At 44.3% G+C, this 1,153,433-nt stretch overlaps 6 protein-coding genes, 3 long non-coding RNA genes, 2 other non-coding genes and 1 pseudogene across 53 annotated transcripts; 4 read left to right on the top strand and 8 right to left on the bottom strand.

The window, feature by feature from the left end:
• Positions 1-50,791: 50,791 nt before the first annotated feature.
• On the top strand, positions 50,792-58,574 carry LOC149123574 (uncharacterized). Its single transcript, XR_016216929.1, has 2 exons — positions 50,792-51,192; positions 57,007-58,574. It is a non-coding gene; the product is annotated as an uncharacterized LOC149123574 (long non-coding RNA).
• Positions 58,575-72,695: 14,121 nt separating this feature from the next.
• Positions 72,696-198,196, bottom strand: LOC149123572 (uncharacterized). Its single transcript, XR_016216928.1, has 4 exons — positions 198,020-198,196; positions 184,472-184,553; positions 152,754-152,925; positions 72,696-73,047 (listed from the first exon to the last, which is right to left on the bottom strand). It is a non-coding gene; the product is annotated as an uncharacterized LOC149123572 (long non-coding RNA).
• LOC127491228 (small nucleolar RNA SNORA20) lies at positions 98,415-98,541 on the bottom strand. The gene has a single exon (XR_007919818.3). It is a non-coding gene; the product is annotated as a small nucleolar RNA SNORA20 (small nucleolar RNA).
• On the top strand, positions 130,660-144,718 carry LOC149123573 (uncharacterized). The gene is made up of 4 exons (XM_089309058.1): positions 130,660-131,397; positions 135,690-135,723; positions 144,329-144,416; positions 144,530-144,718. The coding sequence occupies exons 1-4, from the start codon at positions 131,134-131,136 to the stop codon at positions 144,549-144,551; spliced, it is 408 nt and encodes a 135-aa protein (XP_089165184.1). The 5' UTR covers positions 130,660-131,133; the 3' UTR covers positions 144,552-144,718.
• Positions 198,197-263,601: 65,405 nt separating the features above from the next.
• CRADD (CARD and death domain containing adaptor protein) lies at positions 263,602-520,604 on the bottom strand. Of its 5 annotated transcripts, none has more exons than XM_089308753.1 (6): positions 520,449-520,604; positions 518,604-518,666; positions 484,525-484,740; positions 483,070-483,373; positions 375,608-375,668; positions 263,602-264,300 (listed from the first exon to the last, which is right to left on the bottom strand). In XM_089308753.1, exons 4-6 carry the CDS (start codon positions 483,365-483,367, stop codon positions 264,297-264,299), a joined length of 363 nt encoding a protein of 120 aa, XP_089164879.1. In that variant the 5' UTR covers positions 483,368-483,373; positions 484,525-484,740; positions 518,604-518,666; positions 520,449-520,604; the 3' UTR covers positions 263,602-264,296. The 5 variants fall into 5 exon arrangements, with proteins under 5 accessions (XP_089164879.1, XP_002711248.1, XP_089164878.1 ...); XM_070052697.2 differs by lacking the exon at positions 263,602-264,300 and adding an exon at positions 359,595-359,921; XM_002711202.5 differs by lacking the exon at positions 375,608-375,668.
• LOC100354270 (splicing factor 3B subunit 4 pseudogene) lies at positions 274,318-275,843 on the bottom strand (annotated as a pseudogene).
• A 66,420-nt stretch (positions 520,605-587,024) lies between the features above and the next one.
• SOCS2 (suppressor of cytokine signaling 2) lies at positions 587,025-610,143 on the bottom strand. Of its 11 annotated transcripts, XM_051845750.3 has the most exons (4): positions 609,992-610,143; positions 607,941-608,014; positions 590,160-590,520; positions 587,025-588,534 (listed from the first exon to the last, which is right to left on the bottom strand). In XM_051845750.3, exons 3-4 carry the CDS (start codon positions 590,296-590,298, stop codon positions 588,077-588,079), a joined length of 597 nt encoding a protein of 198 aa, XP_051701710.1. In that variant the 5' UTR covers positions 590,299-590,520; positions 607,941-608,014; positions 609,992-610,143; the 3' UTR covers positions 587,025-588,076. The 11 variants fall into 11 exon arrangements, with proteins under 11 accessions (XP_051701710.1, XP_089164877.1, XP_069908800.1 ...); XM_089308751.1 differs by lacking the exon at positions 607,941-608,014 and having other exon boundaries at positions 609,992-610,133; XM_070052699.1 differs by lacking the exons at positions 607,941-608,014; positions 609,992-610,143 and adding an exon at positions 593,167-593,255.
• A 55,628-nt stretch (positions 610,144-665,771) lies between these two features.
• On the bottom strand, positions 665,772-727,214 carry MRPL42 (mitochondrial ribosomal protein L42). 6 transcript variants are annotated; one of them, XR_016216906.1, is made up of 11 exons: positions 711,975-712,135; positions 705,983-706,084; positions 705,391-705,432; positions 704,524-704,756; positions 696,434-696,878; positions 691,705-691,870; positions 685,774-685,837; positions 684,659-684,743; positions 678,566-678,729; positions 677,473-677,736; positions 665,772-665,944 (listed from the first exon to the last, which is right to left on the bottom strand). XR_016216906.1 is itself a non-coding variant. In XM_089308744.1 (10 exons), exons 6-10 carry the CDS (start codon positions 691,772-691,774, stop codon positions 665,899-665,901), a joined length of 429 nt encoding a protein of 142 aa, XP_089164870.1. In that variant the 5' UTR covers positions 691,775-691,870; positions 696,434-696,878; positions 704,524-704,756; positions 705,391-705,432; positions 705,983-706,084; positions 711,975-712,135; the 3' UTR covers positions 665,772-665,898. The 6 variants fall into 6 exon arrangements, 4 of the variants coding, with proteins under 4 accessions (XP_089164870.1, XP_089164871.1, XP_069908802.1 ...); XM_089308744.1 differs by lacking the exon at positions 677,473-677,736; XM_089308745.1 differs by lacking the exons at positions 677,473-677,736; positions 678,566-678,729.
• Positions 711,446-751,610, top strand: UBE2N (ubiquitin conjugating enzyme E2 N). Of its 2 annotated transcripts, XM_002711200.6 has the most exons (4): positions 711,850-711,942; positions 748,679-748,925; positions 749,118-749,258; positions 749,923-751,610. In XM_002711200.6, the coding sequence occupies exons 1-4, from the start codon at positions 711,913-711,915 to the stop codon at positions 749,961-749,963; spliced, it is 459 nt and encodes a 152-aa protein (XP_002711246.1). In that variant the 5' UTR covers positions 711,850-711,912; the 3' UTR covers positions 749,964-751,610. The 2 variants fall into 2 exon arrangements, with proteins under 2 accessions (XP_089164872.1, XP_002711246.1); XM_089308746.1 differs by lacking the exons at positions 748,679-748,925; positions 749,118-749,258; positions 749,923-751,610 and adding an exon at positions 728,517-731,870 and having other exon boundaries at positions 711,446-711,942.
• A 5,556-nt stretch (positions 751,611-757,166) lies between these two features.
• On the bottom strand, positions 757,167-779,695 carry NUDT4 (nudix hydrolase 4). Of its 2 annotated transcripts, none has more exons than XM_008256878.5 (5): positions 779,184-779,695; positions 766,199-766,309; positions 763,388-763,432; positions 760,453-760,540; positions 757,167-759,945 (listed from the first exon to the last, which is right to left on the bottom strand). In XM_008256878.5, the coding sequence occupies exons 1-5, from the start codon at positions 779,280-779,282 to the stop codon at positions 759,743-759,745; spliced, it is 546 nt and encodes a 181-aa protein (XP_008255100.1). In that variant the 5' UTR covers positions 779,283-779,695; the 3' UTR covers positions 757,167-759,742. The 2 variants fall into 2 exon arrangements, with proteins under 2 accessions (XP_008255100.1, XP_017197504.1); XM_017342015.4 differs by having other exon boundaries at positions 760,453-760,537.
• A 56-nt stretch (positions 779,696-779,751) lies between these two features.
• On the top strand, positions 779,752-1,150,664 carry LOC103348347 (uncharacterized). 22 transcript variants are annotated; one of them, XR_016216919.1, is made up of 7 exons: positions 779,789-779,917; positions 782,634-782,785; positions 872,620-872,773; positions 945,249-945,375; positions 1,013,850-1,013,928; positions 1,125,717-1,125,798; positions 1,150,460-1,150,664. It is a non-coding gene; the product is annotated as an uncharacterized LOC103348347 (long non-coding RNA). The 22 variants fall into 22 exon arrangements; XR_016216918.1 differs by having other exon boundaries at positions 872,615-872,773; XR_016216921.1 differs by lacking the exon at positions 872,620-872,773 and having other exon boundaries at positions 779,770-779,917; positions 945,252-945,375.
• Positions 1,057,005-1,057,108, bottom strand: LOC127491194 (U6 spliceosomal RNA). Its single transcript, XR_007919788.1, has one exon. It is a non-coding gene; the product is annotated as a U6 spliceosomal RNA (small nuclear RNA).
• Positions 1,150,665-1,153,433: the final 2,769 nt, after the last annotated feature.

Below are 1,153,433 nucleotides of genomic sequence, written 5' to 3'. Positions count from 1 at the left end.
GTTTTTTAAAACCACATTTGCACACCATGCTTATCATGATTGATTTAATAATTTTTTTTTTCTTTTGGCTCTCTATAATTTACTTTTAAAGGGGCTGGCATTGCGGTGCAGTGGGTTAAGTCGCTGCCTGCAACATCAGCAGGCATATCAGAGTGCTGACTGGAATTCTGCTGCTCCACTTCCAATGCAGCTCCCTGCTAATGCACCTGGGAAGGCAGCAGAAGATGGCCCAAGTCCTTGGGCCCCTGATACTCAATTGGGAGACCTGGATGGAGTTCCTGATTCCTGGCTTCAGCCTGGCCCAGACAGGCTGTTGTGTGGCCATTTGGGGAGTAAAGATCTCTCTCTCTCTCTCTAAGCTCCCTCTGTCACTCTGCATTTCAAATAAATAAATAAATCTTTAAAAAAAAAATGAAAGCTGAGGCTGCCATAGCTCTAACACAGTCATGGGTATGATACGTTAGACAGTTTTCCCCAAGTGTATTAAGATAAATAGACAACTACTATACTACAATTACTATTGCTCATTCACCTACCACTTCAGCTTGATAGACTTTTTATCATCGGGAAGCAGGGTGTTTCTGAATGGGGCCTGTCGGTCAAGGCTAAGATGGAATATTGGAGAAGCAGAAAGAGACATCGATTGTGCTGTGTCGGGAGAGGAGGAGGAAGAAGAGCCTCAATAGAGAGAAATTCTAATCTGCTTGATAAGAAACACAGCAACTTTATGGCTGAACTGTTAAAGACACGCTGAGGTTTTATTAAAGAGCTCCCCCGCCCCCATCATTGGTTTAGAAAAATCTCTGCCAATCTCCCATATTTCATTTGCCTGTTATCTCCCTACTACGAAAAACAATTTGCATGAAAACAATCACTCTTAGCTTGCAGGAGTCCTGGGGCTCCTGCTGTTTTCCCATTGGCTCAGGCTGATGGTTTGCAGGAGAATCACAAGCCCAGGCTTTGGGTACCAGTTGGGAAGCAGGGAGGGAAGCTGCAGATGGGTGGGGAGGAGGCGCTTCTGCCTGGAATCCCTGAGGGCTTATTCCCAGGCCAGAAACTCTGCAAAGTACCCCTGGGAGGCCAGGGAATGAGATGCCAGTAAGCATGCAGGGAGGTGGGAATTGAATTTTAGATGCTGATGGGACAGAGCTTTCTGCTCCAAGGTGTTAGGGTGGTAGACGCCGGGGCTTCCATGTGGCTGACAGGAAAGAGTGCTTGTCCCAGCACCTTGCCGTGGGCAGGAATGACAAGTGGGCCTTCACTGAGGGGCAGTCCTCAGCACCCTTCATTCATGACCCCAAGCTGCTGGCCCATGGAGCTAACCCTACAGACACCCATGGGAGGGACCATGAAAAAAGGTTGTCATCCAACATGTGATGATGGTGTTCTTATTTCCATCTTGGTTTTTTCTTAAAGCTTTATTTGAGAAGGAGGGAGGGGCAGGAGGATGTATCTTCCACCTATTCCAAATGTCCACAATAGCCAGGGCTGGGCCAGCTCCATCTGGTCTCTCCTGTGGGTGGCAGGAATCCAAGGACTTGGGCCATCATCTGCTGCCTCCTAGTCACATGAGCAGGAAGCTGGATTGGAAACCGAGGCAGGACTTGGTCCAAAGCCCTCCAGTACAGGATGCAGGCATCTCAAAGAGGCAGCTTAACCCACTGAGCCACAATACTTACCCCATCCATCTTGTTTCTATTAAAAAGAAAACTTCCCTTACTTATGGGGGCAGGAAGACATGGGCAGGGAGAGAGGAAGGGAGGGAGGTGGGGGAGAGGGAGGGAGGGAGAGAGAGAGAGAGAAAGGAAAGTGAGCTCTCCTATCTGCTTGTTCCCTCCCCTAATGCTCACAGTGGCCTGGACTAGGTCAAGAGCCAAGAGCCAAGAAACCAATCCAGGTCTCCAACGTGGATGGCAAGAAACCAACTACTGGAGCCATCACCACTGCCTCCTGGGATCTGAACTAGTGTGAAGCTGAACCAGGGGTGAGAGTGAACCCAGGCAACCTGATAGGGCATGCAGGGGTCTTAATCAGTGCTTGAACCACCAGGCTAAAGGCCCAGCCCTCCGTCTTGGCTTTTTGGCAGTAACTTTTTTGTTAAATTGTAGAAGCACTTCTTCAGGGCAGAGATCATATGTGTGTTATGCCTTTCATCGGATGGCTGATAAATCCGAGCAGCTAGCAAGTGCTTGAACAGTAGTTCCATTCAATCCATTCATTCATTCATGAACAAGCTAGTGAATCTATCTGGGGTGAAAATGGAATAGCATGGAAAAGGAGATAAAACCACTAATAACACCATTGTGGAGATAGCCTGTTACTATTTTGATGACTTTACTTCCAGTCTTTTTTTGTTGTTGTTGTTGTTGCATAAATGTTTTTCTTTTTTTTTTTTTTTTTTTTTTTTTTTTTTTTTTGACAGGCAGAGTGGACAGCGAGAGAGAGAGACAGAGAGAAAGGTCTTCCTTTTGCCGTTGGTTCACCCTCCAATGGCTGCCGCGGTCGGCGCGCTGCGGCCGGTCACTGCGCTGATCCGATGGCAGGAGCCAGGAGCCAGGTGCTTTTCCTGGTCTCCCATGGGGTGCAGGGCCCAAGCACCTGGGCCATCCTCCACTGCACTCCCTGGCCACAGCAGAGGGCTGGCCTGGAAGAGGGGCAACCGGGACAGAATCCGGCGCCCCGACCGGGACTAGAACCCGGTGTGCCGGCGCCGCTAGGCGGAGGATTAGCCTAGTGAGCCGCGGCGCCGGCTGCATAAATGTTTTTCTACCTACTGTGGGGAGCAGCTCGGACTAGACTAAGTTACTGGAATTAAGACTTATTCTATGCATCTGCTCTCCTCTGTGGGGAGCAGCTCGGACTAGACTAAGTTACTGGAATTAAGACTTATTCTATGCATCTGCTCTCCTACAATATGGCGCTGGGAGAGGAGAAAACAGCTTCTACCCAGCTGCCTCCAGTTCAACCAATAAACTGTAGGACTTGCTCCTGATTGGAGAGCAGCGTACTCGGCGTGTGGGCAGCCGAATTGGGATTGGCGGAGGAGGACTATAAAGGAGGAGAGAGACGGCATGCACCAGGAACATCTATGGGGAACATCTAAGGGAACCCGTGCAGCCCCCGAGAGAACCGGCCGGCGGTGTGCCGCTCCCCTGCGGAAGTGGGGAATGTGGCCAGGGGGAACTGCCCTTCCACGGAGGTGGAAGGGATAGTAGCCAACCCGGGAAGAACCAGCAGCAAACCCGGGGAGGGCCGAGCAGACGAAAGAACAGCGCAGGGTCCTGTGTCGTTCCTCCACGAAGAGGGGGAGCGACATAATGGTGCCGTGACTCGGATAGGAAACTTAGGACGGATAGGAAACTTAGGAGAGAAGAAACGGGAAGAACTGGGAAAATACCGGAGAGAGAGACTAGCGAAGAGCCTAGGGGAAAGCCGGACGAGAAAGGTGCCGGAAGAAGCTATTGAAAGCCTAGGCATAGACTCGGATATGGACTGTGGGAAAGAAGTTAGGATTGAAAGCGAAAGTGAAAGCTTTCATAGACTCAGATGCGGACTATGGCGGGGAAGCTAGGAGATTGAAAGCGAAAGTGAAACCTGGAGGAGGCTTGGACTCGGATACGGACTGTGGGGAGTAGCCAGGAGAAATGAGAGGAATATTGTTGGAAGAAAACTTAAGGAAACATACCGGGTAGAGAGAAATGTTGGGGAGGATGAGGCCGCGAGTGCAGGCCGAGGCGGAGATATAAGCCACCTTGGAATTCTTCAAGTCACCCCGGGGAGCAAGAGGCGAAGATCTGGAACCAGAGGCAGAGACGTGGGCCGCCAGGTTGAAATTCGCCAGGTTAGTCCGGGGAACTTGGACTGAATGCCGGTGGTGGCGGAAACATTCGCGGAAGCCGCCGCGTGCAGAGAGAGCTCGGAGCGTGAATAGATAGGGAACGCTGGCGCGAGGCCGTGGTGCGGGCGCGAAGTGCGTGGAGACCGCGGAGCGGGCGCGCAGAGCCGGGAACCCGCCGGCGGGGCGAGGCGCCGGGAAGCCGTGCAGAGCCGTGAAGCTGCCGCGGGGCGAGGTGCCGAGAAGCAGCCTCGGGGCGAGCGCCGCCGGGAAGCCGCGGGGATAAGAGAAACAGAAGTTTAGAAATGGAATGAGAGCGGGAAGCTGCAGGGATAAGAGAAATAGAAGTTTAGAAATAAAATGAGAGAAATAAGAATGCTGGGAGATAGAAGTAAAATGGGAGAAATAGGAATGCCCGGAGATAGAGAAATAGAGAAATAGAAAGGCCTCCCCTCAACATGGCAACGAGAAAGTTTGGATTCGGTCTGCCTGATTAAGTGAGGCGATGAGCACGATGAGCACCTGCGGGCAGCTAGCAGCTTATGCGCCGCAGGTCACCGAAGACAGGCACGAATTAACATCAGTAAGGCTTCCCCACAATGCAACAATTAGGAGGCTTGGATTCGGTCTGCCTGATTTAAGGCGGTAAGCACCAGCAAGCAGCTCGACCAAAGCATGAGCTGCAGGTCACCGAAGATAGGCACAAACCAACACTAATAAGTCTCCCCCACAATGCGGCAGTGAGAAGGCTTGGATTCGGTTTGCCTGATAGGTTTTGTAAGCACCTGCAGGCAGTTCTAGCAGAGCAGAGCATGCGCTGCAGGGCACCGAACACAGGCACGCATCAGCGCCTAAAAACCTCCTCACAACATGGCGAAGAGAGGACCCGGATTCGGTTTGCCTGATTGTAAGAACCTGTGGCAACTCTAGCAAGTAGAGCAGAGTGTGTGCTGCGGGACACCGAAGACAGGCGCGTATCAACGCCAAAAAAATAAAAAGAAAGGGGGATCTGTGGGGAGCAGCTCGGACTAGACTAAGTTACTGGAATTAAGACTTATTCTATGCATCTGCTCTCCTCTGTGGGGAGCAGCTCGGACTAGACTAAGTTACTGGAATTAAGACTTATTCTATGCATCTGCTCTCCTACAATATGGCGCTGGGAGAGGAGAAAACAGCTTCTACCCAGCTGCCTCCAGTTCAACCAATAAACTGTAGGACTTGCTCCTGATTGGAGAGCAGCGTACTCGGCGTGTGGGCAGCCGAGTTGGGATTGGCGGAGGAGGACTATAAAGGAGGAGAGAGACGGCATGCACCAGGAACATCTATGGGGAACATCTAAGGGAACCCGTGCAGCCCCCGAGAGAACCGGCCGGCGGTGTGCCGCTCCCCTGCGGAAGTGGGGAATGTGGCCAGGGGGAACTGCCCTTCCACGGAGGTGGAAGGGATAGTAGCCAACCCGGGAAGAACCAGCAGCAAACCCGGGGAGGGCCGAGCAGACGAAAGAACAGCGCAGGGTCCTGTGTCGTTCCTCCACGAAGAGGGGGAGCGACACCTACAACAGAGATCATGCTTTATGATGCGTTTTTTTTGTTTGTTTGTTTGTTTTTTTTGACAGGCAGAGTTAGACAGTGAGAGAGAGAGAGACAGAGAGAAAGGTCTTCCTTCCGTTGGTTCACTCCCCAAATGGCTGCCACAGCCGGCGCGCTGTGCCGATCCGAAGCCAGGAGGCAGGTGCTTCCTCTTGGTCTCCCATGCGGGTGCAGGGCCCAAGCACTTGGGCCATCCTCCACTGCACTCCCTGGCCACAGCAGAGAGCTGGCCTGGAAGAGGGGCAACCGGGACAGAATCCGGCGCCCAGACCAGGACTAGAACCCGGTGTGCCGGCACTGCAGGCGGAGGATTAGCCTAGTGAGCCGCGGCGCCGGCCTATGATGCATTTTGTATTCTGCATTTTAATGTTACAACATGAGAGATTTCCAAGATGGTTAGTCTGGGAAGACCACTTTTGGTACCGTGTGCCCCTCAACATGTTACATGTACTGTGGTTTATCCAACCACCACCACCCTGGCATGCAGGTGCCTTCACTCCACAGGTGGGGAGAGCGTCGGGAAGGGGACAGTGGGTAAGCGTCCAAGAGGATGGAGAAGCCCTGGGTCCTGTTTGCAAACTCTGCCCGGGGCCATGGGCCTTCTTCCGGTCCCTCTAACGTGGGCCTTCCCCACCCTGGGCCTTCTTCCCTCCTCTAACATGGGCTCCACCCCTTTGCACATGCTGTTCCTACTGCCCAGACCCCATCCACTGATTAAGGCTTCTTGTCTTTCAGCTCCTTAAGCTGAATGCTCACTTCCCAGGCTTGGCCACTTCCCTTTCTCACAAACTCCCAAAATCACCACTCCTCTGTAAGCATTTCAGTTCCATTTCTATAATCCTTGATTACTGAATGCCACCAACACCCAAGTGTCGCAAACACTAAACATCCGTTGAATCAATGAGGGAGGGTGTGAAGCTGGTGGACTTTGCTCTTCTTTATAAGGATGGGACCCACATAAGCACACAGAGAAGAAAAAGAGCAGGTGGAGGAGTCTTCGCCCAGCTGTCCCGCCAGCCCTCACCTGTGCACAAGTAGCAGCATTTTCTGGGCAGGTCTCTGGCCAGAGAGCAAGGCTGACTGCCCATGAACTTGGCCTCATCGCGAGCCCCAGCACCATCCCTCTGCCAAGGAGCCACATGAGAAGGAAGGAAGGGGAAGTCCCCCAAGTTTCCTACCATCAAGGGCGGGGCGCAGGGGAAGGACTGTCTGTGGAAGATGCCCCACGCGTGGCCGGCAGCCAGAGGCAATCAGGAGGAGAAGGGGAGAGCTGGGAGAGCCCCGGATGAAATGCCTGCATGAGAATTCAGGGACGGGTCTGGTGGCGATACCTCCAGTCATGGAAGAATCCATTTCTAATAGCTCCTTCTTATACATTATTCATAAGAACAGGAAGACAGAGCCGATAACATCAGAACCGTGCCGCTGTCCAGCAAATCTAATGACTGTAGCTTGAGGGCATTTTAACTAGCGTGGAAAAAAATTATTTTTGCCAATTTGAGGTCTGGAAGGCTTAGAAAGCTAACTCAAACTCGAAGAGCTGGTGAGGGTGTCATGTGCAGACAGGCACCGCCCTCCACCAATAACATCGGCTGCTCTGAGTCCGGTCCCTCCCCGCCCTCTCATTTCTTAGGTTCTAATGGAGGAATTATTGGTGCTCTGGTTCAATAGCCCTAGGTTTTCAAATCAGTCTCTATTTTCATACCTGTCACTCAACAGGCAGGGACAAGCAATAGGGCTTTGTCGAAGGCTTTGCCCGATTTCAATATAAATTATTAGCTTCTAATCTCTGCAAGCCTATGGGACAAGCGCATTTTGCACAAAGTGTTCTGCTGCTGTTGAAATCTGATGTCCCACTGTAACCCCCTCCCCAATTTCTGATTCATTACAACTGCAATATTCATTCCATCCAAAAGCCCCCTCCTGCTGCTGTCAGAAGGCCAAGAGGTTATTTTCTTGAAAAGGGAGATAGGAAATTGGGAGGGGAGGGCCATTCCACTTATCCCAGGCGGAGAGGCGGGAAGAAGGAGATGGCAGCTCGTGCCAGTTAGTAATTTGCCATTGTGTTGGGCCATTTACTGTGCAATTCTCAATTTGTTATTTTCTGACCTTCGAAGGAGTGTTCCGGCTTCTTAAACATTGGTAGATGCGTTCAGCTTCGTAGCGTTCACCCCGTGAGCAGCTGTGGAAGGTGGGCGACTTATCGAGGGTGCTTGTAAAGCACTCACAGGTCAAAAAGCAACCCAGGTTTGGGGCCTGCCTTCGTGCTGCTTACGGTCTGTGCGGCAGGTGTGTGTCTGATGAAATCGAGGCAGGAAACAATTTCTCCAGCTAGCTGGGAGACAAAACGAGGGGGTAGGGGGCTGTTCTTTGGATGCTCAGATTTATAAATTATATATTTCATAATCACCTGTTCTATGTGAAGATTATCACCCCTTCCAACCTGCAATTCCAGACACTGAGCAGTAGACTGGGGAAGTTAAGTTTAAGAAAATATTAATAAGAGACCAAACAGAGGGGCTGTCACTCTGACATAGTGGGTTAAGGCACTGGCTGCTATGCCAGCATCCCCTATGGGCTCTGGTTTGAGTCCTGGTTGCTCCATTTCCAATCCAGCCTCCCAGCTTTCCCTGGGAAAGCAACAAAAGATGGCCCAAGTATTTAGGTCCCTGTACCCAAGTGGGTACCCTAGCTTCAGCCTGGCCCAGCCCCGACTGTTGCAGCCATTTGGGAAGTGAGTAGCAGATGCAAGATCTCTCTCTGTCTCTCCTCCTCTCTCTGTAACTCTGCCTTTCAAACAAACAAATAGATATTTTTAAAAAGAATGAAAAGAAAGAAAAGAGACCCAGTGGTACTGGGATACAGCAAAATCATGAAGTTGGTAAAGAATGTCAGGGCGCACCTCATCAGCTAAGTGAGAATGGAATCAAAAGGTAAGCTTATTTTGGTGCAAAAATTTTTAAAATCCATGCACACAAGGGAGTCTTTAAAAAATGTCATGGAAGGGGCCATTGCTGTGGCATAGTGGGTAAAGGTGCCACCTGCAGTGTTGGCATCCCATATGGGTACTGGTTTGAGTCCTGCTGGCTGCTCCACTTCTGATCCAGTTCCCTGCTAATGTGCCCGGGAAAGCAACAGAGGATGGCCCAAATGCTTCGGCCCCTGCTCCTACTTGGGAGACCCAGAAGCAACTCCTGGCTCCTGGCTTCAGATTAGACCAACTCATTTGGGGAGTGAATCAGTGGATGGAACAGCTCTTCCCCCCAACTCTGAAACTGCTTTTTAAGCACATAAATCTTCAAAAAAATCATGGAAAATGCATAATAGAAAAAAAACTATGAATGAATTTAAAAAGTTTTGCACCAAAATAAACAGCTTTTCATTTCATTTCCCACAACCTTTTTGATGTAGATTCATGATAATTATTATTGGGGCAGGCATTGTGGAACAGTGAGTGAAGCCAGCACCTGCGAGGCCAGTATCACATATGGGCACCAGTTCATGTCCCGGCTGCTCCACTTTTAATCCAGCTCCATGTTAATGTTCCTGGAAAAGCAGTGGTGGCCCAAGTGCTTGGGCCCCTGCCACCCGTGTGTGAGACCTGGATGGAGTCCCTGGCTCCTGGCTTTGACCTGGCCCAGCCCTGGCTGCTGTGTCCACTTGCGGCTTCAACCATCAGACAGAAACTCTTTCTTTCTCTCTGTAACTCTGCCTTTCATATAAACAAGTAATAATATTGTCCCTATTTTGTCAGTAAGAAAACTGAGCCCAGAGAGCTCATGTAACTTGCCTCAGGTCACACAGGTACTGGATTCAAGTCTGGGCAGCTGGCTTCAGAGGTACACTTGCCAGGACAGAGGTTGAGCGAGGGTTGCCGGGAGCCAAGGAGCAAACCAGTAGCAGAAGGTGAGAGACAGAGAAGGTTCCAGGCAGAGCTGGTGCTGAAAGTCCCTCACGGATGTTGAGGTGTTCACCCAATGGACCAGAGGTGAAGGGCATTTCAGATGGAGGGCTGGAGCACACAGGAGTGTGCTGTGTTTGGGGCTGAGCATGACTGAAGGACAGACAGCGGCAAAGGGACCCGACCTGGGAGATGAGAACAGGGCCCGGGTCCCCAAAGGCCTTGCATGTCTGGCTGGACGTTAGCCTATGGGACATTGATGATGTTTCTACTCTGCCAAGATGCCTTGGACAGGGTGGGCGGCTGGCCCTGCAGGGGACAGGATGCTGTGGGGGTGGGGAGCACTCTTCTTCCCTCAGTTGCTGGGGGAATGGACACTTGCTGAGTGGGAGGGAACATGTGCCCTGCCGGTGACCCTCCATTGAGCAGGTGTGCTTGTCTGGGGGATGAGGCTTGTCTGGTAGGGCCAGGGCCACACAGCCCACAGCTTCCTCCCACCTCCCCCACCACACAAAGCCTGGTCCCATGGGAGGCCCCACACCAGCTGCCTCCAGCTGAGGTCTCCCTCTGCTCCTAGGAGGCTCAGTTCCCTCTCCACTTCCTGCTCCCCGCGGGGGATGAGGCAGCTGCCACCCTCCCTAGGGCCCCCTGGGTATTGCTCTACAGATGCAGCTCTCCCCTTGGCCAGGCCCCAGGGCTGCCAGGGCTGGGGGCGGGGTGCTGGGCGGCATGAGCAGGTGCATGCCGGCAGCCCCACTGCAGCCCCGGTCCTTACTACCTTATTCACTAGCCTGGATCTCTGCAGAGCATGCAGTTACCATACCTCAGTCCCCATCTAGATCTTGGTCTGGTTTTGTGAAGAATCTAGAAGGGAGTTCTGTGACTGATCCAAGACCACAATCCTTTGTCTTCACCATTACCCTCTTGGGAGGACAGGCTCAGAAGGCCTTGGCCACTTGCTGGAGGCCACAGGTAGTAAACAGCTAAGGCAGGAGTCAAACAAATGATTTTTCTCAGCCTGTAAAAAATCCCATTTCATGTAGCTAAACTGGTCTTCAAAAGTCTCTGAGAGGCTGGTGCCGTGGCTCACTAGGCTAATCCTCCACCTGTGGCGCCGGCACACCGGGTTCTAGTCCCGGTCGGGGCGCCGGATTCTGTTCCAGTTGCCCCTCTTCCAGGCCAGCTCTCTGCTGTGGCCCGGGAGTGCAGTGGAGGATGGCCCAAGTGCTTGGGCCCTGCACCCCATGGGAGACCAGGAGGAGGCACCTGGCTCCACCAGCCTCAACACGCTGGCTGTAGCGGCCACTTGGGGGGTGAACCAACGGAAAAAGGAAGACCTTTCTCTGTCTCTCTCTCACACTGTCTAACTCTGCCTATCAAAAAAAAAAAGTCTCTGAGAGGGGCAGGTGCTGTGGCATAGCAGGTAAAGCTGCTGCCTACAGTGTTGGCATCCCGTATAAGCTCTGGTTCAAGTCCTGGCTGCTCCACTTCAGATCTAGCTCCCTGCTAATGTGCCTGGGAAAGCAGTGGAGGCTGACCCAAGTGCTTGAGCCCCTGCACCCACGTGGCAGACCCAGAGGAAGCTCCTGGCTCCTGGCTTTGGATCAGCCTAGCGCTGGCTGTTGTGGTCATTTGGCGAGTGAACCAGTGGATGGAAGATCTCTCTCTCTCTCTGTCTCTGCCTCCATTAACTATGCATTTCAAATAAACAAGTAAATCTTTTTTAAAAAACGTCTCTGAGATGCCAGTGTAAATCTTCAAAATCACAACCTGTAAAAAAAGATTTTCTCTGCATACTTTCTGATCTGCAATTAAAGCCTTACAAATGAAATAATCATATGAATGATTAAATTCTAATTATGGCAGGGGGTAGCTGCCTATTCGGATAGACTTAAACAGTTTATAGAGCTCAGTGTTAACACTGGCCAATTTCCCCCTGCCTTGGTTCTTCTCTGAATTTCAATGAAATTTTTATAGCTTATTAATTAGTACAAATCTTGGATTGAGCTGTGTAATTAAAGCCTTATGTGTTCCTCCAGATCTTACATTTGAGTTCAACGTTAATTTTTCAAAGAGGAAAAGGAGGAATTTGACAAGTGCCTTCCTTCCCTGGCAATAGAATATACACGCTGCCTGTCAAAAGAGATGGAGAGCCGGAGTTTCTTAGATAGAGAGTGATAGATTATTCATCATGAAATTGCAAACTCATTTGCTCAATATCATAATCAATTGCTGACAGCAGTTTTTCTGGAAACCCATTTGTGAAACGCATTTGGTAGTCTGGTCACTGAACATTAACTCAAATTCCTTGACTCGTCATTCGTCTTGGTAGCTTTGCTTTAGTCCACGTCTTGGTTTGTTCTGTCAGTTCAGAGTCAGCGAAAGAAACGGATCCGTTTTCCCCCAGAAGCGCTCCTCCTCCGAGTTCTTACCACAAGCTCTCGGGAGACAGTTCTTGCATCTCCACGCTTCTTGTGAGCAGGGGCCCTTGGTTCAGGGCTGTCTTTGCAAAGATGCCCGTTCCTGAACAGCTCTAGGAAATACATGTAGTGCCTCCTTCTGCAGCAAGTAGCAGGGCTGCTTCCTGCCTGTTAGAAAGGATTTGGGTTCCCTGAGCTCAGGGCTCCTCTCCTGTAGCACAGCTCACTGCATACACAGTCGATGTGTTTATATTACTTTGGGAATGCAATTCAGGAACCTGTACAAATACTAATACTCTGGCTACTGGTATGGCTGTGAGTAAGAAAGTCCTTTGCCTCTGACCAGGAGTCTTGCATCATCCTCCAGCATCTACAACAGGGTAGCAAGATAACTGGTGAGCTTCCATGTAGGTAAAACTCTCAGATCTGCCATGGTGCTTGGCTATTTCAGGTACTGCTGTGCGTGTGAGTGTGTGTGTGTGTGTGTGTGTGTGTCTTCTCATAACAACTTCACGAGGTAGATTATCTTCATTTCACAGATGAGGAAACTGAGGCACAGAGCTATTATCTAAGTAGGCGGCAGAGCCAGGATTTGCCCCAGGCAGTGTGGTCCTGAGCAGATGACCCCAGAGCTTGCCTTAGCTACGGAATTTCACCTCCCAAATCAGGTGCTGCTTCTGCACATCCAAGAATAGATTGATCAGATGTTGGGTTAATGCCGTGCCTCCTAAAGTTCCAGAAAGCTCCTTAGCACTCACCCTGCTCACAGCCTGTGGTAAGGTTGTTGCTTTTGCCACCTAAGGGTGCTGGATTGGTTCCTGCTGGGAGTGGGGAGTGGACTTCCCCCCTCCCTCCTGTGACATGCACTGGGCACTCCGTCTACGAGTCCTCTCCCACTCTCTCCTCTTTCCACAGGGAAACAGCTCCTTATCTCCTGCTTTCCAAGAAGAGTATTTTTCAAAAGGGCAAAACATGGGTATTGATTTTCCTGCTTTTGGACTTTGAAAAAAAAAACTTATTTGAAAGAGAAAGAGAAAGAAAGAGAGAGAAAGAGAAAGAGAGAGAGAAGAGGGAGAGAGAGAGAAAGAGAGAGAGAGTGAGAGTCTCCCATCTACTTCCTCGTCTGGTTCTCTCCCAGCTTGCATTCTGTCCTCCCCCTTCCCCACCCACAGAGAGAAGCCTCTGGGATCTTGATTTCCCAACCCTGCTGTTGATCTGCCGATGCCTTAGACTCAAGAGTACGTTGTAGCTCTGTCCATCTGCATTGCTTCAAGCCTGCAAACACTGGTAGCTTCTGCCCCCTAGCACCCAGTCAGTCTATCTGAGGCTCCTTCTCAGCCTCCTAGACCCCACCCCCAACGTTGCTACATCTTGACCATCTTCTGCCGTATTCAGCCATGACTCATGGACTCACAGATATTCAAAATGGTATTTCCAGCAATGATGTCAATGATGTAGCTCCCAAACTTATTATTTTCTTTTTTTTTTTGACAGGCAGAGTTAGACAGTGAGAGAGAGAGAGAGAGAGAGAGAGACAGAGAGAAAGGTCTTCCTTCCATTGGTTCACCCCCCAAATGGCTGCCACAGCTGGAGCCACGCCAATCTGAAGCCAGAAGCCAGGTGCCTCCTCCTGGTCTCCCATGCGGGTGCAGGGCCCAAGCACTTGGGCCATCCTCCACTGCACTCCCTGGCCACAGCAGAGAGCTGGACTGGAAGAGGAGCAACCGGGACTAGAACCCAGGGTGCCGGTGCCACAGGCGGAGGATTAGCCTAGTGAGCCGCAGCACCGGCCTCAAACTTATTTTTTTTTTAAAGTAATTTATTTGGGAGGGAAGGCAAAGAGAAGGAGACAAGACAGAGAGTGGAAGAAGATACACACACATACACACAAAATGGAAAAAACTTCTATATTGATGTATTGGAAGAATTCATATCATCAAAATGTCCATATTCTCCAGAGCAATTTACACATTCCATGCAATCCCAGTGAAAATCACAAGGACATTCTTCACAGAATTAGGAAAAAAATCTTAAAATTCTTGTGGAAACTCAAAGATCCTGAATAGTCAGTGCAATCTTAAACAATTAAAATAAAGCCAGAGGCACCACAATACCAGATTTCAAGACATACCATAGGACTGTTATAATCAAAACAGCCTGTTACTAGCACAAAAATAGAATGTAGACCAAGGGAGTAGAATAGAAACCCAGAAACCAAACCACACATCTACAGCCAAATAATTTTTGACAAATGAGCTAAAATCAGTCCCTGGAGAAAGGATGGTCTCCAACAAATGCTGCTGGGAAAATTGGATGTCCACATGCAGACGCTTGAAACAAGAGCCCTGTCTTACACGCTACACAAAAATTTATTCACAGTGGATCAACAATCTAAACTTAAGACCTGAAAGCGTCAAACTACTAGAGGAAAACATAGGAGAAATGCTGCAACACATTGGCCTAGGCAAAGACTTCTTGGAGAAGACTGCAGAAACAGACAATAAAAGCTAAAACAGACAAATGGAACTACATCAAGCTAAGAAGCATCTGCACAGCAAAGGAATCAATTAACAAAGTGATGAAGCAACTGACAGAATGGGAGAAAATATTTGCAAACTATGCATTTGACAAAGGATTAATGCCCAGAATATATAAAGAACTCAAGAAACCCAGCAACAAAACAAATAATCCAGTTAAGAAGAGGGCAAAGAACATGAACAGGCATTTTCCAAAGGATGAAACACAAATGGCCAACAGACATACAAAAAAAAAAATGCTCAAGATCATTAGCCATCAGGGAAATGCAAATCAAAACCATAATGAGGCTGGCACCACAGCTCACTAGGCTAATCCTTCACCTGCAGCGCCGGCACCCCAGGTTCTAGTCCCGGTTGGGGCATCGGATTCTGTCCCAGTTGCTCCTCTTCCAGTCCAGCTCTCTGCTGTGGCCCAGGAAGGCAGTGGAGGATGGCCCAAGTGCTTGGGCCCTGCACCCACATGGGAGACCAGGAGAAGCATCTGGCTCCTGGCTTCGGATTGGCGTGGTGCACCGGCCGTAGCCTGCTGCTGGAGCGGCCATTGGGGGGTGAACCAACAGAAAAGGAAGACCTTTCTCTCTCTCTCTCACTGTCCACTCTGCCTGTTAAAAAAAAACCATAATGAGTTATCACCTCACTCTACTTAGAGTTGTTATTATGCAAAAATTAAAAAAATAAAAAATGCTGGTGAGATTGTAGAGAAAAGGTACCCTAATACACTATTGGTGGGAATGTAAATTGGTACAATGATTGTGGAATACAGTACAGAGCTTCCTCAGAAAACTGAAAATAGATCTACCATATGACCAAAGTCTCACACTCCCAAGAATATATCCAAAGGAAATGAAATCAGCACCTGAAAGAGTTACCTGCATTCTCATTTTTATAGTAGCTCAATTCACAAAAATATGAAATCAATCTATATGTCCATCAACTGATGACTGGATAAAGAAAATGTGGTATATAAACACATGGATTATTTCTCAGCCACAAAAAAAGAATGAAATCTTGACATTTGCAACAAAATGGATGGAACTGGAGATCATTATGCTAAATGAAATAAGCCAAACTCAGAAAGACAAATATCACATGTTTTCTCTTATTTGTAGACACTGATATATAGAATATGAAAATTATATGGATATCATATCATTTGGTATATAGTTATAAATACAGCATCATTGAATTATACCATATGAATGACAATATACACTTCTTTCTCCATGTTATCATCATTGCCATGAATCCCTCACTCTGTAATATTAGTCTTTTTTCAAGAAAAGAAAAGACAAGGAAGGGCTGGCATTGTGGCATGGCAGGTAATGCTTCTGTCTGCAATACCAGCATCCCATATGGGTGCCGGTTCATGTCCCAGCTGCTCCACTTCTGATCCAGGTCCCTGCTAAAGCCTAAGACAAGCACTGGAAGATAGCCCAAGTAGTTTGGCCCTTGCCACCCACATGGAAGACACCGAAATGAGGTTCCTAGCTCCTGGATTCAGCCTGTCCCAGCCCTGGCCATTGTGGCCATCGGGGGTGTGACCCAGCAGATGGAAGATTCTCTTTCTCTTTCTCCCCCTCTTCCTCTCACTCTGTAACTTTGATTTTCAAGGAAATAAATTAATTTAAAAAGTAAAGAAGAAACAGGGGGAAGAGACAGGGAATTCTCACCCACTGGGTCACTCCAAAAATGATTTCAATACCTGACTGGGCTGGGACCAAAACAAGGAGCCAGGGACTCACTTCAGCTCTCCTCATGTGGGCCGCAGGAAGCCAGGTATTTCAGCCATTGCTGTTGCCTCCCAGGGTCTGCATGAGCAGGAAGTTGGACTCCGGAGCCAGAGTCAGATAATAAACCTAGGTCCTCCAATGTGGGACATGGGCGACTTTCCATGGCTGGGTTAAAGGACATCCCTCATACATTTTTAGTCTTCCTAACCAGCTATGTAGTTCCTACCTGGATGCCCACAGGTGGACCCTTATGACCCTCTGGGAGTCCACATACCCTTCCCTACACACCTCCCCAAGGTGGCCCAGCTCGTCCTCCACCCTCCCTCTTTGTCACCATCCCTGTCTGATCGGTTACTCAGTTCTACAGATTCCACCTGCTAGAGTCTGCCAAGCCTCCTCCCCCTTTCCAGTTCCCCCGTCCTAGATGGTGCCTTCAGCCACTCGTGGGGAGACTACTACAACGACCTCGAAATAAATCTTTTTCTCTTGCTTAGTGGTTCTCATAAGGATTACTGAGGAAGCTTATTGGAATACAGGTTCCCAGGCCCCACCCCCAGAAAGCCTGATTCTGCCAGCCCAAGGCAGGGTCCAGACATCTGCATTTTTAGTAAGCATCCTAGTTGACTGCAACGTAGGTGATCCCAGACTGTTACGTAAAAACAAACCCCGTATCCCTTAGCCTCCCCCTGTCCCAGCCCAGTCTCCATGACACTGAGAACTGTAGCTAACTCTACCCAACATCTTTTAGACACTTATCATGTCCCAAGACCGTGCCAAACCCTCCGTGTGCATACAACCCACCAACCAATCCGTTTTAACCATCACCACCGCATTTTGCCTGTGAGGAGATGGAGGTGTGCCGAGCTAGGTCAGCAGACCCAATGACCCAGCCCCTGTGAGCCCAAGCCAAGGTCTCTCTTTCGTGCACATCCCCATCTGGTTCCCACGGTCTGCCAGCTGTGCCTTGTGGCATTAGTTCTCCCGGGGCACCCGCTTCTTCCCGCAAGCCTCTGCGTCTTCCCTGCACGGTTCCCCAGGTTCACAGAACCATCTGCATTCGCTTTCTAAGCAAACAGCTTACAATAGCACCCGTTCATGATTAAACACTGTGCAGGTCAGGAGTAGGGGCACAGTGTGACCGGGTCCCCTATTCAGGGTCCCAGGAAGCCACTCTCACGGCGTCAGCTGGGACTGAGCTCTCACAGGTTTTTCCACAGGACTCACTGGTTGTTGGCAGAATTTGCTTTTCATGTGGTTTTGGGACTAAAGTTATTATTTGTTGAAGATTTATTGATTTGTTGAAAGGCAGATCTTCCCTCTGTTGGTTCACTCCCCAAAGGGCTGCAATGGCTAGGGCAGAGCCAGGCTGAAGCCAGGAGCCTGGAACTCCACCCAGGTCTCCCACGCGGGTGCAGATGGCACTTGGGCCATCATCTGCTGCTTCTTCAGGCACGTTAGCAGGGAGCTGGATGGGGAGTGGAGGCGTCGCAGGCGGTGCTGGATTTCTGTTGGTTTGCTGGCTGACTACCAGGGTCATTCCCGGCGCCTGGACACCGCCCACACTTCTTGCCATGCAAAGCAAAGGAAAATCTCGCCCACCCAGAGTCCTCTGCGCCTTCACTCTCTTTTCGCTTCACCAGGTTAGGCCAGCTGATGGGCTCAAGGACAGCCTCTACATGGTTAAGTCTGCAGATTCGGGAGCCTCCTGCACACCCGCAGATGCTGCCGCAGCACCCCAGTTGGTTATCTGGCTGGGTAACTGCGCCACAGGGTGTGTGCACGGGGGCCAGAGACTCTTGGAGGTCACCGCGGAATCCTGCAGACGGCACCCCCTAATCTTGCAGACTCAGCCCCAGGCTCGGGCTTTCTCCCATGTCTCCAGGTAGTCAGGCCCGCCCCGGGGACTCGACAGCGTCCAATACACGCTCTTGACATTTGCCCAGCACAGGCGCGGTTTTTCACGCGTCCATCTCCCCCAGCAGCGCCGCCTGACAGTGAGGGATGTGCCCAGGCGAGCGCTCCAGGCCATAGTGCGCGCGCGGTGTGCGGCGGGCTGCCACTCTGTGCCGGCAAGTGCTTCCCAGGAAGGCCAGGGCAGGCTCGTCCCGGGGGGGCTCCCACTCTCAGCAGGGTGCCAGGGGCAGGCAGGCCAGGAGGTTTCTGAAGCTCCCAGCCACAGCCAGCATCGCCGTGAGGCAGAGGCGGGCGGGCCACTAGGTGTCACCCAAGATTCAATAAAGACAGCCGCGGTCCTCAGCACCCCGGCCGCCTTTCCCATGCGGGGAGCCGGCTACACGGGCCCCACCCTTTGTTTCCTTCGGGTGCGGCCCCCAAGCTTTCAGCCCCCTCTGCTGATGCAGTCTGGGTCTGAAACATCGGAATCAGGAGCTCTGTGGGTGAGGGTGGAGGAACACATGGCCGCAGAATCCAGCGTCCAGGTTTTGTAAAGGAGCAGCTGTTTTTTGGGAATCGCAGCTCCGCTCCAGCCCCCTACGTGGATCTGCGCCGCAGGGGATGGAGCGCAGATGTCTGCCTGACGGGTGCCCCGGGGCGTCCTGAGGGGCTGCTCCTCGGGGTGCCCCCAGAACCAGTTCCAGCCCTTGTCCTACATAGAGACCCAAGTCCTGTCCCGCAGAACAGGGACAGGGAAGGACACGCGGCCACAAGAGAGTTTTGCAGATCTGCGGATTGTCTCCATTGATCTTTGAGCCTTAGGGAAGGGGAGTGGGGGCGTTCCCGGCATCCATTCACCACACAGTCTTTTGTGCCTAGGAGAGGCTCACTGAAAGGAGAGGCGTGGAACATGCTTGTGAGGTCACCTCCTCGGAGGGAGCCTGAGTCGGTTTTTCTGCCGAAGAAGTGCTAGTGTGGGTGCGAGGGTCTCTACCCACTGCACCACCCACCTACCCGGGCGGGGCGCCTGCAGCCGTACTTTCCTTCGCCCCCGGCAGAGGGCGCCCTTCTCCCACGCCGGCTCCCCGCAGGGCGCACACCCCACCCCCCCCAACCTCGCCCCGGGGGCCTGCCTACTCCAGGTGCCCTCAACTCGACACTGGGGGTACTGTCCAAGACACTCCTGTCTGACCTTGGGCACAGCCTTCGAATGTGCCGTTCCCTTTACCCCGAGCTGACTCACTCCTCCACGTTTATTTTTCTTTAGTGCATGTTGAAACGTACTTGCATTTCCTGGCCTTGGAGCTGAGCCAGCCCGGCTGCGGGGGCTCACGTCCTGATCGCCTCTACCAACGGGCTCACTTCTTTTGAAGCTTGCCAAGGGCTTCCCCCATGGAAAGCGTGACCCTCCTATTTGCTGATCTTCCTCTTTGCATGAAGAGGCTGATTCATTCATTTATTTTTCAACCAGTACTTTACAGAACACCTCCTGTGTGCCAGGCACCAGGGTGGAAGGCAGACTTGGTTCCCGATGCTGGTGGAGCTGTTAGTCTGCTAAGGAAGATATATTGGATGAATTATTGCAAGAAATAGGAGCGGCTGATGCATGAGATAAATGCCACCGAGAAGAGAGTCCTCCCTGGGGCGGTGGGTGGGACCTGCCTCCCAACCCCGGCACTCTCCTTCTCATGGTCAGACGTGGCCTCCCGGACCTGGTGTGTCTGCTTTCCCCGCTGCACAGCCACAGGGCAGGTAGAACAGGGGCAGAGCCCGGCTGGACTCTCCTTCCTTCACTCGGTGGGCTGAGCGCCGCCTGGCAAAGCCTCAGCTCTCCTCTGCACGATGAAAGCCAAGGTGCAGGTTTCCTCTGAGGCCCGGTGATGGACAAGGTCTGCAAACACCACCAGGCCCTTGGGGGCTGCCCCTCCTCCTCGTCAGTGTTTATTGAGCACCTACTAGGTACGGGACTGCACAGGCAGGGGCAAGGATGCAAACAAGATGCTGGAGGCCCAAGGAGGACCTCGGGATGTTCCAGACGCGTGTACCCTGGAAGTCCGCCTTCGCAAATAAAGGCAGGGCAGAGCTCTCCCCATGCAGGCTTTTCTCCACCCACAGAGGCAGCCCGAGTCCCCACCCCCCCACCCCCCTGAGACACGGAATTCAGGTCATTCTCCTGTTGCTTCCCTTAACCAGTTGGTCACGACTCTTGCCACAGCCTACACGGTCCGGCCCACCCCTCTGTCGCCTGCCAGCTCCGTGCCCGTGGGAGGCCGTGGCTACCACTGCCCCCATCCTCAGTTCCTGGAATGCACCAGGCTCTCCCGCAGTCCACACTGGCGCATGTGCAGTCTCTCGTGTCCAGAATTCCGCCCTTGCTCACCTGCACCTTCGGCCTCAGCACCGGGATCTCCCCCTGCCGGCCCCACCCCGCCCCTCGCCACTCCCCGCAGTGGCTCCCTTGCTCAGACGTCTCACAAGCCCACGTGCTCCTGCGTATCTGCCGGCCTCCTCTCTAAGCGTCTATATAACCTCTTAGCGGACAGGGACGGGGGTCACTGCATCACTGCTGTAGCCCCAGGACCAGAAAGTTCCCGGAGACGTGCACACGTAGCAGATGCGCCGCAAATATCAACGTGATACATCCCCGGAACAGGAAAGAAGCGGAAGTTCGCCCAAAGTCCGTCAAAGGTGCCGCTCCCCGTTCTGCGGCCTCTTGGTGACTTACAGAAATCTAGAATGGTAATAAGTGGGCTGTCCCACAGCAATAAGCCATAGACCAAGGTATTTACATCCACGTACACGGCCCATCCACTCCCGACATACCACACACTCCGGGGGAAATCCCCCTACCTGAGTGGGAGCCTCGGTGCAGGGTGCACACCTGACGTCATCACTGGAGCCTGGTTGGGTGGTGCGGAGTCATCGCTGGGAACCAGAGGCAGGTGAGGAAGAGTCCTTAGCATCCAGGCCTTTCTTTCTTTTTTTTTTTTTTTTAACTTTTATTTAATGAATATAAATTTCCAAAGTACGACTTATGGATTACAATGGCTTCCCCCCCATACCGTCCCTCCCACCCACAACACTCCCCTTTCCCACTCCCTCTCCCCTTCCATTCACATCAAGATTCATTTTCGATTCTCTTAATATACAGAAGATCAGCTTAGTATACATTAAGTAAGGATTTCAACAGTTTGCTCCCACACAGAAACATAAAGTGAAAAATAATAGATGATTTTTTTTAAATGATGATGAAATCAGATCAGACCTATTGTCATGTTTAACCCCAGTGAGAGTCTAGTTGGGAATTGATAATTTCTTTTCTTTTTTTTTTTTTTTTTACAGAAGATCAGTTTAGTATGCATTAAGTAAAGATTTCAACAGTTTGCACCCCCATAGAAACACAAAGTGAAATATATTTTTTGAGTACTCGTTATAGCATTAAATCTCAGTGTACAGCACGTTAAGGACAGAGATCCTACATGAGGAGTAAGTGCACAGTGACTCCTGTTGTTGACTTTATCAATTGACACTCCTATCTATGGCATCAGTAATCTCCCCATGCTCCAGTCATGAGTTTCCAAGGCTATGGAAGCCCTCTGAGTTCTCCGACTCTTATCTTGTTTAGACAAGGTCATAGTCAAAGTGGAGGTTCTCTCCTCCCTTCAGAGAAAGGTACCTCCTTCTTTGAAGACCTGTTCTTTCCACTGGGATCTCACTCACAGAGATCTTTTTGCCAGAGTGTCTTGGCTTTCCATGCCTGAAATACTCTCATAGCATCCAGGCCTTTCTCACAGGGCTGGCGCTCCCAGTGGCCGCGGCGCCCCACGTTGAATGGACACGTAGAGACGCCACTCAACCCGGGTCATCTGAAGACTGGCCTCCGGGAGGTCTTTCCTTCTTGCTTCCTGGCCGCATTCCTTTGTGGTCACAGGAGACCTTGGAAACTGTGTGAGAAAGAGAAGCTACTGGCTCACTGGAGCTGAGAAAAAATTGCCCTGTGGTGAGTGCCATTGTTGCTGTGGGACGGCACCACTGGGGCACCCACATCCCGGACCACAGCGCCTGGCTTGGGGCACCAGCTCTGCTCCTGGTTGCAGCTTCTTGGCAGTGAGCACCCTGGGAGGTAGCAGGCGGTGGCTCAAGTAGTTGGGTCCCTGCCACCCATGAACAGAGATGGGACATCTCTCTCTGCTTTTCAAATAAATAAAATCCACATAAAAGTAAAGGACTTTATGTTGTATATTATAAAATTTAAAAATGTCTCACAGAATGATATATTTGGAAAAAAATAAATTTGAAACAAGGTACCGTTCACCAATATGAATGGACAAACCAAATGTGGTATAGACATTCAATGGAATATTACTAGCCTTAAAAAGGAGTGAGACTTGAATACACGTTACCCCCTGCATAGATTTTGGTGACACTATGCTAAGTGAAACAAGTCAGACACAAAAGGACAGATGTCCCACTTGTGTGATACGTAGACGGGTCAAATTCAGAGAGCTGGAAACTGGAATGGGTACCCAGGGCTGGAGGGAGTTACTGCTCAAAGGGTCCAGGGCTAGATAGGGCTAAAGCAAAAGTTCTGGAGACGCACGGTGGTGATGGTCGCTCCTCGTGGCTCCCTTGAGTGGAATCACCCCGTCTCTGACGACCCTTTCGCTCAGCGCCCTGCGCTCAAGGCTCAGCAGTGCCGCGGATGTGTCCGAATCACCTTCTCTCTGCAGGCTGCATGTGTGGGCCACATCCAATCTGTCCACTCGGCCACTGAGGAGCACCTGCTGAGCGCGGGACGAATGCGGCCGTGGATCTGGCTGGACACGCAGCCCCTCGGCCCCTGCTCCCTGGTTGCTGGGGTATGCACATGGTAAGTGCGACGGGCTGCTCACACGCTGGGTCTGTCTTTCGGGTTCCGCACAACCTCCACACTGTTCTCCACAGCGGCTGCACCACTTTCCACCCCATCAGCAGGGTTCTAACTCGTCCACAGCCCCACTGACTCCAGGTGTTCTCTTTCTCTCTCTTTAAATTGAGAGTTAGAGAGAGAGAGAGATCTTCTATCTGCTGGTTCACTCCCCAAATGGCCTCAATGGCTGGGGCCCGGCCAGGCCGAAGCCAGGAGCCTGGAACTGCACCCAGGTCTCCCTCGTGGACGCAGGGGCCCAAGTACTTGGGTCATCTTTGGCTGCCCTCCTAAGCACCTTAGCAGGGAGCTGGATCAGAAGTGGAGCAGCTGGGTTTCTAACAGGCACCCATAAGGGATGCTGGCATCACAGGTGGAGGCCTAGCCCACCATACCACAATGCTGGCCCCTTTCTGCTGCTTTTTGACAGTGCTCATCCTGATACATGTGTCCTGATACATGTGGGGTGATCGCCCACTGTGGCTTTGGCTTGTGTTTCTCTAATGCTTGCTGATGTGCAGTATGTTTTCATGAACCTACTGGCCATTTGTATATCCTCTTTGAAGAAATTTTTTAACGATTTATTTTATGTATTTGAAAGACAAAGCTACAGAGAGAGGTAGAGACAGAGAGGTCTTCTATCTGCTGGTTCACTCCCCAGATGGCCGCAACAGCCGGAGCTGTGCCGATCCAAAGCCAGGAGCCAGAAGCTTCTTCCGGGTCTCCCATGTGGGTGCAGGAGCCCAGGGACTTGGGCCATCTTCTACTGCTTTCCCAGGACATAACAGAGAGCTGGATCAGAAGAGGAGCAGCTGGGACTAGAACCGGCGCCCATATGGGATGCTGGCATTTCAGGCCAGGGCTTTAACTTGCTGTGCCACAGTGCTGGCACCTGGAGAAATTTCTATTCCAGTAATAACATGGCAAGTCTTACATCATATACATTTTACTACAATAAAAAGTCTGAATCTCTTTTTAAATGTTTCTTTTAGCCGTCTACTGTTATTCCACCAGTGTTCCTACATTGCACTTGAATTTTTTTCTTCAAATGCATGCTATGCATTTACTTACTTGAGAGTACAAGCTGTTCTCAAAACAATCTTAGGACAGGCTGTATGTGTGTGTGTGTGTGTGTGTGTGTGTAAGAGAGAAAGAAGGAGGGAGGGAGGGAGGGAGAGGGAGAGGGAGAGAGGGAGAGAGGGAGGGAGGGAATGATGGAGAGAGTGTGACAGAGTGAGTACTGGGAGGATTTAGGCTCCACTCACATAAATAGAACAGGGAGGGGATGCTACTGTGTGGCACAACAGGTTAAGCCAACATCCTTGATGGGAGCACCCCAGGTGGGTGCCAGTATGAGTCCTGGCTGCTGTACTTCTGAGCCAGCTCCCTGCTAATGCGCCTGGGAAAGCAGTGGAAGATGGCCCAAGTCCTTGGGCCCCTGCATCCACGTGGGAGACCCAGATGGAGTTCCAGGCTCCTGGCTTCAGCCTGATCCAGCCCAATAGTTGTGGCCACTGGGGGAGTGAACCAGTGGGTGGAAGATGTGTCTCTTCCTCTCTGTCACTTTGTCTTTCAAATAAGCAAACAGATCTTTCAAAGGGGAAAAAAGAGCAGGGAGAAGCAAGCTGGCAGAACAAGCAGGGAAGTGGTCGCCCAGCCACCCTGTTCCTTCCGCAGGCAGGTTTTGGAGAAAACGCGGAATGTTCTCTTTCAAAGGCTAAGGTACGCGTGTGCCTGCTTCAAGTGTAAAACTCTAGGTAAAGGTGGGTGTGTGAGCATTTGTCACCTTGTGACTCGAGTGAAGTTCATTCCAGAAATATTTAGGAGCACGTGACATATCAGACACAGGGGACAAAAGACAAAAAAAGACTTAAGCATCACTCCTCAATTCCTGTGATCAGAACGGGCCAGGTAACTTGGGAGACCCAGTGGCAAATGGAAGTGTGGGGAGTGTTAAAGTATTATTCATAACCTTAAGGCAAAAGGAGAACATGAAACCACGCACGAGGCCTTCTAATATGGAAGTTGGGGCTGGGTGGGGGGTGGAGGGCTGCACAAGAGTCAGGCCCCCGAGGCCACATCTGTTCCAAGAGCCACTCAGTTTGCAGAAATGCTCCAAATAGTTTCTCAACACCTCAGGAGAGGCAGCCCAGGGACGGTGGGGCTGTGGGCACTGGCCAAGGGCTTCCTACTGCCATGTCATAGTCTCCCCTTATCCACAGGGGATGTCTTCCAATATCCCCAGGTGGTGCCTGAAGCTGCAGAGAGCAGCTAACTCTGTATCTGCTTTTCCTATGCCTCTGAGTACATAGCTATGATAAAGTGGAGAACTTTCATTCTTTCGCTTAAAAGAAATACCTTATGGCTTTTTTTTGGGAAGCGTATCCCAATTGCCAGCTTCACTACTCTTGCCCTTTAGGGCCACTGTTATTTAAAATGAGGGTCACTTGCCCACATAAGCACCACGACAGAGCAGCAGTCAGTCTGGTAAGTGCGTGACTAATGGGCAGGCAGTGCACACAGCGTGCATATGTGGAGCAAAGAGAGGACTGACAACCCCGGAGAGGGCAGAGTTGTAGGGCGAGGGATTTCAATGTAACCGCTCAGAACAGCGCACCATTTACAACTTATTTCTGAAATTTTCCATGTTGTGTTTTCAGACAATGGTTGACTGCAGGTAACAACCTGGGAAGCCAAACCAAGATTAAGGGGCAAGTTACTGCATCGCCTCTTGTTTTTATTTAAGTACATCTCTGTTAGCTTTCAACACACTGGAGCCCCATGTCTACAGCACTGGTCAATAAATACTGTTGAGTGCTAATATCCTCTATTCAATCAGATTCTGGTCTTCGCATATTCAAGTTCGGACCCTCCGTATCTACTTGTTAAGGAAAGGTCGAGCATCTAATTCTGGAGTAAAATATAAACAGGACAAGGATGGTTATGGAAGCTCCGACCTCTTGGGGGAGAAGGATGGTGATAAGAACTAGGACTTGCGCACCATGTCCTAGGTACAGAGTTGGGTGCTTCATGCAAATAGTCTGATTTAATTCTCACAAATCAACCTACAAAATAAGTAGTCTTGTCTCCATTGGAGAGATGAGAAACTGAGTAGGCACAAGTAGGCAGTGATGGAACAGAGACTTAAACCTGACTCCTAAACCCTTGGCATTTCTGCTAAGTCGCTGGGCTTTCTCCCTGCCACAGACTCTATGTTTTCTAAAACTGGATGCAAAGAATAGAAACTGTTCTAAAAACCGAATAGCACAATGTTTTCTACGCTGCTGCCATTTTGGAGGTGGATGCTGTAGTTCTGCACATAGGGAGGTCGTCTTTCAGTGTGCATAGTAAGAAAAGGACCTGCTCTAACTGTAAATCAAGGCAATTGCAACTCACTGAGCAACTACGAGGTGTAAGACACTGTGTTCGAAGCTGCAGGTGCACAGGACGCCTGGAAAGAGACTGCCCTCCGAGAGAACAGCTGGGAGAACACGGAGGGACAGAGCCATTCGGAAGCAACGTGCCCCATCCTCCCCCATGGAGGGTACATTTGCCTGGAGGGACCCGGGTGACCCCGTTCTGATAAGAGGAGGGCTGAGGGCTCTCCAGGAAGGGGCAGGAGAGGAGCCCAGTGCCCTTCAGAGAAGCACACATTCTAAACAGCAGGCAAAGGTTAGAAATGCAGATCAGGCCTCCTTCCTGGCAGGTCTTGGGCCAAGTTGAGCACACTTGTCCTCAACTCAGTAGGAAGAGCCTTTGACAGGTTTTAACCAGAGACAAAGACGGTTAAGACAGGGCACTAGGAGCTGAAGCTGGCAACCATGGGAGTCATGGTTGGGGTCAAAGGCTGAGAGTGAAGATGTGAGGTCAATCCAGGTGAGGAGCCGGTGCTCTGGTGAGTGGGTAAAGCTACTGCCTGCAGGGCTGGCATTCCATATTAGCGCTGGTTCGAGCCCTGGCTTCTCCACTTCCAATCCAGCTCCCTGCTAATGAGCCTGGGAAAGCAGCACAGGATGACACAAGTCCTCGGGTCCCTGTACCCACATGGGAGACCTGGAAGAAGCTCCTGGCTCTTGGCTTCAGGTTGATTCAACTCTGGCCATTGCAGTAATTTGGGGAGTGAACCAGCGGATGGAAGATCTGTTTCTCTCTTTGTCTCTAATTCTGCCTTTCAAATAAATAAATAAGTCTTCTTGAAAAAAATACAGGTGAGACAGGGATGGCTCAAGCTTGGGTGGGCAAGGTGATGTTTTATGGAGTCTTGAAAACATAGTTTCTTATTAGAATTTTAAAAACAATCTGTGGAAGTGGTTCCTGACACAAAGGTTAAGATGCCATACTCCAGGCTGGTGCCACAGCTCACTTTGCTAATCCTCCGCCTGCAGCGCTGGCACCCCGGGTTCTAGTCCCGGTCGGGGTGTCGGATTCTGTCCTGGTTGCCCCTCTTCCAATCCAGCTCTCTGCTGTGGCCCAGGAGTGCAGTGGAGGATGGCCCAAGTGCTTGGGCCCTGCGCCCGCATGGGAGACCAGGAGAAGTACCTGGCTCCTGGCTTTGGATCAGCACAGCACACTGGCCGTAGTGGCCATTTTGGGGGTGAACCAACAGAAGGAAGACCTTTCTCTCCGTCTCTCTCTCTCTTTCACTGTCTAACTCTGCCTGTCAAAAAAATAAAATAAAATAAAATAAAATAAAAAAAAAGCTGCCACACTGCATATCCGAGCGCTTGGTTTGAGTCCAGGCCCTGCTTGTGGTCCAGCTTCTTGTTAATGCACCTCCCAAGAGGCTGCACCAATGGCTCAAGTACTTGGGTCCCAGCCACACAACTGAGGTCTGGGCTCCTGGCTTCAGCGCGTTTGGACAGTGAACCAGTAGAAGGAAGATCTCTCTTTCTTCTTTATTTCTCTGCTTTTTTTAAACTTTTATTTAACAAATATAAATGTCTAAAGTACAAGTTTTGGATTATAGTGGCTTTTTCCCCCCATAGCCACCCTCCCACCCACAACCATCCCATCTCCCACTCCCTCTTCCATCCCATTCTTCATCAAGATTCATTTTCAATTACCTTTATATACAGAAGATCAATTTAGTATATACTAAGTAAAGATTTCAACAGTTTGCACCCACACAGAAACACAAAGTATAAAGTACTGTTTGAGTACTAGTTATACCGTTAATTCTCATAGTACAGCACATTAAGGACAGAGATCCTACATGGGGAGTAAGTGCACAGTGACTCCTGTTGTTGATTTAACAATTGACACTCTTATTTATGACGTCAGTGATCACCTGAGGCTCTTGTCATGCGCTGTCAAGACTACAGAAGCCTTTTGAGTTCGCCAACTCTGATCTTATTTAGACAAGGTCATAGTCAAAGTGGAAGTTCTCTCCTCCCTTCAGAGAAAGGTACCTCCTTCTATGATGGCCCCTTCTTTCCGCTGGGATCTCACTCTCAGTCTATTTCTTTGATTTTCAAAAAATAAAGGTGTGAAGCAGAGTTCACATGCATGGAAACCACCCCTTTGTTCTCGGGAGTTCTGTGAGTGAGACAGTTCCCAGACGCCATGGCTGTTATTCAGCTTGGGGATCTTTGCCTACAATTCCTGTTGTCTCCTGTAGGCTCCAACTCTCCCTGACTCCCAGGTCTGGCCTGACAACCAGAACTAGCGACTGCATACCAAGGTGGACCCTACCACTGTCACACCTGTGTACTTAGGTGTCTTCTTCCGGAACATTCCACACTGCTTGGGCAATCAGACAATTGAAAACACACAAGTATTTTAAACAAGAGATCATCCATGATGGAGAGACAATCATATCAACCAAAGCTGCAAGTCAACCTTGCTCTAGAAATCGGACTTTGCAGGCACCAAAACAAGGCTGGTGATTTCCAAGGACCAACATCCCAGGAACCCAAGGTCAGAGGGAGAAGAAGCGTTAGAGGGAAGGTCCCTTCCACGGCCTGTCCTGGTGCTCCTTGTAACTATAAGTATGTCATTCATGACAGGGGACACGGCAGTGATGCCACACAGGGGGTGTGGAGCCAACGGGGAGAAAAGGCAGGGAATCCTATGACCCCCTGTATAGCCAAAAGCAATCAGAATGGCACTTTGTTTGCAAAATGCTAGCAGATTGGGAAATCTCACTAGGAAAGCCTGTGGAGAGGAGGATGCTGTAATTTCCACCCCGCCTCGTCTGCCCCTGCTTCCTGGAGCTACAGCGATCACAGAGCTGGCATCTGCTGTGGACGAAAGGAGAGCGGGCCACCTATCCCCCCCAGAACAGAAAATGCCGTAAATTCAGGAAAAGCGATACTTCAAAATGTCAGCCTGTACTTCAGGCTGCTCCGCGCTCTCAGCAGAGTGAGAACAGCCCCGGGGTGCTTGCTTGTTGGGCCAGGACATTTGAACTCATAGGTGCTGACTGTCCCAGCTATTCCTCCAAGAATTACATAGCTGGTCAGGTTCTTGGTGCAAAAAAACAGAGACCTGGGGCAGTGGAAAGATGGAGCCAGCATGGCTGACCCCAGGGCCCAGACTGACTGCTGCTTCCTAGCTCATCTTCCAGGGCTTCTACGTTGCTTGTAGACTTGGAGGATCTTGCACCCAACTAGGATGCTCCAGTCATCTTCCTGTGACCCTGGATGCTCTGGCAAACAGCCAACCGCTCCTTGCAGCTGCCTGCTTCCCTCCCACCTTCCATCCCCCAGCTGACAGATTCCAGCTCCCAACACAGCTGTTCTGGTTAGTTTTTACTGACAACACAATGCCCAGAACACGGGGTCGAGAATCGAACTCGCCTAGGAGGAATGGGGTAACGAAAGAATGCTCTTCTAACTTCTCTAACCATAACACAGATGAACGGTGCTACCATCTCAAAGTACTTTCCCACCTGTATGACGTTTCATTTGTACACAGCGGTGAGAGCAAGTTCTTTCTGGTTTTCACAAGGAAACACAACTTCAGTGTTTCTTGAGTTCATGAAGCAATCTAAGGGCTTAAGTAGCAGAGCAAAGGCTAGATAGAGCGTTTGGCCTCTAGGCCTGGGCTCACTGTATCACCTTTGTCCTTACCTTGACTTACTGTCTCCTGTATCAGCAATGAACTGTCTGTGGTGATAGCGAGATCCCAGCTGGTGGCTGGGACATCCAAGGCTTCGGAGGCCTCAGAGGGAAGCTCCCTAGGACTGGCAGGCAGCTGCCAGAGGCACAGGTTCCTTAGATTTTCTGTCTTCCACCCCGCCCCGCCCCGCCTGAACGAGGAATCTGATTTTTCTTAGCCCAGAATAGTTGTTGGAGCTCTCACCATCACAATGTTCTCTCCCTATAAGAAGACTTTCTCTGACATCTCCCGTAACATGCTATTCACATCTTGTTGGCCAGATACACTGTCAGACCAAGAGGCTAATATAGTTAAACCCTTAGTTTGGAACATAGCTAGGACCCCTTCCAAATGTGTATGCCTAATTTTGTATACTTTTTTGATTTACTTTATTTATTTGAAAGGTAGAGTTACAGAGAGAGAGAGAGAGAGAGATCTTCCATGTGCTGGTTCACTCCCCAAATGGCTGCAGAGGCCAGGGCTGGGCCAGGCTGAAGCAAGGCGCTAGGAGCTTCATTTGGGTCTCCTACATGGGTGCAGGGTCCCAAACACTAGGGACATCTTCCACTGCTTTCCCAGGCACATTAGCAGGGAGCTGGATCAGAAGTGGAGCAGCTGGAACTCAAAACAGTACCCATATGGGATGCCAGTGTTGCAGGCAGTGGTTTATCCCATTACACCACAACACTGGCCCTTAACTTTGTATTTTTTAAAAAAATGTATGAGGTGGGCATTTAGTGCAGCAGTTAAAAAACTGCTTGGGATATGTGCAGCCTATATCAGAGTGCCTGATTTGAGTCCTGGCTCCTCTGCTTCTGATCCAGCTCCCTGCTAATGCACACCCTGGAATGCAACAAGTATTTAGGTCCCTTCCATCCATGGGGGAGACCTGGATGGAATTCCTGCCTCCTGGCTTCACCTCGCCTGTCCCCGGGCTGTTGCAGGCATTTTGGCAGTGACTCAGCAGGTGGAAGCTGGCTGTCTCTGCACCTCTCTCTCTCTGCCTTTCCAATAGAATGAAAACAACAATTTATAACAAGTTGGGGTGGAAGATGCTGCAACAAGAGGAAAGAACAGGTGGAGAACTCAAGGCCACCCTTCCCAGCTTCAGACCGGAAGGAACAGCTATCACCTTCATTCCTCCCACTGCCCAAGGTCATTCTTGCTGCCTCCTCTGAGTGTCTATGCAGGACAGGACAAGGAACATGGGGATGCTTCAAAAGGGTCGTGTGAAATGCAATTAAAAGGTAAGTTTATGGAGAGCCAGATGGCTGAATGGGGAAAAGACCTGCCGATTCTGACCACAGGAAGACAGGAAAAGGGGAGAACTACATTCCCCAAATCATAAAGCATGTGGAGATTGACAAGCATGCTCCTGAATGAACAGCGGGTCATAGAAGGAATCAGAAAAGAAAGAAAAAAATTCCTGGAAATGAATGAAGATGATAACACAGCATATCAAAACTTATGGGATGCAGCAAAAGCCCGGTTTTTTTTTTTGACAGGCAGAGTGGACAGTGAGAGAGAGAGAGACAGAGAGAAAGGTCTTCCTTTTGCCGTTGGTTCACCCTCCAATGGCCGCTGCGGCCGGTGCGCTACGGCCGGCGCACTGCGCTGATCCGAAGCCAGGAGCCAGGTGCTTCTCCTGGTCTCCCATGGGGTGCAGGGCCCAAGCACTTGGGCCTCCTCCACTGCACTCCCTGGCCACAGCAGAGAGCTGGCCTGGAAGAGGGGCAACCGGGACAGAATCCGGCGCCCCAACCGGGACTAGAACCTGGTGTGCTGGCGCCACAAGGCGGAGGATTAGCCTATTGAGCCACGGCGCCGGCTCAAAAGCACTGTTAAGAGGAAAGTTCATAGCAATTTGTGCCTATATCAAGAAATTGGAAAGGCACCAAATAAATGATCTAACATCTCAAGGATGTAGAAAAACAGGAACAAACCAAAGGCAAAATTAGTAGGAGGAAAGAAATAACTAAAATGAGAGAATATATAACTTTGAGATAAAAAATACAAAAATCAGTGAGGTTAAGAGCTGGATTTTTGAAAAGAAAAAAATCTGATACACCATTGGCCCAGCTAAACAAAAAAGGTAGAAAAACCAAATTAATATAATCAGAGATGAAAAAGATGATATTACAACAGATACCACAGAATAAAAGCAGTAATCAGGAATTAGTATGAACAGCTATATGCCAACAAACTGAAAAATCTAGAAGAAATGATAGATTTCTGGACACATACAATCTACCAAAATTAAGCCATGAAGATACAGAAAACCTAAACAGACCAATAACCAAGAAAGAGATGGAATCAGTAATAAAGACCTGCCCAACAAAGAAAAACCCAGGACCAGATGGCTTCACTGCTGAATTCTACCAAACTACTAGAGAACTAATTTAAATTCTTATCAAATTATTCAAAGCAATTAAAAGAGAGAATACTCTGAAACTCCTTCTATGAGGCCAGCGGCATCTTAATTCCAAAACCAGAAAAGGATACAGCAAGAGAACTATAGAACCAAATCCCTAATTAACATAAATGCAAAAATCTTTAACAAAATACTAGCTTCTAAAATCTAAGAACACATCAGAAAGATTATTCACCTGGACCAAGTGGGATTTATTCCTGGTATGCATGGATGGTTCAACATACACAAATCAATAAATGTGATGCATCACATTAACACATCAAAAAATAAAAACATATGATTATCTCAATAGATGCACAGAAAGCATTTGATAAAATACTATATTCTTTCATGATAAAAAAAAACTTAAGCAAATTGGGTATAGAAGGAACATTTCTCAACACAATCAAGTCAATATGTGGCAAGCCCACAGCCATCATCATTTTTGATGGGGAAAAATTGAAGTACTTCCATTAAAATCCAGAACCAGACAAGTATGCCTACTTTTATCATTGCTATTTAATATAGTTCTGGAACTTTTAGCCAAACAAACTAGGCAAGAAAAATAAATTAAAGGGATACAAATCAGAAATCAGGAAGTCAAATTATGTTTGCAGAGGACATGATCCTACACAGGGGAACCAAAAGACTCCACTAGGAGACTATTGGAAATCATAATAAAGTTTGGTGAGGCTGGCACTGTGGCACTGTGGTAAAGCGGCCACCTGCAGTGCCAGCATCCCACATAGGTGCCAGCTCAAGTCCTGGCTGTTCCACTTCCTATCTGGCTCTCTATTATGGCCTGGGAAAGCAGTTGAAGATGGCTCAAGATGGCCTTGCACCCACTTGCAAGACCCAGAGGAAGCTCCTGGCTCCTGGGCTTGGATCGGCCCAGCTCTGGCCAGTGCAGCCACCTGGGGTGTGAACTCTCTCTTTCCCTCTGTCTCTCTGCCTCTGTAACCTTATCTTCCCAATAAATAAATATATATATTTTTTTTACAAAAAGCAAGTTTGGTAAAGTTTCAGAACCAACACACAAAAATCAATAGTCTTTGTATACACAGTGTTATACACTGTTGTATACAGTGTTGTGGCTGGGATCGGTACCATTCATAACAGCTACAAAAATTTAAAAACCTCCAAATAAATTTAACCAAGGATGTGAAACATATCTATGATGAAAATTACAAAGTATTAAAGAAAGGAATAGAAGAAGACACAAAAAAGGAAGAGTCTTTATTGTTCACAGATGGGAAGAATTAATATTATCAAAATGTCCATACTATTTACACATTCAATGCCATCTCAATCAAATACCAAAGAAATTCTTCTCATATCTGGAAAAATCAATGCTAAAATGTATATGGAAACACAAAGAACCCAAGTAGCCTAAACAACTTAAGCAATAAAAACAAAGCTGGAGGCAACACCACACCAGATTACAAGACATAATACAGGGCAGTTATAATCAAAACAGCCTGGTGCTGGCACAAAAATAGACATGTAGATGAATGGAATAGAATAGAAACCCCAGAAATTAATCCACACAGCTGCAACCAACTAATCTTTGGCAAAGGAGCTAAAATCAATCCCTGGAGCAAGGATAGTCTCTTCAACAAATGGTGCTGGAGAAACTGGGTCTATGCATGCAGAAGTATGGAACAAGACTCCTGCCTTACACCTAATACAAAAATAAACTCAAAATGGGTCAAGGATAAATCTACAATCTGATCAAGAAAACATTGGGGAAATTTTCAAGACATTGGCATAGGCAAAGGCTTCTTGAAAAAGACCCCAGAAGAACATGCAATAAAAGCAAAAATAGACAAATGGAATGACATCAAGCTAAGAAGCGTTTGCACTGCAAAAGAAACACTCAACAAGGTGAAGAGGCAACCAACAGAATGGGAGAAAGTATTTGTAAATTATGCAACTGAAAAATGATTAATATCTAGGATCTATGATGAGCTCAAACTTAACAAAAAATAATCCAGTTAGGAGATAGGCAAAGAACATGAACAGGTGTTTTTCAAAGGATGAAATACAGATGGCAAATAGATACAGGAAATAATGCTCAGGCTCACTAGCCATCAGGGAAATTCAAATAAAAGCTACAGTGAAGTTTCACCCCATCCCAGTTAGAATGGTTATCATCCAAAAGTCAAAAAAAGAATAAATGCTGGCATGGATGTGGGGGAAAGGTACTCTATCACACTGTTGATGGGAATGTGAACTAGTACATCCATTGTGGAAAACAGTATGGACATTCTTCAGAAATCTGATAATACATCTACCATATGACCCAGCCATCTCTCTCCTGGGCAATTATCCAAACAAAATGACTTCAATGTATTAAAGAGCTATTTATATCCCCATATTTTTTCCAGTTCAATTTGTAGTAGCTAACATATGTAATCAACCCAGATATCCATCAACTGATACTGGATAAAGAAACTGTGGTGTATATGCACTATGGAATACTACTCAGCCATAAAAAAGAATGAAATCCTGCCTTTTGCAACAAAATGGATGCAGCTGGAAACATTATGCCAGTCTCCAAGAGACAAACATATATTTCCTCTGATAGGTGGCAGGTAATAGAGAATGCAAAAAACAGTATAGGAACAAATGGACACCTTGTGATTTGATTGTTGTTTTTAGTCCTTCTTTATACTCCTATGGGATTGTGGTCTTTATACATTTTATGTGTTGAATATTATGGTTAGTGGTGTATATAGAATGGACTAAAATTATGTTTTTGCCAAAATTAAAAAAAAAGAAAGGAAGGAATGAGGGAGGTTGAGGGAGGGAGACAGGAAGGGAGGTACAATTCTGAGAATTGTACCTATGAAATTCATGAAATATGCTCTCTTTGTATTAATAAAACTTTTTAAAAATTACAAAAATCTACTTATTTGACAGAATGAGAGAGACAGACAGACACAGGTAGACAGAGAGAGGGGCCCCCATCTGCTAGTTCAGTCTCCAAATGCCCATAGCACCTTGGGCTGGGCCAGGGCTGCAGCTGGGAGTTTAATCTAGGCCTCCCATATGGGTGGCAGGAATTCCACCACTTGATACATCACTATTACCTCCTCCAACTCCCCATAGCCCCTGGGGTCTGCAGTAACAGGAAGTTAGGAACCAGAGCTAGAAACTGAACCCAAATACTCCAGTGTGTGCTGTGGACACCCCAGCTGGCATCTCAAACACTAAGCTAAACACCTGTCCCCAATTTTTTATTCTTAATGTTGTATCATTTTCAGGAACAATTTACTGAGCCATTATTGTATGCATATTCTCCCAGGCATAGCCAGATGGCTAGAAGCAGAGATGGCTGCAGATCAGAGACCCAAAGGGCTCACAGCACAGCCACAGAGAGTCTGATGCTTCTCTAGAGAGGTGTGTCTTAGAAAGCACGCATACTTTTTGTTTGTTGTGTCTCATTTATTTCTGAAAAGGAAAAGAATAGCATGTCTTTGCCATAATTAAAACAAAGTAAGTTTGGCAACTGGAAGTTCAGAAGTCAAAACCTGGGTTGAGGGAGGACATTGCAACTTCATAAGCAACTTAGCTCTGAGCTTGTTGGCTGTCTGTTAAAAGAGGATGGCTGCAAGGATCTGTTACTATGGTTACTCAGTAAGAGAGGCCTGGTAAGTCTGTTGGGGAGACAAGTTCCTTCCTTAGCGTGGAGCTCATTGAGATTGGGGCAGTTTTGTTTAGCGGCATCAAACCATAAGATACACGATGCACAGTAACAGATGCGCTCAAACTGTGGAGTTCTTATATTTGTCCTTGAAAAGTTTACACTTGAATTTTTAAAAATTACTTGAGGAAGCTGGAGAGAGCATGCTCCCATTCACTAGTTCACGTCCCAAATGTCCATACCGGCTGGATATTTAGCACTACAGGAGGAGCCTAACTGTAGAATCCCAAATGTGGCTCTGTGGTCAAAGTCTCTGACCGCCTGACGGTCTGAGGTCACTTGTCACAATCCTGGGTTCTGAGGAGACAGGCAAGGCCTCTGTCTTGAGGCCATGGAACTAGGTATGCAGGGCTCTGAAGCTCTGGAAGGTGTTGTAATCTCTCCCCTAATTCGTGTGGGACCCAGCCCCGGCATGGCCTATAGAAATGACAGCAGAGCACACAGGGGTCGAGAGAGATCAGCCTTGGGCGGATTGGCCGACAATTTCAGAAAAACTTGGGAAGGGTTTGCAGTGGGACAAAGGGCCAGAGAGAAAGAATGACCTACTATCAGCAAGCTGGAGAACCAGGAGAATCAGGGGTATGAGTCAGTCCAACGCCAAGGCCAAGCACAAGATCTGAGAACAGGTGGATCAGGGTGGCAGCTGTGTGAGTCCCGATCTGAGTCTGAAGGTCCAAGAGCTGTGTCAACAGCGGGAGAAGAGGCTGCCTCGGCTCCAGCGGAGACAGTGAATCCACTTTCCCCACCGCTTGTTCCACGGGGGGCTCTCAGCGGACAGGACGCTGCTGTCCACGATGGTGAGGATGTCCGCTTTACGATCTCTCTATTCAATTGCTAATCTCTTCTGGAAACACCCTTCCAGGAGCACCCAGACTAAAGTTTCTCCAGCTATCTGGATGTGCTTCAGCCTGGGCAAGCTGACACACAAGATTCACAAGCACAGAGATCATACTGCGTTGGGGCAGGCCCTCCATCCAATGACTGGTGTCTCTAGAATAAAGTGGGCTACAGAGGCAGAGGCGTGGAGGCACAGAGTCGAAGGCTATGCGAAGACAGAGGCAGAGGTGGGAGTGACAGAACTAAAAGCCAAGAAATGCCAAGGGTTGTTGGGAGCTCCTAGAAGCTAGGAAGAGACGTAAAAGGGAGTTGGGCCCTGCTGGCATCTTGATCTCAGGATTCCATCTCCCAGATGGCAAAAGAGAAAATGTGGTGGTTTTAAGCCACCTGGCGTGAAGCGCATGATTACAGTAGCCCCAGGAAATGAATACAGAGTTCAAGAGAGAGTCTTCGCGGTAATTAAGACGAGGACAATGAGCTCTCTGAGAATCTGAAGCGTTGCTGTTAGGTCTAAGCCTAAAGGGCTTGAAGGGAAGGAAATGGAGCAGCAGGTTTTCTGTGCCCATCCTGGAAAGAATGAGAAGTGGCCACCTAGCAAGTGCTCCCCTGGGTGCCCGTTCTGGTTTCTGTGAGTCACTGGGCTTCCAGCAATTACCCGCACCATCTAGTCTCCTCAGCTGTTACATAAATTGGTTCAAGTGGATGAGCTATGTCATCTAGCTCTAAAGTTACATTATTCTTATTGATCTATTTATGGTGAGAGGACAACTTTGTGCATAGAAGGAAGAGGCTGTAATGGTGGGATGGACTGCCAAAGAGCGTTACGGATTTCCTTCTTTGGCACTATGTGTGAGTGAACAAGATGAATCTGACAGCTGCAGACTGGGGAGCTGACGACAGGCTGTGTGCCACCCTTTGAAAACTGTCCTTGTTAAATTCGAATGCCTTCGGGAACTTGACCACTAGATGGATAATACAGAGCGGTGGAGACTGGGGCTAAATTTGGGTGCACTAAAACAGGGAGTAGAAGATTTTGGCAAACTAGAGAGCTTTATATCCTTCAGCCGAGGCAACCATTGCTCATTTCCAGCCCCATGTTGCCAAACCACGTGGGCCTGTGGTGCCAAATCTTCAGATTTTCCAAAGGAAGCCAGAATTTTAATCTAAAGGCTTCTAAATTTTATACATGAGACTACCCCGAATTAAATTTTAAAAATAACTGTGGGATAAACAAAACACTTCTATGAACTCAACTGTGGTCCCAGAAGTGACCAATTTGCAACCACCGCACAAAGGCCTTGGAGTCAACATTTCCTAGCAGTGATAAAGAGCTGAGTGAGGTCCCCGAGCATTGTTAACACCCACTGCTTGCTTATTTGTATTCATTAAATTCATTGTAGGGTGTGTCCTAAAAACACATTATCACCCCCATCTTGCGGTTAAGAAACCCAAAGGGAAACAAGTTTCCATTACTTGAAAGAACAAGCAGAACTTAGAACTCCCGACTCTTCACCCGGGATTCCTTCCACAAGCTCCTTTTGAACTTCTTACTAATGAGGAGGTGCAAGCAAAGCTGTTTGCATTGACACGTTCATGTGCACAGGGGTACGGGGACTGGAAGCAGACCAGAAGTATAACCATGAGGAGAAATGCGGGGCTGTGTCTGAGTCTCGTGATGCGGCAGCAAAGGAACACGACTGGGAAATTGGGCGTTAGTCCAAGTCATCTTGTAATTAAAGGAATGTGGTTGGAATTGGAAAGCCCAAAATATCATCCAAGAGGCAATAAGAAATGGTAATTGGAAAGCTACAAGAAAAGCAAATAGAAACATGTCAGAGGCTCCGGAGGCAACTGTGTACTGATGAAGATATCCATCCTCTCACTCATTTGCTTAATGATGGCTGTTTGTGTGCAGTTATATCCTAGGTGGTGTGCATGTAACAAATAGACAACAGTGAGCAACATAAACTTGGTTCCACTTCTTCCAGAGCTTCCTGTCTAGAGGGAGAGACAGACGAGTAAGTTCGTCTTGAGTGCGGACTTAATGCCTAAGTGGGTGTGTACCCTCATTTGACTTATTCACCTTGTCACAGTTTGATTCACAGTAGAAACACTAGCACCATGCAAATTACTACTCTGCTTATAATGGTAAACCCATATTTGAGGACGACCTGGGAGCAAGAATGGTATCTTACAAATGAGCAATAGTGGGGCCAGCATTGTGGTGCAGCTGGCTGAGCTGCCGACTGTGACACTGAACTCCATATCCAAGCAGAGGTCAAGTCTTGGCTGCCCTGCTGCCTGATAATGTGCCTGAGAAAAAAGCAAAGGATGACCCAAGTACTTGGGGCCCTGCCACCCGGATGGGGGCCCTGGAAGAAGTTCCTGGCTTCTGGCTTCATCTTGGGCCAGGCCTAGCCTCTGTGGCCATTTGGGGAGTGAACCAGCTGATGGAAGATCTCTTTCTCTCTCCATCACTTTGCCTTTCAAACAAAATACATCTTAAAAAAAAAAAAAACCAACAACCCAGCAATATAATAACTGGAAAAGAAGTAAGATGACCTAGGGTCTTTCTTGTCCTTGCCATTTGATAGTTATTTGAACTTGGGCAGGCCATGGCCTCTCTGAATCCCAGCCTAATTTTCAGAAGTGTTTGATAAGTTAATATACGTGACAGCACATTGTGTCCTAAAGTTTTCCTTATAAATGGTAGCTTTATTTCTACTTCTGTGCCTCTACCACACATTAAAACATATTTTGGCCGGCGCCGTGGCTCAATAGGCTAATCCTCCACCTTGCGGCGCCAGCACACCGGGTTCTAGTCCCGGTCGGGGCACCGGATTCTGTCCCGGTTGCCCCTCTTCCAGGCCAGCTCTCTGCTGTGGCCAGGGAGTGCAGTGGAGGATGGCCCAGGTGCTTGGGCCCTGCACCCCATGGGAGACCAGGAAAAGCACCTGGCTCCTGGCTCCTGCCATCGGATCAGCGCGGTGCGCCGGCCGCAGTGCGCCGGCCGCAGCGGCCATTGGAGGGTGAACCAACGGCAAAGGAAGACCTTTCTCTCTCTGTCTCTCTCTCTCACTGTCCACTCTGCCTATCAAAAAAAAAAAAACAAAACATATTTTGTACCCAAAGTGTGAAGGTTAATGTAACCTATGGGTTATGAGTACTAATAAGGCATCTACATTGGTTCATCAAGGGTAACAAGTGTTCATTTGGACACACAAGATGTTACTAACAGGGGCACTTTTGTGTGGGATGGGAGAATATGGGAAGTCACTCTACTTTCTGCTCAGTTACTCTGTAAACTTAACACTGCTCTTGAAAACATGACATCTATGGGGCCAGTATTGTGGCACAGTGGTTTAAGATGATGTTTGCAATGCCAGCATCCTATAAGAGTGCTGGTTCAAATCCAGGCTGCTCCACTTCCAATCTAGTTCCCTGCTAATGTGCCTGGGAAAGCAGCAGAAGTTGGCCCAAGTGCTTGGGCTCCTACCATGCACACGGGAGATCTGGATGGAGTCCTGGGCTCCTGGCTACAGCCTAGCCCAGCTCTGGCCACTGAAGTCATTTGAAGAGTAAGCCAGTGGATGGAAAAACTCTCTCTCTCTCTCTGTCTGCATTTCAACTAAATATTTTTAAAAAGATTTTTAGAAAAAACATACTATTTACTACAAAAAAAGATAAGGAGAACATATGGTATTTGTCCCTTTGGGACTGGCTTATTTCACTCAGCATGATGTGTTCCAGATTCCTCCATTTTGTTGCAAATGACTGGATTTCGTTGTTTCTTACTGCGGTATAGTATTCTAAAGAGTACATATCCCATAATTTCTTTATCCAGTCTACCGTTGATGGGCATTTAGGTTGGTTCCAGGTCTTAGCTATTGTGAATTGAGCTGCAATAAACATTAGGGTGCAGACCGCTTTTTTGTTTGCCAATTTAAATTCCTTTGGGTAAATTCCAAGGAGTGGGATGGCTGGGTCGAACTGTAGGGTTATCTTCAGGTTTCTGAGGGATCTCCAGACTGACTTCCATAGTGGCTTGACCAGTTTGCATTCCCACCAACAGTGGGTTAGTGTCCCTTTTTCCCCACATCCTCGCCAGCATCTGTTGTTGGTAGATTTCTGAATGTGAGCCATTCTAACCAGGGTGAGGTGGAACCTCATTGTGGTTTTGATTTGCATTTCCCTTATTGCTAAGCCAGTCCCAAAGGGACAAATACCATATGTTCTCCCTGATCGGTGACAACTGACTGAACACCAAAAAGGAAACCTGTTGAAGTGGAATGGACACTATGGGAAACGGTGACTTGATCAGCATAGCCCTGACTGTTAATGAACAACTTAATACATTATCCCTCTTAGTAGTTTTTTTGTCTGTTCTACTTAATATGACTGGTTTAATTCTGTAATTAATACACAGTTATTCTTAAGTGTTGAAATTTAACTGAAATGTGATCCCTGTTAAACATAAGAGTAGGAATAAGAGAGGGAAGAGATATATAATTTGGGACATGCTCAAGCTGACTTGCCCCAAATGGTAGAGTTAGAAACATACCAGGGGACTCCAATTTAATCCCATCAAGGTGGCATGTACCAATGCCATCTCACTATTCCAAGTGATCAATTTCAGTTCACAATTGATCATAATGAAAGGACTAAGAGTCAAAGGGAGCACATAAACAAGTCTAGTACCTGCTAACACTAACCGATAGAATAAATAAAGGGGAGAGTGATCCAACATGGGAAGTGAGATACTCAGCAGACTCATAGAATGGCAGATGTCCTAAATAGCACTCTGGCCTCAGAATCAGCCCTAAAGGCATTTGGATCTGGCTGAAAAGCCCATGAGAGTATTTCAGGCATGGAAAGCTAAGACATTCTGGCAAAAGATCTCTGTGAGTGAGATCTCAGTGGAAAGAACAGGTCTTCAAAGAAGGAGGTACCTTTCTCTGAAGGGAGGAGAGAACCTCCACTTTGACTATGACCTTGTCTAAACAAGATAAGAATCGGAGAACTCAGAGGGCTTCCATAGCCTTGGGAACTCATGACTGGAGCATAGGGAGATTACTGATGCCATAGACAGGAGTGTCAATTGGTAAAGTCAACAACAGGAGTCACTGTGCACTTACTCCTCATGTAGGATCTCTGTCCTTAATGTGCTGTGCATTGAGATTTAATGCTATAACGAGTACTCAAAAAATATATTTCACTTTGTGTTTCTATGGGGGTGCAAACTGTTGAAATCTTTACTTAATGCATACTAAACTGATCCTCTGTAAAAAAAAAAAATTATCAACTCCCAACTTGACTCTCACTGGGATTAAACATGACAATAGGTCTGATCTGATTTCATCATCATTTAAAAAAAATCATCTATTATTTTTCACTTTATGTTTCTGTGTGGGAGCAAACTGTTGAAATCCATACTTAATGTATACTAAGCTGATCTTCTGTATATTAAGATAATCGAAAATGAATCTTGATGTGAATGGAAGGGGAGAGGGAGTGGGAAAGGGGAGGGCTGTGGGTGGGAGGGACGGTATGGGGGGGGAGCCATTGTAATCCATAAGTCGTACTTTGGAAATTTATATTCATTAAATAAAAGTTTAAAAAAAAGATAAGGAAGTTTTTTAGGGTTAGCAATCTTAAATCTATGATCTGCAGGAAAAAGTGCATTTTGTTAAGTAAATTGAACTTGCTTACCTGGTTAGTTTGCTAAGAGCAGATTTTTTTTTTTTTTTTTTTTTGACAGGCAGAGTGGACAGTGAGAGAGAGAGAGACAGAGAGAAAGGTCTTCCTTTGCCGTTGGTTCACCCTCCAATGGCCGCCGCGGCCGGCGCACCGCGCTGATCCGATGGCAGGAGCCAGGAGCCAGGTGCTTTTCCTGGTCTCCCATGGGGTGCAGGGCCCAAGCACCTGGGCCATCCTCCACTGCACTCCCTGGCCACAGCAGAGAGCTGGCCTGGAAGAGGGGCAACCGGGACAGAATCCGGTGCCCCAACCGGGACTAGAACCCGGTGTGCCGGCGCCGCTGGGCGGAGGATTAGCCTAGTGAGCCGCGGCGCCGGCCCTAAGAGCAGATTTTATTCGGACACAACAGAACAACAGAAGTGAGCTGTGGCCCAGCCCTCTGTGAATACCACCAACTGCCTATCAGCGGGGTCAGGGGCAGGGGCAGGACCAGTGTGCCTGCCTGTACTCAAAGCCAAGAGAAGGCACTACCTTTAGTGACCCAACAAGGAAACAGGTGAGCCATCAGCATCCTCTCTATATCAGAACAGCATGGTCGCTTCATGGAAACGCATAGGGATGGTGAATACTTGGGAACATGATTTTCTCCTGTCTAGAGTCCTGTGCCATGTTCAGTGCATGCAAAACCAAGGCTACCAATGCTGTTTCTTTGAAATCACTTTGGGAGTGAAGGGGTCTTGCTTTTCCAATTTTGGATAAGGATTGTGAGAATGAAAAGGTTGTTCTTTGTGTGTTCTGGATATAAACATGGTTGTTTTGGGGTTTTTGTTTTCTTGGCTGCAATATTTTCATAGTATTTTCCCAATGTTTTCAGCTGCTAAGTTAATAAAATCTAGGTTATTCTGTGATGTAAAATTTCAATTACCTACACTAAGTTCTCCCTGAATCCAGACATAGGCCAAGTAGAGATGAAACTCTTTGTATTTATTTATTAATTTTGAGAGGCAGAGAGATAGAGAGACAGAGAGAGACAGAGACAGAGAGAGAGAACATGCAAGCTCGCATCTGATGGTTCGTTTTCCAAATGCCTGCAATTGGCTGGACTGGGCCAGGGTCAGGGCCAACACTGGGAGCCAGGAATTCAACCCAGGTCTCCCCTCTGGGTAGCAGGAGCCCAACTACTTGAGCCAACTCTGCTACCAATGGGGGTCTATCTATACCAGTAGAAAGCCAGATCCAGGAATAAAGCCCACACATTTTGATACGAGATGCGGATGTCCTAACTGTTAGACTAAACATCCACACCAAATTGTTGGGTCTCTTTGGTGGGTATGTGACTTTGGGGAACATTGAAGTTATGTTTTTATACACCCATTTCTCAAACAAGACATGTTCATTCATCCTTTCAATCATCATAGCTCAACACAGGGCCTTGGCACATAGTAGGCACTCAATAAACATTTGATCTCAAAGCACAGCTACTTACACACACAAAATCCCCTGTTACAGTATGAAAAAGGCTGATATTCAGGTTCCCATGTGTATTGTGAGGACCACAGAATTTCCAATATGCCTTTTTTTTTAAGGTGAGAAATAGGTCTAGTCTTCAATTTCAAAGTCAAGGCAAGATTCAGCTGAGCAAGTCAGCGTTCCGTCATGAAAAGACAAATGCCAAATCGTATTTGCCTGCACACCCGTTTTTCCTCTTCCTTTCATTTTTCCCTGTCTTTATGAAAACAAAGGATTTATTCTAGTTCTCACTAGCTGTAAGAGCCTTGGTCCAGTGAACAATTTTTGATCCTCTAAAGGGCTTTTTCAGTTTTTGTCACTTACAAAAGCTGTCTGTTGAGCCTGAAGGTTACCCGCGATCTTCTCCTCTATTGCTGTGCCTTTTTGTACTTCTTCCTCTGATGGCAACAATTTGGCTTCTGAGTCCCTGGTCACAAGAACCACAAAGGAGCGCCGTGGCTCAAGGACAATAGTCACCACCACTTCAAGTTCGTAAACTTGCAAAGCAGTCCCCAACCTAAAGGAAACAGCAGGTGCTCTGGCAGCCCACTCTGTCATGAGAGGAGGAAGCGTTTTGGGCACCATCTTCGTTGCTGTCTGCAGGGCGTCCCCTGATGCCCGGATCTTGTGTTGTGGCATTTCAGAGACAGAGACACAGGAATGCGCCCTGGCCGCAGCCAGGTGAAACATGGCAGAAGAGCCTAGCGGTGGAGCGCCCGGGCTGCAGCCTGCAGCAGATGCACAGAACTGCCTAAGTGGGCAACGCTACTGCCAGAAAGGCGCCCGGTCTAGGGCAGGGAGCGGTGGGCAAAGGGCAAGAGGGAGCTGGCCTGGTACAGGAACAGGGCCACAGAGTGGGTCATAACCTCCGCCCATGGCACAGCACCGACAGGCCAAGGGAACCTGGCACGCACATCCCTTTCGGGCCATCCGTCTATTCTGTTTTTTTTTTTTTTCAGTTCAATATTATTTTATTTAAAAATTTGCAAAGCTGAAGGAGGGATATGATCTTTTGTTAAAAGAAAGCAATTTTTACAGAATATATTCAGCCTTTTTAGCTTTGTATTGAATAGTAACAGCAAAGGAAGTTTCCGTTTCTGATCCTCACTGCGGCACATGAGCCAGGCACTTGGCATCTTGCAGCTCGGGGCCACTGCCTGCTCTGTGGCTCACAGTGAGTCCTCTCTCCAGGTGGAACGCCGTTCTCCTCTAGGCACACACAAGGGCTCTGATTTTCACTGCTCTACACAAGGCCCCAAGAATCCTTCATTTAAATTTGGGAAAAATGTAAAAGGATTCCTTCACTCATTGTCTATAACAAACCCAACTAACTACTTGTGAATTCTCAACCATTTCAATTATAAAATACTTGGAATTTATAAGATGTTCCACATTTAATAGAACAACTCAAATGACGTCTATTCTGGTTTAGAGTAGAAGTCGAGAGAAAGCGTGGTGTCACCAGGAATGGAAACAGTGGGGCCCCCTGGGGACTCCTCAGCAAAGGCCCCCTTTAACTCCATAAACGGCACACTAGAGTGACAGTCCTCTCCCCGTCCCCATCACGCTCCACTGTCAACGTGCATTACTTGAAGGCATGCCCCCAGGTCCTCCTCTCCTCTGATGCTCCCTCTCTCGTAGGAGTCTCATTCACAATAGTCATGGCCCAGGAAGTTGCCACCAACACCGAATCGAATTAGTGAACACTGAGCCATCTCTCCTAGGGCGATGCAGTGTTGGGTTCCTGTGAGGCTCTGGTCACATCTTCGGTGACTGATCAATACATACCCTTGTTTTGTATGTGTTTCTGTTGCAGGACTTCTTGTCTAATACATATTATTAATTCACCAACATTGACCTGTCAACCACCTGCCAGCACTATAACTCACAATGGAACCCTATTTACCTACTTATTTTCTCTGTTAAGGCCCAACACAGGCTCTGGAGTTTGGGAACACTGGACAGCATTTTAGCACTATGCGTGAGGTCATTCTAAAGATGGACCCACCAAAACACAGAAACGTGACACAGGTGGTATTAAATATACTGTCCAAACAATACTTGTTTACCATTTCAGAGATGAAATGAGAAGGCAGAGAGCTCTCTTCCTGAGCTTGGGCAATGTGCATAGGAGACAGATTTCTCACCACTCTGGGGTGGGCTTAGCCGTTAAGGTACTAAGACACTTGTGTCCCATGTCGGAGAGCCCGAGTCTGATTCCCAGCACCAACTCCTAACTCCAGCTTCCTACTAATGCAAGCCCTGGAAAGCAGCAGTGATGGCTGCTGCCACCCACATGGGAGACTTGAATCGACTTCTGGCTTCAGCCTGGCCACTGAGGGCATTTGGGGAGTGAACCAGCAGATGGGAGCTGTTTGTCTATATGTCTCTCTGCCTGTCAAATGAAGATTTATTTTCACTATTCTGAGCATGTACATATCCAGAATGACCATAAATATTGATTTAGGATTATAATAAAATGTTAGTGAGCAGGGGGATTTACAAATGTGAAATCTGACTTTTCTTTATTATATATTCAATCCTTCCTTTCCCTCGTTCTGACTCATCAGCATCATCTTAACATCCTCAAGTCTTTCCTATGTCAAAATGGAAAACTTCCTTCCTCCAACTATTGTCTTCTCTCAGCCTCCTTCCTCACACGAGTCTCACCAGAGAACACCCTGTCTTCATCTTACAGTAGAGGTCCCAGTTGTTCTTTCCACTTAGTCCCCTTCCTCTCCTTGCCTACATCCACCTCCCACAACTGCTCTTGCTGAACATGCCAATGGCCCTCACTGGGCCAAGCCCATGCCTCGTTGCCTTTGACCTTGGTGAAGTACACTCAACACCACGGAGCCTCCTCTCCTTGAGATCTTCACTACCTTGACTTCTGGGACCCCACACGCCCCTGCTCCTCCTGTCGGGGCATTAGCTTTAGTCTTCTGGAAGGGCTGTCCCCTTTTCCTGCCCCACCTCAGGCCCTGGCCATCTTCTCTTCCCACTCTCTGGGTGGCTTCATTCACTCCTACGATTTCCAGGAGATGGGCCAGGGACTCTCAGATCCCAAGTCTCCATCTTGAGCTCCAGACTCAGATGTCTGGCTGTCACGTGCCTGTCCCACAGGCCTCCCGTGTGTCCCCATCACCATGTCTCAAGCCGAGCAACTGCTGTTTCCTGTACTTCCTGACTTAGGGAATGGGCCACCATTCGCCCAAGTCTGAAGCATAGAAATGAACTTCTGTACTCTTGTTTCTTCACCCCACCACAGGGTCCACCGCTCTGTCAACCCAACGTCTCTACACCTGTCCACACCCAGTGATTCCCCACCACCAGCAACTCAGCTCTCTCTCCCATTGTCTCTCCCAGCGTTATTCCCGGCTCCTCTCTGACCTCACCTTGTCCTCTTTGCCTGTCCCCTGAGAGTGATCTTTATCCAGTTCAAATCTGATTACGTTGCCCTGCTTACAGTCTTTCTACAACTTCTCATTGTCTTCAGCCTAGAAACCCTTATCACTGTTCTTAACTCACTTTGTGATCTGAATGGCAGTTAGATCTCCAGCCAAATCTTTCACCTCCTCATCATACTCAGCTGGGCTCTGCAGTGCCCTGAAAACTCTGCTTGCCCTTGACCTCAGCCCTGCAGAAGAGCTGGCCCCCTTTTAAGCTTCCATGTTCCTTTCATCTGGGAAACTAGAGGCCTCGACGTCATTTCCTCCAGGAAGTCCTCCCGGATGGCCCCTCTTCCAGATCAGGGTTAGGCCTCTGATACGTACATATTCATTATGCTCTACTTACCTACTGCAGCATGTATCTCACTGTCTTGACAGAGAAACCGGTCATGCCTCCTTCCATGATTTGGCTGCACACTCTCTGAAAAGAGGCCTTGATTCCTTGTAGGTTCGCACATCCTGGAAAAGTGCCTGGTGTACAACAAACATTCAAATATTGGCTGAGTGAATAAGTTACTGCATGTGATTCCCATTTTGGACTAATTTATCTTGCAGCTCCTTAAGAGAAACTCAAGGGAACAACAGGAAGACACTGACAGTACTGCCTTGCTGGTTAGGTCCTCTAATGGGATGGCTTTCTTTAATTAGTCCATGTCTTTCCCTAAAATAAAAACAATCCCAACAGGCATGTTGATCAGCTAACTTGTGGAGCACTTGACCGCGTGCCAGGGACTTTCCTATGTCCTTTACATTTATAAACCAGCCAATCCTCACAGCAAACCTACAGGTAGATGTTGTCCTTGTCCCACTTTACAGAGGGGAAAGCTGAAAAAGAATCATTTGCCCAAGCTCTCAAGTCTCATAAATGCCAGAATACACATTACTATTCATAACTTACCACACTATAGAGAAGGAAACGATCTTTTACCCTTGGGAGGGTCTAAGAACCTGAAATTCTCTGAATTCTTTGGAATGGACCTGATGGTGGCATTTGGACTATACATGAAATGCAGGGAATGTGTATTTTTGGGGGCCCTTCAGGTATTACGATGTTTCTCACTCTCTCTGAACATGTGTGAATTCTTACAATGAGGTGCTCAGTTCCTGGGAAGTATACCCCACGGTTCTTGGACTATGATGGGATGTTCAGAACTGGCAGGTGCAAACATGCCCCCAGGGGTTGGCTGGCTGATTCCTGCAGTGTTGCTGTCTTGCATCAGCCTTTGCTAATTTACCCTCTATCCACCTCAATCCCTTGTCCTGGAGAAATGTAATTGGGCACAGCTGGAATTCCCTCTTTTCTCACATCTTAGTACATTTTCCCATTTTCTGCTCTACCTGTTCTGAACCAGAGCTGCTACAGGAATCTGGGACTCCCAGGAGATCTCAACTGGTGAGCACCATAGTAGCCACTATTTATTGAGCACTCACTGTGTGCCAGCAATAATAATGGTTTACAGTTATTGCATTTTGTCCTCATAAGGATGTACTGAAAAAGGTAGGAAGAGTTCATTTTAGAGCCTCAAACAGGTCAATAAGTTGTACAACCTCCATAATAGCAACAAATTACCACAACCTTAGTGATTTCCAACAATCCAAATTCATTCTTACAGATCTGGAGAGAGCAGAAGTCCAAAGCCAGTCTCACTGGACTGAAGCCCAGGTGTTGGCAGGGCAGGTCTTCCTGCAGGACCTAGGGCAAGGTCAGTGTCCTCTGGTTTTTTAGTTTCTCAAGGCCACAGCATTCCTGGGATCCCTTCCTCACGCCATTTCAACCTCAGCCTCTGTGATCACATCTCTCATTCTGACCCTCTCGCCTCCCTTACATCAGGTCCACCTAGAGCATCCAGGACATGCTTCCCACCTCAGCGTTCTCAATCAAACCCACAAAGCCTGCTTTCCATTAAGTAACACATTCAGTTCTCTACCACTAAGCACCGTTGTAACATTCCCCTATGAAGTCAACATCCTTCACAAGTGATTCTTTAGTGAACCCCTCTCGTTCTCCATTCAATACAAGTCCCAGGTTTAGGAGGGACCATGTGTTTCTGCCTCTATCTCTTCTGCAGCCAGAGCACGAATTCTTAGTGCTGGCTATGTGTTAGATTCACCTGGGAAACTTTTGGACTTGACCTAAGCTGGGATCCACCTTAGATCAATTAAACTCAGAATCTCTAGGGTGAGGCTTGAATGTTCAGCAGCTTCAAACACGTCTCCAGGTGGATCTCCTACACAGATGGCTTTGAGCCCCAGGATGCTGGAGAGAATTGCTGGCAAACCCTCCCAGCATGAATCCGCCCGTGTCCAAGGAGGAAGGAGCTGGAAGATGAATGGCCAGGGAGTGAACCCCGAAAGCCGTCCACCCTCCATGCAGCACCCTTGCTCGTGTTGCTCTCCAGCTGTGTTATCTTGGGCGAGTTACTTGGCTTTTCCAGACTCCGTGTTATTCTTCCAGGTAAGAATTCCCAAAGGTCATGAATGAAAACCCCTTAGCCAAGTGCGAGAGGCCCCCAGTAGAGGGCAGTGTGACCTTCTTCACAACCCACCCCCACACTGCTTTCGGAACACAGGTGGCGGAGCCTCTCCTAATAATAGAATTCTCTTGTCTCTAATTTTCCAGCTCAGAGAAGCCTGAATTTGCCTACTGCCTGATTATGTTTGATTTCCACTTCCTTTGCAGTTTTGTAACATCTTCCGTCTTAGGGTCTTTCCACACCTTTTGATCATGCCATGTGTTAGGTACAGCTGGCAAGACCTCTGATCTTTCAGTCTTGTTTCCAGAAAGTCAGGCTATGACTAGGGAATCTTGGTTGATATTAAACAATCAAACCTATGGTTGGGGGTAGAGAGCTGAGAATTTCCCTTTGAGCTGAGGAAGCTACTAGAAGTCCAAATCATGGATGTGGTAGAGCGAAGTTTTTCCTGGGAAGAGTTGCCAGGCATGGAAGGAAGTCGAAGGAACTGGCTGAGCTTCTTCCAATGACCCATTTGCTACTGTTGAAGGTGCTTAGTGCTTCTCTCCCCTCCTTTGCTTCCTCTCACGCTTGAGGGTATTAGGAAGGGCAAGAGAGATGGAGATGATTCAGCAATTGGAATGGCACTTTGCCTCCGACTGCTGAGCTGGTTAATAGTGTTAATGGAAAGCATTGTGATGGAACGCAGGAGCAGGGCTCCGGCAAGGTCACTTTCCACTAGGGACTGCCAAGGCTGATGTCACCCAGGACTTTCATTTTGTTCTCTCATTTATTTAAAAGCACAGAATGATGGAATCATCCTCCCATGCTTGTTTTGCCAAAGCTTGTTTCTCATCACTCATTCAGGTGGTAGCTTACCGTCACCAAGTCTATTGTATTGGCCAGCTCGGATTTTAGAATGCAAGAGTCCCATCATGGAAGATAATCGTTAGGAGCTTACAGAGTAGCAGGAGATGGGTGAGCGCTTGGGTGGTCTAGGAAGACAGCATGGAAGAGGGGAGCCATGAGGAGAATGGAGAGATTTAGGTAGAGGAAGGGTGCTACAGATGGGGAGACAACCTATAATATAATGATGTAACACACAAGAATGGAAACCAGTGGTACATCCTGGACTCTGAATATCAAGCTGACCTCAAACATTCTCCAGAGCTTTGCCAAGACTCCTGCGTCTCCTGGGTGAAAGGTCTCGCCAGGCTCTCAGGTCAGGATCTTTTGCACGCAATGTCTCTGTTCTGACTCATTTCTAGGGGGCCAAGGAAATGCCTAATTATCAGGGTTGCACCTGTAGTGCTTAACAGTGTGTGGGGGCTGCCGGGCGGGGGCACCTCGGGGGCCCAAAGTCCAAAAGAGCTCAAGCTTCACCTTCACTTAAGAAAAAAAACCCACCCAGAAGTCTGACTGGAAGAGACTTCTACCTTTACCCATGGGAGGGACCAGTGGCGCCAACGCCGATCGATCCGTCAGTAGCAATCCGCATGGCCCTGCGCAGAACGCAGTGTTACATAGTCCGTGAGTCCACAAGCACAATTGGATCCACAAGGCTGTCGCTGGAGGACCCCAGCCGCGGCTGGATTCAGTTTGCATTGGCTGGCCCACCAGATTCTGCTTGGGCTGCTTACCCGGAGGCCACTCCCAGGGCCCAGCACGCGCTTTCCTGTTGGGGCGGGGGCAGCGTAACGTGCCTTCCCTACAGTGTGTGTTTGCGGAGAGAGAAGTCCCTGGTGATCACTTTGGTTCCCGGGGGCAGAGAAGAAAGGAGATGTGTCCACAGGATAAGGGGCGGGGCTTCCTGGGCAGTCTCGGAGTCCCCCTGCCGGCGTCCTGGACCACAGGCTCAGCTTGTTCCAATGGACTTGGGCGCGTCAGGGGTCCACCAGGCTTGTTTGCCGGGTGAATGGAGACCTGCCCGGCTGAAAACCCTGGGACTGGGCTACCAGCTGGCCAGCCTGCTGTCTGGGCTAAAGAGGTTGCAGGCTGAGAGTTTAGAACCCCCCAGTACCTAGCCGCCCCTGGGAACATCCGAGTTCGCCTGGTCAGGCTGCACCAGGGACTTCAGGGCCTCCTTTCAGAAAGGGGGGCAGGCTGTCCTCTGGGCACTTGCTAATGATGGCTAATTTGGCCCTGTGATGGAACAGCTGCGGGAGAGGAGCCCAGGAGTGAGAGCATCAAGTCCGTCATTTTGTGGCACTTAGCCAAGTACCAGGGACAGTCAAGGCTGCGTGTTCCGCAGGCATGAGAAACACGGGCCGTTCCTCTTTGAACCAAAGACTCTCCGTGACACAGCCCCTGCGGAAGGCGTGTGCATAGCAGCGCGTGTTGCCTGTTTAAAATTCACCAAGTGGCCTCACTCCGCTCTTAGGAATGGAATGCTACGTGCGTGTTGGATGAGGTCCATCATCTGTGTTAGAGGTTAGCACCTAGCTGGATGCCAAGAATCCACAGGCACTTCAATGATTCTCCTTCATTGATCTTTCCAGCCCATCAAATGTAACGTCTGGACCAGTGATTCCAAACTTTACTGTGCCTGAGGATTGCTTGGCTGGGAGGCAGGCACTGAGGAGACTTGGGCTGGGGTGAGGTCCAGAACTCAGCGTTAAGTGATGTACCAGAAATAAGATTCGAACCCAGGCTTTGCAGCTCCCAAACCCAAGTCCTACATCGTGGCCCCTGCAAGGTCGGGACTGCGAGCAGGAAACGAGAGAGCTGCCATGAGCTATTGTGTAAGCCGGGACGTTCCGGCTCTGCCACCAAACCTGGGAGCAGTCCTTGATGCCTATCTTCCTCTTACACCCCACATCAGTCCTTAGCAACCCCTGTGACTCCACCTGCAGGAGATATCCTTAATCCCAGCAAGCCTCCGCCTGCGCCGTCACCACAGTCCACCCCTTCACCCCGACCTGGATAACGGCCAGAGCCTCCTGTATGCTCTCCCAGCCCCAACCTTCAGTCTGTGGTCTGCTCTGCACACAGGGACCAGCGTGGCTCTGCTAAAATAGAGGGCCAGCCGGCGCCGCGGCTCACTAGGCTAATCCTCCGCCTTGTGGCGCCGGCACACTGGGTTCTAGTCCCGGTCGGGGCGCCAGATTCTGTCCCAGTTGCCCCTCTTCCAGGCCAGCTCTCTGCTGTGGCCCGGGAAGGCAGTGGAGGATGGCCCAAGTACTTGGGCCCTGCACCCCATGGGAGACCAGGAGAAGTACCTGGCTCCTGCCATCGGATCAGCACCGTGCGCCATTGGAGGGTGAACCAATGGCAAAAGGAAGACCTTTCTCTCTCTCTCCCTCTCTCTCTCTCTTTCTCTCTCTCCTCCCACTCTGCCTGTCAAAATAAAAAAAAAAAAAAATAGAGGGCCAGTCTTTTGTCACTCGTCTGCTCAAACCCACACGATAGCTCACCATTTCTCTGAGTGTGAAAGTCAAGGGCTCTAGTGGCCCTTAGAGCCCTGTGCAATTGACCCCAATTCCTCCACTCCTCTTTCTTCTTTGATCTCACCTTCCTTTCCTCTTTAATCAGACTGCCAACCCTCGGGCACACATGCACCTCAGGGCCTTTGCACTTACTGTATCTGTTCCCCAGGAAACTCTCCCACCCACCAAACTCGTGTGGCTTCCTCCCTCTTGTTCAAGCATCTCCTTCTCAGGGAGGGCCTCCTCAGTCACAGTGTTTGAAATGTACAACACTCTTTACTTCCCCCATCTTTCTACATTTCATATTTGTATATCTGGTATGTATTGATAGGATATAAGAAGGATCTTCAAAAAGCACATGGAAAAAATTATGTGAGTTAAAAAAATTTCCTGCACCAAAAAAAAAAAAAAACAAACAAACCTGTTTTCATTAACTCTTTTTAAAAAAAAAAATTGGGAAGAAGAGAGAAAGACAGAGTGCACTGTCATTTGCTAGTTCACTCCCAAGCTCCACAGCCGTTGGTGTGGACCTGGGACCAAAGCTGGGAGCCAGGAACCCAATCCACGTCTCCTGTAGCGATGGCAGAAACCCAATGACTGAGCCATCACCACTGCCTCCCAGAGTCTGCAGCGCAGGAGCTGGGGCTAGGAAACAGACCCAGGCACTCTGATGTGCACATGGCTGCCCCTGTGTTTAACTGCTAGGCCAGGTGCCAGCTCCCCCATGAACTGTTTGAAGTATTCTCATATCTATATCTAAATCTATATTTATGCATCCTTCCTGGCTTTTTTGAATTGTAGCAAAACGCATATAACATACAATTTTCTGTTTTAACCATTCTAAGTGTACAGTTCAGGATATTAAGTGCATTTACAGTGTCGTACAACCATTACCATCACCCACCTTCAGAACTCATTTTTTATAAAGATTTATTTTATTTGAAAGGTAGAGTGACAGAGAGTGGGAGATACAGAGAGAGATCTTCCATCCACCGGTTCACTTTCAATAACCAGGGCTGGACCAGACTGAAGGCAGAAGCCATGAATGCCATCTGGGTCCCTGATGTGGGTGGCAGGTTCGTGTCCGGCTGCTCCTCTTCCAATCCAGCTCTCTGCTATGACCTGGGAAAGCAGTGGAAGATGGCCCAAGTTGTTGGGCTCCTGCACCCACATGGAGACCCAGAAGCAGCTCCTGGCTTCAGATCGGCACAGCTCTGGCCATGGGGGAGTGAACCAGTGGAAGGAAGACCTCTCTCTCTGTCTCTGCCTCTCTCTAAGATGATTCAGAAGATAACAACGCCATTCATGAGCCAAATGGCCCTATATCTCAGGCACTGTGAGAAAGCCAATAATCGTGAAATATGGGTGGTAGGAGTCGTGCTTAACAGGCGATGAAACTGATTTTAGAGCGCTTAGTCTGCTCAATCCTGATCATATCATCGCTGATGGCAAAACCAGGGTTTATGTGTCTGTGATTTAGGAGTGGGACAGCTAGCTACAGGCCACAGAACAAGTTTGGACAGTTTTGATCAACTTTTCAGTCAATATTTCTATAATTTCAAAGGATTTTAAAACAATACCCCAAAATAAACAATGAAAAAGTATATGTTACAAAGACTATACATGAACTGCAAAGCCTAAAAATATTTACTATCTGACTCATTTCTAAATACAATCTGCTACCTGTTTATCTTCTCTTTTATCGGGGAGGGAAAACCACCCCATAAACAGTTACCTCCTATCCCACCCTCCTGACTCATTAAAACCCTCACATCTCCATGTCGACACATTCCCAACAGATCCGAGGCTCATTTCGATCCCTGGATGACATGCAAGGGTGTTGATCATGGACTTGGTCCAGGGAACCCTGAGGGACCTCCATGCCCTTCCTGAAGATGGAGATTACAGGGTCTCCAGCTTTTGTTTTCTTGTTTTAACTGCCATGGAGGACTCGGGGGTGGGGGGAGGTTCAGGTGTTGGACGTTTCTGGAACCCAGATTGCTAAAGGAGAGACTGGTTTGTAAAATCAGTTTCATGGCTTGAGTGTCATTTTATTTTATTTATTTATTTTTTTTTGCTACCAGATAAACAGACAGGCATTCAAATCACACTCTGTTTCTTTAGGATTGTATTTCTGGCAACACCAACCATCTGGGCTCTAGAACTTGCCTTTGAAGTCACAGGCAATGGTTTCTCTGGGGGCATGGTTGTCCTTTACCTAAAGGAGGGGTGGACAAGGACACATTCTTGGACCTTGATCTAAGCAACTGAGTATTCACTAGGGAGAAGATTAGCAGCAGAGGAAAGGCAAAGCACAGGGGACAGGCAGCACTCGCAAAGACACATAAGGCAAAGTTAAAATAAAAGTTACCACTAACATTCTGTATATCCCAAAACAGATAGAAGAAAGGTTTCGAATACTCTCACCACAAAGAAATCATAAGTGTGCACAGTGATGGATATGTTGATTATCCCATTTTTTTCATTATGAAATGTAACCATGCATTGAATTATCACATTGTATCCCACAAATATGTACAATTAGTACATGTCAATAAAAATTAATTAGGTATACATTTGTATTTCCCAACTGAGCTCCAACTTAGAATGAACCATTATGGATTACTTACATGTTATTTTGCATGAAAAAATTGAAAAGGGCATGAAAGAATAGACAAGGTTGATGAGGGTATTGCAACAAATAAGTAACTGACAGCAACAGAAGCACTAAGTAGTTAGTTCAAGGCCCCAAGTAAAAGTACAAAGACTAAAGTTTTCTTGATTTTCAGGTTAGCACTGTTCATTTACCAGTTCATTTATCAGCTTGTGGGTCAAATCCAGCCCACTGCCTGACCTGTAAATAAAGTTTTATTGGAACCCAGCTATAGCCATTAGTTTACTACTGTCTATGGCTGACTTTATACTCCATCACGTGGTTGAGTAGCTTGACACAGATCATGTGGACATGCAGCCTAAAGTACTTACTTTCTGCCCCTTTACAGCAAATATGTATCAACCCTTGGCTTAGCCCGTTAAAGATAGATTTTATTTTCAGTTCCTCTACTAACTTTATATTTCTGAATACTGTTTTCTTATTTATAAAGCAGAGCTAATAATATTTATGGTTAAGGATCTATTTGGGAAAGTATGTAAAATATCTAGTCCCTTGTGGCAGACAACTGAGGCTCAAATAATGCAAGTGATAGAAACTGGATTTGACTCTTAAGCAAAAAGGGAATACGCTGGCTTCCATGGCTGGGAAGAGAGTGGAGGGCTCAGAGGACCAAAAGAGGAGAAAGGAAACCTGGGTCTCAAGAAGCAGAACTGAGAGTTGGGGCCACAGGGCTTCACCCGCTCTCCTCCCCATCTCCCACTCCCTCTCCTTGACTTCATTTTGCAGACACCCTCATCTCTAATCACAATGTGGCCACCAAGGTCCAGATTCATACCCTCTCAGTGTTGCCACTGGGGTGGGAAGGAGAGCTCTCTTTGCTCCTAGCTTCTAAATATTCCTTTATACCTAACTTGAGTGGTCCAATTTGAGTCACCAATCTCTGATGGCTCACCGTCCACCAAAATTTGTGATTTTTTTTTTCTTTTGAACTATCGAGGTATTTCTGGGAAGCAGCAGCCCGGACACAGACTGCGTTTCCTGACAGCACTTCTAGCCAGATGAAGCCATGTAACTGGTCCTTACCAGAAGAACATGAATGAACTCACTGCGTGTAACTCCTGGCCCATGGGAGGTGATGAAACAGACACACTCTCTCCACCCTCTTGCTCCCCGTCTACCAGCTGGAATTAATGTCACAAGATACCTTGGGAGTGTGTGTGTGTTGAAAGAGCTGCTGACATCTGAAGACTGAATGAGTGTGTGGAGCCAAGCCCCCTTCCCCAAGACGACCTTAATATCTCTGCACTGTTTATGTGAGCAAGAAGCTAACTTCTACTGTGTCTGAGTCATGGTACATTTGGCAGCCTTTTTATGATAGCAACTGATCTGCATTAACCGAAGCAAGCACAGTGATTGGGCAGGCCTGCTCTCAGGGCCATTCTTGTGACGGGACTGCAAGATGAGAAGAGTCTGTCATCAGAAGAAAGAGGTGAGAAAACAGTGTTGGGAATGCAGTAAACAAACAAGGAAACAGCTATTGTGATCCATAATAATGGATAACTATGTTATAGTTTGGTATGGTAGCTAAGATGCTAAGAATCTTCCCTCATACACATTACCTTAATTTGACCCTAAAATCTCAATGAAAACCATCTTATTAGTCTTATAAACTCTCTCAATGTCTTTCCTTCATGGAAGGACAGCCTGAGGTTTGATGAATTTGCTGATCCGATGGCAGGAGCCAGGTACTTATCCTGGTCTCCCATGGGGTGCAGGGCCCAAGTACTCAGGCCATCCTCTACTGCACTCCCTGGCCACAGCAGAGAGCTGGCCTGGAAGAGGGGCAACCGGGACAGAATCCGGTGCCCCGACCGGGACTAGAACCCGGTGTGCCACCCTCTTAATCATTATTTTGGAGCCCATTCTTGCAGAGAGTCCAGTCGAATGGAAGTGAGATTTATGGGAGCAAACCTGAAGAATGTGGCATTGATGTACTCCACTCAGTATTCCACAGGCTATTCATAGGTGGAAAGTTTCGTACTTGCGTCACACACCTCTGAAGCTACCTGCAGCAAATCATGTTTAATGTTGTTCCTGGCTTCTGATGCTGGATGCAAGAAACAGCCTGAATGCTGGACCTCTTAGTGAGGATGCTGCGAAGGACACTGCATGACGGCAGAGACAACCACGCTCTGTCAATCATCCCATGTAGAAACTCCTCAGTATCATGCAAGGTGTGGTCTTCTATCTCCTGAAGAATTGCTAGACATCTGCCTCCGAGGTATTGTTTTATCTGCTTCTGTGGGGCCAAAAATGTTGAATACAGTTTTATGATGTAGAGAAATTATAGTGACTCTCATGGTCAGCACATTTGCAGCTTTATCTATTTTACCCTAATTTTACTGAAATCTTATTTTGGCGTGTAATTTAAATCCTCACTTTATTTTAGACTACAGGAACAACAAGCATTTCTAGATATCTGATGATAATATAAATTCCATCTATGAATGACCAAAAGTTAGATTAATAGAATACAATAAAATACACTTGACAGTGAAATCATTACTCAGCTTACTGTAATCTTTGTCTAATTAGTCAAATGGCTTCTTGGGATTGTTATATATTTCCAAGATGTAATTGTTACCAATGAATATTATCCTAAAATTCCAGATGTCCAGGTGATGATGGCAAGAATGAGTATTTTTACACTGATTCATTCAGTGAAGATGTGAGTACCTTTTCTGTGGCAGGTGATGGAGTTTGTGTCCTGGTGAGGATGTTACAGTTGAACTTTGGCCTCCCCAAATTCATACCCTGAAATCCTAAATCCCAGAACCCCCAAAGATGACCTTTATTGGTATGAGGATATTTACAGGAGTAGTTAAATAAAAATGAATTGATTAGGGGTAGTTTCTAGTCCAACATGACTGATATCCTTATACACGAATCACTGGATTGCAGAAACACACACTCAGAAAAGACAACCTGATGAGACCCAGGAGACGAGGGCCAGGTACAAGGCAAGAAGAAAGGCCTGGGCCAGATCCCCCTCCTACTCCTTAAGGGAACTCATCCCACCAACAACTTCATTTTGGACTTCTGGCTCCCCTGTGAGACAAGACACTCTTGTTTAAGCTGCCCGGTCCGTGGAACTTTGTCATGGCAGCCTGAGCCAACTAATACAAGGCAATATGGGCAATTAGCAAATAAGAAGAATTGCAGTGATTTTAAAAATAAAAATGCTGGAGGAGACATCTAAGATGGCTGAATGCGGAAAATCATGCTGACTTCAGCCACAGACAGATACCAGGAAAAGAGAGCCAGGCTCACGTTCTTCCAGGGGGCTGAGAACAATTTTCACTGGAAAATGGACAGAGTCCATGGAGCAGTGAGGAGGACAAAGCGCAGCTGCTGGCCCCTGTGCTTCCAGCAAATACCGCCTGTTCGCAGCAGGTGCCCAGGAAGCACCATCGTCCCAGCCAGAGCGAGTGGAGGCCTCCACAGCCTATGCCACGGGCAGCGTTGACTGAGGGGGAATTCCACCACGCTCACTGGCTTTGAGTCCAGCCGGGGGAGTTGGCTTGGCTGGGGGCTGAGAACTGCTCTACTCTGTGAAGGGAGACCATGTTGCTCCTTTTCCCTCCCCTCACCAGAGTGCCACCCTGAACTTGCTGAGGTGGAGCTGTAGCCAGTCTGTGCTGTCTCAGGCAATGGTGGGCAGCTTGTGCCCAAGACAGGACAGCCCTGCAGGGTACAAAGCAGACTCTCCGCACCCTAGAAACTGTGAGCACGGATAATGGAGAGGCACGTGGGTGGTGGCTGGGTTCCTGTGCACTAGCTCAGTCTCATTGGCGAAACTCAGAGTTCCCTGCCTGCTAGAGACAGATCTTGCAGAGGGCTCACGGGACACACCACAAAGTGGGTCAGTGTGCATGTGCCTGAGTGAGGTGTGTGTGTGTGTGTGTGTGTGTGTGTGCAGGCACTGTGATTCACTCCATCAGTTGGTTTACCTTGGCACAGACCAAGGCTGGGATTGTGAACACACAAGCCGTCACCAACATCCCTTCCCCTAATGACTGTAGCAAGAGAAGCCACACCACATCCAATTTGGGTGTCGTTGGCCAGAGCTCCCTGGCCCCACCTAGCACAGGCTCCTGGGACTCCAGTGCAAGTCTCAGACACTCCAATGACCCAGAGAGGCACAATTTCAAGAAGCCTTCAATCAAAATAACAATAATAATCCCCCAGAGGAGATAACAACAAGTGATCCACAGATGCATAAAAATCAATATAGAAACAAGAAAGACGAACAAGGCAGGCAATCTGACTCCCTGAAAGAACACAGCACATTAATATTTCACTGTGAAGAAGCGGAGATTGATGAAATGCCTGAAAAGAAATCCAAAAGAATGATTATAAGGTTTACTCGAGAAAACGGAGAGTTACATGAAATAAGGAAATCCATACGTGACATGGGTGAGAAATTCTGCAAAAAGATAAGAAAATCAGACAGAAGTATTGGAAATGAGGTATTCAGTAATTCAGATAAAAATACAGTGGAGGAGTCGGTGCTGTTGTATAGTAGGTGAGGATGCTGCCTGCAATGCTGGCATCCCATATGGGTGCCGCTTTGAGTCCTGGCTGCTCCACTTCTGATCCAGATCTCTGCTATGGCCTGGGAAAGCAGTAGAAGATGGCCCAAGCCCTTGGGCCTGGCCCCTGCACCTGCGTGGGAGATGCGGAAGAAGCTCCTGGCTCCTGCCTTCGGATCAGTGTAGCTCCAGCCGTTGTGGTCATCTGGGGAGTGAACTAACAGATGGGAGACCTCCCCCCCACCTCCCTCCCTCCCTCCCTCCCTCCTCCCCCTCCCCATAACTCTGCCTTTTAAAAAAAATTTTGACAGGTAGAGTTATAGACAATGGGAGAGACAGAGAGAAAGATCTTCCTTCCATTGGTTCACTCCCCAAATGACCACTACGACCAGTGCTGCACCGATCCAAAGCCAGGAGCCAGGAGCTTCTTCCTGTTCTCCCACATAGATGCAGGGGCCTAAGCACTTGGACCATCCTCCACTGCACTTCCAGGACACAGCAGAGAGCTGGACTAGAAGAGGAGCAACGGGGACTAAAACCCAGCGCCCATATGGGATGCTGGTGCCGCAGGCGGAGGATTAACCAAGTGAGCCACGGTGCCGGCCCCAACTCTGCCTTTCAAATAAATAAATAAATATTTTTTAAAGAAAAAATACAATGGAGAGCTTTAACAACAGACCTGGTGAGGCAAAAGAAATAATCTATTTGTTTTTAAAGATTTATTTATTTATTTGAAAGTCAGAGTTACACAGAGAGAGGAGAGGCAGAGAGAGAGAGAGAGAGAGAGAGGGAAGGGAGGGAAGGAGGGAGGGAAGGGTCTTCCATCTGCTGGATCACTCCTCAGATGGCCACAATGGCCAGAACTGTGCCAATCTGAAGCCAGGAGCTTCTTCCAGGTCTCCCAGGTGGGTGCAGGGGCCCAAGGACTTGGGCCACCTTCTACTGCTTTCCCAGGCCATAGCAGAGCTGGATTGGAAGAGGAGCAGCAGGGACTAAAACTGGCACCCATATGGGATGCTGGCGCTTCAGGCCAGGGCATTAACCCACTGTGCCACAGCTCCAGCCCTGAAAGAATCTATGATATAGAGGACAAGTTTTTTTTTTTTTTTTTTTTTTTTAATACTGCACCTAGATGAAGGAGAAAGAGGAGAAAAAGAAGAAGAGGAGATAATAATTGGAAAGACTGAAGGGGACCATGACGGCCAAACAGGGAAAAGATGAGTTGATTTTGAGCATGGGAAGATAACAGAAGAAAAGCAGTGCATTCCCAGGAGAAAAATGGAGGGAAGTTTGTAGGAGAAATTCCACAGAAAGAAGAGAGATGCGTGGAGCAGTGTGGACAATAGAAACATGGCAGATTAGCTTCAAAGGATCTACAATTGCACTCACAGCTGATTTCTCATCAGAAACCCTGCAGGCTAGGAGAGAATGGCCATAGTCCAAGTCCAAAAAGAGAAAAACTATCAATGTAGAATATTGTACTCAGCAAAGCTTTCATTCATAAATTAAGGTTAAATAAAGACCTTGCAAAAACACAAATTGAAAGAATTTGTCACCATTTGTCCAGCCTTACAAATGGTACTTAAGAATGTGGAATGTGTAAACTCAGAAACAGAAAGATAGTCATCATCATGACAGAATGTGAAGGTAGTATAAAGGAAATCCAAAACAAACAATAGGAATATTTATGAAAAAATGGCAGGACCAAGTTGTTACTTTCCAATAATAACCTTGAATATTTAAGGCCTAAATCCTCTAATTAAAAGATATAGACTGGCTGAATAGATTAAAAAACAAGACCCATCTATTTGCTGCCTATAAGAAACACTTTTCACCAATAAAGATAGATGCATACTGAAAGTGAAAAGATGACTTTCTCTCTGTCTCTCTCTCTCTCTCACTGTCCACTCTCCCTGTCAAAAAAAAAAAAAAAAAAAAGAAAGAAAGAAAGAAGAGAAAGAAAAGATGAAGGCTGGCGCCTTGGCTCAATAGGCTAATCCTCTGCCTGTGGTGCTGGCACACCGGGTTCTAGTTCCGGTCAGGGCGCTGGATTCTGTCCCGGTTGCTCCTCTTCCTGTCCAGCTCTCTGCTCTGGCCCGAGAGTGCAGTGGAGGATGGCCCAAATCCTTGGGCCCTACACCTGCATGGGAGACCAGGAGAAGCACCTGGCTCCTGGCTTCAGATCAGCGTGGTGCGCTGGCCGCAGCATGCCAGCCGCAGTGGCCATTGAGGGGTGAATCAATGGAAAAAGGAAGACCTTCCTCTCTGTCTCTCTCTCACTGTCTACTCTGCCTGTCAGAAAATTAAAAATAAAAAAAAGAAAGTGAAAAGATGAAAAAAGATATAACAGGCTAATGGGAAGCAAAAATGAGCAGGTGTAGCCATCCTAATATCAGATAAAATAGACTTTAACACAAGAACTATTCAAAGAGACAAAGAAGGGCATTATGCAATAATTAATAAATCTATTCAACAGGAAGATGTGACTAAAGTGAATGTATATGTACCAAATTCCAGCGTATCTGGCTATATAAAACAAATGTTAAAGGATCAATAGGGAGAAATAGACTCCAAAATACAATAATAAAGGGGGACTTCAATACCCCACTTCAATCAAACTAGACAAATAAAACAAGAAACAATAGAGCTAATCTACACTATGAGCCAAATGGACCTAATTGATATCTATAGAACATTTCACCCACAGTTGCAGAATACACATTCTTTTCATTAGTGCCTGGAAATTTCTCTAGGATGAACCAGTTCATAGGCCATAAAGCAAGTCTCAGAAAATGCAAAAAATTGAAATCATACAGGCATCTTTTCTGACCACAATGGAATTAAGCTAGAAATTAAAAACTCAAGAATCTCGAGAACATCTGCAAACACATGGAGGCTGAACAACAAGCTTCTGAATGAACAGTGGGTCATAGAAGAAATCAAAAGAGAAATAAAAAAATTTCTGGAAATGAATGAAGATAACATATCAAAACTTATGAGACACAGCAAAAGCAGTGTGAAGTGGGTTATAGCAGCTGGTGCCTACATCAAAATATTGGAAAGTCATCAAGTAAATGAGTTATCAATGCATCTCAAGGACCTAAAAAACAACAGCAAACCAAACCAAAAATTAGTAGGAGAAAATAAATCATTAAAATTAAAGAATAACCAAAATTGAAACAAAAAATACAAAAGTGAAAGAGCTGTTTTAAAAGAGAAGAGATGTTTTAAAGAAAAACAAACAAAACTGATATACTATTGGCCCAACTAACCAAAAAGAGAGGGAGATGATGCAAATCAATAAAATCAGAGATGAAAAAGGAAATATAACAAAAAATACTACAGAAATTTAAAAAAATCTGGAATTACTACAAAGACCTATGTGCCAGAAAAAAATCATGAAAGCTAGAATAAATGGATAGGTTCATGGACACACATAATCTAACAAAATTCAGTCATGCAGGAATAGAAAACCTAAACAGACCAATAATCAAGACTGAGATTGAATCAGTGATAAAGACCCTCCCAACAAAGAAAAGTCGAGGACCTGATGGCTTCACCACTAAATTCTACCAGACATTTACACAACTAACTCCAATTCTTCTCAAGCTATTCAAAAACAATTGAAAGGGAGGGAATCCTTCCAAACTCCTTCTATGAAGCCAGCATCACCTTAAGTCTTAAACCAGAAAAAAAATAACAAAGAAAGAGAACTATAGATCAATTTCCCTGATGAACACAGATGCAAAAATCCTCAGCAAAATACTAGCTAATCGAATCCAATAACACATCAAAAAGATTATTCACCAGGATCAACTGGAATTGATCCCTGGTATGCAGGGATGGCTCAACATTTGCAAATCAATCAGCGTGATACATCACATTAACAAACTGCTGGGCAAAAACCATATGATTATCCCAATAGATGCAGAGAAAGCATGTAATAAAATACAAAATCCTTTTATGATGAAAACCTTAAACAAATTGGGTATAGAAGGAACATCCCTCAACACAACGAAGGCAACTTATGACAAACCCACAACCAGCATCCTGCTGAATGGGGAAAAAAGTAGAAAGCATTCCCCCTAAGATCAGGAACCAGACAACAATGCCTGCTCTCACCATTACTATTCAATATAGTCCTGGAAGTTTTAGACAGAGCCATTAGGTAAGAAAAAAACCCAAGGGATACAAATTGGAAAGGAAGAAGTCAAACTATCCCCATTTGCAGGTGACATGATTCTATATAGAGGTGATCCAAAAGATTCCACTGAGAAACTATTGAAACTCATTAAAAAGTTTGGTAAAGTGGCAGGATATGAAATTAACACACAAAAATTAATACACAGACAATGCCATGGCTGAGAAAGAACTTCTAAGATCAATCTCATTCAAATAACTACAAAAATTTAAATACCTTAGGATGAATTTAACCAAATATATCAAAGGTCTCTGATGAAAATTATGAAACATTAAAGAAAGAAGTAGAAGACATAAAAATGGGAAAATCTTCGATGTTCACTGATTAGAAGAATCAATATTGTCAAAATGTCCATAATACCAAAAGCAATTGACAGATGCAATGCAATTCTAATCAAAATACCAACAACATGCTTTGCAGAGCTAGAAAAAATAATACCAGAATTCATATGGAAACCCAAGGGATCTGAATAGCTAAAGGAATCTTATATAACAAAGATAATTATGCATCTACAACCGTCTCATTATTGAAAAAGGAGCTAAAATCAATCCCTGGAGCAAGGACAGTCTCTTCAACAAATGATGCTGGGAAAACTGTATTTTCACATACAGAAGTATGAAGCAAGACCCCTACCTGACATCTTACACAAAAATTCACTCAACATGGATTAAAGACCTAAATTTATAACCAGTTACCATCAAATTATTTAAGAGCACTGGGGAAACCTGCAAGACATTGGCACAAAGAGTTTCTGGTAAAGACACCAGAAGCACAGGCAATAAAAGCCAAAATTAACAACTGAGATTACATCAAATTCAGAAGCTTCTATACTGCAAAAGAAAAACTCAGGAAAGTATAGAGGCAACTGACAGAATGGGATAAATTATTGGTAAACTATGCAACTGATAAAGGGTTAATAACCAGAATCTAAAAAGAAATCAAGAAACTGCACAACCACAAAACAAACAACCCAGGTAAGAGATGGGCCAAAGACTTAAACAAATATTTTTCAAAAGAAGAAATCCAAATGGCAAACAGACACATGAAAAAATGCTCAGGATTACTAGCCATCAGGGAAATGCAAATCAAAACCACAATGAGGTTTCACCTCACCCCCATTAGAATAGTTTTCATACAGAAATCAATAAACAATAAATGCTAGCAAGGATGTGGGGGAAAAGGTACCCTAATCCACTGTTGGTGGGAATGTAAACTGGTAAAGCCACTATGGAAGACAGTATGGAGATCTCAGAAATCTGAATATAGACCTACCATGTGATCTAGCCATACCACTCCTGGGAATTTATCTAAGGGAAATGAAATTTGCAAATAAAAAGTTATCTGCACCCCCCATGTTTATTGCAGCTCAATTCACAATAGCTAAGACATGGAATCAACCTAAATGCCCTTCAACTGAAGACTGGTTAAAGAAATTATGGAATATGTATTCTATGGAATGCTACATAGTGGTAAAAAAATGAAATCCAGAGTTTCTGTCCTGTGTGTCTCTGTCTCTCTCGTCTCCTGCTCAGCTCCAGACTAGATTCTGTGTGTGTGTGTGTGTGCGTGTGTGTGTGTGTGTGTTTCTCTCTCCCCTCTCCCCGCTCCCCCACAAATAAAAAAGATTGCAACATCGATTTAAAAAAATGAAATCCGGCCATTTACAACAAAATGGATGAATCCACAAAACACCATACTTGATGAAATAAACCATTCCAAAAAGAACAAATACCTTGTTCTCTTTGATCTGTGATAACTAACAGAGCACCTAAAAGTAAACATGTAGAAGTGAAATTGACACTTTGAGAAGCAATGACTTGAATAGCCTTTGTCTTGACTGTTGAGGAAAATTTTTTTGTTTTCTTTATTAATATCACTGGTTGAACTCTTTACCTAACATAGAATTAATCATATGCATATAAAGTAAATTGAAAATAGGTCTCAGTAAAAACTAAGAGTGGGAATAAGAGAAGGAGGAGGAAGTTTGTAACTGTAAAGCTGTATAGTTCTGCATACATTCCTATGGATTTACTTCTAAGGGTACAGCTAAAAACTTGCCATGGGACTCCAAATCACATTAAGCTAAGTAGTAATAATGCCATCTTAAGTGTTATAGTGATCCTATTAAGTGTTAAATGGATCATATAAATAGGATTAAGTGCTAAACGGAACATATAAGTAAGATCAAGTGTCTGGCAATAACAATAGATAGAATTAAAAAGGAGAGAATGTTCCAACATGGGAAAGCAGTTCACACAGCAGACTCATAGAATGACAATCACTCTAAATAGCACTCTGACCTCAGAATCAGCCCTTAAGGCCTTTTAGTCTAGCTGAAAAGCCCATGAGAGCACTTCAGGCATGGGAAGCCAAGACACTATGGCCAAAAATAAAATGTCCTACATGAAGGATCTCTGTGAGTGAGACTCTAGTGGAAAGAAGGGGCCATCGAAGAAGGATGTATTTTTCTCTGAAGGGAGGAGAGAACTTCCACTTTGCTTATGGGCTTCTCTGAATACTGATGGAGACTGTGGACTCAAAAGGCTTCCATAGCCTTGGCAGCTCATGTCAAGAGCCTTGAGTGATCACTGACATCATACATAATAGTGTTAATCAGTAAATTAACAACAGGAGTCACTGTGCACTTACTTCTCACGTAGGACCTCTGTCCTCAATGATTTGTACTATGAGATTTAACCATAAAACTTGTTCTCAGTTTTTAATATTTGTGTATGTGTGTGTGTTTGTGCAAATTGTTGAAATATTTACTTAGTATTGTGTTGGTCTCCTGTGTAAAAAGTTAATTGAAAATGGATCTTAAAGGAGAATGGGACTGGAAATGGGAGAGGGAGGAGGAAGTTTGGTAGGATTGGGGTGGGAGGGCAGATATGGTGGGAAGAATCACTATATTCTTAAAGTTGTACTTACGAAATTTGTATTCATTAAATAAATGTTTCTTTTTTGTTCTTTTTTTTTCTTTTTTTTTTATTTTTTGACAGGCAGAGTGGACAGTGAGAGAGAGAGACAGAGAGAAAGCTCTTCCTTTGCCGTTAGTTCACCCTCCAATGGCCGCCGAGGCTGGCACACCGCGCTGATCCGATGGCAGGAGCCAGGAGCCAGGTGCTTTTCCTGGTCTCCCATGGGGTGCAGGGCCCAAGCACCTGGGCCATCCTCCACTGCACTCCCTGGCTACAGCAGAGAGCTGGCCTGGAAGAGGGGCAACCGGGACAGAATCCGGCGCCCCAACCGGGACTAGAACCCGGTGTGCCGGCGCCACTAGGTGGAGGATTAGCCTAGTGAGCCGCGGCGCCGGCCTAAATAAATGTTTCTAAAAAGTAAAACAGATCTTGGGGGTAAAAATCAACAGAATTCCTATATACCAGCAATTGTTTGGCTGAGAAAAAATTTGTAAGATCAGTCTCATTCACAATAGCTACAAAATATTTTAAATATCTTGGGATAAATTTATCTAAGGATATGAATGATCTCTATAATGAAAATTGTAAAACATTAATGAAAGAAATAGAAGATACAAAATATGGAAAAATCATATTCATGTTTGAGAATTAATAACATCAAATGTGCATACTATTCAAAGCAACTTACAGATTCAGTGGGATCTCAATTAAATTCCAATGTCAATCTTCAATGATCTCAGAAAAAATAACCCTAAATTTCATATGGAAACACAAAAGATCCTGAATAGCCAAAGCAGTCTTAAACAGTATAAACAAAGCTAGAAGCATCACAATACCAGATTTCAAGGCATGCTACAAGGTGTTATAATCAAAACAACCTGGTACTGGCACAGAAACAGACATGTGGAACAATGGAACTGAATAGAAACCCCAGAAATTAATCCACATATCTATTACCAATTAAGCTTTGATTAACGAGCTGAAAATCCGTGTCCAGAAAAAAGGACAGTCTCTTCACCAAATGGTGCTAGGAAAATTGGATCTACACATGCAGAAATTATAGAACAAGACCCCTACCTTACAACTTACACAAAGGTCAACTATAAAAGGATCAAGGGTCTAACTCTATGACCCGATACCATCAAATTAATTCAAGAAAACAGGTAAATCCTTCAAGACAATGGCATAAGTGAAGACTTTTTGGATAAGAACACAAAAGCATGGGCAATAAAACAAAAATGACAAAAAGGATTGCATGAAGCTAAGAAGCTTCTGCACAGCAGAGGGGAAAGTCAACAATGTGACAAGGTAACTGACAGAATGGGAGAAAATATTTGCAAACTATGCATCTGATAATGGATTGATATCCAGAATATATAAAGAGTTCAAAAAACAACAATAAAACAATCCAGTTAAGAAATGAGCAAAGGACATGAACATGCATTTTTCAAAGGATAAAAAAAAAAAACAAATGGCCAACAGACACATGAAAAAATGGTCAGGATCATTAACCATTAGGGAAATGTAAATAAAAACCACCGTGAGGTATCACTTCACCCCAGTTAGAATGGCTATTATCCAAAAATCACAAAATAACAAATGCTGGAGAGGATATGGAGAAGAAGGTACCCTACTAGTATTACCATTAGAGAGACAGCACAGATATAATGCAGAAAACTAAAAACAGATCTGCCTATGACCCAGGTCTCCCACTTCTTGGAATATATCCAAATGAAATTAATGCAGCCTGTGGCAGAGTTACCCGGACTCCCATGTTTATAGCTGCTCAATTTGCATTAGCTAAGGTATTCAACCAAACTAGGTGTCCATCAACTGATGACTGGATAAAGAAAATGTGGTGTGTATGTATATATATATATATATATATATATATACACACACATACATACATACACATAAATAATGGAATACTACTCAGCCACAAAAAGAATAAAATGCTGACATTTGCAACAAAATGGATAGAACTGGAAGTTATTATGCTAAGTGAAATAAGCCAGACCAAGAAAGAAAAATATCACATAGACATCTTTTCATTTGATTGTTGCTTATAGCCCTTATCTATAGTCTTGCTAAACTACCGTCTTTTTACTTTTCATTCATGGATTATTTAGTGGAGCATTAAACATTTGATTGTAATGCAAATTAAAATATGATATCTTAAAAATCAAAGAATAAAGGAAGGGAGGAAAGAAGAAAGACATAGGGAGGCAGTTGATGAGAAAAATAAAAATAATTATCATGATGTTTAAAAATAATTTAAAAAAAAAAAAGGCTGGTGCCATGTGCTCTGGCAAACAAGAAGGCAGGTGTGGTGTCGGGGGTGCTGCCGGGCAGGGGTCCCTGGTGGTGGTGCTTTACAGACCTGGACAGAGAGGAAGGAGGTCAAGGCCACAGTGAGGGGAGGGTGTCCCAGAGGCAGGAGCACGTTTGGCATGCTCCAGGAACAACTGGAAAACCGGAGCAGAAGCAGCCGCTCTGCAGTGAGATAGGGCACCAGAGTAAGGAAACTAGCATATCAGAGAACTCTGCTTTCTTATTTTTTTAAATATTTATTTGAAAGTCAGAGAGAGGAGAGGCAGAGTGAGAAAGAGAGAGAGAGAGGTCTTCCATCCAATGGTTCATTCCCCAGATGGCCGCAACGGCCAGAGCTGCACCAATCTGAAGCCAGGAGCTTCCTCCAGGTCTCCCACATGGGTGCAGGAGCCCAAGGACTTGGGCCATCTTCTACTGCTTTCCAAGACCATAGCAGAGAGCTGGATCAGAAGAGGAGCAGCCGGGATTAGAACCGGCACCCATATGGGATGCCGGCGCTTCAGGCCAGGGCTTTAACCCACTGCACCACAGCGTCGGCCCCCTGATTTCTTCTTTAAATGAGAAGGGAGACTTCTTGAGGGTTTTGAACAGGGGCTAACAGGATGCTTTAAAGCCCCCTGCCCTCTTGCTACTGTGAACAGGATAGCTGTGAAGGGGGACAGGAGTGTGCAGTGGGGTGGTGGAGGTGACACGTGCTCATTACTTGCTGATGGACTGCATGTGAGGGAGAACGGAAAGTGACTCACAAGGAGACTGCGAGGATCAGGTTAGAGAGGGAGCGGGGAGCTAAAGACTGGGTGCTGGCACGAGCAGTTGGAAAGATGCAGTGGTCAGGGTGGTGTCGGGGGAGGGGAAGTGGACAGGGAATCCCAGAGGCTGATGTTGCATAGGTCAGGTTTGAGAAGCCCTTTCCATGTACAGATGGAGATGTCAAAAAAGACAGCTGGATATGGAAGGCTGCATGGGGAGGCCATGTGGTCAAGGAGAGGCTGAGGGCACTCCTGGAGCTCAGACCTGCAACTCTTACTCTTTCCTGATCAACCCTCTCCAGTCTTAACGTAGTGCTTTAGGAGCTCTAGAGCCTACTGTGGAATGAAACTTCTTGTAGATTCCTGGAGTCCTAGAATCTTAAAGAATCAGGCCCAGAGTCCACTGCAGCCCAGGCTCCTCCCCTAGCAGCTGGCTGGCCCTGGGCATTACCCGCCCTGCCTCCTCACGGGATTCATTCATTCACTCACTGACCAAATACTCATCAAGTGTATTCTATGTGCGAGGCTTGATACTGCACACTGCACATAAAGCCTCATGGCTTATAGTCTAGTGGGCAAGACAGACAGACAGACAGTAAATAAACAAATAAATGTGCAATTAAAACCTATGAGTGGGGCCGGCACTGTGACGTAGCGAGTAAAGCTGCCATCTGCAAAGCAGGCATCCCATGTGGGCGCTCGTTTAAGTCCTGGCTGCTCCACTTCTGATCCAGCTCTCTGCTGTGGCCTGGGAAAGCCGTCGAAGATGGCCCAAGTCCTTGGGCCCCTGCACTAGCTTGGGAGGCCTGGAAGAAGCTCCTGGCTCCTGGCTTTGGATTGGCATAGCTCTGGCCGTTGTGGCTAATTGGGGAATGAACCAGTGGATGGAAGACCTCTCTCTCTCTCTTTCTCTGTCTCTCTGTAATTCTGCTTTTCAAATAAATAAATCTTTTTAAAAAAAAAAAAAAAACTGATGAGTAAGGTGATGGCAGTAAATAAGAATTATGGGTAAAGAACGTCACGGGCAAGCCAGCCTAGGTGTGGGGCTGAATTCTAAAAAGACTGCCAGGAGTCTGGCCCCCTCGTGTTGTGATGTGAAACGCATGGGGTAGGGCCCCTGTGATGTCAGCCCAGTTGCTCGTGGTGAGGTTGTTACACAAGAACACAGCCAATCCAACTGCAGCAGAAAAGAGTCTGCTTTTGTCAGCCAGTCTAAACCCAGAATCTACAAAAGTGAAAGGACTTTATTTGGGCCGTTAGGAATTGCAATTCAGGAGACACCAGTTCAGATGGTTCCGAATCAGTGTTCTGAAGAAGGCACAAAAGGTGGGGACTTACAGATCTTGGGAAGGATCGGGGCTATGTGACTGATGGAAGACAAAAGAATGTATACACAGAATAGAAATGTCCAGAAATCGAGTCAGATACCCTCTTTTGAAAAAAGATTTGTTTCCTTGAAATGCAAAGTGATGGGGGGAGGGAAGAGGGGAAGAGGGGAAGAGTGAGAGAGAGAGAGAGAATCTTCCACCACTTCCTAAATGGTTGCATTGGGCAGTGGCAGGGGCCCAAGCACTTGGGCCATCTTCCACTGCCTTCCCGGGTGCATTCACAGGGAGCTGGATCAGAAGTGGATGTGTTGTCCAGTGTGAATTAATGCTATAACTAGTACTCAAACAGTATTTTACACTTCATGTTCTGTGTGGGTGCAAACTGATGAAATCTTTACTTAATATATACTAAATCGATCTTCTGTATATAAAAATAATTGAAAATGAATCTTGATGTGAATGGAATGGGAGAGGGAGCGGGAGATGGGAGGAGTGCGGGTGGGAGGGAAGTTATGGGTGGGGGGGAAGCCATTGTAATCCATAAACTGTACTTTGGAAAATTATATTTACTAAATAAAAATTTTTAAAAAAAGTGGAGCAGACAAGACTCAAACTGGTGCTGCACTGTGGGAGGCCGGCCAGCTTTGCAGGAGGCAGCTTAGCCTGCTGCCCCACAAATGCCAGCCCCCCAGGTCACCTCCTGCTGTGCATCGGGAGCCGTGGAGCACAGTGTAATCACCCGTTCTTTGCATCGCCGTTCCAGACGCCTGAGGTCAAAGAGTGGAGGCAACCAAAGTTCGTATTGGAGGCAGAGCTGAGCTGGTGCAGTTCTGCTGCCAGAATGGCCTCCTGACTCCATGTTGAGAAGCTCATGCAGTGTTGCTTCCATCGTGAATTTCCTTGAATGTTCTCCCTGCTGGAGAAGCAAATGACCATGTGGTGAGCTGTCTGTGGAGGGGCCACAAGTCATGGACCTCAGTATGGCCCCTAGGAGCTGACAGCTGTCATGGGCTGACAGCCAGTGAGGAAACGGGGCTCAGTAAGGCACCCGGAAGAAAATGAATTCTGCTAGAACCTGAGGCACTTTGGAAGAGGATCCTTCCTCTGTTGAGCCACCAGATGAGGACTTATTTTTATTTTTTGACAGGCAGAGTGGACAGTGAGAGAGAGAGACAGAGAGAAAGGTCTTCCTTTTGCCGTTGGTTCACCCTCCAATGGCCGCTGCGGCCGGCGCACCGCAGCCGGCACACCGCACTGATCCGATGCCAGGAGCCTGGTGCTTCTCCTGGTCTCCCATGGGGTGCAGGGCCCAAGTACCTGGGCCATCCTCCACTGCACTCCCTGGCCACAGCAGAGAGCTGGCCTGGAAGAGGGGCAACTGGGACAGAATCTGGCGCCCTGACCGGGACTAGAACCTGGTGTGCCGGCGCCGCAAGGTGGAGGATTAGCCTAGTGAGCCGCGGCGCCGGCCTCAGATGAGGACTTAACCCCTGAGCTGAAGACCTCTCTGACTCACAGAAACTGTGGGATTTGGGGCCGGTGTTATAGCATTGCAGGTTAAACCTCTGCCTGCCGTGTCAGCATCCCATATGGGCACCAGTTCCAGTCCTGGCTGCTCCACTTCCTATCCAGCTCCCTGCTAATGCACCTGGGAAAGCAACAGAAGATGGTCCAAGTCCTTGAGCCTCTGCACCCACGTGGGAGACCCAGAAACAGCTCTGGGCTCCTGACTTTGGCCTGACACAGCCCCTGACTGTTGCACCCATTTGGGGAGTGAACCAGTAGATCGAACCCCCCCCCCCCTTTTTCTCTGTAACTCTTTCAAATAAAGAAAAATCTTTTTTTTTTTTTAAAGGAAATCATGAAATTGTTTTTTTCTTTTTAGACCAAGTTCAAAGCAATTGGCTTTGTCTCACAGAAAATGAGTACATTTGTATTCAGAGTGGTTAAAGAGGGTCTCCTGGAGGGTGTGACTTGTGATCTCAGACCGGACAGCTGAGAGGGAGTCAGCCATGGGGAGTGCGCTGAGGGAAAGGACTCTAGGCAAAGAATTCTGGGCTAGGAAAGGCACGCAGGAATTAAGAATCAGCTAATTCAGGCGGAGCCCAGTGGGTGAGGGAAGGAGACAAGAGCAAGGTAAAGATGACACGGACAGGCTTTGAGCCTGTGACCCATGTGAGGACACCACTCTTTCACTTGAGTCCAAAGCCAGGTCTGTGGACGTGGTAAGGGCTAAACTATTAGAAGAAAGAGACCCCTCCCACCAAGGAGAAAGTGTTTAGCCTAGAGGTCAAGATGCCCGCATCCCATAGGGGAGTACCTGGGTTCAATTCCCGGCTCCCGCCAATGACTCCAGCTTCCTGCCAAGGGAAGCAGTGACGATGGCCCGAGTAACCGGGGTCCTGCCGTCCACGAGAGAGAGCTGGATTGAACTCCCAACTGCTGCAGGCTTCGGGGCAGTAAACCAGCAGATGGGAGCTCGCACTTTATTTATCTCTGTCTCTTAAATAAATAAATAGCAAAAAAAGCAATGTTCTCAGGATGGCATGAATTAATGAAGACACACGTTTGTTTTCCACCTGTCTAACGGAGCACAGGAAGTGGAAAGATTTAGAATCCGGAGGACGGGACACTTCGGGCAGAGTCATCGTTTTCTCTGGGCCCGAGACAGCTGCTCCACTGACTGCCTTCTCCCAGCCCACAGGAGGGAGAAACCTAGGGCCAGGAGCTTCTGTGTGCGGAAGTGATCAAGGAGTTGCTCCGGCACTTTTCTTCTCGCCCATGGGCGGCCTTCAGTCGTGTGGCCACGCCTCCTTTCCCAGGGTCTAGGGTCGGCCTCTCCAGCAAGTGCAGGAGGAGCCCCGCCCCCTGAGTTCACTGCTCCCTTAAGGAGTGGTGTTTCTAAGTAGCAAAGAGCAGCCCCTGGGGAGCCATTAGCAGTCTCGGCGGCAGCTCAGCCTTCGTTGGCCGTGAGGCTGGACGCATCGTTAGCTCTTCCCTGCAGGCTCCGGGAGGGTGGAGGTGACATGCAACAGGGGCTGTCATTTGTCTTCCATCACCTTTCCAATAATTTCCCAGGAATAGCTCCTCTGCTGGGGCGAGTAGCCAGAGAGAGCCCGCCCAGGCTTGCCTCCTTCATTTCCAGCATGGCGCTGAAAAGACCTCTCAACCTCAACTGACCTGCACCAAGCCTGCCCCCGGAAGGCCTTGCCTTGCCCACCTGGTACCCCTGAGGCACTGGGGCAGGCAGGACGTGAGTCTGGCCTGCTCTGGAACTTTCCAGCACCCTGAACCGTGGCCAACCGCCAGAGGCACTTAGTAATACTAAGAATCCTTGCTCGCAGGGGTGGGCCAGCTCCAACGCGGCAGGAGGCAGGGCTTCCCCTTCTGGGGCTTCCGTTGTTCGCTGGGACGTGACAGACAGAGATCACTTCAGGCATGTCTGTCCAGTTCTGTCCATCAAGTCACCCATCCTGTCATGCTTTGCTGGCCCCTGCAGAGACCTGCAGTGCGTCCAGGTGGTAGGGTGTTCTCCAGCTGCGGGCACGCAGGCCCCAGGGGAAAGACAAAGGCTCCAGCCCTGTAGCCTAAGGTTGTTTTGAGGTGCCCTGGCCACAAAGACAGCACAAGCTCGATCTTGCCTGCCTGGCGGGGGGTGGGGGGTGGGGTGGTGGTGGTGGTGGTGGTGGTGGTGGTAGTTTGCAAAATGGCAAAACAAACAACAAAGTCGAGAAACTTGCCCTGCCTTGGGGATCTAGACCCCATCTCTCATTCTTTTACTTTCAAACATGACACTGTGTAGAATGCAGTAAGTGCAGCTCACCTGCTAGCCTTGCTGAACCCAGGGATAGGCTGAGAACTGGGTTCACAAGGCTAAGAACGTCTCACAAGTCAATGCTGTGGGTGCCACTGCTATCCCCATTTCACAGATGAGGAAACAAAGGCACAGAGAAAATTAAGGTTCTGTGTTCAATGCGGCACAACTGGCAAGGGGCAGAGCCAGAATTTGAATCCAGATCTTCCTGTACTGGTAACCCAGTGCCCTGCTACCCGTTGAGATGGGCAGTGGGGAGTATGCCATCCCCAGTTGCTTCCCTCCACCCTGGCCTGGAGGCTAACAGCCATCCCCAGTCTGGAGAAACCACCCTCCTTCTCCTGGAGTGAGCAGAGCTCTGCCTTCCCTTCAGAGCGCCCTTCCTCAGCCCTGACCCTGGGTTGCTGGGTTGCTGCCTACTCAGTTATGGGGTACCTCAAGCTACTGCCCCCCAGGCCTCTCTACTAACCCTGCAGCCGTGGGATGGGCTCGATGCAGCCTGTTGGCTCGGGGGGGGGGGGTGCCTAGATCCAGTACATTGCTCTCTGTGCTCCAAAATCAGAAACTCACCAATGAACTGTTAAGACTTGATATGGTCTAAAGGTGTCCCCCAAATTCCTATGGAGGAATTAATTGCCAACGTGATGGTAGTGAGAGATGATTCACATGAATGAGATGAGCGTCCTCCAGCAGGGCTCAAGGGCACTGGCCAGACTCCCCTGCCCTTCCTCCTTCCGCCTCGAGAGGGCGCAGCAGCAAGGCACCATCTTGGAAGCAGAGGTCTCTTTGAGGTCTTCAGATTTGCTGAGGGCTGCCCGGCCTCCAGAACTAAGAGACGTGACTCTCCATTCTTTTTATGTTGCAGTCTCTGATGTTTGGTTATAAGCTGCACAGTGGACTAAGATAGGACCCTGCTCATTTATTATTTGAGTATCCTATAGTGCTGCTGGGAGAAACTGGGTCTGCAAAAGCATGCCTTTGTGGGCAGGCGGTGTGGTACAGCAAATTAAGCCGCTGCCTGCAGCGCGCACATTTTCATATGAGAGCACCAGTTGAGTCCTGGCTACTCAGCTTCTGATCCAGCTCCCTGCTGACGAACCTGGAAAGGCAGTGGAAGATGGTCCAAGTGCTAGCACCCCTTCCACCCATGTAGGAGACCCAGATGGAGTTCCTGGCCTCTGTATTCAGCACCTGGCCCAGACCTGGCTGTTAGGGGAGTGAGGCGGTAGATGGATGCTCTCTCACTGTCTCCCCCCCCACCCCGTCTCTCTCCATTATTCTACCTTTCAAATAAATAAATAAAATATTTTTTAAAATTTACAATCTTAGGTATGTTGGGGGTAGCTCTTGGCCTTATTTTTGTGTCTTTAAAATCAGATGGGGACCAGTGCTGTGGAGTAACGAGTTAAGCCGCTGCCTGCAGTGCTGGCATCCCATATGGGCACTGGTTCAAGTCCCAGATGCTCCACTTCCAATCCAGCTCTCTGCTATGGCCTGGGAAAGCAGTTGAAGATGGCCCAAGTGCTTGGGCCCCTGCACCCACATGGGAGACCTGGAGGAAGCTCCTGACTCCTGGCTTCAGATCAGTGCATCTCTGGCTGTTGCAGCTATCTGGGGAATGAACCAGCAGATGGAACATCTCTCTCTCTCTCTCTCTCTCTCTCTCTCTCTCTCTCTCTCCCTCTCTCTCCCTCTGTCTCCCTCTGTCTCTCTCTCCCTCTGTAACCCTGCCTTTCAAATAAATTTTTAAAATCCTGTTTTTAAAAACTGAGATGATTGATTAGATTTCTGTTTTATAGCTGTGTGTCAAGAAAATCCTAGCCAGGTGGCTATAACCACAGGATACTGAGCTGATCAAACTTGGATTTCAGTCTTGGCTTTTAAAAGCATTTGAACATTCAGCAAATTTACTGAGCACTTACTAGGTGCTGGGTAGTAGTCCAACCAAAAGGGATAAATCAAGAGCAAAGTCTCTGACCTCAGGAGTTTGCAGGAGAGAAACACACAAATGAGACAACATCAGTGAGAACCCAGTGAAGGAGGCAGTCTGGGTGCTCTATCAGAAGACAAAACAGGGCAGGAGGAGCACTTTAGGGTAACCAGGGAGGGCTTCTCAGAGTTAAACTCAAGGGAAGGAGCTGTGTAAAGAGCATCCCAGGGGCCTGTGCTGTGGTGCCTCCATTTGCAGCACTGGCATCCCATAAGGGCACCAGTTCAAGTCCCAGTTACTCCACTTCCAATCCAGCTCCCTGCTAATGCTCCTGGGAAAGCAGCAGAGGACAGCCCAAGTCCTTGGGCTCCTGCACCCACATGGGAGACCCAGAAGAAGTTCCTGGCTCCTAACTTTGGCCTGGCCCAGCCCTGGCTGTTGCAACCATTTGGGGAGTAAACCAGCGGATGAAAGCTCTCATTCTCACTTTCTCTTTCTCTGTAACTCTGTCTCTCAAACAAATACATCTCTAATGGGAAAAAAAGAGCATCCCAAGCAAGTGCGAAGGTCCTAAGGTGGAAGAAGAAAGGGAAGCCGGCACCTTGGCTCACTAGGCTAATCCTCTGCCTTGTGGCGCCGGCACACCGGGTTCTAGTCCCGGTCGGGGCGCCGGATTCTGTTCCGGTTGCCCCTCTTCCAGGCCAGCTCTCTGCTATGGCCAGGGAGTGCAGTGGAGAATGGCCCAAGTGCTTGGGCCCTGCACCCCATGGGAGACCAGGAGAAGCACCTGGCTCCTGCCATCGGATCAGCACGGTGCACCGGCTGCAGTGCGCCGGCCGTGGTGGCCATTGGAGGGTGAACCAACGGCAAAGGAAGACCTTTCTCTCTGTCTCTCTCTCTCACTGTCCACTCTGCCTGTCAAAAAAAAAAAGAAAAAAAAGAAAGGGAAAGACCACCTTTGTCACTGATTGTGCAGAGTAAGCGAGGGGGACACCAGACAAGGAAAGAAAAGGCCAGACAGGAGCTCTGAGGACTGGAGAGTAATCACATCACGGGGATTACTTCACCAGCAGTTTCTTGAATCTGCTGAGGTCTGCACTCACGCGAAGCGGTGAGCTGCGAGAACTAGGGACCTTGAGCACGTAAGCGAAGCGCACCAGCACTCGGCTGCTCACCTGTTACGTGGCGGTGAGAGCAGCGTCCATCTCGTGGAGCAGCTGGGATGGCTGGGTTCGCCCCAAGTCTGGCTCGGAGTCAGCTTCCCGGGAAGAGTGGCCGCTCCTCTCTCACGGGAGGGCAGCGACCGGGCTGTGCACGCCGCCTCCTGAGCCAGCCCACCACACTTCCCCAAGATGCTCTGTTTTGTGCATTGGGACTCACTCGAAGCAAGAGTTAGCCACGAACAGGTGCTCTCAATCTGGTCAGATTTAAATCCGCCCCCCCCCTTTCACGGTTGCACCCAACTTCTATCCTTTGGAGGCCTCAGTGCTTCTGTGAGACAGCGCCTCCCAGGCCCCGACCGACCCACTCTGTTGCGTGGCAGGCTCACATAAGCTCTTAGAGATCCCCGCCTTCGTGCCAGGCCCAGGAGGACAAGTCCAAGCCAACGTCTGCAGAGCCTAGCAGAATCCATCGGCCACGAAAAGACCATGGCCAATGAGGGTGTAGGGATGGACCCACAGCCAACTTCTTGGGATCTCGTAGAGCGTATTGATTTATGGAGGACAATCTGTTTTGGAACTCTGTGCCCCTCACTGGGAGCTTCGCTTAAGAGTACACTCTAGGCAGAGCTGCCGCGACACAGTGCAAGGGGCCAGTTGTTTGTGGTAGACACTGTAGACACTGCTGGTTGTCCACAAAGCTGCCACCCTCTCTCTGGACCCTCAGAGTTCACTGCCCACCACAGAGGCACAAAGTACAGGTTCTCACTTCACAGCCTCCCTCGCAGCTTTGACAACAGCCAGGTGGTCCAACAATGGCCAATCAGGCCAGAGCAGAGCTTTACCTGGAGGGTTTTGGGGCAAGACACAGTCTAAGTGATAACAGAAATATATAAAAGGGAAAGCTATACCTCCTTCCTAGCATTTTGGATGAGCTTTGGTCAAGACATGATGTAGGGAGCCTTGGCAGCCATGTTGGAATAACGAGGGAATATGCTCAGAGAAGCCCTGGCATGCTTGTGCCTCCCTCTGGGCCACTTTTATATGAGAAAAAGAAATTTCTTAAGCCCATCATTGCTGGCACTCAGTCCTGTGCAAGTGGCAGCATCCTAACCCATACGTCTCTGCCGCTTCTACCTTCTTCCATGACTCCCTTCCCATCTGTTCAGCGATGTGCACAGCTCTTTTTTTTTTTTTTTTTTTTTTTTTTTTTTTGACAGGCAGAGTTAGAAAGTGAGAGAGAGAGAGACAGAGAGAAAGGTCTTCCTTTACCGTTGGTTCACCCTCCAATGGCCGCTGTGGCTAGTGCACTGCGCTGATCCGAGGCCAGGAGCCAGGTGCTTCCTCCTGGTCTCTCATGCGGGTGCAGGGCCCAAGCACTTGGGCCATCCTCCACTGCACTCCCTGGCCACAGCAGAGAGCTGGCCTGGAAGAGGGGCAACCGGGACAGAATCTGGTGCCCTGACCAGGACTAGAACCCGGTGTGCCGGCGCCGCAAGGCGGAGGATTAGCCTAGTGAGCCGTGGCGCCGGCCAATGCACAGCTCTTTAAACAGGAGGCAAGGCCTTTCATTTCTGGGGTGACCCTGGGTCCATTTTGTCACAGATCTGGTGTATATTGTTCTGGCATAATTTTTGAAGAGTATTTGAATATGTTCTTGAGTGGATGACAATTTGTTCGGCCAGTCTGTTTTTCTTATTTCCTTTTTCAGAGAAAACACGGCTGTACGACTGTCACTGGAAGAGAGACAGTCAACACACAGCTTTCAAATTCAAGGTAAAAGAGTAAATGGCTAACACCAAGCTTTGGGGGACTGGGTGAGCAGAATTGGAGGCAGCACATAGAGAGAGGGGTGCCCAGAGTGAGAAGAAGGCCAGGAAGTATGAAACTGGGGAGCTGCACCCACTTGCTGGATTTCCCAGTGACCCCCCTCCCCCTACTCCCTGGAACGCACAGAGCCTTGGCTGCAGCCTCATGTTCTTTGCCTCTCTTTCACGCAGTCCCCGCCGGACTGGAATCCACCACCTATCCGAGGAGGCTGGAACTCCTTCCAGTCTCCTGTCTCCTAGACTCCCATGAGATTGACAAGGACGTTAGAGGGCGTGGTAACATCACTCTCGCCCATGCTGTCTCCGTTCCATTTTGTTCCCAGCCCTTCTCTGATCCCTCCTAACTCAAAAGATGTTGGTGGGCACTCCTCCTCTGCCCTCCGACTTACCTCCCTCCTGTGCTAATAAAAACAAGTCACACATAGGATGGTTCGTCCCTGCTTGGCAACACACGTTTTTTAAGTGCATAAATTAGCCTTGCTGTAAATTATCTGTGGGAAAAGCTGGCTGCCCAGTGAGCCCAGTGAGCCCAGTGAGTACCGTGGCTGGAGCCCCAGTGACTGTCCCTGGGGAGTTACATCTAGAAACGGGTTGAGCCCTTCAGTCCCCAGAAGCAACACAAAGGCTCCAGGCAGCCAGCTGCGATTCCTGTCTGAAGACACAGTAATTCTTTCTTCTTGCCACTGGTGCTTGACCATTCAAGGGACTGTTAGGGCTTGCGCAGCCGGAGGAAGCAAAAGGAAGGGCAGAGGGGTAGGGACTCCCAGGGCCACCCTGGGCTGGGCTTGGTGACAGCCCCCACTGTGACTACCATGCCCATTTATCATCATCTATCACCTGGGTCTGTGGCAAGTGATGAGCTTGGGGTGGGTAGTTAGCTCAGTGGTTAGCACACTGCTTGGGATACCCACATTCCATAGCAGAGAATCTGGTATTCCTGCCGATGTGCACCCTGGGAGACAGCAGGTGATGGCTCAAGTGCTTTGGTCCCTGCCACCCCTATAGGAGACCCTCACTTTGTTCCAGGCTCTTGGCTATGGCCTGGCCCATTCCAGACTGTGTGGGCATTTGTGGAGTGAACCAGTAGATGGAAGATTCTCTCTCTCTCTGCCTTTCAAATCAGTAAGACAAATGAACACACAATTTTTAAAGTTAAAAATAAATAATGAACTCCTTAGAGGAAGTACTTCAATGCTCAAAAAACCAGATTTTTAATTGAGAATTTTTTAATTAATTCACCATTAATTAGCTGAGTACCTACGACATACTACACACTGAACTAGAGTCAGAGGCTACAAGAGTAGGAAAAAAATGTAATCCTTGTCCCTGCAGTTCACTGGGAATTTAAGACGAGAGAGCAAGTAGTTCTAATAGAGTGTTAGTAGTACAGGTGAAACAAGTCTGCAGGAAGATGACTAATGCCCTTCACCATTCTCCTGAAGTGACCAGCCCGAGGGACATCTGACATCCTTGATTTGGCTGACGGTCACCGCTAGTGAGAGTCCAGACCCTGAGAAGTCAGACGCTAATTTGGAGGAAAGTGGTTAAGTTGCGAATGATTTTCATCTGGCAGAGACGGAATGGAGAAGACAGCTGCACAGGTCGTGGCTGCATTGCTAGCAGGATATCGCTCGGTTTCCCATCTGAGCAGCAACCCCACTTTAGCATTGGTCTTGGGGTTTTCCTACGATCCTTTGATCCAGCCTGCCATCCCGCTGGCCCCCTCGTTAAGCAGTTCAGTGAATCTCTGACAAAGGGTCATGATGGATTTATACGTGAGTCATGTCTTTGCAGAGGCCAGGCCATGGATGATCCTGGGGCTGTGCTCAAGAACTTGGTCTCAATGCAGTACACGGTAGGGCGTCACTAAGGCTACATTCAGCTCCTGAGTTCACTGTCTCCTAACCCAAGTTTGCTCCAAACTCACCTACAATTCTGGTTTAGTCTAGTTTGCTCTGTAATTACACCTAAAAGACATATTGCTGAACAAAATGCTTTATTATTTAAATTTTTTCTGAAAGGCAGAAAGACACAGAGAGACAGAGATCTTCCATCTGCTTGTCCACTCCACAAATGCCTGCAACAACTGGGGGTGGGCCCAGCCAAAGGCAGGAGTCCACAAGGCAATAGGGCCACTCCACAGAGCCTGTGTCAAGGTGACACGGTCAACTGTCCAAGAATCAGGGTGTGCTGCCTGACTTGGTGAGCTGATCGTCCACAGTCCTGAGATGCAAAGCTTCAGTTGTTCTTGGTCCTCAATTCTATCGTTCAGGCGTGCTGGCTTTCTTGATGAAGCACTGAAGTCAAGAAGAATGAGTCCGGCTTTGAATTGTAGCTTTGGATTGAACTGTGTATATTTGGGCTTAGTTGGTGTCTGTATCCCGCTATGCCACATACAGGCTCTATCTGTCATTTGTTGCTAGCTCCTAGAGTTGATTCTTCATCTGGATTATAAAGATCTATGGTGTTTTAGCACCCTGCTACTTGATTTATGGCAAGGGGCGCCCTGATCGCCAAGACTCCTATGTCTACTGAGGTTAGGATTGTCTAGTTGGTAACATGCAGAAAGTTACCTACTCTCTGGATTGTAGGGTGCATAGTAGCAGGGCTACAGGGATGCACCTCACGGCCAGTGCATCCCTGGAATGCTAGATAGCACGACATTTATCCAAGTCTGCACCAGAAAGAATCTCTATTTTCATTCTCCATCATAAGCACTTCTTGATGGCCTTGGGAACTCAGGATTAGGGTCTATCTGATTTTTAAAAACTCCAAGCCCAGGGGCTGGCGCCGTGGCTCACTTGGTTAATCCTCCACCTGTGGCACCAGCATCCCATATGGGCACCGGGTTCTGGTCCTGGTTGCTCCTCTTCCAGTCCAGCTCTCTGCTGTGGCCCGGGAGGGCATTGGAGGGTGGCCTAAGTGCTTGGGCCCCTGTACCCGCATGGGAGACCAGGAAGAGGTACCTGGCTCCTGGCTTCGGATTGGCCCAGTACCGGCTGTGGCGGCCATTTGGGGAGTGAACCAATGAAGGGAAGACCTTTCTCTCTGCCTCTCTCTCTCTCACTGTCTATAACGCAACCTGTCAAATAAATATATATATTAAAAAAAAAACTCCAAGCCTGGAGCTGATGCTGCACCATAGCAGGTAAAGCCGCCGCCTGTGGTGCACGGCATCCCTGTATGGGCGCCCTTTGAAGCCCCAGTTGCTCCACTTTCGATAGAGCTCCCTGCTAATGCTCCTGGGAAAGCAACAGAAGATGGCCCACATGCTTGAACCCCTGCACAAACCTGGGAGACCTGGAGGAAGCTGGCTCCTGGCTTTGGCCTGACCTAGCTCTAGCCATTGCAGCCATATTGGGAGTGAATCAGAGGATGGGAGATCTTTCTCTCTCTCTCTCTCTCTAACTATGCCTTTCAAATAAATAATTAGATCTTTACAAAAAAAAATCCCAAGCCCATGAAATGTTCTGTGTCCTATGTCAAGAACCTGGGTTGTGTCAGGTGCCAAGATGTCACTCTTCAGAATGGGCAGCTTGAAGTCCTAGTTCATTTCTTCTTGAAAGATGGCCGTCCAGACTCAGGGATGGCAGTGGTCCCGGCTTTGCAGCCCAGTGCCTTCCCCTTTTACAGAGTTTTGAATTCCTTCATCTAGTCATGAGACAGTCCCCCCCACCGTCTGAGTTAAAAAATGGGCTCTACCTACCACTTGCTATTTGAGTAACTGAGCAAGTCGTTTAACTTTTCTAGGCCTCTATTTCTTCATTTGTAAAATGGCAGAACTATTCCTCACCTCGTGGGGTTGTTGCACTGATAGATTTCTACCACCTGTGCCTGACACAGTGCAGACTCTCATTAGATGGTAGGTTTCTTTCAGAGAGCACCAGGCACAGGGCAATCACAGGGCTCTGGAGAGGTCCAGGAAGCCAAGCTGTGTCCTGCCTTCTGAGGACTGGCTGGTGCACCGCTGTATCATGGGGCAGCACAACGAAGGTTCTCAGACTTCAGGGAGGGTAGGAAGCACCTGCATCAGACACAAGGCTGGGGGCTGGGTGTTGCGTCGCAGTGGGTTAAGCTGCTGCTGTGACACTGGCATCCCCTATGGGAGCCCCAGTTCGAATCCCAGCTGCTCTGCTTTCCATCCAACTTTCTACTACTGTGCCTGGAAAGGCAGTAGAAGATGGCCCAAGTGCTTGGGCCCCTGCTACCCATGTGGGAGACCCAGATGGAGTTCTAGGCTCCTGGCTCTGCTCTGGCCCAGACATGGCTGTTGTGGCCATTTGGGGAGTGAACCAGATAATGGAAGATATTCTCTTTCTTTCTCTTTTTCTCTTCCTATTTCTTTCTTTCTCTCTCTCCCTCTTCCTTTCCTTCTACCTCTCCCTTCTTCTCCCTCTTCTCTCCCTCTCTCCCTTTCTCTCTCTCTCTCCCCCTCTTCCTCTCTCCCTGTCACTCTGCAAAATAAATCAATAAATAAATCTTAGAAAGTACCCACAATGATATACTACTTCATACCCACTGGGATGGCTATAATAGAAAGGCAGGTAATAACAAGTGTTGACAAGGAGGTGGAGAAATTAGAACCTGCACTGATGGTGGGAACACCAAGTGGTATAGTGCTTGGAAAACAGTCTAGCCATTAAGGTTAGGATAGGGGAGGGAAGAGGAATTGGAGGTCACAGCTAAGGAGATGAAATTCCTTTTTGAGGTGATAATAGTCTCATAAATTGATTGTGGTGATGGCTGCCCAAACATGTAGATACACTAAAAGTTATTGTGTTAATACTTCAAATAGATAAATTGTATGGTATATGACTTTTATCGCAATATTTTTTTTAAAGCAACAACTGGAGTGTTTACTACAAGGACACATTTTCAGAACCTTCTTTCTAACATTTTCCTTCAAGTCTGGGGTGCAATTATAAAAACTGCCTTATTTTTCTTCCTTCTGTCCGATTGGCAGTTGAGACCAATGATTTGGCCAAGATAAATAGCGACCAGCCTCCTGGATGGGGATGTACTTGCACTGAACCTCGTGGGTGAAGTACAGTGGAGTGCAAAGGATGTTCCAGGAGCAGAGAACACAGGAACCACCATCATGGATAGAACTTGCGCTGATGCCACTGCCAGTCTGAGTCTCACTCAGACTGCAGAAGAAATCGGGTGACAGAAGGGCACTTGCCCTATTCCTGAACAGCCCATTTCTTTCTTTCTTAACCCTCTGAGCTGCTGCTAGCAGGTACTTGTAGCCAGAGCAGGGTTCTGTCAGGGAGAGGATTGGGGAGAGGAGGCAGCAGCCTCAGGTAATGACAGCTGTTCAAAGCAGTCCCTCCTCCCATGGCAGAGCTCTGAGGTAGCTTTTGTGTTTGCGACTGGCACTGTGTCGCTTAGACATAGGCCAAAAGGTAGCCACTGACAATGCATTGAAGGGCTTTGCTTAACACCCAAAGGGGTTCTTTGCAATTGGCTCTTGCTGCTTACCCTGTGGAAGCCCTTTATGTGGCTCCCTCTTTCTCTGACCTCAGAATCAACAGTTTTCTCTTGAAAGAAGGATGAACTATCAGACACAACCAGCTTACCTAGTGAGGACGGAGAGGAACGGGCAAGTGAACATGTGCACTTAACCAACACTAGATGGAACCAACCGAAGTCCACGGAAGTCACAGATGAGGGAAAGATCATGTCAGAATAGTGGGACTGAGGGTAACTAGCAAGAAAAGAAGAAATATAATATCCAAGTCTAACTGTGGAGGTTGAAGTACAAACTGCATCAGAATAAGAGTAGCTCCACATGGGAATAGGATTAAGTGATAAAGTGATCCTATAAATAGGACTAAATGTTTGAAAATAATAATGAAGAGAATAAAAAAAGAGTGAATGTTCCTGGTAGCTTTGGGAGCCGCAAGGAGGGAAGGCCTATACTTCTGGGAATGGAGAATCCCTACCTGTGCTTCTGGGGAAGAAAAGTCCTTGTCAAGGTCCCCACGGGTGCCTAAAGGTCAACCAATGAGGATAAGACCCACCTCAACCTTTAACCCCCATGCCCTGAATCTATAAAAGGAGCTCTCCCAACCTCTGATGCACGACTTCCCCAGCCCCCACTCTGTTGTTCTGTTGGGGCCCGTGGAACCTCGCCCGGGAGTGGAATCCCAATAAAAGCCTATGAATTAATTGATTCGTCTGCCTGGGAAGATTTGTTACACGCTGGACACCCTGCAGTTCTAACATGGCAAGCAGTCCATACAGCAGACTCATAGAATGACAATCACTTAAAATAACACTCTGACCTCAGAATCAGTCATCAAGGCATTCTGTTGTGGCTGAAAAACCTATCAGAGCGTGTCAAGCATGGAAAGCCAAAACACTGTGGCAAAAATTGCCCCACATGAAGGACTTCTGTGGGTGAGACCTCAATAGAAAGAAGTGACCATCAAAGAAGGATGTACTTTACTCTGAAGGGAGGAGAGAACTTCTACTTTGCCCACAGCCTTATCTAAATATGGAGGGAATCAGTGGATTCAAAAGGCTTCCTCAGCCTAAGGAGCTCATGTCAAAAGCCTCAGGTGATCACCAACGTCATACATAAAAGTGTTAATTGTTAAATTAACAGGAGTCACTGTGCACTAATTTCCCATGCAGGACCTTTGTCCTCAAAGAATTGGATTATGGGACTTAACAGTAAAACTTGATCACAGAGATCTACCTCACTTTAATGTATTAAGTGGACATCATCTATGTATCATAAGCTATAGTAATGTGCAAGTGCTCGCAAAAGATGCACCAGTCTTAGGTTCTTCTCCAAAGTTAACTCTGTCAAATATATATATTCTTCTATTATATATATTATATCTATCTATCTATATATATATATAGAGAGAGAGATAAGTCAAATCTCAGAAAGGTTTACTCTTACTGAATTAAAAAGTATTTTCTTCTCTTATTGTTAAAAAAAAGCCTATGAGTTTTCTCTTGCACAGCAGGGTAATAATAGTTAACAATAACATACTGTACTTGTCTAAATAGCTAGAAGAAAGACTTCTGAATGTACACACTAAAAAGAAACCTTGAATATATGAAACAATGGATGCTAATTATCCTTATATAATCATTAAAATGCATGCATGTATCAAAATATTACATTGTACTCCATAAAAATATACAATTACTGTATGTCAATAAAAATTTTAAAAAGTAAAAAAATAGCTCCAGAAGTGAGATAAATATTAACATATAATAGTGCATTTCTCCCTTGGTCATTGGTAACCTGTGGTTCCCTGTAACTAGAGTGAACCATTTATTCATTTTCAAGCTGCTAAATCTCATCTTCCACAAATCCCTTTTGTCCAGGCACCTGTAACTACAGCTAACAAAGGCAGCTCTATGTAGAAGAACACAGAGAACAGAGAACAAAGGAGTCAGTTCCTGACTTTTAAGTTTTACCACTAAGACCCAGACATGAGGCGGGATGTGTGTAAGATCATGGGAGATCAAGGCTTCTCCCTTAGGGCAGATAAAGATGGCAAGAGGAAGAGGAGGAAAGGTAAGACAAGGAAGAGATTTGGACCCGTGATGAGCAAGAGAACTTTCTGGGGTGATAGAAGTGTTCCATAATAAAAACCATGACCTCTAGTGGAGCAGCCACTAGTCAACTATGGCTATTGGGTAGTCCAACTAATTTAACATAGTTTTACTTAATTTGAATTAGAATAACCACATGGGGCTGGTGACTGCTGTATTGGATAGCATAGTCTTAGACACTATGAGGACCTTTCCCATAAACAAAGTCCTGGGAGAAGAAGGTATTGGTGCTGAATGATGGAACCTCCAGATAGGATTGGGAAACCAAGAGCAAAGAGCAGAGAGCCTCATTGCCAGGGGGTGGGAAGACTCCAGCAGTCCCTAACCCAGTAAGACATGGGAACAGAAGGCATATATGTGCAATGGGTCAAGACAGAACCACATGGAAGATCCTGAAGTTCCACACAAGTTGGGCAACAGAGTATTTTCTGTGTGCTGTAGAGTAACCCAGCCAAGACGCCTGAAGTCGGCAGATGGGGGGATGTTTGATGGTTGGGAACAGAGGAAGACACAGATGTGACCCACGTAAACCAAAGGCTAAATGATAAATGAGGTTATCTCAGAGGACAGGAAACAGATGCCTCCTCTTCCCCCTCTACCTTGGGTCCACAGCAACTCCTTGGAACTTACACAGAATCCCAGGGGAGACTGCAATGAAATTTCTGCCATTAGAAGAAATGGAAATTTAACATTGATACAGGAAAATAAAGGCAAATTTCTTGCACAACTGAGTTCATGGGCTAGGTCTTATATTCTTTGTACTATAATATACGGACATATTTCCTCTGGCATGGTATTGTGCTGAGTCATTGGCAAAAAAGATCAAATAAAAGTTTCCAACAATCTACAAGGACATGCTGTAATGACCTCCATTTACAATCGAGATCGCTGAGTCCCAGGGAGCTGTGCATCTTTCTCTGAGACACACGAGGCTGAGTAAAGGTAAAGTCGAGATTTCCTCGTAGGTTTGCCTGCCCCTTGCTCAACATTTGACCTTTCTCCTGGTTAGAATCTATTGCATTTCTTTCTGCCTCAGGTCCAATCTTCTTCTGGAAACAATGCTCCCCTCTACTGTTAGAGATGCTTTACTTCATTGTGACCAAGAGTGAGGTATTGGTGGATGCTACCCATCCAGGCCACAGCTCCCAGGCCACAGAGGACAGCAGATGAGGAAGAAACAGCAGTCTGCATTCAAGCCTCACTTCTGCTTCCTTTTGGGCACATAGAGAGACATTTCCCAGCCTCCATTTGAATTACATGGGCCATGTGAATGAGTTCTGGCCAGTGGAATGTAGGAAGATGTACTGCGTGTGCCATTCATGAAGCAGAGGGAGAGACAAGCAGGAGGGATTGAAGGGGGGAGGAAGAGAGAGACAGGGAGAGAAAGAGACACAGATCAAGTCCAGTTGAGAGTTGGAATGGGTGTGGTCCCTGCCACATTTACTAAGTATAAAAAGAACAGAAAAGTGATGAAGTTGAAGCCAAAGAGACCGCAAGCTTGAATTTAAAGGGAAAAAGGAACCTTTTGATTGCTGAATTTCTAAACCAAACTTAGACCTCTAAACTTGCTCAGGAGAAACCAGGTTTCCAAAACTGTGGAGCTTCTAAAGAGAGCACTCTTGTCACGGCCAATCAGACATGCTTCCCAGAGCAAGGAACTCCCACCTCCCCCAGGTTTCAGAATTGCTGTGGGCAAGCACTGCTTCTTGGACTATTCCCTCATTGAATGGGAGTTCTATTTATGGATGTCCTGGTCCTACTCTGCCAATACGGAGAGGGCAGGGCGGGCAGATGACTTGTCTTGTAGTTCATGGGCCACTGGATCACTTGGTGAAGCGAGATCGCTGAGATCCGAGACCCTGAGCTGCTGTTGGTAACTAAGAGGTCTCTAGTTGCCTCTCTAGGGACAGAAAGGTCCCATGTGAAGGACAAAGTGTAAAATAGATGTGTGGTGAACGCATTGTAGACTGAGGCAGAGACAGCGCTATGCAGTCAACAAACTCGGTTTCCTTCGCTTCCTGCTTAGCCAGTGAGCCTACACTTCCCAGTTTTCTTTGTAACCTGGTGATGCCATGTAACTGAGGTCTACCCTATTGAATTTACATGAATAAGAAAGAGAGCTACAGCAGAGAGGCTCCAAGGCAGGGAGAGGAGACCGGGCAGGCATTTGGGTAAACAGATAGCACAATTCTGTAGGTAGAATAGGAAGACTTCTCTATTCCTAGAGACTTGGGTCAGGATTTGGTGAGAACTCATTGATGGTCTCGACAGGGCTGCCACGGTGTAGGTGATGTGCTGTACAAAGGTGTCTGGTCGGCAGGGTAACTGCAGGCTAAATTCCAGCCCATGTTCTGTTCACCCCGCTGTGTGTCCTGGCACTAGGCAGGCAAAGGTACCTGTGTCTGCACAAATACAAAACAGCTTCTCCTCTCCAAGCCAAGCCAAGAGCCTGTAGGGCTTTCTCTGCTAGAGAAAGACACAAGTTTTCTTTCTCTCCTAAGAAGCACCTTTTGCTAATTTGCACAGAGGAGCCATTTGGTACAGAATGGGCTCACTCTTTTGAGTTTTTCTTTTTTTTAACATCAACTGGAGATTGCCATGTCTGACATTGGACTGTGCCCTGCAGTGATCTTGCTTTTATAGGTGGGAGAAACCTGAGACTGGGGCTCTTTGAATCTCTTCTGTTTGAAACAAAAAAGTAGAGCCTTGCTTTCAAAGAAGGATTGAGTGCCATTGTCTGCTCCTCTCCCCACCTTCTTACCGTGTCTGCTAGGCTGACAGCTCTTTCAGCGCTCTGACAGCTCTCTGAACTACCACGAGCTGCTACACACTTGTGCTCACTTTGGTTCTGATCATTTTTCTCCCTGCCTCCCTGATTTGGTATTTCCAGTAAACCTCCTCATTAAAGCAATATTAAGCTAACTCATACATATGCATCTAGTCTTCTTAATTATCTGTTGATGGATATGGACTCTGATACATCTACATAATGAACTTTTCCAGCATGCAGATGCATTTTACAATTAGACCCAGGTGGGGGCTGGGCGAGGCGGAAAACCTCAGGGGGAGAAGCGAACGTGCTCTCGACAACACCAAAGGTGCCTCTTTGGAGAGAGCCTGAAGTTGGAGGGAACACGTTTTTCCTGCTGAGGAGCTCAGTTCCCACCTACAGATTTCAGATAATATTAGCGACGTTGCCAAGTGAGAAGAGAGGCCAAGTGAAATGCAATTACGGCATTCCAAGTGCTGACAGCAAAGCTAATAAATCAGAACAAAGGTGATAAAGCAGTCAACACTTGGGAGTCATAACTGGTGCAGTAAACATCACCACGTTCGCTAATATCTGATATCCAGTTTCCCTTCTCTTCAAGAACAGGGGAGGGGCAGTTTCCCCTGTACCTGAAGCTCAGTGCAGCCACAAGACGTGCTCTGGCCAAAGAAAGATGAGCAGCGGTGGTCCCTTTGGCCAAAACTTTTGCCATTTTCCATGTTCTCTTTCTTGTGCTGCCAGTTTGGAGACATTAGTCCAAGTCCTTGAGTATGGCAGCCAGGAATCAGAGACACTGTCCTACGTCCTGGACAGGTGGCAGGAGCTAGGCACACTCTTGTGTTGTTCTAAACAAATGAGATGAGATTTGGGCATGGGGTTATTTGTTACAGCAACGAAACCACACCTATCCTGAATAACACTGGGACAAGGGACTTGTAATACTATTCCAGGGACAGCCCACTTTGGAAGTTTGAATTTAACAGCTCTATTCTGTAGGGGTTTGGGGGTCAGAAACAGATCTGAGAAGCTAAAACAAACCTCCTTTTCCTTGTGCCCGGAGGAGATCACTCTAATCTGGATCAGCTAATTCTTCTAGCTAAAGGACGGTGTGGTCTTCACAGTTTGACTCGGCTTCCATTTGCTTCTTCCAGCTTGAGTCAAGGCTCCTGAGGGCCGTTACCACTTGATACTCAGAATAAGCAAATGCAGCAAGTGCCTCTGACCCACTTGAAGGACTATTGTGATGGTGAGAGGTGATTTCAGACATTCATCTTGTTGCAAAGAAATCAAGCTTCCTCCGATGAAAATTGCTATATAAATCCTTGCTTGATAGTAATAACCTGACAGAGGAGAAAACTAGGAAGTAGTGATATGCAAGGAGCTCTAAATTATGAAATGGTTTTCGTTCCCAGAAGCGACGTGGGAGTTGGCTGTGAACTCGGCACTTGTGAGAAGCAGCAAGTCCAGAGTGGTGAGAGACGTGGTCTCTGTCCTTGGCCACCGGGAAGAGATTCCTCAGTGTCGCCACCCTGGGGTGGTAGAACCTTTACAAACTGGCCCCAGTGGGAGGCATTGCCCCCAGAAGGGATCAGGACAGTTCTCATGGAACCCCGGTTAGTGCCCTTGAGAGTGAGCCGGTCTGGCCGCTGTCCACTCTCTGGCTCCCCTCTTTGCTGCGTGATTGGCATTGCACTCTTGCACAGCCCCCACCACGGTGCCACCTGCCGTCCCCAGACCCGAGCAGATGTCAGTACCATGCTCTTGAACCTCTCAAACTCTGTGCTCAATACACTTCTTTATAAGTTACCCAGTCTCTGGTATTTTGTTATGGTGAGGGGGAAGCGGACTAGTACAGAAATAAAACTCCCAGGCTTTACAAAATGTTTTCCATTAAGCTTTCTAAGTGCTTTATTTATGTAACTCATTTAATTATCCCCAGATCCAGTGAAGTATGCTCAATGTACACACTCACATGGGGAAACTAAGGCAGAGAACAGCCAAGGAACTTGCCTAAGAAGTTGGGCTTTCTGCTGTGGGCATGTGGGGAGGGAGCCAGTGGATGGAGGATCTCTGTCAATCTGTCCCTTTGCCTTTCAGATAAATAAGCAAATCATTTTTAAGGAAATGGAGTCACTTATTGCTAAAGTTGCACAACACCATCCTAAAGCTAAGGTGTTTATCAGACCTTCCAGGAAATCAGCATTCGAGAAGTAACACCCAAATTCCCCCGCCAGGCCGGTCCCAGCCCGCATGATAATGTTTCTCTGCCTTGCTCCTTACACAGCAAAGGGGAGCTGAGTAACCTGATGGTAACCAATTATTTGCCGGTTGCTCTGCCTTACAAAGCAAGTCATGAGCAATCTCAAGCGGCTGATCTGTTTTGTGCTTTTGTTTCTGCTGTTTTTCAGCCTTTCTCTGTCTTGTAAAAGTAATCTCTTCTGCTCAAATCCTTGGAGGACTTACTCTGATTTATGGAGTGAAATGTTCGGTTGTAGAATATAAGAATAAAGCCAATCAAGATGATGATGATGATGAAGAAGAAAAAGATGAAGAAGAAGCGGGGGGAGGGGGGAGGAAGAGGAAGCGGAAGCAGCAGCAGCAGCAGCAGCAGCAGGGCTTTGAGCCCCAGCAGCCTGGTTTCCTGAGTGCAAGCTGATAAAGGCTTGGGGATTTCAGGTTCTTTGGAAGCTGTAACATGTGGGTACCACAAAGGTGGTGCAGGTGGGGGTCAACAGATGGACAGACAGACAGGTGAGTGATAGGGAAAACTTACTGAAGGACAGTTTTCAAGAAGCAGATCCAACTGGGACTCTCATCCAGAGGAAAATGAACACATGTCAAAGACTTTATTTACTTATTAACAAGGGAAGTAGAAAGATGCTACAATCAGTCCAAAGGAGAACCTCAATCATCACACATGTGTGGAGCGATGCCAAATGAGAAATGGATTTGTGAGTGGCTGGAAGACTGGCAGGACTGAGCAATATTCAGAGATGATAATTAGTTGCATTTACTGGACACAACTTGCATGTCTAGGCACAAGAGTCATTTGCAGCTTCCTCAGTTTTCTACAAGCGAACTTCTATCTGTGCAGAGCTGTAAGCAAAGTCAAAGTCACAGGTATGCACTTCCCTTCAGCTCTCTGCCATGAGTGGAAGCAGCAGGCAGCCCTCACCAGAAGCAGAATAAATGCTGACACCCTGCTATTGGACTTCTCGGCTTCCAGAACAAGGAGCCAAAGGACTTTCAAAACATGGAGTTTCAAAACATAACATTAGACACCAGTGCTGTGGTGTAGAGGGTTAAACCTCTGCCTGCAGTGCCAACATCCCATACAGGTACCAAAGGACAATGGAACATTTTTTCCTTATCTATTGGGGGGGGGGAGAGAATGAATGAATGAATGAATATGAATGAATATCTATATGACTGGTTATGCACTGGGCTTGAAGATGGGAGCTGGAAACTCAACCCAGGTCTCCCCCCTGGGTGGCGAGAATCCCAGCACCTGGGCCATCACCTTCTGCCTTCCAGTGCACATTAGCAGGAGGGTGGAACCTCGAGCAGAGTGGGACCTAAATCCAGGCCCTCCAGCATGGTGCGCAGGCGTCCCACTGGTATCTTCACTCCTGGGCCTCACAACATTGTGATGATTCTTGTATTGCCCCATGAGAAGGATATTCAGTAGCCTTTTACTTATTTCACAATCTTTCACACTCTTCCTTCGACTAGCCTACATTTATAAAGAGGGAGTCTTAGATAGTTCTCCTCTGTGAGCCGGTATCAGGGAAAAAGAGATGAGATCCTGCCCCTACTGTCACCTAACTGAGATCATTTCTAACCCATGGTCCTTTTTGATAGACACTTAAAAAGGAAAATGCTCAAGTTCTCCTTTAACATTATTGAGGTTTCAGGTCCCATGTCTTCACCAACGACAAATGTAAACAATGCCCCTGTCTTAGTCTGTTTTCCGGGGCTATACCAGAATACCCACAACTGGGTAATTTACAAAGAAAACAGGTTTATTTTGGCTCCTTGTTCTGGAAGCCGAGAAGTCCAATAGCAGGGTGTCAGCATTTATTCTGCTTCTGGTGAGGGCTGCCTGCTGCTTCCACTCATGGCAGAGAGCCGAAGGGAAGTGCATACATGTGCAAGACAGAAAAGGGAGCCCTCCTCCCACGACAGCCAAGCCATTCCCATGAGAAAGGCATCAATCCATTTTCAAGGTCTATGCTCCCATGCCCAAACACCTCCTTATAGACCACACGTCCGAGCATTGCCATCCTGAGGAATTAAACTGCCAACACATGTATTTGGATAGGACACACTCAAACAGCCTCCTACTCAGTTCTAATGAATGAAACTTCTTACATCATTCCTCTCTCACCTACATCAAAAATACATATTCGAGATGATAGACTTGGGAGAAAGCAATTGAAGGACATGGAAGCTGTTTGGGGATATCTGAAAGCACTAACTCTTGGAAAAGAGATTTCTTTTGGAGTTTCAAAACATAACATTAGACACCAGTGCTGTGGTGTAGAGGGTTAAACCTCTGCCTGCAGTGCCAGCATCCCATACAGGTGCCAGTTGGAGTCCTGGCTGTTCCATTTCTGATCCCGCTCCTTGCTAATGTGCCTCAGAAAGCAGCAGAAGATGACTCAGGTCCTAGGTCCCCTGCACCCACATGGAAGACCTGGAAGAAGTTCTTGACTCCTGGCTTCTGATTGGCCCAGCTCCAGCTGTTGGGGCTATTTGGGGGAGTGAACCAGCTGATGGAAGATTCATATTCTCTTTCTCTCTCTCTCTTGCGCGCTCTCTCTCTCTCTCCCCCCTCATAAACACTGCCTTTCAAATAAATAAATAAATAAATCTTTAAAAAATATTATCCCAGAGGTGGAAGCTACAGAGAGACAAATTTTTGCTCAACAAAGTAAACACAGCTCCACCTCTACTGATCTTTCTTCTGATGAACTGGGTTGCCTCTTAGATAGTGGCATCTGTCCCCAGCACTTGAGCGGCTGTGCAGGCTGCACATCTTCTGTGAGGGATGGTATTGGGGTTATTAACTACCTTCAGGTCCTCAGAGAGCCAAGATGGACCCTCCTACTTTACAGCAGTGAATATCAAATTTTGGCACACATAGTGACCATGGAGAACCTGGAAAGCAGGTAGACCCTTGCCACTCCACTTCCCACTCACACTCAGCTGCAGGTGATCTGGGGTGGGGCCTGGGATTCTGAATTTGTGAGGAGCTCCCAGGAAATGCTGGGAGCCCTTGCAGAGCCCTACCTGGGCTGGCCTTGCGCACAGTCCCTCCTCGTGCCGTCGAGAGCCTAGACTCCTCCCCTTCTAAGCCACTCTGAGAATTCCTTGCTGAGGACCTGGCGCCTCCTCCCGGGCCTGCACAGACTCCTGCTTTTGAGCCAGCCTCCCTAGAAGGCCCTGCAAGTTCATTTTCTGTTGACTTCAGAGTCGAGGAATGGGGACTGTCGTGGGTTGAATTGTATTCTCCCAAAAATGCAGGATGAAGTTCTAACCTTCGGTGCCTGTGAATGGGAACTTCTTTGGACACAGGCTATTTGCAGACAAAATCAAGTGAAAATGGAGGCATTCCACTGGACCTTAACCAAACAGGGCAGCCGTCCTTGTAAGAAGTGGGGAGTTTGGACACAGACATACAGAGAGCAGAATGTCACAGACTCCCAGGAGAACCCTACTGGATGACAGAAGCAGAGGTCAAAGGGTGTGGCTGCAAGCCGAGGCGTGCCAAGGACCACTGGCCACCACCAGAGCTGGAACACCCAAGGGGAGATTCTCCCTGCCAGGTTTCAGAGGGACCATGACACTGTCGACGTCTTGACTTTGGAATTCTGGTGACTATACATTTCTGTTTTAAAGCCACTCACGTTGTGGTATTTTGTTACGACAGCCACAGGACACTTAATACAACCAGCCTGCTTCCCCCAGAGCACTTTTCTGGAAGGTAGAGCTGGCTGACTGCAATGCAGGCTTTCCGTAGGAAACCACAGGGGACAGAGTGAGGAAGGCTTGTTTCATTCCCCTTAAAAGTGATGACAACACAGTGAGGCTAGGAGTGAAAACCGCCCATGAGAATGTGGAAAGTTTGAATTTACCTTGCAGTGGGGGAAGATATGCAGATTAAAAGCAGACAAGAGGGTAGGGGGGCAAAGCAAATTTGTTCCATGCGGGGAAAGAAACAGAAACAAAAGTGGGTTACCCTGCACCCAGGCTGCCGGGCCAGTTAGGTTTCCTTAGTTTGTGGGGACAACATGCAGGCACACATCAACAACAAACCTGTATTTTGTTTTTGTTCTCCATGGTTTCTTTTGTGGGCCCAGATTTCTCATGGCAAAAGCATTTCTAAATACTTGTTAGGACCAGACCCAAAGATCAAGCCCCAAATGCCTCTCTGAGACTTTGCTTGTTGGTTGTGTTGTAAAGGATCAGGTTGCCATCACTCCTTCCTTCTCTAGGGACGCTTTGTCAGCATTGGATGGAGGGATTAGGGGCAATTAACTTCTGAATGAAGAGTTATTTGACTTGCTTTTATTTTGCCTCCTTTCTAACAGCCCATAAGCCATTCTGTTCTTTGCCTCTGCACAGGTAACACACCCAAACATCAACAGTCACAAATCTCCAAGGGTTGAGATTCCAATTTTCCCTTCAATCCAGAAAATGGCACTCCAGCTCTGTCACATTCTGGATTCTTATGGAAGTCCACTGTCCGCCCAGGAGCTGGGGGTGTTTACAAGGAAAGACCCTGCTTGCTTGTCACAGTGTGAGCCAGGGAGGGGTTTAGGATGAGAGGTGACAAGAAGTGGAAGGAAACCGGAGGGTCCCCTTCGCTGCCTTAGCTCTTGCATCAAACGGGAGTGACAAGGAGAGTGTGGCCTTGAATGTTTTTTGTGGCTGTGAGCCTTGCCAGGCCTCTCAGATTCCGTGGAGTAGAATCCTGGGGTTAAGTCCTGCAGGCCAGAGGAGGAGCAGGTGGGGACAGCTCTGCAGAAAGTAAGAGCCAGCCAGTCTGCTGGATGATTCTATTGCTTGGATCGTCTCAAACCATCTCACACTTCTCAGGAACCACATCCACGCCCAAAGCACCAAGCTTCTAGCTTAACAGTTTCCTCCAAATCATGTGTGTGCGGTGGGGAATGGGGAGCTGTTTTCTCCCACAATCACAATGTCTAGACCATGTAGGAGAAATGACACTGTTCCATCTCCATTTACAATGGCTCAATATTATTTTATCCCATGCCTATAACTGCTCATGGCATTGAGCGACCAGAGCAGCAAATAAATGGAAAGGGTAAATGAGTTTTCAAAGGAGACTTGTTGAGAGAGCGAAACCCATTTTCCAAACCTCTCATTTGTCTAGGAGTGGATGCTAAATCTCCACACTTTGAGGACCTCCCCTAACTAGGTTGTGTCTGACTGGCAGCTCAGGAGAGGAAAAGTGGCTGGGACTTCATCCCCATCTGTCGACACTGGCATCTGTTACTGTGCCCACCCATTAATCATCTAATCAGATGGTACCTTTCTGCTCGGGTACCCAGCTCAGCGGGGTCGGGCTCCACATTTCACCCCCAAGGCTGGATGCCAGGGAGCTTACCATGTGTTAGCCGGGGCAGCGTTCACGCTGTTCTCTGGTCTACTTGGGGTTTCTTTTGTTTTTCTCTCTAGGACTGGGCTGGGGGCATCTAAGTCAGGAAGGAAAAGTCCTTCCCAGTGACCCAGACAAGCAAGTGCCATGCCTTCTGCACGCCTTTGCTGTAGCCCAGCCCACAAAAACCTTGATTGCTGCAGGTGGGGCAGATTGATTGACGGGTCACACACGCTTCAAAAACGACAATGTGGCCTGGAACGATGTCCTGAATACTTCAGCTCTTTCACCCAAATTCTTAGGATGAAACAGCCATGGTTTTTGTCTTGTCTTTATTATTTTGGCCTTAACAGCTGTAAGAACACCTACCTGGGGTCTGAATGGGAGGGAAGTTCTGAAGGTAATAGGACGTTTGCAGAAAACATTTCATCAACTCCCAGGGCCATCCTAAGATGCAACAGAGCAGACTTCACTGGATGCAATGCTGGAGGCAGTGATGAGTTTGAGGATGGACTAGACTAGAGCAAGGCTGGCACAGGGAGACAGGAGCCCTGGCCATGGCACCGGGGAGAGACAACTGAGGCCTGACTTAAACGGTGGGCTTGGAGAACAGCCAAAGCAGCTGTTGTTTTATTCATTTATTTTAACACAGAGGTCTTTAAAAATATTTGTTTTATCTACTTGAAAGTCATGGAGGGAGGCAGGAGGGGAGGCAGACAGTGGGGTGGGGGGACTGGTTGACTCTCAAATTTAGTTGAGAGATTTGGTTGACTCCTCAAATGGCCACAGTAGCCAGATCTGGGCCAGGCTGAACCCAGAAACCAGGACCTCCGTCCAGGCCTCCCACATGGGTGACAGGGGCCAAAGCGCTTAGGCCATCATCGGCTGCATTTCCAAGCACATTGGCACGGAGCTGGATAGGAAGTAGAACGGCTGGGACTTGAACTGCCACTCTGATATGGGATGCCAGTGTCACAACACCTGCCCAGCCAATGGAGTTTTGGAATGTAAAAGATCTCATGGGCTAAAGATTCCATGACTGTGTGTATGTGATGAAAGAGGGAGTGGGTGGGACCTAGGGTGACTCAGGTTTATGGCTTAACAGATTGAATGTGAAGGTCACCAATACAAACAAGGAACGTAGGATGGAGAAAAGGTTTGAATGGGACACAGTGCAAAAAAGAAGCAAACTCATGGCACAGAAAGAGACAATGTATTATCTATTTCTGCACAACAAGTAACCACAAAGTTAGTGGTTTCAGGTATTACACACTCATTTCAGTTTTCATGTGCTGAAAATCTGGGCATCACCTAAATGGGTCAAGTACTTTAGAGTCACTCTTGAAGTCACAGTCAAGGTGTTAAACAGGACTGGGGCTCATAGGAAAGCTCAGCTGAGCCTCCAAATTCACTTAGGTGACTGTTTATGGAATTTAGTTTCTTTGGGGCTGTGGACAGAGGTTGCCCTCAGTTCCCTGCCATGTGGATTTACCCAACATGGCCGTTTGTTTTACGAAAATTAGAAAGGGAGAGTGCCCATGTAGTCTGTCAGCTTTTTAATTTTTGTAAAGAGGTTCCTTTATTTATTTGAAAACCAGAGTGATATTTGGGGAGGGGGGAAGAGATATCTTCCATGTGCTGGTTCACTCCCCAAATGGCCACAATGGCCAGGGCTGATCCAGACCAAAGCCAGGAGCTGGGAACTCCATCTGGGTCTCCCATGTGGGTGGCAGGGGTTCAAGCACTTGGGCCATCTTCTGCTGCCTTTCCAGGCCCATTAGCATGGAGCTGGGTTGGAAGCAGAGCTGTGGGACTCAAAAAGGTGCTCTGAAATGGGATGCCAGCATTGTAGGCCACAGCTTAGCTCATGGGGCTGCAGCACCAGCTCCCATAAAGGGTCTTCTAGAGGGACTGAAGTCACCCGCTCTTATAACCCAATCCCAGAAGAAGCAACATTCTGCCACCTTTTCTACTCGCTATTCATTATAGGCCAGTTACTAGGTCCAGTCTACACTCAAGAGGAGGGGATTCCACCAAGGTCAGGATACCTGCTATGGTCAGGCCAAGAATTGAAGTTTTCTTCTGCCACTCAACAGGTGGTAACTTCACATAAGTTCTTTAACTACACCGAAGGTTCAGGAAGACATATTGTGTGTGTGTGTGTGTGTGAGAGAGAGAGAGAGAGAGAGAGAGAGACAACACTAGCACATTCTCTTTCCCTCTGCCATTTGATCCACAACTTTCCAGATGCTTCCTTCTCTGACAGCTAGAGTCTCTGGGTGAAAACGTTGGCAGTGAGCGGGCCATCCTCCCACCTCAGCTGACAGCAGGAGTGAGAAATGGACCTTGTGGTCTTACACTACCAAGGTTTGGGGTAGATGTTATTGAAGCAAAACCTAGCCTAGGCTGATCTCGACAATCTCCCAAAGGGGTCTATGTCCTATCAGTTCATTGTCAATGTCTTTGCCTCGAATGGTGTTCTGCGTTTTAACATCCTCACCAACTATTTTTCCTAATGGCTCCCTTTCCTTATACTGTCCTTTGGTGCCACAGAAATCAAAGAGATCTCTTTCTGCATCATTATTTGTCTTAAGGCTCCATTTGGATTGTGGTCGGAAGGGGCATCTCAGACAAGGGCTGTCATTTCCCAGCCTTTGAGGGCTCCTGCTCCAGGGGGCTGAGTGATTTGTTAGAGATGGAAGGGATGAGGAGGGGATGAAATGTCACCAGCAGGCAGAAAGCATGCTCACATGGTTTCTTCTTGTGTGTCTGGCAAGAGTTGTAATTGTTTCTAAAGAAACCACGTGACTGATGTTAACCATATGGAAATGTTAGAACATGGGGTAATAGCATAATACAGTTGGATCATGTTTCTTAGGTTGTCTGCAAAATGCCATGTAATTTGTAAACCAAAAATGGTACTTAAAGCAACCATCAGAGCGTGGTTCCTCATTTGAAATTCCTCTAAATTATGCCCCCAAACTATTGCAAATGTATGGCATTCTTTAGAATATTTCATCTTTAAAAAAAGATTTATTTATGTGAAAGGCAGAGAGAGAGAGAGAGAGAAAATATCTTCCATTTGCTGGTCTAATCCCAAATGGCCACAACAGCCAGGGCTGGGCCAGGATGAAGCCTGGAGCCAGGAACTCCATCTGGATATCCACATGGGTATTCAGGAGCACCAAGCGCTTGAGCTGTAGTCTGCTGCCTTCTCAGGTGCAACAGCAGGAAGCTGGATTGGAAGCAGATCAGCCCAGATTCGAACTGGGATGTCAGGTGTTGCAAGCGGCAGCTTCACCTGCTGTACCCCAATGCTGACCTCCAGAGTATCTGGCCTTAATAGAATCCCTTAAAGAACTATTGTACGTTGATCATGGGCTTACTCCCTCCCCTGCCGTGCACGCTGTCCACATTGTGTGGTACATTTTTGCTGCTAGTTCTCAGGAAGGCCCTGCTTGGTCACCAGGTCAGGAGTTGTTCCATGTCTCTGCTCTGGGCAACAGGACTGTGATTCCAGTCTGTCTCTATCAACTTTCCAGAAGGTATTCTTTCTACTTAGGTTTGAGATACTGGTCAAGCCCACAAAATGGGAGGGAATATATAATGGGGCCTTCAAAAATGTTTGTGGAGGGCAAAGTGTTTGGGCCTGGTGGTGAAGCCCCTGAGTGGGACACGCACGTCCCATATGGGAATTGCTGCATCCCTCGATCTGCTGCCGATGTCAGCTCCCTACTAATGTGCACCCTAGGAGAGAGCAGGTGATGGCTCATGGTAGGTGGCTCCCTGCCACTCATGCGGAAGACCTGCATTGAGATCCCAGCTCCTGGCTGTGTCTCAGCCAACCCCCATGCAGCCATCGTGGGCATTTGGGGAGTGAACCAGTGGGGAGGAGCCTGCTTTCAGTGTTCTCTCTCTTTCTCTCAAGTGAGTACATTTTTGAAGTTCATGGGAAAAAGAATTGAGAGATAAGTTTACGTTGGTGCAAAGAAATTGAAATCCGGGCACAGTTTTTTCATAATGCATGTTTTCCACGAATTTTTGAAAACCCTCTGTGCAGTTAGGTAACAGTTAAATGAAAGATGCTGTCTACAATGGACAGCAAGTACAGAGGGACTTCCGGCACAGTGCATCCTGCACTGATTACCCGTCCGTCCTGAATGACACTGGGGGAGGATTCGCTCAGGAGGGCCTGGAGTGTCGTTTCGGCTTTGTTCTGCCTCCAGACAGGTCTTCTGCAGTCCAGGATCTGCCTTTGACCCTGGTAGGTACTGCTGCATTCGGCAGTGGTCCAGGTCTGATGTCATGGGATTCTAGCAAGGCCGGTGCTGGGGAGGGCTAGCTAACAGAGACCGCTCTGTCTTGGTCTTTCTCTTCCTTTGTCTCTCTGCAATAACTCAAAGTTTAGAGTTTAATGTGACAGATTGAGAGACTTTCCATTTCAAGGACTGAAACAGATTTCCTTTTGCTTGACTCTTTTTACTCCTGCTGTATAAATCCAGGGGGCCTTGAAATTATGGCCACAGATTCTTTTCTAATAAAAATACACTCTGCACCAGAGCTTCTCCCACTGCAGGGCACTGAACGGCCACCAGGGGTGCTTATTACAAACACAGCTGTCTGCATCACAGCTCCGTCTATTAAATCAGAACAGCTGAGAGAGGGACTCAGAATTCAGCTTTTCAGATGATCCTGAGCCTATTGGTCAAATGACCCCTCTGTGGAAACACTCCTCATCGGATGCTGTTCTCAGTGTTGCAGAGGATTCGTGGGGTCCCCACCTTTCACTGGGAAATTAATACATCATGGTCAAGTGAGGTTTGAAAGTCTCCCCGCAGTTACTCAAAGGCCCTGTTCTCATAGGTGGTTTTCTTGCTCCGACTTTCAGATGGATGTCAGCAAATTCCTGCTGTTCAATTGGGTTTTGCGTCTACTTAACCCAGGTAGCAGACCCAAGGCTCAGGCCTGGAATGCTGGGATCTGGAAGGGCTGTGAAATCCATCACGTGTGTCCCAATGGAACACGATCTGGAAGAGGCAACTTTTTGCAGATATTTCTTTCTAGCTTTCTAAAGATATTTCTAAATAAATGGCTTAAAGCACTGTACGCTCTTCAAAGGCAGCAATAACAAAAGTCCTATAGCTCCCTGATAGCATTATTAATCTCCCATCTGCAATAGGGAGATAATTTGAAAATCCTCCCATCACAACACACCTGGAAGAGTTGAATAAACATCACAAATGCATCCTCAAATGCAAAGGGGAGAGTGAAAAAAAAAAAATAGGAGAAATCCTTTGGGTTCCCAAAGCAGCAGAAAGCTCCGACTCCGGGGGTCTTTGCCAGTCTTATCATCCTGAAGCAGTTTCAGGGCTGGCAGAGTGGCTCAGCAGGGTGGGCTGCCGCCTGCAACACTGGCATACCATCTAGGAGTGCTGCAGGGGCTCCAGGCCCAGCGGCCTCGTTTCTGACCCAGCTCCCTGCTATGTGCCTGGGAAGGCAGTGGATGATGTCAAGTACTTGGGCCCCTCCTACCCAGGTGGGAGACCAGGATAGAGTTCTTGGCTCCTGGATTTGGCCTGGCCCAGCCCTGGCTGTTGTGACCAGCTGCAGGTGATCTCTCTGTATCTTTTCCTTTCTTTCTCTTTGGCCTTTCAAAGAAAGAAAGAATCCCCACAAAAGAAGCATAGTTACAATGGCTCTATGGACACAGAAACAAGATTTTAGTCCAGAAAAAAAAAGTATGTAGTGGAACTGATATACCATATAAATCACATTTTCCCTATCAGAGAAAAATGAGAAATAATGGTATCTGTCTTGGCCAAGGTCCTGATTTAATAAAAACATTTCCTAAAAACTAGTGACACAGGTTTGTTCGCACACGGGTTTACATTTACATTTATGCTACTTGGATTGTACTGGAAGTTCTAAAGCAAGTAACTCACACCAAGTGACCACAGGATTATGATACTTCAAAGTAGTAAGTGGGGGAGAAAAAAAAAAAACCTTTCAATCCAAGATTCAGAGGTTTTTCATAGACAAAGGAGACAAACCTGGCGCAAAATCCAGAATTGCAAACGTGTAAACAAGCTACTATTGGCAGAAAGCAGCGTTAAGAACACATTATTCCCTCCAAGGATGTCAGGAGATGGTATTATCACATTCAGAATGTACACATTCATTATATTTAAAATACCTAAAGAAAAGGAAAGATGGAATTGAAAACACAAGAAAACAATGTGACACTATCAACAGACAAGGAAGACTTTAAAAAGACCCAAATAGAATTTCTAGAATAGAAAAACAAAATTTCTGAAATTAAACCTTCACTGGATAAGTTAATAGCAGATTATACACAGCTGGAATGAGAAATAGAAATTTAGAAGAGAGGGTTGAAGAAATAACTCAGAACATGATCCAGAAAAAAAGACATAAAGGCCCAGTCTGGATGCAAGCCAGTCATTCCTTGGTGGTTCTATGCTTCCATCTTTCCCACTTCTTTTTTTTTTTTTTTTTTAGAATTATTTTATTTCTTTTTTTTTTTTTTATTTTTTTATTTTTTTTTGACAGGCAGAGTGGACAGTGAGAGAGAGAGACAGAGAGGAAGGTCTTCCTTTTGCCGTTGGTTCACCCTCCAATGGCCGCCGCGGCCGGCGCGCTGCGGCCGGCGCACCGCGCTGATCCGATGGCAGGAGCCAGGAGCCAGGTGCTTTTCCTGGTCTCCCATGGGGTGCAGGGCCCAAGCACCTGGGCCATCCTCCACTGCACTCCCGGGCCACAGCAGAGAGCTGGCCTGGAAGAGGGGCAACCGGGACAGAATCCGGCGCCCTGACCGGGACTAGAACCCGGTGTGCCGGCGCCGCTAGGCGGAGGATTAGCCTAGTGAGCCGCGGCGCCGGCCCATCTTTCCCACTTCTAATGGGAAGGGGTAGCCTATGCTTCAGAATGCCATGGCTTAACAGAGGGAGACAAATAATTACAACCTAATGTGACAAGGATGGTGTAAGCTATGTGTAAGTATGGAAGACCAAGTCATATTTGTTTGGTTCTAAGCTGAATTCCAGTTCCAATCATGTAATCTATAACCAAGTAACACTGAAAAAATAGTATCCAGGCCAGGGACTAGGAATCCTTGTCTTACTAACTCAACTTCTACCATGAAGTTCCTAAGGAAGCTATTCTGACAAGGAGCAATGTACTGATTGAACAATAAGAAGTAAAGTGCTACTTCATTGTCAGCCCAGACAGTTGCTGAACTCTAGCTGGAGAGCCCTGTTTGAAGCTAGGCTGGAGCTACTTGATGAGGGTGTAAGCTAAGTGTGTGCCTCTATTTCCCGAAACCTGCATTCTGACTTTTGTTATGATTGAGAAACTGAGGTGCACACCTAGGTATGCACGCAAGGAAATAGAACAAGAAAGTGAGTCTGCTTATGACACGTGATAGTAACAGCAACTGGCATTACCTGCCAAGTGCCAGCACCTTACACAAACAGGATCATGTATACACCACTGCCATTTTGTGAGGAAGAAAGTTTTCTCTCCCTTGTTTCATGACAAGAAGACTAAGGCTTTGAGAGACAAAATACATGTCCCCAAGGTCATGAGACAAGTAAGTGGTAGCAGCAAGTTCAGACCCACGTCATCTGACCTCATTATGCTCTCTACACCTGGGCCTGAGAAACACTGACATCCACTGGTAGAAATGACCCAATTGGCCGGCATAGCAGCTCACTAGGATAATCCTCCACCTGCGGCACCGGCACCCCAGATTCTAGTCCCGGTCGGGGTGCCTGATTCTGTCCTGGTTGCTCCTCTTCCAGTCCAGCTCTCTGCTGTGGCCTGGGAGTGCAGTGGAGGATGGCCCAAGTGCTTGGGCCCTGCACCCACATGGGAGACCAGAAGGAAGCACCTGGCTCCTGGCTTCAGATCGGCGCAGCGCGCCGGCCGTAGCAACCACTTGGGGGGTGAACCAACAGAAGGAAGACATTTCTCTCTGTCTTTCTCACTGTCTAACTCTGCCTGTCAAAAAAGAAAGAAAGAAAGAAAGAAAGAAAGAAAGAAAGAAAGAAAGAAAGAAAGGAAGGAAGGAAGGAAGGAAGGAAGGAAGGAAGGAAGGAAGGAAGGAAGGAAGGAAGGAAGGAAGGAAGGAAGAGAAATGACCCAATCATCATCATGAACATGACCAGTCAGATTCCTCTCCTCTCCTCCTCAGAAAAGAGGTGGGGAGAGATGCAGGCAAAGGCGGGAAAATGGTCCCTGATCCTGCTGAAGAGGAGCTGGAGTTGAGATGTGTCACCAGTGCAGGGTTGAGTGGTGTCAAACTTTTCCTCAGATGTCTGATTCTACCTCCAGGATCAACAATAAACACGTGGAGTGACCATGACCTCATATCCAAACCACAACAGTCATCTGCTAACTAGTCCCGCAATCCCACATCCAGTTGTTTCCTTTCTGCAACCAGGAGCTTTTGCTGATTTTCCTAGCTTTGTAGTCTTCTACACACCATTCCTACCTGGTTTATGTAAATACAATAATACTGGGCCTCAAGGTATTTTTATGGTATTAGAGATTTTAAATACTTGGATATTTTATATATAAAAATAGCATAATAGGAACACCTGTACTCTATAACTGGCCTAATAATTTATATTATATTTAATTGGGTGAAATGTGGTAGTGGAAATACAATAATATTTGTTGAACAACTGAGTGCATTTCCCACCAATGTTCGCTATAGGATGATGCCTGTCCACTGTTAGCTTTTGTGGCTCGATGACAGCCTAAAACCAGTCATTTCTTTGAGACTGGTAAGTGAGGCAGCATCCTTATCTATCCTTGCAGATTTCTGTGTTTCTAGACTGTCTAACAACAGGTAGATGCCATTTGGCAAAAAGTGGGCAATAGATGGAAGATTTGTCTGTCTTCTGTTACTCTTGGCTCTTTGTTATTTTTTTTTTTTAGCAGCCTCTGTAGCATCAACACACACACACACACACACACACACACATGGTCCTAGCCCCCTAGTGTTTCTGATTAGTGTGTTCTATATATTTTTATTGTGATAAAATACATACTTAAAATGTACCATTTTAGGTACTTAACTCAGGGGCATTTAACTGTATTTACACTGCTGGCCAAGCATCACCACCATCCATCTCCAGAACTTAGCTTATTTTCTAATTTAAAATTAGTTTGGACACAGTCAACAGCAGTGGCCTTTACTGAACAGAAGACCCCATTTCATCAACAGCCTTAGAGGAGGCTTCGAATTGAGTACATGTTTAGAATTATTGACGGCTGCAACAAATTCTAACCATGGGGTAAGAGAATTTTGCAGCACATCTTAGAATTCTTAAGAGAAAGCAAAGAACAGCAATGAATAACTGGTACTTGGCTTAAAAGGTTTGGAGAGTGACATCCTATATTTTTCAGCAAATATGTTAACCTTGAAAATGATAAAGAAATGGACAAGGTAACCAAGAAAAATGATTGAGACAGATGTGTGAACAACCATAACAAGGGCAGGCATTTGGTACAGCAGTTCAGATGCCACTAGGGATGCCTGCATCCTGTATCAATCAGAGTGCCTGGGCTCAAATATCAGCTCAGTCTTCAATTCCAGCTACCTGCTAACATGAACTCGGAGGATAGGAGTGATAGATCAAGTACTTGGGTCCCTGCCCCCGACACAGGAGACCCACAATGAGCTCTGGGCTTCTGGCTTTGGCTTGGCCCAAACGTGGCAGTTGTGGACATTTGAGAATGAATCAGTAAATGAAAGATCTCTGTCTGTATGGTTATCAGACTCTGCCTTTCAAATAAATAAAAATAAATTAAAAATTTAGAAAAACTTGTACAGGATGTAATTTATTTAAAAGAACTATAGCAGAGTTCTAAGGTGACAGGTGACAAGACAGCACTATCAAATTTTGTTCACTCCAGGTAAGACAAAGCATATCATACCTGAAAAGGATTTGAGGATGTGTGTAACGGGTGAGAACTGCAAGCAAATTTCAATGAGAAGACAATGGGGACTAAACGAAGCTTTTTCCTGCTCCAGGCCCTGTTCCAGCAGGTTAGCCGCTGGGCCTCTGATGCTCAGTGTGGCGTCTCATGCGATCACGCTGACTGTCCTCGGAGAGGATGGTGCCATCTGCCACTCCTTAAGGGCAACCATTTAGTTTTTAGAACTTATATGAAGGTCAAAAGTGTTTTTCTTTTTAAATATATGTGGGTTTTTGCAGTATTCACTTTCATCACAAAAGAAATGTAGTTGAAATTTATCAAAGTTGCTGAATGGTTACCTACATGGAATGGATGCTCACATTCTTGAAAAATCACAATTTTCTTTCACACTTTTTTGTTTCAGCTGAACATACAACCTCCAGGAACAGGAGGCCCAGCTGTCACCAATGTTAGAACAGCATTTGGAATCCTCCGCCTTGCGGCGCCGGCACACCAGGTTCTAGTCCCGGTTGGGGTGCCGGATTCTGTCCCAGTTGCCCCTCTTCCAGGCCAGCTCTCTGCTGTGGCCCGGGAGTGCAGTGGAGGATGGCCCAGGTGCTTGGGCCCTGCACCCCATGGGAGACCAGGATAAGTACCTGGCTCCTGCCATTGGATCAGCGTGGTGTGCGGGCTGCAGCGCGCCGGCCGTGGTGGCCACTGGAGGGTGAACCAACGGCAAAGGAAGACCTTTCTCTCTGTCTCTCTCTCTAACTGTCCACTCTGCCTGTCAAAAAAAAAAAAAAACAAAAAAACAAAAAAAAACAAAACAAAAAAACAAAACAAACAAAAAAAAAACCAGCCTTTGGCGTGGTCTCGGGAGGTCTTAACTTGCGAGTGGCAGAGGTATAGAAATGGTATAGAGGTATAGAAATGGTACTTGTGCAAGTGACCATTCCAACTGGGGCACTTTGGAGAAGACACTGTTAGTAACCATGACAGTAGGCTCTCCTTACCCAAGGTTTTGCTTTCTGTGGTTTTAGTTACCTGTTGTCAACTGTGGTCCAAAAATATTGAATGGAAAATTCCAGAAATAAACAATTCACGAGTTTTAAATTGCACGCCATTCTGAGTAAGGGGATGAGATCTTGCACCGTCCCATTCCATCCACCTGAGACATGAATTTTCCCCTTGTCCGGTACATGCTTGTTTTCACCTGCTAACTGCCTGTTAGTCACTTGGTTATCTTCTTGGTTGTCAGACGCACCCTCATGGTATTGCAGTATTTGTGTTTGCTCAAGTAATCCTTATTTTACGTAAAAATGGTCCCAAAGCTCAAAAGTAGTGCTGCAAAGGAGGCACCAGGGCATAAAACACAGAAGGACAGATGGACTCTGGTACCGCGTGGCAACGCTGCAGGGCATATAGGAAGTAACCGTATGTGCAGGGTTTGCTTTCACACTTCCATCAGGGGGGTCTTAGAACATGCTCCCTGTGGCTAAGGGGAGACTACTGTACATGAAGACAACAGTCATGGGCTGGCACTGTCCTTGAATGTCTAACCATTCAAGGAAAGCATTGAATGCTCAAGTAGATTTCAGATGGATCCGACGGCGTGTGCACTCAAAACTGTAGGGACTGTTCATTGGCCATCGAGGTAAGAAATCGCCATGCAACTGTCCTGTGCATTTTCTCCTGAGCTCTCCCACCCAGGAGGAAGTCCCGGTCGGCACGCTGAGCTGCTGGAGGCTAGACCTTGCCGCCCAGCTGCTGCACTACACGGCTGGGCTCTGAGGACTCAAAAGAAATGACAGCTCGTAAATGAAGTGCTGCTCCCAGCCTCACCGGGGGCTCCCTGTGGCTCGTATCTTGGCAGTATTATAAATTGCATAAGTTACATGACTCCTTATACTCAAGCCCAAGGACTACATATCCCCTGATGCTGAGTCAGGATCAAGTGAGTCTATCAGAGGCCACTTGGGATTTTCAGATGTTCCAAACCAGTGAGTGTGGCTAACACGTGACAGCAGAAAATCATTTCACACTGCTAGCATGTGTGTAGTGTGTATTTGTAGTGCTGTACACAGTGGAGAATTCTGAAGTCTCACTGCCTGGGTTCAGAGCCTGCCTCTATCGTTGATCAGCCGTGTGTCCTTGGGTGAGCCTCCTAACTTCTTTCTGCCTGTTTTCCTCGTACATAGAATCGGCTTGTTACCTACCTGAGATAATCTACCTGAAGCACCTTAGTACAGGATCAGGCCCATGTGGGGACCTGATGAACAGCAAGGCTCATGTTGAAGATGCTGAGCTGAGCATGAGTTACTGAGGAGACATGGTTCCTGTTCTCAGCTGAGTCCAGTCTACTTCAGCCAGGCCAGCTTCCCTGTGGAGCTTGGGGCATCAAATCTTTCCCAGAGCCCGAGCTTAGTCCTCACATTCAAAGCCAGCAGACATCATACACCTCATTAACCTCCCATGAATCTCAGCCTTTCCCATACAGAAGGGGACAGAAACCTTTTCTCCATCCCCTTAGGTTCTCCATGGGAGCCCTGTGAATTAGACTAACAAAAGACAGATTAACAAGAGAAAAACAAATAGAAGTCTATTAATGTGCACAATGTGGATACCCAAGGAAAAACCCAGGGTGGAGTAATTCAAAGGTGTGGTTGTCTTGAGCTTTTATAACATCCTAACACAGATGAATAAATTTGCAGAAAAGTGTGAAGACAACAGACAAGGAGTTTATGCCTTTAGGGGTGGTAAACTATTAATAGAAGGTCGATATATGGGGGAACTAATGCAAGACAATGTTGTTTTCCTCAGGCTTGTTAGGCAGATCTCTGTGGTGCCATCCCATGGCCTTTGAGAATCTAGAGTTGTCTCCAGTGATAAAGAACTGTCCCACCCTTCCTGGTAGAGGTGGGGAGCCCACAAAATTTGCTTCTTCTCTCTTGCCTTCAGCGCAAAAGACTCCTTCTGTCACAGTGGCATAGTTAGAGGTAGCAGCCTCTGAATCCCTTCTACTTCCCCCTTTTTATTTTTTAGAACTTTTTAGGATGTAGAGAAATTGAGCAGCTCAGTATAGGAGTTACCACAGATAGCTCCCCAACTCAGTTTCTCCTTTTATAGACATTTTCTCTTATACATTTGTTGGAATTAATGAACTATAGTGATAAGTTGTTATTGACTAAAGCCTATTTTCTGTTTCCACCTCATGCCCCTAGTCTATCCTAGGAAGCTGCCCAGGACACCACGTTACCCTTAGTCATCCTGCCTCTTTGGCACCTCTTGGCTGTGACAGCTTAATGACCTTGATGGTTGAGAAATACTGGCCAGGTATATCATAGCATGCTCCACCATTGGTAAGTGTCTGACACTTTTCTCATAATTACAATGGCATTATGGACATGGGAGAAGACAATCACAGAGGGAAAGACCCATTCTCCTGGCAGTGGAGGTGTAAACTGTTAGTGGGATTTCTGACTGCTAATGTTGACCATGAGCACCAGGCGGAGGGTTTAGCGGGTGTCTCTGTTGGAAAGTTGCTCTTCTATCACCTCCCCACCTTGCCATATTGCACCCTTTAGAAGGAAGTGCACCTTGCACAGCCCATGCTTGGAGATTTCCCACCCCTCTGTACGAAGAGACACCACCTTCTACTGTATTGCGATGCATTTATTACAAGGAGGAGATTTTGTGACTGAGGAGCAATGCTGGCACTGCAGGAAGTCACCCCAGTGGGAGGCTGAGCTCACAGCCCGAGGACAAATGCCCAACAGGAGAAAGGCTGGTTTTCTCCCAAAGTCATGGAAAGAGGCAAATGTAGTAAAATGACAGGAAGAGAGGAAGGCAGAGATGTGGGTGGTGGTAGTGGGGAGAACCTCTGAGAGATGGGTTTTTAATGAATTCAGCAGTTCTCTCTATGATATATAACGACTTCTTAAATTAAGGCCAGTGTTAATTCTCAGAGTTCCAATGTAACTGTTATGTACTTAAGGGGATTCTTTCAAAAAGCTGTCAGTTTGGTTGAGGAGGCTTAAGAAAAGAAGCAAGAACATTTTGAAACATTTTTAAAGAAATCGTTTAGCTGCTTCCTAATTAATCAGTCTGCTTTCCAAGAGCAAACTGCTGTATAATTACTGGGGGAAATTACTCTTAAAGAAAAGTCCCGAAGTGTCTATAGAAAAATGTGATTTTTGTTTTTACTGCTATCCAGAAAGAAATTGATCAATGTGGATGAACAGTTTGATTAACAAAGAGATTTCAGGTCACTAGATGTTAACTAGAACTAATCATTTTTATTAAATTAATTTATTTTAGAGAGAAGTAAAGGGAGGGGTATATATATATATATATATAGAGAGAGAGAGAGAGAGAGAGAGAGGGAGAGGGAGAGAGAGAGAGAGAGAGATCTTCCTTCTGCTGCTTCACTCCCCATATGCTCACAATAGCAAGGGTTGGACCAGACCAAAGCCAGGAGCCCAAACCTCAGTTTGGGTCTCCAAGGTGGGCGGCATGGATTACATTACTTGAGCCATCGTCTGCTGCTTCCCAGAGTACACATAGCAGGAAGCTCGAATCACTGGAAGATGAGCCAGAACTCAACCCCAGGAGCTCTGTCACAAGAGGGAGGCATCCCAAACAGTGCCTCAATCACTGTGCCACGTGCCCACCCCCTTAACCCTATTTGAGAGCCACCCTTTGAAGGGAGTGTTGGTGCAGGACGAGGCTGCCAGGCACTGCACTGACAACCTGTGGAGACAACTGCCAGGCTAGTCCTTACTTCAACATCCCAAATATGTTTTGAGATAGAATCTCTCATTTGATAAGTGCCAAATTTTATTTAACAAGCAAGCAAGTCGGCATCTGGAAGCAAGTCTTCAGGCAGATCTTTAACTTCCAGGAATTCTGTGGGGGAGTTCATGTTTCTATGGCAACACCTATTGTTGCATAAACTAAGTTTGAAGAATGCTACAGGGTTTGCTTGTGTAATGTGTTTCTGTGTCTCTGTACCATATGTTACAGAGGGTCTCAAGATCATAGATTGATAGATAGATGCTCTTTGGCTTAGAAGGGGATTATGACCCAATAACCCCACCATAGAAAGACGATATTGAAAGTTGAGTATGTGCTGAATAACCCACTAAACTCCTAGCTCAGCAACAGCACTCTGTTGGGTCGGCTGCTTCCCCTTGCGTTTGAGAGGCTGATGAGGAGCTGCAGTGGCTACCCTGGCCAGCTTCACAAGACAGGATTGTGCCACCTAGGGCTAGCCCGGTGACAAGATCAAAAATAAAAATTTGAAAGATGGTTTCTACTGGATGCATACTTATTTTGCACCATCATAAAGTAAAAAAAAAAAAAAATCTTAAGTTGAACTGATCTTATGTCAGACTGTTATAATACTATATATCACATCATATAATGCATAATCATATAATGTTGTAATTATCTTTTCTAACTTTTTTCTCATCTGAACACTCATATAGCAGCAGAAACTCTCATCTTTCTAATGTTTTGGGGGACACTGTGTGAAGACAAGACTGTTCCCTATTGAAAGCTGCAGATTTCTGTGCAAGTTGTTTTTTTTCCCCCAGTGGCAATGTGCTTCCATCATAGGAAAATTGACTAAATTTGAAAGGAAAATGAGGATATCGTTAAAACTACCAGTAAGGTTAGAAACAATACAGTGCTTTTTAACCTAATGGTGCTCAGAGAATGGCATGAATGCTCTTTTATCCACTCTGATGATGAATGCAAGTCTTTTTAGTCCATTTTAATGGCTAAATGGGTTTGCTTCAAAAGACAAAGATTTGAGATATGAAAAAATAATTTCCCTCCATCTACATGTTCCTGCAAATTTTTTTTCTTGTAGTCTTGACTGTTATGATGTCTGTGGCTTCATTTTTATAGAAAATTAGTTTTTAGTAGATGGAACTGAAAATTATTGCCAGGGAAGTATACTTTATGTTCTTACTATTTATCTATGCTTCTTCTATTTCTTTTAACCTACAGACATCATCTTCCCATTGTAATATCACAAATATCACACAGTAACTAATGAAAGGTTTAAATACTTCTGATGGCAGCAAGAAAAATGGACTGTTGCCTCGAGGATTCTCATTTATTAAAGCAAGGATGAAAGAGACATAAGATACAAAGTTTCATATTCAGATTTTCCTCCCTAGAAATTCTTTGTTGAAATGAACCTTCTCCTAAGGTGAACATTTAACATGCTTCTTTGATACATTAGAGAAAGTTTAACCACCATCATTCCTAAGTTACAAGGTATTCATTAGGCAAAGTGAAATATCCAAAGGTCAGGATGACTATATCTAAAACCTTACTCACAACTAAATGATTACATTTGGAAGGATTCTCAACTGGGGATCTGGTAGGTCAGGGAATGAGTGTGGTTTCTTTTTAAGTACAAAGCTTACACGTCAATCTAGGACAGCCTTAGTACAGTCCCAATGGCCCAGCTGAAAAAAGGAACATGGTTTACATGTGACATCATCAAAGAGCAGGAGGGTGGCTTCATCTTTAGACCATTCTAGGTAAATTATACCCAATGCCTGAGAACATACCATGGTGTGATTTGGGGGGAAACAGCAGGTGTCAATAAGCATCCCTCAATCATGTCAAAATATTCAAAATTCTACTCCTGGAGTTTATGGAGAGATTGACATATGGTGAAGATAGCATAAACTCTGGAAACAGAACCCAACTCCTATTCCAGGAGCCACGAATCAGCAGCAGTAGGACTTGGTGAGTAAATTGGACACAATAGCACCTGCAGAGTTCCCTCCTGGGCTGACCTCCTAACCACTCCCATCCCCTCTCTACCTCGTTGCCATTCCCCAGAGAGCCTGAGAACCTTAAGTTCTGCCTCTCTCATCTTCCTGGCAGATAGGGGTAGCCACGTGACCCAGTCTGGGCAATGAGATAGGAATGGGAACCTGTGGAGGCTTCGGGGAGAACATTTGCTTCCTTATAAAGGGGGCAGGTTCAGAAAGAGCCCGTTAGTACCCCTTTTCCTTTTTCTTTGTGAAACCTGGAGCTTCATTACTCATCTTACTTTCATGAGGAAACAAGCAAAACAATGAAAAACCAATATATTAATTATAGCAAAATGGAGAAAGAGTCTGGGAGCCTTTGATGGCATCATTGAACTAGAAACACCAACTTCAAGACTTACTGCAACATGAGAGGATTTACTGTGCTGTGGCTTATGCTACCACCAGTGAGATATTGTGATCCTTGCAGATGAAAGCATTCCCCACTGCCATCTCACACTTGGGTTATAATGATTAGAGATAAGATGCTAAAACTCTAGCTCATAGGTACAGAAAATAAATATTGGTTCTTTCCCTTACTCAATGTCTTCTATATTCTTTTGAAAACAAAAGCACATTAATAGAACTCATTAGATGGTTCATACCAAGTTATTCATGATTTTAGTTACTTTTCTATTCAGGAGGGAAAATAAAATGTCCTATAGTCTAGGTTCAGTTTGTTTTGGAAGTAGGGGACATTGAAGAGCTTTTAATATGGGAAGATTTGCATTTTAGAGATATCAACCTAGAGGTTTTGTGAGATATATTTGCACAGGGTGTGGCTAAGCACTGGGAGAATGAAGAAAAGTCTTGACCTTTGAAATAATCTGCTGTAGATAATTAAGTAGAGATGAAAAAGACCCTCTAAGAAGGAAGCATGGTGGTCAACTTTACTTAGAAGATAAACTCACCAGGTGTTTGGATGTGGTATGAGGGGTACGTGGGGGAAGGGTGAATCTTGAGTTTGTAACTTCAGTGGCTATGATAGAAAATGGTACACATAATTGAGGACAATCTACCACTCTTGTAGCTTTAGAGCAATGCTGACAAGTTGAAGGACTTTGAGCTGGTTGTATATGCAGAGTACATGAGGCATGATGAGATCTGAACTTGAAACTTCTTGAAAATTTGGAACCATCAGCCTAAAGGTGGTGTCTTAAATCATAGGCACAGGTGAGATGAACTCTAAAGAATATATAGAAGCATAACTTTAGTGTGTATGAAGATAGATAGTGTGGGACAGTGATAAAATTCATTTATATACTAGAAAGCAAGGAAAATGAGCCTTCTTTATGTGAATGAAAGACTGCTAAAGAAAAATTTATAGTAGTAATTTTCTCTGTTATTTAAGGAGATAAATTTTAAAAAGGTAGTACTTTTCTCAAGGAATTATAAAATGAGCAAGAAAATAAACTGAAAATAAAATTTATAAAGATAAAAGTGAAATCGATCCAACATTACATCAAAAAGAGCATAGACCTTGATTGGGATTTATGCCATGGATGAAAGGGTGGTTCAACATTCACAAATCAATAACCATCACAAATCATAGCAACAGAATATAGAAAAAGCCCATATGATCATCTCCATAGAATCATAAAATGCATTCTATAATATTCAGCATCCCTTCATGATAAACATGCTCTCAACAAATTAGGTACAGAAGAAACCTACCTCAAAATAATAAATGCTTTATATGACAATAAACACAGCCAATATCATACAGAAAGGAGAAAAGCTGAGAGCCTTTCCCCTTAGATCTGGAACAAGAAGAGGCTGTCCACTTTCACCACTCTTATTCAATGTAGTGTTGGAAGTATTAGCAAGATCAATCAGGGAAGAGAAAGAAGTAAATGGCAACAAAATTGCAAAGGAGGAAGTCAAAGTAGCCTTGTTTGCAGATAACATGTTGTTGTGTATGGAAAAATCTAAACACTCCATCAAAACTTATTAGAACTAATAAACCAATTTAGTGAAACTGCAGGATATAAAATCAACATGCAAAAAAGAGTAGCACTGTAATATACCAATAATGATCTTGTTGAAAGAGAAATCAAGTAAGAAATTTCATTCACAAGAGCTACAAAAATGTAAATAAGTTGAACCAAAGAAGTGAAAGAATTATACAATGCAAATTATAAAACACTGCTGAAAGATATCAAGAACACAAAATACTCATACTACTTAAACCAATCTACAGAATCCAATGTAATCCATATCACAATACTAATGACATTCTCTGCAGAGTTAGAAAACAATCTAAAAACTCATATGGACCACAAAGGACCCAGATTAGCCAAATGATCCTGAGTCGAGGGCAGAGGAGGTGTGAGGTGGGGATGGAATCAAGCCAGAAATATCACATCTGATTTCAAAGTATACTACAAAGCTATAGTAATTAAAACACCATGGTACTGGCATAAAAACCAACATATAGATCCAGAGGGCAGAATAGAGAGCCCAGAGATTAATCCACATACATACCACCAACTAATTTTTAACAAAGGTACCAAGAACACATGTTGGAGAAAGGATAGTTTTCAATAAATGGTGTTGGCAAAAACTGGGCATATATATGTAAAAGAAAGAAATTAGGGGCTGGTGCCATGGCACACGAGGTTAATCCTCTGCCTGTGGCACCGGCATCCCATATGGGCGCCGGTTCTGGTCCCATTTGCTCCTCTTCCAATCCAGCTCTCTTCTGTGGCCTGGGAAAGCAGTAGAGGATGGCCCAAGTCCTTGAACCCCTGCACCCACATAGCAAACCAGGAAGAAGCACCTGGTTCCTGGCTTCAGATCAGCACAGTTCTGGCCGTAGCGGCCATTTGGGTAGTGAACCATCGGAAGAAAGACCTTTGTCTCTCTCTCACTGTCTGTAACTTTACCTGTCAAATAAATAAAATCTTAAAAAAAATTAGATCCCTACCTCTCATCATATAAACAATATAACTCCAGGAGCCGACGCTGTGGTGCAGTGAGCTAAAGCCCTGGACTGAAGCACCAGCATCCCATATGGGCACTGGTTCTAGTCCTGGCTGCTCCACTTCCAATCCAGCTCTCTGTTATGGCCTGGGAAAGCAGTGGAAGATGACCCTTAGGCCCCTGCACCCACATGGGAGACCTGGAAGAAGCTCTTGGCTCCTTCCTTCAGATCGGTGCAGTTCCAGCCATTGCGGCCATTTGGGGAGTGAACCAGCGGATGGAAGACCTCTCTCCCTGTCTCTACCTCTCTCTGTAACTCTGTCTCTCAAATAAATAAAAATAAAATTTTTTTATTCTTTTTTAAAATTTTTAAAGATTTTGCTTATTTATTTGAGAGGTAGAGTTATGGTCAGAGAGAGGGAGAAACAGGAAGATCTTTCATCCACTCCTCAAATGTCCACAATGGCCAAGCTGCACTGATCCAAAGCCAGGAGCCAGAAGCTTCTTCTGGGTCTTCCATGCCGGTGCAGGGGCCCAAGCACTTGGGCCATCTTCTACTGCTTTCCCAGGCCATAGCAGAGAGCTGGATCAAAAGAGGAAGCTGGGACACAAACTGGCACCCAATTGGGATGCCAGTGGCACAAGTGGAGGCTTAGCCAACTGTGCCATAGCACCAGCCCCTCAATATTGATTTTTTCCCCTTAATATTTCTTTTTTTTAACTTTTATTTAGTAAATATAAATTTCCAAAGTACAGTTTATGGATTACAATGGCTTTCCCCACCCATAACTTCCCTACCACTTGCACCCCTCCCATCTCCCACTCCCTCTCCCATTCCATTCACATCAAGATTCATTTTCAATTATCTTTATGTACAGAAGATCTATTAAGTATATATTAAGTAATAAAAATAAATCTTTAAAAAAATAACTCCAGATGGATCAAAGACGTAAATGTAATACCTGAAACTATGAAATTGCTAGAAGAAAACATAGGGGGAACACTTCAAGACAGTGGTGTAGGCAGTGATTTCTTGGATAAGCCCCCAAAGGTGCAGTCAACAAAGCAAAACTAGACAAATGGGATTATATCAAATTCAGAAGCTTCTGCACAGCAAAGGAAATGACCAATAGAGTGAACAGACATCCAGCATAATGGGAGAAAATATTTACAAGGTACTTATCTGACAAAGGATTAATATCCAGAATATATCAGTATCTCAAAAAAGACCTTAACAGCAAAAATAAATAACTTTAAAATGGACAAAGGACCTGAATAGAAAATCACACACACACACACACACACACACACACACATGAAGAATGGTCAATGTCACTAGCCATCAGGGAAACACAAATCAAAACCACGATGAGGGACCACCTCAACCCTGTGAGAATGGCTTTTATCCAAAAGACACAAAGTAACAAGTGCTGATGGAGAAAGGGGAAGTCTTGTATACAGTTGGTATTTCCACAATGGAAAATAGTACTGAAATTCTCTAAAAAACTAAAAATAGAACCGCCATGATCCAGGTATCCCACTACGGAGCATAGTCCCAAAGGCATGAGGTCACTGTATCACACAGATACTTGCTTTGCTATGTTCATTGGTGCACTGTTCACATTAGCCAAGATATGGAATCAATCAAGGTGTCCATCATCAGATGAATGGATAAGGAAAATATGGTACATACACACAATGTAATACTAGTTGGCCATAAAAAAGAATGAATCCTGTTATCTGCAGCAAAATCAGGGGTGGGAGGGGCACTGGAGGACATCATATTAAGTGGAATAGGCCAAATACAGAAAAACAATACTTGCATGTTTTTTCTTGTACTTGGGAGCTAAAAAAAAAAAAAAAAAAAAAAAAACAGAATCTCAACCTGAATACTGAAGGGTGATTACCAGGAGCTGGGAGGGCTGGAAGGAATAGAGAGAGTTTGGATTAGAAATAGGGCTAGCTGGGAGTGGTTCATTACTTGTGATACATACACCATACAGATGTAAGATGCTAACTGGGGAAGCTGATGTATCCTTCACAATTTTTGTTTTGTAAATTTAAAACTATTTTGAAATAAAAAGTTTATTTTAGAAAAGCCTGAAATTAACCACAAAATAGAATAACTATAAAAGAACTAAATTCAAAAATTACTTCTTGGCCGGTGCCGCGGCTCACTAGGCTAATCCTCTGCCTTGCGGCGCCGGCACACCAGGTTCTAGTCCCAGTTGGGGCACCGGATTCTGTCCTGGTTGCCCCTCTTCCAGGCCAGCTCTCTGCTATGGCCTGGGAGTGCAGTGGAGGATGGCCCAAGTCCTTGGGCCCTGCACCCCATGGGAGACCAGGAGAAGCACCTGGCTCCTGCCAGCGGATCAGCGCGATGTGCCAGCTGCAGCACGCTGGCCGCGGCAGCCATTGGAGGGTGAACCAATGACAAAGGAAGACCTTTCTCTCTGTCTCTCTCTCTCACTGTCCACTCTGCCTGTAAAAAAAAAAATTACTTCTTGATCAATAAAATAGATACACAAATCACAGGTGTAATTATGCAAAAGAAGAGTAAAGCCTTGTAAGTGTGGAATGAATAAAGACATAACCACAGATTTAAAATAACCAAATAATAAAATAGACATACAACTTTTTGGCAACAAAGTTGGAAACTTGCAGTAAGCAAAAGATTTCCTTATAAATATTAAATTCTCAAAAGTGACTCTAGAAGGAATAGAAAAATAGATCATTACAATAGAAATTGTTGGGAGAGTTGATAAATTATTACATTAAAAGTAGTCAGAATCAGGTATTTCAGATGAGCATTCTAGCTAGCTTTCAAGAATATATAACCCAACCAAATTATTGTAATTCATAAAAAAATTAAGGTTAGAAACTCCAAATCACAGTATGAAATCAGTGTAATTTAATAGCCAAACCTGAAATGGAACTAGGAAAGAACATTATCGATTAATCATATTGAAGAATATAGATGGAAAAATTCTACATTTCATCATAGAATTTATTAGATTATTAAGAGCCATTAAGTACAGTCTGTTCTAGAAATTTAAGGACAGTTAAGAATAAGGAAAATTCTAAGTACTACATCAACAAATTAGAGGTGGAAATCTACACTGTCATATCAATATGTTGTAAAGGGCTTAGATAAACTTAACAAGTATTGCTTTCCTTCCTTCTGAAATGATCCAATATGGATTTCAGGTCTTAAGACAACCACAATCATGGACTGTGCAAAGTCCTCAAAGGCACTGACCTGGTCCTCCAGCCTCTCTCTTCCACCTTTATCATCTCCAACCATAGACCACAGTGGAAGTGGTACATTCCAGATCCCAGCAGAACCCCAGACCCAGCCCTGTGCCCGAGCGCTCATGACGCCCCTCTCCCGACTCTGTCTTTCCTGTCTCATCTCAACATTTCCCATCTGTAAGATGGAAGACTTGCAGCCAGCACGAGTGTTTCAGCTTTCTTTGACTCTTAACAGTGTAAGGCGTTCTTCCCTTAGCTTCTTTGCCTCTTGGTTTTCCTCCTCCTCCTCCTCAGATCCAGAGAGTTCAATGTCATTATCATGTTTGCCAACTGTAACTCCACTTCCCGTGGTGTCTTCCACATGGGCAGGGCCCTGCGTGCCCTGAGCTTTCCTTACTCTGGAAATCCGGTCTTTTCTTCTCATTAGACTTGATGTGACTTTACCAACATAAAGTCTGACACAAGGTGGCAGGCAGTGGCTCAGAGGCTGCTTCAAACATTGTGACGCATGCTTGCGACAATACACTGGCCAGGAAATTGTGGGGCATCGGGGGAGTCAGTGGGGTTTTTCAGCCTCCCAAACGCATGGTGTCAGCTATGTCTGGGGGCTGGGGGTGGTAGCTCCCTAAGCTGCCCATTACTAGGCTGTCACTCTCCCCAAAGAGCTAACAAGCAGGACTCCTATATCCAGCCTGCCTGTGCTCAGAGCCTGGCTCTGCTGCCCCCGGGAACTCCGCCTGGGGTCTGCCAGGCCACATGACACCGGGTCAGGGAGGCTTTGGCAGGCAAACGAGAGGAGGCACAGACTCACTCAGCACTGGGCCTGGAACCTGCTCAGCAGGTGTGTGCCTCTGCCAGCAAGCCAGCAAGGGGAAAGTGGAGCTTCTGGCTGCGTTCCCTCCCCCGGGGCAGACACTGAACCTGGGTGCCGTGTCCAAAGTTAGGCTCATGGCTCCATTTCTTACTGCATAGCCACTTGCTCAGTCAGAGCAGAATTGCCCCCGCTGGTGGCTCTGATCCCAGGAGAGTATTAAGGAGAAGCATTCACTGGACTGGAAGCTCTGTGAGAGGCCAGGGGACACCAGGATAGGCCAGGGGAAAGGATACATGTCACCGTATCGCTGAAGTTTCAAGAGTCATTGCTCTACTTGGCTGTTACTGTTTTCTCTCTTACAAAAATGACAAATACCACTGAAGAGCTAGACTTACCCTGGATCCTAGGATGAGAAGCCATAAAAGCCAAGCCATACCTGGCCTATAACCAATAGGTTTGGTAGTCTAGCCTGCCGTAGTAAAAGCTATTTTAAAAATTACCAACAGGAGTAGAGTGATGCCCTAAACAAAGAAAAAGCCAATCAAAAGACAAGCAAAACTTTAACTATGGGGCATTGACTCTCTGAGCTAGGTAGTTATGGCCAGGAAATTGCCATTTGGTGTGGCAAACATGGGGGCCCATGTTATCTAATGACAAAACATTCACAGAATTATTCCTGCTGGCATCTTGGGAGAGACAGACACTTACCACACGAGCTTAGAGAATTCCATGAAGAGTTTGGGGAAACAAAATGTGAGTAGCATGCCTTGGTTGTTACTGTCTGAGTTTAATAAGGTATTAGAAGCAAAAACAAAACAAAACAATTGGCTGGTTGGCAAACATGATTGGGAAATGGGACCATTTACCATCTCCCCTGGTAATAAGGTAAAATGGAGAAATGCCTTAAGCAATGAGGGCCAATTAAGACAGTTTTGTGGCAAGAACCAAATGAAGAGAGTGGCATTAACTCTTGTGCTAAAGCTTCTGAATCCGTTCAGGTGGTCCACTCAGCAAATATTTTCAGTTAGAAAATGCGGCCGGCGCCGCAGCTCAATAGACTAATCCTCCGCCTTGTGGCGCCAGCACACCAGGTTCTAGTCCCAGTTGGGGCACCGGATTCTGTCCTGGTTGCCCCTCTTCCAGGCTAGCTCTCTGCTGTGGCCAGGGACTGCAGTAGAGGATGGCCCAAGTGCTTGGGCCCTGCACCCCATGGGAGACCAGGAGAAGCACCTGGCTCCTGCCAGCGGATCAGCGCGGTGCGCCGGCTGCAGTGTGCCGGCCACGGTGGCCATTGGAGGGTGAACCAATGGCAAAGGAAGACCTTTCTCTCTGTCTCTCTCTCTCACTGTCCACTCTGCCTGTAAAAAAAAAAAATGTGGTGCAAGGAAATTGGCTCTTTCATGATTTTGCTATGAAACTGTAAACGCTCAAGTTATTCTCACTAAAGAGAAGAGGAAATTGGACAGCATATGTGAGAAAAGGATACCACCAAGAGCCTTCAGACTGGAGCGCTGGGTACTCGACATTGGAAATGATATTGGGACCTTCAACTCCTATGGTCAAAGAGCAAGAGGAGAAAGACAGGTGCTGTGCCCCAAAGGCAGGCGTGTTTTCAGATGCCCTTTAAAGAGACAAAGGAAACAGGAAGACGACTGCTTAGAGTCAGGGTCTCTCCAGTGGAAAGCAATGGACTGGCCCACCGGGAGCAGAGACGGAGCTTGGTCACCCAGGATCGGAGGTCCCTGTGGCATTTTTTTCTGAGGAATTTCAAAAGTGCTCTGGATCTGTGACCACGGAGTGCCGCCCATGCTCTCCCCCTTTCCGTGAGAGTGTGAGTACATGTTCCTCATGGCTGCTATCTGCCACTGTGTGTCTGCTGGAGTATCAACGAAAGATCCAAATCTGCTAATCGGGACTATTACAACTCTTGCATAGTCTCCTCGCTCACAATTGGAGGAGACATTTTAGGGGTCTTCCTTCAAGAAGAGTTTACTTTGTGAATGAAAGGGGGGGAAATGATTTTAAAATATTTATTTTTTTCATCGATTTGAGAAGCAGAGTGTGTGTGTGTGTGTGTCTCTCTCTCAGACAGACACACACAGACACACAGAGATTGATCTTCCATCTACTGGTTCACTCCCCAAATGGCTACAAAAGCCAGGGCTGGGCCAGGCCAACACCAGGAGCATGGAATACCATCTGGGCCCCTCCAGATGAGAGTCAGGGGCCCAAGTACTTGGGCCATCATCCGCTGCTTCCCAGGATGCATTAGCAGGAAGCTGGATTGGAAGCATAACAGCCAGGATCTAGACAGGCACGCCACTACAGAAGGTGGGCATCGCAAGTGGCACGTAACCTGCCATGCCACAGCAAGTATTGAGCCAGGGTCGACTAGGGCAGGTTGCATTATTGTCTCCAGTTATTAGCTTCCCTCCCTTCTGGCATTTTCTTCACACTCATTAGCATTTCTTTTAGTTTGAAGAACTCCCTTTAACATTTTTTCTTAAAGATTTATTTGAAAGGCAAAATTACAGAGATAGAGAGGAGAGGAGAGGAGAAAGATCCTTTATCCACTGGTTCATTCCCCAAATGGCTGTAACATCCAGGACTGGACCAGGCTGATACCAGGAGACAGGAGCTTCTTCCCAGTCTCCCCATGTGGGTGTCAGGGTTCCAAGCGCTCAGGCCATCTTTTGCTGTCTTCCCAGGCAAATTAGCAGGGAGGGCTGGATCAGAATTGGAGCAGCCGGGACATGAACCAGTGCCCATATGGAATGCCAGCATTGCAGGTGGTGGCTTACCCTGCTACACCACAATGACGTCTCCTTGATCTTTAAGCTTGAAGAGCTTGACTGTACTAGGTCTTGAGGTAGACTTTGTTGCATTGAACTTGACTAGTGATCTTTGACTTTCCTGTATCTGGTCAGTTGCATCTTTCTTTGGGTTTGGGGAATTCTGTTATTACCTCTTTGAATATGCTTTCTACCCCTCAGGCATTCTCAAATCCCCCTTTAACCCCAATACCTGTATGTTTGTTCTTTCCATGTTGTCCCAAAGCTGCCACAAACTTTATTTCTTCTTTTTTCTTTTTTTCAGTTGAAGGATTCCTGTTTGATTTTGCTGAACTACTTCCATTTCCCTATCAAGTCTCTATTAGAGTAGTAAATCATTTATCTCTGTTCTCTTGAAGTTTGCTGAGTTTCCTTAAATAACTATTTTGAAATCTTTACTCAAGAATTTGAAAATTACAATTCCTAGATGGTTGGTTTCTGGCTTCTTCTTTTGCCTGTTAAGTGGGGTCAGGGTTCCCTGAAAGTCCTTGATATTTGTTGGCATATAATGTCTGTGCATTGAAGGATCATTTAATGTGGCTTCCTTTCTGGCTGATCTAGAAATTCTAAGCAGTCTGTTTATTTCCTCTGAGTCTGGAGAGTTCTGCTAATTCAGCCCTAGATAGTGACCTAAGTCGAGGCTTACTATATGGGTCCACTGTTGGTGTGTTTCCACTGTTTCAGTTCTACCAATACTCCCCAAGCTCAGATTTATCCCAAACATGCAGTTTATGTGTTATTCAGAATGAAGTGGGAAAATGCATAAAAGGGAGATAGTGTGGCCTTGTAAACGTCTTCCTGGGGTTGAGGCAGGACCAGATTCCTAGTCCTGTGGTCACCAATGCCACAGTGATGGATCACACCCAGACCTCCCAGAGCACCAAGCCCAGGGAAGCCTGGAAGTAGGACAGACGCTCACTCTCCTACGATGTGTCTGCTCCTGAGGTGGATTCGCTGCCCAGTGCCACTTCTACCAGCCGTTGGTGATGCTGGCTGGGTATGAGTGACCAACTGGAGCCAGGGAATCCTACTTGCCCTGATGCAAATCCAGAGGCTCTGCCTATAGCCACTGACTTAGGGACAGGAGCCATTAAGATCCGCTCAGTATTGGGTTTTACCAGCCTATCACTGAGTCCCCCAAGCAGTACTATGATTCCCTGACGCTTGACCAAGGTTGTAGGAGGGATGGTAGAGGCAACCTCTTAGTTGCCCCAGCAGGTACTAAGTGGGTCACACCTGGGTTTCAGAGTCACTGGGTCCTGTGCAATCTTGGGAGTGCATTCTAGACTCATGCGAGGCTAATAGTTATGCACACTGAATGAGGCCACCCCACCAGTTTGCATGTCTCTGCCCAACACTGGGATAAGTCTAGAGATTCCCTCTACAGGCACTTGCCCAGGGATGGGGACTGTTGGGATCTGAGCAGTGTTGGGGTCTACCAGGTCAGCACTAAGTCCTAATACACAGTGTTGTGATTCCTCACTATCTACCCAAGGTTGAAGGAGGCAGCCAGTCTTAGCTTTCCAGATGGGCACTGAGCTGGGATACTTATAAATCTCAGTCCCCAGTCTTGGGATGCCTGAGGTTGAACCTGTCCCCCCCAAGCTCCAGTCTCTACCTGATGTCAGCCAAGTCTAAAGGTTTGTGGGTGAGCGCTGGCCTCAGGTAGATGCTTTTGGTTTTTATCATGTGCTGGGTCTCAGGGCAAGAGCAGGCTGGGCTCTACACTTCCAGCCAGGTCCTAAGCCCCCTTGCCTACCCTAGTCTGCAGCAACTGGAGTCTTTCTTTGCTTTTTTGCCAGAAGCTGGGACAGGGGTGGTGGATCGCTCAGCTGTGGAGGTGCCACATACTTAGTCCGCAGGTGCAGGCCTGAGGACAGGGGACAGGAAGGGCTCTGTCCAATGCTAAACTGTATCACCCCAGGCCTGGCATTTGGATTCAAGACTAAGGATTGGACTTAACTCTCCATCCCTTCCCCAAAGGGGGATGCATCTCTCTCTAGGCTGTGCTCCTTGGAGCTGGGGAGTGACAGAGGCAGCTCTTTCCTTTCTACTTCCATCATCACAACTTGTGTCATTATTGCACTATAACCAGGCCCTGTGGTCTCTCAGTTGTCTTCCCACAGCTTTTCTGAAGGTGACTTCCGGCACAAGCACGTGTTCAAATGAGCATTCAAATGAGTGTCTCTTGAGGGGAGGTGAACACCAGGGTGTTGTACTCTGCTACTATTTCGTTTTCACTGAGTGGCATTTTGATTTGGATAAAATGCTCTTAAGTTGACAAATAAAAGTAGAATTAAAATACTATATTAAAAAAGTTAGGGGTTGACATGTGGCATGGCAGGTGAAGCTCCCACCTGCAATGCTGACATCCCATTTGGAGTACCATTTAAAGTCCTGCTGCTCTGCTTCAGATCCAGCTTCCTGCTAATGCACCTGGGAAAGCAGAAGAAAATGACACAAGTGCCTGTACCCTTGCCACTCACATGGGAGACCTGGATGAAGTTCCTGGCTCCTGGCTTTGGCCTGGGCCAGATGTGTCTTATTGTGGCCATCTGGGGAGTGAACAAATGGGTGGAAGGTCTCTCACTCCTTCTCTATCTTTCACTCTCTCTGTTCTGCTGCCTTTCAAATAAAAAAAAACTTAAAAAAATTTAAAAGTCAGGATAATAAAGGAAAATATAGGCACAAGACTATCAAAAATACAGTAAAAAAATAAATAATAAAGAGCTCAGAATTAGTTTTCAGTATATATATGTTTAATACCTTGTAAAGGTGGTATTGTATTGTGGGGGGATCTAATTAATAGTCTCCTTACAATTGGCTATCTCTTGAAAGAAAATCAATTTGGGCCCTTTAGAATACATTAATTCCAAAAATAAATTGCTGCTGCACTAAAGACTTGAAGATAAAAATAAATAATAACCATTTTAGGGGCAGGCATTTGACATAGTGGTTAGGTCACTGCTTGGGATACCTGCATCCTATATCAGAGTGCCTGGTTCCAGTCCTGCCTCTGCTTCTTCTTCCAGCTTTCTCCTAATGTGCACCCTGGGAGGCAGCAGATGATGGCTCAAGTAGCTGTGTCCTTGCTACCTGCATGGGATACCCAGATAGTTCTTGACTTTTGCCTGGTCCAGGCCTTGCCATTGTGGGCATTTGGAGAGTGAACCAGGGCATAGGAAATCTGTCAGTCTCTGTCTCTCTACTTTTCAAATAAAATGAAAATAAATTTCAAAACTGTAATAATTTTAGAAAAAGGGTTAAGGGACTATCTGTAAATGTAGGAAAAGATAAAGTCTTTTAACTAAAACAGGAATATTATGGGGCTATATTTATGTGTAAATATGTTTATAAATTTTATTTATACACCAAATTTCATATTATTAATATCTCAATAGTTACCTAAACAAAAGTGACTAGGTAAGCAAATTGGATAAGATATTTCAAATTCAGGTGATAGATAAAAAAACTAGTATCATAATACTCAAAATGCTTTTACAATTTAATAAGCTCATCAACTCAGTAGCAACATGAGTTGGTGATATGAATAGGCAATTGACAGAAGAACAAGAGTGATAAAATATACAGCCTCCCCCAACAGGCAGAGAAATGGAAATGACATTACCACAATGATACCCATCAGAGTGGAAAAACTAAAAGCATAATAGCGTCTGTTATCAACAGAGATGGGAGTCGAGAAAAGGACATGCTCATATATCATGTGTGGAAATGTGTAAACGCAATTCATGATCTCTGCTAAAAAGTTAAATGCACGTACAATTCAACCCAGAACCCCACTCTGGAGAGTATGTATGTATCATCATCCTCACATTACTTGTAATAATAGAAAGCTGGTAGCAAATTAAAAGATCATTAATACAAGAATAGCTGAGTGAACTATGATAATCTTTACAACAGAATGTTATACAAGATTTAACAATTAGTGATCTATACTACCTGACATGGCAGAATTTGCATTACATCTTGTAAATGTACAAGAGAGTCACACATACATCATCTTTCCACAATGTGCCCTTAAGCCTTGCGTGTGTATGCATATATTTATATTCATAAATAGGTGATTATCTGGGTACATAATGCACCCTAAATTACAGGCCACGGCTGCTGGTGGTGTTCAGCGGGTTACACTGCCACCTGCAACATGGGCATCCCATATGAGCACTGGTTCGAGTCCCAGCTGCTCCACTTCTGATCCAGCTCCCTGCTAACGCATCTGGGAAAGCAGTGGAAGACGGCCTAAGTTCTTGGCTCCTACCACCTCAAGGGAGACCCAGGTGGAGTGCCATGCTCCTGGCTTCAACCCGGCCATTGTGGCCATTTGGGGAGTGAACCAGTGGATAGAAGACCTCTGTGTGTGTCCCTCCTTCTCTCTGTAACTCTGCCTTTCAGATACATCTTTAAAAAGAATCACATGAAAGGACAGTCATTGCCACATTATTCTCTCAGAAAGGTAGATTTGCAGTGACTTTTTTCCTTGATGTGCTCATCTGTTTTTCAGTGAACATGTTTACTGTACACGAGCAGGGTCTCAGTTCACTTGTGCCACTGTAACAGAATACTACACATGGGGTAGCTGGAAATGACAGAAGTTGATTTCTCACCAATATGCGCCTGGCAAGTCCAAGGTCAGGGTGTGAACAGAGTCAGGTGAGGGCAGTCATCTTTCCACTGTGGCCTCACACAGCGGGAGACAGCTAGCTCTCTGGGTCTCTTTTTAAGGGGAATTAATCCCATTCATGAAGCTCCATCTACCAAGGACCACCTCCAACTGCCAGCACTTTGGGAGTAAGGATTCCACATAGGAATTCTGGAGGGACATAAACATTCAGACCATAACAAGCAGGAAAAGCAAAAGATTGCTCTTCATTGAGAGGAAGAAAACAATTCGACAAATGCTTAAAGCCCTGTGCCTACACAGGATATGTCAGCATTATGCACAAATAAAAACATATAAAATATAAATATACCAAATTAGGCTTCAATACAGTAAGTTATGATGCAGCCACACAAATTCCATCAAGCAGCCGCTTTTTTAAAAAATATTTATTTGAAGAGGAGAGTTAGAGGGAGAGACAGAAAAATCTTCCATCTGCAGGTTCACCCTCCCCTCCCCACATGGCTATGATGACCAGGTGCCGACTTTGTCGGCTGTAACCCTAGCATCTTGCCACTGAGATGATCACTTTCCTTGGTATTCCCCCTCGACTCTTCCTCTGATTCTCCGTGTTCTTTAATGGAATGATGTATTCATCCCCACAGTCTGTTTCTGACCTAACTGAGAAAGCAGACCTGTGGCTTTGAAGTCATGGCTTGATTCAGTGCCCTTGACCCGATTCCCCAGGTGGATTTCCAGCTGACTTCTGGCCATTGCAAAAGGGCCCCCTCCAGGAAAGTCCCGGAGGAGGTGCCGCAGGTGCTCAAGGAGCCAGCAAGTGAGGAGTTTCAGAAACGCTTTGAGAAACACGCACCTCCTCCTAGCTCAGCGCCTGGGGACAGAGGCTCAGGATGGAACCAGCTTGCGCTCTCCTCGTCACACCCCAGGGATTTGGCCAAACGTCTCTTCAGCCTGCTGCCAACTTCCACCTGACTTCTCACCAGACTTAAGAAGTAAAAATACTTCTGTTTCTCAGGTGTCTTAACTGCTAGGTCAAATGCCGGCCCCTCCCACTTTCTTAATACATGCCAGAAGGGGCACTCCCATCTCAGTCTGTCAACAGGTTCTCTGGGAGGCAATCCAGAGGGGACTATCCCGGTAACAGCTCGTCGTCAGAGCCACACACCCCTGCTCTGGGTCTGGTGCCCCCAGCAGGCTGCCTGACACGGAGCGCTGTTCTCTGGGAGCCCGAGCATTGGGCTCAGCGAGCACTGATTGCCGCCACTCAACCAGAGCCTAGGAGGAGTGAGCACTACTCCCTGCCTGCGGTTCTCGTGGTAGGGCAAAGGGTAAGTCTTACACAACTAACTGCGACCTTTCTCAAGCACTGGTTTTCGTCCAGTAAAATTGCATGTTTCAAAACAAACATACAAAAAGTGTATTTGGAAAAAAACTATTTGAAAGGCAAAGTTACCAGATAGAGAGGGAGAGACACAGAGATCTTCCATTCATTGTGTCTCTCTTCAAAGAGCCGCAGTGACCAGGGCTGAGCTAGGCTGAAATCAGAAGCCAAGTCTCCCACACAGATTTAGGAGCTCAAGCACTTGACTCATCCTCCTCTGCTTTCCCAGGCACATTAGCAAGGAGCTGGACCAGAAGGGAAGCAGCCGGGACTCTAACTGGTCCCCGTATGGGATGTTGGCATCACAGGCGATGGCTTAACCCACTATACCACAATACTGGCCTCAGTACTAGCTTTTTAAGATACTAGTGGTGAACTCATCGAAAGAGAAATCAAAAAAGAAATCCCAGTCACCATTGCCATATAAAAATTCAAATATTTAGGAATACATTTAAGCAAAGAAGTGAAAGATCTCTACAATGAAAATCATAAAACATTGATGAAATAAATCATCAAGGGGAGCTGGTGCTGTGGCACAGTGGGTTAACATCCTGGCCTGAAGTGCTGGCATCCCATACAGGCGTCGGTTCGAGTCCTAACTGCTCCACTTCCTGTCCAGCTCTCTGCTATGGCCTGGGAAAGCAGTAGAAGATGGCTCAAGTCCTTGGGCCCCTGCACCCACGTGGGAGACTGGGAAGAAGCTCCTGGCTCCTGGCTTCGGATTGGCACAGCTCCGGCTGTTGCGGCCATCTGGGGAGTGAACCATTGGATGGAAGACCTCTCTCTCTCGCTTTCTCTCTCTGCCTCTCCTCTCTCTGTGTAACTATGACTTTCAAATAAATAAATAAATCTTAAAAAAAAGAAATCATCAAGGACACAATAAAAGGGAAAGGCACTTCTTGCTCATGGGTTGGAAGAATCGGTATCACTGAGATGTGTATACTGCCTAAAGCCATGTAAAGATTCAACAAGACTGCTCTCACCCTCAGAGAAAAGTTCCCAGTGGTGAGTTTTGCTTGTTGCTCATCTTTTGTCTTTGGGGAGAGCAAGAAGGTGAGACCCAGGACAGCACTTCTCCTGCCTTTGTACCATGACTACATCCGAGGGCACTCCGAGAAGGAGACTGTCCTGTGGAGCGAGTGGTGGAAGCTGCATCCCAAATGCTGTTGATGCCTCTTCCGGAGCTCTGAGCTGTAACCTTCTAAGGGCGGAAACCTGACTTTTGCTGGAGACCCTTTACTCTGGGGCCCTCCTTGGTGCCTTGGCTGAAGTCAGACATCCTTTTGTCAGCAATGCCTGCCACGCATATATTCTCAGAGAGCCTCAAGAAGGGATGTACTGTTTTCCTGTAAACTGCATCGCAGGCCTTTCAAGTTCCTATAACAAGTGGCTATTCGTAGGGTTGCAGGGTGGGGCTGGATCCTCCTGACACCCAACAGATTTCTCTGAGGCCACAGTGAGCTTATGCCCCAATGCCAGGAATCATTAGGTTTCTCCATTTCTCAGAAAAGGCTGTAGGGATCCAGTATCATATGAGTGCAGCCATCTTGTCATAACTGCCCTCTGACCCATAAATGGAGCCAGAAGTGATCTTATCCCCCATGGGATAAGCAAAGTCATTAAGATAACCTGCAACTCTGACTCCTGGGATGTTGCTTATCTGACGTCTGAAATGCTGATATTTCTTGAGAGGGTCTAGTTACATGTAGGTTGGCTATGGGCCACCCAGGTCTAACTTAGCATATAAAGCCCCTTTCTCCTGCCTGGTGCTACAGGGAGCTGCTCATCTTGTGGCTGCCTGAGATATACTTCTGTTTCTAAGTCCCTAAATAACCACACACTCTTGCATTTGTCACCTCTTTCTTTAGTCTCTTGGAGCCTCCTGTCTTTGGTGGCTGGTTCTTGTACTTCTTTCCAAAACAGAGACCCAATGACTTCTCCTAAGCTCAGAAACAGAGAATAATGCCCCCCTCCCTGACAAGGGAAAAAAAGAATATTTAGTTGCCTTAAAGCTGCAAATCTAAAAGGATCCCCAAAGAGACAGCTCGACCCACAGGGATGCTTTTAGTCTTCACCCACAAAGACACTTTTACTCTCCTTCCATTTACCTTTATCAGAGTCAAGTGCACATAAACATCACCTTGGTCTTGGCATCACAACACAGTGAGTTAAGCCACCACTTGCGGTGCAGGCATCCCATGAGGGAGTGCCAGTTCAAGTCCTGACTGAGCTGCTTCCGATCTAGCTTCCTGCTAATGGGCCTGGGAAGGCAATGGGAGATGGCCCAAGTACTTGTGCCCCTGATACCCATACGGGAGACCCTCATGGAATTCCTGGCTCCTGGCTTCAGTCTGATCCAGACTTGGGCACTGTGGCTATTTGGGTTGTGAGTCAGCAAATGGAAGATCTCTGTCACTCTGCTTTTCAAATAAATGAATAAGTAAATCTTTTTTAAAATTTGCTATCTTAATTTTTTTAAGGTGTACAGGTCAGTGGGATTAAATTGATTTATAATATCATTCAATCCTCCTCACCATCCATCTCCATGTCCCTTGTGAAACTCAGACTTTGTACACATTTAATACCACCCATGTCCCCCTGCTGGAGCCCATGAGAACCACTCCACTTTCTGTCTCTCTGGTTTTGTGCAGTATTTATTTTTTGTGACTGGCTTATTTGATTTAGCACAATGTCCTCATATGTTGTAGCACATGTCAGAGTTCCTTTTCTTTTCAAGACTGAATAGCATTCCATTTTGTGAATGTGCCACATTTTACTTATTCGCTCATCTGTGGATAGACACTTGCCACAGAACTTTTTCATGGAATTTTTTCCAACTTCAAAATTCTGAAGATTCGAGCTAGCCCATTTCACATGCATTTTGTTATGCTGTAATAATACTGTTAAAAATTGTTTGAGAGGGAGGGAAGGAAAGAGAAAGAGAGAGAGAAGAAAAAGAGAGAGAAAGAAAGAGAGAGAAAGAGAGAGGGAGAGAGAAAGAGAAAGACAGAGGGAGAGAAAGAGAAAGTGAGTCCCCATACTTTGGTTCACTACCCAAATGCCTACAATGATTGGAGCTGAGTCAGGCTGAGGCCAGGAGTTGGGAAGTCAGTCCAGGTCTCCCAAGAGGGTACAGGGATTCAGCTACTTAAGCCATCACTTGCTGCCTCCCTGGGTGTGCATTAGCAAGAAACTGGAGTCAGCCATAGGGGACAATATGGGACATGGATGTGGGATGTGGATGTCTTAACTGGTGCCTTAACTGTTAGCTTAAATGCTTGTCCAGAATTTTTTTTAACACTCGCATTTATTTTTTTACTTAGTATATCTTTATGTTTTATCATTTTATATTTTTCTACTGTATAGTTTTCAAGACAGTTTAGTGTTCCATTGTGGTCTACAGGTCATAATAGGCTGGATTAAATTGTCATAACAAACACTCTCAAAATCTCAGTGACATGAAAAACTTTAAAAAAATTTTTAATCTATGTATCTATTGCTGTCATTGTTCGCACTTCAGGACCCACACAGAAGAAAAAGTGATGACAGAAAATTATATACCAGTCCATATTGTTCTTTCCTGGAAGCCACAATGTATTTCTTTTCATATTTCTTTGACCAAAACTGGTCACATAGTCTCATTTGACATCAAGTGTGGGGAAATGTGTATCACGATGTACCCAGGGAAAAGACTGGAAATATTTGGTGGATAGCATTAATGATTGTCATATATGGATATAACATAAGCTAATACCTAGTTTTTAGACACTGAATTTTTTTCCAATTTTCCATAAGTTGAATAACTTTTTCGATATATATCTAAGATGTCCAAGACCTCTAAAAGATTTCTGGTGGAAATATTTGTGAAGTCAGTCATTGGTGATGAGTTGGTTTAAACTCTAAACAAATTATAAAACCCAGGCTGTGGTATGGATTTTAATCTTGGCTTGCAGTATTGCTTGAAATGTCAACAGTTCAAAGTAAATAACAAAAAGTAAAAAAAAAAAATTCAAATTTGTTTCCTTAAAATCCATTTATTGTCTATTTTTAAAAAGTTGTTAATAACTAAACTTCTATGTCTTTGTATTAGAAAGATTCTTGGTATTATCAGGCCCAGCTAAAATTTTATTAGTTTGCAAATTCTTTACCAGCTCTTATTCCTGCATGCGAATCTACGCAATGCTTTGGCTACGTCGTGAGCACGTACGGCTTCACCTGCTTTTTCCCATTCTTTTCCAGATGGTCGTACATGAAAACTGGCTCAGACAACCAGGTACGTATCACCTCCAGCTATGGCCAAGTTCATCCACAGTAATCATAACCTTCACACCCAGTGATATTAAACTAATAGCCAGCATTTGCTAGAGGGACTGGCTACTTTCCAGGGTAAATCAAGACACCAGGGAGGTACGAATGCAAAACATCTTGACAAAATTAAATTCCGAGACAACTGTTGTCGAGCCCCGTGGTACACTCGATGTCCGTCAGTACTGACCACGCAGAATCAGCTGGTGGCCACTCTGCATAATTATCTCACATCACAGGACAAAGAGCAGAATGGCACCACTTTCTGTATTCTGCCAAGAGTACAGACTACATTCCAACAGTTGCTGTCATTGAGACCAAGCTATGTGTGTGTTGCATAATTGCTCAAAGACTTTAGCTATACCTTTTATTGTTTAAGGAAGGCCATTTCATCCAAATGGTAATTCCACAGGTACTTATTTATGTGAAAAGGAAGGGAGAGATGAAAAGGATCCATTGTGAAATATGTTTGAGAAATATTGCATAAAACAACATGACTAACGGGCCGGCGCTGTGGCTCAATAGGTTAATCCTCCACCTAGCGGCGCCGGCACACTGGGTTCTAGTCCCTGTCAGGGCGCCGGATTCTGTCCCGGTTGCCCCTCTTCCAGGCCAGCTCTCTGCTGTGGCCAGGGAGTGCAGTGGAGGATGGCCCAAGTGTTTGGGCCCTGCACCCCATGGGAGACCAGGAGAAGCACCTGGCTCCTGCCTTTGGATCAGCGTGGCGCGCCGGCCGCTGCAGCCATTGGAGGGTGAACCAACGGCAAAAGGAAGACCTTTCTTTCTCTCTCTCTCTCTCTCTCTCACTGTCCACTCTGCCTGTAAAAAAAAAAAAAAACAAACAAAAAAAAAAACAAAAACAAAAACAAAAAAAAAAACATGACTAGGATTCTTCATTGTGAGCTGAATATGCTAACCTGATTGTAAATCAGGTTACCTAGTGTTGATCAATATAAATGACCATAGTTCATCTTTCGAAAATAAAATAAATTACCACTGACCACTAACCTATAAATAAACAAATTGCCTCTTTCCTGTCCTATCCCCTCTATGGAAACTTCCAGCATTTATTCAGCACCTCTCCCTGGATTTGATCATCACCTCCCGACCAATGCTAAACATTCTCAGCTACTCAGAGGGAGAAGACCTACACTATGCAGAATGAAGGACTGCCATCAGACATGGCTAGAGCTTTCCAGGAAGAAATTTAGAAGGATGAAGAGATGTGGGAGAGGAAGGAAAGAAAAGATCCTACAAAGATAGGGGATGTCCAAGATAGTTTGGTAGGGAGTTGAATATAAGAAATACAGGAAGAAAGGTCTTGGGGAGGGGCTGGCGCTGTGGCATAGTGGGTAAAGCTGCCACCTGCAGCAGTGCCGGTATCCCATATGGGCACTGGTTCAAGTCCCAGATGCTCCACTTCCAATCCAGCTCTCTGCTATGGCCTGGGAAAAGAGTGGAAGATGGCCCAAGTCCTTGGGCCCCTGCACCCACATGGGAGACCGGGAAGACGCTCCTGGCTCCTGGCTTCAAATCGGCGCAGCTCCAGCCATTGCAGCCATTTGGGGAGTGAACCAGCAGATGGAAGAGCTCTCTCCCTCCCTCTCTCTGCTGCTCCTTCTCTCACTGTGTAACTCTGACTTTCAAATAAATAAATAAATCTTTAAAATAAAAAAAAGGTCTTGGGGGAGCTTTAAGATGCAAGACACTTATAGAAGGAGAATAAACAAGAGAAACATCGGAGAAATTATATTTTTGAGTCACAAATTGGATTTCTTTCACCATGCACTGAGAAACACAAGAAAGTGAAAGGCAGTGACCACACTTGATGCTCGGACTGTTTATTCAAATCCTCCTCCTGTTGAGACTGGCCACATGAGCCCTGGGATTATGCAGGGTACAACAGAACATCTCCACACTGGTACTGCACAGAAGCACTTCAGAGAAATGTTGAATAACTCTGCTTTTTAATTGGCACAACCACAAATAGAAACTGGGCATTAAGCAAAACGTATTTATGGCTTTATAAAACAAAGGTTAGAAATAATGGGATATGTATATTTATGTTCCTTTAAAGGATTAAAACAAAAAAAAACAGTACAGATTAGGTTACCTTTAAATATGGATTTCATAAAAGAGGACATCAGAACAATACTTGCTCTCACAATTTTAATGGTTGCTTTGATTAAACATAAAGTTGCCTGTTCAAATAAACTGGCCTTTTATAACCTCAATTTGAATTTGCATTAAGCCTAAGCCATCTGTTTGGCTAATTATGGATATGACTTGCATTAACACAGCATACAACCTCATCAGATTGTTAGGACTAAATGCATTACCATGTCTTATAAACTGAAAAATCGAGTCTGGGTGAGAAATCAAAACTGAAGTATATTCAGCTGGTCAAACAGAGGCTCAAAATTCAGAAAAATGGTTGGTTGCCTGAGCTGGCTGACTGTTCCCCAAGTCTGAGTTTGAGTACAGATTTTTTTTTTTTTTTAAGATTTATTTATCTACTTGAAAGGCAGAGTTACATACAGAGAGAAGGAGAGATAGAAAGAGCGGTCTTCCATCTACTGGTTCACTCCCCAAATAGCCTCAATGACCAGAGCTGGGCCAATCCAAAACCAGGAGCCAGGAGCTTCCTCTGGGTCTCCCATGTGGGTTCAGGGCCCCAAGCACTTGGGCCACCCTTTACTGCCTTCCCAGGCCATCAGCAGAGAGCTGGATCAGAAGTGGAGCAGATAGGACTTGAACTGGCACCCATATGGAGGATACTGGTGCCACAGGTGGAGGCTTAACCTATGATGCCATAGCGCTGGCCCCATTCATTTCTTCTTACAGGGTAAATACATGCACTGAGTCGAGGTTCAACACTAGAGATTTATGTGTGGTTATCAATCCATGGAAAATCAAGGACTACCTCACTGAGAATCAAAGGACATCTGGGAATAGCTGACAGACTCGATTACTGGAGAAGGAGGTACACTGCACTCCCACACTCTCATTCCCACACTGGATGTCACCTATCTGCGCAGAGAGGCAAACAATGGGATCACTTACCTTCCCACAATGGCCCTCAGAGGTAAAGCTCGTGGCTTCCGGAGGTGCTATGGAAGTTTCCACGCCCTGGCTGATGTTTCCCTGGTCAAGTTTGAGACTGAAAGGTCCTGGTACCTGGGAACCAGCCATGGGGTATCTTCACAGCAGGGACATCATCCAGCCTGAAAGAGGCCTCTGCCAGATTTAAGGTCACAATCTACAGCCCTTCAAATAGCACCTGCCGGTGCCAATGCTGTGGCACAGTAGGTTAATCCTCCGCTTGTGGTGCCAGCATCCCATATGGGTGCTGGTTCTAGTCCTGGCTGCTCCTCTTCCAATCCAGCTCTCTGCTGCGGCCTGGGAAAGCAGAAGATGGCCCAAGTCCTTGGGCCCCTGCCCCATGTGGGAGATGGGGAAGAAGCCCCTGGCTTCTGGCTTCAGATCAGCTCAGCTATGGCCATTGCAGCCATTTGGGGAGTGAACCAGCGGATGGAAGACCTCTCTCCCTCTCTCCCTCCCTCTCCCTCCCTCTCCCTCTCTCTCCCTCTCTCTCCCTCCCTCTCTTCTTCTCTCTGTAACTCTACTTCTCAAATAAATAAAATCTTAAAAGAAAATCAAATAGCACCTGCCAGAGCTCCATACGTGTACTTCTCATTTTTATGACCACCTTTCATCACTTTAACCCACGCTTGAATGCACTATCTCTGAAGCTGGAATGGGATCTTAGTTTACTTGGGGCTACCAGAACAAAATGCCTCAGACGGAGTGGCTTCTGAACATCACAGATGCATTTCTCCCAGTTCTCGATGCTGGGGAATCCAAGATCAAGGCCCTGGCAGACTCAGGAAGGGGCCGCATCTTCAGAGACAGTGGTCCTCTCTCTGCATGGCAGAAGCGGCACGTGCAATCTTTTTTACTAATTGGGAAGAGCATTAATCCCATGAGGATTCTGCCCTTATGACCTATGTACCGTCCAAAGGCTCTCCTTCCTATTGCCATCGCATTGGGCATCAGGGGCTAACATCTAAACCTGGGGGCTACACAAACATTAGACAACAAGTGGCATGAAGTATTATTTTCATTATTAGTGCTGCCTAATAAGGTTTCCAAAAATTGATATTGCCTTTGATTCAATACTGTATTATTTTTATTATTGTTACTTAGTTTCTTTTATTCCATCATTTTGGGGTAGTTTACTATATGTTTGTATTCTACAAATGATCATTTTTCTTTTTATATACTGATAGTCAAATATACACACTTCATATATTTAAAAAAAGTATCCCCCATGAGACCTATATCAGGGTGAAAGCTATTTGTAGGTAATCAAGGTTTCAGGTAATAAATCACCCATTGACTATACCTGGGAGAATATTTGATAAATGAGTTGAAATAAGCAACAAATTAATCAGAAAAGAGACTTCAAGGTAGGAAAAGGTCATTCAGACAAGACATGATGTTGAGTAATGAGCCTTGAAAAATAGACATTTTCTTAACTTTCATGCAATCAGTATATTGGGCTTACTAATAATCTTTATTCCCTTGAAGATCTGGGGTACATCAGTTATAGTTCTTTGGTTGCAAGTAGCAGAAATCCCAATCATTGCCAACTTAAGCAAAAAATAAAAAGGTTGGGGGAGAAAGATTGATTGATTGATTTTTGCAAGCATATGGGGACAGCAAAAAGAACAGGTTCAGAAATCAAACTGAGAAATGGCTGGAGAACCCAGTTTGGAGCCAGAGCAACTCTACGGACCTTTACAATGTGGGAGTCACCTGGCTCTCTTTTCTGGGTGCTACTGTGGATGAAATGGGCCTGTCAATGTTTGTCTTTCTGATCAAGACAGAAAGTGCTGGGCGGGAGCCTGAATGGCCTGGGTAGCATACTTGCTCCTTAACTGAGCGAGATCACATGGCACCTTGATTAAAGTCTTGCCAGGCTCTCCAAGGGCAGAGGTCAATCCTGCCAAAACCTAACAAATGTCCCCTCCTACCTGAATAATGATCCCCAGTGCGTGGTTACACTAGCATGCTAAGTTCCACAGCCAGTGTGAAACTCCGCTGTAAGCTGGGGAGAGCCGTACTGCACTTGGCTCCAGAAGAGATCTTCTCTGTCATAGCCCTGCAAATAAAGGAGAACTTGACAGCAGCCCAGGTGGGGCGTTTCCCAGGCAGCCTGCTCTACGGCGTCCACACCGCGGAGGGGAGCACCACGCAGGTCAAACTGCAAGCCACAGACAGGCGCTTGCCAGGGGCTCCCCACTTTCCTACCATGACCTTCACATGCCTACCCAGCTCAGAGCTGCATGATCATATAGGTCAATCTCATTAGCCCATGCTCAAGAAACGCCAATCTGCTTTAATGCGTAAGATTAATCATAGCTAGTGGCTTGACTTACGCATTAGAGGGTTCACTGTGCACATGCAAACAACCTTAGCTGCTTCCAAGTCACTAACTTGGGTGAACACTAGCTGGCCTTGTTTCTATCACCTGGCTTTGTAGGTGTTTTGTTCCGCTCCCCGGTACCACTTTCTTCTTCTTGACTGCCAGCCATCCCAACCAATCCTACTGCTTCTACAAACAAATGCCTACTCAGGGGGCACGTGTTTCTGCCATAGAGAAAAACAAATCCAAGCAGAGCTGCTGAGCTTGTCACCTGCCTTCCTGGCAGGAGCAAGATGTTAATTTTTGCAAAAAGCACTGGTGGCAAGAAGCCTGTCCCTCGGACTTGGCAAAAGCAGAGAGGGGCCACCAAGCTTCACGTGGATCTAATCTGCAGTGAAGCCCCGGGCAGGGTCTGGCTTGTTTCCATCTGCCACTTCTTTAAAAAGATGTGCTTTGTGATTAGTCTACATTTCCAGAACTGTCTTTTCCACTCGGGCCTTAATACAATATTAAAAACATCTAGAGAGGTTTCAGTCGTTGAAATCAAAGTTGCCATGCCAACATTTTTGAGTAGAATGGGGATGGAGACTGGGGGAATTGACAGAAAATGTTTCTTCAGTATGGCACCCCGACAGGACCAGGTGGCCTTCCTTTTGCTGGTTTCCGATCATCACACCCTCCAGGTACAGTTGTGTTCTAATGGCTGCTCCCTCAGAGAGCCAAGGTCTCAGAGCTCCAGGAAGCATCTCTGCAGCCTTAGCACGGAGTACCTTGTCCCAGTGTGCACTCTGCCACCCAGTTTGCTTCCCACCCTCTGGCTCTTGAGCTCTGCCCCTTTCATTTGCGACCTCGCCTCACCCGTTAAAGCTCACAACGGGTGCGTGTCCTCCGACTGCAGCCTTAGACAGCCTTTCTTAGCAAGAGCTGAGTTTTTTCCTTCTGGAATCGTCTTCTTCTGCCATCAGCTCAGCCCTTGCTACCTTCAACATCTCTTTGACCTGAGGACACCTCAACTTAGATATTTGGGGGAATGTTGGGGGGAAACAGAATGAGGCGCTTAATGGTTTATTTGAAGGAATGGGGGCTGCACATATTGACCAACAAGACTTGAGACTTGGTGTACACACACACACACACACACACACACACAATGTTCAGAGAAAGGCGGCTGCTAAAGCCCAACTTTTGAAAATCATTTTGTAGGCTAGGGGTGATAAACAAGATTACCTCCCTGGCCAAGTCTGATCAGTAGAGCCAAGTGGGGGAGAGTGTTCTTAGGTTTCTTCTGGGTTGAACAGGAAAGACATCTTGATCAATTCGTGGGACAGGGCTTGAACATGCATTTGCTATTCCTGCTGTGACAAATGGCCTGGCCCTTAGAAATTTTAAGCAGAGGAGTTTTTTTTTTTTTAATGAGATCATTATTTTAAAGAGATTAATTTGGCTCTGCACAGAATGGATTAAAGAGGACAGGATGTTTTCAGAGAAACAAGGTAAAAGCCCTTGTTAAGAAATGACAGAATTGGCAAAACACAGCTTCCTGAAAGAAGGGGAGCCAGCCGACATATAAAAGAGGAATGCAGCCTTCTGGAGGCAGTGGGCGTTAATGAGCCCCGAGAAGGAGGTGGCAGTGGCAGAAGCAGCGATCCTTTCTCTCCTGAAGAGGGGCCGGAATGCCAGGTGCCCCAGCCCCAGCACAATTCCAAACAAGCATCAGTATTAAGGGCCACAGAAAACTATGGCCAATGACCCTGCCAGTGGAGAGGATTCGCCTGTATCCTTGCCTGACAAACACTCGGCTGCTAGAATATGCTGCATGTGGACTTCTGGGTCGGGTTTTGTGAAAGCAAGGACTGATGTGAACCTGTATTCTTATGGCAGTAAGTGTGAAAATAGAAAGAGGAGAACAGATACAAAACACTTCAAGGGGAATGACATTCAGTTTGATGATTAAGATGCTGTTGTCACATATCAGAGTACCTGGCTCTGTCTCCTAACTCCAGCTTCCCAAAAATGCAAACCCTGGGAGGTAGAGGTGATGGCCCAAGTAACTGTGTCACTGCCACCCCCATGGGAGACCTGGATTTTGTTCCTAGCTTCTAGCTTCAGGGCCATCCCAGCCCTGGCCAAGGTGGGCATTTGGAGAATGGATTGGCAGAAAGGAGCTTTCTTTCTCTCCCCCCTCCCTCCCTCTCTCTCTGTCTCTCTGTCTCTCTCTCTCTCTCTCTCCTCCCCAACCCTTCTCTGACTCTCATATTACAAATTTTTAAAATATTTTTACGAGTCAATAGAATAAAGGAATGAAATAAATAAGATTTTGTTTCAAAACCACAATGAGCTATCACCTCACCCCTGTCTGAATGGCTAAAATCCAAACACAGAGAGTAACAAGTGCTGGCGAGGATGTGGACAAAGAGGAACACTTACACACTGTCGATGGGAATGTAAATTAGCACAGCCACTGTGGAAACAGTGCGGAAGTTTCTTAAAATCTAGAAATAGATTTCCCATATCATCCAGCAATCCCACCACTCAGTGTAAAGACAAGAGACACAAATGCCTGGCATCAGAGATACCTGCACCACCATGTTTATAGCAGCACTGTCACAACAGCCCAAATATGGAAGTGACCAAGGTGTCCTTCACTAGATGAATGGATAAAGGAAATGTGGTACATATATGTAATGGAATATTAGCCATACAAGAATGACATGCTATCATTTGCATCAAAATGGTTACGACTGGAGGACACATGGTTTGGAGTCATGTATTGCTCTAGTTGTGATGATCTGTGATTAGCTTATTGTTTAGCGTGTCTGGGTAAAGCTGACATCTTTTCCTTTGATTGTTGTTTATGATCCTTGCCTGCATTGCTGTTGACCTGTGGTCTTCTTGATTTTTGCTTGTTGCACTCTACTGAGTAGGACATTAAACCTTCAAGTACAAAGTAAAACGAAAATATGTGATCTCAAAAATTAAAAAAAAAAATTAAGTAACTATAAATGAAATGGGAAAAGTAGAACTGACTCAATGGTTTCAGATCTTGGAGGATGGAAGTGTCCTTAAGAGACTTAGAGGGGAAGTTGCGTCAGAGTCTGGCAGAGACTGCTGCTTCCCTCAATGTCTGTCTTCTTTTTTCATATAGAATTACAACTGCAGACGTCTAGCTGGGCACACTCCAGCCGGTATGAAGAGTATATTTCCAAACCTCCTTGGAGGCTCCGTACTCACTTGTAAGTCCTTGCCTACTGGATATAAACTGAAGTGACACCTGCATAGATCAGGGTTGAACCCTGAAAAATGTGGTAAAGCCTTCTTCCTCCCTTTTCTGCTCCCCACCTCCTAGGCAGCATATGAGACAATGCTGATGGGCCCTTCTGGACCCCATGGGCAAGGGAAACTGTCTAGAAATGGACCAAGAAGACGGAAGGGTGGGGGTCCCTAATGCTGCCATCGGAGCCCAGGACCGCTTATCTCTAGGCTGTGACAGAGTGACAGATCTCTCTTTTCTGATTCATTATTGTTACAGATCTGTGTAAGGAATTATTTAAAATTATATGCCAGAATAAAATTAGGCATTTTGTGATGATTGTATTGTTCTGTATAATCTTCATGGTAATTCAGAACATGAAGAAGATGCAAGAAAACTAGAGATAACTGCAGGTAGGGAACTTCGGGGGGCGGGGCAGTGGTCAAGGGGAGCCCACAGGAGCTGCTGTTTGGATTGTGGCTGCAGATCCGTGAATCCAGACACCTGTTTCTGCTTTCTGCAAAGCATTCAACAAAGCCTTTCTGAATTCATTTTTGGGAAGACTAGAGGGATCCACAGTGGATGGTAACTCTGCTGGGTGGATCTGTATCCACAAGGAGGGAAAGCGCTGATAGGACAAAGCTGCCACACAGGCCCAATATTTATCCTCTGGTAACAGAAGCCAATGGTGCATGACAAGGGGAGGACTATGCTGACCCATCTGTACTCCTGGAATCTCATGCTCCAGTCACGGTGCCTTGGAAAGAGGCACTGACAGGTGTGTGGTCACTTACCCAGAGGAGGGAGACAGGGCCCAACTGGACATTAAGAGACTGATAAAGAATAGAAGGTGCTTCCCCTGGAGAACGGAAGCCTTGGGAGGAGGTTGTGTAGTGGCAGATGTTCTCAAGTATCTTCAGATTCATCTCTTTAGGATGTTCCACGTGGTTCAGCTATCAGAATTCTCTTCCCACAGAACCAATTTTTTTTTTTTAAATTTATTTGAAAGAGAGTTACAGAGAGAGAAAGATAGAGAGCATGAGAGCTGGTTCACTCCCCCAAATGGCCGCGACAGCCACTGTTGGGTCAATCTGAAGTCAGGAGCAAGGAGCGTCTTCTGGGTCTCCTACATGAGTGCAAGGGCCCAAGGCCTTGCACCATCTTCTGCTGCTTTCCCAGGCACGTTAGCAGGGAGCTGGATTGGAAGTGAAGCAGCTGAGACTCAAACCGGCACCCATATGGGATGCCGGTGCCACAGGCAATGGCTTTACCCGCTATATCACAGCACCAGCCCCAGTACCATATACTTTAGTGGCAGGCTGGAATTGGAACTTGGGTTTCCTAGGTGCTGATTCTTTGAATGTAGAGCTCACCCAAGGGCCCTGCTGATGGCAGACCAATTGAGCTTGGTGCTTTGGAGTCTGGCTTTAGGGTCATTTGCATATTACTGAGTACATTTATTAGACTCTGATTAGAAGGAAAAGGGTTTCAGCAGAAGAGGCTGAGGCTTACAGACACCTTGTCACGTCCTCTAAATCTTCTCTTCCCTTCCATACTCTGTTCCCACTGCCCCCACAATGAAACCCTGATACCTCTCACTCAGTTGTCTCATCAGCTTATTGAAAGGAAATGATGGGGCCAGCGCTGTGGCGTAGTGGGTAAAGCTGCTGCCTGCAGTGCTGGCATCCCATATGGGCGCCGGTTTGAGTCCCGGCTCTTTCACTTCCAATCCAGCTCTCTGCTGTGGCCTGGGAAAGCAGTAGAAGATGGCCCAAGACCTTGGGCCCCTGCACCTGTGTGGGAAGACCCAGAAGAAACTCCTGACTTCAGATCGGCACAGCTCCAGCTGTTGCAGCCAACTGGGGAGTGAACCAGTGGATGGAAGACCTCTCTCTCTCTCTCTCTCTCTCTCTCTCTCTGCCTTTCCTTCTCTGTGTAACTCTGACTTTCAAATAAATAAATCAATCTTTAAAAAAAAAAAAAAAAAAGGAAATGACACTGTCTAAGAGAATTAAGAGGTGGTGGGTTAAGAGCTCTACAGTCCAGACTTGGGATCAGGGGATCTGGGTATGCAGTCTCCCCTGCCAACTGGGTGATGTGTGTGAAAATACTTCTTTAAGCTCCACTTTAAAATTCCATTCTAGTTCCAAATTTTTATAAGATAGCAATTCAAGTGAATTCGTATTTCTCCAGGGAAAATCTCCAAGGATTTCCCTCAGGCCCCTCCAATAATACAAAGGCTCACATGGGACCCTCAGGCACGCACAGAGCCCTCCAGTCTTTTCTCCTCATTGCTCGGGTCTTCTCCTTCCCTGTCCACCTCTCTAAATGCCAGGCATCCTCCACAGGCAAGGTGGAAGTCTCTTTCAAAGTCCAATGGCACCTGCTGCCTGTATCGTGACTAATTGCACAGGACCTCATCTTTCGGAGCCAGGAGTATGTCAGTCTCTTACTGCATCACCAGAAAATTTGCTATTAGGTAAGGACTGATTGATTGCTGACAGGAAAAAGTCAATCTAATGTGCAAGGGCAGAATTTGAGCAAGCTAGCAAGAGGGTTATTTGAGAGACCAACACACTCTTATACATCTTCCTGCACCATGAGTATAGGACTGTCCTTGGCGGTGCCCTATCTGGGCAAGCGCACTGGAGCACTTTCTAGCACCCCTAGCGGAGTGGGAGAGACTCTGCTCTCTTTATTACCGCTTGTTCCACAAATATTCACTGAGTAACAACTCCGGGCCGGGGACTGGGCTGAGTGCTTTCCATGAGTCACCTCACTTAACCCCCAGGATAATCCTATGGTGTGGCTATTACTATGGTTTCTGTCTTAGAAACGAGGAAACAGAAGCTCAAGGGGTGTTGAATAACTTGCCCAAGGTCAGCAGCTATGAGTAGTGAGCCAAGAGCCAAATCCAGATCGTCTGATTATAGAACCCGAACTCTGAGCCAGGATACCAGAAAGCTCTTCATGGGACACAGGCTTCTACCTCTTGGAGCCTGGGAACTGGAAGGGAAGAGAAGCCAGCGAACAGGTCAGCTGAATGGAACCAGACACTACAGGGCAAGCACAGGGTACCAGGGAGCACACAGCAGCGCCAACGGCAGGCCCCTGAGAAGAAGCCATGTCTAAGTGAAGCTTCCCAGGATAAGCCGAGTCAGCCAAAAAAAGCAGGTGCTCTTCAGACAGAAGACCCAGCGGACACCGTGGTGCACTGAGAGGGAACGGAGCATGGCTCTCCTCTCTGCACAAATGCAGGCAGTGCAGGAGGACTGCAGGGCAGAGCACAGGCAGGGAAACAAGGCTGGGGAGGTAGCCTGGGGCCACAGCACGAAGGGCCTGGTCTGCTCAGGGAAGAAATCTGGGCTTCCATGGGTGTAGTGGGAGGGAGCCACTGAAGGATTTTTAAGCAGGAAAATGATAAGATCACATTTGTGCATTATAAAGACCCCTGGGGGCTAGCACTGTGGCATAATGGGAGTAAAGCCACTCCTGCAGTGCCGGCATCCCATATGGGCACTGGTTCGAGTCCCGGCTGCTCCACTTCCAATCTAGCTCTCTGCTATGGCCTGGGAAAGCAGAAGATGGCCCAAGTGCTTGGATGAAGCTTTTAGCTCCTGGCTTCAGCCTGGTCCAGCCCTGGCCATTACAGCCATCTGGGGAGTGAGCCAATGGATGGAAGAGCTCTCTGTGTGACTCTCCCTCTCCGATTCTTTCAGATAAATAACTTAACAAAAGAAAAGAAAATTGATGGGTCAGCCTTCTTTCTCCTTCCTAACAGAACACCCAACACACACTTATTCAGGAGTCCCCCTCTTCTGGGTGACCAGGTGCAGGAGAATATTCTAGAGGCTTCTAGAAAGATTTCCACCTACATGAAGCACACAAGAAGAGATGGCCTTTTGTACATCTGCACATTGTAGAGACTATGGTTATCGGTTGACTAGCCTGAGGCTGAAGCCACCACTTGGGGGAGTTTGAGGCTAACAGATGCAAATGGAACCAGAGCTGTGAAGTTCTGCCCAGGAGTCAGCCCTTGCAATGAATCTGTTGTAAACTGATCTCAGCCATTCTTTTCTCACAGCATCCTACCTGACTCTTGAAAAGTGCTGTAAGCTGGCAGAACTGGCCATTGTTGTAATTCAAACAAATATGATAGTGGATTGGCCCAAGGCAGTGGGAGTGGGGACAAGTTAAAAGACTCTGCAAAGCATGGCCTGATGTGCACATGGGATGATAAAAGATAGGGTGGCATTTAAGAGGTCACTCGGTCACCTTCTCCTGTTGACTTCCATGGAAATTCAGAGAGGTGTTCTGAAAGAGAGGGTCTCCAGCCAGATCAAACCCCAGAAAACCCTTCTGCTCAATCCAAGAAGGCTCTCCAACTCAGAATATAATGCCAGGGAGCAGAGAACACCCCGGAGAAGTGGGAAACAGCGGCAGCAGTGTGCCCTCCTGCGCTGACATGGAGGCTTGTCCTATGTCTGTGAGTAGGCAGGCCAGTTTAATTCTGAATTTGCCACCTGAGCCTATTCTGGGCTAAGAAGGTCTCCTCCCTCCTACTGATCCCTTTGAGAACTCCCTCCTGAAATCAGCCCTGAGGAACACACCATGTCCTCCTGCCTGAAACCTGATGGCCTCCTCCCACCAGCCCTGTTTTAACTAAAGACAGAGGTAGGCTCCATCCTATCTTGGTCCAGGCGGATCCCAAGGCCAGACTTCCTTTGACAGTTTTTTGTGTTTCTCTCCTTCACCCAGTGCTACTGTCAATAGTGTGTGTGTCTTTATCTGCAATGTGAGGGTTCTCTTTTGACATTGCTGCTACCAAGAAGCCTGGAGGGAAGCTCACCACGGTCCCCTGGCTGGAGCTGCCTGCCTTGTCTTTCCAGAATCACCCTCCACTTTCCTCCTCCCGGTGTGGGATGTACGAGGCTGACACATGAGGCACCGACAGGCTTACACTCCCTGCAGCTTCCAGTTGGCTTGGGCCAATGGGAGCACCAACAAGAGAAGGGAAGACGGGAAGTCAACGAAACCAGAGTGTTGATTTATGTAACTCCTCCATGTAGCTGGGTGAAGGCCAGGAAGGACGGCTGGAGCCCTTGTCTGGACATTCTAGCTCCTATAAGGTAGCCCTCTTGATCTCTGATTCAAGTAACTGCTCCAACCCCTCACTTATTCCTGCCTAGGGCAGAGCAGAGCCGCCTCACTCCCTGTGTCTTCTCTTTACCTTGCCCACACCTTGGAAAGCAATTCCCTTTTTAACTCCACTCAGAGCATCCTGGTTCGATTGTGCCTCCTCTTTCCTTTTGGAATGCTGACTTTGCATGTTTTTCACTGTGCCCATCCAAGCCTGCTGAGCAAGACTAAGTGTGTAACCAGCATGATGGAAATCTGAGCCCAGGGAGGAGAATGGGGAAGAAGGAAGCATTCCAGGCTGCCCTGCAATGGAGAAGAATTTAGGCAAGGCTGGTCGGGAGTTCTTGTGCTCCGGTCCACCATTTCTTCCAGGATGGGCCACCTTAACACCCTGGTGTGCTTCCTCACTGCTGGGAGCCTTGTATGGGAAGTGCGGCCTCTGCAAATACGGTAATGGATTTCAGAGCGCAGCTATATCCCTGTGTTTGGAGGTCTCTGGGGCACATTCTCATGGCCACTACACTCATCCTAGGGACATATACTGTTTTCCTCCCCAGAGAGAGTTGAACTTCAAAGTATGTTTCCTGAGCTCCGTGGCGATGCTGGGATACCCACCATGGGAAGGCAGGTCGCTGTCTCCCAGATGGCCTTGGAACTTATTGCTTATTACCTTACAAGTGTGTAATCAGCAGCACTCAGCTAACTAAGTCTGGCAAGATCAAAACATGAGCTGGCCAGCACACCATGGAGTTCTGTTACTCATGTTCATGAGGCTGATATAAAAAATAAAAATCAGAATGGCAACTTCTTCACTTCCCATGAGAAGCCTCCTCTAGGAGGACAAGAGGATCTGGAATCTCTAGGATTAACACATCCGTTGCCTAGAGAACTGTCAGTGGGACGCTTGAGTGAGACGACAAATCCCGGAGAACTAGATAAAGCAAAGGCTTAGAGCAGCAAAGTAATCTACGTAGTGCGTCAGTCATGTGACACAGGGATTGCCTTACAGACAGGACGTGGACACTCAGACACAACGCCCGCAACCCTCTAGATACATCTACCCCCTGGCCAAAATCCACTGGCTAAGATTCCTTCTCCACCGGACGGGAATTGAATGAGCCCTGCCAAAATTCATCTCTGTATCTATCTTTTTCTCTGCTTCCACCACCTACAGTATCCACTTTGCGTGATTTCTCTGCCACGCCCAGACAACCCAAGGGCCTTGGAAGTCACCTTGTCTTTGGTGATTGAGCTTCCATATCGAAACCAGTAGTATTGTTATTACAGTCGAGCACTCGAAAAATCAGGCCTTCTTTTCCTTTTCAGAGCCCTGAGCTGGAAAAAGGAGCCTCTGGGTGAATTCCTTGGTCCACTTGGTTTTCTGCCTTGTCAGAGGTACCCTCCGTATGCAGCACGAACAAGGTTCACCAGAGTGACTCCATTTTGGAATATGAAATGGGATATCTCTTCCCCAGCCAAGTGACATTGGTGAAGGACTTACCGATCGAACACATACAATAGGGCTCAGTGCCAAGAACGACCTGAGGGAGATATGACACTACACCAAGGCTCACGGACGTAAGGATAAGAGACAACTCCACCCAAACTAACCTCTGAAAGAGGGCACCATGCAACGCCAGCCCTCCAGCATGCAGGCATCCATTCTTAACAGCCAGCACCTGCCACAAAGCCCTCTGAGTGACCCTGAAGCAAGTCAGTCTGGAGGGACCACAACCTCACGAACTTACAGCCACTTGCCTGGTGAGCAGAGCTGCCCAGGTGATGGAGTGTGCTCTCCCGCTCCTCTCTGTCCTCCTCACTTGTGACGTGCTCGCCTGACCAACCTGGTACACTGGCTATTATTGGCGTGTGTGGGGTTGACAAACAAATCGGACACCATCAAAAGACACAACCAAGTGTGGTTACATTCTTGGGAAAGACTGTCTCCCAGGTATGTGTGCTTGTACTCCCAATACCCTCCCATGTCTCTGTTCCCCACTCATGGAATCTCTGGTTCCTTTGCCAACAATTGTGGCTGAGAAGGGCAGAACCATCTGGAAACCCTAGCCCTCTATTATTCCCCGCCCATTGGAAGGGGAAGCATATCTGAGCACATCCAGCTAGTAACCGTCAGACAACTGCACTGCCAAATTCTGCCTCCGAGGAGCCTGCACGGCCCCCTGGCAAGAAGAAAGCCCTTATCTCAATTTGGACAATGGCCATGGCCAGGATGCCAACCTCTTCCAAGGCAATGTGTGGATTTAGAGCACACACTTTTGGGTCTTCCTCTGGCCAGACAGTCCTCCTTGGCCTTAGCTTGCACTACCCCTGCAGTAGCCTTAATCCACTTTGCCAGGCAGCGTTCATAATGTGCGACTAATTCTTCATTCCACTTGGTGAGAAGGCAGCAAATGAGCCTTGCCACCACAGTCCACCACGGTCTCTGGATGCCTGTTACAAGCCCACGGACGGAACGGGAGGGACATTTCCCAGCCCCTCGTCTCCACTTCCTCCAACCAGGAACCAGAAAAGCCACAAGGCTCATTTGTTTTTGGTCAAATGTGGGTCAAGCAGGAACAAAGTCCTGAGAATTAGAAAATCCAATTTCCAGGGCTGACTTTGTCCTGGGCTAACTCAGCAGCTTTCAGAAAACACTCAGTTTCTCTAGGATGAAATTTGCTGCCTCTTTGTAGAACAGTGACATCTGGCCCCACTCACCCCGGAGAGCGCTTCTAAGGGAAAATGTGACCAAGGATGTCAGAGCGGTGGGAGTTACAGAGCACATACAGAGCTCTGCCAGGCCTGGGGCAGCATTGGAACCAGAGGCTTTTTATGATTAATAATAATAATAGTAATAATAATTCTGCACCCTGGAGGAAGGCTTTTGTTTACTCCAAGAAGGAGTGTCCAGCAGATCCCAGCAAACCCATCACGACAGGATTTCCCCAAGATGAACTCCCTGGGTTCCTCCAGCCTCATGTAGCACAGCAATATCCTAAGGGCTCTGTGGCTTCCTTTCTTTGGATCGCCCAAGTCCCTTGCATCTGCTAAGAAAGTTGGGACTTAATGGAGAATGCTCTTAACCACAAAGGGCAAGCAACGGTGTGCTTGAGAGGACTCTGTTGGGTCCCATTTCTCACTCAGTGAGGCGACCGGGACCTCCGGAAGTGGATGCTCCTACCTGTGGCAGATGTGAAGCGCAGCTGGACCGCGGGGCCGATGTGGGCACTCGGCTGTGGCCTTCTCTGTGGCTCCCATTGGCTGCTCCATACTCCTTCCTCTATAAAGGATCTTTGATGATGTGGCTCGCGTGACTACATTCAGCTACCAGGCCTCGTATCCCCCATGGTCACCTGGGAAGTGAAACCAATTCTCTCAGCCACAGCTGAGTATCCCGAGACCAATCAGCCGTGTGCACAGAGAAAATGACCGCATTTGGCAGTGAGTGAGTCAGGTCCCACCCCTGAAGGGTCAGGATCCGTAGTAGAGGAAGAGTCAGGATCCATAGTCTAGATAGAAAGGTCAGAGGGGACAAGCCTGTCATTTAGGGTCATTCCCAGGAAACAAGGTATCAAGGGCCAGCCACTGCAGTGCAGCAGGTAAAGCTGCCGTCTGCAGCACTGGCATCACACATGGTGCTGGTTCAAGTCCTGGCTGCTCCACTTCTGATCCAGCTTCCTGATAAAGTGCGTGAGAAAAGCAGGAGAAGATGGCACAAGTTCTGGGGCCCCTGCACCCACATGGGAGACCCAGGAGAAGCTCTTGGCTTCAGCCTGGCCCAGCCCTGGCCACTGGGGAGCGAACCAATGGATGGAAGATCTCTCTCTCTCTGTCCCTCCTCTCTTTCTCTACCTTTCAAATAAATAGATCTTGAAAAGAGCAGGGAAGGGGGAGGGGGAGGGGGAGGGGGAAGAAAATAGGATCTCATTGGAAGTCAGGCAGCCAAGCTAACTGCACCGAAGTGCAGGGGAGCTGCTGAGAATTCTCTGGTCTTTTATCTAAATTGGAGTCATATTTGTCCAAGAAATGCAGCCACTAATACAGAATCTGCCCAGCACTGCACTTGGCCACACCACGCTCACAGTGGGCTTTGCTCTTGGGTTCTTATCTGATTCTGTTCGTTAGAGCAGGCTCAACCTCTGAATACTCACGGGAAGGGGGCAGAGAGTAAAAAACAAACAAACAAAACAGCTGCCCAGATATTTGCCACTGCTGCTCTGAGGATTTGGGCTTCTGTGGCTAAAGATGTTATCATCCTTCCCCCTCCAGGCATCTCAAGTCATAGTTCAAACCAGCTGCATTGTATTAACTCATTTCCATGACAACAAGTGACCACTTTTCCCTTTTTCCTGTCTTCCATCACTTATACATGATAGGGAAGGGACAGCAAATATCAATATATTTCCACACCAAGGTAGGGATTTGTGCTAACAAACATGCCTCATTAACTCCTATCAAACAGTCAGAAAAAAAAACAAAACAAAACTTGTACATGAAGAGATTGATATTTCCCCCCAGAGATAAAATTATATTTAATTTTTCCAAAATCAGTAAAGCAAATACAACTTATTTTGAAATACTATTAACTACTGGCCAACTTCTTTGGATTGAAGATGGCTTTCCTTTATCCAGGAAGCATCTTTCATAATGACTATGTTTTAGGCACAGTTGCATTGGAGAATTTTCCAGAACACCTTGGTCCACCCAGGATTATGTAGAAAAATTCCTTTTTTGCCAAAGGTGAAAAATCCAACTTTCTTACATTTAGAACCCCTGGAAAACATCAACATATTATGTATGAGCAGCCTCAGCAAAAAGGGTTACATATGAGGAGCCATTGAGCAAAGGAAAAAAAAAAGGAGAGGAGGCTTTGTTGTATTCAGTGTAATTGCTTTTCTTGCTTCCCTGATAGGACAACACGGGCCTACACGGGGCAGCTTCTCAGTGACACACAGGGCTAGGGTGGCAATCTCTTCACTTATTTCTATAAAATACTTGACTTCGAAAAGAAAAAGGTTCATGTAAAGATCAGCCTCATTCTTAAATGCAATTAAGAACTGAGGGTGGTAAACTTGGAAGTGCTCCCAAGTACGCACTTGATCGCTACGGTGGGCTGAATGATGCTTCACCGCTCATCAAAGAAACACCTGTGTGCTGATACCTAGAAACCGGGACTGCGGCTCTGTGGAAGAAACCTTGTCAGAGATATAATTAAATTAAGACTCTGAAGATGAGGAAATTGTCCTGGATTGTCTGGTCAGCCCTAAATCCAATGCCAGGCATTCTTCCAAGAGACATGCAGAGGAAGCGCAGAGACCAGGAAGGAGCAGCTGATCACAGAGGCAGAGGTGACAAGAGTGATGGCCAATGACCAAGGGAAGCCAACAGCCAGTAGGAAACAGAGACCAGGTCTTCCCCTGGAGCCTCTGCAGGGCGTGGTCCTGCCAGCATTTTTTTATTTATTTTTTTTTTTTTTACAGGCAGAGTGGACAGTGAGAGAGACAGAGAGAAAGGTCTTCCTTTGCCATTGGTTCACCCTCCAATGGCCGGCACAGCCGGCGCGTTGCGGCCAGCGCACTGCACTGATCTGAAGGCAGGAGCCAGGTACTTATCCTGGTCTCCCATGGGGTGCAGGGCCCAAGGACTTGGGCCATCCTCCACTGCACTCCTGGGCCATAGCAGAGAGCTGGCCTGGAAGAGGGGCAACCAGGACAGAATCTTGCGCCCCGACCGGGACTAGAACCTGGTGTGCCGGCACCGCAAGGCGGAGGATTAGCCTAGTGAGCCGCGGCGCCAGCCCTGCCAGCATCTTGATTCAGACTCCTGCCCTCCGGAATCAGGAGCCTATCTGCTTCTGCTTCAGTAAGCCACCAGGTTAGTGGTTCTTCATATGGCTTCCACGAGAAATGGGTACCGTAATCCAGTCAGATCATGAAGCCAGGAGACATAATGGAGAATTTAATTATTTAAAAGAGCAAGTCCTGGGGTGGGCATTGTGGTGCAGCAGCTTAAACTCTTGCTCAGGGAGTCCATATCCTGTAACCGAGTGCCAGTTTGAGTCCAAGCTGCCCCTATTTCGGTCTAGCTTCTTGCTAATGCATTCTGGGAGGCAACAGATGGTGGCTGAAGTGCATGGCCCCCTCCACCCACATGGGAGACCCAGATGGAATCCTGGGCTCCTGGATTTGGCCTGATCCAGACCTGGTCATTATGTCTGGGGAGTGAACCTGCAGATGGAAGCGCTCTTCCTCCCTCTCCCTCCCTTCCATCCCTCCCTCCCTTTTTCTTTCTCCCTCGCAAGTAGATGAAAAAAATAATCAAAATTTTAAAAAAGACAAATCTAATGAAAGATAAGTTTTTAAAAAGATTTTTTTTTATTTGAAAGAATTACAGAGAGACAGAGGCAGACACATAAAAAGAGACATCTTCCATCTGCTGTTTGATTTTCCAACTGGCTGCTACAGCCAGAGCTGAGCCAATCTAAAGCCAGGAGCTTCTTCCAGGTCTCTCACATAGGTGCAGGGGCCCAAGTACTTGGGACATCTCCTGCTGCTTTCCCAGGCCATAGCAGAGAGCTGGATCAGAAGTAGAACAGCCGGAACTTGAACCAGTGCCCGTATGGGATGCTGGCACCACAGGAGGAGGCTTGGCCCACTGCACCCCAGCACCAGCTCCAAAAGAGAATTTTATTATGGTATCTGAAGTCCTGACATCCTGCTGGAAGCATTTACACAAAAAGGCTCAGACATTAGTGTAACAGATTTTCCACCTGAGGGTACACTCCAAGGAGAACACGTCTGCTCAGCATGTTCTCAGACACTGCACCCCATTTTCCCTCGGTGTCATCACCCACATTCACTGACCCACTCCAGAAAAAAGGCTGTTCTGTCAGCCTGAGTCTCAAAGCGAAGATAATGGATATGTGGTGAGTGCACAGGATACGAGAGAACAAAACCACGTTCCAGGGACAGTTCACCGTGGCAGCACAATCTAGGCCAACCTAACACAGACCTTTGTCTAATCCTCCTAACAGCTCCATGGTACAGATGTAATCACCTTCATTTTAGAAATCAGACGGACTCAGAGAGATGCATTACCTTGCTTGAAGACACACAACTGGTGAAAGGCAAACGTGGCACTCATGTCTCGAACACCGAGTGCTGTGGTTTGGATATTGGATGCCAGTCAAAAGTTCAGGATTAAAGGTGTGATCCCCAGGGTGGTGCTGTGGGGAAGTAGTGGGAACTAGGAAGTGGGACTGAGGAGGGGAGTGTGGGAAGGCTAGGTCACTGGGGGCATCCCTTTAGAAGCAGTTCTCTCAAGGTTTTTCTAAAAGCCTGAGTTTGGGCCCAGCCTCTCTTCTCCATCATATGACTCACTATGTGATCTTTCTTCTGTACATGCTCCACCATCCATCATGAGTCTCTCATGAGAGCCAAAGCCTAGTTTCAAAGATTGTTAGGAAAACTCTCCTTCCTCTAGAATCCACATTCTTTGAGAGAGATTCTTTATGGAATTAAAACCTTATCACAGTAAGCCTTCATGAGGAGAGAGGCAGGAATGAGTATCAGTCAAGAGAGTTCCATTATTTTTTTAGCAGAAGAAAGGAAGGAAGGAAGGAACAAAGAAAGGAGAGAATGGAGGAGAGAGAGAGAGAGGGGTGATACACATTATACCTAATGTTTTCACATATCTCATTTATTCCTCACAATAGTACATTTGTGGAAGGGTATTATATTTTCTACTTAATAACTTATTTTAATAAATTATATAAATGATAATTTAAACATTAATTTAAAAATTATTTATTTGAAAGGAAGAGACACAGAACAAGAGAAACACAGAGAGATTGAGACAGATAGACAGTGATCTCCCATCTATTAGTTCACTCTCCTCAAATGCCTACAAAAGGAACGCAGACCAAACCAAAGCTGGGAGCCAGGATTAAGGATTCAGTCTAGGTCTTCCACGTGTGTTGCAGGGGTCAAACTGCTTGAGTCTTCACCTGCTGCCTCCGGGGTGTGCATCAACAGGAAGCCAAAATTGGGAGCAGAGTGAGGACTTGAACCCAAGCACTCTGCTATAGGATGTGGGTACTCCAAGAACTGTCTTAACTGACATGCCAAATGGCCACCCCAAAATAAACATTCATCTACCTGCTATCTGTCAAGAGCTAGGTATTGTTGGTGAAGCATCATGGTAAGTCCTAAACACACAACATACAGAAAACTGTAGTCTCTACCTTCGAGAAGCCTTCAGTCTGGTGGCGAGAGATAGCTTATAAACAAGTAAACAGCAGGTAATTACAACTTGTGATGTGTTATCTGATGGAAACACATCATGCACTGGTTGAGGAATAAGAAGAGGGTGTAGACAGAGTGGTCGAGGTAGGCCTAGACGATGAGATGGATCTAGTCATACAAAGAACCAGGAAAGGGTGCACTTAGCGTGAAGATTGGAGCATGTGAGAGCCCTCCAACTGACAGCTGGCACACGCACAGGTCTCCAAGCCTGCAGGCTGCGCTGGTTGCAACACAATGCATGAGGGTGAACGGAAAGGGATGAAGTTGAAGCAAGCATAGTCCCCTCAGGACTGTGGGAGTCCTTGGTAACAGCTTGAATTGTATTCCCCATGAGCTAAATAGTGATTAAGCAGGGGAGAGTCTTTCATTTATATTGGGTATCTAAGTTTTTAAAAGTACACTGAATGCTGGGGCAAGAATACAACAGGAGGGAAACTGTAGTGTAAGAGAGAGAACTGTCAGAAGCTTCCTGTGGTCTGCTGGTGGGGACTTGGCCACGGAACATGACCAGGGAGAGGAGGAGAAGGGGGTGACTTCCAAATGTATGTAAGGAGGCACTGTGGCTGGGTGGGGGAGAGTCTGGAAGAAGGAGTTGAGAATCAAGAACGGGATTCTTCGGTCGGTAAGAAATAGATGCAGTATTCACGTCTGCATCCCATAAGCCAGTTTGCTGGCCCGGGGCCTATGAAAGGAACTAATAGAGGGTGAACTCAACTGGATGTGTTCTTATGAATCCCAGAGACATTTCTCAACCTCACCCAAGTTCTTGTTGTGACAATTTCCTTTTGTTTGAGTCATCCCACAAACCAGCACCACGGCATGGTTTCTGGATGTATTTAATAGCACCACTGTTCTCTGCACCAGACTACCAGTGCCTGCAGCATGAAATACCACACAGAGGGACTTTGATGAAAGAGCGTGGCTGGAGAAAGGCGACTAAAGCCAGAGAATGATGAAGTATTGAATACCCTCTAATGTGGTAACTAATCCCAAGTGAGAGCCTATTTTAGTGCGAGTCTATTCCTGCTTAGCTGCAGGCACTCCAGTTCTGTTCCCCTCAGACTTAGATCTGTGCATTCCCCATGCCAGCCCACGCCTGACCTGGCTCCCAATTCTAATCATGACTCCAGATCCACCAGCTCCCTGTAAGAGGGCAACATTTACCCACCCATCCCCCACCGGGGGGCCCGGACTGTTCTCTGAATTCCATCTGAATGGCTCCAGTTGTGACCCCAGAGCCATCTCCTAAGTGTGTCTTGGCCAACATCGCCCCTGCAAAGTCATGAACGTTCCTGAGCCACAACCAGCCAGCTAAACAGACTACCAGACTCCTAGAAACTGTGAGACCAAAGGTGTTTGGCATTTTAAACCACTGAATGAATGCTACAGTCACATTTCACACAGCAAAAAATAAGTAATACAGATTTCGGTATTACTGGAAGCGTGTAAACCACAGTCTGGAGTGGCTTTGCAGCCGGTTAGCAATTCCAGCTTTCTATTAACGTGCACCCTGGGCGGCAGCAGGTTATATAGCTCAGGTTCTTGGGTCCCTACCACCCACATGGGAGACTTGGATGGAATCCCAGGCTTGGAACGTCATCCTGGCTCATCCTTGGCTTTTGAGGGCATTTGGGGAATGAACCAGCAGATGAAGATCCGTCTCTTTCTCTCTGTGTCTTTGCAGAAGCGACAGAGACTTGGAGGTATCGCAGGAAGTCTGGAGAGCCTTGAAACAGCCTCGGAAGCCTTGGTAGCCTTTGAAGAGGCCGTAGAGAAGACCTGAACTACGGAAAGGGAAGACTTATTCTGCAGTGGTAGAAAGTTTGGTGACACTATCACCTGCAGGGATGTGGCAAGTAGAAAATGTACCCAACCAACAGAATCATGTCACCAAGGAGATTTCCAGTGGGAGGGCTGAAGATGCCACCTGTTTTCTTTTCTTCGTATGTAAAATGTGATAGTGGGGGCCGGAGAATGACAGAAAGGACTGCTAATGTGGAGGAGTCGAGACTTGATGGCTTTGAACATTCGCAGCTTTCTAAGATGGCAAATGATACAAAAACACTGGCAAAACCGTGCCCCCTTCAGGGAAAAGGGACGATGACCAGGACGGCAGCGCTAAGAACTCAGGGAACAGAGCTAGGAATCACTGAGAGTAATTCCCGCACCACGAGTCCTAGTCTACTTCTAACGTCCTGACTGGCAGGAACTTCTAACTTCTAACAATCGGAGTCCACAATTCCTGGGGGCCCATGACTGTGATAGGCTGTTTTCCTCCATTCTGGGTAGAGGTGTCTACATTGGTTACCCTGTAGCTGACTCATCATGTGTGTTGGGTGTGTGGTGTTGCTAGTTGAGATGCCCACATCCCATATTGGAGAAACTGGGTTGAATTCCTAGCTCCTGGCTCCTGTTTCCTGCTTATGCAGATCCTGGAAGGCAGCAGTAATGGCTGAACACATTGGGTTCCTGCCACCCATGTGGGAAACCTGGATTGAGCTCTTAGATCCCAGCTTTGACCCTTGTCCAGTCCTGGCTGTTTCAAGTATTTGAGGAATAAACCAACAGTCAGGAACTGACAAGATGTCTGGCTGCCTCTGTTTCTCAAATAAAAAATAAGTTCAAGGAAAAATGAAAATAGAGGTTAAAGAGTGGGGGCTGGCATTGTGGCATTGTGTGTTAAAGCCACCGCCTACAATGCAGCTAGCCCATGTGGGTACCAGATTGAGTCCCCGCTGCTCTGCTTCCAATCCAGCTCCCTGCTAAGGCACCTGGGAAAGCAGAAAATGGCCCAAGTGTTTGGGCTTCTGCATCCACATGAGAGACCTGGATAAAGCTCCAGGCTCCTAGCTTTGGTCTGGTCCAACCTTGGCTACTGTGAGTATTTGAGGAGTGAGCCAGCAGATGGAAGATCTCTCTGCCTCTCTCTTTTCCTCTTTCTCTAACCACCTTTCAAATAAATAAAATCTTTTAAAAAGAAGATAAAAATTAGGGAGGTTATTTGGCGCAGAAGTTAAGATGCCCTTCGGAGGCCGATACCGCAGCTCAATAGGCCAATCCTCTGCCTGCGGCGCTGGCACCCCGGATTCTAGTCCCGGTCGGGGTGCCGGATTCTGTCCTGGTCACTCCTCTTCATGTCCAGCTCTCTGCTGTGGCCCGCGAGTGCAGTGGAGGATGGCCCAGGTCCTTGGGCCCTGCACCCACGTGGGAGACCAGGAGAAGCACCTGGCTCCTGGCTTCAGATCAGTGAGGTGCGCCAGCCGCAGAGGCCACTGGGGGTGAACCAATGTCAAAGGAAGACCTTTCTCTCTGTCTCTCTCTCTCACTGGCCACTCTGCCTGTCAAAAAATAAAAAATAAAATAAAGTAAAATAAAATAAAATAAAAAGATGCCCTTTGGAATATCTTCATCCCATCTTGGAGTGCCTAGGTTCAGGTCCTGGGAACACTCTTTTTTAAGATTTATTTATTTATTTGAAAGGCAGAATTATAGAGAGGCAGAGGCACACAGAGAGAGAGGTCTTCCATCCACTGGTTCACTTCCCAGATGGCTGCAATGGCCAGAGCTGTGCCAATCCGAAGCCAGGAGCCAGGAGCCTCTTCCAGGTCTCCCACGAGGGTGCAGGAGCCCAAGGACTTGGGCCATCTTCCAGTGTTTTCCCAGGTCATAGCAGAGAGCTGGATCAGAAGTGGAGCAGCTGGGACTCCAATCGGAGCCCATGTGGGATGCCAGTGCTGCAGGCACTGGCTTTACTCGCAACACCACAAGCGCCAGCCCCCTGGGTACGCTTGCAATTCCAGCTTTCTATTAACGTGCACCCTGGGCGGCAGCAGGTTATGTAGCTCAGGTTCTTGGGTCCCTACCACCCACATGGGAGACTTGGATGGAATCCCAGGCTTGGAACGTCATCCTGGCTCATCCTTGGCTTTTGAGGGCATTTGGGGAATGAACCAGCAGATGAAGATCCGTCTCTTTCTCTCTGTGTCTCTGCCTCTCAAGTAATAAAAAAAAGATAAACTAAATATTTAAACTTTCTTTCTCAATATAAGCTCTATCAAGTTCAAGGCACTTTTAAAATAATGACAGCAGCTATTTTGTCCATAAAGAATGGAAAGTCCTGGGAACTTAACCATGTAATACAATCTTTTTTACATTATTAATGGAAGAAAACTGGGGGCACTTTAAGGACTTGTTAAGATTAGGAGACAAGAAGAAGTCAGCGTGACTCAGTCGGGACTCTCAGGCAGATCTGATGGTTTCCCACTGAAGCTCTCATAAAACTGTCCTTGCTTGCGGAGAGAAATGAGCAGGAGCGTCGCTGTGGGAGTGGAGGACTCTGGGGAAGCTCTCAACTTCCTGGGTGTTTTGCTGTCAATGCTTTGGCCAGCCTTCTCAGAATCCTCTCATAATAAGTAGATGTTATTGTTCTTCGAGCCTCCAGAAAATCAACAAGCAAAATGCCTTGAGCATCCCAAAACAACTGTTCCATGACCTTTGCTCTTGACCCTTCCACAGTTGCTTTGATGGGGCCACTTTCACCTTCCAGCCATTGCTTTGATTCTGCATTGTCTTCAGAATCTGTTATGGTTCAAACTGGATTGAGCTGTTTAAGCTCCAAAGTCTTACATTATGGTTACTGGATTGATTATGAAGTCTTGATCTAATTATGGTATCTGAAGGTGGAACCACTGGGAAGTGATCAAATTGGATTAAGTTGTTTTGGGGGGCATGACCAGATCACGATGGCTTTATAAAGAGAGACACGCTCCCTGCATTTGCCTGCTTCCTGTCCTGCCACGTGATCATCACTCCACCATCTTCCAGCCTCACCAGATGCCAGTTCCAATGGGGGCACACAATCTTATATGGTGAGGCATCAAACTGTAAGCCAAAATAAATTGTTTCTCTCTCTTTATAGCTTCTCTCCAGTATTTTAGTTCAAGTAATGAAAAGCTGACAAATACAGGATCATGATGTTAATGCCATGTTGCGTCTCCTGTTAATACTTCTTCAAAGAAATGCTTCAGGGTCTTGATCCTAGTTTCTTAAAATTTTCATTGAAAATTCTTCTCTGAATGTGCAGCTGACCGGGGTGCAATCGTGTTGCTATCCATTGAGCAGACCATTTGTTCCACTCCAATTCTTTCACCCAGAATTGTACAAGCTGAACTGATTGAGATGTTTGTTACTAATCATCAGTCTTTGTTAACGAAGGCACAAATATGATTGACTGTTACCTTGAAAACTGATGTGAATGGTCTGCTGCTGTGTTTCATCTTCAACATGACCTTGTTCCTTCTGATAAAGAACTTGGCGTTTGTCTCCTGCTGATTTATTTGGGGGCATTGTCCCCACACATTTTCCAGAAAGCATCAATGATTACACCATTCTTCAACCCAAGCTTCACCATTAATTGAACTTTTTTCCTTGCTTCAACTTGAACAGAATGCAAGCTGCTTAGTGAAGAGTTGCTTCCTTTCTGACACTAGACCCAATTCACATTATGACAAATTAGTATGAGATTACTTTGGTGCAAAACGTTTTTAAATCCATCCATAGCTTCTCCGTGGCATGCATTTCTATGCGCTTTAGGAGACCTCTTGTGCAAGGAACTTCAAGTTTGAGAAACATTCACATTATCTTTTACTTCTATTTTTCCATGAAGTTTTTGAGCTATCCTTCCATGGTTTTCAAAAGATTTATTCTTATTTGAAAGCAGAGTTACTTGGGGGTGGGGGTGAAGAGAAAGAGAGAGATTGTCTACCCACTGCTTCACTCTCCAAGTGGCCACACTGGCCACTGCTGGACCAGTCCATAGCCAAGAGCTTCAAGTGGATCTCCCACATGGAAAGCAGAGGCACAAGCATTTGAGCCACCTTCTGCTGCCTTCCCAGCCACATTAGCAGGGAGCTGGGACTCAAACGGGCACGTTCATGGGATGCTGGCATCGCCAGTGGCAGCTTAATCCACTGCACAACAATGTTGGCCCCATATCCTTCCACATATTTTGAGATGCATAATTTCAGAATCCCTTATTTATAATACAGACTCCCTTCCCCACCTGCACAGTCTATTTGACACTGGGTTATCCAGTGGAGAAATGGGCCATGCTGAGCCGCCATTAAGATATTGCATAATGAAAGACTTCCTAGAAAAGACCCTGGAGGCGCAGGCAGTCAAAGCCAAAATTAACTATTGGGATTGCATCAAATTGAGAAGTTTCTGTACTGCAAAAGAAACAATCAGGAGAGTGAAGAGGCAACCGACAGAATGGTAAAAATATTTGCAAACTACGCAACAGATAAAGGGTTGATAACCAGAATCTACAAAGAAATCAAGAAACTCCACAACATCAAAACAAACAACCCACTTAAGAGATGGGCCAAGGACCTCAATAGACATTTTTGAAAAGAGGAAACCCAAATGGCCAACAGACACATGAAAAAATGTTCAAGATCACTAGCAATCAGGGAAATGCAAATCAAAACCACAATGAGGTTTCACCTCACCCCAGTTAGAATGGCTCACATTCAGAAATCTACCAACAATAGATGCTGGAGAGGATGTGGGGAAAAAGGAACACTAACCCACTGTTGGTGGGAATGCAAATTGGTTAAGCCACTATGGAAGTCAGTCTGGAGATTCCTCAGAAACCTGAATATAACCCTACCATACAACCCAGCCATACCACTCCTTGGAATTTACCCAGAGGAAATTAAATTGGCAAACAAACAAGCTGTCTGCACATTAATGTTTATTGCGGCTCAATTCACAATAGCTAAGACCTGGAATCAACCCAAATGCCCATCAACAGTAGACTGGATAAAGAAATTATGGGACATGTACTCTATAGAATACTATACAGCAGTCAAAAACAACAAAATCCGGTCATTTGCAACAAGATGGAGGAATCTGGAAAACATCATGCTGAGTGAATTAAGTCAGTCCCAAAGGGACAAATACCATATTTTCTCCCTGATAGGTGACAAGTGAGCACCAAAGGGGAAACCTGTTGAAGTGAAATGGATACTATGAGAAACAGTGACTTGATCAGCTCTTGTCCTGACTGTTGATGTACAATGTAATACTTTATCCCTTTTAGTATTTTTTCTTTGTTTTGTTCTAGTACTATTGGTTGAACTCTGTAATTAACACACAATTATTCTTAGGTGTTTAAATTTTAACTGAAAAGTGATCCCTGTTAAATATAACAGTGGGAATAAAAGAGGGAGGAGATGTACAATTTGGGACATGCTCAATCAGACTTGCCCCAAATGGTGGAGTTAGAATCGTGCCAGGGGATCCCAATACAATCCCATCAAGGTGGCATGTACCAATGCCATCTCACTAGTCCAAGTGATCAATTTCAGTTCACAATTTATCACACTGATAGGTCTAAGAGTCAAAGGGATCACACAAACAAGACTAGAGTCTGCTAATACTAACTGATATAATCATAAAGGGAGAGAATGATCCATCATGGGAAGCAGGATACACAGCAGACTCATAGAATGGCAGATGTCCTAAACAGCACTCTGGCCTCAGAATCAGCCCTTAAGGCATTTTGATCTGGCTGAAGAGCCCATGAGAGTATTTTAGGCATGGAAAGCCAAGACAAACTGGGAAAAAAAAAAAAAAAAGACCTAAATGAAAGATCTCTGCGAGTGAGATCCCAGTGGAAAGAACAGGGCCATCAAAGAAGGAGGTACCTTTCTATGAAGGGAGGAGAGAACTTCCACTTTGCTATGACCCTTTTGGAATAAGATCGAAGTCGGCGAACTCAAAAGGCTTCCATAGCCTTGGCAACTCATGACTAGAGCCTAGGGAGATTACTGACGCCATAAACAAGAGTGTCAAATTGTTAAGTCAACAACAGGAGTCACTGTGTACTTACTTCTCATGTGGGATCTGTCCTTAGTGTGTTGTCCAATGTGAAGTAATGCTATAACTAGTACTGAAACAGTATTTTACACTTTGTTTCTGTGTGGGTGCAAACTGATGAAATCTACTTAATATATACTGAACTGATCTTCTGTATATAAAGATAATTGAAAATGAATCTTGATGTGAAAGGAATGGGAGAGGGAGCGGGAGATGGGAGGGGTGCGAGTGGGAGGGAAATTATGGGGGGGGAAGCCATTGTAATCCATTAACTGTACTTTGGAAATTTATATTTACTAAATAAAAAATTAAAAAAAGATATTGCATAACTAAATAATCATCTACTTCTGTCTCTGAAGCCCTATGTTTGAGGTCATATTTAAGTACATGAGACATAAGAATAATTTCAGGGACCACAGAGATTAGGTCACAAAAGGGACTGTGGCCTCCTTTTCTGATTCTGTCTTGTTACTCAGGCCAGGGGAATCCAGATGCCATCTTGGAGGTGCCCTATGGGGATTTGTGGCCAGAATGGATGCTTTGGCCGAGGGTTAGAGAGGAACTGAGGCCTACGACCTTCAGCCCTGTGAGGCACTAAGAGACCCCTCATTTTTAGTCAAGCTTTTGGGTGGCGGCAGTCCTAGCTGGCAACTGGACTACAACCTTATGAGAAACCCTGATCCCAAACCACCCATTAAGTCGCTTCTGAATTCCTGGCCTTCAGAAGCTGTGAGATAACAAGTGCTTGGGTTTCTTTTAAGTCAGTCACTTTTGGAGTAATTTATTATGTTCCCATAGTTAACTGAAACAGTTATCCAGAGGTGGTTTCTGTTTGCTACTGAAGAATCTTGACCAAGTCAATACATAAGATAGCTGGTACAGAACCTTGGAGCTACTCAACACATGGTAGCAAATGCTACTTTATTGTTAAATCAATTCACTTTATGTTACTCCACAGAGCAGACCTAGAATTAATGAGGGGAAGTTACACGGAGGTAAAATTCAGTTCAGTGAAAGTTAAAAAAAAAAAAGGTATCTCCAATAATCAGAAGTAAAAATAAGGGAGCAATTTGTTTAGCCAACTAATGAGCTCCTCCCACTTGAAAGCCTTCACAGACAGGAGGGAATCATGGGTGATGCAGAATAAATGCTTGCTTTGGGAGGGAAGTGGAACTAACCAAACTCTAGGTAGACTCTCAGCTTTAAGATTCTGTGTGCAATTCAACATGGCCTAGGGATTCTTGCTTAGTGCTATCATATCCAACCTCTCCCATTTCTCAGGGCAACCAGCCCAAACATGACATCAGAAGATCATTGAGGGGAGGGGAAATAGAACAGAGCATTTGTGAGAAATACACCGAAGTAGCAAGCCAGAATCTGATTTCTCCATCAAAAGTGATAGTCCTGAGACAGACAGCTTCCAGTAAGTAGCAACTCAAACATTAACAATCTTCAAGTCAAGAGAAGCAAGGAAACTGACCAAATAACAGGTTAACAAGAAATTTACAGAGAAACTGAAAAAAAAAATCCTTGAAATAGGCCACAGAGTTTTGGCAAGCTGATCCTCACCGACAAATGGGAAGGGCAGCCAGGAGTCTCATAATGGTACGGTCAGGGAATGACTAAAGCATGAGCCAGAGCCTTGGCGGGTGCTACAGTCAAGTACATCTGAATTCTGCAGAGGTTAAATAAATAATTATGGCAGGATTTCATGAGTGCAGCAATTAAAACTGCGACCAGATCAGCCCATATTTGGGGAGCACTGGGAGCAAACTTGACTCTATTTAAAAAATATGAAGGTGCCGACTGCCAGGCTATCTCTACCAAAAATCGGATGACTACGCCAAAGGAGCTGAGCCAGCAGCCTAGAAATCATCACCAGAGGCCATTGGCTAGAACTGGGAGGTAAGCACAACCCATTTCCACCATTCAGATTCCTAGGAGAGGAAGCCCCTGCCAGGTAACCCACAAGGAGAGGAAAAGAGAAGGAACTGCTGTGGGGAGCTCACCAATGGAACTCTTTTCGTGGAAACGGAGGCAGCTCAGAGGGCTGCGATGTGTCACCAACACCCTTGGTGTGTTTGCCTTTTCTTCCCTTAGCTCCTCCGTAGGGCACTTCTCTCACTCTTTAGGAACCCTGATTCCCTTTCAGCCAACATGGCTTGCAGTCTCCAGCTGAGACTGTAGTACGGTTGCATAGATAGGGCTGGAATGTTTAGGATGTATGTAATTTTTGTGTTGCTCAATGTTGAAGATGACCCAGGAGGCTCTAGATAATGTCTTCACAGCCAAGCCCTCTGGAGCCTTGGGAAGACTTGTGGCTTTCCCAGCATCGTGACCTAACGCATGGCACAGAGGCTGAGAGCCTCAGAAGATAGGGTCACCAGGAGAGACCTTCCCAATATAGACTAGCATCTCCAAACTGCAGAAGTCCATGTTCAGCCTTTCTCAGGCTACCTCTCCCAATGCCAAGGTCACTGCTAACGATGGAGTGTTACATTGTTTTTGCTTTATATTTTTATGCAGAATTTCTTGCTGATTCATTCCTTCCCACATTGGTCCTCATTTAATTTTTATTTATTTATTTAAGTTATTTTTGAGACAAAGAGGGAGATAGAACCCCATCTGCTGCTTTACTCCCCAAATGCCTGCAACATCCTGGGCTGGGCCAGACCAAAGCTGGGAGCCGGAAGTTCGATCTGGCTTTCCCACATGAGTGGTAGGGACCCACACTTGAGTGGTAGGGACCCACACCTGCTCGTCTCCCAAGGTACACAATAACAGGAAGGTGGAATCAAGAGTGGAGCTGGGACTTGAACCCAGGCACTCTGAAACCAGGCTCCTGAACAGTGCTTGGATTGCTAAATACCATTAGGCCCCAGTCTTCTAGCCTCCCTCTCTTAGCTTAATTGAATGAGTGGTCCAGCTGCCCTAAAGTTTCCCTAACAGATAACACCTTGATGTTTGGTATTGCCACAAGGGGTTTCATTTAGAGGATTTCTAGACCCAGGGCACAAAGTACTGTAGCCCACTTGGCTATCATAAAAATTCTCTAAAGAGAACAGCATTACTGACCAACCAGGAACTTGGACACCAAGTAGACATGGAACTAAATGATCACTGTGATTCCGACCAGCGTGCAGCTGTTCCTACCTTGATTCCCCTCTTTGCTGACTCCTCCTTCCTCGTAGCCTCATTAAAAACTGTGAAGCATCCTCACTCAGCAGGCTGGTAGCTCTTGAGACTAAAAAGTCTGCTTCTTGGAGCTGGCACTATGGCATAGTGGGTAAAGCCACTGCCTGCAGTGCCGGCATCCCATATGGGCGCCAGTTGGAATCCTGGCTGTTCCACTTCCGATCCAGCTCTCTGCTATGGCCTGGGAAAGCAGTAGAAGATGGCCCAAGTCTTTGGGCCCCTCCACCTGCATGGGAGACCCAGAAGAAGATCCTGACTGCGGCCATCTGGGGAGTGAACCAGCAAATGGAACACCCCTCCCTCCCTCTCTCTGCCTCTCCTTCTCTGTGTAACTCTGGCCTTCAAATAAATAAATCTTAAAAAAAAAAAAAAAAAAAAAAGTCTGCTTCTTCCTCATCGAGAGATAGATTAAACTTTCCTGGGGCAGTGCTGCGATGCAGCAGGTTTAGCCTGCCGCCTACAGCGCCAGTATCCCATATGGGCAACAGTTCAAGTCCCGACTGCTTCACTTCAGTCCAGCTCTCTGCTAACGTGCCTGGGAAAGCAACAGAGGATGGCCCAAGTACTTGGACCCCACACTCACGTGGAAGAACTGAGTAAAGCTCCTGGCTTTAGTTTGACCCAGCCCTGGCTGTTGCAGGATAGTAGATGGAATACTTCTGTCTGTCTGTCTCTCCCTCTCCCCCACCCCCAACTCTGCCTTTCAAATAAGTAAATTCTTAAAAATAAAAAAAAATTAAAAACCCACTTTCTTTTACCCTCAGATCTGTCCTCATTTGTCTGATTTGGCACCAGGGACAGAGACTGAGCTTTTGGCAACAACTCTTAACATGGCATTCACATGTCCCAGGCAGCACCCTAACCAGGGAATCACAATGGGCAGCTCCAGGAGGTACGTTATCAAGATGATGGGAAGGCGGCCAAGTTGAGGAAGAATCAATGAAAAGATAGCTCCGTGTGGAGAGGAGGCTTAACCTGTAGAAACTCTTGGGGTAATTTGCACATCTAACTTGAGCTGATGCTAGTACAGAGTCCTCCCTAGCACATTCTCCATGACCATGCCTTCAATCACACGCACTGACTGCAAGATGCACGCCACGTTTCCATGTTAATTCAATCCTCTAGTGAGGAAGACGTCAAAGGGGAAGGCCTTAGTGATGTTAATTAAAAGATCCAGAATAGAAGAGATCAAAGACCTGCCAGGCCTGAAGAAAGGCGACTTTAAAGTGAGAAGAAATTGCTCTACATTTCAGCAGGAAACCCTCCAGTTATGGAATCCCATAGGGGTAGCGTGGAATCCTATTTTCACATTCTTCACTATGTGAATCAAGTAAACGACATAACTTTCCAAGTCTCAGGCTCCTACTCAATAAAACAAGGAAATACCACATCGCTCCTATGGCTATAATGAGGCTTAAATGAATTCAAACTACAACATTTAAAACTGTACTTGGCAAACGTACTTAGCTCTTTAAGCAATTATCATTGTAACCATAGAGGTAGACGAGGTAGACGGCGAAGGCTTCTCTTTCGAGCTCAGTGTGGCCATGAAGGGGAAACCGCTTCCTGGTTCTCAGGTTTTAAATCCAGACTTGGATCGCGCTCAACACTCCTGGTCTCCAGCTTGCCCACTGCAGATGCTGGGACTTATTGGCCCCCACAATCATGTAAGCTAATTCCTTCTACGATTTCTCTCTCAGTCCCAATTGGAGGCTGGAAGCCAGCCTAGCTGAAAGGGAATGTGTGTTCCTAATGAATGATAAAAGTATCCTGCAGAGGAATGAAGGACAGACACATTGTTGCAAGCTGGGTTAGAATCTGTAACCCAATTCTGTGTGATCGGAGAATTGACTCTGTATAATCCGCATCCTTGGAGATTTAATGGTCTAAAATGTGCTCATCTTAGTGGACGTTCTGCGTGCATTTGTAAATAATGTGTGTCTGTTTTCTCCGCATGGAGCTCTTTGAATGTCAGTTAGGCACAACATTGTTCAGCTCTTCAGGTATTACTGTTAGATTTTCTATCAAGTACTTACAGCAGGGTTTTACAATTTCTCACCTGTTAGTGGATTTGTCTACATTCTACAGTTCTTTATTCTGTGGTTGCTTTATGTATTCTGAAGCTGGTGTTAGGTGCATGTCTATTTGGAATTATCATATATTCCTGATTATCTTGTTAGGTGATGTCCTTGTTTCTCACTGACAGTATTCTTTGCTCCAAAATCTACTGTCTGATAGTAATATAATCAGTCTGGCTTTTTTTTTTTTTTTTTTTTTTTGACAGGTAGAGTTATAGACAGTGAGAGAGAGAGAGAGACAAAGGTCTTCTTCCATTGGTTCATTTCCCAAATGGCCGCCACGGCCGGTGCTGTGCCAGCCCGAAGCCAGGAGCCAGGTGCTTCCTCCTGGTCTCCCATGAGGGTGCAGGGACCCAAGTACTTTTTGGCCATCCTCCACTGCCCTCCCGGGCCACAGCAGAGAGCTGGACTGGAAGAGGAGCAACCAGGACTAGAACCTGGCGCCCATATGGGATGCCAGTGCCATAGGCAGAGGATTAGCCAAGTAAGCCATGGTGCCGCCCTTTTTATTTCTTTTTATTTTGACAGAGTTATAGACAGTGAGAGAGAGAGAGAGAGAGAGAAAGTCTGGCTTCTTTACAGTATTTTCATGGTATATCTTTTTCCAAAATTTTACTTGTAATCCATCTGTCTTTATGTTTAAAGTATCTCTTATAAACATACATTTGCACACTACTTTTTTCTAGCTTGACAATTTCTACCTTTTGCTTGGAGTGTTTAGTCAATTTACATTTAACGTAATTATTGATATGGTATAATTAACAGTATCATCTTCCTATTTTTGTTTGAGACATCTGTCATTTATCCTGTTCCTTCTTTCCTTCACTTATGCTAAACAAGTCCTTCTTAGTATTCCAGTCTACCTCTTGTCTTGAAATTTAGCTATGCCTGTTTATTCTGTTTTTAAAGAGCTACTATAATATGTAGTATTAACTTATTAAAGTCTATTAGTTAACATTATGCTATTTCACATGTACATGGTACATTTATACAATTAACTTCCCTTTATTTCCTCCTGTTCCTTCTGATATCATGATCATATATTTTACTCATGTATGTCATAAATCTCAATACATTTTTATACACTAGTCAATTGTCTTCTAAATAAACTAATAAATGTCATATATACTTCGTATTTCCCATTTCTGATCTTTTCAATCTTCCATATAAATCCAGATTTTTTTTTTTTTTTAAGATTTGGAGAGGGGAGAGGAGAAGGGGGGAAGAGGGAGAGGGAGGGGAGGGAGGGAGAGATCTTCCATCTGCTGGTTTACTCCCCAAATGCCCACAATAGTCAGGGCTGGACCAGGCTGAAACCAGGAGCCAGGAGCTCCTTCTGGGTCTCCTACATGGATGGCGGGGGCCCAGCACTCGGGCCATCATCTGCAGCTTTCTAGTTGCATTAGCAGAGAGCTGGATTGGAAGCAGAGGGACCAGGACTTGAACTGGCATGCAGTTATGAGATGTGGGTATCGCAAGAGGCAGTTTAACCTGCTGTGCCATAATGCCTGCCCCGAAGTCAACTTTGTTATGTCATTTAAGCCTGAATGTTTTCTGCTTTTATTTCTTACAATGAAATCTATTGTGGTGAACCCTTTCAGTATTTGGTTTTATGAAAACATTTACTTCTCTTCCATTATTGAAAGATATTTTTGCTGAATATAGAATTCAGAATATACTGTCCTACCTCTACTTTGTTCAGTGTTCCTCTATTGTCTTCTGGCTTGCAATGATTTTGATGAGAAGTTGGTGAATATTCTTCTCATCACTCCTCTGGGATTAAGTCCTCCATTTATCATTTCTGGTTTTTGCTTTGTTGTATTGTTGTTCTCAGCAACTGCACTGTGACATGAAGTAGTTTTCTGTGTTTACCTTCACTGAAGTTTACTGATTTTTTTAGACATACAAGTTGCTTATGTTCATTAAGTTTGGAGAAAGTAATTATTTCTTCAAAATTTTTTCCTTTTTTTTCCTCTCCTTCTAGAACTATGATTACAAATGTGTCAGACTTTTCTTTTTATTCATTTATTTGAGAGGTAGAGTTAGAGAGAAAAGGAGAGACAGAAAGGTCTTCCATCCACTGGTTCACTCCACAAATGGCTGCAGTGGCCGGAGCTGGGCAGATCGGAAGCCAGGAGCCAGTAGCTTCTTCCAGGTCTCTCACAAGGGTGCAGGGGTCCAAGGACTTGGGTCAACTTCTACCAGTTTCCCAGGCCATAGCAGAGAGCTGAATCAGATGTGGAGAAGCCAGGACTTGAACCGGCACCCATATGGGATGCTGGCGCTTCAGGCCGGGGCTTGGCCCACTATGCCACAGCACTGGCCCCAGTCTTCTTAATATAGTCACTAAGGCCATGTTCACTATCAAAATTCCTTTTAAATTTTGGAGATTTTTTGTTTTCAAGTTTATTGAACTCATCTTCTGCATTGTTAAATCTGCCATTAAGCCCATCCAGAGAATTTTTGTTTCATATATGGCATTTTTGACTGAGAATTTATGGTTATGTGTTGTTTCCTGTTTCTTTACTTAGATATCTCTTCTGTCTAGCCATAATGTCCATATTTTTTAAATCCTTGAATGTATCTATCCTAGCAGTTTTGATGTTCTGGCTCATTCATTCTGACATATTTGTCAACTCTGGATCTGTTTCTACTAACTGCTGTCCCTCCTGGATGTGTAATACATTTTCCTGCTTCTACATACATGCAGTAATCTGTGATTTTGTGATAGGTTCTGGGGACACTATGTAGTTTGACAGTCTTCCTTCAACAGTGTTGGATTTTTTTTAAAAAAAAAAAAGATTTTATTTATTTAAAAGACAGAGTTACAGAGAGAGAGACAGAGAGAGTGGCCTTCCATCTGCTGGTTCACTCCCCAGATGGCCACAATGGCCAGAGCTGCGCTGATCCGAAGCCAGGAACCAGGAGCATCTTCCGGGTCTCCCACATGGGTGCAGGGGCCCAAGGACTTGGGCCATCCTCTACTGCTTTCCCAGGCCACAGCAGAGAGCGGGATCAGAAAAGGAGCAGCTGGGACTTGAACTGGCACCCATATGGGATGCCGGCATTTCAGGCCAGGGCTTTAACCCACTGCACCACAGTGCCAGCCCCAACAGTGTTGGATTTTGTACTCACTCGCAGTTAAATTACTTGTATCGTAGCCTGGTCTGTCAGGAAGGTGGTTGGACTATGTCCCCTCCAGACTTCGTGTGTTGACACTGATTGGTTAATGTGGCAGTAGCAATAGATGGGGCCTGTAAGATCCCAGTATGTCCCAAGAAATCCTCCTTTATGAATAAGACCCTTTAAGGTTTCTGCCCTCTTTTTCTTTTCTGTCTCTCCCATTGCTCGAGGACACGGTGTTCTGCCTGCCTGGAGGAACAGCGACAAGGCTCCATCTTGGGAGTAGACCATGAACCTTCACCACATACCTCTGATGTGGGTAGGCACATCAGTGTAGATAGTGAGCTGTGAGGAGCTGGGCATTTCCAGCACTCGAGCCACAGACACTGCCGAATCCCACCCCTTCCATGCCGATTCAACATGGCTGCGAGCTTGGTTCGTCCACTCCCCATGATGCAGCTGCACCCACTTTCCATCATGCACCAGCTGCCATGACACCTTCCTAGAGACTGTCATGTGTACTGCAGTCCCACCCCAAACCCTGCCTCCTCTGAATATTCGATCAGACCCCACCCTAAGTACCACCCCTTATCTTTTTTTTTTTTTTTTTTTTTTTGACAGAGGTAGTGAAAGAGACAGAGAAAGGTCTTCCTTCCGTTGGTTCACCCCCTTAATGGCCACCACGGCCGGAGCTACACCGATCCAAAGCCAGGAGCCAGGTGCTTCCTCCTGGTCTCCCATGAGGGTGCAGGGACCCACGTACTTTTTGGCCATCCTCCACTGCCCTTCCGGGCCACAGCAGAGAGCTGGACTGGAAGACGAGCAGCCGGGACTAGAACCCAGCGCCCATATGGGATGCCGGTGCCCACCTCAGGTGGAGGATTAACCAAGTGAGCCACAGCACTGACCCTCCCACCCCTTATCCTATGATAGGATAATCCCAGCCATATGGGGGCAGTGGTCCCTCATGAGGTTACCCGCACTCCCGTTCCAGTGTTTGCTATCCCTTTGCCTGTAAATAATCCTTTCCTGCTCCATATGGGAAGACAAGAACCTAGATTAAGTTTTGCCAGAGGTCTTGATCCCAATACCATGATCTTGCACTTTCCAGCCTCTAGAACTATGAGAACTGAATTTCTGTTGTATATACTTCTTCTTCAGAATGCGTCATGACAGCACTAATAAACCGAGACAGGCTGTGGCTCGAAGCTTTATGAGAGCACATTTAAAGTAGTTCCTACTCGAGGACTAGGGTAGTGATCCTAGCTCTTGGTTATTACGGACTTTCAATCGCCATGGATTTTCACTCAGGTCTACACTCTGGCTTATCAGAACCGGAATACCTCTGGAGTCCGCATGCAGCCCATATTCCACTAGTAGTAGTTATCAGATTTCTCAGACTCTCGCTCTGAACACATTCAGCCCAGACCCCACCCCAGGACCCCAGGAGAACCCTATTGAGACTGCCCTGAAACTAACCTCCAAGTGGCCTCAGCCCCAGAGAACCCCAATATAATTTTTCTCTTCCCAGAAAACCACTCAATTCTCTTTGGTCTCTATTTCCTGTGCTCTTACTTGTGGTGTACCCTAGGTAACTTTTTTTCTCATTTATTGAATTTTTCACAGACTGAATGGGAAGCTCACCTTATGTGTTTTCATTCCTTCAAGGTTACACCATCCTACTGCCTCTTATATGATCCTTGCAAACCATTTCTTTGCATGCTTTGTCCAACATTATACTAATTTAAAGTGGGAAGACAAGTCTAATACCTATTTTTTTTTCCTGTCATGGCTAGAATTGGAAGCTGTATCCAGTGTTTGCTCTGCTAAAAGACCATGAGAATTAGGGCCAGCAATGTAGTGTATGTAGTTGGCTAAACCTTCGCCTGTGGTGCCAGCATCCCATTTGAGCACCAGTTCGAGTCCCAGCTGCTCTTTTTTTTTTTAAGATTTATTTTATTTGAAAGTCATAGTTACACAGAGAGAGGAAAGGCAGAGACAGAGAGAGAGAGAGGTCTTCCATCCGCTGGTTCACCCCCAGATGGCCACAATGGCCGGAGCTGCGCTGATCTGAAGCCAGGAGCCAGGAGCCTCCTGCAGGTCTCCCACGTAGGTGCAAGGGCCCAAGGACTTGGGCCATCTTCTACTGCTTTCCCAGGCCCTAGCAGAGATCTGGATCAGAAGTGGAGCAGCCGGGACTCGAACTGGAGCCCATATGAGATGCCAGCACCATAGGCAGTGGCTTTACTCGCTATGCCACAGCGCAAGCCCTGCTGCTCTTCTTCTAATCCAGCTCTCTGCTATGGCCTTGGAAAGCAGTGGAGGATGGCCCACGTGCTTGGGCTCCTGGAACTGTATGAGGAGACCCAGAAACAGCTCCTGGCTTCAGATCAGCCCAGCTCTGGTCATTGGGGCCATCTGGGGAGTGAACCAGCGGATGGAAGACCTCTCTATCGCTCCTTCTCTCTGTAACTCTGCCTCTCAAATAAATAAATAAAATCTTAAAAAAAAAAAAACTAGGAATTTTCCATGTCCCTAGGGGAAGAAGGGAGAAGAAAGAAATGCAAATATTTGGACTCCAAAATCTTAACACTGCAAGACCCGAAAGAGCAACAATCAGAGTATAAAGAAGGAACTTGCACACTAAGTTTGCATAAAAAGTCAAGAAAATATCCATTGTGTATTTGAAAGAGTGGGAGGACAGCTGTTGACAGATACTATGGAGGACAAAAAGCCCTTGGAAGCCCCTGTAGCTCACTGAGACGTGCCTGCTAAATACTTGTGTTTCATCACTACAGTGGGCTGTAGGATGCAGTGAAATTTCAACCTGAGTAGAGAAAATAAAACAATGTAACCATGCTGGTGCAAAGAGTTCTAAAGAAACTCTCATAAAGGCCATTGGATACATTTCTGAGATGGCCTTTCATGCTCATACATCCTCAGCTCTAGTCTTCGTTAGAGAATTAATGGTCTTGCTAAGACGACAGAAACCTCACCAATGCGCCCCTGCCAACCCTTGTCAATGACACTAGCAGTGATTCAGAGGGGGCAGCTCTGCTCTTGCTGTAGAGCTGTGACACAGAAGTGCCAAAGGAATTACATTTTCGCCAGTGCGCACTTGGAGTAATGAAGAAGATAAGAGTACAGATAACCTCTCCGTGGAGCACACATTCATCCATCTGCAACAATTGCCCCACTGATAATTGTAATAGCAAGCGTTTTAGAAGCTATTGGCTAAGCTGCCCCTTGCTAATTTATAAAAGAGAATTTCTTCATCTTTAAAGGAGAAGTCTTGTTTCAAGGCACTCAGTCCTATCACAGGTGTTTGAGTTCCTTAAGACTAAGAAATATACTCTGGCTCATTTTGCTATGGGAATGTGTTGTCCAGTTTTCAACCTAAATTCTTGCCGCGTGTGAGATAGGAATTCAAAGCAGGAGCATAAATGACATGAAAAAATGAGGGCTGCATTTATTTGAAATGAGAGTGAACATCCCTTCACACGTGAGTGTGGGCAAGCCCTCAAGGAGAGCCACCTGCCATGAGGGGCCAGAAAGACCTTTGCTTTCAGTTCTTATCTCCATGTGGGGTAAGAACCCAGATGGGAAATCCAGGTACCCAGGCCTACATCCAAGACGGAGGTCTGGTTGGTGGACCCATTCCCCATCGCTGCATCCTTGCCAGAGAGGAGGCAGGAAAAGTGAGGTTCTGGCTTGTAGACTAAAGACAACAGCATTCGCAAGGTGGGAAATCGCACCAAGCATAAGGACAAACTAAAGACTGGATAAAATGAAACACAGATAGGAAAGAGCAATCTTAAAAATTATTTGGATAAACTCCCTCAGTCCTCCAAAGTCGAGACCTAAAGATGCCACCTTGGAAGTGACCTGCCCCAAATCTCCCTCTAAATGAGGCCCTTTTCAGCCTAGTGAGATGACAGAGATGAGGACATCTCCAAACTTTCATGGGAAATGCTTCTTAGGGAAACATCAGGCATGGGTTTTTTTTGTTTTTGTTTTTATTTATTTATTTATTTATTTTACAGGCAGAGTGAACAGTGAGAGAGAGAGACAGAGAGAAAGGTCTTCCTTTGTCGTTGGTTCACCCTCCAATGGCTGCCGCAGGCAGCACGCTGCGGCTGGCGCACCGTGCTGATCCGATGGCAGGAGCCAGGTGCTTCTCCTGGCCTCCCATGGGGTGCAGGGCCCAAGCACTTGGGCCATCCTCCACTGCACTCCTGGGCCACAGCAGAGAGCTGGCCTGGAAGAGGGGCAACCGGGACAGAACCGACGCCCCGACCGAGACTAGAACCCGGTGTGCCAGTGCCTCAAGGCAGAGGATTAGCCTAGTGAGCCGCAGCGCCGGCCGGGTTTCTATTTCTTTAAGGGGGAGCAACAAAGTGAACTTATGTTTTCATTCCACTTTTCACAAGCTTTTTCAAGTCTCCTCCACCTTCAGCATTCCAGATGACTCTACATGACCATGACATTCACGCTCCTGGAGCCCATTCTCTCTCTGCTGCAATGCAGCCCACGGAGAAGCCATAACCACAACTCGCCCAAGAAACAGAAACGACTTGTTAGCTCTGTACAAGGACAAGGTTGACACTCACTCTCCAAATTCACCAGTGAGTGCGTGAAGGACGAGGGTCTAGCATAATTAACATGCTTGGAGTCCTTAAAGGATCTCTTAGACAATTTGTTAGATGATCTCTTTGAGCACTGATGTTTATTAAGCTCATTTGTCTCTATTTTGGTTCCAGGCACCAATTCATAATTTGTTTACAACAGCTAATAAACACCAGACTTCAACTCCTTGTGGATCTGTCCACAATAGCACCCATCTCCCATCCATTCAGAGGAAGGTTTTCCTCGCTGCTTTTGTCAAGTGTCAGCATGGGTGGAGGACGGTGGTTAAGCTGCCACTTGGTACTAAGCCACTGTTTGGCATGCCACCTTGAAGTACTCGCATCCTACTCCAGAGTGCTTGGGTTTGAGTCCCAGCTATGCACCCAATTCCAGCTTCCTGTTAATGCACACACCCTGGAGGCAGCAGATGATGGATCAAGTAGCCAGGTCCCTGCCACCTCCATGGGAGACCTGGATTGAGTTCCAATAACACTGTGTTGATAAATCCCTGAGGGGAATCTCACCAATTCCATGTCCAGAAGACCCTCTGCCCAGCAACAACACAGAAGAGGGAGTGGGGAGGGAAAACGGTGGGGCCACACACCTTTAAAATCTCCAGTCTGAATGCAGACTGGGCTCCCAGTTCTCTGCCGAAAACCCCACCTGGCCAGGTTTATACTCCTCAGTGAACTTTGTTACCTTGCTTATGGCTACTCTCTGTCTCATGTCTGAAATTCTTTTATTGGGTAAAGACTAGGACCTCTAGGGGCTAGCACTGTGGTACAGTGGGTTAATGCCCTGGCCTGAAGCGCCGGCATCCCATATGGGGGCCGGTTCTAGTCCAGGCTGCCCCTCTTCTGATCTAGTTCTCTGCTATGGCCTGGGAAAGCAGTAGAAGATGGCCCAAGTCCTTGGGCCCCTGCAGCCACGTGGGAGACCTGGAAGAAGCTCCTGGCTCCTGGCTCCGGATCAGCACAGCTCTGGCCATTGAGGCCATCTGGAGAGTGAACCATCGGATGGAAGACGTCTCTCTCTCTCTAACTCTGTCTTTCAAATAAATAAAAATAAACCTTTTAAAAAAGATAAAAAAAAAGAAAAAACATAAAAAAAAGACTAGGACTTCTGATGCACCTGTCTCCAGTAACACAGAAACTAAATTTCCCCCACTTCTCTCTCTCCAAAACTCTCTGCCAAAAACTCTCACTGGCCACATCTAACTGGAAGGCAGAGGGCAAGGAGCCTGGGTGACTCAGGCTGCTGAGTCATCCTCTGGGGACAGAGCAAGGTAGAAAAGGATTATAGATTAGATTCAGAGAGGCAAACAGAAATACTAGCACACATTATTTCTCTGAAACAAAGATTGTGCAACTATGGCCCATGAACCAAATGTTCCCATCATCTGTTTCTATAAAGTTTTATTTCTGAAACACATCCAATAAGCAAACTTTAGCTTCCTTATTGTCCAGCGCTTCTTTTCCACTGCAGTGGCAGATTTGAGAGGGTGCAACAGAAGGCATATGGTGCACAAAGCAGAAATATTTACTCTCTGCCCTTTACAGAAAAGTTACGCTGGCCCCTGGCCTAGACCAGCATAGCTACTGCATTTCAACACAGGCAAAATGTAAGCAAGTTTTTTTTTTTTTTTTTTTTAATAAAAAATGTAAAGGGCAAGGGTGCAGTGGGCTAAGCTGCCACTTGGGGTGTCTGTACTGAATACCACCTCTGCTTCTGATTCAGCTTCCTGTTAATGTACCTAAGAGGTAGCAGATGATGGCCCAAGTACATGGATTGCTGCCACCCACATAGGAGATCCAAATGGAGTTCTTGGCTCTTGGCAAACCAGTGAATGGAAGATCAATCGATCTCTCTCTCTCTCTCTCTCTCTCTCTCTATATATATGTGTGTGTGTGTGTGTGTGTGTGTGTCCCTCTATTTCTGTCACTCTGCCTTTCAAATAAATATGTAAATAAAACTGTTAAAAAACTCATCCGCAGGAGATAGCATTGTGATGTAGAATTTTAAGCCACTGCTTGTGATGTTGGCATCCCATATTGGAAACAGTTTGAGTCTCTGTTGCTCCACATCCATCCAGCTCCCTGCTAATGCACCTGGGAAAGCAGTGGATGATTGTGGGGAGCAACTCGGACTAGACTAAGTTACTGGAATTAAGACTTATTCTATGCATCTGCTCTCCCACAATATGGCACTGGGAGAGGAGGAAACAGCTTCTACGCAGCTGCCTCTCGCCAACTTGACTGATGATCTGCAGGAGCTGATCCTGCTCCTGATTGGAGGAGAGCAGCGTACTCGGCGTGTGGGTAGCAGAGTTGGGATTGGTGGAAGAGGACTATAAAGGAGGAGAGAGACAACATGCACCAGGAACATCTGAAGGAACATCTATCTGAAGGAACACCTGAGCAGCCCCCGAGAGAGCCGGCTGGCGGTGTGCCGCTCCCCCGCAGAAGTGGGGAAAGTGGCAGGGGGAACCGCCCTTCCACGGAGGTTGAAGGGATGGTAGCCAACCCGGGAAGAACCAGCAGCAAACCCGGGAAGGGCCGAGCAGACAAAAGAACAATGCAGGGTCCTGTGTCGTTCCTCCACGAAGAGGGGGAGCGACAGATGATGGCCAGATTATCTGGGCCCCTGTCACACATGTGAGAGACCAGGATGGACTGGCCCCATCCAACCCTGGCTGTTGCAGTCATTTGAGGAGGGAACCAGCAAGTCAAAGATTTCTCTGTCTCTCCCCTTCTCTCTGCTGTTCTTTCATATAAACAAACTTTTTTTAAAAAATGACTTCCCAAAGTTTGTTAAAAAAAAAAAAAAAGTCATTGACTTAAAGCATTAGTGACAGTCACAATGTGAGTGAACTTGAGCCTCTATCCATGAGCTGATGAGCCTCCAAGCCCGCCCCCCCCCCCCCCCCCCCGTCATGCGCCTTTATCCAGAGTTCCATTTATGGCTTCCTCACTTCTGTGGCTAAGCTGTAGCCCCCCTGGCACGGTCCTTCCTGATCTCTGCTGCTGTCTTGCCCTCACAGTTCAGTTGAGACGCTCATTTTCTTTGGCTGCTGTGGGGATCAGTGTTGCCCCAGCCAAAGACCTGGAATTTCAGAAAGGACGGCCCCTCGCTGGTTATAACGGGAGCCCGCTCTTTCTATTTTCATCTCCCTTCTTTGGGGCAAGAGGCTCAGTGGCTAAGGGGTCTTCACTTAGCCTCAACAGATATCACATTAAAAATTCTCTTCCCTACCCCAACAACCAAGGTACCAGTATGGGGTGCAGGCCCTTTCTGCTCCAGAGTTTGCGAAACTCTACTTTTTTCCCAGTGTGAATACTGGCATCGCAGCTCCACAGTCCCATTTACTAGTACATGAATTCATTCACTCAACATGATAGATATGCTCCAGGAAGTCACGAACACTTACCTCTTTTAAAAATAAATTTTGCTTGGGGCTAGTACTGTGGTGCAGCAGGTTAAAGTGCTGGCCTGAAGCGCCGGCATCCCATATGGGTGCAGGTTCTAGTCCCAACTGCTCCTCTTCCAATCCAGCTCTCTGCTATGGCCTGGGACAGTAGAAGATGGCCCAAGTCTTTGGGCCCCTGCACTCACGTGGGAGACCCAGAAGAAGCTCCTGGATCCTGGCTTCGAATTGGTGCAGCTCTGGCTGTTGCAACCATCTGGAGAGTGAACCAGTGGAAGGAAGACCTCTCTGTAACCCTGTTTTTCAAATAAATACAATAAATCTTCAAAAAATAAAAATAAATTTTGCTTATCTATTTTCATTCTATTTGAAAAGCAGAGAGACAGGAGACAGAGAAAGAGAGAGACACACACAGAGAGAGAGAGAGAGAGAGAGAGAGAGATCTCTTCTATTTGTGGGTCCACTCCCCAGATACCCACAACAGGCAGAACTGGGCCATGCTGAAGCCAGTACCTGAGAATTCCATCTAGGTCTTCCATGTGGGTGCCCAAGTACTTGAGCTATCACCTGCTGCCTCCCAGGTGCACATTAGCAGGAACCTGGGATCAGAAGCAGAGCTGAGAAGTGAACCCAGGAAATCCGCTCTGGAATGCAGAAATCCCAAGGAGCTTCCAAATCATTGCATCAAACACCACTTCTGCTAACATTTGCCTTTAATAGATCCATCATCATCTCCTTACTATGCCACAGTTTTTGAGATGAGATGCATATTGGCCTGAGACTGTTGCTCTAGACTTTGGTAAAGTTGATAAAACAGTCAGGCTACTCGAGCAACAAGGTAAGTGTGGCGTGGGGACACATTTACTTAAGCCCAAATTAATCCAACACAGTTAATAATGTGCATGGCCATCATTACTGTGCTATATCGTAGCTAGGTGCAGAAATGCGGTAATTGCTAATTTTTACACAATCCTAACTAGGGTCAGCAGAGGAGAGGAGATGCAGAAGTAAAAGAGGCTGAAAAAAAATTCCCTAAGTTGCCTTTAAAGACCACTGATAGTGGGGCTGGTGTCATGGAGCAGGAGGTTGAGCTGCTGCCTGCCACACTAGCATCTCATATGGGCACCAGTTGGAGACCTGGCTGCTCCACTTCCAATCTAGCTCCCTGCTAATGCACCCGAGAAAGCAGAAGTTAGCCCATGTGCTTGGGCCCATGCACCCACATGAATAGAGCTTCAGGATCCTGACTTCAGCCTGGCCATTGGGTCATCAACCAGTGGATGGAAGATCTCCTTCCTCTCTACTCCTCCCTCTCTCTACCTTTGCTTTTCAAACAAATACATCTTAAAAAAAAAATGACTTCTACTAAGAGACGGAGGGCCTGTTGGAGTGACTGGAGAGAAAAGGGCACTACAAGAAGGGAAGCAGTTGGATGGGAGAGACGCAAAGTAAGAAAGGAGGCTGAGCGCTCCAGCACCTGTGTCATCCCTCGCAGAGGTCTGGTGGACTCTGCAGATCTGGAGGGGAAGAGAGGGAGACAGGGAGGAAGGAGCAAGGCTCCCCCTATGGGAGTTCTCAGGAGAGAGGCAGACAACTGACAGTGCCCTGAGGTCACTTTGGCAAAGCTCAGGCTGTACCCAGCTTAGGAGGAGGGGCACTGCTGCAGGCTGCCCACCTGCCTTGCCAAATGGAGAGCAGCAGGAAGCCTTGCCCTTCTCACCTTCAACGTACGAAGAATCCCACCTCAGTTTCTCAACCGAAGGCCATCACGTTGGTTAGTGGCTATGACAGGAGAAAGTGGCTTTGCACACTGACTTGCCAGTTACCAGTGCACACATGCACATACAGGCTCGTGCACACACACACACACACACACACTTTTACCTCTCCTGGGAACCTTCAAAATCACTACTCACGTGAGTCTCCTCCCATTGTTCCTAAGTAAACGGTCATGGGGCTCCCAAGGCCCTGTGGGACCCGGCTGCTGCCTCCCAGTCCTGCCAATCTTGACAATACCATCCTTCACTGTGCCCCACCCAGCCTGAACTGCCACTCACTTCCTGCTAGGAGAGCGCCCCCCTTATCTCCTTCCACAGTAAGTGCTTTTCTGCCACCTGTACCTTACTTGTTAGCTTCTGCCTGCTCCCCAGGTTTTCCCCGTGTGCAGGTCTTCCCGGCTGTCCTGACCAGGTTAAGTGGCCCTCCAGGCAATGGCACTCCATATCCACAGCCTTGGTCACCTTGGTCCTAACACTCAGAACACACTTACCTGTCTTCCCAGTCAGTCTCTATGAGGACAGGGACCTTGCCTATCTTCATTCGCCTCTGTATCCCCAGCATTTAGCACAAGCCTGGCACAGAGAAGACATTAAAAGAAAAAAAACCATCAATCTAATGTATGCGGCTCACTGGAGAGGAAAAGGAAGGTCATAGGCCTCATTACTCCTCTCTGCACCTTTTCTCCATACAAATTTGAGTTTGTGACACGGCAACTTATTTTCTTAGAAATAGGAAATCATCCTTATGCTAAAACACGACCCAAATGTCCAAGCAACACTCTACAGGATGTGAAATAAAGATCTCCATTTAATCCATTGGCCGCCTGGCTCTGAAAAGCTTTGATCTTCTCCATTCTCTGGCCATTGACTCTGAATTTGTAAGTAGCAGTCACTCAGTGACCAAAATCTCTATGCCCAGAACAGTAAAGCAACAGATGTCTGGAAAAGGCATTGGAGGAAATGGAAAATAATTTATTAGAATACAACAGAGCCAATAGTTTAGTGTCCCCCCAAAAATCATCTTTCAGAATTTAAAAAATAGCTGCTTCTTGTACAAAAACTCAAATGCTACCTGTTAGAGAAAAGCTCAATTGCAACCTCATTACTGCTCATGTTCAGAGTGACTCGTTCCACTCGCTTTTATGACAATGCCCCTGAAATTCTCCAGGTTCCCTGGAGCCACTTTAAGCCCCCTGAGCTCTCTCTCTCACCAGTGAGGATTTCCTCCTTTGGCTAATTTTGACTCAACGCCTTCATGAAGCACTCTACTTTAACTAGACCTGCTTTTAACATGCTATTTTAATTCAGAGAATTATGAAATTTTTCATTGGCGTGTCCCTTTAGATGGTCAGTCTCAATATTTAGCCCAGTTTTGGTTAATGTAGAAAAGCACTTAGGGTTAGAAATGAGCTCATGTGTCCAACTGATGACTGAGGTGTATGGGTCACGTGACTTGGGACAACCATGCCCTAAGACGGTTGGGTATGATGCCAAGCCAGGGCTAATGAGAGGTTACAGAGCTCTCAGGACACGGGAAACCTTTGACTGTGGGGTACGTGGGCATAAGAGGATAACATCAGAGAGTAAACAGCTCCACTGAAAGAACTCACAAAGTAAGAAAGTTGACCAAGTGTGGAATCGTAACGTGAATGTTTTTACAGTAACTCCGAGTATAATGTAATGCTGTTGTATTGTAGTCAGGCTTGTACTTATGACTGCTGATGTTTCTAGTGTGGCTTTGGGTCTTTGAAAATTGTCAACGGTGCTGCCCCATATGTTCCATTATTTACAAGTGTGCCACCAACACAAAGAATGAGATCCTCCACCATCGAGAAAGCATCAGATCCCTATGCCCCTATTTAAGGCTACAGAAGCAAAAACTCCAGGAGGGGAAGGGATTTGAGCTAGGGTAGCACAGTTTGCTCAGGGTAAATAGAGTCAAGACCAGAATTCGGGCCCTGTGACAGCAGTCGAGTGGTTTCACCACATCTTATTTCCTCTCTGAAGCTAGAAGCCTAGGTTACCAGATAAAAATGAGTAGGACTAGAACACCTGAAAAAACAGACAGGGGCATAATCAGATCCTTGCCTGCATGCAGAGTGTGTCTCCACTTGACTCGTAAACCATCTTGGGCATTGTGGAGCCTCTCCTTCAAAAGAAATCAAACTAATGAAGATTGAAGTTATCTAAATATTTGGTTTGAGAGTTGGACATTTCGTACAGAGCAGCATGACTTCACTTATGCTGTTTGTTTTTGTTGTTCTAACTTCAGGGAACTCTTGCACAATGCATGATAGTTTTCATTAACAAGGGTGAACAGGAAAGGGCAGGACACTTGGGAGGCTTGAAATCAGATGGGACAGGAAGAGAGGGCTGGAGAAATTCACCCTGGGCAGCACTGGTTTCGGAGGGAATGGTAGAGAGCGCATTTCCCATGTCCCATTTTGAAGTCAGGTGTGCTTCCTGCGGGTTTTTGTCTGCAAGGAGAGCCACTACAGCTGGCTGGGGCAGCGGGGACCTAGGCAAAGGGGGGCAGTCAAGGCAGGTAAGGATTTGTGGCGCGAGTCTGCACACTAACTCGCTCACAACAAATCCACCGCCCACGGCTGAGGAAGAGGAGCAGCACCCAGTGTCAGGGCGGAGCCTGGGGATTTGTACACAGCAGTCAGATTGCACTCGCACTGGTGAAACCCAGGCGGGAGGTGAAATGGAGCTGTAAGACAAGGCCTGTGATGACCTGAAAGTGGTCTCAGAACTCGCTAGTAAACCGTCATGGGCTGGTCCCCTGTGCCTCCAGCCTCAGCTGTCACAAGTGTTCTCTCTCCCCATCCTCCCAAGCCAGACGCACCTGCTTGCTGGCACAACAAGTAGTTCACAGGCCCTGTTGTTTGCGGCCTCCAGCCTCTTCCTGCTCTTGCTTCTCCCCCAAGTACCCTTCATTCCGAACCCCACCCCAACCTCCATTCTGATGGACTGATAAGCCATCTCCTTAGTGCTTCCACTCACCTCCCCAAGCGCACTGGATCCCTCCCACCTTTTTCCTGCTGTTCTGTATCTCAATGAATGCATTTGTACCTGGAGCTAACTCGCAGCTGTGGTACACCAGGTTAGCTGCACTGTTTGTAAGATTACTGAACTATTTGTGGATGGATAAAAATCTGCTATCCCAAGACTTCCACAGGTCTTTTTTTTTTTTTTAAGATTTTAGAGGCAGAGTTACAAAGAGAAAGTGAGAGAGACAGAATCAATCTTCCATCTGCTTTTTTACTCCCCCAAATGGAGAGTAAATGGGCTAGACTGAAGCCAGGAGCATCATCTGGGTCTCCCATGAGGGTGCAGGGGCCCAAGTAGTTGGGCCGTCTTCTGCTGTTTTCCCAGGCTCATTAGCAGGGAGCTGGATCAGAAGCAGAACAGCCAGGAAATGAATAGGCACCCACACTGGATGCTGGCATCACAGGTGGCAGCTTAACCTGCTATGCCACAAGTCCCACGCCACCCAACCCACACCTGCTGGATTAATGCTGGGAGCAGTCGGAGGCCCTGCAACACTTGGCCAAGATCTTGTGTGGATGTGAATCCCTGCATTACATTGTGGGGCTCATGAGCTCCCAGTGGGCTCAGAGAAATCTCCAGGTAGACTCAGTGCAGGTCCTAATCTTCCCACATGTAGGAATGCAACTGGGGACATAGAGGTGAGCAGGAAAACAGGACTATGGCAAGACAAAGCGGTAGGACACACTCAGACAAGAGTGTGGACAACCTCATTAAGAGTTGCCCCGCCAGGCTGGAGTTGCCCTTTTTATAGGGTAGGGATGGTGGTCAGGGCTGGGCCCGATTGACTTTTCAAAGGAGGCAAGGCGTGGTGTAGGGTGAGCTGTAGGACACGTGACAGTCTCCAGGAAGGTGTCATGGCCTCTGGGGCATGATGGAAAGCAAGGCTTAACTGTGTAAGTGGGTGTGCCAACCCTTCAGCAATGTTCAATACACACGGAAGGTGACAGGGGGTTGGGTGTCGGCAGTCTGGAGCTCCTCCTGCCTCACCACCTCCCTTCCTAGCCCACATGGCTCTGTTCCTCTTACCAAGTCTGAGGACTTCCATGTGTGGATAGGAGCACCTGGGTCAAGGCTTTCTCTCCTGTGCACTTCCCACTGAATGTTGGGTGAATCCCTTAGTTCCTCATCTTTAGGACGGAGATGCACACGGAACTCCCAGTAACACTGCTGCGCCAATGGGCGTATACGAAGGAACTTCAAAAAGTTCCTAGAAAATGGAACTAAAAGATGTTTTGTGGCAAAGAAAAATACTTTTCATTTATTGGAAGACAGACACCTTCAGGGCTGGGCCAAGCCAAAGCCAGTAACTCCACTGGAGTCCCCCACACGGATGGCCAGCCCCAAGTACTTGAGCCACCACCTGCTGCCTCCCAGGACACACATACGGAAACTGGATTGGAAGTAGAGCTGTGACTCAGACCCAGGCACTGTGACGTGGGTGCAGGTGTCCCACGAGGCCTGCCACTGCAAAACAAATTTGAAATGCACATGTCGCTTTATCCTAAGAAGTATTTCTCATGAACTTCTTGAAGACACTTTGTATGCATGGCTTCCAAAATTTCGGCACAGAATTTTTTTTTTTTTCTTATAATTCCATCTGTTATGAACTTTTTGAAGTCTGTTTGTATCCTTTAGATTTTAATAGGTAGGTGATCAAGAAGGTAAGAAGCTAAGCAGGGACACTGAGTTCCCAAAGAAGGAAGAAAAGCCTGGCCAGTACTAATGTGACAGTCACTGGGCTGACAAACGTTGCTGCTAGCCAACCCAGTCACACCCAGTGGCTAGAGGAGCGGACAGCTAGGCAGGGCGTTGTTTCAAAAGCCCTTGGTGGCCTAATTGGCTTAAGTCTTCTTATCTGACTTTTACTTGTCTCAATCTGCCAGGGCATGTGAGAAAGCAGTGTTTTCATTGCCTTTGTTTTTTCCATAAAGCTCTTGAATGGGCGAGTGCCCTTGGTGGCTGCAAAGCCTTCTGAGAATCCGAGTTTCTTGGAAGTTCTTATAAGCCAGGCACAATTCCCTGGAAAATGTGAGCTTCCTGAGGATTGTAGAAGCTTCAGCTTTCGGTCAACGCTAAACATCTAGAAAAATGTTCCTGGGACTTGTCGTCAACACCTCCCTAATTGGCTGCCTTGGCACCATCTCAAGGTTGTGGTTTTGACTCCAGATCCTGGAGCAATCCCAAGCCCTCCTCCACTGATCCGAGTCCCCCCTCCTCTACCCCCCACCCCGCGCCCCGGGATGGAAGATAAGTAAGAATTGACCGCCTGTGTTTCTGAGTCTGCAGGGAGCTGCACACATCATATTCACACTGCAGCTAGAAACTACAGTTCTCTCCGGGAGTCTCTCCACTGCAGTGCTTCTCCTTTCTCCTCCTCTTTTGCCTCCGCCCTCACGCTGAGACCTTTGTTTGCGCTCCAGAGGGCAAGATCTAGAAGAAAGCACCTGTGGGTTTTCATCCCAAGAGGCCAGAGCTTGACCCTGGTCAAGGACATTATAACAACTTAGAGATTTCAACTGGCTTAAAAAAAAAAAAGAAAAGAAAAGAAAAAGGCAGAGTTACAGAGAGGCAGAGGCAACATAGAGTCTTCCATCCACTGGTTCACTCCCCAGATGGCTGCAATAGCCAGAGCTGCGCCTATCAGGAGCCAGGAGCTTCCTTCAGGTCTCCCATCTTCCACTGCTTTCCCAGGCCATAGCAGAGAGCTGGATCAGAAGTGGAACAGCAGGGACTCGTATCACACCCATATGGGATGCTGGCACTGCAGGCGGGGGCTTTACCCACTACGCCACAGTGCCGGCCTCTGGCTTTATTTTTTGATTTTAAAATCAGGCGACACTTGATTCCATCAAGCAAAACACATGCACCTGTAGGCTGAGCAGCAGGGGCTGGTGTTACAGCAGAGAAGACCGAAGAAAGCAGACAGGAATGAACCAGCGGATTAGCCAAGACTACTCTGCTCTTTTTTTTTTTTTTTTTTTTTGTTTTTTTTTTTATTTTTTATTTTTTTTGACAGGCAGAGTGGACAGTGAGAGAGAGAGACAGAGAGAAAGGTCTTCCTTTGCCGTTGGTTCACCCTCCAATGGCCGCCGCGGCCGGCGCGCTGTGGCCGGCGCACCGCGCTGATCCGATGGCAGGAGCCAGGAGCCAGGTGCTTTTCCTGGTCTCCCATGGGGTGCAGGGCCCAAGCACCTGGGCCATCCTCCACTGCACTCCCTGGCCACAGCAGAGAGCTGGCCTGGAAGAGGGGCAACCGGGACAGAATCCGGCGCCCCGACCGGGACTAGAACCCGGTGTGCCGGCGCCGCTAGGCGGAGGATTAGCCTAGTGAGCCGCGGCGCCGGCCTACTCTGCTCTTAAGGTGAGAACAGAGGCGGGACAACTGGCCAATATTAGGTAACATCGAGTCACTTCAGGTTGTCTTCTGTTTGTGAAAGGACTGAGGTAGAAGGAAGTTCATTATCATGCCAACTGAAACTGGCGTGTTTGGGAAAGTTGGTCATCAGCTGTCTGACTCCAATTTCTTGGAAGGGCAGGTAAACAGCTTAATTGCAGCAGCTTAAGGAAGCACAACTTTAGCGAACAAGGGACTCCATGACTTTTAGCCTGGTGTGTTGGAGTCTGGTGCAAGTGCTTAGTCCAACTCAAGAGCGTCCTGTAATTTTTATTCAGCTGACCACAGGAGCTGAGAGACCAGCCGAGGGGCCTCCCATACTTCCTTTCAGAAGGTGCCTTTCCCGCTTTGTGCTAAGGCGAGAGCAAACGTGTTAATTCTCACGTCCTCCAGATGCATCCATGTTGTCACCTTCCTGTGTGCTGGCCAGCTCTCCTGGACTCGTGCAGGACCTTCAGTCCTGTAAGCATGGGAGGGGCCCTGTTCTGAAACGATAGCTGTGGGGGAGGTGTTTGGCTTAGCAGTTAAAATGCTCACATCCCACACCTGGCTCTGGCTTCCAGTTCCAGCTTCCTGCTCATGCGGACCCTGGGAGGCAGCAGGTGGTGGTTCAGGTAGCTGGGTCCCACGTGTCTCACCGACTTGCTTGCAGTTGAGCAGGACTCAAGGGGACACCGAGCCAGCTGACAGGAGGGCTGGAGGGACGAGCAGTCAGAACAAGGAAGGGCTCAGCAGTGCCCTGGATGTACTGATGACTGAACCCAGCCAGGTGGAGGATCCGAGGCCAGGATTGAACCACTCAGGAGACCTGGACCCAGCTCTGTGATCCCGGGTGCCTGGGCAGCACAAAGGGCACCAGGAATCAAGATATGGGTTGAGTGCTGAGACAGAACCGAGTTTATTTTTCAACCCCCTCACCCAGAGAACATGGAAACATGATACAAATAAGTCACCTGAGTAGATGAAAATAGGATTCTACTCTTGGGAAAAATAAGATATGAGTTCTATAAAAAACCCATGAAAAGATACACACCCAACATTCCTACATTCACGACGGCTACCTCCTAGGAGTGGGACTCTTATGGAAATATGTATCTCAATCTTTACTCTGAGTTCTTTCCTCATAGAGATAAGAATCCAAAGCAAAGGCATGAGTAAGGTGCACAAGTGAGAAGAGGATTTGTTTCAAGAGTGACCACACATTCACGCAGGAGAGGGTGCTGGCCCCAGGAGGGCCAAGAAAGTTGCCTGTGAGGAAAGAACATGGAAGAGGCCAGAGAAGGACCAACAGCAAGAGCAAACAGCCAAAAAAGCAAAAGGGCCACTCCCACATGTGACAGTCACTTACATGGGACAGGGGCTGGTGTCCAATTAAATATACAAGTGGGAAGTGGGATGGAGTGTGGGCGGGGTTTAGTGTTTGTGAGGCTTCCTTGGAGTTGATTGGCACCTCCAGGTAGGGTTTTATTTATTTTAACTTTTATTTAATGAATATAAATTTCCAAAGTACGACTTATGGATTACAATGGCTTCCCCCCATACCGTCCCTCCCAACCGCAACCCTCCCCTTTCCCGCTCCCTCTCCCCTTCCATTCACATCAAGATTCATTTTCGATTCTCTTAATGTATACTAAGCTGATCTTCTGTATATTAAGATTTCAACAGTTTGCTCCCACACAGAAACATAAAGTGAAAAATAATAGATGATTTTTTAAATGATGATGAAATCAGATCAGACCTATTGTCATGTTTAATCCCAGTGAGAGTCAAGTTGGGAATTGATAATTTCTTTTTTTTTTTTTAACAGAAGATCAGTTTAGTATACATTAAGTAAAGATTAACAGTTTGCACCCCCATAGAAACACCAAGTGAAATATACTGTTTGAGTACTCGTTATAGCATTAAATCTCAATGTACAGCACATTAAGGACAGAGATCCTACATGAAGAGTAAGTGCACAGTGACTCCTGTTGACTTTACCAATTGACACTCCTGTCTATGGCATCAGTAATCTCCCTATGCTCCAGTCATGAGTTTCCAAGGTTATGGAATCCCCTTGAGTTCTCCGACTCTTATCTTGTTTAGACAAGGTCATAGTCAAAGTGGAGGTTCTCTCCTCCCTTCAGAGAAAGGAACCTCCTTCTTTGATGACCTGTTCTTTCCACTGGGATCTCACTCACAGAGATCTTTCATTTAGTTTTGTTTTGTTTTGTTTTGTTTTTTTCCAGAGTGTCTTGGCTTTCCATGCCTGAAATACTCTCATAAGCTTTTCAGCCAGATTGGAATGCCTTTAGGGCTGATTCTGAGGCCAGAGTGCTGTTTAGGACATCCGCCATTCTATGAGTCTGCTGAGTATCTCGCTTCCCATGTTGGATCACTCTCCCCTTTATTTATTCTATCAGTTAGTATTAGCAGGTACTAGACTTGTTTATGTGCTCCCTTTGACTCTTAGTCCTTTCATTATGATCAATTGTGAACTGAAATCGATCACTTGGACTAGTGAGATGGCATTGGTACATGCCACCTTGATGGGATTGAATTGGAGTCCCCTGGTATGTTTCTAACTCCAGGTAGGGTTTTAACTTCCACATGGCCACAATGGTCCAGCTTCCTTGTCCCAGATGAGACACAGGTACATGATGGGAAATTGGGCATATTGGATTGACATATAAAAGGGTAGAATTACAGTGCAGGGCTGTGCAGACATTGTGAGAAATCTTCCAGCTCATCTATTTCTACCGAATGTTTATTTCTGCCATATCAGAACTACTGGGTCTATCTTTCCCTCCCTCTTCAGTTTTTTCCTTTCATGTATCTTCATTTTTCATAATGGATTATTCTAATTTCCTACAATAAACTTAGTTCGTTAGGAGAAAACAAGGTAACTGCAAAACAGTCCGTATGCAGAGTTTATTCCACATCACCCTGCGGGTGAAGGTGATTCTATGGCCTCGTGTTTGGTTTCCACTCTAGACCCAGGATTCATGGTGGATCTCCCACGTGCCCTGGTTCTGCTTTTTCCCCCAAAATACCTAGGATTCTGATCACTTTCTAGAAGGCCTCCAGGCATCTTCTTTGCAAAGAATCAGCTCTTAGTTTTTGCTACATCAGGCTGGGCCCTTGGCAGCACAGGGGTTTGCAATTCAAAAGGGATGGCACTTAAAGCACTTCCTTGGCCTCAGACCAGAGTGCAGGCCCTCTCTCCCTTGCGGGAGTTAGATAAGCTGGAATAACTTAGAGCTCTTGTATTTGAGGGCCAAATCTCAATACTATTAAGGAAACTCAAAGGGAGGTGATAGCTTTGTTTCCAGCTCCTTGTGATGTAGAGAAATGGCCGAGTCAGTTGTACTGTCTTCATCAGCGACGCTACCACTACTTAGTTTGATATGAACACCGGAGAAGAAACTGATGAACCATATACAATGTGAATTATCTGTCGGGCATGTTGCTAATCATGGTCTGCTATCCTCATGGCACCCAGCAAGGTGTTGGGGTAGCCAATGCCTGCATCGCTTTGCAAGGGCCCAGAAAAGACAAAAATTCACTTAAACCTTGGTTTATAGCTTGGCAAGTAAGCAAGTAAGAGTTGACAGTCCCCTCCCTCACCTCCATACTCCTCACCTGAAAAAAATCACATCTACTCTAGTTTCAAAGTCTCAGGCCTTGTGTTTTCCTCGCCATTAATTACTACCCAGCTTACTCCCAACACACACTCAGGGATAGCTAGGAGAGGGCTCAAGGGGAGTCTTTGGTTGTCTTCCCTACCTATAAGCTTAAGGAAGGGGATTTCTTCCCAGGGATGAGTCACATGGGGTCCCGTGGATTTTATCTCCTAAACATTAGGTGACCGAGAACCACCTCCTTCCATTCTCACCGCGGTTTCCTTGCCAGGAGGGGACGCAGCCATCACGGCTCCCTAGCTGGTCTGCAGTACACACCATGCCTTCCAGATGCAGGTGTGAGCCTGCCCTTCGCTCCTGCCTGAAATCTGAACCCTTGTGGCTTTCGAGGCTTTTCACTAGAAATTGCAAACCCGAAGACTATAAGCTGATGGGTTTAGCTTGGCGCACACAATGCTTTGATAAGTTTCAAGTAGAGCCAAAATTCATAATTTTTGAAAACTTAACTCAAAACTTAGAGCTTCTCTTGAAAAATCAGAATAGTGAGTGGTGTTGAGTGTACATTCCCACAGGGAAAGAGCTAGTGGCGCTGAGTGGGGCCTGCCATGTGGGTGGGACCTGCCTCCTGCACTTCTCCCTGGCTGTACCATACCTGTTCCACACCCCGCTCTGGTTCTTTTATGCTACTCGTCTCATGTAGAGAGGTGGACTCCACACGACTGACCCAATTATGCTTTCATCTCTCACTGCTCTACTGCTTTTCCCCACGTGTGCCTGGTCTAGGCTCTCACCCCTCCCCGCCCTTTACTCCAAGACAAGCTAGCTTTTCACCAGCAGCTGCGTGTTTGTGCGCATGTGCGTGCTTGTGCACGTGTGCGTCGTTCCCCTGCAAGGCATCCTCTTTGGGAATGTCTAACTCATTCTTCAAGTCTCAGCTTCAATGTTCCTTTATTAGGAGAGCTTGCCCTGGCCTCACCTGCTCAGGCCCCAACCCTAAAGTCAAGTTTCCATGTTTCCATTATACTTCCTAAGTGCCCCCTGTGGTAGGAGGCCTACAATTCAGACACAAGATCATGTACTCTCTGGACATCTGATCACATCAGGAGGGCCTCGAATGGCCTGACTGCAACTGCTCTGCTCACTGCTCCCCCTCGCCAAGTAGCCTCCTTGTTGAATGGCCCAGGCACAGTGCCCGCTGATTCCTTAGTAGCGAGTTTCAGCTCCCTGCTAGCTCATGGCCAGTCACGTCCTCCTATGGGAGCCAAGGGCGCCCCACTCTTGATACCGCAGAGCCCGCCTCCCACAGGCCCTGGTGCAGTCACTGGGTTGCAGGCGGCCTCACCTCCTCCGAAGCCCTGAGTACGTGACACCTAGATTAATTTTACTTGTGCCTGTTGACGGTCCAGTGCCCTGTGTTCGGTCACTGCCATAATCCCAGGGTGGAATTCCTTCTTACAACACCACATGCACCATCATCTCTTGCTTACTTGCCTTTCTCCCATAACCTTGACCATGAACTCCATGAGGGTAATGCCACCAGGAGAAGGATGGGAATGTATCGTTTGCCCAAGACCCACAGAGCTGAGCATAGAGCCTGACACCTGACAACAATTGCTTGTTGGAACTGTCAGAGCGGGGTCCTGAGAACCTTATCAGGGGCAATGCTGAGCCAGGGCACAGGAAATGAGCTTTTCATTCGAGCTTCCAGAGGAGGTTTAGCCTGGGAACTGCACTTGAAGTTGAGATGCCGCGATTCTAGCAGTTTCCTGGGTTGTCTCTGTAGAAGCGAGGGCATTCCACGCCCTGCGGAATAGGACAGGGCGGGAAACACCAGCTCTCAACAGCAAGCGTGCTCCGTTTTCTAGAGGCCCTCGTAGGTGTTAAGCAGCCTGTGTTTCCAAGGAGGGGCCCAGGCAGATGAGCTGGACATTACTATGCAAAACATCAAGAACAAAATGCTGTTTGTCCCACAGAACCCTAGCACACCCCTTGATGCTTACCAAAAAGCACTCTGCCATCTGCAGTCGATTTAGCAACACATTTATACCATTTCCATGTGGTGCTAATGCAGTTCTAGAAATTAATTTGATCAAAGTGCCGTTTTAGCAGGAAGAGTATCCTCACTTCAACCCAGAAAGCCATTTTGGTCATCTCTGGATTGTTAAACATGCAAATCCTGTTGAATTTCTGTAATATGCCATGTAAATATCCATGAACTATAGTTAGAAGCAACACCAATAGGTTCCCACTGGATATTCTAAAATTTTTCAACATGATGGTAACTGAAAGATACACACACGGTTTTTGGCACACACTATTTTCACTTTCACTTATGGAGCTAAAGTCCAGACTTTCAGAGCCATAAATGTTTGCACTTCACATGCAAGTCAGACCACTCTGAGAAGGAATATGATGTTTTAGGTTGCACCTGCACATGAAATTAATTTAACCATGTTTGAGCAAATCCTTGACTTAGGTAATCCTTAATTTTGTTTGAACTCTAGTCCCAAGGTTAGGAGGGGTATCAGAGAGAAATTATCAGAACAAAAATACTAGCTCTACAAGGAAGATAACAGCGTCGTCCGGTCCAAAGCTCAGGGTTTAGATTCCTACTGCCCTAGGCTCTAATCTTGGTTTTTCTACTTACAAGCCAAGTTTGAACAATCTACTTAACCACCCCCAAGCATATCATCCTGAACTAGCAACAGTAGAAATACCTTATGTCACAGAGACATGAAAAGCAGGTATATTCATTTTTACCTTTAGTTATCAAAGCCACTGGTACATAAAAACATTCCATAAGTGTTCACTATTATTGTTACCATATATTGGTCTCACAAAGTGTTGTAACAATGCAATCTTTGGCAATTTGATTCTACAACTGGGTGCTAAAGTGAGGAATTTATCTCTTGGATCACCATTTCTGCTGGTTCCCCATGAGTTCCCATGGTTGAATTGAATGCCTCACCGCAGAATTCTCAGAAGAGAGATAGTCAATGAAAATTCAGGATGGCGTTTAGGCAACAAGGCACCATGAACCAGACAGATACTACCTTTCAAGTCATTTATGAATCAAAATCCCAGCTAAGGCATCCAGCCTTCCTGGTAAAGGATTGTCACACCGAGCACACAGAAGGCTCAGAGAGCAAACATCAGCGTGGGTAGAGGAATATCAATCTCATTGAGTGCTGTCCCTTGGGACTTATGTCACAACTGGGCATGGCCATTTGGAGTCCAAAATGTACATAAGAGACAGCAGTCATAGTGGGCACTGGTGTAACTTTGAGGTTCTACAGTTCTACAATGGAGTTGCTATCATGATGCCCGACACAGAGTCTGGGCACTGACATGTTTTTGTCCCTGCCTTCAATGCCCATCCCAATGTCCTGTTTTCTACAGCACCAAACACATCACTTTGGACATGAATTGCATGGGAATCATATTACCTAACCCACTCATTCAGGGAAGACTCATCATTTTTAGCTGAATATAACCCAGTTTGCCCCCAGTGCTAATTATCTCAGCATTCCTCACTTTAGGAAGGCAAGTCACAAAGTCTTTTTCATCTCCCAGAAGTAAGGTACTTTGGGTGAACTTGTGTATTGTGACCTCGGTGTCTAGCCTGGTGCAAGTTAACATAGTTTACACACATACTTAGTAAATACGCAAACATCTGAAGGGCAGGAATCCCAGTTGTCTTACTAGGATCCGACTAGATTATCATAGAATTTAGAACTCAGGAAGGGAGTTCAACAAGCATATGGAAAGATGGAATTTTATTTGGTTGGTACAAAGATTTGAAATCCATGAGTACTTTCTCCATCATATACATTTTCTGTGAACTTATTGAAGACCATTCATAGTATCCGCTCATGAATACTGAATAAATGCATGAATATAAGCGCACTTTTATGACCCTTTCTTTTAATTTTAGAGGAAGAGAGAAAGAGGCAGATAGAGCTCCCACCTACCAATTCACGTCCCAAATGCCTGCCATGGCCCCAGGTGCACGAGGGGCCAAAGCCGGGAGCCAGGAACCCAGTGTGACCTCTCCCATGTGGATGTCAGGGATACAAGGCTCTGCATTATAGGAGCTTGCAGTCAGGAGCTGGAGCCACAGCCAGAGCCAAGTTCCAGCCCAGGTTCTATAACGCGGGACAAAGGCATCTCAAGTGCTAGGTCAAATGCCCACCCACTATGCCACTGTTTCGAAACCTGGTCCTGCTTTTGTTTGCTCAGTAAACTGATACTCATGGAGAAATTCTCTGCTCCCTTGCCATTCATTCTGTGAAATATTTTATTTCATTCCAGGAAGGGGAAGGCCTCTTTTCCTCTCTGCTCCCATACTCTCGGAGCCATCCTTCCACATCAAGATTCTCGTATGCACCTGGTCCACCCTGGCTAGGCCAGGCAGCAAGAGACTTGTTAAAGGATGTCGTGGTTGTTGGAATTAGGGGGAGGGGAGCAGAACAAAGCTAGTCATTAGCCAAGCTTCAACCACACTGTGAAGGCTTCTGTTAGCCTTAGACTGCCTCTTTCTTACACATGAAAAATAAAGGTGACCAGACATTTCAGAAAAGCCTCCAACATTAATGAAAAAAAAAATTAGCCATATATATCAAAGAGATACACTAAGTAAAAAAAAGTGTATTAAAAACCCAATTAGGGAGCCGGCGCCGCGGCTCACTAGGCTAATCCTCCGCCTTGCGGCGCTGGCACACCGGGTTCTAGTCCCGGTCAGAGCGCCGGATTCTGTCCCGGTTGCCCCTCTTCCAGGCCAGCTCTCTGCTGTGGCCAGGGAGTGCAGTGGAGGATGGCCCAAGTCCTTGGGCCCTGCACCCCATGGGAGACCATGAGAAGCACCTGGCTCCTGCCATCGGATCAGCGCGGTGCGCCAGCCGCAGTGCACCAGCCGTGGCGACCATTGGAGGGTGAACCAACGGCAAAGGAAGACCTTTCTCTCTGTCTCTCTCACTGTCCACTCTGTCAAAAAATAAATAAAAAACCCAATTAGGATCTTTAATGACAGCTCAGAAACTAATCATTAGAATAGGATGCTGAAAAAATTAATCATAGGCAAGGACAGAGTTGTTTTTTTTTTTTTTAACTTTTATTTAATGCATATAAATTTCCAAAGTACGACTTATGGATTACAATGGCTTCCCCCCCCCCATAACGTCCCTCCCACCCACAACCCTCCCCTTTCCCACTCCCTCTCCCCTTCCATTCACATCAAGATTCATTTTTGATTATCTTAATATACAGAAGATCAGCTTAGTATACATCAAGTATGGATTTCAACAGTTTGCTCCCACACAGAAACATAAAGTGAAAAATAGATGATTTTTTTAAATGATGATGAAATCAGAGCAGACCTACTGTCATGTTTAATCCCAGTGAGAGTCAAGTTGGGAATTGATTAAAAAAAAAAAAAGAAAAAAAGAAATTTTTACAGAGGATCAGTTTAGTATGCATTAAGTAAGGATTTCAACAGTTTGTACCCCCATAGAAACACAAAGTGAAATATATTGTTTGAGTACTCGTTATAGCATTAAATCTCAATGTACAGCACATTAAGGATAGAGATCCTACATGAGGAGTAAGTGCACAGTGACTCCTGTTGTTGACTTTACAAATTGACACTCCTGTCTATGGCATCAGTAATCTCCCTATGCTCCAGTCATGAGCTGCCAAGGCTATGGAAGCCCTCTGAGTTCTCCGACTCTTATCTTGTTTAGACAAGGTCATAGTCAAAGTGGAGGTTCTCTCCTCCCTTCAGAGAAAGGTACCTCCTTCTTTGATGACCTGTTCTTTCCACTGGGATCTCACTCGCAGAGATCTTTTGCCAGAGTGTCTTGGCTTTCCATGCCTGAAATACTCTCATGAGCTTTTCAGCCAGCTCCGAATGCCTTTAGGGCTGATTCTGAGGCCAGAGTGCTATTTAGGACATCTGCCATTCTATGAGTCTGCTGAGTATCTCACTTCCCATGTTGGATCACTCTCCCCTTTATTTACTCCATCGGTTAGCGTTCGCAGGTACTAGACTTGTCTATGTGCTCCCTTTGACTCCCAGTCCCTCCACCATGACCAACTGTGAACTGAAACTGATCACTTGGAACAGTGAGATGGCATTGGTACATGCCACCTCTATGGGATTGAATTGGAATCCCCTGGTACGCGAAATGATCGTGAAAATGAAACTCTGACAGCTGGGAAGACAAAGCTGAGGAACAACTCCAGCTGAACAGTCAAGAGACAGAAATCAGAGAGGAAAATAAACACTACAGAGAACTGATGCAGAAGATCCAACATCTGACTAACAGAAGTTCCAAGAGGGAAAACAAAGGAGAGAAAGAAAATACAAACGAATATCCCATGGCGGAAAATTTCTCAGACAACTTTTAGAACGAACAATAAACAGACTTCAATAGCAACACTCAGAGCTTAAAGAAAATTGAATCAAGTATTTAAAAAGGAAAAAAAAAAAAACTTTGATTACAATTTTATCCCAGGCAAAATGTCATCAAGTAATAGAAGCACAGCAGATTTAGTCAAAGGACTCAATGTTCATTTCCTCCGTCCTCTAACTGGAGGCGCTCACTTGGAAAGATGTGCAGATTCAGAAATCGTGAGACTCGGTGATGAGTGCTCAACTCAGAGGAGAGCTGAAAAGAAAGTATCACCAACTACCAGCCCCAGAAGGCGTGAGGTGGGGAGTTCCAAAAGGCAGGTTCTGGAGAGCAAATAGCTTCCATAAACTAGGCGGTTTGCTTCAGACACTTTAGAAGCATAAGCACATGATGAACAGACAACACAAACATCAAGGCAATTAGAAATCCCAGGAAGGGGCCGCGCTGTGGCGCAGCGGGTTAAAGCCCTGGCCTGAAGTACCAGCATCCCATATGGGCGCCGGTTCTAGTCCTGGCTGCTCCTCTTCTGATCCAGCTCTCTGCTATGGCCTGGGAAAGCAGAGGATGGCCCAAGTGCTTGGGCCCCTGTGCCCATGTGGGAAACCCAGAAGCAGCTCCTGGCTCCTGGCTCCGGGCTCCGGATCGGCACAGCTCCAGCCACTGCAGCCATCTGGGGAGTGAACCAGCGGATGGAAGATCTGTCTCTACCTCTAACTTTCAAATAAATAAAATCTTTAAAAAGAAATCCAAGCAAAATCAAAAGCCTCAGGAAGGCTAGTGTATCATAGCATACTACTCTTCTCTTCAGAAAAGCAGGGCTACTGTAAAGACTGATGATGTTCAATTGTGAAAATCAGCTGAAAGCTAAAACATGTGAAGAATAAACATGGATTCTATTAGTATAAAATTATAAATTCAATTGAGAGAAGTTAGAAATGAAGGAATGACAATGCAATACCTGTATCTTACAAAGTGAGGAATATAGTGCCCCCATCTCTTTATTTTTAGTAATAGCCTTTCAATATCTCTGTGGATCATTTCTCTTCCAACACATTCAGTCTCAGCAAGACTCAGTTAATGTGCCAGTGGGTGAGCTTAAGTCAATCAGACTCTCCTTCTGGTAATTAAAGACTCCACATTAATTCACATTGGGCAGTTCCGCAAAGATAACTGGTCAATCTATAGTGGAGATGGTTTAGAATTTAAAGGCCTTGTCAAATAGTCAGAAATCTCTCCCTGGTAGCTTTCCTGAACACTGCCTCTTTATACAACATCTTTCTCAGAAGCCAAGGGAGAGAGCTGGTCTAGGCCGCCGACTCCTCCCAGTGCCCTCAGAGCGACTCCCACCTGTGGACCATCTCAAGCAAGTCTTGACATTTCTGTAACAAGCCCTTGCCAAGCTCAGGGTAACTGGCCCAGCACTCAGAAGCTTCGACTTGTCCCGTGCCCATTACCTTACCCAAACTTCACCCTGCTTTCCTGGAAAACAGGAAATAATTAGTGTTATCTCTACTCTCAAGGGATTAAAAAAACCCATGCCTCCCTATCTTTAATACCATGAGATTTGTTTTGAACATGAGTCATAGTTTTTACTGTTGTTTTATGGCATTTTACTGATAAGACAAAGAGAGACCTTGATACTAAAGGTATAGAGATGGCACATTTCCCAGGGCTGAATGAAGGTAATTCAGAAATTTCAAGGTCAATCAGTTTTTCTCTGCCAGGCAAAGCTCTGGAGAGGACTTAAGCCATGAAGGTTTTAGGCAAGGAAGTCCTGTGGAAATAGACAAGAGAATTCCACCTTTCTCCAGCTAACCACCCCTAGCGTTGCGTCACAACATTAAGCCCAATGGTCAGTGGTGCCCAGGCTCACCGTTGGAGACCAAAGCTGGCCGCATGCATTCTTCTGCCATCTTCACATTCTTGTACCCTTGAAAACGGGTAACCATCTCCAGTTTCCGGTGTTCCCCTGCCATCCCCAGTGTTAGGGCCGAGAGACCGTGGGCATTCAGAGGATACAGGGGATGGAATATGAGGTTGGAGGATGTGAGGGAGGACAGAGACCAGTTAGAGCAAGCCGGAAACATGGTAAGGTCAGGTGACGAACTACGTGTTGCAGACGAGCCACCAGGCACACACACTCAACACGTCCGAGTCCTACCTAAGTCCCACCTAAGTCCTAAGGCGTTCTTAACTGGTCTCCTCTTCCCTGGCTTTCCCATCAGGGGTTTTTTGTTAAGTTTTATTTATTTGAAAGGCAGAGTTACACAGATCTGCCATCCACTGGTGCATTCGAAGTGGCCGTAACAGGCAGGGTTGAGCCAGGCCAAAGTCCGGAGCCAGGAGCTTCATCCAGGTTTCAAGATATTTGCTTTGGGACAGTGGGAAAATGGCGGCGGAGAAACTATTGTTACCTTGGTTCTTTGTCTCACATGGAAGGAGAATTTCCAAGCGGATGGCAAAGAGATTTAAAAGTGTTTATTAGAATCAAGGATCTCCAGCCAGAGTGGCGTGGGAGGGGGCTTCCAAGAGGAAAACCCAAAGGGAACTGGTGGCAGTCAGCTTCAAGCACAGTTTCGACAATCACATTGGCATTCAGTTACCAGGTGGGGACAGAAACCATCAGAAGACCTCATAACTCTCTGTCCTGTCTGGCCGATGTGAGGGAGGACGGAGACCAGTTAGAGCTCAAGCCGGAAACACGGTAAGGTCAGGTGACGAACTACGTGTTGCAGACAGATAACGTGTTTTCACAGTAAGCTATGAGGTCAGGAGGAGCTCCCTTGCCATTCTCACAGTAAATTTGGAGATTCAGAAGGAAGGAAGGAGGGTGGCCTGTTGTTCCTGCTAAAGATAATGTTTGAGGGCAAGAAGCAAATATTTTACACCCCAAATCCCATTGGGATCCCCTGAGTATTAACCCATCTGACTCCCCATGTTGTGTTGTAAGGGTTAAGCTGCTGCCTGCAATGCTGGCATCCCATACTGGTGCTAGTTCAAGTCCTGGCTGCTCCACTTCCAATCCAGCTCCCTGATAATTTGCCTGGGACAACAGCAGAGGGTGGCCCAGGTCCTTGGACCCCTGCACTCACTTGGGAGACCTGGAAGAAGCTCCTGGCTTTGGCCAGGCCCACCCCTGGCCATTGTGGTCATTTGGAGGGTGAACCAGCAGATCGAAGATTCTTCTTTTCTACTTTTCAAATAAATCTTAGAGAAAAGATATTTGCTTCCTCAGCTTGATTAGCAGTTATAAAATAAAGGTGAAAAGTCTGCCTTACCAGAAAAATTCATGCAATTGCTGAGCCTGCCACAGGGAATCTTCTCCATAAAACCACAGTATTATGAGCATTATCACAATACAATGCCTTGGACATTCTTAGGAGGTAGTGATATAAGTATATTGACCTTATAAAAACTTATCCAGAATATCACTAGGAGATTCCAGTCCCAAGTTATGGACCAATACTGGTCCATTAGCATAACTCTGCCAAATTACCATGAAAAAGTATTTGTTCCAAGTCAGGCTCCAGCACGTGGCACGTATGTGACCCACAGCAACAACTCCAGACTCCATAGGACTACATTAGTGTGGCAATGCCCCAACAATCAGGAACTGGGCAAGGACAACAAAAGCAGATTGAAGGAACAAGGCAGGTAGGGCAGAACGCTGTAGAATGTTGACAGATTTCACACTGTCATGTGACCATTTTTCAAAAATGTTTCTAACAGCCTGGACCCTCATAGTACATATTAGAGTATTGGTGATGACCACCCCTCAGAGGGCCTGGCTTGGCCAACTTCAATCATAACCCACTTTCCGGAACAGTGGAGAATCAAGCCCATGCCTCCTCCTCCATCATCGTTAGTACTGTTGTCACTGTCATCCTCAACAGCACTTGAGCATCTCCAAAATGTCACTTTATGTGCGCTTTCCAAGTCAACCCCCCAGGTAGCATCACTCTTGTTTGACAACCTGGGCTGAGGCTTAATGTCTTGCCAAGGACTCACAACTAGTAAGTGTCTTAGCACTTCTAGTAGTTCTGAGTATTTTGCTCACTGTGTTAACAGATTTGAAACACATGCTGGAATTCATAAATGTTTTGGACATATAAGGCAGTTATTTAAGAGCCCTGGCCTGCATCTGGAATGGAACCCATATCCTCTCTTAGGGGATATTTTCTTCTCAAAGACTAACATGGTAACACCAAGACGGCAGGTGGATCAGGTAAGCTCTGGGATTGTTTTATTCATCTTGATGCAGGTGCTTCTCAATTACAATGGGGTTATGTCCTGATAAGTCCATTATCTGTTGAAAATAGCATTCACGGCCGGCGCCGTGGCTCAATAGGCTAATCCTCCGCCTTGCGGCGCCAGCACACCGGGTTCTAGTCCCTGTCGGGGCACCGGATTCTGTCCCGGTTGCCCCTCTTCCAGGCCAGCTCTCTGCTATGGCCCGGGAGTGCAGCGGACAATGGCCCAAGTGCTTGGGCCCTGCACCCCATGGGAGACCAGGAGAAGCACCTGGCTCCTGCCTTTGGATCAGTGCAGTGCACCGGCCACATTGCGCCGGCCGTGGCAGCCATTGGAGGGTGAACCAATGGCAAAGGAAGACCTTTCTCTCTGTCTCTCTCTCTCACTGTCCACTCTGCCTGTCAAAAAGAAAAAAAAAAAGCATTCGCTTGAAAATGCATGTAGTACTTACAGGTTTACTTGAAAGGCAGAGTAACGGGGCGGGGGGGGGGGGCGGACTAGACACAGAGATTGATCTTCCATCCACTGGTTCACTCTCCAAATGGCCAAAGCAGCCAGGGCTGGGCCAGGCCAAGGTCAGGAGCCTAGGACTCCATCCAGATCTCCCACATGGGCAGCAGGGGCTCAAGTACTTGGAATGCAAGTGGAGCAGTGGGGATTCAACACAGGGCTCACATGGGAGGCCAGCATCAGACGGAGGCTTGACCCACTGCCCCACAATGCCAGTTCCACATTTAGTGCTTTTAACTACCAAACCTCATCACTTAGCTCAACACTGGCATCTGCAGCTCACCACCATCGAGCACTGCTAGAGAATTTTACTGCTAGTCCTGGAAAAGAATAAAATGCAAAGCAGGGTTTGCACTGAATGTCTCTCTTTCCCATCATTGTGAAGTTAAAAAACCCAAAATTGAACCATTGTAAAAGTGGGAGACTGCCTGTGTGGCTAGTATCTAGTACAGTTGAGGCAAAATGCTGTTGTAATAAGATAGCAAATGAGTGTGTGGGCCAGGAAGTAGAGGAGGACAATCAGAAAACAGGTCTCCTAACAGGTCTCTACTGAGTCGCACTTCTGCTGAAATCGCTACTCCCTCTCCCGCTCATTGCAAGTTTGGCTGCTGTAATAAAGAGCCGGAAATACAACAGCTTCAACAAGATAACAGTCTACTATGTAAAAGTCCAGTCAATTCAAGTGATAAAGGAGCAAGGGAAAGCAGGCTCTTTCCTTGTAAAGATGTAACCAGGAAGCTTCAAATGTCACTTTGGTGTGCATTCTACCAGCCAAACCAGTCACACAGCCAAAGCTAGCCCCAAGGAAGACTGGACAGGTAGTCTTAGCTGGGTGACCACACACCTAAGATTCCTGTGACTATAAGAAGACAGGAGATGTGGGGGGTGGGGGAGGGCAGAGATGCAACCATGAGGGTTGTGAGGACAGTGAATAATAAAGAGTGAATTCTGGGGCTGGCACTGTGGCGTAGCAGGTGAAGCTGCCGCCTGCAGTGCTGGCATCCTATATGTGCAATGGTTCAAGTCCTGGCTGCCCCACTTCCTATCCAGCTCTCCGCTATGGCCTGAGAAGGCAGTGGAGGATGGCCCAGGTCCTTGGGCCCCTGCACCCGCATGGGAGACCTGGATGGGGCTCCTGGCTTCAGATCAGTGCAGCTCTGGCTGTTTTAGCCATCTGGGGAGTGAACCAGTAGTTGGAAGACTTTCTCTCTTCTTCTCCTTCTCTGTGTAACTGACTTTCAAGTAAAATGGCTCAGTCTTTAATAAAATTATCATCCCTTTTCAAAATTACACACACAAAAATTAAAGTGAATTCTGTGCGTTTTTGCTATAGCACTGAGGTGAAGAGATATTAGTGTTGGCCGTTCATAAGACAGAGCGTCATGATTTTCAGTGAGAAAACTGATGGAAAAAGTGTACAATACTTGACATGTATTTGCATGCACAAAATAAAATTATTTGTCCACCTCATTAAAAAAAAAAGTTGATGACAGGAAGGAGAAGGCAGTCTTGCCCTCCGAGGGGCGAACCACAGTACACGTAGGACAAAGACTAAGCTTCAAATGTGCATGTCAAGGTTACCTCGCCTGCAAAATAGACCAGTAACGAGAACGACCCTGAGGCTCTAGTTTTTGCTACCCCAAATCATAAGAGTAATTGTAAATAGCATTTCCCAAGCAGGTATCGTGTCCAGGGGCTTGTACAACATGCTCTGCATGCATGATGGAACTCAACCTTCCAGCAGTCCTGGAAGGTCATCGCTGATGATGCCTTTCATTTCAGAGATGAGCAAACTGAGCCTCAGAGAAGTGAAGGTTCTAAAGTTCATGTGTGAGTGACAAAGCTAGCCCTGAGCCCACCAGTTCCAAAGCGCATGCATGGGACCCCTCTACCCTACCCTACCCCACCCCAGGGTTTGTTGCAGTATCTGCACTGCAGAATCGTGCATCATGCAAGCATGGGAATGGTGTGACTGCTGGAACACACAGTAGATCCCCTCCAAGGAAGGCAGGGTTTCCTGCTGGGGCCCAAAGAACTGGCTCAGGAATCGGGACTGTCCAAAAACAGTTGAGGGTTACTGGAGGCAGCCTGGAACCGAGAGGAGGCAGAATCCAGGTTTGAGAGAGAAGAGGAAAAAGCAATAAATGGAAAAAAAAAAAAAATCACAGCTCTGCAGGCAATGGAATCTATTACTCAGAGATTAAAATGTCACAAGGAATACACGTCAGCTCCAGACCTTGGAAAATGTTTTTTCCATCATAATTACTCCTTGCCACAACACAGAGGCCCAGCTCCCCTCCTGGGGGGGAAGGTTGCCCCACTTGGTGTCTTTGCTGACATTCCAGAGCTCAGAAGCTGCCACCTACATGTATTCCTCACATGAATGGCCACCACCAGCAGGCTCTTCGCGCGTACCAGCTATTTACAGTCTGTTCATCCTTCGCTGGCCTCGTGAGAGAGGCGCTGTTCATCACACGTCCATCTTGTGGATGGGAAGACTGAGGCACAGAGATGTGAAGGGACACACCCAGCCTCACACGGCAGCCAAGAGCAGAGTCAGGATTTGACCCCAGCTCACCTGTTTAGGGGGCTGACCTGAAGCACTTCAAGGCTTTCTCCCCACATAGCCCTACTATGTTTAGAGGAAAGTGGGGAACAATTCAAGATCTCCCAGCAAGAACCTGGCAGGTGTTCCCTTTCCCATTCCCAACTGAGGTGCAAGCTGGCGTGTGGAGGGTGGATTAAGGAGATCAAAGCAAAGCTCAGCTGTGATGAGCACACTGAATCATTACAATTCGCATCCATTGGGATTCGTATTAGCTAACACTTAAAAGTGATACTGTACATTAAGCAGATAGGATCATCCCGTAACATAGAGGTAAAGTGAATATAGGATGATGTCCAGTTTAAAAAGTTTATACACACGGGGCTGGCACCGTGGCGTAGTGGCTAAAGACGCCGCCTGCAGTGCCTGCATCCTATATGGGCACCGGTTCGAGTCCCGGCCGCTCCACTTCCGATCCAGCTCTCTGCTATGGTCTGAGAAAGCAGTGGAAGATGGCCCTTGGGCCTGCACCGGAGACCTGGAAGAAGCTGCTGGCTCCTGGCTTTGGATCAGCACAGCTCCAGCTATTGTGGCCATTTGGGGAGTGAACCAGCGGATGGAAGACCTCTCTCTCTGCCTCTCCTTCTATGTAACTCTAATAAATAAAAATTTAAAAATAAAAGATTTTTTGACAGGCAGAGTGGACAGTGAGAGAGAGAGACAGAGAGAGGTCTTCCTTTTGCCGTTGGTTCACCCTCCAATGGCCTCCGCGGCTGGCGCACTGCACTGATCCGATGGCAGGAGCCAGGTACTTATCCTGGTCTCCCATGGGGTGCAGGGCCCAAGCACTTGGGCCATCCTCCACTGCACTCCCTGGCCACAGCAGAGAGCTGGCCTGGAAGAGGGGCAACCGGGACAGAATCCGGCACCCCGACTGGGACTAAAACCCAGTGTGCTGGCACCGCAGGTGGAGGATTAGCCTATTGAGCCATGGCGCCGGCCTAATAAAGAAATCTTTAAAAAATGTATACACATACACACCTGAAAGATGACACATCAAGTCATTGCGAGCACCTCTACGTGAACAGCAAGGTTATGACGAACTCATCCAGTGGATTCCTGCACCACCTCCTCAGCACACTCCCACCCAAGTCCCTACAGGGGTTTTCAGAGAGGCGATTCAAGTTCAAGGAAGATCTCGGGTTGTACCTGAGACCATCGTGGCTTCTTTCCAGAGTTCTGCTTCTATCCATTCTTCCTTCTATTCCCCCCCTTCCTTTTCAAGTTTTAAATTTTGAAACAAAATGACACTTAAAGGAAAGTAGAGGAGCAATGGGTTATTTTCCCTAACCCACTAGTGAGTAAGTTGTTGAATGGAGGCTCCATCATATACTATTATGTGCGATTCTGCCAGGTAAGGAAAGTAAGTCCCTTTAAAACCACTTCCCGGCTTCAAAGCTAGTAAAAAAACAAACAAAAGCCATTATACCATTGCTGTCTACTCCTCAGATCCCACCTGAGTTATGCCGGTTACCCCAGTCATGCACAGCTAAGATCCAGGCCAGAACCAAGTCGCAGTCAGCTGGTTGCCTATCTTGGCATTTCCTTCAGTTTGGAACTACTTCTCATGTCTTTCATGTCCCTGGCACTTTTGAAGGTGTCATGGGGGCTTTGTCATCCAGGGCCCCAAGTCCACGTGTGTGTTTCCATGACTAGACTGAGGCTGTGTGTCTTTGGCAGGACCATCACCTAGGTGCTGATGGGTACTCCTGCTGTATCCTACCAGGTGCATCTGGGCTCAACTTGTCCCACCACCGAGAAGGTCCCCTTTGACCTCTTGCTAGAAGAACCATCTGCCAGATTCTCTACGAAAATTCTCGTGCAAGATATACCACCTAAGTTATTCTTTGTAATAAGGATTTTGTGGGGCAATAGTTTAAAATATTTCAATATCCTATTCATTAAACTCTCAAGTTATTCATTTAGTTCCATGGACTCGTGACTTTCTACTATAGTCAATGTTTTACAGTGTGTTTCTACATTGTTTGAGACAGACGGACAAGCGCCCAGCCCCTAGTTCACACCCCCAAATACCGGCAGTGGCCAGGAGCTAGAAAAATCTATTCAGGTGGGTAGCAGGGACCCAAATAGTTAAGCCATCAGCACTGCCTCCAAGGGCCTACAATAGTAATAAGCTGGAGTTGGGAGCTGGAGCCAGGCAAGTAGGACATGGGTGCTTGGGGATTTGGGTGTCTTAACTACTTGGCCAAATGCCTGCCTCCATCATTGTTTGACTCCCAAATTTCCTAGCTTGGCCTGTGGGACACTCTTCCATGGCTTTCTGCAAAGTTACTCTTTCTTATCAGCAATTCGTTTCTGGTTGGATCCTCTCCCAAGGAGAAATGCTCTCTGAGGGCTTGTCCAAGAAGTGGACTTGATCTCTCCTACCACCACTGGTCCCTGCCCCAGCCCCTGGGAATCCCACACGCGGGGATGTGGGCCTGTCTCCATGTCTCCAGGAGCCCTTCAGCAGGAAGGGCACAAACCTCAGGTCTTGGGTGAACTACAGCAAACTCGAGGCGGCCGTGGAGGCCTTCTGATGGGTTTTGCTGTGGAAGCATCTGGAACGTGCTTTGGCTACTGTGGAGGAAAAACTTCCGCACATGATAAGAAGGCCCAAGAGAAGCTAGGAAATGAACATGCCCTAAGACAAAAAGTCTTCAAGACGTGGGCGTCGCATGTGGGAATCATATTCTCAATCGTCGTCACCGACAGGGGCAGTGAGGGTCTGCAGCTGCTGTGCATTGAGCAGGTGGGACCAGGACTCGCCCAGGGAGATGCGGGCCAGTGCTCCCCCAGAACAGGGCAGGAAGTCCTGGCTCATCTGCCTTCTTCCCTCCTCCTCCTCCTCCTCCTCCGATCCTTTTCCTTTCTGCCGCAAAATCAATCAGCTAAGAGTTCAGGGAGGTGGAACTTGATGCAGAGTGGGAGCCCCCATAGACTACTTAAAAATGTATTGTGTACAATAGCCATCCCATAAAGCCTCCCATTGTAATCATTTTTAAGTACCTTTAAAAGTTTCAATGCGCTCTGAGCACATGGCATAGTGGTTAAGATGCCAACCGGGACACGTGTGTCCCTTATTCGAGTACCCAGGTTTGAATCCCAGTCCTGATTCCTGCTAATAACCATCTTGGGAGGCAAGTGATGACTTGAGTACTCGGGTCCCCCTCACCCATGTGGGAGACCCGGATGGAGTTCCTGGCTTCAGCCTGGCCCAGCAAATGGACGATTTCTATCTTTGGCTGTGTGTGTGTGTGTGTGTATGTGTGTGTAGGGGGGCAACTCTCTCCCTCCGTTTGTCTCTCTTGCTTTCAAATTAAAACATGTCCAGCAGATTAAACACATTGACATTCTTGTGCAAACATCACTAAAATCCTTCTCCACAACAGTTTCCCAGCTGTCCTCAAGAAACAATAACGCCGCACTGCCCCCCCACCCTCTATCAGCCTCTATTGTGTCTTCATGGCTCTGGCTGCTCTAGGTAATAATTCTTAAGCGTGGACTCAGAGGATGCTTGTACTTTTGAGTCCAGCTCATTCTACCTCCCACACCACCTTTAAGCTTCATGCACCCCGAAGCGTGGCTCAAGTTTCCTTTCTGTTCAAGCCTGAACATGCCTCCGAGCTGTTAAGAGTGATGCAACTGGTTAGCTTTCTAGGGCTGCCATCGCAGACCGAGTGCTCTAAACAACAGAAATGTGTCTGCTCACAGTTCTGGAGGCTAGCATCCAAGATCAAGATCAAGGTGTCTGTAGCTGTGGGTTACACCAGAGGCATCGCTTCTCGGCTTGCAGATGGCGGCCTCCTCACGCGGTCTCTCCTCCCAGCGTCTGCCTCTCGCGTGTCTGGGTCTCCTCCTCTTATAAGGAATCAGTCAGACCGGCCTGAGGCCCGCACAAATGATTTTGACTTCATCATCCCTCTGACGCACTCAGCGCCAAATGCAGTCATTCTGAGGCCCTGAAGTTAACCTTCAGGCTTTCACCTGAGAATTGGCGGTGAGGGGAGACATAGTTCCGCTCACGAGGCAACCGCCTTGAGAAACAGAATTCCCAGCTGTACGGAATTTGTTTGCCAGAGCACTGCAGCCTCCTCTCTAGAAACAGCTGCCATCGCTTTGTTTTCCCAAGTCCTAGGACGAGCCGGTCCTCCGAGCACGTGTTGGGTGCTCTTTCAACGTCTGTTGTGTGTGTGTTACTTCTTCCGCCTTGGACCCGGTGGAATTGGGCAGCTGCTTGAAAGAGAGACAGACGCATGCGCACACTACAACAGCGAAAGGAAACTGGGAGACACAAACACGGACTTGAACTATGATCATCTCAGGCAAACTGCCATTACAAAGCTTCCTGATTTTATTTTTATTTTACATATTTGAAATGCCCACAGCAACCAGGGTTGGGCCGAGCCATGAGCTGGGTCTCCCACATGGGTAGGTAGCAGGGACCTAAGTACTTGCAACATCACTGCTGCCTCCCAGGGTGTGCATTAGCAAGAAACTGGAATCAGGAGCAGAGCCAGGACTCAAACCTAGGCACTCTGATATCCGGGCATCCTAAGAGGTGTCTTCCTGGCTGCAGCACTCTCTGATTTTAAAGATGGGAAATCGTAACGGTTACAGTTGAATGAAGGTGTGGGAGGCATCAGACTAGGCACTCTGTGGATGCTGTCTCATTTGATCCTCCAGCAGGTACTAGTAGTATCTCCACTGCGCAGGTGAGAAAACTGAAACCCAGCGAGCTCAGTAACTTGCCAGTTCACACAGGGGCCAAGGGCTGGGGCAGCCTCAGCCCTTGCAACAGGCCTGTGTGCTGAGCCCAAGATCTACTGAAGACAGTCCCACAAAAAGTGCATGTGCTTGTGAATTAGCATTGCACAGGTCCTCCTGTAGTAGAGGGCGTGGCTAGAGGGCGGGATGATGACTATGCTTCCTGTTTAAAATGTTCCACTCCTTCCATGCTGTCTGTGGCATTTGTAACTCTTGAGTTTAAATGATTCTACGAGTGCTGGGGCATTCCTCCCTCAAGGATTAAAAATGCAGACAGTACCTCTTGCATGCAGCTGTGGTGAGTTTTCCCGTAGGTCCTCATCTAGGACTTTCAGAGCAAGTATGCACCTGCTGCTTACATTCCCTCCGTTTCTCTAAGTGATGGATTTCCCAAATGTTAGTGTTTTGCTTTTACTTGCCATCCCCCCTTTATTTTTAAAGAAACCCACATAAGTGAGCTTGTAGCAACCTATCCTTGGAATATGGGGTGCAGGGCCCAAGCACTTGGGCCATCCTCCACTGCACTCCCTGGACACAGCAGAGCTAGCCTGGAAGAGGGACAACCGGGACAGAATCCGGTGCCCTGACCGGGACTAGAACCCAGTGTGCCGGCGCCACAGGTGGAGGATTAGCCTAGTGAGCTGCGGCGCCGGCCTGGCTGCTCCTATTTCTCTAGCTGAGCTGTGGAATATTTCACTCTCTCCAGGCTGTAAGGAGACTCCAACCTCACCACAAGACCCACCCTTCCAAGTCAATTTCAAATTTGCACCCCTAAGAAATCAGTATAGCCTGTGGAAATCATCTAACGTCCGGGTATGTTCTAAGAACTTCCTGCTCATAATCTCTGGCTTCTTTGCCCTAAATCTTGGAAGGGTTTGGATCTTGCATCAGCAAATTTATACAAAATGTCAGAAATACTGCAGTATCCTCAATGTTCCCTTAACCACAACCTCTTCCTTTTGGGGGCCGAAGCCAGGTGCCAGGATTTTCTTCTGGGTCTCCCATGTGGGTACAGGGTCCCAAATCCTTGGGCCATCCTCCGCTGCTTTCCCAGGCCATTAGCACAGAGCTGGATTGGAAGTGGAACATTCAGGCCCCAAACCAGCACCCACATGGGATCCCAGCATCACAGGCGGCAGCTTAACCTGCTGAGCCACATTGCCAGCCCCTCCCAGCCCCTTCTTACCTATTTAGCCTCATGGAGCTCCCAATCGAAGCCCTATCTCACTTTTCACCTTCGTGGAGATCCCACTGTGTCTCTGTTACACCATAAATACAGCAGACCATGAAATCAACTGATGGCACAGCTCCTTCTGAGAACGGTGGCATTGTCACTCTGCATCCAGTGACTTCTGTGCTGAGCACAACCGCTGTGCCAAGACAGAGGCACCCAACTAGGCTGCACCTAAGGGAACTCTTAGGGAGTCCGACCTGACCTGGGAGCGTGATCCCATTGGAAAGCTTCCTACTGGGGGCTGATCACCCAGTTCGATCATCTTGGATGCAAGACACAGAGAAGAAGACTTCAGAAACAGAGGCAGGGAGGGAGAAACCAGGAAGAGGGGAGAAGAGGGAACAGAAAGTTTTTGAGTGAGGCAAAGTTGCTAAGAACAATCGTTTCTCCTCTTCAGAAGCAACCAGGCTCCAGTAACTGGAGTTGCTATGGTTTCTGGGGGTAGCTTTCCAGTTCCGCATGAGGCCTGGCTGTGTGGCTGCTGAGATGTTTGTCTTGGCTAACTCTCTGCACATTTGTGCATCTCTGTCAGAAACCCTCCTTGCTGAAGTGTCCTGAGTATATCATTGTGTTTTCTTGTTTGCAGCCCAAAGATCAACAGCATTGTCTAAAAATGACTTCATAACCATCTCTTCCAAGTCTATTCTTTCTCACGTGTTGACTATCTGTGCTTTTGGTATCATTGACCCTGTTTTTTGATTCCTCCTAACCTGTTGCTACAGTCTGTCAACCCATTTGCCAAGTCCTAGCAATTCAGTCTCCATAATACGGTTGCAGAATATCAGGGTTGGTAGATATTTCTCTCACATGGGACTACTCTCCAAAACTTCACTCTTAGTGGACATCACTAAGTGATCACTGCACTCTTCCCACTTACCTGAGCAAGGTCAATAGCAACAACAGCTCTATCCTTTGACTGCTTATCATACTCCTGTATCAGGTTCTGTATTAAACATATTGCATGTCTTATTTAGTTCTCATAAAAACCCTGTGAAATATACACTAGGTTTTTTCCCCCCATTGTACAGGTGAGAAAACTGAGGTTCACAGAGAAGGAGAAATACCCTGGTTCCTCCCGCCTTCCAGCCCTCCAATCTCTCCCCCATAACCTCCCACTGGTGAAGTGTAGAAGACAACTATAGGGCAGCCAGGGGACAGGTCTTCGCTACGCAGAGCAAAGCAGTAGGGTAGGAACTGAGATCCGAGAACGACTGGCAAGCAGCCTTTCCCGATTCCACAGCTGAAATGAATCTGTCCTGGCTCTGAAAGCCCACAGCACCTGCTCCAGTAACTTTTCTTCTGCAATTGAAACTTTACCACGTAGTTCGGTATTTTTACATATTATATACTTGCAAGGTTTTCTTCTCTTTGGCCTATGAACTCTGTAGAGGTCTCCTGGGTGAGGCACAGTGGAACCACTGCCATCACACACACAAAGCCCATGCTTTGCTCCGTAAACATCTACTGAAGGGCAAATGCCCAGATTTAGCGCCTGTGCTCCTCCAGTCTGAGACGCGTGGCAGTGTGCCAGCAGATGCACCAAGTCACAATACAAACCTCACGCTTCCTTGGAGAGTCAATTTCCTAGTAAGGTAAGGAATTTTAAACATGTTTTATGCTAAAACAGCACAAAAATAAGGTCAAACATAAGATTTCTATGATTTTCTTTCCATTAAATAAGTTCTTCAAAAATGCCAAATTCTCATGCATTCACCTTTTTTTTTCAACAAGTGTTGATGAGCATTTTCCATATGCCAGGCACTGCTCCAGATATCAAGAACACAAAAGAGCACTGGACAGGACAGTCCAGGACCTGAGAGTCCAGGGCCAAGTGTCCACAATCTTTCAGTAGAGGGCCTGATAGCAGGCGTTTTAGGCTTTGTGAGCCAAACATTCCTTGTCCCACTACTCAGCCCTGCCACTGCAGTGGGAAAGCAGCCATAGACAGCATGTAAACAAATGAGTGTCGATGTGTTCCAATAAAACTTTATTACAAGACAGGAAGCAAACAGAAGAGAATCAACTACATAGAAAACGAAGAGTAGAAGGTGGTTTCCAGAGGAAATGGGAAGATGTAGGTCAACAAGTCCAAAGCTACAGTCGTGTAGGATTAATGAATTTCAGGCATTAGCATGAAGACACAGTTAACTAAGACTGTATTGTAGGCTGGAAATTTGGTGGGAGTAGGTTTTAGGTATTCTGATTGCAAAAATAAAGGGCCACTGTACGAGATGATGGATATCACTATCACTCTTTTTTTAAGTAAGAAAATAAATCATAAAATATTTTAAAAGGAAAATCTTTATATTTTAGTCCCTTTAATTACTCTCTTACTCCTGTTTTTGGAATAAGGAGCTGCCTCTTCCTTTTGACTAAGCCCTGCAAATTAGGAATCTGGCTGCAACAGAGTATCAGCTACCGGGTATATTACAAAGAAAGGAGGCTTATTTAGTTTCCAGCTACTTTTTAAATTTTATTTTCACTTACTTGAAAGGCATAGAAAGATACAGAAACAGAAAGAGATTTTCCCTCTGTTGGTTCATTCCCCAAGTGCCCATAACAGCTGGAGCTGGGCCAAGCTAAAGCCAGGAGCCCAGCATTTGATCTGAGTCTCTCATGTAGGTGGCAGGGACCCAACTGCCTGAGCCATTAGCTGCTGCCTCCCAGGGTGCACATTAGCAGGAAGCTGGAGTCAGAAGCGACTCGAACCCAGGCACTCCAATGGGGGATGCAGGCATTCTAAGCGATGTCTTAGCCACTGTGACAAACGTCCACTCCTAGCTCACAGTTTGGGAGTCTAAAAGTCCAACATTAGGTGGTCCCGGCTGTCCAGCCTCTGGTTAGGCCCCATCTGGTCACATCACAGAATGACAGAGAAGCAGGAAATGAAACAGCCACGTGTACATGTGACGCTTGCAAGCACTAACTGCAAAAGGCCAGTATTAATCCTTTCTGAGGGTGGTACCCCCTGACCTACCCATCATTTACCAGGCTCCATCTTTTAAAGATCCCACCACTAGGGACCAAGCTTCCAGCCCATGCACCTTTGTAGGGGCACCAACTGCATCCCAATCATAGCAGTGGCCCAGTGGCCCTGTCCAGGAACCAGGGCAGGTTTTCCTGGGGAAGTGGGAAAGCACAAGTGTAGCTTGTCTCTACATCAGGGGCTCTCCAAGTGTGGTCTCCATGCCAGGAGCACCAGCGTCACTTGCTTCCTGGGCCGCTCAGGCTGCTGGAACAAAATCTAAGGACCTGCTGCTTAAAGTCACTTACGGTTCACAGTTCTGAAAGCTGGGAAGTCTATGATCAAGGAGCAGCAGGTTTGGTGTCCGGTGAGGGCCCTCGTCCTGGTTCTTGCTGCACATTCACATGGTGGGAGGCGGCAAGGCAGCCAGCCCTCACGGGACTTCTTTTGCAGGGTACTGATTCCATTCGTGAGAGCAGGGCCCACCTCCTGCTACCATCATATAGGGGATTAGGTTCCCACATCTCAATCCTGGGGGTGGGGATAGGGGGACATGAACACTCAGACTCTAGCACCGAGGATCCTGATAGAATCACAGATTCATGGGCCCCAGTGCGGAAACTCTGGAAGTGAACCACAGCAGTTGGATTTAACAGCCTGGTGACTCTGGCGCTGCTCACGTTTGAAATCCACTGCTGCAGAGGAGCTGAGAGAAGCATGGTAAGTGTGCTGGCAGGTGGGGGACACAATGAAGGTTTTTAAACTGGGGCAAAACTCACAGTCCTTGCCCAGGCTACCGGACGCTCCAGGGCCCGTGCATGCCATACTTATCTGCTTCCTGATTTCGCCTCCTGTCACCCTCCTTCTCAGCCACATTGACATTTTTTTTTTTTTTGACAGGCAGAGTTAGACAGTGAGAGAGAGAGAGAGAGACAGAGAGAAAGGTCTTCCTTTGCCGTTGGTTCACCCTCCAGCGGCTGGCGCACCGCGCTGATCCGATGGCAGGAGCCAGGTGCTTTTCCTGGTCTCCCATGGGGTGCAGGGCCCAAGCACTTGGGCCATCCTCCACTGCACTCCCTGGCCACAGCAGAGAGCTGGCCTGGAAGAGGGGCAACCGGGACAGCATCCGGCGCCCCGACCAGGACTAGAACCCGGTATGCCGGCGCCGCAGGCGGAGGATTAGCCTAGTGAGCCGCGGCGCAGGCCCACATTGACATTTTCACGGAACGGCAACATGCCAGACACTCGCCTGCCTCAGGGCCTTTGCACAAGGCTACTTCCTGTTCACAGAAGACTTTCCACCCCTCCAAAGATCTCGCATATTCTTTCAGCGTCTGCCGAAGGTCACATTCTCAAGAAGGCCCTCCCCAGCATCCTCTTTGAAATTGGCAGGGCAGCCTCCTCCACCACCCCCAGCTCCTTTGCGGGTGACCTCACAGTGCCTGTCATGATCTGTGGGTAGAGGCAGCCTGGATCCCATAGTCAAAATATGGTAAACAAACAAACAGAAAACTTTCCTAGACCTTCTGCAAGGGAAAAGGAATCCTCTGTGTTGTGAAAAATCACTGAGATTTCAAGGCTACCGCACCATCATCAAGTCTCACCCGTATAGCCTGACTCATAGTCACCACCAACAAGTAGAGGTAGAGAATAAATTCAGAAAAACGCAATCTCTTGGGTAATTCTTTCCTTAAGGATGAGTGGTAGGATTTAAGGAAGCTCCTGTACCTTGTTTACAGGTAACCATAAAATCTGCAGACACTCAAGTCCCTTATGTAAGATACTGTAGGATTTGCGTCTGACCCACACACACCCTCCCATATACTTACATCATCTCTAGATTCCCTATAATACCTAATACAACACAAACGCTATGTAAATAGTTGTTATGCTGTCTTGTTTGACAGTTATGGGAATGATGACAAGAAAAGTCTTTTCATGTTCAGTATATATACAACATTTTCTAATACTTTGTTTAACATTATTTGAGAGGTTGACAGAGAGCGAGAGGGAGAGAGAGAGCGTTCCTGTCCACTGGTTCATCCTCCAAGTGCCCAAAATGGCCCTGGGACAGGCAGTTTCGAAGCCAGAGACTCACTCAATGCAGATCTCCCACATGAATAACAGGAACCCAATCACTTGAGCTGTCGGTGTGGCCTCCTAGGGTTTGCATTAGCAGGAAGCTGGAGTCAAGAGTGAAGCCAGGTTTCAAATCCAAGTATTCCAACATGGGACACAGGAATCTTAACAGGTACAGTCAGCTCTCCATATCCATGAGTTCAACCAACTTTGGGTTGAAAACATTCCAGAAAGCAGGGTGGGCATTTGGCCTGGCAGTTGAGATGTCAGTCAAGATGTCCACATCCTGGGTTCAGTGTCCAGCTCTGCTCCTGACTCCAGTATCCTGCTGCTGGGGGCCCTGGGAGACAGTGCTGATGGCTCAAGTGACTGGGTCTTGGCAACCCATTTGGAAAGTCTAGATTGATTTCAAGTTTCTGGTTCTGGTCACCAGTCAGGGACTATCACAAGCACTTGGAGAATGAACAAGAACCAGTGAATGGGAACTCTCTCTCTCTCTCCAAATATACCTCTCAGATAAATATTTAAAAAATTGTAATGCTGCCTGGATAATGACCCATGTATGAGCCACAAAGACTATGAAACAAACACATAGAAGTGTCCACATAGAATCTGCAAGCTCAGGCTAGGGCATTGCTAGTCTGCTGGGTTTGAAACTCAGCTCTCTCCCCTCTTACTGACCAGGAAGAACTGAGTTATTCCCTTCTGGTGAAAACAAAGGCAACAATTTTAGCTGAAGGTCAAGGAAGATATGGAAACTGCTGGGCCAATGCCTGACATGCAGTGATGGTTGAACGTGTTATCTGTTATTATGATGTTCATTGAGAGACTTAACTTCAACAAGCAGAGCCTTGAAGGATGTGAAGGACCAGCAGATTCCCTCACGGCCAGGGCTCCCCACAGCTCACTCCCTGTCCAGGATACCCATTTCCTGGTCTGCTTCCACCTGAATGAAGCAGGGTGGTTCACTTGTGAACGGAAGGCACGAGCAGAAGGAGCAGCTTCCCTCACTGTGTCTTCCCACAAGCAGTGTTGATGTCTCCTCAAGCCACAGAATCTTGTAAATAACTGAAGCAACAAGGATGGGAAGAATAATAACACTGATAGTGCTAGGGTTTAAACAGTGTCACCGCGTGCCAGGCGTGCTTCTAAGTGTTTCCCACTTAGCAACTCATCAGATCTCCCAGCAACTCCATGAATCCTATTTTTATCCCAATTGGACACAGATGATGCAGGTGCATTGAGAAATTAAGTAACTTGCCCAAAGTCACATGGCTAGCGAGCCACGGAGTCAGGGATGCCGCCTTCGAGACAAAGCTGAAGTTTTCACAGTCAGGGTCACAGTGTGATGGCAGTGTCCCGGGTGGACAGCTCGAACTTCTGCTGTGCTCTGCACGAGGCTCTTCTTGGGAGACCTGCTCTGCAGCCCAGGTCACCAACTCTTCGGGACACACAGTGGCGGCAAGCCTAGCTGCTCCAGGCTTTTCTTCCAGAGACCCAGCCCCCGACCCTGCTCCATGGAAGGCTATCAAGGCTCTGCATGGCTTAGGCCACCCTGACCTCCCACTGTTAGGGAACAAGGGTGTTTACAGTTCAAGAAAGTCCTGCTGTCTGCACATCGGATCCGGCAGTGACTCCTGCTTTTCACCACATTGACCCCGAGGCACAAGGAGTACTGAAGCATTTCTACATCGTCCTCAACAGCAAAACATCTCCCAGAAAAACAGCAGCCAAATCCATTTCACGGCTTAGATTCCGATTCTTTGAAAATCCGCAATTCAGGCTGGCGCTGTGGCTCAACAGGCTAATCCTCCACCTTGTGGCGCCGGCACCCCGGGTTCTAGTCCCGGTCAGGGCGACGGATTCTGTCCCAGTTGCCCCTCTTCCAGGCCAGCTCTCTGCTGTGGCCCGGGAGTGCAGTGGAGGATGGCCCAAGTCCTTGGGCCCTGCACCCCATAGGAGACCAGGATAAGTACCTGGCTCCTGCCTTCAGAGCAGCGCGGTGCGCCAGCCACAGCAGCCATTGGAGGGTGAACCAACGGCAAAGGAAGACCTTTCTCTCTGTCTCTCTCTCTCACTGTCCACTCTGCCTGTCAAAAAAAAAAAAAAAAAAAAAAAAAAAGAAAGAAAAGAAAAAGAAAATCCACAACCCATGGATGACAGCTACGTGTGTCTTGAGTGAGGTGGGGTGGGTAGAAGGAGCCTTCAGACCTGCAGTTGGATACTGCCTTAGATTTGGTCTCACCCAGTCAAAGAACAAACCCTCAACAAACTGAGTATGAAGATGGAATTGCCTTTTATTTGCAATTCATGAATTGGGCAGGCAGGGTGGGCTTCCCAGGTAGGAAAGCAGAACAAGGAATAGGAAGCAGATTGGTTCTTTCAAAGTTATTTTGTCTACAGGAGCAATGAATTCCTTACCAGACAGGGCCTCTTTCTATTGGGTGCAATAAATCTCCTGGCTTTTGAAAGCTGGCCCATTTTATTTTATTTTATTTTTAATATTTATTTGTTTATTTGAAAGGCAGAATTACAGAGAGGCAGAGATAGAGAGTGAAAGAGAGAGGTCTTCCATCCGCTGGTTCACTCCCCAATTGGCCGCAATGGCCGGAGCTGGGCCCATCTGAAGCCAGGAGCCAGGAGCTTCTTCCGGCTCTCCCATGTGGTGCAGGGGCCCAAGGACTTGGGCCATCTTCTACTGCTTCCCCAGGCCATAGCAGAGAGCTGGATTGGAAGTGGAGCAGCTGGCACTCCAATTGGCGCCCATATGGGATGCCGGCACTGCAGGCGGCTTTACTCGCTACGCCACAGCGCCGGGCTGACCCATTTTAAAATTCAGTCTGATTAGACTGCACTGTGCAGGAGTGACTCCATTCTGGTCTGGTTTGGTCTGCTGGGACTAGTGCAGATTTCAGACCAAACAATAGTTTCTTATAAACTTCATGTAACCACCCTGTTCCAGTGGACCCAGAGAAGTGGGCCCGTTTCTCCCTGGTGCCCACTGTGGTTTGCACCAGACAGAAGACCCAGGAAGGGTGGTCAGTCCTCCGACTAAGCAGTGTTTGCAAGGAAGCAGCCATGACTTACCAAGTCCTTTAGAAGTGCTCCTGGGCTGGGTGTTTGCTGCCGCAGTTAGGCCGCAGCTCGAGACACCTGCACCCCGTGTCTGGATGCCCTGGGCTCAGTCCCGGCTCCACTCCTCACCCCAGCTCCCAGCCTCCGTACGCCCCGGCAGGCAGCCCACGATGGCTCAAGTCCCTGGGCTCTTGTTACCCATGTGGGAGACCTGGACTGAGTTCCTGGCTCCTGGCTTTGGCCTTCCACCACTCTGACTGCCATGGGCATTTGGGGAGTGAACCGGTAGATGGGAGATCTCTTTCAGATAGGTAAAAGTAAATAAACAAATAAAAACATAAGAAACATGCTCCTCTCTCTCCTGCTCTTTCCCTTTCCCTGAGATTTGCTCTTCTCCGTTTTCTCTTTCTCTCTTTTCCCTCCTCCCCCCTCCCCCTCTCCTCCTCCTCCTCCCTTGGCTGCAGGTTCTTCCTGGATTAGGTGTTGCTCCGAGCTACACGTGGTGACTGGCGGGCTTTCAGACCATGACGAACTGCACTTCCTGAACACCCCACACAGCAGGGGGTTTGGGTCTCCTGCTTTTGCCTAATGCCTACCTCCTGAGGGAGGCTTTCTGCGAAGGCCGCTGGCACTCTGGCGACAGGGCACGGGGAGGATGAATTAGACCTTAGAGCTTTCTTCCATATCATAGCTTCGCTTCGCATTTGCTACGTCCTCACAATGACTGGGGGTGGGGGGAGAAGAACACCCTCCCTGTCCTTTCTGAGGCTCCTTTGGTTCCAGAGGGAAGGAAACTCACAAGAGAAGGAGCGATTCCAATCCCCCAGGGGACACCGAGGTGTCCCACTGCTGACAGTTCATACCTGGCACCCAAACCAAGGCCGCCCTGCTGCCTGCTGGCATCTGAGCGGACAGGGCTAGTGTGTGAAGGTCAAGGGGCCAGGGCCTCCCCTTCCTCACCGAGAACATCTCCAAGTGGCAGCCGGGGACACAGGCCTGGGAGCTGGGCCCTGGCGCCCCAGGCCTGCACCGGCGCTTCCAGGCCGTGATTTCTGCTCTGCCTGCTGGAGGCCGGCCATGCTTATTGAGTGCATTTCCAAGAAAGCAGTTGACGGGGTTGGCAGTGCTATTCCTGGAAATGTTCAATAGGCCATCTTCTGGCAGACGGATGGGTCTGAAGCGGAGGCCGCGTGCCCAGCGCCATCTCGGCCCCCGGCCTGTTCCCAGGTGCCTCTGAGCCACGCCATCCCCAAATACCTCGGCTGTCAGCCGGCGGGGGCTGCGGGCCTCTGCGGAACTAGCTTCCTGCCAGCAGGCTTGCTGCTAAATGAAGACAGGCACCCTGTGACTATAAATTATACAACACATCGGCCCCCGGCGGATGCATGGTGTGGCCCACAGTAAACTCTGCAGGGATGCCTGGCCACTGAGACGGCGGCTTAACTCTCGTGGCCGCCCCGGGAGAGCGGCCAAGCCTGTTGCTGGGCAGAGGAGCTCTTGGCAACAGCTGGAGGATGGAATTTCCCTCTGATGCTGAGCAACAACCAGGACTTTTCAAACCTCAGTCCTCCTGCCGCTCCGGTGCGATGCTGCTTTGTTCAGGGCTGTCTGTTGCTTTGGGGGGGGGGTGGCATTTAGCAGTGTGCCTAGCCTCCACCCGCTAAATGCCACTAGCACCCCTCTGTACGAGTGCACACACACTCACACTCACACTTGCACTGTGACAGCCCCAAATGCCCCAGATGGTACCAAACACCCCCCTGGAAGACCAGAGGGTCCTTGGTTGAGAGTCGCTGGTGCAGAGGAAGAGAGATGGGCTCTGGGGTGATGTTAGGGAGAGGACGATGCCAGCTCAGTCTTTCTTTCCAGGGGAGCTGGGGTGCACGGTACGTCACCGTGGGCCTCAGTTTCCCCACCTCTGAAATGGAAAGAAAGAGGATTCAAGTCACAGGCATGGGGAGACCAAGTAAGATAATGCATGTACTATGCCCTGAGAAGTCTTTAACTCCAGATAAAACAACATAGTGGATTATCTCTCATGTGAAAAGGCAAGGTTCCCTTTGAAAAGGGAGGTTAGCTGGATATTTATAAAATTGCCCAAGACTGAAAACTAAAGTGTGTTTTAGAAAGCTTTTCTCCGCTTTTTCGCCTCTCTCCCTCTGCATGCGAACAGAAAAACTGCTGTGGCTGCTTGAAGGTAATGGACACGATTTTCCTTTGTCTTCCTTGAAAGCAGTTCTGATTTTTTTTTTGTTGTTAACCCCCTAGGAATTGGATCTCTCCTGCAAAAGACCAAAAAGTAGCAGGATGGGATATCCTCTATTTCCCCACCAGAATATTCAGTAAGAAAAAGTGACCATGAAACGCCACAGTCCTCTTGAGAGACACTGTTGCTTTAAATGAGTTTGCTGGTATATAATTCCCTGGCTGACTTCATCCCTCCAGCTTTCAAGGAACTGTACAGAAATCTTTAAAGGCTAACATTTCTGTGTGCACTGGCAGAGAAACACAAAGGAAATGGTAACCTGAGTTGCCCCTGAAGGCGAAAAGGGAAGGGCTACGTCGGTGAAGACAGGGCCACCCGTGTCCCACCCAGCTTTGGGGACCTGGTCATGCCCCAGGCAGCTGCCACCCTTCCTTCACAGCCTAGCCTGTGTCCCGGAAGGTCCAAGGCCACATTTGCTTTGGGAAACAGGACACTGTGATTAATCAAAGAAAACAAAAACAGCTTCACTTTCCATAACAGTCTATCGAAGGGCTTTTCTAGGAAAAAGCTCGATCGAGCTGTTCCTTCTATTTCCCCAAAGGCCACTGAGGAGGTATCCACGGGAGTTCATTCCTCTGTAGTCCCTTCCCAGAAAAAGGCTTCATTCTGCTCACTCGGCTGGAGCACCGGCATCAGCCAGCTCACCGCAGGGCCCCATGGGAGGCAGCTGGCCTTCTCGTCCTGCCTGCATCCCACCCAAGGTACTCACCTGTTCCTGCTGGATCATTTGGCTCAGGCAACCTTCCAGGGAGGGGCCTGGGGGGAGTGAGCCTCTGAACCAATCCAAGACCAGAAAAGAATGAGAGCAGGCAAGCAGGCAGGCAGGCAGAGGAGCAGCCGTGGTGTCAAAGACAGAGGCAGGGATGGGATGGGAGGAGACCCCTGAGCCACTGTCTGTAGTGCAGATTTTAAGGGCACCCAATAAACTCACTTATTGTAATATTTTCATGCAATGCCATGGCTTTTGTAAATGAAAACTAATGCCAAAAATCCATGATAAATAAACAATGAATGTTTGAAATTAGGATCTGGTTTCACAAGCAGTGTGTGTCCCCACTGATCCACACCCACCTGACTCTGACTTTGGAAGGTCTCCACAGGGTGGGCACTGCACTCAGAGACTTGAGAGCAGCCCCTGCTCCGAGCTCTGCTTCTCCTCTGTCGTGGGGCTCAGGACCACACAGTTGTTAGGACCAAAGAGCTTGTTGATGGGAGCGTATCACAAGCCATAACCCTTGGCATCCTGGAAACGTGTAACAGAAAGGATAACAATAATGCTAGCAATTACAGTAGTGGGCGAAATGGGGCATTCGTGGAGAAGAGACAGGGGTGGGGCAAGAGCCAGGCTGCATTCTGGAGGAGGGGGAGGAGCCAGGATTCTGGGATTGAACTTGCATTTAAGCATGCAGAGCCTTAGTCCCTTTGGTAAGCTCTCTCTGAGCCTTACTTTCTCAGCCTTCAAATGGGGACACTAATGGACTGACCAGGATCGATGGGTACACAGCCCCTAGTGTAGTACGGTACAAGCTGGCTGTGAACCACCCCCACATGCACACCTTCCTGCAGACTCTGGCCCTCCCAAGATTTCTCCAAGGAACTGGGTAGAGGGGGAGGGGAGAGGGGGAGGGAGAGGGGGAGGGGGAGGGGGAGGGGGAGGGGGAGGGAGAGAGGGAGGGGGAGGGGGAGGGAGAGGGGGAGGGGGAGGAGGAGGGGAGAGGCAGGGATGAATACAAACTAACACAGGAGGAGGGAAGAGAGGAGGAGGAAGGGGGAAGAAGGGTAGAGAAAAGGCGGAGGACAGTGGGACACTCAGCTCCTGTCCTAAACTGAGGATCCTCGGGGAGCAAGTCCGTGCTGGTTTCCCTGGAAACAACCTCGGAAAGACTCAATCATGTGTTTGCTCTGTATCTGCGCTGACACACGTAGCCCTGACTCATTTGTTTTTCCTGCTGTAGAGTATTCTAGAACATGACACTATTTACATAGCCGTTCTGACGGTGAACGCTTCAGTTGTACGGGAGGACTCTGATCACATGTTGACTGTGTTTGATTTCTAAGATTGGGTGGAGAGCACACAGAAGTTCTGTCTACAGACCTTATTTTTCCTCATTTGAAGTAGCCGAGCCCAGCGAGAAGTCCTATCGATTCTGCCAAACTTCCAGGCCTTGCCGTGCAGGTCACAGGCACGCGGGATTTCTGGGAGCGGATGAAGTGCTTCCTCATGGAGGGGCCGAGCACAGCGAGCAGGTACCCACTGCGGGAGCACAGATGCAGCTGTCACTGTGGCTTCGCCACACACCCTGCGGTCCTGGCCTGCCCTGCAAGCCCCCACGGGCAGTCCCACACCCAGTGCTAGAAACCCAGGGAAGCCGGGGACAAAAGACACTCCAGGGAAGACGGTTTCTCCTCGAATGGCTGAGGCACTGCCCGTGGAGTCTCTGTAAGGAAACAAAGAGGGAAGGGTCTAAGCTGGGGGCGCCGTGGGACGCTGGCTCTCCTGGAAGCCACTCCGTGCACTTCCTTATTTAAGGAAAGCAGAGAAAAAGAAGCGCCGAGGACCCGAGAGAATAAATATGCTGGAAATAATTTCTGTTTGCCTTTGGAATGTGTTCCTCCTCCCCTTGTAGATTTGCGTCTTAGAAACTGTTTGCTTTGGCCACAAAAGTCGGTCTGCATTGCCCAGCCCCCACCTGCTCCATCCTCCACAAACCCACCCCGAGGCTGGGATTTCAGGCAGGGACTAGGGTGAGCAAGGGAGGCACAAAATTTCAGGGGACACCAAAACACTCAGTAATTAAAACAAGGAGTAGTAGAATGCGATCTTTTCAACAATCCAAAATAATGGGGAAAAAAAATCCATGAAAAGCAAAACCTTATCCAGGCAGAAGCCCGATCTGGTGCAACTGGGCAAGCCCCAGGTTCAGAAGTGTTTGGGTTCTGGATCCTGGCACCACCTGGGCAGATCAGGGAAGAAGCTGTGTCCACCACCCCAGAAACATGCATCTGTGCCACAGCAGTTGGCAGGGTCCAGGCTCCACCAAGTGCCAGAACCCCCAGACCCCAGCACAGGGTCCCAGGCTCAGCTCTGGCCCTGGGTCTCCTCCCCTCTGGAAACTACACAGCCTCCTGCCCCTCCCCTTCCAGGCCCGTCCAGCCCAGTCCCTCCTCCGACCCCTGCCAAGGCTCCCAAACTCACTGCTGGAGGGCGTCTTGTTTAGCTCACACAAAGTTGTTTTCTTTCTGTTTTGTAATTACTTGCCAACAGTTGGAAACTGTGACATTCTCATAAAAACCCACATTTTAGCCTATTTTTAAAAGCCCAAATTTCTTGCTTGTCTCAAAAATTCTCAATGTGAGGCCAGTGTAGTAGTGCAGTGGGTTAAGCCACCACCTCTTTGAGTCCTGGCTGCTCTGTTTCAGCTCCAGCTCCCTGCTAATGCACCTGGGAAAGGAAGTATCAGCTCCTGCCACTGTGTGGGAGACCCGGATGGAGCTCCAGGCTCCTGGCTTCGGCCTGGCCCAGCCTCAGTCATTGTAGCCATCTGGGGAGTGAACCAGCAGATGGAGAACCTCTGTCTCTCCTTCTCTGTCACTCCGCCTTTCAAATAAATAAATGCATATTTTTTGAAAATCTAAAAGGTTAGCCACTGAAAACAACAATATAGTAATTATAATTTTCATTTATTGAGAATACACTAAATACTGAGTGCAGTGCCCAATAGTTCAGATATTTTTTATTTTTCTGACTAGAGGGCTCAGACCACCAAAAGTCTGAGTTGCTTTTTAGCAGAAACATGAAGAATCACTACCAGGAAAGGCAATGCTTGCTAAGCAAAGTATTCCAGTCAGATGCACAAGTCAGACTGCTCTAACAGTACCGAGCACTGATCATTAACGCTCTGGCAATTTGCTAATTCCTTACCTTCGTAGGAGATTCCATATTTTGGAATTTGTAGAAGGTGCGAAGCAAAATCTCTCTATATTTGAGAACTTTCTGAGTTTCACTTAATTTCTTCTTGCCAAACTGACATGGCTTCAAACTCTTATTTTAGGCCCTCTGTATTTTGTTGTGTTCTTTACCCTCCAAACTTGCTAATGGCCTTGGCCTTCAGGTTGCCTCCTGATGGAAATGTCTGAAAAAGGATTATCAATTGTCGCTCCCCCTCTTCGTGGAGGAACGACACTAAACCCTGCACTGTTCTTTTGTCTGCTCGGCCCTTCCCGGGTTTGCTGCTGGTTCTTCCCGGGTTGGCTACCGACCCTCCCACCTCCGTGGTTCCCCCCTGCCACTTTCCCCACTTCCGCGGGGGAGCGGCACACCGCCGGCCGGCTCTCTCGGGGGCTGCACAGGTGTTCCTTCAGGTAGATGTTCCTGGTGCATGTTGTCTCTCTCCTCCTTTATAGTCCTCTTCCACCAATCCCAACTCTGCTACCCATACGCCGAGTACGCTGCTCTCCTCCAATCAGGAGCAGGTCCTACAGTTTATTGGTTGAACTGGAGGCAGCTGTGTAGAAGCTGTTTCCTCCTCTCCCAGCGCCATATTGTGGGAGAGCAGATGCATAGAAAAAGTAGATGCATAGAATAAGTCTTAATTCCAGTAACTTAGTCTAGTCCGAGTTGCTCCCAGTTGCTCCCCACAATCATTAAAAGTGCTTGTGGTTGGTATCAACAGGTAGAAGAAATAGGAGAGTTTTCTTTCTCTTTTTAAGATTTATTTATCTATTTGAAAGGCAGAATTACTCAGAGAGAGGGAGACACCAAGAAAGAAAGATATCTTCCATTCACTGGCCCCAAATGGCTGCAATGTCCAGGGTTGGACTAGGCCAAAGCCAGGAGCCCAGACCTCCAACCAGGTCTCTTATGTGGGTGGCAGGGACCCAAGTACTTATGCCATCCTCCACTGCTTTCCCAGATGCATTAGCAGGGAGCTGGATCAGAAGCTGAGCAGCTGGGACTCAAACCAGCACTAATATGAGATGCCAGCACTGTAGGCATCAGCTTAACACACTGTGCCATGATGTCTTTTCCCTATTTTTCATTTTTATTTTTATTTTTATTTATTTATTTATTTTTGACAGGCAGAGTGGACAGTGAGAGAGAGAGACAGAGAGAAAGGTCTTCCTTTGCCGTTGGTTCACCCTCCAATGGCCGCCACGGCCAGCGCGCTGCGGCCGGCACACCGCGCTGATCCGATGGCAGGAGCCAGGTGCTTCTCCTGGTCTCCTATGGGGTGCAGGGCCCAAGCACTTGGGCCATCCTCCACTGCACTCCCTGGCCACAGCAGAGAGCTGGCCTGGAAGAGGGGCAACTGGGACAGAATCCGGTGCCCCGACCGGGACTAGAACCCGGTGTGCAGGCGCCACAAGGCGGAGGATTAGCCTACTGAGCCGCGGCGCCGGCTTTTTCATTTTTAATCAACATTTTGACCTCTATCTCTGACCCCATTTCCCATCCCCACCCCCACCCCCAGGCCACAAGTTTCCAAACTCTGAGCCTTGGTTAAGCTCTGGACAATTGTTTAAGCTATTTTCTAAACTGTATTTCCCCTTAAATTTTCTCTCATTTAAAAAAAAATAAGCAAATGATCAGATTCAAAATGCATTGGATCCTGTCTGGCCTGAGACTACAGAAAGTACAAAGATCTGGATTCCAATCTAACTCTTTATAAGCTCCTTATCACTTCAGTGGTCTCCAAGCTTTCTCTTCTGCATAATAGCAATGTCACCAACCTCACACCTTGCTCTGTCTTGAGTGTTGGAGGCACTGAATGCATGTTAATGTCCTTCCCAAACAGTTCTGCTATTAATTATACCCATGACTGTATAATAGTCTTTATGGAACCTCTGCAGGCTGAAGTGATTTGCTATGATCATAAATCTCCCTTGTTAACAGAGCAGTTAACAGACACTCTACTTGTCCACATACTCACCCAGGGGCCCAATCCTGGAAGACTCCTGTGAGATGATTGAACTGTTTCCTTCTTTCCTCTGAAGTAGCATTCACAGAATCTGCTCCTTTTGCGGTCATAAGGGTACACGGCAGCCTCGCCCCACAAAGAAAACAGAGACACTGACTGGGGTCAGGGATTCAGCTGGACTACCAGCAAGTGAAACACAATCTTACTAGCTGGAAGTAAAAGGTAAAAAGCTAGGGGCACAGCGATCTTAGCTTGGCAGTTGGGTGTCTTACTGAGTCAGATTTCTGAAGACTGCCTTTTTAACTTCGCCCAACATCTTGGATTCTACAAGATCTTTTACAGCTAGACTCTCCTTTTATCCTTACAAGCATCTTGATGAGTTGGTAAATATTACTACACCCATTCTTCAGAAGAAGAAACTGAGGCCCGTGTGCCCAGATGACAAAAGCTTAGGCAGGATGGAGCTGGAGCTTCACCTGGAGCTACTGGCTCTAAGACTGGTGGTCTTTTGGTCACACGCTTCAGCCTATCATGCAGATGGGCAAGAGGAAGATTCCACGGGCTCTCAGAGTGAGCACGCACTCAGGGCTCTGGTTTGGATGTGGTTTAAGGGTGTCCTTCAAAGTTTCACATGTTGGAAACTTGGTCCTCAGTGCGCACTTGATGGGAGATGGCTGGAATTTTTTGTTTAGCAAAATGTCTTAAATTCATTTGTTTTATGTGTTTGAAATAGAAAGAGAGAGAGAAAGAGAGAGAGAGAGATTCCACCTACTAGCTCACTCTACATGGCCACAACAGTGAGAGCTGGTCCAGGTAGAAGCCAGGAACTTGGAACTCAACTCAGTCCAGCTCTCCCACATGGGTGGAATCACCTGCTACCTCCAAGGATGCATGATAGCAGAAAGCTGGAATAGGAAGTGGACCCGAGCCTTGGACCCAGGTATCTGGTAAGGGATGTGGCATTCTGAGTGTCTTTACTGCTGCACCAAATTCCCTCCCCAACACCACCACCTCTTTTTTTTTTTTTTTTTTTTAAGATTTATTTAATTTTACTTGAAAGTCAGAGTTACACACAGAGAGAAGGAGAGGCAGAGAGAGAGAGAGAGAGAGAGAGAGAGAGAGAGAGAGAGAGGTCTTCCATCTGCTGGTTCACTCCCCAGTTGGCTGCAATGGCTGGAGCTGTGCCGATTCAAAGGCAGGAGCCAGGAGCTTCTTCTGGGTCTCACACATGGATGCAGGGGCCCAAGGGCTTGGGCCATCTTCTACTGTTTTCCCAGGCCATAGCAGAGAGCTGGATCAGAAGTTGAGCAGCCAAGACTCAAACCGGTGCCCACATGAGATGCTGGCACTACAGGCGGCAGCTTTACCCACTACACCACAGCACCCCCTCTTTTAAAAATAAAATTTATTTGGGCTTCTCAGTGGTGGAACTTAGTGGAGGTTCTTAGGTGATTAGAAGCACTCCCCTCAGAAGGGATTCAGGTAGTTTTAGGGGACCCTGGGTTAGTTCTCCAGAGAGTGAACTGTTGCGGGGTGAGCCAGACCCCCGAGTCACGGGCCGGTGTCTGTCTCGCTCCAGGACACACCCCTGCCCTCGTGCGCCCTCTGCCTGAGACCATTCCCAAACCCGAGCCAGCGCCAGAGGCATGTCCTGCAACCTCCAGATCTGCGAGCTAAACAAACTTTTTCTTTTAAAAAGTTCCCAAACTCGAGTATTTTCATTAAAGAAAAATAATTATATTTAGTAACCCATCCCAGTACCGCAGACAAAAAAGCACCAAACTGGGGTAAAAATGACCTTGGCTCCATTCCCAACCATTAACTAGTAGTGTGTTTTCTTACCTCTGCGAAGAGCAGGCAGCAATAAACGACTCCAACTTCCTTCTCATGTGTCTTTTCCTTCAGTGTGTATCTTTAGTTATATTAATTTATGATCTACATGCCTGTGGCATAGAAGAAATGCCTAGAAAATAAATTTGGAGTTCATCACAAGTTCAGCGGCAATTGTGTGTCTTTGACCTGATGTGACCACTGTGGCTGAATTTCAAAGTTGGGATTTTCATTCCTGGCTTCTTGGAAACAGGCCTCGCTAAACTTCAGTTGACCACTCTGTAGCTCCCACTTCCTCCTCTGAATACGCGAGTGATCAGAGGCTCTGTACAGGAGAAAGGAATTTTTAATGATTTCTTACCTCCTCCTAGCCTTCCTACCCTGACGCCAAGGTCAAAGGAGTTGCTGATCTGATTGGTCACTAGAGATAGAAACTTGTAATTAGCAGGCGGGTTGCCATACCTAGAAATGGTTGGCTTTCTTTCCTGTTGGCAGCAGTTGGACAAACAAACAGACTTAGCCTTCTCTCTTACTATCCACCTCCTCCAAGCAAGTATCTATTGAAAAATAAATCACATGTTCTCTGTCACTTTGTCACCTTGCCTCCACACATTCTTGTAAAACTCCAAGATACAATTTTGGGAAGGAATAGCAGGTTCTGCATAGGTCTCGAAACCTAAACCACAGGCTTCTGTTAGTTTTCAATTTAAACTTGAAATGAGGTTCTTGGGTGGTGGCTCCATTAATAAAAAATCGGTACTGTCTTATTCAACTCCTGGCCTCTGTCTGTCTCTAGAGAACCGTGGTTACCAGTCTCCCAGATGGATCCCAGCGAGCCGTCAATCCTGGCACTCATTCTCTGTGTTGGTCCCGCCCACATTGCTCCAGAGCTGCCATGTAAGAGCAACAGAATACGGCACATGTGACAGTATGCCACTTCTGAGACAAGTTATAAAAGACTGTAGCTTCCGTCTCGCTTGCTGTGTCTCTTGGATCACTCTCTTGGGGAACCCCAACTCTCAAATCTATGGAAAAGTCTGCAAGAGTCCTTTCCTGGAACTTGGTCTTCAATGACCTTATATGAGTCCTTGTCTGACTTCCCCTTCCTCCTCGAGGCCATGGCCGGACTGAGTCTTACTTGTCTTTGAATTCTCAGTGCCTGGCAAAGTAGCTGGTACCTATTAAGCTCCCAATAAATATTTACAGGATAAATTTTTTAAAAAAAGGAGAAGCAGAAGGAAGAAGGAGGAGGAGGAAGAGGAAATTTTTTATATTTAGCTTGTAATCAGACCTCATATTTTATATGTCAAGAGTGTAGGATTTGGGGGCTGGCATTGTGGTACAGTGGATTAATCCTTCACCTCCTGTGCCGTCATCCCTTATGGGCACCGGTTCAAGTCCCAGCTGCTCCTCTTCAATCCAGCTCTCTGCTATGGCCTGGGAAAGCAGTAGAGGATGGCCCAAATGCTTGGGTTCTTGTACCTGCGTGGGAAACATGGAGGAACCTCCTGGTTCCTGGTTTCAGATCAGCTCAGCTCAGGCTGTTGCAGCCATTTGGGGAATGAACCAGCAGATGGAAGACCTTTCTCTGAATTTCCCTCTCATTCTCTATAACTCTACCTCTCAGATAAATAAATAAAATCTTAGAAAGAGTGTAGGACTTGAACTTGTTTTTCAGTAGAAGCCAAATGTAGCAGTTTGCATTAAATTCCATAGTTGTTTTATATCACTGAGTAAGTCTGTGTGTGGAAATAGAAGACAAATCTAAGAAATCTCCTTGGCTCATACAAGTTTCCAAAGTTTCCCTCATAATCTTAGTTCCAGAGTCTAACATGGAGTGATCTTTCCTTCACAATGAGGAACTTTATTTTTTCCCTCCTTTGTCCACATCCTCATTAAATTACATCCAGTGTTAATCAGATTATGCTTAATGAAGCTGAATGTTTTGGCTCCAAAGACGTATTAACTCCAAATCTCCTCCTGTTGTCACTATGGCTCTGTTTTTGCTCATTTCACAGTCCCCTGAGACAGGCAGATGTTCATTCCAAAGACAGTGGACCTCAAGAAAACAGGAGAAAGAAGAGGAAGCCACAGTGGCCCATCTGGCGCATTGCTTGTTTCCTAAATGTGCATTCTCAGAACTGAGCTAACGCTGAGCCACAGGCCCCGGGAAACCCTCCCGGCCTCCCCACGTTTCTGTGTATTCCTTTTCCTTCCCCCCGAAGATGAAACTGTCTTTGGAAGTTGGTCAGTTGATTTATACGGAGGTACTAAAAAGTTCAAAAACTTTAACTCAGAAAGAGGCCAAATCTGTTTTCAAGATGGTTAAGAAGACAAATGAGACTTACCCAGCCAAGCAGGAAGGAGTATAAATAGACATTACACTCATGATGTAGCTGAGCAACGAGCCTCTATCTACAACCTCTGCATTAGGCATGGTGTGTGTTTGAGAGTATGTGTGTGCATGTGTGTGCATGTATGTGTGTGCATACATGGATACTACTTACATGCATCTGTTATATAGGAGTATGTATTTTTAAATCACTCACATCTTTCGTGTGGGGTACAGTGGTTTCTTATCTTTCTGGGATAATCTCTATTCTACCAGAGCAGAGTTCTGTCAATCCAGTTTTTGAGGCTTATCACTGGGGGCAACTTGACGTCATAATATTGGCTACAACACAGGATACTCCAGTTCAGTGAAAGGTCCCAACTGTGACCCAGTAAGACAAACAGTACTTTCTCTTCTGCACATGCTGGTGTCTGAATATGTGGGAAGAGGGCGACAATTCTTTCAAAAGTCATCTGCTCCCCTGCTCCTGGCTGATTCTGAGATTCAGATGAGTGACAAACAAAAAGGAGAAAAAAAAACCTTTTTCTTGGAAGCCACATAAGACTGATTTTCTTTTCTTTTCTTCTCTTATTTTCTTTTCTTTTCTTTTTTTTTGTGAGAGCTGCAGAACACACATATGGCAGGACGTGCTTCCAGAAAGCTCTGACACATCTATTAGCCATGAGCTTTTGTGTGTTAAAAGAGATCAGCCACAGAAATACTGCTGCTGCCAAAAAAGTGCCCTCTGAGTCCTCTCTAGTGGCCTCCTTGCCAGGATGACTTGGGATTCACGAAATCATCCCCAGAAGACAAGATCTTTGTTCCTTTAGGGCAGATGGGCCAAGGGAGGGTTGATTGACTTTGTCACTTTGGTGTGGTCACAGAGGTTTTAGTGGTTGACCATGAAGCTATTTGATTAAAAATGATAACCATCTAATAATTATACATATTTACTTGGCCCAATGTGATGTTTCCATACATGTATGCATTGTGTAATGATCAAATCAGGGTAATTATCATATTGATTTTAAAAATTCATTAATTTTAAGAGATTTATTTATTTATTGGAAAAGAACAGTGACAGAGAGAGGGGTATACAGAGAGAGACAAAAAAAGAGAGGGCTGGTGCCGCGGCTCACTAGGCTAATCCTCTGCCTTGCAGCGCCGGCACACCAGGTTCTAGTCCCGGTTGGGGCACCGGATTCTGTCCCAGTTGCCCCTCTTCCAGGCCAGCTCTCTGCTGTGGCCAGGGAGTGCAGTGGAGGATGGCCCAAGTGCTTGGGCCCTGCACCCCATGGGAGACCAGGAGAAGTACCTGGCTCCTGCCATTGGATCAGCGCGGTGCGCCGGCTGCAGCGCACTGGCCGCGGCGGCCATTGGAGGGTGAACCAACGGCAAAGGAAGACCTTTCTCTCTGTCTCTCTCTCTCACTATCCACTCTGCCTGTCAAAAAAAAGAGAGAGAGAGAGAAAGAGAGATCTTCCTTTCAATGGTTCACTCCACAAATGGCTGTATCAGCCAGTGCTGGGCCAGGCCAAAGCCAGGAGCTGGAAACTCAATTCAGGTCTCCCAAGTGGGTGGCAGAGGTCTAAGTACTTGGGCCATTACCTGCTGCACTCCCAGGCACATTAGCAGGGAGTTGGATTGGAAGCAGAGCAGCTGGGACTCAATGCTGGTGTCACAAGTGGAAGCTTAATGCGCTGTGCCACAATGATACCCCCTAAAATTTATTGTTTAAAAAATAAGATATGGGTTTCTACCATGATGGAAGCTTCCCTTAAGCCACTGTTCTGTCAAGTGTCCCCCACTGGTCCCTGAAAGGCAGTCAGTGTCCTGATTTCCATCAATGAGTTTGTTTTACCTTTTCATGAACTTTATATAAATGGAATCATATGGTTAGCAAAAAAAAAAAAAAAGGTAAGCATCTAAAGAAAAGTACACAAATAGTGTCTGTATTTTTTTGAAACTGCGAATTGGCTTTCTTGGATCTTTCTCCCACCCCACCAGAAAATAAACTGCTTAACATTCAAGTCAGTGTTTGCCCAAGGGTAGCTACACAAGTCACCTAGCAAGGTGTCTGTCCTTACCTTACCACTGGGATGGTAGGCTTCACTCAGTCTGGCTCTCATAAAAGGATTTACTGAAATCTATGGGGAGAGGGGACTCACCCATAAAGGTCAACAAGAATAGGTCTCGATCCTGAAAGCAGGGTTTTCTGTCAAGGCCATGGGAGCAATGAAAAAGAACAAAGATCCTCTGTTGGGTCTCCAGATGTGAGGGAGTGAGTAAAAAGGTATTAGACAGTCAGCAAAGCTCCTTCTGTAGAGGCATAGCTTGGGGAGTTGTGGTTAGGTTGTACGGGAGACAGCGAGGGAGTCAGACGTCTTTCCATTCAGGTGCTCCCAAGGGGCACCTTCCCAGCCATATTTTCAAAAATGTATTTTTATTTATTTGAAAGGCAGAGAGCCAGAGAAACAGAAAGACACAGGCACATTTCCCAAATGTCCACAACATCCAGGGCTGGACCAGACAGAAGCCAGGAGCAGGAAATTCAATCCTGGTTTCCCACATAGGCAGCTGGGACTTAAGTACTTGAGCCATCACCTACTACCTCCCATGGTGCAAACTGGCAGGAAGTGGGAGTCGGAAGCAGAGCTGAAACTTGAACCAGACACTCTGATATGGGATGTGGGCATCGCAGGTGGCATCTGAACATCTGTGCCAAACACCTGCGCCCCAATCGTATTTTCACAGCCTTGTTACTAAGGTAATCACGAAGGATGTCAGAATTAGCAAAATGAAGCGGGATGATGAGCTGCTTCACCCCACCCCTAAGCTTGCTCTCTGAGGTTTCTTCCCCCAGACTCCAAAGAATCTCCAATTTCAGAGCCAGAAACAATGAAAGAGGTACACAAGAGGCCGGCACTGTAGCGTAGCAGGTAAAGCCGCCGCCTGCAGTGCTGGCATCCCATGTGGGTGCCGGTTCAAGTCCTGGCTGCTCCACTTCTGATCCAGCTCTCTGCTATGGCCTGGGAGAGCAGTAGAAGATGGCCCAAGACCTTAGGCCCGTGCACTCACATGGAAGACCTGGAAGAAGCTCCTGGCTTCTGGCTTTGGACCAGCACAGCTCCAGCCTCCTCTCCTCTCCTCTCCTCCCCTCCCCTCCCCTCCCCTCCCCTCCCCTCCCCTCCCTTCCCCTCCCCTCCCCTCTCCTCTCCTCCCCTCCCCTCTCCTCTCCTCTCCTCTCCTCTCCTCTCCTCTCCTCTCCTCTCCTCTCCTCTCCTCTCCTCTCCTCTCCTCTCCTCTCCTTCTCTCTCTGTGTAACTCTGACTTTCAAATAAATAAATAAATCTTTAAAAACATAACTGCACACAAAGGCTTCCTTTGTGGTGTGGAAGTGACATGCAGTACTCGCAGAATCACACAGTACACCTGAGCATCCCCAGGCAGCTCTCTTCCTCTTGACGGAGAAGGAAAGGTGGTGAGTTCAAGATGGTCCACCGAGCCCAACTGGGTACATCTCCTCCCTCCCAAATCCCTGTGAAACAGGATATGCCAAATAAGTAAAGTCCTAGGCATTACCTAGGAAATGCCAGTTGAGTGGGAGCTAAATAATTTCTGGGTGGTAGCAGGCTGAAAGGAAATACCAGAGACAGAGAAACCATGGTTTCATGGCCCCCTCCCCAGGAAGGGAAAGCTGGATAAATGATTCTCTAGTAGACTATGAGCTTCATCAGGACAAGTCATTATCTGCCTTATTAATTACTGTATCCTGTGTGCCTTGCATAGCTCCTGGCACAGAGGAGGTACTGTCAAGTTGGAATATCCTGGTTTTCTCAAGAGAAATATAAGCCAGATTCAGCAGGATGGGTGAGACGTGTGTTGTGAGGTGCTTGGTTGGGGGAGTGAAAGTACTGCTGGGCCATGGGCCCCAGGTTGCACAGTGAGCAGCTGGTTATGGTGTTTGCTCCAGGCTCTGTCCGTAAAGGATCAGCCATGGGAACTCCAAGAGTAAGAATCGGAGCCAGACAGAAAAGCAGGTCATGGCCCCAGTTAAGAGAATTATTGAACAGTTAATTAAGGAACTGAAACTTGAAACAGCTGTGAAATCCCCTGAAGTGCTCTAGGGGGTAACTTTTCCTACTTATTTATTTGAGGCTAACCTGCTGGCCTACCCAGCCTGCCCATAAACCTTGGAGTGCAACACATCTGTTAAAGTCAGTCACCACATGTCTTAGTCTGTTTTCTGTTGCTGTAATTTATAAAGAAAAGACGTCCATTTCATTCAGGGTTCTGGAGGCTGGCAGCCCCAAGATCAGCTGGCTCTATCAGGTGAGGACCTTGAATGTGTCATAAGATGGCAGGAAACTGGAAGGGAAAGAGCACGGGGTGTGGTCTGCCTCATTTCATAGCGCTCCTTCTTGTGGTCACTGATCTGGTCCTGTGAAAAAGGCATCAATCCCGCTTTATGACTTCAGCACCTCTTGAAGGCCCATCTCTCAACACCAGAGCAATGCAGTTGAATTTCAACATGACTTTGTGAGGGGACAAACCATACTCAAACCACAGCACAACATTCAAGGGAAGACCTGGTGAGAGATGTTAGAAGAGAATCTAAACAGTCTCTAAGCATCCACATGTCCACTGAGTAGGCAAAGGAAACGTGATACATTCACATAATGGAACATGGTGGATATTTAGCTATAAAAAGGAATAAAGTACTGATATACATGACAATGTGGATGAACTCTGAAGACATTCTAAACTGTATACAAGTTACTCATGCAGAAAAATTTATGTTTAGGAATGAACAACCTAGAATCTCCAGACTTTCGAATCCAACTCATAGCCTGAAAGCTAAAGGAGCAGACAACTGAACTCTGGGGACAAAGCAAATTCAGGCAGCCAAAGGGAATGTGGAAAGAATTTGCGACCTATATCCACACTGCTTCCTCTGACTGTACCGCTGAAATACTGTTCCCAGTCCAACCTGACTCGGGGCTTTATTCCCCAGTGTCTTCCCACCATGAGTATCGCCTCCTTTACATACTGCAGCCCCTAAAATACAAACAAAATGCATTAATATTTGTTAATTAAGGTCACTACAGTGTCTATTGGACAATATTCCTGCAACAGTTGGTTCAAAAATATGATGTCAGCAAGAAATGTTGTAATATGCCTTCAAAAATACTGCTGTATCATTCTTACTTTTAAAAGTGATCATTAAGTGAGAAAATTACAAAATCACAGAAGCTAGAAAAGGTTATAATACTTGAGGATTAAGCCAGGAAATTCAATTCCTAACACTATGAATCATAGAAAGTAACAGAAAAGGAAAGAAATGAAACCACCAAAGAAATAATTCAAGAAAAGTTCTCAGCACTGAAGTCTCTTGTTAGAAAAAAGGGTTCATCAAGTGTCCAGAAAAAATGAATAAGTATTAGTCAAACATATGTGGAATTTAATGTTGGAGTCAAAAAAGAAAAATCCTAAAATGCCTGGAGAGTGTAAAGACTAGATTCTGCCAAAAAAAAGAAAAAATTCAGAACAGCATCAGTCTTCTCAAATTTCCACGAGCTGCTGAATGGATAATCAAAATGTATATCCATACAGTGGAAACTAGAAGAAATTCTGGGGAAAAAAATTCATGGAACTTTACACCTAGCCAAGCTGTCAAATAATATAAACACTTTTTCAGACATTCAAGTTCATGCTCTTTATGCGCCTTTCTCAGGATGCAAATAGAGGAACTGTTTCATTGAAATAAGCAAAACAAGTGAAGCAAGAAAGAGAAAACTATTGAAATCCAGGAAAAGAGGGTTTCAACAAGAAGATACGGGAAATAAATCCTGAGCATGGTCTGGAAGGAAAGTCTCCAAGAGGGCCGTCATGCCGCAGGTGCAGAGGTGAACTTGTGCAGGATGAGCAAAGTCAGAAGACTCCGAGGAGTCCGAGATGGTGAAGCTGATGGAACGCCTAATGTCATGTGAACATTTTTAAGAGGAGTTCCAAGGACAAGGTGATAGTAAACATACAGAAAACAGACAAGATCCATTTAAACTGAAAGCTGTGTAAAGAACAGTAATCATAGTTCAACTTACGTATAGTCGTATTAATATTGATACAACCACGATCTTGGTAAAAGCGTTGGGATATTGAAGGATAAGAAGTGTGTGTGTGTGTGTGTGTGTGTGTGTGTGTGTTAGGGGGGAAGGGTAGGATGTTAGTAAAGACAAGTGAGATGTCTCCAAAGTGAGAAGGTGTAGATTTTGTCCAAAGCCTGAACATATCAGTGACTCAGCCATTCTACTTCTGGGCATATACCCAAGAGAACTGAAAACATACGTCCACATAAAGACTTTGACACAAATGTTTACAGCAGCATTATTCACGATAGCCAAAAAGTAAGAAGCATCCACATGTCCATCAACAATGAAGTAGACAAAGAAAATGTGATACATTCACATAATGGAACATGGTGGATATTTAGCTATAAAAAGGAACAAAGTACTGATATACATGACAATGTGGATGAACTCTGAAGACATTCTAAGTGAAAGAAGCCAAATACCAAGGCCAAGGCCATGTGTTGTATGATTTCATTCTATGAAACATTCAGAATAGGCAAACCCATGGGGATAGAGTGAATAGATTAGTAGTTTGCAGACTTGGGGTATGGGAAGGAGGAGTGGAACTGCTAATATATAAGGGTTTTCTGGCAGGGGTGATGTAAATGAACTAAAATTAGTGGCGCTGGCTGTATAATTGAATATACTACAACCACCAAATTGTGCATTTTAAAAGGGTGAATTGCATGGTACATGAGTTATATCACAATACAACCATCATTTAAAAACAACAAAGGATGTTGGCTATTAAGAGACAGCCAAGTAAACTGCAAATGAAGAAGTTAAATTAATTAAAAGTGGTTTCCTTGGTGGGATTTTTAAAGAAGGGGTAGATCAAGACATTGATGTTCTTTGTAATCAGTGGTACAAGACTACTGATTTCTACTAAAGTAAAAATTAAAAACAAATAACTGGGGGCCGGCACTGTGGCACCGTAAGTTAAGCCTCTGCCCGCAACACTGGCATCCCATATGAGCAGCAGTCAGGTCCCAACTGCTCCACTTTTGGTCCAGATCCCAGCTGGTGGCCTGGGAAGGCAGTAGAGGATGGCCCAAATGTTTGGGTCCCTGCACCTGCATGAGAGACCCAGAGGAGGCTCCTGGCTCCTGGATTTGGATTGGTCCAGTTCTGGCTGTTGTAGCCATTTGGGGAGTTAGTGAACCGGTGGATGGAAGACCTCTGTCTCTGTCTCTCCCTCTGTCTGTCTCAAATAAGTAAATAAATCTTTTTTTTTTTTTTTTTAAAGTGGAGATCAGGAAAGATCTGACAGTTCCTGCCGATATTCTAAACAGGCAACACTAACCTTGGTTTTGGTAAAGTCTGGGTCATGGCGTTGGCCTCCATGTGACAGTTGCCTCAGAGGCGCAGCAGTTCCTACACTGATATCCTGATGTGTTCATTTTACTTGGCAGAATGAACTACAAACTGCATAGGCAATATGCTGTTTGCATCTTCTCACCATGTTTCCCTTTAAAAAAAAAAAAAAAAAACACAAGATTTTATTTATTTGAAAGAGTTACAGAGAGAGGTAGAGCCGGAGAGAGAGAGAGAGGTTTCCCATCTGCTGATTCACTCCTCCAGGGCTTGTAACAGCCAGGGAGTTCTCCCATGTGGATGGCCAGGACCCAGGAAAATACTTGAGCCACCACCTGCTGCTTCCCAGGTTTGCATTAGCATGAAGCTAGAATGGCCAGTGGAGCTAGGACTCAAACCCATCTCCTTGGATATGGAATGTGTGTGTCTCAAGTGCTAACACTCTTAAACTAAATCATCGAGAAAAAAGAAGTAAATGATAATAAGAATATTACATGGCACCTCCTCCTAGAATATTATGGTCTTGTGGTGCTGGCTCAGGACCATATACTTCCTGAGGAGGGTGATGGACCAGTGCACGAGAAATGGCATTCTCCACCAGTGCCGCAGAGCTGGCACACCAGACACACAGTAATGTGTCCAGGTCACAAACTTGTGCTTCCTGTCAATCCTATTTTCCCCTTGTTTCCACAGCCATCAAGTCACAGTTATGAAAAATATAACCTGGAGTCAGCGCTGTGGCATAGCAGCTTAAGCCTCTGCCTGTGTCAGCAGCATCCAAGATGGGTGCCAGTTGGAGTCCCAGTTTCGCTACTTCCAATCTAGTTCCCTACTGATGTGCCTGGGAAAGCAGTAGAAGATGGCCCAAGTACTTGGGCCCCTGCCACCCACGTGGGAGACCCAGAAAAAGTTCCTGGCTCCTGGCTTCAGCCTGGCCCAGCCCTACTGTTGCAACCATTTGGTGAGTGAACCAGCAGATGGAAGATTCTCTCTCTTTTTTTTTTTTTTTTTTTTTTTTGACAGGCAGAGTGGACAGTGAGAGAGAGAGACAGAGAGAAAGGTCTTCCTTTGCCGTTGGTTCACCCTCCAATGGCCGCCGCTGCAGCCGGCGCACCGCGCTGATCCGATGGCAGGAGCCAGGATCCAGGTGCTTTTTCCTGGTCTCCCATGGGGTGCAGGACCCAAGCACCTGGGCCATCCTCCACTGCACTCCCTGGCCATAGCAGAGAGCTGGCCTGGAAGAGGGGCAACCGGGACAGAATCCGGCGCCCTGACCGGGACTAGAACCCGGTGTGCCGGCGCCGCAAGGTGGAGGATTAGCCTATTGAGCCACGGCGCCGGCTCTTTCTCTTTCTCTTTCTCTTTCTCTTTCTCTTTCCCTCCCCCTTTCCCTCTGTAATAAATCTTTAAGAAAGAAACAGAGGCACGCAAGGAGCCGGAATCCCTACCCCTACCACAAGCCAAGCTAGCAAACTGGCAAGACTGAGAGATGAGGGGAATCCAGGGCCCAGGCCCGAGGCAGTGATGCAGGGACAAGGAGCAGAGTGTCCTCGCAGGAGCCTTGGGGTCCCCGGCTGAGGTAACCTCTTCGCAGTGTGCTCTCATAAGCGGGGGTTTTACTCCCTTGTTATTCATTGCCCTCATAATTCGGGGTTTTGGTCTAGATTGTAAACCCTGGAAGGGCAGGAGCTGGTTGTTCCGTTCACTCTGGTGTCCTTCATCAATCATCAATGCTTGGTGCACAGGAGACACTGAGACAACAGTTGAATGAATCAATGATCAAGGTAAGAGCGGGTAAGTTTCAGGTAGCAGGCGAGACCAACAGTGTAAAAGAGGCCCGCGCAGCGGCTCACTAGGCTAATCTTCTGCCTGTGGCGCCGGCACCCTGAGTTCTAGTCCTGGTTGGGGCACCGGCTTCTATCCCGGTTGCTCCTCTTCCAGTCCAGCTCTCTGCTGTGGCTCGGGAGTGCAGTGGGGGATGGCCCAGGTCCTTGGGCCCTTTACCTGCATGGGAGACCAGGAAGCACCTGGCTCCTGGCTTCGGATCGGCGTAGCACGCTGGCCTCAGTGGCCATCTGGGGGGTGAACCAACAGAAAAGGAAGACCTTTCTCTCTGTCTCTCTCTCTCACGGTCTAACTCTGCCTATCAAAAAACAAACAAACAAACAAACAAAAAAAAACAGTTTAAAAGAAAGGAAGCAGAAGAAAGGGCTTGGGGCAGGGGTAGAAGACATAAGGTTTCTCTAGAGAAGACCAGAAGGAGTTCATGCTTCCGCTAAATCATGTTGCACTTCCGTCAAGAACACCCATCTCCAAAGCCAGCCTTGCGGTACTGCTCATAGTGTAAGAAAGAACATTGAACCCATTTAGCCAAAACCAGCGGTGGGGTGTGGAATCCACCTGCTCAGAGAAGGGAACAGGCCTCTTTCTTGATGATTAATTTGGCTTTTCCTACACTTTTCTGAAGCAAAAGCCTGCCCGTGGAAGGTCATGAATGGGCCTTTTTGCCTCCAGCTTTGAGACAAACAGCCTATTCAAGGGCCCGTGCCACGCCCTGCCCACAGGGTCTGAGATGGGATTATCTCAGCTGTTTACCAGGTCCCACAGGGCAGGGACTGCAGCCTCATTTGCTCTGTGTTTCACATGAGCTGATGGCTGCTGGCAGGCAGGAGCTATTAGCGACCATCCATGTCATTAATGTCACTTACTGCTTCTCTGTGACAGTGATGGGAGGGAGGTACTGACACCGAAATCCAGCTGGCACGCTGGGCACATTCCGACGTGCAACTGACAGAGCCTGTCCAGGGCCCCTGATGGGACGCTGGGGGCTCATAACAAATAACTCAGATGAGCCTGAGTTTAGATTTTGCTATGGATTAGGGCCAAATAAGTGAGCCAGCCTCCCGGAGCGTGAGTGTCTGACTTGTAAAAATGAGGAAGTAAGGTTAAGACTGACTCCTCAGATAGCTGTAGGGTTAAATGACGCACACACTTGAAAACCCTCTCATGCGCCTGGTGCATCAGCGACGCTCCCTCCTTGCTGCTTCCTCTCCTTTCTCTCTCCCCTTCCCTGCCTCTTTCTGCTCCTTGTTCTCTTTATGCCTTGCTCCTGCAGAATGAGTCATTTGAGAGAGAGAGCAGGAATTGAGTTAACTGGGCCCGTTCGGCACTGTCCTCCATCAATCCCAGTACATGATCGCTGTGCAGCCTGTAACCGGGCAGCAAGGGGCATCATGCTCCGTGCTCTGTTCTGGAAAACCTTTCCTGTGTGGGGGACCAGAGTGGACCATCTTCACTGAGGCCCGAGATGTTCCGCTTCAGCATCGAGCCTGCTGCCGGGAACAGCTGAGCACCAAGAATGTGGAGCACAGGAACAGTCCAGTCCAGCACTGGCTGACTCACTAAAACCTTAGTACAACCAGGCACCATTCATCCATTCATCCAATATTTCATTATGCGCCTGATACTGTTCTAAGCACTCATGAACTCCCCCCCGAACACTGCTCTGAGGTTCTGTTATCACTGTCTCAGCAGTAATGACACTGAAGCACAGAGAAGCTGCGTAACTTGACCAGAACACCTGTGCATAAGACGTTTGAGACCCAGTGGTGGTAGCATTTATACTGCTCCATCGTTTATCCAGTTGTGAGGGATAAGCACATTCGTTTGCTCATGCTTTCATTCATTCACTGAGACTTTCATTAATCATGAAGCATGTGCTACACTTCATATCTGGAGAGATGGGGATGGGGCCGTGCTGTGGTATAATAGGTTAAGCTTCTGCCTGTGGCACTGGCATCCCACAAGCATGCCAGCTGAAGTCCTGGCTGCTCCTCTTCCAATCCAGCTTTCTGCTACAGCTTGGGGAAACAATGGAAGATAGCCCAAGTGCTTGGGCCCCTGCACCCTCCGTGGGAGACCCGGAAGAAGCTCCTGGCTCCTGGCTTTGGATTGGCCCAGCTCTAGCCATTGTGGCCATTTGAGGGAGTGAACCAGCAGATGGAAGACCTTTCTCTCTGTCCCTCCCTCTCTCTGTAACTCTACCTCTCAAATAAATAAATAAATAAATCTTAAAAAAGAGAGAGAGAGATAAGGACACAAGGCACAGAGCTGCCCTCATACACTCTACACTCCAAGGAGGGCAAATGCTAAACCCTTTATCCTTGACTTTTGGAACTAAGGATGCTGTCACCGCCAGTGGATTGGACTTCTTCTTTATATGAAATCTATCCTCTTTATGGGACATCAAATATAAATTTTGCTCTGATGGTGCTCACGTTGAGGAGTCTGTCAGGTGCACTTGCTTATACCCTCATAGTTCAGAAGAGCAGAGTTAAGCAAGGTCAATGTCATTGAAATGCAACACGGCCCTAAGGAGGACTCAGTGTTCCCAAACTTCATGTGGATATCACTCATGCAGAATAGCTGCATTAGATGTTAGAAACTCATTTCTGTTTTTATGCATACTGGAAAATATATAAATAACAACACTGACCCATCATTTCAAGGTTAGTATTGCTTGGAGCAAAGGAAAAGAAAATTTTGGCCAAGTGTGTTAGGGACAGGTGTTTGGCCTAGTGGTTAAGATGCCCAAGCCCTGTTTTGGAGTATCTGGGTTCAATACCTGCCTTGGGCTCTTGATTCCAGCTTCCTGCTCATGCGACCCTGGCAGTTAGCAGTGATGTGGACGATCTGGATTGTGTGTCTGGGTTCCAGTTTCAGCCTTGACCCAGCCCTGCTGCAGGAGTAAACCAGCAGCTGGGAACTCTGTCTCTCAAAGAAAAAAATAATAATAAAACTTTTTTTTGAAAAGTGAGTTAGTTCAAAGAATAGAAAAATTAATAATGGCGGTCGGCGCCGCGGCTCACTAGGCTAATCCTCCACCTTGCAGCACCGGCACACCAGGTTCTAGTCCCGGTCGGGGCGCCGGATTCTGTCCTGGTTGCCCCTCTTCCAGGCCAGCTCTCTGCTGTGGCCAGGGAGTGCAGTGGAGGAGGCCCAGGTGCTTGGGCCCTGCACCCCATGGGAGACCAGGAGAAGCACCTGGCTCCTGCCATCGGATTAGCGCGATGCGCCGGCCCCAGCGCGCCGGACGAGGCGGCCATTGGAGGGTGAGCCAACGGCAAAGGAAGACCTTTCTATCTGTCTCTCTCTCACTGTCCACTCTGCCTGTCAAAAAAAAATTAATAATGCCAAGGTGGTATTTCAGATACTAAAACTTATCAAAGCAGTACGCAAATGTAACACACGGTAGTTCTTATCACAGGTGTTGCTGGCATATGGGGCAGGGCAGCTCTTCATTGTGTAGGGGCAGCCCTCTCACCGCGGATTACCTAATATCCCTAGTCCCTGACCACCATGTGGCAGTACTGCCACCTCACCCCCAAACCAATGCATGGCAATAACTCCTCACGGCGGGGAGGGGGACATGCCTCCCAACATTTCCAAATGCTACCTAGTAGAGGGCTGAGGGGGATTTGGTCTCTCCCCTGCTTGGGAACTATTATTAAAGCCAAACCTAAAGGCTTAGTGGATGAGCCACTGAAAAAAAAAAAGCAAAAAACAAAAAACAGAAAGACAGGCTATTCTCGGATATTTTCCAAGTAGAATGAAGGGAAGATAAAAGTCAAGCTCAATTGCCAAGTTGCTTGATGGGGGAGGCACCAGAGTAAGCAAATGAGGACCTAATGGAGGAGAAGCAAAGGCACAGAAAGTCCTGGCAAGAGTGAGGACAGACAGAAAAGGCCTGGGGCTACAGACAGAGCTCTCCTGGCTTGGGGCTGCTGTTACCAGGCAAGATCAGTTCCTTCCTGCTTGTCTTACACGTGCCACCTGGCAGCTGACAGCCACCAGGGAGAGCGCCCACAGCTTGCTGACGAACAGGCCGTACAACCTATTACTTGAACTGAATGCAGGATGACATCAAGCCAAGGAGATATTTTGTAGGGATACAAGGATCGTATGACGAAAAATGTGACAGGTTTATCAACTGTTAGAGAAGAAAAGCTTTGGGCTAAGCTGGTTAAGTCACTGCTTGGGATACCTGCATCCTATATTGGAGAGCCTGGGTTGAGTCCTGTTACTCAGCTTCTGATCTAACTTCTTACCAATGTCCACCCTGGGAGGCAGCAAGTATATGGGTCCTGTCGCCTACATGGGAGATCTGGATGGAGTTTCTGGCCCCTGGCTTCGGGTAGGCTCAGCCCTGACTGTTGTGGGTATTTAGGGATTGAACCAGTAGATGGATTTCTGTCCTTCTCTATGTCTCTGCCTCTGTATGTCTGTCCCTTTCTCTGTCTTTCTGCCTTTCAAATAAAATAAAACATTTCAAATACTTCTAAAGAAAAAAAAGAAGGGTCTAGAAAATGCCGGGTGTCTTTCCAAGTGCCCTGTAATATGGTATTAACAGTGAGGATGAATCGTGAGAGGGGGAGAATAAGTCAATGTTATTTGCATAACACCCACAAAACTGTTCACACTCTTCTAAAAATCTTGGTTATTTTTGGTACCTTTGAGCCACTAGTTGCCCCACTATACTTCAAGGTTGAGTGTCCTGTACCTCAATGTGTCTGCAGAACAAATCTTTCCAAAGATGTAATAGGTGGTGTGTTGGGAAAAAGGTTCCAAAGTCAAATAAGTTTGGAAAATACTGCACATTTCCGCCTCAAAGATTCGCAACGCACACTGGCGCCTTAGAGGTTTTCAGATGATTTCTTCTGTTCCCTTGGTAATCTAAAAGGTGACATCCAAAATCCTTGCTGGGGTTTAAAAGTCAGCTCACCTGCCCCTCCTTACTTAATGGATATAATTCTCTTAGGAGGCAGACTCAGCACAACAGTTCTGAACAGTAACGCCACTCCAAGCCTTCCTGCTCCCTCCACACTCCTGTCAAGCCCCAGCTCAACGCTCATTTCCCTGACTATGCTTCGTGACAGTGCACTTTCTCGGTACTGTGAGTTTTCTTGGAATCCTAATACACAGTGTGGTATCACGTCACATTGCTTACATCAGTGTTGCCTTGGAATTCTCCTCGGAGACGATGATACATGTAGTTTGCTTCTTTGCAAATTTTCATGGGAGTCCATTACTGTTCTGTGGAGTATAAGGGCCTTGTTTGAGCCATTTTCTGGTGGATGTGCTAATGGCTAGCTTTGCTCCCTGGTAAGACCATTTAGACTGTGTCTGTCCATGAATGAACAACCATGGGACAATGGCTGAACATAAATATTTACTTTTTCTATGTTCAATTATTTTGCTGTGCCTCAAATTAAGTGAAATATCCGATATACTGGGTTCTGTCTGAAACTGCAATGTTGGAGGTATTCAAAGTTAAAGTCAAGAATATGCTCCTGGAAATGGAATTTGACCTTTTACCTACGTGAACATTAAGAGTTTGCTTTTACTTCTAATATATTTCCTAACTTAAAAAATATAATAGACCCACCTTTCCTATGTTCTTTATCATGTCAATAAATAGTGGTTCTATCCTTCCATTAGTTTAGAGTGAAAATTTTGGTGTTTCATAATTGAATTTTTTTTTTTTTTTTTTTTGGACAGGCAGAGTTAGACAGTGAGAGGGAGAGAGACAGAGAGAAAGGTTTTCCTTCCATTGGTTCACCCCTCAAATGGCTGCTACAGCCAGCACATTGCACCAATCTGCAGCCAGGAGCCAGGTGCTTCCTCCTGCTCTCCCACGTGGGTGCAGGGGCCCAAGCACCTGGGCCATCTTCCACTGCCTTCCTGGGCCACAGCAGAGAGCTGGCCTGGAAGAGGGGCAACTGGGACAGAATCCGGTGCCCTGACCGGGACTAGAACCCAGGGTACCGGTGCCACAGGCAGAGGATTAGCCAAGAGAGCCATGGCACCGGCAGAATTTCCTTTTTTCAAAAAAAAAGTACCTATTTGAAAGAGTTGAAAGAGAGAGAGAACTCTTCCATCTAGTGGTTCACTGCCCCAAATGACTGCAATGGCAGGGGCTGAGCCAAGCCACAGCCAAGAGCCAACAACTCCATCTGGGTCTCCCACATGGGTGGCACGGACCCAAGCTCTTGGGCCATCTTCCACTAACTTCCTAGGCACCTTAGCAGGGAACTGGATCGAAAGTAGAGCAGCTAGAACTCAAACCAGTGCCCATATGGGATGACAGCATCACAGGTGACAGCTTAACCAGCTATACCACAATGCTGGCCCCAAATTTTCTCTTCTAATATCACATCCAAACCATGTGGTTCTGTCTTCAAAATATGTTCAGAACCTGACCGCTGATCACTATCTCAATGCCACAGGTTGTGTTTTATCACAAGCTGATTCTGAGATGGAGATCAGTGGGCAAGTTTATTATTAGGGAATGTTCTTGGGATGGATCTTCATGGAGAGGAAGAAAATACGCTTGGACTGAGGGAGAAGTCCCAGGGAAGGCTGAGCTGACTGCACGAGGAGCTCTGAGATGGGCTGACCCTCAGGAGTCGTTCTGAGTTGAGGTGAGCCACCAGGCCTACTATGTACCCTTGTGAACAGGTCACTGCCCACAGGCTGCCCCTGGGCAGAGGGAGTGTCTTGGGGCAAGACAGCTGTCTTCATCAGTCAATTCTTTTTTTTTTTTTTTTTTTTGGACAGGCAGAGTGGACAGTGAGAGAGAGAGAGACAGAGAAAGGTCTTCCTTTTGCCGTTGGTTCACCCTCCAATGGCCGCCCCGCTGTGGCCGGCGCACCGCGCTGATCCGATGGCAGGAGCCAGGTACTTCTCCTGGTCTCCCATGGGGTGCAGGGCCCAAGCACCTGGGCCATCCTCCACTGCACTCCCTGGCCACAGCAGAGAGCTGGCCTGGAAGAGGGGCAACCGGGACAGAATCCGTCGCCCTGACTGGGACTAGAACCCGGTGTGCCGGCGCCGCAAGGTGGAGGATTAGCCTAGTGAGCCGCGGCGCCGGCCCATCAGAGTCAATTCTTAAGGAGGGCCGGCAGCCAAAGGCCACCATCTGAAGTTCTCTGAGCTGCTGGGGGAATAAATGATTCACAATTGGTGATCTGAGCTGTAAAGCAAGCACCCGCTGCACTTCCCCATGACCATGTTGATCAGAGCCTCTGTCTTCCTGAAAAGAGTTCCATAGCCTCCTCGCTGGTCCCCATACCTTTGTCCTATCAAAGCATCACCTGGAGTGATCCTTTGAAAACACACTGGATGGGAGCTGGCACTGTGGCACAGCAGGTTAAACTGCTGCCTGCAATGCCAGCGTCCTATACCAGAGTGCCAGTTCAAGTTGCGGCTGCTCTGTTTCTGATCCAGTTCCCTGTTACTATGTCTAGGAAAGCAGCGGAAGATGGCCCAAGTGCTTGAGCCTCTGCCACCCACAAGGGAGATCCAGATGGAGATCCAGCCTGGCCCAGCCCTGGCTGTTGTGGCAATTTGGAGAATGAATGGAAGTAGATGGAAGATCTCTCTCTCTCTCTCTCTCTCTCTCTCTCTGTCTCACAAATATAAAAATAAATCTTAAAAAATAAATAAGCAAATAAAATATGGTAAATGTCATGTTTGTGCTCAAAAACAGCCAGCACCTTGCCAAGGTCACTCATTACTATCATCTGTAAGAGTCTCTGCCTCTGTCCCCTGAGCTCTCAGGCCTCAGGCCCTACTCCTTTCCTCTTCCCTCTGCACTTGAGCCACTCTGGCCTCTTTGCTATTCCTTGAAAATGCTTGGCAAGTACTGTTGGAAGACAAATTTAGGCATATTAAAATTTTATCAGGCTTATTTGAGCATTCAACAGTTTATGAATCGGGCAGCAACAGCTGTGCATGGTTCAGTGTTCCGCTGAGGGGATGGAGTCAGGGGGAGGTGTGAGAATTTTTATAAGGTGTTTACAGAGGAAAAAAAAGAAAATATTTGATTGATTAAGGTGGAAAGTTCCTTGCTAGAGGTTCATGCGCAGTTTCTGATAGGTTAAGCTTAAGTTTCATTTTAATGTTTGCACTGTGCGGGATTGCAGTTTGCTTGCATAGGAACCCAAGGCACTGCAGTCATCTTGGCTTAATGGCTTCCCAATTAACTATTGTAACAGTTTCTACCTCGGGACCTTCAGATTTTACTGTTGTGCCCCCGGGTCTCAGCATGGCTCCCTCCATCCCCTCCTCTGTTACCCGTGTCACCTTCTCACTGAGACCTTCCTTCAGTGACCTTTTAAAAACAGTACGATCTCTGCCCCTGCCCCTGCCACTCCTGGCTTGTTGTTGCCTTTTTTTTTTTATTTCATTTTCTCCATAATAAGGAAGCTACAGGAGAGGAGAATTTTTGGACAGCTGCAGTAACTATTATGTGTCCACCATGTATATTCATGCCTGGCATAAAGCAAATGCTCAAAAATGAATTTCTCTGAGTTACAGAAAAAGGTGCCATGATTAGTCCATATAAAAATTATTCTACAGTTCTGTAGGTCCCTAAGAAAGTAAGGGCATCTTGATTTCTTTTCATTTTGTTTGCCTTTAGTTAGGCAGACCATCTGGTTTTCTCTACCTAAAATTTTGAAAATTTATTTATTTATTTTCATTTATTTATTTAAAAATTTATTTGAAAGGCAGAAGAGAGAGAGAGAGAGAGAGAGAGAGAAAGAGAAATCTTTCACCTATTGGTTCATTTCCCCAAATGCCTGCTGCACCACAACACTTGTCCTTATTTGCATAAATTCAATAAGGAAACAACCCAGGTGTCTTTTATAGAACAGGCAACCAAGACACCAGAATTCTGGTTTTACTCCATTTCCAAATCTCTCAGAAACATTATTTTTCTTTCAAATTGGCCTAGGACCCTTAAAAGTTGAAGAAAATCAAAGTTTTGATAACTGAAATTTCTCTGAACACTGCGTTCCCTGAAAGCAGTAATGATGAAGAAATCTTCAGCCTTTCATGTTTCCAAAGAAACAGCAAACCAGCACAAAGGACAACCAGACCTGGAATAGTCCAAGCCTTACCCCAGCCTTCCACGTGGTTCCGGAACACATGCTGATGACTCCTTTGCTTCCTACTTCTGTCAAGCCCCAGGTCCCCTTCCTTCCTCTGAGTGGCACTCATTAGTAAGTTTCCTCCCTATTCCAATAGCAAGAAGAAAACACATCCTTCACTGTCCAGTGCGTTTTGTATTCAGTCTGGTGTCAAGTCTTGGATAGGACTGAGCCTCACCCTAAGGGCCCTAGTTATTCCACCCAGGTAATGAGGCCTCAGGCCTCTGAATTGCTCAGTGACAATGGTATTTCTTTTCAACAAAACAGAGAAATGCCAATGTTGAACTTTATCCAAATAAACCCTATATTCTCAGAAAGCAGGGAGGGCTAAGAATCCCCCACCCTTTGGGGCTGTAGGAAGTAGCTAATTCCAAGGACCACCCAGCCCTTGTATGGCCTGAGACGGGACTCACCTCCATCTTCAGGGCTCCCATGAGGCACCTGGATGGCCTCCTTGTTTATCTGCATCCATAAAACCCAAGCCTCCTTCCTCCTCTTTCAGACATACCCTCAGAGATTTATGTTCTATTGCAACAGCCTGAGTAAAATCATATCCAAATTGACTGGTGTATTTTGTCTTTCACACTTTCCCAAAGAGAGGGCTTGTGTTGGAAGGGTTTATTTATAGCCTCAAAAATAAAATGTGCATTGGAAAATCAGCAGCTGATGATACTGAGTGATGAAAGAATTCCTGACAACAGACAACAAATGACCAAAGGGTCCACTCCCTCAGTGGAAAGCCGGTATGCAGCTCAGCTTCAGAGCTGGGAATTAAGACTGCTTTCTAGGGCTGACAGAAACTGGATTCAAGCACATGGTTGGACAAAAGGAAATTGTTGCAAATAATTTCCCAGTGTACAAAGTATGGCTCTATATAATTTCCCCTGAAATCAGTATCTCTGATGTGCAAGGCATAAAAGTCTCATTCCTTCCTTGTCCAGGAACTCTGGTTCTAAAATGATAGGATGGAGGCAAGAGGCTCCTGGAAGCTAGAGATGATCATACAGCACATATCTACAAGCTCATACCTTTCAAGAGGTGGGGCCGGGAGGTCCACCAGTCCCTCCCCAACCCCCCACCCGATGTGGGAGAGGACGGGGATCAACTGCATAAAATCCAAGATTTAGACAAATGACTTCATGCTTGTTCTGATGCCTTGGTCATCCCTTCACATCAGGATTTACATCCTAGTGAAATCTAACAGAAGCAGCTCCAAACCATTAGATACAGGCCTCCAAATCCCATCCAAAACCCCCAGTTAGGCCTGGATACTGATGCAGTCTTGAGCCCTTTGACAATCTACAGACTTAGCGTTTAGGGGAAGAGTGAGTTGGAGTCATGCGTACCAGGGATCCCCTAAAAATTACATGACAAATGTTGTATGTGTATGCACACACAGGTATTTTTCTAAAGAAAGATTCTACCACTTTCTAACATTTTTACAGGGGCCCACTTCCACAGCGGGTTAAACAACTACCTATATAGTAGGTTAACTACCTACTATAGATAATCTAGACCTTCAAAGAAATCTTCCCCAGATGGATCCACTCACTCTTGGCCAGGGCACACACCAAGAGCAGCAAGTCCACTGCCAGTCTGTGCTGTGCTTATTTACTGCATTGGTAGGCATTCAGCCTCCTCCTAGCATCAGTGATGAGCTGATAGGTCATGCTGAAGACCTCGTACTTGCAAAGTTCTCCAAAGTTGATCCACTGAAGCTGACAAATGGGAGGCTATCTGTCACCCAGAGAAAGACTGAGCATTCCTAATGTGAATATTCAAAATTCAAAATGCTTCAAAATCCAAAACTTTTTTAGGCCTGATGTGACACTGGCAGTGGAAAATTCCACACCTGATCTCATGTCTCAGGTTACAATCAAAACATAGGTGGGCTAAAAAATGTTGCATAAAATTATCCTCAGGCTATTGGATTAGGTATATATGAAATATAAATGGATTCTGTGTTTAGATGGGGGTTCTCCTTCCCAAGATATTTCATTACAGCCATGCAGAAACTCCAAAATCCAGAAAAAAAAAAAAAACCCAAATTTCAAACATCTTTGTTCCCAAGAAATTCAGACAAGGGATATTCAACCTGTAGTAACTACTTAATCAAATCCAACCCATCGGATATGTTCCAAAACATTCTTGTTCAGAATATAATTTGACACCAGAAATAGCACTGCCTAGAGATAAAATATGAAAATGAAATAGAAAAATGAGTGTGACCAAGACTTTGGGGTCTCTTCTGTTTAAGTACCCAAACCTAGATTTCACAGTCTATGCTTTGACTTAACAATAGCTATCAGAATTGCTGCCATGTGTTTTGCTTAAGTTTAACAAAGCAAATTGTTAGACTTTTGCATAAGTTTAACAGAGCAAAGGCAACTTTAATTGGCTCACTGAACTGTGTCTTTCTGAGACTTTAATTTTCCTATAAGAACAGTAAATGCCAAGAAGATACACACCCCTGTCCTAAGCTGTTTACAATTCTAAGAAGTAAATAGGATATTCCCTGTCTGCCAGCAATATCTAATTTGAATTTGTGGGAGTCATAGAGGAAGAAGGGCTAGGGGTGGCATAAAGAAGGACCCCAAAATCTGCCTGCTACTTGAAACCCTAGGCCCAATCTGGATCCCACTGTGGATGAATAAATGACACTCTTCCCAATGTCACTGTCTTGATGTATGGACTAGGATGTTTGCTACGAGGCTTAACAACAAGATTGTCTTGGTTTCTAAATTGCTTTGAGACAGCATTTTGGAGGCATATTCATCTTGCAGGCCCATGGCAAGGACTGCCATTTGTCAAACCAGATGGAAAATGCAGTTAAGAGGAGTTGTGGTATCTGTTTATGTCCCCAAGTGGGATCAACACACTAACTTGGGCAGAATTTACAAAAGCTCAGTTTCAGTGCCACCTTCTCTGTGACCGACTTAATTGCTCCCGCCTGTCCTGGCCAAATAGCGTCATAGCTGCTGCTGCTATGGCTCTCTCCCCAGCAGGCTGAGATCTTGCCGGGCAGGAACTATGTCTTATTTATCTTTGGCTCATGTAACTTGCACTGTGTTTTGTAATCAGTGAGAATTTGTGTCATGACTAGGGATTCATTTAATGACAGCCAAGTGTTAGATCAGAATCCCACCCCAATTCCGAATATGCCCTGAAGTGTGCTACCAATTCATATGTCCCTATGTGCAGGATCTACACTTTCTATTCCCATGTCATAGACCCGAGCAGAAGAGGGTCCTACCCTCCACTTCTCAGAGTCCTAGGAGGGTGAAGGGAAAAACCCCCAATAGCAAGAAAATGCAGCTCAATGATTTAGTGAGGTCTCTTCTGTGCCAGGCAGAGGGAAACTATTACTGGATATGGCTCTTACATGGGAGGACATTGACACAGAAGGACTGACTTGTCCAAGCCAAGGAGCCTTATTATTAGTGCCCAAAGCTCCTGACTCCCATGAAGCAGGGCAGAATCCGTCATTTCTCCTTGTGTGCCCATGGACCCAGGACTCAGCTGTGGACTGTACTGCCCAGGCTATGATTGGAGCTCCATGCCCGCCTCACGGGTCAGGCAGGAAGTTCTTCAAGACAGGAGTGGTGTATTTGTTGATCTTTTTCACCTGTTGTCTTAGCACAGTGGTCGTTTATAGTAGCCTCTCACCAAGTGTTCCTTGAATAAATGAATGGGGAGAGACCCAGCCCCAATCTACCACTCCTGAGAAATGCCCCAGAGGACAGGACGCTGACAAGACAGCGCCTGCCCCACACCTCAGCCTACGGGTGTGTCTGTGTGTCTGCCCCATCTGCAACATTCACAGTGTGCCACTGAAGCCTGCGGGGACTGACATCTAAAACCAGAGCTCCTAGATTTTGCTAGGGCAAAGGTGGTTTTTAAAAAGTATTTAAACTCGGGGGTCAGCGCTGTAGTGTAGCAGGTAAAGCAGTTGCTTGCGGCACCAGCATCCTATATGGGTGTTGGTTCAAGTCCTGGCTGTTCTACTTTGGATCCAGCTCCCTGCTAATGTGTCTGGGAAAGCAGCAGAAGATAGCCCAAGTGGTTGGGCCATTGTACCCGTGAAGGAAGATCAAGAAGTTCTTGGCTCCTGGCTTCGGACCAGGCCAGCCCTGGCTGTTGCAGCCATTTGGGGAATGAATCAGTGGATGGAAGATTTCTGTCTCTCCCTCTGTCTCTGTAACTCTTTCAAATAAATAATTAAAAAAAAATGTATAAAACTCACAACTGTTGTTCTCATCATGACTGAGGTAAAAGGAAAAAGGAAAGAAATAAAAGGAAAAAGAAAAAGTATTCAAAGTCAAAGCTGACCTTAGAAATACATAAACTTGGGACTATGATGTGAATATGGTTTGTTTCCGCTGGAACTTATATTGAAATGTGACAGGTGTTGCAGTAGCCTTGGGAGGTAGGGCCTTTAGGAGACGATTAGGTCATTTAAAAATAGATAATATTTATTTGGAAGGGAGAGAGAGAGAGAGGGATGACTGAAATCTCATCACTGCTGTACTCCCCAAATGCACGCAACAGCTGGGGCCGGGCCGGGCAGAAGCCAGGAGTTCTGAACTACTCAGTCAAGGTCTCCTGTGGGGGAGGCAGGGGCCCACGTACTTGGGCCATCACTGCTGCCTGCCGGGGTGTGCATCAGCAGAAAGCTGGAGTCAGGAGTGCAGCTGGGACTTGAATCCAGGCCTCTGACATGAGGTGCTGGTGTCCCCACTAGGCCAAATGCACACCCCAGATCAGGTCTTAAAAGGTTGACTGGGGACCAGTGTTGTGGCATTTTTTTTTTTTTGACAGGTAGAGTTATAGACAGTGAGAGAGAGAAAAAGAGAGAGACAGAAAGGTCTTCCTTCCATTGGTTCACCCCCCAAATGGCCTCTATGGTTGGTGCTGTGCCGCTCTGAAGCCAGGAGCCAGGTGCTTTCTCCTGGTCTCCCATGTGGGTGCAGGGCCCAAGCACTTGGGCCATCCTCCACTGCCCTCCCGGGCTACAGCAGAGAGCTGGACTGGAAGAGGAGCAACCAGGACTAGAACCCAGCACCCATATAGGATGCCAGCGTTGCAGGCGGAGGATTAACCAAGTGAGCCACGGTGCCGGCCCCAGCACGTTTGTTAAACTACTTCTTACAACGCCAGCGTCCCATGTCGGAGTAATCGTACAAGTTCTGGCTGCTGTGCTTCCAGTCCAGCCCTCTGCTCCTGCAGCTGGGAGGAGAGTGGGTGCTGTGCCGCCTATTTGGGAGACCATGACAGAGCTCCTGGCTCCTGGTTTCAGCCTGACCCGGAAATGCTGTTACTGCCATTTGGGAAGTAAAGCAGCAAATGGAAGCTCGCTCTCTCTCTCTCTGCCTTTCAAGTAAATAAATAAATCTTTAAAAATTACACTTGAAGCTCCCTTCAAGCTAAGGAACTCCCTGTGCCTGCGTGCATGGAGGATTAATGTCATTCTCAAAGGAGCGTGTTTATTCTCACAAGAAGGGGTTGTTATTAAGCTACCCCAGCCCCCCTGCCTCTGTCATCTGCAGGTGCATGCTTGCCTGTCCGCTTTTGCACTCTCGTTATCACACGGTACAAGGCCCTGGTGAAATACAGCCACCGTGTCTCGGACTTCCAGCCTCCACAACTGAACAGAGAGTGAAATACACCCCTGCTTTATCCATTAGCTAGTCTTGGGTATTCTGTTGTAGCAACACACAATGGATGAAGACAGCTAGCAATTCTGACTCTAGGAGTTTATTCTAAGAATCACTGTGGCTCTCTTGCACCATATCGGTCAGACGTAAATACCTGTGAGGGTCTTGGGGGCGTGGCAGCATGCTAGAAAGGGTTTGCCTGCTGTTGTGGAGCAGGGGGATCCAGAGTAGCCAATTTTTGTTTTTAATCCCAATTTAAAAACACTAGTTACAGCAGATTGCAAAAGGTGGACTTGCATCGCTGCCTTCTCACCATGCCTGTCGGTAGAGCCCTTCCATACTGCCTCTGAGCTGGTGTGGGAATAGCTTTGCTAAGTAGGTTGCTCGCAAAAGGGAGGCAAGCAGAGGCTTGGACGGGGGGCCACTGGGGCTTGCCTTCTTGCTGCCTGTGGGACTCCTCTGGCACCACCACCAGGTGCAGAAGGCTGGGCAGGCCTGGTGGGTAAGGGCACGTGACTTCAGCACTTCTGTAGCCCTAGGCAACTGCCTGCCACTCCCCAGGCACCAAGCAGGCCATCCCAGATCAGCTCGGCCAGCCTCAGCCAGCCCACCATCTGACCACAGATGCACAAGCCAGTCCTGCAGAGGTCAGCTGAGTTGGCCCAGTCCAGAGGAGCTCAGCTGATTCATAGGATTGGGGGCTAACTTTGAAACCAGTAAGTTTGTTATTTTCAACCAATTCATGTTGGGGTGGCCTTGCTGTGTAATAAAATTTAATTGAAAACAAATTAAAATATGTTTAGAGCTAAATGAAACAAGGTCTGATATCCTATAAGTTCTGATGAATGTCAAGATGTGACAGGAAAGCCTTCCCTTGCACTGTTGTTTATAACAGTGAAAAGGAAAAACAACTTAAGGATCCATCTAATAGGGAAGCAGCAGCCCGCTGACAGTAAGAAGAGGAAGGCAGCCGCTAAAAAGGAAGGTGCAGAATTGCAACAACACAGGACTACTTTAGAGGTGAAATTCTGCCCACCAGAACACATTTTCTTGCAGAAATGTCACAATGAGCTGACTGGATCGCACAGTGCACTGCAGAGGATATTTGGCTGTAAGAAAGAGATAAAAAGCTCAGAATAAAGCCCAGGAAGTGCTCAGTTCTGCTTTTTGAGGATGTGAATACACAGTGGGGACAGTAAACAGCTCTTCAAATATGACAGGGTTCTCATGGAGGAACAAGCAAAGGGCGGGATGGTGGCGAATGTTTTGGTATCCGAAGACACTGTTATCCTTAGCAGCTACAGGGTCTTCGAAGCCCTTCAAACATTCTGCCCAAAATTATAGGACTCAAAAGTGTACTCCAAATACAAAGGATGTTGGCAATCATTGGTATAGAAAAATCTTCAGTGATGCCAGAAAGACAGTTATATGTTAAATAAAAGAAGCCGACTGTAAAACAACACATACCGTTCTTGCTATAAAAAGAGAATGCAAGTAAAGGAAACTAACTGGAAGACAGAGACCCAAAACAGGGATGGAACCGTGGTTCTCTTTGGAAGATGGCACTAGGAGTCATTCTCGTCCTCATTATTATTATTTCTTCAAACTACCACTATAAACCTGTCCTTCATTTGTGTCCAGAAAATTTAATAAAAGTTATAGCCTTAGGCCGGTGCCGCAGCTCACTAGGCTAAACCTCCGCCTTGCGGCGCCAGCACACCAGGTTCTAGTCCCGGTTGGGGTGCCGGATTCTGTCCCGGTTGCCCCTCTTCCAGGCCAGCTCTCTGCTGTGGCCAGGGAGTGCAGTGGAGGATGGCCCAAGTCCTTGGACCCTGCACCCAATGGGAGACCAGGAGAAGCACCTTGCTCCTGCCATCGGATCAGCGCGGTGCGCCGGCCACAGCGCGCCGGCCGCGGCGGCCATTGGAGGGTGAACCAACGGCAAAGGAAGACCTTTCTCTGTCTCTCTCTCACTGTCCACTCTGCCTGTCAAAAAAAAAAAAAAAAAAAGAAAAGAAAGAAAGAAAGAAAGAAAGAAAGAAAGAGAAAGAAAAAAGAAAAGTTATAGCCTTAAAGATATTAAGGGGCACACTCATATGCACACACATACACACACATTCAAACCCACAGTCAAGCAAGATTATCTTTTTGTCAGTACCTGCAAATGCCCTGCCATTTCACTGCACTCATGCAGGATTTTCTTGGGGGTAGGAAGTCTCTAGAACTATCGAATCTTCTCCCACTCAAAAATACACGGAATTCTTGGGTACCTACCCTTCCTGATCTCTCTGTAGGTGGGCAGACACCACAATGCACCACTCTTCACAACCAAATGTAAGAACGAGGCTGTGGGGCTAGCATTCTGGTGCAGCGGGTTAAGCCAGTGCTTCCAGTGCCAGCATCCCATATTGCAGTGACCCAGCTCCCCGCTAACACACCTGAGAAGGCAGTGGAAGATGGCCCAAGTGCTTGATGCCCTGGTACCCACGTGGGAAGACCACGATGGAGTTCCTGTCTCCTGGCTTTGGCCTGGTTGTTGTGGTCATTTGGGGAGTAAATCAGCAGAGGGAAGTGCTCTGTCTCTGTCTGTCTCTCTCTGTATATCTATACGTGTGTGTGTATGTATGTGTCTCCTTTCCTCTCTCTGCTCTGCCTTTGAAATAAATCTTTTAAAACTCCCAAACAAGGCAATGATCTGGCTGCTCTATTCTTCCACTCAATTGCAAGAATATGAGCAGGTCCTGGAGGTACGGCTGCCACAGGGTGGCAGAGACACCGGCTCACAGGGGTGACAGGTCAGAGCTTCAGTGACCCTCCTCCGCCCTGTCTAGCCCATCATGGCCTGTTTGTCACTAACCATCCCTCACTCTTGACAGAGCACAGAAGCCACTTTGCGAGGAGCAGATTCCCTACAAGTGGCAGGAAGATAACTCCACCGATCAGCAGATCCACTCCTAAAATGCCATCTAGTCAGACACAGGCCCAGCTATACTTCCTCATGTATAAAAGTGACATTGCCAAAGCAACCTCCGTATTAGGAAATAGCAAAGTAATAAGTCCCATGTTCAAAATGTGGACATCATAGAAGAACAGTCTAACACTGGGTGCAGTGATGGGGCCAAAGGCATAAGCATTTTACACGATAGTAATTAATGACTGGGTTACAAAACGAGAACATTAGAACAGGGTTGGCAGACAATGCTTTTGAAATGAGTTCACTGAATAAATGACTCCTGGACTGACCTATCTTTTCTAGCAAAGCGAATGTGGCTATCAGACGACTCAAAGGATATATCAAGACACCAATGTCATCTTTTTGAGCACCCATTTCATGTTCAATGTGCTGTGCTAGATACATGCTAGATACTTAAGAGTGGAAAAGAGTAAAATGTATAAAGGCAGGGGGATGGGGGGGGCACTGTGGCGTAGCGGGTAAAGCCACCAGCCTGTGATGCCAGCATGCCATTTGGGAGCCAGTTCAAGACCTGGCTGCTCCACTTCTGATCCAGCTCCCTGCTAATGCACCCGGGAAAGCAGCAGAGGATGGCCCGAGTGCGTAGGCCTCTGCACCCATGTTGGCAGATCTGGAAAAAGCTCCTGGCTCCTGGGTTTGGCTTGGCCCAGCACCTGCTGTTGGGGCCTTTGGGAAGTGAACCAGCAGATGGAAGATCTCTTTGTCTCTTCCTCTCTCTGTGTACCTCTGACTTTCAAATAAATAAATAAATCTTAAAAATAGAAACCCAAGTTACATTAGAATTAAGTAGTAGATTCCCCAATCATTAAGAAGGATGGAGCAAGGATTGGGAGTGTTTGCTTGCCTCTCTCTTGATTAGACCTTTTGTAGCATCAACAAAATCACACATTTGGAAGCTCAACAAGCAATGTGCCAATAACAGTTCCTCCCACAGTGCCACTCTTCACTTTGTGAACTATACACTACATGGAGCCAACCCTGGATACACTCTTGGGAGGCATTATTGCTTGAGGCATCACAGAGATCTTGGAGATGGGCATGGGGAACCAAAACTCTTGAGTTCAAGAGATCACTGACATAAAGGGGTCTTCCTGAGTGGTTACAGAGGCCAGCCAGAAAAAAAGTTGCTGCAAGGCTAGAGAGCGACTGGAAAAGTGCCCTCTATACCCAGAGCTAAGAATCCTCTTATCAGCAAAATTTGTTCACATTGAACCTACACTGGCTACAGATAAGAAGGGCGAGTTGATGCAGAGTGGGAGAGAGCTTCGGGACAAAAGGGCAGTCCATAGGGGAAGTCCTTGCTGCTTCTGGATTCGCTGCAGTTAACAGTCTGCAAAACTCACGCATGAACTGGGTGAGGTGGCCGTGGAGGTTGGCCATGATGGGAATTGGGTCAAGGTTTCAACATACAATTCAGAAGTCTGGAACAGTCTTGTTGGCTTTGCCTGCAGCTGTTAACTGATTAACTTTCCTATCTCGTCCCCTCTCCGCCTCTCAGGACCTTGTAATTATAATTAAGACATCTCAGGATTTTTCTTTTATCAGGGACAACCATTTCCTCATTCTACCACTGAGACAACTGAGTCTTAGTGAGGGTAAATAAAGGCTACTGGGGAAGCAGCTCATAGGTGGGGAGCAGGACTGCAGCTTCTTAGACTGGCACGCAGGAGAGAGCAGGAGAAGCTGCCCAACAGCTGGAAAGGGCAGGCGTTCCAGTTCAGTCACCCAGGCCAGTCTCTTCATCTCTCTGCTAACCACGCTTGCTCACCTACCTCGCAGGACTGTTGAGCCATCCAAATGAGATCACTTACACAAAAAGCCTTGAAAATGGTAAAGTAGGTTATAGACACGGCACACTATTGATAAAAGGACAGATGAAATCATACCACCCAGGAGCATAACTCTTCAATCACTGTGGCTTCAACAGAAAGGCCACACCTTCTTTTGTCCCCCAAACTACATGCTTTAAATAAACAGCGAAGAGTTTTCTTATGCAATCTTTAAAGGCTGCTGGGCTTGGGGGTGCATGCTGGTACTTGAACTAGTCTTTCCAGGGAGCTTCAGTGTCTTAGATTGAACACAAACATCCTGCCTGAGCTGTTTATCTTGTCTGAGGAAAGTAACCATTTTGCTACAATTATCAATTCGGTTCCAAAGAAGTGACTACCGTGATTTTATAACCTTGTTCTATGCAATACGAAAGAGTGACAACACCACCACGATAGCTTCCCATGAAAGAGGCACATCATATACAGTAATTCACTTTTTATTATCATCATCATTATGAATAGCAAAGTCCACAGTTGAGCTTCAAGGTAACATAAAAGTGAATGTTTAATGTATAAGACATCTGCATGTAATGTGATAACACGGTATTTTTTTTTATTTGCCAGTCTATTAAAAGGCAACCACACAATTAAAAACTGCACAATTACAACAATGCAATCTTCAAGCCATTACAAACAATGGATTATTGGGCCAATGCGACAGATGGATTCACCAATCTGGCCTTCCAAGTAATGTCAAGAGGAAACTCTCTTTTCCTTTCATCTAAGGATCATTAAAAAGGAAAAACTAAAAAACCACCTGCTTTGAGTGTCAGGATTTGGCACATGTGACCTGGGGACCCACTCCCCAGTGGGCAGCATCATTCCAACATGTGCTGCAGCAGCGAGGGGTCCACCTCCACGGCCCGGAGTCCCTCGTGCAAGCTCCGGAAGGTTGCCTGCTTCCCGTAGCGCTGCCGCCAACGCACGAAGGCCTCCACCACCTGCGACTGCACGTTGTGGGGGTGGTTGGCTTTGCAGCGGTAGACGTCGGTCTGGGACAGTCCCAGCGACAGCACCACAGGCTCCCACTCGGGGCCCAGCCTCTGGGCCAGCTGGTTAATCTGCCGATCTGAGGGGGAGCTGTTGAGGACGTGTGCGGGGATCCCAGTCAGCCCATCACCTGAGGAGGAAAAAGATGCCAAGGTGAAACACACAGGGAAACACACCCCAGCCGGCTGGGAACACGCCGCACTCCATCCTGGCAGGGCCCAGCTCATTCTGGCCTTCACAGGGGCTGCCGTGCACACCACCACATTTCAGGGCTTAAGAAATGCCAGGAAGTGTCTATGAAAGTATTTATAACAGAAAATTTGAAAACAAAAAGACAAACAAATTCCACCAGAGAAGTGCAATGATATAAGTTAGTCTATCTTCTTTATTTTATATACATATGAATACATTTAGGATGACCTGTATAAATTGCCTTGTAAGAGGCCTTTTTAAATGTCTATCTTTTTCATCAGAGACCGAGCAAAGATTTCTTGGAGGACACAAGCAATGGCTGCCTGAGCCCACTTCCCCGGCCACCGACCTGGGCTCCAAGGCTGCGGCTGTCCCTCAAAGGCTTGTGCTGCAGGGCAACATCTAAACCCCACAACTGCTCCCTCATGATGTGCTTCAGCTTGAAACACTACCAAGAAAAGGCGCCTTTGCTAACCAAAGCAGGAGCCCAGAGGCCTGCTGAGAGAGAATAAGCGGGAGTGACCCTGAGGGAATGGGAGGAGAAGCGAATAGGGAGGGCTCGTGTTCACAGCAGGTGCTACAAGAGTAATCACCCTGGCTGATCCCCGAAGAGAGAGGGAAAGCATGTGCTACTGAAGGGCTGTGTAAGAACCTGGCCTTGCACTTCCCAAACCAGATTCTGGTCTGCCAAGCAGTGTGACATGAGTGAACAGGATAAACGTGCCCAGCGTAACCCATGAGCATCGCCACTGGTTAGTAGAAAGGGGTCTTAAACTAGCGAGTTTTGATGAAAGTCTGTTTGAGGAAGGAGGCCAAAGCCAAGCCCTGAACATGAGGAGGTGGAGCTGGGGGAAGGGTGACGGGGAGGTGTGTCCCATGCAGACAGACCTGCAGGTGCAAGGGCCTGGAAGCTAGAGAACACTGCACACTTGGGGAGATGAAAACATCACACAGCAGCCAAGTGCAGAGACAGAAGGCGACCCCAAACATCCAAAACGAGGGTGTTGGTGATTGGGTAGGTTCAGATATTTGAATGACAGCACATGGTACCACACTTCCTGCCTATCAGGAGCACCCGGATGCAGCTCACCAGCCTGCTATTTCACTTCATGATTCCATAAGAAGGCAAAAGGATCCTATGAGAAAAGATGCTTTCCACTGCTATGCCTTGGGCCTCTAGGCAGTTGCCAACACCTTAGAGATGAGTTGCAAAAATATTGTCAATGATCCTTTTTCTGGTGTTTTCCAATGTTGCTATTAAAAAAAAATGACCAAGAAGCAATGAGAACAGTTACACTACTGATCAACATTCTATAGTAACAGTACTGCTTTCATGGCTTTTATTAAAAAAAGGGGGGAGGGGTGTGCTGGGGCTGGCGCTACGGTGTAGCGGGTAAAGCTGCCATCTGCAGTGCCAGCATCCCTTATGGGTGTAGTTCGAGTCCCAGTTGCTGCACTTCCAATCTAGCTCTCTGCTATGGCCTGGGAAAGCAGTAGAAGATGGCCCAAGTCCTTGGGCCCCTGCACCCACCTGGGAGACCCAGAAGAAGCTCCTGACTCCTGGCTTCAGATTGGAACAGCTCTGGCCATTGCGGCCATCTCTGGAGGGAACCAGCAGATGGACAACTTCTCTCTCTCTCTCCCTCTCTATAACTCTGCCTTTCAAATAAAATAAATAAATCTTTAAAAAAATATATGGGTGCTTTTACAATACAGGCTTATTTTAAAAAAATCAAAGCAACACAAAAAAAGAATAAAGAAATGATTTGATACCCCACCACTGTATTCACAGTTGGCGAACATCATTTTGTGTACCTTGTTATGCACAGGTACTATTAGAAAGATAGGTAGATGGCAATGATTTCACTTACAATAATAATGTCAGAGTTTTTCTCAAATAAGGGCTATTTGATTTCCTTTGAATTTAACAGGAGGATAAGAAAGCAGAAATGAAACAAAGTAGATTTCTGACTTGAAGTTAAAATATTTAGACACACACACACACAATTTAACTCACAGGGAAAAATTATGAAAAGTTAAGGGGTGGGGCTAGTGCTGTGAGTGGTGGGTAAAGGCACTGCCTACAGTGCCAGCATCCCATATGGGTGGGGTTCAAGTCCTGGCTGTTCTACTTTCAATCCAGCTTTCTGCTATAGCCTAAGAAAGCAGTAGAATAGTAGGTAGAGCCACCGCCTATGGTGTTGGCATCCCATGTGGGCACCGGTTCGAGTCCCGGCTACTCCACTTCCGATCCAGCTCTCTGTTTGGCATGGGAAGGCAGTGGAAGACAGCCCAAGCCCTTGGGCCCCTGAAACCACATGGGAGACCTGGAGGAAGTTCCTGGCTCTTGGCTTCAGATTGGTGCAGTTCCGACCGTTGAGGCCAATTGGGGAGTGAACCAGAGGATGGAAGACCTCTCTCTCTCTGCCTCTGCCTCTCCTTCTCTCTCTGTGTAACTCCGACTTTCAAGTAAATAAATAAATCTAAAAAAAAAAAAAAAGATGGCCCAAGGACTTGGGCCCTGCACCCACATGGGAGACCCAGAAGAAGCTCCCGGCTCCTGGCTTCACACCGGTGCAGCTCCGGCCATTGCAGCCATCTGGTGAGTGAACCAGCGGGTGGAAGACCTCTCTCTCTCTCTCTCTCTCTCTCTGTCTCTGTCTCTGTCTCTCTGCCTCTGCCTCTCTATAACTCTGCCTTTCAAATTAATAAATAAATATTTAAATAAGAAAAGTTAAGGGGTTAACTACATGTTTTCATGTTACTGTTCTATAACACTTTACATTCATCAGGCACCTAATAGTTATGTTTCTGTAACAATAATCCACCTGCCCCCTTTTCCCCACATCATTTGGTCTTAAGATTACATAATGAGGCTGGCGCCGCGGCTTACTAGGCTAATCCTTTGCCTTGCAGTGCCGGCACACCAGGTTCTAGTCCCGGTTGGGGCACCGGATTCTGTCCCGGTTGCCCCTCTTCCAGGCCAGCTCTCTGCTGTGGCCTGGGAGTGCAGTGGAGGATGGCCCAAGTGCTTGGGCCCTGCACCTGCATGGGAGACCAGGAGAAGTACCTGGCTCCTGCCATCGGATCAGTGCAGTGCGCCGGCCGCAGCGCACCAGCCGCAGCAGCCATTGGAGGGTGAACCAATGGCAAAAGGAAGACCTTTCTCTCTGTCTCTCCCTCTCACTGTCCACTCTGCCTGTCAAAAAAAAAAATTAAAAAAAAAAAAAAAGATTACATAATGAGATTTGAATGCTCACTAGTATTTGTTGCTGTTGTTGTTACTAGTTTTCAATCATGGCTTTTCTACCCTAGTTCTGTTATTCTGATTTGAACCAATTGGTCAATTTCGTCACAGGGTGGTTTTTCTTTCTTTCCAGAAATGCTCATGGTTGCAATATTCCTTGACTTCTTTCAGGTCAAGACCATCTGGTTACTGCCTTCACCGGAATATGAACTTACTATTTAGAAAAAAATAACTATGTCACTTTATATTTTAATATGAAAATTCTAAATGTAATTTTTCAATATTTTAGTAATTTTATTTCCTTTACAAGTTTATATAGCTCGCTCATATTTTTTCAAGTATTGGTTTGCATGTTATTTGTGAGGCAGAGAGGCACAGAGGGGAGGAGAATCAGACGCGGATCCTTGGGTTCACTCCTCGGATGCCTGTGGTTTGAAGTCGGCTGTTGATTTCCGTGCACCCTCCTGACTCAGGACCCTGGTCCTGCCCTTGTCGGGGCACCATGCTCTTCCTCTCTGGGAGCCGGTTCTGCTCTGCCTCTGCTGAGGGCTTTCTGTTCACACCGACCAAGGCTATCTAGCCACCTCCTGGACTAGGCTCTTCCCACATTTTCTTGTGTTAGGAAGAGTCCTCAGGACTTTGTCCCTTCTGTAGTTTGACTGTGGCATTCCTGTGTTGAAAGCTTGGTCCCCAGTCTGGTGGTGTGTGGGGTGGGGGGATCTCTAAGAGGAGGGGTGCTGCCTGCAGAGGGTTTCCTGTAGTGTGCTCTTGCAGGCCTGGCCCATCTGGCGGTGAGACCCCTCACTCTAGTGTGTGCTCCACCTGGGAGGCCTTCTCAGAAACCGAACCAATGGAGCCACCAGATCCCACACCTTCAGCCTCGGAATCTGTGAGCCTAATACACCTCTTACCTTCTCCAAGCGCTCCTGCCTCAGTTATTCTGTTATAGCAACAGAAATGGGCTGGTACTCCTATGCTCCCCTCTTCTTTTTCCCAGTATTGTTTCTAAGGGGCCAGCAGGGGTTATTTCCTTCCTTGCCTTCCACATTTCAAAGCCCCTGGCACAGAGTTCTAATCTTTCTTAATGTGTCTCATGGTTTGCTGCTGGTGAATCTGGGCTAGGTTTGTTTTTGTTTAAACTGCTTTCTGGTCCAGCCCTCCTGATGTAGAGGAGGGAGCATCTGTGCTCCTGCTGCCTTCTGTTGTCATTCTCCCTCCCTTCCTGCCAACAGGAGGGCAACAGATGCTGTGAGCCAATTATCTGGAAGCAAGGACAGAGTCTGCTGAATATTCCACACTTGCAGGGCAACAGACCCCTGGTGCAGACCCCCTGCTTAACTGGGAGATGGCAGGAGTCTTGGACACAAGCTGCAGCACATAAGCATGGCCCTGACCAGCAAGACAGCCCCTTTCCTAACCAGACGCCAGGCCAGAGCAGCTGTTCAGGCCACCTCACCTCGATCTGGAAAAGGATCCTCATGAGGCCCTCTCAGCCAGTGGACCCTGCGGAATGCATGGTTACTTAAAAATGAGAGACCTAAAGATCCACTGCAGAAATTAGGTCCAGCTATAAATGAACCCACCGTGACTATCTGGCCACTGTTTCTCAAAGCTAGTATGGATACTACTAGTGGTGTGCAAGATGGCATCAGGTAGTACATGGATGAGTGTTCTACCTTACAATAGTGATGCCCCTATTTTATATGATTGGAAAGATTCAGATAGCATTTCAAATCCATGATTACAAGTATTAAAGATAAATGAATTTTAAGAAGCAGCTATAAAATGACAAAAGGTGAGTAAAAATGGAAAGCTGATGAAAAATTAGTAAATGGAAAAAAAGCATTAAATTAGTGGTACAACTGGGATACATATGAGAGTATATCACAAAATCCATGCAAAAATGCAACTAAGAGATATGCCTATTCTGGTGCAAAAATTTGAAATCTACCCATGGATCTTTCATAATAATGTATTTTTCAGCAACTTTTTAAGATGCCTTGTATGTATGGACCCTAAAGAATTTCTGGACAAAAAAAATCCTTCCATGTCTATTCTTTCATGAATTTTTCGAAGTTCCCTGTGTTTAAGCAAAAAGTGCACATACAGAAGCAAATGACTGAGGTGTGGGAAGGGCAGTGTTCCTCCATAAGTGCCCACTGACATTCCAGGCAGACAACAAACTGTGCAGGGCATTCCCTGGCGCCTTATGTAGTTCCTGCCTCGTGCCCACTAGTTGCCAGTAACACCAGGTACTCTACTACAAGCACGTGTTCACACACCCTGGGGCATACAGTACTATTCCTGGTGAGGAACCCCAGACACTGTGGTATAAGAACGTCCATTCTGTTTTTTAAATTCCTAAGAGGGAATGTATCTCCTTTTATATTTTCAAAATCTTCTCCCTTTCAATAGATCAGACTATTTTTCATGCAATCTTTCAATCTAATTCTCAGTGATGTGAAAACTCATCTGTTTCAAAAAGAACAACATATACAGACAAATCCATCATTGCAACGAAGCCAAGGACCCACGCAAAGGGATGGAGTAACCCCTCCCTCTTCTATCACCCTACCCATTGTCTCTCTTCTCTACCCCCCACCTCTGTGAGCACTATCTGAAGGAAAACATTAGTGTCCCCGCGTCCTTCTCTAACCATCTCCTCCTCCCTCACCCATACCTGTCAAAGCTGGTCTGGCCTCAAACTGAAACGTCTCCTTTCCAGTTCCTATTGCAGAAAGCATCATGCATATTGCTTTTATGTCCTATGCATGGCACTGTTGTCTCCTAAGCTCCTTATGGGCAGACCATGTCTTCTACTTGCTCGGCACAAAAGGGAACAACACAATATACACTTATTCAGCAACTTAGCCTAATCTTAAAGTCAAAGAGTACTTCAAGTCCAGTTCCCGACTCACTGGCTCTACCAGCCACAGTTTCTGATTTTATTTATTTCCCCCCAAAGGCCATCTCTTCCAACATATCTGTGCAGGTGGTACCCTCTCTCCACTCCTGTTGGATGCAGGTTGTCTGGCTGAAGGAAAAATCCACAAGTGCAGTACCTTTCTGGTCAACCTTCTCTTTCTACTCTACATCCTATGGTATGTGGTCACCTTATATTAGAGGAACTATGAAGGGTTCAAAAGCATTGTTAAGGGGCAGAAATGCATGGGCTAGAGAAGAAGCACAGCAGGCATGCACATAGGGCAACAAGAGTCACTATATTTGCAGTTAAGGATCTGAAATAACAGAAAGGTTAACTATAATACTACTTTTTCTTTTTTTAAAGATTTATTTATTTATTTGAAAGTCAGAGTTACACAGAGAGAGAAGGAGAGGCAGAGAGAGGGAGGTCTTCCATTCACTGGTTCACTCCCCAGTTGGCCACAATCGCCAGAGCTGTGCCAATCGAAAGCCAGGAGCATCTTCTGGGTCTCCCATGCGAGTGCAGGGGCCCAAGGACTTGGGCCATCTTCCAGTGCTTTCCCAGGCCACAGTGGAGAGCTGGATCGGAAGGGAACCCATATGGGATGCCAGCACTGCAGGCACAGCTTTACCTGCTACACCGCAGTGCCGGCTCCTATAATACTCCTTTTTTTTTTATTTAATGAATATAAATTTCCAAAGTACAGCTTATGGATTACAATGGCTTCCCCCCCATAACGTCCCTCACACCCGCAACCCTCCCCTTTCCCACTCCCTCTCCCCTTCCATTCACATCAAGATGCATTTTCGTTTCTCTTTATATACAGAGGATCAGTTTAGCATACATTAAGTAAAGATTTCAACAGTTTGCTCCCACACAGAAACATAAAGTGAAAAATACTGTTTGAGTACTAGTTATAGCATTAAATCTCAATGTACAGCACACTAAGGACAAAGATCCTACATGAGGAGTAAGTGCACAGTGACTCCTGTTGTTGACTTAACAAATGACACTCTTGTTTATGGCCTCAGTAATCACCCTAGGCTCTTGTCATGAGCTGCCAAGGCTATGGAAGCCCCCTGAGTTCACTGACTCTGATCATATTTATACAAGGCCAATACCACTTTTAAATCAGTTATTTTGTGATATGATTGGAGATATTATAAGCAGATATGACTTCATTATGACAGTGACTCCGTTTGGCATGGGATAGCACTTTTAGAAAATTTATGACATAGAAACAGAACTGTCATCTACTGGTTCAGTTCCCAAATGCCTACAACAGCTGGAACTGGGGCTGGGCTGGGTTTGCAGCCAGGAGCTGGGAACACAATCCAGGGTAGGAACAAATCATGGGTGGCAGTAAAACTCAATTACTTTCCCAGGGTTTGCATTGGTGGGAAGCTGGAGTAAGGAACCAGAATGGGGCATTGAATCCAGGCACTCTGATGTGGGGTGCAAATGCTTTAACCTCTAGGTTAAAGGCCTGCTCTCAGGGTAGCACTTCTAAAAACTATATTTGTGGCCGGCGCTGAGGCTCACTAGGCTAATCCTCTGCCTTGCGGCGCCGGCACACCGGGTTCTAGTCCCGGTCGGGGCGCCAGATTCTGTCCCGGTTGCCCCTCTTCCAGGCCAGCTCTCTGCTGTGGCCAGGGAGTGCAGTGGAGGATGGCCCAAGTGCTTGGGCCCTGTACCCCATGGGAGACCAAGAGAGGCACCTGGCTCCTGCCTTTGGATAGGCGCAGTGCACTGGCCGCAGCGGCCATTGGAGGGTGAACCAATGGCAAAGGAAGACCTTGCTCTCTGTCTCTCTCTCTCACTGTCCACTCTGCCTGTCAAAAACAAAAACAAAAACAAAACAAAACAAAACTATATTTGCAGTTAAGGATCTGAAATAACAGAAAGGTTAACTATAATACTACTTTTTCTTTTTTTAAAGATTTATTTATTTATTTGAAAGTCAGAGTTACACAGAGATTTTTTTTTACGTTGCTAGTAATATAGCAGTCCCCTTAACACACTGTTGTCATGAGTCATTGTTTCTGCTAGAAGTATAATACAGTTCCAGCTTGCTAGAATATAGAATAAAAAGTAAGCTAAGAGGCTATCCCCTTCTAGCACAGTTGCTTTTTAGGAGTTAAGGCCAAACCCTGCCTTGTAGACATCTAAGGTCTCTGCTCGTGTCAAGCCCATTAATCAAGTCCCATAGATCAAAGCAATGGACCATGTCCAAGACCAATAGGACTGAAAATTAAAGCTTACAGGGCAGGCATTTAGTGCAGCAATTAAGACATGGCTTGGGATGCCTGCACCCCATATCAGAGTGTCTGGATTTCAGTCCTGGCTCAACTTCTGAGTCCAGTTTCCTGTGAATGCATACCCTGGGAGGCAGCTGACAATGGCTCAAGTAGTTTCCCTGCCACCCACATGGGAAACTCAGATTGAGTTCCAAGCTCCCGGCTTTGCCTGGCCCAGTCCTGGCTGTGAAGGTATTTTGGGAGTGACCCAGCAGATGGAAGATCTCTCTCTCACTCTCTTTCTTTCCCTCCCTCGCTCTCTCTTAGTCTACCTGCTTTCAGAATAAAACTAAATACATGATTAGATTTCAAGATCTTAGAAAGTCAGGAATCTAAGAAAGTAGCATTAAAATACTTTTAAAAACAAATAAATGAATATATATGTGAAAAAGAATATAGATATAAAGCTATCACTTTTTCAGGTAAGATTTAATAAAATACATAGGAAAAGACCAGGAATAATCCATTAGAATTAAGCAAAACAGCCAGATACAAGATCAACTTAAAAACAATAAAACAATTTCAACACTCTAGCAATAATCAAATGCAAAATAAAATATTAAATAAGCCAGGAGAAGTAAAAAGGATCTAGAAATTAAATTAATAAAAAACATGTAAACCTCTATGGGGAAATTTTTAAGCTTTACTTAAAAAGCAGTTAACGAATAAACAAGAAGCTTTCCACAGATGAATGAAACGTAATACACCATAAATTGATAAGCATAGAGAAAGGAAAAAAAGAAAGGGCAGGTAGAAAGGAAAGTAGGGAGGGAGGGCAGGTTAAGAACCACACTGTGGTCTCTGTTGCCTCATGGTATTCATGGGCTGACAACACCTGTGTTTATCTATGTAGCTGGCAGGGATGAAAGGGGAGGGGGCCCGGGGTAGGAGGTGCCAGGCTGGGCTAGCTAACCTGACTGGCCACCTCCCCGGACTCACGTTTTAACCCTGGTCCTTGAGGGCCATGGCTTGGCAGAAAAAAAAAAAATCCCTTTAGCGGCCTGGAAAGGAAACCAAAGCCCCTTGAAAAGACTAATCGGATCCCCTTGGTCTGCTGGATAATCACAGAGAACAATGCGGCCTGCACAGAGAGCCAGAGAAATCAACTGTTTGGTCTAAAACTGATCTGCAGGATGATGCAGTGACCGCCTACTCCAGAGAACAAGGCCGTGGTACACAATACAAACAAATTCTACTTACTGTAATGGAAAACTTGATTTGACTATCAAGTCTGCAGAAGGTCAACAACAAAACTGTTACCAATAATTGAGTTTTCACTGAATTAACAGTCGAGAGGTAGGGCAGACACAGCTCTGGGCTAAGAATCAGCAGGCCCGGACACTATCTAAATTTAAATCTGCACTAGCTAGCCACAGAGCCTGGGATAAGTCAGTCAGTTTCACTTAGACTGCCTTTTCATTTCTAAGAGTTAAAACCAGGTGACTTTCAAGGCCCCATTTAGGCAGAACATGTTATCCTACGTTGTTTTTTTTTTTTTTTTAAACAAGTACAGTTTTATTTTCCATGTGCATTTGCAAAACACTTAGGACCAACATAAAAAAGGAAAAATCTTGTGGGGAAAAATTACATTAAAAATGGAGAGCTCAGAGAAGCTAGCTACAGCAACTCTGATTGGTCCAAGGAATCGAAAAAACGTCAGCTGAAAATAATAGGAAGGAGAATTGGAGTTTATTGAGGAAGAGGGCCCCGAAGTGGGCCTCGAGGGGGAACTGGAGGCCGGGGAGTGGGTCTGGGTGGAGGAAGGGGGCCCCGCTGGTAGCCATAGGGCGGGGGCCGTGGAGGACCAGTGTACCCATGAGGCGGCATCAGTGGAGGGGGTCCTCGCATACCATGTGGAGGCATAGGGCCTGGGTGACCCATGGGAGATCCAAACGGAGGTCCTCTGGGGGGCATGCCCATTGGAGGAGGTCCAGGATGAGGCAGGCATTCCAGGAGGTGGGCGTGGTGGTGGCTGTCCCCCAGAGCCTGGGGGCCCAGCATGGGGGTGTCCTAAGCCATGAGGGCCATGGTGGGCCAGCTGCATCTGAGACATCCCTGGATGGGGCATGCCACCTGGTGGGAAGGGGTGAGGATGTGAGTGTCCATGACCAGGATGTCCAGCCCCCGGGGTGCCTGCTGATGGAGGGCCATGTCCTCCAGCCCCAGGAGGCATTGGTGGGGGGGGCATGGCTGGAGGTATTCCAGGTGGGAGGGCTCCAGGAGGCGGCACTGGGGGTGGGAAAGAGCCAGGAGGAGGCATGCCTGGTGGAGGAAGCCCAGACCCCAGTGATGATACCACAGGGTTGGGAGCAGAGGGTGGAGGGGGTGCATCTGCAAACAGCTGATGCGGGCGATCAGCCTGGGAGAGTGGGTTCTGGGCTGCCAGAAGTCGTTCAGCTGCGGAGCCATGGCGCTCACCCTTGGAGTCCTTCTTGAAGGCATAAGACACGGTGATGGGGCGGTTACAGAGGTACTGCCCATTCATGGCCTCAATTGCTGCATCCGAGGCATCAAATGAAGCGAAATTAATAAAGGCATAACCTTTGGAGTTGCCTGTGTCAGGGTCCCGCATGATCTTGGGGGTTGTAAGATGACCCCAAAGGCGCTAAAAGTATCGTAAAGCAGCTTCTCGTCAATCTCCGGGTCCAGGTTCCCGATGAAAATGTTGGCCCCCACATCCAGGTTTTTGTTGTGAGCTGATGCCTTGTTCACTCGTATTGGCTTCCCATAGAGTTTGATCATGTTCATGATCTTAATGGCATAGTCAGCATCTTCTTCACTCAAGAATTCCACAAAGCCATAGCCTTGGTGCTGGCCAGTGACTCTGTCCTTCGGCATGTGAGTGTTGACCACCGGTCCTGCCTGCAGGAAGAGCTCCCACAGCAGAGGTTTGCTAACCTTCTCGTCCAGGCCCCCCACGTACACAGTAGCATCCTGGTTCCGCTCGGAGATCGGCCCGGCAGCCATGGCGAAAAGGATCCCGCCGCCTCCTATCCTACGTTTTTTATAAGCAATTTTGTTATTTTCTACGGATCTTATGATTTTTGACTACTCATTAAATTAACAATTAGTGACCTATTAGTGCATTACTTTTCTTTATATGCCTTTGAAGACAGAACCAAGTCTTTTGGACTTTTGGTAATGGTTTTCACTTATTTGTTTCTGCTTTTTAAAGATCTCATGTGGGAACTTATCCTTTTGTAGAAAACAATAGTGAAATCAGTGCTTGGTACAGTAAAATTTCCAGAGCTGTGTAAAAAATTTTACAAGTTCACACTGCAACCTGTCAGGCAACCTGACCCTCTCAGCCTCTCGCACCCACTTTGCGCTCTTCCACGGACTCTCTCCACCAAATGTGGCTTCTCTGTGCAGCCACCCTGACTGCCCCATGCTCAGTCACAACTCCCTTGCTACTCTGTGACCCGCTTTGCCGTGTCACTTACCACCTTCCAACATAGGACACATTTGAAGATGAGCTCTCTGTACTGGCTGGCTGCCCCTGCACCCACCCACACACTCCTCCCAGGCAGTGCAATAGCCCAGGCCCCCGCTATAATGCCTTGCACAGAGTAGGTGCTCACCACGTATGTGGTGGATGAATGAATGCCTTGGAAGGAATGCCCATTACAAATGCAGCATGTTCATTTAGCTCTGCTCTCTATTCTGTAGCTGCAGTGTCACCAAGTACTCCCGCTTTCAGTTTACTTAGACGAACAAACCAAAGACATTGTATTACATATTCTGAGAGTGACCAGAAGATTAAAAGGAAGGGCGGCTTCTTAACAGTAAAATATTATCAGGAGAAGAGGTTGGCTGCAACTCCTTTCTGTGCTGACCTGGGCCCAATGAACTCCCCCATGTTTAACTTGGAATAGGAAAGACACAGGCAAACCCTGAAATGGCTTCCAGGTAAATACGGAAGAGTGAGGCCTGATCCCACCATCTCCATCCTCCCAGTACTTAAGGAAATGAACAAAAGGACACAAAAGGAAGCCCATTAGGAAAGATGTCAAGAACACCCACCCTATTCCTTATTCCCTAAAGCTCTATCAATTGTTCAACAAAACTTAATTCTAGGGGATTCTCTTTAACATCTGCATATCTAGAGAGGAACAAATTAAGTGGATTTCCCTACTTTGGCCTCTGCAGAGCAGAGATGGTATTTGCTACATGGAGGGATAGGGAGATCAGAACTGGGGACAGTGAGGACTACTGTCCTTGGCAAACTGTGAAGACCTTTCACATGGCTGCAGGCTGGCCTGCAAGGGCAGGTGTGACTGAGTGGCCCCACGTAAACAACTCAGTGGAGCTCACTCTCTGCCCAACTCCTCAAGAAAAATGGACAGAACAGGAAGTGGCTGGTCCTCAAGGGCAACACACAGTGGTCAGCAGAGCAGCCAGGAGAACTCACTCCCGGGGATCAGAGTACCAAAGGCTACACGTTTGCCCCAATGCGAGCAGGATGGAATGAACAGTGCAGCAGTTGAGCAACATACAAATAAGAAATGATTTACAAAGGGAACGGGCTGTGGAGGAAAACTGGCCAAAACCAAACATTTACAATCCCCAAGGAGTAAGCGTAAGCATTTTCTGTCATAAAACAATTTACTAAGAACATAATAAGAACAAGAATACAATAAAACAAGGGCTTAACAATGAGATAATTAAATAGCAAAATGAGATTTAAAAAGAAGCCTGGCATACTAAGATGATAAACTGAGGACCAAAACAGCATCACCATGAAGCTAATAAATAAATTAGAAACACCAAGGAATAAAATTAACAAGACTTGGGGCAGGCGCTGTGGTGGTGGTGGTAAAGCCACCTGCGGTGCCGGCATCCATGTGGGTGCTGGTTGGAGTCCCGGCTGCTCCACTTCTGATTCAGCTCTCTGCTATGGCCTGGGAAAAGCAGTGGAAGATGGCTCAAGCCCTTGGGCCCCTGCATCCGCGTAGAAGACCCAAAAGCTCCTGGCTCCTGGTTTCAGATCAGCACAGCTCCAGCAGCTGCAGCCATCTGAGGAGTGAACCACTGGATGGAAGACCTCTCTCTCTCTCTCTCTCTCTCTCTGCCTCTCCTTCTAACTCTGCCTTTCAAATAAATAAATAAATCTTTTAAAAAATAATAAAATAACATGACTCAAAATGTTCCAGGCAGGCTTGGGGTAATCAGAAGTAAAAAGCAGACCTGGTAGAGAAAAATGGTAGCTACAGTGGAAGGAAAAACACAACCCGCTAAAAGATTACCAGACAGAGGCTGGCGCTGTGGTATAGCGGGCAAAGCTGCCATCTGTGGTGCCAGCATCCCATATGGGTGCTGGTTCAAGTCCCGGCTACCCTACTTCTGATCCAGCTCTCTGCTATGACCTGGGAAAGCTGTAGAAGATGGCCCACATCCTTGGGCCCTTCTACCCATGTGGAACACCCAGAAGAAGCTCCTGGCTCCTGGCTTTGGTTTGGCCCAGCTCCATCAGTTCCAGCCACTTGTGGAGTGAACCAGCAGACAGAAGATCTCTCTGTATCTCTGCCTCTGCCTCTCTGTGACTCTGCCTTTCAAATAAATTAAATAAATTAAAAAAAAAAAAAAGATTAACAAGCCAGAGCCGTGGCTCAATAGGCTAATCCTCCACCTGCGGCGCGGCACCCTGGGGTTCTAGTCCTGGTCGGGGCGCCGGATTCTGTCCTGGTTGCCCCTCTTCCAGTCCAGCTCTCTGCCGTGGCCCGGGAAGGCAGTGGAGGATGGCCCAAGTGCTTGGACCCTGCACCCACATGGGACACCAGGAGAAGCACCTGTCTCCTGGCTTCGGATCAGTGCAGCGCGCCAGCTGCAGCAGCCATTGGGGGGTGAACCAACAGAAAAGGAAGACCTTTCTCTCTGTCTCTCTCTCTCTCTCACTGACCACTCGGCCTGTCAAAAAAAAAAAAAAAAAAAAAAAAAAAAAAAAAAAAAAAAGATTAACAGACATCCCTAAAGCAGAAAATCCAGGCCAAAGCATCCAAAGATCTAATACAAGTAAATTTTCTTAAAATGCGTAAGAGACAGAGTAAGCTCAAGAGAACATACTCTTTTTTTTTTTTTAATGGATATGGAACAATCAACTGTGAGATATACTCTGGCTAAATAATTAAATTTCCAGTTCCAAAAAATAATTCTTTAAGCAGAGAAAGGAAGTTGCCTACAAGGAAAGGGTAAGCCAGTGAAACTTAACAGTATTTTAAATGTAAAAGATAAGAAGTGATTCCTCCAAAATTCTAAAGGGATTAAGTATAGTTTATGAATATTATTCCTCACTAAGACAAGACTCAGTTGTAAGCATTAGGTATTCTTGACTATGAAAAAAACAACTTAAAAATTCACTATACATGATCCCTTCCTTTAAAAGTCTTGATAATCTAGTCAGTGCAGTGAATAAAATAATATCTATCTGCAGTGGCATGGCAATGGGAGAGTGGTTGAAAATGGTTTGCTTCAGATGCAGGCAATAAAGGATGCATTTATTTGGCATTTATTTGTTTATGTGGGCAAAGGGGAGGACATGGAGAAAAACAGAAAGGTAGGGAGTGCTATCATCTCCTGGCTTGCTTCCAAAATGCCTGCAATGGCTAGGGCTGGGATGGAGCTAAATCTGGACGCGGGGAGCCAGGAACCTGAATCAGGTCTCCCATTGAGAGTGGAGCTGGGAGTTGAACCCTTTAGACACTCTCGGAGGATGCAGGTATTCCAATCTGCGTCTTAACCAGCAGGTCAAACACCCTACTCTGTTTTTCATATCACTGTGTGCTGGCAATTCTAAACAACACAAATGATAAAATTCTCTTCCCCGCTGGGGTCGGATGCTCCTCCACCTGGCAGTTTCCACTATGCCCCTGATTTGCTCCTTGGTATCAATAATAGAAAAGTCACAAGAAAAAGATCAGTGCCAGGCGCTGAATTCATTTAGATACAAAATTAACTTTTTCTTGTTTTTAAAAGATTTATTTATTTGTAAGGCAGAGTCACAGAGAGGCAGAGGCAGAGAGAGAAAGTTAGTTCTCCCAACCACTTGTTCACTCTCCAGATGGCTGCAATGGCTAGAGCTGGGCCCATCCAAAGCCAGGATCCAGAAGCTTCTGCCAGGTTTCCCAAGTGGGTGCAGGGGCCCACGGACTTGGGCCATCTTCTACTGCTTTCCCAGGCCATAACAGAGAGCTGGATCAGAAGTAGAGCAGCTAGGACTTGAACCGGCGCCCATATGGGATGCCAGTATGGCATGCCACAGCACTGGCCCCAGTAATTGGTTTTGAGAATTCCATTTGTGAGTAAAATTAACTTTGGACAACAGAACAGAACCATGATTGTATGAAATACTATGATAGGTGCTGGTGTTGTGAATTAGAGGGTGAAGCTGCCGCCTACAATATCAACATCCCATATGGGTGCCGGTTCAAGTCCCAGCTGCTCCACTTCCAATCCAGCTCTCTGCTAATGTGCCTGGGAAAGCAGCAGAGGATGGTCCAGGTCCTTGGTCTCTGCACCCACATGGGACCTAGAAGAAGCTCCTGGCTCCTGGCTTCAGACCAGCCCAGCTCTGGCTATTGTGGACACTTGGAGAATGAACCAGAGATGAAAGATCTACCCCCCGCCCCCTCCCTCTCTCTCTGTAACTCTGCCTTTCAAATATATGAATAAATCCTTAAAAAATACTATAATAACTAACCAAAATCAAAGCTATATTATGGAGTAGAATGTAAAATTATATACCTTGACTGTGTGAAAAATGGCAATTTAACTCATCACAATCCAGAAGGGAAGAAAGGAAAGAGGGAGAGTGACTACAATCTCATTTGTCACAGCAGGGAGGATATCAACACTGTCTAGTGGTAAACAAGGTTTGGTGAAATGGAAATGGTGGCACACAGGACAGGCAAGATGATCTACAGTTAAAACAAGCCCTAAGTCTCAGTGACTTAACAGATGAAGTGAATTTCTTGCTTGACTCCTCCCACTGCAGGCCCACATGCTTCCTCAGGGGGGTGGCCCCATGTGCTGGCTGTGCACACGGTGTGGTGCTGCTCTTGGACCCCTGTGCATGAAAAGGAGCATCCCTTCTCCCCTGCTCTTCTCAGGTGGGAGGGGAAGGTGAAAGAGTGGAGACCTGGCCATTAAACGGATCCATCTGTAAGTGACACTGGGCATTGCAGCTCGGCTAAAGCAAGTCACAGGGTCAAATCTAACTTGAGGAAGTATGATTCTCCCAAAGTCCAGAAGGGGAAGACAACTGTGTTGACAGCAACAATAGTAACCATCAAAACATAATTTGAAAAAACACAAAATCAAAACTAGCAAGTTTGTCATCATCTCTTTTAACCTTAGAAAGAAAGAAAAAAATTTCTTAAGGCGAAAAAGTATTTATTGAAAGGTCAGAGATTCCTTAATTTTTACTTAGTTCCTTTTTCTCTGTTAAATTCAAGTAAAATTAAATGTACTAGCTTTTAAATTTAAAAATTAATATGTACCATATGATCTTACTTTTATGACAGCAAATCTATTCATCTACCTGTATGTCTGTACATCTATCCATCTATCCGTCTGTACATCTGTCTCCACCTACCCATCTATAAATCCATCCATCCATCTTCCCATCTGCCAAAATGCTTACAGAGACATCCAACACTATGTGCATTCAGTGTTAATAAGGCTCATTTCTGAATGATAGGATTTGTGATCTTTTTTTCCTTTTTCTTTTTTTTTTAAGATTTATTTATTTATTTGAAAGTCAGAGTTACACAGGGAGAGGCAGAGAGAGAGAGAGAGAGAGAGAGAGAGAGAGAGAGAGGTCTTCTGTCCGATGGTTCATTCCCCAGATGGCTGCAATGGCCGGAGCTGCGCCGATCTGAAGCCAGGAGCCAGGAGCTTCTTCCAGGTCTCCCATGTGGGGGCAGGGGCCCAAAGACTTGGGCCATTCTCCACTGCTTTCCCAGGCCATAGCAGAAAGCTGGATCAGAAGAGGAGCAGCCGGGACTAGAACTGGCACCCAGATGTGAGGCCGGCGCTTCAGGCCAGGGCGTTAACCCTCTGCGCCAAGAGTGCCGGCCCCTCCTTTTTCCCTTTCTACATTCCTTGGATTCCTCATAAAACATAGTATGGTCATGAGAATCTGAATGAATGGGAAACAACCTCCAACCTTCTATCATTAAGCCTTAAAACCTCTAGGTATTGAAAAAGAAATAAAGTTTCTACATTGCGACGGAAAGGAAGAAGGATTAAAGGAGCATCACTTCGTGATCACTATACTGGTTGAAATTATGCTGGCATCGATGCTTGTGCCTCTGAGAGCCCGGAGAGCTGGAGAAACTTTAGGTCTATGTAGTTGGTTTGAATCTGTTATGTAAAGAGTACACATTTCTGTTTCACCAAGTTTTAATAAAACTTTTGTTTCATTCAGAATCAATGTTGATAAAGATTGGGGCTTATCCAGCTCAATCTTACCAAACACACAGTTGCTAACTGAGTTTAATGGAGTTGTCACAATGGATATGGAGTGGTTCTTCCCTTATCAAAAAAACATATAGGGTTGGTATTATGGCACAGTGGGTTAAGCCGCCACTTACGACGCCAGCATCCTATACTGAAGTGCTGGGTGAGTCCCAGCCACTCTGCTTCCAATCCAGCTTCCTGCTAATGCTCCTGGAAAAGCAGCAGATAATGACCCAAATGCTTGGGGCCCTGCTACCCATGGGGGAGACCAGGATGGAGTTCCAAGCTCCTGGATTTGTCCTGACCCAGACCTAACTGCTGAGCCACTTGCAGAATGAACCAGCAAATGCAAGATCTCTCTGTCTCTCCCTCTCTTTCTGACATTCTGCCTTACAAATAAAGAAATTTAAAAAGAAATACACAGATCTTAAAATATAAAAGAACAATTAAAGAAATGAAGGGCTAAAAAAGTAGTAACTTTAAGCAGGGCCAACTTATCCATTAGGCAAGCAGGGGCAGTGCCAAGGGCTCACAATACTTTTTGGGGGACCATAAAAAAATTTTTCTTTAAAATGAAAATAAAAAATGAATTTTAGGAAACATTTTAGGAAAATGTTTGAATATATAATATTCACATCTTTATTCTAGTATTGTAATTTTAATATGTTTTAGAAAAGAAAGGGGCCCACAAAGGCAAAAGTGCCTCCAGCCACAAAAGGTACCATATGACTCTACTTCTAATATTTCCAAATCACAAATTCAGTGGCAGATGCAAAAGTCACTTGGTTTATTGAAACATGTACTTAAAAACTACCTTTTGAAATTAAAAACAGAAGAATGGTTGTTGAGAGACAAAATTCCAAAGTACCTTGTCAGTTCACCCAGCAACTACTGTCAGTTCTCAAAATTAATGACAACACTGCTTCCTCACAGTCTATTTGTAAAAGACATTAAAGATTCATTCATATAGAAGTTATATCCTACAGATAAAATATTTTGAGTTTTTCTAAATAGGAGGAACGAACTCTAACCACATTATTTCCCATTAATGACTATTCTCCAAATTTTTCAAAACTATTTAAAGATATTTGCAACTTTATTTATGCTTATTTTATTCATTTGAAATGCAGAATTACAGAGAGAGGAGGAGAGACACAGAGAAAGAGGGAGATTGAGAGAAAGAGAGAGAGAGAAATATATGGGGCCAGTGCTGTGGCGTAGAGGGTAAAGTTGCTGCCTGCAGTGCCCACATCCCATATAGACACCAGTTTGAGTCCCAGCTGCTCCACTTCTGATCCAGCTCTCTGTTATGGCCTCAGAAAGCAGAAGATGGCCCAAGTTCTTGGGCTCCTGTGGCTGTGCGGGAGACCTAAAAGAAGCTCCTGGCTCCTGGCTTTGGATCAGGCCAGCTCTGGCTGTTGCCACCATTTGGGGAGTGAACCAGCAGACGGAAGACACTTCTCTCTCTCTCTGCCTCTGCCCCTCTGTGACTCTGCCTTTCAAATAAATCAGTAAGTCTTCAAAAAAAGAAAATAAAGCAGTATCTTCCATCCACTGTTTAATCCCCACCTGGCTGCTATGGCTGGGGCTAGGATAGCCTGAAGCCAGGGACCAGGGGTATCTGCTGGGTCTCCCACATGGTGGCAAGGGCCCAAGCACTTGGGCCATCTTCCACTGCTTTCCCAGGAGCATCAGCAGGGAGTTGGATCAGAAATGGAGCAGCTGGGTCTCCAACCGGTGCTCTTAAGGGATGCCAGCATTACAGGCAGAGGCTTAACCTGCTATGCGAAATTGCTGGCCCTGCAATTTTATTTTAATCTTCAAGATAAAATACAAAAATATTTAAACTGATATCCAAACTCAAGAAAACAAGCTGGCCCCATGGTTCCTTGATACTATCTTTGATGCTGCTTCCTGGCTAAAGAGTGAAGAGGAAGTTAATTTAAGAACCTCTAACTTCACATTATAAATTATAAAATAACAATGCTGATGGGTTTAGGTTTTCCTTATTAGTCCCAAACCTGGCTGGAAAGTTGAGATCATCAGTAATGCTTAGAAGGCAGTTGACTTTAGCCATCAAAAACACATATTCTGGGTAGAATTTCAGCTGGGTTGAGTGGTTTGGCAATGAATCCCAAGAGAGAGAAAAGTATGAAAGTCATGTAACTTTGCCATGCAAAATCCTTCAGAGCTATGGTACAATAATAGCCTTATCAGCAACCCAAGAAGAGAGATCCAGATCAGGCTTTTTAATCTGCTGCCTTCCCAAAGCTGGAACAGACAGTAATATGGTGATTGACAGAATCAAGAATCAAAATAATTTGAACAGATTGATGAAATGGTAGGAAAAAAGATTTAAAGTGGTTTGGGATAAATGTGATATCCTGTCATCAAGTTAAAAAAATCAATCATAAACATAGGGAATGTTGCCAACTTGGCTTAAATGCAGTTCATGAGGAAAGGTTCCAATGTTTTAATTAACTGCAAATGCAATATGACTCTGGCAAAAAAAAAAAAAAAAAAAAAAAAAACACACACACAAACAAAAACAAAACAGAGAGCAATCTCAGTTCCATGGAAATGTGAGTTTGGAATCAGGAACAAGGAAGATGGCAGTGTCACAGAATTTGCATTTGCGAAACTGGCCTCTTTCAAATAATGACCTGACTGCACATTATAGGAATGGAGATGCAATCAAAGCCTGAATGTAGTCTGCCCTTAGCCATTAACCTGCAAGTGCATACCAGCTCAGCATGAAAACTTGTGGCATATACTGCAGGGAACTCTGAATTCTAGAAGACAGGAACAGTGTCACTCCTGCTCACAGCTAGCACCTGGCACACTGTCTGGTAGACAGCAACTCCCAGGAAATCTCTTTTTAAGTTCAGTTTTAAAAAACACACAAACAACCTTATGGAGCAGTTGTATTTTAAAATCTCAAATAATGCAAAACTAGTCTGAAAGAGCACAGGAAGCATTGCAAGGCACTGAGAGTTAACCACAGCATGAATTCCACCTGACTTTGGGATTTTATGATTCTTGATCAATTTTTAATTTTCTAGGTTTGCAATATTTCAAAATTTGTACCTAAAGTGAGACTTCAGTAATGTTTTTTAAATCAACTAACTAAAATGCACCTAATTTCACATAAAGCGCAATGACACTCTTAGGATGAGATGTACTAATCCAATGAACATTAACTGAGGGCTGCCAAGGCACTTTTGGGTGCTAATGAAATGGCAGCAGGCAAATTTAGGTAAATCATTTGGGGACTTTCTAAAGCAGCCCTGTGGAGTGTAGGCTTGAAGATGACCCATCTAGAGTAGCTCACTGATTTTGCCAATGAAGGGAAAAAAGTCAAGGAGATAAAGTCACTTGCTTATTCTTACAATTAATTGGTAAAGGAGCCCTGCTGGTGACAAAATGATCCGCAGGTGCCTACCTGGCACACATTCAGTACTTATTTACAACGGCAAATAACCAGCTCAACTGAACAACTTGGGGCAGGTTTATGAAAAGATCTCAGCAAGAGCAGGCTTATTACTAATAAACATTCTTTTAGTCTCCGTGTTAACATTTTCAAGAAGAAAATTTTTTCCACTCTGGTTTTCTATATTTTTTAACCAAAAATTTTTTTTTTAAGAAACACAAGTGTCTGTTATTGGGAACACATGCATACACGTATGTGAGAGAATCTCAAAGACAAGTTTAACTGCACACACAAAACAATTTTTAGCCTTTGCTTCATGCTATTCTATTCTAGTTCATTTTATTTTATTTTAATCCTGACTAGCAACCACTGAATGGATTTCATGTTTCACTAATGGACAGCAACCAGAAGTTGGCAAACACTCTTCTTGAGCACGTGTGGCTGGCTAATGTCTACTCTATATTCAGTCGTTAGCTCAGGTCATCTCCTGAAAGAAGCCTGGGACTCTGCAAGCATAATCTGCCACGCCCATCTTGGAAGGCCTGAAATCAATGATAGTGAAGACAGGGACGGGGCAGATGCAGGAGAGAGGCCTCTCTGTCCCACCTGCATCCCTACAGCCCAGGGACAAGGGAGGATTCTCCCGTACCCCGTGCATTTACTGGGCACCCTGAACTTTCTGGCACATCACGACTGCTCAATAAGCAACTGTGGAAATAAAGCCTTTAGGGAGCTGATGAAAGAGCTGACCCGGAAAGCAAATAAAAGAGCCCATCCATCAGAGGCTGCGCACGGGGAGCTGATGGACTGAATTTGGCCCACAAATGTGTTTCGTTTGGCTTGTGCAGTTCAGAAAACTACATAGACAGCACTTGAAAATTGAGAGGTTTCACAAAATTCCAGATTTGTGGCTTTGCCTGTCAGCTCACCAAAGCCATCCTCATTCTGGTTACCCCCGGGCATCCAGTCTTTCCCACCTATGTGTGTGAAAACTTAGTCCCTGGGCTGTTTTCCTATCTCCAGGAACTCCCAGGCCCCACAGGGATTTGCACTGTGTCTCCTGTACCCAATAATGGGATGATATTCTGTAATGCCTGGTGGATGAGCCTTGAGTCAGCCAGGAGAGGAGAGCACAGCATAAAGGAAACTTTTGGCTCAAAATGGCACAGCCTCTCCCAAATCTCTGTGGTCTGCCCCAGGCCAGTGCGAGATAACTGCCCTTGCCCTCCTTCTTCCTCTGGCGGAGAATGAAACAAAATGGTGAAATCATAGGAAATAAGGACCAGAATTAGAACATTCTATTTTTTCTTGTATCTTTTGGCATCAAATAATACCATTTTGCACAGGTGGATTTTCAATAAACTTGGGAGCAAGTCTGTGGAAAATTTTTTAAATGCTGGATTGGCCTCAAAATGCCAGTTGTTGAGATATAAAAATGTGTTTTTTTCCCAATCACTCCCAAGAAAAATCTCAGTATATATTTATGTAGAAATTGACAAATTCTAAAATTTATAAGGAAGTAAGGAAGCAAAATAACTGAAATAATTTTGTAAAAGAACAAAGTCAGAACAATTATACTAACTGATTTTAAGCCTTATGATAAGCTATAAAATTAGGACAGTGAGTATTCTTGAAAAGACAGGTAATTAAATCAATAGAATAGAGTTCAGAAGCAGATCTAGATGGACAGATCTAACAGATCAAAATGGACAACTGATTTTTTTTTCAGATCTTATGTATTTAATTGAGAGGCTAAGACAGAGAGACAGAAAAACACACAGAAAGACAGAGAGACAAAAACAGACAGCTCTCATCTACTCTCCAAATGCCACAACAGCCAGAGCTGGGCAGGGGCTGAAGCCAAGAGCTTGAAGCACAATCCAGGTTTTCTATGTAGGTAGCAGGAACCCAATTACTCGAGCCATGACTACTGCCTCCCTCCCAGGGTCTACATTAGCAGGAAGCTGGAGTAAAGATACAGAGCTGGGTACCAAATTGAGGCGCCCCCAGGCTAAATGCCATCCCCTGGAAGACTTTTTTGACAAAGGTGGTAAAGCAATTCTGTGAAGAAAGGATATTTTTTCAATAAATGATGCTAATACAAAGGTTTTCCATACGTGCATGCACACACAGACACACACAGTGAGAACTTCGACCCACATCTCATATCCTATACAATGACAAACTCAAACTGGATCAGAGGGGCCAGCAACATGACGCAGTAGGTTAATCCTCTGCCTGCAGTGCCGGCACCCATATGGGCACTGGTTCTAGTCCCAGCTGCCCCTTTTCCAATGCAGCTCTCCACTATGGCCTGGAAGCAGTAGAAGATGGCCCAAGTGCTTGGGCCCCTGCACCCGCATGGGAGACCAGGAAGAAGCACCTGGCTCCTGGCTTCGGATCGGCACGGCTCTGGCCATTGCAGCCATTTGGGTAGTGAACCAATGGAGGGAAGACCTCTCTCTGTCTCTCCCTCTCACTGTCTATAACTCTACCTCTCAAATAAATAAAGGAAATCTTAAAAAAAAAGAAATTCTAGGAAATAGAACTAATCTATAACAACGGAAAGCAGATCAATATTTGCCTGAGGGGTTGGGGTAAAGGGAAGAAGGAGAATTAGAAAACTTCTGGGGAGTAGGCAGCTGGCAAGGAGGAGCTGAAATCACTACCCCCTCCCTTCCAAATCCGCCTGGATTGCAGCCCTGCCTGCACCACCCAAACTGCCCTCCCTTTGGTGCAATAGAGAACTGTAGTTCCTGCGCCTCTGCCACTCACAACCAGCGCTGGCCGACGATATCCAACATGGCTGACGGCCATGTTTCTGTGATGACCTTTACCATATTGTAATGTCACTGTAAAAAATTACCAAGGAAACACATCTACTCTCGTGATGCACCTGACACCATGACACTTCTGAGTCTTCCACAGCAGAGGAACAAAACAGGTGGTATTCAAGCAGCACCTCAAACTCCACCCTCTTTTGAATATTCAGTTAAACCCCACACAGACACCACTCACTATGCCTCCAGATCATACAGAGAGATGGCCCAGAAATTGCTGAGCAGCTCTCTCTTGAGCATATCTGTACTCCTGCCTGAGTGTGTACCTTTGCTTTGCCTGCAAATCTTGCTTTTCTGCTGACCTTCACCTACATTTTATCTGCAAATTCCCTCTTGCATTGGAGATGGTATGTGCAGTAGTTAAGACTGCTTGGGATGTCCAAATCCCATACTGGAATGCCTGGGTTCAAGTCTTGGTGCCACTCCCAATTCTATCTTCCTGCTAATGTACACTCTGGGAGGGAGCAGACGATAGCTCAAAATCTTGGGTTCCTGCCACCCACATGGGAAACCCAGATTGAGTTCCTGGCTCCCTGCTTTGGCTTGGCCCAGTTCCAGTTGTTGCAGGCATCTGGAGAGTAAACCAGTATATGGGAGACCCCTGTCTTTCAATAAATTAAAAACAAATTTTAAAAATAATATAAATAACACTCACCTGTGCTGTCCCCTTCTGTCCCTAACCTTATTTCTCTTGTGTTAGGGCCCCTTCCTTGGACTCTCCCACAATACTGTATGTTGGCCCCATTGCAGTCATCATCACCATGTATTTTCCAACTAATTATTAGGTTAAGTAATATGAAATTGACAGTATTCTATCATTTCTAGTCTTAAAAAAAAATGGTAGTTTCACACGATTCAGCCCAATGCTTGCTTGCCAACCACATGTGACAGTGAGCTTTCTGAGATCTGGAGGTGTCTAGCCCCCAAAAGTGATGTCTGCTGCCACTTTGAAGATCCTCTTCCCTCCAGCTACTTCTCTGTTGGGTCATCACAAGCAGCTAAGAAAAAGGCTGGGGGGGGGGGAGGGGGGACCTGCCTTTACAGCTGCATCCTTTTCATCTATTTAAAATTACCCAAACCCCAGTACTGTAAAACCTCTCTTCTGCATGGTTTTTAAAACTTCTCACATTTGAAAATTATCTTTCAAAGCAACAGAAACACAGCCCTAGGCTGCTGGAAGCAGAAGGTATAGCTTTGAAAAATGTAAAAAGTATTACACATTTAAAACAACTATAAATCACAGTAAAACTCTGATTCCTGACATCTCTCAGAGGGAAAATTCCAGAGGCTGCTGCGCTTTAAAATAATATCATGTGCTTTGGCTCCAGCCTTGGCAGCTTCTCCCTTGGAACAACAAAAAGAATCGTGCCAGCTATTAAAGGCGGTCTTGTTACATAATGCAGTTAATCTCAAATCCGCTTCCCTGCGGGATTTAACCCAAGTTTCACAGTGGTCTATTTTATTTAGCATTGATAGTTTTATTCATTTCTTATTAAAGAGACCTTTCCACAAAGTTGGCTGCTTTCTCGGCCTTGGCTTGAGAGGGAAGAATATCTGAATTAAAAATCTGTGCAACAGATGGACCTCGGTTACAAAGAATATCTCTGGCTTCAGAAGTCCCTCACAGAGGCAGGTGTCAAGCATGTTACTAAGTTGCTGGCTCTCTGATTTCCTGGAGACAGTGGAGCCTTTCCACTCATGTACTTTATAGGGAGCGCAGAAAATAAAAGTAGGGGGTCAGACTCTGGGGATGCATTGACCTCACTTTCTATTCATTTCAAAGGAACTGTGCTTTTATTAATGGGAAAAACAAAACCATCAGGGAGGCGGAAGGAGGAGGCAGAGGGGACATGCTGCTGAGGTGGGGTTCCTGGCATCAAAGGGTCTGGGATCATCAAAGTTGGGAAGGCATGGCCTGGACATCCTATTGGTCCTTCCTCAGTGCCCGTGTCTCTTCCACCAGGAAGCCATTCAGAAATAGGTTCTTCTGGCCTGATACCCTCATCCCTTATCCCTGGCTTAGTCAGCCCTAGATAGGTTCCCCCTAAGCTACAGGGTGGATAACAGAGAAGTAAGACGAATCATTTCCTTCTCCACCATGTGACTACAAGGTAAATGCCCTCTGTCAGGCTTACAAACATTTCTAAGACAGCCCCTTTTGGTTTTATGAAGTTCTGAATGTGTGTGTTCCCTCCTTGTAGTATTTTAAAACAAGAAGGGAAGACAAAGGAAACACTTTGACTCTTAAAGCTATCACCACAAGAGAGGTACAAACATCTTTTTATAAACAGGTGGTTAATGTTAGGAGGATTAATGTTAGGGGCTTACCCCAACCCCCTCTAGTAAGTGACAGAGGGACAGAGGCCGGTTGCACACCCAGTCTGTCTGGATCAGACTCTATGCTCTTACAGATGGGTTCTATTCTAAATCTCTGTCTGATCAGATGAATGTTGGCAAATCCTTTGAGAGAGAGAGAGGACTACAGGGTGGTAATTTTGGGCTACTTCAAGTATAATTCCCAAATTGAGGTGATACCCAGAAACACCTGCTAAACAGGTGAGCCTGGAGCCCATGTGGAAAGAGGAAAACGCTTCCTCAATTTGTTCTCCAGCATGAGGGTCATGCAGGGAAACAGCCCTGATCAAACATTTTTGGGGTTAGATTAACTTTGACAATAACGCCAACATCAAAAACTCATTTTCACAACTGACTCAGAACAAACACACACCTGTAACAACTACTGGACTGAAAAGATAATATGAACATTTAATTGAAAAAAAGATGGGGGAGGGCAAAGAGACCCCTGTGATTTGCTTGTACCTCCTCCGAAGAGGCTTCTCTCTGTCCTAGGGTGGTTTCTGCCTTCTTGTGGTCAAGCCTATTCTGAGGACAGAAGAGCCATCATTCTCTGTGCAGACACAACAATCAGCATCGAAAACTTCTGGTAAATGATTAAGACTGTGATTTCCTAGACTGAGTGCCTTCAGGATTACCAGCCCCAGCACTCAGCAGAAGGCTTCATTGTAGCTTCAGTTGTGCTGTCATTCCAAAGAATTCTTCAGTGGTCTCACAATACAGACAGCCCTTGACTTGTAATGGCTCAACTTAACAGTATTTCCACTTTCTGATGGTGAGAGAGTTATACACACTTGGTAGAAACTGTATTTCAAATTCTGATTTTGGACTTTTTCCCAGGCTAGCACTATGCAGTCCAATACTCTCCTGTGATGCTGGCTGGTGACAGAAGTACAACATCCAGTCAGCCCCACCATCCCAAGGAGAGATAACTGAGGCTCTGCAGTGTGCTGTGTTGCTGAGCTCTGTAAGCTAGGTGGAATCAAACCATTCTCCATTTATGATATCTTCAACTTAACAATAGGTTTATCAGGACATAATACCAGCAAAAATTATGCAGCATTAGTAGTTTTGTAAGTAATCTGAACTCCTAAAAATACCCTCTTCAAAGTAATTTTTTTTTTTTTTTAATTTCCTTCTCCAGTGGCCAGGTACTTCTTTTAAAAAGAAATGAAGCAAAATAAATCAACAACAGAAAACCCCATGCAATATTCCTTTAGCCTACTTCCTGGCAGCATTTGTATGTGTGTGTGTGTTTTCCAAAGAGCCTACAAGCAGCTTTTATGGTTAGAAAATTGAAGTGCTATCAAACCTAGGAAATTATAGGGATGAAAAACAAAACAGCTTATCTACATATGTCCCATCTGCTTTTGGTTTTGTGTTTTGCACAATCAATTACTGGAAGCATTTGAAAGCATGCTGAGGCTCTGGAAATGAGAGAGGGGTGTGTCCCCGCTGGGGGACTGGAGGTGAGAGCTGTACCGCCATACAGGGTGCACCATTAACCCAACTACACCGAGTTTCCAGGAAACACCAAGGCTGGGTGTTACAAATCAAAACCCAACACAGACCAAACTGGAGCCAGTGTTTTGGAAAATAGTGAAAAGCAACTTTCTGTTCACTGGAGAAACATCATCTATTTCATTATTTTGTCAGTTTGGGTCACTGTGTTCTTGAAAACTCAGCATTTTTCTTGCAGAGAGCAATTGTTGTTAAGATGTTTTGACAATAGCCCGCCTGTTAGTTGATAACTTCACCAACTCGTCAGCTGGGTTCTAAGGACAAGAGCTCCTTCTAGCACAGTCCCTTTAGATCTCTCTATTCCAACAGCTCTCCTTCTTTCTCCTCTGACAAATCCACACTTGATACCTCTCCTGCATACCTCACCTCCATTACTGCTTGTAGACTCTCACTGTGCTCGCCACACAATCACTGCCCTCACTTCCACATGAACCACAGGCAAAAGACCTCACTTCTAAAAAGATAGAATGGACAAAGAGGGAAATAGTGATTGATCCTTCAGATAAAGAAATGCCTGTACCAAAGAGGTATTATAACAAACAACCTTTGGCTGAAAGAATTTAATGGCAGTAAATTCTTAATAGAAAAAAAAAAAAGGTTTCTATCCCTGCTCATCCAACTAATTCATGGAAATGTCAGTAGAAGTGATATAAGAAAAACTTTTTTAATGTAAGGGTAGGTAGTTAAATGGGAGGGTGTTAGTTATTTATCAATTACTCTTTCGATGGATTCTTTTATATGTGTGTATGATTTATTATTTATATAAGCTGAATAAATTTTATGTATTTCATTCACACAGATTTAGGAGAACAGTGGTAATTCCCACCCTACCCTCCCTCCTGTACTCCCAGCCTGTCTCCTCCTTCCTTTCTTATTCTTTTTTGGATTTTTTCAATGACATACTTCCAGTTTATTTTATAATCATAAGCTTAACCCTCCCTAAGTAAAGAAATCAACAAATAGTAAGCAGACAAAAAACATTTTAAGGAAGGAAAACAGGCAAAGGCCCCTGAGATTCTAGGAAGAAAACCAATAATGTGAGCCAATTCTTAAAGGAGTACATTTCGTTTGCATAAATCATCATGATCATTAGTCTGCTGTTGCAAGATAATAGTCCATGAAATCATAAATCTGATTTCCATTTTTGAGAAATGACTCAGAGATCTGAAAGAGAGAATTTGATTTCTACATCTATGTCTAGAGGAAAACATTTCTCTTACTGATACAATATTCTAATTACATGGGCTTAATCATGTGTTAATGTATGCCAAAGTTCTCAGATACACTTGAAAACAGATAAAGGGGAGAGAGCGGCAAGATGGCGGAATAGGAAGGGAGTACACTGATAGTCTGGGAAGAGACAGTTTAGTAAAAGTGGAGATAGTGCAGGAAGATTTTAATAAAAGTGGAGATACAGGAAGAATAGGGGAAGAAACAGCAGAGGAAACTCTTCCGGAACTAGTGATTCACGGTGGAGCTACATGGAGGGCGTGGAAGCCCACGGCTTGGGACACCAGGGGCAGAATCAACGTACCAGCGCTGGAACGTGAGGTAAGCCGAACCTCAATAGCCTGAGACACCAGCGGGAAAGCGGAAAGAGGAGACTAGAGGGAACGAGGCTTGCAACCCCGTGGGGGAAAGTTCACTAGGCTAACTAGAAGAGAGAGGAAAAAAAAAGTGACCGGTACCGACACGAGTTTCTCTCTCTCCGCTCACCTCTCAAAGGCGAGCAAGACAAAGAGCAGGCGCCATTTTGGATATACGTCATAAGTGGCACGACCTGAGGACTGCACCTGACCTCACCCAAGCAGAAAAACCTGACTCTGGGGTGTGAGAAATAACAGGAGATTAGACCTAGTGAATGTGTGGTGCTAATGAACTGAGACTGTGAAAAAAGAGACGGTGGGTGAGAGAACTCACAGAATTAAAGTGAGTACTCTCCAGAGACACTACAATTTGGTAACCTTGGCAACAAAGTGGGAGACTGCAGGAGAATTTGAGCCCACACTAAGGGCAGAATAGATTCCCTGTGTGGTCCTTGGGAAAGAGCTTCCGATCTCTGACTACTGTGGGTATATCATTCGCCTGCTAACTACCTTCAATTCTGCTCAGCTGTGCGGAATTACTTCCCTTCTGAATCAAAAAAAAAAAAAAAGAGAGAGAGAGAGGGAGAGCGAGAGAGATTTACCATGCCTAACCTGGGAGTGCCACCTCTGGCACACCCTTAACCCTGAGGAACCAAACAGAACTCTCAGGCCACACCCATCTGAAGCCTCTAAGGCTCCATCAAAAGCAGACAGTCCACTTAATACAGTCATAGTATACAAGGAAAAAACACCACAGCGAGGGAAGAAGAATCCAAAGAATATTTCCACAATGCCAAGCAACAAACACAGAAACCGAGGAAACAAGAACAAGGAAGATATTATGGCACCCCCAAATGAACAAGACACCCCAAGCCAAGATTATGAAGGTGATGAGATGGAAGAAATGCAAGATACCGAATTCAAAAAATTTATGATAAGAACAATCAGAAGTTTTCAAAAACAAATGCTTGAGCTACAGAAATCCTTACTGGACAGCATAGATAATCTCCTTCGAGAAAATGAAATCTTAAGGAGGAATCAAAATGAAATGCAGAAACTAGTAGAACAGGAAAGTGTGATAGTGAAGAGAAATCAAAATGAAATGAAGAACTCAATACATCAAATGACAAACACATTAGAGAGCCTTAAAAACAGTCAAACAGAAGAGAGAATATCAGACTTAGAAGACAGAACACAGGAAAGTTTACAGTCAAACCAAAGAAAGGAAGAAGAAATTATAGAAATCTAAAAAATATTGTTGGGAATCTACAGGATAATATTTAAAAAACCAACATTCGGGTTCTAGGAGTTCCTGAAGGCATGGAGAGAGAGAAAGGATTAGAAGGCCTTTTTAGTGAGATACTAGCAGAGAACTTTCCGGGTTTGGAGAAGGACAGAGACATCCTAGTACAGGAAGCTCATAGAACCCCTAGTAAACATGACCAAAAGAGATCCTCACCACGACACATTGTAATCAAACTCACCACAGTGAAACATAAAGAAAAGATCCTAAAATGTGCAAGAGAGAAACGTCAGATTACTCTCAGAGGATCTCCAATTAGACTCACAGCAGACTTCTCATCAGAAACCCTACAGGCTAGAAGGGAATGGCGAGACATACCCAGGTACTAAGAGAGAAAAACTGCCAGCCCAGAATATTATATCCTGCAAAGCTCTCATTTGTGAATGAAGGTGAAATAAAGACCTTTCATAGCAAACAGAAATTGAAAGAATTTGTCACCACTCGTTCAGCTCTGCAAAAGATGTTTAAAGATGTGTTACACACCGAAACACAGAAACACGGTCATCAATATGAAAGACAGTAAAGGAAGGGAACCTCACAGCAAAAGATCACAGGAAGTTCAAAGCATAGATTAGAAAATATCTTTGGCAAATGGCAGGGCAAAGTTGCTACTTATCAATAGTCACATTGAATGTTAATGGCCTCAACTGTCCAGTTAAAAGACACAGATCAGCTGATTGGGTTAAGGAACAAAACCCATCTATTTGCTGCTTACAAGAAACACATCTTTCCAACAAAGATGCATACAGACTGAAAGTGAAAGGCTGGAAAAAGATATACCATGCCAACAGAAATGAAAAAAAGAGCAGGCGTAGCCATCTTAATATTGGACAACATAAACTTCAACACAAAAACTGTGAAGAGAGACAAAGTGGGGCACTATATAATGATTAAGGGATCAATTCAACAGGAAGATATAACTACTATCAATGTATATGCACCTAATTACAGGACACCGGATTAGTTAAAAGATTTGTTAAGGGACTTAAAGGGAGACTTAGACTCCAATACAATAGTACTGGGGGACTTCAGTATTCCACTCTCAGAAACAGACAGATCAACCGGACAGAAGATCAACAAGGATACAGTAGATTTAAATGACACTATAGCCCAAATGGATCTAACAGATATATACAGAACTTTTCATCCTACACATAAAGCATTTACATTCTTCTCAGCAATACATGGAACCTACTCTAGGACTGACCACATAATAGGCCAGAAAGCAAGTCTCAGCAAATTCAAAAGGATTAGAATCATACGATGCAGCTTCTCAGACCATAGAGGAATGAAGTTGGAAATTAGCAACTCACGAATCCCTAGAGCATATACAAACACATGGAGATTGAACAACATGCTCCTGAATGAACAATGGGTCATAGAAGAAATCAAAGGAGAAATCAAAAACTTTCTGGAAGTAAACGAGGATAACAGCACAACATACAAAACTTATGGGATACAGCAAAAGCAGTGTTAAGAGGAAAGTTTATATCAATAGGTGCCTACATCAAGAAATTGGAAAGACACCAAATACATGAACTTTCAATTCATCTCAAGGATCTAGAAAATTTGCAGCAAACCAGACCCAAATCTAGTAGGAGAAGAGAAATAATTAAAATCAGAGAGGAAATCAATAGGATTGAATAAAAAAAATTACAAAAAATCAGCCAAACGAGGAGCTGGATTTTTGAAAAATAAACAAAATTGACACCCCACTCGCCCAACTAACTAAAAAAAGAAAAGACCCAAATCAATAAATCAGAGATGAAAAAGGAAACGTAACAACAGACACCACAGAAATAAAAAGAATCATCAGATTTTACTACAAGGACTTGTATGCCAGCAAACAGGGAAATCTATCACAAATGGATAGATTCCTGGACACATGCAACCCACCTAAATTGAACCAGGAAGACATAGAAAACCTAAACAGACCCATAACTGAGGCAGAAACTGAAATGGTAATAATACAATCAAATAATAAGAATACAATCAAAGCAATTTATGAAAAACCCACAGCCAACATCCTATTGAATGGGGATTAGTTGGAAGCATTTCCACTGAGATCTGGTACCAGACAGGGATGCCCACTCTCACCACTGCTATTCAATATAGTTCTGGAAGTTCTAGCCAGAGCTATTAGGCAAGAAAAAGAAATTAAAGGGATACAAATTGGGAAGGAAGAACTCAAACTATCCCTCTTTGCAGATGATATGATTCTTTTTTTAGGGGATCCAAAGAACTCTACTAAGAGACTATTGGAACTCATAGAAGAGTTTGGCAAAGTAGCAGGATATAAAATCAATGCACAAAAATCAACAGCCTTTGTATACACAGGCAATGCCATGGCTGAGGAAGAATTTCTAAGATCAATCCCACTCACAATAGCTACAAAAACAATCAAATACCTTGGAATAAACTTAACCAAGGACGTTAAAGACCTCTACGATGAAAATTACAAAACCTTAAAGAAAGAAATAGAAGAGGATGGAAAAATCTTCCATGCTCATGGATTGGAAGAATCAATATCATCAAAATGGCCATTCTCCCAAAAGCAATTTATACATTCAATGCCATACCAATCAAAATACCAAAGACATTCTTCTCATATCTGGAAAAAATGATGCTGAAATTTATATGGAGACACAGGAGACCTCAAATAGCTAAAGCAATCTTGTACAACAGAAACAAACCTGGAGGCATCACAATACCAGATTTCAGGACATACTACAGGGAGTTGTTATCAAAACAGCATGGTACTGGTACAGAAACAGATGGATAGACCAATGGAACAGAATAGAAACACCAGAAATCAATTCAAACTTCTACAGCCAACTTATATTTGATCAAGGATCCAAAACCAATCCCTGGAGTAAGGACAGTCTATTCAATAAATGGTGCTGGGAAAATTGGATTTCCACGTGCAGAAGCATGAATCAAGACCCCTACCTTTCACCTTAAACAAAAATCCACTCAACATGGATTAATGTTGATTGCAGCTCAATTCACAATAGCTAAGACCTGGTACCAACCCAAATGCCCATCAACAGTAGACTGGAAGAAATTATGGGACATGTACTCTATAGAATACTATACAGCAGTCAAAAACAGTGAAATCCAGTCATTTGCAACAAAATGGAGGAATCTGGAAAACATTATGCTGAGTGAATTAAGCCAGTCCCAAAGGGACAAATATCATATGTTCTCCCTGATTGGCGACAACTAACTGAACACCAAAGGGGAAACCTGTTGAAGTGAAATGGACACTATGAGAAACAGTGACTTGATCAGCCCTTGTCCTGACTGTTGATGTACAATGTAATACTTTATCCCTTTTAGTATTTTTTTTTGTTCTAGTACTATTGGTTGAACTGTGTAATTAACACACAATTATTCTTAGGTGTTTAAATTTAACTGAAAAGTGATCCCTGTTAAATATAAGAGTGGGAATAAGAGAGGGAGGAGATGTACAATTTGGGACATGCTCAATCAGACTTGCCCCAAATGGTGGAGTTAGAAACGTGCCAGGGGATTCCAATACAATCCCATCAAGGTGGCATGTACCAATGCCATCTCACTAGTCCCAGTGATCAATTTCAGTTCACAATTGATCACACTGATAGGCCTAAGAGTCAAAGGGATCACACAAACAAGACTAATGTCTGCTAATACTAACTGATAAAATCAAAAAGTGAGAGAAGGATTCAATATGGGAAGCGGGATACACAGCAGACTCATAGAATGGCAAATGGCAGATGTCCTAAACAGCACTCTGGCCTCAGAATCAGCCCTTAAGGCATTCGGATCTGGCTGAAAAGCCCATGAGAGTATTTTAGGCATGGAAAGCCAAGACACTCTGGCAAAAAAAAAAAAAAAAAAAAAAAAAAACACCAACCTAAATGAAAGATCTCTGCGAGTGAGATCCCAGTGGAAAGAACAGGGCCATCAAAGAAGGAGGGAGGAGAGAACTTCCACTTTGACTATGACCCTGTCTGAATAAGATCGAAATCGGTGAACTCAAAAGGCTTCCATAGCCTTGGCAACTCATGACTAGAGCCTAGGGAGATTACTGACGCCATAAACAAGAGTGTCAAATTGTTAAGTCAACAACAGGAGTCACTGTGTACTTACTCCTCATGTGGGATCTGTCCTTAATGTGTTGTCCAACGTGAAGTATTGCTATAACTAGTACTGAAACAGTATTTTACACTTTGTGTTTCTGTGTGGCTGCAAACTGATGAAATCTTTGCTTAATATATACTAAATCAATCTTCTGAATATAAAGATGATTGAAAATGAATCTTGATGTGAATGGAATGGGAGAGGGAGCGGGAGATGGGAGGGAAGTTATGCGGGGGGGGGGGGGCGGTGGTGAGCCATTGTAATCCATAAACTGTTCTTTGGAAATTTATATTTACTAAATTAAAGTTAAAAAAAAGAAAACAGATAAAGTAAGTACTGCTTGGTATCATGGAACATTTCTTGACTCCAGGGAAATTAAAAATGAGAATAATCCAATAGGGATAAGCCCAAAAAGATGAATGCATGTTACACTGAGCTCCCTCCCCAACTCCTCTTTAAGGCTTGTCCTATCACTCCTTCTTCCTCCTCCTAATCAGCCTGAGGAGAAGGAGCCCAGGGCTACCACCAGGAAGAAGTCTAGAGTCACTCATGACTTGTAGACTTGTTTCTTGGCTGCAAGACAATGATTCACTGTGGTACAAAGAGGAAGCAGTGTTGGGGAGGATCTGGTATTTGTCAAAGCTAATTTCCCTATGGCACGATGTAGCCTCCTTCTCTTAAGAACACAAGGAGATGTTTTTCCATGTGACTCAGGGCTCTGGGACTGTGGGTCACTCTAGTTCCTCATGATGGGTTAAAGCCACTGTTCCCTAAGGCAAATCATAAAATTCCCTTTTCTCAGTGATACATCTGCCTATGGTAATCTTCAGGGAGTGGCAGTGTGGCAGGGCACATTGAGCCCAAAGATTTCCCCTCCAGTCTTTCCTGCTGCTGGCTCATTGCTGTCTACATCTCAATTTCCACATCCCTGAAAAGGTGTCAGCTCAGTTGCCTCCCCACCTTCTTGCCACGTTGCAAGGAGGATGCTCTGCCCTTCTCAAAAGCTGCCCAGATTTTGCTTTCTCCATTCAATCCTCTCTATTTCTCTACTTTTCTTCTTAGGGCCACAGTCTCATGAAAATAGGTGGTATTTGTAGAATACCATCTTCACCCTCCAGGCCATATGTTCTAATTTTCATGTGGTCACAGTTATAAGCAAAATAACTCAAGGGCACACTGGCTAGCAATCACAGAGGAAGAACAATTAACCGAGTTGCACTGTATATTTCCATTTAGTCTTCAACTAACAGATGTGATTCAGTAGAGAGAGAAGGGAGTCATAAGCCACGAGAGGGCTCAGGATCCAGTATGTAACCAAGAAACTAATACGCTACCTTGACAGTGCCACTTTGCACCTGTAACATGACGGGCTTGAATAAGCTTAGGGGCTGCAAGTGTAGATATCTACAGCAGCCAGGTGAGAGAGAGAAATGAGTATAAAACACAGGACAGTCAGGGCTGGGGAGAACTGGAATGGGCATGGCCCACCTAAGTGGGACACCTGCTGCTCAGCAGAAGCTCACAGTCTCCCTAGAAGAAAGAGGTCCAAAATCTCCATACCCTCTCATCTTCGAAGGGAGCTGTGAATCCAAATCATAGGTAAAATCTCTTTAAGTGCTTCCAATAAATTAGAATTTTTAAAGGTGTTGTGTGAGCCAAAACATGTGTCTGCAGGCTGGCTGCAACCCTAAATGGTAAGTCTGTGGCCTCTGCACTAGACAGAGTATCTCAGAGTATGTCTATGAGCTAACATTCTAACATCTAGCCCACAGTCTGTTTTCCCAGCAAACCCTCCTACATGATTAATTCCTATCTGATGACGATGCCAGAGATGACACAGTGCAGGACTATGGATGACAGAAAAAAAGTTGGAATTTGGTTTGGAGCTCAAGGAAAACAGGAGACCTTGAAAGTCTGGGGACAGGGTGATATCAGAGAGAAGCATGGCAGGACTCAACCTCCATTGTAACAACGTCACTATGACTGCTGTTCAAGGAATAACCTGAGCATGGCTGAGAAGGTGTCCAAACCCCAAAGGCACCTGCTGAGTGGCAAATGAGTGGGGACATCTGGCCCCTAGGCTGCAGCTTCTCAGGAGGAGTAGACTTTTTCTCCACAAAGATGCTGTATAGGTTTTCTGATCTTGAGGCAAAGGTAAAACAAAGAGGCCAATTAGAAGATTAATAATAAAAGGGAGATATGACAACCCTCGAACTAGGATGGTGGCAGTGGCTATGAAGAAAAGTAGATGTGCTTCAAAGATATTAAAGAGGTAGAATGGACATCTTATTTGTGGTTGACTAAATATGCATTTTTAAACGGGGAAACTGAGGCACTGAGAGGCAAACTGACATTCCAAGGTCACACAGGTCAGAAGTGCCTTAACCAGAATCAGAAACCAGGTAACTTGGCTCCTGAGACAGCCTTTTAACCATCGCACACCACGCTCTGCTGCCTCTTCAAACATCTGAGAAGACCTTCACGACAACTCAAACTCCTCCCCTCTTCCACACTACACACCACAGTACCTCATCTGAACTGGTTTCTAGACCCCCTCACTAGCCCGATTTGCCTGTTCTTGGATCACCAAAGTTTGCTGGCTTGGACCGTGTGTATGAATGAGCCTTCTCTTCTGGATGAGGGACAGGAAGTAGGCCCTGTGTTTACTCCTTCTGAATCCTTTATAAAGTTGCCAAGAGGGCACACACAGAGCAAGACCTCATATATGGGCAGGGCAGGCCAAGTAGGGATAATAGGCCTGCCCATGTGGATAACATGAGTTGGTTGGGAATACACTTTTATCTGTCACGATCCTAATTAAGGGAAAAGGGCTTATTTTGTAAAAAGCTGGCCTTGTGGCCAGAAGTGTCCACATAATGACTTGGCTAATTATTCCCTCCTGCTGCAGTCCTTGCCAGCCCTGTCTCTAGATCACAGTGCTGAAGCTGGAAGGCACCTTACTTGGCTGTGCTGAATGCCACACTGACTCTGTGTCACACACAGCGTGGCTGCTCTGGGGCTAGGCCACCTCACTGGCCTTTTGGTCCTGCTTCACCTCTTTGGAGTATTTTTCTGGGGGAAGAGCCACCCCCTCCCCAGCCTCTCTCACCCTGTGGTTTTCCTTCCTGTTCAGTTCCTCTGGGGCTGGTAGGAGCCAGAAAATACCCACAGTCTGCTCCCAGCCAGAGGCCTGGGCACACTTCCTTGTGTGTCACTGTGGAGCTCCTGGTCCTTCGCCCTCTGGGGATTGCAGATCTTTCTAACTCAGAAAACCCCTGCATGCCTCTCCCCTCAGCTGGCCTCTTTCATTCTCGCTGCTTATGCTTCCCTATTGCCCACCCACTAATAGGTCAACAAGACAGATGAGGACCGCTGCCTAGCCTGAAGATGGAGGTCACCCACATTCCTGTGCAAGAAGTGGAGGCCTTAGGCAAGCAAAACTGGCAGAAGAAACTGGAACTAAGGAGTTTCTTCCCAGAAGGAGCTAGGGAGTTGGGGTGGGGAGAAGGAAGAGAGAGACTAACTTCTTTCACCAGGTACTGGATTTTTCAACAGTTACCAATCTTGGTCAGTTCTGTCACATTTCAAGTTATCAAAATGTAGTACAGGACTTCTGCTGGAAATGGGTCACAGAGAATGCTCTAGATAACCAAGATTTGTTGAGTAGTGCTAAGTCATAAACTTGAGGACCTAGGCTTTCGGATCAGACTTACAGAGATGATGATGATACACAGGAAGAAAGGTCCTTCGGGGAAGACAAAGAACCTCAAATTTAAAACAATAACTTAACTTCTGATATGCTCTGCACAGTCCCTACCTGACAAAAGCAGCCAGGGGCTCAGAGAGTTAATGGCACATGAAGGTAGAGAACCTGTAACTGTTGGCTGCTGGCTTCATGCCTCTGAGCCAGATCTATGCTTTCTCTAGAGGACTCAAAAATGTCTAGGACACCACAGCAGAAGTTGTGCCCAATGCAACACTTCTGTCTCCAACTACACTGTTTATGTTCGTTCCCAGGCTTTGCATCTTACATAGGATCCCAGGATTCATGAGACAGAGGAAATATTTTATCTCTCAAACAAGTTAAATTATCAGGCAGGATTCCCACTAGGTTATCCCACTTGAACCCTGTGTCCTTTGTGGGGAATGTAGATTCCACACACTTCATTCAAAAACCCTGGGCAAAGAAGATAAAGTTGGCTCCTCTCCATCTCTGCTCCCTCCCCGCACCCCCTCTAACCCTGCTGCAGATTTTGGAGTGGTAAATCTGGGCAGTTCCTTAGAGGATTCCCTTGCCTTGACCCACAGCAGAGCATGTGTCCTCAGTAGGAACAAACTGCTCATGCCAAGAAACTGGATCCTATGTGAATGACAGTTGTTATGGGAAAACATTCTGTCTACAGCCAGCACCAAAGCATGGCTTGTACTTTGTGGCTGGCAAAGCCCCACCAGAGAATCCATCAGCAGGCAGCTAAGAAACCTCTCCTGGCCACCAGGCTCTGACAAGCATGTCAGCTGCCCTTGTTTGCCCTTAACTGCCCATACTCCTCAGTGTGGGCTTCTGGTCTGGGAGCAATCCCCTCTGGCTCCAAATCACTTCTGTCCTCAATTGTGATGCTGTCAGCAGTGAGCGACAGGGCAGTTCTGATGTGCCCTGGACTCTGGTCTGTTCTCACATTCCCCAGAAACACCATTTGACCAAACATATATTCTCCTCATTTCCTGGGTAACTCTCAGCTCATCTTGCCCCCTGCCCCTGCTCAGCTCCACACCCTTCCTTAAGCTAGTGGTTTCATACTGTCCAAAGAACCCCAGCAAGTGCCTCTTGCTGCTGGCACTTGGCCCATGGGGGCTTCCTTTGCTTTGACATCATCCGCCATATGTTCCCAGTAGGGAAGCCAGAGAACTTAACCAAAAACATTGCAAGCTGGGAGAGGGGAGGCAAACTCAACTGGGCAGTAAGATTTCTTCCACAGGCAAGTATAATGTGAATGTGCAAGACAGCGTAAAGCCTCAGATATGTGAAGGAAACAGAAAAGCCTATGGAGAGACTGGAAATCTCTGTCCCAGCTCTCCCTGATTACTTGTTATCCTGTGTCTCTGAAGTGAGCCAAGAAAAGCTGCCAAGCAAGAAGGTGGAAGATAAGGACATAAATATAACATTTAGCGTTTAGTGGTCTGTTAGAGCCCCAAGACGACTTATTTTATGTTCTCGATAACTTCCCCATCACCACACTGGATTCAGGCTTTGTTGGATTTGAACCCTTTGGATGTTTTTGCATGGCTAGACTCTCACCATCTAGTGAGGAAAGGAAAGGGAATGTGACACCTGTGACTTCCAGTTACAAACAGGTGTTAGTGCTTATTTAATTATATGATCACTCCTGCTCTACTACATGTTGGCACGGTTTTCTGTGCACCATTTTAATGCTTTCTGATGTAATCCTTTATGATTTAAGGTGTCATTTAGATTTATATTTCCTGCCTTTTCATCCCACACTGATTTGAATATACAAAAAAAAAAAAGAACTGATACAAAAGAGGAAAAACTTTATGTAGGACAACTAAGGGTACTCTGCTGGGGCAGTTCTTGATTAAAGTCAGCATTTTACATAACAATACAGGATCTGACAAAAATTAACTCAAGATGCAGTGTGCTGCAATTGCATTACAACTAACCAAGTCCAGACTCAAGTTTTACACCAACTATAAATCCTGGTGACTAAAATAAGACTTATGCATGAGCCAGAGTTTGCTTTCCTAGGATTTGGCAACAAACTATCATTAACTTTGCTCAGGATAGGCAGCGGGAAAGAAAATCCTGTATTTCTTTAAATCCATCCATAGTTATAAAAGGGTAAATAATTCTCATTTGGTGACCAGCTAGATTTTTAATTAATAAAGACACTTTTAATTACAATGGATACACCTAATCCAAACAGAAACTACCAAAAAGACATGATTGGAACTTCAAGTAAGAAAATAAAAAAATAATACCCACTATTTATCAGAGCCTAGCATGTGCTAGTTACTAGTTTAGGTGGTTTGCATAGATTGTCTCATTAAATATTTTTAGAAAACCCTCTATTGATTTATGCATTTACTTATTTACTAAAGTCTACAGTATCCATTACGGTTTATTCTTTGTGTTGTGCATTGCACAGGTTTTGACAAATACACACTGTCATATATCCACCATTACAGGGTTGTACAGAACGGATTGCTCTACACCCTCCCTGGGTTTCTCCTTTTCATCCCTCACTCCCTCCCCTTAAGCTCCTGGTTACCACCGACATTTCCCCTGTCTGTGATTTTGCCTTTTCCAGAATGTCGTACAGTTGGAATCAAAGTCAGAAACCTTGTCAGACTGGTTTCTTTTCACATGTCAATGTGCACTGAATGTCCTGCCATGTCTATTCATGACTTGATAATTCATTTCTTTTATTATTGAATAACAACAGTCCATCACAAAGGTGTACCATAGCTTATTCATTCAATCATGGAAGGGTATTTGGTGGCTTCCAAGTTTGGGCAGTTATGACTAAAGTTGCTATAAACATTGATGTGCAGGCTTGTGTGAGGACAGATGTTTTCAACTCAACTGGGTAAAACACCTAAGAGCACAATTACTAGACTACATAGTAAGATTAGGTTTAGCTTTATAAGAAATCTCCAGACATTCTCATTGCTTAATTGTTTAGCAGCCATGTATGCATTTGACACATGTTACTCAGATGAGAAAACTGAGATTTCAGGAGGCCCAACAACTTGCAGCAGAATGCGGAGTAATGCTGGGATTCAAATAGGGTTGATGAGGCCGGCGCCGCGGCTCACTAGGCTAATCCTCCACCTAGCGGCGCCGGCACACCGGGTTCTAGTCCCGCTTGGGGCGCCGGATTCTGTCCCGGTTGCCCCTCTTCCAGGCCAGCTCTCTGCTGTGGCCAGGGAGTGCAGTGGAGGATGGCCCAGGTGCTTGGGCCCTGCACCCCATGGGAGACCAGGAAAAGCACCTGGCTCCTGGCTCCTGCCATTGGATCAGCGCGGTGCGCCGGCCGCAGCGCGCCGGCCGCGGCGGCCATTGGAGGGTGAACCAACGGCAAAGGAAGACCTTTCTCTCTGTCTCTCTTTCTCACTGTCCACTCTGCCTGTCAAAAAATAAAAAAAAAAAATAATAATAAAATAAAAAAAAAATAGGGTTGATGCAGTGGTAAAGTTGATGATCTGCGCTGCCCCCTCAGTGATCCCAAGGCTCAGTGGGGACAGGTTCTTTAACGGTCCAAGTGCATGCAGCCGAGTCTCCTGACTGTGTATTTACGTCTCTGTCCTAAGACTAAAGCAGGCATCAGGGAAGTTTCTTATCAGCAGCTTTGTGACTTTCCTCCTACCCCTGAACCAGAGCATTACTCTCCCTTCCCTCCTCTGCCACAGCTCTGGGGAGGGGTTGCAACAAGCTCCTCTGTGACTCCAGCAGGAGTTAAGTACAGGAGAGGGAGAGGTAGCCATACCTTAATTCAATTTTAGCTGCAAGCAGACAGCCCTCTCTCACTTTGCTTTGCACTGCCACTCCATAAAAGCACATCCAGTAATGCAAATGCAGATGCTCCTGGACTTAGGATGGGATTAAGTCTTGATAAAATGATCATTTATTAAAAATATCACAAGTCAGTGCATTTCACACTCCTAACCTACCACACATTCCAGCTTAGCAACACTGCCCTGAGGGGTAATCAGGAGAGATTATGATACTGCATATTGCTAGCCCAGGAAAAGATCAAAATTCAAAATGCAAACTCTGAATGCATATCAATTTTATACCACTGTAAAATTAAACAATTTTAAGTCAAACCAAGACAGTCTATATGAACCCAAAGCCCTAACATCAGGTGGTTTTTTTTTTTTTTTTTTGGATTGTTTTGTTTTGACAGGCAGACTTAGACAGTGAGAGAGAGAGAAAGAGAGACAGGTCTTCCTTTGCTGTTGGTTCACCCTCCAATGGCTGCTACCAGCGCACTATGGCCGGCGCTCCATGCCAATCTGAAGCCAGGAGCCAGGTGCTTCCTCTTGGTCTCCCATGCGGGTGCAGGGCCCAAGCACTTGGGTCATCCTCTACTGCCTTCCCAGGCCATAGCAGAGAGCTGGACTGGAAGAGGAGCAACCGGGACAGAATCCGGTGCCTAACCGGGACTAGAACCCGGGGTGCTGGCGCCACAGGTGGAGGATTAGCCTAGTGAGCCGCGGCGCCGGCCTAACAACAGGTTTCTAAAGTCAAGGCTTCTTTCAAACAACTAGAACCCTACCAGATGGCTGTTCCAGGATGGAAGGCTCCATAGTCCCTGACGTCCCCATATGCCAGCAACAACTAAAGCTGTCTGTCACAGACGCACTCCTGTAAGCTAAGTAAGGGACTTGGTCACCTGACAATGTTCCAGATTTTTAGCACAAAATGAGGGAGTTTTGCATTGTACTTTGAGGCATGATCTGAAACATTACTCCTTCTCAACCTGGCAGAAATCCAAACATACCTGCACCTCCGTTACCTGATAGTCACAACACGCAACATAGGTGTTGGGAGGAAAGACAGGCAGTGATAAAGTTGCTAGTGGGGCTGGGTTGGAGGCCCAATCCGCACTTCGTATTGAGGGATCATCAAAAAGTTCAGGAAAAATGCATATTATGAAAAAATTCTGCACCAACACACAATTCTCCCCCCTCCCCTCTTCATCTGCTGGTTCACTTCCCAAATGCCTACAATGGCCCTACCCAGGGACAGAGACTAGAAGTGGAAACCAGGAATTCAAATCCAGGTTTCCCACATGGTGACAGGAACTCAATGACTTGAGACAGGGTCAGCATAAGCAGGAAGCTGGAAGTCAGGAGCCAGAGTCAGGTATTGAACCCAGGTACTCTTGATGTGGTATGCTGGCACTGTAACCTGTGGGCCAACCTTCCCCTAAATCTTTAAGTGCCATTTTCCCATGAGCTTTCTGAAGTCCCTTTGTATGACCTTGAGGCATGATTTGGAGACCCTTTTATCTGCTGGAAGGTGAGCAGTAGTATTTGCCACACAATACTACACATTTCAGCCATAATGCCTTTGCAAAGGGCCTGGTGAAACTGCCTATTCTTGAGGCACATCAGCTTCTCTCTCTGACCTCTCCTCTCAGCAGTTCCAGCTATGTTAGTCACACCAGCTTTCGAACAGGGCATGGGATGTCCCACTTCAAGAGGAAGCACAATTCAGTACAGCCCAAAGAAATGGCTAAGGAAGCTGAAGAGAGGAGTGATGCTTGCCCTTATGGTTCCACATGATTGGGCAATTTAGGGAGTACACTTTCTGTAGCAATCTGAACAGCACAGAAGCACAGCCCTTCACTGCCAGTCATCTCTTCAAAGAGATTAGACAACTTGCCGGCGATGCGGCTCACTAGGCTAATCCTCCGCGTTGCGGTGCCGGCACACCAGGTTCTAGTCCCGGTCGGGGTGCCGGATTCTGTCCTGGTTGCCCCTCTTCCAGGCCAGCCCTCTGCTGTGGCCAGGGAGTGCAGTGGAGGATGGCCCAAGTACTTGGGCCCTGCACCCCATGGGAGACCAGGAGAAGCACCTGGCTCCTGCCATCGGATCAGTGCAGTGCGCCGGCCGCGGCGGCCATTGGAGGGTGAACCAACGGCAAAGGAAGACCTTTCTCTCTGTCTCTCTTTCTCACTGTCCATTCTGCCTGTCAAAAAATAAAAATAAAAAATAATAATAATAATTAAAAAAAGAGTTTAGACAACATTCCAGCTGTTGGTTGAAAAGGTTATGTGAGACAGTTCTTCGGCTGCTGCTTGTGAAAGTGGCAGGGATAACACAGGTTGAGGTGAAAACTGTTGAATATGAAAATAGGAGTTCGATGTACATTTCCACTGTCATAGAAAAGGGAAAGAGGAATCATGGATAAACCAGCTATGCCAAGATGCCCATCCATCCTTATCCATTCAAAGAAATCTTTACTGTAATTACGAGGTAGTAAAGAGGGTAAGGGCAGAAACTCCTCTGCACTGGACCTTAGGGTCTAGAAGAGCAACCACTCAGGCGCTTAGGAATCCTGGCCCTGGCACTCGAGATTCCCTGTTGTTAGAGCACAACAGAAAGCAGGGATGTTGTGACGATATGGTCTGACTGCTGGCCTCCCCCTCAGTTACACAGAAGAAAATGCAGACCAATAGGTTTAAATGGTTTGTCCAAGGTCATACCATTTGTAGCAAAGGTGGATCTGTAACCCCAATGTCTCCATCTCCAATCCAGTATTCTTTTGGATACACCCATGCTCTTCAAACTGAGGCAGAGCTACTCCCTGGGGTACAGGTGTTATATACAGCAAAAGATAAACTTAGTGTATTTTCTTGGAGGGACAACTTCATTAAATGATAAAAATTTCATATTAAAACATATATAGGCCAGCGCCGCGGCTCACTAGGCTAATTCTCGCCTTGCGGAACCGGCACACAGGGTTCTAGTCCCAGTCGGGGCGCCGGATTCTGTCCCGGTTGCCCCTCTTCCAGGCCAGCTCTCTGCTGTGGCCCGGGAGTGCAGTGGAGGATGGCCCAAGTGCTTGGGCCCTGCACCCCATGGGAGACCAGGAGAAGCACCTGGCTCCTGCCAGCGGATCAGCGCGGTGCGCCGGCCGTGGCGCGCCGGCCGTGGCGGCCATTGGAGGGTGAACCAACGGCCAGGGAAGACCTTTCTCTCTGTTTCTCTCTCTCACTGTCCACTCTGCCTGTCAAAAATATATATATAAATACATTATGCAACAAAAGTCAAAATTTGCAAAAACAATCAAGATGAAAAGAATTCTTCGTGATGGGCCAGTATTGTGGTGCAGTGGGTTAAGCTGCTGCTTGAGATGCTAGCATTCCATATAAGAGCACTGATTCGAATTCCAGCCACTCTGCTTCCAATACAGCTTCTTGCTAATGTGCCTGGGAAGGCAGCAGATGAGGGAACAATTGCCAGGGCCCCTGCCACGCATGTCAGAGACTCAGATGGAGCTCTTGGCGCCTGGGTTTGGCCTGGCCCAGTCCAGCTGCTGTAGCCATCTGGGGGCTGAACAGATAGAAAGAAGACATATCTCTCCATTGTTCTGCTTTTTAGACAGACAGGTAGATCCACTCCCCTCCTCCTTTTTTTAGAATGACTTGCAAAGCTTTTATGCTTGAGGAAGCTACTGTGGTCTGCCCTCCCAGGCCCTCAGAGGAGCATGGCCAGAGTGAGGGGGGTTCTTGAGAGAAAACCTGAAGAAGTTGATGGTGTTCATGGAGTTCACCTACTCAGAGGCATTGGTTCACTCAGAGGTGAACAGGGAATGAAATGTATTAACTGAAATCACAAAGAGCTGGACGGATAAGGAACAATGTGGGGCAATCCAAAGTAGCATCACTTGCCAACCCCTCTAGTCTCCCTGGGCTCCTTAAGAAACTGAGTGGGTGCAGAGTTGAGGAAAGGGCAATTGGATAATTTCAAGAAACAAACCTACTACAAGGCCTGGTGTTACTTATGCAATGAACTGAATGCTCATCCTGGCCAACCAGGATCCCTTCTCCATTCCCCTTATGACAAAATCTCTTGGATAATTTGTCAAAAGGCACTGTTTCCAATCTTTTTCCTTCCCTTCTTTAAGAAACTATTATAGAAATGAAGATTGTTAAAAAGGCAAGATTAATTTATAAATAAAATAATGTTTATTATAGTAGTTATATTCCTAATTCCCTTCTGAGTTTTGTGAACCAACCTCGTTTCATGATGGATTCTGGAAAATAACCAAGTGTCACTGGTAACTCTGAGCTTTTAAAACCTGATTTCTAAATTATGGGGCTCCATCCTGTTTAGAATCAATGTGCTGAAGAAACAGACTGCTCAGCCCTAAAGACTGCATAGAGCAGTATATAAAACTCACAAAACAGATCTAGATAGGAAACATGCATTGCCTTAGTTCATCTGCATTTTCCTGAAAGACAACTACAGACCACAGAACTTGTAGGTCCTATTCTATTAAAACTGAAACCATCTAAGGACAGTGTTCTGTTTTTACTGAATAGGAACAAATAGCCCAAGTGTGCCTGTTTTAATTCTCTGTTTTTCATACAGCTCACCTATCGTGTTAAGCCACAGTGGCCAGCTCGTGCATCTGTGCTTGCAGGTCACTCAAGGCAATCATTCTGGTTCTCAGAGCACTGCCAGCGCTCTCACAGCTCCAGATCTGCCGGTTCCTTTCCAGTTTTCACCAGGTCTAAACCTGTGCTCTGCTCTGTGCTCTGGCTTCCCTGTCTTGAGACTCAATATTCTTTGGAAGACTCTGGAGCTTTTTGAGCTCTGGGATGCTTTGGACAGGTAATGTCACTGTGGACTCTGAAACCCAACCCACTCAGCTTGCAGCTCAGTTTCTCTTGAGGAAAAATGTAGGCCTCAGAAGTTACATTTCTTCCACACTGATACGAAGGAAAAAGCCCCACTAAATAATTCTCATTGTCCTATGTCAATGGCAAAAAATCATATTTTTTAAGATGATAGGAAGTATCAAATTGATGCCAAAGGTTTTATAATAAAAAATTGAAGCTGCAATGGTCAACTTAGTGACTCTAACACAAATATTTCAGAGAAACATTAATGTTTCTAAAATTCTAAACATTAAATTTACTAAAATAAGTGGGGAGAAAACAGTACTACAGTAAGATATAACTACTAATTTCTTGGAAAAAAGTATAACCACTAAAAGTAAGCTTAAATATCCACTTTGCTAAGGGCAAAAGCATTTTCCAGGTCATCTACATATTATGTCATAACTTAATCTTATGGTTTCCTGTGTTTTTGCCAAGAATCCATTGTATAACTTGAGCCTCAATTTTATTCTTATTTTCAGAGTTATGAAAATTTAATTTCCTTATGTTAGATTCATTCTAGGAAATAAAGACATATCTTATAGTACTTCTTCATGACTTCTATAAGTGAAATTGCTATAAAATTTGAATCAAAATTTTATAATAGATAATATTGCTTTCACCCATCTTATTGACATAATGCAGTCTCCACAGCTTTCAAATACATTGTGAAATAGCCTTAAGAATAAAAAAAGCTCTAAGCTAAAGAAGACACAACATTTTATCAAAGATTCAAAAAGACATCAGATTCATAAAAAAGAAGAACCACTTAAAATCTTAAGGATAAAAAAATACAATTATCACTATATAAGACCAATAGAACAGACACACTTAAGACAAAAAACTTGAGAGCTGGAAGCTTGACAAAGGATTCTGTTCCCATTCTAGAAGAATCTAGAATTTCCATACACATCTAACAAAAGAAAAGTAAAGAAGAATGGACAGAAGGAAGTAGTCTGAAGAATAATATTTTTAAAGATTTATTTGAAAGTCAGAATTACACAGAGGGAGAGACACAGAGAGAAATAGAGGGCGCAACACACACACACACACACACACACACACAGAGAGAGAGAGGTCTTCCATCCACTGGTTCATTCCCCAAATGGCCGCAAGGGCCGGAGGTGGCCTAGATCAAAGCCAGGAGCCAGGAGCTTCATCTGGATGGCCCACGTGGGTATAAGGACCCAACCAATTGGGCCATTCTCTGCTGCTTTCCCAGGAACATAAACAGGGAGCTGGACTGGAAGTGGAGCAGTTGGGACTCAAACCAGCACCCATATGGGATGCCAGCGCCACAGACAGTGGCTTAACCAACTGTGCCACAGTGCCAGCTGAATAAGATGTTTTAACATCTGAATTAGTAGAAAGTCACGAGAGCTATCAAGCACTCAGTCCTCTATCCCTCAGTGCCTTAATACTCAAGGATCTGCTCTGAGATCTTCAACCACCAGGAACCTCAGTCCCCACTTCCCTCTCCTTGGGGTCAAAACCACAGTGTCCAGCTGAAACTGTCACTATCCCTGTCTTCCAACAACAGATGAGAACAGCTTCCCCAAAGCTGAGCCTTATTAACCTCTCAACAAAGCTTACACTTGTAAGTAGGATACAAATTTGATTTACATGAATGATCACATGTAATGATCACGAATTTCCCACTGACTGTCAACCTTCTCTTCTTGCTCATTTTTTCCCTCTTACACAGTTTTCTCTTTATCACATTTTCTTGTCATTTATTTCTTTTCAATCCGGATTTTTGGTTCATTCTACGTTTTCACTCTATTGAAAGTTAACAGATCCTATTTTACTTTATTAATAAGTTTTAAACATATAAGAGAATGTCTTATTTCCTGCTACCTCATTTGCCTCTTTTTACCTCCTTTCCTGCCATTTTCCCATTTTGAAAATCATGCACATCATGCACAACTGGAGCCCTGCATGCTTAGTTACTTTCTTCAAATGCATATGGGCTGGCACTGTGGCACAGCGGGTTAAAACCCCGGCCTGAAGCACCGGCATCCTATATGGATGCTGCTCCACTTCCAATCCAGCTCTCTGCTATGGCCTGGGAAAGCAGTAGAGGATGGCCGAACTCCTTGGACCCCTGCACCCACACAGGAGACCGGGAAGAAGCTCCTGGCTCCTGGCTTCGGATCAGTGCAGCTCCGGCCGTTATGGCCATTTGGGGAGTGAACCAGTGGATGGAAGACCTCTCTCTACCTCTCTGTAACTCTGCCTTTCAAATAAAATAAATAAATCTTTAAAAAAAAATACATCCAAAATCCAGTCTCACCACCTCCACTATTAATACCTAGTCCAAACTGCCTCCATCTAGGACCTGGATGGATGACTTAGCCTCCCTCTTCTATTCTTGCTCCCTAACATCTTTCTGTTTCCCATGCAGCAAGCAGAAGGACTCTGTCACAACCTCCATCAGATCAGGTCAATCTTTGGCTCAGAACCCTGCAATGTGTCAGAGAGACATTTCCACAGAGAGAAAATGCAGAATCCTCTGAATGTTCTACACGGTCTAGACAATTTGACCTCCAGTTACATCTCTGACCTCTTGTTTTAATCCTAACCTGTTTGCTTCGTTCTGCTCTCCCACCTTCTTGTTCTTTCTTATACATGGGTCAGCCATGTTTGCAGCTGAGGACCTTTGCTCTAGCTCTGTCTTCTTACAGTCCCCGAGGTTCAGCGAACTCCACCACCTCACTAAAGTCTTCACTCACAGATCTTTTCATTTTTTTGTTATAACACTACCTTTTAATATGCCATATGATTTACTTATAAATAATGCTTTCTGTTTACTGTCTGTCCCTCTTTTCAAAGCCAGCTAGAGAGCGAGGTCACAGGCAAATATCTTCATCTGTTTTCCCAATGTAAAACTGTCCCCCAACAGTGTCTAGCCAAACTGACTGATAAACAGACTGACTAATTTTTATGTGGATGATTTCAGGTCGCAGCTTAATGCAACTTTCTCTTAGAAGCCATTTCTGACTAGCCAAGTTGGAGCAACACTCCAGTCATACCACTCAGACAATCTGCATCTATCTCTACCTCTGGTGTTCTCACAGATTTGCAAATTTTCTCTCTCTCTCCACCTCCCTGTTCCTTAACTTCACAAATGAGGAACTCTGTCTGATTACCTGAGTATCTTTTGCAGCATACAGCAGATCCTTAATATCTCAGATTATAAAGAGAAGGGCACGTTTGAAAGCAGCTTTCCCACTTCTTCAGGAAATAACTGCCTGCAACAGAGTAAGCTCCAGTATGCCCTCAAATACCTGACCTGCAGCATCTAACAGAGCACCCCATTCTCGCCCTCCAGCTGCCTCATCTACCCCTTCCATGTTCCTCCTACTAAAAGTCTTCACAGTGCCATGAAGTATCCCAGCAGTCTCAATGTGTGCCAGCACTGAGTGGATTTTCTAGAGCTACAAGAACCTGGATACTTTCAAAGAAAGCCTCAACTTTCACATATACTCTTTTCAATAACTGCCTCACAGGTTTTTTGCATCAACAATATTCTTTGTGATACTCCACAAAAGATAATCACATATAATTCACATTATCTCAAATCTTACGGTAGTAAAGCAGCCCTAAATGATTCAAAATATTGGGCTGAGGACGGCTCAAGGCTCTCAGTCTCTCTCTGTGACCTGCAAATAAGTCTGTAAGAGTCACGTTGGCCAGAATTGGGAAGTTCTGAATTCAGTACAAAGTAGAACACACAGTGCTCTGGGTTATTTAATTTTACTTTATTTGAAAGGCACAGAGAGACAGAGAGCTCTTTGATCTGCTAGTTCACTCCCAAAATGCATACAATAACCAAGGTAGGCCTGGAATCAGGAGAGTTGAACTAAATTTAGGTCTCCCACTTGGGTGGCAGGAATCCAACTACTTGAGCTATCATCTACTGCCTCCCAGGGTACACATTAGCAGGAAGCTGAAATTGGGAGCAGAGGCAAACCCCACATTCCCATGTGGGATGAGAGCATCCCACGTGGCATCTTAAATACTGCACCAAAAACCCAACCTGATGTAGGTTATTTTTTTCCCAAAGAAACCTTTTATTTAAGGAATACAAACTTTATGCATTTCATAAGTACAACTCTAGGAATACAGTGATTCTTCCTACCATACCTGCCCTCCCACCTACACTCCCATCCCTCTACCTCCTCCCTCTCCCATTCCCAGTCCCATTCTCCACCAAGATTCATTTTCAATTAACTTTATACAAAGAAGACCAAGTCTTGCACACACACACACACACACACAAAACTGTTTCTCAACAGTTGAGAAGAGGGCTGTTCATATTTCCCACTTAATACACTAAAATGAAATAAATCTTTGAGAACAAATTTTACAGTTAACTATCATAATAGAACTCATTGAGGACAGAGATCCTACATGGGAGGTTAGTGCAAGTGACTCCTGTTGCTATTTTTTTTTTTTTTTTTTTTTTTTTTTTTGGACAGGCAGAGTCAGACAGAGAGAGAGAGAGACAGAGAGAGAAAAGTCTTCCTTTACCATTGGTTCACCCTCCAATGGCCGCTGCAGCTGGCGCACCGCGCTGATCCAAAGCCGGGAGCCAGGTGCTTCTCCTGGTCTCCCATGCAGGTGCGGGGCCCAAGCACTTGGACCATCCTTCACTCACTGCACTCCTGGGCCACAGCAGAGAGCTGGCCTGGAAGAGGGGCAACCGGGACAGAATCTGGCGCCCCGACGGGGACTAGAACCCAGTGTGCCTCGCTGCAGGCAGAGGATTAGCCTATTGAGCCGCGGTGCTGGCTTCCTGTTGTTAATTTAACAATTAACACTCTTATATATGACATCAGTGACCACCCAAGGCTCTTGACATGAGCTGCCTAGGCTATGGGGTCTTTTTGAATCCACAAACTCCATCAGTATTTAGACAAGGCCATAAGCAAAGTGGAAGTTCTCTCCTCCCTTCAGAGGAAAGTACATCCTTTTTGATGGCCCCTTCTTTCTCACCCATACAGATCCTTTATGTAGGACATTTTTTGAAACAGTGACTGGCCTTCCATGCTGAAATGCTCTCATGGACTTTTCAGTCAGACCAGAATGCCTTAAGGGCTGATTCTGAGATCAGAGTACTACTTCAAGTGATTGTCATGCTGTGAGTCTGCTGTGTGGACTGTTTCTCATGTTGGAACATTCTCTCCTTTTTAATTCTGATGTGGATTATTTTTAAAGTAACTACTATGTTTTTTAGAATCACGTTTTTCAATATGTGCTGAGTAAAACCTGTAAGTATTTCACTTTTCTTTCAGATTGAACATGCTAGTCAGTAACATCATTAAAATCTATTTTTATCATCTCATGCCATAAAGGACATTGTGGGTTCTTGAGCCTGATGTAGGGAAGAACAGTGTGTGTTGTGGCTGCTGCGTCCTTAAGAACTGGCAATGGCAGCAGGCTGGAAATGATTTGGTTAGGTATCTCATATATCTTCCTGACTCAGGAAATTGTCCAAGCAACCTGTTTTCCCTAGAAGCTGTAAATGTCTCTTGTCATCAGACAGGTATAGCTGGCTATTTTAAAACACAGAAGAGGTGGACTTACACATGAGCATTTTTGTTCCTCCCTCCAGTGGTTTGGAAACTAACAAGGTACCTTCTACCCAGGGAGCAAACCATTGTTGTTCCCTTCTGCTTTTCTGTATCAGTGGTCTTCAAACATTTTTGCTATATATCTTCTGAACAACAAAAAAATCTTTTCTAAGATTTATTTTATTTATTGGAAAGGCAGAGTGACAGAGAGGAGAAGAGAGAAAAAGAAAGCGATCTTCCATTGATTGATTCACTCCCCAAATGGCTGTATGGCTGGGACTGGGCCAGACCAAAGCCAGAGCCAGGAACTCAATCCAGGTCTTCTGTGGGGAGCAACTGGGAGCAACTCGGACTAGACTAAGTTACTGGAATTAAGACTTATTCTATGCATCTGCTTTCCCACAATATGGCGTTGAGAAGGGAAACAGCTTCTACACAGCTGCCTCCAGTTCAACCAATAAACTGTGGGACCTGCTCCTGATTGGAGGAGAGCAGCGTACTCGGCGTGTGGGTAGCAGAGCACGGATTGGTGGAAGAGGACTATAAAGGAGGAGAGAGACGGCATGCACCAGGAACATCTAAGGGGAACACCTGTGCAGCCCCCGAGAGAGCCGGCCGGCGGTGTGCCGCTCCCCCGCGGAAGTGGGGAATGTGGCAGGGGGAACCGCTCTTCCACGGAGGTGGAAGGGATGGTAGCCAACCCGGGAAGGACCAGCAGCCAACCCGGGGAGGGCCGAGCAGACAAAAGAACAACGCAGGGTCCTGTGTCGTTCCTCCACGAAGACGGGGAGCGATAGTCTTCCACAGGGGTCATTTCTGAAGGAACTGAGTTCTAGGCAGCACTATGACAGCCTACACTCTTCTTGTTTCCCTATGACTTATTGTCACCAAGGCACTCACTGTCCACTGTGCTGAGCTCAAGGGTAACAGGCATAGGCAGTGAGCAGTGGGGCATGGTTTCCATGTCCCAGTTTCATATAAGAAACAAATATAGATTTCTAGCAATGCAGCTAACACATATTTTTTTAGAGAATTTGTGTTTATGTGTACATGGGGGAGTGGGGGAGAATTCCTACACTAATCAGCTATTTGTTTTTATTTTTATTTACTTACTCATTTATAAAAAAAAAAAAAACCTCAGTGTTTCTTTTCACCTGGATGATTCAATGTACTAGGTAGGAGAAAATGACAGTCCCACAAATAGGCTCTGAAAACTAGTGCACAGAACAAAGAAAAAGGAACTCTGATGCAAAATATTTTACATAGATAAAAATTATTAAAATAATACATGAAATATTTAAAAATAAAAATGAATTAGGCTGTACACATTCTTTCAAAATAATTTTTATACTTCATGTGATGATATTCTCTTTCTTGTTATTGTAGAGTTACACCACATATATGGTAACAGAAAATGACTTAAAAACATTTTTTGGATCCTCAGCGGAAGGCTGAAATATATATATATATATATATATATATATATAAAAACAGGAGAACCATGTACAGTAAAATAGAGAAAACTAAATGGCTATGTATAAGGGTGATGTGATCTAATGCTCAGAACTGCATTATAACTCCAGTAAGCAAATTACTGTAGCTTTAAGAATATTCAGTACCCAAAGATAACTGGGCCCTACCTCCAAGATGACTTATTGAACTCATAGTCCTTAAAAGAAACTCCGGTGTTTTCTGAGAAATCTTAACAGGAGTAGCTGTTATACTTGGCTTACTTATTATCCCTGACCACCATTTATTAGTCCTTGCCACCTTTATACAGCAGGTATTATTAATTATCTTTTGGAGTTCTGGGAAGTTAAGAGGCAGGGGGTCAAACACAAGGTCAAATACTGAGTCCCTGGGCAAAGTAGGATGAACCCTGAATCTACAGGGAGTCTTTAATTCACTTTTGGTTCCTAATCATGTGTTTACTTCCTCTCTTCCTTCCACTCCCCCTCTTCTCCTGCCTGGCCATGGGGTTTTATTTTCCAACTGTTTTGCTTAGTGTGAATTAGAAGAATGACACTCTTAATTGAGCGATGAAGGAGCTAGCCACATTTCAACAGTAGAGGAAGGGTGGTGATTTAGATGGAAACAAAATCTTAATTGTGTTGCTTGCCCAAGGGCCTGACCACAATCTTAGCAGTTCATTCTGATGAGTGGACCAGGACTCCAGCAGACACCCAGGGCTACATCTCATTGCTCTTCTGGGACATGGGAGCTTCTTCAGTTCCAACCAGACCTCACATACTTTGGAGATTTCAACACTTGCCAGAAGATCCAGATAAAAACTAAAAAGTTTCCCTCAGTTGGCTATGCAATTCCAACATCCAGATATTTGTAATCATAGAAGGGTTCTTTCAAAATTCATGGAGAAAGTAGAATTAAAAGATAATTTTATTTTGGTGCCAAAAAAAAATCTGAAACCCTTACATACATGGAGTTGACAAGAAACTCATGCAAAATATGTTTTATGAAAAAAACTATTCATAGATTTCAAAAATTCTCTGTACCACAATAAACTTATCTTCAATTTCATTTTCCCACAAACTTTGAAATGTATCTTCATACATAAGATTGACAAAATGTTTACATTTTCCCATGAATGTCTAGCATCACTGCTACAGCCTGGATATATTTAAGCTACTGAAGAGTATCCTAATTGGCATCACTCTTGTCAAAATGCATTAATGAAGTACGCAAGTGTTCCAGAGACAGACACTAGGCATTAAGGGCCTTTAAATGTGCCTAGAGCACAGATAGATCTATTTTTTATTTTTTATGTGGGATGAAGTATTTCCTCTTCCTGTCATAACAAATGATCACAAATGAAATGACACGAGACAGCATAAATTCATTATCTTAACAGTTGTGCAGGACAGAAGCCCGACAAAGGTCTCACTGAGCTACAGTCAAGGCACCAGCAAGGCTTTATTCCTTTGTGGAGACTCTGGGGGCTGCACTGCTTGCTCTTTCCAGCTTCAAGAGACTCTCTGTGTTCTTCAGCTCCCGGCTCCTTCCTCTATCTTTAAGGCCAGCAGCAGTGGATCAGAACCTCATGTCCCTCACCCACTCTTCAGCCTCCCTTTTCCAATTTTTTCTTGTGATCACAGTGGGCCCACCCAGACAACCTAAGACATTCTCCCCATCTCAATATCACATCTGCAAAGCCCCTTTTGGCACATAAATCTCATCTTTACAGGTTCTGGATATTAAGATGTGGAAATCTTTGGAGGTGGCATTATTTTGTCTACCATGGATGAGTGCTTGTTTTGTTTTCTTTATTTTCCATTTCACCTAGAAGTAATTTGGGATTGTTGCTTCTCAGAATGCCAGGATAGACAGATCTACTGAATTAGGACCTGCTAACAGCCTATTGGCAAGACAGGCAAGACACAGTTTTTTGGGTGGTTTTATATGCTTAGTGCCAACAGGTGGACATAGGATGGTTTTAAGAGAGAACTTATATTTGTTAAGGCAGGCTCAACTAAGGTAAACAGTCATGTGTCACTTAATGATAGAGTGTACTTATACAAATTAAGATGACTACCTGCATACAGTGTCACTAGGTGATAAATCTCCTGGGATCACTATCATACATTCTGTGGTATATGACTGATTTCTTTCATTGCTGGCAAACAGTCCTGGGCAGATGAACAGTCTGAAGACTGGGCCTCCTCCACATGTCATTCAAGGACCCAGACTGATGGAGACTGTGCCAACGTCCATGGCTGTCTGGGTGGCTGCCTCCACCCCAGCTAGCCCAAAGAGTAAAAGGAATAATGTGAAGGAGACAGCATGTAAGAGGTTTTCATGAGCCAGGTCCAGAAGCGGTACACATCTTTATTATATTCCATTAACTTGACCTCAGCTTCCCTGAATTGCAAAGAAGGCTGGGAAACTTAGTCTGGCTGTATGTCAGAAAAAGAGCAAACAGACCTTGGTGAACAGCTGGCAGTGTGCCAAGGAGTCATCCCCATTTTCTTTAAGCTCTTCCCAAAACAGCACTCTTGGCAACTTCCAGAGCTTGTCAGTCCCTAACACGAACCATCCATGGCGCTGAAGCATGACATCTTATCTCTGAAATAAAACTGGCACTGAGGCTATATGGAGTACCACTTTAGAGCGACAGCTCTTCTCTTCCTTGTTTGCCCTCAAGTACCAACACTGTGGAGAGCTCAGGCCAGGTGTACACTACTCCTGCTGGGGGACTACCTGGAGCACTGAGAGGTCCCACTACAAAGCCTCCTCAGAAATGAGATGCTGCAAGGCCAAATGATAATGATACTGCACCCCAACACATTCATGAAGTGGTTATTCTTGTCAAAAGGAGGCAGAATGGGGCTGAAGCGATTTGGAAAATGATGAAATTCCTGGATAAAGACATTCCGACTGCAGAGTGTTGGGTTGTTCTGCAGATTATGAGCAGGCAGATGGCTTACCTGAGAAAAGGTCTGGGTGATGTTTTCCCTACCTTCTCATTCTCACAGATCAAGGAGAATGGCCAGAGGTTCTATGAAGATACATTTACCCACAGGACACGCGCATAGCCCTCCACCCCCCCACAACCTACTGTAACTTGTTACAACTCCTATACTTTCCAGATGAGCACAGAAGCAGCCCTGGCCAGTTGGCCACTGTACATTCCACTTAACAGTTTGGCCCAACAGTCCTCCTGGCTGCTGCGTCATTGGTGGCTGGCTCTGCACTGTTTTCACACTCAGTTGAGAATTACTGATATGAGATCCAGCTCAGAGATCCCTGATTTAAAATGAGGTCTAAGAACTATCCCTCAGGGCAACCAAATAGCTGAAGAGGAAAAGTTCTTCCGAGATCCATGCCAGCTGATAAATGCAAAAAGAATGTAGGACTTAGAAAAACACCGTTTTGCAATATTGTAGAACTTGGCAGGGATCATCAATGGGCATGAAACCATTGCGGGAAATCCATGCATGATTTTTTTAATGACATATATTTCTATAAACTTTCTGAAGACCCCCGTATGGACAGGTTTCAAAAGTTTTTACACCAAAATAAACTTATCTTTTAATTCCATTTTCCAGGAACATTTTGAAGTTCCCTCATCTATCTATCCATCATCTATCTTCCTACCTATCTCCTTCAAAGAACCCTAATTCAGTGTACCCTAAAATGAATACAACTTCAAAGTTTAGTGAAAAAAATCATTGGTGCACACTTATTCCACACTCTCTACTAATGAACTGTCATGAGCTGGTATATTCGAAGATGGGATACACCCACTGTATCTGTGTACAAAGTAAACTTGTGGCAGTGGCCGCTTGGGCATGTGCTGTTTTGATCCAACTGTTCACTAAGCTACTGATCTTACAGCAAAGAGACTCTGGTGTGTCCTTTTGTTGGTTCAAAGTTGAATTAGTGGTGAATGTTCTCAGCCATTCAGAACCACACAGTTAGTCTTTATTTCCTACATTTTTTTTTTCCTGAACTCAAGCCAAAGATTCAAGTTGCTAAGTAACGTAAAAGAACCAAAGATTATGGTATAGTAGGTAAAGCTGTCACTTGAGATGCTGGCATCCCATAAAGGCGCTGGTTCATGTAACAGCTGCTCCACTTCCAATCCAGTTCCCTGCTAATGGTCTGGGAAAATCAGCAGAAGATGGCCAAGTGTCTGGGCCCGGGCTACCTGTGTGGGAGACTGAGATGGAGCTCCTGGCTCCTGGCTTTGGCCTGGCCCAGTCCTGGATATTGCTGGCGTCCGGAGAGCGAACCAGTGGGCGGAAGATCTTTTGTCGCTCCCCCTCTTCGTGGAGGAGCAACACTAAGCCCTGCCTAGGCTTCATATCCGAGTCACGGCACCATTATGTCGCTCCCCGTCTTCGTGGAGGAACGACACAGGACCCTGCGCTGTTCTTTCGTCTGCTCGGCCCTCCCCGGGTTTGCTGCTGGTTCTTCCCGGGTTGGCTACTATCCCTTCCACCTCCGTGGAAGGGCAGTTCCCCCTGGCCGCATTCCCCACTTCCGCAGGGGAGCGGCACACCGCCGGCCGGCTTTCTCGGGGGCTGCACGGGTTCCCTTAGATGTTCCCCATAGATGTTCCCTGGTGCATGCCGTCTCTCTCCTCCTTTACAGTCCTCCTCCGCCAATCCCAACTCGGCTGCCCACACGCCGAGCACGCTGCTCTCCTCCAATCAGGAGCAAGTCCCACAGTCTATTGGCTGAACTGGAGGCAGCTGTGTAGAAGCCTCTTTCTTCTCTCCCAGTGCCATATTGTGGGAGAGCAGATGCATAGAATAAGTCCTAATTCCAGCAACAATATAGTCCGAGTTGCTCCCCACAGTGGGAGAGCAGATGCATAGAATAAGTCTTAATTCCAGTAACAGTATAGTCCGAGTTGCTCCCCACAATCTTTCTCTCTTCCCTTATCTCTCTGTAGCTCTGACTTTCAAAGTAAATAAATTTAAAAAATTTGAAAAAAAAAAAAAAAAAAGAATTAGAGCCGGCGCCGTGGCTCAATAGGCTAATCCTCCACCTTGTGGCGCCGGCACACCGGGTTCTAGTCCCGGTTGGGGCGCCGGATTCTGTCCCGGTTGCCCCTCTTCCAGGCCAGCTCTCTGCTATGGCCAGGGAGTGCAGTGGAGGATGGCCCAGGTGCTTGGGCCCTGCACCCCATGGGAGACCAGGAAAAGCACTTGGATCCTGGCTCCTGCCATCGGATCAGCGCGGTGCGCCGGCTGCAGCGGCGGCCATTGGAGGGTGAACCAACGGCAAAGGAAGACCTTTCTCTCTCTGTCTCTCTCTCTCACTGTCCACTCTGCCTGTCAAAAATTAAAAAAAAAAAAAAGAACTAAATATATATTCTGTAAGATGCCTTTCAATGGAACATCTCTGCTGCAAACAAAAATAGCAGCCTAGATAGACTCTCTAAGACCTTTCTGACTGAACGGTGTGGCCCATGAGTGGTCAACAGCAGCTAGGAATGGTAGGGAGGAAATAGCAGGGCACTTCCTATGTAGCAGGAGTAAATAATTATTCCAGAAATTTCCACGGCATTTACACTGGCACGCATGTGTGTGCTGGGTCACAGAGCAAAATGAATTTCCAAGAGTCTGAATGGGCTGCTGTAGAGAATTGACATTTGCTCCCATCACAGCCACAAACACTACTTCAGAAACTAAAATCAACAGGCAACAGGACTCCATTAGAAGATGATTCAAAATAAGGTGATGTTAACCTTTTAACAAAATGTTTAAAGAAAAACCGAGTTCTCACTGAGGTTATGGCTCTCCTGGGTCTTTAGACTTTGACTGAGAAAGAATAATATGGTTTAAGGTCTTCACTTTATATGCACAGAAACTGGACTACAATAAAAATATAGGACCTCTCTACCTTCTCCCATCCCCATTTCCCTCCCCTCTCAAATCCTCACCCTCCCCTTCCCCCCTTAGAATTCCACTCCTGGAAGTCCCTTTTTCTTCCACACAGCTGTGAGGGGGCCCAAGGCTCCTAAGGCTGGAGACCGACTTTACAAGCCATGGAGCTGCAGCAGGGCTGGCTGCAGGCTCCGAGGATCTCCCCAGGCCTCAGAGAGATACTTCAACATTTCTTTGACTGCTTTCCTAGAAACTCCCTGCCCTGGCTATCAGAGAGCTATGCAGGGGCACGTCACTTCAGTAGCAGTACAGTAACAACGTTAGGCTGAGATCTGGCAGGAGGCAGGAGCTCAGGAGCTGAGATCTCTTAGAAACACAACAATGGTCAAGAGCCCAGCCTCTGCAGTTCAGACTTGGCTCTGCCAAGCTGGGTGACTTGGAGCAAGCCACTTGACCTCTCTGCCACTCAGTTTCTTTACCTATAAAATGGGGGAGGGGCCTGGACAAGAACAGCGTTGCTGAAGGATTGAGTGAGTTAATAATACATGTAAAATGCTTAGAATACTGACTACGTGACTGCTGTCATTACGCTATCAGTCTTGTTTCTCACCAAACCTCATTTATCCTTTATTCCAGAAAAGAAACAAAATGAAAAATAAAAACACTTCTGCTTCTAGCACATCTTTGCTCGTGTCTCCAGGCAGCATGCATCCAGCAAATGTTTTTAGGAAGCCACATGACACAGTTTTCTGTTTTCAGGAAAAAGATCATCTCCTGGGAAACCAAGAAAAAAATACATCCCACTAATTACGAACAATGTGGAAAGAGTTAAACCTGAGAAAGGGCTGCAGGATCAGGGAGGAGTAACCGGGTTTTCCTAGGAGGAGTCTCAGTTCCCCAGGAAGCTGACGAAGGGAGGTGCCGCTTCAGCTGGGAAGGAGAAGGTGTGGAACGGATTGTTTCTAATCTTGGGCAAACCCCTACTGGTTCTTCTCATAAATTACCCAAAGCCTGAATGATGCTACCAGGAAGAAAAAACAAATGCAGCTGATCTATAGGGGCCAGCTTGTGAGATTGACTCCGGAAGTTCCTTAAAGACAGGAGCCCAATGAATGTCTTTCTATTCACAAATCTGCCCCAAACACTCATGACACCTTGGGTTGAATGTGCTCCTTTGTCTTGATTTTTAATACACTCGTGGTACACAGTTAAGCATTGTTAAAATGTCTTTTGTGCATACAATTGCACAGAGAATTAAGACATATAAACACATCAAGCACACATACAGTATTAGCAGCTGGGTTACCCATCGCAGTGCTATTAAAATTCTTATTGTCAAAGTTATTGACAGGCACCATTAAGACAGAGCCCAGGTTAGCCGAGATTCTCACTGCTCTTCAAGATGTAGGAAAAACCACTCCAGTTTTCACCGACTCTGTCCTGGCAACCCAAAGCCCTTCTTAACATTTTGGAAGATTTTTTTTTCTCAGGGCTATCTTCAGTCTCCAGGTTCTCATATGAGGCATGGCTGTTGTGTCTACACTGCACGGCATCAAATGTGAGGTGAAGGTCTGTACCTACAAGTTCACCTCCCAGATCCACTCCACACTGATGTGCATGAGCACAGTGGCCTTCTTAGAAAAGTTTGGGGACAACAAAAAATCATAGTGCTCCCTTGTTTTGTGCCCCTTGGTTGACGTCCTGTCCCTCCTCCATCCCCCTCCCCCTTTGTTCTCACATGGATCCCCCTCACTCTCCTAGCAACCAATAAATACTCATTCTTGACCTGTGCAGAGCAGCTCTGCTGACATCCAGGCCTCTGGGGCCTTATTTCCTTCTAAAAGCACTCATCGAGGTGCTTTTCTCAAGATTATTTCCTTCATAAAGTAAACTCTCATGCCAGATGTCCCAATAATAGCATTCTCAATTTCCCTGCCTCCTAATATTTATTTGTGTGAGGAAGAAGAGAGGCAGGCCCCAGTGGAAGTAGATGAGTCAGGCCTGGTACAGCTACTAGTGAAACCAGCAGAGGTGGTACCAGGACATCACATGGTCTCAGGGCTTAGCTTTGCAAGGGAGACACTGCCAAGTGTAGAAGAGAGATTTCCAAAGGGCTAGAGCACTGGGAGACACAAGAACCAGCACAATGAGAATTCTTAATGACAAAGAGACACTAATCTCAGGACACTGGGCAATAGGGGCTTCTAGTAAAAACCCACAAGAAAAACTATAACCTCGACAAGAAAGTCCTGGCTCCACAGAAATGTTTATATTGACATAAATGTAAATACTTAATACTTATAAGAAACAGTATTATTCGGGTGACATTTGTATGGTAGTTTATAAAGAACAGTGCTAACCAAACAGTGGATTTCTATCGAGCCTATGCAGAAGAATGTCAGTTGTAAAACTGTCAGCAGAAGAAAATTCTCAATGACCTGGCTTTAAATATAGTTTTCCTTGAGATATAATTACTTGAGAAAACATGAGAAGTCCATGAAAACAAACTTACATTCCCAGCCACAACACTGAGTAGACACGGATAGGTATTATCACAACCAACAGGTAAGTAGTTAACATTTGATGATTCCAACTTACCCTCCATCTAGGAAACTCTTGAAATGCTTATCTACCTTAGGACATGAACATGGATTTCACATTGGTCAGAAACGTCCTTATGCGCTCATCAGAGAAGACTAGAATTTGCTCAAATCCCTGGGATACCCCTGTCCTGTCTCAGTTTGTCAAGCAAATCGGTATCTTGCCTTTGAGCTCTTAGACAAAGGATTGCTCAATTATCTCATTAAAATTACAATTTGAGCATAGCTTTCTAGTTATATAAAGAGGCTTCTAGTAGTTGATCTCAGGAAACTAGAAATGTATGGTTGTTTTATATGGGAAAAGAAAGATAAAGGGAAAAGAAAAGGAGGAAACAAATAGATTTTTTGAAGATTTAGTTTCATTTATTTGAAAAGCCAAGTTAAAGAGAGAGAGAGAGAGAGAGAGAGAGAGAGAGAGAGAGAGAGGACAGAGAGATCTTCCATCCCCCAGTTCACTCCCTAAATTGCCACGTTGGTTGGGGCTGGGCCAGACTAAATCAGGAGCCAGAGCTTCTTCCAGGTCTCGCACGTCGGTTCAGGGGCCCAAACATATGGGCAATTCTCTGCTATCCTCTCAGGCACACCTGTAGGGAACTGGACCAGAAGTGGAGCAGCTGCAACCAGTGCTTATATGGGATGCCAGTCCTGCAGGCAGCAGCTTGACCCGCTAGGCCACAACAGCAGCCCCTGTTGCTCTTTGTTTAGAGGCAGAAGGCTTTGGCTCTGCCAATGAATGCTGCGAAGTTCAAACACAGGAGAAGATGTACAGTCAAGAAATATGACTCGATTTCTGAGAAACTGGGAAACTGGACAAAACCCCTCTACACAGTGCCCATGGCAGTATATGACTACTGAAAATGACAAAGAACCCAAACAGTGGTATTTCTTTAACCTAAATTAAGAATGTTGAGCAAGACTTTAACAATATACAAGCACAGAGGCCACGTGAGCAAGGAATTGGGGAAGGGGGAAGAAGCTGCATAGATTAACCCTAGGAGCCAAGTTCCATGATCCTGAATCACAAGCAAAAGTCATTCATTTGTTCATTCACATGATTAATATTAACTTCCTATCTGCTTCAGATATTGTTCTAGGTACTAGTGATATAATACCTACTGTTCTGAAGTTTACAGGCTGGGGCAAATAAAAAATAGAAAAATACACAAAAATGTATATGCAAATCCAAATACAATAGGCTACAAGCTAGACTATGATTCAGGTTATGGAGGCATTTCTGATAGGGTGGTCAGGGAAAATTTCTCTGGGGAAATGATATGACTGAGACCTAAATAATGAAAGTAGTCTTAGAGTGACCTGCACATGAGGAGAGAGAGGAGAACTGCAAAGAGCTTAAGGTAAGACACCTACATGACTGAAAATTTAATAAATGAGGTGGTCATCATTTTTGACATAGCTTTCCTCATGGGTGTGTCTACCTCAAGGAAAATCACTATTGGAACATGCCTGTGACTACAGATTTCTAGGTTAGGCCACCAAAGATTAGGGTTGGAACACCTCCTTGACTTGCATTCTCTTAAAGGTTTCCTCTGGTCTGCTTTAACAAAAGCCAGGAGGAACAGGAAGCTAGGCTGCAGAAGCAATACAAAGATAGGTGGCAGGCCAGTTAAGGACTGCTTTACGCAGTGATCTGCCATCAAAGAGACCCAGCAGGCCAGTCTACTGCATTGGTTTTTGATGTGGAAAGCCAGGGCTTCAGTAGAAGTCAGCTTATAAAGAGCCCTGGCAGCTATGTCAGCCAAGAGTTGGGTCACTGGAAATGGACCTGCCCTGGAGTTGAAAGGCTCCAGGTCAGAGCCATAGACCTTGTTCACTATAAGCTGAAAAGCCAAGCCCTCTACTCACTCCAGCTTCCAAAGTAACCACTGCTGTCAAAGGGATGGCCAAGTAGGGTCAACAACATTGCAGGCAGAACTGTATATTAACTAATAAATGTTTTCTTTTTAGAAACGCCACCTACCTTCTCTTCAAGCCAGCTCTCCTCCCAGGTCAGCTAGGTAATGGAAGTCAACAGGGTGCCTCCCTTATGATGTACCACATGTAAAGAGATAGACAGGTCTGACCCTCATAACTGACAAGACCTTAAACCCACTTGATTCTTTTCTTTTTAAAGCAGAGTGGACAGTGAGAGAGAGAGAGAGAAAGGTCTTCCTTTTCCATTGGTTCACCCCACGATGGCCGCTGCGGCCGGCGCTCTACGGCTGGTGCACCGTGCTGATCCAAAGCCAGGAGCCAGGCGCTTCTCCTGGTCTCCCATGGGGTGCAGGGCCAAAGCACTTGGGCCATCCTCCACTGCCTTCCTGGGCCACAGCAGAGAGCTGGACTGGAAGAGGAGCAACCTGGACAGATTCCAGCGCCCCAGCCGGGACTAGAACCCGGTGTGCCGGCGCCACAGGCGAAAGATTAGCCTATTGAGTCGCGGTGCCAGCCACACCTGATTATTTTCAAGTCCTTTCTGTCAGTTTCTATTTGCCTCTCAATTAAAAAAAAAAAGAAAAGCCATGTACATGGGTTATTTGAAGATGAGAATGGGATCAGGGTGACTGTAGTACTGGACCAGGATAAGGCACGAGGTGGGAGATAAGGGGCAGAGGTAGGCAGCAGCCACATCACGAAGGACTTTAGATTTTTTTTTTTTTTCAGTGAAATGAGCACCCAAAAGAGGATTTTAAGTAGGGGACTGAAATCTATAGGGGCACTTCACAAAGTTCACAGCTAATGGGATTAAAAGGTTAGTTTATTTTGATGTAAATATTTTTACGTCTTGGTATAGATAGTTTCCATGAATGCTTGGAAGACCCTCATGTTTAGGAAGACGACTCTGACGGCTATCTTCATGTATTATGGGTACAAGCTCAGAAGCAGTGAGACAGGTATAGAGGCGATATGGGAATCCAATGAGAGACATCGGAGTTTTGGACTGGGGTGTTGGACTGGGGTGGTATTATAGGAGGAGTGAGTGGATGAATCTGAGTAAATGCAGAGTTCTTACAAGAGATCACAGTGAGAGACTGGATGTAAATATGAGGGAAACAGCAAGCAAGGATGATGCTTCGGTTTGGGGCTCAGCAGCTAAGTGTACAATGGTGTTCTTTAGGAGACAAGAGATAACAGGGAGGGAAGGGCCAATGAAGACAACAGGATCAAGATTCTGGAGTTCTGACTTGGATACAAAAATCTGAGATGCCTCTTAGACATTCAAGTCTGGAAGTCAGGGCTTAAGATTTAAGTTGACAAACAGAAGGTATTTAAAGCAATAGGATCCAATGGGATTACCCAGGGAAAGAGTGCCGAACAATGCAAGGGTCAAGTGTTGGAGGCTTTCCAACAGGCAGAGGTCAGAAGGAAAAGGAGCAACCACTGAGGTGTAGGAAAATTGTGAAAGTGTGGGGTTGATATCACTCAAGCAAAAGCAAATATATTCCAGGGAAGAAAAAGTGACCTGTTACATCAAGTATTGCTGAAAGTCAAGTAACATGAGAAGAGAATCCATCATCCTGTGTGGCAAGACAGCAGGAAGTGGTCACCTTGACAAAAGTACTTTCAGTGACAAAGCGGAGTGAAGAGGTAGGAATTAGTTACACAGAGTTCTTTCTAGAAGCTCTACTATAAAGGATAGCAGAGAGCTGAAGTAGGTAGTATAGGGTCAAGGAAGGTTTTTGTTGTTATTATATTTTTGTTTCCAAAAAATAAATAAAAAGCTCTGACAATTATTAACTTCTCATCACATCCTTTTTCATTTATTCCTCCAATCATTCCTAAGTGCACATCCACAGGATTATCTGGAAGCAAATCCCAAAGAGAGTTTTTAAGTGAGAAACATTGTTTACTTTTTTAAAAAGGAAAACAGAAAACCCTGTTATACAATGCTTCTACTAGCTTTATCACTTAGCAACTAACTTTAATAAAATGAATACTGCTATCCTTCCTTCAAAGCAGGGATCCTCAAACTATAGGTAACAGGGCACTATTGGGCCATGAGAGATTTCCAGGTGAGCAGCATGCTGACAGCGAAACACAGGTCCTGCTATCGGTTTTGATGGATGGAGGAAATCCAAGTTCACAATCTTTGTTTCACGTTGTTTTAGTTTTATATTTGTGCATAAAAAAACCCCACAGATTATTAAGTAAAATTTTTTTAAAGATTTATTTATTTATTTGAAAGGCAGACTTAGAGACAGGGAAGGACAGAGAGACAGAAAGAGAGGGAGAGAGAGAGAGAGAGAATCTTCCATCTGCTGGTTCATTTGTCAAATGGTCACAATGACTAGGGCTAGGCCAGGCCAAGGCAAGGAGCCTGGAATTCCATCTGGGTCTCCCACGTGGGTGGCAGGGACCCAAGCACTTGGGCCATCTTCTGCTGCTTTCTCAGGAGCATTGCACATGGAACTGGATCAGAAGTGGAACAGCTGGGACTCTAACACCCATTTGGGATGCTAGCATTGCACACAGTGGCTTAACCCACTGCACCACAACTCTGGCCCCAAGTAAATTATTTAGGATTGGTAAAATCAGAATATTCCTAGAGTTTTCAGAGGATTCTCATTCAAAATTATGGTAAGAAGTCTGGCCCTGCTGCAGAACACAAATGCAGAAGGTTGGAATTTCTGTTAATTGGGGGAAGGGTGCCTAATCCACCATGCATATCTTGAGTTGCTTGTGGTTTGCAATTCTTCTGTTCTTGCTTTTTGACTACAAATTACTCAGCTTCATCAGCAACAATTTAGTTCCAAGGGTGGAGAACATCTGGCCCACAGACCTTATAAGGTCTGTGAAATCATTTGGTCTGGCTCTCCAAGGCAACCTCAAGTGGGACTCGAAATTCAATAAATCTATAGCAGGCTAATGTTTAATAATTTTGTATGGCCTGCAAGTGATGCTATAAATGTTCACATAGTCCTTGGCAGAAAAAAGGTTCCTCACCCCTGGGCTCGACCCTCGGTATGTAGTGATGCATGTTTGCATTATTAATCTGTAACATTAATTATATTAAGATAACAAATTGATTAATGAATTGGTGGTATAAGTTTGCCACTTGTTCGTTCATTGGTTATCTGTGATCCTGAGTATAAATATTTCAGAAAGGAAAACTTAAAATCTAAAACATTTGGCCAGAGCCGCGGCTCACTAGGCTAATCCTCCGCCTTGCGGCGCCGGCACACCGGCTTCTAGTCCCGGTCGGGGCTCCAGATTCTGTCCCGGTTGCCCCTCTTCCAGGCCAGCTCTCTGCTGTGGCCAGGGAGTGCAGTGGAGGATGGCCCAAGTGCTTGGGCCCTGCACCCCATGGGAGACCAGGAGAAGTACCTGGCTCCTGCCATCGGATCAGCGTGGTGCGCCAGCCACAGCACGGCGGCCGTGGCGGCCAATGGAGGGTGAACCAATGGCAAAGGAAGACCTTTCTCTCTCTGTCTCTCTCTCTCACTGTCCACTCTGCCTGTCAAAAAATAAAAAAAAATCTAAAACATTTTATAAATTTTTCTGAGAATTGAGGGGAACTTTATAATGTTTTAGTAGTGGAGATCTCAATCCTGTTCAGACAGTGCGGCACTTAGGAGCACAAAGTTAGAAGTTCAAATTGGATCTTCAGGTTCAAATCAAGGCTTAGCTGCTTGGCTACGTGACCTGGGGAACTCACTGAACTTTTCTGTTCCTTAGTTTCCTCATCTATAAATGGAGGTAGTAATAGTAGTTGCTTCATATATTTTTAATTATCCAAGAGGCAAAGAGACAGAGACAGACAGCACTCCCACTCAATGGTTCACTCCCCCAAGAGCCTGCAAGAGCTGGGACAGGGCTGGGGTGGAAGGCAGCAGGCAGGAACACAATCCAGATCTCCCTGGTAGGGATCCAACTACTTGAACCATCATTACCTGTTTCTTCTAAGAGCCTGCACTGATGGGAAGCTAGAATCAGGATCCAGAGCCAGGAATCAAACCCAGGCACTCCAGTACAGGACACGGGCATCTGAACTGCTAGGCCAAATGCCCACCACTGTTTCATATATTTAAATGAGTGAACAGCAACTGGCACACATAAAGTTCTGTATTTTTCCACGGAGAGTAATTACTACTAGACCTATGACAACAACAATTACTATAGTTTCATGACACAAGGGTTCTAAAAAAGGACAATTTGAAAATCACTAATGTATAACTTGAAATTTATTAAGTGACATATCAAATATCATAAATGATGGTGGCTAGGGTTATACTAAAACCTGTTTAACCTGTGCTATCACCAAACTACTCACTAAGAGGGCTAGCTTGAATGCAGAATCAGGGACTGTGTGAGGTATGAATCCCTCCCTGAATCCTGGGCCAGCCACTCCATTACCATAAAACAGGGCAAGGAGGCTCTTTGGCATTTTCTGGAAGCCTCCCCTACCTTCTAACTCTATGTTTCCCAAGCCCCCGGGTACCTGATACCCTAACTGGGTCCTGAGTCCTTTGCTGTAATACTTACCAGGCCAGTTCTCCACTAAGGTATTTCATTCTCCAAGTTCCTAAAATATGAATTCCTCTCTAGGACCTTCTAGTCCCAGCTATGTATGAAGAAAAAAATGCTTTGAAAAAATCATGGTCATGGCTATTAACATCCTAAGATTCTCAGAAGCATTTGTACTCTTCAAATTAATTTCTCATGAATGAATCTCTAATTATTGTGAATTAAGGCAAAGTAACCAAGTTAAGTGAAAAATATTCAGTCTGGGCTATCACAGAGCCTTTTCTGAGATTAAAAAAATCCACTAGCATTTTTGTGATTTTCTTCTATTTTCAAACAATAATGTATTTACTTATAGTATTTTAACTGATACATAACTATATATATATATGGTGGTAAAAATGCAATATTTTAATATCCAGGTGATTAGATCAAACTATTTGACATATCCATAATCTCCTCTATGAGTATCTTTGTGCTATGAACATTTGAAATTTTCCTCCGACAATTCTGAAACATGTACTACATTATTCATAATAATGCTGTGCAAGAGATCTCCAAAATGTACTCCTCTTCTCTAAGTGAATTTTGTACCCTTTAGCCAATATCTTGCCAATCTAGTCCTGACCCTGGCCCCTGGTAACCACCATTCTGTTCTCTGCTTCTATGATTTTAACTTTTTTAGATTCCACATGTAAGTGAGATCGTGAGATATTTGTCTTCCTTGTGCCTGGCTTATTTCACTTAATATAATGTCCTCCAGTTTCATTCATGTTCTGACAAATAATAATTTCCTTATTTTTTTAACAGCATTCCATTAAGTACATACACCACATTTGTTTCATCCATTCATCTACTGAGGGGAATTTAGGTTAATCCCATGTCTTGGTTATCGTGACTAATGCTTCCATGAACATGGGAATGTACACATCTCTTCAGCATACTGATTTCAATTCCTTTGGGTACAAATCCAGTAGTGAGATTCCTGGATCATACAGTAGTTCTATTTTTAATTTTTTAAAGGACACTCCATATTGTTTACCATATGGTTATACTAATTTACATAATACAGTATTTTTTAAATCTTTCTTTTTCTACAGCAGTTCCCATGGTAGTAGAGAGCCTAATGTTTGAAGAGAGGAGGGAAGAATGGGGAGGGTTGTGATTAGCCACTTGTAGGACTAAGAAGAGAGAAAGAGAGACGGAGAGAGAGAATGTGCATGAAAAGTGTGTGTGTATATAATATTTTACTTCTTGAAGGAGCTATTTTTACACAATAATCATTGTTAATTATTTCTCTCTACTTTCTGGTATAAACTGATGGCTGTTCATAAGAAATTCAGTTCTAGTCACAATTTGGGACCTCAAAAGTCAATTCCTTGGGTCAGGGACTAACGTATAGATCATGCTTATCCTATAAAACCATGCTGGGTTTTCAAATTTGTCATAATCTTTACTTTTTCTAACACAGGTGGTTTTGTTTTGTTTTGTTATTTTTGCCTAAAGAAAAGTCATTAGATTAAATCACAAATTTCATTATCTGACTCACTATATAAAGAATTTTTGGAAATTTTCATCAAGAATATATAAAACCATATCAATCAAAAGAATAAAGACTATACAAGGAAACTCCAAATAAAACAAAAGTTCAAGATCACTGAAAACATAGACACAAAAAATACAGACAATGGTTGTTACAGTTAAGTTTCAAGTTTACTTCTGAGTTTCTTAGAGGCCAAAAAAGAAAGAAGGAACAAGATTCATTATAGTTATTATAAAGGATAATGCATGTTGTTTCTTCCCAGAGAAGCAAACTCTTCCTGAAGCTGAGTTCCACAAGATGGTTTTCACACGGGTATAATATTGTGGCCTTGAGTAACAAGAGGTGACGACATCCCCAATTCTGGAACCCCAAACCAGAGTCTAACTGCTAAAGAGATCCTGAGAAATTCCATTAGGTGATCAGCTCCCTGAGGCTTGGAAAAGGCTTGTGTTCAATACACAGAAGCAGTACAAACACACAATTTTCTAAAACCATAACTGCCACCTAGAAAGAGTTACAGTTTTACTTCTAGAGAGTTCAGACTACATTTATGTATTGTGAGATCTCCGGTTAGAAGGCCCACGACAGGAAATTTGTGGAGGAATCAATAAAACCACAGAATAATTTGGACTGGGTTTGATTTTTCCTTCTAGAATGATATTTGCTTCAGCAATTTTCCTGAAATTTCCCTCCTTCCAAAATAATGTTTTTAACAACTCTGTTGAACTATACTTGGCATACAATATATTGCACCTATTGAAAGTATGCAGTTTGACAAGATTTAACATAATATATACAACTGTGAAACAGCCACCACAATCAATATAATATACAAACCCATCAAAGTGGGCTTTGTTGCTTTAAGGGGTCTACATCAAGACAGTCATGGTAGATCTATTTGATTTTATTACCATCTAAACCCACTGGCAAATAGGAAACACATCCCTCCAAACAGTGAAAGCTTTAAACAATGGAAATGAAAAATGAAGAGATTTCAGAGCCTATGAAAAAGCCCTGGCATCCATTGTCCTTTTCTCAACCGCAAGCAACTGCATAGGGGGATAAAAACAAAAACACTGTGGAGGATCTCCCTCCATAGCACGGTAGCAGTATTGATATTTAGAATGTGCTTACTATGTACTGAGTACCAATGCTATCTGCAATCCTATGAAACAGGCGCTATTATTCTCATTTCTATAGATAAGGAAACTAGAAACTTTGAGAAGTTAAATACAAAAGTGTATGCCTACATACTCAAGAGAATATAAGCTAAGGCTCAAAGTCAGGGCTGTTATCATGGAAAGCCTTAACCAGGAAAATGGGCAGTATATGCTGGAAGTCAAAAGGAGAAGGCCTGTTGGCAGCCACATATGGTCTAAACCTGTGACTTGATAAAAATGAATGACTGCCAATGTTGAAAAATACAGGGTTTCGGGGCAGGCACTGTGGTATAGTGGGTAAAGCTGCTACCTAACATGCTAACATCCCATATGGGCGCTGGTTCGAGTCTGGCTGCTCCACTTCTGATCGAGCTCCCTGCTAATGTGCCTGAGAAAGCAGTGGAAGATGGCTCATGGCTTGGGCCCCTGCACGCAAGTGGGATACCTGGAAGAAGCCACAGGTTCCCAGCTCTGAATCAGCCCAGCTCTGGTCATTGCAGTCATTTGGGGAACGAACCAGCAGATGGAACAGCTGTCTATCTCTCTCTCTGCCTCTACGTCTCTGTAACTCTGCCTTTCAAATAAATAAATAAATCTTAAAAAAAAAAAAGAAAAGAAAAATACAGGTTTTGAATAGCATGTGGGTTGCTAACTTCACTATACAAAACCTATGCACTTATCTGTCCACAGGCAAGACAGATAACGCCTTTGAGTCTGTGACCCTTTGTGATTTCCTGCTGTACAGCCAACACTTCCTTTTAAGGCCAAATCCAAAACTAGGGTTTACCTGCCCTATGTTACCTGTGTGTCCCACAGGGACTGAGAATCATACCATTTTGATGAAGTAGGACACAATCATGAGATCAAGTATAAGCCACTGATACAGGATCTAAAGCCAAAGAACTAAATGACTTGTCCTTCATCACGAGCCATAGGACTAGATCTCAAATGTCTTTCTTGTCTGTTCTAATAACCAGATTCTCATTGGTAAACAAACATATGCATGAGTAATGACCTGTGAAGTTGGGTGTTACAAGTCCTTCAAAATTTCCTTTGAAATGACTAGCAGGAGCTTACATGTCTAGTGTTTGCTGCTAGTACTGCCAGGATTTCAAACCCATTTTCTTTCATTCACCAAAGGTCTTGTATGTATAAACTGCTCTACTTTTACATATCTTCTGCTTGGGCTCTCATTCCTGTTCTGCCAGGAGCTGCCAACAGCAGTTGTGGCTGGATACTGTAAGGGAAAGGAAGCCACAAAGGAAGTTGCAGCAAAGCATCTCTGACTTCTGACCATAGGCTAGGGGTAGGCAGACAAGGAAGACACATACCAGAGTGACTCATAGGTGATGCACACCAGTGGGTGACGCAAGCTCCTACCCTCTTAGGTAAACACAATTGTTGTTTTCATTTTTCATGTTCATCATAGAAATCAGTTAGAGTCATTTTCAATTATTACATAAATAGTAAAGCATATTCCAATCATATAAGCTGGCCAAATGTTCTCCTCCTTCCAAAAGTACTAAATTTATCTCATTTAAATTTTGAAACTTCCTCTCCCACACCAGGAAAAGATACCAAAAACCTGACTTGCCAATTGCAAATTATTTTTAGAGGTGTTTGGAGCATATACTATATGTATATTATATGTATGTATATATATGTACATTATCAAATATAGTTCCTATTTAAAAAAATTAGAAAAACACATTGCACTCATTCCAATATTTCTGTATGTGACGGCAGCCAGAAGCTGCATTTGACAAAATATCAATCTTTTGAGGAAGGTATATCATACTGAGAATGAGCTGTGCCAGAAGAGGTTGTAGGGTTTCAAAGTGAGCAGGCTCTGTGTTTTTTTAAAAAGTTGATAAGGAATGAATGGACATATCGCTGTTAAGCAGGACCGATTTTTCTATTTCTACCAAAATGGTATTTCTTTGCCATTTGTTTTCCCTCCTTTCTGACTGCCTTTCTGATGGTCTTGAATGAATTTCCATTCTTATGTCCTTTAACTGTCTCACAAGACAGCGAGGCCAAGTGGCTTTCCTACTGGATGAAGAGTCTCTCTGGGACTCTGTGTTTCAACAGTAACTCTGCAGAGACCTGTCACATGTGCTTTAGGAATCCTTCATCTATTTCTGCTTGGCTCCAGACATCTGCAGAACTGACAAATGGAGCTGTGGCATAGAACACCAGCAGGGAAGGTATCCTGGGAGTGGCCAGGGGCCAGACCTCAGCACTTGTGAATTACTGGCATTCTCCTCATCCTGCAGGTGTGTTGAGACTGCACAGTGGACAGACAGCAACTGGGGTCACAGCCTTGCTCTGCCACTTGTTACTGTGTGACCTTGGCAAGTCACTTAACCTCTCTGTGCTTCAGTTACCCCAGTTATAAAGTGGGATTGTTGAGAGGGTTAAAAATGACGAGGTATTGAAAAGCCCTTGCCCAGTGGTTGGCATACCCTAAGACTCACTAAGTATAAGCAATGTTCATTGGCATGCCCTGGATGCGAAGAATTTTGTCATTCAGCTCAACTATATTTAGTGCTTTGATTCTTGAAGGAAACAACAATGTCAGATCCATCAGTATAATTTCCTAAGATCCAGGCGGACATCTCTAGGGCATACATTGTTATGTGGGAGCTCCATGAAGGACGGCACTGCAGGTACTGTGCAAAGTCACACTAAATCTTGTAAAGCAGAGGACATGAATCCTGCACAGCCTGCAGCAGGCGCTCAGCGAGGTGGCGTGATGCTCCTCTCTGACTGATGACTGCTACGCCTGACATCTAGAGTGTGACACTTGACAGATGACAGTGAAATGTCTGCATGTGCCCTCAGGTGCACCCAGGTTTTTCAAAAGCCCACATAATTGTTCGAGAAAGCCAAGCTAACGATGGCAGGAGAACACTCAGGATTGATTTCTTTCCTTCTTTCTTTCTCTCTCTTTCTTTTTTTTGCTTTGATAATAAATGCTACTTAATGGCTGAAAGTTCTAATTTATATTTCTAGTATTCTATAAATATATATTAAGGAATTTGTTAACCCTTTCACTTTTATCACCGTTTGCCTTTGATTAGGTGTACACAATTGTTACAATAAGAGCTAAACAAGTATCTTGCATCTTCTCACAAGAAACAGATGCTGCTCTACATGATTTATCCTTATTTATTCATTGTTTAAAATTTATACACAGTCCATCTCTGTTTGCCTCTCTCTTTATCTCTCTGCCTCTCAAATAAAAAGGGAAGGGGAGTTCAGTCTAGTGGTTAAGACACTTGTGTCCTACATTGGAGTGCCTGAGTTCTGGTCTCAGCTCTGGCTCCTGATTCCAGCTTCCTGTCAATGTAACTGGGCTCCACCCACGTGGGAGGCCTGGATTGAATTCCCAGCTCCTGTTTTGGCTTGGTTCTGGCCACTGCAGGTATTTGGGGAGTGAACCAGCAGATGGGAACTGTCACTCTCTCTTCCTCTCAAACTAAAAACAACAACAACAATAACAAGGGGCCAGCACTGTGGCACAGTGGGTTAGGCAATACCAGCGTCCCCCATCGGAGTGCTGGTTCAAATCCCAGCTGCTCTGCTTCTGATCTAGCTCCCTACTATTGCCCCTGGGAAAGAAGCCCAACTACTTGGGCCCCTCCCATCCATGGAGATCCAAACAGAGTTTGAGGCTCCTGGTTTTAGCCTGGCATAGCCCCAACCATCATAGTCATTTGGGGAGCAAACCAGTGGATGGAAAACTTCTCTCTCTCTCACTCTCTATCTTTGTCACTCTGCCTTTCAAATAAATAATTTTTTAAATTAAAAAGATCAAAAATTACCCACAAACAAAATTAAAAATAGAAAATGTTAAGACTACAGAATCCTGGGACTGCTCCTGGGAATGAATGCAAAGTAATGCAGAAGGGCCCAGTTTCAGAGACAGGCAGACTCGTGTTTGTGGGCAAGAAACTTAATCCTCTACCTTCAGTTTCCGCATCTGTCAAATGAGAACAATAACAGTAACTACACTTTGGTCAGTGGATAGCACCAGAAGAGTACCTGGTACAAAATGTGGCTCAGCAAGTGGTTTGGAAGAAATGAACTGAAGAATGTAAAAAGGAAAGAAAGGAAGAGAAAACGTAGAAAGTAGTAATGATTGTCCACAATTACACAAACAGGAACTGGCATTGTGGTGGTCGCAGGTAAAGCCGCTGCCTGAGACATTGGTATCCATGTGGGCACCAGTTGAGGTTGCAGGTATCCACTTCTGATCCAGTTCCCTGCTAATGGCCTGGGAAACGCAGTAGAAGATGGTTAAAGCGCTTGGGTCCCTGCCTTGCACATGGGAGACCCAGATGAATTATATAGGGTCTGGCGCTGTGGCATAGCGGGTAAAGCTGCTGCCTGCGCTGCCAGCACACCATATGGGCACTGGTTCAAGTCCCAGTGCTCTACTTCCGATTCAGCTCTCTGCTATGGCCTGGGAAAGCAGTAGAAGATGGCCCAAGTCCTTGGGCCCTTGCACCCACATGGGAGACCTGGAGGAAGCTCCTGGCTTCAGATCGGCACAGCTCCAGCCAATGCAGCTATTTGTGGAGTGAACCAGTGGCCGGAAGATCTCTCTCTCTCTCTCTCTCTCTCTCTCTCTCTCTCTCTCTCTCTTTCTCTGCCTCTGCTATCTATAACTCTGCCTTTCAAATAAATAAATAAATCTTTAAACAAACAAACAAACAGTGGTTTCAACTCAGGCCTGCTGCTAGGATCCTGTCTCTCTTGATTGTTTTAATATGTAAAGTCCCATAAACAACAAGGTAGAGAGAAGAATGTTAAGACTCTATGAACCCATCACTCCATTGTAACAACTGCATCCTAACAGTCTGATTTTATCTATTTCCCTATATACACTGCTTTTCTTTAGGTGGAGGATAAGAAAATCCCAGGCCTCATATCAATTCACTAGTAAGTGCTTCTAATAGATAAAAAGCATTTAAGAAAATCATAACACCAATAACAGAGCTAATATAATTACCAATAAACCCTTAATAACATGGAATAAGCAGAGTATATTTTAATTTTCTCTTACTATTTGGAGGAAAAAAAGGGTATTTTTAGACTTAATTCAACTAATCAAGTTACAAATATGGTTCATCATACCTGAACATGTAGGTTTTTTAAGTCCTTGCATTATAAATTTCCCCTCCCTACATTTTTCTCTTAACATCTACTTTCTGAAGAAATCTGGGCTTTTTTTTTTTTTTTTTTTTTTGTAAAATCTCCGACTCTCAGGCTTGGCTCACATATTTTAAATTGCATGCCATTTTGAGCAGTGTGGTGAAAACTCACAGAAACACACTCCATCCCACCTGGGACATGAGTCATCTCATCCAGTGTATCTGTGCTGTATTTGCTACTTGCCCATTAGTCTCTCAGTTACAGCTCACCTGTCATGGTGTCAGTGCCTAGGTGCAAGGAACCCTTATTTTACTTAATAATATCCCAAATGTACAAACAGTGAAGCTGCCAATTTACATATGACAAAGAGAAGCTGCATGGTTTCTTCTTTAAGTGAAGAGGTGAAAGTTAACAACTTAACAAGAAAAAAAAAAATCTATGCCAAGGTCACTAAGATGTATAGAGAGAACAGCTCTTCTATCCATGAAATTGTGAAAAAGGAAAAACAAGTTAAGAAGGGTGAGTATAGCTCAAGATACTTGGACAGACTAGACTCAACATAATTTTTATTATAGCATAGTGTTATAACTTATTTTTATTATTATTATTGTTACTTTCTTACTGTGCTTAATTTATAAACTTTACTATCAATATGTAAAAATATGTATATGAGAAAACATAATGTATTTCTATGGGGTTCAGTACTATCCAAGTTTTCAGACATCCACTGGGGGTCTTGGGACAAATTCCCTGAAGATAAGGAGGGTTTACTTTGGTTAGATATGAGTTCATACTGGTTCAGCCCTGCTGCAGGAGGGTGTGGATAAGGACCTTTCTCAGGTGATGTGCTTCTTTTCTCTCCTTTCACATCAGAGGAGCACAATGTCTGGTTGTCCCACCCTCTATGATGCTGAGATTGATCAGTGGGTTCAAGTGTTGTTCATGTGACTCTCTATTATAAAGCTCCATTTTTTTAACTTAATGATTTTAGCATCCATTAATGGCTGCTGCGTAGCTCTGCTATTTCATTAGGTATTGCAAAGCCGTGGTTCTCTATTTCCAGCATCCTTCTGCATGTAGTAGCTGTAATCCTCCATAAAGGACCTATCCTGAAGTACAGGCTACAGGGAAAAGCAGAGGAGATAACATTTCTTGTAATTTATCCAGGTTCAGAACAATGACTCATTGCTCTAACAACTTCAGGAGTAACAAGTGAGTTTTTAAAAATTATTTATTTATTTATTTATTGTATATATTTAAAAGGCAGAGAGATACAGACAACCTCCTTTTTGCTGCTATTCACTCTCCAAATGTCCACAACACCTGTGGCTGGACCAATCTCTGAGAGCTTCAGGTAGAAGTTGTCCCAGAGTCACTCTGTATGTTTCACATTCCAGACGTGAAACAAGATATTTCTTCAAGGAGCCCCAATTCCTTCCAGTGGGAAATGTTATTTAGAGGCCACAACCTTGGCACTAGAAGGACAAAATGCTACAGCGTTATTACTATTTTGGGTTATACTTTTTATTTTTAGTTATAATTACTTATCACTAATATTAACTAACAATAAGATTACTGAATACAGTTTAATAATTCTTGTGGTTATTTTCTAAATTTTATTATTTATTTAAGAGGCAGATAGACCAAGAAAGAGTGCTCCTATCTGTTGGTTAACTTCCCAAATGCCACAATGGCCAGGATGAGGCTGGGGCCTATCCCAGGAGCCAGGAATGCAATCCACATCTCCCACATGGGTGGCAGGAACTCATTTATTTGAGCCATCACCTTGTAGGATGCACAGTGGCAGGAATTTGAACTAAGGTGTCAAAGCTGGGTATCAAACCTAGATATTCCAATATGGGTCATAAGCACCTTTAACCAGCATCTTAACTGCTATGCTATGGGCATTTTCCATCTTGCCTTCAGCTATATCCCACAAAGACGTAAAGTCAAAATACTGTATTTCAAAATCATTGGTATATACAGTTATATTCATTTGTTTATGTTATTTTCTGCTTATAGAGATTTGCTTTCTCCTCTACTTTTCTATTCAATTCCATAAAATAACTGTTTGAGTCCAAGAACAAAACTATATAAAATAAACATTTAGACGGGTCTAACTTCCATCTTTTCCCCTCTCTACTGTTCTCTTCCTAGCTTTCAAGTAACTGTTTTATTTCATCATAGTCCTACAACAGAAACTCTTCTAGAAAAAAAAAAAACATAGGGTGTGGTTCAAATTAAGAGGACTAAGATTCTAATCAATAATTTTTACTTCGAACATGCAGAGAATTCACCTGACAAAGCCAATGATAAAATACTGCAGGAGAAATCTTTGGTATCATGGCTAGTGCTAAGGCATAGCGGGTAAAGCCGTCGCCTGCAACGGTGGCACCCCATATGAGCGCCAGTTCAAATCTCAGCTGCTCCACTTTGAATCTAGCTCCCTGCTAATGCACCTGGGAAAGCAGCAAAGATGGCTCCAGTGTTTGGGTCCCTGCTTCCCTGTGGGAGACCTGGAAGAAGCTCAGGGATCCTGGCTTTGGACTGGCTCAGCTCTGGCCATTGAGACCATTTAGGGAAGTGAACCAGCTGATGGAAGACCTTTCTCTCTGCCTTTCCCTCTCTCTCTTTCTGTGTAACTGTCTTTCAAAGAAATAAAATAAATCTTAAAAAAAAAAAATAAGTAGGAACTCTACAGTCACACCATCGCCAATCTCTCATATGTTGATATGACATTACTTACACTGGGGCTTTATATTACATAAAATGAACAAAGTCAAACTCTCACTAATGACCAGTTCTAATGACTTTCTTAACCTGAACCATAAAGACTTCTGGAGCCAGTGCTGTGGTTAAGCTTCAGCCTGCATTGTCAGCATCCTAGATGGGCTCTGGTTCTAGACTTGGCTGCTCTATTTCCAATCTAGCTCCCTGTTAATGCACCTGGGAAAGCAGAAGATGGCCCAAGTCCTTGGGCCCCTGCACCCATGTGGGAGACCTGGAAAAAGCTCCTGGTTCCTGGCTTCAAACTGGCCCAGCCCTGCCATGCCATTGTAGCCATCTGAGGAGTGAACCAGAGGATGGAAGATCGATCTCTCTCTCTCTCTCTCTCTCTCTCTCTCTCTCTCTCCCTCCCTCCCTTCCTCCCTCTCCCCTTCTACACATACACACACACACACACACACACACACATATCTGCCTTTCAAGTAAATAAATAAATCTTCAAAAAGAATAGGATGATAGAAAAACAAAACACCATGTAAAACACTAATAAAAAGGGAACAGAGGAATAAAGAACCAGTGAAAGATTTTAAGAACTACTTAAGGGGCCGGCGCTGTGGCACAGTGGGTTAAAGCCCTTGCCTAAAGCGCCGGCATCCCATATGGGTGCCAGTTCAAGTCCTGGCTGCTCCACTTCCCATCCAGCTCTCTGCTATGGCCTGGGAAAGCATTAGAAGATGGCCCCCCTGTACCCATGTGGGAGACCCGGAAGAAACTCCTGGCTCCTGGTTTCAGATCGGCGCAGCTCCGGCAGTTGTGGCCATCTGGGGAGTGAAACAATGGATGGAAGACCTCTCTCTCTCTCTGTGTAACTCTGACTTTCAAATAAGTAAAATAAATCTTTACAAAAAACTACTTAAAAAAAGAATTTCTATAAAGATACTAATATATTCTTAACATATTCTTTTAGATCCTGTTGTTTTGGGGCTGCTCTTTCTATTTTCACTGCTGATGAGAAATTTATCCTTCCATTTTTCTTTATTTGCAGGGAGGGGGAGGGGGGAATTGACAGTATATGCCAGATGTCCCCAGCCAGCACTGAGGACATGCAGAATGCCTTCTGCCAAATGGATACTCTCACATCAAGACTCTGGACTCCAGCAGCACAGCCCACATCTCTCTGGAAACTGGGCTGTAACCATGGACAGCAGCACCATCCTGTGCTGTTGTCAGATGGTATTCCAACTGGTTTGCCATTCTCGCCTTCAGCTGCTCAACTATATTCAGACACTTTTTCTTCCTTTTGCATAAGATCATTGCTAGCAGGACTGACAAGGAAACTAGCAGCAAGGGATCCACGGGCATCCCAGTTACTGCATTTTAACTACCAAATGGCCAAATAACCCTTCATGTAAGTCTTCAGGTTCTATTTCCAATTTTTTCTTTTTGAACAAGCAAAAGATACATGTGTTTACACACACAGGAATTCACATACACACATATATTCACATAAATATATTTGTATGTTCCTGTGCTAAAAGTAGAATACTGTATAAACAGTTGCATCTACTTTATTGTTACCACTTAACAACAGATAAAAAAAACTTCGTGGCAAAATATAAAGTGCGTTTCTCATTCCTTCTTATAACCACATATCATTCTGTTTGCTTATTTAGTCAACCTTTGTTGGTGGATATTTATATCTTTTTCAGTCTTCAACTATCACAAGCAGTGTTTTGTCGAATAATCAATCCTGTGCATGTATCATTTTGGATTTGAGGCACATAACGCACTTATTGTTTCAGTCCTCTAAAGTTAAACACATCATCTTAAGAATGATATTTTTTAAAGATTTATTTGTTTATTTGAAAGTCAGAGTTACACAGAGAGAGGAGAGGCAGAGAGAGAGAGAGAGAGAGAGAGAGAGAGGTCTTCCATCCGATGATTCACTCCTCAATTGGCCTCAACGGCCGGAACTGCACCGATCAGAAGCCAGGAGCCAGGAGCTTCCTCCAGGTCTCTTACACAAGCGAAGGGGACCAAGGACCTGGGCCATCTTTTACTGCTCTCCAAGCCACAGCACAGAGCTGGATCGGAAGTAGAGCAGCCAGGCCTCAAACCAGCGCCCACATGGGATGCTGGCACTTCAGGCCAGGGCGTTAACCTGCTGTGACACAGTGCCAGCTCCAAGAATGATATTTTTTAATACATTGTACTTAATTAAAAAGAAATTGAAATCCAGGATACAACAGAGTGTTGAATTGTTTTTTTTGTTTGTTTGTTTTTTTGTTTTTTTGTTTTTTTTGACAGGCAGAGTGGACAGTGAGAGAGAGAGACAGAGAGAAAGGTCTTCCTTTGCCGTTGGTTCACCCTCCAATGGCCACCGCGGCCGGCGCGCTGCGCTGATCCGATGGCAGGAGCCAGGTGCTTTTCCTGGTCTCCCATGGGGTGCAGGGCCCAAGCACTTGGGCCATCCTCCACTGCACTCCCTGGCCACAGCAGAGAGCTGGCCTGGAAGAGGGGCAACCGGGACAGAATCCGGCGCCCCGACCGGGACTAAAACCCGGTGTGCCGGCGCCACTAGGCGGAGGATTAGCCTAGTGAGCCGCGGCGCCGGCCGAATTGGGGTTTTAAAAGTATGATCCAATACACAGCTACATGAAAATCATCTCCTAGGGTGTGTGACAAAATGTGAAACTCTCATACTAACCCCATACTTTGTGAATAGTCAAGTGCAAATAATTCCTCTATCTAGCAGAAACAGCACTTGTAATCAGAAGTCTGATGTCTGGGTTCAGCCACAGGATCTGAGCCAATGTGAAGAACATGGCTTCTTTTCTTAATTTTTATGCATTTATTTTTATTTAATTTGAAAGGCAGATGGACAGAGATCTTCCAATCACTGGTTCACTCCCCAAATGTCTCAAACAGCAAAGGTTTAGCTAGGCCAAAGTCTAGAACTTCTTCCAGGTCTCTCCTACATAAGTGGCAGGGACCCAAGTACTTGAACCATCATCTGCTACCTCTCAGCACATGCATCAGCAGGAAGTTGGAACAGAAGCAGAGAAAGCTGGCACTTGAACCAGACAATCCAATTGGGTTGTGGACATCTCAAGCAGTAACTTAAGCCACTATAGCAAATGCCCACCCTGAGCCCTGGTTTCTTCAGGAATGATTCTTTGTTAGGGATAATAAATGTCCCTATCAACTTCACAGGATTGCTGTGAAGTTCAGATTCAATTATGTGTAAGAGAACAGCTTGGAAACTGTAAAGCAAAACTAAGATGTTAACAGCTAGCAATGGGAAAGATATCTTCTTAACAAACATACTATCCTTACATTCAATGTTAAACACAAAAATAAGGTTTATCTTTTTCCCCATAAACCCTTATACTCATTCATTCACTTTTGACAGTTCTTATTAAAAGAACCTACTAGTCCACACCCAAAGGAATTCTTTATGACATAGATACTGCTCTTCAGGAAAACCCACGTCTGTCTAGGAGCCCAAAAGCAGTGATGACAAGGATCTGGTCCAACATAGAAAATAAAAATTGCTCAAAGCTACTAAAACTCTGAATTTGATTAATTTTATACAAAGGTGGAAAAAGTTTGAGGTTTCAGAAGTCATTACTTGCAATGAGACACACAAGGAAAGAAAAAACAAAATGCCCAACCTACCATAAATGTCCTAAAGAAGAATTTGTTCTGCCATAATTTGGTGCATGATGTCCTTTCAGTCTAAATCTATAAAAGCAATAAATCCAGACAGGTTCAGAGTGTATTTACTTTTTAAATGACAGGCAAGCTACTATAATTTTGGTCATTTTTCCAGAGTAGAAATACATGTACTATTCAGTGGCTTTTTTTTTTTCAAGGATCTAAAACAATTCCTTATCTGATTGAGAAAGCCATTCCTCTAATTCAGGGTTTTCAGTACAAGACATGGTCCAATGAAACCCAGAGGTAAAGATGAAGGCTTTTATGGAGGCCAGTATTGTGGCACAGTGAGCTAAGCTGTTGCTTGTGACAATGGCATCCCATATGGGAGCAGCTGCTCCACTTCTGATCTAGCTCCCTATTAAGGCACCTGTGAAGATGACCCAAGTAGTTGGGCCCTTGCCACCATGTAGTAGAGTGTCAGGCTCCTGGCTTTACTCCTGGCTTCATCCCCAACCACTGAGGCCAGGAGCCTGAAGCTTGTTCCAGGTCTCTGACCTGGGTGCAGGGGTCTGCTGCTTTTCCAGGCTCATTAGCAGAGAGCTGGATCAGAAGTGGAGCAACCAGGACAAGAACTGTCATCCATATGAGATGCCAACACTACAGGTGGAGGCTTAACCTTCTATGCCACAGAGCTGGCTCCAGTAAGAGATTCTAGAATTGAAAGGACTATGTATTACTATAGCATATAATATTTGTAAAAGTGCCAGCACAGAGCTTGACATATGTTAGGTATTCCAAAATTATTGAGACTCAAAAACGAAAAAAGGACAAGAAGGGTAGGGGAAGAAATGGCAGAAAAAGGAGGCACGCCTGCAGCATCATCGCAAGTATCACCAAATAGGCCTGCACGTCACGCTGGCCTCACAAACAGTGAGAAGGCCACAGCAACGCATGTGCTGGTCAGCCCAACTTTCAGAAGCCTCTGCAAGCACACAGCAAGGATGATTTGCCTGCTCATTCACTCTTCCCTCTGTCCATTCAATGAACATTTGTTACAGCCAGGGTCTTGGCTGGAAAGACTGCACAACTGAGCAGATGTGAGGGAGGGGACCTCACGATGGAACCTGGGGTGTTTTGATGACCACAGCAGCCTGGACCTGCGAACAACGATGACTAAGAAGCAGTTCACAGCTGCCGCCAATGAGCTTACAATCGCGCAGGAATGTCACACTGTTAAGTACCAAGTGTGCACTGAATTTTATAAATCTATTCCTTGTTATATTCTTCAAAGGCCAGTGTTGCTGTGGAATTCACCCAAAGTTTGGTACCAAATACCAGCTATAACTTCTGGCAATGTTTTGTTTCAACAATAAAACATAATCTTGTTAATCTGATTAATTTAGGTAAATTTATTCATTGCTACGGAGAAACGAATTCATTTCAAAGAAATATTACTTGTTTTAAAAAAGGCTGACAGCAGCTTTCTGTTCTGGAAAAAGTCTCACAAGCATGACTTCCAACCTTCTACAGGGCAAAATTAATGCTATTTACTTCAAAACTTCTGCAGAATCCTGATCTCAACACAGTCATGTTAATGCAAACAGGATCTTAACCAGAACTTTACATTCCTTTTTTGAGGATCAGTATAAGGAAAAGCGCTTAGAATAGTGTCATCAGGAGTTCAGAACGTCATTTTATACTGCTAACATGGATGAGCACCATCACTTCACTGTAATAGACTGAAAGGCCCCTGAGATAGACCCACTGCCCAACTATGAATAATCAAGGCAGCAATTACTCATCAGAACTTCACACTGCACACAGTTTTCTTGGGTAATAATGTTATTATATCAAAATAGCCTTTGATTTCCTAAGATTTAGACAGTACCCAAGGCCTATCCTCTTTCTGACCATGCGTGACACAGAAATGTCCATAATCACAGACTCTTAGAAGATCATCTTCTGTAACATCTCATGCAATAAATGAATGCTTTCTTTATCTCTCTACCAGATATAACATAATTGCTGGTGGAACCTTCTAAATTATTAGAAAGTACTTCATTATACTGATGTGAAACCTACTTACAATTTCAAATTATTCCTCCTACCTTAATCTATCAGGCATATCATGCCTAATTCCTTCTCAAATCTCAAAAAGACAAGTATAAGTCAATAAAACCCAAGGTGGGAACATGCCTTACTGCCTTAAAGGTGGTCAAGTCACCAAGCCAAGATGAATTTTATTCTAGGATGCTAAATAAATGGGCAGATAAGTATAAAAATGAGCAGTATATTGAGAATTAAAGAGAAGGCAAACAAATCCAGGTCTGATTTTCAAAATAATGGAACAGTGTGATTCCCTGAATCATCAGCTAATGAACTTAATGACTAGCTCTAGCAAATTTTAAGAATAAATTATTATATAGGATTTCAGTAAAATGCATCTGCCTCAAATCAATAACCTGCAGAAAGTAGTTCAGCCAAATATAAAGCTACCTAAGTCCAGATTAATTTACTTATATATAAGCCAAGACAGGATCCTCGAATGACAGGTTACCAGTTAAACAGCCATGAAGGCAAGGAAGGAGGACGCAGGGCAGAGGGAGCAGAGTCTAACTTAGCACCTGCTGGGAGCCTCAGCGGCCGCCTAAGGACCCTTGCTTTCCTTTACACCCATTCACATATCACCTGCCTAACAATCTCAAGGTTGCCAAAGATCAACTTCAAGCCCTTAGCTCTATCTAGTCCAAGGTTAACCTTTAAAAAAAAATGACTGCCTTTGTCTGCTGTTTCTCATCTTGATATTCCATTTCCCTTGTTTGCACAGCAATTACACACTGTGGCTCTTCAGTAACGTTGGCTGGGTGTGTGTGTTTTTGTTTCTGTGCCTTACAACACCAACACAACTTAAACTGAAAAATCAATCCTGTTTCAAGCACTGGGTGCTGGAAAGCATAGCAGCAAGGGTGCCCAGACAAAACAGCGACACACTGAAGCTAGTTAGAGGTGGATCTGAACCTTATCCCATCATTTACTGGCTGTGTAACTTCAGGCTTGTCAGCCTTCCTGCAACTCAGTTTTCTTATCGTAGAATGGGGTGAATAGCAATATCTACCATGCACAGCTTTCATAACTAGTAGGGGAAAAAGGGTAATTAAATTATATTTTACAGTATCCAGCCTTGAGTAGAAACTCAACACACTGCAGTTGGAACTATTATTATCAACACCTTACTTGCAAGCTTCTATTTATTCCTAACCATGTTTATGTTGCACATTCCAGTTAGAAAATCACCCTCTTTGATAGAGAAGCCAAAGAGTTGAGTTGCTCTGCTTTTCATCACCACACATTAACAGTCCATCTGCCCCAAGCAATGAACTTAGCCTTTACTTGTTCTTGTTTTCAACATAGCTTTCAAGAACTTTTTCTGTTGTCTTCAAAATTTTCTCCAGCCTCAGCTCAGTCTGAACTTGACCTTTGCAGGTTTTTTCTTACTGGCTTATGCTAAACTTCTGCATTCACCATTGATTATGTGTTTGTCTTTCAGTTTCCTGAACATGTTTTTTTTTTTTTTTTTTTTTTTAAACACAGAGAGAGAAAGAGAGGCAGAGAGGGAAAGAGAGAGAGAAAGAGGTCTTCCACCCACTGGTTTACTCCCCAATCGGCCGCAACAGCCAGAGCTGGGCCAATCCAAAGTCAGGAACCAGGAGCTTCTTCTGGGTCTCCCACGCGGGGCAGGGGCCCAAGTACTTGGGTCATCTTGTACTACTTTCCCAGGCCATAGCAGAGAGCTGGATGGGAAGTGGAGCAGCCAGGACTTGAACCGGCCCCCATATGGAATGCCGGCATTGCAGGTGGCAGCTTTACCCGCTCTGCCACAGCACCGGCCCTAACATGTTGTCTTAATATTCCAGTCCATCAGAAAGTTCTTTGTTCTTAAAATTGTTCCATCTCTCATGCTTCCTCATCTCAAATATTGTGATTTTGCTGTTGAATTTTCCTTTATTTTTATTTCTCACTTTCTTTATTTCTATCTCTTCTTATACCACCTTTTTAAAAAAAAATTATTTATTTATTTACTAGAAGTGAAGCATCCGGGAATCAAACTGGCACCCATATGGGATACTGGCCTTGCAGGCAGTGGCTTAAGCCACTACGCCATGACACCAGTCCCTATACTGTCTTTTTCTTAAAAAAAAAAAAAATTTCTCTTTAATGTTTTGTAATTTTCATCATAGAGATCTTTGACATTCTTGGTTAAGTTTATTACAAGGTATTTGAATTTTTTGTAGCTATTGTGAATGGGATTGAGGGTCTTTCTCAGCTATGGCATTGTCTGTGTAAACAAATGCTACTGATTTTTGTGTGTTGATTTTATATCCTGCCACTTTATCAAACATCATGAGTTCCAATGGTCTCTTCGTGAAGTCTTTTGGGTTTCCTATATATAGAAGCATGTCATCGGCAAATAGGGATAGTTTGACTTCTTCCTTTCCTATTTGTATCCCTTTGATTTCTTTTTCTTGCCTGATGGCTCTGGCTAAAACTTCCAGGACTATCTTAAAAAGCAATGGTGAGAGTGGGCACCCTTGTCTGCTACCAGATCTTAATGGGAATGCCTCCAGGTTTTTTTTTTCCATTCAGTAGGATACTGGCTGTGGGTTTATTATAAATTGCTTTGATTATGTTGAGGAATATTTGTTCTATACCAAGTTTTCTTAAGGTTTTCATCATAAAATGGTGTTGAATTTTGTCAAATGCTTTCTCTGCATTTGTTGAGATAATCATATGCTTTTTGGTCTTCAATTTGTTAATGTGGTTTCTCACATTTATTGATTTTCAGATGCTGAACAATCCCTGCATAGCAGGGATAAATTCCACTTGGTCTGGGTAAATGATCTTTCTGATGTATTGCTGGATTCAATTGGCTAGTATTTTGTTGAGGATTTTTGCATCTATGTTTGTTAGGGATATTGGTCTATAGTTCTTTTTCTCTGTCATATCTTTTTCTAGCTTAGGAATTAAGGTGATGCAGGATTTTTGCATCTATGTTTGTTAGGGATATTGGTCTATAGTTCTTTTTCTCTGTCATATCTTTTTCTAGCTTAGGAATTAAGGTGATGCAGGCTTTATAGAAGGAGTTTGGGAGGATTTCCACCTTTCCAATTGTAAGAAAGAAATAGAAGAAAACATTAAAAAGTAGAAAAATCTTCCATGTTCATGAATTGGAAGAATCAATATCTTCAAAATGTCCATACGACCGAAAGTAATTTATAGATTCAATGCAATACCAATCAAAACACCAAAAACATTCTTCTCAGATATAGAAAAAATGATGCTAAAGTTGATATCAAAACACAAGAGACCCCAAATAACTAAAACAATCCTAAAGAATGAAAACAGAGCTAGAAGGCACCAAAATACCAGACCTCAAGACATACTACAGGGCAGCTATAATCAAAACAGCCTGGTACTGGCACAAAAACAGACATGTAGACATATAGAACAGAATAGAAACTCCAGAAACTAATCCACACATCTACAACCAACTTATCTTTGACAAAGGAGCTAAAATCAACCCATGGAGCCAAGAGAGTCTCTTCAACAAAAGGTACTGGGAAAACTGGATCTCCACATGTGGAAGCATGAAACAAGACCCCTACCTCACACCTTACACAAAAACCCACTCAAAATGGATCAGAGACCTAAATCTATGACATGATACCATTTAATTACTAGAGAACCATAAGACATTGGTATAGGGAAGAACTTCTTGGAAAAGATCTCAGAAGCACAGACAATAAAAGCCAAAATTATAAAGCTGGATTACATTCACACTGAGAAGCTTTTGTACCACAGAAGAAACACTCAGCAAACTGAGGAGGCAACCGATAGAATGGGAGAAAATATTTGCAAACTATGAAACTGACAAAGGATTAGCTTCCAGAATCTATAAAGAGCTCAAGAAACTAAACAACCACAAAACAAACCAGCTAGTCAAGAAATGGGCTAAGGACCTGAACAGACATTTTCCAAGAGAGGAAATTCAAATGGTCAACAGACACATGAAAAAATGCTTAGGATCGCTAGTCATCAGGGAAATGCAAATCAAAACCAAACGAGGTTTCCCCTTGCCTCCTTTAGAATGGCCCTCGTACAGAAATCAAAACACAACAAATGCTGGTGAGAACCTGGGGAGAAAGGTAGAAATTGCTGGTAGGAATGTAAACTTGTACAGCCACCATGGAATACAATCTGGAGACAGCTCAGAAAGCTAAATATAGACCTATCATATGACCCAACCATCCCACTCCTGGGAATTTATCCAAAGGAAATGAAATCAGCATATGAAAGAGTGACCTATACCCCCATGTTCATCTCAACGCAATTTACAATAGCTAAGATATGGGATCAACCCAGATGTCCATCAAATGAAGACTGGATAAAGTATGGTATCTATGGAATACTACATAGCAGAAAAAAAAAAAGAAAGAAAGAAAAAAAAGAAAAGAAATCCTTTCATTTGCAAGAAAATGGATGCAACTGGAAACCATTATACTTACTGAAATAAGCCAGTCACAAAAAGACAAATGCCATATGGTCTCTCTGATCTATGGTAACTAACACAGTACCTAAAATGTAATCTATAGGAGTGAAACTGATACTTTGAAATGGGATGATTTTGAACAGCTCTTGCCCTGACTGTCGAGGAGCAATATTTTTGTTTGTTTTGTTGGTTGGTTTTGTTTTTTTCTTCATACTAATAAGTGAACTCTCTACTTATAGTGTAGGGTTAATTTTATGAGTATAAAAAGTAACTGAAAAATTGATCTCTATAAAAAAAAAGAATGGGAAAGGAAGAGGGAGGAGAGGGAGGAGGAAGAAAGACAGGAGTTTGGGGTGGGGGGAAAGAATCATCATGTTCCCAAATCTGTATATATTAAATGCATGAAGTTGTAGTCCTTAAACAAAAATTTTTAAAAAGTCTCTAGAAATTTATAATATCTGTCTTTTCTCTGAAATATACTTTCCTAGAGTCACTATCTAGTTATGCCAAACTTCCCTTTCTTTTGTAGTTACCAAATGATGCTACTGTACTCCCTCCCAAGGTTTTAGTCAACTCTGCCTCAATCAACAGTTTTTCTTGTTGGTTACAACTATGTATACTTTCTTTTTCTTTCTTTCTTTCTTTCTTTCTTTCTTTCTTTCTTTCTTTCTTTCTTTCTTTCTTTTTTTTTTCAATGATTAAAAATTATTTAATATTAAAAAATTAATGTCATTCACAATAATAACAGACACAAAGAGAAAAAGAACTACATGATCATCTCAATAGATGCATAATACTATTTGAAAAAATTTAGAATCTCTTTACGATAAAATTTCAAGCACATACATAACATCTAAGATAATCTGTAGTCAGTAGCATACCATATTTAAAGGTGAAATATCTAATGCCCTTTTCTAAAGAGTAGAACTACTAAAGCAAGGATATCTGTTCTTTCCACTTTTATTCAACATTGTACTGGGAGTTTCTTTTTTTTTTTTTTTTTTTTTTTTTTTTTTTTTTTTTTTTTGACAGGCAGAGTGGTCAGTGAGAGAGAGAGAGACAGAGAGAAAGGTCTTCCTTTTGCCGCTGGTTCACCCTCCAATGGCCGCCACAGCTGGCACACTGCAGCCGGCGCACCACACCGATCCAAAGCCAGGAGCCAGGTGCTTCTCCTGGTCTCCCATGAGGGTGCAGGGGCCAAGGACCTAGGCCATCCTCCACTGCACTCCCTGGCCACAGCAGAGAGCTGGACAGGAAGAGAAGCAACCGGGACAGAATCCAGCGCCCCGACCAGGATTAGAACCCGGGGTGCCAGTGCCACAAGCAGAGGATTAGTCTATTGAGCCTTGGCGCCAGCCAGAATACACTTTCATCTTGTTTCTTCCTCAATCTGTGGTCTTAAAAAAGAAATATGACAAAAAGGCTTTTGCTTTTCTATGGATTGAAATTTCTAGTGAACACTGAAGAGCCAATGACTTGGCTCACTGCAATTCTGATATTTAGTTGAATCTAAGCACGTGTAGTAAAATAAAACAACAGACTCTTACTAACCTATAATAATTGTTTAGGTATAATTAAAATGTTTAGGCTTCAGGGCCAGCATTGTTGTTTGCAGGTTAAGCCGCTGCCAGAGATGCCAGCATCCCATATCAGAGCACCAGTTGAAGTCCAGATTGCTCCACTTCTAATCTAGCTCCTTGCTAATGTACCTGGAAAAGTTGCAGATGTTCCAAGTACTTGGGCTCCTGTCACCCACATGGAAGACTCTGATGGAGTTCTACGATCCTGGTTTTGGTCTAACTCAGCCCTGGCCATTGTAGCCATTTGGGCAGTGACCCATTGGATGGAAAATCACCTTCTTTCTCTCCTTCTCCCCCTCTTTCTGTCTCTCCTTCTCCCTCTCTGCCACTCTGTTTTCAAATAAATTAACTTTTTTTTTTAAGTTCTAGGCATCACTGACAAGAGAAAAGGCTGTGCTTTGACCATTCCATTAACAATGTCTAAGGGGGGTGGCAAAGGATGAAAGACTATTGTCTCCACCCAGCAAGTGGTGAAAACACCTCACTCTGATATTCTTCAGTCCTCCTGTGAACTTCACAGCTACTTCCAGAAACCTGACACAAGAGCACAAAAAGGAATGTCAAGGACAAGCCATAACTGATTATCTTCAAAATGTATTTAAGAGAGGTAAACCAAAACCAAACAAAATCCCTGTTTGGCTGCACGTAGTGGTTAAGTTTTGGCAAAAGAGTCAGAAATTTAAAAAAAGACAATTTTTCATAATCTTGCAGTTTACTTCGTCAGAATTTTATTCTTCAATTATTGAAAGAGAAGAAATTGTATGAGAAACTAACTTCATTTCAACAATCAGTGAGACAAAACTCAAGTTGTCCCTAAAGCCTACACAATGTGCAAATTCTAAGTGAAACCTCTGCTAAATGTACCTAAGCTTACTGACTTCCTACTCAGCCCATGCCTTCAAGTAAGAAGAGCAGCAAATATAAAAACATCTACCAGTTGACACTGAACCACTGCACATGTGCCAGAATCACCCTGTTCCTCTCTAACACATAGAATCACGGGACAAATTTTTCTCTCTTTGCAAAGACTCACTGTGTTCTAATATCTATGGTATAATTCGTAATGAAGTTTTTGGAGAATAAAACATATCCAGGCAGTGACAAAAAGGACTTCTTCCTGGTCCTAATAATTTTGTGATTAGGTCAACAGTGAACCTATAGGTGCTATCCTCAACTTCTAAATTATTGGTAAACCAGCAGTTATCACCTAAAACAATTAATATTTGAAATAGAACCGTGGAGACCCCAGTTCTCTAAAGCTACAAATTGTGGACCTGGAAGTAATTAAGACGATGTGGGTGTTATGGTTTGAGCTCATCTATGCTACAGAGCTATGGTGATGGAAAACAAGGAGAAGCAAAACGCATGTTCAAAAAGCCACAATCACAAAGAAAATGGGTTTGGGCACAAAGATGTGTTGATTTTCCTTTAGCACTCAAGTGCATGCTGCAAGATTACCCCTTGTTCTCCTGAGCTAGATTTCATTCATCAGCACAAGTCAGAGGCCACTTAAAATCCTAACTTCCTTTTCAACCTTCTCATGAGAGTTACTAGCAAACACTTTCCAAGAAGAAATCACACTTCCACTAAGTAGAGAAAGCTTAATTGCTGAATTTAAAACTGCCTGTTTGCGGTTCTTCACAAAGGACAGCCTCTTCTTCCTTTGTGACCCCACGTCTTCCTCCTTTTTTCCTTGACTCAGCAGCTGAGCTCAGCTTCCTCTCCCTGACCTTCCTTTTCCAAAGGCTGGAGCGCAGCAGGCGTTTCTAGGTCAGCAAAGGAAACTATTACCGCCTTTCAGGAGAACAGTACCCTCTGTGTATTCGAAGGACTGCACAAGAACAAGCAGTCAGTAATTCAGCGTGCTACCCTCGATTCTGACCCTGACTCGGGCATGGCCTTAGCTGCCTCTGTTCTGCTAGGGGTTGAAATCTCCCAGCAGCCACCCGGCTGTGGCTGGCTGTCATCAGCCACCGGAACACCTGGCTCAGCACAGGCGCACGAATGGGTCCCTTGTGCTGGCAGTAACACTGTGATGCTGCCCGTGCCACAGCCTGTGATGGCCACACTCCGCCCTGCCCAACCACTCCCATGCATTCTGCCACCACTTTTTTCCCCCCACAGGCAGAGTTAGACAGTGAGAGACAGAGAGAAAGGTCTTCCTTCCGTTGGTTCACCCCCCAAATGGATGCTACAGCCAGTGCGCTGCACCGATCTGAAGCCAGGAGCCAGGTGCTTATCCTGGTCGCCCATGTGGGTGCAGGGCCCAAGCACTTGGGTCATCCTCCACTGCCTTCCCGGGCCACAGCAGAGAGCTGGCCTGGAAGGGGGGCAACCGGGACAGAATCCGGCACCCTGACCAGGACTAGAACCCAGGGTGTCGGCGCCGCAGGCAGAGGATTAGCCTAGTGAGCCACGGCGCCAGCCTACTTTTTTTTTTAAATAGCTTTATTGACATGAGATCCACACATCATAAAATTCACTCATCGAAAGTGTGCAATTCAATGGTTTTTAATATATTCACAGAGTTGCACAACCATTAACACAATCTAATTTTGGAACATTTCCATCATCCCCAAAAGAAATGTCGTACCCAATCACAGTCACTCCCCAAATTCCCACCCTACCCTCACCCTCAGCCCTAAGCAACCGCTAATCTACTCTTTCTCTCTACAGCTTTCCCTATCCTAGGCAGATTTCATAGAAATATATGTGGTGCTTTATGACTGGTTGCTTTTACTTATTACAATGCGGGTTCACCCAGACTATAGTTTTCATGGCCAAACAATATTCTATTGTGTGTACCACCTTTTGTTTCTGCATCTGACAGCTGACAAACTTTGGGCTGTGCCCACGTTTTGGTGGTTATGAGTCACACCGCTGTGTACAAGGTTGTGCGTTGAACACATCTTTTCATGTCTCTTGGACACAACTTATTTTTAGCAGCATCTCTTTGTCTCTGCTTCTGTGGCCTTATGTCCAGGATCCTCTTTAAAAGGAAAAATACTTGGGAAACAGTCATCGACATACAGATAGAAAGAAAGTAGGCACAGCCTTTCCGGAGGACAATCCCTGAATGGCTACCCAAGTTTTCAACACATGGACTCTAATCTACGAATTTCCTTGCAAATCGCTACAAATCACCCCTTTACAAGCTTGCAGATGCCCACAAGGATGTTCTATGCAGCACAGTGGGTAACAAATAACAAAGATGAAAGAAATAAAGATTGTTCAATGAGATCATGGAAGAGCAGTACAGTAAATTCTAATTCTGCTGATTTAAAAAAAAAAAGGGTGGGGGCAGAACTCTGACACTACAGTGCTATCAGAAGCCCATATAATAAATGTACATATCAAATTAGTCCTGATACATTTTTTTAAAAGATTTATTTTATTTATTTGAAAGACAGAGTTACATAGAGAGGAGGGACAGAGAGAGGTCTCCCATCCATCAGTTCACTCCCCAGATGGCCGCAAAGGCCGGAGCTGCGCCAATCCGAAGCCAGGAGCCAGGAGCTTTTTCTGGGTCTCCCACACAGGTGCAGGGGCCCAAGGACTTGGGCCATCTTCTACTGCTTTCCCAGGCCATAGCAGAGAGCTGGATTGGAAGAGGAGCAGCCGGGACTAGAACCAGCGCCAATATGGGATGCCAGTGCTTCAGGCCAGGGCATTAACCCGCTGCACCACAATGCCTGCCACCTGAGATACATATTTAAAAATGAGAATAAAAGATTTGGGAGAAAGAGACAATTGCTTTGCATTTTACACCCTTCTTGTACAACTCTGTTTTACTACAGGAATTTGAAATCTATACATACTTTTTTTTTTTAATTACAAATATTCTTTCCAGGAGTTCACAAAGTGATGAGTAAGTTATGGGAAGGTGCAAGGAAAAGAAGGCCACAGAGAGCAGAGACATACCAAAGAGAAGCTGGGGGTACTGAGAATCAAATGGCTCTGGCTTCACCATTTCCTTGGAGATCATGATTTCAACCTCCAAACTGCACCAGAGGATTCTCAGAGAGATAGTTAGGCACCATGGGAGAAGGACACACATGAGATAAGTAGGGTTCAAAGCCAAGTTCTGCCACTTACTTACCTCTCCACCAGATTGCAGGATAACTAATTACTCCTTCACCATTAGTAAGAACCATACCTCAGATGCCTGCTCCCAAGCATCAACCTTGCAAAACTAAGCTCTAAACAGACACCTTTCTGTAAACCAAGACTCCAGCCACGTGTGCACATCATCGGCCATGCCTGTGTGTACTCTTCACATCCATTCTTAGTGTATGTATTCCATGCATCTAACACTCATCTCAACACATTATTAAGGGTCTGTACTTTACAAAAAGGGTGTAAAGTCCAGAAGAAGGGATGAAATCCAAAATTTGCTGGCTCATAAGAAAATATTTGTTGATGATAATTGACCTGTGTTCCAAGATTATTTTGTACAATTAGTTACTGGTTAAAAACAAAACAAAACAAAAAATGGTAAAATGATAGATGGTAAATTTGAGCATAAAATGTTAGCACAGGAGCCAATGCTGTGGGGTAGTGAGTAAGACACTGCCTGCAGTGCCAGCATCCCATATGGGCACTGGTTCAAGTCTCAGCTGCTCCACTTCTGATCCAGCTTTCTTCTATGGCCTGGGAAAGCAGTAAAAGATGATCCAAGAGATTGGACCCCTGCACCCACATGGGAACCCCAGAGGAAGCTCCTGGTTCTTGGCTCCTGGCTTTGGATTGGCTCAGCTCCAACTGTTGCGGCCATCTCGGAAGTGAACCAATAGATGGATAACCTTCCTCTCTGTGTCTCTCCCTCTCTCTCTATAGCTCTGCCGCTCAAGCAAATAAATAAATCTTTAAAAAAAAATGTTAGCACAGGAGACTTGGGAGTAGTTTTATTTTATTTTTCATTTTTCTCAATGTACACCCCCACCAGTCAAGATTATCAATATCAATTACATAAATGCAAGTATATGTATTTCAAGGCAGATCAAATTCTCAACAAACTGAAACCCATTCTTTGAGACACAGTTCAAATGGTCCCTTCCTCCACAGAGCTTCCCTCACTCCCTCTCCCTCCAGTCCTTAGCAGCTGTTGCTTCCACTCTCATTATGTAGTGATTATTGCTCAAATATTTGACTCCATTACGCTGTGAACACTGCTGTCTTAATGACTGCTGCATCCACATTGCCTTGCATAATTAGTTACACGTAAAGAAAAGTGCTTAAACACGTGAGTGAGTGAAGATTAATTCTCTCAGAACAAAGTACTGAGAAGCTGTGCAGCCTCTGGCCCCTGGTGGTTTCTATTCTGCTATCATAAAACACCAAGCCCCTCCACCTCCCGAAAAATTAAGGCTCCCTATAATGAACAGAACAGTATATTTTATTTTATTTTATTTTTAAGATTTATTTATTTATTTGAAAGTCAGAGTTACACAGAGAAGGAGAGGCAGAGAGAGAGAGGTCTTCCATCCTCTGGTTTACTCCTCAATTGGCCGCAATGGCCGGAGCTGCGCCAATCCAGGAGCCAGGAACTTCTTCCAAGTCTCCCACTTGGATGCAGGGGCCCAAGGACTTGAGCCATCTTCTGCTAGCCCAGGCCATAGCAGAGAGCTGGATCACAAGAGGAGCAGCCAGGACTAGAACCAGCGCCCATATGGGATTCCAGCACTGCAGGCAGCAACTTTACCCGCTATGCCACAGTGCAACCCCAGAACAGTGTATTTTAAAAACTCAACTTTGTATTTCAAAAAGCAAGAGAAATCCTGTGGGTAGCAAACAATGAATGATGTTTCCAATAAGGAGACACAGAATAAATAGCATTGGGAAGAAGTGAGTTCAGTTTTGGTCCTGCCACCAAATTACTGGAAGACCTTGTAGTGGTCACTAAATTCTCCAGGGCCCTCACAGGCCTCCTCTACAAAAAGAGACCACAAATCTTGATCACTTCTATTTGCTATAACACTGCAGGAATGCATGAAAAGGAAGTCATTGTGTTCTTTCTTTCATTTACTCAACAAGGACTACTGGGTGCTCCTCCTGGAGGATTACTATGTATTCACCAGCCAAACCCATTTTATTTGCCTCTCTAGACACATACTTCCCAGATGCACTTGAAGGTAGATGCCACCATGGAACTGACTTCTGGTTAATGGGAGTGGATGTGATGTGCCCCAACTCCAACTTGATCCATAAAGTGTCCTGTGCAGTCCACCATGCTCCCCCTCTTTCCTTTCCTGCCAGCCAGAGATAGATGATCCTGTGGAGGATTCCAAGGCCTCAGGGATTGGCAAGGCCACTAGATGAAAGAAATCTGGGACCCTGAATGTCTACATGGAACAGAGCTGTCCCTCCCTCCAGCAGGAAGATAACCTAAGTTAAACCATTGAGATTCGGGCCTACTACATGAAATAGCCTATCTCACTTACATAGGGCTTTATATACACTATCACGTTTAAGCCTCCTAACCATGCAGGTGCATATTACTGTTCATGTTTTACTGAGGAGGAAAGGGAAGTAAACTTGCTCAATGTCTCACAGGCAACATTTGAACTTGTTGATCTCTAACACCAAAGTTCATCACCCTTACTCTGTCACTATCACTACCAAAGCTCTTCTACACCTGCCTCCTTGCTCCTAGGCACCTTTCCTTATCACCTACAGGAACTGTTCCTATGTAACTATGGAAACTTGTCTCCAAGAAGCAAGTCAGCGCAAGTGTGGTAAGCAGGTCTACCTAGAAAACCAGAGGCAAGAGAAGCTCAGAACTAGGCTTTGCTGTAATTGAGTCTGGTCCTGGATCTGACTCAGTCTGTGAGAAGCGGAAGATCAAAGCCATCACTAAGATCAGATCATGAGAAATAGTAATAACATGCTTTAGGAATAATCAGTAGATGACTACATCATTTTAATGTTCCCTTAAGAGTCAATCTAACATCATTAAGAGTGACATTTAAATGCTAATTGAAAATGCAGTGTTCCCATGATCCAGACCAGTATTTGCATGTTAATTAATTCTGGGCATAAGAACAGTTTGCAGTATGAGATGTCAGGAGGAGAAAGAGTCCCTTTGCAGAGGAAGATAAAAGGCTACAGCAGAAACATGATTAAATTACCTGGCTTCAAGAGTTCCACAAAGAAGTTATCCTTTGCAAGGCAAATTATTGTCCCCTCCTTTGTGAGAACTACATTTTAATGAAAGGACCAAAATACAGATTTCCAACTTCAATTCTTTTTAAAGCAGTGCCCTCATCACAGATCAAATGACTTTCATCAGAACCATGGCTAACGAGCTCATGAAGACTGTCAATGTGGTAGACAGCAGCCTCTCCCCACCCCCGAAGCCAATAAACCACACACACACTGGCGCTAAGAACATAACTTGATTTAGGGGGAAAAAAATCTTTTTCAAAGAGTCTTGCAAATTAGTGCAAATGCACAAGCCACAGACCCAGAATGAAGTCTGTTAGGCTGAATATCTACAAATTGGGTTATCTGGAAAGGTGATAATTTTAATAAAGTATACAGTTAACTTGCTACATTTTTACCATACATTAGCATTATTATTTATACTGTACAACTTTTACTGTTTGCAATACTTTTTGTCCTACTTATTTCATTTTAGCCTGATAAGATGAATGAGTACAAACGTACCCACTATATAGATGAGAAATTAAGGCTCAGAGAGACTATTTGGTTGAATCAGGACTGCAAAAAGAGAGTGGTGAGATTGTCTAAAATTCAGTCTTCTCAATCTAATTTCAATGTTCTTCCTATTCTACTTTCTTTCTTATATTTTTATTTAGTTTCTGATAGCTTGTGCTATGGAGAACATTACTGCTGTGATATTGCTAAGCATGGGAAGGACCTGACTAACAACCAGAATTTGAATAGGCTAAACAGGGTTTTCTTTGTTCTTCCATAAAGCCCCACTCCAGTTACAAAAGTATGCTGCTCAACTTAGACTTACACTTCGTAGTATCAGTGACAAAGGCTTATTGTCTCTGATATACAAACAGCACTTTCTCACGAATAAGAAAAAACCCTGAGCAAAAGCCCTAGACTGGGGCCAGCACTGTGGCGTGGCGGGTAAAGCTGCTGGCTGCAGTGCCAGCGTCCCATATGGGCACCAGTTCGAGTCCCGGCTGCTCCACTTCCAATCCAGTCCCCTGCTAATGCTCCTGGGAAGGCAGCAAAGGATGGCCCAAATCCTTGGGCCCCTGCACCCACATGGGAGACCCAGAAAAAGTTCCTGGCTCCTGGCTTAAGATCAGCCCAGCTCTAGGTGTTGGGGCCATCTGTGTCTGCCTCTCCGTAACTCTGCCTTTCAAATAAATAAATAAATATTTTTTAAAAAAGCCACAGACAGGCTATTCACAAAAACTACAAAGGAGAGCAAATGTTGTGGTCACCACCTGCGATGCTGGCATCTCATGTGAGCACCAGTTCCAGTCCCTGCTGCTCCACTTCCAATCCAGCTCCCTGCTACTGTGCCTGGGAAAGCAGTGAAAGATGGTCTGAGAGCCTGGGCCCTGCCACCAAGGTGGGAGACTTCGGCCTGCCCCAACCCCAGCCATTGCAGCCATTTGGGGAGTGAACCAGAGGATGGAAGATCTCTCCCTGTATATCTCTCCTTCTCTGTGTAACTCTGACTTTGAAATAAACAAATAAATCTTTTTTTAAAGAAAGCAATAAACGTTCAAATGAAAACTTGTTTAATAACACAAGTAACAAAAATTCAAATTGAAAGTACAAGTTATTTTTTCCTATCAAATCAGAAAATAATTTTCAAAATTACAAATCTACAGGTTCACTCTGGGTGAAAGTTGAAAATGATACAACTGCAGAGGAAGCTGAAGGAACATCGATAGGACAGAGAAATTCTAGCTTCTGGAGTTCCTTCCATGGAGAGGGAAAGCTTCTAAAAATGTATATATGTGAACATTCATGATCACACTGTTTATAACAGTGAAATAAAATAGAAACAGCCTAAGTTGACAAGATCAAGAGATTAAATAAATTTTGATATGTTGCCCATAAAATATTCTGTAGTTACAGATAAAAAAATCGTCAATGATTAAAATTTTAAAAATTTAATTGAATTAAAGAATATGCAAATAATTGGAAAGACACTTTATGTGCAGGAACTAAAAGGCTTAACATTGCAAAAGACATTTTGTAGATTTGATTGTCAAAGAGACTGATTGCCGGCACCACGGCTCACTAGGCTAATCCTCCGCCTGCGGCGCCGGCACACCGGGTTCTAGTCCCGGTTGGGGCACCGGATTCTGTCCCGGTTGCCCCTCTTCCAGGCCAGCTCTCTGCTGTGGCCAGGGAGTGCAGTGGAGGATGGCCCAAGTACTTGGGCCCTGCACCCCATGGGAGACCAGGAGAAGTACCTGGCTCCTGCCATCGGATCAGCGCGGTGTGCCGGCGCAGCGCACCGGCCGCAGCGGCCATTGGAGGGTAAACCAACGGCAAAGGAAGACCTTTCTCTCTGTCTCTCTCTCTCACTGTCCACTCTGCCTGTCAAAAAAAAAAAAAAAAAAGTGACTGATCTACAGATTCAAAACAATCTCAGTCAAAATCTGTGCAAGTCTCTGGGTATGACTCTCTATGTATTTGTGGAAACTGACCAGCTGGTTCTAAGCTTCATTTGAAAATACGAAGGGTCCAGAACAACCAGAAATCTTCAGGAATTGGTAAAAGGAAGATCTGATCTTCAGTTTATTTCCCTATCATAATCAAATCATGCATTAGCAAAAGGAAAATACACTAATGGAAGAGAACAGAGAAGAAAGAATTGGACCCATCCATATATGCATGCCTGACTTATGAAAAAGGTGGCACTGCAGAGCAATGAGGAATGAACTGTCTTTTTGAAAAATGTTGGCTGATCAACAAGATACCAATGTGGAGTAAAATAAAACTTAACCCTAACTTCTCAACTATACATAAAGATTAATTCCATGCAATTTACAGGTCTAAATGTGAAAGGTAAAACAAAAACAGTGATAGATAACAACATAAAAGATATCCTCATGACCCTGGGGATAAACAGAGATTTCCTAAACAGGACCCAAAAAGCACTAATGATATAAAGACTGTAAAATTGAGTAACATTAAAACAGGAAACCTCCATTAACCCTATTAAGAGTTCAATACAGGCAAGCCACAGAGTGGGAGAATACATTCCTAACACAAATCACCAACAAAGGAACTTTAATCTAGACTATATAAAGTACAAATAAATAAGAAACATTCTGACAATTCTATGGAGAAGTAAACAGGAGACTTAAACAAGCACTTCAACTCCCCTCTCCCCAGAGATATCCAATGGCCAATAAAGAAATAAAAAATTGTTCAGCCATATTAGCTCTCAGGAAAACACAAATTAAAAAACCACATGCTACTGTAAGTGCCTAACAAATGGGATAAAATCAATAACTAACAAGAACTGCCAAAGACACGGAGCAACAGTAACTCATATATATTGATCATAAGGTGGCAAATGAGTAAAACCACTTTAGCAGTGCCATATCCGCTAGAGTTGAACATACACATAACCTATGATGCATCAGTTCCATTCTTAGGTGCATAAACAACTTTAAAATCTGTACAAGTGCAAGATAGGCTAAAATACATGTACAAGAATGTTCACAGCAACATCTGTTATAATAGTCCGAAACCACAAACACCACCAAGGGCAAACAACAGCAGAATGGGTAAATATTGTTCTTGCAATGCAATAATATACAGCAATGACAATGAAGGAACAAAAAAAATGTTTTAAAAACCAGGACGAATCTCACAAATGTTGAATAAAGATCAAACAAAACCAAAAAACTATATACATTTCATTTACACGTTGCACAAACACAGATATTATAATGGTAGATCCAAAAGAGCCACTTTTCTGGTAGAAAGGAAGAGGCCATAGGTATAGAGGCCTCTGCAGATACTTCCAAGGGCTCTTTATGGGGCCGGCGCTGTGGTGCAGTGGGTTAACACCCTGGCCTGAAGTGCCAGCATCCTTTGTGGGCACCGGTTCAAGACTTGGCTGTTCCACTTCTGATCCAGCTTTCTGGATCAGAAAGTGGAAGATGGCCCAAAGTGCTTGGGCCCCTGTACTCGCATGGGAGATCTGGAAGAAGCTCCTAGCTCCTGGCTTCGGATTGGTGCAGCTCCAGCTGTTGCGGCAACTGGGGAGTGAACCATTGGATGGAAGACCTCTCTCTCTCTCTCTCTCTGCCTCTCCTCTCTGTTAACTTCGACTTTCAAATAAATAAATAAATCTTAAAAAAAGGGGGGGGGGGGCTCTGCTGGTGCCGTGGTTCAATAGGCTAATCCTCCGCCTGCGGCGCCTGCACACCGGTTCTAGTCCCAGTCAAGGCGCCGGATTCTGTCCCGGTCGCTCCTCTTCCTGTCCAGCTCTCTGCTGTGGCCCAGGAGTGCAGTGGAGGATGGCCCAAGTCCTTGGGCCCTGCACTCGCATGGGAGACCAGGAGAAGTACCTGGCTCCTGGCTTTGGATCAGCGCAGTGTGCCGGCTGCAGCGCGCCGGCCACAGCGGCCATTGGAGGTGGTGAATCAACGGCAGAAGGAAGACCTTTCTCTCTGTCTCTCTCACTGTCCACTCTGCCTGTCAAAAATTAAAAAGGGGGCTCTTTATATAGGTGGGGGTTACATGGATGTGCTTACTTTGTGATCAATCACTGAGCTACAGACTAAGGTTTTGTGCACTTTTCTGCATGTGTGCTGTTATGCCATAAAATATTTTAATCTATATTTATTGGCTCAGAAATATGCCCATGTGTATTAAATGGGAAAAGCTGATTAGCAAATTATATAATTCTGTTTTGAGATATACAGAGAAGCACTCTTATCTAAAGCATTTGGGACCTTTAGTTAATTGCACGATTTCAAAAGCTAGTGAAAGTGTGTGTAAAAAGCAACCAACACTTGGAGCCGGCGCCGTGGCTCAATAGGCTAATCCTCCGCCTGCGGCGCCGGCACACCGGGTTCTAGTCCTGGTCGGGGCACCGGATTCTGTCCCGGTTGCCCCTCTTCCAATCCAGCTCTCTGCTGTGGCCCAGGAGTGCAGTGGAGGATGGCCCAAGTCGTTGGGTCCTGCACCCCATGGGAAACCAGGAGAAGCACCTGGCTCCTGTCTTCGGATCAGCGCGGTGCGCCGGTTGCAGCGCGCCGGCAGTGGCAGGCATTGGAGGGTGAATCAACAGCAAAAGGAAGACCTTTCTTTCTCTCTCTCTCTCTCTCTCTCTCTCACTGTCCACTCTGCCTGTCAAAAAAAAAATTAAATTAAAAAAAAAGAAAAAGCAACCAACACTTGTTGCCTAAAGCATGCTATGCTCCCTAATCCCAAACACTTGAGTATCTGCTGGGTAGCGTTCCACATCACCTTCCCTGCACACATCAATTCCATAATCCATCTTCCCTATTTTAAGAACAAAAACTTAAACTCACTTGTGAAGTGAGCGAAACGCGGAATCCCTCATGACTTTGAGCACTATTTTTCACTCTTTCACAGGTATTCCACCCACTATGAATTACAGACCAATTGTTTGAGAGAGTCATCTATCATGTTTTGCTAAAGCATTCAAGCTCATTTTTGTGAAGACATCAACCTAACTTTTACACTCACAATTCATTAGTTTATGCAATATTTAATTGGATAACATAATTATATATTTAATTGGCATAAAAATGACTATGAAAAATAAATAAATGGCTCTTAGTAAGCATACACTCTGGATGTACTAATGAAAAATTTGCTAGCAGAATATGCGTGCATTTAGCCTCAAGAGTGTCCTAATGTATATTCTTAATTCTTTGAATACAAAATACAGAAGCGAAAACTACAAAATGTTGATACTGGTTTATCTTATTTGAAGGGGTTGCTGGTGAAATTTAATTTGACTTTCTTGTGTGTATCTCTTCAGAAGACTTGTATTGATTGTATTTTTAAAAAATTCACCTTTTCAAGCAGCCTGTGACACAGACCTGAAGAATGGTGACAGTTGGTAGAAGTACATGACATGAATCTTGCCTTCCTCTGAAACTGTGTGAAATGTGATGAATAAGATTATCAAATCAAAGAGGTCAAGACACAAACCCAGCTCTGTCGTCTACCAGCTGTACATTCATCAGCACATCTTCACTCTAAAACTCGGGTTTCTCATCTGGAAAGTGGGATAGTACCACTTACTGCAAACAGTTGCTGTGAGAATGAAGGGGATAATGTAGGAATGAAAGTTCTATGCACAGAACCAGGCCCATGTAAGCTTCGGTAAATGTTATCTTAAAAATGAAAAGATCACACATGGAGACTGGGCTTGAATGGAGGAACTCCAATATGGGATGCAGGCGTCACAAGCAGTGCCTTAATCTGCTGGACCACAACACCCACCCTTTTAGTGCACCCTGGGAGGTAGCAGAGGATGGTTCAAGTATTTAGGTCCTGCCACCTCCTTGGGAAACCAGGATGGTGTTCCTGGCTACTGGCCCAGTGCCAGATGTTGTAGGCAAGCAGAGAGTGAATCAGCCAGTGAAAGATCTGTCCCTCTTTCTCTCTGCCACTCTGTCTTTCAAATAAAATAAATAGACTTTTAAAAATGAAAAGAGTATCTTTGGATTCTTCTTCCCTCGCTGTGGTGTTTTTTTCTTGTTATACTATGACTGTATTAAGTGGACTGTCTGCTTTTGATGGAGCCTTAGACGCTTGAGATGGGTGTGGCCTGAGAGCTCTGTTTGGTTCCTCAGGGTTAATATCTCCACAATGCCAAGCAACAAATGCAGAAACCGAGGAAACAAGAACAAGGAAGACATTATGGCACCCCCAAATGAACAAGACACCCCAAGCCAAGATTATGAAGATGATGAGATGGAAGAAATGCAAGATACTGAATTCAAAAAATTCATCATAAGAACAATCAGAAGTTTTCAAAAACAAATGCTTGAGCTACAGAAATCCTTACTGGACAGCATAGATAATCTCCTTCGAGAAAATGAAATCTTAAGGAGGAATCAAAATGAAATGCAGAAACTAGTAGAACAGGAAAGTGTGATAGTGAAGAGAAATCAAAATGAAATGAAGAACTCAACAGATCAAATGACAAACACATTAGAGAGCCTTAAAAACAGAGTCAGTCAAACAGAAGAGAGTATATCGGACTTAGAAGACAGAACACAGGAAAGTTAACAGTCAAACCAAAGAAAAGAAGAAGAAATTATAGAAATCTAAAAAATATTGTTGGGAATCTACAGGATACTATTAAAAAACCCAACATTCGGGTTCTAGGAGTTCCTGAAGGCATGGAGAGAGAGAAAGGATTAGAAGGCCTTTTTAGTGAGATACTAGCAGAGAACTTTCCGGGTTTGGAGAAGGAGAGACATCCTAATACAGGAAGCTCATAGAATCCCTAGTAAACATGACCAAAAGAGATCCTCACCACGACACATTGTAATCAAACTCACCACAGTGAAACATAAAGAAAAGATCCTAAAATGTGCAAGAGAGAAACGTCAGATTACTCTCAGAGGATCTCCAATTAGACTCACAGCAGACTTCTCATCAGAAACCCTAAAGGCTAGAAGGGAATGGCGAGACATAGCCCAGGTACTAAGAGAGAAAAACTGCCAGTCCAGAATATTATATCCTGCGAAGCTCTCATTTGTGAATGAAGGTGAAATAAAGACCTTTCATAGCAAACAGAAATTGAAGAATTTGTCGCCACTCGTCCAGCCCTGCAAAAGATGCTTAAAGATGTGTTATACACAGAAACACAGTCATCAACATGAAAGAAGGTAAAGGAAGGGATCCTCACAGCAAAAAATCACAGGAAGTTCAAAGCATAGATTAGAAAATATCTTAGGCAAATGGCAGGACAAAGTTTCTACTTATTAATAGTCACATTGAACGTTAATGGCCTCAAATGTCCAGTTAAAAGACACAGATTGGCTGATTGGGTAAAGGAACAAAACCCATCTATTTGCTGCTTACAAGAAACACATCTTTCCAACAAAGATGCATACAAAATGAAAGGGAAAAACTGGAAAAAGATATACCATGCCAACAGAAATGATACAAGAGTGGGCGTAGCCATCTTAATATCAGACAACATAAACTTTAACACAAAAACTGTGAAGAGAGACAAAGAGGGGCACTATATAATGATTAAGGGATCAATTCAACAGGAAGATATAACAATTATCAATGTATATGCACCTAACTACAGGGCACCGGTTTATTTAAAAGATTTGTTAAGGGACTTAAAGGGAGACTTAGACCCCAATACAATAGTACTGGGGGACTTCAATACTCCACTCTCAGAAATAGACAGATCAACCGGACAGAAGACCAACAAGGATACAGTAGATTTAAACGACACTATAGCCCAAATGGATCTAACAGATATATACAGAACTTTTCATCCTACACATTTACATTCTTCTCAGCAGTACATGGAACCTACTCTAGGATTGACCACATACATACTAGACCATAAAGCAAGTCTCAGCAAATTCAAAAGAATTAGAATCATACCATGCAGATTCTCAGACCATAGAGGAATGAAGTTGGAAATTAGCAACTCAGGAATCCCTAGAGCATATAGAAACATGGAGATTGAACAACATGCTCCTGAATGAACAATGGGTCATAGAAGAAATCAAAAGAGAAATCAAAAACTTTCTGGAAGTAAATGAGGATAACAGCACAACATACCAAAACTTATGGGATACAGCAAAAGCAGTGTTAAGCGGAAAGTTTATAACAATAGGTGCCTACATCAAGAAATTGGAAAGGGACCAAATAAATGAGCTTTCAATTCATCGCAAGGATCTAGAAAATCTGCAGCAAACCAGACCCAAATCTAGTCGGAGAAGAGAAATAATTAAAATCAGAGAGGAAATCAATAGGATTGAATAAAAAAAATTACAAAAAATCAGCCAAACGAGGAGCTGGTTTTTTGAAAAAATAAACAAAATTGACACCCCACTGGCCCAACTAAATAAAAAAAGAAAAGACCCAAATCAATAAATCAGAGATGAAAAAGGAAACGTAACAACAGACACCACAGAAATAAAAAGAATCATCAGATTTTACTACAAGGACTTGTATGCCAGCAAACAGGGAAATCTATCAGAAATGGATAGATTCCTGGACACATGCAACCTACGTAAATTGAACCAGGAAGACATCGAAAACCTAAACAGACCCATAACTGAGACAGAAATTGAAATGGTAATAAAGGCCCTCCCAACAAAGAAAAGCCCAGGACCAGATGGATTCACTGCTGAATTCTACCAAACATTTAAAGAAGAACTAACTCCAATTCTTCTCAAATTATTCATAAAAATCTAAAAAGAGGGAATCCTCCCAAATTCTTTCTATTAAGCCAGCACCACCTTAATTCCTAAGCCAGAAAAAGATGCAGCATTGAAAGAGAATTACAGACCAATATCCCTGATGAACACAGACGCAAAAATCCTCAATAAAATTCTGGCTAATAGAATGCAACAACACATCAGAAAGATCATCCACCCAGACCAAGTGGAATTTATCCCTGGTATGCAGGGATAGTTCAATGTTCACAAAACAATCAACGTGATACACCACATTAACAGACTGCAGAAGAAAAACCATATGATTATCTCAATAGACACCGAGAAAGCATTTGATAAAATACAACACCCTTTCATGATGAAAACTCTAAGCAAATTGGGTATGGAAGGAACATTCCTCAATACAATCAAAGCAATTTATGAAAAACCCACGGCCAACATCCTATTGAATGGGGAAAAGTTGGAAGCATTTCTACTGAGATCTGGTACCAGACAGGGATGCCCACTCTCACCACTGCTATTCAATATAGTTCTGGAAGTTCTAGACAGAGCTATTAGGCAAGAAAAAGAAATTAAAGGGATACAAATTGGGAAGGAAGAACGCAAACTATCCCTCTTTGCAGATGATATGATTCTATATTTAGGCGATCCAAAGAACTCTACTAAGAGACTATTGGAACTCTTCTATAGAAGAGTTTGGCAAAGTAGCAAGATATAAAATCAATGCACAAAAATCAACAGCCTTTGTATACACAGGCAATGCCACGGCTGAGAAAGAACTTCTAAGATCAATCCCATTCACAATAGCTACAAAAACAATCAAATACCTTGGAATAAACTTAACCAAGGACATTAAAGATCTCTACGATGAAAATTACAAAACCTTAAAGAAAGAAATAGAAGAGGATACCAAGAAATGGAAAAATCTTCCATGCTCATGGATTGGAAGAATCAATATCATCAAAATGGCCATTCTCCCAAAAGCAATTTATACATTCAATGCCATACCAATCAAAATACCGAAGATCTTCTTCTCAGATCTGGAAAAAATGATGCTGAAATTCATATGGAGACACAGGAGACCTCGAATAGCTAAAGCAATCTTGTACAACAAAAACAAAGCCGGAGGCATCACAATACCAGATTTCAGGACACACAACAGGGAAGTTGTTATCAAAACAGCATGGTACTGGTACAGAAACAGATGGATAGACCAATGGAACAGAATAGAAACACCAGAAATCAATTCAAACTTCTACAGCCAACTTATATTTGATCAAGGATCCAAAACCAATCCCTGGAGTAAGGACAGTCTGTTCAATAAATGGTGCTGGGAAAACTGGATTTCCACATGCAGAATCATGAAGCAAGACTCCTACCTTTCACCTTACACAAAAATCCACTCAACATGGATTAAAGACTTAAATCTATGACCCAACACCATCAAATTATTAGAGAGCATTGGAAAAACCCTGCAAGATATAGGTACCGGCAAAGACTTCTTGGAAAATACCCCAGAAGCACAGGCAGTCAAAGCCAAAATTAACATTTGGGATTGCATCAAATTGAGAAGTTTCTGTACTTCAAAAGAAACAGTCAGGAAAGTGAAGAGGCAACCGACAGAATGAGAAAAAATATTTGCAAACTATGCAGCAGATAAAGGGCTGATAACCAGAATCTACAAAGAAATCAAGAAACTCCAGAACATCAAAACAACCCACTTAAGAGATGGGCCAAGGACCTCAATAGACATTTTTCAAAAGAGGAAATCCACAATTATTCTTAGGTGTTTAAATTTAACTGAAAAGTGATCCCTGTTAAATATAAGAGTGGGAATAAGAGAGGGAGGAGATGTACAATTTGGGACATGCTCAATCGGACTTGCCCCAAATGGTGGAGTTAGAAACGTGCCAGGGGATTCCAATACAATCCCATCAAGGTGGCATATACCAATGCCATCTCACTAGTCCCAGTGATCAATTTCAGTTCACAATTGATCACACTGATAGGTCTAAGAGTCAAAGGGATCACACAAACAAGACTAGTGTCTGCTAATACTAACTGATAGAATCAAAAAGGGAGAGAAGGATCCAACATGGGAAGTGGGATACACAGCAGATTCATAGAATGGCAAATGCCCTAAACAGCACTCTGGCCTCAGAATCAGCCCCTAAGGCATTCGGATCTGGCTGAAGAGCCCATGAGAATATTTTAGGCATGGAAAGCCACGACACTCTGGAGGAAAAAAAAAAAAAAAAAACACTAAATGAAAGATTTCTGTGAGTGAGATCCCAGTGGAAAGAATGGGTCATCAAAGAAGGAGGTACCTTTCTCTGGAGGGAGGAGAGAACTTCCACTTTGGCTATGTCCCTGTCTGAATAAGATCGAAGTCGGTGAACTCAAAAGGCTTCCATAGCCTTGGCAACTCATGAAAAGAGCCTAAGGAGATTACTGACGCCATAAACAAGAGTGTCAAATTGTTAAGTCAACAACAGGAGTCACTGTGTACTTACTCCTCATGTGGGATCTGTCCTTAATGTGTTGTCCAACGTGAAGTAATGCTATAACTAGTACTGAAACAGTATTTTACACTTTGTGTTTCTGTGTGGCTGCAAACTGATGAAATCTTTGCTTAATATATACTAAATCAATCTTCTGTATATAAAGATAAATGAAAATGAATCTTGATGTGAATGGAATGGGAGAGAGAGCGGGAGATGGGAGGGGAGCGGGAGATGGGAGGGGTGCGAGTGGGAGGGAAGTTATGGGGGGAGGAAAGCCGTTGTAATCCATAAACTGTACTTTGGAAATTTATATTTACTAAATAAAAGTTTAAAAAAAAGAAAAAAAATGAGAAGAGTATCTAAAAGGGGAAACAGAACAAATGTATACATGATATAACAAATTAAATGCAAGGCATCACAGCACAACCTACTGGCAATATGCTGAGGAAGCACAAATTGAACGTGAGGGATCTCAGGGAGACAGAATTAATCAGGAAAGGTTTCTTACATGTGAAGTGGCTCAAGGAAGTGAAGAACAGAAACCAGTACTTCAACACTTAGCTCAGTCTCTGGAAGACAAAGGATATGAATAAATCACAAATGAAGTTGGTAGGATCGTGTGCATATGGCTGGAGCTTCAGACATACAGATAAATATGAGAAAACCAGATCCTCTGTGAATGTGAAACTTAGTATTTTGGAGAGAGCACAAGCAATGGGCTTTCTGCTTAGGACAAGACAGAAGAAACAAGCCCCTTGTGGCTGGTGGGACTCAAGGGAGAAGAGAACTAGAGAAATGTAGCCAACCCCACTCTAGCTCTGCTAGAGTCCCTGACACATGGCTGTACCACTGGTTTCAAGGCATCCCCATGGGAAAGCTTCATTCCTTTCATCAGCAAATCTTCTTTTACAGAATTCCTGGCACTTGTTCTGGGCACTAGAAATAGAGGAATGAATACAACAAGTTCACTGCTCTCCTGGATCTTTCATTCTAGAAGGTTTGACTCTCTTCTTCCAATGAAGGCTAGTTGATTCCATTAACACATAAAACATCTGTCTTGAGAAGGTGTGTAGGGGTAGAGGGAGGAATGGTTAAGAGAATAAGACATGACCACCTTCACCAGGACCAAGTTCACTTTGGAGTTAATGTTAACCTTGACCAGAGGTAGAATGGGACCCAGAGAGAAGGAGTTTTGCCAGGTCAGCAGCCACAGAAAATTCCCAAAATGTCCAGAGGTGGCTGGAATGGTTCATATCTGTGGGCAATACCAAAGAAGTACATCTTTTTTTTTTTTTTTAAAGAAAGGTTGGTTTTATTCATTTGAAAGGCAGAGATACAGAAAAAGAGAAAGAGAATATGAATCTTCCATCTTCTATCTCACTCCCCAAATCCCAAATGGCTGCAACAGCTGGGGCTGTGCCAGGCCAAAGCCAGGTGCCAGGAGCTTCTTCCAGGTCTCCCACGTGGATGCAGAGGCCCAAGGACTTGGGCCATCTTCTACTGCTTTCCCAGGCACATTAGCAGGGAGCAGGAATGGAAGTGGAACAGCTGGGACTCAAACCAGCATCCACTGTGATACTGGCATCACAGGTGGTGGCTTTACTCACTACACCACAACGCTGGTGCCCCAAAGAAGTATATTTTTATGAGGGACACTGGAGAGTCATTCAGTTTTTGTTTAAACCAGGAAAAAAGGAATATCTTTAATTACGTTGAGAACATCCTTATTATATCCCCATCATTAAAAGATTGTGTATTTTCATTTATATAATCTGTAGCAAAAGACATTGTAATGAGGCAGGAGATAAGAGGTGGGGCAAAAGAGAAGATATATCATCTAAGCTGGGCCCCACAATCTATAGATCCGGTAAGAAAGACTTTGAGGAAAACAACTCTCAAAAGTAACCAGAGACTTAGGAACTTGACTGGTTTAAACTGCCAGAAACAAGTAGAATAGGCAGGCTTTTTACATTTTCCACTTCACCAGCAATCTCTCAAAAATTAGGTTCCCTCTTATCTCTATAATGTTCTGCCTTCAAATATGAGTTTGTTCCTCAGAAGGCAAGAAAATGTCTGAATATCAGTTTTGGGGCCACCACTGTGGCATAATGGGTAAAGCCACCACCTGCAGTGCTGGCAACACATATGGGCATCGGTTCAAGACCCAGCTGTTCCACTTCTTATCCAGCTCCCTGCTAAAGTGCCTGGGAAAGAAGCAGAAGATGCTTGGGCCCCTGCACCCACATAGGAGACTAGGAAGAAGTTCTTGGATCCTGGCTTTGTATCAGCCCAGCTCCAGCTGTTGTGGCCATTTGGGCAGTGTACTGGCAGATGGATGATCTCTCTGTCTCTGTCTCTCTCAACTCTGCCTTTCAAGTAAATAAATAAATCTGTAAAACAAAAAAAATCAATTTCAATCACTTTCAAAATGCTTCCAGTCATGGTTCTCAAACTATGCTTTCAAGGGTTACTGGTCAGAGTTCTTCAACCTGGACCAAGTATTTTGTTGAAGTCACACATCACAGTCTTTTACTAATTGACAGAAAAGCCAATACATAAAACAACTCAATGTAAAGTATCTGTCACCTAATTGTTTCCTCAAACATGTGACAATAATTGACTTTTTAAAAGGGGACAAAGAACAAATAAATTTTACGGAAGGAAAAGAAACTTCAGTGAATGTTATGGCACAGCCAGTTGGGCCACCATTGGGGAAGCCTATATCCCAAATTGGAGTGCCAGTTCAATTCCTGGCTACTCAGCTTCCCATCCAGCTTCTTGCTACTGCGTGCTGGGAGGCAGCAGATGATGACTCAAGTGCTTGGGACCTGCCACCCATGTGGGAGACTCAGATGGAGTCCTGGGATACTAGCTTCAGCCTGGCCCAGTCCTGTTTATTGTAGACATTTGGGGAGTGAACCAGATGGAAGATCTGTGTGTGTGTGTATATATATATGTGTGTGTCTTATTCTATCATTATGCCTTTCAGGTAGATAAAAACAAATAAATGAACATTTTTTAAGATTTATTTATTTATTTTTTTGAGAGGTAAGCTACAAAGAGAGGGAGAGACAGAGAGAAAGGTCTTCTATCCTCTTGTTCACTCCCCAAATGGCTGCAACAGCAGGAGCTGGGCTGATCTGAAGCCAGGAGCCAGGAACTTCTTCCAGGTCTCCCAAGTGGCTGCAGAGGCCCCAGCACTTGGGCCATCCTCTACTGCTTTCCCAGACCATAGCAGAGAGCTGGATCAGAGGAGGAGCAACTGCGATAGGAACTGGCACCCATGCGGGATGCTGGTACAGCACGAGGAGGCTTAGCCTACTATGCCACAGCAAGGCCCCCTAAATAAACATTTTTTAAAAGAAAGAAATAGTCCTTGTGTTTATTAGTCCAACATCTTTTTATTTTTTTTCACCAGTATGACTAGAATCCTGCTTTTTATGTTGTAAACCTCTAAAAGAAGTCCCATGACAGCACATGCAGGCAGGCGCCTGTTCAACTCCCCTCATGCCCACACAACTGCATCTTGGATAACATCTTAAGGCATAGGGAATACTGATGTTCACTGTAAGAAGTACTGCTCCAGGAATAAGATGGCCTCAAAGTAAACTTATTGGATCTGTTTCTCTGTGTATAAAATAGAGATAATAAATCTGCCCTGCTACCCAACAAAGGGCTGAAGGAATCCTCTATATTATAAGAGCAGTGGAAACAGCCAAGTGCGAAACAAATGGAAGGCATCATTATTATCATGTATTAAAATTGCATAGAAACAAAAAAGAGCAGCAGGCTTTTGGCCTCATGGTTAAAATGTCTGCATCCCCTATCAGTGTGCCTGGGTTTGAGTCCTGGCTCTGGCTTCTGATTTCAGGTTGCTGCCAATGAAGACCCTGGGAGGCAGCAGGTCATGGCTCAAGTACTTGGGTCACTGACACCCTCGTAGGAGACCTGGACTGAGTTCTAGGCTTTGGCTTCAGCCTGGCCCAGCCCTAGCTGTTCTTGGCATCTGGGAAGTGAACCAGTGGATGGAAGACTCTCATTCGTTTTTTCTTCTTTTCAAATAAATATTACAAAATAAATTAATTAATTAATTAAAAGAAAACTAATAATTTCCTCTTGCCCTCTCTCTAACTATTCAAAAAGCCCTTTATTCTTTAAAGAACAGGTAGGAAGTAAAATGATGTGCTAAAATAATGTTTGTTTTCACATATAACAAGTGTATCAAACTAAATATTAATAATTTCAAAAATATTAAAATTGTTTTGCTCTATGGAATGAGTTTATACCACATGTTGCATCTTTGATTTATAACCTTGCTCAAGATTTAAAATGTGCATTCAGCCATATCTCAACCACTTTCTTAGTGAGGAAAAAAAAAGATGGGGGAGGGGATTCAGGATTTCTGAATTTGAGAAATGTATCCCTTAAGTTCATTTCTCAATGGGGACTTTTCTTCCAAATAATTTTAAATGAATGAATGCCTTTCATTCATATGAAAGCTGGATTTGGAAAGATAATTTAATTTCCTCTTATATAAAAACTCATTAAAAATTAGGATATAAAATTAATTCTATATATTACAATGATAGTCATTCTGCTCCCTGGTGATTAAAAAAAACCTCATAATCACTGTCTCAAAGAGTTCCTCAGTTAGGAAGAAAATTGTCATAAGGATACCACAGTCAGCTCCTTTGCAAGAAGGTCAGTATCCTGTGCAATTGGAGCTGTTAATCCTCGGCTGCTTTCATGAAAAACTAAAAGCACAGAACAAAAAGGAAAAAAGAAAACCCTTGAAAGAGCATGAGGAAATGTCATGACACCTGAAACTCTGGGATGATTTTATTAAAATCCATCAGTAACAGAAAGGTCAAGAACCACCTCTCCACTCCCTTTACCAGCCCCAAGCATTCCCACCTAACCAACTGCACAAATCAGAAATCCTGAAGTTGCCCTTGAGTAATCACCTCCCACACAAGGCCCTCTTCTGTTCTGTCCCTCCAGCTATGATCACCTCTCACTGAGGTGAGTTGTTCCCTGGCCCTCAGTCTTGTCACTTCCAGCTCATTGTTCATAGAACAGCCAGAGGGATCATTCTTTTTTAAAAATTTTATTTATTTATTTATGTATTTGAAAGTCAGAGTTACACAGAGAGAGGAGAGGCAGAGAGAGAGAGAGAGGTTTTCCATCCGATGGTTCATTCCCCAATTGGCCGCAACGGCCAGAGCTGCGCCGATCCAAAGCCAGGAGCCAAGAGCTTCTTCCGGGTCTCCCACACAGGTGGAGGGGCCCAAGGAGTTGGGCTATCTTTCACTGTTTTCCCAGGCCACAGTAGAGAGCTGGATTGGAAGCAGAGCAGCCGGGTCTCGAACTGGTGCCCATATGGGATGTGGGCGGCGGCTTCACCTGCTACGCCATAGCACCAGCCCTGAGGGATCATTCTTCTTTTTCCTTTTAAGATTTATTTATTGGGACCACTGTGGAAGAGTAGGTTAATCTTCCAACTGTGGCGCCAGCATCCCATATGTGCGCTGGTTCCAGTCCTGGCTGCTCCTCTTCCGATCCAGCTCTCTGCTATGGCCTGGGAAAGCAGTGGAAGATGGCCCAAGTACTTGGGCCCCTGCACCTGCATGGGAGACCCGGAAGAAGCTCCAGGCTCCTGGCTTCAGATCAGCTCAGCTCTGTCCATTGCGGCCATTTGGGGAGTGAACCAGCGGATGGAAGACCTTTCTCTGTCTCCCTCCCACTGTCTATAACTCTACCTCTCAAATAAATAAATAAATTTTTCTAATTATTTATTTATTTATTTACTTGAAAGGCAGAGTTACAGAAAGGAGAGAAAGAGAGAGACAGAGATCTTCCATCAGCTATTCACTCGCCAAATGGCCACAACAGCCAGAATTGGATCAGGCTGAAGCCAGGAGTTTGATCTAGGTCTCCCACGTAGGTGCAGGGGCCCAAGCACTTGGACTATCTTCCCTCCTTTCTCAAGCCATTAGCAGGAAGCTGGGTCAGAAGTGCAGCAGCCAGGTCTTGAACCAGTGACCATACAGGATGCCAGCAACTGCAGGCAGCAGCTTTACCTGCTATGATGCAGTGCCAGCTCCTAGAATGATTATTCTTAAGCAAAAAACCTGATCATGTCTGATTACCTAATTAACTCCACAGAGGGGAATAAAAATCCTAAATCCACTCTGTTGTTTACAAAATCCTTTAAAATCTGAGCCATGGTAATGGTTCCAGTATCATCTTTCGAGCCTGTGCCTGCTAACCATATTGAGTTCCTGAAAAACCCCAGAACTGGTCACATACCCACTCTGTTTCAGGGTTGCAAGAGTGACAAAGCAGCTTAGACAAACAGAGCTTATTTCTCTCATTTAACAAGAAGGACAGAAGTAAGCAGCGGCAGACACGGGTGAACATCTCAGTGGATTCACAGCTCATGAATCTGCTTTTTTCAGCCTTTCCCTCAAGGTCTCCAGATGGAAGCCACAGACAACTGCATTCATAGTCTAGACACAGAGGAAGTGGGGAAGGAGATTACAAAATGGGGAGGGACTAAGAAAATAATACTAGCAAAGAATATGTTTCCTTTGGGCTAGCTACTGCTCCGTGTGCTTTATGATCATTTAATCCACTTAAGGCTTTGGGGGTGGAGCTTTACTATAGCCCTTACTCTGCAGGTAGACTTGCTCAAGGGCCCGTGACTAGTAAGAGCTCTCTCCCCAGCAGTGGCCATCAAATCACCACCCTGACACTACACCCGCCCATCTGTCATCACCAAGATGCTCTGGGAGGGACTCTGGAACTCTGTTCTGCCACTGGACTTGGGCACTGTGAATATAGCCTGGGAGCAGAGTTACACTTAGGCGCACTAGTAAAAATGTCATCTTTGCAAAAGTCAAGAAGACAATGCCTTCTCAGTTTTATTGATTTTGCCTTTAAACATGGACAATAATTCTTTATTCAAAGGAAATGCTGGGTAAAAAAAAAAGAGAATTTTTAAATATAAATCCAAAATGCTAATTAGAATCAGAAGAAGAAAAAGAACATATTTGTTTTTCATTAGACTCTCATAATTTCAGGTTCAAAAACTGACAATGGAGGCAGTCTGTCTGCATTAGGAAAAAAAAAATGCACTGCTTTGACTTTCAATCCTCTGAAATTGAGCTGTGAATCTGCCCTTTTCCTGCTAGCAGATTTTTTTTCTTAATAGTGAAGATGGAAGCTTCCACTCACTTTTTACTCTTGGGTCATCCCAAGTTTATATCAATGTCTTGGAACTTACAGCCTCAGGAGAAGAATATATCAGTGGTGATACCAGAAATGCAGAACCAAGAGCTTCAGATCCAGAGAGGCAGTGTGATAGGGCACAACAAAGTCAGGTTCAAAGTCAGCCCCACCTTCTCTCTGCTGTGTGGTCTCCAAGTTTATTTAGCCAGAGTCCCAGCTTCCTCATCTTTGAAAACAGGAAAGGCCCGCTTCTAGAGTTGTGGAAGTTAGAGAAAGCAGACGTGAAGTTCTCGCACAGGATGTATTCAATACAACGGCGTTACCATTCTGTAAGCACTTGAGGGCCCAGAGCTGCTCACTTTCTGGCCAACAATATTCTTATCAATGTGAAAGCGGATATGTCAGCAAAGGCAAATCTCACTGATTTGTTGCTCACTGCCCATGAATTGGCACAGCACAGCCATGACCTCCCCGCAGGGAAGCTGACTCACTTTTTTTGTTTGGTTGGTTTTGTTTATCCTACCTGTTCTTTACTATTTCAGCACTAGAAAAGGGATCCACTTACTTTTTTCATGAAAATATTTCTTTTTTTTTTTTTTTAATTTGACAGGTAGAGGTATAGACAGTGAGAGACAAAGAGAAAGGTCTTCTTTGCGTTGGTTCACTCCCCTAATGGCGCTGCGCTGATCTGAAGCCAGGAGCCGGGTGCCTACTCCTGGTCTCCCACACGGGTGCAGGGACCCAAGCACCCGGGCCATCCTCCGCTGCCCTCCCAGGCCACAGCAGAGAGCTGGCCTGGAAGAGGAGCTACCGGGACTAGTACCCGGCACCCCAAGCGGGACTAGAACCTGGGGTGCTGGTGCCGCAGGCGGAGGATTAGCCAAGTGAGCCATGGCGCCGGCCTCATGAAAATATTTCAACAAGCAAAATAAGGAAAGCTAGATATGTGAAAAAGTATGACATTATATTTGGAATGGTTTGTAAGAGATGAGTCACAGAGCTGCCTCTGCAAAGGGGAGCCAAGGGACCAGAGACAGGAGTAGAAATGTGACCTTTGGCATCTTCAACTTGTGCATATGGTGCATATGGTAGTGATCCAAAATTAGTAGACTGTAAATATTAACACATGACACTAAAAAAGGCCTATGTATTACTTATCCCACTCAACTTCCATCTTGACTCAATCAAATATTGGAGAGCCAAGCTTTATGGCCCATGGGGTCTTGACTGACCTCCTGGCTCCTCCTGCCTGACCTCTTTTTCTGAAAATCCCCTGCTCTCATTTCCATAATTCAGCTCCAGTCATATCTGACATCACTGTTAACTGGTTCAAGAAAGTCAGGCAAGGAATAAGCCTGCTGAATTTTTTATTGCCCTCACACTCCAGAAATGGAGACACTAAATATTTACTGATTAATCACTGGTCTGATATGACCTAGAGAGTATGACTTATAATTAATCACAACACCTGCATGTATAAAAGTTTTATTATTTTTATTTGACAGAGAGAGAGCACGTGCTTCCATCTCTCCAACTGCACACAATAGCTGGAACTGGGCAGGTCCAAGCCAGAAGCCTGGAACTAAATCCAGGTCTCCCTTGTGGATAGCAGAGACTCAAGTACTTGAGCCATCACCTGCTACCTCGCAGGGTACACATCAGCAGGCAGCTGGGTCAGAAGTGGAACGAGGACTTGAAGAAAGGCACTTCAATATGGGATGCAGGCATCCCAAGCAGCATCCTAACCACTGCCCCAAACACTGCCCCTGCAGATCATCTTTATTCAAAGGTAGCGTGATGCAACTCAAGGAGACAATGCAATAAGCAGACTATCACTTTAAAGACAATGAATTCTTTCTTTAGCTTAAAAAAGGTTCTAAGCTATTAACCTTTTCAAATTTATTTTAAGCTTATTGAGCTTTTACTTTCTGCTGAGTGGATCTTTGTTTCAGGTTTTTATTGCAGTAGGGCAGTGTTTCCTTCCAGGTTGGGAAGAAACAAAGCACAGAAGACGGCAGGGCAGGCGAGCAAAAGCTCATCCTCTCAGAGGACACTGTGGTTTTCTGAATTCGCAGCATTTACCTAACCCTCCTTCATAAAGCAGTACAGAATTTTTCTGAAAATCATCAAGAAACACATCAGGACCCAAACCCTACTGAGACACAGAGAATTATAATTGGGAAAATACTGAGAATTTTCCTTCAGTTCTTATTAGTCACAATATGAAAGTAATACCAACTGTAACACATAGTGAAATTTTACTGAAAATAAGAGAGTCCATACTATACAATGCAATCTCATAGAGCTGCAATAGAGTTGTAGGAAGTCAGGGCCTATCATAGGAGCTGTGTCTTTTAGGAACAATTGGAACTTGCCAGGGACAACGGGAAGGAGGTGGTAACCAAGCCCACTGACCCCCTTCACCTCTCTGCATCAGCAAACCCTCCCTTCCTTTAGTTGTTTCTAACTCAACAAATAGCTGTTCCACCCACCCAAGTATTTGGATGTCAAAACTGGAAGTAATATCCAGCTCCCTGCTGATAAGCCTGGGAGACCAGTGGAGGACGGTCCAGGTGCTTGGGCCCCTGCACCCACGTGAGAGGCTTGGAGGAAGCTCCTGGCTCCTGGCTTCAGCCTGGCTCTGCCCCGGTCATCATGGCTACTTGGGGAGTGGGCTGGCAGATGGAAGACATCTCTCCCTCTCTCTCTCTGTCTCTCCCTCTCTATACATAGTCTGCCTTTCAAATGAATAAAAAATAATTTTTAAAAAAAGTTTAAAAAATAACTGAGAGTCACCCTTGCCTTCTCTCTTAGCCACTCTGCACTTCCTTAAGTGGTGACCCTTCTCACAGTCATCCAGCCACCTTTGTTTAAGCCACCATCATCTCTCACCCAGACCACTACTGGAGCCTCCTAATGGGTCCCCTTGAAGACACTCCTTGTCCTTTCTCCTCTGCTTATCCTTCACACTACACATATCCTCAATAATACTTCTTAAAGAATGAAAATCTGGGAGCTGGTGCTGTGGTGTAGCAGGAAAAGCCACCACCTGCAGTGCTGGCATCCCATATGGACACCGGTTCTAGTCCTGGCTGCTCCTCTTCTGATCCAGCTCTCTGCTATGGCCTGGGAAAGCAGCGGAAGATGGCCCAAGTCCTTGGGCCCCTGCACCTGTGTGGGAGACCCGGAAGAAGCTCCAGGCTCCTGGCTTTGGATCGGCACAGCTCCGGTTGTTGCGGCCAACTGGGAAGTGAACCAGTGGATGGAATACCTCTCTCTCTCTCTCTCTCTCTCTGCCTCTCCTTCTCTGTGTAACTCTTTCAAAGACATAAATGAAGAAAGAAAGAAAGAAAGAAAGAAAGAAAGAAAGAAAGAAAGAAAGAAAGAAAGAAAGAAAGAAAGAAAGAAAGAAAGAAAGAAAGAAAGAAAGAAAGAAAGAAAGAAAATTTGATGCCGGCACTGTGGCAAAGTGGGTAAAGCTGCCACCTGCAATGCCGGCATCCCACATGGGCACCGGTTCGAGACCTGGCTGCCCAACTTCCAATCCAGCTCTCTGCTATGGCCTGGGAAAGCCGTGGAAGATGGCCCAGGTCCTTGGGCCCCTGACCTGCGTGGGAAACCTGGAAGAAGCTCCTGGCTCCTGGCTTCGGATCGGCTCAGCTCCAGCCACTGCAGCCAAATGGGGAGTGAACCAGCAGATGGAAGACCTCTCTCTCTCTCTGCCTCTGCTTTTCTGTAACTCTTTCAAATAAATAAATCTTCCAAAAAAAATGTGGTACGTGGATCCTCCCAAAAAGATTCAATTTAATCGGTTTGGGGTATGCCCTGAGTCCTCTAGATGACTGCAATGTGTGGCTGGGGCTAATGGCTCCTAACAGCCTGCCCTGCCTCATCACCACCACTTCTTGCCTCCTTCCCTGGACCCCAGACACAATCAGTCTCCCCCGCCCTGGGCCACATGCCCTCCTTTCAGCCCTTGAATTGCAGGCCTGTCTGCTTGAATCGGTTCTCTCCTTAATCCCTTTGGTTTCAGCTCCAATGCCACTTCATCTTGGAGGTCTTCCCAACTGTGCCCCAAGGTGCCTATCACAATGAACAGTATCCCTAATCATTCAAGAAGATGGCAGAGAATCGCAGAGGCACCTGGAGGGCACCTCACACTCATCCAGGATAGACAGCACTGACCACAGTGCTGATGTTCAATGTATGCTCATCAAATGAATAAAGGAATGAGTGACAAATAAACCCAGGAGGATGTGTACCATTAGGTCAGCTCCTACTGAGCAGCCACCACTACATATCAATGCTATGGTTGGGCACATTGTTAACCCTAGACAGGAAATGCCAGTGACTACAGGGTAAGACAAATGATAGGAAAGTCTCACATTGCAGCTGTCTTATTCTCTAAAACGGACAACAGGCACTGCTAGTCTGGCAAAATTCTCTACAACACCAATACGATCTAGGAAGATCTCTAGAAGAGAGGACAAAACATGCCTAGATAAAATAATGAACCTTCTAGATTTACTAGTCAGAGGCCTAAAACCAGTCCTGTGTTCAAGGTCTCCCCAACTGGTCAGAAAAGTTCACTTTCCAATCCTTACATAAGCTCCCCTCCCCACATACTAAGTAAACTGGCCCTTTTGCAAACACACCTCATGCCTCTGACCCTCCAATCCTTAGCCATCTTGCCCTTTGCTCTAGAAATCTCCCTTCACTCCAAATTGCTGCTTGTTAAAATCCAGCAATTCTTAAAGAGAAAACATGGGGCCAGCACTGTCATCACAGGTAAAGCCTCCACCTTTGATGCCAGCAGCCCATACGGGTGCAGGTTCAAGTCCTAGCTTCTCCACTTCCATTCCAGCTCCCTGCTGATGGCCTGGGGAAAGTGCTTGGGGCCCTGCCATACACATGGGAGACCCAGATGAAGTTCTGGACTCCTGGCTTCAGCCTGGCCCAGCCCCAGCCATTGCAGCCAACTGGGGAGTTAACTAGTAGGTGAAAGATTCTCTCTCTCTCTATTTTTTCTCTCTCTCTCCCTTTCAATGGCTTCCCCTGAACCTAGAAGAAACCCCAACTTCTTAAGGCTATAGGTCCACCTTCCTTTTGGATCTCACCTTGGACTCTTGCTCAGTCCAGCTTCTAGTGACCTCCCAGAGGTTCACGCTTGCCCTCAGGTCCCTGGCACTTACTGTTCCCCTCTATGAGAGCACTCTTCTCTTGGCTCTCCTGGGAACTGGCTTCCTCTTTATCTTGCAGGGTGACTCCTGAAATAGCCCTCCTCAAGGAGCCTTGAAAGGCTATTCCAGACAAGGCAACCCTCCACTTTTACAATGTTCATTTTCTTCCTGGATCTTTCCACAACTTTTCATCCTTGTTTTCTGGCTCTGTTAGCAAGCAGAAACACTCCTTGAAGATGATGACCGCATCTGCATTGTTCATTGCTGCATCCTAGATTTCTAGCAGAATGTCTGGCACATGGTGACGAAAAGAATGAATGAATAGGGGCCGACACTGTGGCATAGCAGGTAAAGCCGACATCTGCAGTGCCAGCATCCCATATGGGTGCTAGTTTGAGTCCCAGCTGCTCCACTTCCAATCCAGCTCTCTGCTGTGGCCTGGGAAAGCAGAAGATGGCCCAAGTCCTTGGGCCCCTGCACCCACGTGGGAGACCTGGGAGAAGCTTTGGATCAGCTCAGCTCCAAATGTTGTGGTCATTTGGAAAGTGAACCAGCGGATGCAAGACCTCTCTCTTTCTCTCTTTCTCTCTTTCTCTCTCTCTCTCTCTCCTCCTCTTTCTTCCTCTGCCTCACTGTATCTCTGCCTTTAGATAAACAAATAAATCTTTTTTAAAAAATGAATGAATGAACAAAAGAAAATGTCTAGATGTTGGCTTCCACAAAAAGATGAAATCAATTTTTTTGGAACCCATAAAACTTTGTTTTATGCCTCCCTGGTAGTCGTCTCATAGAATGCCTTATATTACAGCTATTCACGCATGGATCTGTCATCAACCAAGTTAGGGTTTTCTTAGTCATCCTTGCTTTTACCATAGCACCAAATTAAGCTCACAAACAGACGAAAGAAGAATCAGGTGAGAGGAAAGAAGGAAGCAGAAAACAAAGGAGAATTCAGGAAAAGGGGAAGGAAATCCTAAGAGATAGGAAAGAAAGGAAAGGAAGGAATCAGTCTACAGGGTACATGAATATTAGAGAATATTTGTTTTTAGAATTGATAAATATTCATTTTTAGAATTGAGTAATAACTCACAGATTAGTAGGGTAATGGTTTGCTCCTAACTGTAACTCCGCTGGCCAACATTACATTTCTATTTTTTTTTTTTCCTCCTTATTTCCATTTTGACTGAACAGTCTCCCCATACCTTTGAGCTGTTTTTATTTGGGGGCACAGATGAATAAGTGACTAGTATTCTCCACTTCTCTAGGGGCTGTGTTAGTCCATTTTATCCACAACTGGCAGACAGACCTTGAAATTCAAACAGTATCCTTGTTTGACACACAGCATCAGATGGGAGGAACAAACAAGGCGGTCAGCTCCAGATCAAAGTTTATTTTGAAAAGAGCAAGCTACCAATAATTTCCATTCCTGGAAATCCAATGAACAGTCTTTGTTGTTCTCTTTTCCTTTGGCAACTTCTGCCTATCTGTGTTGAATTCAACTGTGCGTTTTCCTATATTTCCTGTTGGTCCATCTGGGATCGGACTGAGGGAGAATGCCTGCAAATGAGTCATAACAAGGGGGTGGTTTTTTAGCCAGCTCCTAAAAGAGAAAGGCAAGGCTAACAAGTCCCTCTCTTGGCTACAGGAAAAGAAGAGGGGGTGGAGGGAGCAGTAGAAGAAAGGAAAAGGAAAGGAGATGGAGAAAGGCTGTTAGTGGGCAAAGTGCAACTAGGCTGAGAACAGAAAGGGTTTCAAAATAGTCTAACGGTATTCCCAGGGGACCAACAAGAAAGATGAAGTGACGCAGAGAGCAAAGCACAAGAAATCGTTTTTCAACCAAAGAATCCAAGAGAAACTTCTTCCTTAACAAGCACCTAAGCAAAGAAAGAGGGGAGAAGTCTGTATACATTCAGGAAAGCTAGGTGAAGGTTTTGTTAGTCTTAGTGTATGTGTAATTCTTTGTAACCAGAATGATTTTACTGTAATTGGGAACAGATTTTTTTTCTACCCTCTCCCCATGCACCCCCCCACACACATCCAAGCCAAGATTATATCAACAATTATTATTTCTGTGTTTTTTTCCATTCCTGTTACATCATGTGCAATAAAAGCAAACATATTTATAACTAGCACATTGTGTAACACAATACACTTCTCTATTCTACTGGTCCTCAAAACTTAAAGAGTAATAAAACATTCTACCCTCCCACAAAATCAAATGCCTTTGCAATGCAAATTCCTAGTAGAATGTTTCTCAGTCCTTGAATTCCTGGAAACCTGTGAAGATAGCTCAGGAGAAACAAGGTACCATAAAAACACAACAAATAACAAATAACGGCTGCAAAATGATGAGGAGGATTTACTAGACTTACTAGGTTCAGTTGTGAACAGTCCTTGTCTCAAGTTTTTAATAATATAATAGGGTAGTAAGACCACGCACTTGAGGTTAATCTGTGCGAATGTTAATGAAGCCTTCAGATGTAAGACAACATAAAGTGGTATCAGACTGAAATCCCCTAAGTCTAAAAGGAATGATATATTTTCATGTAAGCAATGCTAAGAACACAGCAAACAACTTGTCTTACCAACTGAATAATGCTGAACAGAAAGCCTTTGATTGTATTGAACATATAAAGCACAGAGACAATCTTATTTTATTCAAAGCTGCCACTGTGAATAAATATTTGAACCACAAATATTTTAACTAAAGAACTGAGCCAAAAATATCTTATACTTCTTTGTATCTTAGGAGGAATATTTGGTCATTGATTTGGAGGCTTGTGTTTATTTCCTTAAAAATTGTGAAGCTCCTAAACAAGCCCACAAACTGTCTCTGTTCCATAAATATATGTAAAATAATAAGGACGGGTGGATCTCGTGCTTACTGCTAAACATATGTCCTGGTAGATCTTCAGAACCAGCTGCTAGATTTTAATCGCAAAACATTTGGATTGCTTGCCTACAGGGTAGGGACTGGTTTTAACTCTGTCTGTGATAATCCAAGTAAGGTAATAATTCAACCATAGGAATAACAGTAGCAATAAAAATTAAGTGGTACACCTCATTGTTCAGAGAAAACAAAGGTGGCATGAGGGAGAAGGAAGATGGGTGTCTGGTGCAGCAGTTGGGCTGCCACATGAGACACCTGCATTCCATGTCAGAGTGCCTGGGACTGGGTCCCAGCTCCACACTCCATTCTGGCTTACTACTAGTATTTACACCCTGGGAGGCAGCAAGTGATGGCTCAAGTACTTGGGTCCCTACCACCCACCTACCACCCACGTGAGAGACCCAGATTGAATTCCTTGTGCCTTGCTGCACGAAGCCTGGCCCATGCCTGGCTGTTGTGCACATTTGGGAAATGAAGCCAGCAGATAGCAGATCTGTGTCTCTCATTTCCTCTCTTTCTCTGCTTTTCAAATAAATATGTGTGTGTGTATTTTTTTAAAGACACATTACTAAACTCCAATAATAGAAGCAATGTACCACAGAATCTGTTAAGCCCAATAACTGGTCCTGTGGGCTCTACCTTCACCACAAGTCCAACCACCTTTTACGTCTCTACCACTTCTGCCTTCTTCTAAGGCACTATCACTCCTCGCATGAACACCTATCATGGCCTCTCTGTTTTCTCTTTGGTCCTCTACAACCCTTTGTTTGTTTACTCCGAATCAGAGGAATCTATCACAGCTATGTGCCAGATCATAACACCCCTGCACATTATCCCCTTCCCTTTTACCTCCTTCTTACAATTCTTTTCCTATAGAAATGGAGAGGCTGGACAAAGCACATCCTGCTGCTGTTTTCTTTTCTCAAGCTCTGATGAGAACTGGGGTAAGAAAAGTGGTCTCAAAAATTAGCACACTTGGGGCCAGCGCTGTGGCGCAGTGGGTTAAAGCTCTAGCCTGCAGTGCTGGCATCCCATATGGGTGCCAGTTTTAGTCCCGGCTGCTCCTCTTCCGATCCAGCTCTCTGCTGTGGCCTGGGAAAGTAGCAGAAAATGGTCCAAGTTCTTGGGTCTCTGCATCCACATGGGAGACCCAAAAGAAGCTCCTGGCTCCTGGCTTTGGATCGGCGCAGCTCCGGCTGTTGCAGCCATCTGGGGAGTGAACCAATGGATGGAAGACCTCTCTCTCTCTCTCTCTCTGTCTCTACCTCTCTCTGTAACTCTTTCAAATAAATAAAATAAATCTTTAAAAAATAGCACATTTTTATTAGTGCTACTTTCAAAGTTTGGAACAGAACAATTATAAGTCATCAATGACTCCCTTATTCAGCAGCCACACATTGGATGAGCCCAACTTTCCAGAACACAACTGGGAAGAAATAAAGATGGGAACGATAAGAGAGGACACTCATGGGTATCACAAGGCCTATACATTAAAATTCCCCTTATTTTAGACAGAACTAATAGTCTCAGTCTTCTATTCAGACAAGATCTATTTTGGGGACTGGGAGCTCTTGGGACAGTCATGTGGACAGCAACAGTAAATGAGCAGTAATAGCCTACCAGACAGGAAAAGACAGAAAAACAATGGAAAATGGGCATGAAAATTCAAAAAACACCACAAATATGGTCTTTGGTGCCATTTTCCCAAAGTGTATCACTATATTAAAAGGTATTTCCAGGAACTAGCATTGTGATATAAAGGGTTAAATTGTCAAATGAAATGCCAGCATCCCACATGGGCTCCAGTTGAGTCCTGGCTGTTCCACTTCCGATCCAGCTCCCTGTTAATGTGCCTGGGAAAGCAGCTAAAGATAGCCCCTGCACCTATGTGGGAAACCTGGATGAAGCTCCTGGCTCCTGGCTCTAGCCTGACCCAGCCCTGGCCATTACAGCTATCTGGGGAATGAAACATCAGATGAAAGATCTATCTCTTCCTCTCCCTGGGTAACTCTGCCTTTCAAATAAATAAAGTAAATCTTTATAAATATATATATAAAAACATATATATCCAAAATGATAACAGGAAAATCTTAGATGAGATTCCAAATACTTTATTAAAGAAATGGCAAAATACGTAGTATATTTTAGTAAATTTTCCAACAAAAATGGTTGGAATAGTTTTAAGTGATAGTACTTAAAAGGCTACAATTCTTGGCCAGTGCTGTGGCTCAATAGGCTAATCTTCCACCTGCAGTGCTGGCACACCGGGTTCTAGTCCCAGTCGGGGCGCCGGATTCTGTCCCGGTCGCTCCTCTTCCAGTCCAGTTCTCTGCTGTGGCCCGGCAGTGCAGTGGAGGATGGCCCAAGTCCTTGGGCCCTGCACCTGTGTGGGAGACCAGGATAAGTACCTGGCTCCTGGCTTCGGATCAGCGCGGTGCGCCGGCTGCAGCGTGCCGGCCGCAGCAGCCATTGTGGGGTGAACCAATGGAAAAAGGAAGACCTTTCTCTCTGTCTCCCTCTCACTGTCCACTCTGCCTGTCCAAAAAAAAAAAAAAAGGCTACAGTTCTTTCATCCATTAGGTGAAAATTTCATTCCATCAAGATACTGGTAATAAAGTGAGTAAATACCTTACCAGGCAAAGAAATTAACAATTTTCTGTGCAAGTTGAATCATTTCTGTCAGTGGACATGTTCAGCCTTAAGATGGGGCTCAAAACTTCCCACTGGCAGGCGTGGCAGGAAGAAGAAGGAGGCCCTCCAGTGTGGATGAAGGCAAGGAAGTCATGTGTCCTCCCTGCTTTCAAGTTACCTGGATACCTGACAAGCCAAGAGGCTAAGGTCTAATGTCTATGTGGTAGGTTCTCAACTTTTTCCACTGGACCCATTTCCTCCTTGGATTGCTCCTCCCTTTTTTACTCCTACAAACAAAGGATACTTACTGCTTGGGAGGGCTTTGCCTTTTTCATTAAAAAAAAAAAAAAAAAAAAAAAAAAGTGGTGGGGGGACCCTGTGGCGGAGAGAGAAAAGCCACTACCTGTAGTGCCAGCATCCCACATGGGCACTGGTTCGAGACCCAGCTGCTCTTCTTCCAATCCAGTTCTCTGCTACGGCCTGGGAAAGCAGTAGAAGATGGCCCAACTGCTTGGGCCCCTGCACCCATGTGGGAGAAAGCTCCTGGCTCCTAGCTTTAGACTAGGGAGTCAACCAGTGGATAGAAAATCTCTCTCTCTCTCTCCCTCTCCCTCTCTTCGTAACTCTGCCTTTTCAAATGAATAAATAAATAATCTTTTTTAAAAGTGTTATTGAACCTCCACTACATAACAGGCCTGCCTCTAGACGCTGTGAATGCAGAGGTGAACATGACTGAAATAAGCAACTGACATTAGTTCTGTTCTAGATCACAGGGATCCGGGCTCTCTTGCCTCCTCTCACAATCCATATGGTAAGTCTTCTGGGTCCAAGATTGGTATATGCCAAAACAAGGTTTAATCCAGAGGGTTCTGTATGGCTTACATGTTGTTGTCTCAGCTAACTGTTATGTTCCCTTTAGGGACAATGTTGTCCTAGATATGAGAATACTACCTGGCTCTTAGCTTGACTAATACTAACACCAAGGAACTCATGAAGAATCATCTCAACATTCAAGGATTTACTGAGCATTTATTGTGTGCACTGTAATAAGAATTTAAGATGTATTAGTGAAGGGCCAGCACTGTGCCCTACGAGGTAAAGGCACCACCTGCAGTGCCGGCATTCCATATGGGTGCCAGTTGAGTCCCAGCTGCTCCATTTAAGATCCAGCTCTCTGCTATGTCCTGGGAAACCAGTAGAAAATGGCCCAAGTCCTTGGGCCCCTGCACCCACGTGGGAGATCGGGAGGAAGCACCTGGCTCCTGGCTTCAGGTCGGCGCAGCCATCTGGGGAGTGAACCAATGGAAGGAAGACCTCTCTCTCTGTCTCTCCCTTTCACTGTCTGTAACTCTACCTCTCAAATACATAAATAAAAATCTTTTAAAAATATTTTAAAAATAAAGAAAGAAATTAGTACCTTAAAAAAAAGTATAAGATGGGGCCAGCACTGTGGCAAAGCAAGTGAAGCCACTGCCTGCAGTGCCGGCATCCCATATGGGCACCGGTTCCAGTCCTGGCTGCTCTACTTCCAATCCAGCTCTCTCCTATGGCCTGAGAAAGCAGTGAAAGATGGATGGCCCAAGTCCTAGGGCTCCTGCACCCACGTGGGAGACCCGGAAGAAGCTCCTGGCTCTTGACTTGGATCAGCGCAGCTCCAGCCCCTGTGGCCATCTGTGGAGGGAACCAGCAGATAGAAGACCTCCCGTTCCCTCTCCCTCCTTCTCCCTCTCCTTCTCCTTCTCCCTCTCTGTCTAGGCCTCTCTGTAACTATGCCTTTCAAACAAATAGATACCTCTTTAAAAAAAAAAAAAAAAAAGTACAAGGCAAGGGGAATCAAGGATGTCAGGAGTCAGGGAGGTCAATTAGAACTTTAAATTATACTTAATATATATATCTATTAGCTGCTATCTATCATCTCTATTTTCTTTAGAATTGTTCTAATGATGGATTTTGTTGGACCTTGGACATGACCTATACACACCTAATAGTTCATCTGCCTAAAAAGGCAGCAAAATTGACAGAAAGAAAAAAAAATCCACTCTATCCAATCTGTACTGTGACCCTTAAAATAATCACATGCTGGTGTTTTTATTTTTTTAACAAAATTACTCATTATGTCTCAAAAGATTACCATGATAAAACAGGTTATAAAGAGCAGAGGGAGACAGCCCTGCAGAGCAAACAAAAATGTGATAGTCTTAAGTACCACTCAACATAAAGAAACTACAGAATAATGACTGTAGCACTTCCAGTGCTCCAAAACTGGCTGACTGGAATTCTCATGAATCAAAGCTAAAGGAGGTAAGACTGTGGTGCAGGCCAAGACCATGATTCTGCACTGAGAGCCCCTTGATTTTAAGTTTGTATGTTACAGAGCCATAGGCTTTGAGTTTCTTGTTAGTGAAATGCTGCCGTATATCTGAGGCACCATCTTAAGCCCAGGGCACCGTCTTAGGCTCTGGCCCAGTCACCACCATGTACACTAATTTCAGCCTCTCCAGGACCCAGCTTGGTTTACTAGGAGCCAGGTGACCAAATGGCCCAACCATAAGCAGCAACTCTACCCTCACTCTAACAGGATTTGCTGTTCCCACTCCCTCATGCCTGCAAAGCTATAACAAGGCCTGCTCTCTCCTTCCTGCTTGTTGGTTTTGGTGTGTTTTGTGGTGGCTTTTCAGTACTGTTAGACAACCAGCACCTGGAACCGGAGACCAAGTCTGGCTGAGGTAATAACCCAGGGTAATTGCATTGTTGTGTAGGATACAAGACAAAGCTAGGACATAGAACTTCCCAAATTCAAGGGGGAGAAAAGCTTGAGCAGAGGAGATCCAGGGCTCCTCAGACATGTGGCCTCATAAGCCCACCACTACTTTAGGCAGAATAGGCAAACACTTAGCAACTGTATCCATTTGTACTATCAGATATAGCCCTTTCCTTAATTGACTGAAGTATATCTTTTACCCAAGATAAGTAAAAGCTATATTCCTTAGAGCAAATACGTGTCCAGACACCCCAGTCTGCTCAACAGAGGGATCCAGGGCTGCCGTAGCCTAAACACAGTGTTTACCTGAATGTGGCTCTTTCTCTTAAAGACCTGACGGGAGCTATCGTCTCAGTAGCAGACAAAACAACATATCCAAATCCCTCACTGATCACTATCACAACATAAAAATCCTGCCTTTGATATTAACATGGCAGGGCTAGGTAGAAGGACTTTGTAAGTATATCCAAAGGGCTTCCACATTACAAGTCCGTTTTATGGTCCCCAGTCCTTAATACTAACGTACTTTGTACTACCTAAAAATCTTCAACAAAATCCCTGCTTTACCCTTCACTGGAATTCAGTGGGAATGAGGTCCCAGAAATGGGAATGGTCACAGCCCACACTTGGCAAGTAAAGATCTTTCAAGAGATCTCAGTGGTTAATTGCCAGCTTGTCTGCTTAACCCTCACAAGACAGAGTACCTTATTTTCTGTTTCTTCACTACCCCGTCAATGCCTTCTCCAGGGAAAGGTGCCTGCTCCACTATTTGCTGTTGTCAGGTATTCAGAAGCTGCTGCTTTGTTGTCATACATTTTTGGATATAAATTCTGAATTCAGTCTTTTTTTTTTTTTTTTTTTTTTTTTTTTTTTTTGACAGGCAGAGTGGACAGTGAGAGAGAGAGACAGAGAGAAAGGTCTTCCTTTGCCGTTGGTTCACCCTCCAATGGCCGCCGCGGCCGGCGCGCTGCGGCCGGCGCACCGCGCTGATCCGATGGCAGGAGCCAGGAGCCAGGTGCTTTTCCTGTTCTCCCATGGGGTGCAGGGCCCAAGCACCTGGGCCATCCTCCACTGCACTCCCTGGCCACAGCAGAGGGCTGGCCTGGAAGAGGGGCAACCGGGACAGAATCCAGCGCCCCGACCGGGACTAGAACCCGGTGTGCCGGCGCCGCTAGGCGGAGGATTAGCCTAGTGAGCCGCGGCGCCGGCTTGAATTCAGTCTTCACCAGAAGATTAATAATAACTATAGCCTTCATGCAAATGCCAAAATACTCCTCTATTATTGGAAACTGAGAAACAAGCAGATTCGTATACTTTTAAGAAAAACTGTTTTTGTTAATTTGAGGGTAAAAGAATTTGAGTTTTAAGTTTTAAATGCAAACTTTACATTTTTTTTTCTTTTAAAACATACCCTTTTTTTGATAACCACCCTGCATAAGAACTCAGTGATTCTTGCCTCCTTAGATCCATAACCCTCCATAGCCCTCCTACCACACTCCACCCAGGGTGACCTGTGTAACCAATAGGATACTAGAGAAATGACAGAGGAGTGTGACTTCCAAGACTAAGTCACAAAAGACACTGTGGTGGGGTCGGCCCTATAGCGTAGAGGGTAAAGCCGCTTCCTGCAGTGCCGACATCCCATATGGGCATCAGTTTGAGTCTCGGCTGCTCCACTTCTGATCCAGCTCTCTGCTATGGCCTGGAAAAGCAGTGGAAGATGCCCCAGGTCATTGAGCCCCTTCACCCATGTGGGAGACCCACAAGAAGCTCCTGGCTTCGGATCAGTGCAGCTCCAGCCATTTTGGCCACTTGAGGAGTGAACCAGTGGATGAAAGACCTCTCTCTCTCTCTCTCTCACTCTCGTTCTGCCTCTGCCTCTCTGTAACTCTGCCTTTCAAATAAATTAATTAATAAAAAAAAAAGACACTGTGGCCTCCACCTTGCTCTCCAGGGCTGCTCTCTCTGGAGGGTGCTAGCCTCCATGCCTTGAGAACACTCAAGTGGCTCTTGGAAGGGGCCTGTCAGGAAGGAAGCAAGACCTGCTCACAACCAGCACCATGTGAGGAAGCCAGCCATCTTGGCAACAGATCCACTACCTGCTGTCTAGTCCTCAGATGACTCCAGCCCCAAGTGACATCTTGAGATGTCATAAGAGAGCTCAAAGACACAGCTGTTCAGCTAAGGCAATCCTGAATCCTTGCCAGAAGAAATTGTGTGAGATAATGTTTACTTACTTAAGCTGCTAAATTTGGGGGGTAATCTGTTACATGGCAATAGATTAATAAACTTTTATGACACTAATTTACTAGTTGACAAGTAAACCAATAAATGTTAACTATCAATTCAAACTAGGCCTGATGACTACAAACAATAAATACAGGGGCTGGCGCTATGGCACAGCAGGTTAATGCCCTGGCCTGTAGCACCCATATCCCATGTGGGTGCCGGATCAAGACCTGGCTGCTTCACTTCCAATCCAGCTCTCTGCTATGGCCTGGGAAAGCAGCAGAAGATGGCCCAAGTCCTTGGGCCCCTGCACCCACATGGGAGACCTGGAAGAAGCTCCTAGCTTCAGATTGGCACACCTCTGGCTGTTGTGGCCAACTGGGGAGTGAACCATCGGATGGAAGACCTCTCTCTCTCTCTCTCTCTCTCTCTCTCTCTCTGCCTCTCTTCTCTCTGTGTAACTCTGGCTTTCAAATAAATAAATAAATCTTTAAAAAATGCATACAAACTAGTGGTCAATGAATAGGCTCTAGAATTAGACTAGATTTAAATCTATGCTCCATATTATATGATCTAAGACAAGTTATTTATCTATCTAGTCTTAAGAAGTGGTGATAATAACAGTACCAGTCTCAAGTGTGTGGTGAAAACTGAGTTAATCCAAATTAAAAAACAAAACAACAACAAAAAATTGTGGTTCTGGCACTGTGGCGTAGTAGGTAAAGCCACCACCTGCAGCACCAGCATCCCATAGGGGCACCAGTTCAAGTCCAGACTACTTTATTTCCAACCCAACTCTCTGTTAATGGCCTAGGAAAACAGGAAGATGACCCAAGTCCTTGGCCCTTGCACCCATGTTGGAGACCCGGAAGAAGATCCTTGCTTCTGACTTCAGGTCAGCCCAACTCTGGCCATTGTGGCCATTTGGGAAGTGAACCAGCAGACAGACGATCTCTGTTTCTTCCTCTGTATCTGTAAGTCTGCCTTTCAAATAAATAGATAAATCTTAATTTAAAAAAAAACTGTGTGAAGAATGTGGTAAGTATTCAATAAATGCTTGCTATCTTGTTTGAATTTTAAAAGGCTATTTTTTAAGAAATGGGGAAAAAAACGACAGTAGAATTGAAGGAGGAAAACACACTCATTTGGCTGTTGACTCGTTTTTTTCTATTTTTTCTTTGCCTTCCGTCTCATGTAGGGAAGGCAAAAAGGGGGAAAAGGAGACCAAATACAGACATGAAGACATGATTTAGGTTGATCAGCCTTAATCACATCTAGCCAGAGCAAACTAAGGAATACTCATTTATTTCATTATACACAGAGGGATACTTCTAAGAGTGAAAAGGAGCCCTATTAAGAATGGTGCTGAGAAAGCATGCATAAAACAGAGCTGTCCAGGGGCTGGCATTGTGGCACAGTGCAGTAAATCCCCACCTGGGTCATTCACATCCTTTACTGGAGTGCCTGGGGTCCAGTGCCACCTCTGCCTCCAATCCTATATCCTGCAAATGTGCACCCTGACAGGCAGCAGGTGGCAGCTTAAGTACATGGGTCCCCCCTGCTACCACCCATGTGGGAAACCTTGATTGAGTACTTCACTCCTAGTTTCAGCCTGGCCCAGCCCAGGCTTTATGTGCATTTGAGAGTAAAACAGTAGATACACAATCTCCCTCATCCTTTTCTCCCTCCAATCTTTCAAATAAATATTAATTAATTAATTGGCTTTAAAAAAGAAACATTACTCCCCATAGCAAGCCAGGTATATGAACACCCTTCAGTGATAACACCATAAACAATACTGTTGGCAATTAAAGCTCTGGAAAGCACATTTAAATTCCAGAGCCATCCTGACAAGAGCAAAGTCAAAGATAAAGGATTTAGAGCCAAGCATTTAAAGCATTATACTAAATGAAGCTTTGACTGAGGTCAGTACTAGGGTTTGTTTCAGCAGTGACTGAGAAGTTAATTTACCTAAAAGTACGAAATGAATGTTCTTAGTTTGTTCTCTAAGCGTGTCATCTGTTCAAAGCACAGCATGAATCTTCCTTTCCTTACAACTTTGTAATGGAGCAAACAATAGTCCTGTAGGTTTCAGTTAATAATGACTACAATTAGACTTCCAGTTTATTTTTTTAGGTTTGTTTGTTTGAAAGGCATAGTGACAGAGAAGAGAGCGAAAGGGAGAGGAAGAGGGAGAGGGGAGGGAAGTGGGAGAGGAGAGGAGGAGGGAGAGGGAGAGGAAAAGGGAGAGGGAGGGAGGAGGAGGAGGGAGAGGGAAGGGGACAGTGAGAGGTAGAAAAGAAGGGGAGGAGGGGAGGGAGAGGGAGAAGGAGCTCTTCCTTCTGCTGGCTCACTCCTCAAAAGTCCTGGATAGCCAGGGCTGGGCCAGGCCGAAGCCAGGTGCCAGAAACCTCCCACGTGGATCACAGGAATCCAAGCACTTGGGTTAACATCTGGTGTCTTCCCAGGTGTATTAGCAAAAATCTGGATTGAAAGCAGAGTAGCCACTGTACACAACTCCCACCCTTGGGCTTCCAGTTTAAACCACAGGGCAATAAACAGGGCACGGCTGGAGACAGCTGCCCTCACTGGAGGCAAATTTCTTTGAGGAAATAAACACCATCCAGGACTGAACTTCAAAATGTGACTGGTGAGATTTCTGTTACCTGTGCTTTGTGACTTCCTATGCTATTAGTATAGTAATTCTTTTCCAAATTAATTAATTTTATTTATTTGGAAAGCAGTGGAACAGCGAGAGAGAGAGAGAGAGAGAGAGAGAGAGAGAGAATGAATCTCCCATTTGCTGATTCATTCCCCAAATGCTCAGAACAGGGCTAAACCAGGAGCTCAGAACTCAATTTGGGTCTCTCATATGAGTGGCAGGGACACACCACTTGAGCCATTATCTGCTGCCTCCCAAGGGGCACATCAGCAAGAAAGGAGCCTTGATTTGAACTCAGGCACTCTGATATGTAACACATGCATCCCCAGCAGCACCTCAATCACTCTGCCTAATGTCTAGTAATTCTTTAAGGTAAATAACCAGATTATTTTTTCCTGTAATTTTATTGGTGCTTTTTTTCAAGGCAAGATTTGTATTTGTGGGATGTGTCTGAGTTGACTTGTTTATTCATTTATTTACTTACCCTACAAAACTACAATTGATACAAGTAAATTTCCAAGTCAGTTCAACAAAAACTTTCCCTGAGACTAACCTAAAATTCATTAAGATTATTTACACTGAAATTTTCTGGAAACAGATACCACTGGAGAGCCCTTTCAAGTACAAGTTTTCTATGAATGAGATTTTATTAACTATCATATAATAAATCCCTTTAACGTGGCATCTTTGTCTCTATTCAGATATCACATGGAAGCATATAATTGGGAATTTGGGTACAGTCATGTATAAGGATTTCACTGAATACAAATTCTAAAATATAATTTTCAAAAAGTTAGAAATATAGAGAATTGAAAATGAATCTTGATGTGAATGGAAGGGGGGAGGGAGAGGGAAAGGGGAAGGTTGCGGGTGGGAGGGAAGTTATGGGGGGGAAGCCATTGTAATCCATAAGCTATACTTTGGAAATTTATATTCATTAAATAAAAGTTAAAAAAAGAAATATAATTCATACACAATACACTATACACATATAATGTACACATACACTACACATAATACACTATACATATACACTATACACATAGTGAGTAAAAGTCAAAACCTAAATGACTCATTAATCAGAAAAAGAGCAAGATATAAAAAAACAATACATACAGTTTACATTTTTAAAAAAGCTAGAACAATATTTTTTATTGGAAAGAGAGAGAGAGAGAGAAATCTTCCAACCAATGGCAGCAATGACTGGGGCTGGGCCAGGCCAAAGCCAAGAGCCAGGAGCTTCACCTGGGTCTCCCATGTGGGTGCAGGGGAACAAGCACTAGAGCCATCCTCCACTGCTTTCTCAGGCTATAAGCAGAGAACTGGATCAGAAGTGAAGCAGCTGGGACTCGAACTGGTGCCCATATGAGATGCTGGTGCTCCAGGAGGAGGTTTTACCCACTAAACCACAGTGAAAGGCCCTAGAACAATATTCTAAATAACACCCAAAACTGGTTAATATTCTATAGGGCAGTAAAACATAATCTTTTGGATTATCTTTTCTATCTGCTAGAAATCACTTACATCATATCTATTTTCTCTAAGTTCTAACTGTAACAGAGTATAGGTACTAATTAACAGCAAACAGTGAATAAAGGAAGTTAAATTCTCTGAAGAATCAGATGACCTTAAGACAATGCTCAACAACGACTTTGAATGTCGTACATTCATCTTATTACTATATCAGGTCATTTTTCTTTTTTTAAGATTTCTTTTCTTTCTATTTATTTATTTATTTATTTGACAGGCAGAGTTAAACAATGAGAGAGAGAGAGACAGAGAGAAAGGTCTTCCTTCCGTTGGTTCACCCCCCAAATGCCCGCTACGGCCAGCACACTGCGCTGATCCGAAGCCAGGAACCAGGTGCTTCCCTCCTGGTCTCCCATGCGGGTGCAGGGCCCAAGCACTTGGGCCATCCTCCACTGCTTTCCTGGGCTACAGCAGAGGGCTGGACTGGAAGAGGAGCAACCGGGATAGGATCTGACACCCCAACCAGGACTAGAACCCAGGGTGCCAGCACCGTAGGTAGAGGATTAGCCTAGTGAGCCGTGGCACCGGCCGATTTATTTTATTTATTTGAAAGGCAGAACTACAAAGAGACAGAAATCTTCCATCTGCTGGTTCACTCCCCAAATGGCCACAATGGCCACAGCTAGGCCTGACCGAAGCCAGGAGCCAGAATTTCCTTCTGGGTCTCCCATATGGGTGCAAGGGCCCAAGTACTTGAGCCATCCTCCACTGCTTTCCCAGGTGCATTAGCAGGGAGCTAGATCCAAAGTGGAGCATCCAGAACTCAAACCTCCAGGACTCAAACCACCACCCATGTAGGATGCCAGCATCGCAGGTGGTGGCTTTACCCGCTAAGCTACAACATAACACCATAGGTCATTTTTCTTTATGTGAATAAAACCCTGACTCAATTGTCTATATAATAATCCTCTCTCCCTGAATAATTCATCTCATTAAAAAGCTAGAACATGGGCTAGGTCTTAAGCTCTTTTCCTCATTATACTTACCTCCGTCATTAGGGTTCTATGTCAGTACTTCAGACAGTTCCTGAAGGACAGGCATTTGGCACAGCAATTAACATCTCTTAGGATATCTGTATCTCATTTTGGACTCCCTGGTTTGAGTCCCAGCTCGTCTATGTCTGCTCCAGTTTCCTGCTAATGCACATGCTGGCAGGCAGCAGGTAATGGTGCAAGTAGTCAGGTGCCTGCCACTCATGTGGGAGACCCCAAGTGAGTTCTGGACCCAGCCTGGACACTTGCGGAGTGAACCAGATGGTGTGAGATCTCTCTCTTGCTCTCGCTCTGTCTTTATGTCTCTTTCTCAGTCTCTTTGCCCTTCAAATAAAATGAAAATATTTTTAAAGTTCATGAAAAATGAAATTAAAAAGTAAGTTTACTTTTGTGCAAAAAGAAAAATTTATTCCGTGCATAGCTGTTTCATATTATATGCATTTTCCATGAAATTTTTGAAGACTCCTTGTAAGCCAGATATTGACTTCAGGTCCTGAAGTGACCCTCCTTAAACAGTTACTTGAAGACACAAACATGAGCTATTTGTTTTCACATTCATCACAAAAGCTTTGCAGCTCTTGCTCCTTAAAGTGAAATCATTTACAAATAAGGTGCTACCTTTGCTATATTGAACAGGTTTTTTTTGTTTTGTTTTATTTTGTTTAGGATTTTATTATTTATTTGAAAGGCAGAGTGACAGAGATGGAGGGAGGAACATTGAAAGGGAGCTCTTCCGACTGCTGGTTCACTCCAAATGGCCGCAATCACCAGGTCTGGGGCAGGCTGAAGCCAGGAGCCTAGAACTCCATCCATGTCTTCCATGTGGGTTATAGGGTCCCAAGTACTTGAGCCATCCTCTGCTGCCCTCCCAGGAGCATCAGCAAGAATCTGGATGGGAATCAGAATAGCCAGGATTTGAACTGGCACTCCAATATAGGATGCCAGCATTGCAAGCAGCAGCTTAACCCACTGTGCCACACACTGGCCCTTAAACAGAATTCTATAATTCAAACCAGCATAGCCAAGAGAGAATGCTCCTAATGGTCATGAAATAAATGGATGAACAAGTAAAGTATATTACAATCACAAAACTGAGAGAGGAAAATAGGTACAAAAGAAAGCACTCCAATTCTGGCAGCATAGGATAGGTGATGGAAGATAAACAGGACCTACAGTAGAAAGCAAAACACAGATACTGCGAGAACGGCTTCATATTACAGCAGTGATTACTCACAGATTCTTTCACCAAAAAGCTACATTAACAATGACAGCTGGGGCCCACACTGTGGTATAACAGGTTAAGCCACCACCCACGAAACTGGCACCCCATATGGGTACTGGTTGGAGTCCTGGCTGTTCCACTTCCAATCCAGCTCCCTGCTAACACACCTGGGAAAGCAGTGGAAAATGGTCCAAGCCCCTGGACCCCTACACCCATGTGGGAGACCCAGAAGAAGCTCCTGGCTTTCCTGGCTCCTGGTTTCGGCCTAGACTAGCCCTGGCTGATGAGGCCATTTGGGGAGCGAATCAGCGGATGGAAGTGCGCTATCTTGCACTCTCTAGCTCTCATGCTCTCTCACTCGCTCGCTCTCACTCTCACTCTCCCTCTCTTTCTCTGTTTCTCCCTGTCGGTAACTCTGACTTCCAAATAAAATAAATCTCTCTTTTAAAAAATGACGACAGTTAATTGGTTTTGAAGAGAAAACCTAAAAAGTAAAGAGGGATAAGTGACTATGAATTATTTACATTTGAGCTACAAACAAGGGGAATCCTTAAGGATTACCAAAGGAGCCCACCACCCTGCCAGTTGTTAATACTGCACGACTACCACGAGAGGCAAAGTGGATTCTGCTATACAAACCATGTCCCTTTCTGGCTCACAAACTTTCAGGAGTTTCTTGTTTGTTAGAATGAAATTCACTCTCTTGTCCAGGGTTCACGAGGCTCAGCAGGGTCTTGATCAACCCCTGAACCTTGCTCTTTTGCTCCTGAAGTCCTGACACCGTGACTTCTGATAGGTCCTGGGACCCAGTAAGCTCCTCTCCATCACAAATCCTTGGGATTTGCTGGCTCCTTTCTCCACGGTGCTCCTGGTACAGCTAACTCCTGCTCATCCTTCAGGTGTCAGCTTCATTGTCAGCTCCTGACAACCTCCCCTCCACATTTGTTACCATGACGGAGGGATCTTGTTTGTCAACAGACAGCATTAATCATTAGACCCACAGAACAGTGCCTGGCATATAGGAAACATTTAATATTAGTGAAAGAATGCATGCAGTTATATGAAGAGCTACAGTGCTGCCAAACAGGGCCTATGTCAAAGCTGTAGAATAGTTGTGCAACTTCTAGAGGCTTCCGGCCAGGCTTACTGGTACTCCTGCTAGGTTCAGCTCATAGGGTAAGTCAAGGCAGTATCAGTCTGCATGGCTATGACAGTTCCAGGTAAGTCCCCAAAGATATCTGTTTTCAACCACATGCCAGAAGAGACTGCATATTATTCCTCATTCTAGAAACTTCCAAGTCCTAGGACTTACCAAAATCAAAAGCAGACTCCAAAGGGCAGAGGGTCCTTGGTCATGCCATATATGCGTGCCCACACTTTGGGGCCTCCATGTCTTTGCAGATGATTTCCCCTTGCCTGAGAAGTCTCTACCCACACCTTACAGCCACACTGTGTTCCCCTTGGGCCTGCTCCCTGTCCTTGGCCAGTGCTTCAGGGAGGAAGCAGCACTACTGGAAGGTGTCAGAGGCAGCAAGAATGAGGAAGGATCCTGGATGCCCACTCCGCGTGCTACCTGTTCACAGAACACGGCATGGAATCCTCTCATCTACCTCCAGGAAGCCCATCAGATACGATCTACAATTCTCCATGTGACAAGCCAAGCAAACCACCTGAAGTCCCACAGTTATGAGGTAGCAGAGCCAAGATCTAGGCCTAGGTTTAAGTACCTTTAAAAGTATTTTGGCAACTTCCTGTGCATTACAGGCAGTTTCAGGCCAAGGGTGGGAGAAAGGGGGAGAGAATGTGCCAGTGGACATGACTGCCATGCTCCCTGCCCCAGCATAACAAGGAAAGGAAGAGTAAAAAGCAAGAAGGAGGAAAAAAACAAAAACAGAGAATGAAAAATACTTTCCTCCTCACCCCCATGCTTCTCTCCAGTGCCCAGCCCTGGCCTCCTCACACTTCACCAGTGCCACCTGACCAGTCGCCCCTCCCCGCCTCGGCCTGTCCTGGAGGGCTCTGACTGGGGCCCAGGGAAACACTGCCCCTCCTGCTGCCCTGCCCCAACATACTGACGGCTTATTTATTTACCTAATCAGAATTCAATACATTTTTTCCATGAAATAACAATACAGTGTGGCTAGGGTTTATAGTACCAGTAGCCTTTTTATTTAAAAAAGAAAATGAAACAAAAAATAAGTATAATCGAGATCCACTAATCTGAAACCCAAAAGCTCTGAAAATAAGACTTTTTTTTTCATAACTCATTTGGCAGCAAAACCTGACCTGACCTGAACTCATCTGGCCCGTATTCATTGGGTAAGAAAACCTGACCTGAACTAACGGGAGGCTATTGATAGTTCTTATTTACCCCCACGGAGTGTGAATATTCATCAGCTTCACTTCAGAAATATTAATGTGTTTGATTATAGGATTCCACTCCAGACCACACTACAGTGCTCTGTAATAACCGGTATAGACACAATATTATTTCTTAAAAAAAATTCAGCAAAATCTGCCCTCAAAGGTTTTGAATACAGAATTGTAGACCTGTCTTTATTCAGATTTAACCTCTCTGAACCTTGGGTTCATTGCAAGTCTGAAATTAGATGGTAGACAACATGCTTCTTTGGGAAAATATATTGTTCGATTCAAACAAGCAACTTAAAAATGAACTTTTGGAATACCACTAATTCCCAGGTTGGGAACTAACGATATGAAAGTATACAAGAAAGAAAAATTCTTCATGATCAAATGTTTCCATTTTGGAAAAAAAAAAAAAAAAAGATCAGGTTCAGCTAAGCATGCCCACAGGATCTGTGGGGAAGTCTGCAGCTTCCGGAAAGAACAGCTACCGTTAGAGCTCTCTGCACCAAGGAGCATGCTGGAATACTACAACATCGACCAAGGAGAAGAGGGGTAACACTAGGAATCCCCTGAGCTGCTTCCACGCTGTCACACTGTTCACTTGTATTTCTGCCAAAGTTCAAAGTTAACCTTTCCAGCTGAAGAAAAGCTTCAAATGGCTCCTTCTCAGCACGAGGGAAAAATCCCAACCTTCTTACAGTCACCATACAAATGTGATGAGTGCTACAGCTGATTCATTTTCTCCCATTTTGTTGTGGCTGCTAGGAAATCCAGAGCCAAGTGGACAGCCTATCTCCAGCACCTGTGTAGAGTTTGATCCCACATATTCTTTGCCCTAACCCCACTCCTCCCAGCCTTGTTATTTTTCTTCAAGTCTTGTTTTCCTTTTGCTCTAATTTCTTCATCTATTTATTTTAGGGGGAGGGGAGGATATATGTCTTGTAAATTTGCTTAATATCCTTTTATAATAAGGTGGAGCAAGGATAAATAGACAAATAAGTAATTGTGCACTTAATAATACACTGGCATGGGTCCATTAACTTCCAGCTGTAAACACTTCAGCAATAACAGAACTCTAAATCATTCTACTTGATTAATTACGCAGATGCTGAGCCATAATTAAAACTTTCTATACCAAAATGTCCATGACAAGCATTCATGAAAATCATCATAAATCAAGGGCAGCAAAAGAAGTGCCTCTGCTACACTGTGTGTTTCAAATACACAGTCACCGGAGACATACAGCAAAAATGTGGCCAGTACACTGCCGTGAGGGCTCACGGGGTAGCAGGTTCAAGTCTCAGCACACCTGCAGCCTAAGCGCCCACCTCATAGCTCCAGACCACTGGTCACTTCCCCATAGCACCACTCCCGAGCACAGCCTTTAGAGATCCCCATTTCTCTCCTTCTACTTGGCCTCCTACTTGCTGGAGTTACTAAGTAACGGGAGAGTCATTGAAAGGATATGGGGAAGTCCTTGAGAGTTTTCATAAAACTCCCCCTAAGAGCCAAATACTCCTGCTGCTTTCTGTTCTACCCTCACATTTGTTGAGCACCCTTTTATGCCCCTTTCAGTTGTTCTAAAACTCTGGAATTTTCCCATATACAATTCATACTTCTGAATGAGTGTCAGCTAAATTTTCTGAAAGTGAAACATTAGAACTTAGGTAACAAATGGTAGTCAAGATTCATAAATAGTAAATTAGAATATACACACAGATCTGCTTTCTGTTCCCTCTATCTAAAACAAGGTGGAAGAACCATGCAGCTTTACAAGAAGTAACGAGAATGTTTACAGGTGGCCTCCAACTACAAAGTTGCCAGTACATTAAAAAAAAATTCTAATAATTCTAATAATCAGCTAGGTCAGGGAATCTGGGGTCTTACCCAATTTGGATTCTAGTGGAATTAGTTTTCAATATATCAAAAACTCTCTAAGGCTAAAATTAGAGTGCAGAGGAAAGGCATTCTTTTTTGTTTTTAAGATTTATTTGAAGGCAGAGTTACAGAGAGGAGAGACAGAACTCATCCATCCATAGTTGAATTATCTTTGAATATATATATTAAAAAAAACTCCCCAAGACTAAAATCAGAAAAGAATCCTTTTAAAGAACATTATATATATATTTATATATATATAAACTTTGGCACTATAAACTGACTTCCACCTGATACAATTCTATTATGTGACACCAAAAACAATGCAAGAAGATTGGGGAAAATGTTGCAAAATGGAAGTTTGAGATTAAATAATAACAATTTATTGTGAATGTTTATTATTTTATTAAGCTTTGAAAAATGATTTATAGGTACCATTTGTATTACCTGAGTTTTTAATTTTAATGGTACCTTACAAAATTATGAGAGTTAAAATGCTTAACAATCTCTTTTAAATGATGAATTATGGCTGTTGCCATCATAGGCAAGCTGTATCTATAGGGGTGTGGTAAGCAGAATTCCAAAGACATCCCCCCTAAAAGTTCCATCCCCTGGTTATTCAATCAAACACTTAACCAAGTACCTCTCAATTGACCAGAGAGATTAACTGGTATTATTCAGGCGGCCCAATATAATCGCAGGAGTCCTTTAAAAGCAGAACAGGGAAACCAGAAGGAGAAGGTAGGGAGACTTGAAGGGAATTCCACATGCTGCTGCTAGCTTTAAAGAGGAGGGGGCAGCCCTGCCAGACAGCCTAGGCTAACAGCTAGCTAGCAAGGAAAACGGGAACCCGCACCCCATCCAACAACCAGGAGAAATGAGATTCTGCCAAGGAGTCTACAAGATGGTCTCCAAAGACCTTTGCATAAAAGTCTAGGCCTTCTGCTGCTGCTTCATGAGGCCCAAGCACGCAGCCCAGAAAAGCCATATTGTGCCGAAATTTCTGAACCACAGAAACAGCGAGAAAATAAATGGATACTGTCCTATGCCGTTAAGTTTGTGGTAACTTACTATGGCAGCAATATAAAACTAATAACGAGGACTAAGGCAACAAAGAACCAAAAACGAGCACTTACGAATCTGTTAAACTCATTTATCTTTAATGATTTTAGCTACAGTACAATAAGTTACATAGAAACTAAAAAACAAAACAAAAAAAACCTACCTTAGCTGATGAGGATTAGTGTGAAATCATCAAAGTTTTTAAAATTAAAAAATGTTGCTAACATTTTATTGCATAATCTCAAGCAGTACCTTAAAATCAGCAATTTTGACATTGTTTCTATGCTATTCAAAAGAAAATTCATAAAATATAAAGCCAGAATTTGGAGCCCTAAATGTAGTTATCAGTCCCTTAATCCAAGAACACGTTCGTCTTATGGTCTTCAAATATGTAAGCCCTCATCACAATATAGGCGTTATTTCAGGTGTTTTTGTTTTTAAGGGAAGACAAGAACGATTACAGAGAAGTCAATTTTATATAAAGAAAAACATTCTAACAATTGGAGCTCATCAGCAAAGGAATTGGCTGCCTCAAAAATAAAAAACTGCCTGAAATATTAGAGCCGGGATTCCTAGAACTCCGTGGAACACCGGGTCTGAAGGACCTCCACACTCCAGACCACCGTCAGCTTCAGATCGCGGGCAGTTCTGGCTCTAGCAGACAAGGGACAAGGAGGTCTCTCTTCCTCTGAAGGCCCCGGGGAGCTCCTGTCACTTCGGCCTCAGGTAGCAAGGACAGTTCTTGGCAAGACCGATGACTAGCACTAAAGGAATGGCATACCCTATTCTAAAACGAAACTATTTTATAAGGGCCGACTTTTATCTTTAATTCTTCTGCAGAATTCCTTTTCAAAAGGCAAGTTCCGTGTCGCCTAGCAGTCTGCGATGGCAGCTGAGACCCGGGAGAGAGGCCTGGCCCGCCAGGGACTTCTGGCCCGTTCAGGATCTGGACTCAAACAAACACCTGACTAGCAGGACGGTCTGCAACCCTTCCAAACAAAAATCTACGGAACGGGCTCATCACAAGGGCGCGGGCGACTTCCCAGCAACCTGGCACTGCTGACTGACCGAAGCCGGGCAGCGGGCTGTCGCGGGGAACGCTGTTTTTCCGCGGTATTCTCTTTCCTAAACACAAACGCCAAGTGTTGATGCGAGATTCACGTTTCCTTCAAGTTCACGCTGGGCTGCGTTTGTTTCCTTGAGTTCCCCTGGTTTTGGTGAAGTGAGGACGAGCCAATCACTTCGTATTTACATTTCACGAGAGCCCAACTGGACAAATGAAAATAAACACTCCTTTCGAGCGTACCCCTAGTCGCCCGGTGCGCTCTGCGCCACAGGCGAGGGACACGAGGAGCGGCCGGAGGGACACGAGGAGCGGCCGGACGCCCTTGGGCGCGGGGACGCGGGGCTGTGCGCCCCCGCCGAGCGCTCTGGCTTATCTGCTCCTCGCACAGCGCCACCGCGCACACCAGTTCCTAGAGAAGGGATTCCGAGAAAAAAGAAAGAGCCCGGCTCCCTAGAAACATTAAATTAACACAAGGGATCTGGAAACGAAACAGCAGATGCCTGAAAGCCTCCCCCTTGACAGTTTCCTGCCTTCTTGGAAAATCTTTGCATTAAAATAGATTGGATTACCCGGCTCGGCCAGATGCAGCACAGAACTTCATTTGGGACTGACATGAAAGCAAAGTTTGCCATCTTTTAAGGAGATTTTTCCTTTCCGAGCGGGTTTGAAGAGTACCTTCGTGTTATTGAGACCCGCAAGGAACTGCAGCTGGGGCTCTGGGCAGTACAATACAGAACTTTCCAGCACACTGACTTGCAAATCAGATAACAGAAGTCGAGGAGTGCAAAGAGTTCGGAGGAGAGAAAGGTGTGGCAGAGAATGGCACTAGGAGTTCAGAATGGGAGATTACTGTCTTCCGGAAGAGCCTAGAAAGCACGGTCCAGCACTCATTTCACAGAGGAGAAAAATGTTAATTTTACTTCTAAGCTACTTCACCCATAGCCTTGAGAACACGACAGAATCCAAGCATCTTAAAGCATTTACAGAGTCACAAACAGAAGCAGAAAGGCTCTGTGTAATATTTCATCAGACTCCTCTCTTTCAAAACTCCACGAACGAGCCACCATCGACCCTGGCTGCGAATTAATCACACACTATATAATTTGCAAATTCAAACCAACACTAATAACCTCAGAATAGCGGGCCTTAAGCATAGAGTGTCATCCTAACTTCTGTATTTAAATGATTCTAGTAGCTGAAAATTAGATCCAGAGCTTACTAGGAGGTATCAGGGTTTTACAGAGGAAATAAAAGCTTTTATTGTAGTAAAAACACACCATATTTTACTGTAGTAAAAGCACTGTTCTTGATATTTTGACTTCTTCATTTCATGATAACTTCTATGGAGGGACTCCACAGTCCTTAGCCACCGTCTTACGTGTGTCATGCTTTCTAGTAAACAACACGACAGTCTGCAGTCCTCACAGAGTTGTCACCATTTATCCCAAATTTGGATGTATGAGATGGGGGAGGGGGGAGCAGATTTCAAGATACTCTAAGCAAAAATAAACTCAATAATATCTTTGCCTACGCATGAAAGCAACAAAACTCATCCTAAAGCTACACAGTCCGGCAAAATCCTTTCATCTGTAATAAAGCACATATTCATTCAGCTCCATGAGAATAGCAACCCTAAGTGTTTCTGTTTCAAAAACAGCTCACAGGGGATACTCAAAAACTATCACCCCTCTCTGTCAGATGAGAAAATAAAGGGCAATTTCATAGTAACTTTGGTGCTTTCTAACTTAATTACTGCCCTTAAAGAAAACCCAGTATGATTTTTAAGTGTTTATAAGAAAGCAAAGGAAAATGCTGCAAAAATTATTTGGCTGGCAGGCCACAGAGAAAGCCGGAATTTTTGCAGGACTCACCAAACTACAGAGCTGTTTTAAAACCGAAAGTCAAACAGTTTTTAACAGGTATTATGTGGTTTATACAACAAAATTATCAAACATACTTTTTTTATAGATTTATTTTCTAAACTATAACAAGCAGTTATACAGAAAAACAAGTCAACTGCTATATTCTGTAGCAAGAACAAAAAACTAATCATAATCATTTTTTTTAAATCCAGAGAATTTCAAAATCATCATGAGTGATTACATGAAACTCCTATATTTTCAGTTACATCTTGATGTAAACAAAATGGGTTTCAAAGAAATATATTCCACTCCATCTGAAATATATTCCACTCCATCTTATTTTCATGTTCTAACCATGGTAACAATCAAGAATGATGACAACCAAAAATATATTCATCTAGATATCTCCCTTTAAGATTTTTTTAATTAAAAACAAAACCTTTGGTAAACACAGCATTACAAAGATAAACAATTAAACAAGTCCGCTCTAAAATTATTTTTCTTTCAAAAACATTAATCTTAATGGCGTAGAAAAATTTGGAGAGCTTATGATGCTTCAAATTCCTTTTCTATAGCTAATGGGTATCTCACTTCTGAGATTTCCTCAAACTTAACTGAAATTTTAAAGAGAAATATTTAGATGTTGGAAATTAGTCTAATTATCCTACTTCACTATTTAATTATGATTCATCAATGTTAAATATCTAGTAAGTACCCAGTCTGCTTTGGTATATTTTTCTTTCTACATTCAAAAATCATTACTAAACAGATGCAGGTACTACTAGTTAAAACTCTGAATCAATCTAATTGCCCTACAGTCCATTACAAAAAGTGGGCAAAGTATTAATTAAACACATTTTTCCATCTAAGTATTTTTCTATCTTTGGCAAAACTCCCCCAGTAAACTTTTGCTTTATGATTTGTTTCCTAAAATTAAAATCTTCTACTGCATATTATAAACTAAAAGCAGAGCTGTAAATAACAGCCTCTACAATGATTATTAATGTTCTCTAAAATACTGGCCTTTGTATTAATTCAAAAGTACAGATTCAGTTATTTCTTAACAACTGAAAAAAATTATTCTATTTGTCCCTATTTTTAAGAAGAGAGTGCCAATTTTAAAGACTACCTCCAGGATCATTCCCTTTTTCAAAACTGCAAGTTTTATTTTCGTCTCTTTGAATTCCTAAAATCCAATGACACTGTCATGGCTATGAGACAGATCCAAGATAATAGAAGCCATCAACTAAAGAAGACAGCCTTGATGCTTTTGATTATGGTTTTCTAGAAGATTTATAATATTTCATCTTAATAGTTTATTTTGTTTTGTTTTTAAGAACTCCTCCAACACAAGTGAAAGAGAATCTAAACCTCAGTAGTTCAGACAAATTTAGCCCACTAAAGTGCTCTAAAAACAGAATAATTTAATAAAGCGAATAATACATAATATGTGTACATATTATATATATATATATATATTTAGATCAGTGGGTACCAACCTCAAATCTGCCTTAGAAATCAGCAGGGTATACATTTTTAGAAAGAAAAAGCTAGATTAGCCACTGCTCAGAGTCTCCTCATCACTTGGTATAGAAATCAGAAATAAGTTCAGCCACAGATAGGATCATCTTCGGGGCAGCCACCCGTCTCATGCACTGCCAAGGTCAAAAACAATGATTTAGCTCAAATGTCTCTATAGAGTTAGAAGCCCATTTTACTGTGAGAAAAAAATATATAACTCTATTCCTAAACTCCCTGTATCCTTTCAAAACCGCTATACCAATGGAAATTAGAATGATGAGGAAAGAAAGAAATGTCACTTAAATGATGGTTTTGGGGATAGCATTATAATGTGGATTAAGCCATTGCTTGCAATGCCAGCATGCCAGTGAGTGCCAGTTGGAGCCCTGGCTATTCCACTTCCCACTCAGCTCCCTGCTAATGTCCCAGGGAAAGCAGCAAAGGAAGGCTCAAGTGTCTGGGTCCCTACCACTGACTTGAGAGATCCAGATGGAGTTCTAGGCTCCTGGCATTGGCCTGGCCCAGCCCCAGCTATAGTAGTAATTTGGGGAGTGAACCAGTAGATGGAAGTGAAGTAGGCAGTCTGTGTCTCTGTTTCTCCCACTCTCTTTGTAACTCTGCTTTTCAAATAAATAAATTTTAATAATAATAATAATAGGTAGTTTCCCCTTAAGACATATTTTAAGGCCAACAAGAAAACTCTTCTTTTTTCATTGGAAAGGGAAAGAGAAAGAGGGCATGAGGGAAGGATGATGGAGGAAGGGGGAGTGGAGGGGAGAGAGAGAGAATCTTTTCCATCTACTGGTTCATTTTCCAAATGCCTGTAACACCTGAGGCTGGACCAGGCTAAAGCCAAGAGCCAGAAACTTCAAGCCAGTCTCCCAAATGGCTGGAATTTACCCAAGTCCTTGAGCCATCATTTGCTGCTCCTTCCCCTCCCGCCCCAAGAGTGTACATTAGCATGAAGTTGTATAGGCAGCAGAGGCTTGATCCCAGGCATTCCATTATGGGATATAGGCATCTCAAAGAGCAGCTTAACCAGCTGCACCACAATGCCCACCCCCCCCCCCCAAGAGGACTCTTCTCTCTCTCTAAAGCTGATTCTCTGACTTACAAATGATTCTGTTTGAATCTAGTCCCTGTTTCCTTATTTACAAAGATAAGACAGTTGATAGTTTATGCACACAAAAGACGAATAACCAAAGGTTACAGTGACATCAGTTTTAGTTTGGGCTGAAGGTTGGTGTTTGGGCAGGGGGTGGCAGCAGGGGCAGGGCCAGGCAGGTGTGTTACCCCAGCATGAGAAGACAGCTACATCCTGTCCAATCCCAGTTCTAGCTGGGGGGCACACTTGGTCAACTCAGCCAGGTAGGCTTCCTAACAGGCACTATGTATTCTTCAGGAAGCGTGGAGTTGGCAGCCGTGTCTCGTGGAAGAATTCCACAAAAGGTTAAACCAGGATGAGATCAGCGACAGGCTTCAAAAAGGCAGCGGTCCAGGCCCTAGCCTGAGGCCACAGGGCCTCCCTTCAGGTCCTTGTCCCCACAGCCTGACACTTTTCGCCCCTCCTCTCTCCTCTAGCTCCCCACCCCATTCTTCCGCCTGCCCTTCTTTTTCCCTCCAACCCTGCAAAAATGAGCCGTGCTGTTGTTTTGCTCCAACTAACAAAACAGCTAAGAAACAGCAGAACATGACTGCCCTTTTCAAAAGAGGCCACGTGATCACCCCAGTTAACTCCAGGCTCTTACAGTAGAAATGAATAGAGAGGGAGCTGTTTATGACACTCTCCTGCGTGCCTTCAGCATACTCTCCTCTCGGCTTCCTCCACACCCAAACAAATGTATGTAATGAGCTTTATTTTCCTTCCCCAAAATTCTGCCTCCGTCCAAATTGCTAATGCGGCAGGTTCCAGCTGCCTAAATTCCCTAAACAACATTCCCTGTTCCATAAAAAGCATGCAACTGCAAGCACAGCAGTCCTGCTCCAGTTCCTAGAACTATAAACTGACTACCCAGTTCCCTGGCCGGGAAGGCAGTGAAACAGGCAACGTGGACTATTTAAAGGTGTACAATATCTGAGGCTCTATTTCACTTCCAGGCAGCCAGGGTAGACAAGGTAAGGACACCTTCTCGGTTTCTCTGGCTATTAGGTTGATTTCCTGAGAATTACCTTTGCTCCCAAAGAAACCATCCCTCCAGTAAAGACACAGTAACCACAATTTGTACTACTTTTGTTTCACTGAGACAGAACAGAGCTCCATACAACAGACTGCCTTAGTTAGGTGGCTTGAAAACTGAACACACAAAATCAGTTCCCCAGATGCAGATTAGTAAAGAGTCTTTTCTTTTAAATTAAGACAATCTCAATGTTTATTTAACGGTCACTGATTCTTTAAAAAAAAAAAAAAGTTTATTTATTTACTTGAAAGACATAGAGAGAGAGAGAGGGAGGGAGGGAGATCTTTCATCCCCTAGTTCACTCCCCCAAATGCCTGCAACAGCTGGGGATGGGTCAAGCTGAAGGCAGGAGCTAGGAACTCTATCCAGGTCTCACATCCGGTGGCAGGAGCCCAAGTAGTTAGGCCATCTACAGTTTCCCAGGTCCAAGTGAGACTCAGTCCCAGGCATTCTGATATCGATCAGAGGTTTCCCAAGCAGCAGCTGAACCCAATGTGCCACAGTGCCTGCCCTGTCACTCACTTTTATCTAGACTCTAGAGAGAAAAAAAAAAAAAGCACCCAAACCATCCTAAGCAGATGGGAATGCTTTATTTTTATCTTTGAGACTCCAAAGAAAAAAATTCCTTCACCTCTGTTGGCATTACCAGATTTCACAACAGCTTTCACCCTTGACAGCGGAGCAATGGATAAACACTTGGACCCCTGCACACCCTATGCTGGTCCATGTCTCCCTGTCTTTCCTGGACTGTTTCCTCTCCAACACTGTACACAAAGAAAACTCTAATTTTTTCTTTTTTTTTTTATTTATTTGACAGGTAGTAATTTCTTCTTCAATAGGCAACTGACCAATGCCACCTTCCCTCAACCATCCCAGACCCAAGTGGTCATCAGCGCCTCTTCTGTCCCTTGTACATGTGTTAAGTAGAAAGTCAGATATGAGCTTATGTGTATGTGACATAAAGGCCTAAAGAGAAGATGTCTATGTCCAGCATATGCATTTGCATCTCAAAGTCATCCCGATAACGTTTCAGGGGCAGCCCAGTATTCACATCCTGCCCTGCCCCCTCCTACCTGATAACCTGCCAGGAGGGGGTCCCCGCCCCTTCTGCCTGACAGTCTTCCACAGTCTTCCAGATGGAGCCCAGTATCTGCATTTCAAATACCCTGCTCTGGACCTGCTCCGGATCCTGGGTTAGGATGGCACCAGCTAGGCTTCTTCCTGTCTGATACCTTCAGGGGAAAACTCCCATAGGAGCTTCTTAATATTTACATCCATAAAATCCTTTTTTTCAGCAGCAGATGTGTGAAGACAAAGACCCATCTCCTTAAAAACCTCTGGCCTCAACCAGACTGCGCTCAGCCCTCTGCCTCTCTGCTGAGTCACCCGCCTGCCTGGCCCACCCAGGTGTGTTCTCTCCACTCAACCATGTAACCTCGCTCTTCCCCAGTCCGAGTAACTGGGCACTCTCTGGTTCTGTCTGGAGAGGTGCCCATCCGTTCTTACGGATGTCAGTTCCCTAATAAACCTTGCTATTTTACCTTCCATTACTCTCTGTCTCACGCCTGAATTCTTTCTTGCGTGAAGACAAGAACCCTGCCATTCACCGGTAACACATATACCTGGGTGGCTTCTACCTGTCAGTGCCATATTGTTCATATGTCTAAGTCCCCTAATGAACTCAAAGTTCCTTGAGGAACTAATTGTTTTTGTGTCTCCAGTGCCTCATACATTTTGTACCAACAATAAGTGCTATACAAGAGAACTAACCCAATACGGCTATAAAATGATTTCTATTTCTCTATAATGAGTCTAGTACAGACTCATATAGTTCCTGATGGTTGATCCTAAATCTCTCATGCTATAATGTGAAACCTCTTGCTCTTGCTCGATCCTCAGGAGAGAAAGAAAAAACTGCTTGCATTTCTCTGTCTTCTGAATCATAATTAGGTCAGGGGTAGGATCTGGGAGACTGTGGAATAACTGGCCCACTCCCAATCACTGCCTAAAGGAAATCAGTGTGGAACTCAAGGAACTCAGTGATCTATCAGCATGTAACACACCCTATATCCACCCATCATAACTATTTGAATTCTTATTAATGGAGCTAGAAGAGAGAATTCACTATAGCGAACAGAATAAAATGAATAAAAGAAGTAACTGGAGGAACAGCTGTGGTTAGGCGATCTTTGTTGGTAAAGATAGAACACACAAAAATGGTAGAGATCTCTCTCTCTCTCTCTCTCTCTCTCACTGTCTATAACTCTACCTGTCAAATAAAAAAAAAAAAAAGGTAGGGGTCAAAACAGAAAGTTTGGAACCTAAGGACTTCAGAAATCCTTGTGGTCGTTCTTCTCAGCAGTAGGCTGACTGCAGACAAGAATAACAGGAACACAATTCCCCAATTTCTGCACAATGTACCGTACTGCTATATAGGCAAGCCAGCATCATGCTTTCTTTGGTAAATACAAGTTATAGATATATTGCCACAATTCTACTTTGATATTCTCTGTCTCTATTTTAGTGATTTATATTACCATATTTTTTCTGGGGTTAGACCAAAGGGAGAGAGGCAGAAAGGAGGAGGTAAACTGTCTCGAGGTCCTGTTACATGTTCCAGGTGATCACAGAGCACTTTATATACACTGACTACATACCATGCTCCTGACAAGTCCACTTCGTAGGCATAATTATTCTCAATTTCAATAGTTTTGAGCGGCACTTTGATTCTAGATCCAGTATTCTTTCCATAACTCATACTGTTCCTATTTCTAACATTAGCATTAAGAACACTAGAAGTCAGGGCCAGCACTGAGGCATAGAAGATTAAGCTTCCACCTGTAGTTGTCGGCCTCCCATATGGATGCCAGTTCGATTCCCAGCTGCTCCACTTCTGACCCAGCTCCCTGCTAATGTACCTGGGAAAGCAGTAGAAGATGGTCCAAGTACTTGATCCCCTGTACCAACAAGGGAGACCCAGAAGAAGCTGCTGGCTCCTGACTCCTGGCTTCAGACTGGCCCAGCCTCAGCCATTGCAGCCATCTGGGGAGTGAGCAAGCTGATGGAAGATCTCTCTCATTCAGCCTCTAGCTCTCTTTCTCTGTAACTCTTTCAAATGAATAAATATATCTTTTTTTATTTTTTATTTATTTTTTGACAGACAGAGTGGACAGTGAGAGAGAGAGAGACAGAGAGAAAGGTCTTCCTTTTGCCATTCGTTCACCCCCAATGGCCGCTGTGGCCGGTGCGCTGCGGCCGGTGCACCGCGCTGATCCGAAGGCAGGAGCCAGGTGCTTAACCTGGTCTCCCATGGGGTGCAGGGCCCAAGCACCTGGGCCATCCTCCACTGCACTCCCGGGCCACAGCAGAGAGCTGGACTGGAAGAGAAGCAACCAGGACAGAATCCGGCACCCCAACTGGGACTAGAACCCGGTGTGCCAGTGCCGCAGGCAAAGGATTAGCCTACTGAGCTGCAGCGCTGGCCGAATGAATATACCTTTAAAGAAAAAAAAAAAGAACACAAGAAGTCATCTGTAAAGGTAAGAGGTGTATCATTCATTCATTAGTTCAATAGCAACTATGAATCAGGTACTATGCTGTCTTTGAGGATATAAACATTAACAAAGTTCTGGTAACTGACTCCAAGCTGCTCACAGTCTAATGGGAAGGACCCACAAAAACAAGTAACTTGTTTATTCTCCTTACCTCAAGCTCATTTGCGCCTACCACCCCTATTTGTCACTTTTTGCTGCCACTTTACAGACTTCAAATCTCCGTAGTTGCTTTCTCTTTTTTTATTTTAACAGTAAAATATGAGAAACTTGCACCATTTTGTAAGTTGCCTGTATTGCTAAAATTGTATCCTAGAGTAAAGTGAAATGGAACAAACTGCTGGCATTTAACTTGTTTGTGCCACCCTTGATTCCATGCTCTGAGGGTTCTCATTCATTCATTTATTCACACATATTGGCGTGCCAACAGGAGGCCTAGTGCTAGTTGGGGAAGTAGTGATGGCAACAACACAATTCTAGCTCCTGCCTTCATGGGGCCCACCCTCTAATCATCCCCAGAGAGAACACAGGCAGTCAACAAAATCTGTGCACTGTGAGAAGTGTGCTATGCAGGACAGACGGAGGGTGCGTGAGAAAGCATAGATGGCACCGGGACCTGACCCTGGCTAGGGGCTGAGGAAGTCTCCTCGTCCCGGGGAGGGACAGTCAGGCTGGTATTTATGATCACTTTGGTGAAGGCGGGGGGAAGAGGGACAGGAAAGGAAGTAGGAACCAGCATTCCAGCAGACAGAGCAGCATCTGCAAAGGACTGAAGCTGGAAAGAACCCAATGCCTCTAGGGTGGGAAAAGAAGGCCAGCTTTCTGGAAGACAGGAAATACAAGGGAGAGGCCCAAGATGGAGCTGGGAGGGTGGCAGGGGCTAGATGATGTCGGGCATGGTAAATAACATTTTGACTGTCAAATCTCATCACAAGAGCAGGGAGGGATGAAAGATTGAAAGGTTAAAGCAGGTCAGCTGAACTCATTTAATAAAATAGTTTGATGTTACAGATAAAAGAGTGCTAAAATAATAATGAAAAACAATGGGCTCTATTCACAGCACTATTATCCTGGATTAATTACTTAATCTCAAAATATCTATTTTTCCTTATCTATCAAAGAGTACTCAGAAATGCAAAATTCACAGACTTGTTTTTAAAAGCAAATGATATAACATATTCAAAAATGCTTTGAATCTCTTAAAATGTAAGCTGCTTTGGGATCAAATCCATTTGGGATTTGATCTGTTTTGTTTGCTGCTATGCTTAGCACCTGGAGGATGGATACCGGGATGGACGGATGCACAGGGGAATGGAAAGGTAGATTTCATATCACAACTAAGGATGGCTCAGTGCCTGCACACTTCTGGCCGCTGAAGGACTAGCTTGACTTGCCGGCCAGCATAGAGCCAATGCACATTGTTTTCACTAAACTACATACTATTGGCCGGCGCCACGGCTCACTTGGCTAATCTTCCACCTGTGGCACCGGCACCCCGGGTTCTGGTCCCAGTTGCTCCTCTTCCAGTCCAGCTCTCTGCTGTGGACCGGGAAGGCAGTGGAGGATGGCCCAAGTGCTTGGGCCCTGCACCTGCATGGGAGACCAGGAGGAAGCACCTGGCTCCTGGTTTCGGATCGGCGCAGCACGCCAGCCATAGTGGCCATTTGGGGGGTGAGCCAACGGAAGGGAGACCTTTTTCTCTGTCTCTCTCTCACTGTGCCTGCCAAAACAACAACAACAACAGCAACAAAGAGTTAAATAATATACCTAAAAGTATTTTTAAATCAAATAGTGATATATAAATTAGTATAGTTGAAAGCACACAATATTAATTCAGGAACATGAGCTCTAACATAAGCAATAAAACCAACAAAAACTGTCTTAGAAAAGAAATTAAGGCTATACTTTCTGGGTTCCCTGAGATTATTCAGAATTGTACCTGGTTCCTAGTTTCGGATCGGCGCAGCACATCGGCCGTAGCAGCCATTTGGGGGTGAACCAACAGAAGGAAGACCTTTCTCTCTCTCTCTCTAACTCTGCCTGTCAAAAAAAAAAAAAAAAAAACAAAAAACAAAAAAAAACAAAAAACCCTACATATTATATTATCATAAAAATCATCTTAAAAAGACTGCACTATATATAGTAAGACCAATCATTTACTGAACACTTAATATGTGTCAGGCACTGCTGAGCTCTTTACAAAAATGATCTAACTTAATCCTCTTATTTATCTCATTTTAGTTTATCTCACAAAGTTATTACTTTTGAGATGAAGAAATGGAAGCTTAAAGAGACTGGGTTACTTGCCTGGATTTTAACCCAGGTCTACCTGACTCCAAGATACACCCTCCTACCTGCTACACATGAGCTCTACTAATCCAATAATACCAGTATAACATGCACATCCTCAAAAAAGAATAGCAAAACAGAACAGGGTCAATAAACCATTTTAAAGATAATTCAAAATAACTACTACGTTAAGACACCATCTCACAATAGCCCATTACGAAACATTTTCTTTGACGTGTTCTGTTGCCCCAAATTGCATCTGGAACTAAGTACAACCAGCATTTTCACTACAAGTGTTTTCCTTTCATTTGGTAAGCAATTTAAGGATCAAATTCTGAAACTACCAGTTTGATTAAATGGAACTCATAGCCCTGCATCCCAATCTTCAGAAACTTTCAACATTTACACTGATTACTTTGTCCACAACTCTTATATTAAACAGTGCTCTTTGGGTGCTCAGGATGACGTTCAAAGCACTCTGCACACTACTCAAGATGCCATTCTAAATACCAGATTTCACAACTTCCTGATTTATTTTATAGGTTACATCAAGCATTTAAAAGATATTTCTCCTTTTCAGAAATAATTCTTTTCTAAACCAGAAGAATGCTCAGGCAAGTCTCCTCAGCTATATTTGTTAAATATAACTTCTTACTCTTTTTTTTTTTTTTTTAATTAAGATTTCAGCCCAGTAAGGAAACCTGAACTTGTTGATCTACTGATGGGGCTAATGTGAAAAGGATGGACTTCTGGCCGGCGCTGCGGCGCAATAGGCTAATCCTCCACCTAGTGGCGCCGGCACACCGGGTTCTAGTCCCGGTCGGGGAGCCGGATTCTTTCCCAGTTGCCCCTCTTACAGGCCAGCTCTCTGCTGTGGCCCAGGAAGGCAGTGGAGGATGGCCCAAGTGCTTGGGCCCTGCACCCCATGGGAGACCAGGAGTAGCACCTGGCTCCTGCCTTCGGATCAGCGCGGTGCGCCGGCCACAACGCGCCAGCCGTGGTGGCCATTGGAGGGTGAACCAATGGCAAAGGAAGACCTTTCTCTCTGTCTCTCTCTCTCACTATCCACTCTGCCTGTAAAAAAAAAAAAAAAAAAAAGGACGGACTTCCTTAAACCTACTGAGAGGTTTACTCATACAATTTTCACACTGATGAACCTGAAAAGGAATAGTTGCCAAACCATTACTTTGAACCCAAACAGTGAGAAAGAAGCCCAGCAATTCTTGGAAAAACATAAGGAAAGTAACGCGTATGTGTGAGCTCATGCCTTTGTCAATTCTCAGAGATTAAAATGTAAATATGGGAAGCATAAATACTTCTTAGCTAAGCCAAATAAACATTCAGGCCTCAATGACATCCCCATATTTTGAAGTTAATCTTCAACTTAGAATGTTCCAACACTGTGGGAAAATTACAATACATACTTTTAAATACCTTTTGCAAACACAGTCTAATATTGTATACAGCAAAAATACATCAATAACTACTGCAGAAAAACACAAAGAAAATAAATGATTTTTTTTAATTTCACCACTGTCACTGTGTTCCACAGCCTCCTTGGACTTTTTTCTTGGCATATACGTGTATGTAAGCCCTTTGAGTTATTCAAATATGGGGTTATGCCACAAAGTGTTTTGCACTATCTTTAGTTTGTTTTTCCATCTAACAGCATATCTGGGACAATATTTTTAAATTTAATAAATATAGCTCTATGTCTTCACTTCTATAAATGATTTAACCAATTTTCCACTGATGGACACATTTCTTCCAGTCTTTTCTAAAATGAACATCCTTATACATCTAGCCTTTTGTTTCTATAAACGATAATGAAATGAACATCCTTGTACATATAAGTTTTGATTAAATTAGCCCTTTCAGACAAGTTCTTAGAAGTGGAAGAAGCATTATGTGAAAGCATGTGGCTTCTGGTACATAAAAGGGCACTTCAAAAAGGCCATGGACATGTGGAATTAGAAATTTATTTTTGTGCAAAAATTTTTGCAACTCAGCATACTTTTTTCATAATTTGTCTTTTCCATTAACTTTCTGAAGACTTCTCATGTATATGACTTCACATCTCTTGCACCAAAATGAATTTAATTCCATTTTCCACATTTTTTTTAAGATTTATTTATTTATTTGAAAGTCAGAGAGAAGAGAGGCATTGAGAAAGAGAGAAAGAGATCTTCCACCTGCTGGTTCACTCCCCAGATGGCTGCAACGGCCTGAGCTGCGCTGATCCGAAGCCAGGAGCTAGGAGCTTCTTCCTAGTTTCCTATGTGGGTGCAGGAGCCCAAGGACTTGGGCCATCTTCTACTGCTTTCCCAGGCCATAGCAGAGAGCTGGATCAGAAGTGGAGCAGCCGGGTCTTGAACCAGTGCCCATATGGGATGCAGGCGCTTTAGGCCAAGGCATTCACCTGCTGCGCCACAGCACCGACCCGAAATTTTTAAAGTACTTTCATACTGCCAAAGTGCCTTCCCAAAAGACCATGCCAATGACACTCCCACCAGCAACAAATGAGTGTGCCGACTTCAGACCTGGCTCCAAGTACTCGTTTTAAGTCATTTCCAGTCAGACAGATAAAACAAACGTTAACTGCCAGTTGCTCACTGTATTTTTTTTCATTAGTACAGTGATATACTTAGGCAGGAAGTCAGTGTACTGAAGCACAAGAGCACTGGGGGCAGACTGTCCTGGGCTGCAACAGTCCTGCTAATGTGTGATCCAAGATGAGCTGCCTTACCTCCCTAAACTGGACTGTCATTGCAAACCTAAGTGTTTGCAGCTGTCTCGCAGTATTAAGCTTTAAATGTAAAGCCCTTAGCCCAGCGCCCAGCACACCATAAACACCCCATAAATGGTGGCAGCTAATAGTAGTCATCATCATATTGGTAGCAGAGAATTGGCCGCCATTTGTGTTTCTTCTCTTGCAAATTGTATCCTTGATCCATTTGTGTTCTGCAAAATTCATCTGTTTTGTTTGTTTCTTTATAAATATGTTAAGAGCCCTTTATAAATCATCTAATTTCTCTCTTTTTTCTATTTGTTTAGTTCTGGTAGCATGTTCATAAAGATCTTCACTATTGCGAGATTATAAATCAAAATTGAGCGTATATTTTATTCTACTACTTTTTTAGATTTCTTCAGATTCTTTTTAGATCTTAGATTTTAACTTTACTGTTTTTCTGATTTTACTATCTTTAATCATAATCAACAATTATTTAAGTAACATATTATAAGCAAGGGGTATATCTTTATCCTTCTCCTCCTCCTCCCCCCAAATGACTAGCATATAATTCTATTTTTTAAAATTTCCATCATTGATTGAAATGTCACCTGTCATAGAAAAACTAATTCCTTATTTAAATTCTGAAATCAGAAAGATCTGAAAATAGTTTTTGTGGTTTTTTGCACTGGTGCTAAAATTCATTTGGTAGCAAAACTTTATCTGAGGTAATGTGAGGTTATTTCTGATCTTTATCCCATTTCATGTCACCACTAATCTGTTTTGCTGTGGAAATACACATCAAATTGATTATGAGATATTGTTAAACACTCTGAATTCTGAAACATGGCTGGCACCAAACATTTCAAATAAGGGATTTTGGACTTTTACTGGGTTTCCAAATATACTGAAACCTGCTTCTAGATTTTCTACTGTACCTATGCCATTCTACTTTATATTTTATTTTGTTAATACAGTAGGTACATTGACTTTTTTTCCTACCCATTGACTTTCACATGCTAAACCAACCTTGGATTTCTGATATAACCCTCATTTAGTAATAATCTTTTTCTATTTTGCTAGAGTCTATCCATTAATCTTTTGATAAGAATACTTGCATCTATGCTCATGAAATCTGTAATTTTTTCTTACAGTATTTTTGTCAAGTTTTGTTATCCAGATCACTCTGACTTCCAGTTTCTTAATTTGTGCACCACTTTGTTTTTATTTACCATACTTTTCAGTAAGTTTTAATATTTGATAAGAAACTTTCATTTTTCTTTTTTACTAGGTTCAAGCAATTTTCTTCTTAAGTTTAGAATTATTTTATCAAATTCCACAGAATAATAATCCTGTTGCAATTTCTGTGGGAATTAAGTTTTAGGTTAACATAGACAAAAATAACAGGCATATTTACTGTGTTCACTGTTATCGCCACAAACATGACATGTTTCTCTATTCAAATATGCTTCAGTGAAGTTTGGAAGTATTCTTTATGCAGCTCCTGTCCATCTCTTACTATGGCTATTCCTACATATTTTATAATCACCCTTCTTTTCAACTCTATTCATATCTATGCTACCATGGCCCATTAGTTCTGATTATCAGTTGTGGTAACTGGTATAATTCTTTCATTGAAAAGGATAGCGTAGCATGGGGGGTGAAAGAAGTTAAACCTCTCTATTTCATTTATTTAACTAACATCATTGAACACATAATATGAACTAGGCTCTGAATATTCAAAGAGTGATAAGACAGTACCCCTGTCCTCGGGGTTCAGTCCACAAGCAAAAAGAACAAGGAAACAAGCCAGTGGGATGTAATAACCCAAGCCCTGTGTTAAAGCACAGCACAGGAGAAAACACAGAGTTCACCTCCAGGACTGGAGGGTATTATCAGGAAAAACTTCCTACAGAGCTGACCCTTGAGGGGGTCCCAGTTTCTCCCTTGAACACGCCTAGTGACGAATGCAGGCATATCTAGAAGCTGCACCAAGTCTTCAAACTAAATGAATGCCATGAATACAGAGCTGGGTGCACCCTGTCTTCCAGGTCAGAACATGGCAGCAAAGCCTTTGGCCTGTGTTCTCTCCCCCGGCTCAGAAATCCTGACTACCTGTTGCTGAGCGGGACCAGGCACTAGAGGTCCAAGAGGCACATTTCCCGTACTCCCTTCCACTCACATAATTTCAGGAAAAGGCTGTTGGTGCCAAGCTGAGTCACAACAGCTTCAGTTTGCTAACCAGCCTGGTTCTAGGCTCCTTAAAGCTCATAAAGTGCTATCACTTGTTTTTTTACACAGAGACATTATGTTCTGGGAGAAAATGGTTCCATTTCATACTGAAATGGTCACAAAGCAAATGAAAGCAGAATTGCTGGGCCGGCGCCGCGGCTCACTAGACTAATCCTCCGCCTTGCGGAGCTGGCACACCAGGTTCTAGTCCCGGTCGGGGCACCGGATTCTGTCCCGGTTGCCCCTCTTCCAGGCCAGCTCTCTGCTGTGGCCAGGGAGTGCAGTGGAGGATGGCCTACGTGCTTGGGCCCTGCACCCCATGGGAGACCAGGAAAAGTACCTGGCTCCTGCCATCGGATCAGCGCGGTGCGCCAGCCGCAGCACGCCAGCCGTGGCGGTCATTGGAGGGTGAACCAACGGCAAAAGGAAGACCTTTCTCTCTCTGTCTCTCTCACTATCCACTCTGCCTGTCAAAAAAATAAATAAATAAGTAAATAAATAAATAAAAAGAAAGCAGAATTGCTATGTGTCTCCAGGATTGTGACAGGTTCTGGTACCCAAGTAAACACATTCAGCAAAGCTCAGAGATTCATGGCTTCAATGAACTAGTTTTTCCTTAGTATTAACTGTGTAATCATCCAGCCCATGCAGAGTGACCATGGGAAATGGTACATAGAAAAAGAGAGCAAGAACATGCATTCACTTGGGTTGTTACTGATGAGACCCCAGGGACCTGACCGGTTATTCAAAAGTCCATCTGCAAAGTATTCACCTGTCTTCAACCCTGCTTGCTCAACAGCAAAACAAGAGAACCCACTACAAATGCTCCATCAGGGTGACCTTTTCAATTGCAGGGGCTGAAAGTTTTCCCACCTGAGCATCATAAATACGGCAAATTGCCTAACAGCATAATAAGAGTTGTTGCTGAAAGATGCAATCATAAAATAAAAGACCTTTCAAAATCTAAGCATAATTGGTAATTATCCAGGAATGGAATAAAAAGAAGAGTGGCTCCAAGGTTGCTGCTTTTTTGTTTTCATCATGCAAATGAGACAGACAAATGCCAAAGATGAGTCTCAGTTAGAACAACCATCCCATGTCTTCAGCAACAGCCCTATCTGCCTCTGTTAACCGGTGTGCTGTCACACACCCTCCTGTTCACAGTCTAATCTCAAATGCCACAATTCCAAGTTGCCACTCGTTCTTTCCTGTTACTGAATTCTACTTGTTAAGAGTAACAGTAGAAAAGTCAGGAAAAAAGAATAAACTGTGATTCTTTAGGATTCATTGTCATGATAAGGATATATTTATCTGAATAAGATTTTTTTTTCCTAACAAAGAGATATGCCCCTCCAACTAAAGTTTTAGTAAGATTCGGTTCTCTAATATAAAAAAACAAGACCTGAAAAAAAAAAAAACTAATATGTAGATAAATGTAAAAATACATTTCTTGTCCCAAATAAATAATACACAGTCTCAAATAAATAGTCTTAACAAATGTGAGAGACATTAAACAACTAGAGTAATTACTCTTTGCCATTATGGGAACAGTAACCAGAAAACAATTAGAGCTGCAGGCTTTGCCAGCATTCAGGTTAGTTCAGTAGGAGAATTATGGGTCTTGAAGTCAGTCCTAGATTTGAATACCGGTTATAGGATGTACCATCTTTGAGACTTCTGAAAAGTTTCTCTCTCCCAGCTTCCTTATATGTAAAGTAAATTTTAAAAAATACCTATCTTGTAAGGAGATGCTTTTGAAGATTAAGAGAGATAGGTCCACATATACTATATTCATACAGAAAGTCAACAACAGATAGGACAAAGAAGTACTCCAGACCCAACAAATTGCCTTTCCAAATTTTCTGAACATAAAATGATTAAAATAAGTATCTCCCACTTCTCAACATGCAAAAGACCCTTATTATTTAATGTATCAAATATATTCTATAACCAACGCATCAACTTTTGTATTATAACATTCCACAAGTCAAATTCTCCTACTCAGCAAAATTTGAATCTTATATATTTCCCACTTTTATTTTCATGTCCTTACAAATACTGTGGAGCCACCACCACCAGTAGCATTTTCCAAAGTGGTTCAGAAGGGATTTGGGTGAAAGGGTGGGGCAAGATTGGGTGGGAGACTAGAGTCTTTAAAGGCAGATGTAGCATGAGGTTCAAAGTTTTTATTTAATCAAAAAAAATTTTGTTCAAAGTTTTAAAATGTACAACTGTATAACTAGGGAGTGTGTACAGCAATTGGTGACAATCAGGGTTCAGAAGCTGAGCTGAACATGGCTAGTAATCATAGTGGTTTAAAACTTTGATTCTTAGACACTGATACCCATTTTGGGCCAATGGTTAAATGATATTGATTTCTCAGAAATTATGTAAGTGAGCAGACACTGGAGTAAAATATTTACAGTACTGAGAAAAAAGTCCCACTGCCTAGCATTTTCTTTTTTTTTTTTTTTTTTTTTTTTACAGGCAGAGTGGACAGTGAGAGAGAGAGACAGAGAGAAAGGTCTTCCTTTGCCGTTGGTTCACCCTCCAATGGCCGCTGCGGCCGGCGCACCGGGCTGATCCGATGGCAGGAGCCGGGTACTTCTCCTGGTCTCCCATGGGGTGCAGGGCCCAAGCACTTGGGCCATCCTCCACTGCACTCGCTGGCCACAGCAGAGAGCTGGCCTGGAAGAGGGGCAACCGGGACAGAATCCGGCGCCCCAACCGGGACTAGAACCCGGTGTGCCAGCGCCACAAGGCGGAGGATTAGCCTAGTGAACCACGGCACCGGCCTCCACTGCCTAGAATTCTGTACCCTGTGAAGTTATCCTTCAAATTTGTGGAGAAATAAAGATAAAAATAAAAATTTTTTACTTCTTTATTCTGAATTAATCTAATAGATAAAAGATTGTTCAAAATAATAATAGCAACAATGTATGCTCATATGTATATAAATCTGGTTACATATGCTCCCATATAACTGGAATGAATGATAGCAATGACACAAGTGAGAGAAGAGAAGAATTAGGAATGCTTTATTACTATAAGATACTTTCACTATCCACAAGGCAGTATAGTTATTTGACAGTGGACATGGATTACTTATAAATATGTACTGTAAACTCCAAGGCAACTACTTTTTAAAAAAGTATAGTTCATATTCCATAAAAAAGAAAAAATAGAATAATATAATAATGATTAACTATTAAACCACAAAAGACAGCAAAAGCATGGAAGATAAAAATAGGAATAAAGAATAAGGGCAACAAATAGAGCAAAGTAACAAATATAGTAGATATCAATCCAACTATATCAATAATCACTTTAATGTCAATGACCTAAATATATCAATTAAAAGAGAGGTTGTCAAACATGATCAAAAAACAAATCCCAGACATATGTAATCTAAGGAAGCCCACTTAAGTGTAAAGACAAATACAAAGCATCTGTATCTGCAGGTTCCAAATCCATGGATTCAACCAAGTGCAGGTTGAAATTATTTGAAAAACAACTGTATCTGTAATGAACACGTATGGACTTTTTTATTGTTATTATTCCCTAAACAATACACTGTAACAACCATTGACATTTCACTTAGGTATTATAAGTAATGTAGATGATTTAAAGAATATGAGAGAAAATACATAGATTATATGCAAATACTGTACTGTTTTATAAAAGGGACTTGAGCATCCTTGGAAAAAGATATACCATACTAAGACTAATCAAAAGAAACAGGGAGTGGGCATAATAACTTCAGACAGGTGGATTATAGAGCAAGGAAAATAATCAAGGCTAAAGAAGCAGCCAATATTCCCAGAAGACATAACAATCAATGATGTATATGTGCCTAACAAAACATTAAAATAGATAAGGCAAAACCTATAAGGAGAGATAGATGCATCCACTATTATATTTTGAGACTTAATACTCCTCTTTTAGAAAGGGACATATCCTGGCAGAAAATCAATAAGGACATAGATGAATTCAACAACACAATCAACCCACTGAATATAGTTGACATTGTAGATTATTCAAACAACAGCAGATCATACATTTTTCACAGGCTAACATGAAATAGGTATCTAGAGAAGCCAGTGCTGTGGTGCAGCAGGTTAAACCTGTCTGTGGCACCAGCATCCCATATAAGCGCCTGATGAGTCCGAGCTGCTCCAATCCAGCTCCCTGCTAGTGGCCTGGTAGAGCAGTGGAAGATGGCCCAAGTGCTTGGGCTCCTGCACCCATGTGGGAGACCCAGAGGAAGATCTTGGCTCCTGACTTCAGGTGGCCCCAGCTCTGCCACTGTGGCCATTTGGGGAGGGAACCAAACCAATGGATGGAAGCCCTCTCTCTCTCTGTAACTCTGCCTCTCAAATAAATAAATAAATCTTAAAATAAAGAAAGAAAAAAGAAATAGGCACCTATAACAACCACATTTGGGGCTGTAAAACATACATTCATAAATTTAAAATCCATAAAATCAGTAAGCCTCTAGCCAAGCTAACAAAGAAGAAAGGAGATAGAACACAAATTATTAATATCATAAATGAAAGAGGGGACTTCACTACATATATCATATACATTAAAAAGAAAATAAAGGAATATTATGAAAAACTATGCACATAAATGGACCAATTCATTGAAAAATACCATAGTGAGGCTAGCGCCATGGCACAGCAGGTAAGCCACCTCCTGCAGTGCCACCTTCCCATATGGGCGCCAGTTCAACTCCCAGCTGCTCCACTTCCAATCCAACTCTCTATGGCCTGGGAAAGCAGTAGAGGATGGCCCAAGTCCTTGGGTCCCTGTACCCATGTGGGAGACCAGGAAGAAGCTCCCAGGTCCTGACTCCTGGCTTCAGATCGAGGTAGCTCTGGCCATTGCAACCATTTGGGGAGTGAACCAGTGGATGGAAGACCCCTCCCTCCCTCCCTCCCTCCCTCTCTCTCTCTCTCTCTCTCTCTCTGCCTCTCTGTAACTCTGCTTTTCAAATAAATAAATAAATCTTAAAAAAAAAAAAAAAAAAAAAAAAGGCCGGCACCACGGCTCAATAGGCTAATCCTCCGCCTGCGGCACCGGCACACTGGGTTCTAGTCCCAGTCGGGGCGCCGGATTCTGTCCCGGTTGCCCCTCTTCCAGGCCAGCTCTCTGCTGTGGCCCGGGAGTACAGTGGAGGATGGCCCAAGTGCTTGGGCCCTGCACCCGCATGGGAGACCGGGAGAAGCACCTGGCTCCTGGCTTCAGATCAGCGTGGCGCACCAGCTGCAATGGCCATTGGAGGGTGAACTAACAGTAAAGAAAGACCTTTCACCCTGTCTCTCTCTCTCTCACTGTCCACTCTGCCTGTCAAAAAATAATAATAACATAGTCAAAACTCACACAAAAACAGATAACAATCCAAGTAGACCTACATTTATAAAGAAATAGAATCACTTTAATAATTTTTTTTAATTTTTTTTTGACAGGCAGAGTGGATAGTGAGAGAGAGAGACAGAGAGAAAGGTCTTCCTTTGCCGTTGGTTCACCCTCCAATGGCCGCCGCGGCTGGCACGCTGCGGCCGGCGCACCTCGCTGATCCGATGGCAGGAGCCAGGTGCTTCTCCCGGTCTCCCATGGGGTGCAGGGCCCAAGCACTTGGGCCATCCTCCACTGCACTCGCTGGCCACAGCAGAGAGCTGGCCTGGAAGAGGGGCAACCGGGACAGAATCCGGCGCCCCGACCGGGACTAGAACCCAGTTTGCCGGCGCCACAAGGCAGAGGATTAGCCTATTGAGCCACGGCGCTGGCCTAATTTTTCTTTTTTTAAGATTCATTTATTTATTGGAAAGTCAGAGTTACACAGAGAGAAAAAGAGAGGCAGAGATAGAGGGAGAGAGGTCTTCCATCCACTGGTTCACTCCTCAATTGGCTGCAATGGCCAGAGCTGTGTCGATCCAAAGCCAGGAGCCAGGAACTTTTTCCAGGTCTCCCACATGGGTGCAGGGCCCAATGACTTGGGCCATCTTCTGTTGCTTTCCCAAGACACAACAGAGAGCTGGACTGGAAGTAGAGCAGCCGGGACTCAAACTGGTGACCATATGGGATGCCGGCACTGCAGGTGGCGGCTTCCCTCACTATGCCACAGTACCAGCCCCTAATAATTTTTCAAAACAAAAAGCACCAAGCCCAGATGGCTTCACTGGTAAAGTCTACAGACCTTTAAGGAAGAAATTATACTAATTCTTGACAATACCTTTAGAAACACAGAAGCAATGGGAACACTTTCTGAAGCCAGCATCACCCTAACACCAAAATTAGACAAAGGCATTACAAGAAAAGAAAACCATGGGCCAATATCTCTCATGAACAAAGATGCCAAAAACCTCAACAAAATATTAACTAACTAACTCAATGATGTATAAAAAAATTATACACCATGGCCAATGGGATCTATATCTCAAGTACACAAGGTTGGTTCAACATATGAAATCAATAAATGTAATCAATCATATCAACAGTCTGAATCAGAAAAATAAATTAATCATATCATGAGATACAGAAAATTATTTGACAAAATCCGACACCCTGTTTTTTTTGTTTTTTTGTTTTTTTGACAGGCAGAGTGGACAGTGAGAGAGAGAGACAGAGAGAGAAAGGTCTTCCTTTGCCATTGGTTCACCCTCCAATGGCCGCCGCTGCAGCCGGCGCACCGCGCTGATCCGATGGCAGGAGCCAGGAGCCAGGTGCTTTTTCCTGGTCTCCCATGGGGTGCAGGGCCCAAGCACCTGGGCCATCCTCCACTGCACTCCCTGGCCATAGCAGAGAGCTGGCCTGGAAGAGGGGCAACCGGGACAGAATCCGGCGCCCCGACCGGGACTAGAACCCGGTGTGCCGGCGCCGCAAGGTGGAGGATTAGCCTATTGAGCCACGGCGCCGGCCCCGACACCCTGTTATAATCAAAACTCTCTGAATTAGGAATAGAGGGGAACTTCTTCAACTTGATAAAAAAATCTATCAAAAAAAAAAAACCAGCTAACATCATACTTAATAAGAAAAATCAAAGATTTCCTGCTAAGATTAGAAATCAGGCAATGATGTCCCCTTCACCACTGCTTTTCAACATCATATTGGAAACCCTAGCTGATTCAATAAGATAAGAAAACCAAAAAAGACATAAAGACATGGAAGGAAGGGAAAAAAGCTATTTTTTTACACAGATGACATGATCATCCATGTAGAAAATCCCAAAGAAATGACAAAAAAATTCCTAGAACTAATACACAATTATACCAAGGTTTGGGATAAAAGGTTAAGATACAAGGGTCAATTGCTTTCCTATATATAAACAATGAACATGGGGAATTTGAAAATCAACATACATCTACTATTTATATTATCACCTGGAAAAGTTATAAATTTAACAAAATATGTGGAGATTCTGTGTGAGGAAAGCCACAAAACTTTGATGAAAGAAACCAAAGAAACAGACAGATGGTACATATTCAAGGACTCCTTATTGTTAAGATGTCAGCTATTTTCATTTCATCTACAGAATCAATGTTGTCTCAATCAAAACTCCAGCAAGTTAACTTGTAAATATCAACTAACTACTTCTAAAGTTTATATACATAGGCAAAAGACCCCAAACAGCCAACTCAGTGTTAAAGGAGAAAGATAAAGTTGGGAGACTGACACTAGCCAACTTTAAAACTTACTATATAGCTATAGTCATAAAGACAGTGGAATGTTAGTGAAAGAAGTAACAGGTCAGCAGAACAGACTAGAAAGCCCAGAAATAGACCCATGTAAATACGGTTAACCAGTCTTTGATAATACAGCAAAGGAAAAAATACAATGGAGAAAAAACAGTCTTTCAACAGAAGGTGCTAGAACAACTGGATATTCATGGGTGAAAAAAATGAATCTAGATACAGATATGACAACCTTTACAAAAATTAATTCAAAACAGATTACAGGCCTAAACATAAAACTCAAAACTATAAATCTCCTAAAAAAAAAAAACTGTACGGAAGAAAATCTAGATGATTGTTGGTATGGCAATGACGTTTTAAAACACCAAAGGCATAATCCATGAAACAAACCACTGATAACCTGCATTTCATTAAAATTAAAAGTCTGCTCTGTAAAAGGCATTGAATAAGAAAGCAAGCCATGATTTAAAAATTTTTAAAAAATTGCAAAAAAAATCTGATAAAGAACTGCTATCCCAAATATATAAACAACTCTTCTAAAAACTGAGCAGGGCCAGTGTTACAGCACAGTGGATTAAGTCGGTGCTTATGATACTGGTATCAAAGTGCTTGTTGGAGTCCTGGCTGCTCTGCTTCTGATCCAGCTTCCTACTAATGTGCCTGTGAAGGCAGCAAAAATGGTCCAAGTTCTAGAGCCTCTGCCATCTGTATGCAAGACCAGGATGGAGTTCCTGGCTCCTGGTTTTGGCTTGGCCAAAACCAAGCTGTTACAGCCATTTTGGGAATGAACCAAAGAGATGTTATCTCTCTCTCTCTCTCTCCCCTTTTCTTTCTTCCTCCTTTCTCTCTCCTTCTCTCCATCACTCTGCTTTTCAAATAAATAAATCATTTTTAAAATAAAATAAGAAGTCAAAGACCTGTACAGATATCTTACCAAGATATACATATGGCAAGTAAGAAATGAAAAGATGTTCAAGATTATATATCATTTAAAAAACTGTAAATTAAAATATAATGAGGGCCGGCGCCATGACTCAATAGGCTAATCCTCCACCTAGCAGCGCCGGCACACCGGGTTCTAGTCCCGGTCGGGGCGCCAGATTCTGTCCCGGTTGCCCCTCTTCCAGGCCAGCTCTCTGCTGTGGCCAGGGAGTGCAGTGGAGGATGGCCCAAGTGCTTGGGCCCTGCACCCCATGGGAGACCAGGAGAAGTACCTGGCTCCTGGCTCCTGGCTCCTGCCTTCGGATCAGCACGGTGCGCCGGCCACAGCGCACCAGCCGTGGCGGCCATTGGAGGGTGAACCAACGGCAAAAGGAAGACCTTTCTCTCTGTCTCTCCCTCTCACTATCCACTCTGCCTGTCCAAAAAAAAAAAAAAAAAAAAAAAAGAGAGAGAGAGAGAGATACCACTACATACCTATTAAAATGGCCAAAATTCGAAACACTGATAACACCAAATGCTGGTAAGGACATGCAAAAACATAAACTCATTAACAGCAACAATGCAAAATGCTATAGCACCTTTGGAAAACAATTTGGCAGTTCCTTATAAAACTAAACATACTCTTACCACATGATCTAACAGTCAATCTCCTTGGTATTCACCTACATAAACCTAAAATGCATGTCCACACAAAAACCTGCACATGTATGTTGATAGCAGACTTAGTCATAGTGCAAAAACTTGGAAGCAACCATGGTGCCCTTCAATAAACTGTGCTACATCCAGACAATGAAATATTATTCAGCACTAAAAAGAGATGGGGTATAAGGTCACAAAATATGGAGAAAATTTAATTGCATATTACTAAGTGAAGGGAACCAATCTGAAAAAAAAATACATACTGTATGATTGTAACTATATGACATCCTGAAAAGGGAAAACTAAGGGGATGGTAAAAAAAAATTAGTGGTTGCCAGGGCTGTTGGAGGAGGGAGTAGGAGAGTTAAATAGAGCACAGAGGATTTTGAGGGCAGTGAAAATACTCTGTGTGATGCTACAGAAGTGGCTCCATGCCACTGCACAGCTGTCCAAACCCACAGAATGTACAATACTAAGAATAAAATATAAACTATGGATTCTGAGTGATAATGATGTGTCAATGTCAGTTCACCAATTACAACAAATGTTCTACTCTGCATGTGTAGGGGTAAGAGGTGAATGGAAATTCTCTACACTTCCCTCTCAATGTTGCTTTGAAACTAAAACTACTCTTCAAAAAATTTACTAATAAAAATAAACATTATAAGACCATCATCAGTAATGAGCTTTATTTTAAATAATTTTTCTACTTAAAACTACTACTTTATCATAGACCAAAGAAAATGGAGAAGGATTGAAGAAAATCCCAAAGTGCTAGCTGAAATCTGTCAATGCCACGGAAGTTAAGTCAAAAAAGTTTGGAAACTCTGCCTATACCATCAATCCTATTAAAGAGAGCTCAAAACAGTCACCAATATTAAAGGATAAAAAAAATTGACAAAAGTTTCTAACACTGAATTTTACCCGTATGAGAGGTCTATCCTCTTAACTCCCTCACACTTCGTGTCACATGCAGATTCTTCTCAAGCAATGCCTGTTCAGAGCTGTGAACATCTGTATCTGTTTAGCAACATTCTGTGACAGACACTAATTCCTCTTGTGTTCCTATCACTCTCAGGTAACAGATTCTTTTCTGATAAAGAAGTCAGAGAAGAGGAAAGCAGCAAGGCAGGAAGTGTCACTACTACCCTGCGAGTAATTTATATTAAGAATCAAAGGCATGAACTTCCCTAGTCCTCCCTTTTCCCATTTCTAAAGAAGAAAGAACTGCTCAGGAATACTCAATCTAGGCCGTAATCGTCAGTGGCAACTAAGAACACTTTTTGAAAAAAAAAGTTTACAAAAATAAAAAAGGGGACTGATGATGTTCTCTCTTGACCCCAAAGCACTTGATGTTTAACTTGAGCATAGTGCCCTTGGTCACATTTAAGCCCATCCGTGGCAAGCCCTGTTTTTTTGGCCAACTGCCACGCACAACCTCCTTCTCCTGTGCTTCCCCACCCTAGAGCTGACATCTACCCTGAAGCCTCCCTTGGTAGCTGTGATCATCATGCCACCACATAGAAAGGAAAGACCAAACCAATAGCAGAGAAACTTGCCCTAGGGCTTCGAACCAAGGAACCAATGCCAGGAGCAGCTGACTTCTAGAGATCTTGTTACATGATTAAAATAAGTCTCCAGGGGTGGGCAGTTAGCCTAGTGATTAAGATGCCCACATCCCATATCAGGTGCCTAGGTTCAAGTCTCAACTCTGATCCTGATTCCAGCTTCCTGATGTGGGAAGCAGCAGGAGATGGCTCAAGTACTTGGGTTCCTACCACTCATGTGGGAGACCCAGAATTGAGTTTCCAATTCCTAGCCCTGGCCCGGCCACCATTGGAAACATTTGGAAAGTGAACCAGAGGATAGAAACACACATGTACACACAGACACATTCATATTCTCTCTCTCTCTCTCTCTCTCTCTCTCTCTGTTTCTCTCTCCCCACCCTCATAATACATAAATACATATAATAATACAAATACATAATACAAATACATAAATAAGACCTCTACTTACTTTGCTGTTGATTATTTTTAACTTTTGCCAAGCACATCCCTAACTAATAAACTGTTCACCAGATTCTCTAGGCTTAGAGGATCAACTACCTTAACCAAGAATGCAAAGTTCTTCAAGTAAATAAAGGAAAAGAACAAAGAGTAAAATCAACTTGGGCTTTTTTTCCTCCTTCCTACAGAATCCATTCATTTCATATATGTACAAATTCAAGTCATCTCTGCGGTACAAAGGCATTCATTTTAACCACATGATCTTTCCCTAAAAAAGGATCCTAAGCAGCTATCCAGCTTCTGCCTGAATTATACATAGTGACAAAGAATTCACTCCTTCTAAAAGGAACCCATACCACCCTTGGACAACTATTTCAGAAAGGTCTGTCTTCTATTGACCTGACTTTGCCATCCATCATCTACATTCTTCTTTCTGAGAAACATGGAACACGGAGAATCTCCTTTATCAATGAGAGCAGCTGTCACCTCACCTCATCTGCATATTGATATCCCCCTTCCCTTCAACCTCTCTTCCTGAAAGAAGCACCAGGTCCTAATGAATGCAAGTCACATAAGTAATCTTACGTTTTATATTGGACATATTTTTTGAAAGGAAAAACAAGATAAAGTTAATTTTAGTAATATATTTTACATAACCCAATATATCTAAAATATTATTGCCTCAACGGATACTCAAAATAAAGTAGCCAGGAGAGATTTCCATTCTTTCTTCACACTAAGTCTTTGCTATCCAATGTGTATATTATACTGAGCACATGGTAATTCGGAGGAATCATATTTTCACTGCTCAATAGCCACTTGTGGAGAGAGGCTGCTGTATCAGAAAGTGCACGTCTAATGGAAGAACACATGCTGCTTTCTGCAGACAGATAACAGGTAGCATTCACTTAATCAGATAACCTGGCAAAATATCACACTGCCAAGTATCTGAGCCTATCGTACTGCACACGGGGCTGGAGGGAGAATGCAATCTCACCCGCTCCTGAGAATATATTCTTCCACTCCTAGGGCTCAATAAACCCCAATAAAGAAACTGTTTTCAAAGGTAGATTTTTTTTTTTTAGCTTATCTTCAAAATAAAAAGCACATATGAAAGACTCTATTTTGCATTGAATTTGAGAAGCTCTAAGATCTCAGATTAAAACTCTTTGGGAGCAGCAAATACTGATCTGGAATCAGGAGGTCTTTATTCTCATTTTAGTTCTGCTACCAAATTCAGTGGTGACCTGAAAAAAAAAAATCAATTCATTCCTCCAGACCTCTTTTCTCTACGGGTGCCCCACTTTCCCACTAAACAACACCCTCTGAGTACTCACAAACCATCCTTTTAATAATTCATTCTAGAACTTTGCTCACAAATAGTAAAAAGCTCCTAGTATACAGTTTTTAAACCCATACTCCTCACTCTTGAAAATCAGAACTTCATTTACCTATATTCATTATTCTAACATCTTCCCACTCTTCAAATTTCATAAAACTAAAAATTAATAAAAAAATTATCCCCAAATTCTTTCAGGATCACGAACAAAATTCTTCTGGATTAAAAATCCTAAACCCATTTTGAACAATTCTACAATCTTTTATAATCCATTCAACTTTTGCAAGCTTTAATAATTTGTCTGATCTGTTTAATATGATCATTCCTTCCTTTCATGCATTTATTTTACAAGTGTTAGTTGAGGATCTCTTGCACTGGGATTGAACAAGGTGGGCAGAGGCAGTCACTACTTACAAAGAGCTGATACTCTGGTGATCAGTAAAAGACCATATGGCAGACCATAATTAAGCAGGACAACTTCAGGCAGTACAGAGTGATATAATAGTAAAGCAAACATTGACAACACATTATCTATCTGATTATCCTATATTAATTTAATCCTCATGACAACTCCATGAGGTAAATTTTATTATTTTCAACCCACTTTATACATAAAAGAAAAAAAAAGAGAGAGAAACACAGCTTCAGTGCTAAAAAAAAAAAAAAAAAAAAAAAACACACACACACACACAAAAGGGAGAAAGAGAGACAGAGAGAGCATGTGTGATTCTGGTGTACTACTATAGTCTGGGAAGTCAGGAAAGGTCTTTCTGAGGTCACCTGGGCTGGGGCTTGAATGAAGGATCAGGCTGAGAGATCTAGGAGCAGAGTGTTCCAGACGGAGGGAACAGCAAGAACATCCTAAGATGGAGGGAACAGCAAGTACATCCTAAGATGGGATGAACCTGGCAGAAAGAACCCAGGAACAGAAAGAAATAAAATGAGACTGAAACAAAGAGGGAAGGGAAAGTAGTAAGAAGAGAGGTTGGAGAGGTGGGAATAGGAGCTAATTTATGATCAGGAGTTTGTATTTTATTAGAAGTGCAATGAAAATCCACCGAGACACCTTAGACTGGGGAATGACATAATATGATTTACATTTTTAAATGATCCTTCTGGTTGCTATGTAGGAAATGAATTGTAGCAAGCAAGAATGGGATTGGAGAAGGCAGTTAGGGCACAGGAGATAGAAGCCAAACCAGTTAGGGACAGAGAAGCAAGCTGAGTAGTTCAAGTTTCCCCCTGCCATCTGTTAACATTAAAATAACAGCTCAAAGCAACAAACTTGTTTTTTCTTCTTGGCCCTTCCTTTTTGTTCCTTTCCCTTGTTTACTTGCCCTGCTGATGAAATCACTTGCCCTAGGTTACAATGAGAACCAGAAAAGTATCCAGGACCATCCTTCAGATTCTTTTGACTTATATTCTAATCTCTTCTCAGCCCACAGGAACTTGTACAAAACAATATAAATGGCACATACAGCAGAAAAAAAGCATCACACACTCAATGATCAATTTTCAGCTGCAGCTCAATTGCATCTAAAATATCCACAGAAGCTTTCTACAGAAACAATTCATAACTGAAAACTAATGGGTTCAAGACAAAGAAGGAAGGAAGGAAGGAAGGAAGGAAGGAAGGAAGGAAGGAAGGAAGGAAGGAAGGAAGGAAAGAAAGAAAACTAATGGGTTCAAGTAATATGTAAAGGCCCAGGGATTTGCTAATAATGCACACATCCCATTGAAAAGAGAAACTAAGGATGCTGAGGTGGAATGTCTGCAAACATCACCACTGAGAGCTCCACTCGTCTCTGTATGTGCAGACCACCTATCCCATCAAGAAGTGGAATTCAGGCTCACTTGATCACTGCAGTAACATCTATATTCTCATACTTAGAACACAGCCACCATGCTAAAAGGAGGCTGGTCTAGGTTCCAGAAGAAATGAAATATTATAGAAGAAACTACGATGTTCCAGTCTACAGCCCACATGAGAAACACAGGGATGCTTTCCTGGACATTCTAATTCCAGCCCAAGCTGGGAAACTGAAAGCATCTGCTGAATTAGTAACAGTAGCTGAGACTACATGAAACAGAAGAACCATCCAGCTGAGCCCAGTAAACACACAAAATTGTGAAAAATAATATATTACACTTTAAGTCACTAAATTTTGGAACATGTATGTGGAATTTAAACAGGTCATATTCCAGATTGAAACAGGAACAAGAACAAGGACAAATAAATGGTATAGTACAGAATATTTTTTTAAGAATGACAAGTTTTCTGATAATTGCCACCAGATATATCCTAGTTGTCTGACTCAAAATTAATCACTCCCTGTGCAAACTCTGTTGAAATGCTTATCATGTGCAGCTGTGGTTGTACAGTGAGGACACCTGATAGCAGGGTGTTGAAGCAGATAATCTGTAAATATGTTCTGTACTTTTCTGCTTTTCTTTCACTCTAACTGCAGGCAGCTAGAAATACCTTCTATTGTTAAACCTTGTTAAATGTTACCCCTAAGCTATGAGCTGAATGTTTATACCCCCCAATTTTCTTTTTTTTAAAGATTTATTTATTTATTTATTTATTTGGAAGTCAGAGTTACACAGAGAGAGAGGAGAGTCAGAGAGAAAGCGGGAGGTCTTCCATCCGATGGTTCACTCCCCAGTTGTCTGCAACGGCTGTAGCTGCGCAGATCCGAAGCCAGGAAACAGGGGCTTCTTCCAGGTCTCCCACATGGCTGCAGGGGCCCAAGGACTCGGGCCATCTTCTTTGTTTGTCTGTCTGTTTGTTTGACAGGCAGAGTCAGACAGAGAAAGGTCTTCCTTTTCCGTTGGTTCACCCCCCAAATGGCCACTACAGCTGGCACCATCTGAAGCCAGGAGCCAGGTGCTTCCTTCTGGTCTCCCATGGGGGGCCGGCCCAAGCACTTGGGCCACAGCAGAGAGCTGGATCAGAAGTGGAGCTGCCGGGTCTCAAAGCAGTGCCCATATGGGATGCTGTCGCTTCAGGCCAGGGCGTTAACCCACTGTGCCACAGCACTGCTCCCTCCCCCCCCCCCCATTTCATAAGTTGAAACCTAACCATCAACGTGCTGCTATTACATGGTGGGAACTTTGGCAGAGCCCTCCTCGGTGGGATTAGTGCCCTTAAAAAGAAGCTCCAGAGAGCTGTCTTGACCCTTCACCATGTGAAGACACAGCATAAAGGTGTCATCCATGATCTAAGAAACAAGCCCTCACCAGATACTGAATCTTTCAATGCCTTGATCTTGGTCTTCTTAGCCTTTAGAATTGTGAGAAATAAACTGCAATTATTTACAAGCCACCCTGTTAAGGGATTTTGTTATAGTAGCCCAAACCAACACCATTTCAGGGATCTGCATTCATCTACTTATTCATACATTCAAATATATTTTACTGGGCACTAGCTATATATGCTGACAATACACAATGAGCAAGGTAGACAATGCCCCTACTTTCATGGAGACAGTGTTGAGGAACAGGAAGTACGTAGGGTGGTCAGAGAAGGCTGCAGGAGGACACAGGTTACCAGAGATCTAACAGAAGTAAAACAGCAAGCCATGGAAATACCTGGAGAAACGGCATTCCAGGCAAAGGAACTAACAAGTACAAAGATCTGGAAATGCCTGCATGTTCACAGAAGAAAGAAAAGAAAGGTAACAAAGATCAGAGAAGAGGCATCTGGATTCCAGGGGGACTTCTGAAGGTAACAGCCAACACTTTGGTGTGTCTTCATAGTGATAGAAAGCCTACCTCCCCAGAGCCTTTCCCAGTCGCAAACCCAGCCCCAACAGCTTCTACTGATTACCACTTTCTTGTGCTCTTCTCAACTGTACTTTTATTTGCCAGTTAGTCTATATACCCCAGATTTGTATTCACCAGTTGAGCATCAGTTCTATTTCATCAACTCTGTCTCAAGGGCAAGTATCTATCATGTTCCACTCCGGATGCCTGGGATCTGGCATCTAAGAGATGCTCAATAAATCATTTTTGAAAGTGATAATGATGATGTAATCCCTAAGAGTCCTTTCCAGCTGCAAGATATATGATTCCTTTGAACTCTCTTGACAAACTAGTTTGCACAATGACTCAGAGGACTGACATCTTTCTAGATATTTTGAGATTACTATCATGCTACTTTTAGAGTTTCCATCCATCTAAAGACGGATGGATTACATCAAAATTTTTTCTTAAATGAAAGCTACAGCACTTGGAATAGGGTGCCCTTTCATGAAACCATGAAGATATTTCAAAAAGTTAATGGAAAATGGAATTAGAAGATAACCCTGTTTTAGTGCAAAATGATTTTGAAATCCACTCAGTTTTTTCATAATGCGCATTTTCCACAAGCTTTTTGAAGATCACTTACTTACTTACTTAAGTACTTACTATTTCTACTTAAGCCACATGCTTACTATTTCTACTTATTTACTATTTCTACTTAAGCCACATAAGCCTCAGGAAAAGCTATAGATTTTTATTTATTTGAAAGGCAGATTTACGGGGGGTAGGCGGGGCTGGGATTTTTTTTCTGCTGGTTCACTCCCCAAATGGCCACAATGGCCGGGGCTAGGCCAGGCCAAAGCCAGGAGCCAGGAGCTTCAACTGGGTCTCCCACATGGGCGTAGGGGCCCAAGGATTTGGGTCATCTTTTGCTGCTTTCCCAGGTACATTAGCAGGGAGCCAGATGGGAATTGAAGCAGCCGAGACACGAACTGATACCCATATGGCATGCTGGCATCACAGGTAGCAGCTTATCCCACTATGTCACAACGCCAGCCCCAGTAAAGGTATAAATTGCTATTAAATAAATGCTGTTCTGATTTGATGTGATCCCACTGCCAATCATTAATGGTAGCTTCAAATTCTTTGCTACTCCTAGATAAAGATGGAGGATAATTCTACTCCTCCTCCACTGAGTCTAGGTTGGCCTCAGTGACTTATTTGACCAATAATTTGCAAGAGAACTGATGTCCTGGGATTTATGACACTAGGTTATATGAAAATTTTGGCCTTGAAGCTTCTACCAGTACCTTTGGGGAATCCAGCTTCCATGCTATGAGAGACCACATGTCACTGCTTGCATCAAAGACCCAGCTACGAACCTAACCAAGAGCCAGCATCAGCCCAGGCACTGGATATGTGAGTGAAGCAGCCCTCTTAGCAGGTGGTCCTCCAGCCCCAGCTGCTACCAAGCAGATCAGAGACAAACTGCCCAGTTGAGCCCTTTCTGAATGCCTAATTCATAAAATCATGAACCAAATAAAATGGTTGGTTTAATATACCAAGTTTTGGGGTAGTCTGTTATGCAGCAGATTTTAAAGAAAAAAATTGTCATGCAGCATCACTACTGGTCTAGGACTCATAAGACTGCCTTCTTCACTATCATTTATAAGAATGGCAAATACACAGAATCCAAGGTTTGCCCAATGTCCAGTGACAGCTCTGCCCAGAAAATGGATTAATGGGACGTGAAGTAGACATATCAAATGACTGAGTACCCTAAATCAATCATACTAATAGAACTGCAGGCCAAAAAAAGTCACCTGAAATTTGTCCAAGGCAAAAGCTATAGCATCTATTTGGGTTGTACAAGTCATAGAATTAGGCTATTTGGGAAATCACACATATTTTTTCACTCAGTGATCTCCGCAGGCAAGAAAATAATTTATTACACTGTTTAAAAAACATGAGTGGGATTTAGAAATGAAATGTACAATTCTATTACAAAGATAAAAAGATCCAACTACTAAATAATGATGGCATGTAATACTAAGAATTTCTGAAATTATTCTCAGTCAGATGCTACCAGAATGGAAAACAATCCTAGATACTCTGCTTCTATAGAACACGCTTTTATACGCACAAAGAAGTTCTATTATGAAAACAAAAGCTCCCGAAAAGGAGCAGGCATTTTGATCCCCCTTGGTACGACTATCACTTCTTCAACCAGTCATTTCAGGCCCTACAAATGAGAGCCTTCTGGGAAAGCTGCACACTCAGTTAAGAGTGCTCCTCCTCCATCTTCTCCCACCACCTGAGTCAACTCACGTTTGGATTTCCAAAACAATATATAAGTGGAGCTGAGGGAAGGAGCGAGGGTAACACAAAAGGAACAAAGTTTGGTAGTTTAAATGCTTTCAAGCATCCATTTTTCACAGAAACTGCTACCTTAGAGCATGTCTAATCATATTTCATCACCCATAGTTTTCATAATATGAATTCACACTCACACTGGACCACCATTTTTAAAAATCAACAAAAGGAAATAACAACTCAAGAAAATATCCTAAAAACTAAGGACATAACAATGTGAAAAGGGTGAAAATGCTTGTAAGAGAAAAATACCATCCTCCAACTTTGTAAGTACATATTTGCCAGAAAATTAATTCATTAGCAGCAACAATGATGAAACCGTAACAAAAGAAACCAAAGTGTCAACACTTATATCACTGGAGGCTATATGGGTGTATGTATTTTTCAAAGAGCACTCCAGAATTTAATTAGAGAAAAATTTATTACCCTCCAATGAGAATATTTAGCAAAACATTTCCGTCACATAGAAATCTTTTCTTCAGCAGCAGTAAATCATTAACTTAGGAAGACCCAAGTCTGAAAGCATAGGCAGCCCTATTCCTTCACTGCATCACATTTCCAAAACTGCTTAAAAGGTACAAGGAGCTGGTAATGAATGCCCTCAAAAGCGGATGTGATGACATTTGAGTTATGTGGCTCCGACAATCAATAAAATGAATGTTAAGAAGGAATTTAACCAAGGATGTAAATCCTGTTCTTTTTGTTTAAGTGAGAACATTAGCAGTTAAAATAATTCCATCTCTAGGAGCCATGATTTGCATGCTCAATTCAAAAGAATAGGAGGGTACTATGGTTTGGATAAGGTTCTAGGGTGTGCCCCACAGGTTCACGTGCTTGGCAGCCTGGCCTGTAGGGCACTTTGGGGAGGTGGTGGGGCTTAGTGGAGGCAACTAGGTTATTGGAGGCATCATCCTCAGAAAAGATTAATGGAGTCCTCAAGGGGTCCCAGGTGGTTCCCCAGAAAGTGAGAGTAAACCTGGCCCCTGAATCTCCCTGGCTGCCTAACCCCCGTGTGATCTCTTACATGTGCTCTGCAATGACGCCACCTGCTTCGTGCAATTTAGCCAGGAGCCCTTCATCAGAGCTGAGCAGATGCCGGCACCTTGCGATAGAATCTCCAGAATTGTGAGCTACATAAACTTCTTTTCTTTATAAAATACCCAGCCTCAGGTATTTTGTGATAGCAACAGAAAATGGACTAAGTCAGAAGGTGTTTTGGCTAATAATGAAATCAAGTTGGGCTAAATGTCCAACTTTACATCACTAAGTTTCTTGCATCTTCTGTATAACCAAGAAATTCAACCCCGACTCTGGTCTAACACAAAAAGCACAGCTGGCAGGGGAAACGAATGCATTTCAAATCACCTCTTTAAATCATTCATCTGCTCATGAGGTAGACATAAGCCTTTCGCCACAGCACACAGGACTTAACCTTTATCATCCGAAATGATTCCACCTCAGAAAAAAGTCCTTTAACCATACACAGATAAGTAAAGAGAACCCTAACAAACATAGACATTTAATCATAGTGCTCCTTTCAGAGTCCCAAATACGAAAAAAATTAACAAATTTAAGCATCAAATGATTTCATTTCATCAAGTAATTTTCTTTTCAACTTCAAGAACTACTGTGATTATCCGGTCCATTGATGCATCTGCACAACAAGTAATTATCATGAAGTCTGACATCTTTAAGTCAGGCACTGTCCTAGATGCCAAGGGTAAAGGAGGTAGTTAAGGCAGCTCTGCTTCTCAAGGAGCTCACAGCATGGGGAAGGGTAACTCACTGGTCAAGTAACAAACAAGTCCAACAAGTGCAGAGGATAATTTCAGAGTGTCAGAGTGCTGTGGAGGAAGCAAACAAGATGAGGTGACCAGAAGTGTCTCAGAGGGGGCTAAATCAGACTCCTGAGGTAGGCCTCCTGGAAGAAGTCTGCCACCAGCTCGGCCAGAAGGGACTAACTAGCAGAGCAAACCCAGGGACGGGGCACAGCGGAAAGGGGGAGCGGTCAGAACCAAGGTTGCAAAGCAGCCTCTGACTCGGCCCCTTGCAGAGATGAAGGCCCAAGAGGGCTGGAGCCCAGGGTCGAGGAGAGAAAATGGTGGATGAGACTGGAGAAGGGCAGACAGAGCCTGGGGATTACAGCCCTGGCGGGCTCTAGGGAACAGCTCTGATTTTATTCTCACCACAACCGGAAGCCAACAGAGGGGGTGTGAAGCAGAGGATTATAATGATATCTGCTGCATAGTTTTAAAAAGCTGCTCCTGTTGCTATGTGGAAAGTACACTGAAGGAGAGCATATGTGGAGGTGACTGCAGTACTTGAGCGAAGGGAAGAAGATGAGTGGGCAGATTCCGGGAATGCTGTGGAACAGGCACTGCAAGGAGGGGTAGGTGCAGCAAAAGAGGAAGCAAGACAGAACACAGGTGTGGAGCTAGAACAACTGCAGAAAAGAGCGGTGCTGGAGATACAGCAGACCTAGGGTGGAGGGAAGGGAAAGCGGAAGTCAAGACTGCGACTTGGGTGAGCTCCTTTGTTTCAGAGATAAAAATGTGATGTAATGACCATGTGAAGGACTTAACCAAAGACACAGGACTGGTAGTTGGAAAGCTGGAATCCAGATTTCTTTTAATTAAGAGTATTGAGATTTCCAGATTAAATAGTTTCCAGTCATGCTATTATTAATTATTCACACAAAAGCTCCATATGATTTCAAGACAAATGAGCATTAAAAATCAAAAAATATATGAATCAACATATGTGATGAAATTTCACAACACTACACATGTGCATACACACACACACACAAGTGGATGTAAAAATTATCTCAATAAGATCTTGAGTTACTACCATTGTACCAATGTCAATTTCGTAGTTTTGATAATATACTTTGTGAGATATTAGCATTGGTGAAAGCTGAGTAAAGGATACCTGGGTACTCTCTGTACTATTTGTGCAACTTCTTGTCTTAAATTCTTTCAAACTTAAAAGCAATTAAAAAAAAAATCTTATGTGAGGACACAGAACAAGTGAGAGACAGTCAAAATTTGAGCTGAGATCAACTGACTTCTAGTTATTCTGACTATAATTTGACCATAATTTTTATAATTATACTTACTGTTTTTCATCTTGTTCTTTTCTCTTTTTTTAGATATATTTATTTATTTGAAAGTCAGAGTTACACAAAGAGAGAGAGAAGCAGAGAGAGAAAAAGGTGTTCCATCCACTGGTTCACTCCCCAAGTGTCTGCAATGGCCACAGCTGCGCCAATGAGAAGCCAGGAGCCAGGAACTTCCTCCGGGTCTCCTACGCGGATGCAGGGGCCCAAGAACATGGACCATCTTCTACTGCTTTCCCAGGCCATAGCAGAGAGCTGGATCGGAAGTGGAGCAGCTGGGACTTGACCAGTACCCATATGGGATGCTGGCACTGCAGACAGCAGATTTACCTGATATGCCACAGCACAGGCCCCCCAAATGTTCTTTAAATTAGACAGAGCTTAAGGAAACAGGCATTTGGCCAGACAGCTAAGACGTCTGCATCCCACATCGAAGTGCCTGGGTTTGGTTTCCAAGTCTGGATCCTAACTCCAGTTCCCCATCAATGGAGACCCTGGAAGGCAACAGTGATGACTCAAGAAATTGGGTTCCTGCCACCCATGTGGGAGACCTGGATTTTGGCATCCTGATTCCAGCTCCTGGTTCTAGCCCCAGCCCTACTCCAATCATTCTGAGCATTTGGGGAATACACTGGCAAATGAAAGTAGTCTCTCTTAAATAAATAAAAATTATTTTAAATAAAAAGGACCTTTAGGGGCCAGCGCTGTGGTGTAGCGGGTTAATGTCCTGGCCTGAAGTGCCGACATCCCATATGGGCGCCGGTTCTAGTCCCAGCTGCTCCTCTTCCAATCCAGCTCTCTGATGTGGCCTGGGAGAGCAGTGGAGGATGGCCCAAGTCCTTGGGCCCCTGCACCCACGTGGTCAACTGGAAGAAGCTCCTGTCTCCTGGCTTTGGATTGGCGCAGCTCCGGCCGTTACGACCATCTGGGGAGTGAATCATCAGACAGAAGACCTCTCTCTCTCTCTCTGCCTCTCCTCTCTCTGTGTAACTCTTTCAAATAAATAAATAAATCTTAAAAAAAAATACCTTTAAAAATACATGACACCTAACTGGCATCTGGCTTTTTTTTTTTTTTAAGATTTATTTATTTATTTGAAAGGCAGAGTTACAGAGAAAGAGCAGGAGAGACAGAAAGATTGATCTTCCATCTGCTGTTCATTCCCCAAATGGCTGCAACAATTAGGACTAGGCCAGGTCAAAGCCAGAAGCCTGAAGCTCCATCAGGTCTACCATGTAGGTGGGAGGGGCTGAAGCACTTGGGCCATCTTCTACTGAATGCCCAGGAAAACCAGCAGGAAGCTAAATGGGAAGCAGAGCAGCCAAGACTGAAACCAGCGCCCATATGGGATGCTGACTTTGCAGGCGGCAGCTTAACCCACTGCACCACTACACCAGCTTCAGTGCCTATTTTCTATGGAGGACAAAGAAAATACATCTTTTTTTCTCTTTTGTAGGATATCAGAGCTGTTGGGTAGATCTGCCTTTTCTTACAGCAGTCAGCAATGTGTGAACCAAAGTCTTCATTTGGTTGGCTCTGGGAAGCTATATTAGGTGTGAAACACTGTTCTAAAACAATTAAAATGTCTGTGCTTTCATTTTCTGATTCAACAAAACAACCTAAATGATTTAAGCCATTTGTGAAATGAATTGGAATGGAACTTAACAAAAAGGCGATTCTGTCCAATTTAACCAAGGCTACTACTCTCAACAGTCCTGCAAAGAACTACTAATACTGGTCAAAAGCAGGCAGCTGCACGAGTATACAGATTAGAGGTGGTAGGAGAGTGTGAACAGTGCTCTAGGAAGCCTGCGGCTGCACAGCCAAGCACTACATGACACACAGAGTCACCTTCGGATGTCACTTAGTACGTGGCATTCTCAGTTCCATGCGAAACCTGGCATTATCAGGACTAGCAGCCACACCAACCTGAAGCCAACTCAGGTTGGATTTTCCTAGTTGAGAGGAGAAATGAAATTAAAGTCTCTATGTCAACTGAGATCTGGGGGAATCTGGTGGCTGTGGGCAGTTGGTGAAGCTGACACCCTGGCAGACAGGAAGCTGGAGAGATGGCTTTCTCTGTCACTAGGCCAGTGCCCTTACACTCAAGGCTAACTTCCTTGCCCTCTCAAGGCTAAAATCAAAGCTCAGGCATTTAGATCATCTATCAGCTCACCTTCTCCCCCTTACCTGTCTCTGCCTCTCCTTTGAAACACATCAATTATTCATGAGAACCAAAGGATGCATTTGCTTTCCTTACCTCATAAAATCTACCCATCCAAGAGCCTGTAAGAGGTCCTGTGATGGAAGTGGCAGATGTAAACAAGACATAGTCCCTGACTTAAAGAGTTGGCAATCAATGGAGAAAGGGAGCTAAGGAAGAAGTAGGTAAGTTTGTAAGTAGCTATAATAAAAAATGGAGAAACATTCCCCAGAAAAATCTATGGAAGTTCAAAGAAGAAAGAAGATATTCCTAGTTGGGAAGAATATTAAAAGGCTCTTAGGGAGCTAGCGCTGTGGCATAGCAGGTAAAGCTGCTGCCTGCAGTGCTGGCCTCCTTCATGGGCGCCAGTTCAAGTCCCGGCTACTCCACTTCCAATCCAGCTCTCTGCTATGGCCTGGGAAAGCAGTAGAAGATGGCCCAAGTCCTTGGGCCCCTGTATCCATGGGGGAGACCCGGAAGAAGCTCCTGGTTCTTGGCTTCATATTGGCATAGCTCCAGCCAATTGGGGAGTGAACCAGCAGATGGAAGACTCTCTCTCTCTCTCTGCCTCTGCCTCTCCTTCTCTCTCTCTGTGTAACTCTGACTTTCAAATAAATAAATACATCTTTAAAAAAAAAAGACTTTTAGAAGAATCTGGAATTGGGCTCTTCTGTGGTTTGGATATGGCTTGTGTCTCCCAAAGATTCATGTGATTGGTTCTCAGAGTGACAGTTTGGGGAGCTGCTGTGGAACTGTTAAGGAGTGGGGGCCTTTTGAGAGGTCCATGGGTCATTTGGGGTACACCTACAACAAAGATAAAGATAGTTCTCATGGGCCTCCTTAGCAGTTCTCAAGGGGCACTACCTGGCCCCTCCATCTCTCTGCTTCCTGGCTCAAGATGGGATCCTTCCTCCTCCCATTCCACCATCCACCAGGCACAAGAACCCGCACTGTGCCTGCACTCAACTCCAAAACCATAAGCTAAAGAGTTAAAGGTTGAGCCACTGCTTGGGATGTCAGCAGTTTCTTTAAGTCCCAGTTATTCCTCTTCTGATCCAACTTCCTGCTAATACATCTGGGAAGGAAGTGGAAGACAGCCAAGTATCTGGGCCTACACCACCCAAATGGGAGACCTGGATACAGTCTGGGCTCCCGGCTTCAGTCTGGCCCAGACCTGGCTGATGCAGGCTTTTGTGGAGTGAACCAGCAGATGGAAGATTTCTCTCTCTGTCTCTCTCTCTCTCTCTCTCTCGGTCTGTCTGTCTCACTCTCTCTCTCTCTCTGTAATTCGAACCTTCAAATAAATAAATATTTCAAGCCTCCTTATGTCATAAGAAGTCTGTGCCAGGTATTTCATTATTGTGACTAATTCAGGCCCTGAAGAATGGCTAAGATCTTGAGAAACAGAGACTGGAGGAAGGTAAGTAGAAAATGGAACTACAGCCAAAGAAAGAGCTCAAGCAAATGCATGTCGAAGAGATGTTACAGCATGATTATTTCAGGAGATGAAGGTTCATGGCTCCTCCCTCCTCCTCCAAAGGCAGGTCCAGATTTGGGCACTCTTCTCTTTTCCCAAGAACAGCAAATGCTAAACTTCACTAATTGGACCATACTCCCAAGAAATTGGAATTTTCAAAGAGCTAAAAAGCCATGGTTTCCCAGGGACTCTCTTTTTTTCCCAGAGAGCCAAAGAATTAAGGTTTGATCAGGTCTTCTCGCTGGGGGACAGCATGGCCAGTCTCCTTTTCACTTTAGCTGTCTTCAGGTCTTCCTCTCTCTGCATCTTCCTTCTACTCTGATAGCACTACTCCCACAAGGGGCAAGATGGCTGGCACTCCAGCACCCATTTAGGACCATGACGTGGACCATGGAAGATGTATGCTAAGCATGGCAAAGCGTAACAACAGGAGTTTTGGTCTCTGGTGTCTATGTGCAGTCCCACCAACTCTGGACTCTGAGGACTCAACAGACTTTCCTGTATACGTGCATGGAATGGAGGAAGAGGAAGGATGGGAGAAGATAGAAGAGGAGGAAAAGGAAGATACACCTATCCTGTTTAAATCACTGTTATTTAAATTTTCTGCTAAATGTTGCCAAATCTAAATCCTAATTGATTGAAATAACTGTGCCTATATTACAGAGACTCTGAATAAATGTTAAAATGTCTGAAATTAATTTTGTAGACAATGAGGACAATTTTGGTATTTTATAAGAAAAAAAAACAGTATTATTTGAGTACTTAGCATGTGTCCCATAGTTCTAGGTCCCTGCCCTCTAGAAAATTTATCTATTAAAAAAAAACATGCCAAGTAGGGAAGCATAGGTGCTTAGAAGTGTGTAACAAGAGGACTTAACCAGGGTTGGCATTATGGCAGAGAGGGCTAATTCATTGTGTATGGGGCTGGCACCCCATATCAGAACACCGGTTCAAGTCCTGGCTGCTCCACCTCTGATCCAGCTTCCTGCAAATATACCTGGGAAGGCAGCGGATGATGGTCCAAGTGCTTAGGTCCCCACCACCCTACTACCCACATGGAAGAACTAGATGGAGATCTAGGCTCCTGGTTTGGGCCCGGCCCAGCCCTGGACACTGCGGCTGTTGGGGAATAAGCCAGGAGATGGAAGATATCTCTCTCCTCCATTCTGTCTTTCAAATAAATAAATAAATCTTAAAATTTAAAAAAAAAAAAGAGGACTTAATCCAGTTTAGGAAATGTGGGAAGGCTTTCAGAGGGAAAAGTCACTTAACCTAAACCCTAAAGGAGAAGCTGGAGTTAGTATGGCAAAGAGGGAAGTCAGCATTCACACCATGGGCAAAGACTGAAAGAAACAAACAGCGGCACAGCAGATTAAAACAAAAATGAAAGAAGTCCAGATTGGCTAGTGCCCTGTGAGGGGCTCTCCAGAGAACAGGAAAGACGCTACTGGATGTTAGCCAAGGGCCCCGGGAGACATGAGCACAGCTGCAGCTTCAGAAGACAAATCAAGCAGCTTTCCTGGACAGGCAGAACAGTTACAAAGTAGCCTGAGAAAGTAATGGAGCCTAGTGAGAGGCAGGTATTCAACACAAAAAACAGTAAAGACATCCGCGAGAATGCTGCACTCAAGGAGAGGGGTTAGATTCAGCAGGGGAAAGTCACTGCACTGCAGCATAACAAGCTTTAGCATTCCGGCGAGGCATTCTGAGATGTCTGGGAGGAAGTACCCAGCATCTCATGTCTGGACTGACTTCCTCCCCAGCCATCCATGCCTTTTCCTCCCTTACAACCCAAGTTCACTCCAGAAGCACTCCCCAGTTTCCCCTCCTCCCATGGAGATCACTCATTCACCGGGGAACTCCATTCATGGGCGTATCTTGGTAGGCTGCTGTCAACCATTCAGAAATTCACATGCACATCACCCATCTCTCACCATACAGACTACACACTCCTTGAAGGACAAGGCCACTCACTTTTACTTCTGATGTAATCCTTTTTGATTCTGTGGGCCTTTTAGAGTCCACAGCTCTCTGTGAGCCCTCAAAATGTCAAAAGATTCCTTTGGGAATTGAGAAACCTAACAGAGCTACATTTTTTGGATAACAGAAAGAGCACAATGACTGTCTCAGGGAAGGAAGAAATTCTTACTCTTGCTTAGCATTACTGGTTTTGAGTCTCAGTGACAAATGATTTCCTTCAAAAGTGGTGAAAACAAAGACAAGGATGTAGAGTTATAAAAATACCTAATGAATGGGAACAAAAGGCAAATGCTCCGTGTGCGGCAAACCTTGCTGAACTCTTTTTGCGGTTAGCACTTAAATGCTGACACTATCTCACAGCCCCACACTTAAAAATCTTGAGACTAAACCATGAATAAGTACACAGGATAAGCTGAAATTAAATCCTCCTGTGAATGTGCACAGTACAAAGGCATCTCCTCTGTTTGGTTTACCTAATTCTTTTCCTCTTCTACACAAGTTTAGGAATGAATGAAAAGGTTCAGTGGCCCTGGTATAACAAATCTCTTCTGGCAAAATTTAATGCAAAGGAAATGGCAAAGATCTCAACAGACTTTTAGCCCAGAAAGTTTACCCTGCAGAAGGGTTTCCCCAGTTTTGACTCTCAAAGCATTTTTAAGAGTTAAAGACTAGCTTTATCTCAGCACTCTGATAGGCATCAGAAAAGAAAGTAGAAGCAAAGTGATTCCAGTCATCAGAAAAAGTTAAAGCTTTTTCGGAAAAACACAAAGTCCCCTACTGGCCTTTCTCACTCTGTTGCAGGGGTAGACAGACTTTTTTCTGTAAAGGGCCAGATAATAAATAAATTAGGGTGTGTGAGTCATTAGGTCTCTACTGCTGGTGCAGGATGAGCCAAAGACAAGTGATAAATAAACATGGCTATGTTCCAGTAAAACTGTATAGACTTTGAAATTTGAATTTCATGTGATTTCCAGACATCATGAAATCTTTTTTGTTTTCCAACCATTTAAAAATCTAAAAACTATTCTTAATTCATAGGTCATGCAAAAACAGGTAGTGGGCCACAGCTGGTCCATGGACCTTACTTTACCAATCCCTGTACTACAACAATGCCGCCAAGATATGAACTTAACCAAAGGTCACTGCTGCAAGTGGCAGAAGTCAAGTGACACAGCTTGAGCAGTGACCCACTGTGTTTAGATGGGGGAGCATCTGCTTGAGACATCCTTCAGGGATTGACAACAGGGGAAAGCCAGCTGACATCTGGGCAACTGCAACAGCAAGGATGAACAGGAGCCTCTCACTGTGTCCTTCAAATCCTCAGGGAGCAGCATGAAGGGGGAAGGGAAAAGGCAGAGGTGAGGCAAGAGTGAAATATGGCATTGGTTGATGACCTACTAGAAACCAGGGAACATTAGAAAATACTGCCTGTGCTTACACAGCATTTCACATCTTAAAAGATTCATTCACTGGGGCTGGCACTAGGTCTAGCAGGTAAAGCTACTGCCTGCAGTACTGGCATCTCATACGGGCACTGGTTCATGTCCCGGCTGCTCTACTTCCAATCCAGTTCTCAGCTAACGTGCCTGGGAAAGCAGAAGATGGCCCAGGTGCTTGGGCCCCTGTACCCATGTGGGTGAACTGGAAAAGCTCCTGTCTCCTGGCTTCAGATCAGCCCAGCTCTGACTGTTGTGGCCATCTGGGGAGTGAACCAGAGGATGGAAGACCTTTCTCTCTGTCTCTCCCTTTCTCTATCTCTGTAACTCCACCTCTCAAATAAATAAATTCATTTTTTAAAAAAAGATTCATTCACGTATCCTCTTGTTTAATTTTAACAACTGGGACATGAGTAAGAGGTACCTCTTTTGCACATGAAGGAAGTAAAATTTGGAGGAAAAAAAAAATGACCCAGTTAACAATACACAACAAAACCAACAAACAACAGCAACAACAAAAGCCCAGTTAACACCGCTCAGGATGGTCCTGAGCATACGTCTCCAAATGTTTACAGAGCATTTTCACAAAATGGAATGTGAGTGTGGCTCTGGGCTGGGTCTGAGCTTCCCCATCTGAAAAGCAGAAACAATATTACCTACCTCCTACTACTGACAAGTGTAAGCACTTAAAAGGGCCTGCTGGCAATAAGTACTTAATAAATGGGGGTCACTGTCATCAGAGAGTCCACAAACGGAACCCATTCACCAACCCATGAGATGCATCCTCCCACTATGTATCTATCTTGGTCAATCTGCACCGCTGCACAAACATCTGACAGTCATCCTAGTACCCTTACTTTCCTTCACTCTACACATCAATCAGGCAGTAAGACCTTCTAATCCAGTGCTTCTCAACCTTTTTCTTATTACTGTCTCCCTTCCCTTTCCCCTCATTTGCATCTCCTTCCATGACATTTTTAAATTTAAAAAATTTTTTAAAGTTCTATTTCTTTATTTTCATTTCATATGGAAGGCAGACAGAGAGATCTTCCAGTCCCTGGTTATCTCCCCCAGTTGACCACAACAGCTAGGACTGGCCAAGCCAGCAGCTGGGAACTCAGTCTGGGTCTCCCACATGGGGAGCAGGGACCACTTAGTTGAACCATCACCTGCACCTCCCAGAGTGTACATCACCAAGAAGCTGAAACAGGAAGTAGAGGTGAGACTCAAACCCAAGCACTCTAATTTGGGAAGCAGGCACCCCAAGCAGCATCTTAACCACTGTGCCAAATGCCCAGCCCAACCTCCCATGAAATCTTCCTACCATTCATCTGTATGTATGTTAATGAACAGCAATTCTTTAGAAGACCCAAGCCATTGCATTATCTTAGGTATTTGCACACACCCCCTCCTAACCCTCTCTGAACCAGTTTTCTTCCTTTAGCACCACATCACCCCCATTGAGAACACAAGTTCTAATCCTTCCTCCTAAATATCCCTCAATCCCATTCCTCTTCTTTCTGTTCTTAGGCCAGTGCCTTGCCCTCACAGCTTTTCATTTCGATTACTCTGCCAGCTTCCTAACCTGGGCTCCTTGCCCCTATTGCTACCGTCTTCCCAATCACACTCCACCAGAATGATCTTTCTGAATGCAACTATAATGATGTCCATCCAATCTTCAGTTCATCAATTGTGTTCATAACCTGTTGGGCCTTCACTTGGTACCCAGGCCCCCACTGGGCAGCCCTGTGTCTGAATCTCCATCCTTGGCTGTCACCACCTGCACCCTATGCTACTAGGCATGAGATGCATACCACAACTATCGCCACTGCCTACATGCACTGGCAACTTACTTTTTTTTTTTTAAGATGTTTATTTCTTTGAGAGGTAGAGCTACAGACAGTGAGAGGCAGAGACAGAGAGAAAGGTCCTCCTTCTGTTGGTTCACTCCTTAAATGGCTGCAACAGCCAGAGCTATACCAATCCAAAGCCAGGAGCCAGGTGCTTCTTCCTGGTCTCCCATGCGGGTGCAGGGGCCCAAGGACTTGGGCCATCTTCTACTGCTTTCCCAGGCCACAGCAGAGAGCTAGATTGGAAGAGGAGCAGCCAGGACTAGAACCGGCACCCATATGGGATGCCAGCGCCGCAGGCAGAGGATTAACCTACTGCCACCGGCACCACACTGGCAACTTTCTACCACCTCCCTAAAGAACTCCTACTTACCCTTCAACATTCAACAAAAATTGTACATATATTCTTTTTTTTTTTTTTTTTTTTTTTTTTTTTTTTTTTTTTTTTTGACAGGCAGAGTGGACAGTGAGAGAGAGAGACAGAGAGAGAAAGGTCTTCCTTTTGCCGTTGGTTCACCCTCCAATGGCCGCCGCTGCAGCCGGCGCACCGCGCTGATCCTGGCAGGAGCCAGGAGCCAGGTGCTTTTCCTGGTCTCCCATGGGGTGCAGGGCCCAAGCACCTGGGCCATCCTCCACTGCACTCCCTGGCCATAGCAGAGAGCTGGCCTGGAAGAGGGGCAACCGGGACAGAATCCGGCGCCCCAACCGGGACTAGAACCCGGTGTGCCGGCGCCGCAAGGTGGAGGATTAGCCTATTGAGCCACGGCGCCGGCTCATATATTCTTTAAACACTTCCCCAAACCCGTCTTCCCACAGACAAAGTAGAGTCACTACTGTCCTTTTCATATTTCTTTGTCTCAACTCCTCAGCCCCATTTAAAGATAACAATGATGAACATTCATGGACTGTTTTATCACATGCCCAGCTCTGTTCTAAGTGCTGAACCTGTATTACTTCAATTACTGGGAGCATCTTCTGGGCAGGGATTCTATCTCCTTAATTTCTGTACCTGTTTAACTCCTGGCACTTAGCAGACACTCAGTAAAGGCTGGAATGAAACAAGGAGCAAAATGTTGGGGTTTCACAGGCTGTGCTGTTCCCACTGACTTCCACAGCCTCTCCTGCTTCCTATGATAATTTGCAGTGCTTAACTGGGTAATAAGGAGTGAGGGGAAGGGATATGATTACTCTGCCAAGGATTTGTTGAACAGCCTCTTTGAAAAACACTCCATAATTTAATGAAAAAAGTCATCAGGAATGCCTGCGCAAGTGCAAGGTGGGGAAAGTCTAATCTGCTATCCAGAACTCCAACACACTTACAAATCCAGTCTATCTGAAGGAAACAAGTATATTTTTAAATGTCACTGGCAAAAGTTTCATCACCTATAGTTTGGGGAAAACAATGACAAGGAAAGATTTAGAAATTTAGCATGTAAAAGCACACAAACAGGAGACACTGAAAAAACTCAGGTTACATAATAATCTAGTGAAACACTTTGAAATATAACACTCATAGAAAGATAAACACAAAAATACTTTGAACAGCAAGTGAAAAATACTCTTCATAGTTCCTCAAGAGTCACTGGAGAAGGTCATTCAAGTCCAGGCCCAGCACCCCCACCCTCTGCTAACTGAAATAGCAACACACATTGACAATGATTTAAAAAGACTACTTCAAGTTGACTCATAAATTCTCCTCTCTAAACAAACAATAAACGTATTACTTTACACACATATACCCGAGTACATACAATCTCTTAACTGCCCTTTATTTGGCAGCACTTAAGAAATTCCAGATTTAAGCATTAATGTCAAGCAAATAATAACTTTCTGGAAATGGAGTCTAGAAAAGAAAGAGCTTCTAAAACAGAAGTTCCAATGGCAATGATGGAGTTCAGGACATACTACCCAGAACAGGGCACTCTGAAATCTGAGACAACAGCAGAGGCAGGTGGGTCTCTCTGACCTTCCTGCACACTTCTCTCCTGAAGTAGGTCACAGGACCCCTGTGTGAGAGGGGCTCTCCCTGGATCCAAGGAAAAAGAGCATCCTGGTCTCTGAAGACACAAGTCACGAGAAGAATCTGAATGCACAGGCCTCGCTGAGTCTGCCCCACTTCATTACCATTCTATTACACTTGTCCCCATCATATTCCTCCATGACCTAAGCACAAAAGTACACAAGTTCCTTTCACCAAAATGGCGCCAAAAACATAAGAAACTCCTACTCCTCTCGAAACCAAAGGGAAAGCTAAGGCTTTGAAGGTCAAGAAGGAAGTGCTGAAAGGTGTTCACAGCCACCCACATACGAACAAAACACATTTATCACCCACCTTCTGGCAGCCCAGAGTTCCTCGGAAGAGCACCGCCTGGAGAAACAAGCTTGGCCACTTTGCCATCATTAAGTTCCCCAGGACCACTGAGTCTGCCATGAAGAAGACAGAAGATGACAGGACACTTGTGTTCACTGTGGATGTCAAGGCCAACAGGTACCAGATCAAACAGGCTGTGTGAAAGTTCGATGGCACTGATGTGGACAAGGTAGAAAGCTGGATCAGGCCTCATGGTGAGAAGGCGTTATGTTCAACTGGCTCCTATTAAGATGCTTTGGGTGTTGCCAACAAAACTGGGATCACCTACACTGAATGCAAACTGCCTACCTCTAAATATTTTTAAAGATTTGTTTTGAAAGGCAGAGTGACAATGAGAGAGAGAGAATGAGAGACAAAGAAAGAGAAAGAGACACACAGAGATCTTCCATCTCTTGATTCACTTCCCAAAAGACTGCAACAGCCAGAGCTGGTCTAGGCCAAAGCAAAGCCATAAACTCCATCCAGGTCTCCCTAGTGGGTTGCAGGGGCCCAAGCACTTAGGCCATCTTCCACTGCCCCCCCAAGGCACAACAGCAGAGAGCTGGATGACCAGTAGTGCAACTGGGGCCAGTGCTGTGGCTCACTTGGCTAATCACCTGTGGCACCGGCACCCCGGGTTCAAGCCCTGAATGGGGCGCCAGGTACTAGTCCCGGTTGCTCCTCTTCCAGTCCCGCTCTCTGCTGTGGCCCAGGAGGGCAGTGGAGGATGGCCCAAGTGCTTGGGTCCCTGCACCCGCATGGGAGACCAGGAGGAAGCACCTGGCTCCTGGCTTCGGATTGGCATAGCGCTGGCGTGGCAGCCATTTTGGGGGTGAACCAACAGAAGGAAGACCTTTCTCTCTCTCTCTCTCTCACTGTTTAACTCTGCCTGTCCAAAAAAAAAAAAAAAAAAATGAGTACTGCTACTGGAACACCAACCAGTGCTCCAATATGGGACGCTGGCGCCCCAGAGGGCAGCTTAACCTGCTGCATCACCATACTGGCCTCCTAAATATGTTTTTTGGTTGAGGAAAAAAAACACAAATTTACCCATTTCTTCAGGTCTTCATTTCCTGTTCATTTTAAAACTTAAATTAAGGGGCTGGTGCTGTGGCATAGTGCACTAAGGTACCTCTGCCTGCAGCTCCAGCATCGTGTATTGGCCCGGTTTAAGTTCCGGCTACTCCTCTTCTGATCCAGCTCTCTACTATGGTCTAGGAAAGCAGTGGAAGATGTCAAGTTCTGGCTACTCCTCTTCTGATCCAGCTCTCTACTATGGCCTAGGAAAGCAGTGGAAGATGACCCAAGTGCTTGAACCCCAGCACTCACGTGGGAGACTCAGAAGAAGCTCCTGACTCCTGGTTCCTGGCTCAGATCGGTCCAGCTCCGGCCGATGCAGCCATGTGGGGAGTGAACCAACGGATGGAAGATCTTTGTTTCTGTCTCTCCTTCTTTCTGTCTGTATCTCTACCACTCAAATAAATAAAATCTTTAAAAAATAGTATAATAAATCAATTTGTATGATTTTTCTCATGTTTATTTGGCTTTGCTATAGAAGTCCCAGCCATGAACTTGGGACAAGTAAGGAAAAGATAATTTTCTTTCCCTACTGTAAAAACTCAGATTTTGAGACTTGAAAAAAAAGCCTCAAAATATTCCTATTGCATTTCACTATTCACTTATTATAAATGGTGGTTCTCTCTCTTTTTAATTAATTTTTAATTGATAAAAGTACATATATTTATCATGTACAACATGTAGAATAGGCAATTTATACACAACAGAAATTTATTTATCACAGTTCTGAAGGCAGAGAAGTCTAATATCAAGGACCCTGATAAGGGCCTTCCTGCCACATTTTCACATAGCAAAAGCAGCTAATGCCATATCCTTACATGGTAGAAGGCTTAGGACAAAAAGGGATGAGGCTGGTCCCCTGCAGCCTTTTCATAAGGTTCTAATCTAGTTATGACTTAATCACTTCCCTAAAGGCCCCATTACTTAATACCACCACAATGGAGATTCAATTTCAACACGGGAATTTGGGGAGACATTCCTACCACTGCATATACATTGTGGATAAATAATGCATTCTCTACATACTTATTATTTTCTATGGTGAGAACACTTAGAATGTATTCTCAGGGAGTTTTAAGAATAAAAAATCTTAATATTGTTTTAAAAATATTAATATTATTTTTAAGAATTAAAATCTTAATATTATTTTTAAGAACAAAAATCTTAATATTGTCACACTATACAATAAATCTGTTAAACTTATTCTTGTTGTCTAAATGAGATTTTGCATTCTTTGACCAACATCTCTACAACCATCTCACACTTGGTAACTACCAATATACTCTCTACTTCTATGAGTGTAACTTTTTTTAGTCTACATATAAGTGAGATCAGTCAGTATGTGTCTTTCTGTACCTGGCTTATTTCACTTAGCATAATGTCTTCTAGGTTTATTCATATTGTCACAGAGGATAGGATTTTCCTACTTCTTTGGTGCCAAAAAGTATTCCATTGTGTATATAAGCCACATTCCCTCTGTCCATTCATCTACTGATGGACTTTCAGGTTGATTTTGTATCTTGGCTATTTTTAATAATGCTGCAATGAATATGGGAATGCAGACATCTCTTTGACGTATTAATTTAATTTCTTATGGAGATATATATATCTACCCATCCAGCAGTGGGATTGTTTTGTGATATAGATCTACTTTAATTTTTTGAGGAACCTCCATAGTTTTCCATAATGGTTGTCCTAATTTACATTCCTAACAAGGTGATAGGGTTCCCTTTTCTTCACACCCTTGTCAACACTCATCTTTCATCTTTTTTGTAATAGCCACTCTAACAGGTTTGAGGTGGTATCACATATCTATTTGTTGGCCATTTGTATGTCTTCACTTGAGAAATTTCTATTCAGGTCCTTTGCCCATTTTTAAATCGAGTTATTATTACTATCATTATTGTTATCATTATTATTTTGCCTTTGAGGTGCTAGAGTTGTTATTAGCCCCTTATCAGATACGTGGTTTACAAATATTTTTTATCATTCTAAATGTTGTCTCTTCACTCAGTTGATTGTTTCTTTGCAGGAGATTTTTATTTTGATATAATCCCATCTGTCCCTTTTTGTTTTGGTTGTCTGTACTTTTCAAAGCATCTAAAAAAAAAATCATCACCAGACCACTGTCATGGAGTTTTCCCTTGTTTTCTTCTAATATGTTTATCATTTTAGATCTTATGGTTAAGTGCTTAACCCACCTGAAGTTGATGTTTGCATACAACATAAGAATCTAACTTCATTCTTCTGCATGTGAATATTCAGTTGTCCTAACACCATTTATTGAAGAAACTTTTCTTCATTGCATGCTCTTAGCACTTCTATTACTGCATGCACTTACTTCTGGAATCTGTTTAATTTCATTGTCTATGTGTCTGCTCTCATGACTATGACATGCTGTTTTGATTACTTTAGCTTTGTGGTATATTTTGAAGTCAAGTAGCAAGAGGTATTGTTCTTTGTGCTCTAGATTACTTTGGCTATTAGGGATCTTTTGTGCTTCCATATTAATTCTGGGATTGTTTTTTCTATAACAAATGTCACTGGAATTTTCACAGTGATTGCAATGAATCTGTAAATTGCCTTGGGTAGTGTGGGTATGTTAATAATATTAATGTGGGTATGTTAATAATATTAATTCTTCCAACCTATGAAATGGGATATCATTTCATTTATTTGTATACTCTTCAACTTTTTTCATCAATGTTTTATAGTTTTCAGTGTACAGTCTCCTTGGTATATATATTCCTAAGTATTTTTTGTAGCTGTTATAAACAAGATTGTTTTTCTTGATTTGTTTTCAGGCAGTTCATTGTTAATGTATAGAAACACTATTGATTTTTCATATGTTGATTTTATACCCTCCAACTTTACTGAATTCATCTGTTAGTTCTAATCGTATTTTGGTGGAGTCATTAGGGTATTCTCATACGAGATCATATTATCTGCAAAAAAGAACAATTTAACTTTTCCTTTCCAACCTATATACCCTTTTTCCTATCCCTTGCCCAGCTGCTCTGACTAGGACTTCAGTACTGTGGGTGATCCTGTGCCTGGCTGGGGAATCGCCTGCCTAGCCCATGCAGGAGGTTAGGAGATGTGGCACACCATGCCTCTGGGGACTGCTGGCAGAAGGCAGGAGCCTCAAGCACATTTCCCCCACCTCCCTCACCCCTGTTGAAGGGTCTTGTAATTACCAATCAGGTAAACAGCTCCTGGTTGCGGCTCAGGCCCATTAGGACCACCTGGAAAGCTACCTTAGGCTCCGTGACCTTGAAGCTGATTGGGAAAGCATAGTGGCGCCAATATAGGCTTTATCCTGTAGAATCAGTGTTGCCCTGAATTAGCTACACCCCCTCCGCCTGCCCTTTAAAAGCCTGAGATCGATTGTTAATAAATGGGCATGTTCACCAAAACTTGCCCCTTGTGCTTCGTGTAGAAGAACGCTGTCGCCCCACCACCCAGGCAGTACGCAGTCCTTGCAGGAAGAGCCCACACAGTACTATGTTGAATAAAAATGGTAAACATGGGAGTCCCTGCCTTGTTCTTGATCTTAAAGGAAAAATTATCAGCTTTTCACTGTTGAGTCTATGTTGGCTGTGCCTTTCCAATATATGGCCTTTATTGTGTTGAGGTACACCCACTCTACACTAATTTGCTAGGAGTTTTTAATCAGGAAAGGATGTTGAATGTTATCAATTATTTCCTCTGCATCTATTGAGATGATCCTAAGTTTCTGTCCTTCAGTCCATTAGTATGGTGTGTTATAGTTACTGAAGCTGTATATGTTGAACCATCCTTGAATAATGCAAGCCTTATAGAATGCGTGTGCGGGCCAGCACCATGGCTCACTAGGCTAATCCTCCACCTTGCGGCGCCGGCACACCGGGTTCTAGTCCGTCGGGGCACCGGATTCTGTCCCGGTTGCCCCTCTTCCAGGCCAGCTCTCTGCTGTGGCCTGGGAAGGCAGCAGAGGATGGCCCAAGTGCTTGGGTCCTGCATCCGCATGGGAGACCAGGAGAAGCCGCTGGCTCCTGGCTTTGGATCAGCGCGATGCGCCGGCCGTGGCGGCCATTGGAGGTGAACCAACGGCAAAAGGAAGACCTTTCTCTCTGTCTCTCTCTCACTGTCCACTCTGCCTGTCAAAAAAAAAAAAAAAAAAGAAAAAAAGAATGCGTGTGCACAGGTTCCCTCCTCTTCAATTTTATGCAAGAGTTTGATAATGATTCTATCAGCTCTTTAAATATTTAGTTGAATTTTGGGACAGGCATTGCAGCATAGCAAGTTAAGTCACCGCCTTCAACACCGGCACCTCATATGAGTGCCAGTTCGAGTCCCAGTTGCTCCAATTCCAATCCAGCTCCCTGCTAATGCACATGGAAGAGCAGCAAATATGGTCCAAATGCTTGAGACCCTGCCACCCACATGAGAGACCTAGAAGAAGCTCCTGGCTTCAACCTTGCCCAGTTCTGAGCATTGTGGCCTTTAGAAAGTGAACCAGAGGAAGCCGGCGCCGTGGCTCAATAGGCTAATCCTCCACCTTGCGGCGCCGGCACACCGGGTTCTAGTCCCGGTTGGGGCGCCGGATTCTGTCCCGGTTGCCCCTCTTCCAGGCCAGCTCTCTGCTATGGCCAGGGAGTGCAGTGGAGGATGGCCCAGGTGCTTGGGCCCTGCACCCCATGGGAGACCAGGAAAAGCACCTGGCTCCTGGCTCCTGCCATCGGATCAGCGCGGTGCGCCGGCTGCAGCGGCGGCCATTGGAGGGTGAACCAACGGCAAAGGAAGACCTTTCTCTCTGTCTCTCTCTCTCTCACTGTCCACTCTGCCTGTCAAAAAAAATAAAAATTAAAAAAAAAAAAAAAAAAAAAAGAAAGTGAACCAGAGGATGGAAGACCTCTGTCTTTCTGTAACTTTTCCTTTCAAATAAAATAAGTATTTAGAATTCAGAAAGGAAGTCATAAAACATAAGTATATGTTTATATTCACACATGAGGGTACTTTAAAAAATTTGTGGAAAATGTGTTTAAAAGATTAGTTTACTTTGTACAAAAAAAAAAAAAAAAAAAAAAAGACTGAAATCCATGCATAGCTTTCTCATAGTATAGTATGAACTTTTCACACAACTGCAGACCATTATGCTTGGTAAAATAAGCCCGTCCCAAAAAAACAAATATTGTCTGCTGTCCATAATTTGTGGTAACCAAAATACAGAGTACAAAAAAATGTAATGTAGGTAAGCAAAACTTACATTTTGAGATTTTGATTACTGTCTACAGTCCTTGTCTGTACTCTAAAGGAACAGTAGTTTTTCCACTTACTTGTTGAATTTTTAATTTAGTGGAGGGTTAAGCTTATTATTATAAAGTAAATTAAAAGTATGTCATTATAAAAATTAGAAGAAAAATAAGAAAGGAAGAAAGGAGGGCAGGCACAAGGGAAGGAGGGAGGGTAGGGTAGAAAGTACCATTATGTTCTTTATATATATGAAAAACATGAAATTTGTTCTCCTGTATAAAGAGAATTCTCATTATATAAATAAAATTTTTAAAAGCTTATTTTGTGCAAAAAATTTTGAAAATCATGCATAGCTTTCTCATAGTGCACACTTTCCACAAACTTTCTGAAGATTCTGAGAGTGCTTCAAAAAATTTGTATGGGCGGGCACTGTGGCATAGCCGCTAAAGCCGCCACCTGCAGTGTCGACATCCCATATGTGCGCCAGTTCGAGTCCCAGCTGCTCCACTTCTGATCCAGCTCTCTGCTATAGCCTGGGAAAGCAGTAGAGGATGGCTGAACTCCTTGTGCCCCTGCACCCACGTGGGAGACCCAGAAGTTCCTGATTCCTGGCTTCAGATCAGCGCAGCTCCAGCCTTTGCGGCCAACTGGGGAGTGAACCAGAAGATGGAAGACCTCTCTCTCTCTACCTCTCCTTCTCTCTCTGTATAACTCTTTCAAATAAATAAATCTTTTTAAAAATTTTTTTTGACAGGCAGAGTTAGAGAGAAAGAGAGAGAGAGAGAGAAAGGTCTTCCTTTTCTGTTGGTTCACCCCCCCAAATGGCCACTACAGCCAGCGCACTATGCCAATCCAAAGCCAGGAGCCAGGTGCTTCTCCTGGTCTCCCATGAGGGTGCAAGGACCCAAGCACTTGAGCCATCCTCCACTGCCTGCATGGGCCACAGCAGAGAGCTGGACTGGAAGAGGAGCAACCGGGACAGAATCCGGCGCCCCAACCAAGACTAGAACCCAGGGTGCCAGCGCTGCAGGCGAAGGATTAGCCAAGTGAGCTGAGACGCCAGGTTAAATAAATCTTCAAAAAAAAATTGTAGTGGCCAGCGCTGTGACACAACAGGTAAAACCACCACCTGCAATGTCGGCATCCCATATGGGCACTGGTTTCAGTCCCTGCTGCTCCACTTTTGATCCAGTTCCCTGCTAAGAGCCTGTGAAAAGTAGAGGACAATGATCCAAGTGTTTGGGCCCCTGCCACCCACATGGGAAACCCAGATGAAGTTCCTGGTTCCTGGTTTCAGCCTGGCCCAGTGCTGGCTATTGAAGTCATCTGGGGAGTGAACTAGCAGATGGAAGACCTCTCTCTACCTCTCTGTCTGCCTCTACCTCTCTCTCTGTAACTCTGATTTTCAAATAAATATTTTTTTAAAAGTTTGTAAAACATTCACATTATCTTTTTATTCACTCTTCCACGAACTTTTTGAAATACAGATATTCGAGGTCTCTTGTGCCTCCATATGAATTTCAGCACCATTTTTTCCAGATCTGAGAAGAAGATCTTCGGTATCTTGATTGGTATTGCATTGAATCTATAAATTGCTTTTGGGAGAATGGACATTTTGATGATATTGATTCTTCCAATCCATGAGCATGGAAGATTTTTCCATTTCTTGGTATCCTCTTCTATTCCTTTCTTTAAGGTTTTGTAATTTTCATCGTAGAGATCTTGAACGTCCTTGGTTAAGTTTATTCCAAGGTATTTGATTGTTTTTGTAGCTATTGTGAATGGGATTGATCTTAGAAGTTCTTCCTCAGCCATGGCATTGTCTGTGTATACAAAGGCTGTTGATTTTTGTGCATTGATTTTATACCCTGCTACTTTGCCAAACTCTTCTATGAGTTCCAATAGTCTCTTAGTAGAGTTCTTTGGGTCCCCTAAATAAAGAATCATGTCATCTGCAAAGAGGGATAGTTTGAGTTCTTCCTTCCCAATTTGTATCCCTTTAATTTCTTTTTCTTGCCTAATAGCTCTGGCTAGAACCTCCAGAACTATATTGAATAGCAGTGGTGAGAGTGGACATCCCTGTCTGGTACCATCTCACTATTCCAAGTGATCAATTTCAGTTCACAATTGATCATAATGAAAGGACTAAGAGTCAAAGGGAGCACATAAACAAGTCTAGTACCTGCTAACACTAACCGATAGAATAAATAAAGGGGAGAGTGATCCAACATGGGAAGTGAGATACTCAGCAGACTCATAGAATGGCAGATGTCCTAAATAGCACTCTGGCCTCAGAATCAGCCCTAAAGCCATTCGGATCTGGCTGAAAAGCCCATGAGAGTATTTCAGGCATGGAAAGCCAAGACACTCTGGCAAAAGATCTCTGTGAGTGAGATCCCAGTGGAAAGAACAGGTCTTCAAAGAAGGAGGTACCTTTCTCTGAAGGGAGGAGAGAACCTCCACTTTGACTATGACCTTGTCTAAACAAGATAAGAGTCGGTGAACTCAAAAGGCTTCCATAGCCTTGGAAACTCATGACTGGAGCATAGGGAGATTACTGATGCCATAGACAGGAGTGTCAATTGGTAAAGTCAACAACAGGAGTCACTGTGCACTTACTCCTCATGTAGGATCTCTGTCCTTAACGTGCTGTACACTGAGGCTTAATGCTATAACGAGTACTCAAACAGTATATTTCACTTTGTGTTTCTATGGGGGTGCAAACGATTGAAATCTTTACTTAATACATACTAAACTGACCCTCTGTAAAAAAAAAAAAAAAAAAGAAAGAAATTATCAATTCCCAACTTGACTCTCACTGGGATTAAACATGACAATAGGTCTGCTCTGATTTCATCATCATTTAAAAAAAAAATCGTCTATTATTTTTCACTTTATGTTTCTGTGTGGGAGCAAACTGTTGAAATCCTTACTTAATGTATACTAAGCTGATCTTCTGTACATTAAGATAATCGAAAATGCATCTTGATGTGAATGGAAGGGGAGAGGGAGTGGGAAAGGGGAGGGTTGTGGGTGGGAGGGACGGTATGGGGGGGGGGAAGCCATTGTAATCCATAAGTTGTACTTTGGAAATTTATATTCATTAAATAAAAGTTTAAAAAAAAAAGAAAAGAAATACAGATATGTATATCTGATAAGTGGTATAGGGCCCCAGAATTCATGCTTCCCAAGAAAATAGGAAGTCCATATCTCCTATCTCCTCCCTTTGGATCTGGGCTCAGGGCTAATCAAAAGAACATAGCACAAGTAAAGCTATGCCAATCTCCAGGCCTAGGTCTTACTGGCAGCTTCCATTTCCTGCTGCCTTGACACCCAACCATCATACTGTGATGAAGCCCCAGTAACCCATAGAAAGGCCCATGTGGAGAGGAATAAACAATACCAATTTATCAGACACATGAGTGACCATCCTGGAAATGGATCCTCCAACCGAGTTAAATCTCCTCAGCTGTCCCTTCCAAGCTCTGCCCAAATTGCACATTAATGAGTAAAATCAGCTATTGTTATTTTAAGCCACTAGGTTTCTGTTACAATGTTGTTGTTTTTTAAAAAATTTGTTTATTTATTTGAAAGGCAGAGTTACAAAGAGAGAGAGAAGGAAAGACAGAGAGATCTTCCATCTACTGGTTCACTCCCCAGATGGCCCTGACTGCCAGGGCTTGGTCAGGCCAAAGCCAGGAGCCAGGAGCCAAGAGCCAGGAGCTTCTTCCAGGTCTTCCATATGGGTAAACAGGGGCCTATACACTTGGGCTATCCTCTGCTGCTTTTCCCAGGCCATTAGCAGGGAGCTGGACTGGAACTGGAGCAGCCAGGACATGAACCAGCGCCCACATGGGATGCCATCATTGGAGGCAGAGGCTTTTTACCTACTACATCACAATGTGGGCCCCTACAATGTTCTGCTTTATTTGTTTGCTTCTACCTGTCATTGATTTTAACTTTTTTTTCCTGATAACTTATACTCTTTGAAGGTGTGACTCAGTCTTTACATTCGTCTTTATAGTCATATTTTCATTCATTCCATAAACATATAAAGACAACTATTTATCTAACATTATGATGCATATTTTTTGCAGGTACAGAGATACAAAAATAGTTTCTGCCTTAGAGAAGACAACAAACTAGTTGTAGAGACAAAGAAAGAAACACAACAAACAGGTAGCAAACATAATGTGAGAGTCTTGGCAGAGTAGCCTGCAATGGCAGATATTTGATAAATGTTGGCTAACTATATGAACAAATAGCAACAAGCATCGTGGCACAGCAGGTTAAGCTGCTGCTTGGGATGCCTGCATCTCATACTGGAGTGCCAGCTTATGTCCTGACTCCTCTGCTTCTGATCCAGCTTCCTACTAATGTCTCCCGGAAGGCAGCAAACAGCCCAAGAGCTTGGTTCCCTGCCACCCGCTTGGGAGACCAGATGGAGTTCTGGATGCCTCTTTGAGACCACTTTTATCTCTTCAGTAGTTAATCATGGTTAACTTTTCACTAAGCAGACATTCTTTATATTAAATTTTCCCTGTTCAAATTCTTGTGAGTGTGTGTTTCCTTGAGTCCTCAGTGGATCTTGACTGACACACGAAGGAATAAAATGGCTCAAACATGAAAGGACTCAAAAGGAACTTTTGCCCAAAACACCATCGCATGACTGATGAAAAATAAAAACTGACAGGAATGAGACAAGTTAAAGACTAAATGAAGGGCCGGCGCCGCGGCTCACTAGGCTAATCCTCCGCCTAGCGGCGCCGGCACACCGGGTTCTAGTCCCGGTCGGGGCGCCGGATTCTGTCCTGGTTGCCCCTCTTCCAGGCCAGCCCTCTGCTGTGGCCAGGGAGTGCAGTGGAGGATGGCCCAAGTGCTTGGGCCCTGCACCCCATGGGAGACCAGGATAAGTACCTGGCTCCTGGCTCCTGCCATCGGATCAGCGCGGTGCGCCGGCCGCAGCGCGCCGGTCGCGGCGGCCATTGGAGGGTGAACCAACGGCAAAAGGAAGACCTTTCTCTCTGTCTCTCTCTCTCACTGTCCACTCTGCCTGTCAAAAAAAAAAAAAAAAAAAAAAAAAGACTAAATGAAGAAAATGTCCACATCAATCTCATCCATAATTATTATTTTATCAAATCACATTTCTTAGAAAACATCTTTTATCATCTTCAGTTTTTTTTAATACCCCATGTGGTAAACTATTAAAAACAAGACTGACACACATACAATGAAGATGTTGGCTGCATGTGACAGAGCAAGAAAGGCAAGAGAAGATCAGAAAATAAAGCAGCTTTAGCTAGCCTGGGTCAGATACCGGAGTCCAGTAAGAACTAAGACCTAGTACAGGGGACAGCTTGGGATTAGAAGCACAGACTGTGGGCCACACCGTCAGCGTTCAAATCTCAGCTCTGTTACTACCAAGTTGTGTGTACCTGGGCAATTTATCTAACTTCTTAGTCTCCTCACTTGTAAAATGCAAATAATAGTATCTACCTAAAGGGCTAACATTAAGACAATGTGCGTTTATAAATCTTAAAGCCCTGAGACAAGTAATCAATCCAAATTCTTTTTCTAATCTCCTCTCTACATCAACAGTCTCAACCATTCCTCCCCCCTCCCCCGACATTACATATTCTGATTTTTCAAAAGGTTTGGAGAGACCTAGTTTGCTCCAAAAACTACTGTCCTGTGCTTTCTCTATCCCCTTTTGCTTTCAACCCAGGCCTTGTTAGTATGAATATTAAGATGTAGAATGTTCTCCTACCTTAAAGGCTTACATTTCTTTGTAAGCATGTAGATGTGAGACCTGTTCAATCCAGAACAATGCAGCTGATACAGCAAACATATCTTGGTTGACTCACTTTGATGTCTTCCTTTTGGAATTGCTTTTCCCACTCCAGGTCATGGAAAACACTCATGGTCCAAGCATAGCCAACAGTTGAGAGGAAAAGCACAGTGGAGGGACTTGACTGGAGACAGTCATCCAGTGGCCTAAGATCTCCTCGTGTTGCCTCATTCCTGCCTTTATTGACTCTTGGAATTTTAGTCATTCCTTCAAAGTTGTGATCCTCAGTGTACTCAGAGAAATACCCATTTTTGTTTATATTAGCACAGAGTTCTACTGCTTAACCCAAAGAGCCCACATACATGCTATTAGAGTTGGTTATATCCTTTGTTTCTTCATCTGCAAAGTAGGGATCTCTAAGATCCCTTCTAGCTCCAACCTTCTGTAAGTTCTAGCGGCAAGTTAAGTCCCAGCAGATGTGTTCTCTATTTGCTCTGTAATTTTCCGTAACATCATCATTACCATGTAGCACTCATATGCCTTATTAAAAAATGTCAGAACTGAGAGAACCTTTGAAAGTTTTATATTTTGGTTATGAAAACCATAAGCCTGTCATTTGTCACTGTGATATTATGAAATAAACACTAGATATTCATCTTCATTTCCCAACATACAACTAAAATTTCTGGACTCTTCCAAGTGATGAGTGTCTGTCTCTATGCTAATGAGTTGATTGAAGGTTGGCTTCAGGATGCAGGCTGGGCACTTAGACCAAGGTCTGATTAGGTGGTTGGGACTTTCAGCCCTAGGCTCCTCCCCCATCCCCAAACCCTAGGGAGAGAGCCTAAAGGTTAAATTAGCTGATAATTCAATCAACCATGCTTGTGTGGTGAAGTCTCCATAAACACCCCAAAGGACTTCCAGATAGCTCAATGCACAGAGGTGCCTGAAGCCTGGTGCCTTCTCCCATACCTCATTACTCTATGCATATATCCACGTGTAGTAACATCCTTTTTCAAAAAACTAATTTATCAAGAAACTAATAAATGTGAGTTGCTTCTCTGAGTTCCATGTAGCAAATTAGTTGAACCCAAGGAAGAGGTCATAGGAACCCCAACCTAAAGCCAGCACAATCTGGACTTGCAACTGGCATCTGAATGAGGGGCAGTGACACGGGACTGAGCCCTCCACCCGCAGACTCTGAGGTTCCTTCCAGGTAGAGGATGACAGAACTAACCTGGTTACAGGATACCTGCTGGCGTCTAGGCAGCTTGGCTCGCTTGGTGGGTGGGGAAAAGCCCACACCTTAGATCACAGAAGCATTCCATGTTGATTGATGAGTAAGGACCCAGGAGAAACAGTCTGTTTATTCCTGTGTCCTCAGAGCCACTTAGTATGTCTCAGCAGTGTTATTTTGGTAACAGCGTTGCCACCCTCTCTTCTCTGGTGCTAAGCATAAACAACATGGACATTTCCAGGAATTGTCAACTTGGCACTTCTTCCAAGGAGTTTAGGTTTCTTTTAAGACGTTAACAAAATAAAGCCTAGGACTAAAACCTGCCCTAAACGTCTTCTCCTTTTCAATTAAAATGCACTGTTTGGGAAAGCACAATATACTCTTTAAAAAAAAAAAATCTGGGGAAAAATGTCCTGCAGAAAAGAATCATACACATCTACTCCTGGCTGCTCAAACAGAGAGACACGTATAAACACAGCTGCCTATTCAAATTAAGTAAAGCAAGCATTCCTGCAGCTAGCTACAACGGCAACCTACAAGTTTGAACTACACCCATAAAAAGAGAAAGCTACCTTGCTAAGCATTTGGTGAAACTATAAAGCCACAATACCAGAAAAGCTGGTTATTGGAACTGATGGCTTTAGGCAGCATGATTTACGAGCTGCAAAAGTGGGACTTGAGTCCAGCATCAGGAGCCAATACACTCACGAAAAGCCAAGAGGATGGAGTCCTCTTTATACTCTCTAGGTAGCGAGTCAGGTTGGGAGACATCCAGGGGCTCTGATCCTTGACCCCCATACAACCTTACCTTAATCCCTACCATCACCACAGGAGGGGGGAAAAGGAATGAGCCTTAGGTCAACAGGCATAGAAGAGCAGAAAATCCCATCGGTTTGTAGGGGGAAGACGCTGGGGAAGTGAGGGAAGGACCAAGAGGAAACAATAACGATGGACACCAGAGAAGCCACGCGTTATCAGAGTTATGGAGGAGAGAAAGTGAATTCTGAGAACATAGCTTTTACAGGATGTGCATTAGCAGGCTCTGGAGCCAAAGTGCCTGGATTCCAAATATGGCTGTGCTACTTTGTATGACCTGTGCAAGCTATTTAACCTCTCTGTGCCACACTACAACACCATGATACCTCCTGCCTCTTCAAGTGATAGGCACAGAACACTGCCTGGCACACAGTTAGTCCCTGATTAATAGCAGGATTAGTACTTCACTGATGTTCTTCTGAGGCTCTTTGTGAGGCACAGAAGAGACTGAAATTTTAATTACAAATGAAAACCACAGGCCAACAGTCTGACACCCCCACAGAAGGTCAGGGTAGGACAGTTCCACTCTTCCCTGGACCCATTCATCTCTCTCCTCCTGTCTTCCATCCTCAAGTCACCATCAGCTCACTGTGTATCTGACAGCCCCATCTAGCTCAATCCTCACTGACAGGTTCTGCCTCCATTTCAATACGACTTGATCTACAGAGCACAAAGTAGCCGGATGGAGAAGGGCTGCTGGTTTAATTCCAAACAATAGAATAGGAATTCACCACCTAATTCTAAACCCTAAAATTTTGTTCTTATGTATATCTAGCCTATATATCCCCCATTTTGCTCAAATGGATCTTAATGTTGGTAGTCACACCTATACAGGGTCTGAGATTCTGGAACATTCTTGAGCAACAATGTTCAAGAAATACAAGGAATAAAAATATTTACAAACTAATATCCTTCTGTGCTTTCATTTCCACCACCCCTCCTCCCTCTACCTGAAAACATGGGGACAATTCTTCAAACAAGTATACAACTTTGGGAGGTTGGTGTGCGGAGAGTAAGAAAAGCAGCCAGCTATCTAAATAGCTGGTTATATCTTAGAGTTTTCAATCCTGGCTGCACCTTAAAATAACCTAGTGAGGGACCTGTGCATGTGCCTGCACATGTCTTTGTTTTGCAGGCACACACATGGGCAAGTATGTCTTCAAGCCCTTTGTCCAGACCCAGACCCAGACCCCATCTCCAGATACTTCATAACAGAGTAGCCCAGGATAGAGCCTGGGCATCAATAGTTTGCTCCATTTTTCGTTTTTTGTCTTTTTGTTTTGTTTTGTTTTTTAAGTACCCCATTGGATTTCAATGCAGAGCCAGGATTGAGAAAACACTAAGCTAAATCAACCCTGATGGTCAACAGGGTGACTAATATAAGCCAAATGGTCCACACATCCACAGAAGAAGGGAAAACCAAAGTCAAAGTCAAGATTTCTAGGCCAAAAGAACTTACGAATCCTTTTACAAGAGTGAAATGGAGGCATCCCTGCTAGGGCAAGGCCTGTCACATGGTTTGCTATTCCTAGAAAGAGCTGCAGTTAGCTGCCAACAGATGCATCATTTCATCAGTCCCATAAATACTCGAAAAAAGTCTTCTGTTCTTCCTTTATGTCAGCCTTGCAGAAGGGGGAAATGTCTTCTAATAAGATGCAGTACTGAGTTATCGTAATTGCCTTTTAAGTGATTAAGATTAGCATTCATCAAAATGAAATATTTTACAAAAATCTCATCCCAGTGTATTTCTAAATATCTCTGAAAATTTCTCCCTTAAAATGAAAAAATATGTATTAGGATAATATTTTAAGCCTTTCTCAATTATTAACTTTACAGCATAATTCCATTTTAAGCCCAGTGGGGAATCCTAAATCAGGAGTGGGGAGGCCTGGATTCCAGTCCTGGCAATAAATCACATTAACTAGCTGTGTGATCATGGGTAAATTGACTTAATCTCCCTAGACCTCTTTTCCTTCCTTCTTTTCTTTCTTTGAGGCAGAAAGACACAGAAATAGACCGACAGACACAGAGAGATCTCCCATCCCCTGCTTTATTCTCCAAATGCCTGAAACAGCTCAGTTGGGCCAGGCCAAAGCCAGGAGGCAGGAACTCAACCTCACACACAGTGACAGGGACCCAGTAAGTGAACCATCACCTGTTGCCTCTCTGGGTGTGCATTAGCAGGAAACTGGAATTGGAAACTGAGCTGAGACTCAAACCCAGGCCCTAGAGTCTTTAAGCTAAATGCCCACCCCCACCCCAACCCATCTTCTCCAGAGGAAAATCAGATGATCCATGAGCCCCTCAAAGCTTCAAAATTCAACTATAACAGGTTACGGCTCCTTGCTGCTGACTTAGGTACATTAGCAAGTAAATCTGTTTCCAAATCAACAAAACTTGCAATTTTTAAAAATTCTACTAATAAATTTAACCATTTCCTGTCACTGTGCATAAACTGAAGGAGCAAAACCCACAAAGCCCTTGAGCAGGGCACTATCTGCTACATGAACCAGCACTACAGCCCGCCTGCCATCTTCACCTGCACCAGCCACCAATGGCTCCTCCCCCAAATACCTGCCACTCGGCTCAAGTGAGGAACTAAGAGGCAGCGGCAAAAAGCTCATGGCAAATTCAAGTTGTCTTTTTGTCCCATTTTCCATGAAATCTTTAAAGTCCCTTTGTATATGAAATGCATCTTTACGCTTTGCCATGTCCCTCACACTATTATTTCCTAGTTTTTTTCTTTATGTTGATTCTTTTTTTAAGATTTATTTTATTTATTTGAAAGGCAGAGTTACAGGGTTGGGGGCAGGGGAGGGATTTTTCACTCCCCAAATGGCCACAATGGCTGAGGCTGGGCCAGGACAAAGACAGGAGCCAGAAGCTTCATCTGGGTTTCCCATATAGCTGCAAGGTCCCAAGGACTTGGGCCATCTTCCACTGCTGTCCCAAGTGCATTAGCAGGGAGCTGGATCGGAAGTAGAACATCCAGGACTCAATCCAGCATTCACAAGGGATGCCAGAGTTGCAGGTGGTACCTTATCCTATCACGCCACAACACCCACCAGCCTCAACTCATTTTTTCCTAAATAGAATGTAATCTCACAAAGAACTTCATAAACAGAAAACCATAAATGGAAGAAACCTACTAAATTGAAAGAGAAAGAATGAAAAGAAAAAGCAATACAGCAAAACAACTAAATGCTAACTAAATACTGTTGCCCACAGAAAACTTTAACCATGAGGATCTCTTATGACTCTGATCAGAAATGAAACAGAAACGAAACGGAAATAACTTTCTCATCATGTGATTCAGTATTACTTAAAGATTATTTCATCCCACATCCACATATCATCTAAAATCATCTTAAGAACCCCCAAGGTCATGGCTGCATACACATCTCACACTCTGGAAAGTACAATAGATGGTGGGGTTGAGCCTATGTGGACATGGAATGAGATGGTCTCTGTTGAGGAAGGGATCTTATCTAGCCACTCTGTCACCTGTGGCTCCCAAGGTGTGTCCTCGGGGTCCCCTCTGTCTGAAACGCTTTCTCCATATTTCACCTGTTGCAGAAGTCCCCTCCCTGCTCTGCGGCTTCCCTGACCTCCCTCCCGACCACACACAGGTCTTCTTCATGCACTCAGCACCCCTACCTATGTTATTTCTCCATTTGCTAACTCTCTGACCCTACCCTTAGCCCTCTCCCCACTACAACACAGTCAGAGCAGGAGCTTGGCTCTGCTCACTGTCACATCACCAGCACCTAATGTCTACCTCATAGTCAACACTCAATAAACACTACCCGAGTGGACAGATGAATGTCTCAGCCTGTCTGGAGAATCCTTGTATGTAGCTGGTTCTCAGGAAATATCTGATAATTAGGCTACAATAATACAAAAGAAATCTCAGCTCCCTATAAACTCCTCCCTTACTAGAGGAGGGGTCTTGCTATGGATGCTTACCCACTTCTCTTGGCCATACAGGATGCCGGAGTAAACACTACTCAGCCATAGGTAAGTGCCTGGGTAGACCCAAACCAGATAAACTGAGATCAGGGGTAAACATTCCTAACACAGCAGGGTTAGTTACACAACATGACTGGAAGATCTTGGGAAAAGAATCCCAAGCTAGAAATCTCTCTAATAAACCTCTTACACTATCTAAAAGTCAGCCATTGCAGCTCAGTAACTTCAGATGCATCCAAATACCCATCTCAGAGCCAGGCTGCACCTCAGGAAAGTGGCTGATGTGGATCCACATGGTCACTTAAGGTCAGCTCCACAGAGACAGACCGAGCCCTGGAGCCACGAGTTGAGGGGAAACAAACTAGCCAGTCCTGTGCCTGTGCCAGTGAGGGCAGCCAGGGAGTTCAGGGCACAGGGTCGTGGGGAGAATCAGCCCTGGCTCAGGCAATGCTGAAGCAAGTGGCAGCCTAGGGACAGCCACTTCAGCAGGCTCAAGGGTTGAGATGCACCTGATGCCAATGCAGGAGGCACCGAGCTGCTTTCCCAGAGATCTGTTCCTCACTCCAGCCAGTGCCTAGGAATACACAAAGCAGAAATCTAGCTAAGGGAGGACAGAAACACCAAAACCAAAAAAAATCTCCCCAGCCTAGAGGAAGTCTAGGGTGCAAGGCGGGATTATCAGGCAGATTGTTCACAAAGGACCATGGCAGACAGCCAGTCACACAGTCAGGGCCAACACAGGGAAACAGGAGTCCCCTGGCCCAGGAGCCTCTCCCACCATGACTTGAGCTAAGTCCCATCACTTGGGGAGGCTGGGGCAGCCCAGATCCAGGTTAGCTGGGGCACCAGAGTGAGACTGTCAGTGCAGACAGGCGCAGGCTACCTTTACCCACAAACAGCGCTGTCCTCATTACCTAGCATGACCCAGGAGCCCAGAGAGGATTCCTTGCTGATCTAATGTCTACTCTGTGACCTTGGCCACAAAGGGACACACTGCGAAGTGTTCCTGCCACGGTGCCATTGTGGATTAAGTCATTTATGGTCAAAACTCTTTAGAAAGGCAGAGTCCTTATAAGGTGAGAAAAACACAAAACCAGCTATCCATTAACATCTAGACTTTTTTTTTCTTTTAACAAAGATTAGGAGACCAGTTACCTAGGTAGATTCAAAGAGAATCCAAAGCTTTAGGGTGGTTGATTGTTTTAATGTTTTGGGATTTGCTGTGAGTGACATTTAGAAGACTAAAGAAAAAGACAATTCGATTCTTTACTAAAAAATTACATCCTACACAAAAATAAAAAGTACTTGACTAGGATTACCCAAACAAAGACTCCGAAGCAGCTCAGAATTTACAAGTAAAACACAACAACAAACAATTAGGGGAAAATCAAGAATCTGCAAGACCAGAATACGAAAACAAAATCATTCATTTTTGAAGAGGAATATACCTCATGGCTAAGGAGAAGGCCATTCCTTCCCCTTTGTCTTCAAGGCCGCCCAAGACAAGAACACCAAATCCACACAATATATTAACAATTACAATCAAAATAAGCTGTTGGTAGTAGAGGTTATGTACATACATACACAAATAAGCACTCCATTTTCCTACAGACCAGTTCCTCAAAACTCAAAGTTGCCTTTAGAAACATTTAAATTAAAGCTTACAACAATTACTACCACATTGGAGAAGCACTCGGGGTCCCAGGAAGTAGGCCTATGAGTTTGTTTGTTTATAGGGATATAAAATTGGAAGGCTTTTCAACTCTGATACTCTTTCAAGATTAAAAAAAGCAAAAACTAGGTTTCCAGTTAATTAAGTCCTAATTTAATTTTAGAATTAGAATACTGTCATCAAATTAACTGCTTTAAACACTTCAAAAAAATTTGAAGGTCTTAAAAAAGAGAAGGTTGTTAACTAACAACTCCTTTAAAATATGCATGTTTTGGGGCCAGCACTGAGGTACAGCAGGCTGAGACAAAGGCATCCCATTTGAGTGCAGGTTCCAGTTCTGGCTGCTCCACTTTTAATCCAGCTCCCTGCTAATGCACTTGGAAAAACAACAGAAGATGGCCCAAGGACTTGCGGCCCTCACACCCATGTGAGAGACTCAGATGGGCTTCCAGGCTCCTGGCATCAGTCTGGCCCAGCCCTGGTAGGTGCTATCATCTGAGAAATGAACCAGAGGATGGAAAATCTACCTTTTTGAAACTCTGCATTTCAAATAAATAAATAAACTTTTTTAAATGTGTATATTATTTCTTCCATATTTCCCATACACATAAATTATAGATAGATAGATAGATAGATAGATAAATCTATATACCACTAGGATCTATGGTATACTGGATTTTCAGTAACATGGATTTTTTTAAGTGCTTTTTATGAGATGAAAAACCACAAAGTAAAGAGAATAAATGATAAACTCCAAATTCAAGCTTATCAGTGAGTCATGGATTAGAAGGAGAGGACTGGGAAGGAGCATCCAGGGGTTCTCAAAGGCAATTGTTATTTTTCTAAACCTGAGTGATGTGCAAAAAGGTGCTCACTGCGCCAGTACCGGCATATATTACTCATATTTTGTTATTTAAAATAGTCATTGCAAAAATAACTATTTTAAAAATGAGTTTATGTAATAATCATTGCAGAAGGTATACAGACATGTAAATCAAACCGCTTCAGAATATTTTTTTCTGTAGCTGTGTTAATAAGAACTAAAACACTTAAGAATTATTGATTAACCTTATCTTTCATTCGACAGAATTTTAAAAATCTGGAAAACCTTATTTTTCTAAACTTCTACACAGATACAGTCAATTTCTTCCTATGCATACTGTCTCATCCTGTTTGCTTTTTAAAAACCTATTTTTCCCTTAGCTTCTTTGTAACTTTCACCATTTGGTAACCTTACTCTCCGAAGGAATCCAAGGAAATGGAAATGGGGTCACACCTCTGTGAATGCCATAGAGCAGTACTATTTACATCACTCAAAATGACCATGCAATTAAGTTAAATTGCTAGTGAAAACCTTTCAACTCGCCCTTCTTATTTCCAACTAGGTGCCGCCAGGGAACCTCTAAGACAAATACCAGGAAAACACCAATAATTTGTTTTTATAAAATTTAAGAAGCATAAAGACGGAAAGCTAAAGCTCCCATCTGCTAGTTCATACTCCCTAAATGCCTGCAAAAGCCAGGACCTCAATCCCAGTCTCCCACATGGGAGGCTGGAACCCAATTACTTGGGCCATCACTGCTGTCTCCCAGGGCGTGCTTTAGAAAGAAGCTGGAATCAGCAGCCAAAGCCAGAAATTGAGCCCAAGAACTGTGATGTGGGGCGCAAGCATCTTACTGGCTAGGATTGAAAAATGTTTTAGTTTCTCCCCAATTCTGTTTTATTTTTTTCAATAAAGTAGTAAAAATGTCTTAGATTTGTTGGCTTGGTTTTGTTCAGCCATGTAGAGCGCTTAATGACAGTCCAGGCTGAGAGTTCCAGTTGTCCTCCAAGGTGAGCTATTTTCAATTTCAAAAAAGTCTAAGCATAAATTTACCTGGAATTTATCCAAGCTAAGGATGAAAATATTTTGTGATTTCATCAGGTTTTCTTAACTGGTCATCACATGTCAGATACTCAGACACACATCATTAACAAAAATGGAATTCATTAGGAGTACTTCATACATGTGGTCTGAAAAATCATTTAAAATACAGGGTCCATGGAGAAAAAAAAAATAAATGGTCTTTTATTACTAGAATTTTTTAACTAGTTGTTCTGGCATTTTTAAAACAGCAACAACAAAGTCTGGGGACTTAGAAAAAAATATTTTAAAATTTTTTTTGCCACTTCAGTCCTCTGCCCCTCAGTCTCGGAAAAAGTATAAACCCTGGAAATGTTAGGAGGGAACAAGTGCTTCGTATAACATCTTCTACCTGCTATAAGATAGGCTAATAGCACCAGAATGGCTTCTTTTTTTCCACAGCTTCCAATTCTCCTTAAAATCAAAACGAAACCCTCCCCTAGATGACCATCCCTACAAAAGGAAATCCTTCAGGTGCCTCAACAAAGTCAAACTTAAAAGAACACTTTAAATTGACAGCCTTTAGAAACCAACTAAGCGCATCTTCACAATCGCGCCTTGGGCCTTGCAGGGCGAGGGGGGACAGGTGCGGAGCTTGCCTTCCTAGAGACCGCACCGCCTCCACCACTGTGACCTTTCCCAGCTGCCAGCTCTGGCGCCCAACAAACCAGTTATCAGTAGGCCAAAGCCCGCTTTCCCATCTGCACTTTCCAAATGGCTCTCGATGCCAAGGGCTGGGCTGTGACCTGGCTCTCTGATGAGAACATGCCTCCTGAGTGGCTTGCCAAGTCTCCCTGGAAGCGTTTCTCAGCGTACTCTCTGAGTGCCCTCCTCAACCTCTCAGGCATGGTTCCTTCTTCCTTCCTTCCCTGGACCTCCTCATCCTGTCCCCCCAACATCCTGTCCCATCCGTGTCCCTTCAGTCCAAACTCCTGACTGCCATCCCCCACCCCTTGCACGCATCATCGACCTCTGCCCAGCCTAAAACTCCAACTTCAGTCTAGAGGGCACAGTTCCAACCTTTCAGGAGCTGGCGAGAAGAGACCTGTGGAGGCCTACCTGCAGGCAGCTCTGTTGCAGCTTCTTCCCTTGCCTTCTGCAGCTTCTCTCTCACCCAGGGGAACTCCTTCAGGGAATCCAGGAATGCATCAAAAGCTTTGGGACCCCTGGACGGCAGGATATCCAGCAGCAGCATTGTCTTCCGCAGGCCCGTGGCCTGAGCCTGGATTTCTTGAACGTGGTTTTCTGTCAAGATGCCTTCCTGGTACAGGTACTGAAGAACCAGTCCCTCCACCAGAACCTCTGCACCCAGCTCCAGGCGATGTGAGCGGAGCACCTGTTTGTCTCTGGCCTCCATTGCTCCCTGAGAAGACACAAAATCCTGGCTCAAATCACAGAAATGCCTAAGCGCCCCTCAAGATAATGTCAATGCACCAGATACATCGCGGGCCCTAGCACGGGGCCAGGCTATGGTATTTCACACACGATTGGTAAGCCCAGCTAAGTTCATTTCCAAGTTTCCAAATGACACTAAAAATGAATTTTTATTTTATTTTATGTATTTATTTATTTATTTATTTTGCTTTTCACACAGTGTGGTCAAAGTTCAATTCCTTGTTCAATAAGGATGTGGACAGCAGTGGGTCTGACACTTTGCTTAAGAAGCAATTTTTATCTGAGGATTATAGAGGAACATTCCGTTTTAACGCCCTGGAGTAGAAACATGGTTTTATTTCCACATGGACTTCATCGGAGATACCAGCCACCACTGCTAGAGAAACTAACAGACCTCAGCAATGGCAGTGGGGGGCCAGAATGCATTGAAGGATTTTTTCCAAGAGAAAAACCCTCCACACCATCACCACCTTCAAGAAAAGTACTTCTAAACTGTTTGTGCGCAGTCGACCACACGACCACACTACATACACGCAGAGCGTAATCCTTCTAAGAATTCAGGACCACTGTCACAGCTCTGCGGTGGGTATGGGACATCGGCATGGGGCATTTAATGGTTTCTTTCTTTTTTTTTTTTTTTTCTTAAAACAAAAAGCCCACACCGCCGCCCAGTAAGCTGTGGGACTGCTGCAAGCACAGGAGGGTTAAGGGGCACGGAGGGGATTCAGACGCGCGACACCCGGCTCCCCTCGCCGCCCTCTGCGAGGGCTGGGCCGTGGCAGGTGGAGGAGGGGGTGTCCACGTTTGGCTGAGAACATCCCTTCGGAACTTCGCTTTAATTCCCTGCCTTGGCGGCTGAATCCCTTGACGGATTACAAACAGGAAGAACCGCCAGAGATTTTCAAAGCAACTTCACCCGCCAAACAGGGAGTGCTGGGAACTCTCGTCAGAGCCCCCTGAGGGGACAGCGGACCCCCAGCACCGCCGCCCCTACCCCAACCCTGGCCCGGTTCTGAAGCCCGGTAACCAAGCTAGCGGGGGGCGAGAGGGCCACACAGGGCTCGGGTCAGAACGCCACAGCGCGGGGCTTTCGAGAAAAGATGGATTCCTCTTACTTACGTCTGCAACCACGTTTCTAAAAAAAAAAAAAACTACAACCGGAATCCAGACTGTCAGGGAACCTCTACCATAAGCACCATCTTTGTTGAAGGCGGAAGCCCGAAACAGGAAGTGACGTCGCCATCTTTGTTGAGGGCAAACACAGGAAGTGGAAGTACTGTCGCCATTTTTATAGGCGGTCCAGGGGTCAGGTTGACGCTTTGTCCGCCATGTTTGCTGTGGGAAAACAATAAAACCGCCTGAAGGTGAAAAATTGTGGTATTACTTGGAGGGCTACCTAAGCGAAGGAGTAAAGATATTGTTGCTTTTTGATAGAGTAACTCCACCACGCCCTGCACACAACTGATATACTAGACAGGCAGTTCAAAAGTTACCCTAGAGCAAAGCCTTTTCTGACCACTGTTATTTAAAATGGCAGTGCACCTGTGTTCCTCTCTTGCGCTCCCATTCCGTTTACCTGTTTATTTTTATCTAGAGCATGTTACATCCACTCATAAGCTAAAACAAAATGTTACAAAAACTAGTGACGGTCACACATGAATTTTATTGAAAATGAGAAGCAAATGAAAGGCAGGTAACCGAGCAGGACCGTCCACCCATAGGAACCCACACTCCTTACCAGAGGGCAGCCCCCAACAGTGGGTTACATAGCTTTTTATAGTATTCTGTCCACTAGGGCTCACAATTTCAACCGGACCCCTGGTATGCAGTGAACAATAAAGAGGAAAACCAGAATATGGTTGTAAGGTAACAGTTAACAACAACAAACCCAATAACAGATCCAAGATATGGTTGTAAAATAACAGTGAAGGACACATTTTGGCCAACCTAGTTCCTGGGAATTTGGGCCCACATAGTTTCACAAGATCCACCCTTAGCCGTTACCAAACAAAGCTAATATGTACAGAAGCAAGAGGTCTGCAATTAGCTTTTAGCCATACTCAATCCATTTTATTCTGATTCTTCAAGCACATCACTGTTTTACCAAAACCTTTGCTTACTCATTTGTTTACCAGCTGTTTCCACCTGAGTGCAGGATCATCTCTACGTCCACAGTATTCCTGCCTGCAGAGTTTACAAGTCAGTGCCCCTGGGCTTCCAGGCTACTCCAGAGAGAAAGGGGTTTGTCATGGGGCATTGGGGACATTTGGAATCACGGGGTAAGCTGTTAAAAGGGCTGATCACCAAAGGGTGACCCCTACACAACACTGCCAAACTGACTTCTGGCCACACTCACCAATAGAGTCTTGAAATCACCAACTAGAGGGAGGGACATCAGATGAAGCTGATTCTACTGTGTCTACCACATCTTTACTTTGGGAAGCAAGACCAAATACCTGACCCAATACAGAGATGGAAGAGTAGCAAATTGAGTCTTTCCTCAAATTCTTTTGTGAAACAAGGCATATGGTCAATAAAGTATTCATTGATTCATTTTTACATCAACCGGAGAATGCAAGTATGTGCAGAAAGTCATGCACCTGCTCAAAATGGATTGGCAGTAACAGAAAAAAAATCTTTCAAATATAATTTCTCCAAAGGAATTCACAACCAGCACCTCTGAAGGAAGATGAATATATTCTTATAAGAAAATCAGTGGAGGGGAATTCTGAACCTTCCTTCTGAAAACCTGATAATTATGTCCAGTTTACAGCGTTACTATGCTAGTATATAATTTTACTATACCAGTAAAGTGTTTTTATATATGCGCCTAATATTATTGTTATTATTTTACATGTGTAGAGACTGTGGAATCAGAATGGCCAATTGTCTTAGCCAAAGTCTGAGTTAATACAAAGCAAAACCTGAATTCTAATCAAGATTCTGATTTCATGCTCTTTCCAGTATATAACACAGTCCCATAAAGATTCTGTTGTTCTGGTGACAGCCAAAATATTATTGGTAAATAGTCCTGTTGCCACTTCCCACTCCTGATAGTCGAGTTTCAGGTACTCTGTACTCTTGTCCACTTCCTCTTTTGCTCTACGGTTTGGTTTGGATACAGTTGGTTCCCCCTGGGGTTTCACATATTGTAGGCTTGGACCACAGTATGGTGATGTGAGAGCTGCTGGGGCCTTTAAGAAGAGGCTACTGCAGTGCTGGCATCCCATATGGGTGCCAGTTCAAGTCCTGGCTGCTCCACTTCTGATCCAGCTCTCTGCTGTGGCCTGGGAAAGCAGTAGAAGATGACCCAAGTCCTTGGGCCCCTGCACCCATGTGGGAGGTCCGGAGGAAGTTCCTGGCTCCTGGCTTCAGACCCACGCAGCTCTGGCTGTTGCAGCCAATTGGGGAGTGAACCAGCAGATGGAAGACCTCTCTCTCTATCTGCCTCTCCTTCTCTTTCTGTGTAACTCTGACTTTCAAATAAATAAATCTTTAAAAAACAAAAAAGATGAGGCTAGTGGGAGGTCTTTGGGTGATTGGGGGGCCTTGCTGTCAAAGGATGATGATAGTTTGAGGATCCTATTTGTTCTTTAAAGAGAAGTTTGTTATAAAACCACCCAACTCTTTAACTTCCTGTTTTTGAAATGTGATTTCTTTCTCCCACACACGCCCTTGCCCATGTGATGTCATCTACCATGAAGCATCACCAGACCTGTGCTGATACTGATGCCAATGTCATGCCTTTGAATCTCCAGAACTGTGAGCTAAATAAACCTTTTTTCTTTAGGTATTTTGTTATAGTAACAAAAAAAGGACAAATGCACTCTAAAATTGGTGTTCTTTCCTTTTCCCTGCTTGGACAAGTAGCAGCAGCATTCTCTGTCTTCATCCAGGTGAAGTGTAGCCCTCAGGCAACACTGCCAATAGCGGAGGATTACTTACTTTTTGGCAAGGAAAACAAAATATATTTTTTTCCAACTTTAAAGCTTTGACAATCTTTAAACAGAAAAGTTGAAACAAATAGCACAGTTAACACCCGTTGAATACACATCTTGAGCACTTACCCTATCTGGAAAGACTTTAGATCTGGGAACTCAAGGGTGAGCCTTGATTATGACGTCCAGGAACAGGTGGAGAACCAAGAGCAAGACCCTTGAGGGTCACAGAAGTGAAGCAAAGAGGGCAAGAACAGCACACAAAAAGTGAGCTTATCGGCAGGCATCCTTATGGTAAATAACCTGAGTGGCTGGCCTTTAAGGTTCTGACTTATCCATAGACAAAGACCACCACCATTAAATTCCTCTTCCTGTGGCAAAGTTAGATGTGTCCATACTGCCTACTAAGTGACCAGGGTGACTCTCAGACTGTCTAGCTACCTGTCATTAACCAGTGGAAGAAGTGGCCACCACCCCACCTAAACACACAGTGATACTTTGGAGCAGTATATCAAAGTATGGTTTGGGGGCTGGTATATACATATGATATACACACAGTATATCATATATAAACACACAGTATATTGGAGCGGTATATCAAAGTGTGGTTTGGGGGCTGGTGCTGTGCTGCAGTGGGTTAAGCTGCTGTCTACAGCACTAGCATCCCATATGGGCACCAATTCGAGTACCAGCTGCTCTACTTCCGGTTCAACTCCCTGCTAACACACCTGGGAAAGCAGCGGAGGATGGTCTAAGTGCTCGGTCCCCTGCACACATGTGTGTAGCTCCTGGCTTCAGCCTGGCCCAGTCCCAGCCATTGCAGCCATTTAGGGAGTGAACCAACAAAAGATTCTCTCTCTGTCTGTCTCTCTCTCTGTAACTCTGTACTCTGCCTTTCAAATAAATAAAATAAATCTTAAAAAAAAAAAAAAAAAAAGTCCGGGGCCAGCGCTGTGACGTAGTGGGTAAAGTTGCCACCTGCAGTGCCAGTATCCTATATGGGTACTGGTTCAAGTCCTGGCTGCTCCATTTCTGATCCAGCTCTCTGCTATGGCCTGGGAAAGCAGTGGAAGATGACCCAAGCCCTTAGGCCCCTGCACCTGTGTGGGAGACCCAGAAGAAGCTCCTGGCTCCTGGCTTCGGATCAGCTCAGCACTGGCCATTTTGGCCATTTGGGGAGTAAACCAGCAGATGGAAGACACCTCTCTCTCTCTCTCTCTCTCTCTCTCTCTCTCTCTCTACTTCTCTGTAACTCTTTCAAGTAAAATAAATTAAAATCTTAAAAAAAAAAGTCCAGCTTGGCTTCTATAAAGATCTAAGACCAGAGGTTCTCTGAAGAACCCAGCACAGAGGAGGATCACCACCACAGGTGGTCACGCCTCCACGCTTGCCAGTTCCTCTGTGTAGGCTGGAATTGTGCCTTAAGAGGATTAAGCACCTGTTCCCAGTGGTAACAAATCCATTTCAGGAAGTACAGATATGTTCCTTTTTCTCTGTCCCCTGGTATGTTTACTTGTGTCAAGATATACTCATTGTGAGTTTGCAAAAGAAAGAGTCAAAAAGAACAAAGGTACTATTTTTCTGTCTCATTTTGTCTTTGGTTTTGCAGCCCTCAAAAAAAAAAATCAAAGCACTTGGATATTTTTGGTTCTTTCTTCCTGTTTCATAGATGTGGAAATTCAGCCATGGAGAAAAACAGGTTCTTTTCAAGCGCACGTAAGACACTGACAAAAATAGATCATGAATCAGGTCACAAAGAAATTTCAATAAATCCCCAAACATCAGTAGGATATGAACTACGTGTTCTGCCATCATACAGTAAAACTCAAAACTTCTGTAAGTCCCATAACTTTGGAAACTAAATAAGACAACGCTTAAAGTCTTAAGTTAAAAAGAAACCACAGTTAACAGAACGTAGAAAGAAAACTTTACAGTAGAGACCTTAACCATGTGATATCATGTGCTCTGGGATGACAAGACAAGAACAACATTTTTCCTGTGAGAGTCTCTATAATTTATTTTTAAATAATTTTTTTAGTTTTTATTTTTTTTTTTATTTTTTGACAGGCAGAGTAGACAGTGAGAGAGAGAGACAGAGAGAAAGGTCTTCCTTTTGCTGTTGGTTCACCCTCCAATGGCTGCCGCGGCCGGCACACCGTGCTGATCCGATGGCAGGAGCCAGGTACTTCTCCTGGTCTCCCTTGGGGTGCAGGGCCCAAGCACTTGGGCCATCCTCCACTGCACTTCCTGGCCACAGCAGAGAGCTGGTCTGAAAGAGGGGCAACCGGGACAGAATCTGGGGACTAGAACCCGGTGTGCCGGCGCCGCAAGGCGAAGTATTAGCCTAGTGAGCCGCGGCGCTGGCCTAGAATTTATTTTTAAAAATTGTTTTAATAATAAAGTATTCTCTAAATAATGAAAAAAATTGTTTAAGAGGCACCCCCCCCCACACACACACACACACATACACAAACATACACGGACTTCCCATCCACTGGTTCATTTCCCAAATACCCAAGAGATGAAAACTCAATCCAGGTCTCCTACATGGGTGGGAGGGACCCACTCTAGGTCTCCCACACAGGTGACAAGGGCCTCAATCCAGGTTTCCCACGGAGGCGGCAAGGACTCGTGTACGGGAGCCCTCACCACTGCCTCCCAGGGTGCACTCAGCAAGAAGCAAGCTGGAGTGAGGAACAGAGCCGGGACTCTGGCCCAGGCGCCCTGCAGAGAAATGGCTTAACCACCGTGCCAAATGCCCGCTCCCTTCGCTCAAATTTATAGCTTCAGTCCTTTCATCAGAAAACATCGGACAAACCCAAATTGAAAGACAGTTTGTATCTGACAAGTAATTTTCAGAAGTCTGAGAGGCACTAGAGACAGGAAAGAGAAATCACCATAGAGGAGACGCTGGAGATGGAATCATTCCGGGAAGGAAAGGAGTAAGAGGGAAAAGGCTGGAGACAGAAGAAGAAAAGGGAGGTTGTGAGGCTTTGCCCATAGTCAGGAGGAGAGGAAGGCTTCTGGGCCTGAATTCTTATTCCCCATTTCATAGTAGCTATTTTCTTGATATTCAACATATCTCCCATATGCCTCTACTCCCAGTCACACCCTCCCCAAAAAGATGTACAGAATTTGCCAAAGAAAATACAGACATCGGCCGGCACCACGGCTCACTAGGCTAATCCTCCGCCTAGCGGCGCCGGCACACCGGGTTCTAGTCCCGGTTGGGGCGCCAGATTCTATCCCGGTTGCCCCTCTTCCAGGCCAGCTCTCTGCTGTGGCCAGGGAGTGCAGTGGAGGATGGCCCAGGTGCTTGGGCCCTGCACCCCATGGGAGACCAGGAAAAGCACCTGGCTCCTGCCATCGGATCAGCGCGGTGCGCCGGCCGCAGCGCGCCGGCCGTGGCGGCCATTGGAGGGTGAACCGACGGCAAAGGAAGACCTTTCTCTCTGTCTCTCTCTCTCACTGTCCACTCTGCCTGTCAAAAAAAAAAAAAAAAAAAAAAGAAAGAAAGAAAATACAGACATCAATCCCTGCAACTGTCAATCCTGAGAACAAACTTGAAGTACGCAGCCACGCTCTGTCACCTCGTTCTGTATAGTTTTGATAAAAGTATTATGCCAGATGATATTATTTGCATCATCTATGGTATTTAATTATTTTACTAAGCTAAAATTCTAACGATGCCTTCAATTCTGAGATCTATTATTTATATTAATTATTATTTATTGTAAAAAGCCTGAGATTTACAAAAACCAAAATTGTAAACCTTTTAAAAAAGCTAAATATATTATTACGCAAATTGTCACTAATTTACTACTCCAACATTTCTAGAAGTTCACACTATTATGTGATAAGACCTCCATACCACCATTACTATAATTTGACAGCAACAAGCTATAATGAAGCATTGATTGGATGCCAGGATCAGCTGAGGATAACATATTGCAAGAGACACCATCTGTCTTCATGGAACTTGTTGTCCAGTAGAGGAGACAAACATGAACAAGGAAACAATTATGAGGTAATGATTACAAATTGTTATCAAACGAGGTAAAGGAAGAGTCCTTTAGTAAGAAAAACGGGCCAGGGAGTGAGGGGAGGCGAGCTGATTTGATTGAGTTTCCAAGGAAAGCCTCTTTGAAGGGATTGATGCTCCTGTTTTTTCTTCAAAAAGACTTAAGACTCTAAGCTAAGAAATTTAAATTAAGAATTAAAACTAAGACTTTAAACATTTAGGACACTGTACAGTGAGTCTTCAAAAAGTTCTTGGAGGGGCACGAGTTTAGTCAAGAGAATCAACCACTTCCTGCCAATGCAGAACCAGGGAGCCTGCAGTGATAGTTCAAGTCATTGAGTCCTTGCTACCCACCTGGGAAACCTCCATCGAGTGTCTGGCTCCTGGCTTTGCCTGGCCCAGTCCCAGCTGTTGCAGGCATTTGGGGATTGAACTAGAGGGTGGGAGCTGTGTGTGTGTATATGTGTCTCTCTCTCTTTCTGTCTCTCTCTCTTTGCCTCTCAAATAAATAATATACGGGACACGGCACTGTGCCACAGGAGGCCTCGGTCTGCAGCCCCAGCATCCCATATGGGCACTGGCTGCTCCACCTCTGATCCAGTTCCCTGATAATATGCCTGGGAAAGCAGTAGAAAATGGCTCCTGGCTTCGGATCAGCACAGCAATGGCCGTTGTGGCCATTTGGGGAGTGAATCAGCAGATGGAGGATCTTTCTGTCTCTCCTCCTCACTGACTGTAACTCTACTTGTCAAATTAAAAAACAAACAAACAAACAAAACATAAAACAAACAACAGAATCTTCCAGCTCCTAGTTCATTCTTAAATGGCTGCAATGGCCGGAACTGGGCCAGTCTGAAGGCAGGAGCCAGGATCTTCTTCTGGTTCTCCCACATGGGTGCAGGGTCCCAAGAATTTGGGCCATCTTTGCTGCTTTCCCAGATGCATTAACAGGGAGCTGGATTGGGAGTGGCACAGCCTGGACAAGAACTGGCACCCATATGCTACATCACAACACTGGCCCCCATTGTGTGATCTTTGCATAAGATGTTTGAAATCCTCAAATGACATTTCTGGTATTAACCCAATAGAAAGCAGAAGATGACACAGGCCAGGCACTGGCTTTTTGGTGAAGTATCATGCCATTTAGACTTTCTCAAATATTAAGTTGGCACTAAACTTAGGTATTCTGAATGACTAAATTTTCTGCTGCATATCTGCTGACATTGTATCTAATGAATTGAAAAAAAAAAAACCTATAGGGTCAGATAGCAGACAATGGGAAATGGCCTCACATTCTGGAGGGGAACAATGTAGTCACTCATATTCCATCTTGTTTAAACAAAGTAGCATAGAAACAGGCTGCACTTGCACCAGGGGAGGAGACCAAACTATTTCTCAATCAATAACAAAAAGTTTGAACTTGTTTAAGATTATGGCCCAGTATTTTGGAGACTACAGAATTTGACATCATTAAACAGTAAGACATTCATTTCACACCCCCACCCCCAACTAAAACACAGCCTATTTCCATTACCATTTGGCCACACTGACCACAAAAGAACTTCACCATGGGCCCTGCTCAGAATTTCTTTCCAAGCAGAATTACATCATCATAGGTCTGCCAGGATGACTTATCAGTAATTGTACCAAGTCCATTGAATGAACAAAGCTTTTATCTGGAGTTATTTAATAAAGTCCATTTAAAAGCTAGACAATGACCATGAAATATAATGATTTTGATTTCAGCATAATTGATGCTAGGCTGTTCTTTCTGACAGTTCAGCTGCATCTTAATAAAGCAAATACAAGCATTGTCCTGGAAGAGGGTGCTTCCGTTCCTTCCCATTCATGCTAAAGTAGGCGTGCATCTAGTCCACACCCTTTCTAGACAGGAAGTAAAGAATTGTGATTGAGTAGTGGATGTCCATATTAAAGCCAAGACTGGATTTGATTTGATGGAGGAAAGAAATTGGCCATTGAAAGTGCTGAGGGATCCTGTTTGTCTCTTATCCCCAAATAATGAGAATATGAATGCTGGGGTGCTTGGAGCACCCCACGTATATGAGCTAAGATCTCTACCCAGGGAAGCATCCCACTGACTGGAAGCAGAAGGAAGGGGAAACACAGGAGTCATGGTTTGAGACCTTCCTCACCAAATTCTTCCTGTCCACATGGGTTCCTCCCAGCAGCCCACGAGCATCAGATATCAATTTATTTCCATGTGACTTATTCTACAAGGGTTATATTTTATTATTATAAAGTTCTGATCTTAGTCAAAGTCATACCTAGACTTTAAGAATACATCCTAGGGGCAGGCAGTTAAGATACTGCTAAAGATGCCCATATCCCATTTCAGAATGCCTGGGTTCAAGCCCTGGCTTTGCTCCTGACTCCAGCTTCCTGCTAACACACACCCTGGAAGGCAACTGATGGAGGGTCAAGTAGTTGGTCCCCTGCCACCCACATGGAAGACCTGGATAGAGTTCCAGGTTCTTGGTTTCAGTCTCATCCAGTCCCAGATGTTGCAGGCACCGGGGGAATGAACAATGGATGGGGAGATTCTCTCCCCTCCTTTCAAATAAATAAACAAAAAATTTAAAAGTGTTTACTATGAAGCTCTTTTCTAACTATGTTTTTTTCCAAAGTGCTCCTATCCAACTCCCTCTATTAAATATTATCTAAAAGCTAAAAAAGAAAAAAAAAAACCTACTCTTCGTCATGTTTCGCTTCGACTTCATGTGTCCAGTTGCCAATTTGACATCTCCACTTAGAGTTCAACAGGCAACTCACACTTCACATTTCCAAAACCAGACTCCTGATTCCTCTTACCTCCCATCTGCTCCTCTTCTGGTTGCTCCACTTCGGAAAATGCTATCACCTTTCAATCAAGCCAAAGACTACCAGAGTCTTCCTTGAGTCTCTCTCTTTTTCTTTGTAACCTAGAAACCTTTTATTTAAGGTGTACAAACTTTATGCATTTCATAAATACAAATTTAGAAACATAATGATTCTTCCCACCATACCCTCCCTCCCGCCCTCCCATCCTTTTTCCTCCTCCCTCTCCTATTCTCATTCTTATTTTTAACAAAGATCCATTTTTAATTACCTTGAATCACTGTGTCCCTCACACCTTCAGTCTAGCCCTTCAAGGATCCCATCCATCAATAAATCCTGTTGATATTCCACTACAACATATTCTTTTTTTTTTTTTTTTTTTTTTTTTTTTGACAGGCAGAGTGGATAGTGAGAGAGAGAGACAGAGAGAAAGGTCTTCCTTTGCCATTGGTTCACCCTCCAATGGCCGCCACAGCTGGCATGCTGCAGCCGGTGCACCATGCTGATCCGAAGCCAGGAGTCAGGTACTTCTCCTGGTCTCCCATGGAGTGCAGGACCCAAGGACTTGGGCCATCCTCCACTGCACTCCCGGGCCACAGCAGAGAGCTGGCCTGAAAGAGGGGCAACCAGGACAGAATCCGGCACCCCGACCGGGACTAGAACCTGGTGTGCCGGCGCCGCTAGGTGGAGGATTAGCCTATTGAGCTGCAGCGCCGGCCACAACATATTCTTACCCATTCACCTCTCCATCCAAACCCCACTACTCTCACTTCCCTCATCCAAATCATTACCATATCTTGCTTGGACTCCAGAACATTGCTTCATCTTTCATTCAAGTGCCATCTTAAATGTCACCACTGAAGAAGGGCCCAGAAGACGTTCAGAGGAAGGATTATGTGGTGAGCCACCAAGTGGAGAGGGACAGGGAGAAAGCTCATCTTTATCTATGTGGTCTCTCCTTATAAAGCAACTATGCTTTGTTCATCAGGGATCCACCCAGCAACCAAATCTAATCTAACCACTCTCCAAAATCCCCTTCTTCAGACACCATAACTAGATTGTTTCCACCTTTAATTCATTAACCATTAGCACTAATCCATTATGCATGAACATAAGACATTGGGGACCAATGTTCAGTACATGGCCCTTGGAGAATACCTAAATTAATATCTAAACTATAGCACAAACTTCTTTCAACAGCTCATACATTAACATCTTAACTAACAACTATTGAATATTTTCTGCATGCGAGAAACTCTGGACATTTTCTAAACATATTATCTCATATTACATCCTTGTACAGCTTGGTGAAGTGTGTACAAATAGATTAAGTGGCAAAGCCAGGATTAAAAAGAAAAAACAATCTTATCCCAAAGTCCCAAGCTCTTTACTACCCTATTAATATTATGCTCATTTCAAATTGACCAAGTTACTTGGGGACACTTGCCCAGAATAAAGCAGCTCAAGGTGGCTCAGCCTCCATATAGAGCTCCGTGGTTCTCTTCTAGAAGGTCCCAGCTCTTGTGCTCTTTGGTTGGAGAGCACGTGGAGATCAACACTTTGCTATAAAAGGCAATTGTTCCCATGAAGCGCATCCTAAAAATGCAGTAAGACATTATCCAAAACATTCTCTAAGTTAATTACTAAATACCTGAGCATTCTGCTGAACTGTGCAATTACATATTTTCCAAGATTCAAGTCCCCCAAATTAATATTTAACAAACTTCCTTTTTATACAAGGAATGTTTGAGTTCTTGTTGGGATCAAGTGAGTTGATAGATAGATAGATAGATATCCTTGAAAGGCAATATAAAATATTACACAGATATAATCACAGAATTCTGGAAACAGAATGGAATTAAGAAATAGTCCTTAGCCGGCGCCGCGGCTCACTAGGCTAATCCTCCACCTTGTGGCGCCGGCACACCGGGTTCTAGTCCCGGTCGGGGTGCCGGATTCTGTCCCTGTTGCCCCTCTTCCAGGCCAGCTCTCTGCTGTGGCCAGGGAGTGCAGTGGAGGATGGCCCAAGTCCTTGGGCCCTGCACCCCATGGGAGACCAGGATAAGTACCTGGCTCCTGCCATCGGATCAGCACGGTGCGCCAGCCGTGGCAGCCATTGGAGGGTGAACCAATGGCAAAGGAAGACCTTTCTCTCTGTCTCTCTCTCTCACTGTCCACTCTGCCTGTCGGGGAAAAAAAAAATAGTCCCTGATTTCTCAAAAGTAAAAAGCAAGGCAGAAAGAAAGACCTGTGGTTGCAAGTCTAATAGTTTATAGAATAAAATCGCATTGCTTACCAGGTTCAATTGTCAATCTGAAACTTAGCAATGATCTTTTCAGTATTTTAGCTGGAGTTAATAAATATGACTTCAAACCTTTAAAATAATACCAGTGATGTTTATGATATTGTTGCACACAATTTTTTCCTAGGTCTAATATTTTATATTATTTAATTTTTTCAAACTTAACAGTCTTCCATAAAATAAGCAAGGGATGTGCTTTCATCTTAATGTTTCCAGGAAAAACACAAAAAAATTTCTATTATTGATAAATGATCTCTTCAAACATTGTCACAGATTGGGGCCATCGCTGTGGCTTAGTGGGTAAAGCCGCTGCCTGCAGTGTTAGCATCTCATATGGGCGCTGGTTCATGTCCCGGCTGCTGCACTTCCGATCCAGCTCTCTGCTATGGCCTTGGAAAGCAGCAGAGGATGGCCCAAGTCCTTGGGCCCCTGCACCCACGTGGGAGACCCAGACCCAGAGGAAGCTCCTGGCTCCTGGCTTTGGATGGGCCCAGCTCTGGCAGTTGCAGCCATTTGAGGAGTGAACCAGCAGATGGAAGACATCTCTCTGTCTCTCCCTCTGTCTGTAACTCTGCCTCTCAAATAAATAAATATTTAAAAATAAATAAATAAATAAATAAAAGACATAGTGCCATGTTTTTACTCTAAGAAAGCAGTTGGAAGGTGTTCATAGGCAGCTCCAGTTTTTACAGGAATCAGTGAAAGCTGCCCTGAAGGGTCTTCTCATTACACACCCTGTTTTCTCTATGGTCATTGTCTGAATTACAACTACAAATCTCCCCACTTCCAAATGATTCAGTAGTTCAACAGAGATTCAAATGGGACCCAAGTCCCAACCCAGACTTAACTTCATACTGTTTTTTTCTTAATAAAAAAAAAAATCCGTTTTCATTTTATTTGAAAGGCGCAGATTCAAAGAGAGAGAGAGACAGAGACAGAGCTCTTCCATCTGCTAGTTCACTCCTCCAAATGCCCATCACAGCCAGGGCTGGGCCAAGCCAAAGCCAAGAGCCAGAAATTCAGTCTGGGTCTCCCGTGTGTCGCAGGGAACCAATTACTTGCACCATCACTTCTGCCTCCCAGGGCCTGCACTGATGGGAAGCTGGAGTCGGAGCAGAAGCCAGGACTTGACCCCAGGCACTTCCTGTGGGATACAGGCGTCTTCACCACCCGGCCAGCATCTGCCCTGTTTCAGCCTACCTTTATTTATCTCACACAGTGAGTTTGATCCTCTACCTCAGTGATTCCCAAACTTTGAACTACACCAGAGTGACCCAGAGGGCTTCAGAGGGTGCAAAGTGCCGGCCGGGCCCTGTTCCCACAGCCTGACTCTGTAGGTCTTGGATGGAGCTTGAGAATTTGCATTTCTAACCAGTTCCTGGATGATGCTGATCTGGAGACCACTGTTACACGTTATGCCAATGACTATATATCCTTCAACATTAACTGGTGCTGAAATGACTTGAGATGCATTTTTATAATTCCTACAGCACAGAAATTGGTGACTTCTTATTCCAGAGGTCAGGTCCATGCCTTCCATACAACTGGCTACCCAAAACCTCTTCATCGAACCATTTCATTGAAAGAACAGACTGTGAGCTATATCAGAGATTCCCGTGAAAATCAGTTATCAACCGCCGCTTACTGCCTGGAAAGTAATGAGTGGTATTGTTGCAGGTGAGAGTCTGTTAAGCATTTTCCATTTAATAACTCTTCATCATACGGAACAAAGAAGAAGTTTTGCTCGTGTGCAGTCCAGACCTGATTCTGTTGCTTAGCAATGGGCCCTACCGTACCATTACGGTATTGTGTTTTCCTCTTCAAAGAAGAACAGTATGCCACAGGTACTTTTTAACTTTACCACTGTGTGCCCATGAAAAGGAATTCATAACCATTTGGTATTTAATCTAGCAGAGTGAAAATTCCCAAGGTGAGAAGCTGTCTTTTCGCATGTGGAAAATGTACTGTGCTCCTTCTTCAAAGTGCAACTCTATGACTCTCAATCATTGAAGTAACTCCTGCAGGGATTCACCCCTCTGACAGAGAACTGCCAATCAGTTAAGACAGAGAGCAGGGGACCTCAGCCATGTGCTGCTATGGACTGGCCAAGTGGAGGATTCAAAAGACACGTAATAGAATATCTGTGGACATATTTTATACACTGTTGAGCAGCACATTTAGATATTATTAGGACAAGTCTCTTTTGTAAGATCTATAATGTATAAGAATGATAAGATTAGCTTAGAATAAACAGTAGCCAACCATATGACAGTATGGAATTAGTAAGTAAATTTTGAAGCTCTCAATGAAAAGCCTTTTAAGACTTCAGAGGGAATAGACGCTAACGATGAGAACTGACATTTATCAAGTGCTTCCTATACACGAGGCACTTTAAATGCATCATCTCTTTCAATAGTCACAACAGACCTGTGAGGACAGAATTATCATTATCCTCATTTTCAGATGAGGACAGGAAGTCTTAAAGGTTAATTAGCTTGCTAGTAAACAAACCCAGGTCTGGGTTAAGTAAAGAACACTGTGGAGTGTAGCTAGGTGGAGACTGCCCCACCAAGCCCCCCTGCTACCTAGTGTTTTCTTGCATTATTCATAAATGCAGAGCCATGCGGTCCCCAAGGGAGAAAACCTATGCTTTCATTCATGCTTGTAAACCTTTGTGCACACCTATCCTTTCAGTCCTTGCAAGCCAACAGGAAGTCCCCTGGGACAAAGGTAGAGGAAGGAGGATCTCTTTTTCTTTTATCTTTGAACAATGAGTTCTTCAGAGTGATAAATGATTTGCATAGGAGAATGTTGACCTATACAGTGTACTCTGGTTTGCATAAGCAGAATCCTCCCAGCTTTGAATTGTTTAGTATTTCTGGCCAACTTTTCTCTTTGACTGCATTGTAACACCCTATTCCTGTGCAGATGAACCTTTTTGGATTCAACTAGTCCTTGATTTCTATCTTCAACCCTGTCTTAAAGTGCTCCAGACTCTCCAACCAACAGAGTATGATTTCACCTCTGACATCCTGCTTCAACTCGCTTATAAGCACTCAGGAAAGCATGAGATAAGCACTCATATTTTCCAGGAGATTTTTGAGACAAAAGATAAGATTGGCCGAGTCCTCTCTGTCAAGTAGTCACTAAATTGAATCACCAGACTTGGGACAGGGAGTGTTTTGTATTCTCTTCTAAGTTGATCAGTCAGGGGAAGCCATAAGAGAGAAGAGAGAGGCTGGGGAACCAAAGTTTTTTATACTCTATCGCTTTTTGGCTTTTTGGTTAAGAGCAAGTGCAAGCTGTTTTATACTCACAGGCCCTATCAACAGGAGATACAACATGCCACACAGGTTCATGCAGGGAAGACAGCCCAGAAGTCAGCAGGTGGAAGGCCAGAAGGAGGGGAGAATCTTAGTCTACTGCCTTTATTGGGGTTTAGTGTCAAAATCAAAGGCAAGCTCCTGGCTGGGCCCTTTGCTGTCTCTAGGAATTGGCTAGCCCTGGAGAGGCATGTCTTCCTACCTAGAAAGGCGTTTCATGCTGTCGAAATATATAGAAAGTTTGAAGTTTATCCAGGCATCCCTCCAAATCCACAAGTTCCACACTGGATGAAGCAGTAGTTTGGCCTGTAATGGTTGTGTCTGCATTGGACATGTACAAACTTTTCCTGTCATCATTCCCTAAACATACCGTATAACAACTATTTACATAGTACTTATACTGTATTAGGTATTAATCTACAGATGATTTCAAGTATATGGGAAGACATGCATACATTATATGCAAATACTGGGTCATGTTATAAAAGAGACTTGAGTACCTGGGGATTTTAGTATCCATGAGAGGTCCTGAAACCAGTCTCTTGAGAATACCAATACATTATAGAGGAGGTTGTCAGAGCCAAACCCAATCCCTAGGCCCATGACTTTGTCAATTAACCTTAAAAAGGGTCTGAAAATTTTGTGGAAAGGAGAAATAAAAGAGCATAGAATATATATATATTTAAATCAACTCCTGACCTCTGGCCTGATCATGAAAAATTCTAGGTTCTAGAATTGTCTCTGCCCAAGTTTCATGGCTTTCAGAGGCTACCAAATGGTACGAGAACCCTCAGGTTTTGTCTGCTTTCATAGACACCCAGGCACTCACAGCCTTCTTTGCAGCTGTGTTGTGGTCATCAGACTAAACTCTGGCCAATGACATCTGAGCAGAACTGATGTGTGAAACCTCTCAGTTTAGTCCATCCAAAAAAGACTGTGCCCTCTCTCCCTTCCAGATGCTGAAATATGGACCTTCCTGGGTCACTGTCCCATGAGACACAAACTTCCGTTTTAAACCAGTTTAAGTTGATCTTTATTAAAATACCTGAACCTGAACACTATTACATTTCTATTTGAAAATGCTACAGGGATACTATTAGGAGAAACATAAAGAAAGCACTTTGTAAGTCATAAATTGTACACTTATTAGCAAAAATTATCATGAGGTGCCCACCTAGTCTCTATAACTCTTGTTTATCAGTTAATCACAAATGTGCAAAAGTCTCTTCAGATAAAATGAAAGCAACCCGAAGCCAGTAACTTTGCTTTGCTGCATCACTATTTATTTAGTGTATACTAGTCAACAGCAACCCAGGCTGGTGCTGTTTCAGTAAGACTGAAAGGAATGCTGTGGACTGAAAGAGAGAGGGAGAGGGGGAGAGAGACAGAAAAGGAAAATCAACTGATTTTCTTACACTTATGCCTAAAGATGTTGAGGCCAGATCAGTTGTTCTTGTAGTGTGGTCCTGAGTCAGCAGCATCGGTTTCACTAGGGAACTTGTTAGAAATTAGTATTCTCAACATTTACCCTGGCCTAGGTCCCAGCCAGATGTGTTTTAACCATCCTTCCAGGACACTCTGATGTCTGAGACTAAGAACCGCTCGCTATTCCAAATGTTCTTAACCTTCCTGCCTATGCAATCCAGCAAAATTAGAGGACTGGGGGAATTGCCCCCTGATTCTGTACCTAGTGTTTATGAGAGAGTACTTCAAAAGATTTGTGAGAAATGGAATTAAAAGATAATTTTATTTTGGTGCAAAATTTTTTAAATGCATGCATACAAGAAATCTTAAAAAATTCATGAAAAACGCATCAAATGAAGAAACTATGTGGGATTTGTCATAATGGAACACTTTATACCAGATGGTTTAAATAACTCATAATTCTTTTCTCATAATTCTATAGGCTTCAGAGTTCAAAATCAAGGTGCTGGTGAGAGCCCACTTTCTGACTCACAGGCAACTGCCTTCTCAATATACCTTGATGTGGCGTGGAGAGCCCTGGTACCTCTATCTCTTCTAATAAAGGACAGTAATCCCATCACAAGGGCTCCATCCTCCTGACTTATTCTAACCCGATTATCTCTCAGAGTCCACCTCCAAATACTCTCACACTGAGGATTAGGCTTCAACATAGGAATTGGAGAGGACACAAATACTTGGCCCTTAACATCAGTCCAAACTGAATACTCCACCTGTGAACATTATTACAAAATGAGCAAGCAGGGTTCAGGCTCTGCGGAATGCTAGCCATGATCAGAGACTCATGTGGGGTGGGGTGGGGTGGGGGTGATGGTTAAAATATTGTATGGCCCCTTTGCTATCAGCATGTTTCTATGATTTTCCAACATACCTGAGTGCCAGGGGGAAATAAATGAATTTCTATACTTACCCACTTCATACTTCTCATCAACTTGTCATTGTCATTGATTGCTCTCCTGTCAAGATGATGGATTATAGACTTTTGCCATCAATTATAGAATTTAATAGTCAGTTACTCAATGCTTAAATGTCCCATTTATCCTTCACGCAAAAGTCACCACAATTTTTAATTTTTGAAAAAAGAAAAGAGTGATTTGATGCATTCATTTCCTAAGGTTAAAAAATGACAATCATAAGCATAAACTGTTAGAGTCAGATTTAGATAAATGATTATAAAAGCCAATTTAGTAACACTATCAATTACTACAAATCTAAATAACTATTTCCACATGAAGGCTCGTTATGTTAACATAGCCAGGTAACCGGTTATTGAAAGACATAATTATTCGTAACCTGAACACTATGCTGACTCATCACCATGCTGAAGCAGATCACTAGCTACATAAAGAGGACCCAATTCATTTATTTCTGACTCCATAAATTTCTATACAAAATAAGAGCCTTTCTTAAAAGGATCTATACAAAATAAGATCCTGGATTTGTAAGACAAATTTCCAAGCTTCCCAATGTCAAAAGAAGCTTTTAGGAGTCTCTCACACTTACTCTGTGCCCTTCAGCCTCAGAACTGAAACCAATGACTCACCATATTAGTTCTCTGGCAATAAACTGACATTTCTTGGTGTTATTCTCTGTGATTTTAGCTATAAATGACCATGACTATTTCTCCTCACTGCAAATTCACACAAATAAAACTTTTTAATAATTACAAGGATTTTCAATAATAGAAGACTCACAGAATGATCAATTCTACAATTAATGTATGGGTTTTGGTTTTGTTTTGTGTTTGTTTTTTTCTGTTTTTTCTCCGTGGTGAATTTTTTTCACCATGACCCACCAACATTTTCAGCTTAAATGATGTGAGAAATGACCATGGTGTATTTTCATAAAAGACCTAGCTTAGCCTTATTGTAGCCATGATACTGGACCTCAGTAGTATGTAGGATAGAGGGTTACAAACCCAAAGTAGGTCAAGTGTTCAGCATGCTTTGCAAATGCTGCACCACTTGTTATCTTTGTAACCTTCAGCAATTCTGTAATCCCTATTCACTGGATGCCTGGTACACAGTGCTCTTGTGTTTCTGTTCCTGGAGCCTTGATCATACCACAGTGTAACTTCCCTTCCCCTGTCCTAGATCAGCCCAGCAACATCCATCCCCGTTACCTCTCACCCTGCCTCAGGCATCGTGTTGGGTTTAGATTGTACCTCCCAAAGTTTCTCAACCAATGAGAAACTGGGGGAAAGGACCTCTGTGCAGTAGGGATAAAAGGAGCTGAGTCTCTGAGGGAGGTGCCTGCTTCCACTTGCTGGTCACCTCTCCCAAGCTTGGGTAATGATACAGATCTCACTTTCTGCTTCCCTAATGTGTCTAAGTCCATCCTTTGGTGGCTAGGGGGTCTCAGGTGGGCTTATTTCCCACAAATGAGAATGATGTTATAATCATCAATGAAGAACTGATTCAAAAACTAGCCAGTGGTGAGGATGTGGGGAAAAAGGCCCACTAATCCACTGTTGGTGGGAATGCAAACTGACAAAGCCACTATGGAAGACAGTTTGGAGATTCCTCAGAAATCTGAATATAGACCTACCACATGACCCAGCCACCCATTCCTCAGAATTTACCCAAAGGAAATTAAATTGGCAAATAAAAAACATGCACCTCCATGTTTATTGCAGCTCAATTCACAATAGTTAAGACATGGAATCAACCTAAATGCCTGTTAAGGGAAGACTGGATAAAGAAATTATAGGATATGTACTCCATGGAATACTACACAGTGGTTAAAAAAAAAGGAATGTGGTCACTTGCAACAAAATGGAGGAATCTGGAAAACATTATACTGAGTGAAATAAGCCAGTCCCAACAAATATCATACTGATCTGTGACAACTAACTGATCACCTAAAAGAAACCTATAGAAGTGAAATTGACACTCTGAGAAGCAATGACTTGATCAGCTCTTGTCCTGTCAATGAACAGCTTATTACTTTATTTTTTATTTTACTATTTTCTTTTTCTACTTAATACTATTGGTTGAACTCTTTACTTAACACAGAATTATTCATAGGTGTTTAAATACAATTGAAAATTACTCCCAGTAAAAAATAAGAGTGGGAATAAGAGAGGGAGGAGATGCACAGTTCAGCACACATTCACATGGACTTACCCCAAGGGTAAAGCTAAAAACTTGCCATAGGATGCCAAATCCCATTAAGTTGGGTGGTACTAATGCCATCTTACTAGTTAAAGTGATCATTTTAAGTGTGTAACTGATCATATAGATAGGAAAAAGTGTCCAAGTGATCATATAAATAAGACCAAGTGTCTGCTAATAACAATAGATAGAATTAAAAGGAGAGAATGATCCAACATGGGCAGCAGGTCACACAACAGACTCATAGCATGACAAATGCCATAAACAGCACTCTGGCCTCAGAATCAGCCGTTAAGGCATTTGGATCTGGCTTAAAAGCCCATGAGAGCATTTCAGGCATTGAAAGCCAAGACACTGTGGCAAAAAATGACCTATATGAAAGATCTATGTGAGATCCCAGTGGAAAGAAGGGGCCATCAAAGAAGGAGGCACCTTTCTCTGAAGGGAGGAAAGAACTTCCACTTTGCTTATGGCCCTGTCTAAATACTGACAGAATTTCTGGACTCAAAAGTCTTCCATAGCCTTGGCAGCTCATGACAAGAGCCTCAGGTGATCACTGGTGTCATAAATAAAAGTGTCAATTGTTAAATCAACAACAGGAGTCACTGGGCATTTGATCCCCATGTAGGACCTCTGTCCTTAATGAGTTGTACTATGAGAATTAATGCTAAAACCTGTCCTCAAACAGCACTTTATACTTTGTGTGTCTGTGTGGGTGCAAACTTGAAATCTTTACTTAGTATAGAGTTGGTCTTCTGTATATAAAAATAATTAAAAATGAATCTTAATGAAGAATGGGATGGGAGAGGAAGTAGGAGGTGGGACAGGAGTGGGGGTGGGAGGGCAGGTATGGGGTGGGGAGAACCACTATATTCCTAAAGCTGTACCTCTGAAATTTATATTTATTAAATAAAAGCTTTCAAAAAAAAAAAAAAAAGGGGAAAAATAACTAGCCAGTGGGAAGCCCACTGAACTAAAGAAACCTGATGTAGGACATGGCTGTCTGACTTGTCCTGGAAAAATCTCCTACTCCATTCCCAAGCTATTTCAATCTGCTCTCCATAACCTGTCCGTCTCTCTAGGCCACCTGTTTGTCCTTATTATTATAAATTACTCACCAAACCTTGTGCAGGCAGAGCAATATGCAAGTATTCATTCATCTGACCAGCCTTTACTTTGTGTCAACCATATGGCAGACACAGTTGGAATCTCTGCAGTGTCCAGAATCTAAAGCACACGCACCTTTGAAAGGATATGCATGTATACAGATCATAGGAAATGGTACAAGTCAGCAAAGTACAGCAGATATACAATGACCAATGAATATTTGAAAACATACTCACACCCATCAGTAATCAAAGAAATGGAAACAAAGATGACAAAGAGGAACTATGTATCACTGATCAAATTAGAAAAGGTTTTTAAGCATGTTAATATCCTATAGAAAGTTTGGAAGGGACTTGGTTCCTATGTAACAGTTCCTCCCAAATCTTCCTTATTAACAAAAAAATACCACTTTCTTTTGAGGTATTGAATCCTCTAGGACACGTCTGGGTGATATAAAGCCATCATCATGTGGTCTCACTGCCATGCCTGAGATGTAATTCAACCTTGAGACATACGGGGAAATCTGCTGAGGAGGAGAGGCACCTAAACAGGGTCTTGTCTTTGGTAGAAAGGGATCCAACGTAGTAACACTCTGTTTTCTTGCCTTTGGTTCTTGTTCACGTGCCCCCTTGACCCAATAACTCTATTTCTAGGATTTTATCTTTAAAAAAAATCAGAGAAATGGGCAAAGATTTACATACAGAGTTGTTTATCTCAGAATGATTCACTACAATAAAAAAATTAGAAATAATCATAAATGTCCAAAAACAAGAATTTGGTTAAATTACTTAAGAAACATGCATAAGCTACTACATATTTGCTAAAAATTTTATTTTGTAGATGAATAGAAAAACCTTTTGTGACATATTGTTAAGAAAGAAAAGCAAATCCAAGCTAAATTTAAGATGTTTTGAAATGAATTATACATATATGTACACATCTGTCCATCTATCCCCCTGTATAGTGGAAGAATGGGAGATTTTTTACTTATTTGTGCTTATTTGGACTTTGGAAAGTTTGCAGTATTTACATTTTTTGATCTTTGCAGTTGAAGAGAAAATGCTGATTTTTAAAAAGCTGAAGCATATTGGGGCCAGTGTTGTGGCACAGCAGGTTAAACAGCCACTTGTGACAACAACCCATAGCAGAGTGGCAGTTTGAGTCCTGTTGACACCACTTCTAATCCAGCTTCCTGGCCTGGGAAGGCAGCTGAGGATGGCCCAAGGGCTTGGACCCCTGCCACCCATGTGAGAGACCAGGATGGAGTTCTTGATTACTGGCTTTGGCCTGTTCCAGACCTGGCTGTTGTAGCCATTTGGGGAGTGGACCAGTGCATGGCAGGTAGATTTCTCTCCCTCTCACACTCTCTCCCCCTCCTCCCTTCCTCTATCCTTTTCAAATAGATAAATAAATCTTTAGAAATTGAAGCACTGGAGCCAGTGCTTTGGCTTAGCAGGTGAAGCCACTGCCTGCAGTGCCGGCATCCCATATGGGCACCAGCTTGGGTCCCAGTTGCTCCAGTTCTGATCCAGCTCCCTGCTGATGCACCTGGGAAAGCAGCAGAGGATGGTCCAAATCCTTGGGCCCCTTGCACCCACACGAGAGATCTGGAGGAAGCTCCTGGCTTCAGATCAACTCAGCTGCACCTGCTGTGGCCATTTGGCGAGTGAAGCAGCAGATGGAAGACTTCTCTGTCTTTCCCTCTATCTTTCAAATAAATAAATAAATCTTTAAAAAAAAAAAAAAACTGGCCAGCCCCGCAGCTCACTAGGCTAATCCTCCGCCTTGTGGTGCCAGCACACCGGTTTCTAGTCCCGGTTGGGGCGTCGGATTCTGTCCTGGTTGCCCCTCTTCCAGGCCAGTTCTCTGCTGTGGCCAGGGAGTGCAGTGGAGGATGGCCCAAGTGCTTGGGCCCTGCACCCCATGGGTGACCAGGAGAAGCACCTGGCTCCTGTCATCGGATCAGCGTGGTGCGCTGGCCTTAGCACACCGGCCGCGGCGGCCATTGGAGGGTGAACCCACGGCAAAGGAAGACCTTTCTCTCTGTCTCTCTCTCTCACTGTCCACTCTGCCTGTCAAAAAAAAAAAAAAAAAAAAAAAAAAAAAAAAAAAAAAAAAACCTGAAGCATATTTCTGTGTTTTATTAGGGCACAAAGAAGAGTTCTGAGGTGAGTAGGACTCTTGGCTGGTGAGGTAAAGGGCTGTTAGCGGAGCGTACTCACCCTCCTGCTTTGGGGAGAAACAAATTTCTGTTGTTCTCCACCATACATTGTGACAGCAGCCCAGGGTCACTTTCTGGACTTCCCTACACCACACCTCAAGTGCCTATGCCTCTTTCCTACTGCAGATAACATAGCCATCGAGTCTGGCATGGCCCCTGCAGCCAGCACATGCAAGGATTGGACACAGTGCCTCACTGGAGGACTGGAGAAGCGATGTTGCTGTGTTATAAGTATCTGATCTGAGGGCAAGTGGGGAAAGCTGCCCAACCCCGCAAAGTCAATTATGGCTGGTGACTAGAAGCCATCCTCAGAGAATCATTCTTTGGAGTACATAAGAAGAAAAGTACATGTCTTGTCTCCCCATACAGACAGCCCCCAACTTCAAATGCTTTGACTTCTGACATTTTAACTCTATGGCGATGTGCGTGTAATAGAAAGTATATTCTGAACTCGGAATTGGGGTCTTTTCCTGGGCTGTTGATGTGTAGGGTAGCCCTCCTTTGAGATGTTGAGCAATGGCAGTGAGCACAGCTCCCAGTCAGCTCCAAGTTCAGGAGCAGAAACAACCGCTGCTCTACAGTGCACTGTGTTGCTAGGCTGGTATGTTCTCTACATGAAATATGGGCAATCCATGTAGTCTTATGACCTCTTCCACTTACGAGGGGTTTATTGGGCTGTAACCCCATTGGGAGTTGAGCATCTGAATTCCTTTTTCAAGCCATTCAATGCCAGCAGGGAGCACTTCACACTACACAAGTTTATTTCTTGAGCACACAAAGTTCAAAGCTAATCTTGGTTGTGCAGCTCTCTCTCAAGCCTTCTCCAAGTGGTAACTCAGGAGCCTGGGCTCCCTCTATCTGTGTCCCCACCATCTGGTGGTTGCAAGATGTCCCTGCCATCAAACCAGCCAGGAGAAGGGAGGAAGAAAGGAAATGTGAAAGATGACACGGGACATTTCGTAAGCCGCCCTGCAAGAGACACACAGACCAGTTCCTTCCACATCCATTAGCCAGAACTCAGCCACCTTGTCCCACCCATACGCAAGGAGGGTGAGGAATTCTAACTTCACTTTGTGTCTCCAAAAGCAAGAAGAGCCAGACATCGGTGAACACTAGAGCGATCTGCTACATATGGAAAAACAGAAACTCTTAGGTTCCCCCAGCCCCTTGACCTTGTCCTATGTGAGACTTGGTCATGTGCATGCTCAGGCTAGCTCAAGGAGGGTTCTAACGTTTACATTCTCCAGAAAAGACTAACAAATAACCAATATACTTTCCAGATTTAGCTTTTACATCACACCTGTTGAGATCGACTTTATTCATATCCTTCTTATTTTTCTGAAGAAACAAAATCTCAAAGAAATTGCATGAGTGGCCTAAGTCCCCAGGGTTCTAGTATCAAGGACAGCCGTGGCTAGATTTACATCCTCCAGATTCCAAAGCTGGGCTCTCTTTCCAGTTCAATGAGAGCATAAACTTTCAGGAGGGAGAAAATCAAACTTCTGTCCCTTCTGTGTAGGTGCTTCTCTCGGGTCACTTGCAGTCGCAAGGAAGGGAGAATGACAGTGTGAAGCCACCAGCGCGAGGGAGAAAGTCGATGTGGGAGCGATGTGAGGAGTGCAGAGAGGAAAGGGAGGCACACCGGGCACCTCAGCTCCTTCTCCGTTTTACAGAGGTGCTGGCTGGCATTCAGAAAGAAACTCTGATCGAAGTCAAGAGGGTAGGAATCCTCACTCTAGGCAGGCCTGCATGTTGTGTTTGACATCAGAACACACTCCAGAGTCTCACAAAGAAGTTATAGGAAGCCCCGAAAAAAAAAAAAAAGCAAGACCCATGGCCAGGACCTTGAGTAACGGCACTAAGATGAAAGGCACTGGGTCTCACAGCCAGTGAGAAAGAGAGGAGAAGGACGAGGGCGAAGGAGAACTGTAAGCCACCTTCGTGCACCATAAATGATGAGATAACCCTGGAACGACAGCGAACAGCTGCTCCTGTCCCCGGAGCCGACAGCTGCCGCCTCTGCTGGCTTTTCCACCACCAGCTCCTTTGACACCCAGCCTGAGAGAATTGATGATCAAGGCTCTCCCGTGTGTCAGCGGAGTCTTTGCCTGGAGAAAGGTCTTTAACTGTTGCTGGGGCGAGAGGGAAAGTGCCAGGTAGGAACGACCTTGACGGAATTAGAGAACAACAGACAGCGCTCAAAGCCAGCTGTGAAGAGGGTATGGATGGTGCTGGCGGGGCGTGGGTTCCCACATGTTTCTGTGGAGGTTTTCCACAATGGTCCCAGGCAAAAAGAGAAAAAGGGACAATGTAGCCAGTTTCTCTTTTAAATTTATTCCACTTAAAGAACCGGCCTTTATTCCAAGATTCTTTCATTCTTAGTTTTGCTGTTCAAATGTCCCTTTGTGAAATGATAATGATAGAAGATGACATCCCTCTATTTTTTCCTCTGCTTGTACTCGTAGCAAAATAAAATGTTGGCAAAACTGTATCAGTCCTCAACTTCTTTTCTTTTTTGTTGGTCCATGAAATTCGAAAGTCTGGTACTTATTCAAAAGTCCGGAACTCTTTAAGAATCAAACACAAGAAGTAAGAAAAGAAGACAACTTAGAAAACACCCACATGTATTAGAAGAGCAAATCGCACGGATTTCAAGGACAAATCAGTGCTCAGAAGTGGAGCAAACAATAGCATCTTTGAGGAAAGTCGTCATAGCAAACAGAAAAGGATTAAATTGTCGGTTTCTATCAGCCTTAGGAATCTGAACTCTCTGTTCCTTTCAAAGACATGTTGGAAAAGCGAGTAGATGGCTCAACCAACCCTTGGCTGTTACTCACAATTATCGTGAACATGGGAAACACAGCTGACATGAAAAACTAGGGGCTATTAAACTTTTCAGAATGGATTACAAAATACTAGCCAGGAGCCAGCTGCAAAGATTTCTGACAACAGAACAGGAATACTGAGAAAAGCTAACAATAGCAGCTGTTTTGCAAAAAAGAAGGGTGAAAGAATGAGAGTGACAGATAATGAAAATTCACCATGTAACTGATGGAATAGAAACTGTTTGGAGGCTACTGCTACACTTCTACTGAGGTCAGAACATGACAAAATGAGACTGCGGCAAAGAAAAAGGCTTGGATTAAAGTGCACATGAAAGGGGCAAGAGAAGCCTTGTATTTCAGACACGCGTGCACCAGTGTAATTGTCATTTGCAGCTATGTTAGTACATAGGTATCTGAAGTTGCAAATGTTCCTGAGTTGCAACAGCTTAAAGAAACACAACTGGGGGCTGCCGTTGTGGTGTAGCAGGTAAAGCTGTCATCTGCAGTGCCGGCATCCCATACGGGCTCTGGTTCAAGTCTCAGCTGTTCCACTTCTGATCCAGCTCTCTGCTATGGCCTGAGAAAGCAATGGAAGATGGTCCAAGTCCTTGGGCCCCTGCACCCACGTGGGAGACCCAGAGGAAACTCCTGGTTCCTGGCTTCAGATCGGCACAGCTCTGGCCATTACAGCCATTTGGGGAGTGAACCAGCAGATGGAAGACCTCTCTCTCTCTCTCTCTCTCTGCCTCTTTGTATCTCTATCTTTCAAATAAATAAATAAATCTTTAAAAAGAAAGAAAGAAAGAAAGACAGACAGACAGACAGACAACTGGGCAGTAAGTACAAACAAACAGTAGATGATCCATTCCCTGAAAATTGATACTGTTCATTTTGCTCTATGTTTGTAACTTTTTATTGGAAAGGAAAATGATAGAGAACTATGATAGAGAAGGAATTACAATTTACTAAACACCTAAAAATGACCAGGCACTGTGCTTAAAACTTTCTCTATATTATCTCATAAACTTCTAACACAACATTCTGAGATCTGTTAGATAGTCCCATTTTCCAGCTGAAAATACTGAAGCTCAACAATAATAAGATGCTTATACCGAGGTCTGTAGCTGTCAGCCCCATAGGCTGTTTCGTCATTACCTCCACACCCAGGTACAGTCTCAACGCATTTGCAGAATGAGTGATTATATAAACTAAGATGAAGACAACCACTTTTCTCTGGAGCCCTCCTCTATTGCTGCCTACTTCATCACTTCAAGTGATCCTTCCAAACTCCTGGGTCTTCTTCCCTTGGTACTGAATGTTCTGCCTTCACATCAAAATTAGTTTATTCCGGGTCAACTTTGTGGCACAGCATTTTAAGATACCGCCTGTGGGGGCCAGTGCTGTGGCATAATAGGCTAAGTCTCTGCCTGTGGTGCTGACATCCTGTTTGGGTGGCGGCTCCTGTCCTGGGAAAGCAGTGGAAAATGCCCAAGTGCTTGGACCCCTGCAGCCACATGGGAGACCCTAAAGAAGCTCCTGGCTCCTGGCTTCAGAAAAGTTCAGCTCCAGCCATTGTGGCCATTCAGGCAGTGAACCAGCAGATGGAAGACCTTTCTCTGTCTCTCCCTCTCTGCATCTGTAACTCTACCTCTCAAATAATTAATAATAATAATAAAAATCTTTAAAAAAAAGACATTGCCTGTGATATCAGCATCCCATATGGGTGCCAGCTGCTCCATTTCTAATCCAGCTCCCTGCTAATGGATGGAAAGTAGCAGAAGATGGCCCAGTGCTTGGGTCCCTGCCACCTATGTTGGAGTCCCAGAAGAAGCTCCTGGCTCATGGCTTCAGCAGCCATTTGGGTAGTAAGCCAGTGGATAGAAGATCTCTCTCTTTTTTTTTTTTTTTTTTTTTTGTTTTTTGACAGGCAGAGTGGACAGTGAGAGAGAGAGACAGAGAGAAAGGTCTTCCTTTGCCGTTGGTTCACCCTCCAATGGCCGCCGCGGCCGGCGCGCTGCGGCCGGCGCACCGCGCTGATCCGATGGCAGGAGCCAGGAGCCAGGTGCTTTTCCTGGTCTCCCATGGGGTGCAGGGCCCAAGCACTTGGGCCATCCTCCACTGCACTCCCTGGCCACAGCAGAGGGCTGGCCTGGAAGACGGGCAACCGGGACAGAATCCGGCACCCCGACCAGGACTAGAACCCGGTGTGCCGGCGCCGCTAGGCGGAGGATTAGCCTAGTGAGCCGCGGCGCCGGCCAGAAGATCTCTCTCTTTATAACTATGCCTTTCAAATAAATAAATATATTATTTAAAAAATTAGTTTATGCATGCTTTCAAGCAAGCTGAGAAAGTCTGTATGTTGCGCTAGAAGAGAATTTATCCAATCAAATGATACATAGTTACACACTAGTGGGAGAAGATGAAGGAACAATTCCCTTGCTGGGTAGAGAGAGTAACCCCATCTGTATTAACAACCTGCGGAAGGGAACCCCACTCCTTCCCTGGACCTGACCCCACCACTACATAGCACCTGAAGAATAGACCCAAAGGACTAGAAGTTCAAAGGGGAACAATGATGTACCTGAAGAACATCACTATAAAAGAAAGATGACAAAAAGAAAGAGAGCTAATGCCATAGATAAGTAACAAATGTTAAATATGCATAGAAATCTTCAAACAAATAAGAGACAATATTGATAGAGCAAAATAAGAACACTCAGAATAAGGAAAACCATGTACAAAAGGTGGTTTCAGAAAGTGCGATAGTTGAAATAAGTAATTCAGTAATTAAGATGAGCAACACAAGGAATACACATGAAGAACAAATTGATGAGCTGTGAAATCAAGTGTGAGGAACATACCCACCACATATCACACCCAGAAGAGATAAAATGATGGAAAATGTATACAAAAAGTTGAGCAATAAGGTAGATGGACATAGAAATGTCAACTAGGAATTCCTGAAGAGTGCAGGAAATGTTTTAAGAGATAACAGAGAATTTCCAGAATTAAGGAAAAAAAAATTTTTTCAGTTTGAATATCCTTATAGAATGCCCAGCAAGATTAAGGTTGGGGGGTATTCACAAGGGCAACATTTAAATGCATTGTGTTAAAATTTGTATCCATTAAGACCTGAGGCTATGAAGTTGCTGGAAGAAAAGGTATGGGAAATGATTCAAGACACTGGTTTAAGTGATGACTTCTGGATAAGACCACTAAAGCATAGGCACTAGACATATGGGATTATATTACACTCAGAAGTTTCTGGACATAAAAGGAAACATTCAGTAAGAGTGAAGAGACAGCAAACAGAATGGGAAAAATATTTGCAAGCTACTTATTTGACAAATGATTACAATCTGTACTATATCACCAACTCAAAAAAAAATCGGGCCGGCGCCGCGGCTCACTAGGCTAATCCTCCGCCTTGCAGCACCAGCACACCGGGTTCTAGTCCCGTTTGGGGCGCAAGATTCTGTCCCAGTTGCCCCTCTTCCAGGCCAGCCCTCTGCTGTGGCCAGGGAGTGCAGTGGAGGATGGCCCAGGTGCTTGGGCCCTGCACCCCATGGGAGACCAGGAAAAGCACCTGGCTCCTGGCTCCTGCCATCGGATCAGCGCGGTGTGCCGGCCGCAGCACGCCAGCCGCGGCGGCCATTGGAGGGTGAAAGGAAGACCTTTCTCTCTGTCTCTCTCTCCCACTGTCCACTCTGCCTGTCAAAAAAAAAAAAAATCAACAATTTTAAAAAAATTCAGGAACTGGAGTTGTAGTGTAGTGAGTAAGCCACTGCCAACGATACCAGCATCCCCTGTGGGTGCCGGTTCGTGTCCTGGATGCTCCATTTCTGGTCCAGCTCCTTGTTGATGGCCTGGGAAAAGCAGCAGAGGATGGCCCAGGGGCTTGGGCCCCTGCTACCCACATTGGAAACCTGGAAGAAGCTACTGGCTCCTGGCTTTGGCTTGGCCCAGCCTCAGCCATTGTGGCCATCCGGGTAGTGAACCAGTGGATGGAAGATCTCTTTGTCTCTGCCTCTCCCTGTCTTTGTATCTCTTTCAAATAAATAAATAAAAAAGGAACTCAACAGATAGTTCTCAAAAGAAGACATAGAATGGCTAGAAACAATTGATACACTGCATATCATTAGCCATCAATATATGCAAAATCAATACACAATGAGATATCACTTCACCCCGTCAGAATGGCTATTATCCAGAAGATAGCTATTTTCTATCTTCTGGATAATAGTGGTGGAAATTATGTGGAGAAAAGGAAACTCTTATATACTATTGATGAGGATATAAATTATGCAGCCACTTTGGAAAATAGTATGGAGATTTCTGAAAGAAACTTAGATAAATACACTTGCCATATGATCCGGCAATCCCATTGCTGGATATGTACCCAAAAAACATGAACACATTGTATCAGACAGATACCTGCACCACCATGTTTATAGCACCACTTTTTACAGTAGCCAAAATGTGAAGTCATCCAACGCATCCATCATCAGAGGAAGGCATAAAGAAACTGGTATACACACACAATATCATTCAGCTATGAAAGAGACTGAAATTCAACTGTTTGAATCAAAATGGATGCCCCTGGAGGACATGCTGTCGGGTGGAATAAGTCAGACACAGAAAGACAAATTCCACATTCTCTCTTACATTTGGCAGATAAAATTAAGGAAGAAAAAAATTTTTTAAAATGAAAAACAAAAAAGGAAAGAAATGCCTATGTGTGTCATTATTGCTGCAAATTGAAAAAATGTATCTAGATAAACTATCTTTTCTATGTAAGTGTGCAATAAAAAATTTAAAAGACACAGACTGTTTATTATACAGAGATTCTTTCAAAAAACTTTAAGAAAAGAGATAAATGTAAGAAATTTGCAAAGAAAGGTAAAAGGAAGTAAGTTACTTAGAAATAGTTGTTAAGCAAAATGGAATTCAAGATCAAAAAAGCTCTGGGGATTAGAAAAAGGCGCCAAGTCTAATAAAATGCTAAATAATAAAATGTGAACATCTCTCCACTAAATAAAGCAGCTGCGGGCAGAACTATGGAGAGAACAGAAGGTGCAATTGCTGGATGTTTCATAGATCCTTTTCAGACATTGATAGACCATTCAAACAAAACAGAAATAAGAGCAGCAAATGCATGGATTATTTGAAAAAATCAATCAAATTAAACATGGAATAAGCAGAGAATACATATTCTTTCCAAGCAAATAGACAACTCATAACAATTCCATCAAAATGTAAATCTTAAGTAAAAGATTTAACATCTTACCAATCATGTTCTAATAAAACTATAGGATATTCAAAAATATTCTTTATATCTGAAAAAAAACACAATATATTCTAATAAAGTTACTCTTGGATTAAAGCAGAAATTACAAGAAGTATTAAATAATGCTTGGAATTGAATGACACTGAAAATGTTACTAAAAGAAATTATGAAGGTGGGAAAGTATCACTATGTTCCTAAATCTACATATATGAAATACATGAAATTTGTATAGCATAAATAAAATTTTTAAAATAAAAAGTTAAAAAAAAGAAAAACAAGAAATTGAAAAGAATGAACTAAACTCTTAACATTGTGCAATTTGAGTAAAAAAATTGGATCAGCCCAGTGAAATACAAGGGAAAGAAATAACAGAGGTAACCTCAGAAATACAACAGAGAAGACTAATAAACCCAGTGTGGATTATTTGGAAAGATGAAAAAAGTAGACAACTCTAGTAAGATTAATCAATAAAAAGCAGAATTTTTAGTGCAAATTTACCATTGAATGTTCACTTTTACTCACTCAAACAATACATGTTTTAGATATGATTCACAAACCTATTTCAAACACAATGAAGTGGGCATCGATGGAGCATATACAATAGAAGTAGGATCACTGATGAAAGTAAAAATGTAAATATAAGGGTTTCACATGAACTAACAGGATCAGAATTCCATGCATCAGATACCATGGGCAAAGGAAGGGTCTTTGAATTATTTGTGTGAATATAATTTTGGGGAAATAAAATGAAATCTTTCTTCACTCTTTACTTTTTTTCAGATAGATTAAAAAGCTTGATATTAAAAATGAAACCAATGGCTAAGTTTATAAAATGACTATCTTATCTTGATTTGGGAAAGGCTTTTGTACATAAATGATAAAGGAAGCAGCAAAGGGGGGAAAATAAATGCTTTGTCTTAGTTAAAATGAAACCTTCAAAAAATAAAGCTTTTTGCTCATTAAAGAGTCATAAAAAATTAGATGACAAAAGCAAATAGAAAAGAATATTGCAACAAAAACTAGAAAAGAAAAAAAATATTAAGTATTTGCACAAATAAACAAGAAAACATGAAAATAGACCTCATTAAAAATTGGACAAAAGAAAAAAATTGTAACACTCCACCAAGAAAATACAATTGGCTAATAAAAAAAGAAATCTCAGTAGTAATACAAAAAAATGCAAGTTAAAACTGAAATTTTCCCATCTACCATATCTGCAAGCCAATGCTATCATCTATTCTTCTTGGAAATATAAACTAGTGCCATAAGGTACATGTCAAAAGACTTTGACTTGGTAATTCCTCTTTTTAAATATTTATTTATTTGTTTGTTTATTTATTTCCACTTTTTTTGAAAGGCAGAGATGGAGGCACAGACAGAAAACTTGTATCAGCTGGTTCCCACTCCAAATGCTCACCAGAGCCAGGGCTGGACCTCTCTGAAACCAGGATTGGACTCAATGTGGGTCTCCGTGTGGGTGGTAGGGACCTAAGTGCATGAGCCATCATCTGCCGTCTCCGAAGGTGCCCGTTAGCAGGAAGCTGGATCAGAAGTGAAGGAGCCAGTCTCCAAACCAAGCATTTCATTATGGAACATGGATGTCCCAAGAGGTACCTTATTAGTTGTGCTGCACACCTGTGTCCCCACCCCTGTAATTCCTCTTGTAAGCATCTGTCCTTGAGGAGAAACCTATACACTCATCAAAATGGGAAAGCTAAATTTGATAGCTCCTTGTGTGAAGTAAAACTTCATCTGGTCCTCAGGCCCTGCCAGCAGGAACTCAAAAAATATTTCTTGGCTGACCGTGAGATTCTATGCAGCAGTTGGAAAAGAAGGAGTTCAGACTGACTTGGAACCACCCCCTAGACTTGTTGTTAAGTGAAGAAAACGAGGTGAGAAACAGGATGAATGATCCCATTAATAGAAAACTAAAATCAGAAACAAAAGCAACAAAAAACAAATATTTCACCCTCCCTCTTCTTCTCCCTCTATGTCTCTCTCTGTGTATGTGCAAATGCATAGACAAATATAAGAAAAGCTACACGGAGACAATAAATGTGATTATGTTTGTGAAGGAGATGGGGATGGCCAGGGAGAGCAGCTTCAGAGGGGCACTATTTTATTGTTGGGATGGTTTTAGCCATAAATGTATTCTCAGATTATTTGTGTACTTTAAAAAAAAAAAAAAACATTTTCTTAAGCATGTATGTGCAAAAATGCTCATGACACGGTGTCATCGCTAATACTGAAAAGTGGAAAATAACCCTCAAGGAGAATAATTAGATGCATGTTGGCCATGGAGTTGTTTCTGAAAAAGAGTTGAGGGGGAGGTGTTTGGCACAGCAGTAAAGATAGATGTCTTTCGGGGTCACCTGCATCCCATATCAGAGTGCCTGCGTTCCAGTCCTGGCTCCTCTCCTGACTCCAGTTTCCTGCTAATGCACATCCTTGTAGGCAGCAGTCCAAATACTGAGGTTCCTGCCATTCATATGGGAGAGCTGGATCAAGTTTCTGGTTCCCAATTCTCCCCTCAGCCTGGCCCAGCCCTGGTTATCATGGGCTTTCGGGGAATGAACCAACAGACGAGACTCACTCTCTCTCTCTCTCTCTCTCTCTCTCTCTCCCTCCATGCCCTCACTGCCCTTAAAATATAGAAATTAAATTAAAACAGTTGAGAGGAAATGACATGGAACATTATTAAGTGAAATAGAAACAAAAATTTTGTGCAAAAGATACAGACCTACCTTAGGAGAAGCACAGTTATTCAAGTAGAAGCCAAGTGACCTCAGAGAATTTCAATTTCACACCTAAAAACAAAGTGCACCAAGGAAAATAATTATATAAGTAATTAAAAGACTATAAATACATATTTCTTCTCCTTTTTTCTCTTAAGTGGTTTTTAAAATCAATTAACAGACAATATGTAGGTAATAGAAGTATTGGGCCTATAATAAATGGAAACATAATATATGTTTTGGGGCCAGTGCTGTGGTGTAGCTGGTAAAGCCATCTCCTGCAGTGCCCGCATCCCAGTGCTGGTTCCTGTTCCAGCTGCTCTACTTCCAATCCAGCTCTCTGCTATGGCCTGGGAAAACAGTAGAAGATGGCCCAAGTCCTTGGGTCCCTGCACCCACATGGGAGACCCGGAAGAAGCTCCAGGCTCCTGGCTTTGGATAGCACAGCTCCAGCCATTGCGGCCATCTGGGGAGTGAACCATCAGATGGAAGATAGCTCTCTCTGTCTCAACTTCTCTCTGAAACTCTGTGTAAATAAATCAATCTTAATAATAAAAAAAAATTAGCAGAACCAACTCTATAAATGCATGCTGATGCTCATTCCTTTTCCCAACTTATTTAAAGGACATAATATGATATATAAAGTATTAATTATACCAATGTATTGTTGATTTCCACATATACAAATGTAATATTTATGAGAGTACCTCAAAACATTCATCAAAAATTTTATCAAAGATAACTTTATTTTGGTGCAAACAATTTTTGAAGTTCAAATATTCAAGGAGTCTTCAAAAAGTTCATTCAAAAATGCCTATTATGGGGCCAGTAATTGTGGCACAGCAGGATAAGCCACTTGCAACGCTGGGATCCCACACAGACTCCAGTTCAAGTCCCTGCTGCTCCACTTCCAATCCAGCTGCCTACTAATGCACCTGGGAAAGCAGCAGAAGATGACCAAGTCCCTGGGACCCTGCATCCAAGTGGGAGACCCAGATGTAATTCCAGGCTGCTGGCTTCTGCCTGGCCCAGCCCTAGTCATTGTGGTCACTGGGGAAGTGAACCCATGGATAGAAGATCTTTCTCTGTCTCTTCCTCTCTCTCTATAGCTCTGCCTTTCAAACAAATAAATAGATTTTTTAAAAACACATGGGGCTAGTGCTGGTGCTGTGGTATAGTGGGTAAAGCTGAAGCCCGCACTGACAGCATCCCATATGGGTGCTGGTTCGTGTCCCAGATGCTCCACTCTCTATCCTGCTCTCTGCTATGGCCTGGGAAAGCAGTAGAAGATAGCCCAAGTCCTTGGGCCCCTGCACCCTCATGGGAGACCCAGAGGAAGCTCCTGGCTCCTGGCTTTGGATTGGTGCAGCTCCGGCCATTGCAGCCATGTGGGGAGTGAACCAGCAGATGGAAGACCTCTCTCTCTCTCTGCCTCTCCTTTTCTCTCTGTGTAACTCTGACTTTCAAATAAATAAATAAATCTTTAAACAGACAAAAAAATTAAAGAAAAAATAAAAATTAATATGACAAAATTATTCACAGAATTCAAAAACATTTTTTTTGCTCCAAAATAAACTTATCTTTTAATTCCATTTTCCACAAACTTTTAAAAGCACCCTTGTATAGAGAGAATAGCATGCGTGCACAGACACACACACACACACACACACAGCTATAAAGACTAAAGTACCTACATCTTGCTATAATTAAGTTAGCATAGAACTGATCAGGGGCCCGCCCTGTGGCACAGTAGTAAAGATGCCAGTTTGGACAATCACATCATGTATTGGAGGGCTTGGATTCTAGTGCCAGCTCATCACAGTTTCCTGCTAATGCACATCCTGATTCGAGTACCTGGATCCCTGCCATTAACATGGGAAAGTCAGATTGAGTTCCAGCCTCCTGGTTTAGCCTGGCTCAGTTCTAGCTGCTGTAGGCATTTGAGGAGCGAGCCAGTGATAGAAGATGCTTCTCTGTGTTCCTGTCTCTTGTCTCCGTCTGCTGCTCTACCTTTCAAGTAAATAAAAATAATTAAAGAGAAAAGGAGAGCAAAATTTAAAAGCAAATAACTGAAGTCAGTTCTGATAAGCTAAAATGTATACAGCAAGATCTAGCACAATCACTAAGAAAATAACTGAAAAAAAACTCAACAGTGCAAGAAATATCATTGAAGAAATTAAAATGTTATGCTATAAAATAATGATACAATACAAAAATGCAGCAAAAGAGAATAAAGAAACAAAGAGGACAAAAGAGAAAAAAAGAAAATGGCAAGCATAAATCCAACTATATCAATAATAATGTGAATGTGAATAGATTCAATTAGAGATTATTCAATAAAAGATTATTAGATTATTAGATTGGGGGAAAAAACAAGAATCACCTACAGATACATACCATCCACTAGAGACACAAGACACACTTCAGATTCAAAGACCGAAACAGATTGAAAGTAAAGGACAGAGTGAAATGCCACGCAAACAGCCACTATGAGAAAGCCAGTGTGGCTATACTAATAGACAGAATATGTTTGAAAGCCAATAAAAAAAAAAGTAGTAGAAATTGAGGGATATGTTACAACAACAGCAGAGCCAATCCATTAGGAACATGGAACCATTATCAATATATCTCTGAATTTAATGGAGTCCCAGACACATGAGGCAAAAAGTGGCAGAATTGAGGGAAGAAATAGACATTCCACAATAATAGCTGAAGATTTCAATATCAGAACCCTCCTTTCACTCATTAGTAGAAGTAAGCAGAAAATAAATGAAGAAACAGAAGACTTAAACAACACTATAAACCAAATAGACATAACAGACATCTATAAAACACTGTACCCAACAAAAGTGGAATAAACATTCTACTCAATTGCACACGGAACATTCCCCAGAGTAGATGATATATTAATCTCAATAAAGTTTAAAGGATCAAAATCATAGAAATGCTTAATAGAAAAGATTTTAGAAAACCCACAAATATGTGGAAATCAAACAACATCTTTCTAAATAATAAATGAGTCAAAGAAGGAATCACATGGGAAATAAAATAATATATTGAGATGAATGAAAGTGAAAGCTCAACATACCAAATCTTATGGGAAGCAGCCAAGGCCATGTTTAGAGGGAAATTCATAGTTGCAAGTATCAACACTTAAAAAGGGGGAAAAGTCAGAGGAAAAAATACAAAACCTATTACCTTACTTTGCACCATAAGACATGGAATAAAAAAGACCTAAACCCAAATCAAGAAGACATGGGAAATATTAAAAATTAGAGTGGAAATCAATGAAACAGAATAAACAATAGAGAAAATTAAAAGCAGAACTTGATTCTTTAAAAAGATCAACAATATTTGAGGGGCCAGTGCTGTGGCACAGCAGGTTAAACCCCTGGCCTGAAGTGCCAGCGTCCCATATGGTGCAGGTTCTAGTCCCAACTGCTCCACTTCCAATCCAGATCTCTGCTATGGCCTGGGAAAGCAGTGGAAGATAGCCCACATCCTTGGGCCTTTGCACCCATATGGGAGACCTGCAAGAAGCTCCTGGCTCCTGGCTTCAGATCAGCACAGCTCCAGCTGTTGCAGCCATCTGGGGAGTGAACCAGCAGATGGAAGATCTCTCTCTTCTCTGTCTCTACCACTCTCTGTAACTCTGTCTTTCAAATAAATAAAATAAATCTTTTTTTAAAAAAAAGATCAACAATATTTGCCAACATCTTTTTAGATTGGCCAAGGGAAAAAGAGAAGCTTCAAAGTATTAAAATTAAGATGGAAAATGTTGCTGTGGATTCATTCTGAGAGGAGGAGCGTGGTGGGGGCAACAGGCGCAGAGTCACCACATAGACCCCGGGAGTCGGGTGAAAGCAGGCTAGAAGTGAGCAGCCCGCAGACTCATTTATTTCAATTGGTACAGCAGCTTAAATAGCCAAGGCAGCCAATCTGGTCAAGGGGTGGTCTATGCCCTAACTAATCACAGCCTGTTGCCAGGCAGTTTCCGTTGTCAGTGGCCATATTGGCATGGCCTTCTCATTCCAGCACAGGAAAAGATGCATATTACTACTGATCTGAGAGAAATAAAAAGGATTGTAAGGAGGAGCTGACATTGTCGTGCAGCTAGTAAAGCCACACCTGCAATGCCAGCATTCCATGTGGTCACCAGTTCAAGTCCCGGCTGCTCCACTTCTGATCCAGCTCCCTGCTAATGCACCTGGGAAAGCAGCAGAAGATGGCTCAAGTTCTTGGGGCCCTGCCACACATGTGGGAGACCTGGTTGAAACTTCTGGCTCCTGGCTCTGGCCTGGCCGAGCCCTGGCTATTGCAGCCATTTGGGGACTGAACCAGCAAATGGAAGATCTCTCCCTCTCTCTCCCTCTCTCTTTCTCTGTCTCTCCCTCTGTCTCTGTAACTCTGCTTCAAATAAATAAATCTTTTTAAAAAAGGAATTGTAAGGAAATGCTTTGAATGAGTACATGCCAACAAATTAGACAGATAAAGTGGGCAAAAAGAATGAACAAGTATATTAATCATGCCTTTTTATTTTTTGTATTTCTGATGCTTTGGGATGCTGGGCCTTGTGGACTTTGGAGAGTGTTTAGTCAAATCTAGATATAAAATATGGGCACACCTTTCATAGACCAATTAATAAATCCAGAGCCTACACCCCAAACCTCCTCTACGGGGCTCTCTCCCTCTGGGCTACTTATTCTCCTGCCCTAATCACTGCATAGCCTATTGAGACTACCTACTTTGTCTGACCTACTGCTTCCCTCAGAAGCCACGTGAAGGTTTTCACACTTTCCCCTTTGTCCCTTTGCCTTCCTGGCTCATCCCATTGTTTGGCTTCTGTGTGGCATGGCATACCCTAGTCTTTGGGAACTGTCCTTTAGTAATAAATTATCTTTTCAGTGGTAGTCAACTCCTGATCTGCTGACCTCACCATACCTGAATAATAACAAAACCTTCAGTTTTAAATCATTTGGTAATTTAAAAAACACACACAGAAAAGGCCTGGCCCAAATGGCTTCATTGGTGAATTCTGCAGAGATTTGAGTATAGGTTGATAACAAGTCTTCATGAAGTCCTCCAAAAAATAGAGAAAGAGAGAATATTTACCAACCTCTTTTGAAGACCATATGACTAAAGTCAGAGAGGGACATTACTACAAAAGAAGATGAAAGATCAATGTCCCTTATAATATAGACACAAATATCCACAATAAACTATCAGAAAACTAAATCCAGCAACATATAAAAATGACTATACACCATGACAGGTGATATTTTCCCCTTTACTTCAGGGTTGGCTTAATATCTGAAAGTTAATTAATATAATATACAATATTAATAGAATAAAGGACAAAGCCACATGATTATTTCAACACATGCAAAGAAAGCATTTGACAAAACCCAAAGCCTTGTCATTAAAAAAAAAGATACTCCTCAAACTAGTAATAGAAAGGAACTTGCTCAGTTTGATAAAGGGCGTCTATGAAAAACCCACAGCTAATCTTACCCTTAGTGGTGAAAAACTGTTTTTCCCCCTGAGATCAGAATCAGAAAGAGGATACCCACTCATGTCACTTTTGGTTCAACATTGTACTGCAGCTCTTGTCAACAGCAAATAGAAAAGAGAACAAATAAAAGGCATTCAAATCAGAAAAGAAGTCAAATCATCTCCATTTGTGGATGAGATGATCTTGAATATAGAACATCCTAAAGAATTCACTTAAAAAACTGTTGGAGCTAAAAACCAAGTTCAGTAATGTTGTAAGATACAAGATCAATATGCAAACATCAATTGTGTTTCTATACAGTTGCAATGCACAATTTGAAAATGAAATCAACACCCTACAAGTTTTAGCCAGAAAAAGAAATCAAAGGGACACAGACTGGAAAGGAGGAAGTCGAACTATCCCTATTTGCAGATGACATGATTCTATGTATAGGGGATCCAAAAGACTCCACTAAGAGACTTGGGACTCATAAAAGAGTTTGGTAAAGTAGCAGGATATAAAATCAACACACAAAAATCAATAGCCTTTGTATACACAGACAATGTCATGGCTGAGAACAAACTTCAATCCCATTCACAACAGCTACAAAAAAACCAAATATCTTGTAATAAATTTAACCAAAGACATCAGAGATCTCTATGATGAAAATTACAAAACATTAAAGAAAGAAATAGAAGAAGACACACACAAAAAAGTGGAAAAACCTTCTATGTTCATGGATTGGAAGAATCAATGTTATCAAAATGTCCATACTGTTGAAAGCAATTTACAATGAGATACTAATCAAAATACCAAAGACGTTCTTCTCAGATATAGAAAAAAAGATGCTAAAATTAATATGAAAACACAAGAGGACCCAACTAGCTGAAGCAATCTTACACAACAAAAATAAAGTTGGAAGCATCACAATACCAGATTTTAAGACATACTACAGGGAAGTTACAATCAAAACAGCCTGGTACTGGCAAAACAAAACAAACAAAACAAAACAAAACAAAACAAAACAAAAAAACTGATCAATGGAACAGAATACAAACTCCAGAAATCAATCTACAACCAACTTATCTTTGACAAAGATAAGTTGGAGCAAGCACAGTCTCTTCAACAAATGGTGCCGGTAAAACTGGATCTCTGTGTGCAGAAGCATGAAACAAAACTCCTACCTTACACCTTACACAAAAACCCACCCAAAATGGATCAAAGGCCTAAATTTATGACCCAATACCACTAAACTACTAGACAACACCAAGGAAACTGCAAGACATTGACATAGGCAAAGACTCCTTGGAAAAGACCCCAGAAGCACAGGCAATTAGAGCCAAAATTGACAAATGGGATTACACCAAACTGAGAAGCTTCTGCACTGCAAAAGAAACACTCAGCAGTTGAATTTTATATGGAGGCACAGGAAACCTCAAATAGCTTTAAAGCAAAGCTGGAGGCATCACAACACCAGATTTCAAGACATACTACAAAGCAGTTATAATCAAAACATCCTGGTACTGGTACAAAAACAGATGGATTGACCAATGGAACAGAATAGAAACACCAGAAATAATTCCAAACATCTACAACCAACTAATAATTGACCAAGGAGCTAAACCCAATTCCTGGAGTAAGGACAGTCTACTCAACAAATGGTGCTGGGAAAACTGGATTTCCACATTCAGAAGTATGAAGCAAGACCCCTACCTGACACCTTACACAAAAATCCACTCAACATGGATTAAAGATCTAAATCTATGACCCAACACCATCAAATTATTAGAGAACATTGGAGAAACCCTGCAAGACATTGGCATAACAAAGAGTTTTGTAAAAGACCCCAGAGGCACAGGCAGTCAAAGCCAAATTTAACAAATGGGATTACACCAAATTGAGAAATTTCTGTACAGCAAAAGAAACACTCAGCAAAGTGAAGAGGCAACCAGCAGAACAGGAGAAATTACTTTCAAGCTATGCAGCTGATAAAGGATTAATAACCAGAATATACAAAGAAATCAAGAAACTCCACAACAACAAAACAAACAACCCAGTTAAGAGATGGGCAAAGGACTTAAACAGACATTTTTCAAAAGAGGAAATCCAAATGGTTAACAGACACATGAAAAAGGTTCAGGATCACCAGCCAAAATCAAAACCACAATGAGGTTTCACCTCATCCCAGTTAGAATGGCTTTCATACAGAAATCAACAAATGACAAATACTGGTGAGGATTTGGGGGAAAAGGTACCTTAATCCATTGTTGGCAGGAATGTAAACTGATAAAGCCACTATGGAAGACAGTATGGAGATACCCCAAAAATCTGAATAGACCTGAATGAATAGACCTGAATAGACCTACCATATGACCCAGCCATCCCACTCCTGGGAATTTACCCAAGGGAAATGAAATCAGTAAACAAAAGAGTTATCTGCACCACCATGTTTATTGCAGCTCAATTCACAATAGCTAAGACATGGAATCAACCTAAATGCCCATTAACTGAAGACTGGATAAAGAAATTATGGAATATATACACCATGGAATACTACACAGTGGTAAAAAAAAATGAAATCAGTCATTTGCAACAAAATGAATGAATCTGGAAAACATCATACTTAGTAAAATAAGCCAGTCCCAAAGGAACAAATACCATATGTTCTCCCTAATCTGTGAGAACTAATAGAGAACCTAAAATGAAATCTGTATAAGTGAAATTGACACTTTGAGAAGGGATGACTTGAGCTGCCCTTGTCTTGACTGTCAAGGAACAGTTTCATTTTTTGTTTTTGTTTTTCCATTTTTTTCCCTCATACTATTTGTTGAACTCTTTACTTAACATAGAGCTAATCATATGTATATAAAGTCAATTGAGGATGGATCTCAAAAAAAAAAAAAAGTCAATTGAGGATGGATCTCAGTAAAAATAAGAGTGGGAATAAGAGAGGGAGGAGGAAGTTTGTAACTGTAAAGCTGTATAGTTCTGCATACATTCCTATGGACTTTCTTCTAAGAGAACAGTTTAAAAACTTATCATGGTCAGGGCCAGCGCCGTGGCACAGTAGGTTAATCTCTGCCTGTGGCACCAGCATCCTATATGGGCACCGGTTCTAGTCCTGGCTGCTCGTCTTTCAATCCAGCTTTCTGCTGTGGCCTGGGAAAGCAATAGAAGATGGCCCAAGTACTTGGGCCCCTGCACCTGCATGGGAGACCAGGAAGAAGCACCTGGGTCCTGGCTTCGGATCAGCGCAGCTCCGACCATTGTGGCCATTGGGGAATGAACCAACAGATGGAAGACCTTTCTCTCTGTCTGTCTCTCTCACTGTCTGTAACTACCTCTCAAATTAAAAAAAAAAAAAAAAAAAAAGAACTTATCATGAGACTCCAAATCCCATTTAGCTTGGTGGTAAAAATGCCATCTTAATTGTTAAAGTGATCATATTAAGTGTTAAAGTGAACATATAGATAGGATTAAGTGTTAAAGTGATCATATAAATAGGATCAAGTGTCTGGTAATAACAGATAGAATTAAAAAGGAGAGACTGTTCCAACAGTCCACACAACAGACTCATAGAATGACAATTGCTTTAAGTAACACTCTGACCTCAGAATCAGCCCTTAAGGCATTCTGGTCTGGCTGAAAAGCCCATGAAAGCGTTTCAGGCATGGAAAGCCAACACACTGTGGCAAAAACTGTTCTAAATGAAGGATCTCTGTGTGTGAGACCCCAGTGGAAAGCAGGGCTTATCAAAGAAGGATGTACTTTTTTTCTGAAGGAAGGAGAGAACTTCCACTTTGCTTATGGCCTTGTCTAAATACTGACAGTGTTTGTAGACTCAAAGCCCTCCAGAGCCTTGGCAGCTCATGTCAAGAGCCTCAGGTGGTCACTGACATCATACATAAGAGTGTTAATTGTTAAATTAACAACAGGAGTCACTGAGTACTAACTCCCCATGTAGGACCTCTGTCCTCAATGAGTTATATTATGAGGGTTAACTGTAAAATTAGTTCTCAAACAGTTTTCTTTTGTGTGTGTGTACGTATGCAAATTGTTGAAATCTTTACTTAGTATAGAGTTGGTCTTCTGTGTACAAAGTTAATTGAAAATGAATCTTAATGGAGAATGAGACTGGCAAGAGGATGGGGGGGGTGGGAGTGTGGGTGGGAGGACAAGTATGGTGGGAAGAACAACTATATTGCTAAAGTTGTACTTATGAAATTTGTATTCCTTAAAAAATTAAAAAAAAAAGAAACACTCTGCAGAGTGAAGAGGCAATAAACAGAATGGGAGAAAATATTTACAAACTTTGCAACTCAAAAAAGATTGATAACCAAAATTTATAAAGAGCTCAAGAAACTCCACAACAACAAAACAAATAATTAAGAAATGGGCAAAGGACTTGAACAAGAATTTTTCAATAAATGAAATTCATATGGCCAATAGACACATGTTCAGGATCACTAGCCATCAGGGAAATGCAAATCAAAACTGCGATGAGGTTTCACCTCATCCCAGTTATATGGCTTTCATACAGAAATCAACAAACAACAAATGCTGGGGGAAATAGTACCCTAATCCACTGTTGGTGGAAGACAGTATGGAGATACCTCAGAAATCTGAATATAAACCTACCATATGATCCAGCCATCCCACTCCTGGGAACGTACCCAAAAGAAATCAGTATATAAAAGAGTGGTCTGTACCCCCATGTTTATTGCAGCTCAATACACAATCAACCCAGATGTCTATCAACTGAAGACTGGATAAAGAAATTATAGCATACATACACTATGGAACGGTATACAGAGGTAAAAAAAAATTTGAAATCCTGTCATTTGCAACAAAATGGATGCAACTGGAACCACTATACTTAGTGAAATAAGCCAGTCCCAAAAAGACAAATATCATATGTTCTCACTGATCTGTGGTAACTAATAAAGTACCTAAGGTAATCTATAGGAGTGAAATTGATACTTTGAGATGAAATGATTTTTAATAGCCCTCATCTCAACTGTTGAGGAACCATGTTTTTTTCTTCATACTACATGTTGAACTCTTACTCAGTGTAGGGTTAATCTTATGAGTCTGAAATTAAATGAAAATAGATTTTTGTAAAAAATAAGAATGGGAATAAGAGAGGAAGGTGGAAGAACGGTGGGAGCATTGGCAGGAGAGAGGGCAGGGTGGAAAGTATCGCTATGCTCCTGAATCTATATATATGAAATAAATGAAATTTGTATACCTTAAATGAAATTTAAAAAAAAAATGAAATCAATAATAGTATGAAAATGAATGTAACACTTAGGAATAAATTTAACAAAAGAACCAAAAAATACACACAGAGATTATAAATTATCATTGAAAAATTAAAGAAGACCTGTATGAATAGAAAGACATCTTGTGTTAATTGAACAAAGACTTAATATTGTTAGAATGGTAATACTTGCCAAATTGATTCATAGATTCAATGCTATAACTTTTAAAATCTCAGCTGGCCTGCCTGCAAAAATTGGCAAGCTGATCCTGAATCTCATATGAAAATTCACCAGACCTAGAATTGCCAAAACATTTTTGAAAGAGAAGAATGAAGTTGGAGAACTCATACTTCTCAATTGTAAAACTTACTTTAGACGTCATAATAATTGGGGTTGGCGCTGTGACACAGTAGGTTAATCCTCCACCTTCAGCACTGGCATCCCATATGGGTGCCGGTTCTAGTCCTGGTTGCTCCTCTTCCGGTCCAGCTCTCTGCTATGGCCTGGGAAACTAGAAGATGACCCAAGTCCTTGGGCCCCTGCACCCACATGGGAGACCCAGAAGAAGCTCCTGGCCCCTGGCTTCGGATCAGTAAAGCTCCAGCCGATGCAGCCAACGGGAGAGTGAATCAGCAGATGGAAGACCTTTCTCTCTATCTCTCCCTCTGTCTGTAACTACACCTCTCAAATAAATTTAAAAAATCTTAAAAAAAATATTTTTAAATGTCACAATAAGACAATACGTTACTGGCAAATAAACAGATATAAAATTGAGAGTCACATTTAAGCCATCACATTTACAGTTAATTGCTTTTTGAAAAGGGTGCCATAAATTACTTCAATAAATGGCACTGGGAAAAGTGAATATATACATGTATGAAACAGGAAACTTGTGTCATAGCATTTATGAAAATTAACTCAAAATAGGTCAAAGACCTCTGAAATGCGAAGGCTAAGAGTTTAGAAGAAAACATTGGTAAAAACGTGTGTGACCTTGGATTGAGCAATACACTTTCAGATAAGACACCAAAAGCACAGCAGCAACAACAAAACTCAAGCAAACTGGACTTCCTCAAATTTCAACCATTGAAGCATAAAGCAAGTGGAAAGAGCGCCCCAAGAATGAGAGAACATTCGCAAATCAAATATCTGACCAAAGGTATTGTATCTGGAATACGTAAAGAGCTCCTACAACTCAACCATCCGACTAAAATAGACCAAGGGTTTGTTTTTTAAAATATATATTTATTTGACGGGCCGGCGCCGTGGCTCACTTGGCTAATCCTCCGCCTGTGGCGCCGGCATCCCACATGGGTGCCGGATTCTAGTCCTGGCTGCTCCTCTTCCAGTCCAGCTCTCTGCTGAGGCCTGGGAAGGCAGTGGAGGATGGCCCAAGTGCTTGGGTCCTGCACCTGCATGGGAGACCAGGAGAAAGCACCTGGCTTCTGGCTTCGGATCGGCACAGCGCCGGCCATAGCGGCCATTTGGGGGGTGAACCAGTGGAAGGAAGACCTTTCTCTCTGTCTGTCTCTCTCTCACTGTCTAACTCTATCTGTCAAATAAATAAATAAAGTATTTATTTGAAAGGTAGAGTTACGGGGGTGGGGGGTGGGGGCGGAGATCTTCCATCTGCTGGTTCATTCTCCTAAACAATGGCCACAACCTAAGCCAGGAGCCCAGAACTCCACCTGGGTGTCCCACATAGGTGGAAGGGGACCAAGACATTGGGTCATTTGCTACACATTAGTAGAGAGTTGGATCAGAAGTGGAGCAACCAGGACTTGAACCAGCACTCATATGGATGTCAGTGTCACCACAATGCAGCTCCTAGACCAAGAATTTGAGTAGTCATTTCTCCAAAGAAGATGTGTTAGGGCTCGATAAACACACGAGAAGATGTTCAACATCATTAACCATCAAGGAAATGCACAGCAAAACCACTGTGCGATATCACTTCCAGCCCACGAGAATGGCTGTCCTCAAAACAACAAATTAACTGTCAGTGCGGGTGAAGATGTGGAGAGCTGGAATTCGGATACCCCACCGGTGGGAATCTAAAAATGTCTAGAAACTCCTCGAAAGGTTAACCACAGACTTAACCTGTTTTTAACTGACTGCAAGTTCCACTCCTATGTGTGTGCTCAAAAGAAACGAAAATGTGTATAGCCATATAAAAATCTTATGCTCCAATGTTCATAGCTGCACTATTCACAAAATGCAAACAATGCAAGTATCCATCCACCAAGGGATGAGCAGATAAATAACATGGGGCATCTTCATGCAAATGGAATATAATTCAGCCTTTAAAAGGAACGAAGCACTGACACATTCTGTAACATAAATAAGTCTCGAAAACATGATTCTGAGTGAAAGAAGTCAACACAAAGAGCTGCAAACTGTGTGACTACATTCATGTGAAATATCCAGAGTAGGCAAATCTGTAGAGGCATAAAACAGGTAAGTGGCTGCCTGGGGATGGAGGGGTCTGGTCAAGATGGTGGGAAATAATGACGTTAATGGACGTGGGTTCCTTTGGAGAGGGATAAAAATGTCCTAAAATTGATTGGGGTGTGGTGATGGTTGTACAACTCCATGCACATGCTAAAATTAATTAAATTATACACTTCAAAGGGATAACTCCTTTGGTGTACAATTATAGGTCAATAAAGCTGTTAACTTTTAAATGAAGAAAAAAGTGTAGAAAAAAGATTAACTTTTTTAAAGATTTATTTATTTATTTGAAAGAGTTACACAGAAAGAGGAGAGGCAGAGAGAGAGAGAGGTCTTCCATCCGATGGTTCACTCCCCAATTGGCTGCAGCGGCCCGAGCTTCGCCGATCCAGAGCCAGGAGCCAGGAGCTTTCTCCTGGTCTTTTCTCCTGGTCTCCCACGCGGGTGCAGGGGCCCAAGGACTTGGGCCATCTTCCACTGCTTTCCCAGGCCATAGCAGAGAGCTGGATTGGAAGTGGAGCAGCCGGGTCTCAAACCGGCACCCATATAGGATGCCGGTGCTTCAGGCCAGGGCGTTAACCCACTGTGACACAGCGCCAGCCCCAAGATTAAAATTTTGACCATTATTAACTCTGTTGAGGTTGCAGGTGGTTTTCAGGTTTTTTTTTAATACACTTCTATCACTATATAATGTTGTATCATCAGAGAACATAAATATTTCAAAGTAATTCTTTATAGAGCAAATATTTAGTCAACACTTTCCATGAGATGAGGTACGAGATTCAGAAAACAGTAAATTTCTTTTTTTTAACATCTATTTATTTATTTGAAAGGCAGAGTTACTGAGAGGCAGGGGCAGAAAGAGAGAGAGGGAGGTCTTCCATCCACTGGTTCACTCCCCATATGGCCACAACAGCTGGAGCCGCACCGATCTGAAGTCAGGAGCTTCACCCTGGCCTCCCACGGGGGTACAGGGGCCCAAGGCCTTGGGCCATCTTCTGCTGCTTTCCCAGGCCATAGCAGAGAGCTGGATCAGAAGTGGAGCAGCGGGGAGTCAAACCGGCACCCATATGGGATGCTGGCACTGTAGGCAGTGGCTTTACCGGCTACCCACAGTAAATCTCTTACTTCATGAAATTCAAATGTTAAGATGGAGAGTGAGGACAGTAACAGAGTTACATACAAGATATGGTGGTGGATCTAAAGCTCTGGTGCCACTGGAAGAGGTAGCAAGGCTGTAGAGGATTTTAAAAAAGCATGATCAAGGAGGATCTTAAAGAATGAGCAAGAGTTCTTCAGACAGAACGAGTGGAGAAGGGCATTCTGGGAAGGGAACGGCATGTTCAGAGCTCTGATGTGTAAAGTGCCCTGGCTTGCTTGGCAATTGTGTGATTTCTCAGGTGTGCCTGGAGGAAGTGCAGATGGGGTGGAGGAAAGCCAGCAAGACAAGGCTGGGGAGGTGCGCCACGCTGAGGAGTGATGGCTAAACATGTTCCCAAGAGGCATCCTTGTCCGTTCACATCCCGCAGAGACCGGCCATTACCTGAAGCCTTCAAAGAGTACATTGTTAGGAGGAAATAGCAGCTGTATGATAAACAGTTAGGTTTGTTTTACTTCAGATACGCTCTAGGAAAACCTAAACAATGATGGCGAGCTGGAAAGAGCCAAGGCTTTGGCAGAATAGCCTAACAGCCACCCGGTTCACCATGGTGCCCACCGGATCTTTGCCTCTTGGTTCCGGAACACCCTGCATTTTCAGGGCTGCTTCACAATGGTAAGACGGAGTTGTATCCCTGGCTCTGTTAGTCTCATTATCGAGAGACTGCAGACCCAGTGGCTTGATGCCGTGGCAGGTGAAGACTGCAAAGTGACCTACGCAGTGTGCTAAGATACCAGTTGTCTTCTTTTCGCAAAATACTTACATGGAGTCACGGACTTCATACGCTTCGCAGGGATGAATTCTGAATCTGACAGTCCCGGGTAAACCTAGCACTTTGTGGAAGGTGAGATAATTAGACCTTGATTTCAATTGTATGAAATAGAAAATTAAATACAAGTAAAGACACGCCCTGAGAAAGGGAAGATCGGCTCCCATATGTCAGGGTCGACTTAAACTTTTTTTTTAGCACCTGTGTGTATGTGTGTCACATGTCAACAACAGCAACAACAACAACAAAAAATAATAAAGGAACTGAAGAGGATCTGTGAGTCACTGAGAATGTTTAGAATTGGGTGGTTCCCCCAGGAGACGAATGATGTGGTATGGGAAATAACCAGTCAGGGCACAGGCAAGTGGTGAAGGGACCCGAAAGATCTCGAAGGCCAAGGGCAAAAGCAGGAACTTTGCTTGCTGCTGACAGCTTTAAAAAGCTCAGCTCAGGGGCTGGCGCTGTGGTATAGCGGGTAAAGCTGCCGCCTGCAGTGCTGGCATCCCATATGGGCACTGGTTCAAGTCCCGGCTGCTCCACTTCCAATCCAGCTCTCTGCTATGGCCTGGGAAAGCAGTAGAAGATGGTCCAAGTCCTTGGGCCCCTGCCCCCTTGTGGGAGACCCAGAAGAAGCTGCTGGTTCCTGGCTTTGGATCGTCACAGCTCCGGCCATTGCAGCCAATTGGGGAGTGAACCAGCAGTTGGAAGACCCTTCTCTCTCTCTCTCTCTCTCTCTCTCTCTCTCTGCTTCTCCTCTCTGTATAACTCTTGACTTTCAAGTAAATAAATAAATATTAAAAAAAAAAAAAGGTCAGCTCAGAGCATTAGTGGAGTGCTGGGCTCCAACTCACTTGTCCTACAGGCGACGCGCAAGTTATGGTTGAGAAAGCGGAGAAAGGAGCATGCAGCATTGCACTTAGTGGCTTAACCTAAGCAGATTCGTCCCGCCAAGAGACCTCTTGACCAGCTTCTTGGGGGACCCTGTCTTTGGTGTGGAATGACAAACAACTTTGCCTGCATAGCGGCATACTGTGTGCTTCTGCTTTGTACAGCACTCCCCTGCCACCCTCCAGCAATGGAGTGGCATGCAAGCCACTGGTTTGAGTCGCAGCTGCTCCACTTCTGCTCCAGCTCCCTGCTAATGCACCTGGAAAAGCAGCAGAAGACGGCCCCAGTGCTTGGGCCCCTGCACCCGTGTGAGAGACCCAGAAGACACTCTTGGCTCCTGGCAACGGCCTGGCCCAGCCTTGTTGGCATCTGGAGAGGGAACCAGTGGATGTAAGATATCTCAGTCTTTCCTGCTTTGTGTAACTCTTTCAAATAAATACATAAATCTTAAAAGAGAGAGAGAGAGAGAGAGAGAGAGAGAGAGAGAGAGAGAGAGAGAGAGGTTCCAACCATCTCTGATGCCTGCAGTATTACTGTGCCTGCCCACCCCCACTCTGTCCTGCTTTGATGAAACAGTGCCCTCCAGAGCGGTTTGAGTGAGGCGTCCTCTCCTTGTCTGTTTGTGTTGATACAACAAAATTTACTTTTCACAGCTCCAGAGACTGAGTCCAAGATCAAGGCAATGACAGGTTTGGTGTCTGGCAAAGTCTCAATCTTTCCTTCCCAGATGGCACCTGGAATGCCATGTCCTGTGGTGGCAGAAGAGATGGAAAGGCAAAGGGGACCCAACACATGTTTCCTCCAGGCCTTTTGTAAGGTGCAAGTCTCAGTGAGGAGGATGCCACCTCCAGAAAGCCCCATCTGACTATTATCATATGTGGTGATTATGTCATATGGAAGAGTCCACTTCTCTGTACAGCACCTTAATAGCACTTTTTAGATCTTACGTACTTATTTTCATTTTATCTGAAAGGCAGAAAGAGGCAAAGAAATCTCCCATCAAAATGTTCACTCCCCAAATGCCCACAACAGCCAGCGGCGGGCCAGGCTGAATCTAGGAACCAGGAATTCAGTCTGAGTCTCTGGGGACCCAAGTTACTTGAGCCATCACCCGCTGCTTCCTAGGTTGAGCACTGGCAGGTAGCTGGAACTGGGAATAGAACCAGGACACGAACCAGGTACTCCAACATGGGATGTAGGCATCCCAAGAGGCATCTTAACTGCTGTGACAAATGCCCATTCCTTAAAAGGCATTTTACTTGTACAAAAAGACACCATAAATATGGCTTGAGGCTGTACGTCATCCATGCTGGAGTAAATATCTCAGTTGAGTTTCAAATTCTAAACAGCAAGTCATCATGCCACTCTGGACATATGCATACCCAAGGGATCCTTTCTAAAGAACTCAAATTGATTTTTAAAACATTTGCCTAGGCCGGCGCCGCAGCTCAATAGGCTAATCCTCTACCTGCGGCGCCGGCACACTGGGTTCTAGTTCCGATCCAGGTGCCAGATTCTGTCCCGGTCACTCCTCTTCCTGTCCAGCTCTCTGCTGTGGCCCAGGAGTGGAGTGGAGGATGGCCCAAGTCCTTGGGCCCTGCACCTGCATGGGAGACCAGGAGAAGCACCTGGCTCCTGGCTTTGGATCAGCGTGGTGTGCTGGCCACAGCGGTAATTGGGGGGTGAACCAACAGAAAAAGAAAGACCTTCCTCTCTGTCTCTTTCTCTCACTGTCCACTCTGCCTATCAAAAAAAAAAAAAAAAAAAGGCTCAATAGGCTAATCCTCCGCCTGCAGCACCGGCACATCGGGTTCTAGTCCCGGTTGGGGCACCAGATTCTGTCCTGGTTGCCCCTCTTTCAGGCCAGCTCTCTGCTGTGGCCCGGGAGTGCAGTGGAGGATAGCCCAAGTGCTTGGGCCCTGCACCCACATGGGAGACCAGGAGAAGCACCTGGCTCTTGGCTTCAGATCGGCACAGCGCACCAGCCACAGCGGCCATTGGAGGGTGAACCAACGGTAAAAGGAAGACCTTTCTCTCTGTCTCTCTCTCTCACTCTCCACTCTGCCTGTCAAAAAAAATTTAATAATTAAAAAAAACCACATTTGCCTAAAGTATTTGCACCTCAAACCTCTCCCAAAACAGAAACTTAGTAGCCCTCATTTGTGAAATGCTCACTGCAAGGCAGGCATTCTTCCAAGCATTTATTGGTTGTGTCACTTTGGACAACTTAGTTTTCTCTAAGAGCTTCAGGTTATTCACAAAATTAGGAAAACAGTATCTTCCTTACTTCTCACCAATCCACTCAGTCCCGGGTAGGCAAATAAGCAGGGAATGCTGAGCACGCCTGCCGTGCCTGACGGTCTTGGCAGCCTATTTGCTACCCTTCTCTCCTGTGGACAGACCCTCCTCTCCATCCTGAATGCAAAGTGCCAGACAAGCATTCCCAGGCTCCCTTGCCATGAGGATATTGACATTTGAGGCAGTCTTGGCCTATTATGAGCAAAGGGGGAAACTGACTAGGGATTTTTTTTTAAAAACATTTTCCTGTATAAGAAAAAGAGACCCATGGGAAGACACTGTCACAGCACAGGTGGGCACCTGCGTGTGAACCTGTGGTGGCCTCAGCAGACATGAGGAGCTTCATAGCTAGCATGCTAAAGACGTCCCAAAGGGCAGGGAAGACAGCAGCCAAGGGGAGCAACCATCTATGAAAACACTTCTGTGCCACTGTATGAGCCCAGGAACTATCGTACCTTGAGCTCCTTTTTAAAAGATTGTTTTATTTTTATTTATTTATCTATGTTTTATTTAGTTGAAGACAGAGAGAGAGCAAGAGAGAAGGAATTTTCTATCCACTGTTTCACTCCCTAAGTGATCACAACAGCTGGAATTAGACCAGGAAAAGCCAAGAACCTGGAACTCAATCCAGATTTCCCATGTGGGTGGCAGGTGGAGCCATCACTGGTTGCCTCCCATGGTGTGCATTAGCAGGAAGCTGGAACTGGAAGCAGAGATGATGAGACTCAAACCCAGAAACTCCGATATGGGATGTGGGCATCCCAAGCAGTGCATCTATCACTGTGCAAAATTCCCGCCCCTACCTTGGACTTCTTGAGACACAAGGCATTAGCTGAAGCAACTACTCATTGAGTTTTTAATCTCTCACCAAGGAACTCATCCCCATTGTTAGGTGCTATACCACCAAGAGACATCCCTCATTTAAAAGAGTCCTGCTGGTTGCTTCCAAAGATCCTTAGATCAAACTCCAGAGTTTTAAATGTTGCCTTGAATTAAAGAAAAATGTGCAAGTCAAACAAAGCACATTTGCAGGCCAAGTTCAAATTACATGCTGACAATTGTCAGCCTCTGATCTGTCGCATTAAATTATTGTGATGATTAAATTACATGAGTTTAAAATAAGATCAGTTATAATAATAGCAAATATATAGTACTTAGTATATGTCAGGCACTTCTATTCTTGCCTTACCAATTTAGTCCTCGCATCTTAATTGATTTAGGCCCCACACCAGCCTTTTGGGAGAGATGTAATTACTACTTCTACTTTGCAGGGACAGTGAGGAAAAGCGAAGTTGAGTAACCGGCTCTGGCCATGCAGTTACGAATAAGAGGAGTCAGGATTTTAACAGATTTCGCCACACTTAGTGCATAGGCTTGCAAAACAACCAGGACAAGCGTCTGACTCATAATTGATAGTCATCATAAGTTCCCCCTCTTCCATCCCCTCCTACACTTTGTGGCTGCTTCAGGGATAGAACTGGGGATTTCCTCATGCTTAAGAGGGCATCTTGGGGCCGGCGTTGTGGCTCACTTGGCTAATCCTCCGCTTGTGGTGCCGGCACCCCAGGTTCTAGTCTCAGTTGGGGCGCCGGATTCTGTCCCGGTTGCCCCTCTTCCAGGCCAGCTCTCTGCTGTGGCCAGGGAGTGCAGTGGAGGATGGCCCAAGTGCTTGGGCCCTACACCCGCATGGGAGACTAGGAGGAATAACCTGGCTCCTGGCTTCGGATCGGTGAAGCACACTGGCCATAATGGCCATTTAGGGGGTTGAACCAACAGAAAGGAAGACCTTTCTGTCTCTCTCTCTCTCACTGTCTAAATCTCCCTGTCAAAAAAACAACAAAAAAAAAAAAAAAAAAAAAAGAGAAAGAGAAAGAGGGCATCTTGGTATTTTAAACACTAATAAAAGGTATTGTTTCAGCATGGTACCTCAAAAGCAACTCTGGTGTCAAGACAGGTGATCAATACCACAATAAATGAAATATATGTACGTGGTCTTGGCCAGGAGTTGGAACAGTTACAATGCCATGTGTGGTCAGCTTTTGGTCACCAAAGGACAAGGGATGCACTGAAGATGGTGAAATTTTACATCTGCAAAGAAGGAAACCAACCTCTCTTCAAGACTGTCAATATCATCAAGGCTCCTGAGTAGTGGAGACATGGATGGATGGAAGAATGGATGATGGATGGATGGATGGATGGGGGATGGATGGATGGATGGATGGATGGTGGATAGAAGGATAGGTGGATGCATGATGGATGGATGGATCCATGGGTGAATGGATGGGCTTCCTGAAAGTGTTCATTTATCTGCATATACCATGAGATGGTGTTAATGTAGTCTTTCACTACAATATGGATTATAAGATAATGTAGAGCATCCAAAGAAAGCTTATTTGATAAAATTAACAACTGTAGAGTATAATCATTCTTCTCAAAGCATTCCCTAAAGTTGGCTCAGTGAAGGGAATTGATTTCATGGAAGGTAATGGGCTTAATGATATGAATTGACTCCATAAAAAGAAATACAGCTCCAAAAATGTTCATAATCACATTGATATTGAGAAGAGGACAGCATCCATCCTAAAGTCCAACAATCAAAAAGGTTTAAAGTAAATTTAGGGACAACCATAGGATTTTCTATTAGACCAGCATTAAAAAAATATTTACAAAATGTGTTAAATAGGCCGGCGCCGCGGCTCACTAGGCTAATCCTCCGCCTAGCGGCGCCGGCACACCGGGTTCTAGTCCCGGTCGGGGCGCCAGATTCTGTCCCGGTTGCCCCTCTTCCAGGCCAGCTCTCTGCTGTGGCCAGGGAGTGCAGTGGAGGATGGCCCAAGTGCTTGGGCCCTGCACCCCATGGGAGACCAGGATAAGCACCTGGCTCCTGGCTCCTGCCATCGGATCAGCGCGGTGCGCCGGCCGCAGCGCGCCGGCCGCGGCGGCCATTGGAGGGTGAACCAACGGCAAAGGAAGACCTTTCTCTCTGTCTCTCTCTCTCACTGTCCACTCTGCCTGTCAAAAAAAAAAAAAATGTGTTAAATAGAAAAATACCTAATATCCAATGTTAAATAAGGATAGGTTATTTATACATAAAACATATGTAAAAATTCATCATTTAGGTAAATTTTTCTTTACAGCCAAAGACATTGAAAATGAGTCATATGATGCAGGTAAATAAGCTCACACTTAGAGCTACTGATGCAAAGTAATGACAAAAAATAATAAATTTCCTGCTTCCAAGAGCTTTCAATACAGTTAAGGAGATGAGAAACTCTCAAATAATTACATTATGAAGAAGTAGATGTCAATTGGAATAGGAACCACATTTAACAGTCGCAATAGTATTCAGAACAGAGAATGGTGACTCCTGTGTGTGGTGACCAGGCAGGCTGTGCATGAATGCAGAAGCTTTACCAGAGATCTGCTGGGATTCCATCAGTCAAAGGGGCAGTCCGGGCAGGGGGAGGGACTGAGAAAAAGGCTGCTGCACATACGGAAACATACAAGATATGTTTACTGTGATGTGACGGAAACAAGTTTGGTCCTCGGCTGGAACTCTGACTTCATAATTTCTCCTTAACAGAGAATATTACCCTCCAATATCTCAGGATTTTTTTTTTACCATATACAGGGATGATGACGCATTAAAAAACATAGGATTTCTTTGTGGATTCACACAATTATTTACACAGGGTGCCCTCCCAGCACATAGTAGAAGCCTATTCAGTGTCCACTCCTCATGGTATCCCCTTGTCTTTCTCAACTCTCTTTATTTATTCACTCATTCCAGTCAGCCATCCATTCATTTAGTGAGTATGTGTTGAGTGTCTACCATATACCAGACACTGGACTGGTTAGGCTGCTTGTCCCCATCCAGCTCCCTTCCCTATCCTGTTCTGGGCTCCAGGAGGTTGACCTCTATGGAAAGTACCACCTAGGCTCCTAGGACGCTTCTTGCTTCCTGTTGTCAGGTTTGACCAGGAACACTTGTAGAACCTTTGAAAACAGGAGGAAAAAGAGGTTGGGCAACTTACCATCATCTCCAGTTGATGCATGGTTTGCCATGGGTGAATGGGTAGCTCCTGTTCCATAGCTCCAGCTCTGATCATCTTTGAACTCAGATCCCTCTTCTTGCCCGTCTAGCCTAAGGGTAAGGATAGCTTTCCACAGAGATAGGCCCTGGGAGTCTCACTATGCCTCATTAGTTCCTTTCACTCTACCCATGTTTCTGTACATGGTCCCTTTGTTAAATTCCCTTCAGTTAAACTCTTAAGAATGCCATCTGATGATTGCTAGGACCCTGACTCATCTGAACAAGACAGGTTCTTCACACTCCTGGGCTTACATGCTGGAAAACCACATGAGTAGGCAGTGGAAAAGATAAAGTAAGGAACAAAGAATGGCTGGGAGAAGCTGCTGGAGGGGATGCCATTTGAGCTGAGAAGTACAGGATGGCAAGGAGCCAGCAGTGCCAAGACTTGGAGGTTGCTATCTCAGGCAGAAGAAGCACACACAGAAAAGCCCTATAGCATGAGTGGGGGTGTGGTGTTGGTCAGACAGGCAGGCAGGGATGGTCAATGATGGGCATGGCGAGCTGTGGAGAAGGATTTGGACTCCAAGACTAAGAAACTCTCAGATGTCGTTGACGGTCTTCAGGTGAAGGAGAAGCCACCTGACTGAGCCATGTCTCAGTCATCCTGTGCTGGATGGACAACAGATTACACATGGGGCAAGACTGCGAGGACACTGCGAGGCTTCAGGCCAGCGTTCCTGGTGGTTTGCACTACAGTGGTGGCAACGGAAGTGAAGGGATGTAAATGATCTGAGATCTCTTCAACTCCTTTGCTGAGATGTCATAATACTTCAGTTTTTCCCAATCAGTATCCCAGGCTCCCGGGGCATTGTGAACACTCTACTGTGTCTATAGGTTTTGCTCGTTTTGGTGATTTTACATTTTTAAACTAATACAAATGTATTCTGGATCATCTGTTTACCTCAGCAGAGTGTTTTCACATCATGTTAGTGGTCCCATTTAGTTGTGTTTCTAAAGACCTCCATGGTGCGAAATAATGATCTGCAATGATAACATTTGATATAACGTGAAGTTTTTATTGGCAGAAAAATGTACAGGTGCATAGATATTTAAGTGTTCACAGTCTAAACATCTCCGTATAACCAACACATGATGTAAGAACCCAACATTGCCAAGATTCCAAAAACCCCTCTCCAAATCACAAATCACAAAGGTAAGCTTCACCCTGAGCTCCAACAGCATGGTTTGGTTTCACTTGGTTTGGAGCTGTACAAGCATAACAGAAAAGAAAGGGAAAGCAGGATCAGGTGGAACTCTAAAAGTCCCACCCTGGTGTGTGGGGCAGCATGGGGTTCCCACCAGGGACTGGCCTGAGTTTCAGTTCATGCTTCCTGGGCATGGTAATGAAGAACTGGTCTCAGAAACCACACACCCAGTGCTTCCCCAGTGAGCAGCAACCTAATCCCCCTATCACAGCGGCACCCTTGTTTGCTGGAGCCCCACCACTGGATGGATGGGGTCTGGCGCAGCAACCTCAGCCACACTGTGGGTGTGCAGAATGCTTTCCTGTGGCTGCGGCTCTTGTGCATCCTGATTCTTTCCCACACCTTGGGTGAGTCAGGGATGTTAGCAATAAAATGCTGATGTCTTTGACTTTGTTCTTCCAGTTTGCCCTCTAGCAGCATTCCCAGGCCCACACCTAAAGGTGTTTATTAATGCAGAAGAAGAAAAGCCCAACTGAACCTGCTTCTAGTCACATGTACCCCGTCACACACTCCCACACACCCCTTAAAGCAGGTCCTCATTCACCAGCCTGCCAAGGTCAAAAGGGAAGGAGGCACTATTTGGTCTTGATGGTGTCTCTTGTTGTTCATGGCAATCCTAGTGCCTCCTTTGCTCCAGGGTCCTTATGCCTCTCATCAGGACCCAGAGACTCCCAGGGGAAGCACCCTTCCCCACTATCCATCAAAATACAGCCCTCTTTCCTCCCATACCATTCTAATCCTTCTTTCTGTTGAGTAACAACATGTTTGGTTATCAGAGGAACGACCACTGTGGATTAGAGGAAAGAGTATTGCATTAAGTGCCTAATGTTGCATTAGGCTAACTAGTTGAAAGTGACAGAAATTTGACATAGCAAAAGCCAAACAACCTCACCCTCCTCTAATTAGTTCCTACAGGGATCAGGGATCAGCCATGGCTGTATCAGCCCCACCAATGATGCTATGGAGACATTCATCCTCACCATGTGACAAGATGGCTGCCAACAACCCCAAGCTTGCCTCTCATTCTCTTGGCAACCCCAGCAGAGCATAAAAACTTCTCTTTTCCAGTGCCCTGAAATCAAGTCTCATTCACTTCCATTGTTCTCCAGGGAACACACGTCCTGACCCTCTGATTGGCCAGGACTAGTTTCCCTGCTCATCCTGGATTTGTGAGTGAAGTCAGCACTTCCCAAAATGCTAGGACCTAGAGTGGGCAGGGCTGGTTCCTCAAAGAGACTAAGGCAGGTAAAGACAACATATGTCCTTGAGCCATCAGGTAAATCACAAAAGTCTCTGAGCCTCATTCATCATGTGTGAATGAGAGGGAGGGACCCTGCCACCCCCATATCATAATTCTACCTAATTTCTCACGTGAGTTACATGTAGTATGTTCACCTCTCGGGATAATACTGTAATCCAATTTAGATGGGGATCGGTGGAGACTTAACTGCCTTCGTGATAAGTCAACTGGGAGAGAAAAGTTGACCCTAGACACAGGCCTTCTTTTTCTACTCTGCAAGATCCTTGCCACAGAAAAACAAGCCAGAGATCGGTGCCAGTGGGGAAAGGGACAGAATCTGAAGCAGCCACCCTCTGATAAGTTAGACCACAAGTTAGTCCACCACACCCACAAACCCAAGCACAGTCCTCAACCCTGGGAAGGAGCCAAGAACAAGATGAAGTCCTTGTTCTCTGAGACAAGAGTCTGGAGGTGGTCACTGAGCACAGACAAAACTGCTGATAACCAGACCAGAATGTCAAGGACTGGGGCAAAGTGACCAGGCAGCTTGGCAGAGGGCCACTTAACCCAATGGGAGAGTGGGCTGATCGCGGTGAGCTGAAGGCATGCCCTGGGCAAGTCATTACTAACAAGGAGATCCTGAACACAGCTTGGGAAAACAAGAGAAGGATTTAGCCCAGTGGAAAAATCAGAGATTTTTGCAAAAGGGAGAAAGTTCTATTGTCCACAGGAAATTAATTACTCTATGTGAAGAAAAACATGGAACCCTGAACACTCAGATTCGAGAGTGGGAGATTGTTCCTTAATGACATAAATCCTCAGAACACTTTGAGTTTGGAGGGAAAAACCAGGATGCACCTGGATACTGGGACTGCCTTAGACTAACGAGAAACAAGGAGAGGTGTTCACTGAGCTGAGATGGTAACATCTACCTGCTCAACCCCAAATCCTGGTCTGGAGAGAAGGGGCTTCCCAAATCTGCCACATATCAATTAATATTAAAAAGTGTCAAGTGTACACAAAACTTGGACATTTTTAGTCCACTATAAAGACAGTTAATTCTTAATTAACTGAAGGCTTTGCCAAATGTCATGCAAAGTGAGAAATAATAAAAGGTTTTTAAATTTAGCTTTGAAGTGCATTTTAATTTTTTGTACAGCCTTAATTTTCAAGCATGTTTATGGAAATTAGGTGACAATGACATTTTCTTCTTGGAATCTGTCATAACTTTCAAAGCTTTTTTGCATCTGTTGTCTCATTTAAGCTTCTCAGTAGCCCAGCTCTGTGAGCTGGTTAGCAAGTGAGGAACTCAATCAGTCCATTTTCTGTTATTGTAACAAAATAGCAGAGGCTGGGTAATTTATGAAGCAAAGAGGTTTGCTTAGGTCATCTTATTGGCAGTTCAAGTGCATGACGCTAGCATCTACTGAGCTCTTGGGAGTGATCCACTGCAGACGACATCATGGCGACAGGAGCCTGTGCTAGCGTGACCACACACCCAGACAGGAAGCCAGGGACACTTGAGACCAGGCTTGCTCTTCTATACCAACTCATTCCCACAAGAACTCACTCACTCCATAGGACAGGGCACCACCATTAAACCCTTTGGAGGGCAACATTCCCAGTGACCTAAGTCCTGTCCACTAGGTTCCAGTTCTTAAAGGTTCCCGAACCTCTAAATACCACGTTTGAGATCACACTTCGAGTACATGCATCTGTGGGGGACAAACCATGGGCAAACCAGCACAGGGACTGAGGCTCAGGGACATCCATGGCAGCTAGGATGGCAAAGCTGAGTCTCAAACTCAGCCTCCTGGCTTGAATTTGATAATTTTTTTCTTGCAGGGGCAGGAGGAGCCAAAAAAAAAAAAAAAAAAAAACCAAAACAAACAAAAATGGGCCATGGAAAATAAAGCATTGATGGAGGCTCTACATGACAGTGAGAAATTAATAACAAAGAGTTCATTTTTCACGTGGACTCAAAACGTGAGTTCTCATTTTTTTTTCCCTTTCTTTTTATACAGAAGCTTTGGTGTTTCAAAGGCCCTTTCTTCTCATTCAAAATGAGAAAATACCTTCTGACAGCCATGCAATTAGCAAAGCCTTTGGATACTGATTTCCTCTCCTCTGGGCCTTACCTGCTGTCCCAGGGCTGCACGCAGCCTTCCGCGGTTACTAAATCAGCCTCCAACCTCAGTCAACGGCTTCTCTCTGCTGCTTTTCTCGGCTTTCTCCCCGCTCCTTAGCTCCAAGACCCACGGACAGCAAGACGGTAGCAAAGGAAGAGTCAGAGGAAAAGTGACCAGGAAAGTGAAAAGACAGAAATGAGCAGGAAGAAAACAGGTTCCTGGATAGAAACCCAAGAAACTGCCACGCAGAAGTTACATACCCTTTGAAGAAAGGAGAGGAAGTGGGCCACAGATTAGATACCACCATTGACTGATTCATTCATTCATTCATTCATTCATGCTTTCTGCAACTACTGAGATCCTACTGGGACCAGGGAAGGTGGTTGACTCTGAAAGCACACAACTGGACAGACACCAACATAATTCTTCCCCTTACCACGGGCAGAGTGACACAAATGGGATTTCCCAGCAATCCGACGGTGAGACAAGGATTAAGTGCACGGTGTATTAGGGAGCGCTCTGAGGATGAACACCCATGTAAGGAAAGGAAGGAGACAGCCTTCCCAATGAGGCAGCCAGGCCTTCAGACTCTGACGTGGGTGAGTTGTGCGAAGGGGGCACGGCCTTGGGCACGGCGGCTCTCTCCCACCGAGGCAAGGCTGAGGGCTGGCAATGGGGGCCACACTTCTAGTAGTTGCAGCAGTAAGAGCACTGAGCACAAAGGCGGGTCTGGCGTGGCTCCTCGGAGTCTACATTGCACAGAGTCTGACAGAGGAGGAAAACAGCCAAATAAAGAGCCACCGGACAAATGTGGAAAGGCGCTGGGGCTCGTGGTACAGAGGACAGGCACATGGTACCACGAAAAAGCGCAACCGAGCAGTCGACTTGGAAGAGGGGAGAGGTGGGGCTTCAGGCAGGGGAGGAACACGTGCAGCGGCCTCGCGTGGGAGGGGAAGGAGGCCGACTGAGAGTTCCCTTGAATGTAAATGGGCAGGTCGTGGCTGCACACCCACCAGTGCCAAGCACCGTGTTTGCCGTGTTGGACATACCCTCCCATTTTGCTTCACAACTCCATGGGTAGGCGTGGCTGCAGGGCTCCCCTTCGGCACCTCTGAGAGTCAAGGAAGCAACGTTCCCCAGCACCGCGGGAAGAAGCTGCAATCCTGAAGTGCCAAGGACTCACCGGGCCCCTAGTCAAAGCATACCCAGCTGATGGGGGCCGACGTCAAACTAACAAGTCCCCTGAGGAATCGCAAGGAAGACAGAGAAGCGAACTGAAATGAAATGACAAAGAAAGCAGGCAGTATAAAACGAATGGCAAAGCGGGTGCTCACCACACGTCCACGTCACAGTATTGATCATCTGAACAAAGGTCACTAAACTATTACATTTCGGTTATTCCTGGATTCATCTAGCCATGCTACATTCTGGGGGCTGCGGAAATCAAGAAAGCTGAGCTGAAACATCGAATCAGAATGAAATATAACTCTGAGGGCAGTCAATAATTACACTGTAATGAGTCCTTAAAAATCTCTTTTTGGTAAGCCATTAGGTAGCTAATTAGGTGGATTCTATCTCTGATCACGTGAAACGCATTGAAATGATGTAATTAACAAAGCAAACATCACATCTTCAGTTTTTTTGTCTTTTTTTTTTTTTTTTTTTTTTTTGCCTCTTCATTAGAAAAGGGGTAAGCATCATTTCTCCGCCTTTTGGCCAAGATCAAGTGTAAAGGGGTATGCAAGCAAAATTCGCATAGCAGAGGTCCCCACGTGAGGCTCCATGGTGTCTGGACGCAGGTCAGTTCCCTGGGGGACGAGGACACCTCCCCAAAGAGAATCATCCTAAAAACAGGGATGTTGAGTACAAAAGCCTGTAGTTTAAGGAGAAAGGATGAGGAAATGTCTTCTGGTGTCAGACTTGGGTGTGAGTGGCCTCCAGTAAATTACTAAACCTTCCAAAGTCTCCGTTTTCTTGCGTATGAAATGGGGATAACATCGCCAACCTCAGTGGGGCTGTGAAACCCCTGTGGAGTTCTACAAGCTGAGCAAGTCCCCACTTCTACAAATGGAGCATCAGCTACGGGCATTAGCACGATACCATGAACGTGCTTTAAGACAGTGTGTCTGGGCCATTCCTGCCACAATAACAAAATCCCTTACACCAGGTCACTTCTACACAGCAGAGATTTATCGTCAAAGTTTTGGAGGCTAGGAAGTCCAAGATCAAGGCATGAGCAGAACTGGTGCCTGACGAGGGCCAACTCTGTGTTTCAGAGGTGGCCCCTGGGGGCCGGCGGTGCGGTGCAGCATCCCGTACCAGAGTGCACGTTCCACCTGGGAAAGCAGGTTTAAGTGCTTGGGCCCCTGCCACCCACGTGGGAGACCTGGATGGGATTCCAGGCTCCTAGCTTCAGCCTGGCTAAGCTCCAGCCATCATGGCGAGGGAACGAGTGGGCAGATCTCACTCTCTCTGTCACTCTGTCTTTCAAATAAATAAAGTAAACCTTAAAAAAAAACAAAAACAAAAACAAAAAACAAAGATGGCACCTGGTTGCTATGTTCTTGCAATAACAAAAGGGTGAAAAGGAAATGGAGTGCTCCCTCCAACCTCTTTTTTTTTTTTCATGATTTTATTTATTTGAGAGGTAAAGTTACAGAGAGGGAGAGATAGAAAGGTCTCCCATGTCTTCCATCCCCTGGTTCACACCCCCAAATGGCTGCAACAGCCAGAACTGTGCCAATCTAAAGCCAGGGGACCAGGGCTTCTTCCGGATCTCTCACGTGGGTGCAGGGGCCCATGCACTTAGGCCATCTTCTACTGCTATCCCAGGCCATAGCAGAGAGCTGAATGGAGGAGCAGCAGCCAGGACACAAACGGCACTCATATGGGATGCTGGTGCCACAGGCAGAGGCTTAACCTACTACCCCACAGCGCTGACTCCATTCAACCTCTTTTATAAGAGCTCTAGTTCCATTTATAAGGCAGATTGCTTATGACTTAATCACTGTCCAAAAGGCCTTAATACTATCATGTTGGATATTAGGTTTCAACATAGGAACTTTGAAAAGATGCACACATTCAAACCATAGCACAGAACTGTTCAAGCTGTGGACATGGGAACTTTGCTCTAAGTGCAAGGTCTCAGACCCCACTCCAGATCAGACCTGCTGCATCACAATCTCTGCACTGGAACAAACCCTCTAGGCAGAACGACCAAACTGTCCAGGTTTGCACAGGGCTGAGTGATATCCCAGGATAAGGGACTTTCAGTGCAAAACTGGAAGGTCCAGGGCAACCTGACACGAGTTGATGATGCTAACTCCACACGATTTTCCATGTGCTGAAGTCTGAGAGCCGCTGCAGAAACCTCCTGTGTGGGTATTTTTAAATGAGTGTAATATAGTGAGCAGCATGTTTGAAAATTCCACCGGAGGGCCCCACGGATCCCTAGGGGAAGTTATACATTCCTGCTCTAAATTAAGGTAACCAATATTTCTTGAGCAGCCTTCGGGCCAAGACTTTGGATGGGTATTCTCTATTTTATCTCTGATCTTACAGCATCTTCTGGGAAGTAAGCTTTTATCCTCAACTGGAAAACTGGGATTTGGAGAAATTGGTAACTGGTTGAAGGCTCACCAATTAAGCTGAAGATCTGGGGGTCTAGGGATATCGCCTTCCCGAGCTTGTACGGCAGCCAGTGAGTCCACGTTTCCCCAAGAGTGGGACGGCGCCCCCTGCGAAATGTGGGGTGATTTAATGAGGTACCGGAGGTGATTCTGGAAAGCAGGGGACACAGGGTTAAACAAGACATTACACTGGGAGACCTAACTCTGAAAGGATTACTTACATGATGCTTTGACAGTGCCATACACTGTTTTAAATGCTTCCTGTATTGGACGTGGGCAATAGTATCCTCAGGTTTGCAGATGGGGAAATTGAGGCACCAATGTCACAAAGCTGGCAAGTGAGGTGGCCCTGGGATTAGAATGCAGGTGAGCTGTCCCAGTCTACAGAAAGGCTTTCCAGAGGTCCTGAACCTGACTTGCAGAGCGATAGAAAAGCCTGAGGCAAAGGGAAACGGGGACTCCGATGAACACTCATCAGATATACTCCTATGTTTCAAACCAAGTGAGAAAAATTAGTCAAAGCTCTGCAGCTACAGTGCGAGAATATCTGTAAAGCCCCGCATCATCCTATCCATTCACATAATTACCAACCTTGAAAATCCACCCTGCAGGGGAATCCAGGAGGGTTGATTAGAAGTGGCTTCTCCTACCACAAAGCAGGGCAGGAAACAAAGCACAAGAGTCTGGTTTTTTTTTTTTTGTTTTTGTTTTGTTTTGTTTTTTGACAGGCAGAGTGGACAGTGAGAGACAGAGACAGAGAGAAAGGTCTTCCTTTGCTGTTGGTTCACCCTCCAATGGCCGCCACGGCCGGTGCATCGCGCTGATCCGATGGCAGGAACCAGGTGCTTCTCCTGGTCTCCCATTCGAGTGCAGGGCCCAAGTACTTGGGCCATCCTCCACTGCACTCCCGGGCCACAGCAGAGAGCTGGCCTGGAAGAGGAGCAACCGGGACAGAATCTGGCGCCCCGATCGGTACTAGAACCCGGTGTGCCGGAGCCGCAGGTGGAAGATTAGCCTATTGAGCCGCGGTGCCGGCGAGTCTGTCTGTTTTTAAAATGTTGATATTTGCTCATCAGGACTTTTCATTTTTAAGTTTTTTCATTTTTTAAAGATTTATTTATTTATTTGAAAGCCATAGTTACACACAGAGAGAGAGATAGAGATAGATAGAGAGGTCTTCCATCAACTGGTTCACTCTCCAAACAGCCGCAATGGTTGGAACTGCACTGATCCAAAGCTGGGAGCCAGGAGCTTCTTCTGGGTCTCTCACATGGGTGCAGGGGCCCAAGGGCTTGGGCCATCAAGTACTGCTTTCCCAGGCCATAGCAGAGAGCTGGGTCAGAAGTAGAGCAGCCGGGACTCAAACTGGCGCCCATGTGGGATGCCGGCACTGCAGGCTGCGGCTTTACCCACTACGCCACAGCACCGGCCCCTTTAAGTCTTTTTAAATAACACATTACATTCATGTTTCTTATGACGACAAAGGGCTTTGGCATCCCTGCGAATTTCGGTGGAAAGGTGTGTCTCATTCGCCTCACCTGGATCTTGACCCTGAATCACACAGCAGCTTTGACTTTGAACATTTCCACAGGCAGAGCTCTCTGGCAGGAAGGATTACCCCCCTTTTCCTGGGGTGTACCACTGGGATCTGGACTGAGCCTGACAAATGTCAGATGGGAACGCTCGGGGACCAGCTTTCCGTGTTTCAGTTTTGTCTTCAGCGCAATGCCACCTGCAGGAAATCGTGATCTGGGAGGAAGAGAGCAGCCACCTTCCTGCCAAATTTTGCTGCATGGAAGAGGCCGGAGGTGGAGGACTCAGAACAGCAACATCTGGTTTCAATGCTACTTTTTCCTCCTTAAAATAAAATTCTTTCTAGAAAATCTGCCACCTCCTATTTAATTTTTAGGAGACAGTCTATAGCCTCAACAATGGGCTCAGAAAGGACGTTATAAAAAATAAAAAAAGGGAGGGTCAGCACTGTGATGTAGCCGGTAAAGCCGCCACCTGTAGTGCTGGTATCCCATGTGGTTGCCGGTTCTAGTCCCAGCTGCTCCACTTCCTATCCAGCTCTCTGTTGTGGCCTGGGAAAGCAGTAGAAGATGGCCCAAGTCCTTGATCTCCTGTACCTTCGTGGGAGACCCGGAAGAGGCTCCTGGCTCCTGGCTTCGGATTGGCTCAGCTCCGGCCACTGCGGCCATTTGGGGAGTGAACCAGTGGATGGAAGACCTCTCTCTCTCTCTCTCTCTCTCTCTCTCTCTCTGCCTCTGCCTCTCTGTAACTCTACCTTTCAAATAAATAAAAAAAAAACTTTTAAAAAAAGTTATAGAAAAATAAAATATATTTTATTAAAGTATTTCCTTCTTGTTAAAAAGATTTTGGGGGCATGTTTTCTAGCCTAACTAGAAGCTGAGTAAAATCAGATCAAATTGAGAAATCACCTTTCCCTGGTCAAGACTCCCAGTTCTACTTAGGAAACACCCAAATGCACTACACCCCGGGCTCAGTGAGGGGATTCCCTGAACAGAATTAAATGTGTGCTGACTCTAAAGGACGCACCATGGAGCTCCTTTCTGGGTGACAGTGTGAGGAAATCAAACACTGATGAACTGAGAACTCCCTCTGATCCTACTATTAGAACTCGGCAGACTAGATGGGACAAAAATGAGGCCACAACCAGCGGCTGTACAAAGCACCCAGCTGGGTGACCTTCTCTCTCTCTCTCAGATGCTGAAGGAGACCATTTGGGCTTGACTTAGTATCATAAGGTTACATAGAAACTATCTATTTGGGGCACAGACTCCTAGGGGCCCCCACCATCCACTTCCTCTTCTTCCATAGGAATAGAAAGCCCAATTTTTGCTGCTGCCATACACAGTACATAGGACAAAGAGTAAATCTCCCAGCTTCCTTTGCCGTCGATGGTGGTCACGTGATTTAATTCTGGCCAGTGAAAGGTGACCCACAAGTAGAGGTTGTACTTGAGCGTGAACAGCTACCTTGGACCATGAGTATAAGGGTTAACAACCAAGATAGGAGGAATTCGGATCTCTACCCACATGGAGCCATCCTATCAGCTGTGGTCTAAGTATGTCCAGACCACTACGTGAGTGAGTAATAAAATTTTTTTCTGCTGAAGCCACTGTCACTTTGGGTCTCTGTTGTGGCAAAAGAAACTGTATCCTGACTAACACCGTGTTTGGCAAGCTCCTGACACACTTTAAAGCATGCAGCAAGTCTCAGCTACGATGACAATGGCTGCGGTTGTGAATTCTGCCTCTACTGCCCCTCAGAAGGGCCTCAGACCATTAGGATAAAGCCAGGAGCCATACAACTGAAATGATATCTCCCCGCTCTTTCATTTCCTTCTCCCCCATTCCGTGACTCAAATGACAACACAACAGAAAGGCATGCGTGGGGTATCTGCTGGTGGTCATTTCGTGTAATTCCTTTTTATCAGTCACAGATACCCTGGGGAGAGGGAATCATTTCTAAGGAGCCAGTGTCTCCTGGAGGAGTCAATTTGTCTCATCGAGTGCTTTATACTGAAAACACTACCAAGGATCAATAGAGGTTAAGGTTTTCCATATTTGCGTCAGATGATTTTTTGAAAAGGAAACGTCTCAGGTGGCGAGTGTTTGGCCGAGTGCCTGCATCCCATACGGGAGGACCTAGCTCAGGTCCTGGCGACTCCGCTTCCCAGCCGTCTCCATGCCAACACACACTCTGGGAAAGGGCAGATGGACGATGATGCAGGTACTACCAACCCCGGAAGAGACCTAGGCTGAGTTTGGAGCTCCTGGCCTTGACGTGGCCCAGCCCTGGTTTTCACAGGCGTCCAGGGAGAACCAGCAGGCAGAACATCATGTCTTAGCTTTCTGTCTGCCTTCCAAATAAAATGAAAATAAGTAAATTGTTAAAAATAGAAAAACAGCATCACAGATATGGTTGAAGTCCCTGGCCTCAACCCATCCGATTTCCAGCAGGTAATGGAGCTTCAGCGGTAGCTGAGTATCCTCCCCACGGTGTCCTTATGTCTTAGAAAGTATATGTATCCACAAACAAGAAACAGTGTGGTCTGGATCATTTTTGACCTCCCATATATTGGTTATACACTGTTTATATCACTTGGTCCCTTGCTCATTTAAGAGTCTATTGGCCAGCGCCGCGGCTCACTAGGCTAATCCTCCGCCTTGCGGTGCCGGCACACCGGGTTCTAGTCCCGGTCGGGGCGCCGGATTCTGTCCCGGTTGCCCCTCTTCCAGGCCAGCCCTCTGCTGTGGCCCGGCAGTGCAGTGGAGGATGGCCCAAGTGCTTGGGCCCTGCACCCCATGGGAGACCAGGAAAAGCACCTGGCTCCTGGCTCCTGCCATCGGATCAGCGCGGTGCACCGGCCGCAGCGCGCCGGCCGCGGCGGCCATTGGAGGGTGAACCAACGTCAAAGGAAGAGCTTTCTCTCTGTCTCTCTCTCACTGTCCACTCTGCCTGTCAAAAAAAAAAAAAAAAAAAAAGAGTCTATTGAAAACAACGCACCAGTTCTCACCCTTGAACAGGGTGGTGGTAGCACTGCCACTTACTATTCTCTGTGCTTTTTGTGTTTTAAATGCATCATAAACATAAACTTTTTTAAAAAGATTTATTTATTTATTTCAAAGAGTTACACAGAGAGAAGGAGAGAGAGAGAGAGAGAGAGAGAGAGAGAGAGAGAGAGAGATCTTCCATCTGCTGGTTCTCTCCCCAGTTGGCCCCAACAGCCAGAACTGCACCAATCCGAATCCGGGAGCCAGGAGCTTCTTCTGAGTCTCCCACATGGGTGCAGGGGCCCAAGGATTTGAGTCATCTTCTACTGCTTTCCCAGACCATAACAGAGAGCTAGATAGGAAGTGGAGAAGCCAGGACTTGAACCGGTGCCCATATGGGATGCTGGCACTGCAGGCGGCCACTTTACCCACTATGCCACAGTACTGGCCCCGAACATAAACTTTTAATTTAACAGTAGAATAATTTTTCTCATGTTACAGGGATTCTTTTTTAAAGTTTTATTTGTTTACTTTATGTAGTTAAAAGACAGAGACACATAGACAGAGCTCTCTCATCCACTGATTCATTCCCCAAATGCCTATAACAGCCAGGACTAGGCCAGGCCAAAGCCAGGAGTCGGAACTCAGTCCAGGTCTCCCATGAGGGTGGCAGGAACCCAACTACTTGAGTCATTACCTGCAGCTTCCCAGGGTGAACATTAGCAGGAACTGGAATCAGAAGCAGAGCCAGGACTCAAACCCAGGCACTCTGTTATGGGATACAGGATCTTGACCACTGTGCCAAAAGCCTGCCCCAAAAGTAAGAGAACTTAAAAGAACTACCCAGGAGCTATTTTGATTTATAATATCACCAAGATGCTTGGAGGTGGAGGTAGGAGGAGGACATGGCTGTTGTTCTTTAAGCATTTTACTCTCTCTGTGTGAGTAATCAACTTGAAAAGAAAAGGACTCAACATGAAAAAACCCCTTACTTACCCAGCAGGTATGCTAACACATGTAAAATGCTTAGTCATCTAAAGTCAACTTCCTAAAATACTCACCACATTCAGATATACTTGGTAAACATCACACAACCCATAAAATCTGTCTAACTAATTCTTTATTGTAGTTCATTTTGATAAGTGATCAATAAAACTCTTTCAAGCATAAAACTATTAAAACAGGGATCAGCATTGAGGTGTAGTGGGTAAGGCTGCCACCTGTGATGCCAGCATCCCATATGGGCACCAGTTTGTGTCCTCACTGTTCCACTTCTCAACCAGCTCCCTGTTAGTGCCTGGGAAAGCAGTAGAAGATGGCCCAAGTGTTTGGGCCCCTGTCACCCACGCGCACAACCTGGCTTTGACCTGGACCTGGACTGGCTGTTGCAGTTATCTGGGGAGTGAACCCACAGATGGAAGCGCTCTCTCTCTCTCTATTTGTCTCTCCCTTTCTCTCTCTGTAATTCTGACTTTCAAATAAACAAATAAGTATATTTTAAAAATAGAATAGGGTAAAATGAATCACTTCCTCCAAGAAGATAAAAATATAGATTATGGGGGTAACATTTTTAAAATTCTCCCACACTTCATTTACATAAGGCCTATTTGTTGCAAACATGGCATCTACTTCTCACGTTTTTCCCCCACCACTGGAGAAGCAACCTGCAAAAATCTGTTTTAAGACTCTATGAGTTTAGCAGAAAGACTGTGTATGAAGACTGACCTTTCTGGCACAGGTGAGGTCCCCTGAGGCCTTGTTTAAGCCCAAGTCCAGGGCGGGCATCCTGTGAGCCTGTCACCTACCTCCACACCCTGCCACATTGTGGCTGAAGCTCTTATACCTCGTCAACACAATGAGGACTCACCAGGCCAAGCACCAGCACCACAGTGCTTTCCCTCTGAGAGATGTCGCCACGTGGGTGTTCCCCGTGCTTTTATTTGGCAACCAGACCATCACTTGTTGTTTCGCATATGCCATTTACATGAAATCAATAGATTTAAGTCAGAAATTTTCCAGGTGCAGTCACTCTGACAATGCATGCCAGTCATCTCAGTAAACACGGGGTCTTGAACTCGATTTTTCTGCTAAAGCAATCAACAGGGAGCAGGCAGTCACATTTCTGGTTCCACCCCTGGAACTTGCTCATACTCTGATGGTTTCATTGGCCATTAGAAGACTGTGCCACACAACTGCTGCGTGCCCTTTAAATTGTCAAGCAATTACCCCAAATAGCACTGTGTTGGAAAAATATCTTGAGTTTCTCTCTAAAAAGGGAACACGATGAGAAGAACAAGGTAACTTATAAATTCAGTGGCTTAAAAAAAAAGAAGAAGAAGAAGAAGAAGAAGAAGAAGAAACAATAAGAAAGACAGTCTCTTGATTATTAAGCCTGAATCTAATTTATCAACTGAGTTCTTTGCAGAAACTGGGTCGGATCAGGCACTGGAACATCCCACCACCGATGGAATCATGGAATGTGTAAAGGTGGGCAAGAGGAGTGGCCAACACCACAGACTGTAGCATCAGGGTGGACAACCTTGGACTTGGCTCTGCTTCTAAAGCGCTGTGTGACTGGGAGCAGACGGCCTAACCTTTCTGAATCTTGGATGTCCCTTCTGAAAATTAGGGATCATGGCCCTGCCTGAGGATTAAGCAAGCCAATGGACCTTGCACATCACCCTGCACACAGTGACCCTGGTGGCTGTTGGTGGGGATTTTTATTGTTGAGGTTGAGTTTGTTGTTACCCCAGGATGGTCTGTTCAGCTGAAGGCCTCTGAGACTCAAAGGTCTGGATTTCAAGCTATTTTTTGCCAGCAATGAACTACTAAAAATAGGAGCCAGTGTTTACTCTCATAGCTTCGGGGAACAGCTATGACTTGGTCTCTGACCAAGTGGATTCGTCGGCTATGGACTAAACAGTCTGGTAACGGTCCCTTCGTTCAGACCACATCCTGACTGGACCTTACTCCGGGAAGGTTTGGACAATCCAAAAGCAGAGCCGGGAGGCCAAGCTCTCTGGAAGGTTTTAAACAGTTTGCTTTTTGCCTTGCCCGTTTCACCCAGAATGCTGCAAAGATGGCAGGGGAGCCAGATGACAACGTGGTTAGGAGTTGTGTCCGGCCACTGATTTCCCTGGGCCACTTCCTTCGCCATCCCCATATGGTGTGGAGCCAAGAGGCTTAGTGAACTACAGAATGCAGGGTTCCAAGGCAAAAGAGAGCTCCCTTCTTTCCTGGGTGCTCAGCAGGGAAAGATGTGTTGCCACAGACCACCCTATGAGCTCGCCTACCATCGGCCTTGGTGGTGAGTATGACCTGAGCTTGAACCAGTCCTGCCCTAAGGAGCCTGGCAAAAGGAAGACATTCATCCTCTGAAATAACATCCTCCCGGGTCATAGAACATCTGGGCGAGTCACGTACCTTTGAACATTAACTGGAAGCTGGACCTACTTCCTGGATTTGATTATTCATTTGTAGGAAGCTTGTTCTCATGTCAGTATGTTGTGTAGGTCACATAACTTTATGCACAAATGCTGTGTGTGCATGTGTGTGCTTGTACACTGCAAACACTGCAAACTGACTTGATTTTCTTTCTCTCTTTTCTTCTTGGGCCACATCTTGCAAGCTGGGATACATCCAGTATGTGCGTGAGTCCACAGTTACATGCTGTCAGTGACTTACAGTCCCCTGCAGCCAGTGGTCATCAGTAGGTGATGAAGCATATCTAGTCTCTTAAAGATTTTATTATTATATATTTAGAACTTTTTGGTGCCAAAATTTTTATGAAATTCTCCTAGTGAATTTAATAGAAAATGGGACAGGAGTCAGATGTAAAGATCGCTGTACAACACATCAAGATGCTATAAAATGTCCCAAGAATGAGCTCTTGTGCTTAATTTTTACCCACGTGTAGGTACAAAAGCATTGAAGAGGATCAGAGACTTAAGAGGGAGTTACAAAGAGCACTAAACACTTGCAGCAACATTTGGCCTTATGTTTAAGACACCTGCATCCCCCATCAGAGTGCCTGGGTGCAACACCTGACTGTGACTCCTGACTCCAGGTTCCTATTCATGCAGACCCTGACAGGCAGCAGTGATGGCTCAAGTAACTGCATTCTGGTCACCCACTCGGGGAACCTCTATTGAGTTCTTGGCTTCTGGCTGCAGTCCCAGCCCAGCCTCAGCCATTGCAGGCATTTTAGAGTGAACCAGTGGATAGGAACTTGCTCTCTGTGCCTTTCTATCTATCTCTCTGCCTCGGATAAATAGAAAATAATTTCTAAATTTTTAAAAGAAATTATTATATGCCAGTTATTTGAAAAAAAAAAACCAATAAAATAGTTATTCGCAGGCAATATGACTGTCTACATAAAAAAAAAAAATCCAAATCCAAGACTCTTCAGACAAACTATTAGAATTACTTGGGGCCAGCGCTATGGAGCAGTAGGTTAATCTTCCGCCTGTAGCACCAGCATCCCATATGAGTGCCGGTTCTAGTCCCGGCTGCTCCTCTTCCAATCCAGCTCTCTGCTGTGGCCTGGGAAGGCAGTGGAAGATGGCCCAGCTCCAGCCATTGTGGCCGTTTGGGGAGTGAACCAATGGAAGGAAAACCTTTCTTTCCATCTCTCCCCTCACCGTCTGTAACCCCACCTCTCAAGTAAATAAATAAAATCTTTAAAAAAAAAAAAAACAAAAGAAATGAAGATAATTTTTTAAAAAAATTAGTAAGAGTTCAACAAGGCTGCTGGATACAAATGAATTTCCAGGGGCCAGTGCTGTGGCGTCGTGGGTAAAGCCACCGCCTGAAGCGCTGGCATCCCATATGTGTGCTGGTTATAGAGTCCAGGCTGCTCCACTTCTGATCCAGCTCTCTGCTATAGCCTGGGAAAGCAGTAGAAGATGGCCCAGATGCTTGGGCCCCTGCAATCATGTGGAAAACCAGGAAGAAGCTCCTGGCTCCTGGCTCCTGGCTCCTGGCTCCTGGCTTTGGATCAGTGCAGCTCTGGCCTTTGCAGCCAGTTGGGGAGTGAACCAGTGAATAGAAGACTCACTCTCACTCTCTCTCTCTCTCTCTCTCTCTCTCTCTCTCTTTCTGCCTCTTCCTCTCTGTTACTCTACCTTTCAAATAAATAAATATTTTAAAAACTGATTTTCCAACAACAACAGTATCCCATACACCATCAGGAAACTGATAGATGGCATGATTTTAAAAATAATATATATTCCATTAACAATGGCACAAAAAACTTTAGGAAAACACAAACAGATCTAACAAAAGAAATAAGATCATGATGGAGTAAGGTTTCATTGAGGCACATAAAAGATCTAAGTAAACGAAAGGTGAGATGCATTCACATGTGGATGATGAGAAGTCTCAAAGACTGCAGTGCTGCCCACAATAACCAGTGAATGAATTGCAATTACAATTGAAATCTATACAGCTCTGCCCTGTGGCATCTGACAAATTTATTCTTAAGTAAACATAAGAGTGTAAAGAACCAAAATGGCCAAGATATCTTAGAAAACTGAGGAAAGACAATTCACTACACTAGATAGCAAGACTTATTCTAAAGCTGTAGTAATTACATAATGTTGAGATTTACCTACAAAATTTATGCAGACATTTAAACCCCAAATTCCGGGAGAGGGAAATGACCTAGTGGTAAAGACACCACTTGGGTGCCTACATCCCCTGAGTGCCTGGGTTCTAGTCCCAGCTCCGCTGTCAATTTCAGTTCTTGCTAATGTATCCCTGTGAGGCAGGAGATGGGCTAGGCCAAGTAGTTGGCTTCCTGCCACCCCTGTGGGAGACCTGGATTGAGCTCCCAGCTCCCAGCTTTGGCACCACCAGAACATTTCAGGCATTTAGGGAGTAACCAGTCAATGGGAATGCGTTCTCACTCTCGCTTGTTCACTCTCACTCTCTCTTTTTCAAAGAAAGTAAACACATGAAGAGAAAACATAAAATAAGCCAAAATCTAATGTTAACAATTAACGGACTAATTGTTGGTAGAATCAGGATTATGGTGTCTGAAGGCAGGAATGCTTTGGGAACTGATTACATTGGAACGAGGTAGCTAGGGTGGAGTTCCTTGGTTGAATCATGGTGGCTTTAAGAAGAGACACACATGGACATGGAGAAGGAGCCTGCTGCCTGTCTCTCTGCTTCCTCACTTATCATGTGATTGTCCTTCTACCATCCTCCAATCTCACCAGATGCCTCAACCAATAGGCCATCCCGACCTTGGACTGTGAACCTCCAAACAGTAAGCTGAAATCAACCTTCTTCCTTCTTAGGTGGTTCCTTGTAGGTATTTTAATTACAGTGAAGAAAGCTGACTAAAACACAGAAGAAAGGTACTGGCAAAGAGAGTGACAAAGAGACTAACAGGACAGACTAGAGAACACATAAAGAAACTCACGCTTATAGGAAATATTGATATAGGATACAGGCAACTTCAGAAATTAGTAGGGGAGGGGTTGGTGCTGTAGTGTAACAGGTAAAGCCACGGCCAGCATCCCATATGGACACCAGTTTGAGTTCCAGCTATTCCACTTCCAATCCAGCTCCCTGCTAATGCACCTGGGAAAGCAGTCAAAGATGCCCCATATCCTTGGGTCTCTGCACCCATGTGGGAGACCTGAAAGAAGCTCCTGGCTCCTGGCTTCAGCCTGGCCCCGTGGTGGCTGCTGAAGCCATCTGGGGAGTGAACCAGCAGATAGAAGATCAATCTCGCTCTCTCTCTTTCTCTCCCTCTCTCTGTAATTCTTTAAAAATGAATAAATAAATCTTTAAAAAAAAAAAGTAAAAAGACACACTAAAAATTGGAAGAAAACACATTGCACATGAAAGCCAACAAAATTTTTTCAATACATAAATCCAACTAAGGATTATCAGCCTGAATATATAAAGTCCTACAAATCAATAAGAAAAAAAAAATCCCAATAGGAAAGTGGACAGAAGATTGGAAGAATGAATTCTCAGAAAAGAAATCTAAAGGGACAAAAACAAGAAAACAACCATTGTAACTAGTAATCAGGAAACGCAAATTACAACAATGACATACAATTACATATTCATCAGTTTGGCAATGGTTAAAAACATAAGTATAACTGTTGAGGATATGGAGAAATGGGAATTTCCAAATGACCTCAAAACGTTCAAGGTGGGGCAGGTGCAGCAGTTCGGACGCTCCCTAGGCTGTGCAGATCCCATACCGGAGTGCCTGGGTTCAAGTACTGGCTCTGCTGCTGCTTCTGCTACTAGCTTCTAGCTGCTGCACACCTTGAAAGGCTGCAGGTCCCGGCCCCCAGCATGGGAGACTCAGACTGAGTTCCAGGCACATGAATTACCCGGCCCAGTCACAGCTGTTACGTACAGAGTGAATTAGCAGGTGGAAGATCTCTCTCTCTCTCTCTCTCTCTCTCTCTTTGCCCGCTTGGCTCTTTCTATTTCTCTGCCTCTCAAATAAAATGGAAATAATTTTTTAAAAGCATTTTTAAGTTAAAACAAAAAAAGTCATGGAAAAATGGAATTAAAAGATATATTTATTTTGGCTTAAACACTTTTGACATCCAAGCATAGTCTTTTTATAATATACATTTTCCATGAACTTTTTGAAAACCTCTTGTACAGCTAGCTACTGATCTGGCACAACCTCATTGGAGAGCCATTTTGAAGTATCTGGCAAAATAGAAATTGGGCATAACAAAAAGACCCCAGCAATTCTACTCCTCCATCTGTGTCCTCAAAGAAACTTTTGTATCCTACCCACAAGGATCTACATATAAAGCTGTTTTTCTAAGAACTTTGTATAGGAGCAAATAAAGCTAGATATAGCTTTTATCATCTACTAATAAGAGAATAATGATTGAAAAGAAGTAGTACACTCACAGACTGCAATATGCATAGTAATTAAAACAAAGTAACTTTATCTAAAAGTATCACCATAAGTAAATCTTTAAACACAATATCAAAGCCAAAAACAAATCCTGGAAAGACACAGTGACAGCAAGTCTTTCAACCTGATAGAAGGCCTCACCATCCCCTTGGTCCATCTCTTTTATCCTCTGAGTTTTCTTTTTTTTTTTGGTCCATCTCTTACCTGGGAAAGTGAGACATCCTCCAAACCACTTCCCAACCTAGCCCCTTTCCTTGCCATCACCCACGTGACAGCTGTGTCACATCCCTGCTTATACCTTGCCACGGCTTTCTACTCCAGCCCTAATAAAACCCAAACTCCTAGGGCTATCTCCTTGGCCTTTCCTAGTCATCCCCTAGCCCCTCCTTCTGAGCCCTCACCTTCCGCCCCACCCTGGGTGTCAACATGCTCCAGCCCCACTGTGCTCCTGGCTCGTCCTCGCATGCTCCTCACTCCCATGTTAGGGCGTCAGCACTTGCTCTCCCTCTTAGCATTCAGGTTTGGATTTTTTTTTTTTTTTGAAGATTATTTATTTATTTTATTTAAAAGGCAGAGTTACAGAGAGAAAAAGAGAACTCTTCCATCTGCTAGTTCACTCCCCAAATGACCACAACAGCCAGGGCTAAACCAAGCCAAAGCCAGGAGCCAGAAATTCCATCCGGTCTCTCACGCGGGTGGCAGGGGCCCAAGAACTTGGGCCATCTTCAGCTGCTTTCCCAGATGCATCAGCAGGGAGCTGTTTTGGAAGTGGAGCAGCTGGGTCTTGAACCCAGTGCCGGCTTCGCAGAAGGCTGTTTAACCCACTGTGCCTAACACTAGTCCCTCAGGTTTGAATTTTAAATACAGAGTCTTCAGCAAGGCCTTTCCTCATGGCCTTGCCTATACCCACATCCCCTGCCAATCTGAACAATATCCCTTTGTACATTTTCACCGTTATAGGTATCTACAACTGTCACATACATTTAGATGAGTATAAAAATATTTTGCCTTATTCATCAGCATAGTCTCAAAAGTAGGAACACTGCCTAGCGCATAGTAGGTGTTCAATTAATACCTGCTGACTTATTTATGCAAATGTTCAAAACTTTCAAATGTACACCATGCAGTATTTATAGACACCTAGAGATATAGTAGAAAGGTAAAACAAAACATGGGCAGAAAAGGCACACGATAACTCTGAGGTAGAGCTTTCTCTCAGGAGGTTAGGAGGTCAACAGGATGAGACAAAGGGGCCTGAAAACGAATCTGTAGGGGAAACACTGGTCCAACCGCACTTATTAAATCTGCTTATTTGCTAAATCTGGGCAGTGATCCTACAAGTACTCTGACAACACTCTGTATTTTTCTAATTGAGATATTTCATCATAAAAAATGACTCAGCTTTAAAAGGTGGATTTGAAATGACAAAATTATAGAGCTAAGGAACAAATCAGTAGTTGCCAGGGGTTGAGGATGTAGGAGTGATTGACTGTAAGTGGACAGAACAAGGCAGACCTTTGTGGTGGGAGAATAGTTCTACCTGTGTCCTAATTTCACTGGTGCTTACATAAAATGGCACAGAATTATACATACTTTTTTTTTTTTTTTAATTTGTTCAAGAGACAGAGACAGATGACAGAGAGCTCCCATCTGCTGGTTCACTCCCCAAATGCCTATCATGGATGGGGCTGGAGCCAGAAGCCAGGAACTCACTCCAAGTCTCCCATATGGGTGTCAGGGACCCAAGTATTCGTGCCATCACTGGCTGCATCCTATGATCTGTGTACTGGCAAGAAGCTGGAATCCAAAGCCAGAGCCGGGTATCAAACCCAAGTAGTCCAACAGGAGATGTGGGCATCTTAACCATTAGGCCAAATGCCTGCCCCCACATGCTTTATACCAATATCAATCTTCCAGTTTACTGGTGCCACGGTTACATCAGATGTAGCTATCAGGGGAAACTGGGTGAAGGGAACATAGGCCCTGTCTGTACTACATTCATAACTTACCTTGAGACCTGCAATTATTATTTCAAAAATAGAAAAAGACATTTTTAAAAGAGATGCAGTTCACCTAAAACAGTATTTCTCTTTTACAGCTGAGAGAAGTGAGACAACCCGGGAAGCAAGCAGTAGGGGCAGGGGAGAGAGGCCTGCAAGTCAACAAATGCATGAGTCCAGGTCCCTTGAAGGCCCTTTCTTAGGACTCTAATATAACAGTGACCTCTTGTTCAGTTACTCAGGATGCAGAGAATGGCTCAAGATCACAGATATTAAATAGTCAATCAGATAACCCAGGGTAAATCCCAGCTCTGCCACTTAATAAAGGCATGGCCTTCTACTTCTACTTTGGAGTCTCAGTTTCCTGATCTGCAAAATGGGAGCAATGTGATGATTTCCCAGGCTTATCTTGTGGAAATTAAATCAAATAATATATGTCAAGCATCTGCCATAAAACTTGGCATGCACAGTGAGTGCTCAAACACAGCTTATTAGCTGTGGAATAAATCCAAGCATATCTATCAGTCATCCTAAGGACTCCTCCTGTGCAGCAACTAGGTTTCTGCGCTGGGTGAATGGGGAGGTTCTGAGAAGTATGGACTTGTGAGTAAGTGGAGGCAGCAGTGAGACAAACTCAGTAAAATCCCTGTGCTTGCCTGTGCTCTCTATTTGCTAGTAAAAACGAGCAGAGCTCTGCCCCTACTAAAAAGGAAAAAGCAAGAAAGTAAAGTAACAGAAAAGAAAATGTAAAAAGTGCTCATTTTGCTTGTGTAACCCTGTAGACTGCAAGAAGGTATAATCACAAATGTCCAAAAAGTACAGACTCTATTAGATTAGCCAAACACCAAGTCAAAAATAGCCATATCCTTGACACTCCCAAAGGCTCCCCAAGACTATAGATTGTGGTTGTTTAAAATTAGAGAGAAAGAGGAGGGTGTGGCTTTTTAGTCCTGAACCAACTGAATTTAAAACGAGTGAAACCAGATTTAATCTGTAAGAGAAGAAGCAGGCTCTACTTTCGTTTGGCCGTAGAAAAGCATTCCAGCTCTAGGGGGCACACACACAGGCGAGAAACGGGAGACTCAATTTATTTCTCAAAAGGTCCATTAAAGCTGACAACAAACCCACTGGGAATCCCGAAATCAAAACAACAAGGGCCGGTAGGAAGAACCCACCTTCCAATCGCATTTATAGTGACAGGGACCGCAACATGTCTTTAGGAACACGTAACGCAGGTAATCGAAGAGGAGAGAAAACCTAAAATGCGACTCATTTTAAAAACTAGATCACGAAAATTAGTTAAAATATGTGAAACATTTCCTTGAGTGAACTATTGCCTTGGATTCAGTTAAATAAATGTCATTGTAAAAAGAAAAAAAGGTTGAGCCTATTTGTTCAGAAGGAAGACTGCAAAAGCAAAACCAGCCCCATTCTGAGTGCTTTTAAATAAGCAATTCTGATGACAAAAAGAGCTTGTTTCATTTCGACAAGATTTTAAGTGCCCTCGTAAACCTAAGGGTAATACCCATCACATATTTTTGCAAAAGTCAGAAAGTCGGGACAAGGAATGAACTCTCAATAAATCCTCTCTTTCAAAGGGCTGCTGACAAGGACGGCAGTCTGTGTTTCTGATTGGATTATTCAATTTGACATATTAGCAAAAGACAGTAAAACGTGTTTCAACTTCTAGTTACATAACCACAAAAAATTCTTGTTGAATTCTTATTTAAAGCATAAATATCAGCAGCATACAAGTTCAAATCTTTCCCTTCAGTCCTTGAGTCTGAGCCCCGACAGTCCCTCACCAGCTCCTTTTTTTTGAGTAAACATTCTTTCCAGTAACCTGGGTAAATATGCATTCATAGGAGCAGCCGTCTGAACAGCCGTTCTCTACAATAAATGAACCTCCTATTAGTACCCAAATTATATTACAGAAAGGAGAATAACAAAAGGCATCAGAATATTTCTCCCCATGGAAAACAAAAATGAAAAGTTCCTATTGACCCCATGAGTAAGCTGCTAATTAAAGGACTGATTTGGGAAAGAGTGTCTTCTGAAGTCTTCAAGGACTTTTAAAAAATTAAGAGAGTTTGGCAGTAGAAATTTCCAACGTGAAGGAACATCTTTGTTTCACTTTTAAGCTTTTTTATAGAATACGTAAAGAGCTGCAAAAATGAAAGCATCTTAATATTGCAGGTCAGCATTAGCCAAAACAAGGAAAGGAGATGGAGAGGTAAGCTGAAATGCTCTCTGGATTTCCTATCTGACATTCTCTGTGACTTCCTTAAATTTAAATACAGGATGAGCTTGAAATCATTCATCATCATCAGGATTCAGATGAGCCTAATGTGTATACGCGAAAATGTTTAAAGCACCTGAACTTAGGAACCAATTTATTTTTTCCTTCTTATTTCCAAAACAATTTATTTCCGAATTTCTGAAGCAAATAATACTGCAGGTGCTTCCTGCCGGCTGTGAGGAACGTTCTATTTAGGGCCAACACCAGGGAGCAACACATTTCACCTCCTCTCTCTTCCTGCTGGTTTCTAATGTGTTACTGGAAACCTGGGTTCGATGAGACAGCCTTTACTATGCCTATCAATTTATTTCTGTTATTTCCTCAGCCATACGTCTCTATAAAATAATGGAGCAGTTTCCAAAGCCACAGAAATTCAGACCTTCCATGGGAAACTTACTTTAGTTTGCTTTGGTCTGTTTTTGTTTTTCTTTTTTTCTACCCACCCCCCCTTTCCTAACATCCAAATCCTAGTCTGATATGAACGTGAGTTTTGAGCCTGAAGAAACTCGGTTTTGGAAAAAAAAAAAAAAAAAAAAGCCATTTTCTAGACAAGCAGGTAATTTGGGAACTGAAACCCTTGTCAAAGTTCTGCACTTCCCAAAAAGTTACTTGTAATCTAAAAGGTAATTGAAGGTGCCACTGTGGTCATTTATGCAGCAATTTAATAGCAACTTGAACCAGGAGTTTTTTGAAACTCATGTCTAGCTGTTTGGTTTCCTCTGTCTTGAGTTTTAACTGTAAAAATTTAAACTGAAAATAAGACAATGAAGTGTCTCTGTGGAGGTGGAATGCCCGCAGCACGTGAAGTCATTAGCAGATCAGATACCCGCTTTGGGGACAGGATGCAGACACAGAGTCCAGGGTCGGGTCTCCCCACAGGCAAAGTGAGCTGCCCTCCCGAGCCAGCTTTCAGTTCACAGAAAATCAATTCTGCTGTCGCTATGAAAGGAACATGAAGAGGAGAGAGAGAGAGGAATTAAGGGGACCGTCGGGATAAGAGACAGTGTTGAGAAGGAAGAACCTGTCCCATTGTTGTGTTCCATCCCTGTCTTCTGAACAGAACTCAGCGAAGACAACACACATACAGAAACACCCTAGTGACTCTGCCCCAGGGGGTTCTAGAAGCACTCAGCTGTCTTTGGAGCCACAGTCAAGGCACAAAGCCATGAGCCTGCGCCCGCAGCACTGCAGGTCTCTGGTCCTGCGTGGGAAGAGGGTGTCGGGTCCCGGCAGAACACTGAACCTGAGCACTCCAGAGACATCCTTTCTGGAATAGAAATTTAATTTTCAGGGCATTTTAGTTAGCAAACAAATAAGCTGATCTGATCTGGGTATCGGACATGCTGTTTTAAAAATTAACAGTATTTTCAGGAAAACCCTCAGGTTTTCAATTTGAAATATCCTAACTCACTTGAAGTCTGAAATTATCAATCGGGTGACCTTTCTGTAACGTGATTTGTAAATACCCGGGAAAATGTGAAATGCACACAGCCTTCCACTCCAAAAATGCCACTGTTGGGTTGGAAGTTATCCAACATCTATGTTCACATAAGCACACAGCAGCATTAACCTCAGGACTTGCACTGTGCCAGTGTTTGTAATAGCAGAAAACGGGAGACAAGCGACACGTCCACTGAGAGGACGTAGGTTCCCTCGATGATGGTGCATTCATACCATGGAATACTGTGCAACTGCTGAAAATAAGAGGAAGAGCCGGGTGGTCCCATAAATATATAAAGGGCTACACAAAAAGACCCCAAGTATCAGATCTAAAAAAAAAAAAAAAAAAAAAAGCAAAATGCATAGCAGAAGGTACCGTCCAGTACAATTTGAGAGTGCTTTTGAAAAAAAAGATTCAAATAGATACATTCTCAAAATCCTGGCAGAATAAATAAATAAATAAATAAACGTCTACCCATGGTTACTTCTTTGGGGGATGGGGAGGGTAGGGGTTTGGTCATCTTACTTTCCACGTCGTACCCTTGTGAACTGACTGGGTTTTTGACTACAGCACGTTGGAGAAAAACTGGGGGGAAAAAAAGAGCTCATAAGAAAAGGTGATTATTTACCCTGCGCTAACAAAAACAAGAACGGATGCGCCTGGAGGAGCCTCGCCCCGGCCTCCCAGAAAGCCCGGTGAGGAAGTTAACCCGTTCGGCAGGGGGCAAAGCTGTGAAAGCCAGGCGCGCGCTCGCACTCGTCTGGCGCGCTTCCCAGAGGGAACTCGTTGACGTGGGTCCGCCGGCAAGCGTGTCCTTCTTGCGAGGCCGCCTTACATAAGGTCCTGCGGGAGCCGCCACGGGTCTGGGAGGAGCCGCCACGCCACGGCCGCGCCTGGGCTCCGCGCAGCAGCCCGGCTCCAGACAAAGAGCTCCGGCTGCCGGGCTCGGCGGCGACGTGCGCCCTTGCCTCTGCGCCGCCCGGGCGCACGTCGCCGCCGCCCCGGACGCGGGAGCCAGACCGCGGCCGGACGAAGTTCTCAGGCAGAGAGATCGCGAAGTGTGCGCGCCTCCTCTTCCAGCTCTCTTTGCTTTTTCATTCCCCTTAGCTCATTCCTAGAAATATCTACCCTGGCTAATTCGTTCCTGTTCTTGTATAATAGATGTAAACTCAGGTCAAGTTCAAGTCGCTTCCAGTCTGTCTTGCTAAACCTTGTGGGTGTTTTTTTTTCTTTCCTTTTTTTTTTTTTAACCTCCTGTTGTTAGTTACTATAAAAGATCCTTAGCTGATGCTCCATTAACCTGCTGATGAAATTCACCTCTTCTGAAAAAGCTGGGTTTGAAGGTCTGGAGCTTAAACACTTCTTCCAAATCTAAAATGTCTAAAGCAGTACAATTTTAGAGCACTTTTTAAACTTTTTTTTTTTTTACTTTTGCTCCAAGAGTATTCTGAGACTTAACTGCACGACCAACAAGTAAAAACTTGTTACTCCACCCATTAGCATTAGGGAGAAGCCAGTTCAGTTTAAAGAAGGAACTTCGCATTACCAGGCACTTTCTCTCCCTCTCTCTCTCTCTCTCTCTCTCTCTCTCTCTCTCTCTCTCTCTCTCACTTGCTCGGAAATATTTACCATATAAATGCAGAAAAGGACTGTGATTAGCATGTGTGAGCTGGGCAGGAAGCTTTCAACAGTGCCATTCTTCCAGACCCAGTTCTCCCGCGCCAGCCATCTAAAGACAGCAAGAACCGTAAACAGCAATCAAACCTCCAGGTTAACCCCAGAGTCCTGTCTCTGGTTACCAGACCGGGAAATGTTAGAAAAACAATGGGGAAGCGGGGAGATGGGACCTTTTTCTTAAAAAAAAAAAAAAAAAGTGGGAGCTGGTCGTCCATCCACAGCTAAACCTGCGTGTTCCTGTATCGATAACTCTCTCAAGTCCAGAAACTTGCCTGTTTTTGTGAGAGCAGGCACTCTGTCGGCCGGTTCAGCTTTGGCACTCACAGGAGGGGCTGTTAACAGCCCTCAGAAGTGAAGTTCCTTTATTCCTTCTGCTACTTGGGAAAAAGTTTCTTGACAAAGTTCTAATAACATCAAGTTCCTACAAATCAACTTGGAAACATCTTAAATGTGTTTTTCCTAGGAAAAAAAAAAAAGTGCCAGCCATCAATTTTATCTGGTAACATCAAAATACATCAGACCGCAGAACTGTACATTCCTGACCTCACAAGAAGCCTGGCTAGGCGTGTCAGGCAGAGCAAACCCGGGGCTCTGCAGTCTGCAACCTGAGCAGCCATGCTGACATCAGCTGTGTCACCTTGAACACAGTAATGACGGTGTAAGCTGCAAACCCATCTTCTGAGCTTCCGGTTTAAGATCACCTAGGTGCGATGGGTGCTGTGGCACAGCGGTGAAGCCATTGCTTTGAGAGGCCTTTATCCCATATCTGAGTGCTTGGGATGCAGTCCTGCCTCTCTGCTAATGCACACCCTGGGAGGCAGAAGAGGATTCCGCAAGTACTTGGGTCCCTGCTATCCATGTGGGAGACCAAGGTCTAGTTCCTGCTGGCTCCTGACTTCAGCCTGGCCCAGCCTAGTTGTTCAGCATTGAAGGAGCGAATCAGCAGATGAAAGATCTCTCTCAAATAAACTTCCTAAAAAAGTACAAAATAAAAATGTTTACATAGGAGCAGGTGTTTGGTGCAGTAGTTAAGTAGCCACTTGGGATGCTAGCAACCCATATTGGAGTGCCTGGGTTCAAGGTGTACCTGCACTTCGGATTCCAGCTTCCTCCCAGTGTGCAACCTGAAAGTCAGTAGGCGATGGCTCAAGTAGCTGGGTCCTTCTCATGTGGGAAACCTAGATGGAGTTCAGGCTGACTCTTGGCTTTGGCCTGGCCCAGCGCCAGCCATCCCTGGCATTTGGGAAGTGAACCAGCAGAAGAAAGCTCTCTCTACTCTCCACCCCCTTGCCTCTCAAGCAAATTTTTTAAATAATGTTTTTAAAGATGTACTTATTTACTTGAAAAGCAAAGAGAGAGAGAGAGGTAGAAAGAGAGGGAGAGAGAAGTCTTCCATCTGCTGGTTCACTCTCCAAATGGCTGCAAGGGCCAGAGCTGGGCCAATCTAAAGCCAGGAGCCAGGAGCTTCTTCCAGGTCTCCCACATGGGTGCAGGGGCCTGGGGACTTGGGCCATCTTTCGCTGCCTCCCTAGGCCATAGTAGAGAGCTGGATCGGAAGTGGTGCAGCAGTGGTGCACTTATGGGATGCTGGCACTGCAGGCGATGGCTTTACTGGCTGCACCACAGCACCGGACCCTCAAGTAGATTTTTTAAAAAGATGAAAAGAAAGGAAAAGTGTAGGTCTGGCATGTGCAGATGAGATGAACAAAGGATGGCTGTTTCGAGTCTACCTTTCCAGAGCACTGGATTTTTTTAAACCACACTACATGTTGTTCTTGGACAAAAGTGGAAGAGGTGAATACTGATAGCAACAGATAGGAAAGGACAATCATGATAAGCACAGGAAGAATTTGACTCCAGCCAGAAACCTGATGGGGCAGAGGGGTGTGTGCAAACCCCTCCTTCGGTGTAATGCCCCTAATCTATCAGCAAGTTCACTCTCCCCAGCATCTCCCACAGATGCTGCCGCCTCCTCTTCCTCCCCATTACTGCCCCAGGCTGCACGGGACTGCCTTGTCACTCATCTTCTTCAGGTGCATGAATTCTGACCTCCTATGACCCCTTTGGCAGTCTGCAAAGACTTTGAGCCGCTACTCAGAAGAGTGTGCTTAACTCATAAAAACATTAATTAATCAAATGTATCCATAGCCCTAACATCTGCGCGAATTTTGGCTTAGTAAAAAGAACCAAAGGTATTTTAGGTATAACCACCATGATATTAATATCAAAATGCTAGATGTCTATTGGTGATAAGCTCACATCTTCTGCTAATTCTACTGCAATTTGTTGTCTAGATTCCTATTAGAAGGAAACACTTAATTTCAGCTTACGGGATGGTGACAATAGCAATTAACTTTTTTCCTACCCGAGTTCACAGATCCCAGCCATTCTATTCATGGATCCCTTGCAAGTCCAGGGATCAGGTTAAGAAGGGTCATGTCCCTACAGGGCAGGCTCCACAGTGCCACAGAATCTGATACTGTCACCCTCTTGCTTAAGAGCTTTCAATAGCTCCCTTACTTCCCAGGAAAAATACAAACTCTTCTGAAAGGCAAGCAGTCTTTAGTGCTCTGGTTTGTTAGCCAGGCCAACTCATGTTTTAAGTAGCAAGTCAAAAGCTGCCTCTCCTCTGAGGACTGCTCTGATTTCCTGGAGCAGACCGAGGTCTTCTTTCTGGCTTCTTTGATTCTTTGTAAATACAGTGGTCCCTGGGTACCCCTTGAGGACTGGTTCCAGGACCCTCTGCAACTACCACACTCTCCAAATACCGAAGGCCGTGACAGAAAGCAAGCCAGGATTCGCAATGTAGTCTATGACACTCTCTCATGGAGTATGAACCATCTCTACATTACCTACAATACCTAACACAGTGTAGATACGTTGTTGAGAATATGAGAAGAAAAAAAAAATCTGGGCATGTTCAGTACAGATAGAATCTCCAAGATGTTTCTGATCCACTGTGGGTTGCAGCCACAGATTTGGAGGCCCACTGTACCTCCGTCATAGTCATTGGCTTACTGTACAGTAGCCCCCCTATGGTGTCAGTGGCCCAGAGTCAATGCCAGGGAGCCAACATTAAATGGAATATTCCAGAGATGCATAATTTAACTTTTATTTATTACACTGTTATAATCTATCTGTAGCACTGCTGCCTTTGTTCATCTTTCACTATGCCTAACTCATAAACTCAGCTTGACCACAGGTACTATTTATAAGGAGAAACATAATACATACAGGGACTGGTTCTAGCCACAGTTTCAGGCAGCCCCTGGGGACCTTAATCGCTGGAATATGTGCTTCCCCTGACACACCCAATCTCTTGAGTTCCAGGACCTTGCCCTGTGCTTGGCACATGGAGATGTGTAGTAAATATGACAGAAGCAATAAATGGATGGATGAAGGCCTAAATAGACAAAAGAGATAAGTAGGAAGAGGCAGAAGTCAGACAATGCTATGGTTTCTCATTCAGGGCAGCATAGAAAAACTGAAACATGGAATGAAGGAAATAATTATAAAGTTGTAAGGTAAGTATATTTTACATGTGCTTATTTTTTTCCAAGGATGGTAACCCATGAATGCGGTCAAGGATAACAGTCCGTTAACACAAAGTTTTTAGGGGCAGGCATTTGGCCTAATGGTTAAGACACTATAGAGCCTGCAGCTCTTATCACAGTGCCCGGGGTTTGAGACTTGGTTCTGACTGCAGACTCCAGCTTCCTGCTCATGCAGACCCTGGGAAGCAGCAGTAATGGCCCAAGTGACTGGATTCCTGCCTCCCACATGGGAGACCTGGATTGAGTGCTGGGCTCCTGGCTTCAGCCCCAGTCCAATCCCAGCCTTCATAGACATTTGGAGGAGCCAAGTGGTGGACAGGAGCTCTCTCTTGCTGTGTTTCTCAAGTAAGTAAATAAATTCTAAAGAAAATTATAACAGAAGCACAGCATTTAATTAGGTAAGATTATAGTAAGATTTGTCAGGAAAAAAGGACCTAACCTAGAAACAGGCTGCAATCTAAAACAATTTACCTATCAGTTATCTGGAATTTAGCCTACAATTTCCCTCCGGAGCAAAGGAAAACTGGTGATTAGGTACCCAACTTATCACACAAAGTTCACCTAAAGGCTTCGGATTTGAGTGAAAAGTGGCAGGAAGGTCATACTATTATTACTCAGTAATATTATTACACATTAATGTAATACACAATATGCAATAAAGCTCTTAGGTTTGTAATAGCATCAATACTACTGCAAGATGTGCAATTAGGCAAAACTGAACAGAAGTGAATGCCAACATCATTAATTTATCTTGAATGCTGACACTTGCATTGTAGCAGGGCGAGGAGGCCCAGAGATACAGGTGGCGATCAGAAGGAATCTCTGGTCATTCCGGAAGTTTCTGAGGTCAGCAGCCCCAGCTCTTTCATATGCACGATTTCCCTTCCTAATTAAAGCCTTTCCCGTTGGCTCGCACAAAGGAAACACAGACATTATTTTGCGGTACCTGGGAAAGTTCTGGAGGACAAAGAGGAAGAAGGAATGGAATTAAAGAGGTTATGGGTGTCCTATAGAGGTTACCTGAGGTCCCATCATCCAAGCCAGGGGGAAAGTAAAGAAGGAAGTGGGGTGTACCCGCATATGGTACATCAGGTGTGCTGCTCATGACTGCTGCACCGCCTGGTCTCCCCACGGCTGCAGGCCAGCACTGTACAGAGTCTGGCCAACATGCAGGGAACAGAAGCCACAGGGGACTGAAACACCATCAGCAGATCCCCCTAATCTCTCTTTTCCATAGGCTCAGCCACGTTCAAGGTCACTGCTGTGCTCAATGGCAGACACATATGGACAAGGAGAAAGCTTTGTTATCCACTGAGAGTTTGGGACTGTTTGTTCTGCAGCACAACCTAGCCTAGTATGACTGCTACATCATTCATAACATTGCCTCCAAAGAAAGCAAAGCAGTGACAGGGAAGAGACACTGGGTTCTGGCTGTACCTAAAGGACGTTAGAAGGGCGGGAGAAGGATAAATTCAGAGGTGAGAGAATCTTCTCAGCTGGATGCCCAGGATACAGGCAGATCTTGTATGACTCCAGAAATCAAAGTCCCAAATAACACTACAACTACAGATTGGACAGAGTTAGACTAAGTGTACCTGCAACTAGGGTACAAAACTGGGGGGCATGGTGACTGGAGGTTTCAGAGCTTAAAAGCACTTGAAAACTTACTGAGACATTGCATCAAAGAGTAAATAAAATCACAGGATCTGGAGTCAGACTGGCATGAATTCAAATGAACCTCAGCTCTTCCTCTCAAATCATTTAATCTGTCTAAGTGTCAATCTCCTTATCTCTAGAGCTAAAAATAGAACCGACTTCAGAAGTCTGTTGGGAGCAGTCAATGAGGTCATATTGTAAAGTGTCAAGCACACATTGCCTGGCATGGCTCGATGTTCTAGCCTTTCCCAGGCCTTTGGAAGCCCAAGAGTTGGTTTGTTATAGAAAGTCTGTGTCATTGCCATGCCCTTGGACATAATGGATCTCACAGTCTACCCAACGCTGCAGCAAACTGCAGCTCTTGCCAGCTCTCAGCCATTACCAAGCTTACGATGTACCCGTGCCTGTGACACATGCACACCCCCACTCTCCTCGCTGGCTGTTAGTCCATTTTCTGTTGCTGTAACACAATACCTGAGGCTGGGTGATTTATGAAGACTAAGACTGGGTGATTTACAAAGAAAAGGAGTTGATTTAGCTCACATTCTCAGAAGTCTGAGAGTATGGTGCCAGTACCTGTTCAACTCTGGTGAGCCCAAGTACTTGAACCATTTTCTGTTGCTTTCCCAAGCACATCAGGAGTGAGCTAGCTTGGAAGTGGGGCAGCCAGGACTCGAACCAGCACCTATATGGGATGCTGGCATCATAAGCAGTGGCCTAACCCTAACTGCTTTCCTGGGCACGTTAGCGGGGAGCTGGATCAGAAGTGGAGTACCTGGGATTTGAACCAGCACTCTGAAATGGGATGCTGTCATTGCAAGTAGCAGCTTAACCCACTAAGCCACAACACCAGCCCCTCCAGGTCTCCTGCTAACAAAAGTTATTACCATACCAGCTGAAACACATCGAATTCCTGTTTCTCCTTCACAATCACGATCTAAAACCCCACGTCTTCGGCCACAGCATCATACTCAAAGATCCATAATTAGGATCCTTCTAATAGGATACACAAGACCCTTCTAACCAAGAGAAAAACTGTCAAGTCAGGGGCTGGCGTTGTGGCACAGCTGGTTAAGCTGCTTGGGATGGCAGCCCAAGTGCTTGGCCCTTGCCACCTATATGGGAGATCCAAATGGAGTTCCTGGCTCCTGATTTTGGTCTGGCCCAGCCCTGGATGTTGCGAGCATTTGGGGAGTGAACCAGTGGATACAGAAATCTCTCTTTCCCTTTTTCTCTTTCACTCTTTCAAAAAAATGAATTACAATAGAAAAAAGCTGGAGTTGGCCTTGTGGCAGTATGTTAAGCACAACACACAGCATTCCATGTTAGCACCACAGCTTTGAGTCCCAGCTGCTCCACTTTCGATCTAGCTCCCTGCTGATGCGCCTGGGAAAGCAGCAGAGGAAGGCCCAAGTGCTTGGGCCCCTGCCACTCACATGGGGCACCCGAATAGAGCTCCTGGCTCCTGGCTTTGGCCTGGCCTAGCCCAGTCCCAGCCATTCAGCCTATTTGGGGAGTGAATCAGCGGATGGAAGAGTTCTCTCTGCCACCCTCCCTTCTGTCTCTTCCTCTGTAACTGTTTTTCAAATACATAAACCTTTTAAAAAATCAAAACTAAGAGGGAACTTAAAGAAGAAAATTGTCAACTGACTCCAGTTGTGAAAAAAAAATTTAAGGTTAAGGAAGAAGTTTTTATTTTCCAAATAAATAATATTTTACATAACACAGATATAAAATCTATACAATTTAAATCAAAACTGAGACTTTGGGGCCAATATGGTGGCAGAGCAGGTTAAGTTGCTGCCTGCAATTCTGACATTCCCTGGAGCTTGGGTTCGAGTCCTGGCTGCTCCACTTCCAATCCAGCTCCCTGCTAAGGTGCCTGGGAGGGCAATGAATGATGGCCCAAGTGTTTGGGCCCCTGCCACCAATGTGGGAGACCTGGATGGAGTTCCATGTTCCTGGCTTCAGCCTGGCCCAGCCCTGGCTATGGAAAACCAGTAATGGAAGATCTCTCTGTCTCTTTCTCTTTCTCCCTCTGACACGTTGCCTGTCTCAATAACAACAACAACAATAATAGTCTCTACAGAAACGTGGAGTTTGCCTGTGCTCTGCCCACTTCCTCAGTGTGCTCTCACATCTGCACAGATGGGGATTCCCCTGGACGGGACCAAAGAGCATGAAGGCTCTGCTGGGTTTGGGTGTGGTTTGTCCCCAGGAAGACTCACCCTGGGATTTTACTGCCAGTGTGACAGTGTTGAGAAGCGGCAGGGCCCCTGCGAGGCACCTGGACCGTGGGATTCATGTAGTTCCTGGGAGCGCAGCCTGTGAATGTCCTGGGCGTTCTCTCACTCCCTCTCTCTGCACCTGCCTGCTGGGCCAAGAGCCCACGCGGGAGGCTGAGCAGATGCCAGCACCATGCTCTTGGATGTCCGGAACTGCAGGCCACGTAAACCTCTTTTCTTTACAAATGTCCCAGTCTCAAGTATTCAGTTATAGCCGCAGGAAATGGCCTGAGACAGGATCCAAGCTCTCCATTTTACACATGAGATGACCAAGGCCCTGTAAGATTCGCTCTTGAAAGTCAAACAACCAGAAGCAGACCCCCAAGTCTTCCTATTCTTAGCTCAGGGTTGTGCCACGGTGCCATGAGTTGCTTTCCTGACAACGTGAGCTGACTGTTCCCCAACTTGCCCAAAATAGAAGCGGGTCTTTCACAGGGAAGTGTGCATATGTGAGGACAGATCGGAGCCCGCAGGCCCGGGGAGTCAACAGCTGAACTGCGCCCAGTCTTCTCTCTCATAAGCGACGACTTCCTTCCCACTCTCCTCACACCTAATCAGTCTCCCCAGCTCCACTCGCGCTTTCTTCCAAGCCACGTTCTAAAGGGCTCTAGGGGGATGATGTAAAACGTAAGCCAGTTCGGTTCTTCTCCCACTTAAGCTTTATCCAGGGGCGGGTGTGTGGCGTGATGGTTAAGATGCCTTGGGGATGCTTGCGTCCTATACTGGAGTGTCTGAGTTACAGTTCTGGCTCTCCCCTGGCAAATCCAGCGTCTGTTAAAATGCACCCTGGGAGGAGGCAGGTCATGGCTCAAGCACTTGGGTCCCTGCCACCCACCTGGGAGACAGAGTGCCCAACTGCTGGCTTCAGCCTGACTCGGCCCTGGCTGTTGCAGGCAATTGGGAGTGAACCAGCAGATGGGCGCACTCTGTGTCACTCTGCCTTCAATAAATAAAATAAAACTTAAAAAACAAAAGTTTTCATCAGTTCCCCCACTGTCCTCAGGATAGATTCCAAGACTGTCAGCCAGGCCCCTCAGACTTTCAATTCACCCTCACACAGCACCTCTCCTCTCCTCTTCAGTCTTGCAAACGACCTGCCTGCCGCACACTGAGACACAAGGACCCTCCTCTGAGGTCTTCTCTAACCCCTCGAGGCAAGCTGATGGCCCCTCAGCCACAGGGAGACAACTTCTACCATCTCCCCACACCTTCCAATGGATCATTCGCAGGCACGGCTCCTGCGCGAGCTGACGCCCTGAGATACAAATCCCGGGTCTGAACCAGGACCCCCCCACACACACACTGGCTGGCTGGCCACGTTGCCTCTCCCCATGCTTCAGTTTCACTTTCAAATAAAACATAAACCTTCTGGTTGTGGTTCCATAAAACGCACCTTGTGGTTATTTTAAGGATTAAACGGAATGGCTTTGCAGGGTATATTAGCTGATTTAATTCGTTACCCCCTCTCCCGTCCATCTCTTCCAACGGGATGTAAGAGTTCCCTTAAGGCAAAAACCTTTAGAACTCCTCTTCATATTCCTGCTGAGTAACATAGTAGGCACTCCACAGATGCTGGCAGAAATAAGGAGAGGGAGGGGAGAAGGAGGAGAATGAATGAAATGAACGCATCAAACTAGAAGTGAGAAAGAGATCTTGATCTATTAGAGCTAAGAAGAATGGTTACAGGGGCTGGCGTTGTGGCTTAGCAGGTAAAGGCCACCTCCTGCAGTGCTGGCATTCCACATGGGTGCCAGTCCAAGTCCCGGCTGCTCCCTTCCCATCCAGCTCTCTGCTGTGGCCTGGGAAAGCAGTAGAAGACGGCCCAAGTCCCTGGGCCCCTGCACCTGCGCGGGAGACCCAGAAGAAGCTCCTGGCTCCTGGCTTCAGACCAGCCCAGCTCTGGTTGTTGTGGCCATTTGGGGTGTGAATCCACAGGCAGATCTCTTTCTCTCTCTCCCTCCCTCTCTAACTCTACCTTTCAAATAAGTAAATCAATCTTAAAAAAAAAAAAAAAAAAAAAAGTTGTTGGAAACACTGGCCTGAGGCCTTTGAGAATGCCCAGCCCTTCCTACGAATAAACTCTGCAAAGGCAGCTGCAGATACAAGTAACCAGGCAGACACTGAATCAAAAGGACTGCCTAGAAGCTGGTGCTGATGCCCGCCTGCGATGCCCACACTCCATATCTGAGCTCCGGTTCCAGTCCCTGCTGCTTCCTGCTAAGGCACCTGGGAGGAGCACACGATGGCCCAACTGCTTGAGTCCCTGTCACCTAAGTGGGAGCCCCATTTGTAGCACCCAGCTCCTGGCTCTGGCCTGCCCAAGCTCTGGTTATCGCGGGCATTTGGGGAGTGGACCAGGAGACAGAAGATATGCCCCTCCCTTGCTTTTCAAATAAATAAATTAAAATCTGTAAAAAAGATTTTTTAAAATAAAAAGACTGCCTGGTTCAGCAGAAGGCAACATAGTACAACACAGGATTGGTAAACATTTCCTCTAAAAATGTGTTTCTCAAAGTGTTCATTTCTGTTTTGCTCCAGGCACTAGGCTTGACACGCAGGAGAAGGTTGCGACCCAGCAGGTTAAGCTGCTGCCTGCCTATGACACAGGCATCCCACGTGAACGCCAGTTCCTGTCCCTGCTGCTCCACCTCTGATCCAGCTCCCTGCTAAGGACCTGGGAAAGAAGATGGCCCAGGTACTTGGGCCCTCACTATACACATGGGCGGCCTGGAAGCTCCTGGCTCTTGACTTTGGCCTGGCCCAGCCCTGGCCACTGGGGCCACTTGGGGAGTGAACCAGTGAGTGGAAGATCTCTCTCGTGTGGATGTGTGTGTGTGTGTGTGTGCTTCCTTCTGATAACTCTGCCTCTCCAATAACTAAATTAAAAGAAATTTTATTGTAGCGATCTTATTTTCGGTATCAATTATTGAGGAGAAATAATACCTAAATCAATGCTATCTTGCTAAACCCACTAAGGGAAAAATAAAAGCCTCAATTTTGGCATTTGCCAATTCCTGGGGTGTAAATATTCCCACAGTGGCTGATTTCAGTCCGTCTATAACACCCTCAGAATGACTCAGCTCACAAAATCTCTCAGTGTTTCACAGCTGGCTCCAGGGCCCTCCCGCCCCATCACGGCTTCACCCCCTTCCTCCCCTCCCTCTTCCAGCCAACAAAGGTCAACTTTGTTGCCTACTGACACCCTCATTCTAGGAAGGGATGAGGGAACACAGAAGCAGCTCGTTGTTCTACTAGCGGTTCTAGCAAAACAAAGTGCGTGGGGAGGACGGTGAAACCACTGGCTAGATGTTTTTATGGGCTTCAATTATCTCGGCCCCTTACTGCTACGCACCATTGAGGACAGGCGCCCTCACCGAATGTGAAAATTACGCACGCAGTTTCTGACCAAATAGAGAATGGATGCTCACAACCTAGAAACACAGATGAAGAGAGAGAAGCTATGCTGGCAACTGAACAAGGGTCAAGTTCATCCAGACAGCAGGGGGAATGCTAAGGTGGGAAGGTAAAGAACTTCCCTGGGTAGAAACGACATGAAAAATAGTTTTCTGAATGTTCAAGTTCATGGCAGCACTCTGAACCAAAATCTAAACAGGAAAACTTGCCGAAGTGAAAAACCATTGAGCAAAACAATAGAATTTTATCTCAACCCTGCTGGGGGCTTAGGGAGATAACAGAAAAATGTATGAAGTTCCATGGCTTTTTAAAAAAGTATTTATTTATTTGAAAGGCAGAATGACAGAAAAGGGGAAAGGGAGAGAGAGTATCTTCAATCCGCTGGTTCATTCCTCAAATGCCTGCAACAGCTGGGGTTGGGCCAGACCGAAGCCAGGAGTCTGGAACTCCATCCAGTCTCCTACACGGGTGGCAGGAGCCCAAGTACTCGGGCACCTCTCCGGTGCAGTAGCAGGAAGTTGGATTGGAAGCAGCGAAGCTGAGACCCAAACCAGACGCATCCAAAGCAGCAGCTCACCCTGCTGTGCCGCAATGCCTGCCCCTCTGATGGGTTAGCTGGGGCTACCTCCTCCCCTCTCACGGGGACCCTGGTTTGATTCTCTGCGTCTAACGGAGGCAAAGCCACATGAGGACAGTAACGCATCACACAAGCTCCCAAGCCAGGGCCCGGCGGGCTTCTGGAAGTTGAGGATGCAATGCACGGGCAGAGCCGTCTATAAAAGCAGTTTCGGTTTTAACGGCTCGGCCGGCGTGCTTGGAAGCGTCTCATTCTCCGGGACAGCCCTCTGGCTGGTCCAGCCTGCCTCGGTGAGCCAGCTCAGGGAGGGGCGGGAAGGAAGCCCCGGCGTCAATGCAGGAATCCAGGGCGCTCTAGGCGCTCAGGACCCCTGCACTGTCAAAGGCTACTTTAGCCAACAGCTGCGACTTTACCCTGGTCATAAAGTCAAACAACCAGAACTTAAGCCATGTTGGAAGGGAAAAAAAAAAATCAAAGATAGGTGAGGATTGAGAATACAGGAAAAGTATATGCAGGGAGAAGTGAGACTGAACTGGCATGGGTTCCTTCCTGCAAATGCACAAGCAGAACAGGATGGACCACGGGGCTTTTAATTCTGCCCAACTTAACAGTGAGAAAGCAGCCACTCCTACTTCAGTCAACAAAAACACGGCTGGAGCAGAAGCGCAGCATGCGGGGCTGGCTGCTTGTTTCAAAACTTCAAGGGAACCAAGGAGAGAGAGAAAGAGGATTAATTTTAGGGTGCTCTAAATCGCTCAGGCATTCAACTCCAAGAGAAGGCAATGACTCCACCTTTGCCGTGTAGCAAGGCCACGGCCAGCAGGGGCTGTGTCAGATGAGCTGAACAGGCAACTTTGGGACTCAAAAAGGGAGAAAGCAAGGCAGGGATTAACTACGCCACCGCTATGCCCATGAGCAGGCAGGAGCAAGAAGGGGCTGACTGGTCAGGATAGGCGGGCGGACGGTCACCCGGGCACAGACGGCTGTGTGTGAGTCACATCTGGCAAGGGCAGAAATGAGATCACCAGCCAGCATGGATGGGACGTTTCAGATTTTCAAACAGCAGAGATTAGAAATGTTGAGGCGTCAGAATGGATGCAAAACCCTGATGTGGGTAAAGACGTCATGAACCCCAGCAGAGCAGCTAGTACTTCAGAGTCGGGGTAAAGAAAGTCTAGAACTGGAATTACCCCCCATGGGGTTCCAAAGGCCTGGTTTCTGCAGGTCAGAGGAAGACAAACGTGATGGTAACAGAACCATAGGCCCTGCGCGTCAGCAGAGTACTGGCAACTCCAACAAGGGTGGAAGTGGGCAGCTTTTACAAACACGAAACCCGAGATTAAAATAACCGTGTTTGGATCTGTGAGAACAGAGCACCTAAAAGGAAATCTGTAGAAGTGAAATTGACCCTTTGAAAAGCAATGACTTGAACAGCCCTGTCTTGAGTGTTGAGGAACAGTTTTGTTTTTTCTCTCCTTCATACTATTTGTCGAACCCTTTACTTAACACAGATTTAATTACTTGTGTATAAAGTCAATGTAAAATAGATCTTGGTAAAAATAAGAGTGGGAATAAGAGAGGGAGCAGGAATTTTTTTTTATAACAATAAAGCTGTATAGTTCTGCATACATTCCTATGGACTTACTTCTAAGTATATTTTAGAAACTTGCCATGGGCGCCAGTTTTAGACCCGTCTGCTCCATTTCCAATCCAGCTCTCTGCTATGGCCTGGGGAAAGCAGTATAGGATGGCCCAACTCCTTGGGCCCCTGCACCTACGTGGGAGACCTGGAGGAAGCTCCTGGCTCTGGATCGGTGCAGCTCCAGCCGTTGCGGCCAATGGGGAGAGAACCATTAGATGGAGGACCTCTCTCTCTCTCTCTCTCTCTCTCTCTTTCTCTCTCTCCTTCTCTGTGTGGCTCTTCCAAATAAATAAATAAATCTTAAAAAAAAAAAAAAAAAAACTTGCCATGGGACCCTAAATCCCATTAAGCTGGGTGGTAAAATACCATCTAAAGTGTTAAAGTGGTCATATAGATAGGGTTAAGTGTTAAAGGGATCATATAAATAAGATCAAGTGTCTGGTAATAATAATAGAATTAAAAAAAAGAATGTTCCAACATGGGAAGCAGTCCACAAAGCAGATTCATAGAATGACAATAGCTTTAACTAGCACTCTGACCTCAGAATCATCCCTTAAGGCATTCTGGTCTGGCTGAAAAGCCCATGAAAGCACTTCAGTCTTGGAAAGCCAACACACTGTGGCAAAAAAAATAAATAAATAAATAAAAATAAATCCTACATGAAGGATCTCTGTGAGAGAGACTCTAGTACAAAGAAGTGGCCATCAAAGAAGGATGTACTTTTCCCTGAAGGGAGAACTTCCACTTTGTTTATGGCCTTGTCTAAGTACTGACAGAGTTTGTGGATTCAAAAGCCTTCCATAGCCTTGCCAACTCATGTCAAAAGCCTTGGGTGATCACTGACATCATACATGGAGGTTAATTGTTAAATTAACAACAGGAGTCACTGTGTACTAATTTCCCATGCAGGACCTTGGTCCTCAAAGAGTGTATTATGAGAATTAACTGTAAAACTTGTTCTCAAACGGTTTTTTGGGTGTGCATGTATGTGTGCATATGCACACAAATTGTTGAAATCCTTACTTAGTACAGAGTTGGCCTTCTGTGTATAAAGTTAATTGAAAATTAATCTTAATGGAGAATGGAACTGAGAATGGAAGACAGAGGAGGAGGTGGGGTGGGAGGAATCACTATATTCCTAAAGTTGTACTTAGGAAATTTGTACTCATTAAATAAAAGGTTTCTTTGAGAGAAAAATAACTGTGTTTAAATACTGACTTTGACTAGCCGGGTTGTATGTGTGCATGCAAGTTTCCTAACTTTGTGGGGGCCGATGCTCTAGCACAATGAGGTAAGCTGACATCCTGCTAATGCACCTCAGAAAGCAAAGATGGTCCAAATACCTGGGCCACTACACCCACACTGGATACCTGGATGGAGTTCCTGGCTCCTGGCTTCAGCCTAGCCCAGTCCTGGCTCTTGCAACCATTCAGAAGTGAACCAGTGCATGGAAGATGTTCTCTCTCTCTCTCTCTCTCTGCCTTTCCCATAAATTTTTTTTTTAATAAAAATGTCAGGGCCAGCACTGTGGCATAGCAGGTTGGGCCTCCACCAGCGGCACCAGCATCCCATATGGGCACCAGTTTGAGACCCAGCTGTTCCATTTCCGATCCAGCTCCCTGCTAATGCACCTGGAAAAGCAGAGAAAGATGGCCCAAGTGCTTGGGCCCCTGCACCCCTGTCAGAGACCCAGATGAAGCTCCTGCCTTCAGATCAGCTCCGGCCGCTGCAGCCATTTGGGGAGTGAACAAGTGGGTGGAGGACTTCTCTGTCTCTCCCTCTGTCTGTAACTCTGCCTCACAAATAAACAAATCTTTAAAATAAAATGAAAACTTCCTAATCTCTCTAGGTGTGAAAGTCTTCTTCAATAAAATGAAGAGTTTAAATTACGTGACCTGAAAAGCAGTTGCAAGCTTTAAAATTCTAGGAAGTTACACATTCGGAGAGGAGAACACAGACCTCTTAGGAAATGAAAGGTCTAGAACAACATTCTTCCTCTGCACAGAGTAGAGAGCAGTGCAGCCCTCAGAGACAGAAGCCTCAGCCCAGCTGCTCGAGAGCATCACGGCCACTCACCCCCGATGCGCCTCGCATGGAAACCCACAGCTTCGAAGGGCCGGGCCTGGTCTCAGGACATTCCAGCCCTTGGGATTATTTGGTGACGTTTCTGTCTCCTACCCACCAAACAGGGTACAATTTTCTAAAAGCAGAGAAAATCCTTCCCAAGAAAATAAACACTGCCAAACAACTGTCCCATTCTGTTACCTATTTGGATTACATAATTACTGTGAAGTCAAGACTTTCTCAGTGACACACCAAAAAAGAACTCTCGGCTCATGGGAGCAGAACTGCCTTCGTCTCCTCTGCCCCACCATTTTAAAACAGCTCTTCCAAGTCCCTAAAAAGCAGTCCCCGGCAGCCCCGGTGAACAGTGATGAAAAACTCCACGGCCTCAACCTCTGCTGAGAGCAGCAACTGAGATCATGCGACAGTTCATCTGTGGCGACATCCGTTCTCCTATGGCAAACTTCATCAATAAATATGCTCACAGGGCCAGTGTTTGGTGTGGCAGTTAAGGTGCCGCCTGGGACATCCACATCCTGCACTGGAGGGCCTGTGTTCCAGTCCTTGGCTTTGCTGAAGATTCCAGTTTCCTGCTAATGCACCTGGAGACAACAAGTAACAGCTCGACTACTTGGGTCCCTGCCATCCACACGGGAGACCCTGACGGTTCTGGGCTCTGGCTTCAGCCTGGCCCAGGTCTAGCTGCTGCAGGCATTTCAGAAAGAGACTAGGGGATAGAAAATCTCTTTCTCTCTTCCTCCCTCTACTTTTCAAATAAAATGAAAACAAAATTTTTTGAAAATAAATACTGGGGATGGCACTGTGGCATGAGTAAAGCTGCTGCCTGCAGGGCTGGTATCCCATATGGATACTAGTTAAGAGTCCCGGCTGCTCCACTTCCGATCCAGCCCTCTGCTATGGCCTGGGAAAGCAGTAGAAGATGGTCCAAGTCCTTGGGCCCCTGCACCCATGTGTGAGACCTGAAGAAGTTCCTGACTCCTGGCTTCAGAACGGCCCAGCTCTGGCCACTGTGGTCATTTGGGGAGTGAACCAGTGGATGGAAGACCTCTCTGTCTCTTTCTCTGAGTAACTGACATTTAAATGGATAAATTAATCTTTAAAGAAAAGAGAAACACCTTCACTAACACCCCAAACTGCTCTGCAGAGACAGAGAGAGGGCCCTGGATTCTTCCACGTTCTGTTGAGGATAATCTGGACAAATCCATCTTCATGTTTTCTGTCCCACTGCGTGTAAAGTGGGCCCCACCCATAAGTGGTAACTGGCACCGGTTACCAGTGACCCCAGGAAACAGTACACCCTTTCCCTGCTCACCCCTGCACCAGTCCTCAGAAGCTCCCCTTTCAAGAGTGTGCAAGGCAAACACCACCGGGCCACGCTCAGGGAAACCCCAGGGAGAACAGCGCTAATTAAGCCATCTACACTTCTCCAGGTGAGGCAGTGGTAAAAAAAAAAAAAAAAAAAAAAAAAAGGCTGAGGGTTCCCTGTAGAGCCTGCTCCAACTTGTTGTCTGGATCCAGTAGAAATAAACCTGTGATCACTGCACTCTGCTCATTCAGTTCTTGTGACAATTAAATGAGATCACGCACGGAAAGTACTAAGAACTTGGGACACAATCAACTCAGTAAGTAAGTGACGTAACTGTAAAAAAGAAAAACAAAACAAGACTCGCCGCCGCCGCCTGCTCATCAGCTTACTCAGAATGAGGAACACTGAGCCATCCGGCCATTGGCCCGTTCCAGCAGTGTCCATGCTGGCGTCTAGCTCTCGCGTCATTAGTTACTTGCTAGCGGTAACGCAGATTCTTCCACAACCCCCGGGGACTCCTGCCCCGTGACCCACTCCTCCCTCCCAATGTGGGAAACCAGGAGAGCAGAGACATGAACGACCTTTACAGAGATCCACAAGGCCTTGCTGGCATCTGCGTGGAGGTTCTGCCGGAGAAGCCAAACAGCCAACACCAAACCACAAACTTCAGTGCGGGGAGAAGCAGGACGAGGCCACCCCATCCGAACATCCACTCCAGAGGGCCACAGCCCCGTCATGGGGCACCCATGCAAAGTCTCGTTCTTCCTTAAACCCCAGCTACAGATAAACTCTTCCTAAGGCACACCGAGCCAGCTGCCTTCTGCGCTTCCCCTGCTGTCTGGAGATGCAGAATATACTTTCCTTCCAGGGGCAAAACTGTTTCTCAAGATCTCCTGAAAATAAGGGAGGATATGCGCTATGCAGAACTGACTATAATTTATAATTTAATCCGCTGGAGGCACACACATGACATGCCGGTTCAGTTTTCCAGCTACACACTCCAGTACATACTATGAAGGAAACACGAGAGGTGGCAAAATGGATAACGTCTGGACCACAGAGAAGATGGTACATTTGCAACAGTTACGAGGCCGTGCAGCCAATGAGTGGCCATCAAACTCTTTAGTGTTTGCTCGGTGGCACGCCTACTGAACTCGTAAAAGAACAGCCCATGTCACAATGTTGGTAGCTTCTAAATGGTGGGATTTTTGGTAACACAAGGGGCATCCGTGTGTGTCTGTGCCACTTTCAAAAGACCGGGACACTCTGGCAGCTCTTGACATTTCTACACCATGAGTTCCAAATTGTACAGGGGCAGATGCAGCCCAAAGCTCCGAAGAACGGCGAGCAACACGTTTCACTTGATGTGAGTTCTGGAAGGACAGCCGTCTACCACCACCAACACGCATGCTCTCGGCAACTCCAAGTAACCAGTGCAACTTGTAAAAGTCAGGCTTGGGTTTTTTGTTTTTTTATTCAATACATTCTAATCAAAGAGTAACAGCAGTAAATAAACACTTTGAAAAACAGGCAGGTATCCCCCTATCTCTGGAAGAAAATTAAGTCCGAGTATTTATTCTACATGGTAGAAGGGAGACAACTGCTGATGTCCATGGTTAGACAATTCAGGACAGCTTGGGAATTTCTAAAGCCATTTCCAAAAAAACTCAATGGCAACGGCTTGGGACACAGCTACCTCAAGGGATACACTGTCTACGTCGGTTTTCATGAACAAGGATTGAGTTGCACCTGTTTAAGCATGACATTCTTGTCTTTAGCCTTAAAGGAAAAGAGAAAAGTCTTTTCCATTTGCACCAGTTTGAAATAGTTCTTAAATAAGGCTCCCTTAACGGATTACTACAGTACTCCTTCAAAGGAGAGAGTTCGTACGTGTAGTAAAAAGACAAATACAGGATTTCATGGTCTTTTTTTTTTTTTTTTTTGGCTGATAGGTAATTGCATAAAATGAGGGGTACATACTCACAAGCACGATCTGTTTAACGAAACTCTTAGGTACATCAGAAAGCAAAACAGAAACGTCCTGAAACCAGCTCAGACCACCAGGCCTTTTCTACAGAACATCACAGCCTGCGTCAGCTTGGTTCCTCCCACCTCTTCAGGACCCTGCGTGTAGCTCCTTCCTCTGCTGATGGAGCACGGCCCCCGGACCTAACCCCAGGGGACCTCAGAGAGGCCAGGCACTCTGGCCCAGTGCTCCTTTGGCCTTCGCTTGGGACATTTTATCCTTAGTTCAAAGGGATCAATTGGCCTTGGTCAGCCTTAGGAAGGCTAGTATCACTCAGGTGAACGTAGCTGAGGGGAAAGTGCAAATACCTAGCTACCTCTTCACGCCTTTTTTTTTTTTTCTTTAATTAGATTGACTTCAGCGGTTCTTACAAAGAATCCCGCGTGGTTATCCAGAGCAGTTCACTCAAGTTTTGGTTCTCTTTTACATAGCTGCATTCGGAGATAGTCTACATGAGGCATGTTTAGAAAAAGAGAAACACTTATACCTGGAATTTATATTCTTCCAAGTAATCTTTTAGTCTGGTGGGTAAAGGCAGTCCCCAGATGGTGCCGGTGCACTTGTTAATGGCCAGTCGACAGAGGTGTTGCAGGGGTGGCGCCGATGTGTAGAGCGGTTTGGTCAGATACAGATGAACCGTGCCGTTCCGGGGGGCTTCCGGGCCCGTCCGCTTATCCTTGCACATCTGAACATAGTAGTCGATCAGATGCACCACACTGTCAAACTGTTTAAGCTTGGACTTGACACATATGATGGAGTCCAACCTGAACTTCCCATCTTGGTATTCGATCCGGAGGTTGGTGGGCCCAGCTGACGTTTTAACAGATATGGTTAGTAGGTAGTCTGAGTGCGAACTGTCTCGAATCAAGAAAGTTCCCTCGGGTGCCTCTTTTAATTTCTCTTTGGCTTCATTAACAGTCATACTGCCCCAGTACCATCCTGGGGTTTTTGCCCAAAAAGAAAAAAAGAAAAAGAGTAAAACAGTTATTACGAGGATTTTTAGAATAAAGCAAGTACCTGGCAATGATTTTTCTAGCTCTTAAAAAAAAAGTGTGTGTGTGGCAGGGGGATGGAGTGATTTACTGGGGCTACCACGAATGAACGCTTTTGGTTATAATTTAATGAAAATTTGAGACTTTTATTTTCTGAACACAAACTGAGCCACTGCTGCTGCTGCTGTTGATTTTTTTTTTAAAAAAACTGGGTTTTCTGTAGCTATCCTTTAATGCATGTTAAGATTTTATTCTAACAAGCCAAAAAAAAAAAAAAAGGTTGCAATAGGAATAGGACAAACTGGCTGCTGAAGCATAATGCTTTCAATGCTATTTAACTGAAAACTATGATTTAAGCAAACGAGAAACGAATCAGAAGTTGGAAATAAGTCATGCCCTTTAAAAAAGCTGAAAGCCCCAACCCTAGTCATTCCCACGCAGCGAAAAACAGAAGCAGCATCTTCCGGGCGGCTGGTGGCCCCCCAGCCCCCTCCCCTCCAAACAGCCAGCTCACAGCGGACAAGGGACAACCTCCCCTTGTCCGAAGCCCTGGAAAGCACTGCCCTGTGTTTGTTTTGAAAGCACGGCTCTGGTACAATAGCTTCTGTTGGCCGCCAGCTTCGATGACGGCTAATTCTACCAGTCACTGAGAAACGGGGAGCCCCAATCGATAATCAGTGCCGCAGGCTGACAACCTTCGCTGAACTTTCCTGGATTTCGCCCGGATTCGAATCCAGGCACAGCCGCCAGTCCGTCGTCGGTCTGCCCCGCATGCTCAGCTCCCCAGCCCATTTTCAAAAGTAACTCAAAGGCGTTCTGCACTTCAGGAGTTCGGACGGTGTGCCCCCCCACTCCGACCCCCAGGTAGGGGAGAGCCAGTGGCCCGCTTGCCAAGACCGCCGGGGAACTTCTCCCCTGTCGCTACCAAAAACTTCAACTTTGACTCAAACGTAAGCTTTTAGGATCCAGATTTCGAAAGCCTGAACGATCTCCCAGATATCTGAAAAAATCCTCTTACTGCCTTTCAGATGCCGAGGGCCGCCGGCGAGCTGCGCAGAGCGCACGACTGCCCCGGAAACAAGCCAGCCCGGGGCGCGCTGCCCCTGGAGGCCATGCTCGCGCCGCCTTCCTCGCACTCGGTCGGTCCCTGCCCTTGGCCACCAAGATCGCGGGCTGCAGCGGTGGCTGCGGGGAGCCCTAGCACGCCGCGGAGGCACAGGGCGCTTTTTCCCGCCAGCCGGAGCGCCCAGCCCTGAGCAGCCGAAGAAAACAGGAGAGGGTCCAGCACGCTCAAAGGCTGTTTCCAAGGAGCCCCTCGCACGTTCTGCCATCCCCAAGCTCCCCGGGAACCAGTTTCCTTTCGAATTCCCAAGGATCTGGGGCCGTGCGGGGCGCGGCGCGGGAGGGGGGGGGTGCATCCTCGCCGCAGTTCCCCGCCCTAGAGAGGAGACAGGAAGTCAGGGGTCCCATTTCTAACCCGTCCTGCAGCTTCCCGACCTCAGCCCCATTTGCCACAGCACTTCCCCCGCCTCTGAGGAGGTGTCCCCTCCCGCACACCCCGCCGGTCCCTACCTGTTTGGCTGAGCTCGCGCAGAGCCTTCGCCAGACGCGCCGCCTCTGGGGACGGCTCCTCCGGCGGCCCCGTGGTCCCCCACTGGCTCCGCGTCCCTTCCGCGCCATTCCCGGAGGGCTCGAGGCACCGCAGGGTCATGGGAGGAGGGTCACCGCGGCAAAGACAGGTGGCCGCCCGAGCTGGGGTCCCAGAGGGCTTCGCGTCCTTCCTGGGAGTCAGTGGGAGCCCCCAGACGAGTCCCCGCTGGGGGTCCGAAGCGGTGACAAAAGAGGAGGGGGTGGCGCACTGCTGGTTCCGTGTCGCCAGGTTCCAGCGGACAGATGCCACAGTCGCCCACAGACGCGCTCAGCCAGAGAGAGTCTGCAAAGAGAAAGTGGGGCGTTTGGTCAGTGCGCGCCGGACCCCTGCAGCTGGGGTGGGGGTGGGGGTGGGGAAGCAGAGTCGTGGAAAATCCCGGGGACTCCTCGGCCCCTAGGCTCCTGCACCATTTAACCTCAAGCATCCAACTGCCGCCCCGGCCCAGCTCTGCAGAGAAAAGATGAGAGAGCAGGGATTCCAGACTCAAGAGTTGGCCAGGGAGGGGCAGTGGGAGCCAGGATGAGAGCGGACGGGGCGTTTTCCCGCCCAGGGCTGCTCGCTGAAATCACGCACTGTCAAGCCAGGAAGAGCAAACAGTCACCTGCGGGTCCAGGGGGCATGGGCCCTTGTCAAGGACAAGAAGGAAGATTTAAAAGAGGAAAGACCAAGACAGATCGCCAAACTGGCACTCCCAACCCACACCCCCGCGCAGCCAGAGGCCTCTCCGGAGCCAGCACCCGGCACCAACCTGGTCCCCCGCCCTAAAAAGCTGCGGGACTCCCGGGGCCTGAGCCGCCAGCCCGGGGTGCAGAGGTGCACGAGCAGCTGCATCCCTTGCCCGGGAGGCAGCCGCGCTGCCCTCCCCCCCCCACCCCCCGCGCGCCGCCGCCGCCTCCCGGTGCCCGCTCGGGGCAGAGCTGGGGGGGCGCCTCGGCGGTCGCGCCCGGTCCGGGACGGCCGCCGCGGGCGCTGTCGAGGAATCGGCCCGAGTGCAAAGCCACCGCGGGAGCTCCGAGCCCAGGCCGGGGCTGAGCGGGCAGCAGCGAGCGCGGCGGGACGCGCGAACACCCAACGCCGCCGAGCGCTTACCTCGGCCGCGGCCGCCGCCGCCTCCGCACCAGGCAGTCTCCCGGGCGGACATGGGGCGGGGGAGCCGGGAGGGGCCCGGGAAAGGGGGGGGGGGCTCTGCCCGAGTGTCCCCTGTCGACGTTTAATTTGGGAACGAGGTGCTCGGGGATGCGACAAGCCCTGCGCCCAGCCGCGGCAAGACTTCTGTGCGCAAGGGGCGGACAAAAATCTCAGGGATCATCGCCTCGACTAACCCCCGCCGCGCGCGCGCGCCGCCAACCCCGACTCCGACACCCGGTCGGGGCTCGGACACCCCCGCTCCGGGGCAGTTGCCGGCGTTCCTCTGGCCGCGACCGAGGAGGTGGGAAGGAGAGAGGGAGGGAGGAACAAGGGAGGAGGCGGGCTGGTGGGGAGGAGCGGGAGATCAGGTTATTAGGATTATTAATTTGGGTGGCTGTTCAAGGGAGGAGGGGGGGACAACTCCGGAGACTTCCCGACGCCGACAAGGCACGGGAGAAGGCAGGCGGCGGCGGCGGCAGCGCCGCGGCTCCGACTCTCCCCTGGCGCTCCCACTGCGGAAGCCCAGGCCGCCCGCCGCTCCCCGCGCCCACGGCCGCGCCCCGCTGCCCTCCCCAGCGACTCTTCTCGGGGCGGAGCCTTCAGGCTCCCCCCGCAACCCACGCCGGTACCTGCCGCGGGCGCTAGGAATCCTGAGGCTGTGCGCCCGGGGCCCCGGCGCGCACCGTCCGCGGCCCGCGCAGCGCCGGCGGCTGCGGGCGAGGAGGCTCATGCTTCAAGGGGAGGAAAGCCCAAGGCCCGCGAGCGGCGGTGGCGGCGAGACTTGGCAAGAGTTAACCGTCTGGCCCCGGAGCGCCGCGCGCGCGCGACTCCCCAGCCCCTCCCCCGGCGAGCGCGCCTCGCGCCCCGCGCCCCGCCCGGCTGCCGCGGAGGCCGCTTTCCAGGAACTTTCCAGGAATCCGCCTCACGTGACCGTGGCCCCCGCCGCCGCTTTAAAGAGGCTCCGGCGCTAATGCGCAGGCTTCGAGGCGGAGCTGCTGCGAGCGCTCCGGCGCGCGGGTGAGGGCAGTGTGGACGCCTGGGACTCCGCCCTCCCCTGACCCCGCACCCCGGGGTGATCGGGGGCAAGTGGGAGGTGTCCCCGGCCACCTCCAACCCCATCTCGGCGCCGGAGCCCCCCCGGTCCAGCGAATAACGACAGCGCTCCTCGGCCACCGCGGGCGGGGGTGGCCCTCTCTCCACTGGTCGGGCGACCCCTCTCTTCTCTGGTCCTGCGACCCCCGGCCGCACGTGGGCGGGGGGGTGCAGGACAGAATAGGGGTCCTCGAGACCGGTTCCCTCTAGCTCCGAGACACAGCGGTGGAGGTGGGGGCGAGCCCCGAACCACGCCCGGGGCCGGAGGTTCCCTCGGCCCGGGTCCTAGAAGGCAGCGGGCGCGCGGAGAGCGGCGCCTCCTTAAGTCCCCTCCCCCTGGCGCTCCCGGTCGCCGGCTGCGGCGGCCGCGGGGCCGGCTCCTCCCTTACCCCGCCGCGCAGCCCCGGAGGCTCCCGGAGGCCCCGCGGCCCGGCCGGCTCACCTGCGCCCGCTGCGGTGGAGGCGGCCTTACCTGCGCGCCCAGGAGGGGCCGGGTAGCGCGCGCGCGGTCCGCAGAGCGCTCGTCTCCGGTGCCCTGCAGGGCTGGCGTGCGGGGCCGAGAATCGGGAGGATCCCGGCGCCTCCTCCTTCCGCGGGACCCTCACCTCCCACCCACCCCGTTGGAGGCCACCTGGCTTCGGTGGAAACACATCTCCTTGCCTGCCCTCCCTCCCCCCCGAAATGTGACCTACTTTAAATGTGACCTACTTTTTTAAAAAGCCATTTACAATCACGGGAAAACCGGATCCAAATTTTCGATAACCATTTTTCTTTGAAATACTATTCTATTGCATCACTGCTCAAAAGCTTGAAAGGTCAAGGGCCACTTTTGGTTGAAGCGGCGGCTAGGGGGGAAGTTGGGCGAGGGAGGCGCGGCTTACAAACCGTGCCTGCTGCTCCCCCTGCTGGCCGTGGGAGGAAGCGTGAGCCTCTATGATTTTCTCAATGATTTTCCTGCTTTTGAGTAAATAGCCATGCATTGGAGACGCCGCCGAATCGGAGAGGGGAGCAATTCCCAACTAAGAAAAGGCATTGTCAGTCCTGTGCGGAGAGCCGTGTGTGTGTGTGTGTAAGAATCGCGCAGAGAGGAGCTAATTGATAAAAACCCTCTACAAAGTAGTTGAATGATTTTGCACAAGTCACTTGCTGCACTTCCCCCCACCCGGACTTTCCTACAAGGAACTGGACTCGGGTTCTCGGTGATGGACTGGGATGAATGAACAAATCAGATTCCGTGTGGAGTTTGCAGGCCTATGACCTTTAAGAACCACAGCTCTGCTGGTGTTCACTGTACTGTAAATTATTCTGTGTAGCTCCTCCTTCCATGACAAAGAATCCCAGAGGAAGGGTGTACCCACTTCAACATAGTTTAAATTAAAAGATATTTCTAAAAATTTTGCAAATTTAAAACAAACTTAATTTCTGTTTACTTGTTGAGATGAATCTTCCAGCAACCCTTCTTTATATAACTTTCCTCTTGGCTCCTCAGGGCCTTTGTGCATGCTGTTTCTTCTACCCAGAGTGCTCCTGCCCAGGGCTGGCTCTCATTCAGGAACTAGCTCAACGGCACCTCCACAAAGTATCAGTGCCCATGGATATCACCGAGGTGCAATGCCAGCTGTAGGTAGGGGCACCAAACTTTGTACCAAAAAAGGATTCTCAAATTTTGTTTCTGAAATGTTTGTCCTCAAAGGCTAGCATTTTGTTGGTTTTTTTAGTCCTCAAGAAACACATATGGGAGTCACATAAGAGAATGTTTATGGGATCATGTTAAGTGAAAAAAAGTAGGCTATGAAATTTTATCTATGCTATGATTACAACATTATACAGTTATGCAGGCACATGGGCAAACACAGAAGGGAATGTGGGAAAATGAAAGCAGCTGTTTTCAAGATGGGAGGATATGGGTGAATTTTTAAACCTGACTTTCCTTAATACTGTTCCAATATTTTTGTTAGTCATCATTTCTCCAAAACTGCATCTAAGTCAATATGCCACTCTCTGGGAGCAGAGTGTGTTTTATAAGGCTTGTAACTCCAGTCCCATGGGACCACTCACCTGGGCTCCAGACCTGCTCCCAGCATCACCTTTCAGGCATCTAACAAGCATTTCCAATTTTTCTTTAATTTTGTGTTTAAAAGGCAGAGAGAGACCCATCCGCTAGTTCACTCCCAAAATGCCTGCAAAAGCCAGAGCTGGGCCATGTAAAAGCCAAGAGCCAAGAAGTCCATCCAGGTCTCCCACACAGGTAACAGGGACCCAAGTACTTGGGCCATCCCCTGCTGCCTCCCAGGGTGCACATCAGCAGGAAGCCGGAACTGGCAGTGGGGCTAGGACTGGAACTCAAACACTTCAGTATGGGATGTAGGCATCTTAACTGGCATCTAATGGCTAATCAAAGTCCATCCCTGGCATCTCCAATTCCCTATGTCTCAAAGAGAGACCTGACAAGCTCTCCCCCTTCTAACAACAATAGCAACAACAAAAAGCAGCTCCTCTGTACCCTTCCTCTCTGAAAACGTGAGTTCCATCTCTTAGTTGGCCCGGCCATAAAAGCCTAAGTGCCACTGTGGATGCCTCTTTCTCACATACCCCACATCGCACCTGGAGTTCAATCACTGGACTCTGATTTCACAAGAACGCAGAGTCGGAGCACCTGCACATGGCCCACGGCACGCCGGGCCAATCTCTGACCGGGCGAGTGCAGCAGCCTCTCGAATGGCCTCCTGATGGGATCATGAGCAGGACTCACTTTAGGGACAGTGTCCCTGCTCCAACACAGATGACTGCATTGCCCCCCCCCCCCCAGGAAAACACAGAACCCTAATAGCTGCTCACATGGCCCAGCAAGATGCTGCCCCATTTACCTCTCTGATCCCATTTCCTTTTTTTTTTTTTTTTTTTCTGACAGGCAGAGTGGACAGTGAGAGAGAGAGACAGAGAGAAAGGTCTTCCTTTGCCATTGGTTCACCCTCCAATGGCCGCCGCGGCCGGCGCACTGCAGCCAGCACACTGCGCTGATCCGATGGCAGGAGCCAGGTACTTCTCCTGGTCTCCCATGGGGTGCAGGGCCCAAGCACTTGGGCCATCCTCCACTGCACTCCCTGGCCACAGCAGAGAGCTGGACTGGAAGAGGGGCAACCGGGACAGAATCCGGCGCCCCGACCAGGACTAGAACCCGGTGTGCCGGTGCCGCAGGCGGAGGATTAGCCTAGTGAGCCGCGGCGCCGGCCTCCCATTTCCTCTTGCTTTGCTCTTTGATTGCTCTACTGGACACCCTGTTATTTCTAGACCATATTGCCCTTGCTCCTTCCTCAGGGCCCTTGTATCTACTGCTTCCTCTACCTCGCACGCTCTTCTTTCAGATACCTGCCTGGCCCCCTCCCATCTTGATGGATTGTCACTCATCAGTGAGCCCTCGCCTGATCACCCCCGTCACCCTTAACCCTTCCCCACGCACATGTGTTTCTCGTCCATATTCTAGTTGCTTCCCTTCACTTTGGTCACTACCATGGTCTATTTTGTTTGTCCACCAGAATATAAGCACCATGCATTTGAACTTGCATTGTTCACAGCCGTGCTTTAGTGTCTTGCATAGTTCCCAGTGTGTAGTAAGCATTCAACATAATTGTTGCATGCATGAATGAAGTGAATGCATTAGTGTGACAGTTACATTGCCCAAGTGTGAATTTTACTCTTGCACTACTTACTACACCTGTAATCACATTAGTTAGTCTTGAAGAGATAATAATTGTATTTACCTCAAAGGGCTGTTTTGAAAGTTTAAGTTAGAAATCTAGAAAAGTGCTTTGGCACTTAGCAAACTAAATAAATAAATAAAGATTACCTGTTGTTTTAGCTATCATCCGTGTACTCGCTGTGAGTTTGGGTTTCTCGCTGTATGGGTCAGATTGTCTTACATTCGCTTATGTGAAATTCAGTGGTCGCCCCCCACTTCCGCAAACCTCCCTCCTATGGCTGCTTGGTTGGTTCCCAGAACCTCCCCTTCAGCTTTGAAATTCATAGGGTATCTGTCGATTTCCAGGCACATATCTGTTCTGCTCAGGACGATTCTCACAAAGGCTGCGCTGAGTAGTTGCCAAGGCTTGAGACTCCCCTCTGTGTGCCAGACCAGCCCAGGGCACTGCTGGTTTTGCCACACAGATGGTCTAATACTGACAAGTGCTCCACACTCAGCTTCTTCCTAACTGCCAGGAGGGAGTTGTGGGTTTTGTTTGGGAGATGGGAAGGCGGTTGATACTCTTTGGAGATGGAATCGCCACATTTAAGGGTAGAAGGAATGCTTTGAAGTGTCCAGTATTCCTGCCTTTTAGAAATCACCATCTCTGGCCGGCGCCATGGCTCACTAGGCTAATCCTCTGCCTTGCAGCGCCTGCACACCGGGTTCTAGTCCCAGTCGGGGCGCCGGATTCTGTCCCGGTTGTCCCTCTTCCAGGCCAGCTCTCTGCTGTGGCCAGGGAGTGCAGTGGAGGATGGCCCAAGTGCTTGGGCCCTGCACCCCATGGGAGACCAGGAAAAGCACCTGGCTCCTGGCTCCTGCCATCGGATCAGCGCAGTGCGCTGGCTGCAGTGCGCCGGCTGCGGCGGCCATTGGAGGGTGAACCAACGGCAAAGGAAGACCTTTCTCTCTGTCTCTCTCTCTCCCTGTCCACTCTGCCTGTCAAAAAAAAAAAAAAAAAAAAAAAGAAAGAAAAGAAAGAAAAGAAATCACCATCTCTCTTGCTTGCAAACCCCTCCCCCGGCACCTCCATGACTCCCTTTGATTCTGGGACCCACTCTTCAAGAGAGCACATGACCCAGGCTGGTCAACGGGAGTGCCTTGTGCCCTTGGACACAGGGCTTTGTCCAGCATCACAGCCCTGGCAGGGCCAGCCAGACTATGTTTGTGGGATTTTATGGAAATGCTGCCAGAGAACAGCCTGGCCCGGTGAGATGAGAAGCAGTCATGACCACAGAAATCAACTTTTCCCCGACCTGGAGCTCCCTCTGGACCCAGGGTGCTAACAGAAATGAGCAAAGACAAGACTGCAAACATCAAGATAAATGGGAGAGAGCATATTTCCCTCTGGAAGGGAAGGTGATTCCCTGTGTGTGAAAGGCTTACACCTGACCTATTTCCTTCTTCTCTATTTCCACCTGGCCCTGCAGGCACTGGTGTGCTGGCTGCATCTGAGACTTTCTCTGCGGCAAAGTGTTCCAGGGCACAGATTTTGGGGGTTAATTGGCAACCCGGAGCCTCACTGTAAATCCCCAGGGGCCTGCGGACCTCAGGCAGGACCCTTGTTTTAAGGGAATTATGGATGGTCTCCATTAAGCACTCCAGGAAGCTCACGGCTGCCTTCCGCGTGGTAAGGGACTCTCTTTACAGGAGGTGCTCTGTGTAGTCCGAGGGTCATTAATCACAGGACTTTGGTGCTAGGAAGGCCACTATTTCACTAGTACAGAAAATTTAATCTTGTTTCTCCTCCCCGGTTGGCCTCCTTGTTTCTCAAACACACCAGGCCTGCCCCAGGGCCTTTGTACTCACTCTATCTGCAACACTGTGTCCCCGCGGTTCTCATGGAGCCGCTCCCGCCTTGCACTGCCGTCTCCGCTCAGGGAGCTTTTCCCACTTTCTGTAGAATGCTAGCCCCTGTCTGTGACAGTTTCTTCCCGCAGCTGGAGTTTCAGCCTGTGCTTACCACTACATGACATGTGGCAGTTGTTTCTTTGTAATTTGTTCCTTGTCTCTCTCCCACTTGGAATGTAAACAAGGACTTCATCTGCTAGATTCACAGCTGTATCCCCAGGTGCCTAAAACGACTCCTGGGCCGTGGTAGGCTCCCAATGTCAAGTGATCGAATGGATGAGTGATTCTAGTGCACCTGTAGGTGGGGAAACAGAAACACTTTTATCACCTTCTTTCTGGCCTGGATCTATTTAACTTTTTCATCTCTCCCTGCATAGGCGTGCTTCTCAGCTTACTCTTGGGCTTCCCTTCAAGCCCGGGTCTGCTATCTAGGGGAGCTATCAAGGTGTTCTCAGAGTTTCTCCTTAATGTCCATGTGGTTGACCTCACGACAGGAGAGAGCATGTAGAGTCACCTCTGTACTCAGCAAGCATTCATTAGGGACAAACGCAGCTCAGCCCCACTCCTACTCTGGTCACAGGGGCACCGTCAAAGCTCATTCTAACGAAGGGCGAAGGGGAATGCATGCCGTGGCTTTGAGAACAGCTGGGAAATACCACTCAACCACCCTGGGAAGTCCAGAAAGGGCAGTGGGCAGCCTTGGTTGATTCCCTGAGCTTCTCCAGATTTTTGTCTTCTCTTCAATGGCATGAAAAATCTGGCCTGCACAAGCTACTGAGTTTCCATCTCATTGGAATCACCTCCAACCTCTGTTCCACGACCTCCCAAAGAGCAGCTGATGGTGTTATTAGACCTCAGCCTGGGCAGCTTCTAGGTATATTTGACTTTCCAGAGAAGTTCACAAAGGTCAAGGCCTGGTAGGATGTGGTAAGCAGAACACGCAAAGAAAAACCTACTGGTAAACAACAAATACCACCCCTGGCTTAGTCATGGAATTCTGAGAAGCAGCAGCACCCAGGGAACCAGTCTGTACACTGGCAATCATGGCTGAGACTAACTTTAACCAAAGGCATGTGGCAGAGCCACAAAAGGCAGGCTCTGCAAATAGTAGCCAGCTTTTCAACTCACAGGACGGCTGTCATACCCATTCTGTGTGAAAGGCCCACAGACCACACCCACTGGCCTTTTGTGCTATTCTAGCAAGTTAGAACTGGAATGATAATGAGCCCATGCCACCATAACAGAAAGCAATGACACCAGTTTGCCTCATATGATGGTTTAATCTCTCTTGACCAATACAACATAGCAGATAGCTGATTTTATTCTATAACAACCTTTTGGTGATGATGGGAAAATACACCTTCCCAAGAAAAAAACTTTTCATGTAAGTAAAATTAAACCAAGGCACATTAAAGTAGGTTATTGTATACTTGTAAACAAACTCCCATTAAGAAAACAGTGTAGGGCTTAGTGTGCACAGAGGTAACATTTTAAGGGGAAAAGTAGCAGAGAGAGTAAGTTGCTTTTAAAACAGGTCATTCACCTGCACCCCATGGGAGACCAGGAAAAGCACCTGGCTCCTGGCTCCTGCCATCGGATCAGCGCGGTGTGCCGGCCGCAGCGCGCCGACCGCGGCGGCCATTGGAGGGTGAACCAACGGCAAAGGAAGACCTTTCTCTCTGTCTCTCTCTCTCACTGTCCACTCTGCCTGTCAAAAAAATAAATAAATAAATAAATAAATAAATAAATAAATAAATAAATAAATAAAACAGGTCATTCAAACCATGAGTGCTATTCCAACAAATGGGACTGTAATATTCTCAAAGATTGCTTGCAATAGTGGAACATAGGCCACGGATAAAGAATTGAAGAGGAAGGCTGGGTTCATTCTGTGTTGTTTTAAAATACTCCCAGTCAAAAATTGTTGCATTTCAGCATATGGCAATAATTCTAAAACACTAAAGCCTTGTTTCTTATGAAATATAGTTACATATATAAAAAGATAAATACATGCTATATTATTAGAAATAGCTTGTGAATATCAGGCTGTTTCAGCCTCCTATATTTTTTTCCTTTGAGTTTCCAATATTGCTGAAAAGGGGATTTTTTTTCTTATTGCAAGTTCCCCTGAATGAGTTACTCTGTTGTTTTTGTTTTCCCCTCTCCTATTTTTAAAACTCATACCTAAAAGAGGCAAGTTTGTCTGACAAAGCCATCAGGCAAATCCTTGTCTTTCTCAACATAATTTTAGCCCAAGGTCTACATTTCCTTCTACTCTGCCACAACCACTAAATACCCACATGTTCACTGTCAATCAGATTAATTGTAGTGTGATCTGTTGATCTCAGACACTGAATGGACAAAAATAACAATGGAAAAGATGATATTAATAAATAAATAGATCACCGTGGCAACTGGAAATCAGAAAGCAGTCACGTGCCAGTATCTCACACGAGTACCATCACAGGATAGTAGGACACAAATCAGCAAATTTCACTCAAAAAAAAAAAAAAAGATAAATTGTATAGCCTTATTTCTATTAAAGAAATACACTCCATGCTCAGCAGGCCTCATTAGTGAATTCCACCAAATACTTAATGAAGAAATAATACCCATCCTACACAAACTTTTCTTTAAAAAATGCACAGTTAATAACCCATGTTAGGAGGCCAGCACTGTCTGGATACTAAAGACAGACAAGACAAAGCACTACAGCCCAATATTTCTCACAAATGTAATCACAGAATAGTAGCAAATTGAGTCCAGAAATATATAAAAAGGGTAATATATCATGACCCACTTGGATGCATTCCAAGAAAGCAAGGTTGATTCAGCATTCAAAATCAATCTGTAAAACTCATGTTCCCTACAGATTAAAATAATAAAATCATGTAATTATCTCAATCCATGCAAAAAAAAAAGTTATAGAAGTCAAAATCCAGCCACCATAAAAAAATTCAGCAAACTGAAGGAAATGTACCCAATTTAATAAAATCATATCTATAAAAATCTACAGCTGTCAGGATCATTACTGCTAAAAGATTAAGTGTATTTCCTCTGGGGCTGGCATCATGCCATAGTGGGTTAAGCAGCCACCTGAAATACCAGCATCCCATATGAGCACCAGTTCGAGTCCTGGCTGCTCCACTCCCTGTCTAGCTCCCTGCTAATAATCTGAGAAAGCGGTGGAGGACAACTCATGTCCTTCTTTTTTTTTTTTTTTTTTTTTTGACAGGCAGAGTGGATAGTGAGAGAGAGACAGAGAGAAAGGTCTTCCTTTTTTTTTTTTTTTTTGCCGTTGGTTCACCCTCCAATGGCTGCCGTGGCCAGCGCACTGCGGCCAGTGGACAGCGCTGATCCGATGGCAGAAGCCAGGTGCTTCTCCTGGTCTCCCATGGGGTGCAGGGCCCAAGCACTTGGGCCATCCTCCACTGCACTCCCTGGCCACAGCAGAGAGCTGGCCTGGAAGAGGGGCAACCGGGACAGAATCCGGCGCCCCGACTGGGACTAGAACCCGGTGTGCCAGCAACGCAAGGTGGAGGATTAGCCTAGTGAGCCGTGGCACCGGCCCTCTCATGTCCTTCTGCTCTGCCACAACCACTAAATACCTGCCTGCCACATGTTCACTGTCGATCAGATTAATTGTACTGTGTCCTTGGGCCCCTGCCTGGAAGAAGTTCCTGGCTTCTGGATTTGGCCTAGCACAGCCTTAGCCATTGCGGCCATCTGGGGAGTGAACCAGAGGATAGAATGTCTGTCTGTCTCTGTGAGTCACTCTCTTTCAAATAAATAAATAAATAAATAAATCTTTAAGAAACTTTTTGCGGGGGTCAGCGCTGTGGCGTAGTGGGTTAAGGCCCTGGCCTGAAGCGCTGGCATCCCATATGGGCACCGGTTCTAGTCCCGGCTGCTCCTCTTCCGATCCAGCTCTCTGCTATGGCCTGGGAAAGCAGTGGAAGATGGCCTAAGTCCTTGGGTCCCTGCACCCATGTGGGAGACCGGGAAGAAGCTCCTGGCTCCTGGCTTCGGATCAGCACAGCTCCAGCTGTTGCGGCCATCTGGGGAGTGAACTAGCAGATGGAAGACCTCTCTCTCTCTCTACCTCTCTGTAACTCTGTCTTTCAAATAAATAAATCTTTAAAAAAAAAAAAAAAAACTTTTTGCAATCCAAGCATAGTTTTCTCATAACAAACGTTTTCCATGAACTTTCTGAAGAATCCTCATGTTCCCAAATAAACCTTCAACAGCCCTTCCCTCCCCACCTTTTAGTAGAAATTGACAAACTGATTCTAAAATATATATGAAAAGTCAAAGGACATAGAAATTATTTTGAAAAAGAATAATGAAGTTAAAGAATACACACTATCTGATTTCAACATTTATTCTAAAGCTATAGTAATCAGGACAGAGCAATACTGGTATAAGAATAAATATATGGATTAAAGGAACAGTTTAGGGACCAGCACTACTACTACGGTGCCAGCTTTATGTATGGATGCCGGTTCATGTCCCAGCTGCTCCTCTTCCAATCCAGCTCTCTGCTATGGCCTGGGAAAGCAGGGGAAGATGGCCATGGGCCCCTATACTCATGCAGGAGACCTGGAAGAGACTCCTGGCCCTGACTTGGGATTGGCCCAGCTCCGGCCTTTGTGCCCATTTGGAGAGTGAACCAGCAGATGGAAGACCTCTCTGTCTCTCCATCTCTGTCTGTAACTCTGCCTCTCAAATACATAAATAAATCTTTTATAAAACTACATAAATAAATTTTTTTAAAAAGGAACATTCTAGAGCATCCAGATAGAGTCCACAAAAGGGCCTATGTAATTCTACTCAGAAAGAATAGCTGTTTGACACATGGTGCTTTTTTTTTATATATTTATTTATTTATTTATTTGAGAAGTAGAGTTATAGACAGTGAGAGGGAGAGACAGAAAGGTCTTCCATCTGCTGGTTCACTCCCCAAGTGGCCACAACAGCCAGAGCTGAGGTGATCTGAAGCCAGGAACCAGGAGCTTCCTCCAGGTTTCCCATGCAGGTACAGGGGCCCAAATACTTGGGCCATCTTCTACTGCTTTCTCAGGCCGTAGCAGAGAGCTGGATCAGAAGAGGAGCAGCCGGGACTTGAACCAGAGCCCATATGGGACACTGGCACTGCAGGTGGAGGCTTTAGCCCACTATGACCCACCTGGTGCTTTAACAACAGGACATTCATACGCAAAAAAAAAAAAAAAAAAAAAATTGGAAACTTGACCTTTATACCATATGCAAAAATTAATTTGAAATGGATCATGGGTCATAGATTTAAATATGTGATAGACTACAAAATCACTGAGAAAACATAGGAGTAAATCTTGCTACCTTGAATTAAGCGAAACTTCCTTAAGACACAAACATCATATTTCACAAATCATGAAAGAAAAAACTAATAATTGGACCTCATCAAAAAATTTTCTGCTTTTCAAAAAATGATGTCATAGGGATATATTATGACTAAAACTGTTATAGAAAGATAATATTAAGAAATTTTTTATCTTTTAGAAATGTTTATTTGAAAGGCAGAGTGACGAAGAGAGACAGTGACCTTCCATTCATGGGTTCACTCCCCAGATGCCCACTACAGCCAGGTATGTGCCAGGCCAAAGCCAGGAGCCAGGAACTCCAGCTGAGTCTCCCACGTGGGTGGCAGGGGCCCAGGCACTTGAGCCATCCTCTGCTGCCACCCAGGATGTAGTAGCAGGAAGCTGGATCAGAACCAAAGTAGCTGGGATTCAAACCAGGGATTCTGATGTGGGATGCCAGCATCGCCAGCACTGGCTAGAGCACTTTCATCACAATGTCCACTCCCAGCCCCTTTTTAAAAATGTTTGTTTATTTTTATTTATTTACTTGAAAGACCAACAGAGAGACAGAGATAGAGAAGGGGAAAAACATGAAAGCCACATGCTTGGAAAAATATTAGAAAACTCCAAATCTGATAAAGAACTTGTATTCAGAATATATAAAGAACTTTTACAGGTAAAAATACGGTAAATAATAACAGTATCAGAAAAAACCTAACTAAAAATGTTCAAATATTTGAACAGACACTTTCACCAAAGAATATTAATGGCAAATTAGTTCATTAAAAATACTAATCATGCCGGCGCTGCGGCTCATTAGGCTAATCCTCCGCCTAGTGGCGCCGGCACACCGGGTTCTAGTCCCGGTCGGGGCGCCGGATTCTGTCCCGGTTGCCCCTCTTCCAGGCCAGCTCTCTGCTGTGGCCCGGGAGTGCAGTGGAGGATGGCCCAGGTGCTTGGGCCCTGCACCCCATGGGAGACCAGGAAAAGCACCTGGCTCCTGGCTCCTGGCTCCTGGCTCCTGCCATCGGATCAGCGCGGTGCACTGGCCACGGCGGCCATTGGAGGGTGAACAAATGGCAAAGGAAGACCTTTCTCTCTGTCTCTCTCTCTCACTGTCCACTCTGCCTGTCAAAAAAAAAAAAAAATACTAATCACACAAGAAGATATTAGTGTATGACATAACCCCTAGACTGACTAAAATTAGGAAGAGCCACATTGCCCAACCTTCGGGATCAAATGGAACAAGTGAAGCTCTTGGATGTTGCTGGTAGAAATGTAAAAATGACAAAATCACTTTAAAACAGTGTGACCATTCCTTATAAAGTTAAACAAATTAAACACATGTGATCCAGCCATACCACTCCCAGGAATTTATGCAAGAGAGATGAATTCATGTGTCTACACAAAACTTGTACGTGAATATTTATGACAACCTTTTCCCTAATAACTAAAGTCTGAAAACAGCCCAGATGTCCATCAACAGGTAAGTGGGTGAAGAAATCGTGCTACATCCAAACCACGGAATAATAGCAATAAAAAACCATGCTAGTAATATGTGCAACAACATGAATTATTCTCTAGAACAGGATGCTAAGTATTAGAAGCCAGACATAAAGGCTTGGTATTTCACAATTCCACTTATATAACATCCTGGAAAATAGCTCAGAGGTTGTCAGCAAATGGAGAATGGGGTGAGTAAAGAGAATGATGGCGGGGCCGGCGCTGTGGCATAGCAGGCTAAGCCTCTGCCTGCGGCACCAGCATCTAGTATGGGCGCCAGTTCAAGTCCTGGCTGCTCCTCTCCCAGCTCTCCCCTTAATAGGCCTGGGAAAGCAGTGGAAGATGGCCCAAGTGCTTGGGCCCCTGCACCCGCATGGGAGACTGGGAAGAAGCACCTGACTCCTGGCTTCAGATCAGCACAGTGCCGGCCGTGGCGGCTATTTGGGGAGAGAACCAACAGAAGGAAGACCTTTCTCTCTGTCTCTTTCTCTCTAACTGTCTATAACTCTACCTGTCCCATAAAAATAATTATTTCTTTATTTTAGAAGTAGAGTTACAGGCAGAGAGGGAGAGAGGAAAAAAGATCTTTCATCCACTGGTTTACTCTCCAAATGTCCGCAACGGCTGAAGCTGAGCCGATCTGAGGCCAGGTGCCAGGAGCTTTTTCCAGGTCTCCCACACAGGTACAGGAGCCCAAGGACCTGGGCCATCTTCTACTGATTTCCCAAGCCATAGCAGGGAGCTGGATCAGAAGAGGAACAGCGGGGACATGAACTGGCTGCAGGCGGAGGCTTAGCCTACTATGCCACAATGCTGGGCCCATAAATCTTCAATTAAAAAAATGAGAGAGAGAGAAAGCAAAACTAGAAAAGAGCTACCATGGAAGACAAAGAGGCAGAGGAAATGCTGAAATCTTAGGTTATTCAAGCTAAGAAGTCAGTGTATACAGAGGGCTGCATGATTAACCAACATTTTGGCACCATGGTGTTTACCCTGGGAAGATAATTCCGGGAGGCAAGGGTGACACCTACGTTATCTCAACGCTGGAAAGACTAGACCCATTTCCCGCCCTTAGTGCAGGTTTTCAAGAAAGAACAGTTCATTACAGATAGGAAATTATATAGAGGAAAGGATACTGACGTACCTTTAGGACTAAAATCAGGTTTAGAAATAGCACCCCTGCAGTTATCCAAAGAAGCTGAAAGTGTTTTACACACATTCGTTCTTAGCTCATGAAAGGTCTAGGGGTGGGTGGAAATGCAGGTAGAGCAAGGTGCTGTGGAAACTGGATCGTTTTGCCCCAGGGAGATATGTGGTTGGCTTGACGTGTTGGAAAGATCGCTGTGGCAGGCGTGATGTGGAAGGCGAGGTTGGTGAGGGCAAAGCAAGCGAGACCTACATGGTTGCTGGACTCGTCCCTTAACAGACAAGGAAGTCCTTGCTTAGGGAAATCGGGAATAACAGGGTTCAAGGCAGCAACTCAGAGGGCTCTGGCCATTGGCTGGATGTGAGGGAGGGCTGAGGGGGGAGGTGGCATGGAGGGGTCACACCTAGTTTCTGGGTCACACCAAAAGAAATTGGGGCCAGGGGTGGGGCTTGGGTAGCAAGATGGCTTGCGTGGGAAGGGGAAGCAATCCCCTGTGACACTTGCCCGTGTTGATCTGGGTTTTTCATCTTGTTTTGTTTCCAGCTGTTCTTTTCTTGCCACATTTGCATATTGTACTAAGTTAACACAACATTAAAAACTAATAAATGATCCTCATGTCTATCGTTCCTGATTAACTGGGAGCTGCTTGAGGGCAGTACCTTTGTCTTCTTAAGTCCAGACTTCTCATCACGGCTGACCAGGCCTGGCTGACCCCACCAAAATTTACTGCTTACAGTTCAGAAGGCTTGGAAATCTAAGATTAAGGTGCCAGCAGATTTGGTATCTGGTGAAAGCTTGCTCTCTGCTTCAAAGATGGTGCCGCCTTTTTTTAAAAAAGAATTTTTTTCAATATATTTATTTGAAAGTCAGAGTTACACAGAGAGAGAAAGAGAGGCAGAGAAAGAGAGAGAGAGAGAAGTCTGCTATCCACTGGTTCACTCCCTAATTGGTTGCAACGGCCGGAGGCACCGATCTGAAGCCAGGAGCCAGGAGCTTCCTCCGGATCTCCTATGCGGGTGCAGGGGCCCAAGGATTTGGGTCATCTTCTACTGCTTTCCCAGGCCATGGCAGAGAGCTGGATCGGAAGTGGAGCAGCCAGGTCTCGAACTGGTGCCCATATGGGATGCTGGCACTACAGGTGGCAGCTTTACCCGCTATGCCACAGCGCCAGCCCCGAGATGGTGCCTTCTAACTGCATTCTCTCTTGGGTAAGGGTGAACAAGCTCCCTCAGGCCTCTTTAATGAGGCACCACGGGGCAGCAGTTAAAACACCACGTGGGATACCTGCATCCCACATCGGAATGCCTGGGTTTGAGGTGTAGCTCTGCTCCTGATTCTGGTTTCCTGCTGATGCACACCCTGGGAGGCAACAGGTATTGGCTTAAGTGATTGAGTTCCTGCCACCCATATGGGAGACCTGCATTGAGTTCTCAGCTCCCAGTTTCAACCTGGCTCAAAATTGGTTGTTGCAGACATTTGAAAAGTGAACCAGTGGTTGGGAGATTCTCTCTCTCTCTCTCTCTCTCTGAATCTCTGAATCTCTGCCTTTCAAATAAATAGACCTAACTAAATAAAATGTTGACTAAGAGAGGGGGAACCAATCCCATTTGTGAGGGCTCTATCCTCATGACCTAATCAGTCCTAATGATCCTACCTCTTAATATTACAGCATTGGAGATTAGGTTTGCAAACATGAATTTGGAAGGAACGCAAATGTTCAGACCATAATAATAATAATAATGTAAAAAAATAACAACAAGATTGGCTGATATTTATTAGGTGCTTAATAGAAGCCAGTGTTTTGATATATTAACTAATTTACATACCAGCCCTTCAAGCGGACCCTGTTAGGATTACATTTCTCAGATCGGGAAACTGAAATGTTGAGAAGCAAGAGACTTACTCAAGGTCAGCATTCGAAGGAGATGAACCAACAACAGCCATTCATTGCGTGTTCCCCAGTCCTGAGCTTGGTACCTGTTGGAGGGGCGATGTTCAGTAAATGTTTGTGGAATTGATCTGATGCGGGGAGGTCGTACCTGAGCTGGCAGCGATGCCTGGCACGCAGGAGAGAGCCGATCGGGCAGATGCTCAAAAACAAGGAGCACCTTCAAGTGCTGTGGACACAGTGCTGGAAACAGCCCCGGCACGACAGCTCGGAGGCCAGGAAGGGATGCCTGCCTCTCAGAACCGCTCCAGGAGGCCATTCATCTCCAGAGCACGTGCCTCGGACACAACGCTAGAGTCTTCTCGCCGATTCTTTGTCCTGCCCTGTGCTGACCTGGCAATCACCCCTTCCTTGCTGCTATGGCTCCACGTGCCATCCTCACCTTGTCCTATCTTGACCCGCTCTTGTGGTCCTGCTGTGTGCCCTGGAGGTTTTCCTGGATCCCACTAACATGAGAACATGCTGCTGCATAGCTGTTCATCCTATGTGTCAGCCAGCCCAGGAAGGAGCCACAGAGAACAGACCAGGACTGAGCTATAAGTGTAGCAGTGTTTCTCACCTCAGCTACATGGCGGTGACAACCGCAGAGATTCAAAACACCCCAAATTGATTAAATCAGAATCCCTGATTCTCAAGCTCCCAGAAAGATTCCAAGGTTGAGACTCACTGCAGACTCTCTGGGCCTTCGTAACCCGGCCTCAAGTTAGAGAACAGTGGATTCTTTCCATGTGGGATGGGACAAGCAGCCCCTGGAGGGCAACTGTGGCCGTGTCACCGTGACTTGAATCAAGCTCTGTGAAAGCAGTCCACCCGCTGGGGCTGGCCCTGAGTGCCAGCACCTTGGGCTTCTGGGCGTCATTACCTGATCTGGAGGTTGAGGGGAGAATAGCGTCTCTACCCTCACTCCAGAAAGGACAGAAGAAAGTGACTGTGGGAACTGTGTTTCCATCCTGAGGACTTTCTCTGTCTTGGAGAAATTTATATGCCTCCTACAAACCAGACGTTCCCTCCCCAAGAGAATGTGGAGTGCAGGGGCCCACCCATGCCCTCCTCACATTCGGATTTTCCCTCCAGGGCCAATTTCAGAGGGTCCAGATTTTGAATTTAAGGTGAATCATAGCATCCTTACATATCTCCCCTTGGTTTGGCTTTTGGCAATAGCTGGCTTTGACCAGAAGTGTCTCTCCCCACCCCTGTCCTTTCCATACACTTCTCTGGTTCCTTCCCCAAATTCAGGAAAGAAATAGAGAACATTAGATAAAGGCATCAGATACAATCACCCCAACAATACCAGAGGTGGTGATAACAATAATAATGATTACTATTACTATTACTGTCAGTATTGTTAACAATTGGGTTTGTGCCCGGTTCTAAGCACTGTGCAGGCATTATAAAAACCGTTTGTCCTCTTACTTGAGCCTATGAGGCAGGAAGTACCCCCATTCTACAGAAAAGGAGAGGAAAGTCTCAGGGCTCAGAATGATACCCCAAAGCACGGCCCCTTGGCAGGCAGAGGATTGGACCTCAAGAAGGCTGGCAGGGCTCCTAAGTGTCTGACCCCCACCCACCCTCCTTTCGCCTGCTCCCTTCCTCCCTTCAGACAAGCCTTGGAAACTAGAATTCCTCTTCCCGGTCATGGGTCATAGAAGTCAGAACCGCCCTTGGGGTGAACATCACGGTGCCGTGGGTGAAGCCACCACTTGAGATGCCCACATCCCCTGTCAGCCAGTTCAAGCCCCAGCTACTCTGCTTCCATGCAGAGCACAAATGGTACAAACGCTACAAAGTCTTGGGCCCCTGCCCACCCATGTGGGAAACCTGGGTCGAATTCTGGGCTTCCGGCTCCAGCCTGACCCAGCCCTGGCTGTTGCAGCCATTTTGAGAATGAACCTGTGGCTGGAAGATACTTCTCTCTCTCTCTTTCCCTGCTAAGCCATAAACAAAACCTAGAAATCCGACTCTCACCTTTGTGTGTACAAGTTGGCCCTAAGAAATTCTCTGCATACCTTGTCTGACAGCAGATCCGATGATTCTGTTTCCAGAGGGGCCTGCACCACCCCTGGAGGAAGGAATGTTACCCAGAGAGGCCAAGAAGAATCTGAGCACACAGACCTCGCTGGGATTGCCCTCCTCAGTCTATTAGCATCCAGTAATACCCTGGGTCCTTGGGTCTTCCTTTTGAAGGCTCTGCTGTCACCTAAAACCTGGAGTAAATCAATAGGGTGATGGCTGTGGTTCTAGGAATATTAGCTGTGACCCTTATGATAGATGACAAAAGTCACGGGGTAGAGCAGTGCTTTGAGTCTTTTTTGAAACAAAGAAAACAGCAAGTGGTTCTCAGAATTGCCTGGGAAACTTTGCTAGAAATGCAAATATTCTCTTGGCCAAGGTCAAATTCTCGGATGTACAACCAGTGTAGTCACACAGAGGCTTGCAGCTGTTTAGTTTTGTCTGCGAGTTAGTGTTTCTCAAGGGAAGTCCAGCTGAACAGCATAGTCATCCTAGGGGCTTGGGACCTTGGCTCATGTGGTCCTCTCCCCCTCCTGTTGCCTCCCCAGAGTGGGCCCTCAGCACCTGCTCCCCATCCTGCCCATGAGCTGGTGGCGGCCAGCTCATCTTGACGAGAAGAGGCTTGTGTTTGCTATTGTCTTTTGTCCCCGGCAGGGTCTTGGGCACACACACACACACACACAGAGTCAGACTGGTGCACACTTCAAGATATTCAGGCCAAGGCCAGGCCAGCTGTCCTTACCCCAGACAGGCAGCACAGGCTTCATCAGTGGGCCGCTCCTCAGGGACCTCTGGCCAGCCCTGACCCAGGTACTAGTTATATCCAGGAGTGAGGTTGCCATTCTTTGCCTCAGGGGTGGGCATGCATCCGTTGTGGGTTGAAGCAGAGGGCCTGTGCAAAGGCACAGCATTCCACACTCCAGGATGAGGGCCTGCACTTGCCCTTGGCACCAGCCCTGCAAATTACGTTCCCAGCTTCATCTCTGGTCAGCACAAACCCGTGGAATCGAACTCTCATAATGGAGCCCAGGAACCTGTTTAAAGAAGTGATTTGGATGCACACTGAAGTCTAAACCTCTGAAATCCAGCAAAGCTGAGGAGAAAGCCTGGAGAAGGGGTGGTAGATGGCAGTGGCTCTGGAGGGAGATGGGTGAGAGCTCAAATCCCATCGGCATTTAAAGCGACCATAAGCAAATCATGGAATTCTCTAGTTCTCAGATTCCTCATCCCTCCTCCTCCTCCTCCTGCTCCTCCTCCTCCTCCAAAATATAATGAAAGGCAGAGTGACAGAGAGAGAGTGAGAGAGCCTGAGAAAGAAAGAGATCTTCCGTCCACTGATTCACTCTCCAAATGCCCACAACAGCCAGAGCTGGACCAGGCCCAAGCTAGGATCCAGGAACTCGGTCAGCATACCCAATTACTTGGGTCATCATCTGCTGCTTTCCCGGGCACATTAGTGGGAGCTGGGTCAGAAGCTGAGTAGCCAAGAGTTGAACCGGTGCTCCGGTGGGATGCTGGCGTCTCAGGCAGTGGTTTAACTCCAGCCCCCAGGGACCTCATTTCTAACAGAAGCCAAGAACTCAATCCCAGTTTCCCGCATTGGGGGCACAGACCCGACTAGCTGAACCATTGCCTGCTGCTTCCCAGGGTCTGCATTGGCAGAGAACTGGAACAGGGACTTGAACCCAGGTACTTGGATGGAAGACACAGGCATCTTAACCACTAGGCCATGTGCCCACCCTCATTTTAGTCTTCTGAAAGGGAACAGGGTGACACAGTCTTTGGGCCCAAAGCAGGGCTTCATTTTCCATTTCAGTTCCATTCTAGCCACTCTCCTGATGATCCCCCTCTAATTTTGCCATACATTGCATTTCCTTTGCAACTGGTTCCTAATCCCCAAGCATGAGCTTCCTGGAAGACTGTTCCAGAGAATCTCTTACTTGGGAGGGAAGAATCACCATGTGAAGGACCTCCCACCCTCCCGCCGATGCCAACAGACCAGTTGACGTCTCACTGTCTCTGACCGCCACCATGTTGTACGTGCTGCGGGGTCCTGTCTGGATGTCCTATCCTAGGCTGGTATGGCCATCCCACAGCCACTGTAGTGTTGGTGGCTACAGGCTTGCAGCCCTCCCTTCTCTGGAGTGTTGCCTTGGATCTATGGGTGCTGCCTTGTCCAGTAGCATGTGGGAGGTTATTCTGTCCCGAGTGGCAACCCACAGCTGCCTAGCTGATGCGGGTTTACAAAGACCCATGCCCCTTGCCTCACTTTGGGACAACTTTGGGAGAGTGGGAGGTGTTTTGTGACAACATTAAGTATGAGTTTTTCCCTAACACCAATCAGTTCTCTAATTGCTTTGACACCCACTGCAGTTCCATTCTGATGCCGCCTATCTGGAGCCAGCATCAGATCCCACAGGTTAAGGGGCTCAGGCCCACATGACTTCAGACACCAGCTGTAAGTGGGGCACCCAGGTGGCCTGTTTTTGCTGGGCAGACTACAGATTTGAGAGTTCCTAAGACTCGCCCCCTTCAAGCTCAATAGTTCACCGGAGCAACTCACGGAACTCAGGAAAATGCTAAAGGACAAAATTACCACAGTTGAATTTCAAAAGCTTGACTGGCTTTATTTCTGATTCTAGAACTAGGCCACACTTCATTCTTAAGTGAGAAGTCCTCTGATGGGCTAAGCAGAAGAGCTTCGTTTTATGGACAGGGAAGTTTGGAAAAACTCAGAAACAGAATGAAAAGCAGATTGGTCATTTGAGTTACTTTCCTTGTAAATTTTAAGGACAAGGAGACAGAACAGTAGAAAAACAACTGGTTGGTTAATATCAGGTTACTTCAAGTTACCTTTTCTGTGTAAAGATTAAGGCAGAGGGAACTTTAATACCATGCCAGTGGACACTGGCCTGATTGGAATATTTGGCTGTTTCCTCTCACCCCTGATTTCTTAGAAGGTCAGATAACAGCTTAGTTTCAGTTTGGCAACATGGAATGTTAGCATGAGAGACTCCATTTTGGTTTTTGGTCTGTTGAGGCCTGGTGCAGAAGCCTTATCCAAAACAATAGTTATAACTTTATTTCCCCATTTTTATTTCCTAACGTATTTGAAAGGCAGACAGAGATGGAGAGATCCTCCATCCGCTGGTTCACTCCCCAAAAGCCCATAATACCTGAGGTAGGCTAGGCCAGGCAGAAGCCAGGAACTCAGTTCAGGTCTCCCACAAGGGTGGCAGGGACCCAAGTGTCTGAGCCATCTCCAACTGCCTCCCAAGATCTGCCTTAGCGGGAAGCTTGAGTGGAGTCAGAGACTCTGAGATGGGATGCAGGGCATCTCAAGTGGCACCTGAACTGCTGTGTCAGATGCCATTCCTGCCACCTTTGCTTTTCCCGTACCCCTGTTACAGTGTGTTCCAGGGGATGCAGATGCCAAGGGCACACGGGAACTCCTCGGTCCCTGCCGACTTGGAAGGAACCACACCCCCTGGCCCTGAGACACGTTCACTAACTCAGGAGCTCTCCAAACCCCACTGGTTAGGGCTTGTTATGGCTGTTGTCAGATGTAGACCATTGGTCATCAGTAAACAAACCCAGTCCCCGGCCCCTTTCCTCATCTCAGAAACTGTGCAGTGGGGCTGAGAGTTCTAACTGTAATCACGTGGTTGATTTTTCTGGCAGCCAGGTCCCCTCCTGAAGCTGTCCAGGTGCCCTCTCCCTAGCAGGAGCCATCTCATTAGAATACAAAAGACCATAATTTCCAGTGGCTTTGGGAAACTGGGAACAAAATCAAATCCATATTTTCATTACACCACAAGTGCCAGTCGCCCCTCAGAGCCCAGAATGGGGTCTGGCGGAGGCTACAGCCACCTCTGCCCAGCTGCTCCCCTGCCCTATTCTGCTTCTCAGACACCCCTAAAGCTTCCACCTGGCCACCCCCGTCACTAAAGCACCCACACGCCAGCGCAGTCTTCAGCTCTGCTGCCAGGAGCCCAACTTGAGACACGCCTGTGGCTTCCTGTTCCCATGGGTGTTTGTGTGTCTTTTGTTTGCCTTATTAGGGAGTTTCTTGAGATTTCATCCATGCCCAATTTCTCTTCGTCCTCCAGTAACACAAGGCCTTATACACAGAAAGCCCTCAGTACAATTGGAGAATGAGTATCACATACTTCGAAATCATTTACACGGCTAGCCAGGGCTGAATTGCTGATTTATTTTCTCTAATTCCCATTTTGTACCCTTCACCCCCAGCTCCTGAGCCGTGAAGAGGTCAGTTCTCTACTTCCAAAGATGAGGGCAGAGGATATCAGATGCTGCTCAAGAGCAGGCCTCTGTGGAGATCACCTCCAGGCTGCTGGCATTCCTGCCTCTTGACCAGGCACAGAGAAGGCTGTTCAGTGCCTTGAGTATTTCTGTTCTTTCCAGCTTCTCTGCCCCATCCAGTTAAACAGTCTCTAAGAGTAAATAAATGTGGCAAAGATAGAACAAATATTTTTTTCCCAATTGGATTGGTTCATTCCTTGCGTGGGTTCAGATGGGGGAGAACGAGAATGTTTTGATTAAATCACTTGTTGCCATCAATGATTTGCTTGTTTACTAATATCCTGTCGTATTTCTTGTCATTATCTACCAAAGTGCAAATTCTTAGTATTGTTGAAAGGACAGCTTTCAATAGGAAAATGGCAAGGTTCCTTAACCTAACGTTCCCACCATGTTACAAAGTGTAAAAACACTAAATCAAAAGCAACAGGCAAACATAACCTGCAGAATTGCAGAGTGGAGAAAAAAGAGAAGCAGGTGACATCCCTTTTAAGAGCTCTACAGTATGCTTCTGGTGACAAGTTTTCTCACTTTCTTTTCACATATTGCATATGCGTCTCACTACTGTGCTACCATGCTTTGGTTTCCTGATACGAAAGATGGTATCGCTCCCTGCAGCCTCCACACAGTATGAGAACCATGGTTCTTTCCCACCTAAAGGTCTTAAGGGGGCAGGCCTTTGGCCTAGAGCTTAAGAGACCCATATCCCACACTAGAGTTCTGGAGTTTGATTCCTGACTCCTCCTGCCGAGGCATCACCACTGGGAGGCAGTGGTGATGGTTCAAGTACCCTGCACCCCTGTGGAAAACCTGTCTCTCAGCCGTTGTAGGCATTTGAGGAGTGAACCAGTGAATGGAAGCCCCACTTCCACATGTGTATGTGTGTGCATGCATGCATGCATGCCTCTCAAATTAAAAAAAAGTATATATATACAAACATATATATGTAAGTCTTGATCACATGAGATGCCACTAAATCATGATGGTGGTAGTTGCTTAGTTACGACTCATCCAGAATAATGGTGACCCCACACTGTTACTAATGATGATGGCAGATAGTGTTTATAGTGTATTCCAGACGTTGTCAAGCATTTTACATGTATTATTTTATTTGTCCTCACAAAGCTATGAGGTAGGTATCTTCAATAGCCTCATTTTACACATGCAAAAACATGGCTCCGAGATGTTAACTAACTTGTCAGAGCGCAGAGGTTCTGAGTGACAGAGCCAAGTATGAACCCAGGTAGCTTGCGTTTTACTACGCTCCCTAGGAGTACTGCTCCTAACAGCAACCTTTCACATTTATTGAGCCTTAACCACATACCATTGCATTAGTCAGCTTTTCTTTACTATAGCAAAATACCTCAGGGCAGGATAACTTTGTCAAGTAAAGAGGTTTGTTTTGGCTCATGCTTCTGGAAGTAGAAGACCTAGGGATCTCATCTGATAGTGGTGGTCTTGTTGGCAGAGGCCCGAGGCAACACAGAACACCTCATGACAGCAGAGCTGTGGACAGCCATGCGTCTGTCCACATCTGTCTCTTCCCTTCCTTATATTTGTCTCTTCCCTTCCCTTGGGGCTGTGCTCTGGTGATTTAACCTAATCTAATCCCTACTCAAGGGCCCAAGCCCATTGAGATTAAGTGTCTATCCTTTTTTTTTTTTTTTTAAGATTTATTTCTTTATTTGAAAGGCACAGTTACAGAGAGGCAGAGGCAGAGAGAGAGAGAGAGGTCGTCCATCCTCTGGTTCACTCCCCAGATGGCCACAATGGCTGGAGCTGGGCTGATCCAAAGCCATGAGCCAGGGCTTCTTCCAGGTCTCCCATGTGGGTGCAGAGGCCCAAGGACTTGAGTCGTTTTCTACTGCTTTCCCAGGCCATAGCAGAGAGCTGGATCGGAAGTGGAGCAGCCAGGACTAGAACTGGCACCCATATGGGATGCCGGCACTGCAGGTGGTGGCTTTACTTGCTATGCTTCAGTGGCTGGCCCCGAGTGTCTACCCTCTTAATATCATTCACGCAAGACTTTGGGGATTAAACTCCTGCATGAGTTCAGTTGGTGGAGACAAGGGGCAAACCCTAGCAGCCACCAGTGGCTCTTGGTTCTTTAAATATGTTGATGCCATTAATCCTCATAAGAGCTCCATCAGATGTTTATCACCCTCATATTGCTGAAGCACAGAGAGATTAAGTAACTTGCTGGGAGTTACCCAGCTAGTGAATGAAGGACCCAGGTGCCAAGGGCTGTGGGGTGCTCGGAAGCCACACTCGGGTTTTTTTTTTTTTTTTTTTCCTGTTCTTGCTGACAAGCATTACCAGCCTTCGCTTTGTGGGACAAGTGCACACCGCTTTTGCTGACGCTTTGAGAGCATACTCCCTCTCCCCTGAGAAAATACCCAGGCGCCATAGAGCGAAGGCTCTCAGAGATTGTCTGCAGGACGCTTGCGCTCAGGTTGATCTGTTCGCCTGTTCTGCTTCTTCCTTCTCCTTTTGGTAAGAACACTTCAATCTCCTGCTGGAAAATGTATTCATTTTCTGTTACTGCTGTAACAAATGACCATACAGGAGCTGGTGTTGTTGGGCAGCAGCTTAAGCCAGCGCTTGGGGCTGAAGCATTGATTCGAGTCACAGCGGCTCCATTTCCAATCCAGCTCCCTGCTAATGCACCTGGGAAAGCAGCAGAAGATGGCCCGAGTGCTTTAGGATGACTCCATGTTTAGGATGTCATCCATGTTGGAGACGTGGATGGAGTTCCAGGCTCCTGGCTTTGGCCTGGCCCAGCCCCAGCTGTTGTAGTCATTTGGGGAATGAACCAGTAGATGGAAGATTGATCCCTCTCTCTCTCTGTCATTCTGCCTTTCAAATAAATAAACAACAATAATTTTTTAAAATGGCCATACATGGATAGCTTAAAACAACACAAATTTTTTTCTCTTGTGGTTCTGAAAACCAGAAATCCGAGATAGGCCTCACTGGACTAAAATCAAGGTGTCGAAATCCACTTGTCATCAGGCCATGCTTCTCCTGGTTGCCTGAGGAAGAATCTGCTCCCTGGCCTTTTCCTCACATTCCTTGGCAGGTGGCTCCTTCCTCCACCTTCAAAGCCAGCAACATCAGGCCAAGTCCTTGTGCTGCCTTATCTCTGGTTGTCCCACTCTGCCTTCCTCTTCCATTCTTAAAGACTTGTGATTACATCGTGCCCACCTGGATAATTCAAATAATCTCCCTATTTGAAGGTCAACTGATGGCAACCTCTTTGGGGGTAGGTTGGGGACAGTATTCTGCCCGCCACAGGAAATCTCTCCCTTCCATGGTCAGAACAGAAACTCCGGGTCAGTTCAATTCAACAACCCTGGCTCAACGGATGGACTTGGAACGTTGGCTGAAATTCTTGGGCAGTCGGCAACTCCCGTCATTCTGAGGCAGTCAGCTCACAGACCATCTGCTCCACAGATGGGGCAGGAGTGGCGCCTCTCCCTGACTGGGCATAGCTCCGTCTTCCCCAGCTGTTAAATCCTGTGACTACTGTCCCCTGCTGTGGAGGTGCTGAGCCAGCAGCTGTTGTGCCCACCTTTTTGCAAGCATGGAACAAGCTGTCCCCAAAATGAGACCCCTTAGCCGGGGGGTTGCTCATCTTGAGTTTATTCTCTTCAAATTCTGTGTGCAGGCCGGCGTTGTGACGTAGTGGGTAAAGCCACCGCCTGCAGTGCCAGCATTCCATATGGGCACTGGTTCAAGTCCTGGTTGCTCCACTTCTGACCCAGCTCTCTGCTATGGCCTGGGAAAGCAGTAGAAGATGGCCCAAGTCCTTGGGCCCCTGCACCCACGTGGGAGACCAGAAGAAGCTCTTGGCTCCTGACTTCGGATCGGCACAGCTCTGGCCGTTGCAGCCAACTGGGGAGTGAACCAGCAGACGGAAGACCTCTCTCTCTGTCTCTCTCTCTCTCTCTCTCTGCCTCTCCTTCTCTCTCTGTGTAACTCTGCCTTTCAAATAAATAAATAAATCTTTAAAAAAAATTCTGTGTGCAGTTCGAAAATCTTCTTGAGGGATATATTATGGTGTGGTTTTGTCAGAGACCTGCTCATGCGTAATGGCTTGGATGAGGGCTGACAAATGTCCCGGTTCCTTCCAGATTTTAGTATATTCACGCTGTTGGAATGGCCTCAGGAAACCCACATAGTTACCACAAAACCTGGATGAGTGGCATTCGTGACATTCAGAAGTGGCTAAGAAGGCAGAAGCACACATCCTAACTGCCATTTGGTCATAAACCTGATTCTCTTTTGCAAACCTTTCCCAAGTACCTTGAAGGCTTTTGTAACTCAGGATCTTCTACAACCTGGTTCTAAGGCTAGAAATGACAGCTTCCCCCTGGGAGGGAGGAACATGGGCTATGCACACAAGTGGGCTCTTAACTCACTTTCCTCAGAAGCATTGTACTGGGTGGGGAGGATAAAGTTTAGGCTGCTGTGAGCCAGGAGCATCATCTGATTGGGCATCAAGCCCAAGGTGTGAGTGGGGGAGTTTGAACGGATCATTAAGGATCAGACAGAAGTGAAGCTGGCCAAAGCCAAGTTCAGGTTAAAAATGTGCACCCTGAGTTTCCCTGAGAACTTTTTTTTAAAAGATATTTATTTATTTGAAAGGCAGAGTTAGAGAGGGAGAGGGAGAGAAAGAGAGATCTTCCAGAAGCTGGTTTGTACCCCAGATGGCCACAGTGGTCAGCACTGGGCCAGGCCAAAGCCAGGAGCTTCATCCAGGGTCCCACATGGGTGGCAGGGGCCAGAGATGACTTGGGCCATCTTCCACTGCTTTTTCAGGCACGTTGACAGGGAGCTGGATTGGAAGTGGAGCCTCTGGGACATGAACTAGCACCCATGTGGGATGCTGGTGTCACAGGTGGCAGCTTAACCCACTACCTCATAATGCAAGCCCCATGGTGATGCAAGGCATGCTGATGAAGTGTGCAGCTCTGAATTGATCCCACTTGGGCTAGCATCCTGGATCCACTACTTCCAAGCTGTATGATCATGGGAGTGTTACTTAATCTCTCTGAATCCTTATTCCCACATTTGGAAATCAGGACAATAGTGGCAACTTTATGCATGGGTTAATGGGAGGATTGCTTGAATTAAAGTAGTGCTTGAGTTAAAGGATTGCTTCAATTACAGATAAAGCACTCTGCACAGAAGCTAGCACACGTCTGAGCCTCGCACATGAAATACAATACTGTGTGGGCTCTGGGGTTCTCTGCCACATCGGGGCAGAGCCTTAGCATGAACGTACCAGACCACACTTCAATTTTAAATTCTGATTCAGAAGCTCAGTGCTGAGCTTGCTTAGGGCTTACTGACTTGATTTCTCTTTCTTTCTTTCTTTCTTTCTTTCTTTCTTTCTTTCTTTCTTTCTTTCTTTCGACAGGCAGAGTACACAGTGAGAGAGAGAGACAGAGAGAAAGGTCTTCCTTTGCCGTTGGTTCACCCTCCAATGGCCACTGTGGCCAGCGTACTGTGGCCGGTGCACCGCGCTGATCCGAAGGCAGGAGCCAGGTGCTTCTCCTGGTCTCCCATGTGGGTGCAGGGCCCAAGCACTTGGGCCATCCTCCACTGCACTCCCTGGCCACAGCAGAGAGCTGGCCTGGAAGAGGGGCAACTGGGACAGAATCCGGCACCCCAACCGGGACTAGAACCTGGTGTGCCGGCGCCGCAAGGCGGAGGATTAGCCTAGTGAGCCACGGCGCCGGCCCACTGACTTGATTTCAGCATCAGGATTGAATACATATATTCCTCATTAATTCTGACTCTTTTTTCTAGTCTTTGTTGTCATTCTTTCTCAACATTCTGAATACTCAAAAGCCACAGTAAAATGTCTTTTCCTGGGATCCACCTGGAGGACATCTTAGGATTCTGTTATGTGAATGCTAGGACCCAAGTATAATAAATGGCTCCAGTGACTCAGTGGCTGGCCACAAGCATTTCTTTGCCTCACAGTCTCCTCATCAGCTAGTGCAACTGTGCCGTGAGCTTCAGGTTTGGCTCTGTTCTACCCCATATTTCTCTCATTGTTCCTGGACTAGCAGCTACTCAGGACAGTTCTTCTGGTAGAGAATAGAAGCACAAGGGGCTAAGCCAAACCACGTATAAGATCTCCCTTCATATCCACTAACATTGCATTGGCCAAAGACAGCCATAAGTCCAAGTTCAAACCAGTGTGTGGGGAAATAAATATACTCTGTTCTCTCCAGTTGCAGCTGCTATAGAGCAACATGGCAAAGACTGGATGTGTTTCAAGACGGAATAGAAGAATTGAGATAAAAATAGACAAATCACAGATACCTTCTGATCTAATGTTACTTTCTGTTTCACAGGAAAAGAGAAAATCACTACAGTAAAGAGTGATTTCAAGTATTTCTTCAAAAAAAGATACCTTAAAGCCATTTCCAGAAACTTACCAAACTAGCAAAATATTGCCTCCTCTCCTTCATGCAGGCCTGGCTTCGCGGCTGTGACTTGAACAGGAGCACAAGGCTCCATACACAGAAGAGCCCTTCTTGGACTTAATACTTTGTACTGGCCATCTTGAAGTTAATTTTTTAACAAGGGGTCCTGCATTTTCATTTTGCCCCATGCCCACAATTATGTAACCAAGCCTGTCTACATTTGCTACATTTAAGGTTCTTGATGGTGAGAGTTAATGCTCATAACAACCACCCTGAGATCTGCAGTTCCCTGAGTGACCAAGATTCAATCATAATTCCCGAGATCTTTCATTCATTTAACGTCTATTGGGTCATGTTGTTATTCTAGGTTTTAGGAATAAAACAGAGAATTAAGGTACCCTGTCTACATGGAATTTACAAGGTGCCGCCCTTTCTGTATCTACCCATGAACAGATGACATTCGTTTTTCACAGGACATCAGCCAGGGACACACATTCCAGTGTGTGGCCCAGGTAACGTCTGTTGGGGTCATATGAAAATCCCAGTAGCAGAGAAACTTCACCCATTCTTTCCCATTCTTTCTAGATAGCAAATCAGAATGCACATAAGAAAGAGTGACACCATTAGAGAGCTAATCTTAAACACACGCTGATTGCAAAGATCATAAATCTTCCACAAAAGTTGCTCCTTTGGATATTATTCTCATCTCTAAAGTGGCAAAAAGATTCATTTTCAAGAGGTTTTTCAACTATGCAGACAGCAATGAAAGAGCAAACCGAGTTTCTGCTTAGCATTTCCCGGGGGCTCTGCAAGCGCCCTGAGGAATGCCACTTTGTGGGAGCTCCAGGCTCATCCTTCCAGAGATTCGCTCACCACTGGCTTGCTCAGAGGAGCGGAAAGATGTCAAATTGCTGGTCTGCTTGAAAAATCACAACAGGTGTATTTTCTACTCAAGCAGCAGGGATCCTGCCCTGGGAAAGAGCTAGTCCTTTTTCTCATTTGTTTGCTTTTTAGAAATTCATGCCCTTAACATCCTCTCTCTTCCAGTATCCCTATTGAAACTGCATTCTCTGTTTCCAGCTAGCCCAGTTGGAGCACATATGTTGATAACATACACATACGCCTCCCTCGACAGATGGTACCACCAACCAGCTCTTTCCAAAAGCTTGTTCCTCTAGGTTCCTGGGGTCTTAGTTATCCAGCTTTAGCCTGCATCCCTATCACCTGGAGGGCTCATTAAAATACAGATTGCCCCCTCCTAGAGTTTCTGATTCAGTAGATCCCTAAAATTTGCTTTCCTGGTAAGTTCCCAGGTGTACACTCTTGCTGCTGGTTTGGGTCCCAACCTTTGAGAACTGCTGCTCTGGGATATGCCTTGGCCCTAAAAGGTTGAATGAGCAACACTGTCCCGAGTGCAGAGAATGTTGCCAAATCAACCTGAGTTTTCTTTGACTTCTGACCACCCTGTCTCAATTTTCTCAGGTCATGTTCATTCCTTAACACTCTCTCTCGTCAGCCCACTGCCCTGCCTATCACTAAAGTGTTTTCAGTGAAGTTCAAAGTGACTCATTGCTGCCAAATTTAATGGACCTTATCACTTTGGGTATCTCTCCAGCCACATCATGCCTTGGCACATCTAAATGGAACACACCACATCTCTCCCTGCACTCTTCACCTGGGGTTGGGCCTAATCAGGTATACGAGCTTATTTGCAGCAACTGATGCCCCTGTAGTTCTGATGTGGGGTCTGATCAGAGCACCCTACACCACCACTGCAGAGATGGGCCTGTATCCCTGCACTGATCATCACAATACTCTAGCACTGGGTCACATTGATTAGCCCAGGGACCATCAATGAATCTAGAATCTAGAGTTCCTCTCTAGATTGTATATGGCATTTCGCTGAATCTGAGACACTATGGATAAGAAGCACTATTGGGGCTGGTGTTGTGGTGCAACAGTTTAAACCGCAGCCTGCAGCAACACTGGCATCCCATATCAGAGATCCTGTTTGAGTTCTGGCTGCTCAGCTTCTGATCCAGCTCCCTGCTAATACACCTGGGAAAGCAGCAGAAGATGGTCTAAACACCTGGGCCCCTACTACCCATGTAGGAGACACATATGGAGTTCCAGGCTCCTGGCTTCAGTCTGAATCAGCAAGCCCCGGCCATTATGGGCATTTGGGGAGTGAAACAGCAGATGGAAGATATCTCTTTCTTTCTCTCTCCCTCTCTGCTTTTTAAATAAATAAATCTTAAAAAAAAAAAAGGAAACAAAAGCAAACAAAAAAGAATGGGGCCAACACACTACGGGAAATAGAGGTTAAAAAATGAAGCAAGAGTGGTGGACTTCTGGCCTAGTGGTTACGTCGCCAGTTAGGAAGCCTGTGTCCCACATCAGAATACCTGATTCAATTCCCTGCTCATGAATCCGGTTTCCTGCTAATGTAGACCCTGGGAGGCTGCAGTGATGGCTTAGATCCATGTGGGAGACCTGGACTGAGTTTCCAGCCTCGGCCCTGGCCCAACTTCGGGTTCTTGTGGGCATTTGGGGACTGAACTAGTTGATGGGAGCTCGCTCGCTCTCTCTCTCTCTCTCTCTCAACTGTCTCAAATAAATAAATGCATTTTAAAATAAAACATTACTGGAATGAGAAATAAAGAGGATGAACTAGCTCTGCTTCTATACACCAGTGCTTTTTCTCCTCTATTATTTGAATTCAGTTTCTGTTCCTTACAACCACAGAAGTCTTGATGAACACAGTCCTTTTCCCCATAGAAAGCAGTTCCAATGTGCCCCAAATCCAATGACTTCATTGCCCACTCAGTTACCCAGACCATCCTTGGCTCCTTCCTCTATCTCCACCCTCCCTTTCCCCCCGACTTCCAAAATACCTTTCTAATTCTTCTATTTCACTCTAACCCTACGCACTGTCACCCTTTCCTGGGCCTCTCGGCCTCCTGCATCTCCTGGCTCTAGTCCTGACCCATCTAACTCATGCTCTACATTGCGGTCAAAGCGATCTTTCCAGAATCAGATAAGAACGTGGGGCATCCCAGATGAAAATCCTTTGGTGTCCTCCCTGGGCCCCTCCACAATGTGGGCCAGGCCTGTCTCCTCAGCTTCCTCTAATTCTGTTGAATATTTTTCTGCACTAGACTTTCAACATACTCTCCCTGCCTGGAGAATTATTCCTAATTCACTCTTGATTAATCTCACTTAAATGTCACTTCTTCAGAAGGTATTCCTCCTCCCCCTAAATTAGCCTGGGTGCCTCCACTTTGACTGAATGCTTTCCCAGATTCTATGTCATCATCATCATCATTATGCTTTTAAAAATCAGTCCTCTACTGTAGCTTTCTATATGAGGGAACATTAAACAGTCCTGTTTATTCCAAATCTTTAAAATAACAAACTCTATTATTGAGATATTCATAAAAAACAGACAGTCCTATTTTGGGGGTACTGGGCAGGCAAATATCTGTGCAAAAATAGTGACTTTCCTCAGACTTGCAGAAGTCCTCTGCCAGGATGTGCCCCTACCTTGCAAAATGCATGACCGACAGTGGTTTCTTAGTAATTGTATCAGTTTCTAAGGCCTACTGTTATGGTTTGGACAATAGTTTGGGTGCCTACAAAAGACCCTTGTACTGGGGGCTTGGTCCTCAGAGTCTTATGCTAATGATTGGTGGATTAGTGCAAATGATTCATGGAGGGTAGAAACTTGATCTGAGTATGGTTTCTAGGTGGCGGTTCACTGGGAGGGGCTTAGGACATTGGGGGCATGCCCGCAGTGATTAGAAAGACTGTGTTGCGCCCCCTAGTCTCTCTGCTTCCTGGCTCACCACATGGTCCTCCCTCTGGGTGTGGTACACCATCCAGCACCTTCATCAGATAACAGACTCAAGGGGCTGCCCAATCTTGGACCATGAGCCTACACAACCACGAGGGAAAATTAACTGTTTTCTTTATAAGTTAGCATCTCTCAGGTATTCTAGTTAAGATAACAAAAGCTAGCACAACTACCATAACAAAGTACCACAGACTCGGCAGTGTAAGTAACAGAAATTCACTTTCTCATAGTCTGGAGGCTAGGAGTTCAAGATCAAGTTGTTGATGAGGTTAATTTGTTCTGCGGTTTCTCTCATGGGCTTATAGGTGGTTACCTTCTCCTGGACCTTGATCTTCTGTTTTTATAAGGACATCAGGTAGACAGCACTGGGGACTACTCCCATGGGCCTCATTTCATGTTAATTGCCTCTTTCAAGACCCTGACTCACAAAACAGTCACATTCTGAGGTCCAGGGGGTTAGGACTTCAACACAGGAGTAAGGAAAGGCACGAGTTAGCCCACAATGTTAATGAGTCAACGTGTGAAGATTCAGTGTGTTGCCCTGGGAAGGAGGAGAGGGAAGGAGAAGAGACACGGGGAAGGTGCTACCAGGATCGGGGCGAGGCATCTACAAGCCAAGGATCGCTAGCATCTGCCTGAAATGGAGAGAGAGGCAGGGAACGGTCTCCCTCAGAACTTCTGACACCTTGATTTGAACTGTTAGCCTCTAGCACTGTGAGAGAATACATTTCTGTGGTTGTAAGCCTCTCGGGTTGTGGTCATTCCCACAGAAGCCACAGACAACAAATACCTCCAGCCTCCATTCTATCAGGGCGAACCCTACTTGAGAGATATGATCTAAGACATAGCATGTAGGGAATTGCAAAAGCTTCCTCAGGTTCAGGCTGGGTGCTTGAAAAATATCCCTGTCGCCATCGTACTCCTGGAGAAGTGATTACATCTGGGCCCACCTGTGTCCCAGAGCAGAGCCACCACAGCACTATTTACTTAGTATCTTGAAATTGTAGGGTTCTCTCTCTCTCTCTCTCTCTCTCTCTCTCTCTCTCTGTCTCTCTCTCTCTCGGGGATAGAGGACTGAATTTTTTTTTGTATAAGAAATCAAGAAAAATGTTTTGTTTCACTGAAGAGCATCTTTCCCAGAAGGCTTCAACTTAATTGGCTTTGTAATAACACCCAACAAGTACTGATAGCAAATTTCCTTGCCAGCTTTTGTAATCCCACCAAAATCACACAAGCTCCATCACTGTAGGAAATTGTTCTTCTTGGTAGCTGTGATGACATCATTCATTCTGGGGAAAGAAAGAAGAAAAGAAACAACAGGAAATTCTGCATTTAGTTCTTAACTGACAAATGAAGGAGGAACTGTTTTTTTTTTTTTTTAAGTTCCCTTAACTAAGCACCATTCGCAAGTACTAGGTTTTATTTGTTTGACATATTAATTTGCATAATCTCATTACAGCACAAATCCCTAGTCAGGAAGGCCCATAGTCCCCCGAAATTAGGGAATATAGGTTGGACCTCCTTACTGTGAGGTCCCCAGCTCACACAGCCTATGTAGGCATGAGCAGAGGGGCAAAGGACAAGAAGGGAAAGTGGGAGGGGAAAGGAAATAGGATGGCCAATTAACATTTGAGCTGGGACAACCACTCAAATTGTAATAGGGCTCTCCAGAAGAGAGAGAGAGAAACTATCTAAAAGACTTGGTTCAGAGTTGTGGAGGATGGCAAGTCCAAAATACAGAGTAGGGCCCGGCGCTGTGGTACAGCGGGTTAAGCTGCCACCTGCAGTGCCAGCATCCCATATGGGTGCTGGTACAAGTCTTGGCTGTTCCATTTCCCATCAGCTCTCTGTTCTAGCCTGGGAAAGCATTAGAAGATGGCCCAAGTCCTTGGGCCCCTGCCCCTGTGTGGGAGACCTGGAAGAAGCTCCTGGCTCCTGGCTTCAGATCGGCACAGCTCCAGCCGTTGTGGCCATCTGGGGAGTGAATCAGCAGATGGAAGACTCTCTGTCTCTCTCTGCCTCTCCTTCTCTCTCTGTGTAACTCTGACTTTCAAACAAATAAATCTTTCAAAAAATACACAGAGTAAACTAACAGGCCAGAGACCCAGTGAAGAGTTGATGTTACAGTTCAAGTTCAAAGGCAGTCTGGAAGTAGAATTCCCTCTTCCTTAAATGATCTCAGTCTTTTCTCTAAAGACCTTCAACAGAGTGGATGTGACCCATCCATATCATAGAGGTTAATCTAGTAAAAGTCTGTTGATTTAAATGTCCTTATATAAAAATTACCATGACAGCAACATCTAGATTGGTGTTTGACAAAAAACTGGTACCACAGCCTAACCAAATTGACACATTAGCTATCACACTAATAATTAAAATAGCAAATATGAGGGATCTTCAAAAAGTGTATAGAAAATGCATATTATGAAAAAACTATATAAGATTTCAGGCCAGCGCTGTGGCTCACTAGGCTAATCCTCTGCCTGCGGCGCCAGTACCCCAGGTTCTAGTCTCAGTTGATGCGCTGGATTCTGTCCTGGCTGCTCCTCTTCCAGTCCAGCTCTCTGCTGTGGCCCAGGAGTGCAGTGGAGGATGGCCCAGGTCCTTGGGCCCTGCACCTGCATGGGAGACCAGGAGGAAGCACCTGGCTCCTGGCTTCAGATCGGCGCAGCGTGCTGGCCGCAATGTGCCAGCTGTAGCAGCCACTTGGGGGGTGAACCAACAGAATAAAGGAAGACCTTTCTCTCTGTCTCTCTCACTAACTCTGCCTGTCAAAAAGAAAAAAAAAAGATACCAAAAATTTTACACTAAAATAAAGTTACCTTTTTAAAAAAATATATTTATTTATTTATTTGAAAGTCAGAGTTATACAAAGAGAGGAGTGGCAGAGAGAGAGAGTGGTCTTCCATCCGATGGTTCACTCCCCAATTGGCCGAAACAGCTGGAGCTGTGCCGATCCGATGCCAGGAGTCAGGAGCTTCTTCCAGGTCTCCCACGTGGGTGCAGGGGCCCAAGGACTTGGGCCATCCTTTACTGCCTTCCCAGGTCATAGCAGAGAGCTGGATCGTAAGTGGAGCAGCCAGTCCTTGAACTGGAGCCCATATGGGATGGTGACACTTCGGGTCAGGGCGTTAACCTGCTGAGCCACAGCACCGGCCCCTAAAGTTACCTTTTTTTTTTTTTTTTTTTTTTTGACAGGCAGAGTTGACAGTGAGAGGGAGAGACAGAGAGAAAGTTCTTCCTTTTTCCGTTGGTTCACCCCCCAATGGCCGCCTGCGCACTGCGGCCGTTGCACTGCGCTGATCCAAAGCCAGGAGCCAGGTGCTTCTCCTGGTCTCCCATGTGGGTGCAGGGCCCAAGGACTTGGGTTATCCTCCACTGCACTCCCAGGTCACAGCAGAGAGCTGGACTGGAAGAGGAGCAACTGGGACAGAATCCAGCACCCCGACCGGGACTAGAACCCGGGATGCCGGCGCTGCAGGCGGAGGATTAGCCTATTGAGCCGCGGCGCCGGCTAAAGTTAGCTTTTTTTTTTTTTTTTTTTTTTTTTTTGACAGGCAGAGTGGACAGTGAGAGAGAGAGAGAGAGAGAGAAAGGTCTTCCTTTGCCGTTGGTTCACCCTCCAATGGCCGCCGCGGCCAGCACGCTGCGGCTGGCGCACCGCGCTGATCCGGTGGCAGGAGCCAGGAGCCAGGTGCTTCTCCTGGTCTCCCATGGGGTGCAGGGCCCAAGCACTTGGGCCATCCTCCACTGCACTCCCTGGCCACAGCAGAGAGCTGGCCTGGAAGAGGGGCAACCGGGACAGAATCCAGTGCCCCAACCGGGACTAGAACCCGGTGTGCTGGCGCCGCTAGGCGGAGGATTAGCCTAGTGAGCCACGGCACCGGCCTAAAGTTACCTTTTAATTCCACTTGTTCAAGAAACTTTTGAAGTAACCTCATATAGCAGGCAATAAGCTATTTGTCACCAGTAGATTTGCAGAGATTAAAAAGAATCCCACCCATTTACGTTGAGGGATAAGAGAACACTTCTGAGGATATGGATACCAACAAGGGCACTATTGCAATATCAAAATGGAAAATGTATATACCCTTGGTTCCCATAATTCCACTTCTAGGAACTTATCCTAAAAGGATAATAATCAAATAAGCATCAAATTATGGGCATATGTTAATATGTTGGAAACATTGTATATTCATACAATGAAAAACTGGAAGCAGCTTCAATGTCCATCACTTAGGAACCAGTTGAGTAAATTGTACTATGTATAGACAGTGGAATACACTCAGGACTTTAGAGCAAATGAGGATGGTCTATGTTCATGGGCAAGAAATGAGACCAGTGAGAGTTCAAAACTGTTCTATATAGATCCCACACAGTTTTATTACTGGGACCGTTGCATTGCACAAAACAACTGATATTCTCCCATTGCTGTTGGCATGTGTGTTTGATTGTCTTCATGGTCACTCTCATTTATTATGGATTGGGTGAGTGAGTAATTTGTTCCCTTTTAATTCCCATTCTTACTCCAAACATCCCCAATTGGCCACCATCTAAGATACTGAATGTGCGTCACTTTGTTCCTGTTCTCTACTAAACAAATTTTACAATTTGTTTAGTAGAGAACTTTGGAGTGATCTTGGACATTATGGGATCTGGCTAAGGGAAAGTAGATACATGCAGCCAGGTTTCATGGATGTATTTGTGTGTTTATTTATTAGTGCTATGTCTCCTTTTATTGTATTTGCATTCTAAAACTGTTTTCTTAAAGAGCATTTCCACAGTGATACCACTTTGCCCAGTTCCCCAGTGCTGGATCTTCCCATTACGCTCCAAAGTGAGGCAGAGTGTTTTTCACTTCAGAACCCATATGACCCCAGGGGTGACCTTGGACTTCAGTGCCTCTGTCCTGATCTTAGTTTTGTAACATTCCAGTTGTGTAGGTGAGTCTCTACTTTCCACAAATGTAGCCCTTGACTCAGAGTATGGCTTCTACCCCATACTTCTTTTTGTACCTATTTCCCCTGTCTCTTACCACCCTTGTGCCCTGCCTCCCACACTTCTATGTCTGGTGCTTTGTTGTATCTTTTATTTCAATCAGATGGAGTGCTGATTACCTTTGAGCTAGTTTTTTTTTTTTTTTTTTTGAATGAACACAAATAGAAAAGGCCAACACTTTTCAAGAAGGTCTATGGTTGCCAATCTTAAATTTAAAGAACAAGAGTAGTGTGAGTGGCAGGTGCTTTGAACCGAGGCTGTTTAAGGAGGTAGAAATAATTCTAACTTTTCACCTAACAAAATCATGAAAGAAGAAGACTTTTCAAACCAACATCTCAAAAAGCCAGCATTGTAGTGTAGTAGGTTAAGCCTCAGCTTGCAGTGCTGGCATCCCACGGTTCGTGTTCCACTTCCTTTTTTGTTTGTTTTTGTTGTTGTTGTTGGAGATGTACTGTGATCTTTATTTATTTGAAAGGCAGAGTTACAGAGAGGCAGAGGCAGAGAGAGAGGTCCTCCATCCCCTGGTTCACGCTCCAAAATGGCTGCAAGGGTTGAGCTGGGCCGATCCAAAGCCCAGGGGCCTGGTGCTTCTTCCGGGTCTCCCATGTGGGTGCAGGAGGTCAAGGACTTGGGCCATCTTCTACTGCTTTCCCAGGCCATAGCAGAGAGTCAGATCAGAAGAGGAGCAGCCAGGACTCGAACTGGTACCCATATGAGATGCTGGCACTGCAGGCTTTACATGCTATGCCACAGCGCCAGCCCCTGCTCCACTTCTGATCCAGGGAGACCTGGAAGAATCTCCTGGCTTTTGGCTTCAGACTGGCCCAGCTCCGGCTGTTGCAGCCATTTGGGGAGTGAACCAGTGGATTAAAGACCTTTCTGCCTCTCCTTCTCTTTGTAACTCTGCCTTTCAAATAAATAAATAAATCTTAAAAAAAAAATGCTGACCTTCCTTTCTCTGGCAGGCTGTTATGTCACTTTTTCTCTGGTTATAAAATGGTATTCCATTCATATCTTCATATTGATTAAATATTTACTTAGTGTTTGCAAATTTCAAGCTCTTTTCTAAGTACTACTTCCACTAGTATATTTTCCTAATTTATTAAATAGTCATTACAACTATTAAATTTAATATTTTAATAGTTTATGATAAGCAGACCCCAGGATGTATTTAGCCATTTTTTTGTTGTTGTTAAATGTGTAGTTCATTTCCAATGTCTCTCCATTGTAAATAACATAGCAATGACCTTCCTTGTATATTCAGTAGTCCCCCACTTTCTGAACTTTTGATTATGCAGTGTCTTTCTTTTTTGGGGAGATTTATTTATTTGAAAGTCAGAGTTACAGAGAGAGGGAGAGACAGAGAAATGGCCTCCAATGCCAAATGGCTAGGACTGAGCCCACCTGAAGCCAGGAGACAGGAGTATCCCCATCTGTGTCTCCCACGTGGGTGGCAGGGGCCCAAACACTTGTGCCATCCTGATAGGTGCTTTCCTCTGGCCAACAGCAGGGAACTAGATCAGAAGTGGAGTAGCTGGGACTCCAACCAGTGCCCATATGAGATGTCAGCATCACAGGCAGTGGCTTTATCTGCCAGGCCACAAATCTAGCTCCTGCAATTTCAATTAATCATAGTTTACCATGGCTCAAAAATATTAAATAGAAAAGTCAAGAAATAAACAATATGTACACTATGAATAGTTTACTATAGCACATTATTATAATTGCTTCACTTTATTATTATTATTCTTGTTCATCTCTCACTGTACCTAATTTATAAATTAAACTTTACCATGGGTATGCTTATCTAGGAAAAATATGATTAACTAGGATGCAATACTATCATCAGTTTCAGGCATCCATTGGGAGTCTTAGAATGTATGCTACTGCGGGGGCCGGTGCTGTGGCTCAGCGGGTTAAAGCCCTGCCCTGAAGCGCCGGCATCCCATATGGGCACCGGTACTAGTCCTGGCTGCTCCTCTTCTGATCCCGCTTTCTGCTATGGCCTGGGAAGGCAGTAAAGGATGGCCCAAGTGCTTGGGCCCCTGCATCCATGTGGGAGACCTGGAAGAAGCTCCTGGCTCCTGGCATCAGATCAGCGCAGCTCCAGCCGTTGCGGCCATCTGGGGAGTGAACTAGTGGATGGAAGACCTCTCTCTATGTCTCTACCTCTATCTGTAACTCTGTCTTTCAAATAAATAAAGTAAATCTTTAAAAAAAACTGCATTGGGGACGCAGCTGTGGCTCACTTGGTTAATCCTCCACCTGCGGTGCCGGCATCCCATATGGGCGCCGGTTCTATTCCTGGTTGCTCTTCTTTCACTCCAGTTCTCTGCTGTGGCCTGGGAGGGCAGTGGAGGATGGCCCAAGTGCTTGGGCTCCTGCATCCAGATGGGAGACTGGGAGGAAGCACCTGGCTCCTGGCTTCAGATCGGCGCAGCTCCAGCCATGGCAGCCATTTGGGGGATGAACCAATGGAAGGAAGACCTTTCTCTCTGTCTCTCTCTCTCACTATCTATAACTCTACCCGTCAAAACAAAACAAAACAAAACAAATCAAACTGCGTTACAAAAGATAGGAACATTTATAAGGTCCTTTATAAGAGTTTTGGAGGCTTTCTAATGAATATTTTCAACTGTGACTTCCTCAAATATTCTTATGGGAAGAATCACTCATCCTTATTTAAATCCTGATGTTATAATTTTGTTCCTTTCAGATGGATTTGGTGATTTTTGAAATAATTTCATTTTCAGGTAGCAATAAAAGTAATCTGGCCAGCACCGCGGCTCACTAGGCTAATTCTCCGCCTTGCGGCGCCGACACACCGGGTTCTAGTCCCGGTTGGGGCGCCGGATTCTGTCCCGGTTGCCCCTCTTCCAGGCCAGCTCTCTGCTGTGGCCCGGGAGTGCAGTGGAGGATGGCCCAAGTGCTTGGGCCCTGCACCCCATGGGAGACCAGGAGAAGCACCTGGCTCCTGCCTTCGGATCAGCGTGGTGCGCCGGCCGCGGCGGCCATTGGAGGGTGAACCAACGGCAAAGGAAGACCTTTCTCTCTGTCTCTCTCTCTCTCACTGTCCACTCTGCCTGCAAAAAAAAAAAAAAAAAAAAAAAAAAAAAAAAAAAAAGTAATCTGCTAGTGACAAAAATTAATGCTTTCTTTAACACGTATAGTCTTTTCCATACTACCATTCATCTTCCTAGGGTAGTTTTTGCACTACTCTTGCAAAGGCAAAACAGCTAAAAAATTTATTTTAAAGTATCCACATACCCATCTCCTCGTTTTTTAAAAAGCATAACATCTATGGTGCTCCAAGCAACAGTTCTTTTGCATGGAGAGAGAGAGAGAGAGAGAGAGAGAGAGACTGACTCCCATTCACTGGTTCATTCCCCAAATGCCTGCAACAGCCAGGAGTAAGGTGGACTGAAGCTGGGAGCCGGAAACTCAATCCAGGTCTTCTGTATGAATGGCAGGAACCCAATCACTTGAACTCTCATCTGCTGCCTCCCATGGTGCACATTAGTAGGATGCTGGATCAAAAGCAGAGGCAGGATTAGAACCTAGATACTTCAACGTGGGATGAGTTTAACCCACTGTACACAACATCTACTCTGACACAGGTGTCTTCACTGGTGTCTTAACCACTAAGCCAAATGCCTGCCCCTATCTGATCATTATTCTCACTCTAGCCAGGCAGAAAGTCAACCCGGAAGAAATGATCCATGAGAAATACCATCATGCAAAGGTAAGAAAGATTTTCTTAGTCATTTTCATTGCTGTATTGGGGCTTTTGGTCAGGGGAGGGAGACGCATAAGCAAACACATTCCTGAACTGCCTGGCCCAATAATAACCCATTCAGTGAATTACCCTTTCTAGTTCATCAGTATCTCTGGCCAAATGGCAAAAACACCTCTCACAGTGGTGTTTTTCAGTATAGAAGGAAATTTTATTGTGTAGTATTTTATCTGCCTATTTTGTTTTTCTGAAACCACTCTTTACTAAGAAAGATTTCCACTTTTTAAGAGACCCTGTGCCCTCCTGAGAACACCCCAGTACATAGTGCTCACAAATGAAGACTAAGGGAAAAACAAGGCCAGGAGCAAATCCCCTTGGCCTAGTTCAAGGTAGAATATTTGCTAACTGCATTGCCTTCTTGTCTTATTTGGACCAAAAGCCTGTTTAGCAAGAATTTTGTTTACATAATGGTCTGCCTGGAACAAGAAGTATTAAGATTGAAATTTAAGCTTTTCTGTTTCCTGGAACCCAGGAAGCCTGAACTTAACTGATTGCCTGGTCAATCAGTTGACTGACTGAACTCTGGCTGGGTCCAGGTCATGGGGAAATCCATGGTGCCAGCACAGAGAGGCTGCTTCTCTGGATGACCAAGAGGGAAGGTACCAAAATAGAGAACAGAGTTGGGGATGGGTTAGATAGCATCACCAATCATTCATCCAACAATAGTTGATGTTGATTAAGTGCTCAGTTTATGCCAGACACTAGGCTAGGTAGACACTGACAGGGTGAGCAGCTGCCCTCGTGGTGCTTTTGGCTGCATGAAGAGTGGCCATTAAGTAAATAAATCATCACACACGTCAACGTCAACCCACAGCCGGAGGTGGTGAACGCTAGGCAAGTGCGAGGGCATCCAGAGCAGTGCTACCAATGCCTGTGATAGGCAGCTTTCCCTTAATGTTGCTGGCGTTTAGATTCGAAGAATGAGTGAGTCATGGCTGGCAGAAAAGAGGAAAGGAGGGATGTTTCAGGCAGAAAGTTCAGAGTTCGGAGGAGGGGCAGTGTGCGGAGCAGCTGCAGAGACGTGATCAGATTGTGTAAGGTCTCGGGTTTGGGTTTTCGTCCTATGATCAGTGGTATCAAAGGCTTGAAGATCTTGCAATTCCACGCATAGGTATTTTACCCAAGGTGATACTGACTCAAGGTCCTTGACTCACTTGTAATAGAAATGGACAAGGGGTCAACCTTCAGCCCAGACAAGGTTTATTGGGGTTGTATGGTCAAGTTCAAGGGAGACAGCATGGCAGAGACAGGTTCCACTGACTGGCTCTCGAACAGAGGCTGAACGGGTTCTTATTGGGTTAGGAACGTGTGGCTGTGCCCTCTTGATCTCTGACTCATCCACTTTGGCACACAGTGGCTTCAGTTTGCACGGCATGTTATTCTGAGCATGCGTGGTTGTTTGTTTTGCATATAATATGCTTGAAATGACAGCACTGCCCACTACTGTCCCCCAGGAAAGTCATATATTATAGTATTGGGCATATGCCTCCGTTGGGGAAGTCCCCAACAGGGCAGTAGGGGGGCTTTTGCAGTTGGGATCTGGAAGCTGCTTGTTCTTGATTGGTTTTGAGCTGGATGGGGAAACCTATGGGAGATGGATACATGGTCCAGTTGGGCAGGGCTTAATTTAGTGAGTCCTAAACATATTTCCACAAAAATACTTGAGCACAAGCAGCTTTAAAATAGCTGCCGCTTCTCTCTCTCTCTCTCTCTCTCTCTCTGCCTTCTCCCTCTAACTCTGCCTTTCCAATAAATAAATAATTCTTAAAAAAAAAAAACAAATGATTTGAAAAAATACAATAAAATAGCCTCAAACTGGAATGAAATGGACATTTTGTGATATGACTATTGTTTTTAGCCCTTGTTTATACTCTTTGAAAGTGTGGTCTTCCTAATTTTTACTTGTTGACTATTATGGTTAGTGGTGAATTTGTGATTATAAAGGAGATTGAAATTATGTCTGCAAAAATTGAAGATAAAAGAAAGGAAGGAGGGTGATTCACACAGGGAGGAGAGAGGGATGGAAGTACAGTTATCATCTTAGAACTGTACCTATAAAACACATTGTCGCTCCCCCTCTTCGTGGAGGAACGACACAGGACCCTGCGCTGTTCTTTCGTCTGCTCGGCCCTTCCCGGGTTTGCTGCTGGTTCTTCCCGGGTTGGCTACTATCCCTTCCACCTCCGTGGAAGGGCGGTTCCCCCTGGCCACATTCCCCACTTCCGCAGGGGAGCGGCACACCGCCGGCCAGCTTTCTCGGGGGCTGCACAGGTGTTCCTTCAGCTAGATGCTCCCCTTAGATGTTCCTGGTGCATGCCGTCTCTCTCCTCCTTTATAGTCCTCCTCCGCCAATCCCAACTCGGCTGCCCACACGCCGAGTACGCTGCTCTCCTCCAATCAGTAGCAAGTCCTACAGTTTATTGGTTGAACTGGAGGCAGCTGTGCGGAAGCTGTTTACTTCTCTCCCAGCGCCATATTGTGGGAGAGCAGATGCATAGAATAAGTCTTAATTCCAGTAACTCAGTCCAGTCCGGGCTGCTCCCCACAGATCCCCCTTTCTTTTTATTTTTGGCGTTGATACGCGCCTGTCTTCGGTGTCCCGTGGCACACACTCTGCTCTACTTGCTAGAGTTGCCACAGGTTCTTACAAGTCCCATCAACCAGGCAAACCGAATCCAGGTCCTCTCTTCGCCATGTTGTGAGGAGGTTTTTAGGCGCTGATGCGTGCCTGTGTTCGGTGACCTGCGGCTCATACTCTGGTCGAGCCGCCTGCTGGCGCTTACCGCCTTAATCAGGCAGACCGAATCCAAGCCTCCTAATTGTTGTATTGTGGGGAGGCCTTACTGATGTTAATTCGTGCCTGTCTTCGGTGACCTGCGGCGCATAAGCTGCTAGCCGCCGCAGGTGCTCATCGCCTCACTTAATCAGGCAGACCGAATCCAAGCCTTCTAATTGCAGTATTGTGGGGAGGCCTTTCTGATGTTAATTCGTGCCTGTCTTCGGTGACCTGCGGCGCATAAGCTGCTAGCCGCCGCAGGTGCTCATCGCCTCACTAATCGGACAGACCGAATCCAAGCTTTCTCATTGCCATGTTGAGGGGAGGCCTTTCTATTTCTCTATTTCTCTATCTCCGGGCATTCCTATTTCTCCCATTTTACTTCTATCTTCCAGCATTCCTATTTCTCTCATTTTACTTCTAAACTTCTGTTTCTCTTATCCCTGCGGCTTTCCGGTGCCCGCCCCGAGGCTGCTTCTCGGCGGCTTTCCGGCCCTGAGCCGCTTCAGCCCGCGTCTCTCTCATCTGCGCAGCTCGGCTTTGCGCGCACACTCCGCGGTCTCGCACTTAGCCCAGCGTTCCCTATCTACTTGTGCCCCGCACGCTCTCTCTGCGCACGGCAGCCTCCGCGAACCACACAGCGTCAGCTCACGTCTCCGCCACTAGTATTCAATCTAAGTTCCCCGGGCTAGCCTGGCGAATTCAACCCAGCTTACGTCTCCGCCCCACGGTTTGGCTTCCCGTCCTTTGCTCCCCGGGCTAATCAGACGGATCCCAACCAGGCTTACGTTTCAGCTTCTGGTTTCAACTTTTCGCCCCCTATTCCCGGGCTAACTTGAGAATCCCAAAGTGGCTTTCGTTTCAGCCTCTGCCTGCTCCCCGCGGCTTCAATTTCCCTAACACTTTTCTCTACCCGGTATGTTTCCCTAAGTTTTCTTCCAACAATATTCCTCCCTCATTTCTCCTGGCCTCTCCCCACAGTCCGCGTCCGAGTCTGTTTGTTCTAGCTTTCACTTTCGCTTTCGACCTTAGAGATTTCTCCCAGCTTCCCCCCGTAGTCCGTATCCGAGTCTATGCCTAGGCTTTCAATAGCTTCTTCCGGCACCTTTTTCGTCCGGCTTTTCCCTAGGCTATTTGCTAGTCTCTCTCTCCAGTATTTTCCCAGTTCTTCCCGTTTCTTCCCTCCTAAGTTTCCTATCCGTCCTAGGTTTCCTATCCGAGTCACAGCACCATTATGTCGCTCCCCCTCTTCGTGGAGGAACGACACAGGACCCTGCGCTGTTCTTTTGTCTGCTCAGCCCTCCCCAGGTTTGCTGCTGGTTCTTCCCGGGTTGGCTACTATCCCTTCCACCTCCGTGGAAGGGCGGTTCCCCCTGGCCACATTCCCCACTTCCGCAGGGGAGCGGCACACCGCCGGCCGGCTTTCTCGGGGGCTGCACAGGTGTTCCTTCAGCTAGATGTTCCCCTTAGATGTTCCTGGTGCATGCCGTCTCTCTCCTCCTTTATAGTCCTCCTCCGCCAATCCCAACTCGGCTGCCCACACGCCGAGTACGCTGCTCTCCTCCAATCAGTAGCAAGTCCTACAGTTTATTGGTTGAACTGGAGGCAGCTGTGCGGAAGCTGTTTACTTCTCTCCCAGCGCCATATTGTGGGAGAGCAGATGCATAGAATAAGTCTTAATTCCAGTAACTCAGTCCAGTCCGGGCTGCTCCCCACACACATGAAATCTGTTCTCTTTATATTAATAAAAATTTGTTTTAAAAGCTGAGGCTTAACAGGTAAAAGCCACCTGCAGTGCCAGCATCCCATATGGGTGCTGGTCCAAGTCCTGGCTGCTCTACTTCTGATCCAGCTCTCTGCTATGGCCTGCAAAGCAGTAGAAGATGGCCCAAGTCCTTGGGCCCCTGCATCCGCATGGGAGACCTGGAAGAAGTTCCTGGCTCCTGGCCTCAGATTGTCTCAGCTCTGGCCATTGCAGCCATTCTGGGGAGTGAACCAGCGGATGGAAGACCTTCGTCTTTCTCTCTGCCTCTGCCTCTCTGTAACTCTTCCTTTCAAATACATAAATAAATCTTTAAAAAAAGTGATGAGGCTTAGGAAGTGAACCCAAAAAGGTAATGCTCACCAATGTTTGGGTTTCCCATTTTCCAGGACCATTGCTAGATGACAGTTCCCAGCTCTCTTGCAGTAGGAAGAATAGGCTGGCAAAATCTTCGTTTAGACCAATGGTATGCGAGAAGTACAGTAAGTCGTTTCCATGGCTGGCCATTAAAACATAGCACACACTCCTCCATTTTCCATATTCTTTTTTCCTGGTTTGCCTGCCAAGATGCAAAGCATAGAATCCAGCAGAGGAGTACAAGGACCAGGGCTGGCGAGGCCACCACTTGGAAGGAGCTTGGGTCCCTGAATGACTCTGTGGAGAAGAGATGTTTTCCCCATTCACTGATGGGTTCCGGGCTATAACAGGAGTTAGAAACAAGCATTTCTTGTGTCAAGGAATTGAAGTTTGGGTGGGTGCTGCAGTAGCTGTATAACTAACATGGAAATGATAAGGGACACATGCAAAATCTGCATATTAATTTAACAAAAATTAATGTAGGACCTATCATATGTGCCAGACACTGTGCTTGGCATTGGGAGTACATCAATGAACCAAGCCAGCTCTTAACTAGGCTCTCCAAGGGCTTATCATTAGTAGTTTTCACAGGTACGGACAGGGCTTGAATCCAGAGGAAAATCTGCTAAGTCTAAATTTCTTCATTATTTCACTCCACATGCTTCCTCTCACCTGAATAAAAATTTAAGACATTTGTCAAAGATTACTTTGAGAACCGAAAGACTGATTTTTCTTCTGGGTGCACCATAGGAATTATAGAATGGAAAAAAAGAGATAGATGTTGTTAAGTTTTCGAGATTCCTAAAAACTTAAGAAGACCCAGACCTAGTAAAAATCCACTGGATAGTATCAGCTTAGTCAAGAAGAGATTAGAAAAATCATTGTTTTCACATATTTAAATTTCCAATTATGAATAAATTTAACTCAAAACATGTATTTCTATCTATATTGGTTTTTTTGTTGTTGTTTTTTAAGATTTATCTATTTGAAAGACAGAGTTACAGAGAGAGGCAGAGCCAGAGAGAGAGAGAGGGGTGTTCCATCTGCTGGTTCACTCTCCAGTTGGCTGCAACGGCCAGAGCTGAGCTGATCCACAGCCAGGAGCCAGGAGCTTCTTCCGGGTCTCCTACATAGGTGCAGGGATCCAAGCACTTGGGTCATCTTCTACTGCTTTTCCAGGCCACAGTAGAGAGCTGGATTGGAAGTGGAGCAGCTGGGACTTGAACTGGTGCCCATATGGGATACTGGCACTACAGGCTGGTGCTTTAATCCACTGTGCCACAGCACCAGCCCCCTCAATCTATCTTGTTGAAAATGGCAGGAGTACATTTCTCTGCCTCACTCAGTAGTAGGTGATTTTTAACTCCTCCAGGTTTAAAAGTCTATGAATCCTTTTCTGAGGACTGACTGTGGTGATCAAAATAGTCTGATTGTAACAGATTGTTGCCATGGAGATTTTAAGGGACTGGCTAAACCTCTCAAATTTTACACAACCAATCCAAGAAGCTGAATGGATGTTTTTAGAATACTCAGAACATTTTTTCTTAAGCAATGCTCTCTTTTCCAGATAAATAATCGTGGCAAGCATATAGGTGAAAACTATGGCCAATAGATTCTGAGTTTTAATTTATTTCTCAGATTTTATTTCTTAAAACAGAAAAAAAAATCAGATATATATGTGTTTATCCAATTTTTCCTCTTAAGGTGAATTTCACATGATTATTATAACATTAGACAAAGCTATTCATTGTAAAAAGAGAACCCTTCAAACAGGCTTTAGCAAAAAGTTAAATTTTTGGCTGAATTAAGGCCAGGTTTCTTTTCATCCATCCCTTAAGCTGCCTTTGGATTGGCTCTGTTCTCAGACACACAATCCCCTTGTGGCAATAAGATGGTTGCAGCAACGCCAGCCATGCAGCTCCTCAGGTGCATGTCCAGCAGAGAGGGAAAGTGTACCTGTTAGTGGCATTCAAGAAAGTCCTGAAATGTCCTCTGGCTGTGCTGGTTTAAGTCTTGTGCCCACTGCAGGACACATGTGCAGCTTGTTTGGGGCTGGCCACGACTATACTCTTGATACAAGGGGCTAGAGTGCCACTGAGATTTACGAGACCAGGAGTGTGGAAAGGGTGTGTTTCTAGAAGAAAATGAAAGGGTGATTCTCTAAGAAGGGATGGGCAAAGAGAAACTACCAAATGCAATGCTTAACATGAATATTACAAAGCACTGTTTCAAACACAGGATTTTTTTTTTTATTTTAAAAAAAGATTTGTTTGAAAGGCAGACGGACAGAAAGAGGGGCAGAGACAGAACGAAAAAAAGACTTTCCATCTGATGGGTCACCCCCAGAAATGGCCACGACAGGCTGACATCAGCAGCCGGGAACTCCATCTGAGTCTCCCACATTGAGTGCAAGGAGCTATGGGAAACAGAGCAGCTGTGACTCAAACTGGCCCTTCTATTTGGTGTTGGAAGTGGCCACTTGATCTCTGCACCACAGACCTGCCCTCCAACACACACCCTCCCCTCTCCCCGATCTCCCCCATCACCATGATTCTTTTCAAAGAACAAAACCATTAATTCCCCTTGAAGTCTGCACTTCTCTGAGCGAACACAAGGATTAGAAATTCTATTTAGCCTTAAGGTATGGGGAAGTTAACCGAATAAATAGGGACCTTCACTTGAGAAGGGGGAAAGCTAAATGACTTCATAGGGACTGTCAAACCTGTGAAAAGAATTCTTGATTAGAGCTAGTGTAAGCCGAGTAGGCACTTGGGTAATTATTTGTAACAAAATACACCTGCTTTCTGTTACCAACGCTTTGTTTCCTGTTGTTTTAGAGAAGGAAGTATTTGAATAAAATGAGAAGTTAATATATATTCAGGACAATAGTGGGATGGGGGGAGGTGAGCAGTGGAAATTAAATCTAAACTAAGCTTGATAATAAAAAAAATGCCTGGGAGATTTCTTGGACATTCTAATATTAGGTACAATATTAATATTAGGAATTTCCTAATAGTAGAAAAAAAATTTGAACTGATGCTTTTATTAGGAAAAATGCAACAGACATTTATGGTCATCATATTTTTTTTTTACATTTTATTTATTTATTTACTTTTACTTATTTGAAAGGCAGAGAGACAGAGCTCCCATCCATTTTACTCCCACAAAGGCCTGCAACATCCAAGCTGGGCCAGGCTGAAGTTAGAAGCTGAGAACTCAGTCCAGGTCTCCTGTAGGAGCGGCAGGGACTCAACTACTTGAGCCATCTGCTGACTCCTGGGTGCTCATTAGCAGGAAGCTGGAATCAAAAGCAGAGCCAGGACTCAAACCCGGGCACGCTGATATGAGACGTGGGCATCTCAAGTGGCTTCTTACCCGCTGCACCAAAAGCTCACCTCAGTGGTCACTTTATTTCTTACCATTATGGATAGGAAGTTTAGACAGTTACCAAAATGAAGTTAATTTTTGATAATATAGATGAAGTTGGTTTTTGACGATGCAAATTAAAACTAGGCATTGAAATCATTGTATGATTGAAGTATCGCTCAGTGAAACATGACTGAAACACAATACAAACCAGCTCAAAAAACAGGAATCTGCTGGAACACAGCTCCTATAATTCTGAGAGGACAAGACCACACTGGGGCCTCACAGACAAAGAATCAGAGATTCCAACACGGCCACACCTGCAATCTTCTCTTTCCATCTCTGTTTCTCTTATACTCGCTTTCTCCTTAAGAATTATGCCGCAAACAAAACTATTATGCTACCTTTCTGTCTCAGCGAGCCACCCAGCTTGTTTCCCATTGGCCGGGCTTACCTTAAGCCCAAAACACTTCAGATGGCTCCACTTGAGGTCATTACTCTTTTCCACTCCAAACAATTCTAGCCAGCTGGTGGGAATCCCCAGGAGACGCATGTTGTAGGAGAATGGGCACTTTCCAGGACAAAGAGGATTGGAAAGTTGGCTCAACACAACTAGAGAAGTTCACACCAAACATCTAATCCTTTTTTTCCTCTTTCTTTCTCTTTTTAAGATTTATTTGAGGCTGGCGCCGTGGCTCACTAGGCTAATCCTCCGCCTTGCGGCGCCGGCATCCCGGGTTCTAGTCCCAGTCGGGGCACCGGATTCTGTCCCGGTTGCCCCTCTTCCAGGCCAGCTCTCTGCTGTGGCCAGAGAGTGCAGTGGAGGATGGCCCAAGTGCTTGGGCCCTGCACCCCAAGGGAGACCAGGAGAAGCACCTGGCTCTTGGCTTCAGATCAGCGCAGTGCGCTGGCCGCGGCGGCCATTGGAGGGTGAACCAACGGCAAAGGAAGACCTTTCTCTCTGTCTCTCTCTCTCACTGTCCACTCTGCCTGTCAAAAAAAAAAAAAAAAAAAAAAAAGATTTATTTGAAAAGTGGAGTGACAGAGAAAGAGGAAGAGACAAAGGGAAGAGAGAAATCTTCTGTCTGCTGGTTCACTCCCCAGATGCCTACAACAGCCCAAGCTTGGCCAAGCCAAAGCCAGGAGCCAGGAACTCAATCTGGGTCTCATATATGGGTGACAGGAACCCAAGCACTTGGGCCATCATCTGCTGCCTCCCGGAGCATTAGCTGGAAGCGGGATTGGAGGTGTGAAGTAGCCAGGACATGAATTGGGCACTCTGATACGAGACATGGGTGTCCCAAGCAGCTGCTTAACCTGCATTGCCACAACACCCACCTCATTCAGTTCTTTTCTTAATAATATAGAATATTTTAGTCAACAAAATAAAGTAACTCATTTTAATAGCATAAAGTTCTAACACTAAAGCTCACAACGAGGGTAAAAGTATTGGCCCAGGTGAAACCCGAACATTTCACAGGTGGTTGCAGGTTTGACTTGACGGCCCAGCCCCAGAACACAGCCTCTTTCCACTGCTGAGATCACTTAGTGCCTATTCAGAGGCAGAACTTCGCCCGTATTCCCAAAGTGAATCCTAGCCTCATGGAGACCATAAGAGCTCTATTTCCACTCTAAGTCTCAAAGTCAAGCCATCTCTAAACCTGTTTCTGACTTTAAGCGTCCGCTTTGCCACCATATGTGTGCTTGGCTTACCTTTACCTAAGCCAGGGATGTCCTCTCTGTGATTTCCCTGGGATCGTACAGCCAAAGGTCTTAGACAAGTTTCTTTTTTTTTTTTTCTTTTTTTTTATTTGACAGGTAGAGTCATAGACAGTGAGAGAGAGAGACAGAGATAAAGGTCTTCCTTCCATTGGTTCACCCCCCAAACGGCTGCTACAGCCGCGTGGCGCGCTGCGCTGATCCAAAGCCAGGAGCCAGGTGCTTCCTCCTGGTCTCCCAGGTGGGTGCAGGGGCCCAAACACTTGGGCCATCCTCCACTGCCTTCCTGGGCCACAGCAGAGAGCTGGACTGGAAGAGGAGTAACCAGGACTAGAACCTGGCGCCCATATGGGATGCTGGCACCGCAGGCGGAGGATTAACCAAGTGAGCCACAGCACCGGCCCCAGACAAGTTTCTTAAGTGAAGTAAGAAGTTTCCCACTTGGTCCGGGTGAATGATCTTTCTGATGTGCAGTTGGATTCGGTTTGCCAGAATTTTGTTGAGTATTTTTGCATCTATGTTCATCAGGGAGATAGGTCTGTAGTTTTCTTTCTCTGTTGTGTCTTTTCCAGGCTTAGGAATTAAGGTGATATTGGCTTCATAGAAAGAATTTGGGAGGATTCCCTCCCTTTCTTTTTTTTTTCCTTTTTATTTTTTTGACAGGCAGAGTGGACAGTGAGAGAGAGAGACAGAGAGAAAGGTCTTCCTTTTTGCCGTTGGTTCACCCTCCAGTGGCCGCCACGGCCGGCGCGCTGCTGCTGGCACACCGCACTGATCTGATGGCAGGAGCCAGGTACTTATCCTGGTCTCTCATGGGGTGCAGGGCCCAAGGACTTGGGCCATCCTCCACTGCACTCCCTGGCCACAGCAGAGAGCTGGCCTGGAAGAGGGGCAACCAGGACAGAATCCGGTGCCCCGACTGGGACTAGAACCCGGTGTGCCAGCGCCGCAAGGCGGAGGATTAGCCTAGTGAGCCGCGGCGCCGGCCGATTCCCTCCCTTTCAATTGTTTTGAATAATTTGAGAACTGGGGTTAGTTGTTCTTTAAATGTCTGGTAAAATTCAGCAGTGAAGCCATCCGGTCCTGGGCTCTTCTTTTTCGGTAGTGCGTTTATTACTGATTCAATTTCTTCCATGGTTATGGGTCTGTTTAGATTTTCTATATCTTCAGGGCTCAGTTTAGGAAGGTTGTATGTGTCCAGGAATCTATCCATTTCTTCCAGGTTCCCCAATTTGTTAGCATACATCTCTTTGTAGTGGAATCTGGTGATTCTTTTTATTTCTGTTGTGTCTGTTGTTACATTTCCATTACTATCTTTGATTTTACAGATTTGGGTCTTCTCTCTCCTTTTTTTGGTTAGTTGGGCCAATAGTGTGTCGATTTTGTTTATTTTTTCAAAGAACCAGCTCCTGGTTTTGTTGATTTTTTTTTTTTTTTGGTTTCAATTCTGTTTATTTCTTCTCTTTAGTATTTCTTTCCTCCTGCTGGGTTTGGGCTTGATTTGCTGCTGTTTTTCTAAATCCTTGAGGTGCATGGAGAGTTCATTTGTTTGGTTCCTTTCCAGCTTCTTGATGTAGGCACCAATTGCTATAAACTTTCCTCTTAGCACTGCTTTTGCTGTGTCCCACAGGTTTTGATAGACTTCAAGACATACTACAAGGCAGTTATAATCAAATCAGCCTGGTACTGGTACAAAAACAGATTGATAGACCAATGGAACAGAATAGAAACACTGGAGATCAATCTAAACATCTATAACCACCTCATATTCTACAAAGGACCTAAAACCAACCCCTGGAACAAGGACAGCCTCTTCAACAAATGGTGCTGGGAAAACTGGATGTCCACATGTCGAAGTATGAAGCAAGACCCCTACCTTACACCTTATACAAAAATCCACTCAACATGGATCAAAGAACTAGAGATGCGCCACGACACCATGAAACTAATTGAGAGCATAGGGGAAACCCTCCAAGATATTGGAATAGGCGAAGAATTCCTGGAGAAGACCCCAGAGGCATGGGTAATCAAAGATAAAATAAACAATTTGAGGGTTACCTCAAATTGAAGAGTTTCTTTACAGCAAAGGAAACAGTCAGGAAAGTGAAGAGGTAACCAACAGAATGGGAGACGTTATTCGCAAACTACACAACAGATAAAGGATTAACAATTAGAATCTATCAAATGATCAAGAAACACCACAGAATCAAAACAACCCAATAAAAAGATGGGCCAAGGACCTTAACAGACATTTTTCAAAAGAGGAAATACAAATGGCCAACAAACACATGAAAAAATGCTCAGGATCCCTAGGCATCAGGTAAATGCAGATCAAAACCACAATGAGGTTTCACCTCACTCCGGTTAGATTGGCTTACATACAGAAATCAACCAACAACAGATGCTGGCAAGGATGTGGGGAAAAAGGGACACTAATCCGCTGTTGGTGGGAATGCAAACTGGTAAAGCCACTATGGAAGACAGTTTGGCTCAGAAACCTGAATGTAGCACTACCACAGGACCCAGCCATCCCACTCCTTGGAATTTACCCAAATGGAATTAAAGGGGAAAAAAAAGAGCCAGTTGCACCTCAATATTTATTGCAGCTCAATTCACAATAGCTAAGACATGGAATCAACCTAAATGTCCATCAACGGATGACCGGATAAAGAAACTATGGGATATGTACTCTATGGAACACTATACAGCAGTAAAAACCAATGAAATCCGGGCATTTACAACAAAATGGAGGAAGCTAGAAAATATCATGCTGAGTGAAATAAGCCAGTCCAAAAGGGACAAATATCATATGTTCTCCCTTATCGATGGCAACCAAATGAGCATCTAAAATGATACCCATTGAAGTGAAATGGACACTATGAGAGACAATGACGTGATCAGCCCTTGTCTAGACTGTTGAGGAACAACTTACTATTTTATTTCTTTTAGTATTTTGTTGTTGTTGTTGTTTTTGTTGCTCAGTTTGTTCTACTTAATACCACTGGTTGAACTCTGTAATCAATGCACAATCATTCTTAGGTGTTTAAAAATTAACAGAAAAGTGATCTCTGTTAAACATCGGAGTGGGAATAAGAGAGGGAGGAGATATATAGCTCGGCACATGCTCACTCAGACTTACCTCCAATGGTGGAACTAGAAATGTGCCAGGGGATTTCAACTCAGTCTTATCAAGGAGGCATGTACCAATGCCAGCGCACTTGGTAAAGTGATAAGTATAAGTACACAACCAATCAAAAAAGATAGGGTAAGCGTTGAAGAGATTTTACAAACAAGACCAGTGTAAGCAAATAATGAAGGATAGAATTAAAAGGGAGAGAATGATCCTGCGGGGAAGCAGGACACACAGCAGACTCATAGAATGACAAACGCCCAAAACAGCACTCAGGCCTCAGAATCAACCCTTGGGGCATTCAGATCTGGCTAAAAGGCCCATGAGCGTCTCACAGGCATGGAAAGCCACGACACGGTGACAAAAACAACCTAAATGAAAGATCTTGGTGAACAAGACCCCAGCGGAAGGAACAGGCCATCAAGGAGGGAGGCGCCTTTCTCCGAAGGGAGGAAGGAACCTCCACTGTGATACGGCCTTGACTAAACAAGTTCAGAATTGGTGAACTCAAGGGGCTTCCATAGCCTAGACAGCTCATGGTGAGAGCCTCGGGTGATTGCTGACGCCATAAATAAGAGTGCCAATTGTTAAATCAACAACGGGAGTCATTGGGTACAGGCTCCCCACGTAGGATCTCTGTCCTTAACGTGTTTTACTATGAAACTTAAAAGCAACACTACTAGTCAAATAATACCCTATACCTTGTGCGGTTGTGTGAGTGCAGCCTGTTGAAATCCTTGCTTAGTGTATATGAAGGTAATTGAAAATGAAACTCGATGAAGGACGGGATGGGAGAGGGAGTGGGAGAGGGGAGGGCCGAGGGAGGGAGGGAGGTTGTGGGGGGAAGCCACAACAATACAAAAGTTGCACTTTGTAAATTCACATTTATTAAATAATAAAAAGAAAAAAAAAGAAGTATCCCAGACCTTCATTTCTAAATAACATTTTCCACTAAAAAGAAGTTGGACTTGATAGAAAAATGGCTGTTTCAGAGATGGGACAGGGAAGTACAGAAGGAGCCTATAACATCTTATTGTGCTGGAAAGCAAAGAGGTGCTCCAAGTGATGGGGACATGTCAAACAGCTTACTTGTCTTCTGGGCAGCATATAACTTCCTCCTTGAAACTCTCCTCTAACTGCTGGTCTTCTACTTCTGACTCTTTCTTGAGCAGCTCCTTCTAAGAATCGTTTCTGGGTGTCTCATTTCCTGCCCATCTCATAAGTACAATGGATGTTCCCTGGTTTCCTGTCTGTAGCCTCCTTGTCTTCACTCATTTGACTCCCTCTGGGCAGCGTTAGCTAATCCCACAGCTTCCAGCATTATATAAAGAGTGGTTCTCAATATGTATTTATGTGTGGGGACAAATAGATTATAGATACACTAAGAAGGAAGGAAGGAAGGAAGGAAGGTAAGATGGATTCAGCAGAGACATCTCTCTTAAACTCCAGAACCATATATCTATTATCTATCTGCCTCTTGGATACCTTCACTTGATTTAACCCAATGATATCTCAAAGATAACATTAAAATATGAGGGCATTTTCTTATTTTCCTCTGTATTATTTATTTATTTATTTTTTAAATTTATTTATTTATTTGAAAGTCATATTTACAGAGAGAGAGAGAGAGGTCTTCCATCCACTGGTCCACTCCCCAATTGGCCGCAACAGCCGGAACTGTGCCGATCCAAAGCCAGGAGTCAGGAGCTTCTTCCAGGTCTCCCATGTGGGTGCAGGGGCCCAAGGACTTGGGCCATCTTCTACTGCTATCCTAGGCCATAGCAGAGAGCTGGATCGGAAGTAGAGCAGCTGGGTCTCAAGCTGGGGCCTATATGGGATGCTGGCGCTTCAGGCCAGGATGTTAACCCTGTGCCACAGCGCCAGCCCCTGTATTATTTATTTTTATTACTAGTATCACCAAATGTGACTGTCTAGGCAAGAAATGCTGAAATTTTTTTTTTTTTTACAAAAAGAGTTTGAAAGGCAGAATGAGAGAGGGAGAGTGAAAGAGAGAAACAGAGATTTTTCCATCTATTGGTTTATTCCCTAAGTGGCCACAATAGCCAGGGCTGGGCTGGTCTGAAATAAGGAGCCTAAAACTCCATCTGGGTCTCCCATTTGAGTGGCATGGGCCCAAGCCCATGACTCAGGTCATTATCAACTGCTTTCCTAAGTGCATTAGCAGGGAGCTGGACTGGAAGCAGAACAGCCTGGACTCGAACTGGTGCTCTGATATGGGATACCAATGTTGCTGGTGGTGGTTACAATGCCTGCCCTCTGAAATGATTCTTATTCAATGCCTTTAAACCAAAGATTACCAGGAACACACCTCTAGCTGAACACCTTGAGTTTACTACTTACTGCAGCAAAGGAGAATACAACATAGAGAACCATGGAGTGCCATAGTGGATTAGTCAGCTTTTCATTACTTTAACCAAAGTACTGAGATGAGCTACCTAGAAAGGAAGAAGGCTGATTTCAGCTTACAGGCTTGGGGGTTCACAGACCAGGATCAGGCAGTCCCATCGGTTTAGGCATCAGTGAGCCTAGAAGATGGCAACAGCAGAACACTCACAAAGGGAGGATCACGTGGCAAGCCACGAAGCAGAGCAAGACAAGAAGCATGCCAGCTTACGAATTACTTTCCAAGGGCAAACCCCTAACAACTTAAAAGTTCTCCCTCTAGGCCCACCTTCACAGTTGCCATACATAGGTCCAATCTCCACCCTTAATCCATCAACCATTAATGTTAATCCATTAACCATGAACTAAGGCTGAGTTTAAACGTCTGCATGAGTTTGGGGAGCCAAATCCTATTCAAGCCATAACAGTAAGAGAGTGTTTTGAAGAACTTGTTACAGGATTTGGGATTTGGTGGGGTTATGTGGGAGAGAGTCTAAGGAAGCTGGGGTGTGCTGTAGACTGGATGCTGTCAGAAAGCAGGGGGTTTTATGGTTGAGTATTTCAACTGGTCTTATCTACAGGGAAGGTAAACCAGAGCCAGGACAAAACTGAAATTGGCACAGCAGTACCTGTTATTCATTTTAGCTGAGAGAGAGGGACTCTGGTATTTTGTGGGTGGTACACTGACTTGTGTTTTTGCCTGTTCTTACACAAAATTATGAAGTAGACTTGTTCTGTTTCATTTATTAATGTCCACAGAGATCTTGCTTGATGTTGGTAATCAGTGAGCTGTTTATGTTCCATAGGAAAACCACATGGCCTAGCTGTGAAATGCCAGGTCAGCTTTTGATGTCAAGAGCTACTTTTCTCCCCCTTTCTCATCAATCACTCTCAGTCATCACCTACCAAGTCCATTAATTTTACTTCTTGTTATCTCTGGAATCTGTCCCTTTCTCTTCATCACCTTTCTACTTCCCTAATCCAGGCCATCATCATTTGTCATGAGAATGACTGCATCAGTCACTAAACAGTGTGCCCAGCATTCCATTTCACTTCTGTTCCTGTCCATGCTCCACTCCCTACCCTTGAGCCAGTTTCTAAATACATCATCCCCTGCTACGGACCTCTGGTTACATTACCAGCTATGTTGCTAATATTTCAATGGTAAAATTAAAAATCAGTGAGGTTGGTGATAAACTTTTTTCTTTTCTCCCTATAAGGAATCAAGAAGTATGGAGAGTGTATTTGTATACTCAGATGAATTTGGAGACCATTTGGCTATTATGACTCAGTGAGAATCAACTCAGTGATATGACATGACTTCTAAAAAATTTAATGCATTATTGGTACTATTAGTAGAAGTATATTATCCAGAACAAGAAAATTATGTTCCATTCTGGGTCACACATTTTAAGAAAGGTATTAGAAGAATGTGTTCAGAGAAGGGCAACCAGGACAGGCAAGGTTCTTTTGAAACATGTCACATGAATAATCTGAAAATATAGCTAGAAGAAAAGTAAAAAGGGATATGACAGGTATTCTCAAGTACCCACAGAGCTGCTCTATGTAGGAGGGAGTAGATTTATTTTATATAATTTAGGAACAGGGTCAAGTCTGAGGATTACAAACCACAGGAATACTTATTTCAACTCAGTATATGGAAACACATTCTAATAAAACTGTTTGATAATGGAGTGAGTTTCATAGAAAGAGAATGAGCTCTGAGTTAATAGAAGGGTTCAAGCCAAAGTATCACACTATTTTATGATGTTATCAAACTACCTGTGATGAATGGACAGTCTTGTAACCCACTGGCAACCCAATACATATTTTTTTAAAGATTTTATTTATTTATTTATTTGAGAGGTACAGTTACAGACAGTGAGATGGAGGGAGAGACAGAGAGAAAGGTCTTCTATCCACTGTTTCACTCCCTAGATGGCCACAATGGACAGAGCTGGGCTGATCCACAGCCAGGAGCCAGGAGCTTCTTCTGGGTCTCCTACGCAGCTGCGGGAGCCCAAGCACTTGGGCCATCTTCCACTGCTTTCCCAGACCATAGCAGATAGCTGGATTGGAAGAGAAGCAGCTGGGACTCAAACTGGTGCCCATATGGGATGCCAATGCCGCAGGTGGAAGATTAACCTACTGTGCCAAAGCACCAGCCCCAACCCAACACTTTTATACATTAAAATAGAACTAAATTAGTAGAATGAAAATAAACACTGTCCTCAACTTTTATCATCTTATTTAACAGACATAAAATTAAATCTAAATAAATGGAATTAGAACAGACATAAGACAGAAACAGAAAAGAATGATTAATAAAAAGCCTGTTGGGGCCGGATATTTGGCTAGTGGGTAAAGCTCCCACCTGTAGTGCTGGCAACTCATATGGGTGCCAGTTCTAGTCCTGGCTGCTCCACTTCCGATACAGCTCTCTGCTAAAGTGCCTAAGAAAGCGGCAGAAGATGGACCAAATGCTTGGGCTCTTGTACCTACATGGGAGACTGGGAAGAAGCTCTTGGCTTTGGCCTGGCTCAGTCCCAGCTGTTGCAGCCATTTGGGGGAGTGACACAGCAGATGGAAGATTTCTCTCTGTTTCTCTCTCTCTTTCCTTCTCTTGCTATAAATTCTGCCTTTCAGATAAATAAATTCTTAAAAAAAATTCAACGCATCCTATCAAATGTCAAGAGCCTCAGGTGATCACTGACATCATACAAAGTGTGTTAACTATTAAATTACCAACAAGAGTCACTGTGCACTAACTTCCTATGCAGGATCTCTGCCTCAAAGAGCTGTATTATAATTATGTCTAAGTACTCACAAAAGATGTATCATTCTTGGGTGCTTCTTTAAAATTAATTTTCTAAAAAAAAAGTGAAATTAACTTTGAGATGCAATAACTTTGAACAGCTCTTGTCTCCACTGTTGAGGAAGTTTTTTTTTTTTTTTTTTTGTGCAAATTGTTGAACTCTATACTTAGTATAGAGTGTATAAAGTTAATAAAAAAATGGATCTTAGTAAAGAATGGAACTGGGAATGGGAGAGGAAGAAGGAGGAGGTGTGGGAGAGTGGGTGGGAGGGCAGTACAGTGGGAACAATCACCATATTCCTAAAGTTATACTTATGAAATGCATGAAGTTTGCAAAAGGTTTCTTGGGGGTGGGGAATAAAAGTTAATTGAAAAAAAGGTTTATTTATTTGAAAGGAAGAATGACAGAATCAGAGGGAGAGACCGAAAGAGATCTTTCTTCCTGGTTCAATTCCCAGATGATCACAACAGCTTGAGGCTAAGCCAGGCCAAAAAGAGGAGGCTGAACTTACTCTGGGTCTCCCATGTGGGTAGTAGGGGCCCAAGCATTCAGCCTGTCCTCTGCGCCTTCCCATGTGTATTAGCATGGACATGGATCAGAAGTGGAGCATCCAGGACTTGAACGTCACTCATATGGAATGCCAGCATGGCAGGTTGTGGTTTAACCTGCTGTGCCACAACATTGGCCCCTCATGTTAACTTTTTAAAAAGTTTATGAGGGCCGGCACTGTGGCTCAGTATGTTAATCCTCTGCCTGTGGTGCTGTTGTCCCATATGGGCACTGGTTCAAGACCCGGCTGCTCCTCTTCCGATCCAGCTCTCTGTTATGGCCTGGGAAAGCAGTAGAAGATGGCCCAAGTCCTTGGGCCCCTGCACCCATGTGGGAGACCCGAAAGAAGCTCCTGGCTCCTGGCTTTGGATTGGCGCAGCTCTGGCCATTGCGGCCATTTGGGGAGTGAACCAGTGGATGGAAGACCTTTCACTCTCCCTCTCACTGCCTGTAACTCTACCTCTCAAATAAATAAATAAAATCTTTAAAAAAAAAAAAGTTTATGAAAGGCAGAGAGAGAGAAGGAGAGGTCTTCCATCTGCTGGTCCATTCTCCAAATGTCCATAACAGTCAGGGCCAGGCCAGGCCATAGCCAGGAGCCAGGAACTCCATCTGGATCTCCCATGTGGGCAGCACAGACACAAGTACTTGAGCCATCTTGCTGCCTCCCAGGCTATGTAGCAGCAGAAAGGTGGATCAGGAGCAGAGGCAGGACTTGATCCTGGATACACCACGATGCCCAACCCGGATAATAACTTTTTGCAGATATGCAACTGCGAGCTAATCATTACCTTCACTGACAATGGCTGTTATTATCATAGAAGATGTACTAACAATCTAAAGAAACTCTGTTCTTCAAGCTTCTAGATTCTGATTTTGCCCTTCCATTTTATCTGCCTTTGAAATACATGCTACATTCCTCCCATGCATGGAACAATTCTGAATGTTAAGATTTTGAAGATGTCAGACAAATTAGTACTCTAGCTGGCCAAACTACATGCTTTTAAAAGCTAGGACTACTCTGGCTTCTTGCAATGATACTGAATGTTCCAACATGCTCAGCAGAACTTGGACCCTCTGTAATGTGTCTCAGCAGGCAATCTGCTGATGATTGTCTTCCAATTTATCAAATAATAAAGAGAATAATCTCAAATGTATTGCATTAGCCTTTGCAGGGTTTATCACCTTTACTAAGGCATTAAGCACACTGTTTAGTCAATATGCTTCATGTACCAAGACATCATCAAAGAATCGCTCTGCTGGTTTATATTCTTTTTTTTTTTTTTTTTTTTTTTTTTTTTGACAGGCAGAGTGGACAGTGAGAGAGAGAGAGACAGAGAGAAAGGTCTTCCTTTGCCGTTGGTTCACCCTCCAATGGCCGCCGCGGCTGGCGCGCTGCGGCCGGCGCACCGCGCTGATCCGATGGCAGGAGCCAGGAGCCAGGTGCTTTTTCCTGGTCTCCCATGGGGTGCAGGGCCCAAGCACCTGGGCCATCCTCCACTGCACTCCCTGGCCACAGCAGAGGGCTGGCCTGGAAGGGGGGCAACCGGGACAGAATCCGGCGCCCCGACCGGGACTAGAACCCGGTGTGCCGGCGCCGCTAGGCGGAGGATTAGCCTAGTGAGCCGCGGCGCCGGCCTGGTTTATATTCTTGACATGCTCTTTCATTTAGGTAACTACTCTAGAAGGCCTTCTTATCATTGCAGGTATATATTCATTTATATTACACAAAAATTCAAACCCTGTTTATTGACAATGTAATTTTCATGGTTTTCTGTTGTGCAGTTAATTATGTTTGTTAGCAATGAAGCTGAAGGAATTCTTCCTTCCTGTTACTATCATATCCAAATAGTATATAAACTAAAAGAACTGCTGTATTGGGGCTGGCATAGTGGCTAAAGCCACTGCCTGTGATGTCAGCGCTCGAGTTGCTCCACTTCCAATCCAGCTCCCTGTAAATGGCTTCAGAAAAAGCAGATGATGGCCCAAGTGCTTGGACCCCTGATACCCATGTGGGAGACCCAGATGAAGCTCCTGGCTCCTGATTTCAGCCTGACCATTGTGGCCACCTGGGGAGTGAACCGCAGGGTGGAATCCCCCCACCCCGCTGTGTGTGTGTGTGTGTGTGTGTGTGTGTGTGTATAACTTTCAAATAAATAGATGGCTTTTTTAAAAAAACTGCCACATTAGTAATATCTACACATTCAGGTACATCAAACAGGTTGCAAGGAACATACTTCATTAGTTCTATTCATTCTGTGAGTTGGTCTTCCTGAATATTTCAAGTTGTTGTATGTTGTGATAAATTAACAGAGTGAATGGCAGGAACCCATTGAGCCATCACCTGCTGTCTCCCAGAGTAGGTATTAGCAGGAAACTGGAATCAGAAGTGGACCCAGGATTTGAACCCAATACTCAAATATTATTAGTTTTAGTAGCAGACAATAGTTCAAGTAATTGGGTTCTTGCCTCCCCTCGCCCCAATATGGCAGACTTGGATTGAGTTCCTGGCTCCTGGATTCAACCTGGTCCAGCCCGGGCCATTTGCAAGCTTTTGGGGAGTGAACCAGCAGATAGAGCTTGTTCACTCTCCCCTCCCCTGACCTCTGTGGTGTCTCAAATAAAAATAAGTATTATTTTTAAAAAGATATACAAGTGGGGGCCAGCACTATGGTATAATGGGTTAAGCTGCCACCTGCAATGCCAGCAACCCATACGGGTACCAGTTTGAGTCCCGGCTGCTTCACTTCCAATCCAACTCCTTGCTAATGTGCCTGGGAAAGCAGTGGAAGACGATCCAAGCCCTTGGCCACCAGCACCACCAGCATCCGGCTCCTGGCTTCAGCCTGGCTCAGCCCCAGTTGTTGTAGTCATATGGGGAGTGAACCAACAGATGGAAGATTTTTCTCTCTCTATCTCCCTTTCTCTCTTTGTAACTCTGCCTTTCAAATAAATAAATAAATCTTTAAAAAAATAAAAAGATAGGCAAGTGGCCAAAAAGTACATCAACAGAAACTCAACATTAATGGTCATCAGAGAAATGCAAAGTAAAACCGTAAGATAGTACTTATAAATGCACTAAAATAGTCGAAACTAAAATTACTGGTAATGTGACATGTAGGAAGAATATCAAACAACTAAAATTTTCATTCACAGCAGTGAGAATATAAAATTCTACAAGCACTTTGGAAAACTGTTTGACAGTTTCTTGCAAAGTTAAACATACTTATACAATCCAACAATTCAACTCCTATCCAAGATAAATGAAACGTCCACACAAAAAATGTACAGAAACATTCACAGTTGCTTTATTCATAAAGTCCAAGGAAACACAAAAGTCCATCAACGGGTGAACAGATGAATAATCAGTGATTTGTTCATACAAATAATATTACGTAGCAAAGAAAGCAAAGAACCAGAACAGCATTGTAGTGCGGCGGGTTAAGCCACTTCGTGCGATGCCAGCATCCTATATGAGAGCACTGGTTCAAGTCCTGGCTACTATGCTTCTGATCCAGCTCCCTGCTAATGTGCCTGAGAAAGCAGCAGAAGATGGTCCAATTACTTGGGCCTCTGCCACCCACACGGAAGGCCTGGATGGAGCTCCGGGTTCCTAGCTTCGTCCTGGACTCACCCTGGCCAATGTGGTCATCTGGGGAGTAAACCAGCAATGGAAGATATCCCTTTCTCTTTCCCCTTTCTCTCTGTCACTCTGCCTTTCAAATAAATAAATATATCTCTAAAATCAAAAAAGCAAATAACTACTAATATATACAACACCATAAATGAATCAGAAGCATTGTGCTAACTGAAAATAGCCAAGCATAGTACATACTCTATAATTCTCTTTTTATGAAATTCTAGAAAAATGAAACCTAATTGATAATGACAGAAAGCAAATTGGTGGTTGTCTAAGGTTGGGAGTTGGGGAGAACTGACAGTAAAGAGGCATAAGACAACATTTTAGGATGATAAAATACTATATATTGACTGTGGTGGAGGTTATATGGGTATATACATTTGTCAAAATTTATCAAACTATACAGTTATAATGTGTGCATTTTATTCTAAGTAAATTATACCTCAATAAAGTGGAATTAAAACGTGGTTCTCTATAAAACAAATTTCCACAACTAATCTAATCTGCAGTGACTGCTTCTTTTGGTACCCAATTTACCAATTGATCATTAATTTTCCTCTTTGGAAAATTAATGGCTAAGCAAGCAGTACTGCCTTGTTTTTTAGTTCTCTTCCACTTCCTCCCCACCTTTAGCTAACTATAGTCATCTCCTGCAATCCACAGAGATATGCTCCAAGACTCCCAGTGGATGCTTGAAACTGCAGATAATACCAAGCCCTATCATTTAATGCCTTTCCCATCTTATCACACACTATAGCCATAACTTTTGCAGTAGGAGGTGTGACAGCAAAACTAGCTCAAATTTCCTTTTCCTGCCTCACAATTTCACACCTAGAAGATTGCTTCTTAAGGCAGATCTGAGCAACCACATCACATTTTATTTTCTTTCCTTATTAAGGTAAGAACTTTCACCTTTTCTCTTAAAACAAACACTTTACTGTTTCCCTTTGGCACATCTGAATTGCCAGCTTCACTTCTCTTGTACTTTGAGGCCATTGTAATGCAAAACAAGGGCTACTGGGATGCAAGCACTAATATTCTGGGGGAGTATGATAACAGGACTATCCCTGGCAGGCAGCGTAAGGTGTGGTTACCTGGGACAAAGGAATGTTCCAGCAGGACTGAGCCTCACTGAGCCTCACGATTGCAGATTTCACCACACCATTCCAAACAATGTGCAATTTAAAACTTATGAATTGCTTATTTCTGAAACGTTCTATTTGGTATTTTCAGACCATAGGTGACCACACGTAATTGAAACCAAAGAAACTGAAACCAAAGGAAGGACTATTGTACTGTGTGTGGAAACAGACAGTGTTAAAATATGTGGTTTGAATTGATAAGGAAATGATCAGTTTTTGAGCTCATCAATGAAAGATTGTTCAGGTAGAGATGGTCTGGCAGAAAAAGTTATGCATTTCCTTTGGACATTGGGAAAGAAAATTCCAATCAGTTTCTTAAAAATAAAAAAAAAAAAAACAAACAGATTTATTTATTTGAAAGGCAGAGTTATAGAGAGGAAGAGAGATCTTCCATTCACTAGCTCACTCCCCAAATGGCCAAAACAGCCTGGACAGGGCCAGGATGAAGCCACAAGCCAGGAACTTCAGCATGGGTCTCCCATGTGGGTTGGGCCACCTCCCACTGCTTTCCCAGGTGCATTAGCAGGGAGCCTGATCAGAAGTAGAGCAGCCAGCACTCAAACTGGCGCCCATATGGGATGCTGGCCTCACAGGCGGCGGATTAACCCGCTAGGCTACAACACCAGCACCCTCCAATCAGTTTCTAAGAACCAAACATATCCTGTGCCTTCATCTCTCTTCCACACATATGACAACATAAATCCATAGATAAACTAATCAAGCTTTGGTAATGGCCACAGTATTGGCTGTTTCTGCCTTCAAGAGGTAGAGTCTACCTCACCCTCCCTCCCTTAAATCAGGGATGGCCTTGTGGAACTGATTGTTATACCACTTCTGAGACTAGGTCTCAAGAGGCCTTGGGGCTTCCAATCTTGTACCTTTGGAACCCTGAAGCCATGTGAATAAGCCAGGCCTGCCTTGCTGGATGAGTCACAAAGTTCCCCTTTTTATTTCCCCAGCTGATGGTCACTCAATCACCAGACATTTGGGTGATGCCATCCAGGAACAGCCAGCCAACTAATGACCTCAGATGCCTGGCCAAGCCCTGTCATACAATCAGTTCAGCCTGACCTTGATTAGAATTATCCAGAACTGTGAACTAAATAAAAGTTTGTTGTTGTAAGCCAATAATTTGTTACTTGGTAATAGATAACTGACACTCAAGAATTCATCCAGCGTTCCCTTAGGAGACAGAACCCTCCAAGTAGTTTAAAACACTTTAACAAGTTCTTACATTCTTAAAAGAAACAGAAAATAAACACTGAAGCTGAGAAGTAAGGAGCAATTTATTTCTCTCGGGATATAGTAATCAGAAAATTAGGTAAAATGTCTCTGTTAGGTAACTGGTCTGATGTTTTAGTAGTAAATTTAAGATTTTATAGGTCCATTCAGTAGAATGCTGGAGCTGGTTCCCATTAACTTGTGAGATCCACTGCTAAATGTTCAAGAATTTTGTGAGCATTTTGCAAGTGAACCAGTGAATGGGATAGCTGTCTCTCTTTCACATAAAACAAACAAACAAATAAATAAAAAGAAGAGCTCATCTATATAAGCAACATTACTAGAAGTCAGGCAATCATGATTGTGAAGCATTCTAGGCTTCCTGCAGGAGAATGCTATACAAACATGAGGTTGTATTACTAAATCAAAATAAATGCCCTTGTACAAAATAAGAAAGCACATCATATATTCTTCCTGTGCATTTCTTCCCAGTGCATTTAAAATATTCACTTTCAGAAGGTTGAACAGCGCATTAGAAAATAGTAGCGAATGGCTGACTGAGCTCAATTGGGAAAATCTTTCTTTGACATTAGCATATTTTTAGAACAACTATGTCTGGTGACTGGTGCAGTGGTAAAGATGCAAGGTGGGATGTCCATATCCCATACCAGAGTGCCTTCCATTCCCAATTCCAGCTTCCTGTTAATGCACCTCCTGGAGAGCAGCAGGTGAAAGCTCAAACAGTTGGGTCCTGTCAGCCTCAGGGGAGACCCAGATTGTTTTGAACTCCCAGCTTTGGCTTGGCCCAGCCCTGGATGTTGCAGGCACTTGAGAAGTGAACTAGAAAATGGAAAATCTGTCTCTTTCTGTCTCTGTTTCTTTCAAACAAATAAAAAAAAGAAAAACAAAAATTTTTTAAAAAGAATATTGGCAAGTTATTTTGACTTTCTCATGAAAAATACGAGGAATAATTCTTTTTGCCTAAAAGCAATAAAAATTTATTCTTTCAGCAAATAGAAGTTTGCGTTACTAGTTTTTGTAGGTTGATATTTATCTATTTATTGTCTATAAATCAAAAAATATACACGAGAAAGTAGAAAGTATTCCTTGAGCAGGGGTTGCATGAAGCAGCCAGGTCCATTCAAAACAAAGGCATGTTATGTGCTATCTTTTTTCCTTAAAAATGCTTGGAATCTGGGGCTGGCACTGTGGCATACAGGTAAAGCTGCCGCCTGCAGTGCTGGCATCCCATATGGGTGCCAGTTTGAGTCCCGGCTGCTCCACTTCCGATCCAGCTCTCTACTATGGTCTGAGAAAGTAGTAGAAGATGGCCCAAGTGCTTGGGTCCTGCACCAGCATGTGAGACCTGGAAGAAGCTCCTGCCTCCTGGCTTTAGATCAGCTCAGCTCCAGCCATTGCAGCCAACTGGGGCGTGAACCAGCAGATAGAAGATGTCTCTCGCTCTCTCTGCCTCTGCCTCTCTGTAACTTTGTCATTCAAATAAATAAATAAATCTTTATTAAAAAAGGGGGGGGGGCGGTGCCATGGTACAGTAGGTTAATCCTCCACCTGCGGCGCCAGAATCCCATATGGGCGCCAGTTCTAGTTCCGGCTGCCCCTCTTCAAGTCCAGCTCTCTGTTGTGGCCTGAGAAAGCAGCAGAAGATGGCCCAAGTCCTTGGGCCCCTGCACCCCATGTGGGAGACCAGGAAGAAGCACCTGGCTCTTGATCAGTGCAGCTCCAGCCGCTGCAGCCATTTGGAAGGAAGGAAGACCTTTCTCTCTGTCTCTCCCTCTCACTGTCTGTAACTCTACCCCTCAAATAAAATAAATAAAATCTTAAAAAAAAAAAAAAAAAGGCTTGGAATCTGGGGCCGGCGCTATGGCTCAGTGGGTTTATCCTCCATCTGCAGTGCCAGCATCCCATATGGACAATGGTTCTAGTCCCAGCTGCTCTTCTTCTGATTCAGCTCTCTGCTATGGCTTGGGAAAGCAGTAGAAGATGGCCCAAGCATTTGGGGCCCTGCACCCACGTGGGAGACCCAGAAGAAGCTCCTGGCTCCTGAATTCAGATCAGATCAGCTCTGGTCATTGTGGCCATTTGGCAAGTGAACCAGTGGATGGAAGACCTTTCTCTCTGTCTTTCCCTCTCATTGTCTGTAACTGTACCTCTCAAATAAATTAAAAAAATCTTTAAAAAAATGCTTCAAATCTAATTAAATATGCCTGTCAGAATAAGTAGAAGCTGCTGTTTCACATATCACTACCATTCAGTTCTAATCTTATTATGTGCTTGGTTGCAGGCAAATAGAACCAGGGCATGATATGACAGAATTTAATGCGTTGCTGACAAACTACAGACTCTACCTCCAGAAAGCACACACATATTCTCAAAATTCTACACCATTTTAGGAGTTTCACATTCTCCCCATCCCATTCATGCAATCCTTAAGTTAAATCCTAAAGCAATTTCTTTTACAAAATCATCACACAGACAGGTTCTTTGCAACTCATGCATTTATAGTACAGTAGGAGAAACGGACATTTATCAAAGTCACATAAAAAATGAGTAATTTCATACCATAAGTGTTGTAAAGAGACAGTGTTCCATACAACCACTAACCTAATCTAGTAGCTCCTCTAAAGGAGTGAAATTTTAGCTGACACATGAAGAATGTTTTGGGGAAGGTAGAGGAAACATTATGGGAATGTGCTGCAAAGGAAACAAACTGTAATAATAGGCCTCTTGGAAGTGAAATTTAAGCTAGAACCTGACATTCATTTTCAATTTATATTCTTTTAAATGGGACATATACAATATTTAGAGTAGCTGACTAAATTGAAAGTTTCTATTCCACCCTACTATAATGCTGTACTTTTTTTTTTTTGTTACTAAGATTTATTTATTTTGAAAGTCAGAGTTTACAGAGAGAAAGGGAGAGACAGAGAGAGATCTTCTACCTGCTGGTTCACTCCCCAGATGGCCACAGTGGCCAAGGCTGGGTGAAGCCAAAGCCAGCAGCCAGGAGCTTCATCCAGGTCTCCCATATGGATGGCAGGGGCCCAGAGGCTTAGGCCATCTTTTGCTGCTTTCCCAGAACATTAACAGGGAGCTGGATCAGAAGTGGAGCAGCTGGGACATAAACCCAGCGTTGCAGGCAGCAGTCCCACCAGCTATGTCACAACATTGGCCCCTAGTTTCTAATCTTTAAAAATAATAACAATTACTTTCCTTGTTGGAAAACAAGGTCATCAGAAACATTAAATAGCTCACTAGATATTAGTTCAGTGTGTAGTATGGTCCTTAATCAGGGACCATTTTTTCCCAACAGTCAACTAAAACAGACCTCCTGACATGTACTAGGAAGCTTGTACATATTTGATGAAGGGACCAACAGAATGAATAATGTTTTCAAAACTCAAAGATTTACTTCATTACTGTTATGCAGTTTACCAATCATTCTCAACTTAGGAACATCCAAATTCTTGCTAATTAAGCACTTTAAAAAGCTACTACCCCCTGAGGGAAATAACATCCTTCATTAAAATTAGCAAACATTCAGAAATCGTTGTGTCCCCTAGCCAAAGATATTCTCATAGCCCTTATTTATCTATCTATTTATTTATTTATTTATTTGACAGGCAGAGTGGACAGTGAGAAAGAGAGAGACAGAGAGGAAGGTCTTCCTTTTGCAGTTGGTTCACCCCCCAAGTGGCCGCTATGGCTGGCGTGCTGCGGCCGGCGCGCCGCGCTGATACGAGGCTAGGAGCCAGGTGCTTCTCCTGGTCTCCCATGTGGGTGCAGGGCCCAAGCACCTGGGCCATCCTCCACTGCACTCCTGGGCCATAGTAGAGAACTGGACTGGAAGAGGAGCGACCGGGACAGAATCCGGCACCCTGACCGGGACTAGAACCCGGTATGCTGGCGCCACAGGCGGAGGATTAGCCTAGTGAGCCACAGCGCTGGCCTCACAGCCCTTATGATCATATGATACAAACTCCCTTGAAGACACATTGTTTATCCACCTACAAATGCTAAGAAAAAGACTGTTTAGGGAATTCATCTCTAATACTAGACTTTTCCCTTGAGAGAGGACTGTGAAAATTGTCAAAATCAAAATGCAGTCCCTTGAGTCAAACCTAACATAAATAGAGCCAAGAAGTTGTGAAGGAAGGGTTCTTATCCATGATTTCTTGAGAGTTAACTCACAACAGACTCTGTCAGAATCACAATCTTACAAGACTACCACCACTACACAAAAAGAACTTTTGCAGATGACTTTCCAAACTGCAACTTGCTACTAACTGAAAGGACAGCTAACTTGGAAATGCCAGAGCACTTGACTGACACACTATACCAACTAACATCAACTCCTGTGATAAGCCCCAGTAACCAATCTTCTCTTTGTTTTAAAACAATTTAAGAGCACCCCTTGGAGCCTGCATTGTGGTTAAGCCTTTGTCTGCAACACCGGCATCCCATATGGGCACAGGTTCAAGACCTGGCTGCTCCACTTCCAATTCAGCTCCCTGCTAATGCACCAAAGCAGGGGAAGACAGCCCAAGTGCTTGGGCCCCTGCCACTCAAGTGGGAGACCTGGAAGAAGCTCCTGGCTCCTGGCCTTGTCCTGGCCCAGGCCAAACACTGATAATTTATTCTAGCACTCATACTCTCATTGTTATGCTCTGCTATTCTCAAATACCATTATTGGTGGGGGTAGGGGGAAGTCACCAGCTTTGGGTGAGGGATGTTCAAATTGAACCCTATGTGAGAGTGCCCTCTGGTGGTTTCACCAACAATGCTTTTTTTATTTCCCTCAATTTGGGATGTGTTCATCTATCCCACTGATAGAAACATGAGAACAGGAACTAGGCAATGGGTTTTTTCACGATGTTAAGTTCGCTAATATAAAGGATAATATGACTTCTTATAATTTTTAGATACCTGCTAAATAAGTGGATCTTTCATAAAATGGTGATGGTGGATAATAGGCTCCTATCTCTGGAATGACACTGCACATGCCTGTGCTGATGTCTCTGCTGTGTGCACCACACTGACACTGCACACATTTGTGATGACGTGAGATGCTGAGATAGAATATGCTTATTTAACAAAATTAATACCCATCTAGGGGTTGGTGCCATGGCATAGCAGGTAAAGCCGCTGCCTGCAGTGTCAGCATCCCATATAGGTGCCAGTTCGAGTTCTGGCTGCTCCACTTCCAATCCAGCTCTCTGCTATGGCATGACAAAGCAGCAGAAAATGGTCCAAGTGCTTGGGCCCCTGCATCTGCATGGGAGACCTGGAAGAAGCTCCTGGCTCCTGGCTTTGGATTGGTGCAGCTCTGGCCATGGTGGCCAATTGGGGAGTGAACCAGTGGATGGAAGATCTCTCTCTCTCTCTGCCTCTCTGTAACTCTGCCTTTCAAATAAATAAATAAACCTTAAAAAAAAAAAAAAAAACTATCTATACTTCGAATACAATAAAATTAAAGTTACTTCTCCAAATTACCAACATGATAGGACTGGCACTGTGGCTCAGTGGGTTAAGGCCCTGGCCTGAAGCGCTGGCATCCCATATGGGTGCTGGTTCTAGTCCCGGATGCTCCTCTTCCAATCCAGCTCTCTGCTATGGCCTGGGATAGCAGTAGAAGATGGCCCAAGTCCTTGAGCCCCTGCACCCACATGGGAGACCCAGAGGAAGCTCCTGGCTCTTGGCTTTGGATTGGCGCAGCTCTAGCCGTTGCGGCCATCTGGGGAGTGAACCAGCGGATGGAAGACCTCTCCTCTCTCTCTCTCTCTCTCTCTCTCTAACTCTGTCTTTCAAAGAAATAAATAAAATCTTTAAAAAAAGAAAAACAAACACAAAGTACCAATGTGAGTGTGCAGTTTAGGCAACATCTCTATTTAGTAGATCTTTGTGCTTAGAGGAAAACTTTCGTCATTTTGTTTTGGTTTAGTTTTGTACACTTTCAATCTCTACAACAGAGCTCAATCTTTGTAAAATTTTGAATAAATTAACTTAGAAAAAATTTTTCAAGGACATGTAATCAACACAGATGGTAATATTTTTGTTTATCAAGTTGTATGAATGGTTTTTCTTTGATCTTTCTAAAAAATTAATACTAGTAAAAAAAAATAAAATTCTTAAAACCATTTCCTTTGGGTAGCAGAAGGTCACCATTATATTTCCTGAACTCTTTCTTATTCACTATTTCTTACATTTTATTGGTTACTTGAACCTTCATCTGGATTTCCTTTATTTAGAAAAACACCACTAAACAACAGACTTTGAATGAAAAAGTATTTTTCTCATCAATTCTAGAAATATTGCAAGTATTTTATAACACAAATTGAATAATACACTTCTCCATTTTCTTAAGATGCCCAAACCTCCTAAATAGAAACTGTAGGGGGCAGCCATGTTATTAGAATCATATATAAGCTATCTTAAAAAAAAAAGGGAGGGGGTGCCAGCACTGTGGCGCAGCAGTTTAACACCCTGGCCTGAAGCGCCAGCATCCCATATGGATGCCAGTTCGAGTCCTGGCTGCTCCACTTCCCATCCAGCTCTCTGCTATGGCCTGGGAAAGCAGTAGAAGATGGCCCAAGTCCTTGGGCCCCTGTACCTACATGGGAAACCCGGAAGAAGCTCCTGGCTCCTGGCTTCTGACTGGCACAGTTCCGGTCGCTGCAGCCAATTGGGGAATGAACCATCGGATGGAAGACCTCTCTCTCTCTCTCTCTCTCTCTGACTCTCAAATAAATAAATAAATCTTTAAAAATCATATATAAATTGATCAGAAACAACAGATCAATCTATCAACATTCTCTTAACACTGGTATGATAAAATATTTTAATCACAGAGTTGAAGCTCTTTGTATATATCCTAAAACTAGCATATTTTTTAAGTTAGCCAGAAAAAGAAAAAAAAATTCCCTGAATTATATAATATGCTTTGTTGAATAATCTCTAGGATTGCATATTCTTAATAATAGATGAAAAAAAACACTTGGAGCCTGACAGTTTGGATCCTGCCCCTTCCACTTACTAGTCATTTACTTACTAAGTCATTTAACTTTAAATGTAAAATGGAGATAATGCCACTTATTTCAAAAGATTTTTATTGAGAATTTAATAATGAATGGAAAAGACCTGGAAGATAGTAGGAACTGATTAAAATGTAATTAATCTAATTATTTTATAGAAACCAATAATACTACAGCATCTACTTTCCATTTTCTCAGTTGACCCAGTGAATTTATTCTCAAAGGCAATTTAAAGCATTCCTTCAGAAGGAGAGCCATGGACATTTCTCTGAACCATATTTATATGACTAACAATGTTTGGCTGGTAATGTAAAAATACTTAATCATACTACACACATACATGATAGACTTTACCATAAAAAGAAAATAAGATGAAAAGTTTTTTCTTAATGAGAATCAAATCTGGAATTACTTAATATATACAAAGAAAAACACATTCTGCTACATGAAAGGATATTTAATGATCATTTTACTATGTAACATATAAGGGGAAGATACCAGATTCCATTTTCTCAAATGGAAAATGAGGCACAGGATAACATTCCTCTTTGATTCCAAGAACCTCAGTATCATCTGTCCCTTGGAGGATCCAGTTTCTTACGACGTGTATGATAACTTGAAAAAAAGAAAATATTGATAAGATTATTGTAATGAAAATGCATTACTCTTGACAGACATCTTAAAATTCCTATGAACATTTTGCTCTTTATTAGAACTATTTTAAAAATCAAGAGAACTTTATATACACATTTTAAATACTTCCTTTAAAAAAAAAAAGATGTATTTTATTTACTTGAAAGGCAGAGTCACAGAGAAAGGGAAGGAGAGTCAGAGAGAGATCTTCCATCAGCTGGTTCACTCCTCAAATGGCCACAACAGCTGGGTCTGGGCCAGGCCAAAGCCAGGAGCAGCAGCTTCATTCAGGTCTCCCACATGGGTGCAGGGGTCCAAACACTTGGGCCATCTTCTGCTGCTTTCCCAGGCCATAGTAGAGAGCTGAGTTGGAAGTGGAGCAGCTGGGACTTGAACTGGAGCTGATATGGGATGCTGGCACTGCAGGTGCGGCTTTACCCGTTACACCACAGCGCCAGCCCCTAAATAAATCTTTAAAGAAAAACTCATAATGCCCAAACCAAGCATGATGTGGTGAAATCAGCAGTATCATACCCCACTGATTAAAGTATTAATTGGTACAATACTTTTGAAAAGCAATGTAAGAGTATGTTTCAAAAATATTCAGAACTTTTTTTTTTTACAAGATTCATTTATTTATATTTTTGAAAGGCAGACTTAGAGAGGCAGAGGCAGAGAAAGAAAAGAGAACTCTTCCATCTTCTGGTTCACTCCCCAGATGGCTGCAACTGCCAGAGCTGAGCCGATCTGAAGTCAGGAGCCAGGAGCCCAGGTAGTTGGGCCATCCTCTACTGCTTTCCCAGGCTATAGCAGAGAGCTGGATGGGAAGTGGAGCAGCTGGGACTCCAATCAGTATCCATATGGGATGCTGGCATCACAGACGTCAGCTTTACCCACTATCCACTTCTGGGAAGTGGGTTCATAACCTTTATCAAATTATCAATGATGTGTAGGATTCTAAAAATGCTAAGAACTATCCTTTAAAAATATAATACAACATAAATTGCTCAATTGCATTTATGACTAACGACTGACTGAAAAGGTTTGAGACCCTGATAGCCGTAAACCTAACAGAGTCAAGTTCTAAAATACACTCAATAAATGTCAAATAGCATTTACAGATTTCTTATCAAGTATGAATTTCTACATATACTATAATCACTAGCCAGAAATAAACACCTTAACTTAAGGTGACCCTATAGTCTCTCATCCAGACTGGAACTCTTAAGGGAACTGAAGCAGGCACTATTAATAATTAACCCAAGAGTTAAACTAAGACTGTTCCTGGCAAATGGAGACATACTGTTGCCCTTCTTAAATGACACAGTGACTCAGTGACATCTGGAATACTGGTTCCCAGTCCTTAACACAGAGCAGCACTTTTCCTTCTGGTTTATAGTAAGTCAGGTCAAATTTGTTTCTTACTGATGGTAGGAGCTAATTTTTGTTGCCTCCATGGGAGTAAATTAAAGTAGTTCTTCATAATAATGTGTATTGTCATTTATGCATTTATAGGATTGCTCTATATTTGAGAAATTTATTATTCTTTCCCAGGTCCTTCTTACTTTCCATTCAGTGTTCCTTGCATCCTTCTCTCTTTCAACAGTTTTACAATTGGTGGAGCTATTCCACATATGATCTTGTTTAAGAGGTATGATAAGAAAAGAGACACATCAAGTTAGGAATGCATGTTAGACATGTTTAGTAGGCAGTCTGATATTCAAGTCTAGAGGTCAAGAGATACACTTGGGAGTCATTATCACGCAGGTGGGTATTTAAAGTTATGGTGGTACTGGGGCACACTGGGTTAAGATACTGCCTAGCACTGGGTCAAGTTCCAATTGCTCCATTTTCAATCCAGCTCCCTGCTAATCTAACTAAGAAAGCAGCGGAGCCAAAGAACTTGGGCCCTTGCCACCCATGTTGGACAACCAGGTGGAATTCTAGGCTCCTGGGTTTGGCCTGGTCCATCTCTGGCTGTTGTGGCCACTTGGAGAGGGAACTAGCAAATCGAAGATCTTTCTCTCTGTAACTCTGCCTTTTAAATAAATAAATAAAATCTTTTTAAAAAAATAGTTTTGGTACTGGGTGAAATCATGATCGATTCTCACTTCAAAAGCAGATATTCTCTTCAACCCATTTCACCACCCTAAACCATATATTATCCCCAAATAACTAGAACTGGAGATGATGCAGATTAACGATTAAGACCATCAGAGATTGGGGCTGGCATTGTGGAATAGAAGGTAAAGCCACTGCCTCCGAAGCCAGCATTCCATATGGGTACTGGTTCAAGTCATGGCTGCTCCACTTCTGATCCAGCTCTCTGCTATGGCCTGGGAAAGCAGTAAAAGATGGCCCAAGTCCTTGGGCCCTGCACTCGTGTGGGAGACCGGAAGAAAGCTCCTGGCCTCTGATTGGCCTAGCTCTGGTCGTTGTGGCCATCTGGGGAGTGAACCAGCAGATGGAAGATTTCTCTCTCTATGCCTCTGCCTCTCTGTAATTCTGCCTTTCAATAAATAAATAAATCTTTAAAAAAAAATCATGATCACAGAGAATGGGACAGAAAGGGGAGAGGTCCAATGACTAATCCTGGGGCATTCTAAAACCTAGAGACAGGAAATTTGAAAAGGAACCAAGAAGAGAAACCAGGAGAAATATATGCACTTTATATAGGTAAAAAGAGTAACAACAAAGTCATTAAGGTAACAGACCCAGTCCCTATACACATGATGCTCTAAAAGAAATATACTGGAAGAAACACTCAATCACTTTGGATTTTTACATGCTAATTGAGGAAGACTGAAGATGGGAAGAAGAGCTTGGACACAGTACTGGAACTGAGGGCACAGACAAGGGTAGCTTGCTGGGCAGTGGTCATACCGAAAAAGGAGATGCCTCCCGGGCAGCTATGGGGAGTGATGCAATTTACAATTTTGTCAACAACCATTCATTCATAGAGCAGCTACTGAGTGCAAATTTTCATAGGGAGTAGAAAACAAATGATTTGCAAAAGGGGTTCCTTCCAAAGAATGCATCTGACATCTCAAGACTTCAGATGAGCCGGCGCCGTGGCTCAATAGGCTAATCCTCCACCTTGCGGCGCCGGCACACCGGGTTCTAGTCCCGGTCGGGGCACCGGATTCTGTCCCGGTTGCCCCTCTTCCAGGCCAGCTCTCTGCTATGGCCAGGGAGTGCAGTGGAGGATGGCCCAGGTGCTTGGGCCCTGCACCCCATGGGAGACCAGGAAAAGCACCTGGATCCTGGCTCCTGCCATCGGATCAGCGCGGTGCGCCGGCTGCAGCGGCGGCCATTGGAGGGTGAACCAACGGCAAAAGGAAGACCTTTCTCTCTCTGTCTCTCTCTCTCACTGTCCACTCTGCCTATCAAAAATTAAAAAAAAAAAAAAAAAAAAAAGACTTCAGATGAATGCAAAACTGGTTTAATTTGTTTTTATCACCTGTACTATCACACAGGAAGTGGCAGAAGCCTCATGGCTATACAAGCTATTTTTTATAAGATTTATTTATTTACTTGAAAGTCAGAGTTACACAAAGACAGGCAGAGAGAGAGGGAGGGAGGGAGGGAGGGAAAGAAGGGGAGAGAGAGAGAGAGAGAGAGAGAGAGGTCTTCCATCGATGGTTCAGTGCCCAGTTGGCCACAACGGCCGGAACTGAACTAATCTGAAACCAGGAGCCAGGAACTTCCTTTGGGTCTCCCACGCAGGTGCAGGGGCCCAAGGACTTGGGCCATCTTCTACTGCTTTCCCAGGCCATAGCAGAGAGCTGGATAGGAAGTGGAGCAGCTAGGTCTCAAACTGGAGCCCCCATATGGGATGCTGGCGCTTCAGGCCAGGACGTTAACCCACTGCGCCACAGTGCCAGCCCCCTATACATGCCATTTTAAAAAATCAACCTTTGCATCACTGAATATAAAGTCATTCAGGCAAAGGCAAATTAACTTCAAAGACCAGCCGGTTCAGTTTCATTATCATCTACCTCCCATGCTAAGAATTCAGACTTCTAGTACTCAGTCATGGCATGAAGGCCAAATCTAAAATTCTGAGTTACCATCCGAATCCAAATAGAATCACTTGAATTAGGAAAAGGGAAAATCTAATTCAAAATTTTTTTTATCTTAAAGATTTATATATTTACTTATTTGAAAGGCAGAGTGAGAGAAAGAAAGACACACACACAAATAGAGATAGGGAGAGAGAGAATCTTCCATCCACTGGTTAACTCTGCAAATGCCAACAATATCCAGGGCTGGATCATTCTAAAGCCAGGAGCTGGAGACTCCATCCAGATCTCTCACATGAATCACAGGGACCCAAGTACTGAGGCTATTCATATACTGCCTCCCAGGGTGCACTAAAGGCCTTGTGGTACCTTGCTCCTCCTCCTGTTCTTCCTCCTTTCCCCTCTCTGCCCCAGATCCTCCCTTTTGTTGAGCTCCTAAGTGCCAAACCAACCCTTCTTGTCTCCTTGCAATACAAACAGCAAAGCAGGTAAGCTGCACAGAGCATCAAAGCTGCACAGAGCATCATGTGAAACAGACAAGGAAGAAGTCCCCTGAGGTTTCAAAGAGACACCCACTGCCTTCTACACCCCCCCCCCCACCAAATTCCCTCTAAACCAGATAAAACTCTGAGTCCAAATGCACCCAGTGCACAGTCTCTTCACAAGAACAGACTGTCATCACCTTCTTTGCTTCCCATAAAGTGAACTATCTCTGTTGAGGTCTGTCTCTGTCTCCTTTTTCCATCTTTCCTTTCTGGGGGTACAAAAGGCCAGAACCCTGAGCTATTCCAGACCTAACATGCACATTTGCAGGAAGCCGGACTGCAAGCGTGGAATAGCTGGGTTCCAACCAGGCACTCTGATGTGCGATGTGGATGTCCCAAGCAACAGGTTCACTGGCTGCACCACAACCACCTAGTCTATTTTTTTTAAAGATTTATTTATTCATTTGAAAGTCAGAGTTACATGCAGAGAGAGAGAGAGAGAGAGAGAGAGAGAGAGAAGTCTTCCATCTGCTGGTTCATTCTCCAATTGGCTGCACCAATCTGAAGCCAGGAGCCAGGAGCTTCTTCCGGGTCTCTCATGCAGGTGCAGAGGCCCAAGGACTTGGGCCATCTTCCACTGCTTTCCAGGTCATAGCAGAGAGTTAGATCAGAAGTGGAGCAGCCGGGATTTGAACCAGCGCACATATGGGATGCCAGGACTGCAAGTGGCGGCTTTACCTGCTATGCCACAGCGCTGGCCCCAACCACCTGCTCTTAAATCACAAATTTAAAAATAACAACTTTAACTTTGGGTCTTCAGACCTGAAACATTCAAGTCAAAAATGCTTACTGGGGCTGGCACTGTGGTGTAGCCGGTAAAGCCACCACTTGCAGTGCCAGCATCCTATATAGGCACTGGTTTGAGTCCTGGCTGCTCTACTTCCAACCCAGCTCTCAACTATGGCCTGGGAAAGCAATAGAAGATGGCTCAAGTCCTTGGGCTCCTGCACCTGTGTAGGAGACCCGGAAGAAGCTCTGGGCTCTTGGCTTTGGATCAGCTCAGCTCAGGCCATTGTGGCCATTTGGGGAATGAACCAGCAGATGGAAGACCTTTCTCTCTCTTTCTCTGTGTGTGTGTATGTGAAATTCTGCCTCTCAAATAAACAAATAAATCTTTTTAAAAAATGCTTATTGGCCACAGAATGATTTTAGCAGCGATTCTATATAGTCATATTGCCCACATTCCCAGTCTACCCACCTTGGGTAAGGACAGTAATTGGGTACAGATGGCTTCAGGACAGAATGAAGTAGAGTAACACCATTAGATCATAAACAATTTGTTGACCTTGATTAAGAATCTGATATGATAATGAGTAATATTCTTAACCCATCTGTGATCTGCCTAGATAAAATCAAAAATAGATCAGCCCATATAAACTGAAAGCTGAACTATGGAAATAAAATTCCCAAGAATCACTGCAATATGTATCAAAGGAATACACCACAGACTACCATAAGTAAATGCTACTTCAAAATGGAACTGAACACATCAAAAAAGCTGTGAAGATAATTAAGGGAGATATTGTTCCTTCAAACAGTAACTTAGCACTTAGCACCCATGCATTGTATTAAGGATATTGTTATTAGAAATCTTGTAGAAGACTATAAAACAAAAGAAATAGGGATAGTGTTGTGGTGTAGCAGGTTAGGCCTCTGCCTGTGATGCCAGCATCCCATATGGGCACTGGATGGAGACCTAACTGCTCCACTTCTAATCTAGCTCCCTGTTAATTCTTTGGGAAGACAGCAAAAAGATGGCCCAAGTGCTTGGGCCCTTGTACCTATGTGGGAGACCTGAAAGAAGTTCCAGGCTCTTAGCTTCAGTCTGGCCCAGCCTTGGCCATTGACAATGGGGAGTAAACTAACAGATGGAAGGTCTCTGTCTCTCCCTCTTGTAACTCTGACTTTGAAATAAATAAATGAATATCTTACAAACATAAAGGTATCAATTTATTAGAAGACATAATCATAAAACACATATATGCAACTACTTGGGCTTCAGAATCAGCCCTAAAGGCATTTTTTTTTTTTGACAGGCAGAGTGGACAGTGATAGAGAGAGGGAGAAAGGTCTTCCTTTTACAGTTGGTTCACCCTGCAATGGCCGCCGCGGCCAGCGCGCTATGGCCGGGGCACCGCGCTGATCCAAAGCCAGGAGCCAGGTGCTTCTCCTGGTCTCCCATGTGGGTGCAGAGCCCAAGTACTTGGGCCATCCTCTACTGTACTCCCGGGCCACAGCAGAGAGCTGGACTAGAAGAGGGGCAACTGGGACAGAATCCGGCGCCCTGACTGGGACTAGAACCCAGGGTGCCAGTGCTGCAGGCAGAGGATTAGCCAAGTGAGCCGCGGCGCCGGCTACTGTATATAAAGATAATTAAAAATGAATCTTAATGGAGAATGAGATTGGGAGAGGGAGCAGGAGGTGGGACGGGAGTGGGAGTGGGAGAGTGGGTATGGGGGAAAGAACTGCTATATTCCAAAAGCTGTACCCATGAAATTTATATTTATTAAATAAAAGCTTTCAAATAAACATATATGCAACTGAAAACAAGGTCTCAAATATCTGGAGATAAAACAGATAAAACTGAAAGGAGAAACAGAAAAATCCACATGTATAGTTGTAACTTTAATTTTTGTTATTCCTCCTTAACTACAACTGAATAGCTTAGTAAAAGGATATAGAAAACAAACAACACTCCTGACCAATTCCACCTCATTAGTATTTATACAACACCATGGCCAACAATGGCAGAGACAGCCTTTCACTTTGAACACACATCTATTTATGAAGACAGAGTGTAATATGGGCCATAAAACAAGTTTCAAGCAATATTTTTTAAAGGTTTATATATTTATTCAAAAGTCAGAATGATAGAGAAAGATAGAGAAGGAGAGACAAATCTTCCATCTCCTGGTTCACTCCCCAAATGTCCCCAATAGCTGAGGCTGGGCCAGAAACTCCATCCTGGTCTCTCTCCCACATGAATGGCAGGAGCCCAAGGACTAGGCCCATCATCCATTGCCTTCCCGAGTGCATTAGCAAGTTGCTGGACTGGAAGCAGAGCAGCCAGGACTTAAAGCTCTCTAATATGGGATGCAAGCATGGCAAGTCCCGCTATACTACAACACAGGACACATCAATTTCAAAAAACTGAAAGTATACAAAATATGTTTCCTGGTCAGAACTAACTAGAAATCAGCAACAGATTACCTGGAAAATTTTAAAATAGTTCAAAATACTTAGAAACTAACAGCTGTGAAATAATCTACAAGTGAAAGGAGTGCAGTGGAGGATGGCCCAAGTGCTGGAGCCCTGCACCCGCATGGGAGACCAGGAGAAGCACCTGGCTCCTGGCTTCGGATCAGTGCAATGCGCCACCCGTGGCAGCCATTGCGGGGTGAACCAACGGCTAAAGGAAGACCTTTCTCTCTCTCTCTCACTGTCCACTCTGCCCGTCAAAAAAAACAAAAAAAAACAAAAAACAAAAACAAAAAAAAAACTTTTAAAAAATAACGAGCACTTTTTTTTTTTTTTTTTTTGACGGGCAGAGTGGACAGTGAGAGAGAGAGAGAAAGGTCTTCCTTTTTTCCATTGTTTCACCCCGCAAGGGCCGCCGCGGCCGGCGCACCACGCCAGTCTGAAGCCAGGAGCCAGGTGCTTTTCCTGGTCTTCTATGCGGGTGCAGGGCCCAAGCACCTGGGCCACCCTCCACTGCACAATGAGCACATTTTACATCTGTTAATAAAAAACCCATTTAAAAAGATGTTACTACATCCCTAGATATAATTCATAGTGGTCCTGTGCTTTTGATTCAATTACTTAAAAATTATAAACATTTAGTAAAGCATCTTTCTATATGTCACCTGAGATTTAAGGAGAAATAAGTCACTGATATCTAGAAACCAGTATTTGCAAATGGTTTATATTACATTAACCCAAAATATGTAAGTAAACTCTAAATAGATATTTTTGGAATGATCTGAAAGGATGATTGATTCCAGGTAACACTTTTCTTTATACATATATACTAGTATGTGAGGTTTACTGCCGAGCTCTTTATTAGGATAGATATGAGGACAATCAATTCCATCTAATTAAAGCCTGTTTACAATTCAAAGTGCCTAATAATCCTGATGAGAAAAGACAAACCAGGAGATTAACTTAATTGGCAGCCAAAAGCTAACTTGCAGTAATAAGATTAAATAAGTAAGTAAGATTAAACACAGCTTTAGGATATTAGACACAAATGTCTGACTATAACATGTTTGGTTTTAAGACTTCAAATAGTCTTTTTGTCTTCACTCTTACTCCTTTCAAGTTACACACTTCAGAGAATTTCTGTAACTTCAGTAATTTGATTACAAGCAATATTTACAAAAGACTGCAGCAATATGAAACACACAGAAAGGAAAGAGATACTAAAAGCCATTACAGAAGTTCAAGGTGAAGCTTCAACCCAAATATCTGGATAATGTGACAGGAATATAGATAAACGTGAGAGATGTTATAAATGATGCAAAGAAAATTTAGAATATGGTAATTATTTAAGTTACATGGCTATAAAATAGCTTACTAATTTGTTTTTATACACAGTAACTTAAAATTACAAAGACAGGGAAAACTCAGCATGTATAAATAAAGTGAGTACTAAATAAGAAAGAAAAATCAAGGAAGAAGACACAAAACAGAAACATGAATTGAAAGATCCACAAATTTTTTTCTCGGGAAACTGATACATAAGTAATTTTATAGAGAGATTGTGAAGAGAGGAACATTTTTAGACAGGAAAAGAAGCGCTATGTTTCATTAAAATGAATCAAAAACTTAGAAATAGTCTAAAGACAATGATACTGGGAGTAAGACTAAGGAAATTAAAAAATGTGTAAGAGAATAGGTTGCATGTCATCTATATAATGACTACAATTAAAACTCTCAAAGTGAATTTCATCAAAAAGTAGATTATGAGGTAGAGCCCTAAGGAATTTCTACTATAACCTAAGAGTTATACCTTAGAGTTAGTACTTTCTAAGGACAAACACAAAAAGCCAACTGAGCTCCAGATCCATAGGATCCACTTGCTTTCAGAATTGTGGCCCACCAGATGATGCAGACTCTTCAGATTTAATCTAACACTGGGTTCATCCTCCTCACTGCCCAACCTGCTTCCCCGCTTGTGTGAATAGCACCTCCATCCACCCAAACACCCAGTCAGAAATGAGAGGCCTCCTGTCTCCCTCCTCTGTCTTCCAACTCACACATCTACTAATGCTAAGCTCTCAAACATCAAACTTTTCCTTTATCCCCCCCCCCCCCCTTATTCTCATTGGTGGCCCATTTAGATCTTCAACTTTTTTAAAAGATTTATTTATTTATTTGAAAGTCAGAGTTACAGAGAGAGGGAAAGAGAGAGAGAAAGGCCTTCCATTCGCTGATTCATTCCCCAAGTAGCCACAATGGCCAGGGCAGAGCCAGGCATTCTTCTGGATCTCCCACACTGGTGGCAGGAATCCAAGCACTTGCGCTATCTTCCATTGTTTTTCCCAGGCCATTAGCAGGGAGTTGGATTGGAAGTAGAACAGCAAGGACATGAACTGGCTCCCATGCAGGATGCCAGTGTTGCAGACAGGGACTTTACCAGCTACACCACAATGCCAGCCCCTAGATCTTCAATGTTTTCCACTCTACTATTATGAGAATTTCCTAACAGGTCTCCCTAACTGTAATCTTCCCCTCTATCACTTTATCCCATATACAGAACCTCTTGAATGATTTTCTGATGCGCAAGTATCAGGAATGTTAGCTTACTTTTTAAAACTCCTAAGCACAAAATCCTTCATAAGGCTCTTCCTACATTTACCTCCTCATATGCTGGGTTCCATTCAATCTGAACTCCTTGCTGTTTCCCCAGCAAACTTTATTTCACATGCTTCTGTTCCCTCTGCTGTGGAGTTCTTCCCCTAGCCCCCACGGGTAACTCTGAACCATCCCTCAGGTTCAATCACATTTGGTATCAATTGTTTTTTTATTCCACTATCTTCTCTCCTTAAGAGTTAACAACTTTCAACTAGATATTATTTGATCACCCAGCTCTTCATAAGCTCAATGAACTTACATTCATTACTTTCACAAATATATCTGCCAATGAATTATACAAGTGAATACGAACAAAGCTTGCTCAAAGAACTTCTCACAGTTTGTTATGGAAGATAGATACGAAAAAAGATTTTAAAAAATCATTGAAGTGAGAATCAGATAGCTGGTAAGAATCAACAAGCACTTGAGCCCATACTGTGGTGCAGTGGGTTAAGATGCAACCTGTGACACTGGAATCCCCTATCAGAGTGCTGCTTCGAGTCCCAGCTGCTCTACTTCTGACCCAGCTCCCTGCTAATGTCCCTGGAAGGCCAAGAAAAGATGGCCCAAGTGCTTGGGTCCCTGTCACCCATATGGGAGACAGGGCAGCCATTTGAGGAGTAACCCAATGAATGGAAGATTTCTCTGTCTCCCTATATCCCTGTCACTCTGCCTTTCAAATAAATAAAAAATGTGAGCACCTACAAACAGAAGAGCAATTGTAGTATCTAAAGAACTGAGAACAATATATATTGCCCAATCATTAGCTGCACTCAACTTTTTTTTAACAGCAACTCAAAATCTGATGAAGAAATGGATAAAGGACTAAGGACAAAATCAACTATTTATCAAGAAGATGAATAAAAGCAACACACTAAACAACTGTTAAAGACTAGTAAAAATTACAAGAACTCTTGAAAAATTCCCTAAAAACTGGTTAAATTCTTTCACTGAAATAAAGGAAGGGGTGGTGGCTGTAGTGCAGTGGGTTAAGCTACTGCATGGGATACCCACATCCCATGTTGGATGGAGTACCTGGGATCACACCCCAGCTCCTTTGCTTTGAATCCAGGTTCTTGCTAATACATACCCCTGGAGGCAGCAGTTGATGGTCCAAGTACTTGGGTTCCTACCATCCACATGGGAGATCTGGATGGTGTTCTTGGCTCTTGGATTTGGCCTGGCCCGGCCCCAGCTATTGCAGGAATTTGGTGAGTGAACCAACAATGGAAAATACCTCAGGGCCAGTGCTGTGGTGTAGCGGGTAAAGCTGCTACCTGCAGCGCTAGCATCCCATATAGGCAATGGTTCAAGTCCTGGCTGCTCCACTTCTGACCCAGCTCTCTGCTACGGCCTAGGAAAGCAGTAGAAGATGGCCTGAGGTCAGCACTGTGGTGCAGAGTGTTAAAGTCCCAGCCTACAGTTCCAGCATCCCATATGGGTGCTGGTTCAAGTCCTATCTGCTACTCTTCTGAGTCAGCTCTCTGCTATGGCCTGGAAAGCAGTAGAAGATGGCCCAACTCCTTGGGTCCCTGTACCTGCATGGGAGATCTGGAAGAAGCTCCTGGCTCTTGGCTTTGGATCAGCACAGCTCTGGCTATTGCCATCATTTGGGGAGTAAACCAGCAGATGCAAGACCTCTCTCTCTCTGGCTCTATCTCTCTCTCTAACTCTTTCAAATAAATAAACTAATTCTTTTAAAAAAATAAGAAGAAGAAGAAGAAGAAGGCCCAAGTCCTTGGGCCCCTGCACCTGCATGGGAGACCCAGAAGAAGCTCCAGGCTCCTGGCTTCAGCCATTGCAGTCATCTGGGGAGTGAACTAGCAAATGGAAGACCTCTCTCTCTCACTCTCTCTCTCTCTCTGCATCTGCCTTTGTAACTCCACAATTCAAATAAACAAATACATTTCTAAAAACAAAATCTCTCTCCTCTCTCTCTCCACTTCTGCCCCCCTCAACCTCTACCTCAGTTGTTCTGCCTTTCAAATAAATCTTTCAAATAAAATAAAGGAAAAATGATGTTTAGTGTATACTTATATGTAGATTTAAAAATAAAATATAGCAGGTAATTGTATTTGGGATTAATTTTCCCACAGAAAATAACATTTCAGAAGTCATTAATGCAAGAAAAGTTATGTGTTCCGTTAATGTGTCTAGGTGGAGTTGAAAAAAATGGAACTTACTGTCCACGAGGATACCAACGGTGCTTAGTAGTAAAGAACATTTTGCTAAGTTGTTCTATCATGGGTCCTTGCTCAAGGTGTTCACTTTTTTCTTCTAATCTGGTTTTCAGCACTTGATCATGTGTTTCTTCATTATTAAGTACAGGATCTGGTCGAGGGATAGGCTATAAAATAATCAGTAGCAAACAGAATCAAAATGTAGGAACATGCATGGTGAGCATTTGACTGAGTTTCTAGTAAAAGTTATACTCAGTCATTCATAGAGTATCTCAGGGAGGGTAAATAAGTAATCAGAACAGTTTCATTTGGTTACATTGTTCAATGAAGAATCAGAAATAGGGGCTAGGATTGTAGTGCATAGGATTAAGCTACTGCCTGTGATAGCAGCATCCCAATATGAGCGCTGGTTCGAGTCCCGGCTGCTCCACTTCTGACTCAGCATGGGAAGGCACTGGAAGATGGCTCAAGCACTTGAGCCCCTGTCACCCAGGTGGGAGACCTGCATGGAGTTCCAGGCTCCTGGCTTCAGCCTGGCTCAACCCCGGCCATTGCAGCCATTTGGGGAGTAAGCCAGGGAATGGAAGATCCCCTTCTCTGTCTCTCTGTAACTCTGCCTTCAAGTAACTAAAATAATTTTTTAAAAATAAAGAAAATAAAATAAAAATAAAAGGAATCAGAAATAGTTTTCTTCATATACCAGTTTTTGGGTTTCTTTTCCAATAATGAAATTATTATTTAAAGTTACTTTCTTCTCTAATGATAAAGTACTTATTTTTAAAGAACACTCATTTATTTATTTGAAAGGCAGAGTTACAGAGAGAGAGGGAAAGACAGAGGAAGAGATCTTCCATCTGCAAGTTCACTCTTCAAATGGCTGCAATGGCGAGGGCTGCAACATGCTGAAGCCAAAAGCTCCATCTGCATCTCCCATATGGGTGGCAACGACCCAAGCATTTGTGTCATCTTCCACTGCTTTCCCAAGTGCACTAGCAGAGAGCTGGATCCAAAGTGGAGCAGCCAGGACACAAACTGGCACCCATATGGGATGCCAGCATCACAGATGGTAGTTTAACCTACTATGCCATAACACTGGCCCCCAAGTATTTATTAATTTAAATTTTCATTTCCCAGAAGTATAAATTATACCTATTATAATTTTAATCTAAAAGTTTACAGCCTACCATATATATGTATATATATGTATATCATTAATATAGGATACAATGAAAAACCTTTCATTAGAAATGATACTTCTTATATCCCGTAGAAGTAGGAAAATTTTCACCGTTTTCATTTGAAGTGAAGAAATATCATCACATAATGTTTTATGGTAACTTGAGTAGCTTCTCTCCCCAAAACATTAATTACTAAAAATCTCATCTCTCCAACATACAAGTCAAACTACATATTGCCATCAGTAAGAATCACTGCCTTAGAAGGTCAAGAACTCTATTTTACAGTTGTTTGTTATGACAATATAAAGGAAATCTGCATTTACAATCAGGTAAGAAACATGCAAACACCCTCTTTATAGTCATATACTATAAGTGCCAACTATTACATTCCTACCATGATATTAAGTGTTACAACATATCTGTTTATTTAGTTTATGTGCAGGAAACAAAATGGCCTCTGCCTTTGTAAGTACATAGAGGTGGCACATCTGAACATGCAGTATGGAAATGCAAAGCAACAAAGACATCAGTAAGAAGAGAAAAGAAAAGGGAGTCTTTGGCGCCATGGCTCATGTGGTTAATCCTCCACCTGCAGCGCCGGCATCCCATATGGGCGCCGGTTCTAGTCCTGGTTGCTCCTCTTCCAGTCCAGCTCTCTGCTGTGGCCCGGGAGGGCAGTGGAGGATTGCCCAAGTGCCTGGGCCCTTGCACGCCCATGGGAGACCAGGAGGAAGCACCTGGCTCCTGGCTTCAGATCGGCGCAGCGCTGGCCATAGCGGCCATTTGGGGAGTGAATCAACGGAAGGAAGACCTTTCTCTCTGTCTCCCTCTCTCTCACTGTCTATAACTCTACCTGTCAAAAAAATAAATAAATCCTTAAAAAAAAAAAAGGGAGTGGAGTCAGACTTGTAACAGAGTGTACAATATAGTCTCCAAGGGAAAACACATAGTATGAGTAAGTAAAGAAACATAGGTAAGAACATTAAGTAAAAGGGTAATTTTAAAAGATGGATCTTGGGGCCAGTGTTGTGGCATAGCAGGTTAAGACGCTGCCTGCAGCATTGGCATCCCATATGGGCGCCGGTTTGAGTCCCAGCTGCTCCACTTCTGATCCAGCTCTCTGCTATGGCCTGGGAAAGCAGCAGAAGATGGCCAAGTCCTTGGGCCCCTAAACCCTCATGGGAGACCCGGAAGAAGCTCCTGGCTCCTGGCTTCAGATAGGCATAGCTCTGGCCATTGCAGACAATTGGGGAGTGAACCATCAGATGGAAGATCTCTCTCTCTCTCTGCCTCTCCTCTCTCTTTGTAACTCTGACTTTCAAATAAATTAAAAAAAAAAAAAAAGATGGATTTCAAACAGATTATGAAAGGCTTTCTAAGTTAAATTAATTAAGGAACCCCTTCCTTATTAGTGGTGTAGTATATTATTCCCTCCTAGTGTAAGAGAGGATAAGGGAGAAATATAACTAAGAGGGTAAAAGCTTGAGCTTTGGCCTCTTATTCTGTCATTTACTACCTCTGTGACCTTGTGCATATTATTGAACCCTCAGATGTCCTTTCTGAAAAATCAGAGTAAAATCTACTCAGAAAGGTTTGTTGAGGATGAATTGAAATAGTATACAGTACATTTAGCTGTGCCTAGTACTCTAAGAATTTAATAAATGGTAGGTAGCAATTATCATTTCTTTTAAGGTCTCAAATAAGAAAAAAAAATTATATAAATGTATTTTAAAGAGAAAATACTTCTTAGACATTTAAATGATTTTAAAAGATCATCTCTTTATATAAAGTAACATATTAATGTGTCTTTGTAAATTGTTACATATCATGAGAGGGACTGAAAAACAGAATTAGAGCTGTGAAAGCTGTCAGAATCAAAATGGACTCACCTGTCAAACCCTACCAAATGAATAAAAAGAGAGGTTATGAAAGGAGGGAGTCTTGGGGCCAGCGCTGTGGCACAGCAGGTTAATGCCCTGGCCTGAAGCGCCAGCATCCCATATGGGCGCCAGTTCGAGACCCGGCTGCTCCTTTTCGATCCAGCTCTCTGCTATGGCCTGGGAAAGCAGTGGAAGAGGGCCCAAGTCCTTGGGCCCCTGCACCCATGTGAAAGACCCGGAAGAAGCTTCTAGCTCCTGGCTTCAGATCGGCACAGCTCCGGCCAATTGGGGAGTGAACCATCAGACAGAGGACCTCTCTCTTTCTCTCTCTCTCTCTCTCTGCCTCTCCTCTCTCTGTGTAACTCTGACTTTCAAAAAATACAATAAATCTTTAAAAAAAAAAAAAAAGAAAGGAAGGAGTCTCACACACACATGCCTATAGCAACAACCATCACAAGAGACTATGCTAGAAGCACAATCTTGCCCAAGGCCACTGCAACCTTACACAAAGAATTATACACAACACAAAGGCATCTGCACAACAACTGCCCATTCAACCTTAGACCAATGCCACCCACATTGTTGATCTTTGTAGCCAAGGACTATTGTTTCAAAACAATGTACATAACTTTCTTCCTCATTTTGCCTTTAAAAGCTTCCCTTTGGGGCTGGCACTGTGGCACAGCAGGTTAAGCCACCACTTGTGATGCTGGCATCACATATGAGCACCAATTCAAGTACAGCTATTCTACCTCCAACCAAGCAGCTGGTTAATGCACCTAGGAAAGCAACACGAGATGGCTTGAGTACTTGGACCCCTGTACCCATGTGGGAGACCTGGATGGAGTCCTAGGCTCCTGGCTTCAGCCTGGGTCAGCCCTGGCCATTAAAGCCTTTCAGGGAATGAACCAAGGAATGGAAGATCCCTCTCTGTGTCTCTCCCTCTCTCTAACTCGACCTTCAAATAAATAAATAAATCTTTAAGAAAATAACAACAACAAAAACCCTTCTCCTTGCCTCAGCCTCCCTGAATACACTTACAGTTTACTATAGCACAAGCATTCTCACTGCACTGCTCTGTTATTCTCAGATAAGCTTTTATCTTTGAGGTCTCTCTGTGTTACTATTTAGGTTGACAGACCCTATAAAACAACACTTTTCTCTCTTTCAGATTATACATGTTACTAAAGAGAAACTTCTTAAAAATATTTCACAGGTTTTGTTTTTTAAAGATATATTTATTTATCTGAAAGTCGGAGTTACAGAGAGAATGAGGAACAGACAGAGATTTTCCATCCACTGGTTCACTTCCCAAATGGCTGCAATGGTCAGGGCTGGGCCAGGCCCAAACCAGAAGCCAGGAGCTTCATCTGGGTCCCCAATGTGGAGGCAGAGGCCCAAGGACTTGGGCCATCTTCCATAGCTTTCCAGGCAAATTATCAGGGAGCTGGATGAGAAGTAGAGCAGCCAAGACTTGAACTGGCACCCATATGAGATGCTGGTACTGCAGATAGCAACTTAATCCACTATACCATAGCACTGGCCCCAAGATGAAATGTTTTCAATATTATCAAATGGGGCCAGCACTGTGGTGTAGCGGGTAAAGCTGCTACCTGCAGTGCCGGCATCCCATATGGATGCAAGTTCGAGTCCTGGCTGCTCCACTCCAATCCAGCTCTCTGCTATGGCCTGGGAAAGTAGTACAAGATAGTCCAAGTCCTTGGGCTCCTGTACCCCACCATGGGAGACCTGGAGGAAGCTCCTGGCTCCTGGCTCTATATCGGCGCAGCTCTGCTCATTGCAGCCAACTGGGGAGAGAACCAGTGGATGGAAGACCTCTCTCTTTCTCTCTGCCTCTCCTTCTTTCTGTGTGTAACTCTGACTTTCAAATAAATAAGTAAATCTTTAAAAAAGAAAAAGACACTAGGATTAACAGATTTTTCAAAGCCTATACCAAGAGCCTTTGGCAGACTCAGAATGGATCTTTTTGGGCAAACAAGAAAAATTAAGCAAAAATTAAAAAAAAAAAAACTGAATGCCAACATTCAGAAATGTCATCCTTCATTTCTCTTATTTTTCCTAAGAATTCTCAAAATTTGAGTTTTAAAATTTTCCACTATACATACTACTAAAAAGAAGTATTTTTATATCCTTACCTTCTTTTCCCATATCATTTTTTCATCCCCAGTATAATAACCTTATTTTCCTCAACTAGAAATTCCAAAATCTAGAATAACATTTTTAGAATATTAGTACTTTAGGAGCTGGTGTTATGGTGTAGCAGGTAAAGCCACCGCCTGCAGTGCTGGCATCCCATATGGCTGCCGGTTCGAGACCCCGCTGCTCCACTTCTGATCCAGCTCTCTGCTATGGCCTGGAAAAGCAATAGAAGATGACCCAAGTCCTTGGGCTCCTGTACCCGCATAGGAGACCCGGAAGAAGTTCCTGGCTCCTGGCTTCAGATCTGCAAAGCTCCAGCAGTTGCGGCCAACTGGGGAGTGAACCAATGGATGGAAGACCTCTCTCTCTCTCTCTCTCTGCCTCTCTTTCTCTCTCTGTGTAACTCTGACTTTCAAAGTAAATAAATAAATCTTTATATATATAAAAACAGGGGCCAGCACTGTTGTACAACAGGTTAAGTTGCCACTTTCAATGCTAACATCCCATATCGGAGTGCCGGTTAAAGTTCTGGCTGCTCTGCTTCTGATCCAGCTTCCTGCTGATGCACCTGGGAAGGCAGCAGATGACGGCCAAGTACTTGGGCCCCTGCCACCCATGTGGGAGACCAGAATGAATTCCCTGGCTTCTGGCTTTGGCCTGGTTCAGACCTGGCTATTGCAGCCATTTGGGGAATCAAACAGCAGGTGGAAGTTCTCTCTCTCTCTTGCTCTCACTCTATCTTTCTAAAAAATAAATCTTTAAAATAAAAAACCTTAATATTCAGACAATTTTTCTCTATGGATGAACATTCAGTATAAACATTTAGAATGAATATTTCTAAGGCAAATTAAAACTGTAAGAGATTTTCTTATACATACTTTTGTGTGTTCGTATGGAATGTCCACAGAAGGGTGATAGCATACTATTGTCCTGCCATCCGATGTCAAAGCAAGCTCCACTTTGCTAAAAAAGAATGTGTTAAAATTATAGTGCATTCAAGGTAGAATGATTATTTGTTGAGTTGTAGTTAATTAATCACAAATTGCTGAAGAACAGTGCTACGTTACTAGATTGGCAAATCTGGTGCCCATAACTTAGGAGGCAACTCAAGACCAGCCTTCAGAATATCTCAGCTTAACTACCTCAACAAAGTATACTGCATAGTTGAACTCCTAGTAATTAACTCTAAAGTATATTCTGGCTAACACAGGATAAAGCATTAGATTGTTTCACCATGATTTTAAGACTGAATACCATAACATGCCTTTACTGGTCATTTAACCTGTCCAATGATTTTTGGTAAAAGATGGAGTTTTAGATACTATAAAACACAGAATTCAACCTTTTCAGATTCAGAAACTGTTACCTAGTCAATTTCATCACTATCTTTTTATCTCACTACCCACTAAATGTACAATAAAGTTAGAGTCAAAAAAGAATATATTTTTACTATAATTTTCAATAAAAACCAGGCAACCTAAGAAAATATCCTGAAATTTCTATAAATCAGAGTCTTCAGTAGAGAAAAAAAGACAATGTTTTATGTTATTATTCCTGGTTCTTAGCATAATGACTGGAACTGAATAAACAGTAAATAAATGATGGTTGAATTGAATATTTGTAATTTAGGATTATTCAACATCAAACAAAAGATAAAATAAATAACTATTTAAGCTAATAGACACGAACTCAAAGAGAAAACCATAAAACTTATTAACATTTTCAAAAAGCTAACACATTCTTCAGGAAGAGAAGACAGCATTTCTAACAGCATGTCTGTCTTACAACAAACTAAGTATTCACTGAAACACAATGATAATGATTTTTTACTTAAAATATTTGTAAGCCCAAATGCTGGATAAATAAGATCTTTGAAATAATTTTTCAAAGCAAAATTACAGAAAGAATAATCAGAAAAGCAGGAAGAAAATAAAATTAAATCACTTCAGATACAGCTAAGATGTTATTTGTTCAATTGAATCTTAATACATACCAATTATAGTCATCTGGAAGAGGAGAATATGTAGATTTATGGCAAACACAATATAAAGCTCCATCTGCAAAAACCCCAAACAGTGAAATACACTGAGTTAATCTGAGTACATGTTCTCACATACATGTAAAGGTGTTTTCACTTAATCATCTAACACTACCTGTTTACTGTGAAACAGGCCTGTATGTGGTCTAGGGACCGGTAAATCTCTGTCCCTGCCCTCAAAAAAGTACAGTCTATATAGGAGAGAGGCACAGAAAAAACAACTCAAGGAGCAGTGTTTGGCACAGCAGTTAAGATCCACTTCAAACATCTACATCTGACATCAGAATGCCTGGCTTCAAGTCCCAGTTCTGCTTACAACTCCAGCTTCACACTAAGGCACAGCCTGGGAGGCAGCAGGTGGTAGCTCCAGGACCTGGGTCCCTGTCTTTCATGGGAGATCTGGATTGAATTCCAGGATCCTGGTTTCAGCCTGACCCAGCCCTGGCCATTGCAGGTATTTAGGGAGTGAACCAGTGAATGGACGATCTGTCTGTGTCTGCTACATCTCTCTCTTTTTGCCTTTCAAATAAAAAATGAATTTTTTAAAAAAAAATTAAAAAAGGAAAATTCCAGTATAGAGGATAGGTGTTCTTGGCTTGCATAACCACTGGAAGAGAGAAAAGGGGAGATGAACAGGTCACCAAAACAAGGGTCTAGGTTCGAGAAAATCCTTCCAGAGGAAGTGATGCCTAAAGCCCTTGGCAAATGGGGAGACACGTAGGAGTTGATAAGGAGTGAGGACAACATTGCTTGCAGAGGGAATAACAGGTCCAAGGACCACAGGTAAGAAAGGAAACTAAGTATTTGAGTATTTCAGTCCTTCCAAGAAAGAACATGAAGTATTTGCATATTCCAATGTACACAGTCTATAAAAGGGGGGTGTTAGGTGATGAAATACCAAGAAATTTATTCAAGATGAACTTTTCCTAATCATCATGCTCACATTTCAGACCATATTTTCCTTTTTCAGGACACCTGCAAATTCAAGAGCCATAATTACTTTCTGAAAAGTTTGTGAAAGGTTCACCTATGTTCAGAGAAAGAGTATTTAAAAAAGTAAAACCAACTCAGTACAGTTAAAAGAAAATTATGAATATACCTGGACTAAATCCAAGGATCAGCCTCTCTCGATAGAGCCTCTTGCTCCTGCTACATGCCACTATAACATATCCTGTCCTTCCCATCTCCTCGCCTTTACCATGTCTCCCACTTGTTCAAACACCACTCATCTTTCAAAGTCAAGTGAAATGCTATTCTTCCATGAAACCTTTTTTACCCTATCTCCCGCAAGCTCCCTTACAGGGGGAACTGTGTGACCTGACCACAGTCAGTGTGTCATGACACTGCTACCCCTTCTTTATTGCCCATTGCTTTTCTGCACAGTTATTCATGTGGGTCCATGCTTCCATCCTTGAATATACTTCTTTTCTCCCCCAAACTGCATATACTTACAGGCCCAAATACAGATTCTTAAGGTCACTCTTTTCTTGCAAAAGACTGTTCAGGGCCGGCGCTGTGGCTCACTTGATTAATTCTCTGCCTGCGGTGCCGGCATCCCATATGGGCACTGGGTTCTAGTCCCAGATGCTCCTCTTCCTGTCCAGCTCTCTGCTGTGGCCCGGAGGGCAGTGGAGGATGGCCCAAGTGCTTGGGCCCCTGCACCCGCGTAGGAGATCCAGAAGAAGTTCCAGGTTCCTGACTTCGGGCTGGCCCAGCTCTGGCCATTGAGGCCATTTAGGGAGTGAACCAGCAGATGGAAGACCCCCCCTCTCGCTCTCCTTCTGCCTCTCTGTAACTCTGCCTTTCAAATAGATAAATAAATCTAAAAAAATTAATACTTGAAGAACTCATTATCTGACGTTTTACCAAGATAAAAAATTTTAGATTTGGGATGTATTAGAGGCTCTGAATATATAATCAGGACCAAAACCAAAGTTATCAATCAACTTACACCAATTCAATGTGCTAGAGTTTCAATGACAGTCAAGCCCTCAGTTATTTATAGGCTATTTTTATATATGTGTGTGTGTGTGTGTGTGTGTGTGTATTATCTGTGTTTCAGCAAAAGCAGAAATGCTGAATATTTTAAGTTACTATATTATATTAAAGACTATAGAACAGAACATGTATTGGATTAAGAAAGGTGGGGGCGGCCAGTGCTGTGGTGCAGTGGGTTAAAGCCCTGGCCTGGAGCACTGGCATCCCAAATGGGTGCTGGTTCTGGTCCCAGCTGCTCCACTTCAATCCATCTCTCTGCTATGACCGGGGAAAGCAGTGGAGAATGGCCCAAATCCTTGGGCCTTTGAACCCACATGGGAGACCTGGAAGAAGCTCCTGGCTTCAGATTGGCTCAGCTCCAGCTGTTGCAGCCATTTGCAGGGTGAACCAGTGGATGCAAGACCTCTCTTGTCTCTACCTCTATCTGCAACTCTGTCAAGGAAAGAAGGAAGGAGGGAGCGAGGTGGGAGGTTTATTCACAGCTGCCATTTATCAAATATGTGGCCTTGGGCAACTTCATAGGAGCCAGCGCACCCAAGTTTCTTTACTTTCATAAAGAAGGCAATACTACAAGCTGCCAAATTCAAAGCTGTTGTGAAGACTAAGTGGTTTAATGTTTTTAAAACCTGTACAATGTTCTACATTCCTATCTTGACTATATTTTGGGGACAATTTTAAATATTCCTTCTAGAATATAGGGAAGTGTTTTTATTTTTGCTCACTGAATTTTCTTCCTAATCATGGTTGTGCTTTGCCTCCAATCTTAATCTCCTTTGCTTTCTTATGAAACATCAATAAATACAGTAATAATGCTTCACCATTGATAATAATAAGAGGAACTATACAGAACATGGGGCTTTAGGACCTTAGAAGTCAATCAGTAACTGACTTTTAGGAGAATGAAAATGGAACAATTCTCTGGAGTAATCTAAATTTATTCTTAGGTAGACAGTAACTTAGATAAATCCAATCCATTCCACATATGAGAGGCAGGGGAAGGAACCAAAATAAATTACACATAGTACAAATTTAATGAGAGGTCTAGTGGGGGAAAAGACACAAATAATTCTCAAGGGGCAGATTAACTGGTTTCCATATTATTAACTTGTGTGAGGATTAACTGCTGTTTTGAGGCATGGACTACGTAAAAACTACTGAGATCTGACTTCTCATCAGCATTAAATTAATTTTAACTTGGTTTTACTTAAAATATAATGTAATATTATGCTCAAAGCCCTAATGAACAGGGCAGTGGGGTAAGCAAAGGGGCAGGAAAGGAACATTTCCTTTAAGAGTAGGATTTGGCAAGAACAGATGTTGGGCCTAGCACTTAAAACACCAATTAAGATTCCCCCATCCTGGGAACAGCTTTGTGGTGTAGTGGGTAAAGCAGTAGATGGCCCAAGTGCTTGGGCCCCTGCTACCCACATGGGCGACCTGGAAGAAGCTCCTGGCTCCTGGCTTCAGCCTGGCGCAGCCCGAGATGTTGTGGCTATCTTGGAGCAAAACAGTAGATAGAAGATTGCACTCTCTCTCCCTCTCTCTCTCCCTTGCTCTATGTAACTCTATTTTCCAAATAAATAAATAAATCTTTAAAAAACACGAGGATGCCACTGTGGCATAGCAGGTAAAGCCGCCGCCTGCAGTGCTGGCATCCCATATGGGCACTGGTTCAAGTCCCGGCTGCACTACTTCTGATCCCGCTCTCTGCTATGGCCTGGGAAAGCAGGAGAAGATGGCCCAAGTCCTTGGGCCCCTGCACCCATGTGGGAGACCCGGAAGAAGCTCCTGGCTCTTGGCTTTGGATCAGCGCAGCTCTGGCCGTTGCGGCCAGCTGGGAGTGAACCAGTGGCTGGAAGACCTCTTTCTCTCTGTGCTTCTGCCTCTCAGGAACTCTGCCTTTCAAATAAATAAGTGGATCTTAAAAAAAAAAAAATGCCTGCATTCTATGTCAGGGTGTCTGGGTTCAACATCCAGCCCCTACTCCTGATTCCAGCTCCCTGGGAGGCAGTGGTGATGACTCAAGCAGTTGGGTTCCACCAACACCAGAGACCCAGACTGAGTTCTTGGCTCCCAGCTTCATCGTGACCCAGATCCAACCGTCTGAGGCATTTGGGAACTGAACCATGTAAGCTCTCTTTCTCTCTCTCTGCCTCTCAATCAAATAAATAAAAAATTTAAAAATTATTTTTAAAGAGTATGATTTAGGGGCCAGTGCTGTGGCACAGTGGGTTAAAGCCCCAACCTGCAGTGCCAGCACCCCATACAGGCGCTGGTTCAAGTCCTGGCTGCTTCTTTTCCAATCCAGCTCTCTGCTATGGCCTGGGAAAGCAGAAGATGGCCCAAGTCCTTGGACCCCTGTACCTGCATGGGAGACCTGGAAGAAGCTCCTGGTATGGATCAGCTGAGCTCTGGCCATTGTGGTCATTTGGGGAGTGAACCAAGGGAATGGAAGACCTCTCTCTCCCTCGCTCTCGCTCTACCTCTCTGTCTTTCAAATAAATAAAATAATTCTTTTTTTTTTAAAGTTAACAAACTTCTGAATATTCTTTTGAAAAAAGGTGTTTAGTGGGTAAAACATCTTTCCTTTGCTGAAGTGTTCTCAAATTATGTATTAATTTACATTTTAACCCTAGTCTTCAAACAACTCTTTCCCACTTTTTTTTTTTTTTTTAAAGATTTATTTATCTATTTTGAAAGACAGTTACAAGGATAGAGGGACAGACAAAGGAGACAGAGAGAGAATGATTATCCATTTGCTGGTTTACTCCCCAAATGACCACAATGGCTGGGGCTGGGCCAGGCTAAAGCCAGCAAGCAGGAGCTTCATCTGGGTCTTCCACATGGATGGCAGGGGCCCAGGCATTTGGGCCATCCTCCATTGCTTTCCCAGTGGATTTCCCAGGTGCATTAGCAGGCAGTTGGATTAGAACTGGAACTGCTACGACTCAAACCAACACCCACATGGAATACCATTGCTGCAGGCTGTGGCTTAATACACTGTACCACAATGTCAGCCCAAAATTACTGTTTTTTTTTTTTTTTCAAATGGCTATGTTCTTGTGTTTCTGTGTGTGTAGGGAAGGGCACAAAGTGAATACACTCAGATATTACCTTTGAATTATCTGGTCATCTTTGGAACATTGACTATGACTTTATACTTTGCTGGCAAACTTTAAGAATTATTTAAAAAGTAATATGGGGGCTGGTGGTATGGTGAAGTGCACTAAGCCACTGCCTGGGACACTGGCATTTCATAGGAGCACCAGTTCAAGTCCTGGCTGCTCCACCTCTGATCCAGCTTTCTGATAATGCACCAGGGAAAGGAGCAGAAGATAGCCCAAATGCTTGGGGCCCTGCACCCATGTAGGAGGCCCAGCCCAAATTCCAGGCTCCCGGCTTCCACCTGCTGCACCCACAGTTGTTGTGGCCATTTGAGGATCTTCCAGTGAATGGAAGATTTCTCTCTCTCCCACTCTCTCTCTAACACTGCCTTTCAAGTAAAAACATAAATTTAAAATAAATAAATAAATAAATAGGGGCTGGAGTTGTGGAAGAGCAGGTTACGCTGACACTCACAACAACAGCATCCATGTGAGCACTGCCCAGCTGCTCCATTTCCAATCCAGCTCCTTGTTAATGTGCGTGGGAAAGCAGCAGCATGAGCTAAGCAGCTGGGCCCCTACCACTAATGTGGGAGACCAGAATGGAGTTCCAGGCTCCTGGCTTCAGCCTGGCCCAGCCCCGGCCACTGCAGCCATTTGGGGAGTGGACAGAAAAACTCTTTCTCTCTCTGTCTCTCCCTCTCTCTCTATAACTCTGACTTGCAAATAAATAAATCTTAAAAAACAACTTTTTAAGCAATAATTTAAAAAAAAAATCACTTACTTTGGACTGGAGATAAATGTTTCAAGATAGTTCTCTTTGATATCACCCATTTCATTACTGCTGCCGCCATGGTGTATCAAGACGTAGCTTATCAGCTGGGATGAAAAAAGATTCTTTGAAGAAAACTGCCTTCAAAATCTGCTTCTAGGCACATCAGTTTTTGTCCCTGTTTAAAAGATAAAGAAAAATCAGTGCTACCTATGGTACACTAAAGTGATACAACATACAAGTACTAAACAATACAAGACAGAAATCACTACCTAGAGCTACAATCACTTGAAGCAAAGCTTTTAAGCAACGCTGCATGGGGCCGATGTTGTGGCGCAGCAGGTTAAGCGGCTGCTTGCAACACTGCAGTTAATCCAGCTTCCTGCCAGTGCATCTCAGAAGGCAGCAGAAGATAGCCCAAGTACCCGAGGCCCTGCTGCTCATGTGGGAGCCACAGCGGAGTTTCTGGTTCCTGACTTCAGCCTGGCCCAGTCCTGGCTGCTGTGGCCATTTGGGGAATGGACCAGCAGAGGGAAGATCTCTCTCTCTTTCTCTCTCTGTCCCTCCCTCTAACTCTGAAGCTCTGCCTTTATATATATATATATATTTTTGACAGGCAGAGTGGACAGTGAGAGAGAGAGACAGAGAGAAAGGTCTTCCTTTGCCATTGGTTCACCCTCCAATGGCCGCCACGGCCGGCGCGCTGCAGCCGGCGCACCGCGCTGATCCGAAGGCAGGAGCCAGGTGCTTCTCCCGGTCTCCCATGGGGTGCAGGGCCCAAGAACTTGGGCCATCCTCCACTGTACTCCCTGGCCACAGCAGAGAGCTGGCCTGGAAGAGGGGCAACCGGGACAGAATCCGGCGCCCCGACCGGGACTAGAACCTGGTGTGCTGGCGCTGCAAGGCGGAGGATTAGCCTAGTGAGCCACGGTGCTGGCCTTTTTTTTTTTTTTTTTAAGATTTATTTACGCTGGCACCGTGGCTCACTTGGCTAATCCTCCGCCTGCGGCAATGGCACCCCAGGTTCTAGTCCCGGTTGGGGCACCAGGTACTAGTCCTGGTTGCTCCTCTTCCAGTCCAGCTCTCTGCTGTGGCCCCGGGGGGCAGTGGAGGATGGGCCAAGTGCTTGGGTCCCTGCACCCACATGGGAGACCAGGAGGAAGTACCCGGCTCCTGGCTTTGGATCAGCGTTGCGCCAGCCGTAGCGGCCATTAGGAGTGAACCAACGGAAGGATGACCTTTTTCTCTCTCTCTCACTGTCTATAACTCTCTCTCTGTCTCTCTCTCACTGTCTAACCCTGCCTGGCAAAAAAAAAAAAAAAAAAAAGATTTATTTACTTATTTCAAAGGCAGACTTAAAAAGAGAGAGAAAAAGGAAGAGACAGAGAGAAAGACCTTCCATCTGCTGATTCATTCCCCAAACGACCACAACAGCTAGGGCTGGCCAGACTGAAACCAGGAGCCAGGAGTAACTTCTGGATCTGAGATGCTTGCACTGTAGGTGGCAGCTTAACCACTATGCTACAGTGCCAGCCTATTAATCTTAAGTTCACATTTTCAGTGATTTTTTAACCATCTTTTTCTATTCTTTTTTTTTAATTTTTTAATTTTTATTTATTTATTTTTTGACAGGCAGAGTTAGACATCGAGAGAGAGAGAGACAGAGACAAAGGTCTTCCTTTTTTCCGTTGGTTCACCTCCCAATGGCCGCTGCGGCCAGTGCACCGCGCTGATCTGAAGCCAGGAGCCAGGTGCTTCTCCTGGTCTCCCATGGGGTGCAGGGCCCAAGTACTTGGGTCATCTTCCACTGCACTCCCGGGCCACAGCAGAGAGCTGGACTAGAAGAAGAGCAACTGGGACAGAATCTGGCGCCCCGACCGGGACTAGAACCCAGGGTGCCGGTGCCACAGGCGGAGGATTAGCCTATTGAGCCGTGGCACCAGCCCATCTTTTTTTATTCCTTGTTCTGATTCCATTCATTGAAAATTAATTTTATGTGCATTAAATAGGATAATAAAAATTGGGACTTGTATTTTTTATGGTCTTTTTCTTTTCAGTCTACTAATTTAGTCTTATTATCGTTAGTATACATACGGGGACTCCAACTGGCACCCCTATGGTATGCCATAGGCAGCAGCTTACTCTATGTCACAACGCTGGTACCAGCTCTGCCTTCCAAATAAATAAATCTTAAAACAAATAAAACACAATTGTATTTCCACATAGCTTAGCTACAGGGGAAAAAAAAAAGTATCAAAATGTATCATGAGAACTCCCAGAAGTATGTCCATTACTTTTTCTCAAGTGCAAACTTCTTACCATCCAATGCAGCTCTTTTCACTTAATGAGTATTCAGTGAACACGAAATTACTCTTTGAAAGTCACTCACACATAGAGGATTTGCTTTTATAATGCTCATGTACAACCTCCCAGGTGCCATACGCAAGATCTTATTACATCAATTACGGTAGTATTGTGTTTCTGATTAAATGAAGTATCTTAGAAAAGGCCTATCCATAGCCTATTAAATGCTTATTTAGGGGGCTGGCACTGTAGCATGGTAGATTAAGTCTCCACCTGTGGCGCTGGCGTCCCATATGTGCACAGGTTCTAGTCTTGGCTGCTCCTCTTCTGATCCAGCTCCCTGCTAATACACCTGGGAAAGCAGTAGAAGATGACTGAAGTCCTTGGGCCCCTACACCCACATCAGAGACTCAGACAAAGCTCCTGGCTGATGGTTTCAGATAGGCCCAGCACCGGCCATTGTGGCCATTTAGGGAGTGAACCAGCAGATGGAAGATTCTCTCTCTCTAACTCTACCTCTCAAATAAATAAAATCTTTTTAAAAAATACTTATTTAGGAGAAAGCAGGAAGGGACTTCAAAAAGCTTGTGAGAAAATGGAATTAAATGATGACGCACATTTTTCATGAACTTTTTAAAGACTTCAAAGTCCCAGATAAAATTTCACCATTTATAAAAGGGCTCATCAAAAAGTTCATGGAAAAGCTGAATCAAATGACAAGTTTATTTTCATGAAAAATATGTTTGGAAAGCCATGTATTTTTCTTTTCTTTTCTTTCTGACAGGCAGAGTGGACAGTGAGAGAGAGAGACAGAGAGAAAGGTCTTCCTTTGCCGTTGGTTCACCCCCCAACGTGCGGCCGGCGCGCTGCGGCTGGTGCACCGCGCTGATCCGAAGCCAGGAGCAAGGTGCTTCTCCTGGTCTCCCATGCGGGTGCAGGGCCCAAGCACTTGGGCCATCCTCCACTGTACTCCCTGGCCACAGCAGAGAGCTGGCCTGGAAGAGGAGCCACCAGGACAGAATCCGGCGCCCCGACTGGGACTTGAACCCAGGGTGCCGGCGCCGCAGGCGGAGGATTAGCCTGTTGAGCCGTGGCGCCAGCCCCATGTATTTTTCATAATCTGATCTTCCATGAACTTTCTGAAGACATTTTACAGGCATGGAGTTCAAGAATCTTTTGTACCAAATAGCTATCTTAATATTGCATTTTGCAAGAACTTTTATATACAAGGTTTTTAACTATCCACAGCAGAGGAGTGGCTGAAAGCACATTGTTTGACCTCTCTGGGCCTTTGTGCAAAATCTATAAGATAATCTATAAAATGGCGATGCCTATTTCACCAACTTGTGGAAGTCAGACTACATAATTAGATGAAAATGGGTTGTAAACTGGAAAAAGCACACTGTGAATGCAGGGTTGGTGGGGCTGAGGCGCTGCTGGTACAGGAAACCAGCCTGCACAGTTTTACTGTCATATGAATCACGTGAGGCATCTACTTTGATTCATTAACAAATTAAAGTACAAAATGTAAATGACTTGCTTCTAAGGGCTCTGGTGTCAGTCACAAACTAGGAAACTTTGAGCAAATCATTAACTAAATGACCCTCAGTATCATAAAGGCATAATGGGGGAAAGAACCACAATATCCAAGGGCTGTTGTGAATAAGCGACATACTCGCATAGCCGCTGAGTCCTTGTCTTTAACTGGTCTCCATGGTTATCAGAGCGCTTCCTCCACAGTGATGAAACAATTAAGAAACAAGTCCTCCTAACTTCTAGACTACGCGGGGCAGCCTGATTCCCTGCAGTGGCAGCGCATTAGCCCTGCCAACCCTGCGTTCACAGGGTGCTGCTTCCAGTTAACAACTCCCTTTCATATAATTATGTACTCTGACTTCACTAGTCTATGAAATTGGCATCTTCATTTTATAGATTACGAACAAAGGCTCGGAGAGGTCAAACGATTTCCTTGGCCACTCTTCCTCTGCTCTAATAGGTGGCACGAGTGAGACGCAAACCCATGACCAGGCGCGCAAGAGACGAACGTTTTGGCCGATAGCACGTCCCCTCGACCCGAGCCCAGGGGCAAGCTTATTCACTCCAAGAAGACAAATTCCACGGGAAAATCCCTTGCCTCAGGATTCACCTTGAAGAAGGCAGAAGGCCCGGAAGGCCCGAGGTCTGAGGAACTGACTACTAAAAGCACCGGGACTAGCACCCAGGAACAGATTCCGAAGACTGACCTGGAGGGGTCCCGGCAGCTACAAGATGTAGCCGGGCCCTAGATGAGGGGGAAACACGAGGCCACACGCCTGCCCTTCCGCAGGACAGACAGAGCCTGTCCTGCCAGGAACGACATGCAGGAGACCTTGACCCCTGATCATAAACCAGGTCACTGCTCCACTGTAAGAGAACATCTATATTGACAGTTACTCACCACTAGCACGCCATCTTGTCCTAATCCGGGTCCTACGAACACCGTCCTGCGCGTCCTTCCGGCCTGCGACGCACTCTGGGAAATGTAGTCTCGGCGGGAAAGCGGCCCCAAGGCAGGGGGAGGAGGATCTGCAGGCTGGCTGCCGCTCTTAAGTAGCCTTGGGTTGGACAAGACGTCACCGTATGACCCGGAAAAACAAAACCGCTGCCCCAAGCACACGTTCTTGAAAAGTCACAGTATTATCTGTTTTTTAAATGTATATAATACTCAGAGAAATGCTAGGTGACTCCCAGGTGGATGAATTAATGTTTCCAGGGAAAGAGGCGTTTCACAGAAGCGCTGAATGTGGCGGTTTAGGGTTTGGAAGTTTGAAACGGGGATCTGGAGAGGCTCTTCAAGCCCAGCCCTCAGCACTGGGGTCTCAGAATGGTGTTTTTCATGGAGGCTGTTTTTCATGGGAGGAAGAGAATGTGCAGAATATTAGATCTTACCTGCTTAGAGAAAAAAAGTTGCCGCACAAACACACACACACACACACAACCTTGCACTTTTCTTTTTTTATTTATTTTTATTTATTTTTTTTATTTTTTTTGGCAGGCAGAGTGGACAGTGAGAGAGAGAGACAGAGAGAAAGGTCTTCCTTTGCCGTTGGTTCACCCTCCAATGGCCGCTGCGGCCGGCGCACCGCGCTGATCCGATGGCAGGAGCCAGGAGCCAGGTGCTTTTCCTGGTCTCCCATGGGGTGCAGGGCCCAAGCACCTGGGCCATCCTCCACTGCACTCCCTGGCCACAGCAGAGAGCTGGCCTGGAAGAGGGGCAACCGGGACAGAATCCGGTGCCCCGACCGGGACTAGAACCCAGTGTGCCGGCGCCGGTAGGCGGAGGATTAGCCTAGTGAGCCATGGCGCCGGCCCCAACCTTGCACTTTTCTATTCGCAATGACGGCAATCATCTTCTCTCATGTCTTTTCATAACCATCTCGCTTCACTGTATACAGATCTCGCCAAAAATCACCTCGGAGAGGACCACATCATTAAACTGTAACTCATCCTAACCTTTGCATCTCCCTCTATCCCTACGTTTGCTTGTTTAATGCCTGTCTCACGCTGGAATGTAAGTTCCTTGAAGTCGGTCTTGTTCTAGGTGGTGTTTAAACCCAACCTCTAGAACTGGGCTTGGCTTCTGTGTAGGTCTCCAGTAATCTGTTGAATGAACGAAACAATTAGTGCAGGAAGTGTTCCAGATCGTAGATGATCTACTGTTAAAGCAGCTGTTTAATCTGGGAATTCCCTTCTGCCATGATTTTCAAAATTGTGTGCTTTTATACCATCTTTCTGAGAAAGGATCCACTGCATTTACCATGTGTTCAAGGGAGTTGATAAATCCCTCAGAGAGGCAGGATCCATAGTCCTAAAGTGATTAATACTGAAAGTGAGGGGCCAGTGCTGTGGCATAGCAAGTAAAGCCACGGCGTACAGTTCCGACATCCCATATGGGCACCTACTTCTGATCCAGCTCTCTGCTGTGGCCTGGGAAAGCAATAGAAGATGGCCCAAGTCCTTGGGCCCCTGCACCCACGTGAGAGACCTGAAAGAAGCTTCTGGCTCCTGGTTCCAGATTGGCGCAGCTCTGGCCGTTGTGGCCATCTGGGGAATGAACCAGTGGATGGAAGACCTCTCCCTGTCTCTACCTCTCTCTGTAACTCTGTCTTTCAAATAAATAAAATAAATCTTAAAAAAAAAAAAGTCTCCTCCTGCTTTCCTGTCTTGGAGCAGGCCAGAAAAAAAGTCTCTGACATCAATCAGACTCCCATTTCTGAAGACGTCCTGCCCCAGTCCTGCCCAGTGCTCCTGGTTTTGGACTGTTCCAGCCCTGGATGTTGCAGCCATTTGGGGAATGAATCTGCAGATGGAAGATCTCTCCTTCTGTCTCTGCCTCTTCTTCTCCCTCTCTGTAACTCTGCCTGATAAATAAATTTATTTTTTTAAAAGTCTCTTTAGGAGCAGGCGCCATGGCGCACTAGGTAATCCTCCGCCTGTGGCAACGGCATCCCATATGGGTGCTGGTTCTAGTCCCAGCTGCTCCACTGCCTGTCCAGCTCTCTGCTGTGGCCCAGGAAGGCAGTGGAGGATGGCCCAAGTGCTTGGGCCCTGCACCCACATGGGAGACCAGGAGGAAGCACCTAGCTCCTGGCTTTGGATTGGTACAGCTCCAGCCATTGTGGCCATTTGGAGAGTGAACCAACAGAAGGAAGACCTTTCTCTCTGTCTCTTTCTCTCACTGTCTGTAACTCTACCTGTTAAATAAAAATAAAATAAAAATCTTTAAAAAAAAGTCTCTATAAAAAGAGTTGTTTTAAGAATTTTATTTATTTACATGAAAGGCAGAGTGTGTGTGTGAGAGAGAGAGATCTTCTATCTGCTGGTTCACTCCACAAATGGCTGAAATGGCCTGGTGTGGGCCCCATGAAAGTCAGGAGCCAGCAACTCCATCTGGGTCTCCCCTGTAGGTGGCAGGGGCACAAGTACTTAGGCCATCCTCCACTGTTTTCCCAGGCATGTTAGCAGGTACATATATGGGAAGCAGAGCAGCTAGGACTCAAAACAGCACTTCAATAGGGGATGCCAGCATTGTGAACAGTGGTTTAATTCACTGCGCTGCAATGATGACCCTCCTTTTTCCTTTGCATTTATTATTAAAGAAACCAGGTTGTTTGTCCTGAAGAGATTTCCATAATCCACAGTTTGCAGAAGGCATCATTTGGGGTAGCCTTGAACATGTTCCCAGTTCCTTTGTAATTTCTTGAGCAGAATGATTCTAATTTAAACTTGTCATGATGTGACTGATTTAGAACTGTGAGTCTATGTCAAAAGGTAAAAAAAAATTTTATCCGGGGCTGGTATTGTGGCTCAGTGAGGTTAAGCTACCACTTGCAACATGGGCATCCCATTTTGGAGCGCTGTTTCAAGTCCCAGCTGCTCTGCTTCTGCACCTGCTTCCTGCTTATGCACCTAGGAAAGTAGAGGAAAAGATGTTCCAAGTGTTGGGCCCTTGCCATCTATGTGGAAGACTTGGATGATTTCCTGGTTCCTGGTTTCAATTTGGCGGCCCAGGTATAGCTATTGCAATCTTTTGGGAGAGTGAACTAGTGGATAGAAGATCTCTCTCCCTCTCTCTTTCACTCTGCCCTTCAAATAAATAAATTCTTTTTTAAAAATTTGTATTAGGTTTGGAAATAGTACTAGAATATTTTTAGGAGAGTCATCATATCTAAATCTACTTTTTCAGAAGCGGGCGCTGTGGCTCAGTGGGTTAATGCCCTGGCCTGAAGTGCCAGCATTCCATATAGGTGCTGGTTCGAGACCTGGCTGCTTCACTTCCAATCCAGCTCTCTGCTATGGCCTGGGATAGCAGTAGAAGATGGTCCTAGTCCTTGGGCCCCTGCACCCATGTAGGAGACCTGGAAGAAGCTCCTGGCATTGGATCAGCGCAGCTCCGGCCATTGCGACCAGTTGGGGAGTGAACCCACGGGTGGAAGACCTCTCTCTCTCTCTCTCTGCCTCTCCTCTCTCTGTGTAACTCTGACTCTCAAATAAATAAATAAATCTTTAAATCTACTTTTTCTTTTTTAAAAAAAGATTTATTTATTTATTCGAAAGATAGAGTTACAGAGAAACAGAGGCAGAGAGAGAGAGAGAGAGAGAGAGATGTCTTCCATTTACTAATTGACTCCCCAAATGGTCGCAACAGCCAGAGTCGGATCAATCCAGAGCCAGGAGTTTCTTCCAGGTCTCCCACACAGGTGCAGAGGCCCAAGGACTTAGGCCATACTCTACTGCTTTCCCAGGCCGTAGCAGAGAGCTGGATTGGAAGTGGAGCGGCCAGGACTTGAACTGGCCCCCATATGGGATGCTGGCACAGTGTCTTTACCTGCTACATCACAGCACTGGCCCCTAAATATTTTTCTAATTTGTAAGAACTATTTAGTTACTTGAGAATATTTATCAATCGGAAAATTGAAGGGCTAGAAGATGGAATGTGTTAAATTTATGAACTCAATATAAAATGTTTGAATGTATTTCATTTATTCCATTTTTACTAAAGTTGTTAATCTAAAAAACAGAATAATAAGGCTTGTAAGTTGAACTTGAAAGCTTGAAGAAAACCAATGTTATGGTTTGAAGAAGATTTAGTTTCCTAGACTCATGTAGCTCTTCAAGCACCCAAAGTCCTACTGGTTAATGAATTACTGCTAAGGTTGACGGATTAAGGGTGGTATCTGAGAGGCGGGACTAGTGGCAGGTCTTTAGGGCATGGGGGCATGCCTTTAGAAGGTCACTCTTGAGAGAGACAGTTGGCTAAATAAGCAGAGTGTGCTCCATGTCCTCTCTCTTCTTCCTGGCTCACCATGTGATTGTTCCTCCACATACTTCTGCCACTGGCAGTCTCCACAAGATACCAAACTAATGGGCATCCCCCCACCCCCCAGTTTAGGACTGTGAGCCTACAAACTGTGAGCTGAAATAAACCTACTTCCTTCCTAAGTGGCTACTCTCAGGTGTCTTAAAGTAATGCGAAGTTGGCTAGGGAAGCTTATATCCCATACTGGAGTCCCTGGGACAAAGTCCATCTTCACTTCCTATTCAACTTCCCGTTAATGTGCCTGGGAGGCACCAGATGATGGCCCAAGTACTTGAGTCTCTGTTACCCAAGAAAGAGACCTGGCTGGAGCTCCTGGCTTTGTCCTGGCCCAGCCCTGGTTACTGTGGGCATTAGTGGTGTGAACTAGCCAATGGGAGCTCTATCTATCTTTCTGCTCTCCACCCCTTTCCGTCACCCTGCCTTTCAAATAAACAAATAAGTAAAACTTTAATTATATAATTTCCTAGAGAAGGTCTAATACATCATAGTTAGAGTATGGATGAAGACAGAAAGGAGGGAATATATTTAAGCCATTATGTTGCCGCCCAACACACAGCAAAGAATACTCTGCTCTCTGCCTTAAAGTAGTGTGTTATGGCCGGCGCCATGGCTCAATAGGCTAATCCTCCGCCTGCAGCGCAGGCACACCGGGTTCTAGTCCAGGTTGGGGCGCCGGATTCTGTCCCAGTTGCCCCTCTTCCAGGCCAGCTCTCTGCTGTGGCCCGGCAGTGCAGTGGAGGATGGCCCAAGTCCTTAGGTCCTGCACCTGAATGGGATATCAGGGGAAACACCTGGCTCCTGCCATCGGATCAGCGCGGTGCGCCGGCCGCAGCGCGCTGGCTGCGGCGGCCATTGGAGGGTGAACCAACGGCAAAGGAAGACCTTTCTCTCTGTCTCTCTCTCTCACTGTCCACTCTGCCTGTCAAAAATAAACAAAAAATAAAGTCGTGTGCTGTGTGCTGAGTGACCCAGGTAAACAGATTGCCTTTTTTTTTTTCTTTTTTGACAGGCAGAGTGGACAGTGAGAGAGAGAGACAGAGAGAAAGGTCTTCCTTTGCCGTTGGTTCACCCTCCAATGGCCGCCGCAGCCAGCGCGCTGCGGCCGGCGCACCGCGCTGATCCGATGGCAGGAGCCAGGAGCCAGGTGCTTTTTCCTGGTCTCCCATGGGGTGCAGGGCCCAAGCACCTGGGCCATCCTCCACTGCACTCCCTGGCCACAGCAGAGAGCTGGCCTGGAAGAGGGGCAACCGGGACAGAATCCGGTGCCGCTAGGTGGAGGATTAACCTAGTGAGCCACGGCGCCGGCCGGTAAACAGATTATTGCAAGCGACTGTCAGAACAATATGTGCAAGGTGTTTTGGAGAGGATGGAGAAACTAGCAGGCAGATGGGAGTGGGGAACCATAAGTGAAAAAGCAACAAGAAGTGAAAATTGCAGTGTTAGAGACAGAGTTCAGGTCTGGCCCATCATAGGCCATTCAACATTGAGATTATCCAAACTGTGGTCATAGTTTGCCTTTAGGGAGTTGTGTTAGACACTAAAAAGTAGGTGAAGAGGGGCCGGTGCTGTGGCATACCCCGTAAAGCCACCACCTATAGTGCCTGCATCCCATATGGGCATTGGTTCGAGTCTCAGCTGCTCCACTTCCAATCCAACTCTCTGCTATGACCTGAGAAAGCAGTAGAAGATGCCCAAGCCCTTGGGCCCCTGCACCTGTGTGGGAGTCCCAGAGGAAGTTCCTGGCCCCTGGCTTCGGATCAGCACAGCTCTGGCTGTTACGACCAATTGGGGAGTGAACCAGTGGATGGAAGACCGCTCTCTGTCTCTGTCTCTCTCTCTCTGCCTCTCCTTCTCTCTCTGTGTAACTCTGACTTTCAAATAAATAAATCTTTTAAAAAAATGTAGGTGAAGAAAACATCTTTTTGAAACCCAGAGTCAGTCAAGCGATTATGTGACCAAAACAGCAGTTTTTCTCTTTGGTGAGCTTAAAAGTAGTGAAGAGTCTGTTCAGCCTTGCTTTTTCCTCTCATCTTGTTTCTCTCTGGTTCTCTCTTCTCTCTATATTCCTTTCTTCTTCCTCCTTTCTTTATTTCCCCTTCTCTTCCCCTCTTTTTCTTCTCCCCCATGCTCTTCCTGGCCCACTTTCTGCCCTCATGCACTCTCCTCTGCACTGTCCTTGGGTTAAGGGGTCCACAGGTGACTAGCTGTGCTAAGGGACAGGAGGGCACACCCACAGCCAGGAGATGGTGGACGGGAGTGAGCCAACTGATTGAGATTTAGAGCTGTGTTTTCTGATCAGCTTTAGAAGGAATGGAAGGCAATATTTTGATCTACATCTGCTGAATCCTGTATATATTTTCAACTGGTTATAATCTCATGAAGGGAAGGAGTATTATTTATCTCCCCTACTACCTCCCACCAAACAATCTGAAATATCTAACTTCTGGAGAGTTTAGAAAACAGGGACAAAAGATGTATAATTCAATGTTGCCACTGGAACTGTTTGTTCTTGAATAGATAAGACAAAATAACATTGACTCTTAATATTTGGGCCAGTTAGTAGTCTCTGGAGAGCTTGTTAAAAATACAGACACAGAGGCCAGCATGGTGGCATAGTGGGTTATGCTGCTGCCTGTGATGCCAGTATCCTGTATGGGTGTCAGTTCATGTCCCATGTGGAAACCTGGAAGAAGCTCCTTGCTCCTGGCTTTGGCCTGGCACAGCCCTAGCTGCTGTGGGGATTTGGGGAGTAAACTAGTGGAATGAAGATCTCTCTGTCTCTCCCTCTCTCTGTAACTCTGCCTTTCAATAAGATAGATAGATAGATAGATAGACAGACAGATAGATAATTGGGGAAAAAACTCACCCACAGATGCAGTGCCAGCATTGTGGCACAGCAATCTAAGCTATGGTTTATGATGGCAGCATACCATATGGGAATGCTGGTTGGATTCCCAGTTGGCTCTGCTTCTGATCCTGCTCCTTGCTATTGTACTGGGAAGGCAGCAGAAGATGGTCCAAATACTTGGGCCTCCTGCCAGCCATGTGGAAGACCAGATTGGAGTTCCAGGCTCCAGCTGTTGTGCCCATTGTTGGAGAGATAGCCAGCAGATGGAAGATCTCTCTCATCCATCACTCTGTCACTCTGCTTTACCACAAATAAGTGAATCTTATCACACACACACACACACACACACACACACACACAAAGAGAGAGAGACAGACAGACATCGAGCCTCCATTTGAACTCCAAATACTTTGAGTGGGGCCTTGAACCTCTATGTTTAACCAAACTCCGAGGCAAGAAAGCACTCCAAAGTTTGAAAAATGCCTCCATTAAATCTCTGATACCAAATCATCATACTCAGAAGAAAAACAAAGATTTCAAAATCATTTTGAATCATGCTAGCAGCATGTAGGCAGTTTGCTACTGACAGCAAATAACACAACCGACAAGCCTATGAGAAACAGATAGGACCTCAGATAGACAGGTGATAATGAAGGAAGAAGACAGGTGATGGGAGTGTACCGGAAAGAAACTTGGGCAGGGCACCCCAGGTGGGAGGAAATGGGAGATCAGATTAGGCTGGCAGATCAAGAATGCAATCACAGACAGGAGCAGGAGCCATGGCAGTTCAAGAACATGGAGTGCGCACAGTTCTGAGAACCTGATAGGCTGGCACAGAGAGGCAGGAAAGAGCCCTGCTTTGCAGAGTTCCTGTTCCAACTAGTCTTCCAGACAAATGTCTTGAGTCACCATCCTCTGGAATGCTGCTTCCACTAGTCTGGCACGGAGAAAGGAGACAAACGTGTGTAGAAAATCTCCTCCGTCTTCCGAGATAGGAACAGCATGGAATCAATGAGGGGCTCCACAGAATCGCAGCAGTGCCGCATGCTCAGCCTGGGTGCGAAAACATTCAAAGGTGGTTTTAAAAGCACATAACACTGAGCAAAAGTAAGCCTTGCTACTGTGACTCTCCTAGGTCTCTACTTTCCCAGGGGCTTACACCTTGAGACCATGCTCATTAGGTGCTATCTAAAACCCCAGACAACTCTACTCAGATTCTTCTTACAGGCTGGCCTTGTGTTGGTTAACAGTTTGTAAGTGAGGGTAGGCATTTGGGGCAATGGTTAAAATGCCAGTTCAGAGGCCCACACCCCATATTGGATTGCCTGAGTTTGAGTCCTAGCTCCACTCCCCTTTCCAGCCTCCTGCTGATGTTTACCCTGGGAGGCAATGGTGATGACTCAAACAGTTGGGTCCCTGCCACCACATGGAACACCTGGATTGAGTTCTAGGCTCCAGGCTTTGATCTGGCTCAGCTCCAGCTGTTCTGTGGTATGACACAGTAGATGGAGGATCTATGTCTCTCTGCCTTTATCCTAAGACAGTTTCTAAGCACCCAGCTACTTACAATGAGGGCAACAGCAGGCATTTTTCATTTTTTCTCTCCTTGTACAAATCAGTGTGCAGCCTTTTCTTCCTCCCCCACACAGTACTTGCCTGAGTCAGTGTTCATGAACCCTCTACTTACACATACTTCTGTCTTGATCGCCCACGAAACAGTTTCCCTATGCTGGGAAAAACAATAAGAAGTTTTGCAAACAAACACTTCTGCCTGATGACTCTTGCTTATGAATCAAAGCAAAGCATCTATTAAAGATGACTGATACAGCAATATCCAAACTGATCTGCTCTATTTTGTCTCTGCCAAGCATGACATAGTTTATGGACAAGCTCTATTACCCTCCAGGAAGTCAAGTAGAAAAGTTTAGGGGTGAACATAAATATCTCATACTTTCTGTAAGCCACTCACTTATGGATCATGAATCTATGTCAACCATCCTTAAAACTAGTGTTTGTTTTCAACCTGCCTTCATGGATTCATTCCCTTGACAATATTTTTTGACAGCAGGTGTGTAGCAGACCCCATAGTAGACTCCAAGTATGTATAAGTGACCAAGATAGAGATTCTGAACTGTGAGGAACTTGGGCATAAATATCCCAAGTTATTGCTGCAGGGTATTAGTCCTTATGCACCTATCATTACAGGACCAAAGCAGCAATCTAGTATCTCAGCACAGAGGACATGGAAGGAACAAGAGGCAGTCAAATAGTGTTCTCACCAGTAACAGACTCTTACAGGACTCTTCTAATTCTTCTGACACAGAGATCCTGCTTGCTCTTTCTCCTTGTTGTAGCACTTGTGGTTTGAGTTCCAAAAGAGACTGGAAAGAAGCAAAGCAGAAAGTGAGGCCAGACAGAAAGCTCATACTGATTAATTAGCTGAGTTCTGCCTCACACTGCTCAGCTCAGTGAAACTATTGGGCCACTATAGTCTCTTATTCAGTACCATGGACCAGCATCTTTTTCCTGTTTTGAGTGTATGATGTTTTATTCTTCAACAGCATTGAAAGAGCTTTGAATACTGCTTATACAGTAAAAATTAGTGCATTAAATGCATATCTGGCGAGGCCAAAGCCACTTTGGCTGGCTGACAAGATCACAGCAGAAGGTCTGTCTCAGCAAGGCATGAGAATGACAGCTGAGGTCCTCTTGATGGTTTTAGGTTTGTTGGGAACTACACTTTGCCGGAACTTCCTGGTGGTCCCACTAATGATTGCTGTATTCCCAATTTTAGGGAAGAACGCTTAGTCTCATAATCCCAAAAATGTCCATTGCTTTGTAGGATTTTAATCAAGCAGAATGTTAGTGTAGGAAAAGGGGTTAATGCCTTACACAAGGTCGAGCTGTTTGTGGAAAAGAATTAAAAGGCAACAGGGATATACTTCCCACTAGAATAAAGATAAATGTTATTAAAGATTTAATTCAATATGTGCTACAAATACATCAATGGTAAGGATGTCAAAACTGTGGAATAGGGGCCAGTGCTGTGGCATAGCAGTTAATGCCCTGGCCATATGTGCGCCAGTTCTAGTCCCAGCTGCTCCTCTTCCAATCCAGCTCTCTGCTATGGCCTGGGAAAGAAGTAGAAGATGGCCCAAGTTCTTGGGCCCCTGCACCCACGTGGGAGACCTGGAAGAAGCTCCTGGCTCCTGGCTTCAGATAGGCATAGCTCTGGCCATTGCAGACAATTGGGGAGTGAACCAGTGGATGGAAGATCTCTCTCTCTCTCTTTCTGCCTGTCCTCTCTCTGTGTAACTCTGACTTTCAAATAAATAAATAAATCTTAAAAAAAAAAACACAACAACTGTGGAATAGATCTAAGTGAACCTTTGGATAAACACAATAAAGAAATTAAAGAATTACAGAAAGAACTGCAAAAGAGCGGATACATTTAAAAAAGGGCCTGCTTTGAACATTAGGGCTTCTAGTAAAGATTAAATTAGGAAGGTAATATTCTAGCTTCTGTAACCAATTTCTGCATAGCTCGACAGCACTCCAGGCCTTGGCTTGTGTGGGCAGCCTGTTATCTCGTGCCTGTCTATGATTCTAACCCATGCTCTGAATATGCCCTTGAAAGTCAAAGAAATTGTAACTAGATGTAGACATAGAGTCTAGAGGCAACATAAAATACAAGGTCAATGGTTCTAAGACAATGGACTACAAACTTATTATTGTAAGAAAGAATCATTATGTAGCATGATATAAAGTTTGACGCTCGAGAGCCAGAGCCATGTCATCAGCTTTGTTGTTAGTGTGTCTTTCATTTTTTCCTGTGCTGACACCTTTCACACTTTGGGACCCCTGGACTGGCTGGAGCTGGACTCCAGCACATATTTTACTTTTATTTATTTATTTATTTAAAGATTTATTTATTTATTTATTTGAAAGTCAGAGTTACACAGAGAGAGGACAGGCAGAAAGAGAGAGAGAGAGATCTTCCATCCACTGGTTCACTCCCCAATTGTCTGCAATGGCCAGAGCTATGCCTATCTGAAGCCAGGAGCCAGGAGCTTCTTCCAGGTCTCCCACGTGGGTGCAGGGGCCCAAGGACTTGGGCCATCTTCTCCTGCTTTCCCAGGCCATAGCAGAGAGCTGGATTGGAAGAGGAGAAGCCAGGTCTCGAACCTGTGCCCATATGGAATGCCGGTGCTTCAGGCCAGGGCGTTAACTCGCTGTGCCACAGCGCTGTCTCCTTTACTTTTATTTAAAAAAAAAACTTTTCATTTATTTGAAAAGCAGAGTTTGAGAAGGAAAAAAACACACACATACACACACACACACACACACACACAATCTTCCATTAACTGGTTCACTTCCCAGATGGCTTCAAAGGCCACAACCGTGCCAGGCTGAAGCCAGGAGACTGGGACTCCATCCAGGTTTCCCATGTGGGTGGTACAGACCCAAGCTACCATCTATTGCTATCCCAGGTGCAGAGAGCCAGATTGGAAGTGGAACAGCTAGGATTTGAACCAAGGCCTACATGGGATGCTGGCATTGCCGTCAATGACTTAACTGTACCACAATGCCGGCCCCATATTTTACATCTTGAAAGAGTAACACCTTCACATGGTTCAACGTCCAAAAGTTAAGAGTATGAAGCTTCTGTTTTACCTCATTTATCCAGCAGCCCAAAAGCCCTCCTTTGAAGGGATCAATTTGATTAGTTTTTCTTTTTTTTTTTATAAAATCTTTTTGCAGTTACAGATAGGGAGAGGGAGAGGGAGAGGGAGAGGGAGAGGGAGAGGGAGGGAGAGAGAGAGAGAGAGATCTACTGGTTCACTGGTTCCATCTACTGGTTCACTCCCCAAATGGCTGTCAACGGTTGGAGCTAGGCCGATTCAAAGACAGGAGCCAGGAGCTTCTTTCAGGTCTCCCACATGGGTGCTGGGGCCCAAGCACCTGGGAAGCCCTTTATTGCTTTCCCAGACCATTAGCAGAAAGCTAGATAGGAAGTAGAGCAGCTGGGACATGAATTGGTGCCCATATGGGCACAAACCAGCACCATATGGGATGCTAGTGCTACAGGAGAAAGGCTAACCTACTTCACTACAGTGCTGGCCCCAAATGTTAACATCCAGGACCGGAATTCTGGTATTGCAGGTAAAGCTGCCACCCGCAACACTACCATCCCATATGGGTGCCAGTTCATGTCCCAGGGTTCCACTTCTGATCTAGCTCCCTGCTAATGTCCTGGAAGAGCAGCAGAAGATGGCCCGAGTACCTGGGGCCCTGCCACCTACATAGGAGACCTGGATGAAGCTCCTGTATCCAGCCTGGCTCAGCTCTGGCTGTTTTGGCCATCTGGGTAGTGAACCAGATCTCTCTCTGTGTCTCCCTGTGTGTCTGTAACTCTCAAATAAATCAGTAAATCTTTAAAACTTTTTTTTAAGATTTATTTGAAAGTTAGAATTACACACAAAGAGAAGGAGAGGCAGAGAAAGAGAGAGGTCTTCTGTTCGCTGGTTCACTCCCCAGTTGGCTGCATTGGCCAGATCTGCACCAATCTGAAGCCAGGAGCCAGAGCTTCTTCCCATGTGGTCTCCCATGTGGGTACAGGTGCCCAAGGACTTGGGCCATCTTCTTCTGCTTTCCCAGGCCATAGCAGAGAGCTGGATCAGAAGTAGAGTAGCCGGGTTTCAAACCAGTACCCAGGTGGATACTGGCACTGCAGTCAGCAGTTTTACCTGCTCTGCCACAGCGCTGGCCCCAAAAACTTTTTAAAAAAAGTTAAGATCCATCAAAATTACCCATACTTAAATAGAGTCCCAGTTCTCTGTACTTTTCTAGAGAATTCAATCTTCAGGAGTGCTTATTTTTAACCAGCACCACAGATGATTCTAAGGCAGGTGGTTGGTGATCATGTCTGACGAATTGCATACCCATGGCAGTTTGTTTTCCAAAGTTGGCCACAGCATACTTTCCAACATGCATAGTTTGCTAGTCTCCTGAATCCTGCCACTCTCCTTTCAAGGAACAGATTCTATGTTCCCTCCCCTTGAAATTGGGCTGGCTTTTGTGGTTGGTTGACCCATACATCGTGGTGACTGTACTGCTGTGTGACTTCTACAGGTAGGTCAAAAAAGGCAGTTCAGCTTCCCCTCTGCTTACTAGCACACTCCCTCTTGGAATCCAGCCACCAAGCAGTGGGGAACCCAAGGTGCCTCAGGGAGAGGTTCACTTTGAGAGGAACCAACAGCCAGCACCAACTTGCCATCCTCATTAGCTACCTTGGAAGTGCATCTTCTGGCCCCAGTAAAGCTTCCTGGGCCATTGCAGCTCAGAGCAGAGACGTGCCTTTCTTGCTAAGCCCTGCCCAAATTGCACAATCTGCTAAACCCTGCCCAATCTGCACATTTCCAATACCATGGTCACTCTGCCTTTCTTTATACCAGGGTGAATTCTCCTGGGGCCTCTCTGAACTATTCTGAAAGTATCTTTGCCTTCCCAGACTCTTCTGGTCACAGAACCAGCATTTCAAACTTCTGAGTATTTGAAATTCTCATTATTGTGGTTTTCATCTAAAAGTTACTGGGAATAACCAAGTGTACCTCCTTTGGTTTATAATGAAATGAACTAATCTATGTACTCATTTAGCATTGTGCCCAGCCCTAAATGTTCCTCACTGGTTCCCTGCATTCATATTCCCAGTTTCTTTAACACATGTCTTGTTCCTCTCATAGCTCAGTACCACTTCACTGCCTATTTCCTATGTTTGCCAAGCTCTTCCATCATGGTCTGCACGTCTGTTTGGCTCTTATCCTTGATTTAGGACTCCACTTCCTTACGAAGCCTTCCTTGTGGCCTGCGCTGTGGGGAAGCTGAGTGTGGATAGAGTACAAGCTGTTGTTTCTGATCCAGCTTCCTGCTAACGCACATGGGAAGGCAGTGCATGACGGCCCAAGTGCTTAGGTCACGCCACTCATGTGGGAGCCAAGGATGAAGCTCCTGGCTCCTGACTTCCACCTAGGTCATACCGGGCTGTTGTAGCCATTTGAGGAGTGAACCAATGGATGGAAGATCTGCCCCTCTGCCTTTCAAATAAACCTCTCTCTCTCTTTTTTAAAGAAGCCTTCCCTGAGTTCTCAGTTAATGCCTCTTTGTACTCAGATTGCACATTGGCGGGGTCGCCATTAAAACCCTTAACACACTGGATTCTAATTGTTTACGTGTCGCCTCCACTGGAACCCGTGGTCAGCTTGTTCATCTTGGGATTCACATTTCCTAACACAGCACTTGGCACGTGATTCATTCACACACTACTACTGTGTTAGGGTGCTGGGAAACCCTGCGGTTAAGTAGCTAAGGGCACACGGCTTGGTAGACCTGCCTAGGGACAAACCACTCCACTTTCTCCTGGGTTCTCCAATCCTCTCCTTGGTCATTGGTCCAAGCTGGCAACTCTGCCTCTCAGGCGCCAGGGCCAGGCGTTCGGAAATCATTCTTCGAGGCCCGGAACTCGCTCCAAGTCTTTCCTAAATTTAGACTACCCAAGGGGCTTAACGGGTGGGTCAAAGAGGCCCAGCTTAGGCGAAATTTAAACGTCAAAGTTCCTTTGCCAGGGTCTGGATAACTAGTGACACCCAAAGTCAGAAGCTCTGCAAACGACTCGCGGTCCTGCGATCTCCCGAGGGAGCAGCAGGCGCATCGGGCCGTCTAACACTAGTTCCCGCCAGCGCCCGACGCCGGCACACTGAATGGAGCAACCAAGCAATGAATGGGCTACGTCAGAGGCCGGGCTTCTGTTACGTCGCCCACCCGCGCGGGCGTGGCCGTGGATAAGGGGCTGCCGGCCCGGGCCACCGGGTCCCACTATCACGCGGCAGGCTCGGCCACGAGCGCTGCAGCTCCGCGCCGCCCGCGCCGCCTCCCCCAAGTCCCTGCCCCGCCGCGGAGCGTCACTTCCGCCACCCCCGGCCGGGGTTGGGGCGGGGAGCGCGGGGGAGGGGGCCAGTGCTGAGGGAAGCCCGCCCGCGCCCGAGCAGGGACTACATTTCCCGAGGGGCCTCGGCGGCGGCGGCGGCGGCAGCGGCAGCAGCGGCGGCGGGCGCGGCAACGTCCCCCGGAAGTGGAGCCCGGGACTTCCACTCGTGCGTGAGGCGAGCGGAGCCGGAGACGAGACTAGAGGCCGAACTCGGGATCTGACAAGATGGCCGGGCTGCCCCGCAGGATCATCAAGGTAACCGCCCAGGCGAGCCTCCGGTTCCTCACCTTGCTCTGGTCCGCCCGGCGGGGTGGGCAGCGTCATCCTTTGCTTCTTGCGGCCCGCCGCCCGCGCTGAGAAGGAGGCCCGGGGCAGTGCGGAGAGGGTCTGGCCGCCGCGGCGAGGGAAGTCGGGCTCTGGGGAGGGGGCGCTGGGGCGACTTCCGGCCGCGGCGGGGCAGCCCGGGCGGCTGGGACTTGAGGCTTCCTAGCTGACGCCCAGCGGGCGGAGGAGGCCTCACCCGCGCCCCGGCGCAGGGAGGGCCGGCGAGGCTGCGGGGCTGCGGGGCTTCTGGTCTTGGGCGCGGGCCTCGCAGGCTCATAGATCGACCACCCTCGGGCGAAGGCCGCGGGCGCGGCGTGGCCCGGACCCTGGGCGGGGGCTGTGACCCAACACTGCCCCTCGGTCCCGGAACCCGCTTTCCGCCCGGGCAGGAGCGCCGGGGGTGCGGCAGCCCCGGGTGCAGAATGAATGAACCGGGGAGGGTGAGACCGGGCGGGGCGCTGCGCCCCGGGAGGCGGCTCCTCGAGGGCCGCGAGTCCTGCAGCGGTCGGCACATGCTCCCCGTTGGCCGCTGCGGTCCGCGGGCGTGGGGGCTCCGCGCCCCGCCGCCCTGGCTTCCGCGAGCGGCTCAGCTCTGCACACGTTTCCGCTCGTTATCTCCGCGAAGTGATTTTACTCTGGTTGGCAAACTCTTCCAGAGGCTGTTTCTGTTGCGAGGAAGTAGTTGCACCGAAGGCTAGGGGGAGGCCCGCAGTTAGGAGGAATCCGGTGAAATCTTTTCAGAGCCTCTCGATTTTGTGCGCTCTAGTTATTAAACCATTCTTGGGCTCTTTGTGAGTGTTGTACTTTGACAAGTAGAGATGGAATCATGGCGAATTCGACATCTTTGTAAGGTCTTTTCATAATATCGTCCAATCCTCTGACATGAGAGGTTTCTTGTAATTCATGAAAACTAAATCTTAATCTTTTCAGTCAGTGTGTGTGTGTGTGTGTGTGTGTGTGAGAGAGAGAGAGAGAGAGAGAAAGAAGGAAGTTAGTTGAACATCTGCATAGCTCAATATGCCAGCTAAGGGTACTGAATGCAGCATCATTTTGGTTGATGAACCTAGTGAACGAGTATTTAATCTCGTTGGTTCTTCTAAGTTCTAAGGGAGATGCGACTAAGTGGAAGACCTATTAGGATTTGAAGGATGATGTATTGTGAAGTGCTTCGTGCAGTTACAATAAAATATATCCGCGATGGGGTTATCACCGACCTGACGGTGCTTGAGTTAGAGAAATAAGAGGTTTCATAAGGTAGAAATTACTAGAAATGCGGGAAGTAGAAGAAATTGTCAGCGCTGCAGTCTAGTAACATGAACCTTCGTAGTGGGAATTTGTTTTATGATCGATTTGTCTCGAACCGTCTTACCGGCTTTAGTTGTCATGTGCTTTGGAAGATCCTTGCAGTATGGTTAGTTATAATGCAGTCACACAGTCCTCATGTTTATCTAGACCTCACCTGAAAAGTGAGAGTTGTACACCAGATATATTTTATTTGCTGTAACTCACTTTATGGACTCAGTACATAACAAATTGACACTAAAGATAATTCTCTAAAATAGTATGCTAAACAGTTAGCTTGTGTATTTTCCCCCCTTTTGCTTGCTTCTGAAAGTGTTCTTCAGTCATATCAAAGTCTTGGGTGGAGAAACAAATTGTGGCACCTTGTTTATAAATTTACAAGGTTGAAGACAGTAAATTGAAGTCTCCATGAATAACTCATTTGGCACACAATTATTACTGTTTAAGACAGTAATAATTCCTGCTGTAATATATAATTGTTTTACAATATCTTGTTGATAACATCTATTTAGTGAATGGGACCTTGATTTGGATTTTTGTCTAGTTAAAATTAGGTGGTTTTAGTTTAATGTTATTTCTAGCTTTGAAGGACTGTTTTCTCTAATTCCTACAAAGGATTAGAAGATTATTTTTTAATCATGTATTATGTGGGTTTTATGCATTGTGTGTGCTTTTATTATGTAGGTTGCTTTTTATAATCTGTGAAAATTATTATTATTTTTATAAAAGATTTATTTATTTATTTATTTGAAAGAGTTGGAGGGAGAAACAGATGAAGAGATCTTCCATCCACAGGTTCACTCAGACCAAAGCCAGGAGCCACCAGTTTCATCCAGGTCTCCCACTTGGGTGGCAGGGGCCTATACACTTGGGGCTTCTTCCACTGTTTTTCCCAGGACGTTAACAGGGGACTGGATCGGAAGTGGAGCAGGCAGGCCACAAACCGGAGCTCATATGGGGTGCCGGCATCGCCAGTCTCCTGAACATGATTATTTTTAAAATATCAGAACTTATTTTTTAACATTAGCTTTTGGCTGTCACCTACCATACAAGCAAGGTTCCATATGCCATATAGTGGTAGATGGGGATAGCTGTACTGTTCTGTTGTGTTAGTGACATACTTTTTGTTGCTTAATTGTTAATTTATCTCTTGGTGACCTTTGACTTTCAAAGCCTAAAAAGTAGTGCTGATTATCATATCAGTGTTACTGTTCTAATGAAAATATAAAAATATTTGAGTTGAACAAATATGATGTTATTTCCTCATAAGGGCCATTATTTACATTTGCCTGTTCAACCATTTGATATTTGCGAACGAATCAGTATGTTGTACAGCCTGGACACCAATTTAAATGACTTTCCTAAATGAGAGATGGAACTGGGATCTTGACTAGTGTGACCTTCCCCATGTACAAGTAACCTTCACAACTATAAATGACTATACAAATAAAAGATGAATTTTTAAAATTATTATTCATCCAGTTGCTGTCTTACTCAAATCTGATACTCAATTCAGTAGCAAATTCCATGGGCTCTACTTTCCAAAAGACATCCTAAATGAGACCTGTTTCCTCATTTCTCACAAACCTCTGTTCAGTTCCATCATTTGTTGCCTGGCCTGCTGTACTAGCTTATTTCTAAACAGAAGTTAGTGTAACCTTTTAAAAATCTAGATCATTTTACTCCCTTGCTAAAAACTACAGAGTTTCTCCTCATATTTAACAATACAGACTTTACTTTTTGCCTCCTAGCTACCAGGCCCTACATACATCTGGAATTTGCCTACCTCTGTCATTTGCACTTTTCTCCCTGGGTCCCTGGACTGTAACTACACTGTTGATTTGTACTCTGAACAATAAGTGGCCAAGCTTACTCCAGTTCTAGGGCTTTCCTCTTGTTGCATTGCTTCCTTTGTTGCATTCTTCAGTTCTTAGTTCATGTGTCATATCCTCAGAGAGTTCTGCCTTAACTGTCCTGTATAAATCAGTTTCCATTCTCTTCCCCCAGTTTCTTTTCTCCCAATATCTTCTGTCTTACAGCATGCAGAACTGCTCAGTTATTGTGCCGTAAAGCTCCATGAAGACAGGAACCCTTGGGCTACCTAGGCATGGCTCTTTAATGCTGGAATAATCCCTGGTACATAGTAAGCACTGACCTATTGTCTATGAAGGAGCCTTAATCTCTTTAGAAAAACATTTTAAGAGAGTTATTTTATGTCCTAATTTGACATTGTTACTGTTTAGTAGATTCTATCTGAACCAGTATCTGAGCTAAAAGTTGGTCTCTATTTATAAATTTAAAGTCAAAGCACTGCAATCTTTTGTGTTGACTAGAACAAACAGCACAGTTGAAACTGATTCCACATCAGTTCTTCAGCTCAGTTCTTATCCTTGCACAACCACTATTGTGTATCCTTCCAGAATGACCAGAACAACTTGTTGCTTCTGTAAGTTTGGCTTCTTCCGTTTATCTCATGCAGAGTTACAGAGAGACGGATCTTCCATCTGCTGGTTCACTCCCCAGGTGGCTGCAAAGGCTGGAGCTAGGCTGATAAGAAACCAGGAGTTTCCTCCAGGTCTCACACATGTGTGCAGGGGCCCAGGCACTGCTTTCCCAAGCCATTAGCAGGAAGCCAGATTGGAAGCAGAGCAGCAGGTACTCAAACCGGTGCCCATATGGGATGCTGGCACCGCAGGTGGAGGCGTAATCTACTGCACCACAGTACTCTCCCTTCATGCAAATACTTTTTTTTTTTTTTTAGATTTATTTATTTACTTGAAAGTCAGAGTTACACAGAGAAGGGAGAGGCAGAGAGAGTGAGAGAGGTGTCTTCCATCTGATGGTTCACTCCCCAATTGGCTGCAACGGCCAGAGCTGCGCCGATCCAGAGCCAGGAGCTTCTTCCGGGTCTCCCACATGGGTGCAGGGGCCCAAGGACTTGGGCCATCTTCTGCTGCATTTCTAGGACGTAGCATAGAGCTGGATTGGAAGTGGAGCAGCCAGGTCTCGAACTGGTGCCCGTATGGGATGCCGGCGCTTCAGGCCAGGGCGTTAACCCGCTGTGCGACAGCGCCGGCTCCCACAAATGCTTTTGTCCCTTCCACTGCAACCACCAATGTATCTTTCAGGCAACTTATTTTTTAAAAAAAACATATTTATTTATTTGAAAGAGTTACACACACACACACACACACACACACAGGTCTTGCATCCACTGGTTCACTTCCCAGTTGGCCGCAATGGCTGGAGCTGCGCCGATCTGAAGCCAGGAGCCAGGAGCTTCTTCTGGGTCTCCCACGCAGGTGCAGGGGCCCAGTGACTTGGGCCATCTTCTACTGCTTTCCCAAGCCGTAGCAGAGAGCTGGATTGGAAGTGGAGCAGCTGGGACACAAACCAGCGCCCATATGGGATGCCAGCACTGCAGACGGTGGCTTTACTGGCTATGCCACAGCGTTGGCCCCAGGTAACTCCTTTTTTAAAAGACTGCTTTGTGGAACCAAATGTTTACTTACTGATGATTGTATTCCCAAAACTGTGTTCTACAAACAGTGCTGTAATGAGTACTTTTGTATATAAGGAATTTTGCTCAAGTGTGAGTGATACTAATCTTGGTAGTTCTGTTTTTAGCTATATTTTTAAATTTTATTTTATGTGTCTTCTCTCCTGGGCCAGAACCCTTTTAATTTCTGGAAATGGCTGAGAGTTAAAGTCACCAAGGTTAAAAAGTACCTACGGTATCACTCTAAAATGAGAGATCCTCCTTAAACCTCTTAAAAAGAAGGAGCAGAGTTACTTTGGGAATAAGTGAGATCCTTGGTCTGAAACAAATTGATTTCAGCTTTATTTGTTACATTGATACAGTGACATGCTTTTGTCTTTTCAACATTAATCATGAAACAGTAGTCTTAGGAAGCAGTGCCCAAAGAATTGACTTACTTCATTAAAACCTAGCAGACCAGCCTGCTGAGATGAAAATTTCACCAATCTTTCCCAAAATCTATTTTATTATTTGGTAAGATTTAGTTTCAAATTGTTAAAAATCCGCTATGATCTGGTTTTGCCTCAAGAATTTTTAGGTTTATTTTTTAATAATAGTTTTTGAAAATATAGGTACTATTTTTCCTCACTTTTTAAAAGCCATACTTTAGATAGGTAGTATAATGCATAGGATACTGTTTTTAATTAGAAAAGTAGTTTAGAAAAGTAGCTTTTTTTTCTTTAAAGATTTATTTTTTTTTTTAGCTTTTATTTAATAAATATAAATTTCCAAAGTACAACTTTTGGATTATAGCGGCTTTTTCCCCCCATAACCTCCCTCCACCTGCAACCATCCCATCTCCCACTCCCTCTCCCATCCCATTCCCCATCAAGATTCATTTTCAATTATCTTTATATACAGAAGATCTACTTAGTATTTACTAAGTAAAGATTTCAACAGTTTGCACCCACACAGACACACAAAGTATAGAGAACTGTTTTAGTAGTAGTTTTACCGTTAATTCACATAGTACAACACATTAAGGACAGAGATCCTACATGGGGAGTAAGTGCACAGTGACTCCTGTTGATTTAACAATTGACACTCTTGTTTATGATGTCAGTAACCACCTGGGGCTCTTGTCATGAGCTGCCAAGGCTATGGAAGCCTCTTGAGTTCACCAGCTCTGATCCTATTTAGACAAGGCCATAATCAAAGTGGAAGTTCTCCTGACAGAAGGAAGACGTTTCTATCTCTCTCTCACACTAACTGTGCCTGTCAAAAAAAAAATAAAAAAAAAAAGTGGAAGTTCTCTCCTCCCTTCAGAGAAAGGTACCTCCTTTGATGGCCCATTCTTTCCACTGGGATCTCACTCACAGAGAGCTTTCATTTAGGTGTTTTTTTTTTTTTTTTTGGCCACAGTGTTGTGGCTTTCCATGTATGAGAAGCTCTCATGGGCTTTTTAACCAGATCCGAATGCCTTAAGGGCTGATTCTGAGGCCAGAGTGCGTTTAGGACATCTGCCATTCTATGAGTCTGCTGTGTATCCCACTTCATGTTGAATTGTTCTCTCCTTTTTAATTCTATCAGTTAGTATTAGTATTTTATTTTAAAGATTTTTATTTATTTGAGAGCATTACGGACTGTGAGAGGGAGAGACAGAAAGGTCTTCCTTCCACTGGTTCACTCCCCAAATGGCTGCAAGGGCCAGAGCTGCACCGATCTGAAGCCAGGAGCTTCTTCCAGGAGGTCTCCCACATGGGTGCAGGGGTCCAAGCACTTGCCATCTTCCACTGCTTTCCCAGGCCATAGCAGAGAGCCGGATTGGAAGTGGAGCAGCCGGTACTAGAACCAGCATCCATATGGTATGCTGGCTCTGCAGGTGGAGGATTAACCTACTGTGCCCTGGTGCCAGCCCCAAGATTTGTTTTATTTGAAAGAGTTAAGAGGGAGATCTTGAATCCGTTGGGGCCAGGCCAAAACCAGGATCCAGGAGCTTCATTTGGGTTTCCCAGGTAGACCCTTGGGCCATCTTTGCTGCTTTTCCCAGGCCATTAACAGGGAGCTGGATTGGAAGTGGAGCCACTGGTACTTGAACTGGCGCCGATATGGGATGCTAGCAATACAGCAGTTACTTTACCCATTATGCCACAATACTGGCCCTCTGAGAATCTTTAATTCCCCCCCCCCCACACACACACATTAAAAAGAAAGCATGGGAAAAACTTACCATGATGATGATGGACCTGTCAAATTGTAATTAAAATCACCTTTGGAAACTTGTATAAGAAAAATTGACTGGAAACAAGTATCAGGATTTTTTTCGTTGTTGTCATTTTCAAGAATTTTCTGAGTTTCCTAGGAAAGTGAATTTTATTTTTTATATGACTTCTAGTAATTATGTTTTTTTTTTTAATTAATTAGTTGTTCACAGATCTATATAGTTTGTAGATAAAATTCTACGGACATAATGAGATTCCTTTGCTCCTTTCCTGCCACCCTCCTTTCTGTCTTTCTCTTTTGTTTCTTTTTTAAATTTATTGATTTTTAAGTTTCTGGGGATTTGGATTATTGTGAAGTGTATTTGTGGATTCCCTAGGTCTCCATGGACTCCAGGTTAAGAATCCTTGGACTGCTTTTGGTAGTGATTGAACTTTGAGGCTATAAGGACACTGATAAAGTAATGTTTTAATTGTGGGATGTAAGCATAAGTGAAAGTAAATTAAAAACTAACGTCTGTTGAGTGATATTTTTTAAATTCCTCTGTGTCAAGCACTTCCTTTAATCCAGACTGATCCACTCCCACACATTAGAAACTGAGTTTTGTCCAATTATCAAGCACTTCCTGAGTATCCACCTTATTAAGCGACAGTGACATCAGAAATGTTATACATTTGCCTTGCTGAAATTTAGTTTTTTCTCCACATATGTTGTAACCACACAGAGAACATCTTTTTCTCTCTCCTCAGGGATTTGTAGGCCAAAGCAGTTGGATGACTAGGATTTCTGACTTGTAATTCAGTATTTCCCTCTACCCCCATACCTTCTAAGACAGTTTACTTATTATTATTATTTTTTTGAAAGATTTCTGTTTGAGAGAGTTACAGACAGAAGGAGAGACAGAGAGAAAGGTTTTCCTTCTGCTGGTTCACTCCCCAGATGGCTCCAGTGGCCAGAGCTGAGCCCATCCGAAGCCAGGAGCTTCTTCCACGTCTCCCACGAGGGTGCAGGGGTCCAAGCACTTGGGCCGTGTTCCACTGCTTTCCCAGGCCATTAGCAGAGAGCTGCTGCTTCTTTAGGTGCATTATCAGGGAGCTAGATCAGAAGTGGAACAATGTGGACTCAGATGGGATGCTTGCATTGCAGCCAGTGGCTTAACCTGCTGCACCACCACACTGGCCACTTTTTGTGACTCTTGAGGACACTTTGATTACTGTCTTCCTGTAAGGTAGGGACACAGTAGCTTTAGTTAGCTAGTAAGAACACAAGGCTTGGGGCCAGCATTGTGGCATAGCAGGTAAAGCCACCACCTGTGACATTGGCATCCCATATGGATGCTGGTTTCTGGTTAGGCTGCTCCACTTCCCATCCAGTTCCATGCTGATGTGCTTAGGAAAGTAGTGGAAGATGACCCAGGTGCTTGGGCCCCTGCACCCACGTGGGAGATTGGAAGGAAGCTCCTGACTCCTTCCTTTGGCCTGGCCCAGCACCAGCTGTTGTGGCTATTTGGGGAGTGAACCAGCAGATGGAAGATATCTCTCTGTGTAACTCTGACTTTCAAATAAATAAGTAAATCTTAAAAAAAGGGTGGGGGGCTGGCGCTGTGGTCCAATGGGTAAAACTGCTGCCTGCAGTGCTGGCATCCATACGGGTGCTGGTTCAAGTCCCAGCTGCTGTACTTCTGATACAGCTCTCTGCTATTGCCTGGGAAAGCAGTAGAAGATGGCCCAAGTCCTTGGGCCCCTGCACCCGCATGGGAGACCCAGAAGAAGCTCGTGGCTCCTGGCTTCAGATTGGCCCAGCTCAGGATGGAAGATGTCTCTATCTCTGCCTCTGCCTCTCTGTAACTCTGCCTTTCAAATAAATAAATAAATCTTAAAAAAAAAAAAAAAAAACAAACTTGATTTCTCTGTCAGTTGTCTATTCATAAGATGTGCTTTAATTAAATTAAATTAATTGAATAAGTTATTTATTTGTTGACATTTATTGAATGCATAATACGTGTTCAGCTCTAAGCTAGGTAAAATAGAAGTTTACTGGCTAATGGAAAATAGTCGTGAAACAATAAATTACTGTGAGGTGTGTTACCAAAGAAGAAATCCAGAGGATTTACCATAGTCTAAGGATAAAGGAAAGGTATCTGTTAGAAAGTGTTTTTAAAACTTGAAAGTGACCAGGCAGAGAGGAGGGGAGTGTGAGTGAGTAAATGGGAAAGCAAATAAGAAAACGAAGGAGAGAGAATGGCATATTTCAGAATTCAGTATGTGTGATAGATGATGCCTTAAATACTTATTAGAGTCCCATCAGGAGCTGTTTAATTTCTATGATTTGGCATCCAGAACTCTTGGGCAAACCATTTTTGAGTTTTTCGCTGCTAAATTCAGATTCAGCCAGTAAATCATATTCACCAAAGTGCATTCTAGCAACTGTTACTAAAATGAGATTGGTCAGTTTTTATTATGTCTATTTTTAGATACTAGATATCATTTATTGACACTGTGTACTGACCTAAGTATATTAATTCCAACAGCAGTTGTATCCCTGTTGTATAGCTAGAGGAACCTGCACATATGAGTAAGTAGTTTGTAGAGCTGTGATTGGAACCTAGGTAGTCTGATTGTATTATATTCAGGTGCTGCAGGTGGAATGTGCCAGAACATATCTGCTCTTAGATAATAACTGGTAGTGTATGTATTTTAAAAAATTTATTATTTGAACAAATGAAATGGAAACATGTTCAAGTGCAGTATTTAGCTTTTTTTTGTTTTTCAGTTGGTAGAGGCTTTTGCATAAGTGTGGGATTCTGTTTAGAGATATAGTTCTTAAATTCCTTAAAGGAATGCCTGTGTTCTGAGTGGCGTATTCTTCTCCTGGATCCCTGGACCTGGAGAAGTTTGTGGTTTCTTCAGAGAGCAATTATTCCTTGTTCTGTTATTTCTTAACAGCAGAATATATTTGAGATATCACTGAATGAGACTGTAACAATTCTTAATTTTGAACAAAAATTTTTTTTTTAAACCTCAGTAAAACCTTGCCTTATAATTGAATACCAAGCTGGTAAGTTTTTTTCTTCCCCCTAATTGTGCTTGAAAATCCCAGTACCACCAGCCCCTTCAATTTTGCCTCTCTTGGAGCCCCTCTCCTGGGCGCTCTGCCAGGAGGTCTCTGACTTAAATTAATCTTGCTTTTAAATTAAACAAAACAGTAAAACTAAAAGTACCTTGGAGTAATCTTACACTTATTTATATATTGGGTTTTGTGTTTTCAGCTCCTGGGGTTAGGGAACCTAATAATTTTGTTACTCCCAGTTGGAGAGAATAAGTAAAAATACTTTTCTGATATAATTCTCCCTGTTCCTGCAAATGTAATTCTTGATGTGATGCTTTTTTGGAAAAGTCATTTCTTTTCACAGTTGGAGGTGCAATTCTTTAGAAGTATAAAGCTTGCCTTTTCTTAGCTTTAGCTGTAAAAGAGCTATTCCCAGTAAGTAACTGTTTCAAATAAGGCAGGGTATCCAGCCTGTCTTATTGTGGTTCAGATAAGGGTTAAACTTAAAGTGCTGCAAGCTCAGTTCAAGTGCCTGCCTCTGATTGATTTGGAAAGCAATGTTTGGCCAAGTATTTGCTGTTTCTTACCAGAATCTTAGTTCAGTTGACAGGGCAGCTGATGTAATGACAAGAGTTGTAGGAACTATCAGGTATTTTCTCTGAACACTTGTTTATAATCTGGATGCTTATTTCATGGTTAAGTTTTTTTTTTTTTTTTAAGATTATTTATTTATTTATTTATTTGAATGGCAGTTACAGAGAGGCAGAGGGAGAGGGACAGGTCTTCACCCGCTGGTTCACTCCCCAAATGGCTGCATTGACTTAGAACTGGACGATCTGAGGCCAGGAGCCAGGAGCTTCCTCCAGGTCTCCCATGTGGGTGCAGGGTCCCAAGCACTTGGGCCATCTTCTGCTTTCTCAGGCCATAGCAGAGAACTGGATTGGAATTGGAGCAGCCGGGACTTGAACCGGTGCCCGTGTGGGATGCTGGCACTGCAGGTGGCAGCTTTACCACTGTGCCACAGTGCTGGCCCCCATGATTAAGTATCAGAATTGTCTGAGGGTATTTTGTAAATTTGACAGTTGCTGGCCTCTTGCTTTCAGAGCTCCAGATGATTGTGGTATGCTTGACTTGAATGCAAAAATGGGTAGAATATGGGGACACAATTGCAGTCATACAATTAGTGCCTTATATATTGAAAATATGGGGCTGGCCCTGTGGCATAGCAGGTAAAGCTGTCCCCTGTAGTGCCAGCATCCCATGGGGCACCGGTTCTAGTCCCAGCTGCCCCTCTTCCAATCCAGCTCTATGCTATGGCCTGGGAAAGCAGTAGAAGATGGCCCAAGTCCTTGGGCCCCTGCACCCACATAGGAGACCTGGAGGAAGCTCCTGGCTTCAGATTGGCACAACTCCGGCCGTTGCAGCCATCTGGGAAGTGAACCAGCTGATGGGAGACCTCTCTCTCTGTCTCTACCTCTCTAACTCTGTCTTTCAAATAAATAAATCTTAAAAAAAAAAAAAAAAGAAAATATGAAGGTATTAATGGAACAGCAGAAAATTGGTAAGCTGGGCAGGGAAAACCCTGAAGATTGGCTTTAAGAAAAGATTTTTAGAGAGTGATATTTGAACTGAAGTTTTTGATGGATAGGTATAAAAGTAGGGTGAGGGAATAGTGTGTCCTTTAAGTTAGACATACCAAATTCTAGGGAGATATTTGAGTAGTGCTAAAACTGTAACATGAGTCAGCACTTCTGTGCTTGGACTGCAGAAAGCTTTCAGGTTAAGAAGTTGCTTATTCCCCCCTGAAGTGTAATTGATGAATATGTGATCTTTATTGAAAATTCAGTTAATACTTGTATAGCAAACATGTTATATGCTGAAAATAGATAATAGATAAAAATTATTTCCCCTTTGCTTTCTTTTGATGTTCTAATCTCTTGTTCACAGATGACATACAAGACTCTGACTGAATAGTGAACAAAATCCTGGCAGGAGCCGTAGCTCACTAGGCTAATCCTCTGCCTGCGGCATCAGCATCCCGGGTTCTAGTCCCAGCTGGGGCGCCGGATTCTGTCCCTGTTGCTCCTCTTCCAGTCCAGCTCTCTGCTGTGGCCCAGAAGTGCAGTTGGAGGATGGCCCAAGTGCTTGGGCCCTGCACCCCATGGGAGCCCAGGTGGAAGCACCTTGCTCCTACCTTCAGATTGGCGCAACATGCCGGCCGTAGCGGCCACTTGGGGGGTGAACCAACGGAAAGGAAGACCTTTCTCTCTCTGTCTAACTCTGCCTGTCCAAAAGGAAAAAAAAAAAAAAAAAAAAAACGGAAATCCTAAATGCTTCATTTCTTTTTTTTGAGGTACAATTTACACAACATAAAATTTGCCTTTGCCTTTTTAGGGCTTATAATTTTGTGGTTTTAATATATTCACAAATTTTTGCAACCCTCACCACTCTAATTCCAGGATTTTCATCATCCCCAAAAGAAATCCTGTGCGCATTAACAGTCACTCCCAGTTCCTGTACCCCAACCCCTGCCAACCACTGATCTACTTTCTGTCTCTGTGTGTCTGCCTGTTCTGCACATTTTATGTAAATGGAATCATACAATATGTAGCTGTTTCGGTCTGACTTCTTTCACTTAACACAGTGTTTTCAAGGTCATTTATAGCATAGCATGTATCTGTTTTTCATTCTCTTCTGGATTATTTTAGCTGAAGCTTTTTATAAATCCATACTTTAAGAAATGGCAATGCTGAAGGAAGCAAGGCAGAATTTTTAGGAGATAGGTAATCTATACTGGCTCCCGTAAAACCAGTCACATTTGGAGCCTGCATTGGTTTAGAACATTTAAAAATATTCTTTAGGCCTTGTGAGCCATTATTATAAAACGATTTTAGTGGTACTAAGTCTTTTTTTTTTTTTTTTAAGATTTATTTATTTGAGATGCAGAGTTAACAAAGAGGTGGGGGAAAGAGAGCTTCCATCTGCTGGTTCACTTCCCAAGTATTTGCAATAGCCAGGGCTGGACCAAAGAGTAGATTTGATTGATGAATTCTCTTAAGAAATTTGAACAGTTCTGTTGAATACTGATAGGAATCAGATTTGGATTATATATTCTTTTTTTTAAGACTTTTTTTCTTAAAGACTTTATTTATTTGAGAGGTAGAGTTACAGACGGTGAGAGGGAGAGACAGAGAAAGGTGTTCCATCCGCGAGTTCACTCCCCAAATGGCCACATGGCTGGATCTACGCCGATCCGAAGCCAGGAGCCAGGTGCCTCCTCCTGGTATTCCCTGCGAGTACAGAGGCCCAAGCACCTGGGCCGCCATCTACTGCTTTCCCAGGCCACAGCAGAGAGCTGGATTGGAAGTGGAGCAGCCGGGACTCGAACTGGCACCCACATGGGATGCTGGTGCCACAGGTGGAGGATTAACCTACTGTGCCATGGTGCTGGCCCTGGATTATACATTCTTAATCTCGGGATTGAGAGGCTGTGACTTTGGCCAACCCACTGACTTTCTCTAGGCCAGTTCTTTTTTTTTTTTTTCCTTAAGATTGATTTATTTATTTTTAAAGATCTATTTATTTGTCTGAAAGAGATAACAGTGAGAGAGAAGGAGAGGCATAGAGAGAGAGAGAGTCTTCCATTCACTGGTTCACTCCCCAATTGGCTACAGTGGCCATAACTCTGCTGATCCGAAGTCAGGAACCAGGAAACTCTTCTGGGTCTCCTGCACGGTGCAGGAGCCCAAGGAATTGGGCCATCCTCTCCTGCTTTCCCAGGCCATAGCAGAGCGCTGGATCAGAAGTGGAGCAGCCAGGACACGAACTGGTGCCCAGATGGGATGTCAGCATTGCAGGTGGCATCCTTCCACCAAACTGTCTTTGTATGTGGGCTTTAAAGCCTTTTCTGGATTTTTTTGGTAGCAGTCTTAGAATTCATCCTTCCGTCTTCTTCATTTCTCCACTTCTCCACCTTTCCCTCACAGACACACACACATACAGCTCTCCCTTGTGTGTAGGATTGGTTTTTACAGCCTGGTCCCCCCCCCCCCCTTTTTTTTTTGACAGAGTGGACAGTGAGAGAGAGAGACAGAGAAAAAGGTCTTCCTTTTCTGTTGATTCACCCTCCAATGGCTGCTGCGGCCAGTGCACCGTGCTGATCCGAAGCCAGGAGCCAGGTGCTTCTCCTGGTCTCCCATGTGGGTGCAGGGTCCAAGGACTTGGGCCATCCTCCACTGCACTCCCTGGCCACAGCAGAGAGCTGGCCTGGAAGAGGGGCAACCGGGACAGAATCCGGCGCCCCAACCGGGACTAGAACCTGGTGTGCCGGCACCGCAGGCGGAGGATTAGCCTAGTGAGCCGCAGCGCTGGCCAGCCTGGTCCTTTCATCCTGATTATACCATTGATAACGCCCTTCTTTGTGCTCTCTCTTTACAACCTGTGATAATGTTTCAAGTCAAAATGATGAATTTCTGCACTTCTAAATTATGCCATGTCTGGGCCTCTGGGGGAATGAGTGACCAGTAAGCTGGTTCTCTGTGTTGTATAAACTGCAAATTGGATTAATGTACTGTAAGAATGTTGGGTGATACAGGCCCTACAAGCAGACAGGAAGCCTGGAAGAGAGAAGTCCTCTCTTGAAGTTTCCCTATAGCACCTGCTTCTCTGCAGAATTTAACACCAGAATCACAAGGCATAGAAGGATGTGAGAGACGTTGAATTTGTATCTGACATACTGATTTCCTGAAGTAGAGGTTTGAAGGTAGAAGAAAACTACATGGCATGTCCCAGCCCATTTTAGGTGGGGGGAAGAGGAAGAAGCCTTGAGATGTGGTAGTACTAAGCTTGATTGAAGTCCTGCAGAATTAGGGATTTAAAAAAAAAACAACAACATTATTTATTTGAGAGGCAGAGTTACAGAGAGAGGGCGAGACAGAGAGAGAGGGGTCTTCCATCTGCTGGTTCACTCCCCAAATGGCCTTAGTGGTCAGAGCTGGGCCTATCCGAAGCCAAGAGCCAGGGGCTTCTTCCAGGTCTCCTAATGTGGGTTCAGGGGCCCAAGCACTTAGGCCATCTACTGCTGCTTTCCCAAATCATTAGCAAGGAGCTAGATCAGAAGTAGAGCAGCTGGGACTCTTAACAGGCAGGTGCCCATGTGGGATGCTGGCACTACAGGCTTAACCTACTATATGCCTCAGCGCTGGCCCCAGAATTAGGGATTTTTTTTTTTTTAAATTTTTTACAGGCAGAGTGGACAGTGAGAGAGAGAAACAGAGAGAGAAAGGTCTTCCTTTGCCATTGGTTCACCCTCCAATGGCCGCCACGGCCGGCGCGCTGCAGCCGGCGCACCGCGCTGATCCGATGGCAGGAGCCAGGAGCCAGGTGCTTTTCCTGGTCTCCCATGGGGTGCAGGGCCCAAGCACCTGGGCCATCCTCCACTGCACTCCCTGGCCATAGCAGAGAGCTGGCCTGGAAGAGGGGCAACCTGGACAGAATCCGGCGCCCTGACCGGGACTAGAACCTGGTGTGCCGGCGCCGCAAGGCGGAGGATTAGCCTATTGAGCCACGGCGCCGGCTGAATTAGGGATTTTTATATAGGGGCTCCTTTTGTGATTATGTTTAAGGGAAGGGCTTCTCTCTTATCTTTAAGCTTTGTTTATTTTTGTTTATTTATTTGAAAGGCTGAGTTTGGAGGGGGGGTGAGGGAGAGAGAGAGAAATTACATTAGCAGGGAGCTGGATTGAAATTGGAGCAGTTGGTGCCCATGTGGACTTTAGCTTCCATGCCACAGTCTTTGTCTTTGTATTTTTTTTTTTTTTAAGTGAACTTTGTATACTACAGAGAAGCATCTTTGTTTCAAATCAGTTGAAAAATTTCTCCACTTCAATGGAGCAAGCCACACATTTCAGGAAACACAGAACTTCCTGCCTGCCTCAACTAGGGTGTTATAGAAGAAAGGATTAGCTGGCATCACAGCTCACTAGGCTAATCCAGTGCCTCTGCCTGCGGCGCTGGCACCCTGGGTTCTAGTTCTGGTCGGGGTGCCGGATTCTGTCCCGGTTGCCCCTCTTCCAGGCCAGCTCTGCTATGGCCCAGGAGTGCAGTGGAGGATGGCCCCACCCGCATGGGAGACCAGGAGAAGCACCTTTCTCCTGGCTTCGGATCAGCGCAGTGTGCAGGCTGTAGCGGCCATTTGGGGGTGAACCAAAGGGAGGAAGACCTTTCTCTGTGTCTCTCTCACTGTCTAACTCTGCCTGTCAAAAAAGAAGAGAGAGAGAGGGAGGGAGGGAGGGAGGGAGGGAGGGAGGATTAGAGAGAGAATGCCAAGGCAGACAGGCAAAGGTACTGTGGAGTTCACTTCTTTCCCTATCCTTGGTGACTCTGACAGGTCCAAGGATACTTTGTGTACCATCAGAACAAATTAATAAACATTTTCTGTTTTTCTGTTCTGTTTTAGAACTTTTTGTCACTCACCAATCATGGATGCATAGGTATAAAACACTTAAGGGTGCTGAAGATTCCAGGATCTAGTGTTCTGAGGTGTGAGATAAAGTGAATCCGTTTCCTCATCCATGTTCAGTGTGCCTTCCTATAAAGCGTTTTTGGAGGTTCTGAGGATTCAATGAAACAGTGTAACTGTGGGAGACCCAGAAGAAGCTCCTGGTTCCTGGCTTCAGATCAACACACCAGAGGGAAAAACTTCTCTCTCTGCCTCTGCCTTTGTAACTCTGCCTTTTAAATAAGTAAATAAATATTAAAAAAAAAAAAAAAAAGTTTCTGCCACCATGCATTTGAATGCCAACTTTCTCCTCAACATTATTAGCGTTGTTTTTTTTATCCTTGTTGATTCTCAGTATTAAAGAGTATCTTGATAATGAGACATTGTTACCTTCAAAATATGGTTCCTCAAAAATACTTACTTAGCTTTTTTAGGGGACTTTTGCTTTTTTGGATAAATAGTATGTGTATATGCTGAAAAATTCATTGAAAAATGTCTCGGGGCCGGCGCCGTGGCTCCTCTTCCAGTCCAGCTCTCTGCTGTGACCCAGGAGGGCAGTGGAGGATGGCCCAAGTGCTTGAGCCCCTGCACCTGTGTGGGAGACCAGGAAGAAGCACCTGGTTCCTGGCTTCGAATCGGCATAGCTCCTGCCCTAGCGGCCATTTTGGGGGTGAACCAACAGAAGAAAGATCTTTCTCTCTGTCCGTGTCTCTCTAACTTTATCTGTCAAAGGAAAAAAAAAAAGAAAAAGAAAAATGTCTCCCTCCTGTGTGTCACAGCCACCTGATCACTTTAAGGAAACTGTTTACTTAGATGATACATTTTTTTTTTTTTTTTAAGATTTATTTATTTGAGAGGTAAAGTTACAGACAGTGAGAAGCAGAGACAGAAAGGTCTTCCTTCCATTGGTTCACTCCCCAGATGGCCGCAATGGCCGGAGCTGTGCCTCCTCCTGGTCTCCATGTGGGTGCAGAGACCCAAGCACTTGGGCCATCTTCTACTGCTTTCCCAGGCCATAGCAGAGAGCTGGATTGGAAGAGGGGTAGCTAGGACTAGAACTGGCGCCTATATGGGATGCTGGCACCACAGGCGGAGGATTAACCTGTGGCCATGGAGCCAGCATTAGGTTGTTTTTTTTTTTTTTTTTGAGATTTATTTATTTATTTATTTATTTGAAAGGCAGAGTTACAGAGAGAGAAGGAAAAACAGATCTTCACAGCATCAGCCCTATAAATGAGTTATTTTAAGGATAACAGTTTTATAACTTTGTAGTAGTGTGTTTTCCCTGACCCGCAAGTAGGTTCACATAATCTCGTATTGCTGGTTCATATTGCTAGCAATAACTGAGTCCAGTATTCCTATTCTTTAAATATATTTATTGTTTCATTGTTTTAGAAGCTCAGGCTGTCTACATGAACTGGCTAAATTTGACCCATTTTATTGTACTTAGGTGTCTATCATAATAACATCTGCACTAATATGAATCTGCTTGGTTACAATAAAATCTGAGGTGGCTAGATAATTTCCTCTGGCTTAATAGCAGAGGGCAAAATAATCTGGAACCACAGATTACAAAATCCGTTGTTGCATATTGATAATCTGTTCAATATTAAAGTCTCTAACTTTAAAAAAAAAAGATTTACTTTATTTGAAAGAGAGAGATAGAGGGGTCTTCCATTTGTTGGTTCACTCCCCAGATGGCCACAATGGCTGGAGCTGCGCCATTCCAAAGCCAGGAGCCAGAGGCTTCTTCCAGGTCTCCCATGAGAGTGCAGGGGCCGAAGGGCTTGGGCCATCTTCTACTGCTTTCCCAGGCCATCGCAGAGAGCTGGATCGGAAGTGGAGCAGTTGGGACTGAAACCAGCGCCCATATGGGATGCCCGCACTGCAGGCAGCGGCTTTACCCGCTATGCCACAGCTACCCCCCTCCCCAACCTTTTTAAAATCTACTTTCTTGAGCAATTCCATTTCAAATTCTTCTAAAAACCTTGAGGAAGAGGAGAGTCTTTAATGTATCAACTAATAAAATACAGTACTGAGGCAGTTGTTATTGTTAAAATTGAGGAAAATAATGGCTAGATTATCGAAGCCAGGGATGAAAGAAATGTAAGCCTGGATTGTCTGGTGCTTAACATTTGGTCCTTTGAAGGATATGACCTGTAGGGACAATAGAAAAGGCTAAGGTTTTGGGGAAAAGAGTGTGAAATAGTTGGTCAAGATTTTTAAAAGCCCTTTTGATTACATATTCCTGCCATTTATAACCACAGTCTGGCTTCATCAAAACTTAGGCCTACCATTTTTGGAAGTCTTTGAATTTATTTCCTCTTTGGCTAGTCAGTAATTTTCTTTGCTGTATGGGATTAGTCTTAGTAGTTGATGGTTCATCTGTTCTTTCAACTGATGATGTTGATGCTCAGCATTGGGGCTGTGGTCATTGGAGCCAGGCTAGTTGGGGAGACAGTAAGACGGCAAAGTATGTAAGAAATGGCTTTCTATAGATGGTACACCCCTGCTTTCTGATAATATTCAGTAGCATTTAGTCAGTTGCTTTTTTTTTTTAAAGGTTTATTTATTTGAGAGGCAGAGTTAGAGAGAGAGGGAGAGACAGAGTGAACTTCCATTTGCTGGTTCACTTCTCAAATGGCCACAGGGGCTGGAGCTGGGCCGATCAGGAGCCAGGAGCTTCCACCAGGTCCCCCACATGGGTGTAGGGGCCCAAGCACTTGGGCCATCTTCCGCTGCTTTCCCAGGCCATCAGCAGGGAGCCAGATTGGAAGTGGAGTAGCCTGGGCTTGAACAGACACCCATATGGGATGATAGGCATCTGCAGGCAGAGGCTTAACCTACTGAGCCACAGCTCCAGCCCCTAATCAGTTGCTTCTTAATTGATAGTCAACTTTTGGGATGGAGAAGCACTGCTTTCTGTGGCTAAAATAATGTGTGTGTGTGTGTGTTTTAAATATTTATTTATTTGAAAGGCAGAGTTACAGAGAGGCAGAGGCAGAGAGAGAGAGAGGTCTTCCCATTTTCTGGTTCACTCCCAGATGGCTGCAACAGTCGGAGCTGTGCCAATCCAAAGCCAGGAGCTTCTTCCAGGTCTCCCACATGGGTACAGGGGGTGCCAAGTACTTGAGCCATCTTCTATTGCTTTCCCAGGCTGTAGCAGAGAGCTGGATCAGAAGAGGAGCAGCCGGGACTAGAACCAGCTCCCCTATGAGATGTCAGTGCTTCAGGCCAGGGCGTTAACCTGCTGCGCCACAGTGCCGGTCCCAATAAATAAATATTAAAAAAAAAAAAAAGAAAAAACATAAACAGAGAGTTGTACTGGAAGTGGAGCAGCTAGGACTTGAACTAGCACCCATAAGGGATGCCGGCATGCAGGCATCAGCTTTACTTGCTATGTCACAAAGCCAGCCCCTCAAACATTATTTTTATTACTCTAATGGCTTACTAATTAGTTTTGTAAGCTGATTCTCCTAGAGCAAAATGCTGATTTATGGATTGTGGAGATGTGTAGAAATAAATACTAGCTTGGGCCACCTCACTTGACCTCTCTATTTCTGTATCTGCCTAATATGCTAAGCTAGCTCTAGGGTGGTTGGAAGGATTAGAATGCAAAGAACAGAGCCTAATGTATTACTCAGCCCTATCTAGTGTTGGTTATTACTGTTTCCTGGTTTTTCAAATATGCTGACTTCCTGTAAATGTTAAAAGAATGAATGCCTTCCTACTGTGTAAGAAAATTGTGTGTCGTTTATATATTAGTCCCATAAAATGAATGATACTAAATATAGCTCAGAAGCGAGGCATTGATTTTGAAAGCACAGTGAATGCCCATTTATCAACAGTGGATTGAAAAATGGGATGATTTTGGTAAGTTATATATTCTGATTTTATTAGAATTACATATAATCAGTTTTCCACAAGTTTAACAATAATAAGGTTAATTTTTATAGCTGCTAAACTGAAATTTTACCCTTTATTCTATAAAGTATTTTGGCTCTTGCACTGCACAACTTCAGGGATTCCATTCACAAAGAGTATGATGTGAATGGTCTTCCTCTGAAGTTATATAATGTGGCAACCCAGCTGAAGGATGCTTATTTGGAGAATGATAACCCCTTAATATATGGATGCTTCCTAATTGATCCCAGAGTTAATATGCAGAGTCTGAAAGACTGTTTTTTTCTCTTCTGGTGGTTTGGAGTTTGGACAAAATTGTATCGTTGGCACAGTTGGATTGAAATTGCAGATCTGGACCAAATGTGACTTGTTTTTGTTTGCCTTACTGAAGAAATCAACTGCTCTGCTTCCATCTGTTTGTCTGTTAATATAAGTATAGGCTTTTCCTGTTAATGGGGACTTTGGGCATACAATTTTGTTGTTATTTCCCCATTTGAAACCAGAAGTAGCTCTGGAAGGAAAAGGAAAGAATAAGTAATAGTGGCTGTCTATACAGGATAGCCACTAGCTTGTAGGCTAGAAGTGCCTGTTTGTGTCATATGGTTTGCAAAGAATGTCAGTTTATATATAAAACAACTAAATTGCTTTTCAGGGCTTTTATTTTTATGAGAACAGCAACAACAAAAAATGTCTGTATATTAACTGGATTTCAGTTATTAGGAGCGTGGTTAATTGTATTTAAACTAATTCAAATAACTGCTATAGCCAGAGCTGAACCAAGCCACGTCCAGGAGCCAGGAATTTCATTCTAGTCTTCTGCATTGGTGGCAGGGGACCAAGTACTTGAGCCGTCTTCCACTGCCTTCCCAAGAGCATTAGCAGGGAGCTGGATCAGAAGTAGAGCAGCTGGGACTCCAATTGGCGTTCCAGTATGGGATGCTGGCATCTTAGTTCTCAGAGGTTTAACCATCTGGGGCAGCTTAACAAGCTGTGCCACAATGCTGCCAGCCCCTAACACCTTCTTTATGGGCTCTTAAATTAGGCAGAAATTCTTTGATAAAGAGATTAGCTAACTTAAGTGTTTCCTGTCTTTGACCCAGTTGATGCTAAAGAGGTGCATTTAGCTTCTTCATATCCCTCACTCTCAGTTGACTCTCTTCTTCACTTCCTTCCCTATCTATACTGAATTTTATATCTTTAGCAAGCAAAAGAGGCCAACTTTGGGTAGCTTAAGCAGAAACAGTATTTAGTAAGTTACTATGTACCTCACAACCTTGAGGGAGGGCCAAAGAAGGCAACCAGGAATAGGGTTCAGAATTGTACCATGACTGCTATCTTGCTCTTATCACTGGGTGGGCAGTACAATATGCAGTGTGTGCAGTGTCATTGCTGATGCCAAGTACAGTATGCTACCACTAGAACACTTAAAATGATTTCTATAATGCTTTTCTCTCCAGAAGAGCTTAACTTCTGATGCACAGGGTTTGACTAAGCCTAGATTATATAGTTGTAAAGGAGTTAATAAATAAGACTTTGGCTGCTATTGAAGGAGAATGGGGATCCATAAAACATGTGTTGAGGTTGCTAATTCCCAAACTAGATTTTTTTTTTAATTGTGAAGTGATCAGAAACAATGACAAAATATCTACTCCAAACCTCATTTTGACCTTGAGTACCTGCCAGGCAGTCCTTTTTTGTGACTATGGATAAGTTTTTCTATTTTCTGTTATACTTTCTTCATATCTTAAGCTCCCAAATCCATCTACTCCAGTTATACAAAGGAAGGGAAGGGAAAAGGAATATACAATTGGGAGACTTTTTACCACTGTTTAATAGTAGACAAACAACTAAAGTTACATGTAAGGATGTTAAAATAAATTACTGTCTTCAAATAACTGGTTGTAGTTTTAAGAAAGAAAAAAATAACAACAATAAAATGGGGCCAGCCTTGAAGCACAGAGGATTAAGCTGCTACCTATGATGCGAGCCTGTGTCCCACATCCAAACACCTGTTCGAGTTCTGGCTGCTGTGCTTCCAGTTCAGCTCCCTGCTGATGAACCTGGGAAAGCAGCAGAAAATGGCCTAAGTCATTGGGCCCCTGCATCCACATAGGAGACCATGTTGAAGATCTCTGTCTCTTCCTCCATTGTTTTGCCTTTCAAATAAATAAATGTTTTTTAAAGAAAAATTTTAAGGGGGCCAGCGCTGTGGCTCTGCACGTTAAGCCACAGCCTGCAGTGATGGCATTCCCAATGGGTACTGGTGCCACTTCCTATCCAGCTCCCTGCTAATGCACCTAAGAGGGCAGCAGAGGAGGGCCCAGGTCCCTGGGTCCCTGCCACCCATGTGGGAGACTGGGAAGAAGCTCCTGGCTCCTGCCTTCAACTTGGCCCAGCCCTGGCTGTTGCAGCCATTTTGGGGAGTGAACCAGCAGAAGGAAGATCTCTCCCTCCTGGTCCCCTTCTGTCTCTCTATAACTCTGCCTTTCACATAATATTTATTTTTTTATTTATTTTTATTTTTTGACAGGCAGAGTGGACAGTGAGAGAGAGAGAGAGACAGAGAGAAAGGTCTTCCTTTGCCGTTGGTTCACCCTCCAATGGCCGCCATGGCCGGCGCGCTGCGGCCGGCGCACCACGCTGATCCGATGGCAGGAGCCAGGAGCCAGGTGCTTTTCCTGGTCTCCCATGGGGTGCAGGGCCCAAGCACTTGGGCCATCCTCCACTGCACTCCCTGGCCACAGCAGAGAGCTGGCCTGGAAGAGGAGCAACCGGGACAGAATCCGGCGCCCCAACCGGGACTAGAGCCCGGTGTGCTGGCGCCGCTAGGCGGAGGATTAGCCTAGTGAGCTGTGGCGCCGGCCCACATAATATTTTTTAAAACAAAATTTGTTTATTTGAAAGTCAGAGTTACACAGAGAGAGGAAGAGAGGCAGAGAGAGACTTCCATCCGAAGTCAGGAGCCAGGAGCTTCCTCCAGGTCTCCCACGTGGGTGGAGGGGCCCAAGGACTTGGACCATCTTCTACTGCTTTCCCAGGCCATAGCAGAGAGCTGGGTAGGAAGTGGAGCAGCCGGGACTCGAACCGGCACCCATATGGGATGGTGGCACTGGAGGTAGCAGCTTTATCCGTAACACCACAGTGCCAGCCTTGTAAATTCATATTTTTAAGCTACAAGAACATTGCAGAGGGGCTGGCACTGTGGCATAGTAGGTAAAGTCGCTACCTGAAGTGCCAGCATCCCTTATGGGCACCAGTTCGAGTCCCGGCTGCTCCACTTCTGATCCAGCTCTGCTATGGCCTGGGAAAACAGTGGAAGATGGCCCAAGTCCTTGGGCCCCTGCACCCGTGTGGGAGACCTGGAAGAGGCTCCTGGCTCCTGGCTCTGGATAGGAGCAACACCGACTGTTGTGGCCATTTGGGGAGTGAACCAGCAGATGGAATACTTCTCTCTCACTCTGCCTCTGCTTCTCGGTTTAACTCTGATTTTCAAATAAACAAATAAATCTTAAAAAAAAATTGCAGAACATAGTGGCTTCATGTGGTATCAAAGATAGGCAAAACGATTTACCATTTTCAGATTATAATTCCAGGTAAAAGTATAGTGGCTTAAAGTTGTCTCATGAAGCATTCTTTATGATTATGAAAGGGCTGAAAATAGCTGTTCCTTACTTTCCACTGCTATTGTTTGCTGTCCTTGTCAGACACTTTACAGTTCATATAGTTAATTGTCATTATTTGTTCCATTGAGATTAAGAAACAAACATCTTAATGTTAGTGCTAGACTGAATAGAAACCAGCAACTGGGATTTGAATCTTGACTCTGTCATTTGCTTATTTGGTTATATTGTAACTAGTTAGTTATTTATTTGTTTAAGATTTATATAATTATTTGAAAGGCAGAGTTAGAGAGGGAGAGACCGAGAGATCTTCGATTACTGATTCACTCCTCCAAATAACCACAATGGCCAGGGCTGGGCCAGGCTGAAGGTAGGAAGCCAGGATTTTCATCCGGTCTCCCACATGGGTGCCAGGGCCCAACTACTTGAGGCGTCTTCCCCTGCTTTCCCACGTACATTAACAGGGAGTTGGATGGGAAGTGGAGTAGCCAGGATCAAAACTAGCACCCATAAGGAATGCCAGCGTTGTAGGCAGCAGCTTTACCTACTGCATCACAATATGAGCCCTTAGCTAGTTATTCTTAGTTCCTCACTTATAAAATGAGTATGATGATTAATTGAGTTAGTATATATGCAGCATCTAAATTGGTGTTTGGCGCCATTTTTATTGAACTTTCATTAGTGAACTTTTATTGATTCTCTGTGTGTCTAGGGAGGAGTGCTTGATAATTGCATGTAGTCCCTGCCCTGCCCTTACAGAATTTGTAGGCTGGCGGAGAGAAAAACACACATTACAACGCAATCTCTCTTGTGTTTAATTGGTGGAAGAATTGGGGAATGGTAGGCAGATTTCCTTCTTGCAGGGAGTTTGTTAGGATTTTCTGATTTTTGTCCACTGTCATTAATTAGAATAATCTTAAATGCTATTTCAGAGGTGAAAGTTACCAACAAACACAGCAGGTATAGTAATCTTTCCTGTCAACTCTGTGTGGTATTGATGCATGCGTGGCATTTATTCAGTGAATGGTACTTGTTCAGCATTTAACTATCATTTGCTAGGTATGGTTCCTGTCTTTAAATACAACAGTTATTGTGATAATCATGTTGTAGAGGTAATGAACAGGAAACTGAAGTACTGGGGAGAAGCTTCCAGATTAATTTGAGGCCCAAGAAACAATGTGGTCATATGTACTTAACCTTTCAGAAGATCCTCTTATTTCCAAGACTCTGTTTCTTTTCCCTGAACTTCACAGAAGTATTGATGTGGTCTTACTGATGTGGGTTAGATGTAGATTTCTAGTTAGGACTGGTGGTGTGGTGTAGTGGGTTAAGCCACCACCTGTAACACCAGCATCCCTTATGGGAGCCATTGAGTCCTGGTTGCTCCACTTCCAGTCCAGCAACCTGCTAATACACTTGGGAAAGCAGAGGAAGATGCCCAAGTGTTTGGGGCCCTGCCACCACATAGGAGATCCAGATGAAACTACTGGCTCCTGGCTTTGGCCTGGCCCAGCCCCTGCTGTTGTGGCCATGTATTAAATAAATACATTTTAAAAAGAAAAAAGATGTAGATTTTTAGTGCAAGTGATCCAGCCCCATTTCTAGGTTACTACTCTAAGTGTAATAAAGAGTACTTTCCATACCTGTTAACCTAGCAGAATTAATACTTGATACCTGGAACCTTTGAAATAGCTCCTTTCAGAGCTGATGCTGTGGTGCAACGGGTTAAGCTACCTTCTGCAGTGCCGGTATCCCAAATAGGCACAGTTTGAGTCCTGGCTGTTCCACTTCCCATCCAGCTCCCTGCTAATTGACCTGAGAAAGCAGTGGAAGATGGCCCAAGTGCTTGGGCCCCTGCACCCACATGGGAGACCTGGAAGAAGCTCCTGGCTCCTGGCTTCGGAATAGCCCAGCTCTGGCCATTTTGGCCATTTGGGGAGTGAACCAGCAGATGGAAGACCTCTCTCTCTGTCTTTCCCTCTGTCTATAACTCAGCATCTGAATTAAATAAATGAATCTTTTTTTTAATGATTTATTTATTTATTTGAAAGGCAAAGTTACAGAGAAGCAGAGGCAGAGAGAGAGATCTTCCATCCGCTGGCTTATTCCCCAAATGGCCACAACGGTCGGAGCTGTGCTGATCAGGAGCCAGGAGCTTCTTCCGGGTCTCCCATGTGGGTTCAGGAGTCCAAGGACTTGGGCCATCTTACTGCTTTCCCAGGCCATAGCAGAGAGCTGAATTGGAAGTGAAGCAGCCAGGACTTGAACAGGCACCCATATGGCATGCCAGCATTGCAGGTGGCAGCTTTATCTGCTAAGCCACAGTGCCAGCCCCAATAAGCAAATCTTAAAAAAAAAAAAAAAAAAAAAAACCAACAACAACAAATAGCTCTTTCCATTGTCCTTATCTGAATTTGTCACCTAAGAAATCATGAAGTTTAAATGTATGGGAGAATGAGTGTGTGTTGAGAACCATTATTCTCTGACTTTTAGGATAAGTACTTTAAAGAAATTTTCATGGTTCCCAAAGCCCATCAAAAGGATTGTAAGCAGTTAGTAGTGAGACTGATTTAGAAGACAAAAGGAGACAGCTTGATTTTGCTGATGTTACTTATAAAAGACTGCTTATATTTACTTCCTGAATCCAGGTCAGGATAAGCCTTATCTAAACTCATGTTCAGAGGGAGTGCTAACATTTGCTTTTGGTTTCTCAGTGGTGTTCATATGATGTAATTTTTAAAAACCAGTTAGCAATGTGAACATCATAAGCATCATTTGTTTTGTATTGGCAAAGGGAAAAAGGTTGAAATAAGTTGAGATGTTTTATGTCCACTAGGGGGTAGTGTGGACTATGAAAATTAAAATTATCCTCTGATTAGCCCTTATTTCATTATGTAGTTACCTCCTTTGAGTTCATTTTGTTAAAATTGTTACAGACATCATTTCCAAATATAGTCTTGTGACTGTTGCAAACAGTAACCGTTGCCCCCCTTTTTTTAAAAAAATATTTTATTTATTTGAAAGTTAGAGTTACACAGAGAAGGAGAGGCAGAGAGAGAAAGTCTTCCATCTGCTGGTTCACTCTGCAAATGGCTGCAACGGCTGAAGCTGCGCCGATCCGAAGCCAGGAGCCAGAAGCTTCTTCTAGGTCTCCCACGTGGGTGTAGGGCCCCAAGGACTTGGGCCATATCCTACTGCTTTCCCAGGCCATAGCAGAGGGCTGGATGGGAATTAGAGCAGCCAGGGCTCGAACTGGAGCTCATATGGGATGCTGGCATTGCAGGTGGTGGCTTTACCCACTACGCCACAGCGCCGGCCCCTGTTGTGATTCCAGAAGTTCTAACTTTATTTTTTAAAAAGATTTATTTATTTGAGAGAGCAAGTAAGTGAGAGAGAGATTGATCTTCTGTCAGCTGGTTCACTCCCCAGATGGCTGCAATGGCTGGGGCTGTTTTGTGCTGGTCCTGGACAAAGCCGGGTGTCAGGAGCTTCATCTGAGTCTCCCATGTAGGTAGCAAGTGTTTGCTTTTCCCAGGCCATTAACAGGGAGCTGGATCAGAAGCAGAGCATCTGGGACTGAAATCGAACCCCATATGGGATGCTGGTGTTGCAGGCAGCAGCTTTACCCACTATGCCACAATGGTGGCCCCTGACCATTTTATAGAATTTTTTTTCTAGGGGAATATAGCAGTAGTTAAAATTTCTTTACAAAAATTTACTGACTTTATGAACTAAGTTAAATTCTTGTCAGTCACATAACTGTAACATGATTGTCTTTGTGCTTCCTTGTCCTGTGTGGTAGCTGCTAGTCCCATGTGACTGTTGATGGTTGAAGTGTGGATAGCTTGAATTTATTTATTGTGGGTATAAATTACATACTGATCTTTGAAAACTTAGTTTTGGAAAAAGGATGCAAAATGTATACCTAATTTTTATATTGATTACATGTTGAAACAATGCTTTTTAAATAGAATATATTAATTAAATTAATTTTACTTGTTTCTTTTTGCTTTTTATTATGGCCACTAGAATTTGAAGTACATGTGTGGCTTGCATTGTATTTCTGTTGAAAAGCATAATTGTAGATAAAAATATGGATCAGCCACTTTTATCTTGGCATATTGCTAACTAGCCTTAGTACTTGTAAGGAGATAGTATAGTGAAGAAATTGAGCACAACTTTGGTTCTTGGTCTAATCCCAGCTAGAATATAGTCAGTTTTATTGTAGGGAGGAATATGTGTTTATAAAAATCATGGTGTTTGTCGAATTTGTGCAGTAAAACTCATACAGCTTATGGTAAAATGAACTTAGGGGTATGATACTCATATACCCATTGGTGGTAACTTTTTTAAAAATTTTTTTGACAGGCAGAGTGGACAGTGAGAGAGAGAGAGAGACAGAGAGAAAGGTCTTCCTTTGCCGTTGGTTCACCCTCCAGTGGCCGCCGCGGCAGGCGCGCTGCGGCCGGCATACCACGCTGATCCGATGGCAGGAGCCAGGTACTTATCCTGGTCTCCCATGGGGTGCAGGGCCCAAGCACTTGGGCCATCCTCCACTGCACTCCCTGGCCACAGCAGAGAGCTGTCCTGGAAGAGGGGCAACCGGGACAGAATCCGGCACCCCGACCGGGAGTAGAACCCTGTGTGCCGGTGCCGCAAGGCGGAGGATTAGCCTAGTGAGCCGCGGCGCCGGCCTGGTGGTAACTTTTTAAAAATGCTTACTTACCGGGGTTGGTGTTATGGCACAGTGGGTTGAGCTGCTGCCTGGGATGGCCACATCCCATGTTGTGCTTGATTCAAGTCCTGGCTATCTGCATATCTAATCTAGCTTCCTATTGATATGCTGGGAAGACACTATAGATGGCCCAGACACTTGGGTTCCTGCCACTCATGTGGGGACCCAGATGGAGTTCTTGGCTTTTGGCTTTGGCTTGGCCCAGCCCAGCCCTGTTTGTTGTGGGCATTTGAGGAGTGAACCAGCAAATTAAGATCTCTCTCTCAGTTTCTCTCTCTCTCTCTCTCTCTCTCTGCCTTTCAAATTAAAAATGAAAATAAATTTAAAGGAATAAAAGGTTGAGTGATAGAGATTAGAATCGAGTAAGTATCATTGAAACATCCCTCAATTTTATATGACTTTAATGATAATGAAGTTAGAGTTGTCATATAGCTCTTGGTCCTGGTGAGCTAAAAGATCTACAGTTGGCATTATTAGTCATACATTGTACTTCAGAAAATATTCTAACTGGTGAAAATCTAGACATGGTACATTGGACTAATGTACTGGCTTTTCTTATGAATCATCACCCTTTTTCTGAAAATAGTTTAATACCCAAAATGTTTACTTATATATGATTAAATCGTCACACTGAGAATGTGTGGGGCCCCAGGCCGGTGCTGTGGCATAGTGGTTAAAGCCACCACCTGCAGTGCCGCATCCCATATGGGCACTGGTCCCGGCTGCTCCACTTCTGATCTGGCTCTCTGCTATGGCCTGGGAAAGCAGTGGAAGATGCCCCAAGTCCTTGGGGCCCTGCACCCATGTGGGAGCTTCCAAAAGAAGCTCCTGGCTTCGGATTGGCTCAGCTCCGGCCGTTGCGGCCATTTGGGGAGTGAATCAGTGGTTGGAAGACCACTCTTCTCTCTGCCTCTGCCTCTCTGTAACTCTGCCTTTCAAATGAATAAATAAATTTTTTTAAAAGAATGCATAGAGCTTCATTGTCTGTCAAATTAAGTATGGGGGATAAGTATTTGTGGCATGTACTGTTGTTTTATTTTGTGAGATAACTTTTTGGGGGTTAATCTTGATGCTTTTGGTACCTGTACCCTGTTCTTTGCTGCTCTTCCTTTTCAATTTTTTAGTAACTGATTTCCTGAACATAGTCTACAGTACTGTCTGTACACCTGGCCCCAAGCCTAGTTCTCCTTGTGCTTCCATCCTTGGTTTGCTTTTAAACTAAGTGAAGGGGCCGATGCTGTGGCGCAGTGGATTAATGCCCTGGCCTGAAGTGCCAGTATCCCATATGGGCGCTGATTCAAGACCCTCTGCTCCACTTCCGATCCAGTTCTCTGCTATGGCCTGGGAAAGCAGTAGAAGATGGCCCTTGGGCCCGTGCACCAGCATGAGAATCATGGAAGAGGCTCCTGGCTTCGGATTGGCACAGCTCTGGCCATTGCAGCCAACTGGGAAGTGAACCATCAGATGGGAGACTTCTCTCTCTCTCTCTGCCTCTCCTTCTCTCTGTATAACTGACTTTTAAATAAAATAAATAAATTAAAAAAAAAAAACATAGTGGAATCTCAAAATGCAAGTAGTGATTATTCTGTTTTCCTTAAAATAAACTTTTGTTGATTTAATAAATCTTGAGATTTGTTGTGGTTTGATCTTAACCTAAATTCTTTCTGAGTTGAGTCTTTGTGATCGTGGCGTTTGTGTGTGATCTCATTTGTCAGGACATTATACGATGTTAACTCATTTGATATTCTATATTTGTTATATTTGTTTCCCTTATCCACGATGGGTATGCTCCAAGACTCCTATAAGATGCCTAACACCTTGGATAGTTACTGAGCCCTATTTGTACTGTTTTGGATTTTACATATACAACTTTTTTTTTCTTTTTTTTTTTTTTTTTGACAGGCAGAGTTAGAGAGTGAGAGAGAAACAGAGAGAAAGGTCTTCCTTTTTCTGTTGGTTCACCCCCCCCCCCCCAGATGGCCGCTACAGCTGGCGCACTGCGCTGATCTGAAGCCAGGAGCCAGGTGCTTCCTCCTGGTCTCCCAGGTGGGTGCAGGGCCCAAGCACTTGGGCCATCCTCCACTGCCTTCCTGGGCCACAGCAGAGAGCTGGACTGAAAGTTTTAATATTTCATTTATTTATTTGAAAGAGAAGCAGAGGCAGAGAGAGGGAGAGAGAGAGGTCTTTATCCACCGGTTCACTCCCCAAATTGCCACAACAGCTGGAGCTGGGCCAATACGAAGCCAGGAGCCAGGAACTTTTTCTGGGTCTCCCATGGGAATGCAGTGCCCAAGTGCTTGGCCCATCTTCTACTGCTTTCCCAGGCGGTAGCAGAGCTGGATCAGAAGAGGAGCAGCTGGGACTTGAACCAGCGCCCATATGGGATGCCTGTGCTACAGGCAGGGGATTAACCTACTGCGCCATGTGCTGGCCTTTGCCTTCTTAACTAAGCATTTATCACACATTGTGGCTATAACTTCTGCGTTTTGCAGGACATTCAGCAAACCAGCTTGAATATCCTTTTCATTTCTTTACAACTTTTCAAGAGATTCATTCTTAATTGTTAGTCTTGGCAACCACAGTGTAGGTTTTTTTTTTTTTTCTTAAGCCAAAACACATTGACTTTTTTTCTTAAAGGTAGCACTTTGTGGCTTTACTTTGTCATCTTAATTGCCAGCATTATTACTCTTGTGCTTTGGGGCCATTATTAACTATAGTAAGGGTTACTTGAATACAAGCATTGTGATGTTACAGCAGTTGGTCTGATAACCAAGATGGTTACTGAGGTTTTGATGGCTGAGTACTGTTAGAATTGTAGATATCCTGAACAAAAGGATGATTGAAGTCCTGAGTGGGATGGAGCAGCGTGTGAGAAATTTCATCATGCTACTCAAAACAGTGAACAATTTAAAATTTGCTCATCTCTAGAACTTTTCCTGTAATGTAATCAGACTTGTTGACTGGATTGGCTGAAACAGTGGAAAAGTGAAACTGTAGATAATGGGGACTGTGCTCTGCGTGAGAGGAAGTAAGGACGCTGTGCCTCAGAGCAATGCAAACTACTTGTTAGTACATGAATCAGTAGGAATTTAAATCTTTTTCTTGTTGACTTAAAAAAGCATACTGTGCTTTGCTATCTTTTGACCAAATAGTGTAAAACTAGAAGGTATTTCACAGTTAACTATGTGTTGAATTGTAGCAAGAATTTTCTCTCCTATCCAGTTTTTGCCTTATTTGGGAAAAAGTTGCCACCAACTTCTGTGGGTAAGACTTTCATATGCTAGCATCTGAGACTTGTTCATGTGGTTTGGATTTTATTCCTTTTCCCTCCCGTAATATATGCTCTGGGTTTGTTTGGGAAATCAGAACTGTAGTCATATAATTATACATCTGTTCATTGTGTCAAATCCATTAGAACTTGAGAGCAAGGGAAAACTATTTCAAGTGTTTTCCATACCTAAATTAGCTTATCCTAAAATATGTTTCAATTAAATCTTGTGATTGATCAGATCACATGATCTGCTTAATGTCTGATTTTGAGGATGAGCTGAAGATGAGAAAATGAATGCCATATCTGTCTCTACTAATGTGTACTGAGGATGATTTTGGAAACTATTTTAGGATATGCTCTTAGAGGCCCTTCTGGTAGCTTATTATAGCTTTAAATAGCTGCTGCTACCTTGTTTAACTGGAGTGTGGACTCTGGCACTCTTTTTTCCAATCTCCATCTTCATGGCTTTCTAAAAATAGGAAAACAAAAGGATCAAGGTGAGGAAAGGCCAAACGTCAAGCATTTTACTGTTTTGTTCTTTTCTGATTCTTCCATTCTTGCTGTTCATTCTTAATATCTTTGCTTTTTCCTAGAAATGAAGACATCTTTTTTCTCATTTTATGTTCTATATATGGTTTCCAAAAGAGGGAGACATCATCATTGCCTCTTGGACTTTTTAATGTTCTTAAAATGTTTTATTTTGAACCTAGAGAACATTTTATTGAAAGGGATTCACAATGTTTCAGCTTCTAATTTGCCCTTGCATTACTATAATTAAAATAAAGTATTGAGTGCCAGATACATTACTTTTTTTAGATGGCCTTGGGTTTAACAAATTTGGGGTGAGGATTTGATTTGTATCTACATCTTACGACTATTTCCGTACATGAGTGTTTTAAGTGTGTATACTGTGGTTGTAGAATGAAATAATGTAATGTATATAATTTCTTAAGTATTTTCATTGTTTTTCATTCCTTAAAACTTAGAATTACTATGCATGCCTATTCAAAATATTGAAAATGTATTACTAATATATGCTGTACATACTGTTTCCAGTTTATTAGATATTAATGGTGTTTTGGTTCAGTATTAGTAGAAGTCAGACTATTTCTCCAGCACTTGAATGGATCCTTTTGTGTTTCTCTCATGATGTATACATCCTGCTTTGAAAAGGACCCTACTTTAATGATATTAAAGATGAAAATCTGTTAGTTCATTCCTCATTCTTTATGGCATCAAGTAGACTCATAACTCTTTAAGTATTCATTGAACATCTACTATGGTGTCAGCTTCTGCTCCAAGTTATAAAGATATGTCAGGAATAAACATACTGAAATTTCTTTTATGGAGCTTTTACCCTCAACAAAATAAGCAAGATGTGTAATCAGTGGTGCTGTGGAGATAAAGTAGGGAAGTGTGTAGGGTAGGGTGAAATGAGATTGCATTTTCAGTTATGAAGACTGCAGTGAGAAAATGTCTTTGAATGAAGCTTCAGGAGTTGAAGGAGTAAGCCAAAGAGCAATTTGAGGGAAAGAAGAGCAAGTACAAAGCCTTAGAGGTGTGGGAGTATGTTCGGCAGGTTGAAGAACTTGTGTACTTGATTTGGCTAGAACAAAGAGAGGGTGTTGGGGTTAGAATATCTGAAGATGAGGGGCTGGCTTTGTGGCTTGGCAGGAGAGCCACCGCCTGGGACACAGGTGTCCCATATGGGCACCAGTTTATGTCCTGGCCTCTCTACTTCCTATTCACTTCCCTACTAATGTGCCTTGGGAAGCAGCAGAGGATGGCCCAGTTGCTGGGCCCCTGCACCTATGTGGAAGAGCTGGAGGAAGCTCTTGGCTTCTGGCTTTGGTCTGGCCCAGCCCTGGCTGTTGCTGCTGTTTGGGAAATGAACCAGCAGATGGAAGATTTCTCTCTCTCAGGCTCTTCTTCCTTTCTGTCTCTGTAAATAAATAAATATTAACAAATAAAGAATATCTGAAGATGAGTCAGAGAGAGGTAGGCAGAGTGAGGTATATAGAACCCTTATTGGGGAGTCCATGGTAAGGACTTTGGTTTTTAAAATGACTGTGAAATATCAGCTTGGGAAGTAGTGGGTAACAAGGTTAGAAGCAGGGAGAACAAGTTTGGAGGGTGTTGCAGCATACTAAGTGAGAACTTGTGTGACTTAGAGTAGTGTAGCAGTGGAGTGGCAAGAAGCCATCCAGTTGCAGATTTTGGTGTGTTTCAAAATGGAATTCAATCAGATTAGATGTGTGGCATATGAAGGAATAGGTGGATCAATTAGATAGAACAGGAACTTTGGGAGAAAAGCAGGTTGAGTGTCAGGAAGGTGAGAAGCTCAGTTTTGGTCATGTTAAGTTTGGGATGCTTTTTATTTAATAGAAGATCTGTTAAGCTGGCAGTTATGGATGGAAGAAATAGGATGAGGGGAGAGGTCTGTCCCGGGTATGAATTACAGGAGGTTTCTTCATGTTTAGAATGTCTTTAGAATTTAAATTCATTGTATCACTGAATGTGTAGATAGAGAAGAGGCTCTGGGCAGATCCCTGTTGCACTTCAGTGTTGGGGTATTGGGGAGATAGGAACTGGCAAGGAGACTAAAAGAAGCTGATGCTGTACAAGTAGGAAGAGAGGTAGGAGAGTGGTGATAGCACAGGTGAAGTCTTTTAAAGATGAAGGCAGAACAGCTAAATAAGATGTTTTATTTAGAGCAAGTAAGATAAGGACTAAGCATTGGCCGTATGATTTAACTATGTGTGTATCATTGGTGCCCTTATTATAAACTGGCTATTGGCTACAACCTGATAGTAGAGTATGTTCAAGAAAGGAAGGGAGGAATACATTGGAGACAGGCAATTATAAAGCATTGAGGCAGTAGTTGATGGCATGGGGAGTGGGTCCACATCATTTTCTTTTTTCTTTTTCTTTCTTTTTTTTTTTTTTTTTTTTTTACTTTTATTTATTTATTTGACAGGCAGAGTGGACAGTGAGAGAGAGACAGAGAGAAAAGTCTTCCTTTGCCGTTGGTTCACCCTCCAATGGCCGCCGCGGCCGGCGCGCGCGCACCGCGCTGATCCAGTGGCAGGAGCCAGGTGCTTCCCCTGGTCTCCCATGGGGTGCAGGGCCCAAGCACTTGGGCCATCCTCCACTGCACTCCCTGGCCACAGCAGAGAGCTGGCCTGGAAGAGGGGCAACCGGGACAGAATCCGGCGCCCCGACCGGGACTAGAACTCCGTATGCCGGCGCCACAAGGCAGAGGATTAGCCTAGTGAGCCGCAGCGCTGGCCCAGGTCATTTCTGCACTTACTGGGAAAAAATGACAACAGTTTGCATGATTTGGGGGAAGATCAAATAACGAGGGGACAAGTGAAGGTGCAGGAAGGGAGCAGACACTGTTAGCAGTTTCCTTGAATAGTTGCAGAGGTAATATGAAGAGGTTGGCTCTTAGCCAAGAATAAGGCACTTCATTGGCAGTAACAGGAGCAAAGACAGAGCGTGTGGGACAGGTACAGGTGAGTGTGCGCATGCTTTCTTGGGAATTTAGGAAGCTTATTTTTCCTCATGAAATAGGAACCAAGGCATCAGACAAAGTGAGGATGGGGATAGAGGTGCTGAAAGTTTGAAAGAGGGAAGAGTATGTTTTATGGGAGAGAGGGGAAACAGTGGAAAGGAGAACCAATAGTAAGATTGCTGGGAGCATTGAAGATCCCTTTGAGGTTAACCGTCAATTTTAGAAACCAGGCACCATCTGTCCTTACTCAGATGCCTATGCTTGTTCTTATCTCCTTCCGTTATTTCTTTATATTTTCCATGAGAGATTTTCAGTGGCTTTAAAAACTAATTTTGCCTATGAAATAGCCTAGTTTTGGTGTAGTTTACAAGAACAAGTTGCTTTACTTTTGTGGTAATCCTACTGTGTGTGTGCATGCGCGCACGCATGGGTGGGTGGTTTTTTTTTTTTTTTTTCACAATTAGTTTCATTACTTTTTTATTTATTTTTTATTTTTTGACAGAGTTAGACAGTGAGAGAGAGAGACACACACACAGAAAGGTCTTCCTTCCGTTGGTTCACCCCCCAAATGGCTGATACGGCCAGCGCACTGCGCCGATCCGAAGCCAGGAGCCAGGTGCCTCCTCCTGGTCTCCTATGCAGGTGCAGGGTCCAAGCACTTGGGCCATCCTCCACTGTCTTCCCGGGCCACAACAGAGAGCTAGACTGGAAGAGGAGCAACCGGGACAGAATCCGGCATCCCAACTGGGACTAGAACCCTGGGCTGCTGGCGCCGCAGGCGGAGGATTAGTGAGCCGCGGCACCGGCCAGTTGCATTACTTTTGTTATCAATATATTTTAGACATTTGTAACTGGAATATGTGGTAGGTGATCGAGATTTTGCAGTTATATTCAGCTGGTTGTAATCATTTATATGGTCCTTTCTTTGAAATTTCTATTGTGTAAGCCAATAAAAGCCCTTTGGGAGATTGGAGAGGTTCTTTTATGTCTAATTTCAAGAGGTGAACTTTGTAATTTTAATTTTGGTTTAGTTGAAATGGCATTTGTTTCACAAATGTATTTGCTTTTCTGTTGTAGGAAACCCAGCGTTTGCTGGCAGAACCAGTTCCTGGCATTAAAGCAGAACCAGATGAGAGCAACGCCCGCTATTTTCATGTGGTCATTGCTGGCCCCCAGGATTCCCCCTTTGAGGGAGGGACTTTTAAACTTGAACTATTCCTTCCAGAAGAATACCCAATGGCAGCCCCTAAAGTACGTTTCATGACCAAAATTTATCATCCTAATGTAGACAAGTTGGGAAGAATATGTTTAGATATTTTGAAAGGTAAGTGTTACCTTTATCATCATATGCTATTAAAATTTTTCCTTTTTATTATCTTAAGCATTTCATATCTAGAATGTAAACATATTCTTGGTGTGTACAAAGACCACAGAGGTCTGTGGGAGGGAGATGCAGCAGTTCTGGGCTTGTTTTTTCATGCTTTATCATATCCTACTGGGCCTGTTGCCTTCATAGATAAGTGGTCCCCAGCACTGCAGATCCGCACAGTTCTGCTATCGATCCAGGCTTTGTTAAGTGCTCCCAATCCAGATGATCCATTAGCAAATGACGTAGCGGAGCAGTGGAAGACCAATGAAGCCCAAGCCATAGAAACAGGTATTTAATATTCATTCTCTTTCACACCACTTCTACTTTTAGAAACTAGTTTGTACTACCGTTCTTTAAGGCCCTTGGCAAGAAAAAGGAAAAAAAATCTAAAATAAATAAGATCAATAAGATCCTGCTTGTTATAGTATACAAATAATATCTTAAAATATAATATGTAATAATGTCTTACAGTCTGCTATGGGATCCTCAGATTTAAGGACAATGTGTAATTGGAACATCTTGGACCCTTATAATTCTACTGGGTTTAACAAATACTGAGTATCTCTTATTCATTTAGCAATATGTAAAGATCTAGAAAACTTTGAACTCTTGAGCTGTTTTTGTAATCCATATGATTAAAATATGTAGCAGTTTACGGCTGCAGAGTTCGGATTTAAGAAGGTTCTTCTGATTTTAACAAAATTGATGGAGATCCAAAAATTCAGCCTGTTAAGTTTTGTAGAACTTTTGAATTTTATTGTGGTGTTTTTGGTAATTAGGCATACAGAAAATCTTCCAGCCTTGATCTAGTTTATAAAATGACATGAATTTAAATGATTATGGCATGGCATTTTCATAAGTAACAATACTATTTGTTTACTTACTGTGGAGTTGAGCAGATAACAGATTGAACTAAGTAAAATAATAATTGCATGTTTGTTTTTGTCTGCAGCTAGAGCATGGACTAGGCTATATGCCATGAATAATATTTAAATCGATCTGATCATCAAGTATGCATCACTTCTCCTGTTCTGCCAAGACTTCTTCCTTTTTGTTTGCATTTAATGGACACAGTCTTAGAAATATTACAGAATAAAAGCCCAGACATCTTCAGTCCTTTGGTGATTAAATGCACATTAGCAAATCTATGTCTTGTCCTGATTCGCTGTTGTAAAGCATGAACAGAGGCTAGAAGTATCATCTGGATTGTTGTGGAAACGTTTAAAAGCAGTGGCCCCTCTGCTTTTATTCATTTCCCCTATCATGGTTTAAGTATAAAGCACTGTGAATGAAGGTAGTTGTCAGGGTTAGCTGCAGGGGTGTGGGTGTTTTTCTTTATTTTATTTTATTTTTTTTTAGGGGGGAGGTATGTTTTATTTTAATTTTATGGGCTCCCCCCCCCTTTATGGTGATCTAATTGCATTGGTTAAAAGCAGCTAACCAATTCTTTAGAATATGCTCTCTAGCCAAGTCTAACAATTTAGACTCTGTAGATGGACAAGCTTGATTGTTTGAACCAAAATGGGAACATTAAACAAACATCACAGCCCTCACTAATAACATTGTGACTTTGCTGTCAAGTGTAGATTCCCCCCTTCAAAACAGCTTGTGACCATTTTGTATGGCTTGTCTGGAAACTTCTGTAAATCTTATGTTTTAGTAAAATATTTTTTGTTATTCTACTTTGCCTTTGTACAGTTTATTTTACTGTGTTTATTTCATTTTCCCAATGTGACAATCGTATTTAAAAATTAAAGCTCTGATGGAACATTCTGTTTTGGTTTTCACCATCTGATAAATTGAATGGCAAAAGGTAGATTTTGCCAGTTTTTTTTCACTGATGCAACTCTGTGTTACAGCATTATTGAATGGAGTATTTATAAACTAGCCCTAAGCATGCATAAAGCAACAGTATCTGACCTTTTTTTACCTCCTAGAAATTTGAAATAAATGTTGTGTTGTCTGATTAGTTAGGTCATTGGTGTCTTGCCACGATGTTTGAAAATTACCATATAGGACAGTCACAGCAAAGAAAGTTTTCATGTGTTACAGCACATTTTTGCCTTGGATTTGGGTTATGACCTTTTTCTTGATCCTTGTCTGAAAACTTCCTGCCCGTGTGTGTTATTGGGAAACACCAATCTGATCATCATCTGGGGTTTGCGGAGGCATTTGTGAGTCTCCCTGACAGGCCTGGTGCACAGATCTCAAGCACACCACCTGCCTGAGTGTCATCAGAAGGCTTCTTCCTGTGAGAGCATCAGATACTCAGTTAATGATTCTTTCATCTTTCTGGTTGTTGCTGTGGGAGCTTTTATTCTTTGATTTGGAATTCATTGATTCTTTTTCTTCATTGACCGACTGAGTTCTTCCCCTCACAAAAGTGTTCTTTCCCACCTCTCTTCCTGTCTAATTCCTCATTCTTGGTATTTTGAAGTCATAAACGTAGCCAGCCATAAATCTGTAAACTTGGAACCTTTTTCTCTTGCAGTTTAAGGTAATGGATATTGTAGCCCATTTGGATTTTCTTCATTCTTATTCTCATAACTTTTGGAATTTCTTCAGAATGTAGTGTATTTTATTGTGATCTTATGTAATATGAAGAATTATCTATTAAAATTACATTTTCAACATAAAAAAGCATTTGATGAGTGGTAACTGATATCGGTAGCAAATGTTAAAATTCAGAATAAAGTAGTTACCATTGTGAATTTTAAAACTGTTAATAGTGGTTGTTTATAGACAATTCTTGCGTTATTCAGAGGGCATCATTGACTACAACTTAGGAAACGGAATATCATTCTAAAATTGACTTCAAGCTGTTAGAGATCAGCATTATTTACTGTGGGTAGCATTGTTCATGGTTTTAGCTAGTATCACATAGTGATTTACAAGTTAGAAAATCTCAGATTTAAATCTATTGCACTATAGAAATCTATCTAAAGAGGACTATGATGTCTACTAAGTTTAGAGTTGTGGAAATACAGAAATGAATTAAGGCTTTGACCTCAAATATATGTACTCCTAATTTCAGGGCATTGCATTTTTTCCCCCTTTGGAATTTTGATGAGAGGTCCCTATTGTTTCGAAAAGACTTGCTTTCTCAACCAGTGGGATGAAGCAAGAGCCAATGTGTTGATTGCACTTTCTTAGGAGATCTGGGAGAGACCAAAGCAGTGGTTGAAAACTGGCAGTACTTCTGGCCTGCAGGCCTATTTAGCTTGGCCTCACACAGTGTGGTTGGTTAGAAACATTTTGAATTTGCTGCCAGCACTTTAAAATCTGGAGGTTCACAGGAAAATCCAGAATGCAAATATCTGAATGATCTGAAGAAAGAGCTGGCAGTTGTGGACCTGCCCCACCTCTGTGCATGGCACCTACTGGAAGGAGCTGACTAGCAACCACCTGAAGAGCATGTCATTGTCCTCTTACCCAGTTAGTCTCCAGTTGACTAGGGTCCCCTGCTAGCCTGCCTGCTCTTTTAAATAGTTCTTATCCCTTGTAAGCCTTTCACTTTGTAGCCCCTGAGCTAAAGGAAACTGTTTATTTCTTTGACAAATAAAAGTACTTAATATATGCCTACTACTTGTTGGGGATGATTACCTGAATGAGTGACCTGGGGCTTCCCCTTGGGGCTCTTACAGTACAAGTGGGGAGCAAACAAAACTTGCACCTGCACCTTGGAGAGGGGAAGTACGTGGAGGGGCTGCTCTTTTGGATTTGGGCTAGATGAACGTCTCCCTGTAGAGGGCACAGCACATGCAAAGCCTTGGGAGAGAAAAGAGAATCTGAATATATTGATAAAAGGCATTTTAAGATCAACTTCATCCAAACAGCAGCTTTTCTGAAATCCTTTAGGCTTTAGGGTTTTTGTTGAATTTTGTTGTTGTTCTGTCTACTTTGCTATGATTGGCTTCCCCACTACTCATCTTGATCCTCTTAGAATCTGCATAATAAGATCTTGGACCAGAACAATTTAGAACTTAGACCTTGCTCTAGACCAAGAATGTACTTGTAAAACAATTTCAGAAGCAGCATTTAAAAATAATATTACCTACCTATTAATATTACCTATTTCAATACATGAAAGCCACAGGTTGCTATGGTTTAGCACTGTTTTAAGAAGAGTAGGGAAGGAAATCTGTGTCCTACAGATGTTGAAAACATAAATAGCTTACAGGAAACTAAATGGTGTCTTGGGGACAATAGGAATTGTTTTTTTCCCCATGGTTCAGAAATGTTTTCTGGCTAATTTAGCCCCTTGAGTTTTTATTAGTTGCTGTAGTGAAGGTTTTAAAAACTCAACCATATCTAAAAAGCTGGCCAAAAAAGGAAATTCCATAATAAATAAGGCACCTAATTCATCAATCTATTTAAGAAAATTGTAATATTTTATTGGAATAATGTACTTTGGGGCTAGGGACATTTCATTTAACTATTTAGCATGCTGCCTATCTTAAGGAATTATATCAGGGTTTATATTTTAAATGACAACACAAAAAGCAAAATATGTTGAATGTAATAATTCTGAAAAATACAATTAATAAAAATATATAATCCACCAACTGGGCTGGTTATCCTTTGTGTATTTCCTTACCATAGTCATTCTTGCATTAGTTTCCCTTTTATCGTTGAGGCTGGGAATTGAATTTGTTCTAAGAGTTGGCTTTGCTTTATAGCTTTGTGGTTCCTTAAAAGACTAAAAGAGTTAAGTGTGGAACTCAGCATAGAGTTTGGGTCTTCCTAATTTCGTCTTGCATCCCTTTTGCTGATATCCTGCATCTGTTGGAATAGCATTTAGTGTGTGAATGTAGATATGATGGAAACCAAGCTTCTGTTGAATGAAGTTTTTCAGTTTCTGTTAGATTGTAGGAGGATATAGTTACTTAGACCTTGTATCACCACATAAATGGAAATATCACTGTTTTAGAGTATCTCCTGGGTTTTCATTAAGGAGCTCTAATATTTCTGTGCCATTTATATTTAGGACAAAAACTGTTAGAAATTAGGAAAGATTAGTAACCTTGTGTGCCTATCATATTTCTTCTCTAGTCTTTATCCATTCTTACAAAGGGACTGCTTTGAAAAAGTTCCATGATCTACATTAGTAACTCTGAATAGTTCTTAAGTTTCATGATAATCTTGTAAATTTACAAAGTCTTCTGACTTCAGTTCAAGAGTGAAAGCTTAGACATGGTAGGTTGCCCACATCAGATTTGAACTTGGTGTTTTCCTTACGTTTTGGCAGGAAGCATGAGGACTGAGTAACCGAGGGTGTGTGGGGCCAAATTCTTGGATTTCAACCCCTCCCCCCAATTAAACAGTAAGTATTTGGGGTTTCCAGGCCATAGGTCTGTTTCAGCAACTCAGTTATGCCATGTGTGAGGAAGCACCCTTGCACAGTTTGTAAACAAGTGGTCATGCTGTGTTCCAATAAAACTTGAATTTTCACTTGAGTATTTCTTTCTCCATCACCTAAAATGTAAAAAAGGATGCTAAATTTTTAGGCCTGTAAAATATCCTTACTCAACCCCACTCCTTGGCAGTGATTCTTCACTGCTCTTGGCTAGAAAGAAATGTGTTCTACCTACCCCTCCAAGGGCCTTTTCCAAGACGCACCTTACTGTCACCCATGTTAGGCTAAGAACAGGTTTATGATGTAATTCCCTTCTTCCATCATTGTTATGTAGACTGAACATTTATCAAAGCCCAGTATTTTTCATGTAAGAAATTAAGGAATGTTTTTACTTTGACAATTTCTCAAACCATTTTTATTTTCTAGAATTTATTTCAAGAAGCATAGAGAAGGGAGATTGATCTCTGATCCACTGGTTCACTATCCACATCTCCCGTGTGGGTAGCAGGGACCCATGTACTTGAACCATCACTGCTGCCTCTCAGGGTACACATTAACAGGAAACGAACTGAAATCAGAACTAAGACTCGAGCCACAGGCATTCCAAAATGGGATGCAGGTTCCCTAAACGGTGTCTTAATGACTGCATCAAATGACCAATATTTTAAAAACTATAAATGCTTTGATACTGGATCCATATGTTCCTTTTTGAAAAGCAACCTTTAAGCCTTTTCATTGTATGCAAATACGTATATAACACTGTGTAGTGCTTTTGCAAAATTAGTATTGCTGTGGCAACCCTCTTTGGTAATTGCATAGATCTATATGTCATAATTTTATCTGTATATTGACAATGGTTTCATGAATTGTGCAGCACATATTTCACATTTCGGTTGTGCTACTTGCCAGATACTTTTGTTGACTAGATTTCTAGAAGTGGAGTTGTTGGGTTGAAAGGGCTATACATACATTTTTTAAAAATGCAAAAGCTAGTGTTAAAGATCTTTGCTGGTGCTGGCCCAGGATGAAGCCAGGAGCCCCATCCTTGTCTCCCAAATGGGTGGCAGGGGCCTAAGGACTTGAGCCCTCTTCTGCTTTCCCAGATTTTACCAGAATGACCTTTTGATTGTGTATTTGAAAGGCAGAGATCTTCCATTCACTGGTTGGAAGGAGCTCCTGGCTGCTGGTTTTGGCTTAGCCATTTGGGGAGTGGACAAGCAGATGTAAGATCTCTCCTTCTCTCTCTGTAACTTTACCTTTCAAATATTTTTAAAAAATACAAAGCTAACTGCAAAACAAAAATTTATGACTCTCTAAAATTAAAAGTTACAGCATAAAGGGAGAGGCAGAGAGCAGTCTTCCCAGCTGGTTCAATCCCCAAATGGCTGCAACAGTAGGAACTGGGCTGATCCAAAGCATCTTCCGGGTCTTCCGCATGGGTGCAGGGGCTGAAGGATTTGGACCATCTTCCACTGCTTCCCAGGCGCATTAGCAGGCAGCTGAATCAGAAGTGGAGCGGCCAGGATTCAAACTAGCACCCCTATGGGATACTGGTGCAGCAGGCAGAGACTTAACCTCTGCCAAAATGATGGCCCCCTGAATAATTCTTAATGTCACTTCAGTGTTCCATTATATAGATAGAACCTAGCTACGGCCCCTCTGCTGCATTGGTACCTTATTTCCATGGCTTAACCATAAATTTTTGGCTGCATTCTTGTAGATATTGTGTTCTTAGTATAATTACTTCATCAGAAGGCATATTTAAGTGTGGCTAAAATAATTTCACTGAGTTTGACCAAAAACAAAGTAGTCAGTCTTGCCAGTGTTTCCAGGTTGCAGAATTCAATTTCTGGAATTGAGATTTGTTGGAAGTCACACAGGAGTAGATGAATTTAAGGCTATTTCCTGGCAAGAAGGTACAGAACCTTTGAGTAGTTGGGTCTTTGCTGTAGTTTTCAGATAAGCCTTAGGAGCTTGCTTATCTGAATGCTAGAATTCAGCCAGTGGCACCAGCCAGAGCTAGTATCAGTCAAGCTTCTGTGTACAACTCTCAACAGGGTTGCTCTTAAGTCTTTAGTGGGAGATGACATATTTAAATGATGTCGGTTTAGAAATAAAAGTTCATTTGAAAAGTAGATTCAGAGATAAAGGTCTTCCACATGGGAAGTGGCTGTCACCCCAGATGTTTTTGCTGGGCCAGGGTGAAGCCAGGAGCTTAGATTGGAGTTCCACCCAGGTCTCCCCTGTGGGTGGCAGGGACCCAAGTAACTGCTGGCTTTCAGTGTGCATTAGCAGGAAACTGGTTCAGAAGTTGGCGCTCAAACCCACGTGCTTGGATGTGGCACAGAAATCACAAGCAGTGTCTTAACCAGGTGTGCTAAATGCCTGTCCTTGAAGATGTTTATAAAGTTAGGGATTCTGGAGTAACTCAAAGAGCTCTTGATCATGAAAATAACCCAGGAATAGCAAATTAAGACAGCCATTAACAGTGTCACCATTAGACTGGTTCTAAGACAGGCATTAGCAGGAGTTGTGACAACACCCTAGTGGCAAACAGTTCAGTGAACCCAGTTTTTCACTAGTAAAGCTCATGTATGGAACATAAAAGTGAGGAATGTGTATGACTATCATGCCTGAACAGTACCTGCTGGAGAAAACCAGACAAGCTTTCACTTGCAGGGTGAATGCAGTATATACCTGTGGTTAAGGAAGCAATGAAAAAAAAAAAAAGCCTACGTTTCTCCTGGATACTCAATTTACACACGGATCTTAACCTTGATTTCAGACAGCTGATTATTTACAGATCTGTTCGTGTGCTTTGTTAAAAAACAAAAACAAAGATCATTTCTGTTTTTATTTGATGTTTCCAAATATAAAAAAAAAAGTCAAGATTCTTACACCAATTATCTCAAGAGACCATGCAAAGCAATTCAGTGTGTACAAAGATTGTTTCTCCCCTTCAGTTCTGTTGCTTTATACAATGGTATGACCCACAGAAAATTGGATGGCATGTACCTCGTTGGAAAATGTCATGTTTACAAAAAATATGTGCAGGACAGTTTCTACTTTGTGTGCAACTCAATTCACAGTAACTACTTCTGTGTTTTATTTAGGAAGCACACAGAACTAAAAATTTTAGCTGCCCGATTTTATTCAACTACCCCACAAATAAGCACAGATGACAGTCTCAGCACTGCAAACTCTGCAGGTCTGAGATAGTAGACACTATTCGTTAATTTTAGTAGATTCAACTCTTTAGCCTGGAAACATTGGCTTTTCCTAACAGAAATAAATCTTAGGGCCTTTCCTCTAATTTTGCTGGACCGGGTTCCAGAGAAGTTGGGAAGGAACCCCTCCTGTGAAATTTCAAGTGTGGAAGCCATAAAGTATTCTGTTGTATTAATTCCTTGCTAATTGCATAGACTAAAGACAGTTGGTTTGCTAAATGGCACTGAAGAAAATCTTGAACCAAGTGGTACTACTTAGTCCAAATATTTCTGACCAAAGAAAATTATACAACAATATTTATAGGCTAACTTTAAGAGATGGTTGACATTAATACTGTACATATTTTACATGTCAAATACATAGTCCAAGAGTTTATAAAATAAGCTCATGCATTATTACTTCTAAGAATATCATATACAAGATAAACCCCCCCAATATTTGTGACAGCATTTCAGATGGAAGCAGTCTTATATACAAAAGCAATCCAGTTTCTCTGTTAAGTCTATAATTTAAAGAAATTTCAGAGATCACTGAGAAAAAAAAGCTTAGTCCATTGAAGATTGATATAGAAAGTGTCAATTTGTGGGATTTAAAATATTTCCTTTTTAAAAAACACCCAGAATACATAACCTTTGTACAAAGAAAAATATAAAAATTCTGGATGATCATGTTTGATCACACTACATAATTTAGAATGAAATGACACTGGTTACTACAAGTTTTCCTACTTAGCAATAATTTGGGAACTAATATTTACCTGCATTTATGGCACAAGATCTCATTTTGTAATGGCACCAGTTTTCTTTAAGTATAGGAGGATTCTATTTTCAGCAGCAATTACAATTTAAAGGTTAATTTGTAGAGCCAATGTTTTAACTATCCTTTTTATGCTTTATAGTCACCAGTTAGTATATTTACAAAAGGCTGAAGTCTTAACACAAATGATCTTTCACCCTCCCCCACCCCACATCTTACTGAGGCTTTTCCTCCCCTTTTATTTCTGATTTGGTGGGGAGGTGCAGAGTCTGTGACAAGGTACCCAGGTGGTCTATATATGCTTTAGGTGAGTGTAAAGACAAGTGAGGATGACTCAGCTCAGGTATGTTCCAGTGCCCCACAAGTTAGTTACATGACAAATAGTACCTTTTGACAACCTAGAAAAGATGAGATCTCTTGAGTTGCCTTTGCAGTCCTAGTCTGTAACAGCTGAACAGCAGGAAGGCCATTTTCTTCCACTGTGGTACAGTCATCACTGCCTGGGTACAAGCTGAGACTACGCCCCTGTGGTTACTAGTAACCATAGAAAATTAACTGAAAAGGTACTGCTAAACTTAAAAACTGAAAATGTTTTAAGAGCAATTTACATTGAGGGAAATAATGGTTTTAAGTTATTATATATAAAGAGATTATAAAGGGAAATGGCAATTGAGCATGCTAAATAAATCCCATGAATACAATTTTCATGATGATGTAATTACACATGCATTTTGCTAACAAGATTTCCCTAAAAATCACCAACTCTGAAGAGTGTTCTTCATGTGAAAATTGCTATTGAGTTACATGGGAGGCAGCAATTTCAGTTATCTAGTGACATAATGCCAGCTGAAAACATTAAGACAGATGAGTTGACAAATTCCCCCAAAGAAGCCAATTCTGTCAAAACAGTTATCGACCAAACAAAAATATCCCAAATTTATGAATCCTAAGTTTTGATTTATGAAGCACGTTTTGGGAAGGATGGATTTCTTCAATATCAAAAATGTTTTTTATTAATTCCTACCACAGAAGGATTTATTGAATATGTTTAATTCCATGAGTAAGAGAAAAGTTTAGGGGGGAAATATACCCACAGTAATTTTGATCTGATAAAATAAACCAGGCTCATGTCAAATGGACAAAAAAAAAAGCTTTAAAAATGCTGTGAAAAAATGAGAACCAAAATAACATGGGGGTTAGGGCACAGTTAAGGCATCTAAAAAAAATTTCCACATGGCTTTGGCTTATTAAAATATTTTACACTATTTTTTTTTAAAGAAGTTTTGAAAGCATCTGAAAAACATGCAAATTGTTTGAAAACCCTGTATGGCAAATTCAGACAGTTTGCAAGCGTCATTCAGATGTTTGCCAAGGAAAATGAAGCTTCTCCCTGTGAGACTGCCCATGATGGGAGAGGTCTGCCCAGTCCTCTTTATCTTATACCAGATGGCACCCCAGAGGTCTGTGCAGCATTTACAAACAAGGTGTTATTATCTGGAAGGGAAGGGACCGCAGAATTTCCATTGGATGGGGAACAACCCAGCTTGAGCTTTTCCAGATACTCTGCATGAACAGGTTTATGACACTGGAGAACTTTGATTGCATCTTCTACTTTGAACCACTCTCTCTTCCTTCCTAGAGAACAATATGACATTGGTTATTATACAATTTATTTACTTAGAAAGTAAAGCAGAGAGAGAGAGGCATCTTCTATCCACTCCCCAAATGGCCCCAACAGCCAGAGGTGGCCAGGCTAAATCCAGAAGCCCAGAAGTCCATTGGGGTCTCTGATGTGGTGACAAAGACCCAAACACTTGAGCAGCTTCCCAGGCAGTAGCAGTAGGAAGCTGGATAGCAAGTGGAGATGCTGAGACTCGGGCTGGCACTCCACTGTGGGATGCAGCTGTCCTAAGCTGTTGCTTAACCTACTGTGCCACAATTTCTGCCCCTAATTTTTAAAAGTAAGCCATATAATAATGTCCCCTCAATTCCCTGCAAATGATGACTTTAAAGAAATGGCTTAGACAGGTTTGTGGAGAAACATGCTTATCTTTCTTTCTCTAAACGAAAAGTAACCAAAATATTTTAAGGTGTAGTATGTGAATTAAGAGGATTCAGAGAGCAAAAGGAATGGGAACTTACCTATATTAACAGAATCTTCCCAGTCTTCTAGTATTTCAGTGACTGTAAGAACATAAACATATGTTCTGTGCTTTCGGTCTTGGTTCTGCTTGAATATAAAAAGAAAAGCATTTTAATCTACAGGAGCTAGCCATGGTATTATTATTTTACCAGGCAGAGTTAGACAGAAGAGAGACAGAGTTATAGATAGTGAGAGAGAGACAGAAAGGTCTTTCTTCCTTTGGTTCACTCCCCTAATGGCTGCCACGGCCGGCGCTACGCTGATCTGAAGCCAGGAGCCAGGTACTTCCTCCCTGTCTCCCATGCGGGTGCAGGGACCCAAGCACTTGGGCCATCCTCTTCTGCCCTCCCGGGCCACAGCAGAGAGCTGGACTGGAAGAGGAGCAGCCGGGACTAGTACCTGGCGCCCCAATCGGGACTAGAACCCGGGGTGCCCATGGTATTATTTTTAAGGGGAAAAAAAAGTTCTGGCACACTGCTGATTAGCATAGCCTATTTCCCAACATAGATAAGTACACCTAACACAGAACTTTTAAGTAAATTAAAAAGTCTGGAACTGGAGCTTTGACACTACCACTGGTGAAATTCATTCTAATTCTTATTTTTTCAAAATAATTTTTTAAGAAGATTTATTTATTTGAAAGAGCTACAGAGAGAAGGAGAGGCAGAGAGGTTGGTTCACTCCCCAATTGGCTGCAACAGCTAGAGCTGCGCTGATCTGAAGCCAGGAGCTTCCTCTGGGTCTCCCACGTGGGTGCAGGAGCCCGAGGACTTGGGCCGCCTTCTACTGCTTTCCCAGGCCATAGCAGAGAGCTGGATCAGAAGTGGAACAGCCAGGACTTGAACCAAAGTCTATATGGGATGCCAGCACTGCAGGCGGTGGCTTTATCCGCTATGCCACACCACCAACCCCCATGCTAATTCTTAAACTGTTAACACTTCAGCTCTAGTCTGAGTGTCCTAAGTGTCCAGGAGAGCAGCCCTGTTAAGGTTTATCAAGATGCATATAAAGCACGACCCTACTAACCTAGAAAGGAACTTATTATTTATTTGTTATTAATTATTTCTCTTAGGGTGAGTGACTTTTTAGGAGGTATCAATTTGCTTAGCTCTGGTTGAGGTCTAAAGTGCTGATGTTTTAACAGCTCCAAGGTGAGCTCTGCAGAGCCAAAGGTGAAGACTATCCAGGTTAGGGTTGTTCTAGAATATTCTAGTCCTTATATATATTATCCATATTGAAAGTGGTACCTAGCCTTGTCTAGGTTAAAAATAAAACACCATTTGTCCTTAAGATGAAGGGTTCCACTTCGATCCTCATTACATTTAGTCTTAGGTGCTGTCGTGTTTGGATAAGTCCTGTTTTTTCCTACCACAGTAATCCTAGTGACCAATTCAAATAGTGTTGTCTTTGGGAAGGAACAGGTATATCGTAAGTCAGAGCCATGTCACAGAAAACATTACCTTTCATTTTTTAAGAATTAGCTGTTTTATTTCTGTGTTTGCTTATTTTGCTTCAATCACAAATTCATTGAGATCACCATGGTGAAAGGGCAGGACAATCCTAATTTTCCCTTATATTTTTCATGCAAATGTTTAAAAAAAGACTTGACAGACCAGTGCCCACATAGGATGCGGGCACTGCTGGCAGAAGCTTTACCTGCTACACATCACAGCACTGACCCCTCCATGTAAATAGTCCTTGTAAAGCTTAACACTGTTAACTTCAGATATAATCTATTAAGTTCTCTTTGAGAGGTATACTTCAAAACCTTTGTCAGCATCTGAGGCTACTTCAAATATTCATAAAAACTGGAATTAAAAAAATTTTTGATGCAGTAATTGTTAAATCCTTATACAGGTTTTCCTTAATACTTATTTCTGGTGGATTTCCTGAAGTACCCATGTTGATAGATGTGTTACTTGTATTGCAAAATTTGAACCACAGAAAAACCAATACATTTTCCAGTATAACCAGGAGATGGTGCTGTGTTACTAGGCAAAGCAAGCAAGGAGTTCTAGACCAGTTTGCATACCATCTTAAGGACTTTACTCTTAATCATTATTCTGGTGAGAATTCTGAGTAGTCCTGGAGAATTGATATTTTAAGATTCAAAGATAAGATAAAAATATGGTTCTACCAGAGAGGCGGAGCTAACCCTTAACCAGTTCTCCTGACAAAAGTCACCGTTTTTCTTGTATGCTATGTATCTGGTACTGAATCTTGGATATGAGAATAGATTCTCCCTAAAACTGAGTACCTATCATTTTGGGATTTCCTCCCTAAAAATGCCATTCTGGGGGCTGGTATTGTGGAAAATGGTCCAGGTACTTGGGCCCCTGCACCCATGTGGGAGACCTGGAAGAAGATCCAGGCTCCTGGCTTTGTCCTGGCCCAGACCAAGTCATTGTGATTTGGGGAGTGAACCAGTGGATGGAAGATCTGTCTCTCCTCCTAACTTTGCATTCTAAATAAATAATATTTTTTAAAAATGCCATTCTGCCCTCAATAGTAATGGATTACATGGGAGAGAATTTCTTTACCATGTACCTGAACCTTTCAAGAAAAGTCATCAAGTACAGATACTATCTAAAGTCATGAGCAGAAGGCAATGGGCAGAATCCACAACAGACCTAAGCCAACAGTGAAGATACTTTACCTCCTAAAAATCTACACCTAAATACAGTATACTAAGAGATAACCGTTTTTGCATCAGCCTCATTATACTGTCAAACTAATTAGTACCATAATCCATATCACTGGTGATCTATGAAAAAGCCAAGTGACTTTCACTTACTTCCCTCCTAATCCTATGACTTGCCCACTGATCATTTTACAAGACTGTCTGGTATAGGCTGTTGCCATTTCATCTGAATAGGTAGGAAGAAAGAAATAATTTTTTTTACCAGCAAAATTAGAATTAGTTTTGTAACTCACCTCAAATATGCCCAGGAGTCTGCCTAATTTTCCTTTGACTCCAGCCTATCAAAAAAAGATGAAATGTAAAACATTTACCTTTTCATAATATTTACATAAAAGTTACATGTGGGCTATTTCAATTTCAGAACTTAAGCACAATAAGTCCTCTCATACCAAGTTCTGTTTCCACTGTGTCAAGATTTATCCTCTGCGGGTTGCTATAAAACATGGCTTAGTTCATTTTATATGCAAGTTCCTATTGACCAGATTTATTATCATTTTAATTCATAAGTAGCAAGGACTGATAAAACATGGCTTAGTTCATTTTATATGCAAGTTCCTATTGACCAGATTTATTATCATTTTAATTCATAAGTAGCAAGGACTGATAGAAAATATTCTTTTCTGATTAAGTGCAGAGTGCTTGAGATGCCTGCATTACATAGTGAGTCCAATTCCAGCACCTTGCTAATGTGTACCCTAGGAGGCGGTAGGTGATGGCTTCAGTACTTGGGACCCTACCACCCACATGGAAGACCCAGATTGAGTTCTGTGCTCTTGGCTTCAACCTGGTCCAGCCCCAGAGAGTGAACCAGTGGATGACAATCTGTCACTCTGCCTTTCAATTATTTTTTTAAAAATTAAAACTGTGTACCAATTTTTTTTAAAGATTTATTTATTTGAAACAGTTATACAGAGACAGAAGGAGAGGCAGAGAGAGAGAGAGAGAGGTCTTCCATCTGCTGGTTCACTTCCCCAATTGGCTGCAATGGCCGGAGCTGCGCCGATCTACAGCCAGGAGCCAGGAGCTTGTTCCAGGTCTCCCATGCAGGTGAAGGGGCCCACGGACTTGGGTCATCTTCTACTGCTTTCCCAGGCCATAGCAAGGAGCTGGATCGGAAGTGGAGCAGCCAGGACTCGAACCGGCGCCCATAGGGATGCCAGCACTGCAGGTGGTGGCTTTATCTGCTATGCCACAGCGCTGGCCCCTTGTCTACCAATTTGAGACAAACTTCATATATGAAAACAGATTCCTATATCAATAAAGTAAATGGATTCTTTACTTTTTTTAACTTAAATTTTTAGATAGAGGCACTGATAAGAGAGCTTGCTCCCATCTACTAATTGACGCCCCTCCCCAAATACTCCTAATAGCCAGGATGACAGGCTGGAATGAAGTCAGGAACTTAACCAAGTGGGTAGCAGGAGCCCAATTACTTGAGCTATCACTGCTGCCTCTTGGGATCTAAATTCGTAGGAAGCTGCTGTTAGGAGGGGGAGGGCTGGGGCTGGTGCTGTGGCACAGTTGGTTAATCCTCTGTCTGTGGCGCCAGCATCCCATATGGGTGCCGGTTCTAGTACTGGTGCTCCACTTCCAATCCAGCTTTCTGCTATGGCCTGTAAGTTCTTGGAACCCTGCGCACCCGCGTGGGAATCCTGGAAGAAGTGCCTGGCTCCTGGCTTTGGATTGGCATAGCTCCAGCCATTGTGGCCATTTGGGGAGTGAACCAGAGGAAGGAAGACCTCCCTCTCTGTCTCTACCTCTCTGTGTTGTCTTTCAAATAAATAAAATAAATTAAAAAAAAAATAACCTTTAAGAGTAAAAATGGTCGGCGCCTTTCTGTCTCTCCCTCTCATTGTCTATAACTCTACCTCTCAAATAAATAAAAAAAAAAAAAAAAAAAAAAAAAAAAGGAGGGGGAAGCCATCAAAGGCCTTGTGGCATCGTGGATTAAGCTGCTACCTGTGATGGCAGTATCCCATGTGGGTGCCAGCTCATGTCCTGGCAGCTTCACTTCTGATCCCGATCCCTGCTAATGGCCTGGGAAAGCAGCAGGAGGACTGCCCAAGTGCTTGGGCCCCTGCACCCCCGTGGGAGACCAGGATGAAGCTCCTGGGAGTCTGTCCCAGCTCTGGCTCTGGCTGTTGCTGCCATCAAGGGAATGAACCAGTGAATGGCATCTTTATAGGCCAAATACCTATGCTTCTTCCCCCTTAGAACCCCATTTTTCCTCAGAACACATCATTTTTTATTTTGTTACCCCTTCTGTTGCAGAATATTCATTAGTTAGTTAGCAGAACTGCAACTTCAGTGTCTTCTCCCTTCAAATCTGTATCAGACTGGGGCATGCTGTTTCCTCTACTTAGAAAGTATTCTTCCCTCAGGAAGCTTTCAAGATCCATCTCTATGAATATTACACAATTCTGGGGAACTTCCATGTGGACTTAGCTCTATTTTACCAGGAAAAAAAAAAAAAAACCTGTTTAGCGAAGTACTAACTATAGTCACAAGCTTAAAAATGCTGCATCAAAGCCGGCGCCGTGGCTCAATAGGCTAATCCTCCACCTTGCGGCGCCGGCACACCGGGTTCTAGTCCCGGTTGGGGCGCCGGATTCTGTCCCGGTTGCCCCTCTTCCAGGCCAGCTCTCTGCTATGGCCAGGGAGTGCAGTGGAGGATGGCCCAGGTGCTTGGGCCCTGCACCCCATGGGAGACCAGGAAAAGCACCTGGCTCCTGGCTCCTGCCAGGATCAGCGCGGTGCGCCGGCTGCAGCGGCGGCCATTGGAGGGTGAACCAGCGGCAAAGGAAGACCTTTCTCTCTCTGTCTCTCTCTCTCACTGTCCACTCTGCCTGTCAAAAAAAAAAAAAAAAAAAAAAAAAAAAAAATGCTGCATCAGGTAACAAAAACCTCCTGTGATGTGCCAGTTTTCTTACCTTTTCTTCAGTGTAATGTAACAAAATGTCTTGTTAGTAAACCTCACACAGTTGACTCCCCTGTGAAACCTAAGGCACAGTGTCTGTAAAAGAAGAAACCACTCTTGATCTCACCTCCTCATAAACCTCCCTCACGGCAGCACCACCAGGCTCCTCCTCCGGCTCCATTCCTCCACCTGGGACAATCCATTGGTCTGGGTAGCGACTGCTGCTCACCAAGAGCACCTGCAAGATGAATCCATAACTGTACCTCCAGCCTGTGAAGCACAGCATTCTCCAACCTGTGCAAGTGTTTACTCTAGTTTAGATCAGTCCACTTTAGAAATTTCATGGAAACTACTATATGTGATTCCACAAAAAGCAATGATAGCCTTTGTTAATCAGCCTTTTGAAAATCAGAATCCAACACTGGGGTTGGCCTCGTGGCGCAGAGGGTTAAACTGCCATTTGCAGTGCCAGCCAGTTCCAGTACTAACTGCTCCACTCTGATCCAGTTCCCTGCTAATGACCTGGGAAAGCAGTGGATAATGGCCCAAGTATTTGGATCCTTGCCACCCATGTGGGAGACCCAAATGGTGTTCCTAGCTCTTGACTTGGGCTTGTTCCAGAGCCATCTGATGTGGCCATTTGGAGTGAAATCAGTGGATGAGAGCGCTAACTCTGCCTTTCATATAATTAAATCTTTAAAAATTCAACACCAACATGCTCACTTTACTGAATCACTCTGTACCTAATCATTTATCAGATTCAATTAGCAAAATTCCCAATTCTTGGGAAATTATCAAAGGATAAAGGCAGACTTTGTTTATTGCATGTACTGATGATTGTGATACATTAGCTATTTCCCAAATAAGCATTATGACTCTAGGCAGGTCACCTTGTTTGCTTACGTGTAAAATCTAATAATACTTAACATTTTGTAGGGTAACAGATGTGAGAAAGAAATAGGGAAGTAAATGGAAAGCTGATGCTTGTTATTTTTATGCTTTAAATTAGGTGGAGGCTGGCACCGTGGCTCACTTGGCTAATCCTCCACCTACGGTGCCGAGACCCCAGGTTCTAGTCCCGGCTGGGACGCCGGATTCTGTCCAGGTTGCTCCTCTTCCAGTACAGCTCTCTGCTGTGGCCTGGGAGGGCAGTGGAGGATGGCCCAAGCACTTGGGCTCTGCACCCACATGGGAGACCAGGAGGAAGCACCTGGCTTCTGGCTTCGGATTGGCGCAGCGCGCCAGCCGTAGTGGCCATTTGGGGGGTGAACCAATGGAAGGAAGACCTGTCTGTCTCTCACTGTCTAACTCTGCCTGTCAAAAATAAATAAAAATCAGGTGGAGAAGCCCCTTTCATATTCCAAACCTATACAAATGAGCATAAGTTGTTCCATTTTACCAACAGGCAGTTATAATTTATGAATCAGAATAGGATTGGCAAACTACAGCCCACTACCTATTTTTGCAGTCTATAAGCTAAATATGGCTTTTAAATTTTTAAATTAGGTAAAATTCAAATTTCAGTGTCCATGGGTATAACATTAACATTGATGCACGTTTACCTATATCCCTGGTGGCAGCTGTGTTGCAAGAGCAGAGGAGGATAGTTTTGACAGACACAGCACTCACAAAGTGTAAAATATGTATCTGGCCACTTACAGGAAACCTCTGCAGACCCCTGATCAAGACCAGCATTAAGCATAAAGAGTACTAATTCTTTCACATGCTAAGAAAATAACAAGCTATATTATAATAAATAAGTATTCTACAGATTAACTATTTGCAGTACACAAAATAGGTATTAAAAATTTGAGCTACATTATATTTAAATGCAGTCATAATAAAAAAAGATTAAACAATCGATGTTTATAAAGTTAACAGACATCTTAAAGAAAAGTTTGTATAACTATCTTAGTATACTGCCTTCACGTAACTTTAAATAGTTTCCCCAAGGAAAACATATCAAGTTTAGAGCAAAGTTTAATCCCTGGTATGTCTACTCTCCCCCACACCTTAAAAAAACAAAAAACAAACAAACAAAAAAAAACACAACACATGTATGCTACTGCCAGAGGAGCTGTTGGCCCTAAGAGTTCATTCTCGCTTGACAAAACTGCCAGACACTCAGCCTTCCCAACTAGAAAGTTTCAGGCTAACTAAAGTCCAGAAACTCCCACCTTTCCCCACAAGGCAAGTTGGAAGATAAGGGAACACCTATGCAAGTAACTCCTTCATTAGAAAATAGCACACCATTGCCTATGGACATAGCCTATCTAGATCAATGATCAGTTAATGCTAATGGGATCAGCACTGTTTCTCTCATTCTTGATGTGTACTGAAATCTAAGGCCTCCATTAGAATCACTGCCAAATCCAGAAAACTCCTGGGAGCTAACAGTTAATAAAGATTGTTGTCAATTTAGACTTAAAGTACTGCAAAACAGGGCTAATGTATCAAAATTAAAGAGCCAGGGTAAGCAAATCTAGCAAGTATCAGAAGACATGGTGTTATGTATTTGTTAGGCTGTCACAAAACACACCAGACACCGGAGTAAGGGAAAGGGTTTTTTGGGGAAAACCCAGCAGGCTGGAGGGAAGGGGTGAAGAAGAAAAAGAGAGAAGGAGAGTATGTGAGAGAAACAGGAGAGGAGCTAGTGAGGAGAGAAGAGAGAGGAAAGGGGGAGAGGAGAGCAGACAAGAGGAGCCAAGAGAGCAGAAGATCCAAGAGAGCCATGTGTTCAGGAACAGTCCCTTTTAAAACTCTGAGCAAGGGCGGGCAGGGAAACAGGAGCAGCGAATCCCGTTAGGATGGGGGTGGAGCTTGACAACAGGTACTTGGGCCATGTGGCCACCTGGCTTCAGCAATGGTGGCGGGAACCGGGACATAGGACCGTAAATCAGGGTGCAGATGGCGCCATAGATCAAACTGCCAGTTTCCTAACACATGGGTTTAAATTTGAAGGTGTTTGTTCGGAGATCATAACCAAATAGATTTCATTCTTTGATACATAGAGTGATGTCTAACAGGCTGCCTTTCAATGCATCAATTTCCTTGTCTATAAAAAGAAATAACTCTCCTTGTAGGATCGCACAATTATCTCAGATCCTGGTCCAGGCACTGTTGGCTGCCATAAGCTTTCTGCTCTTTCCAACTGAGTTGAACCAACTCATCAACAATTAAACTTGTTCCCAAATTATGCTAGCTGTTACTTGCTATATAATTACTGAGAATGAATGATGAAATGAAGACAGCAAGGAATGTATCAAAGACTAGAGATTTATTAAAGGCAAGCTAATTAATAACTGCTATCAAATTAAGTATGAACAAGACAACTCTAATAGAATGAAAAAGGAATTAACTCTAAAAAAGAGCCTAGAAGGGTCTCTAAATTCAAATAAGTCTTGGCACTTCATCAAGACAGGCAAATGAATATAAGTCTAAGTTAAAATAACAATGTCTTGAGATTCTCAAGTCACCAGGAAAATAAAAGGTAACTTCTGATTCTGATTAGGGACAACGTGGTTTTTAATGACTGGATGAAATTCATACCACACAATTTTCTCACTAAGCAATACCCTTGATTATATATATTCATAATGTGCCAAGCTGGTGCAGGTGGCTAACCACCAAGAGAGTACATCCTCTTTTAGGAAGTAGGAAGTTTATAAACTACTTTTGAGACTCATGAAAACAAATCTATATAAATTCGGGACAAATGATCTAGCCTAGTCCAAGGATTTATGCAATAGCCTGTGAACATTCCAAAAAGATTAAACTGGATCAAATCATTAACTTATTTAATCTTTCCAAAAAATTTATCAATTTAAATGATTATTACCTGGGATGTAGAAATGTTTGACATTTAAATTACTAGTTTAAGAACGATTTGTTTGGGGCCGGCGCTGTGGCCTAGCAGGTTAGGCCACTGCCTGCAGTGCCAGCATCCCATATGGGGTGTTGGTTCGAGTCCTGGCTGCTCCACTTCCAATCCAGCTGTTATGGCCTGGGAGAGCAGTGGAAGATGGCCCAAGTGCTTGGGCCCCTACTCTAACGTGGGAAGACCAGGAGGCTCCTGGCTTTGGATCAGCAAAGCTCCAGTGGTTGCAGCCAACTGAGAAATGAACCAGTGGATGGAAGACCTCTCTCTCTCTCTCTCTCTCTCTCTCTCTCTCTCTGTGCTCCTCCTTCTCCCTCTGTGTAACTCTGATTTTCAAACAAATAAATAAATCTTAAAAAAAAAAAAAAAGGGAAAGATTTGTTAAAATCCATCTTTCGGTGATGGCAGATTTGAAACCCAGTGTTATCTCATTAAGCACTTGTCTACTCATCTCGACTGACAAACCTGCAGACGGAACTAAGTTCCTATGTGCCCTCCATTTGCCAATAATTCTAGCTGTTCTGAGCACTGACTTCCATGTATAGACTTTTCATGCCTTGAGGCCCTGACCCTGCACTAACACATTTGCCACTGACATCATATGGCTGTTTGAAATTGACTTATTATCCACTTATAATTTCATGTAAAAGATTACCACTTCAAAGATATCACATTCTTGGAAATGGGGTGGAAGAATAGTCACATAATAGGCTCAATGTTTTGTTGCTGTAGCAAGCAATAATATATAGATCTGTATTAATCTATGTTGACAAATGGTTCTATGTAAATTTCAGACAAGTGATTTAGCCTAATTTCACTAACATGCAAGAATTCCCTGACATCCCAAAAAAGATTAAATATGACCAAACCACTAACTTTGAATATATTTTTCAAAAAACAATCACTTTAATGGACTGATGCTGTGCATAGTGGGTAAAAGCCACCACCTGCAATGCTGGCACTGGTATACCCCATATGGGTGCAGTTCAGTTCTGGCTATTCCACTTCCAATCCAGCTCCTGCTGTGTGCCTGGGAAAGCAGAAGATGGCCCAAGTAATTGGGCTTCTGCATCTATGTGGGAGATCCAGATGAAGCTCCTGGCTTTGGCCTGGCCAAGTCCAGGCTGTTGTGGTCTTTTGGAGAAGTAAACCAGAAGAGGCAAGATTGATCTTTCTCCTTTTCAAATAAATAAATAAAATCTTACCAAGAAAAGGATCAATTAAATGAATATAATACTTAATATGCCTGTGCTATAAATGAATGGAATCTAAACTCCTGGCCCAATAAAAGGTAAGTAATAGTACAGATTTGAAAACATTGGTTTTGGGGCTGGCACTGTGGCGCAGCAGGTTAAAGCCCTGGCCCGAAGCACCGGCATCCCATATGGGTGCTGGTTCTGGTCCCAGTTGCTCCTCTTCCGATCCAGCTCTCTGCTATGGCCTGGGAAAGCAGTAGAAGATGACCCAAGTCCTCGGGCCCCTGCACCCGCTTAAGAGACCTGGAAGAAGCTCCTGGCTTCGGATCAGCGCAGCTCTGGCTGTTGCGGCCATCTGGGGAATGACCCAACAACAGATGGAAGACCTCTCTCTCTGTCTCTACCTCTCTCAGTAACTCTTTCAAATAAAAATAAATCAAAAAACAAAACAAAAACCAAAACACTGGTTTTATTAAGTATTTGCCTAATCCTCTTGAGTACTTCATTCATGAGTTCAGACAAGGTCAAGGCCACATTTGGGAGTGGGAGGGGTAGGCGCTGATTAAGAAAGCAACAACTAAAGGGCAACACTCCACAGACCCAAGAATAGATAGGACTATAGTACAGGTCTGCCAGTGTGGGGGGAAAAAAATGAAGCTAATGGGCAGCAAGGCAAACCTATAATTAACAGGGGTCCGTTGTGGCATGAGAAAAGGCTACGGACGCACACAAACCAGGCCTAGCACTAAACTCATACAGATGACAAAAAGTTACTATCACTTTGAAGGGTGGTTGTATTTTAATTTGGCAAAACAAAAAGGCTGTTTTGAGCAGGGGTTTGAGATAAAGGTCAACACACGGCTCGCAGTATTTTCTAAGTGCCTACCACACCCACTGTATTTCAGAGGGATATTATACTACAAGGGGATCTGATGCTTACACAGTATTTGGTAACTTTCAGTAATGTGGCTGTATGATCATTTCTCTTTCCAAAAAATGGCTTCACCAAGTGAAAAAGCTCAGGATTCTAAAAGAGCAATTGGGATGGTGGGGATGAGGGACACTATAGTAGCAAATCATAATTCAGACCTTATGAAGAAATCAGAAAGAATATAGGCTTTTCTACTAAAGTCACTGGAATTTGTTGAAGGTGAGAACTATCAATCCAGATTTTTCTGGAATTATTTTAAAAGTAATCATTAAAGCTATTCAGCTTTAAGAACAATTATATAAAAGTTTAGGGGCCAGCAGGTTAAGCCACCATCTGTAACACTGGCATCCTATATGGGTGCCAGTTTGAGCCCTGGCTGCTCCACTTCCAATCCAGCTCCTTGCTAATGCACCTGGGAAAGGCAGCAGCAGATGGCCCAAATCCTTGGGTTCCTGCTACACACGTGGTAGACCTGGAAGAAGCTCCTGGCTTTTGGCCTGGCCCAGCCCCAGCAGTTGTGGCCTTTGGGGAGTGCACCAGCATATGGAAGATGTATCTCTCCTTCTCTAACTCTGCTTTTCAAATAATAAATCTAAAAAAAATTATATAAAAGTTTAGTCTAGTAGAGGCCAACATTAATATAATTTCATTATCTAATATTTAGCTAGCTATCTTCTTTCAGCTGAGTTTTCTAGGCCAGAAAATGATTTGATGCAATTAACTATAGTTTCTTGATATTAAACATTCAGAGACATACCTTTCTGTTATAACAAGCTTAGTTTTCCACAATTTTTTTTTTGAGATAGATGAGAAATCTTATGTATAGTCAACAATTGAAACTCTTTGTTACATGAACTTCTGGGAAATTAGTACTGAGCATAGTGAATGTTCTTACTGGTTTATAGTCCCACCTTCAGCTTCAATATGACTTTCTGCTAGGAGTCAGCACAGTGAACCATTAATATTCTCTACATATGTAGAGACCTGAAGTCAAGTCTCAGCACCATTTATTTTAACGACTTTTTTGGTTTCATGAAGCCACTTACTGAATAACAACAACAGCAAACATAATACTTCTTTTTCTTGCAATAATCTAGATTTCAAATAATGGGCAGCTTGCTCCTAAGTCCCTTCTGAAAATACTGGGAGAATCTAAATCTACAGAATCATATCACAAAGCATCATTATTAACATCTCTCCCAAAGGCATACTAACAGCCATCCAAACATTTCTGTTACTGTCCCCAATCTTCTAGATTGGCGAAACAGTTAACATGCTGATTAATGGTCAAAAAATGATAAAACAAGAAGGAGGTTGCCCATTCCACCAGGCTGCAGAAGTAGACTTGACTCAAATTCAAAGCCAAAGAAAGCGTTGGAGTGGTGCGAAATGAGAATGCTGCTTCTTACATGACAATACTACCTTCACACAAGCATTCTCCCACCTTGACCCCTTTTCTCATGTATTAGGTAGTTAACAGAATAAAATACTGTTGAAGTATCATTTCTTAGTTGTTTTTCTTCCTAGATACCTAATGTTTTAAGCATTTAAAATAGAATTATTTATCACTTTAAGTGTTTACACCGACAGCAGTCAACTTGGAAACAGCCTTGAGTCCTACTGGATGAAGATTGGTCAGTGAACTGGAATGATCTATTGTTGTCTCCAGACCTTCCATTCCTCTATTACCCAACAGGTCCTCCTCACTGGGGATGCTTAGGAGCATGCAAACTAAAAAAAATGCTGCTTCAGGTCTATGTAATGCAGTTAAGCCTTCAGAGGATGTGGAGGTACACGGAATTAACTCACTCTACCAGTTGGCTCCAAGTTGCCATCTGTGTTTCAGCTTTTATGTTGATGACAGCTGGAGGTCATGGCCTGCCTTTAGGAAACAACTAGCCACTTCAGCGTCCACTTCTGTGCCAAGGATGGGAAGGGGGCACAGCTACCAGGAGAACCCTCGAAATGATCACTAAATCTATGAATGAAGAGTGTTTAAGTTGTGAACTGTAGCTATTTAGAAACAATTTTGGGATTGTTTCATGAATCAGGATATCACAAATTGTTAAAATTTAAATCTACTACTGTTTCATAGGAATTTAACCAAAATTGAGCCAGCAGCTTATGAGAAATACCCAACTATAGCCACTTTGAAAGGTCACAGGTTACTACAATGGTTATGACACTGCTATTGTGAAGCAAATTAGTACTACTTTTTGGGCTACAGAGGCACAAACGATAAAAAAACAATTCTTTCTGCTAAATCATGATTTTACTAAAATTAGGTTACATGGGATTGGTAGCTAGGTGGATTACCAATAGTAGTACGTCAGGTTGACCATGTTTTCTCCTAGCAATGTTTTGAAATGATGGGTAACTTTTCCCACAAGAACTGAAAGAACGAACCCAGACGCAAAATTCTACTGAAGCAGCTGGTCTAGTGGACCAAGAAACTCTTCTTTAGGTCTGGGGGATCTGTAGTGACAGATACAAAAGTTTGGTATATTTCCTTGTATTTAAAAAATCCTACCTTTGAATAGTATTTACTTTAATGAAAAGTGTTCTCCATTGTAAGCAAATTATCTTCAAGGACTGAAATCTCCAAGAAATTATGAGTGCCTCAGAGTAAAATCTGAAAAGGGTGAACTGTCAGGATGCTAGTGGAGATTCAACTGTATCGATTTCTTATTAGGATTGTTACTGTTTAAAGATCTGAGACTATCTTTCCTACTGGATCCTGGTTTTAGTAAATGACCTTGCAGATTCAGATTTTTCAAGGATATACATTCAGCATTATTGAAGACCATGTGTAGAAGCACCAGTCCTGGCCGGCACCGCGGCTCACTAGGCTAATCCTCTGCCTTGCGGCGCCGGCCCACTGGGTTCTAGTCCCTGTCAGGGAGCCAGATTCTGTCCCGGGTGCCCCTCTTCCAGGCCAGCTCTCTGCCGTGGCCAGGGAGTGCAGTGGAGGATGGCCCAAGTCCTTGGGCCCTGCACTCCATGGGAGACCAGGATAAGTACCTGGCTCCTGCCATCGGATCAGCGTGGTGTGCCGGCCGCAGCGCGCCGGCCATTGGAGGGTGAACCAACGGCAAAAGGAAGACCTTTCTCTCTCTCACTGTCCACTCTGCCTGTCAAAAAAGTAAAAACAAACAAAACACCAGTCCCTGTGGTATGGGAGGTAAAGCCACAGCCTTCATCCCATATGGGTGCAGGTTCATGTGCTGATTGCTCCACTTCTGATCCAACTCCCTGCTAATGCACGTGGGAAAGCAGCGGAAGGTGGCCCAAGCACTTGGGTTCCTACACCCATGTGGGAGATCTGGAAGAGGCTCCTGGCTTTCAATCAGCCCAGTTCTGGCCATTGCCATTTGGGGAGTGAACCAGTGGGTAGAAGAACTCTGTCTCTCCTTCTGTTATCTCTGCCCTTCAAATAAATCTTTTTTAATTCTAAGATCAATGCATTTAAAAAAAAGTTCATTATTAGAGCAATAAGTCCAATCTAAGAGGTCAGTTCTTCCTGATTTGTTAATGCCTCTCTTGCAGCTGGGCCTGGATTCCACCCAGAGTCATTTCTGTTTCTCCACTTAGCAGTCCATTTTTGTTGCCAGATCATTCTCAGGCTTGAATACATATAAAATGGAGTGTTCTTTATTCAAAACTAAGAATTCCTTTCTTGACTAGCAACTTCTCAGCCTTCCTTACATTTAAGGTACTCTGTGTTTTCCAAATACCTGTTCTATGCTACCCTAAGTTGCAGCCCACTAGGCCACCTCTGCAAGTGTTGATCTATTTGGGATGCTCAGTTCCTCCTTCCCGACTCACTGAAATCCAATTCCAAGTGACTCACAGTGGAACTCAACCCCAGAGAACCTGACAACACTTTTACCCTACTGTATTCCCTTCTCAACCACACATTTGTCTAACTTCCAACTACAGAATAAGCACCTGAGGAACTCAGTTTTCATCATTGCTATCCCCTCTTCAAATCATCATCTATGCAAGAATGCTCAACAGAACCTCTCTTTAAAGGTATTCCCATCTCTGGGAAAGCAGATGGCCCAAGTCCCAAGTCCTTGGGCACCTGCACCTGCGTGGGAGACCCAGGGGAAGTCCTGGCTTTGGATCAGCACAGCTCTGGTCATTGTGACCATTCAGGGCATAGACCAGTGTAAGGAAGATCTCTCTCCCTCTCTTTGCCTCTGCCTCTTGTTAACTCTGCCTTTCAGATAAATAAACAAATCTAAAAAAAATAAAAGTACTGCCATCTTTCAACAGACAAGAGCACCACCCTGGCTACGGTAAGGGAGCCTAGCCTGGAAGCTCAACAGCCGAAACAGAGTGGTTGCCCACAAAAATAACCAGGTGGAGAATTAAATAAGCATAACATTTACAAACTAAGGATCTGTACTCAAAAAAACCTGTTTGCTTCTGTGACCTGAGGACAAACCACTTCTACTTAATTTCTTCCTAAACAAAAGCCAATACATGTTTACTTCACAGGGCAGAAAAAGATAAAATGGGTAGAAATGCAAAGGCCACCTCCAAGAGAATGTAGCCTCTGCTGTTACAGCACCTTTCTTTCCTAGAACCACATGTTCTAAGGCAAGGCCTCACTGAGCACTCCTTCCACACAGGGAGAGCCAGCTCTGCACAGCTTTTTGGAGTCACACAGCAATTACTCTTTCAATTTACAATCTATGAAAACATCTCATCCTCAAGTCAAACACACATTTACCTCTTCTAACCGTCCTCTAGGTGTGCTTAATCCAGCAGAGGGAAACATTTCTTACCTCTCACCTGGAAAGCTGGCAGTGTCATTTCAATAGAATGAAGCAAATTCACGGCAAAAGAGTTAAGATATCCAGGAAAGACTTCATTCTGTAATTACTATGTAATAGAAAGAGCCTCAATTATACACAACCACAGAAATGAAGATTCTGAAGTGCTAAACCAGATGTTAAAGTTGGTCGTGCATTTTACTCAGAATTCCACAGTCGGAATTCCCTCACTGCATATCCCCAAAAAGCTGATTCACTTGGCTTCTTAATCCACAGGTTATCAGATTTTCAAAGTTTTACATAATGGATTTCTCTAATATAGTCTCCAAATCCTGCTTCTTATTCCATTTTATCTCATGACTCGACTATAGGCTATGAAGTCTGTATTTATTACAGTAGAGGCAATTTCCAAGCATGAAAATATCCTTTTCTCTACCAACCATAATTCCCAAAGCTCTGGTCACTTTGCTTTACCATACGCTCAACACGGTTTCAATCTCCTCACTCCCCAAAACTCCTTTTTTGACAAAGCTTGAATTTCTATCATGGCAAGGCTTCAAAGCTAACCTCTTTCAGAAAAGCTTCCAATTCACACTCACAAAATCTTATTCAACGAATAGCATTCGACTGCCATGGGTGGTGCCCTGTGCCAAGTGCCTAGTAGCAGGAATAGGGTGTAGACCCTTTATTTCTGATTCTACTGCTTTCTAATTGTCAATTAAGGCCATTAGTTACACTGTGAAACTGTCCCCTCATCTACAAAACAAGAATAACCAGCACTACTCCAAGTGCTCAAAGGATCAGATGTAATGAACTTTTTTGTTTGGCAGGGCTGAACATAATGTAGCACTCAGCTGAATGACTTCAAGAGTGCAATGGTGAGCAAGTCAGAGAAGATGCCTGATCTAGCTGGATCACTTTTGGCAATCTTCTGTATTCAAAGTTTGCTTTGCCCTAAATGGCCTTTCTCTCAAGACCTAGCATTTTTTTGTAGAATGCACTTAATGCTTATTGACATTGTAAATGTGAACTTTCCCCTCCTAAGTTGCTAGCTCTCTGAAGTACAACCATCTCTAAGGCAAAGACTGGCTTTCTGGAAACTGGTTCAGGATCTTCCAGCCTAAAGGGCTTGCTTTCTTTCCCTAAGCAACTCAAGTATGAAGAGCACACTTTTCAAGCACGTGATTTCTGTTAGACCAGCTGCGCCATTGAGTGTATATACTATATCATACTTATAACTACAGATTGGCAGTAAGGAAGCCATTAAGACTGGCATCTCCAGCTCTAGCCTGGTATTTTATTGGATCCTTATAGAAGCAGAACTCAGAATGTCAGCTCTCCCCTCCCCCCATCTAACCATTTTAGGAGTGGCAATGCTGAAAGATTTATCAGTTCCTACTGACTATTATTGCCCGAAGCAAATTTCAAACCATGAGCCATTTAAAAAAATCAACTGAAATAAGTGCCCAGGGAAACCCTAAGGGCGCCACTATCAATCCAATACAGATGGGCAAATTACAGAATAAGGACCGCTTGCTCTTCAAAGAGGGGCCTGCTCCTCTCCAATGTCAAGCCAGACAGCAATGTTGAGAAGCTCTGATAAATCTGCTGAAAGTTCCAGATCACTGCCTGAAAATGGCAACTCCAGACCATCCTCTCTGCTCCCCTGTGGCCTTACTCCACATTTTTTCACTAACCATCTCTCCGCAGTCAGAAAACTCTGAGAGGAGGCCTTTTTTTTTTTTTTTTTTTTTTAAGATAAAGTATAATTACGCCAACTGCTTGTGAGTTAATGGATCCATTCAAAAAGTGCAACGGACAAAGCCAGACCGAAGGGCTTTTTATTTCGAAGCGCGAGGGCTGTTGGCTGCTCCACCAACGCGCCTGGATCTGATCCGAAACCGCAAACTGCCGTAACACGGAAAGAAAATGGAAAAAAGAGGCTGCTTGCAACGCTCACGCCATGGCTACCCTTTCTGTCAGCCCTCGAGCTTCGCTCGGCGTCCAGCTTAATTCACACGTCAAGATGGTGACTCCCGGGGGGGAGACACACACAGAGCCCGGGACGTTCCCAGGGCCAGGGGGCGTCTCCACCTCCCGTCCTCACGAGGGCCCAGGCCTCTGGGCCAGCCTCTTTGTCTCCTCCACCAACGCCGAGAGGAAGGAAGGAGGGAGGGAGGGAGTGCGGCAGGGAGGGGAGCGACTCCCTCCCGGCCCCGCCGCCCGATCGAGACCGGGCGGGGAGAGAGAGGAGGACCACCCGCCCGTCCGCCCGTCCGCCCGTCCCGCGCTCCGCCGCGGGCAGCGTGCGCGCCGGCCGCCCTCACCTCGTCCTCCTGCTCGCTCCGGAAGCACAGGCACGCCGCCCGCTTCTTGAAGCCCTCGCGGTCATAGGTCCGCGTCTGGTTGGGCTTGAACTTCATCATAGAGGCGGGTTCTTGCTGCCGCTGCTGCTCCGGCCACCGCCGCTGCGGGGGCCTGGCCGCCGCCACCCCGCCGGGGAGTAGGGGCGAGGACGAATCCGGGTGTCGGGGCTCCGGGCGCGCTGACAGGCGAGACGGGCGGCGCGGGGAGCTGAGGCAAGGCCGCTTCAGTCCCGGGGCCGGAGGTCGTTCCGACGCGGTGCGGGAGGTGAGCGCCGGTCACTGCAGCCCGGGGGCCGGGAGGGAAGCGCCGCCTCTGCCTGGGCGTCTGCCGCTCTCCATGGAGCCCGCCGTCCGCTCGCCTCCACTCCCTCTTTCCGCCGTCGCCACCAGGGGAAGAGCCAGGCTCGAGGCTCGCGCCACGCGGAGGCAGTTGCGAAGACCGACGCCGACTGAACAGCAGCACCGCGGCGGCTGCGCGCCACCCCCTCCGCCCGTATTTAAGCGGGGCCCACACTAGCGCCGCCCCCTCCGCGCGCCATTCTGCGCGCGCCTCTGCGCCTGCGTGCCGAGACCGTTGCCGCCGCCTCCCCCCTCCTCGGGTGGGGGGAGGGAGGGCGGGACCACGCTCTTCCGGGCTCGGGATTGGCGGGGCCTCAGGGCTGGCGGCTGAAGCCGGGTGAGGAGTGACTGACCCGGTAAGAAGCCGGCGAGCACGAGAAAGCTGAGACCTCCTTCCTCCCGGTTTATCAGTCCCTCAGCACTCCCCCGCCAGGAGCTAAACACCATCTGCACGAGGCGGGCTGAAGCTGCGGGCTGCCCAGCGAGGGTGCGCCCTGTCAGGGAATTGCCGGGGGGCGTCGCAACGATTGCCAGGTTCTCGTCCAGAATCCGCCCGTGTGGCGCGGGCGAGAGGGAGGACCTTGCCGGCCTTGAGAGGTTCTTAGGCATTGATTGAAGGATTTTTCTTTCGTTCGTTCTTTCCCCGGAAGCGGAGAAGGCAAATTTCTTTTTAAAAAATAATCTTTGGGGGTGGCTTGTATTCTTTCCAGAAGTCAGCTCTAGCCTCAGCCTTGTTTTGAGGCTGTCTGTCTGCAACGCTCGGCACCTTTGTTTCACCCTCCAGAATGTGTTGATAATAATGGTCGTGGCTGGTATTTACTGGTTTTTGAGTGTATCTCAGGCTAAGTAACAGGCACAGCTAGATGCTGAGGCCACAACACTCAATAAGTGGAACTTCGGCCATCTGGGAGCTTACAGCCTCTTGGCTGCTTAGGAGAAGCGACCTCCACGTTTCAGAGCGTGGAAGGCTTGCAGGAGCCAGGAGTGTGGCCTGCCCTCAGAGGCTTAGTGCTTAGGTGGGCACCTCCGCTTGTTCCTTAGTTGTTGCTTCCCGGGGACCTACTGTGTCCCGGGCCCTGTCCTCTAACAAAAGTAGTTGAGTCCCTGGCCCTCCAGGAAGGTAGGGACCTGAGAACAGATGGTCACACATGAATCAGTGGTGGAATACAAACAAAACTGGATGGTATGCGGTCTAAGGGGGTAGAGGGTTTAGGGGGAGATTTGATCAGATTTTCATGTCAGAAGAGCTGCGGTTGCAGAAGGAGCTCAAGAACTTTCAAGGCGAAGGAACTGGGATTTATGCAGAGCCCAGTGGAGGAGGGAGTGAGAAGAATGCTAAGAACGGAAAGAAAAAGCCCCACGTGGGAGCAGAGGGAGGCCTGAGGGAGGGAAGCTGCTTCCCCCTGAAGCTGAGAGGCCGGTGAGGTCTGGTCGCTCAGAGTCTGGCGACCCTGGGGGAGCTCGGAGCAGGGCGCTGGTCTTCCCAGTCTAGGCTATGACCTCCTTTAGATGGGGGACTGCTGCGTCTAACTCATCCTGTGACCACCAGAACCCAGCAGGTGCAGGTGAATGTTGAATCCGTGATTGAAGGAGTCAGGCTTCACCACGGTGCAAAATCAAGTCCGTGTGCAGGCATTTTCTAAGCCTTCGCTTTCTTACTGAAGCCACTGGAAGCTGAACTATCTCCAGGATTTTTAAACATGGGCAGAACACGTGTAGCTGGGAGCTCCAGGATGGCTAATCTGTTATTTTTAGATAATTGGCTCGCATTGAGAGTCTCACCATGGTCTTTTTTGAATGACAAAGAAGATTGTTTCCCTCTGCCTAAACCCTTTGAATGTCTGGCTTTGGGTCAGCACAATAAATACGAGTTGACTCAGTGTTGGTCCACACAAGTCTTGCTCATTTGTTCATTACATGAGGAGAGACCTGAGTCAGAAATCACCGAAGAGGAAAGGAGACGATGTCTGGAAACAAGTTGCTGAGGGGAGGAAAAGGAACCGTGTGAAAACAGTGAAAGTGAGCGCCTGGCCACTTGCCTCAGCATCCGGGCCAGTGGACATGGCGGGAAAATGTACCAGTTACTCTATGTATTTGCGTTGTCTCTGAGCCTCAGTTTTTCTCACCTCTCAAATGCGGGTAGTATGACTTAGAGCATCTTATGCAAGGCTTGACTGAGATACCATAGTGAGTCTGAGTGTCCATAAATCATTTAAAGAAATGCGATTCTCAAGGAAATTTTTATTGGAGCTCTCTCTTCCTTTTCCACAGAGTAGGAAAGTAATGGAGCAGGCTGAGTGCTTGTGGTGGGCTGTGGATTTTAACATTGAGGAAAGAGGGCGTCTCAATGTAAAAAAAATGCTGCAATGACTTAGTAAAAATGATTAATATAAATGATCATCCCCTGCACTTCATTCACTTATTTCTATGGTTTCTGGAACTATTTAAGAGAGACCTAAGAGAAAAGGAAACTTGTCTGACTGAAGTGACTGAATAAAGAAATGCTTGTGCTTCCATTTCCTATGTCAGTTCCTCAGTATGAGGGTGCATGCCCCAGCCCAAAGTTCCTGCTTAGTACAGTTTAACTCGTATAAAGCGTCTGAAATGCACTTAGGCACTGCTCAAAGCTTCGATCCTATCACAGCCAGATCACAGTCTGATAGCCACAGACTTGTTTTTCCTCTCTAAGGCCAGTAAGGACTGGGCTACACCAGTCACTTCACATGGTGATCAGAGTCCAAGTTCAGATTTAATCTCTGTTTGTTTCACTTGCCACAGCATTGTCATACCTGGATTTCCTATCCACAGAGTCATTTCTTAAACTACTTTTGGATATTTCCAACTTTCAGAGAAGGAAACAGGGTAACATTGCCTGTAGACTTGGTTTCCCTCGGGTCCTTTTAACAATGGAGCAGAGAATTTGAGCAGGTAGCTGCCTCTCTGAACTGGTGGCGTGGTCTTCTGTGACTGACTCACAATGTTACCATAAAGTAACTTCCCTCTCTTGGTGATAATGACAAATAATCCCTTCCTATGCCTTTCTAATGATAATCATTGCTATTCTTTATTGAGGGCTAGCCAGTGCTGGGTACTGCACATGATCTCATTTGGATGATCCTGGCAACAGCTCTATGAGGCAGCTGCAATCAATTGTCCCCATTTTACAGACTAAGAAACAAGGGACAGAGTTCAGCTCAAGTTCTCAACTCCTGCATCGTATTACGGTGAGTTTGTCTTGCTGCTTCTATTACATGTTCATTATTATTTTGAACGTGTTGCATTTTTACAAGGCTTTCATTTAATTTTAAAATGAAAAATTGTTGTGGGTGTTTAAGGTAGGGTACAGAAGAGCAGCTCTCCAGGTGGGAAATGGAAGTCTCAATTACAATTTCATTTCATCTAAAGTGAAAATTTTTTTCTTTTACAAAAGGTACAGATAAGTAAGGAGAGTCGAAAAGTTAAGAAGCCTTAAATAATGAAGGCATTAAGATATAAAAAAATCCTAAAAGGACTGGTCAATCCACTGAGCATTTGCAAAACTGTACAGACTTTTTTGGGGGGAGAGTTGACTATTTATGAACTTCTCTTTCGCTGAAATCAAGAACTGATTTTCAGATTCACGATGTATTTCCTGTTTTCTCAATTCCTATTTACTGAAGAGTCCTTGTTTCAGAAGCACTGGGTTTATGTGCAGTTCTCTGTAGCTAATGGAAATGTTTACTGGGAAGCAGACTTCTCTTCCCTTCTTTATCACGCAAGGAAAGGTGTATGCCAAGGGGTTATCTCCTTGCAAAGACATGACTTGACAGTTTCACAGGCTTCTTCAGGCCAGCACTCTTGAACTCCCATTTTTCTTGGGGATGGTTGTTTTTGCTCCATAGCAGGTCTTCATTTTTTATTTGAGGATAAATGCTAAAAAAAGAATGCTTGCCTGTAAGAGACACGTTAATCAATTGCAGGTAAAAGACCTTATTTTGATCTAGATTCAAATAAACGAACTTAAAGAATATTTGTGGGACCAACAGGGAATATGAACACTAAATATTTGATGATATTCAGCAACTATTGTGATGATGTTTGAAAAGTCCTTATCTTTTAGAGATATGTACTCAAATGTTTGCAGCTGAAGTAATATGATATCTGGGATTTTAGTTAAAGATTTTATTTATTTATTTGAGAGGTAGAGTTACAGACAGAGAGACAGAGACAAAGATCTTCCACCTGCTAGTTCACTGCCCAGATGGCTACATTGGCCAGACCTGGGATGATCCGAAGCCAGGAGCCAGGAACTAGGAGCTTCTTCCGGGTCTCCCACATGGATGCAGGGGCCCAATTATTTAGGCCATCTTCCACTGCTTTCATAGGCCATAACAAAGAGCTGGATGGGCAGAGGAGCAGCTGGGACTCCAACTGGTGCCCATATGGAATTCTGGTCTGAGATTTATTGCAAAACATTTGAGATTGCTGGGGACAGGGAAAATGGGTGGGTTTATGCTGGATTGCTCATTATTTGATTATTGTTAAGATGGATGCATAGGAATGCAGCCTTATTATTATCATTATTTTTTTGCATTTCTTTGAAACTTTCTATAATAAAAATATTCTACGAAATTAAGTTCAAGCCATTAGCAAAATTGGAGAGAGGACCAAGGTGAAAGAAAGGAATGGAGGATATTCCATATTTTTGGAAGACATGAAAGTGAATCTTCGCACAATTAGAATATAATGTGTGCACACCTGTGATATACTACTAGAGTCTAAAATGACTGCTTAGAAACTTACTTGATCAGAAATAAAAAAGAACCACAGAAGTCCATTACTTTGGTTCTGAATATTTGAGTTTACCCCTTTCTCTCTTCTGTCTATAAAGTGAAAGAAGGGTCTTCATTGTCAGGTGCAAAAATTGATCTGAGGTTATATAAATGCATTTTTTGTAAAAAAAATTTCTATTTTAAAAACTTATTTGAAAGACAAGAAGAGGGAAAAAGTGATTTCCCATTGACTAGTTCATTCCACAAATGCCAACAATAGGCAAGACTGGGCCAGATGAAATCCAGGAGCCTGGAATTTAATCTGGGTCTCCCATATGGGTGGCAGGAACCCAAGTACATGAACTGCTACCCTGCTACCTCCCAGGGTATACAACAATAGCAGGAACTAAAATTGCAAGTGGAGCCAGCATTCAAATCTAGGCACTTGGGTATGGTGTGGGAGCATTCCAAGTGACATCTTAACCATTGTACTCAATGCCCATCCTGTAGGGTTTCTTTTTTTAAGATATTATTTATTTGAAAGTCAGAGTTACAGCAAGAGAGGGAGAGACAGAGAGAGAGATAGAGGAGAGATTTTCACCCCCAAAATGGCTGCAATGGCCAGGGCGGGGCCGGGCTGAAGCTAGGAGCCAAGGAGTTTCATCCAGGTCTCCAATGTGAGTTCTGGGGCGGAAACACTTGGGCATCCTCCACTGCTTTCTCAGGCACATTAGCAGGGAGCCGCATTGGAAGTGGAGCAGCTGGGAATCTGCAGAAGTCCCTGAAAATGGGCACCTGGAAGATGGTGAATTTTTTTTTGAAATTATATGTAAATTTTATGCTTGTGAACATGTAAACTTTTTTTTTGTAGAGATGAGTTCATAGCTTTCGTAATAATGTGCCAAAGAATTAAGAATCACTGCCTTGAGCAAACTGATCTATAAATCCCAGACAAGGGGAATGTGAGTCTGAATCTGTCAATAGAAAGTTAACATCAAAGCTGGAATTAGGTGAAGCGTCAGATGATCTAGGTGCAGGGTTCCGGAGTAGGGTACTGTGGCTATGCGCTGGCAAGCTTGTAAACCAGAATCCGTTTCTAGGAGCAGGAACAATATCTGGAACTAAGAAAGAGGAACAGAAAGACACAACAGAGGTAGTCTTTGTAAGCCCCCATTGCTTGAAAAGGAATTGATTTTAGACTTGGGTAAGACACAAAGTTTTCCATTAACAGTGGTGTCTTCCAGTATGAGTTAATGTGTCTGAGCTCCCAAATGGCTGTGATGGCTCCACTTTCCTTTCCAAGTTGCTCACACCTTTGTAAACAATCTGCAAGACGATGTACTTATAATTGATGGACTTCAGCTTTCTATTACTCACACACCCCTATTCACAGCATCTATAAAATTATATCTGGGGCTGGTGCTGTGCATAGTAAGTTCAGCCTCCACCTGTGGCACCAGCAACCCAGATGGGTGCCGGTTTGAGTCTTGGCTGCTTTTTTTTTTTTTTTTTTAAGATTTATTTATTTATTTGAAAGGCAGAGTTACAGAGAGGCAGAAGTGAGAGAGAGAGGGAGAGGTCTTGCATCTGATGGTCATTCCCCAGGTGGCCACAATGCTGGAGCTGAGCCAATCCGAAGCAAGGAGCCAGGAGCTTCCTCCAGGTCTCCCATGTGGGTGCAGGAGCCCAAGGACCTGAGCCATCTTCCACTGCTTTCCCAGGCCATAGCAGAGAGCTGGATCAGAAGTGGAGCAACCGGGACTTGAACTGGTGCCCGTGTGGGATGCCAGCACCGCAGGCCGGGGCTTTACCTGCTATGTCTCATTTTATATGGATAAAATATTTCAGAGTTTCATAGAATGATTCTAAGAGGAAATTCTTGGCTTCCTGTGGCTCTCATATCACTTGCTAATATTTGACCACTAAAGATCTAAGTCAGATTGGAATAATTTATCCTGTTTAAAGAACAGTATCTATGAGAAAACTTCAAAAAGTGAATGGTTAATGGGACTGTTTCATATGGAATATTTGATGGATTTATTTTTGAATTCCATTCAAACATTGTGGTAGGCACTGTAAAGGATGCAAGAGAAACAGAAGACAGTGCTGATATTTGCAGTCTTTGGGAAACGTGAAACAAAACAAGGTAATACAGGGCTTCCGGAAACTGCTCTTTAACCATAACTCCACCCCCCACCATGAAAGTAGCTTTCCATATCACTTTTCCTTTCTGTTTGTAAAGAAAATAAATAAGTATGTGAGAGAGCAGACATGTCCTGTTTCAGTTGTATGATCTCCAAGAGTCCTTTATTTTACTAATTAATAGGAAAGTCACGTTCACTCACAGGTGCATTATATAGGGATGAAATTTTCAGGCGGAACCTTTGTACAGGTAGTCATTAAAAAAACCACTGTTCTCAGCCGGCGCCGTGGCTCAACAGGCTAATCCTCCACCTAGTGGCGCCGGCACACCGGGTTCTAGTCCCAGTCGGGGCACTGGATTCTGTCCCGTGTTGCCCCCCTTCCAGGCCAGCTCTCTGCTATGGCCAGGGAGTGCAGTGGAGGATGGCCCAAAAGTCCTTGGGCCCTGCACCCCATGGGAGACCAGGAGAAGCACCTGACTCCTGCCTTTGGATCAGCGCAGCGCGCCCGCCGCGGCAGCCATTGGAGGGTGAACCAACGGCAAAAGGAAGACCTGTCTCTCTCTCTCACTGTCCACTCTGCCTGTCAAAAAAAAAAAAAAAAACAAAACAAAACACTGTTCTCCTTTGACAGTTTAGTAATGCTAACATAAATATCCACAGATGTCAATTGTACACAGTGTAGATATTTTTGCTTTAAGAGACCATTGCATATCCTAGGTTTCTTTGCCATGGAAATCTAAACCGTTGTTCTTAAAACATGTTACTTTAGGTAAAGATTCTTTATCACTTTATCTTTATCAATTTAAAATATTTGGAAAAGAATAAATGCTTAAGTTGTCATTTTTTTAAAAAAAGATATATTTATTTATTTGAAAGTCAGAGTTACACAGAGAGAGGAGAGGCAGAGAGAGAGAGAGAGAGAGAGGTCTTCCATCCAATGGTTCGGTCCCCAATTAGCTGCGACGGCTGGAGCTACGCCGATCTGAAGCCAGGAGCCAGGAGCTTTTCCGCGGGTGCAGGGGCCCAAGGACTTGGGCCATCTTCTACTGCTTTCCCATGCCATAGCAGAGAGATGGATCGAAAGTGGAGCAGCCGGTGCCCATATGGGATGCCGATGCTTCAGGCCAGGGCGTTAACCTGCCATGCCACAGCCCCAGCCCCTTAAGTTGTCTTTGATTTTTACTTCTATTTGGGTTAGTTAGATGCTAAAATTTTTAAATCCTCATCTGGAGAAACTTGGGGATGCTGTAAGATGGACTACAGGGGTAGATTCTTGAGGAAAATGCTCAGGGTTTATATGCCAGGTTTGCAAGTGAAACACAAAACTATTTTGAGCTGTCTGATCACAGGGGCACAAGCCATATGTTCATGGACTCTTTAACAGTGCCATCTGTCAAAGCCACTGCCACAGGCTACTCTGGTAGGGGAAGATTCACTGGGCAAAAGCCAGGATGCCTGGCATCTGGAACCAGTGCCTCTGATTCTCTGCATCTGTTTCCTTCTGTCTGAAATGGAGGTGATAATATCTACCCTTCCCATCTCTCAGGGTTTTGTGAAGACAAATCATAGTAATGAATAGTTAGAAATACTTCAGGCCGGCTGGTGCCGCGGCTCACTAAATTAATCTTCCTCCTGCGGCACCGGCACCCCGGGTTCTAGTCCCAGTTGGGGCGCCGGATTCTGTCCCGGTTGCTCCTCTTCCAGTCCAACTCTCTGCTGTGCCCTGGGAAGGCAGTGGAGGATGGCCCAAGTCCTTGGGCCCTGCACCCGCATGGGAGACCAGGAGGAAGCACCTGGTTCCTGGCTTCGGATTGGTGCAGGGCTCTGGCTGTAGCAGCCATTTGGGGGGTGAACCAAAGGATGGAAGACCTTTCTCTCTGTCTCTCTCTCTCTCACTGTCTAACTCTGCCTGTCAAAAAAAAAAAAAAAAAGAAAAAAAAAAAAGAAAAAAAGAAATACTTAGGCCAAAACACACAAAATGAATTCAAACTTGTAGGATAATTTTCCAAGAAAGAAAACAAATGAATTGAAGTAAAAAAATCAAATCCAGGTATAGTGATGTAGCGTTTTGTTTCCCAGGTTGCCACAGAAGTGCAGAGAAAGGGATTTTGAGGGAGCCTCTAATGTCTTCATCATTTTCAAAGGATTTCCCACAGCTATGATTCCAGTCCTGTGAATTCTATGAAAGGACATACAGCTGCCCACTAGGTTGCTAGTAGATCTACATAGCCTAGAAAAAGATGAATGATTTGGTGCAACCTTATAGGGTAGGCCATGGATTGCTGATAACAAATCATTGTTTAAGTTTTTCCTTTAAGAAAATGTCCCATCTGAAAGTTAAGGATTTGTGGCAAAATTACAAGTGTCTATCACCATCAAAGGCAGCCATGGGAAAAATCTCTGCCAGGCACCACACCAGAGCATGTGGTTTTTCTCTTTTATCCAGTGTTGTGTCCTGGGACCACTTCTTATACAAAATAGATCTTCAAAAAGATCATAGACGGGGCTGGTTTTGTGATGTAACGGATTAAGCTGCCACCTGCCATGATACCAGCGTGTTGAGAGTCCCAGCTACTCTGTTTCTGATCCAGCTCCCTGCTAATATGCCCAGGAAGGCAACAGATGATGGCCCAAGGACTTGGGCCCCTGCCACTCAAGTGGGAGACTTGGCTGAAGCTTCTGGCTCCTGGCTTTGGCCTGGCCTAGCCCTGGATATTGTAGCCATTTGGAGAGTAAACCAAGAAGATCTCTCTCTCTGTCTCCCCCCAACCCCATTACTCTGCCTTTCAAATAAATAAATAGTTTTCAAAGTTTCATGGAAATTGTGTGTTATATTTGTAGATTAAGAAAAAAAAACTTTGTACCAAAAATAAATTTATCTTTGAATTCCATTTTCCACAAACTTTTTGAAGTCCCTTCTTGTTTTGAAGTCTCCTATCCTCAGTGAAGACTCCTGTCTTTCCCAAAGCCATCCTGAAATGATTCTAATCTTCCAGTCAACATAGTCTTAAATGTGAGGGTACTTTTAAAAGTTTGTGGGAAATGGAATTCAAAGATAAGTTTATTTTGGTTTAAGAGTTTGTTGGGAATCCGTGCACAGTATTTTCATAATACACAATTTCTGTGAACTTTTTCAAGACCCTTCATACATTATTCTTGAGGGAATTTAAGGGTATTTCCTGCTTTTGTTCATAATCCAGTGATATTACACCTATTTTTCTTGGCTAAAGGAAACCAACCACTGAAATACTTTCTCACAACTGCTGCCTACCCTTATTTGAAGAGTTCTTATCTACTCTTTGCTGGTACTGAGACCTTTTTAAAAGGCTAAAACCCATATTATTCTCCAAAATATGTTTGGTTAAAAACTTAATGCCTGGGGCTGGTGCTGTGGCACAGTGGGTTACACCACTGCCTGCAGCACTGGCATCCCATATGGGTACCAGTTCAAGTCCGGGGGGTACCACTTCAAGTCTGGGGTGTACCACTTCTAATCCAGCTCCTTACTAATGCTCTTAGGAAAGCAGTGGAAGATGACCCAAGTACTTGGGCCCCTGCGTCTACATGAGAGACCCGGATGAAGCTCCTGGCTCTAGGCTTAAGTCTGGACCAGCCCCGGCCATTTTGGCTATTTGGGGAGTGAACCAGTGGATGGAAGACTTTCCTCTCTCTCTCTCTGCCTCTTTCTCTCCCTTCTGTGACTCCACCTTTCAAATAAATAAATAAATAAATCTTAAAACCCTAAATGCCTAATAACATGGTTATAAAATTGGTTTATTAGGTGTGAAATATAAATACAGCAGTCACAACCATTCAAAGATCCTAGTAAAAGAACTGAAAATAGAGTTAATAATATTTATATTTGGGTGGCATATAGATGAATTTTTTTCCTTTATACTTCCTTGTATTTTTCAAATTTTCTATCCTGATTGTTTATTAGAATATAGTCTTTGTGTTTTTTCCCCAAATATTAAGTATTAATTTCACATTGGTTAATACAATGAACCACTTAAAATCCCAAAAATAATGATAAAACATACAGTTTTCTGGGAGGAGCTGTTGTACAATAAATGAGTTCATTCCAGACCACTCCCAAGTTAACCAAGAGCACAGCCTCTTAATGTACAAAGTAGGAAGTGATAAAGCTACTGTAGCTTTGTGGTTAACTTCATTTAGCTTTAGCCACTACGGGTGTAAATCCCAAGGAAGCCCACATTAGTGTCCTCCCTTTCATCCATCACCAGCTGTTCCCTTTCCAGGTTCCTATTTTATTTCTATACCTTCCCGATGGCCTAAAGCAATGAACAGGAAGGACAGCGAAAATGAGGCAGGTTGAACATAAAGGTATAAGGAAAAGAAGATTTTCTTTTTCTTTGCTCCCATCTTTGGATGGCTAGGAGAGGTTCTTTGGATGAATTCGGAGAAATAAAATATGTGGCTGAAAACCCAACTGCTGTAGCCAGAGAAGCTTGTGACCCAGTTATGGGAGTGCAATTGAGTTGCTTCTTATTTCTTACAGTGATACAGTAACTTTTTAAAAACCATGGGAGCACACAAGAGTTTCTTTCTTCCTTTTTTAGAAAGTACTTTCATGACAATGACTAACTTCATCTCATAAACATTTTGTGAAATTGATCAAGGTATAAAGCAGCCTTTTGAATTATTGTAAAAAAAATTTTTTTTTTAATTTGAGAGGCAGAAAAAGAGACAGATAGACAGACAGATCCATCTTCCATTTGCTGGTTTATTTCCCCAATGGCTGCAACAGCTTGAGCTGGGCCAGGCTGAAGCCAGAAATCAGGATGGCAAGCCAGGTCTGTCACGTGAGTGATAGGCACTCAGTTACTTGAGCCACCACAGCTGCTTCCCAGGGTCTGCATTAGTTGGTAGCTGGATTCAGCAGCTAGAACTGGGAAATGAACCCAGGTATACCAGTTTGGAGTATGGAGATCCTAACCATTAAATTATATGCCTATTTCCTAAAGCAGCTTTATGGTATAAGATTGTTGCAATAGCATATACACTAAAGGTTTAGTATGCAAACTGGGTAAGGAGGTAGAGCAGTGCCTATTTGGAGGCCCTCCTAAAATTTTGATTAGCTCCCCAAGGACACACAAATGTTCAAAAAGTAAAAATTATACTCTGTGATGCAAACAATGTTTTTTCAATCTTACTTAAAATGTTGGGTAGGAAAACTGTCTCTAGGAAATTTTGCCTTTGCTGTTTATTTTGCAACATGCAATTTGTGCAATTATAAGATAAGCCTCATAAGTACTACTTGCAGGGAAGAAAAATAAATATTTGCAAGCTGGGAAAGAAGAACAATGAGAGCTGTGTGTCTACAGTGACTCTCTGGGGGCTCCACAAAGCCTGGCAGAGAAGGTCTTGAAATCAGAGTTCCCAGGAGTGGTAAAGAAAGGAAGAGAGGGGTTCAGACTGGGAAGATCATGTTCCAAGACACCACTGTGTGAAAGAGAAGCTTCAGGAAAATGAAAGTTGCTATGGAAAATGGCTGAAGACAAGGCCAGAGAGCCAGTATCAGCTATGTCACAGACCGAGATGTAGGCTAAGGAGATTGCACCCTTGTGCAAACCAAGAATATCAAAGTGACCTCAGAAAGAGGGTTTCTGGGTCAACACAGTTGCATTTATCTATTTATTTATTTCATTTAAAAGGCACATGCGCACACGCACACACACACAAAGAGAAAGAGGAAGAGATAGAGAAAGAGAGAGAGAGAGAGAGATCTTCTACTTACTGGTTTACTCCACAAATGCCCATAACAGCCAGGAGCCCAGAACTCCATCTGGTTCTCCCCATGGGTGACAGGGACTCAAGTACTTGAACCGTCACTGCTGCTTCCCAGGGTATGTGTGTTAGCAGGAAGCTGAATCAGACGCAGACGAGCTGGGATTCAAACCAGGAACTCCAAAATGGGATGCAGGCATCCCAAGAGACAACTTAACCATGGTGCCAAAATTCCTGTGCCATAACTTTTTTTCTTTTCGGATTATTTATTTTTAAGATTTATGTATTTACTCAAAAGTCAGTTACACAGAGGAGAGGCAGAGAGAGAGAGAGAGAGAGAGAGAGAGAGAGGTCTTCCATCCGTTGGTTTACTCCCCAGATGGCCACAACGGCCGGAGCTGGGTTAATCCGAAACCAGGAGCCAGGAGCTTCTTCCAGGTCTCCCACATGGATGCAGGGGCCCAAGAACTTGGACCATGTTCTACTGCTTTCCCAGGCCATAGCAAAGAGCTGGATCAGAAAAGGAGCAGCCGGGACTAGAACTGGCGACCATATGGGATGCTGGCGCTTCAGGCCAGAGCTTTAACCTGCTGCGCCACAGCGCCAGCCCCCATAATTTTTTTAAAAATTATTTATTTATTTAAAAGGCAGAGTTACAGAGAGGCAGAGGCAGAGACAGAGAGAGGTCTTTCATCTACTGGTTCAGTCCCCAGATGGTCACAACAGTCAGAGCTGTGCCGATCTGAAGCCAGGAGCCCGGAGCTTCTTTCTAGTCTCCCACGAGGGTGCAGGGGCCCAAGGACTTGGGCCATCTTCTACTGCTTTCCCAGGCCATAGCAGAGAGATGGATCAGAAGTGGAGCAGCCAGACTTTTTGAACTTGCTCCCATATGGGATACCAGCACTGTAGGTGGCGACTTTATCTGCTAAGGCACAGCACCAGTCCCCCATAATTGTTTTTTAATAGTTGTGGATCTGGATGCCTTTGCATGGGGCAAATTTTCTCCACATGCACACAGGTTTTCTTTTCTTTCTTTTTTTTTTTTTCTTCTGTTTTAAACCCCATGACTTCACACAATGCCTGATAGTGCAGGCATTTGCAATTGTCTTGACATGTCTGGGTAGATAATGGAGAGCCACAGAAAGATGACCCTAGGTTGGTGGTATGATCAGATTTGCAGTTTAGAAAGACCTTTCAGGCAGCAAGGTGGAAAATGGGTTTTGTGATAGTTGGCAGCAAGAACAGGAAGGAAGGGTTGGTTAGAGAGATACTCAGAAGACAGAATCTACAAAACTTGCCATGGATGGTATGTGAAGGCAAAGAAGCAAGAGGTCTCACAGAGCTTCCAAGTTCTTGTTCTGGTGAAGGGGTGGAATGGTTGTCACTCACTGAGATGGGGATTTTGCAAAAGAATTTTCAACGTGGAGTGAAGGAATGTTGAGTTCAGCTTGAGACCAGAAAGTCTCATGGCCTGTAGGATATTTTTGTTGAGCTGAGATATGATACTAGGAGCTTTGGGCTTCATCCCTGGCCCACACCCAAGCCTAGCTGTGGGGGCATGGGCATCTCATATTATGGTTGCTTTACCAGCTTCTTTAGCTGTCTCCCAAGGCAAAGGTGGATCTCCGTACTCTTCTTGTAGTCACTTTAGTTCTCCATTTGTATCTGCCCTGCAGAGGGTTTCAGGTGGAATGTTACCTCCTTGTATTTCCTCTCTCCCACCCTTCAACTCACTGCCCCATGGTTGTTTGCACTGTTATTGTCAGTAGGCCATTGTGCTGCATGGTTAACCACCCAACAGCCTGTGCTATTTGTGGGCTGTGTGTGAAGTGAACCTGAGCTGCTACAAGCAAGAGGTGGCAGATACCCAGTCTTGGCTGCGAGCACACCTGTGGCACAGAGGGCTTCCCTGTCACAGGAAGACCAGCTGACTCATCTGTAATAGGCCTGCAAGATCAAGTGGGGCCCAGGCCGGGCGGCTTGTGAGGTTGGGAGTAATGGCAGAACCATTCTTAGAAGTTTGGCAGGACGTGAGCAAGGGAACAGCAACTTTCCAGGCCATAAAGCATTTATATTGCCTTCAGGAATTTGAAACTGTTTCCTCTGGGTCTGGATCTGGGCTCTAGAAATAAAATCTGCTGTAAAGCATGCCTCAAAATGATCAAATTCATGGTTGGACTTTGGCATTTGGTGCAGTCTGAAAGAGTCAAACAAGTGACCAGCAAGTGCATGCTGTGAGGGACCTCTGCAAGGGCTGGGACCCCATTGACATCCCTTTCTGAACCCCGGGGCAACTCCGAGACACTTGGGAAATCTGCATACTATCCTTGGAGTTGGGACCAAGAAACCCCCGGATTAAGGGGAAGAGAGGCTCATTGGAGCATGTCTGAATGCCTTTCTATGTTTGTGGGTTTTTAAACTATTTTTCATTTATTTTTATTTTTATCTGAAAGGCAGAGAGACAGAGATCTTCCATCTGCTGAATCACTTGCCAAATGACCTCAATAGCCACAGCTGAGGCAGGCTGAAGCCGGGAGCCCAGCAACCAATTTGGGTCTCCCACATGTGTGGCAGAGATACAAGAATTTGAACCACCACTCACTGCCTTCCAGAATGGCAGGGATACAAGATTTTGAACTATCACCTGCTGCCTCCCAGGGTGCTAATTATCAGAAAACTGGATCAGAATCAGATGAGCCGAGACTTGTACCAGGCACTCAGATATGAGATGCAGGGGTCCCAGTTGGCATCTCAACTGCTGCACCAAATGCCCACCCCAGTTTATTTCTTACTATTGTAAAAGCACCTTGTGTGAGGTGAACGTGATAACCACCACACTACGGAAACCAAGCATGTAAAAGCACCTTGTAAGCCAGTTTTCTCATACAATATCCAACATTGAAAATTGACAGAGTGTCTGATTTTAGTCTACTTTATAGTTAAAATGTGGTATCTCACTTCAATCTGTATTTATTTATTTGAAAGACAGAGTTACAGAGAGAGTTAAAGACACACACAGAGGTCTTCCAGCTGCTGGTTCACTCCCCAAATGGCCTCAGAGGCCAGAGCTGAGCTGATTTGAAGTCAGGAGCCAGGAGCTTCTGCCGGGTCTCCCAAGTGAGTGTGGGGGCCCAAGGACTTGGGCCATCCTCTACTGCTTTCCCAGGCCATAGCAGAGAGATGGATCAGAAGAGGAGCAGACAGGATTAGAACTGGCGTCCATATGGGATGCTGGCATTTCAGGCCAGGGCTTTAACCTGCTGCACCACAGTGTCGGCCCCTGTATTTCTTTTATTACTAATGTGGTTGAATACTTTTTCTTCTGCAGAAAATTTCATTTTGTCATTTTACAGTGGAAACAAATGGTCTTTTCTTAAGAAAGCAAACTTTCCAAATGATCAATAAACTAGTCATGGAAAAAAAGTGATCCAGTTGAGGATAGGGGGATAAAAATAAAACAATGAAAAATAGCCACAAACTGAACTTTCTGTCTCTTGTTATTTTTAGCTAAGGGCCTTATTCTATAATCTTGATTTTTGAATAGTTCTTGCTTTTTAGGCAATGCTTTTATTTTCAATTAGTTTTAGAAGGGTTTTGCTCCTGTTTGAAGGAAAAAATAAGTTCAATCTTGTATGGCCAGATTCTTAAATAAAAATTTATCAACTAAGGAAATCTTTAAATTCAAATCTACCGTTGATATATTAAGAATGATTAAGGAAGAGCCAAATAGCCGGTGTCCTGGTAGGCACTTGCTTTTGGCCTTGATGTTCAGCAATAAAATTAATTAGTGAGATTTGGAAGTATTTGAATCCTTTGTGTCAAATCTCTGGGTAGATACCATCTTATTAGTACACTGCCCTTTTATTTCAAACTGTAATTCTCTTCAACATCAACACACACACATATATCTAAAGATATACATTATATATATGTATCTATCTATATATATACATAGTCTAACTGGCATTTTCAGTCATAGCTCATTTGAACTTAGGAAAGCTCAGTTCCTATTTGTAGAATCGCCAGAGCTATGGTGTAGTGGGTAAAGCTGCTGCTTGAGGCACTGCTATCCCATATGGGCGCCAGCTGGAGTCCTGGCTGCTCTACTGCTGACCCAGCTCCCTGATAATGCACCTGTGAAAGCAGTGAGGCTGGCCCCAGTGCTTGGGTCTCTGCACCCACGTGGGAGACCAGGAAAGGGCTCCTGATTTTGGATCGGCCCAGCTCCAGCTCTTGCAGCCATCTGGGGAGTGAACCAGCAAATGGAAGGTTTCTCTCTTGGCCTCTGCCTTTCCCTCTCTGTAACTCTGCCTTTCAAATAAATAAATCTTAAAAAAAAGACCTAAAACACTTAAGATATAAAAAAATTAACATTGTTACAGTAAATACTAGTATGATTTTTATTATATTAGGTATTAGTAAAAAAAAAATATATATATAGCACCTTGGTAAGTTCCTGTTTTGGGAGAGTCCATGAGCATGTAGGCGGTAGGATACAGTTCAGGATCTGGGGGTACAGGCAATCTGCAGCTGAAAGCCAGCTCCTTCATTTACAGTATTTGCCATGTGGTCTTTGGCTCATTCTGTTTCTGTCTTCTCATTTGTCAGGTGGGGCTACTAACACTGTCTTATAGAGTTAGGGTAAAACATGTAAAGCACCTGGGGCAGGAGTCTGGCACAGCATCTAAAATACCACATCCCATATCTCAGTCCTCTGCTTTTGCTCCGCTTCCTGCTGATTTGCACCTCAGGAGATGATGATGAAGCCTCAAGTACTTGGACCCTTGCCCCGGTCCAGGAGATGCAGGTTGAGTTCCACTGGCTTTGGCCTGGCCCAGCCCTGGCCCAGCCCTGGTCATTGCAGGCATTTTGGGAAACAACCAGTGATGGAAGATGTCTCTCTTTCTCTCTCTGCCTTTCAAGAAAGATGAAAACAAATACATAATTTTTTTTTTTTTTTTGCAGTAAAGGATGTGGTAGCCACTCATTTTCATCAACAAGACTATCAGGAATGTATAAAATCAAACAGAAGAAGACATCACTGTTACTCGTGAACCTAAGTTATATTTGAAAGATGGAAGGGTTATTTGTACTGTTATATATACTGAGTCTGATTTCCTCATCTCACCTGGAAGGACACATGAACAGAGAACTTCCTGTACTCCCCTGGCATATTCTTCCCATTAACTAAATTCGCTCAATGGGCAACCTTCTAAGCCATTTGTACTGAGATGATCCAGTCTGCAAGAAGGTCTAAAACCCCTTGTGGCCCGAGAGCACTCCTTTCCCATACCACTCCCCTCTCGGGCCCTCCCACTACGCCCTTGAAAATCATTCCATGGAGCCTGTACAGGGAGTGAATAACTGCTCCTCACTCCACCCTCCTACAGAGACCGCATGAATTCCTCCTGTGTGACTGAGACTCCTCTGAATGTCTCTGACCCTGTGGGACTCAGCCTGAAAGTAAAACATCCCTTCCCGTCTGAGACCTTGCTGGCTCTCATTTCCAGGCTTCCCTTCACCCTGAGAGTGACAGCAGTAGAGTTAATTTTGTAGTGGTAGTTTCTCTTGCTGGCTCAGAGGAGAAGCTCAATAAAGATGTATTCATTGGAGAAAAAATGGTTTCAACCAAAGGATTCCTATCCTTAATAATGGTGTTCTAGGACTGAATTAGGACTAAGTTTTCAGCCATCTCCCAAATCCTTTCTTCTGCAAACTTCAGCACCTGTCCTTCTGACCCACCAGGAGGGTGCCCTCTTTGCTACTTTTCTCTGCTTGGAGTTCTTTTGTTATCTAATCTTTTCTACAACCCTGGAGGCTGGTTTTATCTTCCCTGCTTTACAACTGAAGCAGCTCAAGAGATATGAAGCTATCCTTCAAAGACTCAAATGGATTGGATTCCAGATTTGTCTGACCCCAAAGCCCAGTGCTCTTTCCACTGTTCTACACTATCCCCAAGAATAGAACTGTACTGTTACCTCAGGTGCACAAGATGGAACCCCAAAATTTTCACAAATAGGTTCGAAGCATGGGAGAAGTGGTGGAGTCAGTTTTGAATATGGCCAGTGAGCTTCAAATACTCACAACAGCATATTGTTGAGATTTTAGTTTCTTCTGGTTCTGTATTAAAACAATGAAGTCCACCAGGGGAGAGCAGAGCTGGTTAGCAGGGAGTTACACGGGGGTAGATGACCAGGAATTTATGCCAACGCTGCATTGCAACTTTATTCCCTCACCTGTCAGTTTGGTAATCGCTCCTTTCAATGAAGGACCAGGAAGGAGATGCTATGATGGCCACACGGAAGGTAAACTGCACACGGAGATGCCATGAACATTCCAAAAAGCCTTATGCATGCTAAAGCCATCCTAACTGTATATTCAATTAAGGTACCACCCCCTACTTCATGGAAGAGACTGATAATGTTAGGAGAGATCCATTTTGCTCTTGAACATGCTTGGGGATCTTTCTCAGGCCTCCTCCTCTTCTCTCACTCTCTTCATAGCCAACTCTCTGGCATACTTTTCCTTACTCTACTCATGACAACAGATCTCTCTCTATAGGGTGGCCAACATTCACATGTAAATGTATGTCCACGCTGCTCTCTCTTTTAAATAAATCCTGCCCTCACTTGTGCACTGTATTTTGCCTCTGCCTTGAATTCTTATTGTGGGGGCAAGAACCTGGAATAAAGATGGAAGACTGGGTTGATAACACCTGTAGCAAATCATTTACATCTCAAGCTTGTCAGTAAAAGCCCATATAAGTTTGGATAATGAGCTTGAGGCAAAGCAGACAGAATTCCCTGAGAGTTGGGAGGAGAAGGTCTGGTAGAGAGGAAGATAGGTAGACTTTAGAGATAAGGAGACTTGTCCAAGGTCTCAGAATGAAAAAAGAAAGGCATAGTTTGAGTCAATTCAGTGAGTTTGGAATAGATGCTGGGCCTAGACAAGGGAGAGCCTTCAGAAGGACAAGAGGAAGGGAAGCAGCCCCCAGGTAACTTGAAAATGCTTCTTCAGCATCAAGACCTAGGGCACTTGTCTTGGTTATGATTTTATTACTTGAGGTTTCACCTAGGACTTTTCTGCTTAGGAGTTCAAGTAGGTTCTAAGCATTTATCTGAATAATAATATGTGTTTATTTATTTGAAAGTCAGTTGCACACAGAAAGAAAGAGAGGCAGAGGCAGAGAGAGAGAGAGAAAGAGAAGTCTTCCATCCACTGGTTCACTCCCCAATTGGCCACAAGGGCCAGAGCTGTGCCGATCTGAAGCCAGGAGCCAGGAACTTCTTCCAGGTCTCCCATGCAGGTACAGGGGCCCAAGGGACTTGGGCCATCTTCCACTGCTTTCCCAGGCCATAGCAGAGAGCTGGATGGGAAGTGGAGCAGCCGGGACTCGAACCAGCGTCCCTATGGGATGCCGGCACTGCAGGTGGTGGCTTTAGCTGCTAAGCCACAGCTCTGGCCCCAGAAATATGTATTTTTGTAATTTTGACTTTGTACCTCCTACTCTGTGAGTAGCAGTTTCCAACTCTATTCAGAATAACAAAAAAAAAAAAAAAAAAAAAAAAAAGCCAGACTCAACAGATTTCCTGGATGCTACATACATGAGATGTTACTTTAAATATCAATTGTATTTTTTTTTAAGTCATGGGACTCGGTTCTTTTTTTTTTTTATTTATTTTTTTTATTTATTTATTTAATGAATATAAGTTTCCAAAGTACGAATAATGGATTACTATGGCTTCCCCCCCATACCGTCCCTCCCACCCACAACCCTCCCCTTTCCCACTCCCTCTCCCCTTCCATTCACATCAAGATTCATTTTCGATTATCTTAATATACAGAAGATCAGCTTAGTATACATTAAGAAAGGATTTCAACAGTTTGCTCCTACACAGAAACATAAAGTGAAAAATAATAGATGATTTTTTTTTAATGATGATGAAATCAGATCAGACCTATTGTCATGTTTAGAGACAGAGAGAAAGGTCTTCCTTTGCCATTGGTTCACCCTCCAATGGCCACCGCGCTCCGCACGCTGCGGCCGGCGCACTGCGCTGATCCGATGGCAGGAGCCAGGAGCCAGGTGCTTTTCCTGGTCTCCCATGGGGTGCAGGGCCCAAGCACCTGGGCCATCCTCCACTGCACTCCCTGGCCACAGCAGAGGGCTGGCCTGGAAGAGGGGCAAGCGGGACAGAATCCGGCGCCCCGACCGGGACTAGAACTCTGTGTGCCGGCGCCCCAAGGCGGAGGATTAGCCTAGTGAACCGCGGCGCCGGCCAGGGACTAGGTTCTAATATCCTTGCTGTCATTTGATAAGAAATCATTCAAACAGGCATAAATTTGTCTTCTAAATTAAAACAACCTCTTTTGGTATTATTCTCTTGGGCTTGTATTATCTACAGGGATGTGTTGAATTAGGTTTTGTTTTATGTCTTATGGAGCCAAATGTTAATTGTTTATAGTGCTAGTATTTTAATTTTTAAGAAGTTCATCTGTTTGATGTATGTTTTGCTCTTTTTGGGAGGCTTGCACATGTGTGTTATAGTAGTTTTCTAAAATAATTTACAGTGGTAGTTAAAGTCAAGAGATGTCATCCTTTTCATGTTTGCTACTGTAGGATGGCCACAGCAGGCTCAATGAAATATTTCTCTTTTTTTGACAGGCAGAGTTAGACAGTGAGAGAGAGAGACAGAGAGAAAGGTCTTCTTTTTCTGTTGGTTCACCCCCCAAATGGCTGCTGCGGCCGGCGCGCTGCGCTGATCCGAAGCCAGGAGCCAGGTGCTTCCATCTGGTCTCCCATGTGGGTGCAGGGCCCAAGCACTTGGGCCATCCTCCACTGCCTTCCCAGGCGACAGCAGAGAGTTGGACTGGAAGAGGAGCAACCGGGACTAGAATCCAGGGTGCCGGCGTTGCAGGCGGAGGATTAGCCTATTGAGCCGCGGCGCCGGCCCCAATGAAATATTTCTAAAAGATATAAATACCATGTTGTTTTAGTACTGTTAAAGTTTTTAAATCTTGAGACAGAAAGTTCAGGATGAGAGCAGAATTAGTTTGCCTGACTGGGGAGAGAATTTCTTTTTATAAAGGAGTTCATGACTGGGTGCAGTGTGAGTCTCTGAGGGCAAGCATTTTTAAGATCAGAAATCGCCCAAAGAAAGAACAATGGCCATCGTTAGAGGCAATTGCTGTATAAATGGCCTTTTTGTTTTAGAGAGTGCAGTTTATAGTCATTGAAAAAAAAATCCCATGTGCCATTTTCATTGTTTGCTCCATTTGTTTGCTTTCTGTGTAATTGAATTTCACACAAAGGAGGGAATGAAAACTATTTTCAGGTGCACCATTGTGTTTTCTCCAGATTCTTTAATTTCTTTATAGCGTAGCTCTTGTTAAGTGTTCTCCTCTGGGTGTGTGTTAGTGGTTTTTTCATGAGATTCAAAGAAGGGAATGACATTTCTTTTGAAACCAACCTCTGATTTGATTATTACATTTTTCTAAATAGCAGAAATTGGCTTTCAATCACATTTTGAGTTTCTTTTTTACTTCGTAAAAGAAGACTATTGAAATTAGTTGATGTGATTGTATTTTAAATTTCCTGGGGCTGTGTTTCCAGAATCACAGACACATGGACATACAGCACTCTGCCACACAAACATCATAAGAATGATGCAGGAGCAGCAGTTCTCAATCTGCATTTTCCTGTGTGCTTTGGTTAGTGTTTGGGTGCTTATACCTGGGGGAATAAATCTGGGGAAAAGTCAATACACCCCTCATTTTGAAGCAGCAAACCTTTGCTATTTGTGAATGGAATTAGGGTGTATGAGTAAATGGAGAACTTTGATAAGGCAACATTCCAAGGATCTCAGGGAAAGATAAGGAAAATGTTTTGCGTGGAGTTCAACTATGATCTCCTGGATGTGAGGAGTAGAACAGTTTTCCTTTAAGCTTATATGAATTTTGATTTTATAGCTTGGATGTTACTATCTAAAATCACAGGAGTAGAAAAATAAATAAATAAAAAAAAGAAAAAAATAAAATAAAATCACAGGAGTCAAAAGAAATACTTAAAAGCATTAAATTTTTGGTTTATTTTGACTTTATTTGAAAGGCAGATAGAGAGAGGTCTTCCATCTTCTGGTTCACTCTCCAAATGCCCATAATATCCAGAGCTGAGCCAGGCTAAAGCCAGGAATCCAGAACTCAATCCAGGTTTCCCATGTGGGTGGCAGGGACTGGACACCTTAACTGTCACCTTCTACCTCCCAGGGTGCTCAGTAGTAGGAAGTTGGATTGGAAGCCAAGGAGCTTGAACTTGAATCAGGCACTCTGATATGGGATATGTGAATCCCAAGTTTGCTGCATCAAATGCCAGCCCCAAAAGGCATTTTTTGAGCATAGATCTCTGAATCTTGTTATATCAGCTTTTAATTATCAATAGAAGGTTCTGTACAGATGCCAAATCACATAAGCCATTGAGAAGAGGCTAATGTAGTTACATGATTAAGGATAGTATTGATAAATTATAGGGAAAGGAACCATTTCTTGGGGGAAATTAACTGAAAATGACGTAACAGAGAAATGCATACTTTCATTTGTTTGTTCATTCATGCACCCAACAACTACTTGACATCTACTGTGTGCCAGGCACTTTGCTCGTTGTTGCATTGGGGTAAACCTGCAACAGTGGAACTAACAGACCTCAGCATACTACTGCCTCTTTTACAGACCGCATTCCACTGTAGTATGATTGCACTATGAGCAAAATGTAGTTTGATTTGAATGCAATTAGGAATCATCTTTATTTAATTGGACAATGTCATAATTTAAATAATAGAAAAATGTTCATTTGAATATAGGATGCGTAATCTTTATAAAATGCAAATCTAATTTCCCACTTAAAAGGTGCAGAAATGTATCTTTTTTTTTTCCAAGGCAGAGTTAGACAGTGAGAGAGAGAGACAGAGAGAGAGAGAGAGAGAAAGGTCTTCCTTCTGTTGGTTCACTCCCCAAATGGCCGCTACGGCCGGCGCTGCGCTGATCCGAAGCCAGGAGCTGGGTACTTCCTCCCGGTCTCCCATGCGGGTGCAGGGACCCAAGCACTTGGGCCATCCTCCACCGCCCTCCTGGGCCACAGCAGAGAGCTGGACTGGAAGAGGAGCAACCGGGACTAGAACCCGGGGTGCCGGTGCCGTAGGCGGAGGATTAGCCTAGTGAACCGCGGTGCCAGCCAGAAATGTATCTTATAAGTAAAATATTGGGGATGCTTATAAGAAGACTAGTCCTAAGAGAGAAATTCCTTTTCCTTTCCATTTCTCTCACAAGAGTTAATGGATGAGCAAGTGGGTTTCAATACCATCAATGTAGAGTTTAAGATTCAGACATTAAAAATAGCTTTGGAGGGGGCCCGCGCTGTGGCACAGTGGGTTAATGCCCTGGCCTGAAGCACCAGCATCCCATATGGGTGCCGGTTCAAGTCCCAGCTGCTCTACTTCGAATCCAGCTCTCTGCTATGGTCTGGGAAAGCAGTAGAAGATGGCCCAAATCCTTGGGCCCCTGCACCCACGTGGGACACCCAAAAGAAGCTCCTGGCTCCTGGCTCCTGACTTCGGATCAGCACAGCTCTGACCGTTGCAGCCAATTGGGGAGTGAACCAGCAGATGGAAGACTCTCTCTCTCTCTGCCTCCTCTCTCTCTGTGTAACTCATTCAAGTAAATAAATCTTAAAAAAAAAAAAAAAAACAAAACTAGGCTTGGGGCTGATGAGAGCATTTTGCCCTGGTATACTGTATTCATCTTTGTTCTTAGTATAAATCCTACATTACACATTTAGAGCACCTTAACACTGGGACACTTGAAATCAGTTTCCAATGATTGATTTTTATTTTTTTAATCTGGGTTGGCTTGTTAGGATTTGTGGACAATATGACAGGTGCAGGGACATAGTAGACTTAAAATTTATTTTGAGAGACAAGAGAGAGAGCTTACATCTGTTAGTTCTTTCCCCAAATGGCTAATGGCATGATGATGGGTTGGGACCAAAGTAGGGAGCCCAGAACTCAGTCCAGGTATTCCATGTGGGTAGCAGGAGCTCAAGTACTTGAGCCATCACCAGTGCCTCCTAGGATTTGTATTAGCAGGAAGTAGGAGTCAGGGGGCAGAGCTGGAAAGTGAGCCCAGGCACTGTGAGCTGGGATGCAGACATCTTCAGATCTAGGCCAAGTGGCTGTGCCACAACTTTGTTGTTGTTGTTAAAAGGAAAATTCTGAGATCCTGGCGTATAATTTATTGGCAGTATTATATTCATAACAGTCTAGGAATGGGGCTGGCACTATGGCATAGCGGGTGAGGCCACTGACTGCTTTGCCGGCATCCCATAATGGTGCCAGTTCGAGTCCTGGCTGCTCCACTTCTAATCCAGCTCTCTGCTATGGCCTGGGAAAGCAGTGGAAGTGGGAAAGCAGTGGAAGACAGCCCTAGTCCCTGGGCCCCTGCACCCACATAGGAGCCCCAGAAGATGTTCCTGGCTTCAGATTGGCACAGCTCCGGCTATTGCGGCCACTTGGGGAGTGAACCAGAAGATAGAAGACTTCTCTCTCTCTTTGCCTCTGCCTCTCTAACTCTACCTTTGCAATAAATAAATAAATAAATAAATAAATCTTTTAAAAAATTATGGATCTATGCAAGACTAATATTCAAAACTAATACTGTTCCAATAAACAGGATGATCGCTGTTGGGATCTCTGACATTTCTGTCATGTCTAGTGAGCAGAGTCACTGACAGTATTCACTCCAGGCTGCATTTTCTTCTTTAAAAATTTTTTATTTATTTGAAAGGCAGAGTTATAGAGAGAGGAAGAGACACAGAGAGAGAGTGAGAGAGAGCGCCTCCATCCACTGGTTCACTCCCGAAATGGCCCCAACAGCTGGGGCTGGGTCAGGCTGAAGCCTGGAGCCTGGAACTTCATGCGGGCTCCTTTGTGGCTGCAGGGGCCCAAGGACTTGAGGCTTCTGAAATGCATTAGCAGGGAGCTGGGTTGGAAGTGGAGAAGCCGGGACGCAAACCAGCACCCATATGGGAGGTTGGCATTACAGACAGCATCTTAACCCACTGGGCCACAGAGCCAACCCCTTCATAGCACTTTCAGCCTGTGGAAGACAGAGGTAACATCTCCTTCTGGAGCAAAGGACAGGCTTGTTTGCTGCCCATTTAAACACATACAACGTTCCTCTTCTGCAATGTGAAGTACTGCATATGCAGATGTCATTTGACCCCTTTCATGTCACTCTGTAGGGATGAGGACTCCTGGAACCACTGGAAGAAAGCACTGGTGCTCTGGCTATTGGTACTGCTGTCAGGAATAAAGTGCTTTCTTTTTTTCCTTCTTTTTTTTTTTTAATTTATTTATTTATTTGAAAGTTAGAGTTAGAGTTAGAGAGAGAGAGAGAGAGAGAGAGAGAGAGAGAGAGGTGTCTTCCATCTGCTGGTTCACTCCCTAATTGGCCGCAAGGGTCAGAGCTGTGCCGATCCAAAGCCAGGAGCCAGGAGCTTCTTTCAGGTCTCCCATGCGGGTGCAGGGGCCCAAGGACTTGGGCCATCTTCTGCTTTCCCAGGCCACAGCAGAGAGCTGGATCAGAAGTGGGGCAGCCGGGACCCGGACCAGCATCCATATAGGATGCTGGCACTGAAGGCAGCTGCTTTACCCACTACACCACAGCGCCAGCCCCGAGTGCTTTATTTCTGATGCAGGAGTATCATATATTTTATTAGAATTCATGAAATAATGGCAGAAGGACATGCTAATTCACAAGTAGGGTAAAATCTCAGATATTTCACAGTGCTGAATAGTCAGTAACAGATTCATAGGCAAATGATTTCTCCATGAAATAGTTCACATGGTCATATGTATATACTTATACTATATGTATAACTAATACAAGAAGTGAAAGTGCCTGTTAATCTTCTAAAATAATACTTCAGATTTTCAGTGTCGTCTTTCCCCCACTCCCATTTAAATTGTTAACTAGAAGCCAACTTCTTGGGTAATGAAAGAAGACATTAATTGGATCATTCATCCTTATAAATTCCCTGATGGACCAGAAGATATCAGTCATTACAAAAATCATCATAATAAAAGAGAGATGAAAAAGCCAAGTCTGGGATCTGCTTTGGGCTGTGAAGTAAGTTGGCAACCTGGCCTGTGCTAGAACATTTCTTTTAGTTCAAGTCTCTTCCAGGATGCTTGTTAAGGATGACTTAGTGTCATATTTTCTTTGCTTGTTAGATGGGAGCATTATGTTTTCTATAACTTCAAAAGATGACAGAATAGGACTTGGGGTGGTAGGGTGGCAGAGTGGTTAAGAATAAAACATCTGGAATCAGCCAGAGTGGGTTTGTGTTCTGGATCTACCTGTATAACCTTTGAGAAAATTATTTTAACTTCTCTAGGTCTTAGTTTCCTTACCTTTAAAATGGGAATTATGGCACTATGCCCTTCTCGCTAAGAGTGATAAAACAGGGTCACTCACAGTGCAAGGCACATAAGCTATGCTAGTTGTTATTACTTGATTCTTGTTGAATACATGCCTGACAACTAGTGAATCAGAAAGCTGATCAGTGAGTAATATAATAGCAATGTGCAATAAATAATGTGGATTAGCATTATTCATCACTCAAACAGAGACAATTGTAGATTGACCAATTGAATCAACAGTGTGGCTCACATGGGTCCCCTGAGCATTTCTGTGGTTCCTTTTCAGGTCTTGCTTTAAGTTAAGGATATTCATGGCTCTTCCATAAATGATTTTTCTCCTTATCTTCAATTCAGCTTTCAGGGACCCCCCCATCCCCCCCATCACAATAAAATAGGAAAGCCAAATTCCTAGTTAAAGAACAGGTTTTGGTTTTGCTTTAAAAAATATTTTACATATTTTATTCACTTGAGACGCAGAATGATGGAAAGATCTTCTATCCACTGGTCACTTCCCAAATGTTTCTAACAACCAGGGCTAGGCCAAGCCAAAGCCAGGACCCAGGAACTCTATCTGGGTCTCTCACATAGGCAGCAGGAACCCAAGTACTTGGGCCAAAGGCATCACTTTTACTTTGTCCAGAGCCATATCCAAGAATGTTCCTTGTTCCTTTACTGTTTGCATTAAACAAAGTCAGTAAATGAGCTTATTATCCCTGTTAATTTAGTCACATAGTTCTCAAAAGCTACCAATCAAATTCCTTGAATTTTTAAAAATTAAATACCTATGGTGATTAGCAAAAAAAATAGCAGTGTAAGGGCTGGCATTGTGGCGCAGCTGGTTAAGCCACCACCATCTGTTACACTGGCATCCCATATCAGAGTGGTGACCCAAGTCCATGTTGCTCTGCTTCTGATCCAGCTCCCTGCTATTGTGCCTGGGAAAGCAACAGAAGATGGCCCACCTGGGGCCCTGCCATCCATGTGGAAGACCTAGATGGAGTTCCTGGATCCTGGTTTTGATCTGAACCAGCTCTGGTTGTTGTGGCCATTCAGGGAGTGAACCAGCAGATGGAAGATCTCTTTCTCTCTGTCTCTCCCTCTCTCTGTCACTCTGCCTTTCAAATAAATAAAATAAATCTTAAAAGAAGATTTTGGAAAATATGGCTAAGTGATTCTCAATACAATAGACAAATCACATGTTTACTATTCCTAGGAAAGTTAAAAAAATGAGTATAATGTTTCTCTTAAAGCAAAGTATAATAAAAGTTATTATTCTGACATGTTCTCCTTAAATCTTTGGTTTTTTTTTTTTTTTTTTTTTAACTTTTATTTAATGAATATACGTTTCCAAAGTACGAATAATGGATTACTATGGCTTCCCCCCCATACCGTCCCTCCCACCCACAACCCTCCCCTTTCCCACTCCCTCTCCCCTTCCATTCACATCAAGATTCATTTTCGATTATCTTAATATACAGAAGATCAGCTTAGTATACATTAAGTAAGGATTTCAACAGTTTGCTCCCACACAGAAACATAAAGTGAAAAATAATAGATGATTTTTTTTAATGATGATGAAATCAGATCAGACCTATTGTCATGTTTAATCCCAGTGAGAGTCAAGTTGGGAGTTGATAGTTTCTATTCTTTTCTTTTTTTTTTTTTTTTTTACAGAGGATCAGTTTAGTATGCATTAAGTAAAGATTTCAACAGTTTGCACCCCCATAGAAACACAAAGTGAAATATATTATTTGAGTACTCGTTATAGGAATCTTTGGTTTTATAAAAAGATCATGTTTTCTTATCAAATATTGGTTATAATACCAATTACTGAATTTTTGAATGTTTTTTGATAAAAAGCAAAAAATGTATTGATTTCTAATTATTTTAAATAATTATTTACAAATTTTAATTGATTTGAGTGAGCAAGAGAGAGAGGGATTGGTCTCCCATCCAGTGGTTTACTACTCAAATGCCCACAACAACCAGTGCTGAGCCAGGCCAAGACTAGGAGCCAGGAACTCAATCTGGGCCTCCCCTGTGACTGGCAGGGACCCAAGCAGCTGAGCCATCACCTGCTGCCTCCCAGGGTGAGCATTAGCAGGAGGCTGGAATTGAGAGTGAGGTGAGCACGTGAACACAAGTACATTGATATGAGCTGCAGGCATCCCAAAAAGAGTCTTAACTGCTGTGGCAAACACTACCCCTTAATTCTTTTTTGGAAAAAAAAAAAAAAAAACCCTGGGTTTTGAAGTCTGAAATCTGAGATTTAGGGATAGCTACAATAACGAACATTTATGGAAGGTTTACTGAGCCATGCCCTCTTCTAAGAGCTTTACAAATATTAATCTATTTAACTCTTACAGTAACCATTGGAGATGAGAACTGATGGTACAGGTAGTACATAGATAAGGAAACAGAGGAACACAAAGGTTGAACAACTTGCCCCAGGTAGTGCAGCTCAAACCCAGGATTCAGAAAAGGTCAATTACTTTAAAAGACCATTATGAATTGTGCTTCAGTACCTTGATAGCTGTGAGATCTTGGCAACTCATTTTCTCTTTCTGAGCATTAGATTTCCTGTGTGTAAAATGGAAATTATTACCTTGCAGGCTGTTATGAGGATTATATGACATACATTTAGGCACTCAATAAATGTTGACATAAAGGGAGTGTGGCTAATTTAGACAGGGGAGTCAGGGAAGGCCCCACCAAGTTAATTCTCTTTAGCCATCACCCAAAATATCGGAGGTAATTTCAGATATTTCAGGTCATAGACAAATAGGAAAGTGTTAGACTCTTTGATTCAGAAAATCCCTAACTTGGTATCTACTCAGAATATTACAACATATATTAATGATAATGTCCTGACAACATCCTGGATAATTTTTTTTTTTTTTTTTAGATTTTATTTATTTGAGAGATAGAGTCACAGACAGTGAGAGGGAGAGACAGAAGGAAAAGTCTTCCATTGGTTCACTCCCCAGATGGCTGCAATGGCTGGAGCTGTGCTGATCCGAAGCCAGGAGCCAGGAGCTTCTTCCGGGTTTCCCACACGGGTGCAGGGGCCCAAGGACTTGGGCCATCTTCTACTGCTTTCCCAGGCCAAAGCAGAGAGCTAAATTGGAAGAGGGACAGCCAGGACTGCTGCTCAGCTCCTGCCACCAATAACAACTGCTGTGTCATCAGACCATACTCCATTGTGTCTACCATCATCCTGTACTGCCTCCTTATTCCTTAGGGATTTTTAGCTCTAGGCTCCTCTTACCTGCGTGATTTCTATCATACATCATGATGATTGTTTTATCCTTATAGATAATTTTTAGTATCTAGTGCCATGGTTCGAATGTCCCCTACAAACTCATGGTGAAACATACCCCAGACTCATATGTTAACATATTTGGAGATAGAGACCTTAGGAAGCAATTGGGATCAGAAGAGATTGTCAGGGCAGGGCTCTCATGGTGGAACTGGTGATTTTCTGGGAAGGGGAATGGAGATCTGAACTGGTACATGCTTGTTCTCTCTCCCCATGAGGTGCCCTCTGCCATGTTGGGATGCATTAGGAAGGCCCTAATTGGATGCTGAATGGATGCCAGCACCAGGCTCTTGGATTTCTCAGCCTCCTGAACCACAAGCCAAATAAGCTTCTGTTTATCATTTACCCACTCTCAGGTATTTTGTTATAGCAATAGAACACAGGCTAAGACAACTGCTGTTCTATTTATTTATGTATTTTTAGAGATTTTATTTATTTATTTGAGAGAGAGTTACAGACAGAGAGAGGGAGAGACAGAGACAAAAGTCTTCCATCCACTGGTTCACTCCCTAAATGGTTGCAGCGGCCAGAGCTAGGCCAATCCAAAGCCATGAGCTTGTTCTCGGTCTCCCATGTGAGTACAAGGGTCCAAGTACTTGGACCATCTTCTACTGCTTTTCCAGGCCATAAGCAGAGAGAACTGGTTTGGGAGTGAAGCAGCCAGCAAATGAACCTGTGCTCATATGGGATGCTGGCACCACAGGTGAAGGCTTAGACAAGTTAAGCCATAGCGCTGGTTCCAGACATCTGTTCTTGGTGTTCTTTGGGTTCCCTGTCGCTCCCCCTCTTCGTGGAGGAGCAACACAGGACCCTGCGCTGTTCTTTCGTCTGCTCGGCCCTCCCCGGGTTTGCTGCTGGTTCTTCCCGGGTTGGCTACTATCCCTTCCACCTCCGTGGAAGGGCAGTTCCCCCTGGCCGCATTCCCCACTTCCGCAGGGGAGCGGCACACCGCCGGCCGGTTCTTCTCGGGGGCTGCACAGGTGTTCCTTCAGCTAGATATTCCCCTTAGATGTTCCCCGGTGCATGCCGTCTCTCTCCTCCTTTATAGTCCTCCTCTGCCAATCCCAACTCGGCTGCCCACACGCCGAGTACGCTGCTCTCCTCCAATCAGGAGCAGGTCCTACAGTTTATTGGTTGAACTGGAGGCAGCTGTGCGGAAGCTGTTTACTTCTCTCCCAGCGCCATATTGTGGGAGAGCAGATGCATAGAATAAGTCTTAATTCCAGTAACTCAGTCCAGTCCGAGCTGCTCCCCACATTCCCTCCCTCAATGAGCTTGCCTTCTATTCTACCTCATGCTGCTCAATCCCATGATCATTCCTGAGACTTGGTCATTACTGAGAAATGCAGCCTATCTAAAATCTCAGTTTCAAGTACTAGCTATTATTTTTACTATTATTATTTTGTAGAATTTGTTGAACTGGACCACTCAGTAGTTGAATCACTTCATATGAGTTATGTTCTTTCAGCTTCACTTGCTGTGTTCAGGGGCTGTTGTGTGGGTTAATTGGAATCGGATGTTAATGACAGGATACCACAGAGTGCAGCAAGAAGAGCTGTTGCATGGAACTATTAGGACATTGAAATTAAGCTGTGTGGTGGGCCTTTATCCTAGTGGCTATGATGCTGTGTCCTTTACCAGGTGGCCTGGGTTCAATTCCTGACTCCAGCTCCTGACTTCAACTTCTCCAAAACGTAATAGATGAGGCTCAAATAGTTGGGTCCCTAGGGGCAGGTGTCTGGCATAGCAGTTAAAGTGCCTCTTGGGATGCCTGCATCCCATATTGGAGTGACAAGTTAGAGTTCTGTCTTCACTTTCCATTCTAGCTTCCTATTAATGTACACCCCAGGAGGCATCAGATGATGGTTCTAGTACTTGGGTCCTTGCTACTCACATGGGAGACCCAGATTGAGTTCTAGCCCCGTGCTTTGGTCTGTTCTAGCTCCAGTTGATGGAGGCATTTGACGAGTGAACCAGTGGGTAGAAGATTTATTCATCTCTGACTTTCAAATAAATGAAAATAAATCAATTGAAAAAAGGCCTTTGCCACCCACTTAGGGGACCTGGTTTGAGTTAATGGCTCTTGGTCTTGGCCTGACTCAGCCTTGCATGTTGCAGGTATTTGGGCAGTGAACTAGCAATGGGAGGTCTATTTTTCTACTTATCTCTGTCTTTGTGCCTCTCAAAGAAAGAGAGAAAGGTAAAGCCTGAGAGAAAGAGGAGTGTAGAACAATATTCCATTCTGGAAAAGAGGGTAGCAGACTGCACCGCAGAAGGCAAGGCTCTGGCTGAGGAACAGTAAGTGGATTGTTAATGAAAGACCTGCAGTCAGCATGGGCAAAAGATGGAGACCAAAGGCAGCCCTGGGATCACACAGAAGAGGCTGTTCTAGAGCACATAGTAGGGGCTGAGTAAATATTGGTTGAAAAAATGAATGCATTTTGTGACTCTAAGCTTGAGGTTTTGTTACTATTTTCTTAAACTGTTTTGGATCAAGCAATGTGAGATGTCACATTTTAAGCAGGTGTGGATGTGGGGAAGGGCAAGACTGCTGAAGGTGTATTTTTTGTGTTTGTGCAAATTAGAAGGGGCTCCAGGTCTGGGCAGATGGATTAGCAAAGGGCTTAATTTTTTTTTCTAAAGTCTAAACAGCTGTCTGGTAGCAATATGTGAATTGGATTTCCATACCCTTATCTTCCTGGCTAGGTTGGGGTAGGTAAGATAATAATGTGGTAAGATTCTAAAATCAGTTTGTGAGCAACACCCTGTACCCCTATATGTCCTTATATTGCTTGGATCTGGGTCCCCGCAGTCACAGAAGCCAAAATACTTTTCTTAGATTTTCTGCTATGGTCTTCCTTTTGCTGTAATAGTTGACACTGAGGTCTAGTTTGAAATTGAGAGTTGGATGATTGGAAGTGTGGGTCAGGAATTTTTATTTGCTGAGGACAAAAAAAAAAAAAAAACAAAGAATAAAGAGATAATAGTTTATGATGGATTCCTCTTTATTTAATTTTGACATCTTTAGAGACCCTTACGTCATTTTCAATCCTTAAAACAATCTTTCCAGGAAATACTGATCGTTATTATTCTTACTGAAGTCCAAAAAGTTCCTGTAAATTGGGGAACACCCAGAGTAAGGACTGGGCTCCATATTTGCTCTATTTTCTGTTGAGCTATATGGCTAGGTATAAACTCACTGAATTTGAGCATTGTTTTATCTTTTCACATTAAAAGAAAATTTTAACTTATGTATTCAAATTTTGTTTAGTATTTTATTTAAATACAGTATATATACCAAGAAATGCACATAGATGTATAGATGAATGAGTGTTTTGGTCATCTGATCACACTCATATGAAGAGCAAAGCATTGCTAGTATCCCAAGAACCCTCACTATTCCCCTCTATCTTTTTTTTGAATATGTGAAATGAGAGTATATTTTCATTTATATGGTAAGATTCAGTGAAGCATGTTTGTAACTATCTACAAAATGATCTGACATCCACCACCTTTTAAATATCTGTATATTAACTACCACAATTAAGAGAAAATGTGATATTTGTCTTTCTGGATCAGGCTTATAATGTTCTCCAGTTGCACCCATTTTGTTGCAAATGTCAGGATTTCATTCTTCTTAATGGCTGAGTAATATTCTGTTGTATATATATGTACACACCACATTTTGTTCAGTCATCAGTTGATGGGCATCTAGGCTGATTCTATATCTTAGCTATTGTGAATTGAGCTGCTATAAACATAGGAGTGCAGTTATCTCTTTCATAGCCTGACTTCGTTTCCTTTGGATGTCCCAGGTTAGGGATAGCTGGGTCATATAGAAGATCTATTTTTAGTTTTCTGAGGAATCTTCATACTGTCTTCTGTAGTGATTGTACCAGTTAGTATTGCCCCCACCCCACCCCCAAACAGGGTACCTTTTACTCCACATCTTTGCCAGAATTTTTTGTTTTAATTTTTTGACAGGCAGAGTGGACAGTGAGAGATATAGACAGAGAGAAAGGTCTTCCTTTGGCGTTGGTTCACCCTCCAATGGCCTCCGCGGCCGGTGCACCGCACTTATCTGAAGCCGGGAGCCAGGTGCTTCTCCTGGTCTCCCATGGGGTGCAGGGCCCAAGCACTTGAGCCATCCTCCACTGCACTGCCGGGCCACAGCAGAGAGCTGGACTGGAAGAGGGGCAACCGGGACGGAATCCAGTGCCCCGACCGGGACTAGAACCTGGTGTGCCGGTGCCGCAAGGTGGAGGATTAGCCTATTGAGCCGCGGCACCGACCCTTTGCCAGAATTTGTTACTTTTGATTTTTGGATGAGAACCATTCTAACTGGGGTGAGGTGAAACCTCATTGTGGTTTTTATTTGCATTTCCCTGATGGCTAGTGATCCTGAGCATTTTTTCGAATGTCTGTTGGTCATTTGAATTTTACCCTTTGAAAAATGCCTGTTTATATCCTTTGCCCATTTCTTAACTGGATTGTTTATTTTGTTGTTGTTCAGTTTCTTGAGCTCTTTATAGGTTTCTAGATATTAATCCTTGATCAGTTGCATCGTTTGCAAATATCTTCTCCCATTCTGTTGGTTGCCTCTTTAGTGTTGAGTGTTTCCTTTGCAGTGCAGAGCTTCTTAGCTTGGTGTAATCCCAATTGTGTATGTTTGCTGTTATTGCCTGTGCATCTGGGATCTTTTCCAAGAAGTCTTTGCCTATGTCAATGTTTTGCAGGGTTTCCCCAATGTCTAGTAATTTGATGATGTCAGATCATAGATTAGATCCTTGATCCATTTTGAGTTGATTTTTGTGTAACGTGTAAGGTAGGGATTTATTTCAGACTTCTGCATGTGTAGATCCAATTTTCCCAGCACCGTTTATTGAAGAAACTGTCCTTTCTCCAGAGATTGATTTTAGCTCATTTGTCAGAGATTACTTGGTTGTAGATGTCTGAATTAATTTCTGAGATTTCTATTTTGTTCCAATGGTCTATATGTCTATTTCTGTGCCAGTACCAGGTTGTTTTGATTATAACACCCTTTAGTACATCTTGAAAATCTGGTATCATGATGCCACCAGCTTTTCTTTTATTATTTAAGCTGACTTTGGCTATTTGAGGTATTTTGTGTTTTCATATGAATTTTAGGGATTTTTTTTCTAGATCTATGGAGAATGTCTTTGTAATTTTGATTAGGATTGCATTGAACCTATAATTGTTTTGGGTAGTATGGAATTTTGGTGATATTAATTCTTCCAATTCATGAACGGGGAAGATTTTTCCATGTGTGTGTGTGTGTATGTGTGTGTTGTCCTCTATTTCTTTCATGAATGCTTTGGCCAGGCCAAAGCCAGGAGCCTGGAACTCCCTCAAGGACTCTCATGTAGGTGGCAGGTGTCCAAGCACTTGGATCATCTTCCTCTGGTTTCCCAGATGTATCAGGGATTTGGAGCAGCTGGACTTGAACTGGGGCTCCGATATGGGATGCTGTTGTCACAAGTCGTGACTTGATGCTCTAAGACACAACATTGGCCTTTAAAAGCCTTGTCTTGAAGATGACAGGGAGAGGGGCATGCATGTAACATTCTTAGAACAGAAGCTGGAATATTAGAAGTGTTAAATCACATTAGTCATTTGACTGTCATTAATATTAATCTCTGCCAAGGGACTGAGTGGCCACTAAAATGCAGTGCTACCCTCACCAATATTCTTTTCTTAAACAACTTTTTAGTAAACTTTCAAGTGTCGAATGACTTTACGTTTATAGGGAAGTTGCAGGGTAACACAGGAGTCTCCCCATATCACTTACCCATGTCTCACGTTACTGCGGTACATCTGTCACAACTAAGATACCAGCATGGGTGCATTCCAGTTTGCTAAATACAGACCCTGTTCAGGTTTCACCAACGCCCTGTTTCTGTTCCAGGATACCACAGTGAGTTTGGCAAAGGCTTCATTCTGCACCTGACAATCCCTTTTGCTGTTAGCTTTAGACCTGCCCTCTGCTTGTGAGACAGAGACTACTTGATGTGTGCCAGTTATGGTGTTGGCTGCTCAGTGCCCTTCCCTTTTTTTTTTTGACCAGTCACTTTTTTCAGGTCCATTATACTGGTCCCTAACAGTCTTATATACCAGCTATGTCACCCGACTTAAATCCTTTCAGATGCCTCTATTTACTCATCTGTGAAATGGGAGATTAGAATCATTTCATCCTGGCCTAGCACATGGTGACTCCTCAAAAAAATATTAATGATGACTTTTGCCCATGTGACATTTTTCTTTTCAGATCATAAATTAGCCCCGTTCCTGATTCTGTCCACAGTTCTTCAATCCTCTTGTGTTGTGCCCAATACTGACCAATTTATAGATGTAGTTTGCTAACAGGCTGCTGCTTTATTTCCAGATTTTAAATGCTTCTTTTAAAAACGCATTGTTACTTTCCTTTCCTTGATAGGAAATTCTGGAAGTACATAGCATAGTGTAAGAGAATAGGAAATACCAAATTTGAATGCTTTCTTCTAAGCCATCCTAGCTCTTAGTTTGCTCTTTCACATTCCTAGAGCCCCTAGCACACTGCCTGCAAATAGAGGAAGGGTTGTGCATCTGCCACAGCAAGCAGAGAGCAGAGCTAGCAGCTTTGGCTTCGCAAATGTGATTTCCAGGGCTTGAGGCATTTTTCAGTGGGATGTGCTTTGGGGTATCACATGATCTCCTCAGGAAATTTCATGCAATCTGACATTTCCCTTCACAGTTGCTTAGGAACCTAAGGCAGGCTTGGCTCTGAATGGCAGGATGGTGATAAATTAGTCAGTCCTGGGCTTAGCCATCTGGTTTAAGTAAATTAAGAGCATAACCCATATGGGATTTATCTAAAATAGCGATTCTTTCTCTCTTTTTCCTCTTCTCATTTTTATTCCTCTTTATCTGGGCTCTTTAAATTGGCTTAACTTTACATAGAATAACCCAGCTGACAATACCCCATGTTTTCTGGCCCTCCTGCTGCTCCCTTCCCTAGCCAGGCAGCCAACCTCTGTCTCCTATAAGCCATTGGTAGAAACTTTTCTAATGGGGAATGATCTCATTTATACTTTCAAAAGATTTATTTTTATTAGAAAGGTGGAGTTACAAAGAGGGAGACACTTGTACATGCACACATACACATATCTTCCATCTATAGGTTCATTCCCTAGATGAATGCAGTGGTTTGAGCTGGGTGAGGTTAAAGCCAGGAGTCTGGAATTCCATCTGGGACTCTCACATGGATGCAGGGATCCAAGCACTTGAGCCATCCTCCACTGCCTTAGGACTTGAACCAGTTCTCATATGTATTTCCTTTGTTTCAGGTGGCAGCTTAACCCACTGTGCCATAATGCCGGCCCTAGGTGATCCTAAACCTGTCTCAAGAATTGCCTGACTGCGTACTAGAGGCTGATGTGTTCCGACTCGATACTCTTCAGCGATGCCTCCCAGTGCTGTCCTTCCCTTTTTGTCCCTTCTCCCTGCCTTTTCCCCTCCCTATGTTGGGATCATTGATGTCTCAGATCAGAGGTTCATTTGTCCTATTTGTTGTCATTGTTTCCATGTTCACTCTTGGCTTACCGGACTAATCTTCATAAGTTGTTTTTCTCATGTCATTCTATTGCTCAAAAATTCTCACTGCTTACAGGATGAGACAAATGTTTCACCTTCAGATTCTTCCATGATCCAATCTGCCTCCGAGCATTGGCTTCTGCACGCTGTTTTATCCTTACGTGAGACTGTCTGCTCAGTTCCTGTCCCAAGAACACTCCTACTTTGTTCTGCCCACTTATTTAGAAATTACTTAGGCTGGCGCCGCGGCTCAGTAGGCTAATCCTCTGCCTTATGGTGCCGGCACACCGGGTTCTAGTCCCGGTTGGGGCAGCAGATTCTTTCCCGGTTGCCCCTCTTCCAGGCCAGCTCTCTGCTGTGGCCAGGGAGTGCAGTGGAGGATGGCCCAAGTGCTTAGGTCCTGCACTCCATGGGAGACCAGGAGAAGCACCTGGCTCCTGCCATCGGATCAGCGTGGTGCGCCGGCTGCAGCACGGCGGCCGTTAGAGGGTGAACCAACGGCAAAGGAAGACCTTTCTCTCTGTCTCTCTCTCACACTGTCCACTCTGCCTGTCAAAAAAAAAAAATTACTACTGTATATCCTTGCTTACCTGTTTGGTATTTCTAATTAAATCATAAATTTCTAGAAGGAATTAGATATTTTTTTTTAGCTCTCTATTCCACACAAAGCACAATTCCGAGCCCCTAAAGATGTTCATTAAGCAATGCATGAGTGGCTCTCTCATGGTTATCCATGATCTAGTGAGAGTAGATAAACAAGAAAAATCAGTAAGATATAGTAGGTGAGGTGGTAATGACTACTACCAAAAGAATTAAACAGACAAGGGTCTTCAAAATGCCCACAGAAATGTGTATTATGAAGAAATCACATGTGATTTCCAAACAAAAAAGTCACCAAAAAGAGTGATTTTTTAAAAATCATTTATTTATTTGAAAGGCAGAGTTACACAGAGGCAGAGAAAGAGATGTCTTCCAGCCGCTGGTTCACTTCCCAAATGGCTGCAATGGCCAGAGCTAGGCCAGGCTGAAGCCAAGGAGCCAGGAGCTTCCTCCGGGTCTCCCACATGGGTACAGAGTCCCAAAGACTTGAACCATCTTCTGCTGCTTTCCCAGGCCACAGCAGAGAGCTGGATGGGAAGTGGAGCAGCTGGGATTTGAACTGGCACCCATATAGGATGCTGGCACTGCAAGTGGCAACTTTACCCACTATGCCACAGTGCTGGCCACCAAAAGTGATCTTTTAAATTTCATTTTCCACGCATGTTTTGAAGCTTCCTCGTATGGCAAATGTATGTAGGATGATCAGGAAAGACTTCCCAGAAAGGAGCATTTGAGGAAAGACATAATCATGGTGAATCTGCATTCTGTATGGCAGGGTTTCCATCACTAAAAGACAAACAAGGCTTGCCAAGGCGTAGCACAGCTACATGCACCTAGTGGGTGAGTGCGCTGCAGGGGCACAGATCATGATGTGACCAAAGACGTACAATGTAATTCCAATTATATATTTTTTAAAAAAAGATTTATTTATTTATTTGAAAGTCAGAGTTACACAGAGAGAGGAGAGGCAGAGAGAGAGAGAGGTCTTGCAACTGATGGTTCACTCCCCAATTGGCCGCAATGGCCAGAGCTGCGCTGATTTGAAGCCAGGAGACAGGAGCTTCTTCCAGGTCTCCCACGTGAGTGCAGGGGCCCAAGCACTTGTGCCATCTGCTACTGCTATCCCAGGCCACAGCAGAGAGCTGAATTGGAAGAGGAGCAGCCGGGACTAGAACCGGTGCCCATATGGGATGCCGACACTTCAGGCCAGGCCATTAACCCTCTGCGCCACAGCGCCGGCCCCCCAATTATATTTTTTAGCACAAATTATGTTTAGAGTAAGGACAAAGCCATCCAATTAAACCCATCTCAAAGTGCATCCAACTAACAAACAAAAAGACATGATATTGTGACCCAGAAATTGTTTAGAACTGATACAGTTAGACAAAGCAGAAAGACATTGAAGACCTTGCTTGAGGGGAAATCGGATGGAATGCAACACCAAAGATTAGAGCTCTTCTTTGAGCCTGTGTGGAAGATTCAGCACAAGGGCATTTCAGACACTGTGGTGGGTGCTGACTCTATGAATTCGTGTGTACATGTGTGTTCACAGAAAAAAAGGCTAGAAAGAAATTACCAAAATATAATATTTGTCACTACATGATAGACTTAATTTCATTTATAGTTTATTCATTGTCTTTCCTCTAATTTCAATCCTTTTTTTTTTTTTTAACATTGGGAAAAAAAAACTTTATAAATGCTGGGGCATAATTAATCTGTGGATTCCCAAGTAAATAAAATTCATTATGATCTTTCCTTTTGAGCAGTGAAGGATGAATGTCCATACTTCAGTGATGACAGCACACTGAAGTAGAGGAGGTGGGCTTTGGCACAGAGAAGATGACACTGCTGGAGACACCCACATGTCATGCCAGACTTGGTTTAGGTCCTGACTCCTCTACTTCCAGTCCAGCTTCTTGCTAATGTGCACACTGGGAGGCAGCAGTGATGCCTGGGTCCCTGTCACCTCAGTGGGAGACCTGAATTGAGTTTGGGACCCCTGGCTTCAGCTTGGTTCAGCTCTGATTATTTCAGGAATTTGGGGAGTGAACCTGCAGATGAAAGATTCTCTCTCTCTCTCTCTCTCTCTCTCTCTCTTTCTCTCTTTCTCTCTTTCTCTCTCTGCCTTTCAAATAAACTTAGAAAAAAGACAAGCAGAGCATCCTCTCCCCTTCAGCAGTAATGTCTCACTGTTCTTCCTTTCTGGGAGGTCAAGAATAAGCCAGGAGAACAAGTGTGTGGCGGTGTGGAGCAGTTTGAGTCTGTGGTTAATACTCACATAGGTGTACAGACAGATCCTTTGGGCTCACCTGTGCCTGCTCAGGAGAACTCCATGGTTCTCAGTCATTCAAGTGTGGGGAGCAACTGGGAGCAACTCGGACTAGACTAAGTTACTGGAATTAAGACTTAGTCTATGCATCTGCTTTCCCACAATATGGCGCTGAGAAGGGAAACAGCTTCTACACAGCTGCCTCCAGTTCAATCAATAAACTGTGGGACCTGCTCCTGATTGGAGGAGAGCAGCGTACTTGGCGTGTGGGTAGCAGAGTTGGGATTGATGAAAGAGGACTATAAAGGAGGAGAGAGACGGCATGCACCAGGAACATCTAAGGGGAACATCTGAAGGAACACCTGTGCAGCCCCTGAGAGAGCCGGCCGGCGGTGTGCCACTCCCCTGTGGAAGTGGGGAATGTGGCAGGGGGAACCGCCCTTCCACGGAGGTGGGAGGGACGGCAGCCAACCCGGGAAGAACCAGCAGCAAACCCGGGGAGGGCCGAGCAGACGAAAGAACAGCGCAGGGTCCTGTGTCGTTCCTCCACGAAGACGGGGAGCGACATTCAAGGACAGGACTCTGCTTGAAATTTGACACCTCAGGGTAGCAACAAAGTAAGGGTGGTAAAAAGGACACTTTTGTGCCAAACAAGGTTTCTAGGCAACAGCTTACTTAAGTACTTCAATGTCTCTCATCATTCAGCTTTGCTGACCTTTTGAAACACTTGATAAGCTCATCAGATTTCCATAGGCAAAGAGGTGACATATGCAGTTGATGTGGACAGACATTCAGCTCCTGCCTCCCTCTCCAGCCTCATTTCCACCACTCCTCTCTCTGTCCCAGTCCCACCAAAACATCTTGATGTCCCCTAGACTTTCCCATGTCATGCCCTCCACTTGGAACATCGTGGCTGGACCTGGCAGTCTTAAGATTCAGCTCAAGTTTCACTTCCTTTGGGGCCCTTTTCTTTTGTTTCTTTTTATTTATTTATTTGACAGCAAACTGAACAGACCAAGAGAGGAGAGATGAAGCCAGAACTTCCATCCACTGATTGACTCCCCATGCGACCATTTTCTTAAACCCCTATTCCCTGAAGCTTTACCCTTGCCGCCACCAGTTGAGCTCTGAGGACTACGTGCTCCCCTCCAGGAGAGGATCATACTTTCTCTGGAAGTCTGCAGTGAGCTCCCTGAGAGAAGGATGTTACGTTTTCCATATGTATTCCACCCACCTAGCATTTTGTCTGGCATACAGTGGGGACTCACTAAATGTATATTTGAATGAGTGATTTTTCAGTGCAGGATGGACATGACTTCTTAGGAATCTAATGAATATTGAGTCAGTCTGTGCACCTATCCTTCCATCCAGTAACCCCTATCAACTGCAAACCATGAGCTAGCATTGAGGCAGATGTGGTCACTGTTATCTCGACTATGGAGGTTATAACCAAAAGGAAGAGCAAGTATTAAACAGTTACAGATTTATTTTTCCCCATTGTACTTATCATGACCTCAAATTCAACTCTTTCTACTTCTGTTTATTGTCTGATATTAGACTATAATGTGCTCTAAGAGAGCAAGGACTTTCTCTAGCCCACTTCTGTGTCTGGAATAGTACCTGCTACATTGCAGATGTTTAATTAATATGTGTTGACTAAATAAACTTTAACTGTCTTGGGTCACATTTAAAGGGACTAAGGATGCATATATGTGGTGTTTTTAAAAAGATACAATAAAGCAACCTCCATTTAGGCATACTTCAAATGATAAATGATTAAATATGTTTATTACATTTCTCCACCCCAGAAGCCTTTTATTTGAGGAATACAAACAATGCATTTATTAAGTACAACTTTAGTAACATGTTGATTCTTCCCACCATACCCGACCTCCCACCCATACTCCTACTCCCCTTGCTCCTCCATATCCTATTCCTACTCTTATTTTTTTACTAAGATATATTTTCAATTAATTTTATACACATACAATTAACTCTATACTAAGTAGAGAATTCAACAAATTGTATGAGAAAACTGTTCCTCAACATTTGAGATAAGGGCTGTTCAAAGTGTTAATTTCACTTCTGTAGATTATCTTTTAGGTACTTTATTACTTATTACTGTCCTTGCTCCAGGGATTGATTTTTTGCTCCTTTATCAAAGATAAGTTGGTTGTAAATGTGTGGATTGATTTCTGGAGTTTCTATTCATTCCATTAATCTATCCATCTGTTTTTGTACCAGTACCAGGCTGTTTTGATTACGACTGCCCTGTAGTATGTCTTGAAATCTGGTATTGTGATGCCTTTAGCTTTAGCTATTTGGGGTTACCTATGTTTCCCTATGAATTTCAGCATCATTTTTTCTATATCTGAGAAGAATGTCCTTGTTATTTTGATAGGTATTGCATTGAATCTATAAATTGCTTTCAGTAGTATGGACATTTTGGTGATGTTGATTCTTCCAATCCATGAACATGGAAGATTTTTCCATTTTTTGTGTCTTTTTCTTTTTTTTAATATTTTATAATTCTCATCATAGAAATCTTTGACATTCTTGGTTAAATTTATTCCAAGTTATTTGATTTTTTATTGTAGCTATTGTGAATGGGATTGATCTTAGAAGTTCTATCTCAGCCGTGGCTGTGTATACAAAGGCTATTGATTTTTGTGTATTGATTTTATATCCTGCCACTTTATCAAACTGTTCTATGAGTTCCAATAGTCTCTTAATGGAGTCTTTTTTATCCCCTATATATAGAATCATGTCATCTGCAAATAGGGATAGTCTGATTTCCTCCTTCCCAATATATATCCCTTTGATTTCTTGTTCTTGCCTAATGGTTCTGGCTAAAACTTCTAGGACTATATTGAATAGCAGTGGTGAGAGTGGGTATCCTTGTCTGGTTCTGGATCTTAGTGGGAATACTTCCAACATCTCCACATTCAATAGAATGCTGGCCATTGGTTTGTCATAAATTGCCTTGATTGTGTTGAGGAATGTTCCTTCTATATCCAATTTGCTTAAAGTTTTCATGAAAGAATGTTGTATTTCATCAAATGCTTTCTCTTCATCTACTGAGATAATTATATGTTTTTTGTTCTTCAGTTTGCTAATTGATGTATCACATTGATTGATTTTGCAAATGTTGAACCATCCCTGCATACCTGGGATAAATCCCACTTGGTCTGGGTGAATGATCTTTCTGATATGTTGTTGGATTCACTTGACCAGTATTTTGTTGAGGATTTTTGCATCTGTTGTTCAGGGAAATTGGTCTGTAGTTATCTTTATCTGTTGCATCTTTTTAAGGTTTATGAATTAAGGTGATACTGGCTTCATAGAAGAAGTTTGGGAGGATTCTCTCCCTTTCAGTTGTTTTGAATAACTTGAGAAGAATTAGAGTTAGTTCTTTAAATGTCTGGTAGAATTTAGCAGTGTATCCATCCGGTCCTGGGCTTTTCTTTGTTGGGAGGGTCTTTATTACTGATTCAATTTCTATCTTGGTTATGGGTCTGTTTAGGTTTTCTATGTCTTCATGGCTCTGTTTAGGCAGGTTTTATGTGTCCAGAAATCTATCTGTTTCTTCCAGGTTTCCTGGTTTGTTGTCATACAGCTCTTTGTAGTAATTTCTGATGATTCTTTTTATTTCTGTGATGTCTTGTTACATTTCCTTTTTCATCTCTAATTTTATTGATTTGGGTCTTCTCCCTCTTTTTTTTTTTTTTTTTTTTTTTGTTAGTTGGGCCAATGGTATGTCAATTTTATTTATTTTTTCAAAAGCCAGCCTTTTGTTTTTGCTGATTTTTGTATTTTTTGTTTCAATTTTGTTTATTGTTTAGTTTTAATTATTTATTTCCTTCTATTAGTTTTGGGTTTGCTTTGCTGTTTTTCTAGGTCCTTGGGATGCATTGATAGATTGTTTATTTGGTGCCTTTCCAATTTGTTGATGTAGGCACCAGTCGCTATAAACTTTCCTCTTAACTCTGCTTTCGTTGTATCTGATACATTTTGACGTGTTGTTGTCTTCATTCATTTCCAGAAAATTTCTGATTTCTCTTCTCATTTCTTCTATGATCCACTGTTCATTCAGGAGCATGTTGTTCATTCTCCATGTGTTTACATATGGTCTAGAGATTCTTGAGTTGCTGATTTCCAGCTTCATTCCATTGTGGTCTGGGAAGATGCATGGTATGATTTCATTATTTTGAATTTGCTGAGACTTGCTTTATGGCCTAGTATGTGGTTAATCCTAGAGAAAGTTCCATGCACTGGTGAGGAGAATGTGTGTTCTGTATCTGTAGGATGAAAAGTTCTGTAGATATATGTTAGGTCCACTTGGTTGATTAACTCTGTTGTTTCCTTGCTGATTTTCTGTCTGGTTGATCTCTCCATTGCTAAAAGTTGAGTATTAAAGTCCTCCATTACTAGTGTATTGGAGTTGTTTTGCCCTTTAGATCCATTAACATTTATTTTAAATAGCCAGGTGCCTTGTAATTAGGTACATATACATTTATTACAGTCATATATTCCTGTATAATTGATCCCTTACTCATTATATAGTACCCTTCTTTGTCTCTTTTAAGTTTTTGTATTAAAATCTATTTTGTCTGGAATTAGGATGGCTACACCATCTCTTTTTTGGTTTCTGTTAGCATGGAATATCTTTTTCTATCCTTTCACTTTCTTTTTCATTTATTTATTTGACAGGCAGAGTGGAGAGAGAGAGAGAGAGAGAGAGAGACAGAGAGAAAGGTCTTCCTTTTTCTGTTGGTTCACCCCCCAGTGGCCGCTGTGGCTGGTGCACCACGCAGATCCGAAGCCAGGAGCCAGGTGACTCCTCCTGGTCTCCCATGCGGGTGCAGGGCCCAAGGACTTGGGTCATCCTCCACTGCACTCCCAGGCCACAGCAGAGAGCTGGACTGGAAGAGGAGCAACTGGGACAGAATCTGGTGTGCCCGTGCCGCAGGCAGAGGATTAGCCTATTGAGCTGCGGCGCTGGCCTCCATCCTTTCACTTTCAATCTGCATGTATCTTTGTTGATGAGATGTGTTTCTTGAAGGCAGAAGATAGATGGGTTTTGTTTTTTAATCCATTCTGCCAGTCTGTATCCTCTAACTGGAGAATTGAGACCATTAACATTCATGATGGGGCCAGCTCTGTGTTGTATTGGAAAAAGCCACTGCCTGCAGTGCTGGCATCCCATGTGGGTGCCAGTTAAAGACCCAGCTGCTCTACTTCTGATCCAGCTCTCTGCTGAGACCTGGGAAAACAGTAGAAGATGGCCCAAGTCCTTGGGCCTCTGCACCTGTGTGGGAGACCCAGAAGAAGCTCCTGGCTCCTGGCTTTGGATCAGCGCAGCTCTGGCCATTGTGGCCATAAATCTTTAAAAAAAAATTCAAGGCAACTATTGATAAGTAACGACTTGGCACTGCCATTTTCCCATAAATATTCCTGTTGTTTACTTTGGGTTTCCTTTGTACTTTTGCTGGGAGATTTTTTTTGTATTCACCTTCTTTCATAGGGGTGACCATGTTTCTGTGTTTCTATGTGTAGCACATACTTAAGCATCTTTTGTAAGGCTGAATGAGTGGTGACAACTTCTTTCAATTTCTGTTTGTTATGGAAAGTCTTTATTTCACCTTCATTCCTAAATGAGAGCTTTGCAGGGTACAGTATTCTGGGGGGATAGTTTTTTTCCTCTTAAGATTTGGAATATATCTTGCCATTCTTTCCTAGCCTGTAGGGTTTCTGATGAGAAGTCCACTGTGAGTCTAATTGGAGATCTTCTGAAAGTAATCTGGTGTTTCTCTCGTGAACAGGCTCTTCCCTCAGCTTTATCGTCAGTGTCTTGGGCTGCTGCCATCTGGCTTTGCCTCACTCCAAAGCTGGTGCTGTGCCTCTCAGCCTCTTTGGTCCTGAGATGTGCATGTCCATACCCTCCACATAGGTCCATAGTGTCCCCCAAATTTGCATGGAGTTTCCTCTGCTGTTTTCTCCTTAGCCCTTTCCGGAGATTGCATTCTAATTTTTTTTGTTGTTTTTGTCAACTATCCTCCTCTAGACTAGAGCATTAGGCTTCTTCCCTCTTCTACCATCTTGAAAAAAAAAACTAAATGATTAAATATTAAAACTCAGTCTGGTCGGCGCCGCGGCTCACTAGGCTAATCCTCTGCCTTATGGTGCTGGCACACCGGGTTCTAGTCCCTGTCAGGGCACCACATTCTGTCCCGGTTGCCCCTCTTCCAGGCCAGCTCTCTGCTGTGGCCAGGGAGTACAGTGGAGGATGGCCCAAGTGCTTGGGCCCTGCACCCCATGGGAGACCAGGAGAAGCACCTGGCTCCTGCCATCGGATCAGCGTGGTGCGCCGGCTGCAGCACACCTGCTGCGGCGGCCATTGGAGGGTGACCCAACGGCAAAGGAAAACCTTTCTCTCTGTCTCTCTCTCTCTCTCACTGTCCACTCTGCCTGTCAAAAAAAAAAAAAAAAAAAAAAAACTCAGTCTGTGGCTGGTGTTGTGGCACAGTGGGTTAAGCAGCCGCCTGCAATGCCAACATCCCATATGTATGCTGGTGCAAGTCCTGGCTGCTCCATTTCTGATCCAGCTTCCTACTTATACACCTGGGAAAACTCTATGATGCTGCATGGTGACAATAATTTATTCCCCACTCCCAGCTAGAATGTCTAAGATTGAGTCAAGATGACAACAAAGAATTTTGTGATAGAAACTTGATGTACTTCTCAGGTTTAGATTACTTTTGAGATTCTCCTGGCATTATCAGTGAAAAACTTTGTTGGATCCTAATGTGTGATAATAACAGAGGACATAACACAGAGTTATTAGGTCAGCAAGGCACAGCCACAGTATCAATCTTAACCTGGTTTTAAAGGGGTATTCCAGACAGCAGTGTCTGCCCTTGCAGTTCTATTTAGGCGAAAAAAAAAAAAAATCAGCATGAAAACAACAGGAGACAGTTGCTCAAATACTCTCCTTCTTTCAATCCCACTTTGTCATTGGAGGCTTGAATGACTGGGTCAGGGTTGGCCTTGGTGTGTTGGGAATTTGGCTTGTTGGTGGCAGAGAAGCAGCGTTTCCCAGGGAATTGATCTTTAATATGCGGAGACTTAGGCATCCCCAAGGGAATCCTAAACCTGACCAAGAGAACTGGAAGATGGAGGCAAAGCTGGAAACCATGGAAACCAGACAAGAGAGGGAGAAGGAGAAAATATTATTGCCTGGGCTGCTTCAACAAAAGTACCATGAACTAAGTGACCTAAGCAGCAGAAATTGATTGTCTTATGGTTCTGCAGGCTAGAAATCTGAATCAGAATGTCTGCAGGAGTTGGTACCTTCCAGGAACTGGAGTGGGAGAGTCTGTTCTGTGCCTCTCTCCTAGCATCTGATATTCTTGGCTTGCAGTTGGCATTCGCCCTGCATCTTCATGTGGTTTTCCCTGTGTCTCTCTGTATCCAAATTCTCCCTTTTGCAGGCATATTGGCTTAGAGCCCTCCCCAGTGACCTCATTTTTACTTGATCATTTGCAGGACCCCTGTTTCCAATCAAGGTTTTACCAGCAGGATTTAAATCTATCTATAAATAGATATATTGAGTACATAATGCATCTCAGAACAAAGAGGGGTAGGAGAGAGAAGCATGGAGGGTTGGGGGTAACCTGGAGAATTCCTGTGAAAGCCAGAACACAGTGTAGCCTAGCACAGGGCCTCAGCAACCTCAGCCAGTGTAGGAGGAGGAGCATGGAGCTGCTCAGCTTGGGCATGTGCCAGTAATTGAACCAAGAAAAGGATCTCCTCGAAGTGGCTGGGACTTCTTAGAAAGAAGCACATAACCACAGTGCTTTATTTCTGAAAGAAATAGAATGTCCTTTCTGGATCCGACCATCAGAGGTAATCTGGTGACTTGGGAAGTATATTGGGTCACAATGGGTCTCATGCCACTTGTCCAGTACTGGCTGTGGGACCTTGCCTCTTTAGGGGTCAGTCTCCTTACCTTTCAAATGGGGCCAGTGAGATATTTGTGGAATTCATAGGCAATTAAATGGGAAAAGTATCTGCTCTCCAAAGGTGCTTAGTGTAAGTCAGTCCCCAATTTTCCTCCTCTGAAAGCAAGCTCTCAAGAGAGGGCTCCAGTTTAATAAAGTAGTTTCTAGTTTTCATGGTAGTGTTAGAGATCTTTTAGGAGGATAGGGTGGGAGTCATCTAAATGCTTTGGTTAGATTCTCCTACTTTATTCAAGACATCGGGAGAAAGGCTAAGATGGAAATGTGGGTAGAATTGGGGCCGGCGCCATGGCTTGCTTGGTTAATCCTCTGTTTGCAGCGCCAGCATCCCTTATGGGCGCCGGGTTCTAGTCCTGGTTGCTCCTCTTCCAGACCAGCTCTCAACTGTGGCCCAGGAGGGCAGTGGAAGATGGCCCAAGTGTTTGGGCCCCTGCACCCGCATGGGAGACCAGGAGGAAGCACCTGGCTCCTGGCTTCGGACTGGCTCAGCGCTGGCCGTAGCGGCCATTTGGGGAGTGAAACAACAGAAGGAAGACATTTCTCTCTGTCTCTCTCTCACTGTCTATAACTCTACCTGTCAAATAAATAAATAAATAAGAAAGAAAGAAATGTGGGTAGAATTCTTTAGGTGAAGAGATCAGAAGGATCCCATGACAGACCTTCCAGCTCAGTTACTGTCTTTGGATGGAGCCTTGGAATAACCCAAGGTACTGTAGAAAACGTGCCAGATCTGTAGACCAATAATCAGGAAGCTGAAAGGACTCTGCAGAAGAGTACCATGTAATAAAGGATGATATGATGTCTACGAAACATGAAGTATTCCTATATGATTCCTAATATATAATACACAGTTGGCCCTTCTTATCCGTGAGTTTTGCATCTGCAGGTTTAATCAATGGGAGATTAAAAATATTAAAATAAATTGTGTCTGTGTATAGACTTTTCCCTCTTGTTGTTATTCCTGATCAATACCCTATAACAACTATTAGCATAGTGTTTACATTGTATTAGGTGTTCTAAGAGCTCGAGAGAGGACTTGAAGTATGTGGGAGGGTGTGCTTAGGTTATATGCAGATAATATGCCATTTTATGTCTAAAGGACTTGAGCTACCCTTCAGTAACTGGGAGGAGTCCCACATCCAATCTCCAGCAAACACAGAGGTTCAAGCAATAGCTGTTGATGAATTTGTGTATTTCGAGTTAAGGCCCTCAATGCTTTTTCTGTGAATGTGGGCCTGCTGATGAAAGTTCTACTCTTTTTTTTGACTCACTATTACCGTAAACTATTATCAACATTTTCCTGTTTGTTGTGCAGAACCTTAGATTCTTTTCTCTCCAAACTTTTAGAGTTATAGACCTTTTACCTAATATGGCAATGTTATTAGTGTTTTTATCTATTTTCCCTCAAAACTCAATTTTGTTAAAAGTAAAAAGAATGTTTTACGTTCATATTTCATCTGCATATATAATACCTAATGAAATTGCAACATGGGTATTCTCGGGAGCATGGATAATTTCAATTGAGTCTTGGAGAGCATACAGTTCAGTTAGTGGGAACTGACACCCTCAGACACATAAACGTAGACCTTTCCAGCTGCCTCCGCTCAGTGGGTGTCTGGTGACAAGTCTCTGGTTTTAGAGAGGAACCAGAGTCCTACACTTACCCAGAGAGTTGGTTAACTGAAGATAGGCTAAATGTTTTCACTGTGTGACTTGACATGGGAAACCACAGATTCAACTTCTGACAGATTTCTGTACATCCTTTGGTAAGATTTTGCCCTCAAAATTACCATCACCATCTTTCCAACAACAACTCAGAAATGCTAGGATAATCTTATTTCATTCTTTAGGACTTTATGCATATAGGTATAATGGGGTATCACACTGGTATGTAAGTATCTTTGATTTTATTGTGAATCTACCTGTTTGTTCAACACTCTATCAAACATTTACAAAACACCTGCTCTTGCTGTTTGTTGGACTACGGTGGTCAATGAGGTCCTTGCCCTCAGGCGTTTATAGTCTAGTGGGGCAGCCAGGTCAGTCAATTGGCAGTTACCAACCAGCTGTTAGCCAGAGAGATGACCCAAGAAAGCAACAGTACACATTCCACTGGGAGCTCTGTTCCTGCCGTAGTGAAATCCAGAGAGGAGGTGTGCATTCAGTAACTGGCATCTGAAGAGCACCTTCCGAGTTCCATATAAATGACAGGACACTGTGGTAGGAGTGATCTTTGAGATAGGTGCCAGGTCTCAGGAAGCATCCAGGAGCGGTACTGGGGATAAGGCAACTGCTTGTAGGAGGTGAAGTTCCTCTAGTCTGTAAGTGCCCTCAGAGTAGAGAGCTGATTGCTCTGGTGCTAATTCCCCAGTTCCTGGGACAATTCTTTGTAGACCTTGCGTGCATAATCAACATTCAAATGAATCAATGAACTGCATCCTGAAGAGGAGTTACTTAGAGGCTGGGGGCCCTATTCCTGGCCTGGCCCTGTGCTGGGAATACAAAGATGAGTGAGATATGGCCTTTGCCCTGAACTAGGAGATTATAATATCCTACTTCTGCCTAAATCCTCATTGTGTATCCGCAGTGTAAAGTGAAACACTGGCAAACGTGAGCATGCCTTTATAATTACTGACTACCTCAAATATTTATCAAATCTACTCTCCTTGTTATTCCTTGCAACATTACAAGCTCCAGTGTTGGTATAAAATGGCATCATTCAGTCATTAGTCATGTTGTGTCATAAAGCCATTCGTGCTCAACTCCTAGAATGTGCAATGCCCAGCAGGGTGCAGGCCACTGGATGTAGTTATCCATTTCTCTGAGGATTCTCCATGTGCCTTTTCAAATATTCACCATCCCCTCAAACTCTCATCAGCACATAGCACCCAGAGGAAAGTGGCAAGTCAACATCAAGTATTATCAGGGCTAGCTCTTGCTGGCTCGTGATTTGCTCCAAGTGACCAGAGGTTTCAAGCTAATCTCAGAACAAATGAGTTTGAATGAGGTTCCCTCAGTTCATTATAGTTGCCTCTGCTCAAACTTGACATTCCTGAACCACCATGGTAGCTATAGTAGGTCACTAAAGCGAATGATGCAAGGCAAAACAGGATGACATGGCCATGCGGTACGTATCAAGTTAGTGTGAATAAATGCTACAGTCAGCCGGACAGGAAACCCTACATTTACATACCTTTTCCCCAGTATTAAAGGCAAACTGAGGCAGAAGTAGATTCATGATTTCATATTAGGGCAAGCAACAGATTATGGGTAGAAAAATTTGTTGAGTGCTCAACAAGTTATATTGTGAGTTTTGTTTGCAAAGAGAAAGTCCATCTGCATTTCTAAATGGGACATCTTCATGTTTACCATTTCTTCCCAGCTCTTTGTTTTTCCTTCCCTGAGAGCTGAACCCCAAACAACAACCTTTTCCAAGTTCTCATTGCCATGTGTACTCTTGGGAACCTATATGCCAGACCCAAGCAGGAATTCACTTCTATCCCACTTATGTCCCCCACATGCCCTCAACCCTGCCCAGCTGGAGGGTCACATTCCATTTCATAAATAGCATCAAAGAGAAGTCACTTTGAGAGCAGAGAGCAGTAGTGTAAGTAGAAGTCACAGCCCTCCAAGCAATGACTAATGTAGCAGACAGGCTTCTCTTTGTCCATTGTTAACTGATAATGAATAGCTCTCCAGCCTCCTATTTCTACCTCTAGAGAAAGAAGATGGAGGAAGTAGACAGAGAACTTTCCTCTCAGAAATTCCTGGCTCTCTCTTGTGCTGTTGCCTTTGCACTTGCCCCACTTGTCACTAAGTCCAGTCATGAAGTTTTGGCAAGTTCGAACCTCTTATAAATCAGAAGTCTTAGCTCTGGTGGGTGTTCTAAGAAATGTCCCAATACTTGTGAGTTAGAGGACATCAGGTCTGGTTCTATCTCAGACACCAGACAGCCATGTGTAGCCGTAGGCATGCTGACTTCCTGATCTAAGCTTTGATTTCCTGGTCTGCAAAGTGAGGGTATTGGACCCAGACCAGGTCACTAAATGGAGTACTCCAAAATACATGAAAGCATGTATTTTGTCTGTATAGTACTTTTTTCCAAAATTTTAATTAATATCTATAATTTAAAAATGGGCTCAGCAAAAGCAAAAAAAATCCAATTTAAAAAATTGGTGGCTGGCGCCACAGCTCAATAGGCTAATCCTCTGCCTTGTGGCGCCAGCACACCGGGTTCTAGTCCTGGTCGGGGCGCCGGATTCTTTCCCGGTTGCCCCTCTTCCAGGCCAGCTCTCTGCTGTGGCCAGGGAATGCAGTGGAGGATGGCCCAAGTGCTTGGGCCCTGCACTCCATGGGAGACCAGGAGAAGCACCTGGCTCCTGCCATCGGATCAGCGTGGTGCACCGGCTGCAGTGCGCCGGCCGCAGCGGCCATTGGAGGGTGAACCAATGGCAAAGGAAGACCTTTCTCTCTGTCTCTCTCTCTCACTGTCCACTCTGCCTGTCAAAAAAAAAAAAAAAAAAAAAAAAATTTGGCAAAAGACTTGAATAGATATATCTCCAAAAAAGACATAAAATTGGTCAACTAGCATATGAAAGGATGCTCAACAGCACTAATCTTAAAAGAAATGCAAATCCAAACAGTGATATACTTCTTCATACCTATCGGGGCAACTACTATCAAAAGAACAACAGGTCGGCGCTGTGGCTCAATAGGCTAATCCCCCGCCTAGCGGAGCCGCCACACCGGATTCTGTCCTGGTTGCCCCTCTTCCAGTCCAGCTCTCTGCTGTGGCCAGGGAGTGCAGTGGAGGATGGCCCAAGCCCTTGGGCCCTGCACCCCATGGGAGACCAGGAGAAGCACCTGGTTCCCGCCTTCAGATCAGCGCGATGTGCCTGCCGCGGCGGCCATTGGAGGGTGAACCAACGGCAAAGGAAGACCTTTCTCTCTGTCTCTCTCACTGTCCACTCTGCCTGTCAAAACAAACAAACAAACAAACAAACAAACAAAAAAATGAGTTGGTGAGGGTTGGTATCCTTACATATTGGTGGTGGTAATGTAAAATGGTATATTTGCTCTCAGTATGGTGCTAAGAACATTTAGAAATGAAATTGTCATCTACAGCAAGTCCATCCAAGATAAATATCTGAAAGAATTAAAAGTACAGACTCAAAGAGATATTATTTGTACATTCATGTACACTTATAGCATTGCTACTCGAAATAACTGGAAGGTATAAGCAATCCAGTGTCCATCAACAGGTCAATGGAGAAGAAAATATGGTGTATACACATATTAGCTTATTATTTAACCTTTAAATGGATGGGAGAAATATAGATTAAAATCACAATTAAAAAAAAAAAGATGAAAGGTAACAAGTATTGGTAAGGATATGGAGAAAGGAAACCTTAGTACTGTGTTGGTGGGAATGTCAATTAGTACAGCCATCATGGCAAAATGACGAGGCCGGCACTGTGGTTCACTTGGCTAATCCTCTGCCTGCGGCACTGGCACCCAAGGTTCTGGTCCTGGTTGGGGTTCCGGATTCTGTCCCAGTTGCCCCTCTTCCAGGCCAGCTCCCTGCTGTGGCCAGGGAGTGCAGTGGAGGATGGCCCAAGTGCTTGGGCCCTGCACCCCATGGGAGACCAGGAGAAGCACCTGGCTCCTGGCTTCAGCTCAGCGCGATGCACCAGCTGGCACTGCGGCCGTGGCGGCCATTTGGGGGATGAACCAATGGAAGGAAGACCTTTCTCTCTGTCTCTTTCCGTCTCTCACTGTCTAACTCTGCCTGTCAAAGGAAGGAAGGAAGGAAGGAAGGAAGGAAGGAAGGAAGGAAGGAAGGAAGGAAGGAAGGAAAAATGACGGAGGTGCCTTGAAAAACTAAAAATAGAACTATATTATCCTCTAATATCACTGCTGGGTGTATATCTAAAGGAAAAGAAATCAGTTTGTTGAAGAAATATCTGTATCCTCATGCTCATTGCATTATTCACAGAACCCATGATCTGCAAACAACTTGTCTATCAATGAATGAATGGACAAAGGAAACATGGTTTATATACATGATGGAATACTATTCATCTTTTAGAAAGAAGGAAATCCTGCCATTCGCAACATGGATGATCTGGGAGGACACTATGTTAATTACAATAAGCTAGCCACAGAAAGACAAATACTACATGATCTCACTCATGTGGAATTAGAGAAAACTGAGCTCAGAAGCAGAGAATAGGATGGTGTTACCAGGGGCTTGGGAGATGCTAGTCAAAAGATAGAAAGTTTCAGCTAGGTAGGAAGAGTAAGTTTAAGAGCTTTACTGTGCGGCCGGCGCCGCGGCTCACTAGGCTAATCCTCCGCCTAGTGGTGCCGGCACACCGGGTTCTAGTCCCGGTCGGGGCAGCGGATTCTGTCCCGGTTGCCCCTCTTCCAGGCCAGCTGTCTGCTGTGGCCAGGGAGTGCAGTGGAGGATGGCCCAAGTGCTTGGGCCCTGAACCCCATGGGAGACCAGGAAAAGCACCTGGATCCTGGCTCCTGCCATCCGATCAGCGCGGTGCGCCGGCCGCAGCGCGCTGGCCGCGGCGGCCATTGGAGGGTGAACCAATGGCAAAGGAAGACCTTTCTCTCTGTCCTTCTCTCTCTCACTGTCCACTCTGGCTGTCAAAAAAAAAAAAAAAAAGAGCTTTACTGTGCAATGTGATCACTGCAGTTAATAAAAGTATATGCCCACAATTAATGCTATATCAGTGTTCTTAAGAATTGCTGACAGAGCACATTTGAAGTGCTATCACATACATGAACACAAAAGATAAATAGGTAAGGTAATGCATATGTTAATTATCTTTATTTAGCCATCCTAAAATATGTACATATTTCAAAACAACATGCACATGAAAAATATACATAATTTTGAGGCAGGAGCTGTGGCATAGTAGGTAAAGCCACCACCTGCAATGATGGCATCCTCTATGGGCACTGGTTCAAGTCCCAGCTGCTTCACTTCTAATCCAGCTTCTGGCTAATGGCCTGGGAAAGCAGTGGATGGTGACCCAAGTGCTTGGTCCCCTGAACCCACATGGAAGACCTGGTGGAAGTTCCTTGCTTCGGCCTGGCGCAGTAGATGGAGGATCTCTCTCTCTCTCTCTCTCTCTCTCTGCCTTTCAAATGAATCTTTTAAAAAAATACATAATTTTAATTTGTCAATTAAAAATCATCTTTTGGGAAGAGCAAGTTGATTACTAAGATCTGGGATAAGGTAATTTTTTTTTAACTTTTATTTAATGAATATGAATTTCCAAAGTACAGCTTATGTATTACAGTGGCTTTCCCCCCCCTTAACTTCCCTCCCACCCGCAACCTTCCCCTTTCCCACTCCCTCTCCCCTTCCATTCACATCAAGATTCATTTTCAATTCTCTTTATATACAGAAGATCCGTTTAGTATACATTAAGTAAAGATTTCAACAGTTTGCACCCACACAGAAACACAAAATGAAAAATACTGTTTGAGTACTAGTTATAGCCTTAAATCAAAATGTACAGCACCTTAAGGACAGAGATCCTACATGTGGAGTAAGTGCACAGTGACTCCTATTGTTGACTTTACAAATTGACAGTCTTGTTTATGGCCTCAGTAATCTCCCTATGCTCTAGTCATGAGTTTCTGTGGGGAGCAACCCGGACTAGACTGTTACTCGAATTAAGACTTATTCTATGCATCTGCTCTCCCACAATATGGCGCTGGGAGAGGAGAAAACAGCTTCTACCCAGCTGCCTCCAGTTCAACCAATAAACAGCAGGACCTGCTCCTGATTGGAGGAGAGCAGCATACTCGGCGTGTGGGCAGCCGAGTTGGGATTGGCAGAGGAGGACTATAAAGGAGGAGAGAGACGGCATGCACCAGGAACATCTAAGGGGAACATCTAAGAGGAACACCTGTGCAGCCCCTGAGAGAGCCAGCCGGTGGTGTGCCGCTCCCCTGCGGAAGTGGGGAATGTGGCCAGGGGGAACCGCCCTTCCACGGAGGTGGAAGGGATAGTAGCCAACCCGGGAAGAACCAGCAGCAAACCCGGGGAGGGCCGAGCAGACGAAAGAACAGCGCAGGGTCCTGTGTCGTTCCTCCACGAAGACAGGGAGCGACATAATGGTGCCGTGACTCGGATAGGAAGCCTAGGCAGGGTTTAGTGTCGTTCCTCCATGAAGAGGGGGAGCGACATAATGGTGCCGTGACTCGGATAGGAAACCTAGCTCGGATAGGAAACTTAGGAGGGAAGAAACGGGAAGAACTGGGAAAATACCGGAGAGAGAGACTAGCAAACAGCCTAGGGAAAGGCCGGACGAAAAAGGTGCCGGAAGAAGCTATTGAAAGCCTAGGCATAGACTCAGATACGGACTACGGGGGGAAGCTGGGTGAAATCTCTAAGGTCGAAAGCGAAAGTGAAAGCTAGAACAAACAGACTCGGATGCGGACTGTGGGGAGAGGCCAGGAGAAATGAGGGAGGAGTATTGTTGGAGGAAAGCTTGGGGAAACATACCGGGTAGAGAAAAATGTTAGGGAAATTGAAGCCGCGGGGGGCAGGCCGAGGCGGATACGAAAGCCACTTTGGGATTCTCAAGTTAGCCCGGGAATAGGGGGCGAAAAGTTGAAACCAGAAGCGGAAACGTAAGCCAGATTGGGATCCGTCTGATTAGCCCGGGGAGCAAAGGACGGGAAGCCAAATCGTGGGGCGGAGACGTGAGCTGGGTTGAATTTGCCAGGCTAGCCCGGGGAACTTAGATTGAATACTAGTGGCGGAGACGTAAGCTACGCTGTGTGACTCGCGGAGGCTGCCGCGCGCAGAGAGAGCGTGCGGGGCACAAGTAGATAGGGAACGCTGGGCTAAGTGCGAGACCGCGGAGTGTGCGCGCAAAGCCGAGCCGCGCAGATGAGAGAGGCGCGGGCTGAAGCGGCTCAGAGCCGGAAAGCCGCCGAGAAGCAGCCTCGGGGCGGGCGCCGGGACGCCGCAGGGATAAGAGAAACAGAAGTTTAGAGGTAAAATGAGAGAAATAGGAATGCTGGAAGATAGAAGTAAAATGAGAGAAATAGGAATGCTGGAAGATAGAAGTAAAATGGGAGAAATAGGAATGCCCGGAGATAGAGAAATAGAGAAATAGAAAGGCCTCCCCACAACACTGCAATGAGAAGGCTTGGATTCGGTCTGCCTGATTAGTGAGGCGATGAGCACCTGCGGGCGGCTAGCAGCTTATGCGCCGCAGGTCACCGAAGACAGGCACGAATTAACATCAGTAAGGCCTCCCCACAATACCGCAATTAGAAGGCTTGGATTCGGTCTGCCTGATTAGTAAGGCGGTAAGCACCAGCAGGCAGCTTGACCAGAGTATGAGCTGCAGGTCACCGAAGATAGGCACGAATCAACACCAATAAGTCACCCCACAACATGGCAATGAGAGAGCTTGGATTTGGTCTGCCTGATTAAGGCGGTAAGCACCAGCAGGCGGCTCGACCAGAGTATGAGCCGCAGGTCACCGAACACAGGCACGCATCAGTGCCTAAAAACCTCCTCACAACATGGCGAAGAGAGGACCCGGATTCGGTTTGCCTGATTGATAGGACTTGTAAGAACCTGTGGCAACTCTAGCAAGTAGAGCAGAGTGTGTGCCGCGGGACACCGAAGACAGGCGCGTATCAACGCCAAAAAATAAAAAGAAAGGGGGATCTGTGGGGAGCAACCCGGACTAGACTGTTACTCGAATTAAGACTTATTCTATGCATCTGCTCTCCCACAATATGGCGCTGGGAGAGAAGAAAACAGCTTCTACCCAGCTGCCTCCAGTTCAACCAATAAACAGCAGGACCTGCTCCTGATTGGAGGAGAGCAGCATACTCGGCGTGTGGGCAGCCGAGTTGGGATTGGCAGAGGAGGACTATAAAGGAGGAGAGAGACGGCATGCACCAGGAACATCTAAGGGGAACATCTAAGAGGAACACCTGTGCAGCCCCCGAGAGAGCCGGCCGGCAGTGTGCCGCTCCCCTGCGGAAGTGGGGAATGTGGCCAGGGGGAACCGCCCTTCCACGGAGGTGGAAGGGATAGTAGCCAACCCGGGAAGAACCAGCAGCAAACCCAGGGAGGGCCGAGCAGACGAAAGAACAGCGCAGGGTCCTGTGTCGTTCCTCCACGAAGACAGGGAGCGACAAGTTTCCAAGGCTATGGAAGCCTTTTGAGTTCACTGACTCTTATTTTATTTAGACAAGGTCATAGTCAAAGTGGAAGCTCTCTCCTCCCTTCAGAGAAAGGTACCTCCTTCTTTGATGACCTGTTCTTTCAACTGGGATCTCACTTGCAGAGATCTTTCATTTAGGTTTTTTTTTTTTTTTTTTGCCAGAGTATCTTGGCTTTCCATGCCTGAAATACTCTCATGGGCTTTTCAGCCGGATCCAAAGGCCTTAAGGGCTGATTCTGAGGCCAGAGTGCTGTTTAGGACATCCGCCATTCTATGAGTCTACTGTGCATCCCACTTCCCATGTTGGATCCTTCTCTCCCTTTTTTGTTCTATCGGTTAGTATTTTCAGACACTAGTCTTGATTATGTGATCTCTCTGATTCTTAGTCCTATCATTATGATCAATTGTGAACAGAAATTGATCACTTGGACTAGTGAGATGGCATTGGTACATGCCACCTTGATGGAATTGAATTGGAATCCCCTGGTATGTTTCTAACTCTACCATTTGGGGCAAGTCAGCTTGAGCATGTCCCAAATTGTACATCTCTTCCCTCTCTTATTCCCACTCTTATATTTAACAGGGATCACTTTTCAGTTAAGTTTCAACACTTAAGAATAACTGTGTATTAATTGCATAACTAAACAAATAGTATTAAGTAGAACAGACAAAAAAAAATACTAGGAGGGATAACGTATTAAGTTGTTCATCAACAGTCAGGGCAATGGCTGATCAAGCCACTGTTTCTCATAGTGTCCATTTCACTTCAACAGGTTTCCTTTTTGGTGCTCAGTCAGTTGTCACCAATCAGGGAGAACATATGATATTTGTCCCTTTGGGACTGGCTTATTTCACTCAGCATGATGTGTTCCAGATTCCTCCATTTTGTTGCAAATGACTGGATTTCATTTTTTTTTTTTTTACTTCTGTATAGTATTCTATAGAGTACGTATCCCATAATTTCTTTATCCAGTCTACTGTTGATGGGCATTTAGGTTGATTCCACGTCTTAGCTATTGTGAATTGAGCTGCTATAAACATTAATGTGCAGACAGCTTTTTTGTTTGGGATAAGGTAATTTTGAAACACTTGTCTTTTGAGAGATCAGCTAAAATATAACCAATGACTCAGTTTGACAATGGTTGTCCCTTTCTTGGTCATTCATTATTTCATCTGCTTATTTATTTAATCTCCTAGTGTCAGTCACTTGTAATAAGCAACATAGTTACCATTCCTGCCCTTATGGAAATTAGGGTGGGGGGAAAGGAAGACAAATAAAAGTAATTTGTAGGCATATGATTGATAGTTTCTGAGTGAAAATTATTGTTTTCCCTTCAACATGTATCCGGCATTTTGGTAGTTGCTCTGGGGTCAGCTTACTTGGGTAGATAAGATAGACATTGAACAAAAATGATAATTTAAGGTTTTGTAGTTTTTATTAGTTCTATGTGGAAGTTGCCACAGAAGTAGCCCTGGTCAGGGCAGGCGATTGTTGCAGTGGTCAGGATTATAGTGGTACATACATTCAGTCTTGAGTCCCAGCTCTGCTGTTTTGTTTTGTTTTGTTTTTAGATTTTTTTTTTTTTGACAGGTGGACAGTGAGAGAGAGAGAGAGAGAGACAGAGAGAAAGGTCTTCCTTTTGCCATTGGTTCACCCTCCAATGGCTGCCGCGGCCAGTGACCGCGCTGATCCGGTGGCAGGAGCCAGGTGCTTCTCCTGGTCTCCCATGGGGTGCAGGGCCCAAGCACCTGGGCCATCCTCCACTGCACTCCCGGGCCATAGCAGAGAGCTGTCCTGGAAGAGGGGCAACCGGGACAAAATCTGGCGCCCCGACCGGGACCAGAACCCGGTGTGCCAGCGCCGCTAGGCGGAGGATTAGCCTAGTGAGCCGCGGCGCTGGCCCAGCTCTGCTTTTGATTCCAGCTTCCTGTGAATGCACACCCTGGGAGACAGCAGGTGATGACTAAGTACTTGTATCCCTGCTACCAGTGTGGCAAACCCAAATTGAATTCCTGGCTTGACTTAACTTGACTGATCTTAGCTTAACTTAACTGATCTTAACTTGGAGAGACTGTTTTAAAAGGCTAGGTTTCTTATATTTGGCAAGAGTATAATATGCATTTACTTTAAAAAGATGAATCATGCCACATATCATTTTGGGTAGCTAATAAAAGAACATTTTGTCACCACTTCATGTATATACACTTTACATATATGTGCAATAATAGCTAACAGTTATTTAGTTTTTTTTTAAAGATTTATTTATTTGAAAGGCAGAGTTATAGAGAGAGGAAGGAGAGAGAGACAGAAATTGTCCATCTACTGATTCACTCCCCAGATAGCCACAACGGAAAGGGCTTGGCTAGGCTGAAGCTAGAAGCTTCTTACAGGTCTGCCACCTGGGTGGCAGGGCTCAACCATTTGGGACATCTGCTACTGCTTTACCCAGAGCATTAGTAGGGTGCTGGATTGGAAGTGGAACAGCTGGTATTCAAATGGGTGTCGATATGGGATGCTGGCATTTCAGGTGGCATCCTAACCACTAGGCCACAACTCTAGCCCTGTCAATATTTGACCTATGGAATTTGACCTCAGAAATTTGAGACATTGATAAAAACTAATCACAGCAAAAAGTTTGTAAAAGGTTATAATTAATAAAGTTTTTATTGTATAAAACTTGCATTGGTGAATTATATCTTTTTTATGAAATATGTGTTCATAAACATTGATTAAATTAAAATATTTTGCTTCGAGCAAATTTTTAAAAAGATTGATTTTTATTTGTTTTAAAGGCAGAGTTAGAGAGAGAGAGGGAGAAATAGAGAGAGAGAGGTCTTCCATCCGGTGGTTTACTTCCCAAATGGCGGTAACAGTGAGGGCTGGGCCAGGTTGAAGCCAGAAGCTTCTTTTGGGTCTCCCACATGAGTGCAGAGCCCCAAACCACCTAGGCCGTCTTCCACTGCTTTTCCAGGAGAATTAGCAGGGAGCTGGATCAGAAGTGGAACAAGCTAGGACATGAACTGGTGCTAGTGTCACAGGTGGTGACTTTACACACTATACCACATGCCAGCTCCAACTTAAAAAACATAAAAAAATCTGGAAACGGTTAAGTTTTTCTCTATAGAAAATGGGTTAAAGCTAAATTGGCTTAATAGCAATCACACCAAAAATTCTTAACCCAAATTAATAAATATTGGTACTACTTAAGTTAAAACGTGTATATTAAATATGCTTCAAAACATAAACGGAGAAAATGGCAAATAAAATGCCATTTTTGCACAGGGACTGTAATACTGTTTGAACATTTGTTCATTATTTGCTGTTTTACTTTGCTGGGACTGCCATAGCAAAATACCACTGATTGAGTGACTTAAACAACAAAGTTTTATTTTCTCTGAGTTTGGGAGACTGAAATCCACTGGTGAAGTGTTAGTTTTCCTCTTTATTTGTTTCTCTGAGATTCGTGGTTTGGGCTTATGGATGACATTCTCCCTATGTCTTCACATGGTCCTCCCTCTGTGCATGTTTGTGTCCTGATCTCTTCTCCTAAAGACACCAATAACATGGGATTAAGGCCAATTCACCTCTAGAAAATCCGTCACACTCTGAGGTTCTGGGGATTGGGACTTCAGTATCTAACTTCAGTGGAGACACAATTCAACTCATCACGTTTGTTTATTATTTGTGTATTAATATACTGTTTTTTTGGAAATGACCCCACAGGCTCACAGATTACTAAGAAATGGAAGCCTCAAGGGGATAGCGTAGTTCCTACCATCTCTCTTTCAGAAAGAGGAATAAATGGAACATTACACAAAGCACATTTTTCCAGCTTTCAATTTCACATCTTAGGACACAAGAAAGGTCTATATTCAAAATTAAAACAATTTCTTTCCATATTTTGTTATCATGGGGGACATCATGTGCTGTGACTAAGCCAGTGCTCATTAGGAATCATGAAACCTCATTTGCATAGTTTAGCAATGATGGAGGAATACTTAAAAGATAAAGTGAAAAATAGGGGCTGGTGCTGTGGCTCACTTGGTTAATCCTCTGCCTGCGGTGCCAGCATCCCATATGGGTGCCAGGTTCTAGTCCTGGTTGCTCCTCTTCCAGTCCAGCTCTCTGCTGTGGCCCAGGAGGGCAGTGGAGGATGGCCCAAGTGCTTGGGCCCATGCACCCTCATGGGAGACCAGGAGGAAGCACCTGGCTCCTGGCTTCGGATCTGCATAGCTCCAGCCATAGCGGCCATTTTTGGGGTGAACCAATGAAAAAGAAAGGTCTTTCTGTCTCTCTCTCTCTCACTAACTCTATCTGAAAAATTAAAAAAAAAAGATAAAGTGAAAAATAGCAAGTTTAGAAACCCAAACCAGGCCACACCCAGACAGCGTGCATCAGGATTAAATTCACAGTACAGCACTATCAAGAGTCTTAGAAGCTTTAAGCATCTTCAGGTACCGTTTGATAATGGAAATTTGGATACAGAACTAGAGATATGAGAAAGGAATGCTTATGAGGTGGTTTGTGCTTAGCTCTTGGAGCCTCTTAGCCAGAGAATTCTAGGGGCTGTTTAATGTGTGAGGGGAGAAGATGTCACAAAGGCATCAATTTTTGATGAAATCTGAAGTGATTCTTTTGAGACTTTCTTCAAAGTGTCCTATCCAGGAGCAGGTGACAAACATCATTTATTTAATTCATCCATTTTTAAATTCCTCCTTCCATCAAATATTTATTGTCTACTGTATGTCAGACATTGTGCTAGGTGATGGGTATTTAATGATGTTCACATGGTGAGAGACTAGCTGTTAAGACAAGTGATTGCCCTATAGTGAGATAGACTTCTGGCAGGGAAAATGAGCATACTGCAAGAGCATGCTGGGAGAAGGGCACTGGAACCAGGCAAGGTAGCCAGAAGAACTTTTCCCAGAGATTATGAGGACAAAGCTGAGACTTGAAAGAGTGAATGGGTAAAGAGAGAAATAGAAAAAGTGTCCTGATGGAGGAAGAACCATAATAAAGCCTACAGGTAAGAAATGTTTATGGAACCAATTGAGTTTGGCAGGAGAGAAGAAAGCAAGTGGCAAAGTGCAGAGAGATAAGGCTGGGAGAATAGATAGGACAAGGGCTCACTGATGAATGAAAGGCAGGTCTTAAAGAGGCCTGTGAGACAGGAAAGAGAAGTGAGAGCTCCCTCATTTGCCCCTGCTCTGCTCCCATGTTTCTGGGGTGTCTTGAGGGGGTTGTAATGTGTCCTAGCTAACACCATGAGCTTTAGGCCTCATTTTCTTCCTGAACTTGTCACCTCATCTAAAATATGGCTAAAATAGTACTTATCTCATAAAGCATATTATGAGAATTGAATAAGATAATATACATACACTGTTTTAGAATAATGCCTGTGACACAGTATTCAAAAAATTTATAAAATTGTCACTTTTGACAAAATAACTCATGCTTCTAAAGTCCACCTCATCAAAATAGAGCTATCCCCTTTGTTCTAGAATGGAAATTACATTAATAAAGTGGTGAAGATTTCTTGCCCTTCACATCTTGAGTCCTGGGTTTCAAAATAGTGGTAGGAACTTGTCTAACTGCTTCATGACACATGCTTGGAATGATGGTGTCTTGACTGCTGTTATGCTCAAATGCTTTGAACCAAGTGCCTGGGACATTTATGAGCAGGTGAGTCATGGAGTGGTGTTCAAGTCCAGACTGCAGAGGAGAAACTTCCTATTTGTTGGGTGGTGGCTGCAGGAGCTGGGATAGTCATGGGCAGGTAGAATCATCCTATTGGCCATCCATCCACTGCCAAACAAAGGTCAAGGAAGCCAGGCCACTCTTTTGTGTCTTATAAGCAAGGGACAGAGTTTCCAAATGAACCTCAGGATTTGCAGTCTTCAGTGGGAAGTTGGTTAATGACTCTTTGTATCCTATTTTTATTTCCTTCCCTAGGAAGCTAGCAGTAAGTCCCTGGTCTGATAGTTGTTATAAAGACTAGACATGCGTAATACTATCCTACAATATGAAAAGTTCTTGGATTTACTTAGTCATTTACAGTATACTCTCCCCGCTTATCCAGGGGAATATGTTCCAAGATGTTCCATGAATACCTGAAACCACAGATAATATCAAACCCTACACAGTACACACTATTTTTCCTATATAGAATATACTATACTATTTTTCCTTTACATACTTATGATAGTTTAATTTATAAATTAGACACAATAAGAGACTAATAACAACTAATAAAATAGAACAGTTATAGCTTATAATAAAAGTTATTTAAAATGTATGGGTTATTTCTGTAATTTTACATCTGTTATTTTTGGATCATGATTGACCACAGAAAACTGAAAATGTGGAAAGGAAAATGCAGATAAGAGGGGACTGTAACATTTTCTAAAAAAAGATTTCTTCATTTATTTGAAAGGCAGAGTTAGAGAGAAAGAGGAGAGACAGAAAGGTCTTCCATCTGCTGGTTCACTCCCCAAACAGCTACAATGGCTGGAACTGGGCTGATGTGAAGCCAGGGGTGAGCAGCTTCCTCCTGGTCTCCCATGTGGGTGCAGGGGTCCAAGAACTTGGGCGGGCCATCTTCTCCTGCTTTTCTAGGCACATTAACAAGGAGCTGGACTAGAAGTGGAGCAGCCAGGAAAGGAACTGGTGCCCATATGGCATGCCAGCATTGCAGATGGAGGCTTAACCCACTGTGCCACAGGGCTGGACCCCTGACTACTGTAAATTGACATGGGGTTTTGGGTGAACCATATGTGGCCCAACTTTCTTGAACTCACTGGGAGTCACAGTGGGAGATGAGCATGCGAAAATAGGCAAATTGTGAAGGTGTACCTGTGTAGAATGGGGAATGTTCAATCACAGAAAGGTTATAGGAAGTAGAAAGACATGTTGAAAAAGAACTAGAGTGGAAGTTAGGCAAGAAATGACAGAGCACTGGATAAACAGTGGTGGGGAATGAGAAGAAAAGAGATTTGGTCTTCATTGACCAGAACAAGGTTGGGGGTAGTAAGAGGAAGGAGTAATGAGTAAATGTTGACACTCAGCTTCTGGTGAGGCCTATTGTTGGGATGGAGATGTTATGACTCATATCTTACAGGCCTTATAAGACAACTTCCACAGTTTACCACAGTGCTATAAAGGAATGCAACCACTATAGCAAGAATAGCAGCTAGTGAACTTCCAGAAACTGAGACAATTAAGACATCCCTTAGAGATTTACAGCTGTCATCAATATCAACTATAAGCTGAAGGTAGGTCATTCCCTACTCAAGGTGGAGACTGAGAATATGAAGGGTGCAACTTGAACCTAAAGTAAGGAAATTTCGACTCACTGTTTTTGTTTATGTGATTGACTGTCCTTCTTGGCTGTATAATGAGCAGAGAATGGCCTTACATAATGTCCTGGAAGTAAACATGGTAGTTTCTTTGGGATAACATGAGAAGACTGGTGTTCTTGGAGTGCCCCCCTTTCCTTGTGCATCTCACTTCATAAATCCCTATGTGTACTCAAGGTGTACATGTCCTGTTTTCAGGAAGCTGCCCCATATGATGTCACCTTGCACCTACTTCCTCTGCTCCAACATTCCTTTGCAGCACTTTGGGGCTTACTGGGCCTTGAATATCTCACTTTCAGTTTCTGAAGTCCCCAGGCCTCATCTTTTTTATCTGATGTGGTCCTATTGAAGTTTCTACTTTTGTGTCTGGGTCACCTGTAAGAATTATGTGCCACCTGTGTTATGCTGATTATGTGCCCATTTATCCATTCAGCTAATGTTTACTGAGTATTTACTGTGTGCTGAGCATATGATCCAGCTCAAATTTACCTCCTTGATTTCATCTTGCTCTCCTTCACTGGGTTTCAGCTACACAGACTTATTCCCACCTTGAGGACATTTCCACCTGCTCCTCTGGTTACCTAGAGTGCCCTTCCTCCCAAACTTCTTATGGTTTGGGTTTCCTTAATCTCATCTCCTTGGGGGAGACCTTTTCTAAGCAATCTTCAATCCATTTGCTACCTCATTATCCTTTACCTCTTGTAGAACATATGAACTAAAATCAGCTTATTTGTTTAGTTGGTTATGGTATATTTTTCCCTATGTGGAGGTAAACTGCATGAGGGCCTCATTGTTTTGCCCTCTGTTGTAACCCATGCACCGAGCGTGGTGTCTAACTCCTGGTGTGTGTTCTGTAGGTAGATTGGGAATCAGTGAATGGACTATGTTTGGCAAATAAGGCACCTGCCCTGCTAGAGCTTATAATCTTTGTGCAGAAGACAGAAAGTACATGTACATACTATATAGGTAATGATCACAGCAAATGAAACAGTGCATGTGGAGGCTTGGTAACAAACAAAGGGGAATTAATGTAGACAGTAGATTCAGGAGAAACTTATTTGAACCAAATAAACTTGAGATGAAGACTCAACGTATTGGACAACTCTCCCCTTGCTGAATAGTTCTCACTTTTCTTTGGCTTCATGCTTCCCAGAAGCTCCTTCAGCTTTTACTTCAAGGCAAGACCTTTGATTATTGATGCAGAAAGGAGGTAATGGACCTTTTTAGCAATTTTAAGGCACTCAGTACTTTTAAGATATACCATAAACAAGCAGTCCATTTCAGTTCATAATAAATAATGAGACTCCACTCCAGACCATCTGACTGCCATATTTATTAATGGAAGTCAGCATTACAGCTGTTCATGCATTCATTTAACTCCCACAAACATTGTGCTGATGTCACCATATGCTTGACAAATCCCTTACTCGGTCTCTTCTTTTATGCAGAGGCAGTTAACCTTCATGCTGTCGTGGTTATTTATTCTACCACTAAAGCACTGATGTGTTAGAATTTAATTGAAGAGCGTTTTTGCCTACCTACTATAATATTACTAGTGAAGCACACCCTGGTATTCATTTTGGAGTTGCTATACTGATCTATTTTATAAAAATATCTCTTTGGATATGAGTTGATCTTGTCCTTGTTATCAAACATATCATTTTCATATGGTTGACGGATAAATGCTTCATTGCTGAGAGCAGAACCACATAAACATTTAATTACAGCTTTCCCTTCCTCTGTTTTGTAACCCACTGTAACAATAACTAGCTCTCCATTCATTTATTTCATTGCTACAAAAATGGATGTTTCTTAATTCAGGGTCTAGTTATAGCTGATTTCTACAGTCAGCTGAAAAGGTCTTTGTGTTTGGGGAATCAAATTATAATTGTAGTTGGTTTCTTCATCTCTTCACCAGAAAAATGGGTGCATGCCCAGAATACATAATATGTAATTACAATAGAAGATGGGGCTCTATTATTCCAAATCTGCAGGCAGCTCCAGAGGGGGAGAATCAAAGGAGGAGGGGGTGTTGCCTAGGCTCTCTGTCTTCCAGCCCTTTGTCTCTCTGTGTGAACCTGGACAGATCTCACCTCTGCATACTCAGATTCTTCTCCATGAAACCTAGAGGTCTTATTGGATTATCTGTGGGCTTTCTACTGGCTGGCAGTCAGAAAATTTATTGAAGAGGTTGTGGACATTTCTTGCTATAGAGAGCTTCTATTTGGGAGTGTTGCTGGGGGCTCAGTAGATAGGTTTTCATTTCTTTGAACCAGCAGGAGGAGAAACAGAAACACACACAGAGAGTTGTGCTTACTATGTAAATAGTTAATAATGCTATCAATTTCTACTTCATTGTAATATAATGGGGATAAGAATCTCATTATTCAGAGACATGCAAATGTAGCAATTCTCCTCTTTACCACACAGCCATCTAATCACCATTCCACTCACACTACACAATTTGCACATAAAAAACATCACGATAATCACTGTAGTTACGGCACTGCTGAAGACAGAACTAGAATAATAGGTATTTGAAAGGAGACATGCTGAGGACTGCACTCTTGCATGGCAAAAACAGGGAGTCAAACACAATGCCCTCTGTTCAATTTTGCAGAGCCACTGGCTGGAAACTGACAGAGCTGCCCCCTGCATATGGTAGCAAAGTTTGAAGCTGGCCCTGAAGAGCACTCTTGAAATTGGACTAATGGGATTGCAATGAGGGAGGGCTGTTTGCAGCCTTTAAGGGTGCTACATCACTCACTTCTACCATGGCAGAAATACACACTTTTAGGAGCTTCTTTGGTGTAAATCTGTGCTTTCCAAGATGGCTGCACTAGCCACATGGGGCAGTTGAGCACTTGAAATAGTGGCTAGTGCAACTATGATGAGTTGGAAGTGTAAAACACCTACTAGATTTCAAAGGTTTGTTTAAAAAATGTAAAATAACTCATTTTTAAAAATTGATTGCATGTTGAAAAATATCTTGGGTAAACTAAGTTTAAAAATGTATTGTTCAAATTAATTTCTCCTGTTTCTTTTTACCTTTTTTTTTTTTTTTAAAATTTCTTACTTATTTGAAAGCCAGAGAGACAGACCTTCCATCTACTGATTGACTTCCTGAAGGCTTGCTAAAGGGTTGGGCTAGGCCTAAGCCAGGAGGCCAGAACTCCAAACAGGACTCCTGCATGGGTGGCAGGGATCTAAGCACTTGGGTCATTACCTGCTGCTTCCCAGGGTGTACATTAACTGGAAGCTGAATTGGTGATGAAATGAGACTTGAACCCAAGTACTCTGATATGGGATGCCCACATCCCATATGGGGTGTTTTAATTGCTGGTCCAGTGCCCAGTCTGCTTTTCTGTTTTTTTAATGTGACTAGAGAATTTGAAGTTACATATGTGTCTCATATTTTCTTTCTTTTTTTTTAAGATTTATTTTATTTATTTGAAAGAGTTACAGAGGGAGGTAGAGCCAGAGAGAGAGAGAGAGAGAGAGAGGTCTTTCATCTGCTGGTTCATCTCCAGACGACTGCAATGGCCAGAGCTGAGCCTATCTGAAGCTAGGAGCCAGGAACTTCTTCCAGGTCTCCCACACGGGTGCGGGGGCCCAAGAATTTGGGCCATCTATTACTGCTTTCCCAGGCCTCAGTGGAGAGCTGGGTTGGAACTGGAGCAGCTGGGACTTCACTCCAGTGCTCATATGGGATGAGGGTGCCGCAGGCTGGGGCTTTAACCACTGCACCACAGCACTGGCTCCTTTTTTTTTTTTTTTTAAGATTTATTTATTTGAAAGAGTTACAGGGGGAGAGAGAGAGAGAAAGAGAGAGAGAGAGAGAGAGAGAGAGAGAGAGAGAGAGATGTCTTCCATCCAATGCTTCACTTGCCAAATGGTCACATCAGCTGAAACAGCTGATCCAAAGCCAGGAGCCAGTAGCTTCTTCTGGGTTTCTCTTGCAGGTGCAGGAGCCCAAGCACTTGGGCTATCTTCTGCTTTCCCAGGGCATCCGTAGAGAGCTGGATTTTAAGTGGAGCAGCTGGGACTTGAACTGGTGCTCATAAGGGATGCCGGTGCTTCAGGCTGGGGCTTTAACCTGCTGAGCCCCACTGCCGGTTCTTGTATTTCTTTCTACTGAACAGTACTGGTCTGTAGAAATTAGATGCTTGTTTACTCTGGTTGCTAAGATTCCATCTTGTTTTTCTTGTTCTCCTTACAAACTCAGTTTCCTTTAAAGATTCTTTACATTGCTATGAAGACCTTGCTTCCTCATTGCTGCAAGGGTATAGAGTTCCACCTATCAGCCTACTCGCCATGCAGCCCTACATCTCTCTGCCATAACCCCCTATGCTAATGGCTTGGTAAAATGTGTTTTTCCAGTTGCAAAGAGGCACTGTTTGCAAGGGCACCTGTCTCAGTGCTCTCAAGGTACTGTGACCCACATTGGTCATTGGGGTGTAAACTTGACAAATTTAACCTTTTCATGGAGTTTGATTTTTGTCCCAGAAAAACAATGGGGGTGAGAAACAAAAACATATAAATAACAGTGTGTCATACAAAGAGAAACAGGAGTCCTGATTTGTGTTAGCAGATGGGGCTTCAAATTCCTGATTTGATTTGGACAAATCATTATATTTGAGGTTCAGTTTTGCTTTCCATAAGATAGGTATAAAACAAACTCAATAATGCTTTCTGCAGAAGATAGCTCAAATGAGATGATGTGTAAGAAATTACTTGTGAGTCATAAAGCTTTATTTTTAGGGGTGCAATTATGGCTAGAGATGCAATGCCTGTAGGTAGATTGTTTTGTTTGGCTAGAAAAGTGCATTTTATTTAGCTGAATGTCCTTATAAGTAGACACTCTCCAATTTGTCATGGACTTTACCACTCTTGTTATCTTGTTTCAGCTGACTTGTGTCACTTGCCTGACTGCTGAAGACAGATATGTGTACTGTACAAAATGGGAGGAATATACATAGTAACAAAACCAGACTACTGAACCTTAATGCTGTGCTAGACACAGGCTGGCATGGTTCCTGTTGCTGGGAGCTCTTAGCACAAGTCTAGGTGAACAGATGTTTACTTAGTGCCTGCGGTGGGTAGGCTGGCCACTGCCTCAAGTTCTAGGGATAGAAATTGTTCCTCTACGAACAAATTGGTATGGGTTTGGGGTGGGGGAGAGTAGGAGGAGGGAGAGAAGCAAGGAATGCTTCCCAGGAAGAGGATGTTTAAGAAGGGGCATGGGAGAAAGAAACTTAACATTTTTGAGCCAAGACTGGGCCAAAGGTAAGATTAGGTAGCAGCCATGCACTATTTTATCTTGCCAGACCAGCACTGGAACTGGACATTGTTATCTTTGTTTTGCAGACAAGGCTGGGTGGGGCAGCTCATGAAACCTGCCCAAGGGCATATACAATGGACACAAGCTAGGATTTGAATCCAGGTCCTTCTGAATTGCTTAAGCCCACAGTATGTCTGCTGTGTCTGCCCAGGGATTAATGAAAGGTTCATAAGAATTTCTATTTGCAAGGTCTTTTGTTCCTCTTATTGGAGTTTTTCAAGAAATTGTTCTTTTTTTAACCAAAAATTTATCATTAAAGTTACGGTAAAGTGCTTACAAATGCACACAAAGCTGTAAAATAATTTATGCATTTTTTTCAAGAAAGATGCCATGGACTGGCGCTGTGTTGTAGTAGGCTAAGCCTCCACTTGCAGTGCTGGCATCCTATATGGGCACCGATTCTAGTCCTGGCTGTTCCTCTTCTGATCCAGCTCTTTGCTTGGGCCCCTGCACCCACATGGAGACCCAGAAGAAGCTCCTGGCTCCTGGCTTCCGATCTGCTCAGCTCTAGCCATAGCAGCCGTTTGCAGAGTGAACTAGCAGATGGAAGACCATTCTGTCTCTCTCTCCCTCTGTCTATAACTCTACCTCTACCTCTGAAATAAATAAACTTTAAAAAAAAAAAAAAAAAGATGCCAGGGCTGGTGCCGAGGCTCACTTGGCTAATCCTCCACCTGTGGCACCGGCATCCTATATGGGCGCTGGGTTCTAGTCCTGTTTGCTCCTCTTCCAGTCCAGCTCTCTGCTGTGGCCCGGGAAGGTGGTGGAGGATTGCCCAAGTGCTTGGGCCCCTGCACCTGCCTGGGAGACCCGGAGGAAGCACCTGGCTTCTGGCTTCGGATCGGCATAACTCTGGCTGTAGTGGCCATTTTGGGGGTGAACCAATGGAAGGAAGACCTTTCTCTCTGTCTCTCTCTCTCTCTCTCACACTAACTCTATCTGTCAAATAAAAAAAAATAAATTTAAAAAATGCCAGATATAATATTTAATAAGATCAGATATGTTATGTGTCTCTGTCGTAACTTGACTTTTGTTCTATTTTCAACAATACACCCTGTAATGAGTAATTGTGGGCCTAGGAAATTTACCAAAGGAGATTTCTTACACAGGTGTATAAGAAAGTATGTTTGAATTGCTCTCATTCTGGTGATTTAGACTTAAAGGGTGTGTGTGTGTGGAGTGTGTGTTTCAAAGATTTATTTGATAGGGAGAGAGGGAGACAGATGAGATATCCTCGATCTGTTGGTTCATTCCTTGAATAGCGGCAACAGTCAGTGCTGGGCCTGGTGGAAACAGGGAATCTGGAATTCCACTGGGATCTCCCATTTGGGTGGCATGGACCTAATCACTTGGGCTATCATCTGCTGCCTTCCCAGGAGCGCATTAGCAGGAAGCTGAGTTGCAAGGCACTCCAAACAGCTCTCTGTTATGCTCTGGGGACATCCCAAGAGGAGACTTAACCCCTGCATTACAACCCAGCACCTTCAAGGGTGTTCTGAAAATGGCGCTTGGAGTTTACAGAACAGAACTAACTCTCTGGAGGGGAGATGGGGCACACGTATCAGAGGAGTCATGAAAGGGATGAATCCGACTCCCTCTTAGGACTTTCTTCTTGGCCTTCTTTGTTTCAGCCTGGAGGGTAAATTCCTAAGGTTGGAAGTTTGTTGCCACAGGGCTGTGAGCAGCAGGTTCTGACTTCACTGCACTTTGAATCCCGCAGTGATCAGGGCTGTTTGTTTAGAAAAGCCAGGCTCTGGTTCTTCAGCACAGTTTCCTTCAGCACTGATTCCCTGGAGATAAATAAACCCCGCCCCAGCCCCTAGGTGCAGGTTTTTTTGACCCATTTCCGTTGGTGTTCCACCCCTTCACCCCACGCTTCTTTGGGATTGGCTCTTCAAGCGAGCAAAGGTCAGGGAGGGAGGACTGCTACTTAGCCTGTGCGCACAGTGCCCTTCCTAGACCCACAGCCTGGGTAAAGGTTAGCGCAGGCTCCTTGGGAAGTCGGTGTCTGGAATCTGCCACACCCGACTCTGAACCCTAATCCCAGCCATGTTTTGGGTGGATCACTTGGGGCAATTTAAATTCTCAGTTTGTTTCCTTAAGTATAAAAACATGTACCAAGGAGGTTGGGAAATTTTCTCAATAACCACAAACGCTTCTATTGCCCTTCATAAGTACAGGACATTTTTTCTTTACCACAGCCCAGGGAGACAGATATCTCTGTCATCCCCATTTTACATCGGAGGGAACTGAGGCACAGAGAGATGAGAATGTCCCAACATCCCATCATTGATAAATGCAGACCTGAGAGATCAAAACAACTCATCCTCAACCCTACTCCTGAGTTCTAGGCTATGTACAAATAATATTACACACATGCAATTTTGGACATTGTCAATATTTAATAAATTCCATCTGTTATTATTACCATTGCCATTCTTTTTGATGGTCTTGGTTTTCATGGCTTCCGTGAGGCACTTTTGAGGTGGAGTGGAGGAAGGGGGAGAGGGGAGAAAGAATAGTTAAGGGGCACAGGGGTAAAGTTGATAAGAAAAATAATTTCTAGTGTTTTTTGTAGCACAGTATGGTAACAATGGTTGACTAACTCATTGCTTATTTCTAAATAGGTAGTAGAGAGGATTTAAAAATTTTAATACTCTTGGAAGTTGTGTGTATCTATAGAGTACTATGTGGTATTTCATTATATGTGTATATTGTATAATATCCAATCAGGATTAATATATTTATCCTTTCAAGCATTTAACATTTGTTTATAGTGAATGCATCCAAAATCCTACCTTACAAGTTTCTTTCTTTTCTTTCTTTCCTTTTTTTTTTTTTTTTTTTTTGACAGGCAGAGTGGACAGTGAGAGGGAGAGACAGAGAGAAAGGTCTTCCTTTGCCGTTGGTTCACCCTCCAATGGCCACCGCGGCCGGCGCACCGCGCTGATCCGATGGCAGGAGCCAGGTACTTATCCTGGTCTCCCATGGGGTGCAGGGCCCAAGTACCTGGGCCATCCTCCACTGCACTCCCTGGCCACAGCAGAGAGCTGGCCTGGAAGAGGGGCAACCGGGAAAGAATCCGGCCCCCCGACCAGGACTAGAACCCAGTGTGCCAGCGCCACGAGGTGGAGGATTAGCCTAGTGAGCCGCGGCGTCAGCCATAAGTTTCTTTTTAAAAAGAAAAATATGGGGCTGGCGCTGGCCTGAAGCGCCGGCATCCCATATGGGCATTGGTTCTAGTCCCAGCTGCTCCTCTTCAATCCCGCTCTCTGCTAAGGCCTGGGAAGGCAGTACAAGATGGCCCAAAGTCCTTGGGCCCCTGTACCCGCGTGGGAGACCCGGAAGAGGCTCCTGGCTCCTGGCTTTGGATGGACACAGCTCCGACTGTTGCGGCCATCTGGGGAGTGAACTATCAGATGGAAGACCTCTCTTTCTCTCTCTCTGTTTCTCCTTCTCTTTCTGTGTAACTCTTTCAAATAAATAAATAAATCTTTAAAGAAAAAGAAAACTATACAGTATATTAATAATGCCTATAGTCACTGTACTGTATAATAGAATCCCACAACTTCTTACTCCTATGTACCTATAACTAGTACCTGTCAATTAACTTTTCCACATCTCTCCCTCCCCTCTTTCCTCCCCAGCCTCTGGTTACCACCATTATATTTTTATCTCCTATGAGATTGTCTGTTTTTTTGACTCAGCATGTGAGTGAGATCATGTGGCACAGAATGACCTCCAGTTTCATGCATGCTGTTGGCAAATGATGAGATATCATACTTTTTATGACTGAGTAATAATCCATTAGTATATAGACCATATTTTCTTTATCCATTTATCAGTGGATGAACTCAAGTTATTTTCATTTCTTGGCTATGGTGAATAGTGGTGCAATAAACATGGGAGTGCAGATGTCTCTTTAACAGATGGACTTCATTTCCCTTGGCAATATACCTAGTAATGGGATCACTGAATCATATGGTAGTCTGTTTTTAGTTTTTGGAGGAAGCTCCATACTATTTCCCACAACGCCTGCAGTCACCTACGTTCCCACCAGCAGTGTGCAGAGGTTCCCTTTTCTCCACATCATCACCAACAACTGTTATCCTATGTCCTTTTTACATGAACCGGTCTTACTGGAGTGAGTTGGTATCCTATCATGGTTTTGATTTGCATTTACCTGATATTGAGCAGTTTTTTTTTCATGTACCTGTTGGCCATTTGTCTCTTTTCAGTTATGTCTGTTTAGATCTCCCCATTTTTAATTGGATTTCATTTTGTTATTAAGTGGTTTGAGTTCTTTGTGTATCCTAAACTTAACCCCTTTTCAGATGTGTAGCTTGCAAATATTTTCTCCCATTCTGTAGACTGTCTCTTCATTCTGGTGATTGTTTCCTTGGCTGTGCAAAAGCTCTTCAGTTTGATGAAACCTCACTTGTCATTTTTGTTTTTATTTGTTGTGCTTTTGGGAGAAAGGATTTTGAATATTCCCAACAAAAAGAAATAATAAATTTTTGAGGGAGACAGATGCAAGGTGTCCAGCACATAACAAATCTTCCCAGGCAGAAGAATCAATTAATTCACAGGCTTTTATTGGGATTCCGCTCCCGGGCGAGGTTCCCCGGTCCCAACGGGGGGGGGGGGGGGGGGGGGCAGGGAAGTCGCGCGTCAGAGATCGGGAGTGCTCCTTTTATAGATTCAGGTCATGGGGGTTAAAGGTTGAGGCAGGTCTGATCCTCATTGGTTGACCTTTAGGCACCCGCGGGGACCTTGACAAGGACTCTTCTTCCCTGAAAGTACAAGTAGGGATTCTCCATACCCGGAAGTATAGGCTTTCCTTCCATGTGGATCCCAAAGCTACCATCCTGACCTTTTGATAATAGGAAAGGGGGCGACAATGAGTCTCTGGCTACTTCCTGCTGACTGGGGACGTCATCTACAGGGGCCCGCTGGGGCTATCTTGGGGCTCTGCAGGGACAGGCATGTATGGATGGAGAAGCACCTCGTTGACTGCCTGGTTGCTGAAGGCCTTGGTTCATTCCATTATCACCTGCTATAAACACTTAAACAGACACTGTAGTATGTAAGTCAGGGTGAGAATAGCAACCAATGATCCTAAGAGTGGCATTAACCAGGTAATGAAAGGATTTCATAGAGGAGAGGAAATGAGAGGGGGGTCTCTGGACCCTTGTGAGGATTGTTTGATGGACGTGGTTTAAATCTGATCCCAGGCTGGCGTTGCGACTCACTAGGCTAATCCTCCGCCTTGCAGCGCTGGCACACCAGGTTCTAGTCCCGGTCGGGGCGCCGGATTCTGTCCCGGTTTCCCCTCTTCCAGGCCAGCTCTCTGCTGTGGCCCGGGAGTGCAGTGCAGTGGAGGATGGCCCAAGTCCTTGGGCCCTGCACCCCATGGGAGACCAGGATAAGTACCTGGCTCCTGCCATCAGATCAGCGCGATGCGCTGGCCACCGCGCGCCAGCCGTGGTGGCCATTGGAGGGTGAACCAACGGCAAAAGGAAGACCTTTCTCTCTGTCTCTCTCTCTCACTGTCCACTCTGCCTGTCAAAAAAAAAAAAAAAAAAAAAATCTGATCCCAGCCAAGACCGGGAGAAAGGCCTCTCAACTTTTGCAGATAGAGGGGTTTGTCTGTAGAGAAATAATGAATAATCATACAACATTAAGTGGAGAGGACCATCAGTACACACAGGTTGGGAGTAGAGCCATTGGTGTTAGAATAGATGCTATGATTACAAAGGAATGAGACCCAAGTGGGCTAGACAGGGTCTAGAACAAAGGACAGTCATTATTAGAGGACCCAAGAAAGGTACTGTCTAAGCCACAACAAGGTGTTCTGATTGAGAGGCCAATAGAACCTGACAGAAGGGGCTTGATAATAATCTGGTGGGCTTTAGGCCTTGTAAGTTAAGAGGCCCAGACCTATCTATCTCTTCACATAGTGTACATCCTAAGGGAGGTGTGAACCTCCTTGGGGAAGGCACCCTGTTGACTTCCATTACCTACCTGGCCTGGGAGGAGAGCTGGCCAGGTAAAGGCAGGTGGCAACTCTAACAGGAAATTTATAGTTCTGCCTGCAATGTTGCTGACCCTACTTGGCCATCCCCTCAGCTGCGGTGGTCGCTTTGGAAGCTGGGCTGAGTGAAGGGGTCTTCAGCTTAGAGCCAGTAAGATCTGTGGCTCTGACCTGAAATCCTTCGACTCCATGGCAGGTCCATTTCCAGTGATCCAACTCTTAGCTGGCAGAGCTGCCAGGGCTCTTCATAAGTTGACTTCTGCTGAACCCCAAGCTAACCACATTGAAAGCCACTGTAGTGGACTGGCCTGTTGGGTCTCCTTGATGGCAAATCACTGTACAGAGCTACACTTAACAGGCCTGCCACCTATCTTTACATTTCTGATGGCTAGCTTTCTTTTCTTCCTGTGAATTAATTGATTAATCTGCCTGGGAAGATTTGTTATGCGCCAGACACCTTGCAATAAATATGCCAATTACCCTGACCTGATTATTACACTATATATATATATATGTCATACTATACCCCATAAATAGAATTATTATGTGTCAAAAATTGAAAATATAGGGGTGGGCATTTGATGCAGTGGTTAAGATGCTGTTGACAGGGCCGCTGCTGTGGTACAGTGGGTTAACACCCTGGCCTGAAGCGCTGGCATTCCACATGGGCTCCGGTTCGAGACCCAGCTGCTCCACTTCCAATCTAGCTCTCTGCTATGGCCTGGGAAAGCAGAAGATGGCCCAAGTCCTTGGGCCCTGCACCTGCATGGGAGTCATGGAAGAAGCTCCTGGCTCCTGGCTTCGGATTGGGGCAGCTCCGGCCATTGCAGCCAATTGGGGAGTGAACCAGTGATGGAAGACCTTTCTCTCTCTCTCTCTCTCTCTGCCTCTCCTCTCTCTGTGTAACTCTGACTTTCAAATAAATAAATAAATCTTAAAAAAAAAAAAAAGGATGCTGCTGAGGACACCCATTTCACATATTGGAGTCTCAGTTCTCCCAATTCCAACTTTCTTTTTTTTTTTTTTTTTGACAGGCAGAGTGGACAGTGAGAGAGAGACAGAGAGAAAGGTCTTCCTTTGCCGTTGGTTCACCCTCCAATGGCCGCCGCGGCTGGCGCGCTGCGGCCGGCGCACTGCGCACTGCGCTGATCCGATGGCAGGAGCCAGGAGCCAGGTGCTTTTCCTGGTCTCCCATGGGGTGCAGGGCCCAAGCACCTGGGCTATCCTCCACTGCCTTCCCTGGCCACAGCAGAGAGCTGGCCTGGAAGAGGGGCAACCGGGACAGAATCCGGCGCCCCAACCGGGACTAGAACCCGGTGTGCCGGCGCCGCTAGGTGGAGGATTAGCCTAGTGAGCCGCTGCGCCGGCCCAACTTTCTGATAATGCCCATCTTGGGAGGTGGCAGGTGATGGTTCAGGTGGTTGGGTTCCTGCCACCCAGATGGAGACCTGGATTAAATTTCCAGCATCTGGGCATTTGGGGACTGAATCAGAAGATGGGAGCTCTCTTTCTCTGTTTCTCTGCCTCCTAAAAATGTAAATAAAATAAAAAATATATTAAAAACACTGCAACAATACAAAAAAAGAAGCGATATGAAGAATTTTTAATGATTTTTTCATGTTTTTTAATTTGCATGTCTGAAATCAGTTCCTTTGTCTTCTAATTCCAGCTTATTAAGCCTTAAAATGAGAGAACGTCAAAGTTTATGGGAAAATGAAATTAAAAGCTTGGTTTATTTGATTGTAAAAAATTTTTGAAATCCATGAATAGTTTTTTTATAATTCACATTTTCCATGAACTTTTGGAAGATATCTTATATGAACAGATTTCAAGTAAAAAAAAAAATACTTATATGAGAAATAGTTACAGAGAGGGAGAAAGAGGTCTTTCATCTGCTGATTCACTCCCCAGATAGCTGCAATGGCTGGAGCGGGGCTGATCTGAATCCAGGAGCCACAAGCTTCTTCCAGGTCTCCCATTTGGGTGCAGGGGCCCAAGTCTTTGAGCAATCCTCCATTGCCTTCCCAGGCTATTAGCAGAGAGACAGATTGGAAGAGGAGCAGCCAGGACACGAACCAGTGCCCATATGGGATGCCAACGCCACAGGTGGAGGCTTAACTTACTATGCCACAGCACTAGCCCCCCAGATTTCAATTTTTGCACCAAGATAAAGTCATCTTTTCTTTTAAGTTTTACTTATTTGAAAGAGTGACTGGGAGAGTGTAGGAAGGACAGACACACACAGATAGATAGAGAGAGATACCTTCCATCTGCTGCTTTGTTCCTCAAATGCTCACAATACCTAGGACTGCGCAACTCCAGCCAGGTCTCACACATGGGTGGCAGGAACCCAGGTACTTCAACCACCACCATCTGCTGCCTCGTAGGTGCATTAGCAGGAAGCTGGATCAGAAGCAGAAGTGAGACTTGGTCGTATGCACTCCAATGTGGGATGCAGGTATCCTAAGCAGTGGTTTAACCCATTGCACCACAATGCCTACCCCTAAACTTATCTTTTAAATCTATTTTCTATGATTTTTTTTGAAGTCCTTTTATATTTTTACCACATTTTGTAGTTTTGCTCACTATTACACTTTCCATTGTCCTTATTGATGAACATTATCATCTTTTCATAGGCTTCCTGTAGGCTAATGTGCGTTCATATGTGTAAAGTACTTCAACAGGTGCTTGGTGCTAAGTACGTATTATATAAGCGAAGTGGATATATGGAGTGTCCTGAAGGTCTCAGTATGGCTTCACCTGATCTTCAAGTTTGGTCTTTCTTCTGTGGGGATGCATCTGTTCCCAGGCTGTGTAGGAGCAAATGACTCAGTGTATAGTAGTACTCTGTGTTTCCAGCTGCCAGGTTGGGAGCTGGCCGAGGCCAGAGATCTGGCTTGATCCATCCCTTAGTGGCCTATCCCTATTCCACAGACCCTATTCCACAGACTGGTCAGTGAAAAGGAGTATGGCCTTACTTAGAGATAGTTAAGTTTCTTTATGCCAAAGTCCAATAAGGAGCAAGACAAAAAGCCAAAAGAAGCATGTCATTTCCTAAATTTGCTATTCCACCATTTAGGTCCTTGATTTAAATTGTTATTTCAGGATACCAGGAAGAACTTTTTCTGTGTCTCATGGCAACAACTTCTCCTTAGACTAAGTACAGGAAAGAGCAGCCGTGTCTGATGCAGGGAGTCCCAGGTTCACGTCTTGGTGCTGCCATGGAGAGGCAGGATGACCTGGGCAGGTCAGTTACCCCCTCTTGCTCCTCTGCCAGTGGGATAATGCTAATCACATGGAAGTGTTGGGAGAGGCAGTGGAACAGCACATAAATCACTAGCACGCCTCTTGGCTCAGAGAGGTGCTAGGAAATGCTTCCCCCGTCTTAAATTAACCCTTTCCCTGTGCCAAGTGAAGCTTTACTGGGATGTGGGCCACCAAGAAGGCCCTGATGAGAATGCTATGTGCGGATGAATCACGGGTTCATAGACTCTAAAGTTGGTGGATGACTTCAAATGACGATGTCATGGGAACTAAATAAAGTGTTTACCTGGGAGGCCACCCACAAGGTCTGAGGTTACCTAGTGTCCTATCCATGAGCTCTTGAGTGTGTTTTGTGGGGAGGGAAGGAGAGACACACAGAAAGCTCTACAGATACAATATATGTGTATCCCTTGAAATCCTGAAAACCTCTGTCCCTCCGAAACTCCAAGGGGTCTAGCAGTAGTTTTTAAAGGAGAAAATCTTATAGAAAAAGGCAACTAGATATCCAAATGTAAGGAAGGGGTGGGTGGTATGTACCAAACATACATCTGGAAGCAAGGACAAATTGATTTACCAAAATTTGGAATGAAACTCATCTAACTGGTTAACTTTGGCTTGATAAATCAGTTTCTAGATCCTTGGCACTTCCCTGGCTCATATTTATTACTTACCTGGGAGGTCCAGTTGTTTTTCTCTATGGGACAACTTTGACCAGTAGTTAGCTGCTCACTCTGTCTGCTCACCTCTGTTCTCATCACAGGACTCAGTTCTTTGACCCAGGTTGTCCAGAACCACAGGGCAATGAGTTAGGTGACCTTGCGATTCCCTTTCTCCCAGGGTGGTAGCTCAGAATGTGGGCTGCAGAATCAGACTCATCTTGCTTCATTTCCCAGGTTGGTTTGACCTTGGCTAGATCTCTTAACCCACCTGAGCCTCAGTCACCTGCTCTGTAAAATCTGCTGCATAGGACTATGTGATTTAAATTACACAGTGCAGGAAAACATGACAGTTTCAGAAAAATAATGAACACTTAGTGGAGAATAGCTGTAACCATTAGTAGGAATAAGTTTACAGAATGGGGAAAATCAATCTTTTTTTAATTTGAAAGGCAGATAGATACACAGTATGGGGTAGGGTGGGAGAAAGATTTTATCTGCTGATTTACTGTCCAGATACTCATAACAGTCAGGGTTAGGTTCAGGCTGGGCCAAGCTGAAACCAGGAGTTGAAAACTCAAACCAGGTTTGTCACCATAGAGGTGACAGAAACCCAATTGTTAGAGTCATCACCACTGCCATATATATTCCAATTTATGTGTTGGTTAGCAATGGGGAGATGTTCTGAGAAATTAATTGTTAGGTGATTTTTTTTTCATTGTGTGAACATCAGAGTGTATGTACACAAACTAGAGCAGCTATGACATCATGAGGTAATATAATTTATGGAACAATTATTATACAAAGGTATTTTAGAAAGTTGGGCCGGCGCCGCGGCTCACTAGGCTAATCCTCCGCCTAGCGGCGCCGGCACACCGGGTTCTAGTCCCGGTCGGGGCGCCGGATTCTGTCCCGGTTGCCCCTCTTCCAGGCCAGCTCTCTGCTGTGGCCAGGGAGTGCAGTGGAGGATGGCCCAAGTGCTTGGGCCCTGCACCCCATGGGACACCAGGAAAAGCACCTGGCTCCTGGCTCCTGCCATCGGATCAGCGCGGTGCGCCGGCCGCAGCGCGCAGGCCGCGGCGGCCATTGGAGGGTGAACCAACGGCAAAAAGGAAGACCTTTCTCTCTGTCTCTCTCTCTCACTGTCCACTCTGCCTGTCAAAAAAAATAAATAAATAAAAAAAAAAAAGAAAGTTTATGGAAAATGAGAATGAAAAAAATCAGGTATCAGGTTGTTTGTTGAGATCCATGCATAGTTTTTTTGTAATATGTTCTTCCATAAACTTTTTGAAGATCCTTTGTATATGTGACCTGTTATTGACTGAAACTTTATATGATGTATGACACACCCATAAAAGTTATTGACATGAGATTATGAATATTGATTTGAGATTACATATATGGTGTGTATATATATATATGTACACACACACATCTATACACACATATGTTCTATTGGTTCTATTTTTGTAAAGAACCCTGACTTGTACACTCAATAATTATTGAGCCAATGATGTTTCAATCCATGCTGCTGGGATCCAAGCCAGTGATAGAGAATAAACAAGACAATCCACTTTCCTACTGTATTACAGTTTACAGCTTCGACTAGAGGATGAGGCAGGCTTGAGGTATATCATTGCAAACAAGTAATTAAAATTGAGCAAAGTGCCACAGCAAAAGCATACAAGGAGCTGGACCTGCACAAGACATGGGTCTTCACCTGCTTCGAGTTTCAGGGAGGAAGTAATGTGAAAGCCGTATAAGGTGGGGTCTGAGGGGTGAGGGGAACAAGTCTGATGCAAGGGGGTGTAACTGGGAAGTAACCTAGGCAAGGGCAGCAGCAGGGGTTTAGAATTCTCAGCCCAGGGCTGCTGCCATGCATGTTTGGAACTGAAAGGATACAACTTCCATGAACGAAGGAGCCAAGTTAAACTAACAAGCAGGCTATTTATTCCCTCTTGTCTTCTGGAAGAGATTATACAAAAAAAATTTTTTTTAAAGATTTATTTATTTACTTGAAAAGCAAAATGACAGATCTCCCATCCACTGATTCATTCTCCAAATGGCCACATCAGTTGGATCTGGACAAAGCCAGGAACTTCATCTGGGTCTCCCACATGGGTAGCAGGGACCCAGCTGCCTGGGCCATCTTTTGCTGCTTTCCCAGCCACATTAGCAAGAAGCTGAATTGGAAGTGGAGCAGCTGGGACTTGAATTGGTACTCTTGTGTGGAAAGCTGGCATTGCAAGTGGAGGCTTACTACTATGCCACAGTGTAGGCCCCCATTTTTAAAAAAATTCTTTAAATGTTTTAATTCTTTAAATGTAAATTGTTTAAATTTAATTCTTTAAATGTAGAATTCTTTAGAGAAACTATCTGAGCCTGGAGATTCCTTTTGAGGTGTTTTAAAAATATGAGTTGAATTAGTTATAGAGCTATTCAAATTATTGATTTTGCATTGGATGAGTTGTGATAGGGTATGCTTTTTGAAGAATTGGTCCATTTCTTCTATGTTGTGAATTTGTATGGAGTTATTTTCAATAGTCTCTTATTAAGCGTTTGATGTTTGTGATGTTTTTGCTAATATCCCATTCATTCTTAATTGTTTTTTAAGATTTATTTATTTATTTGAAAGAGCTACAGAAAGAGAGAAAGAGAGGCAGAGAAAAAGTGAGAGATGTGGGGCAAGTGCTGTGGTGTAGTGGGTTAATCTGCCACTTGTAGCACCAGCATCCCATATGGGTGCTGGTTTGATTCCCTGCTGTTCCCCTTCTGATCCAGCTCCCTGCTAATGCACCTGGGAAAGCAGCAGACAAAGGCCCAAGTACTTGGGCTCCTGCACCCTTGCAGGAAACCAAAAAGAAGCTATTGGCTTCAGCCTGGCCTGGCCCCAGCTGTTGTGGCCATTTGGGGAGTGAACCAGTGGATAGAAGACCTCTTTCTGTCCCCCCACCTCCACCCCTGTAACTCTGCCTTTCAAATAAATAAACAACAAAATTTTAAAAATCTTTTGGTTTATTTTGGTTTTATTTTTGAAAATTTTTTTTTAAGATTTATTTATTTGAAAGACAGAGTTAGAGAGAGAGAGAGCCTCCATCTGCTGATTCCCTCCTCAAGTGGCCACCATAACCAGGGCTGGACCACACTGAAGCCAGGAGCCAGAAGACTCTTCCGGGTCTCCCACATGGATGCAGGGGCCCAAAGACTTGGGCCGTCTTCTGTTGCTTTCCCAGGTGCTTTAGCAGGGAGCTGGGTTGGAAGTGGAGCAACAGGAACTTGAACCTTGAACGAGCGCCCATATGGGATGCCAGAACTACAGAAGGCAGCTTAACCTATGCCACAGTGCTGGCCCCATGTATTTCTCAAGGTAGGAGTTTAGGTTATTATTTTGAGACATTTCCTCTAAAGGCAGCATTAACGTTATAAATTTTCCCTCAGTACTGTTAATGATATGCCACACATTTTGATATGATATATTTTCATTTATTTCAGCTCATTTTTTAAAAAGATTTATTTATTTATTTGAGAGGCAGAGTTACAGACAGAGGGAGAGGGAAAAACAGAGGGGTCTTCCATTTGCTGGTTCAAACCCCCCCACCAATGGCTGCAATGGCCAGGGCTGGGCTGATCAAAATCCAAGAGCTTCTTCCAGGTCTTCCACATGGGTGCAGGGGCCCAAGCACTTGGGCCATACTCCGCTGTTTTCCCAGGCCAAAGCAGAGAGCTGGATTGGAGGAAGAGTAGCCAGAACACGAACCAGTGCCCATATGGGATCTCAGCACCACAGGTGGAATCTTATCCTACTGCACGACAGCACCAGCCCCTCAGCTTATTTATTTTTTTTTTAGATTTATTTATTTATTATTTGACAGAATTACAAACAGAGAGAGGGAGACAGAGAGAAAGCTCTTCCATCTGCTGGCTCACTCCTCAAATGACCACGACAGCTGGTGAGCTGATCCAAGGCCAGGAGCCAAGGGCTTTTTCCAGGTCTCCTGCGTGGGTGCAGGTTCCCAAAAACTTGGGCCATCTTCCACTGCTTTCCCAAGCAGAGACCTCAGCTCATTTTTTAAACCATCCTTCAAGACCTCCTCTATAAACCGTGGGGTATTTGGAAGTAGGTTGTTTGGAGTTTTTCCTGTTAATTGTCAGCTGTTAGTTTTTTAAAAAAAAAAAATTCTTTTTTTTTTAATTTATTTGACAGGTAGAGTTATAGACAGAGAGAGAGAGAGAGAGAGAGAGAAAGAGAGAGAAAGGTCTTCCTTCCGTTGGTTCACTCCCCAAATGGTCACTACGACCAGCGCTGCGCCGATCCGAAGCCAGCAGCCAGGTGCTTCCTCCTGGTCTCCCAGGTGGGTGCAAGGGCCCAAGCACCTGGGCCATCCTCCACTGCCCTCCCGGGGCCACAGCAGAGAGCTGGACTGGAAAAGGAGTGACCGGGACTAGAACCCGGCGCCTCCCAGGTGGAGGATTAACCTAGTGTACCACGGTGCCAGCCCCAAGCTATTAGTTTCTAATGTTACTGCACTCTGACTAAATAACATATTCTTTATAGTTTAAATTTATTGAGATTGGTTTTATGGCCCAGGATGTGGTACATTTGAACATATGTGTTGCTTCTGTGGAGTAGTCTCTAAATGTTCATTGGATTCTGTTAGTTCATAGTGTTACTGAGTTCTTCGATATCTTTGTTGATTTTCTGTCTAGTTCTATCAGTTGTTGAAAGAGAAGATATTGTAGTCTATAGCTGTAGTTTCAGAATTTTCTGTTTAATTCTAACAATTTTTTCTTCATGTATTTTGCAGCTCTGTTGTTTGTTACATACGCATTTATTTTTTATTTTTTATTTTTTTATTTTTTTTTTTTTTTGACAGGCAGAGTGGACAGTGAGAGAGAGAGACAGAGAGAAAGGTCTTCCTTTGCCGTTGGTTCACCCTCCAATGGCCGCCGCTGCAGCCGGCGCACCGCGCTGATCCTGGCAGGAGCCAGGAGCCAGGTGCTTTTCCTGGTCTCCCATGGGGTGCAGGGCCCAAGCACCTGGGCCATCCTCCACTGCACTCCTGGCCATAGCAGAGAGCTGGCCTGGAAGAGGGGCAACCGGGACAGAATCCGGCGCCCCAACCGGGACTAGAACCCGGTGTGCCGGCGCCGCAAGGTGGAGGATTAGCCTATTGAGCCACGGCGCCGGCTTACATACGCATTTAGAATAACTGTTGTCTTGATGGATTGACCTTTTTATTATTATGTGATATTTTTCTCCTTCTCTGGTAATTTTCTTTGAAGTCTGCTTTACATTATATTAATATAGTACTACTGTTTACTTCTGATTAATATTTGTGTCACATTTATTTTTCCATTCATTTTCTTTCATTCTACCAGTATAATTATTTCTGAAATGAGTTTCTTGACAACAGTATATTGTTGGATGATGTTTTTTATTCAACTCTCCAAGTCTCTGTCTTATAATTGGTATCTTAGACCATTTATATTTCATGTAATTATTGACATGGTAGGGTTTGTTTCTGTTCTTCTATTTTTCTGCCTCTTTTATATTTCTGTTTCCTTTTTCCTATCCTTCTATAGGTTATGGGGACTTTAAAAAGTTTTTTTTGATTTGCTTAAACTACATTTGAATGTATCTCTGTATAGTTTTTGTTTTTAGTGGTACTCTAGGTTTTACATTTTAGTTGTCTATAAATAACTATTTCCAGTTGATTGATAGTGACATTTTACCTTTTCAAGTGACGCATAGAGAACTTAAGTCCTAAATATTCCTTTTATGTACATGTAGAACCATATCAATGTTATCATCTTTTCAGTTGTCAAACAATTTAGAAAAATCAAGAATGGAAGGAAAATACATTGTATTCACTCATGTTTTTACCTTTCTGTTTTTTGTCCTCCTTCCTGGTGTTCCAAGATTACTGCTTTTATTATTTGCCTTCTGTTTTGAGAAATTCCTTTAGCCATTCTTTGAAGTTATGTGTGGTGGCAATAGTTTCTCTTAGTCTTCCTTTATCTAAGAATGTCTAAAATTTTTCCTGTTCCTACAGGTTATGTTCTCTGGATACAGAGTTCTGGATTGACAGTTTTTTCATATCAGCACTTGAAAAATGCTGTACCACTCCCTTCTGGCTTCCATGATTAATGATGAGAAATCTGTGATCACTAAGTTGTTTTTTCTCCTATATACATAAGGTGTTGTTTCTCTCTTACTACTTTCAATATTTTTTTCTTTGTCTTTTGTTTCCTGAAGTTTGACTCTAACATGTCTTGGCAGGGATTTCTTTGGGTTTTCTGTTTGGGTATCCTAAGCTTTTTGAATCTGTAGGTTTATGACTTTTGTCAAATCTGAGATATTCAGCCATTATTTCTTCAAATAATTTTAAAGCTACAATCTCTCTCTTTGGAATTCCAATGGTATTAATTGAGATTTTTGTTATATTACATGTCCCAGTTGCTATGATAATTTTTTAGTGCCTTTTTTATTTTTGTTCAGATTGAGTATTTTCTTTTTTTCTGTCTTTACTCTTTCTCTCCTTTTCCCTCCATTATACTGTTGAACTCTTTCACTGAAATTTTATATTTCAATTATATATATATTTTAAAGATTTTATTTATTTATTTGAGAAATAGAGTTACAGACAGAGAGAGGGAGAGACAGAAAGAAAGATTGCCTATCCACTGGTTCACTTCCCAAATGGCCACTCTGGCCAGAGCTGAGTAGATTAGAAGCCAGGAGCCAGGAGCTTCTTTCAAGTCTCCCACATGGGTGTAGGGGCCAAAGCACTTGGGCCATCTTCTAAGGCTTTCCTAGGCCACAGCAGAGAGCTGCATCAAAAATGGAGCAGCCGGGACTCAAACCAGCACCCATATGGAATGCCGGCACTGCAGGCGGAAGCTTTACCCACTACGCCATAGCACCGGCCCCTAATTTGGTTCTTTAAACTGATTTCTTTGCCAAAGCCTTTTATTTTTATTCATTTGTTTCAAGTATGTTCATAATTGCTCATTGGGGGCCAATGCTGTGGCGCAACGGGTTAACGTCCTGGCCTGAAGTGCTGGCATCCCATATGGGCGCGGATTCGAGACCCAGTTGCTCCACTTCTGATCCAGCTCTCTGTTATGGCCCGGGAAAGCAGTAGAAAGTGGTCCAAGTCCTTGTGCCCCTGCACCCACATGGGAGACCAGCAAGAAGTTCCTGGTTCCTGGCTTTGGATCGGCACAGCTCTCGCCATTGCGGCCATCTGGGGAGTAAACCATCAGATGGAAGACCTCTCTCTCTCTCTCTCTCTCTCTCTGCCTCTCCTCTCTCTGTGTAACTCTGACTTTCAAATAAATAAACAAATATTTAAAAAATAATTGCTCATTGAATCATTTTTATATTTATTTTACAAAGATTTGCCAGGTAACTGCAATATCATGTCAGTATTGGCACCTACCCATTGTATTTCTAAATTAAAGATGAGATTTTCTGGTTCTCACTATGACAAGTGATTTTTGAATGAAATCTGGGCATTTGGGAATTGGGTTATGACTCTCTGGATCTTACCTAAACCTTCTGTTTTCAGCTAGCTTTTCTAATTTCACTCTGGCTATGAGGTACCCCACCCCACCCCTTTTTTTATAGAGGTTTATTTTATTTATTTGAAAGGCAGAATTGCAGAGAGAGATCTTCCATTTGCTGGTTCACTCCCCAAATAGCCACAATGTCTGGAGCTGGACCAATTGAAGCCAGGATCCAGGAGCTTCTTCTGGGTCTCCCATGTGGGTACAGGAGCCTAAGTACTTGAGCCATCTTCTATTGCTTTCCCAGGCACATTGGCAGGGAGCTGGTTCAGAAGTGGAGCAGCTGGAACATGAACCAGAGCCCCTACGGGATGCTGATGTCTCAGATAGCAGCTTTCCCCACTAGGCCACAGCACCAGCCCTGTAGTTACCTTTTCACTGATGCCAGGTTGTGTAGAAATCCAGTCCCCTATCCATCCTTTGTTGACACCTGGGGACAGGAAGGGTACTGCATTACTTATGGCCATGGTTGGGGATTCTGACGTCCTGTGTTTCCTCCGTAGATGCCATAGGTGCTGGAAGGGCCTAGTGACTCTTGGGCAGTGGTGAAGGTCTTGTGTCTTTGCTGAGCCACCTCTGATACCAGGGCAATGGGGAGAGAAAGGGATACCTGTTACCAAGGGCCAAAGTGGAGACTCCCTACCTGATCTTTGTTGGCACAGGTGGAAGTGGATTCAGTCTGACTGTGGTGTTTGGCTGGAGTAGAGTGGTTATTATTCAGAAACTATCTTGCTAAACTCACTTTTCCTGGTCATTTAGCCAGAAAGAGCAAGCATTTGGGGTTTTTCTATGTCTGTGCCCACCGCCATTCTGTGTATCCATGGTCTCTTGTTCTAAGTTTGGGATAAATGAGTCAACATGGAAGGGCAGTGATTCACTACTGTGTTACTCCTTGGGTCCTGAGGTTTCTAATGGTGTGAATTCTTTTTTCCACCTTCGTAGGATCCAGGGCTTTTGGTTGTACTTGGCAGGAGGAAGGGGGAAGGGAAAGGCACATCTCCATCTTTCTGGAAGCAAAAGTTCCTACTGTCTATCTGTTCTATTTATTTAGAAGTCTCTTTATAATCCAGACCAGAAAAAGAGAAAAAGTGTGGATTAAGTGAAGCTTTAATCTTCAAAAATGAATCTAAAGTGAGGATTGCTGAGTTTGGGTTCTTTGAAATATTGAGCACCATCGGCCGGCGCCGCGGCTCACAAGGCTAATCCTCAACCTTGCGGTGCCAGCACACCGGGTTCTAGTCCTGGTCGGGGCGCTGGATTCTGTCCCAGTTGCCCCTCTTCCAGGCCAGCTCTCTGCTGTGGCCAGGGAGTGCAGTGGAGGATGGCCCAAGTACTTGGGCCCTGCACCCCATGGGAGACCGGGATAAGTACCTGGCTCCTGCCATCCGATCAGCGCGGTGCGCCAGCCACAGTGCGCCAGCCACGGCGGCCATTGGAGGGTGAACCAATAGCAAAAGGAAGACCTTTCTCTCTGTCTCTCTCTCTCACTGTCCACTCTGCCTGTCAAAAAAAAAAAAAAAAAATTGAGCACCACTATTTTCTCATGCCCTGAATTTTTCCAGAGAAGTCTATTTTAAGTAATTTCATTGTTTTAAATAAAAGCATTTCATCAACTAAAAAATGTGATTTTTAAAATAAAAATACACCTAAAAATATTAGAAAAATTTTGTTGTTGACCTCAAGTTACTTTATCTGGTCATGAGATACCAGAGGTAACCTGTAGGAAACTCACATTAGTTTTGATAACATTCTTCTGCTAATGTCTGCATGATTGTTGGAGTATGATGTTAACAACAAAAATGAAAGTGAGTATTTACAGAATATTTTATTGTTAGCCAGGCACTGTGATAAATTTTTTGTTTACCATCTCATGTAAAATTTACTATAGGCTTATTCAACAGATGGTAACATTTTCTTCTGTTTGCAGATGAATAAACAGTTTTAAAGAGTTAAAAAGTTTTTTTTTTTTTTTTTTTTGACAGGCAGAGTGGACAGTGAGAGAGACAGAGAGAAAGGTCTTCCTTTTTACCGTTGATTCACCCTCCAATGGCCACCGCAGCCGGTGTGCTGCGGCTGGTGCACCACGCTGATCCGAAGGCAGGAGCCAGGTACTTATCCTGGGCTCCCATGGGGTGCAGGGCCCAAGCACTTGGGCCATCCTCCACTACACTCCCTGGACACAGCAGAGAGCTGGCCTGGAAGAGGGGCAACCGGGACAGAATCCGGTGTGCTGGCGCTGCAAGGCGGAGGATTAGCCTAGTGAGCCGCGGCGCTGGCCAAGAGTTAAAAAGTTTTGCTTAAAGACATGTAGCCAGCAATTGGGAGAAACTGAGTCTCTGACGTTATCACCTGCTATGTATACCAGCACCATCTTATAGAAATTATATGAGCAACAGTAGCCACATTAGAAAAGTAAAAAAGAAAGATGGGCATGCAACTCAACAGTTAGGATGTCCATATCCTATTTAGAAGTGCCTCGGAGCTGGCGCCGCGGCTCACTAGGCTAATCCTCCGCCTAGCAGCGCCGGCACACCGGGTTCTAGACCCAGTTGGGGCGCCGGATTCTGTCCCAGTTGCCCCTCTTCCAGGCCAGCTCTCTGCTGTGGCCCGGGAGTGCAGTGGAGGATGGCCCAAGTCCTTGGGCCCTGCACCCCATGGGAGACCAGGAGAAGCACCTGGCTCCTGGCTCCTGCCATCGGATCAGCGGGGTGCGCCGGCCGCAGTGCCCCGGCTGGGGTGGCCATTGGAGGGTGAACCAACGGCAAAGGAAGACTTTTCTCTCTGTCTCTCTCTCTCACTGTCCACTCTGCCTGTCAAAACATAAAATTAAAAAAAAAAAAAAAAAGAAGTGCCTCGGTTCCATTCCTGGCTCTGGCTTCTGATTGCAGCTTCTTGCCAACGTGGACCCTGCAATGCAGGGGTGATGGCTGAAGAAACAGCCACCCATATGAGAGACTTGTATTGAATTCCCAGCTCTTAGCTTCAGTTGTGGCCCACAGTTGACTGTTTTAGGCATTTGGTGAGTAAATCAGTGGGTAGGAGAGCTTTCTCTCTGACTCTTTGTTTTTCTGTCTCTCAAATAACAAGTGAATAAAGTAAAAAGAAGCATGATATTAATTTTAATGATTTATTTAACCAAGTATTGCAAAAATATTAAATCACTGGATAATTACATTCTTTTTTGTACTAAGTCTTTGAAATTTGGTATATATTTAGCACATTACACATCTCAGTTTGGAGACTAAATTTTCATTGGAAATATTTGGTCTGTATTTATGTTTTAAAATTTATAGTTGAAATAGTCAATTCATATACTGAAAATGTTTCAAACATTCAGAAGTTCTCCATTAAACAAATCTGATACATTTTAAAATTAAAATCTAAATGAATTAAAATCAGATACAATAAAAAATATATTTTTGAGCCATTACATGTAGCTACATTTCAAATGTTGTTTAGTTACAAGTGGGCTCACTGGAGCCCTCTGTTACTCTGCCTGAATTCAGCTTTTTGTTGATGGCTAAATCTCAAGGGAGGACAAAACTTAAACAGCCAGAAAGAAGAGAAAAATTCATGGAAGTGAAATAAGGGCCAGCCAAGGGTCAAGAGGAAAGACTTTCCTTTTGGTTGCTGTTAAGTTTATGGTAAGTTCTAGAGCTTGATGTAACCAAGGATGGAAGCTAAAGTCTTTGCTTCCATTTCTCAGAATAGGTCATGCGTGTTTCCTGATCAACCTGGCTTTTCAGTGAGGACTCGTTCTCCATCTCTGAAGGACTAAGGCCAGATGAAAACAGCATTGAACTCTAAACAGACTAGTTCATCAGATGAGCGTGCCCATGAGGCCCTGAACTATGTCCCTGAAATGGTGAGTCATCCACCCAATAAGGGGGCCAAGTCAAAACTGAACCCTCCACTGCAAATTGTGCAATAAAAGAGAACTCAGATTTATTCTTGTTGCAGTTGCTCACGGAGGTCGCTGGGTTATGGGATCTGTCCCAAAGTGGTAGAAGTTGTACCCTAGTGCCAGGAAGTCATTCCTGACCTTTCAAACCTCATACCCATTTCACAATTAACATCATGAACTCTCTTAGGAATTAAAAAAAAAAAAAAAAAACTTTTGTTAGTTTTTCAAAGTAATTAGAAAGTAAAGAAGTGATTTTAGGTTTAAAAATTAATTTAAGAGAAGAATATTATCAAGGATTTTATTGAATGTTCTGTGATATTTATAATTCAGATAAGGAACAATTTTGACTTTTCCTACTTAAAAAATGACATATGCTCTTTAATTTTCTGTAAATAAATTACAGAAAAAAGCATGACTTAACAGATGAATTTGAAAATAGCATCTCTTACTTAATTTGGAGACCAGATGTATGTATGGTAAAATATAGATTGAGATGTAGCTATGTGTTAGAGTGGCAATGATAATGGAATTCACGATCTGATAGTTGGCATTCTTACATGCTGTGTGCTTAGCAAGCTTAAGTCATCACTTTAATTTGGTTATTTTGTGTTTTGTTTTTCTAGGAAGAGAGAATGAGGAATGAGTGCTTAGGATACATGGCAAATATGTAACCATTTGCACAGAGGTTAAGTGAACAGGATTGAGAGCCAAGCTGGATTTGAATCTGACTCTGCCACTTAATCAGTCATTTGACGCTAGGCTCTGTACCATGTTTACTTGTCTTAAAAATGGCATTAGTAAGAAAGGCTGGCTCAGTAAATATTGGCTGGGGCTTATTTCTACCTGGACGTTCCATTCAGCGTGTGTAAAGCTAAAGTGATCAGTGCTTGCTCTTCATGCACTTTCCATGTGAACCAGTATGACTAGCAAGCACCTTAGGACCTGAGAGCCCACAGGTTCAGTGTTTCTTCCACTTATTTTCCCTCATCCAATCACCTGTTTCAGCTCTCCTTTCTCCAAGCCATGTATGCTTTTTCTCCATGATCATTGCCTCTTTCTTGGCCTTTTTGTGTCATTTGTTATCCCCCTAAGTTAAATTTTCATACAATACAGCACCTAGCTACAAAGAAAGACTGAGTAAAGTCATCTTTTGCCAGTGGTTCTTCATTGCCAAAAAGACAAATCCAAGTTCCTTAGCACAGAGTAACCATAGGTCCTCTGAGCACTGTTTTCTGCCTCCTCTGATTCATTCATTCAACAGCTATTTATTGAGCACTTACTATATATTGGCCAAAGTCTCATCCCTCCTGCCTGACATTTTTATCAAATGCTATGCTGCTTACAGTTTCTTGAACACGTATCCTGTTTCTTGTGTCTCTGTGATGGCTCATAAGTTATTTTCTGCTTGGAATGTCTTTTCCCCAAGCCATGTAGTATCTGAGCCAGGACTCAGGATCATATTTCCTGGCTCTTCACCCAGTTTCTCTGCCCACCACCTCCCAGTTCAGGGTGAAGCCCCTGGCTTGCACCAACCATGAGGGATGTAGCAGCCTCTCAATAAATGCTCCCTGAAACCAGGGTACTGTCTGTAACAGCCAAATTAACTTCAGGGGATTTTTATGAGTTCTTAAGGAAATTGTTGTGTATCATGTCCTCCCCTCTAGTGAGTTTCAGTTCTTTAATCTTGGAAAGATTATTATCTAGGAGTTTATACAATCTTTATTGTGAAATGTAGGAAGAGAGATGCTGTGTCTCATAATATGTAGGTTGAGATAAAGGAGCCCTAAGATGCCTGAATGTGTCCTCATCCTTTGACTCAAATTCAACTGAGGCTGGAGAAGCATAACAATAAACTTCTGCTGTCAGCTCCCTATCTTCTCTCTTCTGGGCCTGCCATGGTCCCACCTGCTTACACAGCCATTCTTGAATTTATTGATTCAATCAGCAAACTTTCATTCAGTGTCCCTCTTGACCCAGATTTTCTTCAGAACCACTTCTGTGACCCTGCAGATCCCTGGTTTATAATCCTTTTCCCCATCTCCACAAAGTGTGGGTCTGAGGTTCTTTCTTGCAGGTCCCAAACTTTGTCGAAGATTGAAGTCTGGGCATCTGCTACTGTTTTGATCCCTACCATCCTGTCCTTTGTGAAAATTGGTTTGCAGATTTAAAGAGGCTCCATGACTTCTTTTGCTCCTGTTCTATTAGCGGGGAGTAGAGGAACTTTCTACCTTGACAGCCTGGATACAGACAGTGTATGTATTTGTGGGTGATGGGGGCACAGGAAACAGAAATAGCATTTAGGGACTTGACTTAGAAGCTAATTTGACCAAATCCTAAACTTGAACATGCTAGGATCACTGAGAGAAACAGAAGAGAAAACGTGGCATAGAATAAATTCCATAAGCATTTTCAAAATCCCCTAAAGATTAGTTTGGACACAAGACTAGGAAAAAACACAGCCCTGGCTTTTAAGAATATATTGCGTGTGCCATCCAGCTGCCCTACAAAAATGTTGTTTAGGAAACACAATGCCTGATGTAAGAGGCAGTGGATTTCAATTTGCACAACGTCACTGTCTTTTTCTAGGAACAATTACTCTATTGTCTCTTGCCTCATCTCCAGAAGCCACCTGTGACAGTGACGGGGCAAAGTCGAAAGTACAAGAAGCTTCATTATTTTAGTTCTTTTGTTTCTGAGAATGATCATTGTACAGCTGGATTCTCCCTACTTCATAGAGAAAAATGAGAGGCTAAGAAAACCTTGAGCTGTTTTGGCTTTCCCCCCAAAACTGTCCTCGCTAGGGTGGACAGATGACAGCACTGGTTCCCACAGTGGCACTGAGAACTTCTCTATCTGCATCACTTGCTCCTGCTTTCTTCCTGTCCCTCCTCCCATGTCCCTCTCCCTATTCCATCTTCAGTCTTTCTCAAGGGCCCACGCTTTGTCTGCAGATGTCTTTAAGCAACTTTAATAGGAGGTAAATCTCAGCCTGATCCTCCCAGCCTTCCTGGGTTGCCCTTCTGGCATCTTGGAGCCTTAACACTTCTTTGCTTCGGCTGGCCCTGCCTTTCTTGAGATCCAGTCATTTCCAAATCCTCTCCACAGTTTTGAGATATCTAAATAGTGCCTATGTTATCAATTTCTTCATAATTTTCTTCAATTTGAGTTACTTTAAAAAATTAAACTTATTTTAATTAATCACCTTAAATGGAAAACCACTACTGAATGGAAGTCAACCTTAACAGTGACTACAGTTGCTAAGACAAAACTTTAGGCAGCTCAAATGTAGCAGAGCTTAATTGAGCAGTGAATGATTTGCAAATTGGGCAGTCCTCAGAACTAGAAGTGGATCAGAGAGCTCAGCTCTGCAATACAAGCAGGCAGCATTTGTGGACAGAAAAAAGAAATGAGGTACGGAAAAAGCTTGGTTAGTTACAGCTCACTGGTTTCCTCAATTGAACTGTTGATCATTCTAAACTCAAACAGCAAAAGTAAAAAGGATTTTTTTGGGGGGTTGTAGGAATTGCAATTTGGGAGACACAGTTTCAGACAGCTCTGAATCAGTGTTCTGGGAAGGCAGGAAAAGTGGGAGCTTCAGTGGCAAATGAATGCCGAGAAGACACAGGGTTCATGCAACTGATAGAAGATAAAGAAAAGAATGTATACACAGAATGGGTGTGTCCATTTAACAAGAGTCCAATATCTTTTGTTATGAATTTTTTTTAAACAGGTAGAGTTATAGACAGAGAGAGAGAGAGAAAGGTCTTCCTTCTGTTGGTTCACTCCCCAAATGGCCGCCACGGCTGGCACTGCACCAATCCGAAGCTAGGATCCAGGTGCTTCTTCCTGGTCTCCCATGTGGGTGCAGGGATCCAAGCACTTGGGCCATCCTCCACTGCCTTCCTGGGCCACAGCAGAGAGCTGGACTGGAAGAGGAGCAACCGGGACTAGAACCCAGCGCTCATATGGGATGCCGGCACTGCAGGTGGAGGATTAACCAAGTGAGCCACAGCGCCGGCCCCTGTTATGGATCTTAAACACAACATAATTGTCTGATGGTTCCATTCCAGATACCTATAGTCAATGTAGGCAGTGACCAAAGTTCACATTCCTGGGCAGCAGCTTGAATCATGTATAAATCCTACCTCTTAATGGCCTCCTGACTCCATTCTGAAAATCTCTTTCAGTGTTGCTTTCATTGTAATTTTCCCTTTATTTTCACAGCACATGATCTGGTCTGTTGGCCACATGTAATTGACTGAAATTAGCTGCTGAGGTTGACTGATTCAGCCATTTGGTATAAAATCTAATCCTATGCTAGGTCCTCAGTTGTTTTAGGTACTAAATTTGGTTGCAATTCTTTATATAAGTACTCAAGAATGGAGACTTCCTTTGGCCAAATTCAGTTTCATATAACACAATGAAAGCAAAATAATATCTAATTGTGTGCCACTGAAACTCATCTCTTAGGCCAACTGGGTTTTAATACTGTCTTTTGAAAAAATCCCCAGTGAGGACCCTCAGGTATTCTCCCAGGTCATCGAAGGTGGATCTAAGGCAGAGTTCTCTCATTCCTGCAAGGATCTTGGCTTCATGACTGTTCTGTGAATGATGTTGGTCTGGTTGCTGCTTCCTGGGAGACTGCTGTGTTTCTAAGCTACAGGAACAATGGCCATTTCTTACAGTTTTCATTAGGATCAATGGAGACTGTATCTGTAGAGGGCCTAGCATATACCGAATACTGAGATGCACTCAAGAAATGTTAATTCCTCACTTGCTCCAACTGGGGCAAGGAATGAAATTTCTGCCGTAGGCATTCTTGCCTTCATATTTGGCAGTCTGCTAAACTGGGCAATTGGGTCTTCAAAACAGTCTACATTCCTCCTTGTTTTACCAATGAGAAGATTTAAGCTTATTTGGAAAATCAGCTTTCTTAGAGTGCACAATTATTAATGGAATAGCTTGGATTCAAACACATGTTGGTGTAATTCCCGAATTCATGTGCTTGATAATTAAGCCATACTTATTTCTAAAAATATTAACCCTGTTGCAGTATACTTTATTACAATAAATATTAACCATTTAGAGATATATTTTGATGAATTCTAATAGATTTGTATGTCCAGGTAACCAGAAGCACAAATTTTATTTCACCTCCAGAAGTTTTGTAATGCCTGTTCCTGGTCAGTTTTCCTAGCTCTGCCCCTATGTTTTTGTTCTGTCATTGTGTACAGTCTGTTCTTTTTTAAAATTACTGAATAATATCTCATTGCCTACATCATTTTTTTCTTACTGTTTGCCTATTAATGAATGCTTGTTTTTGTGGTATCTCTTTCTTATCCATTTGTCTTCATCTTCACTAATGTTGATCTACCTTGAGGGATGGTATCACTCACCTGGAGATGTGGGATTGGCCATTACATTGGTCCCCGAGCCTTCTTGTGAGCCTCCTCCTACTTATTCTCCACTAAGCAGGTGGAGTGATCTGTAGAGGCATCATTATTCAAATCTGATGAGGCATCATCAGTCCACTTTAGAACTCTTTCTTTGGGACGAAGATCAAAATTTGTATTTGGCCAGCAAGGTCTGTCTGGCCTAGCTCCTTTCTCCTTGTGAGACCTGATGACTGCTTTGCCCCAGTGGCTCTTGGCCTGCAGCCTCTATGGTTGTCTTTAGGTTCCTCTTATGCATGTGTACACACTGTCATAAGCCTTAAGACTTTTGCAAGAGCAGTGTCCTTCAAAAGAATGCTTTCCTCATCCAAGCCCTTCCAGTGCTGCCTGCCCCAGCAGCAACCACCTGGAACTCTCCCCTGAGCCTTAGCACACATCTCACTTCTTCAGGGAAGCCTTTTTAGCCCTCCTCGTTGGGTCAGCTCGTTTGTATTCTCAAAGAATTGCATTTCTCTTCTCTGCACAGGACTTTTCTAGGTCATTTTCTTGGGATTTCTCTAGAAATCATTGGTATCCATCTCACAGAACTTGGAGGTGCAGGCAGACATGGCCATGTCTTTTCCCCATCCTGTCAACTCACAGTGCATGGCCCAGCTTTTGACACATAATAGATATCCAATCGATAGATGTTGAATGAACTCACCCTTAGATCTGACCATGTACCCTACAAGCACTCCTAAGTGCTGCAGGCAGGTAAAACCATCATTGACTTCTGTAAGAGCGACATTAAAGAAGGGAATTGTGTTTTTGGAGGGTTTGTTTTATGTTGGACCAGGCAAGTATCTTCTTTTTTTGAAGATTTATTTAGGCAAGTGTCTGAAGGTTGGTGTCTGGAAGAAAAAGGAATGCACCTGTTTATGAGTTTTGGAACAAAGATTCCCTTCTTAGAGAGCTAAATCATGAGGGAAACATAAAAGGAATCAGATTATATATTGCATAAAAGGATGAAATGGCTTCTAGGCACCAACGATGACTCTAACAGGCTTGAAATTATTCGTAGAGACAAAGAAAAAGTGTCCTTGGATGAAGGGTAAACGAACTTATGTCTCAGGGGTTCTCTCTGCAGAGCATAAGACCAGCCCCAGTCGAGCCTTAATATAAGCTCTTCAATTGAAATTAACTCAGGAGCTGGTTGCCTCTGCCTTCCTTCAGGTTCTACATTCACCAGGTCATCTTCTAATTATAACCTGGCTGCCCCTGGCAGGTTGGCCCACACGCCACCAACTCATGGAGTCTCAGGTGTGCTTGGTATTATAGGTGAGATAAGGTGTGATGTCCTTCTTCTCCCATCCTAAGGGGCCCAGCTGACACTCCTAGAACAAAATTCAGGTTAACCAAGAGAATTGCTTACCGCATTTGCTTAATCAAAGTTTTCACCTTACATGGGAGCCTTGAGATTAAAGGCCCCAAGACAGAGAGGGAACCATCTGATTTTATTGTTGGGTTCAGTGAAGGAGGAGCAGGGGTGTAGAAACATGATTGGACACAGAAAGTATGAACTAATGGGAATAGACTGAGTGGGGCCACACAGAAAGTCCTGCCTATTCAAATGCTCCTTGGCTCCCCAGCTGTAACATTTCTTCCTCCCAGGTATGGGGCAGGATCGCTCTGGAATCGGACTCTTCATACCTTTATGGCTAGCAGTTACTCAGAAAGGCAGGGGAAGGTTATAGTAATCTTTTCAGACCCTCATGGTTGACATTGGGAGAAAGGAGGTGTAGTTTCTGTGATCTGCCTTGGGGGAGAGGAATTCTAGTTTTTATGACTTGCCTTAGGGGAGAAGGAGGAGTGAGAAAATGGAGGGAAGGGAAGGTCATGGATTTTGTTTCTGATGTCTTCATTTTAGGGTGTTGCTTTCTGAGCTCCAACAGTGTGCTGTTTCCTGGCAAATTAATCATGCCACATTCTGATTTACTACATGGGTCTTAAAAAAAAAAAGATATATTATTAGGAAAATGGCACAGTTTTATCTAAGGCGCGATCTACACCCTGATTTATATCCTAGGCTCTAGCCCCCCCCCCCCCCCCCCAATGCTGGAAGCCAGGTAGCCACATGGCCCAACCACTGTTGTCAAGCTCCACCCGAATCCTAATGGGATTCACCACTCCTGCTTCCCTGCCCAGTTTTAAATGGGACTGTTCCTGAACACATGGCTCTCTTGGCTCTTCTCTGCTGCTCTCTTGGCTCCTCTCATCTGCTCTCCTCACTAGCTCCTCTCCTCTGTCTCTCTCTCCCTCTCTTATACTCTTTCTCTGTCTTATCCTTCTTCGTCCCTCTCCTCCAGTCTGCTGGGTTTTCCCCAATAAACCCTTTCCCTTACTCCGGTGTTCGGTGTGTTTTGTGATGGCCTAACAGAAATAGATAACATATGTTTAGTTATTAAGGGCAGAGTGACAGAGAAGATCTTTTATCTATTGGTTAATTTCCCAAATTCCTGCAACAAACAGTGCTGCACTGGAGTTGAGCCAGGAGCTAGGACCTCCATCCAAGTCTCCCACATGTGTGGCAGGAACCCAAGTAATTGGGCCATTATTGGCTGCCTTCCAAGGTTTATCAGCAGGAACCTAGATCGGAAGCAGAGGAGCTGGACTCCAACCTGTACTCCAGTATAGGATGTAGGTGTTCTAGTTGGTAGTCTAACCTGCTACTCCATAATGCCCACCCCATTACATGGTTCTTGATGATGATCCTGGTTAAGGGGAATCTATCCCTAAGAAATGGCTGTGTTTTTTGTTGAAAATCAACCTTCTGAAGCTTGACTAGCTAGTAAGCCAGAACCCAGAGAGAAGAATTCATCCTGAAATGCCCTCTTTAGGAACTAGTTTGGATTTCCCATTTAACAGGTCAGTAAACTGGTTATTGGACAAAGGCCTTATTATAATAGTTATTACGTAATTTAGATCGTCATTTAATCTGTAAATTCATTCTGAATTTATAACCAGGAATTGAAGAGGTGGGCAATAATTGACAACTATTAAAATATTTTATGTTAGAATTCTGTACATGGGGGCTGGTATTGTGGTACAGTGGGTTAAGGTGCTGCCTACAATGCCGCCATCCCATGTAAGTGCCAACTTGAGCCCTTGCTACTCCATTTCCTATCCAGCTCCCTGCTAATGCAGCTGGGAAAGCAGCAGCAGATGGCCCAAGTACTTGGGCCCCTGCCACCCAAGTTGAAGACCACGATAAAGTTCTAGGCTCACCAAGCCCCAGCCATTGCAACCATTTCAGGAGTGAATCAATAGATGGAAGATTCTCTCTCTCTCTCTCTCTCTCTTGCTCCCTCTCCCCCTCCCTCTCCCTCCCTCCCTGCTCTCTCTGTCATTCTCTTTTTCAAATAAATAAATACATCTTAAAAAAAAGAAATCTGTACTTGGAATTCTTTATGATCAGTTTAGGTAACAAACACTTTAGTATTACAAAAGGAGAGTTGCTTTACATGGTCTCCGGTTTTTTTTTTTTTTTTTTTTTGACAGGCAGAGTGGACAGTGAGAGAGAGAGAGAAAGGTCTTCCCTTGCCGTTGGTTCACCCTCCAATGGCCACTGCGGCCGGCGACTGGCGCTGATCCGAAGCCAGGTGCTTATCCTGGTCTCCCATGGGGTGCAGGGCCCAAGCACTTGGGCCATCCTCCACTGCCCTCCCTGGCCACAGCAGAGAGCTGGCCTGGAAGAAGGGCAACTGGGACAGAATCTGACGCCCTGACTGGGACTAGAACCCGGTGTGCTGGCGCCGCAAGGCGGAGGATTAGCCTAGTGAGCCGTGGCGCCGGCCTTTTAATTGTATTTCAAAGGCAGAAAGAGAGAGAAAGAGATTTTCCATGTGCTGGTTCACTCTCCGAATGCCTGCAACAGCCAGGGCTGGGCCAGGCGGCCAGGCTGCAGCCTGAAGCCAGGACACCAGTCCAAGTCTTCCACATGGGTGGCAAGAATCGAAGCACTTGAGTGATCATCTGCTGCTTCCCAGGGTGCACACTAGCAGGAAACTGGATTGGAAGTGGGAGAGCCAAAACTCCAACCGGCACTCTGTTATGGGATGTAGCCATCCAAGCAGCAACTTAACCACTGCCAGACACCTGCCCTAGAGTTACTGCATCTTTACCAGACTATCTGTGCCTCAGATTTCTAATAGTAAGATGAGAATGAAAGTGCAAAACAATTGAGTACCTGCTTTGTGGCAAACACTATTCAAAGTGCTTAACCTTAGCCTTGGCTCATTAATTCTCATAGGCAATCTAGAATGTAGATACCAGTGCAGGTCATTACACAGCAGAAAAATCTGCTGAGGATGACCTAGCTAGTAAGTAGGAGAGAGAGTTCTTAAAGCAGTACAGCTGCAGCACCTATGGTTCTAACTACTTCACTGCCTTATAGAATTGAATATTTACTACATGTAAAACACTTAGAAGTGCTTGCCACCCCTTAAGCTTCAATAACAGTTAGCAATTGTTACTCTCAACCTGTTGTTATTCCCTAGGGTTTTTGGCTGGTGCAACTGGGAGTAAAAACCCTTACTTTCTGTGTCTGAGCATGTGGCCCTTCCCATGGTCTTTTGTTCCTGTGCATTTTTCCTTTGGAGAACCAAAGTCACGAAACATACTGGGAGTTGACATTTTGCGGAGCAGTTGGGACTTCTTGTGCCTGGCCTGAGTTAGAGTCCCAGCTTCACTTCCAGTTCCATCTTTCTGCTAATGCAGACTGTAGATGGCTAAAATAGTTGGGTCCCTGCCACCCACATGAGGGACTTGGGTTGGATTCTTAGCTCCCAGCTTTGGCCTGGCCCAGCCCTGGCCATTGGCCATTTGAGGAGAGAACCAGCTGATGGGAGATCTCCATCTGTGTTTTTTTCTCTCTCTCTGCCTTTCACATAGATTTAAAAAGAAAAAAAACCTTGGCTTGAATGATTCCATCTGAAACTGCCTACATAACAAGAATCATGTGTTTTAAAACTTAACATTTTTATCCGATGATCCTGCGTTACCTATATTAATTCAGAGTTCTTCCTTTTTATTGCTGACACATTCCTGGAATTGCTTTTTTCATTTTTAACCGTAGGAAAAACCACAGGGACTGGGTATGTTGAATCCTATGATAACTTTGCTCCATCTGAAGGACATTTACACATAGCACTTATATTGCTAATAGCTAAGAAAACTGGAAAGTTGCATCTGACGAGCAAGATTTACAAGACTCATTTACAGCCCTGAGAATCTTCCTCACTGCTAGTTGGAACTCAGAAGGTTTTGATATCTGGAGAGACGCTTTTATGATTTCTTTGCTCCCTAAGCCAAGAAGGGGGATAAGATGCTTCGGCTTAGAGTTGACACCTAAGATGGTTTTATCTATAATAACAAGCTGGCCACAGAAGTTAATTTTCTCCAAGAAAATGATCATCCTGAGCTTCTTAAAGTGCAAGCTATTTTTCAGTGAAAGTAGGATTAAGACCTGAAAACAGATGGGAAACTCACTTCAATGTTATGGACTGGGTATGTGAGATGATGCAAAATGACTTTCAGAGCATTGAACCAGAAACCTGCCTTTTCAGTAGTGATGATGCGATTTTCTTCATTCATCAGTTACTCATTTGGAAACATCAACTATTAAACTTATTTCTGTCTTGATACCTACAAGAAAGAATTCTTTTTCATAGACGTTTTATGCTTTGCCAGGAGAACATTTAAAGTGAATTAATGTGACATTCTAATGAGACATTTCTGTAGAATATTAATCCCATTATCTACATGAAAATCATTTGAATTTTTCTGGGTAGGTTTTTAGGGGCCTCTAATGAAATCTTGGCTTTGGTATAAATTGTGTGTTTGAAATTCACCATTAGAAACAGCTAATGGAGACAACAAATTAAATAAAGACCACCTGGAAGATCAGCCCGTATAGATGATGAAAGTTCATTTTTCTCTTCTCTCTGCTAATTGCTTGCAATTTTTAAACTTGAAATTGAAATCAATGTGTCTACTTCCCTTCTAAAGAAGCTGACAATTCTTCAGTGTGCAGGGTAATGGTAATTATGCTTTAACACCTAAACAAAGTGAAAGAAACTCCCTGTTGCCCTTTGGCAAGCACTGCAAACTCTCTGTGGCTTCTTTGGTTTATTCTCAGCGGATTCCTCCAGGCCCTAGATTCCAGGGCAAATGTGGGTTTGAGAGTGAGCCAGGTGTGGTGAATCAGGCAATGGTTTAAAACTTTCCATGTGCTTTAGGGACTTTTGTAAAGGCTTTGTTTATTTTCAAATCTCACAGAAAGAACTGTGATTGTAGATTCATGATAAGAGAATGGGAAATGCATGCATTGTGATTTGGGGATTTCATATATCTCTATGTCAATCTCTTTATCCAGTTTGTAGTTACTGGTGGAGAAAAGAATGTAGGCTTAGGATCTCTGTTTGAGTCCTGGAGATACCATTCATTAGCTGTGTGGCCTTGGGCAAGTCACCTGGCCTGCTTTATCATTGATTCTCATCTTAAATATTTCTACTACATATTTTAAAAAAAGATTTAAATCAATAGATGATTAAAGGGGGCCAGTGCTATGGTGCAGTGAGTTAAATTGCTGTCCATAGTGCTGGTATCCCATGTGGGTTCTGGTTCGATTATACTCAGCACTTTTTTTTGTTATGAATCTATTTTTTTAAAGAATATTTATTTATTTGAAAGTCAGAGTTACACAGTTACACAGAGAGAGGAGGAGAGGCAGAGAGAGAGAGAGGTCTTCCATCCGATGGTTCACTCCCCAGTTGGCCACAACGGCTGGAGCTGCGCCAATCCGAAGCCAGGAGCCAGGAGCCAGGAGCTTCTTCTGGGTCTCCCACGTGGGTGCAGAAGCCCATGGACTTGGGCCATCTTCTACTGCTTTCCCAGACCATAGCAGGGAGCTGGATCGGAAGTGGAGCAATCAGGTCTGGAACTGATGCCCATATGGGATGCTGGCGTTTCAGGCCAGGGCGTTAACCCACTGCGCCACGGTGCTGGCCCCACTCTACACTTCTGATCCAGCTCTCTACTAATGCACTTTTTTTTTTTTTTAAATTTGACAGGTAGAGTCATAGACAGTGAGAGAGAGAGAGAGAGAGAGAGACAGACAGAGAGAAAGGTCTTTTACCATTGGTTCACTCCCTAAATTGCCGCCACCGCCAGAGCTATGCTGATTTGAAGCCAGGAGCCAGGTGCTTCCTCCTGGTCTCCCATGTGGGTACAGAGGCCCAAGCACTTGGGCCCTCCTCCACTGCCCTCCCAGGCCACAGCAGGGAGCTGGACTGGAAGAGGAGTAACCGGGATTAGAATCCGGCACCCATATGGGATGCTGGCGCCGCAGGCGGAGGATTAATCAAGTAAGCCATGGCGCCGGCCCCATGCTAATACACTTTGGAAAGCAGTGGAGGGTGTCCCAAGTGCTTGGGCCCCTGCAACCATGTGGGAAATCTAGATGAATCTCTTGGCTCCTGGCTTTGGCTCTGCCCAGCCCTGGCTGTTGCAGTCATTTGGGGAGAGAACCAGAAGATGGAAGATCTCTTTCTCTCTCTATGTAATTTTGACTTTAAAATAAATAAATAAAATCTTAATGAAAGATGAATAAAAAAGGCCAAACAGTGACAGACATTTGTATAAATTATATATTGAAACAGTGTGGGGCTGGCACTGTGGCACAGTGGGTTAAAGACCTGGCCTAAAGTGCCGGCATCCCATGTGGGCACTGGTTCAAGTCCTGACTGCTCCACTTCCAATTCCATTCTCTGCTATTGCCTGGGAAAGCAGTAGAAGATGACTCAAGTCCTCGGGCCCCCTGCACCCATGTGGGAGACCTGGAGGAAGCTTCTGGCTCCTGACTTTGGATTGGCTCAGCTCCAGCTGTTGCAGCCATTTGGGGAGTGAACCAGAAGATGAAGACCTTGCTCTCTGTCTCTCTTTCTCTCTGTAACTCTTTCAAATAAATAAAAATGAATCTTAAAAAAAAGAGTGCCTGTTTTGTCATCACTTTTTAGGATGACTAGAGGGAGGTCCTTGTGTTAAGATGTTAGAGGCACCTCTGATTAGAGTCACAGACAATTAAAAGCCTTTAATTTCTGATAAATTGTCCTAAAACTGAAAGTGCAATGCATAAATCATAGATAATGCTTTGATATTTCTAGCTGATGTAGAAACATAAGTTTTAAAAATTGAGATATATTTTATATACAAGAAGATGCACAGTTCTTAGGTGAACAATTCAATGAGTTAGGACAGATGACCACATTCATGTACCCACTACCCAACAGCAGGTATATCCATAATAGTTCTCTCTCCTAGAAAGTTCCTTTGTGTCCCGTTCTGGTTGGTACTTGTGCTTTGTAGATGCACGCATTGTTTGATTTATATCAGAAGGTTAATTCTGCCTTTTCCTGAACTTCAGATACATAGAATAATGGAGAATTTACTCTTATTTCTTGGATCTTTCATTTAAAATGAGTTGTATTCATGATGTTATCTATATCAGTCATTTGTGTCTTTTGATTGCTGAGTATAATTATATTGTGTGAAGGTATCAGGCATTCTCATCCATTTTCTTAAAAGATTTATTTATTTATTTGAAAGAGTTACAAAGAGAGAGGTCTTCCATTAGCTGTTTCACTCCTCAAATGGCCACAACGGCTGGAGCGGGGCCCATCTGAAGCCAGGAGCTTCTTCCACATCTCCCATGTAGGTCCAGGGGCCCCAGTAATTGGGCCACCTGCTGCTGTTTTCCAAGGTACGTTAGCAGGGAGCTGGATTGGAAATGGATCAGTGGGGGCTCGAATTGGTGTCCATATGGCATGCCTGTGCCAAAGGTGGTGGCTTTACCTGTTGTGCCACAAAACCAGCCTCTCATCTGTTTTCCTAGTGGTGGACATTTGTATCTGTTGTTTCAAGTTTGGTTCTATAATGAACAGATCTGCTATAAACATTCTTTTTTAATGATCATTTATTTTAATAGTTTATTTTTTTAGATAACATGTTAATTTATGTTATAGTCAAAGGCTTATTGGTGCCATTACATAAAAAGCTTATCAAATAAAACGTGGAAAGACGATAGCCCAGCAGCAAAAGAGGCATAGACTATACACAGTAATCAAATGAAAAGATGTAAAACTGCTGTAAATATTTTTGTTCAAGTCTTTGTTGATGTGTTTTCATTTCTCCAGGTATATACCAGCTTTCTCTGTGTGTTCCACATCTTCCTTAACACTCTATATTGTCAGTTTTTTTAGTTTTAATCACTCTGAAAACAAATATTTTTTAAAAGATTTATTTATTTATTTGAAAGTCAGAATTACACACAGAGAGAGGAGAGGCAGAGAGAGAGGTCTTCCATTTGCTGGTTCACTCCCCAATTGGCCACAAGGGCCGGAGCTGTGCGGATGTGAAGCCAGGAGCCAGGAGCCAGGAGCTTCCTCCAGGTCTCCCATGTGGGTGCAGGGGCCCAAAGACTTGGGCCATCTTCTACTGCTATCCCAGGCCACAGCAGAGAGCTGTACTGGAAGAGAAGCAGCTGGGACTCCTGGCACCCATATGGGATGCTGGAGCTTCAGGCCAGGGCGTTAACCCGCTGCGCCACAGTGCCGGCCCCTTTAAACAAATCTTTATCACCTGATTTAGGTTGATTGATTTACAGCAATTAATCTTCACGATCTTGATATTTCTAACTGTATACTGAGACTTAAAATCAGGTAGGGTGAGGCCTCTGAACTTCTCCTTTTTACAAAGTTGTTTTGGCTTTCCTTCTTCCTTTGCTGTTTCTTGTATATTTTAGAATCAGCTTGTCAATTTCTGTGAAGATGTCTGGTAAGATTTTTTTTTTTTTTGACAGGCAGAGTGGACAGTGAGAGAGAGAGAGAGACAGAGAGAAAGGTCCTCTTTTGCCGTTGGTTCACCCTCCAATGGCCGCCGCGGCTGGAGCGCTGTGGCCAGCGCACCGCTCTGATCCGATAGCAGGAGCCAGGTGCTTCTCCTGGTCTCCCATGGGGTGCAGGGCCCAAGCACTTGGGCCATCCTCCACTGCACTCCCGGGCCATAGCAGAGAGCTGGCCTGGAAGAGGGGCAACCAGGACAGAATCCGGCGCCCTGACCGGGACTAGAACCCGGTGTGCTGGCGCCTCAAGGCGGAGGATTAGCCTAGTGAGCTGCAGCGCCGGCCTACTGGTAAGATTTTGATTGGAATTGAATTGTCTCAATAGATTAATTTGAGTAGAACTGATATCTTAACATATTGAGACTTCCAATCCATGAACATTGTGTATGTCTCTATTTATTTAGACCATTTTTGCTCTGTCTCATCAGTATGTTTTGTTATATTTAAATGTAGACATTTAATGTTTATTTAGTATTATTATAAATGCCTTTATTTCCATTTCATTTTCCAACCAACCATTTTTAGTATATAGAAATGCAATTCATTTTCATGTGTTGACCTTGTATCTTGGTTTTTTTAAAAAAAGGTTTATTTATTTACTCGAAAGTCAGAGTTACACACAGAGAGAAAGAGAGGCAGAGAGAGAGAGAGAAGTCTTCCATCTGCTAGCTCACTCTCCAGATGGCCGCAACAGCTAGAGCTGCACTGATCTGAAGCAAGGAGCCAGGAGCTTCTTCTGGGTTTCCCATGTGGGTGCAGGGGCCCAAGGACTTAGGCCATCTTCTACTGCTTTCCCAGGCCATAGAAGAGAGCTGGATGAGAAGTGGAGCAGCCGGGACTTGAACTGGCGCCCATATGGGATGCCAGCACTGCAGGTGGCGGCTTTACCTGCTATGCCACAGTGCTGGCCCCTGACCTTGTATCTTGTAATCTTGTTAAACGTACCTACTAAATTAGAACCCACTGGGACTGAGACCTTGGAATCTGTATGTTTAATAATATGTATGTTCACTAAAGTTGGAAAATCATCAGTTTGTTTGGGATAGACTCATAGAACATGCTTTCAATCACAGAGAAGCAGGGGAACTTAAAGAACACAGCAACTGAACTAGAAGCAGATATTACTTTTGGTGAAGCAGCACCTGAAAGTGTAAACCTGGCCTTCTTCCTTGGTCATTTATTCTTTTTTTTTTTTTTTTTTTAATTCATTGGAGATTCAGAGAAGTGATGGGCAAGTGAGCAAGTGCTCCTATCTACTGGTTTACTCCCCATATGCCTATAAGAAGAACCCAATCAGTGTCTCCCTGAAGTGGCAAGGACCCAACAGCTTGACCCATCACTGAAACTTCCCAGGATGCACATATCCAAGAAGCTGGAATTGGGAGTGGGTCCAGAACTCGAACTCAAGCACTTTGATATGGGATGTGGGTGTGCCATCCTGTGGCTTAACTGCTAGACCAAATGTGTACCTCCATTGGCCATTTATTCTTCCCATGTGATCTCTCTGGGTGCCTCTTCTTTCTGAAGTGAAACTTAAGAAAATGTACTACCCCTCTTCTTGTTTGTTGATAAATTTGTTTCTTGCTTCCCGCCTTTTGAATGTAAGAATGTGGATTGGTGGGGAGGAGCCCTAGGCAAGAAGATCAATGGGATTTATTAGGGGATGTAGCTCTTGCAGAAAGGTGAGGGAAGGAATAGGTGAGATGGAAAATTTAAAAATCATTCAATTTGGATGATTCTTTTTCTGAGTGAGAAATGTCATTTATCTAAATGAGATAACAATTGTACCATGTCTGATGTATAATCTATTTCACATTAAGATAAGCCAAGAAACTTTCTGGGGTTAGCCAGTAAATAATACACACAACTTAATAAGACATTGGGTAGCTTTCATCCATCTGTCCATTCATTTGTTCATCTATTTACTTAATAAATACTGATTGGGCTGGCACTGTGGGGTAGTGGGTAAAGCCACAGCCTGCATTGCTGGAATCCCATATGGGCACTGGTTCAAGTCCTGACTGCTCCACTTCTGATCCAGCTCTCTGCTATGGCTTGAGAAAGCAGTAGATGGCCCAAGCCCTTGGGCCCCTGCACCTATGTGAGAGACTCAGAAGAAGCTACTGGCTCCTGGCTTCAGATTGGCCCAGTTCCAGCTGTTGTGATCATTTGGAGAGTGAACCAGTGGATGGAAGACCTCTCTCTCTCTCTCTCTCTGCCTCTGCCTCGAACTCTGCCTTTCAAATAAATAAATAAATCTTTAAAAATACATACATACATACTAAGCACAGAACATAAGCTAATGACTACACTAGATTCTGAGAATACAGGATCAAGTGGGCTGACACCTATATATACAGTCATATAACAGTTGGTCAGCCCTGAAGTAGAGATCAAGATCGCAAGTTTATTTATTGATTTTTAACAATTTTTAAATGTAGGACTGTCAACTTTAATTTTATTTGAAAAGCAGAGATTGAGACCTTCCAGAAATCTCTCATCCTCTGGTTCACTCCCGAAAATGCCCTCCACACCTGGGGCTTGGCCAATCTGAAGCTAGGAGACAGAAACTCAATCCAGATCTCTCGGATGGGTGGCGGTGTCCCAAGTATTTGAGCCCACACTTGCTGCCTTCCAGGGTGCACATTAGCAGGAAGCTGATATCTGAGGTGGAGCTGAAACTTGAACTGAGGCACTCCAATATGTGAGGCAACACCCCAGACAGTGTCTTAACCATTGTGCCAAACATCTGCCCCAAGATTGCAAGTTTAATATGATCACAGATGTCACAGAAGAATCTCAGGCTAACCAGCTGACTCTATTTGTTAATTCGATCAATAACACTGGTTAAACTCTTACTAAGTGTCAGGAACTTTGTTAATTACTAAAGAACAAAAATGAGAAAAACAGGTTCTGTCTCATTGTCAAATGTTAGCATACGCAAGAAAAACTTATGAAATTTGTTAAAAGTGCATGTTTCCTGGCCGGCGCCGCGGCTCACTAGGCTAATCCTCCGCCTTGGGGCGCCGGCACACAGAGTTCTAGTCCCGGTCGGGGCGCCGGATTCTGTCCCGGTTGCCCCTCTTCCAGGCCAGCCCTCTGCTGTGGCCAGGGAGTGCAGTGGAGGATGGCCCAGGTGCTTGGGCCCTGCACCCCATGGGAGACCAGGAAAAGCACCTGGCTCCTGGCTCCTGCCATCGGATCAGCGCGGTGCGCCGGCCGCAGCGCGCCGGCCGCGGCGGCCATTGGAGGGTGAACCAACGGCAAAGGGAAGACCTTTCTCTCTGTCTCTCTCTCTCTCACTGTCCACTCTGCCTGTCAAAAAAAAAAAAAAAAAAAAAAAAAAAAAAAAAAAAAGTGCATGTTTCCTGATTTGGTTGATCAGGGGTCAGTGTCCAGAAATCCACATTTCTAACCAGCATACCAGGAAAATTTGGTGTCAATAGTCTCTGTTCAATTATTTGATTAACCAAGTGAGCCACGGCACCAGCTTCTGGTCAATTATTTGAAAAACGTTCTATCATCCATTAGAGAAGAAAGACACAACAACTGTGTAACTATGTGGTTGAGCAGTGATGGACATATGCACCTTATTGTATATGTCTGAAAATGAATAAATGACATTAGCACTTTGTTTACATAATCATTGTCAACAAGGGGTCACTTGTTATGTGATACGTTTGATTTTAATACATAGGTGATCAGTTTATAGTTTTCCTTAAGTCTGTTCTAACACTTGTGCTGGAATCTTCTTCCCAGGTTTGAGAAAAATAGTTTTTGTCCCTAGAAGTGCTCAAGTGCTCCTTTGGCCTTGATATTTGTATTAAGGTTTATGCAAAGTAAAAGTGAACTGATCTTGGAGAATGAGTCAGGAATTTTCCAGAGCTCCCACTGAGGATTTGCCATAGTCGTCTCTTTGAACTTGTATGACAAAATGCCATCAGCTGGGTGACTCGTAAACCATAGTAGTTTATTTCTCAGTTTTGGAGGTTGGAAAGTCCAAGCTCAATGTGACAGCAGGTTTGGTGCCTGGTGAGGGTCTATTGATTGGTGCCTCCTTCTTACTGTGTCCCCTCACTGTGGGAGAAAGGGAGAATGAGCTTCACTGGGTCTCTTCTATGAGGGCCCTCATGATTTAATAATCTTCCCAACACCCCCTATACCTCCCCCATCAGTGTCCTAATGCCATTACCTTGGGGATTAGGATTTCAGGATATGCGTTCTGGGGGGACATAAACATTCAGACCATAACAAAGATCCAGTTTGGTATTCTAGATTCTAGTAAAATAGTTGAATTTCCACTGAAGCTTATAGATAGATTCTTGGATTTATTTTAAGACATTAAGATTACCTTAACCCAAAATACCATGTATTATACTTCAGAATTGCCCTCAATCTCTGAAAAAGAATTTCAATTTGCTATCAAGCATCCTAATATCTGTGGCTTGGGTGTTGTAGAGGGGAGAAGTACTTTTCTCACACTCAAAAACTTTTTTTAAAATAAGAAATGTCCCCTTAAATCGCAAGGAATATCAACAGCCATCCGTGGGAAAAACGCCCTGTTTGAGGTTTGCAAAGATGAAAGGTTCTCTGGTAGTGCAAAATTTGGGACAAAATCCAACAATGAAACTTAATTTAACTGCTTTAAGGCCAGTTTAATTTCTTTAGGTACTTGTCATCAGTATATTTAAATAATTAGCTTTTAAAATGATCCTGTTGTTTTGACACTTAAAAGTTTTAAAATGACTTTTCTGTCTATTTTATCTTAGGGATTGAGACCTGGGAAAGTTGTGTTATTTTGGTTTTAAAGGAGTCCGCCAATTGCTAATGAGATAATCCTTAGAAATATGTATTTGAGTTGATTCCCTATTTGAGATGATTCCACAAGAACTTTGACATTCCAGTTTACTATGTGAATCTCACCAAATTATAGCTGCTTATTAAATTTTTATTTTCTTCTGATCTTTAAATTCTACATTGATTTCCAGTATAAGAGAGACTATTAGTTAACAAAAGATGTGTTCTCCTTGTTCTTCAGCATAATCCTGATATATTTTAGGTGTTCCAAAACATGTCAAATAATGTAGAAACAAGAACTGTGTTTTTTTTTAAAGATTTATTTATTTATTTGAAAGTCACAGTTACATAGAGGAGAGGCAGAGAGAGTTGGAAAGAGAGAGAGGTCGAACAGTGGTCTTAAGAAAGAAACTTTCTACCCCTAAGAATTAAATTTTTGGAGGAGAGATGATTGACAGAGCTTTGATAATTGGAGAAATGGAGTTGGGGCTGGTGCTGTGGCACAGCGGGATAACGCCCTGGCCTGAAGCGTTGGCATCCCATATGTGCGCCAGTTCAAGACCCAGATGCTCTACTTCCCATCCAGCTCTCTGCTATGGCCTGGGAAAGCAGTAGAAGATGGCCCAAGTCCTTGGGTCCCTGCACCCACGTGGGAGACCCAAAAGAAGCTCCTGGCTCAAATATATAAATGAATCTTAAAAAAAAAAAAAAGAAGAAGAAGAAATGGAGTTATGGGCAAGTGAACTATTTTCTCTACTCTTAGAGAAAGAACAGGGAAAATTTCCACAGACGTTTATGTGTCTTTATGTTTCTAAGGAGATTTTTTTTTTTTTTTTGACAGGCAGAGTGGACAGTGAGAGAGAGAGACAGAGAGAAAGGTCTTCCTTTTGCTGTTGGTTCACCCTCTAATGGCTGCCGCGGCCGGCACGCTGCAGCCAGCACACCGTGGCCAGCACACCGCGCTGATCCGATGACAGGAGCCAGGTACTTATCCTGGTCTCCCATGGGGTGCAGGGCCCAAATACTTGGGCCATCCTCCACTGCATTCCCTGGCCACAGCAGAGAGCTGGCCTGGAAGAGGGGCAACCGGGACAGAATCCAGCGCACCTACCGCACTAGAACCCAGTGTGCTGGCGCTGCAAGCAGAGGATTAGCCTAGTGAGCCGCGGCGCCGGCTTCTAAGGAGATTTTGAGTTAAGAATTTTCTTCTATGAATTCAACTTTAGGACCTAATTTTTTAAAAAAAAATTATTTATTTTACTTTAAAGAGTTACACAGAGAGAGGAGAGGCAGAGAGAGAGAGAGAGAGAGAGAGAGATCTTCCATCCAATGGTTCACTCCCCAGTTGGCTGCAACGATCCGAGCTTCCTCTGGGTCTCCCATATGGGTGCAGGAGCCCAAGGACTTGGGCCATCCTCCACTGCTTTCCCAGGGCACAGCAGAGAGCTGGACAGGAAATGGAGCAGCCAGGACTAGAACTGGTACTCATATGGGATGCTGGCACTTCAGGCCAGGGTGATAACCTGCTGCGCCACAGCGCCGGCCCCTAGGACATCATTTTAACTGAAGTTTCAGTGAGACTTTTGATCTGAGCTAAGTATAATAAAGAATACAGAATGGCAAGAAGTCAACAAACTTTTTCTGTCAAGATTTAGATAGCAGGGCTGGCATCGTAACAGTGTGTAAAGCTGCCATTTGCCATGCCAGCATCCCATACCAGCATTGGTTTGAGTCTCTGCTGCTCCACTTCTGATCTGCATCCCTGGTAATGTGCCTGGAAAAGCAGCTGATGATGGCTGAAGTGCTTAGGCTTCAGCCATCCACATAGGAAACCTGGATGAAGTTTTAGATTCCTGGTTTCCACCTAGCCCAGCCCTGGCTATTGTAGCCATTTGGGAAGTGAATCTGCCTGACCTTGTAGGACCCCAAAAGCGGTGTCCTTTTGTGACGACCCCAGAAACACAGACTCCAGACCAGACGATGCAAAAGGCAGGAGGCAATTTTATTTCATTTGCGCAAATGGGCCCTCTACTGCTGCAAGCAGCGAGCAAGAGAGAGGAGCCCCGAGCAGCTATCTCACACAGCTTTTAAGGGGCAAAACCACAAAATTAACATACCATAGGGTGGCGTAAGTTTATTGGGCAACTATAAGGGGAGGAGGTCGTCGAGGAGGAGGAGAAACGGAAGCTTGGATAAGGGGAGGGGGTCATTGAAGAGCAGAAAGGGGTGGCTACGTGCCCTACATGCCTCGCGGTTGTTTTTGTTAAGCTCGAACAAGCACAGGGGAGGGGGCTTATCTACATAGCAGGATGTTCTGTTGCCCGTATCTCTGGTTAGTAGCTAACTGCTTTCTCTGTGAACCGGTTTACTCCCCATTTCCCAAGGCCGTCTCTGGAACTGTTTGTCTCAGGAGCCCCATTTTTTTTTTTATTAAGGCTACTTTTATGGTGGCTCACAGCTGCTTCTTTCAACCTCTCTAGGCATTGGGTTTCTGACCCTCAACCTAGAAAGACGTAAGTTCAAATCTTGCTCGTTTTGCATAGGCCAGGCTAGATGAGGAACTTGGAGGTTCCAGCATGGGGAAGACTATGATGCCTGCCTTCTACATCCTACTCTTGCTTTGCCTCTATGTATCTAAAAGCATTAGGGCAGTTCAAAAATAGTTCTGATTTTTTCCCCCAAAGTCTTTCCAAAATGATTTTTTGGTACTGCCTTGCTGGTGTCTGACAATGGACTAAGTCTGTTTCTGGGAAAGCTTGGATACTGGGTTGCCTCCCAACTGCAGCCTTTCCCTTTGCCCAGGTTCACTGTGCTTCCTTTGCATGCCAAGTCTGGAGAGTAACCCCAGACCCAGCCTATGTGCCTGCAGCTGGGATACTCCTTGTTACTGTTGAGCCCCTCTCTGCCTAGGGCGTAGGATCTGTGGTGTGCATTCCTCTGCATCACTAGATTATGGCTGTAGAAATAAGTACAAGTCTTTCCAGAAGATAGGGCCAGGGATCTGGGTATATTAGTATTAGCTAAGGAGCTGAACTGGAGAAGTCTACAGTGACTGTATTTAGGAGAGTGTCCCCAAAAATCTTTGAATTTGGGTCACGCCTGAAGGTACAGACTTTGTTTTGTTTTATTGAATCTTCCTTGTTATTCCTGTACTTCAGGTGAAGAATTTGATATTCATGGCCGCTCACTAAGTGGTAGATCTTGGTTTTGAATCCAGGTTTGAGTGACTAGTTTCAAGGAGTGGTTTGTGGGACAGAACATGAGCACTCACAATTGCCCGGGGAAGACTGTGTGGGTCACAGGGCAGATTGTATATCTAGTAAGTGGGTCGTCTTTGCAGCTTAGTCAGAACAATGATGTTAGGAAAATGAGTCCTTTGGACTGTGATAAGGAAAGGGGCATTTAAGGGCAACAGGTGGAATCTTTGCCTACTTCTTAGCGCTCTGTCCTCTGAATTCTTAGAGAAGTATCATCAGATTAGGTTTCTTTTCTATTTTGTTTTCAACCTGGATTCTTGTGGAGAGAAGCAAAAATAGACAGTGCTCTTGTTCTTATTTCAATGGAAAATAACATTCATAAACCATAGGCTACAGGGCATTGGATCCCCATGACCAAAACTAATAGTTGTTAATATGTTACATCTGGGTAACTGACTTGACTTAGAAGAAACCTCATGCAGTTTTCAAGGTTGATTTTGGTAGTGGTGGATACAGAGCCCCAGATGAAGACGCCAGAACAGAAGAGGAATAAAAGAGGTATAAAAGTGGGTTAGGGGGTCCCTTCTAGGCTCACACTGTAGGACTTCCTGTATATAAAGTTGAATGTTTTATATGGTTGTTTTCTCTGAGCTGCAAGCTGATGCTGCTTTTTAAAAAATATTTATTTATTTATTTGATAGGCAGAGTTAGAGAGAGAGAGAGAGAGCGAGCGAGCTGGAGAATCAGAGAGAAATCTTCCATTGCTGGTTCACTTCCCAGATGGTCAAAACTGCCAGAGCTGGGCCAATCTGAAGCTAGAAGTCAAGAGCTTCTTCCTGGTCTCCTATGTGGATGCAGGGGCCCAAGTACTTGGGCCACTTTCCCCTGCTTTCCCAGGCACATTAGCAGGAAGTTGGATCAGAGTGGAGCAGCTGGGACTTGAACCAGCACCCATATGGAAGGCCAGCACTGCAGGTGGTGGCTTAACCCACTACTCCAGAATGCTGGCCCCATGCAGGCTTCTTGAATTCAGGGTTTTTTGTCTGCTCTATCTCCTTTTTATTTCTTCCTATGAACCTGTTTGCCATGGACAGCAGAGGTGTAGGATTTTCCTAATTTTCTCTTTGCATGTACTCATATTATTTAATATCATACACCTTTCAGTTTCCAATTTTTTTTTTTGACAGGCAGATTTAGACAGTGAGAGAGACAGAGAGAAAGGTCTTCCTTCTGTTGGTTCACCTCCCCCCAAATGGCCACCACAGCCGGCGCTGCACCAATCCAAAGCCAGGAGCCAGGCGCTTCCTTCTGGTCTCCCATGTGGGTGCAGGGGCCCAAGCGCTTGGCCCATCCTCCACTGCCTTCCCCGGCCACAGCAGAGAGCTAGACTGGAAGAGGAGCAACCAGGACAGAACCGATGCCCCGACTGGGACTAGAACCCGGAGTGCTGGTGCCACAGGTGGAAGATTAGCCTAGTGAGCCGTGGCGCTGGCCTCAAATTTATTTTTTTGATTAGGCAACACCCTCACATGACTCAAGAAGCTACATGGTATGAAAACTCTGCTTTGAGAAAACATGCTGTCTCCCCAGCTGCCTAGCCTGGTCCCTCCTCCCCCTAGGTGGTTTCCCAGTTCTCTAGAGAAGGGCCCTGGGTTTTTTCAGATCTCTTCCTATTACACACAGTGTAGCAATATAGCCCCATGCATATCCAGTTTCATGTTTGCAGGTATTTCTATAAGATATCTTGCAGACATCCCTTGGCATTGTTGGACCAAGAAGAAATATGTTTGCAATTAAAGAAAAAATAATTATTTATTTTAAAGGCGGAGCAATAGAGAGAGAGGGAGAGCCAAGGAGAGATATAGTCTATCCACTGGTTCACTCCCCAAATGGCCACAATGGCTGGGGCTAAGCCAGGTTGAAGCCGGGAGCCTGAAAGTCCACCTGGGTTTCCCACATGGGTGGCAGGGGCCGAAGTACTTGGGCCGTCTCCTGCTGCCTTCCCAGGTGCATTAGCAGGGAGCTGCATTGGAAGCAGAGCAGCCAGGGCTCAAACTGGAACACTGGTGTGGGATTGGCATAACAACAGTGGCCTAACCTGCTGTGCCATGACACCAGCCTCCATAGTTTTCTTTTTTTTCTTTCTTTTTTTTTTTTTTTTTTTTGACAGGCAGAGTGGACAGTGAGAGAGAGAGACAGAGAGAAAGGTCTTCCTTTGCCGTTGGTTCACCCTCCAATGGCTGCTGCGGCCGGTGTGCTGCGGCCGGCACACCACGCTGATCTGATGGCAGGAGCCAGGTGCTTTTCCTGGTCTCCCATGGGGTGCAGGGCCCAAGCACTTGGGCCATCCTCCACTGCACTCCCTGGCCACAGCAGAGAGCTGGCCTGGAAGAGGGGCAACCGGGACAGAATCCGGCGCCCTGACCGGGACTAGAACCCGGTGCGCTGGCGCCGCAAGGCGAAGGATTAGCCTAGTGAGCCGTGGCGCCGGCCCTTTTTTCTTTTTAAAAGATTTATTTATTTATTTGAAAGGCAGAGAGAGAGAGAGAGAGAGAGAGAGGTCTTCCATTCACTGATTCACTGATTCACTCCCCAAATGGCCACAATGATAGGAGCTGAACCGAAGGGAAGCCAGGAGCCTGGAGCTTCTTCTGGGTCTCTCATGTGGGTGCAGGAGCCCAAGGACTTGGGCCATCTTCCACTGCCTTCCCAGGCACAGTAGCAGGGAGCTGGATCAGAAGTGGAGTAGTGGGGACTTGAACTGGTACCCATATGGGACGCCAGCACTGCAGGTGGCAGCTTTACCTGCTATGCCACAGTGCTGCCCCTCTCCTTTTTTTAAAGATTCATTTTATTTATTTGAGAGGCAAAGTCAGAGAGAGACAGATAGACAGACAGACAGATATGTCTTTTATCTTGCCAATTCACTCTCCAAATTACTACAAAGGCTGAGGCTGGTCAGGTCAAAGCCAGGAGTCAGGAGTCAGGAGCTTTTTCTGGGTATTCAACATGTGGGCCATCTTCTGTTGCTTTCCCAGGACTTTAGCAGGGAGCTGGATTGGAAATGGAGCATCTGGGACTTGAACAGAACCCCATATGGGATGCTCGTATCACAAGGTGGCAACTTAACCTGCTGTTCCACAATACTGGCCCCTGTATTTATGCTTTGAATAGACATTGACAAATGGGTCTCCTTAGGGATATGTCAGTTTTCACTCCTGTAACTTGCTTTGTCACCACAGCTCCCCAACCCAAGGTATTGTCACTTTGGCAAGTATTTGAGGTGAAACATGTTTTCTTAGCATGGCTCTAACTTGCCTTCCTTGCTTTATGGCCAGAGTTGATGTGATAGAAACATTAATATTTCTTTTGTGAATTGTGTATTTATGATCTTTGCCTATTTTTCTATTGTCTTAAACTTTTGTTGTTTGAGTTCTGGAATGCTCAAAGAATTCATTTATCAACTATCTACTAATCAACTGTTTTGCACCAGGCTCCACAAAAACAGACTAGATGGAATGAATAGGATGCCAGCCTTGCCTTCAGAGGTAAATATAAAAGGAAGAAAAATACATACTTCCATGCGTAGTTTTCTAGGATGTACATTCCCATGAACTTTTTTTTTTTTTTTTTTTTTTGACAGGCAGAGTGGACAGTGAGAGAGAGAGACAGAGAGAGAAAGGTCTTCCTTTGCCGTTGGTTCACCCTCCAATGGCCGCCGCTGCAGCCGGCGCACCGCGCTGATCCTGGCAGGAGCCAGGAGCCAGGTGCTTTTCCTGGTCTCCCATGGGGTGCAGGGCCCAAGCACCTGGGCCATCCTCCACTGCACTCCCTGGCCATAGCAGAGAGCTGGCCTGGAAGAGGGGCAACCGGGACAGAATCCGGCGCCCCAACCGGGACTAGAACCCGGTGTGCCGGCGCCGCAAGGTGGAGGATTAGCCTATTGAGCCACGGCGCCGGCTCATTCCCATGAACTTTTAAAAAAAATCCTCATATACATGGATTTCCAAATATTTTTGCACCAAATATAAACTTACTTTTTATTTGCATTTTCCATGAACTTATTAGAGCCCCCCTGTGCATCTGTATGTAAATATACATAGAAAGAGATGCAGTATAATAGTCAAACATTAAATGTGTGGAGGGTGGCACGGGCCCAGTGAGGTGCCCAATACCCACTCCAACTTGGGATGCGGGTGGCAATCCCAGAAGAAACTTTCAGTGCAGAATAACCCAGGCTGACGATATTCTGGGGCTGTTAGATCACTCCTCCCTAACCCGTCCAGCCCTGGGTCACTTGGTGAGTACTAAATACATGTTCCCCCACGAGTGCAGTAACTGAAGAAGTGTGATGACGATGTGTAAGAACTCTGCTGGGGTGTGAGGAGGCAGGGGCGGTGCCATGGCAAGGCCGTCCTCCTGGGGCTGACCATGGTAGCATCTTGCTCTTTCTCAATCTCTGCGGCTGCTGGCAGCGACTGCTGGATCCTTATTTGACTCCTCGCTTTTAAGGAGCTGACCCATCAATCTGGGTTCCAGCCCTTTTTCCTTCTTGTTCCTTTCCTGTACTTAAACCACTTGCTTTGCTCCCTTCCACACTCATTTCCGCTCCCTGCCCCTCTCTAGAGGCTGGCGTGTTTGCCGCATTCCCAGGCTGATAGGCTAGAGATAAATCTTTATACTATTTGTCTGAAAATTGTCTTGCCTTCTTCTCTACTCTCCCAATTTCTCGCCCTCCTCCTCCCTCCCCTCACTTCCCAACTCAAACAGATGTTATACTAGTTTCTTAGGACTATTGTAATGAAGTACCACAATATGGTGGCTTAAAAACACAGCAGTCTACTTTCTCCCAGTTCTTCAGGCCAGATGTCTGAAGCCATGGTCCTGGAAGAGATGCACTTTCTTGAAAGCTCGAGGCAAGAACCCCTCCTCCGCTCTGGTGGCTGCTGTCCATCTTGAGTGTTCCTTCATTTACAGCTGCACAACTCCCATTTCTTTCTCCATCTTCGCATGGCCGTTTTCCCCAGCTTTCCTTCTCCTTGTAAGGACACTAGTCACTTTATTAGGGCTCACTCTAAGCCAATAAACCCTCACTTAAATTGATTACATTTGTAAATATCATATGTCCAAATAAGGTCTTGTTCACGGGTACAAGGATTAGGACTTTAGCATAACTGTTTTGGAACCACCTCCAACAGGTAAGGGATGACCTACAGTTGCATCTTGCTTGGCATTTTTCAAAGTGACACAACCTCCATGGAAAGCATTTCTTCAAAAACGAGATGTATACATTTGAAAGGCAGAGCACCAGAGATAGAGATAAAGATAGAGAATTAAGAATCTTCCATCTGCTGATTTACTTCCCAAATGCCTACAACAGCCAGGGCTGGGCCAGGCCAAAGCCAGAAGCCAGCGATTTCATCTGGGTCTCCTACTGGGGTGTCAGAGGCCCAAAAACTTGGGCCATCATCTGCTGCCTTCCCAGGTGCATTAGCAGTAAGAGGGTTTAGAAGCAGGGCAGATGGGACTCTAACTGGTACTCTGATATGGGATGCTGGCATTGTAAGTGTTGCTTTCAACACTGGAATTATCTTTGTCATTCTAGTTGAGAATACATGCTTTAGTGCAAACCTGAATTTAAGTCCTGCCTCTGCTTTTGGACAACTGACCTTGCCTTCTCAACTTTGATTTCCCAATTTATAAAATGGGTGAAATAGTCCCATCTCCCCTGTGACTGCTACATGTTAGGTACTCAGCACTGGACTGAGATCCTGGGACATATACTAGGGCTTATTATTACGCTCATAGATTATTCTCTCTTTCCTCTGCTATTTGTATGCAGTCACATAGATTTAGGGCAGAGTCCAACAGAGGACTTGGGAGTCCTAAGGGAATACTTGACATCCACAGACCTACCCACTGTTACCAATCGTATGCCCTCTAGGCTAGATGTCAAGGCAGCTCAGGATTACCCATGAGACGTGTGAAGCTTTCCTTTCTTATGTCCTTTGTCCCTGTCTTGTCTGCTTGCCAAGTAGAAAGTGGCACAGGGAAATGTTCAGAAAGTGGTGTGTGTGAGCTTAGATCCACCAGTGGCATACCATTTGTACACAGCTTCCCTCTCTACTTTCTGTTTGTCCTGTAAACAGCCAAATTCCTCATGGGGTGGTATAGAGCTCCCTGCCTTGGCTCCCTGTTTGTTTCATGCTCTTTAATGGTGTGGCTCTTAAATAGTGGCTGGTAAAGACAAACCAGCACTTGTTGAGAAGAAAATGAAAAGAAAAAAAAAAAAAAAAAAAAAAGAGAGAGCCACTCTTTTATCTCTGTGTTCCTCTAAATTGTGAAAGATCTTATTGCAGAGAGAGGGAACAGTGGGGCTTTATCTTCTGTCCCTGCCAGGCAGCCACACATGAAGGGCCCTGGAACGGGGGCGGGGGGGCCGTAGTGGGCAGGTGGGAGCTCCATGAGGGGCTATGGTGAGTAGGGACAAAAAGAGGCTGGGCTCCATCAGGTAATGCTGGGTGCTCCCAGGGACTTGGTAGCTTTGGATGGTGGCTGGGCAGGAAGAGGGGGAGCAGGAAGTTTTAATGGGGAAGGGAGACTGAAAGTCTTTCAGGGATGCAAAGTCAAACTGATGAGACCATTTTGTGGTGTGGGGAACAAGAAGCTCTCTTCCCATTCCGACTGCTGGCTTCCTGTTGAAGAGGTAAGGCAGCAATGCCTCTAGCACGGCAGTTCCCTTTTGCAGCTGGACACACATAATGTGGCGGGACCTGTGACATGTACTTCACTGTCTCATCTCACTGAGTCCTCATTACAGCCTTTCTAGAGCGATCGCCTTCCCCGTTCTACATTCAGGGAAACTGAGGCCCAAAGAGGTTGACTAGCTTAGGTTACACAGAAGCAGGATAATCACTAGAACCACGGTATCTAAAGGCCTTTTTTCCCATTTTATTTCATTTTGTTTTTGAAAAAATTACAGCATATATAGCTTAAAATTTACTATCAATCAATACTAAAATGTTCAGTTCATTGGTACACTCATAATGTATATCCTTTTCCCTGATTTTTACCTTGTAAAACTTAAGCTCTTTACTCAGTAGGTAATAGTTCCCCATTCTCCCCTCTCCCTAGCCCCTGCTACCCCCCATTCTACTTCCTGTCTCTATGAGTTTGACCTCACGTTAATTGGAATCATGTAGATTTTGTCTTTTTATGACTGGTGAATTTCAGTTAGCATAATGTCTTCGAGGTTCATCCAAAGCATAGCACATATCAGAATTTCCTTCCTTTGAAAAGATGAAAAATATTCCACGATGAGGACATATCACATTTTTCTATTCATCTGATGATGGACATTTAGGTTATTTCCATGTTTTAGATATTGAGAATAATGCCACTATGAACATCGATATACAAATACTTCTTCAAGACCATGCTTTCAATTCTTTTGAGTATATAGCCAGAAATGGAATGGCTGGAACAGATGCTTAGTCTATTTCTAGTTTTTGTGAGGACCTACCATGTTGTTTTCTGTAGTGTCTATATTCTTTTACATTTTCACCAGCAGTTTGCAAGTCTTACACTTTTGCATCTGCTCCAATACTTGTTATTTTCCATTTTTAAATGGTAGCCAACCTAATGAGTGTGGGATTATCACTATTATAGTTTTAATTTTGATTTTTTGTTTCCTCAATGATTAGTGGTGTTGAGACTCTTTTCATGCGCTTATTGTCCATTTGTATATGTTCTTTTTTTTTTAAAAAAAGATTTATTGATTTATTTGAAAGTCAGAGTTACACAGAGAGAAGAGAGGCAAAGAGAGAGAGAGAGGTCTTCCATCCGATGGTTCACTCCCCAGACGGCTGCAACGGCAGGAGCTGTGCTGATCCGAAGCCAGGAGCCAGGAGCTTCTTCCCAGTCTCCCACATGGGTGCAGGGGCCCAAGGACTTGGGCCATCCTCCACTGCTCTCCCTGGCCATAGCAGAGAGCTGGACAGGAAGTGGAGCAGCCGGGTCTCGAACCAGCACCCATATGGGATGCCAGCGCTTCAGGCCAGGGCGTTAACCCACTGCGCCACAGCGCCGGCCCCATTTGTATATGTTCTTTGGAGAAATGTCTTTTCAAGTCATTTGTCCATTTTTAAAAAAAAATTTTTAAAGATTTATTTATTTTATTTAAAGTCAGAGTTACACAGAGAGAGGAGAGGCAGAGAGAGAGAGCGAGAGCGAGAGAGAGAGAGGTCTTCCATCTGTTGGTTCACTACCCAGTTGGTCGCAACAGCTGGAGCTGCACTGATCCGAAGCCAGGAGACAGGAGCTTCTTCCGGGTCTCCCACGTGGGTGCAGGGGCCCAAGGCCTTGGGCCATTTTCTACTGCTTTCCCAGGCCATAGCAGAGAGCTGGATCGGAAGTGGAGCATCTGGGTCTTGAACCAGCACCCATATGGGATGCTGGAACTTCAGGCCAGGGCGTTAACCTGCTGTGCCACAGCGCCGGCCCCATTTGCCCATTTTCAATTGAGGGTTTTTAAAAAAAATTTCTATTGCTTTATATTAAATATTTAGCTATTTATTTATTTGAGAGAGAAAGTGAGCATGTAAGTATACTTGCTTCCATTTGCTGGTTCACTTCCCAAATGCCCGCAATGGCCAGGGATCTGGGAACTCAACCCAGGCCTCCCATGTGAGTGGCAGGAACTCAATTACCTGAACCATCACCAGCTGCCTTCTAGGGTGTGTGTTAGAAGGTAGCTGGGGTTGGAAGAGGAAGCAGGACTTTGCTGTGAGTTGCAGACATAGTAACTGCTATACGGAAAAACTATCCCATTAAATCAAGTGTTTTTTGTTACTGTTGTTTATGTTGAGTTGTAAGAGTTCTCTATGTGTTCTAGGTATTAAGTTCTTATCAGGTACTGTCAGGTACATGAGTTACAAATATTCTGTATGTTGCCTTTTGCTCTGATGATATCTTTTGATGCACAAACAGTTGAAATTTTCATGAAGCCCAGTTTGTCTACTTTTTCTTTTATGACTTTAATTTTGGTGTCATAGCCAATAAATATTGCCAAATCCACTGTCATGTAGCTTTTAGGTCATATGTGATGTCTTTGGTAAGTTTTGAGTTAATTTTTGAATGTAATACTATGTAAGAGTTCAACTTCATTCTTTTGCATCTTGATATCCAGTTTTTAAAGCATCATTAATTGAGAGGATTGTGCTTTCCTTATTAAATGGCTTTGGCACCATGTCAGAAATCACTTGATCATTAGAGTGCTAGTTTGAGTCCTGACTACTCCACTTCCAGTCCAGCTTCCTGCTAATATACCTGGGATAATGGCCAAAATACTTGAGTCCTTGCCACCCACATAGAAGACCCAGATGGAGTTCCTGGCTTGTGGCTTTGGCTTCTCTCAGCTCTGACTGTTAGAACAATTTAGGGAGTGAACCAGTGGATGGAAGATTTCTCTCTGTATCTCCCTCTCTTTCTGTCACTCTGTTTTAAAAAAAAAAATCAATCTTAAAAAAAATCATTTGACCTATTGTTTGAGTGTTTCTTTCTGTACTCTGCATTCTGTTCCGTAAGACTCTCTGCCTTCACATGAGTTCCACATTTTTTTTTTTTTTTTTTTTTGGACAGGCAGAGTTAGTGAGAGAGAGAGACAGAGAGAAAGGTCTTCCTTCTGTTGGTTCACCCCCCAAATGGTCACTGCGGCTGGTGCGCTGCGCCGATCTGAAGCCAGGAGCCAGGTGTTTCCTCCTGGTCTCCCATGTGGGTGCAGGGCCCAAGAATTTGGGCCATCCTCCACTGCCTTCCCAGGCCACAGCAGAGAGCTGGACTGGAAGAGGGGCAACCAGGACAGAATCCGGCGCCCGGACCGGGACTAGAACCCAGGGTACCGGCGCCACAGGCGGAGGATTAGCCTAGTGAGCCGTGGCACCGGCCCATATTGTTTTGATTATTATAGCTTTGTAGTAATTTTTGAAATCAAGTGTGAGTTTTCCAGCTTTGTTCTTTAGAGAACATTTATATTGTTTAAATATTTGGTAGAATTCATTAGAAGCCATCAGGCCCAGAGTTTTCCTTTGTTGAGAGATTTTTATTCACTTATTCAATCTCTTTACTTGTTATGGGTCTGTACAGATTTTCTGTTTCTTCATACTTTAGTCTTGGTAGGTTTTGTGCTTCTAGGAATTTGTCCATTTTATACAGATTATCTACCTGTAAGGCTGGGAATCTTGCAGACCAGGTCCCAGGTTGGTTTTTCTGGGAGAATTTTTGTAAGCCTTGACTTCATAAAGTCAACCTTAGCTCCTTTTTAAGTTCTTCAAAAAAATTTCTTCCAAATTGTTTGTCATGCGGTCACAATTCTGTACCCAAAGTAGCCTTTCCACAGGACTCAGACATTCCTTCTTTGTCAAAAAGGAAACATTTTCAGGGAAGCATTAGAGCAAAACAAAAAACTACCTGTAGATAAATAACGCAATAAAATACTGTGGTTAATTTATAACTGATAATATTCAAAAGCAAATGTACAGATAAGAATTCATTCCAATAAGATTGTAATTGATGAGGAAATTTGATTGTTTCTTTGGCATGCCATAAAAGAAAATAAAGTCATTCCAAAGAAATTTTAGATAAAGTAATTATAAACCAAATGATTAACCCTATTTTCCCCTTTTTTCAAATATGGTAAATATTATATCCAAGACTACATCAAGAATTGGGCCTGGTGCTGCATGCAGTGGATATGGCTGCTGCCAGTTTGAGTCCTGGCTACTCTGCTTACAATGTGTCTGGGAAGATGGCAGAGAAAGTCCTTGGGCTGCTGCCCAAGGAGATACCTGGATGGAGTTCCAGGCTCAGGGTGTCAGCCTGGCCCAGCCTGGCTGTTGAGAAGTAAACCATCAGATAGAAGGTAGGTCTCTCTCTCTCTCTCTGTCTCTCTCCCCCTCCCCCACTTCCCTCCCTTCATCTTTTTCCCTTTCTGTGTCACTGTATTTCAAATAAATAAATCTTAAAGAGAAGACTATGGAAAAGATATATCAAGAATATCAAGTAAAGAGAATCTGCGCATCCTGAGTAGTTCTTAAACATCTTCATATTAGTAAGAATCTGTAGATGAGTGATTGAATTACCCAATAGAAAACCACTGTCTTAGAAGATATTAAATTCAAATGAAAGGAGTAAAGCTGTGATCAAGTTTCCATTTGAAAAATAACTAAATAATGACTCTCCTACAGGGAAAGCATGAGGACTCTAGTGACGGGAAACATGTCACGAACAGCAAGGACACTGAAGAATCTCTAGGAAGTTCCCGTGCAGCATCCAGTGTCTAGAATATTTATACTAATGATATTAACTTCTACTGATTTAGCCTAGAGAAGGCTGAGCTTATCTTTTGATTTGACAAGTCTTTGTTTAGGCATCAATAGTGTGAATAGATAAACTTAATTATTTCTCACTCCCCTATATTTATAAGAGAAAAGAATCTGTGATTTTCCAGAGATTCCTAGGAAATCTCAAAATAGTTTAGGGTACAAAAGATATACCCTGAAAGTTTTATTTTATGTTTAGGATTTTATTTTAGAAAGGCAAAAACTAAAGCTGTCAGGAGATTTGAGCACTTGAAATAGGAATTAGATCTTTGTGCCTGAGGAATAATATATAGCTCCTGATTCCAAAGTGACAATAAATATATAAATAGTAAATGTGGAGGCAGATATCTGGCTTAGCTAAAATGTCCATGTCTCATATCAGAGTGGTTCAATATCCTGCTCTGGCTTCTGACTCCAGCTTCTTCCAATCAATGTAAACCCTGGGAAGCAGAGGTGATGACTCAGATAATTTTGTGTTCTTGCCACCTACATGAAACCTGAATTGAATTCTCAGCTCTGGCCTTTAGCTCAGCCAAACCCCAGCTGTTGTGGGTATTTGGGCAGTGAACCAGAAGATAGGAACTCTCTGTCTCTCTCTCTGCTCAAATAAAAAGAAACCAACATAGAAGGTAACACGATTATAAAGAATTTCAGCCTTTCCCTAAGTGAGAAGTCTTTCTTTTCTTTACAAATCCTACACATCATAAAATCAATATAAACCACTGAACGTTATTCTGGTAAAACATGGTATCTTTGGTACCTAGACAGATTACATAGGGAAAAATAGAAGGAAAAAAAAACATTCTTCAGGGTTATGGGTGAGAGTAACCATGAGAATGAGACCATTAAAATTGAGAAAATATTGACGTGTTTTGAAGCTTTTCAGACTCATTATTTGCAAAAGCTATATTCTAAGGCAGATAAAGTGATCAAAACAACCATTCAATAAATGAGAATTTACATTTTTCATAATCTTAAGCACTAAGAAGAAATAATAGTAGCTTATTAAAATCATAAATGTATATGTTTAAGAAGAACATGCCCAAGTAGAAATAACATATAGGTTTCATTTACTCTTAATGCTGTTAAGTGAGAGAAATTGTAATGGTTTTTATTAACTTAAAATTACTTGAGAAGTCTTGGTTGCCCAGACTTACCTAATAATATGAACTTGAAATCTTAAAACATTTCTGAGTCACTTTCTATAAGAATTACAATGAAGATATTAGAAGTATAATTTTCTTACTTTCTGGCAACTCTGGGAATATGCAGTTAATGTAAGCACTTATTTATTTCTATAAGCCAAGCAAAATGGAGCTCCTTTAAGAGAGATTTCATAATTCAAATTATTAATACCAACCAGTGGTAAGAAAACAATACATTCTCACACAATGAAGACTTAAAAGGCCTTTCTGAATTATAAATACATAAAAATGGAAATGGATAGAAGGAGTTTATAATTTCAATTCTAGATTTTCAGCCATAAATCAAAGAAAACATAAATTTACAAAACTCATCAGTCTGCATCCAAGAGATGTTCTTTTCCTAGAACTGGAAGGTAACTAGAATATGCTACTATGAAATGTGCCACATTGGCCTAAGTGTGGGTTTGAGTTGAAGACAATTGAGAAATAGTAGATGCATGAAAATTTCCTTTCTGCTAAAAATAGGGCGTATGTTTTCCATTGTAAAGGTAATATAAATTTCCACTTGTGAAAGTGTCTCCCTCTGTCATATCAGGAGGAAATCTATTCTGGAGACTTTTTTTTGACTTGAGATGACTTTTATCTACATAACAAACCTCATTGAGCAATGCTGACTTACCATGTGTTTCCTAGTCCCCTAGGAAACTCTACCCCTCCTAAGAGCCCTTAACTCTCTCCTGTGTCTAACCTCTTCTCCACACTTTATCACTTTTGTTCAGATGGTATATAAGCCTCAAATTCTAATCATCTTCTCAAGTCACGTTTCTTTGTGAACTCCTGGGTGTTCATATGTACTTAATTCTGTTTTTCCCCCATTTTTAAAAAAGATTTATTTTTATTATTTGAAAGTCGGAGTTACACAGAAAGAGGAGAGCAAGAAAGAGAGAGAGGTCTTCCATCTGATGGTTCACTCCCCAAATGGCCGCAACGGCTGGAGCTGGGCCAATCTGAAGACAAGAGCCAGGAGCTTCCTCCAGGTCTTCCATGCTGGTGCAGGGGCCCAAGGACTTGGGCCATCTTTTACTGCTTTCCCAGGCCATAGCAGAGAACTGGATTAGAAGTGGAGCATCCATGTCTCGAACCGGTGCCCATATGGGATGCCGGTGCTTCTGGCCAGGGCGTTTAACCCACTGCGCCACAGCGCCAGCCCCTTCTCCCCAATTTTTAAATCTATCTTTTGTCGGATTGTTTAATATGTAGGGTCCTTGCCACTGAACTTAGGAAAGAAGAGGGAAAATGAAATGTTTTTTTTCACAGTTAAATTCTTAATTGATTTGCATTGAAAATAGAAAAGTGGTCAAACAGAAAAGGCTCACAAATTGGATTCTCACTTTAAATGCAATAGAAACAGGGTCTATAAACCCTTCTTTAAAAAGATTTATTTATTAACTTGAAAGGCAAAGTTACAGAAAGAGAGGGACAAAGAGATTTTTTTTTTTACAGGCAAAGTGGACAGTGAGAGAGAGAGACAGAGAGAAAGGTCTTCCTTTGCCGTTGATTCACTTTCCAATGGCTGTCGCAGCCAGCACGCTGCGGCCAGCACACCGCGGTGATCTGAAGCCAAGAGCCAGGTGCTTCTCCTGGTCTCTCATGCGGGTGCAGGGCCCAAGGACTTGGGCCATCCTCCACTGCCTTCCCAGGCTATAGCAGAGAGCTGGTCTGGAAGAGGGGCAACCGGGACAGAATCTGGCACCCTGACTGGGACTAGAACCTGGTGTGCCGGCGCCGCAAGGCGGAGGATTAGCCTATTGAGCTGCGGCGCCGGCCGACATAGAGATCTTCTATGCACTGATTACTCCCTAGATGACTACAACAACTGGAGCTGGGTTAGAGGCATGCCAGTAGCCTGGAACTCCATCTGGATCTCTCACATGGGTGTCAATGACTCCGAAACTTGGATCATCTTCTGATGCTTTTCCAGGTACATTACCAGGAAGCTGGATCAGAATTGGAACAGCCGTGTTATAGGACATTGAAGGTGATCTCAGTTCTTGCCTCATGTTGTTATAGGTGAAATGGTGGCAGAGGAAAGATTACTTTGGTTCTTTGTCTCATATGGAAGAATTTCCATGTTGACATGGCAGAGAGAAAAGCAAGATTTATTTAAGTCAGAGACCTCCTGCCTAAGTGGCCAGGAGGGGAACTCCAAGAGAGGCAAAACCCTAAGGGCTTGTGGTAGTAGATTTTTAAGCACAACTTTGGAAAAAAAAAAAAAACAAAACTGTCAGTCAACTAACAATCCGTTATAAGGTGGGTACATAACCCATCAAAAGACCTGATTTGTTTTTTTTTTTTTTTTAGAAGATTTATTTATTTATTTGAAAGTCAGAGTTACAGAGAGAGGAGAGGCAGGGAGAGAGAGAGGTCTTCCATCCACTGGTTCACTCCCCAATTGGCTGCAATAGCTGGAGCTGTGCTGATCTGAAGCCAGGAGCCAGGAGCTTCTTCCAGGTCTCCCACGTGGGTGCAGGGGCCCAAGGACTTGGGCCATCTTCCACTGCTTTCCCAGGCCATAGCATAGAGCTGGATCGGAAGTGGAGCAGCCGGGGCTTGAACCGGCGCCCATATGGGATGCCAGCACTGCAGGCGGTGGCTTTATCCACTACACCACAGCACCTGCCCCGAAAAGACCTGATTTGTAATATTTGCTCTGTCTGGCTTGCTCATGATAAAACAAAGGAAGAGTGGGATAAATAACTTCTTTCTATTTTTATGATAAAACTAGAAAGAAGGGTATTTTGGGTTCTTTTGTCTTGCTGAAGGTAACTTTTAGGGAGAAACATGCAGTGGGATTTGGCGCTTTGATATTGCTAAACATAATTTTAGGGGGAAGCAAGCATATTGTACTCTCTTAGAGGGACTTTTCTTTTCCTTTTTCTACCAGGACCAACCTAACTGCTTATTGATCTGTCTGACTCCTTGTTAGTAAAAGGGCACAGTCTTGTCTATGGTGCAATCTACACCCCGACACCATCCTAGGCTCTAGCCTCCACAGCCACTGTGGGAAGCCAAGTGGCCACATGGCCCAACCACTGGTGTCAGCTCCACCCCCATCCTAATGGGTTTCACTGCTCCTACTTCCCTGCCCACCTCATGGCAAAGTTTTAAAAGGACCTGTTCCTGAACATGTGGCTTTCTTTCTCTCTGTCTCCTGATGTCTCTCCCTCTCTCTGTCTCTCTCTTATACTCTCTATCTCCCTCTTTTCCTTCTTCACCCCTTCCCTCCTGTCTGTCAGGTTTTCCCTTAAGCCCTGTCCGTTACTCCGGTGTTCGGTGTGTTTTGTGGTGGCCTTACATTGGTGCCGTGGCTTGGATCCAGACTCTCCCAGTGACTTTGCTCTCCCTTCAGGGATCTCTGAGGTGCTCTGGAGTCCTAGATTTCTGCCAGTCACAAAACACACCCCCGGAACTCCTTCCACACCACCAAATGCTTCTTGATCTCCATCCACACACCGGCCAAATGTTCATAGTGATGTTGCCTTTTGATCCTTCCATGTCAGCTCTTCATATCATTGTGAATCAGAATTCACCAAGTGTTGGATTGCTTACCCACTAATCTTTTGGGTTTTAAGCAGGAGGTGTCAGAAAAGTTACCACAAGGATAACTGCCCGTGATGGCCTTATACTCCTCACAATGTCAACGAAGAATTTCCACACAAATAGGGACAGTGAGCAAAATGAGAGATATTGAAGTGAGAACCTCTGACCACAGCAGACGGGAGGCAGGGCTCCAAGGGAGCAGTTGCTTGGGAAGCCTGCAGGTACTGGCTCTTTTATACACAAAATGGCTCTCTCTTTGATTGGCCCTAGATTTAATCAATCAGGGAAGGAGCAGAGTAACAGCTAACAATCATTCAGAGGACTAGAGTAACAACCAATCAGGAGGCAGAGAAACCCATCCAAGGGCTGGAATTGGTAATCCTATCTAACCTGTTCTCATGACAAAAGTAAGAGTTGCTAAAGGCAGCCTCTGGGAAGAAGCAAGCACTTTGTCCACTCTCAAAAGGAATCTGCCCCCTTTAGACAGGGGTCTGACCTTACTGCCTGTTATCCTAACTTCTCACACAAGGACTTCAACCATTGCTCATATGACTTGTCAGCATGGCAGGGGACAGATTAACCTGCTGTGCATTTGAGGCCCTCAAGTGCTCTGTCTGTAAAACAAATTCCCAAATAAAAAGGCCAGAAAATGAAATTGTCCATATCTTTTTACCTAACAGAGAATTAGATCTGTATGTACCATTTTTCTGCTTACAAAGATCATCAGATGATCAGACAATAAAACTAAATCCTCAATGGGAACTAATGTATTGACTGTATATAAGCCAAAAATAAAATTAATAAGGGCAAAAAGATAAAATTAGAAAAACAGAGTCAGCAACATTCTATTTTCACCTTGGATCATTTTCCTCTAGGACTCAAGAAAAGAAATACTTGTGCAGTACCTTATACTGCCTGTGTTGTATACTTCCCTGGGGATAAAGTTTACTTAGCTGTAATCAGCAAATCCACCAAGTCTTTTGTGGGACCTACAAGACTTAAAAGATAATTTTCAGAATGAAGTAAAATCATGGCTCTCCTACATATATAAAAATGAATGTGTGTTAAAGACTATCTTAGTCATATGGTATTGTTACGGTAGCTAGGTAGACCTTATCATACATGTTTATGAGGGGCCAAGAAAATGGGAATATTTCGGAAGAAATTTTTGTGTTTGTAAATGAGAGAAGAAATGTAGAAGTAAGCCTTAGGAGTAGACCAGTATTTACACACGAAAAAGAAGTCTTATCATTGATAACCGTGCTGGGTGGGTGTTTTGAGTGGTTGATTGAGGGGAGAAATGTAGTAGCAAAACAGTATTTGCATATCCAAAATCTTGCCATTGTCTTCCCAGGGGGCAGCTTAAGGGAAACCTTCCCCACCCTACAGCAAGGAGGGTATTAGGTCCATTATGAAGTTCTGGGAGAATTTTTAGGAATTCCAGGAAGCCCTCCACCTCGTGACATCCCAGATAGGGTGTGGGGGGAGGAGAAATGAAGGATCCATACCTATTCATAAACATTCCAGTCTGAACACAGGTTGGGCTCTCTGTTCTTTCCTGAGACACCCACCTGGACTATCAGGTGTGCTTCTCTTCATTACACTTTTCTTCACCAATCAAGCACCCATCTCTCTCTGGGTCTTCTTACTTTGTTGTCATGATGTGAGGAGGTAGATGAACTAATAGACAGTTCAGTTGATTGTTAGCTCTCTTCTGTTCTTTCCACAAATTGTGCTTGACAATTTCTTGGTCTCTCTCTCTTAGAGCCCCTCTCCTGATCTTTGTTTCTGACTTAAATAAATCTTGCTTTACTGACTCTCTTGCCATGTGGAAATTCTATATGAGACAAGTCATTTCTCTGTATCAATGAGACAATGAACTTGCAGGGCTAGGAACAGTGAGCCACTCCCACTTCAATATCAGGGGATTAAGAGGTTTTTTTTTTTTTCCTAAGATTTATTTACTCATTTGAATTATAGTGACAGAGACAGAGGGAGAAATAGAAAAGAGAGGGAGATCGAGATCTTCTATCCTCTGGTTTATTCCCAAATGCCCCCAACAACTGGAACTAGGCCAGGCTGACAACAGGAGCCAGGAATTCCTTCCAGGAGCATTAGCAGGAAGTTGGATCAGAAGACAAGAGCATGTAGGACTCACAGCAGGCACTCTGGTATGGGATGCAGGTATCCCAAGTGGTGGCATGGTGGCAGAGAAAATATTACTCTGGCTCTTTGTCTCACATGGAATAAGAATTTCCAAGCGGACAAGCAAAGAGATTTAAAAGCAAGGGGCTGGCGCTGTGGTGCAACAGGTTAAAGCTCTGGCCTGAAATGCCAGTATCCCATATGGGCATGGGTTCTAGTCCCAGCTGCTCCTCTTCTGGTTCAGTTCTCTGCTATGGCCAGGGAAAGCAGTAGAAGATGGCCTATGTCTTTGGGTCCCTGCACCCGCGTGGGAGACTCAGAAGAAACTCCTGGTTCCTGGCTTCAGATCAGCATCGTTCCAGCCGTTGCGGCCATCTGGAGTAAACCAGCAGATAGAAGACCTCTCTCTGTCTCTACCTCTCTGTGTTACTCTTTCAAATAAATAAAATAAATAACAATAATAATAATAAAAAAACCAAGATTTATTGGATTCAGAGACCTCCAGCTAGAGTGGCATGGATGGGTGCTGCAAGAAAGGCAGACTGGTGGTACTAGGTTGTTGTTGTTTTGTTTTGTTTTGTTTTTTGACAGTGAGAAAGAGAGAGAGAGAGAGAAAGGTCTTCCTTTGTTGCATTGGTTCACCCGCCAAATGGCTACTACGGCCGGTGCCCTGTGGCCGGCGTGCTGTGCCGATCTGAATCCAGGAGCCAGGTGCTTCCTCCTGGTCTCCCATGCGGGTGCAGGGCCCAAGCACTTGGGCTATCCTCCACTGCTTTCCCAGGCCACAGCAGAGATCTGGACTGGAAGAGGAGCAACTGGGACAGAACCCGGTGCCCCAACTGGGACTAGAACCCCGGGTGCCAGCGCCACAGGTAGAAGATTAGCCAAGTGAACTTCAGCGCTGGCAGTAATAGGGTTTTTAAGCACAATTTTGGGGAAGAAAAACTTATCAGTACAAGGTGGGACAAAACCCATCAAAAGACTTGATTTGCAATCTTATTTGCCCTGTCAATCTTGTTCATAAAACCAAAAAGCCATGCAGAAAGGTGGGATAGGTAACTTGTTCTCACAATAAACTCAGGAGGTTGGAATTGCCACTCCCTTGCTATTCTTATGGTAAAATTGGAAGCTTCCAAGAAGTGGGCAGGCAGTACTTTTGACCTTGCCAAGGATAACTTTTGGGGAAAGCAAGCATTTTGTACTCTAAATTTCCACCTGGACCACCCTAACTGCCTGTTAACCCATCTGACTCTTCACAGCTTAACCTGCTATGCCACAGTGCCTTCCCCTCAGTAGATATTTTAGCTGGTGTTGTTTGCTAGGGCTGCTGTAGAAAAGTATCACAAATGGAATAGCTTCAAACCCAAAAATGTGTTCTCTTGTGGTCTAGAGGTTGGAAAGCAAGGTGTTGTTGCAGAGTTGGTTTCTTGGGAGTTGTGTAGGAGAATCTGTCCCATACATCTCTCCCAGTTTCTGGTCTGCTGGCCACATTTGGCGTTCCATAGCTTACAGACTCGGTTCCTACTTCTGACTTTCTCTCCATATGGTATTCCTTTTGTGTGCATGTCTGTCCCTATGTCCAAATTTTCCCATTTTGTAAAAACGCAGTCATGGGGCTGTTGCCGAGTGACATTCCAAACTAGTTGGATGCATTGCTGTAGAACCCCTAAACTGGGTCACCACGCTTGGTGTGCAGAAAACCAATCACTGATGTTGGGTTAGTGGCAGAAAGTAGGGATTTATTGCAAAGCTCAGAGCAAGGAACCAGACAGCTATTGCTTAATTCCCAGGTCCACAAGGAGTTATGGCTGAAGGTTCTTAGAAATTGAAATCGGGGCTGAGAGGTGTGTGATCACTTCATGTCCAAGTTCCTGATTGGTCAGTGGTGCTCCTGACCTTCTTTTGTTTGGTCAGTGATGTTGTTACAGTAACAATGAAGGCAATCTCATGTAGAATTTCCACTTGGACAGGGCAGTGAGCAAAAGATTTATTTAAGTCAGAAACCTTCTGGCACAGCAGCCAGAAGTGGGGGCTCCAAGGGAGGAAGACCTGGAGAAACTTGCCAGTGTGAGGTCTTTTATGTGCAGTTCAGGAGAGAAGCAGAAAAACAGCTAACAATCAATCAGAGGGCAAGGACAAAACCCATCAGAGGGCCAGAATCTTAATTCTGTCTAGCTTGCTCATGATAAAACAACAACAACAGAAAACATCAGAAGGGTGGGATTGGTAATTTTGTCTTTGTTTTCTCATAATAAAACTAGAAACTCAGAGAGTGAGATCTTTGTTTGCTAAAGCTAGCTTCTGGGGAGTAGGGAGCGTTTTGTCCACTCTTAAAGGGGATCTCCCCTTTTCTCATTCCAACCTGACCTAACTGCCTGTTAGCCCATCTAACTCCTCATAGTGCTATTTCCTTCAAGAATCGACATTCTTTGACTCAAAAAAATCTATGATTTTTCCTTTGACCCAATTGTTGTAAGAATTGTACCCCTTTCAAAAAAGCTATGCTGAAAGTATCTTAACTCTAAGTACTTATGAATGTGAGTGGCCAGGTGGGATCCAGTTGGTCTGGGGGTTACTTGAAGGTGACAGATTCTGCTGGGACCTGAAATTCCCCTGCACAAACCACCCCAAGATAATACTGGCCATTAAGGTTCACATCTATGGGAGAGCAAATGACTCCTTTGGATCCGGTGATTAGAACCTTGTAGGGCCTCTTGAGTCAGTGAGTTCCTTTTGATAAAGTCAGGCAAGGACACCTTGGGCTAAGGGACGCAGACAATAGGCTGGGCCCTGCTTTTATACAGTGGTTCAGTTTCAGGGCCAGCATTATGACATAGCAAGTAAAGCTGCTGCCTGCAATACTACCATCCTGTATGGGCACTGGTTTGTGTCTCGGTTGCTCTACTTCCAATCCAGCTCCCTGCTAATGGCCTGAGTACCATGGCTTCTGCCACCCGAGTACACAGGAGATCTGGATGAAGCTCCTGGCTTTGGCCTGGCCCAGCCCTGGCTGTTGGGGCCATTCTGGGGAGTGAACCAGTGGATGGAAGATCTTTCTTCCCCTTTCTGTCTGTAAAACTGACTTTCAAGTAAATAAATCTTTAAAAAGAATAAAGTCATGGATCAGGACCTATGCTACATGTATCATCCATCTACAAAAATCCTATATCTTTTTGTAAAAAGATTTATTTATTTATTTAAAAGGCAGAGTTACAGGGGCCGGTGCTGTGGTACAGCGAGTTAAAGCCCTGGCTTGAGGTGCCGGCATCCCATATGGGCACCGGTTCTAGTCCTGGCTGCTGCTCTTCCAATCCAGCTCCCTGCTGTGGCCTGGGAAAGCAGTGGAAGATGGCCCAAGTCCTTGGGTCCCTGCACCCATGTGGGAGACGGGGTAAAGGCTCCTGGCTTCAGATGGGCACAGCTATGACCATTGCGGCCATCTGGGGAGTTAACTAGCAGATGGAAAATCTCTCTCTCTGTCTCTGCCTCTCTCTGTAATTCTGTCTTTCAAATAAATAAAATAAATCTTTAAAAAAAAATAAAAGGCAGAGTTACAGAGAGGCAGAGGCGGGGGTAGAGGTGGGGGAAGATTGATTCCTCAAATAGCTGCAACAGCTGGAACTGGGCCAATCTGAAGCCAGGAGCTTGGAGCTTCTTCAAGGTTTCCCACGTGGGTATAGGGGCCCAAGGACTTAGGCCATCCTCTGCTGCTTTCCCAGGCCATCAGCTGGGGCTTGGATTGGAAGTGGAGCAGCCATGACTCGAGCCAGTGCCCATATGGGATGTAGCGCTGCAGACTGTGGCTTTGACTGTTATGCTACAGTGCCACCCCTCCTATTTCTCAATAAGCTCACATTCATAAGTACTTAGGATTAAGATATTTTCAGCTTAGCTTTTTTTGAGAGGGGTACAATTCTTAAAACAATTGGGTCAAAGGAAAAAGCATAGATTTTTTTTTTTTCAAAGAATGTTGAGATCAAAGGCATATATAAAGAAAACTGGTTTTTCCATCAGGTGAAGGATGTGGGTAGGAAGAATCTATTAAACCACTACTAGACAGAACAGAAATTACGTATTTTACCAGTTATCTACTTCACAAAGCTTTGTAAAATAGATCAAAGATGACAAATAGGGGTAGACTCTCATAACCCAGAATGGTATACCATCAGTTATGGATATTTGCATTTGAAACCCATTTCCTTCTGTAATATCATCAATCCATTGATTTTATTCTATGTATTAAGTGGCCCTACATATACATTATTGGTCCTGAAATTGCACGTGCATGATTCGCTTTCTCGGATAACTTATATCTTCCTCCATTTTTTAACCCTACATCCTGTGACATCTGTTGGGAGATTTGGGCATGTTTTCCTCTGGGCCCTCCCAGACTGATCTCTTCAGGGAGGTAAGAAATAGGTTCAGAGAAATGAAGGAGAATCCCACCTGAGGAATGACCATGTCCACTGGAGCTGCAGCATCTAGGGCACCTCGCGCCATGTTCTGCCTTCTGTGTACAATCTCCAGCTCTCATGCTTCAGCCTCCACTACGCATAGGGTATGTCTTACTGATATTACTAGTTCTTTTTTCTGGGTCTGTTGAAATTCTCTCACAGCTGCATGCCTGTAGGAGAAAAGAGCTGACAGAGGCAGAAACAGGCATCAAAGTATCTGCATGTTAAAAATGAAACACAAGCATGAGCTTAATAAGAAAGTGTTTTAAGGAATTGTAGATGCTGGGGCTTAATAAGGAAATCTCATTCTCCTTGATAAAAATAACTTTGGGAAAAGTTAGGTTCTGGAATCTTCTCCCCCGATTCATATTCCTGATGTTCTTTGGCATTCTCTCAATATGCTTTTCCTCTTTTTGCTGTATTGATTTTTTCCAGTAAGAGAAAAATTTTATTATAGAAAGTCATGCCAAGCTTGAGAATGTTTGTATCTCAGGCCCAGCTCAGCAAGGACAATGAGCTTTCCAGTAGGAAATGATTCTATCTGTAAGGATAGAGGCCTGTCCCAGAGGCTGCAGTCTTTGGGGAGAGTCTTTGCATGTCTTTTGTCCGGCTCTCCAATTTATTCCTACTCATTCAAGTTCTTACCAGTTTCCTGTGTACTGCTCTGCCCGGAAGTTCCCCAAGTGGTTATCACACCTCAGTCTTAAATTCTATTTCAACGTCAGAGGCTTCTTTAGGTGGAGCACACTCTATAAAGCCTTGGTGATCCTTGCCATTTTTCTTTCTTATCTGTGAGTAAATTCATGTTATGTAAGTGAAGAGAAAACACAGGAGACAGGACCCTTCAGTGTTCTTTTTGTGCATCTCAGGCCTGGTTTCTTTCTTTCCTTTTTTTTTTTTTTTTTTTTGACAGGCAGAGTGGACAGTGAGAGAGAGAGACAGAGAGAAAGGTTTTCCTTTGCCGTTGGTTCACCCTCCAATGGCTGCTGCGGCTGGCGCGCTGCGGCCGGCGCACCGCGCTGATCCTAAGGCAGGAACCAGGTGCTTCTCCTGGTCTCCCATGCGGGAGCAGGGCCCACACACTTGGGCCATCTTCCACTGCACTCCCTGGCCACAGCAGAGAGCTGGCCTGGAAGAGGGGCAACCGGGACAGAATCCGGTGCCCCGACCGGGACAAGAACCCCGTGTACCGGCTCCGCAAGGCGGAGGATTAGCCTACTGAGCTGCAGGCGCCGGCCAGGCCTGGTTTCTAAATTTCTTTTGAGTCCTGGTGTATGTATGTGTTAGCCCAAGTGATTTTTCACCTGGGATCCATACACATCTATCTTTTAGGAGCTATGTGTGCTTGCTTGCTTTCTCTCTCTCTCTCTCTCTTTATTTCTTTCATTTATTTTATTTGAAAGACAGAGTTACAGAGAGAGGTAGATCCAGAGAGAGAGAGAGAGGTCTTCCATTCCTCTGGCTCACTCCCCAAATGACTGCTGTGCTGATCCGAAGCCAGGAGCCAGGGGCTTCTTCTGGGTCTCCCACACGGGTGCAGGGGCCCAAGTCCTTGGGCTTTCCCAGGCCATAGCAGAGAGCTGGATTGGAAGAGGAATAGCCAGGACTTGAACTGGCGGCCATATGGGATGCCGGTGCTTCAGGCTTGGGCTTTAACCCACTATGCCACGGTGCTGGCCCTTATGTATGCTTTCTAAGTCATAGACAATTCCCCTCACCTAGCCTTTCCTTTTAAATTTTTCTCTTTTATTAAGTTCTCACTATATAAGAGGCACTTTGCTGAGCTTATTAATACATTATTACATCTCATCTTCCAAGTAACTGGGATTAGAATGATTCTTAGTTTCCAATAGAGAAAAAATGCTTAGATGGTTCAGTTAAATGCTGCCCATGATCATGTGGCTAAACTGTACAGCCAGAATTTGAACCCAGGCCTAACTAACCCAGGTTAGTACAATTTGCTACTTTATGCTGTGGTGGTGCTGGGTTGGGGGAATCTATTCTGAGACTCCAGGAAAAGAAAACTGAAATCACCATATTTTGTCAACCAGGAAACACCAAGGATGCTTGAACTGGGAAAAATGTTTGGGAACTCAGGTTAAGCAACTTAAGGTGAGTAATTTATTAGCCTTCCCACAGTGCACTGTAGAGGTGGAAGGTGTTGATGTTTTTCCTCATCCATTGCAGGGGGCACAGCCAACACCCTATAGTAAAAGGTTAATAAGAGAACAGTGTTCACAAAGTTACTTGGTCATAGTTTTATGTGACACAGGAGCCTTAAGAAATGAAGAACTGTTTTTATGCTTAGGTTTGAAGAAACATGGGCAGCCATGTAGAAGTAAGATTGGATAAAAGGGTGTGAGGTGTGGGGATAAACTGAGGGGGGAATTGTGGCAGGGCCTGTCTGTTGAGTCTTCTTGTTCTCTCTGTGCAGCTTTCCTTCCTCCTCTTGGGCATAGCATGGAAATCTTTCGAGAATAGGGCTCTTATGACCTAGTATCAATTTCTTTATGTCCAACATACACAGTTTCTTTATGTCTGACTCTCTCTTTTTAAATATTTATTTTATTTATTTGAAAGGCAGAGTGCAGAGAAAGAAGGACAGACAGAGAAAGAGCTCTTCCATCTGCTGGTTCACTCCCCAAATGGCTGGGACTGGGCCAGGCCAAGGCCAGGAGACAGGAACTCCATCCTGATCTCCCAAAGTGTAGCAGGGGCCCAAGTACTTGGGCATCCCCTGCTGTGTTCCCAGGCGTGTTAGCATGGCGGGACTGGCAGAAGAACAGCTGGGACTCTAACAAGCCCTCATATGGGATGTTACAGTATTAGTTCCTATATCCAATTCTTACACAGAAGGGCAGGAGGAGGTTAGATGAGTATTTCTGGGTTTTACGGCTGACCTGGGGGAAGGGGAGTTCTAATTTCTTTGACCCCACTTTAGGGAATAGGAATTCTGGTTTCTAAAGCTTGTCTTGTCTCAGAATCCAAGGGACAGGAGAATGTCAGAGAAAGACTTTGTTTCAGAGGTTTTTAGTATCCTTTAGTCAAAGCACTCAGCACTTTTCTGAAACTCAACAATGATGTCTTCCCTATTTTTGTTTGTTTTTTTAAGATTTATCCATTTGAGAGGCAGAGGCAGAGAGGGGGACGTGGAGAGAGAGAGAGAGAGAGAGAGAGAGAGAGAGAGAGAGATCTTCATCTGCTGATTTATTCCCCAGATAGCCCCCATGGCTGGAGCTGTGCCGATCCAGAGCCAGGAGCCTCTTCTGGGTCTCCAACATGGGTGCAGGGATCCACGGAGTTGGGCCATGTTCTACTACTTTCCCAGGCCATAGCAGAGAGCTGGATCAGAAGAGGAGCCAACAGGACTAGAACTGGAGCTTATATAGGATGCCGGCACTGCAGGCCGTGGCTTTACCCACCAAGCCACAGCTCTGGCCTCCCTTCCCCATTTTTATTGGATTTCTACTTTCTATAGACTTTTCTCAAAGGCCGAGAGTACCCTAGGAACTTATTTGTCTCTGTAAAGGCAAGAGTTGATATGATTTTCTGGAGTCAGATGTTTAATGAGTCTTGGCAGCAATGGTCTTGGGTTAAATTTAGATCAATATGAAATTTGATCTTTGAGATTCTCCATTTCCTATTTTGTTATTCTTTTTGTTTTTAAAATAAACTCACCCATTCAAATTCCTCTACTAATCTTAGAGACTTGTGGCCATGAACTTTGTTACTAGGGAGAAAATTAGGTAAAACCATTTACTTGATATGTTGGGTTAGTCTTCTGAGCAGAAAAGAATATATCAGGGGAAGAACCTTCTTAACCCAAAGCATAACTTAATAAGGGTGAAGATTTTTGACACCAGGATCAGAGGTATTGAGTGGTTGGTGGGCCTTCCTGGTGACCCATAGATCAGATCTATGTTCTTGCTGAGCTGGCTCTCCAACAGAGGGCCTTTGCATCTATTTTTCCTTTGGCCAGAACTGCCTCCCATCCCCATTCTTTTATCTAGCTGACACCTACTTATTCTTTGGGTCTCAACTCAAGTGTTGCTTTCCCATGGAAGCCCTTGCACACTCCTGTGGTTAGTCAGATTCCCCTAACTTAGGCGCTCCAAGCACCATGACCCGTCCTTCTTAGCACTTGTCACAGCTTTCATTTTTCATAGTCTTATGTGGTTATTTGATTGCTGACTGACATTCCTACTAGACACCAAGTTCCATGAGGGCCATGGTTCTTTGTATCTGTAGCATGTGGTACCTTTCCTGGTTCATGCTGTACCTTCAATAAATGGTTGTTGACCTGATGGACCAGGAATCTTCAGTGACTTTCAGTACCTCCCTTTCCACTCCTTCTTCTCCACTGCTTACTGGAGACCAAGGACAAACATCATTATCTTACTACAGAAGCCTATAAATGTGAAATCTGGCAGAGCAAACAAAGATGGTAAGCATTCTTTCCAATTCCTTCAACACATTTCCTTTTCAATGTTCTGTATGGATTCTATGCCAGTGAGGCATGCACATGCATGCATCTCCCTGGGGTGAAATCTTTACTTATTGAAACATTCCTTGGGACTCACATCGAATCACACTGTGGCCAAACCTGTGGAACCAAGCTTGTTTAAGGCCCAAAGCCCAGGATATCATCTTCCTCAAAAGTTGATTGGCATGAACTAGGTCTCCCTACTTTCCCAAGTAAACTATAATCTTGAGTATTTCTGCTTTTATATTGGAAAAAGAGTTGTCCAGCTTTTGTAGGTAAGATCTTTGCCATTTACAAAAGCCTTCTCGCTGGAGGCCGCAACAGTCATGTATGGTCACTGCTGTAGCCATCTCACCCTGGGAGGTCTTTGGACAAGCTGGAAGGCAACACTCTGGCCTCAGACCAAATGTGGAGTGGAAATGGCCTGGCTTCTTGGCAGCTCTTCTGTTCCACTGACAGCAGCCCTGCTTGTGGAGGCGTCTGGTATCAGGAATATCTTGAGCTCCGGTCCTGGGAAAATTCTTCTCTGTTGCTTTTGTGGGGAGAAAAAAAATTTAAAGACTATCTGTGTATATGTGGCATATTTTATGTCAAATGTTTTTTAAAAATCCTGAGACTAACAAAGATAGATTTAATTTTGGAAACAGCATTGACAATTTATAATTAAGACTTTTTGTAACTCTTAAGGTTAAAGAACAGAAATAAATTACATCAAGTATTTTAGAAAAGCAATTATTTTGGAGGAGTGAGGTCAGGAAAATAGATCATAATTTAAATTGTGTGCTAGGCATTTTCTGTGTAGTATAATATGAAAATTTAAGACCTAGGAATTGGGATCATCAGCCCAAATAGACTTTATTCTTCTGAGGAGCTTGCACAGCAAAATAATGGTGATAAAAATAGTAATTAAATGTGCAGGCTCAAGTGTCGGTCCGAAATTTCAGATTATTTGCTGTGTGACACCTGGATTGTTATCTCTGTGAGCCTGCCTGCAGACTGGGGAGTGCAATTCCTGCCTTGTGGAGTTGTAAGGGCTGTTTGAGAGAATGGATGAAAGTGCTTAGCACAGTTGTAGGCACACAGTGTGCCCCATGACTGGTGGCTTTAATTGTAATTATGATCTTATTTTAAAGATTTTTTTTTGTCTAAAAAGTAGAGTTACAGAGAGAAGGAGAAACAGAGAGATCATCCATCCACTTAGTTCATCCCCCAAATAACCACCATGGTTGGGGCTAGGGCAGGCTGAAGCCAGGAGCTTCATCTGGGTCTCCCATGTGAGTGCAGGGGCTTGAGCACTTGGGCCATCTTTTGCTACTTTTCCCAGGCCATTAGTAAGGAGATGGATCAAAAGTGGAGCAGTTGGGACACGAAGTGGTACCCTGTGGGAGACCAGCATCGCAGGTGGTGGCTTAACCCACAATGCTGGCCCCTATAATTTTGATTTGTACAATATGCCCCAGTCCAAACTGGCATCTCTAAGCAGCTCCTTACTACAGCCAGAGGAAGCTGGATTATAGTTTGTAGTGGTGGCGTGGGATGTGCAATGAGGAAGCAGAGGGAGCCCATTCTAGAAGGGTTATTAATTTTACTCTATCAATAGTAATCCCATTTGGTTAATGTTTATAGTTTACAACATGCTTCGTCTCCCTCCTCCCCATAGCTTATGTTTTTGATTTAAAAACCTATGGAGTAGATACTATTAGCCCAGTTCTTAGGTAAAGAAACTGAGGCCCAGGATGGTGAAAGGACCAGCACAAAGTTTCACTGCTAATCAATAGCAGAATTGTGGCTGGCGCCGTGGCTCACTTGGTTAATCCTCTGTCCGCAGCACCAGCATCCCCAATGGGAGCCGGGTTCTTGTCCTGGCTGCTCCTCTTCCAGTCCAGCTCTCTGCTGTGGCCTGAGATAGCAGTAGAATATGGCCCAAGTGCTTAAGCCCCTGTACCCGCATGGGAGACCAGGAAGAAGCACCTGGCTCCTGGTTCGGATGGGCGCAGCGCCAGCTGTGGCGGCCATTTGGGGAGTGAACCAGCAGAAGGACGACCTTTCTCTCTGTCTCTCTCTCTCTCACTGTCTATAACTCTACCTGTCAAATAAATAAATAGCAGAATTGTAGAACCTGGATAAATTCGGGTTTTCTAATTCCAAATTCACAGGCTTTTCCTATTATTCTATAGCAGTAAAACTTTAACCCAAGTCAGAACTAAGAATTTAAAAATATGCATTGTACTTTTCTAACAAAGCATGCTGCTCTCTTATTAGCCCGGCTGAGCAGTTTAAATTTTTCAGCTCATTTTGTTGATGTGTCCTCTATAGCCCCTCTGAGGATACATGCTTCTGTAGATGAGAATACAAGGAGATTTGGGAACTTAATGGAACTTGTCCAAAGTCACAGGGCCTGGCTAGGGCAGGAGCAGGTTAGTTGGTGATGGTGCAGCTGCAGCCTTACGTGGCCCCCACAGAGAAGGCATCTGTGTCAGTGTAGGGCCTCCCAGCATAGCAGCAGGCACCCACTAGACTCCTGCAAGTGTGGATTCAGTGATAGCAGCAGTGGGATTGAACGAGTACTCTGTGCAGCTTGGAATTACATGCATTTCCTCATTTAGTCCTGAAGACAACCCACCAGGGTTTAGAGAGGCTGCAGCCTGGAGAGGGGATGGGGTTCTGCCTGGTCCTAGCATCAGCTTACTGAACACATGCCTCTATTGAATAAGTAGGGTCAGCCTTGCTTATCTTCATTGCTACCCTTTCTGAGACTAACTGGTTTAATGTCCACCATAAAAACCAAGATTTTAAGTCAAGCACAAAACAAACCCACCAACACCAGAGCCCCAAAAATCTCTCAAGGGGCAACAACAGATCTGAATAGACAGCAGGTTCTGCCACCAGAATGTCCCCATCCTCAGCCTTGAAAGTGGAATCAATAAAATACTCCATGCAACTGATACCCCAAATTCTGTCAGTTTGAATGAATTGTTGTTAAAGAAAGAAAATAGTGGGTTTTTTTTTTGTTTTGTTTTTAAAGATTTACTGATTTATTTGAAAGAGTGAGAGAGAGAGAGAGAGAGAGAGAGAGGTATCTTCCATCCACTGGTTCACTCCCCGGATGTCTACAGCAGCCAGGACTGGTCCAGGAACTTCCTCAAGGTCTTCCACACAGTTGGTAGGGGCACAAGTGTATGGGCCATCCTCTGCTGCTTTTCCTGGGCGGGGAGCTGGATCAGAAGCAGAGCAACCAGGACACAAACTGGCACCCAAATGGGATGCCAGCATCTCAAGCAGAGGCTTAACCCACAATGCGGCCCCAGGAAATGGTTTCAAGATGTAGTACACTTTTGATTCCTGGTTGCAAAATAAAGACCTTGGTGCTTTATTTCTTCCCTCTTATCTGTGGCTCCCTCTCTTTGTCCTAATTATACAGATGTTGGATACAAGTTCAAAACCAAGCAGTCCTTTGTCCTGAGTCCAAGGGCCATCTGGAACGATCAAAGATTCCTTAATTTCATTTTAGTCTCTACAAAAATCAGTTTGTTGAGTCTGACCCTATAGTGTACTGGGTAAAGCTGCTGCCTGCAGTGCCAGCATCTCCTATGGGCGCCTCTTTGAGTCCTGGCTGCTCCACTTCTGATCCAGTTCTCTACTGTGGCCTGGGAAAGAAGTTGAAGATGGCTCAAGTGCTTGGGCCCCTGCACCTGCATGGGAGACCCAGAAGAAGTTCGTGGCTCCAGGCTTCAGATAGGCCCAACTCCAACCATTGCGGCTATTTGGGGAGTGAACCAGTAGATGAAAGACACCTCTCTCTCTCTCTCTCTCTCTCTCTCGCTACCTCTGCCTCTCTGTAACTCTGCCTTTCAAATAAGATAAATAAATAAATGCATCTTTAAAAAAAAAAATCAGTTTCTTAGGGGCTGGTGCCGTGGCTCACTTGGTTAATCCTCTGCCTGCGGTGCCAGCATCCCATATGGGTGCCGGGTTCTTGTCCCGGCTGCTCCTCTTCCAGTCCAGCTCTCTGCTGTGGCCCGGGAGAGCAGTGGAGGATGGCCCAGGTTCTTGGGCCCCTGCACCTGCATGGGAGACCAAGAGGAAACACCTGGCTCCTGGCTTCGGATCAGAGCAGCGTGCCGGCCGTGGCGGCCGTTTGGGGGGTGAACCAACGGAAGGAAGACCTTTCTTTCTGTCTCTCTCTCACACACTCTGCCTGTCAAATAAAAAAAAAATCAGTTTCTTGTTCTTATATATGTACACCGAATAAATAGCTTGATTCAGGGGAAGGGGGAGTGGATCTTTAAAGATTTCAGCAAAACAATGAGTGAGAAAAGCATTAGTGTAGCCAATGAACTGGTCCTTACAGAAAAAAAGGGCTTGCGGGGAGGTTTGGTTCCAGGATGGTGAGAGGCAGTTTCCATTGCACAGTGTACATGCCAAGAGGGCAGTCCATCCACTGAGCACATTGCCACAGGAGGAACTAAAAGACAAGAAACATTACAGGTAGGAACAGAGCTGGGAGTGGGTGGGTGAAGCAGCAAAACAGTACACCAAAATGCACTGAGAATCTCGGCATCAGGGAAGCCAGTGGCAGCTTCAGGGATGGCCAAGGACAGAACCCTATTTTTCTCTTAACCACAAATGACATTGAAGCTGTTCTGCTGCTCTGTGAACTAAGGGAGAAAACCACCAGTGGTTTGTCTACTGACAGACCAATTAAATATGCTGGGTCATGACGAGCGTGTCTCTTAGCAGGAAGCCGGGGGCGGGAATTGTTCTTTTTAACTTCCCAAAGCCTCCAACGACTAGACGACACCATGTGTCTAGCCCTCCCAGGTAACATCAAATTTCACTGCTTCCAGGACTCAACAGAGTACAGAGCAGGGCTTCCCAGACTTTGATTTTGATTAGAAGCTCCTGCAGGGCTTACTAAACAGATATTTGTAGGGCCTGTGCTGTGCCATAGTAGGTTAAGCCAGTTTGCGCCCCGGCTGCTCCACTTCCAATCCAGATCCCTACTAATGCACCTGGGAAACGTTGGAACATGGCCCAGCTGTTTGGGCCCCTGTACCCACATGCATGGGAGGACCTAGAAGAAGCTCCTGGCTCCTGGCTTCGGATCAGCCCCACTCTGGCTGTTACAGCCGTTTGGGGAGTGAACCAGCAGATGGAAGACCTCTCTCTCTTGTGTCTTTCTCTGTAACTCTGCCTCTCAAATAAATAAACCTTAAACAGACACACACACACAGATTGCTAGGCTCCAAGAATTCACATGTCTAACAAGTTCCCAGTTGATACTGATGTTGCTTATCTGGGCACCATGCTTAGAAATTGTTGGTCTAGAGGAGAAAATAAGGACTTAGAGTAGACAAACATGGATCCTGGATCCCAGTTCTTCCTCTTCCTGTATGCCTTGAGTGAGCCACTTAGCTTCTTTGCGCTTTGGTTTTCTCATCTAACAGAGCAGATAATGATAGAACATTAACAACAGTGTCTGGTTGTGGTAAACAATTAGGATTTTTGGTAGTTGTGGACATCACATAAGATGAAGTACGTAAAGTGCCTTGTATTGTGTCAGACTCATAGATGTTGCACGGCAAATGTCAGTTTTCTCTCCTTAGTCCCAAATGGAGAAGTTAGAATTGTCAGTGCTGCCGGTGCCACGGCTCAATAGGCTAATCCTCTGCCTGCGGTCGGGGCACCGGATTCTGTCCCGGTTGTCCCTCTTCCAGGCCAGCTCTCTGCTGTGGCCCGGGAATGCAGTGGAGGATGACCCAAGTGCTTGGGCCCTGCACCCCATGGGAGAAGCACCTGGCTCCTGGCTTTGGATCAGCGCGGTGCACCAGTCGCAGCGGCCATTGGAGGGTGAACCAACGGTAAAAGGAAGACCTTTCTCTCTGTCTCTCTCTCTCATTGTCCCCTCTACCTGTCAAAAAAAAAAAAAAAAAAAAAAAAAAAAAGAATTGTCAGTGCTGACTGAAAGAATGTTCTTGATGTGGAGATCTTGGTAGAAGGGTTTGGCATAAAGATTTTAGTTATTAGTGAAGCAGCGTGTGCCAGATGCTATTGCGCTGGGACTATGCCAGCAAGGCCTTCTTTGTGATACTGGGATACAGAGAATGATGTCCCAAAGTATGGTGCTTTGGCATGGCACAGAATGTTGGATGGCTTCAGAAGCAAAAACCTCTGACTTTTGCCCACCTTCTTTTCTCCTGCTCCCCTTTCTCTCCCAAGGTGATCCACAAAAATCCTAATTCCTCTCCTCAAGGTGGGTCCTAGAAACTAGAACTCTTCTTTCCCAAAGCAAACCATAAAACCTAGAAATAATGATCTAAACCTCTCTGTGTAGGAGCTGGCCACAGAGAAATTCCTTCACCCACCTGGTCTGATGGGGTGGGGTCACAAGACCTCATTTCCAAAAGGGTCCTGCCTCATACCTACGAGGAAGAGAGGCCCAGAAGATTCTTGATAGACAGGCCGTCTTGGATTTCCCTCCTCACTCTATCCCTATTAGATCATACTCTGCCCAATCATGTTTCTACATGATAATCTCTGCTTCATTAAAGCTAAGCATAAAGGTAGACAGCTTTCCCTGGGATCTTTGAGTCTTCATTTCAAAAGACTACTGAGGCCCCTAAAACTTTGATTAAGTAAACATAGGTTTGTTTTTGTTAGCCTGTCCTTTGTTCTAGGCATGTGACCATGACCTTTACATTAGGTCCCTGCAGAGCAAAGGTAAGCAACTTAGGATATTTAGCCAATTTATGCCAGTGCATACAGACTTCAGGAACTTCCTGCAGCATGTGCAAAGACTCACATTCCTTTTCTGGAGAAGGATTGGAAGCACCCGAGCATAGCTCAGGACACATAGACCTCATCCAAATGGTGGCAGGAATTAGGCTCATCCATTTCTATCATTCTCCTTTGCCACGGCTCAGGGAAGCCCTGCAGAGCTGACTGCTATGTGCGAGGACTGTTGTGATCATTTGTCTTACTCTCTGGCCACAATCTCTCATGGTAATGTGTAAATAAAGGAAGATGAGATAAAACTGTGCATGGTCCCTGTTGTATCCAGTGAAAATCTAGTGAGCTCCTTTAGAACAAAAGTTCATGTATGTTTTGCCAAGGCTGTTTATCAGTTATTCCCTCTTGGATATTATTGGTACCAAGTAGTATGTACTAAAGGACTTGAGAAGTTCTGAAGTAAAGAAGTAATGGGTTTCATTCTTTTTTTTTAAAAGACATATTTATTTATTTGAAAGGAGGAATGACAGAGGGAGGGAGGGAGGGAGAGAGAGAGAGAGAGCAAGCAGTTTTCCATCCACTGGTTTACTCCCCATATGCTCACAACACCTGGGGCTGGACCAGGCTGAAGCCAGGAGCCTGGAACTCCATCTGGGTCTCTCCCAGGGGTGGCAGGAGCCCAAGTGCTTGGACAATCATCTGCTGCCTTCCCAACTACATTAGCAGGAAATTGGCCTGGAAGTGGAGAAGTTGAGACTTGAATTGGCACCCCAATATGGGATGAAGGTGTTCCAAGTGGCAGGTTAACCCACTACACTACAACACCTGCCCCATGAGTATTATCCTTAGTAGTTCTCAAATTGTTTGGCCATGGGATCTTTTTATTTTTCTTTTTTAAACAAAAGTAGGGGTGCAAAGGGGATGATCCCTTTCTTCCCCATTATGAGGGTAGAGTCATGGCTGACATCTCTATACCAAAAGGCAGATTAACAAGAGAAAAGCATAGCAAACTAATTTATTTATTTGTGTGCTATAGGGGCCTTCAGAGTGAAACCTAAAGACACAGAATGTCTGCTTTATCCTGAGATTTGATGAAGCGGGGGCAGCTGTGTAGAGATGTGTTTGGGCGGAAAGAGGATAACCTAACAGACTCAGTAGGGGACCTCACAAGGCCTTCTGTCCAGATTCTTGACCTCTTAGATGTAGCAGTTCTTCCTCTCAATTTGGGTCAGTACCCGTATAGAATGAGGATTTTATGACTCATTGTTCAAGTGTAGGTTAGAGAATTTCTTAATGGACGATTCCTATACAGAAAGATAGGGAGGGTCAGAGTAATATTTCTCAGTTCTATAGCTGGCTTTGGGGAAAAAAAGAGTTCTTATTTCTATGATCTACTTTGGGAAAGAAGAATTCTGGTTTCTGTGACTCACTTTGGGACAGAATGAGGGGTAAGAAATGGGAGGGGAGGAGAGGTCAGAGAGAACTTGATTCGAGGCTGTTTCCAATGTCCTTCAATTCAAAGTCCTCAGCATGTACAGTGCCATACTTTGTGGTATCTTTTTCTGAGCCCCAACGAAAGTAGCACCTTTTAGCAGCTGACAAAACACACATTGGCAGATGCTGTACCAAGAGAGCTTTAACTGCCCCTGTGCAGAACTGCTTCAATATCAAAGACCTTTGACCACAGGGAAAAATAGGTTAAAGGCCAAATACTAGTTTCCAAATAAGCACCTGTCAAACATTGGCTCTCTAAATCTCTCCAATGCAGCATGTTGATAATGCAATGCTATATTTATAAACACAAAGCTACAGCTTTAATGATGGTTTGGAGGGTAAAAGGCAAGGTTGGATTTTATAATTTAAAGATTGATTGATTGGGGCTGGTGCTGTGGTATAGTGGGCTAAGCCTCCACCTGTGGTGCCAGCATTCCATATAGGTGCTGGTTCTAGTCTCAGAGGCCTCTCTTCTGATCCAGCTCTCTGCTATGGCCTGGTAAAGCAGCAGAAAATGGCCCAAGTGCTTGGGCCCCTGCATCCATATGGGGACCTTGAAGAAGCTCCTGGCTTTGGATCGGCGCAGCTCCGGCAGTTGTGGCCATTTGGGGAGTGAACCAGCATATGGAAGACCTTTCTCTCTGCCTCTCTCTGTCTGTAACTCTACCTCTCAAATAAATAAATAAATAAGTAATCTTTAAAAAAAAAAAGTCATGGAGGGAAAATTTAAAAAAAAAAGGAATATTGCAAATTTGGTTTAAGGTGGTCTTTCAGTGAGGGGGCTTAATGAAAATGTGGTAGGGGTAGGTGTTGTGGTGTAGTGGGTTAAACTTCTGCTTGGCACAACTGCATCCCATATCAGAGTGCATGTTCAAGTCCCAGCTACTCTGCTTCTGATCAGTTTCCTGCTAATGTGTCTGGGAAGAGCAAATAATGGCTCAAGTACTTGAATCCCTGTCGTCTATGTGTAAGACCAGGATGAAGTTCCTGGCTCCTGGCTTTGACCTGGCCAAGCTCCAGCTGTTACAGCTATTTGGGTAGTGAATCATTGAATGGAAGTTTGTTCGTTCGTTCTTTTCTTTCTTTCTTTCACACTCTGTCTTTCAAATAAATAAATGAATAAATCTTAAGAAAAGAGAAAAGTGGATGAGAATAATAATATAACAGAATGGGATTGGAAACATCAAGGAAAGGATTTTGAGGTGAGGGATTTGAAGATCCTTAGGATGTGTATTATCTGTCTGATGCTTCCAGTTGAAGAGTTGAAGGGTCTTTTGCGGATGTTTATGTAATGAATAATTAATTATTTGCCTGAGAAAAAGTTTCCTAGAGTAGCAGTTAGTCTAGTGAAGACAATGGAGTATTAGCATTCCATTAATGTATTGAAGAATGTAAGGTGTGTGTTTGTGAGTGTGTGTGTTGGGGGTTAGATAATTACAGTCCTCAGTTTTCAAGCTCTGTATGTATATAGCATAGACGGTTTCTCTTCCCACCCTTCATTTTTGAACTTATTACATGGGTGTTGAATGATCACCCGTACGAGTTGTTTCTGCCCAGGCTAGACTGCAGCCAGATGTAACCTGAGGCTATTATATGCTTCTTGATTGTACAGCTTCATCATTGTTGATTTTCCATTGTGTGTCATTGTGAATACCACCACTACCCTTGAATGTTTATTGTGTCAGTGCACATAGATGTATCTCACCTTTTCCAGGGCTATGGAACTTAGGAATGCTCTTACCTGGGGCATATTGGCAGGGATTGCATCCATTCTGCTGTTGGATTTTAGCATACTTGGAACAAGTATAGATGACAGCTTTGAAATGATGAGATAGGCTGTTTGTTATTTTGGTAAGGATATAGCCTTCTAGAGATAGTGAGTCATTTGATGGTGTCCATGATGGAGAATGTATTGATGTGTACTGTTTTCCATTTACTTAAGAAATTCACATGTATTTGATAAATACAAAATAAAAATTGTTAACAATCAGCTAAGTTTTATAATAGATTTTAGGAAAAAATAATGAATTAGGTCCCCATGGAATCAGAGTGCAGAATGAAATCATAGGTTCAACCATAAGACTGAATGGATGACTTTGATAGCAATGAAGTTACGTTCAATGAATGAGATGTGAGTTAAAGATAAAATATCCAATTTAATCCTATTCTCTAATATAACCAGTTCAGGCAATATTTTTCTGTTAAATTATCTTACCTTTCTCATTGATCATCTACTTTTACCTCCAGGTTATTTGATCCTATTTGGGAAAAAGAAAAAATCTAGGCTGATGAATCACTGTCTTTGAAAGCACAGGAATGTTGTTGCCTTACACACTATTTAACTAGTTCCATTAAAAGTTGACATTATTCTATTGCAAAAATAAAAAAGAGGTATCTATGATCTTAGATATTACAATTTTAATGTTAACTTTGAAAACCAAATACTAGTTGAATGAAAGTACATACAACTGTCTAGGTAGTAAGAACTACCTGAGTTGATGAACAATGTGAAACCCAGAATGTATTTTAAGGAAAAGAGGACATGTAATAAGTGAAGCTAATTCAGTTCAGCACCTTTTGTTTAATGAAGTCCCTATCAGTTGTATCATTGAGCCAGATCCTTGGAATCCAAAAATCATTATGAGCTGGCCCTTGTACTTGAGTTGATAGAAGATGAAAATGTGTAATTCATTGTATAGTAGATGCTATGATAGATGAGGATGGGAATGCTGGGGGTTATTGAAGGTTACTAGAAAAGAGGTGTTAGTTATGCTTTGCTGCATAAGGATTACCCCAAACATAGTGGCTTTGAACAAGCGACCTTAGCTTCTAGGGGCCAGAAAGCCTGGAGTGGCTTTGCTGGGTGGCTGTGGCTAGGGTCTGTCATGAGATTTCAATCTGCTGTTGACTTGGGCTGCCATAATTTCAGGCATGACTGGGGAGAGTTCCATATTCAAGAGAGCTCATTCACAAAGGTCTCAGTTCTTTGCTGTGAGTGCCTTTCCAAAGGGCTACTCCTAACACCACAACTAACTTCCCCAGGGTGAGGGATCTCAGGAAGAGAAAGGAAGAAGCCACGAGTATTATATGTAACCTAGCCCCAAGAATGACATTCCATTGATCACATAGATGACCCTGACACAATGTGGAAGAAGACTGTACAGGGGTGTGAATACCAGGAGGCAGGGATTGTTGGCAGCCATCTTGAAGCCTGGCTACTACAGTTACTACCTAAACCCTAGCAGAAGTTCCTAGTACATATGTTCTGATAAATTATTCTGTTACAGTTTTAAGTAATTTTAAATTAACTGATCATTTGAACTGGGATATGAATGTCTGCATATAAAAGAATGATAATCGTAGCCAGTATGTATTGATTGCTCTATATACCACAGGCCCTGCCAAAGCACTTCCATTAGCTCATTAAAGGAAAATACAGCATAGTTTAAACATCTGGATTCTAGCATACATAGGCTTTTTGTGTACATTGGAGGTTGGAGCACATCATATAAGTACCCTATACCTTGGTGTTCTTATCTGTAAGTAAATGGAATATCTCTCTCACAGGATTATCTTGCTAAAAGAAGCCATCACCAGCCTCTCTCCTAATTGCTGGAACACTTAGGTTCAGAAATCCAGTTTGTTCGTTATGAATTTTTTGCTGCTGGGGGACTGCAAGGCATAGGTGCCATATTGGACTGACCCCGTAAGGAAGCGGGGGAATCTCAGTTCCCAGGCAGTCCTCCAGAAAACAGTCAGCTTGACTCACACACAATGTCAGTCAGCTGAGCTGTTACAAGCTGTCAGTCCATGGCTGGGTCACTCCTGGACAAAAAGAAAAAAAAAAACCCACAGAACCCAAAAAGATAATTTTTTTAAGCCTCTAAACAATTGGGCAACTATAGTTGTCCTTCCCTACTCCAATACCCCCAGAGGGTGCTTGAAGCCTGTGTGTGTTTGTGTATGTGTGTATTCTACTTGTTTTTGGCGTACCTGTGATAAAGTCTAATGTATACAAAGATATTGGAAGAGGTTAAAAGTATTAGCTAATAATAAAGTAGAACAACTATCAGTGTGCTAAAATGAAAGTTATTTGAAACATGTAATTCTTTATTTCTGGCATTTTCCATGTAATGTCTTTGGACTAAGACTATGGGTACATGATACTTGAGAAAGCAAAACTGGATAAAGGAGAATTGCTGTATCTGATTATTCCCTTGAAGAGGCTGGGTCTGCTCTGTGGCTTAGAACATTTTCCGTATTTTCCATGGGACATGAAAGGCTGGCGAATAGGCTGATCACACACCCCAAACAACTAAGGACTGTCTCTTCTTGGGCCTAACACCTCTGGGCATCCCAAATATTCTTCTCATCTGGCTTAATCTGGCTGAACTTGCAGTTGAGGGCCCTGTCCTTTTATCTTTTTAGCAATGGTCAAAATGTCCTTGCAGGCCCCCTTGTCCTGCCGCTGCTGCCCTTGACCCAACTATTTCTATCTTTAGAAAATAAAAACCTTGGCTCATTTCCAGTGAGGTCATCTGCCCAAAGCCTTCTTGGATTACTGTGGATGTGGCACAGCATTCACAAATCACTGCTCTCTCTGGGTTGTGAGAACAGCTTTTCAGAAGCCAAACAACCCAAACATGGCAGAAAAGGTTATCTGCTTGTGTGATGGTCTCTGTGGTATTTTATTTCCCTTCCTTGTGCACAGTTTTTAGAAAATAGATGATTGAGGACTTAAAATACCAGTGGGAGGACTGGGTTTAGAATGATGGTGTCGTTGTCTGCCAACACCCCATATGAAAAGGATGCTGGTTAAGGCCTTTTTGGATGTGCATGGGTATGACCTTATAAGCAATATTTGGTTTCTGCACCTATCTCTAGAGAGGCAGTGTCAGGTTGGAGTTAAAATGTAGCACACCCAGTGAATGTCTGCAGAGAACTGAGAATGGCTTGTGTGGACTTCCCACACAGATGGACACAGAAGTGTTCCAAGTTGAGTGAGTCTTGAGAGACAAATGTTTGCTTTGTTCTTGTAGCTTTGGTTTCAGAAGGGGAATATTGGGAGTGGTGAGAGTATCTGAGGATTAAGAGGAAAAATGCTTGTTTTTTTTTTCTAACAATGGAAAACAGTAACTATTCAGCAGGGGTTAATCTTTTTTTTTTTTAAAAAAGATTTTATTTATTTATTTGAGAGGCAGAGTTACAGACAGTGAGAGGGAGAGACAGAGAGAAAGCTCTTCCTTCTGTTGGTTCACCCCCTGATGGCCACAACAGCCGGAGCTGCGCCAATCCAAAGCCAGGAGCCAGGTGCTTCTTCCTGATCTCCCACATGGGTACAGGGGCCCAAGGACTTGGGCCATCTTCTACTGCCTTTCCAGGCCTCAGCAGAGAGCTGGATTGGAAGAGGAGCAGCTGGGACTAGAACCAGCACCCATATGGGATACTGGCAGCGCAGGCGGAGGATTAACTTACTGTGCCACAGCGCCAGCTCCAGGGGGTTAGTCTTTAAGGAAGAACTGTATTAGAAAAGTAAGCCAGTATTTACCTTTCCATGATGACTGGTAAGATTTGCTATGCCCAAGATAAAGAACTTTCTCTAAGTTTGAGCAGTCTCTACCTTTCCTAGGGTAGCTGTCACCCTGGCCCTGTTCCTGCCTGGCTGGTAGCACAGCACCTGGAGTCACACTGTTCACAGCTGGGGTGCAGCTGCAGGCTGGGGACAGGCCAGAGTAAGCTTCTGTTTCACATCTGTTAACTCGCTATTTCCATTTGTTGAGAGTTTTTCTAAGCTTTGTCTTCCTAGAGAAGCCTGCTTATAGTCATGGACTGGGTAGCCTTCTTTCCTGTGTTCACATGTGTTCCCCAAAAGTTCATTGGCTAGAAACTTAAATCCCCAGATTCGTATGTGAATGGTATTTGAAGGTGCGGCCTTTGGGATTGGATGACAACACGAGGTGGGGTCCCTGTGATGGCAATCGGCATTTGCAGCGTTCTAAGAAGAGAGCCGTGAGCTAGCTCACTTGCTCTGTCTCACCACGTGACACCCTTTGTCTAGTTGCAATGTAGCAGGAAGGCCCTCATCTTGCTCTGGATCTGCCCAGCCCCCAGGACCATGATCCAATTGAACTTCTTTGTAAATCACCTTGTCTCAGGTCTATTGTTATAGCAACAGAAAACAGACTAAGACAACAGGCAACCGCCTTTCCAGTCTTTTTTTTTTTTTTTTTTTTTTTTTTTTTTTTTTTTGACAGGCAGAGTGGACAGTGAGAGGGAGAGACAGAGAGAAAGGTCTTCCTTTTGCCGTTGGTTCACCCTCCAGTGGCCGCCATGGCTGGCGTGCTGTGGCCGGCGCACCGCGCTGATCTGATGGCAGGAGCCAGGTACTTATCCTGGTCTCCTATGGGGTGCAGGGCCCAAGCAGTTGGGCCATCCAACACTGCACTCGCTGGCCACAGCAGAGAGCTGGCCTGGAAGAGGGGCAACTGGGACAGAATCCGGTGCCCCTATCGGGACTAGAACCCGGTGTGCCGGCGCCGCAAGGTGGAGGATTAGCCTAGTGAGCTGCGGCGCCGGCGTTTTCAGTCTTCTTGTACGGGACAAATCATTGGGCGCATGCTGCTCGCTGCTTAGGCAGTTCACTGAGAGGAATGTTGATCAGAGGAAAGAATTGTGTTAAGAAGCTGCCAATCTTGGGAAAGAGAGATTTCTTGATCTACAATGTGCTCTTTCTGCCCAATTAGCCAGCAGAAAGGGCTTTAAAGGCGAGGGGGTAGTTGCAGGGTGAGGTTAGAAAAAAAAATGAGTCAAGTCAGTTGATAATTATGCAGATTTTCAGGCTTAGTTGTGTTTTTTTTTTTTTAAAGATCTATTTTTTGAAAGGCAGAGTTACAGAGAGAGAGGGAGAGGTAGACAGAGAAAAATAGGAAGAGAGCATTTATCTGCTGATTCACTTTCCAAATGGCCGCAATGATCATTACTAGAGTAGGCTGAAGCCAAGAGCCAGGAGCTTATCCAGGTCTTCCATGTGGGTGCAGAAGCCCAAGGACTTGGTTCATCTGCTGCTGCTTTTCCAGATGCATTAGCAGAGAGCTGGATTGGAAGAGGAGCAACTGGGATTCAAACTGGTGCCTATGTGGGATGCTGGGGCTGTAGGCGGTGACTTGACCAACTGCACCTCAGCATAAGCTCCTCAGGGTTAGTTCTAGTGATGGTCCATCTGGGAAATGGGCATCAATCAGGTAGTGGATTCTTGGATGTGGAGCTCAGCCTCAGTTGGATGGAGTCTTTTGGTAGCTGGGTATAAAATCTGCCATTCCAAATCAGCTCCTTTCAGTAGGCTCCTGAAATTCTCGAGCAAACTTCATTCATAAGACTAGGGGAAGGGAAGATGCCTTCTTTAAGGTACAAATGTGAGAAAGGGAAAGGAAAGTATATTTATTAGGGTTTTGGTCTAGCAATTTTCTATGAATTTTAAAATAAGTAGATGCAAACATATTTTTCCACAAGAAGAATATTGAAGACACAGTAGTGTATGCTGTCTCTGGTGGTGCTGCACATGACCGTGGCGCTACTTTTCTGTACTTCCATTCCCCCAACTCCGCTAGACACCACCCCTTCCCAGGGCTCTCTGTAGGGCCTCTGGCACTGGAGCAGTCTTAGGCCTGGCCTCCCCAGCTTTCCTTTGAAATCTCAATAGAGGCTGGCAGGACCCCATAACTCTTCCACTCTGTGCACCTGCAAAATCAGCTCCCTGTGGATGCCTCCAAGGCTTGCCACCCACATGAGCAGTGCCTCAACCTACTTGAACCATGGCTAGGATGGCAGCCAAGTGACCCTTGGCAGTGAGCCTTGGAGAGTACCCTGGGCTCTGTCCTTTGGAACAAATTTGCCCTTCTAGGCCTCTGGGCCTGTGATGGGAGGGGAATCCTCAGAGATTTCTGAGATGGTCAAATAGGGTCCATGATGATCTTCTCAGCAAACAGTTACACTGTCATCTTGTTGCCCTGAATTGACTTTTTGACTCTCTGGCTAGGCTGTGAATTTTCCAAATATTTCTACTCTATTTTGCTCCTCAGTTTCAGTGTAAATTTGACTCAAAGTTATCAATAATATCCATGCTGAAGTCTGAGATTTCCACTAGATAAATCAGTCTATTGAACTGTAAAAAAAAAAAAAATCTATTTGAAAGGCAGAGAGAGAGAGAGAGAGAGATATTTTCCACTTGCTGGTCTACTCCTTAAATGCCTACAAAAACTGGGACTGGAGCAGGCTGAAGCCAGGAGTCTGGAATTCAATCTGGGTCTCCCATGTAGGTGGCAGGAACCTAAGTATTTGAGCCATCACCTGCTGCCTCCCAGAGTGTGCATTAGCAAGAAGCTAGGTAGTAAGAAGAGCTGGGACTTGGACCCAGGCACTTTGATATAAGATACAAGTGTCCCAGTTGGTGCCCTAACTGCTGTGTGGAACACCTGCCCTATAGTCAATCATTCTTAAATCCAGTGTTCCTTATAGTTCCAGGCATGAATACAATGCAACCAAGTTCTTTGCTACAGTGTAACGTAACGATGGTGACCTTCCTCCAGCTTCCAGTAGGATCTTCCTTTCCATCTGAAACAGCTCTCTAGTCTGCTCATCTTCTGAGAGCTCACCAGAATTGCTCTGAGTGCCCTGCTTATAGAATTCTTGGCTTTGTAGCCAAATTCCAACAAATTCTTCTAAACTCTTCCTGTTATCCATTCCAAAGCCACTTCCATATTTTCACATATAGTTATAGCAGTGACCTCATTCTTGGTGCCAATTTTCTGCATTATTCAATTTTCAGTTATTCTAATGAAATCCTTGAGGCTGGGTAACTTTTATTTAAAAAAAGAGGTTTAGTTAGCTCAGTGAAACTGAAAAGCCAAACAGCATTGTACTGGCTCTTGCAATTTCCTACTTCCCCTGGTGCCCTTGGCTTCATCACATGGCAAATGGCATCATGGGGGGAGCATGTGTGAAAGGGAGAAATCATATGGTGAGATAACACTCAGAGCATGACTCTAGGGCCAGGTTCACTCTTCTATAATAACTCATTCTCATGAGAACTCACTCAGAGTCCCACGAGAAACACCTTAATCTCTTCAAGGGCAGTGCCCTCACTGATCTACCAACTCCCATGCACCACACTGGGAACCAGGCTTCCAACACATTAACATTTGGAGGCCATACTCAAACCGTGTACAAACCATCACAAAGAGATAGAATTAAAATGTTTTTTGTTTGCTTGTTTTTGTTTTTTAATTTGCAAAGCAGAGTTACAGAGAGAGGGAGAAACAGAAAATGAGAGATCTTGCATCCTATAGTTCATGCCGCAAAAGGCCATAATGGCCAGGGCTGGGTCAAGCTAAAGACAGGAGCCTGGAACTCCATCTGTATCTCTCATGTGGGTGGCAGGGTCTCAAATACTTGGATCATCTTCCACTGCTTTCCCAAGTGCATTAGGAGGGAGCCAGATTGGAAGTGGAACAGCTGGGACTCAATTTGGTGTTGATATGGAATACCAGCATCACAGGTGGTGATTTAACCTGTGCTACAATGCCAGCCCTTAAAATTAAAGTGTTTTTAAGGAGCTGATTTTTTTTCCTGATACAGATAGTGGAATTGGTTAACTTTGAAATGTTAGTTAAGTATTGTTAAAAATTGAAGTTGGCCGGCGCCATGGCTCACTTAGTTAATCCTCTGCCTGTGGCGCTGGCATCCCATATGGACTCCAGGTTCTAGTCCTGGTTGCTCCTCATCCAGTCCTGCTCTCTGCTGTGGCCCAGGAAGGCAATGGAGGATGGCTCAAGTGCTTGGGCCCCTGCACCCACATGGGATACCAGAAAGAAGCACCTGGCTCCTGGCTTTGGATCGGTGTAGTGCCGGCCGTGGCGGCCATTTGGGGAGTGAACCAATGGAAGGAAGACCTTTCTCTCTGACTCTCTCACTGTCTATATCTCTACCTGTCAAAAAAAAAAAAATTTTTGAAGCTGACCATCAAAATAATAAAATAGAATGTAAAGTTTTCATCCAGAGGGGAAACATAATGTACCTTCCTAAAACATGAGATAGGAAACTTGAAAATTGAAGAATGGGAGAAAAATATAGACTACTAAGCAAAAAATACCTGGCTTAACAATGTTAACATCAGTTAAGAAATTTTATACAATAGTTATTCTTGGGGATGCAAAAGTCATTACTTAAAGGTGCAAGTTTCCAGGAAAAGATTACTATCTTGGATTCTTATACATATACATATATAACTTATTATGTATTATATACATATTATGTATTATATACATATTATGTATTATATACATATTCATATACATATAACTTAACCCTCAAATATGTAACAGAAAAATATGATCAGGAGAAATCAACAAACTTATTATTAAAATGGAAGAGATTTTTAATATATCTCTCTCAGAAACTGATAAATAGGCCAAAAATTAGTAAAGATTTAGAAGGCTTTAATAGGAAAACTAGTAAAAGTTGATAGCTGGGGCTGGTGTTGTGCCCTGGTAGGTTAAGCTGCCTGCTGCACTGGCATCTTGTATGGGCACTGGTTCGAGTCCCAACTGCCCCACTTCCACTCCAACTCCCTTCTAATGTGCCTAGGAAAGCAGCGAAAGATGACCCAACCTGGAAGAAGCTCCTGGCTTTGGGCTGGCCCAGCCCCTGCTATTGTGGCCATTTGGGGGAGTGAACCAGTGGATGGAAGACCTCTCTTTTTTGTCTTTCCCTCTTTCTCTGTAACTCTGCCTTTCAAATAAATCTTTTAAAAAATTGATAGCTGCTGGCGCTGTGGCTCACTTGGCTAATCCTCTGCCTGTGGCGCCGGCATCCCAGGTTCTAGTCCCAGTTGGGATGCCAGATTTTGTCCCAGTTGCTCTTCTTCAAGTCCAGCTCTCTGCTGTGGCCTGGGAAGACAGTGGAGGATGGCCCAAGTGCTTGGGCCCTGCACCTGCATAGGAGACTAGGAGGAAGCACCTGGCTCCTGGTTTTGGATCGGCGCAGCGCACTGGCCGTAGCGGCCATTTGGGGGGTGAACCAATGGAAAAAGGAAGACCTTTCTCTCTGTCTCTCTCTCACTGTCTAACTATGTCTGTCAAAAAAAAATTGATAGCTGACATATAAACTCAGATCCAAGTGTATATGATAATACATAACATAAAGATGTTATAATCAACATTTGGTTATTCAATAAGAAATACTTGAATAATTCACATGGAAGAATAGATATCCATTTGTGTGAATAAACATATTTAGATGTATTTAAGACCTAAATGTGAGATATACACTCTATTTATTATTTTTCTTAAAGACTTTATTTATTTATTTATTTGAGAAATGGAGTTAGAGGGAGAGACAGAAAGAAAAGTCTTCCATCCACTGGTTCACTCCTCATATGGCCACAATGGCTGGAGCTGACTGATCCAAAGCCAGGAGTCAGGAGCTTCTTCCAGGTCTTCCACGTGGCTGCAGGGGCCCAAGGAATTGGGCCATCTTCAACTGCTTTCCTTGGACATAAGCTGAGAGTTGGATTGGAAGAGGAACAGCTGGGACTTGAACCAGCGCCCATATCGGGTGCTGGCACTGCAGACGGGGGCTTAGCTTACTATGCTATCATGCTGGCCCCAGAATAGAAACTTTAAAACTAAAGGAAGAAAATGTAGGCAACATCTTCATTACTTTAGAGTAGAGAAAGATTTCTTAAGACAAGAACATAATAAATACAAATCACCAAGACAAAGATACCACATACAAATCGAAGAGAAACTGGTTGACACGGAGAGGTATTTGCGACACATAGACCTGACAAAGTGCTAGCACCTAGAATGTGCTTTTCCTCTGGGAAGGAAAGATCTTTTTGGGCTTCTAGTTCAAACTGCAGGATCATGTGGTTCTGTTAGTCTGATAGCTGATGGAGGCTGGGACCAATGGAGTGGGTGCAGAGATGGGGTTCATGGTGAGCCAGGAGGCAGAGAGTGAAGCTCGGCCACTGAACTGCAATAAGCACCCTCCTATGAGAGGTGCTGTCTGAAGGCAAACCCCCAATGACCTGGAGATCTCCTGACAGACCAACCTCATGAATATATAACTAGATCAGATCTCTCCCCTAGTCCATCCACATTTTATGTAAGACTTCAGAGTGAAACAGCTGCACGAGTTTAGGGAGCCTTGTCCTGTTCAATTTCATAATATTCTATTTCTGGCTCCCCAAAATTCACATCCTCACATGCAATATAAAATCCCCCAAAGCCCCCAAGTTTGAACTCAGCCCAACATTAATTAAAAAATCCATAGTCCAAAGTCTCCTCTGAGACTCAAGACAAGATCTCTTAGCTGTGAACTGTGAATTCAAAAACAAGATAATTACTTCCAAGATAAAATGGTGGGATAGGCAAGGGGTATACATATCCATTACCAATAGAGGAGAGAGGGATAGAGAAAGGATTCAAAACAAGGCAGGAAACCTGCAGGGCAAATATTAAATCCTAAAACTCCATGTGAAAGGAATGAGTTGAAGAAAGATATGTATTATATGATAATATTTATGTAACAATGTTATACACAGTATGTGCATTTACATGTATACACAATATATATGTATGTGTTGTGTAAGTATGAGAATATGCACTGAATATATACACTGATTCTTTTACCTCTGGGAAGGAGATGAATGGGATTAGCACGGGATACAAAAAAGATGTGAAAAACAATAACATTTAAAAATCTGGGTGTTGAGTAAATGGGTGCTTGTTGCATTTTTTTCTGTATCTTTGAGAAAATTTGTTATTAAAAGTAGTAAATAGTGTTGGAGATATGGGAAAATTGAGTTAGAGTGGGAAAGGAATGCCCAAGTTCTAGAGCCTATTGTGTTAATTCAGGTCACATACAAGGAAGGCCAGTAACCATGAAAATTGAAAAAGGACAATTCTGAAATACAAGTATATTTCAGAGATAAATAATCTATGGAATTATTTTAGGACAATGATTTTTCTATTTATATAATTCTTTTTTCTAAAAATATAAAATATGCCCTTGACTATTTTTTAAGTATGCAGTTTAATTGTATTCAATGTATTCACATGGTTGTGCAGCCATTGCTTGATCTGTCTTCAAAACTGAAATTCTATACCTGTTAAACACTCATTCGTCATTCCCTCTCTCCTAGCTCTAGAAACCAGCATTCTACCATCTGTCTCTATGAACTTGGTTATTCTAGGTACCGCTTAAGCGGCATCATACAGTATTTGTCCTTTTGGGACTGGCTTATTTGACTTAGCATAATGTCAATCATGTTGTGGCATGTGTCAGAATTTCCTTCTTGCTGAAGACTGGATATTTTAAGAATGAATGTTTTGTTTTGTTTATCCATTCATCCTTTGATGGACATCTGGGTTGTGTCTTCCTTCTGGCTACTGTGAATAATACTGCTCTGAACATGGGTATATTAATATCTATTCAAGTCCTTGCTTTCGATTCTTTTAGGTTTGTATCCCGGGTGGAGTCACTGGAATATACTAACCCTATTTTTGACTTTTAGTTTGAGGAAGACAATAGTTTTTTATAAAGGTACAATTTTCAGATTGCCGCTACAGTGAATACTATATTGCATTCGAATGTTCATCTGTGTTTCCTCACTATTACTTTCCAGCAGCTTGCCAAGTTTGCAAATAAGAATTCTCACAGAAATTTTGTTACCATGGATACGAGGAGCACAGGATTCTGCAGAGGCGTCATTAGAGTAGAGCCAACCACTAGGGGCCATCTGCCACTCAACGGTGAGTAAATGAAAATTTACTAAGAAAATCTAAATCAGCGATAGAGAGATTGTCTCTGTCTTCTGTATGAAAAAGTACTCTTGCTGATCTAGGTTTTGTGACTTACTACATAACTGTAATAGCTGATCTGTTTCTCTGTATGTTCTAAGTAGTGTCAAGTGAGATGTCTAAGAATGAAAAGTCTTCAATCCCAGTCAGAGTGATTGATATTTACATTAAACAAAATATAAACCTAAAATTGAGCAAAAACTCAATTTGTATTTTTTTAAAGATTCATTTTCTTTATTTGAAAGGCAGAGTTACAGAGAGGTCTTTCATCTGCTGATTCACTCCCCAAATGGGCACAAGGACTTGGGCTGGGGCAGGCAGAATCCAGGAGCCAAGAGCTTCTTCTGGGTCTCCCATGTGGGTACAGGGGCCCAAGCTCTTGGGCCATCTTCCGCTGCTTTCCCAAGCATGTTAGCAGGGAGCTGGATTGGAAGTAGAGCAGCCAAGACTTGAACTGACATCCATAAGGGATGCTGGTGCTGCAGGCAGAAGCTTTACCTGCTACACCACAGCACTGACCCCTCAATTTTTAATTCTAAAATTACATAATGTGATGCAGGTTCATTGTAGAATAATAAAAAATAGAGATAATAAAATGAGAAAATTAAAATAATTTTTAATTCCTCCCATTTTTTGTTAAATTATCCAGATTATTTTCTAGGCATTAGTACTTATATATTTAATCCAATTTTAACTGTAAAATAGAACCATCCAATAATTTATTTTGTTACTTTTTCTCCAATTAATATATTGCATGTTATACCCATATAATATCTTTGTAAAATAAAATAATAATTGAAATTCCAAAGTAATCATTTTATGGATGAAATATAGCCCAATTATTCAGTGTTATATTATTGAACTTTTTTAATCTGAAATTTTATCTTGCCAATATGGCAATGAAAGTTCATTGGTAAATTTTTAAAAAAGATTTATTTATTTGAAAGGCAGATTTACAGAGAGGCAGAGGCAGAGAGAGAGAGAAAGAAAGTGCTGGTTCATTCCTTAAATGGCTGCAACAGCTGGAGCTGCGACTATCCAGAGCCAGGAGTCAGGAGCTTCCTCCAGGTCTCCCACGTGGGTGCAGGGGCCCAAGGACTGGGGCCATCTTCTACTGCTTTCCCAGTGCATAGAGAGAGCTGGATTGGAAGTAGAGCAGCCAGAACTCTAACCAGCACTCATAAGGGATGCCAGCATTGCAGGTGGCAGCTTTACCTACTATACCACAGCACCGGTACTGATAGGTAAATTTTTAAGTTCATCCCTTTAAAAGATAAATTCAAAAAAATATTTGTCTAATGGTTGGCATAGATTCTAATTTCTTCCAAAAGAGAAAATATTTGCATATTTGTTCAGTATAAAAGGCATATAAATTTATTATTAGTTCAAATAATACAGAAATGGATAAGAAAGATAACATTACCTTTAGTCCTGAAGGTAACCTTTAGCATATGTAGACAATTATATAAGTGTACGTGTACACAAGTAGTATCTGTTATCCAGAATGCCTGGTAACAGAAGTGGTTCAGTTTTTGTTCTGAGGTTTTTTCGCTTTATTTTAGAATATTTTGGAATATTTGCATCTTTATTTTTGGATTTTACTCATTGAGCAGCCCTAATCCCCCAAATTTAAAACATTTTGAGCATTATGTTGATTTTGGGTGTCAGGGCACTTTGGAGTTCAGATTTTCAGAATAGGGTTGCTCACACAAAAAATAAGAGACCTAATTTTACTTGAGTTTGGCAGTAGTGTTTTTTTTTAACTGAGAGTGAATCTTTTTCATGTTGTTAATATTCTTGTACAGTGTCATTTTTGATGGTTTCAGATTGTTCCATTCTTGTATTATCCAAGTCAACCCCAGTTCTTCAATCTGCTGGAGGACAATGCTGATGACAGCCCATGCCTACAGGGGCTTCCCCACCCACCACCAGCTGATTTGTGCAAGACCAGGTGTTTGACATGTGGGCAATTTTGGGTAGCAAGGAGGCTTAGGGAAAAACTTCATTTCAGATGGGGAAGAGCTGAATTAATCGTGATCTGATTGTTAGATTTGAGCTGGGAAATTAGCAAAGTCAAGCCGTTCACGTTGGGTTCACAGCCTAAAGATGCATGGAGAAAGGTCAAGAGAGAGAAAGGTCCCCAAGAGGTCAGGAATAGGTCACTTAATGAGATGAGAAGCCAAAGTTATGCTGACAAAATGTGAGGTTGGTACAAATATGTAGAATAAAAAACAATATTTTAGTGTAAATGATTAAGAAGAGATGAGCATTTGAGTATTGAAAATCCTACTTAAATGATATGTGACTTGGGTGGATTAATCTTCTGAACTGTAGTTTTTTTATTATTAACACATGTCTAATAATATATCTATAATTGAATTGTTGGAGGAATTTATTAAACTAATAAATGCAGTTATTAGAGCTTTCTTCCCAATTGTATTTTGTACCTTGCATTTGATGTCCTTCTTGTGCTATATTTTGCATCTCCTGGCATACATTAATTTATGAATATGTAATTAATAATTGAATGCTGTGTTCCAGGAAGTTTTTTCATATTAAAATCTAGGTTTTTTATTAATTAAACATTTGAAATAACTAAATCAATTTTCTAATCTATAGCTCTCTACCTTTATGGGTAAAAGGGAGTCTTTTTTTCTTTTAAGATTTATTTATTGGCCAGTGCCACAGCTCAATAGGCTAATCCTCCGCCTTGCGGCGCTGGCACACCGGGTTCTAGTCCCGGTTGGGGCGCCAGATTCTGTCCCGGTTGCCCCTCTTCCAGGCCAGCTCTCTGCTGTGGACAGGGAGTGCAGTGGAGGATGGTCCAAGTCCTTGGGCCCTGCACCCCATGGGAGACCAGGATAAGCACCTGGCTCCTGCCTTCAGATCAGCGCCGTGTGCCGGCTGCAGCGCGCCAGCCGTGGCGGCCATTGGAGGGTGAACCAACGGCAAAAGGAAGACCTTTCTCTCTGTCTCTCTCTCTCATTGTCCACTCTGCCTGTCAAAAAAAAAAAAAAAAAAAGAGAGATTTATTTATTGGAGCTGGTGCTGTGGCATAGTAGGCTAAGCTTCCGCCTGTGGCACTGGCATCCCATATAAGTGCTGGTTCAAATTCCAGTTGCTCCTCTTCTGATCCAGCTCTCTGCTTATGGTCTGGGAAAGCAGTGGAAGATGACCCAAGTGCTGGGTCTCCTGTACCCACATGGGAGTCTGGATGAAGCTCCTAGCTTCGGCCTGGCCCAGCCCTGGCCATTGTGGCTATTTGCAGAATGAACCAGCAGATGAAAGATTTTTCTCTGTCTGCCTCAGCCTCTGCCTCTTTGTAATCTGCCTCTCAAATAAATAAACACAATCTAGATTACAGAGAGTTACAGGGTTACAGAGAGAGGGAGAGACAGAGAAAGGTCTTCCATCTGTTGGTTCACTCACCAAATGGCTGCAACAGCCAGGCCTGGGCCAGATGGAAGCCAGGAGCCAGGAGCTTCATCCTGGTCTTCCACTTGGGTGGCAGGGACTTAAGCACTTGGGCCATCTTCTGCTGCTTTCCCAGGCACATTAGCAGGGAGGTGCATAGGAAGTGGAACAGCCAGGACACAAACTTGTGCTGGTATGAGATGCTGTTGCTGCTGGCAGCAGCTTAACCCACTACACCACAGCAAGGACCCTATAAAAGGAGATTCTACTGAGAGTGCTTGTTTAATTTGGAGCTTCTAAAATTTGCATTTTGTTTTCCTTAGTTTCCTGAAGTCTTGGATGGTTGTAAGAACATTACAAAGGCGTATTGGCGGTGAAATGTCAGTTGGCTCCTGGGTAGACTATCTTCTCACATGAGTTGCGGTTTCTTAGCTTTTCCTCTTGGAAAGGGAATAGCTAGTGTTTTCTTTCTAGCCAGAATGGTACAGAGGACAGTGCGTGGCTTCAATTTTTAGCCATGTCAACTTTCAATCTCTTCCCATCCCCTCCCTACAAATAATGAGGGACTACGTGGCATGTATAAATAGCTTCTGTTGAGAACATCCTCATATCTTTGCCTCTCTCATCACCAAGCAGGGCCCGTAACTGATGTTGCAATTAGAGTACTGATTTAGCTCTGAGAGGCACATTGCAAATGATCCAGCGAGGAGCACGATATTTATATCAGTACTGACTGATGAAGGCTTTGTCAACTGTACCTTTGGCAGATGGTTTGATGGCATGTCCCTGGGTTAATCTACTGCTCATTATAGCTGAGGATCCATGTTGATGTTTTCTGATGCAGTCATCTTGCACAAAGTACCACAATGTGGAGCAACCCTTTGTGAACACTGATAATTAAGCAAATAACTCCAAGTTTAGGGGTCAGCATGAAAGCTGTAGGAGAGGATACATTTCGGGATTTACTTGGGTATAAGTCATTTGGTGTCATCTGTGCCAATAGGAATGTGTATTTGTGTATTGCTGCTTTAGTTGTCTATCAAGAAAAAGGAAATAAAATGGATTGCCTATTTATGTTTGCTATAGAAATGTGGGAAATTTGAAATTATCATTTTGCACACCTTATAAGCTGTGAGTGCTTGAAAACCATAGTATATTCTCAGGTCAAGTAAGTCATACAGAGTTACAAATTATAAGTTGCTTTTAGTTACTTGGTTAGAGTTAAAAGCCAGTAATGGATTATCTACTTATTAAAATATAAAATATGCAAATTATATAGTTATAGCATATACTATATAGTTGCATATCATATATTGAATGATATACTTAGAGTTTGTATAATATAATTTATATACTATGAAAAAATATATGAGATTTCAAAAAGTTAGTCAAAAGTAGAATTAAAAGATAATGTGAAGTTTCCATTTGTTTTTTGAAGTCTTTGTGTGTGTGTGTGTGTGTATGTGTGTGCATGTGTCTGTGTATCTGCTTCCTGAAAGCAGAAGTGTAGTGGAAAGAGAGAGGCAGCTGAGCTCATTCTCTTTCTTGCTTTGTCCTTAGTAATAGAAGGTGGGTGACAATCTACTAGCATACAGCTTCACCTTTGCCCCCTTCTTTGCTATGGAGTACTGAGATTTGTAATCTTTTGTGCACTGATTTGCAAACACAGCTGCAAGCCCCTCCTGGTGCTCCTTCTACTCCTAAATAGATTACCTGCCTCCAAGCCTTTCCTGCCTGAGTCTTTCTAAGAATCAAACTAGGATTCCAGAAGATGTAACTAAGAAGTTGTCACTCAGTACATATTGAATCCCACTGACGGACACAGGGTACCGTTCTTCCTCTCTTTTCTTATGGTCCCCTCCTCTTAGAGCTCTGACTTCTTCCTCTCTATTCTGGCTGTACTGCTCAGACAATCAGATTATTCCTGATAGCACTGGAGGCAAGGAAATTCCATGAAAATGGTAGCTTCTGTCTCAGGTTGAAATGGCTACTGACCTACCTCTCTCCCCAAACTAATTTGGCCCACTCTTATAAGACTTCTATATTATTTTGTTTCTTATTTTCCCTCTTATCATAGACCTGCTGTATAGTTATAACTTGTGTAGAATAGGATGAAGATAGGGAGAGATTTTTGGTAATTATAATCATGGATACCTTTCCTGTCTTATTCCTTTATGATCTGGCCTTCTTTGTGACTAGCGGTTCTGGACGAAGGACTGTTTCTAGTGTCATCAAAGAAATGTCAGAGGGAGTTTCTGGGAGAATAAAAAAGCAAGCAAAGGAAATTCATGTGTGATTTAGGACTTGCATCCAGAATATATGAAGAACTCTTGGAATTCAAGGGAAAAAATAATTAAAATTGGCAAGCACATCATAAAGAAACTTCAGGGGCTGGCACTGTGGCATAGTGGTAAAGCAGCCACCTACAATGCCAGCATCTCATATGAGCACCTGTTCGAATCCCAGTTGTTCCACTTCTGATCCAGCTCTCTGCTAATGTGCTTGGGAAAGCATAGAGAATTTTCCTAGTTCTTTGGCCCCTATACCCATGTGGGAAACCCAGAGGAAGCTCCAGGCTTTGGAGCCACCCAGCTCCAGCTATTTGTGATCATTTGGGGAGTGAACCAGTATATGGAAGAACCCTTTCTCCCTCCCTCCATGTCTCTCTCTCTCTCTCTCTGCCTCTCCCTCTGCTTCTGCCTCTCTATAATTCTGACTCCCAAATAAATAAAGTTTTAAAACACAAAAAAGAGACACTTTAAAAATATAGAAACTCTCAATAAACACATGAAAAGATGATAAACATCATTAGGGAAATGCAAATTAAACACACAGTGAGATGCCACTATGTACATAATTAGGTGGCCAAAACAAAACCAAACCCTCAAAACTGACAGTACCCCATGTTGGTGAGGATGTGGAGCAACCGGAACTCTTCATCCTTTGCTGGTGGGAACACAGAATTGTATAGCCAGTTGGGAAGACAGTTCAGGAGTTTCTTATAAAGGTAAAGTATACTTGCCATGTGACCTAGTAATTCCATTTTAAGATGTTAACCCAAACATATTAAAAATTTTGCTCACGTCAAAAGCTATATGCAAATGTTAAAAGCTTTACTCATAAGCATCCGAAGCTTGAAACAATCTCAGAGGCCTTCGTTAGTGAACGGGGAAACTAGCTGTAGTCCGTCTAAACAATGGAGCTCCACTGAGCAGTAAGAAGGAACTGAGTTGTGACACAAGCCAACAGTGTAGCTGAATCTCAGATGCGTTATGCTAAGTGCAAGAATCCAGACTCAAAAATCTACCTCCTATATGATTGCATTTATGTGACATTCCAGAAAACGTACCACTGGAGAAAAGGAAACAGATAACTGTTGCTTGGGGCTGGAGGCCACAGAGAGGAAGTGACCACAGAGGGTCATAAGAGAGCTTTTGAGAGTCATTCAGCTCCTCTGTATCGTCATGCTGAGAGCTACATGATTGTGCCTGTCCATCAGAAATCAAAATTGTGCACTGGAAGGGTGAAATTCACTATACTAAATTATATCTCAACTATTCTAAAAAGTATCAAGGAAATAGAGAGCAAAGCTACAGTTGAAGCCATTGATAATGGCAGGTTGCTTATTTGGGGAAACTAACAAAATTAGATAGGTTTCTGGTGAGATTAGGCAGAGTTGCCAAAAGGAATCAGGGTGAGAGGGTGGGCACATGGGATGATGGACCCTTCCAAGACAGCCTCTCCTAGACCTGGCTGAGGTTTGGGGCCATAGAGGGAAAAAGCACCCATGGGGAAAGATGAACAGGTCTGAAATCAGTTTCCCTGGAGATGTGGGGCACGAAGGTGACTTAACAGCAGTTTCTGAGTTTCTGTGATTATGGTGCAGCTAGCAGGTAAGCAGCTTTGAAGATCTTTAGCACAGCATAATAGGGCTGTGTCCTTGGAAAGAATAACTTCAGAAGATAAGGTCTTCTCTGAAGGAAACACTTGCAGTGCCTTGGAGAATGAAAATGTCCCTGAGTACATGTAATAGTCATGCAGTTCAGGACCTACATATTCTCAGCTGTGAAATGGGTACATTACTTACTTTATAGTGTTATAGGGAAGATTCAAATCAGATGGCTTGTGAAAAGTGCCTGTTGCCTAATATATTTCTATAAAATTCCCCCAAGTCATTCTTATTCTCTTTTCTTGAACGAGGACCGCAAACACTAACATTTTTAAGGATAATATTTATTTATTTGAATAACAGAGTTACAGAGACAGAGCAATCTTCCATCCACTGGTTCATTCCCCAGATGGCTACAACTGCCAGGGTAGGGCAGACTAAACCAGGAGCCTGGAAATCCATCTCTATCTCCCATTGGGTGCAGGGAACCAAGTACTCGGGCCATTATCTGCCGTTTTTCCAGGCACACTAGCAAGGAGCTGGATCAGAAGCCGGGCGGCTGAGACTCTAACCAGTGCTGGCATTGCAGGTGGAGGCTTACTCCGCTGTGCCACAACACAGGCCCCAAGTATATTTAAAAAGTATCTATAATGCTTTCTATATGCCAGATACTGTTTAAACTCCTTATTTTTACTAACCCACTTGATCATCACAACAAGCCTCTGAAGAATGAATTGTTATTATCTCCATTTTATAGATGTAGACAGTAAGGAACAAAAGCCGCTGGTGTTTTTATTTTTTAAATTGATTTTCACTTTATTTATTTATTTATTTATTTATTTTTATTTTTTGACAGGCAGAGTGGACAGTGAGAGAGAGAGACAGAGAGAAAGGTCTTCCCTTGCCGGTGGTTCACCCTCCAATGGCCGCCACGGCTGGCGCACTGTGGCCGGCGCATCGTGCTGAACCGATGGCAGGAGCCAGGTACTTATCCTGGTCTCCCATGGGGTGCAGGGCCCAAGTACTTGGGCCATCCTCCACTGCACTCCCTGACCACAGCAGAGAGCCGGCCTGGAAGAGGGGCAACTGGGACAGAATCCGGCGCCCCGACCGGGACTAGAACCCGGTGTGCCGGCGCTGCAAGGCAGAGGATTAGCCTAGTGAGCCGCGGCGCTGGCCGATTTCACTTTATTTAAAAGGCAGAGAGACAGCAAGAGCAAGATCTTTTTTTTTTAAGAATTATTTTATTTATTTGAAAGACAGAGTTACAGAGAGAGGTAGAAACACAGAGAGAGATCTTCCATTCCACTGGTTCACTCCCCAAATAACCCCAATGGGCAGAGTTGAGCTGATCCAAAGCCAGGAGCCAGGAGCTTCTTCCAAGTCTCCCACACCGGTGCAGGGGCCCAAGGATTTGGGCCATCTTCCACTGCTTTCCCAGGCCAAAGCAGAGAGCTGGATTGGAAGTGGAGCAGCCGGGACTCGAACCTACGGCCATATGGGATGCGGGTGCTGCAGGCTGGAGCTTTAATCCACTGCGCCACAGTGCTGGCCACGAGCAAGATCTTTCATCTGCTGATTCATTCCCCAAATGCCTGCGACAGCCAGGACTGAACCAGGCTGATGCCAGGAGCCCAGAACTCCATTGGTCTCTCTCGTGGGTGGCAAGAACCCAAGTATTTGAGCCATTGCCTACTGCTTTCCTGGGTGCACACTGACAGGAAGCTGGGTCAGAAGCTGAGGAGTCAGAATTTGAACAGGCACTCCAATATGGGATGTGGGTATCTATCGCTCCCCCTCTTCGTGGAGGAACGACACAGGACCCTGCGCTGTTCTTTTGTCTGCTCGGCCCTCCCCGGGTTTGCTGCTGGTTCTTCCCGGGTTGGCTACCGACCCTTCCACCTCCGTGGAAGGGCGGTTCCCCCTGCCACATTCCCCACTTCCGCGGGGGAGCGGCACACCGCCGGCCGGCCGGCCGGCTCTCTTGGGGGCTGCACAGGTGTTCCTTCAGGTAGATGTTCCTGGTGCATGTTGTCTCTCTCCTCCTTTATAGTCCTCTTCCACCAATCCCAACTCTGCTACCCACACGCCGAGTACGCTGCTCTCCTCCAATCAGGAGCAGGTCCTGCTATTTATTGGTTGAACTGGAGGCAGCTGTGTAGAAGCTGTTTCCTCCTCTCCCAGCGCCATATTGTGGGAGAGCAGATGCATAGAGTAAGTCTTAATTCGAGTAACAGTCTAGTCCGAGTTGCTCCCCACAGGTATCCCAAACAGTATCTTAACTGCTGTGTCAAGTGCCTGTCCTATCACTAGTGTTTTTAAAAAGTTCCCCAGATGATTCTAATGTGAACTGGGGTGGTGAAACACTGAGAATAATTGCTGAATAGAACTGAGGGACTTAAGTCCCTTTTGATCATGCCAGCCTCCATATAGACCTTCTTGTTACTTATTTTCATATTTATTTGCTAATTCAAAAATGTTACTGAGTATCTGCTATGCATCAGGGATCTCCTAGACAGTGAAAAATTTATCTTTGTGCATTGCTACTATGAATACCTCCCAGTTTGTCATTCTAGCTGTGGATTAAATCCTTTTCAATAATGTAATAAAAGTGCAGATATTTGAGCACTTACTGTGTAGCATAGAAACTCTACAATACCTGCATGCAGTAGGCCCTGTTATGTCCCACATTTTATAGATGAGAAAGATGAGGCACAGAGAGGTGAGGTTATTTATCTAAGTTCACACAGCCAGTAGCTGGCAGAGCTGAGAGGTTCCAGAGTGCTGTCCTTAACCACAAGGGAGTACTACTCCCTCCTGGGCCCAAAGCCAGTGCTCCTTACAAATGTCTTGAACTCTGAGAAATACCAAAACAGTTACTCATGTGTCTTTAAAGTGAGAGAGTGTAACTTGTCCCAAATTAATGCACTTCATTTGGCCAGTAAGCAACTAGAGGGTCATTTATTATAGCAGGTGAGACTGAGAAATGCAGTCTCTGAGGACAGGAGGATGAGTCAATGATTCAGCAGTCTTTGATCTAGTATCCTTGATGAAACAGAAGTTTTAAGCTTACTGTCATCAAAGGTGTCATAGTTTTTCTTTATAAATTGTGACTTATTTAAAATTTATGTTACTGTAAATGCATAAAGAAACTATGCTATATGCTTTTTTAAAAGCTTTTAAAGTTTTGACTTTGACATTTAAGTTTTAAATCTGCACAGTATCAATTCTGATATATGGTATGAAGTAAGGATTGTATCTCTTCTCTTTATGTCTAGTGTTCTGGAATTTCATGATGCTGTATTTTTTTAAAAGATTTATTTTATTTATTTGAAAGAGAAGAGTTACAGAGAGAGGTAGGAACAGAGAGAGGTCTTCTATCTGCTGGTTCACTCACCAATTGGCCACAGTGGCAGGAGCTGAGCCGATCTGAAGCCAGGAGCCAGGAGCTTCTTCCAGGTGTTCAGTGTGGTACAGGGGCCCAAGGACTTGGACCATCCTCCACTGCTTTCCCAAGCCATAGCAGAGAGCTGTATTAAAAGTGGGGCAGCAGGGACTCGAACTCCCGTATGGGATGCTGACACTGCGAGTCAGGGCTTTAACCTGCTGCACCACAGCGCTGGCCCCAACACTGTATGTTTGATATAAGATATTTTTATTCTGTGATAAATTCTCTAAATCTAAAAATTAACAATCCTCAAACTCTGAGAAAATGTCTTCAGTTATTTATTTATTTTATTCTTCTTTCTTAGGAATTCTAGAATTAATTCTTGGTATACTTTATGTATATTTATCACATCAATTTAATACTAATCATTGTTATTTCATATTGCATGTTCTCAGAACAACATTGACCAAGACCATTCAAAGAAATGGGTCTTTTGGATGGGTGCAGCTCCTCCTGTTGCAGCCATTTGGGGAGTAGCTAATGGAAGACTTCTCTCTATCTGCCTCTGCCTCTCTGTAACTCTTCCTTTTAAATAAATAAATAAATCTTAATAAAAGAAGAAAATGGGTCCTTTCCTTTTCGCTGATGTTGATGTTTAAAAGATTGCAAGCTAATAGGTGTTCTAACGGACATGACTGTCCCTCTTGGGAAACTTCATATCAGAGCCCATGCACATATCCGACCTGTGTGATTCAGTCTAGTATAAGTGTCTCCTCCATGTCAGAGGTGGGGTGGGGGTGGAGGAGGGGAGGATAGAATCTGTTTGGGGGAGGAGCAGAAGAAACTGAGCCAGGAAGACTGGCAAAGGCATGACACTGGGGCTCCACATCTCCCATCACTCGGTCTTCCCTTCACTCACTGAAACGTCTTCCAGTCTCAGGTGCCAGCACCTTTGACAGATGTCTGTAGTATCAGGAGCCCTTCACTGTAGCCAAGGACATAGAAGGAAAATGTGTTAGGAAAAATAGGCCAATTAAGAGTGGTATTAAACCATTGCTGTAGGAGGGAAACACGATTGATCAGCGTATATTTGTTTTATCTTCATCAGTGGTTGTACTGAATTTTCAGCTTGGGAAATTTTATTTAATGCCCCAAGAACTTGTTCTCTGTTCATTCTTTCTTTCTTTTGTTTTTTTCATTCTTCCGTTCTTTCTTTCTTTCGTTCTTGTTCTTGTTCTTTTTTAAGATGTATTTATTTGTTTGAAAGAGTTACAGAGAGGCAGAGAGAGAGAGAAAGAGGTCTTCCATCCGCTGATTCACTCCCCAAATTGCTGCAACAGCTGCAGCTGTGCTGATCTGAAGCCAGGAGCTTGGAGCTTCTTCCAGGTCTCCCACGTGGGTGCAGGGGCTCAAGGACTTGGGCCATCTTCTACTGCTTTCCCAGCCCATAGCAGAGAGCTGGATTGGAAGTGGAGCAGCCAGGACCCAAACCAGCACCCATATGGGATGCCAGCACTGTAGGTGGTGGCTTTACCTGCCACACCACACCACAGCGTCGTCCCAGAAGTCTGATCTTGTTTGATAGATACAGTATCTTTGCTAATCTTTCAGGGGCTTCAGGTTTCTCCAGCTTCCTATAGTTCCATTGTTTCCTGTGAGATGCCATGACCTTTTCTTGAAGGTTGTCTGTTGTCAAACGTTTGGTATGTGAATGGTGGTAGAGAGCTCAAGAAGAGTCCTGGGAAGGATTATCTCATATCTTAACTTTTTTTTTGAGCAATATGTGCAAGGTGACTTTGAAATGAAGTGCTAAACCCTTAGCTGTTCCCTCGTCATTCAGCACGGGCTGCTGGAGATGGAGGAGTGCTTCATACCTGGGTGGGGCTTGGTCATTTGAGTGTGATTAGCAGGGAGTTGGCTTGAATACTGGGCAACTGCCATTCTATGTAGGGTTTTTCTCTGGACTCATTCAGTGTCTCTAGCTAGGAAACCTCATAATTCTTGTCTGGGTGGGTGGGGGTGGGGGAGGACTTGGCTACCAGGAAGCTGCTCAGGGATGTTTGGGAACAGAATGCATTAAGTGTTCCAAATACAGCTCTTTCAGTCAATCCCATGCTTTTCTGTGGTAATAATAAGCATGATGAACTCTCATGAATCACTTACTCTATGTCATGTGCTAATCTGACTGCTTTATGCTGTTTACCTTGTTGAATCCTGCCAACAGCACTATGAGGTAAACACTATTAATATCTCAGTTTTGTAGAAGAGGAAACTGCAGCCCAGAGAGATTAAGTGACTGGCTTGAGATCACACAGCTACTAAGTTGGAAAGACAGGATTTGAATCCATACCCCTTGACTGACTACCAGGGCCCATCCAAGGCTACCTCCTTGATAGGAAAATGACATAGCTTGGTATTTGGGCACTTCAGATTGGCATCCTTACTGCAAAGACCTGAAGCCAAAATGCCCTCACATCAGAAGTTTTGAGCATCTATAAGACTCCATAAGTAGAGAATTCTATACCATGGAATTTTCTTTCATGTACAAAGTTATTTAAAACATTATATAAAATTACCTTCGGACAATGTGCATGAGCTATACATGAAACACAAGTTAATTTTATGTTTAGACTTGGGTCCTATCCCAAGATATTCCAAAATCTAAAAAAATATAAAATCTGAAACAATTTTTGTTTGAGCTTTTTAGATAAGGGATACTTACGTTGTATTCTTTCTGGGGATCCACAAGGTTGTAGACCTTAGGAAGACAGATATTTTTGTCTTTACCACCACTGTACCAAAATCCTAGAAGGGTTTAGGGAAATATGTTTTCATGGAGTGGTTGAATTTATAGTGCTTTGCTTAACAATTGGGATCTGGGTACCTGAAGGAGGCATTCTAGTTTTCATTTGATTGTTAAAATTCACCTTTCCTTTTGGGCTGGGAAAGAGAGTAGATGTGAGGTTTCAGAAGTAGTAGCACGAAGTACACTTCTTTAGTAAAACTTCATTTCCTTCCACAACTGGCTACCTCGTTCTTTGTTCAAAGACTGTCACTGTTAGTTGGGGAGTGAACTTATTCAGTTTTTCTCAATATTGTGCATTATGAATCAATCTTCCTATCATTATTTATTATCCGAAGTTCAGGGATAGTCCTTAGCCCCCAAAATTCCCCATTAAAAACAAAACAAAACATCATTTGATTCATAGGTTGTTTTGTTGAATGAATACTCCAAATATTCTTTTCCTTACAGAATGGCTCTTATTTGACAATGACTACTCACAGCATGAATTTTCTGAAATGATCGAAGGTCATGGCAAGACATGTGCTCCACATGCTTGAATAAAAATAAAACTTCGTCTTTTTTCAGGGATCATAGCTGTGTTAACAATGTATTTAGATCTTCTGCTGAAGCATTTTGTAAATATGAGTCCATGTGTAATCAGACTCTGAAGTTTTATCACCAATGTTACTAATATTTATTATAGATTTTGGAGCAGATTTTGGATTGCTGGTTTGCAATTCCAGATTTCTCAATAGCTTATGGTTAAGGAAAATAGCAAGCAAAGTATAATATGAAGGGGAAAATGAAAACTGTCTTGAAAGAAATCAGTAGCTGTCAGGAATTGCTTGTTTTTAAGTCATAGAAAATCATTCCATCCATGTTAAGTAAAAAAAGGAACTTTTATGGAAGATTATACTAGCCTAGTACAGAGGATAAAGAAGATCATTGGAACCAGGAATTGGAACATTGGAGCCTGCGATTGCCTTCCTGCCATCTCTCCTCCCTTTTCTTTCTTTTCTCTTTGTCTCTCCTCCCTTCCTCCCTTCCTTCTGCAGGTCTCAAGATCAAGAACCTCCTAGGAGCCAGCCACTGTGGCTACAGCAGAGAAAGTGTCAAATGAGAGCCCTTCTGTCCAAAAGTTTATATTCTCATAGAAGGAGATAAGCCCTGAACAAGTCAAACTAGCCAGAATCAGATTCTTATAAACAGACTGCCTATAAAATTGCTGCCCACTTTTGAGAGTGAGCTGCTGTTAAGTCACACTTGTCAATACATGCAAATCTGTTCAGCGCACACCGGAATTGTCACAGGCAAAGGATTATGGAGAGAATTAGAATAGGGTAATGTGGTCAGGGCTGGGTGGCAACTTGAGACTGTCGGTGAAGAGGGCCTCATGTAAGCTGAGACCTGAATGACAGGAAGGTGCCTCCTAGGCAGGGAGAACAACTGAACAGAGTGCTCCCAGGGACCCATAGGCTTGGAGCATTTGCAGTACAAATGAAGGCCAGTAACTGATGTGCAGTGGACAGGAAGAGCCTGGTTGGGGATGGTATCAGAGACCTAAGCGAGGGCCATGTGAGGTCCAGTTTTGATCTGGAGTTTGGCTTTATTCAAAGCATGATGGACAACCACCAGAAGGGTTTCAGCAAAGAAGTGACATGACTTGCTTCATGTTTTGAAAACTCCACACTGTAAAGTTATGTGGTTATGGCTTTTAAAAAGTAATTGTTCATGATCTTTATTGATCTTTCCTTTGATATGATTCTGTTGAAAAGTTTCATATCTTTAAGGGAAGCATAAGTATGCAAAATCGTATCATTCATAGATCAAATGTCATGTTATCTAAATCAACATTAGAGATGAAACAGGATTGGCCTGGATTGGATCCTTATTAAAGGTGGGTAATGGGTCCTGCTCTGGGGGTTTGATGAATTATTCTTCCTAGTTTTGCATAGGCTTGACATTTTTAATAAAGAAAAAAATTTTTGACAGGCAGAGTTAGACAGTGAGAGAGAGAGAGAGAGAGAAGGGTCTTCCATCCATTGGTTCACCCCCCAAATGGCCACCATGGCTGGTGTGCTGCGTTGATCTGAAGCCGGGAGCCAGGTGCTTCCTCCTGGTCTCCCATGTGGGTGCAGGGCCCAAGCACTTGGGCCATCCTCCACTGCCTTCCCGGGCCACAGCAGAGAGCTGGACTGAAAGAGGAGCAACTGGGACAGAATCTGGTGTCCCAACCAGGACTAGAACCCGGGGTGCCGGCGCCACAGGTGGAGGATTAGCCTAGTGAGCCATGGTGCCGGCCAAGAAATATTTTTAAAAACCTGAAAAAAATTGGCCTGGATGCAAGAACAAGGAGGAGAGGGACCCCCCAAATCTGATCTCTACAAAAGAATCTGGGAGTGATGTCCTAACTGGCATACTCATGGTGCCATCAGATTTGGAAGGGAGGTGGAATTGCAGGCAAGCCACAACTGTCAAAAATGGGACATGGGGAAGGCAGGTACCCCAAGAAGTGTTTCCTAGAGTTGCCACAATCTTCCTCACCTTCTGGACTTCCTGCTTGGTAGAAGAGCTGGAAGAACAGGTTGAATGTATTTGTCTGAGCTGATGTCAGTATGCCTACAATGACGACCCTCAGGAAGGCTCTCTTTCTGACTTCCAATATCTACTTTGATTTTTTGGGGGTGTCACTGCTGTTGGCATAGTGATCATAGCCAGACAGTCATCATTAAGTTCTGATACATAGTTTGGAACGTTTCTTCTCTGTAGCTGCAGGGAAATATCTACTGTTATTAAACTCAGGCATTTTAAAGAGTTTGTGTAGGAGGAACAGCTAGAGGCGGTGCATGCGCTTCCTTCCTGTGAATGGATCTTGGCTCCTGTTTCTTTCTGAAGGCAAGAGGACAGCATGTCTTCTGTTCAGAAGTTGTTTTCTGCAGTGCCTTGCTCACAGGAGTGGATGAAGCAATGGCCCTTTAGGGGAATGTTCTGGGCAGCCTCTCTTGGGGTTGTGCTCCTGGCAGCATGGGGGCTGAGGAGTTCAGAGCTTAATGAGCCCACGGTTTGGCTTTTGTCACTACCGGCATGTATCTGGCCACTGTCTTGTTTGAAGTTGCCATGCTATTTCTACAGCCAGGCTGAAAAGTGCCTTGGGTAGGAGCTTAGACTTGAAGTCAGATCTGGTTTAGATCTTTACTCTGACATGAACTGGTTGAGTGACCACAGGACGTTATTAATACACACCCACCTTATATGGTTCTTGGGAAGAGTAAATTAAATTTGGCATACAACCTTTAACAAGGTGCATGGTACAAGGCAAACATGGCACAATTAATGGTAGTTCTGAGTCCTGCAAGGATCTCTTGGATAGAAAGCTGTTCTCAGATGTCAAGTATGATGTATGGTCTAGAGAGAGAAGGAGAGAAAGCCCTTTGAGGGCTGTGTGAGATGGGGGGTGGGGGAAGGAGTCCAGGAAGGAGCATGGAATTACATAACTTTAGTTACTGGCTTCAAATCCCAAGTTAGCTGCTAGGGTCCTTTGAGAAACCTCAGTTTCCCATCTATAAAATGGGAATAATAATGTTTATTTCACAAGGTGGTTATAAGAAACAGATCAATAAATCAGTAAGCACAAGGCCATACATAACCTAGGTATTCATGAGAGAATGGCTCTGATGATTAATAGCTATAGTTGGGAACTTCTGCTCACATAATAGAGGCAGTGTAGCCAAGTGGGGAGAGTGGCCTTCTACATTCCTGAGATTGCATGAAGTTTGTCATTATCCACTTAGCAAGGGCAGAGACTGACCCTGCCCAAGTCTCAGTTCTGATGATTCAACAAAGGTTGTTAGATCGGATGTAACAAGGGCTCCTTTCAAACATACACAGATTAGGAATAATTCTGGACATTCCATTTTTCATTTTACTTTGGACATCACATTCTTCTGTTAAAAGCAGTGTCTAATAAATTCCCATTTAGAAATAACTTTTATTTTATTTTATTACTCTTTTGAATCTGATCACTCAGGCTTGGTTAAATCTCTGTTCTGGAATTTGTTCAAACCTCGTGGGAATAGCATTTCAATGCATCGTTCTTGCCAAAATTGTGTAAGCAGAACGGAATCATAAGGAAACTGATAAACCCAGAGTAAGGCATATTTTACAAAATAGCTGACCTGGACTCATGAATAAACTTGAGAAACAAAACAAAACAAAACCGACAAGGATGAGGTCGATAGAACTGACTAAAGGAGACTAAGTATGCATGATAACTAAATGCAATGCATGAAACTTGAATGAGTGTGCATAACTCCCCTTCCTCAAAACTCACAATTATACATTAGAAATTTGATCATGTGTTGTATATTAGATATTATTATTTTTGCTTGCTTTTAAAAATTTATTTGAAAGGCAGAGTTACAGAGAGAAAGAAGGAAAGACAGAGACAAAGAGATCTCCTATTCACTGATTCACTCCCTAAATGGCCACAATGGCCAGGACTGGGCTAGGCTAAAGTCAGGAACCATGAACTGTATCCGAGTATCCCAAGTGAGTGGCAGGGGCCCAAGCACTTAGGCCATCTTCTGCTGCTTTTCTATTTGTATTAGCAGGGAGCAGGATCAGAAGTGGAGAAGCTGGGGGTGTTCATATGAGATGTTGGCATCGCAGGTGGTGGCTTAACCCACTGTACCCCAATACCGGCCCCTGTATATTGGATAATATTGAATCAATGATAAATTTCTTGGATATGACAATGGTATTGTGGCCTTTATAGGAAAACATTTTTTTTAAAAGTAGATATAAATGTAGTATTTAGGAACACAATATTATGATTTCTTCAACTTTTGAAGAGTTCAATAAAAGGTATATAAATGTATACATCTATGAATATATATATGTATATATATGTATATATAAATATATAGGCAGAAATGGTAAGGAGAAAGCAAATTTTCTTTGGAATGTGGAAAATGGTAACCAGTCTGGGTGAAAGGTTTATGAGTGTCCACTCAGCTGTTCTTTCAGCTTTTCTGTAGGTCTGAGCATTTTCACAATGAAAAGTTGGAGAGCCAGGGAAGAGAAGCAGCTATCATGTGCACGGCTTCTTCCAGCCAGCTTTCTGTCCAGTGAGAACCCTTAACACCGCTGCACAAAGACACTGGGGTGCTATTGCCCTTTCAGGATGGGGCACTCCCATCAGATAGAAAGGGTAGGGAGGAGTTTAAACCTTTGGCCTGTTCTTAGACTGGCAAATACTCAGTTCTGTACAGTCCTGCAGCTGAAAGGCTGGAATGCGAGGGAGGTGTGGAGAGAGGCTTGCCTGAGACAGGAAACAATAAAACAAGCATACACTTGAGATGGTAACCATTAAAAAACAACCATAAGGAAGTAAAAATTCCCTTTTGTTTTCAAGAAGCAGTTGGCCTGTGAAGCATCTGTGAAAACTTATAGGAGTCTTGTTTTCCTATGGGATGAGGAGTCAGAATTCTAGGATCAAAAAAGCCCTGGAATTTTCACCTGGAATTTCTGGGCAGAAAATACCATGTATTTTAGGCTCCATGTTATATTAATTATGTGTCTTGAGGAGAAGGGATTTCAGGAATGGATTTATTAAGGACAGATGGGTCCTAGGGTCATTCTACTTGGATCTTAATCACCACGTTCTGAAGCAGGTTGAGATCTTAATGACTTGTCTCCTTCATATCCCCTGGTGTCAAATTTAAAACCTACCACACTAAATGTTGGGGGCAAAAAGTAGTCCAGTAAACAAACTTATTAATAGAAATGAAATCCCACAGGGAACACAGACACACACAAGTCAGTGGGATATTAAATTCCTGTGATAAGTTAACATGGATTAAGCAAAACTTTTTATAGTGCAAGTCCGTAGTATCAAATTTTGAAGCACAGCAACATCTAATAATATAATTATTTATATTAACCATTTCTAATAGGTTGCAAATAGTTCTAAAGGGATATGTTGAAGGGAAATATTGATTCACTCAGTAATTTTCGGGTACCTGTTCTGTTTCCAATTTGGAAATAAAGTCAGACATGCCTTCCCAGTGTCCACTCTCTACTGGAGAAATAGAATTAAATGAATTGTTTTGTAGTGAGATACAATAGCATTGAACGCTATGAGAGTAGTTTGTAGGCCTGACGTATGGAAAACCTTAGGTTTTGTGAACATTAATCATCATAGAATGTTATCAAATTTACAAGTTTTTGAATAATTTTGTTCTGAATTTTTTTATTGTATAGGGGCTAGGTGGAAGCCTTACACACGTTTTTAAGATCATGTCTTTAATATGGCACTTTTCTACTCTTGTTTAGCTTCCTTTCCCCAATATTCCCTGATAGACTGAGCAACAGTACTGGTATCTATGGATGTGAGGGTGGCCAGAAGGATGCCTGGGCATTATTTATTGTTCAGTCCTCCATTGTTTTCAGGCACCAACACTGGAGGTATAATCTTGAGTTAAAGTCCAGGCTCTGCCACTGGGTAGCTAAGTAGTAACTTGGGTAACTTTTTCATAAATTTTCATAATCTGATTTCCTTAGCTGAATATGGGATACTAACCGTATATCCCTCCTCCATTTACCAAAAAAAAAAAAAAAAAAAAAAAAGAATTCTAAATGAAATACTTGAAGTACTTGGTCCAAAGTGAGTCCTCCTTAGATTTTAATGGTTTTATCTTTACTCTGTTATCTAGGTTGTCTGCTCATTTGTTCCCTCTCCTCACCTGGGCAGGCAGCCTGGCTTTTGATTCTTATTTCCAAAGTTGTAAGCAGGAAGATCCCTGAGATCACGCCTAATGCGTTCATATTCTTGCCTCATATGTACATTAATTAAAGAGGAATTTTATTGTTATAGGGCTCAAAACACATAAAATTCTACCTGCAGTAGAAAACTCAAATTTAATATAAAAACGGGAGGCTTAAGTGTATCAGAGATTAATACATGAAAATACAAATTGTTTAAAAGGCAAATATATGAAGTTAACTGTCTTTTCCCTGAAAGAACATCCGCATGGTAGATTTGTATGCTTGTAAGGCCAGCTGAGTGACAGCTACTTCTGGGTCTACTGGGATTTTTTTCCTTTTATTTATTTACTTTTAAAGATTTATTTATTTATTTATTTGAAAGGCAAAGTTACAGAGAGGCAGAGAGAAAGCGAGAGAGAGGTCTTCCATCCACTGATTCACTCCCTAGATAGCTGCAACGACTGGAGCTGTGCCCATCTGAAGCTGGGAGCCAGGAGCTTCTTCTGGGTCTCCTATGTGGATTCAGGGGCCCATCTTCCGCTCCTTCCCAGGTACATTAGCAGGGAGCTGTATTGGAAGTGGAGCAGCTGGGACTTTAACCGGCACCCAAATGGGATATTGGCACTGCAGTTGGTGGCTTTACCTGCTACGCCATAGCACTGGCCCCTCTTTTTATTTTTTTGGAGATTTATTTATTTATTTGAAAGGCAGAATTACAGAGGTGGGGGAGGGGTGGAGAGGAAAACAAAGATATCTTCTATCCACTGGTTCACTCCACAGATGGCTGGAATTCCATCCAGGTCTCCCACATGGATATAGTGGCCCAGTATTTATTCCATCTTCTGCTGCTTTCCCAGACACATTTGTAGGAAACTGAATTAGAAGTGGAACAATCAGGACTGAAACTGATGCTCACATGGGATTCTAACATTGCAGGCAGAGGCTTAACTTGCTGTGCCACAATGCCAGGCCCTACTGGGAATTTTTCTAATGATTCTGGGAAATCTGCATCTTTTTTGTTTGCTTTTTCTGTTTTCATTTTTGCTGACAAGTGTTCCAGTGACAGTAGTTGTCCTAATATTCATTGCTTCCCTCTTCTTAGAGAATCCTGATTTTTTGATTGGACATTTGGCCACTCAGAGAAAAGATGCATTCCTCAGGTTTCCTTGTAGAAACCATGTGACTAAGTTGATGTAAAAATACATATAATATATGCAGGCTAAAGGGCTGTGAAGGGGAGAGAGGTGACCTTGAAAGGGAATGTGTTCTCTCCTTCCTTTCCCCATTTTCTCAGTTGGGATGTAGGTGCTGTAGTGAGCTGCATGGGCCATGCAGACACCTCAAATCCTCCTCTATGTGGCTTGAGTCCTGGAAAAATGCTGGTTTAACATTGAGAGTGTCATTCATGTTATCAACATACTTGTAATATTGTATATCAAACTTCTGACTTTAATGCATGTTCTACCTACAATCTGAAAATCTAGAATATGAGAAGCATTGTACAGCCAAATGAACAAGATAATGGGCATCAGAAAGCATACTGGCCACCATGTTTATCCTGAATCTGTGAGTAACCCATGAAAACAAAAAGATCGTCTCCAGGATGACAGGAATAGGAGTTGGCTACATTTGATTTTCTTTGCTGTTTGCAGCACACCCAGCACTGCGCTGCTGTGGTGGGGTTCAAGGGCCTTCAGTTCTCGCCAGGTTTTCCCCTCCATTGTCTTCCAGCCCTGTGTCTGATCCTCCTCCTGCTATGGGAAAATGGCAGCGGAGAAATTATTATTACCTCGACTCTTGGTCTCACATGGAAGAATTTCCAAGCAAACAGACAAAGATAAAAGCTAGATTTAAAGGTTTAAAGCAAGATTTATTAGAGCCAAAGACCTCCAGCCACAGTGGCATGGAAGAGGGCTGCAAGAGAAGCAGAACCCAAAGAACCCATGGCACTAGGGTTTTTAAGTACAATTTTTGGGACAAGACTGTCAATAAGGTGGGGAAAACACCAACAAAAGACCTGATTTACAATTCTTTATCCTGTCTGGCTAGCTCCTCAACAATCACAAGGGTGGGATACCTGATTTGTTTTCACAATACACTGGGAGCTCAGAAGGGTGGAGTCACCACTCCCTTGCTATTCTCATGATAAGATTGGAAGCTCCCAAGGAGTGGGCAGGCAGGCACTTCTGATCTTGCTAAGGATAACTTTTTGGGAGGGATATTTTCCACCTTCAGTTTCCAGAGTGCCTATTAACTCAGGACTTCTTACACTCCTGTCCCTGTGATGCCCACATTCTGGAAGCCTCCATGAGCTGGCATGCCTGGCCCTCCCTTGTCTTGTGAGAGGAAGGCAGCCAGTATCACTGCCCCAGATTTACAGACAGAGCAACTGAGTCATTTTTCTATTGTTGTTGGACCAAAGTTATCCAGTGAGTCATTCTCAAGCCTGAGAACCGGATCCTAATGCTTGTTCCTGGCGCCATTCATGGAGCTGAATTCCACCAAGGGTTCAAGAGGATGCTGGACATTGAATGGCTCAGAGAGGAATGTATTTGCATGTGACTGAGGCAAAAACAAGGATTAACTCTCTTGACACCTGCATGCTTGAAAAAGAAGGGGAGAGAAATGTATTTGTGTACCGTATTATCACCATCATACCAACATCCTTACTCTTTCTCTAAATGCCCTGCAACTTCTTTGTTTTATGGCTTCCTTTGTACTTCATTTTTAAATTAAAAAAAAAAATCTTAATTGCAATTGCTTCATCTTGCAGCAGGGTTATTTCTGTGGATTTAGATCTGAGAGGAAACTAAATTTATTTCCTTTTCACAAGAGAATCTTTAAATTATCTGGCAGAGTTAAAAAAAAAAAAACCTTGCTTCTGTAATAAAATTAGAAATGCAAGCCATTCCAAATACAAGCTGTTTGTATTTACTAGGAAGATGCTTTTTATGTAGCATTTTTCTGCATAGTTTAGAATTTCCTAATTTTTTCTCTTACATGGTGTTTTTCTTGAATTACCTGTCATCCTGCTTATTCATCCCCTTCCTGACTATTCAAGCTCAGGAAGTGAGAGGCACAGGTGTGTCTGTAATGGTAACCGCAGGGTTCTAAGCAGCTATCACAGTTGAAGGCAAGTTGCAGTCTTCTACATTCAACTTCATGGCTATAGGAGAAGGTAACATTTTAGAAAGCAAAATAGAATTATTTCTTTCTTTCTTTCTTTTTCTTTTCTTTTTTTGACAGGCAGAGTGGACAGTGAGAGAGACAGAGAGAAAGGTCTTCCTTTTGCCGTTGGTTCACCCTCCAATGGCCGCCATGGCCGGCGCACTGCGGCTGGCGTACCGCACTGATCTGAAGGCAGGAGCCAGGTACTTCTCCTGGTCTCCCATGGGATGCAGGGCCCAAGCAGTTGGGCCATCCTCCACTGCACTCCCGGGCCACAGCAGAGAGCTGACCTGGAAGAGGGGCAACCAGGACAGAATCCGGCGCCCCGACCGGGACTAGAACCCGGTGTGCCAGTGCCGCTAGGTGGAGGATTAGCCTATTGAGCCGCGGCGCCGGCTGCAAAATAGAATTCTTACTAGGAATCTAGGAATCCTCATGGTTGCCTTTGTTTAAAATGTTTATCTGTGTGAACTCTTTAGTCCCTCCCAGGACCCCCTGAGTCAGGGTCCTGGAAGATACATCCTGGAATCTGCATTGTATTAAGCTTCCAGAGGTTCCTACATTCACTGGAATTTGAGAGTCTGCTTTGAGGGTTCTATGGGTGGTCTTCAGGTGCCTTGTGAAGCCCCTCAATGTATATATAAAGTGTCATGTGGGTTTGTGCATTTTTTAAAAAAAAATTATTTATTTATTTGAAGGAGTGGTAGAAACAGAGAAGAAGAGATCTTCCATCTGCTGGTTTATTCCCTAAATACCCCCAACAGCTGAGGCTGGGCCAGGCTGAAGCCAGAAGCCCAGAACTTCATCTGGGTCATCCTTGTGAGTGACAGGAATGCAAATACTTAGACCATTATCCACCACCTTTCCAGTAGCATTGGCAGGGAGCTAGATCAGGAGTAGAGGAGCTGGAACTCCAACCAGCACTCCAGTGTGGGATGCTGGCGTCCCAAGTGATGGCTTAACTTGCTGAAACATAACTCCTGCCCCTACTTGCATTTTTCTGAGGGAGATTCTCAAAGGATTTTGTGGCTCTAGCAAAGGTTAAACCCCAATGCATAATGTTTAATAAAGAGAAAAAAAATCTAATCTCATTAGTATACATGAGAGTGAAAATTAAAACAAGATTATCACATTGAATCCACAAATTTTTTAAAAAAATCATTGGTTGACAAAGATGTAGAGAAATAGGAATCCACACATTGTTAATAGTACAGACATTTTGGGGGAACAATTTGATGATAGTGAAACTTAAAATACATTCTGTTTACAGTCCATCAAGTACACTTTTAAATAAATACCAACAACTCTTGAACATAAGAACATGACATGTTTAAGAATAATCTTTGGGGGGACCAGTGCTGTGGTGCAGCGGGTTAAAGCCCTGGCCTGAAGCACCAGCAATCCCATATGGGCACCGGTTCTGGTCCCAGCTGCTCCTCTTCCAATCCAGCTCTCTGCTGTGGCCTGGGAGAGCAGTGGAAGATGGCCCAAGTCCTTGGGCCCCTGCCCCCTTGTGGGAGACCCAGAAGAAGCTCCTGGCTCCTGGCTTCAGATCAACATAGCTCTGACTCTTGCGGCCATCTAGGGAGTGAACCAGCAGATGGAAGACCTCTGTCTGCCTCTCTCTGTAACTCTGTCTTTCAAATAAATAGAGTAGATCTTAAAAGAAGGAAGGAAGGATGGAAGGAAGGAAGGAAGGAAGGAAGGAAGGAAGGAAGGAAGGAAGGAAGGAAGGAGAAGAAAGAAAGAAAGAAAGAAAGAGAAAGAAAGAAAGAAAGAAAGAAAGAAAGAAAGAAAGAAAGAAAGAAAGAAAGAAAGAAAGAAAGAAAGAAAGAAAGAAAGAAAGATAGATCTTTGGGCTATTGTTTTTAATGACAAAAAAAAAAATGGAAATAACCTAGATGTTCACCAATAGGGGAATGGATATACACCATCTAGTTTGATCAGTGATAGATTACTACAAGGCCATTAGAAGGAGTGATCTAAATTAATACATTAATAATAATGAAAATAATAACAGTGCTTAGTGGCATTCTCCTAAGAGCATTGCAAAAACTCATGACAAAGTTGTTTCCCAAAACATAATATTGAGTGAGAAAAAAAAAGTGCAATGATGCAACATTTGGGTAGTACTTGTGTTTAAAAGCACAATATGGGCCAGCGCCACAGCTCACTAGGCTAATGCTCCACCTTGCGGTGCCGGCACCCTGGGTTCTAGTCCAGGTCGGGGTGCCGGATTCTGTCCCGGTTGCCCCTCTTCCAGGCCAGCTCTCTGCTGTGGCCCGGGAGTGCAGTGGAGGATGGCCCAAGTGCTTGGGCCCTGCACCCGTATGAGAGACCAGGAGAAGCACCTGGCTCCTGCCATCGGATCAGCGCGGTGCGCCTGCTGCAGCGGCCATTGGAGGGTGACCCAACGGCAAAGGAAGACCTTTCTCTCTGTCTGTCTCTCTCTCACTGTCCACTCTGCCTGTCAAAAAACCAAAACAAAACAAAACACAATATAATACTTACATGGTTTATGAATACATGAAGGTGGTAAAAATAGATTTTGTAAATGTATGCCAAATTCTTTGTAATGGTAGTTTGGGTGGTACTGGGGAGGATTTATAATAGTAAGGGGTTTTAAGTCTATTTGAGTTTTATTAAATACTACGTGTCTGCAAAAAGCTCATGGAAAATGCATATTATGAAAAACCTATGCATGGATTTAAAATTGTTTTGCTCCAAAATTATCTCTTAATCTTTCCTTTCCACAAACTTTTGGAAATACCCTCATATATGTTGATGGAACAAGGACATAAGCCTCAGCCATTCTTGCTCATTGCCCAAAAAAGATAAACATTGGAATGTATTCCTTGCCCTTTAATCTCAATTGGGTCCCACACCCTATTGCCTTCATACCCCATCCCCCATGGCTACCTGAAAGACTAGTTGGCTTGAGTTCCAGGAATTCATCTCTCCCTGCTGCTGCCTACTCCCACCCCCATCCCTAGCCCTCCTAAAATATTAAAAGGCCCAGTCCCTGGGGGTCAGGGCCTTCTGCCACATGTTCCATCATGCACATGCAGGCAGTTGGTCACCCATCCCATGAATTTATTTTCTCTGAATAAACTCGGTCTGGCTGTAAATTCATACACTGCCTCCTGTCTATTCTGTGCCTCTTTTCCAAACATTTTGATGCCCCGTGTGAGGAGGCACCAATCTACAACTCTTTTCCTAACATATGTTATTTGAAAAACACCTTTAATGAACTAAGTTTTATATGTGAGCACTTCCAGAAGTTCATGGAAATGGAATTGAAAGTTTATTTTGGTACAAAAAATGTTTGAAATCCATGCAATTTCTTTATCAGCTGTGTTTTCCATGAGCCTTTTGAACACCCCTCATACAGTACTCAAGAAACCAATTGACAAGGCAAGGTAGCATGAAGTGCAGGAGCGCTCAGTGGCAGAGCTGGGCAAACCTTACAGCAGGATGTGGACTTCTGAGGCAGAAGGTTTTGTGGAGGACAAGCTAGACTTAAACACAGAGGGAGGGAGCTCAGGAGCTGTGCCACCTGGAAACTCCTAGAAATATAACCTCCTAAGGAAGAATGTATGCTCTGAGGGCCATGAAGGTAGACTCAGAGCTGGACACACACCACCAGGCTGAGGACCACAACAGAGATGCTGCCCCAAGCCTCATGGGGCTCCAAGATTTCAATTAATCCATTCTTGGGAGGAACTGGGAAGACAGGGACATTTTCTGTGGGGATATCTGGAAGTTTCATTGGATTAATGAAGAACATCTGATAATCTATTTAGTGCTAAGTTATAGTGGAAGTGGTTAACCTATGCTTCATTCTGACAAGCAAGCAGGAATTATATAGTGAAATTCAAGTCAGCAAACCTGTGCAAGAAGGCATGTCTTCTTTGAGCTTACGCTATCCAGGAAGGAGAGGGCATGTGCCTTCTACTTTAGGTTGGGAAACTCAAAATATGCAATTTTAATTTAACAAGAGCTAATTTCTTACCCTGATCTCCTAAAAAAAATAGGATTAGGAAAAAAAATTTATCTCTACTCTAGAAATTCTCCTTGCAACCATGTTTCAAATTTAGGCTCTATCTCTGCTTCTCTGCCTACAGGATTAGGCGTGGCACACAAGGATCTCCACATTTGGTCCCTGCTTCCTTTCCGCCCACCCATCCCCCCATCTACATGGGCTCCTCATCCTTCATTTTTGTGATGTCAGCATTCACACATACTGCTTCCTTTGCCTGGAGTGACTTTTTGCTGACCCTGCTTTGCCTGGAAAATCTCAATTGTCTTCCAAAGACCAACTCAAAAGTCCTCTCCTTTTTTTTTTTTTTTGACAGGCAGAGTTAGACAGTGAGAGAGAGAGACAGAGAGAAAGGTCTTCCTTCTGTTGGTTCACCCCCCAAATGGTCACTGCGGCTGGCGCGCTGTGCCGATCCGAAGCCAGGAGCCAGGTGCTTCCTCCTGGTCTCCCATGTAGGTGCAGAGCCCAAGCATTTGGGCCATCCTCCACTGCCTTCCCGGGCCACAGCAGAAAGCTGGACTGGAAGAGGAGCAGCCGGGACAGAATCCAGCACCCCAACTGGGACTAGAACCCTGGGTGCCGGCGCCGCAGATGGAGGATTAGCCTAGTGAGCCGCGATGCCGGCCTGAAGGTCCTCTCTTAAGGGTCCTCTGAGAGAGAAGCATCAGTCATCTATGTTCTCAGTTATTCACCCCACAAATATTTTTCAGGTGCTATCAATGCCCTTCAGCCAGAGACCACTCAGAATATGCTAATGATCAAACAAGTTGCATTTAGTACTCATGGATCAAGAGAGAACCTAAAGGGTCACTGTGTTAAAAAGAACCCATTATGCGTTTTGACTTTGGTTGGGTGTTTTGGGAATGATCTAAGAGATCAAAATGTTGTTCTAGATACCATCAGAAAGCCAGGCAGTTTTATGATTATTTTATGAATGGTGCAATGACAATGCTTTTGTCTGTGCATAGAAAAAATTAAAAATTATGCAGTGATTTTATTTCATGGTTTCCTGGTTCAGAGTAAGCTTGCCTGAAATTGGTGGTCTATGAGATTGTTCATGTCCCTCAGGGGAACAAAGTGGCCTGGCTGTGGCTGTCCAGATCAGCTTGTGATAATAGTGAAGTCTAGCTGTGAGTATTTTGCATGGCAGGTGTTGGTTTTATCTTCTTGTGTACCTACAGTGCACTAGTCAGGGGACTGTGATATTGTTCATGCCTTTAAATCACTGGGCAACTTGTGTTATATAGGAGGCAGTGCAGCTACATCTCAAGATCCATTGCAACTGTTCCCACTGTGGGCAGCCAGGGGATGTGGGCGGTACTGTCCCCACCTAAGCTCACTGATGGACCCTGATTTGCATAAAACATCCAGTGACCCATTCAGAGATGCACATTGCAAACTGGATTCCATGGAAACAGACCCAGAGGTTTGTATGCAGGAAGTTTAGTGGCTAGAGCTCCCAGGAACTTGTCAGGGAGAGAGGAAAGACTGATGGGGTGGAGAAACTGACCTGTCATGTGATTGCAGCTGAGGCCTCACTCAGTTCCACCATGGGAACTCTGGAGCTGAGATGACCCTTCAGTGATATCTGAATTGCGATGGGGCCAGGCTTTTAAAATTCCTCACTCACCAGCCATTAGAGGCAGTTTCCTTTCAAAAGGGACAGGATCCATTGGGCTGGTGCCTCCTTCTGGGCAATGCTTGGAGAGAAACTTAATCATTAGCAACTAATACTTCCTGCGTGGGAGAATGAAGATCTTCGTTCTGAAGAAAAGAGCTGATTGATACAGGCACTACAATGGACAAATGTGAATAAGCTTCTTTGCACCTTCTAGAGGATAGAGTGTCAGTGCTAAAGCTGTTTGTCTTAATCTCTTCTGGCTGCTCTAACAAAATATATTAGATTGAGTAACTTGTAAACCATAGAAATGTATTGCTCACAGTTCTGGAGGGCAGGAAGTCCAAGATCAAAATGCTAGAAGATTTGGTGACTACTGGAATCTGCTTTTTTTTTTTTTTTTTTTAATTTATTTGACAGGTGGTAATAGACTGAGAGAGAGAGAGACAGAGAGAAAGGTCTTCCTTCTGTTGGTTCACTCTTCAAATGGCCGCCATGGTCGGCTCTGCCCCTATCCGAAGCCAGGAGCCAAGTGCTTCTTCCTGGTCTCCCATGTGGGTGCAGGGGCCCAAGCACCTGGGCCATCCTCCACTGCCCTCCCGGGCCACAGCAGAGAGCTGGACTGGAAGAGGAGCAGCCAGGACTAGAACCCAGTGCCATATGGGATGCCGGCACCGCAGGTGGAGGATTAACCAAGTGAGCCAATGCACTGGCCCCCTGGAACCTGCTTCTAATATATGGTGGCTTCTTGCTGTGTATTCACACAGCAGAAGGGGTACTGTTGCTCCCTTTAGCCTTTTTGTAAGGCACTAAATCCATTCAGGACAGAGCCCCCCCCCCCCTTTTTTTTTGGACAGGCAGAGTGGACAGTGAGAGAGAGACAGAGAGAGAGGTCTTCCTTTTTTCTGTTGGTTCATCCCCCCTCCCCCAATGGCTGCTCTGGTGCACAGCGCTGATCTGGAGCCAGGAGCCAGGTGCTTCTCCTGGTCTCCCATGCAGGTGCAGGGCCCAAGGACTTGGACCATCCTCCACTGCCTTAACGGGCCACAGCAGAGAGCTGGACTGGAAGAGGGGCAACCGGGACAGAATCCGGTGCCCCGACAGGGACTAGAACCGGGGTGCTGGTGCTGCAGGCGGAGGATTAGCCTAGTGAGCCGCGGCGCCAGCCTGGCAGAGCCCTTTTAACAACTTCCCTAAAGCCCCTACTCTTAATACTAGCACATTGGGCATACTACCACATTCGAACATGAATTTTGGGGTGATGATAACATTCATTTCATACCACTGTTCATCAAGGAGCTATCAGTAGGTGAGATGAAGAACCTTGGGAAGCAGTGGCTATTATTTAAACATGGTGCCCAAGGAGATTTCATGCACTAATTCACTCCACAAATGCATACAGTAGCAGGGGCGCTGAAGCTGGGAGCTCAGAACGCAGTCCAGGTCTCCCATGTGGGTGACAGGAATGCAATTACCTGAAGCACCACCACTGCCTCCCATTGGCAGAAAGCTGGAATCAGAGTCTGGAGCCAGCAATTGAATCCATGTTCTGAGGTGTAACACGTGAGCTTCTTAATTGCTAGACTAATGCTTGCTCCATCTCTTTCAAGTTCTCTCTTGGGTGATGTCATATCTACAGCTTGAAATGGTCACGGCGAGGATATTGCCACCATGGAAACTGGCAAATACTACAAATGAAAGCTTTCTTTTCTCTGCAGATCTGGTTGTTTCATGCTTTCTAGCCTTACATTTATGGAACCATGTGTGAAGTCTGCTCTATTGCTGGAGTTTCTGGTTGCACAGTTCATAAATTCTACTTAATGTATGTGGTATTTTGAGTCCCAGTTGTTTCATATTATAATTTACATGTTTACACATCTGTTTTCTCTAATAAGCTACCAGCTTCCTAAAGTCAGGGAACATGTTTATCTTTGAGTTGTCAGTGTTAGTACATATAGTCAATCCCCAACACATGTCGGGTAAATAAAACACAATGATCCTTGAATGAAAAGGGTTAAGCAAACATTAATAGAGAATGAATATTCAAGATGGATGCAAGTATGGGTTTTTAAACTAGTTCTTCTAGCTTTGGTGAGAAGGAAACAGCACTTCTGGGCACTCTTTTCTCTCTCTCTTACACATGCACACATACACACACTCTCTCTTTCACCCTATTTCTGTTTCTTAGGGAGATACCATGAATGTGGGCTTTGGTGTTAGGCAGTCCTGACTTTCCATCTTGGCTCAGTTGCTCATCAGCTACAATCTTGAACGAGTTCTCTAGTAGCCCTAGGCTTCAATTTCCTCATCTCTAAAGTGGATAAAATAATGTCCTCTTCAGGGTAAGGATGAAGGGACATGATGCATGGGAAGCACTCAGCCCACGGCTGCACAGAGAAAGCTGGCAGCCACTTCTGCAGCTGTTCCTGTAGAAGATGTCACTTTGTTATTACAGTTCCTATGGTCACTGTTATCACTGTGGCCAGTGACTCTGTCCCTTTATATTTGTTATTCTACTTCATGAATTTGGATCAGAAAAAATACTCAATATTTTATTTAAGTCCTCACTAAAATATTGTTTTTGCTGCTATTAAGAAAGGAAGCAGGGGTTAGCTTCCATTGTGGTTGTAGTACAGCAGGTAAAGTCACCACTTGTGATACCAGCATTCCGTGTGAATATTGATTCGAGTCCCAGATGCTCCGCTTTCCATCCAGCTCCCTGCTAATTTGCCTGGAAAGGAAGCAGAAGGTGGTCAAAGTACTTGGGCCCCTGCCACCCACGTAGGAGACCCAGATGGAATTCTAGGTTCCTGGCTTCAGCCTGGCCCAGCCCTAGCCGTTGCAGCCATTTGGGAAGTGAACCAACAGATGGAAAATCAGTCAATCTTTTTTTTTTTTCTCTCTCTCTAGCTCTGCCTTTCAAATAAATAAGTAAATCTTTTTTTAAAAAGTGGAAGCAGCAAACCCTAGTGGTATCAGTGCCACTGTGACTTTATCCCCATAAAAATCAGAAACCTTTTTGTATCACCCAGGAAACCCTGTTTTTCCTAATGCTCTTTGAAAGGATGGCATCTGTTTGACCCTTTACCAGGTATTCTCACTTGGAACACTGATAAAGGAACACAAATGTTAAGACATCACATTATGAAACTACTTGGTAACTGTGACAATATGATTGCTTTCCTTCATAGTTTTATGTATTTTATGCTTAAAAAAAAGTTATTCTGGGAAGGGGTCTTTGTCATCCTGCCAAAGGGGCCCTGGAACACAGGAACCTGAGGCCCCTGCCTCAGAGCCATGTTGGTTAAAGTGCAGTGAAGGCCACAGGGTCTCCCTTGCAGGGCCAGTTCTCTTCCCTTCCTTCCATCCCTCATCCACAGGGCCTGGTCAGCGTGTCCTGAGACCAACCCAATAAAACTATCTGTTTAGTAAGAAAGGGAGTTCCCCATGGAGAGTGGATGAGCCTTCATACTGTTTGGGTATGGGACTTGTAACTGGTGAGGAACCTGTGATTTCTTCATAGCTTCTCCTCTAACTGTCCATCTGTCTGTCTCTCGCTCAGTCTGGGACTCTTGGTTTATGTCCAGTAAGTCCCCCTTGGTCCTACTTTCCTGTCCCCATGCCTGCTCATCTTTCTCTCTGCCTTTGTCCCTTTGCTTGCTCTCTCTCATCCTTTGCTTTCCCATCTAATTCCTTCTGCTGTGCTTTGAGGAGGAAGCAGTAGAGGAGGTTGACTTTAGTCACTAGGCACGTGGGGGACATTCTTTTCCATGCCTGTCCCGGCATTCTTGACACTGATACTTGTTGAGCCCAGGCCTGCTCTCTCTGCCTTTCTGCTTTCTGTCAACACACACACACACACACACACGCACATACACACTCTCTCTCTTTCTCCATCACTTTCTCTCCCTGACACACACTCTTGTCCCAGAGAGATTATATTTATAATACCCTGGGGCCTTTCCAAATGCCAGCATTCAATTTAGGAGCACACTTGTGTCTCTTGCTTGGAACAGACTGAATTTTCCACTGGCTCAGAGTCTTCAAGTTCTTCCGGCCGAGAGAGAGGAGTGTGGGCCTCCGGGGTATCGCTGTGTGTCAGGGCACTATCAACTTACTGCACCGAGGGTCGTGCTTACTGAACATGTGTTGAAGGACTCACAGCACACTTGGCCCCAACAGCTCATGCTGTGACTTTTCAAACCGAATCTGGTGTGGGGAAAGGTCATCTGGAGAGCAGAGATCGGGTAGCAAGTGAGAATGGATCTTACAGGGCTGAGGCTGGCTGTCAGAGGCTGCTCTTTCTCAGGGGCCTAGAGGAAAAGAGGAGACTCTGGAAAGCAGCAAATCTCTCCAAGAGTAAAGTTTAACTCTCACTCAGTATCTGGGAATTAATCCGAATTCATCTGAAAGTGGGAGTGGCAACTGCAAGCTCTCATTTCTCAAAGCTAGATTCAAGGTCGCCTTTATGCATTGATAGACTTGGGAAATTCCTTTCTTCTTCCTTATATTTGGCTGCTCCATGAAACATCCTTGAAAGAATTTAAAGACAGCCTTTCCATAATTAGAGTTATGACTTGAAATACTTGTTCTTGCAAGAGTTAACAGTCAGATGTTAATTCACACTAAAGTGTGAATGACTAGGTTTCTTTGCTTTTTACAATTTTACTCAATAAGAAATATGGGGGAGAGGAACAGGGAAAGGGAAGAAAGGTGGGGGGAGAGAGACAGAGAGAGAGGAAGAGGGAAAGAAATATTAAAATTTGGGTGGGAATTGACTGAAAGGACAAGCTACTGCGATGCTGGAGATTTTACAACTTTATTATAGTTCCCAGAGTTGGTCCCAGTTCACGCTCAGGAGGTAATTGCTCAGTTTAATTATGGATTATGGATTTCTTCCCACAAGCTTCTGTGGGATTTTTGTTGGTTGAATTTTTTATTTTTACCCTCTCCCATGAGAACGGGGTCAAATGGGATGGTGGCAGAGAGGGCAGGGGACTACAACAGATGAGCACCATTGCTGAGAGGAAGTCTCATCTTCTGCATGTAATTCCCCCAGGTGCCTTTGCAAACCAGAGTTCAGATGCTCTCTCCTATGTCACAGGAGATAACCTTGGGAAATACCTTCTGCTTGAGCATTTTGCAAATCACCTTTTTTTTTTAATTAAATTTTTAAAAATTTTATTTACTGTAGAGGAAGAGGGAGAGAGAGGGGAAAAAGAATACCCCAATTTCTGGTTCACTCTCCAAACATCTGTGATAGCTGTGGCTGGGCTGGGCTGAAGCTGGGAGTCAGGCATTCAATCAGGGCTCCATGTGTGTGACTGGGAAGACCCAACCACTTGAGCCACCACCTATTACTTTCCTGGCTGCGTATCAGTGGAACTTTGGAATTGGAAACCAAACTGGGCCAGATGCAGTCCGATACAGGATGGGAACCTCCTAAAGGGTGTCTGAATCACTGTGCCAAACACCTGCTCCTGCAGTCAGCATTTTAGAAAGTAGAATGTCTTTGAACAACTTGATTTTGATTTCCAGTCTGGACACCCTTTGGTCCCCATATGGGTCACTGAGCACAAGGGCATAACGTGCCCTATGCAATGTGTCGCGTGTTTCACATACAAATATCACCTGATTTTAACTGTGCAGAGTTATGAGGCCAAAAGAAGGGTTACTGCCTATTGGAAGCATCACTTCCAATACAGGAGGTGATGTATGCATTAGTGATAGGCAGCATGTCCATTGAAAAAATCTGAACATGTTTTTTGGAAATTGCTATCAGGGTTTGTGTAAACTTGGCAGGGAAATTCACCTTATGTTCATCCCAATTCTGAAGCTTCCCATGAAGGGGTAAGGAACATGAAAGAAAAGATATTAGCTCATACAGGCATGATTTGCCTTGTGAGATTTCTCCTCCTGTTGTCTTGAGGAGGTGGAGGTAAGTTAATTCAAGGTCACTGCCCCCAGAGAGAGGCGAGAACAGAGAGTTTTCTTCAGGCTCCTCTACTTTGGGTAAAAGAGTGAGGCTCCAGCTCCAGATTATACAGAGGTGACATAGAAAAAGTAATGCTTCAGTACTGGCAAAAAATTATTGTTTGTATAATACTCACCCAATTATTGTTTGTTTTTGGTTATCATCAGGTATAGTTTTGGTTTTACATTTAGGTCTATAATCTATTTTGAGTTAATTTTTGTCAAGGATGTAAGGTCTTCGTTATTTATTGATGTATTTATCTGGAAGGTAAAATGTCAGAGAGAGAGAGAGAGAGAATATGAATCTTCCATTTGGTGGTTGACTCTCCAAGTGGCTGAAACAGCTGGGGTTAGGCCAGGTCAAAGCCAGGAGCCAGGAACTCCATCTGGGTCTCTCACATGGATGGTAGTGGCCCAGGTACTTGAGCCTTCATCTGCTGCATTAGCAGGAACCTGAACTGGAAGCAGAGCAGTCAGGACTTCAATTGGCACTAATATGGGATGTGGCATTGCAAATGGTGACTTAACCTGCTGCATTCTGGTCTCCAAGATCTTTGTTTAAATGCTTCTCCCACCACCGCCTTCTCTTTCTCCTCCTCCTCTTCTTCCTCCTCCCCCCTTCCCTCTCCTTCACCCCTTCTTTTCCCTTTTCCTCTCTTCTTGTCTCCTTTCTTCTTCCTCTTCCACTTCCTGCCCTTCCTTTCCTTCAGATATGTGGATGTCTGCTTGCTCCAGCACCATGGCTTGAAAAGATGATTCTGTGAGTTTCTGTCTCCTTTGCTTTCCATTTGCTCCTTTGTCAGAAATCAATTGACTTGTATTTGTGTAGGTCTACTTCTGGGTTCTTTACGCTGCTCCATTGATTTATTGATTCATGGTTTCACCAATTCCACACTGTGTTGCTTGCTAGAAAGCTTTCTAAAACCATAAAACTTGAGAGCCATATGAAGGGCTATTATTACTAGAGGCAGTGACTGGACAGGGTCTGGTGATCACTTCCCTCAGCTCAGATTCTCTGGTGTGTGTGTGTTAGAGGGTGTGATTCGTCCTCTGTGAAGGAGGAAAAGACAAATGACAAGGTCTAGGAGCTACTGAGGTGATGGCAGATTGGGTGTCTTCCTTTCTGTTGACTTGTTTGGGAAAGTTTACTTGCTTAATCCCTGCTCTTATTTTAAGGAGCTAATCACAACATATCGCTACTGGTAACTCAATCATTGTGTTTTATTATTTTGTTGCTTATTGTATACCATAAGCTTGTTTCTTCTGTACTGCACAGCGGGGGCATGCCTCATGGCAGCTCATTGTGTAAGAGCAGCTGACATTCACCTCGGGCTTCAGTAATACCTCTCTAAGTGTGCTCCTTGACTGGCAGAATCAGCATCCCCTAGGAAGCTGTTAGAAATGCAGATCTAGGGCCCCACCCCAGACCTAATGAGTAGAACATCGGATGTGAGGCCAACAAACCTGACATATGCTCAACTTTGGGACCTTTTGAGTTTACAGAGAGTTTTCCATTCATCCAATAGCAACATTCTCATGTGCATTCTCAGGTAAGTGGCATGATGACCCCGTCCACCTTAGAGAAGGAGAAATGGAGGCTCCCAATGCTTTGAGGAAGGTCTGGAACTGGATCCCGCTCTGAATTCCTGTGGATGTTCTTTTCCCTCTGCATTTCAGGGTTTGCCTCCGGATGCCCTGGCCTCCACTGGCACTCTGGGGTGTGTTGGGGGCTGTCCTTAGATGGCATTCAGAATGCTTCCCAGGGCCTCAGGAAGGACAGCTTCCCTGATCCAGCTGCTGAGTGACAGCTGATTGACAACCTCACCTGCTTGTCCTGGCTGAGGGGACTCTCTGCCCTCTTTGTCTCTCTCCTTTTCGCATGGTTGCAACTGCAAGTGCAGCTGCTGCCATCAGCTAAGCACTGAGGACGGCTGCCTTTGGAGGGGAATTGTGCAGCCTGAGAGGCGTTGATTGCCTGCATGGGCCTTTCCTTGGAAACGAGCTCTCTGGAGGGACAAGGCCTGGGAAGATTGCCCTTTCTGGCATAAGGCAAAGGCTTGTCCGTGTATTTAGGGTGTGGACTTGGAGTCAGGACAGAAATTTTATAAGCAGGAGAAGGGATTCTGTTGAGTTTGTAGCCTTGTCTTGGTTGTGTTTTGTATAGCTGGGTAGTGTGAATAGAGAAATCATAGAGGATAAAAGAATTTAGTTTTAGTGAAATAAATATAGATTCAATTGTAAATATTTTTCTTCTTTTTGTGTGTGTGTGTCTCCATCTTGAGGCATATATACACTCATAGATTCAGAATCTGGCCTGTCTACCTATCAGGATCTAGACTTCTTTCTAAAAAGGGGTCCCAGAAATGCAGGTTTGCTAGTGTGGTACTAGATTCTTGCTGCCATGGATGGTGTGGGTAGCAGCCTTCTCTTTGCTGGATATTACTGGCTGGCAGCCTGTACCCCTCATTCTACAGTGTGCACATGCATGACACACACACGGAGTACCATGCATGCCTTCTTAACTCTCAAGAGTCTTTTGGATGTATAAAATCTGCTTTTGTCAAAAGCTTAAAATAAAGACTGAATTAATGATAAAATCCATTCAGGCAGCTTGGTGATTTGAAAGATTAATGAACTTTGCTTTTTTTGAAAAACTTATTTCCAGAAATAAAACTAAGTAGGGGGAAAACAAGACCTATTCCTCCCCAGTGAGCAGGAAATAATGCTGCACAAGTAAATGACAGCTTTAAGGTGTTTATGCTGCTTGGAAAAAGGTGCCCTAGAGACCCAGGCTGCTCATGTTAAGATTGAACTTGCAATCAGAATGGGAATTAAGCATTGCCATGGTGAAGTTGGCTGAAAATGAGTCAGCCTTCTGGAGCCATTCATTCCTCTAGTGCGACATCTCCTCCTCTCTAGAAATATGTCTCTTTCTTTTCTCTTTTGACCTTGGAAGTCTATAAAAGCCAATGTCCTTCATTGGTGATGACTTCATCTCTAAAAAATGCTTTGCCTTCAGACATTTCTGTTCATTCCTCAGGAAGGTAGACACAAAGTCATGTTTGTTTATAACTCAGAATACTCCTCTCCTAGGTGTGAACCCTAGATAACGGAAAACACTCATTCATAAAAAACTTGCTCATGACTATTACCAGCATTATTCATAGTAGACAGAAAGTGGAAGCAACTCAATGTCTATCAGCTGAAGAATGTATAAGCCAAGTGTGGTATAGCCATGCAATAGAATGTTATTCAGTCATATAAACATTAAAGTACAGACACATGCTACAACATGGATGAACTTGAAAACACTGCTGAAGTGACAGAAGCCAGAATCAAAGAGCTGCAGGATGTTGTTCACATGAAATGCACAGACGAGGCAAATCCATGGCAACAGAAAGCAGATTAGTGGTTGCCAGGGCTGGTAGGGCAGGGGAAAAGGGGAGTAACTGCTAAGGGGTGTTCTAGAGTCAGCTAGTTGTGATGATTGTGTAACCTTGCAAACATACTAAAAACTATCGAGTTGTGCATTTTAAAATGGTAAACTTCATGGTATGCAAATTGTATTTTAATTTAGAAAAAATCTTCATCAGGCTCTACCATGCCTCCTATTGCTTTTTCCCTTTTGAAGTAAGTAGAATTTTCTTGGGCCTCAGGTGAAAAGTTTAGAGTTGAGCCAGCTGCTCCCTTTGGACCTTCTTGATGGGCTAGACATGCTGTAGGATATCAGAGCTGGCCTTGGAAGGCAGATAACAAGGATCTAGAGGATTGCAAGAGAGCAAGGAGGGCTGGGAGGAGACAGCCAGGTCTTTAGGGAAGTGCCATACTCTGTGCATTTACTCAGTCACCAAGTGTTTATGCAGCACCTTTCATAGGCTAAATTGTAGCTGCTGTGATGACCAACACAAGAAGGAACAAGTGTTGCTTTCATAAAGCTCCAGGCAAGCAAGGATGTTCAGCAAACCATTATAACTCATAGTGATCCGACTCACATGGGAACTTATAAGGGGTTTTGGACGTGAAAGAATTTGTTAGGAGAGAAATAATGTCCTCACAGCACCAGAAACAGAAGCAAAGATGCAGAAGTAGGAATGTTTGTGTATTTGGGGACAGATGAGGAAGTGACTAGACTTCTGTTGACACCTTTTTTTTTTTTTTTCAAGAAAGATTTACCTATTTTATCTGAAAGGCAGAGCAACAAAATGGAGAAACAGAGAGATCTTCCATCTGTTGATTCACTCCCTAAATGGCCACAACAGTTGGGGCTGGGCTAGGCCAAAGCCAGAAGTCAGGAACTGTAGCCTCTGCTCCCAGGTGGGTGGCAGGGGCCTAAGTACTTGAGCCATCTTCTGCTGCTTTCCATGCATTAGTAGGAAACTGGGTCAGAAGTTAGGCAGCCAAGCTTCAAATTGGCACTCCAATATAAGATGATGGTGTTGCATGTGGAGGCTCAAGTCACTGCACCTACATCTTTTTTTTTTTTTTAATTATTTGAAAGGCAGAGAAAGAGAGAGAGGTGGGTGACAGAAGGGAGGGAGGTAGAGGGAGATCTTACATTCTCTGATTCAGTTTCCAAATGCCTGCAACAGCTGGGGTTGGGCTAGGCCAAAACCAGGAGCTCAGAACTTAATCCAGATCTCCTGTGTGAGTGGCAGGGCTCCAAGAACTTGAGCCATCACCTGCTGCTTCCCAGGGTGTGCATTAGCAGGAAACCAGAATCAGAAGCATAGCTGGGACTTAATCCAGGCATTCTGGTATGGGCATGCAGGAGTCCTAAGTGGTGTCTCAATGACTGTACCAAATAACCACCATGTGAACATTGTAAGGCAAGAAATTGCTCCACTCTTTTTTTTTTATCTTTCATAAAAACTCTTTTTGAAGGATATATATATATATATATAGAGAGAGAGACTGGCAAAAGTTTTGAGCAGTGCAAAATGGTACATAGTGACTAGTAATTTCCCTAATACCTTCTCTCTTAATTCTCCTCTCCAAGTTGAAGTATTTCCACATTGTCTTCTCTTTTAATAGTATGTATTATTCTCTTTGGCCTTATTTTTTGACAATTACACCTCTCATTAGTAGGACTGGATCGCTGAGAGTTGGAAAGAAATATTAAAGATTGAATTATGGAAATCAAGTGTTGCTCATTTGCTCAGTTTAGTTCAGATTACTTCAAGTAACTCCATTTTCAGTTTGTGGCAGGCTTTTTATGCAATTAATTGATTGTAGTGACTTAAGCAGTTTGTTTTTAGTTGCTCTTTGTTCATTCATTCATTCATTCATTCAATAAATGTTTCTGCAGTCACCTGCCAAGTGTCTGGCTCTGTTCAAAGACTTGAGGTTAAGGTGGTGAACAAGACAACACATCTATCTAGGGAACTTATTGGGGGCTACAGAGGAGGAGAAAGAACATAACAAGAAAAGTAGGTCATGGTGATTTTTAATGATTTTTAATAATTTTATGATGGTAATTTTAAAAGCAGTGAACAGATATAAAACAAGGATGAGAAGAGTGGCTCTAAATTATCCAGTCTTGGAGGATGTGATATTTGAGATTTGAAAAACAAGAACCAGGAGCTGTGCAAATATCTAGGGAAGGGTGGTGCAGGTGAAAGGCTGAGTTGGTGTAAGGCACTGAAGTGAGAGCCACTGTGCATGTTTAAGGACACAGGCAGAAGGCAAGGATGGCAGGAGCACAGATGGGAAATGGAGAGTGAGTGGCCTGTTTTACTTTACTAGGGCTGCCGTGACAAGGCAGTTTAAGGCACAGAAACTTATTTTGTCATAATTGTGGAGGCCATAAGTCTAAGATCAAGATGCTTATAGTGTTTGTTTCAAGGTCACCTTAGCTGGCAGAAGGCTGTCTTCCTCTGCTTTACATGGTCTTCCCTCTGTATGTGACTGTGTCCTAATATCTTATAAGAAAAACAGCAATCTTTATGAAATAGGGCCTCCCATAGAATCTCATTTTAATTACCATTTTAAAGGCTCCATCTCCAAATACTATTACATTTGGAGGCACTAAGGTTGAGGGTGTCAACATGTGAATTTGTGGGGAGCACAGTTCAGTTCATAATGTGGCTGTTAAGATCTGAGCAGGGGTCAGATTGTATAGGATTTTGTTGGCTAAGGTAAGGAATTTAAGAGTAATTAACAGTAGAAGGTGTTAAATGGGGTCTACAAATCCAATTAATATTTTGGAGTTGGAATTTCCTTGGAGATTCCTGGGAGGACAAGAGCACCCCTGACTCTGGATTCATAGGTAGCCTCTTTTAATCAGGGTCTAGACTAAACTTTCCTCACGCTGTTGACTGTCCTTGCTTTTCAGTTGAGTATGCCCAGAGAGCAACCCACACATCCAGGGCAGCCTGCCTTGATACTCGAAACAAACTCTGAGAAGCACAAAGGGCCAAGCATAAATACATGTTTTTGCAAACCCTCTAATCTATTTATGCCACAGAAATCTCCTAAATAGAGGAACTGGATTAACTGCAAATAGCCGTGGTCGACTTTCTATGAGTACATTGGCAATTGTGATGGCTCCTTGTGCTGCAAGATGGTTACAAAGAGAGATTTCTGTGTGGTGGTCATTTTCTGAACCCATCAGTGGGTTGTGTGTTTTCATCTGGGTCGAGGTCTCCAACCATAAACAAAGGAGGCAGTGGGGTCTTGAAATATGGCTTGAGAAATATCCATTTAATAAGCAGAGCTGAAACTGGAACAACTAATTCTGTTTTGTAAATACAAGCTAGCTGTTCAGTTTCTGTAAAGCACAGCTCTTGCAAAATGCTAAAGCCACATGGTCCTTGTGGTGTTAAAGTTTAAAATGATTTTGGAAGAATGGAAACTGTAGCTCTGTTTATCCTACCAATGTAGCAAATGTCAAAGCCAAATAGTAAACACTATTTTAAACAACTGAATGCCATTTACCAGCTATGAGGTACCTGCTTCAACAAAACTGTTTCAAATTGGAAGCAAGAAAATCTTTTCTCTCCATGTATTTAAAGATAGCATCAAAATGAACATCTGAGTCATAAATAATCTATGAAACAGATGACTCCTTATCCTATGACTTGATCTTGTTTTACCAGAAAAATTCTAAGTGAATCTCTTTTCTCTTTTACATTTTTAAAAGCAACTTCCCTTCTCTGGTCTGGTCCTCTGGTTAATGTGCTGAGGCAGGCTCTTGGCAGCCAGATGGAATACGATCTATATTTAGGACTTCCATTAGCTCTTGTGTTTGAATGCACTACCATATCCTAATTTTAACACAAAGATTCTATGATTGTGCATGGCCATTTATGTTGTTACTTCATAACCAAATCCTTGTGATCATATGTATTTTTATGGAGAGTTAAAAACTCATGCACATGCCCTTATTACTAGTCATATATTGATAAATGGGAAGTTAACTTGATAACATTTACCAGACTGATCAGTCTTGGTTCTGTCTTTTTTTTTTTTTTTTTAATGTCCCTTCTGAACTGGTGCGGGCATCATTTAGTACCTTCTTTTCAGTTGGTGGGCATTCAAGCAACCCAATTAACCTTGAGAATGGAGGGATGAGAAACAGAACAAGTTCATCTTAGGTTAAGAGGTTCATTTTGCCAGACGAATTTATCCTCATGGAGAAAGAAATTACTGTGCATTTCAAGTGAACCAGTCCCACTGTGTCAAAATGCTAATGGTAATTTTGGTAGTAGTAGAATTCAAGAAAGAAATACTCTTTTTTTTTTCTTAATCACTATTTCCCCAAATTATGTAGTAGAAGGCTCTTAATGATGATTGTAAAAATAACAACTCCCTCTTGCTTGTGCTAGACAGAGTACAAAGCAGTTTCTCATCTTGGCATTGAATGAGAGTAATCAACAAGGTGTCAGCAAGGCCTTCCCTGAGCACACCGGATGCTGGTATTGACATCAGGATACTGGGAGTGAGGCCTTGAGCTGGGTCTCAGGATCCTAACAAACCTTCTACAGGGAGCTACCTTCTAGAATCAGAGTCTTTAACAAAAGAGACATGATTTGAAGTTACAAGTACCCAGAAGGGTTTGTGGACATGGGAAAGGAGATGAGGAACCTGCAAAAAGCCTTATGTGCAGGAGAGAGGAGACACCAGGTTGTTATCTGTCACAGCAGCTGTTTGGACTCAGCAGGATGATTTGCACTGTTCCTTGCCATCTGAAGAAGAAGATCAGGAGTCCAGTGCATGATCAGCAGAACTGGATGGTGTCCTTGTCACTCACCGAGGTGGGCTACCTGTGATTTTTGAATCAGCTGTTGCACACATTAGCTGAGACTTCTTGCTATCACGTCACATGACCCCTGGCTGGAGAGGATGATGAAGGGAGATCCCACGCTATATCAAGAACAGTTCTTGCTAATTTTGTGCTTTGTCTTCCCCTCACATGGACCATGGCCTCTGTCAGCTGCTGTTTTACCCCCTGCTTTTCTGTTTTCCTCTTTGGCCTCTCTTCCCAAAATTGTTACTTAAATGTTGACATTCCCCTAGATTGTGCTCTTGGCACTTCCCTCTTCTCTCTTTGCCTTTACTCCCTGGACGATCACATGCACTCCCTGGCTTTGGTGACTGCCTCTACCAGGACAGCTGATGACTCTCAACTGAAAGCGGCATCTCCAGGCCAGACCTTGTTCTCTGGTTCCACAGGCACCCACATCGAACATGTTTGAGCGGAACCCATGATGTTTCCATCCCCCAGATCATGCCTTGTCCTGAGATCTTTGTCTCTGTAACATTGGCCGTGATTTATTATGCTTATGATATTCCAGGCCCAGTGCCAAGCTTTTGGTGTGCTGCACCTCATTTGACCCTTCCCAGAGCCTGAGATGGGAGATGCAATGACTATCCCCTTTTTGCTGCCTATCAGAGGCACAGAGTGAAATGGTGCCTTGCCCCAGGTCTGACAGCCGGTCGGGGAAGAGCTGGGGTTTGAGCACAGGCTGTCTAAACTGCAGCCCATGCTTTCAGCCGCTCTGCTGTGCCATTTGCTGTTGTGCTCTTACCCAAGTCAGAAACAAGGACATCTTTTCTGACACCTTTTCCCATCTCCCATTTGTAATCTTCTGCCAATCCAGGCCCTTTTGCTCCTGAATAAATTGAGCCTTTCTGTTTTCCTCTGCCTTCACTATCACTGTTAGCAAGCCTGGGCACTGCAATGATTTCCTAACAGCTCTTCTGATATTCCTTTTTTCTCCTTTCCACTCCACAGATTTTCCCTATTATAGCTGAAGGACTGTGTCTAAAACATAAAATCAGTTTTATCGGCCGGCGCCGTGGCTCAATAGGCTAGTCCTCCACCTTGCGGCGCCGGCACACCGGGTTCTAGTCCCGGTCGGGGCGCCGGATTCTGTCCCGGTTGCCCCTCTTCCAGGCCAGCTCTCTGCTATGGCCAGGGAGTGCAGTGGAGGATGGCCCAGGTGCTTGGGCCCTGCACCCCATGGGAGACCAGCAGAAGCACCTGGATCCTGGCTCCTGCCATCGGATCAGCGCGGTGCGCCGGCTGCAGCGGCGGCCATTGGAGGGTGAACCAACGGCAAGGGAAGACCTTTCTCTCTCTGTCTCTCTCACTGTCCACTCTGCCTGTCAAAAAAAAAAAAAAAAAAAAAAATCAGTTTTATCACTCCACTAACTCAAATGCACCAATGGTTTCCCAGTGTCCTCAGGGCAAAGACTGAACTCTTTTTCTTCAAAAATATTCATTTAGGGCCCAGCACTGTGGCACAGTGGATTAAAACCCTGGCTTAAAGCACTGGCATCCCATATGTGTGCCAGTTCTAGTCCTGGCTGCTCCTCTTCCCATCCAGCTCTCTGCTATGGCCTGGGAAAGCAGTAGAAGATGGCCCAAGTCCTTTGGCCCCTCCATCCATGTGGGAGACCTGGAGGAAGCTCCTGGCTCCTGACTTCAGATTGGCTCAGCTCCAGCCATTTTGGCCATTTAGGGAGTGAACCAGAGGATGGAAGACCTCTCTCTGTGTCTCTAACTCTCTCTGTAACTCTGTCTTTCAAATACATAAAAACAAATCTTTAAAATAAAAAAAATACATTTATTTATAATGGAAGGAGGGAAAGAGACAGAGACAGAGAAGAGATGTCTCACATCCACTGGCTCACTACCCAAATACCCAAACACTTGCAGTAGCTGGCGCTGGGCTGGGCCGAAGCCAGGGAGCAGGAACTCAATCCAGGTCTCCTACATGGATGGCAGGGATTCAACCACATGAGCCATCACCTGCTTCCTCCCAGGGTCTGTATAAGCAGGAACTGGGAGCAGATCCAGGACTCAAACCCAAGCACTTGATATGGAATGTGGGTGTCTCAAGCAGTGTCGTAAGCATTGCTACAAATGCCCACTCCAGTCTGAACTCTGCAACGTGCCTTAAAGGGCATGATGCTCTTGGCTGTGTTCTCTCCCACCTTCTGACTGCTAGACCCCATCTCTCTCCTTGTACTGTCCATGTACTCCAGTCTTCCTGAACTTCTTCCCCTTCCCAACTCCTGGAAGAGCATCACTCTCTCTCTCACCTCTTGCTGTTGAGTGGCTGATTCTTTGTCTGAACACTCTTCCTCCTTCTCTTTCCCTGATTTATTTCTGTTCATCTGTGAAGGCTTCAGGGGTCTCCTTGCCTTGATATCTGTGTTCAGTGTGGCTGCCACTTACGGTGGCTAGGCTCTGTTCTGAGTTATTTATTTATTTATTTATTCAAATGGCTGCCATGGCCAGTGCTGTGCTGATCCGAAGCCAGGAGCCAGGTGCTTCTTCCTGGTCTCCCATGCGGGTGCAGTGGCCCAAGCACTTGGGCCATCCTCTACTGCCCTCCCAGGCTACAGAAGAGAACTGGACCGGAAGAGGAGCAACCAGGACTAGAACCCGGCGTCCATATGGGATGCCGGTGCCGCGGGTGGAGGATTAACCAAATGAGCCACAGCGCCGGCCCCTGAGCATTTTATTACTTGTTATTTTTATTTTTAAGATTTTTAAAATTTTTTTTAATTTTTAATTTTTTTTGACAGGCAGAGTTAGTGAGAAAGAGAGAGACAGAGAGAAAGGTCTTCTTTCTGTTGGTTCACCCCCAAAATGGCCGCTATGGCTGGCGCGATGCACCGATCCAAAGCCAGGAGCCAGATGCTTCCTTCTGGTCTCCCATGCAGGTGCAGGGCCCAAGGACTTGGACCATCCTCCACTGACCTCCCAGGCCACAGCAGAGAGCTGGACTGGAAGAGGAGCAACTGGGACAGAATCCGGTGCCTCAACTGGGACTAGAACCTGGGGTGCCGGTGCCGCAGGCGGAGAATTAGCCAAGTGAGCTGCGGTGCTGGCCTTATTTGTTATTTTTAAAATTTTTCCCAAAGATAGCTGGCACCGCGGCTCAATAGGCTAATCCTCCACCTGCGGCTCCGGCACACCGGGTTCTAGTCCCAGTCGGGGCGCCGGATTCTGTCCCGATTGCTCCTCTTCCTGTCTAGCTCTCTGCTGTGGCCCGGGAGTGCAATGGAGGATGGCCCAAGTCCTTGGGCCCTGCACTTGCATGGAAGACCAGGAGAAGCACCTGGCTCCTGGCTTCGGATCAGCGCGGTGCCCGCTGCAGCATGCCAGCCGCAGCGGCCACTGAGGGGTGAACCAATGGAAGAAGAAAGACCTTCCTCTCTGTCTTTCTCTCACTGTCCACTCTGCCTGTCAAAAAAAAAATTTTTTTTCCCAAAGAGAACTTTTATTTAAGGAATACAGACTTCATGCATTTCATAAGTATAATTTCAGGAATATAATGATTTTTCCCACAATACTCGCCCTCCCACCCACACTCTCACCCCTCCCCCTCTTCCCTATTCCATTCCCAGTCCCATTCTCCATTATGATTCATTTTCAATTAACTTTATACACAGAAGACCAACTCTTTACTAAGTAGAGTTCAACAATTTGCATGAAAAAATAGAAAACCAAACTTTCTCAATAGTAGAGACAAGGGCTGTTCAAAGTTATTGCATCTTGAAGTTAATTTCACTTTTTTTTGAGAAAATTATTTAAGTAATTAATTTATTTTTTAAGATTCATTTTATTTATTTGAAAGGCGGAGCTAGAGAGAGAGAGAGAGAGAGAGAAGTCTTCCATTCTACTGGTTCACTCCTCAGATGACTGCTATGGCCAGAGCTGAGCTGATCTGAAGCCAAGAGCCAGGAGCTTCTTCCAGGTCTCCTGGGCCATCTTCCACTGCTCTCCCAGGCCATAGCAGAGAGCTAGATCAGAAGAGGAGCAGCTGGGACTCAAACCAGCGCCCGGATGGGATGCCAACACTATAGGCTGGGGCTTTAACCCACTGCGCCACAGACCAGTCCCAATTAATTAATTTTAAAGAAGCACCCAAGAATGATACATCTTTTGAGAGCAATGAGACATAGGTATGAGACATAAGACCTCCATTTAATACATTAAAAGAAAATAAGTCCTTGAGAATAAATTTTATTATTAATTAAGGAAGCAACTAAGAAAACAAGCAATGGAGTTGGACACTTAAGCATAACTAAAACATATGAGACATAAGAATATCCTCTACTTAATACACTAAAATAAAATAAATCTTTGAGAACAAGTTTTACTGTTAACTCTCATAAAACAACTCTTTGAGGACAGAGGTCCTGCATGGGAAGTTAGTGCACAGTGACTCCTGTTGTTAACAATTAACACTTTTATATTTGACTTCAGTGATCACCCAAGGCTCCTGACATGAACTGCCTAGGCTATGGAAGTCTTTTGAATCCACAAACTCTGTCAGTATTTAGACAAAACCATCAGCAAAGTAGAAATTTCTCCTCCCTTCAGAGAAAAGTACCTCTTTCTTTGATGACCAATTCTTTCCACTGGGATCTCACCAACCAAAGTGCTTCATGTAGGGCATATTTTGCCACAGTGTCATGGCTTTCCATGCCTGAAATGCTCTGAGCATTTTAAATGTGAGAATGCATTTAATTTTGCAAACCTCTACAAGCTAGGCATAATTATTATTTCCATTTAGCAGATGAGGCAGTTAAAGAACAAAGTGTTTCCATCATAGTTCACCAGTGGAAATTTGTCACAGGGCTCTGACTACAGGGTATTGCAAGAACAGAAAAGGCAAATGGTGGGTGCAAGGCAATCTAGAGATTAGTATCCACAGGAAGCAGCTGCTGCAGGTTACAGGGAGAAGGTGGTGTCACCAGAACGGAGGTGCTGGGTCTGTGTACAGGAGCTGTGACCCCTACCAGAGTAGCTACTACAGAGAGGGAGTGAAGCACCCTTGCCATTTCTCTCCTCCTACCCACTGAGATCCACCACTGTTGCCCATTGGCTGAACTAACCAGATGCCTTTGACAGAGAACCTGGGAAAAGTCATTTGCAGAGGTTCTAGAAAGAATGCAGAATGGATTAAGAGCAAAGAGGCAGGAGAGAGACTCAGAAGGTATCTAATTTGCCCAAGGTCATACAGCTTCTAAATGGCAGGACCCCAGTAGCTTGGCCCCAGTAAGTGTGTCTTTAGCCACTGTTACATGCTTCTTCTCAGAGAACCTGGGGCAAGGCACTGAATCCTTGTACCTCCAGAGACGTGAACGGGCCATGTAAAAGGCAAAGTGAGTTAGAATACATCATATACTTTTTTTTGGTGCCTGGACTATCACAAGCACAGTGAATCTTGGTGACTATTACAGAGATAAGGATCCTAGCAGAAGGCAGCGGATTGGGGGTGGGTGCCATGCTCAGTGCTGTTCTAAGCTTTTTCTCTGGAAGGTAGTTGTTTATGTTTTCCAGATAATAAAACTGAAGCCGCAAGAGTTTGGCTTTCCCATGGTGTCACAGCGGAAGGGGAAGTGGGACTCAGAATTGGGCTCCAGTGCCAGTGTGCTGGCAGCCATGTTGAAATTCTTGTGTGACAGATTGTCTTTCTGCTAAACTAGATTCTCAGGGGGATACAACCTGTATTTTTTTTTCTCATTTTTTTGGCATTGGTTCCTTAGTGCTTGCTCAGTACCTGGTACCTGGAAGGTACTCACAGCATATTTGCTACATGAATTTTTCAATGGCCAGGTGATTTGTAGCTGCCTGTGGAGAGCAGATGTTCCCCCAATTTTTTCTGGCCTGCTTGGTAGACAGTGAAATTTTGAGCCAGGAGCTGTAGGCCCAGTCTCTCCTCAGGAGCTGATTCAAGGCCATCTCTACAATGCATGCCTGGATGTTCCAGCTCTGCCGTGTCATCAGCTGTGCCGTGTCTCTCCAAGGCCTCCTCTTCGTAGAGGCAGTCTATTTCCTGCTTTCTTGGAGTGATCAGTTCTGAACACGGCAAGCAGGATAGCAGTCAGAGTGGGAACACTGCAGTAGGAAGATGGAAGGGGAAATGAAATGGGGTGGAAGGTCACCATTGGGAGGTTCTCAAGGGCACTAAAAGGTCATAATTTGAAAATGAGTATACGGAGATATCATGAGACTGAGAATTATATGTTGCTGAATCAAATGATTCTGTTTGCATCATGGAAATCAACTTGGGTTACGAAGTGACAGCAGATCCCGTTTCTCTGCCTCTGTTTCCCCACATAAGGAACAAAGCAAAGCTCAGTTTCGCTGATTGTTGGAAAGGCTCATCCTAATTGTTAGAGAAATGTAATATCAAAATAGTTACTGAATTGGATGTTGGTATGAGGACATGGGCTAAAATTAATTTTTTGATCTGTTGCCACAGTATACTGCTGGGGATGCTGCTCTTTCTTGAAATTTCTCTCCTCTTGCTGGCAAAAACAAGTGAGCTTCTTGTAAGAAGACAATGTGTATTTAATAGATAATAAGAATTATGTGCCTAGAAATGATTTGCTCTTTGGTTGCCTACAAAAGACAGAGCTGAACTGGGAAGTGCTTAGAAGCATGGAGGATTTCAGGAAATGCCTTTTATGTCCTAGTCTCACCACTGTGACCACGTTTCTTTCTTTCTTTCTTTTTTTTATTTGACAGGTAGAGTCATAGACAGTGAGAGAGAGAGAGAGAGAGAGACAGAGAGAAAGGTCTTCCTTCTGTTGGTTCACTCCCCAAATGGCCGCTATGGCGGGCACTGCGCGGATCCGAAGCCAGGAGCCAGGTGCTTCTTCCTGGTCTCCCATGCGGGTGCAGGGGCCCAAGCACCTGGACCATCCTCCACTGCCCTCTTGGACCACAGCAGAGAGCTGGACTGGAAGAGAAGCAACCAGGACTAGAACCAGCGCCCATATGGGATGCCAGCGCCGCAGGCGAAGGATTAACCAAGTGAGCCACAGCGCTGGTTTCTGCCTTCCTTTCTTCATCGTTTCTTTCCTCACTTATATTTAGCTGATGATGCTTTGCTGAACGGTACATGTCTTGTTAAGCCACCTTCAACTCTCCCTGGAACAACACAAAAACTTGATTACTAGCTTTTAGTGAAGCCCTGTAAGCTACTGACACTAGTCAATCATCCATTACTTTCTAGAATGAACTAATCCTGCAGAGACTATTGATAGCCAGAAGCTATATATTAGGTTCCAGATTTCCTAGCAGAGAGAAGTTGAAATTTTAGCATTGGTTAATCAAGAAATAGGTACTGACAATTGACTTGATTTTGGTTATGTTTCTAAATGATTTTGTATTATATTAAAACATAGCCAAATAATAAACTTAAATAACATATAGTTAAGCACTAATTTATTCATCTTATTAATCACAACCAATGTGGCATTTGGAAAATAGTTGTGTGGTCACGTGGTGGAAACTGTCTTCATTGGGTCTCAGATGTCAGTTAGTGTGGGGAGTAGAAGACCTTTGCAAGAACTTGCAAGGCCCCTAAAGGCTGAGCATTGCAGACTGGAACTTTGAAATTCTCCCTTTCCAAGGCATGTTTAGTTTGGTGCAATGTCTCCAGATATGCTTTTGTACCAAGTGTTTCTTTTCATGGAAAATGGGGGTTGGTGTTGTGACATAGCAAGTAAAGCTGCGACCTGCAATGCCAACATCCCATATAGGTGCCGATTCGAGTCCTGGCTGTTCTACTTTCAATCCAGCTCCCTGCTAATGCACCTGGGAAAGCATTGGAGAATGGCCCAAGCATCTGACCTGAAACTATAACTTTATTTTTAAAATGAATTCTGCTGCTTTTTCCTTCACCTTATGCTACCTAATGGCTCACTCCTTCCTTCCCTCCCTTCCTCCTGAAATCAAGATTACCCTCTCTAGGGAGAAGCTTTTTGACTGTGCAGTTTTTTGCTAACACAGACTGAAAGCAAATCTATAGGACACTGCTGATTATTTCAGGGAATTCATTGAAATCAACTGCTTCACATGACCATGCCTCCTAAATATTGTTCCATCAGAGGCCCCGTGGCCTGAGCATCACCCCTTTCAGATGCTTCCCAGGCCAGAGGGCCAGCTGGCAGGGGTCTGTTTTGCTTATCTCAGTGTGGGTTTTCACTCTGCCCGGGACATGTGCTAATTCTGAATCATAACCTAGCCTACAACCTGGGGGTACACAAGGGATGTTTGAGAGAAAATGCAACTTGTTTGGTGAACTGAAAACCAAGTAGCTCATGTTTGATTAAACATTAAAAAAAGAGAGAAAGAAGAGCTCTTGCAAAGGAACTAAGTGACACACAAGCCTCTTTCTGTGCTTTGGGGCAGTCAGGGTATGGAAGGGCAGTGGGAGGGGGTGGAATTGTAGAGAAGGCCGCTGAGTTTATTTTTAACACCACAAGTTAAAGGCATACTCTGTGTTCTTTCCTTTCAAAAACAGGCTTTTAACCTCTCGAAGGGTTTTGAGTCTATTCTGCCTGTGGGGGTAATACCCTGCTTGCAGCTGGCAACTCCTACTGGCTCGTTGCCCCTTACTGGCTTCCTCCAAGTACTTAGACCCATGGAAAAACCCCAGAATTTCTGTTCAGAGAGCCCCTGATTAGCATATGCACACACAGAGTAAAAACCTTGGCTGTTTACCTGAAACTCCAGTTTTCCAAACCTTGTTGTTTTGGAAAAAGTCCTCTTTTTAAAATATTTGGGGTGTGTAACATAATGGATATAGGTTTCATGAAGTCTGTCATGATAATTTATTCATTGCATGTTATGAGCAACACAGCACGCATGCACATATGCCAATAGAATCAGATGTGTGGGAATGGGTATGATAATAAGCCAATGATGGATGGCTTATGAGGTGCCAGCCTCTGTCCTTCATGTGGTTACTGCTCAGAATATGTTCTGAGGGGAGGGAATGATAGTGTCCCATTTTATAGAGGAAGAAACTTTGGGCTCAGGTTTACTGAGTCATCTATGGAGATTGGATACTCAGGGAGTGAGTGTTGGGAAGGGATCAAAACTCGGGCAGTTATGCAGCTTAGGTGCTCTGCTACCTCAGACAGAAAGTGCATAAATTAGAAAAGCAGCCCTTACTTTAAGACATTTTTGCTTCCATGTGTTGGAAAGTTATCAGCCATACTGGTTTTGGTTAGAACATGACATTTTGATGCCAGATGTCAGAATAAATATGAGCACACAAATCTACAGTGTTAATGCACCATTACATATGATATTCGTGTGCAGTGCACAGCTCACACAAAGGCCCATGGTGGTCCCAGGTACACACACACACAGACACACACACATGTATTCCTATAAGCATGGAAGTTTATGAAGCAAAAAGACTGCTTAGTTTAAAAAGAGAGAGACCTAGTCTTTCGTCTTTTTCTTTGTGTGTATGTGTGTATCTACATTCAGTTTTTAATGTTTTAGATATTTTTATCAGTTTTTATTTTCCAGTTTTTTAAAGAGAAATATACAGTACATCAACATTGCCTATGGTCATTATACTGTGCAATAGAACGCAAGAACTTCTGGCTCCCATCTAGCTAAAACCTAGTGCCCACCCAGCAACCTTATCCTATCGGCTCCTCCTCATTGCCCTCCCCAGGCTCTGGTAAGCAATATTATACTTTTATTTTATTGTATGAGATACTTAATTTTTATAAAGATTTTTTTTAAACTTATTTGAAAGGCAGAGTTACAGAGAGAGAGAGAGAGAGAGAGATCGATCTTCCATCCACTAGTTGACCCCCGGAATGGATACAATGGCCAGGGCTGGGTCAGGCTGAAACCAGGAGCTAGGAGCTTCATCTGGGTCTCCTACATGGGCACAGGGGTCCAAACACTTGGGCCATTTTCCTCTGCTTTCCCAGGTGTATTAGCAGGGAGCTGGATTGGAAGTGGAGCTGCTGGGACTCAAACTGGTACCCATATGGGATGTTGGCACTGCAGGTGGTGGCTTAAAGTGAGCCCTATTACTTATTTTTAAAACCCCAATTATGAGTGAAATCATGTAATATTTGTCTTTCTGTGCTTAATTTATTTAACTTAACATAATAACCTCCAGCTCTATTCATGTTATTGCAAATGACAAGATTGCATCCTTCTTGATGGCTAGGTAATATTCCCATGCATACATGTACCACATTTTGTTTATCCAGTCATTGGTAGATAGATACTTAGGTTGTTTCTATCTCTTGATTATTAGGAATGGTGCTGCAGTAAACACAGAAGTGCAGATGTCTCTGTAACAGATTTCATTTCCCTTGGATATATCCCCACTAATGGGACTGCTGGATTATGTGGTAGATCCATTTTTAGATCTCTGGGGAGCCTCCATACTGTTTTCCACAATGGCTGTACTAATTTTCTTTCCCTCCAACAGTATGTCAGGGTTCCTTTTGCTCCACATCCTTGCCAGCACTTCTTATCTTTTTTTTTAAATTAATTTATTTATTTGAAAGTCAGAGTTACACAGAGAGAGGAGAGGCAGAAAGAGAGAGAGAGAGAGAGGTCTTCCATCCTCTGGTTCACTCCCCAGTTGGCCCCAATGGCTGGAGCTGTGCAGATCTGAGGCCAGGAGCCAGGAGCTTCTTCCAGGTCTCCCACATGGGTGCAGGAGCCCAAGGACTTGGGCCATCTTCTATTGCTTTTTCAGGCCATAGCAGAGAGCTGGATCGAAAGAGGAGCAACTGGGACCAGAACCGGCACCCGTATGGGATGCCAGTGCTTCAGGCCAGGGTGTTAAACCACTGCGCCACAGCGCCAGCCTCAATCTTTTTTTTTTTTTTTTTTTTTGGACAGGCAGAGTGGACAGTGAGAGAGAGACAGAGAGAAAGGTCTTCCTTTTGCCGTTGGTTCACCCTCCAATGGCCACCGCAGCCAGCATGCTGCGGCCGGCATACCGTGCTGATCTGATGGCAGGAGCCAGGTACTTATCCTGGTCTCCCAAGGGGTGCAGGGCCCAAGCACTTGGGCCATCCTCCACTGCACTCCCTGGCCACAGCAGAGAGCTGACCTGGAAGAGGGGCAACTGGGACAGAATCCGGTGCCCCGACCGGGACTAGAACCCGGTGTGCCGGTGCCGCTAGGTGGAGGATTAGCCTAGTGAGCCGTGGCGCCGGCCTCTTCTAGTAATTTCTAAGTTTCATTTCTCACATTTAGTTCTTTTATCCATTTTGAGCTTATTTTTGTACATAGTGAGAGATAAGGGTCTAGTTTAATTATTCTACATGTATCCAATTTTCCCAGCACCACTTGCTAAAAAGATTGTCCTTTTTCTAATGCATATTCTTAGCTCCTTTGTCAAAGATCAGTTGGCTGTAGTATATGGATTTACTTCTAGGGTCTATATTCTATTCCAGTGTTTATGATTCTGTTTCTGTGCCAATAACATGCTACTTTAATTACTATAGCCTTGTAATATATTTAAAGTCAGGTGGTGTAAAGCCTCCTGCTTTGTTCTTTTGACTCAAGATCTCCTTGGCTGTTTGGGAACTTTCGTGGTTCCATACAATTTTTAGTCATGTTTTTCCTAGTTCTCTGAAAAAAAAAATGCGGATTTTGATAGTGATTCATTAAATCTGTAAATTTCTTTGGGTAGTAAAGACATTTTAATGATATTGATTCTTTTTTTCTTTTTTCTTTTTCTTTTTTTTTTTTTTTTTTTTGACAGGCTGAGTGGACAGTGAGAGAGAGAGACAGAGAGAAAGGTCTTACTTTTTGCTGTTGGTTCACCCTCCAATGGCCGCCGCGGCCGGTGTACCGCGCTGATCCGATGGCAGGAGCCAGGAGCCAGGTGCTTCTTCTGGTCTCCCATGGGGTGCAGGGCCCAAGGACTTGGGCTCATCCTCCACTGCACTCCCTGGCCACAGCAGAGAGCTGGCCTGGAAGAGGGGCAACCGGGACAGAATCCGGCGCCCTGACCGGGACTAGAACCCGGTGTGCCGGCGCCGCAAGGCGGAGGATTAGCCTGTTGAGCCGCGGTGCCGGCCTGATATTGATTCTTTCGATTTATGAACACAGGATTTCTTTCCATTTCTTTGTATCCTCTTAAATTTATTTCATCAGTAATGTATAGTTTACATCATAGAATTTTTTCACTTCTTTGGTTACATCTGTGCCCAAGTATTTTATTTTTTTTTGCATATATGGGAAATGGGATTACTTTCATGGTGTCCTTTTCAGATGATTCACTATTGATGTATAACAAGGCTGCTGATTTTTGTATGTTGACTTTGGATCCTGCAACTTTACTGAATTTGTTTATGAGTTCTGAAAGCTTTTTGGTGGGATCGTTGGGATTTTCTGTATATAAGATCATATCATCTGCAAACAGTGACTGTTTGACTTCCTTCTTTCCAGTTTGCATGTCCCTTGTTTTGCTTTATTGCCTATTTGTCTTGGTGAGAACTTCCAATGAAATGTTGAACAAAAATGGTGAAAGTGGGTATGTTGTCTTGTTCCAGATCTTAGAGAGAAAGCCTTCAGCTTTTCCCATTTGAAATGATGTTGCTGTTGGCTTATTACATGTGGTCTTTTTTTGTGTATTGAGGTTTTTTTTTTTTTTTTAATTCATGAAATGATGTTGAAGTTGATCAAATTCTTTCTCTGCATCTAGATGATCATAGAATTTCTTATTAATAAATGTTTTCTAAAAGATTATTTTTACTTATTTGAAAGGCAGTTACAGGGGCCGGCACCATGGCTCACTTGGTTAATCCTCCGCCTGTGGTGCCAGCATCCCATATGGGCGCCGGGTTCTAGTCCTGGCTGCTCCTCCTGCAGTCCAGCTCTCTGCTGTGGTCCGGGAGGGCAGTGGAGGATGGCCCAAGCACCCGCATGGGAGACCAGGAGGAAGCACCTGGCTTCTGGCTTCAGATCGGCACAGCACCAGCTGTAGCGGCCATTTGGGGAGTGAACCAGTGGAAGGAAGACCTTTCTCTCTGTCTCTCTCACTGTCTGTAACTCTGTCAAATAATAATAATAAAAAAAGGCAGTTATATAGGAAGAGGGAGAGGAGGAGGAGATGGAGAAGGTGAAGGAGGAGGAGAGAGAGAATATCTTTCATCCACTTGGTCACTCCTCAAATGGCTGCAAAAGCCAGGGCTGGGCCAGATCAAAGTCAGGAGCCAGGAGCTTCATCCAGGTTCCCCATGTGGGTGACAGGATTCCAAACATTTGGGCCATCCTCTGCTGCTTTTCCCAGGCCATTAGCAGAGAGCTGGGTTGGAAGTAGAACTCCTGAGACCCAAACCAGTGCCCATATGGGATGCTGGTGCTGCATGTGGTGGCTTAACCTACTGTGCCACAGTGCCAGTCCTGTTCATACAATTCTTGTCTGTCATTTTGTTGACGTAAATTGATTGATATACACATGTTGAACCACCCTTACATGCCTAGGACAAATCCTTGATCCTGGTGAATGATCTTTTTAATGTGCTGTTGGATTTGATTTGCCCTCAAACAAATGACTTATCACTATACCTTCAGGAACTAGAAAAACAAGAATAAATGAAATCCAAAATTGATAGAAGGAAAAATATAATAAAACTCAGAGTACAAATATATGATACAGATACTAAAAAATATGCAAAAAATCATAGATATTTCTTTGAAAATATAAATGAAATTCATAAGGTCTTAGCTGTACTAAACAAGGAAAAAAAGAAAAAGGATTTAAATACATAAAATCAGAGATGGAAATGGAAATATTTTGACTGACACTGTAGAAGTACAAAGGATTTTAAAAGACTGCCATGAACAATTATATGGCAACAAATTTGATAACATAGAAGATTTGGGCAAATACTTTGACACATATACTTTACCAAGACTGGGACATGAGGAAATAAAATAGCTATACAGGTCATTAACAGGTAGCAAGATGGAATCAGTGCTGCAAAATCTCCCCTCCAAAGAAAGCCCAGAACCAGATGACTTTAGTGCTGAGTTCTACTAAACTTTTAAAGAAGAATTACATCACTACTTCTTAAATTATTTCAAAAATAGAGGAGGACAAAATTCTTCTCTGTTCATTCTCTGAAGTCACTATTACCTTGACACTGAAACCAGACAAGGACACAACAGATAAAGAAAGCCACAGGCCAACATCCTTGATGAATCTAGATGGAAAAAATCCTCAAGAAATAGTAGCAAATCAAATCCAATAGCACATTTTAGATTTTTAGAGGTAACCAGCCTGATCTGACCATAGTAACTGCTCTTCTGTGTGCCTTCATCTGGAACTAGTAGAGGCCCAACAAGGTAGTCTGATACTTATATTTGTGTATATCACAAAAATGCCCTACTCTCACTTCCCTTTTTTTCCTCCCCTGGCTAGCAAACATTGAATACACATTGTGCACAGTATGTATATGTATGTAAGAATGTGTTAAGGTGTGGGAGAAAAATTATTCATAAATTTGGGATTATTAAAATTAAATTATGAAAATTAAAATTATGAAAATTTTCCAATACTGAAGCAGACCAAAAAACACAATGAACCCCACGTGTCTCCGTGAACCTATCATCTATCTCCAAAAATTTCTTGACTAATAGCTAATCTTCATATTGTTTCATCCATATTTCTTTTTTCTTTCTTTCTTTCTTTTTTTTTTTTTTTTTTGACAGGCAGAGTGGATAGTGAGAGAGAGACAGAGAGAAAGGTCTTCCTTTGCCGTTGGTTCACCCTCCAATGGCTGCTGTGGCCAGCGCGCTGTGGCCGGCGCACCATGCTGATCTAATAGCAGGAGCCAGGTACTTATTCTGGTCTCCCTTGGGGTGCAGGGCCCAAGCACTTGGGCCATCCTCCACTGCACTCCCTGGCCACAGCAGAGAGCTGGCCTGGAAGAGGGGCAACCGGGACAGAATCTGGTGCCTCGACCGGGACTAGAACCCGATGTGCCGGTGCCGCTAGGTGGAGGATTAGCCTATCGAGCCGCGGCGCCGGCCTCATCCATATTTCTGTTTACTCCCCTTTATATAGTTTTTCAAAATTTTGTTTATTTACTTGAAAGACAGAGAGAGACAAAGAAAGAGACAGAAGACAGATGGTGGAACATCTCCTATTTGCTGGTTCACTCCACAAAATGCAACAACTAGGGAGGAGCCTGGCTGGAGCCAGGTGCTGGGAACTCAATCTGGGTCTCCTATGTTGTTTTCAGGAACCCCAGTTAGTGAACTGATTCCTCCCAAGTGTGCATAAGCAGGAAGTTGGAATTGGGAGCAGAGTTGAGACTTGAAGCCAGATGTCTGCCCACCCCCTTCATATTTTCAAATCTTAGAGATCATATAATTTTATCCCAAAATAATTAAGTACATTAATCTACAAGATATGAACTATGGGGCTGGCATTGTGGCATTGTGGCCATTTAAGGTGCTGCTTGCAAGACAGCATCCCATATGAGCACTGGTTCAAGTCCCGGCTGTTCCACTTTGAGTCCAACTCCCTACTAATGCTCCTGGGAAATCAGTGGAAGATGACTCAATTACTTAGGCCTCTGCTACCCACGTGAGAGACTGAATGGAGTTCTTCACTCCTGGCTTTGGCCTGGCCCAACCCCTGTTATGGCCTTTTGAGGAGTAAATGAGCTGAAGGAAGATGTTTCACTCTGTCTCTATCTCTCTCTCTGTAATTCTGCCTTTTAAATAAATGAGTGAATGAACGAATGAATGAATAAATAAATCTTTATATTAAACAAAGGTGACTAGGAGGATCAGAACAAAGAGTAAACTATATGAACACTCCTTAAAGGAAAGGTTATGGGGGCCGGTGCTGTGGCATAGTGAGTTAAGCTGCCGCCTGCAGTGCCAGCATCCCATATGGGCGCTGGTTCAAGACCCAGCTGCTCCACTTCTGATCCAGCTCTCTGTTATGGCCTGGGAAAGCAGTAAAAGTCCTTGGGCCCTGCACCTGCGTGGGAGACCCAGATGAAGCTCCTGGCTCCTGGCCTCAGATTGGCACAATCTAATTGTGGCCAATTAGAGAGTGAACCAGCTGATGGAAGACCTCTCTCTCTCTCTCTCTGCCTCTCTTTCTCTCTCTATGTAACTCTAACTTTCAACTAAATAAATCTTAAAAAAAAAGAAAAGGTTATCAATAAATATGAGGATACTTAAAAATATATGAACAATATTTAAAAAGCCATATTGCCCTTTAAAAAAATTATTTGTCTTCACTTTATTTGAAAGGCACAGAGACAGAGATCTTTCATCTGCTGGCTCAATCTCCAAATGCCTGCAATAACCAGGGCTGGGGCAGGTGGAATATAAGAGCCCAGAACTAATCCTAGTCTTCTACATGTGTGGTAGGCACCTAAGTACTTTAGCCTTCATCTATTGCCACACAGGGCACATGTTAGCAGGAAGCTGGATCAAAAGTAGAGTGGCTGAATTGGAAATAGGCATCCTAATGGGTGTCCTAACCACCATGCCACATCTCTGCCCTGTCATTGCCATTATTATATCTAAACAGAAATAACAAGAATTCCTTAATATCATCATATATCCAAACAGTGTTCAAAATGTCTATTGTTTCTTAGGTTTTCTTTTCTGCTTCTTTGTTTTCATCATGCTTATTTGAAATGGGAATCTATTCAGTTCAAGTATCACTTTGGTCGTGTCCTTTAAGTCTCTTTTAATCTACAAGTTTTCTCTTCATCTCTTTTTTTTCAGAATTTGGACTTTGCAGATGGCACCCTCATAATGTAGTTCAACATTATCCTCCTCAGTAGAATTCCCTGGAGGAGTCCAGGCATCTCCGTCTTCTCTAAGGTGCTTGGGTGAATTTAATCCACAGCCAGGCTTGGAACATATTGGTGTCGCTCCCCCTCTTCGTGGAGGAACGACACAGGACCCTGCCTAGGCTTCATATCCGAGTCACGGCACCATTATGTCGCTCCCCGTCTTCATGGGGGAACGACACAGGACCCTGCGCTGTTCTTTCGTCTGCTCGGCCCTCCCCGGGTTTGCTGCTGGTTCCTCCCGGGTTGGCTACTATCCCTTCCACCTCTGTGGAAGGGCAGTTCCCCCTGGCCACATTCCCCACTTCCGCAGGGGAGCGGCACACCGCCGGCCGGCTCTCTGGGGGGCTGCACAGGTGTTCCTTCAGATGTTCCCCATAGATGTTCCTGGTGCATGCCGTCTCTCTCCTCCTTTATAGTCCTCCTCCGCCAATCCTAACTCGGCTGCCCACACGCCGAGTACGCTGCTCTCCTCCAATCAGGAGCAAGTCCTACAGTTTATTAGTTGAACTGGAGGCAGCTGTGCGGAAGCTGTTTACTCCTCTCCCAGCACCATATTGTGGGAGAGCAGATGCATAGAATAAGTCTTAATTCCAGTAACTCAGTCCAGTCCGGATTGCTCCCCACATATTGGAGTAGCTCTGTGTTTGCTGTTGGATTTCTTAACATCTTAGTGGAGGAAGCGAAACTCTGAGGAATGTGAGTACAACTGTAAAAGTATATGTCAGCCATCCGTTGACAGGTAAAAAATGCTGGCCTGAATGCTGAGGACATACAGAATCCCTAGGGCAATTCAGGAGACTCTGGGGAGAACAATTTCTTAGCTAGGCTTGGGAGGTGGCAATAGACCAAAAGAAAGAGGAACTCCCACCTGGAGGATGTGAAGGTTCTGCCTGAGACCACGTGAGAAGCAGTCGGTAACTGGCAAATTGTTCATGAAAAGGCAAAGCCTCCATTTCATGGGTTTGAGTGAGTTAATGATTGACTCAAGTGGAGTTTAAGTAACTGGGAAAAGCAATGTTCTATGGATACTTGACTGATGGTCAGTCTACATGTTTTCAACAAATTGTGAAATGAGCACATTTGATTCATTTTGAGTACTTTTGTTGTTGTTGTTGTTGAAGAGTGGCTTTGCGGAGGACATCAAAGGCAGAGAGATTCTTGGGGCTGTGCTTTATAGCCTTCATACCCATGAGGATTTATTGCGCAAATGTCATTGCTCAGAAAAGGTAGGCTTGCCCTTGTGGAGGCATTTCCTGCACGTGCTTGCGGAAGCAGCAGCGATGCTGGCTGTTGGAAGCTGCTTGGCCTGGGCTTGCTTTCTTGTGTGCACCTTTCAGGTTTTAGGATATTTCAGAAATAGTAGCATTACATTTTCTCTGTCAGGTTAGAGTTTTGAGTGTCCTTTACCTGTGTCCACATTGGTCTGTCGGCACCTGCCCCAGCTCTCTTCTGTCCTGCTTGCCTTATCTACTCTGCTGCTGCCCAGGGAGATGCTTTCTGTCTGTCTGGGGTCAAAGTCTGTCCCTGACACTGGGTGAGTGACCCTGGGTAGGTCACTTAATTCTCTGGTCCTGATATCTTACCTGTAAAATAAAGTTCTTATCACTTGCTCCACCTACCACGTGAGGATGTGAGCATCAGATCAAATGTGCAGGTGAAAGTCCTTCATTAAGCTGTAAAGTGCAGCACAGTTGCCCTTGCTGCCTGTCACCTCCCCTTCCACCTGCGCTCATTCCCTCCTGGCTGGTAGTATTGAAGAAACTGCACAGATTTTAGGGTCAAATAAGGCCCCAATACTTTTTAGCTGTAAAGTTTTGCATAACTCAAGCTGTGAATCTTAGGTTTCTCATATAAATGAAGATAATTTATTTAGCATTTGTTTATTTACATCTTTATTTATTCAGGCCGCACTTAGACATAGGCTTGTTGTGAAGACTAAAGCTGAGATAACACATGTTATCTCACATAATATAGATTAGCAACCAACATAGATTTGGCACCCAATCAGTTCTTGATAAATGGTGATTATTTCTCTGTCCCTGTTCTTGCAAATTGAACTGTGGTATGGCCCAGCTATATGTCTTCCTCTTTAAAGAAAGACTTCTTCCTCCAGATCTCTGAGGACAGTACTGTCCAGTAGCTGCGTCGGCCTTCCCTTTTTGTACTTGTACCCTAAGCTTTGCTTATGGCTCGGGCAAGCTTTATACTCTCTTTGAAATCTGAAGGGAATTGTAGACTAGAGTCCTCCTCCTATATTACTTGGGGATGCACATTACTCAACAGCATGTGTAAAAAAGACCCAAATGTTTGGTTGGCTGCAAAATTAACGTGAGTCGACAGTGTGATGGAATAGGTAGAAACTTGTAGGAAGCACTCATGGAAGTGTCCACTTGAAGAATAGTCCTGGACTCATCCTGCCTGTGTTCATCAGGCCACAACCAGAAGAAAAGACACAGTCCAGATCACCAGTAGGGGAGCACTAGCAAAGAGCTTGGGACCCAGGGTGTCTGCCTAACTGATAGAAAAGTGGAAGATTATTTTTCTTTAATTTTATTTATTTTTTATTATTTTTTTTGACAGGCAGAGTGGACAGTGAGAGAGAGAGAGAGACAGAGAGAAAGGTATTCCTTTTCTGTTGGTTCACCCCCTAATGGCCACTGCAGCTGGTGCACTGTGGCCGGCGCACTGTGGCCAGCGTACCGCGCTGAGCTGAAGCCAGAGGCAGGTGCTTCCTCCCAGTCTCCCATGGGGTGCAGGGCCCAAGCACTTGAGCCATCCTCCACTGCACTCCCCGGCCACAGCAGAGAGCTGGACTGGAAAAGGAGCAACCGGAACAGAATCCGGCGCCCCGACCGGGACTAGAACCTGGGGTGCCAGCACCGCAGGTGGAGGATTAGCCTATTGAGCCGCGGCACCAGCCAGAAAAGTGGAAGATTCTTAAACTGTAGATGACCAATTCAAGAGAGAGACATAATGTCATCTGTTTTCTGAATGGAATAAACCATTAGAGAATACAGAAGATCACCACTTTGCATTTACGTAAGAGTATAAGTTTTAAGGAGTATGTATGTATGTAAGAATGTATTTGACTCCACAGGGAAGAATTAAGGGCAGTATTTAGAAGTTACAGGGAAGTAGTTCTAGTGATAGTTCTGTTTCTGTTTCTGTTTCATACATCAGGCCTGTTTAAGCATTAGCTATTAAAACTGGGCTTTCTTGTGGCCTGCCTCAGCATGGCTTTACACACAAAAAGTATTCAAAATAATGTTGAAATTGTGAATTAGAAATGGACAGTATTGGGGCCAGTGCTGTGGCATAGCAGGTAAAGTCGCCGCCTGCAGTGCTGGCATCCCATGTGGGCGCCTATTCAAGTCTAGGCAGCTCCACTTTTTTTTTTTGACAGGCAGAGTGGACAGTGAGAGAGAGAGAGAGACAGAGAGAAAGGTCTTCCTTTACCGTTGGTTCACCCTCCAATGGCCGCCGCAGCCGGCGCGCTGCGGCTGGCGTACCGCGCTGATCCGATGGCAGGAGCCAGGAGCCAGGTGCTTTTCCTGGTCTCCCATGGGGTGCAGGGCCCAAGGACTTGGGCCATCCTCCACTGTGCTCCTGGGCCACAGCAGAGGGCTGGCCTGGAAGAGGGGCAACCGGGACAGAATCCGGCGCCCTGACCGGGACTAGAACCCGGTGTGCCGGCGCCGCTAGGCGGAGGATTAGCCTAGTGAGCCGCGGCACCGGCCGCAGCTCCACTTTCAATCCAGCTCTCTGCTGTGGCCTGGGAAAGCAGTAGAAGATGGTCCAAGTCCTTGGCCCCCTGTACCGCATGGGAGACCTGGAGGAAGCTCCTGACTCCTGGCTTCAGATTGGCACAGCTCCAGTTGTTGCAGCTATCTTGGGAGTGAACCAGCAGTTGGAAGTCCTCTACCTCTCTGTGCCTTTGCTTCTTTGTAACTCTGTCAGTCAAATAAATAAATAAATCTTAAAAAAAAAGAGAGAGACAAAAAAGAAATGGACGGTATCACAAATGCACCAGAAATTAAAAGGTAACAAGGGATAATCAGGTGCAACTTTGTTAATTAATTTGAAAGACTATGGGGCTGGCACTGTATGCTTGGTGGGTGAAGCTGCCGCCTGCAGTGCTGGCATCCCATATGGGCTCCAGTTCGAGCCCTGGCTCCTCCACTTCTGATCCAGCTCTCTGCTACGGCCTGGGGAAGCAATGGAATTATAGCCCAAGTCCTTGGGCCCCTGCATCAACATGGGAGACCTGGAAGAAGCTCCTGGCTCCTGGCTTCGGATTGGCACAGCTTTCAACCATTGTGACCATCTGGGGAGTAAACTAGGAGATGGAAGATCTCTATCTCTCTGCCTTTGCCTCTCTGTAACTCTGCCTTTCAAATAAATAAATACATCTTTAAAAAAAAAAAAGGAAGACTGTTCAATGGTCAATTTTCTAGAAAACTACAATTAAAAGTGACTCAAGAAGAAATAAATTACCTATATCCTATGATCTTAAAATATATTAAATCAGGGATTACATCTACCCAAATAATGAAATACAATGCAGAGAATGTTCAAGAAAAATCTCAGTTTTACATAAGTTTCAGAGAGCAACACTATGAAAAGAAGGAACATCCACAAATTCTTGAATCTATCATACATAGATAGCAGGAAAGCTTCCTAACCTCATCTCTTATTTTTCCCCCCCAAGATTTATTTTTTATTTATTTGAAAGGCAGAGCTACAGAGAGAGGGAGAGGGAGAAGGAGGGGAAGAGGGAGAGGAAGAGGGAGAGGGAGAGGGAGAGGGAGAGGGAGAGGGAGAGGGAGAGAGAGAGGGTGAGGGAGAGGGTGAGGGAGAGGGAGAGGGAGAGGGAGATCTGTCTACTAGTTCACTCCCCAGATGGCCACAATGGCCAGGGCTGGGCCAGTCTAAAGTCAGGAACCCAGAGCTTCTTCCATGTCTCCCACAGGGGTGCAGGGCCCCAAGTACTTGGGCCATCCTCTGCTGCTTTCCCAGGCACATTAGAGGGAGCTGGACTGGAAGTAGAGTAGCCATGTCTAGAACTGGTGCCCACATGGTATGCAGGTATCACAGTGGTGGCTTAATTGATTATTCCACAATGCTGGCCCTGAGCTAACCTCATTTATAAATATAAAGTTATAACTTATAATAAAATTTAGCAATTGGTAACTTAAAATGCAAAACAAACAAACAAAAATCAAAAAACTCTGCAATGACTAAGTTGTGTTTATCCCAGGAAAGCAAGTATGGCTTAATGTTAGAAAAATCAATTTATGTAACTTATTAACAAATTGCAGCAGAAAAATCACATAATTATCTCAATAGAGGCAGAAAATCATTTGTTAAGTTTTAATACTCTTTCATATTAAAAAATCAAGAAATACAAATAGAAAGAAATTTTCTTAATAGAATAAAATATCAGACTTGTAGCAAACATATTTATTAGTGAAACTTTAGAATTATTTAGAGTTATTCCCTTTAACATAAGGAACAAGATGACTACTATTACTTTTTTTTAAATTTTTTTGACAGGCAGAGTGGACAGTGAGAGAGAGAGACAGAGAGAAAGGTCTTCCTTTTGCCGTTGGTTCACCCTCCAATGGCCGCCGCAGCCGGCGCGCTGCGGCCAGCGCACCGCGCTGATCCGAAGGCAGGAGCCAGGTGCTTCTCCTGGTCTCCCATGGGGTGCAGGGCCCAAGTACTTGGGCCATCCTCCACTGCCTTCCCGGCAAGGCAGAGAGCTGGCCTGGAAGAGGGGCAACCGGGACAGAATCCGGCGCCCTGACCAGGACTAGAACCCGGTGTGCCGGCGCCGCTAGGCGGAGGGTTAGCCTGTTGAGCCACGGCGCCGGCCGATGACTACTATTACTGTTTATACCCAGTCATTATTTAGAGATACCATTAGAGTAGTTAAGACAAAAAAAGGAGAGGCATAAGTATTGTAAAAACAAACAAAATTACTACTATTCACAGAAGTAAGATTGCCTTCATAGAATCTTAGAGAAAATATGAGCAAACAATTTGAATGAATATGAGAGATCAACAGGTTACCAAAGACTTGAGTGGTGAACATGGTCTGTTCTTCTGTACTTTTGGACTTCAGTGATGAGACTGCCCTGTGTTTCTTACTCACCTTACGCTGTGACCCTCTTCCACATCGCTACTCCCTTGAGCCTTCTACACTTCACTGAGCAAGCCGTGCTTCCCCACCCCACACTTGCCCTTAGGAAAGAATGTCTCTTGCTGCCTAAGAAAGGCTCTTCATCTGTCACGGCTTGAAGTATTTCATTTAGAAAAACACCTGAAAGTGCAGCCATGTTAACAGCAGCACTGTTCATGGTAGCTAAAATGTGGAAGCAACCCACGTGTCTGTCTGTGGATGAATGGATAGGACAAAATGTGGTATACCTATATGATGGAATATTATTTTGCCATAAAAAATGAAGTTCTGACAGATATTATAACAGGATGAACCTTGATGACATTATGCTGTGAAATAAGCCAGTCACAAAAAGACAACTCCTGTGTGATTCACTCATATGAGGTACTGAGAGGACTCAAACTCATAGAAACAGAAAATAGAATAGTTGCCCAGGACCAGCACAGGGGAGTGGGAGTTGTTTTTCAATGGGTACACAGTTTCCTTTGGGGAAGATAAGACGATTCCAGACATGAATAGTGGTGGTGGCAGCACAACATTATGAATGCAGGTAATGCCATTGAACTGTATACTGAAAAATGACAAAAATGATGAATGTTATGTTGTCACAAAGAACTACACAAAACCCCAAACTCTAAAAGGCAACTTACAGTATTATCAGAAGCCTCTCAAAGAGGGGACAGAAGGAGATTATGTCTCTCTCCCTTGCCGGTCCCCCACCACCTGATACTTCTTACCTGTCACACCCTTGGAACTCCCAGGTGGACTCCATCCTGACTCAGCTCCCACAGATTCTGCTGTCTCCTCTTGCCTGGTGGATATGTTGTGTTGTCCAGTGGTACCTTCGGTTCCTCTCTGTAATAGTCTGTTTTCTGTTACTATAACAAAATACCCAAGGTGGGATGTTTTATACAGATAAGAGATTTGTTTGGCTCGAAGTTCTGGAGGCAGAAGTTTCAACAGCATGATGCCAGCTCTGTGGAGGGCCCCTTTGGGGCATCCCATCCTGGTGGCTGGCATCACCACAGAGTGCATGTGACAGGGAGAGGTCACATTTTGAGACAGGGAACCAAAGTGAAATTGAAGTCCTATGAGAACTATGTTAATCCCTTCTGAGGACATGTCCCCAACCAATAATCTAATGATCTCCCACTAGGTCTCTCCTCTTAAGGTCCCACTTTCCTATCACTACACAAGAGACCAAGATTCCAGCACATGAAACTTTGAAGAAATACACATACCCAAACCATCTCAGTCTTTAAGGAAACTTCACTGTGGCACTGCAACTTCTCCAGTTCTGTCCTCAACCCAGCACCCCAGTGAAGACAGGAAACCTGGGGGGCTTCCTTTCTCCTCATCAGATCCAGAACCCTGAGCCTCCTGTGTTCAGACTCCACATCCAGCATCTCTGGCTCTTTCTCTGCTCTCCCCAGGCTCTGAGTGTCTGCTGTCAGAGTTGTCACCTCGCCTGGTGTTCTGATGTCCTCCTAGGCCTGGAGACTTACCTTTGATTTCTTGACCCCAGGGTCAGTTGTAAGCAGGGTTAACCCAGCTATTTTGCTTTGTAGGAAGGACCAAGCCTTTGTGTTAAGTTACAGTTTCCTGACAGGCACTGTGCTTTGCCTCCATTTCATAGTTTATTAAATCTGGACTTGTTTGTTGTTATGAAACCGCTTTAAAACTTTTAGGATGATCTGTTTAAATGCCTATTTATTTTTCTCCATATGCTTGTAGATACATAGGAAATATCAGAATATTATGCCTTTTAACATTTTCTTCATCTTAAATTCTAAACAAAAATGAAAGCAAAAAAACCCACAAGCTTTTTTTTAAATAATAAAATAAATATTCTCAGTGCTGTGTTCTATCTGATATAATAAATTCTTAGTATTTGATTCTGAGAGTCTCCTTTCCAAAGGCAGCTGTAGGTCAGATATGCTGCTAAAGATAACTTGAGCTTCTAGGGGAAATAATAATCAGGAGGTACAACCTCAAGTCAGTGGGAGAGTGGCAAGGACAGGGTCTGGCTGCAGACTGTCTTTCTAATTTGGAAATGACCTTTGTAAGGGAGTCACAATGTAACCATAGAGATGAATTGTGAGACTGTCATTCTTGTCCTGCAGATGCTTCTGTCTCTGAAAGCAATTTAGGGAAGAGCCAAGAGGAATAGAACTTCCCCGTCTAATTAGCCCAAGGAGCCAGGTAAGGTGGATATTTGAGACTGGAGCAGCGTGAATCCACAGACACTGAGAATTTAGCCTGGAAGCATTGTACTGCCAAGTTGCCAGGAGACCCATAGCTGGAGCTATGTTCAGTCTCAAAAAGTATTTCTCGGCTTACAAAAAGTACGAAAACAGCCATGGCATTAAAGTTTATGCGTTAGAGAAGGAAGAAGAGGAGGAAGAAGAGGAGGAGGAGGAGGCGGTGGTGGTAATGGTGGTGGAATAGGAGGAGGGAATATCCATACCTTGTGTTAAGCACAATTTTACCTATTTTTATTTTATCTTCATGCTGATTTCTTATATTAAAAAAAAAAAAAATCCAATGTCCCAGATGTGGACACATATGAGTGCTTCAGAAATGGAATTAAAGAAAATTGAATTAAAAGACAATGTGAATTTTCCATTAGCTTTTTCAAAGTTCTATTGTATTTAACTTACTGCATTTACTAGCTTATTCCCTAGTTTCTAATGATATTAAATAAATGTAAGATCATGTCATTATGTGGCTTAAAATTGTTCAGTACCTTTCAGTTTCCTTTAAGACAAAATTTTGACTTCTTTAGCTCATGTAGAAATGGGGTGATTATGCCATTTATCAACCAAACTGAGATGGTTGTTAATAACTCTTAGGAAAATAGGTGTGATGGGAACTTTCTTAGGAGATCCAAGATGTATCCAAGAGATCCTGTTGGATCTAGCTCTGACCTTCCCCTCTGTCTCCTGCTCAGTTTGCATCAGGTATGCTGGTCTTACTTCCGTGATATGGAGAAGTCTTCAGAGTCCTGGCTGGGCCCTTTGTCATGTTGGTGTTTGCCTTATTTATCTCTGGGGTTGCTGATATCAATTCCTTAGAGAGCCCTGCCCTACCCATCTAGTCTGGGGTGGTCTCCCTGGTTACTTTATCTTTGCTCCTTTCCATCATCACATGAGTTGTAATCTGGAGAGATCTGTTTATGTACTTGTTTATTATCTGTAAAATCTACAAGGATGAGGACAAGCCTTGTCTGTCTGGTTCACTAGCCTGGCATACAGGAGGAGCTCAGTCAATACCCAGACATGACAAATGAGTGAATGATCAGATGAGGGTCTTCAAGTTGGACTGAATGACCCAGAGATGCTGCTGCCTTGAGTCTCATCATGGGAATAAGGTCCATCCTGAGTAGAAGAAAAAGAATGGAGGGGCCGGCACTGTGTCATAGCAGGTAAAGCTGCCGTCTGCAGTGCCAGCATCCCATATGGGCTCCAGTTCATCCACTTCCAATCCAGCTCTCTGCTATGGCCTGAGAAAGCAGTAGATGACCCAAGTGCTTGGTCCCCTGCACCCATGTTGGAGACCCAGAGGAAGTTTCTGGCTCCTGGCTTCAGATAGGCGTAGCTCCAGCTGTTGTGGCCAACTGGGGAGTGAACCAGTGGATGGAAGACCTCCCTCTCACTCTCTGCCTACTTTTCTCTTTCTGTGTAATTCCAACTTTCAAATAAATAAATTTTAAAAAAATGAATGGAAACAGAAAAGGAGGGGAGCAGCAGGAGAGGAGAAAGAAATGATACTGGAGAAAACATAGGTGTACAATTTATGCTTCATTTATTCTTTTAAAGGCTAAGCCATATTACAAATTGGGACTGTGGTTTCATTTTTGCAACACAAGACTTCTAGTGAAACAGAGAGAAAGAGAGAGAGGGAGAGAAAGAGAGAGAGAGAGAGAAAGGTCTTCCATCTGCTGGTTCACTCCCCAAATAGCTGCAGTGACTGGAGCTGTGACAATCCAAAGACAGGAGCAAGAAGCTTCCTCTGAGTCTTCCACATGGGTGCAGGGGCCCAAAGACTTGGGCCATCCTCCACTGCTTTCCCAGGCCACAGTAGAGAACTGGTTCGGAAGCGGAACAGCTAGGACTTGAAACGGTGTCCACATGGAATGTTGGCACTTCAGGCGGGGGCTTTACCTGCTATGCCACAGTGCCAGCTCTTAACCTATTTCTTTTACATGAATAAAATATTTCATAGTTTCATAGAATGATTCTAAAAGGAAATTCTTGGCTTCCTGTGGCTCTCATATCACTTGCTAATATTTGACCATTAAAGATCTAAGTCAGATGGGAACAATTTATCCTGCTTAAAGAATAGTATCTATGAGAAAAGTTCAACTTCACATGTCCTGTATTTGAACATCACACATAGAACATTTTTTTTTAAAAGATTTTATTTATTTATTTGACAGGTAGAGTTACAGACAGTGAGAGAGAGAGAAACAGAGAGAAAGGTCTTCCTTCTGTTGGTTCACTACCTAAATGGCCACAACGGCCGGAACTGCGCCGATCGGAAGCCGGGAACCAGGTGCTTCTTCCTGGTCTCCCATGCGGGTGCAGGGGCTTAAGCACTTGGGCCATATTCTACTGCTATCTTAGGCCACAGCAGAGAGCTGGACTGGAAGAGGGGCAACCAGGATTAGAACCAGCACCTGTATGGGATGCCAGCACCGCAGGTGGAGGATTAACTTACTGCGCCACAGTGCTGGCCCCAATAGAACACTTTTTTAAAAAATGTGTATTGATTTATTTGAAGATCAGGGTTTCAGAGAGATCCCCCATCTGTTGGTTCACTCACTAAATGGCCACAACAGCTGGGGCTGAATCAGGCCGAACCCAGAAGCCTAGAACTCCATCCAGGTATCCCTCGTGACACCCTCGTGAGTGTCAGGGGCCCAAGGACCTGGGCCAACTTCTGCTGTTTTTCCAGGCACATTAGCAGGGAGTTGGATTGGAAGTGGAGCAGCCAGGACTTGGACCAGTGCTCATATGGGATGCTGACATCACAAATAGCAGCTTAACTTGCTGTGCCACAATTCTGGCCCTATAAGTAACACTTTTTAAACTATCAAGTGGACAATAACATTGTCTGGGAAATTTAAAAAAATAGCGGTTTATATAATTGCATGAAACTTGATTTTATTAAACATTTTTGTTTTTTGCAAAGAAGGTTGTGGGAAAGGAAATTGAGTCCTTTGTGTTCTTTCTCCCCTGTGGGCAATAACAAATTATATTATTCTTTCAACATCCCACTCAAACAGCACAGCAATCTAGTGCTCTATATTATTTTTCTGAATAGCAGTTGTAAAAGAAGTTCAGAGAACTGCAATATAGGTCACTGATAAGACCGCTTTTGTAATATGCAGTCACAGGGGTGTGTGCAGTTATAGGAAGATGAAGTCCATGGTATATCTCTCTGTGGAATGGCTGTCCCTTGCCAGTAAGCTACTAGCTGTCGTTTATCTGTGTATGTAGCTCACCACTTCCGCTGTCCTTGCCTCTTATTTTCTTCACCGTGTTCCTTATGACTTGCATTGTGTATTTACTTGTTTGCTTGCTTTTGGCTCCCTAAGATGTTAAATCTGCTTTATTGTCTGCAGTATCCTCAGTGTTCAGCACAGTGGCAGGTACAGAGTATGTGTTCATTTACAAATGCCTCCTGCGAGGTGGGTGGTGGTTTTCAACATAGGATTAAAGAGATGTGGGGGGATTGAGTGCTGTAAGAATTAAAAGGGCTTTGACTAGATCCTGATGCAGTGGGGAATTGCAGAAGCATATTAAGCTAAAAATTGGAGGAAAGGAAGGATAGGACCATGTTTGTATTTTAGTTGAATTAACCTGGGTGTTGTGTGGAGGAAGAGTTTGGGACAGTGAAACAGTCTGGAGTCAGGGAGATCATAAGGAGACTATTGTGAAATTCTGGGTGAATAGAGATAAGAGCTCAGTCTGGAAAGTTGGTGATAATGAGAGCAGTAGTAATTATTGTTAGTGTAGCAAAATTTACTGCAGTGAGCTAGCCATTAAAATCTGTTTTTTTTTAAAGATTTCTTTATTATTTTTATTTGAAACTTAGAGTTACACACAGAGAGAAAGAGAGGAAGAGAGAAAGAGGTCTTCCATCCTCTGGTTTACTCCCCAATTGGCCACAATGGCCAGAGCTGTGCCGATCTGAAGCCAGGAGCCAGGAGCCTCCAGGTCTCCCACGCAGGTGCAGGGGCCCAAGGACTTGGGCCATCTTCTACTGCTTTCCCAGGCCATAGCAAAGAGCTGGATCAGAAGTGGAGCAGCCGGGACTCAAACTGGCACCCATATGGGATTCTGGCACTGAAGGTGGCAGCTTTATCCACAATGATACAGCGCCAGCCCCTAAAATCTATTTTCTATACTACATTTTTCAGCCTCCTTGAAGTCAGGTGTGGCCATGTGATTATGTTCCACTCAGTGGAATGTGAGCAGAAATAACGAGCTCTACTTTTAGGCCTGACCAGAGAAATCTTCTTTACATACTCTTCTATGCTCTTTTCTCTTTTCTGGCTGGTTGGGATGGAGAAGTCATTGCACTAAAGAAAATTTGGCATCCATTATCCTAGATTTTATAAAGCCATATAAAGAGAAATTGTCCCCGTTGGCTAGCAATATGGTAAATATTGTATAAATGAGGAAGAAATATAAATTATGTTTGAGCCACTAGATAATTTTAGGTCTATTTGTCTATTTGCACCTGATATTTCCCTAAAGAATTCCAGCCAAACATCATTCCTAGTGCTTTATGATTTGATGCTACATGATAACACATTTAACATAATCTATTTAGGAACACATTATTATCATCGCCAGTTTCCAGGTGAGGAAACTGAAACACAGAGGGCTATGTAAAAAGAGATGTAGTTGGGAAATGATGGAAACAGACTTCAGACAGTTCTGGCTCTTATATTTTAAGCAATATCTGGTGGTGGAGATGAATAGGAGTGAATGGATTTTTTTAAAAAAAATATAGATGTCCTTTCTTTGCAATTAAGCATTCTGACTAAAAAATAGAACCTTAAAAAGGTTTAAGTGGCTGAGCATGAACATTAATTAAAATTTGAGTCATTATTTATAAAATAATATTTTAAGTAAAATTTAAGGACATAACATAACCTTAAGTTGGGTTCCCTAGAATCAAATACTGAGACTGAGATCTGCACAGATTTGAAAGGGAAGTGTCTCCTGGAAGGGAGAGAAGAATTAGGTAGAGGAAGAAGGTGAACTTGGTGTCGTCACAGTGTAGGAATCTGCCTACCCCACGATCACTTTGGGGTTAGGGATCACCTGTTGGAGTCATCTCCCATTAAAGCAAGGGGCCTGGACTCCCGTGTTCTGCCTTTACTGGTCACTGGACATGGAGTGCCAGCCAGGAGGGCACACAAGCCTGAGTGAGGCAGCATCTTTGGAGAGCGATTCTGCTGTGCACCAGCACTCCTTGCAGTTGGTAAAATGAACATTCTGATCTTCACTGATCTGGATGGCACACCACAGAATCGACTGCAGAAACAATGGGAATAAAGAGTTCTATGCTTGCAAATTTTCAGTTGTTCTAGACGGCTCCATTTGGCTTCAGACTCACATGGTCCACTACCTGCTAATTGTGCCTGAAGTATAAATGTGACAGCATTGACAAGGGCTGGGTTTCAGAATTGTGCTGAGACCTAGTGAAGGCCTAAAGGGTATTCCAGGGACTTTGGGTATGAGGGAATCTGGCAGCAGCATGGAGAAGGATTTGCATGGGGACAGGCCACTGACAGGTGAAGCCTTCAGCGTAGATGGACTTATAAGACACTGTAGAGACGTCCTCAGTGGTTTCAATGGCTGGTCGTGGAAGGTAAGGGAAGATGTAAGGCAAAGCCCGCAGCTTTATCTTGGGAGACTGTTAAAAGTGATACTTGAAGAGAGATTGTGGTCACATTCTCTCTATGGCAGAATGTGGCATGAAACCCTCAAATAAATAATTCTCAAACTTGTTTCTTCTCTCTTTACACTTTTTCCATTCTGAGGAAACGTCATAATGCTCCTTCTGGTCTCCTAAAATGAGTTACTCTTTCTATGTATCATGGGTTTCTTCATCAATCTGTTTTAGCAAAAATCTTCTTTTGGATGCACTTTGTCCCGCCCCGTCCCTTGAGTTGCAAATCTAAGTGTACCAGCACAAAACATACATTTAAATGAATGTTTTAAAGCACAGACACAGAGTCCAGTTTATTCCCTCTTCGTGTATCAGCAGTTCTGTCATGGCCCCTACTGGAAGTTCTTGAATCATAGTTACAGTAAGAGGTGACATGAGGTACTCTGAACTTGGGGACAGTGTATGTTGTGAGTGGCTGGTTGCTCTGTTACGTGGATGAACAAGATTGTCTAAGGCTGCTAGTGAATGTCCACTTTAAGTTCCTTTGTGCCCCAGCGAGCATAGTGTTATATAGTGTTCATCATTGGATGTGTTCTTCACCCAAAGTGAATTTTCTGTCTTGATTTATACAAGATTGTAATCTAAACTTGTGCAGGCTGCATTTTTTTGCCAAGTAATTTAAAGATGTAACAGTATAAAATTTAAAGAAAGTAAAACCAAAAGATGAGTAATGATGTAGGTTCACATCAGTTTAGAAGACATTTATGTAGTATATTCTCAGTGCAAATTAACCATTCATTTAGCCAAAATTGATTGGTAGCTCTTTGTGCCAGGAACTATCTATCCTAGGTGTGCCAAGAAGACAGAGGTAGAAGAGCAGGTAAAATTTTCCCCTCTCGCTGGTGCCGCGGCTCAATAGGCTAATCCTCCGCCTTGCGGCGCCGGCACACCGGGTTCTAGTCCCAGTCGGGGGTGCCGGATTCTGTCCCGGTTGCCCCTCTTCCAGGCTAGCTCTCTGCTGTGGCCAGGGAGTGCAGTGGAGGATGGCCCAGGTGCTTGGGCCCTGCACCCCATGGGAGACCTGGAGAAGCACCTGGCTCCTGCCTTCGGATCAGCGCAGGCCGCAGCACGCCAGCCGCGGCGGCCGTTGGAGGGTGAACCAACAGTAAAGGAAGACCTTTCTCTTTGTCTCTGTCTCTCACTGTCCACTCTGCCTGTCAAAAAAAAAATTTTTTTCCCTCTCAGAATGTACCTTCTGATGGTAGAATAAGAAGCAAGAAATCAAAAGAGAGCTTACAATGTGTGCAAGTACTAGGAAGAAAATAAAAGTTGGGATTCAATTTGCTTATCTAGTCTTTTTCTCTCACTGTAAGACGCTTCCTTGGTGAGCAATTTGGTCTTCTAAGCAGATTGGGGCAGGATAATATGAACCTAGAATTCGTACTTAAAAAGGCAAATACTTTGAGTAGGGAGGATGAGACTTTTTTTTTTTAACATTTATTTTATTTTATTTATTTGAAAATTACAGAGAGAAGTAGAGACAGAGAGTGGTCTTCCATCTGCTGGTTCGCTCCCCAGATGGCTGCAATGGCTGGGGCTGTGCCAATCCGAAGTCAGGAGCCAGGAGCCAGGAGCTTCCTCCAGGTCTCCCATGCAGGTGCAGGGGCCCAAAGACTGGGGCCATCTTCTACTGTTATCCCAGGCCATAATAGAGAGCTGGATGGGAAGAGGAGCAGCTGGGACTAGAACCAGTGCCCATATGGGATACTGGCATGTCAGGCCAGGACATCAACCCACTGTGCCACAGCGCCAGCCCCAGGATGAGATTTTAAAAGTGTTAAATATAAATGTGATAAGTAAGATTTAAACTCCTACCTGGGACTATCACCAACTATTGTCCACAAAGAAAGTCCTTACAATATTAACAAGTAACTAATAAAAACTCTGGTGGTGGTGTTTTAACCAACTCCAACTGAAATGAGGAGGCACCAGTATTCTGTTTCTTCTATAATGGTATGTACTGGCTCTCAGAGCATGGCCACTCTGAACATGCTGGCCCCTGTGTGCTCCCAGAAGTTGAATTTTATTCTGTCTGAGAGCCAGAATTGTTTGTTCCATGGGGCAGACATTTAGTCTAGCAGTTAAGATGCCCATATCCCACATCAGAGTATTTGGGTTCAATTCTCAGCTCTATTCTGACTCTGGCTTCCTGCCCGTGTTGACCCTGGGAGGCAGTGGTGATGTCTTAGTCATTGGGTTTGTGTCGCTAAAGTGGGAGACCTGGATTGAATCCATGGATCCCAGCTTTTGCCCGAGGGAGCCTTTGTGGGCACTTGGGAAATGAGTCAGCAGATAAGAGCCCTCTGTCCCTCTGCTGCTGAAGTAAATGAATCAGGAAACATAAAGATCTACAATATTTTTTCTCATGAATGTCTTCAAATTCTTATTCACTGCTGAAAGAAAAAAAGGCACATGAGATATGGGTGTGGCTTAGGTTAAAAAAATGGTTTCAAATCTAAGAACTATGGCATTCCACCAATTTGGAAAAAAGTATTGATGTTTATTTAAGTTAAAATATAATGTTTCCAACATGACTGTATTCTTTTTATTCCTTAACTGACATTTCTGATTAACCCATTGGCTAGTAGTTCTGATTGTGCTAAGGAGATTTTCACTGTCTTCTACGTCATGTTCTGTGTGTGATAGAATTTGGGAGACTTCTATCCAAGGAACTCAGGATTATAGTCCTGATGTCATTAGATAGAGAATGGATGTGTCTCTTTTTTGTTTGTTTTGTTTTTTTGACAGGCAGAGTGGACAGTGAGAGAGAGACAGAGAGAGAAAGGTCTTCCTTTTGCCGTTGGTTCACCCTCCAATGGCCACCGTGGCCGGTGCACGGCATTGATCCGAAGGCAGGAGCCAGGTGCTTCTCCTGGTCTCCCATGGGGTGCAGGGTCCAATCACTTGGGCCATCCTCTACTGCACTCCCTGGCCACAGCAGAGAGCTGGCCTGGAAGAAGGGCAACCAGGACAGAATCCGGCGCCCCAAATGGGACTAGAACCCGGTATGCCAGCGCCGCAAGGCGGAGGATTAGCCTAGTGAGCCACGGTGCCAGCCGAGAATGGCGGTGTCTTCAGATCACTTCTACGTAGCCAGGTCTCCTTTCCCTCATTGGCACAGTGGAAGCACGGAAAGCATTTTCACTTTTCAGCAGAAGCTTTCCATTGAGAGCATCAAAACTCTTCACAGGGACAAATTTCTAAATAAGCAAGAAAGCTCAAATTACACAAAAGAGGTGCATAGAGGTGTTTATTATCCTCTTACAGAGGATGGTGGATTGTTGCTGAACACTTAGCTGGTGTCTGTCGCCTCTCAGGAGAATTATGTTTCTACTAATCTCACTGCCACACTGTGTCCTGTTCCCTATTTGTGTCAGTTCCTAGTATTTCTGAAAACTACGAGGCATGAAAAGAGCACTTGTCTGTGAGCCAGGACACGGAAGCTCAGACCCTGGAGGTACTAATAACTTGTGTGGTTTGGAGCTCTTTCTGGCTGGCCCTTTTGTGTCTCAGCTCCCTTATCTGTAAAATGGCAATGACAGTACTTGTACTAGCAAAACAGATGGTAGGGCAGTGGGTGGCATTTGTGGTGTGAGTGCTTGTCAAGACATAGGTGGATAATACTGTAGCTGCAGATAGTGCCAGCACCAGTGACCCATAGATTTCATTTATTTTCCCTTATTCTCATTTTGGGATTCCCACTTTTTGTTATGGTATCTTTGATCATGTGTTGAGTTCTGGGTTCTGGTTTGCACGTTTGTTTATTACAGCCAGAAGTGAAAGTCCTTCCTCAAATGCTCTAATCCAGTACAGGCTACCTACCACCACCTTTACCATCTTCCAAGATAGTCCTAGACTCGGTAAGAAATGGAAGGAAAAGGACAGATTAGGGGCAAGCTGATGATCTGTTGTGTTCTGAACCAAAAGACCAGAAGGTGACTGCCATTCTCTAAAGCTCTGAGTATTCATTGTTATCACTTGACTTATTCCCAGATTTTCTGATAATGCAAAAGAAAAAAAAAGGTGAAATATACTAAATTTCCAACAATAGGGGATTACTCAAGTAAATGATGATATGACTGAATGCCATTCATTTTATAAAGTGCCATATATGAATGTTTCTTGCTATAGAAAAGCAGTTAAAATAAGTTAAAAAAGCAACCCCACAAGAGTAATGTACAACAACCCCATCACTGTAAAATATATACGCATTTAAGTAAAGAATATTTAGAAGGATATACAGTGGCTATCTCTGGGTAGTAGAATTATAGAAACTTTAATCTTCCTTCTTTATACATATCTGAATTTTCCAGTGGAAAGTGGGTATATGTTGCTTTTGGCAAAGGAGAAACTGATTTAAATTAAATAACATGCTATGGCAAAGCCACTGGTAGGAACCAAACTCAACATTTAGAAAAAATAAATACCAACTCTAAAACAGGAATTAAGAAAAGAATTTTTTCTTAGATAGGAAGGATAAATTTCATTCTTTTTTCTCTCTTAAACATGAATGTTTGAAATCAACCAAATATCAATCGCAAACATTTCTTTGCTTGAATCTTCCTTAAATTTGTTCTAAAAGGTACTCAGAGTATGGTAAATAAGTATACTTTGAAAAATCTAAATTAAACAATCATAAGCAGCAACATAATATAAATTTTTTAACTTACCAAAATATCACTTCAAAACAAATCACCTCTCCCCCACTCCCCCACATCATCTTCTAAGACACAGGTCAGTTGCACTGATCATTCTAAGTATAATAAAAATCTCTGGTTATCAATTGTCTTCTATTTACTTATATGTCAGGTATTTATAATATTAAATTTAATTATTTATTTAATCCTCACTGCCTTGGAAGACAGGCATTATTATTTTCATCTTATGTTGTCAAAAACTAAAACTCAAAGAAATTAAATTTCCTACCCAATCATTAAACAATAGAACCTCACTGTCTTTAAAAAAATCACTTGAATATTTATTGAATTCATTCTGCTTGACCAGGAATAGACCGATGAGCAAGACAACATGGTCTCAAAGAAGCTTAAATTCTACTTGGATGACAAGAAGCAAGTAATTATAAATGTGATTAATCTTATAAAGGAGCCAATACCCAATGTGAAGGAGGGTTAATCTGGTCTACGGCATCCATCCTGTGTACAAGACCCTTAACACTGAGATCTGAAGCATGGGTAGGAGTTAACAAGACAAAGAGTAGGCATGATAGAGGGAACGATATATGCTGAGCACTGAGATGCTGTTTTGTTTTAATAATGTGGCACAACCAACTATCCAAAACTATGGCTTGACCAAAGAAAACCCTGGTTTATTTCTCCCACAGAGTTCTGCAGTTCAGCTGTACCTGGCCAGTCTTGGCTGAACTCCAGGGTTCAGGTGTTCCTTGTATGTATATTTCTCATCCTCTTTTGACCAGTGGCTTTGTGAAACAGGCTCCTTTCACAGTACATGACAGATGCACAGAGCCCAAAGGAAATCACACAAGTGCATTGAAGGCCTTATGTCATGTTCAGGAACATGTCATTAGTTATAGTAGACCAGAGGCCACACCCAAAATCAGTGGGCTGGGGAAAAATTTTACCCACAGTGGGGTCCCATCACACAGGATGCAGGTGAATAATTTTATATAGGAAAGGCATGAGCAACTGTGAACCTGACTCAGTCACACCTGGAGTTTTCTTTTTCTTTTTTTTTTTTTTTGACAGGCAGAGTGGACAGTGAGAGAGAGAGAGAGAGAGAAAGGTCTTCCTTTGCCGTTGGTTCACTCTCCAATGGCCGCCGCGGCCGGCGCGCTGCGGCCGGCACACCGCGCTGATCCGATGGCAGGAGCCAGGAGCCAGGTGCTTTTCCTGGTCTCCCATGGGGTGCAGGGCCCAAGCACCTGGGCCATCCTCCACTGCACTCCCTGGCCACAGCAGAGAGCTGGCCTGGAAGAGGGGCAACCAGGACAGAATCCGGCGCCCCGACCGGGACTAGAACCCGGTGTGCCGGCGCCGCTAGGCGGAGGATTAGCCTAGTGAGCCGCGGCGCCGGCCCAACACCTGGAGTTTTCAAGGAACCCTTTGCTGTTGAGGCTGAAGAATAGTAAGCAGGGAGGCTCTCACTGACTGATTTCCTTGGGAACTTCTTATTGTTGGGATTACATATGAGGATACTTCAAAACGTTTGTGGAAAATGGAATTAAAAGATAAGTTCCTTTTGGTCTAAAAAATTTTTGAAATCATATATAAAATGAGGAGCCTTTGAAAAGTTTATGTGACACTTTATATTATGAAAAACTCTGCATGAATTTCAACAATTTTTATACCAAAATAGTTTTTAATTTCATTTCTTATGAATTTTTGAACTATGCTCATTTATATATATATATTTTTTTTGTTTTTGACAGAGTGGACAGTGAGAGAGAGAGACAGAGAGAAAGGTCTTCCTTTGCCGTTGGTTCGCCCTCCAATGGCTGCTGCTGCCGGCACACTGCGGGCGGCGCACTGATCCGATGGCAGGAGCCAGGTACTTCTCCTGGTCTCCCATGGGGTGCAGGGCCCAAGCACTTGGGCCATCCTCCACTGCACTCCCTGGCCACAGCAGAGAGCTGGCCTGGAAGAGAGGCAACCGGGACAGAATCCGGCGCCCCGACCAGGACTAGAACCCGCTGTGCCGGCGCCGCAAGGAGGAGGATTAGCCTAGTGAGCTGCAGCGCTGGCTCATTTATATATATATTTAAGCTTACTCCAAAAGACAATTACTTTTCCAATTTTTACCTAAACTTTATTCCAAAAGTTGAAAAACATTGAGATACCATGATTAACTCAGAAAGCTGAGATGCTGCCCATTGAATGAAATGTTCCTTCCCAGTGATGCAGCAAGCACTGGGTCTCTTCCTAATAGAAACACAGTCAGCTTAGCCTGAGAAGCAATGAAACAAGGGTTTGAACCTGTGAGCACATAGCATTAAATTTTGCTTGCTACTCATTCTCCTGGAATGGAGGTCAGCTATTTTATACGAAGTGAATAAGACTAACCAGTCATCAAACGTGAGGAAACATCTAATTTGACAGCCTTGTCCCATGAAATATGATCTGCTATTTGGTCAGATCATTTTAATGTTGTTACAAGAATAGCTCAGTTTATTTTTTCCCATTGCGGTACACATACATTCGTTTGCTTTACAAGTGCTTAGGTCTAATGCCTGAATGAACAGGTGGGGAGATGAGAGTTGGTCAGATATAAACTCATACAGTTCATGAATGTAACAGGCATGGGCATTTCCCTCCCTCTTCCTTCCCTCCTTCCCTCTTTCCCTCCTTCCTCCCTCCCTCCCTTCCTTCCTTCTTTCTTCCTTCACCAAAGAAAATTAGTTTAGCAGACAAATACTGCATTATTAGCTGTCATAGTATATTTAGCCAAAGAAAGCTGTGTTCCTTTCAGTCGAGGTGATTTTAAAAATATTTATTTATGGCCGGCGCCGCGGCTCACTAGGCTAATCCTCCGCCTTGCAGCACCAGCACACTGGGTTCTAGTCTCAGTCGGGGCGCCGGATTCTGTCCTGGTTGCCTCTCTCCCAGGCCAGCTCTCTGCTGTGGCCAGGGAGTGCAGTGGAGGATGGCCCAAGTGCTTGGGCCCTGCACCCCATGGGAGACCAGGAAAAGCACCTGGCTCCTGCCATCGGATCAGCGTGGTGCGCCAGCCATAGTGCACCGGCCGCAGCGGCCATTAGAGGATGAACCAATGGCAAAGGAAGACCTTTCTCTTTGTCTCTCTCACTGTCCACTCTGCCTGTCAAAAAAATATATTTATTTATTTATTTATTTATTTATTTATGAGAGAGAGAGAGAGAGAGAGAGAGAGAGAGAGAGAGAAAGTGAATGAGAACTCCCATCTGCTAGTTCACTCTCCATGTGCTCACAACAGCAGGGGCTGGGCCAAGCCTGGGAGCCAGGGACACTACCCAGTCTCCCATGTGAGTGGCAGGAACCCAACTACTTGAACCATCACTATTGTCTCCCAGGGTCTGCATTAGCAGAAAGCTGTAGTTAGGAACCAAAAGTCAGTCTCGACCCCAGGGAACTTCCACGTGGGACGCAAACATCTTATCCACTAGGCTAAATGCTCACCCTCATGTAAAGTTTTCCCCCTTTGTTAGTAAGAGATTAAATAGAAACCTTTACCTCCAAGACATTTGTGTTCCAGAGCTAAAATTTCCTCTTTATTTGTTAAGAACTCAGTTTTATAATCAAATTTGTCTTTCTAATAATAATTTCCCTTAAAAACAAGATTTTTTTAGCTACCTCATTAAAAATTTCATTTAAAAATATTTATTTATTTGAAAGGCAGAGTTAGAGAGAGAGAGAGATCTTCCAAGTGCTGGTTCACTCCCTAAATGGCCACAATGGCCGGGGCTGGGCCAGGCAAAAGTAAAAGATGTGAGAGCACAAACACTTGGGCCATCTTTGTCTGCTTTCCCAGACGCATTGGCAGGGAGCTGGATGGGAAGTGGAAGAGCCAGGACTCAAATTGTGCCCATATGGAATGCTGGCATTCCGGGCAATGGCTTAACCCTCTGTTTCCCAATGCCAGTCCCATAAATTTCATTTCAAAACATTGCCATTTCAAAGAAAATCAGTGATTCTAATAGATATGATAGAAAAAGATCTCATCTACTGGTTCACTTCCCATATTCCTACAATAGTGAGGGCTGGGACAAGGCCAAAGCTAGGAGCTGGAAATGCAATCCAGGTCTCCCACATGGGTGGCAGCAATGCAGTTACTTGAGCCATCACTCCTGCCAGGGTCTGTGTAAGCAGGAAGCTGGAAAAGGAGCCAGAGCTGCGTATGAAACCTAGGTACTCTAATGTGGAATACAGTTGCCTTAACTGCTAGTTTAAGCACCTACTCTCCCTGATAGCTTTTAAAAGATTATTAGTCTTCTTTGAAAAACTAGCTAGAAAGTAAGATACTATTCTTAAACTGTAAAGCATGTAGGAAAGAAACTAACAAATAATTTTCTAAGGAAAATCTAAAACTGTTATATGTTTGAAAATTTTGAATAAAAGTTGTATCACGTGTTTGACATGTAAATATGTTAACTTCTTTCAAATCTAACCTATACATTCAATGAAATTTCAGACAAAATTATGACTTTATTTTTTTTTATTTTGAACACTACAACATACTTACTCTAAAATTTATGTGAATGAGTAAAATTTTGTGATGCCTAGACTTGTTTTGAAAATAAATAGAAAAGAGGACAGACTCCCCTCCCAGATAAAACCATGGACCTGGGGCACAAATGCACCCATGGAAAAGAACAGGGAGTCAGAAACAGATCTCCACAGGGTCTCTCATGGGTTAAACATGAACGACACAGTAAGTAATGGGAAAAGGTTTTAGGATTTTCTAAAACCCACAAATTGGTAGTGGGGAAACAGCTCATTATACAAGGGTGTTTCAAAATGTGGAAAGTAGAATTAAAAGATAAGTTTATTTTGTTGCCAAAAAGTTTTGAAATCCATGATTCTGAGGGCCTTCAAAAAGTTCAAGGGAACTATATATTATTAAAAAAAAAACCTAGCATGGATTTTCATTTTTTATACCAAAATAACCTTATCTTTTAATTTTTCTGCAAACTTTATGAAGTATGCTTGTGTGAAGCAAAGTAGATTGATTCCCCACTCTCAGCATATACTAAAGAGAAATCCAGTGTGAAGGTGAAATTAGAAAGCTAGTAGAGTAAACCACTGGTATAAAGCTTCTCAACACATAATGACTTAGAACTTTAATACATTTAATGATAGCTTAAAAATTAAGAGTTTATGAGCATCAGTTCAAGTTCTGGCTGCTCTGCTCCCTGCTGATGTGCCTGGGAAGGCAGCAGAACACGGCCCAAGAACATGGGTCTCTGCCATGCATGTGTGAGACCTGTACAGAGTTCCAGGCTCCTGGCTTCCTCCTGGCACAGCCCCAGCCATTGTAGCCATTTGGGGAGTGAACCAACAGATGGAAGATCTCTCCTTCTGTCTCTGTAACTCTGCCTTTCAAAAAATAAATAAGTGAATCTTTTAAAAAACCAGGAATTTTTGTTAAAGCTCAGATATCCTAAGCAAATTTCTCCTCCTGAAAAAGAGACAGAATGAAGAAAACATATGAAAAAGCCTCATTTTTTTTTTTTTTTTAGTAAAATGAGGGCCATAATGGTAGAAGTGAGGAGTCCACCATACAGTTAGTGTGTACTGTGTGCTGCTACTAGTTTGTTCTTTATGACAAAATGCATTTGTGTTGAGCTATGTTATGTGGGCCCTGAATTGCTAATGCTTACATGTTTTTATGTTACTAGTTAATACAGTTGCAGAGAAATAAATGTATATACCAATAACCAGCAAGTCTCAATATCCACAAACTGTGTTTGGTAGATGTCTCCAGATATGCCAAGGGTGAAAAGTAAAGTAGAGCCAATAATGGAGGCAGTTCCTGTAACACAGAGGTGAGGGATACGCAGCATGAGCCACTGTAGCTCTGGAACCAACTGTCAAGGACACCTGCCAGGTGATGTAGCAAGAAGATCATGTTTCATGGCTTGAGGTGTGAATCTTGTGACTGTTATATTTCATCCTGTCTGGGGCTGGGGCACAAGGGTGCTATATCCAGACAGCAGAGAGCCTGAGTAGGGCACCTCCTACTTCTTAGCTCTTTGTCTAGGTGTAACCTCTGACAGTTGGGGTCAGCCCTTTCTTTCCTGCTGGGTTTCCTGGTGATTCCCACACCCCAGGCAGTGTGGCTACAGAAAGATGACTTTGCTCACAGTCGACCAAATGTGCTTTCTAGAAGCAGAGCTGTGTCTTTTTCTGCTTTATGACCTCAACTTTGGGGAAGGCTTTGCCTCCCCAAATATGATCTGAAAATTTAGATGGTGACACACAAGGAAGAAGACAGCAAGTTGTACCTGGTGGCAGTGACCCAAGCTGGGTCTACTCCCTGAACCTGAAACATGATAACACAAGCCAGCCAGGTATGACCTGCTGATAGAGAAGGAAGGGAGACTAATGATAACTCCATGCAGGATGCTATCACACGCATGATCTCCCTGGAAAGTTTGGGAATTGAACATGCCTGTCTCCATGTAACAGATGTAAAAACTAACTCAGAGGGAAAATGATCTGCCCAAATTTACCCAGATTATAAATGACCTTCTGAGATTTGAATCCTAGACCAGTTTGACTTGAAACCTATAAGTATTTATTTATTTCTTCACTGCTCCACTTTTTTTTTAATTTATTTTTTTACTTATTTGAAAGGCAAAGTTACAGAGAGAAGAGGAGAGACAGACAGACAGCTTCCATCCACTAGTCCACTCCTTACATGGCTGCAATGGCCAGGGCTGGGCAGGGCTGAAGCCAAAGGAGTGGTGCTTTTTTTGGGGTCTCCCATGCAGGAGCAGAGGCCTAAGCACCTGGGCGATCTTCTGCTTTCCCAGGCACATTAGCAGGGAGCTGGATCTAAAGTTGAGCATTGGATTTCGAACCCATGCCCGTATCGGATACTAGTGTTGCACGCAGAGGCTTAACCTGCTATGCCACAGTGCTGGCCCTCACTGCACCACTTTCTATATCTGCAAAGTTGGATTGCCAGTGGGTGAATGTGATGATGGATCCCTGTGATCCTGCCTCTGCAACTTGATGGACTCCAGGGAAGAATGTATGGCCCATCTCATCCTTGTTTGATCTTGGCCACTGGCTCAGTCAGACTTTAGATAGCAAATTCCCTTCCCGGTGCCATGTTTGAACAGGTACTCCTGTGGTCAACTGGCATTAGGTGTAGCTTCGATTTCTCAGTAGATTTTGTTCCTATGAAATAATGATGTCCTGAAAGTGTTGAGCTTTGCTTGTTATCCAGAGGACGGCACCTCCAGGAGACACTGTATGACATGGATGGATTCTCTGCCTGGGAAGGAGCCAGGCAGGGCTTAATGGCAGGCAAATGCTTGCTCTCTGACCTGCTAGCCAGGTGGGATTTCATTTCTCTGTGCTTCTGGGATCTGGGACTTTGAAGAACTAGCTTTATTAACCATCAACAGAGACGCTCTTGTCCAGATACCTGCCAGTGGCTTTTTTTGTGTGTACTTGAGAGATCACAGGTATTTTTGAACTACTGCTATTTGGAAGTAAGAATTTCTGTACGCATGTGTTCTTGCCCATGTCTAATGTTCATGGCAATGACTCATAATAGCAATCATGATAGTTATAATAGCTACCCATCCACTCTGTATTTGCACTGTGATAAGCACTGTAGGAATCTCACTTAATGTTCACAAGAACCCTCTAACTGTGTGTTATTTCAGATTGGTTTGGCTGCAAGTTGTAGAAATTCAGCATCAATGGTATAATCAAATGAGAAATTAAATTTTTTTTCATGTGATAAAAGGTCCAGCATTTCCGGGCAAGTATGGGTACCCTACATGACATCAGAAATCTAGGCCCCTTCACTTTGGGCTTTCCTATTCATGTTTATTGTGTGACTGTTCTATTTTGTTAATTTCAACTGATTTGGGGACAGAAAGAAGGAAGAAGGGCAAGACTAAGTGGCAAAAACTAAAAAGCCTGGATTTGGGCTGAACATGCACCCTGCAACAGGGTCTCTCACAAACTCCAGCTGGTACCTCACTTGTACTTCCTTGCCCAGAACTGTGTTGTATGACTACATCTAGCAGTGAGGGATTCAGCTTATGCAAGAGTATTGAAGTGAGCCCCTTGACTAGTGAAAAAGGAAAGGCGGACTGGCTATTGGCTATGCAACTACCAGTGCCTAGCTCAAGTAGTTAATGTTTGTTCAAAGCTACAGACAAGGAAAGTGAAGTTAGAAAAGTTAAGTATTTGTCCAAAGTCACTTAGCCATGGTGTTTAACAGCCCACACCAGAATCTAAGTATGTCTGACATTGAAGCCACCTTTCTAATGCTGTGCTAGAATTTGTTCCTGATGCCTTGTGGTATTGGGGCTGGAGAGCAGAGGACTTCAGGGGATATTCTTATAGTCCAAGAAAGAGGATGGTTTTTCAGCTTTTTGAGAATGGTATCAATGTATGAAAGTTATAAAAGGTTGGCCGGCGCCGTGGCTAACTTGGCTAATCCTCTGCCTGTGGTGCCGGCACCTGGGTTCCAGTCCTGGATAGGGCGCCGGATTCTGTCCTGGCTGCTCCTCTTCCAGTCCAGCCCTCTGCTTTGGCCCGGGAGGGCAGTGGAGGATGGCCCAGGTGCTTGGGCTCTGCACCCTCATGGGAGACCAGGAGGAAGCACCTGGCTCCTGGCTCCAGATCGGCGCAGCGCGCCGACCACACCAACCATGGCGTCCATTTTGGCGTTGAACCAGTGGAAGGAAGACCTTTCTCTGTCTCTCGCCGTCTTAAATAATAAAAAAGTTATAAAAGGCAGATTTTTGGTACAAGGAAAGAAAGTCTTTTAAATAGTAATGAACTGTTAAATGGGCTGTGTAGCAAACTCTTTCCAGGAGAGTTTGTATAGAGGCTAAATTACCTCTCAAAGGAGATCCTTGAACTGACTTGGGTTGGGGTCCACCGTGAGTTCACGGATCTAGTTGTAAGAAACAAAAGAGACTGAGATTGAACAATCATGATGAAAAGAGGGCTTTGGGGGGTTGGCATTGTGGTACAGTGGGTTAAGCCACCTGCATTGCTGGTATCCTATATTGGAGCACCAGTTCAAGTCCAGGCTGCTATGCTTCCAATCAGCTCCATGCTAATATGCCTGGGAAAACAGCAAACGGCCCAAGTGCTTGGGCCCCTGCACCCACAAGGGAGATCTAGATGGAGCTTTGGGCTCCTGGCCTTGGCTTGGCCCAGACCTGGCCATTGTAGCCATTTGGGGGAGTTAACTAGCAGATAAAAGATCTCTCTGTCTCTCTAACTGCCAAAAAAATACATACATTTTTTTAAAAGAGGACTTTTGGATTCACTGTGGTTGCTTTCTGATTTTTTAGAGCTAAGGTGACTGTATAATTTGTGGCCCAAACTGGGGTATCTTTTTATGCATAAAAGGGGGATTGATTAATAACTATGCTGGGATAAAAGGGCCATGCCATGGTCATCACAGACCAACTGGAAGCTCTGGCTGTCTTAGACACAGGCTCCTGATGAAGAAAGGGGTGGGGAGGCTTGAGCTCCCTAGGTACTGACAGCTGGGTAAATGTTTAGAAAGGAAAGAGAGGACACTCGAGCCAGGCGCCCTCTACTTCAGTGGGCTGGACCTTGACGAGCCTAGTCTGTGATGGATTTAGATGACAGATGTTGAAATCTGCTGGGCAGGGACAATGTGTGACAATGTGAGAACATGTACCTGACATAGATCCTTATGTCCTGAGTCTCCTCTAGCATGATTCTTTTTTTTTTTTTTTTTTTTTTTTTATTTGACAGGTAGAGTTTTAGACAGAGAGAGAGAGACAGAGACAGTGAAAGAGAGAGAGCTGATCCGAAGCCAGGAGCCAGGTGCTTCTCCTGGTCTCCCGTGCGGGTGCAGGGCCCAAGCACTTGGGCCATCCTCCACTGCTATCCCAAGCCATAGCAGAGGGCTGGACTGGAAGAGGAGCAACCGGGACTAGAACCTGGTGCCCATATGGGATGTTGGCGCCACAGGTGGAGGATTAACCAAGTGAGCCAGGGCACTGGCCCCTAGCATGATTCATTTTTAAGAAACATTAGGCTCAGATCATGCTGGGTTGCTTACTGAGTCATGAACCCTGCCCATTCTAGGCTTGGAAAAAAAAACTGGATTTCACACATCCTTCTCTACTTTTGAAAACCGCTTTTCTGGTTTTCTCAGTGGCCTTAGGCAAGTCACAACCTTTCTCTAGTGGAAATAAAATGGAAATGATAGTTATGCAAGAGAAAAAAATGATTCATGATCTTCCAATGAAGGATGCCACATGGAGCCAAGTGATATTATTATTTTTATGACAGTTATTAGCAAAGCTGCTTCTGGTTCCATCCCCTCTCATTAGGCCACAGGGCATGGAATAAACATAGGTTTGGCCAGTGACTGGTATTTGATGGTCTTGGCACTGGAGATGAAGGGAAGGCATTTCTGTCTGGCTTGCATTTACTGTTAACCTGCTCATGCCTGGATTTCAACGCCTACAATCGGGGAAACTGGAAGCCACTAGGAATCTTAGCTTCATTTCATGCCACGGGCAACCTGTTCAGGAAACCTTTAAATAATGATACAAAAAATATTTTCTTTATTCCTCCCTTTATTTGATAAATATTGATTATCTCTTTATGCCACACTCTGTTTCCCATATGCAGAGCAAGATGCACAATGACAGCACTAAGTCCTTCCGCAGTTGTTGAATCAAGGAGTTTGTGAGATCTGAGGTTTGGAGAGGTGGTCTGCTATGATTGTGTGCCTCTGCTATCCATACTGAGAGGCATTTCTAACTGTAAAACCAATTGTTATGTATTTCCTAAGGAAACAAGATCAGATTCTGATTTATTTATTCTTTAATGATTTATTTTATTTATTTGAAAGGTGGAATGACACACAGAGAGGAAGAGACAGAAAAAGAGATTGTCCATCCTGGCTCACTCCCCAAATGGCCACAATAGCTAGGGCTGAGTAAGCCTGAAGCCAGGAGCACAGAACTCCATCTGGATTTCCCACATGGGTTGTAGTGACCCAAGTATGTCAGTCACCTTCTACTGTTTCCCAGGTGCATTAGCACAGAGCAGGATTGGGACTCATGATGGTGGTATCAAAAGGGGTAACTTAACCCAGTGCACCACAACACTGGCTTGGTGACCAGCTTCTTTAATATGGCATAGAAGAATCTTTGTAGGTTGGATCCTGTTCACCTTCCTGTCTCATCTATCATGGAGCCCCCTTTGACCCCAAGTTCCTGCTGTTGGGATTCTCCTACAAGCCCCTGAATAGTCAGTTCTTTTGTCCCTCTTGGCTAAGAGTGGCAGATACTTTTTGTCAAGGGCCAGATAACAAATATTTCTGGTTTTCAGGGTCACAGGGTCTCTGTGGTAACTACTCAGTAGTGCTGCTATAGTACAAAACAGTCATAGACAAAATGTAAATGAATGAGCGTAGTTATGTTTAAATAAAAAGATGATTTAAAAAGATGATTTGAGAGTCAAAGTTAATCGAGAGGGAGAGAGATCTATCTATCTATCTATCTGCTGGTTCACTTACCAAATAGTAGCAACTGCTGGGACTGGCCAGGCCAAAACCAGGAGCCTGGAAGTCACTTTGGGTCTCCTATATAGGTGTCAGGGGCCCAAGGATTTGGGCCATCTTCTGCTGCTTTTCCAGGCACATTACCAGGGAACTGGGTTGGAAGTGGAGCAGCCAGGACACAAACTGGTGACCCATTATGGGATGCCAGTGTCCCAGGTAGTGGCTTAACCCGCTATACCACAACTCTGGCCCTAGGACTGTATTTATAACAACAGGGTGTGGACTGGATTTAGTCCATGGCCTGCAGTTTGCTGATCTGTTTCAGACTTTTGCTCATGCTATGGTCTTTCCCTTATCTATGTTAAACACTTTTTCCTCTCCATTCATCTGAACATTACCCATTCAATTATCACCTACAGTCTGAGTCCTCTCCCTACTCCCCTGGGTAGAACTGGTCACCACACCATTGTATTCTGTGCATACCACCCCCACAGGAAATAGAAAATTAAGTCTGTGTTTTCTTTCCTAACCTGACTGCAACCTTTGTTCATTCATTCGTGGGTGCACTGATTTATTCAGTTAACAATAATTAATGAGTGCCCACTACAGGGCAGAATTACTGACTTTTTAGTCTGTGAAATACCTGGCTCAAAGTCTGGTACAGGAAAAATCCCCAATATAAGTCCTCCGCTAGGCTTGGCAGACACCACTGGGACTTTGTAGGGAGCTGTGACTGTAGGAACCACATGTGACCACCCTGAGATCGGGGTGCCTTTATTGCTCTCTTGCAACCTTGGCCAGATAGCAAAGGGTCACAGGGCTGTGTCTTGGGACTGAGAGCTGGGTTGGTAAAACCTAATGCTGGGCAGGTCCCAATGGTTTCTGTCCTGAGCTAAATATCTGTGCTTGGAGTCTCTGGAATTGCCCCAGTGTCAGTTGGAGACCTGTGCCCTGGAGAGGCAGACTCACTTTGGTTTATATCACCACTAGTACCTGGCAGGCCTGGTTTGCTTTTCCAAGATTGCATAAGGCCTGGGGACTGTGAGCCCCAGGTGTGACCTGCTAAAACCTGCTCTAGTAGCTGAGGGGCTGCCTCTGTCACCTCTTCTTCAACTGTGGGTAGACAGCAGGGAATCACAGGACTGGTTTTGGGACTCAGTGCCAGATTGAAAACCCAGCACAGAGCAGATCCTAATGGTCTCTGTCCCCAGACCAGGGCTGCACTACCGGCAGAGTTCCATGGTTCCAGTTGAGCAGTTTTGTATCTTAACCAGCATCAGTAGTAACTCAAAGGTGCAGCACTGGGCAGTGAGACCACCTTATTGGCAGACAGACTGTAGCAGGCTTAGCTTTGGTCCAATCTGAGTTGCACTAGTCTTGCTGGGATGAGGGCTCTGGATGTGATCTAGCAGATGGCATTCATGGACACAGGACAAGGAGTTGGAGCCTACCACAGGGACAGGATTGTAAAGTCAGACTACCCCTTTTTAGTGCTTCCCCAGTTCATATAGAGCAACACATATGCTGCAGATTTGAGACAAAGTTGAGTTTGGGGAGTCTTCTAAGACTGAGTCAGTAAGAACTTATAAGCAATGGATCTGGGACAAACCATTACTTAGGGTGATGTCTAGTGCAAAAGTATCCATAGACTAAGAGAAAACAGACTGCTTAGCCACAGATAAAGCCAGATTACTATAGCTAATCCTTTTAGTGCACAGAGAATGTTGTTCTCCAACAAGCTTCAAGAATTTCCTGGGAACTATGACCTCACCTAAAGAGAAAAATAAGGTGCCAGAAACCAACCATCAAGGAACTGAAATTCACAAATGCTCAGGTAAAGATTTCTTAAAAAAAAAAAGATTTTATTTATTTATTTGAGAGGTACAGTTACAGACAGAGAACCATCTGCTGGTTCATTCCCTAAATGGCTGCAATAACAGGTGCTGGGCCAATCCAAAGCCTGGAGCCAGGAATCCCTTCTGGGTCTCCCATGTGGGTGCAGGAGCCCAAGTACTTGGGCCATCTTCCACTGTTTTCCCAGGCCACAGGTGGAGAGCTGGATCAGAATAGCAGGCAGGACATGAACTTGCACCCCATATTGGATGCAGGTGGAGGCTCAGCCTACTATGCCACAGTGATGGCCACAAGATGATTTTGAAGTAGCTGTTTTTATTTTATTTTATTTGACAGGTAGAGTTATAGACAGTGAGAGAGAGAGAGACAGAGGGAAAGATCTTCTCTCTGTTGGTTCACTCCCCAAATGGCCACTCTGGCCGGCATGCTGTGCTGATCCGAAGCCAGGAGCCAGGTGCCTCTTCCTGGTCTCCCATGCGGGTGCAGGAACCCAAACACTTGGGCCATCCTCCACTGCCCTCTTGGGCCACAGCAGAGAGCTGGACTGGAAGAGGAGCAGCCGGGACTAGAACCCGGTGCCCATATGGGATGCCGGTGCTGCAGGTGGAGGATTAACCAAGTGAGCCACGGTGCTGGCCCCAAAGTAGCTGTTTTAAAGAGACAACAAAATCTAAGAGAACACAGAGAAATTATTAAATAATCTAACACAGATGTTTTTTGAAGAGGTGAAATAAATTTGGCAAAATCAAGCAGAAATATTTCAACTAAGTAGTTCACAAAATGAAATTAAAATGTGATGGAACCTCTGGCGCTGTGATGCAGTAGGTTAATCCTCCTCCTGCAGAGCCGGCATCCAGTATGGGCATCAGTTCAAGACCTGGCTGTTCCTCTTCCAATCCAGCTCTCAGCTATGGCCTGGGGAAGCAGTAGAAGATGGTCCAAGTCCTTGGGCCCCTCCACCTACGTGGGAGACCAGGAAGAAGCACCTAGATCCTGGCTTCGGATCAGCTTGTCTCCGGCTGTTGCAGCCATCTGGGGAGTGAACCAGTCTCTCTCTCTCACTGTCTAACTCTATCTGTCAAATAAAAAATAAATAAATAAATAAATAAATCTTAAAAGAATATGTTGTACATATACACACTGGAATACTACTTTGTCATAAAAAGGTTGGAACTGGCAGTCATTATGTAAGTGAAATAAGCCAAGCACAGAAATACAGATATCACTTAATCTTACTCATTTGTGGAGTCTAAAAATAGGTGATCTCATACAAGTTAAAAATATATTGGTGGTTCCCAGAGGCTGGGAAAGGAAGTGGGAGGCAGGAATGAGGAAATATTGATTGACAGGTACTAAGTTATAGTTAGATAGAAATAAGAACTTCTAGAGTTCTATGACACAGTAGATTGATTATAGATAATGATAATATACTGTATATTTTCTACTTAAAAGCCTAGAAGATAGAATTTTGGGTGCTTTCACTATAAATAAATGCTTGAAAGGATAAATATATTTACCCTGACTGTTTATTACACAATGTATACATGTTTCACGGCATCATATAATACCCCATAAATGTGCACAAGTTCTATATGTCTGTTAAAGTTATTTAAAAAAAAAAAACACCAGGGGCCAGTGCTGTGGCTCATTTGGTTAATCCTCCACCTGCAGCACCGGCATCCCATATGGGCGCCGGGTTCTAGTCCCGGTTGCTCCTCTTCCAGTCCAGCTCTCTGCTGTGGCCTGGGAGGGCAGTGGAGGATGGCCCAAGTGTTTGGGTCCCTGCACCCGCATGGGAGACCAGGAAGAAGCACCTGGCTCCTGGCTTCGGATCAGCGCAGCATGCCGGCCAGAGTGGCCATTTGGGGAGTGAACCAACGGAAGGAAGATCTTTCTCTCTGTCTCTCTCTCTCACTGTCTAAAACTCTACCTGTCAAATAAAACAACAAACAAAAAACACCAACATCTGTTGCTAAAAATCTGTTTGCATCTTTGTTGTATGTGCCCTAAATGAGGAGTTTTCTTTTCTTTCTTTCTTTCTTTTTTTTTTTTTTCTTTAAGGACTTGTCAAAGCTGGGTTCTGGAACTGAATCCAGGCCTCCCAGGTGGTGGCAGGAAGCCAACTGGTTACACCAACACCACTGCCTCTCAGAGTCTGCATTAGTAGGGAGCTGGAATCAGGTGCAAAGCTGGGACTCTGAGATACTCTGACACGGGACGCGGGCATCTTAAGTGCCAGGCTAAATGCATGCTCCTATCTTTACTGATTTTGAACTCTGCTATTGAGTGGAGATTTAGTCAGTGGCTTGTGTTTACAGCTTTTTTTCAAGGTGTCGGTAGCTGATCTGGAATGACTTTGTGACTCTACCTATCATCCATTCTTTATCCCTGTTGCTAGGCCTTGGGGTCCTGTTGCTTCCTGGTAACTGCTTATGACAGAGTCAAGAGTTGCAGTGACAATTTCTAAGCTCTCACCTGGGCAAACGACTGACTCTGGTGAGCCTGAGGTATACCAACAAACTATCTACATAGTGCTTTGCGTTTCTCATTTTTACTTTAATTCTTAAGCACAAGATCTGTTTTCCCCCTTGATCACTAACGGAAAAGGCCGTCTGGGTTAAGGAGCCTTAAAAGCTCACAGCATGTGAATATTGAACTAACTCCTTTGCATAGTCTAAATCTAACTTTTCTTTCATCCGGTCTCAGCTTCCTTGAGGTAAATGTAAAAATGAAGCTTCTTGATTGCTCATATGACAGAAGTTATTTCATGGATCATGGGGCCAAAAAATATTTTAAGTAGAGAGCTGACACTGTGGTGCAACAGGTAAAGCTGCCACTTGCAATCCTTGCATCCCATATCACATAGTGTTAGTTTGAATCCTGGCTGCTCTGCTTCCAATCCAGCTTCCTGCCAATGCAGCCAGGAAGGCAGTGGAAGGTGGCTGAGTACTTGCACCCCTGCCACCCATATGGGAGACCAGAATGGAGGTTCTGGTTCCTGACTTCAGCCTGGTGGAGACCTAGCTGTTAGACATATTTGGTGAGTGAACCAGTAGATAAAAGACTTCTTTCTGTCTTTCCCTCTCACTGTCACACTGCCTTTCAAATAAGTAAATAAATAAGTAGCCTTGTGCCATTTTACATGCCCAGCCTCTTCTAATTGTAAGAAGAATATTTCCTTAATTGGTTGTCACCCATTAAATCAAAATGACTTCATTTTGCTTCAGCCTGGCTAGGGTTGGATCTTGAATGGTTACCAGGAAGCTAATGTGTTTGTGGTCAGAGGCGGGGAAGAGAAAATGGTTACAGCTGGTTACAAAACAAACACAAAGCTCCCACACTGCTTCTCACCTTACCAGAGCAAATAGAAAAGAAGTCCCAGCTGGGGATGGAGTGTGTTGGGTAAACACTAGAGAAACTGCAGACTGCTCTGAGGCTCTGTTCTAATTAGAATAAGTTGTTTCGTCATACATAAGAGTGTTAATTGTTAAATTAACAACAGGAGTCACTGTGCACTAACTCCCCATGAAGGACCTCTGTCCTCAATGAGTTGTATTATGAAAGTTAGCTATAAAACTAGTTCTCAAACAGTGTGTGTGTGTGTGTGTGTGTGTGAAAAATGTTGAAATCTTTACTTAGCATAGAGTCGCTCTTCTGTGTACAAAGTTAATTGAAAATGAATCTTAATCGAGAATGGGACTGGCAAGGGGAGAGGGAAGAGGAGGAGGGGTGGGAGTGCAGGTGGGAGGGCAGGTATGATGGGAAGAATAAATATATTCCTAAAGTTGTACTTATGAAATTTATATTCCTTAAAAATAAATTTAAAAAATAAAAAAGAAGAAGTTGTTGGAGGAAGTAGCGGCTGAACAGATGACCAGGATGTCTAGTTAGTCACTCACCCCCACGGCTAGCAGCTTGATTACTCATGTTACTAAGAGTGCATATTACTCAGATTACTAAATCAAAGTCCCAGTGTACCTGCAGCCTCTTACCAGAGGCATCAATTATCTGCCTGCCCTGACACTTTAAGGTTGGCTGCTTCTGTGGGGGAATCATGGTGAGGAGAAATGATGGCCCTGTTTAAGGAAGGAGGAGCAGACGGGGGCAGCGGCAGGAGCAGACGGGGGCAGGGGCAGAAGCTGACCTTGGCTTGGGTTGCAAAAGCAAAGTAAGGCAGTGTTGCTAACTGACCAGGGCCACAAAGGGTGGTAAACACACTGAGGATGAGGCCGTAGAGTGTGTAGCACCAGTGAGGTAAGCCCATTGCAACAAGCACTCATGCAATTTGGTGGGAAGGGACTCTGGTGAGTTCCTCATTTGCTAAGTGGTTGCCACAGCATGTATGCATGCACACACACCATATACATTTGATTTAGTTGGTTTCCCACAAAACTAAATTTATCTAATTAGAAAAAAATTTTTATAGATCTAAAAATGTTATGTATTTATGGGATCCTGTGTGATGTTTCAGTACATGTGTGTATTCTGTAATGTCCAATCAGAGTAAATGTACTTACGTATTTATCTCTTTAAACATTTAACATTTCCTTATAGTTAAAACATCTAAAATGTTACTGTCTAGTTTGTTTTATAGAGAAATATACAGTACATTGACATTCTCTATCGTCAATCTACTGTATAATAGAACCCAAGAACTACTTGCTCCTGCCTAGCTCTAATCTAGTACCCATTGATCAGACTTTCCCCATCCTCTCCTCCTCTCTTTCCTCTGCAGGCCCAGGTAACCTCTATTGTACTTTTAACTTCTAAGAGATTACAGGCCATTTCCGTGGCTCACTAGGCTAATCCTCCGCCTGCGGCGCCGGCACCCCAGGTTCTAGTCCTGGATGGGGCGCCGGTTCTGTCCTGGTTGCTCCTCTTCCAGTCCAGCTCTCTGCTGTGGCCTGGGAAGGCAGTGGAGGATGGCCCAAGTGCTTGGGCCCTGCGGCCCTGCACCCCCATGGGAGACCAGGAGGAAGCACCTGGCTCCTGGCTTCAGATTGGCGCAACGCGCCAGCTGTAGCTGCCATTTGGGGGGTGAACCAACGGAAGGAAGACCTTTCCCTCTCTCTCTCTCTCTCACTGTCTAACTCCACCTGTTAAAGACAAAAAAAAAGAGATTACATATTTTCTTTTTTGACTTCACGTGTTAGTGAGATCATGTGATACTTGTCTTTCTGTGTGTGGCTTATTTCACTTAGCATAATGACCTCTAGTTCCACCCATGTTGTTGTGAAAGACAAAATTTTGTTCATTTTTATGACTGATTAATATTCTATTGTATGTATATATGTACCACATTTTCTTTATCCATTCATCAGTAGAAAGATACTTAGGTTATTTCCATTTCTTGGCTATTGTAGATAGTGCTGCAATAAACATGGGATTGCAGATATCTCTTTGACATATGGATATCATTTCCCTTGGATATATACTCAATAGTGGTTTGCTGGTTTTTTTTGTATATATAAATAAATATATATTATATACACATATATATGTTCTATATACAGTAGTTATATTTTTAGTTTTTTGAGGGGCCTCTGTACTGTTTTCTGCGATATGTACATTACTTTATATGCTAGTTACCTTTTTTTCCACATCCTTACTCATACTTGTTTTTTTTTTGTCTTTTTGATAATAGCCAATCTAACTGGCGGGAGGTGGTATCTCATTGTAGTTTTTATCTGCATTTCCCTGATAGTGATTTTGGGCATTTTTTTGTGTACCTGTTGGTTCATAGTATGTCTTTAATGATTTATAACAGTGTGTGTGTGTGTGTGTGTGTGTGTGTTTAGTTGGGAAAGACATTGGCAAATGAGTTTCTTAAAACAAGTGTGCTGCCTGTTTACCTGATGTATTAAAGTTTAAAGTGAAATACTGTCTTTACTCCTTGTTTCTGGCATGAATAAATACTTCACTTTTGGCAATTCTCATTATAAGTTAAGCATGCCCTGTTGATAGTGTCTATCAGAATTAAAATTCACATATCCTTTGACTCTGCAATTCCACATTATGAGATTAATTCCATAGTCTTGTTTATACCTATGTGCAAAAATATGTTTGTGGGGGTAAAAGTTGGAAACCATCATATGTCTGTCGGAAGAGACTGAGTACATTATGGCAAGAGTACATTATGGAACATTCATATTTTGGGTTACAGTGTATCTGCATATAGATTTCCAACAAACCCTCCAATGTGTTAAGTTTCATTGAGGAATATGAGTTGGTAAATGAAAGAGAAGGGGCTTAGGTCAGCATATCTGCCTGTATATACACAGGGTATTTTTAAACAAATACTCGGGAAATTTAAGGATTTGTCTATTACAGAAGGGATTGGAAGCCTGGGTCCTCAGGTCAGTAGAAATTTGCTTTCTATTATGTTCTGTTCTGTCCTGTTTTTCACACTGGAATTTGTATTGCTCAGGTGAATAAGTCAGCTTTTTTTTTTTTTAAAATTTGTTTATTTATTTGAAAGGCAGAGGCAGAAAGAGAGAGAGGTCTTCCATCTTCTGGTTTATTCCTCAAATGGCCGCAGTGACCGGAGCTGGACCAATCTGAAGCCAGGAGCCTGGCGCTTCCTCCAGGTCTCCCATGCAGGTGCAGGGCCCAAGGACTTGGGTCATCTTCTACTGCTTTCCCAGGCCATAGCAGAGAGCTGGATCAGACGTGGTGCAGCTGGGACCTGAACTGGTGCCCATATGGGATGCTGGCACTGCAGGTGGTGGTTTTACCAGCTACGCAACAGCGTTGGTCCCAAGTCAACTTCTTTGAAAAATAATTTTAATGGAAATATAGTTCTTCCTACTTCATTAGGATTTTTCTGATGGTGGTTTCAGTGCCAATAAAATAGACTGGAAAATATGGTCTGATGCATGGCTAAGAATGGTTCAAAACCCTATGGAAGAAGGTGTCTTTCAGCTAAATGTTGATTTGGGAAGGGTATTTTGGTAACTAATGAATAATGGACAACATTGATTTGAGCTGCTATTTTTATGCTGATGGTTTGGAATCCTAGAGAGCTGTAAAGAAAAGTCCAGTGCCTCCCCCCAGGAAGTCAAGGCAAAGGCCTTTTTGTGTTGGAGAGTTACCTTGAAGAAAGTCTACAAAAATCATTAATTAAAGCCTTCTAGTTTCTGTCTTTTATTCCAATTCCATAGCTCTGAAGGTGATGCCGTTGCCATTTCTCTCTTTGCCTTTTGATGACTGGAGAATGCTCAGAAGGTTAAACACACACTGACTTATTTACTTTAAATAATACGCTGCTCACTGTCAGGAGCCAACACGTCAGTGGCCTTTATAAACCAGTCACATGACAACAACCTAGCCTCTTCTCTCTGAAGTTGCGCTCATGGGTGGAAAAATGAATACAGATGTGTGGCCAACACACATTCTTTAGTGAGAGCTGGTGCTGAACCAATACTTTGGGGGAGGGTGTATTACAGTATGCCCTTCATTCAACCTTATATTAGCCTGTGTTATCTCTTGTAATGTTAGATGTATTGTTAATTAATCCTTCATTTGTCTATGCTTTGAATCTTTTCCTCCTGTAAGATTCTTAAGTATTAGAATGAGGTTATTTATTCATTTATGGACCAAATATTAAATACATAACTGCTACATATATGACATTTCACTCAAGTAACAAGGGTACTTCAGAATTTCATGGAAAAAGGTATGAAAGTATGAATTGAGGGACCAGCAGTAGGCCTGTGGTTAAGATACATTTGTTATGGGGATCCTAAGCCAAAATTAATATTTTGGGGTTCCTGCCATTTATTTAGATAAGAATTCTAAATACTGGCTCAAATGAAGTAGACAATATGGTAAGGTTTGAGGTTCATTTAGTGCAAGAAATACACAGGAATGTGAAAGCTTTATTAAGGGAGAATGGGTCAGAAAGATTAAACAGGAAGCTCCATACCAAAATCTCAGGGGGTAGCCCAGGGACCCTATGTGGGAGTCTGCAGGCCAGAGACGTGTGGGAACTGCATGAGCAGAAGTGCCAGGAGTGGCGGTTGAAATGGGCTGGCTCATCATGCTCCAGACCTCTTATTCACTTCCAAAAGAGGAGTGGTTACGTAGTCTGATTGGCAGGTGGGTGGATACAGCTGAGACAAAGGGGATCATGGTCTGCAGCTCATGAGCCTAATCTTATCTCCCTGATTGGGTCCCATAGCACCCTCATCCCACATCAGAGTACCTGTGTTTGATTCCCTGCTCTGTGACTGTGTTCCTGCTACCCACGTGGAGACCTGGATTGTTGTGTCAGCTTTTTTTTTTTTTTTTTTTTTGACAGGCAGAGTTAGACAGTGAGAGAGAGAGACAGAGAGAAAGGTCTTCCTTCCATTGGTTCACCCACCAAATGGCAGCTACAGCCAGTGCGCTGTGCTGATCCGAAGCCAGGAGCCAGGTGCTTCCTCCTGGTCTCCCATGGGGGTGCAGGGCCCAAGCACCTGGGCCATCCTCCACTGCCCTCCCGGGCCACAGCAGAGAGCTGGACTGGTCAAGAGGGGCAACCAGGACAGAATCCGGTGGCCCAACCAGGACTAGAACCTGGGGTGCCGGCGCCGCAGGCGGAGGATTAGCCTAGTGAGCCGTGGCGCCGGCCAGCTCTTGCTTTTGACCTCTGTCCAGCCCTGAACTTTACTGGCATTTGAGGATGGGAGCACTTGCACTTTATGAGTTTATTTGTTACAAAAACAGTTTTTAAATCTATGCATCATTTTTTCATAATACATATTACTTATGTATTATGAAAAAAAAATTTTGTACTCAAATAAGCACATACTTTTAGTTCTGTTTTTCCATGAACTTTTTTTAAAAAGATTTATTTTATTTATATGAAAGACAGAGTTACACAGAGAGAGGTACAACCAGAGAGAGAGGTCTTCTATTCCGTTGGTTCACTCCCCAAATGACTGCAATGGCCAGAGCTGAGCTGATCCGAAGCCAGGAGCCAGGAGCTTCTTCCAGGTCTCCCATGTGGGTGCAGTGGCCCAAGGACTTGGGCCATCTTCCACTGCTTTCCTTGGCCACAGCAGAGAGCTGGATCAGAAGAGGAGCAGCCAGGACTTGAACCGGCGCCCATGTGGGATGCAGCGCTGCAGACCAAGGCTTTAACCCACTGCACCACAGCGCCTGCCCCTCCATGAACTTTTTGAAGTCCCCTTGTATCCTTTCCTTACAGATGCTTGCAGTCTGGTTTCTTTTACAGCCTGGTAGTCTTACTCAGAATTGTCTCTCCCAGAGTTATCAATAGAGAAGGGCTCAAGGTGTTGCTTAATAAATGTTAGTTCATTGAGAGATTAATCTCTGAAGCCTGAATGATACCATGTTACTGTGGGTGTGTATTACACTTTTGCTGGTGTACTTTTAGTAAACTTCTGGGCAGTTTTTCAGATCTCTAATAATACCATTTAGAAATATAATTTCTCTCTTTCTTAGATTAGATGTTTCTGTTTCTTCTAGGCTGACCCTGAGGACAGCAAGTATTACAGGCCTGACCAGAGCTGCGCTATGCAGCTCCTTAGGAAGTGGGCTCACTTTTCACACGGACAAACAGTTACTCCTAACAAAGGGGCACAGGAAAGGGAAGGAAGTCTGGGAAGGTGCCATTTCCTGTGGGCTCACTCAAGGCCTGGGACCCCACACTTCACAACAGTTAGTGAACAGTCACTCACCCAAGCAACACAGCAGCACTGATGTGGAGAAGTGAGCATTTGGGAATGAGCCAGGGATGAATAGATGATGGATATAGTTGTATGTATGCTGTATTTATAATTTAAAGTTAAGTGAAGTTTTATCAATTACTCTTCTCTGTCCCGGGTGCCTAAAGAGGTACAAAAATAACCTGTAGTCTGTGCCCTCAATCTATACAAGAATAATCCGTAGCCTGTGCTCTCAAAGAGGGAAGCAATACGAAGGAAAACATCTAAAGTTAAAAATTATTCGAAAATTATATAAGAGTAATTGAGATTTTTATATCTGGCTGACTCCATAAAGAACATTTAATCTAGAGTTACTTAAAATGCCATGTACACATTGTTGATGGCGTGCAAGATGATTTAAGTTTTATACAAACATTAAAAAGATCTCATTATTTATTTTAACATGCATTAGAAAGATCTATACCTAGCATATCAAACCCTTTAGAGCATGGATATTACTACTCTTTCTGAGGCTGCTTATGAAAGTGAGTTTTTTAAAGATTATCTTAAGGAAACCATTAAATAAGGATCTGTGTATAAGAAGGTAGAACAAGGAAATGGCAAAAATTCTGCAAGTTTATTTGAATGGCCTGAATTTGGGGTCAAGTCCAATTTCTGGGATGCAGGGAGGTTAAGTGAGCTGGCTGAGGTCACAGTGCAAGTAGAGGTCAGAAACCAGGCTGTAGTTACTTGATGGGTCCCCTGCTCCTATGTTCTTATTCAATTGCCACTTCCTGTTTTGTAGATAAAACTGTGGCCTAAAAAAAAAAAAAAAGAAGAAGAAGAAAAGAAATCCTGGTGCTAGTGTTGTGGCATAGCAGGTTAAGATGCCACCTGCAGCACCAGCATCTTATACAGGCATAGGTTTGAGTCCTGGCTGCTCTACTTTGGATCCAGCTCCCTGCTAATGTACCTGGGAAAGCAGTGGAGGATGGCCCAGATCCTTGGACCCCTGCACCCATGTGGGAAACCTGGATGAAGCTCCTGGCTTCAGCCTGGCCTGGCCCTGGCTGTTGTGACCATTTGGAGAGTGAACACGGAAAAGGAGGACTGACTCTCTCTCTGTCTGTCTCTCTCTATCTCTCTCTCCATAACTCTGCATTTCAAATAAATAAAATGATTATTTTAAAAATCTTGCTTTTTTTAAAGAGAAAATATTTATTTGAGATGCAGAGAGACAGAGAGAAACACACACACACACACACTCTCTCTCTCTCTCTCATACACACACACACACACACACACACACACAGGAGGAGTGAGCTCCTGTCTACCGGTTTGCTCCACAAATACCCACAATGGCTGAAGCCAAAGCCAGGAGCTGAGAACTCAATTCAGCTTTCCCATGTGGGTGATAGGAACCAATTACTTGAGCCATCACTGCTGCCTCCTAGGCTCTGCATTAGCAGGAAGCTGGGATTTAGGAGTTGGAAATGAATTTCAAACCCATTAAGAATGCAGGCATCTTAACTGGCATTTTAATTGCTATACTGAATGACTACCCAATTCCTGTCTTTGTGAAGGACTTTCCATGAGACTCTGACTACAAAATAGAAAGCATGGAGTTAGCTTTATGAAAAAATCAAATTTAGGATTTTAAGTGCTTACAATACATGTGGTATTATAAAGATTTCATACATATTAATTTATGTTGATCTCAAACCACCCTGTAAAATTACTTAATTTCTACCATTTTTCTTTTCATATGAAGAAATTAAGGAGTAAAGATCAAATAACTCTCTTAGGTAATTACTTGCAGAGTTGCAATTTGAACCAGGTAGTCCAACTATAAAATTTGCCCACTTAATGATTAAAAGCATAGCTCACTAATAATATATAAAGAGGTAAAAGAATCTACTTGTCACCCTAGTGAAATTGGGAAGATTCTGCTCAGACAAGGTATTACATCCCCACCTCCTCCACCCTCCACCTCTGACTTCAAATCCTCCAATTTCTGCATTGTTCATTCCATGGAATACATTGTTTCCTCACGCTATTCATTCCTCAAATGCCCACAATAACTAAGCTGATCCAGGCTGAAGTAAGGTGCAGGGAACTCAATCTGAGTCTCCCATATGTGTAGCAGGGTCCCAAGTACTTGAGCCATCTCCTGCTGCCTCCCAGGGTGTGCATTAGCAGAAAGATGGGTCAGAAGAATGTAAGTGGGGACTCCAATCAGGCACTCAAATAAGGGGTGTGGGTGTTCCAAGTGGCGACTTAACCACTGTGCAAAACTCCACCTTGACACCATCACTATTTAATATACAGAAACTCCTGGGAGGAAATCATGATTTCTAAAATCAACCCTTTTCTAAGAATAATTTGTGAGATTACTATGATGAGGACCATACAGCAATAGTTCCACCCCCAGGATTATGGAGAAACAGTCCTAACAGGTGAATGGAAGGAAGAATGCTCTGGGCACAAGGGGTGCTGAGAGTGACACAAGAGAGGGAGCCCACTAAGCACTGGCCAGGAACTCTGAAAGGGGCCACTAGGTGTTGAGAGAGCCCTGCCTGGTGCCCAGGGCTTGGCGCAGCACATAGCATAGAGCAGGTGCTCAAGAGTGTTATCAAGTGAATGGAAGCCTGGATGGAAACAGAAGCCAGGCAAGGACACAGGCCTACTATAGTGACTGGGGTGCAGAGGGCTCCAAAGCCTTGGTCTTCTTTATAAGGTAAGCCCCAAGAAGAGAGCAGAGCACCAAGTTTTCAATCCTCCAATAGCTGTATGCAACCCTTGGAAGGGTGCTTCTGCAGTAGCTAGAATGCCTTGCTTTGGGGAAATCCTTTCCATGCTGTCACCCTTCGTAGCAGTCCCTGCTGCATCTTCTGGCCTCATTCCCTCTCCCTTGAGGGTGCTGCAGGGTGGGCCAAGGCCATCAGGGACTGTTGCCAGCCTCCCTGGTACTGGTGCCAGAGGAGGATCAGCCTCAGGCACTTTTCTTTATCTTGCCAGCAGGTGCTGACAGCTGAGCCATTCCACACACCTTTAGGGCAAAGAACTGCCGGAAACCAGGGCCAAGTTCAGAGCCCAAACATTCTTTCAGGGAGAACCTGGAGGCCCGATCACACATTACATAAGCCGCAGGTTAGTGGGTGTGCCGCTGATGCACAGACCCCGGTGCCTCTCAGGATTGCACAACATTTACGCAGAAACACTTGTTAAGTGTTGCAACGTGACTTCACATCTTTATCAAAAATGTGAAACGTCCATCCAGCACACACAGAAAACACGACCGCTCTTCTCCACCAGGTGCGGAAGGTTGCTTGATGAAGCTGAGAGGAGCGATGTGATCAGCGGCGGGGGGGCATGACTTACTGTAGCTCTTGGCCCAGGAAGCTGAACAGTCAGTACCTTGACCCCCACTAGCCTTGGGCAGCAAAGGCCTCTGATAAAATGTACTTTTTTGCTGTTTGTTTTTCCTGGCAGTCTCATTTTTTGGGTTTATAAATGGCTCATTATTTCCATCTCATCAGTCCATTCTTGTCTCTATTTTGTTCTCATCTTGTTTTCCAAAATAAAGGAGAGGTTGGTAAAATCATCTCTGGGGAACCCTCCCTGCTGTGACCTTGATCAGGGGCTGAACTGCCACATTGCTCACGCCATCTACAGTCACTCCCATGTGCAGGTGGTAGAATGATATTGATGCTTAAAGCACTTGATGGCTGCTAAATGCCAAGAGGTGGCCCAGACCTCCCCCTCACTCCAGTCCTGCAACCTTTACCAAGAACGTTGGGCAATCTGCAGAGGTTACAACGTTGGAACAGCATTCCCCCAAGATAGGTCATTTTCCCTGCAGGACAGCTTGGACGCAAATTTTATTAAGTATCAAGTAGCTGACCCAAAGCAGTATAAATAGCAAGAGAGCATATGACAAGCCCAGAAATGAATGTGGTGAAACCCCAGGCTGCAGACATGTTATGTGTTTATTGTTATCAGCACCTGCACAGAGAAGTTTGCCAGCCACCATCCAGGAAAGCATTGAGCCATTTAAATGCAGTTATTAAAGCTTCCTCTTAGAAAAAGAGTCTGATTCTCACATCGGAAAGTCAGCTGATCACGTGGCTAACCCAGGGAAGGGAGCTGAGGACAGGTGAGGGTGTGATCACGTGTCCTTTGGAAGGAGTATCTGACCCTCAAAAAACACCCCAAGGTCAGCCAGGTAAGAGCCAGAGGAAAAGCATGGAAGAGTGATATATATTGGGCAAGAGTTCCAGGGATGGGGAAACTTTTTTTTTTCTGCCCAAGGTCATTTGGCTATTTATAACATCATTTGCAGGCCAGACAAAATTATCAGCTTAAAAATTAGCCTGCTACAGATTCATTGAATTTCAAGTCCTGCCTGTGGTTGCTTTGGAAGGGCCAAACCAAATGATTTCACCAGCTTTTGAAAAATTTTTTAAAGATTTATTTATTGATTTATTTGACAATCAGAATTGCAGAGAGGAAAGAAGAGACAGAGAAAGAGAAAGAAAGGGAGAGAGAGAGAAAGGTCCTCGATCCTCTGGTTCAATCTCCAAATGGCCCCAATGGCCAGGGCTGGGCCAGGAGTTTCTTTGGGGTCTCCCATGTGGATGCAGGGGCCCAAGTACTTGGGCCATCTTCTGCTGCTTTCCCAGGCACATTAACAGGGAGCTAGATCAGAAGTAGAACAGCCAGCATTCAAAGTGGCGCTCATATGGGATGCTGGCACTGCAGATGGGGGCTTAACCGGCTGCACCACAGCACCAGCCCCTTCCATGGGCCTTATACTGCCCCCTGGGCCAGATGTTCCCCACCCCTGAAACAGTCACTGTCAGGTAAAATTGGAACTTTTCCAGGGAAATGTTAAGAGAATTTTAATTCAGGTCTGTTCTCCCCATTGTTCCCTGCTTCTGGTTGAGGATACAGCACAGAGTAAACTATACTCAGAGATGGATCAGGTGACAGAAGACTGAGTTGCGAGAGGCCACTGAGCTTTCTGAGGCCAGTTGCCTAAACCAACTGGTTCTCCTGGCCAGGGCAATCGACATCTCGGATGGTAGTCTTGTCCCGACAATAAGGCCCTGTGGAAGAGTGGCATCGATTTGATGTAGAATAGAATTTGTTGAACATTTCCACGCAGACACAACATGCTTCCAAGGCATCCGTGACCCTGCCTGCAGCCTGTAGCTTTCTGTATACTTTATAAGGGAGGACTTCTGCTTCTTCTAGATCCAAATTACAAACATATTTTGTAGGGTGGCAATATTATTAGTGTCTGGCCCCTTGAAAAAGACAAGGCAATAGCTGCCCCCCCCCATATATACATTCTTGTAAGTTTGTTAAATATTCGTATCTTTGCTTTGTATCCAGAGGGCCACAGGCTCCCAGAGGCCAGCATGATGAGAAGAGGCTTATGTGATCAGGAAGTTCTTCATGGGGCCATGGAGCACAGACGAGGCCCTGGCTCCTTTTCCTAGACTCACACCCACTTCTGCAAAGACATTGGTTCATTACCGGACATTCACTCTCCTTTTGTTTTGTCGTGGCTAAAAGACTACATTTCCCAGCTTCTCTGCAGTAGAGATACTATTGAGATCTAAAGAGATGCTGGGTGATCAGCATTGTCACATAAAATACATAATGTCCACCTGAATTTGGTAAACAATGAATAACTTTTAGTTACAAGTCTGTCTGTCTGTCTATTTATCTATCCTTATTATCTACCCAGATCCCATGTAACAACTTGTATTTTCACTTGCCGAATCTTGCAGCTCTATGTGTCTTTGGGAAGCTTTTTCCTTTCTCTTCTTTCCTGAGATAAGGATGAGATAATTGGAGTTTCAGCAACTTTCTCAGATCATGAGGTTAAAGATAGCAGAAGAGAAAGAGGACTTGGGTCCCTCATGACTGCATACTTTCAGACTTGCCTTGCCTTGCCTTGCCTTGCCTTGCCTTGCCTTTTCTCTCTCTTTTCAAAAAATATTTATTTATTTGAAAGGCTAGGTTACAGAGAGACACAGAGAGCTTTTCCATCATCAGGTGGCCACAATGAGTGGAGCTGGGCCAGTCAGAAACCAGGAGCTTCTTCCAAGTATCCCACGTGGATGCAGGGACCTAAGGACTTGAGCCATGTTCTGCTGCTTTCCCAGGGCAGTAGCAGGTAGCTGGATTGGAAGTGGAAGAGCTAGGACTTAAACCGGTGCCCATACAGGATGCTGGTGTTGTTGGCCATTCTCTGCTATTTTCCAGGTTCATTAGCAAGGAGCTGGATCGGAAGTGGAGCAGCTGGGACTCGAACCAGTGCCCATATGGGATACCGGCATCACAGATGATGGCTTCACCCACTCCGCCACAATGCTGGCTCTTTCTTTTTTTGATTTGTTAGTTATGTTTTTACATATATCTTTGAATTTTTAATTGACACAATTGTAAATATTTGTAGGATCCAGTGTGACATTTTAATACATGTGGACAATGTGTAATCAGTGTAATCAGCATTTATTACCTCAAAAACTTATCATTCCTTGGTGTTAAGGAAACTCCAAATCCTCTTTAGCAGTTATTATTTTTAAAAAATTTATTTTCTTTATTTGAAAGGCAGAGTTTCAGAGAGAGAGAGAGAGAGAGAACTTCCATTGGCTGATTCACTCCCTAAATGGCCTCTATGGCTAGGCTTGGGCCAGGCTGAAGCCAGGAGATTCATCCAAATCTCCCACATGGGTGCAGGGACCCAAGGGCTTGGGCCATGTTCTGCTGCTTTCCAGGGCATTAGCAGGGAGCTAGATCAGAAGCAGAGCAGCTGGTACCCATACAGGATGCTGGTGTTCCTGGCAGTGGCTTAACCCTCTATACCACAATGCCAGCTTAGCAGTTATTTTGCAGTAATTGTTGTCAACAATAGGTACTGTGATATACAATATTAGAAATTATTCCTCCTATCCAGCTGTACTCGTTCTTCAGACATTCTTATTTATATGAATAAACCATTATTTATCTTTGGCTTCTTTGATTTGCATCCTCTTGGTATTCTTAGCCATAACAAAGAGTGTATTGTTATTTTTGGTGTTTGGTTCAGTCTGTTTACCATATGTCATGTTGGCTTTGCCTCTTATGCTTCACAAACCATTCTACTTCTACTTGCTATATTTTTTAAGAACCCCAAGAGGGATGGATAGTTTTGCTTAAGTCTTTTGAAATGAGCTTCTACATGGTGCTATTACCCGATTCTTTTACAAACTACATTTAGATATTTTGTGTACTAGTAATAATAACACTTCTATAACTGAACAGTTCTTAGCTCTGCAAAATGTCCGAAGAAATTATATCTTGAAATCCCAGAACCGTATTGCAAAACAGGATTGATAGCTTCCTTTATACAGTGTAAAGTTTATCTAGGGATGGTTACGTGTACAAGAAAAGTGAAATTTATAAAGACCATCACTAATTCAGGAGTGACAGAAAGTCTAACTCCCTTAGCCTTGTTAACAAGTTGGCTGCTTTGAATGTTCACTGTGAGGCATTGTTCTAAATGGAGGGGTTCATTGAAGTAGCCTGTTGGCATGTGAGCCCCAGCTGACTGCCTTAGCATGACTGGTTATGCAGGGGAGAGAAGTTACCTGGGCTATGAACTGTTAAATACTTCCCCTCCCCTTCTTAGTGGAATATTTCGAAGGTTAAGTAACCATAAATAATCAACTAAGATTTCTCAGATTGGCTGGGTTCACCTTTCTCTGAAAACTGTTTTTCCCTTGTGAAGACAAAGCAACTTGGGAATGAACACAGTATTTCCTTTTAGGATTCCTTGCCTCACAAGTTCAGAGAATAAGATGGGGCCTGGTCTGGCTGGCAGAGACTTCCTGGGGGAGAGAGCTAGACCCTGTGGTGTTGCTGAGGGGGCAGCCAGTTAGAATTTAATAGAATAGAGGGCCAGAAAATACCATGGTGTTGGGTGCATTTCTGTACAGGCCCCTCAGCAACATCCGTCAGCAAGAAAGGGGTGAGCAGAGTCTTGTCCCCTAACCCTGATCCGGGAGGCGAGGGGCCAAGTCCTGAACTATGAGTAGGAGTTAATAACACAAAGCGTCAGGCCGGCGCCGTGGCTCAATAGGTTAATCCTCCACCTTGCGGCGCCGGCACACCGGGTTCTAGTCCCGGTCAGGGCGCCGGATTCTGTCCCGGTTGCCCCTCTTCCAGGCCAGCTCTCTGCTATGGCCAGGGAGTGCAGTGGAGGATGGCCCAGGTGCTTGGGCCCTGCACCCCATGGGAGACCAGGAAAAGCACCTGGCTCCTGGCTCCTGCCATCGGATCAGCGCGGTGCGCCGGCTGCAGCGGCGGCCATTGGAGGGTGAACCAACAGCAAGGGAAGACCTTTCTCTCTCTGTCTCTCTCTCTCACTGTCCACTCTGCCTGTAAAAAAAAAAAAAACAAAAAAACAAAAAAAAACACAAAGCGTCAGACAACATGCAGATGCAGAGCGATTAACCTAGATGACTGGGCCTTGGTATCTGATGCTAGGTCATGATATCATGACAGTTAGCTCAGAAGAGATGCTAGATGAGTCCATTTGTCTGCATCTATATTACAGATGCAAATAAAAGTTGGATGAGTGTGAGTTGGAAGGAAAAGCAAAGGCTTTCTGTCCATTAGCATTATCTTCACAGGGTGAAGGCATAAAAGAACTTACTTGCTGTGTCCAGGGTCTAGTATGCCAGTTGCTGGGAATGCATCCACTTTTACAATGTTGATGCCAAAAAGGATGACAATGCCTTTGAACTCCACAAGAAGGCTAGAATTTCACAAGGTCCCTGTATTCTGTACTCTGAACAAAGAGCACTGCCGGGGCTGGCCACCTCCCTTGTCCTGTGATCTCCCTAACCAAAGTGCAGAAAACATCTTGATAGGCAAGTTGGCAACAATTTTTTTTTAAATCTTTGTTTACTTTGTTATAAGTATTATAGTAAACATTGGTAGAATGTTTTATGTTAGAAACCTGTTCTCAGCTACTAAATAAGAATGACTTTAAGTATTTCATTTCTTTGGGATTAAATTCGAACATTTATAAAATCAAGTGACAGAAAGTTGAACTAAAATGATTTAATGAATCCTGGTTTAAGATAAGTGATAGGATGTTAACAGGAAGAGTCACATGTTAGATACAAACTGTATGACCTCAAACTACTTGTTAAACCTCCTAAAGTCTCTGATTTCTTGAAAGATTTGTTAATTTGAAATGCAGAGTTACAGAGAGAGGGAGAAACAGGAAGGGAGGGATGGAGGGAGGGAAGGATGGGGGGGAGAGAGAGAGAGAGAGAGAGAGAGAGAGAGAGAGAATCTTTGATCCCCAAACCGACCCAATAGCCAGGTCTGGGCCAGTTCGAAGCTAGAATCCTGGATCTCCATCTGCGTCTCCCATGTGGGTGCAGGGGTCCAAGTACTTGGGCCATCTACTGATTTACAAGGTATATTAACAGGGAGCTGGTTTGCAAATGGAAATGCCAGGAGTCAAACTGGCACTCATATGGGATCCTGGTTTTGCAGGCAGTGGTTTAATCCACTGTGCTACTATGCCATGCCCCCCCCCCCAATATGAGATGCTTCATGAATTTGCATGTCATCCTTGTGCATGGGTCATGCTAATCTCTGTACCATTCCAATTTTTGTGTATGTGCTGCCAATGCGAGCACAAAGTCTCTTAAATTCTTAATTTCCTTATTTTGGAAATAGAGATGATGTGGTATTTGCTGCGAGGATAAAATTGATTAATGACTAATACAGCTGGTTCAATGCAGGGCACAATAGAAACTCCCATTGTATGTAGCTATTTTTTTTTTCAAGGTAAAAAAGTATTTAAATCCTTGATTGTTCATTTGTATATCTGCATACAGGCAAATGAAGGGTTTTCAAAAAGTTCATGGAAAGCATACATTATGAACAAAATGCATTTCAATTTTTTTTTACCAAAATAAACTCATCATTAATTCCATTGTCCACGAACTTGAAATGCCCTCATATGTGTATATGTACATATATTCATTTCTATTATTATTGATTTCTCAGTAAATGGTTGATCTAAAAGTATTTGGTGCATAAACAAGGACCTGATGTCTTTTTCTTTTTGTCTGGTATCTTTTTCTTTTTACAACTGTGGGGAGCAATTCGGACTAGACTAAGTTACTGGAATTAAGACTTATTCTATGCATCTGCTCTCCCACAATATGGCGCTGGGAGAGGAGAAAACAGCTTCTACACAGCTGCCTCCAGTTCAACCAATAAACTGTGGGACCTGCTCCTGATTGGAGGAGAGCAGCGTACTCGGCGTGTGGGTAGCAGAGTTGGGATTGGTGGAAGAGGACTATAAAGGAGGAGAGAGACGGCATGCACGAGGAACATCTAAGGGGAACATCCGAAGGAACACCTGTGCAGCCCCCGAGAGAGCCGGCCGGCGGTGTGCCGCTCCCCCGCGGAAGTGGGGAATGTGGCCAGGGGGAACCGCCCTTCCACGGAGGTGGAAGGGACAGTAGCCAACCCGGGAAGAACCAGCAGCAAACCCGGGAAGGGCCGAGCAGATGAAAGAACAGCGCAGGGTTTAGTGTCGTTCCTCCACGAAGAGGGGGAGCGACAACAACAACATTTAGAGCAGATTCCAGGAATTTACGATTTTATTTTATTTTATTTTTTTTTTATTTTTGACAGGCAGAGTGGACAGTGAGAGAGACAGACAGAGAGAAAGGTCTTCCTTTGCCGTTGGTTCACCCTCCAATGGCCACCGCGGCTGGCGCACTGCGGCCGGCGCACCTCGCTGATCCGATGGCAGGAGCCAGGAGCCAGGTGCTTTTCCTGGTCTCCCATGGGGTGCAGGGCCCAAGCACCTGGGCCATCCTCCACTGCACTCCCTGGCCACAGCAGAGAGCTGGCCTGGAATTTACGATTTTAAACACTGATTCTGTATCATTGGAATCTCATTCTGGTTTATAGTATCTCTCCTCCTCTCTGCCCTCCGCTGGGTCCAGTGTGGCAGAGAGGAGGGACCAGCATCTCTTACCAGCTCCTCCCAGCTTCCACATAGCTTTAGCCCTTACTCTAGTTGTGTCAGGGCCAACATTGCTGGGGTGTTGGTGTTCCTGTGTGACAGTTGCTTGTAGGCTGGTGGCACATTGTAGGTCTATGGGGGACTCCATGGGGTCTCCTGATTGTGCAGTTCAGTGACCTGGAAGATCTGTCTCTGGATAGATTTCCTCCACCTCCCTCAGGTACGCTCACAGCCTGTCAACCAGGCTCTATCTCTTCAGCAGGTAACCATTTGTCTCCATACAATGTGTAGTTTTATGGGGACTGTGAGATGCATTTCAAAAATAATCCTATTGCCATTAGGTAACTTAAGCAATTAATCCCTGTGATATTTCTTTCTTTCCCTGTTTCTGGAACACTCTACCATTGATCATTGTTGATCTACTTTTCTGGTTCTCTCACTTGGCCTGCAGCTTTTATATCCCCATGGACCACTACTTGAGGGTATATTCTGCCTTTTCAACTGCATCAGGACTTATGCCTCCAGACAAAATGTGGGCCTCATGCTGCTTGGTTTCAACACAGGCTCACACTTGACCGTATGATCCATTCTACACATCCAGCAAAAACTATGAGTGCCTCCCTACTACTTGCAAAGTATCAGCGGTGGCTCTTTTTTTTTTTTTAAGACTTATTTATTTATTTGAAAGTCAGAGTTACATTGAAAGAGGAAAGGAGGGAGGGGAGAGAGAGAGAGAGAGATGTCTTCTGTCCGAGGGTTCACTCCCCAATTGGCCTCAATGGCTGGAGCTGCACTGATCCAAAGCCAAAAGCCAGGAGCTTCTTCCAGGTCTCCCACATGGGTGGAGGGGCCCAAGGACTTGGGTCATCTTCTACTGCTTACCCAGGCCATAACAGAGAGCTGGATTGGAAGTGGAGTAGCCAGGTCTCGAACCGGCACCCATATGGGATTCTGGCACTTCAGGCCAGGGCGTTAACCCGCTGCGCCACAGCACCAGCCCCATTTTTTTTTTTTTTTTAAGATTTATTTATTTATTTGAAAGTCAGAGTTACACAGAGAGAGGAGAGGGAGAGCGAGAGCGAGCGAGTGAGAGAGCGAGAGCAAGCAGTAGCTCTTAAGCAATTGCTATTCTAATAGGGGAGAGAGGCAGAAAGCACTGCGATGACCTGGTGACACTTTCTGCTCTGTGCCAGAGGGTCCTGCCTTGTGCAATCTCCTCTTCTCTCCATATGATTGTTAGGATGGAAAGATGATTAGAAGAGAAGTTAAGGCCGGCGCTGCGGCTCACTAGGCTAATCCTCCGCCTAGCGGCGCCGGCACACCGGGTTCTAGTCCCGGTCGGGGCGCCGGATTCTGTCCCGGTTGCCCCTCTTCCGGGCCAGCTCTCTGCTGTGGCCAGGGAGTGCAGTGGAGGATGGCCCAAGTGCTTGGGCCCTGCACCCCATGGGAGACCAGGAAAAAGCACCTGGCTCCTGGCTCCTGCCATCGGATCAGCGCGGTGCGCCGGCCACAGCGCGCTGGCCGCGGCGGCCATTGGAGGGTGAACCAACGGCAAAGGAAGACCTTTCTCTCTGTCTCTCTCTCTCACTGTCCACTCTGCCTGTCAAAAAAAAAAAAAAAAAAAAGAGAAGTTAAGAACTCTGGCCTCAGAATCAGCCCTTAAGGCATGCGGATCTGGCTGAAAAGCCCATGAGAGTATTTCAGGCATGGAAAGCCAAGACACTGTGGCAAAAGAAAAAAAAAATGAAATGACCTAAATGAAAGATCTCTGCGAGTGAGATCCCAGTGGAAAGAATAGGTCATCAAAGAACGAGATACCTTTCTCTGAAGGGAGGAGAGAACTTCCACTTTGACTATGACCTTGTCTAAATATGATCAGAGTTGGCAAACTCAAAAGGCTTCCATAGCCTTGGCAACTCATGACAAGAGCCTAGAGTGACTACTGACACCATAAACAAGAGTGTCAATTTGTTAAGTCAACAACAGGAGTCACTGTGCACTTACTCCTCATGTAGGATCTCTGTCCTTAATGTGCTGTACATTGAGATTTAATGCTATAACTAGTACTCAAACAATATTTTTCACTTTGTGTTTCTATGTGGGTGCAAACTGTTGAAATCTTTACTTAATGTATGCTAAACTGATCTTCTGTATATAAAGATAATTGAAAATGAATCTTGATGTGAATGGAAGGGGAGAGGGAGTGGGAGAGGGGAGGGTTGTGGGTGGGAGGGAAGTTATGGGGGGGAAAAGCCATTGTAATCCATAAACTGTACTTTGGAAATTTATATTCATTAAATGAAAGTAAAAAAGAAGAAGGGAAGCTAAGAGATAGGTAGATAAATAGATGGATAGACAGACTGACAGACCAACAAAATTCCCTTTCATAGCAAGTCTCCTCCCATCAGCCCTCATGACCTAATCGCCTCTTAACGATTCCAGCTCTCTGAACATTATTGCATTGGGGATTGAATTTCTAACTATTTTAAGCTTGAGGGACAGTCTCAAACTGCCACACTCTGCACGAGTGCTGCGGTAAGATTCTACATGCTTTATCTCATTAAATCTTCACCCAGTCGAGGGTGAGGTATCAGCCAAGTGAGTTTGCCAATGTTACTGCCCCATTATACAGATGAGGAATGGATTCTAAAAGGGCTCTGGCCCATTGTCCACACATAGTGAGAAGCCCAGCTCTACTGAGAATTTGATCTTCATTGCTCAATGAGATTGAGCACTTACCATGAGCTAATGGTATGTTAAACATGTTTCAGATAAGTGTTTTACTTGCCTTTTTAAATATTTATTTATTTATTTGAAAGAGTTTCACAGAGAGGAGGAGAGGCTAAAAGAGAGAGAGAGAGGTCTTCCATCTGCTGGTCACTCCTCAATTGGCTGCCTCCTCTGGGTCTCCCAAGCAGGTGCAGGGGCCCAAGGACTTGGGCCATCTTGTACAGCTTTCCCAGGCCAAAGCAGAGAGCTGGATGGGAAGTGGAGCAGCTAGGACATGAACCAGCTCCCAGATGGGATGTCGGCACTGCAGGCACAGCACTGGCCCTTACTTACCTTTTCAATTCTTCTAAGGTTATTATCAAATCCAACCAAAGTGTAAACCTGATAAGAACTTGGACATGATTATATAGCAAGATAATAAACTACTAGAATGTAAGTCTTTGGAGGGAAGGGAGCCTATGTTTTCCATCTTTCACACCCAGATGTAGCACAATGCCTCAGAGTTAGGAGAGGTTTTGTAAATAATGTTTGTTAAATTAGTGAATGCTGCATGTAGATATAAAAGAAACTAAACATAAAAAATGGTAGTCTAAATCAGGAGTGGGGAAGCTTTTTTCTGCAGAGGGCCATTTGATAGTTATAACATTATTTGTGAGGCATATAAAATTATCAGCTTAAAAACTAGCCTGCTATAGATTCATTAAATTTCAAGTCCAGTCTGCAGTTGCTTTGTCAGGGCCAGAACAAATTATTTTGTGGCCTCATACACCAGGAAGGCTAGACTTGCCCCTCTCCTGGTCTGAGTGAATCCATATTCTTGGCAGAGACTAAAAGGGGTTGGGAGAGGAAGAGAGATAATGACAAATAGGATAGAAAGAAAAGGCTGCATGGATCCTGTTGGATTTGAATGGACTTAGAATATGGCTAAGGAATCAATACTTATTGTAGTTTCCAAGGGAGGCTCCCCCTTTTATTCTCAGAGCCACACTCATGAAAATCTGCATGTTCAATTATTTAGGGACATTAAATAGAGTATAATTTCAAGTTAATTCCTTGTTAGAGAAAAGCATCCCTTTGTAATATTGTAATTTCTCTTTTGGTGTATTGGATGTTTTTAAGAAAGGCTCTCCTCAAGGGTAAAAAGCACTTGGGTTGGGTCATTTGTCTTCAAGCCTTCCCCTTCTCTGATAGCCACTGACTATCTCATCTTCCCAGCTATCATCATCACCCAATTTTCAGGGCAGGGTTTGTACCAATACTTCCAGGTATTCCCACCATCTTAGGAATGCTGATTGACAGGTACCTAGACTCATAACTGCTCCTTATAATTTCAGTTTCTGACCTTTATCCTTTCAGTTCCTGATCTGAGATTCATAGATTCCAGAAAGGGTCCAGAGTGTTTATGATCCCTATAAAATTATTAGCAAAGCTTTAGAGCCCTTCCACTTTTTGAGTTAGGGTTTTCAGCAAATTATTCTACTTTCAAATTTTTTAAATATAAAAAATCCCACCATTCACATCCTTATTTCCAAGAATCAATCACTATTAAAATATTTTTTTCCATGCAAAATCTAGGATTTTTTTTGCCATTGGTATATTTTTAAGAGTATACACAAACTATACAAATTCAAGTTTCCTTTTTTATAAGTCTTACAAAATCTATCATTCAAAAATTAATAATATTTATTTTTTGGTTGATTAATCATTATTAACATTAACATTGTTGATGGCTAAGTTTAAAGGTACAGATCTGTTCTGATCCTGTATGGCTGCATTCTGTGTGCTTAGAGTCTCCCATGGAGTGTCAACTAGTATCTGAGACACAATTACAGTTAATTAATGATATGAATGGCTACATTGTTGTTCCAAATTAATCCCAGGGACTTACTTATATTTTCATTATTTTGAATTAAAAAAATCAAGGATAGTATACTTTTTTTAAAACACACACACATACATTCACAGTCAATTTTTATTTAAAGCTTGTTAAATGAAAGTTTCTGCTTTGATAGAAATAAGAACCCATTTATTCATCCCCTTGTAGAGATAATGTTAAATGCATGTTCTAGAATAATGATGTATTTATTTTAGGAATATATCCATATAATTATTTAAAAATATTTTATTTATTTGAAAGGCAGATTGAGAAAGAGAGGTAGAGAGAGAGAGAGAGACAGAGGGAGAGAGAGAGATTGATCTTCCATCTACTGTTCACTCCCCAAATGGCTACAACAACCAAGGCTGGCTCAGGCTGAAGCCAGAAACCATTAACTCCATCCTGATCTCCTACATTGGTAAACGATGCCCAAGCACTTAGACTATCTTCCACGCCTTTATTCTTTTAGACAATTTCCAAGGAACCAAGTCTTAGACTTCTCTGAAAGTAGAGCCTGAGACGTTTTATTTGAAAAATGGTTCTGGAAAGGAAGAATGAGGTAGGGAATAAGGAAATGCCCATATATAGATGAGATATTGATTTGGCCACTGCTTTTTTTCCATCTCATTGGAATCTTTTAAAATGTCTTCCCCCCGCAACCCCCCGAAAAAAAAAAAAAAAAGCCTGCCCAGAAGACACCAGAAGGGAACTCTCCAATATTAGCTTTGGTCATTTATTGGTCAGGGGCATTCTCATGGCACTAACTATTGTGTTGGTCAATTTATTTTGTTACCATAATGGGATTGCTGAGGTGGATTTCTTATAGAGAGGAGAGGTTTATTTTGTTCACAGTTCAGGAGTTTCAGGTCTAACATTGACTTGAGGGCAGTGGAAGGCCAAGTGGAGTACTTATTAGAATGAGTGGTCCCATCTTGAGTCAGGAACAGAGAAAGTGGATGGGGTCAATCTCAGGCTTTTCTAACAACCCCTTGTGAGAACTACTTTCCAAGGTCATACCCCAGTGATCTGACAACCTCCCACCAGGCCACACCTCATAAAAGTTCTACTTCCTTCCTGTAGCATTCTGGAGACCAAGACTTCAATACATGGGCTTTGGGGGAGACATTCAATATCCAAGCCATAAAGTACCTTCTTACCTCTGGGTCATAATGTTAGTGTCAAGCAGGTACCCCTAGGTATACTATGGCTTGGCATAAGAGAAGACCTGGACAGGAAGTCAGAAGTAAATGGTGGGAGTCCAGGTGAGACACAGTCAGCACCCATGTGAAGCTAGACAAAGACTACATGGAAATCAGTACCTCAGCAGTGCCTGCTGTGGTGCTTGCGGCAGAGAGGATGTATATATGAGAGGTAATCCAGTACATAGGCAAAGAATGTTTTGGTAATGTAGACCCAGACTAGGAAATATTTTTTAGTAACTTACTATTTTTTTGTACCAAAAGTAACAGCCTGATCCTATGTCTGTTCTTATGTTCAAATTCATGTCCAGGTGTATTTGACATATTGATGGGAAAGACTTGGGAGAGTCTATTTGTATGCATCTTTTGCTGAGTTCTTTTTTCCTCAAGGTAAGGGAAAGCAATTTTTAGGTGTAAGAACCTAGACAGAGCCATGGAAGCAATGGAAAGACCAGATGGTAGCTACTCCAAGATAAAGTCTGAAGTCTATGGACGAAGAAGCCCAGACAGAAAGGGCAGGATCTGTTTGTGAGGGATTCAATACTTTGATACCCTGTAGTATAAGCTCTGTGACAACGAAGCAGGGGAGTTGAGAATTCTTCCTATTTCTGCATGATCCTACAGAGAAGATCGAATGTTTATAATGCAATAAACACAGTATGAATGTTTATCAGAGTGCTGTTCCATAGGGTCTGATCACCCTGGACACTTAGAAACTAAAAATGTTTTGGGGGAATGCTAGTAGCTATCATAATTGAAAATTGGCCAGTAAGACTCAGAGATTGAACCAGCCTTCAAAGGTGGTGTAGGGGTGGTCCAACAAATAGGCAACAGGAAGAAGGCTTGGCAAGTGGGCAAAGTTCAAGATACAGCTGCAGCCAGCCCTAGTACTGGTAACCGTTGAGCGAGAGTGGAGAATTTGGTAAGTGGGTTATATCAGGAGAGAATAAAGTAATATTCACAGCCCATAAGAAATGACACACAGAGCAGGAATCCAAGATGAAGCTCAGCAGGGCTTGTGGAGGAGCAAATATCTAAAACAGATGTAATTACAAGGCAACTAGAGTAGAATTCAGTTACTGAAAATAACTGAGCTTGAGACTGACTTGTCTAAGGCTCCATTCAGTACCTCTGCCTGGGATATGTTTGGAAGGCAAAGAGACTGTTTAGTAGCTAAACACCACACAGGCAGCAGGGGTAGGGAATCACATGTGTCTTCACAGGGGAATAATCAATAAACTCTGTTTGTCTGAATCTATTAACAAGGAAGCAGAGCCCAAATGGTTAAAGCCTTTGCAGAGGGTCTTATAAAGGATCATTTCTCATTTTCATCTATTGCCCCACTTCTCCTTCTCTGCTAATAGAAGTACTTTTTAATGTGGGATCCCCAAAATTCCCAGATGTTAGCATGTGACCCAAGTCCAGACAATCAGAGTAATCTATTTCTTGGCTTGGGTTAGGCAGGAAACTCTAGAAAGGCCAACTGGATTCTTCTTAGAGATCTGGTATTTAGGTACTGAGACAGAAGGGCTCTGTCTTAGTCTTGTATCACAAGCTATTTATAAAAAAAAAGATGATGTAGATTTCAGTTGCTTCCGTGGCTTTCCTGGATGTACAAGGAAAGTCATCCATAGTAAGAGAGAGTGAACTCAATATTAAGAGAAAATAAAAAATGAATAGAGACGAAAGACGGACATAGAGAGACAGAGTCCCAAGGACATTACATAGACCCTGAATTCAGCCATGCCTAAAGCCAAAGCTATCTGTGCTCTTTTGTAGCTCAACAAATTCTGCTTTATTTAAGCCAGTATCCAGCAAACTTGAGTCCATTTTCTCTAATTTATAATGTTTATTTACTTCTTCGTAGCAGTGCATAGCTGCTGCTTGCTTCTACAGTTAGTTTGAAATGTAGAGTTCGCACTGAAAATGTTCCCCCTTTGCTGATCGCCATTGCTCACGAGGACACACTGACCACCTGGGTGAGCAGATGGCCAGTGCTCCCGCCTGGCAGAAGCCTCGGTGTTGCCAGATTTGGGTTACTGCTCAGAACCACTCTTGACAAATGCTTGTTCTACGGAGCTTGCTCCAGCCTCTTTCGCAAGGTCTTTTCAGACGGTGGATGAAACCTTCAGCTCTTTTGTCTTTGTACAAATCTACAACTCAAATCCGGACCTTTCTTCTGAAACCGGATAGCTGTTTTTTCTCTATCTGTGTGTTCAGTGATCAGCTCACACTCAGCAAGTCTGGAAGAGCACTCAGCAGTCCCCTGGTACTGGTGATGGCAGTGCCATGGTGCCGTCACCTGCTGTAAAGGAGTTCAGGACAGGTCACCCTAAAATATACCACTTTGGCATGTTGATTACTTTGAGCTGGATACACTTGAGAAAACAGCCATTGAAGGAAGGGCTTTCTGATCTCCCATTTTTATAAACCTAAAATAGGCCATAGAGTTTCCCATGAGCGTGATGCTTTCTCTGTACCAGTAAGGGAATAACATCCTTACCATCCGAAGCTGGGAGCTGATGCTGGAATGGACCTGTAGAAATAACCTTACCGGAACAACCTTGACTTTCCACTACTTTTCTCTCCTATTCTATATATCTGCTAGTGATTTCTCCACAACTTATTGGCGCTGCTCAAACTTCTTTGCCTTGTCATTTCTTCACAAATTGATTGTTTCTTTAAGCAAAAGGTAAAAAGCATCTGCACTGGCTTTCTCTTTAGATCTTCATTCTCTTATAAGAGTCCCCATATACATGTAAAGATTCTCATAAAGCTTGTTATTCTCATAAAGCTCTTTCTCTTGTTAATCTGTCTTATGTCCATTTAATTCTTAAACTTAGCTGGAAATTCTAAGAGGGCAAAGGATACTTTTTCTTCCTTACCCAATAGCCCCCTTTAATCCACATTTGCTCCTTTTATGTTGCAATAATGAAATTCTGGAGACTGAGTACTTTATAAAGAAAAGAGGTTTGTTTAGCTTACAGTTCTGGATACTCAAGAGCATGGTGCTGACATTTGCTCCATTCTGGTGAGGGCTTCATGGTGGATGGTACCACTACAGTAGGAGCATGTGTGAGAGGCAGAGGGGTGCATATGGAATATGGATTCAAGCAAAGGGGCCAGGCTCCCATTCTCCTGGAAACTAATCCACTCCAGGAGACCCAAACTCATCTCTTCTAAGGGTGGAACCTCCATGACCCAAGGACAACCCAGCTACAAAGCATAACACAATGCCCCTGCCCCTGAATGGTTTGAGCTGCCTTTCTTTCTCTCATCTTCCACAGGCATTAAGCCATGGAGCTCAACCTCTTTCCTTCATGATGCATGCGTGTGCCAGAGCTGCATGAGCTGCCATAAGTGGTACAAACACTAAGGAGATAATGACTCCAGACCTGGAGAGTTTGCTTCTCGTGGAGTAGCAATCCACAGAAGGATGTGCTGAGTGCCACAACAGGGGCAACTGAGAAAGGACTGAGCAGGCCTAACAGAAGACAAGATTCACGCTGGCTGTTGGGGGTCAGAAAAGATTTATGGAGGAATGTTAACAATCCATGAAGGGAGAAGGGCATGATGAGAAAGGGGAGCCAAGAGACCTACTGATCTAAGTGTACTTGGAAGAGGGTATTGCACGGTATATGCTGTAGGATATGCTGACCTGCTTGCTTTGGGCTCTCATCCCCCTGCTCCTTATACTTAGGGGAATACACAAGAATGCTTGTAGGTCTAGCAGCTGTCCTGGCTGTGTGATATCCTAAGAATGAGTCATTCTAGCAGGATGGCAGTGGAGAGACACAGAAAGAACATGATTCCTCTTTGACATCATCTGGCTACTCTGAAGCTCTGGACTGCTTTCCCGTACACCCCTTGTTGTGTAGGACAAACAAGAATCTCCATTTGAGTGAAATCACTATTAGGTTCTCTGCTGCTTGTAGCTGAAAAACATGCTAATCTCTAAAGCTTTGTGTTAGAAATACTGAATGTCATTCTAAAGAAAGTGAACTTTATAAGGTCTTTTGCTACATGCAGGTGAGTGAATTCCATAATAATAATAATAAAAAAACCACAAAACCTTTTGCTATTCACTATCTGTACCTTTCAGAGCCAACTTCAGTCTCACCTTCTTTGTGGAAGCTGCTGTCTCTTGTCTGTTTATACTCATTTATTGTTGGGTAATGGTCAAGTATGGATTAGTGATATGCATTGTTATTGATTCTTCATGGCTTTATGCTATGTATTCCCATTAGGGCTGTAAGTACTTTGCAGGAGGTAGTCAAGTTTTTTTTTACTTTTCTTTCTTTTTCTTTTCCTCTCCTCTCCTTTCTTTTCTTTCTCCCTCTTCCTCTTTCTCTCCCTCCCACTCCCTCTTCTTTTCCCACTCTCCATTTCCCAGGCTGGAGAGAATCACACAGGGGGTTGGAGTCTTTGAATATGAATCCTGGCACCCTCACCAAATATCTACAGGGCTTAAGCTAGTTTTTAAGCTCCACTAAGCCTCAATTTCCTAAATCTAGGGAACAGATATTAGGAATAGAATTAGTCTCACAGGATTATAGTGAGACTCAAATGAATTATTTTCATGATTTCTTTAGTATCATTTTTCTCATCATCTATCTATAGATAGATGATAGATCGATGAACTACATTAGTGACGTCTTGTATCATGCACTTTTCAATGTGATTTTGCAAGTCTTTCTATCATGAGTTGGACTCCATTTGCTACCTGAGCAAATCTTGTAACATTCTTGGGCCAACAGAATGAAATACAAAATAATACTGTGTTAGTTTTCAACAACTAGGCTTCAAGACGTCTATACTCTTCCATTCTCTTTCTCTTTGGATCCCTGCCTTTGCCGTAAGAACAAGTCCAGGAAAGCTGCTGGAGGATGAGAAACTGGAGTAAAGATCAATCTTCCAGTAGAGGCTCCACTTAGCTAGCCTAACTGCCAGTTGGCTAAAGCTACATGAGTGTGTCCAGCCAAAATCAGAAGACCACTTGAGAGACCCATATACTTATGAGAAATAGTAGTTGGTGATTGTTTTAAGCCAGTAAGTTTTAGAGAGGTTATGATACAACCATAAGCTACCTAAGAGACTGGAAGAATTTTGCTTGTTTCATTCACTGCTATTTCTCCAATGCCTTGTGTAGTACACAAGCAAATGCTCAATGTATATGTTGAATAGATTCCCAAGTGTAATTGTGATCAATTTTATCATCTGAAATACGGTGAGGAATGCATATGGAGAAATCATGTAGTGTTGCTTCTGGGACAGTGATTTCTCAATACATATTAGCTATTAATGGGGTGATTGATACTAACTGGTTAATTGATTAATATCTTTTTCATACATATACAACTAACTAATGAGTAATGCTCTCCTAAGCCTGGTTAAAGACAGAAGTCCTCCTCTGTGTTTCAGAAAACCTAACATCAACCACAGTGGGCTTTTAAGCTTTTAATAATCCATCAATCATAGATAAACTACTCCAGAAAACTTGGAGGACAAAATTCCACAAGAACTGCCTTTGGAAACCTAGAGCGTGGAACCAAGGTCATTGTCCTTGGACCATTTAGTATTTGTTTCTGGTTTTCTTTCCTCTGCTGCTTTCCAGCACCAGGCTACATGTGATGAGTCGCAATTCCTCTCAGTGTGCTGCTTCTCCCTGCTAGGTGGGCACCTTGGCACCCCACACTGGGAACTCTCTCTGTGTCCCTGCCCATAATATGGAGCATATGTGTTTGGGGAGGGGTGAGGGATAGGTGTAGCATCTGTTAATTCAATTTCTCATTGCTGCACTATGGTGTGGATCCTGCTTGCTGGCTCTGCTTCGCTATGGTGAAGAGGCCTTTTCATCCTGCCTGAGCAGAAGGCTCCCACTTTGTAATCTCCCAGTGACCTCGTTAGTTCCTAAATTACATTGGACTGCTGGAAAGATGAACACATTGTACCCGCTCTGTGGGACTCATTATTTCCATTCTGGAGACTGTCATTTATGAAATTCTGACTTTCTTTCATCGTGTATTTACACTAGGCAAAGCTAAGAGTATTGTAATTGTCTGTGATGTTTTGAAAACACTTGTCACAAACGGAAGCCAAATGCTGATTAATGTTAAGTGTTCTGAAGAACCAAGCTTTTGGCTCATAAACTGGACTCAAATGGCATTACTCATCAGCTTCAAGTTCTGATAATTGCTCAGCACAGATTGGTGCTAATTTAGCAATAATGGTGCTGAATAGGTTTGTATGTTTCCTCTTTATGCAGTACTATGCACATATAAAGGCTAGCCTGAAGGGGAGATCTGAGGCCTGGAGTTAGGAGCTCCCAGGTTTACCATAATGTGACCATGGGCAAATCAGCTTACCTTTCTGTGTCTCAGTGTCCTTGTCAATAAAAAATAAGTGGTTTCAACAGGGTTATCTTCAGTACCTTCTTCACACAAATTCTGTGGGGTCAACATGTCATTTGGGCTTGAGTTGCTGAATAAGCAGAGATTCATTTCAGGAAAGGCATAAACATAGGGCAAAGCAGATCCACATGGAATATGGGCAAGGGTGTCAGCTTACTTCCCTTCTTCTTGGTGTTTTTTCTATATTAAGAAGGAAAGAAATGTTCCCTGTTGGGCTTGCAGGATAAGCCCTTAATCAAATGTTGCATACCATCTGTTTGAGACAGTATTTGGTAAGTCAAACTTAAGTAGCTATAATCACTGTGGAATCTGAAACTGTTTCCTGTTACCCTGTCTGTTTTCTAAGGCAGACAGGAGATAGTCTAGCTTCTTCAATGTGCACAAAACAGTAATATTGCAAGGAAAAGAGACACTCATTTTGAAACTGCTTATTGAAATTGCCCTTCGTTTTCTCCCTTGATATTCTCCTGTTTATTTATGTTGCTCTCTGCCTAATCCTTCTGTTTCAAATTTATCTACCCCAACATGGCTCACTGCCTCCCCTCTATTCCATTCCTTGGTGGATTTCAATATGCATGCTGATACTACTTATCCTGGCATTGGAAGAACATGGGCCCTGGGATGTTAATGATTGACTCAAGGTCACCTAGCTGGCTCATGCCAGAGCACTATTGGTTATCACGAGGATTAATCAGACAGTGTATAGTAAGTGACTCATAGAGTGTGGGCCCATGAAATGCTCCCCAACATGTGTTAGAAGAAGGGAAATTCAGAGCTTAGAAAGCTGCCTTGGCTGTTTTCTGTAGCCCACTGCTCTGGTCATTTATTTCTCATTTGAAGGCTATAAAAATAGCTCTTCAAATGCTGCCTTATGTCTCCTTCCAACATTAAACACATTTCCCTAAAGGCCTTCTTTCTCTTCTACCAGCTGGATAACACAGAACACACCACCCTCTTCTATTTAGGAGGCTGGGGTCATCTTCTGGGACAATCAGCTGTCTCTCAAAGGCTAGGGAGGTGGTGATAGTGACGCGGATAGTGGAGATCCTCTTGTGCTTCGCGTTGGTCCAAGGCTATGGGTTGGGTTACCTGGGCATGTACATCCCCATATATCTGCTGCCTCCCAGGGTATTAAGTGTCATATAAACACGGCTCCTCAACTGGATGTCTGTTGTCACCTGTCAGAAGCCAGCGCCATGTGCTGTTTACTTGACGTGGAGCCAGGACACCACCGGAGCCTTTCAGGTTATTAAGTTCTAATCCTGGACAGCAGCAGTGCTCGAATATCTGGAACCAGCAAGGAACATGGATGGGAGAAAGTAGGATTTCAGGGACATGACCTCTTAGAACTTGCCTTGTATACTTGGAGGCAGCAAGATGGAAAGGTTGGAGTGTGGAAGTGCAGATGGACTTTTCATGGTCAGATAAAGGTCCTGGGCTGGAGGGATCCTGATGGTCTCATCACCTGTAGTGTGTTCTGCTGTGTGTACGGGGGGAGCTAACCCCTATGCTAGAGCCTGCTCAGAAGTCTGTGTAGTTCTACTCTACAAACCGACTTACAATGGGGGTTCACCAGGCAGTTATCATGACCATTCCCAAGGTGAAAAGAACTAAAGTTGTGAGTCTGGCCCAAGGTCACCCTACAAGGTCTAGTTTAAGGCAGAAATATGAGTCTCAACTCCTCATCCAGCCTTTGCTGCTTCTTAAACCCGAGAGCTAAGTTCTGGGTTCAGGTAATGTCTTTGTGTTCTGTAACCTGGCCCTCCCACTGGTGTGTCAGAGCAGCTCTTTGTTCTGACTTACTGTGTTTTTCTTAGACTGGAGGCAGTTAATCTTACTTCCTAGCCCTGACCTCTCATGGGCGGGGGAAGGCCTAATGGCAACATTTGGATCATATTCAACTCAAGTGATTGCTCTACAAGGCAGAATGGATCTTTAATATGTGATTTGCAGTAATGAAGGTGATTCAGACATTATGTCATGCCATAGGTAGCTGGGCACTCAGACTTTGAGGTTAAGATTTTCTGAGTTCAAATCCCCAGTCTGCTGTTTCCTGACTGTGTGACCTTGGGCAAGTTCCTGAACCTCTCTATGGCTCAATTCCAAAGTTTGTAAGATGGTTAGAAAGAATTCCTTAGGATGAGATAATCTGTGGGGTATCCTTACTGCCTAAAGGGTACTGGGGATATGTTTTTGTTTTTCCATTGTTTCTCACTTCAAACCATGCTGAATTTAGCACTCACATTCTGAACATCACATTAAAAAAATAAATGTTATGCTTAGGTAAGCTAACTGAATCAACAGCTAGCAAAAATTGGGTCTTTAGGGTTCACTATGCTATATGCCAAGTATGGATTTTCTGTTAATGGACTTTAAGTATATTGAGAAAATCATTGTTTTCTTGGTATGGAGGCATCACACAGTACAATATTTTATGCTACTGTAGCCATAGGAAACACTGTGACAAATGGGATTCTGTAAGTTGTATGTTGCAAGAGAATTAGTTCCCCTTTCTTCTTATAGGCTCAGCGTATATATCCAAAAAAGGCGTGAAACTCTTTATATGAAAACTTGCCATTGTATGCCATTCCTTCCAATTCTAATAAATGAAGTTTTAAATGGAAGCACAATATTTTACATAGGGATCTTTTGGTTGGAATTAAGATATTTAAAAATATTGCCCACAGGATAAATTCTTATCTTTAAATGCAATCAGTTTGAAATAATGACTTCAGTACTTCAAATTTGAAATAATTAAATTCTGCTATAAATCGCTCTCTTTTTCTCCCTCAATAAAAGGCAAGTCTGTCCTACCTCCTTTATTGTTCTCAATACAAACTTACAGAGGGGCGAGTATTTGGCATAATGGCTTTAGTCACTGCTTGGGATACCTACATCTCATATTGGAGTACCTAGCTCAGATTCTGGCTACTCTGCTTATGATACAGCTTCCTGCTAATGTACAATCCTAGGAGGCAGCAGTGCTGGCTCAAGTACTTGGGTTCCTGTCACCCGTGTAGGAGCTTTGGATTGAATTTCCAGCTCCTGGCTTCTGCTTGGCCCTTTCCTGGCTGTTATGTGGACATTTGGGGAGTGAAACAGTGGATGAAAGATGACTGTCTCTGTTTGTCCTTCTGTGCCTTCCATTCAAATAAAATGGAAATAAATAAATTTTTAAAAATCCCTCTGGATGTAACACAGATTAGCATTGGGCAAAAGGGACAGATACAGAGCTATGTTGTACAACCTTGTTCTCAAAGAGCATACGTTCTGGTAAATCCATAGCTGAGCAATAAGCCAAATTAGGCTGGCCAGAGCAATCAAGGAAAGTAGGCTGTTTGCTCCCTCTCTGTCTCTCCCTCTCTGTATGATAAGACATACGAAGTGAATTTAAAGCCAGCTAATGTTCACTCCCAAAATAGAATCCTAGATGATTGAAAATAACAAAGCTTTTCCCCTCAAAAGTCAGAAAAGACATAAAAGTGTCATCGTCATCACTAAGATGTATATTAGGAGAAAGTAGCTTGAAATTCTAAATAATTGTTACAAATATATTTCAGGTAGAAAATATGGTAGCCTTTCATTTTTATATCTCCCAGACAAGTAAAACTGCCCTTTTATGTTATAACATCCAAGTTCTTGTGTCCATACTGATAGGCACAATGTGCTTGTAGCTGTGAATATGAAGGTGATAGTGCACCCTTCTGTGTTGATAGATATATTAGCAGCATTGGGACAGCAGGCATTCATTGCAGACATATTACCCATCTAATATTAACACAGTATTTTGTAAGGTAGAAGGAGGAGACATTCCCAATGTGCCATCAATAGAACATGGGCTTCAAGTTTTTTTTTTTTATCCATTCATTCATTCATTCACTCCTTCATTCCAAGATGTATGTACTACCCACCATGTTCCACCCCCTACACCAGATGCTCAGCTGCAGGGATGACTATGATAACATAGTCATCTGAAAGGAAGTAATAGTTTAAACAAGATTCCTGGCCCTGTGACCGCTAGTGGGTCTCAAACTGTGCTTAGGGGATCTAGAAATCCCTTGAAAGTAAATGCCATCATTGATCTGAATGTGTGTATATACATTTTTCTGGGTCAAGGATCCATACCTTTCATCAACTGGTTAAAGGAATTGAGATCTAAAAAAGATGAAAGAGCTACTGACCTGAGAGGGAAGAACTGCTCTGGTTGCAGCAGAAGCTATTAGCTCTGTAACCCGGACTGGAACTCAAGAAGAAGTTTTTTCTGCGTTCCCTGCTCTGATGGTATACCATCAACGTGTTTCTGATTCAGATTCTTTTTCTTCTCACTTCTAATTACTCTTTTCTTATATTCTCCCTTTGAATTCCTAATAGAGACATTCAATCGGGCCAGTAAATCACCATCATTTCTGATGCAGTGTACCTTTCTGCCAGGCACCTCAAAAGTTTTTGGGTGTCCATTAGCTGCCTTTGAGTCAAGAACCAACTCATCTCTCATGTGTCATCCCAATTAGAAATCTGTTGGGGGAACAAGAGGGAATCACTGGGCATGTATCATGGACAATGTTCAAGCCCTTGTCTAGGAATCCTCCTGGGAGAGACTGTAGGTGAGGATCCTTCCTGAGAAGTGAGTAGTTGACATCTGCTATGGTTTGGGTGTGGTTTCTCCCACAAAAGGTTCATGTCTTGGAAGTTTGGTCTCCAGCTTGGCAATCTGGGGAGGTATTATGGAACCTTAAAGAGGTAGAGGCTAGTAGCAAGAGATTCGGTCACTGATGGCATTATCCTGGGAAGAGATTAATGCTGGTATCGTGGAGTTGATACCTGGGAGAGTAGGTTGTTTTAACAGTGGAAGAGCGGGCCTTCTGCAGATCCTAGCTTCCTGTCCCATCATGTGCTCTCTCCTTCTCACATGTCATCTTTTTATGAGGCCCTCGCCAGAGACCAAATGGAAAACTTCCCAATCTTGGTCTTTTAGACTCCAAATTATGAGCTAAATAAACTTCTCTTCTTTATAAAGTACCTAGCCTTTATTTTTTAACAATGGAAAGCAGACCCATCAGTATGATAGCCTCTGCCCTACAGTATGGAAGGTAGATTTAGGGGAATACTTTGGAATACCCATCTATCTACTAACTTGCCAGATCCCTGGTGGGAAGGGTTATTAAGAAGACTAGTTGTGTTTAGGAACTCATTGGGTGGCCATGGAATACAATAAAGTTCACTATCCCATGAATATCTTAAACCTGAAACTTAGGCCTTACCTGTATTAACTCAATCAAACTAACTGATAACAGTTGACTCTGGAATGCACAGATATGGAAACAAAGTATCTTTATTTCTGGTCCACCATAAACTCACACTTGTCCCAAGTCAGATGTGAGGACTCTAAAGGAAATTAGAACCTGCAACCTTTCCTTGTGGAGATTGCTTAAGAATAGAAGTTGTATTGTTTGAGATAAATAGCTGGGTTGAAATGACAATATTCTGGCTCTGACTCTGTCATTCACTGGTTGTGCAAGCGTGAATCCGTGATATAAATGCTTTCAACCATGGCCTTCTTATTTTAAAATGGAGTTAATAAAACCCACTCTGCTTGGCTTGTGGTTGTCAGAAGGACCACAGAAGACAATCACGGGAAATGCTTTACTGTAAATTTCATAAGCAAAACAAGACTTGTAAAAATCATTGCTTTAGTTTGGTTATTATTGGCAGAACAGAATTCATTATTGGCGCCATTCTGGTTCCTATCATTAAATACATTCTTTGGCCTCTCAAGGTCTATGGGAATAGGTTTAAAAGAAATCTGATCATGTTGGAAACGTGTGTATTTTAATGGTATGCATTTGGTTTCAAAGAACATCTGATAAAGACTTTAAAGGTTTAAAAGTACAGACTGAATATTAATAGCACTGGTTAAAAGTTAATGAAGCAGGACCCACCAGGAGAGAGTGGTGGTTTGCTGGGGGTGAGATAGTGCCTCTATCTTTTGCAAGAAGAAATTTTCTGAGAATTTGGCTAGAAATTTCCCAAGGGATAGACTGGTACAATGCCCATGGTCCTGTTAAATTCTTTATTGGGCTTTTTGACCATGGGTATCCAAAGTTCCAGAAAAAATATGATTTTAAAAGATTCATTCGTCAGTTTATTTTCTAATTTAGGTCTGGCATACTGAAGTCTATGAGTTGGACTTTCACATAGCAGAACAACAAAGGCTTTCTCTGAGGTTTATTGATTTTCTGCATGTCTATAGTACTGAGATACTGAGGTGTTAAATTTTTTGTATTTGCATTACCGAACTGTCTTCAGTCTCCCCAGCAGGAGTTCAAGATCCTTATGGACAGGAACTGTGTCATTTTCCTAATATACTAATATTACTAATATTTTCCTAATATTTCTAAAAATACTTTTAACACTATGAATAGCACACAAGATATTATAAGCCACATTGAGGAAAAAAATCTGAACAACTGATAGTTACCTATTTTTGTCCTTTCTCGATTCCAGAATCTTATTGATCATAGTTAGGTATAGTTTGCTTGGTCAAATGTCTGAATCTAACTTCAATTGATAAGGTCCTTTAACTTTGGATTTTATGAAGTCAACAAAAGGATCTGTTGAAAATGACCAACCCTGCCCCTTGTAATGAGGATGATACAGAGTTTATTAATCATATTTGGGAACAAGGAACTAGAAAATATCCTTACTGGTATTCACAAGCAGTATCCCTTAAGGCTGGCAATAATACTCAATGAGCAGTGTGGTTAAAGAACTTTGACTCTCTAGTCAAACAAACTTAGGTCTAAATTATAGTTCTATCTTGTGCTAGCTATCTATGACCTTTGGTCAATTTACTTAATTCCTCTAAGTTTCTGTTTTGTCATCAGTAAATTGGGGCAGTAATAGTCTTCCGGGATACAGACTTGTGAAGATTAATCAAGATAATGTATGTTAAAGGGCTTAGCAGCATGCCTGGCACATAAGATGTGACAAAGCCTTAGAAGCTGTTACTACTAGCACAGGGCATATTATTCTAGTGGTTCCAGCCTGTAGCTCCTTCAATGTGCTCCCAGTTGTCTTTGTCTCAAGGGCTCTCTGCTGGGTCATCTTTTTTTTTTTTTTTTTTTTTTTGCTTTTTGCATTATTAATCACTCCAGATAATAGTTCTCTTTGTTTTTCAAGCCTGGGAATGGCTGCCTAATAAAGGTCTCTGTATCCTGAGATAGAGTTGGGTTTGTCTCAGGCTACTGATTGTACACAGGATCAGTGTGGTTCTGCCTGCCACAGTAATAGGAGGAGAAGAATTTAAACCCCTCTAGGCCAAAAGGACTGCAAGCTGAAAGCAGATTTTCAGCTACCTTGGGGCTTTTAATGGACAACACCATGAAACAGGCCAGCAACAGAGGCTCCAGATACTACTGTTTAATCACTTCATACGCAAAGCTGTATGACAGGAGACAATTTACGGCAGGATCCTGAAAAAGCTCCCTTAAATGAATGCCTTCTGGTTTAATAATCATCAGCATTACATAGACACTGGCTTTCAGTGTGGACTTGAAAGAGGGGTGAAATCCAGAGTCTTCTATGCTCTGTACTTTGGCTTCTGTCTGAATTGACATCTCTTGAACTAGCCCAGAGTGAGAGTGCTTTTGGTATTAAGGATCATGGACTTCCTAAGAACACTGGCTTTAGGTTTTTTGTTGTTGTTATTGTTTGCTTTGTTCTTTTTTTTTCTTAAGATTTATTTTGTTTATTTGAAAGGCAGAGGTACTGGGGGTGGGGATGGGGAAGAAATGGAGAAAGAAAGGGAGAGAAGAGAGAACTCTTCTTTCTACTGGTTCACTCCCCAAATGGCCAAAACAGCCAGATTTGAACCAGGCCAAAACCTGGAGTCTGGGGACTCCAACAAGATCTCCCACATGGGTGACAGGGTCAAAAACCTTGGGCCGTTTTCAGTTGCTTTTTCAGTTGCACATTAGCAGGAAGCTGGACTGGAAGTGAAGCAGCCAGGACTCAAACTGATGATCCGACATGGGATGCTGGCATCACAAGTGATGGCTTAACCCCTGAACCACAGTGCCAGCCCCAGCATCTGCTTTTTTATTGGGCTGGTGTGCCACTGCAATTAGACGGTTGTCGTGATCATGCTGTGGGCTGTGTGGTTTATCCTAGGCCTGGTTAGTTCGGCTGGGTAGGATGTTAAGAGGCGTAAACCTGTAATGGGCTGATAGAGCCCTGCTGCAGGAAAAGCAGTAACGTGGTGTCTTGCTTCAGAACTGCTGAACTAGAGGACAGCAGAGTACTCTTTCTATGACTGTATGCCTGTTCTTTGCTGATGTTCCAGACTTCTGCTGGTCTTTCCTAAGCTTTTTCTCTCAGTACTGTTGGCCTACTAGGGGCCTTGAAGTTGAGGTCAAGGAATCATCGTCACATCTTGTCTCCTAGATCTGTGTTACAGATGCAGCTGCGAATCATCATCTTCATGCATGGAGCAATGACGACAGCCCTTGAGAACTTTGATATAGTTTGAAATTCTGATATAGTTTGTCATGCTGCCAGATAGTGTGCTAACAGTTGGTTCTCACCAAACTGAAAATTCCTTGAGAGTAAAGGCTGCTTTCTGTATTTATATCCACCAGATCTAGTCATTAATAGACTGACAGTCTGTGTTAAGTCAATGGGCAAATGAATGAATGAAGCATCTCTCACAGGCTCATGTTGGTATATGTCAGGCTATAAAGTGTGTGTTTGACAGATGAAGTATTGTGGAAGGGAGTGAAATGCCTTTCAAAAAAAAAAAAAAATGCAGGCCAGCGCTGCAGCTCACTTGGCCAATCCTCTACCTGTGGCGCCGGCACCCTGGGTTCTAGTCCTGGTTAGGGCGCCGGATTCCATCCCAGTTGCTCCTCTTCCTGTCCAGCTCTCTGCTGTGGCCCGGGAAGGCAGTGGAGGATGCCCCAAGTCCTTGGGCCCTGCACCCCCATGGGAGACCAGGAGGAAGCACCTGGCTCCTGGCTTCGGATCGGCACAGTGCACTGGCTGTAGCTGCCATTTGGGGGATGAACCAACGGAAAAGGAAGACCTTTCTCTCTGTCTCTCTCTCACACTAACTCTGCCTATCAAAACAAAAAACAAAAAACAAACAAACAAACAAAAAACAGTAAATACCAAGAAAGTCACATAGGATGGTTAAAGAAAGGCAATGGTGCGGGGCTGGTGCTATGGCACAGCAGGTTATCACCGTGGCCTGAAGCGCCAGCATCCTATATGGGTGCTGGTTCAAGACCCGGCTGCTCCGCTTCCAATCCAGCTCTCTGCTATGGCCTGGGAAAGCAGTAGAAGATGGCCCAAGTCCATGGGCTCCTGTACCCACATGGGAGACCTGGAAGAAGCTCCTGGCTCCTAGCTTCAGATCGGCGCAGCTCCGGCCGTTGCGGCCAATTAGGAAGGGATCCATTGGATGGAAGACTTCTCTCTCTCTCTCTCTCTCTCTCTCTCTCTCTCTGCCTCTCCTCTCTGTGTGTGTAACTCTGTCTTTCAAATAAATAAATAAATCTTAAAAAAAAAAAAAAGGCAAGAGTGCAACAGCAAAGTTAACAATTAGAATAAGAATTGGGTACAACAGAAAGTCACAACTAAAGACTGAGAGAAAGAGTTTCCTTCCAAAAAAGTAGAACCTAGTCTCTATGTTAGAGAAATGCTGTAGCAACACTGATGTTCCTTTTGTGAGTCAAAATGTTTTTGTCTCTGTTTCAAAATAGTCCCTCTATTTCTATACTATATTTTGAGCACATTTTTATCTTTCTGGGAAGGAAGTGGGTGAGAAAAAAGTTCTTTCTGCCAAAAACGACTCACCTTTTCTCATTTGTTCATTAAAAGCAGGCTTTCCAAAGTGACATATCCAGGCCATCTCATAATAGATTTCCCTAGAAGTGAGTATGCAAATGAAGGTTTGAAGTGAATCTGGTCCTTGAGTGCCATAAGCTCTACTGTTCTTATACATATTTCACTATACTTTAATAAAATTCTCCATTTTCCTAGGGTGGAGGTGACATTGCCTCTTTATTTTCAGCAGCTTCTTTGAGATCATAAGAGGAAGTAAGCCTTAACAGATCGACAGGAGCCACTGAAGATTCAGTTTCAAAACTATCAGTTGTTCTCAGCCCCACCTTTGCAGTATTAAGTGAGAGCCATCAGGAACAGCTATAATTAAAGATTGAAAATGCTTACAGGGAGCTCATAGGGCTTTTCAAAATGCTCCCAGGAGCTTGTTCGGTTTCAGAGGGCTATTGGGAAAATGTAATTAAAGTCAACAAGGGAAAAAAGTCTCTTAAGAATTTCAGGGTGAGAGCAAGGAAGGAGTAGAAATTATTTTGATTAGAGGATTGTCCCTCAAGATTTCCTTTAAGATACTCAGTGAAAACTGTTACAGCATCAGGCCCAATGACATCTAGAAATTTCTTTCTGTATCAAACCTTTTGGTTGCAGAGTTGAACTTAATTCTGTATGAAAGAGCAGAAGACTTGTGCCCATATGGGAATTATTCGTGATATAAAGAATCAGGGAGCAGGGTACAAGCATTTGCCTATGGACTTGTGGGAAATTTGCTACAACTTAATAATATGGATGGTTACCATTTCTGTCACCATGAATAAAATACCTAAGATTTTCAGCATGCAAGGTCTAGAATGGAACACACAGATGTTATGGAGGTTGTACTCTGTGCTGGGCACCATGATGGCCTGGAAACACAAAACTGGTCTAGCCATTGTGGAGCTCACTGTGTAGTGGAAGGAGGAAGACAGGCAGTGGAAAAGTGACTGAGATGAATGTAAAGTGCTTGAGATTAGAAAGGGGCAAGTACAGGGAGATTTTTGTTTGAGTGGAAAGTAGCTACCTATTTGATACACTGGAATTGGTGCAGGTCTGACTAGGATTTTCGCATAGGGATGGGGAGACCAAGCAGAGTCAGCAAGGGGCCATGATGGAGGAAAATGACACCGCTTACTTTGACTTTCTTTCTCATTCAGGGGCTCCCACTTTTCCTTGGCAAGGAGCCAAGGAAAGCTTAAACAACTGACTTCTAACATGTGCATCCAGTGACAAAAATGGTAGCAAACAACTGGTTCTGTTAAGTAAGACACAGGCAGCTTCACCTTGCAACAATAGAAGGGAGAAACATTCAAGCAAGCATAAAGCTCTTGATATACCCTTTGGAGTCAGTGGTGAGGGGTTTATAGGAAGGAGAACCTAGAAAAAAGATTTTCGAAAGCTTAACTCTCTGAGGTTAAACACTATCAAAATAAAAAAATGAACTTGAAATAATGCACTTAATTAATTACATGTAGCCCTTAATCACCCATTCATTGCTTCTTAATCCATCATCTAGAACTCAGGGCCAGGATAGGCTATCTATGGGGTTGTATTGGGAAGGACTGTTAGACTCAATGGGATAAGAGTATAGTGATCAATTAGTGATGTCTGTGAAAGCTGTGGAAAGGGGTGAGAGGCAGCCCAGTGCTACATATTTGCCAACCATGGTCTAGGGGCATTTTCTGAGGAAGCTCTCTGCAATATTACTGTAGTGTACAAAGTGAAATCTTATTTAATCATAGCTTCTCAAGCATGAGATAATAGTGTTTTTAGTGACACACAATGAAAATTCTTACCAACTTTGCCAGAACTTTTCAAAGATGACAGATACACTTCGGTAGATATTAATAGTCTGGGGATTAGATATACTCCATGGTGGAACAGAGAGAGTTCATTTGGATTGTTCATATCCTAAAGGATGCCTCTTTCAATATCTTTACGTTCCTGTGTTCTGACTTGCCACTCACCAAGTACTCTTCTGATTGCTAATCTGATTCCTTGCCTCTGAGAAGAAAAAAGTTGCTGGTCAATAAATACCAATATCATTGTTACTGGGAAGATTTTCTGCAGTGGGGATAATAGTAGCATCTCTTTGATAATCAGTTGCCATTTGGGGTTAAATATCAGTTCCTTGTCATTGTAAATTGTAAAAGGGCTGATCTTTCTTGGGAGTTTGATTAATTAAGCTTCTCAGTTTGCTTATAATACCATGAGACTCTCATCTTCAAGAATATTCTTTCCCTTAGAGCTCTAACTTCAACCATAATAGAAACCATCCTGCTTGTTTGTGGGTGTTGAAGGTTGATCAGTGTCCCCAGTAGTGTTGATGACAAAGCTGCTTACTGCTGTTAATGGTAGATGATATTATAGTTGGTGGTAAAAATGATTCAGTTACATTGACAGTGATATTTTGTTTTGATAATGTATTTAAATTTTTAAAATTTCATTTACTTTCATTTTATCAGAGAGAGACAGAGACATGTACCTCCCATAGCTCATTCACTTTTTTTTTTTTTTTAAACAGGCACACCATCTTTTTTTTTTTTTTTAAGATTTATTTATTTATTTGAAAGGCAAAGTTACAGAGAGGCAGAGGGAGAGGGAGAGAAGTCTTCCATCAGCTTATTCACTCCCCAAAAGGCCACAATGGCCAGAGCTGGGCTGATTCGAAATCAGGAGCCAAGAGCTTCTTCTGGATTTCCCATGTGGGTGCAGGGGCCAAGTACTTGGGCCATCTTCCACTGCTTTCCCAGGCCATAGCAGAGAGATGGATCAGAAGTAGAGCAGCCAGAACTCAAACCGGCACCCATATGGAATGCTGGCACTGCAGGTGGCAGCTTTACCCACTACACCACAGCGCCAGCCCCTCATTCACTTTCCAAATTCCTGTAACAGCCAGAGTTGAGCCAGACTGAATCCCATGAGCCCAGAACTCCATCCAGGAGTCTTATTTATCAGGGATTCAAGTACTTGGGTTCACCTGCTGCCTCCCAATGTGTATTAGCAGAAAGCTGGAATTGAAAGTGGAGCCAGGGCTCAAACCTAGGTACTCTGATATGGCATGTAGGCATCCCAAGTAGTGTCTTAACTGTTTTGCCAAATACCCACACCAATCATATAAGTTTATAAGCATTTTTGGTTAAAGATGGTGATTTTAGGAAGAGTCAGATTTGGGACACAATCTAAATTTTGTTATTAGTGAATTTTAGAAGCCTCTCCAAAGTATTGCTATTGAGTAAACATAATTATTAATGTTAGAAGTGAATTATCAGCCTGTGCATAGCAGCATAGTAAATAAAAAGAAGCATAGGAAAAATAACTTTGTATCTGTAGTGTATAATTTCATTTGGGACATAGAAAATACCAGAAATCAACCCAAACATCTACAGCCAACTTATATTTGATCAAGGATCTAAAACTAATTCCTGGAGCAAGGACAGTCTATTCAATAAATGGTGCTGGGAAAACTGGATTTCCACGTGCAGAAGCATGAAGCAAGACCCCTACCTTACACCTTACACAAAAATCCACTCAACGTGGATTAAAGACCTAAATCTACGTCCTGACACCATTAAGTTATTAGAGAACATTGGAGAAACCCTTCAAGATATTGGCACAGGCAAAGAATTTCTGGAAAAGACCCGGGAGGCACAGACAGTCAAAGCCAAAATCAACTATTGGGATTGCATCAAATTGAGAAGTTTCTTTACTGCAAAAGAAACAGTCAGGAGAGTGAAGAGACAACCGACAGAATGGGAAAAAATATTTGCAAACTATGCAACAGATAAAGGGTTAATAACCAGAATCTACAAAGAGATCAAGAAACTCCACAAAAACAAAACCAACAACCCACTTAAGAGATGGGCCAAGGACTTCAATAGACATTTTTCAAAAGAGGAAATCCAAATGGCCAACAGGCACATGAAAAAATGTTCAAGGTCACTAGCAATCAGGGAAATGCAAATCAAAAGCACAATGAGGTTTCACCTCACCCCGGTTAGAATGGATCACATACAGAAATCTACCAACAACAGATGCTGGCGAGGATGTGGGGAAAAAGGGACACTAACCCACTGTTGGTGGGAATGCAAACTGGTTAAGCCACTATGGAAATCAGTCTGGAGATTCCTCAGAAACCTGAATATAACCCTACCGTTCGACCCAGCCATCCCACTCCTTGGAATTTACCCAAAGGAGTTTAAATTGATAAACAAAAAAGCGGTCTGCACCCTAATGTTTATTGCAGCACAATTCACAATAGCCAAGACCTGGAACCAACCTAAATGCCCATCAATGGTAGACTGGATAAAGAAATTATGGGATATGTATTCTTTAGAATACTATACCGCAGTAAGAAACAACGAAATCCAGTCATTTGCAACAAAATGGAGGAATCTGGAACACATCATGCTGAGTGAAGTAAGCCAGTCCCAAAGGGACAAATACCATATGTTCTCCCTGATCGGTGACAACTGACTGAACACCAAAAAGGAAACCTCCTGAAGTGAAATGGACACTATGAGAAATGGTGACTTGATCAGCATAGCCCTGACTGCTAATGGACAACTTAATACATTATCCCTCATAGTATTTTTTTTTTTGTCTGTTCTACTTAATATGACTGGTTTAATTCTGTAATTATCACACAGTTATTCTTAAGTGTTGAAAATTAACTGAAATGTGATCCCTGTTAAACATAAAAGTGGGAATAAGAGAGGGAAGAGATGTATAATTTGGGGCATGCTCGGGCTGACTTGCCCCAATTGGTAGAGTTGGAAACATACTAGGGGATTCCAATTCAATCCCATCAAGGTGGCATGTGCCAATGCCATCTCACTATTCCAAGTGATCAATTTCAGTTCACAATTGATCATAATGAAAGGACTAAGAGTCAAAGGGAGCACATAAGCAAGTCTAGTATCTGCTAACACTAACCGATAGAATAAATAAAGGGGAGAGTGATCCAACATGGGAAGTGAGATACTCAGCAGACTCATAGTATGGCAGATGTCCTAAATAGCACTCTGGCCTCAGAATCAGCCCTAAAGGCACTCGGATCTGGCTGAAAAGCCCATGAGAGTATTTCAGGCATGGAAAGCCAAGACACTCTGGCAAAAAGATCTCTGTGAGTGAGATCCCAGTGGAAAGAACAGGTCTTCAAAGAGGGAGGTGCCTTTCTCTGAAGGGAGGAGAGAACCTCCACTTTGACTATGACCTTGTCTAAACAAGATAAGAGTCGGAGAACTCAAGGGGCTTCCATAGCCTTGGAAACTCATGACTGGTGCATAGGGAGATTACTGATGCCATAAACAGGAGTGTCAATTTGTAAAGTCAACAACAGGAGTCACTGTGCACTTACTCCTCATGTAGGATCTCTGTCCTTAATGTGCTGTACACTGAGGCTTAATGCTATAACGAGTACTCAAACAGTATATTTCACTTTGTGTTTCTATGGGGGTGCAAACTGTTGAAATCTTTACTTAATGTACACTAAACTGATCTTCTGTTAAAAAAAAAAAAAAGAAAAGAAACTATCAATTTCCAACTTGACTCTCACTGGGATTAAACATGACAATAGGTCTGATCTGATTTCATCATCATTTAAAAAAAAATCATCTATTATTTTTCACTTTATGTTTCTGTGTGGGAACAAACTGTTGAAATCCTTACTTAAAGTATACTAAGCTGATCTTCTGTATACTAAGATAATCGAAAATGAATCTTGATGTGAATGGAAGGGGAGAGGGAGTGGGAAAGGGGAGGGTGGTGGGTGGGAGGGATGGTATGGGGGGGAAAGCCATTGTAACCCATGAGACGTACTTTGGAAATTTATATTCATTAAATAAAAGATTAAAAAAAAAATACAATGTAGTGTGTATTTATTACATTGGTGAGCTGGAGCTGCTGAGCCAATTGAACTGGCTTGCAAGAGCCAATACTAAATTTTTTAGTTTCACAAGTTGGTTATTGAATAGAGCCATTATTAAAATTAAATGATCCATATTTACAATTATACTAATTATGAAGTTATACAAACAAATTATACTAATTATTAAGGAAATAAATAGTCCAAACTCATCACATTCTAGTTATGTTATTAGATTTTACTTTTCTGTGATCTCGGGGTTATTTATGACTATTGAATCTCTGTGGTGGAAATACCGTGTAACGGTATGTCTCTCTGCCGTTCTTTCCAACTGTGGGCATTGCCACCATGTTGGTGCCTTGACATTGGCCATGTATTTACCCCACAGAAGGTGACAAAATCTGCAAACCAAGACTGGCCTCCACATGCCCAGAGCCAGTTGGGAAACACACACAAGCAGCACCCACGGTGTGTAAATGTCCAACAGGAAGGACAGACTGAGAACTGTCAATGGCCAGAGCAGAGTGAGAGCGCCGCAGGTTGGGGTCAAGGAGGGAGGTTTTAAAGCTGGCTCTGAAGCAGATGCAACATTAAGTGGGACAGGACCACCCTCAGGGATATTGAGAACCAGGACGAATCACAGAATGCCCACATGTCCCCAAACGTTTTTATACAGGTAAAATCAGGTTAACGTGCATATGAAAAGCCTATTAAAGGGGAAACAAAGTAAATAAAAAAGCAGCATAAACCTGAGTGCGTGTGTGTGTGTGTGTGTGTGTGTATGTATGTGTGTGTGTGTGTGTGTGTATACAAGGGATTCAGTGCACTCTTGCTGTGTTGAAGTGATTGGGTCACCAAGTGAAGTCCAGGAAAACATTAAAGGCTTTTCTGAGTGCCTCTCCCAAGTAGAAGCTCCCTTTGATCTTGCCATAGAGCTGAAACAGAATTTAAAACACTGGGGGGGAAAAGGCAGACTAAAGGAGAAAGGGTGTTTAGGTGGCTTCTCGGAAGTGGAGGAGGGGCAGTCTTGGAGCGCACTCCCTGAAATCCTCTTCAGATTGCAGGCCTGGAAAAGCCTCCTAGGGGAAAAATAGTCACAATGACGGGGATGTTTGTAACATACGCAGAAATAAAGTGCATAGCAATAATGGCAGAAAACGTAAAATGATTTTGTGGTAATAAAAATGATTAAATGATAAATGGCTTTTTCTAATTTTGTCTTTAAAAGTTATTTATCACATGTATACAATATGTAATGAGTAGATCAGGATAATTGGCATGGGTAGAATCTCAGACATATATAATTTCTTTGTGTTGTAATATTCAAGATCCTCTTGACTAACTTTACTTACTTTTTTTTTTTTTTTGGATTGACTAATCGAGAGACAGAGAGGCCTAGAAGGAAGGAGAAAAAGGAGACAGAGCTCACATCTGGTCGTTCGCTCCCCAGATGCCTGTAATGGCTAGGGCTGGGCAAGGTGGAAGCTGAGAGCCAGGAACTTGATCAAGGTCTCCCATGTGAATAGCAGGCACCCAATTGCTTTAGCCATCATTGCTGCTTCCTGGGGTCTGAATTCCAAGGAAACTGGAATGAGGAACAGAGCTGGGGCTCAAACCTTGGCACTCCTACATGGGATGCAGAAGTCCTAACTGGTGTTTTATTTTTATCTATTTATTTATTTATTTTGACAGGCAGAGTGGACAGTGAGAGAGAGAGACAGAGAGAAAGGTCTTCCTTTTTGCCATTGGTTCATCCTCCAATGGCCGCTGCGGCCGGTGCGCTGCGGCCGGCGCACCGCACTGATCTGAAGCCAGGAGCCAGGTACTTATCCGAGTCATGGCTTTGGATTGGCCCCGCTCCGGCCATTGCTGCTATTTGAGGAGTGGACCAGCAGATGGAAGACCTTCTGTCTGTCTCTCCCTCTCTCTGTCCGTAACTCTGCCTCTCAAATAAATAAAATCTTAAAAAAAAAGTTATTTGAGCAATAGCAACATCATTCTAATTCAGTAGATCAACCTCCCAAAGTGATTGCTTTGAAGGGGGTGCCATTCCTTGGGATCTGTTAAACAAACAAATGAAACAAATTTAAATGCAATCTGAGGTTGTCTCATCTCTCTCTTGAGTCAAAAATTTATGGGTTAGGGTGATCAAAATCATCCTTTAGAGACCACTCTCCTGTGTCCAGAACCATCCAACAGTTACTGCACTTGGTTGCTCATTTATAATAATGCATGTCCAGACAGGCCAGCTCTGGTAGGTACTGATGAATGCTCACAGTTCTCATTACATGTAGACAGGTGAGTTCCCTTGCATTCAAGAGCTCAGCCACCCTCTCATCTGTGCTCTTTGCAGTAGAGAACTGCCTGGCTGTACATCAGACCAGTGTCCTCCTTTGTGAGCATCTGGAAAAGATCGCCTTCATTTGGTATCCATCCCAACGTGCCTGTGCAAGCAGGTTAAATGGCGTGTGTAAAGGTGTAGTGACCATAGAGTAAAAAAATGTGTTGGGAATATCATGGATAGATCATCTGTCTGGAGTGGATCGAATTTGTATGGGAGAAGGACTGCAGGTAAGATAGTGCTAGACTGGTTCTGTGTACCCATGGAGACACATCACAGTCCATGCACACACAAATCAGCATGTGGCAAATCTTTTGTTAAGTGAAATAATCTGCTAGGGAGGGAATGGGAAGTTACCAGGTAATAATGCAAAGTTCTTGGCAACCTTCTTTAAAAATGATAGCTTCTATTCCAGGTGCACAGTTGTAGGGCATAATCCGTTTCACAGCTGGTGGCCTCTTATATTGTTCAGTTGGGAATGGAGAGAGGGAAGCAGGGCATGGTTGCAAAGGAGATACAGTTCATTTATTTCACCTTTACTGGGGCTCTGAAAAAAATATAGACTAATGATTTAATTGCATTGTTTGCTTCTATCTCCAAAAAAGCTGAATTAGTAATTGCATTAACTTGTTACCATGCTTTCCTGTTAAGCAGTAATATAATTTTAACTATTGCTTCCTAATTATAGGGTTTTCATTATTCTAAAACACCCATTTAACATATGTTCCATTTTCGCTTTTATGAAGTGTGACATGGAGAATGGGCCCCCCATCATTGAAAGACCCAAGCTGAGCTGAAGTTGTCTTGCCCAAAGCCATCTACCTCCTGTGACAAGCTGAGTGCTACTGTGATTTTTATCCTCCTTTGATGAATAATGCCCTGGAAAAGACCAGATGCTCTGTCAGGCACTGGAGGCCTGAGGCACTGCACAACTGAGGGATAATCGCATCAAGCTTGCGAGGGTTTTTATTGGATGGTAGTAATGATAGTCATTAAAATCATGCCGCAAATGGCCTTGGGCCTTCAGACCACAGCTCACTCAGGATGTGTCAAGGATATGTCACTCTCAGAAGCTGTCTGGAAAAGATTGTCTACCGTCCCCTGTTTGTTCCAATGAGAGCTCTGCCTTTGAGAATTGCAGGGCTAGCACTGGGTCTTCTGCATCTCTGGCACCTACAGTGTAGAGTTTTGTGTGTTTCCAGAAGATCTTCAGGTGAGAATCAAGGTAGACTCATACGAAAATGAGTTCATTCACAGAAGAGCCGTAGAAAATTCCTTTGAATGTCCCACTTCCATTTAATAAATGAACATTTTGTGATACCTAGGAACACACAGGTATTCCTAAAAACTATGAGAAATTTGGAGAACTGGCTGCTCACTGCTCTTTTTTTAAAAAATAATTAGAGAACCGGTGTTGTGGCATAGTGAGTAAAGCCGCCGCCTGCATGTCGGCATCCCATTTGGGCACTGCTTTGAGTCCCAGCTGCTCCACTTCTGATCCAGCTCTCTGCTATGGCCTGGGAAAGCAGTAGAAGATGGCCCAAGTCCTTGGGCCCCTGCACCCACGTGGGAGACCCGGAAGAAACTCCTGGCTCCTGGCTACGGGTCGGCTCAACTCCAGCCATTGTGGTCAGTTGGGGAGTGAACCAGTGGATGGAAGACCTCTCTCGCTGTCTCTCTCTGGCTTGCCTTCTTTCTGTGTATAATTCTGACTTTGAAATAAATAAATAAAATCTTTAAAAAATAAAAATTATTTTTATTTATTTATTTGAAAGTCAGTTACAGGGGTGGGGAGAGAGAGAGAGAATGAATGAATAAATTAATTAATTTCAATGGATATTGTTTCACTACAATGGCAAGGGCTGGGTAAGGCCAGAGCCAGGAGCCAGGAACTTATCCAGATCTCCGATATGGGTGGCAGGGGCCCAAATGCTTGGATCATCTTCCACTGCTTTTCCCAGGTCAGATAAGTGGGGCAGCTGGAACTTGAACCAGTGTTCATCTGGGATACTAGCATCATGGGCTGCAGCTTTACCTGCTGTGCCACAATGCTGGCCCCAGATGCTCACTATCCTATGGGTCCTACTCTCTGGGGAGGGAACTGTACAGTGTGAGGCAACATGGGGGTATGATATCTGTTACAGGAGGACTGGACAGATAAAAGGAGTGTAAACTGGTGAAGATTAAGACAAGTTGAAAAGCTGTGCCTGAGGGTCAAGGGGGAAAATGTATGAGTTCAACTTTTCTATAAAGTCCTCAAATGCAAACTTGAGAAAGTAATTTAATTCTTTATCTGTCAGATTCATCATCTATAAAAAAGGAATATGTACCTTAAAAATTATTGGTAGGGAAGAAAGCCACTCTACATTTCCTTGGAAATCTGAGATTCCAGCAGGACTCTGAATTCTAGCTATGACTGGCTGAGTAGAAATTGAAAGGAAGGGAATTCAGGTGTGGGTATCAGTATGAATAAGTCCCAGTAGAAGACAGTGTCTCCTGGATGGGGAACAGGATTGTGTTGAAGTTCATGTCTGTGTGTGTGTGTGTGTGTGTGCATGCCCTTTCTTGATGAGGAGAAACTTTCATTACCCCCTTTCTCTACAAAAATCCCCTTGAAATATTAAGAAACCCCAAGACAGGAGAACGTTATTTCAAAGATTGTATCTACAAAGAAGGGGCGAGGGGACAAATATGAGGTTACTTCAAAAAGTCCCTGGAAAGTGGGATTTAGATATGTTTACTGGGGCCGGCACCCTGGCACAGTAGGTTAATCCTCCACCTGCGGTGCCACCATCCCATATGGGTGCCGGTTCTAGTCCCAGCTGCTCACTCCTCTTCCAATCCAGCTCTCTGCTATGGCCTGGGGAAGCAGTGGAAGATGGCCCAAGTCCTTGGGCCCCTGCACCCACGTGGGAGACCCAGAAGAAGCTCCTGGCTCCTGGCTGTGGATCGGCGCAGCAGCTCTGGCATTTGCAGCCATTTGGAGAGTGAACCAGCGGAAGGAAGGCATTACTCTGTCTCTCCCTCTCACTATTTGTAGCTCTACCTCTCAAATAAATAAATAACTCTTTAAAAAATATGTTTATTTTCGTGCAAAAATATTTGAAATTCATGCATAGTTTTTCCATAGTATGCATTTAAAAATATTTAGTTATTTGATTGAAAAGTGTAGTAGCAGATATACATGCACACATAGAGAGAAGAACAGAGAGAGAGAGAGAAGTAGAGATGGATTTTCTATAGCTGGTTCACTCCTCAAATGAGTGTAACAGCCAGGGCTGGGACAGGCCTAAGCCAGGAGACTGGAACTCCATTTGGGTCTCCCACATGGGTAGCGTGGGGCGTCTTCTACTATATTCTCAGTGCCTCAGTAGGGAGCTGAACAGAAGCAGAGAAGCTGGGACTCAAACCAGCACTCTGATATGGGATGCTGGCATTGCAAGTGGCAACTTTACCAGCTCTGCCACAATGCCAGCCCCTATAATGTACAATTTCCATAAACTTTTTGGAGACACCTTACAGATAATTTTGATTCAGAAAAACTGAAATAGTGACTCAGGAAAACTGAAAATTTATTGCTGTTAATTTAACGGAAGACATTGTTTGTAAGTATGTAGTCTGAGAGCCAAAAAACACATTTTAATCATCTGGTTCCAATACATATAATACAATAATAGTTATGTAAAAGATTGTAAGAAAAATTAAAAGATTTAGCCAAAAAGTTAAATTTCATGTATAATATTACCTTAATTAAAAATATTTATTTTCATTTTGTTTGAAAGACAGAGAGATAGACAGTAATAGATCTTTTTTTTTAAAAGATTTTATTTATTTATTTGAGAGGTAGAGGGACCAGCACTGTGGTGCAGCAGGTTAACGTCCTGGCCTGAAGCACCAATATGGGCGCCGGTTCGAGACCTGGCTGCTCTACTTCCAATCCAGCTCTCTGCTATGGCCTGGGAAAGCAGTAGAAGATGGCCCAAATCCTTGGGCCCCTGCACCCACATGGGAAACCTGAAAGAAGCTCCTGGCTCCTGGCTTTGGATCGGCACAGCTCCGGCCATTGCAGCCAACTGGCAAATGAACCATCGGATAGAAGACCTCTCTCTCTCTCTCTCTCTGCCTCTCCTCTCTCTGTGTAACTCTGACTTACAAGTAAATAAATAAATCTTTTTTAAAAAAAGAAAGTATAATTTTAGAGGTAGAACTATAGACAGAGAAAGGTCTTCCATCTGCTGGTTCACTCCCCAATGGCCACAACAGCCTGAGCTGGGCCAGGTCAAAGCCAGGAACCTAAGTATAATAAACCAGGCACAGAAAGACAAATACCACATGCTCTCATTTTTAGGTGGGATCTTGTAAAAGTCTTGAAGAGAGCAGAATGGTGGGTACCGAAGACTGTGTGGTAAGGATGAGGAAAAGGAGATGTTGGTCAAAAGGTGGAAAGTTTCAGTTAGGCAAGAAGAAAACATTTTGGTGATTATTGCACAGCATGGTAGCCATTGTTAGTTAATGATACTGTATAGTTCAACACTGCTGAAAGAGTAGATTGTAAATGTTCTCCCTACTCGCACACAAAAGTAAGTAGATGATGTGTTGGATATTTAATTAGCTTGATGGAGAGAGAGAGAGAGAAAGAGAGAGAAAGGTCTTCCATCTTGCTGGTTCACTCCTCAAATGGCCACAACGGCTGGAGCTGGGCCAACTGGAAGCCAGGAGCCAGGAGCTTCTTCTGAGTCCCCCACATGGGTGCAGAGGCCCAAGGACTTTGGCCATCCTCTGCTGCTTTCCCAGGAGCAGAGAGTTGAATCGGAAGAGGAGCAGCCAGCACTTGAACCAGCGCCCATATGGGATGCCAGCACTGCAGGCAGTGGCTTTACCCACTATGCCACAACACTGGCCCCTAAACTTATGTTTTAAATTCCACTTTTCCACAGATTTTTTTGAAATCTCTTCATATGTTCAGAGACTGAATAGATATAGCTTCTTTTTTCTTTTTTTTAAAATTCATTAATTTATTTGAAAGGCAGCCTTATGGAGGGATATCTTTCATCCACTGGTTCATTCCCCGAATGGCTGCAGCAGCCAGAGATGGGCTGATTTGAAGCCAGGAACCAGGAGCGTCTTTTGGGTCTCCCACATGGGTGCAGAGGCCCAAGCACTTGGATCATCTTCCATGGTTTTTCCAGGCACATTAGCAGGGAGCTGGATCAGAAGTGGAGCAGCCAAGACTTGAACAGATCCCATATGGGATACCGGCACTGCAGGCGGTGGCTTTACCTGCTATGCCACAGCGCCAGCCCCAGTAGCTTCCTCCTGTGAGAAAGTTTTACTAATTCAACTAAGAATATGCACAGTGAATAGACAGAAACTTCAGAGTCTCCATCAAGCATTGCAGTTCCTTATGCTACCCCATCTTGCAAACCCATCTGCACTTGCAAGTGTCATCTCTTTCCTTAAGGTGTGCAGCTTATGTGAGCTAATTACTCAATAGTCCCTGGGGGAATGCAAAAGTGAGGCCAGCTGGAATCCTGGCAAAGAAAGGGAGCATTCCACTTTTTTTCATTGTCATCACCTTTTTTTCATAAATGCAAAATGCACGAACCGGTGCCCACATGGGATGCCAGCACCTCAGGTGGAGACTTAGCCTACTATGCTACAGCACCACCCGTTGTTCTTAAGAACTATAACAGGGGCCGGCGCTGTGGTGTAGTGGGTTAACGCCCTGGCCTGAAGCGCCAGCATCTCATATGGGCGCTGGTTCGAGACCCGGCTGCTCCACTTCCCATCCAGTTCCCTGCTAATGTATCTGGGAAACAATGGAAGATGGCCCAAGTTCTTGGGCCCCTGCACCTGCATGGGAGACACAGATGAAGCTCTTGGCTTTGGGGCCATTTGAGGACTGAACCAGTAGATGGAAGACTTCTCTCTCTCCACCTCTGCCTTTCCCTTGCTGTAACTCTGACTTTCAAATAAATAAATAAATCTTAAAAAAAAAAAAAAGAACTAGGACAATTGCCATCAACATGGTACAGTGATTGGACTTAGAACTGAGACTGCCTATGTCAATGTGAGTTACTTTTCCATGAAAGCTTTGCCTGAGAATGGTAAGAGTATAACCAGTAAGTAACTTCTCTGTTTCAGGAAGTTCCTTCTGGCTAACTTTTCAGAGATAACAGTCTGCTCACCCTGGTAAGTTGCTCACTCTCATCAAAGTGTAGTTTACCTGTTGAGATTTTCTTTGTGATCCTCACTTTTCTTAGGCAAACCTGAGTTAAGCCTGGGTCACAGTCTTAGCTCAATTCCAGCTAAATGACTTCTTGAAGTCATTTGAACCCAGGTCTTAAACTTTATAGTATCTTCCCCTGACTCCCCTCTTCTTGGATTCTATTAAGATTCTGTCAAGGTGGTGTCTTTCTTATTGAATGGCCTGGTATTTGGGGGAGTTCAGTAATCCTTTTTTAGCAAATGAGCAGTGAGAATCCTGGAGAATTTCAGAACAGTATCCCCCCCCCCCCTTATCTTCCATGGGTACATTGCAAGACACTCAGTGGATGCCTGAAACTGTGGATTACACTTTTTTTTTTTAACTTTTATTTAATGAATATAATTTTCCAAAGTACAGCTTATGGATTACAATGGCTTCCCCCCCATAACGTCCCTCCCACCCTCAACCCTTCCCTTTCCCACTCCCTCTCCCCTTCCATTCACATCAAGATTCATTTTCGATTCTCTTTATATACAGAAGATCAGTTTAGCATACATTAAGTAAAGATTTCAACAGTTTGCTCCCACACAGAAACACAAAGTGAAAAATACTGTTTGAGTACTAGTTATAGCATTAAATTTCAATGTACAGCACACTAAGGACAAAGATCCTACATGAGGAGTAAGTGCACAGTGACTCCTGTTGTTGACTTAACAAATTGACATTCTTGTTTATGGCATCAGTAATCACCCTAGGCTCTTGTCATGAGTTTCCAAGGCTATGGAAGCCCCCTGAGTTCACCGACTCTGATCATATTTAGACAAGGCCATGGTCAAAGTGGAAGTTCTCTCCTCCCTTCAGAGAAAGGTACCTCCTCCTTTGATGACCCGTTCTTTCCACTGGGATCTCACTCACGGAGATCTTTCATTTAGGTGTTGTTGTTTTGTTTTGGTTTGGTTTTTTTGCCAGAGTGTCTTGGCTTTCCATGCCTGAAATACTCTCATGCGCTTTTCAGCTGGATCCGCATGCCTTAAGGGCTGATTCTGAGGCAAAAAGAGTGCTGTTTAGGACATCTGCCATTCTATGGGTCTGCTGTGTATCTCACTTCCCATGTTGGATCGTTCTCTCCCTTTTTTATTCTGTCAGCTAGTATTTGCAGACTATTCTTGTTTATGTGATCCCTTTGGTTCTTAGTCTTATCATTATGATCAATTGTGAATTGAAATTGATCACTGGGACTAGTGAGATGGCATTGGTACATGCCACCTTGATGGGATTGAATTGGAATCCCCTGGTATGTTTCTAACTCTACCGTTTGAGGTAAGTCAGCTTGAGCATGTCCTGAATTGCCCATCTCTTCCCTCTCTTATTCCCATGCTTATATTTAACAGTGATCACTTTTCAGTTAAGTTTCAGCACTTAAGAAGAATTGTGTATTGATTACAGAATTCAACCAAAAGTATTAAGTAGAACAAACAAAAAAAATACTAAGAGGGATAACATATTAAGTTGCTCATCAACAGTCAGGGTGAGGGCTGATCAAGTCACCGTTTCTCATAGTGTTCATTTCACTTTAACAGGTTTCCTTTTTGGTGCTCAGTAACAGTGACTTGATCAGCTCTTGTCCTGACGGTTGATGTACAATGTAATACTTTATCCATTTTAGTATTTTTTTTTGTTCTAGTACCATTGGTTGAACTCTGTAATTAACACACAATTATTCTTAGGTGTTTAAATTTTAACTGAAAAGTGATCCCTGTTAGGAATTTGGAAAACATTGTGCTGAACGAAATAAGCCAGTCCTAAAGGGACAAATACCATATGTTCTCCCTGATAGGTGGATTACACTTTATACAATATTGATCCTTTTATGATTGGTCCATTTCACTTAGCATAAAGCTTCCAAAGTCCATTGCCATATTTATTTTATAGGTGAGGAAACTGAGGTACGGATACATTAAGGAAGCAAATGGTGAGTCCAAGATCTGAACTCCAGCAGTCTGGCTTCAGAACTTAAGCATTAAGAAGCTTTGTTAGGCATTGTACTGACAGGTCTGGTTCACAAGGTCTTTAATAGTTACACAGAGCATGGGTTGGTTTGCATGGCTCCAACCATATCCTAAAGTCTACTAAGTAAGTCAACTTGAAATCCACATTTTCTTCCATGTGCTACAAAAGGTAGTGTTACCCTTGGCTTGGACAGGCAGGCTTTCTCTTCTACTTGCAGACTCTTAGTTGACCATTTCTGCAGTTCCTGCTGTTTGTCCACTTCTATGATTACCCAGCTTCTTCCCTGAGACCAGCTTCCTGACTCTCACCCCAGAGCCATCATTTGTCTGTTTCCACACTCTCTATCAGATAAAATTCATCATCCTACCATTTGTAACTCCGTACAGTTTGCCCAAGTTATCAGTTTGGTGCAGAGCCTATGGTTGACATGGGAACTGGAACAATACCTTTTGAGAGCCAAAGATATCAGTCTGGCTAGTTTTAGGAAAGGGGGAACCTGATTGACAGACACGGAAACATCTCATTCAAAGAAGATTCAGGAGCTGAGAGAGACAGAGGCTAAGCTCCACCCTGACTTTGAACAGTTGAGCCACAAAGGGCTTGTCATATTTACCAGCAGTTTACACATGTCTGACTTGTGGCCACCAAAACCTCTGAATACCAGTATTACAGAACACTGGGTGCCAGGTGTGGGGAACAATCCGGACTAGACTGAGTTACTGGAATTAAGACTTATTCTATGCATCTGCTCTCCCACAATATGGCGCTGGGAGAGAAGAAAACAGCTTCTACACAGGTGCCTCCAGTTCAACCAATAAACTGTAGGACTCGCTCCTGATTGGAGGAGAGCAGCGTACTCGGCGTGTGGGCAGCCGAGCTGGGATTGGCGGAGGAGGACTATAAAGGAGGAGAGAGACGGCATGCACCAGGAACATCTAAGGGGAACATCTACCTGAAGGAACACCTGTGCAGCCCCCGAGAGAGCCGGCCGGCGGTGTGCCGCTCCCCTGCAGAAGTGGGGAAAGTGGCCAGGGGGAACCGCCCTTCCACGGAGGTGGAGGGGATAGTAGCCAACCCGGGAAGAACCAGCAGCAAACCCGGGGAGGGCCGAGCAGACGAAAGAACAGCGCAGGGTCCTGTGTTGCTCCTCCACGAAGAGGGGGAGCGACATAATGGTGCCGTGACTCGGATAGGAAACTTAGGAGGAAAGAAATGGGAAAATACCGGAGAGAGAGACTAGCAAAGAGCCTAGGGAAAAGCCGGACGGAATAGGTGCCGGAAGAAGCTATTGAAAGCCTAGGCATAGACTCGGATATGGACTGTGGGAAAGAAGTTAGGATTGAAAGCGAAAGTGAAAGCTTTCATAGACTCGGATGCGGACTATGGCGGGGAAGCTAGGAGACTGAAAGCGAAAGTGAAACCTGGAGGAGGCTTGGACTCGGATACGGACTGTGGGGAGAAGCCAGGAGAAATGAGAGGAATATTGTTGGAAGAAAACTTAGGGAAACATACCGGGTAGAGAAAAATGTTAGGGAGGATGAAGCCGCGAGTGCAGGCCGAGGCGAAGACATAAGCCACCTTGGAATTCTTCAAGTCACCCCGGGGAGCAAGAGGCGAAGATCTGGAACCAGAAGCAGAGACGTGGGCCACCAGGTTGGAATTCGCCAGGTTAGTCCGGGGAACTTGGACTGAATGCCGGTGGTGGTGGAAACATTCGCGGAAGCCGCCGCGTGCAGAGAGAGCACGGGGCGTGAATAGATAGGGAACGCGGGGCTGGCGCGAGGCCGTGGTGCGGGCGCGAAGTGCGTGGAGACCGCGGAGCGTGCACGCAGAGCCGGGAACCCGCCGGCGGGGCGAGGCGCCGGGAAGCCGCGCAGAGCCGTGAAGCTGCCGCGGGGCGAGGTGCCGAGAAGCAGCCTCGGGGCGAGCGCCGCCGGGAAGCCGCAGGGATAAGAGAAACAGAAGTTTAGAAGTAAAATGAGAGAAATAGGAATGCTGGAAGATAGAAGTAAAATGGGAGAAATAGGAATGCCCGGAGATAGAGAAATAGAGAAATAGAAAGGCCTCCCCACAACATGGCAATGAGAGAGCTTGGATTCGGTCTGCCTGATTAGGAAAGTGGTGAGCACCTGTGGGCGGCTAGCAGCTTATGCGCCGCAGGTCACCGAAGACAGGCACGTTATTAACATCAATAGGCCTCCCCACAACATGGCAATGAGAGAGCTTGGATTCGGTCTGCCTGATTAGGGCGATAAGCACCAACAGGCAGCTCGACCAGAGTATGAGCTGCAGGTCACCGAAGATAGGCACGAACCAACACTAATAAGTCTCCCCCACAATTCGGCAATGAGAAGGCTTGGATTCGGTTTGCCTGATTGTTAGGGCTTGTAAGCCCCTGCAGGCAGAGCAGAGCATGCGCTGCAGGGCACCGAACACAGGCATGCATCAGCGCCTAAAAACCTCCTTACAACATGGCGAAGAGAGGACCTGGATTCGGTTTGCCTGATAGGACGTGTAAGAACCTGTGGCAACTCTAGCAAGTAGAGCAGAGTGTGTGCTGCAGGACACCGAAGACAGGCGCGTATCAACGCCAAAAAATAAAAAGAAAGGGGGATCTGTGGGGAACAATCCGGACTAGACTGAGTTACTGGAATTAAGACTTATTCTATGCATCTGCTCTCCCACAATATGGCGCTGGGAGAGAAGAAAACAGCTTCTACACAGGTGCCTCCAGTTCAACCAATAAACTGTAGGACTCGCTCCTGATTGGAGGAGAGCAGCGTACTCGGCGTGTGGGCAGCTGAGCTGGGATTGGCGGAGGAGGACTATAAAGGAGGAGAGAGACGGCATGCACCAGGAACATCTAAGGGGAACATCTACCTGAAGGAACACCTGTGCAGCCCCCGAGAGAGCCGGCCGGCGGTGTGCCGCTCCCCTGCGGAAGTGGGGAAAGTGGCCAGGGGGAACCGCCCTTCCACGGAGGTGGAGGGGATAGTAGCCAACCCGGGAAGAACCAGCAGCAAACCCGGGGAGGGCCGAGCAGACGAAAGAACAGCGCAGGGTCCTGTGTTGCTCCTCCACGAAGAGGGGAGCGACAGCCAGGAACAGGCAGGTAGCCATAGTGGTCTTGGATGGCACGACTCAATAGCTGTGGTGCTCTCCAGCAATGAGGTGCTGTCTTTGAACACAAGAGTGACATGCCAGCACCAAGCAAGGAGACTTTTAAAAAAAAAAAATTCCCATTTGCAATTGGCCGGTACTCTGCCAGTAGATTTTTTTTTCTGCAATATGATGAATTATAGTATTTTTTCTGGTCCCATTTGTCATCAAATATAAGAAACAATATAACCTCCTCCTCTATTTAATTATTACAACTGTTTTGTGGCTCAGCCCCAGCTAGATTTTTGTTTCTTGTGCGATCTCATCCATTTAAATGCCATTTGTACTTGTCAGAACCCACTGAGTTACAAGTAATGGAAATTCAATTCAACTACCTAACTCAAAAGAGGGAATTCATTGATTCACATAGTGCTGAAGGCAGCTTCAGGATTTGCAGTGTCACGGGCCTCAATGCTTTATTAGAATGTTGCTTCTCTCCCTCTTTTATTGAGTCTTTTAAAAAAAAATTTTTTTTTATCAGGCTATGACCATAAGGTGGAAAAACAAACACCAGCCCAGGTAGTGGCTAGCTTGCTGGTATATGTTGACTGTTCAGGCCCAAGGCCTCTCATCACTACTTGACCAGGAGAGGGCTTGTCACTTTGATAAACAGCTCCATCATGATTACTAGCCAAGAAGGGGCCATTTCCCTCAAAGAAAATCAGGTTACTTTTGCTAATTTAAAATACCTGGGAGGAACTCCTTATGAAACAAGTAGGTTAACCTTGGCTTACTGTTTGGGCTAGTTCTGCATCCATGTCCTGGCTTTAGCAAAACTGCTCTTGGGTGAACCTCCTGGGTACCATCCAGACTGGACTGCTCTGCCTCCTGGGGGTCCCACATCAGTGCTCCGAGCAGTCTGGTGTTTACATGTTCACTATAACTGAGCTCTCTGAGGGTTCTCCTGCAGCTCCCTGTGCCTCTGTTATCCAAATAACTTCAGGGCTGAGCATCTCCCAACCTGGTCCTAGTCAGTTATTTTATTTGTGAGTTTGGGGACAACTTCTCTGCCTTCTAGTCCATTTTTTTTTTAAGTTTGCTCATTCATTTTTATTTATTAGAAAGGCAGAGAATGAGAGAGAAAAGGTGGGGAGGAGAATAAAAATGTGAATGAATTAGATCTTCCAAATATTGGTTCACTCCCAAAATGGCCACAACAGCTGGGACTGGATCAGGAGCCTGGAATTCTATTCCAGTTTCCCATGTAGGTTGCAAAGACTGAGTTCTTGAGTTATCATTTGCTGCCACAGGCATTTGTCTAGGAAGCAGACTTAGAGTTTAGTGTGCAGGAGGTTCATTAGGGATGGTTTTTATGCTTAAACCCTGTAGAAAAGAGAAAGAGGAAGCAGTACTGGGCCAAAGAGAAGTTGAATTACAAATCAGAGCTTGATGATGCTGAACTGCAAGGTAGGCTGTGTGGCCAGGAAGAAGTCAAGATGGGTTTTGGTGGACAGCTATCAGTGCCTACCACAAATGCTCTCACCCCTCCTCTTCCACACTGATTTCCAACACCAGTCCTATTCATTGCATACACCCAACCTGCTGAGCAGCAACCTCCTCACCCTCATCCACTCTCAAATCCTGATGAGTATGAGTCTCTCATTGCCAATCAGATCCCCTCCATTCTTTGGTTTGCTTTTCATTCCGAACACTCCATGAAGTCAAAGGAAGCTGTGTCCATTAATGAGACTTCTTCCAGGAGCCCCGTAACCCTCTCCTTGTAGCTTTCCGACCTTGCAGATTTCTAACCTTCTCTTCCCTTTCTCAGGTTAAGACAACACACACACACACACACACACACACATACCCTTGACTCTTACTTAAAAACTTTGTTTAAAGGCATGAAATTACAATGGGCTCCTCCTTACTATTACTATTTTTTTAATTTTTAATGTGTCCAGTCTGAGCTTATTGTTCTGAATTTGATTTTAAAAGTCTCAGTGGCAGGGAATTTGAGCAGAATTCAGGGCCCACTGTGACTAGTTTTGGCCAATGGGATGGGAGTAGGAGTCATTTGTGTCACTTTTGGGCTAAGGCCATGCCTATAGCGCCTTTTCCATGACCTACTTTCTGCTTGCATGTCCTGAGATGGCAGTGTCACAAGGCAGAAGAAGTTTGGGTCCTGAGTGACCACTTGAAGGTGAGTTGCCAAATCAGGCACATTTGTTTCATCATTTGCATGAGCAAGAGATAGACTTGGGCTTGTTTGCTACTAAATTTGCATTCGGCCAACTCTAATATACGTTTCTTCATTTATTAAGTATTTCTCAGCCCCTCTTTGCAAAATGCTATGCTGGATATTAAGGATGCAAAAATAAGTGAGGCACAATCCCTGGTTTCAGGGAACTCACACCGGTTCCCTCTGCCCAGAACCCTTGTCCTTAGACCCTGCCCCTTCAAGTTTTTTCTCCAACATTTCATTGGTGAAGCTTTTCCACATTCTATATAAAAAGAAAAAACTCTCCCCAGTCACACTCCCTCGTCCTCTTTCCTGGTGTCCTTGATTTCCTAAGCCTTTCTATAGAATCTGCTGCTTGTTTTCTTTATGCAACGTCTCTCTTCTCTAGAATGTATGTTCCTTGAATCAGTTAGGGTGTTGCTTGCTGCTGTAACCCCATTGCCTCTCATGGTGGTTGACTCACAATGAATGTGTAGTGTGTGATCTATGCTCAGCTTTGTCCTCTGTAAAAAAAACGGAGTTGATGTTTTCTGGAGAAGTTTTTATTTTGCCTTTGTTTCCTACTAGCTTCTTTGATGTGACAGTTTGAATATGAGTTCCACCTTGGTGCTTGTGATAGAGGTTTGATCATTTTCATTGTTGTATAATAATTCTCATGTGAATGTATAACAATTCATGTTTCAGTTCTTGGTCAATATGTGGGTTGTTTACAGTGCTTGGCTATTATGAAGAAAGGCATTGAGGACTCTAAGAAAGTAAAGATTTAGTTGATGATTCTAACTCTGGTCTGTTGTTCATCCAGAAGCCCTATTCCAGCTGTTGAGTGATAAATTGACTGAGCTGCCTGCCCTATTGGCCAGAGCAGTGGTTCATGCAGTCCAGAGGCAATCCCCGATTACCAAGAACTGTTAGGAAATGGAAGACAGATACAAAAAACCAGTTGGAGGCTGTGTCAAGAATTCCACAAAGGATAGAAAATTTCAGTTTGGTTCACTTAGATAGGATTCTTTCAGATAGTCTTGAGCTCTTGCCATTAGTAAAAGGTATGTGTGTATGTATGTATTGATACATGCAAGCATAAGTGTGAACAGGTACATATCTACATACCTGCCTTTAAGAATTGATGTTACCAAATTCCAGGCAACTAAAAATAGTCCTATCCTAACTAGGAGATACATCCTGGAGAAACTAGCATTTAAAATAGGACAGAAGGAAGCATAGCTCTTGACTTGAATGGCAGAAGAATCTAAAAATAACAGGCCATATGCAACAATGCCCTGCTTGTCATACATTTTATACTAAAATAAATGCATAGATTAGGGGACAGAGGTGAGAATATCTATAATACTTCCTTCTATTAATAGCCTATCTTTCTTCCCCAGAACATGTAGTACCTTTCAGGAGGACAGCCCTGTCTTTTTCCTGGTTTATAAAAATGATTGCTACAACTTTAGCAACAAGGCAAGGGCTTTTCAGTCTAGCCTGTTTATAACCAAAGATGCCTTTTTCCCTGGGAGCTGGAGAGGTGAAAACAGTGATCATCTACAGAGCACATATTACATAGCAGAAACTTTTTAACTCATTAATTTATTTATTTTCATTTATTTGAACGGTAGACAGACACTGAGAGATTTTTCCATATGCTGGTTAGCTCCCTAAATGCCCAAAGCAGCCAGGGCTGGGCCAGCCTGAAGCCAGAAGCCAGGAAATCAATCCAGGTCTCCCATATGAGTGGCAGGAACCCAAGTACTTGGGCCATTATCTACTGCTTCCCAGTGTGTGCATTAGAAGGGAGCTGGAGGGGCCAGCGCTGTGGCATAGCAGGTAAAAGCCGTCATTAGCAGTGCTGGCATCTCATTTGGGCACCAGTTCAAGTCCAGCTGCTCCACTTCTGATCCAGCTCTCTGCTATGGCCTGGGAAAACAGTAGAAGATGGCCTAAGCCCTTGGGCCCCTGCACCTGCGTGGGAGACCTGGAAGAGGCTCCTGGCATCAGATTGGCACATCTGCCGTTGCAGCCAACTGGGAAGTGAACCAATGGATCGGAATCCTTTGTCTCTCTCTGCCTCTCCTCTTTCTGTGTAACTCTGACTTTCAAATAAATAAAGAAATCTTAAAAAAAAAAAGAGAGAGAGCTAGAGTGGAAGTGGAGGAGCCATAACTCAAACCAGGCACTTGGATAAAAATTATCTGTTTCATAAATAAGGAGACTGAGGTTTTAGAACATTAAGTGACTCACAAAAGGTCACCCAGCTTTCTACAACTTGCACTTCAAAGATTCTGCTCCTTCAAGTCTGCAGTGTTTCTCATTTCCTGCAAGGGTAACATAGCATGAGAGCTGTTAATGGACATGATTTAAAAATTAGCTCCCTTATCAGCCCCTAAGCAACTTCTACAGCTTTAGACCTGTTTATTTCCTTCAAGGACATTGCACCTCAAAGAATACAAATAATGCAGTTTGATGATGAGCCAAAATGACTGGTTCAGGCCAAAAGAAGTCACACTTGATCCAACCCTCAAAAGGCCTTTTCCAGCATTACCTTGTTGTTGTTGCTGTTTTTTAATATTTTATTTATTTATTTGAGAGGTAGAGTTAGACAGAGGGAGAGACAGAGAGAAAGGTCTTCCTTCCGTTGGTTCACTGCTCAAATGGCCACAATGGCCAGAGCTGTGCTGATCTGAAACCAGGAGCCAAGAGCTTCTTGCAGGTCTCCCACGTGGTTGCAGGGGCCCAAGCACTTGGGCCATCCTCCACTGCTTTCCCAGGCCATAACAGAGAGCTGGATTGGAAGAGGAGCAGCCGGGACTAGAACCGGCACGCATATGGGATGCTGGCACCGCAGGCGGAGGATTAACCTACTGCACCATGGCGCCAGCCCCCCAGCATTACCTTCTAACCAAGGCTGACAAGTAGCTATATCTGCAAGGTAGGGATAATGATGGCTGCCACACATCCCACCAACATGCACCTGACAAACTCGAGAGAGAGAAAGAGAGTATTCCTGTCCTGGGTCCCTTTTTAGAAGCAAAACTTCCATTGTTCTGGACCAAGCATGAAAATACAGAGGCTACTGCGGAACGTATAAGGGGGCTTCAAAAAGTTTGTACAACAGAAGTAAAAGATCCTGTGGGGGCTGGCACTGTGGCGCAGTGGGTAGAGCCACCACCTGCAGTGCAAGTGCTCTGTTTGGGTGCCAGTCTGATTCTCAGCTGTTCCACTTCTGGCCCAGCTCTCTGCTGTGGCCTGGGAAGGCAGTGGAGGACGGCCCAAGTGCTTGGGCCTCTCAAGACCCGAAAGAAGCTCCTGGATCCTGGCTTCAGAGCAGCCCATCTCTGGCTATTGAGGCCATCTGGGGCGTGAACCAGTGGATGAAGGATCGCTCTCTTTCTGTCTGCCTCTGCATCTCTGTAACTCTGCCTTTCAAATAAATAAATGAATCTTAAAAGAAAATCATGTGAATTTTTCATGAACTTTTTGAAGCCTCCCTGGTTACTTCTTGCGATCCAGAAACACATGAAACACCCAGCTGTGGTGCACACTTCTAGTTTCTGCTTATATCACATGTGGTAATATTCCATTGCCCAAAGAAAGTTCCAGAACAAAATACAAAAACAATGAGCAGAGAAATATACTGCTCCTATGATGGGGCTATGGCAAGGCTAGGCCTTTTGTCCCCTGGCTGTTAGAACTATCTGATGGGGCCGCTCAATGACGTAGTAGGTAAAGTAGCCGCCTGCAGGGCTGACAAACCATATGGGTGCTGGTTCCTCAGCGGCTCCAAATCTAATCCAGCTTCCTGGTATGGCCTGGGAAAGTGGTGGAAGATGGCGCTAGTGCTTGGGTCCCTGCACTAGTGTGGGACACCCGGAAGAAGCTACTGGCTTCGGATTGACCCAGCTCTAGCTTTGCGACCATTTGGGGAGTGAACCAACCAATAGAAGATTCTCTCTCTCTCTCTCTCTGTAACTCTTTCAAATAAATAAATAAATATTTTTTAAAACCTGAAAAGCATAGATAATAACTCATAGAAACTAGATTTGCTAAGCATGCATGAAGTGAAACACATGTAATTGTCTCTGAAACAGCACTTCAGGAGGCCAGAAATGTAGTACAGCAGGCTAAGCCACCACCTGTGATGCCAGCACCCCATATGGGTGCTGGTTCAAATCCCAGCTGCTCTGGTCCAGCTCCCTGCTAATGTGCCTGGGAAAGCAGCAGAGGACGGCCCAAGTGCTTGGGCCCCTGTCACCCATATGGGAGATGCAAAAGAAACTCCTGGCTCCTGGCTTCAGCTTGGCCCAGCCCCGGCTGTGGCAGACATTTGGGGAGTGAACCAGCAAATGGAAGATTATCTCTCTCTCTCTCTCTATTCTTTTCTTTCTGTAACTTCCTTTCAAACAAATAAATCTTAATAAGAAGAAAAAAAGATATAGGGGCCAGCACTGTAGTGTTGTGGGTAAAACTGCCACTTGCAGTGCAGGCATCCCATATGGACGTTGGTTCGAGTCCTGGTTGCTCCACTTCTTCTTCTTTTTTTTTTTTTTGAAGGTTTTTATTTAATGATTACAAATTTCTTATGTACAGCTTTTAGGGATATAGTGTTTCTTCCCCCCATACATGGCCTCCCACCTGCACTCCCATCCCACCTCCCACTCTCTCTCCCGTTCCATTTTCCATTAAGATTAGTTTTTAATTGACTTTGTATACAGAAGACCAACTCTTTACTAAGAGAGATTTCAACTATTTGCACCCACACAGACACACAAAGTATAAAGTACAGTTTGAAAACAAGTTTTACCATTAATTCTCATAGTACAATTCATTAAGGACAGAGGTCTAGCATGGGAAGCAAGTGCACAGTGACTCCTGTTGTTGATTTAACAATTGACACTCTTATTTATGGTGTCAGTGATCACCGGAGGCTCTTGACATGAGCTGCCAAGGCTATGGAAGTCTTGTGAGTTCACAAACTCCATTAATTTTTAGACAGGGCCATATGCAAAGTGGAAGTTCTCTCCTCCATTCAGGGGAAAGTACATCCTTCTTTGATGGCCCCTTCTTTCCAGTGGGGTCTCACTCACAAGGCTGCTCTACTTCAGATCCAGCTCTCTGCTATAGCCTGTGAAAGTAGTAGAGGATGGCCCACGTCCTAAGAAGCTGCTGCCTACTGGCTTATTCTGGCCTGGTCCTAGCTGTTGGGGCCATTTGGGGAGTGAACCAACGGATGGAAGACTTTCTCTCTCTTTCTCTCTCAGCCTCTGCCTCTCTGTAATGCTGCCTTTCAAATAAATAAATAAATCTTTTCTTTTTTAAGTATAGCATTTTGGTTTTCTTTTAAGCAGAGTCATCATACTCCATTTGAATCAATCATTTATCCCAGTTTAAGGATTATGTGAAAATAAACTCTCAAAGCTTAGTCTCAATAATAATTTTTTCCCTGGAGAGTCAGAGGCATTCTAGTCCCAAAGGATGACTCTTCCTTTTAAGTAGAACTTTAATTACATTCTAGGCTTTGCTGTAATCATCCCTGCTGCGTAAAATAAACTTCCCCTCCAGGAGAACCACAGTAACAGCATATCCTAATCAAAACTTCCGAGTTCGCTAGCTCATTACCCCGTTTTCCTGCCACCACACATATAGAATTGTACTTCCAAAAGTTCATGGGAAATGCATTTTAAAAAGAAGTTTATTTTGAAACCCTTGTGTGATTTTCCATTCAATGCATTTCTGTGGGCATTTTGAAGACCCCTCACATACCCATGAACTTAATTTCTCTGCTTCCACCTTTGTTCATGCTGATCTCACCCAGCCAATTTCTAATCAACCTTTCCATTCCCACTCCCATTCCTGTGTAGGTTACCTGTTCTACTCTCCCCTGACAGTCTGTTTATACCTATAATGCAGGGCTGAGTTTAGTGTAACAAAAAATATGTAGGCTCCAGCATTGTAGTGTATTGGTTAAGCCACTACCTGCAGCACCCACATCCCATATGGGCACCGGTTGAAGGCCTGGCCACTCCACTTCCAATCCAGCTTCCTGGCTAATGAACCTGGAAAAGTAGCGGAAGGTGGTCCAAGTGCTTGGGCCTCTGCACCCACTTGGGAGACCCAGAAGCTATGGGCTCAGTCCTGGCTTTGTCCTGGCTCTGAAACTCTGCCTTTCAAATAAATAAATCTTTAAAAAATATGCATCCCTCTGGCCACTATGGTGAGAATAAATTTCAAGTGGGCAAAAGTAGAAGCAGAGAACATCCAAATGATTTGAGTGAGACATGAGGGTGGACTGGAGTGGAGTGGCGTAGTAGGGTGGGGAGAAGTAGAAATATTCTGGATTACATTTTGAAGATAGAATCTAACAGAAATTCTTGATAAATAGGGTAGAGGGTATGAGAGCAATGGAAGAGTGAAACATGACTGCCAGACTTTTGGTTTGAGCAACTAGAAGAGTGGAATGACTGGACGAGGATGTGAGGAAGAAAAACAGACACTCAGTTTGGGATGAGTTTGAGATGTCTTTAGACTTCCAAGTGGCAGTGTTGGGTAGGCAGCTGCTAGTAGGGATGTGGGGTTCACAGGTCTTGAATATACAGCATCAATGACTCAGGTGTGGCTGAGTCTTATCAGGAGGGCTTCCCTGCAACCTCTTCCCTTCTGTTTCAGTTGGTTCTTGGCTCCATATCAGTGAGCATCTGGGAAATTGGGCAGAGATGTAATCCCATCCTTTGTTCGATAACTAGCAGTCACACAGGCGAGACAAGCCAGGAGCTTAGCCAATTCGCTTAAGGAGTGTGGGCAGAGGCCATGCCAATGGGAGCAGCAGGAGGCAGGGGCCCTGAGCGCTTCCACCCGTGCACTGAGCCAAGCTGGCATCCTTAGCATCTGGCATGGGCTCTGGGTCTCTGAACCTCATCTTATTCCATCCTTCCTGAGGACTCATTAAGAGTACTTAGGAGAGCACAGAGGCCGTTTCAGAGGCATTCTGGTTCAGCCTCGGTAGGGTTGCTGAACACAAACAAATATTATTTCTGGAATGGGAAGACCTTTAGAAATGTCCTTGCCAAAATGTTTACTTGGTTCTTCATCCCGGGACATACTTCTGCAGGGAAGATTTTCCCTGCGCCTTCAGAGCCCCAGGGGGTGCTGTGTGCCGGAGCCTCTGTTTGATGGAAACGGGAGGAGCTTGGTTGGGGGTGGGAGGTTGGCTGCAGCTCTAACCCTTCTAAACCTGTGGCAGTTTCTAGAATCAGCAAGCCATGAGCACCATTTAGCCAAGCATCTACAGTGCTGAGGTCACACAGGGATCCTCTACCACGCTCCTTGATTCCATGGCAACAGGAGGACTTTGAGATAGAAAATAGAAGGCAACCTATGGACATCATCCTCCCAAGAAGTGGACTTCTGGTTTCCATCTCTGCTTCTAGAGCTGGGACCAGCCTTTCCTGTTGTCTCTTTTATGGAATTTGGAAAGGCGCCGAAGGCAAACTCCTAAATGGGCAAAAAGATTTCCTTCCCCGAGTGCAGAGGAACCGTGAGTTCGCAGGATTCAAAGGAGCAAGTTTTGACTCGCAGCTTCCCTGAGGGATCCTGGAGACCTCACGCTGAGCTTGTTTTTGAAGCAAACCCCTGAGTTTTTCTTCTCGCTTTCCGGTGTAACTGTCTGGACTGCTAAATTACAGGGGTAACAGCCCAGGAAGAAAGAGGCTGCTCTCGCTTGCCTGCGGGTCTGCCTCAGAGTAGAGAAGCTGGGGAAATCCTGGGGTTTCCAGTGTGGCCTGTCCAAGCCTGCCGGTCTGAATAATCCTGATGAGATTTGGAGAAAGGGCACAGGCACATGAACGTTTATAAGCACAGTACAATCTTTATCCCTTTCAGGTTCATTGCAATGTCACTGTCACTGTGGATAAATCAACTGGGTCATCTTTTCCATTACCTCAGCACCTCTCTTAGAGAGCATGATGGAGTGGAAGCAACTCTGCAGCTGGGGTCAGAGTCCCAGGTTCTAGTCCTGATGCTTTCTCTATGAGCTGTGTGGCCTCCGATAAGGTATTTACCTTTTCTGGGCTTTACATAAGTCATGTATAAAGGAAGAGAAGGAGAGATACTTGATAACTACACATTTTTTGATTTTTCATTACTGTGGTAAAAACTATGTGACATAAATTTACCATCTTAACATTTTTAAGTGTGCAGTTCAGTGGTGTTAAGTATGTGCACTTTGGGCCGGCGTCGTGGCTCACTTGGCTAATCCTCCACCTGCGGCACCGGCATCCCATGTGGGCGCCGGGTTCTAGTCCCGGTTGCTTCTCTTCCAGTGCAGCTCTCTGCTGTGGCCCGGCAGTGCAGTGGAGGATGGCCCAAGTGCTTGGGCCCTGCACCCACATGGGAGGCCAGGAGGAAGCACCTGGCTCCTGGCTTCAGATCGGCGCAGTGCCAGCCATAGCGGCCATTTGGGGAGTGAACCAATGGAAGGAAGACCTTTCTCTCTCTCTCTCTCTCTCTCACTGTCTACAACTCTACCTGTCAAAAAAAAAAAAAAAAAAGTATGTACACTTTGTTGTGAGGAAGGTCGATTGGCCTTTTTATCTTGAAAATCTGAAACTGTTCCTATAAAACAGCAACTCACCTAAACTCTTCTCTGAAGCCCCTGATAACAAATATTCTACTTTTTGTTTCTGTAAATCTGCCTACTTTAGAAAACTCATAGAAAGATGGCTGGCATTGTAGTACTGAGGATTAAGTGGCCACCTGTAACAGTAGACCCAGTATGAGCACGGGTTCAAGTCCTGGCTGTCCCACTTCCAATCCAACTCCCTGCTAATGCACCTAGGAAAGCGCTGGAAGAGGACCCAAGTACTTGGGCCCCTGCCACCCTTGTGGGGGACCCAGGTGAAGTGCCTGGCTCTCAACTGCAGTCTGGCCCAGCCTGGCCATTGTGGCCATTTGGGAAGTAAAGCAGCAAATGGAAGATCTCTTCCTATTTCTCTCTGTAACTCTGCCTTTCAAATACAGGAACAAATCTTTATTTAAAAAATGACAACTGACTCGTGTCTGGGAATCTTAGTGAAATACTCTAAAATACAGGAAATAAAAACTTAAATCCCATAGAAAGGAAATCATAGTGTTTGTGACTTTTTTTTAGTGTAATGACCTCAAATTTCATCCTTGTTATAGTATGAGACAGCAATTCTTCCTTTGAAAGACTAAACATTATTCAATGATTTAAAAAAAGGGTTTACTTATTCTATATATATATATATATATATATATTTTTTTTTTTTTTACAGGCAGAGTAGACAGTGAGCGAGAGAGAGACAGAGAGAAAGGTCTTACTTTGCCATTGGTTCACCCTCCAATGGCCGCCTCAGCTGGTGCGCTGCAGCCCGCGCACCGTGCCAATCCGATGGCAGGAGCCAGGTGCTTCTCCTGGTCTCCCATGGGGTGCAGGGCCCAAGCACCTGGGCCATCCTCCACTGCACTCCCTGGCCATAGCAGAGAGCTGGCCTGGAAGAGGGGCAACCGGGACAGAATCCGGCGCCCCAACCGGGACTAGAACCCGGTGTGCCGGCGCCACAAGGCGGAGGATTAGCCTGTTGAGCCACGGCGCCAGCCGATTATTTAATATTTGAAAGGAAGAGTAAGAGCAAGGACTAGAGAGCTTCTGGTTGCTGGTTCACTCCCCAAAAGGCCAGATAGCCAGGAGTGGATCAGGATGAAGCAAGAAGCCAGAAGCCAGAAACTCCATCAGGGTCCCACATGATGGCAGGGGTCCAAGCACTGGGTCCATTATCTTCTACCTTCCTGGGAGCATTAGCAGGAAGCTGAATCTGAAATGGGACAGCCAGGATCCTAATCCACACTCCAATATGGGAGACTGGCCTTGCAAGCAATGACTTAACCCGCTATGTCACAACACTGGCCCCCATGTTCCATGATTTTGTTTATCAGTTCACCTTTAGATGGACATTTGGGTTGTTACTACTTCTTGGCTATTGTGAATAATGCTGTTGCGAATTTGACTGTACAGATATATCCAGTTCCATGCTTTTCATATTTTTGAATATATATCTGGAAATAGAATTGCTGGATCATATGGTAATTATATATTTAATTATTTAGGAACTGCCATACTGTTTTTACCATGGCTATACCATTTTATATCTCCACTAGCAGTGCATAGGGATTTTGATTTCTTCACACCACAACAGCATTGGTGATGTTCAGTTTTGTTATAGTAGTCATTCTAACGGAGATGAGGTCAGAAACATTGAGATTTTGATTTGCATTTCCCTAATGATAAATGATGTTGAGCATTGATCATGTGCTTGTTTGGCCATTTCTATGTCATTTTTGGAAAAATGTCTGTTTTGCCTACTTTTTAATTGGGTTTTTGATTTTTATCTGTTGATTTGCATTTTGTGTGAATCCATTGAGTGCCCATGTGGATCGTTTCTAGCTCTACATTTCTACTGTCTTCAAACAACCTTTTGCACATTTCTGTCTTTCCTTTCCAGGAACAGACAATGAATAGTTCATTGCCATCATATCTGTTCGCAAGAAATTTACTCTATTTATGACTCTAATAGATTTGGGGGGGGGGGCTGCAGTTTCGTGTTGTGTGGCAGGAAGTGTTCTTCATAGCTTGATATAATTAGATATCTGTCACTTAAGGGAAAATACACAGTAGGAATACTTTGCCTTCTAAAGCTAGTATGTCTTCAGAACTATGTATTGATTTTTCCTTTTTAAAAAAAGATTTAGTTGTTTATTTAATTATTTATTTGAAATGCAGTGTTACAGAGAGGGAGAGCTCTTCCATCTTCTGGTTCACTCCCAAGATAGCCACAATGACCAGGGTCAGACCAAGCTGAATCCAGGTGCTAGGAGCTTTATCTGGTCTCCCATGGAAGTGCAACTTGAACCATCTTTCGCTGGTTTCCCAGGCACATCAGCAGGGAGCTGCACTGGAAGTGGGGTGACCAGGACTGGGACTGGCACCAGCACTCTAAGGGATGCTGGGGTAGCAGGTGATGCTTAACCTGCTGCGCGACAATGATTTTTTTTTTTTTTGACAGGCAGAGTTAGACAGTGAGAGAGAGACAGAGAGAAAGGTCTTCCTCCCTTTGGTTCTCTCCCCAAATGACCATAACGCCCGGAGCTGTGCCAGTCTGCAGCCAGGTGCTGCCTCCTGGTCTCCCATGCAGGCATAGGGACCCAAACACCTGGACCATCCTCCACTGCCCTCCCAGGCCACAGCAGAGAGCTGGACCGGAAGAGGAGCAACCAGGACTAGAACCGGCACCCATATGGGATGCTGGCACTTCAGGCGGAGGATTAACCAAGTGAGCCACGGCCCCTGATTATTTTTCTAAGTATTCTACATGTATTAATCCATTTCATCCTCATAGCAGTAACAATTTTAGGCAATAAGTATAAAATTATCCTCATTTTTGAACTTTGAAATTGAAGCCGAGAGGGCAGGTGACTTGCCTCAGGTCATATAGCTGATCAGTGGAGGTCAGATGTCTCTCTGCCCCTTCCCTCTCAGTCTTTGCTCTTGTCTTGGATAAAGCCCTCTGCAGTCTTTCTCCTACTATGTAATAGTATCCCACAGTGCCTTTTGTGTCTCTTCCTTGCTTCCCTTCCCTCCACATCTTTCAACTCTGCCCTCTGAAACCCATTGCTTGTATTATTCACATTTCTACGGAATGTTCCTCTTTTTCTGCTGTCTGCTGGCGCCTTAGGCGCCTCTGAGGATCCTGGTTTCCTTTATGCTTCCCAAGTGGAGAGGGCTCATTCCTCCTCACCCTCTGCCCTTCAGGGTTGGGAGTTGGGAATTTATATCTCTCTTGCTCTCCAAAGTGGTTGCCAGGCCACTATTCCTCCCATCTCATGTGAGGTTCACACCTCATCCTGTGTGATCCCTATCAAGTGTTGGGCTGCCTGACAGTTCCTGACATTGATGTAAGATGTTGGCTGCAGGCTTGTGACCTTTCTCTTCCTGAGTTTGTCAGCTGTCAGTGAGGTGTCCCCAGTGTCCAGGATGATCCTCTTGACCCGCTGGCTCCTAGTTTCATTTCAGCCTCCATGTTTTGAACTTGACCACTAATTTGACACAGTGGTATTTCAACCACCATCCCCTGCTGTGTCATCACTCAGGATTACTCCATCATGAAACCTCAAACTCCAGTGTCCTTCCAGCTCATTCACTCTTTGCCTCCATTACCCCCACCCCTATTCGTTAACTCATGGAACTGTCAGACCCTTGATTCTTCCAAGGTCACCCATTCTATATCCATTTCCTCCTGGCTCATCTTCCATCCTCACCATCATCTGAACCATTTTCTCATTCACATCTTTTGAGCGTTTTCAACCCTTCTGTTCTAGAGAATGAAGCATCTGTCCTTCCTTCAAAATCGACACTAAAAACTGCATGCTCCAACCATGCTCCTCCTATTCATGGTCCTTCCCTGTCAACCATTCCTTCTCTGCCCTGTGTCTTCACCCACCTCCTCTCACCCTACATACATGGCTCAACTTTCTCCAGTCTCCATCCTTCCCTTCTCTCACCTTATCTCAGCTTCTGTCCAATCTTGCTCTTTTTTCTTTGAATTTCTGGAGATTCCATACTTACTCATCTCCATTGTATCCTTTGGTCTACTGAAATTTGGCTTCTATCTACAAGGCATTTAAGATACACATGAGGCTGACTTTAAAAATCTTGAGACAGTGAGTGCCTGATTATGTCCGCTGACTCAGTTTGGAGAAAGCCAAGTTGTCTAACTAGGAATGAGGCACAAGGGGCATGAGTGAATTTAAGGAGCACAATGAGGTTTGCAAAGTATCTGAGGAGTAAAATGTGGAAAGACATCACTGAGGACACTCTGTGCCTTTAAGTTGAAGTTTACTTGCACAATAACTGGAAATAAAGAAGTAAAAAAAAGAGTTCCCTATTTCTTTGCCCTCACTCTTTGAAGCTCATTTTTCTTCTTTGTATAGCATTTGGTTGGATCAAATGACCATCAAATCTTTCCCAGCTCCCATGGTCTTCACACAACAGAATTTCTCCTAGCAATGTCTTAAGTTTGTAACCGCCTTGGAGACAAGCCTTTCAAAAACAGCTTACAAAAAGGCTTGTGTTCTCTCCACCGACCATTCTAAACAAATATCAACAAAAATGTTTTTAAGAGACATTGAACTCATTTCATAATAGCCTCTTACCTCACTGTGCCTGTTCTTGAGTAAGAGAAACCGAGGTACATGTGGTGATGAAGGTGTTATAACAATTAAAGCAGTGATGTGGTTTTCATCCAAGTTAATAAATGTGCATTTCAAAGGGATTTGCAAGCTTTAGCACATCAACTTTAAGGAATAACTTTGATTTGGTTAAGTTTTGGATAAAAGAAAGGCTCATGGTTTTTAGAAAGATGAGGGTTTTTGTGGATGAAGCTAGACAAAAAGAATATGAAAAGAATGCAGAATTCAATCAGGCAGTAAAGAGGTTATTTGAATCCAGCCTGCACTAGGGGCTGCTGAATTCCATCTACCCAAATTGAGCCACTCTAAACAGGGCCAGGATTCTTGCTATTTCAAGAGAATTTAATGTGTTCTGACCCTAAAAGATTGTCTTTGTGCTATCAAGATGAAATGTGCAACTTATTTTAATCTTGGGATTCTAAGTTGAAGGATAGTAGATATGTTAAGTTTGCAAACAGTTGGAATATTTGAAAGAGTTCATTTTTCTGTTTTAACATTTGTTTGATTAGATTTGGAAAAAAACAATCTTTGAATGTTAGAAAAGTTTTCACTCGTTTCAGCTTTAAATTCACCCTGCCAAGCATTTGAATATAGCAGTGTAAAGATATTACTTTTGTAAATATAACTTAAGACTATTTAATTGACTCAAGTTGTAAATGAGATTGATTTTTAAACAATTTATCCTGGTAACTGTAGTTTCTGGAAAATTGACAAAGAAAATTGTTCTTATTTTGCTGGTTTGGTAAACAGAATCATAGTTTGGACTGAAAGTAAGAAAGCCAGTTTGAAAAGCTGTGACTTTGGTAACTAAAAATCCTTTCATGGAGGAGGGAACCCATAAAGGAAGCAGGACTAGGGCATGCAGAGTCAGGGAGGATGAAAATGTGCAGATTGCGTGAGGAAGGCAGGCGTCTGGTGCCACAGGAATGCTGGGGCTGCAGAGCTGTCACCGGGCGGTATTGGAGTGTGCTCAGGATTGTGACCCAGGCTATTTTCCCTTAGATTTTTATAACTTGAATGATGTTGAGAGTGCTCAAGTTCTTATCTTTGCCTATCCTTATTTCACAGGTAACGGATCAGGATTAAACTAGAATGAAGTTAACACTTAATATTGGATGGGAGATTAACTCCATGGGGGATATTGATTGGTTTCTCAGCAGTTGAAGTGCAGTATTACATCATTGTCAAATGGGTTGCTTATTTTTAATCTTCTGGAAACTGGGGATCAAAAACAAGCAAGGAAAAAAATCAGAAGAATTTCTTGAATAACCAGCAGATGAAGTCAAATCTGTATTCATTTTTGACTCTCTTAATTGAGCTGGGCTAAATGGTGATGTAGCAGAAACAGGATGATTTCCCATTCTCTTTCCCTTATTGAAAGTTATTCCTTTGTCATCTCTCATTAGGTTCCACTCTTAGGGAGAATGTATTAGTTGATACTTTATTGCGAGTTTAAGTTCAAGGGGTAGTTTTCCCCTGAGTTTTGTCTTGCCGTAGCAGTGCCCGCCTATCCCTACGGTAGTGAGCTCAGTGACAGCCTCTTTCCCCGGAATGCCGCCAGGGCAGCTGAGCTATGTGTAGGAGAGCACATAGTTTACATCCCAACTGAGAGATTTTTGTCATAGAAGGCAAAAATACTAATTAGTTCAGATCTATCCTGATTAGCTGTTCTTAAACCTGGCTAGTCATTATAATTGTCAGTGGCTGGACAGAAATTCTTGTCTCTGAAGCAAGAAAGAACTCAAGGATTAAATGTAGATCAAAGTCAGCAGAAAAGCAGGATTTATTTGCAGTTGAACTGGAAGACCCCACTCAAGAGGGAGTATGGACATTTCAAGTGTGAGCTGCACTCAGTAAGGTTTGGGGGCGTCTCTTCACATGGTCTGGAGGCATGGAGGTGGGGTCTGGAGTGGGGTATAATTGAATATTCATAGGGGCAGAATTTTGGGCAGGGCTTGAATATAACCCATTACTCTGACCTTTTGGGAAATCTCAAAAGGGTCATGGAGTCAGGTGCATGATGAGAGTAGGAGTGTCAGCCATGAAATTTTATCATAATGACTTTGTAATTTGCTAAAGTACATTACAAGGATGTAGCTGGCAACCATGTTGGTTACTTTTGGCCAACTGGGTCCTAGTGGCCATTTAGCAGTAGCTGTGGTTTTCTGCTGGGTGGAAAGCAGGTGAAGTTTAAGTGGTGCAGGCAAGGCCACAGCACAAGCAAGGCTTCAGGGAGGTGCTAGTGCCCTCAGTTCTTCCTTGCTAACAACCTACTTCCTTGCCTAGATCAATAATCACTTGAAGAGGTGTTACTTAAAAATTCTAGGCCTGATCAGCCTCACTGGGGGAGCAACTATTGGAAGACCAGTGATTAGTTTACACCCTGTAATGATTACTTAAAGAAACAGATGTAAAATGTGTATTACATTTACTTCTTTTTATTGTGACAATCACACAGTTAAGATGTTGAGGCACAAATTTTCTCTTTCTATATATTTACTTATCTGTAAGCTGAAACTGTAAGTATTAAAGATTTGGCCGGCGCCGTGGCTCACTTGGCTAATCCTCCCCCTGCGGCACTGTACCCCAGGTTCTAGTCCTGGTTGGGGCGCTGGATTCTGTCCTAGTTGCTCCTCTTCCAGTCTAGCTCTCTGCTGTGGCCAGGGAGTGCAGTGGAGGATGGCCCAGGTGCTTGGGCCCTGCACCCCATGGGAGACCAGGAGGAAGCACCTGGCTCCTGGCTTCGGATCGGTGCAGTGCGCTGGCTGTAGCGGCCATTTGAGGGGGTGAACCAACAGAAGGAAGACCTTTCTCTCTGTCTCTCTCTCTCTCACTGTCTAACTCTGCCTGTCCAAAAAAAAAAAGATTCTAGTGATAGCTTCTAAATTTATCTAGTCCTCTCCCTCATATTGTCTCTCTTTTATCTTTCTCTTCTTCCTCTCCTGTTTTTCTATGACATTCTGATAGGCTGCCTCAAGCTCTTTTTATTATCCATCTGTACATAGAGTTTTATGTTTTTCAGAGAAAGTAAAACTGAACACATCCCTATCAGGATTGAGAACAAGGTGCTAATAATCTATTTTGCCTGGATGAAGTGACAGGCAGTTTTACTACACATTAATTCATTTCATCTTCAGAATAATCCTGGAAGCTGGAGCTTGACTGAGAAAAGCTACAGTGCTTTTCAAAATGATTTTGCTTGGAATTGTCTCATTTTCATTTTCTTCATCACCAGCAAGCATTGATAGAGTAGGTAGGACCAGCCTCAGTTGCTATGAGCTTGGAAGTTAGATCAATCAGCTCTTTCCTTGGTGCATCCTGTCTCGTGGTATTGATTAAAGCCAACATTTTTAAAATAAACCTTGAAAACTTTGCATCTTTGTCTTGATTTTTAAAAAATATTGCTTTCTTTCTAAAATCACAAATGCTACAATTCAAAAAATACAAGAAAGCATAAAGAAGGTACAGATTACGAGAGGAATAATTCTATGAACCCGAGAGGAAATCACAATTCCTTTTGTATGTGTATACAAACTTCTTTTTAATAAACATTCAAGCATATACACTTAAAGCATCCTTACACTTTTTAGAAACAGATTTGACTATTGTTGATTTATGTATCCTTTTATCCCCCCCCAGTGGTTGTGACATATATAATGGCTGTATGTACCAGAGTTCCAGTATTTGACTAACTGTAACATTTATTTATTTATTTAACCAATCCCTGATTGTGCATAACCTGGATTATTTCCACTCCCATTTTTTAAAATAAGGCTGTGTTCTCTAGCCCAACTATTCTTTAAGTATCAAAGGTACAGGTCAATAGTTATAAACACGCAAGATGACAGAATATATGTAGCCATGATCCCATTCCAAGAAGTCTACTAGTAAATGAATGCATCCCGCCAGGAGAAGGCTGAAAGCATCATGAAAAGCACTGATGGTTGACTGGGCATTTTGGTGCAGCAGGTTGAGCTGCTGCTTGGGATTCCCAAACCCCGTATCAGGGTGCTGGTTTGAGTCTGGCTATTTCGCTTCCAGTTCAGCTCTCTGCTAACCTCAGAAGAAGTTGGTGATGGCTCAAGTGTTCAGTTCCTGCCACCACATGGGGGACCCAGGTGGAGTTCCTGGCTCCCATTTTCAGAAAGGCCCAGCTCTGACTATTACAACCATTTGGGGAGTGAGCCAGCAGGTGGGAGATCTCTGTCTTTGTCACTCTGCCACTCAGTTAAAAAACAAATTAATTACTTGGCCGGCACCGCGGCTCACTAGGCTAATCCTCCGCCTAGCGGCACCAGCACACCAGGTTCTAGTCCCAGTCAGGGCGCCGGATTCTGTCCCGGTTGCCCCTCTTCCAGGCCAGCTCTCTGCTGTGGCCAGGGAGTGCAGTGGAGGATGGCCCAAGTCCTTGGGCCCTGCACCCCATGAGAGACCAGGATAAGTACCTGGCTCCTGCCATCGGATCAGCACTGTGCGCTGGCCGCAGCGCGCTATCCGCGGCGGCCATTGGAGGGTGAACCAACGGCAAAGGAAGACCTTTCTCTCTGTCTCTCTCTCTCACTGTCCACTCTGCCTGTCAAAAAAAAAAAAAAATTAATTATCTTTTTGAAAAAGGCACTGATGGTGAGAGCTGATTACAGTTAATTGTAGATTAATTAACTATTAAGTTTTAGTTAATTATACAGGTGGGAACAAAAGTGAAAAACTAGCATGTAAATGTGATACATTCTGAGACATCAGAAATAACACTGATGAAAACATTGGGGAAGAGAAAGGGGAAGTGTAAAGTAAAATAAGACCATTCACTGACATGAAGGTCATAAATGGGAGTCACAAGTCACCATTTAATGGTACAAACCAATTGTAGAAGTCTGTGTAAGCAAAAAGGGGATGCTCACTAGAGAGAAAGTATTAGTGGAAAGGTGACCATTATGATAAAAAAAAACCTTCTTAAATACAAAATAAAATAATAATAAAAAGGAAAAATATCTGTAAACAAAACATGTTAACAATAATCTGTAAAATCATACAAATAGTCATCTAAGAAGTTTAGGAGCAAAAGCACAGAGAACATCTTTAAAACAAGCACAAATTATACATATTCAGAAAATAAATCAGAAAAATGAAAACGGCAGCCATTGAGAAACAAATGAAACAAAGAGAAACAAATGAACCTAGCAAATAAACCTAACTGCATATCAAATTGTACTGACATAGAAAATGTAATTAATTCAAGTAAAATTTTTAAACCCCTACAAAAGTTGTATTTAATGAACAGAAAGAACTTTATATAAATAGTTTACTTAGTTTCTTTGTGGTGGTATCAATGAAAAATAAAGAAAATGAAAGTGTGAAAAAAAATACTAACATTACATTTGTGGGTATTAAAGCATGTAGCAAATGAAGAAATATCTTTTTAAGATTTTATTTATTTGAGAGGCAGAGTTATATACATAGAAGGGAGAGACAGAGATAGAGGTCTTCCATCCATTGATTCACTTCTCAAATGGCCACAGTGGCCAGAGCTGGGCCAATCTGAAACCAAGAGCCAGAAGCTTCTTCTGGGTCTCCCATATGAGTGCAGGGGCCCAAGGACTTGAGCCATCTTCTACTGCTTTCCCAGGCCATAGCAGAGAGCTGGATCAGAAGTGGAGTAGCCAGGTCTCAAACCAGCACCCATAAGGGATGCTGCCACTGCCGGCGGTGGCTTTACCTGCTACGCCAAAGTGCTGACTCCTCATGATTTCTTGAAAAAATAAATTTCTTATCTGTGTGCATTGGCAGGGTTTAGAAACAGTGACATCGTAGTGTGGATGAGCACATCTAGCTGCCAGATCTTGGTTTTTCTATATCATTCTTCACTGAAAAGAACCAAGACTCCTTGGATAAATCGCTGATTGTAGATCTGAGACAGGGAGTACAAGCTGAGCCTAGAATCATGAGTGTTAGAAGGTAAGAAAATGCTCAAAGACAAATGGGGTTAAGTTAAAATCGTACAAAAACCACATTATAGGGGTGTCCATTGGACAAATTTGAGTCATTTTGAGCTTCTAAGAGAATAATGATGGCAACAGGGGGAAAGGAAAAGTTCTTTGCAGAAGAGTAAGTATACAAAGAAGTAACAAATGACCAGACATGACACCACTGCAGTGTATGAACCTTTATAGGATTCTGGGTTTCAAAATGTAGTAGGGTATTTTAGGGACAGTTGACATTTTTCTTGACCTCTGCATGAGATATTGAATCTATGCTAAATTTATGAATGTAGAACTTGTGGGTATGAGAATTTCCTTGTTATGAGATAGAGGCTGAAGTCTGATTTGAATAAAGGGCTTCAATGTTAAAGGTAGGGACATTTGATGGATGAAAATTATTCCAGGAAAGAGCCTAATTTCATAACTTGTCATGTGTGGTCTCAACTCAAGTACAAAGGGCATTTGGAGGTCAGCTTGTGCGGTGTTAGGAGTTGGAATTTATCTCATAAATCCCTGGAAGTTTTTGTCTGGTGAGACAGTTAGATGAAGTTTGGTGTCCTGCCCAAGGTCATCCATGGTGGCGTGACCAAAGAGGGATTAGAATTCACAGTCACAGTGCTTTGAATTCCTGTGCGTGACTGGACTTTGTTACGTGATGTTACTTGGGGGCAACACTAACTATTGTGGTGACAGTGTCTCCAGAGATTAAGGGGAGGGACAATGGAGGAGTCACTGACTCATAAAATGGTGCAAGAGGTAGAGATCTCAGAGATTGTCTGGTCCAGAACTCTCATTTTATAGATGAGGAACTTGATATCCATAGCGATCAGATCATGCATCCGAGGTCATATGGTCAATAAGATTCAGAGCAGAGATTGAGTACTCACATCTTAGGATGCTTGACCTCGTACATTTTCTGTGTTTCATTTGTGTTGAATTGATCTTAAGGTACTCCTTCTAGAATTTTAGGAGAAGAGAATCCCAAACATTTGGCCAAATTGTAAAGTAGGTTGCATTCTCTTTTTAGATCTATTGCTTAACTTTCATTTATCCTACACTCCAGTTTTAGGAGAACTTCCTGTGGTTCTTTTGAATTCCCAGCAGATGTGTTAGGCCACTGCTTACTTTCAGGCCTGATTTCTCAAGCCATATTTGTGCAATATGGAAAAAGGCTGAGGCTTGTGGCTCTGGAAACACTGTTAATACTTTATATCTAAAAAGCACATATGGAATGCCAGCATTGTGGCATTGGGGGGTAAGCTGACACCTGCATCCCATATGGGCGCCTGTTCAAGTCCCTGCTGCTCCACTGCCAACCCAACTCCCTGCTGATGTGCCTGGGAAAGCCGTGGAAGATGGCCAAGTGCTTGGGCCCCTGCACTCATGTGGGAGACCTGGAAGAAGCTCCTGGCTTCAGCCTGGCCCAGTCCTGGCCATTGTAGCCATTTAGAGAGTGAGCCAGTGGATAAAAGAGATGTCTCTCTCTCTCTCTCTCTCTATCTCTATCTCTGTAATTCTGCCTTTCAAACAAATAAAATAAATCTTAAAAAAATAGAAATAAAAAGCACATCTGGAGGCTGGCATTGTGGTGCAGAGTTAAGCCGCAGCTTGTGACACTGACATTCCTATTACAGTGCTGGTTTGAGTCCTGGGTTGCTCTGCTTCTGATCCAGCTTCCTGCTAATGTGCCTGGGAAAGCAACAGAAGATGTCCCATGTACTTGGGTTCCTGCCACCCATGGAGACCTGAATGATCAAGGTTCCTGGATGGAATGACTGTTATGGTCCTTTGGGGAGTGAACCAGAAGATGCAAGAGCTCTTTCTTCCTGTCTCTTCTACCCTCTCTCTGTCACTCTGTCTTTCAAATAAATAAATCTTTTAAAAAATTAAATAACACAAATGAAAATTGTGGCATAATGTCCTCATTACTGACCTGCCATTAAAGAGCACCACTTATTGAATTGTTGTATTCATCTTGGGGCTGGCATTGTATTGTAGCAGGTTAAACTGCTGCCCATGATACCCGCATCCCATATGGATGCCAGTTCAAGTCCCAGCTGCTCTGGTTCTGATCCAGGTCCCTGCAAATGGCCTGGGAAAAGCAGCAGAAGATGGCCCAAGTACTTGGGCCTTTGGCACTAGGACCTAGATGAAGTTCCTGGCTCCTTGCTTTGGCCTCGCCCAGCCACAGTTATTGCAGCCATTTGGGGGATTGAACCAGCAGATGGAATATTGATCCGTCTCTCTCTGTGTGTCCCTCTCTTTCTATGTAACTCTGGCTTTCAAATAAAAAAAAATTGATCTTGGCATGGTACACTAGATATATCATTATTATTATTACATGAAAACAAAAAACTGAGGAATTCAGTATTACTATGGCAGTTTTACAGATGAGGACATTGGGGCACAAGGATGTATAGCTGGAATGAAAAGTCAAGCTTCTTTGATTCCAGACCTTGATGGAGTCTCTCTCTCTCTCTCTCTCTCTCTCTCTCTCTCTCTCTCACACACACACACACACACATGATATTAAAATGGTCATGAATGGGAATTCTGATGGGTTTAGGAACACAGAGGAATGATTTGGAGCCCAAGGCACAGACTAGAGAGGACAGTGTTGAGAGTAGATTGACCTGGGTCATCTAGAGAAGCAATGAGAACATTGAATTCTAGGAAAAGCAATCACCAGAAACCATGGGAGTTGCCTGTTTCACAATGTTGACTGGAGCTGGCCTTGCTTCTGAATAACTACTCAAAATATGTTTAATTTGGAAGACAAAATGGCATATCCACCAATCAGTTGGAGATGTCAACTAGGGGTTCAAGTTTTTAGATTGACCTTTCATTCACCAAAGAAACTGTACTATTGAATTCTGTGCCCTCGGGTAGAAGTAGCCTTATTCAGCTGAGACAGATGGTATACAGTAGGGGTTTAGAGCATGTGCTATGGATTTAGATTTTATCTGTCAAGTTCCAGGACACTAGTTACTCTCTGTATGACCTTGGACTGGTGTCTTTCACCTCTAAAAGCTCGTCTCTAAAATGGGATAGCCTTGTTGTGAGGGCTCAGTGAGATGATGCAATGTCAAATACTGGGTACAGAGCCAGGCATGCAGTGCAGCACTGTTGGAAGCATTTCATCGTCAGTGTTGTTATTCTGGTGGCTTTGTGTGAGGAATCAGAAGAGCAGGGCTCTGCTTTCTCACTTTCTCTACTGATTCACGTTCCCTCTTTCTTCAGTAGGTCACACAACCTTTTTAGACTTCAGTGTCACAGTAGAAATTCTACAAAAGTCTGTGCCTCCCCCTGCATTATTATGTCACATAGGAAATAGGAACACATAAAGAGAGGGTGCCTGGCTCCCATCCTCAACTCTGTTACACTCACTGGTGATGCTTGTATGAAAGTAGATTGTCCCCAGCCAGATTTAAAGCCAAACCTGCATGTTCCTGAAAAGAGCTGTGAAAGCCCATTGCCTCATTTGTAACTGCGATTTTAATTTATGGAAGTGACTGAGTGACAACATGGAGAAGCTGATACTGTCGAAAGACATTATTACTTACATCTCTCAAGAAGCAGAGGAATACCAAACCATGCTAGGCACATGAGAAGGGTCAACTTGGGTCAGGAGACAGGAAAGGAAGGAGTGAAGGGGAAGGCTTATGCCAGAGCCTGAATTGGTGTTTCTGCAGGAAAGGAAAGGCAGTGCAGAGTGAACAATTTGAATAATTCCAGAGGCCTTTGGATTATAGGGGTGACCACTGGTTGCCGGATATTGGCCCCTGGGATGGTTTAGGGCAAGGGACATTTGGTTCGATATATGAGAGTTAGATAGAGGGTGGGTGGGGGATGTAGGTTGGAGATGGATTGTTTGCCTATGAAAGGCATGCGTGTAGGCAAGTTATCACCTTTAGGAATTAACCAGCCCTGGGAGGGGTGGTCTCTTAGGATCTGAAAGGCCTCTAAAATGTTGAAACATCGTAAGATACAGAAAATTTTAAAAATGATCAATATATCTATTAGTTCCACTCTCATTTCCTGGTCCCCAACTCTCAAGGTTCTCTGAAAATAGATGAAGTTATTGGTGTCAAGCTTGAGCACACAGGTAGAGCAAGTTTTGGTAGAAAAGCAAGAGAAATTATATATGGAAGATGATGTTAAAAGTAGCTTTGTATTATTTCTCAGGTTCTGCATGTCACACACTTATAGCCTTTTGGTGGCCTGCATAAGAAAAAAAAATAAGAAAAAGAGCAACAAAGAAAAAAAGGTAGGAGAAAACCTACTGCAGTCCACTGTACCCTTTAGTAGCACCACTAGATGTCCAGCAGATTCACATCAGCCCTTTCATCTGTTACTGGTTTGCAATTCAAAGTTTGCTATTCTAGAAGGAAGTCTGTTATAACTGCAGATTTCACCCTATAAAAGCAAATATCACCCAACTCCTGCCCACATAAGAGCACTCATGTTGTGAATTATTCACTGTATCTGATTTGCTTTTACAGTAGCTATTTTTGTAGCAGGTGTAAAAGATTTAAAAGGCTGCATCAACTCTCATAATACAGCAGTGTTTTACAGCTTCTTTGACTTGTTAATCAATGCACATATTTCTGATGCTTAAGCATATTGCAGAATTATAGTTCAAGATTATCCATACTCGTAGCCAAATTAGAAACCAGACTTTACTCCAGTTTTATTGTCACAGGCTCAAGATGCTATTTCCATTGCAGTTTATCTTGTATGTGTTAATGGACACTTTGCTGATAAACATTATTTGGCTTCAGATACAGTAAAAATAAATCTTGAGTCCACAGTGTTAGAAGGATTGCATTCATTATCAATACTCTGAATAGTGATTTCACACTTTCTGACAATGCTAGTCATATGCATGGCTTTGATCTCTCTATTTATTGAGTACCTACTAGACCATAAGCTCCTCAAGGGCCTGTTTATATTTTTATGTCTCTCTCACAACTGTATCAGACACCTGCTGGGAGCTAAAAGGAGTACTTGATTAGGTAATTGTTTACTACAGTGTTTCTCCACATATACCCCATGGTCTCCTTGAGGTAGGAAGAGATCCATCTGGTGGATATTGAATGAATCCATGCAAAAATATAATCCCTTCTAGTCTAGAGTTCCTCAATTTTCTCTATTACATAATATAGCCTACTTACTAGTAAGCACGTGAGTTTACTAAAGGTTCTAAAACTGGGCATAAATATTTTTGTTGAGTTTGTGGAATATTACACTAAGAAAGCTTGCTTGCATGCATTGGCAACATTATAACTCCAAGTGGGTGTGTGTACACACAGGCAGATTGTTAGACTACTGACTATATTTGGGAAGTAATCAGTGCATTACAGATTTTATCTTGAGTTGGTCAGGCTTTCAGTTGCTACTTCACTTGATTTATTTTTGAATTTTTTGCTTTTTGTAGTCTTTGCTATTGATGGGGATTGTTTGTTTTAAATTGGAATGTGAAATTGAGTAGAAAATATGAACTACAGGGTTTTTGCTCTCTCTAAGCTGTTACCAGTCAAAATAAGTTGGAGGGCTACAGTTCTAGACTTGTGTTTCTCCTGTATTAATTGATGTTGTGATCCACTGTGAGGTATAGTGTAAACAGCTTGTTGCTACTAATAATTTAAATACCATTTGTGAATGATTTTTATTTCTGCATGAATTAATGAGAATTCAAGGTTACTCCTGTCATAGTGCTTTTCTTGTTCACTTGTCTTCAATGCCTTTTTTTTTTTTTTTTTTTTTGACAGGCAGAGTGGACAGTGAGAGAGAGAGACAGAGAGAAAGGTCTTCCTTTGCCGTTGGTTCACCTTCCAATGGCCACCGCGACCGGCGCGCTGCGGCCGGCGCATCACGCTGATCCGATGGCAGGAGCCAGGTACTTATCCTGGTGTCCCATGGGGTGCAGGTTCCAAGCACTTCGGCCATCCTCCACTGCCTTCCCGGGCCACAGCAGAGAGCTGGCCTGGAAGAGGGGCAACTGGGACAGAATCCGGTGCCCTGACCGGGACTAGAACCCGGTGTGCCGGCGCCGCAAGGCAGAGGATTAGCCTACTGAGCCACGGCGCCGGCCAATGCTTTTTTGAGTGAGAGAGAAAGGGGAAAGAATTATAAATCCGGAAATGATATCTAACCTGAAGCCTACCCTGGAGTGGGGGATGACTTGCTGAAATTCATGATGGTGGTGATTGCAGTGCTTGTGAGCTGTGGCTTTAAAGCTTCTTCAGTTCCTTAATTTTATCTCTCTTCCTAAGTAAGGGATGTGAATTATTTAGGGATTCATGAATGTTTATCAGTCTTGTGTGGTATGTGTGTTCAAAACAGCACTACTGGGGCCAGCGCTGTGGCATAGGTTAAGCCTCCACCTGTAGCATTGGCATCCCATATGGGTGCCAGTTCAGGTCCCTTCAATTCCACTTCCAATCCATCTCCCTGGTAATGTGCTTAGGAAAAGAGCAGAAGATGGCCCAAGTACTTGGACCCCTGCACCCACAAGGGAGACCAGGAAGACATTCCTGTCTCCTGGCTTTGGCTTGGCCTAGCCCTGGCCACTGTGGCCTTTTGGGAGTGAACCAGTCAATCAAAGATATCTCTCTCTCTCTCCTTCTCTCTCTGCATTCCTTTTTTTTTTTTTTTTTGCCAGGCAGAGGTAGACAGTGAGAGAGAGAGACAGAGAGAGTGTTATAGACAGTGATAGAGAGACAGAGAAAGGTCTTCCTTCCATTGGTTCACTCCCCTAATGGCCGCTATGGCCAGTGCTGTGCCGATCTGAAGCCAGGAGCCAGGTGCTTCCTCCCCGTCTCCCATGGGGTGCAGGGGCCCAAGCACTTGAGCCATCCTCCGCTGCCCTCCCGGGCCACAGAAAACAGCTGGACTGGAAGAGGAGCAACTGGGATTGGTACCCAGCACCCCAACCGAGACTAGACTCTGGGGTGCCGGCGCCACAGGCAGAGGATTAGCCTAGTGAACCACGGTGCCGGCCTGTATTTCTTCCTTTCAAATAAATAAACCATGTTTAAAAAACATTCCATTTTTTATTTTCTTTTTCTTTTTAAAAGAATTATTTTTCTATTTGAAAGAGTTATGAGAAAGAGAGAGAGTTATCTTCCATCCTCTGCTTCATTCCTCAGATGTCTACAATGGCCCGGGCTGGGCCAGGCCAAAGCCAGAAGTTTCATCTGGGTCTCCCACATGGATAGCAGGGGCCCAAGCACTTCGGCCATCTTGTTTATTTTCCAGACCATAAGCAGGGAGCTGGATCGGAAGTAGAGCACCTGGGATGTGAATCAGCCCCTGTATTAGGATTTTGTAGGTGGTGGCTTTACCAGCTATGCCAAAATTCTAGCCCCTATTTTTTTTTTAATTATTTGAGAAACAGAAAGATACAGAGAAAGAACTCCTATCCACTGGTTCACTCCCCAAATGTCTGCAATGGTTCCCAGCTGGGACCATTCTTACTTCATTTTCTCTCAGGTCTCCCAAGTGGGTAGGAAGGACTCAATCGCTGGGGCTATCACCACTGCTCTCAGGGTCTGCAGTAGCAGGAAGCTGGACTCAGGGCAGGTGCCAGTAATTGAACCCAGGCACTCTCATGTGGGGTGCAGCATCTTAATGTTTCTTACCTGGCAGGTCAGCCACCAGGCCATATGCCTACCCTTCCATTTTTAAAAAATTTTATCAGTGGGCAAATTTTCAAATAGAAAAAGAAAGGCAGTGGAGCTATAATAATTCCCTAGAATTGAACAGTCTGGGTTACCAAACAATAAGCACCCAGAATGAGGTTGTGCCTAAAAAATCAGAACACCATTGTTTACTATTTATTTTTGAAGATTAATTTATTTATTTGAAATTCAGAGGTACACAGAGAGAAAAGGAGAGGCAGAGAGAGAGAGAGAGAGAGCGAGCGAGCGACAGGTGTTCCATCCTCTGGTTCACTCCCCCAATTGGCTGCAATGGCTGAAGCCATGCTGACCTGAAGCCAGGAGCCAGGAGCTACCTTTGGGTCTCCCATGTGGATGCAGGGGCTTTCCCAGGCCATAACAGAGAGCTGGATCAGAAGTGGAGCAGCTGGGGCTCAAACCAGTGCCCATATGGAATGCCAGCACTGTAGGTGGCGGACAGCTTTACCCACTATGCCACAGCACTGGACCCTGTTTACTCTTTAACACACAATGATTTATGAATTTGTTATTCAAGAGAACCTGTATCATTAAATGATTTAACAAACATTCAAAAATTATGTGCTGGGCAATATGCTAGGTGCTTGATGTAAATTGGTCAAAAAGGTAGACATGGGTTTGTCTCTCCTAAAGCTTATGATACACTGGGAATGGGAATGAGGGTATTAGTACATAGGATGGGATGGAGCCAGCTATACAAGTAAGTAAACAGACAATTATAGGGTGTTTGCGCTTTGGTAGGGTACATGTTGGGTCCCAATAGGGTACATAGGAGGGATATATAACATTAATTTGAACAGGTAATAGGGAAGCTTTTAAGAGAGAAGTTAGATTTATGCTGAGATAAAGAATGAAAAGCAAACTAGCTTATGATATTACCTGTAGAGTAGAAGTCTATGGGAGAAATCAAGGTTCTTTTGTCAAAAGTTAAGCATTTTACAATTGATTTGTTATGCTATCTTGCAAGATAGAGATACTTTTCCTTATAAGAGCTTTGGGATCTTAAAAAGTGTTTAAAACTTTTTAATTGCAGCAATTATCATATATATTCATGGGGTACAGTGTGACATTTCAATATATGGATACAATATGTGATGTATACAATATGTGATGTGATACCAGGGTAAGTAGCATGTCCATCACCTCAAACTTTATTATTTCTTTGTGTTGGGAACATTCAAAATCCTCTTAATTAGCTATTTTGAAACATACAATTAATTGTTATCAATCATAGTTATCCTACTGTGCTATAGAACATTACAAATCAGTCTTCTTATCCAGCTGCATCCCTGCAGCAATCAACCATCCTTTCTCCATCCCTCCCCATCTAATGCCCTTCCCAGACCCTGGTACCCGCTATGCTAAGAACTTTGGAATCTTTAAATGTATAATTTAATTCCTCCCATGTTTGTAGCTATAATAATTCCCTAGAATTGAACAGTCTTGATTACCAAACAATAAGCACCCAGAATGAGATTGTGCCTAAAAAATCAGAACACCTACTATGCCACAGCATTGGCCCCAAGAATTATTATTTATTTTAATTGAGTTATTTATTTTAAAATTTATTCATTTATTTGAAAGAAAGAGTTGCAGAGAGGTAGAGAGAGAAAGAGTTCTTCCATCTGCTGGTTCACTCGCCGAATGACTGCAATGGCCAGAGATGCACCCATCTGAAGCCAGGAGCCAGGAGCTTCCTCCAGGTCTCCCAAGCAGATGCAGGGGCCCAAGCACTTGGGCCATCTTCTACTGCTTTTCCAGGCCATAGCAGAGAGCTGGATTAGAAGTGGAGCATCCAGGTCTCGAACTGGTGTCCATATGGGATGCCGGTACTGCAGGTGGCAGCTTTACCCGCTACGCCGCAACGCTGGCCCCAGAGTGTCTGGTTTTAATTCCTGCAAACCATAAATATGACAAATATATAAGATCAATAGTCAAAATATATAAATAGCTTCTACAATTCAACAACAAAACAACCAATCAACCGAATTTAAAAATAGACAGAAGAGGGCCAACATTGTGGAGTAGCAGGTAAAGCTGTCTGTGACACTGACATCACATATGGGTGCTGGTTTATGTCCTGGCTGCTCTACTTCTGATCCAGCTTCCTGCTGATGGCCTGGAAAGCAACAAAAAATGGCGCAAGTGCTTGGGCCCCTGCAACCCAAATGGGAGACCCACGTGAAACTCCTGGCTTTGGCCTAGTCCAACCCTGGTCATTGCAGTCATCTGGGGAGTGAATCAATGGATGGAAGATCTTTCTGTCTCTTTCTCCCACTCTCTCTTTAAAAAAAAAATGGACAAAAGTCTTGACTATATATTTGTGCAAAGAAGGTATACAAATGGCTGATAAATACATAAAACATGTTCAGTGTTGCTAACTAGGATGACTATTATTTAAAAAACTTTTTAAAGCAAGTAATAAGTAATGGTAAAGAAATGAAGAAATTAGAACTTCTGCGTACTGTTGATGAGATTGTGAAATAGTATAATGACTATGCAAAATGGTATGGTAGTTTCTCAAAAATTGGAAAAGAATTATCAGATGCTCCAGAAATCCTATTTGTGGGTATACAGCCAAAAGAATGGAAAGAAGAGACGAAACAGAATTTGTATTCAGGGCAACATCATTCACAATAAGTTAGGAGTGGAAGCAATCCAAGTGTCCATTGACACATGAATATATGAACAAAATATAGTATGTGCATTCACATACTATATGGAGGTTTAACAAGAAGTGGAGCTTTTAACAAGAAGTGAATTCGGACAAATTCAACATTTATGAATCATGAGGGCATTATGCTATGAGAAAAATGTCACGAAAGGACAATTAGTGTGTGATTCCATTCATGTGCGCTGAGTGCGTAAGAGTAGTCAAACTCATACAGACAAAAAGTAGAATGATGGTTACCAGGGTCTGGAAAGAGGAAAAGGAGGGTTAGTGTTGAATGGGCATAAATTTTGAGATGTGGGGAAAGTTATAGAGATAGGTAGTAGTGAACCACATCATTGGTTCCACAATATGCATGTAGTTAATACCACCAAATTGTAAACTCAAATGTGGCTAAAACAGTGAGTTAGGTTATATATTCCACCATAAAAAATAAAACAAAAAGGTATTTCCTGGAAGAATGCTGCTTCAGTGAACAAATAGAAGACACCCCCGATCTTAATCAGTTGGTGTTAGATGGGAAAATGGAAAGGGAGAAATGATTAGCTATCATGGTTCAGATCCATTTGCAAAACTAGGTTCTTTTTTTTTATCTTTATATACAGAAGATAGATTTAGTATATATTAAGTAAAGATTTCATCAGTTTGCAACCACACAGAAACACAAAGTGTAAAATACTGTTTCAGTACTAGTTATAGCATTACTTCACATTGGACAACACATTAAGGACAGATCCCACATGAGGAGTAAGTACACAGTGACTCCTGTTGTTGACTTAACAATTTGACACTCTTGTTTATGGTGTCAGTAATCTCCCTAGGCTCTAGTCATGAGTTGCCAAGGCTATGGAAGCCTTTTGAGTTCGCCGACTTTGATCTTATTCTGACAGGGTAATAGTGAAAGTGTAAGTTCTTTCCTCCCTTCAGAGAAAGGTACCTCCTTCTTTGATGGCCCCATTCTTTCCACTGGGATCTCACTCGCAGAGATCTTTCATCTAGGTCTTCTTTTTTTTTTTTTCCCAGTTTGTCTTGGCTTTCCATGCCTAAAATACTCTCATGGGCTCTTCAGCCATAACCGAATGCCTTAAGGGCTGACACGGCCAACATCCTATTGAATGGGGAAAAGTTGGAAGCATTTCCACTGAGATCTGGTACCAGACAGGGATGCTCACTCTCACCACTGCTATTCAATATAGTTCTCGAAGTTTTAGCCAGAGCTATTCAGCAAGAAAAAGAAATTAAAGGGATACAAATTGGGAAGGAAGAACTCAAGCTATCCCTCTTTGCAGATGATATGATTCTTTATTTAGGGGACCCAAAGAACTCTACTAAGAGACTATTGGAACTCATAGAAGAGTTTGGCAAAGTAGCAGGGTATAAAATCAATGCACAAAAATCAACAGCTTTGTATACACAGGCAATGCCACGGCTGAGGAAGAACTTCTAAGATCAATCCCTTTCACAATAGCTACAAACACAATCAAATACCTTGGAATAAACTAAACCAAGTACGTTAAAGATCTCTACAATGAAAATTACAAAACCTTAAAGAAAGAAATAGAAGAGGATACCAAAAAATGGAAAAATCTTCCATGCTCATGGATTGGAAGAATCAATATCATCAAAATGTCCATTCTCCCAAAAGCAATTTACAGATTCAATGCAATACCAAGCAAAACTAGGTTCTTAAATTAAACAAATATGATCATTGGATCATTTGCAAGCATGGAGCCTGATGTCATGAGCTTTTTTTTAAAGATTTTATTTGATATTTATTTGATATTTATTTGAGAGACAGAGTTACAGAGAGAGACAGACATACAGAGAGGTCTTCTATCTGCTGGTTCACTCTCCAAATGGCTTCAATGGCTGGAGCTGGGCTGATCTGAAGCCAGAAGCCAGAAGTTTCTTCCAGGTCTCCCACATGGGTGCAGGGGCCCAAGTACTTGAACCATTTTTACTACTTTCCCAGGCCATAGCAGAGAGCTGGATTGGAAGAGGAGCAGCCAGAACATGAACTGGCACCCATATGGGATGCTGGCATTACAGGCAGAGGCTTAGCCTACTACACCACAATGCTGGCCCCTATTGTGAGCTTTTATCTCTTGATGAAGGCTGAGAAAGACTAAAGCCAGATACTCCTTGCTATCTGATATGCCCTACATTAAAAAAAAAACAAAAACAAAAACAAAAACTGTCCTCCTTGTAGCAAGAACGCCTACCATTGTTTTTTTGTTTTGTTTTGTTTTGTTTTTTGACAGACAGAGTGGATAGTGAGAGAGAGAGACAGAGAGAAAGGTCTTCCCTTTGCCGTTGGTTCACCCTCCAATGGCCGCCGTGGCTGGCGCGCTGTGGCCGGTGCACCGTGCTGATCCAAAGGCAGGAGCCAGGTGCTTCTCCTGGTCTCCCATGGGGTGCAGGGCCCAAGCACTTGGGCCATCCTCCACTGCCTTCCCGGGCCATTGTTTTTAATATAGCAATAGCTCTGCCAGGTATTGCTTAGCTGTCTACAGTCTCCCTCTCCCTCTAATGCTCTTAATATAATCATTGGGAATTTATTTAAGTTTGAATAGCCACAGTGGTCAGTGGTTCTATGTAGGTTATTCTGTTTGCTCTTCTGGATAGAGCCATTCTCAGCCCCTTCTCGGTCCTGCTGTCTGCTCTGGGAGGAGATAAGGATGGTTTGATCACTGAGAGGTAGCAGTAGCTGGGCAGGTGGGAGGAGAGATATGGATATTCCTTCCCTTGCTGCTCTCCGGCTGTGGTTTTAACAGTGACTAGGTCCCTGTTACCTACCACAGTGGCTTCTGTAGAGCAGCTTTACTCCTTTGACCATAGCACTCCCTGCACCCTAGAGACACTTGTTTCTCCCTTGACCATTTGACTCTAGGGGAGGTAACCCCTCCTCTTTGTAATGAGTCCCTTGGTGCTCCTGGATCCCTTTTTGATTTCCTTAACCACAACTAAGTTTGTGACATAGTTTTTTGATTATGCTTTCTTTAATTAAGCCTTTGAGCATGCTCTTCATCTCCTTCCATGACTCTGGCTGATCATAGTTGCTCATCTGCCTCCATTGCGAGACTGTCCCTATGATCCCACCCCCCCAGATAAATGATATGCCTAAAGAGAAGAAAATAAAGGCCAGGTTGTTACTGATGACTTGCTGGCTGCATCTCACTGATCATATTCACCAGTTCATCTGCTGATTATGTATAAAGTAGCAGCACAGCATCTGGCTCACAGTAAGCCCTCAGTGATAATAATTATTATTATCATCATCTTAATAGCCAGAAAATGGCAACAGTTATCTATTTTGTCATTAAAGAGAGAAACCCTAACTTCTGATATTTCATTTCATTTTCATTGAGGGCTTAATACATGCCAGGTCACTTAGTGCCTTTACCTCACTTAGTCATAGCATTTAATCATAGCTCAATATAATGCTATGCAGCAAGTATACAGAATTATTATATCTGTCCTAGACAAGGGATCCCAAAGCTTTGAGAGAATAATTTTACCCATGATCACATGGAGAGAGTGGTGGAACTGAGATTTGTGCAAAGGCAACTGGCTCCAGACCCTGTGTTCTTATTAAGACATCCATAGCCTGCCAGGGTAAGTCAGACATGGCCCCTCTCTTCTTGTAGCTAGAGGGGAAAACAGACATCAAACAAGTGTATGATTACAAACATGATGCATCTTAGCAGGCAAACCTAATCTCATCCGAAGAAAGTGACATTTAGATGGAGAACTAAGGGAATGAGCCAGACATGAGAAATGTTAGGCCTCTCACCTGCAGACGTGGGAGCAAGCTGAGGCAGGCTGGCTGTGTCTTATCTTAGAGTCTCCAGAAGCATCTGATATCTTTGCCCTGAGCAATATCTACATAAAACAAATGTTCCTTGACTCTGTTGGAATAAAGATATTTCATCTCTTCCCTGTTGGTGACTGTTCCTGATAGAAATGTTCCTCAGTGATTGTTTGTAAATCAAAGTTTCCACAGTACCTCATGAGGTTACAAAACCAAATTCTCCTCTCAGTTACCTATAAGTGATACTCTCGAGTTTCAGTGGAAGCAACATGTGTCTACTTGAAGGGAAAATCGGGTCGATGGGATATCACATAGTTATTAAGGACAATTCTGGGCCCCTTCAATGCATATTTAGTATCTATAATCATTGTTTGAGAAGATTAAATGCCATATAAATGAGAGGTTGTGCAGTCAGAGCCACCTTTACCACCGGCTGTACTTCCTATCCTGTTTGCCAGTTACTCCCCTTCCCACATGTTATTAGTATTTTCACCTAGTTTTCCAGATTTAAAAAGAATTACAGCCCAAGGAATTTTTAAAGATATAAATCCCTTGTGAATTAAAGTGTAAGCAGAAACTATCAAAGATTTACACATTGGAAGCATTATCAGTCCAGAACCGTTGGGCTGGGATCTGTCTACTGCTGATCCCAAGGATCTGTTCTGACTTTGAGCTTCTGTCCTCTGTTTTCCTGGCATTTGATCAGGAAGGAAGTGTTAGCTTCTTCTTGGGCTGTGGTTTTGGATATATGAATCATCTGGATATCCCTTGCTTGTTACAAAGCATTTCAAACAAAAGATGTAAATAAATAAACATGCAAATGTTTATTAGCTGGAAACTGCAGGCTACAGACTGAGATGAATCAAGATAAAAACTTTTAAAGAAAACAACCTTTCTAACAATGCTCCTATCTACCTCCTTCATTTTCTTGGTTCTCCTTCTCTTCTCAGTGCCCCCTCCATTCACATCATAGGATGAAAGAAAATTTAAGTAAGGAATTTGGAAACTAAAGTTCTGGGTGCAGTTTTTTATTGACCTTGGAACCAGAGAAAATTCACCAATTTCTTTTGGAATTCATTGCTTATTTTGCTCCACAAATATTTATTGCAGACCTACCTATGTCCCATTTTACTGGGGATTCAGAAATTAAGAAAATTAATGTGCATAGTCACTGATCTCATGGAGGTGACATTCTGGTAGGAAAATGAGATGTGACTACAAAGAGACAGGAACCTAACCTTGTGATGTGAAGTCAAACACATCTGTCTATAACTCTGCTTCTTTGTCTATAAAATTGATATAAGATTCTATATGTTTCATCCCTTAGACATGAAAGCATTACTGAAATGAAACATATGCAAAGTATCCAGAGCAGCCAAATCAGTTTTTAAAGAGAAGAACAAAAGTCTTCTTGTTGGAGAACTTACCCTGTCTGATTTTAGATTTACTATAAAAGCTTCAGTAATCAAGAGAGTGGGATAGTGACATAAGGATAGATATATGGATTAATGCAGCATGGTTAAAAGTCCAGAAATCACCCACACTTACACGGTCAATTGGATTTTGATAGAGTACCAAGGAAAGAAAAGGACAATCTTCAATAAATCATGCTGGATTAACTGGATATCTGTATTTTAAAAGGTACCTTGATTTTTTCCTCATAGTATACACAAAATTTAACTCAGAACACACCATAGACCTAAACTAAGAGCTAACCTCAAAAATTTTCTAGAATAAAATATGAGAGAAAATCTTTGGAACCTTGGGTTATGTAAAAATTTTTTCTATGTAGACAATAGAAAACATGAACCAGAAAAATCATTGGATAGACACTGCACAAGGGAATAGATGAATGATCAAAAGCACAGGGAAGGTACTCAGCGCCTTTGGTGATCAGTGGTCAGCGTAGCATAACTTGAAACCTCAATGTGACACTAGTGAACCCGCATTAGAATACCTAACACTGACAATAGTAAGAGTTCATGAGGCTGTGGAGCAACTGGAAAGCTCATACATTGTGCGCAGGAATGTAAAACATGCAGGCATTTTGAAAATGAAGTTTATAAAAATATTAAACATATACTCACCACATAACCCAGCAATTCTATTGTTAGATATTACCCTCCAAAAATGAAAATAAAAAAAAGGCTTATACAAATGTTCATAGTATCATTATTTCATAACAGTGACAAACTGGAAATAACCCAAATGCCCATCAACTGATGTACAAATAAAAAGAAAACCATGCCATACAATGGACGATTAACCACTAAAAGGAATGGAGTACTTACACAGATGGATCTCAAAAGCACTGTGTAGATGAAAGAAGACAAAAACAAAATTTTACATCCAATACTGTCTGACTCCATTTATAAGAAACTGCATATGAAAAGTCTAAGAAATACAAAACTGTAGGGACAACAAGCAAATGAGTGATTTCTGGGGGCTTGGGGGAAAGGATGGGGATTAACCACAAACGGGCCTCAAGGAAAATTTGAGAGTGATGGAGTATCCCAAACATGATCCTGGTGGTAGACACATGGCAGTCCACATTTACTAAGTCATTCACACTTTAAATTGGTGAATTTTCTCGAATGTAACCAATATATCAATAAAGCTATAAAAATGTTAATCCCAAATAAACGCTCAGAGTTGGTAGAAAGCAATTCTGCCAGGCAATGTTTTGGCAGAAGTCCAAGGCAAAGTGAGTAGGAATAGAATTTCCGAGGTTTGTCAGAGAAACTTCCATTTGTGATGGAGCCTCAGAAGTCCTAGACTGTGTTATACTCAGCTAGGGACACCCTTTCTGTGTGCACAAGCAGAAATGGCAGGCACCAGAAGTAGATTTCTTATCACCCACCCAGAAATCTCCGTCAGAGGCCGCAGGCTGTGGCTTCATTGCTGTATCTGGTTAGATAAACCCTTGAGAATTTCTCCTCATCTGCTCCCTGGAGCTTTCACAGAGCTTGGAGAGAGTGGGGCAGCCCAGGTTTCCCGGCTGGATTTGACTCACTGGCACACATTGTGTCCTCTTAATTTTGGAATATCAGCAGCCCTCTAGCCATTTAAGCTGTTTTCCAGTTTCCTCTGAGAGCTCTGTTACTGCGTGTTTTGTCTAGGCCTGTGATACTCCCTGTGGTGCTGGTTTCCTAAGGACATCAGCATCCCAGGCAGGAGAACCAAAGTTCATCTCTCTCAGAAGCCCCCCAAGAGTCCCAGCTGGTATCCACACCAGACCCTTAATTCCATCCTCTGGTTTCTCAACTTTGTCATCCTTTCAACATTCAGTTAGCTGCTACCTCTCCCATAATGTGTGTGAAAAACATGACTTCTGCCTAAAACATACTCTCTCACTCTTTCTCTCTCTCTCTCTCTCTCTCAGAACAAGCATGTTAGAAATTCACCCATGACCTCCTTCCACATCCTTAGAATGTTACCATCACAAGTTAGTAGAACCAAAAAAACTTTCCAGAAAACCAAGACCTGTGTTTTCCATGTCTTCCTTGGGACTGAAGTGTATAAATAGGTGCTCAGTAGAAAACAGATTCCATTATTAAAAGCATTTATTTTATTTATTTGAAAGGGAGGGATGGAAGAAGGGAGAGAGAGAGAGAAAGAGAGAGATTGATTAATTTCTCATCCACTAGTTCACTCCCCAAATGCCCACAGCAACTAGGCCTGGACCAGATTGAACCTGGGAGCCAGGAATTCAGTCCAAGTCTTCCACAGGTACTCAATTACTTGAGCCACGTTCTGCTGCTTCCTAGCATGCGTATGAATAGGAAGCTGGAATTGGGTGTTGCTCTTAGGTACTGCAATATAGGATGCGAGCAGCCCAGCTGGTGGCTTACATGCAAGGCCAGATGGCCACTCTTCAAACAGACTTGAATATAGAAGGCTCAGTTTGCATACCTTGACAAGGGATGGAGATCTGTGAGGTGTGGGAGTATGATATGCAGGTTTTAGTCACAGAAATACTTTCTTCTTTCTGATTATAGAATAATAATAGAAGAATAGATCAACTAGGAATATTGTGACAAACATGTGCAATTAACATATACGATTTGAAATGTTCCAGTAGCTACATTTTAAAAAATGAAAATAGACAAGTGAACCTCATTTTTAACATAAAATTTATTTATTTGGCTTTTATTTTTTAGAGCAGTTTTAGGTTCATAGCAAAATTGAGCAGAAAATACTGAGTGTCCCAATAGACTCCTACCTCCACACTTGCCCAGCCTCTCTCCTCCAACTGTCCTAATTCCAATACTATATTTTATTGAAGCCAATGCAATATATAAAGCTATTGTTTCAACATTAATCAACATAAAGTATCCGACTATGACACCTTTTATATGCTTTTTGTATATTGCTTTCATTTTTCCACTTTATAATGCAGCCTGCGCCACTTTCGAGGGCTCTGCAGCTTCATGTGGCTACTGGCTGCTGTGTGAATGTGGATCTAGAGCACTGTATGTTCCAAGGGACAATACTTTAGGAAATGCTGATCTAACTTCCACCTCTGATCATACAGATAAGGTTACAGAGCCCTGAAGGCTTGGAGTAGTTTTTCCGAGTTTCAGACCTAGTTGGTGTCAGAGCGGAGACCAGCATGCAGATTTCCTGACCCTCGCAGGGCAGTTATTTCTCCTGCACCATGACTCAGCCACTAATCTTTTCCTTTGGAGGAGGAGTTCTAGTTTCCTTCCTTTGCGCTGCGGGAGAATCAGCTGCTGCTCCTTATGAATTCAATTCCAACGAGGCTTCATCCTCATTTGCAGTGTTTGCTGTGACTCTCCCCAGCCCTTCATTCTACCATGTGTCTCTTGGCTTCTCTATACTCTTTTCTTCTCGGGAATTGCACAAGAACCACAGATTGCATTTCTTATTTACATCTTTCAAGATATCATGCACTAGGATTCCTAATTCCACATTCCAGAGCTGGTTCTTAGTGTGGAGGTACATATTCTTAAACAAGCAAAGTTCTTGGCTTCCAGAGTCCAAATTCTAGAGCAAAAGGCAGACAAAACACATGTGGGTAATATGCATGGCATGTCAGATGGAAATATGAGTTACAGAGAGACAAATAAGAGGATGAAATAATAAAATAATAAGGACTAGAGGTACAGATTGGTGAGTAAGGGATTCTTTTATTCTGTGATCATGATACTTACCGACAAAAAGGGGGAACTGTTGAAGGAAAACATTCTTCTTAGTGTTTATTATTAATGTGCGTTTAAATGTCTTCAATGCTTTTGTGAACTTGTGGATCCTTTAAAATAAGTCATGAGAATATTCATTAATAACTGAAGCACAGGCTACTCACTGGGCATTGTGCTGAGCACAATGACATTGAATTTAACCCTTTCATGAGAAACATGGTCTTTGCTATCTGTGTAGTCATCTTCCAAGTGTCTGTAGTTAAGAAAGCAGAAAATGTCATAATGAGCTGGTTATTTATCAGAGTGTCCCCATTTAAAGACCTCTTAATGTTTTATTCGCTTTGTTGGTCGTGGCTTCATTGAGTGTCAGATATTCACAACATGAGCTATACAATGAAAATATCAAGCAAATGATTTGAAAAGAAAAAAAAAACACAATTTAGGAGGAAAGCCAAAAATTTATCATCTCACGAAGCTGATGAAAGTGCTACAAGAGAGCAGCTAGAATTACTTGGAAAGCCATTGGCAAATGAGAACTTGACATGATTCTACTTGTTAACAATTAAAGAAAAGGATGATGGGAACAAGGATGAATTCTTCAAAAGGAAACAATCATTACTCTAGGAACAGGAGAGGGGCTTGGAAACTTGATTAAGCTCCAGAACAGTTTTTTGCAAAGTCTGTCTCTTATTAAATTATAGAGACAACTATGAAATGGAAAATGTAATAATACTATCTTATAGATTTTTGAAGAATTTAACAAAAATCTCCTTTACATTTGTTTTTTTCCCCCTTGAGCATGACCATACATGGAACTATATTTGGTGAAATGTAGGATAATTTTATAAGTTGGATAAGTTTTAATTCACTTCTCAAGAAAATGTCTCGAGGCTGGTGCTGTGGTGCAGTGGATTAAAGCCCTGGCCTGCAGTGCTGGCATCCCATGTGGGTGCCAGTTTGAGTCCTGGCTACTCTACTTCCAATCCAACTCCCTGCTAAAGTGCCTGGGAAAACAGCTGAAGATAGCCCAAGTGCTTGGGCCCCTGCATCCATGTGGGAGACCTGGAAGAAGCTCCTGACTCCTGGCTTGTATCGGCTCAGATCCGGCCGTTGTGGCCATTTGGGGAGTGAACCAGTGGATGGAAGACCTCTCTCTCTCTCTCTCACTCTCTTTCTCTCTCACTCTACCTCTCTCTCTCTACCTCTCTTTGTAACTCTGTCAAATACATAAAAATAAACCTTAAAAAGAAGGATAATGTCCCAATAACATTTATTTTTTCAGTAATATTTCGGTCTATTTAAAATGGTTTTTTCTAGATACAAATTACCCTTGAATGATAGGAAATACCCTGAAGGTGATATTAGTATCTCCGCTTTTCAGGGGAAGGAAGTCAGACAGGAAAATTTTAGGAAATTTGTTCAAGGTCACATAGCAAGTGAGAAATGAAGGCTTATGGTAACCCAGGGGACCTGAATCCAGACCATATCTCCGCTACACAACACTGCCTCCTAGAGGGTCACACTGGTTTAGCTTATCCTTGAGAAAGCTTGAACTAGAAGTTTTGCCTAAGATGTCTAATGCCCATTTTTTGTGGACCTCACAGATAGGAGTGGTTCCATGCTAAATATTTTAGCTCAAAGTGGTTTTGCATAGTAAATGAGTATATTGCTTTATTGTCTCACCATCATATTTTATACTGTCTAAAAGTTTGGAAGTCTAAATTTTCTTAAGTTAAAGTTATTATCTTTGTTTAGTTAAAGTCTATTATCTTTGTTTGCTTAACTTCTGCTGGACATATCAGAAAAGTCAAACATGTCTGTAATAAATGTTGGGTATCTAATTGCCTTAACTTACCAGAAGGCAGACCCCAAATAAAGAAAACCTCCTGACTCACAATAACATGCTGTCTTTGTACATCTTTCAAGCACAGGAAAGATAATGGCTATGTATGATTTTAGGCAAGACTGCTGATTTGCAGTCTCTTCAGGAAATTGTAGTGTTTCCGAGGACAATATTCCTAGTCAAAATAGATTAAGCTTGAAGCAAAAGTGATGACCACAGTCAAAGTTAATGATACTGTGTGTTTTGTTGAGAACAACTGGAAGAAAACTAAGTTATCATGGCAGACAGTGTACCCTATAATCCTTATTTATTCTCAGGTCTCTGCCCCAGGGGGGTGGAAGAAAATTAAGTTTTCTCTTTGATTACTTTATGTTTGTAGCTGGAATAGAAAAATCATTCAACATGATGAGATGGAATCTAGGGTAGGGAAAGCAAATATATGTTTTAGAAGAGGACTGGTTGTTTATGCACTTTTTCAAGTTTTCAAAGAACACAATCAAAGAAACAAGCAACCGTGTAAAATTCTCTGAGATATAGAGTGGGGATGCGCTGCTCTCTAGCAGCCGAGGTCAAGCTAGATCGATGGGGAGACAAGAAAGTAAACCTTTACTAAAGATGGGCCATCAAGATCAGTAGACTGGCAGCAATCCACCTTTGGGTGTATACCTAAAAGAATTGTATGCAGGAACTTCAAAAGATATTTGTACACCCATGTTCTTGGCAGTACTATTCACAATAACCAAAAGTGTCCATTAGCAGATGGATAGAGAAACAAAATGTGGCACATACAGGCAATGGAATATCATTCAGCCTTGAAAGGGAAGGAAATTCGGGACGATGTGACTGCATGAATGAACCCTGAGGACGTTATGCTAAGTGAAAAAAGTTAGTCACAAAAGGGTAAATACTGTATGGTTTCACTGTTCTGAGATACCTAAACTAGTCATAAGCACAAACAGGGAAAGTGGTTGCCAGTGGTGGGAGTGGGAAGTTACTGCTTAATGTATATTGGCTTTTAGTTTGGGAAGATGAAAAGGTTCTGAAGATGAGTGGTGGTAATAGTAACACAACAATGTGAATATACTTAATGGTTACTGTGAACCTAGAAGTGATTAAAATTATGATTCTATGCTATTTAAAAATATTAGTAGGCCAAAGAGTACTGAGGATGGTACTACTAAAGGAGATAGTGGTGAAAGGGATGAGAAGGAGTGAAGAAATGGAATTCTAGGTCAAGACTTCCTGATCATGTTATGGCATGATAATGGTTAGAAGTGAAAAGGAATCCTGTTAAGTGATTGTTTTTTGAATACTTACTAATTGCTAAGGATATGTCAAGGGCTTTATATGCATCAACTCATTATTCATCACAATGATCCCATGGGGGTGGTTATTACCATGGACCAGTTTTGAGATTTAGCAAGATTTTTTTTTTTTAATTTGATAGGTAGAGTTATAGACAGTGAGAGAGAGAGAAAGGTCTTCCTTCCATTGGTTCACTCCCCTAATGGCTGCTATAGCTGGTGCTGTGCCGATCCAAAGCCAGGAGCCCGGTGCTTCCTCCCAGTCTCCCATGCAGGTGCAGGGACCCAAGCACTTGGGCCATCCTCCCCTGTCCTCCCGGGCCACAACAGAGAGCTGGACTGGAAGAGGAGCAACCGGGACTAGTACCCGGTGCCCTGACCGGGACTAGAACCCTGGGTGCCGTTGCTGCAGGCGGAGGATTAGCCAAGTAAGCCACGGCGCCGGCCAGAGATTTAGCAAGATTAACCCTCTGCCCAAGGCATGTCATCCATGAGAATCAATAAAAAATGTGAAGTCAGGATGTCTGAGGAACCCCGTGGTTCTAAAATAGTGTGCATCAGAAACCCCTGGAGGGCTTGTGAAACCTAGATTGCTGGGCCCTGCTCTCTGAGTTGATGAGTACTAGGTATAGGTCTAGGTACAGGGCAGGGTCCAAGGAATTGCTTTCTAACAATGCTCTAACAGTGCTCATATTGCTGGTTAAGAACCCATTTTTAGAGTTAGCAGATGAGCGTATGTTCTTATTTTAAGGATTTATTTATTTATTTGAAAGTCAGAGTTATAGACAGAGAGGGAGAGAGAGAAAGAGAGTGTCTATCCTTTGGTTCATTCTACAGATGGCCATAACAGCCAGGGCTGGACCAGGCTGAAGCCAGGAGCCTCTTCCAGGTCTCCCATGTGGGTAGCAGGGGCCCACGGACTTGGGCCATACTCCACTGGTTTCCCAGGTGCATCAATAGGGAGCTGGGTCAGAAGTGGAGCAACCAGGACACAAACCGGCACCCATATAGGATGCCAGCATTGCAGGTGGCAGCTTTACCTGCTATGCCACAATGCCAATCCCGAACCTATATATTTTTTAAAGATTTATTTATTTACTTGAAAGTCATAGTTACATAGAGAGAGAAAGAGAGGCAGATAAAGAGAGAGAGAGCTTAAATCACTGCCCAGTTGGCTGCAACGGCTGGAGCTACACCAATCTGAAGCCAGGAGCTGGGAATTTTCCTGGGTCTCCAACATGAGCACAGGGACCCAAGGACTCGGGCCATCTTCTACTGCTTTCCCAGGCCATAGCAGAGAGCTGGATTGGAAGTGGAGCAGCCGGGACTCCAACTGGCGCCCATATTGGATGCCAGCACTGCAGGCAGTGGCTTTACTCACTATGCAATAATGCTGGTCCACCAGAACCTATATTCTTAAACTACTATAAGGAAATACTGGAAGGATTCACTCTGACCAAGAGGAGACCTGGAGTATAACACAGGGTAAACTGATGTGTTTACAGGAGCCAGACCAGGTCGGGGCATGAGCAGCAAGTTCACTACTCTACCAGCTATGCTATAGGAGCAGTGCTGCTCTCCATCAGCAGAGTGAACTTTCCAGTGTTTCAAGCATCATTCCTTCAGTTTCTTTCAGCTGATATTACACAGATCCTTTCAGTTCAAGATGAAATCCCTTCTAAATCTGATCTTTGGTCCTTACAACTCAGATTTTTTTTTTTTTAAGGGAAAGAGTTTATTGGGGGAAACCTGACAGACTGGAGGGAAGGGGCGAAGAAGGAAAAGAGGGAGAAGGAGAGCGTAAGAGAGAGAGAGAGACAGAGATCAGATGTAGAGAGAGGGAGAGTCACTTGTTCAGGATCAGGTCCTTTTAAAACTTCACCGGGGGCAGGGAAGTAGGAGCAGTGAATCCCATTAGGATGGGGGTGGGGCTGACACTGGTGGTTGGGCCATGTGGCCACCTGCCTTCCAGCAATGGCAGTGGGGGCTAGAGCCTAAGCCTAGGATGGTGTCAGGGTGTAGATCGTGCCATAGATAAGACTGCACATTTTACTAACATTCCTCCCTTTTATTTTTTATAAAGCAGGAGTTGTATGGGATTACATTAGTCCCAAAAGTCCAGGAGGGGTAGAGGGATGATGATCTGTCTTTAGAGCTATGTCCTGCTGACATGGGGTAACAAGGTACTCTCAGCTAGCCTGGGATGATGTCTCAAAGCCACTGTCTCCTGCATGGGGAGCCGAGTATATCCCTGCAGCAGCATTTGGTTGACTTCTTGGTTGCTGAAGGCCTTGGTTTGTTCTATTAATTCCTGTAAACACTCAGAATTTGGAAGGCCAGTGTGTGGTTGGAGATCTCAGTGTGTTTAGTGGCGTGGAAGGAGTTCCGGGGGTGTGTTTTGTGACTGGCAGAAATCCAGGACCCCAGAGCATCTCAAAGATTCCCAGAGGGAGAGCAAAGTCACTGGGGGAGCCTGGATCTGAGTCATGGCACCAATATAAGGCTGCCACAAAACACACCAAACACTGGAGTAAGGGAAAGAGTTTACTGGGGGGAAACCTGGCAGACTGGAGGGACAGGGCAAAGAAGGAAAAGAGGCAAAAGGAGAGCAGAGCGTAAGAGAGAGAGACAGAGATCAGGAGATGGAGAAAGAGAGAGCTCAGATTTTTTTTTTTTTTTTTTTGGAGAGGCAGAGTGGACAATGAGAGAGAGAGAGAGACAGAGAGAAAGGTCTTCCTTCCATTGGTTCACCCCCACAATGGCCACTGCAGCCGGCATGCTGTGGCTGGCGCACGGTGCTGATCCGAAGCCAGGAGCCAGGCGCTTCCTCCTGGTCTCCCATGGGGTGCAGGGCCCAAGCACTTGGGCCATCCTCCACTGCCTTCCCGGGCCACAGCAGAGAGCTGGACTGGAAAAGGAGCAACCGGGACAGAACCGGCACCCCAACCAGGACTAGAACCCGGGTTGCCAGTGCCACAGGCGGAGGATTAGCCTATTGAGCCACGGCGCCGGCCTCAGATTGTTTTTAAATGCATTATTACACAGGTTAGCTTTTATTGACTTGTTTGCTTTTTTCTTCATTTCTCAGCTAGTTTAAAAAGCTTTGTGAAGTTGAGTAGAGTGGCTTTAATTTATCTAGGACTTCTAATGTGATTAGAACAATAGACTAAGACATAACCAATAGTTATTGAAAAAAAAATAGCTGTTTAAGTTAGATAATACCATTACCATTGCATCAATATTAACAAAAATAAGAGTAAGAATGTAATGAAACATATTTTAGGGGGCTAAATGCTGGTTTGCTTCTGGCAGTCCTGTCATTAGTGCAAATGATGAAATAGATAGAAGCACCTTTGGCTTGAGACTCCACATTGACACCCACACAAATCTAGGAAGCCTGCATGGACATGAGTGCACCCTGAGGTTGAGCAGTGAACATCTTGTACGACTCTAAGAGGTGTGCTTATGTATTGAGTGAATGATATAGGTACATTTTCCCTTCCAAGAGAGGTGATGGTCCCTATAAATATCAATTAAACAGCTTTCTCATAATAATTGGTGCACATTTTTATTACTGCACTTTCATACTAGCCTGTAATTTTCTGACTCTTCTTTCTCCCCCAACATATTTTTTAATGTATGCCTTAAGAGTTAGGACCATGTCTTATCTTTTTATTCCTAGGTTCTAGGGAAGTGCACTGCATGTGGTAGGCCCTCAAAATCAATGTTTGTTGAATGAAGTGATAAGTTAGTGAAACATACATAGTCTTTGGTTATTTAAAGCTCTAGATATGATACATGGCAAAATGTTTAGAATTTTTTTTGCAGAGTCAGCAGAACAATAGGCAAGATTAAAGGAGAAAAACGTAATGGTGCCTGCTGAATTTGAGCTGTTTGTCTCTGCAGAGTCTTACAATGAGTTTTCTTAGCATTCACACCAATGATCCAAAATGGCAGATGGACCGTTTCATCCTGCTGGTACCCATGAGAAAGTTGCGTTGGTCCTAGTTTCATAAATTCCATCTTTTTTTTTTTCATTATTTTCCTTGATGATTTTTTCAAAACAGGACCCCTGTGTCTTTTAACAAATGTGATGCTCATGTCAGAGGCCGTTATGGGGCTATTCCATTTGAAAAACTATTATGAAATGTTACAGAGCTCAGAAGTGCCATCTTCTCTTGAAGAATATCTTCCTTCACTTGACCTTTTAAAAATGCCTCCTTGTCACCTTTGTGCTAGTCATCGGTGTGGTCACCAGGTGCTATCAGTGTCCCATCTGTCCCCCTCCCAGTATATGGCAGGATGGTATTCCCTGGCCCTCTTGAAGGGGGGTGGGCCAGGTGACTTGTTTGGGCCAGAGAATTATGAGTAGGGGGCCTGTGTGTCTTTTCCTGATAGCAGTTCTATGAGCCAGTGTGCATTTCCCTAATTTAACCTCCTTTTGCTCTGGTGATGGACCAAATGGAAACCTCCAACAGTCTACAGCCTTCTGACTAATTTCCTTGAGTAATATATTCGCATTTCTCATTGATGAGAAGTCAAAATGATCAAAGGAAATGTTTCTTTGAAGTGCCTGGGTGAAAGAACTGGCTAGACGCATGTATTTCAATTTCTACCCTTTTATCTGAAGACATTACTTCATAGTGCATTATTCTCTGAGTGAGCAAAGGTGTCTTCAGAGCCCGTGCGGGGTCAGCAATCTTTCCCAGTGTAAACACAGGCCTACTGTGTCTTTGATGAGTGCTTTTCACAGCCATCAGTCTCGGTCATTGTAGGGACCCTAGACTCACAGTAAGAATTACAAGATTTGTTCAAAAGAAAGGCTTTTGCCCTTCAAATCTCAGAGTTATCTGAAAGGTCTGTCTGCTCCTTAGACCTTCATGGTCAGGCCACCCTATATCTTTTGCCACTTACATTCTTGATCATTCCGCATTAGCTTCTTGCGTGGAGGTAGCCAGGTACTCTGTTGCTAAATTTTATTTGCTCATATCCAGAGCTGGGCTGTGATGGATACTCCTCAAGTATGAATGAGTAGCTAACTATTAGACTTTGTGGCTATGCATCTTGCCTTGTCTCCCCTTGACTTGAAGCCAGGTCTGACCTTGGACAAAGTATCTAATTGGTTAATTTTGTTCTCAGGTCCACACATCCTCCTTCATGCCTGTACAGCAGCACTGTATGTTGTTATCAGGGATTGAATCTCACACCACCCATCCTTAATATGTGACCTTGAGCAGGGTGTTAAAGTCTCTGCACTTCATGAAAGGACCCTGGTACCCAGGCATCAGATAGAGAGACACAGCATCCTGGTTCTGAGGATGGCAAGTAGATCAAAACTGCTTCACCCCACACTGTCATCTCCTAGGCATGGGGGGTTGGCCCCCATGTCCCTGCCCTGCTAGATGGACCAGTGGTTAGAGGAGCTGCCAGGACAGTGGTGTGCCATGGGAATAAACACAAAGGACCCCAGTCGGGAAGAGAAAGCAGCACATACCATGCTGTATGCTGAGCTCTTTGATTCATAAGCAGCTTCTTCTACTCCCAGTCTCAACCTGGTGGGCAGGTGAGGGCTTCCCTGAGTGCCACCACTTCTTGCTGAACAGAATATTTTGCACTGAATTCTCTCTTCATAAAGCTTCATTTCGTGTTCATTAGCTCAGGGTGCTGAGAATCACCAGAACCCCCTTGCTGGGGGTAAAGGTACAGGCACAGTATGGTGGGAAGAGTGCCTGTGCAGTCTTGAACAGTAACACAGTGCGAGGAGTGAGCGTACCTTGTTACACTGGCACCAAGCTGCTCGGTCTCAAGTGCCTGTTAAATTCTTTACGAGATGAACAACTTGGATTCAACCTATTTATAAAAACCAACACTGCACTTCAGCTTCCTGAGCTCTTAAATGCCATTCCTAGTCCCTGTCTCAAAGAGAGGTTTTGGGGTTAAATAACATAACACATATCCATGACTGGCCAGTTGGAACCCTACAATATATTTTCATATTTGTGATTAGTAGTGTTAGTTTTTGTATTATTAAGATCAAATGACTGGCAAGGCATGAAAGCGAACCTTTCAGGCTGTGAGGAACCTGGTACCTGGCCGGGGGAGAGCCTCTGACAGCAGACCGTACAGCTCAGTATGGCTCAGTTCTCTGTACTCATTGACAATGAAGGAACTTCTGGAAGTTGTCATAGAAAATGGAATGAAAAGATGTTTGTTTTGGTGCAAAATATATTGAAATTCATGCATTTTTTCATAATACACATTTCCATGAACTTTTTGAAGAACCTTCCTAAAGAGCAACTTTTCTGATTGTTCAAGCATTTTATCATTGTGAAAATAATACATTATTAGGGTAGGATGCCGTGGCACAGTAGTTGAGATGCTGCTTGGAACACTGGAGTACCTGAATTCTAACTCTGATTCCTCCACTTCCAATCCAGCCTCCTGCCAATGCACACCTTGGAAGATAGCAGATGATGGCTCAAGTTCTTGGGCCCTGTCAATCATGTGGGAGACCTGGATGGACTGGCTTCAGCTTGGTTGTTGTGAGCATTTGGGAATGAACCAGCAGATGAAAGATCTCTTTCTCTCTCCCTCTCTGCCTTTAAATAAACAAGTAAAAATAAATAAAATATTTTAAAAGCATTTCAGCTGCTTCTTGTAAACCAAGAGAAGGAAAGGCAATGAGCCCTGAGAAGCAATGGAACTTAGCCAGGAACCCCTCAGGAATTTGGGATCAATGGAAGAGTAGAACATTAATCTGGGTAGTACCCAACATTGAGAAAGGGAATGAGTTCTCCACATACAATCTGTGGAAAAAGGAAACCATAGTTTGTGAAATGTTTTTATATGTACTAAACATTTACTAAATAGCTGGCATGAAAATTGCTTGTCAAGTGAGACAAAAAGCCATGCTGAATGTAGGAAACCCACAGGTGGTGTGAGACTCTGTTTAGGAAGTATGATTCTATGGGACTGACATGTGGGATAAAGTGAAGGACCTGTCTGAACATTGCATTTTCACAGCCTGAGAGATTGATATAAGGTGTGCATATTCTTGTCTGTGGTTGAGGGTTAGCTTTACTTTGTTGGTATGTCTACCACTGCCTTGGCCAATGATCTGCTCAAGGGGAGAATTCTGTATTAATTACCATTTTCTGTCCAAAACTAGCCCAGAAATTTGTATATGATAAGTGCTACATAAGTGTTTGGTGAGGGAGTAATTGGACAAAGTCATCTCAGGAACCAAGTTTCAAGGTCTAAGCAGGACCAGTTGATGGGAATTTTGAGTTAAGACAGCTAGGATGCCATAGTTCCTGCCTAGAGCAGGTTGAGTGGAAGCTGTGTGAGATGAGCCTTCCTAAGGCAAGGAAGATTGGAGGTCTACAGGGGCCTTGGACCCAGAATTGCAAAAGCAGATTCCATTGATGAGGATGCATGAGAAGGTGGGCTAGAGACCCTGGCTAGACAGATCCACAGCTTTGTCGGGAGTATGGAGTCAAGCTGATACCAAACTCTCAAGCCACAGAAGGGCACCCCTCCCATTGGTGTTAAGTTCTCTACACTTAGACACATTGTAGAAAAAATCTACCTGGTTTGAGAAACCTCAGACTCTTACTTGAGTATTTCTATGCCAAACATTCTGCTAAGTGTCTTGTCTGCTTTATTATCTAATTTAATTCTTATGATAACTCCAAAGGTAGCTACAATTATTTCCACTTTAAAGACGGGAAGTTAGGCTTAGTAAGGTTAATACTAAATTATACATTAGGCATTCAAAGCCATGGCTTTTGACCCCCATATCTCATACCATCTCCACTTTGTAAAGCTCCTAGTTTTGTTTAAATTTTTGCTCAATGTGTAAGTATGTATGTAAACCTAAAATATCTTTCCTCTTTTTATGAATCTTCTCCAAAGTCCTTAGCTGTATCCTTAAACTTCTAGGCTGGAGAGATACACATTAAGGGAGACAGACTTTAAGGGAGGCACCAGGATCTCTGCTTCCTAGGGTTCTCATTCTTATATAATCCTTTCCCCTTGAGTGTAAACAAGGCCTGTGACTTGCTTCACACTACTGAAATATGCAAGGGTAATGAAGCATAACACCCATTATTACTGTGTGCTTGGTCACGTAAGCATCTATCTTCCTAGTAGACCCACACTACATCTTTTTCATTGTGGAGCTTGAGTAAGTAGAGTTGCCGTTCTACAGCAGCAAGGAAACAAACTCACCAACCCAAGGGCATTTGAAGGCAGATCCTTCCCCAGCCTGGCCTCTGAACTCAGTCTAAGCCAACATTTTGCCTACAGCCTTGACAGACCCTAAGGAGAGAGCCCTGCTAAGCTGTGTCCAGGCTGCTGTCCTGGAAAGCAGATAGTAAATTTGTATTGTTTTAAATTGGGATAATTGCTTAAACAGCCTAGAAAATAAACATAGATACAATTACTGGGGGGGGGGGGACTGTGCTATTTGATAATTAGTCTGACATATATGATCTAAAGAGCAGTGAAAAACTGCTCCTGGGCTTTTCTTGTAGGTAGAAATCAATCCATGGGAATCCCCTCCTCAGTGGGCAACAGGAAAGCCTTCTCTATGCTACCCTCCTTTCTCCTCCAGTAGGCCCTCTCTCTTTCAGCTGTCCCGCTGAAATCCTAGCACACAAGCTTTCCAGGGAGCTGAGCAGTGGTGGATGGTCTTACTCCATTCTGGATCCTATAACACCATAGGTTTATAAACTACAGACATTTTTTCCTCATCATTTTGGGAACTGGGGTCCAAGATAAAGATGCCAGGAGATTCAGGATCTGGCACTGGCTTTCATCCTCATTGATAGCTATCTTCTCATTGTACCCTCATGTGGTGATAGGAACAGTGATCTCTCTAAGGACACTATTCCCACTCAGGGAGGTGCCACCCTCATGACCTAATCACACCCAAAGGTCCCACCTCCAAATACAGTCCCCTTGAGGGCTGGAATTTCAATGTATGCATTATGGGGAACACACACATTCAGCTTTTTTTTTTTTTCTTTTGTAGAAAGCTCAAGTTCCTTTCATTATGCCCATTGGAAGGGACATAAAGGAAAATATGGCCTCAGGGTGAAGCATCTGCAAGAGAAACATATCTTTCTTTCATGGATACCAGTTGCTTTTAATATGCTTTATGATGCCAGAAGTTCTTGCTTCTCTCCTCCATGTTACCCAAAACCCTCGCTATCATGTTACTTGGTATAAAACGGAGTCCAGTGGAATTGTAAATTATTTTACCCTTAGGAATGAGGGGAAAGAAGGAAATTCCATTGGACTTCCCCTTTTATGGGAAAAGTAGGATTAATATTACTGACAGTAGGGAAACTGAAGGTTAAAGGCTAAATTCCTTTGGCTGTTAAGTAATAATAGAGCTTTTAAAATTAT

The sequence above is a fragment of the Oryctolagus cuniculus genome, chromosome 11 (genome assembly GCF_051225735.1).
Source record: "Oryctolagus cuniculus isolate XC-2025 breed Fujian yellow rabbit chromosome 11, ASM5122573v1, whole genome shotgun sequence".
NCBI classification, from domain to species: Eukaryota; Metazoa; Chordata; class Mammalia; order Lagomorpha; family Leporidae; genus Oryctolagus; species Oryctolagus cuniculus.
This window is presented reverse-complemented; position numbering and strand designations above follow the sequence as displayed.

Excerpts from the sequence above, each read along its gene's own strand:
- LOC149123573 (XM_089309058.1), top strand. The coding sequence starts at position 131,134 with ATGCCAGAAGGGGCACTCCCATCTCAGTCTGTCAACAGGTTCTCTGGG. Across the intron at positions 135,724-144,328 it reads AAACTGGCTCAGACAACCAG|AATTACAACTGCAGACGTCT; the intron begins GTACGTATCACC and ends TTTTTCATATAG. Across the intron at positions 144,417-144,529 it reads TGGAGGCTCCGTACTCACTT|GCAGCATATGAGACAATGCT; the intron begins GTAAGTCCTTGC and ends CCCACCTCCTAG.
- CRADD (XM_002711202.5), bottom strand. The coding sequence starts at position 483,367 with ATGGAGGCCAGAGACAAACAGGTGCTCCGCTCACATCGCCTGGAGCTG. Across the intron at positions 264,301-483,069 it reads TGCAACAGAGCTGCCTGCAG|GTGATGGGCTGACTGGGATC; the intron begins GTAGGCCTCCAC and ends TTTCCTCCTCAG.
- SOCS2 (XM_051845750.3), bottom strand. The coding sequence starts at position 590,298 with ATGACCCTGCGGTGCCTCGAGCCCTCCGGGAATGGCGCGGAAGGGACG. Across the intron at positions 588,535-590,159 it reads GCGCGAGCTCAGCCAAACAG|GATGGTACTGGGGCAGTATG; the intron begins GTAGGGACCGGC and ends CAAAAACCCCAG.
- UBE2N (XM_089308746.1), top strand. The coding sequence starts at position 711,461 with ATGGAGCAACCAAGCAATGAATGGGCTACGTCAGAGGCCGGGCTTCTG. Across the intron at positions 711,943-728,516 it reads TGCCCCGCAGGATCATCAAG|AACTTTTTGTCACTCACCAA; the intron begins GTAACCGCCCAG and ends GTTCTGTTTTAG.
- MRPL42 (XM_089308743.1), bottom strand. The coding sequence starts at position 712,525 with ATGTGCCGACCGCTGCAGGACTCGCGGCCCTCGAGGAGCCGCCTCCCG. Across the intron at positions 706,085-711,974 it reads GCCGGGCGGACCAGAGCAAG|TCTCTTTTGGAACTCAAACC; the intron begins GTGAGGAACCGG and ends GCTTCTTTCCAG.
- NUDT4 (XM_008256878.5), bottom strand. The coding sequence starts at position 779,282 with ATGATGAAGTTCAAGCCCAACCAGACGCGGACCTATGACCGCGAGGGC. Across the intron at positions 763,433-766,198 it reads TGAGGGAGGTTTATGAGGAG|GCTGGAGTCAAAGGAAAATT; the intron begins GTGAGATCAAGA and ends TTTTTTTGATAG. Across the intron at positions 759,946-760,452 it reads GGAAGATTCTGTTAATATAG|GAAGGAAGAGAGAGTGGTTC; the intron begins GTAAGTTCCCAT and ends ATTGTTCTCTAG.